At 40.7% G+C, this 1,065,605-nt stretch overlaps 5 protein-coding genes and 1 pseudogene across 25 annotated transcripts; 2 read left to right on the forward strand and 4 right to left on the reverse strand.

The window, feature by feature from the left end:
• Positions 1 to 138,354: 138,354 nt before the first annotated feature.
• NEK11 (NIMA related kinase 11) lies at positions 138,355 to 508,880 on the reverse strand. Of its 3 annotated transcripts, XM_034403974.3 has the most exons (17): positions 508,739 to 508,851; positions 499,067 to 499,315; positions 408,594 to 408,721; positions 340,605 to 340,770; positions 339,291 to 339,409; positions 293,201 to 293,265; positions 291,175 to 291,301; positions 270,891 to 271,040; positions 270,725 to 270,803; positions 268,934 to 269,028; positions 256,985 to 257,104; positions 254,237 to 254,330; positions 249,984 to 250,122; positions 191,512 to 191,627; positions 188,450 to 188,510; positions 182,563 to 182,659; positions 138,355 to 139,051 (listed from the first exon to the last, which is right to left on the reverse strand). In XM_034403974.3, the coding sequence occupies exons 3-17, from the start codon at positions 408,686 to 408,688 to the stop codon at positions 138,847 to 138,849; spliced, it is 1,728 nt and encodes a 575-aa protein (XP_034259865.1). In that variant the 5' UTR covers positions 408,689 to 408,721; positions 499,067 to 499,315; positions 508,739 to 508,851; the 3' UTR covers positions 138,355 to 138,846. The 3 variants fall into 3 exon arrangements, with proteins under 3 accessions (XP_034259865.1, XP_087750339.1, XP_087750340.1); XM_087894213.1 differs by lacking the exon at positions 408,594 to 408,721 and having other exon boundaries at positions 508,739 to 508,880; XM_087894214.1 differs by lacking the exons at positions 138,355 to 139,051; positions 408,594 to 408,721 and adding an exon at positions 148,337 to 148,507 and having other exon boundaries at positions 508,739 to 508,880.
• On the reverse strand, positions 318,488 to 322,572 carry LOC148114264 (uncharacterized; annotated as a pseudogene).
• Positions 508,881 to 508,938: 58 nt separating the features above from the next.
• Positions 508,939 to 518,013, forward strand: ASTE1 (asteroid structure-specific endonuclease 1). Its single transcript, XM_060685887.2, has 5 exons — positions 508,939 to 509,067; positions 511,192 to 512,522; positions 513,853 to 514,063; positions 515,353 to 515,548; positions 517,494 to 518,013. The coding sequence occupies exons 2-5, from the start codon at positions 511,212 to 511,214 to the stop codon at positions 517,780 to 517,782; spliced, it is 2,007 nt and encodes a 668-aa protein (XP_060541870.1). The 5' UTR covers positions 508,939 to 509,067; positions 511,192 to 511,211; the 3' UTR covers positions 517,783 to 518,013.
• A 2,255-nt stretch (positions 518,014 to 520,268) lies between these two features.
• On the reverse strand, positions 520,269 to 659,731 carry ATP2C1 (ATPase secretory pathway Ca2+ transporting 1). 12 transcript variants are annotated; one of them, XM_087894206.1, is made up of 29 exons: positions 659,257 to 659,531; positions 658,492 to 658,676; positions 638,387 to 638,599; positions 618,646 to 618,756; positions 605,927 to 606,043; positions 604,291 to 604,380; positions 595,394 to 595,429; positions 593,496 to 593,557; positions 591,894 to 592,002; positions 590,911 to 591,066; positions 590,278 to 590,346; positions 584,015 to 584,090; positions 583,842 to 583,908; positions 583,252 to 583,376; positions 580,483 to 580,580; positions 579,728 to 579,823; positions 579,562 to 579,651; positions 577,305 to 577,409; positions 549,245 to 549,401; positions 548,526 to 548,696; positions 541,956 to 542,053; positions 536,236 to 536,286; positions 535,025 to 535,191; positions 526,782 to 526,850; positions 524,368 to 524,484; positions 523,663 to 523,810; positions 522,399 to 522,494; positions 522,050 to 522,191; positions 520,269 to 521,282 (listed from the first exon to the last, which is right to left on the reverse strand). In XM_087894206.1, the coding sequence occupies exons 4-29, from the start codon at positions 618,712 to 618,714 to the stop codon at positions 521,149 to 521,151; spliced, it is 2,715 nt and encodes a 904-aa protein (XP_087750332.1). In that variant the 5' UTR covers positions 618,715 to 618,756; positions 638,387 to 638,599; positions 658,492 to 658,676; positions 659,257 to 659,531; the 3' UTR covers positions 520,269 to 521,148. The 12 variants fall into 12 exon arrangements, with proteins under 12 accessions (XP_087750332.1, XP_087750335.1, XP_087750333.1 ...); XM_087894209.1 differs by having other exon boundaries at positions 638,387 to 638,551; positions 658,632 to 658,676; positions 659,257 to 659,388; XM_087894207.1 differs by lacking the exon at positions 659,257 to 659,531 and adding an exon at positions 659,054 to 659,158.
• Positions 659,732 to 715,156: 55,425 nt separating this feature from the next.
• On the forward strand, positions 715,157 to 779,283 carry PIK3R4 (phosphoinositide-3-kinase regulatory subunit 4). 2 transcript variants are annotated; one of them, XM_060683681.2, is made up of 20 exons: positions 715,157 to 715,259; positions 717,726 to 718,490; positions 723,723 to 723,856; positions 723,972 to 724,554; positions 728,501 to 728,635; positions 730,219 to 730,440; positions 732,265 to 732,438; positions 733,291 to 733,436; positions 733,584 to 733,787; positions 734,605 to 734,806; positions 735,976 to 736,175; positions 737,151 to 737,361; positions 748,546 to 748,711; positions 765,800 to 765,964; positions 766,695 to 766,906; positions 767,671 to 767,802; positions 768,359 to 768,459; positions 768,867 to 768,955; positions 770,620 to 770,728; positions 778,660 to 779,283. In XM_060683681.2, exons 2-20 carry the CDS (start codon positions 717,761 to 717,763, stop codon positions 778,828 to 778,830), a joined length of 4,086 nt encoding a protein of 1,361 aa, XP_060539664.1. In that variant the 5' UTR covers positions 715,157 to 715,259; positions 717,726 to 717,760; the 3' UTR covers positions 778,831 to 779,283. The 2 variants fall into 2 exon arrangements, with proteins under 2 accessions (XP_060539664.1, XP_034259889.1); XM_034403998.3 differs by lacking the exon at positions 715,157 to 715,259 and adding an exon at positions 718,605 to 719,409 and having other exon boundaries at positions 717,728 to 718,490.
• COL6A6 (collagen type VI alpha 6 chain) lies at positions 731,060 to 879,569 on the reverse strand. Of its 7 annotated transcripts, none has more exons than XM_060683679.2 (34): positions 878,955 to 879,569; positions 877,508 to 878,068; positions 875,609 to 876,160; positions 868,953 to 869,528; positions 866,558 to 867,118; positions 858,772 to 859,124; positions 857,698 to 857,776; positions 851,356 to 851,501; positions 850,915 to 851,007; positions 848,390 to 848,443; positions 848,225 to 848,296; positions 848,089 to 848,115; positions 847,691 to 847,735; positions 847,493 to 847,546; positions 844,462 to 844,524; positions 843,156 to 843,221; positions 842,261 to 842,314; positions 839,443 to 839,478; positions 837,169 to 837,231; positions 833,245 to 833,307; positions 830,031 to 830,093; positions 825,971 to 826,033; positions 824,815 to 824,865; positions 824,157 to 824,192; positions 822,211 to 822,273; positions 821,152 to 821,211; positions 814,110 to 814,145; positions 813,547 to 813,583; positions 805,832 to 806,325; positions 804,598 to 804,691; positions 803,839 to 804,513; positions 802,419 to 802,488; positions 800,205 to 800,334; positions 731,068 to 731,186 (listed from the first exon to the last, which is right to left on the reverse strand). In XM_060683679.2, the coding sequence occupies exons 1-34, from the start codon at positions 878,995 to 878,997 to the stop codon at positions 731,142 to 731,144; spliced, it is 5,478 nt and encodes a 1,825-aa protein (XP_060539662.2). In that variant the 5' UTR covers positions 878,998 to 879,569; the 3' UTR covers positions 731,068 to 731,141. The 7 variants fall into 7 exon arrangements, with proteins under 7 accessions (XP_087748652.1, XP_087748653.1, XP_060539662.2 ...); XM_087892525.1 differs by lacking the exon at positions 731,068 to 731,186 and adding an exon at positions 798,402 to 798,767 and having other exon boundaries at positions 878,955 to 879,568; XM_087892524.1 differs by lacking the exon at positions 731,068 to 731,186 and adding an exon at positions 798,402 to 798,896 and having other exon boundaries at positions 878,955 to 879,568.
• Between the last annotated feature and the right edge of the window lie 186,036 nt (positions 879,570 to 1,065,605).

A 1,065,605-nucleotide genomic window follows, 5' to 3' on the forward strand; every position in this document is an offset into this window, starting at 1 on the left:
TTAAAGAAGCTTTTGTGGATTACTATACTAAACGATATGTTAAAGATGATATGCAGAATGGACTTATAGAAAAATACTTAGATAATAAAAGAGTTACAAAAATTACTAATCAACAAAAGGAAAGAATGAATTATCCTATAACAGAGGAGGAGATAATAGTAGCAATTAAACAATTAAAAACAGCTAAAGCTCCTGGAATGGATGGTTTGACTGCAGTGTATTATAAAACTTTGCAAGCAGAAATGGTGCAACAACTCAGAGATCTATTTTGTAATATTCAACAAGGGGGTAAAATACCCCCATCATGGACAACAGCTTATATTTCCTTAATACCAAAAGAGCAAGAAGGTCCTAAAAAACCGGAGAATTATCGACCAATATCTCTTCTGAATACTGATTATAAAATTTATGCAAAAGTACTAGCTAACAGGTTGATGCCAGTAATTCAAAAGGTGATTCATGATGATCAAGCGGGATTTATCGAGGGTAGCTACATGAAGGATAATGTAAAGCAAGTAATAGACTTATTGGAATATCTTGAGAGGAATAAACAGGTACCTGCAGTGCTGGTCTTTTTGGATGCGGAAAAGGCCTTTGATAGAGTGGATTGGAACTTTCTATTAAAGACTTTAAAAAAGATGGACTTTGGGGATCAATTTATACAGGCGGTTTCAGCAATTTACCAAGAGCAAAAGGCACAGATTATCATCAATGGAAGCTTGACAACAGAGTTTAAAATTGAAAAAGGAACAAGACAGGGATGTCCGTTATCCCCATTGTTATTTATTTTAACATTAGAAGTCTTGCTAAACACAATTCGGGACTCTAATATCTTGAAAGGTATAATGATAAGGAAAGAGGACTACAGAATAAAGGCATTTGCAGATGATCTGGTTGTTACCCTAACACAGCCAATGGAATCAATAATCCAGATGAAAGACATTATACAAGACTATGGTAAAGTTTCAGGTTTTAGATTGAACCAGAAAAAAACTAAGATGATATTTAAAAATATGACACAAGATCGTAAATACGAGCTTGAAAGGAGGGCAGGTTTTGAGATTGTACCAAAGGTAAAATATCTAGGTGTTCAGGTTGCAGAATCAAATATGAAACTGTTTCAAAATAATTATGAGGTGTTGTGGCGAGAAGTTCAGAAAGATATGGAGATTTGGAAAAAACTGCAGCTATCTTTACTTGGAAGAATAGCAGCAGTTAAGATGAACATTTTGCCAAGATTTCTTTTCTTGTTTCAAATGATTCCGGTGCTTAAAAGTGATAAACAATTGAAAGTGTGGCAAAGTGGGGTGAATAGATTTGTCTGGAACGAGAAAAAACCGAGAGTGAAACTGAAAATTATGCAAGATGTTCCAGAAAGGGGAGGTCTTAAACTTCCAAACCTACAATTATATTATGAAGCAGCAGCTTTGACTCAAGTAAGCAACTGGTTTGGAAGGAAAAAGACTGGAATATTGAATATAGAAAGTTTTGATCTTGAATTCGGATGGCATGCCTACTTATTTTATGAGAACAAAGTGGATAAAGTATTTAAAAGCCATATACTTAGAGACTCTTTGATGAGGGTTTGGAAGAAGCACCAATTTAAATGGGATTACAAAATACCGCTATGGCTGGATCTTGGTCATATTATGTGGAATACAAATATAATGTCACTCGGGGGGTTTTTATATAAAGAGGTTCTTTTTACAGATGCGGGCAGATGGCAGTTGAAGACATTAGAGACACTGTTGGATGAAGGGATTAATTTAACTTGGTTACAATATAATCAACTTCAACTGAGATGGAAAGAGGACCAAAAAACTGGTATTATGTTGCATGAGGAAGAACTGGTTAGACATATAAAAGAGAAAGGTCCAATGCATATTAAAAGGCTTTATAATGTTTTGTTAGAAAGGGATTCAGAAACTGAATTGGTTAAAGATTGTATGATTAAGTGGGCACAAAATTTTGAAGAACCAGTGATGTTGGAAACATGGGAAAAAATTTGGGTTCAGAACGTTAAATTTACACAGTCACAGAATTTAAGGGAAAATTTCTATAAAATGTTTTATAGATGGCATTTAGACCCCCAAAAATTGTCGTGTATGTACCCTAATGTTCAGCCAAAATGTTGGAGATGTGAATGTTTAGATACTACATATTATCATGTTTGGTGGACCTGTAAGAAAGTTAAGGCTTTTTGGATAAAAATTTGGTGGGTTATGCAGAATGTTTTGAAGAAAAAAGTTCAATTTTCTCCACAACTGTTTTTATTGGGTATAGTTAAGGGTTTTACATTGGGTGAAACAAAATTGATATTGTATATGATAACAGCAGCAAGATTGTTGATAGGTAAATACTGGAAGAATGAAGCTTTGCCCACTATCGAGGAATGGACTTTGAAGATGGCCAGTTTTGCAGAGATGGCGAAGATTTCAGCATATTTAAAAGATTGTTCACAAGAGACTTATGAATGGGAATGGAAAAAGTGGATATATTATGTTCAGAACAAATATCAAACCAGGAAGTATCAAATAGTTTTTATTTGAAAATGTTATATTAAGATAGAAATATTTTAATGTAATGAAGATGAAAAATTATAAGGGGGAGGGAGGGGTTCAAGTTTTATACAAAGGGGTTTTTTTCTCTTGATCTGAGTATATTGTATGGAAGTCCGGGGGGAGGGGAGGGTTAGGGAGGGTTAGGGAGGATGAGGTTGGGAGATTTGGGTGGGTTGAGGGGGGGGAAATGGGGTGAAAATGTAATTGTAAAACTTTTGCAATAAAAAAAAAAACTCCTTCCAAAAGTTGGAAGTAAATTGTACACCCCTGTCCAAAATTATATGTTTTGGAGCTCCATGTAATCTGTAAATATGACGAATAAACAGTTTTGCAAGAGTTTTAGCTGAAGGGATTTTAGAGCAGGGGATGAAGTGCACTTGTTTGGAAAACAAATCCGTTACTGCCCAAATGACTGTGCACCCTTCACTTTCTGGTAAATCAACAATAAAATCCATGGATATTTCCTTCCAAGGGGCATCCAGCCTTGCCACACTCTGCAGCAAACTGGGTGGCTTCCCCAGAGGTCTTTTAGCTGAGGCACACACCGGACAGCTAGCCACATATGCCTCTATGTCCTTTTTGAGGCCAGGCCACCAAAATTATCTTTTAACAAGATGTAGAGTTTTAACAAACCCAAAGTGTCCCGCTGCCTTGGCATCATGAGCGTACTGTAATACTGTTAGTCTTAAACTATCTGGGACATACAATTTAGCCCCTATCCAAGCTAGACCATCATGGAGTGTACATTCATTTGAATGGGTTTTAAACCATTCATCAGTTTTTAGAGCTTCTTGCAGTTTCTGGAGTAGGTCGTCCGAAAGGGCTGGATCAGCCCTCGCCTGCGCTCTGGTAGTCATTGGCGCTGCCAGTTGTGTCAAAGAGATGATGGGTTGAACCACTTCTTTCTTGGTACTGTTGTATTGAGGCAATCCGGAGAATGCATCTGCCATGAAATTCTTTCCACCAGGAATGTAGCGTAGAGTGAAATTGAAGCAGTTGAAATGCTGGGCCCAACGAGCTTGCTTTGGTGACAGTTTACGTGGTGTTTTCAACACCTCCAGATTTTTGTGATCAGTCCAAACTTCAAAAGGGTGCTTTGCTCCTTCCAGAACTTGTCTCCACGTTAACAATGCCCATCGCACCGCAAAAGCCTCTTTTTCCCATATGGCCCATCTCCTCTCGGTTTCTGATAATTTACGAGACGTGTAAGCACAGGGTTGTAATTCCCTTTCTGCGTTCTTTTGCAGAAGTACTGCTCCCATAGCCACGTCAGCCACTCGCGTCAGCCTGTACTACAAAAGGCTCTTCCATGTCTGGATGTTTGAGTACTGGTTCAGCAGCAAACAGTCGTTTCAACTTTTCGAAAGCTGCTTGACAGTCCATAGTCCATTCAAGAGGTCGTGAGGGCCTTGGTTTTGCCTCACCTTTAGTTTTTAGAAGATTTGTTATAGGCAAAGCAATTTTTGCAAATGAGGAGATAAACTGTCTATAGAAATTCGCAAATCCCAGGAAACTCTGTAGTTGTTGTTGTTTTTTTAATTTGATTTATATGCCGCCCTTCTCCGAAGACTCAGGGCGTCTTACAATGTGCTCAGCAATAGCCTTCATCCTTTTGTATATTTATACAAAGTCAGCTTATTGCCCCCACAACTGGGTCCTCAATTTACCTATCTTAGAAAGGATGGAAGGCTGAGTCAACCTTGAGCCTTGGCGAGATTCGAACCCTGCAGTAATTGCAGGCAGCTGGTCTTAATAACCAGCTTAATAACAGGGTACCTTAAACCCCTGTACTACCAAGGTTTGCGGGTGCGTGGGGCGGCCCATTCCAATATGGCCTGAACCTTTCCAGGGTCCATCTCTATCCCCTCGTGCGATATGCGATATCCAAGATAGTCAATTTTGCTTTGATGGAACTCGCACTTAGAAAGTTTGGCTTATAGTTCAGTAGCCCTGAGTTTTTTCAGGACCGTTCGCACCAACTTCACATGGTCGTTCATGTTCTCTGAGTAGATAAGAATGTCATCCAAGTAGACCAGGACCCCCTTAAACAGGTGCTCATGCAGTACTTCATTAATCAATTGCATGAACACAGCAGGGGCTCCCTGTAGTCCAAACGGGAGCACTCTAAACTGGAAACAGCCACATGGGCAACTAAATGCTGTCTTCCATTCATCCCCCTTTTTAATTCTCACTCAGTAGTAAGCCTCCCGTAAGTCAAGTTTGGTGAAAATTTTCCCCTTCCCTAGGTGAGATAGCATGTCCTACATAAGTGGTAGGGGTAAATGTTTTCCACGCAAATTGCATTCAGATTTCTATAATCAACTACCAAGCGAAAGGAGCCATCCTTCTTTTCTCGGAAAAATACCGGTGTCGCCACCTTTGGTTTGGCAGATTGGATAAACCCCGGTTCTAGATTTTTATCAATAAAGTTTTGCAATTCCCCTAATTCTCAAAGGGTCATGGGGTAAATTTTCAGCTTAGGGAGCTTCACACCTGGGAGTATTTCAATGGTACAGTCCGTAGTTCTGTGGGGAGGCAGTACATCCGAGGCCTTTTCAATAAAAACTTCAAGGAGATCCCAATACTCTTTTGGAATCTTCTCCTCCCCTTCAATGTGGCCTACTTCCGCCGTTTCAGGTCCTGTCCTTTCTTCTGGGGGTGGGGTTTCCCTCTCTAGTCTCGGTTTTCCGGTGCGAATACGCAAGACCCCGGTCTTCCAATTAACTCGTGGGTTCCATCTACAGAGCCAAGGCAGCCCAAGTATGAGGGGTCGTTCCATGCCGGGGGCCACAATAAATCTGAGACTGTCTACGTGATCCCCCAACTGCATTTCAATGAGTTCAGTCACAAAACTGGCTGGGCCCCCTCCTGCAGTCGATCCGTCCAACTGACAGAACGCAATGGGCCTTTTTAATGTTTTTAGTTTCAGGCCCATCTTTTCCACCACCTTCGGGCTGATTATGCACCTGGTGCACCCAGAGTCTAGTAGGGCTAACATCTGCGCTTGTGTCCCTGTGGATGGCACCCTTATTTCTACGAGGATGAGCATGGGGTCCTCTGTGTGACTCACCAGATCATTGGAGTCGGAGTCGGAGTCCGTCCCGCTGTCGTCGGCAGTGGTTGGAGTTCCCAGCTCACCCTTGCTTCAGGGAGCGAACTCAATGACTTCTCCTTTCAGGGCGGTGCCACGGGTTTTTGCGGGTGGTTTGTTGGCCTTCTTTGGTCCCAAGGCGGTGATCTTTGATACTGGTTTGGAGAAACATTCGGCAGCCCGATGTCCTTCCTTCCCACATTTGAAACAGGTGAAAGGCTTCGACCTCGGTCTGAATTCCGCCTTCCCCTCGGCCATCTTAGGTGCTCCTTTGCGGTGAAGGGAGGATGATGGGTCTCCAGCACGCCCCCCTTGGAGTCGGCTTCGGGCCAGCTCGATCTCCACATCCTCAGCTGCTATATACCAACTCTGCAAGTCATCGGGGACCCCCCGGCCTCTACAGTCCTTGTATATCTCTTCATTCAGCCCATCTTTGAAACTCTCCAGTAGAGCCGCTTCTGACCACCCTGTCATGTAGGGTGCCAGTTTACGGAATTCTTGGGTATATTCCACCACTGATCTCCGGCCTTGCTGGATGCCTTTCATTCTAAGTCTCGCCTTCTGTTCAGCTAGGTGGTCTTCAAACTGCCTCCTAAGATCCCCCATGAACTGGTTGTAGTTTCTCAGCAAGGGGGAGTTATTATTGTGGCGAACCACCATCCAGTCAGCTGCTGCTCCCTCTAATACGTTCGTGACGCATCTCACTCGGGCGGCATCTGATAGGTAGTCCTCCCCCCCAGTCCTGCATGTGGTTCCACACTTGAGTCAAAAAAAACCCCAAGATCTTTGGATTCCCATCATATTTCCCGGTTAGGGGGGGATCTTTGGCTTTTTACGTCTGTGGGGGGGGGCTGCAAGGCTGGGGGTCCCTGACCTGCTGCATCCCTCACTTGAGCTCCAGAAGCCTGAGATGTTCTTTCCTCAGCTTCCTCATCCTCTCCCCCACAGGCTGTTTCTTCCGGCTCCCCCCTGGGGCCTTCTCCTCCCTTCTCCACAGGGAACCCATAAGACTCACGGCTTTTCCGGCTTTCTTCAACATCACAGAGGAGTTGCAATGCCTGTGCCAACATGAGGCTTTCCTTTTGCTCTTGCAGCCACACCGCCTCTCTCTTATGGGGTCTGGAGCTGGTTACTCCCTGGAGGGTCTCCCCCCAGTCCGGCAGCCTTCCTACTCCTTTCGACCATCTGGCTTCCTCAGGCTCCTCTCTCAGCCGGAGTTTTTCCAACCACTCGGCAGCTTCTTTCTCTGCTTGAAGTGAAGGTATCGTAGAACCCGGTGCTCCCATCTGTCCTTCTTCAGTTTCCTGGTCCGACATGATCTGGATCTCAGTCCCCTCGGTGGTTATCCAGGATGACTGGAGTGAGTTTCAGCTTAATGTCAGGTGTGCTTCCTTCAAAATCCAGGAAAGAATGAGCCAAACTCCATTATTTATAGAGTAATGTACTTTTACTGGAAAATGAAATGAATGCTACCAAAGAAAAGCTGAAACTAAAGCAATAGGCGCGAAAGTTGCATATAGAAAGCATCCCCTCCCACTGTCCATCATCAATCACCCAATCCAAAGGTCTCGCAGAGGTCAGGTGGAAGCACATCTGGCATCGTCATCAATCAGGAACGCCATGACGGTTGACCTGATAGCCACTTCTGGGATTAGGTTTCGTTTCTTCAAAAATCCTCCAGCACGCTTCCTCCCCCACGCTGTCTATTTTCTCCCACCCGTTTCTTATGGCAGCCAAAGCAGTAAAGTCGGAGGCTGACAATTTTATATAAATTTTCTTTATATGCAGTTGCTATTGTTAATTTATTATTCCTTTCCCATAGTTGTTGCCATCTCTCTAGTTCTATCGTATAACCAAAGTTTTTTGCCCATGCTATCATTGTCTCTTTTACTTCTTCTTCTAATCTGATTCACAATAAGTAATTATACAATTTCTTAATCATTTTTTCATCTGCCCTGTCAATATCTCATCCAATTTTGATTTTTCCAAATTAAAACCATAGTGTTTCAAATCTTTATCATATCTTGATTGTATTTGCAGTCGTGTATACCAATCTGCCTCAATCCCTTGTTTTTCTAGTTCTTGTTTCTTTTTTAGTTCTCTCTTCTCTGTTAAAATATCCTTATATATACAATATTTTTCGTGTTAATCATATTTGGATGAGTCAAAGCTTCTATTGTTGAAAGCCACATTGGTATCTTCATATGTCTTTCTTTCACTCTTTCCCATGTTGTTAGCAAACCATTCCTTATGTAATGTCTCTGAAAATACCCATGTATCCTATATTTTCCATACCAAAGAAAAGCGTGCCACCCTAGTTGCAAATCATGTCCTTCCAGAGTCAATATTTTCATATTTCTCAATAAAATTCATTCTTTAACCCAGGTTAACATCGCCACTTGATAGTATAGTTCCCAATTTGGTAGTCCAAACCCACCTCTAGTTCTAGAATCATGAAGCAATTTAAGTTTAATTCTTGCTTTTTTCCATTGCCATACATATTTCCACATCATTTTGTTCAAATTCTCAAAATATTTTTTCTCCAGTTTTATTGGTATTGTTTGGGGGAAAAAACAGGATTCTTGGTAGTATATTCATTTTAATTAACGCTATTCTTCCCATTAGTGATAATTGCAGATTTTCCCATTCTCTATTTCAATTTGATTTCTCAGTTTGTTATAGATATCTTCCTTCACTGTTATTCATCTTGAAGTTAATTGAATACCCAAATATTTCACTTTCTTCACTATTTGAACATCTAACTTCTCCACTAGTTCCTTTTTTTGTTTTTCTCTCATATTTTTAACTATGATTTTTTTCTTGTCTTTATTAATTTTCAACCCCGCTACTTCTTCATAATCCTCTATTTGCTCAATTAACTTTGGACCTGTTTCTGTTAGTTCTTCCATGATAAAACACTAAATCATCCGCAAAGGTTTGTAGTTTGTATTCTTCTTTTTTGATTTTCCTTCCTTTTATTTCTTTACCTTGTCTTATCTTTCTGTTTAAAATTTCTAATGTCAATATGAATAGCTATGGAGATTATTTATTTATTTATTTATTTTATTAGATTTATATACCGCCCTACTCCTGAAGGACTCAGGGCGGTGAACAGCCAAAAAATAAAACACATAGATTACAAAATTTAAAAGACGGTATAAAACCACATTAAATAATTTGACCCAGGACAAATTAAAAACACCCCCAATGGTTAAGACAAATTTAAAATTTACAATTTAAAAAAGGAAAGTTAGGCCAGGCCAGCCTGTTAAAATAGAAAGGTCTTGAGGGCGCAGCGGAAGGTGCGTAGATCCGGGATCCTCCGTATCTCCGGGGGGAGTTCATTCCAGATAGCAGGTGCCCCCACAGAGAAGGTTCTCCCCCTGGGGGCTGCCAGTCGGCACTGTTTGGCCGACGGCACCCTGAGGATCCCCTCTCTATGAGAGCATACTGGCCGGTGAGAGGCTACTGGTGGCAGCAGGCGGTCCCGTAAGTATCCAGGTCCTAAGCCATGGAGTGCTCTAAAGGTGGTAATCAAAACCTTGAAGCGCATCTGGAAGACCACCGGGAGCCAGTGCAGCTCGCGCAGAGAGGTGTTACATGGGAACGCCACATCGCTCCCATAACCACCCGCGTGGCTGCACTCTGCACCAGTTGGAGCCTCCGGGTGCTCCTAAAGGGGAGCCCCATGTAGAGAGCATTACAGTAGTCCAGGCAGGAAGTGATGAGGGCATGAGTGACCGTGCATAAGGAGTCCCGATCTAGAAAGGGACACAACTGGTGGATCAGGCGAACCTGATAAAAATCCTCCCGGCCACAGCCGTCAAATGCTTTTCTAAAGACACCGTCCAGGAGGACACCCAAGTTGCGAACCCTCTCCGTGGGGGCCAACGACTCACCCCCAATAGTCAGTGATGGCATCAACTGACTATATTGGGATGCCGGAAACCACAGCCACTCGGTCTTGGATGGGTTGAGCCTGAGTCTGTTTCTCCCCATCCAGATCCGCATGGCCTCCAGGCACCGGGACATCACTTCAAAGGCATCATTGGGGTGGTCTGGGGTGGAGATGTACAGCTGAGTGTTATCAGCGTACTAATGGTACTTCACCCGAAACCACGGATGATTTCACCCAGGGCTTCACATAAATGTTGAACAGAAGGAGCAAGAGGACCAATCCCTGTGGCACCCCACATATAAGGCGCCTTGGGGTTGACCTCTGCCCCCCTGCCAACACAGACTGCGACCAGTCAGAGAGAAAGGAGGAGAACCACTGCAACACAGTGCCCCCACCCCCAACTCTTCCAACTGGTGCAGCATGATACCATGTTCAATGGTATCAAAAGCCGCTGAGGGGTCTAACAGGACCAGGACAGAGGAGCAACCCCTGTCCCGAGCCCTCCAGAAATCATCAACCAATGCGACCAATGCCGTTTCCGTCCTGTACCCTGGCCTGAAGCTCAACTGGAACAGATCCAGATAAACTGTTTCATCCAGGTGCTGGGGAAGCTGTCGCGCGACCACACTCTCAACAACCTTCACCACAAAGCGAAGGTTGGAGACTGGACGATAGTTAGCTAACACTGCCGGGTCCAGGGAAGGCTTCTTGAGGAGAGGCCTCACCACCGCCTCTTTCAAGGTGGCGGGAAAGTCACCCTCACTCAACGAAGCATTTATAATCCCCTGGAGCGAGCCTTGTGTCACCTCCCGAGAAGCCAGCACCAACCAGGAGGGACACGGGTCCAACAAACATGTGGCCACGTTCAGTCTACCCAGAATCCTGTCCATGTCATCGGGAGTCACAGGGTCAAACTCTTCCCAAATAACATTCTCAAGACCTGCCTCCACCATCCCCCCTGAATTTACCCAATCAGAGTCCAAGTCTTCCCGAATCTGAGTGATTTTGTCATACAGATACTGTACAAAATCCTCGGCTTTACCCTCCAAGGGGTCCTCCCGCGCTCTCTGATGGAGCAAGGAGCAGTCACCCTAAGCAGGGTGGCCGGGCGATTATCTGATGACGCAATAAGAGCGGCAAAATAATTACATTTTGCCACTTTTATTGCCACTAGGTAAGTCTTAATATGAGATCTTACCAGTGTTCGGTTGGATTCAGAAAGGCTGGCCCTCCAACTGCTCTCCAGGTGTCTTTTCTGGCACTTCATCTCCCTCAGCTCCTCAGTAAACCAAGGAGCCAGATGAGACCGGCGGGTCAGAGGCCGCAAAGGCATGACCTGATCAAAGCTTCAGCGGCCGCCCTATCCCAGGTGGCCACTAGGTCTCCAGTTGAGGCATGAGCCAGAGCCTCAGGGAATGGCCCAAGCTCCGTCTGGAACCTATCAGGCTCCATCAGGCATCTGGGGTGGAACCATCTCATCTGTCCCGCCTCCCTGTGGCGGGGTGTGGCAGTTCAAAGGTCAAAGCAAAGTGACAAGGGCTCAATCGCTATATCCCCTATCTCGAGATCACTCAACCACTGTCCAGAGGCAAAAACCAGATCCAGCGTGTTTCCCCCCATGTGAGTAGGGCCATGAACTAGCGGGGTTAGGTCCATAGCCATCATGGAAGCCATGAACTCCCGAGCCGCCTCAGACATCTCACCTACAGATGGCAAGTTAAAATCCCCCATGACCATAAGCCTGGGGGTATCAACTGCCACTGCGGCTATAATGTTGAGTAGCTTGGGCAGGGCTGCCACCATGTGGCAGGGAGCCAAGTACGTGATCAGCAAGCCCATCTGTACCCCATGACCCCACTTCACAAGGAGGGACTCACATCCGGCAGTCTGAGGAACAGTGGCCTCCCTTGGCCTAAGACCTTCTTTAATAATGACCGCCACCCCCCACCCCTCCCCTGTGACCTCGGCTGATGAAATGCACGGAAACCTGGTGGGCACATTTCAACGAGGGGGACCCCCCTCCTGGCTCAACCAGGTCTCTGTAATACCCGCCAGGTCCGCTCCCCCCTCCTGAACAAGATCACAAATGAGTGGGGCTTTATTTACCACAGACCTGGTGTTGCACAACATCAGCCGAAGGCCTGGGCCCTGAGGATCTGTGCAACCTGGGGAATGAGCAGAGCATTGGGGGACGGAGTGCGCCACCACTCGAAGACATCGAGCATGCACTCCCACAACATGATATGGCCCCCTGCTCCTGCCATATCTGCCCGTCCCACCCACAGTACTGATGGAAAATCCATCATCGGAACAAGCTCTAACCCCCTCCTTGACCCCGGGTCCCCCACCCCTCATGCTGCGCCCCTCAGCCAGACCTGGCCCTCTCCTCGGTGGGTTATCCCCCACACCCATAGCCCTAGTTCTAATCCAACCCTCCCCCCCCGGAACCCCTTAAAAGTTTTGCTAAAAATTTGCATAAAAAAACCTTCAACCCCCTCTTCACAGCATGCCATCTCTCTGGATTCCAAAACCCGTCATCAAGGTAGGCCCTTGATAACATGGAGGGCCAGACCTGCGAGAGGGGGGAGTCTCGCAGCGCAAGAAGTTCAGCCACTGAGTGCATCCAAAGACCGGAAAAGGTGGAGATGACATCTGGCCAGGGTCCCATAGAGTGGTCTTAAAAGTCCTGGAAACGGAGAAGGAGGCAAACTCAAAAGTGGGTAAACTAATGGACATCTTTGTCTAGTTCCTTTTCTAATATCTACTTTTTCTGTCATTTCACCATTCACAATCACCTTTGCTGATTGGCCTTTATATATAGTTTTAACCATATTTATAAATCTATCCCAGAAGTCCATCTTTTGCAATTGTGTAGTCATAAATTGCCGGTTCACATTATCAAATGCTTTCTGTGCATCCAAAAATAACAATGCAATTTGCTTTTCTGGATGTGCTTCATAGTTGTTGTGACCCAGGCCCAAGTAATTAGTATTAAATACAAACAGTTCAAAAACAAACAGACTTTATTAGAACAGCTGAGAATTAACTCATTCTCAGCATAGCCCAAACTAAATTAAAGCAAATTCTTCAAAACACCATTCCTCAGTTTATCACCGACCTTGGGATAATTAAGCAAACTTCCAAAGGCTTTTCTTGGCAAAAGTTCAGAAGCAGAAGACACTAACAAGAAATGAATACAGTGAAACAAGAAGCAATTCTCTCAACGTTATTTTCTGGCAAGGAGGCTGGTCTTTTAAGCCTTATGGGAGGGGCCAATCATCTCTTGGCCCTACTCCCGAGTCATCCTCTCTGCTTTATCTGCTCCTGCCCTCTGGCAGCTCTTCTCATACATGCACTAGGAACAGGCTCCTCCTGTTCCTCTGCCTCTCTACTGTCAGCCTCTGGAGGCTCTGAAGTCCGCACATCACTCCCCAATGACCCTGGCCCCATCTCTGCCTCCAATGCAGAGCCCTCATCCGGGCCTTCTCCAGCCTCCAGGACTGGCCCATGTTCTTCCTCAGCCTCATTGCTGTCCGACTCCACTGCCAGCTCTGCAGGCTGTTGGCGGACCACAACAATAGTATTCCAATGTGTCCAATATAATTCTCATATTATCCCTAATCTGTCTTTTAGGTAGAAAACCATTCTGATCTGGATGTATAAATTCATTTAGTCTCTTCAATCTTTCAGCAATAATTGATGCAAAAATTTTGTAATCTGTGTTTAATAATGATATTGGTCTATAGTTCTTTATTTGTTGTAAATCTGATTCTTCTTTTGGTATAAGAGTTATATATGCTTCCATCCATGAATTCGGAATTTTAGCTTTTAATAATAAATCATTAAATACTTGTAACATTACATTGCTTAATATATCTTGCAACATTTTATATAGTTCTGCTGGCAATCCATCTGGTCCTGGTGTTTTACCATTCTTTTGTTTCTTAATTCCCTCCATCAATTCCATCATCAATATTCTTTCTTCTAATAACTTTTTAAATTTTTCTGGAATTTTAGGTATTTTAACTTTTTCCAAATATTGTTCTATCTTTCCTTCTCTTGCTGGTATAAACTTTTATAATATTTCTCAATTATTTTTTTTCTTTTCATCACTTTGATAGCATATCCTTTATCATATTATTTTTCTTTATCCTTTTTCATCGTATATGCCAACCATCGTCCTGACTTATTCGTATTTTCAAAAAAAATCTGCTTTGTTTATTTTATTTTATTTGCCAATTCTCCATTGTCCATTAAGTTTAATTTATGTTTTTGCAAATCCATCAAATTTTTAATTTTTTTTTATTCTGTGGCTGCTTCTGTAATTCTTCCTCTAGATTCTTATATTCCTTTTCCAACTTTTTTTGTGTTTGTCTGTTCTGTTTATTCCATTTTCCTAAATATGTCATTGTTAATCCTCTAATATATGCCTTATTAGTATCCCATACATTTTGCAGTGATGTATCCTCTTTTCTATTTTCTTTAAAGAAGAAAGTCAATTCTTTTTCCATATATTGTAGAAAGTCTTTTTCATATAATAAGTTTTGGTTTAATGTCCATCTCATTCTTTTTGTCTTCCCCTTTCATATCATTATTATTGGATTGTGGTTTGCCCATGTACTTACTTCTATTTCAATCTTATGTATCTTGGAAATTAATTCTGTTGATATCCACATCATGTCTATTCTTGACCACGACATATGCCTGTTTGAGTAGAATGTATACTGCTTTTCTTTCAAATTTCTTTTTCTCCATGCATCTTGCAAGCTTAACTCATCTGTCATTGTATAAAATGCTCTAGGTAAAATCTTTCTTAATTTTTTATTCACTTTTATAGATTTGTATTCCAACTCATTATTATCAATCGCATTGAAGTCTCCTATTATGCATATATTTTCATATTCATATTGTAATATTTTCCTGTATAATTTCACATAAAATTCTTCTTGATTTTCATTTGGAGGGTATATTCCCACTAGCAATATTTTTTTTACAGTTCATTACTATTTCTACCATTAATACTCTTCCTTCCTCATCCTCAAATATTTGTTTAGAGTGAATTGACTTTTTAATGTAAAGTGCTACTCCTCTTTTACTTTGGCAAGCAAGCATTGTATATAATGTCCCCAATTTTACTTGCTCCAAAATATTTTTTTAAAAAAATATTTATTAAGTTTTCAAACTTTAAAATACACAGTACAAGAAATAGAAAAGAAAAAAAATTAGAAAACTATAGCACATAACAAAAAGAAACAGACAAAAACAAACACATCAAAACTTAAACACTAGTAACAGCGTTTCTACATCGGTATCTCTATCCTAATTAACTTCTGTACACAAATTCTACTTCTATCTATCTCTATCTTAACTTACATACTTATTTGAATTATAATAACTTCTATTCATAATTTGATTTCATGACAAAATATCCTTTATGTTTTAGATTTACTCTCAAGCCAGGAATACCATCTGTTCCAAATTAAATAATACTCGGTGTCTTCCCTCTCCTTAATTTCCATAGATAATCTGTCCATTTCTGTGCATTCATATATTTTTTTAATTATAATTTGATCTGGGGGAGGTATCCAGTTGTTTCCAATTTTGTGCTATGACAATTCTACTCTCAGTTAGTATATGTAATATGATATATTGTAGGTTTTTTTCCATTTTCCCTTCCAAAATACCCAAGAGGAATAATTCTGGTTTTCTTTCTATCTTCCACCCAGTTATCTCCTCCAGCCATTTTTTTTAATCTTCCACCAGAATTTCCTAATCTTAGAGCAGGTCCACCATATGTGGTAGAATGTCCCTTGGTTATGGCTGCACCTCCAACATTCCAGGGACCTGTTCGAGAACATCCTGGCCAATCTTGCTGGTGGCAAGTGCCATCGGTAAAACATCTTGCAAAGATTCTCCTTGTAAGCAGTTGACATTGTTAGTTTGTAGTTTCTCTCCCATAATTTATCCCATTGATCTAGATGAATGTTGTATCCAAAATTTCTTGCCCAACTAATCATTGTTTCTTTCATGGTTTCTTCTTCTATTAAATTGTTAAATTTTAACAGGAAATTATACGTTTTTTAATCATTTTTCCCCCTGGTCCTAATAATATCTTATCAAGTTCCAATTATTCTCTATATATACCATATTGTTCCCTGTCTTTTTTATATTTTGTCCTAATTTGCAAATATGGCCACCAATCAATTTTTATTCTTTGTTTTTTTAGATCCTGTTTTGGTTTTAAATTTCCAAGTTCATCTAATAATTCCGAATATCTTACTATTTTATTTAGGTCCACCACATTGGGATAAATTATGGCCTCCATCGTCAATATCCAAACTGGAACTTCCATATAATTATTTTTTCTTATAGTATCCCAAATATTTATCAGAGCATTTCGTACCAGATGTCTCTGGAAATATGTATAAATCTTAATTTTCCCTTCCCAAAGAAACGCATGCCATCCCAATTGAAGGTCATGCCCTTCCAAAGTTAATATTCTTGTTTCTTAATTGTACCCAATCTTTTAACCAAGTTATTGCCACCGCCTGATAATATAATTCCCAGTTGGGTAGGCTGAATCCTCCTTTGGTTCTGGAGTCTTGCAGAATTTTATGTTTTATTCAGGCTTTTTTCCCCAGCCAAATGAATTTACCTATCATTCTATTTAAATGTTCAAAAAATGGTTTCCCCAATCTAATTGGTATCGATTGAAACAAATATAACAATTTGGGTAATATGTTCATCTTTAATACAGCTATTCTATCTACTAAAGATAGCTGTAATTTGGCCCATACATCCAGAACTTTTTGTAATTGTTGAATCAATTTGTTTTAATTTTCCTCCTTTACCGTAGAACATTTTGCCATAAACCAAATTCCTAAGTATTTCACCTTTTTGGCAAAATCCCAATTTCTTTTCCAATTTTTGCCCCTGCCTTTTAGTACAATTCTTCGTTAACATTTTGGTTTCTTCCTGGTTTATTTTAAGCCCCGCTACTTTATCAAATTCTTCAACTTCATGTATCAAGATGGTTCCCGTCTCCAAAGGATCTTCCATAATAAATACTAGATCATCTGCGAATGCTTGAACCTTATATTCCTCTTGTTCGATTTTCAATCCTTTTATTGTTTGATTTTTTTCTAATTTGTGTTAATAGTATCTCCAAGGATAATAAAAATAAGAAGGGTGACAAGGGACATCCCTGTCTTACCCCCTTAGCTATATCAATCCTCTCTGTCGTTTCCCTATTCATTATTATTCTGGCCGATTGTTTCGAATAAATTGCTCTAATTAAATCCGTAAATTTCTCCCCAAAGTTCATAATTTCCAGTTGGTTAATCAGAAAGTTCCAGTTTAAATTATCAAATGCTTTCTGAGCATCTATAAACATCAATGCCCGTTGCTTATCTGGATGGGCCTCATAGTATTCTAATGTATCCAATATCGTCCGTGTATTATTTCTTAATATGTCTATTTGGGAGAAATCCATTTTGATCCGAATCAATAATTTCATTTAAGATTCTTTTGGCTATTATTGTTACAAAGATGTTATAGTCCACATTAAGCAGCGAGACTGGCCGGTAGTTCTTGATCTGCTGTGTGTTTGTAGAATCCCTTGGGATGAGTGATATCAATGCCTCTAGCCATGTCTGTGGTAATTTTGATTGCCCTAAGGCTTCATTATATAGATTCAGCAATAGCACTTCCAGTGGCACCTGTATCTTTTCATAGAACTCAGAGGGGATGCCGTCAGGTCCTGGTGTTTTATTATTTTTTTGTTTTTGAATAGCCGCCTTCATTTCCGTCATAGTAAACCTGCTGTTTAAAATTTCTTTCATTTCCTCTGATATTATCAGAAGATTTCTATCTTTTAAGTATTTCTTTATATCTTCCTCCTCCACATTCTCCTGGCTATAGAGTGGGATACGCCATCGGAACATTATTTTACATTTGATAAGTTGGGAGGAGAGGAAGTGGTAGCTCTGCCTTTGCTCCCTTACCCTCCTGGGTATTTGTTTGAGAGTCAGCATCTCTTTCCCTTTGTATGTCAACATTGTATCTCGTGTTCTCCTATAGATTTCATATTTAATTGTTTTTTTAGTAAATCATATATGTACCTCACGTGGCAGTTTATTTTGCCATGAGTTATGAAATTATGAAAACTTTTTATAGGTATATAGAAGAACATATCAGACTGGTATTATTGTGTTAGTTCAGGCATGCTTCACCTACAATACTATTTTGAACCTAGGTTCATCATTCTAGAATCTCTTGTCCACCAGAGGAGCCTTGCCATCCCTCTCAGCAGTGATGAAATCCTCCAAGGTTTGCCACTGGTTTGCTGTGCATGCATGGGCAGTGCACACCAAACACATGCTGCAAGCATGCATGTGCAGCAAACGCAGTGCGTACCAAATGCATGCTGTGCATACGCATGCACAGTGCACACCAAACACACACTGTGCATGTATGCACAGTGCATGCCAAATGTGCGCTTTGCACACATGCATACCATAAGTCTGCAGGATCATCTCCTGCCTTCCTCCCACCATCCGGTGCGCTCACACAGAGCGGGCCTCCTCAAGGTGCCGTCAGCCAGACAATGTCGGCTGGCGACCCCCAGGGGGAGAGCATTCTCTGTGGGAGCGCTGACCCTCTGGAATGGGTTGCCCACCAGCCTCAGGACAGCCCTGGACCTCCTATCCTTCCACCACGAATTGAAGATGTGGCTTTTTCACCAAATGGGCTGAATCCGTAGGGGTGATTTCAAATAATTTCAATAATTTTTTTAAATTGATTTTAATTTAACTTTAAACCAATTTTAAATCGTTTATGTAATTCTCTGTTTTGTTTTTTAAGCCGCCCTGAGTCCTATGGGAGAAGGGCGGCATATAAATTACATAAATAAATAAATAAATAAATAAATAAATAAATAAATAAATAAATGCTACCGCACAGCACAGAAAAAGGAGGCTTAAGAAGATAAGTAGAACAGCAAGGGAGGGAACTGCTGTGCCGCACGATTTAGATTCGCTAGAAAGCAGGATTTAAAATATTTAATAAAATAATGGAAGGGGAATATATTCCAAGTTCCTGAAAGCAATCTCTGATAATCCTGATAGCAAAACCAGGTAATGATCATACAAACCCAGGATCATATAGACCAATATCCCTTATTAACCAGGATGCTAAGATTTTTACAGCAATATTAGCAAATAGATTGAATATATTTATAGAGAATTATATTAAAAATGACCAGTGTGGATTTATGAGAGGTTGTCAAATATCAGATATAGTAAGAAGGGTATTAAACATAGGTTATTATATAAAGAATCAAAAATTGAAGGCAGGTGTATTAGCATTAGATGTATTTAAAGTCTTTGATTGTGTGGAATAGCCTACATTGAAGATATTTTTTTTTATTGCAAAAGTTTTACAATTACATTTTCACCCCTTCCCCCCCCACCACCCACCCCAAACTTCCCAACCTCCCTAATCCTCCCTAACCCTCCCCTCCCCCCAGACTTCCCTATATTATACTCATATTTGGTAAAGAAAGATAAAAAAAAACAAAACAAAAACCCTTAATATAAAACTTATGTAAAAACTTGAACCCCTCCCTCCCCTTTATAGTTTTTCTTTTTACCCTCATTACATTAAAATATTTCTAATACATTATTTTCAAATAAAAGCTATTTGATATTTTCTAGTTTGATATTTGTTCTGAACATATTCTATCCACCTTTTCCATTCCCATTCATAAGTCTCTTGTGAACAATCTTTTAAGTATGCTGAAATCTTCGCCATCTCTGCAAAACTGGCCATCTTCAAAGTCCATTCCTCAATAGTGGGCAAAGCTTCATTTTTCCAATATTTACTTATCAACAATCTTGCTGCTGTTATCATATACAATATCAGTTTTGTTTCACCCGATGTAAAACCCTTAACTATACCCAATAAAAACAATTGTGGAGAGAATTGAATTTTTTTCTTCAAAACATTCTGCATGACCCACCAAATTTTTATCCAAAAAGCCTTAACTTTCCTACAGGTCCACCAAACATGATAATACGTAGCATCCAAACATTCACATCTCCAACATTTTGGCTGAACATTAGGGTACATACATGACAACTTTTTGGGATCTAAATGCCATCTATAAAACATTTTATAAAAATTTTCCCTCAGGTTCTGCGACTGTGTAAATTTAACATTCTGAACCCAAATTTTTTCCCAGGTTTCCAACATCACTGGTTCTTCAAAATTTTGTGCCCACTTAATCATACAATCTTTAACTAATTCAGTTTCTGAATCCCTTTCTAACAAAACATTATAAAGCCTTTTGATATGCATTGGACCTTTCTCTTTTATATGTCTAACCAATTCTTCCTCATGCGACATAATACCAGTTTTTTGGTCCTCTTTCCATCTCAATTGTAATTGATTATATTGTAACCAAGTTAAATTAATCCCTTCGTCCAGCAGTGTCTGCAATGTCTTCAGCTGCCATCTGCCCGCATCTGTAAAAAGAACCTCTTTGTATAAAACCCCCCCGAGTGACATTATATTTGTATTCCACAAAATATGACCAAGATCCAGCCATAGCGGTATTTTATAATCCCATTTGAATCGGTGCTTCTTCCAAACTCTCATCAAAGAGTCTCTAAGTATATGACTTTTAAATACTTTATCAACTTTGTCATCATAAAATAAGTAAGCATGCCATCCAAATTCAAGATCAAAACTTTCTGCATTCAATATTCCAGTCTTTTTCCTTCCAAACCAATCACTTGTTAAAGTTAAAGCTGCTGCATCATAATATAACTGTAGGTTTGGAAGTTTAAGACCTCCTCTTTCTGGAACATCTTGCATAATTTTCAATTTCACTCTCGGCTTTTTCTCGTTCCAGACAAACTTATTCACTCCAGTTTGCCAGACTTTCAATTGTTTATCACTTTTGAGCACCGGAATCATTTGAAACAAAAAAAGAAATCTTGGCAAAATGTTCATCTTAACTGCTGCTATTCTTCCAAGTAGAGACAGCTGCAGTTTTTTCCAAGTCTCCATATCTTTCTGCACCTCTCGCCACAACACCTCATAATTATTTTGAAACAATTTCATGTTTGATTCTGCAACCTGAACTCCTAGATATTTTACCTTAGGTACAATCTCAAAACCTGCCCTCCTTTCAAGCTCATGTTTACGATCTTGTGTCATGTTTTTAGCTATCATTTTAGTCTTTTTTGGATTCAGTCTAAAACCTGAAACTTTACCATAGTCTTGTATAATGTCCTTCATCAGGATTATTGATTCCATTGGTTGTGATAGGGTAACAACCAGATCGTCTGCAAATGCCTTTATTCTGTAATCCTCTTGCCTAATCATTATACCTTTCAAGATATTAGAGTCCCGTATTGTATTTAGCAAGACTTCTAGTGTTAAAATAAATAAAAGTGGGGACAATGGACATCCCTGTCTTGTTCCTTTTTCGATTTTGAACTCTGTTGTCAAACTTCCATTAATAATGATCTGTGCCTTTTGCTCTTGGTAAATTGCTGAAATCGCCTGTATAAATTGATCCCCAAAATCCATCTTTTTTAAAGTCTTTAGTAGAAAATTCCAATCCACTCTATCAAAGGCCTTCTCTGCATCCAAAAAGACCAGCACTGCAGGAATCTGTTTATTCTTCTCAAGATATTCCAATAAATCTATTACTTGCCTTACATTATCCTTCATGTGTCTGCCCTCGATAAATCCCGCTTGATCATCATGAATCACCTTTTGGATTACTGGCATCAACCTGTTGGCTAATACTTTCGCATAGATTTTATAATCTGTATTCAAAAGAGATATTGGTCTGTAGTTCTCTGGTTTTTTAGGACCGACTTGTTCTTTTGGTATCAAAGATATGTAAGCTGTTGTCCATGATGGGGGTATTTTACCCCCTTGTTGAATATTGCAAAATAAATCTCTGAGTTGTTCCACCATTTCAGCTTGCAAAGTTTTGTAATACACTGCGGTCAAACCATCCGTGCCAGGAGCTTTGGCTGTTTTTAACTGTTTAATTGCTACTATTATCTCCTCCTCTGTTATAGGATAATTCATTCTTTCCTTTTGTTGATCAGTAATTTTTGTAACTCTTTTATCGTTTAAATATTTTTCTATAAGTCCATTCTCCACCTCCTCTTTGGCATATAGTTTGGTATAATAGTCCACAAAAGCTTCTTTAATTAATTTTTGTTGAAAAATTTCTTTCCCTCCAATATCAATACTATCAATAGTCCGTATACTTTGTTTTTTCCTCAGTGTGTAAGCCAACCATCTGCCCGGTTTATTAGCGTTACAAAATGTATTGTACTTCGCATATTGTAAGTTTGTTGCAACTTGTTCCGCCATAAGCATTTGGAATTGATCTTTCAAGAGTTTTATAGCACCGCATATTCTTTCATCTGTTGGATTTTTAATAAGTAACTGTTCTTTATTCTTTATTTCTATTTCCAATTCAGATCTTTTCTTTTGTCGAAACAGTCTATGTTTAGAGTTCATATGGATAAGCACCCCTCTCATATAGGCTTTGCTTGCATCCCACACAATTTCTATTGGGGTACCTTTATTCAAATTTATTTCAAAAAATTCTTTCAAATGCTTTTTAAGTTCTGTTGTGTTTTTTTCATATCTGAACAAGTTCTCATTTAATCTCCAAGAACGTCTCTCAATCTTATCCATCTCAATTTCTATCCATACTGGGCTATGGTCAGTCAAAGTTCTTGGAAAAATCTTTGTTCTTTTTGTCTTGACAAGTAAATCATCTGACAACAAAATGAAATCAATCCTAGAGAAGGATCTATGTCTATCTGAATAAAAAGTATAGTCCAGTTCTTTTGGGTTATGTATTCTCCAAATATCTTTTAGTTCCAAATCTTCTTTCATATCAAAAAAGGTCTGAGGTAACCTAATCCTAGATTTCGCTGAACTCCTTTTGTCTAATTTAGAGTCTATTACTCCATTCCAGTCTCCCATGATTAAAATAGATCTATAGTCCCATTGTAGTATTTTAGTGTGTAACATTTTATAGAAATAATCCTGTTGTTGGTTGGGAGCATAAATTCCTATCAAAAGAATTTGACCAAATGTTGTAAGTAATTCAATTGCTACAAACCTACCATCTTCATCTGTTTCTATAACTTTAGCCATAAATTTCTTATTTACATAGATAACCACACCATTCTTTTTTTGCAACGTTGAAGATATAAAATGTATTCCTAATTTGGAGTTTATCAAGTATTTTTGATCTTGAACTGTAATATGCGTTTCTTGTAGACAAATTATATCATTATTAAATTGTTTCAAATATGTAAATAATTTCTTCCTTTTCTGCACTGAATTCAACCCATTCACATTCCAAGATAAACACTTAAGCATCATCTTCATCTTTCTGGAGCAAAGAGCAGAATAACCGAATATCATCCAAAATCTTCGGAGTCGCTCCCCCCATGGCTCCAGTCTCTTGTGTAGTAGTCTTAGCTCCCTTCTTGTCTTGTCTTTCCTGTTGTTGTTGTTGCTTTTGTTTAAGTAATTTAGATTGAGCTCGAGTTATACGTTGATCCTTAACTTCGATCATCCGAACCGGGTCCAAGATTGGAGAAGATTCCAGCAAAGGCTCATCCAGAAAACCTCCTTCTGCGCCTTGCATTTCCTCTAGTTCCTGCTTAGACTGTTCTTGCAATTCTCGTTGAGGTTGCTTCTCATCACTCTCCTTAATCTCCAAAACTGTAGATGTACGTGGGGATGGTGTTCTTTCCTTAAGGATAGTAGTGTAGAAGTGCTCTGCCTTCTCCACGGTGTTCAAACGATATCTTTCTCCCTTGTATCTCAAAATTATACCAACTGGGGCATCCCACCGAAATGGTATCTGTTGATTCTGCAATTCTTTAACAAGAAAGCCGAATTCTTTTCTGGTTTTCAGCATTTTAGGAGGTAATTCTTTATAAATTCCAATTCGTGAGCCCCCCACTTGCAAGAGGTGTAAAAGGATTTTTGCAGGATGTCATTTCTTATTTCTCTGTCTGTAAAATATATGACCACATCTCTGGGCAATTGTCTTTGTCTGGCCACCCAAGAATTCACTCTGTAAATTTTATCTATTTTGTGAAAAACCACATCAGGATTAACTTGTAAAATCTTGGCCAGAGCCTCAGAACAAACCTGTCTCAAATCCTGTCTATCCTCTTCTCGAATTCCTCGAAGCCGTATTGCAAACTCCATTGCCCTGAATTGTACCATCACAATTTCATTTTCAACTCTTTGCATTTTATTGTCAACATCAGCAATTTTATAATCATTGTCTTTCATCTTAACATTAACTTCTGATTTAAATTCTTCAACTTTAGAATCAACATTAATAATAAATTCTGCCAGGCCAGACGCCACTTCTGATATTTTTTTGGTCACCTTGTTTTGATTCTGTTTCACCATATCTTTAACTTCATTAATTTCCTGCATAAATTCCTGGTGTGACTTTTGAAGTTTATCATCTATCTCCTGTTGAGATTTTTGAAATTTATCATCCAGAATTTTAGAAATAAATTCTTTTAAATCTCCCACGTCAAAATCTTTTTTCTGAGTCTGTATCTGTTGTTCAGGGGGAGGCTGTGTTTTATGTGTGGGAGATCCACCTCCTGTTGCCTTTGCTTCCTGTTTCTTTGAGGCCATCCTGCCACGTAAGCTAGTTTTACTAAAAAAGGAAGTTCTTCTTCCTCTCCCACCTCCACAAAGACTTCTGAAAAAGTCCCCCAGATTTATTCAAATAAAAACTAAAGTAAAGCAAAGTCCAGTATTGAAAGAGGAGAAATTTCTCTCTTATTCTCTTGTTACCAGCAAAGCAACTTCGTAACAGTTTAGAAACTTTGTAACAAAGCAAGATGAGTTCAGCAATCCACACTCGCCAGCTCGTTAACTCTAAGGCTAAGCGCCATGTTTTTACAGTTCACTTTCACTCATCCGCATTTTTCGCTCAGATTAGAAAGCCAAGAAAACTCTAATACTTGCAATTCCAAGTTTCAGGGTTCAAGTAAAAATATACTGCTTGTTAAGACTGGTTCCTTTCCTTTGAATTTGAAGTTTCCTGTAGCCGGCTTGTTCTGCAAAAGCAGACTTGTCCCACGCCGCCCGGAGTCCAGCAGGTTGAACGGGAGCCGCTCCTGTTCCCTCCCCTATTCCCTGGGGGGGTTGCAGGGGCTCAACCTGTGCCCTGCGATCTCTCTTCAAAAATCCTAAGGATTTTGAAGTTTTCGAGCCGCTTCTTAGTCGCGAAGCGGCTCTACAAGCGGCGGGGCTGGCGGAGCTTCAAAAGGCACCGCCGCCGCCGAAGATGAGGAAACCGGAAGTCCTCTACATTGAAGATATTAATAGAGATACATTTAGAAATACATTTTTTTTCCCAAAACCTAACTTCTCTATTAATATCATTGAAGATATTAATAGAGAAGTTAGGTTTTGGAAAAAAATGTAGACACATGATAAATCAATTATATTCAGAGAATAAAGCGAGTATAGCTATAAATGATGGTGTTACAGAGACAATAATCTTAAGCCTTCTTGTAAAGGAAGGACTTGTTCCGAGGGAGGCCACTGTACCTCAGATAGCTGGATGTGAGTCCCTCCTTGTGAAGTGGGGACATGGGAGACAGATGGGCTTGCTGGTTACGTACCTGGCTCCCTGCCATGTGTCGGCAGCCCTGCCCGAGCTGCTCAACGTGATTGCCGAGGTGGCGGTGGAGACCCCCAGGCTTATGGTCATGGGGGACTTCAACTTGCCATCTGTCGGCGAATCGTCTGAGGCTGTCCGGGAGTTCATGGCTTCCATGATGGCCATGGACCTGACCCAATTAATTCATGGCCCTACTCACACGGGAGGACACACTCTGGACTTGATTTTTATCTCTGGTCAGTGGATGAATGATCTTGAGATAGGGGATATAGCGATTGAGCCCTTGTCATGATCAGATCATTCCCTTCTTAGACTTGACTTTCTAACCGCCACACCCCGCTGCAGGGAGGCGGAACAGACTAGGTGGTTCCGCTGCAGGTGCCTGATGGATCCTGATAGGTTCCAGATGGAGCTTGGGCCATTTCCTGAGGCTCTGACTCACAGCTCGGCTGAAGAGCTGGTGGCCGCCTGGGACAGGGCGGCCGCTGGGGCTTTGGACCAAGTTGTGTCTTTGTGGCCTCTGACCAGTCGCCAAGTTTACTTGGCTCCTTGGTTTTCCGAGGAGCTGAGGGAGCTGAAGTGCCGGAAAAGACACCTGGAGAGCAACTGGAGGACCAGCCGTTCTGAATTTGACTGAACACTGGTGAAGTCTCACATTAAGACCTACCTAGTGGCAATAAAGGCAGCAAAATGTAATTATTTTTCCGTCCTTATCACATCTGCAGATAATCGCCCAGCCGCCCTGTTTAGGGTGACCCACTCTCTTCTCCATCTGGGAGCATGGGAGGATCCCTTGCAGGGTCGGGCTGAGGATTTTGTACAGTATCTGTACAATAAAATCGCTCAAATTCGGGAAGGCTTGGTATCTGACTGGGTAGGCTCAGGTGGGATGGTGGAGGCAGGTCTTGAAAATGTTATTTGGGAGGAGTTTGACCCTGTGGCTCCTGAGGATGTGGACAGAATTCTGGGGTGGCTGAAAGCGACCACATGTTTATTGGACCCGTGTCCCTCCTGGTTGGTGCTGGCCTCCCGGGAGGTTACGCGAGGCTGGCTCCAGGGGATTATTAACGCTTCTTTGAGTGAGGGTGTCTTGCCTTCCGCCTTGAAAGAAGTGGTGGTGAGGCCCCTCCTCAAGAAACCCTCTCTGGATCCAGCTGTTTTGGCTAACTACCGTCCAGTCTCCAACCTTCGCTTTGTGGCGAAGGTTGTTGAGAATGTGGTGGCACGACAGCTTCCGCAGTACCTGGATGAAGCTGTCTATCTAGATCCACTCCAGTCCGGCTTCAGGCCTGGGCACAGCACAGAAACGGCATTGATCGCATTGGTGGATGATCTCTGGAGGGCTCAGGATAGGGGTTGTTCCTCTAGCCTAGTCCTGTTAGACCTCTCAGTGGCTTTTGATACCATCAACCATGGTATCATGCTGCGTCAGTTGGAGGGGTTTGTCAGGGTGGCAATTAATCCCATTCCGCTTTGGGGTAATTGCACCTTGATTAGAGATGGGACCGTGGCTTTTCCTTGGAAGTATACTTTTAAAGAAAATAAAACCCGAGATATATTCTAATAAAACATATTTTATTATAAAGAAAGTAAAAAACATCTTACTAGCTAATGATTACATCTTGGCAACGTTCCTGCCTTGCCTCTTGGCAGGCGAACAAAGAAAGTTAGAAGAAAGTGAAAGAAATGGACATGCGCAGTGGCTTCAGAGATAAGAGTCAAACAGTCTACCGTAAGTCTCAGAATGGGAGCCCAACTGACAAATACAAAAAAACACAGTGACAATCCCCTTCTTTGTCAATTGAGCGGACATCAAGTACATCATCAATTAAGGCACATCTTGTTACGCAGATACTCATGCTGAGCTGCTGGAAGCGGTTTGTTGAGCATACCAGCAATTTGATCATGTGTAGACACATACTGCAATTTAACAAAACCTTGTTTCACTAATTGTTTTATGTTCTGATAATGGATGTCAATGTGTCTGGACCTAGAACCTGTGAAATGTGATTCAGAAATATAAACCACCGATTCATTGTCTTCCATCACGGTAATCGGTCGAATTGGACATGTCCAGATATCTGTGACCAAAGCATCAAACCACGTTACATGCATCTTAAACACAAGCATATTACCTTCAGTAGATGAACAAGAAACAAAATTCTGTTTACGCACTTGCCAGTAAACAGGACATCCATTCAAGAACATCATATAACCTGAAGTACTTTTACGTGATTTCCTATCACTCACCCAATCAGAATCTGCATAACAACATAATTCTGCATAATCAGTAAGTGTTGGTTCTAACAATAATTTCATATGTTTAGTGTGTTTTAGGTATTTCAATAATTTCTTAACACATGTCCAATGAAACTGTTTTGCCTCGCTGGAGCTCTTGATGCGGGTGGTCCTCTCAAATGTGGAGTAGCTAACATAAGTGCTTCTTCTTCAATTAAAAGTCTGCACACATGGTCCACTGTGCATTGAGCAATAGGCACTTGGTTAATCTTTGTAATGGCATCTTTCCATTCATAATTCAATGAGTTAATAATAATGCTGATCATTTAAATATCATCAATAAGATAGCCTCTTTCTCTCAATTCTTTTCTGATTCCTTTCAGTTTGGTTAAATGTCTTCCAATTTGTTCACCAGGTTTCAATCTCGAACCATGGAACTCAGACATGAGCAAACATGAAGATTCAATTGAAACAGGCCTGTAGCAATTTTCCAATTGGACCCAAATTTGTTGGGCTGTTGCATCCGGCGGAAAAGTAACCTGCAGTTCAGTATCCATGGACATCAATAATGTTGTGCAAGCTTTAGTCTCTAAGTCTCTTATAGCAGGAGTCCATGGCTGAGCAGGAGGATTAAAAACCATACAGTGAGTACCTTCTCTACAAAGTAACAATCCAATCTCACTGACCCAGGCCTTATTAGTCTGTCCTGACATCTTTAATTTCGACTCACCAGCTAGTGGAGCAACAGAAAAAGCCTGTTGAGGAACATGCATTTGGTATGCTGGCTGTGTCGGTAAAAATACTTGTGGTATTTGCTGTGTTTGTTGTGGACCAACAAATGGTCCTGGTTGTGTCGCAGGAGGCATTTGTGCACACACTTGAAAATGTGGCTGCTGTATAGGAATTTGCTGTGCTCCAGCTGCCATTTGTGCTTGAGCTTGGAGCTGTTGCATTTCAGCTGCGATATTAACATGGCCTGCTGGAGACGCAGTCATTTGCCTTTGCTTCATTAAGCAAATGTTGTGTTGTTGTGCTCCATCTAAAAGGACACCAGCACCACCAGGGGGTGCTGAAGATTGGGTCTGTGGAGACACTTGTTGCACTGCAGTCTGAATATCTGAGTGGATTAGGGACATATTTGAAATTGGTCTTGCAAACTGCAATGCATTTCAGCTTTAACTTGTAAATTACTTTCGCCAGCAGATGGTGCTGCATCTTTAGTTTTGGGCAGCTCAGATAATTTTTCTACCTTCGTGGCATGTGTAATTTGACCAGAGAGAACATCATGTGACAATTGTGACGTGTACACAGCTCTCTGTTCTGATTGGCCTGACACAATATCCTCTAGGGGGTGTGTCTTAGTCTTCGAAGAAGAAGCTAAAATGGCAGTTTCAGGAATTTTAAAAGCACGAGACTCTCTCTTATCTTGCTCGAGCATAGATGAAGCTACTTTTGCCTGGGATAGCTCATGTTCAAAAAATTTTATATGGTCATGATAGCTTCTTATAGCTTTCTCACGCTGGGTGAGCTCAGATCTTTGAGGAGAATAATAGATTACTTCTTTTTCTGTGTGTGGGGGAAAAAATGCAGTTTGTGAAAAAATATATTTTATTGATTAGAGACAGGACCGTGGCTTTTCCTTGGAAGTATACTTTTAAAGAAAATAAAACTTGAGATATATTCTAATAAAACACATTTTATTATAAAGAAAGTAAAAAAACATCTTACTAGCTAATGATTACATCTTGGCAGCATTCCTGCCCTGCCTCTTGGCAGGCGAACAAAGAAAGTTAGAAGAAAGTGAAAGAAGTGGACATGCGCAGTGGCTTCAGAGATAAGAGTCAAACAGTCTACCGTAAGTCTCAGAATGGGAGCCCAGCTGACAAATACAAAAAAACACAGTGACAGGGTTGAGGGTGGGGGGCACCGTTTTATGGTGGTTCTCCTCCTATCTCTCTGACCGGTCGCAGTCGGTGTTGGCAGGGGGGCAGAGGTTGACCCCGAGGCGCTTTGTTTGTGGGGTGCCGCAGGGGTTGGTCCTCTCACCCCTCCTGTTCAACATTTATGTGAAGCAGCTGGGTAAGATCATCCGTGGTTTTGGGGTGGAGTTCCATCAGTATGCTGATGATACTCAGCTGTACATCTCCACCCTAGGCCAGATGCCCTTGAAGTGATGTCCTACTGCCTAGAGGCCGTGCAGGTCTGGATGGGGAGAAACAGGCTCTGACTCAACCCTTCCAAGACTGAGTGGCTGTGGCTTCCGGTGTCCCAATATAGCCAGCTGGTGCCATCACTGGCTATTGGGGGTGAGTCATTGGCCCCCACGGAGAGGGCTCGCAACTTGGGCATCCTCCTGGATGCACGGCTGTCTTTAGAAGAGCATATGATGGTCATGGCCAGGGGGGCTTTTTATCAGGTCCGCCTGATTCACCAGTTGCGTCCCTTTCTGGATCAGGACTCCTTTACACACGGTCACTCAGGCACTCGTCACCTCCCGCCTGGACTACTGTAATCTCTCTACATGGGGGTCCCCTTGAGGAGCACCCGGAGGCTCCAACTAGTACAGAATGCGGCCGCACAGGGGATTATGGGAGCAATGGGGCGCTCCCATGTGACACCCCTCCTGCGTGAGCTGCACTGGCTCCCAGTGGTCTTCCGGGTGCGCTTCAAGGTGTTGGTTACCACCTTTAAAGCGCTCCATGGCTTAGGGACTGGATATTTATGGGACCACCTTCTGCCACCGATAGCCTCCCACCGGCCAGTACGCTCCCACAGAGAGGGACTCCTCAGGGTGCCGTCAGCCAGACAATGTCGGCTGGTGACCCCCAGGGGGAGGGCCTTCTCTGTGGCAGCACTTGTCCTCTGGAACAACCTGCCCCAGGAGATACGTAGGATCCCAGATCTCCGTGCTTTTTGCCGTGCCCTTAAAACTTTTTTATTTCATCAAGCCGGGCTGGCTTAACCCCCACCCCCACACCCTTTAGATATTTTTAATTGTTAATTGATTTTAGTTGGGGTGTTTTAAATTTATTGGGCCAAAATTTGTTTAATTCTTTTTTTAAAAAATAAATAAATTTTTGTATGTGATGTTTTTATTCTTGGCTGTTCACTGCCCTGAGTCCAGTGGGAGAAGGGCGGTATAAAAATTTAATAAAATAAAATAAAATAAATAAATAAATAAGCCAGGGAATGAGACAGGCTTGCTCTTTATCCCCAGTTTTATTTGCATTTTTTAGGGAGATTTTGGCAAATGCAATTAGGGAAGATTCATTGATCAAAGGAATTGGTATACAGAAGAAAACTAAACTAAATTTATTTGCAGATGATACATTATTAACATTTCAAAATCCCTTAGTTAATATAGAGAGGATATACATCTGAATAAATTTGGGAAATATAGTGGATTACAAATAAAGTGGGAAAAATCAGAAATGATGTTATATAATCATAGTAAAGAAGAAGTGGATGTATTGAAAATATAAATTAAAAATAGTAGATAGTATTAAATATTTAGGTATTGACATCCCAAAAGATATTCAAGAGTTAAAGAAAATAAATGATGAAAAGCTAAAGAAAGATCTAAAAGATAAAATAGATAAATATGAGAAAATAAAATTATCATGGTTCGGAAGAATTGCAATGATAAAAATGAAAATTTTACCAAAAAATTATTATTTTTTGTTTTGATGATCCCAATTAATCCCTAAAAAATGATCCCAATTTTTTAGATCAAGAATTAAAGCAAATACAGAGGTTACTGGAGGTATATTGTTATGGAGGTAAGAGAGCAAGAATAGGAAAAGCATTGTGGTATGAACCATTAAAAAAGGGTGGGCTGGATCTTCCAAATGTTAAAAATTATTTGGTAGTTAATCAATTAAAGGTGGTCCCAGATATTATAGCAGTAACTAGAGATTTAATATGGAGGGATAGAGAGTTGAAAGAATTAAGGGAAATAGGTGATCCTATAGAAACATACTGATTTAAAAAGGATATTTAAAAAATTGCTAGAAAGATTCAAAATCCCTTTTTAAAAAAATTGATAGAATTATGGAATAAATGGAGATACCAGTTAATGCCAGGAATTTCTCCTTTAACACTAGCGGTGGAAATGGAGAAATTCCCTAAGATTGAATTGAAGGATTGGATTAGCAAACTAAAAGAAAATCAGATATATAAATGGGAAAACTGGAAGAACATGATAAATAATAATAATAATAATAATAATAATAATAATAACAATAACAACAACAACAACAACAACAACAATAACAATAACAACAACAACAACAACAATAATAATAATAATAATAATAATAATAATAATAATAATAATAATAGGACTCAGGGCGGTGTACAGCCAATTTAAAAACACAAGACACAACAATAATTAAAAATTAAAATAATTAAATAGATTTGGCCGATTTAAAACCCCAAAAATTTAAAATACCCCAATTTAAAATTATTAAGTTGATAGCCCGGCCTGGCGGAACAACAGGGTCTTCAATGTGCAACGAAACACCCGGAGGTCGGAGATCTTGCGTATTTCCGGGGGCAGTTCATTCCACAGGGCTGGGGCTCCCACAGAGAAGGCCCTCCCCCTGGGTGTCGCCAGCCGACATAACTTGGCTGATGGCACCCTGAGGAGACCCTCTCTGTGGGAGCGGACTGGTCGGTGGGAGACTATTGGTGGCAGAAGACGGTCTCGAAGGTACCCGGGTCCTATGCCATGGAGCGCTTTAAAGGTGGTAACCAACACCTTGAATCGCACCCGGAAGACCACTGGGAGCCAGTGCAGCTCGCGCAGGAGGGGTGTCACGCGGGCACAATGAGTTGCGCCCATAACCACCCGCGCGGCCGCATTCTGGACCAGTTGGAGCCTCCGAGTGCTCTTCAAGGGGAGCCCCATGTAGAGAGCATTACAATAGTCCAGCCGGGAGGTGACAAGGGCATGAGTGACCGTGCGCAAGGCGTCCCGGTCCAGAAAGGGCTGCAACTGGTGGATCAGGCGAACCTGATAAAAGGCCCCCCTGGCCACGGCCGTCATATGCTCTTCTAAAGACAGCCGTGCATCCAGGAGGACACCCAGATTGCGAGCTCTCTCTGTGGGGGGCAAAGATTCACCCCCAATAGTCAGCGATGGCACCTGCTGACTATATCGGGACGCCAGCAGCCACAGCCACTCGGTCTTGGACGGGTTGAGTCTGAGCCTGTTCCTCCCCATCCAGACCCGCACGGCCTCCAGGCAGCGAGACATCACATCAAGGGCATCGTTGGGGTGGTCTGGGGTGGAGATGTACAGCTGAGTATCATCAACGTACAGATGACACTTCACCCCAAAACCACGGATGATCTCACCCAGTGGCTTCACATAAATGTTGAACAGAAGGGGCGAGAGGACCGACCCTTGTGGCACTCCCCATGCGAGATGCCTCGAGGTCGACCTCTGCCCCCCTGCCAACACGAACTGCGAGCGGTCGGAGAGGAAGGAGGAGAACCACTGCAGAACGGTGCCCCCTATTCCTAACCCTCTTAACCGCCGCAGCATGATACCATGAAACCCCTGTCCCGAGCCCTCCAGAGATCATCCACCAACGCGACCAATGCCGTTTCTGTGCTGTGCCCCTGCCTGAAGCCCGACTGGCACGGGTCTAGATAGATAGCTTCATCCAGGTGCCCGGGCAGTTGTCGTGCCACCACACTCTCAACAACCTTCGCCACAAAACGAAGGTTGGAGACCGGACGGTACTTAGCTAATTCAGCCGGGTCCAGGGAAGGCTTCTTGAGGAGGGGCCTCACCACCGCCTCTTTCAAGGCGGCGGGAAAGGCATCCTCACTCAGAGAAGCAGTTATAATCCCCTGGAGACAGCCTCGTGCAACCTCCCGGGAGGCCAGTACCAACCAGGAGGGACACGGGTCCAATAAACATGTGGCGGCACTAATCCTACCCAGAACCCTGTCCACATCCTCAGGAGCCACAGGATCAAACTCCTCCCAGATAATATTCTCAAGGCCTGCCCCTGTCTCCTCCCCTGGACTCATCCAATCGGAGTCCAAGCCATCCCAAATCCGAGCGACTTTATCATGCAGGAATTGCACAAAATCCTCAGCGCGGCCCTGCAAGTGATCTTCCCGCACTCCCCCCCGAAGAAGGGAGTGGGTCACCCTAAACAGGGCGGCATGGCGGTTCTCTGCAGATGCGATAAGAGCGGAGAAATGGTTAGATTTCGCCGCTTTTATCGCCACTAGGTAGGTCTTGATATAAGACCTCACCTGTGTCCGGTCGGAATCGGATTGACTAGTCCTCCAAATGCTCTCTAGGCGTCTTTTCCGACGCTTCATCTCTCTCAGCTCCTCAGAGAACCAAGGAGCCAATTGAGATCGGCATCGGGTCAGAGGCCGCAAAGGCACGACGCGGTCCAAAGCTCCGGCGGCCGCACTCTCCCAGGCGGCCACCAGCTCTTCGGTCGAGTCGTGTGCCAGAGTCTCAGGAAATGGCCCAAGCTCCATCATGAACCTTTCGGGGTCCATCAGGCGCCTGGGACGGAACCATTTGGTCGGTTCCGTCTCCCTGCGGCGGGGGAAAGCGGTAGGAAAGTCTAAGTGAAGGAGCGAATGATCTGTCCATGACAAGGGTTTGATGTCTAGGTCCCCTCTACCAAGATCATTCAACCACTGACCAGAGACAAAAATCAGGTCCAGAGTGTGTCCCCCTATGTGAGTTGGGCCTTGAACTAACTGGGTCAGGTCCATGGCCGTCATGGAAGCCATGAACTCCCGGGCCGCCTCTGACGCCTCACCCGCAGACGGAAGGTTGAAATCCCCCATGACAATAAGTCTGGGGGTGTCAACCGCCTCCCCGGCAATGACGTCGAGTAGCTCGGGCAGGGTCGCTGCCACGTGGCAGGGAGCCAGGTACGCAGTCAGCAAACCCATCTGCACCCCACGGCCCCACTTCACAAAGAGGGACTCACATCCAGCTATCTGAGGAACAGTGGTCTCCCTCGGACAAAGACTCTCCCTAATAATCACCGCCACTCCCCCACCCCTCCCCTGGGCCCTTATAATATAACACAACTAAAAGTTTTATCAAATATTAAAGTAAACTGGTTGAATTTAATACAATTAGAGAAATGGATAAAAGTGGAAGAAAGATTAGAGGGGAAAGATAGACAGCTGACAAAATTTGAAATGATTATAAAAGAATGTGAGGTGAATAAAAAATATATAGGTAAAGAAAGATTTGGGAAAATATATAGAATATTAATTGAATTAGAAGTGTAGGCAAAAGGTTTAAAATTAATTTGGGAATCAGATTTAGGAGAAATACATGACAACAATTGGAAAAATATTTGGAATAGAAGACTATATAAGAATATGTCAGTTAGAATTAAGGAAAATGGATATAAAGTGATATAGAGGTGCTATTTAACACCACATAAACTAAATAAAATAGATGGTAAATATACAAATATATGTTGGAGGTGCAAGAAAGAGATTGGAACATATAAACACATGTGGTGGGATTGTGATAGTGCACAAAAAATATGGGACATGGTGCAGGGGCAGGTTCTAATTTATTTTACTACCAGTTCTGTGGGCGTGGCTTATTTTGTGGGCGTGGTTTGATGGTCATGTGACAATTCTTTAGGATTTAGCAGAGGTACTGGCCTACCAGGCTTTTAACTGCTTGCAGAGCTGTACCGGTGTACCCATTTGTTCTTGGAGCATTCCGGTCTACCCATTTGTTTTTGGAGGCACCGGTCTACCCATTTGTTTTTGGAGGCACCAGTCTATCCATTTGTTTTTCGAGGCACCGGTCTACCCATTTGTTTTTGGAGGCACCAGTCTATCCATTTGTTTTTCGAATGCACTGGTCTACCACCACACTGCCTTTTAACACTGATCAGTTGTAGGGCGGCCCTTTGAAGCCCTGCGGCAAGAGTTTAAATAGTTTTTTTCCTTCTAGCCGATCAGCAGGGACTCAGGAGGCAGAATAGATTGGGGGAGGGGCCAAATAAAAGGTAAGAATAACGTGGGGGGGCCAGGGGGGAATAACGTGGGGGGGCCCAGCTCCCGAACAAAGAGAACCAGTTCGGTGACATCATATCGTCACCGTTACCGGCTCGGCCGAACTGGGAGGAACCCACCACTGACATGGTGTTTAGAGAAATTAGAGCACTTTTGAATGTAAGTTTAGATATATCACCAAGACTTGCATTATTGTTGTTGGGATATAAATGAAACAAAAAAAGAAATGATTGTAAACTTGATAATGGCAGCTAGATTAGTGATGGCTAAATACTGGGGATGAAATTGTGATATTCAAAGAAATGAATGATATAATGAAATTTGGAGCATGGCAACAAATGATAAATTAACGACAGAAATTAAATTTAAAAAAGGAATGATTAAAACGAACAATTATAATGAAATATGGGGGGATTTTATAAAATCAGTATTGGTGGAAGGCAAAGGAAATAAACCGACTCAAGAATATATGCTATTTTGGAGGGGATAAGGGCACATTCATAATATATTGTATATTTTTTAGCTGTTATAGAAGAAGACATATAAGGGGGGATGGTTTCTGGGGAGTGGGTGCACTGTATTATTTGTATTTTTTCTTTTTCTTTTTGGTATTTATATATGTATGCATATGCTCATATTGTTTGCATTACTTGCATTTAAAATAAATTTAAAAATTAAATTTAAAAAAAAAGAAAGAAAGCAGGATTTCCTGCTTTCTAGCAAATATGTCAGGGCAGAGCTGATCATCGGAAATACCAGTTTAGACAAATTGGTAGCATTTTTTTACTACTGGTTCACCCGAACCGATAGCATTTCACCCCTGCCTCTCAGGCCACATGCAGGGCCTTTGGACAGCGGCACAGGCTGCCTGGAGCCCTGTGCAGTGGAGAGCAAATGCCCAGCCCTGCCCAGCCTTTCCCAAGGGTTGGCGGCTGAGCTTACCTCCTCCTTGAGGTTGCTGCTGCTGTGCTCGCTGTCCTTGGCCAAGTTGCTCATGATGTGTGTGGATGGGCAAAGTGTGTGTCCTCTCCATGCGAGGAGACCTGGCTTTGTAACCAAAGAATCCTTAGCGATAGGATGTAAGACCACCAAGGCAGCAGGGCTACTGATGGCCAAATGCTAAGGCAAGACTTTCCTCAGATCCTCCCTCCCTCTCATTATAATTTATTTATTTATTTCCTCCCTCCCTCCCTGCCTGCCTGCCTCCCTTCCACCCTTTTCTTCTTTTTCCTTTCTTCTTCTTTCTTTCTTCTTCCTTTTCCTCTGTTGGGAGGAAATTCTCCCCTGTTGAGTTTCTTCCAGCTGGGATGTAATGATCAACGCTTTGAAGAATAAGTTGAATAATGAAGCATAGCTGCCGGAAAGAAGCTTTTCATAACAAGGAACCAAGGTGAGTGACATTCAGCAAGGCTTCTTGGCTAGCTAGGAAGATTGACATTCAAACATGACTTTATATATCCTTTCTGAATTTTGGTCTAAAGCTGCTTTTTTGTGATGTTTAATCCTGTGTTTATTGATGGGATAATTTTCCTATTTGGCTTTGATTGGAAGGAAAGGAAGTGGAATTGGCAAATCTGGCTAGTTCCTGTGTCTATTTTGTTAATTGGTTTAGCTACTGAGTTATGTTTGCACTTACAGCTCACCTGAGGCAGTAAGCTCTGGAAATGAGCCAGACAAGGCTTGTGTTTTAGGTTTAAAAGGATTTAAACTGTTGTGATTTAATTATTTGTATTGTGTTTGAATTTTTTCCTGCCTGATGGTTTCTTCTATCTGGGGAGGGGCTTTTCCTTCACCTCTTTCCTTCTTTTTCCTTCCTTACTTTTCCCCCCTCTTTCCTTCTTTTTTCTTTGTCTTTCCTCTTTCCCTTTCTCCTTTCCTGTCCCTTCTTGATGCTCAAATGCAAAAGGGGAAACATTTGTTGATGCCTCTTTGTTGTGATCAAATGCTACTTTTGCTAGTAGTTTGTGGACACTTAAAAGATAAAGAACAAACCAAGCTCAGTTTATCCCATTCTTGCATTTAGTGGGGGCATCTACAGACAAAAGTACAGCAAAACTCTCAAAATGATGGCTGTGAAAGTTGATCAGAGCTCCTCTGTTTTTTATGTGCAACAACTTTAGCGTTTAGGATCAGAACTAAGTTACCTGCTTTTCCATTAATACATAACCCTTAAAAGGGCTCTCCTATTGGAACCCTACCTTATCTAATTCAGAGGTCCCCAACCTTTTTGGCACTAGGGACCTGTTTCATGGAAGACAATTATTCCATGGACCTGTGTGTGTGTGTGTGTGTGTGTGTGTGTGTGTGTGTGTGTGTGAGAGAGAGAGAGAGAGAGAGAGAGAGAGAGGGAGGGAGGGAGGGAGGGAGAAAGGGAGGAAGGGAGGGAGAGAGAGACAGACAGACAGACAGACTGAAACAAGAGGCACAGACAGAAGTGGTAAATTAAATAGCGGGTGGGCCATGCATGGACTGAAATAAGTGTGGGATTCTGACTTAAGGACTGCCACCAGATGATTTAGCTTCAGAGGAAAATCAGAATAAACACATAAGGAAGTCTTCATTAGAAAAGGCTTTCTTTTGCTCCAGGAGAAAATCAGAATAAGGACATAGAAAAGCATTCACAGGAAGAGGCTTTTTTATTCTGCTCTGGAAGAAAATTAGAAGACATAGAGAAATCTTCACTGGAAGAGGCTCTCTGCTTTTGCTCCAGAGAAAACCCCCAATTAAAGATCCGGGGAAGCAGAAAGAGGGTGAATGACCACCACCTGCATTTTTTAATGGTTCAGAATGGTGATTCCCTTCCAGATTAGATGTAATGTATCAAGTTTCGGCGGGAAGTCGTTGGCACGTTCCAAGTTGAATTCGGCCAGCAGCGGAAGAAGCTATCCCTCACCGTGGTCTGCGGACACCTTCTGAGCCTCCTGGGCCTGGACTGGTTCAAAGCCCTGGGAATGGGAGTCACTGGCATCAACCGTACGAGTGGCAGCCTACAGGACGACCTGATGCAGGAGTTCCAGGACATGTTCGACGACAGCCTGGGCAAGTACATGGGGACCCCTATCTTCTTTAATCTAGACCCTAATGTAGCCCCTATTAGAATAAAGGCTAGAAGAGTGCCCTTTGCACTAAAACCAAAGATTGATCTAGAACTGGATAAACTCATCAAACAAGGGGTCTTAGTTCCCATAGATCACGCTAAATGGGAAACCCCGATCATGACACCTATCAAGCCAGATGGGTCAGTGCGCATCTGCGCTGATTACAAATGTATAATTAACAAGGCGCTCCAACAGAGCGCCTATCCAGTTCCAATTATACACCAACTACTCCATTCTCTGGGGCCTGGCAAGATTTTTGCAAAACTCGATCTTGTGCAGGCGTACTTACAGCTGCCGATAGATGGCACTACTGCTGAGGCACAGACTATCATAACTCACAGAGGTGCCTTTAAATGCACTAGATTGCAATTCGGAGTCAGCATAGCTCCCGGCCTTTTCCAGAGCACAATGGAGCGTCTGCTGCAAGGACTTCCAGGGGTAGTCCCCTACTTTGATGATGTCTTCATTACTGCAACAGATGAACGACAACTAGGGGACCGCCTAAGACAAGTACTAGAAAAATTCAGGAGTGCCAGCCTCCGAGTAAAAAGAAACAAATGCATGATAGCAGTACCGTCTGTTGAGTTCCTGGGGTATAAGGTGGATGGAACTGGCATTCACCCCACCGAAAGCAAGATTAGGGTCATTAGAAATGTGCCAATCCCAAAAAACAAAGCGGAACTGCAAGCTTTCCTGGGTCTCCTGAATTTCTATTCAATCTTTCTGTGGGACAATGCAACAGTAGCGGAACCCCTCCACAGGTTACTGGCAAAGAATGCACTCTGGGTTTGGGGGAAGGAGGAGGCTGCCGCTTTTGCCGCGGTGAAGAGACTTTTGTCTGCAGACAGCCTCTTAATCCAGTATAACGCAACGCTTCCCCTTGTATTGGTCTGTGACGCATCCCCTTTTGGCATTGGGGCCGTATTGAGCCACAGACTACCGAATGGGCTAGAGGCACCCATTACTTACTATTCCCACACCCTGTCCAGCGCTGAGCGGAACTACAGCCAGCTGGACAGGGAGGCCTTGGCAGCCATCTCAGGAGTGAAGAAGTTTCATGAATACTTGTTTGGGTGAACTTTCGAACTACTTACCGACTATCGGCCGCTTTTGGGCCTCCTGGTGGGGGACCGACCCACCCCTGCTGCATTGTCTCCACAAATGACTAGATGGGGTATTTTACTATCTGCATATTCTTACCGTCTGTACACCAACCAGGCAAGAGTCTGAGGCATGCAGATGCCCTCAGCCGGTGCCCACTACCGGACATTCTGGAAGATCCAACCCTGGGAATACCAGTTTTACTAATTGATGTTCTGGACTTGGGGCCTCTCACTTCCGCTGAAGTGGTGAGAGCCTCTGCTAAAGACTATGTCCTGAAAACTGTAATGAGCTGGGTTTCAAGGCGGGGGGGGGGGGAAGACAGAAGGCGGGGAATTTAAATCTTTTGTAAACAAACGAACTGAACTGTCTATGCAAGGGGGGTGTCTCTTGTGGGGTGATTGTGTCATTGTACCCTTATGCCTAAGGGAAAAGGTTTTAAGCATGTTGCACATGGGGCACCCTGGAATCATAAGACTGAAAGGGCTAGCTAGGAAGACTTCCGGCGGTGACAACATCGTGAGCGGGGTGAGGAAACGGGGCTGCCATTTCTGGAACCCAAAACTCTCTATTAGAAGCTCTTTGTGAGCATTCCTGATCCCGTAGAGATTGGGAAATAAAAGTCTTGAAGCCCCTGGACATAGCACTAGCGTCGGAGGGGATACAAGACGAACACCTTTAAACTGGTGGAGAGGAAGTCGGCCTTCAGGGCAGACAGGAATGATGGCGGCTGCCTAAAGTGAAGCTAAGAGTGGATAGCAGTTTTGAGCGGTGGAGCGAAGAATCCCTAGAACTGGTGAACTGTTCAGAGAAGCGCGGACTGAGATGGGCACAAAATTGATGGATTAATAAGCGGCGGCGATTTAAAACAGAAGCGCAATAAGACGTAAGGAGTAACAGCGCGAGGAAGAAGAAACCCACGGAGTGACTAGGCAATATTGGAGGACTGAAATCCTTAAGATCCCGAGACTGTGGTGGAGGAGTAGGAAGCTGGAGAAGGAAGTATATCATATAACTTAAACAACTTTGAGGGCTAAGGCGAATTGGAAGGACTTTAGAACTGCCTGGAGGACTTAAGAATACGACCGGCGATAGCAACAATTGTAGAGATAAAGACTAAGAATAAGACCGAGGGGGAGAAATACGGACATGAATGGACAGCAGGAAATAGCCACATTTAAAATCATTTAAAGCCACCGACAAGACCGGACTAGAAACGCAAAGTACTATCAAGGAAAAGGGGGAAAAGGAAAAAAAAAAACTTTTCCCTTGCTTCTAGCGTTAACAGTTCCTATATATTGTATATATTGTATAGTTAGCAAGGTAATGAGAAACATAAAGAGGAAATAGGAAATATATTATAATTTATAATTTAGAACTATATATTGCATTGTGAATCTATATACTTTGAAAAAGGGGGAAGGTGAATGAATTATAACAGAGATTGATTGATTGAAAATATTGTAAAGTAAGAAGTAAAAACCTGTAGAATAATAATTAAGTACTGTTGAATGATTAGTAATCAATGATAGTGTGATTAAAGTGTGGATAGTCTATACGTATAGAAGTAAAAAGAGGTGAAGAATTTGAAGGAATAGAGGAAGGAAAATTAACGATTAAGAATTATATGTTAGCCTGGGAAAGTCTCTCACGAGCATTAAAAATGTCAACAATACCTACCATAACAAAAACAGGGAAAAAGCCAGTTGTAAATGCCACAGCAATGGTGGCATCACCACTACAACAAAAAACATTAGATAGTATGGTGGGAAAAGAAAAGGAGAAAGAAAAACCGGAATTGACTTTAAATACCATGCAAAGTATGTTTTCAATGATTCAGAAAACATTATTAAAAACACAGGAAAAAATGGCAGAGAATCACGAAGAAATGAGAACATTCCATGCAGAGATTAAAAATGAAATCGGAGAAGTTAGGGAGGATATTAAAAATATGAACGATAAAATTGGAGATATTCAACAATCAATAACAGAAAACGAACAAAGAATCAGAAAAGCAGAAACAAAAATAGATCAAGTAGAGACAAAAGTAGAAGCAATGGAACAGAAAACTTCTCAATTAAATAAGGAACTGTCTGATTCATTAGCGATGCTCGAGATGGAGAAAGCCTCATATTTCCTCCGCTTTCAAAATATACCAGAAGAAAAAGATGAAGACTTGGATGAAAAAATGGCAGAGATAATGGCAGAAATAATACAAAAAGATAAATTGGAAATAAAAGGACAATTGGACGAAACTTATCGTGTACATACAAATTATATAAGAAGGCACCAATTGGTGAGAGAAATACACGTTAGATTTTCAAAACGATCAATCAGAGACGAGGTATATAGGAACTCTAGGGAAGGGATGTTGACATATAAAGGAAAAGAAATCACAGTGTTAAAACAAATATCCCGAAGAATCAGGAACCAGCGTCAACAATACCAGTTTCTAACAAATCAGTTGAACAGATATAAAATAACCTTTAGATGGCTAACTCCGGAAGGGATTTTGGCCACCTGGGAAGACAAAAAATATAAAATAGACACGCTAGAAAAAGCAAGGGAATTCTACAATGTGCACTTTAACCAGGAAGAAAAACAGGAAAGTAAAGAAGAAACAGAAAGTAGAAGTCAGGAAGAAGAGCAAATAGAAGCGGTGCAAGAAAAGGAAGTAAGGACAAGCCAAGAGAAAGAAAGGGAGGAAACAGAGAGCTCAAGAATAAAATTACGGATGGAAACAAGACATACTAAAAAACAATTACATTAGGCAATGGAAGAGGCAATGAAACTTTTTTCTGTAAATATAAACCGCCTGAATGCACTGAAGAAAAGATCTCAAACATTCACAAAATTACGAAAAATAGGAGCAGATGTGACTTTATTTTATTTATTTATTTATTTTATATTGGATTTCTATACCGCCCTTCTCCCTAAGGACTCAGGGCGGTGTACAGCCAGATTAAAAAAACATGCAGAACAAATATTAAAAACAATTAAAAGATATATAAATTTGGCCCAATTAAAACTCATTTACCAATTAAAAACGTTTAAAACATTTAAAAACAGTTAAAAATTTCATCTTAAGCCAGCCCGGCTTGTTTAAATAAATGGGTTTTAAGGGCGCGACGGAAGGCACTGAGGTCTTGGATTCTCCTTATCTCTGGGGGGAGCTGATTCCAGAGGGTAGGTGCCCCCACAGAGAAGGCTCTCCCCCTGGGGGTCACCAGCCTGCATTGCTTGGCTGATGGCACCCCGAGGAGGCCCTCTCTGTGGGAGCGCACGGGTCGATGGGAGGTCGTTGGTAGCAGCAGGCGGTCTCGAAGATAGCTAGGCCCTATGCCATGGAGCGCTTTAAAGGTGATAACCAACACCTTGAAGCGCACCCGGAAGACAACTGGGAGCCAGTGCAGCTCGCGCAGGAGCGGTGTTACATGGGAGCGCCATGCTGCTCCCGTCACTACCCGCGCTGCTGCGTTCTGGACCAGCTGGAGCCTCCGGGTGCTCCTCAAGGGGAGCCCCATGTAGAGAGCGTTGCAATAGTCAAGGCGAGAGGTGACGAGGGCGTGAGTGACTGTGCACAGGGAATCCCGATCAAGAAAGGGCCGCAACTGGCGAATCAGGCGAACCTGACAAAAGGTCCCCCTGGTTACAGCCGTCAGATGTTCCTCCAAGGACAGCTGCATATCCAGGAGGACTCCCAGATTGCGAGCCCTCTCTGTGGGGGCCAATGACTCGCCCCCAATAGTCAGTGATGGAGTCAACTGACTATATCGGGATGCCGGGAGCCACAGCCACTCAGTCTTGGAAGGGTTGAGCTTGAGCCTGTTCCTCCCCATCCAGACCCGTACAGCCTCCAGGCACTGGGACATCACTTCAAGGGCATCGTTGGGGTGGCCTGGGGTGGAGATGTACAGCTGGGTGTCATCAGCGTACTGGTGGTATCTCACCCCAAAGCCACGGATGATCTCACCCAGCAGCTTCACATAAATGTTGAACAGAAGGGGCGAGAGGACCGATCCCTGCGGCACTCCACAAATGAGAGGCCTCGAGGTCGACCTCTGCCCCCCTGCCAACACAAACTGCGACCGGTCGGAGAGAAAGGAGGAGAACCACCGCAACACGGTGCCTCCCACCCCCAACTCTTCCAGCCGGTGCAGCATGATACCATGGTCGATGGTATCAAAAGCCGCTGAGAGGTCTAACAGGACCAGAACAGAGGAACAACCCCTGTCCCGAGCCCTCCAGAGATCATCAACCAACGCGACCAATGCCGTTTCTGTGCTGTGCCCAGACCTGAAACCCGACTGGAACGGATCTAGATAAGATGTTTCCTCCAGGAATTGCGGAAACTGTCGTGCGACCACACTCTCAACAACCTTCGCCATAAAGCGAAGGTTGGAGACAGGACGATAGTTGGCCAATATTGCCGGATCCAGGGACGGCTTCTTGAGGAGAGGCCTCACCACCGCCTCTTTCAAGGCGGTGGGGAAGTAACCCTCACTCAACGAAGCGTTGATAACACCCTGGAGCCAGCCTCGTGTAACCTCCCGGGAAGCCAGTACCAACCAGGAGGGACACGGGTCCAGTAAACATGTGGCCGCACTAAGTCTCCCCAAAATCCTGTCCACATCATCAGGAGTCACAGCATCAAACTCCTCCCAGATAACATTCTCAAGACTATTCCTCGTCACCCTGCCCTGATCTACCCAGTCAGAGTCCAAATCCCCCCGGATCTGGGCGATTTTGTCATACAGGTATTGTCCGAAATCCTCCGCCCTGCCTTCTAAGGGATCCTCCCGCACTCCTGGATGGAGCAGGGCGCGGGTCACCCTAAACAGGGCAGCCGGACGATTCCCTGATGACGCAATAGAGGCGGAAAAGTAGTTAGACTTTGCCGTCTCTATCGCCACTAGGTAGGCCTTAATATGCGACCTTACCAGTGTTCGATCAGATTCAGCGACTTGCCTTCAGGAAGTACACATTAAAAAAGGACACCAAAAAATATTAGAAAATTCAAAACTAGGGAAATTATATGTATCCCTGATTCAAAAAAAGAAAAGAGGAGTAGCGGTTTATGTTAAAGATAGGATTCATTTGAAAATAATTTATGCAGATGAGGATGGCAGAAGGTGATAGTTGAGTTAGTATTGGAAAACAGGAAAATATTATTAGTAGTAATATACGCCCCTAACCAAAACCAACAGGAATTTTTTAAGGGACTACATAATAAAATGGTAGAATTGGATTACGAAGATATTTGTTTAATTGGAGATTACAATGCGATAGCAGATGTGAAAAAAGATTATAAAACAAGTAAAAAGAATAAGAGAAAAAAAGAAATACTCCCAAAAGAATTTTTCGATATGGCCATGGAAATAAATTTGAGAGATGTTTGGAGGGAAACCAATGAAGATCAGAATCAGTTCACCTTTTACTCTCATCCCCATCAATCCTGGTCCAGGATTGACATGGCCTGGATGATTGCAAATATTAGAAATGGGGTTGAAAAAATAGAGATAGAAGTAAATCAATGGGCAGACCATAACCCAATTCTGGTAAATTGGAAAGGAGAAAAAAGATTTAGGAGGCGGACAATGAATCAAAGAATTTGTAAACAAAAAGAATTTAAACATATGTTAGAAAAGGAACTAGAACTATTTTTTAAAATAAATAAAAAAGAGGACACTTCTTTACAGAATACTTGGGATATGGCAAAAGCATATATAAGGGGCCTGACTATCGCATATATAGGAAAAAAGAATAAAGAAAGGAAACAACAATTAGACAAACTGTATCAAGAATTAAAAAATATAGAATATAAACTTCAACAATATCCCCATAATAAAAAAATAAAAGAAGAATGGAAAATAATTAAACATAACTTAAACTTGATAAACCAAAAAGAACTAACACAGAAAATAAAAATGGCCAGACAGAATTACTTTGAGTTTGCGAACAAAACAGGTAGATGGCTGGCCTACAGACTGAAAAAAGATAAAGACAAAAGAATGATACATCAACTTAGAGATGCAAATGGGGAAATCCAGTACAGCAGGAAAGTGAAAAAAGAAATTATTCAGACATTTTATGCAAATTTATATAAACAAGAAGAAGTAGAAGATGAAAAGATAAAACAATATATAAAAAGATCAGATATTCCAGTAATTACAGATGAACAAAGAGAAATGTTAAACAGGCCAGTAACTAAGATGGAATTGGATGCTGCACTGAAAAAGCAAAAAAACAATAAAACTCCGGGACCAGAAAGATGGCCTACCGGTGGAATTATATAAAACTGTACAAGAAACAATAGGAGAGACCATGCTGGACCTATATAATGAGGCTTTAGAGAAGACAAAAACCCCGCTAACCTGAACGGAAGCAATAATTACAATCATACCCAAAGACGACACTGATCACCAATTAATTCAAAATTATAGACCAATATCCCTATTGAATACAGATTATAAAGTATTTGCAATAATTTTAGTGGAAAGAATCAAAAAAGTACTGAATAATTATATTCATCTGGTCCAAAATGGATTTCTGCTGGGCCGCCAAATTAAGAACAATATGAGAGTAATAATAAATGCACTTGAATTTTATGAAGCACATCCGGAGAAACAAGCTTCACTGGTTTTCCTTGATGCCCAAAAAGCATTCGACAACTTAAATTGGAAATTTTTAAAAGGGTAACTAGAGAGTATGCAATTTGGAACAAACTTCGAAAAAATTATAGGAGAAATATACACAAAACAAACAGCAAAAGTAATTTTGAATGACAACACAACTGATCAATTCGATATAACAAAAGGGGTTAGACAAGGCTGTCCACTTTCTCCACTACTGTATATCTTAACATTGGAGATCTTGTTAAAAAAAATTAGGGAAGACCAAGAAATCAAAGGGTTAAAAATAAGACGAGAGGAATACAAGGCTCAGGCTTTTGTTGATGACCTTGTATTTATAGTAGAAGAGCCATTAGAAGTAGTACCAAAACTGTTTAAGAAAATAGAAGAATTTGGAGAGGTGGATGGCCTAAAAATAAATAAAAATAAATCGAAATTAATACTAAAAAAATCTTACAAAGATCCAAGAGACAGAACTGGAGAACAGTATACAAATCCAAGCAACGAAGAAAATAAAATACTTAGGGATCTGGCTGTCACCAAGAACCTCGTCAATAAGAGAAAACAACTATGACTTCCGGTTTCCCTGTCTTCGGCGACGGCGGTGCCTTTTGAAGCTCCGCCAGCCCCGCCGCCCGTAGAGCCGCTCCGAGACGAAGAAGCGGCTCGAAAACTTCCAAATACATAGGATTGAGGAAGAAGAGATCGCAGGGCACAGGTCGAGCCCCTGCAACCCCCCAAGGAAGTTTCTGGGGAGAGAACAGGCGTGGCTCCCTCGCAACCTGCTGAAACTCTGGGTGACGTGGGACGATTCTGCTTTCGCAGAACAAGCCGGCTGCAGGAAACTCAAAGCGAAAAGAACCAGCTTTAATAAACAGCGAAATTACCTGAATCTTGAAACTTGGAAACGCAAATATTAGCACTTTGTTGACTTTTTAAACTGAGAAAAATGCGAATGAGTGAAAGTGCTTTGAAAAAACATGGCGCTCAGCCTTAGAGTTAACGAGCCAGCGAGTGTGGATTGGTGAAGTTATCTTGTTTTGTTACAAAGTTTCCAAGTTGCTACAAAGTTGCATTGTTTGTAATAAGAGAAACAAGTGGAAAATTTCTCCCTTTTTAATACTTGACTTTGCTTTACTTCAACCTTTATTTGATCAAATCTGGGGGACTTTTTTAGAAGTCTTTGTGCAGGAGGGAAAGGAAAAGGAACTTCCCTCTTTAGAAAAACTAGATCACGTGGCAGGATGGCTTCAAAGAAGCAGGAAGGGAAGGTAACAGGGGGGGGATCCCCCACACACAAACATGAAACGCAGCTTCCCCCTGCTCAACAGCTACAGACTCAGAAAAAAGAATTTGATGTGGGAGATTTAAAAGAATTTATTTCTAGAACTTTGGATGACAAATTTCAAAAATCTCAACAGGAGATAGATGATAAACTTCAAAAATCACATCAGGAGTTTATGCAGGAAATTAATGAAGTTAAAGATATGGTGAAACAGAATCAAAACAAGGTGACCAAAAAAATATCAGAAGTGGCATCTGGCCTGGCAGAATTTATTGGGAAAGTTGATTTTAAAGTTGAAGAACTTAAATCAGAAGTTAATGTTAAGATGAAAGACAATGATTATAAAATTGCTGATGTTGATAATAAAATGCAAAGAGTTGAAAACGAGATTGTCATGATACAATTCAGGGCAATGGAGTTTGCTATACGGCTTCGAGGAATTCGAGAGGAGGAAAGACAGGATTTGAGACAAGTTTGTTCTGAGGCCCTGGCTAAGATTTTACAAGTTAATCCAGATGTGGTTTTTCACAAAATAGACAAAATTTACAGAGTGAACTCCTGGGTGGCCAGACAAAGACAATTACCTAGAGATGTGGTCATATATTTTACAGATAGAGAAATAAGAAACGATATCCTGCAAAAATCCTTTTACACTTCTGTACAAGTGGGGGGCTCACGAATTGGAATTTATAAAGAATTGCCTCCTAAAATGCTGAAAGCTAGAAAAGAATTTGGCTTTCTTGTTAAGGAATTGCAAAATTTACAGATACCTTTCCGGTGGGACGCACCAGTTGGCATAATTTTCAGATACAAGGGAGAAAGATACCGTTTGAATACCGTGGAGAAGGCACAGCACTTCTACACTACTATTCTTAAGGAAAGAACACCATCTCCACGTACATCTACAGTTTTGGAGATTAAAGAGAGTGAAGAGAAGCAACCTCAACGAGAACTGCAAGAACAGTCTAAGCAGGAATTAGAAGAAGTGCAAGGTGCAGAAGGAGGTTTTCTGGATGAGCCTTTGCTGGAATCTTCTCCAATCTTGGACCTGGTTCGGATGATTGAAGTTAAGGACCAACGTATAACTCGAGCTCAAACTAAGTTACTTAAACAAAAGCAACAACTACAACAGGAAAGACAAGACAAGGAGGCAGATAAGAGTACTGCACAAGAGACTGGAGCCATGGGAGGAGCGAGATCGAAGCTTTCGGATGACCTTCAATTATTTTGCTCTTTGCTCCAGAAAGAGGCTGATGATGTTTAAGTGTTTATCCTGGAATGTTAATGGGGTGAATTCAGCACAGAAAAGGAAGAAATTATTTACATATTTGAAACAATTTAATAATGATATAATTTGTTTACAAGAAACGCATATCACAACTCAAGATCAAAAATATTTGATAAACTCCAAACTAGGAACACATTTTATATCCTCAACTTCGCAAAAAAAGAATGGTGTGGTTATTTATGTAAATAAAAAGTTAACAGCTAAAGTTATAGAAACAGATGAAGATGGTAGGTTTGTAGCAATTGAATTGTCTACAGCAAATGGCCAAATTCTTCTGATTGGGATTTATGCTCCCAATCAACAACAGGACTATTTCTATAAAATGTTACATACTAAAATATTGCAATGGGATTACAGATCTATTTTAATTATGGGAGACTGGAATGGAGTAATCGACTCTAAATTAGATAAAAAGAGTTTGGCAAAATCTAGGATCAGATTACCACAGACCTTTTTTGACATGAAAGAAGATATGGAACTAAAAGATGTTTGGAGAATACATAATCCAAAAGAATTGGACTATACTTTTTTTTCTGACAGACACAGATCCTTCTCTAGGATTGACTTTATTTTGTTGACAGATGATTTACTTGTTAAGACAAAAAGAACAAAGATTTTTCCAAGAACTTTGACTGACCATAGCCCAGTATGGATAGAAATTGAGATGGACAAGGTTGAGAGATGTTCTTGGAGATTAAATGAGAATTTGTTTAGATATGAAAAAAATTCAACAGAACTTAAAAAGCATTTGAAAGAATTTTTTGAAATAAATTTGAATAAAGGTACCCCAATTGAAATTGTGTGGGATGCAAGTAAAGCTTATATGAGAGGGGTACTTATCTACATGAACTCTAAACATAGACTGTTCCGACAAAAGAAAAGATCTGAATTGGAAATAGAAATAAAGAATAAAGAACAGTTACTTATTAAAAATCCAACAGATGAAAGAATACGTAGTGCTATAAAACTTTTGAAAGACCAATTTCAAATGCTTATGGCGGAACAAGTTGCAACAAACTTACAATATGCGAAGCATAACACATTTTGTAACACTAACAAACCGGGCAGATGGTTGGCTTACACATTGAGGAAAAAACAAAGTATACGGACTATTGATAGTATTGATATTGGAGGGAAAGAAATCTTTCAACAAAAATTAATTAAAGAAGCTTTTGTGGACTATTATACTAAATTATATGCTAAAGAGGAGGTGCAGAATGGACTTATAGAAAAATATTTAAACGATAAAAGAGTTATAAAAATTACTGATCAACAAAAGGAAAGAATGAATTATCCTATAACAGAGGAGGAGATAATAGTAGCAATTAAACAGTTAAAAACAGCCAAAGCTCCTGGCACGGATGGCTTGACCGCAGTGTATTACAAAACTTTGCAAGCTGAAATGGTGGAACAACTTAGAGATTTATTTTGTAATATTCAGCAAGGGGGTAAAATACCCCCATCATGGACAACAGCTTACATATCTTTGATACCAAAAGAACAAATCGGTCCTAAAAAACCAGAGAACTATAGACCAATATCTCTTTTGAATACAGATTATAAAATCTTTGCGAAAGTACTAGCCAACAGGTTGATGCCAGTAATTCAAAAGGTGATTCATGATGATCAAGCGGGATTTATCGAGGGCAGATATATGAAGGACAATGTAAGGCAAGTAATAGATTTATTGGAATATCTTGAGAAGAATAAACAGATCCCTGCAGTGCTGGTCTTTTTGGATGCAGAGAAGGCCTTTGATAGAGTGGATTGGAATTTTCTATTAAAGACTTTGAAAAAGATGGACTTTGGGGATCAATTTATACAGGCGATTTCGGCAATTTATCAAGAGCAAAAGGCACAGATCATTATTAATGGAAGTCTGACAACAGAGTTTAAAATTGAAAAAGGAACAAGACAGGGATGTCCGTTGTCCCCACTTTTATTTATTTTAACACTAGAAGTCTTGCTAAATACAATACGGGACTCTAATATCTTGAAAGGTATAAAGATTAGGCAAGAGGATTACAGAATAAAGGCATTTGCAGATGATCTGGTTGTTACCCTATCACAACCAATGGAATCAATAATCTTGATGAAGGACATTATACAAGACTATGGTAAAGTTTCAGGTTTTAGATTGAATCCAAAAAAGACTAAAATGATAGCTAAAAACATGACACAAGATCGTAAACATGAGCTTGAAAGGAGGGCAGGTTTTGAGACTGTACCTAAGGTAAAATATCTAGGAGTTCAGGTTGCAGAATCAAACATGAAATTGTTTCAAAATAACTATGAGGTGTTGTGGCGAGAGGTGCAGAAAGATATGGAGACTTGGAAAAAACTGCAGCTGTCTCTACTTGGAAGAATAGCAGCAGTTAAGATGAATATTTTGCCAAGATTTCTTTTTTTGTTTCAAATGATTCCGGTGCTTAAAAGTGATAAACAATTGAAAGTTTGGCAATCTGGAGTGAATAAGTTCGTCTGGAACGAGAAGAAGCCGAGAGTGAAATTGAAAATTATGCAAGATGTTCCAGAAAGAGGAGGTCTTAAACTTCCAAACCTACAGCTATATTATGATGCAGCAGCTTTAACCTTAACAAGTGATTGGTTTGGAAGTAAAAAGGCTGGAATACTGAATGCAGAAAGTTTTGATCTTGAATTTGGATGGCATGCCTACTTATTTTATGATGACAAAGTTGATAAAGTATTTAAAAGTCATATACTTAGGGACTCTTTGATGAGAGTTTGGAAGAAGCATCGACTCAAATGGGATTATAAAATACCGCTATGGCTGGATCTTGGTCATACTTTGTGGAATACAAATATAATGTCACTCGGGGGGGTTTTATACAAAGAGGTTCTTTTTACAGATGCGGGCAGATGGCTGCTGAAGACATTGCAGACACTGTTGGACGAAGGGATTAATTTAACTTGGTTACAATATAATCAATTACAATTGAGATGGAAAGAGGACCAAAAAACTGGTATTATGTTGCACGAGGAAGAATTGGTTAGACATATGAGAGAGAAAGGTCCAATGCATATCAAAAGGCTTTATAATGTTTTGCTAGAAAGGGACTCAGAAACTGAATTAGTTAAAGACTGTATGATTAAGTGGGCACAAAGTTTTGAAGAACCAGTGATGTTGGAAACATGGGAAAAAATTTGGGTTCAGAATGTTAAATTTACACAGTCGCAGAACTTGAGGGAAAATTTTTATAAAATGTTTTATAGATGGCATTTAGATCCCAAAAAGTTGTCATGTATGTACCCTAATGTTCAGCCAAAATGTTGGAGATGTGAATGTTTGGATGCTACGTATTATCATGTTTGGTGGACCTGTAGGAAAGTTAAGGCTTTTTGGATAAAAATTTGGTGGGTCATGCAGAAAGTTTTGAAGAAAAAAATTCAATTTTCTCCACAACTGTTTTTATTGGGTATAGTTAAGGGTTTTACATTGGGTGAAACAAAATTGATATTGTATATGATAACAGCAGCAAGATTGTTGATAGGTAAATACTGGAAGAATGAAGCTTTGCCCACTATCGAGGAATGGACTTTGAAGATGGCCAGTTTTGCAGAGATGGCGAAGATTTCAGCATATTTAAAAGATTGTTCACAAGAGACTTATGAATGGGAATGGAAAAGGTGGATAGAATATGTTCAGAACAAATATCAAACTAGAAAGTATCAAATAGCTTTTATTTGAAAATAATGTATTGGAAATATTTTAATGTAATGAGGTAAAGAGAAAAATTATACAGGGGAGGGAGGGGTTTAAGTTTATATATAAGTGTTATATTAAGGGTTTTTTATGAGTATGAGTATATTATAGGGAAGTCTGGGGGGAGGGGAGGGTTAGGGAGGGTTAGGGAGGTTGGGAAGTCTGGGGGGAGGTGGGGGGGAAAGGGGTAAAAATGTAATTGTAAAACTTTTGCAATAAAAAAAATAAGAGAAAACAACTATGACAAATTAATAATACAGATAAAAAAAGATTTGGATAATTGGAAAAACCTACAGATCTCATTAATGGGAAGAATTTCCACTATTAAAATGAATACATTACCAAAACTGCTGTACCTGTTCCAGGTTGTGCCAATAAAATTAGAGAAAAAATTCTTTGAAACTTTAAATAAGATGATTTCTAAATTCATATGGCAGGGGAAACGACCACGAATAAAACTTAAGTTACTCTAGGACACCAAGGATAGAGGGGGAACAGCACTCCCAGATTGGGAACTCTACTATCAAGCAGCGGTGTTATCATGGGTCAAAGATTGGATGGAACTGAAAAACAGCAGAACATTAACAATCGAAGGTCACGACTTACAAGCGGGCTGGCACTCCTTTCTATGGGATGAAAAGTATAAAACACACACTTACTTTAAAAGACATACAATTAGGAACGCATTACTATTAATCTGGCTCAAAATTAAAAAACAACAGTATACAAAAATCCCGATTTGGCTTTCACCATCAGAAGCGTTAAGGCATCCAAACTTAACAGAACCTAAAAATATAATTAGATATAAAGACTTAACTAACTATCAAGGGAAATTGAAAACTAAACAACAATTGGAAACAGACTTAAATAGAGAAATCGATTGGTGGACCTTCTCACAGATCCAATTGAAACATAAAGAATATATAAAAACATATGAAATTTACAAAGAAAAACAAGAATTAGATAAAATTATACTAGACTCAGAAAAGAAATTAATTAGTAAAATTTATAAATTCCTGTTGCGATATAAAATGGAGGAGGAAACAGTTAAGAATACGATGATTAAATGGATGCAAAATTTCAAATATACAATAGATCTGAAGAAATGGGAAGAACTTTGGCAATTGAATGCAAAAGCAACATTAGCGGTGGCATACAAGGAAAACCAGCTGAAGATGTTTTATAGGTGGCATATGTTGCCCATAAGATTGGCTAAAATCCATCCGAAAAACAGCTCACTATGTTGGAAATGTAAAAACTCACAAGGTACCTTTTACCATCTATGGTGGACGTGCCCGGCGGCAAAGAAATTTTGGTCCAATAGTAAGAAATGGCTGGAACAAATTACTAAGCTACAAATAGAGAAGAAACCAGAAACTTTCCTGTTAGGAATCTTCACCAAAACATGTCCTAAAGAAATAAAATACTTGTTGATACATATTTTAATGGCAGCATGGATAACGTATGCCAAAAACTGGAAACAGGAAAAAATCCCAACAAAAGAAGAAATAATGGACAAAATTACACAGTGTGCTGAAATGGATATGCTAACAAAAGAGCTAAAGGAAAAAGAAGAGACAGAGTACTACAAAATATGGAATAAATGGTACCAATGGTATAGCGCCACTACCGAAGAAACACAATTAGAAGAAGGATAGAATAGAAATGTAAATATATATACAAATAACTTCCTACGGGCAGATAAATCTGTAGAGGGAAATTTAAAAAGAAAGGTATAATCTAAATACATAGTATATAGATTACTAAGGGGGGAATTCTTAGGGGAGAAAAAGAGAGGGGAGGGGGAAATGGAAAAAAGAAATTATTAGGTCAAGATTAAGGGGAATAAGTATAACTGTACTAATTGAAGGACCAATACGAAACGAATGCTTCAAAAGATCAACTTACTTACATGTAGTTTGTTGTGTAAATGTTTTTATATGTGTTTTATATGTGTTTTAATAAAGTTTATAATTTTTTTTAAAAAAAAGGGCTAGCTAGGAGCTACTTCTGGTGGCCAAAAATGGACAACGACATTACCGAATGGGTGGGGAAGTGTCAGCCCTGCCAAGAGTCCAGGCCAGACCCACCTACAGCACCGGTGAGGGAGTGGGAATGACCCCAGGGGCCTTGGTCTAGAATCCACATTGACTTCACTGGCCCCTTCCATGGCCAAACATTCCTGGTCCTCGTAGACGCATATTCCAAATGGCTCGAAGTCATTCTAATGCAGTCCACTAACTCCGAGGCAGTCATCAAGATACTTAGAAAACTCTTTGCCACACATGGGTTACCCGACACCATAGTGTCTGACAACGGACCCCAGTTTATGGCCACCCAATTCGAGGAATACCTGGCAGAGCTGGGAATCAGGGATGCCCTTTCTGCACCTTTCCATCTGGCCAGTAATGGGCTGGCTGAAAGATTTGTAAGAATGGCCAAAGAGGCACTCTCACGGTTAGGCCCAGGGGATTGGCAGACCTGGGTAGACAAGTTCCTGGCCGCCCAACATGCCACACCATGTACAGCCACAGGACACATCCCAGCTGAGCTCTTAATGGGCAGGAAACTGAGGTGCATTCTGGACCGCTTACACTCCAACTATTCTCCCAATGGTTTCAAGGGGGCCGACAGGAAACTAAGGGAATTCCAGATAGGGACAACAGTGTTTGTCCGAAATTATGCAAATGGACCCCTATGGTTGGCTGGAACAATAGTGGGAATCTCAAGGCCCAAATCCTATATGGTTGACATGGGGGACGGGAGGATCTGGCACAGAAACATAGATCAGATTAGAAAACGAATAGCCATCAAGATGGAGAATCCAGAAATAATGCCAGTCCCTAACTCTCAAAAACTTCCAATGGCAGCTAACTCAACCCTGAAGTGGTTGGAAAACTTATCTGAGGACTTCGGTGTCCAGCGCCACTTTCTCGAGAAGCCAGTCCAGCCGAAGAGATCAATACCCCCAAAATAATCCAGGAGGTTCCATTGGCAGAGCTGGGAGAGACGACAGGTGCCTCCGACCAGCTCAACGCCATGCCTCAGACTGAACTGCACAGGTCAACTAGGGTGCGGGTACACTCTAGTCACCTGCGTGATTTTGCATGAAAATATGTAAATACTAAGTGTTTTCTGGGAAGAGAGGGGTGTAATATATCAAGTTTTGGCAGGAAGTTTAAAGGTAAATGCATGTTGGTGATTGGCTAGCTCCCTAGCCAGAAAGGTATATAAAGGGAGCTGTTTCACTGTATCTTTTGCTGGAGTCACACCGTGAATTAAAGAGCTGTTGTTACTGATGACCTAGCTTCTGTCTCCTCATTCACCCAACTTAACATTAGACCTGTGACTTTCTGCTTCTAAGAAAGTGGGAAGGAACATGGGGGAGAAGAGACAATTCTAACTCACCCTTCCAGCAAAACAAACCGAAGATCCAGCATGTTGAGGGATTGCTGAGAAAGCCATTCAAAAGACTAGAGGAGGGGGAGGGGGAGGGAAGAAAAGGAGGCAGAGAGGGAAGGAGGGAGGGGGAGAGAGGGAGAGAGGGAGAGAGGGAGAGAGGGAGAGATCAAATCAAGTTGGCCAGCAGTCTTGGAAAAAGTGCAAATGAGACTGATTCCCTTGGAGACATAGCGCTTAAGAGGGGAAAGGTAGTTTCTCGCCTCACCCATTCCAAGCCTGGTTGCAGCAGGCTTGCAAACTTGGAGAGCTGCATGAAGAAAGGACCATGAGCCTTGTTGGGGTGCCAGGAGGGGGAGAGAATGAAAGTGAAGAAAAAGAGGAGGAGGGATAGCAGGAGGAAATGCTGAGAAAACCATTAAAAAAAACGAAGAGATCAAACCAACTCGGCATAGCACAATACCTCTTTGCAAAGAAATCCAAAGCATGCAGTCACCTCAGCTTGCAAAGGCTTGAACCAAGCAGTGAAAGCCCTTTAAGCACACACACACACACACACACACACACACATACACACACAAACACACACACCAAACCAAACAATGAAAAGCAAGCAGGATGTTGCCAAAACACATGAGGCATCTTTGAGCATCAAAACAAAAGCAAAAAACTCCAATTAAAGTGTAACAGAACCGAGCAGTCTTGGAAAAGGTGTAAACAAGAGAGCTATTCCCTTGGAGACCCAGCGCTTAAGGTGAAAGGCAGCTTCTCCTTGCCCCTATTTGCACTCCAAGAAAAAGTTATCCACACACACACATACCTTGGAGGGGTCCCCCTCCAACAAGGCTTTGAGAGAGCATCTGGTTGCAAGTTGGGCTGCTGCATGTTTGTCTTGCAAACTTGGAGAGGTGCACGAAGGGAACATGAGCCCAGTTGTGGTGCCGGGAGAGAAGGAAAGTGGGGAAGAAGCTGAGGAAGGAAGAAGAGGTAGCAGCAGGAGGAGGAAGCAGGAGGAGGAGGCAGAAGCAGGCATAGCAGAATGAGCAGGAGGAGGAAGAGGAAGAAGGACATGGAACTCAGGTTTTGCAAGTACAGCCTCCAGAAGACCTTTGCACTGGGCCTTAATGTTTGAGGGCAGGAACAAACCTTCAACTGAATGAAGCCCTTGCACCTGCACCCATGTCCAGCTTGCCAGAGCTCGCTGCGCCAGGGGAGGAATGACACCCTGTTATTCCATGAAGCCTACCTGGGTGCAAGTGGGGTGTGTGCATGCAAATGAGGTGCTTGAAAAAGGAGTGATCTTTGAGGGAAATCTTGCAGCTGCGCCTCTGCTTTCTTCAGCTTAGATGGAGCAGGGCATCCAAGCTGCTGGTGGCAGGAGCCACCTTAGCAGCCATGATCCCCCCCCTCCCCAGCCAGCCAGCCCTCCCAACCTACTCCCCGCCTGGCTGTCTGGCTAGTCAGCACAAACCTCACCACTCTTCTCCTCTCCCGCCCCGCCCCCCCCCCCGCTCAAGCAGCGGTAGGTTCCACAGGTCAATAGGTCTCATTCATCTCCCAGTGTGATGACCTCTGGTGGGCTGGATACAGGTCCGAGGGCTTTGCTCAGTTGAAGGCTTTGTTCCTGCCCTCAAACAGTAAGGCTGGCACATATGAGGGCTACAGATGGCGTTGGTTCCTGCACCCAGGCCTTATCTCCAACCGGTGAGGCTGCCTGTTGGGCAAGATGGTTCCTGAAGATGCCCGGCCCCTCCTGGGTGCATGCACAAGGGGTGGGGTGGAAGCAGCCCCCTGCTGGCTCCAGGGCAGTGCCACAGATCTAAAGCTGGACACTTAACAGCCCAGATGGTCACCACCTTCTTGTGGCTTGGTGCCCAGTCAGCCTCAGCTGGGCCGGGCTTAGGCGCTGCAGGCCAGTTCTTCACTATTTCCAGGGCAGCCCAGCAGGCCAGATCAAACCACCTTGCAGATCTTGAGTTTGACACCGCTGATGTAGACTCTCTACCTACATTCTTGTTTTCAAATCAGAGGTGGTATTCAGCAGATTCTGACCAGTTCTGGAGAACCGGTAGTGGAAATTTTGAGTAGTTCAGAGAACTGGTAAATACCACCTCTGATTGGCCCTGCCCCCATCTATTCCCTGCCTCCTGAGTCCCAGCTGATCGGGAGGAAATGGGGATTTTGCAGTAACCTTCCCCTGGAGTGGGGAGGGAGTGGAGATTTTACAGTATCCTTCCCCTGGAGTGGGGTGGGAGTGGAGATTTTACAATATCCTTTCGCTGCCATGCCCACCAAGCCATGCCCACAGAACTGGTAGTAAAAAAATTTGAATCCCACCACTGTTTCAAATGTAGTGGTTGTTTCCCTATTACATAGCAATACCAATAGCAATAGTAATTAGACTTATATACCGCTTCACAGTGCTTTTTACAGCCCTCTCTAAGTGGTTTAGAGTCAGCATATTGCCCCCAACAATCTGGGTCCTCATTTTATCGACCTTGGAAGGATGGAAGGCTGAGCCAACCTTGAGCCAGTAGTACTTGAACTGCCAAACTGCTGGCAGAAGTCAGCAGAAGTAGCTGGCAGTACTGCACTCTAACCACTGCGGCACCACGGCTCTTGTACATAAAATTAACTATTTTATTCCATACAAATTATGGTGGACAATTGAAAGTAAACTCTTTTTGATAGGAAATACAGATACATTTGTTTAAATAAAGCATATAAACAAATGAATATACAATACATAAGCAAACTGGGCAAAACAAAGCATTTTAAATGAAAACTTCATTACACTGGACTAGGTTCAGCTTGATGCAGACTAACTAAAGAATCCAGCATAAATTAATAACAGTTGATTACTCTCTGTATGTCACTTCTATTTTCTTTTGCAGGCTTTGTTCCCTTTCTATACTGTGACATCATATAATAGTTACAGAATCTCCATGCAACAGAACCTGCTCCTGTGGAAAGTTAAGGTTTGTGCTTTTCTGACTTCAGAAAGCCCTTTTCTGCAAGTTCAATAACCACAGAATTTTCCATCTGTGAGGACCTCATATCTTCTATCATTAGATGGCATGACAACCTTTAGACTTTCAGGAAAAGGTTGAGTGGTTCATCATAGTTCAGTGCCTGAACAGACCAGAGGTGGAATTCACTTACCTTCCCTACCGGTTCGCAAATGCGAGCATGCGTGTCTCTGCACATGCACACAGCCTTCTGCGCATGTGCTGTACTCACACATTACATCTGGACAGGTGGCGGAGCTTCCAGCAGTTGCTGCTACCGGTTTGCACAATCCAGAGGCTTAATCCCACCACTGGAACAGACCATTCAGAAAAGAAAATAAGATAACATTACGGTTGCTTGTCTTTGCAGAAACAGGGCTATCAAAAAAACAGCAGCTGAGGTAACAACTCCAAAATCTGTAAATTAGGGAAAAGACTGGGAAGAGTGAATTGTTGCCATTGACAGATTATAGTGAAATTCCTAGACCGCTGGGGATTGCTAGTTCCATACCTATAATTTATGCAATCGTTTTTGACAGTTTTATTGTTGAAGCTTCTTACAGCAAAGATTATCTCTAAGTGAAACCACCAATAATTCTGACAAACTTATTCATTTGCCTGTGTTTTCCCCAAAATAAGACCAGATCTTATTTTTTTTTAGGCTTGAAAATAAACACTCGGGCTTATTTTTGGGGAGGTCTTATTTTTTTTGAAGTGCAGGAGGTGGTGAGTGCGGTCATCTCATGGCTGCTTGGCCCTTTAACCGCAGCCTGTGGATCAGCTGAGCCAGCGAGGGCTGGGAGTTCTGTCTCTCTGGGTGCCTGGAGATATTTCCAGTGCACTCTTGCTATACCCAGCCCTGCCCACAGTGTCAGGCAACCTTGCAACCAAGGGCCCCTCTCTTCTACATCTCACCTTGTGACTGGAGCTTGGGCATTGCTCAGGCTGCTGCTACAATGAGGCAGAAAGTCATGTGGCCCATTGGAATCGTCTCTATCACCACCCACCCCCGGCCCATTGGAATCGTCTCTATCACCACCCACCCCCGCCTCTACCCAGCTGCTGCTGCTTGAGAAAAGGACAATTCTGGAAAATTGTGAGAAGTGTGTGCTTATGGTAGAAGCAAACTACAGCCTATCCCTTTCAAGCAATCAAATGTCTCTGTGTGTGAGAGAGAGAGAATGAGAGAGAGAAACAAAGATAAATGACAGAAGAGAGTAACAAGAATTTCAAGCAATGCTTTTTGAAAGGGTTTCCTCACCACCATTTCTCTCTCCCCCCTCCCTCTCTCTCTCTGTGTCTCACACACATAGACATTTGATGAGAAGCAGCAGAGGGCAAACAGGTAAGGAGACTGATCCTCCCCCACCTCCAGCTTGATGCCTTCTCAGGATGGCACCCCAAGGCCCAAAGGTGACTCCCGCCCAGCCAATGCAAGAAATGGGCTCCCTCACAGTGTCTCATCTCCTGCGTGAAGCCAGCTGGGCTCGATCCCCCCCCCCCGAGCACTGGTCTCCAGCTCGGCATTTTGTGCACACTCAGCTGTCTGCATGCAAGGAAAACAGAAGCAGCAGAGACCTTGGCTTCTTTCTCTCCCCCAAACTCCACCAGAAATGAATCTTTGTGAGGCTCCTCGCACCAGCGCAGCCTCTTGGAGCAGGATTCTGCAAGGCTTGTTGTGCCATTGCATGCAGGAGTGGCAGCACTGCCATGAGATTTGTCATACCGGCGCAGCCTCTTGGAGCAGGACCCTGCAAGGCTCTTTGTGGTGTTGCAGCACCATTGTAAACATCATCACACCGGCACAGTTGGCGTCCTGTCGGGAGTAGCTGTGCCAGTATGTCAAATGGCAGTATGGCGCTGCCATCGCTCACACACATAACAGTTCAGCAATCCTTGCAGGGTCTTCCTCCAGGAGGCTGCACCGATGTGATGAACCTCACGGTGATGCTGCCACTTGTACACACAATGGCTCAACAAGTCTTGCAGGGTCCTGGGATACGCTGAAGGCTCCAAATGGAGCCTTTTTGGCAAACAGCAAGAAAATGGGGAGGGGGATTTTCCTGCCTGTCATCCTTTTCTCAAGTTCAGCACAGATGGACATCCCAAAAAGGCTGCATCCCGAGCCTTCAGCGTTGTAATCTTGGGATGTGCATCCTTTTCTCAAGCGACATTTGATTGAAAAGGACGTGCTGCATCCAGAGAAAAGGAATGAGAGGCAGCTCCCAGCCCTTATTGGCTCAGCTGTTCCATGGCCCCGATTAAGGGGCCAAGCAGCCATCAGGTGACTGGGGAAGGGAAGGGATTCCTCCTGTGCTAGCCATGCCCTTCCTCTTCATTTGGGCTTATTTTGGGGGTAGGACATATATTAGGCGCACCCCAAAAAAATCAGACTAGGGCTTATTTTTGGGGTAGATCATATTTTGGGGAAACATGGTACATATTCCTGACAAATGTATTCCTATTTGAGAATTTATATATTACTGGGACTTCCAGAGAAGAAATGGCAGACTGGACATACCTCCACAAAAAGCAGAGTCAATGACTGGTGGAATAAACAGCCATCCGATAGACAAGCTCTTCTAAACCTCTCTGGACAAGTGCTAAAATTGCCTACAAGTGCTCTAAACAGCTGATCCTTGTGAAAAACTCATAAGTCAGTGGTCTCCAGTCGTCTTAGAGCATTGGGAAATGAAGAAATAGCCATTTTTTTCTTTGATTGGTACCTTTGAGAGGACAATAGATTTGTATATTTCTTTTTCTAATCACTTTTAGAAATTGCTTATCAATTACTTTTAATCTATAGCAGGGGTGTCAAACTCAAGACCTGCGGGCCAGATCCAGCCCCTGATGTGGCTGAGGAGGTTGCCTGGGGAGTTGAACAGTACTGCATGGACTGCAATGGGGAGGGGTGTGAAAATGGGAAGCCACCGTGGGCAATGGGCAGACAGCAATGGGCAGGGGCTTCCCATTTTGACCTCTCCCCTCTGCCATTGCCTCTGTGCCTTGACTCCAGCCTAAAACCAAATGGGCAGTTCGGCTGCCCCACCACCACACCCCAGCACTGTTTGAGCCTCCAGGCACCCTCCCTAGCTGTGCGCAAGCAATGATGCTCTGCTGCCCCCCCAGGCTTTGGCGCTCACCCTCAAACGCCCTTCCTAGCCTTATCTGACCCATCACAGGTGCCACTTGACATGAGTGACATTGAATGGGCCAGGTTGAGTTGTTCACGCCCACCCAGTCATGTGACCACCCAGCTACACCCGCCCTGGCCACCATAATGCTGATCTGGCCCTCAATGAAATTGAATATGATAACCCTGATCTATAGGAACCTTTATATTGATAGATTTTATAGCAGTGGATAAATTCCTTTTAATCCTTAGTGGATAGACAGACAGACAGACAGAAAGACAGAACAAAAGGGTGATTAGAACATTGATTTCAGCAAGTTACAAATATACTAAGGGTTCAAATGAATTTGAAATAAGATTTTGAAATTAATTAGAAAGAATCCTTCTCATGAGAAAATCTTCTGTTTTGAATTCATTAAAAAATGAAGACTTTATAAAAATTGGACACTAGAGGAAACTAGAAGGGGCTAAAGATTACAATTAAAGAAGAATATTAAAATTTGATTTTGAATGAAGTAAAATATTTTAATATACTGAAGGATAAGTTTGAACAATGTAACCAGAAGTTAATTTGAAAAGTGTGCCCCTCTGTAGACTGTGTTTAAAAGATGCTATAGAAAAAAAACAAAAACAAGTTTCATCTGACAAGACTGAGACCGAGTGGATTTAAAAATGAGAGGCTGTCAGAATCACATGGAAAAAGATGTTACACTGAATATTCAAAAGAAACTGGCAGGTGTCTTAATAATTAAAAGGATTATTCAAATAACAAGCCAAAAGAATGACCTGGATAATTTTCCTTATTAATTAGAAAGGAGGCTGGTTAAAAATGTGAAGAATTTTGAGAGAAGGGACAAAGAAAAAAAATGAAAAGAAATCCATTTCTAGGACATTATTTGAAAAGACAAAAGATTGTTAAAAGAAAAAGAGGATTAAAAATTGATTTATTGATTAAGGTTTTGGACTTTTTGTGACATCAGGACTGAAGTTTTAAGGATTTGTTTATAGATAAAGAGATGAGATATGGGAAGAAATCACCTGTTGAATTTTAAAAGAAGGTTGTAAATTATTAAAATTGTTTATACTTGTGATGAAGGTGTTGCGGGAAACTCTTGTTACCGATTCAGGAGACAAGACCAAGAAGGTTGGAGAACACAGGTTTATTTGCGCAAAGGTTCAGAGCATTCGCATGGCAGATTTGCTGAAAAAGCCATGTCTTCAGGCCAGTGCAGAAAGAGCGGAGGTCGGGGGCCGTCCGGAGCCCAGCGGGTAATTCATTCCAGAGGGTTGGTGCGGCCACAGAGAACGCCCTCATCCTAGGCGCCACAGCCGACATTGTCTGGCCGAGGGCACCCGGAGGAGGGCAGCCCTATGTGAACGCACAGGGCGGTGGGAGGCTGGTAGGAAGTGCAAGTACCCCAGGCCCATGCCATGTAGGGCTTTATAGGTGAGGACCAGCACCTTGAATACATGGGTCATTAAGCATATGGGCACATTCAGCAAGTTTTCTATGCTTCCCTAAAGCTTGCAACATATAAGCAATATACTTCTGTTAAAACTCTTAATACATCTTTTAATACGTTTATCAATAATTTTAGGGTCTTTTGGCATCCTGCCTCAAAGGGAAAATAATTTCTTTATATAATTTTTTCTCTTTTTCTTTATTATATTCTTATTTTTTTTCTTTTCTACACCTTTTTTTTTACTTTGCATTAGGGTTTTCTTTTAAATGTTTTAATCCTACCTTTATTATTTTATAAGTAACTCAAGGTGGCAAACATATATAATACTGTTTCCCATCCTATTTTATCCACAATTATGTTGCTGGCTGAAAGAGAATGACTAGCCCAAAGTCACCCCTCCACTTTCATGCATAAGATAGGAGCAGACCTCACAGTCTGCAATATCTTTGTAGGGTCATAAGCCACTATTCAGTGTCTCAATCTTCTGAAAGACTACTGAAGGCAATTAATGTTTAACCTCTTTTTTTTTTTTTAATTTTTATTAATTTAAGAAACCACATAATACATTTATAAATGCAAGTAAAACAATTTACAACAAACATCATCTTTATAACATCTACCTATAATATCTGAATTGTTACAATATCAATATCCTATATTCTTCAATATACAATATTTCTCTCACCTTATATAATGATATTATTTTATTGATATCTCGTGTCTCTTTCTTAAATTTCATTTGATTTAAAACTTTATTTTACTCTATTGATATCTTTTCTTTTATTCAATTTTTCTTTCTTTCTTCTTCTCTTCTTTTTTCACTTCCCTCTAACCATTTATACCATTTTTGCCAGACCAGATAATATTCAGATTCTTCTTTTCCTTGGATCTCCTTGGTAAGTTTATCCATCTCAGCGCATTCCATAATTTTGGATATTAATTTCTCTTGAGTCGGGACCTCTTCTTGTTTCCAATTTTGTGCGTATATAATTCTTGCTGCAGTCAAAATGTGTGTTATTAAATATATTATTTCTTTTTCATATTTGCTTGTAGGTATTCCTAATAAATAAGTTTCTGGCTTTAATGGCACCTTTTGAGTTATTATTTGTTCCAGTTGCATTTTTATATTGTTCCAGAATTTTTTAGCTTTGGAACATGACCACCATATATGATAATATGTCCCTTTATGCGCTTTACATTTCCAACAGAGTGGAGATGTGCCGGGAAACATTTTAGAAATTCGCGCCGGTGGTAGATGTCACCTATAGAACAATTTATAAGCATTTTCTTTGTATGGTACAGATAATGTTAATTTATTAATATGTTTCCACAAATTTTCCCACGTATTTAATTCTATTGCATACCCAAAATTCGTCGCCCATGTGATCATATTCTCTTTAACTACTTCCTCTGCTAGTTTATATTCCAATAGAAAATTATAAATTTTGGTTATTAATTTCTCATTGGGGCCTAATAAAATTTTATCCAACTGATTTGGTTCCATTTGAATTCCAGTTTTTTCCATATCAGATTTATATCTGGATTTTAATTGCAAATATGACCACCACTCTATTTCCACATTTTGCATTCTCAATTCTTCTCTTGTTTTTAGTTTTCCTTCTTCATTTAAGATGTCCTTATATGTCTCAGACCCTGCTACGAATCCTGGGCACTCACAAACCACGCTGCACGAAATCTGCCTTAAACAGGTGTTTGGTTTATTCATTCGCCAGGTTCACAGGGATCAAAGCTGAGTTCAAGGATTGATAACACAAAGTCGGCGTTAGAGCTTCCAGGAAACAGCTCTATTTAAATATGCGCGCCTTACAATTATCCAATCTCCAAAGCCACCCCCTGCTGCCCGTTGCATCATCCAGACGTCTTAAAGGGCCCTATCCCGGCCGCGAGGTGACCGTCCGCCTACTGAAACCTAACACCCCCTCCACCGTGTATACATTATTCACGCCCCCCTCCCTCTCGCAGCCCACAATCATGGTTTCCAGAACGCAACGGCCCATCTGGTGAGTTCTGCTGTAGTAATGATTCCCCATGGTGGCGAGCGGGGAACGGCTCGACAATATGTTTTTAATTTATTTGTATCTATTGTATTTGGATAAATATGTGCTTCCATTATGGAAGTCCACCTAGGAATCCTATCATAGTGATATTTTCTGATTTCATTCCATATTTTAAGCAAATTATCCCTTACAATATGTTTGCGAAATTGTTCTTGTTTTGTAATTTTCTCTCCCCAAAGATATGCATGCCAACCTCTTGTTAAGTCAAAACCTTCCAATATTAATGTTCTTATGTTTTTGAGTTCGATCCAATCTTTTATCCATATTAACGCTGAGGCTTTGTAATAACTCTGCCAATCAGGGAGTCCCATTCCCCCTCTCTCTCTTTTGTCTTGTAGATGTTTTAATTTGATTCTTGCTTTTTTTCCCTGCCAAATAAATTTTAATATCATTCTGTCTAAATCTTTAAAATATGTTCTTCCTGGATTTACTGGTATTACCCTAAATAAGTATAACACTCTTGGCAGAATATTCATTTTAATGGTAGCAATTTTGCCTAAAAGAGACAATTGGAGTTTTGCCCATTTTTCCAAATCCTTTTCTATTTGTTTAGCCAATTTAATATAATTGTCTTCCTTCAAAGTTGATATTTTGTTTGTAATCCATATTCCTAACTTTCTTTGCTATTTGTATCCCTAATATATTTTCCAATTCTTCTTTTTGATACTTGTTAAGATTCTTTGTTATAATTTTAGTTTTTTGTTTATTAATTTTCAATCCCGCTACTTCTCCATATTGTTGTACTTTTATCATTAATTTTGGTCCAGATTGTATGGGTTTATCTAAAATGAATACTATATCATCTGCAAAGGCTTGCAGTTTATATTCTTGATTTTTTATTTTTAGTCCAGTTATTTCTGTATCTTTCCTGATTTCTTCTAGTAATATTTCCAATGTTAATATAAACAATATAGGAGATAATGGGCATCCTTGTCTCACTCCTTTCTTTATATCAAATTGTTCAGTTGTATCTCCATTAATTTGTATTTTTGCTGTTTGGGTGTTGTATATCTTTTTAATCATTTTTATAAATCTTTCTCCAAATTTCATTTTTTTCTAATTGTGCTAATAGAAATGTCCAGTTGAGATTATCAAACGCTTTTTGCGCATCTAGGAAAATTAAAGCTAACTGGTTTTCCGATCTTTGCTCATAGAATTCCAGAGTGTCAATAATTGTTCTTGTATTGTTATGAATTTGTCTTCCAGGAATAAAACCATTTTGATCAGGATGTATATAGTATTTGACTAGGTTTTTCAATCTCTGTGTTATAATTGATGTGAATAGTTTATAATCTACATTGAGAAGAGAAATTGGTCTATAATTTTTAATTTCCGTGGGATATGAATCTTGTTTTGGTATTAATGTGATTATTGTTTCATTCCATGACTTCGGAATTTCAGCTTCCATTAATGCATCATTGAAAACTTGTATTAATATATCATCTAATGGTTGTTGGAATGTCTTATAAAACTCTGCCGGTATACCGTCTGTTCCCGGTGTCTTGTTATTTTTTTGTTTCTTTCTCGCTTCTATTAATTCTAACATTAAGATTGGTCTGTTCAATAATTCTATATGTTCTTCTTCTAATTCTTGAATCTTTATTTTATTTAAATATTCTATGATATTTTCTTCTCTAATCTCTTCCTTTGCGTATAAGTTTTTGAAAAATTCCTTTGCAATTCGTTTTTTGTCTTCAATATTCTGGTATAAACAACCATCTACATCTTTTAACTGTATTATAATATTCCTCTGTTTTTCTATTTTCAATTTATATGCTAACCACCGTCCAGTTTTGTTTGCATGTTCAAATTGGTTTTGTTTAGCGATTTTTATTTTTCTTGCTATTTCTGTTGTTGTGATCAAATTTAATTTATGCCTTGTTAAATTTATTTTCTCCTTAATTTCTTGATTATATGGCTGTTTCTGTAGATCTAATTCATATTGATGTAATATTGTCTGTAAGTTTTGTTTTATTTGTTGTTTGTTTTTATTTTTTTGTGCAGTGTAGGCAATTGTTAAGCCTCTGATATATGCCTTGGTTGTGTCCCATAGATTTTGTAGACTGGTGTGCTCTTTCACATTAATTTGTAGAAATATTTTCAATTCTTTTTGGATCATATCCACATATTGTTTGTCATTTATAATATCTCTATCCATCATCCATCTTTTACGCTTTTGGTGTCCCTTCCATGTTATTTCAATGGGGCTATGATCAGCCCATGTGTTTGTTGTAATTTCTATTTGTTTAATGTCTGCTATAAGCTCTGCTGTCATCCAAGCCATGTCAATTCTGGACCACGATTGATGTGGATTTGAATAGAATGTGTATTGTTGTTTATCATAATTGTGTTCCCTCCAAGCATCTTGTAATTGAAATTCTTCTACTATATCATAAAATGTTTCTGGAAGTGTTTTTTTCCTGGATTTATTATGTTTACAACTCCTATAGTCCTTCTCTATGTTTACAATTGCATTAAAATCTCCAATTATGCATATGTTTTGGTATTCCAATTCCTTAATTTTGTTGTGCATCTTTTTAAAATAATCAATTTGGGTTCCATTTGGTGCATAAAGTGATACTAGTAATATCTTCTTCTTTTCTGTTTCAATTTCAACCATCAGCATCCTACCCTCCTCATCTGCAAATAATTGCTTTGATTGTATATGATTCCGGATGTACATTGCTATACCTCTCTTTTTTTGTTCTGTTAGTGCCGTATAAAGTTTTCCTAATCTTTTGTTCTCTAATAAACTGCGTTGTTGTTTTTTAATATGAACTTCTTGTAATGTTATAATATCTATCTTCAATTTTTGTAAATTTCTAAAAGTACGTGATCTCTTTGATGGAATGTTTAGTCCATTTATGTTAATCGATATCAATTTTAAATCTTTCTCCATTTCAAAATTCTATTTTCTTGATGTTCTTATTTTCCTAGTGTCTTTTTTCCCCCTGTAATTTGTATTTTATCCCTTGCTCCTTCTCTTTCCATTCTTTCTTTCTCCCCTCTTTTTCTTTCTTCTTGCTGTATTTTTCTCGGTTTGTTCTCCTGATTTGCAATTTCTTGCTGTGGTTCAGATTCTTGTTCTTCCTCAGGAAAAAAGTTGCTATCAAAAAATTGCTGTGCTTTCTCTAGTGTATCAAGTTTATATTTTTTATCTTGCCATGAAACAAGCAGTCCCTCTGGCGTTAACCACCGGAACATTATTTTATGTTTGTGTAATTCTGTTGTCAGAAAGTTATAATTTTTCCTTGTTTCTCTTATTCTTCTTGGTATTTGTTTTAATGTAATTATTTCTTTTCCCTTATATATAATTGGTTTTTCCCTCATTTTTTTGTATATTTCCTCTTTTACCAACTTCCTTACAAATCTAATATGAACCTCTTTTGGTAACCTGTTTCTTCGGGCGTAATTTGTGAATACTCTATAAATTTCATCAATTTCCTTATTAATTTCTTCTTTATTCTTTAACGTTGCTTCAGCCAGAATTCCCACCATTACATCTCTCAAATCTTCCTCTCTGTTTTCCACTATATTTTGAAATCTTAGGTAAAATAACGCCTTTTCCATTTCTAAAAATGAAATTGAATCTTCCAGTTCTTTGTTTATTATTGTTTGAGCACATTCTGACTCTTCTATCTTTTTTTCTACTTTGCCCATCTTATCTTCAATATTTTGGATCCTTTGTTCATTTTTAGCAATATTTTGTTGAATTTTCTCTATCTTATTATCCATTTTTTAAAGATTATCTTTAATTTCACCTATGTCCATTTTCAAATCCTCATGGTTTTTCCTACTTTCTTGATGGTTATCAGCAATTGATTCCTGTGTTTTGTTCATACTCTCTTGTATCATTGATAATACTGAGTGAATGTTTTTGATGTTAATTGATTGAGGAGATTTCTCTTTTTCTGAAAGTAACATTGTGTCTATTGTTTTCTGTTGTGTTGATGACGTAATAGACATTGCTTGGTTGGCTATTGCCTTTTTACCTGGTTTTGTCATTATTAATAAGCCAGTAGTTGTCGTCTTAATTTTCTAATTTAATAGTTCCCAAATTTTCACGCACTGTCTATAGTATATAGTAAGATTTTCCTTCTGATAATTACAGAAGCCAATATCACTTGTTTAGTTTTCAAATACAGTCAAATTTCATACTATAATATCATTATATGAGGGATTAATTAAATTTAAATAAGGAGCAGGGATAAAATATGATATCTCAGCAAGTCATATTTCAGTTTCTAAACTAAATATTCTATTTAAATATATTATTAATTCTAATAAGTTCTATTAAATCTTTAGTTATTTCTCTAATAAATTTTATCAATTTTAATAAATTTATTCTTATTTAAATCAATATATATCAATATTAATAATCAATTTTCAATTCATTCTTTTAACACCATATCAATTTTTAAATTAATATTAAATTGTGTCACATAAAAAACTATTAGAATAGAAAAACAAGATAAAACAGAAATAAGAAAAAACAGATATGCTATGTGTTATATTATTATATCTATTCAAAACTTATATATTCCAACTTTTCTTACTTATATTAGAAAGTATATATTTAACATTTAAGCTTAAGTAATCCTAAACCTTATGCTATTTGGGCTATAATATTATATACTATATTCTATATTAAAACATTAAGTATTACATAAATAAACAAATAAATAGATAAAAGTACTTAAAAGTATTTAAAATATTATTAAAATAATTCAATTAAAATAATTCAAATAAATTAAGTCTCTCAAACAATAAAATAAATTTCTTTTGTTATATTAGGTTCCAGAATATATTAAAAAGTATATATTTAACATTTAAACTTAAGTAATCCTAAACCTTATGCTATTTGGGCTATAATATTATATACTATATTCTATATTAAAACATTAAGTATTACATAAATAAACAAATAAATAGATAAAAGTACTTAAAAGTACTTAAAATATTATTAAAATAATTCAATTAAAATAATTCAAATAAATTAAGTCTTTCAAACAATAAAATAAATTTCTTTCGTTGTATTAGGTTCCAGAATTGAAGTCTTTGCAATCCTCACTTGGTTTTGTGTCTTTTCAGTCGTCTAGTTTGTAATTGTTTCCAAAGTCCTTCAATTTGCCTTCTAAAAATATTTTAAACACCTCTTCCAGAGCCTCAATGTTTTTTATTTATTTGCAAGTTAATACTCTAATATAGTTACAGTATCTGTTCACTGAAGCTCTGCCACCGTTACAAAGTTTTTAAATCCCTCACAGTCACTCCCGAAACTAGATACTGTTTCTTCTTCGTCTCTTCTTTATTGTCTCCGCACCACCTTCTTTTTTTTAAAATAAGTCCAACACTTGGATCTGTATTTCTTTCCCCAAATGAATAATCTTTGTCTATTTCCCAATTTCTGTCTGGTAAATCTATAACTATGTGTTTTATTTCCAATCCACACCTCTCCGTTGCACTTCCTCAAAATCGCCTCAGCTCCGTTGCCTGTCAGTTTCGCCCCCTCACACTTCAATTAGCCTCGTTAACTCACTCCGTTATATTTTCACTCCGTTTCTTCTTAACAATTCTGCTTTGCCGATCAGTTTCTCTTTTTAGTTATGTATCCGATGTAAATATTTAAATAAATATTTAAATATTTAAATGTTTCAGAATAAGAGTAATTAGTTATTCTTATTGATGCTGTTTGCTCGATCCTCGCTTCCCTTTTTTAAAAGCAACCGTCAGCGTTCTGGCCAACCGACAAGAGGTTGGTTTTTTTCCAGGCTGAATTAAGGGACTTTCCTTGAACCTTCGGGGCAATTTTTGATACTCCCGAGGTCCTCAGGATTTTCCCTTTTATCTATTGACCTCTTCGTGGTCAATAGAGCTAAAAAATTCAGCTTTCAGACCGAAAATTGGGACCTAGGAACGGAGCGCTGTCCCCTCGGTTCCTATCATGCTGACGTCACCAACGTAACGACATGTTTAACCTCTTATTTTGAAAATATAAGGGTTAGCAGTTTTAAAAATTAAGAACGTATCTCATTCAGACAACAGCAGGATTTTGAGTTTCACAGATAGAGTAACTAGTCATTACTATTACCTCCACTGCCCCTGCAGTTCTTGATACAATCTTGAAATTCCACAGAACCCACAGAAACTATTCCAGTTGAATTCAAATCTATAGCTGAGTAATATCTATTAGGACCAACCAAAACTGCACCATTTTAAAGTTCAACTTGGTCATAATATCCCCCAAATTGTTTTTTTCTTTGACTCAGCAAATATATTTTATAATTTATTCAATAATAATAATAATAATAATAATAATAATAATAATAATAATAATAATAATAATACCGTATTTTTCGGAGTATAAGACGCACCTTTTTCCCCCCTAAAAGGGGATGAAAATTTAGGTGCATCTTATACACTGAATGTAGCCCCATCCACCCATTGGCCCCCATCCTTTGGCCTGTGCCTCGCAACAGTTACCTTCTTACAAGTAAACAGCAAGAAAAAACAGCTCCTTTCAGCTTCAGCACAGCCTAATTAGTACAAGTTGATTAGATCGGCCTCCCGACTCTCAGCTGATTTGCTGTCAGCTGTTTTGTGCAGGGCTCTGCTGCTTGCTGGAAAGAGATAATTTGCTGAAGCAGATTTTTTTTCCTTGTGCTAATCAAGCTATGCTGAAAACAAAACTGAAAGTAAAGCAGGCTGTTTGCTGTAATGTCACAAAATTAGGCAGAGGGAGATTTCTTTTTCTTCTTTTTCCTCACCAAAAAAGGTAGGTGCAAACAATGGGAAATTTAGGGCAAAAGAGGAGAGTTCAAGATTTTAAAATACAAAAGAAAAAAAGGAGAAAGAAAAAGGCAAAAATAAAAATGGGAAGGGAGAAAAAGAAATGAAAGAGAAAGATGTTATACATATTTAGAATTGAAATATGAATAGTAGTAAGAAATAAATGGGAAATCTTGACTGTAAATATGAAATGAATAATAATTGGAATATTTGTCTTTGTATTTTTGAAATCTAGACAATGGTAAGTTTTTATTTTTTTATTTTTTTTAGAAATATGAATAAGTATAAACTGTAACAATTGAAATTAATTGTTTAATGGTATATTGTGATGAAAGTAAAAAGGATTAAGTTGTAGCTTGGATAACAGCTAGAACATTTTTAAATTTAAGTAGGGAAATTGTAACGATTAAAATATTTTTAATTATATATTGTGATGAAAGTAGAAATGATTAAGTTGTGATTTGGAGGATTATATGGGCAAAGCTATTTGGGTTATTGGGAGAGTTTAAGATGTGAAAATGAGTAACATAAGGGGAAAGCTCTATTTAACTAGGGAATTGTAATAATTGAGATGTTATTAATTGTATATTGTGTTGAAAGCAGAAATGGTTAAGTTGTGGTTTGGAGGAATATATGGGGGAAATTATTTGGTTTATTATTATTGGTAAATATAATTAATTGATTTGTAAGAAATTGGATTGCATGGAAATAATTGGAATATTCATGTTCATATTGATTAATATACAAAAAAAGATAGTTATATAATTAATTGATTTATATTAAAATGTTGAATTTGTATTAAACAATTGTAATATTACATATTTAACCAATGTGAGGATGGATATAAAAATAGATGACAATGGGAAGGGGTATAATATAGAATAGAAGGGAAAAATTGAATTTGATTAAGATTAGAGATGAGGATGAAGGGTAATATTGGTTTTTTAAAAAAATGGATGAGGAATAAATATAGCAAAAAGGAAATATAGAAATTATAAATTCAATTGAAATGACTAAACACTGTTTAAATTTGTGAAACGGCCAAATGCTCTGTTCAAAGAAAATACATTGTATGTTTGTATATGTGTTTGTCTAAAAATAATTTTAAAAACTTTTTATAAAAAAAAAAGTGCGTCTTATACTCCGAAAAATACGGTAATAGATATTTATAATTATATATAATTATAATTTATTTAACTCTACAGTTTAAACTGTCCTAAAACTGTGGAAAGACTTTGAACACTAGGTTTTGTTTACTTAATTCCCGCTGTTTTGCTTAACAAAAGTTCTAGAGAACTAAATATTCAGCATTTTTAATGAACCAACAACACAACTGTTTGTTTAGGTTTGTAGTGCAGCAAAACATTTCATCATAGGTTACTACAGAAAGCTAGATATACTGCCTTTCCCCCATTAATGACCTATTCCTCAAAATTTCAGGCAAAATAGACAAGAAAACAGCTAGATTTACATTACTAAATATCCACATCTATTTTCTTTTTCTTTTTTTTAATAAGTTTTTATTAATTAAAAATTACGAACAAGCATAGATACAACAGTACAACATACAAAACAAATAAACATAAATCAAGTCATTATGACTTTCTTTTTAAAGTTATCACATCGGTAGACTGTTTTTATATTTGGGAGCAAGGGAAGACCCCTGGCAGGGAAGGGCTGAGGATTTTGTGCAATACCTGCATGACAAAATCACTCAGATTCGGGAAGGTCTGGACTCTGACTGGGTAGGTTCAGATGGGGTGACGGAGGTGGGTCTTGAGAGTGCTATCTGGGAGGAGTTTGACCTTGTGACTCCCGAGGATGTGGACAGGATACTGGGTAGGCTTAGCGCTGCCACATGTTTATTGGACCCGTGTCCCTCCTGGTTGGTGCTGGCCTCCCGGGCGGTTACATGAGGCTGGCTCCAGGTGATTATTAACACTTCTTTGAATGAGGGTTTCTTCCCTCCTGCCTTGAAAGAGGCGGTGGTGAGGCCCCTCCTCAAAAAGCCCTCCCTGGACCCGGCTGTATTAGCGAACTATCGTCCAGTCTCCAACCTCCGCTTTGTGGCGAAGGTTGTTGAGAGTGTGGTGGCGCGACAGACAACTTCCCCAGTACCTGGATGAAGCTGTCTATCTAGATCCGTACCAGTCGGGCTTCAGTCCGGGGTACAGCACAGAAACGGCATTGGTTGCATTAGTTGATGATTTCTGGAGGGCTCCAGAGGAGCAACCCCTGTCCTGGTCCTATTAGACCTCTCAGCAGCTTTTGAAACTATCAACCATGGTATCATGCTGCAGCGGTTGGAGGGGTTAGGAGTGGGGGGCACCATTTTTTTTAATTAGATTTATATGCCGCCCTTCTCCGAAGACTCAGGGTGGCTTACAATATGCTCAGCAATAGCCTTCATCCTTTTGTATATTTATACAAAGTCAGCTTATTGCCCCCACAAACTGGGTCCTCATTTCACCTACCTTAGAAAGGATGGAAGGCTGAGTCAACCTTGAGCCTTGGCGAGATTCGAACCCTGCAGTAATTGCAGGCAACTGGTCTTAATAACCAGCTTAATAACAGGGTGCTGTTGCAGTGGTTCTCCTCCTTCCTCTCTGACTGTACGCAGTCTGTGTTGGCAGGGGGACAGAAATCGACCTCGAGGTGCCTTGTTTGTGGGGTGCTGCAAGGGTCGGTCATCTCGCGCCTCCTATTCAACATTTATGTGAAGCTGCTGGGTGAGATCATCCATGGTTTTAGGGTGAAGTTTCATCAGTACGCTGATGATACTCAGTTGTACATCTCCACCCTGGACCACCCCAATGATGCCCTTGACGTGATGTCTTGGTGCCTGGAGGCCGTGCGGATCTGGCTAGGGAGAAACAAGCTCAGACTCAACCCCTCCAAGACCGAGTGGCTGTGGTTTTCTGTGTCCCGGTATAGCCAGCTGGCTCCATCGCTGACTATTGGAGGTGAGACCTTGGCCTCCTCAGAGAGAGCTAGCAACTTGGGTGTCCTCCTGGATACACGGCTGTCTTTAGAAGATCATATGACGGCTGTGGCCAGGGGGGCTTTTTATCAGATTTGCCTGATCCACCAGTTGCGTTCCTTTCTGGACCGGGACGCCTTGCGCATGGTCACTCATGCCCTCGTCACCTCCCGTTTGGACTACTATAATGCTCTCTACATGGGGCTCCCCTTGAAGAGCACCCGGAGGCTCCAACTGGTCCAGAATGCGGCCGCGCGGGTGATTATGGGAGCAACACGGCGCACCCATGTAACACCTCTCCTGCGCGAGCTGCACTGGCTCCTGGTGGTCTTCCGGGTGTGATTCAAGGTGCTGGTTATCACCTTTAAAGCGCTCCATGGCTTAGGACCTGGGTATGTACGAGATCGCCTTCTGCCACCGATAGCCTCCCACCGGCCAATACGCTCCCACAGAGAGGGACTCCTCAGGGTGCTGTCAGTCAAACAATGTCGACTGGCGACACCCAGGGGGAGAGCCTTCTCTGTGGGGGCACCTGCCCTCTAGAATGAATTGTCCCTGGAGATTCGCATGATCCCTGACCTACGTACTTTTCGCTGTGCCCTTAAGACTCTATTGTTTCAACAGGCTGGGCTGGCTTAGAAAATGAATTTTAATTGGGTGTTTGTAGTTTTTAATATAAGGGCCAAATTTTTAATATATTTTAAACTGTTTTTAAATTTTATGGGTATATGTTGTTTTAGTATGGCTGTACACCATCCTGAGTCCTTCAGGAGAAGGGCGGTATAAAAATTTAAATAAATAAATAAATAAATAAATAAATAAATAAATAAATAAATAAATAAATAAATATTCTTATCTTTATACCTACATATATTTACATATAAAACAATATGATAGACTCCATATTTAATTTGTATAGTTCATTATTTGGTACTCAATTTTTGTCTCTAGTTTGACCCCTCTTTTGTGTCCCTATGTTTATATTGCTTTCTTTTTCTCCAGCCAGTTATACCATTTTTGCCATACTAAATAATAGTCTGTATCATCTTTTTCTTGTAATTCTTTTGTAAGTCTATCCATTTCTGCACATTCTGTAATTTTGGTGATTATTTTGTTTTCTGTTGGTATGTCTTCTTGTTTCCAGTTTTGAGCGAAGAGTATGCGAGCTGCAGTTAGTATATGGATAATTAAATATTTTATTTCTTTCTCGTAATGGCCTATAATTATTCCTAGTAGAAAGATTTCCAGTTTCATTTCCAATTTCTGATTTGTAATTTCTTCTATTTGTGTCCTTATTTCCTGCCAATATTGTTTTGCCTTTCGACATGACCACCACATATGGAAGAAAGTTCCTTTTTGTGATTTACATTTCCAACACGTTGGGGAGGTATTCGGAAACATTTTTGCTAGGCGTGCGGGGGGAAAGTGCCACCGGTAGAACATTTTGTACAAGTTTTCTCTGTGGGGTATAGACATTGTTAATTTATAATTTACCTTCCATAATTTTTCCCATTTGTCCAATTCGATGCTACACCCAAAATTTTTCACCCAAATTATCATATTTTCTTTGACCACTTCTTCTTATAATTTATATCTTAATAAGTAATTATTTTGGTTATCATTTTCTCATCCGTTCCTTGTAAAGTTTTGTCTAATTATGTGGCTCTTTTTGAAATCCGAATTGTGCCAGATCTGTCTTGTACCTGGATTCTATCTGTAGGTATGGCCACCAGCCAATGTCTATACCCTGTTCTTTCAATTCTTGTCTCGATTGTAACTCTCCTCTGCTGTTCAATAGTTCTTTGTATGTTCTCATTTTCTCCATATCCATGGCGTTAGGATATATCAGCGCCTCCATGGTCGATAACCATCCTGGAATTTTATTATAGTGTATTTTTCTAATCTCTTGCCATGTTCTATATAGTGCTTCTCTAATGATGTGTTGTTGAAAATATCCGTGATGTTTATCTCTTCCCTCCCACAAAAATGCATGCCAACCTCTTTGCAAATCAAACCTTCTAAAGTTAATATTCTTTTATTTTTAAGGTCTATCCAATCTCTTATCCAAATCAATGATGCCGCCTTGTAGTACAATTCCCAATCCGGTAATCCTAATCCTCCTTTTTATTCCACATCTATTTTCATGTTTGTATGAAAAAAAGGGAACTGAATGGAAAAAAGTAGAAATAATTACCTAGAACAGAGAAATTATAAACAGGGCTAGGAGCAAAGCACATCCACCAACCAAAGAGAGAGAGGGGGATTTTCAAATTTAAAATTTTTAACCCTTAAAACTTTTAAAATTTGAAAACCTTAATTGAATTATTAACTTGATTTTTTCTTCTGAAAAACTGGCAAAATTTTTCACATCCTTAAATGAACTACCAAAATGAAACATTTTTAAAGTATTTTTTCTCTTCCTTCAAACATATATTGAGATAAAATCTCCTACTTTTACATCTTTTTTTTACCCTTAAAAGAACCAGCAAAAAGAAACAAACTTATGGAATAGGTGAGTGATACTATTGTGGTATACAATATAAGTTCCATGTATGTGCTTATGCCCAAAGAACACCCAAATTATACATGTATTAAATGTAAACTATGTGAACTACTAGAGGAAAAAACTCTAGCCAAACTCCAACGTACACAAGAAAGATCAACACCCATTGATGAAAAAAGAATTCTAGAAATAAACTGCTGGCTAAAGGGTGTTGGAATTTCTTGGTGTTGCCAAGAAAACTTTGGTTTCCTGGACCAAGGACTGCATTACCTACACAAAGGATTCTTGGCAAGGGATGGGCTGCACCTCATGAAAACAGGAGAAAATGTACTCAGAAAAAGACTGGCCCAATTCATCAACACATTTAACCGGTGGTTAAATGCTCCAAAGTCTGCTACTGGTTTGCTGTGCGCGTGCGTGCGTGATACATGCCAAACACATGCTTCATGCACATACACACCACAGGTGCTACCATGCAGCACTGAAAAAGGAGGCTTAAGAAGGTAAGTAGAACAGCGAGGGGGGGAAAAACAGCTGTGCTGCGCGATATAGATTAGCTAGAAAGCAGGACAGTTGACCAGTTTATTCAAACCGGTAGTTTTTATTACTACCAATTCGGGCGAACCAGTCCAAACTGGTAGCATTTCACCCCCGCTTTAAACTAAAATTGTGGGGGAGGGTGACCAATCTTAGAATCTCTGGAACACAAAACCAATCATAAATCTCAAGAAAACAAATCAAACAATGAAGTTGTCAAACTCCGATGGTTTGCCATACCTGGGGGGGAGGGGGGAATTGTAGAGTGTGGCGGCAGGAACAGCAGTGGGGTAGCATGCCATATGGTGGCCTGCACGGTGATGAGGTGCCTGACTGGGACAGTGTCGGCCCCGGAAGCAGCATGAAGTGACAGCAAGGGAGGCAATGGTGCCATTATTGCCCGCACAGCTGACTGGCAGCCTTCCAGGACAGATGGCCAGTGCTGGATGTAACGGTGTGCGGAGTGGAAGTAGTCTATGGGCCATGGGTCGGAGGCCAATGCAGACCAAGCACCAGATGGTGGACAAGGTGCCTGCTATTGCGGAACTGGATGCTGACGCTGGATGGTGGTTGAGTGGGTGGGGCTGAGGGCCCTTGTCCCACCTATAAAGAGTGCTGGGAGGCAGTAACTCCCTGTGCTGACTGTGCAACGGACTGCTACATACTCAATTTTTGCCAGGCCTCAGGCTTGAATAAACCTGAATCCAATGGTTCCAGAGCATGTTTGCTTCTTTTTTTAAAAAAAATATCCAATCAAAGCTATTAAAGGCTGTGAGCTATTAAAGGCTCACAGCATGCAATGCATTGCATCGAGCATGTTTGCTTCTGTGTTTGCCAGACCTGGGGATTTGGACATTTGAGAGGAAGTCAGCGCTCTCCATATCTTCTCACCATTTGTGGACTGGCTGATATCCCAGAGGGAACACAGGTGATAGGGGATGGCAGAGGAGCTAGAGGCTGTGGTGGACATGGGACCCTTGGGAGAGCTGGTGCTGATGGAGGAGCTTGGGGGACAGTGTTCAGCCAGTAGTGCAGTCAAAGGTGTGTGACATACAAGCCACTGTGCAGCCTGCCAGAGGCTGGTTGGGTCCAGAGGTGGTACAGGAGCCTAGCTCCTCAGGAGAGCGGTGGCACAGCTCGGCTGTGGCTGGGGGTACCACCCATAGGCCACATACCCCAGGAGTCCATGGTGCCCAGCAGTCTGAATGGCAGGAGAGAAAGCTGACGGATGATGACGAGGGAGAGTGGAGTTATTTGACGGCTCTGGGAAGCTACACCACAGAGGTATTTTGGGAATGGTTTGGAAAGGCCAGCTTCCGGGACGTTTCTCCCTGATCTGTTCCTTCCTGGGGTGTGGGTCCTGAGACAGCTGGGGGTTGGCAGGATCACCGGTCGGGGTCTCAGCTGGGTGTAGTACCACAGACCCCATTCCATTTGGCTAGTCCAAAGCTGCGGTTGGGTGCTATGCCTCATTACACCCAGGATGATCTGCAGGTGAGGGCATTGGACCAGGGCTCAGGACCAACATTGGTAGGGACTGTAATGGTGGGTGATGCTGGATTCCAAAGTCCAGAGGTCAGATCCAGGGGCCATCAGTCAGCTCAGCAGGGTCCGGGTCCGTGCAGGACCCACACCAGACTGGTGGCCTCGCACAAGGTTCTGCATGGTCAATGGGGTTTTGGCTGCAACCAATGCCTTGGGGTCCTCTGACCTTAGAAGCAACTTTCAATGGGAACCCAGACTGCCTGGCAGCTGTCATAGAGTGGCAGGCCCTGAAAACCTGCAGACAATTACAGAGTTTCCTGGGGTTTGCAAATTTTTATCAGCAGTTTATCCCCTTGTTTGCCAAGGTTGCCTTGCCATTAACAGATCTTTTAAAGACCAAGCCTGTGGGTGCTAAACCCCTGGCCAGCCACTTCCATGGATGATGGATTGCCAGTGGGCCTTTGAGGCTCTAAAGGCCCTATTTGCAAAGGAACCCATCTTGAAACATCCAGATCTTGAACGGCCATTTGTCATCCAGGCCAATACCAGTGATATGGCTGTGGTTGCCATCCTTCTGCAGACAAATGCATAGGGCCAATTGCTACCCTGTATGTACATGTCCAGAAAACTGATTGAGACCCAGTGAGCATGGGCAATCTGGGAGGAGACCTTTGTGGTTTGGTGGACATTGTTAACATGGCGGAATTTCCTGGAGGGTGCCAGGAACCCATTTGAGGTTTGGACAGACCACAAGAACCAGGAGGCCCTACAAACCCCACACCAGTTGTCCCTGAAGTAGGTTAGGTGGGCACAGTATTTCCGAAGGTTCTGGTTTACCATCAAATATATCCCAGTGGGCAAGAACTTCCTGGTGGATGCCCTATCATGAATGCCCCAATATAACAGCCACCAGGAGGAAGTGGTCCAGGTCATAATGCCTCCTTATTCGCAACCGGCAGCTTGGGTACAGAGCACTGCAGACCATTTAACTCAGGAAATGCAGAATGAGTTATGGAGCAATCCATGGTTTCTGGAGCATCAACTTTCACTAACCCAATGGGACAAATTGGCATGGAAGGGCAAAAGAATATATGTCCCATTGGCCCTGAGGGAGAAGGTGCTTCACAGGTGCCATGAAGTCAAACAGGTCAGCCATTTTGGGTTTCTCAAGACACTACACCTCGCCAAACATCAGTTCTTGTGGCCTCAGATGAAAACAGGTGTAGAAGTCTACGTGAAAAGTTGTCCAGTCTGTGTGACCTCAAAGCATTTATCAGGGAAGCCCCCTGGTCTGTTACAGGTGTTGATGGACCCAACCCAGCCTTAGGAGGACATAGCAATGGATTTTGTCATGGAGCTGCCGGAGAGTAACGGCCATACTGTTATATGGACTATTATCGATCTTTTCTTCAAGCAGGCCCATTTCATGCCATGTTCTGGATTACCGTCCACACAGAAACTGGCCAAATTATTCATCATCCATGTCTATCATCTCCACGGGGTGTCCTGGCAGATAATATCAGATCAGGGAGTACAGTTTATGGTAAAGATCTGGTGGGAGTTTGTGCAGCTGATCGGTTCATTTCAGGGTCTTAGTGCAGCCTTTCACCTGAGTACCAATGGGGCAATTGAGCGGACTAATGCCATGGTAGAGTTGTACCTCAGATGTAATGTCACCTACCAGCAGATCAACTGGGCAGAGCTCCTGCTGTTTGCGGAGGTGGCATACAACAACACAGTGAATAGTAGCACTGGGTTCACCTCATTCTGGGTAGTCAACTTTGTGCCTATTCCTGAATACCCACAGGAACCTTCCTCCCCTTGCTTGCCCAATGAGTGGATGGGCACTATACAAGGAATATGGAGTGCCATAAAAACAGCACTAACAAAAGCAGCTGAATCATACAAAGCCCAAGCAGACAAAAAATGGGTCCCTCACAAACTGGGTCCAAAGTTTCTTGGCCCTTTTCCCATAGTGAAGATAATAAATCCAGTCATGATGGAGTTGAAACTGCCTTGCCTTTTGGGATGAGTTCACCCAGTGTTCCATATCAGTTTGCTAAAGCCAGTAGAGGACTCCCACATCAGGCCCCTTCCACATCCACCAGGAACCGTTGGCAATGATCAATATGAAAACAATCAAGTACTAGATTCCCAAATCCATAGCGGTAGAATACAATACCTGGTGTGGTGGAAAGGGTACCCCTCGACAGAGGCCTCCTGGGTGACAGAGAAGGACATGTGGGCCGCCAGACTAATCCAAAAGTTCCACAAAACCTATCCCCACAAACCAGGGGGGAGGGATGGAAACCAGGCACCCATTGATAAATGACCATGACTAACATATATATGTTTACTGTCTTCCAGGTGCAGCCCTGGTAGGGGGAGCCACCTGTCAAATCCTGACCAGTTTGCCATACCTGGGGGGGAGGGGGGATTGGAGAGCATGGTGGCAGGAACAGCCAGGCAGTGGCATGCTGGGCAGCAGCCTGGGCAGCAATGAGGTGCCCGGCTGGGATAGTGTTGGCCCTGGGCACAGCATGAAGCGGCAGCAAGGGAGGCAATGGCAGCATTATCGCTCACACAGCTGACTGGTGGCCTTCCGGGACCCAGTTAGCCAGCGTCTCATGAAACAGCATGCAGAGTGGAAGTGGTCTATGGGCCATGGGACAGAGGCCGATGCAGACCAAGCACCAGATGGTGGACAAGGTGCCTGCTATTGCGGAACTGGATGTTGATGCCGGATGGTGGTTGAGTGGGTGGGACTGAGGGGCCTGGACCCACCTATAAAGAATGCTGGGAGGTGGTAGCTCCCAGTGTTGACTTTGCAGCGGATTGCTACACACTCAATTTGTGCCAGGCCTCAGGCTTGAATAAATATATATTCAGTGGCTTCAGAGTGTGTTTGCTTCTGTGTTTGCCAGGCCTGGGGATTTGGACATTTGAGAGAAGTAGGAAGTGATGAGGAAAAAAACCTCAAACAACAATTAGGAGATGCATGAAACATACTCATGGACAGGCATAAAAGTCTTAAATGCTTATATACAAATACTCAACACTTGGGGGACAAACAGGGCGAACTAGAAGCAATAGTACAAGAGGGTAGGTATGAATAGTTGCCATTACAGAAACTTGGTAGGAAACTTGACTGGAATCATGGATGGATACAAATTGTTCAAAAGAAACAGAGCTATAAAAAGAGCAGGTGGAGTTACACTAAATGTAAGAGATCACTACATACCTACAGAAATGCACATGTCAAAGATAAAAACCTTCCAGAATATATTTGGATCAATATAAAAGGGAGGGGGGGAGTGACATTGCCATAGTATATATTACAGGCTACCCAATCCATCAGAAGAAATAGATGAACTCTTTACTAACCAGTTAACAAATGTATGGCCTAATTCTTTTTAAGTGTTTTTAATTGTTTGGTTTATTGTTTTAATTAATGGGGCCAAATTTATATATATATTTTTTTAACTGTATTTTAATATTTGTATTTGATGTTTTTATTTGGCTGTTCACTGCCCTGAGTCCTCAGGGAGAAGGGCGGTATACAAATTCAAAAATAAATAAATAAATAAATAAATAAATAAATAAATAAATAAATAAATAAATAAATAAATAAATAAATAAATATGTAGGAAGCATACCGCAGTAGTAATCGGAGAACTTTAACTTTCCAGATATCAATTGGGAGACAAGCTCTGCAGCAAGTGGGAGATCAAACAGATTCCTAACTAACCTAGCTGACAACTTTGTCATCCAAAAGGTAGAAAAAGGAACTAGAAGTAAAGCTATATTGGACCTACCATGTTTCCTTGAAAATAAGACCCAACCATGAAATAAGCCCTAGCATGATTTTTCAGTCTTCTCATAATATAAGCCAGGGGGTGTCAAATTCAAGGACTGCTGGCTGAATTTGGCCCACCAGTTGTTTAAATCTGGTCCCGGGGCTGGCCTTAGCATCCCTAACCTTGTCTTTTCCTGCAAGATACCAATAGCTTTGCCCTCCCCCTTTCTTGTTTTGAATTTTCTGTCCAAATGCAATTGGATTTTTTGGCATGGAACCAAAGGTATCTAGGCTCAGACTGCCCCTTCTTCTGTCTCAGACAGAACATTTTATGGTGATACAATTTTCTTCTAGATAAATAATTGATGGGTATTTACTTATGAGGAAGGCAATGTCTCTTTCAATAATATAAATTAAAAGTATTTTATTTTAACAAGAAAAGAAGTAAAAATGTACAGAGAAAATTGGGATAGGAAAATGAAGAGAAAAACCAAGAAATGATATTACAAAAGTTTTTCTTTTGTATTGTTGCTAAACTTAATATTTCAAAAGCAGGGGAAAAAATGAAGTGGCATAAAATATGCATTTATCACAGGCGTGAAATGCTCCCGGTTGGGACTGGATTGCCTGATCCAGTAACGGTGGTGGCGGGTGGTTCAGAAAACCGGTAGCAAAAATCCCTGCGCTCCCCCCACATGCCCAGCTGAGCTGCGCGATCATCAGAGGCTGTTTTTTTAACTTTTAAAAGCATTTTTTCTACAACCTCTTCAGCCGAAAAAATGCTTTTAAAAGAAAAAAAAACAGCCTCTGATGATCGCGCGGCTCAGCTGGGATCGTCAGAGGCTTTTAAAAGCATTTTTTTCTGCAACCTCTTCAGCCGAAGAGGTTTTAGGGGAAAAAATGCCTTTAAAAGTCTCTGGCAATCTCAGCTGAGTTGCCTGATTGTCAGAGGCTCCTAAAAGCATTTTTTTCTGCAACCACTTAAGGATGGAGAAAAAATGCTTAAAAAAAAAAAAGGTGGCCACGCCCACCCAGTCACATTACCCCCCCCCACCAAGCCACGCCCACAGAACCGGTAGTAACAAATTTTACATTTCACCACTGATTTATCATGTTTTTCTTAGAACAATTAGCAGAACTCTACCTTGTTTATCATTATTTTAGATAGTAATTTATCAAATCAAAAACACAACATGCAACATTTGCAATAATCTTTATATTTTGGTCAATTGTAAATTCAAAAAAAAGAGGTAAATTTGTGGTATGGAGTCATTTCTCAAATGAAGTCACTCAGTGAAACAGAATCTTTATAATTGGCATTATATCTTTGGAAAATACAGCTGATGTGAAAATGCTAAATTTATATAATGTGCTCTGTATGTAGGGTGTTGGCAATTCATAGCATTTATTTCTTAATCAAACTAATAATTAATATTTTATAACTGGAAATAATTGTTGAAATCCACTGTATTTATTAATAAACTCTTATTAATTTTGTTAATCAATGTGCTCATTGGACAATAGGGGTTATAAAAATTGACTTTATATCCAAGGTGCTCCCATATCTACAAAACATATGAAAAGAAAAATCTGTTTTTTGTTAAGTAACTGTTAAGTAACTATAAACAGGCAGGTGCAAAAGTTATCCTCAGGGGAAGACAAAGAATATTTCATAGGTCCGTGTTGGCGAACCTATGCCGGAAGTTGCCTGGCACGCGTGGCGTCGCCCATTCCTCTTCCGGGTTTCCAGGGTACGCATGCGTACCAGCCAGCTAGTCTGTGGGTTACTGGTGCGCATGCGTGCATGACAATCAGCTGGCCTTTAGTGCGGGTGCGCACTGGCCATGCCATCGTTGCCCGCATACAGCCCCGGGATATCCACCCCTTGCCAGCCAGGAGCACTGCCACCAGTCACTTCCCTATGCCCGGCTGCCTGCTTGCCTCATCACCGCCACCGCCACTGCGAGGAAAGGCCCTGCAGCTGCGCTGCCTGGAATCCACGTGGGCTGGTGTGGGGGGAGAACAGATATGGCTGCCTGGACGCTGCCTGGAGCGCGAGGGTGGCAGGAGGAGGAGCCGCTGCTGCCTTGTAGCCAGTGCAACCAGCCTGTTGCTACAGCCTGCCACCACCCTCTCCCCCGCCAACTAGTCCTGCCACCGCTGGGGAAGAGGAGCACAAGAACCACCGCTGCCGGGTGCAAGGGGGTGGTGGGAAGGATCTGCGGTCTGGGGCTACCCTGTCTCCACACCCAAGCAGGCTGTCCAGGGAAAGGGATTGAAGCCGCAGCCCGCTGCTTCTGGCGCTGGCACCCCCTCATCCCTGGCAACAGCGGTTCTTGCGGTGCCTCTTCCCTGGCAGCACCAGGAGCAGGACTTCCTGTGGGTTTTTTCCCCCTTCGCACCGCAACGAATGAAGAATGGGGGGGATGGCGGTGGGAGCGACCCGCTTAGCCCTTTTCTGGAGGAGGTAGAAAGGGGGGTGGGGATGGCATTGTCTTCGTTATTCTGAGGCAGGGCTATTTGGGCAGGCGATTCTTGTTGGGCCACAGAGGCTTGTAAAGCTCGGGCTGAGCCTGCGGGCTGCCAGGTCTGGAGCCAGCAGCAGCTTTTTCCTGCCCCTGGACAGCCTGGACAGGTCTGGAGCTCAGCTGGGGAGACAGGGAAGCCCCGAAAGCAGATCTTTCCCCCACCCCCTTGTACCCAACGGAGCCGGTTCTTGCACTGCCAGAAGCAGCAAGTCGGGGCTTCAATCCCTGCCCCTGGACAGTCTGCTCAGGTGGGGAGAAGGGAAGCCCCGAAAGCAGATCTTTCCCCCACCCCCTTGTACCCAACAGAGCCAGTTCTTGTGCTGCCAGAAGCAGCAAGTCGGGGCTTCAATCCCTGCCCCTGGACAGTCTGCTCAGGTGGGGAGAAGGGAAGCCCCGAAAGCAGATCTTTCCCCCACCCCCTTGTACCCAACAGAGCCGGTTCTTGTGCTACCAGAAGCAGCAAGTCGGGGCTTCAATCCCTGCCCCTGGACAGTCTGCTCAGGTGGGGAGAAGGGAAGCCCCAAAAGCAGATCTTTCCCTCACTCCCTTGTACCCAACAGAGCCGTTTCATGTGCTGCCAGAAGCAGCAAGTCGGGGCTTCAATCCCTACTCCCGAAAGCCCAAAACAAGTCACGGTAGGGGGGGCACAAAGCGCATGTGGGGGACTGCGCATGCGCAATGCAGAACTATGCAAGGGGGAGTGTGCGCAACATGGGGCGCATGTGTGGGGTGTCACGTGTGCATACACATGTGTGTGGGGTCGCATTGCATTATGGGTGCTGGCACGCGCAGGCGTTATCGTGCGCACACACACACACTTCCGGCACGCAACGAGAAAAAGGTTCGCCATCACTCTCATAGGTTTTAGATCTATGACGTAAAAGGTACATGAGTCAGAAAATATGCTTGCGGAATGGCTGGGAATGGGGTTGCTTAAGCACTTTATGTAAATACCTATAGTCTTTGACTTACAACCATTTGCTTAGCAACTGTTTTGTTTTTTTTTTAAATTTGATTTATATGCCGCCCTTCTCCGGAGACTCAGGGTGGCTTACAATGCGTTAAGCAATAGCCTTCATACTTTTGTATATTTATACAAAGTCAGCTTATTGCCCCCACAAACTGGGTCCTCATTTTACCTACCTTAGAAAGGATGGAAGCCTGGTGAGATTCGAACTTACAGTAATTGCAGACAGCTGGTATTAATCACAATGCTTTTAGTCTGCTGAGCCACCAGGCCCCAAAGTTCAAAGTTCAAAGTTATAGTGGTGCTGAAAAAAGTGATTTAAGATTGGCCTTTGCACTTATGACCATTGCAAAATCCCTGCGGTCATGTGCTCAAAATTCAGGCACTTGGCAACCAGCATGTATTTATGATGGTTGCAGTGTCCTGGGGTCAAATGATTGCCATTTGCGACCTCTTCAACTGGCTTCTAACAAGCAAAGTTAGTGTAGGAAACTGGATTCACTTAACAACTATGGCAGTTTGCTTAACAATTGTGACAAAATAGGTCATAAAATTGGGTACAACTCATTTAATGACTGCCTCACTTAGCAACAGAAGTTCTGATCCTAATTGTGGTTGTAAGTTGAGGACTGCCTGTATAGTTTTAATAGATTGTAGTAATGGGATATGATTGTAGTAATGGGATATGATTTAATAGATTGTAGTAATGGGATAAAGAAAGATTTGTAGATCTTTGATACCTGACTCATGGAAGTGGATTAGGTTAGTTTAAATCAGATTTAAATCCAAGTGACTTGGAATCAGTGTTTCTCAAGCAATTCCATTTTGAATAAAATTTTTGGAGATGGTTCCAGTTGGCGATCTGCAGCGACATGGTGCTGAGTGAGTGATCGCTACTCCTCAACACTGTTTGTCACCATGTTTGGGGGATCCTTTCGGAGGCACGAGATCTGGAGAGCCCCGCGGACAATAGAGAGAGCTGGGTGAGCGAGAAAGCGAAGCGCAAACGCTTCTCGCAAGACCGGGTGGCTCTGTCAAACCAACACGTGTGAGTCAGCCATTCAATGGCAGACCTGAAGCTGTGGTAGCTGGTAACAAGACGGGAAGCAAGGAAGATCGGAGGCTCCAGTGTTGAGATTGAAACGCGCTTTCCCTGCCTATGTGAAATCAGAAGGGTTCGGCGGAGTCGGGCATGAAGGGCTCAGAGAGGAAAAGAGCGGCGACTGAGATCAGAGAGCACATAGAAAGACCACAGAGCTTGACAAGCCGGCACGGAGAACGAAAGATTGACGACGTGAGACCACCTGCGTAAAAAGAGGTTTGGCAGGCACAGCGAGTAAGAAGAATAAAAGAATCCAGAAAAACTCTTTTTTTCATTGCCTATAGCAGTAAAACTAGCGGAGGGTGAAGCAAGTTGGAGATTTGACTCTACCTGACTGTACCAGAGAACAGGAAGTGCAGCCATTATAGAGACCTGACAGAGCAACAATTGAAAGGACTGGCATAGAGACAATCTAGCAGCGAGAACTACCATAGAGCACTGACTTTGATTAATGAACCTGGGAAAAAGAAAGGCTTGGAGAAGATTGGAGGCTGAGTAATAAAGAACATTACATTTTCTAAAAAGGAAAAAAAGAAAGAAACCAAGGGGAAGATCTTCAGACTCCTACTGTAATTTTGATATTTTTTAAAATTTTTTTATAATCCTTTCTTCAATATTCTGACCTTCTATATATTAATATTAATATTAATAAGAACTGTTAACTTTGATACTAATTAAGTTTTGATCTTTTCTCATATATAGTATATATTCCTATACAGCCTATTAGATCTATATTTAACTATTTAACTATATTTACTCGCATTTACAGTACCTATTTATACTAACTTATTTATATATAGCTATATAAGATTTTGAATCTGAAATCAACTTTAAGAATTAAGTTGGACACAGAAAATTAAGTTATAGATTATAATTGTATTTTATTCAGGAAGTTGTATGATTAAGAAAAGCTAGATAATCATTGTGTGTTAGGAGGACTTGAATTAATTATTTGCAAGTATAATCAATTTCTATTAACTAATTAATTATTAACTGCTAAATTAATTTAGTACAAACTAACTATAAACCATAAATTAATTTTTATTACTAATACTAGAAACTAAGTGATACTTGTCTAAGACTAAGTGACACAGACTGTTAAATCGATATTGATTGATAAATAGACCTTACCTATATCTGAAGAATCAGAAAAGACATTAGCAATATAAACATTCCAGATCAGGAAGTGGGTAAGACAAGGATGCCCCCTATCATCGCTATTATTTATTTTGGCCCTAGAAGTCCTGCTACGAAAAATCAGAAATAATGAGGAAATTAAAGGCCTAAAGATTAGGAAAGAGGTTTATAAAATGCAAGCATTTGCGGACGACGTGGCCCTAATATTAGAAGACCCATTAGAATCCGGACAAAAAGTATTAGAGGAATTGGGCAAATATGGAGAGGTGGCAGGCTTCAAATTGAATAAAACCAAACCCAAAATATTAACTAAGAATGTAATCAAGGAGCAGAAGAAAGAGATAGAAGAAACGTTGGGATTACAGGTTATCAAAAAAATAAAATATCTAGGAATCTGGATAACCATAAGGTGTTCATCCCTAAAGGAAGATAATTATACCCTTTTAATTAAAAAAATGAAACAAGATCTGGATAGATGGAAGAAAATTAAATTGTCACTTATAGGCAAGATAGCCGCGATCAAGATGAACATCCTCCCCAGAATCTTATTCTTATATCAAAATATACCAGTGAATCTAGATAAAAAAAAATTCTCAGAATTAAACAAAAACATTAGGGAATTTGTATGGGAGGGGAAAAAGCTGAGGATTTCACTTAAAATTTTACAGGGAAAAAGGAATATGGGAGGATTTGGGCTCCCTGATTGAGAAACATATTATAGGGCAGCCAAGCTAGTATGGATAAGGGAGTGGGCCACTCTGGAAAATAAAAGAATTCTAATCTTAGAAGGCCACGACTTACAGAGAGGGTGGCACGCATACCTATGGGACCCAGAGAAGAAAAAGAAAACATATTTCCATAGACATAAAATCAGGGACTCTCTAATACAAACATGGATTGGAATCAGGCAGAGATACTATACCAAAGTCCCAAAATGGCTCTCCATGATGGAGGCTCTGATTTACCCTAATAGGTGGGGAATGGAGAAAATGTGTAGATACAAAGACATTTTAGATGGAGGAGGAAACCTCAAATCAAACGACGCCCTGAGAGATCAAGTATAAACCTAGACTGGTGGACCCATCTACAAATAAAATCAAGATACCAGAAAGATAAGGATGAATATGGTCTAGAAATAGGATATAACGGACTAGATAAAATTCTGATGGGAACGGAAAAAAAGTTTTGGCTAAATTATATAATTACTTATTAAATGAGGACAGAGCTGAGGACACAGCTAAAAATCAATTGAGAGTATGGGAGAGAAATATTGGACATAGCTTAAACTTTAATGAATGGGAAGAGGCATGGAATAAAAACTACAAATTTACCAGAGCTGCGACGTATAAGGAAAATCAAATGCTCCACAGGTGGTATCTAGCACCTGCTAGATTAGCAAAGATGTTCCCCAACATGCGCCCAAACTGCTGGAAATGTGGCTATAGTCAGGGCACCTTCTTTCACATGTGGTGGACATGCCCCGAAGCGAAAAGATATTGGAGTAGGATTCGGAGATGGTTACAAGAAATAATTGGAGAAGATATTGAATTGACACCAGAATAGTAAAGAAGGGGTATGGAAAGAAAAAGATTCACCTATTAATACATATAACCACAGCTGCTAGACTGGCCTACGCACAATACTGGAAAGAGAAAGCCCTGCCACCAGAAGAACTTATAATTAGGAAAATACTGGAGTGCGCAGAGATGAGTAAACTAACCCATGAAATAAATAATGATGAGAACTCAGATTATTATATGTGTGGGGAAGGTGGTATGAATGGATGAATGATAAAATCAAAGAAGGAGTAAAAGGTGTGTTAACTAAATAGCAATAAACAGCATAAGTGACACCAGGTACATATCATGTATTCATGTATAAACACTGCATATCCGATTTAAATAGAATTGTTACTATATTTTTTGTATGTATATAAAGTTAATAAAATATCTATTAAAAAATTTTTGGAGATGAGGTGAGTGGCTGGGCAAGGTGAGGGGCCGGGTGAGGTGAGGCCCCTTCGATGTGAGTGATGTCGAGTTGGCCATGCCTACCCAGTCATATGACCATCTGGCCACACCCATCTAGTCATGCCCACATCTTAGTTGCTCTTCTTTGCACTTTTTCCGAAGTCTCAACATCTTTTTTTGTAATGTGGTGACCAAAACTAGATGCAGTATTCCAGATGTGGTCTTATCAAGACTTTATAAAGTGGCACTAATATTTCACGTGATTTTGATTCTATACTTCTGTTTATACAACCAAAGATTGTATTAGCTTTTTTGGCTGCTGCTGCACACTGCTGACTCATGTTTAAGTGATCGTCCACTAAGACTCGAGACCTGGCTCAAAAACAATAATTGTGAGAGGGACCTTGGAGTCCTAGTGAATGATCACTTGTTCTCCAATTCTGTGTGCTCATATATTGCCTTTGGCCAAAATTGTTCTCCAGTTCTATGTGCAGAATCATCCTGGATTAGCTAATTATTGCGGCTTTGAGGGACTTTGTAATAGGATGGGCTTTGTAATACCTGCAATATGGGTTTTTAGTACTGTTGTTCTGGCTAACTTTCTGATATTTTAAATTTGCTTTTTTCAAATGTGTTGCTAATAATTTGCCATAAGCCTTACTTAACCTTCAACAAGACTGAAAAAAGTCTTTTAGAAACCAGGACTACAGCGAAGTACTCAATACATGATTGATAAAAGTTTCATTTTCTACTGTTCTCAAGCCTCCATGAACAAAGCAAGAATTCAAGTCTATCTTCAGGAAAGCTCTGTCATATCCATTCTGACCTCTTTTTTTTTTTTTTTGCTTGCAAATGTTTCTTTTACTTTTATTCAGAATACAAGGCTCTTTTCAAACCTAATTTGAAAAGAGTATTATTGGATGCATTAATTCTTGATATAATTGGACAGATTATTTTTCCTTACCCAATCAAAATGTTCTTTTCTACTTTTTTAATATGCAAACTATGAAAAGGAAAGTATGATTTCTCCCTTTGTTCTCTCTTGTGAAATGAATAATTTTTTAATTCAAACGTTTCAAATAAATCATAAATTAATTGATCTTCCTTGTTTCAATATCATAACGTATCTTTTCTTTTATGTATACTGAGAGCATATGCACCAAGACAAATTCCTTGTGTGTCCAATCACACTTGGCCAATAAAATTCTATTCTATTCTATTCTAATTGGGGCCTAGCATATCGAGGCACTTACTTAGAAGCCATATTGAGCTAACACTTTAACAGTATAGTATAGCACTGTTGGTTTATCCTTTCAAGTCTGGCCAATTACTTTCAATTTTGATTAGGTAGACTGCCTTTACATTGCATTTTTCTGTGGATTTTTAGCAACAACAAAAAGTTAGAAAATGTTTTGACTGAGTTAGTGGAGGAACAGTACCACACAGCAAGGATCTCAATTCTGAATTCTCTTTATCTTGTAATATATTGAAAGGAAACAATAATAAGGATATAATAAATAATACTAGAATATGATACTGGTATACTAGATTCTGTAACCATTAGGTTCCTGTAATACATATATGCCTTTGTATTTGTATCACATATATTATGCCTTTATATTTGTATCTCCTGTAACAAACATATTCTGTTATTAGGCCTCTGTAATGTATCTGGTATTTGTCAAACATATGTCCCTGCCATTTGACCTGAACCCATATCAATCTTCTTCCTGTTTTTCTTGTGCCATCTAAAAGCATGGTACGGAGGACTTCTGGTGGCACCGCAGATGCCGAGGACGCTCTTTTCTTGAGCGCCAGCCCCGCGATCTATAAAGCCGCTAGAACAGCGCAAATCAGCTGTCTAGTGGCTTGGAAACTTTCTCCCTGGGAAAAGGGGAGGAAGAGAGCAGATGGGCGTAGGTAGAGCTCCCCAAGGAGCCCCAGCAACAATTCTGGGGCTCGAAGGGTGAGAGCTCCCTGGAAGCCCGACAGAGTTCCAGATCCGGGATGTTTCTGCTTTAAGCAGAAGAAGATGCCGCAACCACCCCTGCAAACAACACTTGGAATAAACATCATTCGGAAGCAGGCTGAGCAAACTCAGGAGAGATTAGATCTGCAAATACTGAACTTTAACTCCAAATGTGTATTACTTCCTTCTGACTTATTAAGGGGAGAAAGTGAAACCAAGATGGCGATTGAGCTTTAATGGGGCGTGAAAGTGAAAGTTAAAAAGGAAGTTTCTTTTAGTGTTGGTAGCCCCTGTTCAAAATTAGAGATTTGTGCTTTAAAAAAAAGGAGAAGATCAAAGATTACAGCAGTGATTTTTTTAAAAAATAAAAAAATTATTTAAAGACTGATTTCTGGATTTGGTGGATTTATTGTTCTGGCAGCTGATTAAATTTAAATTGGAAACTAAAAATGGCTTCAAAACAAATTAAGGCTATTGTCCCCAAAAGTGTTGGGACTTCGCCAGCTCAAACGTCCAGATTGCAATCTCTCTCTGTTCCAATGGAACCAACAATATTAACATTTGAAATGTTGCAGGAAGCCCTCAAAACACAAGCCTCTGTTACAGAAAAAAAAATTGCTTCAATGTTTCAGGAGCAAACTCGAGAGGTTGCTGAAGAGATAGCTCAAGTCAAAGAGACTATTCAAAAACGAAACCAAGAAATTAGAGAAGATATTATCATGGCAGTACAAGGATTGGCAGGATATATTGAAGCAATAGATGAAAAAGTGGAAGAAATTAAGCAGTCTAATGAGAACTTTGAAAATAAAATGGGGGAGGTCCAGGACAAGATGGAAAGAGCAGAGGCTGATGTAATAATGATACAATATAGAGATATGGAATTTGTTCTGAGAATAAGAGGTCTCAAGGAAAATAAGCAAGAGAATTTGAGAGAGATCTTTTCAGAAGCATTTGCACAGATAATGGGAGATCAAAAAGTAAATTTTGAATGGCAAATTGACAAAATTTATCGTGTCAATTCATGGGTGGCCAGACAGAAACATCTACCAAGAGACATTGTAGTTTATTTTACAACAAGGAGACTACGCAATGAAATCCTACAAGTCACTTTTAAAAATAAACTTCAAGTGCAGGGGCAGGAGGTTTTAACATTGAAAGAAATTCCCCCCAAAATGTTGAGAGCCAGAAAGGATTATGCCTTTCTGGTGGAAGAACTGAGAAACTGTCAGATACAGTATAGATGGGAAGTTCCAGCTTGTCTAGTGGTGAATTATTCAGGAGAAAGATATCATTTCAATTCAGTGTGGAAGGCAAGAGATTTCTATACCAATGTATTAAAGGCTGGATGCCCACAGCCAGCATATGCTCCAAATGCTTCAGTGGGCCAAGAATGGCAACTAGATTTTTGACCTGGAACGTTAATGGCCTAAATTCACCACAAAAGAGAAGAAAAATATTTCGTTATTTGAAACAGTTTAAAAATGATGTAATTTGTTTACAAGAGACTCATATTAAAAGTAAAGATCAAAAGTACTTAATAAATGCAAGGTTAGGTATACATTTTGTTGCATCTGCTCCTGAGAAGAAGAATGGTATAGTTATATAACTAAAAAAAGACTTAATTGCCAAATTAATTGAAGCAGATGATCAAGGAAGATTTATAGCAATTGAACTTTTAATAAAAGGAGAAAAAATACTTTTAATTGGAGTCTACGCACTGAACCAACAACAAGAAAAATTTTATAAGCTTTTACATTCCAAGTTACTACAATGGGATTATAAATCCTGTATTTTATTGGGTGATTGGAATGGAGTTTTGGACACTAAAAAAAATAAGAAGGGGCTCTTGCAGAACATTTCAACGCGTGCCAGATTGCCAAAATCGTTTTTTGAAATGATGGAGGAAATGGAGCTGAGAGATATCTGGTGAGAGAGAAACCCCGAAGAAAAAGACTTTACCTTTTTTTCTGATAGACATCAATCTTTCTCCAGGATTGATTTTATATTAATTACAAATGATCTCTTTTCCAGGGTGAAGAAGACGAAGATTTGTCCAAGAGTTTTAACGGATCATAGTCCAGTTTGGATGGAATTAGAGTATGGAAGGGGATCTAAGAGGTCTTGGAGGTTAAATGAAAATCTGTTTAGATATGAGAAAAATGTAAAAGAATGTAAAAAATTTATGAAAGAAATCTTTATCATAAATATGCATAAGGGTACATCTATGGAAATGGTTTGGGATGCAAGTAAAGCATATATGAGAGGCATTTTGATATATTTGAATAATAAATATAGACGCAAACAGGAAAAAAAAGGAAGGATTTAGAAGAGGAAATTAGAAAAAAAGAACAAGCTTTGATATTGAATCCAGCAGATAAGAAAATAAAAGAGGCAATTAATTTACTGCGAGGGCAATTTAATATGTTAATGGCAGATCAGGTTGCAACTAATTTGCAATATGCTAAACATAATATTTTTTGTAATGCTAATAAACCAGAGAGGTGGTTAGCATATTTGTTAAGGAAAAAACAAAAGTCACGGACTATAGAGAAAATAGAATATAAAGGTAAAGAGGTTTATCAGCAAAATATGATTAAAAAAGCATTTTTAGAATTTTATACAAGGTTGTATGCTAGTGATAAAATTCAAGGTACAGATATAGATAGATATTTACAGAAAGAGAATATTCCTACAATTACAAAAGAGCAAAGGGAGAGTTTAAATCAACCAATAACCACTGAGGAGATTATGTTTGCAATTAAGCAGTTGAAAGTGGGTAAAGCTCCTGGGACGGATGGCTTGACAGCTGCTTATTATAAACATTTGCAGTTAGAAATGGTGGGACCATTCAAAGAATTATTTACTAATATACAATCTGGAGGAGATGTACCCCCATCTTGGAGGACAGCTTATATTTCTCTGATTCCAAAGGAGGAGCAAGACCACACCCAGCCAAAAAATTATAGGCTCATATTCACTCTTAAATACAGATTACAAGATTTTTGCTAAAATATTAGCAAATAGGTTAATGACAGTCATGCAACAAATGATTCATAATGATCAAACTGGTTTTATAAATGGTAGACAAATGAAGAGTAATGTAAGGCAAGTCATTAACCTATTGGAGTATTTGGGGAAGAACAACCAAATCCCTGCGGTGCTGATATTTCTTGATGCGGAGAAAGCATTTGATCGATTGAATTGGCAATTTTTATTGAAAATAATAGAAAAGATGCAGTTTGGAGAACATTTCACAAAAGGCAATATATCAGAAACAAATAGCGCAAATAATAATTAATGGTAATTTAACAGATACTTTTAATATAGAAAAAGACAAGGATGCCCTTTGTCTCCATTATTGTTTATCTTGACTTTGGAATTTTTGTTAAGTAAGATACATGGGTCGGACAAAATAAGTGGAATTAAGATTAGGCAGTATGACTATAGATTACGAGCATTCACAGACGACTTGGTTGTTACCTTAACCCAACCATTACAGTCGGTTGTAGGCCTAATGGATATAATTAATCAATATGGACAAGTATCTGGATTTAAAATAAATGCAGGGAAAATGAAGATAACTAAAAATATGACTATAAATCAAAAAGAAGAATTAGAAAGACTAACAGAATTTGAAATTGTAAAAAAAGTTAAGTATTTAGGGGTCTATATTATGGCATCAAATGCGAAATTGTTTAAGTATAATTATGATCCATTGTGGCAAAAAATACAGAGAGAGATGGAAAACTGGAAAAAATTACAATTATCCTTGTTAGGAAGAATAGCAGCAGTAAAAATGAATGTTTTGCCTAAGTTTTTGATTCTTTTTCAAATGATACCAATACTTAAAAAAGATGAGAATTTGAAGACATGGTAGAAGGGTATTAATAATTTTGTTTGGGCAGGGAAGAGACCGAGAATAAAACAAAAAATAATGCAGGATATACGTGAAAGAGGAGGTTTCAAAATGCCTAATTTAAGACTATATTATGAGGCAGCTGTCCTATCAGCAATGAGTGACTGGATGAATTTAATAGAAGAAAGAATATTGAATATTGAGGGATATGATTTGGTTTACGGGTGGCATGCTTATTTATTATATGGTAAGAAAGTGGACAAGACTTTTAAAAGTCATATATTAAGGAATGCTCTATTGCGTGTCTGGAAAAAGTATAAGTATAAACTAAACGAGAAATTACCATTGTGGGCAATATCCAGACACGCGATAGAGAATATAAGTGTAGAGCAAAGGCAGGATGTGATTACATATAAAGAGCTTCTTAACAAGGAAAGAGGTATACTACAATTAAAATCTTTGAATCAACTAAGAGAAGAAAGGACAATTCGAACATGGTTTCAATATGTACAGTTGCAAGCTAGATGGAGAGAAGATCAGAAAATTGGTTTTCTGCAAAATGAGGAGAATTTGGTAAAACAGATTAGAGATCAAAGTCAAATGCACATAAAAAGGTTGTATAATGCGTTGGTAGAAATAGATTCAGAAACGGAGTTAGTTAAGGACTGTATGATAAAGTGGGCACAAAATATTGAAGAACCATTAATGATGGAAACATGGGAAAAAATATGGGTTAGAAATGTGAAGTTCACGCAAGCCCAAAATTTAAGAGAGAATTTTTATAAAATGTTTTATAGATGGCATCTGGATCCTAAAAGCATGGTACGTATCTCAGGTGAAACTACAGCCATCAACAAAGGGATAATTTACACCTCAGCCCTAATTTATGTTTGATCTGGATAAACTCCTGTCTTCCAGAGCCAGGGGGCTAAGTGGCCAATTGAGTAAACAAAGAAATGTTTAAGATAAAACTAATTGGGAAGTTTCTATTTCCCCTTGCAGGGCAACAAGGAATAGACAAACCTAAATTAGGAGGCCAGAATTGGGTACTAAGCTGACGTCTCTGAGGGTATAAAAGGATGCCATACCTTCCCCAAGGTGTGGCTATTTCCTCGCATGCATTGTATCTGTATGTTCTGGATATAGTTCCACCCAGTATTTTGTTTTTGGCCATAAATAAAATATGCTGTTTTGCAAGCCTCGTCTTGAGTCTCTCTCTTTGGCATTCTGGTGACTCAAGTATATTTTGGGACCTTACATTTCTGGTGCCCGAAGTGGGACTTGAAGGCAAAGTTTCTTCAAGGTGGCTGCATTCAGCTTCCCACAAACTGAGCCACTTTGAGGCTTGGTGGCCTTCATTAAAGGCAGATGGAAGAAACCAGCTTGGACCAGTACCAAAGTCAAGAGCGCTCCTGGAAAAATTTATCCAGTGACTTTGATCTGGTCATTTGCTGGCAGGCTCCGATTCTGCCTGCCCTGAACGTCTAACAAAGAGGCTTGCACTGTGAGGGGTTATGGAATTCAGCTCTTCTGGGTGAGTAGAATTTTTTTTTCTCTTGGGAAGGGGAGTGTTGCTTTGTGAGTCTGTGAATGAGACGAGGGAAATTCCCCAGAGGTTTGCCCTCGAAGCGATGTGCGGAGATCCAATCTGCATTTCTGATTATCCGAGAGGAGATCAGCCAGAGACGATTGCTTTGAAAGGAGTGTGACTGTTGGAATAAAAATCTGTAATGCAGGAGAGGGCTCTCACCAAACTTCGGACCCTCAGGGGAGGTCTGGGAAATCTCTTAGGGAAAAAGAGAGAGTTTGGTTAGGCTTCACACCAATGGAAAGGTATGGGAAATCTCCTCAGGAAGAAAGAGAGTCTAGTCAGGCTTCGAGCTGACAGAAAGGAATCCCCTGGGAAAAATGGGCAACCATGCTGGTAGCCTGTTTGGAACAAATAACCTAGTAACAAGAATTGGGCCGTGTTCTCCATTTGGCTATGTTAGCCCACTGGAACACGTTATAAACAAGTTGTGAAAAAACAAAACAAAAAGAGTATAAAAAAATTAATGAAAAAATGTTGTGGCAGTAAAAGTTGTCTGTAAAAAGAATAGTGGAGTTCAAACTTGCTCATGAGAGCCCTGGCTAAATGCAAATGATGTGTATACCTCTTATACATCTTGATCTTTAAAATGGGCCAGTGATTGCTGAGAGCTCCAAGTTAGAATGAGAACCCACAGAACACTCCCAGAGAAGGGACACATAGTAACAATCTAGTGCCTAAAGAGAGATCTATGGGTGGCAAAGAAATATTGTAATGTTATAAAGATCGTGATAATTTACCATTCTCAAAAGAGCCAGAGAAGTCTGACAGAACTAAGAATAAAGAAGAAATTGTTTATTGTTCTTCCCACCTGGGCTTTAGCAGGTAATTAAAAAAAATGTAAAACCTGCCTAAATGGGAAGACTCATATAATTTGACTTGATCAATTTGGTGTGATTTCTGTTACAAAATTCCTGGATATGCATCTATAATAATAGCATGTAGAATTGATTGTGATATGTCTGGCCAGCCTGCAAATTAAGTAAACATCTCGGCTTGGAGCTGTGGGAAACGGAAAGTAGTTAGGGCCCACAATCATATTTATGATTTAAACTGCTCTCTGAGTTTTCCCACTGCTTTAAGAATAAGCTATAGGTTGCCCAAGGAAATAAAATTAAAACAAAACAAAACAAAAAACAACATCCACAGGTCTGGAAATGTTTGATGGTATGTTTGTGTATGTGCATGTATGTAATCATTTCCAAACCTGCAGGAAGGATGAGACCCTCTACCAACAGTACACAAAAAGTTATTTAGAAAATGGAGCTCATTGGCTTGTGAAAAAGCTCCCTGAAATAATTATGATTGGTTTGCATGGAGGAAGCATTAAATGAAATTTTTGTATGTGAAATTGGTTTATACAAAAAGTCTGATTGCAGTACAAATGTGAATGTGTGTGTGTGAGATGTCCCAAAGCTCATAAGGAGTGATAAGGCGAAGTGATCCTGAGACCTGTGAATGCCTGCGTGTTGAGGATGTGGGAGATAAATTTGTGGAAAATGTCTGTGAGTTGTTGAGGCTAGAGAGAAATGCAGAAGGTTGTTTTGTTGAAAGGATGCTGAGAGGCGAAAGGAGGTGAGAATTCTATGTAGTTTAAACATTTTTTCTCCCTGTATTTCCCCTTCCCTCCCATCATTCTTTTAAGGAACCCGCCCTCCCTTGGAGGAGCAAGAGAAGCAGGGAGATGCGGGGGGGGGGGCTCTACGTAGAATGGGAGGGGCTCCTAAGGGTCCCAGATACTGCAAGGGTTGGAGGATGGGGGGAGTCCCAGTCCTCTGAGGATTGGGGGGGGTGCAGGGGTGAAAGGGGGGCTGCGGGTTTTTGTTCTTTTCACCATTTTTTTTCTCTCTGCTGAACCAGCCTGAGAAAGGCGGGGTAAAGGGTGATATCTGATACCTGCCTTTGCAGTTTCACTGTTTTTGGCTCGGAATGCAATTTTGATTTTCTTTTTCCTTCTGGAAATTTTTGAGGTTTCGAACACTTACATACCCAATTATATTTCAGAGTATTGACTCAAAATACCTCATTTAGATTGTTTGTTTTATTTTTGAAGCTGTTTTTCTTAATTTTTTATGTCTTTATGTCTGCGTGCATTTTGCATACTTAGCAGATAAAGTGCTCTATCCTATGGCATGTTTGTTTGTTTGTTTGTTTGTTTGTTTGTTTGTTTGTTTGCTTGTTTGTTTGTTAGCAGCACAAGTTGCTGCCCTTTTAGGAATTGTTACAGAGATGAGTTAGAAATTACAATATGTAGTAAGAGAGAGTCAGTGGCATTTTTGTCTAAAATGTTAGATCCTGCCTGTTAAGGAGTTCTAGTTTGTGTTCAAGCAGTGGCAGCTATGGCAGTGTTAGTGAAGGAAAGCAGAAAGTTGACTTTTGGAGGAGCCCTAGTGCCCCTCCTCAAGTGAGGATGATCTTGATGAGAATATGCTTGTTTTTGTTTGAATCCAGCTCAGTTTACGAGGAGATTTAGAAGGACAATCAGATATTGGTGCTGAGAAGGGGTTAATTTGTTTATAGATGGGAAGAGAAAGTGGTAGCAGGTAAGAGAAGACATTTAGGTAAGTTGGTTTGCACAGGCTTGTGAAATCAAGCTTTGAATTTCTTTGAAGCTTGAGGCACTACTTGGAAGCCAGGATGGCAGCGGCAGAAAGAACTGAATGTTTAATGTTAGGTGAGAAGTACTAGTTAAAGAAAATGTGAGCAGTAGAAAGAGAAGGGAGGGCTACTTTAGCGTGAGACCATTTCAATGCATTTGAGTTGATTTCATTATACTAACTTAAATGGGGAGAGTTAGATATTTATTGGTGATAGTGGGTCACTTGACTGGATGGGTTGAGGCTTATCCAGCCATGAGAGCCACTCAGCAGTAGTCACCAAAATTAACAGATAATACCTAAATATGGGATAGTAGAAGCTATAGACAGCAACCAAGAGACTCATTGTATGCAAAAGTGCTTCAATTAATAATGGAGACAGTGGGAATGTCATGTTCCATGGAATGCAAAATCATCTCTGCTGTGAACTAAATCTTTATCCTTCCCTTGCCAAATGATGTTTGGATTACCACGCTTGGACAGAATGGGGGAAATTCTACAATATGAAACTAAAGACATGTTTGTAAAGAACTGTATACTTGGCCTCTCCTCTTCTTTATCTTACCTCAGAAACAAAGGACTCCTAGCTCAAACCCTACCTCTCGATTTTGCCGTTCATAAGTTCCAGCCTGGTGATTGGGTCCTGATAAAACCTGATGTGAGGACAAACTTAGCCAAGCCCGGGACAGGTCCTACCAAGTCCTGTTGACTACTGAAACAGCAGTCCAACCTAAAGACAAAGGGTGGACCACTACGCCCGTGTAAAAGGACCAGTGGAAGAACTTAAAGAGTGGCAAGTGATTCCTGAAGAAAACCTGCTGAGAATAAACTTTTCCAAAAACTGATGTGGTCATTGTGGTATGAATGGGTTTTGTTTGTGATTTTTCTTGTTGCAGGAGTAGCAACTTTTTGGTCTTTCCAGCCTGAGTATGGTCTCTCTTATTTCATCTGAAGATCCCAACAGAAGCTGTGCAACTTTACACTCTCCAGATTGTGTTGGTCCTGTGATTGTAACTGTATCACTGAATGTTATTGTTATTCTTGTTGTAATTGTGAACTTATACACACCTGTGGGGAATAATGGGACACTGTGCTTGTGTAAATGTGCAAGGGATTGCTCCCCATAGAAACTCTATTCCTATGTATATAGCTATCCTATACTGGAGAATTGAGGCATTGAATCAGATCAACCTGACTTGAACACAGTAGTCCTAGAAGATAGTGATATCATAATCCCTAAAGATATAGAATGGATTGATTTAATGCAATGGTTCAATATGGGACTAATTTTCTTATGCATAGGACTAATATGAGGAGAATATAATGCAATGATCAGTGTGAAAAATCATTTTACACGTAAGGGTGTTTTCTTTGCTTATTGTTACTTTTCAGTCTGGAATTAACCTGACACAACCTAGTAACCCATTTGAAAATATACCTAGACTGAGTGGGTTATGGATGGATGTGGTAACTCTTAATTGGCATGTTCCAGATGGCTTATATTGGATAAATGGAAAATTTGCCTATGTGCAATTGCCTAGCCGATGGTATGAAGCATGTGTATTAGGAACTGTGAAATCTATTTTTCTTCCTTTTTCTATTGCCCATACAACAAGGTGAAAGACTGGGTGTACCTATTTATGTGGAAGTAAGCCACAGAAAGATGACTGGCCTCCAGAAATAATAGTTCAGGTATACGGACCAGCCACCTGGGCAGAAGATGGTACAAAACTCCCATTTATATGCTGAATAGAATTGTAAGGTTACAGCCAATGATTGCAATGATACCTAATACAACTGCTAGTGCTCTAAATTTCTTAGTTAAACAGCACACTCTGTTTAAAACAGCACTCTCTGTTGAAAACAGCAATATCCCAGAATAGACTTGCTTTACACTATTCGTTAGCAAAAGTAGGTGTGTGTGGAAAAATTAATCTCACAAATTTTGTTTGCAAAATTGATTGTTAACCCTTGGAGGTCTCTTTCTTCTCCCCTGTCTCATTCCTTTAATCTAAAGAATAGTCAGATCACCTATTTCTGAGATTGCAGTTACAGTATCCACTGTGTCCACCCCTCGTAATATGCCTGCAAATATGATTCTTAAAATGATCCCCACGATGGAAAGCATTCCATCATTTAAATAAAAAGTGTGGAATGAAGGGAAACAATAATAAGGATATAATAAATAATACTAAAATATGATATACTGGTATACTAGATTCTGTAACCATTAGGTTCCTGTAATACATATATGCCTTTGTATTTGTATCACTATGTATTTGTATTTGTATTACTATGCCTTTATATTTGTATCTCCTGTAACAAACATATTCTGTTATTAGGCCTCTGTAATGTATCTGGTATTTGTCAAACATATGTCCCTGCCATTTGACCTGAACCCATATCAATCTTCTTCCTGTTTTTCTTGTGCCATCTAAAAGCATGGTACGTATCTCAGTTGAAACTACAGCCATCAACAAAGGGATAATTTACACCTCAGCCCTAATTTATGTTTGATCTGGATAAACTCCTGTCTTCCAGAGCCAGGGGGCTAAGTGGCCAATTGAGTAAACAAAGAAATGCTTAAGATAAAACTAATTGGAAAGTTTCTATTACCCCTTGCAGGGCAACAAGGAATACACAAACCTAAATTAGGAGGCCAGAATTGGGTACTAAACTGATGTCTCTGAAGGTATAAAAGGACGCCATACCTTCCCCAAGGTGTGGCTATTTCCTCGCATGCATTGTATCTGTATGTTCTGGATATATTTCCACCCAGTATTTTGTTTTTGGCTATAAATAAAATATGCTGTTTTGCAAGCCTCGTCTTGAGTCTCTCTCTTTGACATTCTGGTGACTCAAGTATATTTTGGGACCTTACAATATTGAATGCTCACAGATTTTTACTGAATTTGCATGATCATTTGAGCCTTCCAGGAAGCACAATCCAGAAAGGATAGTCATTTGATATAGAAAGAAACATGATGAGAATAGATTCTCTCCCAATCGGTTCCATAGCTGAATTCTTTTCAGCCTTCAGCCTACAGAAAATTTTCCATTCCAGGTTGTTCTGCCCCCAAAGCACTAGTTAAGAGCATGTCATCCGTTCCATTTTTAACAGCCATCTATCCTACTTGTATCATATACTTTAGGGAAGCACTAGGCTCTCTAGTGTTGCCCATGTGGACTTTACTTATTCCAAGCTTTACACAATCACTTTACATTTTCTAACAGACTTTGACTAATATGGATGTTTTGTGTATGCTGCTCAGAATCTTTGGGGGTGGGTGGTATAAATGTTTGAATTTATTTATATAAATAATCATATACATTTTGTAGATGAGTGACCAAGGGAATGGTCCCTCTGCAACGGTAGAGAGTTGAGATCAAAGGAAAGATGTAAAACAAAGCACTTTATTTCAAGGACTTGAGAGTCATGGTAATCATGATGCAAAAAATTAGGAGGTGTCAGGTGGCACCTTTTCAGACCAACACATTTTAGAAAAACAAATTCCTTGTGTGTCCAATTACACTTGGCCAATAAAGAATTCTTTAAAAAAATATTTTATTGATTTTCAAACATTAAAAAACAAGCAAACAAAAACAAAAACATAAATGCAAAATTACAAAAAAGAATTTTTTTTACAACACTGTGACCATTTACACAACATATCACTACAAAATTCTTATACTCTATACATTTTACTTCATCTAATTCTACTATGTCTGAGTCTATTTTATTTTTCTGTTTTCAATCCATTTGTACCATTTCTTCCATGATACACAATACTCCAATACTCCAATACTCTGTCATTCCTTTCAATTCCAATGTCAGTTTATCCATTTCAACGCAGTCAAAAAAATTTTTAATTATTAAGTCATTGGAGGGCATCTTTGCGTTCTTCAACATTGTGCAAAGGCCAATCTTGCCGCAGTTGTTATATGTAGAATGATGTGTCTTGTCTTCTTATCATAAGTCTTTTTCATTATCCCCAGGAGAAACAATTCCGGTGTATACTCCAGTTGAATGCTGGTTATTTCCTGCAATCAATTTTTTATTCTTTTCCAATATTTTTTCGATTCTGGACACAGCCACCCTGAGTGATAGAAGATCCATGCTTCTGTCCGCATTTCCAACAATTTGGGGTTAAGTTTGGGTATATTTTTGCCAATCTTGAGGGAGCCAAATGCCAGCAGTTAAACATTTTGTATTGTTTCTCTTTATATTTTGCCGATCTTGTTATTTTATAATTTCTGTTCCAAATTGTTTCCCATTTCTCTAATTCAATATTGTACCCTACATTTTTTGCCCAAGCTATCTGTAGAGGTTAAAGGTTATGGTATCAGGCTATGTGCAGCACACTGCCATGCTTCAAATGCCTATGTATCTTGCATGCCTGTATGATCTCATTTTGGCTCTGGTCTGCATTATCTCACCTTGCCTTCACCATGGCATCTTAAGGGGGGCGAGTAGTATCTACCAGTATAAACACTGTTGCTAGTTTTTCCTTTCTTTGTTTGTAAAAACTGTATAAAAGCAATAAACGCTACGAAGGGAGTCAGACATCTTCGCACCTTGCAAATGACTGGACCCTGGCACCCGACCAGGGACACCCCCAGCGGGAAGCAACAACCAACATGCTTATCATCGTCTGGAATAGACCCCTGGTGCACCTTTCATCCTACGGGATCCCTCAGTGGTAAATATGGGTTGCAATCTATCTCAACACCAGCAAACACATGTGCAGGAACTCCAATTCCTTTTGCACAAGTCTGGCATGACAGCGTCTGAGGCTGACATAAGGAAGCTGGTGGTAGAGGTAGGGAAACATTGTCCCTGGTATCCGGAACGGGGGATGCCCCATTTACAAGATTGGACAAAGATAGGGCATACTTAAACCCCAGGCTCCAGTGCAAATATTACATCGATGGTATCAATGCCGTCAAGCAATAGAAAAATTTGGCTCTGATGCTTCAGCAGGGCAACAATTGACTACATGTCTTCCTCCTGATTATGATCAAGTGAAAATTGTCACTCGGAAACCATCTCCAATTGAACCATCAACTCCTTCTGAGGGAGCTAGTTCTATTGCCTTTCCATGGCATCTGTACACCCCCATTAGGCAGGTTTTAGAGGAACAGTTAGACAAAGGGGGGGGGCATTATAGAAGAAATTGCTATTATGCTTTCTGTTTGTCCAGTACACGTTACGGGACAAGTTATTGAGAATAGGTCTCAAATAGTGGAATATCGCCCTTTGTCATATGCAATTTTAACAGAACTTAGAAAAGGAATTAGAGATACGGGGTTGGGAAGTACCTATATGCAGGGGATGTTAGAAGCCATAATGAGAAATCATATCCTAGTACCCGAGGATTGGAAAACTACCTTTCGCAGTTGCTTATTCCAGTGTGCCATGCATGCCCTCCACTCAGGGGGAGCATTTATTCCTGATCAATTATATGGGTCTGGCCCTTTTGCTCCAGTTGATGCTCAGATTATTCTACCAGCTGCCACTTTACAAGTTGCTTCTGAATGCGTTTATCGAGCTTTGGAAAAGTGCCCGTTTCTGGCAAGCTTCCACAAGCCTTCTCTAATATCAGGCAGAAGGCTACTGAGCCATATCCTGATTTTATTAACAGATTACAGGATACTTTACGGCAACAGATAGACAATCCCGAAGTTCAGAATGAGCTGCTGATGAGGCTAGCAAAAGACAACGCCACTTCTGAGTGCCAAAGGGCAATTGTTGGTCTGGGAAAAAAATCCTGATTTGGCAGATATGATTGAAGCATGTCAAGATATAGGAACATCCTCTTACCAAACCAATTTGTTAGCGGCTGCTTTATCACAAGGCAGCAAGCCTCAAGGAAAGTGTTACAATTGTGGCAAACCTGGTCATTTTAAAAGGGAGTGTCGAAATCCAGGGTTGGGGGGGAATGTCTGCAACATCTCGCCCTCCCTTCCATCAGGGATCAAAACTGAAAAAAAAATGCCCAAAGTGTCAGAAGGGTTATCATTGGGCAAGTGAATGTCAGTCGGGAAACAGTCGACCGGGCCGGTCTCTGGTCCCAGTCCAAACAGAGACAACAAACCAACAATAGAAAATACTCCTGCAGCTACAAAAGCTAGTGCTGGTATTGATTTGATACTGCAGGAGGAAGTGAATTTCCTGGGGAGGTTCAAGTAATTACATCCCAATTATCAGGCCCCCTAACAAAAAATTATGTAGGGCTTGTACTTCCACGGTCAAGCATGGGTAAAAAGGGCATTTTTGTCATTCCTGGAGTGATAGATTCAGACTACACCGGGATTATTTACATTAAATTGTGGACCAATTTGCCCCAAATTTTGCCCATTTATACTAGCCCTGCTCAACTCCTGCTTTTGCCTTATTTTGTCCCGGCAGGGGGAGAGCAAAAGGAGAGAGGGGAAGATGGCTTTGATTCTACTAACCTGGCCACTTCCATCATAGCTGCCATCACTACCCCGATAACATCCCAACGGCCCCGTCAGATCATTGTATTGCAGGGTAAGCCCTTTGAGGGGATTTTGGACACTGGAGTGGATGTTTCAGTGATCTCTGCCAAGCAGTGGCCTGCTGCCTGGCCAACTGAGCCCTGCCCAAGTGTGTGGAGTGTGGGGGGTCATCAAAGTGCACATCAAAGTGCACGATTTCTTTCAGCTCACTTGCCTAATTCAGATTTGGTCATTCGAGTCTGCCCCTTTATATTAGATATTCATGTCAACCTTTGGGGGCGCAACCTGCTCAGTAAATTGGGGGCCACCCTCACTTTGGAAGACTGAGATTACTGCCCTCCCATTGACTTGGATGGTTAAAGAGCCAGTGTGGAATGGCCATGAAAAATTGACGGCTCTCCACCAGTTAGTAAAAGATCAGCTGCTTGCTGGTCATGTTGTGCAGTTCACTAGTCCATGGAATACCCCTGTGTTTGTGATAAAAAGAGAAAAGTGGCGAGTGGCATTTTTTGCATGATCTCAGAGCTGTGAATGCATGTATTCAACCTATGGGCCCCTTGCAGTGTGGGACGCCAAATCCTAATTTGATTCCCCAAGATCATGAGGTGATGGTAATCGACTTAAAGGATTGTTTCTTTTCTATTCCTTTATGCCTCTCTGATCAGGAAAAGATTGCATTTACAGTGCCTGCGTAACCATTCAGAACCCAATAAACGTTATCACTGGATGGTTTTACCACAGGGAATATTAATATTAATATTAATATTAATAATATTAATAATATTAATATTAATAATAATAATAATAATAATAATAATAATAATAATAATAATAGTAAGAAGAAGAAGGAGAAGGAGAAGAAGAAGTTTTAGAGAATGAGAAACTCAAGATCTTGTGGGACTTTAGGATTCAGACTGACAGGCACTTGGTCCACAACACACCTGACATAACAATAGTTGAAAAGAAAAAAGTATGGTTCATTGACATTGCAATACCTGGTGATGCACGGATTTAAGATAAGCAGCAAGAAAAAAAATCACAAAGTACCGGGATTTGCAAATTGAAGTTGAGCGACTGTGGAAAAAGAAATTGTGTGTTGTCCCGATTGTAATTGGAGCCCTTGGAGCAATACCCAAAGGGCTACCCCGCTATTTAGAAATTCTAAATTTGCCGGACTTGAACATTTTGACTCTACAAAAAACCACCTTACTCGGAACAGCTTACATTCTCCGACGATACCTTAACAGTTCCTAGGTCCTTGGTTAGGACTCGAGCTGCTGAGCTATTAACCAGCCTCAAAGGCTGTGAATCTCACTAAAGATTAAATAATAATAATAATAATAATAATAATAATAATAATAATAATAATAATAATAATAATAATAGTAATAATTTTATTTCTATACTGCCCTTCTCCCGAAGGACTCAGGGCAGTGTACAGACTATTAAAAACACAAAAATATACAGACATCAATTAAAAAATAATTAAAATTATTAAATAATTTCGGCCCATGTTGAATAGTCCCACATTATGTCAATTTTATGTTGCTGAGGCATTAGCCCCTTTTTGAAAACGTCATCCATTGGCCTTGGTATATCATTATATGGATGACATTTTAATTGGAGCACCAAAAATACAATCCAACTGGCTTGCCAAAATACAAAATGATTTATGTGTCTATGGATTGCAAATTGCCCTGGAAAAAATACAGCTGAACTCTCTTTATCTGTATTTAGGACATAAAATGTTGCAATCTTATTCTGCTCCAGCTTTTCCTTGTTTGAACTTACCCAAAGTTATTTCCTTGGTTAGTTTGCAACAATTGCGGGGCATCATCAATTGGGTTCGCCCGTATTTTTCCCTGCCTACACATTTACCTAGTCCATTATTTGATTAATTGACAAAAGGAAAACAGCCTGGAGACCTCATTATAGTTTTGCCTACAGCACTTGCTACAGTTGAGCAATTTAATGACATCTTGAGTACTCAGTTTGTGGATCATATCCCTCATAAAGATTGTCAGTTGGCTCTTTTGATATTCCCTACTAGTAAGCTGCCCACGGGAGTATTGGCTGTTTTAAAAGTGCAAAAAGTATATTATATTGAATGGCTTTATTTACCCCATACACCATCCCAAAATGTTTTGCCATTTATCCAAGCCATTGCTGAATTTATAACCTTGGGGCGCATTCGAGCTTGTCGTAGAAATGGGACTGATTTAATAAATATTGTTCTTCCTATCCAGAAATCTGATTTTCACTTTTATTTTCAGCATAACTTATCTCTTCAGTGTGCTTTAACTGACTATGTGGGTTGTATTGCATATCATTTGCCTAAAGATCCTCGGCTTACTTGTTTAATGACTTCCTCCTTTCCTGTCCGCCCACTGCTTTCTCCCTCTCCATTATCGCAAACTCTTACTGTTTTTTCTGATAGAGGATGAACGAGAGGAGCGATTGCTTACAAGGATCCTCATGATGATACCTGGAAAGTGTCCTACACTGCAGTGCAATCCTCGCCACAACACTCAGAATTGTCTGCTGCTATCTTAGCTTTCCACACTTTTTCCCAACAGCCTTTTAATTTGATCTCTGACTCTCAGTATGTGTGTCAACTTATTTTTAATCTTCCAGGTGCTTATATCACGCCCAGGATTGACCCCAATCTTATGGCCCTATTTCTCACTTTGCAGCAACTCTACAAGACTGGAAACATTTGTACTTTGTCTCTCACATACGCAGTCACTCATCCCTTCCTGGCCCTCTTTCTGAAGGCAATAGTCACACTGATGCTGCTGTTCATGTTTTACCCACTTTGTTCACAGATCCGTTTTTTAGTCATTCTTTTTTCCATCAAAATGCCAGGGGGCTGGCACAAGCTTGCCATATTCCACTTGATCAAGCCAAGCAAATTGTTTCATCCTGTCCCCAATGTTCTGGGGCATCCCCCTCGAGGGACACGGGAGTTAATCCCCGTGGTTTCACCTCTAATCAATTATGGCAAATGGATGTTACCCCTGTTCCCTCTTTGGCTCCCTGGAAATATATTCATTTATCTAATGATACCTATTCTGGAGCGCTTTGGGCTATGCCTCAACGAGGGGAAACAGCTAATCATGTTATTTCTCATCTTTTTTTCAGCCATTACAGCTTTGGGCAAGCCCTCTTCTTTAAAAATGGATAATGGGCCTGCCTATTCTTCACAGGCTTTTTTGCAATTTTGTACAATCTGGAATATTGTTCTTACTCATGATGTTCCCTATAATTCAATGGGTCAAGCAATTGTGGAGCATGCTGATTGGTCCTTTAAGGACTGCCTTCACAAACAAATAAAAAAGAAGGGCTCTTGGGTACCAAATTTGTCATGGGTAACACAACAGGTTACAAAAGTATTATTTACCTTAAACCAATTGAATGTTTCAATTCACAATTCGACTGCCTATCAGAGACATTTTCAACAAAAAACAAGTTTGCCTTCCCCTCTAGTATATTATCTGGCATTACCAGATAAAACATGGTTGGAACTGGTCCCTCTGATTACTTGGGGACAAGGCTATGCTGCTATGCTTGCCCCTACAGGATCTTTGTGGATCCCAGCATGTTGCGTTCGCCCAGCCAAGGATGTTGTGGCATCAACCCCCGAATCCAGTCTCAGAGATGGCAAAGGTGACTTTACAGACAGCGCAATGACCAATCCAATCCCGTCGTGCCAGTCGTCCAGTGACATGGGGAGATGTGAAGAATTTGACCACCAAAGCATAGGCAGTACTGCTGCAGCAACAAGTCGAACAAACACCCGAGAATTTGTGCACTGCCATTTTTGCAGTTTTAACTGCCAATTCCTTAGCCATAATTTGTTTGTGCTTGATTGTTAATAGCTATACTTTGGCAACAGCAGCTGTCATCCCACCCAAACATTCACTTGAACAACGAATGAAACAAAACCTATGGGTGCAGCTAGCAAACATCACAAAAACTGATGCCTTTTGTTTGTCTGAAGCCTATGATATGGAAAATTTGCTTTCTACATGTTTAATCCCTGTCTGTACCCCTGATAGAGTAATTCAGAACTTTACTGGCTTGAGTGGGTTTTTGTTAGGAGGGAACTTTAACTATAAGACTATAGCTAATTGGGGGGTAGCTGCATATTATCCGCCCCCCTAATGCAATTGATTTGCATACTCCAGTGGTAGCGGTAAAATGTGTAAAAATAGTTAATTGTACTTCTTCAAGTAAAAAACCTCAATGTCTTCGCATTAGTTCACCTGTCTTAAACTGTACAGCTTTTGAAGAGACTTTCTTTAATTAAGCCCATGTTTGGCTACTGCAAGGGTGGTTTTTTACATGTGGCCAAGAAACCTTTAATTATATTCCTGCTAATATTAGCGAAGCACAGTGTTGTCTTAGCCAGTTGATTCCTGTTTTGCTTTCCAAACAACAACTTCACTCGAGCCATCTTTGGCGTGGGGTCACCCTAGATGACACTTGTGATTCTGAAACAGCCTTACTTAATAAAGCAGAATACATAGCATTGGCTGTATCTATGGTGGGTGTGCCAGCACTTGCTGCTCGCGCTCACCTTAACATTAATGCTATTGCATGTAATTTAGCAAAAACAATTAATGCCACTTCTTCAGCGATTTCAGCAATCAACCATGAGCTGCAAGCTTTGAGAAAAGCTATTCTTCAAAACCGTGCTGCTGTTGATTATTTGCTTCTGCACCAGCATCTGGGTTGTGAAAGTTTTGAGGGACTTTGTTGCTTTAATATTTCAGATGAGTCACAGAACATTCAGCATCAACTTAACATTTTACACAATTTGGTCTCTGATTTAAAAATTGACACTTTAGGATCTTAGTGGTCTTGGCTACCTACAGGCTTATTGGGAAACATCCCATGTTATTCAGTCATCATTTGTGCCATTTTGATTGGTGGATGCTGTTTTGTTCAGTGTCTTCCCTCTTTTTGTAATATATGTATTAATGCATTTCACTCCAAACCCCCTCCCACACTGCCTCAGGATCAGGTTTATGCTTTGTATAAGCAACTGCAGGGATATTCCTCTCCTGATTATGGTGCCCTGACAAACAAAACAAAACAGAGTGAGATGTAGAGGTTAAAGGTCATGGTATCAGGCTGTGTGCAGCACACTGCCGCGCTTCAGATGCCTATGTATCTTGCATGCCTGTATGATCTCATTTTGGCTCTGATCTGCATTATCTCACCTTGCCTTCACCATCAGGATGATGGCATCTTAAGGGGGGAGAGTAGTATCTATCAATAAAAACACTGTTGCTAGTTTTGCCTTTCTCTATTTGTAAAAACTGTATAAAAGCAATAAATGCTGCGAAGAGAGTCAGACATCTTTGCACCTTGCAAATGATTGGACTCTGATTTCTACAGCTATCATCACTCCCTTCACTATTTCTTCTGCTTTATCAAATTCCAAAAAATACTTATACAATTTAGTTATTAATTTTTCATCTGAGCCAATCAGTAATTTGTCTTAAATGTTGTGGAATCAGTTCAATTCCATATTCCTCTTTATCCTTTGAATACCGCGATTTTACTTGCAGGTAAGGCCACCAATCAATGTTTATTTCTTGTTCCTCCAAATCTTGCCTACTTTTTAAATTTCCTTGCCGATCCAAAATTTCCCAATATTTAGCCATTTTGTTTATATCCATGACATTTGGATGTATCATTGCCTCCATTGTTGACACTGATCCAGGCCTTTTCATATAATAATTTTTCTTAATTTCTTGCCATAGTAGCATTAAGGCCTCTCTTATTTTATGATGAAAAAAAAATGAATGGGATTTATTTTCTTTGTCCCATAGAAAGGCATGCCATCCTTTTTGTAGATCATGCCCTTTCAATATGAGTAATCTTTTATTTCTTAGGTTTATCCACTCCTTGACCCAGATTAAAATTGCTGCTTTGTAATAGAGTCGTCCATTGGAAGTCCTAGACCACCTTTGCTTCTACTATCTTGAAGATCTGTTAATTTCATTCATGCTTTTCTGCCTGCCCATATAGTAATTTGGTTCAGCTCTATAAAAAATTTCTTATCCAATTTTATGGGTATAGTCTGAAAGAGGTATAGCAATTTTGGCAAGATATTCATTTTGATAGTTGCGATTCGGCCCAATATAGATAATTGTAATGCACCCCATCTTTCTAAATCCAATTTTATTTGCTGTATAAGTTTTACGTAATTATCTTCCTTTATCGAGGAACATCTCGCTGTCAACCATATTTCTAAATATTTAATTTTCCTTACACACTGTAGCCCCAATTTACCCTCTAATTCTCTTTCTTGTTGTCTTGTCATGTTTTTAACTATCATTTTCGTTTTTATCTTATTAATTTTAAGGCCTGATACTTCTCCATATTTTTCCATTTCCCTTATTAAAATAGGTCCTGTCTCTTTTGGATCCTCAATAAAAAACAGGTTATCTGCGAACACCTTTAATTTGTATTCTTCTCTCCTAATTTTGGTCCCCTTGATCTCTGTATTTGCCCTGATTTTTTTCAATAGTGACTCTAATGTCAGAATAAAAAGCAGCAATGATAATGGGCATCCTTGATGGACTCCTTTCTTTATCTCAAATGATTTGTGATTTCCCCATTGATTGTAATATTTGCTTTATGGGTGGAGTAAATTGTTTCAATGATCTGTTCAAATTTACTACCGAATTTCATTTCTTTAATTTGTTTTATCATATACTTCCAATTAAAGTTATCAAAAGCTTTCTGTGCATCCAGAAAAACAAGGGCTACTTACTTCTCTGGATGTGCCTCATAGTATTCTAATATATTCGAAACTGTCCTTATGTTGTCTTTAATTTGCCTCAGTGGAAGAAAGCCATTCTGATCGGAGTGGATAATTCCATTTAATATTTTTTTCATCCTTTCTGCCATGATGTCATAAAAATCTTATAGTCTGTATTCAACAGAGAAATTGGTCTATAGTTTTGAATCTGATTCGGGTCGTATCTTCTTTCATGTTGACTGTAATATATGGTTCTCTCCATGAGATGGGCATTTTTGCTTCTAACAGTATCTTGTTCTACAAATCCAAGAGTATCGGTTCCAATATTTCCCCCCATATTTTTGTGTAATTCACCCGGTAAACCATCAGGTCCTGGAGTATTATTGTTTTTTTGTCTATGGATCGCTTCCTTTAATTCTACCAAAGAAATCTCTCTATTTAACCTCATCTTTCCTCAGATGAGGAAAGAAGGAAATAATTCTATTCTATTCTATTTTAGAAAAGATCAGCTTCCATGAGTTGCAGCTATTTCATCAGATAACTCTAACAGCTTAGGCACTTAGCTGTAGCACATAAATGCTAACGCCTTTTACTAAAAATCTGTTAATCTGAAAATATGTTACCAGATTCCTTCTGTTTCAAGAATCATGCACCAACATGCTAAAAATAAACATAGATAATTGATCTTACTTCACAAGTTCACAAAAATTTTCTTAGCCAATTCTTCCAGGTAGTGACAGTCAAGATTCAGGAAATAATAGTTTTTCTAAGGAGGAAAACAAAGCACCCTAATCTTGGGGGGGGGAGGGGAAGAATAACAGAGTTGGAAGGGACCTTGGAGGTTTTCTAGTCCAACCCCCTGCTTAGGCAGGAAATCCTACACCACTTCAGACAAATGGTTATCCAGCCTCTTCTTAAAAACAATGTCCACTACATATAAGGAAAATCAATATAAAATGTTTTATGGAAGGGAATCACTTTGAAGGGTAAAAAAGTCAGTTTTTAGTCTGTTACATACATGTAATTAGGAAATCCAACTTGAGGTTTATTTTTTTGAAAGCTAATATGATCAGTGGAGGTATACAGTGGTGGGATTCAATTTTTTTAACAACCGGTTCTGTGGGCATGGCTTAGTTGGGGGTGTGGCTTGGTGATCATGTGACTGGGTGGGCGTGGCTAGTTGGTCATGTGACTGGGTGGGCATAGCTAGTTGGTCATGTGACCGGGTGGGCGTGGCTATGTGCATAGGGACTACTCAGACGGCTGAAAAAAGTCATTTCTGACTGGTCCTCGCACTTTTGACCGGTCCTTGCACTTATGACCATCCTTACATTTATGCCCGTTGCGGCATTCTTAACAACCATGTCAGTCATTTCACCACTATTTCACCACAATGACAAGATAGGGCGCAAAACGTAAAATGTGAGGACAGTTGTAAGTTCAAGGACTGGTCAAAAGTGCGAGGACCAGTCAAAAATAACTTTTTCAGCCCTCTGACTAGTCCGTATGCACATAGGGATTACCCAGAGGGCTGAAAAAAGTGATTTCTGACAGGTCCTTGCACTTTTGACCGGTCATCATTTATGCCCATTGCAGCATTCTTAATTAAATTAATTAAATAAAAATGACCTGCTGGAGCAGTCTGAGGCAGTCCGAGGTGGGCGTTCGGGCTGGCTGCAGGGCAAGGTGATACAACCAGGGTAGGTAGGCCGCTGCTGCCCAGATGGGAGACGGGCGCAGGCCTACAGGGCTGGCTGCAGGGTGAAACGATCGGATGTCTGCAACCTTAAATACTGAACCTTAAACACATGTAAACACTTAAACACAACCTTAAACCTGGGTGGGCATTGCCAACTCCATATCACTTACTCCCACCCAGGTTTTGTGGCTCCCAGTATTTTCTTTTAAACAGGTATCTCTGAGTGTCTCATCTCTCTCATCTTTCTTTCTCCCCTTCATCTCTCTTTCTCCCCCCCCCCTTTCTCTCCTTCATCTCTCTTTCTCTCCATCTCTTTCTCATCTCCCATCTGGCCAGAGGCAGCAGCGAACCTACTGCACCATCGGGTCGCTCCTCGGCTTGGAGGCAGCACCTTAAGTCTCCTCCCCACTGCACGTGCGCCCACCCGGCTGCACCTGCAGCCGGCTCTTGTTGCTCTTACTGAGCTTCACAATGGGGCAGACAGCGCCCCTCCTCCTCCTGGAACCCATTACGATGCGGAGCTTCAGCTGCAGCCTGGGCAGCCAGTCAGGGGAGGGTTCTAAAAATTTTTACTACCGGTTCTGTGGGCATGGCTTATTTTGTGGGCATGGCTTGATGGTCGTGTGACAATTCTTTAGGATTTAGCAGAGGTACTGGTCTACCAGGCTTTTAACTGGTAGACCAGTAGCCCCAGACCCCCTTGGGATCAACCTGCAGCCTTCCCCTGCCTCCTAAAGCAGTGGAGCGTGTGTGGGGGGGATGCTTTTCAAGAGGTCACAAGGAGGGCTGAGAGCTGGTTTCTGTCCCACAAGTAAGATTTGGTCCAGAACCAACCCCAACATGAAGGTCTTTTATTTGCTCCTTGTACTCCTTGTCTTTGCATTTTTAACAGGTAATAAATTAAATTTCTGATGACGTAAAAATAGCTCATAACTCATCTTTCTAGACAGCTATTATCATGTCTAAAAGCAAGATACTCTTCTCCATCTTTTGTCTGGAGTACCATTTAATCCAGAGCCTTTTAATTCCAGAAGTCCAAGTTTAAAGAATGGACTTCTGGAATTAAAGCTCCATTTTTTAGCTAAAACTTAATTCACACCTGTTAGTTTTGCTTGAGCAGTGTGAACAATTGACAGTGTGATCCTCCAAAGATCTGAAAAATATATCATTGATTTTTCTTTGGCATTTAAACTAGATAACCAATATGAAAAAGTGCATCAAGGAAGGACTGGAAAGCTAATTCATACTGAACTGTATTGGGTTTTCTGTTGTTATTTGAATAAAATGAAAAGAAATCAAATAGTGGTACCTAGTGCGGAAAAAGAGACGAAATAATGGGTCATTCCCAACACTTGAATTCTCTACACTTAAAATATCTAGAAATTATTATGGTTAAGTGAGTTTTGCCCCATTTTACTATTTTTCTTGCCATAGTTCAAATCAAAGATTTGATAGTTCAAATCAGAGATTTGATAGTTCAAATCAGAGATTTGATAGTTCAAATCAGAGATTTGATAGTTCAAATCAGAGATTTGATAGTTCAAATCAGAAATTTGATAGTTCAAATCAGAAATTTGATAGTTCAAATCAAAGATTTCTGAGACCAATGTTGAATACTTAAATTTCAGTAGTCACCAATCCCAGTCTTAAAATGAGTTTAGAATCAGTGGGAGTCACTGATAACAATGAACGTCTGAGGTGGCTTAGGAGTTCATGGCTTCCATGACGGCCATGGACCTGACCCAGTTAGTTCATGGCCCTACTCACAGGGGAGGTCGCACTCTGGACTTGATTTTTGTCTCTGGCTAGTGGTTGAGTGGTCTTGTTATTGGGGATATAGACATGGAACCCTTGTCATGGACAGACCACTCACTCCTTCGCCTGGATCTTCGAACCGCCACAGGGAGGCGGACCCAATTAGATGGATCCGCCCCAGGCGCCTGATGGATCCTGATAGGTTCCAGATGGAGCTTGGGCCATTTCCTGAGGATCTAGCACATGACTCAGCCGAGGACCTGGTAGCCGCCTGGGATCGGGCAGCTGGCGGGGCCTTGGACCGAGTCGTGCCTATGCGACCTCTGACCTGGTGCCAATCCCAGGCGGCTCCTTGGTTTACTGAGGAACTGAGGGAAATGAAGCCCCGGAAAAGACGCCTGAAGAGCGGTTGGAGGGCCAGTCTTGCTGAATCTGATCGAACACTGGTAAGGTCGCATGTTAAGGCCTACCTAGTGGCGATAAAGACGGCAAAGTTTAATTACTTTTCCGCCTCTATTGCGTCATCAGGGAATCGTCCGGCCGCCCTGTTTAGGGTGACCTGCTCCCTGCTCCATCCGGGAGTGCGGGAGGATCCCTTGGAAGGCAGGGCGGAGGATTTTGGACAATACCTGTATGACAAAATCGCTCAGATCCGGGGGGATTTGGACTCTGACTGGGTAGATCAGGGCAGGGTGATGAGGAATAGTCTTGAGAATGTTACCTGGGAGGAGTTTGATGCTATGACTCCCGATGATGTGGACAGGATTTTGGGGAGACTTAGTGCGGCCACGTGTTTACTGGACCCGTGTCCCTCTTCGTTGGTACTGGCTTCCCGGGAGGTTACACGAGGCTGGCTCCGGGGTGTTATCAACGCTTCGTTGAGTGAGGGCTGCTTCTCCGCTGCCTTGAAAGAGGCAGTGGTAAGGCCTCTCCTCAAGAAGCCGTCCCTGGATCCGGCAATATTGGCCAACTATCGTCCTGTCTCCAACCTTCGCTTCATGGCGAAGGTTGTTGAGAGTGTGGTTGCGCGACAGTTCCCACAATTCCTGGAGGAAACATCTTATCTAGATCCGTTCCAGTCGGGTTTCAGTTCTGGGCACAGCACGGAAACGGCATTGGTTGCGTTGGTTGATGATCTCTGGAGGGCTCGGGACAGGGATTGCTCCTCTGTTCTGGTCCTGTTAAATCTCTCAGCGGCTTTTGATACCATCGACCATGGTATCATGCTGCACCGGCTGGAAGAGTTGGGGGTGGGAGGCACCGTGTTGCGGTGGTTCTCCTCCTTTCTCTCCGACCGGTCGCAGTTTGTATTGGCAGAGGGGTAGAGGTCGACCTCGAGGCCTCTCATCTGTGGAGTGCCGCAGGGATTGGTCCTCTCGCCCCTTCTGTTCAACATTTAGGTGAAGCCGCTGGGCAATATCATCCACGGCTTCGGGGTGAGATACCACCAGTACACTGATGACACCCAGCTGTACATCTCCACCCCAGGCCACCCCAACGATGCCCTTGAAGTGATGTCCCAGTGCCTGGAGACTGTGCGGATCTGGATGGGGAGGAACAGGCTCAAGCTCAACCCTTCCAAGACTGAGTGGCTGTGGCTCCCGGCATCCCGATATAGTCAGTTGACTCCATCACTGACTATTGGGGGCGAGTCTTTGGCCCTCACAGAAAGGGCTCGCAATCTGGGTGTCCTCCTGGATATGCAGCTGTCCTTGGAGGAACATCTGACGGCTGTAACCAGGGGGACCTTTTGTCAGATTCACCTGATTCGCCAGTTGCGGCCCTTTCTTGATCAGGATTCCCTGTGCACAGTCACTTACGCCCTCGTCACCTCTCGCCTTGACTACTGCAACGCTCTCTACATGGGGCTCCCCTTGAGGAGCACCCGGAGGCTCCAACTGGTCCAGAACGCAGCAGCGCGGATAGTGACGGGAGCAGCATGGCGCTCCCATGTAACACCGCTCCTGCGCGAGCTGCACTGGCTCCCAGTGGTCTTCCGGGTGCGCTTCAAGGTGTTAGTCATCACCTTTAAAGCGCTCCATGGCATAGGGCCTAGCTATCTTCGAGACTGCCTGCTGCTACCGACGACCTCCCATCGACCCATGCGCTCCCACAGAGAGGGCCTCCTCAGGGTGCCATCAGCCAAACAATATAGGCTGATGACCCCCAGGGGGAGGGCCTTCTCCGTGGGGGCACCTACCCTCTGGAATCAGTTGCCCCCAGAGATAAGGAGAATCCAAGACCTCAGTGCCTTCCGCCATGCCCTTAAAACCCACTTTTTCCAGCAAGCCAGGCTGGCTTAAGAAGAAATTTTTAAATGTTTTAATTGGTTTGTGATTTTTAATTTTTGGGCCAAATTTATATATATATTTAATTGTTTTTTAATATTTGTATTTCATGTTCTTAATTCTGGCTGTACACCACCCTGAGTCCTCAGGGAGAAGGGCGGTATATAAATTGGAAATAAAATAAATAAATAAAATAAACTAACTAGCTACTGATAATGAGTCCAGTCCTGCCTTTCTTTTCCTTCTGACCAAGTTTTACAAGTACTTTTTCCAGGTATATGTTTTATTCCAAAGTATACAAACCATTATTGTTAGGGAAAAAAATGGGTCATCCAAGCAATTTTAAAAGACACTGTCAGAATGATTCTGCTCTCAGCCCCCCTTGTGGCTCCTTGAAAAGCATCCCTTCCCCCACATATGTAAATGAAAAGAATAAGCTTAAAAATCCTAGCCTTTTAAAATTGAAAATATGGAGAATTGGGAGGATGAATATGAGACACTAAGGGAGATGTTTCAAAAAGTAATGGAGGCATTTAAGGGAAATAAAAAAGCAGAGAATTAGTTAGCTTGCAAAAAAAAGAAAGAGAAAAGATGAATGAGAAGCAAGAGAAACAAGGAGATAATATTGAAAAGGAAATAATTGAAAAAAGATAAAGATGATTACATTGGGTTCAATAGAAAAAAATGGAATAAGATGAAATATACTGCTAATAATTAAAAAGATGAGGGGAAATTTTGAGAAATATACTTGATAAATGAAAGAAAGACCGGGGACTACATAGTGGAAAATATAAAATTGAAAATGAATACAGCAATAGAGAGGGATGAAGGAAGGAGAAGAGGGATGGAAGAAGGAAGGAGAGAGAGGGAAGGAAGAGAAGGGAGGAAGGAAGGGAAGGGAAATTAGAGTAGGAGTGAGGGTAAGAGAGGGAGAAAGAGAGGAGGAGAAGGAGAAAGGAAGAGGAAGTAGGGAGGAGAAGAAGCGGGGGGGAAGAGAAAGTAAGAAGGAAAGAAAAGAGAGAGGTGGTAGGTTTGAGGAGAAAGATTGTTGTACAATAAAAAAGATGAAATGGAAAAAAGGCAACCTCAAACAAATATAAAGATATTAAGATAAAGAATGAATTGTTAAACTTTAAAAAATAAAAGAGAACAAATATGAATAAATAGCAATAATTAAAAACACACATACAAACATACAATGTATTTTCTTTGAACAGAGTATTTGGCCGGTTCACAAATTTAAACAGTGTTTAGTCATTTCAATTAAATTTACAATTTCTATATTTCCTTTTTGCCATATTTATTCCTCATCCATTTTTTAAGAAACCAATATTACCCTTCATCCTCATCTCTAATCTTAATCAAATTCAAATTTTCCCTTCTATTATATATTATACCCCTTCCCATTGTCATCTATTTTTATATTCATCCTCACATTGGTTAACTATGTAATATTACAGTTGTTTAATACAAATTCAACATTTAATATAAATCAATTAGTTATATAACTATCTTTTTTGTATATTAATCAATATGAACATGAATATTCCAATTATTTCCATGCCATCCAATTTCTTACAAATCAATTAATTATATTTACCAATAATAATAAACCAAATAATTTCCCCCATATCTTCCTCCAAACCACAACTTAACCATTTCTGCTTTCAACACAATATACAATTAATAGTATCTCAATTATTACAATTCCCTAGTTTATTTAACTAGGGAATTTATTTAACTAGGGGATTTAGTTTATTTAACTAGGGAGTTTTTTTCTTTTGTGTTTTAAAATCTTGAACTCTCCACTTTTTCCCTAAATTTCCCATTGTTTGCACCTACCTTTTTGGTGAGGAAAAGGAAAAGAAATCTGCCTGCCTAATTTTCCAACGTTGCAGCAACAGCAAAGCCAACAGCCTGCTTTACTTTCAGTTTCACTTTTCAGCATAGCTAGGGGGAAAAAATCTGCTCCAGCAAGCAGCAGAGCCCTGAGCAAAACAGCTGAGAGCAAATCAGCTGAGAATCGGGAGCCGATCTAATCAAGGGCTAATTAGCCTATGCTGAAGCTCCGCAGGCCAATAAAATTACAAAAAAACACCGAATCGTTTGTTAAATTGCTGGCTTGCTCACCCCTCGTCCACTATTATTTATTGCCAATAAATAGTGGTGCGGAGGGGTGGGGCAAGAGGCAGGGCAAGCTAGCAATTTAACAAACGGTTTGGCCGAACCGCCTAGAACCGGCAGAATCCCACCACTGGATGTATATATTCTATATATTCTTCTTGTTTGTCAATAGAACAGGGAATCTAATAGTCTGTTGAAAATAGAGAATAATAAGATTTATCAATTGCTGGATAAATGAAAAAAATATTCTAGTTTCCATAATTGTGAAGATTGAAGATTGAAATTTAAAAGAAAATTTAAAAGAAATAGGTCACTGGTCTAATCAAACATAATTATGGAATTATCATTGAATCCTGGAATAAAATTGATGTTCTTCTGATTAGATACCAGTTAAAGATTCAAATTTCCTGCTTTCCAAAAAGTTGGCACAATTCTAGATGAATTTTACTTAGGCATTGTGAGATGTAGTTCATCTTTTCTGACTTATGTTTTCAGTAGATAATCAGTCAATAGAATTTACAAATCATGCACATTTCTGTCTTTGACAACATTCAGTATAGTAAGACAGTAATCAGAGTAAGGGTATCTTCATAAACAAGCATGCATGAATTTGTGCATAATGGCATGGAGCAAAAATTTAATAATATGTGTATATTATTTAAATTAAACCAGAGTAAATACCACAGACTCAGACAAACTGGAACATTATAAACTAGACTCAAGTGTACATTTTGGATCAAGGTAACAGAAAGTGATGATATCACAATTTCCATTACAACTAAAAGATACAGATTATATAATTTCTAAGATTAACTATTGTGATTAAGCTTTCTAAGAGGACAAGGTAATGAGAATACTTTAACCTTCTTGGGACACAGTACAGATTGTGCAGGGAGAATTAGAAGGTGGGAGCACAATCTCTCTGGTTTTCATTAGGCTCTTAAAAAGATTTTAGTATGATATCAATCACATTATTATCCTGGACTTCCTGGCAGGTTTGGCACCATTTGGAGTATTTGTTGGTTCTATTCCTTATTACATTAAATCCAGAAATGGATGCTTAGGAATCTGCAGTGTGATGGTTTTATCAGATTGGCAAGGATAAATTAGACAATGGTATATACCTTTCCCTTAGATATATAGAACTTTATCTTCCCATGTAATGATTGAGCATGTAATGCAAAATTAAGCAAGCAATTATTTTAGTTACCGAAGGATTATGCTTGGGTTAATTGGGGGGGGGGGAGTTGTTGTCCTATTCTTAGGATACCAGTATAGAGTAAGATGACCTTTCTCAGCTTTCTCATTTCAAAGCCTTGAGAAACACATATTCCTTAGTTTGGAAAGATGTCTTTACCACCTGCTATAAACAAATACTTCTTTATTTTGATAGTTTCATTTTTGGTAGAAATATACAAAGCATTCCAAGCACAAGGTAAGAAGAACTTGTTCTTGCCATAGTTCAGGGAAATGAAACCATTAAAAAGGAGGGTAATGGTGGATCAGCACCTTCTATAAGCTAGTCAGAAACTCTCATAGAATGCAAACCTAACTGTAATGGTACTGCAGTTTTGATGGCTTTAGAGGCATTACCCTCCTTTTCAATGGATTCATTTAACAGTTAATGCAGTACCTTCAATTTTCTGGGGTTTCCTGACTGGCAAAAGGGGTGTCATGGGATCTTCAGTATTCATGACTATGCTTTGCTCTTTCATGTTATTTATTGTGCAAATTTCTTATTCTGGCTTGGAGTAAAGGCTTAAGTAGTCATACTCTGTTAACTTTGCTTCTGAACCCCTGCTTTGTTCCTAACCCCTGATCCATGGATCAGCACCAGTCTGCGGCATGCCAGAAACCGGGCTGTGCAAACAAGCAAAGCCCCAACTGCGGGATGCAGGCAGAACATGAAACCACTCCTTCTCTGGTCTGTTGAAAAACGTCTCTCCACGGAACCAGTCCCTGGTGCCCAAAAGATTGGGGGCCACTGCAATAGAATATGTGACCCAATTCTGCTGGACTGGGGACAGAACAATTCAGGATTATATTATATTTCACCACTGGTTTGCATGTCTAAATGTGGCATTAAATCAGTGGCAGATTATAGGAAATTAGAGATAATAAATTCTGAAGTCTTAGTTATGTTGGATAGCTGATACATACATATATGCATATATACATACAAACACACACACAAATTATGGGATGACATTTCATCCAATATGTCAATAAATGTTGCATTCCTAAGATTATTCCCAGAAGACATAGTGAATGACTTGAACATGATTTTGAGACTATAAATATTATTAGCAGTACATTTTATAAAGTTTGAATGCTGCAAGCTATATTATTCACTCAAATAATATTCTTTTTTTATATTATAATGTTAAAACTAATGAATTGATGAATCTGTCACTGAAATAATTACATGATCCTTAGAGGCTACCATAGATTATCAATCTCTTCAGCAAATAAGTTTATTTCAATGATCTCAAAGTGTAAGGTCCTGCCTCATCAGCCTTCTCAAGAAAGTAGAACTCTTGAAACAAACAGCATTTCAAAAGGAACTTTTATTGGAAGACAGCAATAGCAGAGTGTAGGGAGAATCTGAATTTTGTGTGCTGGAGCATCAGGTTAAACCTTCGGTTCCTTTCGACCCCTCCCAATGTCCAGTTCATCTTTAAGCCAATCCCAAGATGAGAATATGTTGTGAGAACTTTGGGCTGAGAAGGTGATAACAGGTGATTCCCAGGCACCACAATTTGGTGATGAGACAAAACAGGCCCAAGGCACATTCTCTTTCCCCCCCCCCAACATTCCAAAGTTATATCAAAACAGAGAAAAAGAACAAAGGAAAACCCCATGCAAGTGTAGCCCCAATCCTCCCCCTTCCCTCCAGAATGGCAGGTCCCGATAGAGATCAATGGGACCTCACATGCTGCCAGGTAATATAATAAAAGGGAAGACAATAATAAGCACAATTAGTTAGTTTGTCAGGGTAGAGTTGGTGGAAGCGCTTGGTTAATCTAGGGCAGTGATGGTGAACTTTTTAGAGACTGAGTGCCCAAACTGCAACCAAAAACCTACTTATTTATTGCAAAGTGTCAACAGGGCAATTTAACCTGAATAATAAGGTTTTACTACCTAAAATAATGATAAACAAGGCAGAGTTAACTAATTGTTCTAAGAAAAATGTGAGAAATGCACTTTTATGCACCTTCATTTTCCCTCTGCTTTTAGCAACAATAAAAAAGAAAAACTTTTGTAATATTATTTCTCTTTCCCTCCCTCCCTCTTTCCCTCCCTCTCTCCCCCCTCTGCCTGTTTCTCTTTCCCTCCCTCTTTGTTTCCCTCTTTCCCTCCCCATTTCTCTTTCTTTCTCTCTCCCTTTCTCTTTCCCCTCTCTTTCTCTCTCTCTTTCCCTGCCTCCCTTTCTCTCTCTCCCTCTCCCCCTCCCCCTCTCTGTTTCTCTTTCCCCCTCTCTTCCCCTCTTTTCCCCCTCTCTTTCTCTCTCTCTCTTTCCTTCACCCACTCTGCTTCTTTTCTCTCTCTCTCTTTCCCTCCCTTTCCCTCTCTCCCTCCCCCCTGGGGGGGGGGAAGGAACCCCTAAACTGATGCTGGGTGGTGGGAATCTGAGGTCCATAGGTTGATGAGACCAGGAGCAGTGCACCGAAGCTCAGCTGGCTGGCAAGGAGGTGGGGCATCCCAACACAGGCAGCTCTGCAGTAAAAGCAACTGACATCCGGGAGGCCAGAACAAGCCAAGGTGACGCAGGGTCGCCTTGTGGCTCCAACCCGTATTGTGAAGCGTGAGAGTGAAAAAGTTCACTCAATCCATTCCAACTTTGCAAGATCTTTTTCTTTCATGAGAAGTTGGAATAGATCGAGTGAATTTTTTTTAGTCCCACAAACTTTTGTTCCCCTGCAAACAATGGAGAGAAACACAACAGAGAAACACAATGGACCTGGGCTGGAGTGACGGTGCACGTGCCCAGAGGGCTCTACGTGCCACCTCTGGCATGCGTTCCATAGGTTCTCCACCATGGATCTAGGGGCTCTAATGTGTTTTTTGTTAACCCACTCATTTTGAGATGCAGGGAAGTTTTTCCAGGCCACTACATACTGGGTAGATCCATGGTGCTGTCTTGAATCAAGGATCTGTTTAATCTTAGTGTTGTTTACCCTTGGGGGCACAGATTGTAAGACTTCAGGTTATTTCAGGTTTTAATAGTTTGCAATGAAAGATTGGGTGCACTTGCTGAAACAACTTGGAGCTCCACTATGACGGGGTTAATAATGCAGGTAATAGGGAGTGGTCCTACAAATTTTGGTCCAAGTTTTTCAGTTGGTTGTGGGGACTGTAACAACTGAGTGGAAAGGTAGACCCAATTCCCAACTTTAAATGATTTAGCCTCCACTCTATTTTTACCTGCTTGAGCTTTGTAGGCTGCTTTTGCTTCATCTAGGGTTTTGAGGACCACAGGCCAGATGGTCTTTAGCTGACTGATCCACTCCTTTAGGGAGGGGATTGTTGGTTCAGTAATGAATAATTCAGGCATCGGGTTAAATTCTTGGCCTGTGGCTATTTGGAATGGGGTAAAAACCATGCTGGTGTGCAACTGAATTGTTGTATGCTACCTCTGCGTTTGGCAATGGGTTGGTCCAGTTGTCCTGTTGGTAGTTAATAAAGCATTGGAGGTACTGTTCCAGAACAAAGTTAATACGTTCTATTGTCCCATTAGTTTGAGGATGGTGACTAGAACTGAAGCTCTTGGTCAATTCCCAAAAGGTCCAAAAAAGCTTTCCAGAATTTGGAGGTGAACTGGACCCCCAATCTGATATAATGCGGTGTGGCATGCCATGTAAGTGGTATATATGAAGTAAAAACAGTTTTGCTAGAGCTTTGGCCATTGGGATTTTCTGGCATGGGGCTAAGTGGATCTGTTTTGAAAAAAAGGTCCGTCACTACCCAAATTGTTGTGTTTCCAGAGCTCTCTGGGAGTTCTATGATAAAATCCATAGAAATCTCTCTCCAGGGTGCTGAAGGATCAGCTACCGGCTGCAAGAGACCAGGAATTTTTTCCTGCCTGCGATTTGCCGCTACAAGAAGGGCAACTGGCTATCATTTTGAAGAAAGTCCTCGGCAATATTTTTCTACTATGTCTTGTTGTTTTACTTGTTTTATAGTCCAGTTTTTCATCTACAATTCCATTAAAATCTCCCATCATGCAAACATTTTCATACTCCATTTCAATTATCTTATTATATAATTTTGTGTAAAAGTCGCTCTGATTATTGTTGGGGCCGTATATTGCTACTAAGAGCAATTTTGTATTGTTATCAATTAATTCCACCATCAAAATTCTGCCTTCTGAGTTAAGATGAACATTTTGCCAAGATTCCTTTTTTTGTTTCAAATGATTCCGGTGCTTAAAAGTGATAAACAACTGAAAGAATGGCAAAGTGGAGTGAATAAGTTTGTCTGGAACGAGAAAAAATCGAGAGTGAAAATGAAAATTATGCAAGATGTTCCAGAAAGGGGAGGCCTTAAACTTCCAAACCTATAGTTATATTATGAAGCAGCAGCTTTGACTCAAGCAAGTGATTGGTTTGGAAGGAAAAAGACTGGAATATTGAATATAGAAAGCTTTGATCTTGAACTTGGTTGGCACGCTTACTTATTTTATGAAAACAAAGTGAATAAAGTATTTAAAAGCCATATACTCAGAGATTCTTTGATGAGAGTTTGGAAGAAGCACCAACTTAAATGGGATTATAAAATACCGTTATGGCTGGATCTTGGTCATATCATGTGGAATACAAATATAATGTCACTCGGGGGGGTGGTTATATAAAGAGGTTCTTTTTACAGATGCGGGCAGATGGCAACTGAAGACATTAGAGACACTGTTGGACGAAGGGATTAATCTAACTTGGTTACAGTATAATCAACTTCAATTGAGATGGAAAGAGGACCAAAAAACTGGTATTATGTTGCATGAGGAAGAATTGGTTAGACATATAAAAGAGAAAGGTCCAATGCACATTAAAAGGCTATATTATGTTTTGTTAGAAAGGGATTCAGAAACTGAATTGGTTAAAGATTGTATGATTAAATGGGCACAGAATTTTGCAGAACCAGTAATGTTGGAAACATGGGAGAAAATATGGGTTCAGAATGTTAAATTTACACAATCGCAGAATTTGAGGGAAAATTTCTATAAAATGTTTTACAGATGGCATTTAGATCCCAAAAAATTATCCTGTATGTATCCTAATGTTCAGCCAAAATGTTGGAGATGTGATTGTTTAGATGCTACATATTACCATGTTTGGTGGAATTGCAAGAAAGTGAAGGCTTTTTGGATAAAAATATGGTAGGTTATGCAGAATGTCTTGAAGAAAAAAATTCAATTTTCTCCACAATTGTTTCTATTGGGTATAGTAAAGGGTTTTACATTGGTTGAAATTAAGTTGATATTGTACATGATAACAGCAGCGAGATTATTGATAGGTAAATATTGGAAAAATGAACTCTACCCACTACTGAAGAATGGATTTTGAAGATGGCCAGTTTTGCGGAGATGGCGAAGATTTTAGCATATTTAAAAGATCGCTCACAAGAGACTTACGAATGGGAATAGAAAAAATGGATAGATTATGTGCAGAACAAATATCAAGTTAGGAAGTATCAAATAGCTTTTCACTGAAAGTACTATATAAAAATAGAAATGTATGAATTGTGAAGAGAAAAATTATAAGGGGGTTTGAGGGGTTCAAGTTTTATAAAAAGGGGACTTTGATGAGATTATATTCTGTGGAAGTCAGGGGGGAGGGATAGGGGGGTTTGGGGGGGTTAGGGTGGGGAGTGAGGGGTGGGTTGGGGGGGAAAGTGGGGTGAAAATGTAATTGTAAAACTTTTGCAATAAAAAAAAATTCTGCCTTCTGAGTCACCATACTTCTGCTCAACCATTAATGTATTTCTGATATACAGAGCAACTCCTCTTTTTTTACTTTGCACCAATGATAAAAAAGCTTTGCCAAGTTTTGGTTGAATCAGTAATTGTTCATATTGTTTTTTAATATGTACTTCCTGTAGGCAAATTATATCAAATTTTAGTTTTTCTAATTTGTGAAAAACTGTTCTTCTTTTATTGGCCAAATTAAGTCCATTTATATTTATTGGAATTAATTTCCTTTCTTCCATATTCATACTTTATAATTAGGTTTTGTTGCTCTAGTTGATCTGGCTTTGCCAGACATTTGGAGGGAGAGAAATAGGAAAAATAGACAATATACTTTCTACTCTGATAGACATTTATCTTGGTCCAGATTGGATATGATGTGGACAACAATGGAATTGACTTTAAATATTGAACAAGTGAATATAGATACTAACACATGGGTGGATTGCTAGTGCCAGTGATTGCTATTTGGAAAGGGCGAAAAGGCAGATCTAGATGGACATTGAACAATACAATATTAAAAGAGAAAGACTTTGCACAGAAAATGAAACGAGAATTGGACATTTTTTTCAAGGAGAATAAGAAAGAAACATCAATACAAACCGTTGGGATACAATGAAAGCCTTTGTAAGAGGATTAATTATTGATTATACACGGAAAAGAAATGGGAAGAAAAGACAAACCCTAAAAGTATTGAGAGATGATCATAAAGATGATCCATATAAGAAAGATGTAAAAATTAAAATGGATACTATAAAGCACAAAATGGATCTACTGGAGAAGGAAGAATTAGCACAAAAAATAAGAACTGCTAAACAGAACTATTTTGAAAATGCAAATAAACCTGGCAGATGCTTAGCATATAAATTGAAAAAAGAAAGAGAATCAAGGAAAATAACATAATTAATTGATCATCAAGGACAAAGTAGATTTGGAAATAAAGAGATGGGGAAAATAATACAAGAATATTATACACAATTGTATAAGAAAGATGTGATAGAAGAGGATAAAGTGGCAAGGTATTTACAAAAAGCTAAACTACCACAAATCCCCAAAGAGGTTGAGGAGTTATTGGATAGAAATATAACAATGATGGAACTAACTGAGGCAATTAAGAAACAGAAGAATGGAAAGGCACCAGGTCCAGATGGACTGCCAGCCGAATATTATAGGACTTACAAGAATCACTATTGATTCCAATGCTGGAGGTCATGAATAAAGTAATGATAAAAAAGAAATACCCAAAACATGGACTGAGGCATATATTACTTTGATTCATAAAGAAAAGACAGACCCACAACAAATCAAAAACTATAGGCCTATATCCCTGCTAAACGCAGATTATAAAATCTTTGCTATGATATTGGCAGAAAGACTTAAGAGATATTTGAATAATTTTATACACTCTGACCAAAATGGATTCTTACCCAAAAGACAAATTCGAGACAATATAAGAATAATCTTGGGCACTTTAGAATACTGCGAAGCGCATCCTGAAAAGCAGATGGCTTTGGTATTTTTAGATGCACAAAAAAAAAAAATGGAGGAGATGGACTTTGGAAATAAATTTCTTCAGGCAATTGAAGCTATATACTCAAAAGAAAAGGCCAAGGTAATGATAAATGGAGAATTGTCCGAATATATTGAAATAGAAAAAGGCACTAGACAAGGATGCCTATTGTCCCCATTGTTGTTTATATCGACATTGGAAGTTTTAAACAGAAATATCAGAGAAGAAAAGGAGATAAAAGGTATGAAAATTCGGAAAGAAGAATATAAGTTGCAAGTCTTTGCAGATGACCTGGTTTTTATTATGGAAGAACCATTAACATCAATAAATAAATTGTTAGAAAGCATTGGAGAGTTCAGAGAAGTGGCTGGTCTAAAACTCAATAAAGAAAAGACAAAGATAATGACTAAAAATATGTTGAAAAAGCAAAAAGAAGAATTGATGGAGATTTCAAGTATGCAAATTACGAATAAGGTAAAATATTTGGGAATACAATTGACAGCAAGGTGTAGTTCTCTCAAGGAAAATAATTACAATAAGGTTAAGTGACAGATAGGACAAGATTTGGAAAAATGGGGAAATTTACAACTATCTTTAATTGGGAGAATTGCAACTATTAAGATGAATATTTTGCCTAGAATTTTATATTTATTCCAAACGATTCTGATAAAGTTGGACAAGGAATTTTTTATAGATTTGAATAAAATGATATTGAAATATATTTGGCAGGGGAAAAAGGCAAGAATAAAAATGAAGTTGTTACAAGATGCTAAAATGAGAGGTGGTTTTGGTTTACCTAACTTTGAACTTTATTATCAAGCAGCTAGTTTAATGTGGATTAAAGAATGGATATCATTAAGAAATACTAGATTGTTAAATTTGGAGGGACATGATTTGTTGTTGGGATGGCATGCTTTTTTGTGGTATAAAGGAACTAAAATACAGGGGTATTTTAGAAGACATAAAATATGTGAAGCTTTATGGTTGAATTGGGAGAAGATAAAAAAAGATCACTACTTGAAGATACCAGTCTGGGTATCCACAATTGAAGCATTTTCGTATCCAGTGACGTTTAAAGGGAAACAAATTATAAGATATAAGGAATTATTGGATGAAAAGGGTGAACTTAAATTAAAGCAAGATATAGAAGATCAAGGGTATAAAATGGATTGGTTTTCATATATGCAAATACTCTCTAGATATTGAGAAGATCTTAAACAAGAAGGTTTCTATAATGTATTGACTAATTTAGATAAGATTTTGATGGGTTCTGATGATCATGTAATTAAAAAGCTATATGGTTATTTGCTAGAGGTTAAACTGGAAGAAGAACAAGTTAAAGAATCAATGATAGCATGGGGGAAGAATTTTGGTTATGGTATTGATTTAGAGAAATGGCAAAAATTGTGGTCACATAATTATAAAATGACAATGTCTACAGCATAGAAGGAGAATTTGTATAAGATGTTTACATGTGGCATCTATCTCCATCGAGAATAGCCAGAATGTTCCAGAATAAATCGGAGAAATGTTGGAAATGTCATCAAACCCCAGGATCCTATTACCACATGTGGTGGACATGCGTAGAAGCAAGGAGATATTGGACTAAGATACACACGTGGTTGGAAAAAATGATAAAGAAACATATTGACTTAAACCAGAGATATTTTTATTAGGGATCATACCGGAGATGTATAATAAAGAACTGCAATACTTAATTGTGAATCTTTTGACAGCAGCCAGAATTATATTTGCTAAAAATTGGAAAGGAGAAAAGTTACCTAATGATGAAGAAATTATTAAGAAAATGATGGAATGTGCTGAGATGAGTAAATTGACATTTGAAATAAGAGAGCAGGAAGATAGACAATATTATTTGATATGGGATTTATTTTACCAATGGATAGAGAATAAGAATTGGAAATAATTATGATATAAATGGATGTTGAAATCTTTGGAAATAAGCTAGCATGTTTAGTGATAAATTGAAGAGAGGAGGAGCACAAAAAATGCCACCGACTGAAACACTGTCTTTGATTGTATGGAATGATAATTTGTTTTGTTTTGTTTTTGTTTTTGAAAAATAAAAAAAACTTTTATTAAAAAAAAAGAAGGGCAACTGGCAACAAACTTTCAATGTCTTTTTTAAGGGATGGCCACCAAAATTGTTGTTCGGGAAGTGCAGAGTTTTTACAAACCCAAACCCAATTTGGAGTCATGGCAGGCCTCCTACCCATGGTAATCCATCTTGCATGGAGCATTTTTGTGGTTAAGGAACCACTCATACTTCTCTATGGCCTGTTTAAAGGCTACAGTGATGGCTTTGTCCACAGAGGTATTCCCTTTTGCTTGTGAACTTGTGGTGACCCGTGCTGCTAATTGCTTGGTGGGGATCATGGATTTTACTACTTCTGTCTTCGCACTGCTCTATTGGGGTAGTCTGGACAAAATATCTGCCAAGAAATCCTCCCCCCCCCCCAGCAAATAGCGAAGTTAAATCACTGAAAGTACTGGGCCCAGTGGGCTTGCTTGGGGGACATTTTCCTTGGGGTCTTTAGGGCTTCCAGATTCTTGTGATTGATCCATACCTGGAAAGAGATTTTATTCCCTTCCAGGAAGTGCCACCAAGTGAGGAGAGCCCATCTGACTGTAAATGCTTCCTTTTCCCATATTGCCCGGTTAGTTTTTTCAATGTGTATACACAGGGCTGTAGTTGACTTCCCTCATTTTCCTGCAGCCTCACAGCACCCATTGCCACATTGCTGGTGTCTGCCTAAATCACAAAGTTTTTTCTGGGTCCAGGTGTTTCAACACCAGCTCAGCTAAGAAGATTTTTTTTTTAGCTTCTCGAATGCCGCTTGGCATTCCATGTTCCACTTTAGTGGTTGGCTGGGTTTAGGCTTATCTACCCCTTGGTTCTTAGTAAGTTAGTAATAGGGAGGGAGATTTGGGTGAATGATGGGATGAATTGCCTATAGAAATTTGTGAACCCCAGGAAGCTTTGTAGCTATTTTTGGATGCGCAAGGCCTCCCAATCTAACACTGCTTGTAGTTTTTCCGGATCCATTTCCTCCCCCTGGAGATCTAGTATCCCAGGTAGTCTATTTTGTCTTTGTGGAATTCACATTTTGAGAACTTAGCTTATAGTTTGACAGCTTGGAGTTTTCTCAGGACTGCCCAAACCAGCTTTATATCCTCAGCTTTTGTTTCGGTATATATCAGAATGTCATCAAGGTACACCAAAATACTCTTGCATTGGTGTTCATTCAGCAGCTCATTTATCAGCTGCATGAACATTGCAGGGGCCCCTTGGAGTCCAAACAGGATCACATTAAACTGGAAACACCCCAGTGGGCAGTTAAAAGCCATTTTACACTCATCCCCCTCCCAAATCCTGACTCAGTAATAGGTTTCCCAGAAGTCCAACTTTTAAAAAATCTTACCCTTAGAAAGGTGGACCAGCAGGTCCTTCATGAGGGGCAGGGGTTACACATTTTCCACACACACTCCATATAGACCCCTATAGTCGACACATAAACGAAGTGAGTCATCTTTCTTTTCCCAGAACAGTACCGGAGCAAATACTTTTGGTCTGGCAGGCTGGATAAAGCCATGCTCTAAATTTTTGTCTATGAAATTGCACAGCTCATCTAGCTCCCAGGGCGTTATGGAATAGAGCTTTGGCTTTGGTAGCTTAGCTCTTGGGAGGATCTCGATGGCACAGTCAGTAGGTCAGTGAGGGGGAAGTTCGTTTGATTGCATCTCACTAAATACCTCTGCTAGGTCGTGTTATTCCTAGGGAATGCCCTACAGCAGCTCGCTTTGGGCGGCAGCTCCCACTTCATTTCTGCAGCTGGGGTTTTCCTCTCAATTTCTTCCTCCTGGGGCTTCCACCCAGCTTGGGAATGTCAGGATTCCCTTTGTCTAATCCACCCATGGGTTCCATTTTTTTAACTATGATAGTACGAGGACCAGGGGCCATTCCATGCCCAGAACCATAATAAAAGCAATAGTCTTGGAGTGGCTCTCTATGACAAGTTCCATGGGCTCCATGGCAAATGTGGCCAGGACTCTTCCCGCGGTGGACCGATCAAGCTGGCAAAATGCTTTGGGCTTTTTAAAACTATTTTAGGTGGGTCCCCAGTTTTCCCACTAGAGTTGGACTTATTAGGCACTGAGTACACCTTGAATCTAGTATGGCGGTCAGCACCACCTTGGGCCCCATGTTTGGGATTAGCAGTTCTACAAGCACAGCGATGGGCTCAATCATCCCACTTACCAAGGGGTCATAGTTATAGTCACTGTCCAACAGGCTCGGCTCTTCCTCTTGTGGGGTCAGAGTTCCAGATCCGTGCTTAGGGGAAGACCAGAATTCCAGAATCTTGCCTCTCTTCAGGGTGATTTCCCTGGAGTGCTGGGAGGGTATTTCTGGCTTCCCTCTGGATTGCCAGTCTGCCTTTTTGGTTGGGGTCTTTGCACAGCATTCTGCCACACAGTGGCCTTTCTTCTCACATTTGAAGCAGGCTATTGAGTGTAATAGAGTGGACTGGGGCTCTCTTCCTCTCGGGAGGTGACCTCTTCCAGGTTCTGCTCAAGTGGTACTGGTTTCAGGCTTGGTCAATTTTGGCTTCTTCTGCCAAGATGAACCAGTTGTGCAGGCGAGCCGGGGCTCCTTTGGTGATGCAAGCATGGTACAGATCATCATTGAGCCTGTCTTTGAAACAGCTTACCAGTATCCACATGGCAGGCTAGGTCTCAAAACTCCTCTGTGTATTCGGCTACCAACTGGCAACCTTGCTTTACGGTTTTGATGTAGTCCCTGGCTTTTCAGTCAGCAACGGGGGTCCTCGAATCTGTACTTTAGGGCCATAATGAAGCAGTCAAAATATCAGAATTCAGGGGCATCTGCATTGTGGAGGGTCACCATCCAGCATGCAGCAGCCCCCTCCAGGGCCAAGGTAATGACCCTGACCCTTGCCCTTTCAGTTGTGAAGTCCCTCCCATACTCCTGCATGTATGTAAGCACATGCGCCAGGAAAGACCCCAGTTGTTGGAGGTCTCCATTGCATTTTATGCCATGGATGTGCCTTCCATTCCAGCTGTGGGTGTCACCTCCCACCAGCATGAGGAACTTGCACTCTGCCCCGATCTTTCTGAGATGGGTTCGCTGGGGTGGCAATGGGTCCATCGGCATTCTTGGTGGTACCTGCAGAAGTCCCAGGAGCTGGGGGAATTATCTTGCTCATGGGTGACCTCCTCTCGCCCCCTCTCAACTCCAGAGAGACAGGCCCCAGCTTCTCAGACTCTCATGCCTTGGACAGCCTCCCTCATGAGGTGCATCAGTTGCTTCATGAGTTGGTCAGATCGGCCCGATACTTCCTCCATCTCGTAGTTATCACAAAGCATTTCCAACTCATGTTTTCACCCCTGCTGTTGACTGCTCTGGATGAAGGTGACTCCTCAGGTTCTCCTGTCCCAGTCATCCTTCTTCCCTACACCAACGGACTACCTTGGTGTGGGGAAATCGCCCAGGATGATTCCACATGCTGGGATTGTGTCAGGTTGAGTCTCAATGGGGGCTTCCTCCCCGCATTTGGCTTCCTCATGATTGCTGCCCTGGTTTGACATTCTTTGCATGGTCCCCAGAGTAGGAGCCTCTCCAGGTTGACCACATTGCAGATTCTGCCTAATATAAGGTCCTGCCTCACCAACCTTCTCAAGAAAGCAGAACTCTTGAAACGAATGACATTTCAAAAGGAAGACAGTGATAGCAGAGAGTGCAGGCAGAATCTGAATTTCATGTGCTGGAGCATTAGATTAAACCACTCCTTTCGAGGCCCCTCCCAATGTCCAGTTCACCTTTGAGCCAATTCCAAGATGTGAAGCCATTGTGAGAACTTTGGGCTGACAAGTTGATAACAGGCAGTTCCTAGGCACAACGGTCTTGCTTCTCTGGTGATGAGACAAAACAGACGGCCTAAGGCACATTCTCCCCCCCCCCCCCAACATCCCAAAGATACATCAAAGCAGAGAAAAAGAACAAAAGAAAATCCCATACAAGCATAGCCCGAATCCTCCCTCCCTCCCTTCAGAATGGCAGGTCCCAATAGAGATCAATGGGACCTGACAGAAAGCATTTAAGGAAACTTTCAGGAGCAATGCTTTTAAGAGTAACTGTATTGAAGATGTAAGGAATTTAGCCCAATAAGCGTAACTTAACATTTAATTTTTTATATTAATTTTAATTCTAATGCAAAAATGTAATTTATAAAACAAAGCAAATTGCTAATATAGAGTTCTCTAGGCTGACCATTGCTATATGTTAATTGTGAAAAAAGAAATGTTTGTTCTGTACTTATTTAAAAACTATCCATTTTAGAAAAATTGAAATACAATTCTTTGTGCTTATTTGTAGAACTGTCAATAGAAAATCACAATTCCACTCTTGACATATTTGGACAATCTTCTCTCTCCCTACTAATACTCAATTGTGGTTGTAAATCAAGGACTACCTGTATTAGCATATTTCTTTGAATAATAGTTTATCTGCTTAATAACAGTGCAACTTTAACATGGAAGCAGTTTGGTTATATGGTGAAGAAAACTACTTTAGAACTTTTTTTTTCCTACATGCCTCAGCAAATCCTGGCTAATCTTATCTGGGCTTGAAAGTTAAGCAAGGTTAGACCAGTGGTGGGTTCCTCCCAGTTCTGCCAAGCTGGTACCAGTGCCTCTAAAAACAAATGAGTAGACCGGTGCCTCCAAAACAAATGGGTAGACCGGTGCTTTCAAAAACAAATGAGAAGACTAGTACAGCTCTGCAAGCAGTTAAAAGCCTGGTAGACCAGTACCTCTGTTAAATCCTAAAGAATTGTCACATGACCATCAAGCCATGCCCACAAAATAAACCACGCCCACAGAACCAGTAGTAAAAAATTTAGAACCCACCCCTGGGTTAGACCTAGGCAGAATCTGGATGACAGACTAGCTACCCATTTCCACAAAGTTGCCTAAAAGGATATACATGGATATGTTCATGAAATTACCAGGAGTTAACCTTGACTTGGAAGACAGTTTATGTAATTTCTTCACATAGTTAGGTATGATTTGTTTGTTTGAAGTACAAGGAAGATAATTTATTTTGCATTGTAAGCAGCAGAAAGACAGATAGGCTGATAGAATTGTGGAGGAAAAAAAAATCTTCACTCTCAAAGCTCCTTTTCCACAGTGAAATTGTTTACTAGGTATATAATAACTGAAATCCAACTAATGCAATTAATTGCTCACTCACTTTGCATGACGAAAAGAACCACACTTTTTTTTTATTTTCCCTCCATCCTTCCACTTCCTGTGCTGCTCCCTTGTTGAAACACAGATGAAACTCAGATTACTGAATGCTGATTCAGTACATCTGAAGGAATCGACCATGAAAAATAAAATAAAAAATAATGTAGAAATTGTCAAGGAAAAAATTAATGAGAACTAAATGCCAGGACTGGTTGTGTAGAAATTTGTCAGTAAGTTCTCATCAACTTCATTTGGACCTAAAGAATGTTTTGGATTTTATATAAAAAAGGTAATTCTTTAGCATCATTTTTCCCCAAACAGTATTTCCATGTTATTCACTAATCATAATGTCATTTACTTCTAATTGAACAATATTGAAACCAATGGTTTCAGATAGTACAAGAAAATTCATTCTTGGATACACTATCTCACCAAAATATCTTCTGAGACTTGTAGCTGGTCTTCAAAATAAAGAAGCTGATCTACCTCAAAACAGTCACTTGCCCGAGATACCAATTTTCCAAGATATTCTTTGACTTCATCTTCACTTGCCTTCCTCAGTCTTGCTTGTTGGAGGAATTCATATACTTTTCCAAAAATTTCTGCTCCCAATTTTTGAATGGCTGTCCTGCCAGAAGGAGACAGTTGTAGGAAAGTTAGTGAAAATATAAATAGTATACAGAACACATTTTAAATTATAATTGAATATATACCGCAAAGTTTTGTAGTAGTGGAAGAAAATGGCTCTTTTTGATGGGATAATAATGCATGTAACCTGAAACTCAGAAAAGATACATAAAGAGCATTCTGATATCCAATATATCATATTTTATTACAACTTCAGCTGTGGCTAAATTAATTGGGACTCCCTAATACATAAATCACAACTTGGAATTAAGATTGCCAGGAGAAATATCAACAACCTCAGATATGCAGATGATACCACTCTAATAGCAGAAAGTGAAGAGGGACTAAAGAGCCTTCTGATGCAGGTGAAGGAGAGTGCAAAAGTTGTCTTGAAACTCAACATTAAGAAAACTAAGATCATGGCTCCTGGCTCTCTCGATTCCTGGCAAATAGATGGGGAAGAAATGGAGGTAGTGACAGATTTTATATTCCTGGGCTCCAAGATCACCACACATGAGGACTACAGCTATGGCAAATTTAGACAGCATACTAAAAAGCAGAGACATCACCTGCCAACAAAAGTGTGTATAGTCAAGGCTATGAGAGCAAAAGAAGAAGGGGACGGCAGAGAACGAGGTGGCTGGATGGAGTCACTGAAGCAGTTGGTGTGAGCTTAAATGGTCTCCGGGGGATGGTAGAGGACAGGAAAGCCTGGAGGAAAGTTGTCCATGGGGTCACAATGGGTCGGACACGACTTCCCAACTAAGAACAACAAATACATAATATTAAACATGGCTCACCGGAAAGGTAAATGGCAATAATATTTGAAGGAACTTCCGGCCCCAAAGCTCCACTCGTTCTCCAGGTGGCGCAGATCCTCAGGGCCCTGGCCTCTGTCTGATGTTATGCAATGTCAGGTCTGTAGTAAATAAAGCCCCCCTCATTTGTGATCTTGTTCAGGAGGGGGGAGCGGACCTGGCAGGTATTATGGAAACCTGGCTGGGCCAAGAGGGGGGGGGTCCCTCTCATTGAAATGTGCCCACCAGGTTTCTGCGCATTCCATCGGCCGAGGTTGCAGGGTAGGGGCGGGGGGGTAGCGGTTATTATTCACGAAGGTCTGAGACCGAGGGAGACCACTGTTCCTCAGACGGCCGGCTGTGAATCCCTCCTTGTGAAATGGGGTCACGGGGTTCAGATGGGTTTCCTGATCACATACCTGGCTCCCTGCCGCGTGGCAGCAGCCCTGCCTGAGCTACTCAGCGTCATCACCGCGGTGGCGGTTGAGACCCCTAGGCTTATGGTCATGGGGGATTTTAACTTGCCGTCCGTGGGTGAGGCGTCTGAGGTGGCTCGGGAGTTCATGGCTTCCATGACAGCCATGGACCTGACCCAGTTAATTCATGGCCCTACCTACACGGGAGGAAACACGCTGGATCTGGTTTTTGTCTCTGGACAGTGGTTGAGTGATCTTGAGATAGGGGATATAGTTACCGAGCCCTTGTCATGGTCAGATCACTCTCTCCTTCGTCTTGACCTTCGAACCGCTGCACCCCACCGCAGGGAGGCGGAGCCAGTAAGATGGTTCTTCCCCAGGCGCCTGATGGAACCTGGTAGGTTCCAGATGGAGCTTGGGCCATTTCCTGAGGCTCTGGCACACGCCTCGGCTGGAGACCTAGTGGCCGCCTGGGATAGGGCGGCTGCTGGAGCTCTGGACTGGGTCGTGCCTTTGCAGCCTCTGACCCGGCGCCGATCTCATTTGGCTCCTTAGTTTACTGAGGAGTTAAGGGAGTTGAAGCGCCGGAAAAGACGCCTAGAGAGCAGTTGGAGGGCCAGTCTTTCAGAATCGGACCGGACACTGGTAAGATCTCATATTAGGAATTACCTAGTGGCGATAAAAGCAGCGAAATGTAGCTATTTTGCTGCTCTTATTGCATCATCAGATAACCGGCCGGCCGCCCTGTTTAGGATGACCCGCTCCCTGCTCCACCAGGAAGCGCCGGAGGACCCCTTGGAGGGTAGAGCCGAGGATTTTGTTCAGTATCTGCATGACAAAATCACTCAGATCCGGGAAGATTTGGACTCTGACTGGGTAGTCTCAGGGGGAGGGACTGGGGCAGGTCTTGAGAATGTTATCTGGGATGAGTTTGATCCTGTGACCCCTGACGACGTGGACAGGATTCTGGGTAGACTGAACACGACCACTTGTTTATTGGACCCGTGCCCCTCCTGGTTAGTGCTGGCTTCCCGGGAGGTGAAGCAAGGCTGGCTCCAGGGGATTATAAATGCTTCGTTGGGGGAGGGTGACTTCCCCGCCACCTTGAAAGAGGCGGTGGTGAGGCCTCTCCTCAAGAAGCCTTCCCTGGACCCAGCAGTGTTGGCTAATTATCGTCCGGTCTCCAACCTTCGTTTTGTGGCAAAGGTTGTTGAGAGTGTTGTTGCACGACAGCTCCCCCAGTACCTGGATGAAACGACGTATCTGGATCCATTCCAGTCGGGCTTCAGGCCTGGGTACAGCACGGAAACGGCATTGGTCGCATTGGTAGATGATCTCTGGAGGGCTCGGGACAGGGGTTGCTCCTCTGTCCTGGTCCTATTAGATCTCTCAGCAGCTTTTGATACCATCGACCATGTTATCATGCTGCACCGGTTGGAAGAGTTAGGGGTGGGGGGCACTGTTCTACGGTGGTTCTCCTCCTTTCTCTCTGACCGGTTGCAGTCTGTGTTGGCAGGGGGGCAGAGGTCGACCCCGAGGCCCCTCGTATGTGGGGTGCCACAAGGGTTGGTCCTCTCGCCCCTTCTGTTCAACATTTATGTAAAGCCGCTGGGTGAGATCATCCGTGGTTTCGAGATGAAGTTCCATCAGTACGCTGATGATACTCAGTTGTACATCTCCACCCCGGACCACCCCAACGATGCCCTTGAAGTGATGTCCTGGTGTCTGGAGGCCATGCGGATCTGGATGGGGAGGAACAGGCTCAGGCTCAACCCATCCAAGACCGAGTGGCTGTGGTTTCCGACGTCCCGATATAGTCAGTTGACGCCATCGCTGACTATTGGGGGTGAATCGCTGGCCCTCATGGAGAGGGCTCGCAACTTGGGCGTCCTCCTGGATTCATGGCTGTCTTTAGAAGAGCATTTGATGGCCGTGACCGGGAGGATTTTTCATCAGGTTCGCCTGATTCGCCAGTTGCGTCCCTTTCTGGATTGGGACTCCCTACACAGAGTCACTCATGCCCTCTTCACCTCCCGCCTGGACTATTGTAATGCTCTCTACATGGGGCTCCCCTTGAAGCGCACGCGGAGGCTCCAACTGGTGCAGAGTGCGGCCGCGTGGGTGGTTATGGGAGCAACATGGCGCTCCCGTGTAACACCTCTCTTGCGCGAGCTGCACTGGCTCCCGGTGGTCTTCCGTGTGCGCTTCAAGGTTTTGGTTACTACCTTTAAAGCGCTCCATGGCTTAGGACCTGGTTATTTACGAGACCGCCTACTACCACAAATAGCCTCCCACCGGCTGGTACGCTCTCATAGAGAGGGGCTTCTCCAGGTGCCGTCAGCCAAGCAGTGTCGACTGGCGGCCCCCAGGGGGAGGGCCTTCTCTGTGGGGGCACCCACTATCTGGAACGAGCTCCCCCCGGAGATACGGAGGATCCCAGATCTGTGCACCTTCCACCGTGCTCTTAAGACCCTCTTATTCCAGCAAGCCGGCCTGGCCTAATTTTTCTCCCCTTTCTTTTAAATTTTAAATTGAAATTTTAATTTGTTTTAAATTTATTGGGATTTTAATTGTCGTGGGCTAAATCATTTAATTTGGTTTTAAATTGTTCTTAACTTTTGTATTTCTGTATTTTATCCTGTGCCTGTTCACTGCCCTGAGTCCTTCGGGAGTAGGGCAGTATACACATTTAATAAAACTAAAACTAAACTAAACTAAACCTCTCCACATCTCCTCCGAAGATTCCCCTCTTTCCTGCCAGTCCCACCAGGACCGAACCTCGCCCTTAAAGGGCACCAAAACACTGGAAAATCAGCACTGGGAATGGAGCGATTTTTCCCGTGCCATCTCGAATCCACGTCATCGCCTGAAGTCTCCTCCCATCCCAGTCTATTCCTATTCCCATTTCATTCTCTCCTATTTCTATTCCATTGCATGCCCTTCCTGCATCCCTCTCCAGGGGCAGGCTGCCTCACCGGCCACCGCCAGGACTGATATCTATGTGTGGTAGGTAAATTCCACAAAGAAAATACAGTAGATTTAAGCGGGGGGAGATCCAGTCCATCAAAAACAAAAAAATAAAAAAATCCACCTGCGGAAAGAGCCGCCATGGGCAGTGGGGCTGGGCTCACTTCTGGTTGTCCCAGTGCGAGTAATGCCCCTTTGCTGACAGTGCACGATGCTTCATGATGGCAGCTTTGCTCAAACTGGGGGGTGGGGGAAAGGTTCAGCTGTCACAAACATCTCCTGACTGTTTCTTCACGGATCAAGGGGGGAATCTTTGCTTGTTTGGAAGATCAATTTTCTCTAGCAATGGTAAGGCAATTTGAGTTTGGGAGAGATTTCGGGCTTGGAATGAGAATCAATCAGGAATCAGGTGAATCTCCCTCCTTTCTATGGATCTGCGCAATGTGGGATTCTTTGAATACCCCCCACCCCACCCCCATTTAACTAACTCCACATCTCCGATCTGGATAACTCTCGAATGAAGGATGAGTTTATGAGTGAAAGTACATTTTATCTAATGGAGGGGAGGGGAGGGGAATGCGCGTGTCCCAACTTCTTCCATCCTCCTTGGAATCCGCCCTCCAGGAACTCCTGAAGCCTCAGCCTAGCATCCTCCCCTGATCATTAGAACAAAGGCCAGCAAGTCCCACTCTTTATCAGCGGGGGGTGGGGGGGACTATGCAAAAGAACATTCACCTTAATACAGGGGGGGGGATATTTGAATTTGCATCCACTGGTAGCGCTACCCCGATGGCTCCTATAGTCATAATGAGAGATTTGAGGGGGCAGCAGGGTGGAACAGCCAAAAAAAAAAAAGAATGAAGAAATTCAGCTGTTACAAGTGGATTATTGTACATTTGAACATTCTAACAGAATGTTTCTTGTTATATCTCCCCCCCCACCCCCGGTTTGGCTTCATCCCTAATTCTTTCATAGCCCTGAGAATTCTGAGAGTTGGAGTCCATCGGTCGTAAAGGTGCAGGGAGCCCCTGTTTCTACCTCTCCCACGTGGGAGATCAGGAAGCGCAAAAAACCTGGAAGCCCCAGAAGAGAATGACATCTGTGTGCTGACATTTTCTCTGTGCGGCACAGCCTTTTTTCTTTTACTTTTGCTCTAAGTTCGTCACCCTCTGGATAGCCCTATCTGGGGAACTGCCAGCCCTTCCATCGGAGCTGTGAAGCAGTGTGAGGAGAGAAGCAGAAATGGGGGTGGGGGGGTGTTCAAAGAATCCCACATTGCACCGATCCACAGAAAGGAGGGAGGTTCACCTGATTCCTGATTGATTCTCATTCCAAGCCCGAAATCTCTCCCAAACTCAAATTGCCTTACCGTTGCCAGAGAAAATTGACCTTCCGAGTAAGCAAAGATCCCCCCCTTGATCCATGAAGAAACAGTCAGGAGATGGTTGTGACAGCTAAAACCCAGCCCCCCCTCCCGTTTGAGCAAAGCTGCCTCCACAAAGCATCACGTGGTGTAATTACGCAGCAGCCGTAGGTCTCCTGTTGGGACCCTTTGGTTCCCCCCCTCAGTGGAACGATGGTGGGCTGAAGTCCCTGGCAAATCTTTTTTGCCAGCTGAGAAAAGAGTTCTTTCCTTGGCTGGCAAAAGGCGCAGCCCGTTTTTGGCTTCCCCCGCTCCCCCCAGAAGCACTCTGACAGCCAAAAACAGGGCACATGGACACTTTCCGGGGCCTCCGCCTGCTCCTCTTTTGGCCTCCCCCACCCCCCAGAAGCACTCTGCTGGCCCTCGCAAACCTAAGCCCTTCCCGTGGTCAAAGGGTGGGGGCTGGCAAGTGGGTGTGGCAATGTGGGCGGGGCAGCCTCGTGGTCCCACATGGGCCAGATTAATGGCTTTGGCGGGCCAGATCTGTCCCGCGGGCCGTAGTTTGAGGATGCCTGGCCTACATGAACGGATTGATTACTTATGATCAGCCTGATGGGGACAGGTCCTGATAGCAGGACTTGTTACATTCAGAAATAGCTTAGGTGAGCAGCAAGGCTTCTTTACTTCTCAGTGGCCTGATTGCGGCAGGTTATCGCAGCAGGGCTTGGTTATATTCTTGAGTAGTCTGACTGCGCAGCGAGACTGGCAATACTTCTGGATAGCCTGTTTTTGACCAGCCTTGGTAGCAGGGCTGGATCTATTTTTATAAGGAGGCTGATAGTGGCTGGGCCTGCGTGCAGCTTAGTTTTACAGTTTGAATAGCCTGATGGAGACTGATTCTGCTGCAAGCCTTGATTTACAGTTCTGAATGGCCTGATGGCTACTGGTTCTGACAACAAGGCTGGATTGATTTCGGAATGGCCTGGGGGCAGTGGGTCTGTGAGAGGCGGCTGGTTCTGGTTGCAGGGCTTGCTTGTCATTCGGAAAGCCTGAGGTGAAAGGCTCGGACAACAAGGCTTGATCAGCAATTATGATGGGCCTGATTGCAGCCAGTTCCGCCAGCAAGGCTTGAAGGATATTTGGCCTCAAAGCAGATCTCTGTTTGCGCGGCAAAGCAGAGTGGAGTGTGTGTCAGGTGTTTGGGGCCCTTTTTTAATAGGGCTGGACCAGGGACCCGGGGACATGGACAGTTTGCTCCTGGTCAGAGTTCAGAGGGCTGTGGTCTTGAGGCAACGTGTGGTAGGGTGAAGGTGAAGCACAAGGCAGGGATTGCGTGCTTAGCACCGTTTACAGGCCTATAGAGGGCAGGTCGGCACCTACCACAGCCTTGGAAGCAGTCCGCTCATAGGAATGTAGGCCTGGCACCTGAGACAGCCACAAAGACCCAAGGAGACCTCTGTGGAGGACATTAGAACAGGTCAGCTCTTCTATCATGGGTAGAGACGATTCAGAAGTAGAACAATTCCCAGGGCATCTGGCCAGTTTAGTTTCCACAGGATACAGTAGTTACAGTTGACGTGGCCCGGAATTCCGCAGAGCTTGGGGTGCGCTTCATCGCAACTGCAGTCAGGGCCAGGGTAGCTAATTGGCAGGAGGATACGGCGTGCAGGTGGTGCCATCCTCAGTGTCTTTACGGATTTAGTCTGGAACTCCTGTTCCTGGAGGGAACTGTTCAGTATCATGGGTCTGATGCATCAGGTTCGGTGGGCCAGTACGAGTCTTAGAGGTACTGTTGTCACAGTTAGGCACGATGATCTCTGGTATAGAGGTTGTGCTTGGAGCAGACTTCTGCACGGTTTCAGTAATGGTTCGGGCTCCCATTTCAGAGGAACGGTTGGGACACTCAACATGCCAGGGTTGATGTTCCGGGAGATGTTTTCAGGACTATCCACTGGTGCACTTACAGGCACATGATGCAGAGATGTTACTTATTGACCAGGAGCAAATAGTGGTAACACAGGACAACAGTTTCGTCTGTTGGGAGGCCTATTGTCTGGATCTGTGACCAAGGAGACTTGGTTGTAAGCAGAGGCAAGCAAGAGTAGCACTAGCTGGAGAGGAGGTGGTCAGATGGCGCTCTGGCATTTCAGAGGGTCTCCAGAGCTACCGTGTACTTCCTATGACCGACTCTCAGGTGGTCAAGACCAGGTCAACAGACAGGGAGGAACTCGTTCTTAGACACTAAAGGCAGTGACGAGGATCCTCTGGCATCTGGCTGGACACAACTGGAATCCATTGGGGTGGAGCGTAAGCAGGGCAAACGATATGAGGGCAGAGTGGTTGAGTAGGGCCCTTAGACCACTTGGTGTGGCATTTGCTTCTAGCGTGGTTCAAAGTGACTGTGATTTGGTTCGGTGGACCGCCCAGGGATCTCTCCACATTGTCAGCATCCAAATAGATATCCCATTGTTTCCCATGGTGCCCGATTCAGGGAGCAGTAAGGGTCAACATACTTCATTCTCAGTGGCCCAGAGCCCATGGTCCGCTTTTTGCTCTGGCTTTCCTACCGGGGGTCTTCAGTAGATTCTACAAACCAGGGCAGAGTATCCTGGACAATGCCACATTGGTCTTGACACCCAGGGGTTGTGGGATGGGTGAGCCTGTCAGTTGGCCTCTGCGGAGACTTCCGTCCAACAGGGTATCGCTCGACCAGGGGTCTTTGGGCCATCCAGAAACCCGGGGGGCTATTTTTGACTGAGTAGTGGTGGAGCGGGTACTGCTGGAGGGGCAGATCCTCTCTTTCAGCATGCCTTGGTCTTTGTAGACAGCCAGACGCCTGTTCACAATGTCCAATTCTGTTGCTATTTGAAAGGTGTTTAGTTATGGTGCTCCTCCAAAGGTATACAGCCGACAAAGATAGTGGTTCCACTACTCATTGAGTGGGCAAGCAGGTGGAAAACAGGATTAGATCCAGCAATGCTAGGCAGCACATAGCAGTATTGCAGAGTGTTAGGTTGTGGAGAAAGCGAAGCGGTGACACTACCTCCGGAGGTCAAGAGCTTATCCGGAGGGCCACTAATTGAGATTGGCGGTGGGTCACTGCTATACCAACTGGGGTGCCAAGGCGGGGTTTTCAGCTAAAATAAAACAGGAATGGAAAATCCTAAACTCTAGTGTAGACCCATGCTTCTCAACTTTGGCAACTTTAAGGTGCATGGACTTCAATTCCCAGAATTCCCCAGGCAGCATGAAGTTCACCCATCTTAAACTTGCCCAAGACTGAAAACTGCTGATCTACAGATAGAGATTTTTCCATTCCTCTTTTAGTGGTTCCTACTTACTTATGAACAATCATAATGCAAAATCACCATTTCAAACTCACCTCACAGTAATGATTATGCAAAATCCCTATTTCAAACTCACCCAGTAGTGAGTTTGTAATGATAATGCATTAGCCCTTTTATTTTGGGTTTGAGCCGTTTAGGATGGTTCACCTCAGTTCTTAGAGTACAGACAGGGTTTTTTTTTTCCCCTGTAGCCCTTACATTGACAGAAAGATATTACAGTGGGGCACTTTCTCTGTGATAGAGGAGTGTTTACGTTAGACCTGGTCTTTAAGATCTATCTCACCTCCGGGTTTCACCAGGCACAGGAGTGGATTCCACCGTTCTTACCATTATCCATTGTCTGCCGGAAAGGGGATTGGCAGACACTTGCGGTAAGCCGGGTCAGGAGGAATTTCATCAAGAGGACACAGGGGTTCGATGTAGAAAGGACTCCTTTATGTCTTTTTTCCAGTCAACCAGGCGGAGGGAGCTCTCCCCTTAGACAGGGGGTGCAGGATCTCTGCTTTCACTGCCTTCTTTGTAAATCTTACATGTACTTCTCTTGGTAGTTTATTCCTCATTGCATATCTTTTTTAAAAAAATGTAATCTTTTTAATTATTTACAAATAAAAAAACATATAATGTAATTATCAAACAGATATGAGTTATATATAGGTACACAACACAACACATAAAGACAGCCACATATAAGGACTAACCAGGGGTTGTATCGATCCCCCAGATACCTATTCATAGTTACATCCCGGTAAATCTTTTTGTTCCGATAACATTGACTATTTTAAATACCAAATGCTATCTAATTATGACTAAGAATATATGTAATACTATATTGTTTACTCTATGTTTGTCCTCTTCTTTAGCCATATACTCAGTTACTGTAGTATATGGATTCTTTTTTCTCTCTTAGGATATATGTTAATTTGTCCAATTTGGCACAATTCAATATCTTATTTATTATAAGTTGATCTGGTGGTGTATTTGCGTTTTTCCATTGCTGGGCAAGTGCCATTCTCGCTGCTGTTATAATATGGATGAATAGGTGCCAATCTTGCTTGCCCATGTCTTTTAATTTGATTCCGAGTAAGTGAGAATCTGGAATTAGGGGGAAACTTGCACCTCTTATCTCGTTCAATCATTTTTGAATCTTTTCCCAAAACTTCCTAATCTGAGGGCAGGTCCACCACTGGTGAAAAAAAGTACCCCTGACCGAATTACACTTCCAACATTTGTCCGAGGATCGAGGGAACATTTTAGCTATCCTAGCTGGTGGGAGGTAGAAGTTCTCCTTGAATGCCGCTGATAGAGTCAATTTCATTGATCTATTCCATATTCCTTGCCATTCTTCAAGTTGCACTGGTCTTCCTAAATTTCTCCCCCAGGCAATCATCGTATCTTTTACTATCTCCTCAGCTACATACCTTGATAGCAAAAGATTATAGATCTTAGATATGAATTTTGTTTCAACACCCAGAAGAAATCTGTCCAGCGGTTGTGTCGTTTGGTAAATACCATACTCTTGTTTGTCTTTACAGAATCTAGCTTGAATTTGGGCATATGACCACCCATCTATATCTATTCCTTTTAATTGAAGTTCCTTTCTTGTTATTAAGTTCTGTCCTCCATCCAACAAGATATTGTAGGTCCAATTTCTTTTTATATTGTAAACAGTTGGGTAGGTTGCCATCTCCAATGGGACGACCCATTTAGGAACTTGGGTATAAATTTGTTTCTTCACCTTTTCCCATACTTCTATTAAAATTCTTCTAATATAGTGGTTAGTAAAATATTTAGATTGTTTTCCTTGTTGTGCCCACAAAGCTGAATACCAGCCTTGGTGAAGATCAAATCCCTCAAGTGTTAATATGCATTTTCTCGAAAGGGATACCCAGTCTCTTATCCAAAGAAGGGACGAGGCTTGGTAATATAACTCTCAATTTGGGAACCCCAGGCCCCCTCTTGTTTTGTGTTCCTGTAGCATTTTTCTTTTAATTCGTGGTTTTTTCCCTTGCCAAATAAATTTGCTTATTGCCTGATCCAATTTCCTAAAGAAATTTTTATCCAAATTTACAGGAGCCATTTGGAATAGAAAAATCCACCATGGGAGGATATGGGCTTTGATTGCGGCAACCCTGCCCAGAAGTGAAAGCTGTATATTCTTCCATCTATCTAGGTCCTCTACTGTATCAGCCAATAATTTAAAATAATTAGTCTCTTTAATATTACAGCATTTGTTTGTCAGCCAAATCCCTAGGTATTTTACCTTCTTAGTAAATTTAAGTCCCATGGTTTCCTGCACCTTATATTTTTTATCCTCTGTTGCATATCGTGTATATACTCTAAACGCTTCATCAATCTCATTTAAAATCTTTTCCTTGGATTGTTCCAAAGTTTCTGACAAAATCTTAGCAATCACCTCAGGTAAATTTTCTCCTTTTTCTTCCTCTATATTTTGAAATCTTTTTTTTTTAATTGAAAAAGTTTTTCAAATACAAATTTTTCCCCCCTTCCCCCCTCCTCCCTAACCCCCCCTCGCCCTCCCCTCCCCCCGTGGCTTCTTCAGGGTACAACCCAAATTCATAACAGATTATATAATACTTTACCATCCCCTTGCTCCATCCTCCATATACTGACCCTTTCTTTCTAATAATGTTATTATATCCCCCTTATACTATACATTTCGGAATAACATTCTACTATAACATTATATAATAACTCCTAATTTGGCATAGTAATATTATTATATCCCCCAATTTAACAATTTCTACTCATGATCTACTCTTTTACTCCTCCCCCCTACATATATCTCTTAAAATCAAATCTTTTTTTTTTGTATATTAATATAACATTTCAAAGGAACCTTCCACTATAAAACTATATAATAAATCCTAATTTAATATTTATTCAACTCATAGTCTGCCCATTTCCTCCACCCCCATAGATATATCTCTTAACTCAAAACTTTTACATATATTCATATCTAAACATAATATCCCTTTTCTTCAACTAAACAATCAATAAGCTAACCTATCTCCACCCACATTCCTACAGAACTACCATACATAATAATTCTTGATCTCTTTATTCTTCTGCCCACACCACTAAGAAGTATTCCCTTAAATAAATAAAATCTTCAAATGACTTTAAGCTTGTAATCCATATAATATCTTCTGTAGTGTCTTCCAGCTGGATTGTTAACTCCATCACCCATATTAGGGTAACATCACATCCTAATTCCAACAGTATGTTCGGTATCTTCAATTACCATCTGCCCCCGTCAACAATAGATGTCTTGATATATAAAAAACAACCACCCGAGTGACTTTATATTTGTATTCCATATAGTGTCTATAGTAGTGTCTTTCATCTAAATTATTAATTCCAACACCGTAATAGGGTAACAACCAGATCTTCTGCGTGCCCCAATCCCATAACTCTCTTGCCTTGTAGCTCAACATAAACGTAATACATTTATCAAAGAATCCAAAATAGATAATTCCAATCCATTCAATTTAAGGCCCTTTTCACATCCCAAAAGTACAGCACTGCAGAGGTCTGTCACTATCCTCAGGATAATATAAATCAATACTTTGCCTCAGCTATCTTGTCATATATTCAATCATCTCAGATAACTGGCATTGCACTGTTGTTTAGTTTAAAAAATTTTGTTTTTGTAAGACCTGCTTCTTCTTTTCTTGACTTTTTGTGGGTTAGATCTCCATCCTAATTTCCTTTCTATAAATTGTGTATCAATTATTTGGTTTTCATGCTGATCTATAACTTGATCTTGTTGGTTTTGCTTTTGTGGCTTGTTTCTTTTCTTTGAGTTGTATGTCAACTGATTGATTTCTATGCTGGTCTGTAACTTGATGAATCATCACATTAGAATCCAAAGCCGCCTCTCTTATATTTATAAATAGTCCAGCTGTAACCTCTGAAGGAGAATCCAGAAGCTGCTCATCTACAAAGTCCTCTGTAACTTGTTGTTTTTCCATTACTTCCATCTCTTTCTGCTTATCCTGAATTTCTATCTCTTGTTGATTTTGCTTTTCTTTATTCCACTCATGTATTATACATGAAGATGTTGAACCCATTTTAAGAACCTTATAGTAAAATTCTTCCGCTTTTTCAACAGAATTTCAACTCTTTATATATCCAGATCTTTCTTCCATACAATTGTAGAGTAGAATTAAAAGATTTTTGCACAATATCATTTCTTATTTCTTTATCTATAAAATAAATCACCACATCTCTGGGCAATTGCCTTTGCTTTGCAATCCAAGAATTTATTCTATAGGCCTTGTCGATCTTACAAGATACCTCCTCTGGATGAATCTTTAAAATCCCAGCCAGAACTTCAGCAGATATTTTTCTTAGATCATCTCTATTGTTTTCCTGTAATCCTCTCATTCTGACCGCAAATTCTGTGAGCCTGTATTGCATCATTGTAACTTCTCTTTCAATCCCTTGTTTTATATTTTCTGTATTGTAAGTCTCGTGATCAGCTTCCTTTTTAGACTTTACTTCAGAACTATTGTCTTGAATATTTATCAGATCATTTTCCATTCTTTGTATTTTATTATTCAAATTATAAATCTTATCATCAACTTCCTCCATTTTAGACTCTAATAACTTGATATTTGTATCCATCTTTATAACTATTTCTGAAAAAGCATTAGTCACTGTTACAATCTTTCTTTGTAAGTTATCATACTTTAATTGTATAAATTCTTTAATTTCCTGCTTAAATTTTTCAAAATTCTGGTTCACAATCTCGTCATGTCTTGCCATTTCCTTCGAAACAAATTCTTTTAAATTAAAACCATCCTTCTGAGTCTGTAAACTAGAAACTTGCTCACACAATTGTAAATGGGGGACCCCCCCCCGCTGCTTGTTTGTCTGGCTTTGTTAATTTTAATGCCATCCTGCCACACAGACAAACTCTTTTTGAAGAAAGAGGACTTCTCTCCAACAAGATCAATATCAGATCTCCAAAAAAAAAAAGAAACTTAGAATAGAAATTTTTTCTTTTCTCTATTCTAGCCAGCACTGTTTGCTCCACTACTTTGTATCTTGTTACGGAAGGACTTTCACTTTCAGCTACTTCTCAAGCCTCAGCAGTCATCATTTTAAGCTTTTTTTTCCCTTCGTTTAGAAACGCTTATAAAATCATTAAAAATACTTGCAATTTAGGGTCCCAAGTCCAGATCTCATCCTCTTTAATTAAGCAATCTGTTGTTTTCATTGAAAGGCTTGATCTCGTCGCCTGGCTCTGCAAGAAGCAGAGGTCTCCCGAAGCCCGGAGCAGCGGCGAGGGAAATAGGGAGCCTCATCCTGCTTTGTCCCCAAGAGTAAAGGGAAAACTCTGGGGACTTCGCAGAGAGCTCTACCTACCCTCACCTGCTCTATCTCACATTTCCTTATGGAAATGGAGTTTTTCGAGCCGCCTTTCAGATGTAAAGGCGGCTCTTTACGAGCGATGGGGCTGGCGGTCTCAAAGGACCATCTGGTAGCGACAGAAGTCAAACCCTCTTCTCTATATTTTGAAATCTTAAGTAGAATTCAGAGCGCTCCATTTCCAACATGATAATTGTTCTTTCTTGTAATTTGTCAGTTGACACCAATTTGTCTTCTAATTCCTCAACTTTTTTCTCTGTCATTTCTGCCTTCTACTACTACTTCTTCTTCTGCTTTCTGAATTCTCTCTTCATTTTTCCCCATCATATCTTTCATTTCTTTTAATTCCTGTTTTATATCATCATGAAGCAATTGCATAAAATTTCTTAGTTCCATCATCTCTGAAGTTTTCTGTGTTTATGCCGCTGAAGGACTTGATGCTGGATGCAAATGGGCTGTAAATTTCTTCATTTCTATGATTTGTAATCCACTTGTGATTTAATTATAATCCAAATATCTAATCCACCCAATGGTTGAATTAGCAAAAAGTAAAAGAAAAAAAATCCCAATCAACCACCTCCCCCACAAAAAATTTAAAACTCCAGATCTCCCATATAAAAATTTAAAAAACAAGAGGGGAGAAAAGAAAAGAGAAAAAGAAAAAGAAAAAGAAAAAAAGAAAGCTAATCCAACTGCCCAGAAAGTAAAAAGAATTCAAAATCAAAATCCAAACATGAATATCCAAAAAAAAAAAAATCCCTTTGAAAAAAAGATTTTTTCTTCTGACTCTTCAAGTCATAATCCAAACTTTTAATAGTCCAATTCTATTAAATTCAGTAAAAAAGCATCTGGGTAAACAACAAATCAAAAATATAGGCTTTTCACTTTTCCATCAGCATGTCTCAAAACAAAATACTTCAAAAAGAGCTTATCATTGGGAACTTCCGGCGGCTCCGTAGGACGTTGAGGACGCTCCCTGGGTGAGCGCTAGCCCCGCGACTTTGTTAGCCGCTAGAACAGCAAAAAATCAGCTGTCTAGCAGCGAAGAACCTTCCCCCCCCGGGAGAAGAGGGGGAAGTGAGCAGCCAGGCGCAGGGTAGAGCTCCATAAGAGCCCTAGAATTAATTCTGGGGCTCAAAAAGTGTGAGCTCCCCAAGAACCTGGGAAAAGCTCCAAAGCCGGGACGCCTCTGCCAGAAGGCAGAGCAAAACGCCACGTCCGCCCCTGCTTCTAATTGATACAAAGAGAAAATTGAAGCAGGCAGAACAAAAACAGGAGACTACATAATTGCAAGTACTTACACTTTAATTCCTTTGAACATCGTTTCTTTTCGAGCCTATAAGAGCGGAGCTGGAGTGGAAAGGGAGGGGAAGATGGCGCTGGCTCGTTAAGACAAAGAGACGAAAGTGAAACTTAAGAAGAAAGTTGTTACAGGCTTGTTAACTCATTAATGCCTATCAGTTAACAACTCCGCTTAAATTTTTTTGGATTTAATCTTATATCCTGGACCTTGGGAATTAAAATTTAAAGATTTTAAAGACTTTCTGATTTTTTCTCGCTGGCTATAAGAACTGTTTCTGAGACTGTGTAATTTTAAAATGGCTTCAAAGCAGACAAAATTGGTGTTGCCTAAAGCAGCGAGTGCGGGAAGTTCCCCAGCTCAAACTAGCAGGTTGCAAACCTTATTGCCTCCGGCAGATACACAAGCTCAATTACAACCACAATTACAACCACAAGCACAAATGTTAACACTTGAGATGTTTTAGGAAGCCATGAAAGAAATCAAAGAAGGTTTTAAAGAGGACATTGCATTTGCATTTAAAGGAGTCTCAGATCAAATGGAAGAAATGAAGGACATAATTAAGACAAGAAATCAACATATAAGGGAAGATATAGTCTTTGCACTCCAGGGACTGGCAAAACATGTTAGTCATGTAGAAGATAGAATTGATGAGGTTGCTCAAGCTAATGAGATTTTAGATGGTAAAGTTGAGGAATCACAAACTAAGATTGATAAAGCAGAAGCTGAAATGTTGTTGACACAATATAAGATGATGGAATTTGCCGTGAGAATAAGAGGCTTGAAAGAAAATCTGAAGGAAAATTTGAAAGAGATCTTTGAAGATGCTCTGGCACAATTTATAGGAGTGCCCAGAGGTGAACTCGAATGGCAAATGGATCGGATCTATCGTGTTAATTCATGGGTAGCTAGACAAAGGAAACTACCAAGAGATGTTGTGATTTATTTTGTCACTAGAAGGATTAGAAATGAGATCTTACAAGCTGCCTATAAAAATAAGTTGCAAGTGGCAGGACAAGAAGTTGCAGTATTTAAAGAAATACCACCCAAAATGCTGAAATCCAAGAAAGAGTATGCTTTTCTGGCAGATGAGCTGAGGAACCGACAGGTACAATACAGATGGGAAGTCCCAGTCAGATTATCAGTGGATTATGCAGGAGAGCGATATCGCCTTAATACAATATACAAAGCAAGAGATTTTTATAGTAATATACTAAAGGCTGGACAACCACCAGTGCCAGGAGGCAAAAAAGCAAGAGAGGCGACAGAGGGAAGAAAAGAGGATCTGCAGAAGCAATTGGAAGGCGGAGCTATGAGTATGCAGGAGGAGGTACTGCAACTTTCAAGTGCTGTCCAAGCATGGGATATAGTTGAAAAACAAGAAGAAGGCAAAGATCAAAGACAAACCAGAGCAGCTACTAAACGTAAAGTTGAAGAGTTAAAAAAGTTGCAAGAGCAGGCTTTATCACAAGAAGTGAATATTGGTGCAGAAGCTGTGGGAGGGGCGAGACCTAAAAGAAAATTCCAAGAGGATTATCAAGCGGTTCTCGCCAAGCTTCGAGAGTCTGAGGATGGCTTCTAGGTTCTTAACCTGGAATGTTAATGGTTTAAACTCACCACAAAAAAGGAAGAAAATATTTCACCATTTGAGACAATTTAAAAATGAAATAATATGCCTGCAGGAAACACATATAAGGACAACTGATCAAAAATATTTAATAAATACAAAATTGGGAACACATTTTGTTGCATCAGCCCCGGAAAAAAAGAATGGAATAGTGATTTACTTGAAAAGAGATTTGATGGCTAAATTAGTTGAGGCAGATTAACAAGGAAGATTTCTGGCAATTGAGATAATGATAGAAGGAAAGAAAACACTCTTATTGGGGATATATGCTCCCAATCAACAGCAAGAGAAATTTTATAAGTTGATACATACAAAATTATTACATTGGGATTATAATTCATGTATATTGATGGGAGATTGGAACGGAGTGTTAGACCCTAGTATTGATAAGAAAAGAATAGTACAATCTACCAAATTGCGATCTAGACTGCCTAAGACTTTTTTTGATATGATGGAGAATATGGAATTAAGAGACATCTGGTGTGAAAGGAATTATAGAGAACAAGATTTTACATTTTTTTCAGATAGACATCAATCCTTTTCAAGAATTGATTTTATATTAATTACAAATGATTTTTTTTCCAGGGTAAAGAAGATAAAGATTTGTCCCAGAATTTTAACTGATCACAGCCCAGTTTGGATGGAACTGGAGTGTGGGGAAAGAGTTAGGAGATCTTGGCGGTTAAATGAAAACCTTTTCAGATACGAGAAAAATGTAACAGAATGTAAAAAACTAATGAAGGAATTTTTTGTTTTTAATATGAACAAGGGAACATCTATGGATATGGTATGGGATGCTAGCAAAGCATATATGAGAGGAGTTTTGATAAATATGAATAATGCTTATAGGCATAAACAAGTGGAGAAAAGGAGGGAATTAGAAGAATAGATTAAGAAAAAAGAAAGGGTGTTAATTGATAACCCAGGGGATAAGAAAATTAAAGAAGAGATCAGTTTATTACGTGGGCAATTTAATATGATGCTTTCAGACCAAGTGGCAACCAATCTACAATATGCTAAACATAATACTTTTTGTAATGTAAATAAACCAGGTAGATGGTTGGCATACATGCTGAGGAAAAAACAAAAATCTCGTACCATAGAGAAAATAGAGTATAAAGGTAAAGAGCTGTATCACCAAAATATGATTAAAAAGGCATTTTTAGAATTTTATGCAAGACTGTATACTGCAGATAAAATACAAGGTGCAGAGGTAGAGACATATCTGGATAGACAGAATATTCCAATAGTTACAGAGGAACAAAGAGAACGGTTAAACCAATTAATAACAGAGAAGGAGATCCTCTCAACAATTAAACAGTTAAAAACTGGTAAGGCTCCTGGTACGGATGGATTAACAGCTGTGTATTATAAATATTTACAACTGGAGATGGTTTTACCTCTTAAAGAATTATTCAATAGAATTCAGCTGGATGAAGGGGTACCACCTTCATGGAAAACAGCTTTTATTTCGTTAATTCCAAAAGAAGATCAAGATTTGACACAACCCAAAAATTATAGACCTATATCCTTATTGAATACAGATTATAAAATATTTGCTAAGATATTGGCAAATAGGTTAATGCTAGTAATGCAAAAGACGATTCATGCTGACCAAACTGGTTTTATACAAGGTAGACAAATGAAAAATAATGTTAGACAAATTGTTGACATATTGGAACATTTGGAAAGGAATAACCAAATCCCCACGGTGCTTATATTTCTGGATGCAGAAAAAGCTTTTGATCGATTAGATTGGCAATTTTTATTGAGAGTGGTTAAAAGGATGCAATTTGGGAATTGCTTTATGCAGTCCATAAAAGCAATATATCAGGAACAGACAGCTCAGATAATTATTAATGGCAGTTTGACAGAAACTTTTAAAATTGAAAAAGGCACGAGGCAGGGATGTCCCTTATCGCCATTATTATTTATATTAACTTTGGAGTTGCTGTTAAATAAAATACGTAATGCAGATGGGATAAAGGGAATCAAAGTTAGAGATTATGAATATAAGATACGGGCATTTGCAGATGATTTGGTTATGACCTTAACTCATCCAGTGGAATCAGCAAAGGTTTTGATTGATATAATAAAACAGTATGGTCAAGTATCTGGGTTTAAGATAAACATTGGAAAAACAAAGATGATAGTTAAAAATATGACAGCTAATCAAAAAGAGGAGTTACAAAGGGTAACGGGATGTGAAATAGTTAAAAAAGTCAAGTATTTAGGAGTTTATACTGCATCTTCTAATGGTAAATTGTATAAGCATAATTATGAACTGATATGGCATTAAATACAAGCTGAAATGGATAAATGGAAAAAACTACAATTGTCCTTGTTGGGTAGAATAGCAGTTATAAAAATGAATGTGTTGCCTAGGTTTTTGTTCCTCTTTCAAATGATACCAATACTAAAAAAAGATGCCAACCTGGAAGAGTGGCAGAAAGGTATTAATAAGTTCGTATGGCAAGGTAAGAAACCAAGGATAAAATTGAAAATAATGCAGGGCATAAGAGAAAGAGGAGGGTTGAAAATGCCAAATTTAAAATTGTACTATGAAGCAGCTGTTCTATCAGCAATTAGTGATTGGATTAATTTAACAAATGGAAGGATATTGAATATTGAAGGGTATGATTTGGTCTATGGTTGGCATGCTTATTTAGTGTATGAAAAAAGGGTGGATAGAGCATTTAAGAGTCATATACTGAGAAATGCTTTATTGCGTGTCTGGAAGAAATATCAATATAAGTTAAATGAAAAAATACCTATATGGACAGCACCCAGGCACGCAATAGAGAATATGAGTATAGAATGTAGACAGGATGAAATTACGTATAAAGATATTCTCATTATGGAGGGAGGTATATTAAAATTAAAATCTGTGAATGTGTTGAAAGAGGAGAAAATAATTCAAACATGGTTTCAATATGTACAATTACAAGCCAGATGGAGAAAAGACCAGAAAACTGGTGTTATACAAAGTGATGAAAATTTAATTAAACAAATTAGAGACCAAAGCCCAATGCATATAAAAAGATTGTATAATATATTGATAGAGATGGACTCGGAAACAGAGCTAGTTAAGGACTGTATGATAAAATGGGCACAGAATTTTGAACAGCCAATAATGATGGAAACGTGGGAGAAAATATGGGTAACAAATGTGAAATTTACCAAAGCGCAAAATTTAAGGGAGAACTTTTATAAAATGTTTTATAGATGGCATCTAGATCCAAAAAAGTTATCTCGTATGTATCCGAATGTACAACCAAAATGTTGGAGATGTAATTGTGAGGATGCTACTTATTTTCACATTTGGTGGACATGTAAAAAGATTAAAGCATTTTGGATTAAAATCTGGTGGATTTTACAAAATATTCTTAAAAAGAGGTTGAAATTTACACCACAGCTGTTTCTTTTGGGTATAGTTACGGATTGTACAGTTATAGAGACCAAATTGATTTTGAATTTAATAACTGCAGCAAGACTCTTGGTGGCACAATATTGGAAGAAGCAAGATTTACCTACAATCCAAGAGTGGACAATGAAAGTTACAAATCTAGCGGAAATGGCAAAAATCTCGGCGTACCTGAAGGATCATTCAAATGAAAGATATTTAAGAGACTGGAGAAGATGGATAGATTATATTCAAAATAAATATCGGAATAAGAAATTGCAGATAGGTTATGAATGATTATATAGATATTTAGTGTGTCTTTAAGTAATAAAGCTAGGCGGGTAATTAGGGAATTGAAGAAACAAGAGATGTGGAATGTCATAATTGTTTAGACTAGGATTGATTATGATTGTTGAAGTTTATACCCTGTAATTTGTTCTGGGAAGGGGAGGGGGGAGGGGGAAGGTTGAGGTAGGGAAGGGGGGGGGGGAATATGTAAACTTTTTGTAAAACTTTTCAATTAAAAAAAAAAAGAGCTTATCATCCCAGGAGAAAAAAAATATAAGATTCAAAGACAAGTTCTAAGTCTAGTCTTCTCTCTTCCACAGCTGTTCTATTATTATTCAGCCAAAATGTCAAGGTCAGTTTATTTGAATTTCTTCAAAATAAATATCTTTTTTTTCTTCTGCCACTAGATGGCACTGCAGGTTAACTTTTAGAATTAACCCAGTACTTTAACTCCTTCAAGCTTTGTGGTTGCAAAAATTTCCTCTAGCGATCACCACCATTCTGTAACATTTCATTCAAATGGGATGTCATCTTTCATTAAATTCATTATCCAAATTCTTATTGTCAAATTTTATAAAAATTAAAAGTTCCTCAAATCCTTTTTTCTTCAATAGCACTATAGTAAAATCTTCCAATTGCACTTTCCTCGCTGCCAAATTACCGGATGTGAGAGCGAATACACACCCGCTCTCACTCCTCGCTCTTAGCTAGTCTTTTCCACCCTACGATCTTTCAGACGGATTTGAAGAGAAACTCTCAAGAAAAAAAATCAAGTCACTCTCACCTCAATGTCACATGCTGACTTTCTTCTTCCTCTTTTGTTGTGGCCGCCCAGCTTCCTAGCAACTTCTAGATCACTTTCTGCGCTGTCCAGTTTGAGGAGCTTCTTCCAGTCCTGCCAGGGAGTTTGCGATCTCCCTGTGCTGACAGGTACATGCTCCTCTTGTTTGTCGTCCCTATAGGACAACTTAGGTCACTGAGAACCCCCAGACAGAGGAGATATCGACGGGTCTTTGAGAGCCCTCAAAGAGCCCATCGTATCACCACGACGCTGGCCACGCCTCCCCTAGGGAAGTAAATCTGAAGGCGTGTATAATGTTCTAATGTACAGAAGTTATAGTTAAATGTGTGGCAGAAAGTGGACTCTGGGTGTGTTTTTCCAAACACGGTGAGGTTGAATGTGTATAGTTTTAGAAGAGTTGGGTGTGTGTATGTGTGTGTGTACATACTGATACAGTATATATAGTAGATAATGTATTTTTTGTGTGCTTATACACACTATACTATGTAATATGTATGTACCTATATACATAGGATTAAATAAGTGTATTTTGGATGTTCAGTAGTAGTATTGTTCTGCCCCAGCTATGGACCCCAAAGAACGCAGCACACACAAAGTCTGTACAAACCTTAGTTTACTAAGTTAAATCAGTCTTTTTCAAATAAAGGCTGCTAATTAACTTTCTTAACAGCCTACAAGAATCCAAAGAATAAATAATCATAATCTTACTATGGTTGGCAGAAAGCCCAGAAGCAATTTGCAGGAAACTGATAAGAGAACTAAGATCAGGACGCAAAAGAGAGTGAACGAAGTTGTTCCCTGCAAATTGCCTCAGTCATCGTCCTTCCTTAAATAGGCTAAGGGAGTGGCCAATTAGCCCCGAGCCTTACTCTCGAGGAGACCTCCTCCTGAGGAACCACTCCTGCCTTTTGGCAGCTCTGTGCGCCCTTGCATCGAGAAGAGGCTCTCCTCTTCTTCCTCTTCACTTATGGGAGCTTCTGGAGGTTCTAGAAGCCCTGGCTGAATCCCCGCCTCTGGCACCACATCTTCTCCAGCCTCCTCATTGTCTGACTCGAGTGCCAGCTGCACAGGCTGCTGGTGCAGCACCACACCAGCCTCCTCGCTGTCGGAATCAGCTAGTAGCTGCACAGGCCAATGACGGGCCACAACAAGTATATAAATAGACAGGGAAATTGTATCTCTTTGAGGCAAGGAGAGGCCAGGCAAAGCACCCCTTGACGTGAGTGACATCAAGTTGGCCACGCCCACCCAGTCACATGACCACCCAGCCACACCCACCCAGTCACATGACCAAGCCATGCCTGCCTAGTCACATAACCAAGCCACGCCCACAGAACCGGTGATAAAAAGAATTGAATCCCACCACTGCTGCAACCACCATACATATGAACCAGTTGTCAAGCATCCGAATGTAAAGCACGTGAACATGGGGATGCTGCAAGTCATAAGTGTGAAAAAACAGTCATAAGTCACTTTTTCGATGCTGTTGTAACTTTGAACAGTCACTAAATGAACTGTCCTAAGTTGAGGACTACCTGTATTTATTTAATATATACAATGTCAGGGAAATCTATACATACGAAACACAATGCAGTTCTGACTACCTAGATCAGGGCTGTCAAACTCTGGCCCATGGGCCAGATGCCACGCCCGGTTTAGTGAAGGGGAAAAAAGCCCCGATACATCATGTGACAATGCCATGATGTGAGTTTGACACCCTGACCTAGGTTGCTAGTTCACTCTGTTTAGTGCTTGAATATCTATCCTTGGTGCACCACAAGAGGTGAACTAGCTTTACATATCTGTTCAGATGAGTTATATGTATCTTAAATATATGTATTTGTTTCAGTTAGGGACTTTATTTTTCAGGCTTGGGTTTCTATGATTGTGATGTGAATAAAGTAGGAATTATAGCAAATAAGAAATAATGTGAATAAAATAGGAATCATACATCCTAAGTCAGATACATAAAATCAGAGACGTGAACTCTGAAGGACCCTCTCTATTCACATTATTATAATAGAGAAATGTGCTTGTTAGAGGCAGCTGAACTCCATTATTGGTAATATATCTTCTGATAGGGCCTAGCTGTCATCCATCAGGAAAGCTAAGAATGGTGTTCTGGTGGATGACTGACTCTGATAAGGAGAAGAAGCTAAGCAATTACATCATAGATTTCCTCATAATTACTTGACCTATGACTCTGTGTCAAACACACTGATTCTATATATCTTCTTAATAGAATCAAAACTACGGAAATACAGCTATATGGGAACATCTGAAAGGACATGCATAGGAAACAGAAAGTTACTTATTGTTTAAAGTATAGCCACAAATTTCTGCATTTAAACATTACAGCACTTAAGGAAAGTTGTAAACTATAAAGTGATGGGTTAGTAAAGTTGTAATGGTTTAATAATTAGTAATTTGCTTTTCCCTAAAAGTAAAATACTATAAAACCCAGTTTGTCTGTATGTTATTCACAATTACTCTCAAAACGTTTCCGTGCGTAAAACTCTAATGGTACTCTGCTTTATAAACCACAACTTCGGGTGTAACTCAACAATATCCTTAACACTATTCTATTGCTTTCTTCTATTTCTTTGCATTGTTCATTTAAGAAGGTATTCTTATCTCTTCTGCTATTCTCTGGAATTCTGCCTTCAGTTGGGTGTATCTTTCTCTTTCTCCCTCGCCTTTTGCTTTCCTTCTTTTCTCAGCTATTTGCAAAGCTTCCTCAGATGGCCATTTTGCTTTGTTGCATTTCTTTTTCTTTGGGATGGTTTTAGTTGCTACCTTTTGTACACTGTTGCGAACCTCTGTCCATAGTTCATTGGGCACTCTGTCTATCAGATCTAATTCCTTAAATCTATTTGTCACCTCTACTGTATATTCATCAGGGATATGATTTAGTTCATACCTGAGTGGACTAGTGATTTTCCCTACTTTCTTCAATTTAAGCCTAAATTTTGCATCGAGCTCATGATCTGAGCCACAGTCAGCTCCGAGTCTTGTTTTTACTGACTGTATAGAGCTTCTCCACTTTTGGCTGCAGAGCACATAGTCAATCTGATTTCTGTGTTGACCGTCTGGTGATGTCCATTTGTAGAGTCGTCTCTTGGGTTGTTGGAAAAGAGTGTTTGCTATGACCATCGTATTCTCTTGACAAAATTCTATCAGCCTGTTGCCCTGCTTCATTTTATACTCCAAGGCCAAACTTGCCTGTTATTCCAGTTATCTTTTGGCTTCCTACTTTAGCATTCCAATCCCCCATGATGATAAGGACATAATTTTTTGATGTTAATTCTATAAGGTGCTGTAGGGCTTCATAGAACCAGTCAATTTCATCCTCTTCAGCACCAGTGGTTGGGACATAGACGGACTACTGTGATATTGAATGACTTTCCTTTTACCACCAGATACATCCACAACTGAGCGTCCATTCAGCTTTGGCCCTATTGCTTCACTCTTTGTGGTACTACTAGTACTAGTCTTCTGCTCTTCCCCAGTAACTTATTGGACACCTTCCGACCTGAGGGGCTCATCTTTCAGCACCATATCTTTTTGCCTTTTGGTACTGTCCATGCGATTTTCAAGGCAAAGATACTGTTGTGGCCCATACACAGCCTGTGTGGCTGGTGGCTGATTTGGACAGCGAGGAGGCTGGTGTGGTGCTGCACCAGCAGCCTATGCAGCTGCCACTCGAGTCAGACAATGAGGCTGGAGAAGATGTGGTGCCAAAGGCGGGGATTCAGCCAGGGCCTTCAGAACCTTCAGAAGCTCCCTTAAGCAAAGAGGACAAAGAGGACGAGCCTCTTCTCGATGCATGGGTGCGGAGCTGCTAAAAGGCAGGAGTGGCTCCTCAGCAGGAGGTCTCCTCGAGAGTAAGGCTTGGGGCTAATTGGCCACTCCCTTAGCCTATTTAAGGAGGAACGTTGATTGAAGCAGGGAACAACTTTGTTCACTCTCCTTCGTGCCTCTATCTTAATTCTTTGCAAATTGCTTCTGGGCTTTCTGCCAACCGTAGTATGATTAAGATTATTTATTCTTTGGATTCTTGTAGGCTGTTAAGAACTTCTGGGTGTGACATCACTGGCGGTTATAGCCAAGATGGAGCGCTCCTGATTCCTTGGCTGGATTTTATCCACTGAGCAGCATGAATTGGCCACTGCTCACCTCGTTGGGGTGGGTATAAAAGAGGGGAAGCCCTAGAGAGCCCGCTGAAGTGCGATCGGCGGGATTTGCGGAGGGAAATCCCCCCCCCGGATGCCAGCGGAGGAAGAGGGCTCCAGATGATAGCCCCAAAGCCAGGCTTGCGCCCAGTGGAAGAAGATTTGCCCACAACACAGAGATACATGAAGCGGAGGAGCCTGTGTTGGGATCGGACTGCTTGGAGAGATGTGTGTATGAGGGAAAGTCAATAAGAGAGAGCGTGGGAGGCTCCATTGAAAGCGGCAAATTGACTGACAGGCTGGAGCGATAAGTGGCGGCAGAGTTTGTACTTATTAAGACAGCCTTTTGAGAAGATCGGCGTGGGTGTTTCCAAGAGGGCTGTGACTGAAGTGCCTTGTGGAAAATTCTGCGACTCTCCTTACTCCCAAATCGGACTTAGTTGAATTTGCTTGGACTTGAGTGCAAGTAAGGAGCCATTGTGAGTTGCATTTTTGAGTTCTTCCAGAAATGTTGAAAGGCCAGAGCCTCACTGTGACAAGAGGCAAGAAGATCTGATTTAACTGAGACTGACGCAATAGCAACTCCTTGTGGTGACTTGGAAATTTACTGTGCAACATAAGAGGAGAAGACTTTTGGCTGATTCATTTCCAGGCATTGTACTTGATTTTTGGTGTTTGGGGATTGAATTGAGTAGAGAATTGGATCTTTGGTTCCTGACACTGGAATTATTTTGTAATCCTTCCAGATAAAGAGTCAGTGTATGCAAGAATGGGGCAGGTGGTGGAAACTTGCAATTATGTCGACAGTGATGAAGAAGAAGGTCTTTACCCTTTCATCGGTGCCTACTCCAACGGTGACATCCCCAGCATTAAAAGGATCGGCAGATGATGTAAGACCCCCGGAAAAAGTGGTCGGAGGACAGGAACTTCAAAATGTGTTACAGATGATACAAAACACTATTACAAAGAATCAGGAACAGACAATGAAAAAGTTTGAAGATGTGCAGAAAGAAATGGCAAGTATCAAACAGGAAATTATGCATATCCATTCAAAATATGAGGAAGTTCAAGAAATACTAGTGACCCATGAACAAAGATTTGACCGAGTAGAAACAAAAGTGGAGAAATCAGAAAGTAAAATGGACATAAGTGAAGCACGATTAATGCAAGTGAATCGAGAATTGGAAGGGGAGATAATTCACCTCAAGATGGACCGCGCTGCCTTCTATCTCCGATTTCAAAATGTGACGGAAGTGGAGGACGAGCAGCTTGAAGAAATAATCGGGGAAATAGTAGCTGGCACATTTGGGAGAGATAAGGAATAGGTACAGCGTGATATAGACGAAGTTTACTGAGTCTATCCAAACTATACTAGGCGGAATAAATTACCTTGAGAAATACACGTACGATTCAGCAAAAAATCATTGAGAAGAATTGTATCAGGGCACCAGGGATCAGAAGATTATTTATAAGGGTCGAGAAATTGTAATATTAAAGCAGGTCCTGCGACATGTTCACAAACAAAGACAGAAATACCAGTTCTTGACAGAACAGTTAAGAAAATATAGGGTTCCTTACCGGTGGTTGTTCCCAGAGGGTTTAATGATGATGTGGCAGGATAAGAGGGTGAAAATCGAGAACCTTTGAGAGGCACATGATTTCTACGAAAACCAGTTTAATATAAGTGAACACGGTAGTGAAGAAGAACTGGAACAAAAGAGCTGTGAGAACCAGAAGAGCAGTAAAACGGAAAAGGGCGGGAAACTGAAAGAGACAATGAAAGGAGGAAAGAGTGATATAAGTGAAGATGAAACCCCAGGAACCCGACGAGAAATAAGACTAACATCAAAGGCGAAAGCCACAGCGAAGTGAAGAGGTAGAGAAGATTGGAAACTTGATATCGATTAATGTTAATGGATTATATGCCCCAAGAAAACGAAATAGGATCTTTTCAAAATTACAAAAATTAAAAACTGGTATAATATGTCTTCAGGAGGTCCACATCAGGAAGAAACACATGGCTATATTAAGATGTTCACGATTGAGGGAGTTATACATATCTCTGGCGGACCAAAAGAAGCAGGGTGTGGCAATTTATGTTCAAACTTATATAGAATCTAAAACGATATACTCAGATGAAGAGGGAAGATTGTTAATGGTAGAAGTAACAATGTATGGTAGATGTATCTTGCTGGTGGGTATTTATGCTCCTAATAGTAATCAAAGGAAATTCTATAAAAGGATATATAAAAAATTGGTAGAATTAGAATATGAACACATTTGTATTATGGGGGATTTTAATGCTATAATGGATAGAGAGAAGGATTATAAATCTGGAAAAGAGGGGGGAGTGAAAAAGAAAGGTAGGAAGACGTTGCCGGTAATTTGGAATCAATAAAGGGAAGAATTTGGACTACAGGATATGTGGCGGAACTTTTAACCGACAAGGGAACAGTTTACCTTTTTCTCCTCCAGGCATAACTCATGGTCCCACATTGATATGATATGGATGTCGTTGGAATTAGGAGAAATGGTACAAGAGGTTGAAATTTTAGGGAATGATTGGGCAGATCACAACCCTTTAGTGCTTGCCTGGAAAGGACAGCGCAGTAGAGGACGATGGATGATAAGGACAGAATTATGCAAAGATAAGGATTTTGTGGAGCTGTTAAAACAGGAGTTGGCTCTTTTCTTCCAGGAGAACAGACGAGAGGATATATCTTTACAAATAATATGAGACACCGCTAAGGCAGTGGTGAGAGGGGTTGTGATTAAATGTATGGCTAAAAAATGGAAGGAAGATAGGCAGGAAAGACTAGAGTGGGCAGACAGGCTGGAGAAATGGGAAACGAGATTACAAAAGGAACCAACAGATAAGGTAGCGAAAGAAGCAAGAGGATTGGCCTGGCACCATATGAATTTATTGGATCAAGCCGAGTTAGTGAAAAAAATTCGGAGAGCAAAGCAAAACTACTTTGAACATGCCAATAAAGCGGGAAGATGGTTGTCAAGCAGATTGAAGAAGGAATTAGAAAGCAGAAAGATTAAATGGTTAAGGGACAAATCGGGTCATTTAGTAGCCAGTAATGGGGAAAAAAGAAGAAGTGGCGTATGAATTTTTTCAGGAGTTATATCAAAGAGAAGACATAGTCAAAAGCAATTCAGTTTCCTAGAGAACTTGCCAGGGGTACCAGATCAGATAAGAGATATACTGAATAGAAATATTTCAGAGGGGGAAATAGAGGAAAGTCTGAAAAAACAGAAGAGTGATAAAACCCCTGGAACAGATGGACTGCCTGTAGAGGTGTACAAGGCAACTTGGGAAGTGATTGGGACCCAGTTGCGCGACGTCTTTAACGAAGTGTTGAATGATGGACGAATGCCAAAATCCTGGGAAGAGATGTATATCTTTCTCCTTCCTAAGGAAGGGGCTAATACGACCTATATTAAGAATTATAGACCAATAGCCTTGCTTAATGCCGATTATAAATTGTTTGCATCCATCCTAGCAAAAAAGACTATGTTCTATCCCTGTTCCCAGGGACACCCCAACGATGCCCTTGAAGTAATGTCCCGGTGCCTGGAGGCCGTACGGATCTGGATGGGGAGAAACAGGCTCAGACTCAACCCATCCAAGACAGAGTGGCTGTGGTTTCCGATGTCCCGATATAGTCAGCTGGTGCCATCGCTGACTATTGGGGGCGAAGCATTGGCCCCCACGGAAAGGGCTCGCAACTTGGGTGTCCTCCTGGATTCACGGCTGTCTTTAGAAGAGCACTTGATGGCCGGGACCGGGAGGATTTTTCATCAGGTTCGCCTGATCCGCCAGTTTCGTCCCTTTCTGGATCGGGACTCGTTACGCACAGTCACTCATGCCCTCGTCACCTCCCGTCTGGACTATTGTAACGCTCTCTACATGGGGCTCCCCTTGAGGAGCACTCGGAGGCTCCAACTGGCGCAGAGTGCGGCCGCGCGGGTGATGGGAGCGACGTGGCGCTCCCATGTAACGCCTCTCCTGCGCGAGCTGCACTGGCTCCCGGTGGTCTTCCGAGTGCGCTTCAAGGTTTTGGTCATCACCTTCAGAGCGCTCCATGGCTTAGGACCTGGCTATTTACGGGACCGCCTGCTACCACCAATAGCCTCCCACCGACCAGTACGCTCCCATAGAGAGGGGCTCCTCCAGGTGCCGTCGGCCAAACAGTGTCAACTGGCGGCCCCAGGGGGAGAGCCTTCTCTGTGGGGGCACCTACTATCTGGAATGAGCTCCCCCCCCCAAGATACGGAGGATTCCGGATCTGCGTACCTTCCGTCGCACACTTAAGACATTCCTATTCCAGCAAGCCGGCCTGACCTAAACTTTTCCTCTTTTAAATGGGAATTTTAAATTTGGTTTTAAATTATTGGGGTTTTAAAACAGTTCAGCCAAATTTATTTAATTTGTTTTATCTCTATTTTAAATTTTGTATTTATATGTTTTATTTTATGGCTGTTCACCGCCCTGAGTCCTTCGGGAGTAGGGCGGTATACAAATCTAATAAAATGAAATGAAATGAAATGTTCCACTCACGCACCCCCACAGACGGCCCAGAGTTAATAAGCCACACGACAAAACTCTTTGATGATAAAGCTGGCAGCAACCCAGTGGCTAGCTGCCAATTCAGACTTTACTCACACAAAACAAAGATTAGACTGCCAGCGTTCCGAGAAAACAGGCAGAGTTTTCAACAATACAAGGATTAATCCAAATGCAGTCCGATAAAGCAGGCAAAGTCCAGTAACACAAAGATCATGGATTATTTCTAGTTTTTGCTCATCACAAACTGAACCGGCCACCACACCCACATTTATACCCTGTGGGGTGTGGTCCAGTAACTCAGCTAATCTCTGGCACGCCTTCCCCTCTGCTGCGCACGCTTCTCCCTGCGCCTCTGGCGAGGGTCCAGCCAGCATTTATCTCCTTCATCACTATCCACCTGTGGCTGCGGGGACGTGCTTGGCTCTGAGCCTATCTTTTGGCCTTCGGTGTCCTCCGGAGGCATTGCCAGAGAGGAGGGTCCTGGAGAGGGAGGCCTTGCCAACTCCTCTTCCTCACTCTCAGAGTCTGCATCTGTCAATAGCCCAGGCTCAGGCAACAGAGCCACAACAGACTACAGGTTTTTAAAAATCAGTTCATACATAAAGACCAGAATGTGGTTTCTTACCACATAGATTGCTGAGAGATAACCTGAGAGTAATATTAAATGCTATTGAGTTTATGAACATCACTCAGACAAACAGATGGCACTTCTCTTTTTAGATGCTTACAAAGCATTTGACAGTGTGAGTTGGGAATTTATGTTAACCCAGCTTCGTAAGATGGAATTTGGCGAAAAATTTACACAGGTGATACAATTTATTCTTCCCAGGTGACATGGGTTCTAGTTAATGGGGGAAAAACAAAGGAGGTTACAATTACTAGGGGAACGAGACAGGGTTGCCCGCTTTCCCCGCTTTTATTTATTCTGACTCTGGAGCCCCTTCTCAGGGGAATTAGGAATAACCTGGCAATTAAAGGACTTAAAGTACAAAGGCAGGAATTTAAAATACAGACATTCGCGGATGATCTCGTCTTCATTCTAGAAGACCCTCAGGAGTCAGGCCCAGAGTTGATAGAGATGATAGAAGAATATGGTAGAAAGGCGGGATTAAAAATGAATAAGGACAAAACTAAGATATTGGTCAAAAATATTCCAAAGATGCAGAAGGACATATTAGAATCTAGATTGGATGTTCAAATTGTAAATAAAATTAAATATCTAGGAATTTGGCTAACAGCCTGATGCTCTACACTTAAGGAAGACAATTTTGTTAAATTATATGATCAGACTGTAAGAGACCTGGAGAAGTGGAAAAATTTACAGTTGTCTTTGATGGGACGGATAGCAGCAATTAAGACTCATGTTTTACCCAAATGGCTATTTTTATTTCAATCAGCTCTGGTGAGGCTAGATAAAAGGTTTTTTAAAGGTTTGGATCGAGTCATGCTGAAATTTATCTGGCAGGGGAAGAAGCCTAGGGTGAAGCTCAAAATGTTACAAGAGCATAGATGGGTGGGGGGGCTTTGGTCTCCCCTGCTGGGAACTATACTACCGAGCTTCACTGCTAGCCTGAATGAAAGAATGGGTGTTATCGAAGAGGAGGTCTTTATTAGATTTAGAAGGACACGACCTTCAACATGGTTGGCACGCACTGTTATGGAGAGAGAAAGCTCAACAGTATACATATTTTAAGAGACATTATTTAAGGCGAATATTGCTGGAAACCTGGGACATAATTAGAGGAAAATTTTATACCAAGATCCCAACCTGGTTCTCAGCAACAGAAGTGACGATATATCCAACAACTCTTAAACAGGATAATATTTATAGATAGAAGAGCTTGTAGATGCCCAAGGGATATTAAGATCTAGGGAAGATTTGGCTGATAAAGGAATTAGGCTAGATTGGTGGACCTATGCTACAGTTCAATCTCGTTACAAAAAGGATAGAGATAATTACGGGATACATGTGATGGAACAGAGTTTTGATAAAATATTAATGGGAGAGGACCATAAATACATAACCAAAATGTATGCACAATTGCTTGAGCGAATGATAGGAGAGGAGGTTGTAAAAGACATTATGATTGCCTGGGGGAGGAATTTTGGGTACTCGATTCCTTTACAAAAATGGCAACAAATGTGGGGGGAAAATATTAAAATGACTACGGCAACGTCTTTCAAGGAAAATGCATATAAAATATTGTATAGGTGGCACCTCCCACCAGCAAGAATTGCTAAAATGTTTCCGGGTGCATCAGAGTTATGTTGGAATTATGGGAAAACCAGAGGTACGTATTTCCATCAACGGTGGACTTGTATAATGGCAAAGAGGTATTGGAGAAGGATTAGGAATTGGATTAAGGAAATTACTAATGTGGACCTCCAATGGAAATCTGAGATATATTTACTAGGTATTCGCCCAGAGGGGCTGAGTAAGAAAAAATGGTATCTCACTGTACATATTTTAGTCACAGCTACAATAGTGTTTACCCAACAGTGGAAAGAAAAAGAGATACCGGCTAGTGCCCAAATTATAAATAAAGTATTAGAGTGTGCTGAAGCGGACAGAATGACGTATAGGTTGAAAGAAAAAGAGGATTCTGAATTTTTTCAAAGTTGGGACAGTTGGTATCAATGGTTGAATAAAAGGATTGAGATCAAGTGAGGGCCTAAGTCAATATGAGGAGAGATATACTTATCTAGATTGAAAGATAATTGTATGAAAACCATATTTGGGGATTATTTACTTTATTCTGTGTTGTGGGCATAATTATTTATTAATGAGGGCAGGAATATTATCTGCCGGGATTAATTTAATTTAATTTAATATTTGAATTTATATACTGCCCTTCGCCTGAAGGACTGAGGGCGGTGAACAGCCAGAAGTAAAAAACATCAAATACAAAATTTAAAAACAATTTAAAAATAAATTAAACATTTTGGCCCGACAGTTAAAATCCCCCATTAAAAATCCAAATTAAAATATACAATTGGAGAGATTAGGCCAGCCCAACTTGATGAAATAAAAAGGTTTTGAGGGCCCGACGGAAAGTACGTCAGTCCGGAATCATCCGTATCTCCGGGGGGAGCTCGTTCCAGAGGGCAGGTGCTCCCACAGAGAAAGCTCTCCCCGCTGGGGGCCGCCAGTCGGCATTGTTTGGCCGACGGCACCCGGAGGAGCCCCTCTCTGTGGGAGCATACTGGCCAGTGGGAGGCTCTCAGTGGCAGAAGGCGGTCCCGTAAATATCCAGGCCCTAAGCCATGGAGTGCTCTAAAGGTGGTCACCAACACCTTGAATCGCACCTGGAGGACCACCGGGAGCCAGTGCAGCTCAAACAGGAATGGTGTTACATGGGAGTGCCATGACGCTCCCATAATCACCCACGCGGCCGCATTCTGGAGCAGTTGGAGCCTCCGGGTGCTCTTCAAGGGGAGCCCCATGTAGAGAGCATTGCAGTAGTCCAGGCAGGGAGTGACGAGGGCATGAGTGACCATGCGTAAGGAGTCCCGATCCAGAAAGGGACGCAACTGGCGAATTAGGTGAACCTGGCCACGGCCGTCACATGCTCTTCTAAAGATAGCCGTGCATCCAGGAGGACACCCAAGTTGCGAGCCCTCTCTGTGGGGGCCAACAACTCGCCCCCAATAGTCAGAGATGGCACCAACTGACTCTATCGGGACGCCGGAAGCCACAGCCACTCGGTCTTGGATGGGTTGAGCTTGAGCCTGTTTCTCCCCATCCAGATCCGTATGGCCTCCAGACATGGGACAATACTTCAAGGGCAACATTGGGTTGGTCCCGGGTAGAGATGTACAGCTGAGTGTCATCAGCATACTGAGGGTACTTCACCCCGAAACCATGGATGATCTCACCCAGTGGCTTCACATAAATGTTGAACAGGAGGGGCGAGAGGACCGACCCCTGTGGCACCCCACATACAAGGCGCCTCGGGGTTGACCTCTGGCCCTCCATCAATACAAACTGCGACCAGTCAGAGAGGAAGGAGGAGAACCACTGCAACACGGTACCTTCCACCCCTAACCCCTCCAACTGGGGCAGCATGATACCATGGTCGATGGTATCAAAAGCCGCTCAGAGATCTAACAGGACCAGGACAGACTAACAGCCCCTGTCCCGAGCCCTCCAGAGATCATCAACCAATGTGACCAATGCCGTTTCCATGCTGTGCCTAGGCCTGAAGCCCGACTGGAACGGATCGAGATAGACCGCTTCATCCAGGTACTGAGGAAACTGTCGTGCCACCACACTCTCAACAACCTTCACCAGAAAGCGAAGGTTGGAGACTGGATGATAATTTGCTAAAACAGCCGGGTCCAGGGAGGGCTTCTTGAGGAGGGGCCTCATCACCGCCTCTTTCAAGGTGGCGGGAAAGTAGTCCTCTCTCAAAGAAGCGTTAACAACCCCCTGGAGCCAGCCTCATGTAACCTCCCAGGAAGCCAGCACCAACCAGGAGGGACACGGGTTCAATAAACAAGTGGCTGCACTAAGTCTACCCAGAATCCTGTCCACTTCTTCAGGGGTCACTGGGTCAAACTCCTCCCAGATAATGCTCTCAAGACCTGTCTCCATCACCCCACCTGTATCTACCCAGTCAGAGTCCAGGCCTTCCTGAATTTGAGTGACTTTGTCATGCAGATACTGCACAAAATCCTCAGCCCTGCCCTCCAAGGGGTCCTCCCGCGCTCCCGGATGGAGCAGGGAGCGGGTCACCCTGAACATGGCGGCTGGGCGGTTATCTGCAGACATGATAAGAATGGAAAAATAATTAAACTTTGCCATTTTTATCGCCACTAGGTAGGTCTTAATATGAGACCTTACCAGTGTTCGGTCGGATTCAGAAAGGCTAGCCCTCCAACTGCTCCCTAGGCGTCTTTTGTGGTGCTTCATCTCCCTCAGTTCCTCAGAGAACCAGGGAGCTAAGTGAGATTGGCGGCAGGTCAGAGGCCGCAAAGGCATGACATGGTCCAAAGCTCCAGCGGCTGCCCTATCCCCCTCAGTGGGTTATCCCCCAAACCCACAACCCTACCCCCCAAAAAACTCCTTAAAACTTTGGTTAAAAAAGAAGTTAAAAAGCCCCTCAGCCCCCTCTTCGCCACATGCCACCTCTTGGGATTCCAAACCCATCATCAAGGTAGGCTCTCGATAGAGTGGAGGGCCAGGCCTGCGAAAGGGGGGAGTCTCGCAGTATAAGAAGGACAGCTGCCATGTACATCCAATAAACAGATAGACGTGTTTGTATGTTTAGTGTTATGAATGGGGGGGGAGGGAGGGGAATGTATGGTTTTTGTTTTTATGTATAATCAATGTTTTTGTCTTATATTGATTTTAACTTGGAAAACTTAATAAAATTTATTTTTTTTTAAAAAAAAGAAAGTTAATTAACAGCCTTTGTTTGGAAAAAAAACAATTTATTTAATTTAGTAAAACTAAGGTTTGTACAGACTTTGTGTGTGCTGCGTTCTTTGGGGTCCATTGCTGGGGCAGAACAGTTTGTTCCCTGCCTGAAAACACACACACAAACCTTGATTAAGATGGAGCAGCTGAGGGAAGAGAATGTGCAGCTTCGGCAGCAGTTAACTGTGATGACTGGCCAGCTGGCTCAGCTTCAAGCCCAAATGGCTTCATCTGCTCCTCCTCCTCGGAGAAACTGCCCGGTAGTTGTGCCAGATAAGTTTGCTGGTAATTTGGAAATGTTCCCAGCTTTCCTTGGACAATGCAATTTATTTATGAGTTTGCGAGTTGAAGATTTTCCCAATGACCGAGATAAAGTCAGATTCATTATCAGCCTGTTCTCCGGCTCTGCAGCTCGTTGGGCCACGTCCCTTTTGGTCCAGAACAGTCCGTTGCTTAATGACTTTCGGGGGTTTTGTGAGCACTTGCGACAAATGTATGAGGACCTTATCAAAGCACAAACATCCATCAGATGGTTGAAGTCCTTGAAGCAAGGCCAGCTACCCCTACAGGAATACATTAGCGAATTCCGTTTGCTAAGTCAGGATTCGGCCTGGAACGAGGCAGCACTTTTGGATGTATTCCAGGAGGGTTTGTCAGAGACGTTACAGGATGAGTTGGCTAGAGTGGACATTCCTCCGACTCTTAATGAGCTCGTTCATCTGTGCCTCAGAATTGATGCGAGGTTACAGCGGCGGCCGTCTTGTCATGCCCACCAGGAACCCCGTGTGAACCCAGTTGTACGTGAGGCTTTGGCTCCAAGGGAGGAGCCCATGGAAATCGGTGCAGCCAGACCACGCCTGTCCATAGCTGAGAAGGACAAACAACGGGCAGGGGGGTTGTGCTTATATTGTGGGGAGCCTGGACAGTTCGCCGACTCTTGCCCCAAGAAGCGACATGGGGCATCAGCTCCTGGCTCTGCACCACAGTCACAGTCTACCCTGTTGGGAAATGGCCAGAGCCTGATCTAGGGGAGACCCTGGGTCCGGCACGTACCAACACCAGCTCATGCCCTGCGGAGGTGGATTCCAGACCCCCTCGTCATTTGATTTTGAATACCAAAGTCTTCATTACCAATAACCCCCAAGGAATCCCGGCTCATGCTTTGGTGGACTCCGGCGCGACAACCAATTTCATGAACGAGGCGTTTGCTAACCACTTTGCCATTCCCCTGAGTCCTGTGGATCCTCCCATGGTCATGGAGACTATTGATGGTTGGGTGCTTCTGTCCAGGCCGATTAAGGCCACTACTCAACCCGTGCATCTGACCATCGGTAAGCATGAGGAGGCCATCCAATTTTATGTCACGTTGGATTACATTTTCCTTTGGTTTTGGGGCTGGCTTGGCTTCGGACTCATGATCCACACATCCTTTAGTCTCAGAATTTCATGTTGTTCCCAAGCCTGCAATGTGTGGCTCATACTCGCCAAGTCTGCGCAGGCCAGGTGCAGGGTCCACCTGCAGTATCTTTGCTGGCCGACCTCTCGGACTTCGTGGACGTTTTTAGCGAGAAAGACCAATTGCCCCCACACCAGTCGTACAATTGTCCCATTGACTTTGATCCCGGACGCAGGAAGGTTGTATTCTATGTTGGACCCTGAATTGGCTGCATTAAGAGAATTTGTGGATAAAAACCTGGCCCGTGGTTTTATCCGCCCCTCGTCATTGTCCTTGTCTGCTCCGGTCCTCTTTGTCAAAAAGAAAACCAGAGACTTGCATCTGTGTTGCGATTACCGTACGCTGAACGCCATTATGGTGTGTAACCGGTATCCTTTTCCCTTGATTCCTGAACTCTTAGAGGGACTTCGGGGGGCTACCATGTTTACCAAATTGGACCTGCGCGGTGCTTACAATCTGGTTCGGGTACAAGAAGGGAATGAGTGGAAGACAGCATTTGGCACCAGGTATGGCCATTTTGAATATATGGTCATGCCGTTTGGATTAACCAATACTCCCGCTGTCTTCCAGCATTTTATGAATGATATTTTCCGGGATCTTTTGGACAGTTTGTTGTGGTTTATCTCGATGACATCTTGATTTATTTGACATCTTGGAAAAGTCATCTCCAACATCTCCGTCTGGTCTTGCAACGGCTTCGGGAACACCAGTTATATGCAAAGCTGAAGAAATGCCAATTCTACCAGACGACCATCAATTTCTTGGGCCCTCACATTTCTCCTGAGGGCATAGCGATGGATCGGAGCAAGGTCGAGGCATTGAGAAGTTGGCAACCTCCCCGTCAGCGACTCCTTGGGTTTGCCAATTATTATCGGACATTCATCCCTGGCTTCGCCACTTTGACCGTGCCCCACACTCGACTCCTGCAGAAAAAAATCCCGTTCTGGTGGGGCACCCCCAAGCAGCAGGCGTTCCTGGACTTAAAGTAGGCTTCATGAAAAAGCTGATTCTGAAACATCCTGATCCTCACCATCCGTTTGTGGTGGAAATGGACGTGTCAGATATCGCGGTCAGATCGGTGTTACTCCAGGCTCATGTGGCTGGCAGTACTCTTTTTCCTTGAGCATACTATTCCCGGAAATTGAATCTTTCCGAGCGCAATTATACTATCTGGGAAAAAGAGCTACTGGCCATTAAGACTGCATTTGAGACCTGGAGACATCACCTCGAGGGAGCCCGACATCAAGTGGAAGTCTGGACAGACCACAAGAATCTGGAATTTCTGCAGACCGCGCGGAAACTCAATCAACGACAGATCCGGTGGTCCTTTTTTTTTACCCACTTCAACTTCAAGGTGACGTACATTCTGAGTGGGCGCAATCAACGAGCAGATGCGCTCTCGAGGAAACCCGAATATGCCCAAGTCAAGGACCTGCTTCCGCCTCGAACAATTCTTCCAGTTGAGTTGTTTGCTGCCATCCAGGAACCTGTTGACCTACAGGTTCAGATCCGGGAGGCACAGTGGCAGGACGCCTACGTCGATCTTCGGAAGCATGAAGTAGGGCCCGACTCTCCCTAGACTTTTACCGACAATCTCTTCAGGTACCGGGAGAGACTTTATGTACCATCGGGGCCGTTTAGGGGGTCTTATATTGTCCCAGTGCCATGACAACTCTGCGGCAGGACATTTCAGTCTGTTTAAAACCCTTAACCTAGTGTCACGGACCTTCTGGTGGCCTCATGTCAGCACTTCAACCTGCATTTACTCTAGTGCTGATATAAGAAGGAGAAGCGAAGGCATCTGGAAAGGGACGGCTGACTTTTCACCTACTTATTTTCCCTGGAGATAATGTTTCCGAGGAGATGAGATGGGAGGGGGGAATTACTTTGAGCTGGAGTAGATTAGAGGTAGAATGACTTGGAAGATGGCCAATGAGTGCAGGGGAGTGGGTAACGGAAAGGGAGGGTTTTGGGGCTGGAAGTCAATGTTGGCTTTGTTTGGAGTCAGGTTAGGATGTCGTGCTCAATAAATAGGAGTTTTTTCTTCAAAGATTTTGTTTGAAATGCATTTTATTCGAGACAACCTCGAAACTTGACACCTTGTCTCCGTCACGATGTCCAGACTTATGTGACGTCCTGCGTTCGTTGTCAACAGGCCAAGTCGGCCACGGGCATTCCCCTAGGACTACTTCAGCCCTTGCCGACACCAGAGAGACCTTGGGGTGTCATCTTGATGGACTTTCTAACGGACTTGCCCCTGTCTTCGGGTTTCATGACTGTGTTCGTAGTGGTGGACATGTTGACGAAGATGGCACATTTCATACCCTGTCGCGGATTGTCACTGCCTGCATGTTCATCCAATATGTCTTTCGGCTACATGCCTACCGGATAGGGTTGTGTCAGACAGAGGGACCCAGTTCACCGCCCAGTTTTGGAAAGGGCTGATGACGGCCTTAGATGTCGAGATTTGCTTATCGTTGGCTCATCATCCCGAAACTGATGGCAGGACTGAAAAAGTCATTGGAATATTGGAGCAATACCTGTGCTGCTTTGTCAATGAGACAATTGGACAGAATACTTAGCAGTCGTGGAGTTTGCTTTTAATAATTCCCAGCACATTTCCACTCAAACCACCCCTTTCTTAGCCAATCTGGGCTATCACCCGCATTTCTTTCCGCTCACGCCCCTTGACTCCCCGGTTCCAGCAGTAGATGAATTCTTGACTGAGTTATAGGCCGTTCATCAACTGGTGAAACGATATCTCAACAAGGCCAAGGAAGATTATAAAAGGGTCACGGACTGCTCTCGGTGGGCAACACCACCGTTGGCTGTTGGGGATAGCGTGTGTCTGTCGATTAAGCATCTCCCCTCAGAACGGCCAGTCAGAAAACTAGACCATCGTTACATTGGATCTTTTCCTGTGGAGGTGGTCATCAATCCAGTGGCCTATTGCCTGACCCTGCCTCGGTCTTTGAGGATACACCCTGTGTTACATCGATCCCTTCTGGCTCCCGAATGGCCTACCTGTCCACTCTGCCAACTTGACCGTCCTCAGCCGGTGCCCCGTGATGGAGATGAATCGCTCGAGTACAAAGTCACTAGCATTCGAGACTCCTGGTGGCTGAAGGGTCGGTTCCAATACCTCATCGAGTGGAAGGGGTATGGGCCAGAGGACTTCACATGGGAGGATGCAACCTCTGTTCATGCTCCAGATCTTGTACGCACCTTTCACGAGCAGTTCCCGTCCTGACCGCATCCGGATTGACAGAGTTGGGGGAAAGGCCCTGCAGTGAGGGATAGTGTTGTGGCCCATACGCAGCCTGTGCGACTGGTGTGGTGCTGCGCCAGCAGCCTGTGCAGCTGGCCCTCGAGTCGGACAATGAGGCTGGAGAAGATGTAGTGCCAGAGGCGGGGATTCAGCCAGGGCCTTCAGAACCTCCAGAAGCTCCCTTAAATGAAGAGGATTAAGAGGAGGAGTCTCTTCTTGATGCATGGGCGCACAGAACTGCCAAAAGACAGGAGTGGCTCCTCAAGAGGATGTCTCCTCGAAAGTAAGGCTTGGGGCTAATTGGCCACTCCCTTAGCCTATTTAAGGAAGAATGCTGACTGAAGCAATTGGAACAACTTCGTTCACTCTCCTTCGTGCCTCGATCTTAGTTCTTTGCAAATTGCTTCTGGGCTTTCTGCCAACCATAGTAAGATTAAGATTATTTATTCTTTGGATTCTTGTAGACTGTTAAGAAAGTTAATTAACAGCCTTTGTTTGGAAAAAAACCTTATTTAATTTAGTAAAACTAAGGTTTGTACAGAATTTGTATGTGCTGTGTTCTTTGGGGTCCGTAGCTGGGACAGGACAGATACTGGAGTGGGTTGCCATTTTCTTCTCTAGTGGATCATGTTTTGTCTTGGGTGGCCTTGCATGGCATAGCTCATAGCTTCATTGAGCTATGCAATCCTCTTCACCACAACAAGGCAGTAATCCATGAAGGGGAAACTATTATATATAACTATTTATATATAAGCTAAATAATACATGCTAATAAAGGTTAAAAATAAATACTGGAAAAAGCAAAAAATAAGCATATTTTTCTATAACTCATTGAATAATAATACTTTAAGCAAATTATTGAAGCTCAATTTTTAGAATTAAATTGAATCCTGAGCAAATCTTTCAAAAGTTTTTCAAGAAACATTATAAAGTATCTAATTAGAAATAACTATTCCATTTTCACCCATATTTTCCCAAAGACGTTTTATCGCACCATTTTTAAAATCAAATGCTTATAAGAGCTAATATATTCAAATTTAAATTTCCTACCAACAATGTCCTAACATATCTTACCACCTTAAACATTGAAAATGTATAAAACTTTATATTCTAATGGAAACCAACTCTTGCCAGGATTTCAATGGCAGCAAATAAAAATTCTCAATAAATTTTTCATTCAATAAATTACTAAATTAATGAATAGGCCCAAAAGTATACTTTGAAAATATGAAAATAAGTCTTTATTATGATATGAAATCTGAAGCTTTAAAAAGATCCTTAAAGTTTGACCACTATATAAAGCATTAACATATTTTTAATGCTTGAGTGAAATCAACATAACCAAACTATCAGTGTATCTACACATCTTGAAGCCTTACTCAAGAACAAATTTTTAATTTGTTCTTTTCTACAGACTCATAAGTATTTTCACTTATCTCTGAATTATTGGAAAAATCATTGTACATCATAATGTTTCTTCAATGGTAAAAAGATAATCTGGACTCCTATTTGCCATCTCTGTTGCATAATTATGGATTAAATATGGAATAAAGCTGAAATGCTAATTACTTATAATGCTGCTTGATTCTGAAAAGTTCTTTTTGGCATATAGATATGGATAGAGGTAATGAATAATTCTGATGCTTATCCTGTGTGCTTAATCTTAATATAGGTTTGACTGGGAGCATGCTAGGTGTAATCTAAACTGGAAATTGCCTACAATAATTTTCCAATGGCACTATCCTCATTTATATATTTTATACAGCTTGAAATATTGATATTGACTTAATAAGAGACTTTTCTTGGAATGATTGCTTCCAAATATTTAACAGAATTGGGAAAACAAACAAAGTATGTACTTTTACTTGCATTTACAGATCTGATCATCAATTTTTTAAATTTATTTATTTCATCAAGCATGTATTAGATAACAGATAAAAGTATAGACATAATTATGAATACATGAGATGGATACAAATAAATGGGGATAGGAGGACAGGGACAGTAGGCCAGCTGGTGCGCTTATGCACGCCCCTTAAAGACCTCTTAGGAATGGAATGAGGTTAGAAAACTACTAGATTTGTTCAAATTTATTGTATGCCTAGAATACTTACCATATTACTGTACCGTTTCTACAATTACAGGTGAAGAATTTTGATCAGAATTAAAAGGGACCAGAGATCTTTGTCATGTAGCAATAAAATGAGTAAAGGGAATATGCTGGATGTCATATAACTGCATAATTTGCTCCCCTAATATATCTAAAATATATCTGTCTTTTGTAGGTCACGTCTGGAAACACTGTAAGTAGAAAATTTACAGGAAAAAACTTCAGGAAAAATTTTTTTTTTGACCCAGTACATTCACAGCACCTATTTGCTCCTTGTGAAAGCAATCCAGCCTTTGTGGGGATGGGGTTCTGATCAAATAATGCCACTGATTTAAGGAATCAACTCATTCAAGTTAATGTGACTTTTGAAATAGTGGTACCATTTTTTTCAGGATGACACAGAAGCCAGAGAAAGCTGCTTTCATGAATAGCAGAGAAATAAGCAAAGATTAGAAATTAATATCTAGAAAAGGATTATTAGTAGAAGAGAATATTTGTACCTCCAGGTTGAATGGGGGGGGGTGTCTTTGGTGCTCTCTGAACTTGAATGCCAAGTACTACAAATGATTATTGAATTTGCACCCAGTAACAAGAGCTAATATTACATTTTCGAAATGAAAAATGTTTAACTTCAAAATGCATTCTAGAATATAATAATGCAACAATTTAATGAACTTACTGAAATCTGGGACTTGTTCACTGAATATTATTTTGGGTTTTGTTCCATTGTGATGCAAACCAAACCAAAAGTAAAGGAAACACTTCAACATCTTTGACTACTGTTAACATTTAAATAAGTTGACTTACTCCTTCATATGTCTCAGCTTGGTTGTTGCCATAGTATTATTTAGAGGTCTCAATCTCACAGGTCCCAATGGAGTCACTTCAGTGAAACGTCTAGTTCCTATAAATTAATGCAGAATCTAATTCAGCTTGTTGTTGTCTGCATTCTGCAGATCCAAAGCATTATCCAAGGGTAAACAAAAAGTAAGCAGCATGTATCTGTGTTTAAGTTGTATATAATAGAGGAAATAATGACATTTTCCTTTCCATTTCTCCAGCTTTCATCAGCAAATTGAATGCCAAAATTATTCCTTAATATTTTGAAATTGACTCATTTACATTCTCTAAACATGCCTGATAATAAAAATGATGCCTACAGTATGTTTGGAAATAGAATAACTTTTGAAACTATTTAAACAATAAACTTGTTGGAAGAAATGTCCATCTGGGTTCAGTTCCAAGTGAGAAGAAAGACACTGGAAACATAGAGACTGCTTGGAAAGATGGTTTAATAGTGGACAGGACCACATGATTTGAGATCCTGGCAAAAAGAGCACATGGGTGAGAGAGAGAGAGAGATTTATACCCTCTCTTGGACCCCGCCTTGGAGTTTCCTGTTCTTGTATAAAAAAATGTACTCTGATTGGTTGTCAGGCTCCCATGGGGCCATGCAGGGGGAACTTTGTAGGTTGTCCCAGGCCTGATTGAATCTTGCTGGGTGATGATGTAATGAAGGGGCTTTGGGCAATTCCTAGTATGGCTTAATGGCTTTGTCCTGATTTGGATCTTGAGTGAGAGCTAATCCTATCATGTCCTGAGGGCCATGTCTTTTGTGTTGTAGATAAGTTGCCCCAGCCTTTGTCTTGTAGATAGGTTGTCACCAAAATATCTGCTGGAGGGGGCGGGGAGCTGAGGCTCTCAGTTTGTCTTTAGAAACATGTTTCTCCTTTAGGGAAAATGTAATATTCTGCCTTTTTAATATTTCCTAGAATATTACATTCTTCTAGGAGAGGGGTGGGTGCTAACTTCCTGCAAACTTTAATATGGATTTGATGCATTCTAACCTAATGGTTCCACCGCCTGTGAGAGAAGACAAAGTATTATCATTTGACCATTCTTTATAACTAAACTGCTTTACATTGCAACTTCAAGCATCTAATATTTCATGAACATTCACATTGATTAATGTTAATGAATAGAAATAACTTGCTTTAGCATGTTTATTTATTTTGTCACATTTCTATGCCGCCCAACTCCCAAGGGACTCTTATCTAACACCATCTGTGATCAATATTTAAATCCCAAAGACATTAAATAAATATTTCCTTTGATTGAATAATTTCTTGAAATTATTTAACCTATTTCAGGTATTTATTACTGGAAAAAGGTTTACATGAAAAGAAACCACAATTTTAACCCTGCATAAACAGAAACGAGTGTTTAATACTCAAAAATGTTTAGTGCAATTTTGGTATCATAACAACATAGGACTTAAAATTCTTAAACTATACATTTAATATGACTTATGCTTTGTTCAAGCTGCTGGAAATGTATTAAATGTGTACCAAGTTAGAAATATACTACCCTGTTTCCCCCAAAATAAGACATCCCCTGATAATAAGCCCAATCAGGCTTTTGAGAGCATGGCAATAAGGCCAAGCGCTTATTTCAGGGTTCAAAACAATATAAAACAGGATCTTATTTTTGGGGAAACACGGTATTATAAACGGTAAAATATCAACTTGGTGACTTAATCTGAGTCTTAGCTGGAGTTGATGGCATCTCCTGAAGAGAGAATTTAGAATTTAGCAAATCAAGATCAATGAATCAGCATGTGGAAAGATGGAGGCAAAGATGTGAATCTAGTAAACTAGATTTTATTTTATTTTATTTCATCTTTAATTTCTTGGCTTAAAGCTTCTTTTTCATGCACTTTGCATAATACTAATTACTTTGAAACAGAATAATATAATGAGTATGTATAATTACATACAAATTATTGGTCTATATAAGAGATAATATAGTACCAATAAAAGAGAATATTTGAAGCTCAGGATTGAAATGATGGGTCCTGTCTGAACTTGCTTCTTTTCTTGCAGACCTTTCACTACCCTAATTAAGTAAACTCATCAGTGCTAGTAAGGAGTGCTGTTTGCTGTCAGTTTATATTCTGGTGACTTGCCTATCTGGGTGGGTGGGGAGAGTCTTTGGTTAGGCTGTTTACTGATGGCTCTTTGGTAGTTTCTTGATTGGGGTATTGTTTACTTGATTATTGGTCTGAAGTTAACCTTGGAGTTAATCTATGCTAATCTGGGTGCTGATTACTGGTGAAGAGGTGCTTGGGTCTTTTTGTTTTTCTTTTGGGCTGGTTGGTTTGTCTCTTTTGCATAGTCTATAGATGTTGTTAATGTCTATGTGTATATTGATGGCTGATTTGTCAGAGTGCCAGACTTCTAGAAATTCCCTGGCATTTTTGGATTTGACCTAGTCTAGGATTGTCACATTTTCCCAATTGAGACTATAGTTAAATCTGTCTATATGTTGTGAAATTTAATTTTTTTGGTCATTTTTTCTGACTGCCAATTGGTGTTCAGGGATGGGTTCTTCCAGTCTTCTGCTTGTTTGTCCTACATAGTGGTTGTTCCAGTTCTTACATTGAATGTTGCAGATGACTCCTGTTTTTTCTTCTGGGGTTGCTGAATCTTTTGGTTTGCTTAGGATGTTTTGAAGGGTTTTAGTTGGCTTGTGTGCTACACTGATTCCATATGGTTGTAGTAGTCTGTTGGTGGTTTCTGAGATATTCTTGATGTATGACAGTGTAATTCTTTTTAGGATTTGTGTTGGTTGTGCTGTATTGAGTTGAGTGATCAAGGACTTTTTAATAAAGTTGTGTGAGTATCCATTTTGTTGGAATGTGTTGTATAGATGCTCCATTTCCTTATTCTGCTATTCTGGGTTGCTGCAGTATGTTTGGGCTTGTTTAAATAAAGTCCTTACACAGCTTCTCTTGTGGGAGGTTGGGTTGTTGTTTTGGTAATGGAGCACCTGGTTAGTATGGGTGTTTTTTCTCTAAATTTGCATTTCTTTAGAGAAGAATTATTTATTGGCCAAATGTGATTGGACATACAAGGAATTTGTCTTTGGTGCATATGCTCTCAGTTTGCCATTGTGATCTCTGCTGATAAGGATGTCTAGGAAGAGTAGTGAGTTGTTGTTTTCTTCTTCTCTAGTAAACTGGATTCCTTTAAAAATATTATTGATGGTTCTTTGGGTGTTCTCTAGTTAGTCCTTTTTATTATGGTGAAGGTGTCATCTACATATCTGATCCATATTTTAGGTTGTATTTGTGCAAGTGCATGCCTTTTAGATGTTGCATGATGACCTTCACTATAAGTCCTGGAATCGATAATCACATTGGTGTCTCTTTAATTTGTTGGTAAATTTGGCCTCAAATTGGAAGTATGTAGTTAAGCAGAGGTTTATGAGATCCATAATCCTGGCTATTTTGATCTTTGTGTACTCAATTAAGTCAGGTGTACTGTGAAGTAATGCAGTCATGGATTCACTGGCTAATTCTGCCCCTATAGACATGAACAGGGCTGTGACAACAAATGAGACTATGATTTCATACTGATCTATAGTCATATCCCTGGTTGTTTGAAGACATTGTAGTGGTGAGTTAATGGAGTATTGTCTTCCTCTTGTAAGATGCCCAAGGTTTTTTGATATTTTTTTTTTGCTGGTAGAGATATGATTAGATGGATGGGTATGCCAGTTTGTGAATTTTCAGGCATCTGTAGAAGAGTGGGAGGATAGGTCTGTTGCTTCTCATCTGCTACTGTTTCTCTTTTGTAATTTGGCCTTTCTTAGTGAAGTCACTAAGGGTTCTCTTGATTTGGTTGTCTAGTTTTTGTATTCTATTGGTGTTCACAGGGATGTAGGTTTCTTTGTCTTTCAGTATTTCTTTTGCTTTTTGTTGGCATTGTGCTCTATCCATAATCACCTTGGTTCGGCCTTTGTCTGCAGGTAGGATGATGGTCTGTTGGGTCATTCCATGTCAAGAGGTGTGATTTCAGGAAAGTGCCCAGGTCGACCATCATGGATTTTGATGAAATTTGGTGTGAACATGCACACATGTCCCCAATGAACATTGGTAAAGTGTTATGTTTGCCGATGTAATACTTGCAGAGATGTAGTCATTTGTATGATCCCCATACCACAGCCTTCGACAGTATGACTCTGAGATTTCAGCAACTTTGAGACATAATATCTCCGTCAATATTTTATTGAGAGAAACAAAACTTGGCCATCTTGTACAACTTGATGTGCTCTATTAAACAAAATAATAAAAACAATCTCATGAGCGATCTCCATCTAGATAATTTGGAGCAAAGTTGGCAAACTGTCAACTTTACACTCAATTTGTGAAGTATTGAAAAGCAGTAGGAGACTGAAATTTTATATTCGACAACCTTGTGTTGCTAAGTTATTATGCACAAAGTTTCACATTTCTCATACCTTTCCTTCCAGAGATATAAGAAGCCAAACATTACCCTTTTTTCGTGCCACAGTCGTTTTCGGCCAAATTTGCTCCCAATTATCTAGGTGGAGATCGCTCATGAGAACGTTTTTATTATTTTGTTTAATAGAGCACAACAAGTTGTTCAAGATGGCCATGTTTTGTTTCTCTCAACAAAATATTATCAGAGATATTATGTCTCAAAGTTGCTGAAATCTCAGAGTCATACTGTAAAAGACTGTGGTATGGGATCATACAAATGACTATATCTCCGCAAGTATTGCATCGGCAAACAACACTTTACCAATGTTCATTGGGGACGTGTGTGCATGTTCACACCAAATTTTATCAAAATCAATGATAATTGACCTGGGCACTTTCCTGAAATCAGACCACTTGACATGGGATGACCGTGTTGTAAGTTGATTCTGTTCCTGTCTTCTTCTAATCTCTGGAATGATGCTTTGTCTAATGTTTTCTTGGAGCTTTGTGGCAGGTTTGGTGGTTTTAAGTGCCCCATCTAAGGCTGCAAAAAAAATTCTAGGTGATTCGCATCACCTGTACTATAGTTGAGTCCTTTTTGTAGAATCTTGTGTTCTGCTGTGGGATAATATAGGATATGATTTTTTTCTCCTTTAAAAACTAGAGTTTAGATCACATAGAAATAAAAAGGAATGATCACCTATGTGGAACTATAGTTTTTCCAATGTTTTGATGGCTGCCATCAACAAACCAATCAACCAATAGGAAGGCGCCACATAAATATTACTCACAGAATAGCCCAAAGCACATATTCCTACGAGAGAAAGGCGGTATAGAAATATAATAAATAAATAAATAAATATTCCAGTAGAAAAGCTCCCTGATGTTGGGCTCCACATGAGTCTGAAAGCTTGGAAGAGTAGCTCTCTGGTCCTGGTGATCGACCAGTATTCAAACTTCTTTTTTTAACTTTCCTTGCAGGCATGCATTCAAATGCCTCCTTTTAAAACAATAGACGTGTTCCTGCTGCATTATTAGGACAGATAAACTGGGCAGACCAAAAGTCAAGATGTTAAATAAGACCTCGGCCATCAACTATAATTTTTCTTTGTAGATTCTCCCCATTCTCTACTCACCCATCCCCAACTGATGAGTTATGTTGAACAAGGTTAAATCAAAAGTCAACTCCTTTTCTTCAATTCTATCAAAAGTTAACCAACAAGGGAGAGTAAATCTACTATGTATTGAACTTTTAAGGAGTCTTTATGTTAGGCTGACTACTTCTGGTTCAGGATAAACAACTTCAAGTTTCTTTTACATGCACAAAACATTGGCTCAGCATTTTATGTAACAAGTCAAGAATATCCAATTGTTGGTATTGTAATCAAACTGAAGAACATGCTATCTCACCACCAGAATTGATATCTACAATATTCTCCATGTATCTGACCATTGCGTTGATATCACTGTCCTGTCAACCAAAGAAGATAATCAATTAGTTGTTTCAACAAAAATACTGAAAATTGGGAACAATGCCATTTATTATTGCATTATTACAAGTAAGTTACTGAAGATCAGTAATGCAAGTTAAGAAAAAAATATTAACATAATCAGAAGTGGCAACTAAGGGCTGTTCACAACGGTCTAGAACAACTTGCTGCAGTCAACTTGCCATGGCCTATTTGTCGCGGGACAACTTGCTACATGACAAGAGTTACATTAATATCAAAGAAATGGTGGAATAGACTTATTTATTTATTTATTTATTTATTTAATTTGTAAACCGCCCTTCTCCAACAGGACTCAGGGCGGTGAACAGCCACGGTAAAACACAACATATAAAATTTAAAAGCAGTTTAAAAGATATTAAATAATTTTGGCCATCAATTTAGAACAACCCAGTTTTTCTTTAAAATTAAAATTAAAGAAAGGATGTCAAAGGAGGGACAAAATGAAATGTGAATGACAAAAATTAAAATAATGTTTTAATTATTTTAAATAAATAATTAAATTGAATTGTTGAATTGTCTTGTGGCAAGTTGGACATGGTGAGTTGTCCCGTGGCAAGTTGGCCATGGTGAATTAACCATGGCAAGATGGCTGTGGCAAGTTGGCCATAGCGAGTTGGCTGCAGCAAGTTGTCCCATTCCAGTTCCTAACTACTCACAACTGAAAGACATGAGCATAAATAGCATAAGATAGGCTGAAGCTGCCTCAGAGTTTCCCCAACCCATACCAAAATCAATACCAATATGATACTACAGTGTAAGTATTGTTACTTCCTTATTTGAATGAAATATCATCCAATATAAAGTACAAAAGGGGCAGAATTTTTTCATTAGCCCCTTCCCCCCTGCCCCTCTCCCACACAACTCTCCCACCCAAGGGCAACCATGCTGTCAAGTATCTGTTAATTCAGAAAGACAGGAGGAAGAAGCCTAGACTTTAAATCTCAGACCATAGGTATTTAAATTTCTGGTATCTTTGCCCTGGAACTAGGCAATCAATTGTGTATTTCTGCTTTACTGTTTCCTTTACTGTTTCTGCAGTAAAGATTCTAATCTAGACAAGTCAAGACTGGAAGTCATTTCTTTCTGACATTACCTTTTTTCATTTTACTCTCTAGCATTATTTTCCCCATCTCTTCAAGGAACAGGATACTGGGAAAGAAGCTGAAGTTTGCCTTTGTAATAAGGCCAAAAGCCAATCAACATTAAGTCAGCCTATAATTCTACAATTGTTGGTTGTATTGCCCTGCTTTAGTGGAAGAATGATTTATTTGATTGACTAATTGATTATGTGCCATCAAGTCAGGATAGATTCTTAATGACCACATAGTTAACTTTAAAACTAAATACACATTTATTTGTAATTGATTTGATGAAAGAAATGGAAAGTTTTGCTTAACTTTTCTAGTGAAGTCAACTGAATCTCAAAGTACATAAATTAGGTCAGAGTCTGATTTTTTAAAAAATAATTAGAAATATTGCTGTATTTAATATTTACCCATTCATTCATTCAAGGTATAAAATTTTATTCTGAGCTTTAAAGTGTTGAACTGAGTTAAACTAACTATTAGGGAATGTAGCCAAAGGATATGTCAATTGCCATGGAAAATAAGAATTTATCTGTATCCTTATCTGTTCTTATACATATCCTTATCTGTATCTATATCTGTATCTATGTATTTTTTTCTCTTGCAGAGAAAAAGTAAATAATATTTAGTATCTATTTACTAATTTAGCAACTATTTTATTTCAGTTCAATTCATTTTATTACTATATAGAAATTATATATTGAAAGAATACATAGAAATTGTACTGAAAATTAAACTCTTCTACAATGTTGATTGTTGGTAGACAATTTTTGATTTTTGAATGAACTGGTAATTTACCGTGCTTTTTCTCTCCTCTTTCTACACCTTCATTCAATCATCAATTAGCATGGAGAATACATAGGCTGTCAAATAACAATATAACTAAAATAGACTTTAGTCTATTTTATTCTGAACTGAAATTCAAGTCGTTCCTTATTCAGAAATACTGAAGCAAATATAAATTTGGGAGAAGTGTGAGTGAAGAAAATAGATAGTTGTGTGTTTCACAACAGAAGGAATAAAGAACGGCTTCACTATAAAATTAGTTAGCAAATAATTTGCAAAACTGTTGAATCCCAAGAGAAATAGGTAACGTTATCCTATTGAAGTTTGGATCAAATCAGCAGAGCAATGTCAAGAAATGATAAAAACTGTAATTCAAAATATCAGGAAGACGTAACATTGATTAGAGATTATTGCATGCCCCCTTATTTGCTTCAGTAGTCTCTCCTCTCTCCACTTCCAACACTAAGAGAAAGTAATGTATTTGCCCAAAATTGGGTACTATTAATATGCTAAAACCTGATTACATATTTCAGCCCTAATCTAAAGAGCTATTGCAGTAGAAATTCAGAATCTGGATGGAGGATAGTAGGCTGAAGAGAAGTTGGTTTTGGGTTTGTGGTCTAACAACTCCTGAACAGTACCATTTTTACTCTAATAGAGTTGAACTCTAATCTTTAGAAGTGATCTGAATCTAAGGGCCTATCTAAATATTTCTGCTCAATGAACGGGTGGCAACTGTGGCTAGGAGGATTTTTGCACCAGACTTTTGATCTATTCATCCACAGTAACCTTGGATGACCATGCTCTCAGTCTTTGATGTCCTAGTCATCCTTCATCTGGCTTACTATAATATGTTCTACGTGGGGCTGCCCTTGAAGCAACATCTATAGTAAATCTGGGTGATCATGCTGCTTTGCACTTAATATTGGTTTGCTTTTAGGTATGATTCAAGGTGCTGGCTGTCACCTATGTAATACTACATGGCCCCAGTTCTAATAATATTTCATTTTGTGTAAGTTCACTATATAAGTGGTTCTTTTAATTCAGCAGTTATTTAGAGTGAATATACTTGTGGATATATTCTACATACTGTCTGTGATGCATTCTTTTCTTCCTGTTCCCTATCCGATTCTTCGCTTGTTTCTGAGCAGGAATCAAATGCATCATTATAATATTCTTCTGCAGTAAAAGGATCCTCTGGGATCTCTGCAATAAAAGCAGACTTAATTTGTGAATGACAATAAATTTTAACGCAATTTACAACTAAAACAGGGACAGATAATTCATTGTTAAGTGAGAAATCATGTAATTGTGACTTGCAACCTTCCATGCTGGCTTCTCCATTGACTCCTTGATGGAATCCTGAGTGGAAAAATTCCAGTTGGTGATCATATAACTATGAGGTATTCTCTGCTGAAAATGTAAGAGCCCGTCATAAGTTACTTTTTTCAGTAGCATCATAACTTTGAACAGTTGTTAAATAAATGGTCATATGTCAAGGATTTGACTTTTGAATAAAGGTGTAGGATTTTGTGTAGTTCTTTACAAATGGTTGTAGTCAATTATAGCTTTAGCAGAAAGCATTTCAGCTTCCAAGTCAGGGTATCAATTTCTCCCTATTCTCTCTATTCATTGTTCCCAATTTCCATAAAAACATGTTCTTGTGGGTAGCATTTAGCATGAGAAGCTGTAGAGGTAAACAGAAATCAGCTACTCCAGGTTACATGACTATAAATGCTTAAAGCTTAATTCAGATCCAAATGTCTACTACATTCAATTTTCAAAAACTGACAAAGGAATTCAAAATACACATGCAAAATGTATCATATTTACCTGGTAGAAATATATCCTTGATCTTAACACGAATCCCTTCACAAAGGAAGACAAAATAGAAAATGTTGACGGGGCACTAGAGGAACTTGTGTCTGGGCAAATCTAAAAGGTTTTTCCCATTTGAAGGTAAATTATTAGGGCTAAATAAATCTTGTCTTTTAAATACAATATAATGTATTTATATTAATATATTAAATATAATATATTGGCAAATGAATATAATTTATATAATTTATGAATATAATTTATCTAAATAATTGTAGATTTTTAGTGATCATGATCAGGCAACATGGCTGAAAATGTTTGTTTCTGATAGTTGCCATGCAACAAATTATTTGCTTGAAATTATTTGCTTTTCTGAAAATAGTTAATGGAAAATATATCCTATAGCTCTTGCAGTCATTCTTTATTCTTGGGCATATTTCTGCATTTAATAAAAACTGACACATACAATATACAACTGAGAGCAACAGTGTACTACTCAGTTTAGCCAAATATTTCATTTTCATGAACCATGATCATTGGACACATTCTTATTTAAGGCATACAAGGTAAAATGAGAAAATTATCATGTTGAAGCAAAAACATTGCATTAGTACTAGACCTCTAGCATACTTATGTTGCTGCTGAGAACTCATGGTTGCAGATGTCTGCTGTAAACTGAAGTTCATTTCCTACATATCTCTTCCTTTGTTTTGACCTAGCAACAATTGTGTCGAAGCGTGAATCAGCTTCGTTTCCCCCCCACCGGGGAAACTTGGCTCACAAGACCAGTCTTATCTCAGCTCCAGATAAGTCCCCTGGCCAGTCTGGTAAGTCTTAGAATGGGAGCTCAGCTGGCAAACAAAAAACGCAGTGGCAAATTGAGTATTAAAAAAATTCATTTTTTTTCTTAAGTAATGCTTTGTTGAATCACTTTCAGAAATGTTAATTTTCCAAATGTTACAGCAAGCTTGTTGCTGCTCACTATTGAGATGTAGCACTGTCATTATATTTCCAATTAGCAATAAAAGCCTACCATAATGTGAAAAAAAAATGGATGTCATTTCCTAGGAATCCACTCAAATCTATAGCTAGGCTGTGATCGAGGGCCCCCCTGCTAGGCAGGCAGGGCCACGGAGCCGAAAAAAGCCCAAAATTCCTCTGCTATCAGTAAAATACGGGGGAGATCCTAAAGGATTGGGATTCTTTTTAACCCAAGTGTGGAACCATATGCTAGAATGGGGGGAGGATTTCACCTCAGATGCCGCACGCGTGAGGTGCATTACCATGGCCCTGGAGGGGGTGGCAGCTGAGTGGATGGTGGGACTCCATAATGATTCCCCTTTGATGAGAAATTATGACCAGTTTATGGCAGCCCTCAGAGTGCGCTTCGAGGACCCATTAGCTGAATGAAAGGCAAGAATCAGGATGAAGTCTATAAGTCAGGGGCGGAAATCAGTGGCTGAATACACCCAGGAGTTCTGTGAGCTGGTGCGCCACATGAGAGCATGGTCAGAAGTTGCCCTGCTGGAATGCTATAAGGATGGCCTCAATGAGGATGTCTACAAGGATTGCTGCTCCCAAGGGGCCCCTCGGGAGCTGCAAAGTTGGTATGTGCTGGCTGCTGACGTGGAGATCGATTTGGCCAGAGATCGCTACTGTGGTGGTCGCACTTGGAACAAGCCACTCTCCTCACCCCAAAAGGCCACCAGGGGACCCTCAGGCTCCAAGCCAAAGTCCACCGCATGCTTCAGATGTGGAAAGGAAGGGCACCAAGTGGCTGATTGTTTCTCTAAGCCCGGAGCCAAGGTAACTCCTGGTGTAGGGAAGAGAGCCGACAAACCGCCCGCAAAACTCCACAAGACTCCCTAATAGGGGTGGAAGTCATTGAGTTCGTTCCCACGAACCAGGGAGAGTTGGGAACTCCGACCACCACTGATGACAGCAAAACTGAAACTGATTCCAATGAGGACCTCATGGTAAGTCAGAGTGGGGGACCCATGACCATCCCAGTGGAACTAAAGGTACCATCTACCGGGGCCCAAGAGAAGATGCTAGCCCTTCTAGATTCGGTGTGCACAAGGTGTGTCATCAGCCCTGATATCATGGAAAAGATGGGTCTAAGACTAAGAATGATGAAAAGGCCCATCTGTCAGCGTACCAGAAAACCCCCAACTCCCAGTAAAGATGCGGAAGCAGGCATTTTCCAAAGTTCTCTTTATTAGAATAAGTAAACTGGCACATCTGCGAAATCCTGAATCTGAAAAGCCCAGGCTTTCTGTCAGTAATTCAAAGCTATAACCGCCCAGCCGCCTTGTTTAGGGTGACCCGCTCCCTCCTACATCAGGGAGCACGGGAGGACCCCTTGCAAGGGCAGGCTGAGGATTTTGCACAGTATCTGCACGATAAAATCGCTCAGATTCGGGAAGGCTTGGACTCTGACTGGGTAGATCCCGGCGGGGTGACTGAGGCTGGTCTTGAGAATGTTACCTGGGATGAGTTCGACCCTGTGACTCCTGAGGACGTGGACAGGATCCTGGGGAGATTAAACGCAACCACATGTTTATTGGACCCGTGCCCCTCCTGGCTGGTACTGGCCACCCGGGAGGTAACACGAGGCTGGCTCCAGAGGATCATAAATGCTTCTCTGAGAGAGGGTTTCTTGCCTCCCGCCTTGAAAGAGGCGGTGGTGAGGCCCCTCCTCAAGAAGCCTTCTCTGGACCCGGCCGTTTTGGCAAACTATCGTCCGGTCTCCAACCTTCGCTTTGTTGCGAAGGTTGTGGAGAGTGTGGTTGCGCGCCAGCTCCCACAGTTCCTGGATGAAACCGTCTATCTAGATCCGTGCCAGTCCGGCTTCAGGCCTGGGTACAGCACGGAGACGGCATTGGTCGCATTGGTGGATGATCTCTGGAGGGCTCGGGACAGGGGTTGTTCCTCTGTTCTGGTCCTGTTAGACCTCTCAGCGGCTTTTGATACCATCGACCATGGTATCATGCTGCGCCGGCTGGAGGGACTGGGGGTGGGAGGCACCGTGTTGCGGTGGTTCTCCTCCTATCTCTCTGACCGGTCGCAGTCTGTGTTGGCAGGGGGGCAGAGGTCGACTTCGAGGCGCCTTGCTTGCGGGGTGCCGCAAGGGTCGGTCCTCTCGCCGCTCCTGTTCAACATTTATGTGAAGCCGCTGGGTGAGATCATCCGTGGTTTTGGGGTGCGATGCCATCTGTACGCTGATGACACTCAGCTGTACATTTCCACCCCAGACCACCCCAATGATGCCCTCGAAGTGATGTCCCAGTGTCTGGAGGCCGTGCGGGTCTGGATGGGGAGGAACAGGCTTCGGCTCAACCCTTCCAAGACCGAGTGGCTGTGGATGCCGGCGTCCCGGTATAGCCAGCTGGTGCCATCGCTGGCTATTGGGGGCGAGTCACTGACCCCCACAGAGGGGGCTCGCAACTTGGGCGTCCTCCTGGACACACGGCTGTCTTTAGAAGAGCATATGACGGCCGTGGCCAGGGGGGCTTTTTATCAGGTTCGCCTGATGCGCCAGTTGCGCCCCTTTCTGGATCGGGACTCCTTGTGCACAGTCACTCATGCCTTGGTTACGTCACGCCTGGACTACTGTAACGCTCTCTACATGGGGCTCCCCCTGAGGAGCACCCGGAGGCTCCAGCTGGTGCAGAATGCGGCTGCGCGGGTGATTATGGGAGCAACGTGGCGCTCCCACGTAACACCTCTCCTGCGCGAGCTGCATTGGCTCCCGGTGGTCTTCCGGGTGCGCTTTAAGGTGTTGGTTCTCATCTTTAAAGCGCTCCATGGCTTAGGGCCAGGGTATTTGCGAGACCGCCTGCTGCTACCGATAACCTCCCACCGGCCAATACGCTCTCACAGAGAGGGCCTCCTCGGGGTGCCGTCGGTCAGGCAATGTCGGCTGGCGGCCCCCAGGGGGCGAGCCTTCTCTGTGGGGGCACCCGCCCTGTGGAATGAGCTGCCTCCTGGAATACGATTGATCCCGGACCTCCAGACCTTCCGTAAAGCCCTGAAGACGTTTTTATTTCATCAAGCCGGCCTAGCCTAAATGGTTTTTAATTGGGATTTTAAATTTTATGGATTTGGGGTTTTAAATTTGGGTAGCCAATGATTTAATTCTTTTAATTATCTTAACTTTTGCATTTGTATGTTTTTTAATTTTGGCTGTTACCGCCCTGAGTCCCTTCCGGGAGAAGGGCGGTATACAAATTAAATTAATAAATAAATAAATAAAATAAAAGCTCCCAAAACCATCCCCTTTCTCCCCAGTCGATCACATGCTCCAATCAACTTCCATTCCACCTCGACCCAACCCCTGACCACTCCTCCTCCAGATGCTGGATCATCCTGACCTTGACCGATAGGAAGAATGCTATTATGTCTACTAATTCCCCTCTCCTAAATACCCCCTCCTACTTTCCCACACATGAGGAGGTGGCAGCATTGAAGCTTCCGGCCAAATATGGCTTCCAAGGCTGACACTATCACATTCTGTCAGCTAGACAGGCCAGTAGCTAGGGCGGGCCCAACCCATTTTGTAATCGAACCAGTTGAGATGTGGATGGGGGATCACCAAGAAACTCTGAGCTTTATTGTGGCCCCTGTCATGGAACGACCCCTTCTATTTGGGCTGCCCTGGCTCCGAAAATGGAACCTGTGTGTAAATTGGAGGACTGGTGTGTTGCGCATCCGCTCTAGCCAGCAAGGGAAGAGAGGGGGGAGCCCCTATTGCATGGCCAAAGTGGCGAGTGAGTTGACGGTGGCTGCAACAGAACACCTTGTGGGGGAGGAAAAGATCCCAAAAGAGTACTGGGACCTCCGGGAGGCGTTTAGTGAGAAGGCGTCAGATGTGCTGTCCCTCCATCAGCCTACAGACTATAGTATAGAAATCCTCCCTGGGGTGAAACTCCCTAAATAAAAAACCTACCCCATGACTCCCCGGGAGCTGGTGGAGCTATGAGACTTTATTGATAAAAACCTAAAACGCGGCTTCATCCAACCAGCTAGGCCACGAGTAGCTGCCCTGGTGCTATTCTAAGAAAAGAAGGATGGGTCTCTTCACCTTTGTGTTGAGTATGCCATTTGTATGGAAAATGTCTACCCACTGCCCCTCATGAAAGACATGCTAGCCCACCTGGCCAAAGGGAAGATTTTTACTAAGCTGGATTTACGGAAAGTTTATTACAGAGTTCAGATTAAGGAAGGTGATGAATGGAAAACTGCTTTCAATTGCCCACTGGGATGTTTCCAGTTTAGGGTGCTCCCTTTCTGATTACAAGAGGCCCCAGCAGTATTCATGCAACTGATCAATGAGGTATTGCATGAGCACCTCTGCAAGGCAGTCCTTCTACCTGGATGACATTCTTATTTACACAGAGACCATGGACGACCATGTAAAACTGGTGAGAGCTGTCCTGAAAAGAGAGCTGCTGAGCTGTATGCTAATTTGTCAAATTCGAATTCCACCAGACTAAAATTGACTATTTGGGGTACCGCATCTCACAAGAGGGGATAGAAATGGACCCAGAGAAAGTCTGGGCAGTCCTGGAATGGGCGCCTGCACGTACACACAAACAACTACAAAGCTTCTTGGGCGTTGCTAACGTCTATCAACAGTTTATCCCCTCATTTGCGAAGATTGCCTTACCAATTATTAATCTCCTGAAAACAAAGGAAGAGGTGAAGCCAAAACCTTCCTGGCCTCACGAGTGGACTATGGAATGCCAGACGGCTTTTGAAAAACTGAAATGACTGTTTGCCGCCGAACCGGTCCTTAAACACGCTGACATGGAGGCCCTGTTTGTCATCCAAGCCGATGCCACTGGGTCCAACACTTTAACTGCTTTAATTTCTCTCTGCGCTACCTTCCTGGGGGAAAAAACTTTATGGCAGATGCTCTCTCGAGACTGTCACTGCGTTATTTTATTTGCCAGCTGAACTCATAATTTCTGGACTGTCAGACTCTCCGTAGCTTGCCAACTTCTTATCAGTAAGCTACTACGCATGTCCATCCACCCACATTCCTTGCTTCACACACTCTTTCCTTTGTTCTCTTTCCAGCAAGGTCCGGCTAAGATAGCCGGCAAGAATTACTTTCAAAAATGTAACAATTAACTTTTCTTAGTTAGTGAGGTGTTTTATTTTCTTTATAACAAATAAATGAGTTTTATTAGAAATTTTTCCTCGCGTTTCTTTTCAAAATATTGCAACTTGGAATAAGCCACGATCCATCTCCTCTAAACCAGGGTAATTAGTCCCAGAGCCAAACATGGGATTAATAAATGCCCTGACATCTGGTAGCACCCGGACGGTTTGATTTATGGCTTTTTCCTTGTTTTGTTACTTCTGATAAGAGCGCATAGGCAATTAGTTTTTAGCTACTGAGGTACGCTAATTATTTTGCTAAGATGCCGAAACAGAAGAAGAAAAAAGGAAAAATGAAGCACAGAGCTTTATCCTCTTTGGAAGAAGAACAGGAGATAGTAACGCCCTTAAGATTCCAGCCTCTTGCTACGGCTACGCAATTGGAACAAGAAGGTGCCATGGGTGAAGAAGATCTGAAAATGCTTTCGGAAACACATCAAAGGACAGATATCAGAACAGTTGCTTTTGAAGATAATGAACTGCGACTGAGGTCGGTAGCTTTTTCTTCTCAATTTGCATGCTATGAATCTATTCTACCAGAGCCCACAGATTACGATGTGCTTGGTGCCAGGCCAAGAAAGTTTCCACAAACGGCAAAGCTTTTTCACCCCCACGCAGAGAGAGAAGTAATTCATTATTCTTCTCAAAGCCCTGAGCTCACCCAGCGTGAGATGGCCATCAAATCCTATCGTGAGCATGTAAAATATTATGAAAATGAACTGTCTCGATTTAAGAGAGATTTGTTTATGCTTGAGCAAGATAAGGAAGAATCCCGTGACTTAAATTTTTCAAAAAGCGCCATCTTGTCTTCTTCCTCGGAGCCAAAGACACTCCCCCTGGTGGATTCTGTGTCAGGCCAATTAAGGCAAAGAGCACTGCATACGTCACATGAAAGTCTCCCTGATCAAGTTACATATAAACCTGCCACGCAATCATTTCTTGTAACTGGGCTGCCCGAAGCTAAAGCTGCAGCACCATCTGCTGGCGAAAGTAATTTACTACAGGAAGCTGAAAGAGAAAGGAGCTTAGATGAACATTTTAAATTACTACAGCAGACCCTGGCAAACCTGTCCCTAATTCACTCAGAGATTCAAGCTGAAATGCCACAAGTGTCTCCACGGGCTCAAACTCCAACACCCCCTGGTGGTGATGGTGCCTTTTTAGATGGAACACAGGCATGCTTTATGAAGCAAAGGCAAATGACTGCATCTCCAGCAGGTCATGCCAATATTGCAGATCAAGCACAAATGGCAACTGGAATACAGCAGATTCCAGTGCATCAGCCACAGCAGCTACAAATGCCTGCATATGTGCCCCAGCCACAAGTGCAAAGAGGGCCACCTCCTGGCCCACCTCCAATGGCACAACCAAGACCATTTTTAGGTCCACAACAGGCACAGCAAATACCACAGGCATTTCTGCCAGCACAGCCAGCGTACCAAATGCAGGCTCCTTACCAGGCATTTTCTGTCTCTCCACTAACTGGTGAGTCAAAACTAAAAATGTCTGAACTCCACGGTTCGAGATTGAAACCTGGTGAACAAATTGGAGGACATTTGACCAAACTGAAAGGTCTGAGAACAGAATTGAGAGAAAGAGGCCATAACATTGAAGATATTCAAATGATCAGCATCATTATTAACTCTTTGAATTATGAATGGAAAGATGCTGTTACAAAGATTAACCAAGTCCCAATTGCTCAACGCACAGTGGACAATGTCTGTAGGCTTTTAATTGAAGAAGAGGCATTCATGCTAGCTACTCCACACTTGAGAGGACCACCCGCATCAAGAGCTCCAGCTAGGCGCCCCTTCCGAGGAAGGACCTACGCTCCAAGGACGCCAAGATGCAATCGTGTGGGACATGCCACCCGGGATTGTCCCCAATGAGTTCCAGCTCCCATCACGTACCAGCCCAGAGGAACAGATTCCAGAGGCAGAGGCAGAGGCGGAAGACAAAGTCGTCGTGGTCCCCGGCGTGATCCACAAACTCCACTCGCCACATTGGCTTTAACCAATGATCCACAACCTCAACCAGAGTACGACAGACGACTCCTGTGGACTTTGGACAGTGGTGCAGCATTGCATGTTACCTACAGAAAGGAACTTTTCACAGAAATGCACGAGCCTGAACCTGAATTACGTGAACTTTATTCTTTTTCAAATCATCCTTGTCAGGTCAAAGGAAAAGGAACTGTTTATGTTGAAGAGCTCGATGCATTCATTCCTGATGTTTATTACATACCAACAGCAACCAGTAATTTGCTTAGTCAGTGTCACTTGTCTAGAATGTTAAAATTCCAGGTTCACCACCTTGAAAAAGCAAGTTACATAGTTAAAGATGGAAATATTGTTGCTGAAACCATATTAATTGGTGGTGTTTATTACTTAAAGCCAAAGCCTAAAACACAAACACAGGCAAGTATGCAAACTCCAAAAAGGGAACGCACAGGCCCAGATAGAGATGCTCCAGAGAGAGATCCTGTTGCTATTCCTAAGGCTCCTAAAGCCAACAAAAAGAGAATTGGTAAACAGGTTGCTCAGAGCAAGCCTGAGTTTCCGCATAAAACTGTTAATGTTGAGAATTCACTAACAGGTAAACCTTTGCATTCCAGGTGTATCCACAAATGGCATAGAAGATTGGGGCATGCCAGTTTCCGTGTTCTTAGGAAGATGCCGGAGTTCGCAAAAGGTTTGGATCTAAAGGGGTGTAAGGTGTTTTTGGATTGTGCTGTATGCAAGAAGGCCAAATCCAAAGCAGCAGCCATTCCCAAAAACGCTACACGCCTGTCAACACGCATTATTGATTTGGTTCACATTGACATAGTTGGTCCATTTCCGCCATCATTTGGTGGTAGAAAATACTTTCTAACAATTGTTGATAATTACTCTAGATATGGATATGTATATCCTATGAAAGAAAAATCAGAGACCTTTCAGATCTTTAAAGACTTTGCAACCCTTGTTTCTACCCAACACCAAGTTCGCATCGCCAGAATCCAGAGTGATCATGGTGCCGAGTTCATGTCTCAGCGTTTCCAGGACTGGATGCGTAAGAATGGAATTATTCATCAGACTTCGGCCCCTTACACACCGGCTCACAATGGAGTCATAGAACGAAGACAAGGGATCCTGCAAACCATGATGCGTTGTCTCCTAGAAGACAGCAACCTTGGTAAGATATACTGGGGTGAAGCTATCAAGTACGCAAATTACATTGTCAACTGTACTTGGAGCAGTGTAACAAATCAGACTCCTTTCTTCATGTTGTATGGCTACAAGCCCGATCTTAAAAACATCCATATTTTTGGTTCATACGCTATGGTGAACATTCCCTTAGCTCAAAGAAGAAAAGGAAGTCCAGCAGCAAAGAGACTGAGATTTATGGGTATTGATGATAACTCAAAATGGAGCAGATTTATTGACTCTAAACATGCAATTGTGATTTCCCAATCTGCAAATTTTGAAGAAGATATTGACTGGTCCAGGATTCATTCCAATGATCCTGGAGTTTATTTTCCTAGAGATGATACTGCTGATGCTACGCAGATTGATGATCAAGATTCCACCAGTTCTTCTCAACCTGATGTTCCGTCTTCACAAGCCGCGGATGCTGACGCTAGCGACGAAAGTGAGGATGAGGATGAAGCAGAAGAAGATTGGACAGTTGTTCCGAGACGTTCCAAGAGGGCCACAAAAGGGATCCCTCCACAACGATATTCTTGGCAACTGACAAAAGCACCCTTGCCTTTGATTTGCAATGTTACACTTCCACCTGATAATTTCACGCAAATCAAGCAGCTCCCTGATTCAGAGCAAGACAAATGGTATGAAGCAATGCAGGTTGAAATGGACAGTCTAAAGAAACTCAAAGTATTTACACCTGCAAAACCTCCAGCAAACAAAAAGGTCATTGGCACTCGATGGGTCTACAGAATCAAAAAGAAACCAAATGGTGAGTCATTGTACAAGGCCAGACTTGTAGCTCAGGGTTTCGCTCAACGTTATCCTGAGGACTACACAAATACTTACTCACCGACAGTTCGAACTGAGAGTGTAAAAATTGCTTTAGCAACTGCAACTATCCTTGATTTAGAAGTTTTCCAGTTTGATGTTGACACGGCTTATCTACATGCAGACCTAGATGAAGAGATCTACGTGAAAAGTCCTCCAGGATTCCGACAGCAAGAAGGGGATACCTGGTTTCTAAACAAAAGTCTTTATGGTCTGAAACAATCTGGTTTAATGTGGTACTTATGTCTTACTGACAAACTAAATTCAATGGGCTTTATTAAGTCCGAAACTGATGAGTGCGTGTTCACAAAAAGATCTAACAATGCATATGAGATAGTTCTTGTTTATGTTGATGATATTGTTTATATTGGTCCAAATAAGCAAATGAGTGAAATTTTTGCCAAAGCTTTGCAGAGATACTTCACATTGAAATCATTAGGTCACATTAGCACTTATTTAGGTGTTCAGATTGAAAAAACACAGAAGGGGTTTAGTCTTTCACAAGAAGATAAAATTGAACAAGTTTTGCATCATTGCAACATGAAAGATGCTAACACAACAAAGACACCCATGCAAACAGATTTTCACAACTTGACACAAGAAGAAAGTCCTGAGTTCGAGGATCAAACACTTTATCGTTCAGTCATTGGGTCACTATTGTACATTAGTAGTTGGACCAGACCCGACATTGCACTTAGTGTTAATCTCTTATCTCGACACGTAGGTAAGGCAAAACAGTTTCATTGGACATGCATTAAGAAATTATTGAGATACCTAAAATACACTAAACATTTGATGTTATTGTTAGAACCAACACATACTGATTATGCAGAATTATGTTGTTATGCAGATTCTGATTGGGCAAGTGATAAGAAATCACGCAAAAGTACTTCAGGTTATATGATGTTCTTAAATGGATGTCCTGTTTATTGGCAAGTACGTAAACAGAATTTTGTTTCTTGTTCATCTACTGAAGCTGAATATGCTTGTGTTTCAGATGCATGTAATTCTCTAACTTGGTTTGATGCTTTAGTCACAGATATCTGGACACACCCGATCCGACTGATCACCGTGATGGAAGACAATGAATCGGTGGTTTATATTTCTGAATCTCATTTTACAGGTTCTAGGTCCAGACACATTGACATCCGTTATCAAAACATAAAACATTTAGTGAAAAAAGGTTTTGTCAAAATGCAATATGTATCTACACATGATCAAATTGCTGATATGCTCAACAAACCACTTCCAGCAGCTCAACACAAGTATCTGCGTAAGAAGATGTGCCTTATTTGATGATGTACTCATATTTGCTCAACTGGCAAAGAAGGGGAATGTCACTGCGTTATTTTATTTGCCAGCTGAACTGATAATTTCTGGACTGTCAGACTCTCCGTAGCTTGCCAACTTCTTATCAGTAAGCTACTACGCATGTCCATCCACCCACATTCCTTGCTTCACACACTCTTCCTTTGTTCTCTTTCCAGCAAGGTCCGGCTAAGATAGCTGGCAAGAATTACTTTCAAAAATGTAACAATTAACTTTTCTTAGTTAGTGAGGTGTTTTATTTTCTTTATAACAAATAAATGAGTTTTATTAGAAATTTTTCCTCGCGTTTCTTTTCAGAATATTGCAACTTGGAATAAGCCACGATCCATCTCCTCTAAACCAGGGTAATTAGTCCCAGAGTCAAACATGGGATTAATAAATGCCCTGACAGAGACTACCTCAATACAATAGTGCTCGGGTGGAAGTGATTCACTCAGTTGTTCCCTCGAAACAGCTGGCTACTCCAGTAGTTACCAAAACCCAGGAGAAAGGGGACTTAATCTTGTCTGGCGACTTGAGCAAGCAGTTAAAAGAAGCATTGAAAATATATGTCCCATGGTAAGATGGCTGACACTATCTTACTCTAACATAAATCAGTGCCTTTAAAAAGACGCTAAATTCACATATTTCCTTTTCTAATCACTTTCAGAAATTGCTTGTTAGCAATTAATAATAATAATAATAATTTTATTTCTATACCGCCCTTCTCCCGAAGGACTCAGGGCGGTGTACAGCCTATTTAAAAACACAGACAAAACAACAATGTAAAATTTAAAATAATTAAATAAATTGGCTCAGATTTAAAACCCCAAAAAATTTAAATACCCCAATTTAAAACTATTGTGTTGATAGTCCGGCCTGGCGGAACAACAGGGTCTTCAGTGCGCAGCGAAACACCCGGAGGTCGGAGATCTTACGAATTTCCGGGGGCAGTTCGTTCCACAGGGCTGGGGCTCCCACAGAGAAGGCCCTCCCCCTGGGTGTCACCAGCCGACATAACTTGGCCGATGGCAACCTGAGGAGACCCTCTCTGTGGGAGCGAACTGGTCGGTGGGAGGCTATTGGTGGCAGAAGACGGTCTCGGAGGTACCCGGGTCTTATGCCATGGAGCGCTTTAAAGGTGGTAACTAACACCTTGAATCGCACCTGGAAGACCACTGGGAGCCAGTACAGCTCGCGCAGGAGGGGTGTCACATGGGCACAACGAGTTGCGCTCATAACCACCCGCGCGGCCGCATTCTGGACCAGTTGGAGCCTCCGAGTGCTCTTCAAAGGGAGCCCCATGTAGAGAGCATTACAATAGTCCAACCGGGAAGTAAAAAGGGTATGAGTGACCGTGCGCAGGGCGTCCCGATCCAGAAAGGGCTGCAACTGGCGAATCAGGCGAACCTGATAAAAGGCCCCCCTGGCCACGGCCGTCATATGAATTAGAAACCATTCTACTGACAGGTTTTGCAGCACTGGATGAATTTTCTTTAATCCTTAACGAAATAAATTTTAGGTACAAGTTCAAGAAAAAAACAGCAATAAACAGCAAAAGAGTGATTTGATTTTATAAAGATACAAATAAACTAAGGATCCAGATAATAATTGTTTGGAATTAATTATAAAGACTCCTTCCTGCGTTTTGTTTTGATATTTTTGAACAAAAATATAATTAAGAATGTGAAAATTAGAAGCTACAAAAGATTACAATTAAAGAACACATAAGCCTGACTTACAGTTACAGAATGAAGTTCAATATATGAACGGGACATACTGAAAACTGGATTCAGAAATTAATATTAATAGTGTTGAGAGAGAGAGGTTTGCATCATTGGCAAAACTGTAACTAAAAGATGTAATTGAACAGTTTTACCTGAGAAGATTAAGACTGAGTTTAAAGTGGATTTACAAATGACAGACTACAATAATGAAAATGCATTGAATATGCATAAGAAACCAGCTAATGCCTTAATAATTAAAAAGGATGTACAAAAACAAACCGAAAGAGTGACCTGGATAATTTTTCTATATTGAATTTACAAAAAAAGCTTACTAAAGCTTTGAAGAATTTTTGAGAAGGGATAAAGGAAAAAATGAAAAGAAATCAAATACTATGACATTATTGGAACAGGTCAAGGTTAAAATAAGATACATTGTAATTTTTGATAATGCTTAATGAACTTTCTGCTGACACCAGAACTAAAAGCATTATGCTTTATACATTAATCTCCATATAAAAGAGGAGATAGTCTGAAGGGATTTGAGATAATTGGCTGTAAATTAAAAGGAGGTAAAGTAGTATAAAATGTTTATACTTGTGATTAAATTTGGAAGTCACTCTTTCATATATTTCTTTTCTCTTTCTTCACTATATCCTTTCTTTTTCTTTTTCTTCTTTTTTCATCTCCTTTGCACTTTTCATTCTTTCTTTCTATTTTTTCTTTTTTAATTTTTATTAGATTTTATTATTGTAATTAAAATATCATCATCATCATTTCTCTCATTCACAAAAATTAAGTAGATATGTATAAAGCATAGTATGAGTATTGACTTTTAGACATTTTTAATAACTGTAGCATTTTGCTACAAATGAAACTGCAGAAAACAATAATATGCAAAATGCCCAAATTTGTACTTGGGAAATATCAGCTACTGAGAAGGGCGGTATAGAAATAAAATTATTATGATTATGATTATGATTATGATTATGATTATGATTATGATGATTATGATTATGATTATGATTATGATTATGATTATGATTATGATTATGATTATGATTATTATGATTATTATGATTATTATGATTATTATTACTTCTGAACTTCTTTTATGACTACTATAATACTTTTTAATGAGGTAAATGGTGTCTCCTTTCCTAGAGTTCTTATTGCATAAATGTAGTATTCCAACTTTTAAATGCTTTTATGAATATTGAAAAAGTTTATTTTTAACACAATAAAATAAGGTGAGCACATAAGAAAGGAAAATTTTGCTCAAAATTTATAATTTTATAATGAACAAAAATGTAATGAATTTTTTTCCCCTTACCATATACCAATTTTATTTTGGAAACAAAGATTTTAGAAATATTGTCAGTGAAAATGAATTATGTACCCTTTCTCACACAAACATGTATAAATTATCTATAAATTATTTAATGTCTCTAAAATTTATCTAATTAATCTTCATTTAGTATTCATGACAGATTTTCTCTAGTTAAATGTTTCAAATCTAGTTTCAAATCTAGTTCAGTATTTAAAAATTAGAAGTTTTGATGATAATTAATCTTCAATTAGTATTCATGAGAGATGAACTCAATTTTCTCTAGTTAAATGTTTAGATTTGAATCTAGCTTCAAATCTAGTTCAGTATTTAAAAATTAGAAGTTTTGGTGATGATTGTGCAAAAATGCTTATTTTTTTCTAGATGTTCTCTATGGCAAAATATATTGCCATTGTTATTAGATATAGACTGGATAAACTAATAAAATATTTTCTGTTTGAATCAGAGGACAAATCAATAGTCTTCTTAGTTGGGTAGGAATGGGCTGGTACTGAAATGTAAGTAACACAAAGTATACAATACGTCCCAATATTAAGAGACAAAAAAAAAAATCTGACTAAAGTGCAATAGCCTATACCAGTGATGGCTAACCTTTTTGCCGTCACCTGCCAAAAGCGGGAAGAGCGCAAGGGGGTCACATGTGTGCACACCCACATCCATAATGCAATGACCTCATGTGCCCTGCCCCCCCACAAATGCCTGCATGCCCATGTTCCCCCCATCCGCCCGCATGCACACGTGACCTCCCTGAATTCCCCCTGCCCCCCATGCATGCGCACATACCCCTGTGCTCCCCCCACGCATGTGCGTGCAACCCCCTGTGGTGCATTTTGGGCCTTGTAGGCCTCCCCGAAGCCTCCTGAGACCAAAAATGTGCTACAGGGAGGAGTGCCACATCCCCCCACGGCCCGTTTTGATGTGGAGGCATGCTGCTCCCCCCATGCTCCCCCTGCCCCCCAGGCATGTGTGCATGATTCCCCCTGCCCCCACAACCTCCCACACATGCACATGCGTCTCCTGCATGCACCCCGCCCCTGTGCCAAAGACCCAAAAATCAGCTGGCCAGCAGGAGACGCATGCACATTTCCTGTGGAGCTAAGCTGGGCAATGGCTTGGTTGCTTGCAGAGAAGGCTCCATGTGCCACCTGTGGCACATGTGGCATAGATTCGCCATCACGGGCCTATACTGTGACAGTAGTGTTGGACTATTGCTTTGTGTATAGTTTATATGGAACTGTTTTGAAAAATACTGCTTCAAAAAAATGTTATTTCAGAAAAATATCACTAGACTGAACTACTGAAGTTTAAGTAGAAACTTATATTTCCATTTTTTTTTTAATTTGGTTTATATGCCGCCCTTCTCTGGAGACTCAGGGTGGCTTACAATGCGCTAAGCAATAGCCTTCATCCTTTTGTATATTTATACAAAGTCAGCTTATTGCCCCCACAACTGGGTCCTCAATTTACCTACCTTAGAAAGGATGGAAGGCTGAGTCAACTTTGAGCCTGGCGAGATTCGAACCTGCAGTAATTGCAGGCATTGATCTCTTTCAGAAGATAAGCATAATCAATTGGCAAAATGTTTTAAAGAATGTATGGCAATATGGTAAGAAACACAGTACTTTCAAAAGCATTTTAGTTTTTCTTTTTTTAACCAAAGATAAAACCTTAAAGCCATTCTTTGATAGGCTGCATTAGCTGACCAAATGCCTTTAAATATTGAGAATATTGAGGTCTGTGCATGAAGTGGATACATAGGTTGTAGAAGAATTTTTAAAAATGCAGTTTGATTTGTGTGGCATTAAAACCTATTGATGGTTTGATTTTGAAAAAATAAAATTTTCTAGAATTTCTCTAGAGGCACAATGTTATGCTTGTATATTCAGAAGTAGCTAAAGTGTGCTTATTAGGGTTTATTCCCAGGCAGTCCAGGCAATAATTCTCATAATCTAGATTTATATTTAAAACAAACTCATTGGCAAAATAGTTAATACAGGATATTAATTAAATTTAATTTCAACATTTGAATAATGTAAAGTATATGATTAAATTATAAATAGATTATATCTAATCTATATAATTACATTTTCAATTACTGACTTCTCAATAAATTTGTCCGATGCTAAAATTAAAAATTAGATTAATAGAAAATAATATATGCAACTATTGCAATATAATTTGCAATTTTGGAAGTCTTATAAATTTGAAGGGTTTACAGAAGTAATATACTGCAATGTATTTATTAGTGTAGTAAATTTGGATTAGCATAATCAGTGAAATATATAACAATAAAAAGAGCCTTGGTAGCACGGTGGACTAATGCACTGTTATTAACATCTGCTGCCTGCAATTACTGCAAGTTCAAATCCCACCAGGCTCAAGGTTGACTCAGCCTTCCATCCTTTCAAAGGTAGGTGAAATGAGGACCCAGATTGTGGGGGCAATAAGCTGACTTTGTATAAATATACAAAAGTATGAAGGCTATTGCTTAACACATGGTAAGCCGCCCTGAGTCTCTGGAGAAGGGCGGCATATAAATTAAAGCAAAAAAAAAAAAACTAAACAAGAAAGTAAAATTATGGATTTAGAGAGCTTGGCGACTGACAAAGGTAAGAAATTAAAAGCTTGGAAAAAAATTGACCTGGCAGAACTCTAAAGAAGCAATTGCTTTTATTTCAAATTTTGACATGATGCTATATATAAGTCTTATAGGATGCTATTTCAGCAAACTTGGTGGAAAGTTTGGTGTATTTCTTTGCACAGATTTATAGTGGTATTTTGAATATTCCTCTCATGTTTACTGTGGTTTTTCAACTGCGAAACAGATACAACTAAAAAATCAACCCTAAGCAAAATGAAAGAGTATATAGTTTTACATTCGCAAAGACCATATTGTCAATGACAAGGTTCTTTTGGTTGAAATTTTTTTAAAAGTTATTTTAAGGAGTTAAATTGTTATAGATTTTTATTTTAATTTACCCTTTAAAAAATTACCTTTTTTAGAGTGTAAGAGTGGTGATACACTTGCCCTCCTTATTTAATATCTACTGAAATATACCAATAGGTGTAATATGACCATTCTAAAATTCAATCTCTTAATATCAGGGGAATGGTGTAGTAATATTTAGTGGATTTTTTAAAGTACTCAATGAATATGCAAGAAAGTGAATAAAACCATGTTAAATCTTTCTTCCAAGTTAAATCTTGCTCAAGGATAGTTGTGAGTGTATAGAGCAGTCTCTTTCATATTTGTTCTCAGAGGGACAACTAGTTGCTGAGTTTTGCTCTTTCCTCTTGGAAGTTCATTGAATATTTTAAAAGAATGTCTAAATAGCATTTAATCTGCCTTATAAGAACAACTGCTAGCTGGGATAGGATTTATTGTAAACTCTCTTAAGGAAGGAACCAAAGCCTTGCTCATCAGGAAGAAAAAGGTTATATGGGCACAAATTGGATATGATGAGTAAAAACCTTAAGTTTACTAAGGATCTTTTCGCCTGCCCCATAATGCCAATATTAATGTATTTTAATCTATCTGAAGGTTTGAATTGCCATAGAAAACTCCCCCTTATTTCTTGATTTTACTCTCACAAAAGAGAAAACCAATAGAAAAGAATATTTATAACCCAGGGTTGAATTGTGAGATTTGAATCCAGAGTTGAATTGTGAGGTTTTCCTAATGATGATACCTATTTTGGTAATGAAACATCTACAAGAATACAACGAAACTTAGGAGCAAAAGAGAATAGGCTTAAAAATGTTTCGGTAACTGACTGTGATTACACTAAAGCAGTATAAAAACCCAATAAAAGAATATCATGTATCAAAATGTGTAGTAAAAATTGATGCTTCTCATGCCTTAGAATGAAACGGAATTTGTTACAAGTTGTTTTTCTATTATCTGTTGCCAAACTCCTCCTCCCATCCCAAAATAAATATTTTTTAAAAAAGAAAGAGGCATATTCCAGGCACTTATGCAATCATGAATACAAAATGTCTCCTACCCAGTAATCTTCAATATACTATGAAGGAATAGTGTTTGAGCATTCCCTAAGTATGGCTCCAACTGCCACTCATCTGGTTTTGCAGGTGAAATGTAAACTAAAGGCATTTGATACTTGAATTTTATCAAGTTAACTATGAATTAATCAATCAAGACACATTCTTTGAACAACTGAAAAGCTCATTTTATTCTTCTTGCAGGCTAGCTTCTGAACTCTTTGCTGAGCCTGGATGTTGATTTTGTGGACAATACAGTATATGCACTAAGCTACTGAAGTGAATAGAAATGACAGCATGTCAAGGTTTCCTGGCAGCTGCAAAGCACTCTTGCTTAGCAGTAGATAACTTAACAGTTGGATTTTGCAGTCATGGTTTGCCTTGGTTTCAATCTGAGGGGAGTTAAAATTGTTTGGAAATTTTCTGAAAAGAACAAATCTCCATAACTCAGCTGCCTGATATAGTAAGAAATTATCTTCAGTTATTATAAATAGTCTCATTACATTTTCTGTTAGCATATATTCATCTACACTTAATAAATTATTTCTTTGGTTTTAGGCAGCCTTGGGTGGTATGTGTATCATTTTGCATATTTGTTGATTTGTTCCTGTCAGTTTAGTTTTTGACCCTGACCTCTTACATTTCCTCTCAAGAATAAAAGTGAGTCATATTGAAGAGAGATAAAGTGCAAATATACTTAGGTGGGGGCTAGAATGAAGAGCCAAGTCCAATAATAATAAATCATTGGGTTTGAGCAAGCTCTAGACTGTATAATCAAACTGACATCTTTTATTTCTTGTCGGAAGGGAAATTATTATTTGATTAGAAATAATATGTTTATGCTACAGTAAAAATAATCTACCTAATACCCCACACCTATTGTAAATTTATATAGCTGTATACTGTAATTATAGCGTTGTGCAAATATTTTGAAAGTAGTATTTCAGAATGCATGGAAACAAATACAGAGCATCTCTGTTCAAATTGTTAAAGCAGATACATCTTTTTCCAGCAGCTACAGTAACTCTAGTTTTCAAAGCATTTCTTTGCAAGGATTTGCACAATTAACCTACTTTAATAGAATGTTGTTCCAAAATCTGGAGATAATCACAAAAGATATTTCTTGCCTCTGTGTTATAATATCACCTCTTGGCCAGTTTTGCAGCAAAACAGCCGAGATAGGACAGAACTTGAATATTACTAAAGTTTCACGTTCCTCTTTATTTGCATTTTTTTCTCCTTGTGTCCTAGATTTTGATCTGTATATTCCAATCAGCATGAATATTTAGTTAAGTGGTCTATGGGAAACCATGTGGTATGGCTAAAAGCATTTATATATCAATTAAACTTTGGTGTATATTTGATCGGGTATAGCTCATGATTTGGTTTAGTAAAAGCCACATAGAAGTCTGGTTTTGAACATCAACCTCCTTTTCCAGGGAAACACGAAGTTTTTTTTTAAAGCTAAATTGCTATGAGCTCTATTTGCTGCTGCACTGGTAAACCAGGAAACCAAGATTGTTGGCAATGGGTCAGTGTACTTCGTCTTTCCACTGCAAATATCCTTGTATTTTTAGGTCTGTGAAAAATGTCCAACAACTGCTTAATAACTGCTAAAATCTACCTTCTCTGTTCTATTGCCTCATCTTTATTTTTCATTTTTTCAAATAAGTTATCATTTCAGTATAGAATGTAGGAGTTAAGTTGTACAAGGATAATATTGCTATCAAATAAAAATCTCCAAACTTCTAAGGAGAGTGGTCAACTGAGCAGCATATCCAACTTGTAGAATTGGCTAACAATTCTACAAGTTACGATTTCATCACATCTAGAGCTTGTTTTTACTGATTTTCCTATTATTGACCTCTAATAATTTATGTTCATATATTTGTGTAGGGACATAATAATAGTAGAATAGGTAGAATTACTGGGACATAATAATAACTTGCTGTTTTGCTTCTGTAAGAATTGTTCTGCTAAGAATTGGAATTGCCTCTGCCATTTGCATCTATAGTAAATTGAAAGATTTTTCCTATTACGTAAGGGCCTTGAGAATGGAGGAGAGTGGCTAATGAATGATCTCGTTTTTCTGTAAAACTCGATGCCTGGAACGGAATATGTCATAGTTTGGCAGGGTTACACTGGGAAAATACCTCTGTTGCTAAGCACCCAGCCCCTCTGTTGCTAAAGCATTCAGCCCCCATTCCTTGCTGCACTGCCAAAGGAAGTCATGGGCCAGGGGGCCTCTGAAGGTATAAAAAAACGCCATACCTTCCCCAAAGTGTGGCCTTTCACTGCATACTCTTTGTCTGTATGTAGTGGTATGGTCTACCAAGCTCTTCTTTGTACAAATTAAAGCTGATATTTTTCCAAGCCTCTTCTTGAATCTCTCTCTTTGGCATTCTGGTAACTCAAGTACATTTTGGGACCTTACATGTAGAGGTGCATATGTGTGATATTGTGGGAAGTACACCTAAAAGGACAGTGCCAGAAACCTCACAGCGCCAAAAACCTTGGAAAACAGTGCCAAGAGACTCAAGCCAGTGCACCAAGTGAGAAATCGAATAGGTTCCTGACCAACCTGGCTGACAACTTTGTTGTCCAAAAGGTAGAGGGGGGAACTAGATGGGCAGCCATATAAAGGAAGTTGAAACCGCAGGAACCTTGGGTGAGAGTGACCATGTCATACTAGAATTCAACATAACACAAAAACAAGCAATAGAACACAATGATACCAGAGTCCTAGATTTTAAAACAGCTGATTTTAACAAACTCAGAGAGAACTTGGGAAAGATTCCTTGCATAAAAATCCTTAAGTGGAAAACAACTCAAGAAGCTTGGGAAATTGAAAAATATGATCATAAAGGCCGAGTCCAGCACAATACCACTGAAAAAGAAAAACAAGAAATCCAAGAAGAAACCAGCATGGCTGCACAAAGATCTCTCTGACAAATTGAAAGACAAAAAGGACAAGTACAAAAAATGGAAAGAAGGACACATAACGAAGGCATAATATCAGCAGATAGCCAGAATCTACAAATACGAAGTCAGAAAAGTAAAGGCTCAGAATGAACAAAGACTTGCAACAAAAGTCAAAGATAATTTTAAAAGTTTCTTCCAACATATAAATAACAACAAAAAAATCAAGGAAACAGTCAATCCACTGAAGAGAGAAGACAGCAAAGAAGTAACAGGCAGCAGAGAAAGCAGAGCTGCTTAACTCATTCTTTGCATTGATCTTCATGCAAAAAGAAACAGTAGTCCAACCTACCAAAAATAGAACTGTAAAAGACAGACTAGAAATAAAAGTTAAAATAAGCAAAAAAAAAAAAAAATGGTAAGAGAACACCTGTCTGATCTTGATGAATACAAATCACCAGGACCTGATGGATAACATCCCAGAATTCTAAAGGAGCTGGCAGATGTCATCTCAGAACCATTGTACCACATCTTTCAAAATTCCTGGAGCACTGGGGAACTACCAGAGGACTGGAAAAAAGCTGATATGGTTCCCATCTTCAAAAAAAGGGGGGGAAACTAGAAAACTACAGAACACTCAGCCTAACATCAATACCCGGGAAGATACTGGAAAATATAATAATAAAAAAAAACAGATCTGCCAACCTCTAGAAATGAGTAAAATAATAACTAGCAGTCAGCATGAATTTGTTAAAAACAGAGCATGCAAAACCAATCTTATTTCATTTTTCAACATAGTGACTAAATTAATAGACCAAGGAAATACTGTGGACATAATGTACTTAGATTTCAGCAAGGCATTCAACAAAGTAAACCACAACCTACTTCTTGGTAAGCTAAAAAAAGGGGGGGATAAATAGCATCACTATCAGATAGATTTGTACCTGGCTGACAAACCGTACTCAATGAGTAGTCCTTAATGGTACTACATCTACACAGAGAGACGTAAGCAGTGGGTACCATAAAGTTCCGTCTTAGGCCCAGTACTCTTCAATATCTTCATAAACAACTTAGATGAGGAAATAGAAGGGGAACGTACCAAATTTGTGGATGATACTAAGATGGCAGGAATAGCCAACACCCTAGATGATAGGCTCAAGATCCAGATGGATCTTGACAGACTTGAACACTGGGCCCTATCTAACAAAATGAAATTCAATGTAGATTCAGATCCGTGTATCTGCCATTCTTCGTGGAAGAAGAGGGGGAGATTTGGAGTGTCACATTTAGTTCTTTTCCTTTTTTAAAAAAAAGTTATTATTTTTTATTATTATAACATATGACATTACAAGACATACAACATTTATATATATACTCTCTTAACAGATATTTCATGATGATCCTCTTCTAATATTCATATTCACCCCCTTTTCCCTTTATATTATTCCAGTTTCTTCTTGTCCCCTTCTCTTCTAATTAATGTATTTCTTAACATTCATATTGATTTTATATTTTCTATACATTGACATATTCATTCTTTCCATTTTTAAATTTCATCCCTATTTTTCTTCTCTATTATTCCTATTATCTAGCCACTAATACCATTTGTGCCAAATTATACAATATTCCATATCCTCCTTTTCTTTAAACTCTTTTGTTAATTTATCCATCTCGGCACATTCTAGGATTTTTTTTTATCAACTCTTCTTCTGTTGGTATATTTTCTTTTTTTCCAATTTTGTGTGTATACTATTCAGGCAGCTGTTACAATATGTAAAATCAAATATTTTATTTCCTTAGTGTATTTTTCAGTAAATATCCCTAATAAAAATGTCTCTGGTTTTCTGCTCCTAGGTTGTTTTATTATTTTCTCTAACCATTTTTTAATCTTAGCCCAAAACTTCTTTGCAGCTGGACATGTCCACCAGAGATGGTAATATGTTCCGTAGCTTGTTCCATACATTTCCAACATACTGGAGATTTACTCAGAAACATCTTCACAAGTCTAGCCGGAGGTAGATGCCATCTATGAAACATCTTCAACTGGTTTTCCTTGTATGCCGTGGACATAGTTAATTTTGTATTAATTTGCCACATTTTTTCCCATTTCTGTTGTGGTCTGTCAGCAGCCTGTGCAGTTAATAGCTGATTCTGACAGCGAGGAGGCTGGTGTGGTGCTGCACCAGCAGCTTGTGCAGCTGGCGCTCGGGTCAGACAATGAGGAGGCTGGAGAAGATGTGATGCCAGAGGCGGGGATTCAGCCAGGGCCTTCAGAACCTCCAGAAGCTCCCATAAGTGAAGAGGAAGTAGAGGAGGAGCCTCTTCTCGATGCACGAGCGCACAGAGCATTTAAAAGGCAGGAGTGGCTCCTCAGGAGGAAGTCTCCTCGAGAGTAAAACTTGGGGGTAATTGGCCACTCCCCTAACCTATTTAAGGAAGGACGACGACTGAGGCAATTTGCAGGAAACAACTTCGTTCATATTCCTGTGTGTCTTGATTCCAGAAACATTTGATTCTGCTCTTGTTTATCTGTTGTCAGTTTTTCTGCAAATTGCTTCTGGGCATTCTGCCAACCACAGTAAGATTACGGTTATCTGAAATACTGTGCCTCAGAATTGAGTTATTATTTTTTGGATTCTTGTCGGCTGTTAATGAAGTTAAATTAACAGCCCTTGTTCAGAAAAGACTGACTTAAACTGTACTTGTGTTCGAACGACTACTAAGAAAACTCATTAGTAGTCCTTAATTAGAAAACTAAGGTTTGTACAGACTTTGTGTGTGCTGCGTTCTTTGGGGTCCATAGCTGGGGCAGAACAATTTCTCCAATTCTATTGTGTGGTTAAAGTTTTTTGCCCATTTAATCATTGTATCTTTAATTATTTCTTCTTCCATTTTATATCGGAGCAAAAATTTGTATATCCTACTAATTAATTTCTCCTCCGTCCCTTGTATAATTTTATCCAATTCATTTTGTTCAGTCTGTACTGCATTTTATTTTGTGTCTTCTTTATATTTCAACCGTATTTGCGTATATGTCCACCAATCAATTTCTCTATTTAGATCTTGTTCCAATTCCTGTTTTGATTTCAAATTTCCTTGTTCTTTTAATATATCTCTATATCTTATTATCTTGTCCCACTCAGTTAAATGTGGATATTTTAATGTTTCTGTAGGTGAGATCCAAATTGGTATTTTTGTGTAATGTTGTTTTTTAATCTTTAACCAAATTAGTAGCAATGCATTCCTTAGTATGTGTCTTCTAAAATAACGATGTGTTTTATATTTTTCATCCCAAAGGAATGCATGCCATCCCACTTGCAAATCATGCCCCTCAATCACTAGTGTTCTTTTATCCCTGAGCTCAATCCACTCTTTCAGCCAGGTTATACAAGATGCTTGGTAATATATTTCCCATTCTGGGAGTGCTACTCCTCCTCTATCTTTTGTGTCTTGCAAAGTTTTTAGTCTAATTCTTGGTCTTTTTCCTTGTCATATAAATTTAGTAATTGTTTTATTTAAAGTTTCAAAGAAAGTTTTCTCTAATTTTACTGGTATAACTTGGAAGAGAAATAGTATTTTGGGCAAAATATTCATTTTGATCGTGGCAATCCTTCCCATAAATGAGATTTGTAAATTTTTCCAATTATCTAAATCTTTTTTGATTTGCTGTAGTAATTTGTCATAGTTGTCTTCCTTAATTGAGAAGCATCTTGCAGTAAGCCAAATCCCTAAATATTTTATTTTCTTGGTTATTTGAATTTTTGTACTACATTCTAATTCTTTCTCTTGTTTCTTTGTACGATTTTTGGTTAATAATTTAGATTTATTTTTATTAATTTTAATTCCCGCTACTTCGTCAAATTCTTCTATTTTTTAAATCAATTTTGGGCCTGATTCTAATGGTTCCTCCACTATAAATACCAGATCATCGGCAAAAGCCTGGAGCTTATATTCTTCTTTCTTTATCTTTAACCCTTTTATTTCTTGATCCTCTCAAATTCTCTTCAAAAGCGTTTCTAAAGTTAATATAAATAGAAGTGGAGAAAGTGGGCATTCTTGTCTCACCCCTTTTGTTATATCAATTTTTTCTGTCGTATCCTCATTCATAATTATCCTCACCATTTGTTTTGTATAAATTTTTCCAATAATGTTTTCAAATTTAGTCCTAAATTCCATAAATTTCAATTGATTTAACATAAATTTCCAGTTCAAATTATCAAATGCCTTTTGGGCATCAAGGAAGACCAGTGAAGCTTGTTTTTCCGGATGTGTTTCATAGAACTCTAAAGTATTTATTATTGTTCTCATATTGTTTTTAATTTGTTGGCCTGGCAAGGAACCGTTTTGATCTGAATATAATATTTGTTCAAGATTTTTTTTTTTTTTGTTCTTTCGGCTATGATTGACGTAAATATGTTGTAATAGATATTTAGTAATGAAATTGGTCTGTAATTCTGTATTTGTTGATGGTCTGTATCTTCTTTGGGAATAAGAGTAATTATTGCTTCCATCCATGTTTTAGGTATATTTGCCTGTTCTAGAACCTCATTAAATATTTCCAACATCATCCCTCCCAGCATTTCTTGGGTGTTTTTATATAATTCCACTGGAAGTCCATCTGGGCCTGGTGTTTTGTTTTGTTTTTTCCTTTACCATTTCAAATTCTGTTTCTGTTATCGGTCTGTTTAGTATTTCTTGTTGTTCCTCTGTAATTTTACACAAGTTTGTTCCCTCTATATAGTCTTTAACTTTTTCTTCTGCTATATCTTCCTGACACTATAAATTTGAGAAAAACTTTTGAATAATTTCCTTTTTATCTTCCCTTTTATGTTGGATTATTCCATTTTCATCTTTCAATTGATATATCATTCTTTTATCTTTATCTTTTTTTAATTATAGGCCAACCATCTACCTGTTTTATTCGCATGTTCAAAATAATTTTGTTTTGACATCTTTATTTTCTGTGCTATTTCCTTTTGGATTGTTAAATTTATTTTATGTTTGACTATATTCCATTCTTCTTTTGTTTTTTTATTTTGTGGATCTTCCTTTAAGTTTCTTTCTAGCTTTTTAAGTTCTTCCTGTAATTTTTCTTGTTGACATCTCCTTTTCTTCTTCTTCCTTGCATTATAAGCCATTGTCAGTCCTCGGATTTATGCCTTTTGCCTGTCCCAGAGGTTTTGTATTGATGTATCTTCTTTTTTATTTACACTAAAAAATTTCTTCAACTCACTTTCCAACATCTGTTTGTATTCTTTGTCTTTACATATATTTTGGTTCATTGTCCCTCTTTTAAATTTTTTTTGTCTTTTCCATTTTATAGTTATTGGGTTATGGTCTGCCCACTCATTTACTCCTATTTCTATTTCTTCCAATCCTGTCTGTATTTCAGCTGTCATCCAAACCATATCAATCCTGGACCAGGACTGATGTAGATGTGAATAAATTGTATATTGGCTTTCTCCACTATGCATTTATCTCCATACATCTCGCAATTTTAATTCTGTTGTCATATTAAAGAATTCTTTTGGTAACATATCTTTCTCTTTTTAATTTTTTCTTCTTACTCTTATAATCTTTTTTGATATCCACTATTGCATTGTAGTCCCCAATTAAAAAAATATTATCATTTCCTAGTACTCTTATTTTATTGTGCATTTTTTAAAAAAAAATGTGTTGATTTTTATTGGGAGCATATATTACTATTAATAATAATTGTTTTTGTTCAACTTCTAATTCTACCATTAACATTCATTCGTCCGAATGAATTACTTTTGATTTTATTCTTTCTTTTTCATATATAGCGTGTTAGGATGGGGTTGAAGGTTGTCCCCGAACCGTGAACCAGTTCACAAGCATACACACTAGGACTGAAATAAAACTAGCAGAGGACTCTTGTATAAAAATATACTTTACTTCAAAATGTTTAAAAAACACTATATCTTTAAAAAGGCACATTAATAACAAAGTCTTATCTTGGTTAAATGAAGCCAGGCCATCTCCCTAAATTCCTCTCCACAATACCGAAACAGTCCATAAGAAAGAAACTAACATGATATTAAACAGCTTCGGTGTCAATACATCATCGAGGTGGTAGAAGGCAGCAGCGTAGGCTTCACAGCTAAAAGTCACCTGTGAAAAACAATTCAATCAGCAAATGTGGCTTGAAGCTCCTAGGAGAGAAACTGTCCAGCTCTCTCTCTGATCGTAGCTCCAACAGCAGCAACAGTTCAGATGTTGGCTTGCGTGCTTCAACTCAGCAAAAGGCAAGCCGAAATTGGAGACTTCAAAAGGCTCCCAGCTATCTCAACTCACAGTTGCAGCTAGCTCCGTGGGAGTATCTTTACACAGCTCTTCAAATCCTTTACTGCTGCTATCTCTGCTGCAGCTGTCAGGACTCCTTAGCTGAGTTCTCCTCCCTTCTGCAGCTCTGCTCTGGGCTCTGCGTCCAGGTGCTTCAGCACTGGCTCTGCATCTAGGCCTAAACAGCGTCTAGGCCCAAATAGCAAGCAGAAAGATCCGTGCTTATATGGGGAGTTAACATGCAATTAACTAGGGTGGGGAAGGCTTGCAGTTAATTGCAAACAGGAGATGGCTTGATTGGATCCATACTGTTTGTGACTGATCAAGTAGCCACAGCAATTCTGAAAACACTCGTGACATAACGATTCCCCTTTTTTTCTTTTGTATTAATGATGTATATAGTCTTCCTAATTTTTGGGTTCTCTAATAATTTCTGGTATCCTTTTTTAATGTTTACCTCTTTTGGAACTGTAGGAAATATGAAGCTTTCTCCATTTCTAAGAACACAATTGAGTCTGACAGCTCCTTATTTAGTTGTAATGAGTTTTGTTCCACCGTTTCTATTTTGACATCTATTTGGTCCAGTTTTGTTTCCATTTTTTTTAATTCTTTGGTTGTTTTTCCAACATTGCTTGTTGTATAGTCTCTATTTTGTCATTCATATTTTTAATATCTTCTTTTACCTCTCCTATTTCATTCTTAATTTCTTTATGATGTAATTTCGCCTCTTCATGATTATCAGCAATTTTCTGTTGTGTTTTCATTAATGTTTCCTGTATTATGTGCAACATATTCTGCATACTGTTTACTGTCAAATCTGATTTATCTTTTTCTTTCCCCAACATGTTTTCTATTGTTCTTTGATTTGATGGGGAGGCAACTATTGGTGGCGGAATTGCAGCTAGTTTTTTCCCCTGTTTTAAATATAGTTGCCATGTTTGACATTTTAACCCTTTGTCATTCATTATTTCATTAATCATTTACCATCTTTTACATTTCCTCCTCTTTTCAATAACAATAAGTAGCTCTATTGATTGTTTTTTCTTACTTTCACAGTCTATATTTATTTTGTTTTATTTTCAATTGTTATTGTCAGCCTCCACTTTTGCTGCTTTGGCTGCTATGGGAACGGAAGCCCATGGTGGGGAGAGCGGAATTCAAACCCAAATCAAAGCCTTTCACTTGCTACAAATGTGGAAGGGAAGGCCATTGGGCTGCCGAATGTTTCTCCAAGCCAGTGCCAAAATCTACTGGCTCCAAGAAGGCTGACAAAGCGCCAGCAAAAGGCCGCGACACCGCCCTGAAAGGAGAAGTCATTGAGTTCGCTCCCCAAAACCAGGGTGAGTTGGGAACTCCGACCACTGCAGACAACAGTGGGACGGATTCCGACTCTGACTCCAATGATATGGTAAGTCAAACAGAGGACCCCATACTCGTCCCCATAGAAATAAGGGTGCCATCCACAGGGAAACATGCACAGATGTTAGCTCTATTAGATTCTGGGTGCACCAGGTACATAGTCAGCTCAAAAGTGGTGGAGAAATTGGGCCTGAGGCTAAAAACGTTAAAAAGGCCCATTGCATTCTGTCAGTTGGACGGATCGATTGCAGGAGGGGGCCCGGCCAGCTTTGTGACCGAACCTATTGAAATGCGATTGGGAGATCACATAGAAAGCCTCAGATTTATTGTGGCCCCTGGCATGGAATGACCCCTAATACTTGGACTGCCCTGGCTCCGTAGATGGAACCCACGGGTTAACTGGAGAACTGGGGTCCTGCGTATTCGTACCGGAAAACTGAGGCTAGAAAGGGAAGAAGCCCCCCTTGAGGAAGGTATAGAACCCGAAAGAGTGGAAGTGGCAGTAGGCCACATTGAAGGAGAGGAGAAGATTCTAAAAGAGTATTGGGATCTCCGTGAAGTTTTTAGTGAAAGGGCCTTGGATGTGCTGCCTCCCCACAGAGCTATGGACTGTACCATTGAAATACTCCCTGGGGTGAAGCTCCCTAAGCCAAAAATCTACCCCATGACCCCTTGTGAACTAGGGGAATTGCAAAACTTCATTGATAAAAATCTAGAACGGGGGTTTATTCAACCAGCCAGACCAAAGGTGGTGGCACTGGTATTGTTCCGAGAAAAGAAGGATGGCTCCTTTCGCTTGGTAGTTGATTATAGAAATCTGAACGTGATTTGCATGGAAAACGTTTACCCCCTACCACTCATGAAGGACATGCTATCTCACCTAGGAAAGGGGAAAATCTTCACCAAACTTGATTTTACGGGAGGCATACTACCGAGTGAGAATTAAAGAGGAGGATGAATGGAAGACAACATTTAGTTGCCCACTTGGATGTTTTCAGTTTAGAGTGCTCCCGTTTGGACTAGAGGGAGCCCCTGCTGTGTTCATGCAATTGATTAACGAAGTACTGCATGAGCACCTGTATAAGGGGGTCTTGGTCTACCTGGACGACATTCTTATCTACTCAGAGAACATGGATGACCATGTAAAGTTGGTGCGAACAGTCCTGAAAAAACTCAGGGCTGCTGAACTATATGCCAAACTTTCTAAGTACGAGTTCCACCAAAGCAAAAGTGACTATCTTGGATATCGCACATCGCATGAGGGGATAGAGATGGACCCTGGAAAGGTTCAGGCCGTATTGGAATGGGCCGCCCCACGCACCCACAAACAACTACAGAGTTTCCTGGGATTTGCGAACTTCTATAGACAGTTTATCTCCTCATTTACAAAAATTGCACTGCCAATAACAAATCTTCTGAAAACTAAAGGTGAGGCAAAACCAAGGCCCTCACGACCTCTTGAATGGACTATGAACTGTCAAGCGGCATTCAAAAAGTTGAAACGATTGTTTGCTACTGAACCAGTCCTCAAACATCCGGACATGGAAGAACCTTTTGTAGTACAGGCTGATGCGAGCAACCTGGCCATGGGAGCAGTACTTCTGCAGAAGAACGAGAAAGGGGAATTACAACCCTGTGCTTACACGTCCCGTAAATTATCAGAAACCGAGAGAAGATGGGCCATATGGAAAAAAGAAGCTTTTCAAGTGCAATGGGCGTTGTTAACATAGAGACAATTTCTAGAAGGAGCAAAGCACCCTTTTGAAGTTTGGACTGACCATAAAAACCCGGAGGCGTTGAAAACACCGCATAAGCTGTTGCCAAAGCAAGCTCATTGGGCCCAGCACTTCAACCGTTTTAATTTCACTCTACAATACCTTCCCAGTGGAAAGAACTTCATGGAGGATGCACTTTCCAGATTGCCTCAATACAACAGCACCAAGGAGAAAATGGTTTGTCCTATCATCCCTTCGACACAACTAGCAGCGTCAATGACAACCAGAGCACAGGCGAAGGCTGATCCAGCCCTCTCGGGCGAGTTACTTCAGAAACTGAAAGAAGCTTTGAGAACTGACGAATGGTTTAAAACCCACTCAAATGAATCTACACTCCATGATGGTCTAGCTTGGATTGGGGCGAAATTGTATGTTCCTGCCAGTTTAAGAGTAACAGTGTTGCAGTATGCTCATTACACCAAGGCGGCAGGGCACTTTGGATTTGTTAAAACTCTACATCTCGTTAAAAGACAATTTTGGTGGCCTGCACTCAAAAAGGACATAGAGGCATATGTAGCTAGTTGTCCGGTGTGTGCCTCGGCTAAGAGACCTCCAGGGAAACCACCCAGTTTACTTCAGAGTGTGGCGAGACCGAATGCCCCTTGGGAAGAAATATCCATGGATTTTATTGTGTACCTACCAGAAAGTGAAGGCTGCACCATCCTTTGGGCAGTAACGGACTTGTTTTCCAAACAAGTGCATTTCATCCCCTGTTCTAAAATCCCTTCAGCTAAAACCCTTGCAAAATTGTTTATTCGTCATGTTTACTGATTACATGGGGCTCCAAAACGTATAATTTCAGACAAGGGTGTACAATTTACTTCCAACTTTTGGAAGGAGTTTTTAAAGTTGATAGGCTCTGCCCAGGGGTTAAGCTCCGCCCACCACCCCCAGACTAATGGGGCTTGTGGGAGAACCAATGCTGTGTTAAACAGTACTTGTGATGTTACGTAAATTATCAGCAAGATAATTGGGTGGACCTATTGCCATTTGCAGAGGTGGCATACAATAACTCCATACATAGCAGCACCGGGTTCACCCCCTTTAAGGTAGTGTCCGGTCAGAAGTTTGTGCCGATCCCCAAGCTACCACAGGATAACCCACAGAACCCCCTTTGATTGAGTGGATCGAACAGCTACGGGGTACTTGGGCAGTAACTCAAAAAGCTTTAGATGACACACACCGAACACATAAAACCCAGGCTGACAAAAAAAGGTCCCCGACACAAGTGTACCAAGTGGGTGACAGGGTTTATCTTTCCACCAAATATTTACAGACTTCCCAGAAATCAAAAAAGCTTGGACCCAAGTATGTGGGTCCTTTCCGAATCACTAGACTCATAAACCCAGTAACAGTTGAATTGGAATTGCCAAAAATTCTGAGACGAATCCACCCTGTATTTCATGTCAGCTTGTTGAAACCAGAACACTCATCCCCTTTGCGTCCGGACCAAGGTTCTCCCCTGGCCCCCATACTGATAGAAGGGGAACAACATTTTGAAGTTAAGGAAATTCTAGACTCTAGGAAACACCATGGCAAAGTGCAATATCTGGTGGCCTGGAAACATTTTCCTTTATCTCAAGCTGAATGGGTGAATAAATGTGATGTCCAGGCGCCCAGGAAAGTACAATTGTTTCATACCAAATACCCTGATAAACCGTAATTTCTGTGTTGCATTTTTCTCTTCCCTGTTTAGGACTAACATCTCTTCTGCAGAGGGGCCAAATGTCAGCCTCCGCTTTTGCTGCTTTGGCTGCCATGGGAACCGGGAGGGGGGAGAGCTAGGGAGCTTGGGGGGGAAGCGTGCTGAAGGAGGGGCGTGGCTTCGGAAGAAATGAAACTGAATCCTTGGAGTGGCTATTGGGTAACCGTCATGACATTCCTGATTGATGATGCTGCCAGACGTGCTTCCATCTGACCCTGGGAGACCTTTGGATTGGATGATTTATGATGGACAGTGGGAGGGGATGCTTTCTATATGCACTTTTCAAGCCTATTGCTTTAATTTCAGCTTAGCCGTGGTTGCGTTCACTTCATTTCTAGTAAAAGTACCTTCCTCTATAAAACATTCTTTCCTGGACTTTGAAGGAAGTCCAGGGTCATTCTTTCCTGGACTTTGAAGGAAGCACACCTGACAGTTACTTAACCTCTGGTTGCAAATATCTGTAATAGTATTGCATCAGTCTCCTTCAATCCTTTAATCCTACTCTCAAGTCTTTCTATTATTCTATTATTTTCTCTTCCTTCTTCTTTGTGTATCTTTGTGTTTATATTTCCAATATTATAGTTCCACAGTTACAGTGGGGCAAAATAGTATTTAGTCAGCCATCAATTGTGCAAGTTCTCCCACTTAAAAAGATAAGAGAGGCCTGTAATTGACATCATAGGTAGACCTCAATTATGAGAGACAAAATGAATTTTTCCTGGCTCAAGTCCTCACTTACATGCAAGAGTACGGGCGGAATTTCCCAACCCAAGGGGCACGAGTGTGAGTCGTTACTCTAGCCCTAGAAGGGGCAACAGCCAGATGGATGGTGAGACTCTACAACTCCGATGCTCCAGTGCTACGAAACTTTGATCAATTCATGACAGTTCTGCGCCATCATTTCAAAGATCCCCTTGCCGATCACAAAGCCTGCGACCGCATCAGGGTCATTAAGCAAGGCAGCCATCCTGTAGCGGAATACACCAAAGAATTCTGGGACTTGGCTGGCCGAGTCGACTGGCCAGAAGAAATTGTAGTCTGCTGGTTCAAAGATGGACTCAATGACGACCTGTACACTGCCTGCCTGGCCCATGGCATCCCTAACTGCCTGCATGAATGATACCTGATGGCAGAGGAGGCAGAGATTGACATGACCCAAAACCAGTATCACACCAGCAGGGCCTGGAGAAGATCCCCACCCTAGGGGAAGAGGGAGCCATTCAAACCCCAAACCGCCATGGCACTGAAGTCATCAGGTTGTTTTAAGTGTGGGAAGGAGGGGCACCGGGCAGCAAAATGCTGGTCAAAAACCCTCACCAGAAAGCCTGATCGCCTGTCGGGGGAAGCCTGCAAAACCCAACCCCCAGGGGAAAAGAAACTGTGCTGAGAAGCCGAGAGGCTGCGAAATTCTGTTTCCCTCCAAAATCAGAGGAAGAATCTCTGAGCCACTCCAAAAGCGATCCAGAAGATGACCCACTGGTGAGCAACCCAATCGAACCGCTCACTCTACCTCTAAGACTTTTTATCCCCAGCTGAGGGAAAGGGGAGGAAGTAGCAGCATTGCTGGACTCAGGGTGCACCCGATGCCTAATTAGCCCAACCCTGGCAGGGAGATTGGGAATTCACCTAAGGAAAATTAAAATCCCCATTGCTTTTTGCCAGCTAGATGGAACTGTAGCGGGGGGGGGCAGCCAATTTTGCCATGGAACCATTGCAAATTATGCTGGGGGATCATAGCAAGACCCTCATGTTCATAGTAGCCCCAGGAATGGAATGGCCATTAGTCCTAGGACTAACATGGCTGCAGAAGTGGAACCCAAAAATAAACTGGAAGAGAGGAACTGTAAAATTCCAGGGGCATGTAACTTTCACAAATGTGAAAGAGGAAGGAAAGGAAAGCAGGGAAATGGCAATGACCAGCTACCCTGCTGCACCCACTAGCATCCCCAAAGAATACCAGGATTTGGCTGAGGTATTTAGCGAGAAGGCGTCTGATGAACTTCCACCCCATCGTGCCACCGACTGTGCCATTGAGGTCCTACCAGGGGCTAAATTTCCAAAACAAAAAATGTACTGCATGTCTCCCAGAGAACTAGATGAACTCAGAGTGTTTATTGACAAAAACCTAAAAAAGGGCTTCATCGAACCCACCTGACCAAAAATAGCATCCCCAGTTTATTCTGTGAAGAGATGGCTCTCTACGCCTCTGTATTGACTACCATAATCTAAACACTATCAGCATAGAAAATATGTACCCACTCTCCTCATGAAGGAGATGCTGGCTCACCTCTCTAAAGGAAAAATCTTTTCAAAGCTGGATTTACAAGGTGTACTACCGCATCAGAATTAGGGAAGGGGATGAGTGGAAGACTGCTTTTAACACCCCGCTGGGGTGCTACCAATTTAAGGTACTGCCTTTTGGATTACAAGGGGCCCCTGCCGTGTTTATGCAATTAATTAAGGAGGTGCTCCATGAACATTTATACAAAGGGGTCCTGATTTATCTTGATGACATTCTTATTTACACTGAAACAAAAGCAGAACACATAAAATTAATCTGAGGAGTTCTTGCTAAACTCCATGCTGCCAAACTCTATGCAAAACTCTCAAAATGCAAGTTCCACCAAGAAAGGATTGATTACCTGGAGTATAGAATATCCCACGAGGGATAGAGATGGATCCACTTAAAGTAAAAGCTGTCATCAATTGGGAGCCACCCCGAAGCCATAAACAACTACAGTTTTCATGGTTTTGCTAACCTTTACCGTCAATTCATTCCAGCCTTTGCTAAAATCGCCCTTCCCATTACGATCTTGCTAAAGACGAAAGGCGGGGGGAAACCAAAACCAGGGCAACCTCTTAACTGGACAATGGAATGCCAAGCAGCATTTGAAAAACTTAAACAACTATTCTCAGCCGAACCAATCCTAAAACACCCAGACCCAGAACACCCTTTTGTCATCCAAGCAGACGCCAGTGATGTGGCAGTAGGAGCAGTCCTACTTCAAAACAATGAACAGGGACAATTGCCACCATGTGCATACACATCCAAGAAACTGACAGAAACCAAGCAAAGTTGGGCCATATGGGAGAAAGAGGCTTATGCAGTACGATGGGCCCTCCTGACATGAAGACAATTCTTAGAAGGGAACAAAATACCCTTTGAAGTCTAAATTGATCATAAAAACTTAGAAGTTGTGAAGACCCCATGAAAACTCTCCCCCAAATGAATACATCAGGCACAATATGTTTTAATTTTACCCTCAAATATCTCACAGGAGGGAAAAACATCTTAGCTGATGCCCTGTCCAGGAAACCCCAATACAACAGTAAAAAGACTGAAATTGTTAAACCTATGCTTCAAGCTAGGTTTGGTGGCTAGCCACCAAAGTTGTTACTCAAGCACAAGCAAAAAAAGAACCACTTGCCGACAATGCAATGGTCTCAAACTTTAAAGAGGCACTACTTAAGGACAACTGATTCCAGGCACACAAACACATTTGTTTGCTCAAAGACAATTTAGCCTGGGTTGAAAACAAACTTTACGTCCCTGCTAGCCAAAGACTGGAGCTTATGAAACGATGCCATGACTCCAAGGTAGCTGGACATTTCAGATTTGTGAAAATGCTACACCTAATCAAAAGGCAATTTTGGTGGCCATCCCTTAAAAATGATATTGAGAGCTACGTGGATAGCTATTCCACCTGTGCAGCTGCAAAAAGACGACAAGGAAAGTCCCAGGGCTCTTACAAACTGTAGCAGATCCTTCAGCACCTTGGAGAGAGATTTCTATGGATTTTATAGTGGAGTTGCCTGACAACTCAGGAAACAGTTATTTAGGTTGTAACGGACCTCCATGGAGCTCCCCAACGGATTATCTCAGTTAGAGGTGTCCAATTCACCTCCAAATTTTGGTGGGCTTTTTAAAATCTATTAGGCTCTGCTCAGGGGCTCTTCACACCACCCCCAGACAAATGGGGGGGGGGCTGAATAAAACAAATGTTGTATTGGAACAATATCTAAGATGTTTTATTAACTACCAACAGGACAATTGGACTGACCTGTTACCTTTTGTTGAAGTAGCTTACAACAACTCTCTACACAGTAGCACTGGTTTCACCCCTTTTCAGGTAACCACAGGACAAGAATTTAACCCCATGCCAGAGCTACCAGCTAAGGAGCCTGACATCCCCTCCCTTAAGGAGTGGATAAACAACCTACCAACCACTTGGCCAGTGGTCAGACTAGCGTTACAAGAGACTAGAGCAGTTTTTAAAATTCAAGCTGACAAGAAACACTGGGAACCCAAACCATTCAAGGTTGGGGACCATGTATATCTATCCACAAAGTTTTTGAAATCCTTACAACCATCTAAGAACTGGGACCAAAATTCATTGGCCTATTCCCCATCACCAGAATCATAAACCCTGTCACGGTAGAACGCCTCCTTCCTAAGACACTTAGGTTCATCCAGTGTTTCATTGCAGCCTACTCAAGCCAGAAATCACTTCAAACATCAGACCCCTTTGCCCACACCTCCAACCCCCATTATGGTGGAAGGAGAACAACATTTTGAAATCAAACACATCCTTGACTCACACACTCACCACAGCTCCACACAATATTTAGTGGCATGGAAACATCTACCATCCTCTCAGAATGAATGGGTAGCAAAAAAAATGTAAAAGCCCGCACACTGTTACGGAAATTCCACCTGAAATACCCACACAAACCATCCTAAATCTTACTGTATTATCTGTTTTATGTCTTTCTAGGTGGAGGAGGGCAGTATGTCATATCCGTGTATCTGCCATTCTTCGTGGAAGAAGGGGGGGATTTGGAGTGTTACATCTAGTTCTTTTCCTAAGTATCCAATTTCCTGCCTGATCCTCTTTGTATAAACTTACCCTAATTTATAACTGTTGCCTGGCACCAGGAATCCCTGAAGAAATTTCACACCTCAGAAAAAGGGGGGAATAAGTGGATTGTAAAATGACTCTGAGAAACTCTTCGTATCTGTTTCTCAAAGAGGCTGATGCAATTCGTATTCACACCTGCAGATTGGCTGGAATCCACATCGGAAGGTGGGCGTGGGTTCCTAATTTCCTTTATCCTGAACTGCATGTCCTGAGGGACCCCAGAACCTGCTTTGAGTTTTGACACGCTTTCATCCCTTTCAATAAAAGATTCCCTTTGAAATACAAAGTTCTCAAGAGTTTGTACTTTCTTGGCAGGTGGGGGGTGGGGGAGAAGCTGCTCCTTAGAGTAGAGAAAAGTAAACTTTTACACTTAGGCAAGAAAAACCAGAAGTACACATATAAACCAGCCTTAATAGCAGTAACTGTGAAAGAGATCTTTGAGTCTCAGTGGACAACCAATTAAATATGAGCCAATAGTGTATGGTGGCAGCCAAAAAAGCCAATGAAATCCAAATTTGCATTAAAAGAGGGATACAATCAAGATCAAGTGAGGTACTAATACCACCCTATAAAGCCTTAGTAAGACCACACTTATTAAGTATTACTGCATCCAGTAATACTGCATCCAGTTTTGGTCACCACAGTATAAAAAAGATTGAGACTCTAGAAAGAGTGTAGAGAAGAGCAACCAATATGATTAGGGGACTGGAGTCTAAAACATACTGAAGAAAGTTAGCACACACCCCCCTAGAAGAATGAAATATTTTAGGAAATATTATAAAGGCAAATATTATAAAGGCAGAATATTTTATTTCCCTGGATGAGAAAAGGAAAAACATGTTTTAAAGACAAAGCTGCTCCCTGCAGCTCCCCGCCCCCCCTTAAACTCCAGAGTGATGGGATTAAGAGGATTACCTCTCTACCCATTAGCTCTCTACCCATCTAGCAACAGAACTCACCACATGGCACCTGGGGAGATTACATCACCCAGCAAGATTCAACCAAGCTTGGGACTCAAGACACTACAAAGTTACTCCTGCATGGCTCCATGGGAGTCTGACAACCAATCACAATACAGGAACAGGAAGCTCCAAGGCAGGGCCCAGGAGAGGGTATAAATCAACCTCTACCTCCCTCTCTCTCTCTCTCTCTCTCTCTCTCTCTCTCTCTCTCTCTCTCTCTCTCTCTCTCTCCCTCCCTCCCTCCCTCCCTCCCTCCCTCTCCCATGTGCTCATTTTACCCAGGACCCAAAAAACCCATGTGGTCCTGTCCATCATTAAATCATCTTTCCAAGCAGTCTCCATATTTCCAGTGTCTTTCTTCCCACTTGGAACTGAACCCAGATGGACATTTCTTCCAACAATACGATGAATGGTTGCAGGAACTGGGTGTGGCTAGTCTAGTGAAGAGAAGGACCGGGAGAGATATGATAGCAGTGTTCCAATATTTGAGGGGCTGCCACAGAGAGGAGGGGGTTAAGCTATTTTCCAAAGCATCTGAAGGCCAGACAAGGAATAATGGATGGAACTGGGAAATCCAAAAGAAGGAGAGAATAACAAGAAGATATTAGTAAAATTGATGGTGAAAAAGGGATTAGAGCAGAAGGAAAATATTTTAGAAGATGTGAAAAGGAAATAGGAGAAACAGGAAGATAGCAGGGGGAGAAGAAAAATGGACTAGAATAAGTAGACCTAGAACAAAACAAAAGGGGAAAATAATGAGGGGAGAAAAAGCTAGAAGTCATAGTCAAAATTCAGACGTAAAGATAGATGGAATAAATGATCTAAAAAAAATGTATAGGAGGCAAGCAAAAAAAAAAAAGATTAAAAATTTGGAAAGATGTGGGATAAAGTAGAATGAAAAGAAAAGGAGTGTGATGAAAATACTTTAATAATGTGTAAGAATATTAGAATCATATAACTTGGATAATTGTTTGTATGGTGTAAGAAATAAAAATATTTTTGAATATATGTTAGGAATGTAGTAACATAATGAATATAAGAAATGAAGGATTAGAGAAAATATATACATAAAAAAATGTGATTACTAATGAAAAGCTAGAGAAAGATCATGACTGATACATTGGAATATTGAATAATTAAAAAAAAGGAAAGATCATGTCTTTGGTTATTAGAATGATAGGGGAAAGGGGAAAAGAGGACTAAAATAGAAGTAGAAATATGAGGGAGGAAATAGTAAAAACAGATATTAATATGCTATGAAGTATGATAGAATTATGAGAAGGTTTAGAGTTAAAAGATGACACTGGAAACTATGTGTTAGTAAAATTAAAAATGAAAATGGACTGTAATTATTAAGAATAATATTGTTATGATTATTTATATTGAAATGTATGAAACCCAGGAATCAAACCATTCATGAAATGAGATGTATAAGAATAAAATATATATTTAAAAAATATTGTTTTGGGAACAATTGCTTAGTATTTTGAAACACAGGTATTATCAAGCAAGGAATGCTAATACTTCTCAGTAGAGTGTGATCCTCCACACTCTATAAAAGCATCACAAACTATTAAATACATCTACTGTAATATTAAAATCACAGTTAATCAGTTTAGATTAACATAAAGCACACAATAAAGTCCTCAATTAAATAATAGCTATAGATTTTCCTTGCAGCGTTTGAAAGCTACACGTAGTGATTATCTGTACATAACTTTCACATAGCACTAAATACATAGCACTAAACACATCTATTCCTTTCATGGATCACAGTCTTGTCGTGGCAAAGGGGCTTGTGCAGTGCAATGAAGCTATGAGCTATACCGTGCAGGGCCACCCAAGATGGACAGGTCATAGCAGAAAGCTCTGACAAAACGTGATCCACTGGAAAAAGAAATGGCAACCCACTCCAGTATCTTTGCCATGAAAACCCCATGGGCAGCACCAAAAGGCAAAAAGATATGATGCTGGAAGATGAGCCCCTCAGGTCGGAAGGTGTCCAATATGCTACTGGGGAAGAGCAGAGGGCTAGTACTAGTAGCGCCAGAAAGAGTGAAGAGACTGGGCCAAAGCCAAAAGGACGCTCAGCTGTGGATGTATCTGGTAGTAAAAAGAAAGTCCAATGCTGTAAAGATCTATACTCCATAGGAACCTGGAATGTAAGATCCATGAATCAAGGCAAGCTGGACGTGGTCAAACAAGAGATGACAAGACTGAACATCGACATTTTAGGAATCAGCGAACTAAAATGGACAGGAATGGATGAATTTAATTTGGATGACCATCAGGTATACTACTGCGGGCAAGAATCCCTCAGAAGAAATGGAGTAGCCTTCATAGTCAATAAGAGTAGGAAAAGCAATACTGGGATACAATCCCCAAAATGACAGATGATCTCAGTTCGAATTCAAGGCAAACCATTCAATATCACAGTAGTCCGTCTATGCCCTGATGCTGAAGAGGATGAAATTGACCAGTTCTAAAGCACCTTATAGAATTAACACCAAAAAACGATGTTCTTATCATCATGGGGGATTAGAATACTGAAGTAGGAAGTCAAAAGATAACCGGAATAACAGGCAAGTTTGGTCTTGGAGTACAAATGAGGCAGGGCACAGGCTGGTAGAATTTTGTCAAGAGAATACGATGGTTATAGCAAACACTCTTTTCCAACAACCCAAGAGACGTCTCTATACATGACATCACCAGACGGTCAATACAGAAATCAGATTGACTATGTGCTCTGCAGCCAAAGATGGAGAAGCTCTATACAGTCAGTAAAAACAAGACCAGGAGCTGACTGTGGCTCAGCTCATGATTTTCTTGTGGCAAAATTTAGGCTTAAATTGAAGAAAGTAGTGAAAAGCACTAGGCCATTCAGGTATGAACTAAATCATGCCTTATGAATATACAGTAGAGATGACAAATAGATTTAAGGAATTAGATCTGATAGACAGAGTGCCTGAAGAACTATGGATGGAGGTTCGCAACATTGTACAAGAGGTAGCAACTAAAACCATCCCAAATAAAAAGAAATGCAAGAAAGCAAAATGGCTGTCTGAGGAAGCCTTACAAATAGCTGAGGAAAGAAGGGAAGCGAATGCCTTCTTAAATGAACAGTGCAAAGAAATAGAAGTAAACAATAGAATAGGGAGGACCAGAGATCTCTTCAAAGACTATGCAATAAAAATACTACACTCAATATGCCAGCAAATTTGGAAAACTCAACAGTGGCCACAGGACTGGAAAAGGTCAGTTTACATTCCAATTCCAAAGAAGGGCAATGCCAAAGAATGCTCAAACTACTGCACCATTGCACTCATTTCACATGCTAGCAAAGTTATGCTTAAAATCCTACAAGCTAGGCTTGTAAGCTAGAGTGATAGCACTCTAATGGCAGAAAGTGAAGAGAAACTAAAGAGCCTTCTGATGCGGGTGAAGGAAGAGAGGGCAAAAGTTAGTTTGAAACTCAACATTAAGAAAACTAAGATCATAGCTCCCGGCCCTCTCAATTCCTGGCAAATGGGGAAGAAATGTAGGCAATGACAGACTTTATTTTCCTGGGCTCCAAGATCACCGCTCATGGGGACTACAGTCAGGAAATTAAAAGACACTTGCTCCTGGGGGGGGGAAGCTATGGCAAATATAGACAGCATACTAAAAAGCAGAGACATCACCCTGCCAACAAAAATGTGTATAGTCAAGGCTATGGTTTTCCCAGTTGCAATGTATGGCTGTGAAAGTTGGACCATAAGGAAGGCTGAGCGTCAAAGAATTGAGGCCTTTGAACAATGGTGCTGGAGAAGACTCCTGCGAGTCCCTTGGACTGCAAGGCGATCAAATCAGTCAGTCCTAGAGAAGATCAACCCTGACTGCTCTTTAGAAGGCCAGATCCTGAAGATGAAACTGAAATACTTTGGCCACATAATGAGACAGAAGGACTCACTGGAGAAGAACCTAATGCTGGGAACAATTGAGGGCAAAAGAAGAAGGGGACGGCAGAGAATGAGGTGGCTGGATGGAGTCACTGAAGCAGTTGGCATGAGCTTAAATGGTCTCCGGGGGATGGTAGAGGACAGGAAAGCCTGGAGGAAAGTTGTCCATGGGGTCGCAATGGTTCAGACATGACTTCACAACTATAACAAAAAACACATCTATATTTGACTTCCGGTTTGGCGTCATGGCGAGACAGTCGGGGAAATAGCAGGCTCTGATGAGCACCACGAAAACCCCGGCTGCCAAACTGCTGCCGATGGGTCTTCGGACTGGAACCGTCCTGCAGGGATGGGGAAGGAAGAGGGATGCCTTGGATGACCAAGAGGAACAGGCAAGTTCCTCGGAGGTCAGAGGGAACCTTCTGTGAGGCGGGGGGGCGTGGCTACCATGATGTCTGCCACGAAGCTGGGACAACCAGGTTTAGAGAAGTGCAGGAGGAAAGTGGATTGAAATGGAGCTCTTTGAAGCTGGGTGAGTGACAACCAACCCAGGCTTGTAACAACACTTAGAGCAATATTTTTAACCATAAGACCCCTAGCCATAAAACAGTGGCTGTACAACAAAGGGGCAATGGAAAGTTTAAAATGTAACTTTAAAGAGACAAAGACCTGATAAACAACTAATTTTTGAACAGAACCAATTGGAAAAACTAAATTTTGAGACATGGTGAAAAGACTGGACAGAGTTTTAAAATTTGAGCTGGACTTTAAAAAAGAAGAAGATTTGATATTTTTAAAATTAAAAGAAGAAGAAGAGTAATCAAGTTGGACTGTTATATAATTGAAACAAAACGGATACCTGCAAGACTAATGGAAATTGTGAATTGTAGAGAGACACCTTCTGGTTTAAAAAGGAACATTTTAACTTGTTTTTTGGTATGGAAAATTGTGAACTCTACAGATAATAGCCGTGGGATTTTGTGGAGGAGGTTTTTCTTCTTGTCTGCAGGCAGCTTGACTTTGGTGAAAATAAAGGAAAACTATAACAGAATTCTTATAATTGGAATAACAACAACTTAAAAAACTGGCGCAGGAATAAGAGAAGGATCTGGCACAGGAACAAGAGAAGGAAGAACTTGATACATTTTATCCGTTATAGAAGTAAGAAAAAGAACTAAAATGATACACGGAGGACAAAATTTGAAGACTTTGAAAATGAAATGGAATATATGCTAGCAGGCAAGAACATGAAGAAATAAGGTATACACGGCTGGAAAAAGGAAAAGAAGATTAAAACAATGTGATTAAAAATGGAAAAACAATGTATAGGTGGATAGTAATAATTAAAAGAAGGTTCTTATTGATAAATATGGATGAATAGGAATTTGAGAAGAATATGTTATAGATATATAAAATTGAAATACTGATGGAAATTAGAATATAAGAGAAATAAATTATGTTAAGAGAGATTCATAAATGCATACAAAGATGTGTTTGAAGTAAGAACTATGTCTCAATGTTAAATTGTCATTAAAAAGATAATGATAATATGATTAACTGGGAATAAGTAATGTATAGATCAGCGGTTCTCAACCTGGAGGTCGCGACCCCTTTGGGGGTCGAACAGTCATTTCACAGGGGTCACCAAAGCCCTCTCTCGCCCCCCCACACCTTCACTCACCCTCACTCTCTGCTCTGTTGGATCGCCGGCCGTTCGCTTATCCTGCCCACTCCCAATCTATTGCTGCCTCCTGAGTCCCAGCTGATGGCTAGAGGAAAAAAAAACTGTTTAAATTCTTGCCGCAGGGCTTCAAAGCCCACCCCTTGCCCCGCCCCTCCGCACCACTATTTATTGCCAATAAATAGTGGTGGGCGAGGGGCAGGCAAGCCAGCAATTTAACAAACGGTTCGGTGTTTTTTTGTAATTTTATTGGCCCGCGGAGCTTCAGCATAGACTAATTAGCCCTTGATTAGATCGGCTCCCAACTCTCAGCTGATTTGCTCTCAGCTGTTTTGCTCAGGGCTTTGCTGCTTGCTGGAGCAGATTTTTTTCCCCCTAGCTATGCTGAAAAACGAAACTGAAAGTAAAGCAGGCTGTTGGCTTTGCTGCAACGTTGGAAAATTAGGCAGGCAGATTTCTTTTCTTTTTCCTCACCAAAAAGGTAGGTGCAAACAATGGGAAATTTAGGGAAAAAGAGGAAAGTTCAAGATTTTAAAACACAAAAGAAAAAAACCTCCCTAGTTAAATAAACTAAATTCCCTAGTTAAATAAATTCCCTAGTTAAATAAACTAGGGAATTGTAATAATTGAGATACTATTAATTGTATATTGTGTTGAAAGCAGAAATGGTTAAGTTGTGGTTTGGAGGAATATATGGGGGAAATTATTTGGTTTATAATTATTGGTAAATATAATTAATTGATTTGTAAGAAATTGGATTGCATGGAAATAATTGGAATATTCATGTTCATATTGATTAATATACAAAAAAGGTAGTTATATAACTAATTGATTTATATTAAAATGTTGATTTTATATTAAACAACTGTAATATTACATAATTAACCAATGTGAGGATGGATATAAAAATAGATGACAATGGGAAGCAGTATAATTTAAAATAGAAGGGAAAAATTGAATTTGATTAAGATTAGAGATGAGGATGAAGGGTAATATTGGTTTTTTACAAAAATAGATGAAGAATAAATATGGCAAAAAGGAAATATAGAAATTGTAAATTTAATTGAAATGACTAAACACTGTTTAACCGGCTAAATACTCTGTTCAAAGAAAATGCATTGTATATTTGTATGTGTGTTTCTAATTATTGTTATTTATTCATATTTGTTCTCTTTTATTCTTTAAAGTTTAACAATTCATTCTTTATCTTAATATCTTTATATTTGTTTGGGGTTGGCTTTCTTCCCTTTCATCTTTTTTATTGTACAGCAATCTTTCTCCTCAAACCTACCACCTCTGTCTTTTCTTTCCTTCTTACTTTCTCTTCCCCCCCTTCTTCTTCTCCCTGCTTCCTCTTCCTTTCTCCTTCTCCTCCTCTCTTCCTCCCTCTCTTACCCTCACTCCTACTCTAATTTCCCTTCCCTTCCTTCATCCCTCTCTATTGCTGTATTCTTTTATGCATATGGACTACTCAGAGGGCTGAAAAAGTTATTTCTGACTGGTCCTCACACTTTTGACCAGTCCTCGAATTTACGACTGTCCTCACATTTTACGTTTTTGCCCTATCTTGTCACCATGGTGAAGAGAAGCAGTTGTGAAATGAGTAACATGGTTGTTAAGAATGCTGCACAGGCATAAATGTGAGGATGGTCATACGTGTGAGGACCAGTCAAAAGTGCGAGGACCTGTCAGAAATGACTTTTTTCAGCCCTCTGAGTAGTCCCTATATACATAGCCATGGCCACCCGGTCACATGACCAGCTAGCCACACCCACCCAATCACATGACCTCCAAGCCACGCCCACCAAATAAGCCACGCCTACAGAACCAGTAGTAAAAAAATTTAGAACCCACCTCTGGTTGGGGGTCACCACAAAATGAGGAACTGTATTAAAGGGTCGCGGCATTAGGAAGGTTGAGAACCACTGGTATAGATGGATGGTAACAACAAAAAGAAGATTATGCTGGGATTAACAGTAAAATTAAGATGATTATGCTGGGATTAACAGCAAAAAAACAAAAATGATTATGCTGGATATGACAGCAAAAATAAGGAGGATTATGCTGGGATTAACAGTAAAAATGAAATGATTATGCTGGGTTTAACAACAAAAACAAAGATGGTTATGCTGGGATTAACAGTAAAAATAAAATGATTATGCTGGGATTAACAGTAAAATTAAAATGATTATGCTGGGAAACAACAAAAAACAGCAAAAAAACAAAAATGATTATGCTGGGTATGACAGCAAAAACAAAGATGATTATGCTGGGATTAACAGTAAAAATAAAATGATTATGCTTCGATTAACAGTAAAATTAAGATGATTATGCTGGGATTAACAGCAAAAAACAAAAATGATTATGCTGGGTATGACAGCAAAAACAAGGAGGGTTATGTTGGGATTAACAGTAAAAATGAAATGATTATGCTGGTTAAACAGTAAAAATAAAGATGAATATGCTGGGATTAACAGTAAAAGATGATGATGAAGATGAAGATGATGTGTTGGGATAAACAGTTAAAATAAAGATGATTGTGCTAGGATTAGCAGTAAAAATAAGATGATTATGTTGGGATTAATAATTAAAATTAGGATGATAATGTTAGGATAAACAGCAATGAAGATGATTATATTGAGAGCAACAGTGAAAATATTGTTTAAATGCTTATAACAACTGTAATGATTTATACTTTTAAAATACATTCAACTAAGTAAAAAAATGAAATGATATTTGGTTAGGATTTAAAGATTTAAGTAATGGGTTTTTGGGATAATGGCATTGTTAAATAGACAGAATTTAGGGAAATAATTGAGTAAAATATTGTTGTGTTAATTAAGAATTAAGATTTGTTAGTGAATTTGTACCAATTTATGACTGGATCAATGCTTCGTTTTGAAAAGATGTATTTTATGTTTATGTTTTAAAAAATAAAAAAAATAAATAAAACCATATGTATATTTCATAAAGAGATCATTATAACGCAATAGACTAGGACAGAGGTGGGTACACTGCTTTCACAAGTTGTTGCAGTTCTTGGTGGTTTCTAGAGCCTTTTCTAATTATGCCTAAGTATTTGCTTTCCAAATATTTTGATAAAGGAAACACAAAGTGTATGTTTTTTGTCCTAAACCAATTTAAAAACAAAGTAGGCTCCAAACTCCTATGCCAGAAAATTCTGATAATGTCAACTCTTTTTATGTTCGTGATGCAGCCCTTTCCACTTTGCATAATTACCCAACTTTCTGCAACTCTCAGAAGACCCCAAAAGTTAAACGTGGTCCCAACAAGCAAAAATTGTTTACTTCTGTCATATTCAATAGAAAGTTTTAAAACAGGACACAATGTCAGTTAAATGTATCCCTAGCAAAATATCTTAAGACTTTCCCTAGCTTTCAACAAAGTTTCTTCACAGCCGATAGAATTTTCTTTCTACTGTTTAATAAATGCCAAAGAAGTTGCAATTCAGGCATTGAAGCAATAGATATAGTATGCACTAGTTAACTTTCTTTTTTCTTTTTAATTTTAAAAACAAACTTTATTAGATTTAAAAAACAAAAAATAAAATTGTATAAAACATTCACAACCTTAAAATACAATCAACAATATCAACAAACAACAAATAAGGTATATATAATGTATATAAATACACATATATACAAGAACTTATTTTCCCTTTTTTCCCCTTAATGACGGTGTATAATTATTACTTTAAATTTCTTACTAAGTTTTGACTTTACCTTCTTTTCCATTGATTTATCCACTCATACCAACTGTCCCATATCTTAAAATACTGAGAGCCTTCCTTATCTTTCAATTTCAATGTTAGTCTATCCATTTCTGCACATGTGTAAATTTTTTGAATTATTTGCTGCTCCGTTGGCAATTGATCTGTTTTCCAGACTTGTGCTAGAGCTAACCTAGCTGCTGTAATTATATGTAATATTAGGTACTTTTTTTCCTTTCTAATGTTTTGTTTAAGCATTCCTAACAAAAAAAAAATTCTGGTTTTAGCTCAATATCCTCTGCAATTATTTCTGATATCCAAATTTTAATTTTTATCCAATATTTTTTAATTTTTGGGCAAAGCCACCAGACATGAAAGAAAGTTCTCTGTGCTTGCTTGCATTTCCAGCACATTGGATTAAGGTTTGCATACATCCTTGCCAATCTCGCAGGGGCCAGATACCATCTGTACCACATCTTGTAGTGGTTCTCCTTATATGCTACAGATTTTGTTATTCTATAGTTGGTTTCCCATACCCTTTCCCATTCTTCTAATTGTATATTTTTGCCAATGTTCCTTGCCCAAGCTATCATTTGTCCTTTAACTAAATTTTCTACTAGGTCAAATTCTAATAAGTATTTGTATATCTTTGAAATCAAATTTCCATCCTTAGTTCCTAATAATTTATCTAGTCGGTTGGGATTTATGTCGATTCCTCCTTCCTTATTGTCTTTATTGTATCTAGTTTGTATTTGTAGGTAGGGCCACCAATCTATTTCTATGCCTTGTTCCCTGAGTTCCTGCCGTGTTTTTAATCTTCCTTGGGGGGTCCAGTAATTCTTTGTATCTTATTAATTTATGGGGGGTTAGTGTGTTGGGGTGCATTGCTGCCTCCAATGCAGATATCCAGCCAGGAACCTTCATATAATGTTTGTTTTTAATTTCGAACCAGATGCCAATCAGTGAATTTCTTATTATGTGATTTTTAAAATGTTTATAGGTTTTGTTCCCGGCGTTCCACAAGAAGGCGTGCCACCCCTTTAACAAATTGTGGCCTTCTAATTTTAATAGTCTATAATTCTCCAAATTGACCCACTCCTTAATCCATGATAGGCTCGCTGCCTTATAATATCTTTCCCACGCTAGTAAACCAAAGCCCCCTCTAGATCTATCATCCTGTAATATATTTAAATTTATTCTTGGTTTTTTCCCCTCCCATATGAATTTTGATGTTATTTTATTCAAATTTATAAAAAAGTTTTTCTCTAATTTAACTGGAATAGTTTGAAATAAGTACAGGAGCCTCGGGAGTATATTCATCTTAATCGCCCCAATTCTTCCTAACAATGATAACTTTAGTTTCCCCCATCTTTCTAAATCATTTTTAATTTGTTGTACTAACTCTCCATAATTATTTTCTTTTATAGCCACATTCCTAGTTGTCAGATTAATACCTAAATATTTTATCCTCTTCACTATTTGCAATCCTGATTGTTTTTCTAACTATTCTATTTGTTTTGCTGTTAAATTTTTAGTTAATATTTTGGTCTTATCCTTATTGACTTTTAAACCTGCCACCCTACCAAATTTCTCTATTTCCTCTGTTAATCTTATTTCCGTTTCTAATGGATCCTCTATGAAGAATACAAGGTCATCAGCAAACGCTTGGACCTTGTATTCTTCTCCTTTAACCTTGAGTCCTTTTATATTTTTATTGAGTCTAATTCTTCTAAGTAGGTTTTCTAGCGTTAAAATAAAGAGTAGTGGAGAAAGTGGACACCCTTGTCGTACTCCTCTACTTATTTCAAAACAATTTGTTAGTTCCCCATTTACTAGTATCCTTGCTCTCTGCTTTGTGTATATTGAATCTATCATCTTTTCGAATTTCTCCCCAAATTTCATATTCTTTATTTGTTGTGTCATGAATCTCCAATTGACCCAATCAAACACCTTTTGTGCATCCAGGAAGATCAGGGCTACCTGTTTCTCTGGATGCACCTCATAGTATTCTATCACATTAATCACTGTCCTTATGTTGTTTTTGATTTGTCTTGCTGGCAGGAATCCGTTCTGGTCTGAGTGTATTCTGTGATTTAATATTGTCTTTAATCTGTTTGCCATCAAATTCATAAAAATCTTGTAATCGGAATTTAGTAAAGAAATCGGCCTATAGTTTTTTATTTGTGTTGTTTCTGCCCCCTCCTTCGGGATTAACGAGATGTATGCCTCCCTCCAAAATTCTGTAGCTTTGCCTTTTTCAATGCCTCATTGTAGACCTCTAATAGTATCCAATTTAGTGATTCCCCTAATCCTTTATATAATTCCACTGGTAGCCCATCCGTTCCCGGGGTTTTATTGTTTTTTTGTTTCCTAATTGTTGCCTGTAGTTCCTCTATAGTAATCTCTCTATTGAGTATCTCTTCCTCTTCTTCCGTTACTACTGGCATTCTCTCCTCTTTTAAATATTGATCTATTTCTTCTCTTGGGACCTTATCCTGTGTGTACAAATCTTGAAAGAATTGGGTTACTATCTCTTTCTTCTTTTCTAAGTTCTGACATAGTTTACCATCCTTATCCTGCAGTTGATGAATTGTTCGTTTCTCTCTTTCTTTTCTTAATTTGTAAGCCATCCATCTCCCTGGTTTGTTTGCGTGTTCAAATTGATTTTGTTTTTAAAATTTCATTGTGTTGACATATTTTTCTTGCTCGAATAGATTCAATTTGTGTTTAGCTGCCATCCAATTGGTTCTTATTTGTTCATCCCCTGGCCTTTCCTGTAATTTCCCTTCCCAATTTTTGATCTCTTCTCAAATTTTATTATATTCATTTTCCTTCTCCTTTCTCCGTTTACTATTGTAGGCTATTGTTAGGCCTTTAATGTAAGCCTTTGTTGTATCCCACAGGTTTTGGAGGGATGTCTGATGTTTATTATTATCTTTAACAAAACCCTTCAATTCTTTTTCTATCCTTTCAGTATACTCCTTTTCTTTCATTATCTGCACATTCATTATCCATCTGTTCCTTTTCTTTCTTTGCCCTCTCCATTCTATTATTATTGGGTTATGATCAGTCCAATCATTAGTCACAATCTCTACTGCTTCTATCTCCTGTATTAAACTTTTTGTAGTCCATGCCATGTCTATCCTTGGCCAGGAATTACGGGGATTAGAATAATATGTGTACCTTTCCTCTTCTGGGTTATATAGTCTCCATATATCTACTAAATTTAGTTCTTCTGTTAAATTAAAAAATGTTTTTGGCAGCAAATTTTTCTTTTTTTTATTGATCTGATCACTCTTATAATCCTTTTTTGAATCCACAATTGCATTGAGATCTCCCAACAGACAAACATTTTCTATATTTTGTTCTATAATCTTTTCATGCAGTTTTCGATAAAATTCTTTTTGTTCACTATTTGGCACATATACAACCACTAATAACACACTTTTACTTTTGACTTTTACTTCAATCATCAAAATTCTTCCTATCTTATCTGCATATTTTAAATTACTTTCTATCTCTTCATTAACAAAAACTGCTATTCCTCTTTTCTTCTCATCTGCTAAGGATACAAATAATTTCCCTAATTTTTTACATTGTAAGAATTTTTCATCCTGTTTTCTTATATGGGTTTCTTGAAGGTATACGATGTCTATTTTTTGTTTAATTAACTTCCTAAATATTTGATTTCTTTTAACTGGGGAGTTAAGTCCATTTATATTTAATGATATAATTTTAAGGTTCTGGTCTATTCTTTAAGATTGGTCTTTTCCTTTTTTGTTCCTTTACTTCCTGTCTTTTTTCTTAGCCTGGTTTTGTGCTCTTGTCGTTACTCCTTCTTCTTCTCGAATTTCTCCTTCTTCTTCTTTTTCTTTTTCTTTAATACTCTCTTCACACAGTGTTTCTTGGTCTTCTCGTCTTTGCTTTGACTTGCTTCTCTTTTCCAATTCTTCTCTTCTGCTGTTTGTTCTTTCTAATTCTATCACCTGGTCATGTAGGGTTTGGGCCTTCTCTAAAGAATCAACTTTTATCTTCTTCCCCTGCCACGTAACCAACACTCCCTCCGGTATTATCCATCGGAATAATATCTGTTTTCTATTTAGTAATGCTGTGAGGAATCCATAGCCCTTTCTCCATTCTCTAATTCTTTTTGGTATTTGTTTTAATGTTATGAATTCTTTCTGTTTATAGTACATTGGTTCTTCTTTTGTTATTCTAAAGACAATGTCTCTGACTTTCCTCCGCACAAAACATACATGGACCTCCCTTGGCAGTTTGTGTTGTCTCGCGTAATTCATATGTACTGTAAATACTTCGTCCAATTCATTGATAATCTCGTCTTTATCTCGTTGTAGAGCTTCTGCGATCATTTCAGCCAGTGGTTCTCAACCTTCCTAATGCCGCGACCCTTTAATATAGTTCCTCATGTTGTGGTGACCCCTAACCAGGGGTGGGTTCTAAATTTTTTTACTACCGGTTCTGTGGGCGTGGCTTATTTTGTGGGCATGGCTTGGAGTCATGTGACCGGCTGGGCCTGGCTAGCTGGTCATGTGACCGGGTGGCCATGGCTATGTGTATAGGGACTACTCAGAGGGCTGAAAAAAGTCATTTCTGACAGGTCCTCGCACTTTTGACTGGTCCTCACACTTATGACCATCCTCACATTTATGCCTGTGCAGCATTCTTAACAACCATGTCACTCATTTCACAACTGCTTCTCTTCAACATGGTGATAAGATAAGGCAAAAAATGTAAAATGTGAGGACAATCGTAAATTCGAGGACTGGTCAAAAGTGCGAGGACCAGTCAAAAATAACTTTTTCAGCCCTCTGAATAGTCCATATGCACAAAAGGACTACCCAGAGGGCTGAAAAAAGTGATTTCTGACAGGTCCTCACACTTTTGACCGGTCTTCGCAGTTATGACTGGTCATCATTTATGTCCATTGTAGCATTCTTAACAACCGTGTCACTCATTTCACAACTGCTTCTCTTCACCATGGTGACAAGAACGTAAGGGCAAAAACGTAAATTGTGAGGACAGTCGTAAGTTTGAGGACTGGTCAAAAGTGCGAGGACCAGTCAAAAATAACTTTTTCAGCCCTCTGAGTAGTCCATATGCATAAAAGAATACAGCAATAGAGAGGGATGAAGGAAGGGAAGGGAAATTAGAGTAGGAGTGAGGGTAAGAAACGGAGGAAGAGAGGAGGAGAAGGAGAAAGGAAGAGGAAGCAGGGAGAAGAAGAAGGGGGGGAAGAGAAAGTAAGAAGGAAAGAAAAGACAGAGGTGGTAGGTTTGAGGAGAAAGATTGCTGTACAATAAAAAAGATGAAAGTGAAGAAAGCCAACCCCAAACAAATATAAAGATATTAAGATAAAGAATGAATTGTTAAACTTTAAAGAACAAAAGAGAACAAATATGAATAAATAGCAATAATTAGAAACACACATACAAACATACAACGTATTTTCTTTGAACAGAGTATTTGGCCGGTTCACAAATTTAAACAGTTGTAGGAGGTTAGCACCCACCCCTTTCCTAGAAGAATGAAATATTTTGGGAAATATTAAAAAGGCAGAATATTATATTTCCCTGGATGAGAAATGGAGAAGCATATTTTACAGACAAAGCAGCTCCCACCTTCCTGCCCCCAACCCTTTGTTAATGGGCCAGAGGCAGAAAGTCAATCCTTTGTCAAAGGACATTTGCAACACAATAGCAACAGAAACTAACACAATGGGCCCCATCTAGCAACAGAAACTCACCACACGTGACCTGGGAAGCGTGTGACCTGGGAAGCACATGTGACCATCAGCCAGCAAGGCTAGCTAAGACCCCCACCCCCTGAGAGTCTGACAACCAATCAGGATACTCTTTCGGGCCCCCAAGAAATGCAAAGCCAGAGAGAGCATAAAAACCCAAGGATTTACTGTATCTGCCCCTTTTCTGTTCAGGAACTCAAGCCATGTGATCATGCCCACCATTAAACCATCTTTCCAAGCAGTCTCCATGTTTCCATGTCTTTTTCCCCACTTGGAGCAGAACCCAGAAGGATATTTCTTCCAACACAGTGTTTAGTCATTTCAATTAAATTTACAATTTCTATATTTCCTTTTTATCATATTTATTCCTCATCTATTTTTTAAAAAAACCAATATTACCCTTCATCCTCATCTCTAATCTTAATCAAATTCAATTTTTTCCTTCTATTCTATATTATACCCCTTCGCATTATCATCTATTTTTATATCCATCCTCACATTTGTAATTATGTAATACAGTTGTTTAATACAAGTTCAACATTTTAATATAAATCAATTAGTTATATAACTATCTTTTTTGTATATTAATCAATATGAACATGAATATTCCAATTATTTCCATGCAATCCAATTTCTTACAAATCAATTAGTTATATTTACCAATAATAATAAACCAAATAATTTCCCCCATATATTCCTCCAAACCACAACTTAACCATTGCTGCCTTCAACACAATATACAATTAATAGTATCTCAATTATTACAATTCCCTAGTTAAATAGAGCTTTTTTTCTTTTGTGTTTTAAAATCTTGAACCTCCTCTTTTGCCCTAAATTTCCCATTGTTTGCAGTTTTGCACCTACCTTTTTTGGTGAGGAAAAAGAAAAAGAAATCTCTCTCTGCCTCATTTTGTCACGTTGCAGCAAAGACCCTGCTTTACTTTCAGTTTCACTTTTTCAGCATAGCTAGGGGGAAAAAAAATCTGCTCCAGGAATTTACTTCTTTGCAGCTAGCTAGCAACAGAGCCCTCCACAAAACAGCTGAGAGCAAATCAGCTGAGAGTCAGGAGGCTGATCAAATCAACTTATGGTAATTAATCTATGCTGAAGCTGAAAGGGGCTGTTTTTTCTATTTTTGCAGGCACCGCTCTATTCATTTGTTTTCTTTTAACACTGATCAGCTGTAGGGTGGCCCTTTGAAGCCCCGCGGCAAGAATTTAAAGTTTTTTTCCCTCTAGCCATCAGCTAGGACTCCGGAGGCAGCAATAGATTGGGAGTGGGCGGGGTAAGCGATCGGCCACCGGCGATCCAACAGAGGCAGAGGGTGAGGGTGAGTGAAGGTGTGTGGGGGGGCGAGAGAGGGCTTTGGTGATCCCTGTGAAATGGCCATTTGACTCCCAAAGGGGTCGCGATCCCCAGGTTGAGAACCGCTGATTTCAGCCATTATTAGAGTTAGGTCCTCATCTCTTTCTTCTCTCACATTTTGGAACCTTAGATAGAATGCCGCTCTCTCCATTTCTAACTGTGCCACCATATTCTCAAGATCTTTATTGAGGCCAGTCATTTTCTCATCCAAGAGTTCTAGCTTCTCTTCCGTTTGTTCGGTTTTTTTTTTCTATGGCCGTAATCCTTTGATCATTTTTTTGTATTATCTCTTGAATAGAGTCCATTTTTTCATCCAATTTTTGTATATCTTCTTTGACTGACATTTTGACTTCGTCCAGATCTCTCCTAGCTTCCTCATGGTTTTTAGACAAACACATTTTTAACATAGTCTCTTGTATTGTTGCTAGTGTAGCCTGGACAGTCTGCATACTCATGGTGGGAGTTTGTTTGTCAGTCGAAAACATTCCCTTCTAGGGTCTTTTGTGTTACTGGGGAGGCTGTTAATCCAATTGGTGTTGAAGTGACCTTCTTTCCTGTTTTTACTGTGGTTACTGTGGTGGAAGTCATTTCCTTCAAAATTTTGTATTGTTTTTCTAGGATTCTGTCTATTCTTCCCCAAATCAGCATTCGCTTCTAGCTCAGTTTTGTGAGCTACTATTTCTAATATTCTTAAATAGGTCTAAGTATATTCTATTGTTTAAATATGAAATCTCAATCTATGAGTTACAGATTGTATTTTAACTAGGGTATTATTGTATATCACTCTAATTGATTCTCACACAAATTATATAATAAAAATCCTTCTCCTTTTAAATAGACTATAAATAGTATAAAATGTTATAAATGCTATAAATACTTTAAGATTATGCTAACTTGTACTATAGTATATTATCTCTAAACAAATTCGTTAATTAATTTTCTACCTAGCTTAATATTGATAAAATCTTAATCAAAACATATATGAGAAAGCAACAGACCAAATATTATAGCATCTAAATAGTACTAAACAATTGATTAACATTTAAATTGATTGTCTTACAAGTGGTTATTGGTCTATATTTAATGCTAATTTATAGTTATTATGAATATTAAATAGTTAGATAAATAGATAGATAAATTATTAAACAATTGTTAAATAGTAGTAATTGATATGTAAATTAATGAATATGTAAATAGTTATTATATATAAAATAAAATATATAAGCTAAATATAAGAAAAACTACAGGGATTTTTTTTTCAAGAATTAATCAATGTAATATTCCACTGTAATTAACTCTAGTCCTTCTCTGGCAACTCTCCAACACCAACCGTTATAAATCCAAATGAGATAGTCTTCTTTATAATGTCAGAGGAAAGCAGAAGCCAAAAATGGAGTTCAAAGACTTTTACCCTCACTATCCAAAATGGCGATTTTAATCCTGCAACTTTTGCTCTTGTCCTTCTTTTTTGTTGCCTATATGGTCCTTCTCCGTCCATACAGTGCAGTTTTATTAAAAAGAAAACCAACATCCTGTTCCAAATCGCTTCTCTTCTCTTCTCCCAACTTCAAATCATACGCTCTTTCAATCGTTCTTTTCTATTCCTCCATATTGTATCCAACAGGACAGGTTTTGCTGCGTCACTTCGCTCTCCTCGCTGTTTGCCGTCTGCACCTTTCTGAGTCTCCCTTTCTTTCCGCTGCTCCTCCGGACTCTTAGTCATCAACTCTTCACAGTTATTATCTGTAGCGCTTTTCTAACGTTTAATTTCCTGCTCGCACTACCAATCTTCACCCCGTGCTCACTCTTTTGCTTCCCGATTTAGCACTTGGGATGTTAGATCTCTGGTACGGCCATGTCGGCCGTCTTCTTCCGTGTTCGGAATAAGGGTTCTTCTTGGCGCGGCGGGAGACCGCACCTCTCCTCACCAGCTCCGCCGAAGTCACCCTCTCTCTACCGGTCTACCCAAGACTGATATTTCCCTGTAACGGGCACCGTAACACTGGAAATTCGACACGGGATAAGGAGCTCTCCTTCCTCGTGTCGCCTCGATCCACGCCTCAACCGGAAGTCCCCACACTAGTTAACTTTCATCGGCTGTTTCAAGTTCCAAGTAATGCATCCATCACATATGGAACTCCGAGGCATTCCTTTTCTCAAAGAACAAATTTATTTAGATATTCCATCTTGGCACTAACTGGTGAAAAGCCAGTACTGAAGTTCCTGGGCTTTTCACTCCAATATAAGTTTTAGTTTCTCAAGTTTCCAAAACAAACTGTCACATTGTCCAACCAAGATGGGAGCTGGTTGCTTAGCGACCTCTCTCTTCCTTCTCCGGTCAGCCAGCTGTTGGAATGTGCCTGGCTCATTGGTTAGCTATGATGTTTTGACTGAAGGCTCCATCCTCCTTCTGCTCCAAACTGTGTCAAACTGAATTCATGTCAGGATACCCAAGAATACAAACAATCCCACACCCCAATCAAATTCCGGCTGGACAGGCTGAATCCTTTCTAGACAGTTATAAACCAGAAATCTATGGGTATCCTATTGCTCTTTGATGGATTGATTGTTTCAGACCTCCAGCACTATGAAAATATTCTCAATATAACACATAAAATTAATTATTTCTCATAGAAAATGCATATGGACTCTAGTCATTTTAGAACAATTGTTTCATTTTTCTTAAATAATTAAGTTTGACTTCTTAGTTGCATCTCATAATATTTTAATGAGACAGGGAAATGATAATATATACTTTTATAATTCTTACCATGCTCTGCTGGATTAGGTTCATGAAGTCTGCCTACTGTATCATTGTCCCTTTGGTTACTACATCCTATGGAAAAATAGTCCAATGCAGTGACAGACTGGGATTTATTGAGGTGTTCTGAATTGTGCTGATCAGATTCCTTATTTGAAGCAATTAAAAAAAGGACAAAAGTAGGATCATAATTCAGCCATAAATTACTGAATATATTCTGACTAGAACCAATGGGATTTTCTATGAAGAATGGCTTTAAAAATATTCTTATGAGTTTTTAAAACACATAAAACTAATGGAACCCCCAAACCAGCAAAACTACCTATGTCATATCAAATCATGTTATTGGAATTGGATTAATATAGTATTTTCTTACGGACATCTTAGAAGAAAATGAGAATTTTTATAGGAGGAAGCACAGTTTTGGGAAAACTAAATTAGTATAATTAACAAATAAATAATATTTAGCCACATATGATAGCTTTCATTTGTGCAGCAAATAAATTATAGATAAAGTGATTCTCAAAATAATTTAGAATAAATATTGGTTTTGTTATATTCATTAAATTGAGCTATAATATGTTTATGTTTTGTTTATGTTTATGTTTTATTAGATTTATATACCGCCCTACTCCCGAAGGACTCCGGGCAGTGAACAGGCACAAAATAAAATACATAAATACAAAAGTTAAGAACATAATTAAAACCAGATTAAATAATTTAGCCCGAGACAATTAAAAATCCCAATAATTTAAAATGGATTAAAATTTTGATTTAAAAGAATTTTAAAACACGGGAGAAGATTAGGCCAGGCCGGCTTGCTGGAATAGCAGAGTCTTAAGAGCATGGCGGAAAGTGCGCAGATCCGGGATCCTCCGTATCTCTGGGGGGAGCTCGTTCCAGATAGTGGGTGCCCCCACAGAGAAGGCCCTCTCCCTGGGGGCCACCAGTCGACATTGTTTAGCTGACGGCACCCGGAGGAGCCCCTCTCTATGAGAGCGTACCGGCTGGTGGGAGGCTGCTTGTGGTAGTAGGTGGTCCCGTAAATAACCAGGTCCTAAGCCATGGAGCGCTCTAAAGGTGGTAACCAAAACCTTGAAGCGCACCCGGAAGACCACCGGGAGCCAGTGCAGCTCACGCAGGAGAGGTGTCACACGGGAGCACCATGTTGATCCCATAACCACCCGCGCGGCCGCACTCTGCGCCAGTTGGAGCCTCCGGGTGCTCCTCAAGGGGAGCCCCATGTAGAGAGCATTACAGTAGTCCAGGCGGGAAGTGACGAGGGCATGAGTGACTGTGTGTAGGGAGTCCCGATCCAGAAAAGGACGCAACTGGCGAATCAGGTGAACCTGATGAAAAATCCTCCTGGTCACGGCCATCAAGTGCTCTTCTAAAGACAGCCGTGAATCTAGGAGGACACCCAAGTTGCGAGCCCTCTCCGTGGGGGGCAACAATTCGCCCCCAATAGTCAGCAATGGGGTCAACTGACTATATTGGGATGTAGACCACAGCCACTCAGTCTTGGATGGGTTGAGCCTGAGCCTGTTCCTCCCCATCCAGATCCGCACGGCCTCCAGACACCGGGACATCACTTCAAGGGCATCGTTGGGGTGGTCCGGGGTGGAGATGTACAGCTGGGTGTCATCAGCGTACTGATGGTACTTCACCCCGAAACCACGGATGATCTTGCCCAGCGGCTTTACATAAATGTTGAACAAAAGGGGCGAGAGGACCGACCCTTGTGGCACCCCACATATGAGGGGCCTTGGGGTCGACCTCTGCCCCCCTGCCAACACAGACTGCAACCGGTCGGAGAGAAAGGAGGAGAACCACCGTAATACAGTGTCCCCCACCCCTAACTCTTCCAACCAGTGCAGCATGATACCATGGTCGATGGTATCAAAAGCCACTGAGAGATCTTATAGGACCAGGACAGAGGAGCAACCCCTGTCCCGAGCCCTCCAGAGATCATCAACCAATGCGACCAATGCCGTTTCCATGCTGTACCCAGGCCTGAAGCCCGACTGGAACGGATCCAGATACGTCGTTTCATCCAGGTACTGGGGGAGCTATCGTGCAACCACACTCTTAACAACCTTTGCAACAAAATGAAGGTTGGAGACCGGACGATAATTAGCCAACACTGCCGGGTCCAGGGAAGGCTTCTTGAGGAGAGGCCTCACCACCGCCTCTTTCAAAGCGGCGGGGAAGTCACCCTCACCCAACGAAGCATTTATAATCCCTTGGAGCCAGCCTCGCATCACTTCCCGAGAAGCCAGCACTAACCAGGAGGGACACGGGTCCAACAAACATGTGGTCGCATTCAGTCCACCCAGAATCCTGTCCACGTCGTCAGGGGTCACAGGATCAAACTCATCCCAGGTAACATTCTCAAGACCTGCCTCAGTCATGCCCCCTGAAACTACCCAGTCGGAGTCCAGATCTTCCCGAATCTGAGTGATTTTGTCATGCAGATATTGAACAAAATCCTCGGCTCTACCCTCCAAGGGGTCCTCCTGTGCTTCCTGGTGGAGCAGGGAGTGGGTCACCCTAAACAGAGCGGCTGGGCGATTATCTGATGATGCAATAAGAGCAGCAAAATATGTACATTTTGCTGCTTTTATTGCCACTAGGTAATTCTTAATGAGATCTTACCAGTGTCCGGTTGGATTCAGAAAGACTGGCCCTCCAACTACTCTCTAGGCGTCTTTTCTGGCGCTTCATCTCCCTCAGCTCCTCAGTGAACCAAGGAGCTAGGTGAGATCGGTGCCAGATCAGAGGCCGCAAAGGCATGACCTGATCCAGAGCTCCAGCGGCCGCCCTATCCCAGGCGGCCACTAGGTCCCTAGTCGAGGCGTGTGCCAGAGCCTCAGGAAATGGCCCAAGCTCCATCTGGAACCTATCAGGTTCCATCAGGCACCTGGGGCGGAACCATCTTACCAGCTCCACCTCCCTGCGATGGGGTATAGCGGTTCGAAGGTCAAGGCAAAGGAGAGAGTGATCCAACCATGACAAGGGCTCGGTGACTATGTCCCCTATCTCAAGATCACTCAACCACTGTCCAGTGACAAAAATCAGGTCCAGCGTGTTTCCCCCTGTGTGGGTAGGGCCATGAATTAACTGGGTCAGGTCCATAACTGTCATGGAAGCCATGAACTCCCGAGCAACCTCCGACGTCTCACCCACAGATGGCAGGTTGAAATTCCCCATGACCATAAGTCTGGGGGTATCAACCACCACCGCGGCGATAACATCGAGGAGGTCGGGCAGGGCTGCTGCCACGTGGCAGAGAGCCAGGTATGTGATCAGCAAACCCATCTGAACCCCATGACCCCACTTCACAAGGAAGGACTCACAGCCAGGCGTCTGAGGAACAGTGGCCTCCCTCAGTCTCAGACCTTCTTTAATAATAACCGCTACTCCCCCGCCCCTGCCCTGTGACCTTGGCCGATGGAATGCAAGGAAACCTGGTGGGCACATTTCAATGAGGGGAACCCCCCTCCTGGCCCAACCAGGTCTCTGTAATACCTGCCAGGTCCGCTCCCCCCTCACCAATTAGGTCACAGATGAGGGGGGCTTTATTTACTACGGACCTGGCATTGCACAGCATCAGCTGGAGGGCCGAGCCCTGAGGGTCTGTGCAACCTGGGGAACAGGTGGAGCCTTGGGGGCCGGAGCGCACCACCGCTCATAAACAGCGGGTGTGCACTCCCCTGACTCGATATGGCCCCCTGCTCCCGCCATATCTACCCCTCCCACTCACGGTAGTGATGTTCAAAGCACTATCCGGACAAACTCTGACTCCCCCCTCGACCGCAGGATCCCCACCTCCCACGCCGTGCTTCCTTGCCAAGCCTGCCCCTTCCCTTAGTGGGCTATCCCCCATGCCCACCACCCGCATTCAAATCAAACCCTCCCCCTCCCTAGAACCCCTTAAAAATTTAACTAAAAATTTGAATAACAAACCCCTCAACCCCCTAGTTTTCACATATGCATAATATGCATAAACATAATTCATTTTCAGTTACAGTTTCAAATTAATTTGTTTTAATTACTTTCATAAATGAATTTAAAGTATATAATGATTTTATAAATTTAGGACTAAGGAGTACTATAATTTATACTCTTAAATTTTTTTGAAAACTTATACAAGATTAATTACTATTTTCTCTACTATACTATGAACAAGACAGAGAGATAAAATACTATAGAAATTAATTGTAAATTTTTAGAAAAGTAAAAAGGGTAGAATCAGTTCTTACATGAAGCACATCTATATTCACTTGGTGAAAATTACGGAATCTAAGTTCTTGCATTCTTTTAAGATTTTCTTGATATTTTTCTTCAGCCAACTGTCTGAAAGGAGAATACTGGTATCAATTGTAAATTGTAGCATTTCAATTGATTTTTAAAAAACATTTATTATGTAAGTATGGAATGTAAATTGGCATGAGAAAGAAATACATGTTAATTCTGAAATCCAGCAGAATGACCTTGCCATTTCAAGGGAATATTAAATCTCCATTATTAAATTGTTACATAGTCTTAAATGTCAGAGTTATTTTAAGACACTTTCTTAAGAATAACAAACTAAATAAGCTACAATAAAACAATAAAATGATACAAAACTAGATGCCTAAACCTGAAATACTTCTTTCCTTATATAATTCTTCAAAACTGAAGTAAGGATTCTAATCTTTGGAAATCTAAGGATTAGAAGAAGCTGCTGAATGTAAAAGACCAAAAGGTAAAAAGTTACTAAAGAATTTTTAAAAATCGCTTGAACTTGAGCAAACATGCTTCTATAAGAAACATTTGGAGGGCACAGGGAAGAACACACTGGAATCCTTGGATGTGAGTTTAAAGAGAAGAGGAAAGAGAGGAGAAGAAGAGGGAGGGGCATTCCAATATCTTGCCCTATTTTAGCATTGCTATGACAACCTGCATGTCAATCAATTACAGTATATCCAATTTTTGTTCTAATGTAATAATGAGACTCCTCTTTTTAAAACTTGTCTAAATTGCCAACTGCAACTGTGCATTTACTAGTTTCAATTGCACATGCTCTAGTCTAGTACTAACTAAGTTTTGGGTCACGTTAAGGGCAATTTGGTATCAATATACAATTTGGTCTAAATTAAATACTGCATTATTCAAATTCAGTGTAATCATGACATCTATAAAACATAAACAATATATATGTTTTGCTTTCTATTTCTGAAAAAAGTACCTAACAGAGAAGTTACAAATATTATTTATTATTCTAGTCCTTTGTGTGCTTCAGATACTGATATAATTAGTGCAATTAATTATTAATAAATAATTTGAAAGCAATTATTTCATTGCTTTCAAAACACTTTTTCAACACTATTACAACTTGTTTGGACAATTATTACGACTATACAATAATATGCAGTTTTCTGTCTATTTGGTAGTACAGATATTTCAAAACCCTATAAATGGGAGATATATCACAAGGCAAAAATAACAACAAATAACAACAGCAACTTTATTACAACTTTATTAGTCCCTTCCAACTCTGTTATTCTGTCTGTCTGACAAATCTGTAGTTCTAATAAAGTTGGCTTTAATCATGCATAAAAGTACTAGGATAAAGAATGAGTTATTAAAAAATAAAAGAGAATAAATATGAGTTAAAACGGAAAAATTAGAATTTGAGGGCAAATTAAGATATTGTTTATATAAATAAGCATAGAAATTTTAAGACATGATTATAAAATGGAAAAAGGAAATTTTGGCAAAAATTGTAACTGAGTAAAACGTACTTGAATATATTAAATTGTATAAGTTATGATATGGCCAATACTCTGTTCATAAAATATGCAGGTGAAAATGGGGTGGGGGGGAATAAATAAAACTTGATTCAAAAAAAAGTTGGCTTTAATCATAAATAGACACAAATTCTATACATTTTACTATTTTGCAAGTTGTTATTTTTGCCCTATGGCAGTGATGGCTAACCTTTTTGCCATCTCATGCCAAAAGTGGTGGGAGTGCAGGGGGGGGTTCGTGCATGCGCGTGCTCACACCCATAATTATATGCACCCCCCGTGTGCGCGCAACCCCCCCGTGCTCCCCTCGCTTTTGGCACGTGATGGCACGGTGGGCCCAGTAGGCCCATTTTTTGTTCTCTCCAGGCTCCAGAGCCTCTCTAGGAGCCTGGAGAGGGTGAAAAGGGCCTTTCCCCCTCCGGAGGCCTTCCAGAGGCCAGAAACAGCCCGTTTGCTGACTTCGGAAGTTGGCAAATGGGCTGTTTCCAGTCTCCGCGGGGGGGGGGGGGAGCAATTTTTGCTCTCCCCAGGCTCCTAGAGAGGCTCTGGAGCCTGAGGAGAGCAAAAAATGGCCTTTCTGGTCCCACCAGAAGTTGGCAAATGGGTTGTTTCCGGCCTCCTGGGGGTGGGGAAGGCCGTTTTTGCCCTTCCCAGGCTCCTAGAGAGGCTCTGGAGCCTGGTGAGAGCAAAAAATAGGCCTTCTCCACCCCACCAGGCTCTCCAGAGACAGGAAACAGCCTGTTTCTCTACTTCTGGTGGGCCCAGAAGGCCCAAAAATCAGCTGGCTCACGTGCCCACCAATATGGCTCTGTGTGCCACCTGTGGCATGTGTGCCATAGGTTTGCCATCATAGCCCTATAGTATATCTCCCATTATAGAGTTTTGAAATATCTATACTACCAAGTAGACAGAAAACTGCATAATATTGTATAAACTGTTCAAACAAATGGTAACAATGATTAAAAGTGTTCTGAAGGCAAGCAAACAGTTATTTCACTAATTATATCAGTATCTGAGGTTCACAAAGGACTAGAATAATAAATAACATTTGTAACTTCTCTATTAGGTTCTTTTTCAGAATTAGAAAGCAAAACATATACTATATATAATTTACAAGAGGGAAATAAAATGATTGAGTATAACAAATCATCACTTTCTGATTATAAATGCTTTTGATAAAATTATAAATACTGACGACTAACACAGGTGTTTGCTTACTTCAGCTTCTGTGCTGTTTGATCAGCTAAATTTAATTTCCGCAATCGCATCCGTTCACGTGGTGTCATTTTCTGCACTTCAGACATGGCTCTCAGAGTTTGGAGATGTACCTTTTTCTGTCTAAAATTGAGAAGAAATAATAAAATTGAAATAAAAAATTGGAGGAAAAAAGGCAGTTAGTGATATCAAACTGGAAAGAGAAGTTTATTTCATGTGTTAAAAAAAATACAAATTCACAAAAATATTCCTTATGTCATGTGTTGAAGGAAATTCACACACACACACACATGCACACACACAAACACACTTCTCACCCTATCACCCAAGGAAGATTTTCCAGAATTTTTCCATATAACACAAATTGTTATATGAAATGTGTTTAATACTAGTTCATAACAAAAGCTCAGTCCCCTGCTCTATCAAGAAAAAAAATAGGTATGTATTGTATTACAATGTATTGTATTGCGTTGTATTGTATCATAAGCCTCACTCCAGTATAAGTGTATGAGATTGCAGCTCCTTGATCTCCAAAAGGTTTTAGAATCCTATTAGAATTAATAAATGTTATCTCTCTGAATGCTATATATTTAAGTGCTTACTGGTAAAATTCAACAGATCCTTACTCCATTATCACAATTTTTTGAATAAACCACAAATAATTTATCTTACCATCTCTCACTCCCCCCTCTCTTTCACACACACATATAGACATATTTAATATTCTTTCCTCCTATCTTCCCCACAACAACCCTGTGAGTTGGAACTGGCCCTCTCCAGTTTGTTGTTATGGTTGGAGCCAGACTGAATGACTTGACATCAAAAGAGCAAGTTAGTAATGGTTTGAATTAGTCTCATTAATGTGAGAATCAACAAACTTAAAATGAATTTATTGTCACAAAATTAAAGTATAAAGCATAAAGCTACCAATTTTAAAAAATAAAATTCAATTTTAAAAAATTAAAATGCCAAACCATCATTTTATTCATAGAGTTTTGTTTACTGTACTTAAAGATACTTGTTTATAATAGTTGGCAATTATCAACAGATTAGTAGAATTGCCAACATATGAAAAGATGAAATTAAGATGCATGGTACATTAACAAAAGGAAGATTCTAATTGTATTAATTTTTAATACGTTACTTCATTTATAATTAAATTATGTAAATCAAGAATTTTGAACTCATTTCATTTGACACGACTGATATTATTTTTTTAAAAAAAAACAAAAAGAATAAAGACTACCCTTGAAGCTTTAATAACAACATAAGAAATGAAAAACCATAGTGATGACATTATCTATTTTGACATTATCCAATGTACCATAAAGATTCTAGCTTTGTAGTTTAAACAGAAGAGTATTGACTATGAAGTGTACATTGGACCATTTTATTAACTGCTTTGAGCTATATAGTAAAGATGTTAGGAAATATTAAGATTTGAGATGCCAGATAATCTTTATGGTGAAAAACCAGTCCTTTGTGTTGTGTTGCTTATTGGGCCCTAAAAAGAATAACATTGCCATACATCAATGACATCTCAGAAACCAACAACATCTAATAAAACCACATGGAAGCAGCATAGTGCACAAGCCAACCAAAGTTCTTCAAAACATCCTACGCAAATGAAAAGATCCAGCAGCTCCAGAAGAAAAAACAAGAATCTTCTACAACAGGGGTGTCAAACTCAAGGCCCGGGGGCCGGATCCAGCCCGTGCAGTGCTTAGATCTGGCCCGTGGGGCCGCCCTGGAAATAGTGGAGAACTGGCCTGCTGTGCCTCTGATAGCAAAAACAGATTTTGAGAGGGCTGAGTGCAGCCCTCCCGAGCTCTGTTTTCGCTGGCAAAGGGTTGCAGGAGGCCCTTACAGCTGAAACGGAGTTTGGGAGCCCATTTTCGCTGGAGGAGTACACAGGCACCTCTGACATGATTGACGTCGAGCTGGCCACACTCACCCTGGCCCCCCAAGTCAAACACAACCCTGATGCTGCCCTCAATGAAATAGAGTTTGACACCCCTGATCTACAACATACAACATATAGTGTAATGACTGCAACAATCACTAAGTAGGACAAACGGGCAGAAAACTGTCAAAATGCATTCATGAACATCAACTAGCAGTTAAGACATGATGAAAACTCTTTAATTTTGCAACATATGAACAAACTTAACTATAGTGTCAATTGGTAAACTGTGACCATCCTAGACCAAGCCCAGTCCAAAAACACTAGCTGTGATGGTGAACCAATGGCAGGCATGCCAGAGGTGGCACGCAGCACCCACTCTGGCCAACTGGTTTTTGGGTCTCTGCCGCGCATGCATGGGGGTGGGCCCATGCGGGGTCCCGGGGCGTGTGCAGGGGGCCGCGTATGCATGCACAGCGTGCAGGGCATGTGCAGGGGGTGGGGCACATTTGGGGAGCCGCACATGCATGCATTGGGACAGGCACATGGGCAGGAGCCGTGCACACATTGCATTTTGGGGGTTTGGGCGCACACTTTGGGCACTCAGTCTGAAAAAGGTTAGCCATCACTGCACTAGGGAATTTCTAGAACTGTAGCACTCTGACAAATTAGTTATCAATGGACACATAGACATAAATAATATTTATAGACTATGCAAAAGAAACAATGAACAAGCCAAAAAGGAGAACAAAAAGACTTAAGCACTTCCCCACCAGCAATCAGCGCCCAGATGAGCATATATTAACATCAGACCAACAATCAAGTAAACAATACCCTAATCAAGAAACTGTCAAATAAACAGTAAACAGCCTAATCAAAGAGCCTCCAAGACTACCCCCACCAACACCGATAGGGCAAGCCACTAGAATATAAACAGAGCAAACCCTATTCCTTACTAGCACTGATGATACCTACTTTGGGTAATGAAATGTCTGCAAGAAAATAGCCAAGCTCAGAAAGCACCAAAGACTCCTCATTTTAAACCTGACTTACAAATATGCTCCTTTCTGAAGTGAGAATGCAGCCGTAGTTCTTGATAGACCCTAAACCTACATCTGTGTTGAGGACTGTTAAAAGTGAAATGAAATTAGAGAGATTATGGCCATGTGCTTAAGACATCTGCTTAGGATATCTCTTCAATGAGTCATAAGAAAAAAGAAAGGGTTTCTTCCTTTGTGTTTGCTTTGTCATTTTGTGAGGCAAAGGAGATACAGTAGAAAAGGAAATTCAGATTTGCAGTGAGAGAACAGATTCATTCAGTTATAATAAATCCTTTCTCCCGCTCCCCCCCACCGCCGCCCCTTTTACTTACAAAATCCAAAGAATTTGGGTTGAGGACTTAATGCCAGTCCTGTTGAACTGCAATTTGTCCTAGGATTCTGTAAACAAAACATGCTCTTCTAATAAATAAGAGGTTAGCTGATATTAATAGGCAGGCCTAGCAGGATGTGATTAGATTCACCTACTATGACCTGGGTTTGAGTTGGGTGGTTGTATATATTTGCTTAATAAATAAATTTGTTATTCCATATAGCAGAGTTGCAAACCCATTGCAACAACTCATAAAATAATCATCTACATTTTCTGACTCCCTGTCATGGATTTTACTCATTAAAGATGAGATAATCTGGATAATCAGGAGACAATGAAGATTCTTTTAGTGAATCACCCATCTTGATGCATAGCAGAGTCCCTGACTGAACTGACATGGCTAGATTTCAAAGAGATTCTGATGACTTTTGTCATTTGGGGATTATAACATTCATTCTTGAGAGTGGCAGTTCATGACCCAAAATTGATACACCCATAGTATGAACTGATATTTCCACAAAGTTGCAATTGATGTACAATTTTGATTGGGCAGAGATGGTTCCTGGTCATCCTGAAATCTAGTCATACAACAGTGATATGGAATACTTGGAAGTGGTCAAGCGTGCTTCAAGTCCAAGATCAGCACTATCCATCTGTTGATTGTCCCTTAAAGAAGCCACTTTTGTTCATACAGTGGCCATATGGGCCTAGGAAAATACCTATTTAAAGATGTCTTAAAGAAGCAGTAACTTGTGGTTGCTTCTAGTTGCTACATCCTTAATGCTTATGTATCCAGTAGAAAATTAGAATAAATAGGCTAAAGAATATCTGCTAGTTCTGTGATGCCATAATTATTTAGTGCAAATTGCATTTTCAAAATAGGAAAAAAATAAGTTATAACTCTAGTCTACAACAATTCTTGTAGTAGCCAAATCTTTATGATAATGTTATTGGATTTAACAATTTAGAATTACTAGACTTCCGGTGGCACCGCAGGCGTCGGCGGCAGCTCTTTTGGGAGCGCTAACCCCCGCGATTTCGTAAAGCCGCTAGAGCAGTGAAAATCAGCTGTTCTAGTGGCTCGGAACTTTCCCCTTGGGAGAAGAGGGGAAGGTGAGCAGGCAGGTGTGGGTAGAGCTCCCCAAGACCCCCAGGATTAATCCTGGGGCGCAGAGGGTGAGAGCTCCCCAAGCACCTGAAGAAGCACCTGAAAAACAGACGTGTCTGTTTTTTAACAGAACAAGGCGCCGCGACCACCCCTGTGAACCAAATGATTTTACAGTGATTGGACTTAAAGCAGGCAGAGCAAGACAGGAGAAATCACAACTGCAAGTACTAAACTTTAACTCTAATAAATTACCACTTCCTTCAGAGCTCGAGATGGGAGAAAGATGGCGCTGAGTTGCTTAAGGGTGTGAAACCGAAAGTTAAAAGAGAAAGTGCTTGTTAACGTTCATCAACGCTTGTTAACGCTGTCAGTACCTCTTAAAAGACTTTGCTGGGGAATTTTGAGGATTGGAAATTAAAGAATACAATATTGACTTATCAATAAGCCATAATAATTATTAAGGACTGAGATTAAGAAGACCTGTTGGTTCTGCTGAGTAGCTGGTGGGAAAGTGTAGTTTGGAGATGGCTGCGAAGCAAATAAAAATTGTTGTGACTAAAAGTGTGGGGACTTCTCCAGCTCAAACATCAAAAATGCAGTCTTTGTTAGCCCCACCAGATACACAAACACTGACACTAGAAGTTCTTCAGCCCCACCAGATACACAAACATTGACACTAGAAGTTCTTCAGTTTAAAGAAACTGTCTACTTAATTGTCTACTGATTTGGAAGAAAAAATCACACTCCGTTTTGAGGAAAAAATTAAAGGAGTGATTGAGGAATTGCTTGAAATTAACGAAACAATTCAAACCCAGAATGATGCAATAAGAGAAGATATTGTGGAAGCATTTAAGGGACTGGTGGGTCATGTTACATCATTGGAAGAAAGGGTGGATGAAATTGATCAGTTTAATTTGAATGTGGAAGCTAAATTGGGAGAGGCTCAAAACAAGATGGAAAAGGCGGAAGCAGAACTCATAATGACACAATACAGAGCGATGGAATGGGCAGTGAGGGTCAGAGGCTTGAAAGAAAATAACCAGGAAAATCTCAGAGAGATTTTTGTAGAAGCCCTTGCTCAATTTACTGGAGAGTCTAAAGCAGAGTGTGACTGGCAAATAGACAAAATTTATCGCGTTAATTCATGGATTGCTAGACAGAGACAACTACCAAGAGATATTGTGATTTACTTTGTCACAAGGAGAACAAGAAATGGAGTTTTACAAGTCTCTTATAAGAAGAAACTTCAAGTGGCAGGACAGGAGGTTTCAGTAATGAAGGAAATTCCCCCCAAAATGTTGAGATCTCGAAAGGACTATGTATTTTTAGTTGATGAACTTAGAAGGCATCAGTTGCAGTACAGATGGGAAGCTCCAGCCGGATTAGTGGTGAATTATTTGGGTGAGAGACATCGTCTCAACTCAGTTTGGAAGGCAAGAGATTTTTACACTACCATACTAAAGGCTGGAAACCCACCATCCCCAGATGTCAGAAGAAGAAAAGAACCAGGAGAGGTCAGAAAGGGGGAAAAGGAAATTATGCAGGCACAAGCTCAAGGAGGTGTTTTGACTACTCAACAAGAATTATTGCAACTCTCAGAGGATGTTCAACTTTTGGATTTATTTGAAAAAATGGAAGATCCCAAGGATCAAAGACAAACTCGAGCAGCAACCAAACACAAAGAACAAGAATTAAAGAAGCAACAAAGTCAGATAATAACCCAAGAAATTGCAACTACAAACATGGAATCTGTGGGAGGAGCTAGACCAAAGAGGAAATTCCAGGAGGGCTTCCAGTCGGTGCTCCATAAGCTTTCAGGGGCCAAGGATGGCAAATAAACTTTTGACTTGGAATGTTAATGGCCTAAACTCACCACAAAAGAGAAAGAAAATATTTCACTATTTAACAGTTTAAAAATGATGTAATCTGCTTGCAAGAAACACATATTAGAACAAGTGATCAGAAATACCTAATAAATGCTAGACTGGGCAAACACTTTGTTGCATCAGCTCCTAAGAAGAAAAATGGTATAGTTATATACCTAAGAATAGTCTTAATGGCTAAATTAATTGAAGCAGATCCACAAGGAAGATATATAATGATTGAATTATTAATAGAAGGGAAGAAAATACTTTTAGTGGGAGTATATGCACCTAATCAACAACAAAAGAAATTTTATAAATTTTTGCATAAAAAATTAATACAAATGGATTATAAATCATGTATAATGATGGGTGATTGGAATGGAGTATTGGACACTAAAAAAGACAAAAAGACCCTTTTGCCAAATGTTCAAACACGGGCTAAATTGCCTAAATCTTTTTTTGACATGATGGATGATATGGAGTTGAGAGATATATGGTGTGAACGAAATTTTAAAGAACAGGATTTTTTTTTTTTTTCTGATAGGCACCAATCTTTTTCTAGAATTGATTTTATACTAATTACAAATGATTTTCTTTCCAGGGTAAAGAAGATGAAGATATGTCCAACAACTTTAACAGACCATAATCCGGTGTGGATGGAATTAGAGTTTGGGGGGGGGTCTAGGAGATCTTGGAGACTGAATGAAAACTTATTTCGATATGAGGCAAATGTGATAGAATGTAAAAAGTTAATGAAATTTTTTTTTGTTCTAAATATGCATAAGGGTACACCTGTGGAAATGGTATGGGATGCAAGTAAAGCATATATGAGAGGAGTTTTAATAAATTTGAATAATTCCTACAGATGTAGACAGAGGAAAAAACAGAGGGAATTGGAAGAGGAAATAAAAAAGAAGGAACAGGCGTTAGTGAATAAACCAGATGACAAGAATATAAAAGAAGCCATTACAATATTGCGAGGACAGTTTAATATGTTGATGTCAGATCAAGTTGCAACCAACTTGCAATATGCTAAACATAATACTTTTTGTAATGCAAATAAACCAGGCAGGTGGTTAGCATATATGTTAAGGAAAAAACAAAAATCTCGTACAATAGAAAAAATAGAGTATAAAGGTAAAGAGGTATATCAACAGAATATGATTAAAAAAGCATTTTTAGATTTTTATATGAGGTTATATGCTGGTGATAATATACAAGGTAAGGATATAGAGAGATATTTGCAGAAGGAAAATATTCTTGCAATTACTGATGAACAAAGAGAAAGATTGAATGTATTAATAACCACCGAAGAAATTCTTTTGGCAATTAAACAATTAAAAAGTGGAAAGGCTCCTGGCACAGATGGTTTGACAGCAGTGTATTATAAAAATTTTCAATTAGAAATGGTAGAGCCTCTTAAGGAGTTATTTGCTAAAATACAATGGGGAGGAGAAGTGCCACCATCCTGGAGAACAGCTTTTATTTTCCTGATCCCAAAAGAAGATCAAGATCATAGTCAACCCAAAAATTACAGACCCATATCATTGCTTAATACAGATTATAAGATCTTTGCAAAAATTTTGGCAAATAGACTAATGTCAGTCATGCAACAAGTGATTCATAAAGATCAAACTGGATTTATACAAGGGAGACAAATGAAAAGTAATGTAAGACAAATTGTTAATATACTGGAGTATTTGAGGAAGAACAACCAAGTCCCTGCAGTGCTTATGTTTCTGGATGCAGAGAAAGCGTTTGATTGATTGAATTGGCAGTTTTTAGTGAAAGTAGCACAAAAGATGCAGTTGGGAGAGCATTTCATACAATCTATTAAGGCAATATACCAGAAACAAACAGCACAAATAATAGTTAATGGTAGCCTCACAGAAATGTTTAAAATTGAGACAGGAACAAGACAGGGATGTCCCTTGTCTCCACTACTGTTTATTTTAACTTTGGAAGTATTGCTGAATAAAATATGGGACTTGGATAACATACAGGGTATTAAGATCAGGCAACATGATTATAGATTATGAGCATTTGCAGATGATTTGGTTGTAACTTTAACCCAACCAGTAAATTCAGTTACAGGTTTGATGGAGATAATTAGGCAATATGGTCAAGTGTCAGGGTTTAAAATAAATATAGGGAAAACAAAGATGATAGCTAAGAATATGAATACAAATCAAAAAGAAGATATGGAAAGAGTAACAGGATGTGAGATAGTGAAAAAGGTTAAGTACTTAGGAATTGTTATTACAACGTCAAATGGGAAATTATACAAGTATAATTATGAATTGTTATGGCATAAAATACAGACAGAGATGAATAAATGGGAAAAATTACAACTGTCTTTGTTGGGAAGAATAGCAGTAGTTAAAATGAATGTTCTGCCCAAGTTTTTATTTCTTTTTCAAATGATACCAATACTTTAAAAGGATGCAAATTTGGAGGAATGGCAGAGAGGCATTAACAACTTTGTTTGGGTAGGGAAGAGACTGAGAGTTAAATTAAAAATAATGCAGGATACACGTGAAAGAGGAGGTTTGAAATTGCCCAATCTAAAATTGTACTATGAAGCAGCTGTTTTGTCAGCAATTAGTGATTGGATTAATTTAACAGATGAAAGAATACTGAATATTGAAGGGTATGATTTGCTATATGGTTGGCATGCCTATTTAGCTTATGAGAAGACGGTGGATAGGACTTTTAAAAGTCATATATTAAGGAATGCCCTCCTGCGTGTTTGGAAAAAATACCAATATAAATTGAATGGCAAGATACCCATGTGGGTAGTACCCAGACATGCGATAGAAAATATAAGTATAGAACAAAGACAGGATGTAATTACTTATAAAGAACTTCTGTTTACAGAAAGAAATGTACTACAGTAAAAGCCTCTGAATGTACTAAGAGAGGAAAGAGCAATTCAAACCTGGTTTCCGTATGTACAGCTGCAGAATAGATGGAAAAAGGATCGGAGAATTGGTATTATACAAAGTGAAGAAAATTTGATAAAACAAATTAGGGACCAGAGTAGAATGCACATAAAAAGGTTGTATAATATTTTGATAGAAATAGATTCGGAGACAGAGTTAATTAAAGATTGTATGATAAAATGGGCACAAAATTTTGAGGAACCAATAATGATGGAAACATGGGAAAGGATCTGGGTAAGGAATGTAAAATTTATACAAGCTCAAAATTTGAGAGAAAATTTTTATAAAATGTTTTATAGATGGCATTTGGATCCTAAAAAGTTAGCTTGTATGTACCCAAACTTACAACCTAAATGTTGGAGATGTGATTGTGTTGATGCTACCTATTTTCATGTTTGGTGAACTTGTAAAAAAGTTAAAGCATTTTGGATAAAAATATGGTGGATTATTCAAAATATTTTTAAAAAGGATAAAGTTTACTCCACAGTTGTTTTTGTTAGGTATAATTACAGATTGTACGGCTATAGAGACTAATTTGATTTTGAACTTAATAACTGCAGCAAGACTCTTGGTGGCACAGTACTGGAAGAAGGAAGATTTACCTACTATTCAAGAATGGACATTAAAAGTAGTAAATTTAGCAGAAATGGCGAAAATTTCAGCATACCTAAAGGACCATTCAAATGAGAAATATATGTTAGAATGGAAAAGATGGATTGATTATATTCAAGGCAAATATCGGGCTAAAAAATTTCAAATAGCTTATGAATGATTAAAGAGATTTTATAAAGTACTTAAATTTAGTTTAGTAAAAGGGGAGTTAAAAGTTCAAGATGGGGATAGGAGGCTATAGATAATTAGCTTATGTTAGCTTATGATTGTCAAATGTTATACCCTGTATTTTGCTCTGGGAAGTGGGGGGGGAGGGAGGGGAAGGAGAGGGTTGGAAGGGGAGCAGGGAGGGGGAAGGGGAAATGTCTGTAAAACTTTTTAAAACTTTTCAATAAAAAAAAAAAATTTAGAATTACTAAAACAGTACCTAGATTCTGATCAGATTAAATGTTGTTACATTTAAAACATCAGGGTTGGAAAGAGAGAGGGATTCTATACTGCAATGCTTGTCAAACCTGGAGACTATAGGTTCATGAACCTATAGTTCATAGTCACAGAATTCCCCAGCCAGTCATATTAGAAATTCTGGGAGTTGAAGCTCACACATCTTAAAGTTGCAAAAATTGATAAACAAAGAGATAACCATGTTTTCCCAAAAATATGAGCTACCCTGAAAACAAGCCCTAGCCCAATTTGCATGCCTGCACCTAATATAAGCCCTACCCCCCAAAATAAGCCCTAGTTAAGGCCCGCCCACCATCTGGTTGTACAAGGTGCGGCAAGGTGCAGGCATAAAGATCAAGCTAGGGTGGGGTTCGGGGGTGGAACTGCCCTATGCGCCCCGCACCCACTTACTTAGGACTACTGCAGCTGGGCCTCTCACGCACCGAACCTGTTGCACTGCTGCACAGCTTGCAGCTGCTTGCAGCTACACGCACAGGTGCCACCATTCATGGCAGAATGCTAAAAAGGCTTGTCACTCCAGTACTGCAGCTTGCATAATGCTGCAAGACTCGTTGCATCAGTATCGCTGCTCACACACGCAATGGCACAATACAACACACAGCCTCCTGCTGTAACCGGCAGCACTGGCACAACAAGCCACCCGGTGTCTGGCTGCAAGCGGCCACAGAAGTCAGGCAGTGGTGCGACAAGTGTTGGGGTGTGGGAGGTATGGCTGCAGTGGTCCTAAAGTAAGCAGGTAAGACATCCCACAAATTAAGACCTGGTGCTTCTTTTGGGGGTGAAAAGACTTATTTTCAGGAAAACATTTGGCAGTAATTTGGCAGTAAACAATAGAAAATAAGAGTTAGGATTAGGGTTAGTGTTAGTGTTAGAGATGAAAGCAAGCAAAAGATTAGAACAGAAATGCACTATAAAAGTCAGCTAACTTGCCACTAGTGAAACTTTTGCTTGTTTGCTACTTATTAGCAAACCAAATAATAATAGGATCAGATTCTTACTGATATTCAACTAAGTTAAAAGAAAAGTGTAGCATATTAACATTGAAGACAATTAATGTTGCTTCCAAAAGGCAAGGAAGCTAAAAAAAGACATGATTGCCATAGCAGAATGAAGCAGTAATTGATAATTAATGGAATGGAATGGCTGTAAACTGTAAACTAGGATTACAAGAAAACACAATTCCAATTCCAGGGATATGAGTTTAATTTCCATTATTAATTATTATACCATTCTATTTTGATATTTTAATAGTATTCAAATTAGTTTAGTTGATGAGTAATGCAAATAGAACATATTATGTATATTAATATAGAATATAGAATAATATAGAAAAATGTCACAATTATCTCTGAAATATATGACAGTTATTGTAAATTAATTGATGGCCTTGTTAATTTTTATTTATTTATTTATTTATTTATTTTTCATATTTGTATACCCCGCTACTCCCGAAGGACTCAGGGCGGTGAACAGCCATAATAAATACAAATACATATAGAAGTTAAAAACTATTAAGAAACAGATTAAGTAATTTAATGCCTGAAATTTCTGTAAAGAATTTTCTTAAAGGAAGAGGAAACAGATATGTACAAATTATGGAAATGATTTTTTTTTAAATTTGGTTTTAGTGATTTGTCCACTTTTGATTTGATTTGCTTTTGTAAATTTCAATGATCACATACTCACACAGCACTTATTATATGATCAGCTTCTTCCTGGGAATTAAACATCCAATCCTTTTTAATTTGTGTGCTTATATTTGTGTGCTTATATTTCATAATCTGTCAGAAAACAGGAATTGTAACAATTTACTTTTTTTTAAATACTGAAGTATTTCATGACTTCTGGGTCTTTTACAAAGCAAATTCCTTTTATGTTTCACATAAATTGCTTATAGTCTAGCACAGGGGTCTGCAAACTTAAACACTCAAAGAGCCATTTTGACCTGTTTCCCACAGAAAAGAAAACACTGGGAGTCACAAAACCCTTCCCGTGCCTGACTATTTCTTGAGTGGCCACAAAAGTAGCATATGTAGTTGAATTAAATGTTCTGTTTTCTTCTGAAACTTTTCTTTTCTTGGATTTATCTATGGTTGGCTTACTGGGGGTTGAAAAGCTCAATAAATCGCGTGCCAGCGGGTGTTGCACATTGGCGGTTGTGATACATATTTTGAGTGACAGGGAGCCGCAGCAGAGGGGTGAAAGAGCCACATGCGACTCTGGAGTAGATTCTGCACTTAGCAAAGGGACGAAGTAGGTGAATTACAAAGAATATCCCTGCTGAGATAGGCTAAACTTAAGGCCTGACTAGCCCAAACTTCTCTTTCCTTAATGGTCATTAGTCGGTCCATAGACTTTCCTCTGATATTATGTACACCCTGACATATGGTATTGAGTGGCATGCTGCCTCTGATACTGGATATTTTATATGTAATGTTCACCAGGGTTCAGTGCTTTCTCTGCTCTTGTTTAATATCTGGAGCCAGTGGGTGAGAGATCATCTGTCATCAGGGGATGAGATATCATCCATATTCTAATGATACCCAGCTTTATAATCTGCCCATGATGAATTAAGTAATGCTCTCTTGGTATCTGGAGGCTGGAGCAGGGGCACTGAATGGGAAATAATAGGCTTCAACTTAGCCCTGGAAGATTGAATAGGTTTGAGTTTGGCACCCTTCTGATTCTATGGATTATCATCTTTATTGTAGAAGAGTAGAATAAGTAGCACTATCCTAAAAAAGAAAAAGTGCAAAATCTGGGGTCCTCAGACACTTGTGATTCTTACTCAAAGAGCAAGTGGCAGCCTACAGGCCTTTGCAGAGATTTATATATATGTCTTAGAAAAGAAAAATAAATACTAATAAGTTTGGCTTTTTTCCTATTTTTTCACTGGCTATCATTTCTTTAAAAGAGAAAAAGGCCCTTAATTGAAGTACAAAAGAAATGCCATTATTTCTAGTCAATTACAATCTGTTCTGCAAATGTCACTTTGTTTTCTTTGTTGCAGCATTTCTATATTATTTTAAAGGAGTTTTTAACGTGTGGTGTATAATTGCCATGATATTCTGTTTCCCAGGTCTGTCTATCTGTCTCTGTGTAGGAGTGTGTAAGAGACATTTACCTGACTTTCTGAAAATTTAAATTACTAATAGCAGGTGACCCCTATTTCACTTCTTTTTTCTTTCACTTTTTTGGAGGTAGAATTTTCAGAATATAAATGTAGACTGCTAAAATCCAGTTGATCTCATAACAAAATAGCACTTCTGTCAATCTTGTAATAATACAGATCCTTCTGCATTCAATATCCGACCAAATATCTTACAGATCAATGACTTTAGATATAATTCTCTAGAATTTGATTGGTATTTCCTGCAACCTTACTTATAACTGTATTTTATAGTTTTCACTTTTTTTATAATACATCGACTTTTTAATCTATGTTTTTAAGCATGTCTAAGAAAGCATTCCAAATACCTGTAACTGATCATTAATGTATGAAGTTCTTAAAATCTCTGCAGCTGATGGCCTCAGTGAAGGGTTCTTATTCAGCATTCTAAAATATTAACAATATGAAATGAATCAATATTGACATTAACAAAAGATATAATGGAAAAAATAAAATCCAAACAAACATACCCACCTATGCAAGACAGCATCAAGTTCTCTTGAAAAATTGTCTGGAAGAGAAGGTGTTTTGCTCTCTACAATTTTCAGAACAATGGATAAAAAACTATGACCAGTAAACGTGTGATTCAAACAACACATCTCATACAAAATGCATCCAAGTGACCTGGAATACAAGATAAAAATGATTCAAGGACAAGCAGTGATTCTAAATTCATGCCTAGTGACTGCTTATATTTATCTTGTAGTCCTGGTGAAAAGAAATGATAAGTTCCCTACAGACAAAAATAAAATATACTTTCTCCAAACTATAAAATCATACCTAGCATACATTTAGATATATGAGTAATAAAATAGATTTTTTGTGATCAACCTAAGTACATAGCAAGATAAAAATACATTTTACAGGTAAAATTGTAAAAAATACAGATAATCCATAACAGAGTTATGGTCATTAGCCCAGAATTATGGCCATACATCATTGCAGTCTTAAGGCATCACATGATTCAAAGTTATGATTATTTTTATGGTAGCTGTTAGGTGAACATAGTGGTCATTAAGCAAACAGTGCACTTGTTAAGCAAATCCTTTTCCCCCAATGGGTATTTTTTTGCCAGAAATTGGAAATACACATTGGAAACCAACAAAAAGTTACAAATCACAGCCATGTGACAAAGGGATGCTGCAAATGATTGTAAAACTTAACTATTTGCCAAGTGCCCAAAATGCAGTCATGCAATTGCTGTGTGTGTCTGTGTCATAACTCCCAAACCAGTTGTAAATAGTTCTGGGTGGTCCATTGTAACTTTGAATGCTCATGGATTACTTGTGAATTAGCAATAGTTTGATGCTATTCAATTGCTTCAGTTCTACTGCAGCTATGCTTTGGAATAGCATCTCCACAAACTTTGAAGTAGTTCCCATGTGCTGATTTACAAGCAATTTTTGAAAACCTGACATTTCCCCCAAGCCTTGCTTAGGATATTTGGGTAGACCCTTTCCAGTTGGAGCATGAAATGGACAGACCGTATGTCAATTGTCAATTTTTATTTGATGCTGTTCTTTTAAATAAATAAATAGACCTTGACTTTTGACTGTAATGGAAATGGCCCATTACTGTTGCATGTGATGATAGCTATTAATGACCGATCCCCTGCTCTACCTGATGTTAAATGAACACATAGTTTATTAAGTGAAACACAAAGTACCTCATGGGTGAGGGAAGGCCCTGAAAGGCCTAGCACAGGTCAAGGCCCAATTGCCCCAGTGTCCTTAAGACAACTCCCATCCCTTGCTTTTTGCTCCTTGGGTCTCCAAAGGCTTTGGAACTGCTTCCCACTACATTAGCCCCATACCCTCCTCCTCACTTACCTTCTGAGGAGTTCAGGAGCTTTCCACAGCACTGGAACAGATTTGTGTTACCTAATACCAGAAGCTGCCATCATGTTCCCAGTATTCACAATTGAATGTGTCCACTGGGAACACAGGAGCCACTTCCAGAATGCTGAAACACAATGAACTGTTTTATTTTGCTTGCCTAACATAGTCTGCACAGTCCTGCAGAAAGCATCAGGGCCCAGGAACTTTCCACAGTGGTATGCAGATCTTGTTAGTGAAGCAATATGGTATTTTGTCACTCAAACAACCAGAGTCGCAGCGCCCCAAAAATGGACGTTCAGGTACGCAACGTCTGTTTTCCATTGCGCTGCTCCTCCAATCCCTGGACGGGATGTACCCAAGTTCAATTGCCTAGGGCGGAAGGCTGACTGTTATCCTCATTCTGGGACGTGGCCACTTGTTGTAGAACTCGACGTCCAAAGGATGCATCAGACGAGGCATACAAGTCAATTTTATAATGTTTTATAAAGGAAGTGGCAGAAGCCCATGAGGCTGCTCGACAGATGTCCAGCACTGATGCATTTGTAGACCAAGCTGCCGACGCAGCCGCACTGCGAGTTGAATGAGCGTATATTTTAGCCGGATGTGGGCGTGCTCGAATATCATAGGCAGTCGAAATACAGGCTTTAATCCATCTGGCAATCGTAGCAGAAGACACCTTCCGACCCATCGAGGAAGGAGTGAAGGAAACTAGCAAGGACTCAGTCTGTCGAAAAGATTCTGTATGCTTAATGTAATGGCGAAGGGCACGTCTAACGTCCAAGGTATGCCATAAAGACTCAGTCTGGTGACGAGGATTCGGACAAAAGTTAGGGAGAACTAACTCTTGGGTTTGGTGGAACCGGGAGTTTACTTTGGTCAAGAAAGTTGGGTCCAAGCGCATCACCACTCTGTCACTATAGAAAACACAAAGGTCCTTGTGGACAGATAGTGCAGTGAGTTCAGATACTCATCTAGCTGAAGTGATGGCCAGTAAAAAGGTGACCTTAAGAGTTAGAAACTGAAGGGATACAGAAGCCAAGGGCTCAAATGGTGTGCTGGTAAGGACTTGAAGGACCAATGTTAAATCCCAGGATGGGTATCTATGTACCACCGGAGGGGAAATATTGGATGCCCCATGTAGAAAGCTCTTAATCCTCGGATTTAAAGACAGTGCGCGGTGTTTCTCGCACATGAGGACAGTGGATAAAGCAGCCACCTGACACCTGAGCGTGGCTGGGGCCAGACCTTTAGCTAAGCCATCATGTAAAAAGTCTAGCACATCCGGGACATCCGCTGATGTCGGGTCCACATGGTGGGCTAAACACCAGGTAGAGAACGCTCGCCATGAAGCTTCATAAATCCTAGTGGTGGAAGGACGCCTGGCTGCTTGAATCACCTTGATGACATCAGATGACAATCTGTCCTTTTGTAGTTGGAGCCGCTCAAGCGCCAGGCAGTCAATCGGAGCCACCCTGGATCTGGGTGGAAGATGACCCCCTGGCGGAGCATATCCTCTCTCGGTGGCATTGACCATGATGGTGAGCTGGACAGATCCACTAGGTCTGCGTACCAGGACCTGCGAGGTCACTGAGGGGCAATTAGAATCAACTCGGCACCTCCGAACAAGAGTTTTCGAATTAGTTTCGGGATCAACGGCAAGGGGGGGAAGGCGTAGAGAAGCCCGGGAGGCCACTGACAGCGTAGAGCGTCGAAACCTTCTGCTCCAGTGGTCGGGTAACATGTGTAAAATCTCAGTAGCTGGGCGTTCTGGGGAGTGGCGAAGAGATCCACCTGTGGATGACCAAATCGGTCCACAATTTGTTCGAAGAGGACAGGGTTCAGAGACCACTCTGCAGGATTGATGTGCTCCCTGCTGAGCCAGTCCACTGTGATGTTAGCCTGCCCCGAGATGTGGTCCACTACTAGAGATGCCGTGTGCCATTCCGCCCAAGCCAACAGTCTCTCCGACTCCAGCATCAGGGATCTGGAACATGTGCCCCCCTCCCGATTTATGTGCGCCTTGGTGGCGACATTGTCCGTCCGGACTAACACATGTTGCCCCTCCAATGTGTGAACGAAGTGGCGTAAAGCGAGACGAACAGCCCTCAACTCCAGCCAATTGATGCTGTTCGCCCGCTCCGCCAGGGACCACTGACCTTGAATCACATCGTTTCGTAGGTGGGCTCCCTAGCCCAGAAGACTGGTGTCGGTAGTTAGAACAAGATGGTCTGGTTCGAGAAAAAAACATCCTCTTTGAAGAGCGGGGGACCTCCACCACGTGAGTAACATTTGGGTTTGTGGAGGTAGGACAATCTGATGTGTTGATGTACTGTGGTTCGCCTTCTGAAAGGGAAGTAACAGCCACTGGAGGGGCCGGGAGTGTCTGTGTGCCCACGGAACGACATGGATGCAGGATATTAACTTTCCTAACAACTGGGTCAACAGGAGTAAAGGTACCTTCCTCTGACCTTGAACTTGCCGCACCATCTTCTTGATGTCGAGAATGCGATTTGGTGAGAGAAAAACTTGCCCCAGCTGTGAATCGATCACTGTCCCCAAGTGCTGGAGGCGTGTCGTTGGTGTCAGGTGGCTCTTTTGACGGTTGATGGAAAAACCGTGGTTCTGGAACACCTTTAGAACCACCTCCATGTCCTTCTTCACCTGTGAAGGAGAAGTTGACAAGACCAGTAAGTCGTCGAGGTAACAGCTAAGACGGATCGATTGAGACCTGTTGGAAGCAGCGACCACCGTAACCAGTTTCGTGAAGGTTCTTGGGGCCGATGAAAGACCGAAAGGCATCGCGCAATATTGAAAATGCATGTTGTTGTATTCGAAGCAGAGGTAGCGACGATGCAACGGATGTATTGGGACATGCAAGTATGCTTCGCGAAGATCTACAGATTGAAGGTAGTCCCCTTGCCTGATGGCCACCAGAATCGACTTGAGGGAATGCATCTTGAACCTGCGATACAGTATATACTGATTGAGACGTTTCAGGTTCAAGGTGCCCCTGTGGCCCCCCGATGACTTGGGCACCAGAAATAAGGTAGCATAGAACCCAGTTCGCTCCTGACCTTTGGGCACCGGTTCTACAGCTTTGATGGAGAGGAGGTGCGATATCTCTGTTTCCATAAGCGCCCTCTGAACCAGGCACCGAGGCACTGGGCAGCGACGAAACCTGGTCGGTGGTAAGGTATGGAACTCGAGACGAAGGCCATGTTGAACCGAGCGGCGGATCCAAGCGTCGGTTGTTGAGAGGTTCCACTGGAGGTAGAAATGCTGGAGTCAACTCCCAATAGGACCTGGAACCAGCTAGTCATTTGCCTCTGCGAGCTGGGCGATAGGCTCCCCTGAAGGTATGTTTGGATTGTGACTGGTTCCTGGCTCTATCACGAAATGGCTGCCTGTCCAAGGTACGGTCAAAGTTCTGGGCATAAGAGCGTGGAAAGTAGGACCCTCCAGACCCCGTGTAAGATCGAAAGGACTGACGCTGTGTGTAAGGCATATATCTCCTCTCCTGGCGGCGGTAAGAGGAGGGAAGGACCTTGCGTTTGTCCTTGTCTTCTATCAATATCGGCTCCAGACAAGCACCAAATAGAGACGGTGCGGCGAAAGGTGCTGACACCAACTTCCACTTTGCTTTGTTGTCTGCCCGCCAATTGCGAAGCCAGAAGAGTAGTCTGTTGGTCACTGCTGCCGCCATCGCCCGTGATACAAATTTGGCCACCGTCAAGGAAGCATCCGCCGAGTACTCCGTTGCTGCCACTAATTTATTAATGTCTTGATGCAACCTAGTATCGGCAGGGGGCAGCCGCTCCTGAAGTTGCCGGAGCCAGATCAGGGAAGCGTGGTTGAAAAATGATGTAGCGGTGGCTGCCTTAATAGCCCAAGCCGCCGCCTGATGAGTCTTACGGAAACCAAGTTCCATCTTACGGTCCTCAGCCTTTAGGCCATCAACGACATCAGAAGTTACCAGAGAAGATGAGGACAAGGTGGCTACCGGAGGATCTACAGAGGGCATGGCCAAGATTTCCTCCATTTCCGACGCAGCCGATAACGACACTTGTCCAGACCGCTTGGGGCTGTCAAGGAACCTGGCTGTCCAAAGGCAGCTTTCACGACATTTTTAAATAATGGAGGGCAAGGAATCACATTGTGGTCCGGCTTAGAAACTGGAAAAAGGTTGTTATGTGGATCAGACGATTGGTCCTCAGGTTCTGTAAATGTACCAACAATGCCAAACTTGGTGGCCATCTTGGCTTTGTGCAGCAGTGATTTGAAGACCGACGGGCGGAATAAATTAGTGAAAGTGGGCTTCTCTGGAGCAAGCCCTTCATCATCTGAGAATTCGACATCCTCCGGGCAAATTTCATCTTCCTCTGATTCCTCAGAAGAACTTTCTGCAACCCGCTGTGCCCAAGAAGGGGCAGCTTTTGTAATAGCTGGAGCATGCGGTTGGGAAGGCAGGGCAGAAGAGAGAGAGAGATTGATGACTCCTGTTGGAGGCCAGCAGCCAAAATTTTTGCCAACGCATCCGATAGCATCGATTGAAAGCTCACAGGATTGTCAGCCACCTCCGGATGGAGCCCCGCCGCTATAGGTGTAAAGGTTGCCTCCGGTAGCATCGATGGCCCAAAGATAGCTGGGAATTTGGCGGGTTGGACACATCTGGCAAAGACATCGACACACCCCTCGAGCGTAGCAAATTAGAACTAGTGTGCGCTGATGCTCCAGAAGAACTGGCTCGGTCCTCGCAAGATAGAGGCAGCTCCTGCTGTGCTGCCTGCTGTTGTTGGGCTTGTTCAAACTGCTTTTCCAAGGCGTGATGCCTACGTTGCTCCGCCTTGGTTTGCGTGGAAGACTTGGAAGAGGTGTGATGTTTGTGAACCTTGGACTTTGACTTCTTGATACGTGACTTTTGTTGAGGTTGAGGAGGGCTGCGAGGTTCCTCCGAATCCAAGGACAACGCCAAATCTGCCATCATGTATTACAGTAACCGTGACAGCAACCGGCTAGTAAGGTCAACACCGAGGCTCTCCCAAGGAATATTGCCCACAGTGAAGACATTGTTGATGCGGAGGGCAGGTAGGCCCAGAAACCGCTGAGCTCAGTTCTCCAGAACACAATATTCTCCACAGTGAATACAGAATTGAAATGGGAGTGGATAGGCTCAGAAGCTGCTGAGTTCAAATCCCCAGAGAGACAAGCCTCTACAAATAGCTGAGTACAATTACAGGGCGCTAAGAGTCAAAATGGTGTCAATAGCGCTGATCCGGGAAGCTGTTGTAATTCGGCAGGTTTGGATGTAAGTCCTGCGCGAATTGCCCGCTTGGATGGGGCACCCAGCAAGGCTAGCTGTTAAACATGCTCCAAAATGGCGGCCGCCACGCCGGCAGAATCCCGAAACAAAATGGTGGCCGTCAACTAACAGACTAGTTTCTGAGCCTTTCAAGGCTCAAACTGCAAACTCACACAGTTCCGAAGACAAAACGGCAATCGGAGAAACACCCTTTGCGCTTTGCAGCTGTTGAAATGAAAACGCTGAAGAATTCAAGTGTTTCTGTGCTGTCCGAGACGTCAGAGGCCAGGCAAGCACTCTGGAGATGCTATGACGATCGGAGCCAAGGCGAAGGCAGTCAAACCGGCACACCGGCAACTAGCCTGTCGCTAGCACAAACCAGGCAACGCGGATCCGCCCAGCCGGGTCGGAATCCGGTGCGATGCTGCCCCAATAGCCGGGGAATGGGCCTGACAGTTTGGATCCCCAAACACATCCACACCCCAGCAGCAAACAATTCAAACATAGCAGCTCCGTATAGAATCAGGTAAAGGTATTAGGAAGAAAACAAAAAAATAAGAAAAAGGGGAAGGATTTGAATTAAAGATAGAGCACTCAATTTCTACAGTTCTCACAGCAACTGAGTGAGAAAGACTGGAGCGGATTGGGCAGTGTGAGCGTGGCCTGACATTAGGAAGTGATCAGCACTCAGTTCTGCATAGCAACTGGAAGATATTACCGTCCAGGGATTGGAGGAGCAGCGCAATGGAAAACCTAGGAGGGAGTACACCAGTAGTAGGATTCAAATTTTTAAACAACCGGTTCTCTGCCCTAATGACTGGCTGGATGGGCATGTGACTTGGTGGGCATGGCTGGGTGGGCATGTGACTGAATGGGTGTGGCCAACTCAATGTCATTCATGTCAAAGGGCGCCTCACCCAGCCCTGCCCCTCCCAGTTGCTCCTTGTCACGCCCGGCCTCAACGTATCTATCGTTTTGTAAAAATGTTGTTCACCTTGTTTTGACTTTATTATCTGCATCTAAATATTATAGATGTACTTTCATGGACCACTGAAAGGAGGAAATGGCTCACATGCTTTGGCCGAATGTGATAGGCAGGTCACAAAACAGGCTTTTAAGGGGCTGCCACAAAGAAGGGGGGGCAATGTATTTTCCAAAGCAGCAGAAGGCAAAACAAGAAGCAATAGATGGAAACTGAACAAAGAGAGAAGCAACCTAAAACTAAGGAAAAACTTCCTGACAGTGAGAACAATTAACCAATGGAACTGCTTGTCTCCAGAAGTTCTTGGTGCTCGATCACTGGTAGTTTTTCAGAAAAGACTGGACAGCCATTTATCTGAAATGGTATAGGGTCCCCCTCTCAATGTCTCTTCTAAGTGTTCTTCTGTTATTCTGACACTTTCCCAGGCCCTTCACTCAGATGTTGGCATCCTCAGTTTTCCTGCCTGAGCTGGGGGTTGGACTAGAAGACTTCCAAAGTCCCTTCCAACCCTGTTATTCTGTTATTCCTAAGATAAATAGTTATGACCCTCATTGGGATCCTCTGGACTAATGAGTTAAAGGGCTGCCTCTAGGCATTCATTTTAATAAGATTTCTAGAACCCTGCCGGTGAAAGTTCTTCCTGTCTCCTTACCCTGAAGACCCAATTTCATTTGAAAATTCATTTGAGTCCCTCGGGAGAAGGGCGGTATACAAATATAATAATATAATATATATAATAAACTAATCCCAAACTGATTGCTCTTTTAGCATTTCTCTTGACACTTCTCCAAAATTCACCCCCAAGAAGCCATATCTCTCTCCCTCTCCCTCTTTCTCTCTGTCTCTCTCTCTCTCACACACACACACTTTAGAATCATAGGCTAGAAGCAGTGATGAAATGTTACTACATTTCATTACCGGTTCTGGTAGTAACCCCCCACACACAGAACCGATTACTACCGGTTCTGTGGGTGTGGCTTGGGGTAATGTGGCTGGGTGGGCGTGGCCAACTTTTTTTTTTACTTTTAAAAGCATTTTTTCTACAATCTTAAGAGGTTGCAGAAAAAAATGCTTTTAAAAGCCTCTGACGATCAGGCAACTCAGCTAGGATCATCAGAGGCTTTTTTTAAAAAAAAAATTAAAAGCATTTTTTCAGCTGAAGAGGTTATAGAAAAAATGCTTTTGAAAGTAAAAAAAAAAAGCCTCTGATGATTGCGCGGCTCAGCTGGGCATGGGGGGGGGAGGGATTTTTGCTACTGGTTCTCCGAACCACCTGCCGCCATCGCTACCGGATTGCGTGATCCGGTCCGAACCGGGAGCATTTCACCCCTGGCTAGAAGGTACCTTGGAGGTCTTCTAGTTCAACCTCCTGCCCAAGGCAGAACACCTCATACATATTTGCAGGTTCGCAGTCATCCAGGCTTTGGCTGCAAGAACTGCAGGCAGCCTTCCCGGCCACACACTGCCTCTTCCCGCAGCCCGATGCAAGAGGCCCAAGAGAAAGTGCCTGGTATGGGCCCACAACCCTCCACAAAGGAGCCCTTCCCTTGAAACAAAGCTTTGGACAACCTGATCTATCCTGAAGGCCTCAAGGAGCTCCAGACTTTCCATGCACCTCTGCCAGCCTGAATGCCCTGTCCTTCAGATCCCAACGGGGCCAGTGTGCAGTTTCCTGCGAAGGTAAGGCTGATGACAGACAGCCCTCGGAGGAGACGCTGTGCTGGGGTCGAGACTGCTGCTCCGCTACGGTGTGTGCGTGCAGTCCCGGGACATCCACCAGCCCTCCTGGAACTCCACCGCCACTGGGTGCTGGCCCCATTGGGATCTGAAGGGCAGGGCACTTGGGCTGGCAGAGGTGCATGGAAAGTCTGGAGCACTTTGAGGCCTTCAGGACAGATCAGGTCATCTAAGGCTTTGCTCCCTGGGAAGGGCTCTGTCATGGAGGGCTGTGTGCCCAGACCAGGCGCTTTCTCTCAGGCCTTGAGAAATGGTAGGAGGCAGAGGGAGAGAAATGGATTGAGGCTGAGAGAAGCGATAGGAGGCATAGGGAGAGAAATAGATTGAGGCTGAGAGAAGCGATAGGAGGCAGAGGGAGTTTTAAAAGAAGCAGCCACAAAAATACTCTGCTTTATTCATAACATTCACACCATACCGAGCCATGGTGGCACAGTGGTTAGAATGCAGTACTGCAGGCTAACTCATTGCTCACTCCAGGAGTTCGATTCTGATTGGCTCAATGTTGACTCAGCCTTCATCTATCCCAGATTGATAAAATGAGGACTCAGATTGATGGGGACAATATGCTGACTCTGTAAACTGCTTAGAGAGGGCTGTAAAGCACTATGAAGTGGTATATACCCTGTTTTCCCCAAAATAAGACATCCTCTGTATTCAATCGGGCTTTTGAATACATGGCAATAAGGCCAAGCATTTATTTCAGGGTTCAAAAAAATGTAAGACAGGGTCTTATTTTTGGGGAAACACGGTAAGCCTAAGTGCTATTGCTATTCTTATTTATCAGTTTATTATATAACCTAAATAAAAATCCATTTTCAATTAGAAGAAAAATTGTGCTACAAAAATATACTTTTTTAAAAACAAATATTTTAATTAAAACAGAAAAACAAACACAGATATAACAATACAATATACACAACAGGTAAACATAAATCAAGTCTTACGACTTTTATTTTAGATAGTCACATTGGTAAACTGTATTCATTAATATATATCTCTACACCTTTACTTATATAACAATATCTTGAATTCCCTTTTTGATTTATTGTTTTCTTAGTTGGTACTCGATTCCTATCTAACTATTTCATTTCCTTTTTTGTATTCCTATTTTTATTTTATTCTTCTTTTCTCTAGCCAATCATATCATTTTTGCCATACCAGATAATAATCTGTTTCCTCTTTTTCCTGTAATTCTTTTGTGAGTTTATCCATCTCTGCACACTCCATCACTTTTAGGATTATTTTATCTTCTGGTGGTATGTCTCCCGATTTCCAACTCTGAGCGAAAACAATTCTTGCTGCCATTAAAATATGGATAATTAAGTATTTTATTTCTTTTTCATAATGGGCTATAAATATTCCTAATAAATAAGTTTCTGGTTTCATTGGTACTCTCTGACTTGTAATTTCTTCTATTTGGTTTTTAACCATCTTCCAAAACTGTTTCGTTTTTTGACAGGACCACCACATGTGGTAATATGTTCCTTTTTGTGTTTTACATTTCCAACAGTCTGGAGAAGTGTTGAGGAACATTTTTGCTAGGCACACTGGAGGGAGGTGCCACCTGTAAAACATTTTATAGATGTTTTCTTTATAGGTTACAGACATTGTTAGTTTGCTATTTACTTTCCATATTTTTTCCCATTTATCCAATTCAATACCGTAACCAAAAAATTTTGCCCATATAATCATATTTACCTTAACCACTTCCTCCTCTAATTTGTATTTTAATAGATAATTATAAATTTTAGTTATTTGTTTATCATTTGTTCCCAATAAAATTTTATCTAATTAGTTTGATTCTTTTTGGAATCCAAATTGTGTCGAGTCCATCTTATATCTAGATTTTATTTGTAAATATGGCCACCAATCAATGTCTGTACCCTGTTTTTTCAATTCTTCTCGTGATCTTAGCTCTCCTTTGCTGTTCAGTAATTCTTTGTATGTTCTCATTTTATTCATGTCCATCGCATTGGGATATATTTGCACTTCCATCGTTGAGAGCCATTCTGGAATTTTATTGTAATGGTTTTTTTCTGATCTCTAGCCAGGTCTTTAGGAGTGTTTCTCTAATAATATGTCCCCGGAAATATTCATGCTGTTTATCTCTCCCATGCCATAGGAATGCATGCCACCCTTTCAGTAAGTCAAAACCTTCTATTGTGAATATCCGTTTATTTTTTAGCTCTATCCAGTCTCTTATCCAGATAAGTGATGTTGCTTTATGGTATATTTGCCAATCTGGTAGCCCTAGTCTGCCCTTCTCTCGTATGTCCTGGAGATGTTTTAATTTAATTCTTGCCCTCTTTCCTTGCCAAATATAGTCCGCGATCATTTTATTAAAGTCCTTAAAAAAGGCTCTTCCTGGGTTTATTGGGATTACTTGGAATAGGTATAATATTCTTGGTAATATATTCATCTTGATGGATGCGATCTTTCCTAGAAGTGATAGCTGCAATTTGCTCCATATTTCAAGGTCTTTTTTTATCTGTTTTGCCAATTTGTTGTAATTGTCTTCCTTAAGTGTTGATCCTTTGTTAGTGAGCCAGATTCCTAGGTATTTTACTTTTTTTACTATTTGTATTCCTAATTTGTTCTCTAATTCTTTTCCTTGTGAGTTTGTAAGATTCTTTGTTAATACCTTTGTTTTTTGTTTATTGATTTTAAATCCATCCACTTTTCCGTATTGTTCTATTTTTGCCAATAATTTCATTCCTGTTTGTGTTGGTTGTTCTATGATGAATAGTACATCGTCGGCAAATGCTTGAAGTTTATATTCCTCATTCTTGATTTTTAATCCCTTTATTTCTTTATCTTTCCTAACCTCATTTAATAATATTTCTAATGATAATATAAACAGTAGAGGAGATAGGGGACATCCCTGTCTCACTCCTCTGGTTATTTCAAATTGCTCTGTCATCTCTCCATTTATTCATATTTTTGCTGTTTGGGAAGAATAGATGTTCTTAATCATTTTTAGAAATTTGTCACCCAATCCCATAGCTTCTAATTGTAATATGAAAAATTTCCAGTTTAAATTGTCAAAGGCTTTTTGCGCATCTAGAAAACTTAGTGCCAATTTTTTGTCTGATTTTTGTTCATAATATTCAAGTACAAGCCTTGGTAGTACAGTGGTTTAAAGCACCCTGTTATTAACACAGCTGCCTGCAATTACTGCAGGTTCGAATCTTACCAGGCTCAAGGTTGACTCAGACTTCCATCCTTTCTAAGGTAGGTTAAATGAGGACCCAGTTTGTGGAGGCAATAAGCTGACTTTGTATAAATATACAAAAGTATGAAGGCTATTGCTTAACGCATTGTAAGCTGCCCTGAGTCTCCGGAGAAGGGCGGCATATAAATCAAATTAAAAAAAAAAGTACATCAATTATTAATCTCGTGTTATTTTTGATTTATCTTCTTGGGATAAAACCATTCTGGTCTGGGTGGATGTATTCATTAATCACTTTTTTCAGTCTCTGTGTTATAATCAATGTGAATAGTTTATAGTATACGTTTAGGAGTGATATTGGTCTGTAATTTTTGATTTATGTGGGGTCTGATTCTTCTTTAGGAATGAGTGTGATGGTTGTTTCAATCCATGATTGGGGGATTTTAGCTTCTAGAAGTGCATTGTTAAAAACCTGTAATAAAATGTCGTCCATTGGATGTTGATATGCTTTGTAGAATTCTGTTGGTATGCCATCTGGTCCCGGAGTTTTATTGTTTTTCTATTTTTTCCTTGCTTCTGTTAATTCCAGCATAGTGATCGGTCTGTTCAATAACTGTCTCTGGGTGTCTTCTAATTCTTGAATGTTGGTTTTACTTAGATATCCTTTGATGTCTTCTTCTCTAATTTCCTCTTGTTTATATAGATTCTGGAAAAAGTTCTTTGCTATTCGTTTTTTATCTTCGTTTCTGTGATATATTTGCCTTTCCTCATCTTGCAACTGGTGTATTGTTCTCTTCTCCTTTTCTTTTTTTAATTTGTATGCCAGCCAATGTCCTGTTTTGTTTGCATGTTCAAAATGGTGTTGTTTTGCCAATTTAATTTTCCTTGCTATTTCTGTAGTTGTAATTAGATTTATTTTATGTTTTATAAGATTTATTCTTTCTTTGATCATTTTACTATGGGGTTCTTTTTTGTAGTTCTGATTCGTTTTTTTTAAGTTATGTTAATAAGTTTTCTCTTCTTTGTTGTTTGTCTTTATTTTTCTTTGCTTTGTATGCGATTATTATACCTCTTATATAAGCTTTGGTTGTGTCCCACAGGTTTTGGAGTGATATTTGTTCTTTCGTATTTATTTGGAAGAATACAGTTATTTCTTTCTCAATCATTTTCACGTAGTATTTATCTTTTATTATTTCCTTATCCATCATCCATCTCTTTTGTCTTTGGTGTCCTTTCCATGTTACTATTATTGGTCTGCCCATGTGTTTGCCGCTATTTCAATTTCTTTTATATCTTTCCTAAATTCTGTGGTCATCCAAGCCATATCTATTCTAGACCACGATTGATGTGGGCTAGAATAGAATGTGTATTGTTTCTTACTTTTATTCATCTCCCTCCATACATCCTGTAATTGAAGTTCCTGGGCCATATCTTTGCATGTGTCTGGGGGTGTTTTTTTTCCTTGTTTTATTCTTTTTACTACTCTGATAGTCCTTTCCTGTATCCGTGATTGCATTGTAATCTCCTATGATACATATATTTTCGTATTCTAGATCTTTGATTATATTGTGTATTCTTTTAAAATATTCATTTTGATTTCCATTTGGTGCATATATTGATACTATAGTATATTTTTTTATTCAAGCTTAATTTCTATCATCAGAATCCTTCTGTCCTCGTCCATATATATTTGTTTTGCTTGTAAGTGTTTTTTAATGTATATTGCGATCCCCCTCTTTTTTTGTTCTGCTAGTGAGGTGTATAATGTTCCTAATCGTTTATTTTCTAGTAATTTTTGATGTTGCTTTTTAATGTGGACTTCTTGCAAATTTATGATATTCATGTCTAATTTCTGTAGTTTTTTGAATGTATGTATTTAGTTGGTATGTTTAATCCATTTATATTAATTGAGATCAACCTTAATTCCTGTTCATTCTTATTTCTTATCTGTTCATTGTCCTAAGCCTTCTTGTGTTTCTTGTTATAATTTGTGTTTTTTCCCTCGCTCCCTCTCTTTCGATCTTCTCTCTTTCCAGTCTTCTCCTTTCTTCTTGCTCTCTTTCTATTTCTTCTGTGGAATGTTCCTGGGTCTTGCTATCTGATTCTGATCTGGTTTCCTGTTCTTCTTCTAGTCGAAGTGCTGATCAAAAAATTCCTGCGCTTTCTCTAAAGTATCAATTTTGTATTTCTTATCTTGCCAGGAAACCAGAATCCCTTCTGGCATCAACCAGCGAAACATTATTTTGTATTTATTTAGTTGTGTTGTTAAAAAGTTATAGTTTTTCCTCTGTTCTCTTATCCTCCTCGGAATCTGTTTTAATGTTATTATTTCCTTCCCTTTGTACAGAATTGATTCTTCTCTCATTATTTTATAGATATCTTCTTTTACGGTTTTTCTTGTGAATCTGATGTGGACCTCCTTGGGTAACTTATGCCTACGGGCATAATTTGTGTGGACTCTGTAAATCTCGTCCATCTCTCTTCTGATCTCTTCTTTCTGTTTCTGAGTGGCTTCCACTAGGATTCCTGCCATCAATTCTCCTAAATCTTCCTCTTTACTTTCAGCTATATTTTGAAACCTGAGATAGAAATATGCTTTTTCCATCTCTAAGTATGTAATTAAGTTTTCTAGTTCTTTATTTAATACTGCTTGATTTTGCTCCATGCTGACTATTTTCTTATCCGTTTGCTCCATTTTTGCCTCCATGTTCTGGATCCATTGTTCATTTCTCACGATATTCTATTGTATTTTCTCAATCTTATCGTCCATTTTTAAAATATTATCTTTTATTTCTCCCACATCTGTTTTCAATTCTTCGTGATTTCTTCTGGTTTCTTCATGATTATTTGCTATGGACTCTTGTGTTTTATTCATTCCTTCTTGTATTATGGCTAGGACTGATTGAATATTTTGAATGTTGAATGTTGAGGGAGCCTTTTCTTTCTCTGTAGTTAGCATTGTATCAATTGTTTTTTATTGCATAGGTGAGGCTGTAAGTGTTGTCTGGTTTGAGATTAATTTTTTGCTTGTCTTAATTGTCAATATTGGGCCTGTTGTTGTCATCTTTATTTTCTGTTTTACACTTTCCCAAATTCTCATACACTTATCTGACTTAAGAGATCTTTATATTTCTACTTCTATATTGTTATTTGACTTGTTTAGTATGTATAGGTTAGGATAAAAGTCAGTATGTGAGGAGTCCTGGTTGATCTATATTTAAATTGGTCTATAATTTACTTTTCTGTCACAGTCACTGTTCCCGAATAGTTTCCAATATGATTGTTCAAAGTTCTGTACAATTCTTTTTAAATTTCTACTTTTCAATATCCTTATATGAGGGGTGGAAAAATCAGTTAGGGAGATGAGGGAAAAATCTAGTGTTTCAGCCATTCATTGGTTTGTTCTTACTGTTGTTATCTATATTGCTAAATTAATACTTAATATATAGAGTGCTAAAACAGATGAATATAAATAGTTGATCTAAATAATAAAATATATATAATCACTCTAAACACACTAGGATATTAGATATAATTAATCTAAAATTCTGACTTCTAAACCATATCAATATATGGGGTCAATAACTAAATATACAAATAGATATGTTAAATATAATCAATACTATATCAATGTGTCAATATATAAATATATGAATCTATATAGTCACTCTAAGAAAGCTAAGCTAATAGGTGTAGTTAATATAAATTCCCAACTTTTAAATGATGTCCATATTTGAAATCTATAATTAAATATATAAGAAAATATGGTAAATATAATCAATAATATATCAGTCTCTCAGTTTCTAAGTATCTAAGTAAATAAGTATAATACTCAATTAATTATTTATATTTGCCACAGTAAAAAGTTATATCGCAAAGTTATATCTCAGATTTTAAATAGAGAATAACAATCCAAACTTTCTCACTTGGTAATTTTTGGTAATCAATAAATGTCTCTGTTTAAATTAAACAGTTATATTTTATACTGCGTTGGTTGGTATTCGTTCTCTTTCCGCTTTGCAGTCTTTCTTCACTCTTGCATCATCTACCTTCCTATATCCGACAGTTTATTTTCAAAGTCTCTGTTCTTAATTATTTTAGTTGTCCCAATATCCAAAAGTCAAAGTATCCACAAATTTGTAATCTACTCCAATTCGTTAGTTTACAAAGCTGTTATCTGTGGGTCTCTGTGTATTAACACCTGCTCTTCAGTCTCTGTTACAAATTAGTCCTCTGTTTCCTCTCTCCGATTTTTTTCTTTCTCAATCAATTAGAATTTGTTTGAGATTTTGGAATTTAGATCCCTCTCAAGTCCAGCTTCTGGCTATAAGTACCAAATATTGTTACAATAATTGCAATAGTCCAGACTTCTGGTCTGGTGCCATGGCGCTATAGTCGGGGATATGGCGGGCTCTAACGAGCCCGTGAAAACCCCCACTGACAAACCACTGATCGATTGGTCTTCGGACCGACCCCGTCTTGTAGGGATGGGAGGAGAAGAGGAGCATCTCGGAAGGCCAAGAGGAACAGGCAAGTTCCTCGGAGGCCAGAGGGAATCCTTGAAGTCGGCGGTGGGGCTAGGCAGTCATGGCGGCTGTCGCAAAGCCGTGGCGGACCATGAAAAGATCGTGCAGGAGAGAAGAGGAAAGGATAAGGTTTTTCGAAGCTGGGTGAGTGACACCAACCCAGGCAAGAAACAACATAACTGCATGGATTATTACAAATAAGACCCCAAATTTTAAACAGTGGCTACAGAGCATTGGGGCTTGAAGATTTGACAAGGAAAAAAAATTGAAAATAAAGACCCATGATAGAATTTGTTTAAGTACATTGATCTACATTACTACATTACATTAAGTAATTGATCTGGAATAATTGGTTTTTTATGAACCAGAAAATTGGGTTTCTCTTTTAATTGGAATAGATTGGAGAAACATTTTTTTCCCCCCTTGGGAGTTAACAACTGTGAAAAGTTAGTGAAGAAAGACAGGCAGATGGTTATATAATAGCTATGGAGTCTGCAGTGACTAAGCGGAATGTGGAGTGAAGAGATTTCCCTTCCATTTGGAAAAGAAACATTTTGAATGGTGTTTCACTTTGGATTACTTTGAAATTAACTTTAGATTTATGGACTCTGGAGATTCCTATTCTGTCGCTGGGTGATTTTATGAAGAAGAAAGAAGAAATACTCTGGATTTACTAGAATTGAAATTAACTGGCTTAGCAAGAAAAAGGACGGGCGCAGGAACAAAAGAGAAGGAAGTTGATGTATTATATATGGAACAGATGTTACAAAGCATTAAAGTGACACACAGAGTTTTCAACTTGGATGTATGGATTTTTAAGTGGAACACTTATGGACAGATAGGGAAAGGAAGAAATAAATAGATAAAATTGAAATGTAATGTTTTAAAGCTTAAATATATAAATGATTTTTGGATAAAACATGAGGGCTTTTGGAGTAATAAGGATGAAAAATAAGAGATGGTAACTAAAATAGAGGATTGATGTTTAGGTGGTTAAAGATAATAAATAAGAGTATATACTAATATGAGATAACTCCAAAAAAATTTACTGTTAGATGTAATATGTTTTAACTTTAATTTGTAAACAAACTTCAGATTGGTGAATATGATTGATTAATGTTTTAACTGGATGTAACTACAAGATACACAGACTTCAGTTATAAATTGTGATTACTGAGAATTAATTTGGAAAAACATGCTGCAAGATACATAGACTTCAGTTATAAATTGTGATTTAATTCAATGTAACCTGGAAATGATTAATATTATGAAACATACCAAGAATTAATTTGGGAAAATATGCCGGGAAACTGACATATAATAGATAAATATATTAAAATAAGAGATGATGGGCACCAACTAAATAAAAGTTTGAGACTTTGAGGAGAATATGATAGAAACCAGTAAAAATGGAAAATGCTGGAAATTAGCCAAATAATAATGGGAGAGTTGGAGGAGACTATGCTGGAAATCAGTCAAATAATAGCAGGAGTTTTGGAGGAGACTATGATGGAAATCAGCCAAATATAATATGCTGGAAATCAGCCAAAAATAGGGGGTGCTCAGGAGGAGACTATGCTGGAAATCAGCCAAACATAATATGCTGGAAATCAGCCAAAGAGTAGTTGGAGGTTTGGAGGAGACTATGCTATAAATCAGCCAAAATAAAAGACGCTGGAAATCAGCCAAACAATAGTAGGAGTTAGGTGTAATAGATGATAAGCGGGGGGAAATTAAAGATAAATTGATAAAGTTTAAGATTTTAATATTTGATGAAATGGGTCAAGAGACCAAGAAAAATGGATAGAACTTTGTTTTATAAACTGGAATAAAAATAGAGTTGTATTGAATTTGAAATTAAGATTATGGTGATAAAAATGTAAGGTAAATAATTAAACTATGAGGTTAGAAGATTGTTAAAATTTATACTTTGATATTGATGTTAAAAGATGTAAGGAAGAAAAATTGGAGAAGAACCAGATATAAGATGGACATGGATATAAAGATGAATTGTTTATTTGGAAATTAAATTTGTGGTGACATAATAGATTTGTTTAGATTAAGATGCTAGAATTCATGTTAAAACTCTTTTTTTTCTTTTCTTCATGTTTTGATTTTTATGTTTAAAAGATGTAATGGAAAATGGGAAAGGAGCTTGTTAAAGGAATGTAAGCATTGTACCTATCTATGACCGGATCGAGACTTTGTTCTTGAAAGTTATATTTTATGTTTATGTTTGAGAAAATAAAATTAAAAAAATCTAAAAAAATAATATTAATTGCAATAGTCCTAAGTGCTGTAATTTCCGTTGCCGCTTACTTTTGTCGTCATCGCCCCTTCTCGGCATTCCGCGATTTCTCTCCTATCTTTCCAGTTTCTCTCTCACTGCTCACCACTCTGGACTCAGTTGCTTCTTCTACGCAATTCGTGTATTTTATATTTCTCGGCTCTTTTACTAGTACACCTTCTGAAGCCTCTCTGTTTCCACTGTTCTCCTGTTTCTGCGCTGTCACTCTCGCTGTTTCTTCGCCACCTGCCTGGCTGTCGTTTCGCCGCTAGTTTGGAGTCTCACTTTCTCCGCTCACGTTTCACTTTCCCACACTATAGCTGTACCTTTTCAAATCTTTTGTTCTCTCATTCAATCCTTTACCAATGTGTTCTCTTACTTCAATTTTCTCTTCCCACTCTTTGGTTTATCAGTGTTTTAGGCCAGCCAAAATGGCTGGTTTTTTCCTGATTGGAATTAAGAGGTTCTCCTGAACCTTCGAAGAGATTACTTTGCTCCCCGAGGTCCTTGAAGATTCCTCTTTTTTCTATTGATCTCTTCAAGATCAATAGCGCCTAAATCGGCTTCCTAATCAAGAATATTGGAACTTCAAGAACGGATCCCCGTTTTCTTCGTTCCAGACACATTGACGTCACTGCCGAAGTCCTACAAAAATATACTTTAATAGAATACAATAAAACCTTTTTTTTTTCCAAAAGAGAAGTATAAGAAATGAAGAGGAATGTCAGACTAACCCCTCAGAACAATAAAGCATCATCTTTATTCATATAGAGTGGTAGCCTATTTGTTCTAATAATTGTGTGCGAGGGAGTATAGAGTTCTATAGAAAGAAAAACAATAAAACCTAATTTATAAAGAAACAGACTAGTTATGTGCTTGCTTGTGGTGAAATAAATTTGAACACAGCATTGTCTCCTCACCAAATGTCTGATTTCGTGTCATAACCCTGGTGTTGTAATGCCTCTGGGCTCATGTAGAAAGGTGTCCCAATAAAAGTAGTTGCTAAATCGCACGATCCCATCAAGAGTCGAGAAACTCCAAAGTCCCCTTAAAAGGAAGAGTTAATATGTAGTAATCTGTTAGAAAAACAACCAATGAAGTAAAAAAAACCTAAAACTAAGCAAAAGCTAGCTAACTATTTAAATTCAAATACATAGTTGTAAAAAATTCTCAGAGGCTTCTAATAACACCCTTATAAACTGAGAACACATAGTGGCTAATATCATGAATAAAGCAGTTGACTATATTTGCCTTCCATTTACAGAATAAGCTTTTATCCCCAACAAACTATTTTTTTAAAAAACAGACTACCAGCCTAGTTTTAAAATGTGTTATGCTATTGTGTATATAGATAGTCCTTGATTTACAACCATAATTGGGACCACAATTTCTGTTGCTAAGCAAGTTGATTGTTCAGCAAGTCATAACCAATTTTGCAACATTTTTGTTATGGTTGTTAAGTGAATCACTGCAGTTGTTAAGTGAATCATATGGTTATTAAATGAATCTGATTCCCCCCATTGACAGTAATGAGGATTGGTTGTAAGTCACTTATTAAGTGCTGTTGTAACTTTGAACCATCACTAAATGAATGGTTGTAAGTTACCTGTAGTCAAATGCACATTTGTGCACATTCAGAACTTAATCATGCTTTTTTTAAAAAAAGCAGAGAAATATATAAATAGAATATAATTATTTTAAATTATTTTAAAATCATAGCACAATTATAAAATAAGGATTTACTGCAGCAGAAGTGGCTATAGTATGGTAGCTTATAAATTATTTTGTAGTGATAAATAACAATAAAAGTATTAATGGAATTGTTGAAAAAATATAATGGAATAACTTTTTTTTTTTCATTTAACATATCTGTAGAGATTCTCAATCATCCAGGTCATAGTTGTCCCAAAGGTGTTTTTTCAGGAGGCAACTGGACTTTCTTGTTATTTTTCTTTGAAGACATTTCGTTTCTCATCCAAGAAGCTTCTTCAGGATAGTGGGGAATGGAAGGATTTATATTCCTTGCAGATAACTGGTCATTTGCATCCTTTTAGAGGGTCGTTGAAGCACTTGGAGGTTTATCTGTGGTTTTACCAGCTTTCTGCAAGGAATATAAATTCTTCCATTCCCCACTATCCTGTAAGAGTTGAAGAAGCTTCTTGGATGAGAAATGAATCATCTTCAAAGAAAAAACAAGAAAGTCCAGTTGCCTTCTTAAAAATTCATTTAACATGCTCTTATATACTCTCAGGTCTTTAACATAAGGAGAACAAAAACCACAGTAAGTTTTATATAATATGTAAAAAAAAGAAACACATATTCTATAATACTATGGTATCCTTGAAAAATAACTGCAATGATTTTTTGATAAAAGTAAGTATATGCTGGATTTCATGAAAAGCTTCCTTTCCATGTGCTTTAATCACTGAAGGATGTCATCATGAATTAGCTAACTAAGGACCTTAATATTTTATTGTGCCACATGTACATGGCTTTGTGCAAACTAGCCATTACAATGGCAGTCTGGGAGAGAATAGATAAATAATTTTTTTCCAAAACACAGAACAGGCATGATGCAATGTTTTGTTTTGCATTATATTTTGAGATAGTCTTTAAAAAACACACATATTACAAAATATAATTATATGTTGGTAAGGTTCAATTTTAAAACAAAAAGAGGCAATTTCACTCTTCTGAATATTTCAAAACTAATATCTGACCCTAATCTAATGTTTCATTAAAAGGAAAATACTTGGGAATCTGTGAGGAAATAAACCTGGGCAGGAAGTGGTAAGTATTTCTATCTCTTGGTCTAAGCATGGAATTAGCATTCAAACATTTGTTGGGATCTGTAACTAAAGCGTCTTTCAATTTCATCTATCTTGCCATCTCGGCCTCTCTGCACGCTCCTGGAACAATAAATAGCAACTTTTTTTAATATCTTACCAATTTTAACCAGATTATTTTTCAAAAAAATATTCTTAGCTTTCAAATCTCGATGAAGTATTCGCCTGAAAATAAAAAAGAAAACATTGTTCCAGTGATAAGAAGAAAAAAAAATGTTATTGCAACAAATGTATCTTGTTATGTTATAAAACTTAAAAATGTAAAATTAACTGCATTAATATCATTGCTTTTGGACTGCAATCCTAAACACATTAATTAGCAGCTAAATTGATTTTTTGATTTTGAATAATAATATCAATCGATAATAATCGATTTACTGAATCATGAAGGAGAACTTACTCCAAGACATCAACTCCAAAATGGCAATATAAATATTGATTGGTGGCACTATACTCAAATATATTCAAGATACAATGCGGATAAAATCAAGTATGGAATTGCAAAAGATCTGAACGAACTGGACAGAATTTTATTAGGAGCAGACCAGAAAATGATTACTAAAACATATAACTACCTTTTGAGAGACAAATTAATAGAAGAAACAGTTAAACATAACATGACAGTGTGGGCCAGGGACATAGGACATAATATTCAATTGGCAGATTGGGAGAAATTATGGAAGCAGAACATTAAAATGACAAGAGCCACATCTTACAAGGAGAACCTCATTAAAATGTTTTATAGATGGCACCTACCACCAGCCCGACTTGCCAAAATACACCCAAACACTCCGGCATTGTGTTGGAAATGTAAAACAAAAAAGGAGACATATTACCACACTTGGTGAAAATGTAGGAAAGCCCAACACTATTGGCAAGATATAAAAAATATTATTGAGGAAATAACGAATATTCAAATAGAAAATAGTCCAGAATTCTTTTTATTTGGCATGATAACGGCACAATATCTTAAGGAAACGAAATATCTTATCATACATATCTTGACAGCAGCAAGACTACTGTTCGCTCAAAACTGGAAATTAGACCAACTCCCATCCAAAGACAAAATTATCGCAAAGATAACAGAGTGTGCTGAAATGGACAGATTGACGCTGGAACTCCAGGAAAAGGAAGAAAGCGAATACTATCTTGTATGGCACCAATGGTATCAATGGCTGGAAAGGAAAATCAGCAAAAATGTAGAGGACAGAAATTAGGGTAAAGACTTACATAAGAAGATGAACTCATAAGAAATGTAAATTTGTAGTGTAAAGTTATAACATTGGAATTAGACATTTAATAATTACTCTTTATTAAAATATATAAGCTCAACGACATATATTCTGTTGATGACAAAAACATATATGTAGAATGTTAGGTGGGTTTGTAGGTGGTGGGTTTTTGTTTGTCTTTGTATTGTATTGTATTGTCTTTATATCTGTGTTTATATTTTAATAATAAATTTTTTTTTTTTTAAAATTAACAGCTAAATCGATTTTTTGATTTTGAATAATAATATCAAATTTTTTGCCAAATAAATGGAGAAAGGACAGGCAAAAACTAAATATATGAAGGGCTGCAGGTCAAACTTTCTTTTTGATAACATCCAGAAGGAAAATAATAAAGATTTTAAAAAGTATTTTAGCCATTCTGATTGAAAATGAATCAAAAAGTGCCTTATAAATATAGTTTGTCTTTTGGACAAGGAAAGCTGGTTTGGGGAAAATTAGTGTATGAATAAAAATATCTTACAAAAAGAAGGAGTCCTTGGTTAATGATGAACCAGAAATTTCATTGCTAAGTAATATTATTGTAAAGCATGACATTACACATTACATCGCTTAGCAATATCAATCCCAGCACATTCCGTTGCTATTGTTAAGTAAGATTCATGGATTCTTAAGCAAGTCCCAAATGGTTGCAAACAGGCGAACAGGCAGGTAAAGGATAGTGCATGGCACAAGCACAACATGACTGGTTGTTTCTGGGTGGTGAAGAATTTGTAAATGTACTATGAGTCACGGCATGAGTATGGCAGGGGTAGCTGCTAATAGGTGGGGGAGGATGCATCAGTGGCCCACGAGGAACAGCATGAACATGGCAGAGCAAGGGATGGCTCACTATCCCTCACTAGAAGTTTTAAATAATCCTCTCTCTGACATGGTTTTTTTTTTCTGTGTTACTGTTTTTATACATACTAACTGTAGATATGTTGATGACCTGGACTGATAGCTCTATTCAAGAAAGCCTTTTTCTAGTTTGTTAAAAATTATTTTTCTTTTTATTGGTGAGTTCAGTCCGTTTATGTTAATTGATAGTAATTTTATTTCTTCTTCCATTGTTTACTTATAGATAGGTTTTATTGCTCTAGTTGATCTTATTTCTCTCTGTTCTTTCTGTCTTCAAAAAGACCATATTAAAAAGCAATACAGTAAACTATTAGAGTACCCCAAAATTGGGAAACTATATTTTTCATTAGCACAGCAAAAAAAGGGGGGGTGGCTCTATATATTAAAGAAACAATAAAGACTAACCAACTTTTTGCAGATGAAGAGGGGAGAATATTGATGGTTGAGGTAACAATGAATCAAAAACAGATATTGTTGATAGTAATATATGCACTTAATAATAAACAAGATGAGTTTTATAGAAAACTCCATAAGAAAATCAGAGAATTGGAATATGAAAATATTTCTGTGGCAGTAGACTTTAATGCAAATGTAGACACAGAACTTGACTATAAGAGCAGTAAAATAGGCAAAAAAGCCAGAAAAACACTCCCAAAAAACTTCTTTAAAATGATGGAAGAAATACAGTAGGAACTCAAGATGTATGAACCTATTAGAACCTATTGGAAAAAGAAGAATTGGCACAAAAAATTAAAAGTGCAAAACAAAATTACTTTGAAAATGCGAATAAACCTGGAAGATGGTCAACATACAAACTGAAAAAAGAGAGGGGGGAAATTGATACATAGACTAACTAGCTGAATACCCATGCTCCGCTACGAAACTATGTGATCAGGCTTGATAAATTGACACTTAGAGTTTGAAAAGTAATGAGTAATTATGATCGGCCCCTTCTCTCCCTCAGGATCCTCTCCTCTCCCCTTCTCTCTTTCAGGCTTGCACCATAGATCCTCTCCTCTCCCCTGCCCTCCCTCAGGATGGCCTCATAGATCTTCTCCTCTCCCCTTCTCTCCCTCAGGCTTGCACCATAGATCCTCTCCTCTCCCCTTCTCTCCCTCAGGCTGGCCCCATAGATCCTCTCCTCTCCCCTTCTCTCCCTCAGGCTTGGCCCATAGATCCTCTCTTCTCCCCTTCTCCCTCAGGCTTGCTCCACAGAAACATCTTCTATCTATTCCCTTCTCTCCCTCTGGCTTTCTAGCCCCTCTTCTCCATGAGGCTTGCCCCACAGAAGCCTGTCCTACGCTATCCCTTTCTCTCCAGAGTTATTTTCATGTTGGAACGGGGAGTAGAAAGTTTAACTAATTAGCACCAGAGTGTGTTATAATGGGGGCGACGAGGCGCTCCCATGTGACACCTCTCCTGCGTGAGCTGCACTGGCTCCCGGTGGTCTTCCGGGTGCGCTTCAAGGTGTTGGTGACCACCTTTAAAGCGCTTCATGGCTTAGGGCCGGGGTACTTACGAGACCGCCTTCTGCCACCAATAGCCTCCCACCGGCCAGTACGCTTGCACAGAGTGGGCCTCCTCAGGGTGCCGTCCGCCAGACAATGTCGGCTGACGACCCCCAGGGGAAGAGCCTTCTCTGTGACAGCGCCCACCCTCTGGAACAACCTTCCCCCCTGTTACGTACAATAACAGACCTCCGGATTTTTCGTCAGGCCCTGAAAACCTATTTATTTCAACTAGCTGGGCTGGCTTGAGTTTAATTTTAAATTGATTTTAAATTGGGTTGTTTTAATTTACGGCCAGAATATTTAATTATTTTAATATTGTTTTTAAATTTTGTATGCTCTGTTTTTACTTTGGCTGTGCACCGCCCTGAGTCCTTTTTGGAAAAGGGCGGTATAGAAATTTAATAAATAAATAAATAAATAAATAAATAATAAATAAATAAATAATAATAATATAGGAAATATTAATGCTCTGATGGTCATTTCAAAAAATCCTTTCTTAGTGAGCACCTAGAAGTCAAGAGGAACATACGTGGCAAATTTCAAGTTTGTAGGCTTTATGGTTCTGGAGATTTTGTGATTAGTGCATGAGTGGTTTTCACTTTTATATACATAGATTGATGAGAAAGGGACTTTTCACTATCAGAATGAGGAGAAAAATACTATTATAAAAGAGTACTATGAGAAATTGTATGATAAGGAAGAAATTCTGGAAAATAAAATACAACAATATTTGGAACAATCTGAACTCCCTAAGGTACCTGATAGTTAAAGATATGCTGAATGAGTGGATAACCATGATGGAATTGACAGAAGTGATCAAGAGACAAAAAAATAATAAAACACCAGGGCCCGATGGGCTACCAGCAGAATTTTACAAACAACTAGAAGATGTATTAAGCCCAGTGATGTTGGAAGTTTATAATGAAGTACCACTAGAAGCAAAAATACCAAATTCATGGACGGAAGCAAATATTATTCTTATACCGAAAGATGATTCAGATTTAACACAGATAAAGAACTACAGGCCAATATCTTTACGGAATGCAGACTATAAAATATATGCTTCGATAATAGCAGATTTAAAAAATACTTGATCGAATTTATACATCTAGATCAGAACGGATTTCTGCAAAGTGACAGATTAAAAACAATATGAGAATGATTCTAAATACATTGGAGTATTATGAAATACACCCTGGGAAAAAAATGGGCTTGATGTTTTTAGATGCACAGAAAGCATTTGATAATGTTAATTGGCAATTCTTGTTATAACAACTAAAATATATGGACTTTGGGGAGAGATTTATTAATATGATTAAAGCAATATACTGTAAACAATCAGTCAAGGTAATAGTAAATGGAGCCATGACAGAGAACTTTGATATCAAGAAAGGCACTAGACAGGGATGTCCACTGTCCCCGCTGCTATTTATATTGACTTTGGAAGTGTTAACCAGGAACATTCAGCAAGATGAAGAAATAAAAGGAATGGAAATAAAAAACAGAGAAATACAAGCTACAGGCATTTGCAGATGACTTGGTCTGTATATTAGAAGACCCCTTAGAAACTGGACAGAAGCTAATTAGAAAAATAGAAGAATATGGGGGAAGTAGCAGGACTGAAAATAAAGAAGAATGACAAAGATTTTAGTTAAGAATCTTACAGATACACACACAAAAAAAAGTATTGATGGAAAGAATTAATATACAGATAGTTTAAAAAGTGAAGTACTTAGGAATACAACTAACAACAAAATGTGCAACAATTAAAGAGGATAATTATATGAAACTGATGAGGCAAATTAAACCAGATCTAGAGAAATGGAAAAATCTGCAACTGTCATTAACAGGAAGAATAGCTACTATAAAAATGAATATCTTACCAAGACTATTATATCTATTCCAAACAATATCAATAAAACTGGAGAAAAAATATTTTGAAGAATTAAATAAAATGGTATCAAGATACATTTGGTTAAGGAAAAAAACAAGAATAGGCTTGAAAATGTTGTAGGAAGCCAAAAAAAGAGAGGGCTTTGGGCTACCAGACTGGGAATTGTACTATCAGGCCTCGGTACTGATACAGGTAAAGAATGGATCAGCCTGAGACATACAAAATTATTAACTTTATTTATTTTTTAAGTTTATTTTTTATTTTTTTATCAAAATATCAAATCAATGCGTGAATAGTGTGGCACTATGTATGAGTGTCATACATTCTAATACAAATTAAACTAATCAAGTTAATCATAATCCTTATATTCAATCCGCTTATATATTTCCAATAATAATGCATACTTATATTAAGTTATAGTCTATCATTGTTCAGTTGGGATATTGAACAATGGAGGTATTGAACAAAGCTTAGAGTATGAACTTAGTAGTATAGGTTGTAGGCTTAATCTTTTCAGAGGTTTTACTGGTATATAAGAAACAAAAAGGGAAAAGACAGCATATAGCAGAGTTTAATGTGTGGCTAAAGGAGTGGTGTAGAAGGGAAGGCTTTGGTTTTATTAGTCATGACGTCTGCAACTGGTCCAATGAAGAACTGTGCAAAAGAGATGGATTACATCCATCAAAGAAAGGGACTGAGTTACTTAGCAATAAATTCACAGATTTTCTGATAAACATTTAAACTGAACAGTGGGGACAGAGAATTAATCGATACAGAACATTTCTGTCCCCAACAATCCAAAATTAATAGGGCTAACAGTGCATGTAACATAGATGTCTGTGCGAGTAAGATTATCACCCCTGCTGTCAACCAAAACCAAGCATTTAATAGTGAGTGCCATACCATGTGCATTAATCAAACAGGTGGCAAGAAAGCAAGAGCAGTCAGGCACAACACAGGTTATGTAGACAGTAAACATAGAGTCAATCAAAATGAACTCAAATGTCTATACACCAATGCACAGAGTATGAGGAATAAACAGGGTGAATTAGAAATTCAAGTAAATGAGAGCAGATATGATATTGTTGCCATTACGGAAACTTGGTGGGATGAAACCCATAAATGGAACATACAGCTAGAGGGATATAAATTATTTAAAACTACTGTTAAAGTAGTATTTAGCTGCCAGCTGCCTGCAATTACTGTGAGTTCGATTCTCACCAGGCTCAAGGTTGACTCAGCCTTCCATCCTTCCGAGGTAGGTAAAATGAGGATCCGGTTTGTGGGGGCAATAAGCTGACTTTGTATAAAATAGAACACCGCTTAGGGGGCCCCAAAAAGCCCTACTAAGCAGGTATATACAAAAGCATGAAGGCTATTGCTTAAAAGCATTGTAAGCTGCCCTGAGTCTCCGGAGAAGGGCGGCATATAAATCAAACTAATTAATTAATTAATTAATTAATTAATTAATTAATGAAATAGACCAAATAAAAGAGGAGGTGGAGTTGCACTATATATATGAAATAACTACATCTCTACAGAAATAGAGCACAACAATGATGAAAATTATCTTGAATGCATTTGGGTCAATATTAAAGGGGGGGGGATGACATTGCCATAGGTCTATACTATAGGCCACCCAACCAATCAGAGGAAGTAGATGAACTTTTTGCTAGTCAGCTAACTAAGGTATGTAGGAAGCACATCACAATAGTAATGGGGGATTTTAACTACCCTAACATCAACTGGGAGACAAACTCTGCACCAAGTGGAAGATCCAACAGGTTCCTAGCAAACCTAGCAGACAACTTTGTTTCCCAAAAAGTAGAGAAGGGAACAAGGGGATCAGCCATATTGGACTTAATTCTCACTAACAGAGACAAAATGATAGAAGGTGTTGAAGCTACAGGAACCTTGGGGGCAAGTGATCATGCAATATTGGAATTCAACATTATGCAAACACAAGTAGTAGAACAAAGTCAAACTAGAGTCTTGGACTTTAAGAGAGCTAATTTCAATAAACTTAGAGACAGCTTGAGAAGGATTCCCCTGGATGAGAATCCTCAAGGGGAAAACAACTCAAGAAGCTTGGGAAATTTTGAAAAGTGAGATTATAAAGGCCCAGTCTAGCACAATACCAATAAAAAAGAAAAATAATAGATCTCAAAAGAAACCAGCATGGCTGCATAAAGAACTCTCTATGAAAGACAAAAAGGACAAGTATAAAAAGTGGAAAGAGGGGCACATAACTAAGGCAGAATATCAGCAAATAGCCCGAACCTGTAAAGATGAAGTGAGGAAAGTTAAGGCTCACAATGAACAAAGGCTTGAAACTAAAGTAAAAAATAACAAAAAAAGCTTCTTCCAACATATTAAAAACAAGAAAAAAGTCAAGGAAACAATTGGCCCTTTGCTGGGAGAAAGTGGTAAGAAGGTGACAAGCAACAGGGAGAAAGCAGAACTACTTAACTCATTTTTTGCATCTGTCTTTACACAAAAGGAAAAAACAGTCCAACCTATCAAAAACACCACCACAAAAAACAGATTAGGAACACAAGTTAAAATAGGGAAGAAAATGGTAAGTGAACACTTGTCTACCCTAGATGAGTTCAAATCACCAGGACCAGATGGATTACACCCCAAGGTTCTGAAGGAACTGGCAGACGAGATCTCAGAACCACTGAACTATATCTTTCAAAGATCCTGGATCACAGGGGAACTGCCAGAGGATTGGAAAAGAGCTGATGTAGTTCCCATCTTCAAAAACGGGAAAAAAATAGATCCAGGAAACTACAGACCTATCAGCCTGACCTCAATACCAGGGAAGATTCTGGAAAAGATAATCAAACAACGAATCACCGAACATCTAGAAGCAAACCATGTAATAACCAAAAGCCAACCTGGGTTTGTCAAAAACAGATCATTCCAGACTAATCTTATTGCATTCTTTGACAAAGTGACAAAATTAGTGGACCAGAGGAATGCTGTTGATATAATTTACTTGGACTTTAGTAAAGCATTTGATAAAGTATTTAGTATTTAGTAAAGTAGCATTTGATAACCTACTACTAAGTAAAGTAGAAAAATGTGGGTTAGACAGCATCACCACCAGATGGATTTGTAACTGGCTGACCAACTGCACTCAACGTGTAGTCCTCAATGGAACTGCAACTACATGGAGGAAAGTATGCAGTGGAGTACCCCAAGGCTCTGTTTTAGGCCCAGTGCTCTTCAACATCTTCATCAATGACTTGGACGAGGGGATAGATGGGGAACTCATCAAATTTGCAGATGACACCAAGCTGGCAGGAATAGCCAACACTCCAGAAGATAGGCTCAAGACACAGAAGGATCTTGACAGACTTGAACTTTGGGCTATCTAACAAAATGAAATTCAACAGTGAAAAAAGCAAGGTTCTACATTTAGGAAAGAAAAACAAAATGCACAGGTACTGTATATGTGGTACCTTGCTCAATAGTAGTAACTGTGAGAGGGATCTTGGAGTCCTAGTGGACAACCATTTAAATATGAGCCAGCAGTGTGCAGCAGCTGCCAAAAAAGCCAACACAGTTCTAGGCTGCATAAACAGAGGGTTAGAATCAAGATCACATGAAGTGTTAATATCACTTTATAATGCCTTGGTAAGGCCACACTTGGAATACTGCATTCAGTTTTGGTTGCCACGATGTAAAAAAGATGTTGAGACTCTAGAAAGAGTGCAGAGAAGAGAAGATGATTAGGGGGCTAGAGGCTAAAACATATGAAGAATGGTTGCAGGAACTGGGTATGTCTAGTTTAATGAAAAGAAGGACTAGGGGAGACATGATAGCAGTGTTCCAATATCTCAGGGGTTGCCACAAAGAAGAGGGAGTCAAACTATTCTTCAAAGCATCTGAGGGTAGAACAAGAAGCAATGGGTGGAAACTAATCAAGGAGAGAAACAATTTAGAACTAAGGAGAAATTTCCTGACAGTTAGAACAATTAATAAGTGGAACAACTTGCCTGCAGAAGTTGTGAATGCCCCAACACTGGAAATTTTTAAGAAGATGTTGGATAACCATTTGTCTGAAGTGGTGTAGGGCTGGGATGGCGAACTTATGGCACGGGTGCCACAGGTGGCACACCGGGCCATATTGGTGGGCACGCAAGCGTTGCCCTAGCTTAGCTCCAGCACACACGCGTGTGCTGGACAAATGATTTTTGGGCCTTCTGGGCCCACTGGAAGTCAGCAAACAGGCTGTTTCCTGCCTCCGGAGGGCCTCCAGGGGGTGGGAGTGGGGAAGGCTGTTTTTGCCCTCCCCAGGCTCCTAGAAAGCCTCTGGAGCCTGGGGAGAGCAAAAAACAGGTCTACTGGGCCCACTGTGCTATCACATGTCAAAAGCGGGGGGAGCATGGGGTTGCGCATGCATGCGTGGGGGGGCAGGGCGCATAGAATTATGGGTGTGGGCACACACGTGCGTGACTACCCCGCATTCCCTCAGCTTTTGGCAGGTGATGGCAAAAAGGTTAGCCATCACTGGTATAGGGTTTCCTGTCTGGGCAGGGGTTTGGACTAGAAGACCTCCAAGATCCCTTCCAACTCTGTTATTCTATTCTATTCTAATTATTCCACATTTTCTCTTGTTATTACTTTCATTTTATGATGTAAAAAGGTATATGCCCATTTTCTTATTTCTATCAGTTATTCTTAATTTTGATCATATCACCCTTCATTAAGAAACTTTTTCTTTCTTTCTTATATAACTTGTAATCATGTCACCTACTTAAAAAAAGAAAAAAGGAAAAGAAGAGAGTGAGAGAAAAGAAAAAGTAACTCAGAACAACAACAGGGAAAAAAACCCATCCATCTATCATCTCTTGTCCACTTCAATACTTTATTTTATTTTATTTTATTGGTTTGATTTATATGCCGCCCTTCTCCGGAGACTCAGGGCGGCTTACTGTCAGATCCCTAAAAGTGATACTGCCATTCAAGTGGAGGAAGGGGGGACTTGGATTCGATTTACTAGCATGGCCTGTCTCATCAGATATTTTACAACCTATATCCTGGCGCCAAGGAAGCCTGAGATTCCCTTTACCTGCAGGAATTTTTATGATAGCCATGTGGGTTGTCTCACTTTAAAGGGTAGTGGTGGGAATGCATGTTTGTTCGGGTTCTCAAAAGAAATAGTAAAGAAAACATCTTCACACTTGTGTATTGGCTGAAATCTGCATTCTGACTTAAAGGGAGGGGTCTCTACCACTTTAATCCTACTGCTTTGCCTAAGGGCATTCAGATTGTGCTTTAGCTGGATGGTTTTCACTTCTGCTTAATAAAAGAATCCTTTTGAACAACTACGTTTCAAGAGTTCGTACTTTCTTAAGTTGGAAGGAGAGGCGATCCTTACACTTACAATGCGTTAAGCAATAGCCTTCATACTTTTGTATATTTATACAAAGTCAACTTATTGCCCCCACAGTTTGCTATGCTTTACAAGAAAAATAGGAAAGAAGAAGAGTGAATTAAGACAGCAATATAAAAATAAAAAAGAAATCCATCTTCCTTTTCCACTTCAATACTTCAATTGCTATGCTTTTTTTTTTACTTGCCTCCCAAATATCTCTCTTAAACCTTTACCTGCTTCTTGGATGTTTAATCTAGGTATTCCTCCCACCTCTATTCTCTTCCACTGCCTAATTTCTAACATTTCTACCCAGGCCCCTAACTTACTTTCAAACCTATCTTCCCGCTCTAATATATTTTCCCCCTGGTTTAATTCATCAACCATTATTGTTTCCACTGTTGCTTCCTCTTTGTCTTCCTCCTTCTTCGTTCCTTCTGTTGCCCATTTTCCTGGGCATCTTGGTCTTTACTCATCATCCCTCGTATGATACTTTCCATTTTTTCCATAATCTCCTTAAATCCTTTCTCCATAATGTCTTTTTTACTTTTAAAAAGTAAATCCATCTCCTGTACAATTCCACTCATCTCTCCTTTATTAGGTACCTTGTTTTGTTTTAAAAAATTGAATTTTTATCCAACAGTCCAAGAACTATTTATTCAATCTTTAAATTACTCTTCAAGGAGTGCACTAGTCCCAATTCTTTATGTCCCATTAACAGTTAGTTCCATTTAAGTAGTCCCAGAGGTTATACTTGAGTCTCCAATAATCCAGTAGTCATAGGGTGAGTAAAAGTAATCCAATAAAAATTTTCACACACCTTCATATAGATATTTCCAGGCTTGTAATATAGACTTATTTCCAGACTTGTAGTTTTCTCTTTCATCAGCAGATGGCACTCTAAGCTTAGATTTCAATATAAACACGTTTCTAGCATTCTTTTAGTTATAAAAGAATTATAAAAGCAGAATAGGTTTTGCAAATAAATGATTCCAACATTTTAAAATGCATTCCCAGTATCAACCTTCCCAGATTAAGGGTTCAATTTTCTGTATATTTCAAAATTTCAAAGTTTCCACTTTGAGTTTCTACTCCTGCACCCTTCACTTCCGGTCTGGTGGTCTGGTAGTTTCTCCAAATGCCTAAACGCCACTTTGACAGATGATTCTGAGCAGATAATTCTGAATTGCTCCTTGGGGTTAAATTTAAGGTAAAAGAAAAATCCTCTCCTCCAGTTCTACTCACTGTTCACCTACTTCATTTCAGCACCAGTCTTAGATGGTCATCGGCTGTCCCAGCTTTGTGGCCATCATTAGGCTGTCTCTTCTTCTTGTCGTGCCTGAGAGGGAGATGGAACCCCAGGTCCGACAGGAGAGCTGTGACTCTCCTCAACCTCTCAGGATGCCCCTCTTGCTTCACTGCCCCTACAGGGTGGCTTTGGCTCCTCTTGGAGCCCACAAACAGGGAGAAGTCAGGGCAGGGGACACAGAGACCCGTTCCCTGTGTCTGTATCGGCGCAACGTTTACCGGAAGTTCCGAAGATTATTAACTTTCGAAGGTCATGACCTCCAACTAGGTTGGGAAGAGGATCATTCCATGTCAAGTGATCTGGTGCTCCCAGGTTGACCATCACGTCCCCAATGAATATTGGTAAAATGTTATGTTTGCCGATGCAATACTTGTGGAGATATAGTCATTTGTATGACCCCATACCGCAGCCTTCGACAGTATGACTCTGAGATTTCAGCAATTTGGAGACATAATAATATCTATTTGGAAAGTTTATCCTAGGTTCCCAAGCCTAAAGTGGGTATCTTATATGGTTTCCAAGCCTAAGTCAATACTGTTCATATGCAATGGCAGGTCCGTGGTAAATAAAGCCCCCCTCATTTGTGATCTTGTTCAGGAGGGGGGAGCGGACCTGGTGGGTATTACGGAGACCTGGTTGGGCCAGGAGGGGGGAGTCCTTCTCGTAGAGATGTGCCCACCCGGTTTCCGGGCATTTCATCAGCCAAGGTCACAGGGAAGGGGCAGAGGGGGTGGCAGTTATCATTAAAGAGGGTCTTGGTCCGAGGGAGGCCACTCTTCCTCAGACGGCCGGATGTGAGTCCCTCCTTGTGAAGTGGGGTCATGGGGTGCAGATGGGCCTGCTGGTTACGTACCTGGCTCCCTGCCACGTGGCAGCGGCCTTGCCTGAACTACTCAATGTTATAGCCGCGGTGGCGATTGATACCCCTAGGCTTATGGTCATGGGGGACTTCAACCTGCCATCCGTCGGTGAGGCATCTGAGGTGGCTCAGGAGTTCATGGCTTCCATGACGGCCATGGACCTGACCCAATTAGTTTATGGCCCTACTCACACGGGGGGAAACATGCTGGACCTGGTTTTTGTCTTTGGTCAGTGGCTGAGTGGTCTCGAGATAGGGGATATAGTGATCGAGCCCTTGTCATGGTCAGATCACTCCCTCCTTCGCTTTGACCTTCGAACTGCCACACCCCGCTGCAGGGAGGCGGAACCGATGAGGTGGTTCCGCCCCAGGAGCCTGATGGACCCGGATAGGTTCCAGACGGAGCTTGGGCCATTTCCTGAGGCTCTGGCACACGGCTCGACTGAAGACCTAGTGGCTGCCTGGGATAGGGTGGCCGCTGGAGCTTTGGACCAGGTCGTGCCTTTGCGGCCTCTAACCCGGCGTCAATCTCACCTGGCTCCCTGGTTCACCGAGGAGCTGAGGGAGATGAAACGCCGGAAAAGACGCCTGGAGAGCAGTTGGAGGGCCAGCCGTTCTGAATCTGACCGAACACTGGTAAGGTCTCATATTAAGACCTACCTGGTGGCAATAAAAGCGGCAAAGTGTAACTATTTTTCTGCTCTTATTGCAACATCAGATAATCGCCCGGCCGCCCTGTTTAGGGTGACCCGCTCCCTGCTCCACCAGGAAGCGCGGGAGGACCCCTTGGAGGGTAGAGCCAAGGACTTTGTACAATATCTGTATGACAAAATCGCTCAGATTCGGGAAAATTTGGACTCTGACTGGGTAGATTCGGGAGGGAGGATGGAGGCAAGTCTTGAGAATATTACCTGGGAAGAGTTTGATTCTGTGACTCCGGAAAACGTGGACAAGATACTGGGCAGACTGAGCGCGGCCACATGTTTATTGGGGTTGCTCCTCTGTCCTGGTCCTATTAGATCTCTCAGCAGCTTTTGATACCATCGACCATGGTATCATGCTGCACTGGTTGGAAGAGTTAGGGGTGGGGGGCACCGTGTTGCAGTGGTTCTCCTCCTTTCTCTCTGATCGGTCGCAGTCTGTGTTGACAGGGGGGCAGAGGTCGACCCCGAGGCCCCTTGTATGTGGGGTGCAACAGGGGTCGGTTCTCTCACCCCTTCTGTTCAACATTTATGTGAAGCCGCTGGGTGAGATCATCCGTGGTTTTGGGGTGAAGTATCATCAGTTTGCTGATGATACTCAGCTATACATCTCCACCCCGGACCACCTCAATGATGCCCTTAAAGTGATGTCCCAGTGCCTGGAGGCCATGCGGATCTGGATGGGGAGAAACAGGCTCAGGCTCAACCCATCCAAGACCGAGTGGCTGTGGTTTCTGACGTCCCGATATAGTCAGTTGGTGCCATCACTGACTATTGGGGATGAGTCATTGCCCCCCACGGAGAGGGTTCGCAACTTAGGCGTCCTCTTGGACTCACGGCTGTCTTTAGAAGAACACTTGATGGCTGTGGCCGGGAGGTCTTTTTATCAGGTTCGCCTGATTCGCCAGTTGCGTCCCTTTCTGGATCGGGACTCGTTAAATACGGTCACTCATGCACTCGTTACTTCACGCCTGGACTACTGTAATGCTCTCTACATGGGGCTCCCCTTGAGGAGCACCCGGAGGCTCTAGCTGGTCCAGAATGCGGCCGCGCGGGTAGTTATGGGAGCAGCATGGCGCTCCCATGTGGCTGTCCTCCTGCGCGAACTGCACTGGCTCCCTGTGGTCTTCCGGGTGTGCTTCAAGATCTTAGTTACCACCTTTAGAGCGCTCCATGGCTTAGGACCGGGGTACTTACAAGACCGCCTTCTGCCATCAATAGCCTCTCACCGCCAAGTACGCTCCCATAGAGAGGGGCTTCTCAGGGTGCCATCAGCCAAACAGTGTCGACTGGCGGCCCCCAGGGGGAGAGCCTTTTCTGTGAGGGCACCCACCATCTGGAACGAGCTCCCCCCAGAGATACAGAAGATTCCGGATTTGCGCACTTTCCACCGTGCCCTCAAAACATTCCTGTTTCAGCAGGCCGGCCTGGCCTAACTTTCCCTTTATATTGCTTTTGATTTTATTTTAAACTGGGATATCTTGAATTATCTAGGACCAGAGTGTTTAGTATATTTTAATTGGGTTTTTTTTATTAACGTTTGTATTACATGTATTTTTATCGTTCTCTGTTCACCGCCCTGAGTCCCTCAGGAATAGGGCGGTATATAAATTTAATAAATAAATAAATAAAATAAATATGAACTGCCAAATTCCAACAATTCCAACAAAATAGGTCAGCCAATTTTAAATTCGGATCGACGGTATTGGACAGTTTGGCCACAAAGTTAATCATGTCATTTGAAACTTTGCTGAAGTCCGTGAATGTTTCACCATGTGATTTTGTTTCACCAAATCACCATGCGATGGAGTTGGTGGCACGACTAAACGTTTGGCTGCTCAAGCCAGCCTCCAGCGACCATCAACCAACCAAATACTGATGCCGACAGATCTGTTCAACTTTTGCGACAGAAACATTCACAGAATTAAATATATCTACATTCCAAAGAGAGAAATTGAAGAAAGCAGGATGCTGCAAGAAGAAAGATGAAAAGTTAGCAGCACAATAGCTAGCCCAAGAGGCCATCACCAGTTTGTGCCAGTTGATTCAAATTCGATTTCTGTCAGCAAAGTTTCAAATGACACAATGAACTTTGTGGCCAAACTGTCCAATACCGTCGATCTGAATTTAAAATTGGCTGACCTATTTCCCAGTTGTTATGTTGCCTACATTTACGACAAAAAATGGTGGGTAGGCAACGTCGTGGAAATTTCGATCGAACAAAATGATGCATTGGTAACATTTATGCATCCTGCGAGGCCCTGCTCATTCATTTTATTGGCCTGAAAGACAAAATGTTTGTTGGGTTCCAGAACCACATCTTATTTGTGTGCTTCCAGCACCTTCAGTTACATCATCAGGTTGACAGTATCAATTCCCAGAAGCAATGCTAAAGAATGTGGTGCGTAAATTCAATAATAAATAAGCGATTGTTGGAATTTGGCAGTTCATACAAATAGTATTGACTTCAGCTTGGAAACCATATAAGATAGCGGTCACCAACTGGTAGTCCGTGGACCACTGCTGGTCCGCAAGAAAATTTTGGTGGTCTGCAGAAAAATTATTTGCATTTTTTATATTGCACTAAATCAGAGGTCATCAAACTACAGCCCCTGGGACAGATACGTGCAAAGAATGTTTGTGTTGCTGCAGAGAGACTCCCCCTTCAGGGTCTTTTTGTGTGGGTTGGAGGGGGGCAGAAATTCCAACTCAGGGTCTGCTTCAGCCTCCTGGCACGGGGATTTCGACAAAGGCTGGAGGGAAGTGCTGGTGGTGGTGAAGGGCCAGAGGGTCTTGTTCCAGTGGAACTGCATCATGGCCTGGAACTGGCTGACCATCTCAGCCAGCTGAGCCTCCAGGTGCCAGTACCTGGCCCTGCACCCCTCAGGTCTTCCCTCAGTTTGGAAAGCCTATGCTTGTAATCCTCAGTGAGGTGCTTCTGCTGAGCCTCCTTCTCGGTCAGATCCAATTTGAACTGAGCCAGCTGTTTCGCCAACTCTTTCTCGTGGTGGCTGCTTAGCTTCAACAACTGCTTCCTGTTGGGGCCCTGAGGAGCCTGGGCCAGCAGGTGAGGAGTGGCTGGGAGCGGAGTAGCGAGTAGAGGCTGGCGAGGCGCCCCTCGATGTGAGTGACATTGAGTTGACCACACCTACTCAGTCATATGACCACCTAGCCACCCCCCACCCAGCCAGTCATATTAGTGGTCCATGGGATTTAAAATTATGAATTTAGTGGTCCCTGAGGTCCGAAAGGTTGGTGACCCCTGATATATAGTAAGATACCCACTTTACGCTTGGGAACCTAGGATAAACTGCCCAATCGGCAGCTTGGGAACCAGACAGATATCCACACAAGGCTTTGGAACCTCGAGGAAGAAACCAAACTACAGGCTTGAGATCCTGAACCAAGAAACCCACCTGTGGCTGGTATTGCATGGTTATCAGGTGTGCCCCCTATGGCGATGGGGTTGCTGGGTCAAGTGCCTAAACTGGTAATGACAATGTCACCATGGACCAACACAATATAATAGTAGTAATGATGTTTATGTAACAAACAAACAAACAAGACAAAACAATAATATAATGGATGTGACATTGCCATACAACATTGCCTATTTTTAGGGCTTTATACGTCAGCAATGAAACACCAACTCTACTTTTTGGGGGGGTTTGAAACATGCTCTTTCCAATGAGAATGATTTAACAGAGTTTCTAGAAGGTCTTTTTTTGGAAAATAGGGTATTTTTGAAAATACTCTATTTCTGGCATTTTTACAAAAACCATTAACTTTACACTCAATTTGTGAACTATTGGAAAGCAGCAGGGGAATGACATTTTACATTCAACAACCTTTTGTTGCTAAGTTATTATGCACAAAGTTTTACATTTCTCAAGCCTTTCCTTCCAGAGATATATGAAGCCAAACTTTACCCTTTTTTCGTGCCACAGTCATTTTCAGCCAACTTTGCTCCCAATTATCTAGATGGAGTTCGCTCATGAGAATTTTTTTATTATTTTCTTTAATAGAGCACAACAAATTGTACAAGATGGCCAAGTTTTGTTTCTCTCAACAAAATATTGCCAGAGTTATTATGTCTCAAAGTTGCTGAAATCTTAGAGTCACACTATCAAAGGCTGCGGTATGGGGTCATACAAATGACTATATCTACGCAAGTATTGCATTGGCAAACATAACACTTTACCAATGTTCATTGGAGATATGTGTGCATGTTCACATCAAATTTCATCAAAATCTGTGATGGTCGACCTGGGCACTTTCCTGAAATCACACCTCTTGACATGGAATGACCCAAGAATACGATACATAGTTATTTTCAAAGACACTACATTAGGAATACATTGTTATTATTTTGGTTTAAAATAAAATAACAACACTATTTGAAAATATCAGTCTGGCTTTCCACTATGGAAGCATTGGTACATCCTAATGTTATTAACATGGAAAAAATTGTAAGATACAAAGATATTTTGAATGAGAAAGGGGAATTAAAAACCAACCAGGAATTTAGTAGTCAAGGGATCGACAATGCATAGTGGCCACACATGCAGATACAATCTTGCTATGAGAAAGATGCTAAAATGTATGGTTTTAACAAAGAGTTAACAGAACTAAACCAGATATTAACTGGAACAGAAGAAAAGTTGATAAAGAAATTATATTGTTATTTATTAAGTATTAAATTTGAAAGTGAGCAGGTAAAGGAGACAATGATTGCTTGGGCAAAAATTTTGGTTATGCAACAATTAGTTAAATGGCAGAAACTATGGGATAGAAATATTAAATTGACTATGTCAACTGCATATAAAGAAAATTTGTATAAAATGTTTTATAGTGTTCTGTCCCCGTTCCACTCATGCACGCTCACAGACGGCCCGGAGTTAATAAGCCACACGACAAAATTCTTTGAAAATAAAGCTGGCAGCAACCTAGTGGCTAGCTGCCAATTCAGACTTTACTCACACAAAACAAAGATTAGACTGCCAGCATTCCGATAAAACAGGCAGAGTTTTCAACAATACAAGGATTAATCCAAATGCAGTCCGATAAAGCAGGCAAAGTCCAGTAACGCAGAGATCATGGATTATTTCTAGTTTTTGCTCATCACAAACTGAACCGGCCACCACACCCACATTTATATTCTGTGGGGTGTGGTCCAGTGACTCAGCTAATCTCTGGCACGCCTTCCCCTCTGCTGCGCACGCTTCTCCCTGCGCCTCTGGCGAGGGTCCAGCCAGCACTTATCTCCTTCGTCGCTGTCCACCTGTGGCTGCGGGGACGTGCTTGGCTCTGAGCCTATTTTTTGGCCTTCGGTGTCCTCCAGAGGCATTGCCAGAGGGGAGGGTCCTGGAGAGGGAGGCCTTGCCAACTCCTCTTCCTCACTCTCAGAGTCTGCATCTGTCGATAGCCCAGGCTCACGCAACGGAGCCACAACATATAGATGGCATTTTGCACCGGCAAGACTGGCAAAAATAGATCCGCTAAAGATAAAGATAGATCCGCTAAATGCTGGAAGTGTAATCAATCATCTGGTTCATATTATCATATGTGGTGGACATGCCCAAAAGCTAAAAAATATTGGACGAAAATACATACTTGATTGGAAAAAAGGATAAAGCAGCATGTAGACTTGAAACCAGAGACCTTTATGTTGGGCATCCTACCAGAAAAATACAATAAAAGGATTATATATATGGTTTTACATATATTAACCGCAGCCAGAATTGTATTTGCACAGCAATGGAAAAAGAATGAGATTCCGTCAGATGAGTATGTAATTAAGAAAATATTAGAATGTGCAGAAATGGGTAGATTAACGTTTACTATTAAAGATAAAGAAGAAACTGAATATTTATTGATATGGGACGTATTTTATCAATGGTTAGACAATAAAAACAGAAGTTAGAAAGGAGGAGATATAAAAAGAGACAATGTTGAAGTGGAGAGTTGTTAAAGAACATAATTTTAAGTATTATTGTTATTATATTATTATATTATCAACATTATCGTGATGAATACTATAACAAATATCTGGATTATGACTGCTTAAAAACAACTGTACCCAGATCACACACTGATTGATGGAAATTGAATTTTCTATGTTATATAAATAAAATAAATAAAACATGGGTGGGGGGAAGCCTGCTTTAGAAATCAATATCATGCCAGTATGGAGAAGATGCATTTATTTTTACACAGCCTAAATGAATGCTGTATCTGAAGGAAAGGAATGTTGGACTTACTTGAATGTTCATTCTCGTTGTGCTGTGTGAGAGTCCATTGAATGGGTTGTCCTCATGTCACTGGCCAGAGACTGAGTTAAGATTTGTTTAAACACACCTCCTCTTCTGGTGTGGCTCCAGTTTGTTAATGAAGGTCCAGATCTGAAGAACACTGAAACTCAAACAGAAAACAAGCAACCAAAATCCGGAATCCCCGCAGAAAAAAAGGGAGGGTATGGACTCTCACGCAGCGCAATGAAAACGAATGTTCAAGTGAATCCAACGTTCCTTCTCCATTGCGCTGTTTAGAGAGTCCATTGAATGGGATATACCCAAGCTAAATATCCCTAGGGTGGGACTAAGGAAGGCCAGGTGGAGTGTCAGCAGAAAGAACCTGTTGGAGTACCCTGTGACCAAAGGCCGCCTCGGTCGATGCAAACTTGTCCAACTTGTAGTTATGGATAAAAGCAGTGGGCGAGGCCCAAGTGGCTGCCCTGCAGATCTCAAGAAGAGGAGCCTGGGTTGCCCAGGCAGCGGAGGTGGCCGCGCTCTGTGTCAAATGGACCGCAATGTGGTGAGGTCAAGGTTTGTGTTGCTGGTCGTATGCCATGGCAATGCAAGCTTTGAGCCAACGAGCAATGGTAGAAGACAACACTCTGATGCCCAGAGAGCTGGGTTGAAAGAAAATGAATAATGATTCTGACTTCCAGAATGGGGCCATCCTGTCGATATACTTGCACAGAGCCCTGCAGACATCCAGGGAATGCCATCGTCGTTCACTGAGATGTTTGGGATCAGGGCAAAAATCGGGTAAAACCACCTCCTGGGCCCTTGGAACCAGGTATTGATTTTAGGGAGAAAGATGGAATCCAGCCATAGGACGACACGGTTGAAATGAAAGATGCACAAGTCGTCGCGAACAGAAAGGGCTGCCAGCTCCAAAATCCGATGAGCGGAAGTGACTGCTACAAGAAAGGCAACCTTGAAGGTCAGAAGTTTCATAGAGGCAATACCCAGTGGTTCGAAGGGAGATGCCATCAGGGCCTGGAGGATGAGACTGAGGTCCCAGGAGGGATAACTGTGGACTGGAGGCGGACGAAGGTTGGATGCACCCCGCAGAATGCAACGAATATGGGGATGCCAGGACAACATGGAGGCCCCTTTGCATTTAATCACAATTGCTAGGGCAGCGACCTGCCAATGGAGAGTATTGACGGCGAGGCCGGCTTCCAACCCCCCTTGAAGGAAGTCCAAAACCCAGGGAATGGATGCCAAAGTGGGAACGATACCCATTTTGGAACATCAACGATGGAACGAAGACCAAGTTGCTTCGTAGATGCGTGTCATAGACTGTTGACGAGCAGCGAGAATAGTGCATATCACACTAGATGAGAAACGGTCCCTCTTCAGGATCTCCCTTTCAAGTGCCAGGAGGCCAGCTGGAACCACTGAGGGTCTGGATGGTAGATGGCTCCCTAGCAGAGGAAGATCCGATCTGGAGAAATTCTCCAGGTAGGAGTTAGCGAGAGGCTCATGAGGTCCGCAAACCAGGTCCTCCGGGGCCAATATGGAGCGATGAGGATGACGTCCGCTCCCTCCATCAGGATCTTCCTGATAATCCTGGGCATCAGAGGGATCAGTGGCAATGCGTAGAGGAGGGTTGTAGGCCCCCGACAACGGAGGGTGTCGGTCCCCTCAGCTCCTGGCGTCCAAAACCGGGTGAAGAAGCACAGAAGCTACGCATTTCTCAGGGCTTCCAGTGACGTCAGCATAAGAAGAAGGATAGGAAAAGTGCTCCTGACCTGATCTTCTTTTCCTTGACTCAGACGGCTTTTTTTCCTGCCGAAACCGCTCCTGGAGGGAGCGGGGAGAGTGAGGAGTGCAGGGCGCGCATGGATGTGGCGATCCTGCGCGCTGAAGGCTTGATCCTCTTTCAGTCTCTGAAGTCAAGGAGAGGGCGCCAAGGAATGGCGGCCCCGAAAGAATGACTCATCGTGTTGGATAGGAAGCCAATGGCACAGAGTTGGAGAGTTGGAGAACTTGGATTTATGAACTCGGAGGTGAGGAGCATGGAGAGAGAGTGTGTGAAGCTCGAATTGCCGGGACAAGCTGTGAGGCAAAATAGCCTCACTTGAGCAGCAGCTGAGAGAGAGAAACCCAGACAGTGAAGAAATCTGCCTATTTAATAGGGGAAGAGCTGGTAATGGAGTGTAATTTTTCTCTCTTTTGCATCTGTTATCTCCTTGATTGGATTATTGGATTTTGCTGTGGACTTTTTTTTTCTATCATAAATTTATAAATCCGGGACAAACTATCAATAATCTCCCTTATCAAGCTGAATTACTAGCTTTCTGATACTCTATGTTTGTAGCTGGAAACGTCTTTGCTTGGAACTGTCGGCAATATAAGATCAGCAACTCATCTAGTGGCAGACTTGGAAACTCCAAAAGAAACATCGTGGTTGTACTTAGAAGAAGTCTAAAATCTAAAGATTTGGTCCTCCCCATTTCCTCTTTCCTCCCCTTTTTGGTTAATCTTTGACAGTACTCTCCCTCCTTTCCTCAACCCTTATTTACTGATCAGGCCTGAGTGATATATCAGACTGAATAGAAACTTAAACAGATTTATACAATATTTATACTATATATAGAGGGTACTGAACTACTATTGTTACTGTAGAAAATTTATATATCTATATACTTAATAGATTGGCTAAAAATTGTAGATTAATCGTATATATTGGGTTGATTTAAATTAATTGATAAATAGAGAATTTGAGGAAGAGAAAGACTAAGTAAGCTGAAAAGTGGAGAGAACTTAGTGTGTATGCTGGGTTGGAAGAATTTTTGGTCTCCAAATAAAAATCAAGGAGGACCTCAAGGAGAGATGTCCATTGCAGCGGCTACAACAGTTACTAAAGGGAGCAAGAAAGCTTTACTGCCCGCCCCCCTTGGCGTCATCGCCAGTATTACCATTCCAAATGTCATCTAAATCTATAGAAGATGCAAATACATTGGGAAAGTCCCCCTCATTACAGAATTTACAGGGAATGATGCAGACGATGCAAGAGGTAATGATGAAAAATGTTGAGGACTTAACGAATTTGAGAAGTGAAATGGGGGCGGTGCGGGGAGACATTAAAATATTAAATGAACAATTGACAAAAGTGCGAGAGGTAATGGTTAAACAAGAGGGAAGACTTCACAACGTGGAAGTCCGTACCAATAGATATGAAGAACACTTGGCGGGATTGGAACGTGAACAGGCCGCAACTACGAGGACTATGGAAGAAGAAATAATCTTCTTACAGATGGAACGCTCCTCCTTTTTCCTAAGGATGCAGAACATGGTTCAAGATAAAGAAGAATGTGTGAGAGAAGTAGTTGGAAGTATTTTAACTGAAATCTTGGAAAAAGATAAGGAGTTAATAATGAAAGACATTGATGAGGCCTATAGGGTTTTACGGAATATGCAAAATGACATAATTTGCCTCAAGAAATTCATATCCAATTTTGTAAGAAGGACATATGGGAGGAAGTTTATAGGAAGGCAAGGGACCAGGTGATATCATATAAAGGACAACAAATTATGATTTTAAAGCAAATCCCTAGGAAAGTTAGAGAGCAGCAGCGAAGATACCAATTTCTGACGATGCAATTAAGGAAAAATGCAATTCTATATAGATGGTTGATACCGGAAGGTTTATTGATAACTTTGTGAGATAAGAGGATTAAAATTGAGAACTTGAGAGATGCACGAGATTTCTATGAACTAAATTTTAAGGCGAATGACTTGGAGACTGAGGGGGAAGCGGAAAATGGAAGCTTAGAAGACCTACAGGAGGATGAAGAATTTAAGGAACGAACAGATGGGAAGGAGAGAAAGATAGAGAGGGAAGGAGTTGGTGGAAGGAAAGAACACCTTTCCCTGAGGAAAACCTGACAAACCACTCTGCTTGATTGATGGTAGTCCTGCTCACCCAGTCCACTCAGGTGTTTGAGACGCCAAAGATGTGCTCTGCATGAAAAGAAAGCAGATGTCTCTCTGCCCATAGACCTAGTGACGCAGCCTCACGCATCAGGGCCTTGGAACGAGTGCCCCCTTGCCTGTTCATGTGGGCCTTCGCTGTCACGTTGTCTGTTTGTAGAAGCACGTGATGACCCGACAGTTGCTTTTGGAGGTGTTGGAGCACCAGATGGGCAGCGCATAACTCCAACCAGTCACGTTGGTTCTGAAAGTGGGTAACCCACCTGAAGAGACTTGCGTCCGTGGTGAGAACCAGACACTATGGTTCTTGGAAGGAGCAGCCTTTCTCTAGGGCAGAAGATGTCTACCAGCGTAGGAATGTGAGCACACTGTGGGAACCTTGATCCGGGCATTGGTGTTGCTAGTGCCAGCCTTTTGGCTGGGCAAGAGGAGCCACTGAAGGGGACGTGAGTGTAATCTCGCCCAAGGGACAATAGCCAAACAGGAAATTGTCTGATCCAATAATTGGGAAAACAACAGCAGAGGAACCCTCCTGAGAGACTGCACACGTCTCACTGCATTCTGGATGTTGATCAGGTATTCCTGAAAAAGGAAGACTAGACCAGATAAGGTGTTAATTCGTGCACTGAGGTGGATGAGGTCAGTAGAGGGAGTGAGATGACTGTGTTCCTGGAGCATCCTGAATTAGAATAGAATTAAAAAATCATCCAGGTAACATAGCAATCTGATAGGCGTTGCTCGTAAATGAGCAGCCACCACGTCCAGGAGCTTGGTGAAGGTGCGGGGGGGCAGACAAGAACCTGAATGGCAAAGCCCTATACTGGAAATGGGCTCCATCATAGCAGAATCTAAGGAATCTGCGGTGAGCTGGTCTGATGGGAACATTGAGATAAGCCTCCTGCAGATCAATGGATGCCAAAAAATCTTCGCATCTGATGCCACCAGGATGGTATGCAGAGATTGCATCTTGAAGCGCCTGTACTGTAAATTCAATCACTTCAGTTCTAGTATGGCCCTGCTTCTCCCCCCCCCCCCCGACTTCTTTTGAACCAAGAAGAAAATTGAATAGAAGCCGGAACCCCAATGATCTGGGGTCACTGGCTCAATGACTTGAATGGCCAGAAGGTGTTGAATTTTGGATTCCATCAGAGCTCTCTTGGAGGAATCCGTGTACCTGGAATTTCGAATGAATCTTCATGGAGGATAAGAAATAAATTCGAGGGTGACCCCGAGGGAATATGTCTCAAGAGCCCAGACGTCGGTGGTTGTATGGCACCAGGTGGTAGCAAATTTGGCGAGCCAACCACCAGTGGGCTTAAGACCTGAGCAGTTACTTAATTCTGCAGTAGGGGCAGAAGTTGGAGCCCTAAAAGGGTCATCGAGAGTGAGGTTGCTGGGATCGCTCCCTGAAGGGCTGTCAGTCCTAGGCTTTATCAGTGGGGTGATTGAAGGGCCGCTGGTTGGCTGGGGATTGGAACCTGGGATCCGAAGGACGAAAGGAATGCCTGCGGTAAGGAAAGGCAGATCGCCGATCGGACCATCTGGAGACATAGGGAAGGACCTTCTTCTTGTCCCTATCTTCTACGAGGACCGGATCAAGGCTTTCCCGAAGAGGGAGCCCCCTTTAAATGCCGCTGCGTCCAACCACCATTTGGTCCTCATGTCCGCCTGCCAATGGTGCAGCCAGAGGAGGCGTCTGGATGTGATATTGGACGCCAGTGCTCATGATGCAAATTTCACTGAGTTGAGTATAGCATTGGTGGAAAACTCAGCGGCAGTGATCAATTTATTAATGTCCTAATACAGGCGAGAGTCCTCTAGGGAAATCCTGGACTGCATCTGACGTAGCCAGATGAGAGATGTCCTGGTGAAGGACGTCGCTGTGGCAGATATGATGGCCCATGTGGCAGCCTGATGTGTCTTACGGGTTGAAATTTCAGCCCTTCTGTCTTCAGTTCGAAGACCCTCGGCAGCATCAGAAGGCAGGATGCTAGGCGAGGTCAGATGTGCCAAGGGGACGTCGACCACGGGAAGTTTAAGGAGATCCTTGAGCTCCCGGTCCACTGTGTACAATTTTTTTGTCTAGTCCACTTGGAGTTGGAATGGACCCCGGCTGAGCCATTGCCTTTGGAGCATGTAAACAAAGAGCTTGGGCGATGGGATGATTTCATGCTCTGTGACCACCTCGAAGAAAAGAAGGTTGGTGGAATCTTGAGGGTCCGAAGAGCCCTCTTGACACGCAACTGTAACACCCATATTAGCAGTAACCCGCGCCTTATGCAGCAGGGTCTTAAACATCTCATGGTGGAAGAGACCGGTGGTACGGGGTCTGTCAGAGGAAAATTCTTCTTCCTCACCAGAGACATTGTAGTCAAAAATATCATCACCCATCAGAGACGGATCACTATGGTGGGACAGAGAAGGTGAATGAGCAGCTTGCAAAGTGTCAGTGTCCATGTGGCTCAATGGTTGGACAGGCCTGGGTGCCTGAACCGGAGCTGACAATGGAGCTAAAATGCCCTTTGCGTGAGAGTTGCATCAATTCCTCTGGTCACAGTATGAGTAATGAAATCGCACATTTCCTGTGGCATGGCGGAAATGTGGCCTTCCACTGGGCGGAGCCCCGCCACAGTAGGAGTAAAGGTTGCAGATGGCTTTGTCAGTCATGGAGGTCTAGGTGGTTCCACGATGGAAGCAGATCCTTGAGAGAAAGCTTCTCTGAATACCGCCTGATTATCTTGTGCTTCAGCAGAGAGATTGGGAGACCAGGTAGAATGGTCCTGACATATCTGGGGGGAGAGGTTCTGTTCTTGAGCCAAGATGGGGCACCCCCCCAGGTTCAGAAGAAGTAGTGGCGCTGCTGGTTGCTGCCTTCTTTTGGGCCTTGTCAAACTGCTTGCTTAAGGCAAGGTGTCTTCGTTCGGCATCTTTCTCTGCAGCAGAAGAAGAGGATGCAGTGGCAGAAGATTTAGCCCTGGTTGAATGGGCTTTGGATTTTGATCTGCCCCTCTATGTAGTAGGAGGGGGAGGAGATCTAGATCGACGTGAGAGAGAGCACTTGCGATCCACCATTGTGTAAAGACACTCTCCCTCCAGGCAAGTTGGTCAAATTCAGTGGAACTGCAGACAAGGTAGTGAAAGCCCCCTTAAGGTAGCATGGAACTGACGGAAGAGCTCCTAATTGCCAGAGCAGGGCTGCCAGAAATGGCAGGGAGACAACAACACAGCTCCACAGGGCCCTGAGCAGGATCAAGTAAAGGTGAGGGTTAGGCATGGAGCTGACAAGATGATCCCAAAACTCCTTGGGGAGGGCTGAAAGAAACAGCGTGGAGCCAGCAACAGAGCTCCATAGGTGCCTCTAATCAGACAGAAAATGGCACGGAGCTGACAGAACAGCTTCTCGGGTGCCCACACCAGCAGATACAAAATGGCTTAGAGCTGATAACATGGCTCATCTGGCGCCCTTGCAAGTGAAACAAAATGGCACGGAGTCGTCAGAACAGCTCCCTCGTGCCAAGAAAACAAGCCCAAAATGACAGGAGCTGACAAAACGGCTCCACGAATGGCAAGGCGATGGGCCACACAGGGAGAGCTCAGCTCCAACAACACGGAGCTCCTCTCAATCCCCGCAGCATGAAGCCGACACCACGGTTTCCCTCGCACTACCAATCCACTCACTGTTAACAGGTTGCACTCTTTGTGAGGCGACGAGATTGGCAGGGATTGGTGAAAATGGCTGTTAAGGATATTGTTGTGTCATCACCAGAGTCATGGTTCATAAAGCAGAGTACCATCAGAAGTTTTTACGCATGGAAACAGTTTTGAGAGTAATTGTGAATAACATGCAGACAAACTGGTTTTATAGTATTTTATTTTAAGGGTAAAGCGAAATCATAGTCCTTTAACAATCCAAGCCTTAGCCATATAAAGTGCAATACAAGATCAATCCAGGAATATAAAATCTTCTTACCAGTTTGTAGAAAAATACAAGGAACATTCAGGAACAATATAAAAACAGTTCAATAAATATCAGGAAACAGTAATAAATAAACCATGATCAAACAATGACCATTTAGAGAGATCAAAAACAGTTACAGCATAGTAGCAGGTAAAAATATGGTGTAGTGTCCACAACTGACCATAATTAAGCTCTCCTTAAATACATTGGCTACAGAGCTCATCTAATCAGCATGCCGAATGACTCAGCAATGTTCTTAAAGCTACATAATACAATTTCATATTACAAACATACAATGTTGGCTTAGATATTTCCTGGCCAACTAGTTAGGCAATGTCCATTTCCTAACATATTCCCCCTTGGACAGAACAATATATACTGGTTCACAACCTTAACTCATAACTCTCCCAACATGTCCTATGTTTGATCATACCCTGCACTTTAGTAAAATTGTCAGCAATATTGTTCTCCAACATACAATATTCCAATTTGATCATCTTGCTCTGTATACTTTGCCGTACATTCAAATATCAAATGTTAACTTCAAGTATCTTGAAGTATCTTAATATCCACTTTGCAGCTTGCCAATGCCTCTCTGTTGGTTCTGCATTATATCTGGCTAATTGATTAACACAATAGGAAATATCCGGCCTTGACCAATTACTGATATACGATAGACTTCCTATCAAAGATTGATAAATCTCTTTGCTGAATACAGGACTTTGTATATCTCCATGTTTGAAATCCTGATCCATAGGAGTTTTTGCTGGCTTACATGACTCCATATTATAGCGCTTTAATATTTGGCTAATCTTGCTAGATTGAGACAGTTTATATCCTCTAGCAGTTCTTATAACATCAAGACCTAAATAATGCTTTATATTACCTAGATTTCTTATCCTAAACTTATCCTGTAACAACTTAATAATTTCTATTACTTCCTTTTCAGTCTTCGTTACTATAGCAATATCATCTGTAAACATGAGCAAAAATGAAATTAAACCATCTTTCTCCCGTTTAAAGAGACATTTATCTGCTACACCTTCTACAAACCCCATAATATTCCGCTCTTTCACAATACACCTATTCCATTCAAACCCTGATTGCTTCAAACCGTAAAGGCTCTTTTTTAATTTCCAGCAATCGGTTCGCTCATCCATTCTTACACCTAATGGCTTCCTCATATAAATGTTGTGATGTAAAGGTGCATGCAAATATGCTGTCTCAACATCTATATGAGTAATCTTATAATCATTCTTTGCCTCCCACACTAACATTGCTCTTAATGTGGTTGCTCTTAAACTGGGAGCAAAAAACTCATCATAGTCTCTTTCAGACTGTGCGAAACCTTGAGCGACTAAAAGAGCTTTATGGGTTACATTTCCATCAATACCTGTCTTTAACTTATAGACCCATTTACAACCAATCATCCTTTCTCCTGGTGGTAACTGAACATTTTCGTATACATCTAACTCTTTTAAAGACTTGAGTTCTCTATGCATAGCCTCCTTCTATGCTATTTGATCCTTTTCAGGATACATCTTGATATCATCAAAATTGGAAGGTTCTACATTTACATGACAAACCACGCTTGCTTGATACCTATCGGGCAGATGTCTTACCCGAGTAGATCTCCTAGGCAATACAGGACTCATAACTGGTATTTCATCTGTCTCTTCCCCTAAACTTCCTTCTTCTTCTTCTTTTACAGTAGACTCTACATTATCTATATCTTCATCAGGGTATCATTGAATATTTGATTTTCAATAATAACATTATCATCATTTCTGTAATCAGCTTGCTCAAGCTTATCCCAACCTACATGCTCCAGGAATTTTGCACTAGCGCTATAATAAATGCTAGTGGTTCCTGGCAACCAGAATCTAAATGATCGGTGGTTCAATTCATATCCAACAAAAAACATTTTTCTAGCTCTCTATTGTCCCTTCTGTCTTAATGGAGAGGGAATGTGAATCCAAGCAGGAGCACCAAACGTATGCAAATAACTAAGATTAGGTTTTTTACCATGCCATAGTTTAAATGGTAATTCTCCAGTAGATGAATTAACAACTTTGTTTAAAACATGGTTGGCACACATAATGGCTTCACCCCATAAGGTTTCTGGCAAACTAGAATCTGCTAACATAGCTCTAGACATAGCTTGCAGTGTTTGACCTCTGCGTTCAACATAAGCATTGTGCTGTAGTCTATACGGGGCAGAATGTTTATGCTCAATACCTGCCTCCTGAAACATATTCTCTAACCTTAGATTAGTAAACTCAGTACCATTGTCTGTTACCAAGCAAACTACTTTGTATCTCTGTTTCCTCTCTACAAATCTTAACCAGTTATTAATATGCTGAAATGTTTCAGATTTTGTTTTCATCAAGTAACAGAAACCATATCTAGAGAAATGATCAACAATGCTTAGTATATAGCAGGCTCCCCATAAACTGGGTTGTTTAGGTCCAATTAGATCTGCAAACACCACTTCTAATGGTCTTTTGGTTTTAAACCCATTGATTCGGTTTGCTGGGGTTACTTTGCTTTTCTTCTGATTACAGGCATTACAGTTCAGATATTTAGCACATGGTTTTAACTTTATCCCTTCAGATAACTCTACTGTCTTTTTCAATACGTTGAAATTCATATGTCCTAATCTTCGATGAACTAAATGGATACATTCATTGTGTGGTTTCTTATTGTCATAAACAGAGTTAGTTTTAGCCATTAATGCTAGGTTATCTCTTAATACAAATAAATCATTTTCTAACATTGCAGTAACACATTTTCCATCCTTTTTGATTAAACATCTATCTTCTCTAAATGTTACTACAAATCCAACCTGTAATAATGATTTAACTGATAACAAGTTGAATTTCAGTCAGGTATATACAACATAGATAATTGTTCATCAATAAATGAACACTGTGCAATACCTTCCCCAGTTACTTTCATTCTCCAACCATTGGCTAATGTAACATGTTGTTTGCTATTATTCAGTTTAACAAATCTTTCTCTATTTCTAGTGATGGATTGTGATGCACCACTATCAACTACCCACAAATCATGGTTAACATTTGTAGAACTTGATATAGCTAAATTAACATTCTTCTTGGTTCTCTTTTGATCACCAACAGTCATTTTCTTTCCCTTAGTACAACATTTAGCTATATGACTCTTAGCCCCACAAGAAAAACATCTTTTAACAATATAGGCAGTTGAAGACGATCTTTCTTCCTTTGGTTGTTTCTCTCTCAATTGTTCTCTATCTTTCCTTCTTCTGGACTCTTCCAACAATCTTCTGGTTATGCAGTCAATGTTAGTTCATCTCTGGTCAAAACCTCCAGTGAAGAAACATAGTCATCATAACTTTCATCCAAAGAAGAAAGAATAATGTAAACCTGTTGCAATTCTGAAAAAATAAGTTCCTTCTCATGTAGCTCTTGAAAAGTTCTTGTCATAAACTCCAAATGAGCTAACATATCTTCTCCTTTAAGAAGATGGGTTTTAAACTGTTTACGTGTAAGATGTATGTGAGCACCTACACTATCACAAACATATATTCTCTTCAAATTGTTCCAACACCTAGCAGCAGAATCTTCACCACAAATGTGGACTAGCTGCTGGTCACTCAGTGTCAGTCCAATTATGCAAAGAGCCCGTTCATTATCCCGGTTAAATTTGACTAATTTCTTCTCATCTTCATCATTTTCTGGATTCTATGCAGTTACATCCAGTGGATTATTAACTACATCCCATAGTCCTTCCCTATGCAAAAGTAGGTTGCATTTCATAGACCAGGAAACAGTTTGTTCCGTCCAACCGGATTATCATGGATATACTGGATGACTGTTCTTGTGCCATCTTCACTTGGATACTTAATAACAAACGCAGCTGTCTGAATAAATTACTGTATCATTCACATCAACTCTCAGTGCTCTAGATAATACCGGGTAACTCTGGGTAGCTCTGGGTAGCTCTGGGTAGCTCTGGGCCCATAACCAATATTAAGGATATTGTTGTGTCACCACCAGAGTCATGGTTCATAAAGCAGAGTACCATCAGAAGTTTTTACACACGGAAACGGTTTTGAGAGTAATTGTGAATAACATGCAGACAAACTGGTTTTATAGTAATTTTACTTTAAGGGTAAAGCGAAATCATAGTCCTTTAACAATCCAAGCCTTAGCCATATAAAGTACAGTACAAGATCAATCCAGGGATATAAAATATTCTTACCAGTTTATAGAAAAATACAAGGAACATTCAGGAACAATATAAAAACAGTTCAATAAATATCAGGAAACAGTAATAAATAAACCATGATCAAACAATAACCATTTAGAGAGATCAAAAATAGTTACAGCATAGTAGCAGGTAAAAATATGGTGTAGTGTCCACAACTAACCATAATTAAGCTCTCCTTAAATACATGAGCTACAGAGCTCATCCAATCAGCATGCCGAATGACTCAGCAATGTTCTTAAAGCTACATAATACAATTTCATATTACAAACATACAATGTTGGCTTAGATATTTCCTGGCCAACTAGTTAGGCAATGACCATTTCCTAACAATGGCGATGCCCAGAGAGTGGAATCCACGATGCTGGTAGCAAGCTGCGGCTCAGCTGAGTGGTGCTCGGCCAAACGTGAGGTCCCCTGGCTACTGTAAGCTCAGCAAGAATCCAGCAATGTCACGAGTGTTTCCAGGATTGCTGTGGCTACTTGCCTACTCACAAACAGCATGGTTTTAATCAAGCCATCTCCTGTTGGCAATTACCTGCAAGCCTTCCCCGCCCTAGTTAATTGCAGGTTAACTCCCCATATAAGCAAGGACCTTTTCGCTTGCTACTTGGGCCTAGACTCCGGTTTAGGCCTAAATGCACAGCTCCTGCAGGAAGCTATGTGCAAATGCCGCAGATGGGAGAAGAATGCAGATAAGGACTCCAGACGCTGTTGCAGAGAAACTCCCACGGATGCTTGCCTTTTGCTGTTTTGTAGCACGCAAGCTATCATCGGGACTGCTGTTGCTGGACCTTCTTCCTCCCACAAGCTTCAAGCAATGTTTGCTGTTTGAACTGTTTTTACTTCAGGTGACTTTTAGCTGTGAAGTTTGTGCTGCACCCCTTCTATTACCTCGATGATGTATCGACGCCGAAGCTGCTTATCCTCATGTTAGCTTTATTCTCTTGTGAACTGTTTCGGTATTGTGGAGAGGAATCTAGGGAGATAGCCTTGCTTCACATAACCAAGATAAGACTTTGTTTTTAATTAAAGACATAGTGCTTTTTAAATGTTTTAAAGTAAATTATATTTTTACACAAGACGCCTCTGTCAGATTTATTTCAGTCTAGTGTGTTTGCTCATGAGCTGGTTCACGGTCCGGGGTACCCCTCAATCCCATTCCCTAACAGTTGGTAGCAGAGGATGGTTTAACGAACCTACACTCATGTGGTAATGCGCTAGACTGGAGTGTCTGCAGTTGAACAAATGTTGACTAGGGCAGCAGCAGCAGCAAAAAGTATGAAGTCACAAACTGGACTGTCTGGGGCTCAGGCCAAAAATGTTTTGGCTGAAAAACCCCAAACTCTAATTGATTTAGAGAATAGTGGAGCTGTAAGTTTTGGAGCAGAGGCCTCAACTTCTGAAGGGCCTAAGATAGTGAGTAAACCATCATCACCTAAAGAAGTAGAGACTGGAAGAACGCCACTTCAGGTCTTGAAAACAAATACAGAGGTGGATGATGAATTTAGGAAGGCAATCCTTCAGTTTTTAGGTTTGCCCACAGTAAGTCAGAACCCGACTGCTGATTCTAGCGGATTATTAAAGAATCCATCCGTGAAAGGAAAGAAGATCGAAGTCCTAGAAAACACTGGATCGGTAAGAGACTTTCAATCTTTTCCTAAAACCCTTACCTCAGACCATAAGTGGAGAATGGGGGATAACAGACTGCCTGATTCAAATGTTCCTGCTTCTTTGTTAAACCAGCATGGCCAAGTTGATATTGCACCACCTGCTGTTGAAGCCATCATAGATCAGGCCATAAAGACTTTAGCTCCCTTGATGACATCAATGACTTCTGCTAAAAATTTAAGAGACTCTCATGTTGAGCGTAAGGTTGCAAGTGTGATAGAAACTTTGGCAACCATTTTAGGCGATGGTTTGCAGGCGCCATCGGCTCAACAAATAGTAGCTGCATGTACCAAAGTACCCCTGATGTCTGCGACTAATTCAGCACATGCCACGAGTGGGATATATCCATCCGTGACGACATCGACATCCAGGACGGTTCCGGAGGCTGCCTCAACTGAAGATAGGAATTTGGGAGCGCGTCCAAAAATTCCTAGAGATGCGCACCAGAGAGGACCCTCGAGCTTTTGTGATCAAACCAGGATGAGCTTTGCATCCGCACAACGTGAAGTTTTAATCCCTCTCATTGGGGAGGAACGATTGTCAGAATGCCAGATGGAAGACACTGTGCTGTGTGCTTCCATTCCAATGCCTTATTGCCCGTTCCAGGACGGACCACATTTTGAACATCAATTAATGTCTGTTTCCATGTTTAATAATGTACAGGTCCTTCCTCCTAATTTTAAAAGTTTAAGTGTGGGTGGAGGAAATTTTAAGGAATGGGTTAAGAGTATTCAAGTAATTTTAATGAAAGAGAATGTTTTATCGTTGTTGTTAAAACCCCCACCTAGACCATGGTCCTTAGAAGTTGATCTTTTACATCATAAGGCCTTTTGTATCTTATTGATGTCTATTGACCCTGCACTATATCCCAGTATATCTTGTAACCTGACCGTAACAGAAGTTTGGGTGAAACTGCATAAGCTACTTTGTTCAAAAAGCTCCCATGTTACAAACAGAGTTTATAGGGAGTTCTATTCCGCAAGGTTGAAGGTGGGAGTAGATATTAATGAACACTTATGTGAGTTAAACAGGTTAAGGCAGGAATTGATGTTGAGGGGGGGAACAGTGTCTGAACAAACCCTCATTACTGTTATACTCAATTCCCTTGATCCTAGCTGGGATAATTTTATATCGCAACTGGATAATGTTGATTGTAATAACTTATCTTTAGAAGTGTTATCTGGCAGATTGATTGCGGAAGATAGCCTGCGAAAATACAGGGCGGCTTTTCACAAAAAGGAAAAACCTTTAAGAAGGCCCGATAGTTCAGCTAGAGCATATACTATCGGAGAATGCTTCAATTGTGGTTCAAGAGAACATTATAGAAGGGATTGCCCACAAAACGTAAATGCTAGGGCAAGTTTAAAGACACCTTCTGATAATAAATGTAAAAGGAGGTCACTTCCTCCCGGCAAAAAGCCAAATGGAGATGTTCCTAACCACAGAAGGGGTAAAAAGCCAAATAGAGGCAACAAAGGGAACAATCCCAGGTTTAATGATATTTCTGTAGGTATAGTGGAAACTACTGAGTCAGAACTTACAAGGGAACAGTGAGAGCAACTATGGTTAATGGACAGTGGAGCCAGTAACCATGTTGTCAGTGACTGAAGGTTGTTTGTTAATATGAGAAGGCATCAATCCATGGTCAAAGTTGTAAACGGTAAAAAGGTGAATGTTGTTGGCATTGGAGATGTTTATATTCCTGGGATAGGAGAAATTAATGGAGCATTGTATGTACCTGAGATAGACCATAATTTGCTAAGCCTAATGAGGATATGTGAGAACCCTAGAATGGAGATTCTGTTCTCAGGAGGAACAGCTGTGATCAAAAACAACAAATGTGTGATTGGGGAGGTTTTGAAGATAGGTGGTTTGCCTTATTATTCCCCCAATACAAATGCTGAGACCTGCAGTGATAGCAATTATACTATCTCATTTGGTAGTAACAATGAATCACAGTTAGAACTAGGTGATGAGGATCAAGACTTTCACAGAGGAAGCCTTGTAAAGACAAATGTAAAGTTAATAAAAAGTTTTTAAGTTTTAATTTAAAGTCAGATAATAGGGAACCTGAAAATGCTAATGTAATTTCTATAGGTGAGCCGTTGCACAATGAATGTGCTCACTTGATGCATCGCAGGTTAGGTCATGTGAGTTTTCCTATAGTGAAAAAGGTAACCGAACACTCAAGGGGAACCAAGATCAATGATTGTAACACATTCCTAGATTGTTCAATTTGTAGGAGTGCAAAGTTGAAAGTGAAATCTGCGCCCAAGAGGTCTCAGAGGTACTCCGAACACCCGTTTCAGCTCGTCCACATGGATTTGGTGGGTCCATTCGCACCTTCCGTGGGTAAGAGAGGTACTTTCTTACCATAGTAGACGACCATAGCAGATTTGGATTCGTTTTCCCCTTGATGTCCAAAAATGAAACGTTGACTAAGTTTAAGGAATTTTGTAACTTAGTCCAGAACCAGCACAAGGTCAGAGTTAAGAAGATCTTTTTTTTTTTAACTGAAAAAGTTTTACAAATACATTTTCTCCCCAATTACCCCCCCCTAACCCTCCCTATTGCCCCCTAACCCTCCCTAACCCCCCCAACCCTCCCTAGCTCTCCCATCCCCCCAGGACTTCCACAAAATATAATCCATATCAAAATCACATTTTATAAAACTTGAACCCCTCCACCCCCTGTATATTTTCCACATCTTCACAAAATTTTATTCTATCCCTATATAATACTTTCAGTTAAAAGCTATCTGATATTTCCTAGTTTGATATTTATTCTGCACATAATCTATCCACTTTTTCCACTCCCATACATAAATCTCTTGTGTCCGATCTTTTAAGTATGCTGAAATCTTCGCCATCTCTGCAAAACTGGCCATCTTCAAAGTCCATTCTTCAATAGTAGGCATAGCTTCATTTTTCCAATATTGACCTATCAGTAATCTTGCTGCTGTAATCATATACAATATCAGCTTTACTTCACCCAATGTGAAACCCTTAACTATGCCCAATAAAAACAATTGTGGAGAAAACTGAATTTTTTTCTTTAAAACATTCTGCATAACCCACCAAATTTTTATCCAAAAAGCCTTCACTTTCTTACAAGTCCACCACATATGATAATATGTGGCATCTAAGCAATCACATCTCCAGCATTTTGGTTGAACATTAGGATACATACAGGATAATTTCTTAGGATCTAAATGCCACCTATAAAACATTTTATAAAAATTTTCCCTCAGATTCTGCGAGTGTAAATTTAACATTCTGGACCCATATTTTCTCCCATGTTTCCAACATCACTGGTTCTGCAAAATTTTGTGCCCATTTTATCATGCAATCTTTAACCAATTCAGTTTCTGAATCTCTTTCTAGCAAAACATTATATACCCTTTTAATATGCATTGGACCTTTCTCTTTTATATGTCTAACCAGTTCTTCTTCATGCATCATTATACCAGTTTTTTGGTCCTCTTTCCATCTCAATTGGAGTTGATTATACTGTAACCACGATAAATTAATCCCCTCTTCCAACAGCGTTTCTAATGTCTTCAGTTGCCATCTGCCCGCATCTGTAAAAAGAACTTCTTTATATAACACCCCCCCCGAGTGACATTATATTTGTATTCCACATGATATGACCAAGATCCAACCATAACGGTATTTTGTAATCCCATTTGAGTCGGTGCTTCTTCCAAACTCTCATCAAAGAGTTTCTAAGTATATGGCTTTTAAATACTTTATCCACTTTGTTCTCATAAAATAAGTATGCATGCCATCCAAATTCAAGATCATAACTTTCTATATTCAATATTCCAGTCTTTTTCCTTCCAAACCAATCACTTGCTTGCGTCAAAGCTGCTGCTTCATAATATAATTGTAGGTTTGGAAGTTTAAGGCCCCCCATTTCTGGAACATCTTGCATAATTTTCAGCTTAACTCTCGGCTTTTTCTCATTCCAGACAAACTTATTCACTCCTTTTTGCCATTCTCTCAATTGTTTATCACTTTTAAGCACCGGAATCATTTGAAACAAAAAAAGAAATCTTGGCAAAACGTTCATCTTAATTGCTGCTATTCTTCCAAGTAAAGACAGCTGCAGTTTTTTCCAGGTCTCCATATCTTTCTGTACCTCTCGCCACAACACCTCATAATTATTTTGAAACAATTTCATATTTGATTCTGCAACCTGAACTCCTAGATATTTAACCTTTGGTACTATCTCAAAACCTGCCTTGCTTTCAAGTACCTGTTTTCGATCTTGTGTCATATTTTTGACTATCATCTTAGTTTTTTTCTGGTTCAATCTAAATCCTGATACCATACCATATTGTTCTATAATGTCTTTCATCTGGATTATTGATTCCATCGGCTGTGTTAGGGTAACAACCAGATCATCTGCAAATGCCCTTATTCTATAATCCTCTTGCCTTATCACTATTCCTTTCAAGATACTCGAGTCCCATATTGTATTCAACAAGACTTCTAATGTTAAAATAAATAACAATGGGGATAACGGACAACCTTGTCTTGTTCCTTTTTCAATACTAAAATTTGTTGTCAAACTTCCATTAATAATAATTTGTGCCTTTTGTTCTTGATAAATTGCTGAAACCGCCTATATAAATTGATCCCCAAAATCCATCTTTCTTAAAGTCTTTAATAGAAAGTTCCAATCCACTCTATCAAAGGCCTTCTCCGCATCCAAGAAAACCAGCACTGCAGGGATCTGTTTATTCTTCTCAAGATATTCCAATAAATCTATAACTTGCCTTACATTATCCTTCATGTATCTGCCTTCTATAAATCCCGCTTGATCACAATGAATCACCTCTTGAATAACTGGCATCAACCTGTTGGCTAATACGTTTGCAAATATTTTATAATCATTATTCAGAAGAGATATTGGTCTAAAATTCTCAGGTTTTTTAGGACCTGCTTGCTCTTTCGGTATCAATGAAATATAAGCTGTTTTCCATGATGGGGGTATTTTACCCCCTTGTTGTATACTGCAAAATAGATCTTTAAGATGTTCAATCATTTCTGCTTGTAAAGTTTTGTAGTACACCGCAGTTAAACCATCCGTCCCTGGTGCTTTAGCTGTTTTCAATTGTTTAATTGCGGCAATAATCTCCTCAGCTGTTATAGGATGATTCATTCTCTCCTTTTGTTGACTAGAAATTTTTGTGACTCTTCTATTTTCTAAATATTTCTCTATAAGTCCATTCTGTGTATCATCTTTGGCATATAGTTTGGTGTAATAATCTACAAAAACTTCTTTAATTAATTTTTGTTGAGAAATTTCCTTCCCTCCATTCCCTGTCAATGACCCATGTACTCTGCCTCTTCCTTAGTGTATAAGCCAACCATCTGCCCAGTTTGTTAGCATTACAAAATGTGTTATGTTTTGCAAATTGTAAATTTGTTGCTGTTTGTTCCGCCATAAGCATTTGAAATTGATCTTTCAGAAGTTTTATAGCTCCTCGTATTCTTTCATCTGTTGGGTTTTTTATAAGTAACTGTTCTTTATTCTTTATTTCTGCTTCCATTTCAGATCTTTTCTTTTGTCAATTTAATTTGTGTTTAGAGTTCATATGAATGAGTACCCCTCTCATATATGCTTTACTCGCATCCCACACGATTTCAATTGGGGTACTCTTATTCAAGTTCATTTCAAAAAATTCTTTCATCTGCTTTTTAAGTTCTGTTATATTCTTTTCATATCTAAACAAATTTTCGTTTACTCTCCATGATCTTCTCTCACTCTTTCCCATCTCAATTTCTATCCATACCGGGCTATGGTCAGTTAAAGTCCTTGGAAAAATCTTTGTTCTTTTCTTTTTTACAAGTAAGTCAGCTGATAGTAAAATAAAGTCAATCCTAGAAAAGGATCTGTGTCTGTCTGAAAAGAAAGTAAAATCCAAATCTTTTGGGTTATGTATTCTCCAAATATCTTTTAATTCCAAATCTTCTTTCATATCAAAAAAAGTCTGTGGTAATCTAATCCTTGACTTTGCCAAACTCTTTTTATCTATTTTAGGATCAATTACTCCGTTCCAGTCTCCCATAATTAAAATAGATCTATAGTCCCATTGCAATATTTTCAAATGCAAAGTTTTGTAGAAATTTTCTTGTTGTTAATTAGGAGCATAAATTCCAATTACCAGAATTGGGCCATTTGCTGTGTAAAGTTCAATTGCTATAAACCTACCACAGTCATCCGCTTCTATAATTTTAGCTGACAGTCTTTTATTTATATAAATAATCACACCATTCTTTTTTTCCAAATTCGAAGCTATAAAATGTGTTCCTAATCTTGAATTTATCAAATATTTTTGATCTTGTATTCTAACATGAGTTTCTTGTAGGCAAATTATATCATTATTAAATTGTCTCAAATAGTTAAATAGTTTCTTCCTTTTCTGTGGTGAGTTTAATCCATTCACATTCCAAGATGAGAACTTAATCGTCATTTACAGTTTTTTGAAGCGACAAGAACACATGCCGAAGATTTTCCGAATCGGTGGTCTTCAGCTTTGCTCCTCCCATGGCTTCACATTCTTGTACATTGCCCTTAACTCCTTTCTTATATTGCTGTGGCTTGGACCTTTCCTGTTGTCTTTCTTTAATTTGCTTAGAAACTGCTCGAGTTATACGCTGACCTTTAGCTTCACACATCCGAGCTAGGTCCAAAGCCATTTCTCTTGTGGTCTTAGGTGGTTCATTTACAATTTCCGAAGGAAAAACTAGCAGGGGCGCATCCAGAAATCCTCCTGTAGCTCCCTGCATTTCCATTGCCTCCAATTCCAGCTGCTTAGACTGCTCCTCCTTCTCTTGCTGAAATTGCTTCTCCTTATCATTCTCCTTTATCTCCAACACAGAAGATGTACGTGGGAATGGTAAACTCTCTTTAAAAACATTAGAATAGAATTCTTCCGCCTTCTCAACAGTATTTAATCGATATCTTTCTCCCTTATACCTCAAAATTATGCCAGTTGGAGCATCCCACCTAAATGGAATTTGTTGTTTTTTAATTCATTCACTAAAAATCCAAAGTCCTTTCTATCTTTTAACATCTTAGGTGGTAGCTCTTTATAAACTCCAATCTCCTTTCCATCCACTTGCACAGCAGAGAGAAAGGACTTTTGTAAAATATCATTTCTCATTTTTCTATCTGTAAAATATATCACCACATCTCTAGGCAATTGTCTTTGTCTGGCCACCCAAGAATTCACTCTGTACACTTTGTCCATTTTGCAAAAAATCTCTTCAGAGCTAATCTTTAACAACACAGCTAGATCATCAGCACAGATCTTTCTCAGGTCTTCCCTATCGTTCTCTTTTAAGCCTCTCAGCCTTATAGCAAATTCCATGGACCTGAACTGCATCATTGTAATTTCATTTTCAAGTCTTTGCATTTTATTGTCAGCATCAAAGATTTTATAGTCAGTCTCCTTCATTTTGACATCCATTTCTGATCTAAGTTCCTCCACTTTATTATCAGTTTTAATAATTACTTCTGACAATCCAGTCACCACTGTCATTAATTTTTTGGTCACCTTGTCATATTTTTTCTTGCACCACCTCTTTGATTTCTTTAATCTCCTGCTTAATTTCCTGTTGTGACTTTTTAAATTTCTCATCCAAATTTTCATCTTGCCTCATCAAAGCCTGAGCAATAAAATCCTTTAAACTTTCAAGATCAATCTCTTTTTTCTGGCTTTGCTGGCTGGGAGGCTGCTGTTCAGGTTTGTGTGTGGGGGATCCCCCCCCCTGCCGCCTTCACATCCTGTTTAGTCTGCTTAGAAGCCATCCTGCCATGTAGTCTAGCTTTTTCAAAAAAGGAAATCCTTTTTCCCTTTCCTTCACCACAAAGTCCTCTGAAAAATTCCCCCAGGTTTAGTCAAATTAAAGATGGAATTGAAGCAAAATTAGGCTTGTCTTAAAAAAGATTCCCTTTTCTTTCACTTGTTACAGGCAATGCTACTTTGTCGCTAGTTGAAATAGCTATTCAAATCCACTTTCGCTTTCAGCTCTCATTAACGCTGAAGCCAGGCGCCATTTTCAGGAGACTTTCACTCTTTAGTTTTTAAAAGTTAGTCACAGGGCTAGTAAATACTTGCGGTTTCATGGTTCAAGTTCTTATTCCACCCTGTTTATTTGGATTCGCTTTGTTCTCAGTAAAAGAAGGTTGGTCCTGCCGCCTTGCTCTACAATGAGTAGACTCGTCCTCGCTGTCCGGAGTCTCGGCATGCTGAATAGGGAGCCATGCCTGTTTCCTCCCCAGAAGCAAAGGAGTGCTATCTGGGGGCTCACAGGGGCTCTACCTGCCTCGCACCGACTCTTTTCACGATTCCTTTTGGATTCGGAAATTTCTGAGCCGCTTCTCTTGTTCGAAGCGGCTCCAACAGGCAGCTGGGCTGGCGATCCGAAAAAAAGACCGTCTTTCGGCGACAGGAACCAAACCGGAAGTCCTGAGTTAAGAAGATCTTGACTGACAGAGGAACTGAATTTAATTCTAGTCAGTTCTCCAGCTGGTTGAGGGGTAAGGGCATAGTCCACTTACGCACTGCGCCTTACTCTAAGTTTCAAAATGGCGTCGCAGAACAGTGCAGCGACGTATTACAAACAATGATGCGGTGCGCCCTAGAGGATGCCACATTAAACTTCGCGTACTGGGTAGAAGCAGTTAGATACGTGAATTACACCCTGAACCGTGTGTGGTCTAGAGTGGTGCAGAAGACCCCATATGAGGTGCTATATGGCCATAAGCCTAGCTTGGCACACCTCCATGTTTTTGGAGTGATGGCCGATGTTCATGTCCCGAAGGAGCTCAGGAGAAAGGGAGACCGGATCTCATTAAACTGAGATTCGTTGGTTACAAGCAGGGCTCCAAGGCATTTAGGTTTGCCTACCCTAACGGAAAACTGATGATATCAAGGTCTGCCATCTTTCACGAAGGGGCCAACTGGAGTAAGATCCATGCCAATGAGATTCTTATTCGGAACCCTTCCCGTAGTTGTCGTAGGCAAATGGAGGATGTATCGGAGAACCTATCCGATGATAGGGATACATTTGGTTCTGGGAAGCGTGCATCCCAGGCACCCTTGAAAGGGGTATTGAAGCGTAAGATGGGGGTAGCCAGGAAGGATAGGCACCCAGCTTCTGAGAAGCATAGTGATAGTCACGAGGTAGATGACTCATCAGACAACTCTGATGTGAGTGATACTCCTAAAGGCAGACCAGTTAGGGCTACTAGAGGCAATAAGCCTAAGAGGTACGACGACTTTGTTACCTCAGTCGACCAGGTTTTGACCACCCCTCAGAGATATGAGGATGTGTTGGCCTTACCTGACCATGAACGACAGAAGTGGCTTGCCGCCATGAATATGGAATTAGACAGCCTGAAAAGGCTGGATGTATTCACGCCAACAAGATTGCCCGAAGACAAGAGGGTGATCAGCACCAGGTGGCTTTTCAAGCAAAAGCCCATTGAAGATGGGGGATTTGTCTATAAGGCGAGACTAGTGGCGCAGGGATTCTCGCAGAGATTCCCTGATGATTATGAGGACACCTTCTCGCCCACAGTGCACCCTGAGAGCGTGAGAACAGCTCTCACTATCGCTACCATGCGAGGCGAACATGTATACCAGTTCGACATTCAGACCGCATACCTGCACGCCCAGTTAGACAAAGAGCTGTACGTGAGGATTCCTCAGGGAGTAAGCCATCGGGAAGACGATGTGTGGTTGTTGAACAAGAGCCTATATGGCTTAAAACAATCTGGTAAGCGATGGTACGAGTGTCTCACTAAAAGCCTGAGAGAGATGGGCTTTTTACCATCGTCGGCTGACGAGTGTGTTTTTGTCAAGGAAGATCAGGGCATTAGGGAAACAGTACTGTTGTACGTTGATGACATCCTATATATTTGCAGATCAGAGAACAGGCATAAGAAGTTCTCTGAGGACCTAAGTAAGAATTTCGCCTTAAAACCATTAGGTCACATTAGCAAATTTTTAGGGGTGCAATTCGTAAAAACCGAGAAGGGGTTTCGGCTCTCTCAGGAAGATAAGATTCAGGAATTGCTTAAAAAGTGTAGCATGGTAGAGGCGAAGCCATGCAATACCCCTTTGGCAACAGACTTCCTTAAGAGTATGTACACTCAGAGCACGGAGTTTGAAGATAAGACCCTTTACAAGTCCATGATTGGGTCATTGTTGTACATTGCAAATTGGACTAGACCGGACATCAGTCTATGTGTAAATGTATTATCTAGACATTCTGAACATCCTACACAGTACCATTGGAGCAGAATCAAACGACTCCTGAGATATTTAAAAGGTACTGTGAAGTATTCATTGTTATTGGAACCAGAAGCAACTAGAGAATTAAGATTAAGTTGTTTTTTGGATGCCGATTGGGCAGGGGATGTTAGATCTAGAAAAAATACCTCAGGGTACATTGTATACCTAAATAGTAGCCCCGTGTATTGGTACTCTGGGAAGCAGAAGTTAATTGCAACTTCCACAGCGGAAGCTGAGTATGTCAGTTTGTCCAAAGCTTCCAATAACCTAGTTTGGTTCGATGATCTCTTGGTAATCTTATAGAGGCAGTCCATACATCCTATAAAAGTCTATGAGGACAATATGGCTGCCATTAACATATCGGAAGCCGATGCTGTAGGCCAGAGATCGCGCCATATTGATATTAAAATCAAACATGTGAGGCAATTGGTGAAAACAGGTTTCATTAAAACTGTGTATTGTGAAACCAAGGAACAGGTAGCGGACATGTTTATCAAACCGCTGCCCCGTGACCAACACCTCTATCTTCTGGGTAAAATGTTGATGGCTATGTGAATGTACTTACCATTGATGTGTACATGTACCCAATGTAGAATGTATGTTTGTTAACGAGTCAAATAGCTGCAGAGAAGGGGATTGTCACGAGTGTTTCCAGGATTGCTGTGGCTACTTGCCTACTCACAAACAGCATGGTTTTAATCAAGCCATCTCTTGTTGGCAATTACCTGCAAGCCTTCCCCACCCTAGTTAATTGCAGGTTAACTCCCCATATAAGCAAGGACCTTTTCGCTTGCTACTTGGGCCTAGACTCCGGTTTAGGCCTAAATGCACAGCTCCTGCAGGAAGCTATGTGCAAATGCCGCAGATGGGAGAAGAATGCAGATAAGGACTCCAGACGCTGTTGCAGAGAAACTCCCACGGATGCTTGCCTTTTGCTGTTTTGTAGCACGCAAGCTATCATCGGGACTGCTGCTGCTGGACCTTCTTCCTCCCACAAGCTTCAAGCAATGTTTGCTGTTTGAACTGTTTTTACTTCAGGTGACTTTTAGCTGTGAAGTTTGTGCTGCACCCCTTCTATTACCTCGATGATGTATCGACGCCGAAGCTGCTTATCTTCATGTTAGCTTTATTCTCTTGTGAACTGTTTCGGTATTGTGGAGAGGAATCTAGGGAGATAGCCTTGCTTCACATAACCAAGATAAGACTTTGTTTTTAATGTGCTTTCTTAAAGACATAGTGCTTTTTAAATGTTTTAAAGTAAATTATATTTTTACACAAGACGCCTCTGTCAGATTTATTTCAGTCTCAGTGTGTTTGCTCATGAGCTGGTTCACGGTCCGGGGTACCCCTCAACCCCATTCCCTAACAAGCAAGGAAATAGCCACAATAAAAAACTGAAAATTCTTCCAAAAAACGCTAGCCAGAAAGTCCATTAGAATGAGTTGAGGCAAAAAGAGTCTTTAAGGCTGGACTGAGTTAATGAACTGGAGTCACACCGGAAGAGGAGGTGTGTTTAAACAAATCTTAACTCAGTCTCTGGCCAATGACATGAGGACAACCCGTTCAATGGACTCTCTAAGCAGCACAATGGAGAATGGCTATTTCTTCCTGTTTGGACAATGAAATATTTTCACTTTCATAATAATAGTGAGACATAAGGGATCACTTCACATTTGGAAAAAAGTAGTTTTCACGTTCACATTAGCTTTCTTAGGAAATAAACTACAATGTACTTTCAATATATTTGCTATCTCATTTTTGCAAAAATAATAATGAGATTTAAAATAGCAAACTTTGGAAAATATATTATTTAAAAGGGGGCACTCACTTTAGCCACATATTAATAATCCAAATCCAGATAGCTGGACATAATTTCACATTAGAGATAAATAACTTTTCCACAAGCTTTTAAAGTGTTTATTCTATGTCAGCAATCTAGCCATGGCAACTTAGTTTCAATTTATAGAATGACAAATGAAACTGCTATACCTTTCATGTAGGTAGTTTACTCCAAGTAATAATTGTATAAACCATTTCACTATTTGACTTTCAGGAAATACTTTGCCACTTCTTTTGTACTCTTGAATTTTAAAGTCAAGGTCTTGGCCCTGAAACACAGAAACAAATGTACATTCTGATGAAAGCATTATACCTTAATTCATTAAAATTAGTGGAAAGGAATTTATTGAAAACAATCAGAGATCCTCCTATTGTTTTTACTAATAAATATTAATTTACTATTATATATCAGTTTTAATTCCATGAATGCTCTGTGCAATTCAGAAGCCTAGCATTAGAACCTAGATAACTTCTGAAGCTAATGCACTATATAGTCATGATATGCAAAGATCTGTGAGTTCAATTCCCAGGTAAAGGCTTGAACTCCATGGTGTTAACATCTGGCTACCCACAACTGATGAATGCCAATGATGAAACCAGTCATACAGTACATTCTTGTAAAAATAAGAAGGGCTTTGGAAAAACAGATTAATTTTTTGGCACAGAACAGATATCCATTCGTTTTTTCATTACTATTTGAATGATGTAACTATATGTAGAACTGCTGATTCTAATTTGAGCAAAGCAGAGTAACCCTATAATCAGCTATTGATGGAAGTATATTCTGAGGTAATCATAATATTCATAGACCTGCCCACTTGCTGCAGCCTCAGCATTAACTATAAGCAGAATTTTTATATTTTCTGTTCTACTGATTCTGGGGATTGGAGGAGAGAAATATATAAAGACTAAAGCTCAGAAGCAAACTTGTTTTCACTGGCAAAGCAGCTATTATGCTGATTCCTGTGGTTCCTCACTTACTCTCTCAGCAAACACACCACTATCTTTAACTAATTGAAGAGGAAGGCAGCTCAGTCATTACAGCAATTGCATTACAGTCAATTGACATTAACCTCATGCATTCAGGCTGTCAGCACATGAAATTCAATTCTAAGTTCCTAAATGTTCAGGAAAATACCTACTTTATTATATAAACTTTCTATAATTCTATTTGGTTACTTACATTCTTGAAGAACATAAAATACAAAATTAAGGGAACAAGAAGCTCCCATATAGATATGCTTAGTTTTATAGTGCACAATGTCTCAGCTAGCTCATTTTCTAAAGTTGCACTGGATTGTCTCATGAGATTCTCTTAGGAAATGAATCTCCACAGTAAGCATTTGAGCAAATTAAGAAGACTCCTGAAACAATATTGGGGTGGGGGAGGGAGTCCTTAAAACATTTTAAAGACATTTAAAAGACATTCAGCAGCTCTTGAGAAAAATAGTACAGAGGTCTTACCTCACAGTATTCAGTAATGATGCAAAAACTTCCTCCTTCAACAAAACTTGTATAGAATTTAACAATGGCTGGATGGTCTAGCCTGGACAACAATTGTGCTTCCAAATTAGCTTCAACTGTTTCATTGGGTTTAAGATTCCCCACACAGATTTCTTTCAAAACTTTCCTGTTGATAAAATCAGTAAATCATAAGATAGTGAAAGGATTAGAGCATGCAAAGAGTGTAATTATTTTTGTACAACCCAGCTATTGTTATTCTTGCTGAGCTGAGCTCCATTGTAACTTAAAATATACCACCTGCAGAGATAAAAAGCTCCAGGCTGAATGCCAAGCTTAGCCTTACGGTAACTTTGCTGTAACTTTAAAATATGTATTCTGTCTGTTGTAACCACTTGTTGTAGATAACAAGCCCTAACAAGCTCTGGGCTAAATGCCAGAAAATGTGTATCTTTTCCTCCTGTGTTTCATCTCCAAGTGCTGACAAATCATGAGCTTTGTATAAACTAGTGGATAAGAAATTATGTTTCTAAACACAATGAACTATGTGTAAACTATAAAAAGGAAAAGAAGTTTTAATTAGTGTGTGCCTTTTGTCTCTCTGCCTTGCTTTGTTTGAGGCAGGAGACTGAGGACACCCAGCTTTTCTTTTGATCATCAGTAAAGCTGAATTTCAGTAGCCTGTTCAGAGTCTCTTTGGAATTTATTTAGATTCTGAGCTGCAAACCTAACAATAGGATACTTGTACAATCTTTTTTCATTTATACAATCATATATTCCTTCAATTTTAAATAGAGAATATAAATTTCATGAGAGTCTTTTTAACACATTTCAATATTTTTGATGTTTTCTTTCTATTCAGTGCTATTCTGGACTTCATTTGTGATTTTTTTGGATGGAAAGTAACTGTATGACACCATGGCCAATAAAGATATCCTAATTCTACTGAAGAATTTCTAACATCCTGTGCCTTTAATTTAAAATTTCCCATTTAGGACTATGTTATTGGGGGCTTTTTTTTTTTTGCTTTTTTAAAAAAACTTCATATAAAATATTATAGTCACAATCTCTTAACTTCTATTTGAATCTTTTTTTAATTAGAAATTTTTAATTTAATCAAATATTCAAAATAAATAAGAACAAATACAGGTGGAACTCGAAAAATTAGAATATCGTGCAAAAGTTCATTTATTTCAGTAATGCAACTTAAAAGGTGAAACTAATATATGAGATAGACTCATTACATGCAAAGCGAGATAGTTCAAGCCTTGATTTGTCATACTTTTGATGATTATGGCTTACAGCTCATGAAAACCCCAAGTTCACAATCTCAGAAAATTAGAATATTGTGAAAAGGTTCCATATTCTAGGCTCAAAGTGTCCCACTCTAATCAGCTAATTAAGCCATAACACCTGCAAAGGGTTCCTGAGCCTTTAAATGGTCTCTCAGTCTGGTTCAGTAGGAATCACAATCATGGGAAAGACTGCTGACCAGTTGTGCAGAAAACCATCGACACCCTCCATAAGGAGGGAAAGCCTCAAAAGGTAATTGCAAAAGAAGTTGGATGTTCCCAAAGTGCTGTATCAAAGCACATTAATAGAAAGTTATGTGGAAGGGAAAAGTGTGGAAGAAAAAGGTGCACAAGCAGCAGAGGTGACCGCAGCCTGGAGAGGATTGTCAGGAAAAGGCCATTCAAAAGTGTTGGGAACTTTCACAAGGAGTGGACTGAGGCTGGAGTCAGTGCATCAAGAGCCATCACACACAGACGGATCCTGGACATGGGTTCAAATGTCGTATTCCTCTTGTCAAGCCGCTCCTGAACAACAAACAACGTCAGAAGCGTCTTACCTGGGCTAAAGAAAAAAATAACTGGTCTGTTGCTCAGTGATCCAAAGTCCTCTTTTCTGATGATAGCAACTTTTGCATCTCATTTGGAAACCAAGGACCCAGAGTCTGGAGGAAGAATGGAGAGGCACACACTGCAAGATGCTTGAAGTCCAGTGTGAAGTTTCCACAGTCAGTGTTGATTTGGGGAGCCATGAAAGAAAGATTAGGAACAATGATGAAATAAAGGGTTTGACAATCAGAAAAGAGATATATAAGACACAGGCATTTGCAGATGATGTGGTATTAATCATGGAAGAACCATCAGAATCAGGCACTAAAATTCTGGAAGAATTGGGCAAGTACGGGGAGGTAGCAGGCCTTAAATTAAATAAATCCAAAACTAAATTATTAACAAAAAATATGACGGAGGTAAGGAAAAAAGTACTGGAAGAATCAATGGAGATCCAAACCGCCAAGAAGGTAAAATACCTGGGGGTCTGGATTTCATCAAGGTGCTCGGCCCTCAGAGAGGATAATTATTTACCATTGATTAGAAATATTAAACAGGATCTGGAAAAGTGGGGAAGACTACAGATATCATTATTAGGCAGAATCGCGGCAATAAAAATGAGCATATTACCCAAGTTATTGTATCTATTCCGAACGGTCCCTGTTAAATTAGATAAAAAAAATTTTTTGGAGCTCAATAGCATCATCAGGAAATTTATTTGGGAGGGAAAGAAACCAAGGATAGCAATTAGGAATTTACAGGACAAGAAGGAAAGAGGGGGTTTCGGATTACCTAAATGGGAGTTATATCAAAAAGCTGCAAACCTAGTATGGCTGAAAGAATGGGCAACCCTGAGAAATAAAAGACTGTTAACTTTAGAAGGGTATGATCTCCAGAAGGGTTGGCATGCATATCTCTGGGATACTGGGAAGAAGATAAAAACTTATTTCCATAGACATAAAATAAGGGAGATATTGATACAAATATGGGGAGAGATGAGACAGAAGCACTATAGGAAAATTCCGAGATGGCTTTCCACCATGGAGGCTATAATATATCCAAATATATTAGAAATGGGTAAAACGGTCAGATACAATGAATTATTAGATGGGGGAGGGAACCTTAAAACAAGGGAAGAATTGATGGAACAAGGTATTTCTATAGACTGGTGGCCATATAACCAAATTAAATCTAGATATAAAAAAGATAAGGAGGAATTTGGCATTGAAACGAGCATAAATGGATTTGACAAGATATGGATGGGTATGGACGACAAAATTCTAGCTAAATTATATAATTACTTATTGGAGTACGATATGGCAGAGGAAGTAGTTAAAGAACCGATGTTAGCATGGGCCAAAAATATAGGACAGAATATAAATCTGAACGAATGGGATTCAATATGGAATAATAATCTTAAAATGACAAAGGCGACGGCTTACAAGGAAAACCAATACAAGCTGTTTTATAGATGGCATATGGCCCCAGCTAGGATAGCGAAGATCTACCCCAATTCGAGCCCTAAATGTTGGAAATGTGACCATCAGCAGGGTACTTTTTATCATTGCTGGTGGACATGTAATCAGGCACAAAAATTCTGGAGGATGATATGGATGTGGATTAGAGAAATAATAAAAGAAAATTTTGATTTCGACCCAAAAGCCTTTCTCCTGGGAATTTTGAAAACTGAATATGCAAAAAAGAAAAAGTATTTAATTATACATATTCTGACAGCCGCTAGAATTTCCTTTGCCCAGTATTGGAAAGAAAAACAAATACCACCTCAAAAACATGTTATTGGAAAAATATTGGAGTGCGCCGAAATGAACAAATTGACTTCAGAAATTAATGACAGAGAAGATTCGGAATTTTATAGCGTGTGGGACATGTGGTATGAATGGATGGGGAAAAGAAATAAAGAAGGAAATAGAGATTAAATATTAATTAATTAACAAAATCTATATGAATAGTATTATATTTAGTCTTAGAGAGTTGAGCACTATTATCTTTAAGTGTTTTGAAATTAAATCTAGCTTTAAGAAACAATATCAAATAAAAGACAAGTAATAATGCATGTAGATGTATATATGTATATAATTGCACCAATGAACCGAAAATGTACCGAATGTATCACTATATGTTATAATAAAAAACAATTAAAAAAAGAAAGAAAGAAAGAAAGTTATGTGGAAGGGAAAAGTGTGGAAGAAAAAGGTGCACAAGCAGCAGGGATGACGGCAGCCTGGAGAGGATTGTCAGGAAAAGGCCATTCAAAAGTGTTGGGGACTTTTACAAGGAGTGGACAGAGGCTGGAGCCAGTGCATCAAGAGCCATCACACACAGACAGATCCTGGACATGGGTTCAAATGTCGTATTCTTCGTCAAACCACTCCTGAACAACAAACGTCAGAAGCGTCTTACCTGGGCTAAAGAAAAAAAGAACTGTGGTCCAAAGTCCTCTTTTCTGATGAGAGCAACTTTTGCATCTCATTTGGAAAACAAGGACCCAGAGTCTGGAGGAAGAATGGAGAGGCACACACTGCAAGATGCTTGAAGTCCAGTGTGAAGTTTCCACAGTCTGTGTTGATTTGGGGAGCCATGTCATCTGCTGGTGTTGGTCCACTGTGGTTCATTAAGTCCAGGGTCAACGCAGCCGTCCACCAGGAGATTTTGGAGCACTTCATACTTCCTTCCACAGACGAGCTTTATGGGGATGCTGACTTTATTTTCCAGCAGGACTTGGCACCTGCCCACACTGCCAAAAGTACCAAAACCTGGTTCAATGACCATGGGATTACTCTGCTTGATTGGCCAGCAAACTCACCTGACCTGAACCCCATAGAGAATCTATGGGCCATTGCCAAGAGAAAGATGAGAGACATGAGACCAAACAATGCAGAAGAGCTGAAGGCCGCTATTGAAGCATCCTGGTCTCAGCAGTGCCACAGGCTGATAGCATCCATGCCACGCCGCATTGAGGCAGTAATTGATGCAAAAGGGGCCCAAACCAAATACTGAGTACATATGCATGCTTATACTTTTCAGAGGTCCGATATTGTTCTATGTACAATCCTTGTTTTATTGATTTCATGTAATATTCTAATTTTCTGAGATTGTGAATTTGGGGTTTTCATGAGCTGTAAGCCATAATCATCAAAATTATGACAATCAAGGCTTGAATTATCTCGCTTTGCATGTAATGAATCTATCTCATATATTAGTTTCACCTTTTAAGTTGCATTACTGAAATAAATGAACTTTTGCACGATATTCTAATTTTTCAAATTTCACCTGTATAGTAAATGCAAAATAAACCAAAAAGACATTGGGGAAAAAAACCATACAATTGTGCCTGCCACCCATCTTTTTATTGAAAAATAGTCCTCTTAAACTTTTCAACTTTCATTTGAATCTCATCAGATTCATTTTTATGCCTCTCTTCTCACTGGAAACAGAGAAGGCTCTCTCTCAATTTTTAATGACGTGTTTAATAGTGAAATAATTATAAAAACCGTAGGGATGGACAGATAGTTCCTTTATAGCTCATGCCATTTCTGCATGTATCTGACTCATAAATTTGTTCCTTTCAGTTTTCACATAAATCAATCGAATCTTTAAAATTTGAATATTTTAAAAACATTTTCTTCCAACATATTTCTAAGCATCTTGTATATCAAAATATAGTTTTAGTTGTTGCTATTTGAGTAAATTAGACAATTGCAAAATCCAAACATAGCTTAGTCTAAAAGGCATGTGTTGATGTAGTTATACATTCATGATAGACAAAAACATTCTCAATTGTTCATATTGAATTTGATTTCTCCATGTTTGACAGGCATAAAGGTTAAGTGGCTTAAAGATGCTAGAGAAGTTCTCTGCTCTGGTGGTTTGAGTTCAAAGCGCTGCATGATGGAACCAGCTTCTGTCACTTGCCTCAGCATCAGCCAGCCATGGCAGCCAGCTGCGGGAGGAAGGTAGGGTCGCAGCCGCGGGACAACGAAAGAGGCGGTCGTGGGGGAGGAAGCGGGGCTAGGGCTGGGGCCTCTGAAGGAGGGGAAACAGGGCAACGCATGCGACTGGTGAAGGGAGAGTGGATGGCATGCAGGATTAGGCCAGGCCTTTGATGGATTAGGCCAGGCCTGGGCAGAAAATAGGTAGAAGGAATAGCTGTAAATTCAATTTTTTTTCCTACTGGGTTCTGTGGGCATGGCTTGGTGGGCATGGCCATAAATCTCATCATATTGGACACATCCACTCAGTCACATGACACCCCCCACCAAGCCACACCCACAGAACCAGTTGGGAAAAAATTGAATACCAGCACTGCTCAGCATCCACCAACCTAGTAGTTCAAATGCATGCTACATGCAAGTTGCACCACTTCGGTGGGAAAATAACAGTGCTTCATGTAGAAGTATGAATCCAAGCAGTGCCAGACAGACCTGAATGCGATGCCCAAATGCAAGGCAATTCAGTAGAGAGAAAAAGCATGGAATGCTGCTGCTGCATAATGCCATTAGGCATTCTGAATGCAGAGCTAGTTTGCTGTCCTGTGTTGCACCTCTGGATAGCATGCAAGCATGAACTGAATGGACTAGCTATCTTAGATAGCCAAACAACTATTACAAGCACTGTAGTCTCCTTGCTAAATAAACTATCACCATTCGCCATAAATAAATGTCCAGGTTTGAATTTCAAACCTCTGTTTCACATTTCAAATATTACAATCATTTTCAAAATGTTACACATATCTAAGATCTATGTTTCAGGTATGAAACATTTGGTTTCTTCTTTGAAATATTACAAAATAATTAAACAGTTTTTTTTGAATGAAAAAGATTTGAATTCAAAATAACAGTTATGGTTGTGATGATGATTATGGTTGACATTAATATTGCTTTTGCACAGTCTAATAACTAACTCAATTTAACAGAATTACAGGATAAAAGGGACCTTAACAGCCTATCCTATGGTAACAGAAGGAGAAGTTCTACCCTTCTATATATCATCTCATCATTTTTCCTGGTGGTAGAATTTTAGAATTAAGATTAAAAAAAGCATTTCCTAACGATCATTTTTGCTATTATCCCTGTCCTGGATAGTTCTGTCCAAAGGCAACAGAATATCTCCACATTAACCTAAATTTCAAACATACTTTGGCACAGTTTGAAAGCTTAATGCCACAGAGCTAACACAGAACAAACTTATGGAATTCTTCACACTGTAGCTTTCCTGTGTTTAATGGTTTAGAATGCTATAAGACAGGGGTGTCAAACTTGCGGCCCACAGGCCAGATGCATCACGCACTGCCCATCCCCACCCCCATTTTTGCGAAGGGGGAAAAAAGTCGCAATACGTCACGTGACAACAACATGACAATGTGAGTTTGACATCCCTGCTATAAGGCATGCTTTGAGAGATTTTAGTAGATCCAAGGACTTGCCACAAAATTTGATACACAACTTGCATAAAATATATATTTTCTGCATTCATACTCTGAATATAAATTATACTCAAATTTTATTTGTGTGATTAGAAATTGTACTATATGAGACTTCTGGGGTGGCATCACGCTGGTGGGTGTAGGAAGACGGGACTCCACTCTTTTTACCCGATTTTTTGCATCTGGAGACTGGCAACGGTAAAGTTGGATCTTGAAGAGGACAGTAAAAGAAAAGGGACGGGATGAAGGGTGATCCCCTGCTGCGGAGGGTGGATACCCCGAAATCCAGTGCAGAAGAGACCAACTGCTTCTTCGGCTAGGTCCAGAGGTATGACGGCCTGAGCAAATGGCAAGGAAGTGAAAGAGTGAAAAACAGCAGGAAGTATCCACAGTAAAATTTTAAGCAAAATAGAATACCAACCGACTTCCCTAAGGTGAGGAAATCTGTCAAGAAGTGACTGAGTGACTGAGTGAGTCTCCAAAGTGTAAAAAGCAGCGCCTAAGTGGTGGGAGTGGAAAAGAAAAAAAAAGTAAACAGAAAGAGATGATATTGAATGGACCGAGAGTGAAAGTGTTTTGTGTATTGCAAATGGTAATCTGAAAGACTGCCGTGTTTAAAGACTGGAAGAATTGATGTGACAGAGACAGTGCTGTGAGATTTATGCTGAGAGCAGATGAAAACAGATTTCACTTGGAAAGAAAAAAAAGAGACAAAGAAGTTGTGGAGAAGGAACAGTGACTGTGCAATTTATTGACAGCAGCCATTTTTCATCTTGGAGAACGAAAAGCAGCAGTGAATTTAGAAAGCATAAAGATTAAGTATTAAAAATTTTGACTCTCTGGGTGATAACATTGGAACTGGACTTAATTATAATTAATTACCTGTTTTCTACATATTTTATATATTTATCTATCTGTATATCTTCTATCAAATATATTATAACATATTAATTGCTCCCCCTCTCCTTATCCATATATCTATACTTAATTATAAAACTTTTATTCTTATATACTGTATATTGATTATAGATTTGGTTTTACTTCTTTGCCTATTATATATGTTGAATTGAAAGCTACTGTAGATTAATTTCAAGATATTATATGTTTAACAGGTAAAAATATTGCTGTATATAACAGTTGATTGATGTATTAATGGTGGATAGAAAATAGATTTTACAGATTTTTGATCAGACTAAATTTGCTTTTTATTCAGTATACCTTTTGGAGAGATAAAACTGGGGCAGTGATCTAGGTAGATTTTCTCATAACATAGGATTAATTCTTTATGGTTTGGTGGAATAATTTTTTTCAAATACTTAAAATGTCTAACACATCCACAGTTACAAAAACGGTAAAGAAGGCAACCCCAGTGACAGCCTCTCCAGCAGGACAAAAATTAATAACAGACATGCCAAACACTGAGAAATTAGGATCAGTCCCAACATTACAGAACATAAAAACAGCGTTAAACATGATACAGGAAGTAATGATGAAATGATGATGAATGATGAGTCCATGAATAATAATCATGAAGAAATGAAAGGAGAAGTGGGTGAAGTAAAGGGAAATATAAAAAAATTAGATGACAGAATAGAAAAGATTCAAGAAACAATCGCAAAAAATGAACAAAAGATTATAATAATCGAGGCAAGAACAGAACAAACCAAACAGAAGTTGGAAGACACGGAGCAGCAAATAGAGAGCTTGAAGAAATGATAATCCATTTAGAGTTAGAAAGATCTTCTTTCTACTTAAGATTTCAGAATGTAAAAAAAAGCAAAGAAGAAGATCTCTGTAAACTCATGACGGAATTACTGGCAGAGTCGCTACAAATGAATAAACATGAAATTCAAAACAACATTGATGAAGCATATCGAGTACACATTAACTATGTACGATGACACAGACTTCCCAGTGAAGTTCATGTAAGATTCACGAAAAAATCAACACGAGACGAAATTTACAGAAGAAGAAGAGAAGAGCAATTAATTTATAAGGGAAAGGAAATCATTATACTTAAACAATTACCGAGAAGAATCCAAGACAAAAGAAGGAATTATCAGTTTCTCTCCTCAAAATTAATAAAACAAAGAATCATGTTTCGCTGGCTAGTCCCTGAAGGAATGTTATTATCCTGGCAGGAAAAGAAAATAGATATGGTTGACAAAGCCCAGGAATTCTATGAACAATGTTTTGGAGAAGAATCGGATATCAGAGAGGAACTTGAATCAAGGAGTCAAGAGGAACACCTGACAGAGGAAATTGAAACAGACCAAGAACTGAGAGAGATGACAAAACAAGGAAATCAAGAAAGAGACGGAGTAAAGACGAGATACCAAATAGAGACAAAACTGGGGAGAGAAACAAGAGTGACAATAAGTAGTATGATGGAAGAAGAGGTGAATTTGTTTTCAGTTAACATAAATGGATTAAATTCTCCCACAAAAAGAAGACAGACAATAACTAAGTTGCAAAAATTAAAAATGGAAATCATATGTCTACAGGAAATGCGCATAGAAAAGGAAAAAAGTCGTATTTTGGAAGCCCCTAAACTAGGAAAATTATTTACATCATTAGCTGAATCAAAAAAATGGTGAATAGCAGCATACAAAAAGGAATGGCTAAAGCCTAAACAATTATTTGCAGATAAAGAGGGAAGGACATTATTGATAGAAATTTATATAAAACAAAAAAGAGTAGTCATTGCAATTATATATGCACCAAACATAAGGCAGAAAGAATATTATAGCAAATTATATAAACAATTAGTAACACTAGAATTAGACAATATTTGTATATTAGGAGATTTTAATGGAGTGGTAGACACCCCCCCCCCCAAAAAAAGACTATAAAACAAGGACAAAAAAGAATTATGATAGGAAAACCCTACCAATGGTATTATTTTATATGGTCCAAGAACTGAATTTAAAAGATATGTGGAGAAAAATTAATCCACAAAAGACTCAATATACCTTCTTCTCCAATCTCCATCAATCGTGGTCTAGAATAGATATGGCATGGATGGATCCAGAAACAGCAAAAGGAATATCAGAAATAGAAATTACAATGAATATCTGGGCAGACCATAGTCCGATAACAATTAAATAGAAAGGAGAAGTAAAGAAGAAAGGGAGGTGGACCATGAACCAGAGGGTGGTTAAAGAAAAAAACTACATCTAATATGCAAAAAAAGAATTAGAATTATTCTTAAAAGAAAATTGGAGCGAACAAACTACCACTCAAAATCTCTGGGACACACTAAAAGCATATGTGAGGAGTATATCCATTGCATATACAGCTCGAAGAAATAGAAATAAAAAGAAACAACATATAGACCTTCAGGAAAAACTGGAAAAATTAGAACTTAAATTATAAGAACAACCTCTAAAACAGGAAATTAAAGAACAGAAAGAAATAACAACACAAATTTAAATTTCCTGTGTAAATTTAATTACACAGGAAGAAATGGCAGAAAAGATTAGAGCAGTCAGACAAAATTACTTCGAAAACGCTAACAAACCGGGGAGATGGCTTGCCCACAAATTGAAAAAAGAAAAAGAAAAGAAATTAATACAAAATCTAGAAGATGAAGAAGGGACAGTACATTTTCAGAAAGACAAAATAAAAACCATAGCGATAAACTACTTTCAAACCCTGTAAAGACAAGAAAAAAAGAACAATATTAAGAGATATTTACAAGAGAGGAACCATCCAATCATATCAGATCTAACTAAAGAAATATTAAATGGGAAGATAATGACATTTGAGTTGAAAAGGGCAATACAAAAACAAAAAAATAACAAAACTCCAGGCCCAGATGGAATCCCAGCTGAATTTTATAAGGAATTTCAAGAATTACTAGACAATTTACTATTGCAAACATACAACAAAGTATTAGAGAATACGAAGATACCACAATCCTGGACAGAAGCTTTAATAACACTCATCCCCAAAAGCAACACCGAAAAACAGAAGATTCAGAACTATAGGCCAATCTCGCTGTTAAATGCCAATTATATGATATTTATGGCCATATTTATTTATTTATTTATTTTATTTGATTTCTATACCGCCCTACTCCCGAAGGACTCAGGGCGGTGCACAGCCTAACAATAAAATACATATATACAAAATTTAAAAGTGGAATTAAAATTAAATTAAATAGTTTTGGCCCAAATTAAAACCCCAATCAATTTAAAACCAATTTTAAAATTTGAATATATAAAATACTAAAAAATATTCAAAATTTAAAAATCTTTTATAAAAAAGGGAGAAAATTAGGCCAGGCCTGCCTGGTGAAATAAAAAGGTCTTTAAGGCGCGGTGGAAGGTGCGCAGATCTGGGATCCTCCGTATCTCTGGGGGGAGCTCGTTCCAGATAGTAGGTGCCCCCACAGAGAAGGCTCTCCCCCTGGGGGCCGCCAGTCAGCATTGTTTGGCCGACGGCACCCGGAGGAGCCCCTCTCTGTGGGAGCGTACTGGCCGGTGGGAGGCTATTGGTGGTAGTAGGCGGTCCCGCAAGTACCCAGGTCCTAAGCCATGGAGCGCTTTAAAGGTGGTAACCGAAACCTTGAAGCGCACCCGGAAGATCACTGGGAGCCAGTGCAGCTCGCGCAGGAGGGGTGTTACATGGGAACGCCATGTCGCTCCCATTACCACCCGCGCGGCCGCACTCTGCGCCAGTTGGAGCCTCCGGGTGCTCCTCAAGGGGAGCCCCATGTAGAGAGCGTTACAATAGTCCAGGCGGGAGGTGACAAGGGCATGAGTGACTGTGCGTAATGAGTCCTGATCCAGAAAGGGACGTAACTGGCGGATCAGGAGAACCTGATGAAAAATCCTCCCGGTCACGGCCGTTAAGTGCTCTTCTAAAGACAGCCGTGAATCCAGGAGGACGCCCAAGTTGCGAGCCCTCTCCGTGGGGGCCAGCGATTCGCCCCCAATAGTCAGCGATGGCGTCAACTGACTATATCGGAACGTCGGAAACCACAGCCACTCGGTCTTGGATGGGTTGAGCCTGAGCCTGTTTCTCCCCATCCAGATCCGCACGGCCTCCAGGCACCGGGACATCACTTCAAGGGCATCGTTAGGGTGGTCTGGGGTGGAGATGTACAGCTGGGTGTCATCAGCGTACTGGTGGTACTTCACCCCAAAACCACGGATGATCTCGCCCAGCGGCTTCACATAAATGTTGAACAGGAGGGGCGAGAGGACCGACCCTTGCGGCACCCCGCATATGAGGGGCCTCGGGGTCGACCTCTGCCCCCTTGTCAACACAGACTGCGACCGGTCAGAGAGAAAGGAGGAGAACCACTGCAACACGGTGCCTCCCACCCCTAACTCTTCCAACCGGTGCAGCATGATACCATGGTCAATGGTATCAAAAGCCGCTGAGAGATCTAACAGGACCAGGACAGAGGAGCAACCCCTGTCCCGAGCCTTCCAGAGATCATCTACCAACGCGACCAATGCCGTTTCCGTGCTGTACCCGGGCCTGAAGCCCGACTGGAACGGATCCAGATACGACGTTTCATCCAGGTGCTGGGGGAACTGATGCGCAACCACACTCTCAACAACCTTCGCCACAAAGCGAAGGTTGGAGACCGGACGATAGTTTACCAACATTGCCGGGTCCAGGGAAGGCTTCTTGAGGAGAGGCCTCACCACTGCCTCTTTCAAGGCGGCGGGAAAGTCACCCTCACCCAACGAAGCATTTATAATCCCCTGGAGCCAGCCTCGTGTCACTTCCCGGGAAGCCAGCACTAACCAGGAAGGACACGGGTCCAATAAACAAGTGGTCACGTTCAGTCTGCCCAGAATCCTGTCCACGTCCTCAGGGGTCACAGGATCAAACTCATCCCAGATAACATTCTCAAGACCTGCCCCAGTCTCTCCCCCTGAGACTACCCAGTCGGAGTCCAAATCTTCCCGAATCTGAGTGATTTTGTCATACAGATACTGAACAAAATCCTCGGCTCTACCCTCCAAGGGGTCCTCCCATGCTTCCTGGTGGAGCAGGGAGTGGGTCACCCTAAAGAGGGCGGCCGGGCAGTTATCTGATGACGCAATAAGAGCAGCAAAATAGCTACATTTCGCTGCTTTTATTGCCACTAAGTAATTCCTAATATGGGATCTTACTAGTGTCCGGTCAGATTCAGAAAGACTGGCCCTCCAACTACTCTCTAGGCATCTTTTCCGGCGCCTCAACCCCCTCAGCTCCTCGGTAAACCAGGGAGCCAATTGAGATCGGCGCCGGGTCAGAGGCTGCAAAGGCACGACCCGATCCAGAGCTCCAGCGGCCGCCCTATACCAGGCGGCCACTAGGTCTCCAGTCGAGGCGTGTGCCAGAGCCTCAGGAAATGGCCCAAGCTCCATCTGGAATCTGTCAGGTTCCATCAGGCGCCTGGGGCGGAACCATCTTACCGGCTCCGCCTCCCTGCGGCGGGGTGCAGCGGTTCGAAGGTTGAGATGAAGGAGAGAGTGATCTGACCATGACAAGGATTCAGTAACTATATCCCCTGTCTCAAGATCCCTCAACCACTGTCCAGAGACAAAAACCAGATCCAGCATGTTTCCCCCCGTGTGAGTAGGGCCATGAATTAACTGGGTCAGGTCCATAGCTGTCATGGAAGCCATGAACTCCCGAGCCACCTCAGACGCCTCACCCACGGACGGCAGGTTGAAATCCCCCATGACCATAAGCCTAGGGGTATCAACTGCCACCACGGCGATGACGTTGAGTAGCTCAGGCAGGGCTGTTGCCACGTGGCAGGGAGCCAGGTACGTGATCAGCAAACCCATCTGAACCCCATGACCCCATTTCACAAAAAGGGATTCACAGCCGGCCGTCTGAGGAACAGTGGCCTCCCTCGGTCTTAGACCTTCTTTAATAATAACCGCTACCCCCCCCACCCCTCCCTGGTGACCTCGGCTGATGGAATGCTTGGAAACCTGGCGGGCACATTTCAACGAGGGGAAACCCCCCCCTTCTGGTCCAACCAGGTCTCCATAACACCTGCCAGGTCCGCACCCCCCTCCTGAACAAGATCACAAATGAGGGGGGCTTTGTTTACTACGGACCTGGCATTGCACAGCATCAGCCGGAGGCCTGGGTCCTGAGGGTCTATGCAACCTGAGGAGCGAGTAGAGCCTTGGGGGCCGGAGCACACCACCGCTCATAAACAGCGAGTGCGCACTCCCCTAACACGATATGGCCCCCTGCTCCCGCCATATCTACCCCTCCCACCTACAGTACTGATGTTCAGAAAACTATCCGGACAAACTATCCATAATAGCAGAAAGGATTAAAATTATACTAAATGAAATTATTCAATCATATCAAAATGTTTTTTTTGCCCAACAGATACATCAAAAACAAATTTTTTAAAAATTTTTGATTTATATGCTGCCCTTCTCCGGAGACTCAGGGCGGCTTACAATGCACTAAGCAATAGCCTTCATTCTTTTGTATATTTATACAAAGTCAGTTTATTGCCCCCCACAACTGGGTCCTCAATTTACCTACCTTAGAAAGGATGGAAGGCTGAGTCAACCTTGAGCCTTGGCAAGATTTGAACCTGCAGTAATTGCAGGCAGCTGGTTTTAATAACCAGCTTAATAACAGGGTGCCTTAGACCACTGTACTACCAAGGCTCTTTCAATTTCATTGGCATCCTTCAGTCTCAAGAGACTATGGTATCGTGCTCTGGAAAGAGGTCCTAAAACAGCATTTAGTGTGATTAAAAAGGCCAATTCGAGAGTGGCAATCCCTTCCACACTGAGGGCAGATACATTCTGTCCCCTGCCCAGCCTCCAGATTTCGCTGGTTCCGGGACTGCCTCTTTGCCTCAGCCTGCCGAACAAGTGTCTCTTCAAATTGGAGAAGGCCATGCTGCGTCGTTAGCCTCCAAGCTGAACGATCGGAGGTCAAGGTTTCCCAATTGTTAATGTCCATTCCCAGGGCCTTTAGGTCCCTCTTGCAGATATCCTTATATCGCAGCTGTGGTCTCCCTCTGAGGTGCTTTGCCTGCACTAATTCTCCATACAGGAGATCTTTTGGAATCCGACCATCAGCCATTCTCACGACATGCCCCAGCCAGCGTAGACGTCGCTGTTTCAATAGTGTATACATGCTAAAAATTCCAGCATGTTCCAAGACTGCGCTATTTGGAACTTTGTCCTGCCAGGTGATGCCAAGAATTCGTCAGAGATAGTGCATATAAGAGCTGAGGTGACACAGTGGTTAGGGTACAGTACTGCAGCTACTTCAGCTGACTGCTAGTTCAGCAGATCAGCGGATCAAATCTCACCGGCTCAAGGTTGACTCTGTCAACTTTCCGAAAGATGCCCTAATTAATTCATGAGCCATGATCCAAACTTCAAAGAAAATATAGTGATTTATTAGGAGCACCATTCCGGCAATACTGGGATGCAGTCAGGAATGACCCCACGCAGATTTACGTCCCCCTATGACCCTATCTCTCCCCTCCTCCCTGGCCATGTCATAAATCACATTCTCCAATTACCCACTTTGGCTGGCTGTGAAACCTAACACCCTCCTGATTGTGGTCAGAAAAAATGTATGGAATTCACTTCAGTTCTCCCTCCCTCCTGCTCATGGCAACTTGAAAGCTTTGCAAGTCGACATTCGGCTCCCCTCACTTCCCGAGGGCAACCTGCACAAAGCAAAACAATTTGAGTACAGATGCAGAGTTTAGGGTTGTGACCCCCCACCAGGCTTGTTTGGATTTTCTGCATGAAATTTGGCTATAAGGCGATCAGCCTGGATGTTTTGACTTTATACCCAAGATGCCTCTGATAAGGGGTAACCCTTCCACTTGATTAAATATTGGAGTTGCCTCCTGTGCCACCTCAAATTGAGGATTTGCTGCACCTCATAATGGGTCTGGCCCCCTATGACCACGGGGTCTGGGGCCTCAGGGTCGATCCGACCACGGGTTTTAAGAGGCTACTATGGAATACCGGGTGTATCTTCCCTAGCAATCGGGGCAACTTCAATTGCACTGTGACTGGGTTGATTATCTTTATTATGGGGAATGGTCCTATAAACTTTGGTCCCAATTTCTTACTAGGAAGTTTTAACCTCAAACATTTTGAGAAGAGATAAACTTTCTCCCCCAATTGAAATGGCCTTTGGGGATCTCGGTGTTTGTCTGCCTGTTTCTTATAGGTTTGTGCTGCTTTAGCTAGCGCTTTCTTGACATTCTCCCAGGTTGCTTTCAGTGTCGCCATCCAATCGGTCAAGCTGACTGAGGAGGGAGGCTCCCTTGGGTACTCAGGCATTGGGACAAAGTCCATGCCGCTCACTACCTTAAACGGGGTTAGCCCCGTGCTACTGTGAACAGCATTATTATTCGCAACCTGAGCAAAAGACAGGAGGTCCACCCAATTGGACTGCTGATAGTTCACGTAGCACCTCAGGTACTGCTCTACCATGGCATTCAGTCTCTCCGCCCCCCCCCATTGGTGCTCAGGTGAAACGCTGAGCTGAGGCCTTGGGATGACCCTATGGACCGTAGGAATTCTCTCCAGAATTTTGCTGTGAACTGGACACCTCGATCGGAGATGATTCTTCTGGGTACTCCATGCAGGCGGTAGATGTGTTTCAGGAACAGTTTGGACAACTGGCGGGCTGAGGGTAGCCCGCTGCAGGGTATAAAATGTGCCTGTTTGGAGAATAAGTCTATTACAGTCCAGATCACTGTGTTTCCACCACTCCTCGGTAGTTCTACTATAAAGTCCATTGCAATCTCCTCCCATGGCCTTGTAGGTTCAGCTACTGGCTGCAACAGCCCGGGAGGTCTTCCTGGTCGTTTTTTCATCATGGCACAGATGGCACAACTTTTCACATAACTGTCTACATCTTTTCTCATGTGGGGCCACCAAAACTGTCTTCGTACTAAGTGCAGAGTCTTTAAGAAGCCAAAATGTCCCGCTGGTTTAACGTCGTGGCTTCTCTTGAGGATCAGGGTGCGTAGAGTCTCTGGGACATAGAGTTTTGTTCCTTTCCATGCTAGGTCATCCCTTTTTGTTAAGAGATGTTGGTTGTCTCGGAACCAGGAGTCCGCCGATGTTTCAGTTTTGAGTCTTGTCGTTAAGTCACTTGCAGGTTGGCCTTGCTGGTCGCGACGTTGCCGTCTGGTGATTACTTGACCTACTCCCTGGGCAGAGGGGATGATGGCATTCACTACCTGCTCCCGCTCACTGTTGTATTGAGGCATTCGGGAGAGGGCATCGGCCAGAATTTTTTCCCCCCCTGGGATGTGTTTCAGCTCGAAGTTGAAACGATTGAAGTATTGGGCCCACCGTACTTGCCTGGGCGACAACTTCCGTGGGGTCCTGAGGGCCTCCAGATTCTTATGGTCAGTCCAAACTTTGAACGGTTTCTGGCCTCCTTCTAGAAGGTGTCGCCAGGTCAACAGCGCCCATCTCACTGCGAATGCTTCCTTTTCCCACGCCGCCCATCGTCTTTCTGTGTCGGTGAGTTTGCAGGATGTATAGGCACAAGGTTGTAGATTCCCTTGGCTGTTGTTTTGGAGTAGCACGGCCCCCATTGCCACATCACTGGCATCTGCTTAGATGACGAAGGGTTGTTCGGGGTCAGGATGCTTTAAGACTGGTTCTTTTGAAAACATTTCTTTTAGTGTTTCGAATGCTTGTTGGCAGGCCAAGTCCCACTGTAGAGGTTGTCCTGGGCGGGGTTTTGTTGCTGGACTCCCTGTTTTTAGGAGGTCCATCAGAGGTTTAGCAATTCTTGCAAAAGAGGGAATGGCCAGGGAGGAGGGGAGAGACAGGGTCATAGGGGGACGTAAATCTGTGTGGGGTCAGTCCTGACTGTCTGTCAAGTTTCCGAAAGATGTCCTAATTAATTCATGAGCCATGATCCAAACTTCAAAGGAAATATAGTGATTTATTAGGCGCACCATTCCGGCAATACTGGGATGCAGTCAGGACTGACCCCACGCAGATTTACGTCCCCCTATGACCCTATCTCTCCCCTCCTCCCTGGCCATGTCATAAATCACATTCTCCAATTACCCACTTTGGCTGGCTGTGAAACCTAACACCCTCCTGATTGTGGTCAGAAAAAATGTATGGAATTCACTTCAGTTCTCCCTCCCTCCTGCTCATGGCAACTTGAAAGCTTTGCAAGTTGACAGACTCAGCCTTCCATCCTTCTGAGGTGGGTAAAATGAGGACCCAGATTGTTAGGAGGCAATATGCTATTTAGTATACTGTCTTTGGTGTAAGCCGCCCAGAGTCCTCGGAGAGTGGGCGGCATAGAAATATGACTAATAAATGAATAAAATAAAATATGAAAGGTGTTCAACTTTCTCTCCTGCTGTGCGTAGAGGGTCCAAGACTCACTGCAGTACAAGAATGTGCTCAGGATGCAGGCTCTATAGACCTGGATCTTTGTATGTTCCGTCAGCTTCTTATTAATCCATACTCTTTTTGTAAGTCTGGAAAATGTGGTGGCCGCTTTACCAATACGTTTATTCAGCTCAGTATCTAAAGAGTGTCAGAGATAGTTGAGCCGAGGTACACAAAGTCATGGACGACCTCCAGTTCTTGTGCAGAAATTGTAATACAGGGAGGTGAATCCACATCCTAACCCATGACTTGTGTTTTTTTCAGGCTGATTGTTAGTCCAAAGTCTTGGCAGCTCTTGCTAAAACTGTCCATAAGTTGTTGAAGGTCTTCAGCAGAGTGAGCAGTGATGGCAGCAGCATCAGCGAAGAGGAAATCCTGTAAGCATTTCAGCTGGACTTTAGACTTTGCTCTCAATCTAGAGAGATTAAAGAGTTTTCCGTCTGATCTGGCCTGGAGGTAAATACCCTCTGTTGCAGTTCCAAAAGCATGTTTCAGGATGACAGCAAAAAAGATCCCAAATAAAGTTGGAGTAAGGACACAGCCCTGCTTCACTCCACTTCGAATATCAAAGGAATCTGAAGTTAAGCCATCAAAAGCTACAGTGCCCTTCATTTTCTCATGAAAGGACCTGATGATGTTGAGGAGCTGAGGTGGACATCCAATCTTGGGGAGAATTTTATAAAGGCCATCCCTGCTAACCAAGTCAAAAGCCTTCGTAAGATTTATGAAGACTACGAAAAATGGCTGTCTTTGTTCCCTGCATTTCTCCTGCAACTGTCTAAGGAAAAATACCATGTCAATAGTGGACCTGTTGGCTCGAAATCCACACTGTGATTCTGGGTAGACTCTCTCTGCAAGCACCTGGAGCCTCTTCAGTACACCACGGACAAGCAGCTTCCCTACAACACTAAGAAGAGAGATGCCATGGTAGTTGTTAAAGTCACCCCTGTCTCCTTTGTTCTTGTACAGTGTGATGATATTTGCATCCTTCATGTCCTGTGGTACTCCACCTTCCCTCCAACAAAGACAGAAGAAGTGTTTTGTTTATTGTTTTTAATTAATGGGGCCAAATTTATATATGTATATTTTAACTGTATTTTAATATTTGTATTTGATGTTTTTACTTGGCTGTTCACCGCCCTGAGTCCTCAGGGAGAAGGGCGATATACAAATTCAAAATAAAATAAAATAAAATAAATAAAATTTCATGCAGTTCAGTGGAGATGTTCTCTTTGCAGCACTTTAGAACTTTGGTAGGAATGTTATCTTTCCTGGGTGCCTTGCCAGAGGCAAGGGAGTCCAGGGCCGCATTTAGTTCTTCTAAAGTTGGTTCACTGTCAAGCTCCTTCAAAACAGGCAGGCACTCAATGTTACCACATTTTCTCTGGAATATAACTCAGAGTACTGCTGCACCCAGCGTGCTATCTGCTGTGCTCGGTCTTGGATAACCTCACCTGTAGCAGACTTCAGAGGGGCCGATTTCTTTTGTGTTGGACCTAAGGCCTGCTTGATGCCATCATACATCCCCTTGATGTTGCCTGTGTCAGCTGCTATCTGGATCCAAGAACAAAGCTGCAGTCAAAAATCATTAGCACATCTCCTGGCGGTCTGTTGGACTTTGCTACAAGTAGCTCGCAGAACCTGTAGGTTGCGCTCAATGGAACAGGCTTTATATGCAATTAGAGCTCTCCTTTTTTCCTCGATGGCTGGCGTCAACTCCTCTGAATGGGCTTCCAACCAATCTGTTCTCTTTCTGATCTCCTTACCAAATACTGACAAGGCGATGTTATAAACAGCATTCTTGAAATATTCCCATAATTCAGATGCATTTATTTCAGCTAGGCCTGGGAGAGTTTCCTTGAGTCCTTGGGCAAATTCCTCCACTTTGCCCTGATTGTGGGTCTTTTTAATGTCAATTCATGGTTTTCCTTCCTACTTCGAGTGATGCAATCTCTTTGTTTGCAGTTTTATTCTGCTGCACACCAAGAAGTGGTCTGTATCGCAATCAGCACCCTGATAGCTGTGTGTGATTGTAATATTGGGAGGTTGGAGTGCCTTGTAAGAATCAAGTTGAGCTGGTGCCAATACTTTGATGTTGGATGTCTCCAAGAGACTCTGTGTTGAGGCTTTGTTTTAAAGTATGTATTGCTAACGTTAAGACCATAGTAGCAGCAAAACTCCAGCAGTCATTGGCCATTTTTGTTCATCTTTCTGATGCTGAACTGACCTAAACAAGTGGGCCAAGAACTATAATCAGCTCCAACTCTGGCATTAAAATCGCCAAGGATAAACAGTGGTTCTTTCTCAGGGATATTGATAGTAGCAGCCAGATCGTCATAGAATTTGTCTTTGGATTCTACTGAAGATGATAATGTCAGAGCATATGTGCTAATGAGTAACCAGCCCTGCTGATGAGTGGAGCTGCAAGGACAGAATTCTTTCACTTCCTGCAGCAGGTGGAGTAATGGATCTTAGTAGGGTGTTTCTGACCTCGAAACCAACCCCATATTCCCTAGACTCGTTTGATGGTTTTCCCTGCCAGAAGAACGAGAAGTTTTTCTTCTTAATAGATCCTGAGTCTAACAGTCTTGTCTCTTGAAGGGCAATGATGTCTATCTGCAGTCTGCTCAACTCCATGTCAATGACAGCTGTCTTATGTACGTATCTCTTGTAAATCATCAGAAAAGCTGGGGGTCATTGTCCAAACATTCCAGGTGCCCAACTTTAGGGCTAAAGTTTTTAATGTTTATTGCATGGTGCAAAGTTATTGATCGGCTTGTTGGCTTTTACCCTAAACCCCACGCACCCTGTGAGGTTAACAGACCGTGGCAGGGCAGCACCTTACTGGCTGGAGGCTGCCCAGCTTAAGGTAGGCGGTAGCTGCCCAATGAGGTACAATGACCTTTCCCACCGACGAAAGTGGCTCCTGGCGTCACGCTCTACGCCAATCAAGCAAACACTTATAACCGGTAACTGCCACTTCCCGTGTTGTTTCAATGCTCTATGCAAAGCTGGAGTGTCCTCTCCAGAGCACGAGGCTTGGGTAGATTAATATGGAGGATAGACTGTTACCCAAGCAGCAGATCCCCCCTCTCCACATTGCTGAAATAGTCCAATGGAATGGCAAAGCCAATATGATTAGTTCCAGCTATGTCACAGGAGTTACCAGAACGTGATTATACACAGTCACGAACTGCTTCCGGGACTCCAGCTCCGGATTTTGCCTCGAGGGTGACTCCTGAAGCCTTTTCCAGTAGTAGATATAGCCATAAGGCAGTGGAGGTTTGTAATCAGAGTTTCCCTTCTCCTAGAAGATGGTTCTGCTGTTTTATCTGCCCTTGGGGCATAAAGCCCTCTTCCGCCTTCAAAACAGTTGACCATCTTCTCCTGTAACCCTGGATAGGGGCCCTTACGAGGTGCTACCAGCTGGGCCAGCTAGACCAAGGTCTAAAAGAGAGGTATTACTCCTCTAGCACTCCTCCTCACTCCAGGACTCCTGCTCCAGGTTTTGTCTCGAGGTTGACTCCTAAAGACTTTCCCATAGATGGGTATAGCCACAAGGCAGTGGAGGTTTGAGATCGGAGTTTTCCTTCTCCTATATAAGTTGCCTTCCAAGGCTAGCGGACACCATCTAACCATGTTTTCCCACGCACACAGCTAACAAGACTTCCCACTTACACTCAATCAAACAGCCACTTTCCCCTCCCCCTAGAAACAAGCAGATTCATTCATGAGGTGAACTAGAGCACCTTCCTCCCTGCAGTCACATGATTCACTCACTCAAACAGACACCCCCCTTCCCCTTTACCCATGAGGAGAGCTGGAGGACTTTCCTCCCTTCAGTCACATGATTCACTCACTCAAACAGACACTCCTCTTCCCTCTAAAAACAAGCAGATTTACCCATGAGGCGAGCTGGAGAACTTTCCTTCCTGCAGTCACATGATTCACTCTCTCAAACAGGCATTCCTCTTTCCCCTAAAAACAAGCAGATTTACCCATGAGGAGAGCTGGAGAACTTTCCTCCCTGCACTCACATGATTCACTCATTCAAACAGACACAATCAAAACCAATATGAGAACCATTATAAATGTACTTGAATATTATGAAGCCAACCCAGACAAGCAAGTAGCTCTGATATTCTTAGACATGCAGAAAGCTTTCGATAACTTGAATTGGACTGTATGATTAACCAATTAATAAAAATGAACTGGGGAGGAAATTTTATAGAAATGATTAGAGCGATTTATTCTACCCAGAGAGTAAAAATAATTATAAATAGTGAATGTACAGAAAGTTTTAATATAGAGAAAGGAGTACGACAGGGATGCCCTCTGTCCCCTCTATTCTCACCGACCGGTACGCTCCCATAGAGAGGGGCTTCTCAGGGTGCCGTCGGCCAAACAGTGTCGACTGGCGGCCCTCAGGGGGAGAGCCTTCTCTGTGGGGGCACCTACCATCTGGAACGAGCTCCCCCCAGAGATACGGAGGATCCCGGATCTGCGCACGTTTCGTCGTGCTCTCAAAACTTTTTTATTTCAGCAGGCTGGCCTGGCCTAACTCTCCTCTTTTAAATTTTTAATTCGTTTGATTTTATAAATTGGGTGTTTTAATCTGTGTTTCGGCCAAAATATTTAATAATTTTAAGGGACTTTTAATATTTGTATTATCTGTATTTTATCTTGGCTGTTCACTGCCCTGAGTCCTCCGGGAGTAGGGCGGTATAGAAATCTGATTAATAAATAATAATAAATAAATAATAAATAATAATAAATATTCATCCTATTCACAGAAATATTGTCACAAATTAGAGAAAATTCGGACATAAAGGGATTAAAAATAAAATCACAGGAATATAAAGTCCAAGCATTTGCTGATGATCTGATATTCATTATTGAGGAACCCTTAGAATCTGGACAATAATTATTTGAAGACATAAACCAATTCGATAAAGTGGCAGGGCTCAAAATAAACAAGGACAAAACTAAAATGTTGACCAAAAATCTAACAAATAAACAAAATGAGAAATTAGAGGAGAAATTGGGGATTTAAAATAATTAAATATTTAGGAATACAGATATCGGCAAAATGCACCACAATAAAAAAAGACAATTAAGACATACTGGTACAAAAAATCCAAAAGGATCTAGAAACTTGGTCCAAATTGCAAATATCGTTGATTGGTAGAATTTTAATGATAAAGATATATATACTACCCAGACTGCTATATTTGTTTCAAACTATACTGATCAAATTAGAGAAAAATTTCTTCAAACAATTAAATAAAATTACATCACAATTTGTTTGGTCAGGGAAGAAACCTTGCATCAAATTTAAAATATTGCAAGATAGTTGAAGTAGGGGCTGCTTTAGTCTCCCAAATTGGGAGCTCTACTATCAAGCCGCAGTGCTAACATGGCTTAAAGAATGGATTCACCTACAAAACAAACAAATAGTAATGATAGAAGGTCACGACCTCCAGATTGGTTGGCACAGTTTTCCCTGGGACAGGAAAAATAAATATCATACATACTTTCAAAGACATTTATTAAGAAATGCCCTCTTACAAGTCTGGGAGAAAATCAAGAAAAATCACTACACAAAAGTCCCAATTTGGCTATCAACTATGGAAGCAATATTACACCCAAACACCACAGACTGGAGTAAAATGATAAGATATGCAGAACTACTTGATGAAAAAGAGCCTTGGTAGTACAGTGGTCTAAGGCACCCTGTTATTAAGCTGGTTATTAAGACCAGCTGCCTGCAATTACTGCAGGTTTGAATCTTGCCAAGGCTCAAGGTTGACTCAGCCTTCCATCCTTTCTAAGGTAGGTAAATTGAGGACCCAGCTGTGGGGGCAATAAGCTGACTTTGTATAAATATACAAAAGGATGAAGGCTATTGCTGAGCACATTGTAAGCCACCCTGAGTCTCTGGAGAAGGACGGCATATAAATCAAATTAAAAAAAAAAAAAGAGGAGTTAAAATCAATTCAAGATTTGAAAAAACAAGGACTTAAACATGGAATAGTGGTCGTATTTACAAATAAAAACTAGATTCAAAAAAGATCAGGAGGAATATGGCATACACAGAGAACAATTGGATATAGATAAAATTCTACTAGGACCAGGGGAAAAAAATGATCACAAAAATTTACAATCTCTTATTAAAATACAAAATGGAAGATGAAACAGTAAAAAAACCCAATGATCTGTTGGGCAAAAAACCTCGGGCACAATATAGAATTAGAAAAATAGGACAAATTGTGGGATAGAAATTATAAATTAACAATGGCAGTAGCCTATAAAGAAAATTTGTATAAAATGTTCCATCGATAGCACTTGGCACCAGCGAGATTGGCCAAAATGTTCTCAAATTTATCACCTAATTGTTGGAGATGTGGTTACAAATTAGGCACATACCATCATATGTGGTAGACGTGTCCCAAAATTAAAAAAAATTGACGTAAAATTAAAAATTGGTTGGAGGAAATTACCCAGTTAAAAATAGAATTTAAACCAGAACTCTATTTATTAGGAATAATCAACCCCAAAATAGACAAATCTTTACAATATCTTATACTTCATATTTTAACGACAGCAAGGATTACTGTCACATATAGAAACAAAATAATGTACTAGGAGAGGAAACAGTAATTCAGAAAATTTTACTATGTGCAGAAATGGATAAGATGACATTGGAAATTAAGGAGAGTGAAGAGTTGGAATATTATAGAGTGTGGAATAAATTATGTGAATGGTTAGAAAAAAGGAATCAAAACAATAATTTGGAATGTTAACTTAATCGGGTTGAAACTAGGAAGTGTAAATTACTGAATAGTCTTAACCCCACAATGAAGGCTGTGTAAATAGATAAAAATGTAAATATAAGTACATAGATGAATAATTGAATAAAAATAGAGAATATATATACATATCGATACAGCAAGCTGTAAAATAATATATGATGTAATGTTATGTTTGTTATGTGTTTTTAATGTGTTTTGTTTTTGTTGTATTTTTCTTTATTTTGTTTTTAGAAATCAAAAGTTCAATGACAATTATTTTTTAAAAAAGAAAAGAAATTGTACTGCATAAGTAATTGAAGAACACTATTGTCCTCAAGATAGCATACTTATAAACCTCAAAGTAAATTATTTCTTGAACACTGGGCCTTATCTAACAAAATGAAATTCAATGTAGAGAAAAGTAACATTTTATACTTAGGCGAGAAAAATCAAATGTAGAGGTACATGTTGGCTTAATAGCAGTAACTGTGAGAGGGATCTTGTAGAACTAGCAGACAATCACTTAAATGTGAGCCAAAAGCAGCCAAAAAAGGCAATGCAATCCTAGTTTACATTAACAGTGGGATAGAATCAAGACCATGTGAAGTATTAGTACTGCTTTATTAAGGCTTAGTAAGACTACACTTAGGGTACTGCATCCAGTTTTGATCACCATATTATAAAAAAGATGTAGAGATTCTGGAAACGTTGCAGAAAAGAGCAACAAAGAAAAGAACAACAAAGATGGAGGCTAAAACATATGAAGAACGGTTGCAGGAATTGGGTATGTCAAGTCTAGTGAAAAGAAGGACTAGGTTGACATGATAACAATGTTTCCATATTTGTGGGGCTGCAAGAAAGAAGAGGGGTCAATCTATTTTCCCAAGCATCAGAAGGCAAGACAAGAAACAATGGATGGAAATTAATCAAGGAGAGAAGCAACCTAAAATTAAGGAAAAATCTCCTGACAGTGAGAACAATTAACTAGTGGAACAGCTTCCCTCCAGAAGGAGTGTGTGCTCCATCACTGGAGATTTTAAAGAAGAGATTAGACAGCCACTTGTCCGGAATCTGTAGGGTCTCCTGCTTGAGCAGGGGATTGGAGTAGAAGACCTCCAAGGTCTCTTTCACCTTTGTTATTCTGTTCTTATTATTGATGATGATGATAATTTTTAATTGAAGTTACACAAAACACTTTTTACATATTTTAAAATGGGAGTTCAGAATTTCTATATTTAATAAATAAAAATGTTATGCCTATATTCAATAGCAAACCTTTCCATGCATTTTAATAAGATACTAAAAATATATTGTGGCTTTATATTAGAGCTTGATATAACAAAACACTGCATACTATAATGAGGTTTTAGATGAGCACAGGTAAACATTTTCAGTACGATCTGAATAAATCAGAGGGTTTAAACAGTATGAAGAGAACATTGCAACTGACATTCAACAATAATAAAAATCCATATTCTATAAAGAAAAGGGAAGCTACAATATTTGTTTTCAGGGAGTAAACAATAAATCCTTGTAAACTATCTTTTCATAAACCTGCTACCTGGCAATAAGTACATGAACATTTCTGTACATACCATTTGCTAAAACGTATCTATATATATTATAAGATAATAAAATACAGAATATATTTTTCTGAATTAATGCAAACTTTCTGCTATTAAAATAGGTAATATTTAAAGTAATCTTCTCATCTTTGATTTGACAGCATGACATTATTTTTTCCTGCTCACAGATCATGTCACTAAACTGTCAAAGACAATGAGCTTTCCTTAAATATCACTTAATAGAAAATCTTTATGCATCAAAAGGCAGCAATAAAAACTTGACATGGCAGGACAGCCTGTCATTTAATTCACTCCTGTCATGTCACATGATACATATTTGTCTTATTAAAATTCTATTACTGGATGGCAAATGAAAAATCTGTACACATAAATTAGATAAGAGTTTGTTACCATACCTTATATTTTTATTATTAAATTATAGCTAGTTTTTCCACTAAATGAAAGTTTTACAGAATACCACAATTGTTGCAGGAAAAATGAATAAAATGGATTTAAAACATTTAAATATTTTTTGCAAAGGAAATTATATTTTCTGCAAAGAGGTTTCTACTTTCCCCTTTTGAAATATTTATTTAGAAAAAATTATTATTATTATTTTTTAGAATATAATTCTTTATTGGCCCAGTGTGATTGGATACTCAAGGAATTTGACTATTTAGAAAAATTTAGACAGACTCTTAGAAGATAACATGATTTATATGCTTATGATATAAATTTATTTTATTTTTAAATAGACAAAAACATTTAAAGGTATCAGCAATAATTTGCTTTTTTAAAAACCTAGCAAAATTCTGAAGACTTAAAAGTATATGAATATATAGAAAATAACAGGTTTGCTTTAATATAGTACTGTAAGTTTTAATAACAATTTTGAGAAAAAAAAGCTATAAGTCTGGTTCACACATCCATGAATTTAATTTGATTTCTATGTATATATAAATGGTTTTAGATGAGAATTTATAATATATTACAGAATTTGTTAATATTATCTTAAGTATAATACCTTTTAGTTGAGCGTGAATTAATTTGAAAAATCAAGGTCAGTTCTACTATTGCGTTCCTTCAGGTCGCAGATGCAGGAGTTGGCAGTTAAAATGGAGAGTTGGGCACCAAATACTGCATCTTCAACTGGAAGTCTAATTGGTTTGTAGATCTGTTGCATATGCAAGGACTATTACTAGGATTAAAATTCCCTATGTTACCCCATGATGAGTTATTTAAACTACCTTAAACAATTTTATCTAGTATCCTGTTTTCATAGTTATCAACTTCTGGGAAGTACAAACTAGGCATGGTGTCCTGTCCCGCTTACACACGTATATACCTCAGGGGTTTGAAATATTTATTGAGGCTTCACCTGCCCTGAATAGTATACCCCAGGATTCCCCATACAGGAACCAGAGCAAGACCCAGATGAATCCAATTTTCCCAAGTCAGGAACAACACAGATTAAGTCCAGCAAAGATAGTCCATGATCCAAAACACAAATCCCACAATCCAATTCCAAGGTCCACAAGGCAAAGTCCTAAGTTCAGAAACAGAGTCAAGGATGAAGTTCCAAGGCAGATCATGAACAAAGCATGATCTGAAATGGAAGAGTTGTTTTCATTGTCACTCTGCTCCACATGTAGGAATAAATAGCCATCAGCCAATGCAATTCATTAGGATGGCAAGTGTGCCTCTTTGCAAGTAGCTCATGTTGCACCTCTCTCGGTCCTGCATACCCTAAGATCTGACAGAGGAGGCAGTTCCTCCTCATCCCCACTCATTGGTTGCAATTGTGCCCTTTCTCTGCTCCCTGCTTCTGGCTGACCTTCCAAGTCTCTTGGCTGCAACTTCATTTCTTCCTTCCCAAGTTCCTGAAGCAGGCTCTTCCTCATTGTCCAAGTTTGCTTTTGGTGCATCCATGACACATGGATTGTTATGTATCTCCTAAGCTAGTGTATTTAGTAGGATACAGTGTTTGAAAAATTACACTTACTTATCACAAACATTTAGCTATCACAACCAATCAATTGATAAATTTATTTTCCATAAATGTGTATGTCTGCATTTTATTAACATTTATCAGTAAATATAGAATGAATTTTATTAGGGAAAGTTTCCTTCACAAAATTAATTCTTTATTAATTAATTACTCAAAACTGACCACAAGATATTAGAAGACTCCTACTGATAAATAAACATAATATAGTCAATCAACTCTATTATGAACAATAATTGATTGGACACCAGAAGAGCTACCTTGAAATTTCACAAAACCAAGGATTTACATATTTAATTATTCTTGCATTGTGCTTCCTTGTTTGCATATTTCCCAACATTTCTGCTTCATTTTTTTTGTCACAGAAGTTGCATGTTGCTCAAGTGCATAAATATCCAATAATTCTGCAGGGCTAAACTGACAGTACTGTTAGTTGGGAACAAGTAGTTCTCAATTTACAACAACAATTAAATGGTATGTGTATATACAGTATTTTTCAGTGTATAAGACACACTCCCCTCCCAAAAGTGGGTGGAAATGTCTGTGTGTTTTATAGAGCGAATGTTGCCGAAGCTCCGCCTATCCGCCAGCCCCCACTCGCCGGCCTCTGCTTCCCAGCAATTTGCCTCCTTGCAGCAAACAGCCAACAGCCTGATCAGCTTCAGCACAGCCTGATTTAGCATGAGCAGCTGATTGGCGGTTGGATTGGCCTCTCGGAATACTGCCGATCGCTGCCACCCATCACCGCCATCACCACCCATCACCACCACTGCCTATCACCGCCTCTACACACCCCATTTTCGACCTCCACGCATCCCATTTTCAGCCTCTGTGTGCCCCATTTTCAGCCTCTGCACATGCCATTTTTGGCCTGTTCCAGGTGGGGGGAATAGGCAGAGGTGGTAGCGAAGCCAACCAGGCTATTTGTTGTTTGCTGCAAGGAGGCAAATTGCTGAGAGGCAGAGGCAGATTTTTTCTCTTGTTTTCCTCCCCAAAAGCTAGATGCATCTTATAGTCCGGAGCGTCTTATAGTCTGAAAAATATGGTATAAAATCAATTTACCCATTATCTATCTACTGCAGAATGAAGGCCTTTTCATATATATATTTTCCACTTGCGTCTGCCTGCATTTACAACCACTTTTTGGCCACCTGTCTACCAATGCAACCAGCTGCCCCCATCATCTAGCCCTGCCCCCTGCCTCCACAAGTGCCTCACCACATACCACACAATACTCCGATTCTCCATTCACTTCCCATCCAAGACCTCCATTTGCACACCAGCCACGGTGTCTGTTTATGTCCCACCCTGGAGTGAAAAAGAAGGCCTCAGCTGTACCAGTATGAAAGAAGACCCAGCTAGAAGAGTCTTTATTTTGTGCAATAGTAACAGAGACTTTTTTTTTCACATGACAGGCTTTTTTCCTAAAAAAGGATCCTGAGTTGGTCACAAATAGAGCTCATGGGTGCAAACTGAGAAAAATCTGGCTGCACTGGCACAAAAGAAAGTGGCATGAAAGAAGGTCCTGTCTGGTACAATAGTGGCACATAGGGGCAGTAGGCCACAGTTGGGAAGTCAGCCAAAATGACAGAGATACAGGACTCTCTGTATACTATTGTTTTATTAGGTTAAGCACACTGAAGCACTCTGAAAATGCAGAAATTTATTATTTCATAAAGAGATGATGAATTTCATTGAATAAAAGAATTCTAAAGGTTTTATTCAAACTCATTCCTCCAGCTAGAACTGATGAACAGAGATCCAGAAATCAAATTGATAGTATGTAATGAAGCAAAGAAAGAAAATCTGAAATGTAAAAACAAAACAAAACATACCTCCTTCAAATAATTAGCAACTGACTTATTCAACGAACATTCGCTTTGGCCTTTTTAAAGCTTAAAAATCTGCGTATATGCTATCTATTTGTTTGTTCATCATATGGCACATTCACATTATATTTTAGTAAAAAGAACACAGGTAAAATACAAATACAGAATATAAAATCAGAACATTTAACAGCAATATTACAAACATGTATCTAAGTTTCAAATATAATTTACTTCATTTGTCACAGCCAGTGTCAGCTCCGGTGGGTCCCGCGGCCCAGGGCTGCCATTCCAGCGGGGATGCAATGGGGTAGCAAGTGGAACAATGTTACCACAATGACAAGCTGCGGCACAGAATGCTGGCTCATGCTGCTCGTTTTGACCTGGAGCACGTGGCTAGCACAACTGAGAGGCGGCCAGGACTGCCACAGAGGCAGAAGCCAGCGCTTTCGCTGCAGCGCACCCGGAAGAAAAGCAGGCGCATGGCGCTTCCAGATGACATGGCCAGCACAGCTGAGAGGTGGATTGGGAAAGCCACAGAGACATGTGTTGTAGCGCCCAGCTGAGAGGTAGGAGCACGGTGCTTCCGGACCACAGGGCCTGGGATTTCATGTGGGGGCGGGGTTGGGTTAAATGCTTAAAAGGTGGTGGGGACCACAGAGCAGTAGCTCTAACAATATTCTCCTTTGTTGTCAGTATGTGCTGGGTTGATAAACACGGTTCTAACGATCTTCTGTGTTTGGAGTCTTACTTTTCAACTGGAACCTGACAGTTTGTTAGAGCTCATGTTTAAACACCATGGTTGAAGGTACAGTGCTAGGGTTGGAGTCTGCGGATTTAGAAGAGTCTGTGGCTACAAAGGAGGTGACTGTATTGGAGGCTGTGGACCCAGCAGAGGGCATGTCCCCGGCTGTCAGGCCAAAGGAACGCCAGATTACGGAGCGAGGGCCCCTGAAAAGCCAGGAAGGTCTGGGTGATGGCCAGGGTGGAGCAAGGGAATGATGGCTGAGGCCTTTGGGAACTGTGGACTATCAGGCCCCACCACCCACAGGTTCTGTGCTTACCCTTTCTGGAGCCCATTTCTCCCAGTGGAGAAAGAGAAGGATTTCAGATGACTGGAGTTATTCTACAGCTATTGACAGTCAGACAATAAAGTATTGCAGGAAATGTTTAGGGCTATGGGTTTCTGGGACCCAGGCCAGAGCAGAAGTTGGCAGAACCCCAAAGTGGCGGGCCACTCTCCGCATGAGCCCCACCCTTTAGGAGCCAGAGAGGACGTTTCTGGGGACCCAGTGAAAGCAAACAGTATGTGACCTAAGGGCCTCTGGGAGTGCAGGCCCACAGGTCACAACCAGGGATGGCACAAGCTGCCCATGTCCCTTATGGGTCAAGGGAGGGGGAGGAGAGGCCTCGAGGTTATGAGGAACATGCCCCCCTCCCCCACATAGTGGCTGGGGCTGGACAAGTCCCCCCAGTGCTAGGGCGTTTGGACTCTCCAGCTGTGAGGGCAATGTTTAATGGGAAGCTGGAGAAGTTAGCCCTGTTCATTGGCCAGATATTAAACCATATGGATATGGCCACCTGTATACCTCCCAGTTGGGATAGGGTAATGGCTGTGATGGCAGCAATGAAAGAAGCAGCTGCGAACTGGGTGGCAGACCTATATGGAGAGCACACTGAGGAGTTAGGGGACCTAGGCCTCTTTTTGGCCGCCCTTCAGGAACAATTTGAAGATACCACCACGTCCCAGCAGGCGGAGGGGGAGCTGTTGGCAGTGCGACAAAGGGGAAGGCCTGTGAACGACTATATTAGGAACTTTCATTGACTGGCAGGCAAGGTGTGTGGCTAGCCAGAATGTTTAGTGGTGCACCATTTTAAGGCGGGTCTCGACTGGAGCTTGCATGTGTTGGGGCTTGCCTGATCATTTGATGGCATGGTTTCAGGCCGCCATGGAATTGGACACAGAATTCAGGGATGACTGGCTGAAGAGGGAGGGGGACGTTTGGGGTCAAAAAGCCCCATCTCGTTCCACCGGCTTCACTTCAAGAACCCAACCACCTATGGTGAAATCCCACCGGGGTACCAGGAAAGACCGTGCCAGCTAGGCCACCCCTGATGTGTTTCTGGTGTGGAAAGCAAAGTCATCAAGCAGCGGAGTGCGTGGAAGAGACTGAGAAAGGCTGCTGGGACTCCCAGCATGCGGCAAGGGATGGCCAAGAAAAGTATCAACGCGCTGCTGGAGAAACTACGGGGGACCCAACAGGCCTCGCCAGTGACTGCAGGTGAGAGGATAGTCAGCCCAAATGAAGGACTGAACACCAGAGGAAGTGAGGAGGATGGAAAGTCAGATCCAATGGTGAGTATGCCGGTCAAACCCTTCGTGATCCCGGTGTCAGCATTCTGATGCTGCCATAAAAAGGAGGAGATGAGGCTTGACTTTTCACCTACTTATTTTCCCTATAGACAATATCCCCTAGGAGATGGGATGGGAGGGGAGACATTCCTGTGGGGTGAGGTCAGAAGCTGGGGAGACTGACTTGGAAGATGGCCAATGAGAAGATGAGAACTGGGGAATGGAAAGGGAAGGGTTTGGGGGTCAGAGGGTTAGTATCGGCTACAACGAAGTTGGGGCCAGATCTGTCGTACTCAATAAATGGAATATTTCAGCAAAGATTAATTGTTTGGGAGTGCAATTTATTTGAGATGACATCGAAACCTGACACCCGGTAGTGGTTGAAGCCCACGGAATTGCACAGCATTGGTGGATACGGGGTGCACTCACTGCTTAATGGGCGCCCTTACCCAGTGATTGCTTACAAAGATCCTCATGACGACATCTGGAAAGTTTCCTCTCAATGTTCAGAATTGTCTGTTGTTATTTTAGCTTTCCACATTTTTTCTCAACAGCTTTTTGATCTGATCTCTGACTCTCAGTATGTGTGTCAACTCAAATTTATATTGCACATATTAGGAGTTATCAGTCTTTCCCAGGTATGTTATCAGAAGGAAATGCTGTTGCAGACGCTGCAACGAAGCAGCATGTTTTATCTGTTACTCCATGGGAAAGTCATTCTATGTTTCATCAAAATGCCAAGGCTTTAGCAAAACAATTTCACATTCCTTTAAATCATGCTAGAGCAATTATACAACAATGTCTTCAATGTTCTCAAATCACCCCATCTCCTTGCATTGGGGTGAATCCGAGAGGGCTTAAAGCAAACGAACTTTGGCAAATGAATGTAACTCGATATCCCTCTTTTGCTCCTTGGAAATATCTTCATGTAACCATTGATACTTTTCTGCATATTGTAGTCGCTCCTTTGCTGAATTTTGTGGCGCATGGCAAATTAAACATCTTTTTGGCATATTTTTAACTCTACAGGACAAGCCATAGTGGAGTACGCAAATTTTACCTTAAAGTCTGCTTTGGATAAACACAAACAAACCGGAGGGATTCCTATAGGTCTCCCTGGTAAACAGGAATGGTTAAATAAAGTTCTGTTTACTCTGAATCATCTTAACATTACAAATTTATCAACTCCAGTAGATGATCATTTTGGAAGTAGAATAAGTCATCCCCAGCCACAGGTAATGTATACATTATTGCCTAACCCTGAATGGCATGGACCTGTTCCCTTATTGACGTGGGGACAGGGCTATGCTGCTGTGCTTATGCCTACAGGTCCGGTGTGGATCCCTGCTCGGTGTGTGAAACCGTGGAAAGATGGCGTGGCACCAAGGACTGAAAAACCCGATCCCAAATTTCTCACTCAGCCTGCAGAACCCTCAGCAGGATCGGGATCGAGCACCTCGCCAGGCTCATTAAGTGACCTGGGGACAGATTAAAGCCCTTTCTGCTCAATCTACAAAATTGCTACAGGAAAAGAACATGCCGCAGACGCCGGAGAACTTTTTAGTAGCGACTTTTGCTTGTTTAAATGCTAATTCTGTAACCATTATAATGTGTATTCTTTTTATGTGTATTTTCCCTCCTTGCACAGCTACGATGACTTTGCAACATGGAATTCCAGAACAAGGTCTTTGGGATCAAAATTCCTATATATGGGATGTGCAGAATATCTCTTGATTAATAGGTAAAACTGATTCTTGGATCTGCATGCACTTTCCCCCACATGCCAGAGGAGGACTTTTAATACATGCTATTCCTTTTCATGAAACCGGATGGAATCAACATCCTTGGATCCCTGCAACGCTACAAAATGAAAATGTTAATTATCCTATTTAGTTATGCTTTAGATATTATTTTAGCAGCCAAGGGTGGTGTATGTGCTTTGATTCATTCGCATTGTTGTATGTATATTACTGATCATAAAGCAAATATTTCAGCTACAATTGAGCACATGGAAAACATGATTGCAGATAATCCAATTGGCTCCACTATTCCACAATCTCCATGGGAGTGGTTATGGTCTTGGCTCCCAGATTTTGGATGGGTGCGACAAATAGTATCCATCGTTATATTAGTAATTATTGCTTTGATTTGTTGCTGCTGTTGCATACAATGTTTGCCTGGGTTATTAGTGATATTTCGTCCAAGAATTCGGCCCTCCAAATCTGAAATTATGTATGCTTGCAAAATATTAAAAAATAAAAAATAAAATAAAAGAGGAGGACATGTGGGGATGGTGTGACCTCAGTTGTCGGCAAACCGCGCTGGGTAAACAACTTCGACACAAAGTCCTAATCTTATCAGGAATGTAAAAACAGGATGTCTGGCAGAGACCCTATATCAAGATATGCAAGGCATGGGGACCCAGCACGTAAGCATTGTTTGTCATAGGAAAGAACATGAGGGGAACACGAGGGATCCATATGGAATTCACGAGCTTTCTTTAGCCAATCAGTATCAGTAAACGTTGATTAATGTTTTGCCATGATAGTTGTAAAATGACAATAAAAGGAAGCCTTTTGAATGGGGTCAGGGTGCCTTGATCAAGGGCCTTCCCACTGAGGGGCCTTCGAAGCCGTGAACCATCTTCCTGCCTACGCGTCTTTCTTCATCGAAACAACACAGGGGTTGCTACAAAGAAGAGGGGGCCAACCTATTCTCCAAAGCACCTGAAGGCAGGACAAGAAGCAATGGTTAGACACTAATCAAGGAGAGACGCAACCTAGAACTAAAGAGAAATTTTCTGACAGTTAGAACAATTAAACAGCAGAGCAACTTGCCTCCAGAAGTTGTGAATGCTCCAACACTGGAAGTTTTTAAGAAGAGATTGGACAACCATTTGTTTGAAATGGTATAGAGTTTCCTGTGCAGTGGGATAGCAGGTTTCTTGAGCAGGGAATTGGACTAGAAGACCTCCAAGGTCCTTTCCAACCCTGTTATTCTGTTATTCTGTCAAATATGAACTAGCTTTGATTGCCATTTGTAAAAACAAGTTATTTCTATAAAACAGTATATAATAAGTCAAATTACAGGTTATTTTGGTGAATAGTACTGACAAATCTGTAAGACATACCAATTTCAAGAAGTGAAATATTTGTTGTCCAGAGTTTTTAACGTTTATGGTTTTAAGAGAGTTTTGTATTATGCTTTTTTAAATCGATGTTTATCCTCTGAATATCCTGCCCAAAAAAACATCTTCTGAATAACTCAAGGCAATTGAATGCTCGGTTTTTGCAGGTATAAATCTGCTTTTTCACCTCCACTTCTCCTCTTAAAACCAGACTAGGTAACTCAGAATATCTGGAAATTAGCCATATTTTTATTCAGAAAAAAGGTACACAAAAATACTGCATGCACAAAAAACACATACTGTGCATTCTGAATGGCAACTATTTTGATTTGAAACTGACAATTGTTGTATCCTGTTGCTGCTTTTTTAATACCTCTTCATCTCAAAGTGTATTTTCCTGGTACTCTAAAGTGAACATACGAGAATAGGAAAATATGAAGCTTCTTTAAAGTGCATTGATAGGCTTAGTAAATACATCCATGATGGCTCTGAAGCAATTTTCCCACTTCGGATCTACAGTAAATATTCCCAACCCCAATACTCATCTGCCTATTTCTCATATCATCACAAACATTTCTTATATATTCATGTAAAAATAGCCACATACTGCTGGAGCCTAGCTTGTAGGATTTTAAGCATAACTTTACTAGCATGTGAAATGTGTGCAATGATGCAATTGTTTTAACATTCTTTGGCATTGCCCTTCTTTGGAATTGGAATGTAAACTGACCTTTTCCAAACCTGTGGCCACTGTTGATTTTTCCAAATTTGCTGGCAAATTGAGTATAGTACTTTTACTGCATCATTTTTTAAGATTTTGAATAGCTCGGCTGGAATACTGTCACCTTCACTAGCTTTGCTGTTGCTCAGATTTCCTAAGGCCCATTTGACTTTGCATTCCAGGATGTCTGGCTCAAGGTCAGTGACCATCCCATCGTGGTTATAAGGGATGTTAAGCTCATACTTGTATAGTTCTTCTGTGTAATTTTGCCACCTCTTCTTAACCTCTTCTGCCTCTGTTAGGTCCCTGCCATTTTGGTCCTTTATCATGCCCATCTTTGCATGAAACGTTCCCTTCATATCTCCAATTTTCTTGAAGAGATCTCTGGTCCTCCCTATTCTATTGTTTTCTTCTATTTCTTTGCACTGTCCATTTAAGAAGTTGTTCTTATCTCTTCTAGCTATTCTCTGGAATTCTGCATTCAATTGGGTGTATCTTTCTCTTTCTCCCTTGCCTTTCGCTTCCCTACTTTCCTCAGTTATTTGCAAAGCTTCCTCAGACAGCCATTTTGCTTTCTTGCGTTTCTTTTTCTTAGGGATGGTTTTAGTTGCTACCTCTTGTACAATGTTGCGAACCTCCGTCCATAGTTCTTCGGGCACTCTGTCTATCAGATCTAATTCCTTAAATCTATTTGTCACCTCTACTGTATATTCATCAGGGATATGATTTAGTTCATACCTGAGTGGCCTAGCGCTATTCCCTACTTTCTTCAAATTAAGTCTAAATTTTGCAAAGAGAAGCTCATGATCTGAGCCACAGTCAGCTCCTGGTCTTGTTTTTACTGACTGTATAGAGCTTCTCCAATTTTGGCTGCAGAGCACATAGTCAATCTGATTTCTGTGTTGACTGTCTGGTGATGTCATGTGTAGAGTCGTCTCTTGGGTTGTTGGAAAAGAGTGTTTGCTATGACCATCATACTGTCTTGACAAAATTCTATCAGCCTGTGCCCTGCTTCATTTTGTACTCTAAGGCCAAAATTGCCTCTTATTCTGGTTATCTTTTGGCTTCCTACTTTAGTATTCCAATTCCCATGATGATAAGGACATCATTTTTTGGTGTTAACTCTATAAGGTGTGGTAGGACTTCATAGAACTGGTCAATTTCATCCTCTTCAGCACCAATGGTTGGGGCATAGACTTGGATTACTGTGATACTGAATAGTTTGCCTTGGATTCAAACTGAAATCATTCTGTCATTTTGGGGATTGTATCCCTGTATTGCTTTTCCTACTCTTTTATTGGTTATGAAGGCTACTCCATTTCTTCTCAGGGATTCTTGCCCGTAGTAGTATGCCTGATGGTCATCTGAATTAAATTCACCCATCCCTGTCCATTTTAGTTCGCTGATTCCTAAGATGTTGATGTTCAGTCTTGTTATCTCTTGTTTGACCACGTCCAGTTTGCCTTGATTCATGGATCTTACATTCCAGAGAAAATCTTTACAGCTTTGGACTTTCCTTTTACCACCAGAACAGCTGGGCGTCCTTTCGGCTTTGGCCCAGTTGCTTCATTCTTTCTGGCGCTACTAGTACTAGCCCTCTGCTCTTCCCCAGTAGCATATTGGACATCTTCCGACCTGAGGGGCTCATCTTCCGACATCATATCTTTTTTCCTTTTGGTACTGTCCATGGGTTTTCATGGCAAAGATACTGGAGTGGGTTGCCATTTCCTTCTCCAGTGGATCACGTTTTGTCAGAACTCTCTGCCATGACCTGTCCGTCTTGGGTGGCCCTGCACGGCATAGCTCATAGCTTCATTGAGCTATGCAAGCCCCTTCGCCATGACAAGGCAGTAATCCATGAAGGAGATAGCCCATAAATACTAAAAGAGAAAATATTGTTTTACCTATGTTGAGTTGGATTTCATTTTTTTTTTTTTGCTTTATCAGATACATTTTGAAATAGGATAAAATGTAATTATCCACCTCTATTGTTTCAAAATTAAATTCAAGAAACTACATAAAGTCTCAAAAGTATATTGTATATGTATTATTCAATTTATTGGTTTTTTGCCCTATCATTCTTCAATAAACTGTGATTTCTTTTCACATAGCATGCTTATCAAATATGTAAGATCTAAAAGAACATATATAGAGATGATTCTTCAATGTTGAAACTCTTTGTAACATTCTCTCCAGTCTTAATATTGTCCTAGAAAATAAGGACACTCCAATGTGGGCAGAAAGCTCCTTTGCACATTTAAAAAATGGGGCCACTCTTCTTAGTTATTAGATTAACAAGTTATATTGTTAAACCATTTAAATTTAATGTTTAAACTTTTCAAAAAGCTAAGAAGGTCTCATTTAGAAACATGACAATAATCTTAAACAAGAAAAGGGCTAAATTCATAGCAGCAAAAGGATTAGACACTGAATTACTTGAACAGGAATGAATAGTTAAAATGTATTCTTAAAAATACAAATTTAATTTATATTTTTTCCAAATAAAATTATAAATGCTTTGATTATACTTTTAAAACTCTTTCCTTCCCTAAACTGAAATGTAAATATTTATAGTTTAATTAAAATAAATTCCAAAGGAAACAAAAATAATTATTATAAATACTGGAGGACACAGAATACAACCACAATTAATGAAAACCACACTAATGTTGCTTTACTGCCATCTACTGTTCTGATCTGTATTATCTATAATCTATTGCTCACTTGTTCAACAGATTTATTTCAAATGTCAGACCCTTTAATTTGTAACAGAAATAAATGGAGAGATCTGTTACATTAGCTAGACATCACCCATAGTTTTATAATACCTTTATTAGAATTATCCAAGTATGTGTGTGTGTGTGTGTTGTGTGTTCCTCCATCATTGTCTTCTTTGTTATCATCATCATCATCATCACCACCATCATCACCATCATCTCTTTATTTAGGCCATAAACCAGCATAAGATAATGAAAATTGTTAAAATTTGTGTGTTCCTCCATCATCATCATCATCATCATCATCATCATCATCATCATCATCATCATCACCACCATCACCATCACCATCACCACCATCTCTTTATTTAGGCCAGCATAAGATAATGAAAATTGTTAAAATTTTCAACCAGTAATGGTATAAATTTAGATTATAACTTGCAAAAATTAACCAAATTATTACCATTATAATCACAGTTATATGATATTAATACTTTATAGAATATTGAAGAGGCAACATCACATTTGATGAATATAAATTACCAGGACCTGATGGATTATATCCCAGAGTTCTGAAGGTGTTGGCAGATTTTATATCAGAACCATTGTACCATATCTTTCAAAAATCCTGGAACATCAGGGAACTACTTGAGGATTGGAAAATAGCTGATGGAAACCACAGACCTACAAACTACAGAAACAACTTAATATCAATACCTTGTTTACCCGAAAATAAGACAGGGTCTTATTTTCTTTTGACCCCCAAAATATGGCCTAGGTCTTATTATCGGGGGGAGGGATCTTATTATTTTTCTGGTGCAGGAGGCCCTTAAATATCGGCCTGTTGCAGGGGGACTGGTGCCAGAGCACCGATCAGCTGCTTTGCCAGTGCCGCTCAGGCTGCTGCCTCCAGCAATCATGGCAGCTTTAAATTTGCTTCCTGTGAAAACAGCACGAGGTGAGGAGGCGAGGCGGGGGGGCGAAGGGTGGGGAAACATGCCCACGCGCACCTGCCATCCACCCGGAATGGCCTTGTGGAGGGAGCTCCCACAAACCGTAGCTTGCGCACCCCATCTCTTAGTGGCGGCTACAAAGAGTGGCCTTCTCCTGCTCCCCTTTCCTCTCCCCACCCCAGCGGTGCATAACTTGAGAACCAGCACCTTGGATTCTCTCTTTTTTTCTCTGCTTTGGCTCCAGGGGCTGCAACCAACCACCATCCAACCCCATCCCTGGCTGGGGTGGTGGTGCTCGGGAGAACTTTGGCAAGGCTGGCCAGGCGACCCTCAGGGCAGAGACTCTCACCCCAGCCCCCTTGGCTCCCTTGAGAGGAGCTGTGCAAGCTCAACCCAGCCCAGTCCAGCCAGCCTCCTTGGTTGGCAGCCGGGGAAGTGGGATTACACACTGCTGGGGGGGAAGGAAAGGGGAGCAGGAGAAGAAGCGCTGGCTTGGATTGCAAAAGCCACAGAGTGGCTTGATCACCTTCCTCTTGAAGAGTCTGCAGAGCAAACAGGAGATCTGGGGTTTGGACGAGCGGCAGAATTCTCATTTCTCCGCCTCCCCACCCCTCCCCACCTGCCACTCCCCCTCACGGGCCGAGATTGGTAAGCTTGATTCGGGGAGCTGAACATGTTGTTGCCGCCCATGAGGAGAAGAATGTCAGAAATGGGCTCTCTCGTTTGGGAGGCGGACCTGACATTGCGACGGTACTACAGACAATCCTGTAGCTCCAAGATCGCCGTCGATATCTCTGCCGCTGGACGGTCTTGTTTGGATCTCACCATCCCATAGAGATGGTGATAGTGGAGGGCACATCCTGTTGATTCCAGGGACACTGCAAAGTCCCTGATTGATCCAGGAGAAGCCCTTTTCTCCGGCGGTGAAGAGGCAGCCATTAAGCTGCTGAAGTTGGGACAGCTCTGGAACGGAAGAGATTGAGAGAAAGTGTGTCGGCTTGGTGAGAGATCCTTTAAATAGATTACTTGAAAGAACACCCTGAGGTGGAAAGATAATTAAAATTGAAGAGATAAGAAGCTAAGTGGTGGAATTAAGCCTTAGTCTAAGGTAGTTTTTCCTATTTTTCCATTTACTTCTACTTGTGGATGTTTGTGGACAATTTTATTCTTTAGCCTGAACTGGATTGGATTGGACTGGAGATTTCTATCTTATTTACTTAATTGCTAAATTTTTAGTGCCTTTTTAGCACAAATTCTCTCTGGTTTTACTTTTTTATTTTTCTTTTCTCTCCAATATTTTTCCATTTTTATTTTATCGTGTATTGGATATAGAGGGAAGAGAAGGGAAAGTGGAGGAAATAAGTAACACTGCCATCTAGTGGATTGGATATTTTGTATCTTTTTTTCTCTCTCTGGAAAAAGAAAATAACAACTGTGCTACATTTCAAGGACTCTGAGCCTATTCATAGGTAAGATAGTGGGAAGAGCATTAGAGACTGTTTGCAGGATTGTTTATTCAGATGCTCTTCTGGGAAACTTTTAATGGCAGGAGTCTGAGATGAAAGGAAGAAGATTGTAGTGACTCTGGAAAAAGAGCTGTAAATATTATGTGAGATTTAACAAAAGAACTTTTGGGTATTATACTGTCGTAGATTTTTCTTTCAGACAGAAAGTTTATTTTTTCTCCTTTCTTTTTTTTCTTGGTGTCACCTCTCCACTTTTCCCTTAGTTAATTATTTTTAGCTGGACTGTGACTTTTGGAAGGACTTTCAATATTTTACATATATATAGATTTTTTTATTAGTGTTTATTTTTTTCTCCTTTTCTTTTTTGTTTTTTTCCCCTCTCTTTTCTTTTTCTCTTTCCTGGACGGGAGATTGTTAATGTGTCCAATATCCCTCTGTTTAATTGGAATAAGGCATACAAGAGCCTGAAGATATTTTCCTTTCCTTTTTCCTTTTTTTTTTTTTTTTTTGTGGTTTTTTTGGGAGGGGCTTTTCCTTTTCTTATTGCTACTTGGGATAATAGTTGTCCTACATACAAAAGCCTTGATGGTACAGTAGTCTAAGCACCCTGTTATTAACACAGCTGCCTGCAATTACTGCTGGTTCGAATCTCTCCAAGGCTCAAGGTTGACTCAGCCTTCCATCCTTTCTAAGGGAGGTGAAATGAGGACCCAGTTTGTGGGGGCAATAAGCTGACTTTGTATAAAATCCTCAGGGTGCCGTTGGCCAGACAATGCCGGCGGCCAGACAATGCCGGCTGGCGACCCCCAGGAGGAGAGCCTTCTCTGTGGTGGCACCTACCCTTTGGAACAATCTACCCCCTGAGATACGAGTGATCTCCGACCTCAGGACTTTTCGTCGGGCCCTAAAAACTTACTTTTTTCAGTTAGCCAGTCTGTCTTGATTTTAGGGTTGGTTTTTAAAATTTTGATACTGATTTTAAATTGACAAATTTTAAATTATGGGCCAAATTTATTAATTATTTTAAATCTGTTTTTAATTGTAATGTTATGTATAAATGTTTTTATTTTGGCTGTTCACCGCCCTGAGTCCGAAAGGAGAAGGGCAGTATAGAAGTTTGAATAATAAATAAATAAATAATAAATAAATAAAATATACAAAAGTATGAAGGCTATTGCTTAACGCATTGTAAGCCGTCCTGAGTCTCCGGAGAAGGGCGGCATATAAATCAAATTAAAAATAAATAAATAAATAAATGGATTAAGGTACAGAAGAACCTGAAGAATTTTTATTTGTTTGAATTTTTTGTAACCACTCCATAGAAATGAGAAGAAAGGCAACAGCTATTGGTTCTTCTACATCGACTCCTTCCTCTTCACCATCTGGAGGGCAACGATCAATACAGATGATGTTGCAACAGGAAAAGGAGAAGGAACGAGAGAAGGATAAAGAAGTGAAGCTGCAGATGATTTGGCAAGGAATTCAAAACATACAATCAAGAGTAGAGACTATTGAGCAGAGAGCAGAAAAAATTGAACAAAGAACAGAAAAAACAGACAAGAAAGTGGAGAACATACACCAAATGATGAAGAAATATGAGGATAGACTCCAAAAAAATTGAAGAAAAGGAAGAACAAAGGGATAAAAAAAATAGAGATATCGACAGTAGATTGGACGAGGTTGAACGAGATAAGAGTGGAATAGGATGGGAGATGGACAAATCAGAATTTTACCTCAGATTGCAAAATATAGAAGAAGAAAAGAGTGAAAATTTGGCAGAAATAATGATAGAAATTTTAGCAGAAGCATTAGCAGTTACCAAAGAAAAGATTATGTATGGTATAGACAAGATATTTCGAGTCTATAAACATATGCAATGAGGAATAAGTTACCAAGAGAAGTCCATATAAGATTCACTAAGAAATCGATTAAAATACAATAGTGCAAATTATAAGAGAGAAAACATTGAAATACAAGGAGATTGTGGTTCTGAAGCAAATACCAAGAAGAGTGAGGGAGATGAGAAGAGAATATCATTTCTTGACCAAATATTACTTCAAAAAGGTGTGAACTACAGATGGTTGATACCAGAAGGCCTGGTGTTTACATGGCAACAACAAAAATACAGAATAGATTCAATTGATAAAACAAAAGCTTTTTACGTAGAATGCTTTAGAGAGAAAGAAGGGGAGATAAGAAGAGAAGAATCACTGATCGAATTACAAGAGGAATGCCCAGCAATGATTGAAAAAGAAGGAGGTGCAGTGGGTGGCAAGGTGGAATACAAAGAACAACGTGAACCGAGATCTACTAGAGCAATAAACCCTTCTTATAAAATATAAACATGGAAGAGAAAAAACTGATTACAATAAACATAAATGGACTCAATTTAGCTATTAAAAGAAGAAAGATATTTCACAAATTACAGAAATTAAAGGTTGATATAATTTGTTTACAAGAAGTGCATATTAAAAAGCAACATGAACAAATATTGGTACAGCCAAAATTAGGGAAAATATTCACTTCATTGCCACAATGTAAGAAAAGAGGAGTTGTTTTATATATTAGAGACACAATCCCAGTGGAGCAAATTTTTACAGATGAAGATGGAAGAATTTTGATGGTGGAAATAACAGATAACACTATGAAAATACTTTTAATAGCAATATATGCATCTAATAATAATCAAGAAGATTTTTATAGAAAATTACATACGAAAACAATTGAGTTGGACTATGATAATATTTGCTTGATGAGAGATTTTAATGGTATAGTAGATGAGAAAATAGATTATAACACACAAAAGACGACAAAGCAAAGTAGAAAGACACTTCTGAAATCTTTTTTTAAAATGATAGAGGAAATAAACTTAAAAGATGTATGGAGAGAAAGAAATGCAAAAAATAGACAATATACTTTTTATTCAAATAGACATTCATCATGGTCTAGAATAGACATGATATGGATGACAAGGGAATTGACTTTTAATATAGAAGAATTTTTTTTAAGAATAAAACTTTACTACAGTCATCGACCAGCAATAGACATACAATGAATTAAAAATAATACTGACATTAATCATAAATAATAACATCTCTGTTATGAAAATACATGATCTCAAACCTAATTTACATGCGTGTAGAGCTGATAAGTATGTGGGTAAATACCAGGGGGAGGGGAAGTTATCAGTCAGTACTAGCGGGGACAGTCCCTCGGGAAAGTAATGAATTTTTAACCAATAAATGATCATAATCTTCCAGGCTCTTACCTGAATTTGAGGCATACCTATCTCAATTCTTAACTGAGCATTTGGAGTTCCTTTGGGTGCAGCTAAGATGGCTCGCAGAAATTTGTTTTGTATAGTTTCTAGCAAGTTTTTCTTTGCAAGGATTCCTGTTTGTGCCTCAAAAGGTTTTAAGGCAGCAGATACTAATTGACCTCCGCCTGTATAATAGAAGTGTTTAATTGCATTTGAGGACCTATTGGCTGCTTGCATTGTCTGCCTTCCAGGTCCCTTGCGAGTGGAAGACCACCCCAAGATATCTAAATGTCCTAACCTGTTCCAATCTGTGCCCTTCAATTTTCCAGGAGTATTGTCTGGGTCTTTTGGCAAAAACTAAAATTTTTGATTTATCAAAGTTAAGGACCAACTTGTTCTGTATACAGAAGCCAAGTGTTGCCCTAATTGCTCTCTTCAGTCCTATGGGCGTTTGTGAAATAATGGCTTAGTTGGCAGGATACTTTAATATAGAAGAAATTGACATAGAAGCAAATACCTGGGCAGATCATAATCCAATGACAATGAAATGGAAAGGACAAAGGAGAAGATCTAGATGGACTTTAAATAACACAATATTAAAAGAAAAGGACTTTGCACAGAAAATGGAGAAAGAATTGGCCTTCTTCTTTAAAGAAAATAGAAAAGAAGATACATCAATGCAAAATCTTTGGAACACTATGAAAGCTTATGCTAGAGGTCTGATAATTGACTATACAAAGAAAAGAAATATTAAGAAAAGGCAAGCTTATAAAACATTAGCAGATGATTATAAGAAATTTGAAAAAGAACTACAGAATTTCCCACAAAAAAAAAAGGACATTAAAATGAAAATGGACATAACTAAACATAAAATGGGATTAATGGAAAAAGAAGATTTAGCACAAAAAAATTAGAAGTGCTACACAGAACTATTTCGAAGATGCTAATAAACCAGGTAGATGGCTAGCATATAAAATGAAAAAAGAGTGAGAATCCAGGAAAATAATACAGTTAGTGGATGACCAAGGACAAATTAGATTTGGGAATAAAGAGAAGAAAAATATCATACAAGATTATTATAAAAAATTATATGAAAAAGAAAATATAGAGGAGGAAAGTGTTAAACAATACTTATACAAGGCGAATTTACCCCAGATTTCTAAAGACACTGAAGTGATGCTAGAAGGAAATATAACGATAATGGAATTAACTGAAGCACTTAAAAAACAAAAGAATGGGAAGGCACCAGGTTCGGACGGATTACCAGCAGAATATTACAAGACATTACAGGAATTGCTGAATCTCCCATTGTTAGAAGTCATGAATGAAATCATGTCAAAGAAGGAATTACCCAAGTCATGGTCAGAAGCATATATTACACTTGTTCCAAAAGAGGATACCGACCACAACAAATTAAAAATTATAGGCCTGTTTCCCTGCTAAATTCAGACTATAAAATCTTCGCTTCAATATTGGCAGAAAGACTTAAAAGATATTTAAATAATTTTATACACTCCAATCAAAATGGGTTTCTGCCAAAAAGACAGATTAAAGACAATATGAGAAAAATCCTGGATATATTGGAATATTATCAGGCACATCCTGAAAAGAAAATGGTGTCGAGCCCTGGCCAGGGCTCGCCATCTCTGGGACGCTGGGGTGTTTGGGACCAGACGGGGTGCTCACCTGACCTCCCGGCACAGCGGCATCGGCTCTGTGCAGCAGCTAGAGAAGCAGGCATTGCAGCAGCTGGAGAATCAGGCAATGCAGCCGAAACCTACCCGTGCTGTCCTATGACATCAGAGCCTTGACGCTGGGCGGCACAGAACTCAACAGCTGGTGTGGGAGGGGGGAATTTTGAATTAGTTTGCCGGATGGTGGTTTGGGAGCGGGGAAAAATATAAATAGCGCTGTACGGTGGCTGCGTGCAGCGCTGACTTAAACTGTGTGTTCCGGCCCATTTTGTTCTTCTTGCTGTGCTGCTGCTTATCTTGAATAAACGATTGTTAAAGGACGCTGCTTCTGAGGATTTCTTGGTAGACACGGTCTGGATGACAGATGGAGCCGAGAGAAAGTCAGCGCTGCCTCTTATTCCGTTCCCAGCTTTGCTGCTCTTGCCTGCTGCTGAGGCGTGAGGATGGAGGAAGGGTCGATGCCAGAGGAGGTGGAAACAGAGCTGTTAGCCGAGGCAGCTGGTGGCGAGACGCTTGTAGAGGAAGAGGTCCAGGGGGAGCCTATTGAGCAGCCGGTGGTGAAGCCCAAGGTACGACAGACCCTGGAGGAGGAATGCCAAGAGCAGAACGATGCCCAGCCGCAGAGAGCCGTCCTGTACAAACAGCCACAGGGGACTGGTGGCACAGCTCTGCTCTTGCTGGACTGAAACTGCCAACCCCCCCGCTTTTGGGTCCAGCCTTCCAGGGCTGGAGGGAGAGACAGTGGATAGAGGAAGAAGAGGGGGAATGGGGTTATGACACCGGGCCCAGTGCTATGGATACCCTCTGGGACCGCTTTGGGGAGGCGAGCTTCCGTGATGCCCCCTCATGGCAACTGTGGGCCACTGGTTTGGAACCTGGGCAAGCACCATCCTGGCAGGACACTGGGACATTTAGTTCAGGGGGTCGTTTCCACCTTGCCAGCCCAAAGCTGCGGAAAGAGCAGGCCCCAACCCAATTAGAGGACCGCACGGCTGCATGGGACCAGGAGTCCTCTCCGGGCAAGGGATTTATGCGACGCCAGGGGCACCAACTGGAGCGGCAACCCCGGGCACAAGAGAGGGCCCCTGCAAGAGGCCTCCAAAGACCAACAGCAGGCCAGGCTCACGTTGACCGAAGGGGTGTGGAGGCGAGAAGGCCACCTGACCTGCCGCAGATGTGGGCCCCAGCTCCAGATGTGGGTACCACCCACTTGGGGCCTTCCTGCTTTGCAGGCCACTTTCGATGGGAGTCCAAATCGGGTGGCTTTATTTCTCAGCCAGGTAATAAGTCATCTGGACCAGTATGGACGCTGGTACCCTTCCCAATGGGCCATGGTCGTGGCCATAACGGCGGTCTTCACTGGGGATGCTGCTGATTGGGTGGCTAGCCTGCACAGTAACCATGCTAGGGAGCTGGTCGATGTTGGGAGATTTCTGGAGGCCCTCCGGTCTACCTTTGAGAATGAGTCCAGCATGCAAGTAGCAGAGGGCGACCTGGTTGCCCTTAAAAAGAGGGGTGCTCCTGCTAAAGACTATGTAAGAGACTTCAGGAAGATCGCAAGTCACTTGGTGGGCTGGCCAGAACGGATGTCTGGCACCACGTTTGGCAGTATGGTTTAAGGCTGCTATAGAACTGGATCTTGGCCTCTGGGAGTTCCGAGCTCGACCTGAGAGTAGTGCAAGCCAGAGGAAAGGCCAGATGGACAGAGTGACAGAAAAGCCCCAAGGCATAAAAGAACCTAGACCAGCTGTATTCTCGGAACCACCGGAGAGGTCCCAGCAACCCGGATTCCGATGTTTCCGGTGTAACCTGGTGGGCCACCAAGCAACGGAGTGCCCGTTGCCAACACCTCGGCCACAACCCCAGAGGTCGATCAGCGGAATGGTGTCAAGAGGGTGAACACGACAGCCACCCGAGAAATCCCGGGCGGTCCAGGGCCCCAAGACAGCTACGGAGTCTCAGACCAGGGGTCCTGCAACAAACCCAGCGGTGGGGAAGTTTCCTGTGGTGGACAGGGACAGTGACGATGAGGACCTGGAAGACCCAATGGTGAGTGATCCCATTTGCCCTTTTGTGATACCGGTGACGATAAGGACCCCTCGAGCCATTTCCGGGACTCGTTATGGGGCCCTATGGTGCCTTATCTGCCAAGCAGTGGTGGATGACTTGGGGTTGCGGGTGAGACGGCTAAAAGCTCCCATAACATTTGAACACATGGATGGATCGTTGTTGGGGGGTGGCATCGGCTACCCATGTGACGGAGAGGGTACACCTGGAGATAGGAGACCACCGAGAGGTGATCCGCTTTATAGTCATTGAAAAGATGCTAGAACCAATAATATTGGGATTAGCTTGGCTTGATAAGTGGCAACTCACCATCTGGTGGGAAGGGGGATATTGGAAACTGTGGCTGGCTGTTGATCCAGCGCAGCTTGACGTGGCTAGGGACCCCTGTGCGTCCTCTACGGCGGGGCATAAAGGGCTGTGCTGTGCTATGACGGTACCCCCTACGGAAAGAGACTTCCCTAGTGTTTATGAGGATCTTGCACTCGTATTTAGCGAAGAAGAGTGTGAGGTCTTGCCTCCCCATCGGCCTATGGACTGTGCTATAGAATTGGTGCCTGGGGCCACACTACTAAAACCAAGGATGTACTCTATGACCCAGAAGGAAATAGCAGAGCTACGGCGATACATCGATAAGAACTTGGCTAGGGGGTTCATTAAACCCAGTACATCACGTATGGCAGCCCCTGTCCTTTTCAGGGAGAAGAAGGACGGGGGATTACGCTTATGTGTCGATTTCTGAGGATTAAATGCAGTTTGTGTGGAGCATTTGTACCCGCTCCCCTTGATGAAGGACCTCTTAGCCACGTTGGCGACTGGGCATATTTTCACGAAATTGGATCTGTGAGAGGCATATTATCGGGTTCGTATCAAGCCAGGGGATGAGTGGAAAACCACTTTCAACTGTCCCCTCGGCAGTTAGCAGTTTCAAGTCATGCCGTTCGGTCTCCAGGGCGCTCCTGCAGTTTTTATGCAGCTCCTCAACGAGGTGCTGCATGAACATTTGTACAGGGGTGTTCTGGTGTACCTGGACGATATTTTAATATATACCCAAACCATGGAAGAACACATCAAGTTGGTGCATCAGGTGTTACGAAAGTTGTTGGCGGCCAAACTGTTTGTGAAATTGTCGAAATGTGAGTTTCACAAAACAAGAATAGACTACCTGGGTTACCGAATATCGGCGGACGGTGTGGAAATGGACCCACGAAAGGTCCAGGCAATCAAGGACTGGCAAGCCCCAGGGACTAGAAGACAGCTCCAGAGTTTTCTCGGTTTTGCCAATTTTTATCGACAATTTATCCCTGCATTTGCTACGATAGCGTTGCCTCTAACAGACTTATTGCATACCAAGCCGCACACTTCCAAACCAAAACCCGGCCAATTGTTACATTGGACCACAGCATATCAAACAGTGTTCGAACAATTGAAATACCTGTTCACTAAAGAACCAGTCCTTAAACATCCTGATCCAACACTAGTGTTCATCGTTCAGGTAGACGCCAGTGACGTAGTTGTAGCGGCTGTTCTTCTACAGAAGGACGGGCAGGGTCGTCTGCGACCGTGTGCATACACCTCTCACAAATTAAGTCCCACCGAACAAGGATGGGCTATATGGGAGAAAGAGGCCTTCGCTGTGAAATGGGCGTTGATGACATGGCATCACCTTCTTGAGGGGGCAGTGCATCTGTTTGAGGTCTGGACGGATCATAAGAACCTGGAGGCCCTACAACACCGAGACGGTTGTCCCCTAAACAAGTGCGATGGTCGCAATACTTCCATAGGTTCTCCTTCCACTTGAAGTATGTACCGGCTGGGAAAAATTTCCTTGCAGATGCCTTGTCTCGAAGCTCTTATACCACCCAATCAGGGGTCACATGATATGTCAACCATGCTTCGTTCAGAGGGGTCCTTTGTAACTGAACTCAAGGCCGCACTGAACAATGATCAATGGTTGACACAGAACCGAGCCTTACTTACCATTCGGGAGGGGTTAGTGTGGAAAGGCGATAAAGTGTACATTCCAGAGTCGCTGAGAACGTATGTTCTACGCCGTTGTCATGATTCAAAACCGGCAGGACATTTCGGCTATTTAAAAACACTTCATCTTGTCAGGCGACAATTTTGGTGGCCGCAGATGCGCGGCCAGATCGAGAAATATGTAAGAGGATGTTCAAATTGTGCGGTGGCTAAACCATGGTCAGGAAAACCGATTGGACTGTTACAGACGGTAGCTGATCCCAGTAAGCCGTGGGAAGAGATCGCTATGGACTTTATAGTCAATCTTCCCCCTAGCGATGGATACAATGTGATCTGGACGGTGGTGGACTTGTTCTCGAAGCAAGCTCATTTCGTGCCCTGTAAGGGATTACCATCTGCACGACGTCTAACCGACTTGTTTCTCCAACACATCTATTGCCTTCATGGAGTTCCTAAGAGGATTATTTCGGATCGTGGAGTCCAATTCACCGCTAAATTTTGGAAGTGCTTCGTACAACGTATAGGCTCCACCCAAGGGTTAAGCTCTGCGTTTCACCCCAGTACTAATGGAGCCGCAGAGCGAGCTAATGCTGCAGTTGAGCGATACCTTTGTTGCTACGTTTCTTACCAGCAATCTGATTGGTCCAGGCTGATCCCATTCGCAGAAGTAGCTTATAATAACATCATTCATCGTAGCACAGGCCTTTCCCCCTTTCAGGTCGTATATGGTCGAGACTTCCCAATCATACCGGAGTAGAGCCTCCATCAACCAACGTGGACACCCCTGGTAGTTGGGCAGAGAAAATCCACCGCATATGGCCAAACGTTAAGATAGCATTACAAAAAGCGGCAGACGAATATAAAACCTACATAGATAAAAGAAGGGCAGACCCGAAGCCATTTCAAGTAGGAGATAAAGTATATCTGTCAACCAAATATCTAAAGCTTAGGTTGCCGAGTAGGAAGCTGGGTCCAAAATACCTAGGGCCTTTCCCAATTACCTGAGTAATCAACCCTGTAACAGTAGTCCTCAAATTACCCTCGCTTTTGGGTAGAATACATCCTGTGTTTCACAGTAGTCTGTTGAAACCGGTAGTAGATAGACCCACCGATGCGTCCAACCCACCAGACCCTATACATACGAACCAATACGAAATAGATAAGATTTTAGATTCTAGATATCGTCGGGGCAGACTCCAGTATTTAGTGAGGTGGAAAGGATATCCCTTAGCACAAGCCTCCTGGGTAGCAAAATCTGACGTGCATGCTACACGCCTGGTACGGCGGTTCCACCGCAGGTATCCTAACAGGCCACAGCCTGCAGGGACTGTATCTACAGTAATTAATACCTCTCCTCTTCCTCCCGCAGGTGGACCCCTGGTAGAGGGGAGCCGCCTGTCGAGCCCTGGCCAGGGCTCGCCATCTCTGGGACGCTGGGGTGTTTGGGACCAGACGGGGTGCTCACCTGACCTCCTGGCACAGTGGCATCAGCTCTGTGCAGCAGCTGGAGAAGCAGGTGATGCAGCCGAAACCTACCGGCGCTGTCCTATGACATCAGCTGGAGAATCAGGCAATGCAGCCGAAACCTACCGGCGCTGTCCTATGACATCAGAGCTGCGACGCTGGGCAGCACAGAACTCAACAGCTGGTGTGGGAGGGGGGAATTTTGAATTAGTTTGCCGGATGGTGGTTTGGGAGCGGGGAAAAATATAAATAGTGCTGTACGGCGGCTGCGTGCAGCGCTGACTTAAACTGTGTGTTCCAGCCCGTTTTGTTCTTCTTGCTGTGCTGCTGCTTATCTTGAATAAACGATTGTTAAAGGACGCTGCTTCTGAGGATTTCTTGGTGGACATGGTCTGGATGACAGATGGAGCCGAGAATGGCTTTGATATTTTTATTTTTATTTTTTTAATAGTTTTTATTGAATATAAATATTAAAAAAGACATACGTAACATATACACAACTAACATTTATACAACATATACACAAAAAGAATATAATTTCTTCTTAAGCATTTTTTCAGAGTGACGTTCTACACTTCTACTTATAATATATTCCTTCACCTTTCTGTAATCTAATAATATTTTTATTACATATATATGTATCAATCAGTAATATATCCCCTATATTTTTTGTATATTTCTAATTTTTAGCCAATTATACCAATTATTCCATATTTTATAATAGTCTGATTCTTCTTTTTCTTGTAATTCTTTGGTTAACCTATCCATTTCAGCGCATTCTAAAATTTTCCCTATTACTTCTGTTTCACTTGGTATTTTTTCTTGTTTCCAATTTCTTGTGTAGGTTATTCTTGCAGCAGTTAATATATGAATTGTAAGATATTTGATATCCTTAGGGTATGATTTGTTAAAGATTCCTAATAAAAATGTTTCTGGTTCTTTTTCAATCTGTGTTTTTGTTATTTGTTCCAACCATTTTTTGATGTTAGACCAAAATTTCTTTGCTGCCGGGCACGTCCACCATAAATGATAGAAAGTCCCTTGTGCTTTTTTGCACTTCCAACAAATTGGGCTATTTTTAGGTTGTATTTTTGCCAATCTGGTTGGAGACATATGCCACCGATAAAACATTTTCAGTTGATTTTCCTTGTACGCCGTTGCTTTCGTTAACTTTAGGTTTACCTGCCAGAACTTTTCCCATTTTTCCAAAGGTATTGTGTGTTTGATATTTTGAGCCCACTTAATCATCATTTCTTTGACTGTCTCTTCTTCCAATTTATAGCGTAGGAGAAATTTATAAATTCTACTAATTAATTTATTTTCTGAATCTAATATAATTTTATCTATTTCTTGTTTTTGATTATAAATTTCATATGTTTTTATATGCTCTCTATATTTGGATTGTATTTGAGTGTAAGTCCACCAGTCTATTCCTCTGTGTAAATCTATCTCCAATTGTTGTTTTGTCTTTAGTTTGCCTTGATAGTCAATTATATCTTTATATCTAATTATTTTTGTCTTATCTGTTAAATTTGGGTGTCTAATTGATTCAGCCGGTGCTAGCCAATTTGGTATCTTCATATAATGTTGTTTTTTAATTTTAAGCCAAATTTGTAATAATGAGTTCCTTATTATATGTGTTTTAAAATATGAATGTGTTTTGTATTTCTCATCCCACATAAAGGACTGCCAGCCAGTTTGAAGTTCGTGTCCCTCAATTGTTAAAGTTCTAGAGTCCTTTAATTCTATCCAATCTTTGACCCACGATAGTACTGCTGCTTGGTAGTATATCTCCCAGTCAGGGAGTGCAGCTCCTCCTCTATCTTTTGTATCCTGAAGCAGTTTAAATTTTATTCGTGGCCTTTTCCCTTGCCAAATAAATTTAGATGTTATTTTATTCAGCTTTTCAAAAAACGGTTTATCTATTTTAATTGGGGTGACCTGAAACAAATATAAAAATTTAGGTAATATAATCATTTTGATGGCCAAAATTCTTCCTAGGAATGAAATGTGTAAATTTTCCCATTTTTCTAAGTCTTTCTTTGTTTGTTCTAGTAATTTATCATACCGTATTTTCCGGCGTATAAGACGACTTTTTAACACATGAAAATCTTCTCAAAAGTCGGGGGTCGTCTTATACGCCGGGTGTAGTTCTCCTGTAACCAGGCAGACCAGCCCGAAAGGCTCTGACGAGCCTTAAATGGCTCTGGCGATCCCAGCTCTGGCGATCCCAGCTCTGACAATCCCAGCTGAGTTCCCTGCAACTCAGCTGGGATCGCCAGAAACCACGTGAAAGGAAAAAAGTTTTTTCCCTTTTACTCTGTGGATCCCAGCTCTGATGATCCCAGCTGAGTTCCCTGCAACTCAGCTGGGATCGCCAGAAACCACGTAAAAGGGAAAAAGTTTTTTCCCTTTTACTCTGAGGATCCCAGCTCTGAGGATCCCAGCTGAGTTCCCTGCAACTCAGCTGGGATCGCCAGAAACCACGTAAAAGGAAAAAAGTTTTTTCCCTTTTACTCTGAGGATCCCAGCTCTGACGATCCCAGCTGAGTTCCCTGCAACTCAGCTGGGATCGCCAGAACCATGTAAAAGGGAAAAAGTTTTCCCCCTCCAGCTTGCTTACCTCAGCTGCTAGTCGCAACGCTTGCCTTGCTTTGCTTGCCTGAATCTATTCAGGCAAGCAAGCAACTCCCTGCCTGCAATCAAGCAAGGAGTTAGTTGTGGACTTCAACTCCCAGAATTCCTCAGCCAGCAAAGCAAAGCTGGCTGAGGAATTCTGGGAGTTGAAGTCTACAAGTCTTAAAGTTGCCAAAGTTGGAGAGCCCTGTTCTATTGGGTAAGTTTTTTTCCTCTTTGGGAGCTTTAAAAAAAATAGTCAATTGGGGTTTTTTTAGTTGTTCTTTTTTAGACCTAGCCATTTAAAGTTTAGGAAGTTTTAAATTTAGCTTTCATATAAAAATAAAAATAAAATAAAATAATATTTGTGCAACTTTCTGAGATTTAGTGTGTTTCTGTAGTGTTTCACTCTAACTACACAAACACACAAAATCTCACAAAGCTGTATGTGGAATTTTGTGTGTGTAAAGTGTGAAAGTTGGGTTTTTGGACTTTTTGTGGCTGTGTGAGGTTCCTGCTTGTTGCAGGGGCCATTTTGGGTCTAGCACAGCTGCTTTTACATTGTAGGTGAGCCAGTTGATGTTTTTTAATTTTTATTTGGTGTGCATTGGAAGAGGGGCAGTCTTATATGGCGAGTATAGCCCAAACCCTATATTTTAACAGGAAAAGTTGGGGGTCGTCTTATACGCCCAGTCGTCTTATACGCCGGAAAATACGGTAATTGTTTTCTTTAATTGCTGATGTTCTTGTAGATAAGCAGATTCCTAGATATTTTATTTTTTTTGTTGTTTGGATTTGTATATTATCTATCAAATCTTTTGTTTGGATTTCCGTAAGGTTTTTAACAATTAGCTTCAATTTACTTTTATTAATTTTTAGTCCAGCCACTTCTCCAAATTCTTCTATTTTTTGGAACAAATTAGGTATAGATTCCATAGGATTTTCTGTCAAAAACACTAAGTCATCAGCAAAGGCTTGAACTTTGTATTCTTCTCTATTAATCCTTAAACCTTCAATTCCTTGATCTTCTCTAATTTTTTTCAACAGGGTTTCCAATGATAGAATATATAGTAAGGGGGAAAGTGGACAGCCTTGTCTGACTCTTTTTGTTATATTAAATTTGTCTGTTATGTCATCATTCATAATTATCCTTGCTGATTGCTTGGTATAGATTTCTGCTATAATTTTCCCAAATTTTTCCCCAATTTGCATATTTTGTAGTTGTTCAATCATAAATTTCCAATTTTGGTTATCGAAGGCCTTTTGGGCGTCAAGAAAAACCAACACTGCCTGCTTCTCCGGGTGTGATTCATAGTATTCTAAAGCATTAAGTATTATTCTCATGTTGTTCTTTATTTGGCGTCCTGGCAGAAATCCATTTTGGTCTGGGTGTATATATGTATTTAATACTAATTTAATTCTTTCTGCCAAGATTGCTGCAAATATTTTGTAATCGGCATTCAATAATGAAATAGGTCTATAGTTTTGTATTAACTGGAGATCTGTGTCTTCTTTTGGAATGAGTGTTATTATGGCTTCTGTCCATGAATTTGGTATCTTGGCTTTCTCCATAGCTTCATTATATAATCGCAACATATTCTCTCCCAATACTTCTTGCATTGTTTTATATATTTCTACCGGTAGCCCATCGGGACCCGGTGTTTTATTGTTTTTTTGCTTTTTCAGTACTTCATCTAGTTCTAATTTGGTTATTGGCCTATTGAGAGTAATTCTTTGTTCTTCTGTGATTTTTGGCATTCCTGATTTCTCTATGTACTGTTTTATTTTATCTTCCTCTATTTTCCCCTGATTATATAGATTCGCATAAAATTTCTTAATAATATCTTTTTTGGCCTCTTTACTATGTTGAATTTCTCCTTTATCAGCCTTCAATTGGTATATCATTCTTTTTTTCTGTTCTTTTTTCAGTTTATAGGCTAGCCATCTGCCCGTTTTATTTGCGTGCTCGAAATAGTTTTGTTTCGCCATTTTTATTTTTTGGGCTAGTTCTATTTGGTTTATCAAATTCAATTTATGCTTAATCATTTCCCATTCTTCTCTTATTGTTTTGTTCTGGGGCTTTTCCTGGAGTTTTTGTTCTATTTGTTTTAGGTCTTTCTCTAATTTATCTAACTGTTTTTTCTTCTCTTTATTCTTTTTCCTCGTATATGCTATTACTAGGCCCCTTATATATGCTTTTAAAGTATCCCATGTGTTTTGTAAAGAGGTTTCCTCTATTTTATTTATCTGAAAGAATATTTTTACTTCCTTTTCTAACATCAAATTAAATTCTTTTTCTTTACATAATCTTTGGTTCATTGTCCATCTCTTACGTCTTCTTTCCCCTTTCCAGTTTATGAATAGTGGATTGTGGTCTGCCCATTGGTTTGTGCCTATCTCAATTTTTTCTACTTCTGTTTTGATACTTGGGGTCATCCATGCCATGTCCAGTCTTGACCAGGAGTTATGCGGATGGGAGTAAAAGGTGTATTGGGCCTCTTCTTCATGTGTTTCCCTCCATACGTCTGCCAAGTTTAGTTCTTCAGCCATAGTAAAGAATTCTTTTGGAAGTATTTCTTTTTTCTTTTGTTTTTTTTCCCCAGTTTTGTAGTCTTTCTTTGCATCTACTATTGCATTATAATCCCCTATTACACAAATATCATCATATTCTAATTCTGCTAATTTTATATGTAGGTCTTTAAAAAAAACCTGTAGTTTTTGGTTAGGTGCATAAATCCCTACAATTAACATTTTCCTTTTTCCTATTTCTAATTCAACCATCACCACTCTACCTTGCTCATCGGTATAAACTAGTTTAGATTGTATTTTTTCTTTTACGTAAATCACTACTCCTTTTTTCTTTTTTGGGGCCAGAGATAAATATAATTTTCCTAATTTGGGGTTTTCTAGGATTTTTTGATAATCTTTTTGAATGTGTACTTCTTGCAGACATATCACATCTGCTTCTAATTTTCGTAATTTTGTGAAAATTTGATTCCTTTTCTTTGGGGCATTTAAGCCATTAATGTTTACCGAAAAGAGTTTGATCTGTTCATCCATTGCCTATTGTATCTGTTTTTTGGTGTTTCTTGTTTCCATCCGTTCTCTAGGTTTTGCACCTTCTCTCTGTTCTCTCTCTTTTTCTTGCCTCTGTCTTATTTCTTTTTCTTCCTTTGTTTCTATTGGTTCTTCTTCTTGACTTTTACTATCTGTTTCCTCCTTACTTTCCTGTTCTACTTCTAGTCTAAAATGTGTGTTATGAAATTCTCTTGCCTTTTCTAGAGTGTCTATTTTATATCTTTTGTCTTCCCACATAATTAAGATCCCCTCTATTGGCAGCCATCTATACATTATCTGGTATTTGATCAATAGTTGTGTTAAAAACTGATATTGTTGTCTTAGATTTCTTACTCTTCGGGGTATCTGTTTTAAAATTATAATTTCTTTTCCATTATAGATCACAGTTTCTTCTCTAGATTTCTTATAGACTTCATCTCGGATTGATTTTTTTAAAAATTTAACATGGACTTCTCTCGCCAATCTGTGTCTTCTTATATAATTTGTTTGTATACGATAAGTTTCTTCCAATTGTCCTTTTATTTCTTCTGGCTCTTTTTGTATCATTCCTGCAATAATCTCCACCATCTTTCCTTCTAAATCCTCATTTTTTTCTTCTGGAACGTTTTGAAAACGCAGGAAGTATGAGGCCTTTTCCATTTCGAGCATGGCCAAGGAGTCTGACATTTCTTTGTTTAGTTGTAGGGTTTTTTGTTCCATTGCTTCTACTTTTAATTCCACGTGATCTATTTTTGTTTCCGTTTTCCTAATTCTCTGTTCATTTTCTGCTATAGAATTTTGAATGCCCCCAATTTTATCTTTCATGGTCTTAATATCTTCCTTAACTTCTCCTAATTCATTTCTGATCTCTGCATGGAACATTCTCATTTCTTCCTGATTTTCAGCTATTTTTTCTTGTGTTTGAAGCAGTGTTTCCTGGATCTTTTGAAACATATCTTGTATTACATTAGGTGCCATTTCCAGTTTTTCTTTTTCTTTTTCTTTCCCCATCATGCTATCTATTGTTTTTTGTTATTTTTAGATGCTCAGAAAGCCTTAGATAACGTGAACTGGTGATTTATGTTATTACAGCTGGAACAGATGGGCTTTGGTAGAAAATTTATTCAAGCCATAGAAGCCATATATTATAAACAAACAGCAAAAGTAATGATAAATGGAGAATTGACAGAGTCTATTGAAATAAAAAAAAAGGTACGAGACAAGGTTGTCCACTGTCACCTTTATTATTTGTATTAACATTAGAAGTGCTAAACAGAAATATTAGAGAAGATAAAGACATAAAGGGAATGAAGATTCAAAAGGAAGAATACAAATTGCAAGCATCTGCTGATGGCCTGGTTTTTATTCTTGAAGATCCATTAGAATCAACAATTAAATTGATAGACAAAATAGGAGAATATGGAAAAGTAGCTGGTTTGAAAATAAATAAAAACAAAATGAAGATCTTGACAAAAAATATGTTAATAAAACAAAAAGAAGAATTGGCGGAAATATCGAAGATGCAGGTCACAAATAAGGTTAAATACTTGGGAATATATTTGACAGCAAGATGCAGTGCACTCAAAGAGAATAACTATAACAAACTTAAGCAACAGATAGTGACAGATTTGGCAAAGTGGGAAAATTTATAACTGTCATTGATAGGGAGAATATCAACGATTAAGATGAATATATTGCCTAGAATTCTATACTTGTTCCAGACAATTCCAATCAGACTGGGGAAATATTATTTTGAAGATTTGAATAAAATAGTGCTGAAATACATTTGGCAGGGTAAAAAAGTGAGTATAAAACTAAAATTGTTGCAAGATGCCAGAATACAAGGTGGTTTTGGCTTGCCTAATTGGCAACTATACTATCAAGCTACAAGTTTGATGTGGATTAAGGAATGGATAATGCTATGAAATGCCAGATTATTGACCTTAGAAGGGCATGATTTGTTATTGGGTTGGCATGCCTTTTTATGGTACAAGGAAATAAAAACACAGGGGTATTTTAGAAGACATTTTATGCGAGAGGCTCTGCTATTAAACTGGGAGAAGGTAAAAAAATAACATTATTTAAAAATTCCAGTCTGGGTATCACCTATTGAAGCATTCTCACATTCAATAACATTTAGAAAGGAACAAATTGTTAGATATAGTGAATTATTGAATGAAAAGGGTGAATTTTGAAACAATGAAACAAGAAACAATGATTGCTCGGGGGGAAAATTTTGGACATGGAATTGACTTATAGAAATGGCAAAAATTGTGGTCGCAAAATTATAAAATGACAATGTCAACTGCATATAAAGAAAATTTGTATAAGATGCTTTACAAGTGGCACCTACCCCGATGAGAATTGCTAGAATGTTCAAGATTAAATCGGAAAAATGTTGGAAATGTCATCAGATACCGGGCTCATATTACCATATGTGGTGGACGTGTATAGAAGCTAAAAGATACTGGACTAAAATCCATACATATGTGGAAAAAATGATACAAAAACACATAGACTTTAAACCAGATATTTTTTTATTGGGGATTGTACCTGAAATATACAATAGAGAATTGAGATATTTGATTGTGAATGTATTAACAGAGGCTAGAATTGTATTTGATAAAAATTGGAAAAATGAGAAAATGCCAACGCAAGACGAAGTTATTGAGAAAATATTGGAATGTGCAGAAATGAGTAAATTGACATTTGAAATTAGAGAACAAGAAGATATACAATATTATAAGATATGGGATCTATTTTACCAATAGTTAGATAAAAAGACATGAAAATGAAATACGATAGAGGTTTCTTCTAATGAAGAAATGTAGAATTATATAAAACTCAATATAAAGATGTACTGTTATTTTTGTGTACTATGTACTATGATTTAGGAGAATGAATGGCATAATACAAATTAATTAAAATTTTAGACTATTTTGTATGAAATAAGGGAAGAAACAGCTATAGTTAAATATACGATTAATGAGGATAATAATACATGGATATATATGAATAGAGTGAAGATGCACAAAGACCTGTAACCAACCGACACACTGTTTGTATTTGCATTGAAGATGGTTTTTTATTTGTTTAAAAATAAAATTTTTGAAAAAAAGAAAGAAAGAAAGAAATGGGCTCTCTTACAGCGCCTCCTCTCTCTCTTCTCCCGAGTGGCAGTGGTGTGTCTGGCTCATCGAATCTGACCTGTTGATCTCGGGTGGCAGCGGCAGCAGCTCTGACCTGATCCTCGCTGGCAATGCTGCGGGCAAGAACTGGCCACGCCAATCCCGCTTCATGGCTGCGCAGACAGCCCGTACCAGCCACTGCTCGGAGCTCCGGCACCAGTACTCCTCCCCCCCAGGTCAACAGGGCTAGGGCTGGCAAGGGTGGCTGCTTTTTGCAGGCACCACTAAGAGAAGGGGCGCGCAAGCTACAGTTTGCGGGAGTGGCCTCTGTGAGGCCGTTCCAGGTGAATGGCAGGTGCACATGGGGCATGTTCCCCCACTCTTTGCCCCCATCCCACCTTGCCTCCTCACCTCATGCTGTTTGCATGGCAGCTGCACATGTGTATAAGTTTTTTTGGGGGGGTTATTATAGTGCATGCACTTGAAAGCCCAATTGGGCTTATTATCGAGACATGTCTTATTTTTGGGGAAACACGGTACCTGGGAAGATACTGAAAATGATAATCAAAAAACAGATCTGCCAACATCTAGAAACAAATAGTTATAAGTAAAAGCCAGCATGGTTTGTTAAAAACAGGTCATGCCAAACCAATCTTATTTCATTCTTTGATAAAATTACTAAATGAGTAGAGCACTGAAATGCTGAGGACATAGTATAGTTAGACTTCAGCAAGGCATTTGACAAAGTAGACCACAACCTACTTCTTGGTGAGCTAGAAACATGTGGGATAGACAACATCATCACCAGATGGATTTGTAACTGGCTGACAAACCGTACTCAATGCGTTGTCCTTAATGGTATTACATCTACATGGAGGGAAGTACCATATTTTTCAGAGTGTAAGACGCACCTTAGTTTTTGGGGAGGAAAATAAGAAAAAAGCTGATTGGCAGGTGGATTGGCCTCCCGGAATACCCCCAATCAACTGTTCCCAGAGATGAATTTTAGCAACAAGTTCCTTGGTTGTGAGCTCTGTGCCTTGCTTTTTTTTTGCTTTTTTTTCCTGCCTCTGAAAGCCTCCGAAACAGCCTTTGAAGCTCTGTTTGGGGGCTTCTTTTCTGAAGCTCTGTTTGGGGGCTTTTTTTCTGAAGCTCTGTTTGGGGGCTTCTTTTCTGAAGCTTCATTTCTGATGCTTTTTTCATCCTCTGAAACCTCCATTTGAGAAGCTGGGCAGGGCTACATTCGGAGTATAAGACGCACCCAGATTTTCACCCTCTGTTTTGGGGTGGGGGGGAAAGGTGCATCTTATACTCCAAAAAATACGATAAGTAGTGGGGTTCCACAAGGTTCAGTCTTAGGCCCAGTACTCAATATCTTCCTAAATGACTTAGATGAGAGAATAGAAAGGGAACTCATCAAATTTGCAGATGACACTAAGCTGGCAGAAATAGTCAACAGAAGACAAGCTCAGGATCCAAAAAGATCTTGACAGACTTGAACAATAGGCCCTATCCAACAAAATTAAATGTAATGTGGAGAAACGCAAGGTTTTGCACTTAGACAGGAAAAACCAAAGGTACAAGTACAGATCAGGTGAAACCTGGCTTAAAAACAGTAACTGTGAAAGGGATTTTGGAGTCCTAATGGACGATGAGCCAGCAATGTGCGGCAGCAGTCAAAAAAGCTAATACAATCCTTGGTTGTTTAAACAGAGGCATAGAATCAAAATCATGTGAAGCATTAGTGCCACTTTATAAATACTTAATAAGGCCACACCTGGAATCCAGTTTTGGTCACCACATTACAAAATAGCCTTTGGAAAAAGTACAAAGAAGACCAACTAAGATAACTAATGGCCTGGAAACAAAAATATACAAAGAATAGTTGCAGGATTTGGGTTTGGCTAATCTAGAGAAAAGAACGGGACATGATAGTAGGTAACTAAAACAACTATCATTGAACAGAAATGATTTAAGTGTAAAGCACAAGAATAACTAAAACTTAATGTTACTAATATAAGATTTTGAAAGCTAAATGTAGCAATTGTAATTAATCTTAAAACTATAGTAGTGAAAATTAAAACCTAGATATCTGGAGAATACAACACTACAGCACAACACATAATAGCACTGTATCATACAGCATGATTATAGCCCAAAATTTTAAAAAAACAGACTAAAATTTGAGTTAAACAACCTGGAAATCTTTTGAATAATGTCTCTATAGATGAACACAAACAGGGAACATGTTTGAAAGATTCAATTTCCCTCAACAAAAATGTTCCAGGAATGGAGCCTTTTTATATTCCCCAAATAGGAAAGACAATGCTCTAGAGAAGCTAATTTTGCCACCAATTTTTTCCCCCAAACAAATCTGAATCCCATCTCCGAAGTTAGAAAGTGACTGGCCCAAGGTCACTCAGGTGGTTTAATAGCTAAGTCTCTTGCTTTCCACTCCAGTGTCTTAGCCACTAGGGCTACACTGGCTCCCTATTCATTCCTCCTCCAGCTATCTGCCCATTTAGCCTTTGGATACTGAGTCAATTGTCAACAAAACAATGTAGATACAATTTAAATTCATATTATGAGATTTGGACCAATTTGCAAAGTACTGTCCTATTAATGCTCCTATCTGAAGTGTAGAAAGTTAGCACCCACCCATCTCTTAGAAGAATGAAATATTTTGGGAAATTTTAAAAAGACAGAATATTATTTTTCCCTAAAGGAGAAATAGAGAAACATGCTCTTGGAGACAGAAAGCAGCCTCCAATTCTTTCTTAATAGCCCCAGCAAATACTGAGGTGGTAGCTTTTAGAAATGCAGATTTGGTAATAAATTCAAGAAGGATATTTTGAAACAAAGGCAGAATGATATGGATTAGAAGCAGCCATCACCCAAGATCCAACACAGGACAAAAGCCATTAAGCCACAATATGAATTACCGAACACTCTTTCAAAACATAAGGCCTTCATTGCATCACCCTCAGAAACTTCAACCAAACTGGGCTCAGACAAACACCTAGGATTGTATTTTGCCTATAGAGCCAACTATGACCCCTTTATGACCCCACAGGAATTTGACAACAGCCAATAGAACACATGTTCTTGCACAGGAACAGGAAGTTCAAAGTCCAAAGAATATATAAAAACCCCACACTCTTAATTCCATTTTGTCAGCTGCCCAGAACCCATGTGGTTCTGCTTCATTATTAAATCATCTTTCCTCCATGTTTCCAAGTGTTTTTCTCCTGGCTTGGAACTGAACCAGATAGATATTTCTTCCCTCAGAAGCAATGGCCAAGTACTGTACTTATGTAAATGTAAAATGGAGACTATTCCAAAGCAACTTTCTGCGTCTAGGAACTCAGAGGGGAACATTTGAAAAATAAGTTAGGGCTCAGATCACTGATGCTATGCACTGATAATTTGGTTCTTTCTGTTATTCTTCAAACTGTATAATCCCTAGTGAGTGTAATAAACCCTGATTTTTGTGTGTGTTATGAATTGATTTCTGAAAATACAAAGCCTTATTGATTCATTTTCTGTACTCATCCAAAATCTTTGCAATTTAATTTGGCTTTTCTTTTGAATTTTCCTGTATTATTGGAGATGGACTGGCTTCAGATCCATTCATTCATTCATTCATTCATTCATTCATTCATTTATTTATTATTATTTTTATTTATTTATTATGTATGTATGTATGTATGTATGTATGTATGTATGTATGTATGTAATTTATATGCCGCCCTTCTCCCGAAGGACTCAGGCCGGTTTACAAAGGAACATAAAAAATTACATAAACATTAAAATCAGTTTAAAATTAATTAAAATAAATTCAAATTCAAATTATTTAAAATCATCCCTACGGATTCAGCCCATTTGGTAAAAAAGCCACGTCTTCAATTTGCAGCGGAAGGAGAGGAGGTCAGGGGCTGTCCTGAGGCCGGTGGGCAGCCCATTCCAGAGGGTTGGTGCTCTCACAAAGAATGCTCTCCCCCTGGGGGCCGCCAGCCGACATTGTCTGGCTGACGGCACGCTGAGGAGGCCCGCTCTGTGTGAGTGCACCAGATGATGGGAGGATGGCAGGAGATGATCCTGCAGGTACCCCGGGCCTAAGCCATGTAGGGCTTTATAGGTGAGCACCAGCACCTTGAAACGAACCTGAAGAACCACCAGTAGCCAGTGCAGCTCGCACAGGAGAGGTGTCACACGGGAGTACCGAGAAATCCCCGTAACAACCTGCACGGCCACATTCTGGACTAACTGTAGTCTCCGGGTGCATCCCAAGGGCAGCCCCATGTAGAGGGCATTACAGTAGTCCAACCGAGACGTAACAAGGGCATGAGTGACTGTGGCAAGGGCATCCCGATCTAGGAAAGGGCGCAACTGGCACACCAGGCGTACCTGTGCGAAGGCCCCCCTGGTCACGGCTGTCAAATGATCTCCTAAAGATAGCCATGAGTCCAGGAGGACATCCAGATTGCGGACCCTTTCTGAGGGAGTAAGAACCTCACCTCCCATCACTAGTGACGGGGCCACTTGCAAGATGCCAGTATCCACAGCCACTCAGTCTTGGATGGGTTGAGTCTGAGTCTGTTTCTTCCCATCCAGGCCCGGACCGCTTCCAGGCAACGGGACATCACAGAAAGGGCATCCCCAGGGTGATCCGGGATGGAGATTTAAAGCTGAGCGTCATCAGCATATTGATGGTACCTCACTCCGAAACCACAAATGATCTCACCCAGTGGCTTCATATAGATGTTAAAGAGCAGGGGGGACCTGCTGAGGCACCCATGTGAGGGGTCTCGGGGTGGATCTCTCTCCCTCCATCCATACAAACTGCGAGCGGCCCGAGAGGTAGGAAGAGAACCACTGTAAAACGGTGCCTCCTACCCCCAACCCCCCGAGTTGCTGCAGTAGGATATCATGGTTGATGATATCGAAAGCCGCTAAGAGGTCAAGGACCAGGATGGAGGAGCAGCCCCCATCCCTGGCCTGCCAGAGATCTTTCACTAGGGCGACCAATGCCATTTCTGTGCTGTAACCACGCCTGAAACCCGATTGGAACGGGTCTAGGTAGTCAGTTTCCTCCAGGAACTGTGGGAGCTGCTGTGCCACCACGGACGACAACCTTTGCTATAAAGCGAAGGTTGGAGACTGGACGATAGTTGTTAAGGGAGTCTGGATCAAGGATGGGCTTCTTGAGGAGGGGGCGAACCACCACTTCTTTAAGTGTGGCAGGGAAGACCCCTTCCCTCAGAGAAGCATTGACAACTGCTTGAATCCAACCTCCAGTCACCTCTCTGACTGCAGAAACAAGCCAGGAGGGACAAGGGTCCACCCAGTTGACCCATGATCCTGTCCACTTCATCCATCAAAACAGGCTCAAACTAAACCCAGATGTTACCATCAAGACAGGCCCCTGTCGCCTCGCCAGACTCTGCCCAGTCAGAGTCCAACCCAGTCTGAATCTGAGTGATTTTATCTTGCAGAAACTGTACAAAATCCTCAGCTCTGCCCTGCAAGGGGTCCTCCCTCGCTCCATGACTGAGAAGAGAGCGGGTCACTCTAAACAGAGCGGCTGGGCAGTTTTCTGCAGATGCAATGAGAGCAGCAAAATATTGGTGTTTTGCCGCTTCCATTGCTACAAGATCAGACCTAATATGGGTTCTTAACTGTGTTCGGTCAGACTCGGATCGGGAGGCTCTCCAACCACCCTCCAGGCATCTTCTCCGATGCTTCATTTTCCTAAGCTCCATGGTAAACCATGGAGCCACCCGGGATCTGCGTCAGGTCAGAGGCCGCAAAGGCGCGATTTGATCCAAGGCCCCTGCCGTGGCCCGTTCCCAGGCCACAACCAGGGCCTCGGACAAATCGTGGGTTAAGGAGGCGGGAAATGGCCCAAGCTCCGTCAGGAACCCTTCCGGGTCCATCAGATGCCTGGGGCAGAACAATCTCACTGGTTCCGCCTCCCAGCGGCGGGGGATGATGGAAAGAAAGTCCAGCCTAAGGAGGGAATTCCATGACAAGGGGTAGATTGACAAGTTCCCCCTACCACGATCATTATCCACTGTCCAGAGAGAAAAATCAGGTCGAGTGTGTGTCCTCCCTTATGAGTTGGGCCCTGCACAACTTGAGTTAGGTCCATGGCCGTCATGGAGGCCATGAACTCCCAGACTGACTCAGATGTCTCCCCGGCTGATGGTAAATTGAAATCTCCCACAACCAGAAGGATGGGGAGTTCCACCGCCAACTCGGCCAGGACATCTAGCAGTGCGGGCAGGGCTGAGGTTATGCAGCTGGGAGATAGGTACGTAACCAACAGCCCTGACTGAACTGTATGGTCATATGATCAAGGCATTCATTGGATTACAGGACCTGCAATCTCTTTCTTTAGCTTCACAGATCAACAGTGTTTCCCCATTTTATCTGCCAAGTAAGATGGTCCTTGACTTACAGCCATTCATTTAACAACTGTTCAAAGTTACAATACTATTGGAAAAAATGACTTAAAACCAGTTGCCATACTTACAGCATCACAGTTACAGTTACCACAGTCATGTGATCAAAATTCTGGCACTTGGTAATCAGCATGCATTTGCAGTGGTTGCAGCATCCTGGGGTCATGTGATTACCATTTGCAACCTTCCCAGCTGGCTCCTGACAAGCAAAGGGGAAGTCAAATTCACTTAACTACCAATGATTCATTTAACAACTATGACAAAAAAGAATGTAAAGTTGAATATGACTCATTTAACAACCACTTTGCTTAGCAATAAAAATTCTGGTTCCGATTGTAGTCATCATTTGAGGACTACCTGTATTCTAATTTTGTACATTGGGTGGGAGAACCAAAGGGAGAAATCCTTGTTCACCTATAAATTTCATAATAATGGTATGAATTTGGAATCTGGTGCACAGATCTCTGCTGACACCAATAGCCCCTTTAAAAGTTACAGAAGGTATGTACATATTTTATTAAGGTAGATGTCACAAGAATTTATAATCCGGACTGCATTAAAGAGACAATGAGTGTTTTTAGCATTTGTTATAGAAATTCTAAATATATGGCAATATTTTTTGGCTCATTCTTTCATGAGATATATGAAGCATATATTTCATGGCCCTTTGTCAGTATATTTATTTATTTATTTATTTATTTATTTATTTATTTATTTATTTATTTATTTATTTATTAAATTTATATACCGCCCTATTCCTAAGGGACTCAGGGCGGTGAACAGCAAACGATAAAAATACATGTAATACAAACGTTAATAATAAAAAAACCAATTAAAATATACTAAACATTCTGGTCCTAGATAATTCAAGACATCCCAGTTTAAAATAAAATCAAAAAGCAATATAAAGGGAAAGTTAGGCCAGGCCGGCCTGCTGAAACAGGAATGTTTTGAGGGCACGGCGGAAAGTGCGCAGATCCGGAATCTTCTGTATCTCTGGGGGGAGCTCGTTCCAGATGGTGGGTGCCCCCACAGAAAAGGCTCTCCCCCTGGGGGCCGCCAGTCGACATTGTTTGGCTGACGGCACCCTGAGAAGCCCCTCTCTATGGGAGCGTACTGGGCGGTGAGAGGCTATTGGTGGCAGAAGGCGGTCTCGTAAGTACCCCGGTCCTAAGCCATGGAGTGCTCTAAAGGTGGTAACTAAGACCTTGAAGCGCACCCGGAAGACCACAGGGAGCCAGTGCAGCTCGCGCAGGAGGGGAGCCACATGGGAGCGCCATGCTGCTCCCATAACTACCCGCGCGGCCGCATTCTGGACCAGCTGGAGCCTCCGGGTGCTCTTCAAGGGGAGCCCCATGTAGAGAGCATTACAGTAGTCCAGGCGTGAAGTGACGAGGGCATGAGTGACCGTTTTTAACGAGTCCCGATCCAGAAAGGGACACAACTGGCGAATCAGGCGAACCTGATAATAAGACCTCCCGGCCACAGCTGTCAAGTGTTCTTCTAAAGACAGCCGTGAGTCCAAGAGGACGCCTAAGTTGCGAACCCTCTCCGTGGGGGGCAATGACTCATCCCCAATAGTCAGTGATGGCACCAATTGACTATATCGGGACGTCGGAAACCACAGCCACTCGGTCTTGGATGGGTTGAGCCTGAGTCTGTTCCTCCCATCCAGATCTGTACAGCCTCCAGGCACTGGGACATCACTTTAAGGGCATCATTGGGGTGGTCCGGGGTGGAGATGTATAGCTGAGTATCATCAGCATACTGATGATACTTCACCCCAAAACCACGGATGATCTCACCCAGCGGCTTCACATAAATGTTGAACAGAAGGGGTGAGAGAACCGACCCCTGTGGCACCCCACATACAAGGGGCCTCGGGGTCGACCTCTGCCCCCCTGTCAACACAGACTGCGACCGATCAGATAGAAAGGAGGAGAACCACCGCAACACGGTGCCTCCCACCCCTAACTCTTCCAACCGGTGCCGCATGATACCATGGTCGATGGTATCAAAAGCTGATGAGAGGTCTAATAGGACCAGGATAGAGGAGCAACCCCTGTCCCGGGCCCTCCAGAGATCATCTACCAATGCGACCAATGCTGTTTCCGTGCTGTATCCAGGCCTGAAGCCCGACTGGAACGGATCTAGATAAGCCGATTCATCCAAGTACTGAGGAAGCTGTCGCGCTACCACACTCTCAACAACCTTCGCAATGAAGCGAAGGTTGGAGACTGGACGGTAATTAGCCAACACTGCTGGGTCCAGAGAAGGCTTCTTGAGGAGAGGCCTCACCACCGCCTCCTTCAAGGCAGCAGGGAAGACACCCTCTCTCAAGGAAGCATTTATAATCCCCTGGAGCCAGCCTCATGTAACCTCCCGAGAGGCCAGCACCAGCCAGGAGGGACACGGGTCCAATAAACATGTGGCCGCGCTTAGTCTGCCCAGTATCTTGTCCACGTTTTCCAGAGTCACAGAATCAAACTCTTCCCAGATAATATTCTCAAGACTTGCCTCCATCCTCCCTCCCGAATCTACCCAGTCAGAGTCCAAATTTTCCCGAATCTGAGCGATTTTGTCATACAAATATTGTACAAAGTCCTCAGCTCTACCCTCCAAGGGGTCCTTCCATGCTTCCTGGTGGAGCAGGGAGCGGGTCACCCTAAACAGGGCGGCTGGGCGATTATCTGATGACGCAATAAGAGCGGAAAAATAGTTATACTTTGCCGCTTTTATTGCCACCAGGTAGGTCTTAATATGAGACCTTACCAGTGTTCAGTCAGATTCAGAACGGCTGGCCCTCCAACTGCTCTCCAGGCGTCTTTTCCGGCGTTTCATCTCCCTCAGCTCCTCGGTGAACCAGGGAGCCAGGTGAGATCGACGCCGGGTCAGAGGCCGCAAAGGCACGACCCGGTCCAAAGCTCCAGCGGCTGCCCTATCCCAGACAGCCACTAGGTCTTCAGTCGAGCCGTGTGCCAGAGCCTCAGGAAATGGCCCAAGCTCCGTCTGGAACCTATCCGGGTCCATCAGGCGCCTGGGGCGGAACCACCTCATCAGTTCCGCCTCCCTGCGGCGGGGTGTGGCGGTTCGAAGGTCAAAGCGAAGGAGGGAGTGATCTGACCATGACAAGGGCTCGATCGCTATATCCCCTATCTCGAGACCACTCAGCCACTGACCAGAGACAAAAACCAGGTCCAGCGTGTTTCCCCCCGTGTGAGTAGGGCCATGAACTAACTGGGTCAGGTCCATGGCCGTCATGGAAGCCATGAACTCCTGAGCCACCTCAGACGCCTCACCGACGGATGGCAGGTTGAAGTCCCCCATGACCATAAGTCTAGGGGTATCAATCGCCACCGCGGCTATAACGTTGAGTAGTTCAGGCAAGGCCGCTGCCACGTGGCAGGGAGCCAGGTACGTAACCAGCAGGCCCATCTGCACCCCATGACCCCACTTCACAAGGAGGGACTCACATCCGGCCGTCTGAGGAACAGTGGCCTCCCTCGGACTAAGACCCTCTTTAATGATAACTGCCACCCCCCCCGCCCCTTCCCTGTGACCTTGGCTGATGAAATGCCCGGAAACCGGGTGGGCACATCTCTATGAGAGGGACTCCACCCTCCTGGCCCAACCAGGTCTCCGTAATACCCACCAGGTCCGCTCCCCCCTCCTGAACAAGATCACAAATGAGGGGGGCTTTATTTACCACGGACCTGGCATTGCATAGCATCAGCCGAAGGCCCAGGGCCTGAGGGTCTGTGCCACCTGGGGAACGAGAAGAGCATTGGGGGCCGGAGCGTGCCACCGCTTGAAGACAGCGAGCGCGCACTCCCGCAACTTGATGTGGCCCCCTACTCCCGCCATATCTGCCCCTCCCACCTACAGTACTGATGTAATGTCTATCAACAGCACAAGTTCTAACCCTCTCCTTGGCCCAGATTCTGCATCTCTTCCGCCGTGCTCTTCAGATGGACTAGACCCCGTCCCTCGCGGGTTAATCCCTGAACCCATACAACCCACCCCCCTCCCGGGAGGCTCCCCAGCCTCATTATTTACATTGAAAACCACCCTCCTCCCAGATCCCCTTAAAATAGAATTTGAAAAACTATCTAAAAAACCCCAAAGCTTCCGGTTCTTAGCATACCACCTCTCGGGGTTCCAAAACCCGTCCTTGAGGGTGGCCCTAGATAACTGGGAGGGCCAAACTTGCGAGAGGGGAGAGTCTCGCAGTGCTAGGAGTTCTGTTATTGAATACATCGGAGGTGAGATAGAATTGGAGGCGATGAAAGGCAATTTTCTTCTTAAGTTGTTAAAGATGGTTTAAAACAGATGGTTAAGACAAAAAGGGTAAAGTAGATAATTGTACAAGGAAGCTAATATAATAGAACATCGGAATACCATCTCCCTCTTACAATGATGGGAAAGTCTTGTGATTAAAATAAGTTAGTCATAAAAAGGGGGATGAGAGTCACAATGACCGCCCTCTCACGGCGACCAGTCCATATAAACATAATACATTTGAGGCTAAGAAGTTTGTAGAATTCTCTTCCATACTTTGTAACAGAACCCACATATTTGATTAATTACAGGCATTCAATGATCTGAAAGACTTTAATTCTCCCAATTCTCTCCCCCATGCCCCCCCCTCAGTTTCTCATCTCATTTTTCTATATTATATATAATTTTATTTTTAAACGCGGTGGTGCTTAAGAAAAGGCAACCAGCATGATGAGATGAGCAAATGCAGCACACACAGTGGGGAATCATTTTTTATTGTATTAATTGATTCAGTTTCAGAAGTCTCTTCTTTTTGGAATACCTTCAGAGAAATAAACAGGTTTCAAATTTGGGGATTTAACTACGCAGCAATCCACTGATAGTCTCTTGGATATTCATAAGTTACAGAGCTTCTTCTACCTTTAGATTTCATTATAGTTGTAATAAGAATGCATAAATAATTGAGAGACATGCAATAAATTATTCAGTTAAGTGCACAGTTTCCAAGGAATCCTAGCATGAGTCAGGATTAATGGTATAATGCAAGTTAGAGGCAAAAGTTGTGCTGGCACCCTACAATTACCACATGTAGGAGCAGTGCTGGATGCTTAGTGCAACCCAGCATGGGCCTTCCACCTAGAGAATATATTAACACCTATTGAATATTAATGGAGTTGAAGCCTCTACTGCCTGCTGTGTACTTCTGTTGCTTGGTCGTGCATTGTTAAGGATATTGGTGTTGTGTTACCAATCAGCAGAGTAAATGCACAAGGAAACGTTGCTGAGAGCAATGAATAAGAGATATGCAAACTGGTTTTGCAAACTGGTTTGTCAAAAGCTTACTTTATAGTAGAAAAACAGCCTCATAGTCTTTAAACAAATTCCAAGTCTTTGCCATTTAAATCAGTCCAGTAGTTACAGATATCTTCTCACCAAACAAACAGTAGTTGGTTAGAATAACAAACTCACTCTGGTTCACAAACCACGATGGTAGCAGATCGAATAGTATGCTTAAACCATGCTTATCGAATAGTAAAGCTTAACTCAAAGCTTCTTTTAATGCAACTGATTATGACTTTTGTTAATCCAGAAATGACTAATGTTCAATAGTGATGGGTATTCAGCAATTAAAACCAATAAAATGCAGATGTACGCTAATTGGATAAATAGCCTTTTGGGGGGAAAATGAGAGGACGTGGAAGCAGACTCTTTATGTTGAATAGGTTGGCCTTTATACATTTAAGCTATAAATAAATAACTCTGAAGAGTTACAGCTAGCTGTGATCAAAGAGGTATGTATTGAAAATCAGCATTTGCTCAGAACAGTAGACAAAATTATTCCATCTAAATATTGCATCTAAACATGAGTGGATTGTCCTTGCTTGTCCTTCATAAACTGTAAGGAATCATAGAAAGCAGAAGCTGGAAGGTTAATAAGGCTATCAGGGTTCCGACAGATGCCCTAATTAAATCATGAGCCTCAAGCCAAGCTTCAAAAGAAATCCAGTTATTTATTAGGAGCTTCATGCCGGCACGGACCAGGTGGAGCCAACTCTGACCTTAGTTAATTCGTGCTTTGCCTCTGACCATGTTTCCCCCTTTCCCCAATATGTGTCATCAGTCACATTCCCCAATGAAGAAATTTCACGGGTTGTAAAAGTCACTATGGCCACTGTAGGTTTCTGTGGAGACGACCTAGGAATATGGGTTGGAATGTGCCTTGTTTTGACTAAGATACCAGCTCCTTGATGCAGCTGTGAAGTTTGCTTTCCCATCTCCCTTGCCTATAGCAACTTGAGAGCAGGTCAGGGATGCTTTACGAGTTGACATTTAGCTCCCCTCACTTCCTGAAGGCTATCTGTGCAAAGCTAAGACAGTTTGAGTACAAGTATAGATTTTAGGATTGTGATTCCCCCCCAGGCTTGTTTGGGTTGTCTGTGTGGAATTTAGCTATGAGGCAGTCAGCCTGGATGTTTCTACTCTTTATCCAAGATGCCTCTGATAAGGGATAGCCCTTCCACTTGATTAGGTATTGGAACTGTCTCTTGGGCCACCTCGAGTTGAGGATTCATTGCACCTCATAATGGGTTTGCCCCCCTATGACCACTGGGTCCGGGGGCTCATGGGGTAGTGGTCTCAGGGTTGAACCAACCACGGGTTTTAAGAGGCTGCTATGGAATACCGGGTGTATCTTCCCTAGCAGTTGGGGCATTTTTAATTGCACTGTGACTGGGTTGATGATCTTCACTATGGGGAATGGCCCCAGGAACTTGGGTCCCAGCTTCTTACTGGGGAGTTTTAACCTCAAGTATTTTGTGGAAAGGTAGACTTTTTCACCCAGCTGGAATGGTTGTTGTGGGGCTTGGTGTTTGTCTGCCTGTTACTTATAGGTCTGCGTTGCTTTAGCTAGCACCTTCTTGACATTTTCCCATGCTACTTTTAGCATCGACAGTCAATCTGTCAAGCTAATTGAGGAACGGGGATCCCTTGGGTATTCTGGCATTGGGATGAAGTCCATGCCACTCACTATTTTGAATGGAGTTAGCCCTGTGCTACTGTGAACAGCATTAATGTACGTGACTTCGACGAAAGGCAAGAGGCCTGCCCAATTGGACTGCTGATAGTTCACATAACACCTCAGGTACTATCATGGCGTTAAAACGTTCTCCCCCCCCCCCATTGGTAGCCAGATGAAAAGCTGAGCTAAGACCCTGGGACAACCCAATAGATCGCAGGAACTCCCTCCAGAACTTAGCCGTGAACTGGACCCGTCTGTCTGAGATGATTCTTTGTGGTACTCCATGTAGGTGGTAGATATGTTTCAGGAACAGTTTGGCTAATTGGTTGGATGAGGGTAGTCTGCTGCAGGGTAGGAAGCATGCCTACTTGGAGAATAAGTCAATCACTGTCCAGATCACCGTATTTCCCCTGCTCTTTGGCAACTCCAATTGTAAGTCCATTGCATTTTCCTCCCATGGCCTCGTCGGCTCTGCGGTTGCAGCAGTCTGGGGGTTTTCCTAGTCGTTTTTTCTAGTTTTGGGAGAGTTGGGTTGCTATCAAGGTTTCGACTGATGCCTTAATTAAATCATGAGCCTCAAGTCAAGCTTCAAAAGAAATCCAGTTATTTATTAGGAGCTTCATGCCGGCACGGACCAGGTGGAGCCAACTCTGACCTTAGTTAATTTGTGCTTTGCCTCTGACCATGTTTCCCCTTCCCCCCAATATGTGTCATCAGTCACATTCCCCAACAAAGCAATTTCGTGGGTTGTAAAAGTCACTCCCATCTGGCCACTGTTTCTGTGGAGACGACCTAGGCGTATGGGTTGGAATGTGCCTTGTTTTGATTAAGATACCAGCTCCTTGATGCAGCTGTGAAGTTTGCTTTCCCATCCCCCTTGCCTATGGCAACTTGAGAGCAGGTCAAGGATGCTTTGTGAGTTGACAAAGGCAGTACTGAAAATTATATTGATATGTTAAATAGATATTTTTATACCAATTGTCTCTCGGTAATTAGAATTATCAGTTTCTGTTGTTAACATTCTGTTCTCTATCACTCCATCTAGTTTGATATCAGTTCTATGCTGATGTTGAAAAGGTTCATTGGTTACGTGACATATGATTTATATTTTTTAAATGAAAATAGAAGCACCATTTCATTATTTTACTTGTGTTATATGCATAGTGTGATCAAATGTTTGATTAAAATTATTAGAAAAACTGGCTAGCTTGCTATCAATGTATTGGACACACCCAGAAGCCTGCATTGTAATATGCAAAGTTCTGATTCATGTCAAATAATTATTGGATACATCAAGCCAATGATGGGATTCAAATTTTTTAAAACCGGTTCTTTAGGCATGGCTTGGTGGGTGTGGATGGGTGGGCATGGATGGGTGGGCATGTGGCCAATTCAACATCACTCATGTCAAGTGGCCCCTCGCCCAGCTACTCCCCTCCCAGCCACTCCTTGTTACGCCCAGCCTCAACATATCTATACAGTCAGGTCCAGAAATATTGGGACATCGACACAATTCTAACATCTTTGGCTCTATACACCACCACAATGGAGTTGGAATGAAACAAACACAATGTGCATTAACTGCAGACTGTCAGCTTTAATTTGAGGGTATGTACATCCAACTCAGGTGAACGGTGTAGGACTTACAGCAGTTTGTATATGTGCCTCCCACTTGTTAAGGGACCAAAAGTAATGGGACAATTGGCTTCTCAGCTGTTCCATGGCCAGGTGTGTGATATTCCCTCATTACCCCAATTACAATGTGCAGATAAAAGGCCCAGAGTTCATTTCAAGTGTGCTATTTGCATTTGGAATCTGTTGCTGTCAACTCTCAAGATGAGATCCAAAGAGCTATCACTATCAGTGAAGCAAGCCATCATTAGGCTGAAGAAACAAAACAAACCCATCAGAGAGATAGCAAGAACATTAGGCGTGGCCAAAATAACTGTTTGAAACATTCTCAAAAAGAAGGAATGCACCAGTGAGCTCAGCAACACCAAAAGACCTGGGAGACCATGGAAAACAAGTGTGGTGGATGACCGAAGAATCTTTCCCTGGTGAAGAAAACATCCTTCACAACAGTTGCCCAGATCAAGAACACTCTCCAGGAGGTAGGTGTATGTGTGTCGAACTCAAGAGAAGACTTCACCAGAGTGAATACAGAGGGTTCACCACAAGATGTAAATCTTTGGTGAGACTCAAAAACAGGAAGGCCAGATTAGAGTTTGCCAAACAACATCTAACAAAGCCTTCACAGTTCTGAAACAAGATCCTATGGACAGATGAGACCAAGATCAACTTGTACCAGAGTGATGGGAAGAGAAGAGTATGGAGAAGGAAAGGAATTACTCATGATCCTAAGCATACCACCTCATCAGTGAAGCATGGTGATGGTAGTGTCATGGCCTGGGCATGTATGGCTGCCAATGGAACTGGTTCTCTTGTATTTATTGATGATGTGACTGCTGACAAAAGCAGCAGGATGAATTCTGAAGTGTTTCAGGCAATATTATCTGCTCACATTCAGCCAAATGCTGCAGAACTCATTGGACGGCGCTTCACAGTGCAGATGGACAATGACCCAAAGCATACTGCAAAAGCAACCAAAGAGTTTTTGAAGGGACAGAAGTAGAATGTTATGCAATGGCCAAGTCAATCATCTGACCTGAATCCCATTGAGCATGCATTTCACTTGCTGAAGACAAAACTGAAGGGAAAATGCCCCAAGAACAAGCAGGAACTAAAGACAGTTGCAGTAGAGGCCTGGCAGAGCATCACCAGGGATGAAACTCAGCATCTGGTGATGTCTATGCATTCCAGACTTCAGGCTGTGATTGACTGCAAAGAATTTGCAACCAAGTATTAAGAAGGGAAAGTTTGATTTATGATTATTATTCTTTCCCTTTACTTTTGGTCCCTTAACAAGTGGGAGGCACATATGCAAACTGCTGAAAGTCCTACACTGTTCACCTGAATTGGATGTACATACCCTCAAATTAAAGCTGACAGTCTGCAGTTAACGCACATTGTGTTTGTTTCATTCCAACTCCATTGTGGTGGTGTATAGAGCCAAAGATGTTAGAATTGTGTCGATGTCCCAATATTTCTGGACCTGACTGTAGTTCTGTAAAAACGTTGTTCACCTTTTTTCAACTTTATTATCTGTATCTACATACTATAGATGTACTTTCATGGGCCACTGAAAGGAGGAAATGGCTCACATGCTTTGCCCAAGAGTGTTATAAGCAGGTCACAAAACAGGCCTTTCAGGGGCTGCCACAAAGAAGAGGGGCAACCGCCATCCCTCTCAGGCCATGCAAAGGACCCCCAGACAGCAGCGCAGGCTGCCAAGAGCCCTGGGCAGCAGAGGGAAAGCACCCAGCCTGGCCCTCAAGCTCCAAGGGCACTGGGACCCCACAGCTCAGCTCCACTTCCCCGAGGGAGTGCCCGGCTGCACTTACCTCCTACTCAAGGCTGCTGCTGCTGTTCTCCTTGGGCACATTGCTCATGATGTATGCAGGAGGGCAAAGTGTGTGGGTCAGACGGAGGCCCACTCCCTCTCCATGCAAGGAGACCCAGCTTTGTAACCAAAAACTAACTCTCTCTCTCTCTCTCTCTCTCTCTCTCCCCCTCCCTCTCTCCCTCCCTCTCTTTCTCTCTCTCTTTTCAATAACTTGAAAAGATTTTACTTACAATGAAATTCTGAAGACAGAAAGTAAATTAACATAATCCTGAGAAGGGAGAAAAAATTTTATGCTTAGCTTCATATCTATTTATCTAATTCTAGAAAGCTATTTCTTTCATCTACAATTTAATTACCAGTTCTAGAGGGTATCCATCTGAAACCTCATAGAAAGCTAAAATGTAAAATCTTTTTTTTTTGCCTTTGAGTCAGTGTTTCCTATTGCATTCAATTTACTTTTATGTTTCTCTTCATATACATAACTCTCTTCCATACAACAAATTGAACAAAATAAGCATACACATGCTTCTAAACAGAGGTGTTTTTTATTCTTTTGACAAATGTTTCTTCCTTTCAACATTTTGCTTCTATCCTTCTAGCACACCTTAGAATTTTTCCATAAATCCAGTAATTCATAATTATTCTTTCATAGGGCACATTTTATAATTTTGCTCTAGATCTTTTTTATTTACATATAGCCTACAATGATGCATGGTATTTTCCTTCTCAATTATAACTATCCTCACTTCTGATACCCAAATTTTCAATTCCATACTCCTCACTGCTTTACATATCCAAATATCAATTTCTCAGCCAATAATACAGCATTATCTGTATAAAGAGGTACAGCACATGTTCACAGCCCTAACCAATACACTGCCACCTATATACACTGCTAATGTAACCACAACTATTCTTTATATATTAGTCCATAAATACATTAAACAATAATAAACACTTCATATATTCTTGTCCTAGTCAAGCATGGAAGAATATTTGCCCTCCATACTCAGATATGAATTATTAGTTAAGAATCCCATGTATGCATAACAAGAGCTTCAAAAGGATCTTTCCAAGCTGGAAGAACAGGCCTCAAAATAAAAAACAGACAACAAATAACAAGTGCCAATAGATACACCTCGGCACAAAAATTCCAAACTTCTCATATGGATGACAGATCTGAACGTTTAGTGACTGGAATAGAATAATTGGATCATGCTGGATAACAAAGTGAAAATATTACACCAATGCATGATTGCTGTGAAAAAGGCAAATTCCACACAATCATTTTATAGGAAATTGAAAATAAAATAGCTAAAATGGTCTTATATGTGATATGTATTGCTAATTATGTGCATCAGACAGCGAGATGGGCAGCATATTTATTGATTGATTGATTGATTGATTGATTGATTGATTGCGATTTATATGCCGCCTTTCTCCCTAGGGACTCAAGGCGGCTTACAAAATGACAACTTCAATACAAATCACAATACAATACCAAATTAAAATCAGTAATATAAATTTCATAAATAAATAAAGGTCTCTGGTAAAACTGTACAATATACAGTTCTGGAGAATAAACTTAAAAGAAAATATTGGGTGCAAAGAAGGTCAACCAAAATGATTATAGAGATAAAGCAGATGTTCTGAGAGTAAAGAGTACAGCAACTGGAGATTTTTAGCTTAATGTACAATTTAGAAGTACTTATACAAACAGCTTCCTCCTTGATAGATTCTGAGTTATGTGAGTTTGATCTGGCCCTGATGGATGGTACTATTGTTTTTGTTTTATTTCTAATGCTTTTTATATCATTCAAAGCAGTTTCTAAAATGTCACATTCTAAACTCTTATAAAATATTTTTAAAATGTGTTTAGTTCGCATATACTATATACTGTATATGCAAGATATAAACTATATGAAATTCTGTTCATTTTAGACAAAAAGATCTCATATCTTGTTAATAAAATTCAGCAGATACTTCTAGACATTTTTCAAATCATTTCTTAATTATGAAAACAAGCCTTGGTACTACAGTGGTTTAAAGCATCCTGTTATTAACACAGCTGCCTGCAATTTACTGCTGGTTCGAATCTCTCCAAGGCTCAAGGTTGACTCAGCCTTCCATCCTTTCTAAGGTAGGTTAAATGAAGACCCAGTTTGTGGGGGCAATAAGCTGACTTTGTATAAATATACAAAAGTATGAAGACTATTGCTGAATGCACTGTAAGCCGCCCTGAGTCTCCGGAGAAGGGCGGCATATAAATCAAATTAAAAAAAAAAAAAAAATCCAGTGGAACTATTTTTAATGATAAAGATAAAAATAATAATAAACAAACATAAATGTGAATGTCTAAACTGTTGGCTGAAGTGCTTTCTTATACTTTATTGTCTTCCTCCAATAGAGGTGCTAGGTGAGGTAACTGAAACTATTACCCAATAACTGGAGCTATTATCCATTTTCTGAAACCAAATAGGGAGAGAATACCAGCCAGTGAGAGCTAGCCCCATGCTCTTGTACTACCCAAAGTAGTACAAAGGATTACCTGTACAAAGTGTAGTACAGGTAGTCCTTGATTTACAACCACAATTGAACCCAAAATTTATATTATTAAGTGAGAAATTTATTAAGTGAGTTTTGCCTCATTTTATGACTTTTCCTGCCAAATTTGTTAAGTGAATCATTGTAGTTGTTGAATTAATAAACAGGTTATTAAGTGAATCTGGCTTCCCCATTGACTTTGCTTGTTAGAAGGTTGCAAAATGTGATCACATGACCCAGGACACTGCAACATCATAAATATGAATCAGATGCCAAGCTTCTGAATTTTGATCACATAACCATGGGGATGCTGCAAAGACTGTAACTGGGAAAAGCAGTCATGTCACTTTATTAAGTGCTGTTAGAACTTTGAACAGTCACTAAATGAACTATAGTAAGTAAAGAATTACCTGCATAGTTAGGTAAACAGGAAACAAACAAAGAAGCAGGACAACTAATAGAACTAACAAAGAAACAAAGACTGCAGGATTCAAATAGAAAGCAATCCTTCTCTCCTAATTCCCAAATTAGTCTATATATCCCTTAATCTTAGTTGTTTATCTATCTATCTATCTATCTATCTATCTATCTATCTATCTATCTATCTATCTAAAAATCATGGACATCAATCAAATTGGCAAATTATACATTCAATTCAAGCTTTCTGACAAAGTATAAAGGAATTTTATCAGGAGTAGTGTATTTTAGGAAATCACACCACACAAATTTTTTCTACTATGCAAGCTTTATCTACATATATAAAGCAAAATACCACTCATGCATTATTATGAAATCTCCTGAAACGTAAAGTCTACAAACTTGAAATTTGGCATGTATGTTCCACTTGGCTTCTAGATGCCCGCTGAGAAAGGATTTTTCAAAATGACTATCAGATCATTAGTATTTCTTATATTATTATTAACACGCTCTGATGCTAAGGATGTTCAGGTGGGGAGGGGACGTTCTACTCCTCTCCCTACCTGAAAAGAACTCTGTTCCAACTGCCACTTGGATACGGGCGTGGCAAGCACGTGATTCATCTGGCATGCAGGCTGGGACTTTAGACATTCTATTCCCCGTCCACACCTGAAAAACGCTATGATGCTAAGGAGTTAGTCAGAAAAAAGGATAAGATAGGAGAGGCCTCTGTAGGGCAAGCATGAGGGAGAGAAGGGGATAGGAGAGGATCAATGGGGCTAGCTTGAAGGAGAGAAGGGGATAGGAAAGGATCAATGGGGCAGCTTGAGGGAGAGAAGGGGATAAGATAGGAGAGGCCTCTGTGGGGCAAGCCTGAGGGAGAAGAAGGGATAGGAAAGGATCAATGGGCCAGCCTGAGGGACAGAAGGAGATAAGATAGGAGAGGCCTCTGCGGAGCAAGCCTGAGGGAGAGAAGGGGATAGGAGAGGATCAATGGGGCTACCCTGAAGGAGAAAAGGGGATAAGATAGGAGAGGATCAGTGGGGCAAGCCTGAGGGAGAAAAGGGGATAGGAGAGGATCAATGGGGCCAGCTTGAGGGAGAGAAGGGGACAGGAAAGGATCAATGGGCCAGCCTGAGGGAGAGGGGGGGGGTAAGATAGGAGAGGCCTATGTTGGGCAAGCCTGAGGGAGAGAAGGGGATAAGATAGGAGAGGCTTCTGTGGGGCAAGCCTGAGAGAGAGGAGAAGATCAATGGGTCCAGCCTAAGGGAGAGAGGGGGATAAGATAGGAGACACCTCTATTGAGCAAGCCTGAGGGAAAGAAAGGGATAAGATAGGAGAGGCCTCTGTGGGCAAGCCTGAGTGAGAGGAGAAGATCAACGGGGCCAGCCTGAGAAAGAGAGGAGGATAAGATAGGAGAGGCCTCTGTTGGGGGAAGCTGATGCCTCTGCAAGGCGGATGGGAATTTCTGGGGCTCCAGAATTCCTGCCGATAACTCCGCTGCTGGATGGTCCATCTCAATCCAAAACAGTCTAGTTTTGACTGTGGTAGTGGAGAGCACATCCTGTGGATCCCAGGGACATCGCAAAGTCCCTGGTTGATCCAGGAAAGTTCTTTTTCTGGCAGCGGAGCAACAGCCATTGAGGCTCCCGAGACTGTGGCAGTGTCAGGAAGAGAGGAAGGAAAGACAGTGAATCAGATTGGTGAGAGAATCTTTACTTCTTTAAATGATACAAAGAACACTCTAAAGGAAAAAGATTTTGAAGCTGGAGATAGAGAGTAAGACAGGAGAAGTGGCGAATGACCTGGGAAAAGTTTTTCTTTTAACACCCAATTATCTAATTTGAAAGACTTAAATGTTTCACTTTCACTATAGCCCAGGACTGGATTGAAGTGAGAAGATTAGCATTGCTAATTTTTAAAACTCTGCCTTTTTAAAAGAAAACAATTGAAGAGATTGGTTTGACTGCTTAGATGGACGCTTTTTTCTTTTTTCTTTTCTTTTTCTTTCCTTTTTCTTTTTCTCCCTTTGTAATTTTGTATTAATTTTAAACGGAAAAGACCTAGACTTTAAAATAATAAAATATTTAAAATAGGGAAGCTAGGAGAGTGTACTGCCACCTACTGGAAAATATATTTTGTTTCCATGTTTTTTTAAGTAACAGTTCAGAGATACACTGTAGCCAAAATATAAGGGACTCTGTATGGTCATGCTGTTAAGAGTGGAGAACATCTGAGAAAGTGGACTACTTGTATTGTTTATACAGGTGTTTTCCTTGAACTTAGTTGGAGTAGGAGTCTTGAAATATTATTGTTGGCTTTTGTTTTCTTTTGAGCTGCTACTTGCTCTTTTCTTTTTTCTTTCAATCTGTGGCTTCTAAGAAATCACTCTCAGAATGCTTTCCGGATATAAATGTGCTTGAAGGACTATTTTTTCTTGTTGTTTCTGTTTTCTCCCTATACTTTTCATTTTCATAGTTTTGGGGATTTTTAAATAATCGTATAGGATTAAGGCATTCAAAAGCCTGAAGATATTTAAATAGACTTTACACACTATTTTTATTTTTTTTTTGTTCTTTTTTTTTTTGTTTTTGTTAGCTCTTGGTTATAATTCTACATATCCTTTTTTCCCCTTTTCCTTTTTTTTTAAATAAATTTTTATTGAGTTACATTGTAGTACAATACAAGTGAAATCGATTTGACAGTGGTAGTTTATATATAGATTAGATACATTCTTTTATTAGTGTCTCCTAATTTACCCATTTATTCTAATATTTACACTATCTTGTATCCCTCCTTTATGCGATCTTCCATCCAATTATACCAAAGTCCCCACACCGTATAGTATTCCGAATCCTCTTTCTCATTTATGTCATAAGTTAGTTTGCTCATCTTGGCACATTCTAAGATTTTCTGTATTGTGTGTTCTTCCAGTGGTGTTCCCTTTCCTTTCCACTGTTGTGCATATGCTAATCTAGCTACCGTGGTGATATATATAATTAAGTATCTCTTTTTTTTCCTCATACTTCCTTTTTAGTACTCCCAGGAGAAAGGTTTCGGGCGCCAAGTCTATTTTTTCTTCAATTATTTCTTGTATCCAATTTTGGATCTTTTTCCAATACTTCATCGCTTCGGGGCATGACCACCACATATGAAAGAAAGGTACCCTGGTGGTGATCACACTTCCAGCATTTGGGGCTTATGTTTGGGTAAATTTTAGCTAGTCTTGCAGGGGCTAGGTGCCACCTATATAGCATTTTGTATTGGTTTTCTTTAAATGATGCTGCTTTTGTCGATTTATATTTCTATTCAAAATTGTTTCCCACTCATCCAAATTTATATTGTGTCCTATATTTTTTGCCCACACGATCATTTGCTCTTTTACCACCTCTTCTGCCCTATCATATTCTAATAGGTAGCTATATAGTCTGGCTAATATTCTTTTTTGGGGGGGGGCTATCAATACTTTATCAAATCCATTTATTCCCATCTCTATTCCAAATTCCTCCTTGTCTTTTTGATGCCTAGATTTAATCTGCAAATAAGGCCACCAGTCGATGTGGGTGCCCTGTTCTCCTAATAATTCATTGGTTTTAAGATTTCCACAGCTATCTAAGAGCTCTTTGTACCTAAACATTTTGTTGATTTCTAGCGTGTTGGGGTATATCATGGCTTCCATTGTTGAAAGCCAATTAGGAATCTTCATATATTGTTTCTGTCTAATTTCCTCCCAGGTTTGTATTAATGTATCCCTTATCTTGTGTCTGTGGAAATATGTTTTTTTTTCTTCTTTTTCTTGTCCCATAAGTAGGCATGCCAACCTCTTTGTAGGTCATGCCCTTCCAGGTTTAAAATTCTTTTATTCTCTAGGGTAACCCATTCCCTTATCCAAACTAAATTGGCTGCTTTATAATAGATTTCCCAAGCTGGGACTCCAAAGCCTCCCTTACTTCTATTATCCTGTAATGATTGAAGTGAGATTCTAGGTTTTTTCCCTCCCCATATAAATTTCCTGGTAATTTTATTCAATTCTACAAAAAAAAAAATTATCTAGAGTGACTGGTGCAGTTTGGAATAAATATAATAGCTTGGGCAGGATATTCATCTTTATTGATGCTATCCTGCTCAAAAGTGATTGCTGCAAATTCCCCCAGATCCTGTTTGATTTTTTTGATCAAAGATATGTAATTATCCTCTTTCAGGGCCGAACATCTTGATATTATCCAAATTCCTAAATATTTTTAATTTAATTTTTTTAACAATTTGTAAATCCAATGTCTTTTCTAGTTCTTCCTTTTGCCTTTCTGTCAAATTTTTGACCAGCATTTTAGTTTTTGCTTTATTTAATTTAAACCCGGACACCTCACCATATCTTTCTAATTCCTCCAGAATTTTTTGGCCCATTTCTAATGGTTCCTCCATGATCAGCACCACATCATCAGCAAAGGCCTGCGTTTTATATTCCTCTCTCTTGATCTTTAGACCTTTTATTTCACTATTATTTCTGATCCTGTTTAACAAAATTTCAAGGCCATGATGAATAGTAGTGGTGATAGTGGGCACCCTTGTCTTACTCCTTTCTTGATTTGGAATGTTTTGGTCATATCCCCGTTTATTATTATTCTTGCCCTTTGCTGATTATAAATTGTTTTTATCATTCTCTCGAAGTTCATTCCGAATTTTATTGTTTTAATTTGTTCTATCATAAAATTCCAATTAAGGTTATTGAATTCTTTTTGGGCATCCAAAAAAACTAAGGCCATTTGCTTTTCTAAGTGGGCTTCGTAATATTCTGAAGTGTCTACAACTATTCTTATATTATTCCTAATTTGTCTGCCAGGTAGAAAGCCGTTCTGGTCTGGATGTTATCATAAAATTTAATATTCTTTTCATTCTTTCAGCCATTATACTCATAAAAATTTTATAGTTGAATTTAAAAGGGAGATTGGTCTATAGTTTTTTATTTGTTTTGGGTCGGTACCTTCTTTTGGCAGTAATGTAATGTATGCTTCCCTCCACGAATCAGGTATTTTAGCTTCCAATAATGCCTCGTTGCATATCTCCAGTAGTTTTGGTAATAATATTTCATCTAATTTTTTGTATGTTTCTCCTGGGAGACCATCCGGGCATCAGGGTGGATTGCATGGCCTGCATTGTTGGGATTACCATAGATTTCTCGGTTTTTGATAGTCCTTCTGTCAATTTTTGAGTTGCGGGTGAGGCCATAGTAATTGTGGGGTTTGAGGTAGCTTTTTTCCCTGTTCTTAGCACTGTTGTGGAAAGGCTTGTCATTTCTTTCAGGATCCTCTTTTGATCCCTCACTATCCTATCAATGTTCCTCCAAACTATCATCCACTGGTGTTACCTATTTTATTTTTCCTTATCCTCCTTATCTGTCACTATCTTAATTTCTAGTGTTGCTAAGAGTGGCCTCAATCGTACCCAAGGATAGCTTGTATCTATAATTCTATACCTATATTTCCTTGTCGCTTATGTTTCCTGTGTTTCTTATGTTTTATTTTCCCTACGCAGAGATGAGCTCACCATCAAAAATTATCCTATAATCTTAACAAGAAATCTTCAATTTCTGTACAATAATATCTGTATTCAAATATATAAAAAGCAGGTTAATCAATATTAATCAATATTTAGATCTAGGTGTCCAGTTTATCTATTTAGCTTATAATTAATTAATTGTAATTATAATTAGTTGATTGAATTAATCTTACCAAAAATCTTAGGTTTCTATACAATAAAGCTTATTTTATAAATATATAAAAAGATAAAAAGTTATTAGCTATTGAATCTATATTTCAATTACTATTCAGTTTACCTATTAAAATATATAATCATTATCCATTTATTACTAATTAATTAATAATCAATTATTGGTTTGTATCACAATCCTATCCAACTTATTAATTACTCTATCAACGAGTGAAAAGAGGGGGGGGGAATCACAAGAAAAAATAGAAAAACAGAAGTCAGGTACTTTATCTTTGTAGTTATGTTCCAAGGAGCAAGTCCACAGCTCTTTCACTTTATTCGATTGGAATTGGTTATTATTTTTAGTTTTCAGATATTCTTTGATAACTTTTTAGCACAATTTTCATTCGTTTATCCTATTTACTTCCAATCCTTTTAAGATCGGGTGTTCTGAATCTTCCTATCCACGTTCTGCTTCTCCGTTCTAATACAGCAATTCCTCCGATTAGTTCAAGTTATTTAAGTATACACTCGATGTGCCTTTCTCTATTCTGTTAGTCACTCCTCTTCAACTGCCTGCTCCTTGTAATGGCCATGTTTCCTGTTTCCCTTCTTTTCGGTCCCAACCTGGATCTCCGTTTGTCAGATTCTCCGTCGGTTCTCTCCATAGTGGCAGCACTTCTTCCACTTTATTTTTGCTCACAGCCACCCATGGGCCTTTCTCCTTGTGCCTCTACTATGGCAAAATGATCTTATTCTCCCATGCTGTCCTGTCAGATCAGCTTATTAAATCGTCCTCCATCCGTCCAGTCGCCGCTTGGTTTCCTTTTGTGAGTTTTCTCTCCCGACAGGGCCAATCTCACTTCTCCAATTTTATAAGGCTGTATGGTGATCGGGGGGGGGGCTCCATTCCTGACACTGCCTCCACTGATCTTCTTCACTCCCCAGCTCTTTGTTGGCTTATCGCAGCCTCAGGTCCGCCATTGAATGACAGACGCAATCGTGCTGGGATTAACAGAGGCGTCTGGTCAAGCGGAGAGCGGTTGCCCTGCGCTTTTCCATTCGCCTGACTCCCTCTCTAGTTCACAACGCTCTCCAAGCTTTTGCGCCCCTAAGGGTCCCCAAAACATGAAGAAATCCGGGGTTGGAGAGCAGAGATCACTCTCTTATCTCCGTATTGCCACGAATCACCAACCGGAAGTCCCTTTTTTCCTTTTTGTTTTTTCTACCTTCTTCTTCCTCTTTTTTGGATCCACATTTAAAGGATTAGGGTTCGAAAGAACTTGAAGAATTTGGCTTTTTATTGATTTTTCCTCCTTTTTTTTTTTTTATTTGATTTATATGCCGCCCTTCTCCGGAGACTCAGGGCGGCTTACAATGCGCTAAGCAATAGCCTTCATTCTTTTGTATATTTATACAAAGTCAGCTTATTGCCCCCACAACTGGGTCCTCAATTTACCTACCTTAGAAAGGATGGAAGGCTGAGTCAACCTTGAGCCTTGGCAAGATTCGAACCTGCAGTAATTGCAGGCAGCTGGTCTTAATAACAAGGTGCTTTAGACCACTGTACTACCAAGGCTCTTTTTTTTTGTTTGTTTGGCCTTTTTTAAAAAAAAACTTTGTTTTTTTTCTGGACGTTGCTTTGGCTGAATATTCAACAAAATGAGCAGAAAAGTATCAACAGTGGGAGTTGCTGCCTCCACACCTTCCTCATCACCATCTGGAGGACAACGATCTATACAAGCAATGTTGCAGCAAGAGAAGGAGAAAGAGAAAGACCCATCACTACAAATGATTTTTCAAACAATTTTAAGAATGGAACAACAGCTACTTAAGACAGATGAGAAAGTTCAAAAAATGGATGAAAAAGTGGTCAATATTCAGCAAACAATGTCAAAATATGAAGAAAGAATGTCAAAACTAGAGAAGAGAGATGATTAAAAAGAGGAAAAAATAAAAGAAATAGAGAATAGACTGGGAGAGGTTGGAAGAAACAAGTGGTTTTATTGGATGGGAGATGGACAAAGCAGAATTTTATTTGAGATTCCAAAATGTGGAGGAAGAAAAAGGAGAAAATTTGGCGGATATTATGATTAATATGCTGGCTAAGGCACTAGAAATCACTAAAGAGAAGATGATGGATGGGGTCGATGAAATTTATCGAGTTTATACCAGATATGCTATGCGCAACAAACTGCCAAGAGAAGTACACGTAAGATTTATCAAGAAATCGATTAAAACACAAATACTCCAGGCAGCTAGAGAAAAAACCCTGAAGTACAAGGAGAAAGAAGTGGCTGTCTTGAAACAAATACCAAGAAAGATTAGAGAGCTGAGAAGAGAATACCAATTCTTGACAAAAATCCTGATTCAAAAAGGAGTTAACTATAGATGGCTGGTCCCAGAAGGATTAACTCTCACATAGCAGCTCCAAAGATATAGGTTGAATACAATTGAGAAAGCAAGAGCTTTTTACGATGAATTTCTTAAAGAAAATGAAGTAGTAATGCAAGTTGAAACACAAGCTGCAGTAGTTCCAATTACATTCACAGAAAAAGAACTGCAATGCTTGAATCAACAGAAAGAGCTGTCGGTGGGATTGTTGAATGTAAGCAACAACGTGAAGTAAGATCAACTAGAGCAACAAAACCTACATATAAAGTATGAACATGGAAGAAAGGAAATTAATTTCAATAAATGTAAATGGATTAAATTCAGCTATTAAAAGAAAGAAAGTATTTCATAAATTAGAAAAACTAAAATTTGACATAATTTGTTTACAAGAAGTGCATATTAAAAAACAGCATGAACAACTATTGATACAACCAAAACTTGGAAGAACTTTTCTATCACTATCACAAAGTAAAAAGAGAGGAGGTGCTTTATATATCAAAAATGCAATACTGGCGGAGCAAAAATATGCAGACGAAGAAGGTAGAATCCTGATGGTGGAATTAATTGATAATAATATGAAAATTCTTCTAGTAGCAATATATGCTCCAAATGACAATCAAAGAAACTTTTATAGAAAATTACATAATAAAATAATTGAAATGGAATATGATAATATATGTATGATGGGAGATTTTAATGGAATTGTGGATGAAAGCTTGGACTATAAAACACATAAAACAACAAGACATAATAGAAAGACATTACTGAAATCTTTCTTCAAGATGATAGAGGAAAGATATATGGAGGAAGAGAAATGGAAAAAATAGACAATATACTTTTTATTCTGATAGACATTCATCTTGGTCCAGATTAGATATGATATGGACAACAATGGATTTGATGTTGAATATAGAACATGTGGAAATAAAACCTAATTTATGGGCAGATCACAATCCGGTGAGAGTTATATGGAAAGGGCGCAAAAGAAGATCCAGATGGACTTTAAATACCACAATATTAAAAGAGAAAGATTTTGTACAGTAAATGGAAAGGGAGTTGGACTTCTTCTTTAAAGGAAACAAGAAGGAAACATCGGCACAAAATCGTTGGGATACAATGAAAGCCTATGCCAGAGGATTAATCATAGACTATACAAGGAAAAGAAATGTTAAGAAAAGACAGAATTTTAAAATATTGACTGACGACTATAAAAGACTTGAAAAGGAACTCCAGAAAGGTCCATATAAGAAAGATATCAAAATTAAAATGGACACAATAAAACATAAAATGGACCTATTGGAGAAAGAATATTTAGCCCAAAAAAGAAGTGCAAAACAGAATTACTTTGAAAATGCGAATAAGCCAGGAAGATGGCTAGCATATAAATTGAAAAAAGAAAGAGAATCAAGAAAAATAATTCAACTGGTTGATGATCAAGGGCAAAGTAAATTTGGAAATAAAAAGATGGGGAAAATAATACAAGAATACTATAGACAACTTTACAAGAGAGAGATGATAAAGGAGGAAAAAGTGGCAAGATACTTATAAGATGCAAAACTATCTTGGATTCCCAAAGATACTGAAGAAATGTTGGTAGGGAATATAACAATGATGGAATTAACAAAAGCAATTAAGAAATAGAAGAATGGAAAGGGAACAGGACCAGATGGCTTACCTGTTGAATATTACAGGGCATTACAAGAATCTTTAAGTCTCCCATTACTGGATGTCATGAATTAAGTGATGATAAAGAAGAAAATACCCAGGGACTGTAGGTGTACATTACATTGATTCATAAGGAAGATACAGACCCACAACAAATCAAAAATTATAGGCCTATTTCCCTGCTAAATTCAGATTACAAAATTTTTGCTACAATACTGGCAGAAAGATTTAAGAGATACCTGAATAATTTTATACATACAGATCAGAATGGATTTCTCCCAAAAAGACAAATTAGAGATAATATAAGAATAATTCTGGATACTTTAGAATACTATGAAGCACATCTGGAAAAGCAGATGGCGTTGATATTTTTAGATGCACAAAAAGCTTTTGACAATGTTAACTGGTGATTTCTGATACTTCAAATGGAAGAGATGGGCTTTGGTAGGAAATTTATCCAGGCAATTGAAGCTATATATTTTAAACAGATGGCACAAGTAATGATAAATGGTGAATTGACTGACTCTATCGAAATAGAAAAAGGTACTAGACAAGGATGTCCACTGTCCACATTGTTGTTTATATTGACTTTAGAAGTTTTAAATAGAAACATCAGAGAAGATAAAGAGATCAAAGGTATGAAAATGCGAAAAGAAGAATATAAATTTCAAGCCATTGCAGATGACCTGGTCTTTATTATTGAAGAACCATTAATAACAATAAATAAATTGATAGAATCTAATGGAGAGTTCGGGAAAGCTGGAGACTTTGCCAGCTACATCTGGCTTCTTCTTTTCCTGGACTTGTTGGACCATCATGGTGGACTCCCAGGCCATATCATACCATCATCCCAGAGCTTTGGATGTATACAAAGACTAAGCTTCTTGCACTGCGAGATTCCCCCCTCTCGCAGACTTGGCCCTCCACATTATCGAGGGCCTATCTTGATGACGGGTTTTGGAATCCTGAGAGATGGCATGCAGCAAAGAAGAGATTAAGGGGGTTTTTAAATGGGTTTTTAATTAAAATTTTAAGGGGTTTGGGGGCGACCAAAGGGGGTTTGGGGGGTAGCCCACCAAGGTCGAGGCCAGGTCTGACGGGGGACTGTGGCATTGGGGGTGCAGGGTTGGACATGAGGGAGGGGCCTAGTGCTCGAATCAGCGAGGGCTGTTCAATCAGTAATATGGGTGAGAGGGGCAGGTATGGTGATAGCAGGGGGCTATATCATGTTTTGGGAGTGCGCATGTGCTATCTTCGAGCGATTGTGCACTCCTGTCCCCAATGCTTTTCTTGTTCCCCAGGTAGCATAGACCCTCAGGGCCTGGGCCACCGGCTGAAGTTGTACAACGCCAGGTCTGTTATAAATAAAGCCCTCCTCATTTATGATCTCATTCAGGAGGGGGGAGCGGACCTGGCGGGTATTACGGAGACCTGGTTGGGCTTGGAAGGAGGGGGTGCCCCTGGTTGAAATGTGCCCATCAGGTTTCCGGGCTTTTCATCAGCCAAGGGCCCAGGATAGGGGCGAGGGATGGAGGTTATTATTAAAGAAGGTCTATGTCTGAGGGAGGCCACTGTACCTCAGATAGCCAGATGTGAGTCCTTCCTTGTGAAGTGGGGTCGTGGGGTGCAGATGGGCCTGCTGATCACGTACTTGGCTCTCTGCTGTGTGGCAGCGGCCTTGCCCGAGCTACCGGATGTGAGAGCCGGGGTGGCAGTTGATGCCCCCAGACTTATGGTTATGGGGGATTTTAACCTGCTATCTGTCGGCGAAACGTCAACGGCACCTCGGGAGTTCATGGCTTCCATGACGGCCTTGGACCTAACCCAGTTAGTTCAAGGACCTACTCACACAGGGGGACACACTCTGGATCTGATTTTTGTCTCTGGTCAGTGGCAGAATGATCTAGAAACAGGGGATTTAGTCACTGAGCCCTTGTCATGGTCGGATCATTCTCTCCTTCGAATGGACTTTCGAACCACTACCCCTCGCCGCAGGGAGACAGAAACGACTAGATGGTTCCGTCCCAGGCGCCTGATGGACCCTGACAGGTTCCTGATGGAGCTTGGGCCGTTCCCTGAGGCTCTGGCTCATGGCTCGACTGAAGAACTAGTGGCTGCCTGGGATAGGGTGGCCAATGGAGCTTTGGACCGAGTCGTGCCTTTGCGGCCTCTAATCTGGCGTCGATCTCACCTGGCTCCCTGGTTTTCCAAGGAGCTGAGAGAGATGAAGTGCCGGAAAAGATGCCTGGAGAGCGGTTGGAGGGCTAGCCATTCCAAACCTGACCGGACACTGGTGAGGTCACACATTAAGACCTACCTAGTGGCGATCAGAGCGGCAAAATCCAATTATTTTTCCACTCTGATTGCATCTGCAGATAACCGCCCATCCGCCCTGTTTAGGGTAACCCACCCTACTTCATTTGGGAGCGTGGGAAGACCCCTTGCAGGGTAGAGCTGAGGATTTTGTGCAATATCTGCATGACAAAATCACTCAGATTCGAGAGGGTTTGGACTCCGACTGGGTAGGCTCAGATGGTGTGATGGAGGCAGGTCTTGAGACTGTTAGCTGGGAGGAGTTTGTCCTTGTGACTCCCGAAGATGTGGACAGGGCTCTGGGCAGACTAAATGTGACCACATGTTTATTGGACCCATGTCTCTCCTGGTTAGTGTTGACTTCCTGGGTGATTACACAAGGCAGGCTCCAGAGGATTATCAACACTTCTTTGAGTGAGGGTTTCTTTCCCGCTGCCTTGAAAGAGGCAGTGATGAGGCCCCTCCTCAAAAAGCCCTTCCTGGACCTGGCTGTTTTAGCAAATTATCATCCGGTCTCCAACCTCCGTTTTGTGGTGAAGGTTGTTGAGAGTGTGGTGGCACAACAGCTTCCTCAGTACCTGGATGATAGATCTAGATCCATTCCAGTCGGGCTTCAGGCCTGGGTACAGCACGGAAATGGCATTGGTCGCATTGGTTGATGATCTCTGGAGGGCGTGGAACAGGGATTGCTCCTCTGTCCTGGTTCTATTGGATCTCTCAGCAGCTTTTGATACCATCGACCATGGTATCATGCTGCACCGGTTGGAGGGGTTAGGTGTGGGGGACACCGTGTTACAGTGGTTCTCCTCCTTCCTCTCCAATCGTACGCAGTCTGTGTTGGCAGGGGGGCAGAGGTCAACTCCAAGGCGCCTAGTTTGTGGGGTGCCGCAAAAGTCAGTCCTCTCGCCCCTACTGTTCAACATTTATGTGAAGCCGCTGGGCGAGATCATCTGTGGCTTTGGGGTGGATTTCCATCAGTACGCTGATGACACTCAGCTGTACATTTCCACCCCGGGCCACCCCAATGATGCCCTTGACGTGATGGCCCAGTGCCTGGAGGCCGTACGGATCTGGATGGGGAGTAACAAGTTCAGGCTCAACCCCTCCAAGACCAAGTGGCTGTGGTTTCTGGGGTCCCGTCATAGTCAGCTGGTTCCATTGCTGACTATTGGGGGTGAGACCTTGACCCCCTCAGAGAGGGTTCGCAACTTGGGTGTTCTCCTGGATTCGCAGCTGTCTTTAGAAGACCATTTGACGGCTGTGGCCAGGGGAGCTTTTTATCAGGTCCACCTGATACACCAGTTGCGTTCCTTTCTGGACCGGGACGCCTTGCGTCCTCGTCACTTCCTGCCTGGACTACTGTAACACTCTATACATGGGGCTCCCCTTGAAGAGCACCCAGAGGCTCCAGCGGGTCCAGAATGCGGCTGCGCGGGTGATTATGGGAGTGACTTGTCGCTCCCATGTAACACCGCTCCTGCGCGCGCTGCACTGGCTCCCGGTGGTCTTTCGGGTGCGATTCAAGGTGTTGGTTGCCACCTTTAAAGCGCTCCATGGCTTAGGACCTGGGTATTTATGAGACCGCCTTCTGCCACCGATAGCAGATAGATACTGGTCCCATCAACCAATATGCTCCCACAGAGAGGGACTCCTCAGGGTGTCATCGGTCAAACAGTGTCAACTGGCGACCCCCAGGGGGAGAACCTTCTCTGTGGGGGCACTTGCCTTATGGAATGAGCTGCCCCCAGAGATTCATAGGATTCCCAACCTTCGCACCTTCCGCCGTGCCCTCAAAATGCTTTGTTTCAGCAGGCAAGACTGGCCTAAATGTAATTTTAATGGGTTGTTTTATGTTATTTTAGTTTCGGCCAAATTATTTAATACTTTTAATTTGCTTTTAACTTTTATATTTGTGGGTTTTATCTTGGCTGTACACCGCCCTGAGTCCTTTGGGAGAAGGGCGGTATAGAAATTTAAATATAAATAAATAAATAAAGTAGCTGGCTTGAAAATTAATAAAGATAAAACCAAGATAACCCCTAAAAATATGTTGAAAAAGCAAAAAGAGGAATTGATGGAGATTTCAAAGATGCAGGTCACAAATAAGGTAAAATATTTGGGGATATATTTGACAGCAAGGTGTAGCGCACTTAAAGAAAATAATTATAATAAGCTTAAACAACAAATAGGGCAAGATTTGATGAAATGAGGAAATTTGTAGCTATCTTTGATTGGTAGGATCTCAATGATTAAGATGAACATTTTGCCTAGAATTTTGTACTTATTTCAGACAATTCCGATCAAGTTGCGTAAGGAATTCTTTGTAGATTTGAATAAAATGATATTGAAATATATTTGGCAGGGAAAGAAGACAAGAATAAAATTAAAGTTGTTACAAGATGCTAAAATGAGGGGTGGCTTTGGCCTGCCTAACTTTGAACTATACTATCAAGCAACAAGTTTAATGTGGATTAAAGAATGGATAAATTTGAGAAATACTAGATTATTGAACTTGGAGGGACATGATTTGTTGATCGGATGGCATGCCTTTCTATAGTATAAAGGAACTAAATTACAGGGGTACTTTAGAAGACATCAGATACGGGAAGCTTTAGAGTTGAATTGGGAGAAAAATATCACTATCTAAAGATTCCAGTCTGGGTATTTACAATTGAAGCTTTTTCATATCCAGTAATATTTAAAAGGGAACAAATTATTAGATATAGTGAATTATTGGATGAAAAGGGTGAACTTAAATTAAAGCAGGAACTAGAAGATCAGGGATGTAAGATGGACTGCTTTTCATATATGCAAATATTTTCTAGATATTGAGAAGATCTCAAACAAGAGGGTTTTTATAACTAATTTAGATAAGATTTTAATGGGTTCTGATGACCTTGTAATTAAAAAGTTATACGGATATTTGCTAGAGATAAAATTGGAAGAAGAATAAGTTAAAGAATCTTTAACTTGGGGAAAAATTTTGGTTATGGTATTGACTTAGAGAAATGGCAAAAATTGTGGTCGCATAATTATAAAATGACAATGTCTACAGCATATAAGGAGAACTTGTATAAGATGTTTTACAGGTGGCACTTACCCCCAACGAGGATAGCCAGAATGTTTAAGAATAAATCGGAGAAGGGACTTCCGGTTTGCTTTTCGTAGCCGCCAGACGGTCCCTTGGGACCGCCAGCCCCTTCACCTGTAAAGAGCCGCCTTTACAATGGAAAGGCGGCTCGAAAAACTCCATTTCCAGGAGGAAATGTGAGATAGAGCAGGTGAGTGTAGGTAGAGCTCTCTGCATAGTCCCCAGAGTTTTTTTTTTTACTCTTGGGGGCGAGCGGATGCGGCTCCCTATAGCACTCGCCGTTTGCTCCGGGCGTTGGGAGACCTCTGCTTTTTTGCAGAGCAAGGCTACGAAAACAAGCCTTTCAAGATAACTAACAGATTAACTAAAGAGGATGAGATCTGGATCTGGACCTGTGACCCTAAATTGCAAGTATTTATACTTCTTTTACAAAGGAAAGTAAAAAAGAGCTTTTAAAATGGCGACTGCCGAAATTTGAGCAGGGAAGCTGAAAAGGGAAAGTCCTTCCGTTTCTTATTAAGCCACAAAGTGGCGGAATAAATGCTCTTGGTTACAATTGAAGAAAAAGCTCCACTTTTGTGTTTTCTCTTTTCTGGAGATTTGATTTGATATTGATCTTGTTGGAAAGAAGCTTTGCTTTTTAAAAAGTTTGCCTGTGTGGAAATATGGCGTTTAGGCTTCCAAAGCTGGATAAACAAGCAGGGGGGGGATTCCCCCATCCACAAACTATATGAACAAGTTCTTAACTTACAGTCTCAGAAAACTGATTTTAATATAATTGAATTTCTTCTGGAGGAGATTGTAAGAAGGGATGAGATTATGAATCAGAACTTTGAGAAATTTAAGCAGGAAACTAAAGAAAAGATTATAAAAATGGCTAATGGTTTCTCAGAATTTTTGATCAGGTTGGATACAAATATTAATCTATTAGAGTCTAAAATGGAGGAAATTGAGGATAATTTGGAAAATAAAATAGAAAAAATTGAAAATGATTTGATAAACATCCAAGACAATAGTTTAGAAGAAAAACCTAAAATGGAAGCTGATTGTAATGTAGAAAATATACAACAACGTATTGAAAAGGAAGTTTTAATGATGCAATATAATTTTACTGAATATGCGATCAGACTGAGAGGATTACAGGAAAATAACAGAGATGACCTAAGAAAAATATCTTCTGAAGTTCTGGCTGGGATTTTAAAGGTTCATCCTGAGGAGGTATTTTGTAGGATCGATAGAGTTTATAGAATAAACTCCTGGATTGCAAAGCAGAGGCAATTGCCTAGAGATGTGGTGATTTATTTTCAGATAAAGAAATAAGGAATAATATTGTGCAGAAATCTTTTAAGTCTACTTTGCAATTGTTTGAAAGAAAGATTTGGATTTATAAAGAACTCCGCCTAAGATGTTATTGGAAAGAAAGAAATTTGGTTTTCTGGTGGCTGAGCTTAAAAAAAGAAAGATTTTATTCAGATGGAATGCTCCAGTTGGTATAATATTGAGATATCAAGGAGAAAGATATCAATTAAATACTGTTGAAAAAGCGGAAGAATTTTATCAAAAAATTTTAAAAATGAACTTAACATCTTTATGCACAACACAAGACAAGCAGAAGGAGTTAGAAATAAAGGAAAAATATTGAGTTACAGAGGCCTTGGTAGATGAATTGCCTTTGGATTCTTCAGACACCTCAGCTGGATTATTTATAAATAAGAGAGAAGTGGTATCGGATTCTAACGTGACGACTCACCAAGCTATAGACAACCATGGAAATGAATTAATTGATACACAACTTACAGAAAAGAAATATGAGTCACAAAAGCAAAACCAACAAGATCAAGTTATAAAGCAGAATGAAAACCGATCAGTTGACACACAACTTGCAGAAAGCAAATTAGGATGGAGATCAAACCCACAAAAAGAAAGGAAAAAAAGAAATAGGTCTCACAAAAATAAAAATTTCTAAATTAAGCAACAGCGAAGCCAGTTATTTATATATATATATATATATATATACATATATATATATATATATACATATATATATATATATATATATATATATATATATATATATATACATATATATATACATATATATATATATATATACATATACATATACATATACATATATATACATATATATATATATATATATATATATATATATATATATATATATATATATATATATATATGACTGAATATATGAAAAGATGGTTGAGGCGAAGTATTGGTTAATATCATCCTGAGGAGAGTGACAGACCTCTGCAATGCCGTAATTTTGGGATGTGAAAAGGGCCTTAAATTGTTGGATTGGAATTATCTATTTTTGGGTTTTCTTTTTTTTTTCATTGGTCAACGTATTATACTTATGCTGAGCTATAAGGCAAGAGAGTTATGCTGGGGCATGCAGAAGATCTGTCTGTTACCCCATTATGAGAATGGGAATTAATAATCCTGAAGAAAGCCACTATTACAGATATTACATGGATTACAATTATAAAGTCACTCGGGTGGTTGTTTTCTTTTTTCTTATATATATACGAAGATATTCATTATTGATGGGGGCAGATGATAACTGAGGATTTTGAATATTCTGTTGCAATTGGGATGTTATGTTACCCTAATTCGGATGATGGAGTCAGCAATCCAGTGGAAAGATATTAAAGAAGATATTGTATGGATTATAAATTTAAAGTTATTGATTTTGTTTATATAAGGGAATATTTTTTAGTAGGATGGGCAGAAGAACAAAGATTTTAAGAATTGTTATGTGTGGTAATTTTGTAGGAAAGTGGGTGGAGATAGGTTAGTAATTTGATTATACAGATTAAGAAAAGGGATGCTTAAGAGATATATTTATGGGAGTGGAGGAAATGGATAGTGTAGAACAAATGTAAAACTAGAATATATGGCGAAGGCTGCTTTGAAATGTCATATTAATATACACAAAAGATTAAATGTTAAAGTAGGATTTATTATATAGTTTTAAAGTGGAAGGTTATTTTGAAATGTTATATTAATATACAGACATAAGTATGGGGGAGGAGAAAAAAATGGCAGATTATCGATAAATTGGGAGTTATAATAATATTACTGTGTTAAATCAGAAGTTATTACATAGTGTTATAATGGAACGTTATTTTGAAGTGTATGGTAAGAGGCGGAAGTAATAATATTAATAATATCACTAGGAGTAAGGGTCAGTATTTGGAGGAGGGAGTAAGGGGATGGTAAAATATTATATAATCTGTTATGTATTAGGTTTTTATTTTGAAGAAGTCATAGGGGGGAGGGGGGAGGGGGTGGTGAGGGGGGTTAGGGAGGAGGGGGGGAAAAGGGGGAAAATTTGTAATTGAAAACTTTTTCAATAAAAAAAAAAAGAATAAATCGGAGAAGTGTTGGAAATGTCATCAGACCTCAGGATCATATTACCATATGTGGTGGACATGCGTAGAAGCAAGGAGATATTGGACTAAGATACACACATGGTTGGAAAAAATGACAAAGAGACATATTGACTTTAAACCAAAGACATTTTAATTAGGGATCTTACCAAAGACATTTAATAAAGAATGCAATATTTAATTGTGAATGTTTTAACAGCAGCTAGAATTGTATTTGCCAAAAATTGGAAAGGAGAGAAAATACCTATTGATGAAGAAATTATTAAGAAAATGTTGGATTGTGCTGAAATGAGTAAATTGACATTTGAGATAAGAGAACAGGAAGATAAACAATATTATTTGATATGGGATTTATTTTATGAATGGATAGATAATAAAATATGGAGATAAAATATGATATATGAAATGAAATTAAGATAAAATGTGTAAAAATTTGTTTTTTTCTTAGTGGAAAAGAAACATGTGTCATATATTGATATCTTGAAGAGTTTGTGAGCACGAAAAGATTTTAACCGACTGAAACAGTCTGTAATTGTTTGAAAGGATGATGCTTTTATGTTGTTTTTTGTTTGAAAAATAAAAAAACTTTGGAAAAAAATAGGAGAGGCCTCAGTGGGGCAAGCCTGACGGAGAGAACAGGATAGGAGAGGATCAATAGGGCCAGCCTGAGTTAGAGAAGGGGATAAGATAGGAGAGGCCTCAGTGGGGCAAGCCTGAGTAAGAGAACAGGATAGGAGAGGATCAGTGGGGCAAGCCTGAGGGAGAGAATGGGATAAGATAGGAGAGGCCTCTGAGGGGCAAGCCTGAGGGAGGGAAGGGGAGGAGAGAGGATCAATGGGGCCAGCCTGAGGGAGAGAAGGGGATCAGATAGGAGAGGCCTCTGCAGAATAAGCCTGAGGGAGAGAAGGTGATAGGGGAGGATCAATGGGGCAGCTTGAGGGAGAGAAGGGGATAAGATAGGAGAGGCTTCTGTTGGTCAAGCCTGAGGGAGAGAAGGGATAAGATAGGAGAGGACTCTGTGGGGCAAGCCTGAGGGAGAGGCAAAGATAAATGGGGCCAGCCTGAGGGAGAGAGGGGGATAGGAAAGGATCAATGGGGCCATGTTGTGGGAGAGAAGGGAATAAGATAGGAGTGACCGCTGTGGAGAAAGCCTGAGGGAGAGAAGAGGATAGGAGAGGATCAATGGGGCCAGCCTGAGGGAGAGAAGGGGATAACATAGGAGTGACCTCTGTTGGGCAAGCCTGAGGGAGAGAAGGGGATAAAATAGGAGAGGCTTCTGTTAGGCAAGATTGAGGGAGAGGAGAAGATCAATGGGGCCAGCCTGAGGGAGAGAGGAGGATAAGATAGGAGAGGATCAGTGGGGCTAGCCTGAGGGAGAGAAGGGGATAGGAGAGGATCAATGGGGCCAGCCTGAGGGAGAGAAGGGGATAAGACAGGAGAGCCCTCTGTTGGGAAAGCCTGAGTGGGAGAAGGGGATTAGATAGGAGAGACCCCTGTTGGGCAAGCCTGAGGGAGAGAAGGAGATAAGATAGGAGAGGCCTCTGTGGGGCAAACCTGAGGGAGAGGAGAAGTTCAATGGGGCAAGCTTGAGGGAGAGAGGGGATAAGATATGAGAGGCCTCTGTTGGGCAAGCCTGAGGAGAGAAGGGGATAAGATAGGAGAAGCCTCTGTGGGGCAAGCCTGAGGGAGAGGAGAAGGTCAATGGGGCCAGCCTGAGGAAGAGAAGGGGATAAGATAGAGAAGGCCTCTCTGGGGCAAGCCTGAGAGAGAGAAGGGATAAGATAGGAGAGGACTCTGTGGGGCAAGCCTGAGGGAAAGACGAAGAGCAATGGGGCCAGCCTGAGGGGGACAGGGGGATAAGATAGGGGAGGCCTGGCTTCCGGTGACGTCATCACAATGGATGGCTGGACGGAGTGAAAGCTTTTTTTTTTTTTTTTGATTACATTATTGTTTTTATTTGGGACTTTGATTTCTGACATTACAAGTATGTTTCAGAAAGAGAAAAAGTACAGGGGCCAAAGAAAAAATTTGTTCAGTTACATCATTTTAATACTATTCTTTTTTTTAAAAAAAAAACTTTATTGAGTTTTTTTAAAAAAAACATAAGTATATTGACATTTTCATTAGTATCAGATGTGCAGTGTTTTTAACTATATACAAAAATATTTCTGGTGATATTTCAAATTACTTTTTACCTTTGTTTAACACACCTTTTTCTCTTTCTTTCATTTTATCATGCATCCATTTATACCACCTTTCCCACTCAATATAATAATCTGACTTCTCATCATCATTTATTTCATGGGTTAGTTTAGTCATCTCTGCGCACTCCAATATTTTCCTAATTATAAGCTCTTCTGGTGGTTGGGTTTTCTCTTTCCAATACTGTGCATAAGTCAGTCTGGCGGCTGCAATTATATGGATCATTAAATGAATCTTTTCCTTTCCATATGGCTTTTTTACTATTCCCAGGAGAAATATTTCCGGTGTTAATTCAATATCTTCCCCAATTATTTCTTGTAACCATCTCCTGATCTTACTCCAATATCCTTTCGCTTCCGGGCATGTCCACCACATGTGAAAGAAGGTGCCTTGACCATGGCCACATTTCCAACAGTTGGGATCTATATTAGGATATATCTTCGGTAGCCTGGCCGGGGCTAGATACCATCTATGGAGCATCTTGTAGTGGTTTTCCTTGTATGTCGCCGCTCTGGTCAATTTAAGGTTCTTATTCCATGCCTCCTCTCATTCATTAAAATTTATATCTCATCCAATATTTTTCTCCCATGCGGTTATTTGATTCTTTGTTATATCCTCAGCCTTGTCATCATCTAGTAAATAATTATACAATTTATCCAAAATCTTTTTGCCTGTTCCCATCAGGACTTTGTCCAAACCATTAGGTCCAAATTCTAAGCTGTATTGTTCTTTGTCTTTCTGGTATCTAGATTTTATTTGTAAGTAGGTCCACCAATCTAAAATTATTCCTTGCTCTCTCAAGGTATCATTTGATTTGAGATTCCCTCCTTCATCTAAGATATCTTTATACCTACCCATTTTCTCCATTCCCCATCTATTGGGGTAAATCAGGGCCTCCATCGTAGAGAGCCAACTTGGGACTTTTTAATAATATCTTTGCCTAATCGGGGTCCATGTTTGTATCAGTGAATCTCTAATTTTGTGTCTATGAAAATATGTTTTCCTTTTCTTCTCTATTTCCCAAATGTAGGCATGCCACCCTTTTTGTAAGTCGTAGCCTTCTAAGGTTAAGATCCTCTCATTTTCCAGGGTGGTCCAATCTCTTATCCAAACTAGCTTAGCTGACCTGTAGTATGTTTCCCAATCGGGGAGCCCAAAACTTCCTATATCTCTTTTGCCCCTTAAAATTTTAATGGAAAACCTCGGCTTCTTCCCCTCCCATATAAATTCTCTGATGATTTTATCTAATTCTGAGAAAAAATTTTTATCTAGGTTCACCGGTATATTTTGGAATAGGAATAATATTTGGGGGAGAATATTCATCTTAATCGCGGCTATCTTGCCCAAAAGTGACAATTTTATTTTCTTCCATCTATTGAGGTCTTGTTTCATTTTTCTAATTAAGGGGATATAAGTTGTCCTCTTTTAGGGTCAAGCATCTTGAAGTAATCCAAATTCCTAGGTATTTAATTTTTTTGACAACCTGTAATCCTAACACTTCTTCTATCTCATTTTTCTGACTCTCGGTTACACTCTTGGTCAGTACTTTAGTTTTAGTTTTATTCAATGTGAAGCCTGCCACTTCTCCATATTTACCCAATTCCTCTAGCACTTTTGGTCCTGATTCTTTAGGGTCCTCAAGAATTAAAGCTACATCATCTGCAAATGCTTGTGTCTTGTAGATCTCCTTCCTAATCTTTAGACCTTTTATTTCCTTGTTATTTCTAATTTTCCGTAACAAAACTTCTAGGGCCAAAATAAACAATAGTGGTGACAGGGGGCAGCCTTGCCTTATCCCCTTGCTTACCCCCCTTGCTTTTGCCCTATCTCCATTTACTAGGATACTCGCCTTTTGATTATCATAGATAGATTTTATCATCATTTCAAAATTTGTTCCGAATTTCATTATCTCAATTTGTTTGGTCATAAATTTCTAATTTAAATTGTCGAATGCCTTTTGGGCGTCAACAAAGATTAAGGCCATCTGTTTTTTGGGGTGTTCTTCGTAGTACTCTAGGGTGTCCAGCACAGTTCTCAGATTATCTCTGATTTGCCTCCCCGGAAGGAATCCGTTTTGATCCTTATGTATCCAAATGTTTAATATTTTTTTCATTCTTTCTGCCATTATGCCCATAAATAACTTATAGTCAGTGTTTAGGAGGGAGATTGGTCTATAATTCTGAATTTGTTTTAGGTCGGCACCTTCTTTCGGCACAAGTGTAACATGTGGTTCCTTCCACAACTCTGGGATTTTAGAGCCCATCAATACATCGTTGAAGATTTCTACTAATTTTGGTTGCACTATTTCTTCTAGTTTTTTATATATTTTAATATATTTTTATATATTAAATATATTTTTATATATTTTATATATATATATATTGGGAATCCATCAGGACCTGGCGCTTTATTGTTTTTCAGTTTGGAGAGGGCTGTTTTTAGTTCTTCAATTGTAATCTTTCTATTAAGCGTTTCTCTCTCTTCTTCTGTTATTTGTGGGAGCTCTGCATTTATCAAATATTGCTCTATTTTGCCTTCTGGGACCTCCTCTTCTTTATATAGAGTCTCATAAAATTCCCTAGCTCTTTCCAATTTTTCTTCTTCTTTGGTCAATAGCTTACCCTTAGAATCTTCTAGTGTATGAATTGTCCCCTTTTCATTTTCCTTTTTTAATTTATAGGCCAACCACCTGCCCGATTTGTTGGCATTCTCAAAGAGGTATTGTTTCATTCTTTTCATTTTTTGCGCTAGTTCCTCTTGATCAATGATATTCAATTTGTGTCTCCACATCATCCAGCTTTCTTTGGCTATTTCATCGCCCGGATTGTCTTGAAGTTTTCTTTCTGCTTCTCCTAAATGATTTAAATAGTCTTCCAGGGTCCTCCTTTTTTCCTTATTTTTGTATGCGCTATATGAGATCACAACTCCTCTCAAGTAGGCCTTCATTGTGTCCCATACTATTGCACGGGGCGTTCCATGGTTTTCATTTTCCTTGAAAAAGGAGTTTACTTCTTCTTTAAGTTTTTGTATGCATTCTCTGTCACCCAGTAATTTGGCATTAAACCTCCATCTCTGTTGGTACTTTCTCTTTACACACTTCCACCTAATTTCTAGGGGGTTGTGGTCTGCCCAGTTATTCAGGTTAATTTCAGCCATTCCAATTTCTAATCCAAGTTTCCTGCTAACCCATGCCATGTCTATTCTGGACCACGACTTTTGTGCATTTGAATAAAATGTGTATTGCCTATCGTTTGGGTGCAGGTTACGCCAAATATCAATTAGGTCCAATTCATCAGCTAGATCAAAAAAAGCTTGAGGTAAATTTGTCCTTTTGGTTTTTTTTGCTTTATTACTTTTATAGTCTTTCTCCAAATCCACAATACCATTAAAATCCCCTATTATACAGATTTTGTTATATTCCATTTTTATGGAGTATTGTTCATGGAGTTTCTTGAAAAATTCTCCCTGTTTTTTATTTGGAACATATATACCCACTAATAATATTTTGCAGTTCCCTCTCTTAATTTCAATCATAAGAGTTCTTCCCTTTGTATCCTTAAACTTTTGCTCTGCTTCAATTCCTTTCTGTACATAGATTATCACCCCCCTCTTCTTTTTCTCTGCCAGCGAAGCGAATGTTTGACCAAATTTTTTATATTCTAAACATTTACCCTCTTCTTTTTTTATGTGCACCTCTTGTAGACACATTATATCGACATTTTGTTTACCTAATTTTGTTAATATTAGTTTCCTCTTTTTGTAGTCATTTAAGCCATTGACATTTACAGATATTAATTTCAAATCAATCATCCCTGTTTCCTTGTCTGGTTATTAGTTTTTGTTTGTTCATACGGCTCTTACTGGTCTTGCTTTTTTCCCTTTGGCTTCTTCTTCTGTCTTCTTCTCCTCTACGGTTGCTTACGTGGTTGGTGTAAGGCCTCCTCTTTTACTGCTGCTGTCTCTAATTCCTCTTTGCTACTCTGCTTTTCCTCCGCACCTCTCAACTGGTCAAGGAAGTCTTGTGCTGTACTCAGGCTTTCTATTTTTATTTTTCTCCCTTGCCAAGTAATTAACATCCCTTCTGGTAAGAGCCACCTGAATAGTATATTTCTTTTGTTCAACTGTACAGCTAGAAATCTATATTCCTTTCTCACCTCCCTTACTCTTCTTGGTATCTGTTTTAAGATTATTACTTCTTTTCCTCTATATGTTATCTGTTCCTCTCTTGTTATGTTGTATAGAATATCTTTTACTTTTTTTCTTGCAAATCGGACATGCACTTCCCTAGGGAGCTTGTTCCTTCTTGCATAATTTGTCTGGACTCTATATACCTCATCCAACTCTCTAATTATCTCTTGTTTATCTTGTTGGAGTATGTCTGCTATCAGCTCCGCCGTCTTCTCACCCAGGTCTTCCTCTTTATCCTCAACAATATTTTGAAAATGCAGGTAGAAGGAAGCCCGGTCCATCTCTAATTGGATTATCGAATCCTCTAACTCTCTATTTTGACTTGTCAATGTTTGGTCCACAGTATCTAATTTCTTTTCGGTTTGGTCAATTCTTATTTCGGCTTTTTGAATTCGTTGTTCGTTATTGAATATTGAGGTTTGGATTTCATTCATTTTCTTGTCCAATGCATGTATATCTGATTTTAATTCAACATGATTATTGGACATTTTTTCCTGCATTGCCATCATGATTTCTTGAATCAAAGTTAATGATGCTTGCAGAGTTTGCATTGTCGATGTGGCTGTAGATTTTTCCATTTTTGCCAGCCCTTCTGTTGATTTCTGTGTAGCTGGAGAGATCATTGTTATAGTGGGGTTAGAGGGAGTCTTTTTTCCGGTTTTCACCACTGTTGATGACATGCTTGTCATTTCTTTCAAAATTATTTTTTGTTCTCTAATTATTCTTTCGATATTTCTCCAAATTCTCATTCGCCGGCTGCCGCCTCTGTTTTCTTTCCTTAGTTTTTATCTATATCTAATATTGTCTTCTAGATCTTTAAGTGAAAGTAGATTCTATTTGACAATCAATATCAATTTAGTAATCTATACCTCTTCCCAACAGTACCTTATACTCAATATATAATTAGTATATATTTGGTTAGCTTGACAGTTAGTAGTTAGATAATTAACTTAATTTATAAAATATCTAAAATATCTAGTTTAATTCTTAACAATCAGTATATCAATTAATTTAACTAAATACTATAAATACTTTAAATACTATAAATACTGTAGATAGGAATTCATGCAATTTTAAGTATTTGACTATAAATGCAATTATAGATAGGTGAATGAATCTAAAAAGTTTAAAATGATATAACTTAAGAATATATACTATATATATCTAATCCAGAAAAATTAATTTGTAGGGAGATTAACAATTCTTACTGATAATTACATTTAGACAATCAGGATATTGAAGAAAAAATTGTCAGAAAGTTCCAACGTTGTTGTTGTTGTTGTTGTTGTTGTTGTTGTTGTTGTTGTTGTTATTATTATTTCCCTCCTTTTTGGAATATAAACTGTTCTTTATTGCTCAGCCTCTATTCTTCTTCGGGCTTTGTTTTTTTTCTCTTAAATCCATTTATCAAAGTTCAGCACTCTATCGTATTCCTTGCTGCTAGACTGTCCACAAGTCTGACGTTCCAGCTATTCAGTTTATTCCTCAGGCAAGTCTCTCTAATGGCTGAACTTCCTGTTCCTTGAGATAGTCAAGCTCGATCTACCTAGTTTTAGCCTCTGATGAATCTACTTCTATAAACAACAAAAAGAATAGGAATACTTTCACTGTTCTTGTATCTTCTCACCAATCCTCTCTTTGCGCGCTCGCTTTCAACACGTCAGCTCTTTTCTTTTTTCCATGCCGGCTTGTCGGGCTCTCTCTCTGTCAAACTGCTCACAAACTTTCAATCGCCGCTTTTTCCCTCCGCGAGTCTTTTCGCCCGACTCCACCGACCCCTCTTCCTGATGTCCACTTTCACATACGCAGGAAGGGTGTGTATCTCTCAGCACTGCAGCATCTGATCTCCCTTGCTTCCAATCTGGTAGCTGGTTACTGCAGCTTCGTGTCGACCATTAATTTGACCGATTCACGCGTGCTGGGTTGACAGAGCCGCCCGGTCTTGTGATCAGCATTTTGCGCTCTTTCACGCTCACCTGGCTCGCTCTCTCGTCCGTGGGGCTCTTCAGGCTCCGCGCCCCAGAGGGGATCCCCAAAGCACGGTGACTGATGGTATTGAGGAGTAGCAGTCACTCACTCAATGCCATGTCGCCGTGGGTCACCAACCGGAAGTGTCAGAGTGAAAGCTTTATATCCAATTTTCCCTTTTCTACAAATGGCGGCTTTATTTAGCTATTGCAATCCGCGGAGAGTTTGCGAAGGAGAGGGGATACTGAAGTGTGTGTGGAGGTGGCATCTTCCACACGCTGAAGAAACCCCCCAGGGTGCCTTTGTAGGAAGAGGGCGGCAGAACGCCGCTTTGAAGCAGTGACTCATCCTCTTCGAAAGGGAAGCTAATCTGTCACGGTATAAACTATTGGACTGAGATTGCTGTGCTGAGTGAGTGGGAGAGAAGAGAATGATATTAGCCTCTTTGAACTGTATTGGCGAAGTGAAAGTGAGCGGCTGGAGTGGAGACTGGCCATTTTTGACTTTTGTGGTGTGGAGTCAGCTTTTATTTTATTTTATTTTTTCCTTTTCTTTTGGAACAGCGGCAACGGAGTGATTGGAGTTAGCCGTGGTTATTTGGGTTTCTGGAAACATTCCCTTTGTATGTTAAATATTGGAGACGTTTGGTGATCGTTTAGCTGCTTCTTATTTGAGACTCTCTTGAGATTTCTCTATTTAAAGAGCTCCTGGGATGTGCCGGACTGAGGGATACATAATGACTTGACATTTTTCCCTTTCGCTTTCTGATCATTATTGTCAGAGCTGTCTACAACTGGCTTTTCTTCTACCTTGTGGCTGAAGCTGGTACAGCAGGGAAGTGAAAATCTGAGTCACTGAGAAAGAGAATTAACTGGCTTGTGTTGGAAATAGTTTTTAAGGGCTATAGCCTATACTGATTTGGAAGAAATTCTGGCGTGACCCAGAAATGTCCACAACATCTACGGTCACTAAAGTGAATAAGAAGATCCTAGCTTTCCCTGCATCTGCATCTCCATTGGCTTCAACAACATCTGCTGAAGATATATCATCGGTTGGAAAGTCTCCCTCTATGCAGGCTCTCCAAGCTATGCTCCAGACCATCCAGAAATCGATGACCAAGAATCAGGAAATGATGTCTAGGAATTTCGAAGATTTGAGAACGGATGTTAAGAGTGAGATGGGAGGAGTCAGAGGAGAGGTTAAACAAATGGGTGAGAAGCTTGGAGAACTGCAACAGGCAATAATTAAACAGGTGGAAAGGATGCGGGAGGTGGAGACAAGGACAGAAAAGTGTGAACAACGGATAGATGGATGGGAAAAAAAACAAGTGATGGCTAACAGGGAGCTTGAAGACGAGATCATTTTTCTCTCTTTTTTTTTATTTTTTTATTGAAAATTATTAAAAATTACAGAAAAAACATATAGCAATATGGGTAGAATTGCAGAGAGTAATATAATACATATAGAGTTTTAAAGCATCAATTTTCGCCTAGAGATAGTACAAACCTCCATTAAACCAACTCATCAAAAAAAGAAAAGATTATCCAGAAGAAAAAATTCTCAACTGCCATGCAATGCTCCTATAAATATTTTACCCACATTCACACTAAGATTAATATTTTACATTCTTCTTAAGATTTCTTTTTTTGCAGCCAAACATACCACCTGTCCCAACTCCTATATAACCCCGATTCTTGTCTATCTCACAATAATCCGGTAAACTTGTCTGCTTCTGCACAGTCCATAATCTTTGCGGTTAACGTAGCCTCCGATGGAGTGTTTTTGGATTTCCATTCTTGTGCAAACGAGATCCTGGCTGCAATGGTGATGTGGAGAGCGAGATACCAATTAGATTTGTTTAAGTTCTCTGGTTTCATGCCTAGTAAAAATGTTTCCGGGTTCAATTCTATCCTACATCCTATGATTTCTAAAATCCATTTTTGAATTCTAGCCCAATATTCTTTTGCTCGGGGACAGGTCCACCAGCTATGAAAATAAGTTTCCATAGCGGTGTTGCATTTCTAACAAACTGGAGAGGTTCCTGGGAACATCTTCGATAATCTAGCCGGAGACAGGTGCCATCTATATAGCATTTTGTATATATTTTCCTTATAGGAAACCGACATTGTTAATTTTAAGGTTTTCCCCCAAATTTCTTCCCATTTTTCAAGTTCAATTGAATATCCCAAATTTCTCCCCCAGGCAATCATTGAGTCCTTGATAACCTCCTCTCCAATCCAATCCATTAAGAGGAATTGATACAGTTTGGATAATACCTTCTCATCCTTCCCCAACAAGATCTTATCAAGTTCTTGTTGGGAATTATAGATTCCTCCCTTGTTTTTGTCCTGAGCTGTTCTGGATTGGATCTGATTGTATGTCCACCAATCTAACTCATAGCCTAATTCCACCAGCGTATTTCGAGATTTTACTTTGCCTAAAGGATCCAACAGAACTTGGTAAGTTAGTGGTTTATTTCTGTTATAACGAGTCGGGTGTATCATCGCCTCTAAAGGGGAAAGCCAAATCGGAGTCATCGGATAATATTTATTTCTTATTCGATCCTCTTTCTCGAGATGGAAAGATCCTCCTTTTTTCTTAGGCTCCAGAACGTGGCAGAAGGGAGAGAGACTGGACGAGATCGTGGGGGAGATGGTAGCAGGAGCCCTGGAAGTAGACAGAGTCTCAGTACAAAGTGATATCGATGAAGTATTCAGGGTGTTCACTAGTTACGCAAAGAGGCACAATCTCCCTCGTGAAGTTCATGTGCATTTTAATAAGAAGGCCCTATGCAAGGAATTTTTCCGACGCACGAGAGACCAGACTATTACTTATAGGGGCCACAAAGTGACGATTCTAAAGCAAATTCCGAGATGGGTCAGAGAGCAGAGAAGGAGGTACCAATTCCTCACTTTACATTTGAGGAAGAATGCAATCCCCTACCATTGGCTCCTACCAGAAGGATTGCTGGTGACTTGGCGAGATAGACGAATCAGAATAAGGAACCTATAGGACGCGAAAGACTTTTTTGAACAACTTAATACAGCGGTTTTGGATATGGAGGAGGAGGTAGAAAGTAGAAGTTTGGAAGAGTCTCAGGAAGAGGATAATATGAGAACTGGTGAAGGTAAAAGTGACAGAAAGAATGGAAAGGAGGACCGAGGAAGAGGAGGAACAGCGACGACACAAAGAGAGACAAGACAGACAAAAAAAGTCCAAACAGCGGGAAAGTAAGGGCTGACTAGGAGGAAAGGGATTGGAGAAAATGTACGCTTGTTATTGGTAAACATTAATGGTTTAAATGCTCCTATTAAAAGCATTCCTTCCGGGTAGCAGACCAATATGGCAACTCTATATTGAATGCCAAGGACGAAGGGGCGATGTCCAGCATTTTTGAGGGTGTTGGGGGGCCAGCTGACCATCTTACAACCCCCGCCCAGCAAGCTGAAGCATAGCCGGCTCGATTGAGCCGTAGATGGAGCCGGAAGAACACCCGGCCGCCGTGGAGATAGTTAGGGATGGCGCGGTGGGCGGTAAACGGCAGCGAACGTTGAAACTGAGGCCCAGCTGACTGTCATGAACCAAACAGCTGCGGGGCTGGAGTGGTTGAGGCAACGGTCGGCGATGTTGCTGTGGCGGCGCAGGCAGCACCGGCGGCGGTGCCTGGGCTGCCAAAAACTTGATTTGCTGCGTACTGGGTGCTGTGGGCGGCGACGCGGGGGCGGCGGCCATGGCTACGGAGGCGGAGCTGACTAAAATGACACTCGCAACGGCGATGATGACAGCAACAGCAGCAGCAACACCGGGAGGCTAGGCTATGAGGATGCCCTCTCTAGACGATGGAAAGGGCTTTATTGCAAGCAGTTACCCCCCCTCGATGTAATGGGGAGGGGGCCTGGACATTCCCCCCATTTTTGAAATACTAGGGGAGATATTTTCAACTTAATCACCTGAATGGCCCTATCTGAAAGAGCATGATAATGGTGGGGGCTGAGAACTGAAGACATGATTTTTTGATCTTCCCCTGACTGTTTCTCCCCCCCCTTACTAGACCTAGGCCTAGTTTGGCCATTCAGCGAAAAACTTGCAGCTGTTCGATCAACTTATAGCCTTTATTTTAAATATCTTTTCCTCCTTGACTATCCTAGTTATCCTGATTATTTGATTTCATCTCTTCCGCCTGGATGCTCCACCTTGCTTTTTTCAACCTTATCTTCAGATTTTTTGCTGGTATCAGAAAGGGAGGAAGCATAGACATTGAGAGTCTTGAACAATTTATTTGTAATATTTATACAAGTGGATGGGACGGACCATCTTCTCCTTTGTCTCTGTAACTCTGGACGCCATGAGAGGGCGGTCATTGAGACTCTGTAACTGGTCGCCGTGAGAGGGCAGTCATTGAGACTCTCATCCCCTTTTTTGACTAACTTATTTTAATCACAAGACTTTCCCATCACTGTAAGAGGGAGATGGTATTCCGATGTTCTATTATATTAGCTTCCTTGTACAATTATCTACTTTACCCTTTTTGTCTTAACCATCTGTTTTAAACCATCTTTAACACCTTAAGAAAATGGCCTTTCATCGCCTCCAATTCTATCTCACCTCCAATGTATTCAATAACAGAGCTCCTAGCACTGTGAGATTCCCCCCTCTCACAAGTTTGGCCCTCCCAGTTATCTAGGGCCGCCCTCGAGGATGGGCTTTGGAACCCCGAGAGGTGGTATGCTAAGAACCGGAAGCTTTGGGGTTTTTTAGATAGTTTTCAAACTCTATTTTAAGGGGATCTGGGAGGAGGGTGGTTTCCAATGTAAATAATGAGGCTGGGGGGCCTCCCGGGAGGGGAGTGGGTTGTATGGGTTCAGGGATTAACCCGCGAGGGACGGGATCTAGTCCATCTGAAGAGCGCGGCGGAGGAGATGCAGAATCCGGGGCCAAGGAGAGGGTTAGAGCTTGTGTTGTTGATAGACATTACATCAGTACTGTAGGTGGGAGGGGCAGATATGGCGGGAGTAGGGGGCCACATCAAGTTGCGGGAGTGCGCACTCGCTGTCTTCAAGCGGTGGCATGCTCCGGCCCCCAATGCTCTTCTCGTTCCCCAGGTGGCACAGACCCTCAGGCCCTGGGCCTTCGGCTGATGCTATGCAATACCAGGTCCGTGGTAAATAAAGCCCCCCTCATTTGTGATCTTGTTCAGGAGGGGGGAGCGGACCTGGTGGGTATTACGGAGACCTGGTTGGGCCAGGAGGGGGGAGTCCCTCTCGTAGAGATGTGCCCACCCGGTTTCCGGGCATTTCATCAGCCAAGGTCACAGGGAAGGGGTGGGGGGTGGCAGTTATCATTAAAGAGGGTCTTGGTCCAAGGGAGGCCATTGTTCCTCAGACGGCCGGATGTGAGTCCCTCCTTGTGAAGTGGGGTCATGGGATGAAGATGGGCCTGCTGGTTACGTACCTGGCTCCCTGCCATGTGGCAGTAGCCTTGCCTGAACTACTCAACGTTATAGCCGCGGTGGCGATTGATACCCCTAGGCTTATGGTCATGGGGGACTTCAACCTACCATCCGTCGGTGAGGCGTCTGAGGTGGCTCAGGAGTTCATGGCTTCCATGACGGCCATAGACCTGATCCAATTAGTTCATGGCCCTACTCACACGGGGGGAAACACGCTGGACCTGGTTTTTGTCTCTGGTCAGTGGCTGAGTGGTCTCGAGATAGGGGATATAGCGATCGAGCCCTTGTCATGGTCAGATCACTCCCTCCTTCACTTTGACCTTCGAACCGCTACACCCTGCCGCAGGGAGGCGGAACCAATGAGGTGGTTCCGCCCCACGCGCCTGATGGACCCGGATAGGTTCCAAACAGAGCTTGGGCCATTTCCTGAGGCTCTGGCACACGGCTCGACTGAAGACCTAGTGGCTGCCTGGGATAGGGCGGCCGCTGGAGCTTTGGACCGGGTCGTGCCTTTGCGGCCTCTAATCCGGCGTCGATCTCACCTGGCTCCCTGGTTCACCGAGGAGCTGAGGGAGATGAAACGCCGGAAAAGACGCCTGGAGAGCAGTTGGAGGGCCAGCCGTTCTGAATCTGACCGAACATTGGTAAGGTCTCATATTAAGACCTACCTGGTGGCAATAAAAGCGGCAAAGTGTAACTATTTTTCCGCTCTTATTGCGTCATCAGATAATTGCCCGGCCGCCCTGTTTAGGGTGACTCGCTTCCTGCTCCACCAGGAAGCGCGGGAGGACCCCTTGGAGGGTAGAGCCGAGGACTTTGTACAATATCTGTATGACAAAATCGCTAAGATTCGGGAAAATTTGGACTCTGACTGGGTAGATTTGGGAGGGAGGATGGAGGCAAGTCTTGAGAATATTACCTGGGAAGAGTTTGATTCTGTGACCCTGGAAAACGTGGACAAGATACTGGGCAGACTGAGCGCGGCCACATGTTTATTGGACCCGTGTCCCTCCTGGCTGGTGCTGGCCTCTCGGGAGGTTACACGAGGCTGGCTCCAGGGGATTATAAATGCTTCCTTGAGAGAGGATGCCTTCCCTGCCGCCTTGAAAGAGGCGGTGGTGAAGCCTCTCCTCAAGAAGCCTTCCCTGGACCCAGCAGTGTTGGCTAATTACCGTCCAGTCTCCAACCTTCACTTCGTTGCAAAGGTTGTTGAGAGTGTGGTAGCGCGATAGCTTCCTCAGTACTTGGATGAATCAGCTTATCTAGACCCATTCCAGTCGGGCTTCAGGCCTGGATACAGCAGGAAACGGCATTGGTCGCATTGGTAGATGATTTCTGGAGGGCCCGGGACAGGGGTTGCTCCTCTGTCCTGGTCCTATTAGACCTCTCAGCAGCTTTTGATACCATCGACCATGGTATCATGCTGCACCGGTTGGAAGAGTTAGGGGTGGGGGGCACTGTGTTGCGGTGGTTCTCCTCCTTTCTCTCTGATCGGTCGCAGTCTGTGCTGACAGGGGGGCAGAGGTCGACCCCGAGGCCCCTTGTATGTGGGGTGCCACAGGGGTCAGTTCTCTCACCCCTTCTGTTCAACATTTATGTGAAGCCGCTGGGTGAGATCATCCGTGGTTTTGGGGTGAAGTATCATCAGTATGCTGATGATACTCAGCTATACATCTCCACCCCAGACTACCCCAATGATGCCCTTAAAGTGATGTCCCGATGGCTGGAGGCTGTACGGATCTGGATGGGGAAGAACAGACTCAGGCTCAACCCATCCAAGACCGAGTAGCTGTGGTTTCCGACGTCCCGATATAGTCAGTTGGTGCCATCACTGACTATTGGGGACGAGTCATTGCCCCCCACGGAGAGGGTTCACAACTTAGGCATCCTCTTGGACTCACGGCTGTCTTTAGAAGAACACTTGATGGCTGTAGCCAGGAGATCTTTTTATCAGGTTCGCCTGATTCGCCAGTTGCGTCCCTTTCTGGATCGGGACTCGATAAATACGGTCACTCATGCCCTCGTCACTTCACGCCTGGACTACTGTAATGCTCTCTATATGGGGCTCCCCTTGAGGAGCACCCGGAGGCTCCAGCTGGTCCAGAATGTGGCCGCGCGGGTAGTTACGGGAGCAGCATGGCGCTCCCATGTGGCTCCCCTCCTGTGCGAGCTGCACTGGCTCCCTGTGGTCTTCCGGGTGCACTTCTTAGTTACCACCTTTAGAGTGATCCATGGCTTAGGACCATCCCCTTCTGCGCATGTCCAAGATGGCGCTTCAATGCTAGAGCTCCGATTCTTGGGGGCGATGTCCTGGTCAAAGGGGGCTTCAGGGGGGTCAGTTTTATCATCTACGACCCCCCGCCCGGGTAAAGGAGGGTCTACGGAGCATTTTGAGAGCTTCGCTAGCTCTCCGGGTCATCCCAGCTCTGAGAGGGATGGCGTTTAGGCGGGGACAGTGCGAGATGGTGGGCGTGGCCTTGCGGGGCGGCTGTGGTTGATCCAGCGGCTACCTGGCGGTTGGCGGGACGGCGGCAGCGACATCCAACGATGGCGACGCTGAGGCCACCTGCGGAGTCCTCCAATTCCCCCGGATGCCTCGAGAAAGATCTGTGGAGGCTAGGGGCGGCTGGGGACGGCCGCATGGGGGGGCCAATGGTGATGGTGTCAGCGGTGGCGAGGGCGTCTGCGACGGTGGTCGGCGAGGATGGCGGCTGGTGCAGGGCGGCTTCCTAAAGGCCTGTAGACCAACTGAGGTGGCATGGGACTCTCGGCAGCAGCCTCAAAAGTGGATTTCCCTGGTGGCTGGAGGGTGTTTGGCCCTTGGGGGCAGGGCCACCCCCATGCAGACCCGGAGACCTCCATGGTGAGCTGGAGGGGGCAAAACTGGGTGAGCACTATGTTCCATCAATTGGAAGTTTTGAGAGATTTGAGGGGGCTGGAAAACGTCTGTTGGCACTTGCTGCCTATATTTCCCCCTCCTCTCCTTCCTTTTTTCAACCGAGTTAAGACCTTGTTGGCCTCATTATGGCTATAGCTACCCAGCCTATCCTGGCCTGCTGAGCTGTTCCTACTTTCCCCCATTTCCATCAAGCCATCTCTGAATCTCCTGCCTTGCAAGATTTCTCCTGAACTAAACTTTGAACTAATTCTTCTCATGAACTGGAGGGTTGGGCTTTCTGACTTCTCCTAATCCATATGGGGAACTGGATCTATGGACTCGAGGCCAGTGGGAGTCGGTGTATGGCTGCCTTCACTCCCAGGTTTTCATCAAAGTTTTATTGGTCGGCCTTTGTGAGAGGACGGTCGGCCAAGAAATTTCCGGGGGTCGGATGGCATATCTCCCCCTCCACTGCTGTGAGAGGGCAATAGAATTCGGCTGCCTGTGCCATGGACTGGAACTTTTCCCCCTGTATTATAACATCATGGTGGTCTCCCGACCATGGACTATCCTCACCCCTGATGATTTAATGTACTCAGTGTCTGAACTCCTTGCCCTGCGAGATTCCCCCCTCTCGCAGGTTTGGCCCTCCACTCTATCGAGGGCCTATCTCGATGACAGATTTTGGAATCCTGAGAGATGGCATGGCGCAAGGAAGGGCTTGTGGGGTTTTTTAGGAAAGTGTTTTAATAAGATTTTAAAGGGTTCGGGGAGGGGGTCTTTTGACAATTTTTTAAGGGGAACTGGGAGGACGACCAAAGGGGATGGGGGGGGGAAGTCCACTAAGGTCAGAGCCGAGCCTGGCACGGGGCAACGGTTTGGAGGGTGCAGGACGAGGGATTGGGGAGGGGATGGAGGGCTATACCAATGAGGGGTGTACCATCAGCACGGTGGATGGGAGGGGCAGATATGGCGGGAGCAGGAGACCATATCACATGTCGGGGGTGCGCACTCGCTGTTTGAGAGCTATTGCGCGCCCCGGTCTCCAAGGCTCCCCTCGGATACTAGGTGGCTCAGATACTCAGGACCTGGGCCTTCGGCTGATGCTGTGCAATGCCAGGTCCGTGGTAAATAAGGCCCCCCTCATTCACGATCTTATACAGGAGGGGGGAGCGGACCTGGCGGGTATTACGGAGACCTGGTTGGGCCCGGAGGGAGGGGTCCCTCTGGTTGAGATGTGCACACCAGGCTTCAGAGCATTCCATCAGCCGAGGGTCCAGGGGAGGGGCGGGGGGGTGGCGGTTATTATTAACGAAGGTCTTAGTCCGAGGGAGACCACTGTGCCACAGATTGCCGGATGTGAATCCCTCTTTGTGAGATGGGGTCATGGGGTTCAGATGGGCTTGTTGTTTGTGTACCTGGCTCCCTGCCGCGCAGCAATGGCCCTGCCCGAGCTCCTCGACGTGATAGCCATGGTGGCAGTTGATACACCCAGGCTTATGGTCATGGGTGATTTCAACTTGCCGTCCATCGGTGAAACATCTGAGACGGCTCGGGAGTTCATGGCTTCCATGACGGCCATGGACCTGACCCAACTAGTTCATGGCCCCACCCACAGGGGGGGGACACACTCTGGACTTGATTTTTGTCTCTGGCCAGTGGTTGAGTGACCTTATTATAGGGGATATAGACATGGAACCCTTGTCATGGTCAGATCACTCGCTCCTTCGCCTGGACCTTCGAACCACTACACCCCGCCGCAGGGAGGCGGAGCCAATAAGATGGGTCCGCCCCAGGCGCCTGATGGATCCTGATAGGTTCCAGATGGAGCTTGGGCCATTTCCTGAGGATCTAGCACATGACTCGGCTGAGGACCTGGTAGCCGCCTGGGATCGGGCGGCTGGTGGGGCCTTGGACCGAGTCGTGCCTTTGCGGCCTCTGACCCGGTGCCGATCCTGCGCAGCTCCTTGGTTGATGTCCCGGGAAACATTTTAGCTAATCTCGCCGGGGGGAGATGCCACCGGTAGACCATTTTATATATGTTTTCTTTATATGAGGAGGCCATGGTTAATTTCATATTTTTCAACCAAATCTGTTCCCATTGCTGGAAGTCAAGGGGATATCCAAAATTTCGCCCCCATGCTATCATACAATCCTTCACTACATCCTGTCCTATCTGCAGAGACAATAAATATGCATAACATTTAGATAATATCCCTTTCCCTCCTTCTAATAAGATCTTATCCAATTCTTGTCTTTTACGGTAGATTCCTTCACTATGTAAATCTTTTTTATACCTGGAGTGCACTTGGGAATAAGACCACCAGTCTATCTTATATCCTTGAAGAGTTAATAATTCTCGTGACTTCGGATTACCCTGAACATCCAAGAAACCTTCATACGTCAAGGTTTTCTCCCCTTTATACAATGTCGGGTAAACCTGAGCTTCCTGCGCCGAAATCCAACATGGAACTTTTGAATATACTCTTCTTCTAACCTTTTCCCAAGTGTACCCAAGCGTCCTACGTAAATAGTGGTCATCAAAGTGTCTAGGACGGCCGGATGCTCCCGGCCATAGAAAATAGTGCCAGCCATGTTGAAGACCGGCTCCCTCAAATGTCAAAAGTCGTCTCTTTTGTAGGACCATCCATTCTTTCACCCAAATCAAGTTCGCTGCTTGGTGATAGAGCTCCCAATTTGGGAGTCCAAATCCTCCTCTATTTTTGGGTTCTTGTAACATTTTCAGTCTAATCCGCGGCCTCTTTCCCTGCCAGATAAATTTAGATATACTCCTATCCAAATTTGTAAAAAACTCTTTATTCAACCTTACCGGGGCTGTTTGGAATAGAAATAACCATTTGGGTAACACGCACATCTTAATGGTTGCCACCCTTCCCAAAATTGATAGCTGTAGATTTTTCCATCTTTCTAAGTCTCTGAGCATCTGGCTGTAAAGAGGAAGATAGTTATCCTCCTTTATGCAGGAACATCTGGCGGTCAACCATATACCCAGATACTTAATTTTATTTGTTATTCTTAAGCCCATTAACTGCTCCAGCTGTTGCCTTTGCATCTGAGTCATATTTTTCACTAGGATTTTAGTTTTTTCTTCATTCATCTTTAACCCCGCTACCTTCCCATACTCTCTAATCAAGCATAATAATTTCAGGCCCGAGTCCAGTGGTTGATCCAAGATAAATACAAGATTGTCTGCATAAGCCTGAACTTTAACTTCCTCCTGCCTAATCTTCATTCCTCTTACTTCCGTGTTTCCTCTCACTTCTCTAAGCAGGGGCTCTAAAGTTAATACAAATAGCAATGGGGAAAGGGGACATCCCTGTCTTGTACCTCTACGAATTTGAATTCTCTCCGTCTCCTCTCCATCTATGAGAACTCTTGCAGTCTGCTCCCGGTAGATAGCTCGAATTGCCCGAATAAAATTCCCACCAAACTCCATATATTCCAATTGAGAAATCATAAATTCCCAACTGATTCTGTCAAACCCCTTTGACAGAGGGGTTGAGGGAGAGAAGGGGGTAAAATAGGGGAGGCCTCTATGGGGCAAGCCTGAGGGAGAGAAGGGGATAAGATAGGAGAGACCTCTGGACTTATGGTTCGGCGTCGTGGCGAGACAGGGAAATAGTGGGCTCTGATGAGCCCCGCGAAAACCCAGGCTGCTGAACCGCCTCCGATGAGTCTTTGGACCGGAACCGTCCTGCAGGGATGGGGGAAAAGGAGTTCCCTTGGTTCCTCGGACAACCAAGAGGAACAGGCAAGTTCGTCGGAGGTCAGAGGGAACCCTCTGTGAGTCAGCGGCGGGGGGAAGCAGCTATGACAGCTGCCATGAAGCTGGGACAACCAGGCAAGAAATGTCCTGGAGGAAAGTGGACAGAAACGGAGCTCTTTGAACCTGGGTGAGTGACAACCAACCCAGGCTAGAACAACGCCTAGAGCAAAATTAACATCTAAAAGATCCCTAGCTATAAAATAGTGGCTGAATAACAAAGGGGCTGAAAGTTTAAAATGTTACCTTAAAGAAACAAAGACCCAATAAACAACTAAGCTTTGAGTAGAACTAAAGTAATTAAATATTGAGATATGGGACAAAGACTGGATATTTTAAAATTTGAATTGGATTTTTTTTTAAAAAGAAGATTGGATACTTTTAAAATTAAAAGAAAAAGAAATAAATTGGATTGTTACATAATAGCACAAAATGGACGTTGCTTACCTGAATGTCCCTTTTCTGCTTGCTGCGATGACATTCCTACGTGTGGGTTGAAGATCACTCTCATTGGTTTGACTGAGTGCCAATCATTTTCCCTCTGCAGTTGGGGTCACGCCTCCACCGTCCTATCTCTAGCAGTCTTTTCACTCAGTCAATTGGATAAGACTTGAGTGCCTTTGCTCTTTAGCTAAGTTTTTTTCTTTGGCTAAATTTTTACCTTGTTAAGTTAGTTTTTTTCCTTCTGTGGCGCTTATTTACTTCTCGAGGGCTGCGCAACGTGGACTACGAATATAATGGTGCTGGGTGAATTGGTGTTCCTTGGCTCTGGGACTCCAGCCGCCACCTTTTTTTAACATTTCTGACAGCGCTTCTGAGGCTTGCCTTTGATTATTACTGCAGCCTCAGACGATCGCCCCAACAGGAACGAAATAGGAGATACATCAACCAGCAGCGGGACATTACTGCAGAGGGAACAAACAAAAAAAAAACCCCAAAGGCCAGGCAATGGCAGGTCCATGGGCAGGATGAAATGTCATCGCGAGCAGAAAAGGGACGTTCAGGGAAGCAATGTCCGTTTTCCTGACTCGCTGCTCTGGCATTCCTATGTGTGGGACATGCCCAAGCTTAAGTTCCAAGGGAGGGGTCCGAAGCCATACCCTGGCCACAGGAGGCAATTACAGATTGTAAAACACGTCTGTTGAATGCGGTATCAGCAGAAGCAGAAGCGTCTAATCGGTAAGGTCTAACAAATGATGAAATAGAAGACCAGGTGGCCACCCGACAAATATCATTGATGGACGCCTGGGTAGCCCAGGCAGCAGATGTGGCAGCACTATGAGTGGAATGGGGCAAAATCCCACCAGGACAGGCCCACCTCGTAGTTCATGGGCCTTAGAAATACAGGCCTTGAGCCAGCGGCCCACAGTCACAGAAGAAACCTTCTGCCCCAATGATGACGGAAGGAAGGACACCAGCAAGGCCTGTATTTCTGAAGGATCTGGTCCTTTTGAAATACCATCGTAGTGCCCTATGCACGTCAAAAGTAGGCCACCTTTTTTCTAAAGGATGATGGGGATCCGGTCAGAAATTTTGTAGGACAATCTCTTGGGCCCTATGGAAATGGGAGTTAATTTTCGGCACAAAGTCCGGGTCTAGCCGAAAGACCACCCGGTCCGGATAGAAGACACAAAGATCCTGGCGAATAGAGAACGCCGCTATCTCAGACACCCTGCGAGCTGATGTCACCGCCAACAGAAATGCCATTTTCAAGATAAAGTAGCGCAAACCACAGGATCGGAGTGGTTCAAAGGGCGACAATGTTAAGGCTTACAAGACAAGCATAAGATCCCACGGAGGGTAGCGATGTACCATGGGCGGTCGCAGATTCGTCACGCCATGAAGAAAGGACCGGATCCGGGAAACATGAGACAGGGATTGTTGATTATCACCCACCAGCACAGTAGCCGGGGCAGCAACTTGACGTCTAAGCATGGATGGAGCTAGACCCTTGTTAAACTCTGATTGTAGAAATTGAAGAACATCTGGAACAGTCACAGATGTAGGATCGACGTGATTTGTAGTACACCACTGAGCGAAGGCTTTCCAGGAAGGGTTGTAGATGCGTACTGTCAACGGACGTCTGGCGGCTTGAATAGTCGAGATTACCTCGCTGGAAAGGTGACCTTTGGAGAGCATGATCCGTTCAAGCGCAGACGGTCAACTGGAGCCACTCTGGCTCTGGGTGTTGGATGAGCCCCTGGCTTAGAGAAATGAGGTCCCGAGGAATCCTCCACGGTGGTTCGGTGGACAGGGCCATCAGGTTGGCGAACCATGGTCGATGTGGCCAGTGAGGTGCAACCAATAGAAGATCCGCTTTTTCCACAATTAACTTCCGAATTACGTTGGGAATTATTGGTATCGGTGAAAACGCATAGAGAAGGCCCTGGGGCCATGGAGATCGGACAGCATCGTGACTTTCCGCGCCTGGTGTTGGGTAGCGGGAGAAGTACGGTGGCAGCTGTATGTTTTGCGCTGTAGCGAACAGATCTAGAACTGGAGTCCCAATTCGGCGAGAGAGGTCGAGAAAGAGACGAAGATTGAATTGCCACTCCGAGTGATCAAGCGACCCCTGCTGAGCCAATCCGCCTGCAGGTTGAGTTCTCTGGAAATTTGTTCCTCCCGCAAGGAGCAGATGTGCCTCTCTGCCCAGGACATGAGTCATTCCGTTTCCTCCATTAGGGAGAGGGAGCGAGTGTCCCCTTGCTGATTGATATGGGCCTTCATGGCCATGTTGTCGGTCAATATCAGGACATGTTTGTGAAGAACGTGTTGGTGGAAATGAGACAACGCCAAATGAACTGCTCTTAACTCCAGCCAATTGATGCTGTGTGTTCTTTCCAAGGGGGACCAGGTGCCCTGTGCTGGGTAAACATTGAGATGAGCGCCCCACCCGAGAAGGCTGGCGTCTATGGTTAGCGTGACACGTTCCGGTTCCAGAAATAGGGAGCCGTTCTGAAGTGTTAGGGAGAGCCACCATCGAAGAGAGAGTCTCACCCGAGGTGTCACAGGAACCTTGATCATAGGCTCTCCTTGGCCTTGTCTCTGAAAGGGTAAGAGAAACCACTGAAGTTGATGCGAATGGGGGCATGCTCATGGCACTATTGTGATTGAAGAGATGAGTTTGCCCAACAATTTGGATAGCAGAATCAAGGGAACTTTCTTGCACGCCAGGTCCCGTATGCTGGATTGACAGCGCAGAGATAAGTACACTAGACCTTCTAGAGAATCTATTACCGCACCGAGGTGTAAAATACGAGTCGTTGGGGAAAGATGACTTTTTTCCAGATTGAGGGTAAACCCGTGACTCTGCAAGGTGCGTATTACAATTTGTCTGTCCTGATCTGCTTGCGGCACCGATGACGACAGGATCAGGATGTCATCCAGGTAACAGACTAGACATACAGGCAATTCCCGGAGCGACACTGCCAAGGCCGCCAAGATTTTTGTGAAAGTTTGAGGCTCAGACGAGAGCCCAAAAGACATTGCCTTGTATTGAAAATGGTGGTCTGCAAAGGCAAACCTGAGAAACTTTCTGTGCGCCAGATGAATGGGCACGTGTAAGTATGCCTCCTTTAAATCTATTGATTGCATTAGATCGCCCTGACGGATAAAGCCAAGAAGCGATTTGAGAGAATGCATCTTGAAGCATCGATACAACACGTGGAGGTTCAGATCTTTCAGGTTCAGAATTCCCCTCCAGCCTCCTGAACTCTTTGGTACCAGAAATAAGATGGAATAAAATCCGGTCCATACCTGATCTTCCGGAGCCGGCTCTATGGTCTTGATTTCCAGCAGATGCTGAATCTCAAGATCCATGAGGTGCCGTTTGCCAAGTTGCAGGGGAAACGGGCACTGGATGAAACGGTTCAGAGGAGTGGAGGTGAATTCCAAGGTGAGTCCGCTGGTGACAGTGCGGAGGATCCATGCATCCATTGTAGAGAGTCCCCACTGATGGTAAAAGGATTGGAGCTTGCCGCCAATGGGAACAGAAGCCGGTGAGTCACTTGCCTTGACGGAAGGAACGGAATCCCGCTCCTTGAAATGGACACTTGGAATTTGCCTGGCATCTGCCTCTGTCCCGAAAGGAATTATGGTTGGGCAGCTGGGAATATGAGTGGGTCGTAGATCGTTGAAAATAGGCACCGCCGACCCCTGGATCGACACGAAATGCCGGTTGCGGATAAGGTGAGTATCTGCGATCCGGTCTCCTATAAGAGGAAGGAAGGACCTTTTTCTTATCCCAACCTTCTAGTAATACCAGATCAAGGGAAGCTCCAAAAAGGGAAGATCCTTTATAAGGTGCGGCTGTGAATCTCCATTTGGATTTCATATCGGCTCTCCAATGGCATAGCCAAAGAAGTTGCCAAGAAGTCACTGTGGATGCAAGAGCCCAGGAAGCGAATTTTGCCGCGTCCAGGGATGCATCAGCAGAGTATTCGGCTGCTGCAACAATTCTGGACACATCCTGATGGAGTCTTGCTTCTTCTGGTGGTAACCTGTTGCGAAGTTGGCAGAGCCAGATGAGGGAGGCTCTGTTAAAAAACGAAGCTGAAGTTGCAGCCCGAATGGCCCAGGCAGCCGCCTGGTGGGTCTTGCGAAAGGCCATCTCAGCACGTTTGTCCTCTAATTTGAGGCCTTCACCAACATCACTGACAAGAACCGAAGACGACGTAAGGCTAGCCACAGGTTCGTCTACAGATGGTACTTGAAGCAAGGTATCAAGCTCAGGTGCTGAACAATATAGTTTCCTGTCGAAACTATTAGGTCCCGAGAGAGATCCGGGATGCTCCCACGGCCTTTGGATTACCTGTGAGAAAAGGTTTGGACATGGTACAAAGTCATAATCAGGTCTAGGTACCAGAAACAGGTTTCCATTGGGATCAGGCTGTGTTTGAGAGGTTGAAGGCTGATCAAGTCCTTGGCCCATATTTGTGGCCATCTTAGCTTTATGCAGGAGTGACTTGAACAATGAAGGTCTAAATAATCCCGGAAAGGAAACCATTTCCTCATCTTCTGAGAGGTCAAAGTCCTCAAGGTAAACATCATCACGAAGAGACTCCTCCAAGTGACCAAAGGCCTGAGCTGAAGGTTGTGGAGGGGTCAGGGAAGCAGGACAGAGTGTGCTGGCGCTGCCCTCAGATGGCATATGACAGCTGGTTTGTTGTAAGCCCACCTGAAAAATGCGAGTAATTGCTTGAGAAACCAATGACTGAAAGTCCAAAGGTTGGCCACATGTATGCCCCTCCCCTACACAGAGACCCGTGGCTGTCGGGGTGAACATAGCCTCAGTTGTAGTAGGAGGCATCTGGAGAGGCAAGGGCATAGAACCTGATTGGGTGTGTCCCTGCTGATCAAGTCCTTCCTGTACACAGATCACAGGCTGGTCCTGTGGCACTAAAGTCAGGCTGTCTTGTTGCCAAGCCAGGCTACCAGTCTCCTGAGTAGCCAAGGTATCAATGATAGGCTGCTGAGCCACAGCAGATTGAGAGGTACTAGGGCCAGACTGCCCTTGGCGCTGTGCTCTATTGAATTGGCGCTCCAGGGCATTATGCCTACGCTGAGCAGCCTTATCCACCCCTGGGACGGCCATGGCTGGTCGTGAGGGTCTAGGTAGTCGTGGTTGAGCCACTGCCTGGGCCTTGACTTTCTTGTTCTTGGGCGAGGGAAACCTGGTGGGGAAGGAACCTATTCAAGGTCAGAAGACAGGTCTTCATCTGCCATTGCCCATAACAATATGTTGTAATAAGAGACAATGAAATTACTATGGATATATGTGTGTGTGTGTGTGTGTGTGTGTGTGTGTGTGTGTGTAGTTAATATTTCGGGTTTCTTCCCGTGTAATTGTGGATATATCCCTAAAAGGGTAGAAGCGACGTTTCGGCAGAATCCCATCTGCCATCATCAGGCTTATGTCAGCAGTCATTTTGCACTAACTGCCGTTGGTATTTCAAATCTGGTGCTGGTATTCTGGGATGGCTCCACCTTTTCATTCTGATTGGTTGGGAGTCCCAGTATGTGTTTATTGGCTTGGCTTCGGGTGTATGGTCGGTTTTTCTCCACTAGGTGGCAGGGCTTCATCTTTGTGGCTGGTTTGAATATGATTTGGTTGGGATTTTTTTTGTTTAATGTTTGGTCTATGTTTTATATATGGTGTTAAGATTCGTCTATCTATGAGAGCAGGTTTCCAAATAGTAGGCAGACGTGAAGTGTCATCCCGTTTATTCATGCAATATGGTCTTTTTTTCTATTTCTATTGCTTCTCTGATTATCCTGCCATTGAGATGTTCTATTTTTGCAACTGTTTTTGTTTTATTAAAATTAATGTTGTGTCCTGTTGTATTTATATGTTGAACTAATGATGATGTGTGTTTTTGCTTTTGTATTGAGTTTTTGTGTTCCTCGATGCGCACACTCATTCTTCTGTTGGTCTGTCCAATGTATGTTGATGGGCAGGAAGCACACGGGATTTCGTATATGCCTTGATCTTCTAATTCTATTTTGTCTTTGGGGTTTCTCAGAATGGACGATATCTTTCTATCTGTGCAAAATATGGTTTTGATGTTGTGTTTCTGTAGTACTTTGCTAATTTTATCTGTTGTTCTTAATTTTATCTGTATGGCCTCCCAAAAATACACAAAGATGGAATACCTCTCAGACCCATAGTAAGTTCCATAGGCTCACCTTTACAAAATCTAGCCAGATATTTAGCAAAACATCTTCAACCTCACGCAGAATCTGCTGCTTCATATGTACAGAACTCATACCATTTCATACAAATAATAAAAAAGCAACACATAAAAGAAAGTGACCTTCTTGTAAGCTTTGATGTTGTATCACTATTCACACAAATACCTGTCAAAGAAGCCCTGTCAACAATTAAAAACAAATATCAACTACCAAAACATATCACAAACTTAACAGAACATTGTTTATCCAACACATATTTCATACACAGAGGACAGAGATATAAACAAGTAGAAGGTGCACCAATGGGATCACCATTATCACCAGTCATCGCTAATCTTTTCATGGAAGAATTCGAATCCAATGCCTTAGAAAAAACTGTTAACAAACCAAAATTATGGCTCAGATACGTTGATGACACCTTTGTGATCTGGCCACATGGAAGAGATAAATTGGAAAACTTCTTAGTATATTTGAACAGCCTCCATCCCAAAATAAAGTTCACCATGGAGATAGAATCAGAAAACCAGTTACCTTTCCTCGATGTATTAATTTATAAAAAATCTGATGGCACCTTAGGACATACCATCTATCAAAAGAAGACACATACGAACCGCTATCTCAACGCCAAATCACACCACCATCCAGCACAAATAAACTCTGTTGCCAAAACATTAACCACAAGAACTAAACGTCTGGCTGATGAAGCACATTTACAAACAGAATTATATACACTAACTAATGTACTGACATCAAATGGGTTCTGTAGAAATAAAGTCATCAATATGATCAAACATACAACACCAAGACAGAATAAAAAACAACAAGAGGAACAAAACAATGGGAAAGCCATCTTGCCCTATATAAGGGGAACAACAGATAAAATTAGCAAAGTACTACATAAACACAACATCAAAACCATATTTTGCACAGATAGAAAGATATCGTCCATTCTGAGAAACCCCAAAGACAAAATAGAATTAGAAGATCAAAGCATATACGAAATCCCGTGTGCTTCCTGCCCATCAACATACATTGGACAGACCAACAGAAGAATGAGTGTGCGTATCATATATAAAACATAGACCAAACATTAAACAAAAAAATCCCAACCAAATCATATTCAAACCAGCCACAAAGATGAAGCCCTGCCACTTAGTGGAGAAAAACCGACCATACACCCGAAGCCAAGCCAATAAACACATACTGGGACTCCCAACCAATCAGAATGAAAAGGTGGAGCCATCCCAGAATACCAGCACCAGATTTGAAATACCAACGGCAGTTAGTGCAAAATGACTGCTGACATAAGCCTGATGATGGCAGATGGGATTCTGCCGAAACGTCGCTTCTACCCTTTTAGGGATATATCCACAATTACACGGGAAGAAACCCGAAATATTAACTATACACACATACATACCCGTGAAAACTTACATAAACACACACACACACACACATATATATGTATATATAATTTTTTTTTAAAAGAAATTTCCCCACAAAACGCTTCTATTAGTAAGAGAAATATGACACTTCCCTTGGATCGTAGTCCCAGGTGGTGAAGTGGAGAATGATGGCAGGAGGCTGGTAACTGCAAGATCGAAGTCTGCAGGCCTTCGCTTCGCTCATAGCTCTGTGGATTCGGGTCAGAAGCTGTTTTAGAAATGAGCCCAAAGTCGATGACCATAATATGGTGGCCGCGTGAACAGCGGCTCAAAATGGCAGTCACGAGCAGGGAATCCCCTCAGCGAACCACAGTCATAGATCAAAGCAGCAGTCAGACACTAAATTTTGGCGGTAGTGAACAGGAAATTCCCCCAGCACACCGCAACAAAAAGAAATAGACAGCCAGGTCTCAAGAAGTAAAATAAGGGCTCAGGTTTCCCTCTGTGCCGCCAACTGACAGGCAGGGAAGCAAATTGTTTAGGCGGGAATTTTCAACAGCCACGAAGCATCCTCCCGACGATCGAGTATGCCAGCAAGGCAGGAACTCCAATGCCCCTCTTAGGCGCCGAGGACTATGAGGGTGGAGGTGGTTCTGCTGGCACGCCAGACAACCAGCTCTCACACCCCTGGCTAAGGCTACAAGAGGCTGCAGTAATAATCAAAGGCAAGTCAGAAATGTTAAAAAAAGGCGGGGGCTGGCGTCCCGGAGCCCGGGAACACCAACTCACCCAGCGCCGTTATATTCGTAGTCCCACGTCGCGCAGCCCTCGAGAAATAAATAAGCGCCACAGAAGGAAAAAAACTAACTTAACAAGGTAGAAATTTAGCCAAAGAAAAAAACTTAGCTAAAGAGCAAAGGCACTCAAGTCTTATCCAATTGACTGAGTGAAAAGACTGCTAGAGATAGGACGGTGGAGGCGTGACCCCAACTGCAGAGGGAAAATGATTGGCACTCAGTTAAACCAATGAGAGTGATCTTCAACCCACATGTAGGAATGTCAGAGCAGCGAGTCAGGAAAATGGATACTCACATGACTAATGGAAAATGTGGATTGTAGAGGGACACCATCTTGTTCAAAAAGGAACTTTGTAATTCTTTTCTGCTATTGGTAATTTTGAACTCTACAGATAAAAGTCATGGGATCTTGTGGAGGGAGGTTTTTTTTCCCTGTCTGCAGGCAGCTTGACTTTTATGAAAAGGAAATTATAATGGAACTCCTGTTGTTGAAACAATAATAACTTAAAAAATTGGTGCAGGAATAAAAGAAGGGCTAAGTGCAGGCCCAAGAGAAGATTTGATATATTATATCCGGAATAAAAATAACAAAAAGATATAATATGACTTACGGAGGATAAAATTGAAAACTTTGAAAATGGAAGGAAATATATGTTTGCAGGTGAGGAGATGAAGAAATAAGATAAACACGACTGTAAAAAGAAAAAAGAAAAAAGAAGATTGAAACAATGTGATTAAAAATAAAACAATTTACAGGTGGATTGTAGTAATAAAAAGGAGGTTTTTACAGAAATTAAGAATGTTAAAAAAATTATAAACATATTTAAAGGTATGCTTGAAGCAAGAATTACAGTATGCATTAATGGTAAATTGGTATGAAAAAGAATAAAGATAAATATGGTTAATTTAAAATATTAAAAGGAATTTATAAATATATTTTAAGGTATATTTTAAGCAAGAACCATGTCTCAATGTTAAGTTGTTATGAAAAAGGATAAGGATAAATATGATTTACTGAAAATAAGCAATGTATAGATGGATGGAAACAATAAAGAAAGGATTAAGTAGAGATAGTTAAACCAACTATGATTATGCTGTGTTTAACAGCCAAAAAATAAAAATAGATATGCTGTGTAACAGCCAGAAAATAAAAATGGCTATGCTGTGTTTAACAGCCAAATAAAATGGATGTGCTATGTAACAGCTAAAATATAAAAGGATATACTGTATAACGGCCAAAAAATAAAATGAGCATGCTGTGTCTCAATAGCCAAACAAAAATGGTTATGCTGTGTAACAGCCAAAATAAAAATGGATATGCTGTGTAACGGCCAAAAAACAAAAATGAGTATGCTGTGTTTAACAGCCAGGAAATAAAAATGATTGATTTAACAACAAAGATGAAGATAAAGATGTTGGGTTTTCTAGCAAAATAAAATGAGGTAGGATAGCCAAATAAGGAGGAGTATGTTGAGATTAATAGTAAAAATGAAATGAATAAATTAGGTTTAATAACAGAAATAAAGACTAAAATGTTGAGTTTATTAGAAAAAATAAAATGATTATGTTAGAATTAATTACTTTATGAATGTTTATAATAATTATGATGATTTATATTGTTAAAATATATCCATCTAAGCAAATGAAAGAGAAGAATGGAATTATAATTGGTTAGGATTTAAGATTTAAGTAACAGATTTTTGGGGATAACAGCATAGTTAAATAGATAACATTGAGGGAAATAACTGAGCAAAATATTAAGTTGTATTAATTGAAAATTAAGATTTGTTAGTGATTTGTATTAATTTGTGACCGGATCAAAAGCTTTGTTTTGAAAAATGTGTTTTATGTTTATGTTTTTAAAAAATAATAAAAAACTTTTTAAAAAAAGATAGGAGAGATCTCTGTTGGGTAATCCTGAAGAAAAGAAGGGGATACGATAGGAGAGGCCTCTGTGGGACAAGCCTGAGGGAGAGAAGGGGATAAGATAGAAGAGGCTGCTGTGGGGGAGCCTGAGGGAAAGAAGCGGATAAGATAGGAGAGACCTCTGTTGGGCAAGCCTGAGGAAGAGAAGGGATAAGATAGGAGAGGACTCTGTGGGGCAAGCCTGAGGGAGAGGTGAAGATCAATGGGGCCAGCCTGAGGGAGAGAGGAGGATAAGATAGGAGAAGCCTCTGTTGGGCAAGCCTGAGGGAGTAAAGGGGATAGGAGAGACTCAATGGGGTCAGCTTGAGGGAGAGAAGAGGATAGGAAAGGATCAATGGGGCCAGCTTGAGGGAGCAAAGGGGATAAGATAGGGGAGACCTCTGTTGGGCAAGCCTGAGGGAGAGAAGGGGATAGGAAAGGATCAATGGGCCAGCCTGAGAGAGAGAAGGGGATAAGATAGGAGAGGCCTCAGTGGGGCAAGACTGAGGGAGAGAACAGGATAGGAGAGGATCTTTATGGCAAGCCTGAGGGAGAGAAGGGGATAGAAGAGGAGAGGCCTCTGTTGGGCAAGCCTGAGGGAGAGAAGGGGATTAGATAGGAGAGACCCCTGTTGGGCAAGCCTGAGGGAGAGAAGGAGATAAGATAGGAGAGGCCTCTATGGGGCAAGCCTGAGGGAGAGTAGAAGATCAATGGGGCAAGCCTGAGGGAGAGAGGGGGAGAAGATAGGAGAGGCCTCTGTTGGGCAAGCCTGAGGGAGAAGGGGATAAAATAGGGGAGGCCTCTCTGGGGCAAGCTTGAGAGAGAAAAGGAAATCAGATAGGAGAGGCCTCTGCGGGGCAGGCCTGAGGGAGAGAAGGGGGAGAGGAGAGACCTCTGTTAGGCAAGCCTGAGGAAGAGAAGTGGATAAGAAAGGAGAGGCCACTGTTGGGCAAGCCTGAAGGAGAGAAGGGGATAGGAAAGATCAATGGGGGCCAGCCTGAGGGAGAGAAGGGGGTAAGGTAGGAGAGGATCAGTGGGGCAAGCCTGAGGGAGAGAAGGGGATAGGAGAGGATCAATGGGGCAAGCCTGAGGGAGAGAAGGGGATAAAATAGGAGAGGCGTCTCTGGGGCAAGCCTGAGGGAGAAGGGGATAAGATAGGAGAGGCCTCTGTGGGGGGACTTCCGGTTGGGGACTCATGGTGACATGGCGCTGAGAGAGTGATCGCTGCTCTCCAACGCCGCTAATCACTGTGTTTTGGGGATCCTTTTTGAGGCGAGAGGCCCGGAAAGCCTCCCGGACAACGGAGAAATTTCAGAGAGCAGAGAAGCGAGGGGCAAGCGCTCTCTGCTCGATCGGACACCTTGGTCTAACCACCATGCGTGCGTCTGTATTTTAATGGCAGACCCGAGGCCGTGACAACCAACAAGAGACGGGAAGCAAAAGAGAATTTCGGAGAAGCTGGCGGAGAAGAGGACTTATATGCTAATTTCCCTGACACCGTGGGATCGATCGTAAAAAAGTGTGGTCGGTTGTGTCGGGTGGAAGATCTTGTGGGGAGAGAGAGAAAAGCGGCGACTGAAAGGAAAAGAGCAGACCGGAACCGATTGGATAACCGGCAAATCGGCAAGAAAAAAGAAGGAGACTATTGAGGTGGAGAGGTGGAGAGGCAGCACAGACAGAGGAGAACCGGTGAGACACCTTTGATTGTAACGAGAAGAGAGAGCTTTGACTACAGATATAAATAGATTTGACTGAGTTTGAATCGCGAGCTGTCAAGCAGAGAACCGGATGAACCAGAAGAAACCGGAAGTGCGGCCATAAGTTGGAACTGACAGTAAGATAGAGGAGGCGAGGCTGTGGAGACCAACGGAGAAGTTAAAGAACTTTGGGAGCTTTGGGAATTGAGAGGACATTGAAATTGTTGAAACTGTTGGTTACAGATCTGCAACAAATCCTACGAACTAACAACAGGAGAAAAGCATTTGAACTTTACAGTAACTCATAGATATTTTGAAATACATATACATTTTACAATTATATATTTATATATCTAGATCTACAGTATTTATAATTTCTTTAGGATATTTTATTAAATTTATTGATACATATATATAACTAAATATTTAAATAACTTGAACTTTAAATAGTAAGATTAGCGATATTTTTTTTCTCATTAATCTATTATTCTTCTGTTATCTCTTTGTGATTAATTGGCCTGAAGGACATAGAGTATAAGATTATAAACAGCTTAGAAATGTGATATGAATAGGAAATAGAGTCTAAATTAATTAATAATTATTACCTAATCAATTTATAAACATAATTAGTAATTTATTAATGTGAGAACTGCTGATTAAGTACAAGAATAGAATTAAGCTTCTGTGAGATAATTGAATTAATAGTGAATTAAGTATGTTTTATTATTGGTAATGACCAATTGAGATAGATTAATAAGTACCTGCGCTAATATTTTCCCCCTGCTCTGGTGAGAATAATAAGCGTTGGTAATACATTTATAGCTTAATAGAAATAATTAGTGGATAATTTGGAGGATCATCGAAAGAATTGCGAGAGAGCAGAAGAAGGTTCTGAGAGAAATGACAAGTGTCTCATCAACTATACTCAAAATGGGAAAGAAGACCTCTTCCAATCCTACAATAACAAAGTCCTCACCAGCCATGCAAAAATCGACAGAAGGTCTAACGAAAACAGAAAATTTGATTGTAATTCCGACCATGCAGGCCATATAATCGACACTAACAGCGATTCAAGACACCATGCTAAAGATGCAGGAGAAGATGACAAACAGTCATGCAGAACTGAAGATGGATCTCCAAGTCATTGACCAAAAAATGAATGAAATCCAAGTGTCAATACACAACAACGAACAAAAAATAATAAAGATGGAGACCAAGATAGAACAAAACGAAAAACACTTAGATTCAATTGACCAGAAGGTGATGGCACAAAACAGAGAATTGGAAGATTCAATAATCCAGTTGGAAATGGATAGAGCATCCTTTTATTTACGCTTCCAAAATATAGTGGAAGATAAGGAAGAGGACCTAGGTCAAGTGATGACGGAGATAATAGCGGAAATGTTACAACAAGACAAACAAGAGATAATAAAAGAGCTAGATGACATGTATAGAGTCCAGACCAACTATGCAAGGAGGAACAAATTGCCCAGAGAAGTACACGTCAGGTTTGTGAGGAAAAAGGTCAAGGACATACTTTATAATATGGCAAGAGAAGAACCAGTGACCTACAAGGGAAAGGAGGTGATAATTTTAAAGCAGGTTCCCAGGAGAGTGAGAGAACTGAGAAGGGACTACAGGTTCCTAGCGATACAATTGAATAAGAGGAATATCCTCTTTAGGTGGATTCTACCAGAAGGGATGTTGATCACCTGGCAAGGGGAAAAAATTACAATAGACAGCCTTATTACAGCACAAGACTTCCTGGACCAATTGAGAGGAGCGGTGGAAGATCAAAGTAGCAAGGAAGAGTTAGAAGTAATAGTACAAGAAGAAGAAAAGACATACCAATGGAAATCCAAAGAGGGAACACTGGAGGAAAAGGAGACGGAAGAAAGGGATCTTAAAGAGACAAAAGGGAAAAAACAAAGACTGCAAAGAACTACACGTGCAAACAAGAACTAAAGTAGAGTATAAGAACTAAAAAATGGAGGGATGGAAAATATTATCAGTCAATGTCAACGGACTAAACGACAATAGAAAGAGAAAACAGCTGTTTATAAAATTAGCAAAACAAAATGCAGATATAATATGCCTCCAGAAGGTCCATATAAGAAAAGAAGAGGGGAACTGACTAGATTACAATAAATTTGGAAAAACCTTTACATCCTTAGCGGGGGGGGAAAAGAGGGGAGTAGCACTATATGTTAAGAAAGGGATACCAGCTGAGTTAAAACATACTGACACCCAGGGGAGAACATTAGCAGTTGAGATTAAGAGGGGGAATTCACCAATACTATTAGTAGCAATTTATGCCCCAAACAAAAATCTGGGAGACTATTATAAAAAATTAGGTGAGAAAATAATTAAAATGGATTACAGCAAGATTTGTATAATTGGTGATTTTAATGGAATTGTAGATCCAGATAAAGACTATAAGAGTAACAAGGTCCAAAAGAAGAAGAGAGATAAATTACCAAGAACTTTTTTTGAATCAATGGATGAACTAAATTTAGTAGACATATGGTGGACCCTACATCCAAATAAGAAACAGTATACTTTTTACTCAAATACGCAAAAATCTTGGTCGAGGATCAACATGATGTGGGTCAGTAGGAACATGGCGATGGAAATTGACTCGGCAGAGATAGCACTGAATATATGGGCGGACCATAACCCTCTAGAGATAAAATGGAAAAATTCACAGAGGAAGAGGCAGAAGAGATGGAGATTAAACACCCAATTCTTGAGGGATAAGAAATATACCAAAAAAATTACGGGAACTTTAAAACTATTCTTTGAAGAAAATGAAAATCAAGATACCCCCCAAACAACCATATGGGACACAATGAAGGCATATCTAAGAGGGCTGGTTATATCCCACAGTATATATAAAAATAAAGAAAAAAGGAAGGCACAGAAAGAACTTGTAGAGAGGCTGGGAGAAGCAGAAAGGATCCTACAGCAAAGCCCTGGAGACGAGGAGGCAAAAGAAAATTGGATGTTAACCAGACATAAACTGAACATTCTGGATCAAGAAGAACTGACATATAAGATAAAACGCTCCAAACAATACTACTTCGAAACACAAACAAACCAGGCAGATGGCTATCGTACAAATTGAAAAAGGAGAATGAAAAAGGGATTATCTACCTATTAGAAGATAAGAGTGGGAATATACGAAACAAAGAGGAAATAGCAAGGGAATACTACGCAACATTGTATAAGGAGGAGGAAATCCCGAAGGGAAAAATTGAACAATATCTGATAGAGGAAAAACTCCCATGGATAGGAAAGGAGGAAAAAGAAATGCTGAACAGGGAAGTCACAATAGGAGAGCTAAAGACAGCAATATCTAAACTCAAAAACAATAAATCACCAGGCCCAGATAGGTTCCCAGGAGAATTGTACAAAAATTTAGATTTGGAGGAAATACTTTTACCAAAATTACTAGATATATGCAATGAGGCTTTTGTTAGGATATGGTGTAAGCCTAACAGGTTGTCCAGGCAATATATGTGTGCTATAACTTTAAATGAGTTCTGTAACTTTAAGATGTAATGCTAGTAATTGTACTGATGAGTCCTTGTAATTGACTGCTGACTGACTGTTGACTGCAATTATCCTAATTGTACTGTTGAGTCATTGCACTGCTGACTCCACTTATCTTAAGTGGATAATTACTAGTGTAAACTGTATATAAGAAGAGAGCCAAGCTATAGTCATTGTTGGTTGACTTGTTAGTTGGAACTGTTACCGTCGTGTGTGAAGGAGCTCTCATCGTGGATGGATCTTCTACCATCGTGATTTGTTACCAGCGTTGAATTGCTGTTTATTACCTACTGCTATTTTGTATGGTAAGAAGATTTTTGTAACTTCGGACTGATTTGAATGGCTAAAGACTTGGATTGACTAAAAGACTATGCAATTGTTTTTCACTACAAAGTAAAAGCTTTGTTAAACCAGTTTGTATGTATTGTATTCATTGCTCTCAGTACCGTTTCTCTATGCACTTGCTCTGCTGGTTGGTTAACACAACAATATCCTTAACAGCTTTGATGGGATCCAGAATTCCGGACTCGTGGAGGGAGGCATATATCACCCTTTTGCCAAAAGAAGGTACTGACGTAAAATCAATATAAAATAAAGAACTATAGGCCAATTACCCTCCTAAACACGGACTATAAAATTTTTATGAGTGTGATAGCGGAAAGATTAAAAAAAAATGTAAATAACATAATACACACAGATCAAAATGGATTCCTTCCCGGAAGGCATATGAGGAACAATTTGAGAATAGTGACCAATGCCTTAGAATACTATGAAACACATTCAGAGAAGCAAATGGCGCTGATATTCTTGGACGCCCAGAAAGCGTTCGATAATTTGAATTGGGAATTTATGATTCAGCAAATCAAAATGATGAAATTTGGAGAAAACTTTGAGAAGATGATAACTACAATCTATGATAAGCAAAGAGCAAATATCTTATTAAATGGAGATATGACAAAAACTTTTCAAATTAGGAAGGGGGTGAGACAAGGATGCCCATTGTCACCATTATTGTTCATAATGGCTTTAGAAAGCCTATTAAGAAGAATTAGGAATAAAAGGATTAAAAATTAGGAAAGAGATTTACAAAATACAGGCATTTGCCGATGACGTCGCCTTAATTGTGGAAGAACCATTAGAGACAGGGAAATTTTTTTTGGAAACATTGGATAGTTATGGAGAAGTATCTGGATTTAAATTGAACAAAACAAAAACTAAAATGTTAACCAAAAATTTGTCAGAGGACCAAAAGAAAACATTAGAAAAAACCCTAGGCTTGCAAATAGTTAAAAAAATAAAATACCTTGGCATCTGGATAACGGCAAGATGCTTGACCCTAAAAGAAGACAATTACAAATCCTTAATTAATAAAGTTAAACAAGATCCGGAAAGGTGGGGAAAATGACAACTATCACTCTTAGGCAGGATAGCCTCAATAAAGATGAGCGTCCTGCCGAAACTATTATATCTCTTCTAAACCACCCCAATTCATCTAGATAAAAAAAATTTTCTTAGAATTGAACGCATCACCAGGAAATTTATCTGGGGAGGGAAAAAACCAAGGATTGCCTTACAAACATTACAGGATAAAAGGAATAGGGGCAGTTTTGGACTCCCAGCATGGGAAGTTTATCACAAAGCAGCAAACTTGGTATGGCTAAGGGAATGGGCCACCTTAGAAAATAAAAAAATCCTGACATTAGAAGGACACGACTTGCAGAGAGGCTGGCACGCCCATTTGTGGGATAAAAGCCAAAAGATAAGGACATACTTCCACAGGCATAAAACAAGGGACGCATTAATGCAGACCTGGAAAGAAATTAGACATGCACATTATACAAAGGTCCCAAAATGGATATCTACAATGGAGGCCATGATATATCCTAATATGTTAGGAATGGAAATGTTCAGGTATGAAGATATTCTTTTTCTTTTTTTTTATTGAAAAGTTTTACAAAAAGTTTACATATTTCCCCCCCCCTTCCCTACCTCAACCTCCCCCCTCCCCCCCTCCCCTTCCCAGAACAAATTACAGGGTATAAACTTCAACAATCATAATCAATCCTAATCTAAACAATTATGACATTTCACATCTCTTGTTTCTTCAATTCCCTAATTACCCGCCTAGCTTTATTACTTAAAGTCACACTAAATATCTATATAATCATTCATAACCTATCTGCAATTTCTTATTCCGATATTTATTTTGAATATAATCTATCCACCTTCTCCAGTCTCTTAAATATCTTTCATTTGAATGATCCTTCAGGTACGCCGAGATTTTTGCCATTTCCGCTAGATTTATAACTTTCATTGTCCACTCTTGGATTGTAGGTAAATCTTGCTTCTTCCAATATTGTGCCACAAACAGTCTTGCTGCAGTTATTAAATTCAAAATCAATTTAGTCTCTATAACTGTACAATCCGTAACTATACCCAAAAGAAACAGCTGTGGTGTAAATTTCAACCTCTTTTTAAGAATATTTTGTAAAATCCACCACATTTTAATCCAAAACGCTTTAACCTTTTTACATGTCCACCAAATGTGAAAATAAGTAGCATCCTCACAATTACATCTCCAACATTTTGGTTGTACATTCGGATACATACGAGATAACTTTTTTGGATCTAGATGCCATCTATAAAACATTTTATAAAAGTTCTCCCTTAAATTTTGCGCTTTGGTAAATTTCACATTTGTTACCCATATTTTCTCCCATGTTTCCATCATTATTGGCTGTTCAAAATTCTACGCCCATTTTATCATACAGTCCTTAACTAGCTCTGTTTCCGAGTCCATCTCTATCAGTATATTATACAATCTTTTTATATGCATTGGGCTTTGATCTCTAATTTGTTTAATTAAATTTTCATCACTTTGTATAACACCAGTTTTCTGGTCTTTTCTCCATCTGGCTTGTAATTGTACATATTGAAACCATGTTTGAATTATTTTCTCCTCTTTCAACACATTCACAGATTTTAATTTTAATATACCTCCCTCCATAATGAGAATATCTTTATACGTAATTACATCCTGTCTACATTCTATACTCGTATTCTCTATTGCGTGCCTGGGTGCTGTCCATATAGGTATTTTTTCATTTAACTTATATTGATATTTCTTCCAGACACGCAATAAAGCATTTCTCAGTATATGACTCTTAAATGCTCTGTCCACCCTTTTTTCATACACTAAATAAGCATGCCAACCATAGACCAGATCATACCCTTCAATATTCAATATCCTTCCATTTGTTAAATTAATCCAATCACTAATTGCTGATAAAACAGCTGCTTCATAGTACAATTTTAAATTTGGCATTTTCAGTCCTCCTCTTTCTCGTATGTCCTGCATTATTTTCAATTTTATCCTTGGTTTCTTACCTTGCCATACGAACTTATTAATACCTTTCTGCCACTCTTCCAGGTTGGCATCCTTTTTTAGTATTGGTATCATTTGAAAGAGGAACAAAAACCTAGGCAACACATTCATTTTTATAACTGCTATTCTACCCAGCAAGGACAATTGTAGTTTTTTCCATTTATCCATTTCAACTTGTATTTTATGCCATATCAATTCGTAATTATACTTATACAATTTACCATTAGAAGATGCAATATAAACTCCTAAATACTTGACTTTTTTAACTATTTCACATCCCGTTACCCTTTGTAACTCCTCTTTTTGATTAGCTGTCATATTTTTAACTATCATCTTTGTTTTTCCAATGTTTATCTTAAACCCAGATACTTGACCATACTGTTTTATTATATCAATCAAAACCTTTGTTGATTCCACTGGATGAGTTAAGGTCATAACCAAATCATCTGCAAATGCCCGTATCTTATATTCATAATCTCTAACTTTGATTCCCTTTATCCCATCTGCATTACGTATTTTATTTAACCGCAACTCCAAAGTTAATATAAATAATAATGGCGATAAGGGACATCCCTGCCTCGTGCCTTTTTCAATTTTAAAAGTTTCTGTCAAACTGCCATTAATAATTATCTGAGCTGTCTGTTCCTGATATATTGCTTTTATGGACTGCATAAAGCAATTCCCAAATTGCATCCTATTGACCACTCTCAATAAAAATTGCCAATCTAATCGATCAAAAGCTTTTTCCGCATCCAGAAATATAAGCACCGCAGGGATTTGGTTATTCCTTTCCAAATGTTCCAATATGTCAACAATTTGTCTTACATTATTTTTCATTTGTCTACCTTGTATAAAACCAGTTTGGTCAGCATGAATCGTCTTCTGCATTACTAGCATTAACCTATTTGCCAATATCTTAGCAAATATTTTATAATCTGTATTCAATAAGGATATAAGTCTATAATTTTTGGGTTGTGTCAAATCTTGATCTTCTTTTGGAATTAATGAAATAAAAGCTGTTTTCCATGAAGGTGGTACCCCTTCACCCAGCTGAATTCTATTGAATAATTCTTTAAGAGGTAAAACCATCTCCAATTGTAAATATTTATAGTACACAGCTGTTAATCCATCCGTACCAGGAGTCTTACCAGTTTTTAACTGTTTAATTGTTGAGAGGATCTCCTCCTCTGTTATTAATTGGTTTAACCGTTCTCTTTGTTCCTCTGTAACTATTGGAATATTCTGTCTATCCAGATATGTCTCTACCTCTGCACCTTGTATTTTGTCTGCAGTATACAATCTTGCATAAAATTCTAAAAATGCCTTTTTAATCATATTTTGGTGATACATCTCTCCACCTTTATACTCTATTTTCTCTATGGTACGAGATTTTTGTTTTTTCCTCAGCATGTATGCCAACCATCTACCTGGTTTATTTGCATTACAAAAAGTATTATGTTTAGCATATTGTAGATTGGTTGCCACTTGGTCTGAAAGCATCATATTAAATTGCCCACGTAATAAACTGATCTCTTCTTTAATTTTCTTATCCCCTGGGTTATCAATTAACACCCTTTCTTTTTTCTTAATCTCTTCTTCTAATTCCCTCCTTTTCTCCACTTGTTTACGCCTATAAGCATTATTCATATTTATCAGAACTCCTCTCATATATGCTTTACTAGCATCCCATACCATATCCATAGATGTTCCCTTGTTCATATTAAAAACAAAAAATTCCTTCATTAGTTTTTTACATTCTATTACATTTTTCTCATATCTGAAAAGGTTTTCATTTAACCGCCAAGATCTCCTAACTCTTTCCCCACACTCCAGTTCCATCCAAACTGGGCTGTGATCAGTTAAAATTCTGGGACAAATCTTTATCTTCTTTACCCTGGAAAAAAAATCATTTGTAATTAATATAAAATCAATTCTTGAAAAGGATTGATGTCTATCTGAAAAAAATGTAAAATCTTGTTCTCTATAATTCCTTTCACGCCAGATGTCTCTTAATTCCATATCCTCCATCATATCAAATAAAGTCTTAGGCAGTCTAGATCGCAATTTGGTAGATTGTGCTATTCTTTTCTTATCAATACTAGGGTCTAACACTCCGTTCCAATCTCCCATCAGTATACATGAATTATAATCCCAATGTAATAATTTTGTATGTATCAACTTATAAAATTTCTCTTGCTGTTGATTGGGAGCATATATCCCCAATAAGAGTGTTTTCTTTCCTTCTATCATTATCTCAATTGCCAGAAATCTTCCTTGTTGATCTGCCTCAACTAATTTAGCCATCAAATCTCTTTTCAAGTAAATCACTATTCCATTCTTTTTTTCCGGGGCTAATGCAGCAAAATGTGTTCCCAATTTTGTATTTATTAAATATTTTTGGTCAGTTGTCCTTATATGTGTTTCCTGCAGGCATATTATTTCATTTTTAAATTGTCTCAAATGGTGAAATATTTTCTTCCTTTTTTGTGGTGAGTTTAAACCATTAACATTCCAGGTTAAGAACCTAGAAGCCATCCTCAGAATCTCGAAGCTTGGCGAGAACCGCTTGATAATCCTCTTGGAATTTTCTTTTAGGTCTCGCCCCTCCCACAGCTTCTACACCAGTATTCACTTCTTGTGATAAAGCCTGCTCTTGTAACTTTTTTAACTCTTCAACTTTACGTTTAGTAGCTGCTCTGGTTTGTCTTTGATCTTTGCCTTCTTCTTGTTTTTCAACTATATCCCATGCTTGGACAGCACTTGAAAGTTGCAGTACTTCCTCCTGCATACTCATAGCTCCGCCTTCCGATTGCTTCTGCAGATCCTCTTTTCTTCCCTCTGTCGCCTCTCTTGCTTTTTTGCCTCCTGGCACTGGTGGTTGTCCAGCCTTTAATATATTACTATAAAAATCTCTTGCTTTGTAAATTGTATTAAGGCGATATCGCTCTCCTGCATAATCCACTGATAATCCGACTGGGACTTCCCATCTGTATTGTACCTGTCGGTTCCTCAGCTCATCTACCAGAAAAGCATACTCTTTCTTGGATTTCAGCATTTTGGGTGGTATTTCTTTAAATACTGCAACTTCTTGTCCTGCCACTTGCAACTTGTTTTTATAGGCAGCTTGTAAAATCTCATTTCTAATCCTTCTAGTAACAAAATAAATCACAACATCTCTTGGTAATTTCCTTTGTCTAGCTACCCATGAATTAACACGATAGATCCGATCCATTTGCCATTTGAGTTCACCTCTGGACACTCCTATAAATTGTGCCAGAGCATCTTCAAAGATCTCTTTCAGATTTTCCTTCGGATTTTCTTTCAAGCCTCTTATTCTCACGGCAAATTCCATCATCTTATATTGTGTCAACAACATTTCAGCTTCTGCTTTGTCAATCTTAGTTTGTGATTCCTCAACTTTACCATCTAAAATTTCATTAGCTTGAGCGACCTCATCAATTCTATCTTCTACATAACTAACATGTTTTGCCAGTCCCTGGAGTGCAAAGACTATATCTTCCCTTATATGTTGATTTCTTGTCTTGATTATGTCCTTCATTTCTTCCATTTGATCTGAGACTCCTTTAAATGCAAATGCAATGTCCTCTTTAAAACCTTCTTTGATTTCTTTCATGGCTTCCTGAAACATCTCAAGTGTTAACATTTGTGCTTGTGGTTGTAACTGTGGTTGTAATTGAGCTTGTGTATCTGCCGGAGGCAAGAAGGTTTGCAACCTGCTAGTTTGAGCTGGGGAACTTCCCGCACTCGCTGCTTTAGGCAACACCAATTTTGTCTGCTTTGAAGCCATTTTAAAATTACACAGTCTCAGGAACAGTTCTTATAGCCAGCGAGAAAAAATCAGAAAATCTTTAAGATCTTTAAATTTTAATTCCCAAAGTCCAGGATATAAGATTAAATCCAAAAAATTTTTAAGCGGAGTTGTTAACTGATAGGCATTAATGAGTTAACAAGCATGTAACAACTTTCTTCTTAAGTTTCACTTTCGTCTCTTTGTCTTAACGAGCCAGCGCCATCTTCCCCTCCCTTTCCACTCCAGCTCCGCTCTTATAGGCTTGAAAAGAAACGATGTTCAAAGGAATTAAAGTGTAAGTACTTGCAATTATGTAGTCTCCTGTTTTTGTTCTGCCTGCTTCAATTTTCTCTTTGTATCAATTAAAAGCAGGGGCGGACGTGGCGTTTTGCTCTGCCTTCTGGCAGAGGCGTCCCAGCTTTGGAGCTTTTCCCAGGTTCTTGGGGAGCTCGCACTTTTCGAGCCCCAGAGTTAATTCTAGGGCTCTTATGGAGCTCTACCCTGCACCTGGCTGCTCACTTCCCCCTCTTCTCCCGGGGGGGAAGGTTCTTCGCCGCTAGACAGCTGATTTTTTGCTGTTCTAGCGGCTAACAAAGTCGCGGGGCTAGCGCTCACCCAGGGAGCGTCCTCAACGTCCTACGGAGTCGCCGGAAGCAGGTATGAAGATATTCTTGATAGTAGCGGGAATCTTAAAACGAATGAAGCCTTGAAGGAGCAAGGTATTCCTATTGACTGGTGGCCTGATTTACTAATTAAGTCGAGATACCAGAAAGACAAGAAGGAATTTGGCATAGAATTAGGAATTAACGGACTAGATAAGATTTGGATGGGCACAGAAAATAAATTACTAGCTAAATTATACACATATCTACTTGAATATCAGAGGGAAGAGAAGGTAGTTAAAAAACAGATGACCGCATGGGAAAAAAATATAGGGCATAATATAAATTTAGACGATTGGGAAGCAATTTGGAATTACAATCTTAAATTGACAAGAGCAATAGCATATAAAGAGAACCAGTATAAGATGATATATAGACAGTGCTGGGATTCAACTGTTTTAACAACTGGTTCTGTGGGCACGGCTTAGTTGGGGGTGTGGCTTGGTGATCATGTGACTGGGTGGCATGGCTAGCTGGTCATGTGACTGGGTGGGCGTAGCTATGTGCATAGGGACTACTCAGACGGCTGGAAAAAGTCATTTCTGACTGGTCCTCACACTTATGACCATTCTCACATTTATGCCCGTTGCGGAATTCTTAACAACCGTGTCAGTCATTTCACCACTACTTCTCTTCACCACGGTGACAAGATAGGGCGTAAAACGTAAAATGTGAGGACAGTCGTAAGTTCAAGGACTGGTCAAAAGTGCGAGGACTGGTCAAAAATAACTTTTTCAGCCTTCTGACTAGTCCATATGCACATAGGAACTTGTTCCGTCCTCATCTCACACACGCACACAAACAGACAGCCAGGGGTTAAATAAACTGGCAGACAACCAATTCTTCTGATAAGAAGCCTGGCAGCAACCCAGTAGCTGCTTGCCAAGAACTTTTACTCAATAAACAAAATACACACAGTCAAGAATTGTTCATTTCATAAAATAAATCCAAGGCTGATGATGTTGTTTCCAGAGATGCAATGTGACTCGATAGTAGTTTTGTCCGTCACAGAGTCTGAATGGCCACCTCACCCCCTTTTATACCCTGTGTCAGTCATTTCACCACTACTTGTCTTCACCACGGTGACAAGATAGGGTGCAAAATGTAAAATGTGAGGACAGTCGTAAGTTTGAGGACTGGTCAAAAGTGTGAGGACCGGTCAAAAATAACTTTTTCAGCCTTCTGACTAGTCCATATGCACATAGGAACTATTCAGAGGGCTGAAAAAAGTCATTTCTGACTGGTCCTCACATTTTTGACAGGTCCTTGCACTTATGACCTTCCTCAAATTTATGCCTGTTGCGGCATTCTTAACAACTGTGTCAGTCATTTCACCACTACTTGTCTTCACCACGGTGACAAGATAGGGCGTAAAACGTAAAATGTGAGGACAGTCGTAAGTTCAAGGACTGGTCAAAAGTGCGAGGACTGGTCAAAAATAACTTTTTTAGCCCTCTGAGTAGTCCATATGCACAAAAGGACTACCCAGAGGGCTGAAAAAAGTGATTTCTGACAGGTCTTCCCACTTTTGACCGGTCCTCACCCTTATTACTGGTTATCATTTATGCCCATTGTAGCATTCTTAACAACCGTGTCACTCATTTCACAACTGCTTCTCTTCACCATGGTGACAAGATAGGGTGAAAAACGTAAAATGTGAGGACAATCATAAGTTCGAGGAGTGGTCAAAAGTGCGAGGACCAGTCAAAAATAACTTTTTCAGCCCTCTGAGTAATCCGTATGCACAAAAGAATACAGCAATAGAGAGGGATGAAGGAAGGAGAAGAGAGATGGAAGAAAGAAGGAGAGAGAGGGAAGGAAGAGAAGGGAGGAAGGAAGGGAAGGGAAATTAGAGTAGGAGTGAGGGTAAGAGAGGGAGGAAGAGAGGAGGAGAAGGAGAAAGGAAGAGGAAGTAGGAAGGAGATGAAGCGGGGGGAAAGAAAGTAAGAAGGAAAGAAAAGAGAGAGGTGGTAGGTTTGAGGAGAAAGATTGCTGTACAGTAAAAAAGATGAAATGGAAAAAAGACAACTCCAAACAAATATAAAGATATTAAGATAAAGAATGAATTGTTAAACTTTAAAGAATAAAAGAGAACAAATATGAATAAATAGCAAAAATTAGAAACACACATATAAATATACAATGTATTTTCTTTGAACAGAGTATTTGGCCAGTTCACAAATTTAAACAGTGTTTAGTCATTTCAATTAAATTTACAATTTCTATATTTCCTTTTTGCCATATTTATTCCTCATCTATTTTTGTAAAAAACCAATATTACCTTTCATCCTCATCTCTAATCTTAATCAAATTCAATTTTTCCCTTCTATTCTATATTACATCCCTTCCCATTGTCATCTATTTTTATATCCATCCTCACATTGGTTAATTATGTAATATTACAGTTGTTTAATATAAATTCAACATTTTAATATAAATCAATTAGTTATATAACTATCTTTTTTGTATATTAATCAATATGAACATGAATATTCCAATTATTTCCATGCCATCCAATTTCTTACAAATCAATTAATTATATTTACCAATAATAATAAACCAAATAATTTCCCCCATATATTCCTCCAAACCACAACTTAACCATTTCTGCTTTCAACACAATATACAATTAATAGTATCTCAATTATTACAATTCCCTAGTTAAATAGAGCTTTTTTTCTTTTGTGTTTTAAAATCTTGAACTCTCCTCTTTTTCCCTAAAGAGGAACTACTCTTTAGGGAAAACTACCTTTTCACTAAAGGTAGTTTGCACCTACCTTTTTTGGTGAGGAAAAAGAAAAGAAATCTGCCTGCCTAATTTTCCAACGTTGCAGCAATAGCAAAGTCAACAGCCTGCTTTACTTTCAGTTTCGTTTTTCAGCATAGCTATGGGGAAAAAAATCTGCTCCAGCAAGCAAGCAAGCAGCAGAGCCCTAAGCAAAACAGCTGAGAGTAAATCAGCTGAGAGTCGGGAGGCCGATCTAATCAACGGGCTAATTAGCCTATGCTGAAGCCAATAAAATTACAAAAAAACCCGAACCGTTTGTTAAATTGCTGGCTCACCCGCCCCTCGCCCACCACTATTTATTGCCAATAAATAGTGGTGCGGAGGGGCAGGGCAAGGGGCGGGGCAAGCCAGCAATTTAACAAACGGTTCGGCCGAACTGCCTAGAACCGGAAGAATCCCACCACTGTATATAGATGGCACCTAGCCCCTACCAGACTAGCGAAAGTTTATCCAAACGCGAGTCCAAAGTGTTGGAAATGTGGCCACAACCAAAGTTCCTTCTACCACATGTGGTGGTCATGCCCCGAAGCGAGGAAATTCTGAAAAAAGATATGAAGATCGACTCAAGAAATAATAGAAGAAACAGTTGATTTGGAACCAGAAACTTTTCTCCTGGGAATACCAAAAAGGACCTACCGGAAAGAAAAGAAATATTTAATTATGAATATTATCACAGCTGCTAGAATAATGTATGCAAAGGACTAGAAAGAGAAAGGACAGCCACCGGAAGAGCACATAATCAGAAAAATATTAGAATGCGCAGAGATGTGTATTTCTCATGTAATAAACGAGAAAGAGAATTCAGAATTTTATACGGTGTGGGAAATGTGGTATACTGTAAGTGGTTGGAAGGTAAACGCAAAAAGTGAAAGGAGAGTGTAAATATTAAATCAATTGAGTAATTCAAGAGACACCATGTATATAAATCTGTATAAATGTAAAAAACGCAGCCTAAATGAAAACTGTTGAAATGTACAACTATGTAATTTAATAAAAACTAAAAAAAAAAAGAGAGGCCTCTGTGGGGCAAACCTGAGGGAGAGAAAAGGATAGGAGAGGGTCAATGGGACAAGCCTGAGGGAGAGAAGGGGATCAGATAGGAGAGAGAAGGGGATAGGAGAAGATCAATGGGGCCAGCCTGAGGGAGAGAAGGGGATTAGATAGGAGAGGCCTCAGTGGGGCAAGCCTGAGGGAGAGAAAAGGATAGGAGAGGATCAATGGGGCAAGCCTGAGGGAGAGAAGGGGATAGGAGAGGATCAATGGGGCCAGCTTGAGGGAGGGAAGGGGATAGGAAATGATCAATGGGGCCAGCTTGAGGGAGAGAAGGGGATAAGATAAGAGAGGCCTATTAGTAAATTTTGAATATGGGGATGAAGCACAAAAGACTTGTAACTGACCGACACACTGTTTGCAATTGTAATGGATGATGGCTTTATGTTTTATGTTTTGTTTAAAAATAAAAAAAAATCACAAAAAAATAAAATAAAATAAATAAAGACAAAATGAAAGTTTTGACAAAAAATATGTTAATAAAACAAAAAGAAGAATTGGTAGAAGTATTGAAGATGCAGGTGACAAATAAGGTTATGTACTTGGGGATATACTTGACAGCAAGATGTAGTACACTTAAAGAGAATAATTACAATAATCTCAAACAACAGATAGTGACAGACTTGTCAAAGTTGGAAAACTTACAACTACCATTAATAGGGAGAATATCAACGATTAAGATGAATATATTATCTAGAATCCTATATTTGTTCCAGACAATTCCAATTAGTTTGGGGAAAGAGTATTTTGAGGATTTAAATAAAATAATGTTGAAATACATTTGGCAGGGTAAAAAAGCGAGAATAAAACTAAAATTGCTATAATACGAGGAAGATTTGGCTTGCCTAATTGGGAATTATACTATCAAGCGACAAGTTTGATGTGGATTAAGGAATGGATAATGTTAAATTGGGTGAATGAGGATGCAGCAAGCCAGGCAGTGAGTGACAACAGCTCTTTATTGTAGGGTGAGAACCCAGCAACTGACCAGGGGAAACAGCTCCCTTTATATACCTTGCAGCTGGGGTGGTCAGCCAATCAGCTGACGGTCAGTTAATTCAAACTGCCCACCCAAAATCTACATACATAACACTCCTCCCCTCCCAGAAGTCACTTGGGGCGGATATTAGCATACAAAGTCTCTCAGGTGACCAGGGCACCCTAGTTGACCTGCGCAGTTCAGTCGGAGGTGTGGCGTTGAGCAGGTCGGAGGAACTCCCTGTTTCTCCCTGCTCCGCCAATGGAACCTCCGGGAATTCGTTGTGGGAGGCGACTTCTGCAGCTGGTCGATCTTCCGCGATGGGGCGGCACTGGATCTCGGGGCCGACAGCTAAATCCTCCGCTAGACTCGGGTTTGAGTTAGTTCAAGAGTCCTGTTGGTAGCTAGGGAGCGGTTCGTTGAATGTGTCTTCTGTGATGGCGGCCCAACGTTTCCGTAGCTGGTCAATGTGTCGGCGCCAAATCCTCCCATCTCCCATGTCTACCCTATACGACTTGGGCCCTGTTACCTCTGTGATTGTCCCGGTTTCCCAGAGGGGCCTGTTCCCGTAATTTCTAGCGAAGACTGGCGTCCCTATTGTGAACTCCCTCAGCCTTTTTTCTGCCTCTCTGAAACTGTCAGGGGAATAACTGGGGTGCAACCTGTCTAGGACTCCTCGGAGCTTCCTCCCCATCAGAAGTTCTGCCGGGCTCCTGCCTGTGGCGGTGCATGGTGTGGCGTGTTGGGCCATTAAGAATTTATCTATCCTCTCTTGACAGTCCCCAGGGCCTAGGCATGACATGGCTTCCTTAACCGTTCTCACAAATCTCTCCACCAATCCATTGCTAGCCAGATGAAACGGGGCGGAGAGGACGTGTCTGATCCCCAACTCTGCTAGGTACCCCTCAAACTGTGTGGCTGTGAACTGGGGCCTGTTATCTGAGACTAAGGTGTCCGGTAGGCCATGGGTGGCGAACAACTGCCTTAGCTCCCTAATGACGGCGTCAGTGGTAGTGGTTTTCATGAGTCTGATCTCCAACCACTTCGAGAAGGCATCCACTACAACCATAAATACCTGCCCATGGAATGGGCCAGCGAAGTCTATGTGGATCCTGGACCAGGGACCCTGTGGTCGTTCCCATTCCCTGACCGGTGCTGTGGGGGGGGGTCTGGTCTAGACTCTTGGCAGGGTTGGCACTTCCCCACCCACTCAGTGATGTCTTTATCCATTAGGGGCCACCATACGTAACTCCTAGCTAACCCCTTCATCCTTACAATCCCAGGGTGCCCCTCATGCAATAGCTTTAAAACTTCTTCCCTTAGGCACAAGGGAACAATAACCTGATCACCCCACAAAAGACAACCCCTTGCATTGTCAGCTCGCCTTTTTTGTTAGGGAAATGTTTGAATTCCCCGCCCTCAGACTTTTCCAGCCATCCCCTGATGACCCAACTCGCGACTTTCCTAATCACGTGGTCTCTGGTTGAGGCTCTTGCTACCTCTGCTGAAGTGATGGGCCCCGAATCCAAGACGTCAATCAGCAGGACTGGAACTCCAGGTGTGGGATCCTCTATCCTGTCCGTTAACGGGCAACGGCTGAGGGCGTCGGCGTTGCCCATGCTCACCCCTGGTCGATGTACCAGATGATCAGAGTATGCTGCCAGGAAGATGGCCCAGCGTGTCATCCTGGGAGATAGGGCTGCCGGGGTGGGTCGGTCCCCTGCGATGCGACCCAAAAGGGGGCGATGGTCTGTGATGAGTTCAAAGTCTCTGCCGAACAGGTATTCGTGGAACTTCTTGACTCCTGAGACAGCTGCCAGGGCCTCTTTGTCAAGTTGACTGTAGTTCCATTCGGCACTTGAAAGAGTCCAGGAGTAGTAGGCGATGGGTGCCTCTAGACCATTCGGTAGTCTATAGCTCAGGATGGCCCCCACGCTGAAAGAGGACGCATCATAGACTAGCACTAGGGGAAGCATAGAATTGTATTGAATTAGAAAACTCTCGGCCGACAGGAGTTTCTTTACAGCCGCGAACACTGTAGCTTCAGCCTTCCCCCAAACCCATTTGGACTTTTTGGCCAAGAGTCTGTATAGGGGCTCCACTACTGCTGCCTTGTCCCTTAGAAAAATGGCGTAAAAGTTCAAAAATTCCAGGAACGTAGTTCCGCCTCATCTTTGGGGGGGGAGCCTCTCGGATCACCCTAATCTTGCTTTCGGTGGGGTGAATGCTGGCTCCGTCTACCCGGTACCCCAAGAACTCCACGGAAGGGGCTGCGATCATGCACTTGTTGCATTTGACCCTGAGTCCTGCACTCCTGAACTTCCCTAGGACTTGTCTCAGCCTCTCCCCTAGCTGCTGTTCATCTTCTGCGGTGACGAGCACATCATCGAAATACAGGACCACCCCGGGGATCCCCTGTAACAGTCGCTCCATGGTGCTCTGGAATAGTCCTGGAGCTATGCTGACTCCGAATTGGAGTCTGATACACTTGAAGGCACTTCTATGCGTTACTATAGTTTGTGCCTCTGCGGTAGTAGCATCTACTGGCAGCTGCTGGTATGCCTGCGCAAGATCGAGTTTCGCAAAGATCTTGCCTGACCCTAGGGAATGCAGAAGGTGATGTACGATCAGAACTGGATAGGCGCTCTGCTGCAGGGCTTTGTTGATCGTACATTTGTAGTCAGCGCAGATGCGCACAGATCCGTCAGGCTTAATAGGGGTCACAATTGGGGTCTCCCACCGAGCATGATCAACTGGCACTAACACCCCCTGCTTTATCAATTTGTCCAATTCCACGTCGATCTTGGGCTTTAGGGCGAAGGGTACCCTCCTGGGTTTCAGCCTGATGGGGGCAATGTTGGGGTCAAGGTTGAATGAGATGGGGGGTCCCCACATACTTGCCGAGCCGCTCGTCGAACACGTCCTGGAACTCCTGCATCAGATCATCATTCAGGGTGCTTCGCACGTTGCGGACTCCGGTGAATCCCATGCCGAGGTCTCTGAACCAGTCCATGCCCAGGAGGCTTGGGAGCTTTCCGCTGATGATGGTGAGGGGAAGCTTCTCCTGGAATTCCCCGTACTCGACCTGGAACTCACCGATTCCTTCCACAGGGATGCGGTTCCCCTTGTAATCGCACAGTCCCAGCCGCTGGTGCCATAGTTGCCGTTTCTGGATATTGGGGACGGTCTTCTTTATCTTGTCTCAGGACATGATGGTAATGGGGGATCTGGTATCGATCTCCATTACACACTTCTGCCCCCGATGCCGACCGTCGTGTAGGTCTTCTCCCCGGGGGATGTGCAGGTCTGGCCGATTCGGATGGTGCAGGCCTTGAGATCCTCAGATTTCGCACTTTTCCGGTAGCTGTCCTTCGGATTGGTTCTTGTTCACTGCGCCGTCTCTGATTGGCTAGCATTGCTCCGCAGCCTGTAGTGGTGGTTTTGCTTGGCTCTGCAGACTCTGGCGATGTGCCCCTTCCACTTGCATTGCCGGCAAATGGCGTCTCGGAACTTGCAGGTCTGGTGCGGATGAGGTTCCCCACAACTCGCACAGGCATCTTGCTGACTTCGCCGGTTCTGCCGGTACTGTTTGGTCCTGTAGACTTCTTCGTTTGACTCTCCCTCGTTCCCTGTTCCCATGGTTTCCTGGTGAACCGGGGCTGACTTCTGTGCCATTCTGCTCTGCGTCATCCCTTGTAGTCTCTCAGCTGCCTTGGATGAGGATTCTTGAGCCCTCGCCTCATCCAGTGCGATGTGTAGCGTGAGATTTGTCTTTGCAAGCAACCTCCTCTGCAAACAAATATCTCTCACTCCGCAGATTAGTTGCTCTAGCAGCATTTCATCAAGGTTTCTGTACTCGCACTGGTTTGCGGCCTTACGCAGGGCAGCGACATACTCGCTGATCGATTCTCGCTCCTGCTGCAGCCGTTGCCGGAAGTCGAACCGTTGGACGTACTTCGATGGCGTTGGGGCATAGTGGTCCTTCAGCAGTGTCTGAAGCGTCTGCCACAATATGGTGTGGACCAAATTCAGTTCCGATAGGGCCTCGGCCATATCAAACACCTTGGTTCCACAGTGGCTCAGGAACAGGGCTTTCTTCCGTACATCGGGCAGCCCCTGTTGGTCGCTGGCAACCAGGAAGCATTCGAAACGGGACATGTAGGATCCCCACTTCTCTACTGCGAGGTTGAAAGGTGCTAGCAGCACGTGGGTGGACATCTTCGGTAGATTCTCCAAGCGCTCCGCTCGCTCGCCTGGCTGGATTCGGGTCTGCAGCTCTCTTGTCGGCTCGTGACTTCAGCTCTTTCCGTGGCTTCTGGCCTCAAAATCCCATCCTCGTCGCCAATGTTAAATTGGGTGAATGAGGACGCAGCAAGCCAAGCAGTGAGTGACAACAGCTCTTTATTTAGGGTGAGAACCCAGCAACTGACATGGGGAAACAACTCCCTTTATATACCTTGCAGCTGGGGTGATCAGCCAATCAGCTGACGGTCAGTTAATTCAAACTGCCCACCCAAAATCTACATACATAACAGTTAATGCTAAGAAATACTAAATTATTGACTTTAGAAGGACATGATTTGTTGTTGGGATGGACGCTTTTTTATGGTATAAGGGAACAAAAACACAGAGTATTTTAGAAGACATTTTATACAAGAGGCATTGCTATTAAACTGGGAGAAGATCAAAAGACAACATTATTTAAAAACTCCAGTCTGGTTATCAACTATTGAAGCATTTTCATATTCAATAACACTTAGAAAGGAACAAATAGTAAGATATAATGAATTATTGAATGAAAAGGGTGAACTTAAATCTATGCAAGAATTAGAAGAACAAAGTATAAAGAAGAATTGGTTTTCTTATTTGCAAATACAATACAGATACGATATAGATTTAAAGACAGAAGGTTTTTATACTAATTTGACTAATTCAGATAAAATTTTAACAGGTCCTGATGAAAGCATAATTAAAAAACTATATGGATATTTATTAGAGGTTAAGTTGGAAGAACAACAAGTTAAAGAAACAATGATTGCTTGGGGGAAAAATTTTAGACATGGAATTGACTTAGAGAAATGGCAAAAATTGTGGTCGCAAAATTATAAAATGACAATGTCAACTGCATATAAAGAAAATTTGTATAAGATGTTTTACAGGTGGCATCTATTCCCGACGAGAATAGCCAGAATGTTCAAGAATAAATCCAAAAAATGTTGGAGATGTCATCAAATATCAGGTTCATATTACCATATGTGGTGGACATGTGCAGAAGCCAAAAGATACTGGACTAATATTCACACATGGCTGGAAAAAATGACAAAAAAACACATAGATTTTAAACCAGAGATTTTTTTATTGGGGATTGTACCTGAAATATATAATAAAGAACTGAGATATTTGATTGTGAATGTATTAATCGCGGCTAGGATTGTGTTTGCTAAAAATTGGAAAAATGAGAAAATACCAACACAGGATGAAGTTATTAAGAAAATAATGGAATGTGCTGAAATGAGCAAATTGACATTTGAAATTAGAGAACAAGAAGATAAACAATACTATAAGATATGAGACCTATTTTATCAATGGTTAGATAAAAAAATATGGAAATGAAATAAGGTAGAGATTTTCACAATACAAGAACTGTAGAACTATGTGAAATATAACATATAGATGTATTATTATTGGATAGATTCAAGAGAATGAAATGAATGTTATAATAAAAATTAACTCAAATCTTAGAATACTTTCAATTATAATGAGGGAAGAAATAGCCATAGTTAAATAAATGATTAACGAGGATAACAATATATAGATATATATTAGGTCGATGATATGAGAATCTAGGTAAATTGTAAATTGTAAGCTATGAATTTGGTGAATGATGCACAAAAGACTTGTAACCAACCGACACACTGTTTGCAATTGAAGATGGTTTTATGTATGTTTGTTTAAAAATAAAAAAAATCTTTTCAAAAATAACATAAATTTTGGGCTCTGTTGTGTTGTAAGTTGATGACTACCTGTACGTGACGCAGGCATCATGTTCTGACATCTAATAGGAGCTGAAATAGAATACATGCAGCACCATATAAATTCTATATTATAATATAGAAAACCAATTTCAGATGTATTTTTAATGATTGTCATAAAAGAGGAGGCATTCCTGAAAACAATAGTTGGAATATTTTAGCAAAATGGATCTTGAGTTAAAATAACTCAGGGTTTTCAGCAATCCATGTGACAATTCTTACCTTTTACCAGTTTTGCTAAATGACACAATATTTTCTTAAATTCAAAAATAAGTATTAGTGTAAGATTTTCCGAAGCATTTAATATACAAGCAGAAATAACACTGTAGCTTTTCCTTCCCTCAATGTAATTTAGTTCAACTGCAAAAAAGAGTAATTTGAATATTAAAAAGATTGAACATCATTTTTGTTAAAAACTGCTGTGCCACCTTAGAAATGTCAGCTTTACTATTGTACAGAACATTGGCTCCATCAAATGGTAGTGTGCTAAACTGCAGGTTTCTGTAAGCAGAAAAGTGTTTGCCTAAGTTAATGTTGATTTTTGGCAATTGCCTGGACTACAATCTGTTGTTTTCTTGACAATGTTAGAATGAATGAGCTGGAAGGGGCCTTGGAGGTCTTCTAGTCCAGCCCCCTGCTAAAGCAGGAGAACCTATACTATTTCAGATAAGTGACTGTCTAGACTGAATGTTTTCAGATTTGGTTTGCTATTGCCTTTAGGGCTAAGAGAGAAAGATTGGCCAATGGTCACCCAGCTAGCCTTGTATCTAAGGAAATACTAGAACTCCAAAGTTCCTCAGTTTTCAGCCTGATGCCTTAACTTCTACACCAAACTAGCTTTTTTAGATGCATGAAGAAAACTAGCCATAAAATTTAAAATTAAAATATACAATTGAAAATGAATGAATCAGGCTATGCTGTTAAGGAAGTCCTTTCTTCAGATTTCTGTGTCTCTTGTTCAGTTTCATTGTGCATTTATATTTTTTTGAAATGAGGCAGAACACTTTATATAAACCATGTCTAATTTTACAAATATCTCTATTGTTGCATACTGTTTTTTTAAATGTAACTATTCTAGATTGTACTCTTCTCCAATTTAGCAATAAACTTTGCTGTATTTTTCACAAACTTTTCCAACTTTACAATATAATTAATGAACTGTATCAATTGGAAGAATATATGGCATTCTAAGAGAAGCATGCATTATAGATTTAAATAAAAGCACAAGATCTGGAAATTTATTTTTATCTTTTTTTCTAAATACAGGCAGTCCTCAATTTACAATTACAATTGAGCCCAAAATTTCTGTTGCTAAGTGAAACATTTGTTAAGTGAGTTTTACCCCATTTTACAACTTTTCTTGCCACAGTTGTTAAGTGAATCACTGCAGTTGGTAAATTAGTAACATGGTTGTTAAGTGAAACTGGTTTCCCCATTGACCCCAGGACTCCCTGCCGCCACCGCCGCCGATGCCTGCAGCAGCAAAAGCCATGCAGGAAAAATTTCGGGGGCACTGAAGCTCCCATTTCGAACCCTGCCCTGCCTCCGCCTGCCACAGCCTGAAGCTCCTGTTTTGGGTGCTGCTGCTGCTGCTGCCGCCACCACGGCCAGGCATTTTCTCTCGGGCCTCCCAGTCTCACTCTCCTAGACTTTGAAGGAGGGAGGGAGAGAGTGAGTGAAAGAAAGAAAGAGAGAGAGAGAAAAAGAGACAAAGAAAATGAGAGAAAGAGAAAAAAAGAAGGGAGACAAGAAAGAAAAAGAAAGAGACAAAGAAAGAAAGAGAAAGAAGGGAAAAAAGGGAGAGAGATAGAAAAGAAAGAATGCAAGAAAAAGAGACAAAGAAAGAGAGAGAGAGAAAGAGAGAAAGAAAGAAGGAAAGAGGAAGGGAGAGGGGGAAAAAAGAAAGAATGAAAGAAAAAGAGACAAAGGAAAAAAGAAAGAGAAAGGAAGGAAGGAAGGAAGGAAGGGAGAGACAAAGAAAGAATGAAAGAAAAAGAGACAAAGGAAAAAACAAAGAGAAAGAAAGAGAAAGAAAAAGGAAGGAAGGAAGGGAGAGACAAAGAAAGAAAGAAAGAGAAAGAAGGAAAGAGGAAGGGAGAGAGAGAAAAAAGAAAGAAAGAAAAAGAGAAAGAAAAAGAAAAAGAAAGAAAGAAAGAGGAAGGGAGAGACAAGAAAGAGAGAAAGAAGGAAGGAAGAGGAAGGGAGGGAGAGAGAGAGAGAGAAAGAAAGAAGAGGAAGGAAGGAACACAAACCCTGGCACTAGACTTAGCTTCAGAAGACGCTTTGAAACACGACAGCAATCTAGGGCTGGAAGGATCTTAGAGGCCATCTAGTCCAACCCCCTGCTCCAGCAGGAAACCTTACATCGCCTGTATTATTTTGGTGCCTCTAACAGAGAGAAAAATTGTCAGAAAGGAGAAGGAGTTTATTAGGACAAGGCAGAGGAAGGCAGAGATAGTCCTTGATTTATGACCAGAATTGAGCCCAAAATTTTTGTTGCTAAGCAAGAGCGTTGTTAAGTGAGTTTCACCACATTTTACTCAATCCATGATCTCTCCTGGCTCTAACAGTAATGTGCAAGTTAGGGAAGAACCTCTGAAGGTGTGTGTAATGTTCCAAATATATAGAAGTTAAATGTGTGGCAGAAAGTGGACTCTGGGTGTGTTTTTCCAAATGTAGTAAGTGAGGTTGAATATGTATAGTTTTAGAAGAGGTGTGTGTGTGTGTGTGTGTGTGTGTACATACACATACAGTATATACAGTAAATAATGTATCTTTTTGTGTGCCTATACACTATACTATGTAATATGTATATACACATATGGCATATGTACATAGGATTAAATAGTATATTTTGGATGTTCAGTAGTAGTAAATAAATAGACAGAGAAATTGTATCTCATTGAGGCCTTTGAGGCGAGGAGAGGCCAGGCACCCTAACCATAACCCTTGACATGAGTGATGTCAAGCTGGCCACGCCTACCCAGTCACATGACTACCCAGCTACGCCTACCAAGTCAGATGACCACCAAGCCATGCCCACACATGACCATCAAGCCAGCCCAGTCACGTGACCACCAAACCACGCCCACACAGTCACATGACCACCAAGCCATGCCCACCAAATAAGCCACACCCACAGAACCAGTAGTAAAAAAATTTAGAACCCACCCCTGCTGCAAACACTTAATACCTGTGAGAATTGGCTAAATGTTGTTTATAAATAAATATTATTCCATTCTACCATTTTCTCAGAAGGCAATATTTAAACAAAAATACATATTAGCAATTTTAAGTCAATTCATTTTAGGCAACACTTACAATTGTTCTTCTTTTGCTTTCTTGTCAGAAACCAGATAAACTGTTCCAAAACTTCCACGTCCAAGTTTTTTATAAATATTGTATCTTCCTGCAATCAGTGTTTTCGAGTGCATAGAAATAGGTGTAAATGATATACCATGCTTAACTGCTTCCTGGAATTTCAGCATTACTCCATAGAATCAAGATAGCTCAATAATTAATACTGAAACTATAAAATTAATAATTTCTTGATCATGAAGGATTATTCACCTGCAAGAGGAAAAAGAATATTCAATATACTAAAATTTGTAACTTATTTAAGAATAGGTTTAACTTACTTCTTTTCCATTATATTATTGTAACACTAGTGCAGTAGACCTTATAGAAGCAATTTTCTTTTATACTCAATTTTCACTGCTACTACAAAGAATATCACTAGCTGTATTTGAACATACTAGCCCAAATTACCAGAACCATAGTTTATTAAGTTAGCCTATTTGCTAGGATGGGCAAAACACAATGAACCATAAACAACTCCATCACATTTATATTATATATCTCTTAATTTCCTTTATTTTTATTTATACTTTAGAAACTTGGCTCATGCCACATCTATTGATGAATATTCTTTTTCTACTATACCTCTCTTATCTTTTTAAAATTTATCTGTCTATGTGACCTACTTTTCGTTTTCTGCAATTATTTATAATCCCATTAAAATCTTAGCTAACATTTTAATTGATTGAAAATAAAATATCATATTGGATAAATATATTTATTAACCACTGCCATAAAATTATATATAGTTTTAACTATATAACTAATAACTATGCAGGACAAATTAAGCTTCTCTCCAAATGCAATCCTGTACTAATGCCATCACTGATTTATTTTGAATTTTATTTCATTTTGTTACATATTACATTAGACAATGGCATAATTGTTTTAATGATAAATTTCATTCTTAAATCAGATCCTCTGCTATATACATGGCTTACATTATGGCTTACATTACTTATGTATAAACTATGTAAACTCTCTTTTTTAAATTTTTTAAAAACAAAATATTTTTTGTGTTTAAAAACTTGAAATAGGCTAACATAAACAATCCAAAATTGTTGAATTGTTTTGTCCAATACAAAATCCAAAATTCATGACTCCTATGGAACTGAAATTTAGCAAATTTCATAAAGCATTTTATTACTAACAAAAAATATCATATTTCCTGTGACAAACTCCTAATGTTTGACTGGGCTATACAATCCAATATAGGCTATTTTCAAGGTAGAAACATTTCTTTTTTTAAAAAAAAAAAAGTTTTTTATTTTTATTTTTCATCAGCATGTTTAAATGTACAGTCTTTTATCCATCCTTATACATTGTTTGTTCATCTTATTCTTTAACTTCCATTAGGTAATTAATTAATTATTTGTTCAGGTCTGCTCTTTTACCATTTCCTTCTTTTGTTTTACTACAACCTTTCCTTTTTCCCTTCCCTTCTTTCTCCTCCTTTCTTTCTTCTTTCCTCATTCCTCCTCTTCTCTCCTTTCCTACTTCCTTTCCTCTTTCCCCTTTCCTCTCTTCTTCCTCCCCTCCTTACCCTCTCTCCTGCTCTTCTTTCCCCTTCCTTCTAAGGTAGAAACATCTCTGAATATCTCCCTGAATATTTAAGAACTTTTCAAGTAAAAGCCTCCTTCTCCCAAATTGCCCATCTCCATTCGATCTCAGATAAATTTACAGGAGGTGTAGGCACAGGGTTGTAAAGTTCCATCAGCATTGGTTTGAAGTAGCACTGCCCCGATGGCCACATCAGTGGCGTCGGCCTGGAAGACCAAAGGGGCTTCCGTGTCGGGGTGTCTTAGAACAGGCTCGGCGGCAAACAGTCGCTTCAGTTTCTCAAAAGCAGCCTGGCATTCCATGGTCCACTCGAGCGGCTGGCTAGGTTTTGGCTTGGCCTCTCCCTTTGTTTTCAGAAGGTTGGTAATGGGTAATGCAATTTGTGCAAACGAGGGGATAATCTGACGATAAAAGTTAGCAAACCCCAAGAAACTTTGTAGCTGCACTGCGGGTGCATGGAGGCACCCACTCCAGGACTGTCCAGACTTTCTCCGGGTCGATTTCTATCCCTTCATTTGATATGCAATAGCCTAAATAGTTAATCTTATTCTGATGGAATTCACTTTTTGACAATTTAGCATACAATTCGTCCACTCTGAGCTTTTTCAGGACTGACTGCACTAGTTTCACATGTTCGTCCATGGTCTCCATGTAAATAAGAATGTCATCTAGGTAGACCAGGACCCCTTTTTAAAGATATTCATATATATCATTAATCAATTGCATGAACACTGCCGGGGCTCCCTGTAATCCAAAAGGGAGCACTTTAAACTGGAAGCAACCCAGGAGACAATTGAAGGCAGTTTTCCATTCGTCCCCTTCCTTAATTCGAACTCTGTAGTAAGCCTCTCTCAAGTCCAGTTTAGTGAAAATCTTTCCCTTAGCCAGGTGCACTAACATGTCTTTCATAAGGGGCAGTGGGTAAACATTTTCTACGCAAATGGTGTTCAGGTTCTTGTAGTCGACACATAAGTGAAGAGAGCCATCTTTTTTCTCCTGAAACAGGACTGGGGCAGCCACCTGCGGCCTAGCTGGTTGGATGAAGTCCTGTTTTAAGTTTTTATCAATAAAGTTCTGAAGCTTCTCCAGCTCATGAGGGGTCATGGAATAGATCTTTGGTTTAGGGAGTTTCACTCCCGGGAGGATCTCTATGCCACAGTCTGTAGGCCAATAAGGTGGGATCACATCTGATGCCTTTTCGCTGAAAGCCTCCCTGAGGTCCCAATATTCCTTAGGGATTTTTTCCTCCCCAGCAATGCGTTCACTCGCCACCGCTGCCAGCTCCTTCACAGCTTTGGTCATGGAAAAAGGTTTTCTCCCTTCTTTCCCCGGTTGGGTGGAGCGGATGTGTAACCATCCCTTCCTCCAATTCACCTATGGGTTCCATTTTTGGCGCCAGGGTAGTCCAGGCAAGAGGGATCGTTCCATACCAGGGGCCACGATGAAGCTCAAGGTCTCTCGGTGGTCCCCCATCTACATCTCAACCAGTTTGGTCACAAAGTGGGCTGCCCGCCCCCCCGCCCCCCAGCTACTGATCCATCCAACTAGCAGAATGTGATGGGCACTTTCATTGTTTTTAGTCTCAGTCCCATTTTTTCCACCACCTCTGGCTGATGACACACCTAGTGCATCCAGAATCTAAGAGGGCTAGCATCTTCCCCTGGGCACTGGATGATGGCACTCTTAGTTCTACTGGGATGGTCATGGGGACCCCATGTGACTTATCAGAGGGTCATTGTCAGTGTCGATTTCGGTTTCGCTGTTTCCCACGGTGGTTGGAGCTCCCAACTCCCCCAGGCCTGGGGGAGCGAACTCAAAGACTTCCACCCGCTTCAGGGCTCTCTCGCAGTTCTTTGCTGGAGGCTTGTCTGCTCTCTTCCCTCCAGCAAGGGTCGGCTTAGAGCCGAGTTTGGAGAAACAATCAGCAGCCCAGTGCCCCTCCTTCCCACATCAGAAGCACTGGATTTAGGCTTAGAGGCTTAGAGGCTGACCCTCCCCCCTTTGGAAACCCTGGGGCCTTCTTTCTGTGGAGACGGGGAAGGCTTGTTCCAAGCTTGGCCCCCACGGTAGCGATCTCTGGCCAGGTCAATTTCCACATCAGCAGCCAGCACATACCAGCATTGCAGGTCTCAAGGGGCCCCTTAGGAGCAGCAATCCTTATAGACATCCTCATTATGGCCATCCTTATAGCATTCCATCACGGCCTCCTGGGACCACTCTCTCATGTGGCGCACCAGCTTGCAAAACTCCTGGGTGTATTCAGCCACCAATCTCTGCCCCTGATTTATAGACTTCATTCTGATTCTAGCCTTCCGTTCAGACAGGGGGTCCTCAAAGAGCACTCGGAGGGCTGCCATAAACTGGTCGTAATTCCTCAGCAGGGGAGAATTCTCATTATGGAGGCCCACCAACCAATCAGCAGCCATCCCCTCCAGGGCCATAGTGATGCACCTCATGCGGGCAGCTTCCGATGAGAAATCTTCTCCATACTCCTCCATGTGATTCCACACTTGGGTTAGGAAGAATCCCAAAGCCTTGGGATCCCCTCCATATTTTACTGCAAGTGGAGGAATCTTTGGAATTCGATGCCTCCGGGGCCCTAAACCCCCCCCCCCATGGGGGGGGCTGGGCTGCAGCCACTGCTTGAGCTCCAGCAGCCTGTGCTCTCTCTGACCGAGCTCTAGGAATCTCTTCTGTGCCTGCAGAAGCCTCCCCCCCCCGGGTGTTCAGTCTCCCCACGTTCTGGCAATGCATACCTTTCGCGGGCTCTCCGACTTTCAAAGGCTTCTTTCAGGAGCTGCAGGGCTTGGGTCAGCAGGAGGTCTTCTTTGTCCTCTTCCTGCCAAGCAGCATCTCCACACCGGCATCTGGTAACTGTCACCCATTGGGGGATTTCCTCTAGAGGTTCCATCCTTCCTACATCCAGCAACCACTTGGCTCTGACTGGCTTTCCTTCAAGCCGTAATTCAGACATCTACTCCGAGACTTTCCTGCTGCACCAGCTCCCATGTCCTCTTGGTCACCGTCTTGGTCAGATATTCTTGGCTCAGCCCCCATGGTAGTTTTCTCCAGGATAGCTGTTAAAGCAGACCTTGCTTAATGTCAGGTGTGCCTCTGTTCAAAACTCAAGAAAGAAAAACCCCAACCCCATGTTTGTAGTAAAAGGGACTTTTATTGAGTATGAACTGAATGCAATGAAAAGAAAGCAAGAAAGCAATAGGCATGAAAATTACATATTGAAAGCATCCCCAAATCCCTCTCCCCAAGGACCCAAGTTGAATGCCCAATCCACATCTCCCCAAGGTGTCATGTGGGGTGCTTCTTCAGATGGTCCCATCAATCTGGTATGCCAGAACGGCTGACCTTGACTGCTATCAACACTCTCTGCAGCTGCTGCGAAGATAGTGAGAATTTTCCTCCCTTTCATGAGACATCTCCACCAGCTCACTTCCCCCCTCCCAAATACCTATAATACCTCCCCCCTCCCGTTATTATGGCAGCTGAAAACAACCAAGCATCGTAGAGGCTGATACCCAGTACTCTTCAATATCTTCATAAACGACTTAAAGAAATAGAAGGGGAACTTACCAAATTTGCGAATAATACTAAGTTGGCAGGAATAGCCAACACCCTAGATGATAGGCTCAAGATCTTGACAGACTTGAACATTGGGCCCTATCTAACCAAATGAAATTCAGTGTAGAGAAAAGTAGAGTCTTACACTTAGGCAAGAAAAATCAAAAGTACACATATAGACTGGGTGAAACCAGGCTTAATAGCAGTAACTGTGAATGGGAATCTTAGTGAATAAGCAATTAAATATAAGCTAACAGTGTGCAGTGGCAGCCAAAAAAGTCAATGCAATCCTAAATTGCCTTAACAGAGGGATACAATCAAGATAAAGTGAGATACTAATACCATTCTATAAAGCCTTAGTAAGACCACACCTAGAATACTGCATCCAGTTTTGGTTATCATACTATAAGAAAGCTGTTGAGACTCTAGAAAGAATGCAGAGAAAAGCAGCCAAGATGATTAGGGGACTGGAGGCTAAAACATACGATGAATGGTTACAGGAACTAGGCATGGCTAGTCTAGTGAAGAGGAGGACTAGGGAAGACATGATAGCAGTGTTCCAATATTTAAGGGGCTGCCACAGAGAGGAGTTGGTCAAGCTATTTTCCAAAGCACCTGAAGGCCAAACAAGGAATAATGGATGGAAAATGAACGAGAGGTTCAACCTGGAAATAAGGAGAAATTTTCTGACAGTGAGAGCAATGAGCCAATGGAACAGCTTGCCTTCAGATGTTGTGGGAGCTTCATCACTGCAAGCTTTCAAGAGACTGGACTGCCATTTGTCAGAAATGGTGTAGGGTTTCCTCCTTGGGTGGAGGGTTGGACTAGATGACATACAAAGTCCCTTCCAATTCTGTTATCTGTTAACAGGCTTTCCTTTGTTCTTTACTTTTCTTGTAAATTCTTCTCAGATTCTCTGGAACATATCATGAACATATGTCTATAGGATAGAATTTCCTTTCTCTTTCCCTCCCTTCCATTCTGTTTGGTGAAAGATATTCTTGGTCAGGCTTTTGAAATAGGCATTTAGATGAGCTCTGTTGATGATGTGATTTTATTTTGGGGTTTTGATATAAATTTATGATAATTTTTAATCTTTGTATACCACCCAAGTCACTGCAATGAAATAGGCAGTTCTTTAAGATAAATAAATTCACTGATTCAGTTCACTAATATATAGGCAAAGTGTATCTCTGCAGTGAATATGGAATGCATCATTATGTTTCCACAATATCTCAATTTCTTTAGCTGCATGCCAATTCATGAATAGAGTCAATGTTCCCACTTCAAAAATGTTATTAATACATTAATTTTACCAAATATAAATTCTGCAATACTTAATTAAAGGTCCAGTTTCTCCCTCAATGTCTTCTAGTGTAATTGGGAAGCTTGCCTTCTGTTTCTGGTCCTGACCTTTAAACAATATTCTTGCTAAGATTCAGTCAAGACCCTGCCTGACTTTCAGAAGGCATAAAGATCTACATATTTTTTTCAAGCCTTGAGTTTTGGAATGATGTCACTTGTTGGATGAATTGTTTTTCAGCACTTAATTGTTTATATGTTATTTTTATATTGTTTTATGGTGTACTTCAATTATATATACTAATCTGAGTTATATGCTCAATAGAATGGCTATATAAATCAAATACATCAATTAGATAAATATTCCAGTCTTCCTGCTTGTTTTTAGAACCTAACAATGAAAATGACATGCTTCCAATAATTCTGCATTGATATACTAATAGCAAATAATAATCAATGTAGATATCATTAAGGTACTTAAAATTTCAGTGCTGCTAGTAAAAGTAGTAAAAAGTAAAAGTAAAACTAGTAAAAGTAGCCCAAGCTATTCTTGATGATTTATCTGATTATTGCCTGATGTAGGATTTTGAAGTCCTACTATGGCTATATTGCCAACCTCATCTGTTACTGAGATGAAAACATACAATTCAATATTTACTTTTTCAATAGGATTGTTTTATTATTATTTTATCAAGTGGCACATTATTTTAACATCGGGCACATAAACTAAGATGCTGGGATAAAGAATATGTTATCTGCAGTTATTTTAAGACACATAAATTTACTCAAATCTGCTCACTAAATAGAGATGAATTTATTAAGGCAGAATGTTTCTGGAAAATCTGCCTAGCATTATTTGTCAGATATCACTGGTAATCTGTATTTCCTTCATTTGGGATCATCATTGGTAACCCTCCTATCTTTTGCCATTGCCTCTTTCATCTTATTATTGCACAAATCTATCAAAGAGAATAATTATTATTTCACAGTTTCTTTTATTGGTACCCCAAGAAGCCCTCCTCTAAGAATGACAGCTTTCTCATTCAAAGAATTTTTATTTTAAAAAAGCAAGGTCTCTATGATTATTATTATTAGTTCAATTTATATGCCGCCTTTCTCCAGAGACTCAGGGCGGCTTACAATGCATTTTTAAAAAATCATTATAAAAACATTTAAAAATTAAAACATTAAAACCCATTCACACCATTCATGGCCGGATCTCACAAGATTGCAACAGCGAGATCAACGGCCCCAGGCCTGCCGGAAAAGCCAGGTCTTCACCGCTTTTCGGAAGGCCAATAGGGTGGGAGTGGTCCAGACCTCAGAAGGTAACTGGTTCCAGAGAGATGGGGCAGCCACAGAGAAGGCCCTCCCCTGCGGGCCCACCAGCCGGCATTGTTTAGCTGATGGGACCCAGAGGAGAGCAACTCTGTGGGATCTTACCGATCACTGGGAGCTATGTGGTAGAAGGCAGTCTCGAAGATAACCTGGCCCTGAGCCATGTAGGGCTTTAAAGGTAATAACCAACATCTTGAATTGTGTCCGGAGACCAATAGGGAGCCAGTGCAGCTCGCGGGGAATTGGTGTAATGTGGGTGTATCTAGGTGCACCCACGATAGCTTGCGCGGCTGCATTCTGGACCAACTAGTCTCCGAACACTTTTCAAGGGTAGCCCCATGTAGAGCGTGTTGCAATAATCTAACCATGAGGTGACAAGGGCATAAGTGACTGTGAGGAAAGCCTCCCGATCCAAGTAGAGTCACAATTGGTGCACCAGGCGAACTTGTGCAAAGGTCCCCCTGGCCGCAGCTGTCAGATGTTGCTCTAATCTTAGCTGTGAATCTAGGAGGATATCCAAATTGCGAGCCCGTTCTGAGGGGGACAATTTCTCTCCCTCCCCCCCGCCCCAGAACCAAGGATGGACAATCAACAGTGTCTTTAGGAGGCAATAACCACAGCCACTCGGTCTTGTCTGGGTTAAGTCTGAGCCTGTTGACTCCCATCCAGACCTTCACAGCCTCCAGGCACCGGCACATCACATCCACTGCATCACTGAATTGACGCGGGGTAGAGATATACAGCTGGGTATCATCAGCATACTGTTGATATCTCATCCCGTATCATCGGATGATCTCACCCAGCAGCTTCATGTAGCTCTTAAATAGGAGGGGAGAGAGGACCGAGCCCTGGGGCACCCTGCAAATGAGGGACCTAGGGTCGACCTCTGTCCTCTTACCAACACTGACTATGACCGACCAGAGAAATAGGAGGAGAACCACCGTAACACGGTGCCTCCCACTCCCAACTCCCAACTCCCTTAGTCGTCCCAGAAGGATACCATGGTCAATGGTATCAAAAGCCACTGAGAGGTCAAGTAGCACCAAGATGGAGGAGTGACCCCCATATCGGGCTCGCCAGAGTTCATCCATCAGTGTGACCAAAGCAGTTTCCGTGGTGTAGCCAGGCCTGAAGCCAGACTGAAAAGGGTCCAGATAATCAGTTTCATCCAATGACCGCAGGAGCTGAAGTGCCACCACTTTCTCTACAACCTTTCCCACAAAGGGTAGGTTGGAGACTGGACGAAAGTTCTTTAATTCTGCTGGATCCAGGGAAGGCTTCTTGAGGAGGGGCTTACGACCGCTCCCTTCAATGGTTGCGAGAAGGACTCCTCCCTCAAGGATGGCAATGATGGCTTGTTTGTTCAACTACCAGTGACTATATGGATATATCCATGTAGCTTTCTTGGCAATTATACAGAAGAAGTTTGCCTGGACCTTCTTTCAGAATTTTTTTTTCTACTTCCCAATTTAGCCTAAAGCTGTGGAGTTTCCTAATGGTCTCCCATTCAAGCAGTAACAAAAGTCTGATCTCACTTATCTAGATGCTATCATTTGTTACCTGACAGGAGACCCAAACAATATCAATTTCCTTCTGTAATCTTTCCATGATTTTCATTGCTTTTTTTATGCTGCTTCTGTTAAAACTGCAGTATCATTTATACTGGTAGACAAGAGGATCCTAATGAAAGTGAATTGTCCATACCAGCAATTTTCTCTTTCCATGGAAGAGAAAACTATTGAACAAAAAAATTCGGGATGATTTAGGGTCCTCGAGAATCACTACATATCTAAATAGCAAATAAAAACACTTTGGATACGCAGATCAGAAAAATATGGGATTCAAAGTAAATTCATTTACTTTGTCCATCATACCGTACTGAGGGGGACATGAGGGTTATATCCTTCGCGTAGCTTCCCTCTCCCATTCCTCACAACCAACACCTGCCTTGTTCTCTTCTCCCAATAAAGTTCGCCTTCTTCCGCTTCTTCAGTGTTTAGGCTTTGTTGCTAGGTGAGGGCGCGCTGCGGTGGGAGCAGCTATGCTTCCGTATCCTGGCTGAGGAATTCTGGGAATTAAAGTTCACACATCTTTCTCAACACGGTACTGTACAGACTGCCGATGACGTAGGTAGTGCGGCCGCTTCCTCCATTCTAAAAGCCGAGAGCTCAAGAGTGGTTTATGCGGAGGTACGTTGTCCAGGAGGTTAGTGGTGGGTCCGTCCACCACGGTTCTCATCAGACGTTCGCCTCTCAGCGTCTTTAGAATTAAAGTGTTCGGTAATCCGGCGCTCAATATGTCTACTGGGTCAAAACGTATAATTAGAAACATGGGTTAGGGACGCTTCCGATGTTGCTGGGAATAGAATTGCAAGGTTTTCTTTGCTTGCAAACTTACTAGGCAGCTGGAAATTCAACAGAATTCCAAGTTTATGCCAAATAAAACAATTTGCAAAACTTCACTCCGTTATGGAGTTGTACTGTAAAAATACAAGAGAATCCGGACAAAAAGCGATGGCTTTCCTAAAGGAAGGACACCAAGAAGAAAGACTTAATTTCTAGTGTTAAACAAAGGGCTTCTTCAGAGTTACATTTAATCTTAATTTCCACTTTTGTTTTCAACCTCTATTCACCCGTCTGTTTTAAAAGAGGCCCGCAAGTCAGAAAGCTAAGGGTTGACGGCGTTCATTCAGGGTTTGGTTGGCTATTTCCATTGCATGTAGCCCAGACATACAGACAAAGATATATTTCAGTTCCTTGAAGAATCAAAAGCTTACAACACTGATTTATCAAAGGTTGCATTTATTTTAAGAATTGTAATCTGCAATAAATTTTGATGTGCTGGCAATTGCGTAGGGAAGGTGTTTTCAGTCATTTGGAAATTGGATCATGATTTAAACAAAATGCTTTTTCTGAAACTACCTGTGAAAAAACATGGGTGGAGTGGTGTTGGAATCAACTAGACTTGACTATATTACAAAGGCGGGAAGTTTGTGATTAGTATATATGTAGCACCTGAATTTTATTAATTTATATTCTGCCTTTGTTATTTATACACATAACTCAAGATGGCAAACATCCAACACATTTTCCTCTTCCTATTTTGCTCACAACTCTGTGAGGTGAATTGGGCTGAGAAAGAATGATTAATCCAAGATCACTCAGCTGGCTGTCATGGCTAAGGTGGGACTTGAAGTTATGATCTTTTGTTTTCTCACCTGGTACCTTAACTTCTAGGCCAAATTGGCTCACAATGTAAGGCATCATTCTTCCTCACTTCCAATTAAAATGGCCTCAACCACTTTTCCAGCAGAGCTCCTTTTGGATGATGCTCCCTTGAGATTGCTATATGTTTTTTTTCCCCAAGGACAAGGATGGATATATCTTTAAGTAAAAATTAAATAGTAAAAAAAAAAAATCTGCAGTGTTGCAGATAATCTAAGTCATTAAATTGAGGACTGTCTATATTGCATTTCTCCATCATTATAGTTTAACATGAAGCACATATATGACTACTTGGCAGCCTAAGCAGACAGGTTTCTGTTCCAATGAATTTATGAAGTAAAATGTAATGTGGGGTAAATAGAGGAGGGATATGAAGAGTTTATATTTAACCTTACTACAATAGAATATGGGAACTACTATTTATGGCATATGGCAGTAGACAACACTAGCTTCCCAAAGTAATTCTAAAAACTGATGTCATAATATTTTGCTTATGGAATAAAAAGCCATGGAAATTGCTTGTACCAGGAGCTTTAGATCAAAGTATTTTTTTTCTGGTGATTGATACATACAATAAACTCTCAGTTTAACATCTAATGAAGGGAAGGAGTGTCTGTTAAACCCAAATGTCTGTTAAAGGAGAATGACTAGGGAAATCAGGAAGTCCTGAAGATCTGGGATTGCCACAAACCCAGACACTGCTAAACATGCTTGAGGAAGCATCTTTATTTCTAGCCTGAAGCCCTAGCTTCCTAATAGCCTCATGAAATTTTGCATAAAGATGGTTGCCAAAACAGTTTTGCAGTGGTAATGGGAACAGAAAGGACTCTGACTCTGTTGGGCTCATTTTGATGTAATTAGAAGTGTGATTTTTTTGAAGCTCAGTAGGTTACTCCAAATGAATACATTTCAGTTGGCTTTATCCTTACAGCAACAAGTCCATCATGCATGTGAATTTTAGTCACTAATACAATTGCTTTCTCATGGTGTTCAAATACTTTTAACTGCAGTATCAAATAATTAATCAATGTTGCCCAATTAATTTCACACCTTGTGCTTTTTCTTTGAAATATTTTTTTTCTTTTACAGGGGCACTCCAGCTAATAAGAATGGGCATTCATGGCCTAATGAGTTATGTAGGAGAACATAGTGAGTTCTTTGTTGATCTGCAGCTGAGAAACACAGATGTAATAATTGATGGAAATAATTTGTATCATCGTCTTTATTTTGATTCAAATCTGGATATCCGGCATGGTGGGGATTATGATTCTTTTACAGATATCACATGTCAGTTTTTTCAGTCATTGGCTGTGTGCCACATAAAGCCATATGTTGTGCTGGATGGAGGTAATGATGCATCTGATAAAAAATTTGCAACTTTAAAGGAACGAGCTCAGGAAAAGATCCAGGCGGCCCATTCACTTTCTCATGGTGGTGGTGGAAGTGTATTGCCTTTGCTTGTCAGAGAGGTCTTCAAGCAGATTCTAACTGAACTACAAGTGCCTTTTGTACAGTCATTTTCAGAGGCAGACAGGGATATTGTATCTCTAGCCAATCACTTGAGTTGCCCTGTGTTAACTTTAGATAGTGATTTTTTCATTTTTGACCTCCAATCAGGCTATTGTCCTCTAAATTATTTTCAGTGGAGAAATCTTTGTAAATGTATAGACTCAAAAGAATGCTACATCCCAACACGGTGTTTCTCATTAGAAAGATTTTGTAGACATTTTAGCAATATGAACAAAACCCTGCTGCCTCTATTTGCAGTAATGAGTGGCAATGACTACATAAATCTGCCAACTATGGAAGTGTTCTTTAGTAAAATACAGCTTCCTATAGAGAAATCCCGGCAGAAGAGAAAAAAGCATGACCGCATTCAGGGATTGCTGAACTGGTTATCTCATTTTGCTGATCTTTCTGAAGCAATGGAAAATGTATTGAAGTATTTTAAAAAGCATGAAAAAGAAGACATACGACAGCTTCTCTCTTCTTTCATGGGAGAATATGAACCATCTAATGTCAACCTCAAAGATTTTTTCCAGAGTGGTATGTATGAATCTGAGGAAATGAAGAAATTAAAATTACCACAGTGGATTGCAACACACTTAATTAAAGGACATCTAGCACCATTTGTTAGTGATGCTCTTATATTAAGAAGAACAATCCTTCCTGTTCAGGTGGAGAATATGCAGAGAAATAGTGCTCATTCCATAGCTCTGCCAATTAGACAAGCTATCTATTGGTTACTGTTGAACATTTCACCAAGTTCCCTTAGTCCCTCTTTGAACAAACAAACAACTTCATTTCCTCCTGTCTTCTATGAATTTGATAGACTCCAAAAATCACTCAAGAAATCATCTGTTTGTGTAGCAGAATTGGCACAGAAATTTCCAGATGGTCAGTTGGCTACATTAAATGAGGTAAATACTCAAAATGATGTACTTAAACATTTCCAATACAGAAAACATATGAAACATACTGGGCAGATTGATAACTATCACTTTTGAAATCATTTTTTAAAGTTAGATTTGACTTCTATAACTGAAGATACATATTGAAAAGCATGAACAATCCTGCTGATATTTAATGATGTTGATGCTTAATGCCCTGAGAGATAGCAAGCAGTTCTCTTGACTCCAATTCTTTTTTTCTATCTATGGCTAGCAAAATAATATACATTTATGCTTTTCATATATATTACACAACTTTTCAGAATCCCTTCTACATTGAAGAAGCTAGGAAAAAATATTTGCCATGGTTGCAGAACATATCTTAGTGTAAAATTTGGAATGCTCTTGCAAAAATTTCTATCACTGACTTCTAAAAAGAGACATGTACTGTAATTAATGGATATATTAAATAAATGATATAATCAAGAATGTTTCAGTAACCCGCGAGAAAGGCTTTCCATTAAAACTTTGTTTTCTGGATTTCTCTAAATAGTTTTCTTATAAATCCTTGACTGCAAAGGAAATTCTATCACAAAATTTATAAAGAGATATCTGTGATAGTATTTTGCAATAAAAAAGAAAAAATATTGTGGGACATCAAAGACTAAAGCTTTATTAAAGTAGATCTCAATACATTTAATCAGAAGTACAGAGTGAATTGAATACGGAGAGAAGAACTCTGTGGTTCAGCAGATAGGGTATACAAAGACAATTGTTTTGGGGGAGATTACAGAAATGAAAATTTTCAATAAAAATATTTAACAGTTTTTGCACTACATTATTTTTGCCATTTTTTTGGTACCAAAACTTTATGGGAGTCCAGCATTCCATAAATGCCAATGAATCTATTCTGTGACTTTTATTGTCCTGAGAAATAAGTATATTTACATTTTTTAAAGGAAGTAATGGGAAGATCGAAACAGTGACTTTGAAAATAATTTGTGATTGATATCTATCAAAATTTGCAAAATTTATTCAGAAGTCCCCTTTAATTATTGCTGATAACTGAAGAATGCAGCAGAATTCCTTATGGGATATGAATGACATAAAAGAGCAATATTTGGGGTGGGGGAAGGGATTGAGAGTAATTTACTAAGGTAGAATGTTTATTATTATTAATAATTTTCTCAACTCCCCAAAATAAGCGAAGTGGAAGAACTAATCATATACAAGTATTAATATTTCTGTAAAGAATCTCACTTTGAATTTGTAGATCCACTGAATAAAATTATAAAAAGTTTAAAATTAAAATTACTTAGGAAACAGTATTTTTCAAGAAAGCTTTATCATTTATTTGTAGACACCCATCGCAGAGCGCCTTCTATTTTTTTTCAAGACATTCAGAGTATCAGCCTGTATCCTTGAACCAGTTCCTTGTTTGCTGCAGCTCCCTATGGCTGCAATCTGTTACTGGACCCAGTTTTCAGAACCCAAAGTGACACTACGGCACATCAAGGCTTTACTTCTTGGAGTAACATTTGGAGAATTAGATAAGATGTTGCACATTTCAGGTAGGTATAGAGAGGATCAGGTTTAGTTGACACATGGATTTTTCCAGCTATTTCAGCCAAAGGCAATAGTTCATTTGGTTCAATTTTGTTGGTATCTGATATATTTTAAGTAAAATTATGAAATGCATGTCAACAGGTTTTGTATTATGTAAGCAACTTCATATATATTTTAAGTAAAATTATGAAATGCATGTCAACAGGTTTTGTATTATGTAAGCAACTTCATATTAAAATACTTCATAAGAAGTTGGGCAAAACATTCAGTGTTATAAATATCCAGTCCAACTTTTCCTAAGTGGTTACTGTTTCAGAAATTATAAATTATTCTTCCAAGTAATAGTGGAATTTTTACTGCTCCTGTTTTTGTTTTACTGCTCCTGTTTTTGTTTTTAATCATGCTCAGATTACACCGCGGAGCATGAAGGAGCTTTCTTTCTGATCCAGATTAGTCAATCCTATTTCAGGATATCCAATAGTGTGGGCTAATCATGTGAGACATTGGTAACAATGTGGTATGGTGAGGAATTGCAGGCTAGAAGCCACCTGACTAAAAGAAATGTTTTTACTTACTCTCCAAATAAAAATATGGAAATCATTATAGAAATTTAACATCTAATATTTAAAGCTCATGTAAGAATACTGAAGAATTTGATATTTGTATTATGCATCTCATTAGAATTGTATTCCTCCTGGAATATAACTGATGAAGCTTCCAGGATAGGAAACAAAACGTCTTTTTCCTCAAAAATCAGTCCAGTTGCTTTAAAAAAAAAAACATTTGATACAACCATAAAAGATGTAAATTTGTGAAATTAAAAGGAAGGGAGATGATATATCCCATAAATGAAAGTCTGATCTGCAATTGAGTTGATGACATGCATATTTATTTAATTTTTGTATCATGGTTCTTAGTCCATGTGTGCATTAATATCTGTGTGCATGTTGCCTACTTAACAGAAGTAGTAGAAAAGAGAAAAAGTCATCAATACTGTATGAGGGAAAGAAAAATACAATTATTTAAAGTAAGGCAACTACAGCTTCGGTATAGGAAGAGTATAGTATAGCAAATGGATACTTTTCACAGTCTCCCTGGGAAAAACTGTTTTGAGAAGGGATTTTAAAGATGGTAATTATAGGATGTTAAATAAGCTGTTCATGAAAAAAATAAGGATGGGCTATGATTTTGATATTCTAAAAATTTAGAAACTTGGTATCCATTCTTACTTAGTATGCATTCAATGAAAATAAAATCATTCAGGGTTCAGGAAAATTTTTTCTTTCATATCTAGATCCTGAAACACCACATGCTGAGGTCAATAAAATTGTACATGACCAGTTCTTAAAATGGAAAGAAAAGAAATCCCCAAAAGATTATTTGGAATTAGATGTTGCACACACTTTCTGCCAATGGCAGTGCTGCCTGCAAGCAGGATTGTATCTCAACCAGCTGCTTTGTAGACCTCTCCCTGAACCAGATCTTACACGGTAGGTATCCCCAAGACGTCAAATTTGTATGTGTTTATTCTAAAGGATGCTCCTCTAATTTCAATACAATATTAGGATGTGCATATAAAAATGTTATTCAGAGGTTCAGACTTTTTTCAAAAGTATAGTTGTAATTCATCAAATTGATTGCACATTTGTGGTATTGTACTGTTTCTGTACTTTTCAGGCAGGTAAGGGGTGTTGGATTAACAACTTCTAGTAGCAACAGTATTTTCTACGATCACAAAGCCAAAAATGCTATTATATAAAGCTAAATTTTTTCAGTAGCAAATTTGAAGAAAACAGTATAAATAATTGAATGAAAAATAGAATATACAACTACTATGGAGTCCTTGGTGCTCTCTGAGCTTGTTTGTTTGTTTGTTTGTTTGCTTGCAGATGTTTCATTACTTGACTAAGTAACATCATCAGTTTCCCTGATGTCAGATAATGAAATGTTTGCAAGCAAAAATGCAAATAAGCTCAGAGAGTGCCAATGACTCCACAGTTCAACCCTGAGCAATAGATATTTGCTTCTATTTTCTAGAACCACTACTTGCCAACAGTATCACTTTCTGAATTGTATATATCGCTAGTAGCATTTGTTAAGCATATCAGTTTAGCTTTTTCTTTTTTCAAAGATTGTTCATAGTTTGCTTTTGGGAAATCCATGATAATGAACGTATTTTTAAACAACCTATTTTCTTTCTAATCTTTTATAATTCCATTATGAGCAACTGTTCAAGATTCAACATACAAGCATGCTTCCACATCTTATTTACAGATTTGCATTAAAAATTTCAGAATGTCAAGAGTAAATGAAGCACAATGGTTTGCTTCAGTTCAAATAGTTGGCCATACCCCATTCTGATGCCATGGTTTAATTTTTCAATTCCAGACAGGTTTTTATAGTGCTTATTTCTTACCTAGATGTAATGGAATTTTCTCATAGAAATTTTAAAAAGTATGGGAGATAAGTCTCATTCTAAAATGTAGAATAATCCTCATAAGAACAATATCTTTAGTTCTTTTTTTGAAACCTGACCTAAAAACAGGTCACTCTATTACCCATCTCCCAATGATTGATGCTACTGAATAGGGATGTTCAATACTCATTGATTTGAGATACATATCTAAAATTCTGTTTTCATTTTGTCATTATGGGATACTGAGTGTAGATTAATGAGAAAAAAAATGAATTTCAACAACTGTAGAATCAGGCTGCAGCATAACAAAGTTGAAAAAAGTGGAGGTTTTTTGTTTTGCTTTAATTTATATGCCGCCCTTCTCCGGAGACTCAGGGAGGCTTACAATGCGTTAAGCAATAGCCTTCATACTTTTGTATATTTATACAAAGTCAGTTTATTGCCCCCACAATCTGGGTCCTCATTTTACCTACCTTTGAAAGGATGGAAGGCTGAGTCAACCTTGAGCCTGGTGAGATTCGAACTTGCAGTAATTGCAAGCAGCAGATGTTAATTACAGTGCTTTAGTCCACTGTACCATAGGCTCTTGGTACTAAATACTTTGTGAATGCACTGTAGCATTTTCCCAAACAAGATTTCCCAAACAAGGTTTTAATTATAGTGTTTATATAAAACCCAGTTAGGGCACAGCAAGTTCGAAAACCTTGGAAAGTTAAAACCAGCAAACCTAGCTAATTCTGGAATGGAACACCAATAGGAAATTCCAGAACTGGAAGATCGATTTGGAAAGTGTGAAACATCTCAGAAAAAAACGGTAGCAAGCCACTTCCATATTATTACATAAAACAAAGCTTTAGTTCAGCTTAATGCAAGGGAGTTTACTTCTAAGACAAATCTGAAAAGGCGTTCCTTTGATTGATTGATTGGTTGGTTGGTTGGTTGGTTGATTTGGTGTGGTTTTTAACACATAGCTTCAAGTTCTCCTATACAAAACCACTTTTCTTTTTCAACTTTGACAGGCTTTATAATGGGACCCTTGTCCATAGGTTGTATCATCAGCTTAAATCCAGTTCCACACCAGAGAACCTCCTCAGTACATACCCAAAGATTTACAAACTTTACTGCAGCATGGTACAGATAATCAAAGATTCAACACCATCAGGTTTCTTTCAGAAGAAATCAAAATCCCAAAGGAAAAAGAATAAGAAAATTGTTAATAAATTGCCAGAGACACAAGAAAGAACCATGATGGACACTCTATCTTTCTGTAGTACTAACAGATTTGCAACATTGGCAATAGAGAACTGAAAGCTCAGTATTCCAGATTGGTTGTTGATATTTATCTATCTTTCGGTTTGAGAAGTTATTTCTCAAAAGAATTAAATAAGTAATGTTATTACAATGGGTTTATTCCTTTGGTAATTAAGGAACATGAAAAATTGCTGAATTGTTTCTAATAATGGATAAATTTTCAGAAGATATTTAAAAAACGAATCTTACTTTGGAAATGTTTTTTGAAATATATTTCAAAGATGCCTACCTTTGCCATCTTTTTCATTGTTTTGTTGTATGTGTTTATACATTTAAGGAAATTATTTACCTTATTTATGTTGTAATACCGTTAGGGTTGCCAGGTCTGCTTCCAAAAAATAGCGGACAAGCGGGGGGGGGGGGTGTTAAGTAGTAAAAAAATAAAAAAAAATTACAATTAAATTATATATTTTCTTACAAACATTTTAACACTTATTAAAATAATCACTTCAAAACTTTACTTAAAATTCAAAACATCAAATATATTATAATAATATGTAAAATATTAAATTACATTTTACTTTGCTGTCGTGTATTTTTTATTTGACTGCGCAGCTTTGATCAATTCTTTGTGTTTAAGGAATAATTCTTTAATTTCAATACAATGTTGAGAAATATTAAAAAATATACAAAATTCACTTTGAACTGATGGTACAAGCAGTTGGTTACGTTCGTCAGTCCACAAATTTCCCATGACGCTGAAAATTCGTTCAACGTTTGCATTTGATACCGGAATTGATGCACAATACTGGAACAGTATTCAGTAAACTCGGAGCTGGCTCTTTCTTGAAAAAGTATGTCCACTTATCAAGGGATGAATCGCCCTGCAGATGAACATAAACTTCTTCTAAGGCAGAAATTTCATCGAAGAAAGTGTTGGGTGGAAGTTCTTCTCGCCATGGTGATAATCAGATATTCGTCATTTCTTCTAAAGTTGGAGGATTATTGCGATCAATTAGATTGAAACAACTTAGCGTCTCATATACTGAATCGGTGAAATTATACCACTTTTCTAGGTACGCAATGACTCTTTGATACACGTTGATGGCTTCTTTCTTGAACTTTTGCACGGCATTCTCAGGCAAATGTTTTTTACGTAAGGCAAATAAAACTTTCATTCCAAAAAATTGCTCATTGTATTTTTTTTGCAAAGAATCACGCAGCTTACACATGATAATGTGAAGATCATATGCAAGAATTTTCTTGTTTCCAGCTTCAGTAGGGTGTCTTGCATTATTGACATGAAGAAGTGCGTGAAATATAAATACAATTCTGAAATTGTTGGTTCATCATCCTTTGCGAGTTCATTTTCCTGATCCGAAATAAGGTTCCAGATAACCTTGTGGCACTCATCAGATCCAAGAGAAATAAAATACGATTTTAGAGGTCTCCAGTTTAAAAGAAGTTTTTCGACCGCTTTAAACAAACTTAACCAACGTGTTGGAACATGGTGCAAAACTTCATGGAATTTTGACTCGCAAAACTTACGTACCATTTCATCATAAAGCTTCTGAATAAAAAAAATGTCCACTAATTTGTGAAAAAAAAATAGTGAACATAATGTGAAAAAAGTGGACTGTCCACTCAAATAGTGGACACCTGGCAACCCTAAATACCGTAGATATTTTTATTTTTATTTTTTTTTGCTCTACATATTTTGCAAATCTTACTGAATTGTAAGGCTGCAATGGGATATATTAATGAAGAAATAGAGAAAAAAGCAGAACCATTGCAAAAGAGACACCTTAGCCCAGGAATGTACGGAAAATTGAGGAAGAGATTGAAACTGTCATAATCACATTAGGTATAAATTGATCTGAAGAATTATTTTAACAGGCTCTCAAGACTCTGTTACATTACCCTACTAGCAGTAAAGCTCTTTTCAGAAATCCAAATGATACTTGTTTTCTGAATTTCATAGATTAAAAAATAAATAAATAAAATATAGAAGTCTGCTTTTTAAAGGCTTTTTAAAAAAGATCAGAAATCTGAGTATCAAAAGACTGACGTGCAAGAAAGACATGGTTTAAAATTCTTCTGCTGAATTAAAGAAAAATGTACAGTAATAGTGGTTTCTATCAGCCATTCAAGGTTAATCAGGAAACAAACTCCACAAGCAGTAGTGGAACTCTGCTTGCCAGATAAAATAACAAACTTGTGCCATGGACTGAATTTCTCTTTTTATACATAGAAAATTAAAGTAAGGTAATTCTAAATTGCTTGTTCACCTTCTCTCTTTGGGGGCTAAGCTGCTATTTATGTAACCCTCTTGCATTTCCCCTTCAAGTTTATATTAATAGTCCTGTACTGTGTCTCTGTAAAGTCAGATAATAAATTTATCTCTGTGATGAAAAGAAGTATATCTTTGAGTACAACCTACCAGATAACATTGATGTGAGTACGCTATGGTGTTTGTGTCCTACATTTGGGCCTCCCAAGATATTTGATTGGATGCTGTTAGAATAGAATGTGGAATGGATAGATTTTTGGCCTACAAATCTTTAATTTGAAAGACAGGGAGTAGAGGGACAATTGAAAAGCATGAGTTAGTAACTTTGATTAAATAAAACATTTAGATTACCATGGAAGTAAAAAACAATTTTGTGATCCAGTTCTACATAAAATACAATCACATATTTTAAGAAAAGCAAACATTTACTTGAAAATTGCAATATAGACTTTTCAATCACAAAAAGAAAGAAAAGACAGTGATCTGACAGTTACATCCTGTGCAAAAAAGGATCAGGATACAAAAAACCCATGGTACACAATGCAGAATAATGGAAATAAATACAGGAGCTGAAAAATGACACTCTTGTAATTCAGTCTAGGTAATTCAATCTAGATCAGGGCTGTCAAACTTGCGACCCAAGGGCTGGATGCACCATGCGCTGGCCATGCCCATTCCTGGTTGAGTGAAGGGAGGAAAAGTCCTGATATATCACATAACGCTGCAAGTTTGACCCCCTGATCTAGATAAATGGAATGCCTCAAATATTTCCATTATCAAATCCCATCACCTTCACCATAAAACTTATTTCATCTAATTTATATTTCTATAGACATACTTCTGTTAACAAAAAAAGGTGTGCCAAACTCTTGACATAGGTTTCTTTTTAAAGTAGTCTTTCTCATATTACAAAGTTCCATCAATCTGGAAAGTAAAATTACCTTTGAGGGGAAAAAAAATTACCAAAGTTGCATAATTTATTACTCCCTATCTGGAAGTTTAGAATTAAACAGTCTTTAATTTTACCAAAGTTCATTATCTTTCAGGGAAAAGGGTTTGTCAAAAGCCCTTTATATTGTTTCTCCCTTGTACATAAACAGCAGTTTCTAGTTACGCAAAGAATGCAATGTGCATCATACGTCGAGAAACGATCCCAAGTGTTGTGATCTACCATGCTTTTGGGTCTTCTCCCTGCTTTTTTCAACCTTCTTTATGATCTCTGATATTATACACACGGAAGAGGTAAGGCCCAGAAGAAACTGCAAATCTAAAAATAAATGAAAACACGGCTTTACAATTCAGTTACAAGAAAGAAGCTATAGTTTGCCTACTTTTTAAATAACTAAAAGGACTGATATAAGATTGGGTTTTTAATTTTAAAGGGTTACAATTTTTTCTTTAGGACTACTGAAAAGTTCAAAATTATTTTTAATGTACATTAAATTGTTTTGGACAATTGATCCTTTCAACAGTTTTCCAAAAAATCTCTGTGTCCTGAGTCTAATAACAGAAGTTGGTCAGAGGAACAGATCAATGCTGTTCTCAGAGCAAGCTAATTTTAATGAAGTACCACAAGCTCATTTTGCTGAACAGTCCAAAGAATAGAAGGGACCTCCTGGTTTCCCATTTGTGAACATGCAAGAGTGCTCAGTTTGCATGCTTTATTCACTCCTATCCTTCAGACCCTAATTCGAAATAAATCATAATTTGTTATTTTTTAGCTGGGCAATCTGCCTACAAATTGTAAAAGAAAAACTGCGACATGAAGAAAGAAGAATGGATAAAGCTGTTCCCTCACTTTTAATTCATGTAATGCTGAATGTGCAAGAAGAAAGAGGAAGAAATAACTTCAGGGAACAAATTTAGTAAGAGAGAAACGGAAAAAATATAATTAAAAAGGATAAAAAACAAGATTCTAATGCAAAATATGCTGCTTTATATACAGTTTTATACATGCTTGAATGCCTTACTAATTCAACACATCAAAACTAAAAAAATTCATTCTAAGAACAAAACATGGCTATCCTTCCTTACCTGTAATGCTTAGACTTTCTGTCTGAAAAACTTTCTGAAGTGGAGGGGAATAGATTACCAGCAACTGACCCATTATAGAGCCAAGAACTGCATAACAGAACATCTTGTTGCTGCAAAGTCCAATCTCAAACACCGATTTAGTCTGGAAGTTAAAAAAAAAATCCAGTTATTTATTCTATAGTTAATTGAAAGCAAAATTCTTAGTAAACTAAATATAACAAAATATTTTTTCTATAAACTCCATAGAAATGTGAGCTAACTATGGTCTTAAACATACTACTGATGATTTATGTATCTTAAGTTTTTCCAAAAATATTATATAAAATTTTCAAATCCGATGAACACATACCTGAGATCTAGAACTCAATGCATTAAACATATCAAAAAATACAAAGCAAGTGAAAGTCATTGTTGTATCTCTGGGTGTTATAACATTGTCTCGTAGCTGCCAAAAAATAAAAAAACAAAAATCTTAATTTATAAATTTATAAAGTTCAATAATAGTTTATGAAAACATTTTGAATGTAACTTTTCCTCAGGATTTGAAATATTAGTATCATAAAGAATATTTAACTTTGGGGACTTCCCACTTGGTTGATTTGGGAGCGTAATGCTACTACTAATAATAACTAACAATAATAATATGGTGATGATTATGATGATTATATCCATTTACTTCAAGTGCTTTGTGCAGCTCTGTTACAAGAACAATACTGATTTTCAGGCTTTCATCCTAAATTGTGCACCTGCTCAATCCAGAAAGTGCTACTCCATCCAGAGTCAAAGATAAAGAATCAGCTGATTGTGTGTGTGTGTGTGTGTGTGTGTGTGTGTGTTGTGTGTGTGTGTGTGAAAATAGCCACTCTGTCTTGCCAGGATCCTTCCCATTCAGACCATTAAGAGCTTTTAGCACTGCTAGCATCATCACTGCATCTGTTAGTATAGCTAACAATTCAGAATCTCCTTTATAAGTCAACAAAGTATTCCAAGTTTGTTTGACTAATCCCCCATTTTTTTTATTTCCATTTTCCCCCATTTTGTTTTACCTATTCTCAGACTGAAACCCAAACATCTACATAGAGTGTAGAGTTTTGTTTTGTGTTGTTATAATACACGATAACTATTTCTTTCAACATCATGTAATTATTTTAAAAAAAATAGGCTATGAATCTATAGAATCTCAAAAAATTGCATGCTGGTCTTTTTCAGGCCATATCCTTTTTTTAAAAAAAATCTGTCTTTAGTTAAAAATGAACTTCAGGAAAATTTAATTATCAAATGTACCAGCTGGCATTCGAATCTGATAGTTGTTATTTGAAGAGCTGCTAGAAGTTCCTTTTTTTAGAAGTTAATTATATATTTTTTGTATGACACGGTCCCATATTATTTCAATACTAATTTTGAAAATCTTTCTTCCCTTAGAAAACCAATATGCCATGGACATTTAAGGCTGTTATTCAAAAATCCAGAATCTATAGCTTTCTTGCTTGCACAGAACGTATTATATGGTTCTTTAAATCTCAGTCATAACCTATATAGTTTTATATTTGTATTTCCTGTCATGTAAACAATATTGCAAGTAAATGTTAGCATTACAAACAGATGGTTCCTACCTCTCTCCAGAAGACAAATAGTGTTCCACATACAATAATTACAGATGAAACTAGAATTTTACTAATCAGATTTTTGGTCAAAATGCTGTCCTTAACATTTCGTGGAGGTTTTCGGATAACATCTTTATCTACAGGCTCAACACCAAGACTAAAAATTAAGAAAGCAAATAATTTTATAGAAGTTTACCTTTATTAATATCACATAAATCATTTAATAATAAATTTGATATAAACTTAAGTGTAGGTGTATATTTGTCAATCAACTAATCAAAATAGGCTGAATCCAGACTAGATTAGTCACTGGAATAAATGAAATGTGAATGTGACTATTCTGGCTTTAATCCAATTAACTATCTGATACTATCTGCAAAATTTATTACCTATGCAATCTCACCATGTCAGTATTTTTTTAATACTGTACTGTACTGTACAGTACAGTATTTTTTTAATACTGTACTGTAATTTAGTAATTTTCTTCAAATGTCCTGCAGTCTACTTGTGATATTAAAAAGCAGTCTTTTGAAAATGATACAGAAATAAATATTTAATGCAACAATTTTGAAGTGCTAAACCAAAAATTTGATATAACTGCCTTTTGAATGGAGGAAATTGTAAAAAGTTCAACTACAGACTGCAAATTATATAAGAAATTTTTAAAAATGCATTAGCTTTAGTTATGCAACCCTGATACATTAAAAAAAGTACCTTTGAGCTGGAGGTCCATCCATGATAATATTGATCCATAAGATCTGCATAGCATTGAGAGGATTAGGAAAGTTCATTAATGTGGCCAATGAGATTAATGTCAATGCAGCTATACTCCTGTTGAAAAAAGTTATTTTAAACAGCTGTCAGCATAGCCAAAAAAAGGGAGGATGAGGGAGAATGTAGAACAGAAAAATATAATATAAATGAATAGCAAATAAATGTACATACACAATAAAAATCCAGTTGCTTTAAAGCAGATCACGTAAGTAGGGATGTTATTTGGGGCAATATAAATTATAGCTTTCGCATTCAGCAATTCAGAATTTACAGTATCCTTTGCTACTGAAATAGAGCCAATGATCGTTTTGTCTACTTGATAAGAATATGCATTTTGTAACAATTGAAATAAACTGGACTTTTTCATGTTTATAAGAAATCAAGGTTCCAGTGACAAAATATTCATGAACATTTAGTTTACGTATTAATATAGTGTTGAAACCTGTACTAATTTGAATATATGTATCAAATTTGAAGGCAATTCCAAACTTGGATATACTTCCAAATCTCTCCCAAAGCATTTTGATACATTATAAAATACACCGTGTTTTCCAACCTTGGCAACCTCTACTGTAAATGCATAGACTTTGACCTGCTTCCTGTGCAATTCTGAGAATTAAGTCCATATATCTGGAAGTTGCCAAAGTTGGGAAACAATATTATATAATTTCAAAAGGATGTTTGGAAGCTGTAACATATTACTTGATTCTTTTCTAGTCTATGCAAATTATGGCCAACTTTTTAAAAAAGTTATTTAAAAAGTTCCTGGTTTCTTTGTGTTGAAATCTATGCAATACTGTCAAAATGCAAAACGTTTGGTTTATTTTTAATCTTAATAACCACTACATTGATAACATGTTTATCTTGCCTCTTAGTCAAAAAAAAATAATCTACGTATGCTCCTTTACAAAAATCGGTGTAATTAAATATGTGTCCTCTGGCTCATAATAAATAAAACTCCAAAATGCAAACAGAAGACAGTAATAAGAGAAGTTGTCAGTTGTCTTGAAGCATGAATCAATATTTTATTTTCTGAGTCTATTCAGGTTTGCATTGCATCACAGCCTCTCCTTGAGTTCATTCACTTTTCTCCTTTCTGTAATTGAGACTTTCATTACTTTTGCTGCCTCTCCCCCAGATGATTCCTCAGAAACTTTTTTGATAGCATTTAAGGAAGATACCAACAGTTGACTCACAGCAGTTTACTACATTATTTTCCAACATACAACCATTCTTTGCTTTCTTTAAGGCTTATCATCAAGTGTGAATAGTACTGTGCTTTTTCTCATATGCACACATGCCTATATCAGAATTGAAACAAATAAACCTAATGCAGCAGAGGGAATGAGAGGTATCATAGATATTAGTCAGTATCATAGTAAGTTTCAAGACAGGTATGATGGTAGTGGTTTTTTCCATTCTCTGAATTCTGAGGTTTCATTTAGTACCTATAATTAATAAATCATCTAGCAGGAGCAATTTGTTATAAATAGAACACTGCTCCTTTTTACATAAAAGCATCAATTAATATTCAGAGAGTAATACTGTTATAGAGCTGCAAAAACAAGCTAGAAATCTATTGTAATTTCAAATTAACACATCTACTGTAGCAAAATCTACTGATATTTATATCAGATGGATGAACATATATCAAAAAATAAATGTTAAGTCTTCAAGTTATTAAACGTTAAGTCTTCAAGGTATTATATCTACCTCAAACAAAATATCTGTAGTTTTACTGTTTTCTATCATTTTAAGAACATTACTTAAGCAATAGGATGTGAAAAGAGCTTTGAGTATGAAAACATCTGAGTTTATTAAGTTTCATATCAAGCAGTTATGTAATAGGACCAACCACTTATACAGAAGTGAAGGTACTTTCAGAGGGCCTTATAAGCCCCATTCCTATTGAGCCCATCTGCTACAATGTGGGGAAAATACGTATCTTATCAGATTGATAAAACTATCCAATTCTATGACTAAAAGCTGAAAAAATCTACTGCATATCTTTTATCAATCCAACATTTATTAATAAAAATATATAATTTATATCTGATTATTCATGCAGTTTATATATAGGCTGCCAAAATTAAGTTTTGTCTGCACAAACATTTTGTTCAAAATCTTATGTGAATAATTTATATACAGATTTAAGCTACCAGCTGCAGATATGACAGTGAATTTATTACTTAGAATCATTATTAGGAAATATTGCAGTTAGGGCTGAAGAGCAAAAAGCATGCACAAGAACCAAATTCAGTTTATTTCAAAACCAGTCATGCAAACATCTATGTAAATGATCTTGTAAACAAAATTTATAATAAGAAATATCTGACACTTGCTTTCAAACTTACGTGCTAAGTTGAAATCTAACAAAATTTTTAATATTATTATAAATTCCTTTACCCTCTTCAATAGCAAACCTGAAATACAAAAAGAAAGATAAAATGCTTAAAGAAAATGAATAGTGAAAAAGTAAAGAATTGGACATCATCCTGAAAACTCAGTGCTTATGACAATTTAATTTACTTTACATTCAGTGTTATCTAAAATACTTAAAAAAATTAATTTGGTCTCTTTCAGCTTCTGTATATAAAAGTAATCAAAATCAGAAGGAATTTGGTAGCACCGTATACAATTAACAAATATTATTAAAAGGCATAACACTTTGCCTGCTTTTCCTGAGATTCATTCATGACCTTTTCATCATCTGGACCCATAGAAAATAATTTCTCATTCAAATACATCAAGACTTCAACAATTTCAGCCCCCTCATCATCCTTAATCTATCTATCTATCTATCTATCTATCTATCTATCTATCTATCTATCTATCTATCTATACACATGCTTCTAGCTTACACCAAGAAACCAGTATCATATTTATTTAGAACCAAACTCTATGCTATAACTATACTAGAATTGCTCAACTAAAGGGATTAATCCAGTAAGAGTATTTTTTTAAATTAATCCATTAGACATTCAGTAGGCTAATGTATCCACCCAATGAAATCAATAGTCAAATCAATTAAGCCAAACTGATTCCAAGGAATGAATACCTATTAAAAGACAGATCACCAAAATCAAACATCAAAGCACCACTGCCTGTCATCTATAGTTCACAATTTATGTCTCTCAATTAAGAAGTTACAACCAAAACTAGATAATGACAGTGCATTTTCTTTTTTTTTTATTGAAAAAGTTTTTCAAATACAAGTTTTTCCCCCTTTTCCTCCCTTCTTCCCCAACCCGCCCTCACCACCCATCCCCCCGTGACTTCTTCTTCACAACAATAAGCTAATTCATAATTAATTACATAATATTTTACCATGCCCTTACTCACTCCTCAAAGTACTGACCCTTAGCATAGTATTCTTATAACTCCGCTTTTCTCCGCTTTTCACAATCTACCCTTTTTCTCCTCCCCCAAACTTATAAAATATTATTATTATTACAACAACATAACTTTTACTTTTATATATATTAATTTAACATTTCAAAGCAGCCTTCTCCAAATTTATTCAGTTCTATCCAATTCTTCCACTCCCCAAAATATATGACTTAAAAATCCTTTTTCTTAAACTAATCAATCACTAAACTAGCCTATTTCAACCCAGTTTCCTGCAAGATTACCATGCACTACAATTCTAAATATAATCCACTGCCCACTCTGCTGAAATATACATATGTCTATATATACATTCCATTTTATAAAAAGAGAAAAGACAATAACTTTAAATTTATAATTCATTTAGTATCTTCTTTGATGTCTTTCCACTAGACTGTTAAATCCGTCATCCATAATAGGGTAACATAGCATCCTGGTGCAACAGTTTATTCAAAATCTTCAGTCATCTTCTGCCCCCATCAATAATGAATATCCTCATGTATATATAAAAGTAAAAACAACCACCCGAGTGACATTATAATTATATTCCATATAGTTGTAATTGTGGTTTTCATCAGGATTATAAATCCCCATCATCTTAGTGGGTAACAGCCAGATCTTCTGCATGCCCCAGCATGACTCTCTTGCCTTGTAACTCAAAATAGATATAATATATTTATCGGTAAAAGAAATCCAAAATAGATAGTTCAAATCCAACAATGTAAGGCTCTTTCCACATCCCAAAATCACGGCATTGCAGAGATCTGCCACTTTCCTCAAGATAGTATTAAACGATAATTCGCCTCCAATATCTTTTCACATATTCATTTATTTTTTTTAAAATCCCTGGCTTCACTGTTGCTTGGTTTAGAAACTACTATTTCTACGAGATCTGTTTCTTTTCTTTTTCTTTTGCGGGTTGCATTTCCATCCAGATTTCCTTCCTACAAGTTGTGTATCAGCTGATCGGTTGTCATTCTGCTTTGTAAATTGATCTTGTTGGTTTTGTTTTATTATCTCATATGTCTTTTCCATCACTTGTATATCAACTGGGTGATTTACGCACTTGTCTGTAAGTTGATAGTTCATCACATTAGAATCAGATGACACTGCTCTCAAATTTATAGACAGTCCAGCTGGGGTATCCAAGGAGTCCAAAGACAGTTTATCTACCACAGCCTCTGTAATTTGATGTTTTCCCTTTATTTCCAACTCCTTTTGCTTGTCCTGTGTTATGCCTAAAGATGTTAGATTTATTTTTAAAATTTTTTGATAAAATTCTTCCGCTTTTTCGACAGTATTCAGTTGGTATCTTACTCCTTGGTGTCTCAATATTAAACCAACTGGGACGTCCCACCTAAATAGAATATTCCTTTTTTTTAACTCATTCACTAGAAAACCAAATTTCTTCCTCTCCATTAACATCTTGGGCGGGAGTTCCTTAAAAATCCAGATCTTCCTTCCACGAAATTGCAAAGCAGAATCATAAGAATTCTGGACAATATTATTTCTAATTTCTTTGTCTGTAAAATAAATCACCACATCTCTAGGCAATTGCCTTTGTTTTGCCAACCAGGAGTTTATTCTATAAATTCTGTCAATCCTGCAAAACACTTCATCAGGTTGAACCTTTAAAATCCCAGCCAGAATTTCAGAAGATATCTTCCTTAAATCTCTGTCATCTTCCTGCAAACCTCTCAGTCTAATTGCATATTCTGTAAAATTGTATTGGATCATTAAAACTTCTCTTTCAATCCTCTGTTGTATATTTTCTTCATTAACAGTCTTTTGATCAGCCTCCATTTTAAGTTTGTCTTCTGAACTATTATCCTGAATGTTTGCCAAATCCTTTTTAATTTTTTGGATCTTGTCATCCAAATTCTCCTCAGTTTCTTTCATTTTAGAGTTAGTATTTGCTTCCAACTGAGTCATAAAGTCTGCTAAGCCATTAGCTACTTTTAAAATCTTTCGATCCAAAAAGCCAACCTTAGATTTCACCAATTCACCAATTTCTTTGATTTCCAACTTAAATTTTTCAAGTTGCTGATTCACAATCTCATCCCTTCTTACAATCTCCTCAAGAAGAAATTCTATTATATTAAAGTCAGGTTTCTGAGACTGGAGAGTTAAAACTTGTTGATGTAATTTATTAATGGGGGAATCCCCCCCCCACTGCCTGTTTGTCTAGTTTTATAAGTCTCAGTGCCATTTTTCCACGCAGACAAAATTTACTGGAAAAGAGAGAAAAAAAAACTTTTTTTCCAACCAAGATCAATATCAGATCCTCAAAGAGAAAAAAGAAAAAGAAAAAAAAACAGAAGTGAGAGTGAGATTTTGCCTTCAGTTACAGCCAAAAGTATTCATTCCGCTACTTTGTAATTGAAAACGGAAGGAGTTTCCCTTTCAGCCTCTCTTCAAGCCGCAGCAGCAATCGCCATTTTAAAAAAAAACTTTTTTCCCTTCACTTCACTTCTTAGGCAAAATAGAATAAAAAGAATACTTGCGCTTCAGGATCAGAGGTCCAGCTCATATCTTCTTTAATTAATTTATTTGACAGATTTACAGGCTTGCTTTTGCCCCCTAGCTCTGCGTGTAGCAGATATTTCCCAGAGCCCGGAGCATCGGCTGGGGATACGGGGAGTCTCTTCCGCTCCCTCCCAAAAGTAAATAAAAAACTTTTGGGATTAGGCAGAGGACTCTACCCACCCCAGCCGGCTCTATCTCCGTTTCCTAATGGAAACGGAGTTTTTTCGAGCCGCCATTCCGCTGAAAAAGGCGGCTCTTACAGGCAGTGGGTTCGACGATCCCAGAGGAGCGTCCAGCGGGAACAAGCAGCAAACCGGAAGTCCGTGCATTTTCTGAAGGACTAGGTGGTAGGTTCATACTTCTAAGCAAATAACCAACCAACCTGAAGCAAATTCTCACAAGAAACAAGCAACAGAATAATGATGCTAACATGGAAATTTTGAATTTGAAGTCCTTGGTTTTCACCTGGTAATAACTCACAGCATAACCATGAGTCTACTGGCATTACATAGCATATTCCTCCATTTTTGCTTGCTGTAGGCCCATTGTAAAGTGACCTCAGCAACAATCTCACATTTGCCTCCACATTTATACCAATAACTTCATGATAGCCCCCCAACTTTATTCACTACATTAAAAGTATATTCAAATCCTTTTCATATTTTGTGAGAGATCCCATTTTGCTCCTTTGATTCTATATAGGACAAATAGGCTACACCTTGCACAAAATAAATTAATTGACACAAGTTTGATATCAGGATTCAAGACCAGGACACTTAGTATCAGAGAATTTTTAACTTCCCAGAGCATTCAGTACAGATCACAAAGTATTACTATGGAATAAATAAAATTTGCCAGCACAATTGAACAAGTTTGCTGAACACACACTAAAAGATTTCATCCTATCACAGAAAGTATCAATAAACACAATGGCTTTTTAACACATTAAAATTGTTAATTACTGTATTTTTTGGAGTATAAGACGCACCTACCTTTTTGGTGTTTTTTTTTAAAAAGGTTTTTTTTATTTTTTAAACAAACACACATACAAACATACAATGTATTTTCTTTGAACAGAGTATTTGGCCGGTTCACAAATTTAAACAGTGTTTAGTCATTTCAATTAAATTTACAATTTCTATATTTCCTTTTTGCCATATTTATTCCTCATCTATTTTTTTTTTAAAACCAATATTACCCTTCATCCCCATCTCTAATCTTAATCAAATTCAATTTTTTCCTTCTATTCTATATTATACCCCTTCCCATTGTCATCTATTTTTACATCCTTCCTCACATTGGTTAATTATGTAATATTCCAATTGTTTAATACAAATTCAACATTTTAATATAAATCAATTAGTTATATTATATTATATCAATTAGTTACCCTGGACCACCCCAACGATGCCCTTGAAGTGATGTCCCGGTGCCTGGAGGCCATACGGATCTGGATGGGGAGAAACAGGCTCAGGCTCAACCCATCCAAGACCGAGTGGCTGTGGTTTCCGATGTCCCGATATAGTCAGCTGGTGCCATCACTGACTATTGGGGGCGAATCATTGGCCCCCACGGAAAGGGCTCGCAACTTGGGTGTCCTCCTGGATTCACGGCTGTCCTTAGAAGAGCACTTGACAGCCGTGACCGGGAGGATTTTTCATCAGGTTCGCCTGATCCGCCAGTTGCGTCCCTTTCTAGATCGGGACTCTCTACACATAGTCACTCACGCCCTCGTCACCTCTCGTCTGGACTACTGTAACGCTCTCTACATGGGGCTCCCCTTGAGGTGCACTCGGAGGCTCCAACTGGTGCAGAGTGCGGCCACGCGGGTGGTTATGGGAGCAACGTGGAGTTCCCATGTAACACCTCTCCTGCGCGAGCTGCACTGGCTCCCGATGGTCTTCCAAGTGCGCTTCAAGGTTCTGGTTATCACCTTTAAAGCGCTCCATGGCTTAGGACCTGGTTATCTACGGGACCGCCTGCTACCATCAATAGCCTCCCACCGGCCAGTACGCTTCCATAGAGAGGGGCTCCTCCAGGTGCCGTCGGCCAAACAATTTCGACTGGCGGCCCCTGGGGGAGAGCCTTCTCTGTGAGGGCACCTATGATCTGGAACGAGCTCCCCCCGGAGATACAGAGGATCCCGGATCTGCGCACCTTCCGTTGCGCGCTTAAGACTTTCCTATTCCATCAAGCTGGCCTGGCTTAAATCTTCTTCCCTTTTTAAATGTAAATTTTTTAAATTTTTTAAATGTAAATTTTAATTTGTTTTAAATTATGGGGTATTTTAAATTCAGCCAAATTATTTAATTCGTTTTTAATTCATTTTAAATTTTTTGTATTTATGTGTTTTATCTTGTGGCTGTTCATCGCCCTGAGTCCTTCGGGAGAAGGGCGGTATAGAAATTTAATAAAATAAAATAAAAATAAAATAAAATAAAAAATAAATATAACTATATTTTTGTATATTAATCAATATGAACATGAATATTCCAATTATTTCCATGCAATCCAATTTCTTACAAATCAATTAATTATATTTACCAATAATAATAAACCAAATAATTTCCCCTCTTATGTTACTCATTTTCACATCTTAAATTCTCCCAATAACCCAGTTTTGCCCATATAATCCTCCAAATCACAACTTAATCATTTCTACTTTCGTCACAATATATAATTAAAAATATTTCAATCATTACAATTTCCCTAATTAAATTTAAAAATGTTCTAGCTGTTATCTAAGCTACAATTTAATCCTTTTTTACTTTCACCACCATATACCATTAAAGGAATTTCAATTGTTACAGTTTATACTTATTCATATTTCTAAAAAAAATAAAAAAATAAAAACTTATCATTGTCTAGATTTCAAAAATACGAAGACAAATATTCCAATTATTATTCATTTCATTTTTATAATCATGATTTCCCATTTATTTCTTACTACTATTCATATTTCAATTCTAAATGTGTATAACATTTTTCTTTCATTTCTTTTTTTTTCTCCCTTCCCATTTTCATTTTTGCCTTTTTCGTTCTCCTTTGTGTGTGTGTGTGTGTTTAAAATCTTGAACTCTCCTCTTTTGCCCTAAATTTCCCATTGTTTGTACCTACCTTTTTTGGTGAGGAAAAAGAAGAAAAAGAAATTTCCCTCTGTCTTGGCCTAATTTTGCCTCGCTGCAGCAAAAAACAAACAGCCTGCTTTAGTTTAAATTTTGTTTTCAGCATAGCTTGATTAGCACAAGGAGAAAAAAAAAACCTGCTCCAGCAATTTAGCTCTTTGCAGCAAGCAGCAGAGCCCTGCGCAAAACAGCTAAGAATAAATCAGCTGAGAGTCGGGAGGCTGATCTAATCAACTTGTCCTAATTAGTCTCTGCTGAAGCTGAAAGGAGCTGTTTTTTCTTGCTGTTTGCTTGCAAGGAAGTAACTGCTCTAAGGGTGGGGGCCAGTAGATGGGCAGGGCTACATTCAGTGTATAAGATGCACCTAAATTTTCACCCCCTTTTTGGGGGTAAAAAGGTGCGTCTTATACTCCGAAAAATACGGTAACAAGGAATTTACTGTGCAATCTACATTTGTATAACTATCCTGTTTTCCTCTCCCATTCCTCCCGTCATCCCAATTTAAATCCTGTATCAGTTGAGCCATTCAATGCATCTGATGAAGTAAACTGTAACTTAAAATAGCTTATGCCTTTTAATAAATTGTGTTAGTCCAAAAAGGTGTCACCAAATTCCTCTTCATTTTGGCTGCAACAATGGCTATTTTCCCATGATGTGATAAAAGTCAATATTATTTCAATTTTTTAAGTGTTTCAAGAACATATGTTTTATTATCAAAAAAACATAAATATTGAAGTTAAGGATGGCCCTATATTGGTATTTGTTCCCAATATGATGTAAATATATTTTAAATACATTTAATTTTTTAAAAGAATTAACTTTTGTTCAAATGAAAGAACTTCAACATTAAAATTACAGAAATAAAGTGACATTTCACTTTGTATTTCTCAACCATGAATTTTTATTGTTTATTGGAATATATATTATTATAGCGTTTTTTTCTTCTTGTTCTGTAATTAGAGAAATCATTTTTCTTTTGGGCCTTGTACTTGATGATTTTGAGTAGGATTAGTATTATTATTAGGCATTGTAACATTCGTCAGGAGAGTACAATGCTATTGCAGAGTAGTAGTTTTGCTTCCTATTTACTAGGTTTGTCAAGTACACATCTGCATCCTTGCTATCCTCTGGCTTTGCACCAGAAAGATACAGCAGCTTTCTACAGTGTCATACAAAACCCTCTCCTTCCCTCAGAGCTGCCTTGCAAATGGGCGCCACAATGGGAAAGTTCGGAGGCAGCAGGAAGCTGACTGCCTGCACAGAGTACCAACTTGTCTCTTCACAAAAGTGGTGTCCATTTATCTATCACATAGGACATGCTTTCAAACTGCTAACGGGAAGAAGCTGAGGCAAATGGTGGAAATTCATCCCGGCACGCAGTGCTAGAACTTGAACTGCTGGAGCAGAGACCATCTCCAGCATGATTAAGCCACTGAGTCACCACGCCTCTTTGAATAGGATTATTCTATGGAATGCCAATTACTTTCTACACAAATGACACCATACAAATAATAAAATTATTATGTTGCATCCAGAATGACCCTATAATTCAAACGTACATTATTGTTTGAAAGTCATCATCCACCAGGATCATATCAGCTGCTTCTTTACAAACATCAGTGCCGGTCTGCCCCATTGCAACTCCAATATCTGCAGCTTTTAGTGCTACTGCATCATTCACTCCATCTCCTGTCATAGCAACTACTTCACCATTATTTTGAAGTGACTAAGAGGGAAAAAAAACACCCCAATTATGTCAAAATATTTTACTAATCTATGATTTTATAATGAATCTCCTATTATGAAGATGAATATTTCATGAACTCTCTACTGTACATATTTATATACTAGTAAAACTCTTGTGCCTTTTGTTTGTAACTTCAACTCAACTCAGCCAAATCAACTGGGTTAATTTGGAAAGTATTATTAAACCAGGGTAGCTTAAATGGACTAACTTATAGAATGCTGGGACCCATGATTCCCATGATTTTATTCCATGTGGGAATAAAATTTGGGGAAATTATGGCCACTTCTATGCCCCTGGATTGCTACCTCTTCATTACTGTTGCCATGTTAGTCAGTAGCATGCTTCTTATTTCCAGTGCTCCCTGACAACTTCCCAAAAGTCAATGGAGAAGCCAGAAGGAACTGTAAAGTTGATTGTTATTGCAAATCCTCCCTGCCACTTTCCCACTAGCAAAGCCTTTGCATTGGGAAGCTGGCAGAGAATGTCAGCAATGAGGAAAACAGCAGGGAAGGTCATCTGGCAGCAACCACTTACCTGCAAGAAAGGAAAGGAAAGCAAAGGAGAGGAAAGGTAACAGGAGTGGAGGGGAAGGGGAAATGGAAGGGGAAGGGGAAGGAGAAGGAAAAGGGAAGATTTTTGATGCTTCCTGCAAACCTCCCACTGGGAAACTCATGAGGAAGGCGAAAGTCACTCCTGATTATTTTGCCTGACTATGATCATCCTGTTTCTCTGTTTAGGTAAAGAAATATATCTAAAACAATGACCCAACAAATCATGGGTTGTCTAGTATGAGATAAATGTATTTTATTAAAAGTTATTTAATTTTGTTTTTTGAAATTAATTATATAAATACTGATTGGCTTAAATCAATGTTTCAGAGAAAACATTTTAATTTTAATTGTCCCATACTATTTTTAATGTTGCCCTTTAACCTAAATAGCAGCATTCTCTTGAAGAGCTCTAAAGAATTTCAGCTGGTTGTTTTTGAATTAAAGAATGGTTGTTTTGAAAGTAGATACATACCTTAACAATTTTCAATTTATGTCTGGGGCTGGCTCTGTAGAAGACTGCTACCTAAGAGGTGGAAACATTAAGATTTTAACTATTGTAAAAGTTAGGCTTTACAATGTTAATCTCTTGCCTAGGAGACCTGCAAACAAGAACACAGTGGAAAACAGAAGACATATTTTTTCCAGTTCTAAATATTCTATTTATTTTTCTCTACATATGAACTACATTCATATGGCCTACCTAGTCTCTCTCATTGTCACATCTCCTAAAATGATTCCAGTGAAAAAAAATTGTTAAATGTTCCAAAACCTATAATGACACTATTTCCATTTTAAGGAAATACAATGCTGTTAGTAGGAAATATAAATAATTCCATACAATAAGAAGAATTTTTTAAGAGATCCTGTATAGATTACTCTAAAGAACTTTCTGGGAAAAGAACAGTCTTGAGACATAAATTGTGTTTATAAATATTTACAAAAATTACATAGTAATAGAATTTACATCCATAGGAGCATAAAGAAATAAACAGAGGAAGGTCAAAACCACTCTCTTTCTGTGAAATGATATGGAACAATACTTGTTGTAAGGCAGGGGTGTCAAACTTAAGGCCTGTACGCCGGATCCGGCCTGCAATGTGGTTGGATCCGGCCCACAGGCCCATCCAGAAAATGTAAGGAGCCAGCCTGCATCTCTTCAGCCTGGTCTTAGATCGTTAGCCCCCCCCCCGATGAATCCGCTGAGGTTAAGGCAGCGGGTATTGTGGCAGCCTTGTCGATGGCGGTGAATGTCACACTGGAGATGAGAGGCCGGGAAGATCTGGGCTGTAACTGCCCAGCGAGGACAGGCTATGACTGCGGGGCGGATGGTCCTGAAGAAGATCTGGGGGGCGGGGAGTTGGCCGGAGGGGAAGTGATAATTATCCATCTTGCTCTTCCCTGGGGTCTCTCCCTCCCCCATTTTTTGTTGCCCCCCCCCCCCCGGACTGTTGCCTGCCTGGTTCGGCCTGTTTGTTTTACTCATCTTCAGTTGTCTGTTGGGACTTTTGTCATCTCCCCTCTTTGAACTGCTATCTGACTCCTGGCTCCTCTCACACCGTAAAGTGTTACATCTTATCTTTTCACCCCTATTACTGCCTTATTGGTCTCGTTGTATTGGACAGAGTTATGGAGTTACAGACTGATGAACTATGAATCCTGGTGGACTGCTGCTGCATCATGTTCCTAGGAACTGCTCTATGACTCCGCCGGTGGATGTTCCCCACCTAGTCACCGTGAGAGGGTGGCTGCGGCTGATTCCGCGGGACTCATTGGTTGCAGCCTTGGATTCTCCACCGCTGTGAGAGAACGGTGGTTATGCCGGCCTGGGTTGACTCCTATTTTACCATCATTATCCCTCTTGTTTATCATCTCGGTTTCCTGTTGCTATTTTCCATCCACTTCTCATATTTATTATGGCTTACACTTCGGCAACCCTCCTTGGTCTGCGAGATGCCCCCCTCTCGCAGACATGGCCTTCGAATTTATCGAAGGCCTACCTCAAGGACGGGTTTTAGAACCCCGAGTGGTGGCATGCTTCTAAGTGTGGTTTGAGAGTTTTTTTAATTAATGTTTTTAATCAAATTTTAAGGGGACCCAGGAGGCGGGTGGTAAGGGTTGAGCCGGGGGCGGCTCCTACGGTTCAGCAATTGGGCCCGTCGGATGGTTGTGGGGGGAGGGAGGGAGGAGGAGGGAACAAAGAGGCTCAGCGGAGAGAGGGTCTTCCAATCCTTGTGACAGTTGGGAGACGCAGAGGTCGGGAGAGGGGGGGGCTAGGAGGGCGCCGCCGCTTCGTTCAAGCAGTGGCGCCCTCCTGCCCCCTCAGCTCATCCTGCTCCCCCGACGGCGACAGAGTGCGGAGCCCTGGACTCCGACTGGTGTACTTAAATGCCAGGTCCGTAGTGTACAAGACACTCCTTGTCCGAGATCTTATAGACGAGGAGGACGCGGACCTGGCTTGTATCACTGAGACCTGGCTGGGGCCGGAGGGCAGTGTCCCTCTCGTGGATTTGTGTCCCCCAGGTTTCCAGATACTACACCAGCCACGACTCCAGGGGAGGGGCGGAGGAGTGGCGGTAATTATTAAGGAAAGTCTTAGGCCTAGGGAGGTCACTGTTCCTCAGGTTGGCGGGTGTGAATCCCTCCTTTTGAAATGGGACCCTGGAGTTCAGTCTGGGCTGTTGATCACGTACCTCTCCCCCAGCTGCGTGGCCTCAGCCCTGCCCGCACTACTAGATGTCTTAGCCGAATTGACGGTGGAACTCCCCAACCTTTTGGTTGTGGGAGATTTCAATCTGCCATCGGCCGGTGAGTCATCTGAGTTGGTGCGGGAATTCATGACCTCCATGACGGCCATGGACCTGACTCAGATTGTACAGGGCCCAACTCATATTGGAGGACACACACTCGACCTTATTTTTCTCTCTGGACAGTGGATAAATGATCGTGGGGAGGGGACTCTATCTATTGACTCTCTGTCATGGACCGATCATTCCCTTCTTAGACTTGACTTTTCCTCCGCCATCCCCCGTACAAGGGTGCAAAACCAGTAAGATGGTTCCGCCCCAGGCGCCTGATGAAACCCGAAAGTTTCCTGATGGAGCTTGGGTCATTTCCCGCCTCCTTAGCCCACAATTCATCTGAGACCCTTGTCGCGGCCTGGGAACAGGCTGCGGTGGGGGCCCTGGATCGAATCGTGCCTTTGCGGCCTCTGATCCGACGCAGATCCCGGGCGACTCCTTGGTTTACCGCAGAGCTCAGGGAAATGAAGCGTCGGAAAAGACGCCTGGAGGGTGGTTGGAGATCCTCCCGATCCGAGTCCGACCGAACACAACTAAGAACCCATATTAGGTCTTATCTTGTGGCGATGGAAGTAGCGAAACATAACTATTTCACCACTCTCATTGCATCTGCAGAAAATTGCCCAGCAGCCCTGTTTAGAGTGACCCGCTCCCTCCTTAATCAGGGAGCAAGGGAGGACCCCTTACAGGGCCGTGCTGAGAACTTTGCACAGTTTCTGCAAGATAAAATCACTCAGATTCGGACCGGGTTGGACTCTGACTGGACAGAGTCCGTTGAGGTGACAGGGCCTAGTCTCGGTGGAGACATCTGGGTTGAGTTTGAGCCTGTTTCATTGGATGACGTGGACAGGATTATGAGTAGGCTGGGGTCTTCCACATATTTACTGGACCCTTGTCCCTCCTGGCTTGTTTCGGCAGCCAGGGAGGTGACTGGAGACTGGATCCAGGCTATTGTCAACGCTTCACTAAAGGAAGGGGTCTTTCCCGCTGCGCTTAAAGAGGCGGTGGTTCGACCCCTCCTTAAGAAGCCTAACCTGGATCCTGACATACTTATTAACTACCGTCCAGTCTCCAACCTTCGCTTTTTAGCGAAGGTTGTTAAGTCCGTGGTGGCACAGCAATTCCCTCAATTCCTGGAGGAAACTGACTACCTGGATCCTTACCAATCTGGTTTCAGGCGTGGCCATAGCACGGAAACGGCATTGGTCACCCTAGTAAATGATCTCTGGCGGGCCAGGGATGGGGGTTGCTCCTCCATCCTGGTCCTTCTTGACCTCTCAGCGGCGTTCGATACCATCTACCATGGTATCCTGCTGCAGCGGCTCAGGGGGATGGTGTTAGGAGGCACTGTTTTACAGTGGTTCTCCTCCTATCTCTCGGGCCATCTGCAGTTTGTTTGGGCGGGGGGTCAGGGATCCTCCCAGAGGCCTCTCACTTGTGGGGTGCCTCAGGGCTCGGTTCTCTCTCCTCTGCTCTTTAATATCTATATGAAACCGCTGGGTGAGATCATCCGTGGTTTTGGGGTGAGGTATCATCAGTATGCTGATGATACCCAGCTTTACATTTCCACCCCTGACCACCCTAGGGATGCCCTTTCTGTGATGTCCCACTGCCTGGAAGCGGTGCGGGTTTGGATGGGGAGGAACAGGCTTAGACTCAACCCTTCCAAGACTGAGTGGCTGTGGATGCCGGCATCCCGGGATCTGGAGGTTCCATCCTTAATGATCGGAGGTGAAACCCTTGCTCCCTCCGATAGGGTCCGCAACTTGGGTGTCCTCCTGGATTCTCGGCTGTCTTTAGATGACCATCTGACAGCCGTAACCAGGGGGGCCTTCGCACAGGTCCGTCTTGTGCGCCAGTTGCACCCGTTCCTAGACCGGGATGCCCTCGCCACGGTCACTCACGCCCTTGTTACCTCTAGGTTGGACTACTGTAACACCCTCTACATGGGGCTGCCCTTGGGATGTGTCCGGAGGCTTCAGCTAGTCCAAAATGCAGCCGCGCGGGTAGTTACGGGTGCGTCTAGATACTCCCATGTAACACCTCTCCTGCGTGAGCTACTGGCTACTCCGGATACGTTTCAAGGTGCTGGTGCTCACCTATAAAGCCCTTCATGGCTTAGGCCCGGAGTACTTGCAGGACCTTCTCCAGCCGTTCTCCCATCGTCCTGTGCGCTCTCACAGAGTCGGCCTCCTCAGGGTGCCGTCGGCCAAACAATGTTGGCTGACGACCCCCAGGGGGAGGGCATTCTCTGTGGGAGCCCCGACCCTCTGGAATGGATTGCCCACTGAGCTCAGGACAGCCCCCAATCTTCTTTCCTTCCATCGCGAGCTGAAGACGTGGCTCTTCCGCCAATTAAACTGATCCGTTTGGGGGTACACTGGTATAATTTTATATCGTTTTTAATTGGGTTACTGATTTTAATTTGGTATTGTATTGTGATTTGTATTGAAGTTGTCATTTTGTAAGCCGCCTTGAGTCCCTAGGGAGAAAGGCGGCATATAAATCGCAATAAATAAATAAATAAATAATAAATGGTCTAGCAGTGTCACTTCGGCCTGATCTATTTAATGAAAAGAGGAAACATTGGGCTAGTGTCACTTCAGCCTGGTCTACCCAAGAGGAAACATCAGGCCAGTGTGGCTTCGGTCTGGTCTACCCAGTGCAAAGAGGAAACATGCCAGCAGTTTGGGGAGTGGCATCAAGCTGGCCACGCCCACCCAGCTGGCCATGCCCACCCAGTTGGCCATGCCTACCCAGACCCCGGAGGTTAACCACAACCCAGACGCGGCCCTCAATGGAATTGAATTTGACACCCCTGTTGTATGGGATGCATTATGTCAGTCAAAAAACAAAAACAAAAATATCCTCTTAAATCATTCTTACTGAAATATAAAAAATAATTCCTCAAGATAAAAAATTAACAGGATCCTCTGGATAGAGAGTATATTTTACATTTGCACAATTTTGTCAAATGTGACTTTCTTTTTAAAGAATATTGTGTTGCATTACTGAAACAAATATTGAAAGATAACATAAAACTATATTTATTTGTCTCATAACTAACAAAAATCAGAAGCTATAAGTGAGAAAATTATTGTTTAGCTTTTTAGGTTTATTAAATTTGTATACCACCCTTCTCCTGAAGGACTCAGGGCGGTGAACAGCCAAAATTAAAATACATACAGTATAAAAATTAAAATAAATGAAAACAGAATTAGATCAGTTTGGCTTCCCCAAATTTTAAAACCCTTTTAATTAGGTAATACATTAATATGTATAAGCATAAGTAGTATATATCTTTTCTTAAATTGTAAAGCACTGAAATCTACTTCTGTACAAACTCAAAAATTCTCTATCCTGTAAGATCACTTCCCCATAATTTATAATTAACCTTAGGTGCTATTTGTGAAAGTTGCTGTATATCCAATGCATCCACTTCTTCACCCGAGATTGATTGAGAACTTTTAGAATATAATCCCAACCGACTGGCTAGAAAAAGGAAAGAAAATAAAATTACTTAGCTTAATTAAAGGACCTAATGGACTTGGATTCAGTGGAATTGCTAAATTCTCAGTAATCATTTTGTTATCTAGTCATATGTGTAAAGACATTGAAAACACACATTCTACTACATACTAACATGTGTAGGTGTACTATCTATGTGTGTTTGCGTGTGCACAAGCACATACACACAAACAAACACAGAAATTTCCTTTCAGTACATTGTTAGAAAAGGAGAGTTTAAGAAATATTTATAGATCCACATTGTCTTTTGAAATAATACTAGCAAATGCACTTATTCTTGTAGTAGGACAAAAGACAATAATAAAATATAATACTTCAGTTTGCAAGTATAAAATTAAATTATTAAAGAAGTTATCATGAAAACTCCTCCTGCTTGTACAATTGATTGGTCCTTTACAGGCTCAAGTTGGCCAATAGCCTAACTGTCTTGTAGCTTCAGAAATATTAAACAGTTTCTTCTTAATAACTTCCAATAACAGAATCTGAGACAAAAGAACTACAGGTGGTCCTTAAACTCTTATTGGTACAAGATAAAAGAAATGTATAATAGGAAGACAATCATTCTTATGAATTAAGTGCCTATAAACTCATCTGCTATTCCAGATATGTTGGGCTAATTTCCAGTACGGCAAGGCAAACCAACATCCACACTTTTCTCTGTTTTATGAATGTGGGATATTTCCAGTGGTGAAATGCACTTACCTTCACTACCGGTTTGGGAATGTGAGCTTGCGTGCCTCTTCTGTGCATGCGCAAAGGGTCAAAAATGGGACTTAAAATCCCGGCAGGTAGGCAGACCCTCCCGCCACCAGCGCTACCAGTTCGTGCGAACCGGATAGATCCAGCTGGATTTCACCAGTGGATATTACAGCCAAAAATGCAAATTTCCAAAATTCTCTCTGGAATAGAGTGTGATCTGGAGATTGCCCCTATATACTCTAAACATCAGATTTTAATGGCAAAAATTTTGCGGCTGTTTGTGATCAACTGGGATCCATTGTACACTGAGAAAGAAATGCAGCCTTTCATGGAGTCATCTTTTTAAACACTTTGGAATTTTACTTTTTAGACTGCTTTTCTAAGCTTGAAAAACTTTCAGAACTGCAAGTCTACCAAACACTGGGCAACTTTCCTTTCAATTCATTAAAAAAGAAAAAACATTATGTTCAGCTTTGTAAAATCTTTATTTTTTACAATACACAACAAAGGGTGATTTCAGAGTTGTTTAGGGGAAGATTATAAATGTGAAGGCTTCCTGAAACTAATTTAAAGACTTTGGAAATTAATTAAAAATATCCTCTCATGTGGTGATGCATTAGCAGATTTCAAGATTAATAAATAGACAATTATATAATTTATAAATTATATAAAAATCAAACAGAAAATCAAACGGACCTGACAAATGAAATGGGTTTTAAGATTGAGAAGAAAGTAAAATATCTGGGTATCACTATAATAAATATGAATTATGTTGTTTCAAAATAACTATGTTAAGACATGAAATGAAGTTTAAAACTGGAAGAAAGTACAACTATAATTAGGAGAATTTTTGTGATAAAAATAAATTGTCTAGAACAGGGATATCAAACTCAAGGTTCGCGAGTCAGATCTGGCCCACGGAGTGCTTAAATCTGGCCCACGGGGCTGGCCTGGAAGTAACAAAGGACCGCCCCATGGTGCCCCTGTTGCCTCTACAGTAGTCTGGTGGCCAAAAATGGATTGCGGGGACCTGTGTTTGGCCCCCATGGCCTCCTACAGGAGTCTGGCAGCTAAAAATGGGCCAGAGGGGGGGCGTTTTTGGACCATTTTTGGCCTCCACGGTCTCCTATAGCAGTCTGGCGGTGGAAAACAGGCTGCGGGAAGGCATGTTTTATATGTTTCTTTCTCAGCCCCATGCACTCTATCTTCCTTCTGGTTGGCTGTTTACACGTTATTCCTGGTTTCATCCAGTTTAAAAATATGGAACAAGCCTAATCCAAAGAGTTTGCTCACTTATCTGTGGCTGTAATGTAATTTGCTTGATTTGACTTACAACTGGATTGTGTTATCTCTCCCATAGTGGTTTGTAAACAATAGTGAACCTAAAAACTTAAAATACAGAACATGATTGGATGTAGGATATTGCAGTATGCACAAGCTATAAGATTTTTTTTTAATGCAGTATGTTATGTGAAAACATCCAGCGGCTATTTCTAAACTGTGATTTACTGTGTAAAGCACAAATGGCTGAATTTACAGAATACACAGAGTCAAAATCAAATCATATTATGACTGGATAGTGTGCAAATCTGGCAGATAGAAGGCAATTTTTGTTAGGTATGCATAAAACTCAGTGAAGTCCGTGAGATTTAATTGTGTATCCAGTTGTAGTCCAAATGGACTTGGAAATGTTTCATACAGCATGCATATTTTCTGAATCTTTCTAGACATTTAGCAATATATTGTGATGATTTTGTTGTGTTGTACAATGTTCCTCTTTACAATGAATATCTGGAATAAAATTTTAATGTTTTTAAAAGTCCTGTATTAAAAATGAAAAATGGGAGGGTCAGCTAAAGTATTCTACATAGAGTTAGTTAATATTTCAAAGGACAGATTCAACAGGGAAAAGAGAAAGCTGAGTTGAGATTGCCCAAGCAATAGCAAAAATGTATAATTTTGTTATTTGGGGATGGAGAAATGTCATAAATAAGGCAGACAGATTAATACATGAAGAAGACAAAAAAGGAGATATGGATGAATTAAAGAGAAATGAATTGTTTTGTTTGAAAGTATTTTAAGGTTCTAAATGTTAATTTATCATTCAACCCGATAAATATAAATAATACCCTGGATGTTGTTTAGGTTGTCTTAACTTACATTAGGCTTTTGAACATCTCTATTCTGACAATATTATGCATTCAGATCTGCTCCTATACAAAAGAGTCAAGCCCCATAGCAGCTGGGGACTCTACATGTCTTTAATGTCTACATTATGGAATTGAGACTATTTGTGCCAGAAAGTAAATCTCCCTTTGTCTGGAATAGCTGTTTTATTTAGACTTCTATACCACTTCATAGTGCTTTACAGCCCTCTCTAAGCAGTTTACAAAGTTAGCATATAGCATATTGCATATTAGCATATTGCATTAGCATATTGCCCCCAACAATCTGGCTCCTCATTTTACCCACTTCGGAAGGATGGAAGGCTGAGTCAAACTTGAGCTGGTGAGATTTGATCTGCTGATCTGCTGAACTAGCAGTCAGCTGAAGTAGCTGCAGTACTGCACTCTAACCACTGCGCCACCTCGGCTCAGGGGAGGGGCCAGGGGAGCTTTTTATCAGGTTCGCCTGATACACCAGTTGCGTCCCTTTCTGGACCGGGATGCCCTGTGTATGGTCACTCATGCCCTCGTCACGTCCCGTCTGGACTACTGTAACGCTCTCTACATGGGGCTCCCCTTGAAGAGCGCTCAGAGGCTCCAACTGGTCCAGAATGCGGCCGCACGGGTGGTTATGGGGGCGACTTCTGCGCGAGCTGCACTGGCTCCCGATGGTCTTCCGAGTGTGATTCAAGGTGTTCGTCACCACCTTTAAAGCGCTCCATGGCTTAGGACCGGGGTATATACAAGACTGCCTTCTGCCAGCAACAGCCTCCCACTGGCCAATACGCTCCCACAAAGAGGGGCTCCTCAGGGTGCCATCGGCCAAACAATGCCGACTGGTGACACCCAGGGGGAGAGCATTCTCTGTGGGGGCACCAGCCCTCTGGAATGAGCTGCCCCTTGAGATTCGTTGCATCCCTGACCTGCGTACCTTCCGCCACACCTTGAAGACCCTTTTGTTTCAACAAGCCGGGCTGGCATAATACGAATTTTAGAATGGGTGTATGTTTGTTTTAATCTATGGGCCAAATTTTTATATATTCGATTTTAAATTGTTTTAAATTTTGTAAATTTATATGTGTATATATGTTTTAATATGGCTGTACACCGCCCTGAGTCCTCCGGGAAAAGGGCGGTATAGAAATCTAATAAACATAAACATAAACATCATATTTGTTACAAAGTTAAGAGTAAGGTGGATTTTAATAATCATTATGTCATGCGGTATTGAGTATATAGAATAGATACAAATCCAAGCTGTGCCAAAAAACACATTTGTCGCTTTCAGCACGAGAAGCAGAAAAAAAAAATAAGCAAACATAAATAGCTAACTTATCATGAGATACTACAATTTTGTCAAGGGGAATATAAAATAAAATCAAGAGAAGAACTGGTGGCAGAAATAAAATACCATTATAGATATTAATGGTTCCATTAATTACAATTATTTAAAGTAGACAAAATAGTTTATCTTTTTGAAAACTGTAGCAAATATAATTGTTTATGAATGATCAACATATAATTGGTAAAATGTATACACTTTTAATTAAATTTGAAATAAAAGAACAAGTAAAATATTGTTTCACTTCTATTTCAAATTTCATTCAAAAATGGGCTAAAAATTTCAGTTATCATTTATGGACTTGTTACATAAAACAGAAAAAAGGATCTTAGGATTTATGATTTTGATCATTAGATAGAGTAGATTAGACAGAGAAGAAAATTATACTGTAACCATAGAGTAAGAGATAAACTTATAATTGTATTTATATATTTATTGTATGAATGCAAAGAAAATCAGAAGCTACTTCTTTGTATCTTTTTTGCTTCTTTTCTATTTTTCCTTCTTTCCTTTCTTGAACTTTTAGCTTCCTCTTTTATTTTTTATTTTCTTTTTGTATTATCTTATATTAGTTTTTAATCTTTTAAAAATAAAACATACACATAAGTGATGGGATTCAAATTTTTCTACTACCGGTTCTGTGGGCGTGGCTTGGTGGGGCAACACCTTGCTGTGAGTGACATCAAGTTGGCTATGCCCACTCAGTCACACAATCCCCACCACGCCCACAGTCACGCCCACAGAACCAGCAGAAAAAGCAGCTCCTGTGGCCTGTTCCTTTATGGTCCATCCCCCCCCCCCCGCATCGAAGTACCTTAAAGGGACACCACAGTCTGGCTGCCTTCTGAGCATTTCCGCTGCGACGACATCCCTCCAGCATAGCAAGCCGTTCTCCTGGCTGGGTCTGGTAATGGGGTGCGACCGTACACGCACCCCGGCAGGCAATGCGGCCGGCGAGAAGAACAGGGCGGCGATAAGACTTCAGGCCTCTTTTTCGGCCTGTAGTTTTCAGTGCAAGAAGCCTGCAGCCACTGCCTCTTTTTCAGCACGAGAAGCCTCTTTGCCAGCTGGAACTGAGCAGGCAGCTGGAGGCATCTCGCGCCAAAAAAGAGGTGGCGGCTGTAGGCTTCTTGCACCGAAAACTACAGGCTGAAAAAGAGGCCTGAAGAAGTCCCGTCGCCACTATGTTCTTCGTGCCGGCCACACACATACACCAATTGACTGCCAGTGTCGTTCACAGCCAGACCTGGCCAGGAGAACAGCCTGTTGTGCAGGAGGGACGGTGTCACAGCAGAACTGCTAGGAAGGCAGCTGAAAACTACCGGTTGAGCCTTGACGGGGACCTAACCAAGGTGCGGACGAAGGTGAGCGAGGCAGAGGGTGAGCGGGCGGCATGCTTACCTTTGTTGAGCAGAGTGGGTGAGGTGCGGAGGTGAGTCGATTAGATGGGCTGTGTAGTGAAGGCAACATATATCGGGCGGAGTATTCTGTCTAAGACTGTAATAATAAATTGTACTTGTTCTTAAAGAGCAGGGTGTGGCAGGGCGAGTGGGCAGGGCAAGCAGCCACTGGGCGGGTGGGGGTGGGGCCAACCAGAGGTGGTATTTGTCAGCTCAGCGAACCAGTTAAAATTTCTGCTACCAGTTCACCGAACTGCTTCTAACTGGCTGAATACCACCTCTGATACACATGTATGTGTATATGTGTTTGTGTTTGAGTGTGAGTGAATGAGTGAATGAGTGAATAGGTGAGTAGGTGAAATGGGGAATAAGCAATAATAATAGAAAAAAATATGTACGTTTTAATAAATGTAACACAGAAGTATATGGAATGCAATATTCTATTTTAAAAAAGGCTCACACAGTTTTTTTATTCTACTTTTTATAAACACAGAATTAAAACTTTTTAAAAATAAAATTGGCCATTATCCAAACAACTATTTATTATAATGAAAGATGTCCAGCATTGTTGGGTTTTTACTATGAATAACTAAACTTCATATTGTATTCATGTTCATGGAGTATTTCTATAGCTATCCACAAAGTGATTTGTCATGTACTGATGGAGTTGCTTGGAAAAACATGCATAGCTATGATAGTGTTTCCTTAGGCTCATGGATTTAGTTTTACAGTTCCTGTCCCCCGTTTCAAAATCAACTCAAAATCAACATATACTGGCAAAATAATTATTAACAAAAATTCACAGAAGGACACAAAATGTCTGTTCATACCAATGGCAACTGCAGTCTCCTGTGAATCCCCAGTGATCATTTTTATTGCTACTCCTGAAGTAATAAGCGCAGCAACAGCTTCTTTTACACCAGTCCTAGGAGGATCAATAATTCCAACCAGACCGAGGAAGGATAGCTGTCCAAGCTCAGGACCAGAAGCTAAAGCCAGAACTTTCAAAATAAAAGAAATAGTATTACTAGCTGTGCCACTGTTTTAAGGCAACAGAAAATATACCATCATTTTCCTTCAATTATGAGAAGAATGTTAATAGAATAACATGCAGACAGTATCTCAAGAGACTTCAAGAAAATTCCAAAAAATAGTTTTTTTATAACCAATCAGTTAATGTTAATGTAACAAGAAATAAAACTAATGTGTTTTCCTAACCCATGAGGGAAAATATTATAAAAATGCATATTCTGTTACCAATTATTTGGTAATTTTCTTTAATCTAGATAATTCTATACAGTGTTTAAACAGACTTCCAAGTATTCAATTCTCAATTTTAAATATAAATACATAAGACAATGCTATAAACTAGTTCCCTGATTAAATGGAAGCTTTAATTTAGCCTACTTCAACTCATTCTTTTTTTATATTCTGGAGAGAAATATTAAAGTTACATTGCCACTTGGTACAGGCTTGCTCAGAGTTCACTGTGTTCAGCAAGGAATTTGTTTTCAAATCACAATCCACAACAAATGAATTAAAACATTACCTCTAAGTCCTGCAGAGCCCATAGATGCTTTCTCTTGCTGATAATGATCTCTTTCTTGTTGGTTAAGTAGTAAACTGTGCCCTTTATTGTTGTAAGTTGTACAGTATCGAATCACTTCCTCATAAGCACCTTTCATAAAGCAAATCTCTGGTTTGTCCTAAAAAAATATTTATTCATGCATTTATTTCTTCAGTTGTATAGCATCCCAATTATATTCTTTGAGAAAAACATAATTAAAACACAATCATAAAAACAATAACAGAAGTGCAGCAACTATAACAGTTGAACAAACCATTCTAAGGTTGATAATCTAGTCTTCTAAAAGAATAATCTTAATTTACTTCATAAAGATTAAATCAATAAGGAGTCATCCTGATCTCTATTAAAAGTTCTTCGAGGGCTGTCACAGAGAAAGATTATTTCTCGAATACAAACCTTTTTAAAGGCCAAAAATACATAGGAAGTTCCTAATCCAATTTACCTACATCAATTATATTTTAGAGCAGATAATATTTCAGATACCTAGGACTCAGGTCATAAAAGGCTATATAGATAATAATGAGAAGTTTCACTAATTACTTCAAAACCTACTGTAGTGCTTCTAATATAGATGTTATCCTCTAAAAGGCTTTTAGCTATCAGCAAGTAGACAACTGCATTTTGTATCGAGTGAAGTCTTCAATAACAGCCTTAAGGAGAGTGAATTATAGTAATTCTAACATGGGATGGTTGAATGCATGAGTAACTATAATTAGCACATTCTGTTCCAAAAAAGATTGTAGTTGGTGCCATTACTGTCAAGAAAAGATTCCCCTGGTGATCTATTTTACAGATAAAGAAATTAGGAATAATATTGTGCAAAATTCCTTTAATTCTACTTTGCAATTGTATGGAAGAAAGATTTGGATCTACAAAGAGCTCCCGCCCAAGATGTTAACGGAAAGGAAGAAATTTGGTTTTCTGGTGACTGAGTTAAAAAAAAGAGATATTCCATTTAGGTGGGATGCCCCAGTTGGTATAATATTGAGATATCAAGGAGAAAGATACCAACTAAATACTGTTGAAAGAGCGGAAGAATTTTATCAAAAAATTTTGAAAATGAACTTAACATCTTTAGGCATAATACAGGATAAGCAGAAGGAGTTGGAAATAAAGGGAAAACATCGAATTACAGAGGTTGTGGTAGACAAATTGCCTTTGGATTCTTTAGATACCCCAGCTGGATTATCTACAAATATGAGATAAGTGGCATCGGACTCCAACGTGATGATTCATCAAGTCAAAGACAAGTATGGAAACCAATTAGCTGATATACATTTGGCAAAGAAGAAATATGAGATACAAAAACAAAATCAACAAGACCAACTTATAAAGCAGAATGAAAACCGATCAGTTGATATACAACTTGTAGAAAGGAAACCAGGATGGAAATTAAATCCACAAAAAGAAAAGAAAAAAAGAAATAGGTCTCACAAAAATAGAAATTTCTAAATCAAGCAACAGTGAAGCCAGTGATTTAAAAAAAAAATGAATGAATATGCGAAAAGATAGTGGAGGCGAAGTATTGGTTAATATTATCCTGAGGACAGTGACAGACCTCTGCAATGCCGTAATTTTGGGATGTGAAAAGAGCCTTAAATTGTTGGATTTGAATTATCTACTTTGGATTTCTTTCTTGTATCGATAAATATATTATAACTATCCTGAGCTACAAGGCAAGAGAGTTACGCTGGGGCATGCAGAAGATCTGGTTGTTACCCATTAGGATGATGGGAATTAATAATCCTGATGAAAGCCACAGTTACAACTATATGGAATATAATCATAACGTCACTCGGGTGGTTGTTTTTACTTTTATATATATATGAGGATATTTACTACTGATGGGGGCAGATGATGATTGAAGATTTTGAACAAACTGTTGCATCAGGAAGCTATGTTACCCTATTATGGATGATGGACTCAACAATCCAGTGGAAAGACATCAAAGAAGATATTATATGGATTATAAATTTAAAGTCATTGTCTTTTTTTTTATATAACGATATATATATATATATATATATATATATATATATATATATATATATATGTGTGTGTGTGTGTGTGTGTATGTGTATGTGTATGTGTATGTGTATGTGTATGTGTATGTGTATGTGTATGTATATGTATATGTATATGTATATGTATATGTATATGTATATGTATATGTAGGTCTTTGGTTATTCGGGTCTTCTCCCACGTAAAATTGGAAGTGTCTTGGCGACGTTTCGATGAAGTCTCATTCGTCATCTTCAGGCTGGTGTTCTCGGCTTCGTGCTTCCAGGAGCAATGTGAGATCGCAGCTGTCTCTTCCTTTTAACTGCTAGTGGGGGTGTGAGCTGATTGGGTGGGAACTTGGCTGTGTTCTGATTGGGTGGAGGTGTGTTCTGATTGGGTGGAGGTGTGTTCTGATTGGTTAGGGGCTTGGCTATGCTCTGATTGGATGGGGGCTTGGTTGTGCTCAGCTTAGTCTGAGTTGCAGGGGGATTTGAGCTGGTGAGCTGCGTTGTTGTTGTTTGGCTTCGTGTTTGTGGCCGTGCGAGCTCTTCATGGTGGGTGTCAGTCTGCTTCATGTATGGATTGGAGGGGTTTAAAGTGGCTAATGATGCAGCTGCGGTCTGGCTTCTGGTCCTTGGTCGTGGCTCATTATCAGTGTGGGTTTGAGTCTGCTTTCTGCGTGGATGTGTGGTGGTGACATCCGGTGTGGCACTCATGAGTGTGGGTCTGGTGTCATTCGTCGTGTTAGGGACTCGTTTGTCAATAAGGGCGGGTTTCCAGATGGCTGGTAGGTGGGAGGTATCGTCTCGTTTGTTCATGCTGTGTGGGCGTTTTTCTATCTCGATGGCTTCTCTGATTATTCTATTGTTAAAGTGTTCAGTTTTGGCGATAGTTCTGGTCTTTTTAAAGTCAATATCATGTCCTGTGGCTTTAAGGTGTTGGACCAGGGAAGAAGTTGGTTCCTCTTTTCTGACTGAGTTCTTGTGTTCTTCTATGCATGCACTTATTCGTCTGTTGGTTTGTCCGATGTATGTGGTGGGGCAGGCGGTGCATGGGATTTCATATACTCCTTGATTTTCTAACTCAATTTTGTCTTTGGGGTTCCTTAGGATGGTGGATATTTTTCGGTTTGTGCAGAATGCTGTCTTGATGTTATGTTTGTGGAGGATTTTGCTTATTCTGTCTGTGGTGCCTTTTATGTATGGGAGGAGGGCTTTGCCGTTTTCTTGTTCTTTGTCTTGACAAACCAACAGAGCTAAACCAAAGCTGAAACCAATGTCCTTTCCAAAGGATTCAACTTTGCAGTCACTCCCAAAAGCATCCCCACTGAAACCATTATATGCGGAGTTGAAACCAGCCTGACCAAAATCAACCCCGACGACGCAAACAGAATCAGACTCGAAATCACCAACATCCTCTGCACCAGCAAGCCACCCAAAAGTAACTTACCCAAAGAGGAACAGACAGCACTACTTAACCTGAAAGAAGACACCAACATAATAATCCTACCAGCAGACAAGGGCAATGCCACGGTGGTTATGAACACATCTGACTACCAAACCAAATTAACCAACCTACTCCAAGACTCCATATACAAACCCCTAAACACAGACCCCACCACCTACCTGGAAAAAACCACCAGATCCAAAATAAAAGCCTCCCCCATCAGCGAAGAGATTCAGCAAAGAATCATTCCCAGAGAGAAATCATCCAGATGCCCTAAGCTTTATGGTCTCCCCAAGATACACAAAGAAGGAACCCCACTTAGACCCATAGTCAGCTCCATAGGCTCACCTCTACAAAACCTAGCCAAATTTCTCGCCAAACAACTACAGCCCTATGCAGAATCCATCACCTCATACGTAAAAAACTCATTCCAGTTCATAGACATCATAAAGCAACAAAACTTACAGCCCAGTGACCTACTCGTGAGCTTCGATGTCATATCCCTCTTCACCCAAGTACCAATCAAAGAAGCCTTGACAGTTATCCAAAACAAATATAACCCCCCAAAGCACATCTTAGATCTGACCAACCACTGCCTATCCAACACATACTTCATCTATAATGGACAGAAATACAAACAAACAGAAGGAGCACCCATGGGATCACCCCTCTCACCTGTCATTGCCAACCTCTATATGGAATACTTCGAAACCCAAGCTCTAGAAAAATCTGATCACAAACCTAAACTCTGGCTCAGATATGTGGACGACACCTTCATAATCTGGCCACATGGGAAAGAAAAACTGGACAACTTCCTCACACACCTCAACAGCCTACACCCCAAAATACAGTTCACCATGGAAACAGAAGCGAACAACCAACTTCCCTTCCTGGATGTCTTAGTCTACAGAAAATCCAATGGCTCCCTAGGACACACTATCTACCAGAAGAAAACACACACAAACCGCTATCTGCACGCACTCTCACACCACCACCCTGCCCAGATCAACTCTGTAGCCAAGACACTCATTTCCAGAACAAAACGCTTAGCTGACAAACAACACCTAAAAACCGAACTACACACTCTCACTAACGTACTAACATCCAATGGATTCCAAAGAAATAAGATCACCAACCTAATCCAAAAAGAAACCCCCACTAAAATCCAAGACAGAGAACAAGAAAATGGCAAAGCCCTCCTCCCATACATAAAAGGCACCACAGACAGAATAAGCAAAATCCTCCACAAACATAACATCAAGACAGCATTCTGCACAAACCGAAAAATATCCACCATCCTAAGGAACCCCAAAGACAAAATTGAGTTAGAAAATCAAGGAGTATATGAAATCCCATGCACCGCCTGCCCCACCACATACATCGGACAAACCAACAGACGAATAAGTGCACGCATAGAAGAACACAAGAACTCAGTCAGAAAAGAGGAACCAACTTCTTCCCTGGTCCAACACCTTAAAGCCACAGGACATGATATTGACTTTAAAAAGACCAGAACTATCGCCAAAACTGAACACTTTAACAATAGAATAATCAGAGAAGCCATCGAGATAGAAAAACACCCACACAGCATGAACAAACGAGACGATACCTCCCACCTACCAGCCATCTGGAAACCCGCCCTTATTGACAAACGAGTCCCTAACACGACGAATGACACCAGACCCACACTCACGAGTGCCACACCGGATGTCACCACCACACATCCACGCAGAAAGCAGACTCAAACCCACACTGATAATGAGCCACGACCAAGGACCAGAAGCCAGACCGCAGCTGCATCATTAGCCACTTTAAACCCCTCCAATCCATACATGAAGCAGACTGACACCCACCATGAAGAGCTCGCACGGCCACAAACACGAAGCCAAACAACAACAACGCAGCTCACCAGCTCAAATCCCCCTGCAACTCAGACTAAGCTGAGCACAACCAAGCCCCCATCCAAACAGAACACACCCCCAGTCAATCAGAGCACAACCAACCCGCTTCAAGGTGTTGGTTATCACCTTTAAAGCGTGCGCTTCAAGGTGTTGGTTATCACCTTTAAAGGTTATCACCTTTAAAGCGCTCCATGGCATAGGGCCTAGCTATCTTCGAGACCGCCTGCTGCTACCAACGACCTCCCATCGACCCGTGCGCTCCCACAGAGAGGGCCTCCTCGGGGTGCCATCAGCCAGACAATGTAGGCTGGTGACCCCCAGGGGGAGAGCCTTCTCTGTGGGGGCACCTACCCTCTGGAATCAGCTCCCCCCAGAGATAAGGAGAATCCAAGACCTCAGTGCCTTCCGTCGCGCCCTTAAAACCCATTTATTTAAACAAGCCGGGCTGGCTTAAGATGAAATTTTTAACTGTTTTTAAATGTTTTAAATGTTTTAATTGGTAAATGAGTTTTAATTGGGCCAAATTTATATATCTTTTAATTGTTTTTAATATTTGTTCTGCATGTTTTTTAATCTGGCTGTACACCGCCCTGAGTCCTCAGGGAGAAGGGCGGTATAGAAATCCAATATAAAATAAAATAAATAAATAAAAAAAAACCCCATCCAATCAGAGCACAGCCAAGCCCCTAACCAATCAGAACACACCTCCACCCAATCAGAACACAGCCAAGTTCCCACCCAATCAGCTCACACCCCCACTAGCAGTTAAAAGGAAGAGACAGCTGCGATCTCACATTGCTCCTGGAAGCACGAAGCCGAGAACACCAGCCTGAAGATGACGAATGAGACTTCGTCGAAACGTCGCCAAGACACTTCCAATTTTACGTGGGAGAAGACCCGAATAACCAAAGACCTGAAAAGGGATGTTTAAGTGATATATCTAGGGGAGTGGAGGAATGGATAGAGTTGAATAAATGTTAAATTAGGATTTATGGGGAAGGCTGCTTTGAAATGTTATATTAATATACACAAAAGATTAAATGTTAAAGTAGGATTTATTATATAGTTTCAAAGTGGAAGGTTGTTTTGAAATGTTGTAATAATATACAGATATAAGTTTGGGGGAGGAGAAAAAGGGCAGATTATTGCTAAATTGGGAGTTATAATAATATTATGCTAAATTAGAAGTTATCATACAATGTTATAGCAGAATGTTTTTTTTTTTGAAATGTATGGTAAAAGGGGGAATTAACAATATTAATAATATTATTAGCAAGTAAAGGATCAGTATTTAGAGGAGGGAGTAAGGGGATGGTAAAATATTATATAATCTGTTATGAATTAGGTTTTTGTTGTGAAGAAGTCACAGGGGGGATGGGTGGTGAGGGGGGGTTAGGGAGGAGGGGGGAGAAAAATGGGGGGGAAATTTGTATTTGAAAACTTTTTCAATAAAAAAAAAAAAAGATTCCCCTAGCTATAGCCACCACCTGCTACTGAAGTAAAAATACTCCCCATAATAAATTTTCTCCTTTAGGGATATTATGATTCTATCCAGAACCAATACCAGAATTACCATGGTGCTTCTAACAAACAACCACTGTGTATCTTCTCAGCCTCAAAACTTTGGATTAGCACTTCCCCATATCTTTATCTTGATTTCAAATGAACTGTATAGCTAATAATCATCAACATACTAACGACACTCAGTTCCAAACTAACAATGACCTCTTGCAGCAGAATAATATAGATATTAAATAAGATTAAAGACTGGGGCACCTTGCAAAGGAGTGACCAGGCACTTAGTTTTTTACCCCTTATCACTACCAAAGGAAATTGCCTGCTAAGGAAGGAGTAGAACCACTGAAATACAGGTATGCCTTCAAAATTTAATTCCTGAAAGATATCCATGAAAATAATATGAAGTTGCTGAAGGCTGTATTCTTTTTATCAAGATCTTTTTGTCATCTGTAAGACCAACTAAAGCAGACTTATCACAAGACATTCATACTGACTAAAAACAGTCAATATAATCTGCTTTATTTAGGTTCCTCTAATTGAGTTGGATCTTCCAAGAAAAAGTAAGTTGGAAAATGGGAAGTGTATCATCACCTTTTTCAAGGCAACAGGTGCAACTTGTTCCTTTAATAAAATATTAATTACCCCTCACATTCAGAGACTCTCCTTGGCAGCTAGTCAGCCAGGAAAATCAGGAATCTATTTAATAGGACATCTGGTTGGCATTGCAGCAAGAATGGCTGGAAAAGGCGGAGACCTGATGAGCTCTGTGAAAACCAGCCAGTATCTGCATGCTGGGAGACCCTATGGGGTCAAAGCCACCCTGGAGAGGTGATGAAGAAAGGAGAGCCGCTTTATCAATCATGAAGAAGCCGCAATTTCCTTGTTAGGTCTGAAGAAAGCTCTCTCGAACTGCAGCAGGGATGATGATCATTTTTGGCAAGTCACAAGCTGTGACAACTGGGACAATAAGATTTGTGCTGGAGCGGTTTGTGGACAGAGCATTGAAACTGGGTGAGACAATTTCCAACTTTTATGCTAAAGATTTAACCCAAGTAAAAGAATTTAAAAAAATAATCTCCAAACATTAAGAATCTATTGGAGGAAGAAGATTACTGCAGTGTGGGAACCAAAATGAAAGTGATAATTGTTTAAGATATACAAAGTATACACAAAGAAAAGAAGTAAATAACAACTGGAAGGCCATTTGACCTTGATACTATTTTAGTAGGCGATTTGGACATTTTAAACCAGTACAAAATGATTCAACAGGAGACAATAAAGTTCTAAGAAGAAATGTTAGTGATGGTTAAAAGTGTTTACGAAAATGTGACAAAGAATCATACAAAGATGATGGGATTGTTCAAAAATAAAGATGCGAGTGTAGAAGACCCTCAACAAATGGTGGGAAAAGATGAACATAACATTCAGAAGTCAGATGAGAAATTAGAAGGACTGGCGAAGGAGACAAATCAAAATAAGTTACAAGAAGACAAAAACACTGAAGAGACAATAATAATAAATATTACGAATCAAATAGATAATTCCTTAACAGTTTACAATAGAACAGAGAGAAAAAAAGGAAGATTTTCCAAAAGTAACGAAAGGGTTATGGATGGGTATCCAAATGATGCAGCAGAAGGAAAGAAGGCAGAGGGAACATTCAGTATGTGCAAAAATGTTAGAAAGAAATATAGGATCCCAAGAGAGAAATATAAAAGAGTTACTAAAAAGTCAATAAATGATGAAATTCTAAAAAGGCTAAGAGATGACAGATAGCGATATAATATCTAGTGACTGTAGTAAAAACTAATAGAAAAAAGTAGTAAGTACAAATTGGGAAAATAGTAGTACACATATGGATATATAATAGAATTTATTATAACCACAAATATACTAAGGTTAGGAGGTGGAAGACTATGATTAGGTATATTTAAATGTATTATTATGAGTACAGCGTGTGAAAATATTTTGGAATTTATAGCTTTCAAGGACTATAAATTTAGGAGACTTAGAGATATAATTCCAGGACTGATTAAACTTCATTAATAATTGGTTTTATTGGTGTTTATAGAAAACTGTGATATTGGAATTATGGTGGAACATTGAGTAAAATTTAAAATATTAGTGATTCAACAGGGGTCAATAAATACATTATACGAAGAAATGTTCTTGATGTTTAAATATATTTATGGTGAAAGTGATAAAGAATCATAAAGAGAGAATAGTACTGTTTAAAGTCAAAGATGTGAATATAGAAGAACCCCAACAAATGGGGGGGGAGAAAGAAGTACAAATTGGGAAAATAGTATTTATACATTGATGCATAAAATAATATATTATAATTATAATGAGCATATTAAGGTTAGAAGTTGGAAGACAAAGACTATGTATATGTAATGTATTATTATTGTTAGCACTGTATAAAAGAGATATTTATCCAGTCAATATGCTATCCACAAAGTATGCTGGTTGTTAAAGGAAAATACAAAAAAAATATACAAAGAAAAGGAATCTATTTCATAGTTATTACTGTCATGCTACAGTGGGTCCTGCCTCTTCCCTATATTCCATTGTCTTAAAGAAATCTCAGACAACCTCACAGGATAACATCACAGTCATATCATGGATTCTGTTTGTGTCATATCCAGTGCCAAGTATATGTGATTAAATATCTAACAAGCAAAACAAAGCAGCCAATAACCATCTCTTTACTCCTTCCCTCCCCAACAGGAAGCCAATCACATTAAACAAGGCTGCTGAATGACATTCTGCTGAGAAAGAAATTATCAACGCTTCATTAATTTTACAACATTATACATCTGAACCTGGACTTGGTCAGGTATATTTTTCATATGAGTCAATGACATCTGGTCTTTTCTTTTGCCACTTCCACCACAGGAGGTTCTCTATGACCAACCCCTTGATCAGCAATCTCTCTCAGAGCTTCATTCTTATTCTGCCCTCTGCCTCAACCCTCTATCCTTCATATAATTTCTACATTGATGAGGTAATACTATCCTTGCTTGAGGCCAAAATGAAGCAGTTTGGTTTCTTCAACTGTTCTACAGGCATAGCTAGATTATAGAAATACAGTAGTCCTCATCTTATGACCACTCATTCAGCAGCTTTTCAAAATTATGATGACATTGAATTAGGGAGATTTACAATAGGTCTTCAGAATTTTGGCTGTTCTAGCGTTCCCATGATCGTGAATTTGACATTTGGCATCCAATTCACCATTGCATCACCTGAACCTGTAGTCATACGTTGTGATTTCTGACCTTCCCTGCTTCTTACAAGCAAAGTCAATGAGGAAACCAGCAGGAAAACAGTATCAGAAGTCACTCCCACTTTTTTGCCCACCCACTTGCACTCCCTAGCATATAGGATCTCCCACTTCTAAAACAACCACCACTCTCATAGGATCTGCATACCCTCCTATGCATAGCCACCCACTCATCCCTGTGGCATTAACTCACTTGCCAGTAATTCTCACCCAATGATCTGCTTGCCTACAATTCCCAAGTCTTGCACAGTCCAGTGATTACAACAGCTACCAGGATTGTGATGATTGCCATTGCTAAGTGATGCAGTCACATCACATTGCTCTATACAAACACATCATTTAGTTATGGAAATTCTAGTCCCAATTGCCACTGTAACCCAAGGTTTACTTGCATTGCTTCTGCATCATTTAACTTAAAGAAGTGTATAAATTTATATCTTTAAAGAAGATATAAAATGAAAACATAGATTTGCAATGTAGGTAATCCTTGATTTACAACCAGAGTTGGGATTGAAACTTCCCTCAATAAGTAATGTGATCTTTAAACAAATTATGAGCAATTGTATTTTGCTACTGTCATTAAATCTGGCTTCTGTCTATCTTTGCTTCTCAGAAGGTATCAAAGGATGACACATGACCCTGGGATGCTGCAACTAACATAAATACATGGTGGTTGCTAAATGTCTGAATTCTGATGCCCTGATTATGGGGACTGTTCTGTCCCCAACTACACGCACACACACCAACAGACATTCAAGAGTTAAAGACCAAACCAGCTGGCAAAATCCTTTTCCTTATGATAACGGAACTTGGCAACAACCTAGTGGCTGCCTGCCAAGAGTTTATTATTTACGAAGAGGAGAGATAACTTCTCCCCACTCCTGGTACATCAAAAGAAACAGCTCAATAATTACGGAGTCAATCAAGTCCGGAGATAATCCAGCAAAGTCTATAGCAAAAAGTCCGGCAATGCAGAATGGTGTGGAAGCTTTCAGCTTTGTTCATCACAAGGTTTGACTGGCCACCACGCTCCCTTTTATATCCTGTGGGGTGTCGTCCAGTGACTCAGCCTAATCTCGGGCACGCCTTTTCTTCTGTTGCGTGCGCTTATCTCTGCGACACTGGCGTGGATCCAGCAAAGACTCATTACCCTCATCACTGTCCATCTGTGGCTGCGTGGACGTGCTTGGCCCCGGCCCTATCTCTTGCCCTTCGGCGGACACTGAAGGCATTGCCAGAGAGGAGGGTCCTGGAGAGGGAGGCCTTGCCAACTCCTCTCCTTCATTCTCGGAGTCCTCTCCTGCCGATGACACAGGCTCAGATAACGGAGCCACAACACTGATGCTATAGCATTGTAAATGTAAGGATCACTCCATAAGTCACTTTTTTCAGCCTTACTCTAATTTTAAACTATTGTTAAAGAAATGATTAAGTCAAGGATTACCTGTTCACAGGATTCTTAAAATAAATTATACCTTCTGTGTTTCTTATCCTCATTTTTATTATATTATGTTTCTTATTATTTTCTTATGATTATATTTTGCCTTTCCCAAATAGGGATGTGTATCATAGTCTCTTAAGGCCAACATTAATCATTCTTCCACATTAATTTTCATACATTTTTATCAATAGCATCAGAAAGAAAATATCTTCCCCCTAAAGCATCATCATCATCATCATTATTAATCGCATAGTCAGCCAGATGTTCAGGCTGTGTTTGGCATTTTTGTGTACCTATCGAGTCCTTACCAAGGACCTGGGATAGGCAGATTTGGATGTTTGATGGTGTTACAAATATTGTGGCAGGATGGAAGCTGTTCTAAGTAAAGCAGCCTTCTGCAATTGACTGATGGCAAATTTGTCAATGCCTATGGTGTTCAAGAGGTGCTCCAGTTGTTTTGGAATTGCATCCAAGGGGCCTATTACTAGTGGTATTACCTTTGCTTGCCTTTGCCACAGTCATTCTATTTCTATTTGTAGATCTTTGTATCTTGTATTTTGTTATCTTCTCCAATTTTTTCTCTTCTATTCTGCTGACTCCAGGCACTGCCACATCCACTTTTTTGTCTTTCTTATCAACAATTGTTAAGTCTGGGGTTTATGTGACAGATGCCTGTCTATTTGAATTCTAAAGTCCCAAAGCAATTTAACTTCTTCATTTTCTATGACTTTCTCTATTTTATGGTCCCACCAGTTCTTGCTTGCAGATCTTCCAATGCATCATTGCTGCTACTTTGTCATGCCGCTGCTTGTAATCTGCCTGTGCAATCTTCTTGCAGCAGTTTACCAGCTGGTCCACTGTTTCCTCAGCTTCTTTTTATAGATGGCACTTACTGTCTGTTGATCTCTTCTCAATTCTGGTTTTGTATATATTTGTCCTTAAGGCTTGGTCTTGTGCAGCCAGAATTAGTCCCTCAGTTTCTTTCTTCAACTTTTCTTCTCTTAGCTATTGCCAGGTCTTGTTATTATCTGCTTTCCCTGCTATTTTTGTTAATGTACTGGCCATGTAGTGCTTTGTCTTCCCATGCCTCCATTCTGTTCTTCATTTGGTCTTTCTTGTATGCCAGTAGTCAGTAAGCCTTCAATGCATCTTCATTATTGTCCTTCAGATATTCTTCCATTTTTTCTTCTTCAACCATCTGATGTACTTGCAACATTCCATGCCCACCTATTTGCCTTGGTAGATAGAGTCTATCAATATCACTGCAAGGATGAAGGGCATGATTCATTGTCATTATTTTTCTGGTCTTCCTATTCATTGTTTTTAGTTCTGCTTGAGTCCGTTCACTATTCCAGCTGTGTATCTAATGACTGGTATTGCCCAGGTGTTGAATGCCTTGATAGTATTTCATCCATTTAGTTTGGATTTAAGATCTTCTTCACTCTATTCATGTATTCACCTCCAATCTTTTTCTTGACTTCAGTGTGTTTGATGTTGTCAGTTTGAAAGATAACCAGGTATTTATAGTAATCATCCTCATCTAGACTCTTAATGATATTTTCGTAGGGCATCTTGATTCCTTCATTTTTCACTATTTTCTTTGTTTGATAGTGAGTATTGCACATTTGTCCAATCCAAACTCCATTGCAATATCTTGGCTATATATATGAACAATGTTGCGCAATGATTCTATTTCAGATGGAGTTTTTCAATACAACTTCAGATCTTCCATGTAAAGGAGGTGGAATAGTCTGGCAGATGTTTTTGATGTTTGATAGCCATGCCTGAGTTATTCAGAAGTGTTGACAGAGGAAACAGTGCAATGACAAATAGTAGTGGTGATAGTGAATCTCCTTGAAAAATTCCTCTCTTGATATTAACTGCTCCCAGTCTCTCACCATTGACCTGCAACTGTATATTTCATTGTGCCATCGATCTTTGCAGAAAGTTTCTGATGTTTCTACAGACTCCTGTTATTTCTAGGCATTTGATTATCCAATCATGTGGCAGAGAAACAAATGTCTTTTTGTAGTCAATCCACAGTACATTCAGGTTGGTCTTCCTTCTCTTGCAGTTTTCCAAAATCATTTTGTCAATTAGGAATTATCTTTTGTTCCTCTACTATTGGGGCGGTTTCCTTTCTGTTCAGGTGGAAAGAGATTGTTTTCAACTAGATGTTGTTGGACTGCATCAGCTACCATACCAGTTAGCAATTTGAAACTTGTTGGTAATCGGGTCATTGGCCTGTAGTTGCCTGGTGCTATCCTTTTGCTGGATCTTTCATTATCAGGTAGGTTTTCCCAGATGTTAACCACTTTTCAATTTCCCTCCTTGTAGTAGGTTGTTAAACTGCTTGGCCAAGAATGGGTATAGACCAGATAGATGTTTCAACCAAAAACCATGCAATTCATCTTTGTTTGGTGCTGATCAATTCTTGATTTTTCCTGCTTTTTTCTCTACCATTTCTGCTGTTATTACTAGTTCTTCCATTTCAACTTCTTTTTTATTCTTATCCACCTTTTTTAATCAAGCTGAGTCCTTGTTGTATTTCTTTGGGTTATCCCATATCTGCACCCAAAACTGCAGTTTCTTCCTTGTCAGGTACTGACTGATTCACTGCTGTTTCTCCATTGATAGATTGATAGAAACCTTTCTGATTTGGATTGAAATTGGAGATTTTGCCTATAATTTGCAATTCAAGCTTCGTATCCGCTGATCTTTTTGGTTATAGCTTTTTTTTTTTTGGCTATAGCTGTTTTGCTGCTTTATTATTTCTAGTGTTTCCTTGATCTTCCTTGTTTCTAAGTGGTATTTCTTGATTAGGTATTCTTTGATCTTCTTGTTCTTCAGCTTCTTTTCTTTCATCTGTTCTAGATTACTTGCATCTGATCTCAACTTGCTGATCTTATTTTCCAGTCTAAGCTTCCATTTTTGTGGTGCACTGTTCTGTTTTTTCTTCTTCTTTATTGATTTTGCATCCCAGGTATTCAGTTATAACTGCAGTTGTGTTATACATTAGTTGATTTGTTTCTTGCAGTGAGTTGCTGCTTATACTTGATATTGAGTATTTGCATCTTTTAATGCTTGTACTAGCTGTTTCTTTGGAACAAGCTTCAATGCAGGCAGGCTTATTCTGATGTTTTTATGATGTTCTAGATGCTCAGTTATTTTTTGTTTTAATTCCTTTACTTCTTTAGTTAGAGGGCTTTGTTCATCCTTAGGCAGAGGAGAGGGTGCCTGGTTTTCAAATAAAAAGGGGTGTTTGTCTTACCTTTAAACGCTAATTCTCTCTAGCTGCAGAGTGGTTCAGGAATGGGTAATTGGAGTCCAATCTGCCCAGAGACTGAGACTTAAAGTTTAGGCCACACCTTCCTATGACTGCTTCCTGTCCCAGTTTTCAGTGAAGAAAAGCCTGAAAGAGAATCTGGAACAGAAACATTAGTAGGTACACATCCCAGGCCCCAGCGAAAAGGGTGGGGCTGAACCACTCTGCAGCTAGAGAGAATTGGCGTTTAAAGGTGAGACAAATGCCTCTTCTCCTAGCTTGCTGCAGAGTGGTTCAGGAATGGGACATACCCAAGCCTGCAGAACTACGGGCGGGAAGCCGAAGGTCCTGGATCACCCCTGGCTGTGGCAACCTGTTGAAGAACCCTCCTTCCGAAAGACGCCTCGGCTGAGGCGAAGACGTCGAGCTTATAGTGCCTGATGAAAGGCGAAGGAGAGGCCCAGGTAGCCGCCCGACAAATTTCCTCAAGGGAAGCTTGTGTGGCCCAAGCAGCAGTGGTCACTGCACTACGAGTGGAGCGTGCAGTGATGTGCCCAGGAGGTGGCAGTGCTGAGCATTCGTAGGCACGGGTGATGCACACTCTGATCCACCGACCAATAGTGGCCGATGTCACCTGGTTGCCAATAGAAGTGGGTTGAAAAGAAACAAAGAGAGCCTCAGTCTTCCTGGAGAGCGCAGTGCGGCAGATATATATTTTAAGTGCTCTCCGCACATCCAAGGTATGCCACTTTCGTTCCAAGGCATGGGACGGCCTGGGACAAAAGTTTGGCAAGAGGACCTCTTGGACCCTATGGAACCAGGAGTTAACCTTGAGAATGAATGATGGATCCAGAAGTAAGACTACCGTGTCTGGGTGGAATATGCAGAGGTCGGATCTAACTGATAGAGCCGCAAACTCAGATATGTGCCGTGCTGATGTGATAGCTACCAGGAAGACCACCTTCAGGGAGAGAAGGTGAAGACTAGCCATTTGTAAAGGCTCGAATGGTGGCTCTGTGAGTGCCCTCAACACCTTAGGTAAATCCCACATGGGATAACGGTGGGTCACTGGAGGGCGAAGGTTACTGGCCCCTCTGAGAAACCTGCGGATGTCGGGATGTAGAGCAAGCGACTCTCCTTCCCTGGCTGTCAGGACCGTGGCAAGGATAGCCACGTGGTGTCTGATGGTGCTATGAACTAGCCCTTTGTCGAGACCATCCTGCACGAACTCCATCACCTGTGGAACAGAGGCTGAAACAGGTTTAATATTGCACGCAGAGCACCAGCGAATAAATACCTGCCAAGTGTGATTGTATATCCGGATTGTAGATGGTTTGCGATCTGCCTGCATGGTTGGGATGACCCTGTGTGAATAATGTCACTGCTTCAGGAGGACCCCTTCAAATGCCAGGCGGTCAGGTAGAGCAATTGCAGTTCCGGATGTAGAAGGACCTCCTGGCTAAGTGAGATCCTCCAAACTGGAATTCTCCAAGGTGGTGAAATGGAGAGAAAGACGAGGTCCGTGAACCATGGTCTCTGCGGCCAGTGCAGTGCCACCAGGATCACCTCCGCCCCCTCCCCGATGATCTTGCGGATGACCGCTGGGTTCAGGGGCAGGGGTGGGAAGGCTTATAGAAGACCCGGGGGCCAGTTGCAGCAGAGTGCATTGGTCCCTTCCGCCCCCGGGAACAGGAACCTCGTGATGTAGCGAGGGAGATGTGCATTGAGGTGGGATGCAAAGAGGTCTACTTGCGGTTGTCTGAAGCGAAAACAGATCTCCCGGAAGAGAGCCGGGTGGAGGCGCCATTTGGAGCTGTCGATGGTGGTCCTGCTGAGGAAGTCCGCTTGCATGTTGGAACCACCGGCTATGTAATCCGCTCTCAGAGACAGGAAGTTTGCCTCCGCCCATCTCCCGAGGCGGTGAGCTTCCTTCATCAGCTGCTTCGACCTGGTGCCTCCTTGTTGCTTTCGCCATAGTGTTGTCTGTCAGCACTAGAACGTGTTGACCTCTTACTGGGTGGTGAAAGTGCCTGAGGGCAAGATGGATGGCCCTCAGTTCTTACCAGTTTATGTTGTGTTGGAGGTCCTGGAGGGTCCAGCGGCCCTGCGTCATCTGTTGGCCAAGGTGAGCCCACCAGCCGAAGAGGCTGATGTCTGATGTAATGGTCATCCGATGGGGCTCCCGAAACACCGTTCCCTTGTCGAGGGCAGAGGACGTCCACCAGTGGAGGGAGCGGCGAACAGCGAGCGGGACCCGAACGTGGGTCCGGGAGTTCGATGATTTGTCCCGTTGAAAGGGGAGAAGGAACCACTGGAGCTTGCGAAGGTGGAGACTGGCCCAGGGCACTATTTGGTGGCAAGACACCATCTTCCCTAGTAGTGAGGCCAAGGTTTCCAGCGGAACCCTGGGTTCCCGTAGTACCTGAGCTATCAGATCCCTTATGGCTGTCCTTCTGTCGGGAGACAGGGAAACCTCCCCCGTGGTGGTGTTTATAAGTCCCCCCAGGTGTATGAGACTGGTGACTGGATCTAGGTGGCTTTTTGGGAAGTTTAACAGAAAGCCGTGTGTCCTTAATGCGTGAAGGGTTAGCTGTATGTCGTGTCGGGCCCTCTGAACCGAGGGTGCCTGTAGTAATATGTTGTCAAGATATGCCTGCAACCGTACTGGCTTTAACCGTAGTTTGGCAATCAGGGCAGCTAAGATCTTTATGAAACTGCGGGGGGCCGATGCCAGGTCGAAGGGCAAGGCGCGGTACTGCAGATGCCTCCCCGCATAGCTAAACCAGAGATATTTCGGATGCGGTCAGAATGTGTAGGTAGGCCTCAGAGAGTTCGATCGAGGCCAGAAAGTCCCCTTGACAGATTCCCTTGAGGATGGACCTGAGGGAACACATCTTGAACCTCTTGTAGTCTAAGTGGGAGTTGAGGTTCTTTAGATCGAGGATCGCTCTCCAGCCCCCCGAACGCTTCAGTACCACGAATAGGAGGGAGTAATAACCCAGTTTCCTTTGACCCGCGGGAATGGCCTCTATGGCTTTGATGGAGAGGAGGTGGTGAATAGTTTCTTCCATGCGAGCTCGTCTGGCGGGGTGTCGGGAGACCGGGCAGGTTACGAACTGGTTCGGGAGGCTGGACAGGAACTCTAACCGGAGACCGAATTTGATGGTGCTGAGGACTCAAGAGTCCGTTGTTGTTGTTTCCCACTGGTCTAAGAAGAGGCTCAAGCGACCTCCTATTGGGGGAGCTGATGTGTCATCATTGCTTGCAGAACTGGCGGCCACCAGTCCCATGAAATGGGCGTCTCTGAGAGGCGCCTTGACAACCCCTGAAGCGAAAGGACTGCCTGTCCTGCTGCCGAAATTGACCTTGCAGCAATGGTTGGTGCTGATACTGCCCTTCCTGGAGGTTAAAGTGAACCGATTGCCTGTGAGAATAAGGGGCAGCCCGCCTATTGGCCCTTCTGGTAATGGAGGGCCATACCTTGCGTCTGTCCATGTCCTCTATTAGTAGAGGGTCAAGAGCTGGTCCAAACAACTGGTTCCCCCTGTAGGGGGTCGAAGCCAGGCGACACTTGGCTCGAATGTCTGCGGACCAAGATTTGAGCCACAGAAACCTCCTTGAGGTAATGGTGGAAGCTAAGGCCCTGAAGCTGTATTTCATTGCATTGAGGTCGCATCTGCAGAGAATTAGGTAGTGGCGAGGATCTTGTTGAGATCCTAGTGCAGACGGACCTCAGAGGGGGGCAATTTAGATTGTAATTGCTGCAGCCATAGAATGGCTGAGTGATTATAAAAGGAGGCCGCAGTGGCTGCGTTGATGGTACAGGCGGCCGCCTGATGGGTCTTGCGAAAGGAAGCCTCAAACATTTTGTCCTCCGGTCGTAGACCTTCGGAAGGATCCCCTGTAGCCTATGGCGCAGGGGAGTGTAGGTCCACTGAAGGGACTTGAAGCAGCTGGTTGAACGAGGGGGCCATGTTGTAAATTTTTTTGTCAGAAGAGCTGGGTGTAGGGAGTGTAGCAGGGTTGGTCCATTGATTCTGAACCACATCCCTGAAAAGTTTGGGGGCCGGAATGCAGAGCTGTCTTAAAATTGGCTCAGAGAAAATCCCCTGGTGTTTCCCTTGTGAGTCAGCTTGCTCAGAGGAACCCTCATCCTGTAGGCCAGCTGTAGCTATGGCCTTGCAAAGCAATGATTTAAAAAGCCCCGCAGGAAAAAGGCCCGTGAAAGCCGGGGTGTCCGGCAGATCGGGTTCTTTGTCTTCAGACAGGTCAGGGTCCCTTAGGGGTTCCTCCTCTGACACTGCGTCAACACTGCCCTCGGATGGGGAGTGAGAATAGTGAGAGGGCTCAGTTAGACTAGCCTGTGGAGAGGAAGAGGCCTGTTTGCCAAGGTAGTCAGATACCAGATAGGTGGATCTGTGACTACGAATGCCCTCAGCAATACCTAATGAAATGACCCTGGAAATAAGTAACTGAAGGCCTTCTGGCAAGTCAGATAATTAGGCCTCAGGAGGCTCTGTAGGTTTGCTGGGCCCTGGATTCTGCTCGCTAGGAGCACAGGCGAAGGGGTTGCTCATCTTACTAACTCTGAGGGTGCAGGACTTGGGGAGAGACCCCCAGTAACTGTCTGCAAGGGAGCCTGTGGAGAGGGTTGGAGAGAATCCTGTGGTGAAGAATGAGATACAGGCTGTTCACTGGATTTGGGAACAGATTCCAATTGCTTTCGCCTCTTTTCCACGAGAGAAATTTGTTTTTCCATAGCCTTTTGTCTGCGTTCCATGTCTTTTAAGTCAGCGCTGGACAATTGTGGGGCCTTGCTACCATGCTTGGATTTGCATGAAGTTTTCTTGTGAGCAGAGGCTTCTCCATGATCTCTGGACTTGTCTGCCATGATACAGAAATAGGGGCTTCTGGATAGGTTTAGAAGAGTAGAACGACCAGAGACCCTTCAAGGGCGGCTTACACAGGGCAAGCCTGCGTGCTGCCTGCACCTTAGCCCCCCCCCAACAGGCTGGGCTATCCCCTGGGTAGAATACTTGCCAGCTGCAGCCAGGCCGATGTTGCCCCCACAGGAACTGCTTGAGGAGCTGCTGCAGATGGTTGGAATAGTTGAAAATCAGCTCAAACGTTCCTGCCAGCCTCAGATTGCCTGAGAACTGGCACAAATGGCGGCCGTAATGACTGCCAAAAACAAATGCCAGAAAACAAAATGGCAACCGCAAGGTCAGGAAACAAAATGGCGGCCACAATGCCCAAAAGCAAAATGGCGGCCGCAATGCCAGAAAACAAAATGGCGACCGTAAAGTCAGAAAACAAAATGGCGGCCGCAAATGCCCAAAAGCAAAATGGCGGCCACAATTGTAGAAGCAAGATGGCCACCGCCCAGCAAGGACGCCTTGTGGCAAGCTGCTGTGCGAAAAGGCTCCCAATGTTAGGGAGAATGCTCTAGCAGCAACGGTCAGCCCCAAATAGCGCTGGAAGGAAGTGCAAGGGAGGCGGCGGCGGCGGGCTGCGTTGAGGGAAGCATGGGGGGGTAGGGGGCTTCTATCGTGAGATAGAAGACAAGGCCTGAAGGCCTGAGCTCCAGGGGCTCTCCCCTGGATGGGTGGAGGCGGTTTTATCAGCCTAGACTGATGTGGCCAGCACTCCAGGTAATAAATACTAAAATAGAAGACAAGGCCTGAAGGCCTGAGCCCCAGGGGATCTTCCCTGGATGGGTGGAGGCAGTTTTATCAGCCTAGACTGATGTGGCCAGCACTCCAGGCAATAAATGCTAAGATTTTTTAGGGAAAAAAAAATAGAACCTGTTAGATGATTCAGGAATTGGTAAACGAAGAGCAACTGCCAAAGATGTCTCTTCTCAGATGGACTGAGACAAAAACTGGGACAGGAAGCAGTCACAGGGAGTTGTGGCCTAAACTTCAAGTCTCAGTCTCTGGGCAGATTGGACTTCGATTACCCATTCCTGAATCACTCTGCAGCAAGCTAGGAGTTTCTCTGCTGGATTCCTCTACTGCCAACTCCCCCTGGTTTGTCTCTATATTCTGAGTTATTTCTGGCAAGGCTCTGGTTTCTTTGTCCTGGGTAAACTTTTGCAGTTCTTCCAATTCTGCTTCTGTGAATACTTTATTTCGTATTATAAATCAATGTTGGTCTGCTAGCCTCTGTTCTGTTATTTCTGATTCTGGATGTTGTTCTTTCCAGAACTGGTGCATTCATTTCAAATATCCTCTTCTTGTAGACTTGATCTGTAATAATAGATCAATATGTCTTTGTTTTCAATCACTGTATATTTGTGACAGGTAAACACCTTTTCTTCCAGTAGTTTTGTAGCTGCTAGCCCTGGTTGCTCAGCCAACAGTCCTGTAGCCCATTTTTCACCAGATATCCAGGAACTCCAAAATCTAGCAAGGACCTTGTTAACCCGGGTGACATCCGAGCTGGTATGGCTTTCTGAAATGTACATCTCACTATATTTTTTTATGGGAGAGACACTCTTTGTCTGACTCCTCTGATGAGACATGTCCAGTATGGTTGAACCTCTGGCATAGCTCTCATCTTCCTCAAAGCACTCAAGCCCCACAACCACGTCAAGGTAATACTTCACTGGGGATTGTTGCTGTTATTATTATTGTTGTTGTTGTTTTATTCATTAAACATGAAACTCAGTCTACTGAACATTTAAAAATGTATCACAAATACCACTGACTGGTGCTAATGGTTGATACAGGCTGCTGCCAGCATCCTAGGTATCAACCAAGTATCTTCTTAAGATTTACAATTATCATTGTATTATTATTATTATTATTATTATTATTATTATTATTATTATTATTATTATTATCTTTTATTCATTAAACATGAAACTCAATCTACTGAACATTTAAAAATGTATCACAAATATTATTGACTGGCACTGATAGTTGATACGGGTTGCTGCCACCATCCTAGGTATCAACCAAGTAGGTTTAGGTTTAGGTTTAGGTTTATTAAATTTGTACACCGCCCTTCTCCCGAAGGACTCAGGGCGGTGAACAGCCAAGATTAAAATACATACAATATAAAAATTAAGATGAATTAAAACAGAATTAAATCAAATTGGCTTCCCAAAATTTAAAACCCTTTGCCCATAAAATAACCCATTAAAATTTTAAGCCAGCCCGGCTTGCTGAAATAGGAAGGTCTTCAAAGCTCGACGGAAAGTACGGAGGTCCGGGATCAGTCGTATTCCTGGAGGTAGCTCATTCCAGAGGGCGGGTGCCCCAACAGACAAGGCTCTCCCCCTGGGGGTTGTCAGTCGACATTGCTTGGCCGACGGCACCCTGAGGAGACCCTCTCTGTAGGAGCGGATTGGCCGGTGGGAGGTTATCGGTGGCAGAAGGTGGTCTCGTAAATACCCGGGCCCTAAGCCATGGAGCGCTTTAAAGATGAGAACCAATACCTTGAAGCGCACCCGGAAGATCACCGGGAGCCAGTGCAGCTCGCGCACTGTCACCCCTATAATAACCCGCACGGCTGCATTCTGGACCAGCTGGAGCCTCCGGGTGCTCCTCAAGGGGAGCCCCATGTAGAGAGCATTGCAGTAGTCCAGGCGAGAGGTGACGAGGGCATGAATGACCGTGCATAAGGAGTCCCGATCCAGAAAGGGATGCAACTGGCGGATCAGGCGAACCTGATAGAAAGCCCCCCTGGCCACGGCCATCATATGCTCTTCTAAAGACAGCCGTGCATCCAGGAGGACGCCCAAGTTACGAGCCCTCTCCGTGGGGGCCAATGACTCGCCCCCAATAGCCAGAGATGGCACTAGCTGGCTATATCGGGACGCAGGCAGCCACAGCCACTCCGTCTTGGAGGGGTTGAGTTGGAGCCTGTTCTTCCCCATCCAGACCCGCACGGCCTCCAGGCACCGGGACATCACTTCAAGGGCATCGTTGGGGTGGTCTGGGGTGGAGATGTACAGCTGAGTATCATCAGCGTACAGATGGCACTGCACCCCAAATCCACGGATGATGTCACCCAGCAGCTTCACATAAATGTTGAACAGGAGAGGCGAGAGGACCGACCCTTGCGGCACCCCACAAACAAGGTGCCTCGAGGTCGACCTCTGCCCCCCAGCCAATACGGACTGCGACCGGTCGGAGAGATAAGAGGAGAACCACCGTAGAATGGTGCCTCCCACTCCCAACCCTCCAGCCGGCACAGCATACCATGGTCGATGGTATCAAAAGCCGCTGAGAGATCTAATAGGACCAGGACAGAGGAACAACCCCTGTCCCGAGCCCTCCAGAGATCATCGACCAACGCGACCAATGCCGTTTCCGTGCTGTACCCAGGCTTGAAGCTGGACTGGAATGGATCCAGACAGACAGTTTCATCCAGGTACTGTGGGAGCTGTCGTGCCACCACACTCTCGACAACCTTCGCCACAAAGCGAAGGTTGGAAACAGGACGATAATTTGGCAAAACAGCCGGATCCAGAGAAGGCTTCTTGAGAAGGGGCCTCACCATCGCCTCTTTCAAGGTGGGAGGTAAGAAGCCCTCACTCAGAGAAGCGTTTATAATCCTCTGGAGCCAGCCTCGTGTAACCTCCCGGGTAGCCAGCACCAGCCAGGAGGGACACAGATCCAATAAACATGTGGTTGCGTTCAACCTCCCCAGCATCCTGTCCACGTCCTCTGGAGTCACAGGATCAAACTCTTCCCAGATAACAGTCTCAGTCTCATAACACCTCGCCTGATTCCACCCAGTCAGTCCAAGCCGTCCCAAATTTGAGTGATTTTATCGTGCAGATAACACGCAAAATCCTCAGCACGCCCTTGCAAGGGGTCTTCCCATGCTCCCAGATGGAGAAGGGAGCGGGTCACCCTAAACAGGGCGGCTGGGCGATTATCTGCCGACACGATAAGAGTGGAAAAGTAGTTACACTTCGCCGCTTTTATCACCACTAAGTAGGTCTTGATATAAGACCTCACTAGTGCTTGGTCAGATCCAGAACGACTAGCTCTCCAACTACTCTCTAGGCGTCTTTTCCGGCGCTTCATCTCCCTCAGCTCCTCGGAGAACCAAGGAGCTGGGCCAATTCAGCGCCGGGTCAGAAGCCGCAAAGGCACGACCCGATCTAAAGCACCAGCGGCCGCCCTATCCCAGGCAGCGACCAGGTCTTCCGACAAGTTGTGAGCCAGAGTCTCAGGGAATGGCCCAAGTTCCATTTGGAACCTATCAGGATCCATCAGGCGCCTGGGGCGGATCCATCTGGTTGGTTCCGCCTCCCTGCAGCGGGGTGTAGTGGTCAGGAAGTCAAGTCTAAGGAGAGAATGGTCTGACCATGACAAGGGTTCAATGACTATATCCCCTGTATCTAGGCCATTCAACCACTGACCAGAGACAAAAACCAAGTCCAGAGTGTGTCCTCCTATATGAGTAGGGCCATGAATTAACTGGGTCAGGTCCATGGCTGTCATGGAAGCCATGAACTCCCGAGCCACCTCTGACGTTTCACCGATGGACGGCAGGTTGAAATCCCCCATGACCAAAAGCCTGGGGGTCTCAACCGCCACCCCGGTTATGACGTTGAGGAACTCAGCCAGGGCCGCTGCCACGCAGCAGGGAGTACCTTCTTAAGATGTACAAAGTTCCAAGCAGCACAGTTTTTTGCAGTTCTGCTGGTGTTATTGCAGGAAGCTGCAATTTATTGATATATTTTGTAAAATTCTTGGACATGGTACCAAGTCTCCCAATGACAATGGGTATCACTGTTACATGTTTCATCCATAATCTTGTAGTTTCGATGGCCAGTGATTTTGTGATTTTTTTCCAGTTCTTTTTCTTTGATTCTGGCATCTCCTGCTACGGCGATATCAATAAACTGTACGCTTTGGCCCTCACCAACCATGATATCTGGCGTGTTGTGTTCCAAATGACGATCTGTCTGTATTTGAAAGTCCCAAAAAATCTTCACCTTCTCATTTTCAACAACTTTTTCCACTTTATGTTCCCATGACTTTTTGATAATCTTCATCATCATCATCATCATGAAAAAATCATGAAATATCATGACCTGGCCATCAAAACTACATGGCTATGGATGAAACATGTAACATTGATATCCATTGTCATCAAGGCACTTGGTACCATGTCCAAGAATTTTATAAGATTCATCAACAAATTGCAGCTTCCTGCAATAATACCAGTGGAACTGTAAAAAACTGTGCTACTTGGAACATCGTACATCTTAAGAAGGTACTTGGTTAATACCTACGACGCTGGCAGCAACCCGTATCAACCATTATACCAGTCAATGGTATTTGTGATTCATTTTTGAATGTTCTTCAAAAATGCCACGATCTTGTTAATGTCCTAGTGCCACCGGGTTTCTTCCGGAGGGAGACATTCCTGGAGTTGCCTGAGCCAAATCAAGGCCGCCCTGTTAAAGAAAGACGTGGCCATGGCTGTTTTTATCGCCCAGGCCGCCGCCTGGTGTGCCTTGCAGAAAGCCAATTCAGCTTTGCGCTCCTCAGACTTAAGTCCGTCCAATGAGTTCGTCAAGATGGGAGACGGTGAGGATAAGCCGGCCACTGGGGCATCCACAGATGGTAATGCAAGAAGCTCCTCCAGTTCAGGGGCCGCGCAAAACAACTTTTTGTCCTGGTTTCTGGGCGCCATCAGTGAACCAGGTTGAGACCACAGGGAGCGAATAACCTCCGTAAAAAGCTGGGGACAAGGAATAAAATCCTTGTCTTGCTTGGATACACGGAACAGTGAATTATGAGGCCCTGTTTGAGAGTGGGACTCTGAAGTGGAGGTGTCACTTTTCTCGAAATTCGTTGTCAACCGGGCCTTATGCAGGAGAGATTTAAACAACGACGGTCTAAACAAACCCGTAAAGGCCGGAGTGTCCGGAAGCAGGCCCTCATCTTTGGACAACTCCACATCCTCAGGAAATTCTTCCTCACGTTCGGATTCAGCGGCGGTCACTAATTCTCCATGATGAGGAGAGTGCACCCTCACAGACGGAATCGCTTGTGTAGACAGTGGCTGTGGGGGCGGCAATGTCACTTGCTGCATGCTCGCCACCAGCAGTGAGGACAAGGCCGAGGAAAGCAAGGCCTGAACATCCAACTGGCCACCAGTTGAGTAGCCCTCAGAGGAGCGGAGCCCCGCAGCCGTGGGGGTGAATGTGGCCTTTGGTTGACGACGCTGTGTGGTAGGGGGCGGCACCACCCCAACTGATGAGACATCTGGCAATGACAGAGACACTCCCCTGGATAGGCCCAACGGGTTCCTAACCACCTCCAAGCGGCACTGCAATACGGAAGGTGACTGGGCAGCCACGGCCAACTCCCCTGTGATGAAGTGCCCTGGTTATGAGCAGGATGCTTGGGTGAAGGATCTCTCATTTCTAGTGTGGCCTGCACTGCCATCTTAGCTTTATTGTATTGTTTTTCAAGCGCCTTATGGCGTCTGAGGGCATCTTTGTCAGGGACCGTGGAATGTCCGACCTGCTGGGACTTGCGGCTGGATGACGCAGCCCGCTTGCCCGCTAACTGTTTGACCACTTTCTTAGACCTGTGCGGGCTGGCCTCAGTCTACAAGTCGGATGACAATGATGAATCCGCCATCCTAGGGATCCTTTAGGGTGATCCCGGACTAGGCAGGGGAATGAGGGAGAAGGAGTGGGAATGACCCACACCTCCCTCGGTGAAAAGCCCCTTGAAACTGCATCCAAACTGGAGCCGAGGGCGTAGAACAAACTGGTCCCGATAGCCTCCTGTACCTGGCTGTTAATGATCAAGGCCGCCCCGCCGCCGATATAGCTTTGCTGGTTGTCGCCTCTCAGCTGATGCAAACGGCGGGATTGATGAAATTGCACCTTCCGCGAAATTCAAAATGGCGGCTGAAATGAAAATTCAAAACAAAATGGCGACTGTGACTGTTTCTGAACGAAAAGGGAGGACGCCTCACAATGATACCATCTAATGAGCGAAGCTATACCCCTCGGAGCGTACACGAGCCTGTGCAGAGGCTCCGGAGCCGCCACTAGCTGGAGAGCGCTTGAAAAGTGTGGGATAACAAGCCGGCTCACCAGCTGTTCTCCTGCGACACCAGCAGCTATAAGACCCACGCAGTTCCGCCCCGAAGGGACAGAAGCCCGATTGCTGCAATCCGATCAGATAAGGAAGGCGTGTGGCGGCCTGGAGCCCCAGGACCACGAAGCACGCCTCAGCAGTGGCCAGGAAGCTTTAGCTCTCCACCCGAACACAAATTAATCAAAAATAAAGAAAATTACCTATCTGCAACTATTTAAAAAACGCACAAGTGCTAGCATGAAGGAATGCCTCAGTCCTGTCAGCGACTGAGTGAAAAAAGACTGAAGGACCATGGGAAATGGAAGCGTGGTCACAGCACGATGGAAAGAATTAAAGAAATTTTCACTCAGTGGCTGTCAGGACAAGAGGAAAACAACCCATCTATGGATTGTGGGAGCAGCGCACTGGAAAACATGTAACAGTGATACCCACTATCATCGGGACATTTGGTACCATGTCCAAGAATTTTACAAAATACATCAAGAAATTGCAGCTTCCTGCAATAACACCAGTGGAACTGCAAAAAACTGTGCTACTTGGAACATCATATATTTTAAGAAGATACTTGGTTGATACCTAGAACGCTGGTAGCAACTTGTATCAACCATTAGTCCCAGTCAATCATATTTGTGACACATTTTTAAATGTTCTGTTGACTGAGTTTCATGTTTAATGAATAAAAGAGATAATAATAATAATAATACCATATTGGATCAAGTGATACATTGTTATAAGGCTGAAAATGGTGCTGCAATATTAGAGATGGTAGTCTGTTACACATCGTCCTCAGCTGCATTTACTTGTTCTTTTTCTCTCTCAAACAATTATAACGTTACCTTCAGTCTAAAATGAAGTATAACAATTTAAATTGTATGATTGCCTTTAAATTGTAAACTGCCTAGAGTTGCCTCAGTAAGATGTGTGGGCCAGAAGTTTAATAATAAATAAAATAAAATAAATAAAATATAGTTATTTTTCTTTTAAATACAATGGGGCAGAATTTAATCACTGCATTATTAAAAACAATAGGTTGTAGGAAAATATTAGATTCCATTAAAAGTTTAGTAATGGCAATACCTGTTGGGTTCTATGTACACACTTAACAGCCATCCATTTTTGCTCAGAACTGAAAGGATATTCTGCTTTTCTTATGTAATCCTGCTGGATTCCATCTAAACCCATCTATGAAAACAAAAGACATCCTTCAGGCAATACATATCCTACTCATTTTATATATATTATCTACATCATTTCACTACTTCATTTCTTTCTTTCAATTGTATTCACAATATTCTTTACCTTTACTTTTAATTTCCCTTTAATACTTTTTATTAAAGTTATAACTATAGTTATGTACACTTTCAATTTCTCTATTTTACTAAAATTATTTCACTTGATTAGTAAAATTATTTTGCTAAAATTTGTTAACAAATGTTAAAACTATAATGAAAGGGTTATTTTTCCAAAATCTTTAGATGGTCTATCAGAATTTTATAGAATCCAATGTTTTTTTGAAGCATACTTTACCACAGACAAGAACCACTGTTTAATTATTGATGCAGATAAGCGATTCTGTTATATTTTGAAAAATCAAAAGTTGAAATTATTGTACATTAATTGTAAAAATGAAAAACAGAATATATCTGAAGTTTTGCCTAACAGAAACAGGTCCAATCTTAAAACCTTTGCATAAAAAGAGTTGTGGTGGTATTTTTAATTAAAGCTACAGTTTTATAAACACCTTTAATTGCTAAGATGCTTTTTTAAGGCAATAAAAAGCCACTGAAAATTTTGTTACAGAACAAAAATGTATCTTCACATTGTTGGCTTCTTCAGTGTCAGTAGTTGAACATATTCTGTACCCTTAACACTTAATTACATATACTTCAAATTTCCACCTAGTTCTTGTATTCTGTTGATAGTATTATCTCCTATGTTAACAATGCCTATAATCTAATAACAAGATAATTTTCCTTTTTAAAAAAATGCTAATGCCTAAGCTATAAAATAGTTAACATTGAAGTTTTTATTAATTCTAGAACCATTTCAGTTTCTGGCAACTTCAAATCATCAACTATTGTCAGGGTATGTAGATTTAATAGCTGTAAGCTGATGGAAGGTTGTAAGCGGAGGCAACTGAAAGCTGATGCAATGGGAATGAGGCAGCAGGGTTACTGCCACTTTAATAAGCTGGGTAAGAAGCTGTTTATATAAGGGAAGCCATTAGAGGGTCTCCCTTCTCATGTTCTTTCTCGTCGTGTATCTCATTACTCTCCTTGTGTCAGTAGTTGTATGATAAGGTATTTACCATGTATGTCTGTATATATTTAGCTGTAGGTAAAACCACTGTTAATTATCTAAAGGCTCTGTGTGCTGTGTTTCGCTCCTGGGTTTATCTCATAATACTGCCTAAACTCTGAAAACTATTTTTTGTAACTCAAACAGTAATTTAACTCATTAATTTACAATTTAGAAAAATTGAAATTAAAAGCTTCAAAATTCAACAGACAAATTATAAGAATCAACAAATTGGTTAGAATTTGAAATCTTAGCATTTTAATTCCAAAAAGTACACAATATTTCTGGTTCACTATCGAAGAAAAATCAGAATAAAACACTTTTTAAGGCTCTTGCTATATCTATTCACCATTAGAAACTGCTAATTCAGTTTTTTAATTAGATTTTATTCATTGGATTGTATTATATATGTGTGTGTTTATGAGCACATATATTACTTGTTCTTTCATTGCTTTAGTTTTCATAGTAAGCTTCAACTAATAATAACACTTATACAACAAGTAGTCCTCGACTTACAACAGTTTGCTTACTGACCATTCCAAGTTACAACAGCATTGGAAAAAGTGGATTATGACCATTTTTCACAAGATCATTGCAGTATCCCTGTGGTCACATGATCAAAATTTGGATGCCTGGCAATTAATTCCTATTTATGACGGTTGCAGTGTCCCGGGGTCATGTGATCCCCTCGGCAAACTTCTGACAACCAAATAGGGAAGAAGCCAGATTCATTTTAGTCAACTGTGTGACTAACTTAACAACTGCAGTGACTGACATAACAACTGTGGCAAGAAAGGTCGTAAAATGCAGCAAAATTCACTTAACAAATGTTTCACTTAGCAACAGAAATTTTGAGCTCAATTGTGAATGTAAGTCAAAGACTACCTGTATTACAATATTTTTGTTAGTCTAACATTATATGTCCCAAACAACAACAATAATAATACAGTCAGAGTTTATCCTGTATGGTGTTTTTTTTAATATGTGTTTTATATTTTTAAATTAGTATCATTCATTGATTCAGTGCACTTCCTACCTTCATAGCAAGAGCAATTAAGGCTCCTTCAGTTGGTTTTCCCATTAAAGTGTTGTTTCTAATTATAGCATCATTGCACACACACCCAGCCTGCAAAGAAAACAAATGTTACTATAATAAACTGTTACTATTTCAGAAGATAGTTATTTTTCTATGCGAGGCTTACCTCAATAATTCTGCCAATAGATGGTTTGCTAAATCCATGAACAATATCACCTTCAACAATGACTTCCCCAAATCTATTATAGCCCACTCCAGTAACCTGTGACAAAATAATCAGCACAATTATCAAACTTTATGATCTTAAAAATAATTTAGGAAAAGTAATGATTTGTGAAACATAAATCCTTGATTCTCCTTTATTTATTTAGTGCATGGCATATCATAAACGGACTAGAAATATATATTAACATTTCAAATAGATTGGTAAAACAGAATAAAATATATGTTCAAATAACTATGTCTAGGCCATCTAACCAGTGAAGTGCAGCATTTACTTCTAGCTTTCAGCAAAAAATGCCAGTGGAAGAAAATTGTTTAATGACTGCAGCATTTACTTAACAACCAAAGCAAATCAGGTTGAAAAATTGTGTCCAGCCATATGATGCCTCAATTTACAGCTGCTACAATCATAATTCCAGGTTCAATGACAAACAAGGAGTACATGTATAAATATATATATTTGAAACAACTGTCCAGTAGTCCAGGGTTTTGCAACCTTGGCAACTGATAAATGGACCAACTCCCAGAATTCCCAAGCAATATGTTGTAAATCCACATATTTTGTAGTTGCCAAGACTGAAAAATCCCAAATAGCCACAGAGGCTAATTTTCTCTAATAACAGCCAGTCTCCAGGAAAAAGATTTCAGAACCATTACACTTTAATAAACAAAGAATCTCTGTCACTGATGCTCACATACCTCAGCATGTAGTCCATCTGCTGTGAATATATGAGTAACAGTCATTTCATTTTTTGTCAGTGTACCAGTTTTATCTGAACAAATTACATTGCAACATCCTGAAAAACATAAACAATATTATCAGTTCATTATTTGTCAGATTTGATAAGATAATGGAATATAAGAGCAAAATCACTATTAAGAATCTAAAGTAATAGAGAAGAATCCTTGCTTAGGTCAGGGATAGGAAAAGTCCCATAATCTGTGGCCTAGCCATGTCATAAACCTATTCTAAGGTCTCAGGCCAGTTCATTTTTAAAGAGAGGCCTTACCCTTTCACTAAAGTTTTAGCATAATTCATGCTGGAGCTACTCTTTTCACATTCCAACGGCAACAACTGCAAAGGCAGCTGGTTCCACCATTCTGCACCTTTGCCCAAAGGAAGAATTGGGATTGCCAAACTAATAAGCACTTGCAGGTGCTCTGGATGAAGGATCTGCACGTGCTGCTCTGCAACAACCACCATTTGCCTTTTCAGTTTAACAAGATGAAGACCATCATTATCCAAATCTGAAGAAAGATACATTTCAAAATACTTCTAGTTCTTTTAGTGACTCCTCTCCATGACCTGGATGATTACTTTTGGAGCAGAACTTTGGATTGTTGCCTGACCTAATAACATATTCTAAGCAGTTAAAAGGTTCTTAGCTCCAAATTTATTCTTGATTTTTCAATTTACTTAAGGCAAATCAATGTGGGGTGTTCTAGTTTTCTTCAGATAAACATACCAAATTCTCTCTTTTGCACTAGATCAAACATTTTATCTATTTAATAAACTTCAGATGTCAAAAAAAATATTCCCTTAATAAAATACAGTCATTCAATCTAATGCTTTGATTTTAGAACTGCTGTCCCAATTAAAAGAATATAAATGTAGGGGGCTATATATATATATATATCTCCTTAGAAAAGGTTCCACAACTCTAATCATGCAAATATAGTAGAGTTTCCACTGCTATTCTAAAGTTAGACAGGTTTTCTATCTGGCTAGGTAGTGAATACAGTTAAAAGTTATTTTTAATACGGTCCAAAAGCTTGGCTATGGCCAATAACCATACTGTTGAATTCTGCGCCAGTTCAATGAGTTATGCTTGCTCTTCCAAAAACAAGGCCTCATCAATATATAACAATTCAAGCTTAAGTCTGCCATTTCAACTGCCTGCAGATTGTTTCCTGCAATTTTTAAACACAATAAAAATATTTACCAGCATACCGTATTTTCCGGCATATAAGATGACTGGGCGTATAAGACGACCCCCGAATTTTCCTGTTAAAATATAGGGTTTGGGCTATATTCGCCGTATAAGACTACCTCTCTTCCAATGCACACCAAATAAAAATTAAAAAACATCAACTGGCTCATCCACAATGTAAAAGCAGCTGTGCTAGACCCAAAATGGCCCCTGCAACAAGCAGGAACCTCACACAGCCATAAAAAGCCCCCCAAAAAACCTTTCACACTTTACACACACACACAACACAACACAACACAACTGGCTCACCCACAATATAAAAGCAGCTGTGCTAGACCCAAAATGGCCTCTGAAACAAGCAGGAACCTCACACAGCCACAAAAAGCCCCAAAAAACAACTTTCACACTTTACACACACACACAACACAACACAACACAACTGGCTCACCCACAATGTAAAAGCAGCTGTGCTAGACCCAAAATGGCCCCTGAAACAAGCAGGAACCTCACACAGCCACAAAAAGCCCCAAAACCCAACTTTCACACTTTACACACACAAAATTCCACATACAGCTTTGTGAGATTTTGTGTGTTTGTGTAGTTAGAGTGAAACACTACAAAAACATACTAAATCTCAGAAATCTGCACAAATATTATTTTATTTTTATTTTTATATAAAAGCTAAATTTAAAACTTCCTAAACTTTAAATGGCTAGGTCTAAAAAAGAACAACTAAAAAAAAACCCCAATTAACTATTTTTTTTAAAGATCCCAAAGGGGAAAAAAACTTACCCAATAGAACAGGGGTCTCCAACCTTGGCAACTTTAAGACTTGTAGACTTCAACTCCCAGAATTCCTCAGCCAGCTTTGTTTTGCTGGCTAAGGAATTCTGGGAGTTGAAGTCCACAACTCCCTGCCTGCTTGATTGCAGGCAGGGAGTTGCTTGCTGATGGAATGGATTCAGGCAAGCGAAGCAAGGCAAGCGAAGCAAGGCAAGCAGCTAAGGTAAGCAAGCTGGAGGGGGAAAACTTTTTTCCTTCTCCATGGCTCTGGCGATCCCAGCTGAGTTGCCTGATTAGCAAATCGTCAGAGCTTGGATCGTCAGAGCCATGTAAAAGGAGAAAAGTTTTTTCCTTCTCCATGGCTCTGGCGATCCCAACTGAGTTGCCTGATTAGCAGATCGTCAGGGCTTGGATCGTCAGAGCCATTTAAGGCTCATCAGAGCCTTTCGGGCTGGTCTGCCTGGTTACAGGAGAACGATACCCGGCGTATAAGACGACCCCCAACTTTTGAGAAGATTTTCATGTGTTAAAAAGTCATCTTATACGCCGGAAAATACGGTATATAGAAATCATAGCTATTCCAGAATACAAGGGTTTATTTTTATAATACTTTATTACTATAGTGGTCACTTCGGATATTTTGGAGCACTGCTTTTTATACAATAAGATGCCATTTATACTCAAAGTATTTTGATACATGTTTAATTTATCCCTAGATATTTTTAGCAGTTTTGCATACTATAGTTAATCTTACCTAAAGTTTCAACAATTGGTAATTTTTTCACAATGGCCTGTTTCTTAACCATTCTCATGACACCAAGAGCCAATGTTACTGTTACAACAATTGGAAGACCTTCCGGGATGGCAGCAACAGCTAAACTGTAATATTGAGAGGATGTGTTAATTAAGTTATATGTCAATATTAAATACAGAAAAAATGATTTATACAGTTAAGTTAAAACAGAATATTGACAAATTTCACAAATAACTGCATTCAAAGAGGACTGGGGAGCTGACAAGTGTTTTGCTTTCTTTCTTTGAAATTTGAGGTTTCTAAAGCAGAAGCCTATTGTTAATCCAGAATTAATTCAAGTAGCACTGCCTAACTCTGAAATGTTTCTTGAGATTACCACAACTTCCAAAACTCTTTTCTCTGTATTACAGCAAGCTTAGAATTTAACAATCTATATGCAAAACTGGGATTTTTTTTCACTTATTTGCACAGAGACAGAATTTATTCAATACATGGCAATCCTGAATGTAAGTTCTATATTTCATGATGTTCTTTAGGGAATGAAATCTGTTTTTTTATACAATGTAGTGAATATAGAATAAGAATCTTACCTGACACCAATGGTAAACATATCAAGGATATGTTTTCCTTGCAACCAACCAACTAACATAATTATTCCTATAAAAATAAACAGAACTTATAAACATCGATCGTCCTGATATTAATACCCTTTCCCACAATGCCTCCCAAACATTTACAATCAATAACTTAATTGATTCCTTACCAATTATACCGAAAGAATACAAGGAAAGCTGCTTCCCTAGTAGATCCATGCTTCTCTGCAAAGGTGTCTTTGGTGCCTTTATTTAAAAAAATTGTCAGACTGATATTATTAAACTCATTGATTTGCTGAATTTGCAGAGTTGTTTCACATTCACTGAAATCATGCTAAAATTAAAGGATTAAACTGTTTTAAAGAATTCCTGAGAAAAGCCTTACACCTGAGAGATATGAAAGAAAAAAAATTAAATTATAAATTTAAATTCTAAATCTTAAAGAATCTAAATTCAGGCTAGTATCCACTTCAAATTTTGTACAATGTTTGAACTCATTTCTGTACACCTGTATGCAATAATATAAACAATTTTAAGAGTATTGATATTAGTCTGGAATGCAAGTTTGAAATTATTCAGGAAAAAATATTTCTGCATATGTAGCACAGGTAGACTGCAAATTATGGTCTCAATTCGGACTGGCAATGCAATCATTAGGTGAATCACCATGCGACCACAGAGTTTGGCAGTTCCAGTAGACCCAGTTGTGGTCCTTAGGCCAAGAGAGTGCTGTTATTAGGTGAGGATCTCACGCTTCTTCTGCCCTGTTGTGCTTGTCTTCACTTCAATTCCCCTCACCCTCCTATCTTCTATCATCTTTGCCTTTTTGTATGTCCTGCACGCCTGTTTCTCCCTGTCACTGCTGCATCCCACTGCCCACAGTTGCTATTTTCTTCCTCTTGCTGGTAGAGGGGGATCCAGGTGCTTGGCAAGACAATTCTGGGGTGCCCACAGTGAGAATGGGAAAAGCCAGTGGTGGTTTCCTGGGCTAAAGTCGGAGATTCTTTGGGATGGATTTGGAAAAAAGAGAAGGACTTAGGGGTGAAATTCAAAAAATTTTCCTACCGGTTCTGTGGGCGTGGCTTGGTGGGCGTGGCTTGGTGGTCATGTGACTGGGTGGGTGTGGGTGGGTGGTCATGTGACTGGGTGGGCATCTTCAACTCAATGTCACTCACGTCAATGGATGCCTCGCCTCGTCTAGCCCCTCCCCTCCCAGCCATTCCTTGTCAAACCAGCCTCAATGTATCTATAGTTTTGTAAAAATGTCGACTTTATTATCTACATACTATAGATGTGTGATAGGCAACAGGCTTTTAAGGGGCTGCCACAAAGAAGGGGGGGGCAATGTATTTTCCAAAGAAGCAGAAGGCAAAACAAGAAGCAATGGATGGAAACTGAACAAAGAGAGAAGCAACCTAAAACTAAGGAGAAGCTTCCTGACAGTGGAACTGCTTGTCTCCAGAAGTTCTTAGTGCTCGATCACTGGTAGTTTTTCAGAAAAGACTGGACAGCCATTTCTCTGAAACGATATAGGGTCCCCTCAAAAGTCCCTTCTAACTGCTATTCTGTTATTTTGACACCTTTCCCAGGCCCCCCACTCAGATCCAAAAGGTGGCTGTGATAGTTGATCAGAGCTCCTGTTTTTTATGTGCAACAGCTTTAGTGTTTAGGATCAGAGCTAAGTTAGTTGCTTTTCTATTAATACATAATCCTTCAAAGGGCTCTCCTGAAGGGACCCTGCATGGTCTAATTCAGAGGTCCCCAACCTTTCTGGCACTAGGGACTGGTTTCATGGAAGACAATTTTACCATGGACCAGTGTGTGTGTGTGTGTGTGAGAGAGAGAGAGAGAAGGGGGGGAGGGGGAGGGAGGGAGGGAGGGAGGAGACAAGTATACAGTTTGGGAAAGAGGCATAGACAGAAGTGGTAAATTAAATAATAGGTGGATAACGCATGTGGGATTGTTACTTAAGGCCTGCCACCAGATGATTTTGCTCCAATCCAGAGGAAAATTAGAATAAACACACAGGGAAGACTTCACTAGAAAGGGCTTTCTTTTGCTCCAGGAGAAAATCAGAATAAAGAATTGGAAAAGCCTTCACAGGAAGAGGCTTTTTTGTTCTGCTCTGGAAGAAAATTAGAAGACACAGAAAAATCTTCACTGGAAGAGGCTGTCCTTCCAGATTAGCCCTGTAACTTTCTGTTTCTAAGAAGGTGGAAAGTAAGGTGGGGGAGAAGAGACAATTCTAACTCACCCTTCCAGCAAAACAAACTTCTGGGGTAAGGCAGGGAGTTTCTACCAGCTATATTGTCTGAATTTCTCCTGAGCTGGTTTGCAGCTTTGCAACATTTTAGGAGAACCTGGTAACAAGGCAGGGGTGAAACGCTCCCGGTTCAGACCGGATCGCGCAATCCGGTAGCGATGGTGGCGGGTGGTTCGGAAAACCGGTAGCAAAAATCCCTGCATGCCCCCCCCTCCACCATGCCCAGCTGAGCCGCACAATCATCAGAGGCTTTTTTTTTTTTACTTTTAAAAGCATTTTTTCTACAAACTCTTCCGACGAAAAAATGCTTTTAAAAGTAAAAAAAAAAGCCTCTGATGATCGCACGGCTGAGCTGGGATCGTAAGAGGCTTTTCAAAGCAATTTTTTCTGCAACCTCTTGGCCGAAGAGGTGGTAAAAGAAATGCTTTGAAAAGACTTCCAGTTGGCGCTGGGCGATGCAGGCGGGGAAATGGCGGGGCTCTTATGAGTCCCGCGAAAACCCCGTCTGGTGAACCGCAGCCGGCAGGTCTGTGGACCTACCCTGTCCTGTAGGGACAGGGGTAGAGAGAGGGACCCCTTGGACGGCCGAGAGGGATGGGCAGGTCCCTCGGGGCCGGAGGAAGCCCTCTGAGCAGCAGCGGGGGAGCGGCAGTCATGGCGACTGCCTCGAAGCCTGCGCCAACAGAGAAAGCACTGTGCAGGAGAAAGAAGAGAATGGGAGAGCAAGGTGTTCGGAAGCCGGGTAAGCAAGACTAAACTCAGGCGGGAACAGCGCTTAAATTGTGGATTACAAATGTGCCCCAGTCTTAATTAGCGGCTACTGAGTATCGGGGCAAGAAGATTTACAAAATGGTTTTTAAAAGGGAAAGACCCATTAACTTAATAAAGGTTTGCAGACTTTATTGCTAATTGGGAATGACTGCTCTTTTGGGAAGCTATAAACTTTGAAAAACTGTTTCTTTTTACCAAATGGGAATGGATTATTCTTGGAAGAGAGAAAAGAAAAGAATTGATAAATGGGACCTTTTTAAACAAAGGGAAAAGACAAGCGGATAGGCTTGGAATACACAAAATTGAGACTGTGAGGAAGTGAAAGTATAACTGTGGCTTTTTAGCAATTTGGAAGAGAATCTATGTGTCTCGCTAACTTAACTGGACTACTTTGGCAACAAATAAGAAGCTCTGATTTTGGAGAGACTCAATTTGTCCGTTGGAAACTTTATGGATGGAAAGAAAGAAGAAGTAAAACGGATAATTATAATTCGATTTATAGGCACAGCAACAAAAGGAAAAAAGGTGTGGCACTAAAAGAAGAATTGATCATACATGGAAGGATATAAAGGAATTAAACTTTATAAAATTCTTAACAGTGGTAATATTGAGAATGAAAAAGAACAATTTTGGACAGATGGGAAAAAAGATTAAATGGAATACAGCAGGTTATGAGACAAGAAAAATAACATAGTTTGATTAAATTAGAAATGTAATGAATATCTGAAGCCTGAATACTGATACGAAGAATTATATATATATATATATATTTCTTTTTTTGTTGTAGTTTTGTTTGTTCCCCTTTGTTATCTTTCAGTTTTTTTGTTTTTTCTTCTTTCTTTTTTTCTTTTTGATATTTTCTTTGTTCTTTTCTATTTTTGTCTTCTCTCCTCTCTTCTTCTTTGCTTCCTTGTTTTTGCTTTTCTTTCTTTTTCTCTTTCACCTTCTATTTTCAATTATTTTAAATTGGATTATATAGACAGATATACTTAGTTATGAAATGAGACTATAAATGATTGAGTGAGTATAAGACCTTTCTAAATGTTCTAAATGCTAAAATGAATTTTTGAGATTTAAAATAAATATGAAGTAGATTATTTTAAAGGGAATTTACAACCTAGGAGAAACTGGATGAGAAGATATTTGTTAAAAACTATGCTGAGTTAAAATTGTGGCAATGAAAAGGCAATTTATGTTATATGTGAACTAATTAAAATGGAAACTAGCCAAAATAAAATATGCTGGAAGTCAGCCCAATAATAATGGGAGGTATGGAGGAGACGATGCTGGTAATCAGCCAAAACATAATACATTGGACTTTAGCCAACAACGGGGGGAGGTATGGAGGTGACTATGCTGGGAATCAGCCAAAATAAAGTAAGCTGGAAATCAGCCAAATAATAATGGGAGGTTTGGAGGAGACGATGCTCGAAATCAGCCAAAATATAATACGTTGGACACTAGCCAACAATGGGAGGAGATATGGAGGTGACTATGGTGGAAATCAGCCAAAACAAAGCATGCTGGAAATCAGCCAAACAAAAGTTGGAGGTATGGAGGAGGATATGCTGTTAATCAGCCAAACAATAAAATGCTGGAAATCAGCCAATTAGGAGGAGATAGGGAGGAGGATAGGGATTTTGAGATAAATTTGAGAATAGGAAATATGCAAAACTAAAGGCAAATTGACAAAGCTTTAAGGGTTAAAGATCTGATGAAGGGGTCAAGAGATCAAGACATATGGACTGAATTTTGATTTATTATTTGAAATAAAAAATAGAACTGTATCTAAGTTGAAACTATGATGTGTGGTTAGAAATTGTAAGGTAAATAATTAGACTAAGAGATTAGAATATTTTTTTCTTTTTTTAATGTTTTAATATTGATGTTAAAAGGTGTAATGAAGAGAGCTTGGAAAAGAATCAGCGATAATTGAACTTATAAATGAACATAACAATGAATTAAATGTGTACCTGGAAATTAAATTGGTGGTGATATAATAGAATGGTTCTGATCAATATATTAGAGTTTATGACTAAAAAATTTTCTATGTTTTGACTTTGAATTTTAAAAGATATAATGGGAAATTGTGAATGGAGATTTTTAAAAATGTAAGCGATTGTACCTATTCATGACCGGATCGAGACTTCGCTCTCGAAAGAGATGTATTTTATGTGTTATGTTGGAAAAAATAAAAAATATTCTGGGGAAATCAAAAAGCATTTTTTAAAAAGCCTCTCTGCCGATCACAGCTGAGTTGCCTGATTGGCAGAGAGGCATTTTTTAAAAAGCCTCTCTGACAATCCCAGTTGAATTGCCTGATCAGCAAAGAGGCATTTTTTAAAAAGCCTCTCTGATGATCCCAGCTGAGTTGCCTGATCGGCAGAGAGGCTTTTCAAAGCATTAGAAAAAATGCTTTGAAAAGTTAAAAAAAAAAAAAAAAGTTGCCCACGCCCACCCAGTCACATTACCCCCACCACCAAGCCACGCCCACAGAACCGGTAGTAACAAATTTTACATTTCACCCCTGTAACAAGGTGATAATTGCTCTTGGCTGAATGCCCAGACATCTCATTTAAGCTAATTAAGAGTTGCCCGAGGGAAAGTAAAAAAAAAAAAATTGGCAAAAATTGTCCATTTATTATTCTATTGTGTTTGCTTACTTTTCTGTTTCTTAGCTGAGGGCAAATGAGACTAAGACCAACCATCAGCTGTTTCTTAGCTCAACTGAAGCGCGGCAATCCACTCTGCTGCTCAAATCAGCTGAATTAATAAACAACAGAATATAGGAGAGGTGAGAGGAGGGGGAGAGCAGGTGGGCAGGGCCAATCAAAATTTTCCCTACTGGTTCTCCAAACCAGTCAAAATTTTCCCTACCTGGATGCCAGAACCGGTCCGAACCGGCTAAATAGCACTTCTGGAAGGACTGTAGGCTTCCAGGAGTGCAATGTACCCTCTGCAGCTCACACAGCATCCACCTTTGCCAGGGAACCACTCCCTGCCCTCAATGCATGCATCCCAGGGCTGCACCCTCACACAGCACCCAGATCCTGGACCACCAGTAGGAGAAGAAAGATGGCAAAGATTAGCCAACAATAGTGGGAGATAGGGTAGCAGGGGCAGCAGAGGTAAGTGGTGGAGTGCAGGGCTACCCAAAAGAGCAAAGATAGGGGACATGGAGGAGGAGGTGAAGCGCCCCTGCAGTCATAAGTGTGGGTGGGCCCAAATTTTGATAATGTGACTGCAAGGGCACTGCAATCAAGCATGAGTTGTAAATCCTTTTATTCAATAATATTCTAACTTCTAACAGTCACTGAATGAATGGTTATAAATTGATAATTAGTCAAGGTTTATATTAGTTAGGGTTTACATTAATATTATTTGTGAAATATTACTTACTTCTTCTGCTTGCATCATTTTGAAAACCTCACCAAATTCAGAGTTTTCACCAGTTCCAATAACTATCCCCTACAAAACAGAAGCAAAAAGATTAAATTGTTTAAAATTGCTCTATTCAGGAAATCAATTTGGTTTGCCAAAATTTAATTTTTTGAAAAAAAAATACAAACAAGTACTCAAGGATTCTGAACAGTTAAAGCAGAACTAATCTGTGTTGACTAAACTTCCAAACACATTCTTAGAAATATAAAATGTACACTACAAAATGCAATCGATATTGGTCTAGTCTAATACTCTTTGCAAGAATCCCAGCAACAAAGAGGCAGTAAGTGACTCCACAGAATCTGACATACAGAGATCCATTTAAGTTATTAGTTGCATTGATTTAAACATTATTCATTAAATAAATATATATTTCAATTGCTATGACTCCATCTTAATTAAAATAAATATATTTAACACAAAGTTGTGAACAATTCATTTTTCAATATTTTTAATAAATTACAAACAGGCAACTGAAAGTATTCATAATATATTTTCCAGCACACAAAGTAAAGAAAATATTTAAAAATACATATTCTATCTCTGATCTATTTTTTTAGAATTAGTTTAATAACCTTTGAAGAAAATTACCTTGGCTTTTCCACATCGAACAAGTGTTCCCATAAAAGCAATATTGCTTCTTGATGTGAGATCTCCATTCATAGCAGCTGGTTGGGGAGAAGTGCATTTAGAACACGGAGTTGTCTCACCAGTCAAACTCGATTCATCAATAGAGAGATCAATTGCCTTTGAGAGCAAACAGATAAAATTAAAAAGTTATATTATGCATTCTACTTGTTTTAAATGGTAGGGGCTATATTCAACAGTTTGAAACAACTGTTCTATTAGGGGATGGAGCATTTTAAGCAAAATGGAGATATTACTTAAGGAAAGTCCTTTCATTTGAAGTGCCCAATGTTGTACTTATATTATACATTCTAGGGTAACTTAGTTTAGGTTTCATCTCCTTGACTTTATATTATTAAGTATATTAGATTTGTTATACTATTAACAAATCATACTATAGAAATAACAGAAAAATAACATGTATAATCAGAATTCAGGTAACGCATTACTTTGAGAAACAAATTCTAACTTTGAAAGTTTTTCACTTTCACTTTTTCACTTATAAATACATAATAATGAGTTAGCTCTTTAAGATGACTGAATAAAATTAAAACTACCTAGTTGGATGTCTTGGACTGATAGTGAAAATCTCTACAAACATTCTGTCTTGAAATATAAATGGTATCTTTTGAAAATAATCAACAATTAATTCATCTAAACATCCTGAATTAAAACCTTAGATAAGTATCATCATTGTTCCCCAATTATTTACAAGTATAATCACATCTGATATTTCCAGGGTCAGTTAAAACCATTAGATGAAAATGTAATAGAATTAGATTATCAATAGTCACAAAAAGAGCATAAGATAGCTCTTACAATAGGAGGATTTACACTTTTACTTGATACAAAATTATAGCATTCAGCTGTTAAAATTGGCTTATGAGTGCACATTGTTAGAAATTTAAAAGATGTCAGTTCTATTATTTACTAAGTCATTGGCTTACCTCAAATAAACGCAAATCTGCAGGAACTCTGTCACCCACTGATAGGCAGACAGTGTCTCCAGGAACTAAGTCTCTTGCAAGTGTATGTTCTACCCTTCCTTCTCGAACACTGGCGAGACATAAATAGATAAAAACTTAACAGAATATATTATTCCTTCACATTTATTTTAAGAATTAAAAAGACCTTTAAATTTAACAGCTAAATACTGTAAAATCACAATGTACATTATTCCCATCCTGATGGTATTCTAAAAATCCCTAATGACCTGTAGAGGTAGATGGGAATGACCTTGAAAAACAGGAGGAAGAGTCACAGACTAGGCAATTGTCATGCAAAAGGTATCTCAATCTACAGAAACAGAGGGGATGTGGGTAGCATTTTAGATTAGACCCCCTACTAGTTTTCCAGGGAATAGAATGAAAGGAGGGGAAGAATACTTTTGATTGGCAAGATTTTGAATATGTAACTTTACAGTAAGGATAGAGTATCTATGTGCTTCTTCACTGGACTACCTCAAATGGCTAATAAGACTTGACTATTTTCCAAAGCTTTGGGTTAAAGTGATTGGAATATATCAGATACATTTGCATGTATAGGTGTTATTGACCAGATTTATCATTTTATTCTCCCTCCTCTTTTTAAAAAAACATTTCTACTTATATTGCATTTTCTACCTTGTTTAGTTTTATGTAAAGTATCCAGAGTCAGTCTGCGGTTATGCAATGCCTACATCTAATAAATTAAAACAAAATTCAAGTCATAATCTTTGACTAGCCTTTGTGTATATTTCTGGATAAAATTTGCTTGATTTGCTATACTAAACATCTTCCCTTTCAGATGTTATTTGTTCCATTTCAAGTAGAAATTGAGATTGAAGTTCATCAATATGAACAGAAATCAAAATGCCAACTATTTTTTCTCCTTTATTAAAATTCCTTTGCAATTTGTATCATGAATATAGAATATTAAAAAGATAATATGTTTTTTGCACAATGATTTTTTCACATCTATCATTTGCCAGATTTTTTAATGAACTCTATTGTACAGAACTAAAACTATGGTCAGGTGCCATTTTATGGAATCTCTATAAAAATATAATTTTAGAGAGGGTTGGATTAAAAGCAAGTTTGTGTGGACTCCTACAAATTGATGGAACTTAAACTATGCATGTCTGAATCCAGCTGAGTGTAATTTAATAGCCATAAAATCTAGCAATTGTTTATACATAAATGATACAAACCTTAAAAATATTATATATTTGAAAGATTGTATATTTTTATTTATAGAATTATTTCTCTGCTCATACGCATTTTTTCAACAGATTCCCCCTTCATCTGGTGGCTCAAAAGTGTCTGCATTCACTTTTCTTTCAATGAGGCAAGAACATAAAAATTTAAAAAACCACCGTTCATAATTTATTTTCAAAGAATATTTCATACTATTCTTCACTGTAATCTTCAAATGGGATTACAAAATATTTACTGTTAAACAAAAGCCAGTTCAAATAAATCACAAGTTCAGCCATTTTGCATAATATGAAATTAGATGTGCATCTTCAGACATGTCACATATATCTAAAACCAAAATAAGTTACTCCTTACCAGTGACATCCTGGAGGTACAAGTTTACTCAATTCTTCAAGAGATTTTTCAGAACGATATTCCTGCAAATACAAAGCATGAAATTAGAGACAGACTTTGGTATATGCACAAGATTTGTGAATGCCTGTACTTCTGTAGTTGATCTGATATTTTCCACATGTGCAAAATTATTAACTTATTTTTTCCTAAGGGCCAGGATTACATTTTCAGCAACAAAATTTAATTGTTATAGTGGATCTTCCCAGGTCAGCATAATCATAGGACAGCATGTGACTTTCTCATGGCAGCTGTCTGCCTTCTTTGGAGCAATCAATGTGACTGGTTATGGAGTGAACTGCCCAGCTCATCCCATGTGACTTACACTGATTTCTCCACTCCAGAAAGCTCTTCCACAATTTGGGTAAAGAGATCAGTAGACTACATCACTAAATGCTATTACAGCTTCCAAAAGATCAGTCATGATTCATTTTAATTACTTGACAAGAACTATGGGCAGTGTTAGCGTTCCATGACATAATCAAGAAATGACATCCAGAAGTTTCGTATAGCACTAGTATCCTGTGTAGCTTCTTATACAGTGGATATTACTACAACTTGTATTACATGCCTTTTAGCAAAAGTGGTATCTGTTGATTACCAAGTGTTGATAAACATCATACTACATTTGCATCAACTATGGAAATAAAAAGATGCTGCTTAAAAACCTTCTATAGGTGAACCTGGAGGAGTTTCGCATGGAAAAAAGAGAATTACCCTAAGCTCAGGATTAGTCTCCAAATTCCCAAATATTCTCGTTGTCAAATTTTATTATCCAATTTGGGGCTAGAATGGAACCTGAGAACTATTTTTCAGTTTTAATTAGAATGTACTTTTTCAGTGCTGTTATAACTTTGAACGATCATTAAATGAACTGCTATAAGTGAAGGACTACCCTGTTTCCCCCAAAATAAGACATCCCCTGATAATAAGCCCAATCGGGCTTTTGAGTGCATGGCAATAAGGCCAAGCACTTATTTCAGGATTCAAAAAAGTATAAGACAGGATCTTATTTTTGGGGAAACACGATACCTGTATATGTATGTATAATATGTCTCTGTCTGTGTGTGTGTGTGTGTGTGTGTACATGTACATGTATATCAGTGGTGGGTTTCAAAATGTTTTACTACCGGTTCTGTGGGTATGGCTTGGTGGGTGTGGCATGGCTTGGTGGGCGTGGCTTGGTGGGCATGGCAGGGGAAGGATACTGTAAAATCTGCATTCCCAGCCCACTCCAGGGAAAGGTTACTGCAAAATCCTCATTTCCTCCTGATTAGCTGGGATTTGGGAGGCAGAGAATAGATGGGTATGGGGCCAGTCAGAATTTTTACTACCGCTTCTCCGAACTACTCAAAATTTCCGCTACCGGTTCTCCAGAACTGGTCAGAACCTGCTGAAATCCACCTCTGGTGTGTGTGTGTGTGTGTGTGTGTGTGTGTGTGTGTGTCTGTCTGTCTGTCTGTCTGTCTGTCTGTCTGTCTGTCTGTCTGTATAAGAGATTCAGATTTACATCAATAACCTAGATAAAAAAAAGTATATCAATATTTTTCCAATTGTGAGACCTATCCCAACATATTTATCAATAGGTTGCAAAAGGAAATTCTTCTTTGTGACTTTTCTTTATTTCAGCAAGCAAAACGTTATTACAGTATCAGTAAATGTAGTCCCTCCTTTCCTGTATACGCTACTGAATATATATTTCAATAGATATGTCTATTTTGAATCAGAGATATAAACACATTAAAGGGAAAGAAAATAGGAAAAGAATCAACCTACAAATACTCTTAAATGTTTTAATTTCCATAACAACTGTAAATACATAACAAATAGTGACTAGAAAGAAGCAAATGAGGAATTCTTACCTGAACAAAGGCAACTGTAACAACAATAAGTATTGCCTGTATGAAAGATGATAAATGCTACTTATAATATATATTTTAGCATCTAAGTAAATATGCAAGTTAAATACTATCCAGAAGATATTAGGAACCAAATTTAAAAAGCAGACAACTTCAGTTACAATTTCAGTTAGTATTCCATTATTACTGAAACAAGTGAAAAATTAATTATATTGTCATTATGTAAAAGAACAGAAAATGTAATGAATTAATTCTGGAATCTTTTAAACTACATCATTATTCACATACTATTTTTTTTAAGTCTCTTAGACTTATCACCATTTCAAATATATTTGAGTTTTCGACAATTTGTCTAATAGTATTTTTACACAAAAGGCAGAGTTGGGGACATATCATTAATGGATGTACATTATAAAAACCCAAAACTTTTCCAAGATTTTGTTTGCCAGTGTCCAGACGAAGTTTTGTTTTCTTATCTAGTAACATTGGGAAAAAAAAAACTGAACAAATGAAAAACATGAAAATTTTCTCCTTTTAAACCACCTATTTCTTAAGCTAAATTACATACTATAAGTACTAAATTACATACTATAAGTAAGATACAACATTTAAATCCCAAAAATTAGTACTATGCAAAACAATTATACATGAACCATTCCATGATGATTCCAGATAATCTGTTCAGACTGAAAGCTCTTGGTCCAGGCATAGGCAGAAGTATTCTGATAATCTAATCTAATCAAATCAAATCAAATCAAATCAAATCAAATCAAATCAAATCAAATAAATTGAAATGAAATGAAATGAAATGAAATAATAAAATAAAATAAAATAAAATAAAATAAAATAAAATAATAAAATAAATAAAATAAAATAAAATAAAATAATAAAATAAAATAAAATAAAATAAAATAAAATAAAATAAAATAAAATAAAATAAAATAAAATAAAATAAAATAAAAAAATTAAGGGAGAGGCAAAATAAGTAAAAGTTAAGGACATTGGTACCTACTCATGCCAACTAAGAGAAGAAAGGGAAAGGAAGGTTGTAAGAAGATAAGGAAGGGTGATTGGATAGCCATGCCAATGTCCTTAGCATCAATTATATCATAACCAATTCTCTTTAGGCTTCTTTTTTAATCTTTCCTTAGCTGCTGCTAAGATCTTTGGGTAGGCAGAAAAAGAAAAGTGCTGGGAAGTGGAAGGTGGAGTAAACACTTGGAAGTTATGTATATGAAGCCATGGTAAGGAAGGCAGAAGGCAGGACTGGAAATATTTGGCCAGGATGGGCCAGTTCAATATGCTGCACTTAAAGATAACAGCAACAGTGGTTAGCGTAAAATAGTGTACAGGTAGTCCTCAAGTTATGAATGTAATGGAGAATGTAATGGAGGCCAGGGCAGCTTGAGGAAGGCTTCGGCAACAAAAAAGAGGGCCAGAGGGTTGCGCACGCCCTTCCGGGCCTCCTTTCTTGCCGTCAATGTGCTTGAGGATTGTGTCCCTGTAGGCTTCAGCAGCCCTTTGCAAAAAGCCTTTGCCGGTAGGAACAGAGCTTCGAAGGGGGGAATCTGCCCCTCCCAAGCTTCGCTGGTGCTGACGCAATCTCCCTGCAGGCTTCAGCAAGGAAACGGCAAACAGATGAAGGCCTGAAGGACCGAAGCCTTCCCTCCGTTTGCAAACGTCCACAGAGAATAGAAGTCTAAAGTGTGAGATCATGCAACTTCAGTAGCACGAGATCTTGCATGATCTCACAGTACATTAGGCTTCTGTTCTCTATGAATGCACCTAAAACCTGAAGCAACAAAGTAGGCAAAGAAACCATGACAAAGAGATCTTTGCAAGGTAAGTGAGTCTCCACAGGCTGTGAAGACCCGGTGGGGAAGTGTATAGGCAGGGTAAATGTTCCAGAGCCTCTTCGGTAGTTCGTAAGGGCAAACAATTCCCATGATGCTGCAACATTCGTAATTTCGGGATGTGTTCGTGAATGCTAAGGGTGCTTATTGCTTAACTCCGAACATTCTCTAAGGGAACACTCGTAACCCAGAGATTACCTGTACTGGCAAAATGCGGTAGGCAATCAGGCTGATATAGTCAATGCAGAGGAGAAGGGGAAATATAGCTAAAGTACATAAGCCTTGCCCACCCCATAAATTCTAGAATTGATTTAAACTATATTCAAATATTATTGTGATAGAGTTTCCATTTTAACAGGTGTGCAAGTTAACAATACCTTAAACAGCTTTTTCTTATACAGGAGAATCAGATAATTTTTTAGAAAAAAAGAAGAGAACAAGAACAATATGACTACTGCTGCTACTGTATAGCTTCATACAATCAATATATCACTGATCAAAGAAAGATTATAGTTACATGAAAAGAAATGTAGATGCACAGAGAATTTGTATCTCTTTAAATATAAATACCTTACAATGAGAACGAACATTGTCTTACCTGAATGTTCCTTTTCGGAGTACTGCGACTGCAGTCCATAGCTGGGTTTCTTCATCATCAGTTCCTTTTGACTGGGTGATCTTTAAGAATATCTCTCTCTTCGTCCTGTGGCCACGCCCATTGCTCCCATAATGCACCAGTCTTTGAACGAAGGCGCGACCACCTAAGACAGTCCAAGAAAACCCCAACGGGTCGGCAACATCAACAAATTCAGACCGGCCCAGAGACCAGTAGTCCATTAATATCAGAAAGACAAAAAAACCAGGGGAGGGGATGGACTGCAGTCGCAGTACTCTGAAAAGGAACATTCAGGTAAGACAATGTTCGTTTTCCAGAGTACTGCTCCTGCAGTCCATAGCTGGGATATACCCAAGCTCAGAAAAACAAGGGTGGGAAACTAAAGGCCCCCGGAGTCCTGCGTCACCAGAACACTCTGCAGGACACGACGGCCAAAGGAAGCCTCAGCCGAGGCAAATGAATCCACCCTATAATGTCTGATAAAAGGTGTCACCGAGGACCAGGTGGCAGCCCAGCAGATGTCCGAAACAGATGCCTGAGTGGCCCAAGCAGCTGACGTTGCCGCACTGCGAGTAGAGTGAGGCAAAATCCCAGCTGGGACCTGCCTGGCCTGGCTTTCATAAGCAGTGGAGATGCACGCCTTAATCCACCTGCCCACGGTCGATGGAGATATTTTTTGGCCCAAGGATCTTGGATGGAAAGAAATCAAAAGGGCCTCCGTTTTCCGGAACGACTCAGTCCTGCGAATATAACGCCGGAGGGCCCTGCGCACGTCAAGGGTGTGCCAATCCCTCTCACGTTGGTGCTTGGGCGACGGGCAGAAGTCAGGAAGGATTAATTCCTGAGCGCGATGAAAATATGAGTTCACCTTCGGCAAGAAGGCTGGGTCCAGGCGAAGAACAACAGTATTAGCGTGGAAAATACACAAGTCGTTCCGGATTGACAGAGCTGAAAGTTCGGATATCCATCTGGCGGATGTGATCGCCAAGAGGAAAGCGACCTTATAGGACAAGTACTTTTTTTTTTTTTAATTTGATTTATATGCCGCCCTTCTCCGGAGACTCAGGGCGGCTTACAATGCGTTAAGCAATAGCCTTCATTCTTTTGTATGTTTTATACAAAGTCAGCTTATTGCCCCCACAAACTGGGTCCTCATTTCACCTACCTTAGAAAGGATGGAAGGCTGAGTCAACCTTGAGCCTTGGAGAGATTCGAACCAGCAGAAATTGCAGGCAGCTGTGTTAATTACAGGGTGCACTAAACCCCTGTACTATCAAGGCATACCACAGCCGACGAGGCCAATTGGGAGCCACCAGCAGAATTTCCGCACGTTCGTCCAACAACTTTCGAATGACTTGAGGAATCAACGGAAGTGGAGGAAAGGCGTACAGGAGGCCGGGAGGCCAGCGGCACCATAGAGCGTTGTGGTCCTCTGCCATCTGAGTCGGATAACGCGTCACAAACCTGGGAAGTTGGGCGTTCGCCGGACTGGCGAAGAGGTCCACCACAGGCCGGCCGAAGATGGTGACAGCCTCCTGGAAAATCTCGGGATCCAGTTGCCATTCTGACTGATCTAACAGCTGCCTGCTGAGCCAGTCTGCTCTGACATTGTCCACGCCGGAGATGTGATCGGCCTTCAGAGACAGAACGTGACTCTCGGCCCAAGAGAACAGCTTCTCCGCTTCCAGCATCAGGTCCCTCGACCTCGTGCCCCCTTCCTTGTTTATATGGGCCTTGGCGGAGAAATTGTCCGTGAGGACGAGAACGTGCTGGCCCTGCAACAGGGGCTGAAAGTGACAGAGAGCTAGGCGGATCGCTCTCAACTCCAAGATGTTGATGCTCAACGTTTGTTCCGAAGATGACCAGCGGCCCTGCACCATCCGATCGTTGATGGGCTCCCCAGCCCAGAAGACTGGCATCCGAGGTCAATGTCAGCCGATCCGGGAGCAGGAACTGTGTTCCGAGAAGAAGGTTGGGACCCGTCCACCAGTTGAGGGACATGGAAATCTGAGAGGGGAGGGAGACCTTGTGGAGAGAGTCGCTGCGACCCGTGCGTTGAAAGGGCAGCAGGAACCACTGCAACGGCCTCGTATGTCTGCGCGCCCATGGCACTATCGAGAAACATGAGACCATTTTCCCCAATAACTGGGATAGATGTAGTAGAGGAACAGTCCGCTTGGATTGAATGAGCCGAATCAGATTGCGAATGCTTTCCGCCCTGTCCGGGGATAGGGAGACCTGGCCCCGAACTGAGTCGATTACCGCCCCCAAGTGTTGGAGAACAGTGGTCGGGTGCAGATGGCTCTTTGGGAAATTGATCGAAAACCCGTGCTCCTGAAAGGAGCCGATGACATGGGCCAGGTCCTGAGACGCTTGGCTTCTGGAGGAGGACAGGACCAGAACGTCGTCCAGATAGCACAAGACCCTTACAGGTAACATCCGGAGAGCAGCCGCCACCACCGCCACCAGTTTTGTGAAAGCCCTTGGAGCAGATGACAAGCCGAAGGGCATTGCACAGTATTGATAATGGTCCTCCCCAAGTTGGAAACGCAGGTACTGGCGATGGGCCGGGAGGACCGGAACGTGCAGATACGCCTCCCTGAGATCGACAGACTGGAGGAGGTCGCCCCGTCGCGCTCCAGTGAGGATGGATCCCAGGGAGTGCATCTTGAACCTGTGGTAGCGGACCGACAGATTCAGCTGCTTCAAATTTAAGATGGCTCTCCAACCCCCGGAATGTTTGGGGACCAAAAAGAGAGTTGAATAGAAGCCCTTGCCCCGCTGATCCAGAGGTACAGGTTCTACTGCTCGGATAAGGAGTAGGTGGAGGACCTCCTTCCGCAAGAGAGCCGCCTTGTCGGGGGACAGGTGGGTCGGACAGCAGACGTAGCGAATCGGAGGGCGTCCCAGAAACTCGATGGCCAGACCTTGAGATACTGTCTGAACAACCCAGGCATCCTTGGTTGAGCATTCCCATTGGTGGCTGAAAAGTTGGAGCCATCCGCCAATGGGATCCTGCAGACTGTAATCATTTGCCTCGAACGGGACTGGTGGAAGCCGGTTCCACGGAAGGGGCGTCTGGAGCTGCTGGTTCTGGACCTGTCCCTAAAACGCTGTCTGTCCGATGATCGGTCGGCCCCAGGAAAAAAACTGCGCTGTGAGTAGGGGCCCCCCGACCCCGACGAGGCCCGAAAGGGCTGACGTTGAGAATAGGGTGCGTAGCGCCTTTCCGGTCTGCGGTACGAAGACGTGGGCATCACTTTTCTTTTATCCTTGTCTTCGACCAAGACAGGATCCAGGGCAGGGCCAAAGAGGTTCAGGGCCTTGAAAGGGGCTGCCGCCAACTTCCACTTTGCTTTGGCATCAGCTCTCCAATTTCTGAGCCAAAACAGTCTGCGAGATGTGACAGACGAGGCCAAGGCCCTCAAGGCAAACTTCACGGAGTTTAACGAGGCCTCCGCCGAATATTCGGTGGCAGCCACAATTTTATTTATATCTTGGTGAAGACGTGTATCTTCCGGCGGTAGTCTCTCTTGAAGTTGCCTCAACCAGAGCAACGTGGCTCTATTAAAGAACGACGTAGCAGTCGCCGTCCTAATTGTCCAAACAAGAGATTGATGCTCCTTACGAAAGGAGAGTTCAGTCTTTCTGTCCTCTGATTTAAGAACGTCCAAAGCGTCCAAGGACAAGAGGGAAGAAGAGGAAAGGCTTGCAATCGGAGGGTCAACCACAGGTAAGGATAATAAAGAGTCCAATTCCGGAGCCCCACAATATAGCTTTTTGTCTAGGCTGGTAGGACCCATCAGAGAGCCCGGTTGAGACCAGGGGGACTGTAGAACATCAGCAAAAAGTTGTGGGCATGGAATAAAGTCTTTCCCCGGCTTGGATGACGAAAACAAGGCCTCATGAGGTGCTGAGGAAGTAGAAGGTTCAGCAGACGGGACACCCATATTAGTGATCTGTCTAGCTTTATGCAGCAGTGATTTAAACAGCGAGGGCCGAAACAAGCCGGAAAAGGCCGGGGTGTCCGGAGCCAGGCCTTCATCCTCCGAGAATTCCAATTCCTCAGGAAGCTCCTCCTCCTGCTCAGAGTCCTCAGAAGAGATGTGAGCCATCCGGGATGGAGATTTGGAATGACCAGGAGCAGCTGAGTGAGAAGTATTGGACGGAGCTGGAAGAGGTTGCTGAAGGACAAACTGTTGAAGACCGGCAGCCAAAATGGAGGAGAGAGCATTGGACAACGCTGCCTGGAGGTCCACCTGGGGAGTCAACATCTGCCCGTCTGGACCCCGAAGTCCAGCAGCAGTAGGGGTAAACGTCGCCTCAGCCCGACGAGAAGATTGAGCAAGAGGTTCAGCAAGTCCCACAGCCGAAACATCTGGCAAGGACATAGAGGCCCTTTTGGATAGGTCGCGAGGAAGCCCAGGCAGGACCTGAGAAGTGGAGACGTCACGATCCGGAGCGAGCGCTGTATCCAGGTCAGGAGCAGTTTCAGGGGTCAAAGATGAGTGACCATGAGGAGGTAGCTGCTGGCTGGATGCGAAGACAGAAGCAGAGGTGGCCTGCCTGGCCCTATCATATTGCCTCTCAAGCACTCTATGCCGGCGCTGAGCGTCTTTCTCTGCCGCTGATGAGAGTCTGTGCTGGTGAGACTCAGTAGAAGCGGCAGCAGAGCGTCCTCGTGACTTCGATTTGTGCTTGGATGGGGCCCTGGGTGGACTGGGCTCCCGCTCCGAGTCAGAAGACAAATAGGAATCCGCCATAATAGGAGGTAAGCCACTATATATGCAAAAGTCTTTGAATCTTTTTTTTTTAAATGATATGAATTAATTCCCTTTTTTTTTTGTAAAACAACAATGGGAACTATATACAAGAGTCACAGGCCGCCTCGTATGATGAGGGGGGCAGCAGACAACAAGGAGGCTTGGCGGAAAGAAACCTAGGAGCCCCCAACAGACTGGGCTTATAACCAGGCAAGGTCAGCCTCTGATCCCAGCACACAGGGATAGCAGTGAGGCAGTCCAGAGACTAGGAGTGCTCTAAAACCCCCCAAAAGGGAGAAAAAAACCATCCAGCACAAAGGTAAGAGGAGCGACCAGCCGGAGAAACGAGGCAAAATGGCCGACGCAATGAAGATGGACTCAAAATGGCGCCCGCAGCGCTCCGACACACATGGGCCAGCAGCGGCGAAAATAGGGCGAGCCTGGACACAAATTGAGGCCACCACAATCGTCCTTAGCCCAGCTACACGCCCCAAGGGCGCTGCCCGAAGGTCGGACGCCCAGCACTCTCACCGCTGGCCGCTCGGGGCGTGCGAAGCTCCGCAATCTCCTGCCGATCAAAGGCGCTGTCAATATGGGAAAGGCAAGCCGGCTGAGCTAATTAGGCCTCGCTTCAGCAGGCAAGGCCGCACACACACATCAGAGCCTGCAGGGCAAACCTTGCAAAGCTCCGGAGCCGCCCCTATGAGAGCCGATGACAGAAGACCAAATTGAAGGTATGGGGGGTGCCTACGGCGATCTGCAACGCCTGCACTCACCCCGGCGGCTGAAATAGAGGCCAGGGGACCGCCCCAAAGGGTCGGAAACCCCAGCTGCGGTCTGACGGCCGTCAGAAACCCCGGGAAGAAACGGACTGGAGCCCCAGCGCCGATTTCTAGTCCCTGCAGCTTTCTCCTCTATAGGCTCTCACCGAAAGAAGAACTAACAAAAATAAATAAAAACACCTAACGCCAGAAATCTAAGAAAGAAGCAATGTTGATCACGAAGAGAGAAAAACACACCAGTCTTCAGTGACTGAGTGAAAAGACTGGTGCATTATGGGAGCAAGGGGCATGGCCACAGGACGAAGAGAGAGATATTCTTAAAGATCACCCAGTCAAAAGGAACTGATGATGAAGAAACCCAGCTATGGACTGCAGGAGCAGTACTCTGGAAAACAGTGTACAAGTATTTTTAATGTATTTAGTAATAGTCAATGATTTGGAAATTTTACTTTTCCATGAATACAATCCAAAACTTACAGAAAAAAGGCATCCTTAAAATTCCAGGTGTATTGTACATTCTTAATATATATCTGGTCTTTAAATACAGAGAAAACTGAGCAGACACTATTTCTTAAAACTAGTTAAAATGCATGTTTCAGTAAAACATATGATGTGGAATGGACAAAGCAATTTGGGATGACAAGCAATGCAAAGGAATTCCATTTGATCTAAAGCAAATAATTTTTTAAAAAAATAGCTGAGAATATCTAAATACATATATATAAAGGGCTGTGTTTATTCAGCATGGACCTGAAACAGTGGCCCTCGAGATGTTACTAGAACTACATTTCTCATTATTTATAACCATTGGCCATGATGGATAATGTTAAAGGAAGTTTATCACAGGTTCTATACTCTTCATTTAAATGCAAAATGACAATCTTACCACAGTGATACTGACGGCATCATCAAATTGATGCATTATAACACTGATGACTGCAGAAGCCAGGAGGAGCATAATCAGAGGATTTTTAAACTACAGAGAAAAAGGGGGGGGGGAATCAGAAATATTTTGGAATAATACAGAAAATTCCTTTTCCTATTACATCAACAATGATGGTAGCTTTATGGGAACAATGTACCAGAAAATAACTCCCAAGTCCTAATGCCTCAAAAGAGAAGGCCTTAAGAGATATTATTAAAAATGTAACTGTGCTGGATTTTAATATGTTTTATTAATCAAATGTAATTAATACATCTCTAAATAAAATATTTTAAGAAAAGTTTTATACCGGTAGTCCTTAACTTACAAGAGTTCGTTTAGTGACCGCTCAAAGTGAAATGGTGACTTATGACAGTTTTTCACACTTAAGACCATTACAGCATCCCCATGGCTACATAATCAAAATTCATGGCATGAGTGTGACAAAAAATTCATATTTATGACAGTTGCAGTGTTCCGGGGTCATGTGATCATCTTTTGTGACTTGTAACAAGTAAGTCAATTCACTAAATAATCATGTTACTAACTTTACAACTGCAGTGATTCATTCAAAAACTGTGGCAAGAAAGGGAGTAAAATGGGGCAACATTCACTTAACAAATGTCTCTCCTAGTAACAAAAAATTTGGGCTCAATTGTACTCATAAGTTGAGGACAACTTGTATGTACTTTTGTTATTAATCAGAATTTTATTTAGAAATATAATCATCACAAATATTGTGTAAATATTTATTTAAATAAGCTTTGAAAAAAGAGGATAAGAAAAAATCAAAGAGTCCAATCCTAAACTGAGTAGTGGGTGGAAACTATCTTGGAAGATTAAATCAGCTGGAATACATTTCTCAATTTACCACCATCATATTATCACATCATTAGCTGATTTTGATCCCATCATTTCTTAGCTTGCATGAATATAAGACATACCGGAGTATTAGACGCACCTTAGTTTTTGGGGAGGAAAATAAGAAAAAAGCTGATTGGTGAGTGGATTAGCCTCCCGGAATACCCCCAATCAGCTATTTCCAGAGGTGAATTTTAGCAACAGGTTCTTGGTTGTGAGCTCTGTGCCTTGCTTTTTTTTCTGCCTCTGAAACTTCTGAAACTACATTTCAGAAAAAACTTTTTTTTCTGCCTCTGAAAGCCTCCGAAACAGAGCTTCCGGGAAAAAAAGGCTTTTTTTCTGAACCTTCTTTCAGAGGCTTTTATTCCGAAGGACTATCTGTACTCTGTTCAATCTCCTTTCTTTGGTATTGGTATGTAGATTAACCTCTTCCAATCTGTTGGTTATTGTGTTATTCTCCAGATTTGTTAACATAGTTCGGTTAGAACCTTTACTGATTCTTCTTTTGTTGCTTGCCATATTATTTATATAAAAGCCTTTCAGAGGCTTTTTTTCTGAAGCTTCTTTCAGAGGCTTCTTTCAGCCTCTGAAATCTCAGTTTGCGAGGCTGGACGGGGCTACATTCAGAGTATAAGACCCACCCAGATTTTCACCCTCTTTTTGGGGGGGAAAGTGCATCTTATACTCCGAAAAATACAGTACTTAAAATAATAAAAGTGTTCTTGGAAAAGATTCTTACCTGAGAAATATATTTTTTCCATAGTGGTTCATCTTCAGTAATATCAAATTCATTCCAACCATGAAATGCCCTTCTATGGCAAACTTCACAATTTTTCAAGCCATTCTGAATATCAGCCTACAAAATATATATAGATATATATTTTAAGAGATGTATTTAATCTACACATTCATATGAATGTATTCTTTCTGTACAATCAAATAGCAAAATTCCATAAAAGCTATATTGTGTGAATACTATACCTGGGTAAAAGCCTTTCACCTAATCTTGTTTCATAATTGTGTACTTTAAGAATGAGAATGACACAGTAGAAGTTCTATCATTAAAACAATGAAGACTTATTGCTGAATTGCTGGATTTTTACTAACAAATATGTTCATTTTCTTCTACTAGACTGGGTTTCAGCAACCCATGGCTCTGGAGCCACAAGTGGCTCTTTGACCCCTCTCCTGTGGCTCCCTGCTGACTTGGCCATCCAACCTGCTCTCTGCCCTGAGACACTGACCCAATCCAGCCGTGGCCGACGCCAACGTCGCTAACACAAGGGCTGGAGGGGTGGGAATGGGATCTGGGAGGAGGGTATGATGGAAAAGGGGACAGGCCCGCAACTGAGGAGAGAGCATGAGCCACGGTGGGGGCTTCCCCGAAGACGACCCTCCTCCTTCTCAAGCGACCCCCTGGCCAGCTGTTGCGGAGCCAGGAGGGCACGCACAAGTGGGCATACCCTCCTGAAGCGAGCGGCCAGGCTTGGCCAAAGCACAGTGAAGGCGTGCAGAGCAGGTGGACTGACTGGCTGACGGGTGAGCATCTTTGGCAAGAGCGCTCCAGTTTTCTCCGAGCCTGATCCCTGGGTTGGGCGTGCGAGATCTGGTGGGGCCAGCCCCCTTTTCTCGCTGCCCTGAGCTTCTTTACTCCACCAGCTGAGTGCTGCCAGCATTGATTAAAAAGCATTCTCTGGATGGCGAAAGTCTCCCATGCAAGATTTAAAGCCACCTGGAGGACATTTTTCAATCAATGCTGCCGGCAGCACCCCTCCACTCACTTGCAGAGAATATCCCAGAGGGAGAGAGAGGGGGGGAGAGAGAGATGAGAGAGAAAAGATGAGAAAAAGAAAGAGAGAAATGAGAAAATGATGGAGGGAGAGAATGAGAGAGAGGAAAAAGAGAAACAAATGAGAGGGAGAGGGAGAGGAAGAGAGAAATGAGAGAGCTGGAGGGAGAGAATGAGAGAAGTAAAAGAAAGGGGAAAAATGAAAGAGAGAAGGGGAGAAAGAAAAAGAAAGACAGACAGACAGAAAGAAAGAAGAAAGAAAGAAAGAAAGAAAGAAAGAAGGAAAGAAGGAAAGGGAGGGAGGGAGGGAAAGGAAAAAGAGAGGAAAGAAATGAGAGGAAAAAGAGAGAAAAGAAATGAGAGGGAGAGAGAGAGAGAGAAATGAGAGAGAAAAGGGAAGAAAGAGAAAGAAAGAGAGAGAAATGAGAAAATGATGGACGGAGAGAAAGAGGAAAAAGAGAGAAATAATTGAGGGAGAAAAGGGGAGAGAGGGAGAGAGAACTGGAGGGAGAGAATGAGAGAGAGGGAAAAGAGAGGGAAACAAATGAGAAAAGAGAAGGTGGAGGGAGGGAGAGAAAGAAAAAGAAAGGGGGAGAGAGAAACAGAAATGAGGGAGAGAGAGAAATGGGAGAGAAAAAGGAAGAAAAAGAGAAAGAGAAATGAGAAAATGACGGAGGGAGAGAATGAGAGAGGGAAAAGAGGGAAAAGAGGGAGGGAGAGAGAAATGAGAGAGCTAGAGGGAGAGAATGAGAGAGAAAAAAGAGAGGACACAAATGAGAGAGAAAGGAAGGGAGGGAGGGAGAGGAAAAAGAGAAAAGAAATGAGAGGGAAAGAGAAACGAGAGAGCAAAGGGGGGAGAAGGAGGGAAAGAGAGAGAAATGAGAAAATGATGGAGGGAGAAAATGAGAGAGGGGAAAAAAGAAACAAATGAGAGAGAGAAGGGGAGAGAGAAATGAGAGAGACAGCTGGAGGGAGAGAATGAGAGAGAGGGAAAAGAGAGGGAAACAAATGAGAGAGAGAAGGGGAGGGAGAGAAAGAAAGAGAGAAAGAGAGAAAGGAAGGAAGGAAGGAAAGGGAAGAGAGAGGAAAAAGAGAGAAAAGAATTGAGGGAGAGAGAAATGAGAGAGAGAAAAGGGGAGAGAAAGAGAAATAAGAAAATGATGGAGAGAGAGAAAAAGAGAAAAAGAGCAAAATAAATGAGGGAGAGAAGGAGAGGGAGAGAAAGAAAGAGAGAGAGGGAGAGAGAGAGGGAGAAACAGAAATGAGGGAGGGAGAGAGGGGGAGAGAGAGAAATGAGAGAAAAGAGAAAAAAGAAATGAGAAAATGATGGAGGGAGAGAATGAGAGAGAGGAAAAAGAGAGATGAACAAATGAGAGAGAGAAGGGGGAGAGAGAAATGATAGAGCTGGAGGGGGGGAACCCCTTTCCCACAGAAAACACGGCAGCCACAAAACCTGGGTAGGCATGGCTGGGGGGGGGGTTGTCATGTGACTGGGTGGGAGTGACTTTGAGTTGGCTACACCCACCCAGGTTTTGTGGCTCACGATATTTTATATTCTGTGGGAAACGGGTCCAAATGGCTCTTTTGAGTGTTTAAGGTTGCAGACCCCTATACTAGACTAACAAAGCACCATATTGTATTTGAGATTCAAGGGACTGAATCCAATTTCCATTATGTGAACTTGCCCATGCAGGGGAGGGGAGAATATTTTCCAGCCTCCAAGACTCTTTGTTCTGGGAAAAAATGGATGTTCTAAAGCAGCGGTCACCAATTGGTGGTCCGTGGACCACTGGTGGTCCGTGAGAAAATTTTGTTGGTCCGCAGAAAAATCATTTGCATTTTTTATATTGCACTAAATTGGGGTCCTCAAAATACGGCCCCTGGGCCGGATAGTGCAATGAACATTTGTGTTGCTGCAGAGTCTCCCCCTTCGGGGACTTTTTGTGTGGCTTGGAGGGGGGCAGAAATTCTGACTCGGGGTCTGTTTCAGCCTCCTGGTGGGAGCCTTTGGGCAAAGGCTGAAGGGAAGCACCGCTGATGACAAAGACCTGGAGGGCCTCATTCCAGTGGGACTGCATCATGGTCTGGAACTGGCTGACCATCTCAGCCTGCTGAGCCTCCAGGTGCCGGTACCTGGCCTTGCACTCCCACAGGTCTTCTTTCTGCTTGGAAAGCCTATGCTCCTAGTCCTCAGTGAGGTGCTTCTGCTGAGCCTCCTTCTCGGCCAGATCCAATTTGAACTGAGCCAGCTGTTTCGCGAACTCTTTCTCATAGTGGCTGCTTAGCTTCAACAACTGCTTCCTGTTGGGGCACTAAGGAGCCTGGGTGAGCAAGTGAGGAGGGGCTGGGAGGGGAGGGTGAGTAGTGGCCGGCAAGGTGCCCCTTAACGTGAGTGACATTGAGTTGACCACACCCACCCAGTCACATGACCACCTAGCCACCCCACCTATCCAGCCGATCATTAGGCAGATCATGTTAGTGGTCCGCAGGATTTAAAATTATGAATTTAGTGATCCCTAAGGTCCGAAAGATTGGTGACCCCTGTTCTAAAGGACCTGGTGCTCCTTTAGAACATAATTACTGAAAAGCATTTGGTTTTACACCATAAATATTAAAATAACCTTGGTTTTTTTTTAAAAAAAGTTTTTATTGTTTAAAAAAGAAAAACAACAGTAAGATACAAACAAACCTAAATTCAATAAAACAATATGAAAAACAAACCAACATCAAAAAGAACATAAATTTGTTGCATCGGTGGGTTATTTTCCTGTTCCACCTGTTTTTCTCTATACATATCTATTTTACGTATTCATTTATTTACAACTATACACAAATCAATTGTAATCTATCTCTTGCTTAGCTACCTGTGGCTCCTGCTTAGACATTCAGGCTACATTATTTTCCTATATTTATCTTTCCCTCTAACCAGGAATACCATCTCTGCCAAACTAAATAGTATTCAGAATCATCTTTCTCTTGTAATTGCTTTGTAAGTCTGTCCAATTCTGCACATTCTGTTATTTTGGCAACTAGTTTGTCTTCTGTTGGCAGTTGTTCAGATTTACAATTTTGAGCATACAGTATGCATGCCGCTGTTATGATATGTATAGTGAGATATTTTATTTCCTTAGTAAATTGTGGGGTAATTATTCCAAGTAGAAAAAATTCCGGTCTCATTTCAACTTTCTGTTTCGTTATTTCTTCAATCATTTTCTTGATTTCTTGCCAGTAGTGTTGCGCCTTTCTGCATGACCACCAGAGATGGTAGCATGACCCCTTCTGTGACTTGCATTTCCAACACATTGGTGACACATTTGGGAACATTTTAGCTAAACGTGCCGGTGGTAGGTGCCATCTGTAGAACATCTTATAAAGGTTTTCTTTGTAAGGTATAGACATTGTCATCTTATAATTTTCTTTCCATAATTTATCCCACTTATCCAATTCAATAGTATAGCCAATGTTTCTTGCCCAAGTTATCATATTCTCTTTCACAGTCTCCTCCTCTAATTTGTATTTTATCAGGTAATTGTAAATTTTGGTTATCAGTTTCTCATCCGTACTTTTTAATATCTTGTCTAATTCATTTGGTTCATTTTGAAATCTGAATTTTGCCCGATCTGCTTTGTATCTAGATTCTATTTGGAGATACGGCCACCAGTCAATGTCTATACCCCGATTTTCGAGTTCCTGCCTCGTATATAAATTCCCTTCTTCACTCAGTAATTCTTGATAGCTCCTCATTTTTTCTCTGTCCATTACATTTGGGTAGATCGATGCTTCCATGGTCGATAACCATCTCGGGATTTTAGTATAATGTTGCTTTCTAATTTCTTGCTAGGTTTTATACAATGAGCCTCTAATAATATGCTGTTGGAAGTTTCTTTGTTGTCGGCGCCCTCCCACAAAAAAGCGTGCCAGCCTCAGTTCAAATCAAATCCCTCCAGATATAGCATTATCTTATTTTTTAATTCTATCCATTCTCTTATCCAATTAAGCGATGCTGCCTTATAGTATAGCTCCCAGTCCGGTAAACCAAGGCCTCCCTTTTCGCGGGTATCCTGTAAGCATTTCATTTTTATTCTGGCCTTCCTTCCTTGCCAAATATATTTCGCTATTATTTTATTGAGCTCCTTAAAAAAGTTCTTTCCTGGGCCGATCGGTATCACTTGAAAGAGGTAAAGCAATCTAGGTAGTATATTCATTTTTGCTGACGCTATTTTACCTAAAAATGATAGTTGCAATTTATTCCATGTTTCCAGATCATTTTTAATTTGTTTCATCAATTTAATATAATTATTTTCTCTAATCGTTGTTGCTTTTGCGGTAAGCCAGATTCCTAGGTATTTTACTTTCTTTACAATTTATATTCCTAATTCTTCCTCTAATTGTGCCTCCTGTATCTTTGTCAAGTTTTTTGTTAAGACTTTAGTTTTTTGCCTATTAATTTTAAGCCCCACCACTCTACCATATTCTTCTATCTTCATTAATAGCTTAGTCTGTTATTTCCAGGTGTTCCAGTATGAACACAACGTCGTCAGTGAAGGCTTGCAATTTATATTCCTCTTTCCGTATCCTCAAGCCCTTTATTTCTTCTTCCTTCCATATTTTGTTTAATAGGACTTCCAATGATATTATGAACAATAAAGGGGATAATGGACACCCTTGCCGTACACCTTTTTGTATATCCAATTTTTCTGTCATGTCCCCATTAATTGTAATTCTTGCTATTTGGGATGAGTATACTTTCCTAATCATTTTTAGAAATTTATCGCCAAATTCCATGGCCTCTAATTGCAATACAAGAAAGTTCCAATTCAAATTGTCGAAGGCAATAACCTTGTTAATTGTTTAAAAATGAACATTCCTTTCCCAAATCAAAAATAACTATGACCACATCCACTTGCATTATCATTTATTGCTGTCACCTTTGGGCTTTTCTCAATGTTACACAGGTTATTCAGCCACTCCATCAGAAATCTTCCAACTTAAAGGTTAGTTCTCACAGCAGATAAGCTACTGGAGTACTATTCCTAGAGAGATAGACCTTCTTGATATTAAAAATGATATTAAGAATGATACCTTATGGGTAGGAATATAGATTTTCTGCAGATTTTTAGAAATCTTTCTTGCTTCTGCAATTAATTCATTCAATTTGCCATCTATATTATTTAGTATGAATCAAGTCAGGAAAGAGCATTTGGAGAGAATCAAGGTAAACAGACACCCATCTAGATGGGAAAATGCCTTTATCTTAAAACATGACTGATGTATTAAAAGTTAATGATTCACGTTTCTTAGATTGCATTACAGAATTTAACACAGCATTACTATTAGCATCATGTTTGAAGAACTGAATGATCAGATTATTTTTAATGTAATGATTTTTCTAGTTCACTCAATAAACAAGTCTCCATATTTTAAAAAAGAGAATCGTTTTAGAAGGCATAAAATTTATCTATCAAGCCCATAGCATGTACTAACTGATTATATAAGTAGGCTTTGATCTGTTAGTGAAATTTGTTAACAGCAGCCTTTTGATTATCTATCTTTTTATCCCCCAGTGAGCTCTGGATAGCCGGGAAAGTTTATTATTGAATGAAGGTTTACTGTTAAATCAGGGGTGTCAAAATCAATTTCATTGAGGGCCAGATCAGCATTATGGTTTCCCTCAAAGGGCCAGGTGGGCGTGATTGTGTGGTCACATGACTGGGTGGGCATGGCCAACTCAACCTGGCCCGCTCAATGTCACTCATGTCAAGGGGCACCTGTGATGGGCCAGACAAGGCTGGGAAGGGTGATCCAGGGTGAGCGCCAAAGCCTGGGGAGAGCAGCTGAGCATCGGTGCTTGCACACAGCTGGGGAGAGTGCCGGGAGGGTGTCAAATGGTGCTAGGGCACGATGGGGGAAGCAGCTAAACTGCCCATTCGGTTTTAGGCTGTAGTCCAGGTGCAGAGGGAATGGGGCGAGGTCAAAATGGGAAGCCCCTGCCCACTGCTGCCTGCCCATTGCCTGTGGAGGCTTCCCATTTTCAATCCCCCCTCCCCGTTGTAGTTCAGGCAGTACTGTTCGACCCCCCAGGCACCCTTCTCAACTGTGCACAAGTACCAATGCCCTGCAGTTTGTGCAGTATTGTAATGCAAGATGACACAAGATTTTGCGCTACTGATCTCACACTATAGCAGTTTAGGCCTCTGTTCTCTGAGAACTGAGGCTTGTACCAGATACAGCTGAAGAGAGTTCGCAAGACGAAGAGATTTTGGGACAGTGAAATCGTCTTGCTTGAAGTCTTCCACCAACTTGAAAATGCCTTTCACACCATCCCAGTCTCGGCACGAAGAGCATTTACAAGCCGATGGGAGGCTTCAAGCAAGGCAATTTCGCTGCCCCAAAATCTCTTCGGCTTGCAAATTCTTTTCATAGTGTCCCAATCTTCCTCTGCTCTCAGGGAGGGAGGGCAATTTCTCTCAGGGAGAGAAATTGGCAGCGCTGCCACCAACCATGACTTTCCCACGCAGGGGTGGGGCAGTCCCAGTGAAAGGGGGCTGTGAGGCCCGGCTGGCAAGTGGGACATGGAAGCTCTGGTGCAGGTGCAGTGATCTACAAGTTGTGGCGGCCATCCAGGCCTAAACACGGTCAGCCTTAGATCCGACCCGCGCAGCCACTCTGGAACCAGCAAGAGACAACCCCACTGCCTCGGCCCAACCCCCTGGGCATGTACACAAGAGATGGCGAGCACGCACATCCTGGATTAAAGGGGAGCACTCAGAATGCAGTCAGCGTGTGGGATAAGACGGACGCCAGGGCCCATGCGTGCTCACCACCTCCTGTATAGGCCTCTCAAGTCAGATCTAAGGCTGACTGTGTTCAAGCCTGGATGGCTGCAGCTGGGTTGTAAATCAGCCTGGGCTGGGCCAAGGAATTGCGGGCCAGTCCTTTGCAGTTTCCAAGTCAGCTCCACGGGCCAGATTCAACCACATCACGGGAAAATCTGGCCAGAGGGCTATGAGTTTGACACCCCTGTGTTAAATTAAAAGATACTCCTGCACTCAAGGGAATAGAAATTAGATATTGTGACAGACTTACACTATATCATATACAAATTTTAGCAGTCTGAAAACCAAAAGTGAAAAAAGCAAATCTTCTAAATCAAATGTTCAAACCTATTTCATCCAATTTTGATGGCCTCCACTTCTTGTACAGATAATCCTTAGGTTATGACAGTAACTGGAACTAGAGTATAGGGTAGGCAGACACTACAGCAGGGGTGTCAAACTCAAGGCCCGCAGGCCGCATCCGCCCCACAAAGTGGTTGGATCTGGCCTGCACAGCCATCCTGGAAACTGTAAGGGATTGGCCCATATCACTTCAGCCTAGCCCATACCATCTACCTCTCTCTTGCGTCTCTGCCATCGACTACTAGCACAGCAGGTTGAGATAAGAGGGTGGGCGGTTGCTGCCAGACACCATCCTCTCTGTTTTTGCTTGCGGTTAGAGAGCAGGTCACTGCTAGTTATCTCCTTGCCCCGCCCCCCTTGCAGGTTTTGTCTTTGGCCCGTGTGTAGAGCCCATTCCCCTCATGCACCCAACACACCTCGGCACTGTTGTGGACTGCTGCCACCACCAAGGCTGCCAGCAGTTCGAGCAGGTCCATTAGGCCGCTGCCATCACCGCCCAGAGTAATAGGCCCACCCAGCCCAAAGGAGGCAAAGTAGCCAACAGGCAAAGGTGGCCACCACGAGTGGGGAAAGCCAGATCCACATTGGTGCCTTGGCTACCCAGGCTCAGCGGGGATCGTGTGCCTCTCCTTTGGGCAGGGCAGGTCTGCCAAGTGGCAGTGTAGTTGTCACCCAGGAGCTGTCAGGGGTAGAGATCCCGATGAAACACCCCCTTCATAGGGGCTGCTCGGTGGGGAGAGCAGAGCCCTGCCCTGCAAAGCAGCAGATCCAGAGCACTTTCGGGACGCTGCCCAGCCAACACAGCTCCTTCAGACGGAGACCCTGAGGGTGCAGCCCCTTCCCTGGACTGAAGCAGCCCCACTGAAGGCAGCTTTCTGTCTTACAGCCTCCCTGCTGCATCTCCATTCTGAGTTGAGGGTTGCAGGCAAATTCCCCACTTGGCTGGCATTCCCAGAAGGTGCAGCTCGGCTGTTTCAAGCACCACCGCAAAAAGCCTGGGAGGGTGAGGCTGAGGTGAAAACAGCTGCCAATGGGAGCTCCAGGCCCTGCATCCCTCGCTCTCCAGGGCACCCGGTAAGCAGCGGGGCGAGTCAGCATGGCGGTGCCCAAACCAGTGCCTGGGGCTCAAAGGCCCACTTTCTGTGGAAAGGTCCTCTTCCTCCAGTCTTGGGACAGGCGGTGCTTCCTACCTCGCCATCTGCCACGCTTCGGGGAAGCCTGGCTGTACGCCATGTGTTGGGTCTGGTAGCAGGTGGGGAAGCACTGCATCTTTCCCCTCTCATTTATGCTATGCCTGCTGGCGAAGCGCCACTCTCATGCATTCAACACACCTCAGCACCATTGTGGGTTTCTGCGGCAGTCCGCAGTGGGGCCGAGGTGCATCGTGTGCACAAGGGGAACATACTCCATGCTCAAGCCAAGGGCAAGACCTGTGAGGCAGCCGAGATGATCAGCAGTGACCTGCTCTCCAACTGCAAGCCAAAACAAAAAGTGGGACCTAGTAAGCAAATCCAGTGGTCCGCATCTCATTCCTTCCCCTGCTTCCGTCTGCTGCTTGGACAGCCAGCCCAGTGGTGGCAGTGGGTTCCAGAGCCGCAGCCTGGGTCAGCTGAGGGGCCAGTAGGCTGCAGCTATAGCAGGAAACCATTCCCCACCCCACACACAAAGGGTGGCAAGTGTGCTGTGGCCAACGGTTGCCAGCTGTAGCTGCTCCATCCCCTGCCTCACCTCACCTCATTTTATCCTGTGGGATGAGCCTCCTGCCTCCTGCCCCACCCACCGGAGACCCCTGGATTCCCGCTCCAGCCCCACCTAGCCACGACAGGCACCACTCACGTGAGTGACATCAAGCTGGCTACATCCCCGGGCCACACCCAGTCGGCCGCAACCACCCTGGCTACGCCCTTCCTCACCTCCCCAGCCCCTAAGGACAACCACAATGCTGATCCAGCCCTTAACACCCCTGTACTAGAGGGTATGACATCTACAGGCCACCTGAGTGCTCCTTGGGAGAAAAAGTGACAAGAATAGGAATGACTTGCACCCTCCTGACAACTTTGACAACTTTGTCATTGACTTTGTGGGAAGTGTGCAGGGAAAGTTGCAAATAGTGATCACATGATCTTGTAATGGCTAAAACTTGAAGGACTGGTCTCCCTCCTATAATGTCATTATAACTTTGAATGGTTTACTGAACAAGTGATCATAACCCGAGAATTTCTAAAGTTATTCCCACCTATACTGCACCCCTCTAGCCTTGTCATATTATTATTATATAGGAAGAATATGACCTGTACAATGACTGTGCAATAAAGATGCATACATTGTTCCAGGTTAAAGTCCAAGTATTTGAAATTAATCAAGATATTAAGATTGAAGTAAATAAAAAGAATCACTATAAGATACTGCAAGCTAAGGTCTATGTCAAATTGCAGCAATGGACTACTGATGTGTATTGTCAACATTTTAATTAAGCCTTTTTTGACAAGGACTTTCAACCAATGTGGTCAAAGATTTTGGAATTCTTGTGTTTATAATATAACTTCAGAGCCTTCCCTTCCCTCCTGAACAACTTAGTTTTGTTAGAATGGTTACTAATACTTACTCATGAGTTGTGTATCAGATAATACCTAACTGATAGTACCTATCAGATAATATTTATTGGAAATTAAGAAGCAACATAACATAGGGCAATTGATGGCAGAAATTCCGAAAAGTAAAGGTTAAACAAGCATTTTAGCTTTTCTATCTTATCACTATATAGGTTCATTCATATACAAGTCATGTTAAACATTTGGTTGTATGTATCTAAAAAAGTATGGTTGACATCACTCAATTCTTCTGTACACATGATGGTCATTATGTTCTGACTTTCCTACAGATATCTGAGATGAGAGTTATTTCAATTATTTTATGAAACACTTGTGCTAACATCAAGGACATAGGTTCAATCTAATCTAAAGAAATTCAGTCTAATTTCCTACAATGTATTGTGATGCTAGGAATTGGTTAGTCTTTTCAGTGCATGGTTAAGTTTATTCCTATGTTTGGATTATTACTGAGAGAAAAAAAGCATATATTTTACTTTCTTTCCTATGAAAAATCCCTTGGCACACAAAACTGGCTCCAAAGCCTGGGAACCTTCCAAAGCAAACCAAAAGCACCTAGAAGGACAGAAGAATGGGAAATAGGTCCTTTGTGCTTCCATTACTGCACCTCTCTGAATCATCATCTTCTTCTTTTAATGACCCCATAATCTACTGTGGGGTGGAATCTGGGAAACTGAATGGAGCTAGCAAAGTGTTTAATAGCTGGATGCCCTTCCCGTCGCCATAACACCTCTGTGAATGGCACTGTATTATTGGTTTTCATTTGGGGGGGTGGGTAATTTGAAACATACTTTTATTATGCAAAGTTCCAAGACCTTCCAAAGAGGGTCCTTGGTGCTCTCCTAGCTTGGTGATTTTCTTGAAGATGTTTCATTACGAAACTAGTAACATTATCAGTGCTAGAAGGGAGTGGAGTTTGCTCTTATATTTATATACTAGTAATTTACCGAGTCAGTGTTGATGATTCACTTTCCAAAGTGAATCAGAAAATGTGCCCATTTAGCAAATAAAATTCATTGATTCTATTCTGATTTTAATAATACTTGAACAAATGAGCAATATAGATCAGTGCAGAGTGGGGAATTCTGGAAGTTGAAGTCTATACATTTGAAACTAGTCAAAGTTGAGAAATACTGGTCTAGATTATTATATTAACAATACAAATAATATATTAACTTGTGATTAGTATGTTTAAAAATGGCAGATAAACAAGTTTGTTTAAAGCGGGTCTAGGACAACTCGCTGCGGCTGATTCGCCACAGCTGACCTGCCATGGGAGAATTCAACATGGGATAACTCAAAAGAGGTAGAAGTGAATTGCAGCATGCCTTTAAGTTTGGACTTTCTCAATTTAGAAGTCCTCAAGGCTGAGTGCAATTCATTTGTCCCTCTCTCGAGTTACCCCTCATTGAATTTTTCTGCCGTGAGTTGGCTGTGGCGAGTCGACCATGGCAAGACGGCAGTGGCTAGTCAGTAGCAACAAATTATTCCATTTCTTAAAGCAGCCCTTCCCATTCCTAGATGCAATCAACAGTCCGAACTAACTGAAGTTATAGGAGTTATAGTATCAAATCTCTGCATCAAGCTGAGTATGATTGTTAAAAGCAAAATTCTTCTAGCAAGACTAAAACCACTTCTCATAAAAACTCAAAATGGATCTGCTTTATCTATAAATTTAAAGTTTAATCTGAATGTACAAATCAGTATTTACCAATCAACTATAAAGAGGTAGTCTTTAACAATTTTTAGCAAACCAAAGCACTATTTGAGCATCATAAAGAAATAGATTAACTAGCAAATTATTAACTAATCAGACATATGAAGTTAACAAATACTCAAGAATATTAAGAAAATGTTCTTACATATTCAAGTTGTTATTTACCTTAAGAATGCTTGCCACTTCGTTGACTGGTAATTCACTTGCTTTTTTGGAAGTTAGAACAGGAATCATTATTTCATTTTCATCCTTAGGCAACTGTTGAAAATGTGCAACCTAAAAAACAAGGAGCTATCCATATCACTAGATATCATAGTTCAGCTGCTCCAATAAGCTGCAAAAAAGAATATCTAGCAAAACAGAAATTACTATCAATTGGAACTATGTGCTCCTTTTGATTTGAGTACTAACACTTTAGAGCATTAAAAATACATTAATCTATACTGAGTAAATTGTATCTTTTTAAAAAATTAAATCATATCCAAATTGTATGTTATATATATTTGTAACAACATAAATTAAATATGCATTCTAATTAATTAGTATATTTTTTTAAAAAAGTGACCAATTTAATGCATGATACAAAAAGTTTTTTTCCTGTCCAGTCGTGTCTAACCTAGGGAGGAATGCTCATTTCCGTTTCCTAGCCAAGGGAGCCACTTTATGCTAAGATACTTCCATGATTATATGGTCAATATGATTATGTACTGAGGCATGCAAAATCTTTCCCTCCAAAGTGCTATCTATGTATTTACTTCACCTACATTTGTTTGAATTGCTAGATTGGCAAGAGCTGGGACAAAAATGGAAGTTCACCCCATCAGGTGTACTTGGGTCTCAAATTGCCAACCTTCTGATCCATAAATACAGCATCTTGACCACCAGCAGCAAGCTATTCCACTGATTAATTGCTCACACTGTCAGAAAATTTCTTTTTATTCTATGTTGGATCTCTCTTTAACAAGCTTCCAGCCATTACTTCTTGTCCTGCCCTCAGATACCCTGGAGAATAAGACAATCTCCTCTTCTTTGTGACATCTCTGCAAGTATTGGAAGACAACTATCATGTCACTCCTAATCCTTCTCTTCAATAGGCAAGGCATACCTAACTCCCTTAATTGTTCATCATATAATTTGGCCTCCAAACCCTTTATCATGCATTATTATATTTTCAAAAATGGATTGGACACCATTTAACTTGGATGTTGTAAGGCTCCTACCTAGGGCAAGGAGGTAGACTAGAAGACCTCTCGGGTCCTTTCCAACCCTATTATTCTATAATCTATGACAACATGGGGAAGTCTGTTTACTAGGAGATACTTAATGGATCTTCTTGGAGATAAATCTAAGCCTTTTTGAATTGGTTAATTGGATAAATCCGCTGAATTTTTTAGGGGTTTTGTTATGCTTACTATGGCATGCAGCCTTTAAAAAGTAACAATAAAAAGAACAATCATAAAATTGCAATTATAAGAAGACAACCACAACCTAAAGAGCTCACTTAAATGTGCATAGGCCATCACAGACTGCTGACATAAAATTACTACCGTGTTTCCCCGAAAATAGGACATGTCCTGAAAATAAGGCCACGCCTGATTTTGGGGTGAGCCTAAATATACGCCCTCCTCCAAAAATAAGTCCCCCCCCCTCTCTCTCTCTCTCACACACACACACACACACACACAGGTCCCTCACCCCCCAACCCTCCCAAGGCAGCCACATCTCTGCAAACTCGTGCGCCCCGGCCCTTTCGCCCCCCACAGCACCAACCATAGACCTCAAGCGCCTGCTACTGCGCCATGGTGGCAGCCCACCCACTCTCGCCCCCACACCCAGGCACCACGGTCACATAGCCCGCGCTACCGAGCACCCACCACAACAGCCCCAGCGCAAGCATCACCGCCCCAGGGCTTCCTTGGCAGTGCAGCCACCGGCAGCAGAGAGGCCTCCATGCACAGTGGGCAGGTGCGGAGGACTACAATGGCAGGCCTGGCATGTCCCACAGCTATGGGAGTGTGCTTCCCACTCTATGGTGGCAGCTGGAGCTGGAGCTGGACCCTGCAGGGAGAGCTGGCCCAGGCCGTGGCTTCCGTGCAGGTGCTGGTGGTGGGCGCCGGCGGCATTGGCTACAACCTCAAGGACCTGGTGCTACTGGCTTTGCCCAAATTGACATGGTGAGGCCTGAGAGCCACGCGAGCGGGGGTTGGGGACAGGCACTAGCGCAGCTTGGTGCCTTCAGGCCGCTTGCATTCTACACACACACCCTGCGGGAGGGGAGGAGCTTAATGGCAGCGTGCGAAGGGAGCCTCTCTCTGCCAGACTCCCAAGTCTGTGAGTGCGCAGGCCGCCCGAGGCCTCCTGCACCCCCAAAATAATAAGACACCCCTGATAATAAGGCCTACCCCTTATTTCGAGGTTCAAAAGAAAATAACTCCTGCTGTCCTCTGCCAGCAAAAACGGAGCTCGGGATGGCTGCACCATTTTTGCTGGCAGAGGCATCACGGGCCGGTCTGTCACTGTTTCCATGGCAGTCCCACGTGGCAGATCTAAGCACCCCACGGGCCAGATCCAAGCCCTGGGCCTTGAGTTTGACACCCTTCTCTAGATATTATTCCTTGTGAGTCCTACTACTAGAGAAAAGAATCTCTTCTAGTTGCTTTATTTCCACACACAAATACATTTTCTCTTACCAACACACACATACACACACATGCATACATATACACACATATATATACACATACATAGGTATATATATATATATATATATATATATATATATATATATATATATATATATATTTATATATATATGTGTGTGTGTGTGTGTGTGTGTGTGTGTGTGTGTGTGTGTGTGTGTGTTTTCGCGGGTGTTTGTATGTAGGTCTTTGGTTATTCGGGAAGCACGAAGCCGAGAACACCAGCCTGAAGATGACGAATGAGACTTCGTCGAAACGTCGCCAAGACACTTCCAATTTTACGTGGGAGAAGACCCGAATAACCAAAGACCTATATATATATATATATGTGTTTTTCTTCTAGCCAGGTTTTCCCTACGTATATATATATGTAGGTCTTTGGTTATTCGGGTTTTCTCCCGTGTAAAATTGGAGGTGTCTTGGCAACGTTTCGACGAAGTCTCATTTGTCATCTTCAGGCTTGTGTTCTTGGCAATGCTCCTAGAAGCGCGAAGCCGAGAACACCAGCCTGAAGATGACGAATGAGACTTCGTCAAAACGTTGCCAAGACACCTCCAATTTTATGCAGGAGAAAACCCGAATAACCAAAGACCTACATACAAACACCCGCGAAAACCTCAGAAAACATATATATATGAGAGGGCAGCTGTTGACATGCCTTTTTAAGCCTCTCCCCAGCGCAGCTGGATGTAATGGTGTTGGTAATGTGTCTGTCTGTCTGTCTGTCTGTCTGTCTGTCTGTCTGTGTGTGTCTCTCTCTCTCTCTGTGTGTGTGTGTGTGTGTGTGTGTGTGTTTTCTGAGGTTTTCGCAGGTGTTTGTATGTAGAAGCGTGCTTCTAGAAGCACAAAGCCGAAAACACCAGCCTGAAGATGACGAATGAGACTTCGTCGAAACGTTGCCAAGACACTTCCAATTTTACGCAGGAGAAAACCTGAATAACCAAAGACCTACATACAAACACCTGCGAAAACCTCAGAAAACAAATATATATGAAGTGTTTTTCTATCAATATATATAATATTACTAATTTTCACTTGTGTTATAAGATGCTTTGTGTAGCTAATGCATGTACTCACAGCAAATTACATAACATGGGCATGCTTAGGCATGCTTAAGCTGGATGGATTATTAAAACAGCTCACATGGACAAAGGCTACTCATTTTCTTGGTGTCAGTTCCCATGTATTTTGATGTGATTGTTTCAAGGCAAACACTGTCTATTTACAATTTACATAAAAGCTGGTTATAGACTTATTATAGGATGATTAAGTAGTGACAGCATGAATATCTCACCAAGGCCAAAACAGCCATGATAAACCATATTTTTCGGACCATAAGACGCACCGGTGCATAAGACGTAGCAAGTTTTCGAAGAGGTAAGCAAGGAAAAGAAAAGTTTCTGCCCTCCCCGGCCCCCAAGAGCACTCTGCTGGCCTCCCAAACCTTCTGAACATCCCGTTTTTCACAAAAACAGCATGTACAGAGGGTTTGGGAGGCCTGCAGAGTGCTCCTAGGGGCTGGGAAGGGCAAAAATGTGACGCGTGGAAGGTTTGGGGAGCCAAAAACGGGGCCATTTTTGCCCTCCCTGGCCGACAGGAGCACTCTGCAGGCATCCCAAAGCCTCTGCACATGCCATTTTTGAAAGGACGACTGGTAGGAAAATCCCCACCCACCCCCCCATCACCGTTTGATTTTACTTAAGATGTGGGACAGGGAGAAAGATCGGAAGCAGGCAGGGTGAGGAAAACTCTTTCAGAAAGTAATTTCCGGGGGAGGGGGAGGTTTCCTGCTGATCCTCCTTTCAAAGGGGAGCCTTGCAGATGTACATCCAAACTGCTCCCTCCGTGGCTTCGAAGCCTCTAGCCTTGCAAAACTGCGCAGGGAAGGTGGAGGTTTGCTTTCTCTCTCCCCCGCATCTCAAACAAAATCAAACCGTGATGGGGAGGGGGGGGATTTTCCTGTAAATACAGGTTGGAGATGGGGGGGAGATTTCCCTGCCAATCCTTCTTTCAAAAGGGAGCCTTGCAGGCGCACATCCAAACTGGTCTCTCTGTGGCTTTGAAGTCTCTAGCCTTGCAATCCTGCAACGGGGACGTTTGCTCCAAAGCTACAGCAGAGCATTGGACTGGGAAGCCTCCACGGGTAAGATTGAGTTGCGTGTCTTGCTCCAGCAAGAGGGGTGCAGGCTGGGGGCTTGGGCCTGGAAGAGCGCAAACCGTGCTCACCGCCTGCTCCATAGCCACAAGGTGAGCTGCAGAAGAGAGGGGCCCTCGGCTGCGAGGTTGCCTGGCGCCATGGGAAGGGCTGGGGCTAGCAAGAGTGCGCTGGAAATATATCCTGGCACCCAGAGAGACAGAACTCCTGGCCCTCGCTGGATCAGCTGATCCACGGGCCACGATTAAGGGACCCAGCAGCCATGAGGTGACCGCACTCTGGCTTCCTGTACCTCAAAAAAATTAAGACATCCCCAAAAAGAATCCCTGTTTTTTGAGGGGTCAAAAGAAAATAAGACCCAGTCTTATTTTTGGTGAAACAAGGTATAATAGTAATATTAAACATAATAATCCCAATAGTCGTCATCATCATCATCATATTTACGTCTCTTTTATTTTCTATATTTCATTAAACTTCTTCTTTTATTTTCCTATTTCTAAATTCCGTTTTTATTTTCCAACCATCGATAAAATAATTCCCATGTTGTGTAATATTCAGTTTGTTCTTTCTCCTTAATTGCAATTCTGCACATTCTAATATTTTCCTAATCACATTCTCATCTGTAGGGATCTCTTCACTTTTCCAGTTTTATGTGAATACAATTCTAGCTGCAGTTAATACATGAATAATTAGATATACATTCCCCTTACTATAGGTTTCAGGTAAAATCCCCAACAAAAATATTTCTGGTTTGAAGTCAATGTGCTTTTTTATCATCTTTTCTAGCCACGTATGTATTTTTGTCCAGTATTTTTTTGCTTCTATGCATGTCCATCACATATGATAGTAAGACCCAGTTATCTGGTGGCATTTCCAACATTTAGCTGATCTATCTTTGCCAACCTTGCCGGTCCAAAGTGCCAGCTATAAAACATCTTATACAAATTTTCTTTATATGCAGTTGACATAGTTAATTTATAGTTCCTGTCCCATAATTTTTGCCGTTTATCTAGTTCTATTGTGTAGCCAAAGTTTTTTGCCCATGCTATCATTGTCTCCTTCACTTGTTCATCTTCCAATTTGATGCCCAGTAAGTAGCTGTAGGTTTTCTTTATCAATCTTTCTTCTGTCCCTGTTAATATCTTATCTGATTCTGTCAATTCTTTACAAAAACCGTATAATTTAACATCTTTCTCATATCTAGAATGTATCTATACTTGTGAATACCATGCCATATCAATCCCTTGATCCAGGGATGAAATCTACTTATCTTCCTTACCGGCTCGGAAGCGCGCGTGCGCCACGTGCGCACACCTTCTGCGCATACGCAGAAGGTAAACAAACATGATTTCCTGGTTAAAACCAGGAAGTAATGACACCCGGGCGGCGATAGCTACCGGATCGCCGAACCACAGGGAAAAATCACTACTGGATCAGTCGATTCAGTCCAATCCAGGAGCATTTCACCCCTGCCTTGATCACTCAGTTCTTGAATAAAAACTTCCCCCTTTTCATTCAAAATATCTTTATATCTAACAATATTTCCCATGTTAATAATGTTTGGGTGAATGAGTGCTTCTATCGTTGAAAGCCAAATTGGTATCCTCAAGTAGTGTTGCTCTCTGATTTTTTTCCCATACTAGCAGCAGTGTGTTCCTAATATAATGTCTTTGGAAGTAACCATGTATCTTACTTTTCCCATACCACAAGCACGCTAACCCAGTTGCAAATCATGTCTCTCCAAAGTCAATAGTCTTGTATGCCTCAATACAATCCATTCTTTCATCCATATTAATACTGCTGCCTGATAGTAGTTTGGTAGTCCAAAGCCTCCTCTATTTCTTGAATCCTGCAGCATTTTTAAATGAAAGCTTGCCTTTTTCCCTTGCCAGATATATTTTAGTATTATTTTATTAATTTTCTCAAAATATTTTCCCCCAATTTAATTGGAATTGTTTGAAATAAGTATAGTAATCTCTGCAGTATATTCATTTTAATTGTAGCTATTCTTCCTACCAGTGATAGTTGCAATTTTTTTCAGGACAACTTTAATTTGTTGCATCAGTTTAAAGTAATTATCTTCCTTAATCGTTACACATCTTGCTGTCAGATGAATCCCTAAGTATTTTACTTTTATTAATCTGAATATCTATTCTCCTCATTAACTTTTTTATGTTTATCTGTAAAAATTTTCACTTAAATCTTAGTTTTCTCTTTATTTATTTTCAATCCTGCCACTTTGCCATATTCTTCTATTTTTTTAATTAATTTAGACCCTGTTTCTTGTGGATCTTCCAGAATGAAGATTAAATCATCTGCAAACACCTGTAATTTGTACTTTTCCTTTTTTATTTCCATACATCTCTATATCTTGTCTGATATTTCTATTTAATATTTCCAGTATCAATATAAATAACAGGGGAGACAAGGGACATCCTTGTCTTGTACCTTTTTTAATGCTAACCTTCTCAGTTATATCTCCATTTACCATCACCTTTGCACTTTGTTTATAATATATCGCCTTAATCATATTAATAAATCTCTCCCCAAAGTCCATGTCTTTTAGTTGTGCTAGCATAAATTGCCAGTTCACATTGTCAAATGCTTTCTCTGCATCTAGGAAAATCAACGCCATTTGTTTCTCTGGATGCATTTCATAATACTCCAATGTATTTAAAATTATTCTTATATTGTCTCTGATTGTCTTTGATTTGTCTCTTAGGTAAAAAAAAAACCATTTTGATCTGAATGTATAAATTGATTTAAGAATCTTTTTAGTCTTTCTACAATTATTGAAGCGTATATTTTATAATCAGCGATACACCAATTAATGGAGAAGAAACCCTTCAAAATTACTATGAAAAATTATATGATCAAGAGACAATTTCAAAAGATAAAATAAAACAATATTTAGAAAAAGTGGAACTATCTAAAGTACCTGAAACAGTGAAAGCAATGCTAGATAAACTCATAACAATGATGGAATTAACAGAAGCAATTAAGAGACAAAAAATGGTAAAAAACCATGTCCAGATGGTCTACCAGCAGAACTTTACAAAGACTTACAAAATATTTTAAGTATATCAATGCTGGAAGTATTTAATGAACTATTGCTAGAAGTACCAAATTCATGGATGGAAGCATATATTACTCTCATACCAAAAGAAAACTCTGACTTTGTTGTTGTTGTTGTTGTTAGTTGCAAAGTCGTGTCTGACCCATTACAACCCCATGGACAACGTTCCTCCAGGCTTTCCTGTCCTCTACCATCCTCTGGAGTCCATTTAAGCTCACGCCTACTGCTTCAGTGACTCCATCCAGCCACCTCATTCTCTGTCATCCCATTCTTCTTTTGCTCTCAATCTTTCCCAGCATTAGGCTCTTCTTCAGTGAGTCCTTCCTTCTTATTAGGTGGCCAAAGTATTTGAATTTCATCTTCAGGACCTGGCCTTCTAAAGAGTAGTCAAGGTTGATCTCCTCTAGGACTGACCAGTTTGCAGTCCAAAGGACTCGCAAGCATCTTCTCCAGCACCATAGTTCAAAGACCTTAATTCTTTGGCGCTCAGCCTTTCTTATGGTCCAACTTTCAGAACCATACATTGCAACTGGGAAAATCATAGCCTTGACTATATGCACTTTTGTTGGCAGGACAATGTCTCTACTTTGTAGTATGCTGTCTAGATTTGCCATAGCTTTCCTCTCCAGGAGCAAGCGTCTTTTAATTTCTTGGCTGCAGTCCCCATCTGCGGTGATCTTGGAGCCCAGGAAAATAAAATCTGTCACTACCTCCATTTCTTCCCCATCTATTTGCCAGGAATTGAGAGGGCCAGATGCCATGATCTTAGTTTTCATGCCCATCTTTGCATGAAACTTTCCCTTCATATCTCCAATTTTCTTGAAGAGGTCTCTGATCCCTCCTATTGTTTTCTTCTATTTCTTTGCACTGTTCACTTAAGAAGGCATTATTATCTCTTCTAGCTATTCTCTGGAATTCTGAATTCAATTGGGTCTATCTTTCTCTTTCTCCCTTGCCTTTTGCTTCCCTTCTTTCCTCAGCTATTTGTAAAGCTTCCTCAGACAGCCATTTTGCTTTCTTGCATTTCTTTTTCTTTGGGATGGTTTTAGTTGCTACCTCTTGTACAATGTTGCAAACTCTGACTTCCAACACATAAAAACCTATAGACTGGTATGTTTATTGAACGTCGATTATCTCATAATTTTTCTGAGCTTTTAAGAAAAACCCTGCTTGATCCCATCCAACTGTTTTCTCTTTTTACTTTCCTCATTTAGTCTAGGAAGCTCTTTTGTTGATTCATAATCAGGCTGCACCAATGGCCAAAGTACACAAGTTTCTTCAAATATCAAATATCTGACTCATTCTTGATGCGTTCCATAGTAGTCTTAATAATCATTTCCACATTATTAATAAATACATCTATCTTGTTTTCTCCAATCTTTCTGTGTCCAGCTATCAAAATCTTACATATAGTATCTATAGTAGCTCTTCAACAAAATAGGTTCTCTAGAAGAATCACAGAGGATTCAGGAAGAGCTCTTAGGCATGAAGAAACCCAAGTCTACCTAAGAGAAGGAACTTCAAAATAAATCCAGAAAAAAACCTGCAGCAATTCATTCCTGTAATGTTACCAAGAAGGCTGCATAAACATGAATTCATACATACTTTATAAAGCTTTTTTTATGCAAACTTCTCTGCTCATCCTAATTCTGTTTACATTCCTATAGACAACAGGTTCAGTATACTTACAATTCATCAGACATATTGCTTACAGTATGCTTTCAAATTCTTGTCACTCCCAAACCAAAGTTTGAGGAAACGATACTACTAATTTGGTGTTCAAATATTCACCCTCTAAACCCCACTAAAGATGTTACCTAGCCTGGTAACAAAATGTTCATAAACCAACCCACAAGGTCAGAGAATGAACCTTCACCCTCATATTTTCAGTTTCTTCAATATATGACTAGAATATGTTTATGAGTGAATGCAAATACCATAGGACGTTTTATGGAACTTATTTTGAAAAATATCTAAAAAGAAGGTGAATGAGAAGGGACATGACAATGAAATTCAACCCTGGAAATATCAAGATAGATGTAATCATTCAGCAGATGGCCTTCAGAGGCAGTCACTCTACTGTCAAGATTAAAAGCCATTTAACGCTGTCTTCCATGAATTGGTCCATTGGTACTTTGGTACTACACCTTATAGTAACTAATTCTAAAGTTTAATTGCACTTTTTGTAATAAAAACAAATCCTTACGTTCCTTAAATTACAGGATTTGATAGATTCAACCGGTTGGCATCACAGCAGGATGGATATGGGAGAGCGGTGCTCCGTGGAGGACCACAAAACCCAGCTGATCCCTGCTTACCAGGAGACCCTGTGGGATCAAAGCCACCCTGGAGGGATTATGAAGAAAGGAGGGCTGCTTTGTAGATCGTGAGGAAACAGGAATTTCCTCACTTGATCCAAAGAAGCCCTCTTGATCAGTAGCAGAGACGACAGCCATTTTGGCAAGACTGAAGCTGTGACAAGTGAGACAAGAAGATTAGGTGCTGGAGCGGTTCGTGGACAGAGGATTGAAACTGGTTGAGACTATTTTCAATTTCTATACTAGAGATCTAAACCCACACAAAAGAATTTTTTTTAAAAAGACTCTCCAAAACGCCAAGAAAGTGGCGAATTAACACACAGAGAAAGATTACAGACCCAAAAGGGAAACAAACTTTTAATGGAAGACTATGAAACTTAAAAATATAGAAAACCCAGACTGGAACTTGTAGTAGTGTGAAAAGGGACTTGTGGATAACATTGCTCAATTATTGGAAGAAAAAGAAAAGGGAATCTTGGGGGGATTTTTTCCCCTTGATTTTTTTTTTTTTTTTTGACAGCCAGCTGTTCTATCTTTCCTTTGTTTAATGCTGGAATTTTGAACAGGGGCACCATCAACTGATGAAAGAAGATATTATACTAGTACACAGTGGGAAACGACCTTGGCAAGTGAGGATTAATTGATTAATTGATAACACAAGAAAAGCAAAGAGGAGAACAAAGGAAATAGGGAAAGGTAAATGACACCTGGAAGGCCTTTCTATTTTGGTTCCATATCTACTGTTTTTTCGCAGCTTGGAAGTATTGAGTAGCCTTTTGAAGATTCTTAACGCAAGGTGGATTATAATTAAAAAGAAACATCCTTGAAAAATATGGTATTTAGATTAAATAAATCTGATGTAAGGAGTTACAAGTTCCCAAGGGAAAAGCATGAAAGATTTACCAAAAAGTCAGTAAGGGTTGAAATTCTAAAAAGGACAAGAGATTATAGATAGATACAGAATACTTCTTTAATAGGGTGGCTATCTTATTTTTTTTAACACTTTATTAAACTTTTATTACATTAAAAACATAAAAAATTATATCACTCAACAACAGCTATTTGTGGTGTTTTTCTTGTGACAGTAATTCGTGCGTTATAAAATTAAATTGTGCATATTTACATTCTTATTTTATCTATTACTTGTACTTAATAACTATCTTTAATCTATTTCCATTCTATCCAGTTATACGCTGTTCCCACACATTGTAAAATATCGATGCCTCTTTATCTTTTAAACTCAGCATTAATTTGTCCATTTCTGTGCAATTCATGACCTTTTGTATGACAAGTTTCTCTGCGGGTATGCATGGCTATTTCCAACATTGAGCGAAGGCAATCCTGGCAGCGATTAGTATGTGTAGTACTAGATATTTTGTGTTCTTCACATTTTTTTTTTGAAGATCCCCAATAGGAAGAGTTCCAGTTCTAAATCTAATTGTTCGCTAGTAATTTCCTGTAGCCAATCTTTAATTTTAAGCCAATATTTTCGAGCCTCAGGGCAGGACCACCACATATGGAAGTATGTTCCCTCTTTCTTTTTACATTTCCAACACATGGGGCTTATTTTAGGGTATATTTTCACTAATCTCAAAGGGAGTAAGTGCCACCTGTAGAACATTTTATATGCGTTTTCTTTATATGCTGCTGATTTTGTTAGTTTATGGTTTCTGTTCCACATATTCTCCCAGTCTGATAGTTTTATGTTGTGTCCAATATTTTGACCCCATGCAATCATGCATTCTTTCACTACTTCTTCCTCCATTTCTGCTTCCAGAAGGTATTTATGAATTTTAGTAATATTTTTTTTGGCTGCTAATAAAATTTTGTCTAATTGTTGTGGTTTAAGATATATTCCATAATTTTTTGTATCTTGTTTATATCGGTTTTGTAATTGGAGATAAGACCACCAGTCAACTCGTAACCCTTGTTCTTGGAGGACCTGTATTGTTTTTAACTTTCCATGGATATCGAATAGGTCTTTATATTTTAACATTTTGTTCAAATCTAAATTGTTTGGGTGGATCATTGCTTCCATTGTGGACAGCCAGGTTGGGATTTTTATGTAGTGTTTCTTTTTTACTTTAATTCAATTGTATATTAGCGAATCTGTAAACAAGTTTCTGTGGAAGTATTGTTGTTTTGTAGGTCCTGTTTCCCACAGAAAGGCATGCCATCCTCTCTGCAGGTCATGATCTTTTATAACTAGTATTCTTTTATTCTTTAAATTAATCCAATCCTTTAACTAAACTAATATTGCTGCACTATAATTCCCAGTTTGGCAGTCCAAATCCTCCTCTACTCTTCATATCTTGTAATAATTTCATTTTTATTCTGGGTTTTTTCCCTTGCCAGATAAATTTTGCTATTGTTTTATTAAGGTCATTGAAAAAGGTCTTTTCTAATTTAACTGGGATGGTCTGGAACAAGTATAGAAATTTTGGTAATATAGACATTTTTATGGCTGCTATTCTTCCTAAAAGTGACAGTTGCATCTTTGTCCATAGTTCTAAATCTTTTTTTGTTTGTTGTAGTAGTTTGTTGTTTGTTGTAGTAGTTTGTTGTAGTTATTCTCCTTTATTGATTTACAAATACATATACCTAAGTATTTGATTTTTCTTGTTGTTTGGAGTCCAAGTGTTCTTTCCAATTCTGCTATTTGTAGTTCTGTTAAATTTTTCGCTAGAAGTTTCGTTTTCTGTCTATTGATTTTTAGTCCTGCTACAGCTCCATATCTTTCTAATTCCTTAATTAATGTTTGTTCTTTCTCTATTGGTTCTACGATAATAAAAGCCAAATCGTTTGCAAATGCTTGCAGTTTATATTCTTCATTTCTGGTTTTCAATCCTTTTATTTCTGAATTTTGTCTGATTCGTTCTAGTAATACTTCTAGTGACAGTATGAAGAGCAGAGGAGATAGAGGACAACTTGTCGAACTCCTTTCTCTATATTTAAAGTTTGGGTGTTTTCTCCATTATTTATAATTTTTGCTTTTTGTATCAAATAAATTGCCATTATAATAGTCTCAAATTTAGTGCCAAAATTCATATCATAAACTTGTTGAAGCATAAATTGCCAATTGAGGTTGTCAAATGCCTTTTGGGCATCCAAGAAAACAAAGGCTACTTGTTTCTCCGGGTGGGCTTCGTAATATTCTAAACTGTCCATTATTATTCTTAAATTATTCCTAATTTGTCTATTTGGAGAAATCCATTTTGATCTAAGTGTATATAGTCGTTCAAAATTTTCTTTAATCTGTTGGCAATGATAGTAGCAAATATTTTATAGTCTACATTTAACAAAAAGATTGGTCTATAGTTTTGTATCAGTCTGGCATCTGTATCCCCCTTCGGGATTAGCGAAATTAATGCTTCCCTCCACGTATCCGGCATTTTAGCTGATGTTAATACCTCATTGTATAAGTTAACCATTATTGGTCCTACTTGTTCTTCTATTACCTTATAAAATTCTGATGGAAAACCATTGGGGCCCGGTGTTTTATTACTTTTCTGGGATCCAATTGCTTGATTTAATTCCATCATAGTTAAGTCCTTAGTCAGAGTTTCTTTCATTCGTCTTTTATTTCTCGGGTTCTTTTTTCCCTTAGATACTCCCTAATTTTCCTAAAGATAGGGTGGCTATCTTATTAAGGGTTAGAAAGAAGAGGTAGAAAGTAGAAACTGGGAAAATAGTATTATGTATATTGATATATAATGGAATACATAATTACCATGTATACATGAATGTTAGAAGTTGGAAGATTATGATTATATATATCTAAATATTAGTAGTAGTAGTAGTAGTAGTAGTAGTAGTAGTAGTAGTAGTACTCTGTTTAAAATATATTGACCCAGACAATTCTCTGTTCACCAAGCATTTATGGATGTTAAAGAAAAAACTACCAGTATAAATAAAACTGTATAAGAAAAAGTTTGATAAAAATATGACGGACTCTGTCCTGAAATAAACTAATTACAAACTTCTTTTCCCAGGCTTTGAGAAGATAGAAATGGGAGTCCACTAGGAGGGAGTAGCATATCAATTTCTACCCTTGTGTTGTTTTTTATATCAAAAAGTACACAGCCTGACCATTTTACTGACAAATTTGACAGTGTGACATTAGTGTGCTTTAGGGAGGAGTGTATGTAGGCTGCAGAGTGCCCACTTCTATTATATAGACATATACCGCCAGATAAATATTGTAATAAAAGTTTATTTAGTGACTGTTCAAAGTTACGACGCCACTGGAAAAACTGACATGACCATTTTTTAATTACACCCTTTGCAGCCTCCCCATGACCATGTGATCAAAATTCAGATACTTGGCAATTGATTCATACTTAAGACCGATGCTGTGTCCCAAGGTCATGTGATCACTTTTTGTAACTTTCTGACAAGCAAAGTCAATGGGTAAGCCAGTTTCACTTTACAATCATGTTACTAGCTTAACAACTGCAGTGATTCACTTAACAGCTGTGGCAAGAAAGGTTGTAAAGTCAGGCAAAACTCACTGAACAAATGCTTCTCTTAACAACAGAAATTTTTGGCACAATTGTGGTCATAAATCGAGGACTACCTGTATACTTGTAAAGGAAAAGAAAGGCCTCCTTATCCAACAGTAGAAAATGTGTTCACGTTCCAGAAAAATGAACGTATTGGCATTTTCCAAGAACTGTAATCAAATTTTATTCATTCTCATTCAATGAACAAGAAAAGTTCATTAAGTGGAGTTTTAAAAGCTCAATTTTTATTCTTTCTTTCTATTCTTCTATTCTTTCATTTTCCGTACTTTTCAGAGTATAAGATGCACTTCACCCCCTAAAAGTGGGTGAAAATTGTGGTGTGTCTTATACACCAAATGTTGCCAAAGCCCCACCCCCCCAACGGCACCCACCCTTCGGCTGTTTTTGGCCTCCACCTGTCATTTTCAGCTTCTGCACGTCCAGTTTTTGGCCTCCACGCATTTCATCCAGATGGAATAGGCCGCGCCAACGGCAAACGGGCCACGCCGAATGGGCTGCACCAGCAGCAAACGGGTTGCAGCAAACGGGCCACAGCAGCATCAATTGGGACACACCAAATGGGCCACGGCAGCGGCAAACAGGCGACAGCAAATAGGTGGTGGTGAATGGGTTGTGGCGGGAGTGAATGTGCCACAGCCAGATGAATACCAGATGGATGCTGGGAGGCAAAGGCAGATTTTTTTTTCTCGTTTTCCCCAAAAAGATAGGTACTTCTTATAGACCGGAGCATCTTATACTCCAAAAAATATGGTAATTAAATGTCGCAGGAGAATTAGATTATCAGATGATACAATCATGTCTTTAAAGACTATTAAAGCAGCTCAGCAAACCACATGAGATATTAAACAGTGGGATAAAATGTGAAACTTCACACAATCAATGAATTAACCATTCATATCACAGATCGAATCAGTTTTAATTCAGAGACATCCACAGCAAACTAAGATTTCATCCAAATAACAAAATATGCATTGTAATCAAACAACAGCTTTGCATCTTTTCTTTTGTGTGTGCGTGGTATCAGGTTGCACATAAAAAAAGCCAGAGTTTGCATTATGAGTTTGCAATACATATTTGACTCTTATTATCCCATGTAAGCCAATGTAGTCATTGCTATATATACAGGATAGAAGATCAATAAATGCTAGTCTGTACAATGTATGCAATAACTGCAACTACCCCTTATCAAAATTACCTTAAAAGAAACCCTTTATATAAAATATATTCTCAAATTAAATTTGCTTTTTCTCATGCATGTCCTATTTTTTATAACTGTACTGGCAAACTGTAATTCTATAATTTGATACTACAAATCATACCATACATAAAATTACATTTGACTCTTCTAATAAAACAATCTTATTCAATATTAATTATACATACAAATGCTCATACAGGTGAAACTCGAAAAATTAGAATATCATGCAAAAGTTCATTTATTTCAGTAATGCAACTTAATGGTGAAACTAATATATGAGATAGACTCATTACATGCAAAGCGAGATAGTTCAAGCCTTGATTTGTCATAATTTTGATGATTATGGCTTACAGCTCATGAAAACCCCAAATTCACAATCTCAGAAAATTAGAATATTACATGAAATCAATAAAACAAGGATTGTACATAGAAAAATATCGGACCTCTGAAAAGTATAAGCATGCATATGTACTCAGTATCTGGTTTGGGCCCCTTTTGCATCAATTACTGCCTCAATTCAGCGTGGCATGGATGCTATCAGCCTGTGGCACTCCTGAGGTGTTATGGAAGACCAGGATGCTTCAATAGCGGCCTTCAGCTCTTCTGCATTGTTCGGTCTCATGTCTCTCATCTTTCTCTTGGCAATGACCCATAGATTATCTATGGGGTTCAGGTCAGACGAGTTTGCTGGCCAATCAAACACAGTAATCCCATGGTCATTGAACCAGGTTTTGGTACTTTTGGCAGTGTGGGCAGGTGCCAAGTCCTGCTGGAAAATGAAGTCAGCATCCCCATAAAGCTCGTCTGTGGAAGGAAGTATGAAGTGCTCCAAAATCTCCTGGTAGACAGCTGCGTTGACCCTGGACTTAATGAAGCACAGTGGACCAACACCAGCAGATGATATGGCTCCCCAAGTCAACACAGACTGTGGAAACTTCACACTGGATTTCAAGCATCTTGCAGTGTGCCTCTCCATTCTTCCTCCAGATTCTGGCTCCTTGTTTTCCAAATGAGATGCAAAAGTTGCTCTCATCAGAAAAGAGGACTTTGGACCACTGAGCAACAGACCAGTTCTTTTTTTCTTTAGCCCAGGTAAGACGCTTCTGACGTTGTTTGTTGTTTAGGAGTGGCTTGACAAGAGGAATATAACATTTGAAGCCCATGTCCAGGATCCGTCTGTGTGTGGTGGCTCTTGACTTTAGCCTCAGTCCACTCCTTGTGAAAGTCCCCAACGCTTTTATTTTATTTATTTTTATTTTACTTCAGATTTATATACCGCCCTTCTCCCTAGGGACTCAGGGCGGTGTACAGCCAAGTAAAAACACATAAATACATAATACATAATACATAGATTAAGAACAGATTAAAAGGAAATATCTCAATTTGGCCCACAATTTAAAAAAGACAAAGAAATTTAAAATCATTTAAAATCATTTAAAAGGATTTGTTAGGCCAGCCCGGCTTGTTGAAAAAGGAAAGTTTTAAGGGAACGGCGGAAGGCACGAAGGTCTTGGATTCTCCTTATCTCTGGGGGCAGTTGATTCCAGAGGGTGGGAGCCCCCACAGAGAAGGCCCTCCCCCTGGGGGTCACCAGCCTGCATTGCTTGGCTGATGGCACCCCAAGGAGGCCCTCTCTGTGGGAGCACACGGGTCGATGGGAGGTCGTCAGTGGCAGAAGGCGGTCTCGAAGATAACTAGATCCTATGCCATGGAGCGCTTTAAAGGTGGTAACTAACACCTTGAAGCGCACCCGGAAGACCACTGGGAGCCAGTGCAGCTCGTGCAGGAGCGATGTTATGCGGGAGCGCCATGCAGCTCCCGTAATTACCCGCACGGCCGCATTCTGGACCAGTTGGAGCCTCCGGGTGCTCCTCAAGGGGAGCCCCATGTAGAGAGCGTTGCAGTAGTCCAGGCGAGAGGTGACGAGGGCATGAGTGACTGTGCACATGGAATCCCGATCAAGAAAGGGACGCAACTGGCGAATCAGGCGAACCTGACAAAAAGGTCCCCCTGGCAACAGCCATCAGATGTTCCTCCAAGGACAGCTGTGTATCCAGGAGGACACCCAGGTTGCACGCCCTCTCCACGGGGGCCAAAGACTCGCCCCCGATAGTCAGCGATGGAGTCAGCTGACTATATCGGGATGCCGGGAACCACAGCCACTCGGTCTTGGAAGGGTTGAGCTTGAGCCTGTTCCTCCCCATCCAGATCCGTACAGCCTCCAGGCACTGGGCCATCACTTCAAGGGCATCGCTGGGGTGGCCTGGGGTGGAGATGTACAGCTGGGTGTCATCAGCGTACTGGTGGTATCTCACCCCGAAGCCACGGATGATCTCGCCCAGCGGCTTCACATAAATGTTGAACAGAAGGGGAGAGAGGACCGACCCTTGCGGCACTCCACAGATGAGAGGCCTCGAGGTCGACCTCTGCCCCCCTGTCAACACAAACTGCGACCAGTCGGAGAGGAAGGAGGAGAACCACCGTAACACGGTGCCCCCATCCCCAACTCTTCCAGACGGTGCAGCATGATACCATGGTCGATGGTATCAAAAGCCGGTGAGAGATCTAATAGGACCAGAACAGAGGAAGAACCCCTGTCCCGAGCCCTCCAGAGATCATCAACCAACGCGACCAATGCCGTTTCCGTGCTGTGCCCAGGCCTGAAACCCGACTGGAACGGATCTAGATAGGACGTTTCCTCCAGGAATTATGGAAACTGTCGTGCGACCACACTCTCAACAACCTTTGCCACAAAGCGAAGGTTGGAGACAGGACGGTAGTTAGCCAATACTGCCGGGTCCAGGGAGGGCTTCTTGAGGAGAGGCCTCACCACCGCCTCTTTCAAGGCAGCGGGGAAGTGACCCTCACTCAATGAAGCGTTGATAATACCCTGGAGCCAGCCTCGTGTGACCTCCCGGGAAGCCACTACTAACCAGGAGGGACACGGGTCCAGTAAACATGTGGTCGCATTAAGTCTCCCCAAAATCCTGTCCACATCATCCGGAGTCACAGAGTCAAACTCTTCCCAGGTAACATTCTCAAGACTATTCCTCGCCATCCTGCCCGGCCTTTTCCTGACAATCCTCTCCAATCCCTGCTGCTTGTGCACCTTTTTCTTCCACACTTTCCCCTTCCACATAACTTTCTATTAATGTGCTTTGATACAGCACTTTGGGAACATCCAACTTCTTTTGCAATTACCTTTTGAGGCTTTCCCTCCTTATGGAGGGTGTCAATGATGGTTTTCTGCACAACTGTCAGGTCAGCAGTCTTTCCCATGATTGTGATTCCTACTGAACCAGACTGAGAGACCATTTAAAGGCTCAGGAACCCTTTGCAGGTGTTATGGCTTAATTACCTGATTAGAGTGGGACACTTTGAGCCTAGAATATTGAACCTTTTCACAATATTCTAATTTTCTGAGATTGTGAATTTGGGGTTTTCATAAGCTGTAAGCCATAATCATCAAAATTATGACAAATCAAGGCTTGAACTATCTCGGTTTGCATATAATGAGTCTATCTCATATATTAGTTTCACCTTTTAAGTTGCATTACTGAAATAAATGAATTTTTGTACGATATTCTAATTTTTCAAGTTTCACCTGTATATCGTGATGCATATTCCTTTCTAGATCACTTGATCTATCTAGCAATGTCATTGATCCAAGAGCAATACTATACAGCAGTTGTTTCTAAACTGCCTTAGCTGCTATGTATTGGGTCTGTGTCCAAACATGAACCTTCATTGGTGAACAGACCTATCTACATTCTAAATACGTGTTTTAAAAAATTACAAAAACACTGAGAAACCGAAATGTACAGAATTCCATATCACTCTGTAATTTTGCACTATCGTCAATACTAAAAATAACAAATATCTTATAAATAAATATACAAATGTTCATGGTGTCCTCATAAAATGGAAGTTGGCTTACCTGAATGTCCCTTTTTGTTGCGATGCGTGGCAATTCAAGCGTGAGTTTTCTCTCGTCTGCTTGCTAGGAACTGAGTGTAGCATTTTTTAAAATCTCCTGTGACCACACCTCCCTTGCTCGGCTGAGCCTCAGTTGTTTCGCAAAGGGGTTGTCCTCCAATGTGTCCTACGAAACAAACATAAACAACGCTCCCCGGGCTGAACACCAGGCAGCCTGAAGGGCGGGTTGAATGGCCACGCATCGCAACAAAAAGGGACGTTCAGGTAAGCCAATGTCCATTTTCCATTGCGCTGCTTAGGCAATTCAAGCGTGGGATATACCCAAGCTCAAACTCAGAGGGAGGGAGGCTGGCTGGGCCCCGGGTTCCTAGCTGAGTGGACACACTGTAACACCGTACGCCCAAAGGACGCCTCAGCCGAGGCATAGCTGTCCAACTTATGTCTCACAAACGGCGTCAACGAAATCCATGTAGCCGCTCTACAAATGTCAACTACTGATGCCTGAGTGGCCCAGGCCACAGACGTAGCCACACTCCTTGTACAATGGGCCAACATCCTACCAGGTAAAGGTTTGTCCTTGCTACTGTAGGCCAATAAGATACATGCTTTAATCCAGCGAGCTACAGTCGTGGAAGAAACCTTCCTCCCCATGGAGGAAGGGTGAAAGGATACCAAAAGTGCCTCAGTTTTCCTAAATGAGGCAGTGCGTGCAATGTACCTATGGAGATCCTTCCTCACGTCTAATGTGTGCCACTCTACTTCTAACGGATGCTTGGGCGCTGGACAAAAATCAGGCAACACTATCTCTTGGGCCCAGTGAAAGCTGGAATTCACCTTTGGTAGGAATGAGGGATCCATCCGCAGTACTACTGTGTTGGCATGGAATATACATAAGTCACTTCTGATGGACAAGGCAGCCAGTTCTGAAATTCTCCTTGCCAATGTAATGGCTAGGAGAAAGGCTATTTTAAAAGACAAAAAATGTAGACCAATGGAAGCCAACTGTTCAAATGGGGAAGCCATAAGAGCCTGCAGGGCTAAAGACAGATCCCACGTAGGATAGCGATGAATTACAGGAGGCCTGAGATTGGTGGCCCCCTGAAGGAACCCCCGAATTCTTGGATGTTGTGCAAGAGAGTGGTGAACGTCCTGGGCTAGCACGGTCGACAAGGCTGCCACCTGTCGTTGTAGCGTAGTTGGAACCAACCCCTTGTCCAGTCCTGCCTGCAAGAAGTCTAGAATGCCAGAGATGGATGCCGACATTGGGTCAACATGCCGTTGAGAACACCAAAGGCAGAAGGTTTCTCCACGATGCAACGTATATCCTGGTAATGGAAGGCCGCCTGGCGGCCTGAATGATGTGTATCACTTCCCTAAAAGATTGTCTTTCCTCAGGAGGATCCTCTCAAGTACCACACGGTTAACTGGAGCCACTGGGAGTCTGGATGAAGAATGACCCCCTGGCTGAGAGAGACCCTGTCCTGAGGAATTCTCCAGGGACGGGACACTGAGAGATTCACCAGGTCAGCATACCAGGAACATCTTGGCCAATGAAGGGCGACTAGTAAGAGTTCTGCTTCCTCTGCCAACAGTTTCCGAATCACCCTCGGTATGAGGGATAATGGAGGGAAGGCGTAAAGCAGACCCAGTGGCCATGCACATCTCAGAGCGTTGCAGCCCATTGCCCCCTGGCTCAGAAACTGAGAGACAAACTTCGGGAGCTGAGTGTTTTCTGGCCGGGCGAAAAGGTCGACTGACGGCTGGCCGAACTGTCGAACAAGTTCCTGGAACATATCCGGATGAAGCCTCCATTCCGACGGATCCAGCCGTGTCCTGCTCAGCCAGTCCGTGCGGACATTGGACGTTCCTGATATATCCTCCACCTTCAATGAAAGTGTGTGAGCCTCTGCCCAGCTCATCAATCTCTTTGTCTCCTTCATAAGAGTAAGGACTTCTGGTTTGGCGCCACAGCAATCCAGTCGGGGAAATAGCGGGGCTCTGATGAGCCCTGAGAAAACGCCAACTGTCGAACCGCCGCCGACAGGTCTGCGGACCGAACCTGTCCTGTAGGGACAGGGGAAAGAGAGGGACACTTTGGACAGCCAAGAGGAACAGGCAAGTTCCTCAGAGGTTGGAGGAAACTCTCTGAGCCGGCAGCGGGGGTGCGGCAGCCATGGCGGCTGCCTCGAAGCCGGGGCAAACCAGAGAAACGTTGTGCAGGAGGAAGAAAGAGGAAAAGAGCGAAGTGTTCGGAAGCCGGGTGAGTGACACCAACCCAGACGGGAACAACGGTAGAACATGTAATTTTACAAGTAAGCCCCTGGCCTTAAATAGCAGCTATGGATCTGTGGGGCAAGAAGACCTAGTAAAGTAATTTGCAGGAGGAAAAGACCCATTAAGGAGCTTATTTTATTACACACATATTTGGAACAATCTGTTTATTGAAACAAGTTAAAAAAGTTGAGAAACTTTTTTAAACTGGAACAGATTACCCTTGGAGAAAGAAAAAAGGAAAAAGCGATAAATAGGAACCTGATAACTTTAAAAGCTAAAAGAATAGAGACAAATAGATGACCACGTAATTGACAAAATGGAGAATTGCCGTGACTAAGTGAAAGTGTGAATTATAGATTGCTTTCGGCTTGAAAGAGAAACAATGTGTTTTGTTACCTAAATTGGATTACTTTGAAAATAATTAAGGATTTTTGACTTTGGGGATTCCCAATTTGATTATGGGCGGTTTTATTGGTGGAAAGAAAGAAGAAACATAACGGAACTATTAAAATTGAAACTAACTGGCTTAGTAACAAAAGATGTGGCACAGGAATAAAAGAAAGGAAGCTGATGGATTTTATGGAGCAGATGTTGCAAAAGTATTAAAGTGATATATGGAGTTTCTTAATATGGAAATATGGACTTTGAAGTGAAACATTTATGTACAAATAGGGAAATGAAAAAATAAAGCATATAAAATTAAAATGTGATGTTTAAAAGCTAAATGTATAAATGATTTTTAGATACAAACAGGAGGGTTTCTGAAGTAACAATAATATAAAAGAAGGTAATTAAAATAGACGATTGATGTATAGGTGGTTAAGAATGATATTTTTATAAAAACATAAGAGTATATACCAATATGAGATAAATTTAAGAAAATTTATTGTTTGATGCAACATGTTTTAATTCTAATTTGTAAACAAATTTGAGAAGGGTAAATATGATTGATTGATGTATTACTGGATGAAAATATAAGATACACAGACTTAAGTAACGAATTGTGATTGAATTCAATGTATGCTGGAAACAATTAATACTATGAAATGTATTGAGAATTAATCTGGAAGAGCATACTGGGAAATAGCTAAATAATAGACAAATATACTGTATGGGAAAAGTTAAAATAAGAGATGCTGGCTATCAGCCAAACAAGAGTTGGAGTTCTGGAGAATATGCTGGAAATCAGCCAAAATAAAATATGCTGGAAATCAGCCAAACAATAGTTGGAGGTACAGAGATTATGCTGAAATCAGCCAAAACAAAATATGCTGGAAATCAGCCAAATAATAGTTGGAGGTATGGAGGAGATTATGCTGGAAATCAGCCAAAATAATAATATGCTGGAAATCAGCCAAACAATAGCTGACGGTATGGAGCGTATGCTGAAAAGCAGCCAAAATAAAATATGCTGGAAATCAGCCAAATAGTAGGAGATATGGAGGAGGATATGGTTTTTGAGATAAATCTGTGTAAAATGAAATGTGTAATAGATAATGTGTGAGAAAATTAAAAGTAAAGTGATAAAGTCTAAGATTTAAAGATTTGATGAAATGGGCCTAGAGATTAAGAAATATGGATAGAATTTTGTTCTATAAAGTGAAATAAAAATAGAGTTGTAATCAATTTGAAAATAAGATTTGTGATGATAAAATTGTAAGGTAAATAATTAGATTAAGAGGGTAGAATATTTTTTAAGATTAATGTTTTGATATTGAGGTTAAAAGACATATTGAAGGGAGCTTGGGAAAGAACCAGATATAATTTGGATTTATAAATGGCTATAAAAATGAGTTAAGTTTATTTGGAAATTAAATGTGTGGTGATAATAGAATGGTTTAGATTAAAATGCTAGAATTCATGTTAAAAAAATTTATGTTCTGATTTTTAATTTTAAAAGATGCAATGGGAAATTGTGAATGGAGCTTGTTAAGAAATGTAAGCGATTGTACCTATCTATGAATGGATCGAGACTTTGTTCTTGAAAGATATATTTTATGCTTATGTTTGAAAAAATAAAAAAATATTTTAAAAAGAGAGAGACTGGGAGTGGGTGCCCCCCTCGCAATTTATATGGGCTTTTGTGGCCACGTTGTCTGTTAAGACCAGAACATGTTGATGTAATAGAATGCCCTGAAAATGGCGGAGGGCCAGGTGTACCGCCCTCAGCTCCAGCCAATTGATACTGTTTTTGCCATCCTTCTGTGACCATTGTCCTTGGACCACCTGAGCACCCAGATGAGCTCCCCAGCCGAATAGGCTCGGATCTGATGTCATTACAATCCGGTTGGGCTCCTGAAACACACATCCCTTCCGAATGGACCCCGAGGCCCACCATCTATGGGAAACACGTACCTTGGTTGGAAGGATCACCTTGGACCGAGATGTGCTGCAGCCTGCCCTCTGAGCTGGTAGCAGGAACCATTGAAGCGGGCGTGAATGCCTGCGTGCCCAGGGCACTATTGAAATACATGAGATAAATTTTCCTAGCAACTGAGACAAGCTGAGCAATGTCACCTGTCTCTGGGATAGAATGTCCTCCACCAGCGCCCTGATGTCCTGTTGTCGGTCGGGCGACAGGAAGACCTGGCCTTTTACTGAGTCGATCATCGCCCCCAGGTGAGTGATGCATGTGGTGGGCTGAAAGTAACTTTTCTTCAGGTTGACTGAAAATCTGTGAAGACTGAGGATATGACTGACAGTTTGTAAGTCCTGCTGGGCCTGGAGATGGGAGGGCGACAGAATCAATATATCGTCGAGGTAGCATAAAATGTGTATCGGGACCAGGCATATAGTACCTGCAACTGCTGCCAACAGTTTGGTGAATGTTCTCGAGGCTGATGACAGGCCGAATGGCAGGGCCCGATATTGATAATGCCGGTTGGCATACGCAAATCTCAGGAATCTGCGATGCTCCGGATGAATTGGCATGTGCAGATATGCCTCCTGGAAGTCCAGTGATGTCATGACATCACCCTCCCCTATGTATCCTAAGATAGTCCTGAGGGATTGCATTTTGAACTTCTTGTATTGAATGAATTTGTTGATGAATTTGAGATTCAAGATCCCTCTCCAGCCCCCCGAAGTCTTGGACACCAGGAATAGTACTGAGTACACCCCTGTTCTTTCTTGCCCCGATGGCACCGGTTCTATGGCTTCGATGTCCAACAAATGTTGGATTTCCATAGTCATTTGCTGACGTTTCTCCGGCTGCCGGGAAACCGGACATTGAATGTAACGGTCTGGGGATTTGGCACGGAATTCTAAGATGAGACCCAGCCCCACCATCCAAAGAACCCAAGCTTTGGACGTAGTTAATTCCCATTGGTCGAGGAATTGGCTTAGGTGCCCGCCAATGGGAAGAGGAGACGGAGAGTCACTTGCTCGTTTAGCGGGTCTGGACCCCGTTCCCCGAAATGTTCTCTGTGAGGGAGGGTGATATCTGCCCCGGTCCCTAAAAGCCTGTCTATCAGACGATCTGTCGAACCCCTGGGAGTAAGATCTGTTATAGTAGGACCTGCCAGGTCCAGAGTCCTGCCGAAAGGGCTGCCGCTGAGAATATGGTGAAAATCTGTGGTCCGGTTTCTGATAAGAAACCGGCAGCACCTTCCTTTTATCCTTCCCCTCTACTAGTATTGGATCTAAGGCTGCCCCAAAAAGGTCAGATCCTCTATAAGGAACTGAAGCCAACTTCCATTTAGACTTTAAATCTGCTTTCCAAGGGCATAACCAAAGGAGTCTACGGGCTGTTACTATAGAGGCCAATGTTCGTGCTGCAAATTTTGCCACAGCTAAGAACGCGTCTGCCGAATACTCGGTAGCTGCTATCATCTTATTAATATCCTGTTGGAGCCGTATATTCTCAGGAGGAAGACGTTCACACAACTGTCGCAGCCAGATTAAAGTGGCGCGATTAAAAAAGGATGCTGATGTTGCGGCTTTTACAGCCCAAGCAGCCGCTTGGTGAGTTTTCCGAAATGAAACTTCCGCCCACCTATCCTCTGTTTTCAAAACTTCCACTATGTCATTAGACAATATAGTGGAAGATGTAAGGCTGACTACTGGTCGATCTACCGTAGGAAGATTCAGCAACCCATCCAAAACAGGATCTGCACAGTAAAGCTTTTTATCATGACTACTAGGCGCCGATAAAGCACCCAGCTGGTCCCACTGTCTCTTAATGACTTCAGAGAACAATTCTGGGCAAGGTTTCCTGATCTGGAGTAGGAACTGCGAACAGCTCTCCATGAGGCTTAAACGCCCCTTGGTCTTGATCTTGTGGATTCACAATAGTCCCCGTGTTAGTTGCCATTTTGGCTTTATGAAGTAATGTTCTGAACACAGATGGTCGAAAGAGAGTAGTGAAAGCCGGTTTATCCGGTAACACCCCTTCATCCTCAGAAAACTCAGGATCCCCATGGTTTTCCTCTGCTTGCCAGGAATCTTCACTACTAATAGATTCCTGCTGGGTAGGTGACAAAGGCCTAGGAATTGGCTGGGTTGGGAGTTGAGACTGCCACCCAGGCAAAACTGATGGCATGTGGCCCCGTTGGTTAAGACCCGAGGCCAGAGCCTGGGCCAAGGCATTAGTAAATAAGGCTTGAAAATCTAGTGGTTGGGCAGGTCCCTGCCCTTCTCCTGCGCGGAGCCCCGCTGCTGTGGGGGTGAATGCATCTTCCGGTGCCAAACGTGTCTCAGACTGCACTACCTGAGACCCCCTTAGGGTGCCATGGTGAGTATCCGTACCTCCCTCATGTGCCCTATATTGTGACAATTCAGTCCCAGATTGAGACCGGGAAATATTGGGCTGTGATAAATCCTCCACAGGTCCTGACTGAGAAACAGCAGGAGCACCCAGTGGTTGGGCTTTTTTCTGAGCTCTGGCAAATTGTCTTTCTAGAGCATTGTGCCTTCTCTGGGCATCCTTATCACAACTAGTAGATCTAGAAGTAATGTTCCCAGAGTCCTTCCTGGACGATGAGGCAGAGGTCTTGGATCTAGAGTTAAGAGGCTTTCTTAGCTCTGGGGAATGTAAGAGGCTGCTCTATGTCTGAAGAAAATTCCTGATCTCCCATGGTGCCCTGAATGTCTGACCAAAAACACAATTGTGATGCTAAATGTCATTGCAGGGCAAACTCCACAAAGCTGTGGCAGCCATTGAAAATGGCACCAAACTTTAACAGTCAGTCAGCGCCTCAGGAATAAAATGGTGTGAATGTCTCCCAACACCCTGACCTTCCTTGCGGTGAACACTGTCAGAGAAGGATTACACTCCTCTGATCCTCGCCTCGAAATGCAGCCCACAATTCACGGCAGGAGATTCAAAATCCCCTCATGCCGAGCCGGTCTGTCAAACCTATTGCAAAATGGCGCAAGGCCGATCATGAAGCTTCCTGCGCACCGCCGCAGCAATTCCAATCAAGTCCAGATCTCCGATCCTCTCCGCGACCGACAAAACCAATTTCAAAGACGCGAGAGCAAAACGCTTTTTAAGCACCGCAAGGCACTCAGAATACACAGAGTTTGCTTCGGTATACCGAGCAGTGACTCTGGAGCCGCTCAGTGGTGAAATCTAAAATTCGTTACTACCACTTCTGTGGGCGTGGCTTGGTGGGGGGATAGGTAGTGTGACTGGGTGGGCGTGGCCAATTTTTTATTATTATTATTTTTAAAACCATTTTTTCTACAACCTCTTCGGCGAGGTTGTAGAAAAATGCTTTCAAAAGGCTCTGACGATCCCAGCTGAGTTGCCTGATCGGCAGAGACTTTTTTTCTTTTAAATGCCTCTGACAATCCAAGCTGAGTTCCCTGATCAGTAGAGGCATTTAAAAGGAAAAAAATCTCTGCTGATCAGGCAACTCATCTTGGATCATCAGAGGTATTTAAAAGAAAAAAAGGGTTTTTTTCTTTTAAAAGCCTTTGACGATCCCAGCTGAGCCGTGCGATCATCAGAGGCTTTTTTTTTTTACTTTTAAAAGCATTTTTCCAGCCAAAGAGGTTGTAGAAAAAATGCTTTTAAAAGTTTTAAAAAATCCTCTGATGATTGTGCGGCTCAGCTGGGCATGGGGGGGAGGCAGGGATTTTTGCTACCGGTTCTCCGAACCACCCGCCTCCATCGCTACCGGATCGGGTGATCCGGTCCGAACCAGGAGCATTTCACCCCTGGAGCTGTCCTACAATAACAGGAGCAAAATGGCGGTGGTGGTTGTTCCGGTGGACCGAGTAACCAGCTCACACACCAGTGGCCAAACAAGCGGCAAGAATAGCCATCCAGAGCTGCCCAGCCAGCAAGATGTTGGGGCGGGGGTAGCAATCTGGAGCACCAGTGTTGACTCATCCACTGCCAGCAGCAAAGAATCAGCTGCAGCTGCAAACTGTTCAGTCTTTTATCTTCTGCTCCCGCGTTTAAGAATAAAACAAAAAAATCTTTCTAAACCTACTGACCTAAGCTAATCTAGTCTCACTAACTGTTACAGCAGTGCTACACATGTTCCTACAACTAGACTAAGCAAAACAACTGAGGCTCAGCCGAACAAGGGAGGCATGGTAACAAGAGATTTAAAGAAATACTACACTCAGTCCCTAGCAAGCAGACGAGAGAAAACCCACACTTTAAATGCCTAAGCAGCGCAATGGAAAACAGCAGATTATGAAATAAATTAAGCACTACACTGACTAGGGATCATAATATTATTATTAATATTATGGTATTTCTGTCTATGAGTGTCTTATTTTGTCATATATGTATGTCTCACCCAGGTGCTTTTTTGTCCAGGACCTCAAAACATGTGGTTCTATCCCCCATTAAACCATCTTTCCAAGCAGTCTCCATGTTTCCAGTGTCTTTCTTCCCACTTGGAACTGAACCCAGATGGACATTTCTTCCAACAATTTGGCACCCAAAGATGGGACTCCAAGCTAACCTGACCAATGGACCTGGCCCAGGTAAGCCTCCCTTGCAGACCCATTAAGTCTGTGGGTGAGTTTTCCTGGACCTTGACCATTTGGAATGAAGGTTTTAAAGGGGTTTTGAGTGTTGAGCTCAAAGGCTGCTTGGAAAGAAGGTGAGTACCTCTAAATTTTAACTTTTAAAGCCCAGAAAAGTGTGGGAAATGTGTGTATGCCTGTGTATGTATGAGTGAGATAATCCTTTTCCCAATCAGAGTTGGGAAACTGTGTGTTCTACCAAGAGAGCCTGGAAAGTATAGGGGTCAGGCCAGAACACAGGACCTTATGTTAGGGAAAGGACAGTGTGTGTGAAAATGGAATGGAAAAGTGAATGAGACTGCTTTATACTGACATGGGCAGGCAGAAATCGAGGCAGAATAGTTAACAGTAACAATGTCCTTTAATTATTACTTTAACAACAGAGTAACGTGAACAGCTAACTGCATGAACAGTGTGAGCGAGCAAAACCCTCATAACCTGACAGCTCTTATATATGCGAGCTGTCAGTGTCTAACCCAATCAGCGCCCTCATACTTTCCCGCCAAGTTAGCGCCCTCTGCTGGCGGCTGCAATTACGCATGCACTGACTGTCAGGACATAACACCCCTTTCCCCCGGCATGGCGCATACGTAATCGTCTAAGTACGCTGGGCGGTGCCGACTCCTCCCCGAGCGGCGGAGATTGGTTCCTGCTGAAGGTGTGGCCGACTGCTGTGGAGATTCGGTGCTGGACCATGAAGGAGGAGCGAAGCCGTTGCCCTCAAACTCATCTGGTGCCACCGGCTCCTCCCCCTCAGGTAGGTACGTTGGTTGCGGCAGCAACAAGGTCTTGGGTGCAGCAATTCTTCTAGGTGGGCATACAGGAACAGGCGCTGCCGGAACGCTCCGCTCCTGTGGACCTGGCAGATGCCGAGCTCTCAGCTGATCCACATGCCGTCACCAAGTACGACCATCGGCCAACAGAATGGTATAAGAGCGCAGCCCCGTCACTCCCGAAACTGTTCCCGGGACCCATTTGGGGTCTCCACAATAATTCCTGGCATAGACAGAATCCCCTTCGCTAAAGGTTCGGACCCCGCCCACGGAGTCTAAGGGAGGTTCAGGGGCATAGGATGGATGCAGACTATCCAAATCTATTCTTAACTGGCGGCCCATAAGTAGTTCTGCCGGAAATTTATTGGTGACTGGGCAAGGGGTTGAATGTTCTGTTAACAGGTAAGTGGCCACTCTAGCCTGACAATCCCCTGGCCCCAACCTACGGAGGGCCTTCTTAGTCAATCTTACGGCCCTCTCAGCCCGGCCATTGCTGGCCGGATGGAACGGGGCCACTAGGGCATGCTGAATGCCGTGCCCTGCTAAGAAAACCTGGAAGGTGGTAGATGTGAATTGAGGGCCATTATCGGAAACGATAATGTCCGGCAGCCCATGGGTTGAGAAAAGGAGCCACAAAGCCCAGACGACAGCGTCCCCGGTGGTGGAAGACATAGGCACAACCTCGACCCAATTTGAGTACGAGTCTACCACAATCATAAAGGTCCGCCCTTGCATTGGACCTGCAAAATTGATATGCAGACGGGACCAGGGGTTGCGGGGGGTATCCCAATCCCGGGGAGGGGCAGCAGGCGCGGAAGCTCTAGAGTCCTGACACTGGGAACACCCCTCCACCCAAGTAGTGATGTCATAGTCTAAACGGGGCCACCAAACATAACTATGCCCCAAAGCTTTCATGCGGGCAATACCTGGGTGACTCTCATGCAAAGAAGACAAAATCTGCCTGCGCAAGTCAGGTGGAATAATGACCCGTGTACCCCAAAACAGACACCCCTTAAAGGTAGACAATTCATTCTGCTGGATTTTGAAAGGCTGGAAGTCAGGGGCAGTTCGTCCGACAGGCCACCCCCAACGAACACAGTCCAGGACCTGCACCAAGAGTTTGTCTTTCGCAGTGAGCCTGGTGATGTCAGCAGCCGAGATAGGAAAACGCTGGTCGTCGATCAGCAGAATAGCAGCGACGGGCGAGGGGTCATCCACCTCAGAAGGAAGGGGGCAACGACTGAGGGCATCCGCGTGCCCAGAGCCTTACCCGGGCGATGCAGAAGGCAATAATGGTAGGCGGCCAGGAACTCGACCCAACGAGCCATGCGAGGGGAGATGATCTGCGGGTTCTGTTTATCCCCGGCTAGAATGCCAAGGAGAGGCTTATGGTCCGTAACGAGGTCAAAAGGACGGCCATACACATAGTGATGAAAACGTTTAACGCCAGCCACCAAAGCCAGGGCCTCCTTATCGATCTGGCTATACAGACGTTCGGTTGGAGAGAGTGTGCGAGAAAAATACGCAATGGGGGCCTCAGTCCCATTAGGCAGAAGGTGACTGAGCACAGCCCCGACCCCGTACGGGGAAGCATCACACGCAAGGGACGCAGGCAAATAGCTGTCATACTGGACCAAGAGATTAGACAAAGTTAATAAGTCTTTAACAGCAGCAAAAGAGGCAGCTTCCCGGCGGCCCCAGCACCACGGTGTCTGAGTCTTAAGTAAACGATGGAGCGGCTCTGCGAGGGTGGCTTTATGCCGAAGGAACATGTTGTAAAAATTTAAAAGGCCCAAGAAGGCTTGTAATTCAGGCTTGTTCCTAGGAGGGGGGCCTCCGTAATGGCTCGTACTTTCGCCGGGGTCGGGTGAATTCCGGCAGCATCGATTTGGTAGCCTAAAAATTCAACCTGCGATGCACCCAGTTGACATTTATCGCGCTTCAGTTTAAGGCCAGCGCGCCGGAATCGCAGAAGGACCTTCCGCAAACGAGCCATAAGCTCATTGTCATCTTTCGCTGAGACGAATACATCGTCAAAATAGGGTATCACCCCCAGGAGACCCTGTAATAGCCTCTCTACTAAACTTTGAAAAATGCCAGGGGCCACATACACCCCGAACTGCAGGCAGTTGCACTTAAAGGCGCCCCGGTGAGTAACAATTGTTTGGGCCTCTGCAGAGGCACTGTCCACCCGAAGTTGCTGATAGGCTTGCGCCATGTCCAACTTGGCGAATACTGCACCACAGCCCAAAGAATGCAGCAAGTGCTGCACCACAGGTACAGGGTAAGGATTTGACTGCAACGCCTTATTTAATGTCGCCTTGTAGTCGGCGCAAATTCGGATAGACCCATTTGGTTTAATGGCAATGACGATAGGCGTCTCCCACTTTGCCTAGTCCAGAGGGTCAAGGACCCTTTGGCTAATTAACTTGTCCAGTTCTTGGTCGACCTTAGGCCGTAGTGCTAAGGGGACCCTCCGAGGTTTGAGCCTTATAGGGGTGACACCAGGGTCCAGATTAGAAGAGACAGGTGTGCCTACGTAAGTGCCCAGCCCCTCGCTGAATATGTCAGCAAATTCGTCTAATAATGAAGCAAATTTATCCTAGCCATTTCTATGAACCCCAGTTACTGCTAGACCCAAGGCATCAAACCAATCCAACCCTAGGAGATTTGGTAGGGAGCTGCTTACAACGATTACATTCAGGCAGCCGCTGAAGTTGTTATATCGCACTCTGATGCTTCCACAACCCAGGGTTGGAATGGTGTTACCTTGATAGTCCCGCAACCTAATGCCACATGGTGCTAAACTCTTTTTTGACATTTTGGGCATAAGGCGCTTAATTGTGCTCCAAGACACTATGGACATTGAGGATCCAGTGTCTACTTCCATTGTACACGGAATACCCTCAATTAGTACAGTGAGGAAGATTTTCTTTTTTACTTCTCCGCTGGCCTGGCAAACGACTGCCTCAGATTGGTGTGTGTCAGATTGGTAGATGGTAAAACACTCTCTTCTCTTAGACCCTTGTCTACCTTGAGGTTGGAACTCCCGGGATGATGGCCTATTAGGATTGGCTGCCAAAGGTTGGCTAGAGCGGCAGACTTTGGTTATGTGGCCCTTCCTGCCACAACGCCTACATTCCACACTTCGGAATCTGCAGGCAGACCGGTTATGGTTCCCCCTACAACCGGCACACAAACCCTGCGCCTTCAATTTCTCAGAGTCTCGCACCTTCTTTGGCGCTGCCTTTACCCGGCTAACCCCGTCATCCTCCGATGACAGCTCAGAGTCCACATCATCATGGTACACAGCTGCAGCCTGCCTTGCCGCTGTGGGGTTAGGGGCCCTTTGCATTTCGGATGAGGACTTGTCTGACAGCTCGGAAGTGCGGGCCTCGTCGATGGCCCACTGCAGGGTGGCATCCATTCTGGCCAACAGACGCCGTTGTAAATGAAGGTCCCACACCCTGCATATTAGTTGGTCAAGCAGGAGGTCATCCAAGTCCCAGAATTCGCAATACAGCTGTCCTTAGCACAGCCATGTATTGGGTAATTGTCTCTCCCTCAGCCTGATATCTATGGCGGAAAGCATAGCGCCAGGCGACACGGGAAGGTAAGGGGGCATAGTGCCCTTTTAATTTGGCCATCAATGTGTCCCATGGTACGTCTTGGACCCTCAATGGGGCTAAAAGCGCTCGTGCAGTTTCAAACATCTCATGCCCACAGACGCTGAGGAAAACAGCTTGCTTCCTTTTGCCCGGTATATCCTTATAATCATTAGCTGCTAGGAAACAGTCAAACCTGTCTAAGAAAGAGTCCCATGTCTCTTGCGTCTGGTTGAAGGGCACGAACATCGTTAGGGTAGCCATGGTATTCGGACAGCAGCCTGAGGCACCTCCTCAGCGCTTCGAATAGTTCCTCAGTTCACTGATAGTTGAAGCTTCGATGCTTGATTTGCTCCCTCACAATCCCATCCTCGTCGCCAGTGCTTTATATTGACATGGGCAGGCAGAAATCGAGGCAGAATAGTTAACAGTAACAATGTCCTTTAATTATTACTTTAACAACAGAATAACGTGAACAGCTAACTGCATGAACGGTGTGAGCGAGCAAAACCCACATAAGCTGACAGCTCTTATATATGCGAGCTGTCAGTGTCTAACCCAATCAGCACCCTCATACTTTCCTGCCAAGTTAGTGCCCTCTGCTGGCGGCTGCAATTACGCATGCGCCGACTGTCAGGACATAACAGTAACCAGCTGGGAAGTCACTGAGCAAAGCCCTGTGTTAGAAAGTGCCCATACTCAACTGCTTAGGAAAAGCAGCACGTCCTCCCAGACCCCCAAGGGTCTGAAAACTGACGGCTGTGTTAGGAGGTTCCTGTACTCATCTGCATAGGAGGCATCAGGTCCTCCCAGGCCCCTTTTTGGTATGAAAACTGACGGCTGTGTTCCCTGGAAAGGGGGTGCCCATACTCTGAGGGAACCAGAGTCCCCCAAAATTCTTTTTTTATCTGAAAACTGACGGCTGTGGCCTGGCTAAGGCAAAGTGAACCCCACATCTGACAGGGAACATGGGAAGCTGTAGCTCAAGGGTAATGATAGGAACCCCATAGGAGATTTATGAAAAAGATGTGAGCAAATTGTGTAAAGAGCGGGCTTTGCTCAGGGACAAGATGAAGCTGGGAAACCAATTTGGCTAAATAAAGGTACTCAAGTTTTAGGTTTAGGTTTTATTTGATTTATATACCGCCCTACTCCCGAAGGACTCAGGGCGGTGAACAGCCACAAGATAAAACACATAAATACAAAATTTAAAAGCAAAATAAAACTGAATTAAACAATTTGGCTCAAGACAGATTTAAAACACTCCAATAATTTAAGAACAGATTTAAAATTTACATTTTAAAAGGGAAAAAGGGAAAGTTAGGCCAGGCCAGCCTGATGGAATAAAAAGGTCTTGAGAGCGCGGTGGAAGGTGCACAAATCCGGGATCCTCCATATCTCCAGGGGGAGCTCATTCCAGATAATAGGTGCCCCCACAGAGAAGGCCCTCCCCCTGGGGGCCGCCAGTCGACGTTGTTTGGCCGACGGGACCTGAGGAGACCCTCTCTATGAGAGTATACCGGCCGGTGGGAGGCTACTGGTGGCAGCAGGCGGTCTCGTAGATAACCAGGTCCTGAGCCATGGAGCGCTCTAAAGGTGGTAACCAAAACCTTGAAGCGCACCCGGAAGACCACTGGGGGCCAGTGCAGCTTGCGCAGGAGAGGTGTTACATGGGAACGCCATGTAGCTCCCATGACCACCTGCACGGCCGCACTCTGCGCCAGTTGGAGCCTCCGGGTGCTCCTCAAGGGGAGCCCATGTAGAGAGCATTACAGTAGTCCAGGCGGGAAGTGATGAGGGCATGAGTGACCGTGCGTAACGAGTCCCGATCCAGAAAGGGACGCAACTGGCGAATCAGGCGAACCTGATGAAAAATCATCCCGGTCACGGCCGTCAAGTGCTCTTCTAAAAACAGCCGTGAATCCAGGAGGACACCCAAGTTGCGAGCCCTCTCCGTGGGGGCCAGCGTTTCGCCCCCAATAAGTCAGTGATGGCACCAACTGACTATATCGGGACATCGGAAACCACAGCCACTCGGTCTTGGATGGGTTGAGTCTGAGCCTGTTTCTCCCCATCCAGATCCGCACGGCCTCCAGGCACCGGGACATCACTTCAAGGCCATCGTTGGAGTGGTCCGGGGTGGAGATGTACAGCTGAGTGTCGTCAGCGTACTGATAGTACTCCACCCCGAAACCACGGATGATCTCGCCCAGCGGCTTTACATAAATGTTGAACATAAGGGGCGAGAGGACCAACCCTTGTGGCACCCCACATATGAGGTGCCTCGGGGTCGACCTCTGCCCCCCTGCCAACACAGACTGCAACCAGTCGGAAAGGAGGAGAACCACCTCAACACAGTGCCCCCCACCCCCAATTCTTCCAACTGGTGAGGCATTATACCATGGTTGATGGTATCAAAAGCCGCTGAGAGATCTAATAGGACCAGGACAGAGGAACAACCTCTGTCCCAAGCCCTCCAGAGATCATCAACCAACGCGACCAATGCCGTTTCCGTGCTGTACCCAGGCCTGAAGCCCGACTGGAACGGATCCAGATACACCGTTTCATCCAGGTATTGGGGGAACTGTCGCGCAACCACACTCTCAACCACCTTCGCCACAAAGCGAAGGTTGGAGACCGGACGATAATTTGACAACACTGCCGGGTCCAGGGAAGGCTTCTTGAGGAGAGGCCTCACCACCGCCTCTTTCAAGGCGGCGGGAAAGTCACCCTCACCCAATGAAGCATTTATAATCCCCTGGAGCCAGCCTCGCATCACTTCCCAAGAAGCCAGCACTAACCAGGAGGGACACGGGTCCAACAAACATGTGGTCGTGTTCAGTCTACCCAGAATCCTGTCCACTTCATCAGGAGTCACAGGCTCAAACTCATCCCAGATAACATTCTCAAGACCTGCCTCAGTCATCCCCCCTGGAACTACCCAGTCGGAATCCAGGTCTTCCCGAATCTGGGTGATTTTGTCATGCAGATACTGTACAAAGTCCTCGGCTCTACCCTCCAAGGGGTCCTCCCGCACTCCCTGGTGGAGCAAGGAGCGGGTCACCCTAAACAGGGCAGCCAGGCGGTTATCTGATGACGCAATAAGAGCAGCAAAATAATTACACTTTGCTGCTTTTATTGCCACTAGGTAATTCTTAATATGAGATCTTACCAGTGTCCGGTCAGATTCAGAAAGGCTGGCCCTCCAACTGCTCTCTAGGCGTCTTTTCCGGCGCTTCATCTCCCTTAGCTCCTCAGTAAACCAAGGAGCCAGATGAGATTGGCGCCGGCTCAGAGGCCGCAAAGGCACGATCTGATCCAGAGCTCCAGAGGCCGCCCTATCCCAGGCAGTCACTAGGTCTCCAGACGAGGCGTGAGCCAGAGCCTCAGGGAATGGCCCAAGCTCCATCTGGAACCTATCAGGCTCCATCAGGCACCTGGGGCGGAACCATCTTACCGGCTCCGCCTCCCTGCGGCGAGGTGCAGCAGTTCGAAGGTCAAGGCGAAGGAGAGAGTGATCCGACCATGACAAGGGCTCAGTGACTATATCCCATATCTCAAGATCATTCAACCATGGTCCAGAGACAAAAACCAGGTCCAGCGTGTTTCCCCCCCGTGTGGGTAGGGCCATGAATTAGCTGGGTCAGGTCCATAGCTGTCATGGAAGCCATGAACTCCCGGGCCACCTCAGATGTCTCACCCACGGACGGCAGGTTGAAATTCCCCATGACCATAAGTCTAGGGGTATCAACTGCCACCGCTGCGATGACGTTGAGTAGCTCGGGCAGGGCTGCTGCCATGTGGCAGGGAGCCAGGTACGTGATCAGCAAACCCATCTGTACCCCATGACCCCACTTCACAAGGAGGAACTCACAGGCGGCCGTCTGAGGAACAGTGGCCTCCCTCGGTCTAAGACCTTCTTTAATAATAACCGTTACCCCCCTGCCCGTCCCCTGTGACCTTGGCTGATGGAATGTGTGGAAACCTGGTGGGCACATTTCAACGAGGGGAACCCCCCTCCTGGTCCAACCAGGTCTCTGTAATACCTGTCAGGTCCGCTTCCCCCTCCTGAACAAGATCACAAATGAGGGGGGCTTTATTTACTACAGACCTGGCATTGTACAACATCAGCTGAAGGCCTGGGTCCTGAGGAACCTGTGCAACCTGGGAAACAAGTGAAGCCTTGGGGGCCGGAGTGCGCCACTGCTCGTAAACAGCGAGCGAGCGCTCCCCTGACACGATATGGCCCCCTGCTCCCGCCGTATCCCCTCCCCCCTTTGTGGGTGAGGAAAGGCATTGTAGGAGAATAAGAGATGGAGAGATAGAGTGGATGTGGGTAGATAGCTTGCAGGCAGAAAACCTAATCAGTACCCTTATTACCCTAATCAGTATCCCTTAAAAGAAAAGGGAAAATGTTGGGGGTTTTGTTTGTTTGTCTTTCTTCCTCTCTGTTTTCCATGCAACCATGTGGTATGTTTGTTCGGAAAGATTTGTGCCTTCCCTAATTTAACTGAGATTTATGGTGGGAATGACCAGTGTGTGTAAAGCTGAGTGTTCTGTTTTCCTCTCTTTTTCTCCTTGTGTGTTTGTGTGTGTCAAAGTCTTTGTGTTCCCTCAAGGTAAATGTAACTCTTAAATGTCTCTGATCCCTAGGAAGGGAAAAAAATAATAGTTAAATTTTTAGAAATAATGTTGAATTAAGCAATGGAAATGCCTTCACACTGAGCTTGCCTGGCCAGCAGAACAGGGGGAAGTGTTCTTCCTCTCTGTACTTTTAAGAACAGCCCAAAGTTATTAAGTTAATTTACAGGAAATTTTCATTCTTATATTTACTGTGGTTTCATCTGTCCCTCCTTTTTCTGAAGTATGTGAATCCAATTTTTTCCCCTCATCTGTGATATCCCCATTTTGTTATAACCGGTCTATCTGTTTAATAACTTTAGTACTGATTAGTTTTTCTGCCTGCAAGCTATCTACCCACGTCCACTCTCTCTCCATCTCTTATTCTCCTACAATGCCTTTCCTCACCCACAAAGAGGGGAGGGGACCTTGTTCTCAGTGACTCTGCAACCTGTGGAAGCAGATAACGCTGATCCAGATGCTTCCTCCAGAGGAGATCTTCCATGCATTCGAGTCAGGAATTGGGTTTGGATCCAGCCCTCCACTAGAAAGTCATCACTGTAACCAGAGTGGAGCAGACCTTCCCAAGCCTGACTGACCACCCTTACCGCCAAGCCAAGCCTAGTGCCACCCAGCAGACATGAAAGAAAGGAACCCAAGATGGACAAGTAAAGATTGTAAGACTCTTTTCAATCCCCAAAAGACAGCTGTAAAGACTATGGAGGGAGGGTGGAAATTCATTGTAAGGTTTTCTTTCTTTGCTTCGTTCACAATTGTAACTGATCAGTTAAATGGATTCATGAAGGGATGGCATTTGGGCGTGGTTGACACAGCAAGTTCTGAACACCTTAGATTTCTGTCTGGTGGGAGGGAAATTTGTCCAGAATGTCTATATTGCCTGTATTTTAGAAGTAGCTGCATACACAAACACACACACACAGACACACCCCTTCACCCTACCTCCATATAAAGCTGCTTCTAGCTTGCTGTTTTTTTGTTTTTTATTTTTGCTGTGACACTAAGGCCCAAGCAATCATATCTTAACCCTTCAGTGTGAACTTTCACATTAATTTGGTGGTATTATTAAAATGCAAATGAATTATTTTCTTATTAATATTAGACTAATAATGATATATGAAGCTAACTGGCATTTCTGGAGCTTGGTTGGACTAAATCAATTAGTGTAGAATCAGCCATGAGATCAGTGAGAAGACAGCAATTTCAAACTGTTAGATGTTATTCCCATATAATTATTTTCAATTTTATTAAAAATGCTGTTTATTTTAACATCTTGAGTTCCTCAAGAATTTCCAGCTAAAGAAAGAACAGATATACAAGCTGGGAATAAGACACTTCAGCAAAGAATTTCTAATGACCTAGGTTTGGTACAGAAAACTTCATTTCTATTTTTAAAATTTTGAGACTAGAATTCAAAATACATGAAGATTTTAATTAATTTAAATAGAATTTTAATCATACTCAAACCTTACTTGAACAACAAATATATAACAGAAATCTTTTCCTAACCAATAACAACCACTAGATGTGATCTATAACTGATCACATTTGATTATTTTAAATAAGCCAGAACAAAAGAAGCTATAAAACCAGACTATGGTTCAGACAAATCACTAGGTTTTACGAATTTAAGGCAGAATTACTGCAAAACAAAGATCCAATAGTCTACACAACTTTGTCCAACACTATATAGTCTATAGCAGGCTTATGTCTCAAGAATCACTCCTGAAGACAGATTAAACAAAATGTAATTGTTGTGCTTTTGTTTAAGGCAGTTATACTGTTTTCCCCAACAATCCCCAAATAAACTCCATCCCCAAAATATTTACCTTCATTTTCCCATTGAAACCGCACTTGGGTTGATGGCTACAAAGACTTTAATGACAGCAACAAGCAGCCCAATGGTTGTGATTGAGCAGAAAAGTGCAGAGACCCCTATATTCCAGGAAGGTGCTTTGTTCCCACTGACCTCAAACACAGCAACATCGGTGAGAACAGGGTAAGTGATGAAACGCTAGCAAAAGAAAGGGGAGATAAAGACATAGGAAACAAAAACGCTGCTTATCCTGGCCATTTTTTCTCATCATCAGGAAGTTTCCAACTGGCAGAAAGCTCCCCCCTCCCCCAAGGTTTCAAAGGGAAACGCTCTGCAACCCAGCAGCTCCACAAACAGAAAAGCTCTTCGGAGAACCACCCACGGGGGACCTCTTCCGGCTGAATCCCGAGCCTTCTCCGGAGCGCGAGCCGCCAAGATCCTCCCTTCCCCCGAGGGATCCTCAGGGATCGCTCTCCTTTCTTGACACCTGTCACTCGCTCCCCTCCAACCATTCCCAGCGACCGCGACCTACTCGGCCTCCTACTCGTTGCTAGGGGCTCAGCCAGGACACCCACCTGGAAGGCAGACGCGAGAAATCTGCTGAAGAGGGAAATTTCCTAAAGAGAAAAGCAGAAGGGATGGCTGCGGGCATGCACCGAGATCTCTCGCGAGCCTCCCAGGTTTTTTCAGCAGAAGAAAGGAGGAGCCACTGGAACCCGCCCCTCCTCTTGTAGGCCATTCTTCAATTGCCCCATCTGTGTTACGCCTCAAAACCCACCTTGTGCCTCCCTCTTGCAAGTTGTCGTCCTCCCTGCTCGGGGAAAGATTCCTTTTTCACTGCCTCGGTTCGGACTCCTCGCCACCGCAGCAACAGCAGCACCGCCAATCCAAGCGCATCCCCGCTTCTCCCTCCCGAGTCGGGTTCTTTCGGTCTTCCTCTCCGAGCCCGGTTCACTTCCGCTACCAGCCGCGGGCCCGGAGCGGAAGGGCTTAGAAGAATGAGGGAGAGACAGGCCGTCCGGAGGACGCCAGGCCCGGAGCGGAGGTGCGCATGCGCGAGGGAAGAACCTGGCGCCGCCACAGACCCAGTTGGCGGAAGGTGTTTCCTCGGTGCTTTGATTGTCAATCAGCGCTTATTTTCCACCGTCCCCCTCGCCATGCTCCTCGCGAAAGGCGGAGGCGGGGTGAAAGGGCTCGGAGAGGTTTGGCCTGGACGGGCGTGGTAACCGGAGAAGCATCCGCTCACAGCCCATTGGCCTTTAAACGCAACAAAGGCTACTGCCGTGTGCTCTTCCAGAAGGCGGGGAGATCCCCTCAACCTTTCGCTGTTTGCTCTCACTTAAAGCGAGAAAATATTTGAGATTGAAAAGTGATGCGGGCCTGCATTCATGCCCTTATGGGTTTATACGCACTCACCCCTCTTGTGTGCTCGCCGCATGGAAAGCAAAATTAACACAAATTTATAATAAAGTAGAGGGAAAGGGGGAAAATATGCATGTTTTACTGAAAGAGGCCAGTAATTCCACACGAAGGACTTTTTTTAAAGTTTTGGGCTAGCAACTCCAATCTGTAATAGAATGAAACTGCCCTTGTTTCTCTGGCTCATGTTGCAATCCATTATGCCAGGGGTCCTCAAAACGGGGCCAATTTACGGTCCCTCAGACTGTTGTGGAGGGCTGGCTAAGGTGGCCATGTGACTGGGTGGGTGTGGCTAGGTGGCCATGTGATGGTGGGCGTGGCCAACTTAGCAGTCCATTTTGCCTTTGTCCTTCCTAAACTACTAACTGAACCCAAGGCATCTATTTATTTAATAAGACACCCCTCCCCAGGGGAAAAAAGACCACACACTTTTTTGCCACTTGCCTAATTTCAGTAAAACAGCAGCTTCAGGCTTCTTAAAATAGGCCATTAAAAAAATAATAAAACAGGATTTCCTTCAAAATTGAGGTAAATATAGCAAATAAGGAATAATGTAGATAAAAGAAATAATGTGAATAAAAGAAAGGAATCATATAGAGTCAGATGTATGGGCTCTGGGGGACCCTCTCTATTGACATTATTATAAGGGAAGACATGCTTAGATACATGAACTCTGAGAGACCCTCTCTATTCACATTATTATAAGAGAGGAAAGTGCTTGTTGGAAATTACATTAACAAACAGTTAAACCCCATTAAGTGGTAATATATCTTCTGAGACCTAGATGTCACAGAAAGGACTGCCATATGGAAGAACATCTGAGTGACCTCACTGTGAATGACACAAAGACCTATATGTTACAAAGAGTTACTTAATCCAATAAACTTACCCAAGGACAGTAGTAACTCTCCCATTAGCAACTCCGAGCACTTAAGAAAAGTTGTGTGGCTAAGATAATTTTGTAAACTAAGATTAATGCTTTAAGTAATTAGATGATCTTATTATCCAGTGTATGTACCCATATAGGGAAAATCGGATGTATGATCTCATGATTAACCATATATGGAAAATGTATGATCTCACTGAATCCTTTGTCTTAGAAGTGTATAAAACCGTTATATCAGAGTTCTCTCCTTGTTCAAAGCTTCATGTATAAAACTGGCTCTGAACCTTGCGCAATAAACTGTCTCTGGCTGACCTAGGAATGTTGCTTTGGTCTCATCATTCCATAACATTTATGGCACCCTGGCAGACGGGACTAAGGAACAAAGAACTTTTGTTCTGCCAGACAGCTTGCCCCAGCGGGAACTGACGCCTCCCCAAGGAAAATCCACTGGCCGGCCATTAGGACTCCTTTGAAGTCCACCGAATCTTTCGGTGAGGAAGCTGCCGTAAACCCGCTGGCGAAACAGGCTACTCAAGAATCCTTAAAGGTTAGCCAGACACAGAGACCTTAACATGAAAGAAAGAAAGAAAGAAAGAAAAAGAAAAAGAAAAAGGAGGAAAACAGGTAAGTATAAGTCAGGGAGTTCAAGTCTCTCTGTTAAGAAATACCCACCAATTTAGTGGTGGAAGAGGGGGCCTGATCACCCTCCTAGGAGACAAGGCGTCGTCCTAAAGTCTCTGGCATTAAGTATTTAAGTATTGGAATTAAGGAATTAAGTATTGTGTGTGATCTTATGTGTGGTAAGAGAAAAGAACTAATTGCAGTGTTATAAATTGACATTCTTAAAAAGCCAGAGAACTCTGAAAGAACTAAGAATAAAGAAGAAATTGTTTACTGTTCTTCCCACCCAGGGTTTAGCAGGCAGTAAAAAGGTAAAGCCTGTCTAAATGGGAAGACTCAGATAATTTGTCTTGATCAATTTGGTGTGATTTCTGTTAAAAAAAAATTCCTGGATGTGCATCTATAATGATAGTGTGTAAAATTGAATGGGATTGAATTGATTATGATATGTTTGGCTGGCCAGCAAATTAAGTAAACGTGTGCTTGAAGCTGTGGGAAATGTTTGATGATATGTGTGCATGTGTATGTATGTAATCATTTCCAAACCTGCAGGGAAGATGAAATCCTCTAATAATAGTGGTTTGTGAAAAAGCTCACTGAAATAATTGTAATGATTGGTTTGCATGAAGTGGGATTTTTGTATGTGAAATTGGTTTATACAAGAACTCTGATTGCAGTACAAATGTGAATGTGTGTGTGTGAGGTGTCCTGAAGCTCATAAGGAATGATAAAGTGAAGTGATCTTGAGCCCTGTGAATGCCTGTGTGTTGATAATGTGGGAAATTAGAGAGAAATGCAGAAGGTTGTGTTGTTGAAAGGATGCTGAGAGGCGAAAGGAGATGAGAATTCTATGTAGTTTAAACATTTTTTTCCTCTCCCTCCCCCCCCCTTCCTTTGGAGGAGAGAAGCAAGAAAAGGGTGGGCTGCTGGTTTTTCATCTCTCTCTCTCTGCTGAATGAACATGAGAAAGGCAGGGTAAAGGGTGATATCTGATACCTGCCTTTGCAGTTTCACTGTTTTTGATTCATTCTTTGTTCCAGAGAAGGGTTGGGAGAGTTGTCGGAGAGGACAATTCGGTATGGTGTGCCATGTGGTCCCCTCCGGTTGGCTTAAGGGGTCTGAATGGCTTCATTGTGCAGCTCTGCTATAGCACAAGTCACGGCTGCATATTGGGAGCAGGAATGAGATATTTTGCGTTCACAGGGGTTATCGGGCAGTGCTTTTCCTGCAGCTGTACTACTGGGGGATACAGTTGAGAAGGCATTGTTTGGCTTGATCCTATTTTCCAGCACAGTGAGCGGAGAGAGGGTGTGATGCAGCTGATATGGATATCTGTTTGTTTGTTTGTTTGTTTGTTTTTTGTGGCCCAGGGTCAGAGGCTTGCTGCTTTGTATTCACTTTTCTTTTTCCTTCTGGAATTTTTGAGGTTTAAAACGCTTAATTAAACCTATATAAAAGAAATGATTTTGAAAGATTTTTTTTGACTCTGACTTGCATTTTACTAAAGGCAGAGAATTGATGCTAAAGTGTGATCCAAATATATTTCAGATTTGTTTGTTTGCTTGTTTGTTTGTTAGCAGCATAAGTAGTTGTTCCTTTTGAAGAAGGAGCTAATTTGTTTATAAAAGAGATATTGACTAAAACACAGAAATAGCAAACTGAATAATTATAGGGAACGAACAACTACAAAGGGCTAGGAAAAACAGAGAGTGGACTATAAAACAATTAGTTATTTGCCAGATCCAGGACAGAAGAACCTAATCACAAACAAAAACAGGATTTAAACGCCATAAAACAATCACACACACGAATCAAAGAATTCACACACCAATTCAAAAGACTTAAAGGGTCACATAGAAAATCAAAAGAATTGAATCTGGACCTTGGAGTTTGAAATGGGAGGGACACGAAAGAGGAAGCCTTGAAAATTTGAAACAAGCTTTAACCAAGGCTCCTGTATTAAGTTTACCAAATTTGGGAAAGCCATTCAATCTCTTTGTAAACACAGAAAATTGAATTGCACAAGGGGTGTTGGCTCAGAAAGTAGGAAATTGACCTTTGGGGGGAGCCCTTATTGTAAGCACCCCACATCAAGTCAGAACCATCCTTCAGCAAAAAGCAGGCGGTGATTAACTGATTCCAGAACTCTAAACAAAAATGAAACAATTTTAATGCAGCAGACAGACTTGATTTTAACTACAGATCACAATTTGAATCAAGCACAGTTCTTAGCCAATACCAGATCAATAGATCAGTTTGGATTAGAACATTATGGTGCTGAAGTAATTGATTTACATACAAAAATAAGACCTGATTTGGAGGAACAGCCCCTGGAGACAGGAGAAGCAATTTGTGACACACTAAAGCAGTGGTTCTCAACCTTCCTAATGCCGCGACCCTTTAATACAGTTCCTCATGTTGTGGTGACCCCCAACCAGGGGTGGGTTCTAAATTTTTTTACTACTGGTTATGTGGGCGTGGCTTATTTTGTGGGCATGGCTTGGAGGTCATGTGACTGGGTGGGCATGGCTAGCTGGTCATGTGACCGGGTGGGCATGGCTATGTGTATAGGGACTACTCAGAGGGCTGAAAAAAGCCATTTCTGACAGGTCCTCGCACTTTTGACTGGTCCTCACACTTATGACCATCCTCACAATATGCCCGTGCAGCATTCTTAACAATCATGTCACTCATTTCACAACTGCTTCTTTTCACCATGGTGATAAGATAGGGCAAAAAACGTAAAATGTGAGGATAGTCGTAAATTCGAGATCTGGTCAAAAGTGCGAGGACCAGTCAAAAATAACTTTTTCAGCCCTCGGAGTAGTCCATATGTACAAAAGGACTACCCAGAGGGCTGAAAAAAGTGATTTCTGACAGGTCCTCGCACTTTTGACCGGTCTTCGCAGTTATGATTGGTCATCATTTATGCCCATTGTAGCATTCTTAACAACCATGTCACTCATTTCACAACTGCTTCTCTTCACCATGGTGACAAGATAGGGCAAAAACATAAAATGTGAGGAAGTCGTACGTTCGAGGACTGGTCAAAAGTGTGAGGACCAGTCAGAAATAACTTTTTCAGCCCTCTGAGTAGTCCATATGCATAAAAGGATACAACAATAGAGAGAGATGAAGGAAGGGAAGGGAAATTAGAGTAGGAATGAGGGTAAGAGAGGGAGGAAGAGAGGAGAAGGAGAAAGGAAGAGGAAGTAGGGAGGAGAAGAAGGGGGGAGGAAGAGAAAATAAGAAGGAAAGAAAAGAGAGAGGTGGTAGGTGTGAGGAGAAAGATTGCTGTACAATAAAAAAGATGAAAGGGAAGAAAGCCAACCCCAAACAAATATAAAGATATTAAGATAAAGAATGAATTGTTAAATTTAAAGAATAAAAGAGAACAAATATGAATAAATAGCAATAATTAGAAACACACATACAAACATACAATGTATTTTCTTTTGTAGGAAGTTAGCACCCACCCCTTTCCTGGAAGAGTGAAATATTTTAGGAAATATGAAAAAGGCAGAATATTATATTTCCCTGGGCTAAGCATGTTTTGAAGCAGCTCCCATCTTCCTGCCCCCATCCTTTGTCAATGGGCCATTAAGGCCTGGGCCAGTCTATTCTACATAACAAAGATCTACCTCCTTCAGGCAGAGCCATAGTAGGAATTGCCAAAGATCCAATAAAGATAGGATTAGCCCTCTACCCATCTAGCAACAGAAACTCACCACATGTGACCTGGAAAGTACATGTGACCATCAGCCACAGCAAGGCTAGCTAAGACCCCCACCCCCTGTGAGTCTGACAACCAATCAGGATACTCTTTCGGGGCCCCAAGAAATGCAGAGCCAGAGAGAGCATAAAAACCCGAGGATTTACTGTATCTGCCCTTTTCTGTTCAGGAACTCAAGCCATGTGATCCTGTCCACCATTAAACCATCTTTCCAAGCAGTCTCCATGTTTCCAGTGTCTTTTTCCCCACTTGGAGCAGAACCTAGAAGGAGATTTCTTCCAACACTTTGAACAGAGTATTTGGCCGGTTCACAAATTTAAACAGTGTTTAGTCATTTCAATTAAATTTACAATTTCTATATTTCCTTTTTGCCATATTTATTCCTCATCTATTTTTGTAAAAAACCAATATTACCCTTCATCCTCATCTCTAATCTTAATCAAATTCAATTTTTTCCTTCTATTCTATATTATACCCCTTCCCATTGTCATCTATTTTTATATCCATTCTCACATTGGTTAATTATGTAATATTACAGTTATTTAATATAAATTCAACATTTTAATATAAATCAATTAGTTATATAACTACCTTTTTTGTATATTAATCAATATGAACATGAATATTCCAATTATTTCCATGCAATCCAATTTTTTACAAATCAATTAATTATATTTACCAATAATAATAAACCAAATAATTTCCCCCTTATATTCCTCCAAACCACAACTTAACCATTTCTGCTTTCAACACAATATACAATTAATAATATCTCAATTATTACAATTCTCTAGTTAAATAGAGCTTTTTTTCTTTTGTGTTTTAAAATCTTGAACTCTCCTCTTTTCCCCTAAATTTCCCATTGTTTGCACCTACCTTTTTTGGTGAGGAAAAAGAAAAGAAATCTGCCTGCCTAATTTTCCAACGTTGCAGCAACAGCAAAGCCAACAGCCTGCTTTACTTTCAGTTTCGTCTTTCAGCATAGCTAGGGGAAAAAAACTGCTCCAGCGAGCAAACAAGCAGCAGAGCCCTGAGCAAAACAGCTGAGAGCAAATCAGCTGAGAGTCGGGAGCCGATCTAATCAAGGGCTAATTAGCCTGTGCTGAAGCTCCGCGGGCCAATAAAATTACAAAAAGACACCAAAGCATTTGTTAAATTGCTGGCTCGCCCACCCCTCGTCCACAACTATTTATTGGCAATAAATAGTGATGCGGAGGGGCGGGGCAAGCCAACAATTTAACAAACGCAGAATCTCACCACTGGCTATAGGGCAGCCCTTTGAAGCCCCACGGCAAGAATTTAAACAGTTTTTTTTCCTCTAGCCATCAGCTGGGACTCTGGAGGCAGCAATAGATTGGGAGTGGGCGGGGTAAGCAAACGGCCGGCGATCCAACAGAGCAGAGAGTGAGGGTGAGTGAAGGCGTGGGGGGTGGGCAAGAGAGGGCTTTGGCGACCCCTGTGAAATGGCCGTTCGGCCCCCAAAGGTGTCGTGACCCGCTGCACTAAAGAGATCCTGGAAACAAGGGGTTTGCCTCGAAATTGGTCTGCTCAAATCTTTGAATTGTATTCATTAAATTAAGCTCTATGGATAGGGAGCCTGGATAGCTCAGTAGACAAATGCATTGTAATTTAACTCCAGCTGTCTGTAATTAGTAAATTCAAATCTCACCAGGCTCAAGGTTGACTCAGCCTTCCATCCTTTCTAAGGTAGGTAAATTGAGGACCCAGTTTGTGGGGGCAATAAGCTGACTTTGTAAAATATACAACAGTATGAAGGCTATTGCTTAACGCATTGTAACCCTGAGTCTCTGGAGAAGGGCGGCACATAAATTTAAAAAAAAGGGGGGGGGTGCTGTATGCATTTGGGATAGTGCATTCATTTGGTAAAATATGGGTGGAGTCATTGGGGAATTCAAGCTATTGTAGATGAACTTTTAAAATGCTATGGTTGTATTGAGATATATCCTTTAGTAACATCAATTATAAACAAATGTTTGATTTGTAAAAAGGTGAATGAACAAGCTGTCAGGAAACAACAGATGGGTGGGAGACCACCAGCTTTAAGACCATTTCAATGTATTCATGTGGATTTTACAGAATTACCAAAAGTGGGGAGAGTAAAATATTTATTGGTCATAGTGGACCACCTCACAGGGTGGGTTGAACCTTTCTCTGCAGTAATGCTATAGCAACAGTGGTGTCAAGAGTTATATTATACCCAACCTAGAAAGATTATCATCATATGAACTGTTGTTTGGAGTAGTTTTCACTACAGGAAGCATATGCATTGATTCCCTGGAAACCAGAGACAAAGTATTGAAACAATATGTGTATAAACTGTCCAGCTATTTTAAAGTTTTTAGGAAACAAGGACTATTAGCCCAAACACCACCTTTGAAGTTTCCAGTCCACAAATTCCACCACGATGATTGGATGTTGATCCGGAGCTGGAAGGAAGTTAAACCCCAAGTGAAAGGGCCCGCGCCAGCCCCAAAGGAGTGGAAGGTGGAATCTCACCAAGGAGATCCATTGAAGTTGACGATCCAAAGAACCCAATGGACTGGTGGGCAGTAACCAGTGGGAATAGCGTTCTTCATCATCTGGACTATTTTTGTATTTTTTTTCTTTCTTAGGATTGAGTGGTTGCCTATGCTGTTTCCCAACTGAAGAGGACTACAACTGATCAGATTCCTTTGTGCACTCTCCCAGATGTATTGGTTTTGTAATTGTGCTTTTAAGACCTTAGAAGGAAGATCCTTGATCCACTGGATGAGACTGAAGCCTGCAGACCAGAGTGATCCGGTCACATACCAGGTAACAAAACCTGACAGGCCATTGGTGCGGAAGTTCAAGAAGAATACACCCTGCTGAGTCCTACCGGCAACGGACTCTCAACACATGGTGGTGATCGTCAGCCTTGCTGAACCACCCCAGAAGCTGGTTCCCCGCGCACAGCCGAAGCTTGGAACGGACGAAGACAACATTCCATGACTGTAGTTTGTAATGTAGAACCCATTAACAGTGATAGTATCCAGTAAGCAATTATTAAAAACACTCATGATTGAGGAAGATTGGGTGTGGGGACTCTGGGCAATAGCTACTTTAGCCCTTCTGTTGGTATTGTTTTAATATGATTGATATTGCCCTACCCCAAATTACGCATATCCCTAACCCTCTTCCTGACGTGGTGAATTTGTAAACTATGGGTCTTGCGCTCTTAAGGCCTTGTGGGTGTTCAAGAAATCCCCCTTGTCTCTGCGGAAGGATTTGAAGATGTCAAGAATCCCAAGGGACTTAGCAGCATCAGGACACTGAATGGGGACACTTTGAGTCAAGTCCACTCCCGCCAACAATGTGGCATCAGAAGGTAGAGTGGGTACCTTATTCCTAAACCAACTCCTAGACCTGGGATCAAGAGTTTAACAATCCCGGTACAGGGGGGAATAGAAAAGGAGAACGGGCCTCTACAACAATTGAAAAGAGGAGATTGCATATCAGGGATACTGGAATTGGGTCGAAACCTTGTTAAATCATAGGGTCACCTTCCCTGTGTGTAAAGAGACATCAGAAACCTGGTAGGCCTATAGGATCCCTGACAAAAGAACAATGTCCATCAGAAGTGTACCTTGGTCCTAGAATGAACCTTAGGGATGTAAAACTAACCAAAGTTCTTTTTCCCTCTGCACACCACTCACTTTCTCATCACCATCAACTGCCATCATCACAAAATGGGGAGGATGGAAGAGGTCCTGGAATGTATCCAAGGAAAGGTGCCCCAGTCTGTTCCAGCCCCCTCGCTTCACTATCTGGCTCTCCATTAGGTCCAACACAGGTTTATGTGTCTTCTTTCCCCCTGGAATACTACCTCCCGGTATCTTTTTGAAGGTCCAATCCTCAGCGATAAGCAAAAGGACCCTTCACTAGAAGTCCCATTACAGCAGCTTGCTGGAATGTTTGTGGCGGGGACTTTGAGGGTCTGGACTAATGAAAAGAACCATCAGACCCATGCTTTCTCCATGAACATAGCCATATGTGTAAGGAAAAAAGGAGTTTTCTTCTTCTGAGGGAAGGATGTGTATTTATGTTTGCCAACAAATTGGACCAGAACATGCACACTAGTACACCTTTTTCCTAAAATAGATGTTGTCAGTGGAGAACATACCATCCCTGTTCCTCTCATGGGGCATGTTCAGAAACGGGTACCAATCCTAGTCCCACTATTAGTAATCATGGGGATAGGAACTGCAGTGGAACAGGTGTAGGTGGGGTAACACACTCAGTAATACAGTTTCAGCAATTATCAGAGGAGTCCAAGAAAGCCTGAATCAAATCGCTGGAACCCTGGTAGAAGTCCAAGACCAGATAGATTCATTGGCAGCAGTGGTCCTACAAAATCGACGTGCCTTAGACCTCCTGGCCGCAGAGAGAGGAGGTATGTGTGTAGGACTGTTGATTCTATATGGGTGGATCAGGTGTGGTCAGGGAAGTTGCCAAGGAATTGCAGGATAGGGCATCCAAGATAAGTCAGAGGTTACAAACAACTGACGTGGTTTTCTTGGTTGCCTGGATCCGGCTGGATTAAACAAATGTTATTCTTGTTGATATGGCTGTGGCAGGCCTAGCTTTTATTCCTTGTGCAATCCCTGTGCTGAAACAGCTATCTATCAGAGCAGTGAAAGAGATACAGACTGTGAAGGAATTAGTTTTGACAGAGCGCTTTCTTGAAGAAAAAGTTTCTGAAACAGACACATATATCGAAATGGGGTCTGGGAAAAAAATGGAGGAAGTACCTCCAAGGATTAATAGAGTGAAGATCAAGAAATACCTATCTCTTGCCTAGATTAGTCACATGTTGTTGGATATTATATGTTAGCTTTGTGTATTAAGGGACATAGAGTGTTGTGTATGAAGTGATGGAAGTTTATGCATGGAAAAACCTCCACAGGGGGGAAATGAGGTAAATATAGCAAATAAGGAATAATGTAGATAAAAGAAATAATGTGAATAAAAGAAAGGAATCATACAGAGTCAGATATATGGGCTCTGGGGGACCCTCTCTATTGACATTATTATAAGGGAAGACATGCTTAGATACATGAACTCTGAGAGACCCTCTCTATTCACATTATTATAAGAGAGGAAAGTGCTTGTTGGAAATTACATTAACAAACAGTTAAACCCCATTAAGTGGTAATATATCTTCTGAGACCTAGATGTCACGGAAAGGACTGCCATATGGAAAAACATCTGAGTGACATCACTGTGAATGACACAAAGACCTATATATTACAAAGAGTTACTTAATCCAATAAACTTACCCAAGGACAGTAGTAACTCTCCCATTAGCAACTCCGAGCACTTAAGAAAAGTTGTGTGGCTAAGATAATTTTGTAAACTAAGATTAATGCTTTAAGTAATTAGATGATCTTATTATCCAGTGTATGTAACCATATAGGGAAAATCGGATGTATGATCTCATGATTAACCATATATGGAAAATGTATGATCTCACTGAATCCTTTGTCTTAGAAGTGTATAAAACCGTTGTATTAGAGTTCTCTTCTTGTTCAAAGCTCCATGTAAAAAACTGGCTCTGAACCTTGCGCAATAAACTGTCTCTGGCTGACCTAGGAATGTTGCTTTGGTCTCATCATTCCACAACAAAATAACTCCTGATTATATGTTTCAGAAGACCACACAATAAACCAGACTCAGAACTGCACCAAGACAGCAACTAACCCCCTCCCCACAAGATTTGGAAAAGAGAATCACTCTAAAATCCATTAGCATTGCATTTCTCTGACTGCACTATATATCTTTATTTTACATATTGTAAATTGATTTCTGATGCATTTAACTTATGGAATTATCTTTTGTTATTACTTCCAGCAATGTTAATCTGCATTTCTTACTTTATTTAGAATGAATAGATTTCAAATTATATAAACCTATTGAGATTGTCTAGCCAAACACAACCCCCACCTATTTGCTCTCTCTCTCTCTCTCTCTCTCTCTCTCTCTCTCTCTCACACACACACACACACACACACACACACACACACACACACGCATCCCAATCTGCTTTAAAAGGTAAATATATATAAAGTAAATGTTACAAGCAATATCTTAATGCTGATTAAATTTAAAAGAGGCCAAATCAGGAGGACTGATGAGAAAGTCTAATAAGTCTAATAACTTTCTAATAACTAAGGACAGGTCCACCTCAAGTTTCATTTAGAATTGGAGGGGTGACAGAGAAAGAAAAGAAAAGCTTTTAAGTTAAATAGGTAAGTTATTCTGGTAATTACACAGCTAATCAGTTTAGATCCCGGAACACAGACAACGAAACAACAACAAAAAACCCCTCCCCTGCGTGGCTGCTTCTGAACTAAAGAAAGCTAGCAATTGAATTCAAAGTCAGAGAAGGGACCCTTACAAGCCCCAGTCATTGCGTCTTCCACTCCCACCCCCTTTTCTTCCGAATCCAAGGGAAAAAGCTCCCAGCCCAGAAACAACACTCCCAGAGCTGGAGAGTTGCACTTGCAGTAAAGTAGGAAGAAAAACCTCAGGACTTTAAAAACTCAGGGAGAAACCCCCTCCTCCTCCACCATGTGGCTGCTTCTGGGCTAAAGAAAGCTAGCAATTGAGCAGGGAAGCTAGAGAGGGAGAGTTCAAATGCTAGCCAGTTGATCACAGTCCCAGGGATTTAAGCTTTGGGCTCCCCTTTTTCTTCCTTTCCAGTGAGCGGCAGTTTGCAGGGTCTGAAATTTACTTTCCCTTTCTGCCATTGCCTGCTTCCCAGCCAAGGAATGCTGCTTCTTTTGCTGCCTCCCCACAAAAAGAACCTCTTTCTTTCTCCTTCCTTCCTTCTCATCTTCCTTCCTACCTTTCCTGCCTCTGGTTCCAGAGTTTGGCAATGCTGCTGGTGACCATGCTTACTGCAGCTGTGGCTTTCCCACGTGGGATAGGGTGGGGGCAGTTCCAGTGAAAGGAAAGCCACACAGGCTGCAATGCTAGTCCTTTTTGGCATTCCTGGCCCAGAGAAGCCAAAACTAACTGGGTTTTTGGCCTCCCCCCGCAGCTCTCTCCTTACCTTCCACTTCCAGCTCACAAAGGTAAATCCTGTGCTCGGCCGAAGGGTGGGGGCCAGTAGGTGGGTGGGGCAATGTGGGTGGGGCAGCCTCATAGTCCCACACGGGCCAGATTAATGGCTTCAGCGGGCCATATCCGGCCCGCGGGCCGTAGTTTAAGGACCCATGCATTATGCCCTATTTCTGTGCCTGAAGTTGAATGACTTGCCTTGATAGAAATCAGAGCCCAATGGTTGTTGAAGACTAGACCAGTGACTTTCCCAGTAAGAGAATGGATGTTGGTTTTACCTGATACATCCTTTCTCGATCAGGAGGAAATGGCAGTCAGGCTGGGGATAGACTCCTCTATGTAGCATGGGACCGAGTCTGCCAAATTTGAATAGCTCCGCCCTCCTGGCCCAGTGTTTTGGTGAGGGTGCTGGCGCAGACTGATGTATCTTCCTGCAACGAGAGAGAATTAATATCACCCCCCTGCCAACCCACCGGGCCAGACAAAAGGGGGTGGGGCTGACTGCCATTTCCTCCTGATCGAGAAAGGATGTATCAGGTAAAACCAACGTCCATTCTCTGGAAGGAGGGAAATGGCAGTCAGGCTGGGGACATACCAAAGCTGCATGTCCACCAGGGAGAGATAGCTCCGGCCCGAGAGCCTTCAAGAGCGATGCACTGCCTGCAGAACCCGACGGCCGAAAGCCGCATCTGCAGATGCAAATGAGTCCACTCGATAGTGTCGAATGAACGGAGAAATAGAAGTCCATGTAGCTGCCCGGCAGACCTCTTCCAGGGGTGCTTGAGTCGCCCATGCCGCCAATGTGGCCACACTTCTGGTCGAGTGAGCCGTGATGTGGCAGGGCATGGGGAGCTTCAGTTGCTGATAGGCTGTAGCTATGGTAGCCCTGATCCAGCAGCTCAGGGTAGGACTCTTGACGTGGGACCTGATGGATTCCGGCTGAAAGGAAATGAACAGCGCCTCAGTCTTGGCACTCCTAGTGATATAAATCTTCAGGGCCCTGCGGACATCAAGGGAATGCCAAGAACGTTCCAGTCTATGGACTGGGTGTGGGCAAAAATCAGGGAGAACCAGCTCCTGCGCCCTGTGGAAGAGGGAATTGACTTTGGGGAAGAAAGCCGGATCAAGGCGAAGGACCACTCTGTCGTTATGGAAGATACAGAGGTCACTGCGAACTGAGAGAGCAGCTAACTCTGAAATCCGATAAGCAGAGGTGATGGTGAGGAGGAAGGAAACTTTGAAAGAAAAGAAGCGGAGGGAAACATGATGGAGAGGCTCGAAGGGAGACGAAGTCAGCGCCGTGAGAACCCTGTTGAGGTTCCAGGTAGGGTATCTATGGATGGTAAGTGGGTGCAGGTTAGTTGCTCCTCGCAGAAAATTGCGAATGAATGGGTGCCGAGAGAGAGAATCCGGTGAGCCGCAGGAGAGGACCGAAGCGAGAGCTGCTACCTGGCGGCAGAGCGTGTTCGGGCCAAACCTGCCTTGAAACCGTCCTGAAGGAAGGAGAGAATCTGAATGATGGAGGCGGACACCGGATCAGCATTGGAACACCGGCACCAGGATGAGAAGGAATCCCACGTGGCCTCGTAAATGTGGTTCGTTGACGGCCGGCGAGCGGCTTGAATGGTGGAAATAACCCGAGAAGGAATGCAGGCTGCGGTCAAGAGGCACCGCTCAACCTCCAGACGGTTAGCTGGAGCCATTTGGGATCCGGGTGTTGGAGGGCTCCCTGGGTAAGGGCTATCTTGGCGTCTGGGATGCGCCAATGGTTGGCGATCGACAGTGAGATCAAGTCCGCATACCACGGCCGCCGAGGCCAGTGAGGGCGAGGAGGATGAGTTCTGCTCCCTCATCCAGCATTTTCCGGACGACTCGAGGGATTAGCGGGAGGGGAGGGAACACATAGAGCAGGCCGGCTGGCCAGAGGCTGTGCAGGGCATTTGTGGCCTCAGCCCATGGGTCCGGGAACCAAGAGAAGTACCTGGACAGTTGGTGATTGGTTGATGAAGCAAAGGCTCCCGAACTGAGTCGTTATTTCCTGAAAGAGAGCTGGAGAGATGCTCCATTCCCCTGGGTCCACCTGAGTGCGGCTGAGGGTGTCCGCCTGAATGTTTGCCACCCCTGAAATGTGATCTGCCTTGATGGAGTTGAGGTGGGCCTCAGCCCAGCATTCCAGCAGAATGGTCTCTGTCAGAAAGGTCCTGGAGTGAGTGCCCCCCATCTTGTTGATGTGTGCCTTTGTCGACATGTTGTCTGTTAGGACCAGAATGTCTTTGCCCTCCACTAGGTCACAGAAGTGGATGAGGGCTAGGCAGACCACTCTCAATTCCAGATAATTGATGTTGTGTGATGTTCCAGATTGGACCACTGACCCTGAGTCATGTGATGTTGCAGGTGGGCACCCCAACATGATAAGCTGGCGTCCGTTGTGAGTGCGAGACAAAGAGGCTCCCTGTAACTGATATGGCGTCCGAAGTCCACTACCGGAGAGATGAGATGACGGACTGGGGTAGTCTCAGGCGGGCCAGCGAGGTGTTTCGTCCAGACCATTGGTGTGGCAGGAGGAGCCACTGCAACTCCCTGCTATGCAAGCGAGACCAGGTTACAATGCTGAACATGGAAACCATTTTGCCTAACAGGCAAGACAGTTTCAGGATGGAGGCAGAACCTTCTGACTTACACTGGTTAGCCAAAGCCTGAAGGCTGACCTGACGATCAGGGGAAAGGAACACCTGGGAGGACACATGTCAATGGCCGCCCCCAAATGCAGTATGTGGGTGGACGGTAAGAGGTGACTTTTAGGCCAATTAACAGAAAACCTGTGATTTTGAAGGAGAGAGAGGACTGTAGAGAGATCCCGCCGGGCAGATGGGAGGGAGGAAGAAAGTGTAAGGATATCATCTAAATAAAATTGCAGACAGATAGGGATAGAGCGAATATGTCCTATCAGGGCGGCCATGACCTTAGTAAATACCCTAGGGGCAGAAGAAAGGCCAAAGGGCAAGGCCCTGTATTGGAAATGTTCCCCTTTGTAGTGAAAATGAAGAAATTGGCGGTGAGAGGGAGTTATGGGGATGTGGAGGTAAGCCTCCGTCAAATCGATGGAAGAGAGGAAATCCCCCGGCCTAACACACTCCAAGATGGAAATGATGTACTGGTTCAAGGCCTTGAGGTCTAGGATGGCCCTCCAACCCCCCGAGGATTCCTTGACAATAAAAAGCCGGGAGTAAAACCCCTGACCCTGTTGGTCCGGGAGGACCCTTTGAATTGCTCTGATAGTGAGGAGGTGTTCAATGGCCAAGGAGACCAGAGTCTGCTTAGCTGGGTCGTGAGATACTGGGCATGAGATGAAAACAGGAGGGGGAGGGCTGAGAAATTCCAAATAGAGGCCAGCTTTGATAGTAGACAGAACCCAGGCATCAGATATGGAAGTCTGCCATTGGTCATAAAAGAAGGACAACCGGCTGCCAATGGGAAGCACCCCCTTTCACCCCAAAAAGACTGCTGAGGTGGGAACTTGCCCCCTGATCTGACCTGAGAGTCAAGTTGCTGGGACCTGGGCGGGGCGGGATGCTGGTAGTGATACTGGTACAAGTTGGAGTCAGAGACCCGAAAGGACTGAGACCAAGGATAGGGTGAGTAGCGGGAGTCCGCGCGCCTGTGGGCCGAAGGAAGAATCTTGCGTCTGTCTCTCATCTCAACAAGAAGGGGCTCCAGGGGAGGACCAAACAGGCTTCCAGTGGAATATGGTGTAGACGCTACCTGCCATTTACTGCGCATGTCCGCTTGCCAACTTCTGAGCCACAGAAGATGGTGCGAGGTAACAGAGGCAGTGGTCCCCAACCTTTTTAACGCCGCGGCCCGCTGAGCGCGCGCAGGGGTGGGGCCATGGCCCAGGAGCTTTTGCGCACGGCCCAGTGCGCAAAAGCGGCCGGGGGACATGAACGCTGCAGCGCAAAGGCTCCTGGGCCGTGCGCTGCAGCGTTCATGTCCCCCGGCCGCTGCGCGGCCCGGTGCCAGGTACTCCACGGCCCGGCACCGGTCCGCGGACCGGGGGTTGGGGACCACTGAACAGAGGAACCGAGGGCCTTAGCGGCAAACCTGGTAGCATTCAGTGTTGCGTCGGCCGAGTATTCTAGGGCCGCTGAGATCTTATTGAGGTCTTGATGGGCCCTGGTGTCAGAGTGGGGGGATGCGATCCTGGAGCTGCTTGAGCCAGAGAAGGGCTGCCCGATTGAAAAACGACACCGAGGTGGAGGCCCTGATCGACTAGGCAGCAGCCTGGTGCCCCTTAATTAGGGTCTTCTCAGCACGCTTATCCTCCGGCCGGAGAGAATCCTCCGGGGGTCCAGTCAGATGGACAGGGTTGGAAAGAGCCACTATGGGAGGATCGATGGTAGGAGGCTGCAGAAGATCAGACAGGGCAGCTGCAGTGTTGTACAGGCATTTGTCCAGACCGTTGGGGCTGGGGCTAGCTCCAGGCAGAGACCATTGGTGATGGAGGACATTGAGGAAAAGCTCAGGAGCCGGGATGGTCTCCAGATCGATCGTTGGTTCTGCAAATAAGGCCGAGGCAGGGTCCAAGGAGGAATGGGCAGTCGAGGTTGACAGAACCTCCCCCAATCGAGTGGTTGCTATTGCCTTAAAAAGCAAGGAACGGAACAGCTGAGGCCTAAAAGAGCCTATGAAAGGAGATTGATCAGGGAGTAAACCCTCATCGTCCGAAAGGGCTGATTCCGGGGCTTCGTCTGTCTCCGAAAAGGACCCCTGGTCCGCGGAAGTAGGAGACCCCACAGGCTCATGCTCTGAGATGTGAGATATCTGAGATATCCCTGGGGCGCTGTGGATGCTGTGTTGGAGCAGCAGTCTCTGCCAGAAAGCGCCCCTGTTGCAGGCATTGGACAAGGCTTTGTCTGATGGCCCTGTCTAGAATAACCTCTAAGGCCTCTGGCAGCTGAAGTGAAGCCTCTTGGACAGGAGGAGCCTGAGTGGCTGAAGCAGGAGAGGTGTCCTGGGGAGTTGAAGGCTCAGACACCGTTTGAAATAAAGGCTCCTTCCCAGGGGGAGGAGCCGGACCTTCAGGGGCTGGGCGGTCAGGGGACAGTTCCCTGGTGAGGTGGTCATCCTCCTGGATAAGTGACCCTGAGGTAGAGGGTGCACGCGAGGCAGATCGAGGGGCCTCGGGTCTCGACTGTAATTGGGCCTTAGCGAAGGCTTTCTCCATCGCCCTGTGTCGACGCTGTTCCTCCCTGGACAAAGGAGGCATGGCCGTGACAAAGGTGGCCTTTTTGCCCCTGGCCTTCTTGGCCTGCAGGGGCTGCCCAGAAGGACCCTCCGCTAGAATGGTGGCTGCGCCCAGAAGAAGATGCTGCAGTCAGGCCATTGCGCCTCAAGTTGTCTGCCATCTTGGAGAGGCCGAAGTTGACTTAAAATGGCTGTGCGGTAAATCGGCACTTAGAAATAGGGGCTGTACACAATAGGGAGAGACTCACTGAGAAGCGCCCGTTGCTCTGCCGGCTCTAGAAGTTGAGGCAATAACAATCGCTAGCTCACAGGCTATTAGTGCAATTAGGGCTGTCGGCGAGTTAGAGCTCCAGCTGAATACAAGCTGCTAGGCAATGGCCGTCAAAACACAGCGCTGGCTTCCCCAGTTGTGTGGGGAGCTCCAGAAGGCTGAAAACTGTAGACGAAGGAATCTGTCAGCCAACAGATTCCGAACCGGCTCCCCAGCTAGCGGCAAGAATGTCCCAACGCTTGGTAGTGGAAACAACAAAAAACAGCTCAAATTGCACAGAGATTAGCGATAGCGAGACAGCAAGGCTGGAAGACACGTCTATCCAGCATAGACCATGTCGAAACACTGGGCCAGGAGGGCAGAGCTATTCAAATTTGGCCCCATGCTGCATAGAGGAGTCTATCCCCAGCCTGACTGCCGTTTCCCTCCTTCTGGAGAAAGCATCTTGCATATGCTTTCTCAAGCACTGCATTCTCTTCATGTAGCAGTCTTCCCCCAGCATTGAAAATATTTTCCAATTATTATCTAGACAGCTAACAATTCTATTGTTAGACTTCCAGTTTGGCATCACAATAAGATGATCGTGGGTAGCGGGGCTCCACAAATCCCAGCTGATCCTTCTTTGTTAGGAGGCCCTAAGGAGCTAAAGTCACCCTGGAGTGGTGACGAAGAAAGGAGGAATGCCGTGCTGATCATGGGAGATAACAGATATGCTAACCATCTCCCTGGTTTGTTAGCATTGCAAAAAGTATTGTGTTTAGCATATTGCAAGTTAGTTGCAACCTGATTTGCCATTAACATATTAAATTGCCCTCGCAGTAAATTAATTGCCTCTTTTATTTTCTTGTGTGCTGGGTTCAATATCAAAGCTTGTTCTTCTTTTTTTTTTTTTTTTTGATTTCCTCTTCTAAGTCCTTCCTTTTTTTTTCCTGTTTATGTCTATGTTTATTATCCAAATATATCAAATTACCTCTCATATATGCTTTACTTGCGTCCCAAACCATTTCCATAGATGTACCCTTATGCATATTTATAATGAAAAATTCTTTCATAAATGTTTTACATTCTTTTACATTTTCCTCATATCTAAACAGATTTTCATTTAACCTCCAAGACCTCTTAAATCCCTTTCCATACTCTAATTCCATCCAAACTGGACTATGATCCGTTAAAACTCTTGGACAGATCTTCGTCGTCTTCACCCTAGGTTCTATTTAATTGGGTCAAACTATGTTATAATAATAATTTTAATTAGCAATTTTATGATGTTTGTGTATCTATATTTTTCTTGACTGTACACCGCCTTGAGTCCTATGGGAGAAAGGCGGTATAGAAATATAATAAATAATAATAATAATAAAAAGAGATCATTAGTAATTAATATGAAATCAATCCTAGAGAAAGATTGATGTCTATCAGACAAGAAAGTAAAATCTTTTCCTTCAGAGTTCCTCTCTCGCCAGATATCTCTCAACTCCATATCATCTATCATTTCAAAAAACAATTTTGGCAATCTGGCACACATTGAGATATTTTGCAAGAGCCCCTTCTTATCTTTTTTAGTGTCCAAAACTCCATTCCAATCACCCAATAAAATGCATGATTTATAATCCCATTGTAGTAACTTGGAATGTAAAAGCTTGTAAAAATTTTCCTGTTGTTGGTTCGGTGCATATACTCCAATTAAAAGTATTTTCCCCTTTTATTAAAAGTTCAATTGCTATGAATCTTCCTTGATCATCTGCTTCAATTAATTTAGCAATTAAGTCTTTTTTTAGGTATAGAACTATACCATTCTTCTTCTCAGGAGCAGATGCAACAAAATGTGTACTTAACCTTGCATTTATTAAATATTTTTGATCTTTCCTTCTAATATGAGTCTCTTGTAGACAGATTACTTCATTTTTAAACTGTTTCAGATAATGAAATATTTTTCTCCTCTTTTGTAATGAATTTAGGCCATTAACATTCCAAGTCAGAAATCTAGTTGCCATTCTTGGCACCCTGAAGCTTGTGGAGCATCAGCTGGAAATCTCCATGCATTTTGCTTTTTGGCCTTGCTCCTCCCACTGCTTCTGTTTTAGTAGTTTCTTGAGTTGTCATCTGGAGTTGCTGCACTCTTAATTTTTCTTGATGCTTGGGTGCCCCTCGGGTCTGTCTTTGATCCTTAGGTTCTTCTATTTTTTTGAATACCTCCAAAGCTTGAGCAGTAGTCAAAAGTTGTATTAAATCTTCTTGAATAATCAAAGCTCCCCTTTGGGCCTGTACCAATGATTCTTCCTTCTCCCCCTTTCTTGCCCCCTCTGCTTCCGTCTTCCTTCTGGCTTCTGGGGACTGTGGGCATCCAGCCTTTAGTACATTGGTGTAAAAATCTCTTGCTTTCCACACTGAATTAAGATGATATCTTTCTCCTGAATAATTCACCACTAGTCCAGCTGGAACCTCCCATCTGTACTGTATCTGACGGTTTCTCAGTTCTTCCACCAGAAAGGCATAATCCCTTCTGGCTCTCAACATTTTGGGGGGGGATTTCTTTCAGTATTAAAACCTCCTGCCTCTGCACTTGAAGTTTATTTTTAAAAGTGGCTTGTAAAATTTAATTGTATATTCTGTCTGGCGACCCATGAATTGACACGGTAAATTTTGTCAATTTGCCATTCAAGATTTGCTTTTTGTTCTCCCATTATCTGTGTAAATGCTTCTGAAAAAATCTCTCTCAAATTTTCTTGCTTATTTTCCTTCAGGCCTCTTATTCTCAAAGCAAATTCCATGTCTCTATATTGTATCATTGTTACATCGACCTCTGCTCTTTCCATCTTATTCTGAACCTCTCCCATTTTATTTTCCAAATTCACATTAGGCTGCTTAATTTCTTCCACTTTTTCATCTAATGTTTCAGTATGGCTTGCCAGACCTTGGACTGCCATGACAATATCTTCTCTAATTTCCTGGTTTCGATTTTGAATAAACTCTTTAATTTCAGCCATCTCATCAGCGACATCTCAAATTTTATCCTCAAACACCGAAGTAATTTTTTTTTCTGTAACAGAGGCTTGTGTTTTAAGGGCTTCCTGCAACATTTCAAGTGTTAATATTGGTAGTTCCGTTGGAGCAGAGAGAGATTGCAATTTGGATGTTTGAGCTGGCGAGCTCCCAGCGCTTTTAGAAGCAACAGTCTTTATTTGTTTTGAAGCCATTTTTAATTTCCAATTTGAATTTATTCAGCAACCAGAACAACAAACCACCAGATCCAAAAATTTCCAGTCCTTAAATAATATCAATCATTTTTTAAAAATACTACTATAGTCTTTTTAACCTTTAATCTTCTTTCTTTCAAAGCAAAGATCTCTAGTTTTAAACAGGGGCTGCCAGCACTAAAGAAACTTTCCTTTTAACTTTCACTTTCACACCCCATTAGAGCTCAATCGCCATATTGGTTTCACTTTCTTCCCTTAATAACTCAGAAGGAAGTAATACACATTTTAGAGTTAAAGTTTAGTACTTGCAAATCTGATCTCTCCTGGCTTTGCTCAGCCTGCTTCCAAATCCAATGTTTTATTCAAAGCGTTGTTTGCAGATGTGGTCGCGGCATCTTGTTCTGCTTAAAGCAGAAACATCCCAGATCCGGAGCTCTGTCGGGCTTCCAGGGAGCAATCACCCTTCGAGCCCCAGAATTGTTCCTGGGGCTTCTTGGAGCTCTACCTACACCTGTCTGCTCTCTTCCTCCCCTTTTCCCGGGGAGAAAGTTTCCAAGCCGCTAGACAGCTGATTTGTGCTGTTCTAGCGGCTTTACGCGATCGCGGGGCTGGCGCTCACAAAGGAGCATCTTCAATGCCTATGGTGCCACCCGAAGTCCTTCAGATTTCAAGGACTATAAAAATTGTGGATTCTGAGGAACAGTTCCAGCAAATTCTTCTAATATTGGCTTTTGGGTGTTCTGGACAATTGGGATATTGGGATTTTTGTGGATTATTGAGTAACTTTTAGCCCATTAAATTAAAACAACAGGGGGGGAAATGCATTTCAAAAAGAAATACTATTGAAGCTTCAATGTATTCAGGAAATTATGAAAAGGAACCATAGGGTGATGAAGAAACTGATGCATAATACAGATGTGAGACTAGGAATCCCTCAGCAAATGACAATAAAAAATGAACAGAAAATAGAGAAGTTAGAAGGAGAAGAGGAAAGAATAGAGGAGATAAATCAACAAATGACTCAAACAGATAAAGATATGGAAGAGATAGTAAAAATTCTTGAAATGGAACAGGTAGATTACTCTTTAAGAGGTCAAAATATAGAAGAGGACAAAGAGAAATATATCCCAGAAGTCATGAAAGAGTTATTGATGGGTGCTCTAGAGATTCAACAGTGAGAGGTAGATGTAGAAGCAGATGAAATACTTAGACTAAATATGAATGATGTAAGGGGATACAAGAATCCAAGGGAGAAGCATGGGAGATTTGTCAAAAAGTCAATAAGAGTTGAAATACTAAAAAGGGCAACAGATGATAGATAGATACAGTATACTTCTTAAGCTGGGATTTTAAGGGGTAGAAAATAGAGGTAGAGATTAGAAATTGGGAAAATATTATGTATACTATTACATAATATATTATAATTATTATGTATATTTAAATGTTAGAAGTTGAAAGATTATTACTATGTATACCTAAATGACATTATTATTGTTATTAGTATTGTGTATAAAGTAAATTGGGCCAGACAATACACTGTTCACTAAGCACTTATGTATGTCAAAGAAAAAACTATAAATAAAATTATATATTTAAAAAAATTCTGTGCATGTCTGCAGCCATCCATCTGTCAAATTTTGTTTAAATTCCTGAAGAATAATTTGTGAACTAGGAATATATTTAAAAAGATTAAAAATTTAGTTTCTAGTCTGAGTAATTTCCATGAAGAGATATTTTTCATCATGAATATTTTCTAAGATGGGTCAATTATTTAACACTAATTTCTTTCTTACTTCCAAACTCCATGAATTGTTCCTTATCTATTACACATTGGCAAAAAAAACCCAGAACACAAAATACATGCTGAGTGGACACGACCTTGTAGATGACCTTCACTCTGTCAAGGATCTTGGAGTACTCATATCTAATGATCTAAGTGCCAAAGCCCACTGTAACAACATTGCCAAAAAGGCATTAAAAGTTGTAAACCTAATCTTGCGTCGCTTCTTCTCCGGTTATATCACACTACTAACCAGAGCATACAAAACTAGACCAATTCTCAAATACAGCTATATGTCTGGAACCCGCACTGCATATCAGACATTAATACAATTGAACGTGTCCAGAAATATTTCACAAGAAGAGTCCTCCACTCCTCTGCTCGTGACAAAATACCTTATGCCACCAGATTTGAAATTCTGGGCTTAGAAAACGTAGAACTACGCCACCTTCGGTATGACCTAAGCGTAGCTCATAAAATTATCTGCCGCACCAAACTCGATTGCAGAAAATATGACTTCAGCAACAGAGTGGTCAATGCCTGGAATACACTACTTGATTCTGTGGTTTCATCCCCAAACCTCCAAAATTTTAACTTAAGACTGTCTACTGTTGATCTCACCCCATTCCTAAGAGGTCTGTAAGGGGCGTGCATAAAAACACCAGCGTGCCTACCGTCCCTGTCCTAATGTTTCTTCTATTTGTATCTATTTTATGTATCCAAACCATGCTTATCCTTATTACCAAATACATTCTTGACAAAAATAAATAAATAAATAAAATAAAAATAAAAACATTTTCCATTTTTCATCTGTTGGCAGCAATTTAAAAAATCACATTTATCAAGAATGCGATATACTGTTTTAAGTACATTGGATTTACAGTGTTTGGAGAAGAAAAATCATTAGAAGTAACAGCTCTGTAATTAAGCATCAGCATCATGCAGAAAGCCATCAAATTATAGAATCACTTTGAAGATTAGAACTAATTTTACTATAGCTGCAATGTTACCACTAGTTATTTAACTACCAATTCTAAACATGTATGTGTTTGCTTAGTTTTACTTGCTTCAAAAGACTACTCATCAAGCAAACAACTCAGCAATAATTCTGTGTGTGTTTAGGACCATAATTTAAAAGTATTGTACTCATGAAACAGCATGATATGACTATTGTGGTTATCACCATTCATGTCACAATAGTAATAAATTTCAGATACCAGAATAGTTTATATTTCTTGGTGCTAATAAATTATATTTGATAGCCACTTGATTATTTAAAATATTTACAGAATTTTGAGTGATTTAGTTTGTTTAAAATATTAAAAGAACAAAACTAAAAATTATAAAATAAGATAGGATTTTTTTAAAAAAACACAATCCAAAAGAGCAGTCCCCAACCTTTATGGCTTGGCAGACTGGCTGGGAGGAGAGAGAGGAACCAAGCTACATGAGCAGTGGGCCAGCATGCACACACATACGCACATAACTCAACTTGAGCGAGAGGCGGGCTGGGGCACACAAGCATATAGCTGAGCTGCACTTATGCATGTGTGCATGCACACCAGCCTGCTGCTCACACAAGTTAAGCTGCATACACATGCACACCGGCCCTCTGCTCATGTGGCTCAGTTCCAAATAGGCCACAGGCTGGTAGTGGTCCTGTCTAAAGGCAGCTTCAGTCACCCTTGCCAAAGGCCTATACCCGTGATGGCGAACCTATAGCACATGTGCCAGAGGTGGCACACAGAGTCCTCTCTGTGGGTACATGCATTGTCGCCACCTGGTCTTTGGGTTTCCAGTGCTCTAGCACGCACAAAGACCAGCTGGCCAGCACGCACGTACACGCCGGAGCACTGGAAACCCGAAAACCAGCTGGCCATTGTGTGTATGCGCACTAGACAGCAGGTCTTTGGATTTCCAGTGCTCCAGCGCGCTCATGCACATGCACACACACATGTTCAGTTTGGGCACTTGGTGCACGCCAGAGCACTGAAAACCCGAAGACCAGCTGGCTGGTGCGTGCATACGCACTGGGCAGCAGATCTTTGGATTTCCAGTGCTCCGGCACACTCATGCACATGCACACACACATGTTCCGGTTTGGACACTCAGTGCCGAAAAGGTTCGCCATTACTGGCCTATACCATTTGAAACACCTGTAGGGTGGAGGCAGTTATAGAGAAGGCACATTTCTGGGTTCCTGACAGGCATTTTTTTTTCTAATTTTCTATTTTTATTTTATTCAAAAAAAGGTAAAATACAAATATAAAACTTCAAATATTTTTTCTTTCAAAAAAACTGACCCAAAACAAACAAAACAGCATAGGGTTTTTTGTTTGGGTCTGTTTGTTTTTTGGAAGACTATCTGGAAGTATGCCCACTCTTCCAAATCAAATTAGTCAGGGAGATACAGTAGGAGGCCAGAAATCTCTCGAGTAACCCAGCCCTATCCATATGGCTGTATAAGTAACTACTACCAGTAGCAGCTTGAATCACATCTGGAAACAATGGCAATGTGCAGCTTGCAAAGGAGAGATGTATGTAGGATATAATTCAAGGTACTGGATGTCATCTTTAAACCCCTACATGGATTGGGGCCAGGCCAGGGATTTGCAACCTTAAACACTCAAAGAGCCATTTGGACCCATTTCCCACAGGAAATAAATAACCAGGAGTCACAAAACCTGTGTGGGCATAGCCAACTCAACGTCACTTACTCCCACCTAGTCACATGACCACCATCACCCAGTCACTCTTACCCAGGTTTTGTAGCTCCTGGTGTTTTCTTTTCTGTTGGAAACAAGTATCTCTCTCTGTGTGTCTCTCTCTGTGTGTGTCTCTTTCTCTGTGTGTCTCCCTCCCTCCCTCTTTCTCTCATCTCACTCTCATCTCTCTCTCTCTCTGTGTGTGTGTGTGTGTGTGTGTTCCCTCTTGAACCATTTCCAAAAACAGTCGAGGGTTGGTGTGTGGTTTGTTTGTTTGTTTGTTTGCTGATGTTGTTCTTTCTTCTTTGGGTGCTTTTTACCATATTTAAATCAATAATCATTTCAGGTTCCCAGATAAATGAAGCTCTTTCGTTCCCCTGCTGTGGCTCCCTGTTGGCTGAACCCATCACTGGCTGGCCCCACCCCTCACCCTTCCCTCCCAGTCACTCCTCGCCTGGCCTGAGAAGGTAGGGGTGACGGTGGACAATAGAGACTTGACATCACTCATATCAAGGGGCGCTTTGTCAGCCCCTCCCCTCCTAGCCACTCCTTGTCACCCTCGACCTCAAGGTATCTAATGTTGTTCACTTTTTTTGACTTTATTATCTGCATCTACATACTATAGATATACTTTCATGGACCACTGAAAGGAGGAAATGGCTCACATGCTTTGCCCAAGAGTGTGATAGGCAACAGGCTTTTAAGGGGCTGCCAGAAAGAAGGGGGGGGAGGGCAATGTATTTTCCAAAGCAGCAGAAGGCAAAACAAGAAGCAATGGATGGAAACTGAACAAAGAGAGAAGCAACCTAAACTAAGGAGAAATTTCCTGGCAGTGAGAACAATTAACCAATGGAACTGCTTGTCTTCAGAAGTTCTGGGTGCTCCAACATTGGAGGTTTTCAAGAGGAAACTGGACAGCCATTTCTCTGAAATGGTATAGGGTCCCCTCCAAGGTCCCTTCTCAGTATTATTCTGACACCTTTCCCAGGCCCTCCACTCATTTGGCATCCTCAGTTTTCCTGCCTGAGCATGGGGTTGGACTAGAACAGAGGTCTTCAAACTTGGCAGCTTTAGGACTTGTGGACTTTAACTCCCAGAATTCCCCAGCCAACCATTTCTGGGAAATTCTGGGAGTTGAAGTCCACAAGTCTTAAAGCTGCCAAGTTTGGGGGCCGCTGGACTAGAACTCCAAAGTCCCTTTAATTCTGTTATTCCTAAGATAAATAGCTAAGACCAGTGGTGGGTGGCTACCGGTTCTCCCAAATTTGGGGAGATCATGTGCAAAGTGGTAGTAATACCGGTTAAAACCCACCACTGGCTAAGACACTCATTGGGACCCTATCTCTTTTGCTCCCTGTGGACTAATGAGTTAAAGAGCTGCCTCTAGACATTCCTTTTAATAAGATTTTTAGAAACCTGCAGCTGAAAGTTCTTCATGCCTCCTTACCCTGAAGACCCAATTTCTTTGGAATTTAATCCCAAACTGATTGCCCTTTTAGCATTTCTCTTGACACTTCTCCAAAATGCACCCCCAAGAAGCCACATCTCTCTCCCTCTCCCTCTCCTTCTCTCTCTCTCTCACACACACAGAGGTTGGATTTGATATCTCTCTCCCACCCTCCTTCCCTTTCTGCTTTAGGCTTAGAAAGTCTGCCAGTGGTGCTCCTCATTTGGCAATGCTTAAGGAGAATTAGGGGCTAGAGGCAGTTGACATTCTCATCTCTGCTACAGGTGAGGCTCTCAGAAAGACTTTTTGGCAGGCACGCAATGCCTTCTCCTCAGCATCTCAGCACTAATGATAGATGCAACTCTACTGCCCAGGGGAGGCAAAGCATCCCATTTTGTACAAACCATTTGCAGGTTTTTTTAAAAAAATTATTTTCCCTACGGGGGGGCTACCAAAATGGGCAGCATGCCTCTGCCTAGGAGGAGACTCTCCACCCCACAAAAACCAATGGCTTGAAAGCGGCTCCTCTGCCACCCTCCCATTCTCCCACTGCCTTCCCTAAACACCTCCCCCCATTGCAAATGTGGTGTGCCATTCAGGTGGGAAATGCCTGGAACGCAATAAAGCCCACCAATTCACCTCCTGCTGGCAGGCTGGCTAATGTGGTGAGAGGAGAGGCAGAGGAGCCAGAGGGGAGCCGATCAGAGCCGTCCGAAAGAAGGGGGCTGAGGGAAAGTGCATGTGCTACAGCATGCTGTGGATGCCCTTGCTCGCCCTTTGCCTGGCTTCCCTCCTCCCACGGTCTCCTCAGTGCTCGCTCATGTTCCACCTCCCCAGTCTAGCATGATTGCAGGTGGAGCCACATTGCCTTTTGCAAGCCCGCTGTCGGAGAAGCCGGTGAGGGCTGGCTTTTTGCATAGTTTTGTCCAGCTGTCAGGGGAGCATGGCTTCCTCCCCAGGCCCCCATCCATTTCCCCCTCAACAGCCGGAGAAAGCTAGGCAAAAAGTCAGCCCTCACCAGTGCCCAGCTTCTCCGACAGTGGCCTTGGAAAGGGCAATGTGAGTTTCTGCCTGCATCAACTTAGACTGGGGAGGGAGAGAGCACGAATGAGCCAGAGGCCTTTCCCTCCAGCCTTTGCCCAAAGCCTCATGCCGCACCAGGAGGCTGAAGTTTGAATTTCTTCCCCCCCTCTGACCCACGCGTACCTGACAATGGGACTGTTTCTCTCCGCCCCCTTTTCCAGCTGCTGGATCAGAGGGACGAACCTAGCTTTACTGCCCATTAAAGCCAGGAATCTCAAAGCCGAGAATGAATGTTTGTGCTACAACCAGCCCCTGGATCGGCCTTTTGCAAACTCTGTCTTTCGAGGAGCCTGGCCAAACTTTTGCGTGCCACTTGCTGAGGTGGAGGGTAGGGCTGGAGCTAATAGGTAGCCAAACTAAGTGCCCAAAGGACCCCATCCCATCATCAGGAGTCCTGGTGCCTCAGTGTGTGAAACTTTGGCCCGGCTCCTCGGAAGACAATGGAATTTGCAGGCCACCTGCTTAGCTAGCGCCCAGATTGGCTGCAACACAAGCATTCATTCTGGGCTTTATTTGAGATTCCTACCTGCAATGGATAGCAAAGCTAGGACTGATCGCGGCCAGCTTTCTCATGTAGGGAGCCTCTGCTGATCGGGAGGGGCATGTGGCAAGAGAGAAGGCATTGCATTTCATTTTGCAAGAGCGGAGACAGGACAGTGAAGCCAGCGATGCTTCGGCCTGCTGGCTGGCCTCTTTATTACCCCTCACTCCTGAGGCAGCTGGGTAGCACAACATGAGGCCGCAGAGGCTTTATAGTGTTTGTGGGATGACGGGAGCATGCTGCTGCTGCCATTCCAGAGGGTGGGGGGCCAGGCACTCCCACAACCTGACTGGGTGGGCGGGCGAGGGCAGGCTGGTGGAGGGCAATTGTTCCTTCGTTTGCAGGTTTGGGCTAGGCTGGCTGGCTTGCATGATGGTGGCAGGGATCACTGCTCAGGAGGGGTGGCTACAAAATTAAATGCAGAAAGCGGCATACTATAGGAGGGAGACCCATTCCAGACCTGCCTGTTCAGTCGAAGGCTCACCTCGGGAGCAACATGGCAAAGCCATTGTCAGACATATCAGCCTCATCCGAGGTGAGTGGCTGGGAGGGACAAGGGGTGTGGCTGGGCGTGGTTAGCTACCAGTTCGGGCGAACTGACAGAATCCCACCACTGCTCCCATGTCTTGTACAATGTGTGTTGTTGAACAGCTATTACTGTTAGGAATTTTTTTCTTGGTGTCTAACTGAAATCTGTTTCTCTGTAATTTAAACTAATTATTTTTTTGCCTTATATGCACTAAGCCAATATGGACACTATAGAACCAGGGTAGAGTCAATGATCTGGACAACCAAAGTAATGAGATGTGTCATTTTTGCCAACACAGCAAGCGCTGAGTGACTGTTTAAGCCATTAGTTTTCCCATTAGCTTCTAAGGTTTTAAAAAATGTCCAGCAAGGAGGGGCGGAGCAGACATCACAACGATACGACGGACGATCTTGGTGCTCCAAGGTCGCCGTCAATATCTCCGCCGCTGGATGGTCCAGTTTGGACCACACCGTCCCGTAGAGATGGTGATAGTGGAGGGCACATCCTACTGATCCCAGGGACACTGCAAAGTCCCTGGTTGATCCAGGAGAAGCCCTTTTTTCCGGCGGTGAAGAGGCAGCCATTAAGCTGCTGAAGTTGGGACAGCTCCGAAATGAAAGAGAATGAGAGAAAGTGTGTCAGCTTGGTGAGAGAGCTTTTAAATAACCTAATTGAAAGAACACCCTGAGGTGGAAAGATCATTAAAACTGAAGAAAGAAGAAGTTAAGCGGCAGAATTGAGCTTGAGTCTAAGGTAGTTGTTCCTATTTTGCAATTTATTTTTATTTGTGGATGTCTATGGAGGATTCTATTTTTTTTTTTAAATTGGACTGGACTGGATTGGATGGGAGATTTCCTTTTTACTTGCCTAATTGCTAAATTTTTAGTGCCTTTTTAGTTTAATACTATTTTGGTTTAGTTTTGCTATTTTTCTCTTATTTTTATAGTCTATTGGATATAGAGGGAAAGTGGAGGAAATAAGTAACACTGCCATCTAGTGGATTGGAACATTGTATCCTTTTCTTTATTGGCAAAAGAAAGTAGCAACTGTGTTACATTTCAAGGACTCTGAGCTTGCTCATAGATAAGATAGTGAGAAGAGCAAAGACTGTCTGCAGGATTGTTTATTCAGGTGCTCTTCTGGGAAACTATTATTGACAGGCGGCTGAGATTTGAAAGAAGAAGATTGCAGTGACTCTGGAAAGAGAGCTGTAAATATTAGGTGAGACCAACAAAAGAACTTTTGGATATTACACAGTTGCGGATTTTTCTTTTAGATAAAAAGTTTATTTTTTCTTTTCTTTTCTTTTTTTGGGGGTATTATTTTTCTATTGCTCCACTTCTCCCTCCTTTAATTATTTTTAATCGGACTGTGGGGCTTTTTTGGAAGACTTTTAAATTTTTGGTATATATCTTTCTTTTTTCTTTTTTCTTTCTTTTTTTTTCTCCCCCTTTTGATGAGAGATTATTAATGTGTCCAATATCCCTTTGTTTAATTGGAATAAGGCATACAAGAGCCTGAAGAAAAAAAATTTTCTTCCTTTCTTTGTTTGGAGATTGTTAATTTGGTTTATATCGTTCTATTCAATGGATTAGGGCATACAAGAGCCTGAAGGTTTTTTTTTCCCCCTTTGGATTTTCCTTTTTCTTATTGTTATTTGGGATAATATCTGTCCTTTATAAAAATGGATTAAGGTATAGAAGAACCTGAAGATTTTTTGATTGTTTGAATATTTTGTAACCATTCCATAGAAATGAGTAAAAAGGTAACAGCTATTAGTTCCTCTACATCGACCTCTTCTTCACCATCAGGAGGATAATGATCAATACAGACGATATTGCAACAGGAAAAGGAGAGGGAACGTGAGAAGGAAAAGGATGCGACAATGCAGATGATTTTGCAAGGAATATAAAACATACAATGCTGGAGATCTGATAATTGACTATACAAGGAAAAGAAATATTAAGAAAAGGCAAGCTTATAAAACATTAGAGGATGATTATAAGAAATTTGAAAAAGAACTACAGAATTTCCCACAAAAAAGGATATTAAAATGAAAATGGACATAACTAAACATAAAATGGGATTAATGGAAAAAGAAGATTTAGCACAAAAAATCAGAAGTGCTAAAGAGAACTATTTCGAAGATGCTAATAAACCAGGTAGATGGCTAGCATATAAACTAAAAAAAGAGTGAGAATCCAGGAAAATAATACAGTTAGTGGATGACAAAGGACAAATTAGATTTGGGAACGAAGAGAAGAAAAATATCATACAAGATTATTATAAAAAATTATATGAAAAAGAGAATATAGAGGAGGAAAGTGTTAAACAATACTTATACAAGGCGAATTTACCCCAGATTTCTAAAGATACTGAAATGATGTTAGAAGGAAACATAACGATGATGGAATTAACCGAAGCACTTTAAAAACAAAAGAATGGGAAGGCACCAGGCCCAGATGGACTTCTAGCGGAATACTATAAGACTTTACAGGAATCATTGAGTCTTCCATTGTTAGAAGTTATGAACGAAGTAATGTCAAAGATGGAAATACCCAAATCATGGTCAGAAGCATATATCACACTTAATTTGATTTAATTTAATTTAATTTAATTTAATTTAATTTAATTTAATTTAATTTATCATATTTCTATGCCGCCCAACTCCCAAGGGACTCTGGGCTGCTTAGAACAAAAATAATACAAACAATGAACATATTTTTTTTAAAAAAAAATTATAAAAGCATTTTAAAAACATTAAAAACACATGCACACCATCCATGGCCAGATCTCTCAAGATTGAACAGCGAGATCAACGGCCCCAGGCCTGCTGGAAAAGCCAGGTCTTCACCACTTTCCAAAAAGTCAATAGGGTGGGGGTAGTCTGGACCTCAGGAGGTAACTGGTTCCAGAGAGCTGGGGCAGCCACAAAGAAGGCCCTCTCCCGCGGGCCCGCCAGCCGGCATTGTTTAGCTGACGGGACCGGGAGGAGACCAGCTCTGTGGGATCTTACCGGTTGCTGGGAGCTATGCGGTAGAAGGCAGTCCCGAAGATAGCCTGGCCCTGAGCCATGTAGGGCTTTAAAGGTAATAACCAACACCTTGAATTGTCCCCAGAGACCAATAGGGAGGCAGTGCAGCTCGCGGAGAATTGGTGTAATGTGCATGCATCTAGGTGCACCCACGATAGCTCGCGCAGCTGCATTCTGGATCAACTGTAGTCTCTGAACACTCTTCAAGGGTAGCCCCATGTAGAGTGAGTTGCAATAATCTAACCGTGAGGTGACAAGGGCATGAGTGACTGTGAGGAGAGCCTCCTGATCCAAGTAGGGTCTCAATTGGTGCACCAGGTGAACCTGTGCAAAGGTCCCCCTAGCCACAGGGGGACCTTTGCACACGTGTCCCAAATGAGGATACTGACCCACAACAAATAAAGAATTATAGGCCTATATCCCTGCTATGAGAACTTCGCTTCAATACTGGCAGAAAGACTTAAAAGATATTTAAATAATTTTACACATTCTGATCAAAATGGGTTTTTGTCAAAAAGACAGATTAGAGATAATTTCAGAATAATTCTGGACACTTTGGAATACTATGAGGCACATCCAGAGAAGCAAATGGTTTTGATATTTCTAGATGCACAGAAAGCCTTTGACAATGTGAATTGGCGATTTATGCTATTACAGCTGAAACAGATGGGCTTTGGAAGAAAATTTATCCAAGCCATAGAAGCCATATACCATAAACAAACAGCAAAAGTAATAATAAATGGAGAATTGACAGAGTCTATTGAAATACAAAAAGGAACGAGACAAGGTTGTCCACTGTCACCTCTGTTGTTCGTGTTAACGCTAGAAGTATTAAACAGAAATATTAGAGATGAAAAAGATATAAAAGGAATGAAAATTCGAAAAGAAGAATATAAACTGCAAGCATTTGCTCATGACCTGGTGTTTATTTTTGAAGATCCACTTAAATCAATAAACATACTGATAGATAAAATAGGAGAATTTGGAAAGGTAGCAGGTTTGAAAATAAATAAAGATAAAACGAAGATTTTGACAAAAAATATGTTAAAAAAAACAAAAAGAAGAATTGGCAGAAGTATCAAAGATGCAGGTCACAAACAAGGTTAAGTATTTGGGGATATATTTGACAGCAAGATGCAGTACACTCAAGGAGAATAATTATAATAAACTCAAACAACAGATAGTGACAGATTTGGCTAAATGGGAGAATTTGCAATTATCATTGATAGGGAGGATATCAACTATTAAGATGAATATATTGCCTAGAATTCTATATTTATTCCAGACAATTCCAGTTAGGTTGGGAAAAGATTATTTTTAAGATTTGAATAAAATAGTGTTAAAATATACTTGGCAGGCTAAAAAGGTGAGGATAAAATTAAAATTGTTGCAAGATGCTAGTATAAGAGGAGGTTTTGGTTTGCCTGATTGGGAACTATACTACCAAGCAACAAATTTGATGTGGATTAAAGAATGGATAATGTTAAGAAATACTAGATTGTTGACTTTAGAAATGCGGTTCTCAACCTGGGGGTCACGACCCCTTTGGGGATCAAACGGCCATTTCACAGGGGTCGCCAAAGCCCTCTCTCACCCCCCCTCCCACACCTTCACTCACCCTCACCCTCTGCCTCTGTTGGATCGCCGATTGCCGATTGCTTACCCCGTCCACTCCCAATCTATTGCTGCCTCCAGAGTCCCAGCTGATGGCTAGAGGGAAAAAAACTTTAAATTCTTGCTGTGGGGCTTCAAAGGGCTGCCCTACAGCTGATCAGTGTTAAAAGAAAACAAATGAATAGACTGGTGCCTGCAAAAATAGAAAAAACAGCCCCTTAAAGCTTCAGCATAGGTTAATTACCATAAGTTGATTTGATCAGCCTCCTGACTCTCAGCTGATTTGCTCTCAGCTGTTTTGTGGAGGGCTCTGCTGCTAGCTAGCTGCAAAGAGGTAAATTCCTGGAGCAGATTTTTTTTCCCCTAGCTATACTGAAAAAGCGAAATTGAAAGTAAAGCAGGGTCTTTGCTGCAATGTGACAAAATGAGGCAGAGAGAGATTTCTTTTTCTTTTTCCTCACCAAAAAAGGTAGGTGCAAAACTGCAAACAATGGGAAATTTAGGGCAAAAGAGGAGGTTCAAGATTTTAAAACACAAAAGAAAAAAAGCTCTATTTAATAGGGAATTGTAATAATTGAGATACTATTAATTGTATATTGTGTTGAAAGCAGAAATGGTTAAGTTGTGGTTTGGAGGAATATATGGGGGAAATTATTTGGTTTATTATTATTGGTAAATATAATTAATTGATTTGTAAGAAATTGGATTGCATGGAAATAATTGGAATATTCATGTTCATATTGATTAATATACAAAAAAGATAGTTATATAACTAATTGATTTATATTAAAATGTTGAACTTGTATTAAACAACTGTATTACATAATTACAAATGTGAGGATGGATATAAAAATAGATGACAATGCGAAGGGGTATAATATAGAATAGAAGGGAAAAATTGAATTTGATTAAGATTAGAGATGAGGATGAAGGGTAATATTGGTTTTTTTAAAAAAAATAGATGTGGAATAAATATGGTAAAAAGGAAATATAGAAATTGTAAATTTAATTGAAATGACTAAACACTGTGTTGGAAGAAATATCCTTCTGGGTTCTGCTCCAAGTGGGGAAAAAGACATGGAAACATGGAGACTGCTTGGAAAGATGGTTTAATGGTGGGCATGATCACATGGCTTGAGTTCCTGAACAGAAAAGGGGCAGATACAGTAAATCCTCAGGTTTTTATGCTCTCTCTGGCTTTGCATTTCTTGGGGCCCCGAAAGAGTATCCTGATTGGTTGTCAGACTCCCAGTGGGTGGGGGTCTTAGCTAGCCTTGCTGGCTGATGGTCACATGTGCTTCCCAGGTCACATGCTTCCCAGGTCACGTGTGGTGAGTTTCTGTTGCTAGATGGGGCCCATTGTGTTAGTTTCTGTTGCTATTGTGTTGCAAATGTCCTTTGACAAAGGATTGACTTTCTGCCTCTGGCCCATTAACAAAGGGTTGGGGGCAGGAAGGTGGGAGCTGCTTTGTCTGTAAAATATGCTTCTCCATTTCTCATCCAGGGAAATATAATATTCTGCCTTTTTAATATTTCCCAAAATATTTCATTCTTCTAGGAAAGGGGTGGGTGCTACCCTCCTACAACTGTTTAAATTTGTGAACCGGCCAAATACTCTGTTCAAAGAAAATATGTTGTATATTTGTATGTGTGTTTCTAATTATTGCTATTTATTCATATTTGTTCTCTTTTATTCTTTAAAGTTTAACAATTCATTCTTTATCTTAATATCTTTATATTTGTTTGGGGTTGGCTTTTTTCCCTTTCATCTTTTTTATTGTACAGCAATCTTTCTCCTCAAACCTACCACCTCTGTCTTTTCTTTCCTTCTTACTTTCTCTTCCCCCCCTCTTCTTCTTCTCCCTACTTCCTCTTCCTTTCTCCTTCTCCTCTTCTCTTCCTCCCTCTCTTACCCTCACTCCTACTCTAATTTCCCTTCCCTTCCTTCATCCCTCTCTATTGCTGTATTCTTTTATGCATATGGACTACTCAGAGGGCTGAAAAAGTTATTTTTGACTGGTCCTCACACTTTTGACCAGTCCTCGTACTTACGACTGTCCTCACAATTTACGTTTTTGCCCTTACATTCTTGTCACCATGGTTAAGAGAAGCAGTTGTGAAATGAGTGACATGGTTGTTAAGAATGCTACAATGGGCATAAATGATGACCAGTCATAACTGCGAAGACCAGTCAAAAGTGCGAGGACCTGTCAGAAATCACTTTTTTCAGCCCTCTGGGTAGTCCTTTTGTGCACAGGGACTACTCGGAGGGCTGAAAAAGTTATTTTTGACTGGTCCTCGCACTTTTGACCAGATCTCGAATTTACGACTATCCTCACATTTTACGTTTTTTGCCCTATCTTATCACCATGGTGAAAAGAAGCAGTTGTGAAATGAGTGACATGGTTGTTAAGAATGCTGCACGGGCATAAATGTGAGGATAGTCATAAGTGTGAGGACCAGTCAAAAGTGTGAGGACCTGTCAGAAATGGCTTTTTTCAGCCCTCTGAGTAGTCCCTATACACATAGCCATGGCCACCCGGTCACATGACCAGCTAGCCACGCCCACAAAATAAGCCACGCCCACAGAACCAGTAGTAAAAAAATTTAGAACCCACCCCTGGTTGGGGTCACCACAACATGGGGAACTGTATTAACGGGTCGCGGCATTAGGAAGGTTGAGAACCACTGCTTTAGAAGGACATGACTTTTTGGGTTGACACGCTTTTTTATGGTACAAGGGCACAAAAACCCAGGGGTACTTTAGAAGACATTTTATATGAGAATCTTTGCTATTAAATTGGGAGAATATTAAAAGACATTATTTAAAAATTTCAGTCTGGTTATCTACTATTGAAGCATTCTCATATTCAATAACATTCAGAAAGGAACAAATTGTTAGATATAGTGAATTATTGATTGAAAAGGGTGAACTTAAATCGAAGCAAGAATTAGAAGAACAGGATATAAAGATGGATTGGTTTTCATATATGCAAATACATTCTAGATATTGTAAGATTGTAAGACAGAAGGTTTTTACAATAATCTGACTAATTTAGATAAAATCTTAACAGGTTCTGATGACTATGTAATTAAAAAACTATATGGTTATTTATTAGAGGTAAAACTGGAAGAAGAACAAGTTAAAGAAACAATGATTGCATGGGGGAAAAATTTTGGTTATGGAATTGATTTAGAGAAATGGCAAAAACTGTGGTTGCAAAATTATAAACTGACAACAGCATACAATGAAATTTTGTATAAGATGTTTTACAGGTGGCATTTACCCCCGGTGAGAATAGCCAGAATGTTCAAGAATAAATCGGAAAAGTGTTGGAAATGTCATCAGACACCGGGCTCATATGTGGTGGACATGTGTAGAAGCCAAAAGATACTGGACTAAAATCCACACATGGCTGGAAAAAATGACAAGAAAGCACATAGACTTTAAACCAGGGTTTTTTTTTTATTAGGGATTGTGCCAGAAATATACACTAGAGAATTGAAATATTTGATTGTGAATGTATTAATAGCGGCTAGAATTGTGTTTGCTAAAAATTGGAAAAATGAGAACATACCAACACAAGATGAAGTTATTAAGAAAATCACGGAATGTGCTGAAATGAGTAAACTGACCCTTGAAATTAAAGGACAAGAAGATAAACAATATTATAAGATATGGGATTTATTTTATCAATGGCTAGATAATAAAACATGGAAATGAAATATGAAATATAAAATGAATGTTATAATAAAATATTTGAAAATAATTTTTATGAAATGATAAAGCCATAGTTAAATCAGATAATTAGTTAATTATGAATATGGGGTGGGAGCACAAAAGACTTGTAACCGACAGACACACTGTTTGCAATTGTAATGGATGATGGTGTTGTGGATTTAATAAGACAAACACAACTTTTGGGTTAATCAGAGACAAATTTATATATTGCGCAATAGGTTCAAGGCTCTGTACATGAAGAGTTGAACAAAGACAAAAATTAGGTACAATGGTTTTATACCCTTCTAGACAAAGGATTCTGTTAACTCAGCAATTCATATGGTCATATACATTTATCATTTTTAATTGACATTTCCTAATTACAGAGTTTCTTTGCAAAACAGTCATAATTCTTTTTGTAGATTACTGAAGCATAGATTCAAATCATCTTTTGACGATAGACAACTTTTAACTCATGTGGATCTCCTTGACCTAACCAACCTTTAAGCTGTATGTCATTAGAATGTTCCTTTCTTCTGACAACTTAGAGGCCTCCTAGAGGAACCAAAAGGATTTTGGCTGAGTTTGTACTTTTTCCAACCGGATGCATTGCTTTTTAGAATAGAGTGAATAGAAAGTTATCCAGTGGTCATCTATCAGAGCCTGCTTCATTACATTATTCCCCCCTCTGAAAGTTTTTCAATGCAGAAACTTTCACTATTCTCATATAAGTTTAACTTCTGAGTATACAAGGTTCCAATAAACAAATCTACCATATATAGGGTCTAACAAAAGATAATTAATAAAAGTAAAGGATAGGTAGTCCTTTATTGTTTTTTTCTCTCTCTCTTGATTCTTGGGGAGATTCTCTACCTCTTTCTACAGGTTCCATTTCCTCATATCAGTCTGCCTCAGAATCTTTATGTTCTTCCATAGGATAGGGACCAAGTTGATTAAGAAAATGTTCTATCAAAGCTAGTTCCTTTTCAACTTGAATCTCCTTTTACTGCTCTTATTGATAGATGTTTCAGCATAGGGATTGCACAAGGAATAAAAGCTAGGCCTGCCACAGCCATATTAATCCACCCGGATCCAGGCAACCAAGAAAACCACATGTCAGTTGTTTATAACCTCTGACCTATCTTGGAAGCCCTATCCTGCAATTCCTTGGCAATTTCTCTGACCACACCTGATTTGTTACATGTTCCTGTCCAGTTTGTTGGTAAACACAAATATGCATCCTTTCCATAGAAGAAGATTTATGGAAAAGGCATGCACTCAGTAGTTCCTTGCATTAGTCCAGACCCCTAAGTCCCTGCCACAAACATTCCTGCCAGTGGTTGCAATGGGACTTCCAGTGAGGGGTCCTTCTGTTTATCTCTGAGAATTGGTCTTTCAAAAACATATCGAGAGGTAGTATTTGCAGGTGGAAAAAGGATACACAAATCTGATTTGGACTTCAAGTTGAACTAGAGCGGAAATTCTGAAGGTTGAAATGGTCTTGGACAGATTCCATCCACCCCACTTTCCCTTCTTAAAGTTTATTTCTGATAGCCTTTGTTCTAACCCAGAGTTGTGGTGTAACAGGAACAGCATGATAAGATGCAGGGCTAGCAGATAAAACATAAGCAGCATTTCTGACCTAGGGTAGGGTCATACTGTTTAACAAGATCTTGACTTTATTCCAAAATCCGTGATATATAGTCTCCTCTATGCAATTGTTGTAGAGGCCCTTTTTCCTTATCTATTCCCCCCTCAGCTGGGAATGTCAATAGTGCAACCTTAGGTGGTGGAGTTGACTTAGGTCTAAAGTAAGAAGCCCGTGCATAGACAATGCGTGTTTGGCGGTAGCGAACTTGACCTAAAGTGTCTCTACTTGGGGAATCAATGTTCATCTTATGTTCACTTGAGAGTCCTAGTGCGAATAATGTCCAAAGCCATAAACAAATCATAATCAACTATGGTGTGAAGCTCACTACGTCAGGGAATGGTTTAGTGGTGCATGTTGTTTGGGAAACAGGAGTAGCAATAAAAATCCTAGGTCTACCACAAAACCGTTCCTTATATATGTAAAACAAATTTACTAGCAAGATTAGAAAAACAAGTACCCACAAAACGTACTCCCAAACTTCTAATAACATTAGCATGTGTAAGAAAGTGTTATATTAAAGCTAATAATATGTGTATGTACAATGTGAAGGCAGTTGTCCTCTTTACAAATCTTCCGCCGTGCGTTGAGAATCAGCTTCCGGAGTGATTCAGCAAGGCTGATGATCACCACCGTGCATAGAGAGCCCATTGCCAGTAGGACTCAGCAGGGTGTATTCTTCTTAAACTTCCGCGCCAATGGCCTGTCAGTTTTTTGTTACCTGGTATTAGTCTCATCCAGTGGATCCAGGATCGTCCTTCTAAGATCTTAAAAACACAATTACAAAACCAATACATCTGGGCGAGTGCGCAAAGGAATCTGAGCAGTTGTAGTCCTTTTCAGTTGGGAAACAGCATAGGCAACCACTGAATCCTAAGAAAGAAAAAATACAAAAATAGTCCAGATGATGAAGAACGCTATTCCCACTGATGGCTGCCTACCAGTCCCTTGGGTCTTTTGGATCATCAACTTCAATGGATTTCCTTGATGAGATTGGGCCCGTTCACTTGGGGTCTAACTTCCGTCCAGTTTGGATTAACATCCAATCATCGTGGTGGAATTTGTGGACTGGAAACTTCAAAGGTGGTGTTTGGGCTAATAGTCCTTGTTTCCTAAAAACTTAAAAATATCTGGACAGGTTATACACATATTGTTTCAATACTTTGTCTCTGGTTTCCAAGGAAGTAATGCATATGCTTCCTGTAGTGAAAACTATTCCAAACAATAGTTCATATGATGATAATCTGTCTAGGTTGGGTAAAACTCTTGACACCACTGTTGCTGTAGCATTACTGCAGATAAAAGCTGCAACCCACCCTGTGAGGTGGTTCACTATGACTAATAAATATTTTACACTCCCCACTTTTGGTAATTCTGTAAAATCCACATGAATACATTGAAATGGTCTTAAAGCTGGTGATATCTCTTACCCATCTGTTGTTTTCTGACAGCATGTCCATTCACCTTTTTACAAACCAAACATTTGTTTATAATTGATGTTACTAAAGGATATATCCCAATACCACCATAGCTTAGTTTAAAAGTTCATGTACAATAGCTTGAAGTCCCCAATGACTCCACCCATATTTTGCCAAATGATGTCCAGAGACTAAGGGTTACAATGCATTAAGCAATAGCCGTCATAAAGTCAGCTTATTGCCCCCCACAAACTGGGTCCTCAATTCACCTACCTTAGAAAGGATGGAAGGCTGAGTCAACCTTGAGCCTGGTGAGATTTGAATTTACAGTAATTGCAGACAGCTGGTGTTAAATTACAATGCATGTATCCACTGAGCTATCCAGGCTCCCTGTCCATAGAGCTTAATGTAATGAATACAATTCAAAGGTTTGAGCAGACCAATTTTGAGGCAATTTGTCTCCAGGGGGTGTCCTTCCAAATCAGATCTTATTTTTGTATGTAAACCAATTATTTCAACACCATAATGTTCTCATCCAAGGTGATCCATTGATCTGGTGTTGGTTAAGAACTGTGCTTGATTCAAATTGAGATATGTAGGTAAAATCAAATCTGTCTGCTGCATTAAAATTGTTTCATTTTTGTTTAGAATCTTGAATCAGATAACCACCACTGAAGGATAGTTCTGACTTGATGTGGGGTGCTTACAATGAGGGCTCCCTCCAAAGGTCAATTTCCTACTTTCTGAGCCAACACCCCTCGTGCAATTCAATGTGTGTGTGTGTGTGCCTACAAAGAGACCAAATGGCTTTTCCAAATTTGGCAAACCCAATACAGGAGTCCTGGTTAAAGCCTGTTTCAAATTTTCAAGGCTTCCTCTTTCATGTCCCTCCCATTTCAAACTCCAAGGTCCAGATTCAATTAATTTTGCATAGAATTGTCTTAATTCTTGCTTGTTTACAGATGGAGGCAGAGATGCCACCCCTCCTTTCTATCAGGAGTGATTTTTTTTCTTTTTCTTTTTCACTACTCCTGGGGGGGGGGAGTCTTTCCCTTTAAAGATTGCTGAAAGGCAGAGCTTTCCCTTCCTGAATTCAAAACTCCTGGAATCAGTTTATTGTTCTTAGTAAGGCAAGCAAGAAACAAACACATCTTTTATTCTTCCATTGTTTTGGAAAATAAGGCAGCGTCTCAGTTTCTTAATGGCCCATTGGTAAAGATGGGGGCTGAACTCTGCCTGAGTTTCTGCTTATTTTCTTTAGGGGAATTTTCTTGTGCTTTTAATATTGAGCTTCTTAAATCTTTCAACACTCCCTTCACTGATTAAGTGTATTCAAATGCTTTGTTCACTTAATCTGATCTCTGTCAATGAAAAAACACCACTTCTCTTCTTTGGATCGGGCAATCTTTAACGCTGTCTTCCCTGCCCATATCACCACTTCTTCCCATTATCACTTGGTTCCGCTCTCACATTCCTTTCTTCCTTCCCCGTCCAAAGGTTATACAACATCCATAACCTTCCAAAAACAAATCACATACCTTCTCCTTTCCATCAATTCTACTTTCTCTAACTCCTTCTTATACAATTCTCTTACCGCTGTCAGCACAAGTCTGTGTAGACCAACTTAAAGGCAACTTTCTGACTTCCCTTAAAACTTCCTCTCTTCCTTCAACTACCATATATCCTTTCTATAAACAAATGAGCTCCTCAGCACCAATTATCTAATCTCCCCACAAACTGAAGTGAACAAAAACAAGCATACTCTCGAGGCAGAATCCAACACCCTAGACAAAAATGCCACTGAATCTCTCCCACCACACATCACAATTTCCAACTCATCTCTGTGACAATTCCCAAAAAGGCAGCAACTTGTGCTACTAGCAAGCAAACAAACAAACAACAATGCTATATGATGGAGCACCTAAGCATTCAAAATGCACAGACATAAGGACATTAAAATAAAACAAACAATCTAAATGAGGTACTTTAGATCAATGCTCTGAAATATATTTGGATCAAACTTTTTAGCCTCAATTCTCCGCCTTTAGTAAAATGCAAGTCAGATTAAAAAAATCTTTCAAAATCATTTCTTTGAGATAGAATAAAAATAAGAATAAAAATATTTTTATTTCTATACCACCCTTCTCCCGAAGGACTCAAGGCGGTGTACAGCCTATTTTGTTTAAAAAAAACAAGACAAACACCAATTTAAAATAATTAAAAATATTAAATGGATTCGGCTCAATTTAAAACCCCAGAAATTTAAAACATCCGATTTAAAATTATGTTGCTAACCCAGCCTGGCGAAACAACAGGATTCTGAGTACAGGTTTAATGAAGCATTTTTAAACCTCCAAAAATTTCCAGAAAAGATAAAATCAAAATTGTATTCAGAGCAGAAAAGCTTTCATATGCAAATTAAAGAGACCAGCAGCAAACAGCATTAGCCGATCACCCACTTCCCCCTCCTTTCTCTAGCTGGTTCTCTGAGAGAAAAAAAAATTGTTAAAAGAACAAAGACTCATAGCCCCCCCCTCTTGTGCCTCTCACCTCCCAGGAAAAAAGGAGGGGGTGAGAGAAAGGAAAAAAGTTAAAAGGAACTGTTTTTCTCCTACAAAGGAAAAAGGAGGGGGGGAAGAGGGAAAAAATGTTGTACAGCACGCAAGAAAGCACGCCTCGCTTCCCTCTTCCATTCAGCATTCTTACAACAAAGCAACACAGTATTATTACTATACTAACATTAGTATTTCTCTAATTTCTCACTTTATCAACACACAGGCTTTTCATATTTGTACTGCAATCAGACCTTGTTTAAACCAATTTCACATACAAAAACAGCCCACCATTACAATCATCTCAAACATCTCCCACAGCCTCAAGCACAAATCTACTTCGCTGGCAGCCACAATCAATTCAATTCCATTCAAATTTACACACTATCATTATATATACATATATATTTAACAGAAATCACACCAAATTGATCAAATCATATTATCTGTTTTCCCATTTAGACAGGCTTTAACCTTTTTACTGCCTGCTAAACCCCGGGAGGGAAGAACTGTAAACAACAGTTCTCTGGCTGTTTAAGAATGTCAGTTTATCAGAAAATTTATAACACTGCAATTAGTTCTTCTCTTACCACACATAAGATTACACACAATACTTAGTTCCTTAATTCCAATACTTAAATACTTAATTCCAGAGACTTCAGGACGCCATCTGGTCCCCCCTGGGGGTTGATCAAACCCCACTCTTCCACCCCTTTAAAGAGTAGGCACCTCTAAACAGAGAGACTTTAACTCTCTGATTTATACTTACCTGTTTTCTTTTTCCTTTTTCTTTCTTTCTTTCTTTCTTTCTTTCTTTCTTTCTTTCTTTCTTTCTTTCTTTCTTATGTATTTATGTTGAGTCTTTGTGTCTGATTAAGCTTCAAGGATTCTTGACTGGCCTGTCTTCGTCAGCGGGTTTATGGCACCTACTCACTGAATCTCCGTGGACTTCAAAGGAGTCCTAATGGCCGGCCAGTGGATTTTCCTTGGGGAGGCGTCGATTCCTGCTGAAGCAGGCTGTCTGGTAGAACAAAAGTTCTCTGCCTTGTAGTCCCATCTGGGTCGCCATAAATGTTGTGGATTTAATAAGACAAACACAACTTTTGGGTTAATCAGAGACAAATTTATATATTGCGCAATAGGTTCAAGGCTCTGTACATGAAGAGTTGAACAAAGACAAAAATTAGGTACAATGGTTTTATACCCTTCTAGACAAAGGATTCTGTTAACTCAGCAATTCATATGGTCACATACATTTATCATTTTTAATTGACATTTCCTAATTACAGAGTTTCTTTGCAAAACAGTCATAATTCTTTTTGTAGATTACTGAAGCATAGATTCAAATCATCTTTTGACGATAGACAACTTTTAACTCATGTGGATCTCCTTGACCTAACCAACCTTTAAGCTGTATGTCATTAGAATGTTCCTTTCTTCTGACAACTTAGAGGCCTCCTAGAGGAACCAAAAGGATTTTGGCTGAGTTTGTACTTTTTCCAACCGGATGCATTGCTTTTTAGAATAGAGTGAATAGAAAGTTATTCAGTGGTCATCTATCAGAGCCTGCTTCATTACATTATTGGATTCGTTTTATGTTTTGTTTTTGTTTGTTTTTTAAAAAAAGACCAGCAATTTAATATTACAATGAGAATGGCTCCTTTGTTGTTATACAGCCATCATCCATGCAGTCCAAAGTGAGTTAGTACATTACTGAATTTCCTACACAAGCAACATAATTTCTTTGAAGTCTGTATGCATGTTAAGCCATTCACAATAACAAGGTTTATATGGGATATTTTCTACGACAATCTTCTGCAACCTGGTCCTTTTTAGATATGTTGGCATTAGAATTCTCAGAATGTCCTGCCTATTTGATCACATTAGTGGAAAATTTTGGAATTATACACCTGAGAGGCACCCCATTGAATAAACCTGTAGGAAGTTAGCACCCATCCCCTCCTAGAAGAATGAAATATTCTAGGAAATATTAAAAAGGAAGAATATTATATTTCCCTGGATGAAATGGAGAAACATGGTTTTTTTAAGGCAGGAAGCAGCAGATGTCAGCACTTAAGAGATAAAGAGATGGCTAGGTCTATTCATATGCAAATACCCTCACCCAAGATCCAACAAAAGTAGGATCAGCCCTCAGCCATAATAGGAATTGCCCAAAACCTTCTTCATTACATCATCACCCAGGAAGATTCAATCAAGCCTGGGACCCAAGACAACCTACAGTTACCCCTGCATGGCCCCATGGGAATCTGACAACCAATCAGGATACCTGCCGTTACATAGGAACAGGAAGCTCTAAGGCAGAGCTCAAGAGAGGGTATAAATATACCTCTCTCTCTCACCCATGTGCTTGATTGCCCAGGACCTCAAACCATGTGGTCCTGTCCACCATTAAATCATCTTTCCAAACAGCTTCCATGTTTCCAGTGTCTTTCTCCCCACTTGGAACTGAACCCAGATGGACATTTCTTCCAACAAACCTATTCTAATTAGTGCTGAAACATTGGAGAGAGGAAGTCATTTTATTATAGATTTTTCTAAGTTAATTTATTTAAACTGCATGGCAGGACATTAGTTCCAAACTCTACTTCAGATGTAATTATAGCATAACACTTTTCTTCCTGTGGTATACCAAACAACCAGCTGTTGTAAATTCACTGTGCTGAATTTTTGCTCTCATTAAATTGGCCCTGATAAGAATTATTGTTTCTCTGTAAAACCACTTTTCTGATGCAGGAAATTGCAGCTGGCTTTTATAATTAGTGGAGCATTCCATCAATGGAAGACTGCTTGTTGATAAGGGGCATTAAAATTCTGTCCTCCTAGAGAATGAAATGTTTTGGGGAATATTGAGAGGCAGAATATATTTCCCCAAAAGACAAATGGAAAAACATGCTCTTAAAGGAAGAAAGCAGCCCTAGTTTCCTGCATAGTAAAACAACCACTAGCAGATGCCTAAAGTCTTCAGAGATGGATATTTTGTACCCATTATGAAATCCAGGCCAATCTATTCACAAACAAAACACCTTCAGCTCCAGATGATGGGATTAAGAAGGACAGGAAGTGGACATATTAGGATTAACCCACCACCATTTAAATAGCAAAAGACACAAAAGCCCCTTCATTGTACAATCCCAAGAACAGTTCCAACTTCAAAGTCCCAGAAACCTATTGTTATGGAATGATGAGACCAAACAACATTCCTGGTCAGCCAGAGACAGTTTATTGCGCAGTAAAAATGGAATTTAGCTGACTTGGTGAAATCTCCAAACAAGCATATTTCTTTCTTATGATCAGGAGATAAAGAGGGCCCTTCAATGTTCATGTAGCTGACCCTGTATTATCCCCACATTACTATAAAGATCCATCCACTCATTCAACCATTTTATCACCTGTCCCAGAGCTGCAATGCTGTGGTTCTGCTCATCAATAAAGAATCCTACTTTCCAGTCAGCCTCCATTTTATTTCCAGCGCCTTTCTCCCAGCTTGGAACTGGACCGGATTTTTCTTCCAACACTCTACTCTTCACCTGTCCATTTCTTTATTATCACATTGATGTATTCTCATTGTGTTCTTTGTCATTGTTTATTTTATTGTTCTATTATTTTACTTTTATTCTGTTTATACTCATTTTTTTATTGTTGTAAGCTGCCTAGAGTAGTCCCACAGCAAGATAGACAGCAAATAAATTTAGTAAATAAATAAATAGCACCTTAGACATGGGAGAAATTATTTAAATATGCAATATACTTAGTAAATCACGACTATGAACAATTATAATTTTATCAGGATCATAATAATAGTGTAGGAATACATAGTATATATTGAACATGTAGTATACTGTATATTAGTAATTTGTGATAAATTTTCTCCTGAATATAAAAGTGTATCTTTCATGCACATACACAATCTTTTTCCATTCTTTTTATCTTTACAATGATAATTTGTTTTTTTTATTCTTTTACACTTTTAGCTTTCCACCTACTATGGATATGCTGTTACTTTCCCCCCCCCTCCAAATGACTGTCTGCAAGTAAACTACCCTTCCACCAAGTCACTCAAGTGCTTCTTTTGAAAAGCTTCAAAACCTACAAATAATACTAATGGCTTAGCATGTTACATGAAAATGATATAAATTATACCGTAAGCCAATTCATTAGCTTTTTCCTACATTTCCTACACAATACTAGGCTAAAATGTGGATGATGTTTGTGATTCAAACATGCATCATTTAGTGTATTCACTGAATAATCTGGGTAACCCATAAAATACCATATTGCACAAGCACAGTCAGATATTGCTTCATTTATATGTGGTTAAGTATGAATATTGCAAATGAAAATAATTTTTACTTGTGCAATTACAGTATATGACTTTTGATGGCTGCAAATTATATAATGCAAGCTTCTAGGCCCAAAGGCCTTTCAATAGGTGTGGGACTTCAACTCTCCCATTCCTGAGTGGATTGGTCTGATTATTAGCATTTTATTGTCTGTTCTGAAAAAGAATCCGTCCACTTTACGGAATTGGTTTAAGAATTAATATTTTGGTCCTTGCTTCCTCAAAGGAGGCTTTTTCAGCATGATCCCTTCCACTGTTCACCATCACTTTTACATTTTGGAAAAACATTACATCTAGCTCTTTCTTAAAGTATTTATTTATTTATTTATTTATTTATTTATTTATTTATTATTGCGATTTATATGCCGTCTTTCTCCCGAGGGACTCAGGGCGGCTTACAAAAATGACAATTTCCAATACAAATCACAATAAAATTAAAATCAACAGCCCAATTAAAACAATTTAAAATTATAACAATGTACACCCAAAATGGATCAGTTGAGTTGACGAAAGATTCACTTCTTCAGCTCGAGATGGAAGGAAAGGAGGTCGGGGGCTGTCCTGAGCTCGGTGGGCAATCCATTCCAGAGGGTCAGGGCTCCCACAGAGAACACTCTCCTCCTGGGGGCCATCAGACAACATTGTTTGGCTGACAGCACCCTGAGGAGGCCCACTCTGTGAGAGTGCACGGGACAATGGGAGAGCGGCAGGAGATGGTCCTGCAAGTACCCCAGGCCTAAGCCATGAAGGGCTTTATAGGTAAGTACCAGCACCTTGAAACGAATCCAGAACGCCACCGGCAGTCAGTGCAGCTCACACAGGAGAGTGTTACACAGGAGTATTGAGAAACCCCTGTAATTACCCGCGTGGCTGCATTCTGGAGTAGCTGGAGCCTCCGGACACATCCCAAGGACAGCCCCATGTAGAGGGTGTTACAGTAATCCAACCTAGAGGTAACGAGGGCATGAGTGACCGTGGTGAGGGCATCCCGGTCTAGAAAAGGGCGCAACTGGCGCACAAGACGCACCTGTGCAAAGGCCCCCCTGGTTACGGCCGTCAGATGGTCATCCAAGGACAGCCGAGAATCCAGGAGGACACCCAAGTTGTGGACCCTGTCGGAGGGAGTAAGAGTCTTGTTGCATACTAAGTTACGCCGCCAGCAGCCCCTAGTGGCCAGGCCTGTTTGCTATGATAATTCTGATTGGTTGATACATTGACAGCTTGGAGGTATAAAAGGAGCTGTCAAAACGCGGGAATTTTTGCTGTGTTACTTATCGACTGTTGCTTAATAAAGGTTGTGTTAACTTCGATGTCGCCTCAGGATGTGTGTCAGATCCAGAATGTATTAGTGGCGACGAGGATGGGATCCAATCCTGGTGACAATTAGTGAAGCGAAAAAGTAAGATTACGGGGTTGTTGGAGTGCCTCGTCAGGCGAAACGCCAAATATACACTTGAGGCCGGGGAGAGAGGGAATGGCGTCCTCACAGAATTTCACCCCATTCAATCCAGCGACGGAGTCATGGGAGGCTTTTGTAGCCAGATTTGACTGTTTCCTCATAGCAAATGACTATAGGGAGTTATCGAGTGAACGGAAGCGAGCATATTTTCTAAGTTTCTGTGGCCCTGAGATGTTCGAGACTGCTATGACTCTGATGGCCCCTCAGTCTATTCATGCGGGAACTTGGGAGGAGTTTATGGTGAAGTTAAAGAAACATTACACCCCCGCACCATCTTGGATTGCTTGCCGTCAGCATTTTTATCATAGGGACCAAGCTGAGGGGGTCTATTAGCCAGTATGTTGCAGCTCTCAGGAAGGCGGCTAGGCATTGCCAATTTGTGGACTTAGATGATTATCTATTGGATAGACTGGTCAGCAGCGTGAGAGATGATAACCTTAAGAGACGCCTGATTGCCAAGTCCGAGCTGTCATTCCAGGAAGCTCTGGACGAAGAGTGTGCCACCGAATTAGCTGCCCTATTGTTGGTGAATTTGCCCCAAGGACAGAGTGTGAGTAAAACACAGACCGAGCCGGTGAATTATAACGATGCTGAGTCCAGCGATGAGAACGATGACTGGGGGGGCCATGATGTGGACCGGATCAAAGGCACGCAGCGCCCTGCTAGACAAGAAGGACAGGCGCAAAGGGACTGTTGGAGTTGCGGCGGAAGCCACACAAGAGCCAATTGCTGGTTCAAGGAAGCGATTTGCCACCAGTGCGGTCGCCGGGGCCACATCGCACGAGTATGCCGGTCACAGAAACAAGCGGAGATGCCACCACCAACCCCCTGGGGAGATAGAAGGGCTCCTGTCAGAAGAGTGGGCGCACAAGGCAGCCGCTCAATGTGGGTCGGCGAGCCTGGGGGGGTTAACAGGGTGTATCCAGATCCTGATGTCATGGCGAGGCCTAAAATTAACCTGTCAGTCACCATTGAGGGTCGCCCCTGCCAGATGGAAGTGGACACGGGATCAGCCAATTCAATCATGTCCTGGAGCACGATAAAACGGCTGGTGCCCCATATGGCTAAACGCCGCCTTGATCCCTGCACCCTACAATTGCAGGACTATCAAGGAAACCCCATTGCCATAGTGGGGACTGGACAGTTCCGGGTACAATTTAAATTTTTTTCTGGCCGTCTGCCATTAGTCGTGGTAGCAGCCCCATTGCCGAGCCTGTTAGGACTCAATTGGTTCCAGGCATTGGGCCTCGCTATTCAGGGGGTGAATGTGCTGCAGCCATCTGAATTGGACATCCTAGTTCAGGAATTTCCGGCAGTTTTTGATGGCAAGTTAGGATGTTACAAAGGCACCCCGGTTTCGTTCAGCCTGGATCCACAGGTTCCACCTCGTCAATTGAAACCCTGCCGGGTGCCTTTTGCGTTAAAAGCGAGGGTGGATGCTGAGTTGGATAAATTGATAGCGCAGGGGGTGTTGGAACCTGTGGAATATGCCCAGTGGGAGACACCAATTGTGACACCGATTAAAGCGGATGGCTCGATCCATATCTGCGCAGATTACTGGGCAATCTTGAATAAGGCTCTCCTGGGCCACGCTTATCCTGTCCCCATTGTACAGCATCTGCTGCACTCCCTGGGCCAGGGGTCGGTTTTCGCTAAACTGGACCTGGCCCAGGCATACCAGCAACTACGGGTAGACAATCAAACAGCTGAAGCGCAGACAATTGTGACTCACAGGGGGGCATTCCGATGTCGCCGCCTTCAGTTTGGGGTTAGTGTTGCCCCGGGGATATTTCAGAGTATGATGGAACGGATGCTGCAGGGAATCCCCGGGGTCATACCATATTTTGACGACGTGCTCGTCGCAGCGACCTGCACGTCTGAGTTAATGGATAGGTTGCGGCAGGTCCTCCGGAGATTTAGCGCAGCCGGCCTCAAAGTCAACAAACCTAAATGCAAAGTGGCGGTGCGCAAGGTGGAGTTCCTGGGGTTCTTAATCGATGGTTCCGGCATACACCCAACTGCAGCGAAGACGGCTGCTATTATGGATGCCCCAACCCCACGGTGTAAGGCCAACCTACAGTCCTTCCTCGGTCTACTGAATTTCTATGTGGTTTTTATTCTGCATAAAGCCTCGGTCGCAGAGCCGTTACACGGTCTTCTAGACCGAAAGGCGGGTTGGCAGTGGGGTGCCAGAGAGGATGCTGCATTCTGGGCAGTGAAACGCCTTCTTGCCTCCAATACTGTTCTCACGCAGTTCTCGGCCCACCTCCCTCTAACACTGGCCTGTGATGCATCCCAGGGGGCGGTATTGACCCACAAGTTTCCGTCTGGCCGGGAACTGTCTATAGCTTATTTTTCGAGAACATTGGCTCCAGCTGAGCGGAATTACTCGCAGCTGGATAAGGAGGCTCTCGCTCTTGTGGCTGGGGTCAAACGGTTCCACCATTACTTGTACGGCCGACCGTTTGATTTGTATACGGATCATAAACCCGTTAGGAATTCTGGCGGGCGACCGCCAAGCCCCGCAAATTTTGTCACCCCGTATGACTCGCTACTCTGTTTTCTTGGCTGCATACTCGTACACGTTGATTCACCGCCCTGGCCGGGACATCGCCCATGCAGACGCATTGAGCTGTTGCCGTTTCTGATCTTCTCATTGACCCGGTTCCTGTCTCCACCGTTCTCCTGATCGAGGAGTCGCCTCTACCTGTCACTGTGCGAGACGTCACCCGCCTTTCCACTAAGGACAGAATTTTATCACAAGTGCTTGACTGGATGGCCAGGGGTGGCCATCGGGGCCATTCTCACCGGAGTTCCAACCCTACGCTACGAGGCAGCTCAAATTATCAACCCAAGCCGGCTGCCTGCTGTGGGGCCACTGGGTAGTAATTCCTCCTCCTCTGAGAGAATCCTTGTTACAACAATTACATCGGGGACACTCGGGGATGGTGCGCATGAAGGCCCTGGACCGTTGTTACCTGTGGTGGCCACATCTTGATCACGACATTACTGACTGGGTCTCTACTTGTTCGCAATGTCAGGGAAGCATGTCTATGCCGGCCAGGGAACAGCCTCGGGAGTGGGAGGATCCTGGGGGGCCCTGGTCTCGTTTGCATATAGATCTGGTGGGACCCTTACAGGGACAGTCATTCTTGGTGGTAGCCTACACATTCTCTAAGTGGGTTGAGATGGTACCAATGCATTCCACCACTTCTGATGCAGTCATTAGGGCTCTACGGAAAATGTTTGTTACCCATGGGTTGCCTGATATGATGGTGTCTGACAACGGGGCCCAATTTACATCCACAGAGTTCGAGGGATTTCTGGCACACCGGGGGATACGGCACTGTTTAATATCGCCGTTCCACCTGGCCAGCAATGGATTTGCTGAACATGCCGTGAGGTCGGCAAAAGAGGCCCTAAAGAAGATGAGTCAGGGGAGTTGGCAGGATCTGGTGGAGGAATACTTAATGGCTCAGCATACGATACCTTGTCAGTTAACTAATAAGAGCCCTGCTGAGCTCTTGATGGGCTGTAAACTCCGCACATCGTTAGACTGGTTACACCCATCCTACTGTTGGAGCAAACTAGTGGATTCCCACAGTAGGTACCAGCCATTCCAAGTTGGAGACCTGGTTTATGCCAGGAATTACGGGGGGCAACCATTGTGGTTGGCCAGAAAGGTCGTGGGAATAGTAGGCCCCTGTTCATACCAAATTAAGGTAGACCAGGGGCGGGTTTGGAAGCGCCATAAAGACCAACTGCGGTCTAGGAGGATGTTAGCGCCCCGTCCGGACAGTAGGGAGTACCTACGCATACGACCATACAACCTGAATACTGACGTCTCACCCCCACCAACCCCGGCAAAGGTGTCCCCGTCAGACATACCTATAGAGCCTGTACCTGGGTCTGTTGAATGGCCAAAGGAAGCCGAAGCTGGGAGCGCTGGATACCAGGCAGACGCTCCGATCGAGACTGCTAATTCAAAACCGCCGCCAGACCGGCTGGGAGGGGTGGAGCCCAGGCGATCCGGGCGGGTCCGACAGAGTCCAGCATACTTAAGTGACTACATATGCATATAGCGGGCGCATGCATGAGCTGGGTGGGAAGGAGTGTTGCATACTAAGTTATGCTGCCAGTGGCCCCTAGTGACCGGGCCTGTTTGCTACGATAATTCTGATTGGTTGATACATTGACAGTTCGGGGGTATAAAAGGAACTGTCAAAACGCGGGAGTTTTTGCTGTGTTACTTATCGACTGTTGCTTAATAAAGATTGTGTTAACTTTGATGTCGCCTCAGGATGTGTGTCAGATCCAGAATGTATTAAGTCTCTCCCCCGATCACTAAAGATGGAACTCCCAGATCCCGAGATGCCGGCATCCACAGCCACTCGGTCTTGGAAGGGTTGAGTCCGAGTCTGTTCCTCCCCATCCAAACCCGCACCGCTTCCAGGCAGTGGGACATCACGGAAAGGGCATCACTAGGGTGATCACGGGTGGAGATGTAAAGCTGGGTATCATCAGCATATTGATACCTCACCCCAAAACCACTAATGATCTCACCCAGCGGTTTCATATAGATGTTAAACAGCAGAGGGGAGAGAACCAAACCCTGAGGCACCCCACAATTTGTGATTCAAAACTCCTTCTTGGCCCTAAATTTTAAATTCTACCTTAATTGTATTTGTAGAGTATCGTTAATATGGTTCATTAGTGATTTCGTTATTGAGCATGGACCTTACTAGTTGTCTGAAGTGTATGCAAATGGCTGAAGTATAAATTCCATTAATAAACTTAAGTACGGGACCTAGACTCCCATACAGTTTGTGTCAGCAGTGAAAGTTCATCCTCTGAGCAGACGAAGACCCCAAAATATAGGTTGTGGAGAAAGCAGTCGGCAAAAGCAAACTAAATAGGCACACAGCACTGAGCATAAAGACAGATGAGTGAGCACGACGAATCCATGAGTTAACCCATCTTTGAGACCAAGGAAGGATTGAATCCGAAATTGGTAGGAAGCTCCTTCGAGGACAGCGAACAAGTCAAAGCCTCGCAGGCGTCCCTTCTACCCAGGGTTATTGTAAGAGTAAAACGCGGGCGTTTCTGTACTCCTGTAACTCCTCTTCCAATTTTTCCCGATCTTATTTAAGCTATCCCCACTTCTCCGCAAGGCTTCTTCACTGGCTTTCTTAACCCAGTCCTCGCAGGCGAGGCCGGCCTCTCGGGCTACGTCTCAGCTCGTCAGGATGTGAGCTCACGATGCCACCTCCTCCTTCCTTTTATGTAATGCTTACCGGTTCCGCATAAGCAAAGACGCTGAAAATCTCTCTGGGCCCTCTGGCCTGTGTTGCCCGGGACGGGCCCCCTCTAGTTGCGGCGAGAAAGAGGGTGAGTCGTGAGGAGGGGCGGCTGAAAATACGGGGAAGAGAGCTCACTTGCTCGGCGTTTGGTCCATCTGTAGCATGGAAGCTGCTGGATGCCCGCTTGTGGGGCATTAAGGGCAGTTTGGCAGAAGGTGATTCGCATTACGGTCGCGCGTTTTCGACAGCCAGCAAAGTATACCGGGCGTTCCTGGCCATGCGGGCTGGTAGTTCTATAAATCTCCTCTTGGGGCTTTCCACATGCTTTCTCTGGAAGAATGCCTCTAATTCATAAGATTTTGGACGATTCTTGTGACCCCCCCCCTTGTTGTTTGAACTTGTTGTTTGACCAGCGAGTAGGATGTGGCTTGGGCTATATCCGTAAAGTCCAAGCTCAAATCGGCCCTTAGCTACTGAAGCCTATCGAGGAGCCACTGAAGGCGGTAGATCTCAGTCAAGTTTCCTCAGGGAGTTGTTTGAGGGCAATAAGGGACTGTTAAAGGCAGGGATCTGTGTCCTGAAGGAAAATCAAGATATAGAGATACGCGAAAATGATCTGAATCATCTGATTTCGGGGTGGGGAAGCCGGTGATAGGTAGTGAATTTTTGTAGGAATGAATAGAAAACCAAACAGATTGACTTTGACAAGCCAATTCGTTTCAATTTGTCACGTATAATCATGATTTGTTTAATCATCATCATCCTCACAAACAGCTGGGATGACAAACTGTTACTCAGACCCAGATAAGTCACTTTATAATTCAACCCTTTCCATACCTTAGTGTGTAGTGCCTTTATAGGAATATGACCTTAAAAGTATATAATATTTTTCTGTTCATTCTTCCTGAAGAATATCCATGCAAGTTGGAGAAATGTAATTCAGCATATGAAAAGAATATGGGAAACCTAATATGAGCAGTAAGATGTTAAGTTTCTATTTGACAATAAATTTCAGAAAGAAGCTGGATAGAGTTGTACATTACAGTACTGATCCAAAAGATAATACTGGAGGAGATACAAGCAGTTATTTTGGTGTTACCACATCAGAAAATCTTCTAAGTTAAGTATACTATTATGATCACTAACAAACATTTTCTGAAATTGCATAAGTGTTTTCTAAAATCAATGGAAAATAAAAATAATTCATTGTAATGCTATAAATCCAGAAACAATATTAAGGAATTTTAATATTAAAACTAACAGGAATATAAAATTATTTTGTCACCAAAAAATTAAAATGTTTACCTACTAAATAGCAAGCTGCTAAGCAAGTATACAGAATGTGCAAAAATATGTGTATATAAATATTAGGAACAATGATTGAAAAAAGTATAACAAAGAACTAAAGCATAAATAACGTTTTTTAAAAAATCAGAAAGATGAATTTGGAAGAAAGATAGCTTTACAGCTTTGTTCATACCTTTTATAGATATAAATTGTTTATACCTTTTATATACCAATGACTATGAATGGACTTGCAACTTGGATTACTGAAAATCAGTAAAACTAAAACAGTACATATAGTAGACATAGAACGTGGCCTCTTAGCTTTAGTAAGAGTAAGCTTTTTGTGGCAATTGTTAAGGTTATTGGCTGTGGTTTATATTAACAATAATATTTATTGTTTATATAACATCATTTGAGTCCACAAGAAATAGATAGGAACAATACGTATGCTACATTGAGTTATAAAAAATAAAGGCAAGATACAAGTGTAACACAAAAAGTCCTCGACTTACATCCACAATTGAGCCCAAAATGTATGTTGTTAAGCAAGACAGTAGTTAAATGAGTTTTGTTCCATTTTATAACTACTTGCCACATTAATTAAGGGAATCCCTACATTTGTTATGTTAGTAACATGGTTGTTAAGTGAATCTGGCTTCCCCATAGACTTTGCGTGTCAGAATGTCACAAAAGATGGTTCATGACCCTCGGGTTATGATTTGCAACCATCATAAATATAAGCAACTGCCAAGTGTCTGAATTTTAATCACGTAACCATGGATGGCTGCAATGGTCGTAAGTGTGAAAAGTCACTTTTTTCAGTGTCATCATAACTTCAAACGATTACTAAATGAATGGTTGTAAGTCGAGAACTACATGTAAATAAATAAAACTATATCATAAATTGTTATTTAAAGTCAACATGACTGATCCTTTAATTACAGAAAGAATATTTACTACATAGACATAATAGTTAAATATAATGACAAGTTGCATGATTTTATTTTTAAAATCATTTAAAAAAATTTAAATTTTATTTTTATGCAATATAGTTGTGCATTTCTGTGTAATATCTAAAACATATACCCAAATATTGTATTATTTTAAATATACCAGGATGTACCGATGTTACATTAAATGTAACAGGAGAAGCAATTTAGAAAACATTGGGTTAGGTCTGTAAAAAGTTAATTGAATTAAATTGCATGATTATTTATTTTGCTTATTCATTTCAATTTACTTTTTGCAAAGCCTGTTGATAGGGGAAGAGGTGTCTGAGAAGGTAGATTTAACATTTTATTTTCTGTTTGTTATACTTTGTTTTCCCTTTCCTTTTTAGTTTAGCAAAAAAAGTAGTAGTAACACCAGTTTAATATAAAGGCACAAATATTCCCAGGGCCACTGGCAGACAAGATGCTCTGGATTCAGCTGATATAAGGTCATATTTGCTCCACCTCTACTATGATAAATTTTGAGGGTTACTATTGTAAGATTAGGAAATATTTTCATCACATCAGGAGAAGGAGAATAAATATACAGTTAATATTCTGTTAATGACTGGCCTGTTTCGTGACCATTCAATGTTATGGCAGCACTGAAAAAGTGACTTTATGACCAGTCCTCAATTTAAGGTCAGATGATTGCCATTTACAAGCTTTTTTAGCATTAATACACCTTTTAAATTCGATAACTTTAATCACTATAGATATATTGTAATGTTTTACCAGACAATAACATCTGGCTCATAAAAGAAGCCGTCCATTGTTTTACTACTAATGTTGTAATTGTTTTTAATAAATTACAATATGGTTTTGTTTGCTTCTTGTAAAAAAGGATAAAGTTTAATAAACTAGTCAGTCCTTTAAGAATATTTGTAATAGCTACCATTATTCAAAAATGTATACGTAGTAAAATAAATTGGGCTTCTCTTGTAACCATTGATTTATAGCCTATAGGTAGATATCAGGAAAGAAAAACTGCAAAGACAGAAATTAGTATAATGGACCACAAAAAATATAAGTAAAATGGATTTATTTGTGAAAAATTTGGCTACTGAGAAACTGCTTTGAGTTCTGAAGGATAAAAAAAAATCCCTATCCAAATATTTTAATCAATAATTTAAAAGAGTTATAAGTGTCTGTTAAATTAATCACATAAATGAAAAAAATTACTAAATCTATTTTTATTATAAACAATACAAGCAACTATTTTTGCCAGTAATTTGGATGGGAGCAGTGCATAAATATCCTGGGTTGAGAACAATATCAGTCAAAGTGATAAAAGTAACTGTCTTTTTTAGGTGGCACAGTAATATTAAAGTGAAGAAGTTGCAATGGGGAATCAGCTGGCTGGCATTGCCCCCTCTCAGATACTTTCTGTTGACAGCTATTTCTCAGACATCCATGATTTTGAATATGACAAAAGATTGGGCAGCACTCGTTTTTTTAAAGTTGCCCGAGCTAAACATCGAGAAGGCTTAGTAGTTGTCAAGGTGTTTGCCATTCAGGATCCAACCTTACCATTAACTAGTTACAAGCAGGAGTTGGAGGAACTGAAAATACGGTTGCATTCTGCACAAAATTGTCTCCCTTTTCAAAAAGCCACATTATCTGAAAAAGCAGCTATGTTGTTCAGGCAATATGTGAGAGATAATCTTTACGATCGAATTAGTACCCGTCCATTCCTAAACAACATTGAAAAGAGATGGATTGCTTTCCAGATCTTGACGGCAGTAGATCAAGCACACAGGTCTGGAGTCCGGCACGGAGACATCAAAACTGAAAATGTGATGGTGACTAGCTGGAACTGGGTCCTTTTAACAGATTTCGCAAGCTTTAAACCAACTTACCTCCCTGAAGACAATCCTGCTGATTTCAATTACTTCTTTGATACTTCAAGAAGAAGAACATGTTATATTGCTCCAGAGCGTTTTGTTGATGGCAGTATGTTTGCCACAGAATTGGAGAATATACGAGATCCTTCCACTCCCCTGGTTGATTTGGTCAACAGTAATCAACGCAGCAGAGGGGAATTGAGACGTGCAATGGATATATTTTCTGCAGGTATTTCAAACTGGTCAAATGGTTAAAGATAATCTGTGCTTTGCCTTCATAGGCAATGAGTAGTAAACACTTCAATTTTGAAAATTAGTATTGAAAAGTATGTTCTGATTTCAGGAAGAAGCCTGGGGAGCTTCTGTGCAAATTTTGGATCAACTACTACCCTAAATCAGTGTTTATCAAACTTGGTAACCTTAAGATGTGTGGACTTCAACTCCCAGAAGACCCAGCCAGCACACAATACTGCAATTTTGGGAATCTGTTCTTTAAAGGAATGTTTCTCAATCATTAAGAAGACCAGAGGTTTAGTCTTTCAGCTTTCAGATTTGTGCCGGAGCCTATCCTCAGGGAATTTCTCTCTAGCAGAGCATCTATGGAGATTCTCAGTGATCCAGGTCATGGTTGTCCCAAATGTGCTTTTTTTTCAAGAGGCAATTGGACTTTCTAGTTTTTCTTTGAAGACATTTCACTTCTCATCCAAGAAGCTGCTTGAGTTTAAATCATTCCATGCCCCACCATCCAGTCAGAGCTGAAGAAGCTTCTTGGATGAGAAATTAAACGTCTTCAAAGAAAAACCAGAAAATTGCCGTTTGAAAAAAAAGCACCTTTGGGACTCTAGCAGAGTGTGTGCTTTAGGCTATTCTATGTGTAGTATTTATGTGGTGCCTGGTTGTGTGTGGCTTTTTATTGGTTGATTGGGGGTGTTGATGGCTGGCTATTAAGTTGTTGGCTATTGTTTCTTTGTGCTGCCAAGTCCTGGGCCGCCCCTAAGGATCTGATAAGCTGGTGGTAAATCAGCACTCTTGTTGATTGACTTGCAGATCTCGGAAGCTATACTTTACTGCTTCCGAAATGGATATTATATTTATTAGAAGATGCCTATACAGCATGCAAGGGAGAGAAAAGAAGAAAGAAGGTACAGGTAATCCCTGGGTTACGAGTGTTCGGTTAGCGAATGTTCAAGGTTACGCAATAAGTGCCCCCTAGTGTTAAGAACAAGTCCTGAAACTACGAATCTTGCAGCACCACGGCAGTTGTTAACCCTTACAAACAACCACAGAAGCTTTGCAACATTTGCCCTGCACGTTGCTGACTGAAATGGAGCTTCTGAGAGGCAGATCTGCCCCTCTGACTTTCCATTAGGGCATGCAGAGGCCTCACCCGGCATCTTGCCGGCTGAAGCCTCTGGATGCCCGAACAGAGCTTCTGAGGGGCGATCTACCCTCGGAAGCTCTGTTTCGCCCAGCAATGTGCCAGGCTTATGGAGGCCCGAATGGAGTGTTGGAGGGGCAAACCCGGCTGAGAAGCTGGAGAGGAGACTGCTTGCTAGATCTTTATAAGGTAAGTGAACCGGTTCGGCAGGTTGGGTGGGTGGGGAAAAGCAATTGTGTGGAGCATGAGGTATTTCAGTGGGTCAGGGAGGCCTTAGGTGGTCTTAAGTAGGTGGCCTGTTCCATCAGTAGCCCCCCCCCCCCCATAATATTTTTTGACAATTATAGGTGGGGCTTGCTTTATAGTTGGTCCTGAATTTGCAAGATATTCCGACTTCAACTGTCTGGTTACTGAGAAGTGCAACTGGTGGTTCACATATTAGACTTAACAGCATTGGCTGTCAATTGAGGCAAAGTTCTGAGTTAGTGTTCTAACATATCAACCTCTAAATAAATATGGGGCAAAATATATATCGACATACCTTTATAGAGATAAATATCTAACAGTATAATGGGAGATCCTGCTATATACTGAAAGTTGCTGAGTGCTATTTAGTAGTTGATAGAGTAGTTGCTTATCATCTATGGTGAAGTTCCCTGGCTGTAGAAAACTTTTTCTCAAAATTTGAAAGGCTCCTATTATAACACATTTGGGGCATTTCCTGTAATTCATGGTCCCCACTTTTTATTTTGAATTTTGTTTAAACATTGCTTATTTTGTATTTTATTCTTATTGTAAATGACTGAGGTATTTATATTATTTAAAACATTTATATAGCTGTCCATCTTTTAGCCATCTCTGAAAGATTTAAAAGATTAAAAAATATATAAAATCATTTTAAAAACTAAAACAAAACCAGTTAAAAAATAAAACATTTAAAAGAACAGAAATCTGGCATTAACTCATGCTAATGTACCATCGTATAATCTCCCAACATTTTAGAGAAAATTCATATCTTCAAGGCCTTAAGGCTAAAATGCTCTCTACATGGGGCTCCCCTTGAAAAGCACCCGGAGGCTCCAGCTGGTCCAGAATGTGGCCGCGTGGGTGGTTATGGGCGCAACTCGTTGTGCCCACGTGACATCCCTTCTGCGCGAGCTGCACTGGCTCCCAGTGGTCTTCTGGGTGCGATTCAAGGTGTTGGTTACCACCTTTAAAGCGCTCCATGGCATTGGACCTGGGTACCTTCGAGACTGTCTTCTGCCACCAGTAGCCTCCCACCGGCCAGTTCGTTCCCACAGAGAGTGTCTCCTCAGGGTGCCATCGGCCAAATTATGTCGGCTGGTGACACCCAGGGGGAGGGCCTTCTCTGTGGGAGCCCCTGCCCTTTGGAATGAACTCCCCCCAGAAATTCACAAAATCTCTGATCTCTGTGTATTTTGCTGTGCCCTCAAAACCATGTTGTTCCGCCAGGCTGAGCTATCAATATAAAGATTTTAATTGGTTTTAAATTGGGTTTTTAAATTTGGGGTTTTATAAATTGGGCCACCTATTTAATAATTTTAATTATTTTTAAATATCTGTCTTTGTGTTTTTAATTAGGCTGTACACCGCTCTGAGTCCTTCGGGAGAAGGGCGGTATAGAAATAAAATAAAATAAAATAATAAATAAAATAAAATAAAATAAAATAAAATAAAATAAAATAAAATAAAATAATAAAATAAAATAAAATAAAATAAAATAAAATAAAATAAAATAAAATAATAAAATAATAAAATAAATAATAAATAAAATAAAATAAAATAAAATAAAATAAAATAAAATGGTGAAAAGCTGCCAAACTTCAGGGGCACAACGTTCCATACGGTAGGGGCTGCCATGGAAAAGGCACACGTCCTAATTCTTATTAGATGACAATATTTGGGAAAAAGAACCGAGAGCATGCCCATCTGTCTGACTTGGTAGGACATATAGAACTCCTTAGGGAAAAGTGGTCCTCAGGTAGCCTGGCCTCGTGCCATGTAAGGCTTTAAAGGTGATAACCAGCATCTTGAAGTACACCCAGAAAGAAAATAGAAGTCAGTGCAGCTGGCACAACAGAAGTGCTATATGGGCAAACCTAGGGGCCCCATTACTGTTTGCGTCACTTCATTCCAAACCTGCTGAAGTTTCTAGGGGTCTCTAAGAGCAGCCCCATGTATAGCATGTTGCAGTTATCCAGACGGGAGATGATCGAGGCATGGATGACCCTGGAAAGTAGTAAATATAATAATTTATATTTGGATTAAGTGCAATTTTAATGCACTTAATCCATTTCCTGAGATCATCCTGCCCTTTGCAGTTGCTCCATGGTTTTAAAAAAAAGAATGGCTGCTTTAAAAAGTTACAGATGATGTTTCAATTGAATCTAAAGTATTGCACAACCCTGATTACTATATATATGAAGACTAATTGTCTCTATGTGGATTTCAATCTTATAATGTGGAAGATTAATCTTCTAACTAACCTAAATAGATGAGAAATAAACTTATAAATCATTTTGATGACATAATAATAATGAAACAAAACATTTAAAGGATATTTTTCTATTCAAATCAATCAATTTTCATCTGATTTTAGATTAGATAGCTTGTGCAGGTTGTTTATCTTTATGAATTAGTTTGCAACTGTCAAGCTTCAGTGTGGCATCACAAAAAGCTTTTTACATTGCTTGTTGCACGGTTTTTGCTTATTTGTACTTAAAGTAACCACTGTTTGTAGTTGCAAAATCCTACATCAAATAAAAAGTTGTAAAAACAATATCTTTAGGTTTTTGAATTCTTTTTTCAGATGAAATGAAAAGTATCTCCAGTGAAGGAGATTGGTTTATCTATGCTCCTGATGTCATTAGTTGACAATAAATTTAAAGCAGGTGTTGGCAATTATTTTAATGCAGGAGTATGATATTTTTAAAGAGGGTTATATGTATAGAGTTTGTCATAATGATGCTCCAAGAATAATTGAGACAGGATTGGAAGTGTACTGTACCTGTTTTTAATTAAGCATCATGACAAGTATTTGATCATTGTACTTCTGATGTTTAATAGTAACACTTCTAAATGTTACATACATGGCCATGTATACAGGGTCCAATCTTGCTTTAAAGTGAGCTTCCAAATGTTTTTAAATGATCTTGCTGTAACCAGCTATTGAGAAATCTATTATCAGAGGCTGCATGTACCTGTCTATCAAGTTGAAAAGCCAAATCTACAGCTTGTACTTTGTTTTGAGCCACCACTTTTAATAGCTGTGGAAAAAGAATGGATTTTTTTGTTTGTTCTGGTGGTCTTTTCTGGATTTCTTAGGATACCAGAACACCCCCCCCCCAAATATGACTAATACTTTTTTTCTCTCACTTCAACGAGATAGGGTTTCTGTGTCTTTTAAAAGTTACAATAGAGGCAGTCACCTTGATAGCTTCTAGGTATTTTGGACAAAATTCCACTATCTCTCTTGCCATTGGCAATGTTGCTTTAGGATTAGTGGAAACTGAATTCCTTACTCCAAGTTTAATCTTCTGTAAATCTCATTGCTTCCTCTTTCTTAGCTGCAAGATGCAAACTAATACTGTATAATTAGGCTATTAAACACATGAGAATATATTAAGGAGGCAGATCCTTTTATTGTTTACATGGTCTCAGAGAAATGTGAATCCACATGATGGGTAGATCAATACGATCTCATTGCAGCTATGTTGTATAAGTGAAGGAGTAAGCATGCTTTGAGAACTCTCTCATATTTTTAACACATGAACACAAATTAATAGAACATATGGGTTTTCATCTAACCAGGATCTTGATGTGCAAATATGGAATGCTTTTTTTCATGTTAAACAACAGCCAAATATGTGGTATTTTTACTAGCAATCTAGAACAGAGATTTCCAAAGCAGGTGATTTTAGATAAGCTTGGAATTAAAAATTAAAAATTTCTGTACTTATAAGGTTAAAGAGTGCTAATAGCAAGAGTGCACTTTAGAAATATTAAGTATAAATCAATAAATAATTCATAATTGTCTACTCCTTATGTTCTTTTCCCCCCCAGGTTGTGTAATAGCCGAGCTGTTTACAGAAGGTGTACCTCTCTTTGATTTGTCACAGCTTTTGGCATATAGAAATGGTCTCTTTTCCCCTGAACAAGTCTTGAGTAAAATTGAAGATCGAAGTATTAGAGAATTGGTAAATAATTCTACTCCCTTTATGGTGGCTTACTGCATTTTTCTACTTATTTAACAGCATTCTTTCTGAATCCTCCCCCTTTATTTTGCTACCTTGCCTTTTTTCCCCCCTAAAGGTTATTCAAATGATCCAGTGTGAGTCTGAAAAGCGTTTAGCAGCAGAAGATTACTTGAAGCAACAACGTAACAATGCATTTCCTGAAATATTCTACACTTTCCTTCAGCCATATATGGCGCAATTTGCCAAGGAAACCTTTGTATCTGCTGATGAGCGCATCCTTGTTATCCGTAAAGATCTTGACAATATAATCCACAATCTCTGTGGGCATGATCAAACAGAAAAGGCTGAGGGAGAGACAAAGGAAAATGGATTAGTCATCTTGGTTTCGGTAATAACTTCGTGCCTGCAGACCTTGAAATACTGTGATTCAAAATTGGCTGCCTTGGAGTTGATTCTTCAGTTGACACCTAAGTTAAGTGTAGAAATCCTACTGGATCGTATCACTCCTTATCTCTTGCATTTCAGCAATGACTCTGTGCCCAGAGTAAGGGCAGAAGCTGTTAGGACACTCACTAAAGTTCTGACTTTGGTTAAAGAAGTTCCACGGAATGATACCAATATCTATCCAGAGTACATCTTGCCAGGTATTGCTCACCTGGCCCAAGATGAAGCAACTATTGTCAGACTAGCTTATGCTGGTAAGACGTGAGTGTGGGCTGGGTGATAAGATAAAAAATTATTAGTTCATCTGTTATTTGTTTTTCCTGTAAAATAATAAAAATATGTAAGTGAAACTTAGGTACTGAATTTTATTTCTTTATATCGGACATTGTTATTAAAAAATTACTATTTATATTTGGACACAACTTTCATAGCAAGAATGTTTCTTGATTTTATGTAATATTCAATACCATTTTATATAAGTATGCACTATTGGTGGATGCACTAAAACTTTAAGATAATATTCCAGGCTCTCAAACAAAATGTCTCTCAAGGATATGTATTTGTTGTTGTTGTTAGTCGTGAAGTCATGTCCGACCCATTGCAACCCCATGGACAATATTCCTCCAGGCCTTCCTGTCCTCTACCATCCTCTGGAGTCCGTTTAAGCTCATTGCCTACTGCTTCAGTGATTCCATCCAGCCACCTCATTCTCTGCCGTTTTCTTCTTCTTTTGCCCTCAATCTTTCCCAGCATTAGGCTCTTCTCCAGTGAGTCCTTCCTTCTCATTAGGTGGCCAAAGTATTTGAGTTTCATCTTCAGGATCTGCCCTTCTAAAGAGCAGTCAAGGTTGGTCTCCTCTAGGACTGACTGGTTTGATCGCCTTGCAATCCAAGGGACTCACAGGAGTCTTCTCCAGCACCATAATTCAAAGGCCTCAATTCTTTGGCATTCAGCCTTTCTTATGGTCCAACTTTCACAGCTTTGTGAAAGTTCACTTGCAACTGGGAAAACCATAGCCTTGATTATACACACTTTTGTTGGCAGGGTGATGTCTCTGCTTTTTAGTAAGCTATTTAGCTTTACCATGGCTTTCCTCCCCAGGAGCAAACATCTTTTAATTTTTTGGCTGTAGTCCACATCTGCGGTGATCTTGAAGCCCAGGAAAATAAAATCTGTCATTACTTCCATTTCTTCCCCATTTATTTGTCAGGAATTGAGAGGGCCAGATGCCATGATCTTAGTTTTCTTTATGTTGAGTTTCAAGTCAACTTTTGCAGTCTCCTCCTTCACTCACATCAAGCGGCTCTTTAGTTCCTCTTCACTTTCTGCCATTAAAGTGGTATCATCTGCATAGCTGAGATTGTTGATATTTCTCCCAGCAATCTTAATTCCAGCTTTTGATTCATCTAGCCCCACCTTTCTCATGATGTGCTCTGCATATAAGTTAAATAGGCAAGGTAATAGTATACAGCCTTGCTGGACTCCTTTCCCAATTTTGAACCAATCAGTGGTTTCATGTCCAGTTCTCACTGTTGCTTCTTGACTTGCATATAGGTTTCTCAAGAGACAAATAAGATGGTAAGAACTTGCCACAATTTGTTGTGATCCACACAATCAAAGGCTTTAGCATAGTCAATGAAGCAGCAGTAGATATTTTTCTGGAATTCCCTAACTTTCTCCATGATCCAGCATATGTTGGCAATTTGATCTCTAGTTCCTCTGCCTCTTCGAAATCCTGCCTGTACTTCTGATAGTTCTCGATCCACATACTACTGGAGCCTAGTTTATAGGATTTTAAGCATAATCTTACTAGTATGTGAAATGAGTGCAATGGTGCGATAGTTTGAACATTCTTTGGCATTGCCTTCCTTTGGAATTGGAATGTAAACTGATCTTTTCCAATCCTGTGGCCACTGTTGAGTTTTCCAAATTTGCTGGCAAATTGAATATAGCACTTTTACTGCATCGTCTTTTAAGATTTTGAATAGCTCAGCTGGAATACTGTCACCTCTACTAGCTTTGTTGTTGCTCAGATTTCCTAAGGCCCATTTGACTTCTAGGATGTCTGGCTCGAGGTCAGTGACCACCCTGTTGTGGTATCAGGGATGTTAAGCTCGTTTTTGTATAGTTCTTCTGAGTAATTTTGCCACCTCTTCTTAACCTCTTCTGCCTCTGTTAGGTCCCTGCCATTTTGGTCCTTTATTATGCCCATCTTTGCATGAAACATTCCCTTCATATCTCCAATTTTCTTGAAGAGGTCTCTGATTCTTCCTATTCTATTGTTTTCTTCTATTTCTTTGCACTGTTCATTTAAGAAGGCATTCTTATCTCTTCTAGCTATTCTCTGGAATTCTGCATTCAATTGGATGTATCTTTCTCTTTCTCCCTTTCGCTTCCCTTGTTTCCTCAGCTATTTGCGAAGGTTCCTCAGACAGCCATTTTACTTTCTTGCATTTCTTTTTCTTTAGGATGGTTTCAGTTGCTACCTCTTGTAGAGTGTTGCGAACCTCCGTCCATAGTTCTTCAAGCACTCTGTCTATCAGATCTAATTCCTTAAAGTTACTTGTCACCTCTACTGTATATTCATCAGGGATATGATTTAGTTCTTACCTGAGTGGCCTAGTGCTTTTCCCTACTTTCTTCAATTTAAGCCTAAATTTTGCAATAAGAAGCTCATGATCTGAGTCACAGTCAGCTCCTGATCGTGTTTTTAGTGACTGTATAGAGCTTCTCCATCTTTGGCTGCAGAGCACATAGTCAATCTGATTTCTGTGTTGACCGTCTGGTAATGTCCATGTGTAGAGTCGTCTCTTAGGTTGTTGGAAAAAAGTGTTTTCTATGATTATCATATTCTCTTGACAAAATTGTACCAGCCTGTGCCCTGCTTCATTTTGTACTCCAAGGCCAAACTTGCTTGTTATTCCAGTTATCTTTTGGCTTCCTACTTTAGTATTCCAATCCCCCATGATGATAAGGATATCATTTTTTGGTGTTAATTCTATAAGGTGTTGTAGGACTTCATAGAACTGGTCTTCAGCACCAGTGGTTGGGGCATAGACTTGGATTCGAACTGAGATCATCGGTCATTTTGGGGATTGTATCCCAGTACTGCTTTTCCTACTCTTTTATTGACTATGAAGGCTATTCCATTTCTTCTGAGGGATTCTTGCCCATAGTAGTATACCTGATGGTCATCTGAATTAAATTCATCCATTCCTGTCCATTTTAGTTTGCTGATTCCTAAGATGTCGAGTCTTGTCATCTCTTGTTTGACCATGTCCAGCTTGCCTTGATTCATGAATTTTACATTCCAGGTTCCTATGGAGAATAGATCTTTACAGCATCAGACTTTCCTTTCACCACCAGATACATCCATATCTGAGCATCCTTTTGGCTTTGGCCCAGTCACTTCACTCTTTTTGGCGCTACTAGTACTAGCCCTCTGCTCTTCCCCAGTAGCATATTGGACACCTTCTGACCTGAGGGGCTCATCTTCCAGAATCATATTTTTTTGCCTTTTGGTATTGTTCGTGGAGTTTTCATGACAAAGATATTGGAGTGGTTTGCCATTTCCTTCACCAGTGGATCACGTTTTGTCAGAGCTCTCTGCTATGACCTGTCCATCTTGGGTGGCCCTGCACGGCATAGCTCATTGCTTCATTGAGCTACGCAATCCCCTTCAGACAAGGCAGTAATCCACACACATGTGTGTGTGTGTGTATAAAATTTATATAATTGAGCTTGTTCACCTAAAAACTCTGGTTATTGGCTGGCTACCCAGAGAAAACTGAAGAATGAACCAAGCATTTTTCTCAATCCTGCAAACATGACAATGTATACTTCAGGAAAAAGTTGGTAATGCACTGAATGTGAACACGAATGTTTCCATAGGTAATTTTACTTATCCTTCCAGACTCCCTCTCCAGGCTACAAGAAAAGGACTAATTTGTAGCATCATATTTATTATTAAGTGCCCCTTGGTCCCAGATAAGTGTTCTTAAGGAATACTAATAGAAATACCATAAGCTTATTTTTTTGTCTAAAAAAATAAGCTGGTAATGGAAATATAGGTCTCATTTCCACATGTGTGGAAAGCATAGAGTGTTTGGAAAGCCTTGGTGAGACCTCTATGACTAAGATTAATATAGTTCCAGTTATATTTATTCTGTGAAACTTCGCTTTTTCTTTTAATCTTTGCAGAGAACATAGCATTGTTGGCTGAAACAGCTCTGAGATTTTTGGAGTTAGTCCAATTGAAAGCTCTGAATATGGAAAATGAACCAAACAGTGAAGAAACAGATGATACAACACATCCTAGTGAAAATTATGATACTGGTAATGCATTTCTTAGACTGACTTACCTTTTAAGTGTGATGCATATAATTAACCTAATGACATTGCCAGATAAACATCTACAGGAAAGGATTTCTGTTTTTCATGCTCTTTGAATATAATCTTTCCCATCCTAGAACTTTCAAGATATGCTGGCTAGAAATTATGGAAGTTGCAGTTCCACTATATCTGGCAGAACATTTCTGATTCCAAAAAGATACCAAAAATTCCCTTTTTATGCTATTTTTTCATAATTTACAGCATTTAAGTAAAAGAAAATGGTGAGGTAGTGTTATTAATAATCCACTCATAGAAATGCATCATAATGTTCCTTTGTTAAATCACAGTTTATCTCAGAAAATAAGTATCCCTTTCTTAAATTGGTCAATCTTCTGCTTAGCATTTTCAAATTCTGTATGGATCTCATGTACAGTATATGGATTTATATACATAAACAAGACTTTCTGCATGTTATTTTATAATGTATATATGCAAAAGGAATTAATATGCAGTTATTTTAATATTGAAGCCGCTACTGGAGATTTTGATCAAGCTCAGATTCTGTGTTCTAAGTACTTTTACATTAGTTCCAACTTGAGCAATAGCATAGACTTTAAATGCCTTACGGCCCTTTAAACTGTAAGCCTACATAACTGATATTATTATCTGATGCAAGGTAAGGCACGAGTGCTAACTTGGAAAGATTTCTGAATTGAATGGAAGTTACTTCACTAATTGGAGGATATTTTTTTTCCTCTCTCTTGCTACTCATGTTCTTTTTAAACTACTTTCCATTATTCTACCTTTTCTTACCTGATACCTTATAGATTCTTTGGAGACTCACTGCTTGAATTGCAAAGTATGATTTTCGGCCCTGTTTTATGATTTCCAGAAGGTGTAAAGAGTTGCTTCCCAGAGATCTCTCATTTTCAATTCCCATTTTTAAAATGCCCCAAAATAAGCTGATAAATTTTAACCATGTCCCAACCAATAACATCACTATGTCATAACATGTTTTTCTGAGACCTTCCAAAGGTTGAAAAGCTGAACTGTAGTGGCCAGCCTTTTAGAAGTTTCCTATCTCTCCTGTAATTAAATTGTTTTAAGGTGATGGTAGTGTAGGAACTGTGTATGTTGCAGCTCATGTAGACTATGTGCTGTGAGCAAAATAATCAAGTGACTTGTCCTTGGGTTTTTAATGTTCTAATAGCCAAATGTTATAAAGTATCGCTATAGCTCAAGTTCAAAATGCGTGAGAGAATGCCACATCAATTCATATTCAAATTTCGCCTTAGCTTTGAAGTTCTGTTCCCTCTTTGATTTATCACATGATACAGTTTTAAGAAAGGTGGGTTGTAGACCTGATTCTACTACACTTTTTCTCTTATAACCTAGTACATTGCATTTGTCACTCATAGTGTCATATTATAATTTGCTAAAATACATAATTCATTACATTTTCATAAATGTTAACAATTCAGCAAAGATAAAAGAAAAGATTACTGAACAAAAATAATATATTGCATTGTATGATAGTGAAATATATTCTTCATCTTATCTGATCTGTTTCTGTGTTACTCTTGCAGAGCTTCAGGCCTTGCATGAAATGGTTCAACAAAAAGTGGTCACTTTATTAAGTGATCCAGAAAATATTGTTAAACAGACTTTAATGGAGAATGGGATAACTCGTCTTTGTGTTTTTTTTGGGCGACAAAAAGCCAATGATGTACTTCTTTCCCATATGATCACTTTTCTTAATGATAAGAATGATTGGCATTTACGGGGAGCATTTTTTGACAGCATTGTGGGTAAGTACTTAGCAACAAAAATAATATTTCCATTATATTATAGGAGGAATGGTTTTATTAACTGACTAATTAAACAGTTTTATATATAAACATTAATGTGAACAGCCTTAAATCAGGTGAATCAACTTGTATTGATGTACCAATAGTCAGTAAGCTCTCCCACAAGATGACCAGTCAGATGCATCCTGAATATTGTACAGGTAGTACTCGGGTTGCAATGATAGTTAGAAGTGGGATTGCTCCACTAAACAATGCAGTTATTTATTTTATTTTATTTTATTAGATTTCTATACTGCCCTTCTCCCGAAGGACTCAGGGCGGTGAACAGCCAAAGGATAAAACACAAGAATACAAAATTTAAAATAAATTAAAACAGATTAAACAATTTGGCTCAATTTTAAAAATATCCCATAATTAAACAAATTAAAATTAGTATTTAAAATTTAAATTTTAAAATTTTAAAAAGGAGGAGATGAAGCAGAACATAGCATATCACTTAGCAATGACTGTCAAAACATCACCACCTCATGAGTCATTAAATCATTAAGCAGCAAGAGGTGAGTGTCCCAAAAAGGAATACAGTGATACCATGGGTCAACCAGAGAGAGCCGTAGGCAGGCACTAGGGAACACAGGCAGGCTGATGAGGGCCACAGGTGGGGTGTGGAGATAGCTTGCACGCATGACAATATGCTACAGAGTTCAGATGGGAGTACTGTAAGACGTTGATACTCTGTACCAAGGCACCTAGGGAGAAAAAGAACAGGGGAAACTTATGAGAGTGATTTTCAATCTTTCCTGCTGACTTTCCCATTGACTTTTCTTGTACGAATCTAGCTGGGAAAGTCTTAAATGCTGATCATATGACTGTGGCTTACTGCAATGTCATAATCATGAGCTAAGCACTTGGAACATGATCGTACAACATCAGGGATGCTTTAAGAACTACAATTTCACAGTTGCAAATCATTTAGTGCCATTGTAATTTTTTAAATATTTTTTTTATTTTATTTCCAAAATTAAAATACAGACTTCAAAAAAAGGAAATAAAAACAAAGCAAAATAATTAAAGACAAAAACAAAAAATGTGCATAAAAGAAAAAATAAATATAAATTGCCCCCCCCTCAATTGAATATTGATTTGTAAGCTGCCCTGAGTCTCTGGAGAAGGGCAGCATATAAATCAAATTAAAAAAAAAAAAAAACTTGGTCAGCTCTATTTACTCAATTAATTTGACCTATCATCTTATCTACTGCAAAAAGATTTAGTAGTTAAATCCAGCATCAAACTTTCATTATAATTTTGAACAGTCATCGAACATGCAATCTTAAATTGAGGACTATCAAGAAATGATGTAGACATATAGCTATGAATTATTCCATGTTGTCTGCCTTCAGCGTATGATAATCATAAATATATTATGGTTGTATATTTAGCATTAATGATTAGTCCTTCATCTTATCCTTGAAGTTAATGCCACAGTTAGGGAAGCCATGGTCCTCCAGATATTGCTAAATTACATTTATAGTCCCAACCAGTAATGAAGGATGCTGAGAATTGAAACTCAGTTACATGTGAATGGTCATGGGCTTCCCATTCCTGATGTTTTCCATTAAGCACTAAAACAGTGCCAACAAATTCTGAAAAAGAAGATGGAAAATCTATAGAAAACAACTCCGGGTCTTAAAATGACATTCAGTTTCTTTCTTTCTTTTTTTCAAAATCAGGCGAGTTGTTTTACAATATATGTTGAATTTAGTTCGTAAAATTATTTAGTTTTTTAGGAATTATAATTTGTATTTTTTAAATCTACCTGGATTTCAGGTGTGGCTGCTTATGTTGGCTGGCAAAGCTCTTCCATTCTAAAGCCTTTGCTTCAGCAAGGACTGAGTGATGTTGAAGAATTTGTAATATATAAAGCTCTCAATGCCCTTACCTGTATGTGCCAATTAGGACTTCTGCAGAAACCTCATATATATGAGTTTGTGTGTGATATTGGTAAGTCATCTCCCTCTCCCCCTCCTGTTCCAAAAATCTTTGTGTGGCATGTAATTTAATCACTGGTATATAGTCATTCTCCCTAATTTAATATCACCAAAGTGGTTCCCAGAATATACAACCTTCATAGTTTTTGGCTGGAGTTCTTGCAATTGTAGTCTGAACACATGTAGATGGTATCAAGTTAGGAAAGATTCTACTAGATTAAAATAGCTTTATCTATTTTTCAGTTGACATAGTTTATTAAATTATCCTATTCTTTCAAATGTAATCGAATTCTTTCAAGTAACTTTGATTAGTCATTGATAGCATTTTACATTCATAAAACAGCCTTCCTACACAATCCTATTGCTTCCACCTCTTTACTTACCAATAGTATAGGAAAAGACATAAAACTGCATCATGTCTTTTCATGGTAGTGCTAAGAACCATCCACCTGGAAGCATCCAAAAATCCACCATCAGTAGGTTTAGCCAGAAAATCCTTTCTATTTCCTAGCTTGAAAGCAGTCCAGCTGAAGTATCTAGCTATTGGTAGAACATTATGTGATGACTTTTGCAATGAATTATAGGCTTATGGATGTTATTATGAACAGTTTGGAATAAAATCAGAAATATTACAAAGCAGAAAGGAATTAAATTCTTAATGGAATATTCTGCCACATGCTAAAATTATAATTATGAAGGGATGGTAGATGAATAAATAGAAACTTTCTTCCTCTTTCTCAATTATTTGCAGTTTGAGTTGGAATTGTTATGTGCATGTGTGTAAAAAATTGTATAGGTTTTTCCTCTAGAATTTGAATTATGTTTCTTAGCCTATTAATTAATTAAAATTAACATTTCTTTTTAGCCCCTTTTTTGTGCCATCCCAATCTCTGGATACGTTATGGAGCAGTAGGATTTATCACTGTTGTAGCACAGCATTTGAATATTGCTGATGTTTATTGCAAACTAATGCCTTACTTGCACTCCTTCATCACCCAGCCAATAATACAGGTAATAAACCAAATGCATATTATTATCATTCATAGCAATGCGATTGTATTAGATCTCTGTGGAAAGAAGAAAATTTTCTTTAAAAAATTAAATTATGTTTTGTTTCCAATGGAACTTGATGACTTCCTTGTTTTCTCTCAACTGCAGATAGATAAAGAAATTGTTCTCCTGAGTGTTCTCAAGGAACCTGTAAGCCGTTCTATATTTGATTATGCTCTAAGGTCTAAAGATATAGGAAGCCTTTTCAGAACACTACAGCTTCGTCAGAAAAAAAGAAGTGGGATCCTTTCTGACTGTCCACCTCCTGAAGATCCTGCAATTGCACAACTGCTAAAGAAGCTACTTTCTCAAGTAAATATTTTCCAGTATAATAATAGTAAAGCCAGGCAGAATCTCTGGTCACACAAGGATATGAATCATGGCAGTAGCTGTGCGACATTCAGATAAATGGATGGCACTTGTCATTCTTTTCACAAAAGCCCCCTTGAATTTATGTTGTGACACACAATTAGTCATTTTTCCAGTAATTCAGTACTGACCTCTAAAAGATCATATCTATATTAAATAATAGAAATTGCTCTTAGGAAAAAAGAAATCTAGGTTAGAAACATAGGTTATAGAGGAAGACTGCCAGATTGCCTTGAAATGTATTTTTATATTTAAGTATTGCTCTTCATTAATTGGGATTCTTAAGATTAACGTTTCATCTTCTGATTTAAATTTTGTGGTTGACAATTTTCTTAAAAGTGATAGAAAATTCTTGTGTCAATTGTGTGGAAATATTAAATGTATTAAATGATCTGCTTGTATAAATAAAATATAATAGTTTCTATTAATGAACAAAATTGTTTTATTGAACTATCATACTTTAGAAGTTATAATCATTTTGACTGTTCTGTTGGATATGTTGGATTACCAAAATTATATGGCTGAGCAAGACAATCCATGTCCTAAATTATTTTGATTAGTAGACAGCAACTTATTTTTGTTTTCCACTTTGCTTTTGTATTTAGCAAAGGATTTATTAACATATAATTTAGTTCTTGATTTCTAAAAGGCACTAAGATTAATTCACTTTGATCATAGTTGCTATACATTATGTATAACTTGAAATTCTCACCTGTTTTTTGCCAGTTATGATAATTTCAACACTATGTTTTGTGAATAGGGGATGACTGAGGAAGAAGAAGACAAGCTGCTTGCTTTACGAGACTTCATGTTAAAGTCCAATAAAGCCAAGGCCAACGTAGTGGATCAGAGCCACTTTCATGACAGCATTCAAAAAGGCGTAATTGACTTGGCAGCTTTGGGAATAATTGGGAGACAAGTTGATCTAATTAAAACTAAGCAGGAATCTGATGATAAACGTGGTTTGTATAGTTTCATGGTTCTCAACTTACTTTTTACTAATTTATATGTGGAAATTTTCCTTAGTCATTAGTGCACCTGGGATTCAGATTTAGTCATGTGTAATTGGACTGCCAAAAGTAGGCTTTCCTACCATTTATATTTATTATTTCCTGAAAATACTACTTAAAGGACTAGAGGTATTGTGTTGAATGAGCATCTCTGCCACGGCTTGCCTTACCTTGTCTTTTCATGGTAATTCTACCTTGGCATATAAAGGTAGTCCTTGACTTATGACCATAATTGAGCCAAGAATTTATGTTGCTAAATGAAACATTTGTTAAACAAGTTTTGCCTCATTTTATGATTTTTCTTGCCACAGTTGTTGTAAGTAAGTACAACACAAGTAAGTAAGTAAGTAAATCACTGCAGTTGTTAAGGTAGCAACATGATTGTTAAGTGAATCTGGCTTCCTCATTGACTTTGCTTGTCAGAAGATCGCAAAAAGTGTTCATATGTCCAGGACCCAGCAGCTGTCATAAATATGAGTCAGTCTGAATTTTGATCACATGACCTGCTGGGTGCTGCAGTGGTTATAAGTGTAAATATGGTTATGTCACTTTTTTCAGTGCTGTTGTAACTTTGAATGGTCACTAAATTAACTGTTGTAAATCAAGAACTACCTGTAATATTCTTCTTCTAGATGTCATTAAGAGAAAATTAATGTTTAATAATGAATGATTCCCCACCCCTTGAGTTTGAGACACTGAGCACGTAGCTGGTGTTTTAATATCTTGTTGGAAATGAAATCAAATTTCAAACCAACAATATGTGGCTTTGTAGCAAATAATATACCATTATGATTAAGCTAAATCCGTTTTGAATACCAATTAAATAATCTGACGTCTATATGGTTTAACTGCTTTATAAATAAGGAGTACCTTTGGGAATTAAGATGAATGTTTCAGAGTTATTTAATGTTAGGCAGAAACTTTTGTCCAAATTCTTACTTAGTCACTGATTTATTTGATCCAGTACTAGCCTTTTTACTTTTAACATCTGTTCAAAATAAATCAGGGTGGGTGAGTCTATATATGTTTATTCTGCAATGATCCCGACCATTCTGGATTTTTTTGCTGTACATCAAGTTCAGTCTCATGATAATCCTTCTTTTGGGATTTGCTGATTTTAGCTAGAAAACATGTAAAACAAGATTCAAACGTAAATGAAGAATGGAAGAGTATGTTTGGCTCTTTGGAACCTTCTAGCATACAGCAACCCCTTAGCAAAGGCTATGTCCAAACCTCTGACCAGGAAGCTATCCAAACTGGAAAACCTCTTCGATCAGAATCCTCCGCTGGCATTTGTGTGTCTTTATCATCATCTCCACAGGTATTTGAGGAAATTTATGTATTTGAGGGTATTTATGTTTCACCTTTAAAATTCATTTTAATGTCTCAGAATCTTTTTCCACCTCAGAACCTTTGATAAAGAGGGTAAATGCCAAATTCTGGTTAACTATGAATCAGATATTAAACTGAAGAACCAACAGCCACTAGAAGGATATATAATGCTTTTCCTGTGTCGTCTCAAGATCAGTAATCTAGATCCTGGATCTGTGATTGATATAGTTTAGAGTTTCACAGAAGAGCTAAGCTATTGATCCAATATCCTTCAAAACAGTACAGTGTGCAGTTGTATAACATAACATATGACCTAAGCCTTTCACCAATAATAAATGTGTGTGTGTGTGTGTGTATATATATATATACGTATACATATATATATATACATACATATATATATATACATATATATATATACATATATATATATATATATATATATATATATATATATATATATATATATACACACATACATATATACACAGACAGACAGACACACACACACATATATAAACAAACCTAAGTCTTTCACATATATAACATACAACCTAGGCCTTTCACCAATAAAATATTTTTTCTTCTCTAGTTGGAAAATTTTCTCAGTTACTTTGATGATAGACATATTTTCATAAAACTTGCTAGTATTCATTGAACATAAACAAATGCATTTCTAAATGTCATTGAATCACTTCATATAAAGAAAATCATTGATGCTCATTCTTGATTGCTTATGCTTCGATCTTCATATCAGTCATTGTAAATAATGAAGCTAGATAGCTTGGTGCATTTTTTTCTAATTGTTATACAGGAGTAATTGGCTCATGCACCAGCAGGTGAATCCAAATTGAAGTGATGAAAAATCATGTAAGCAGATTTCTAATGCAAAAGCTTAGAAGCTATCTCTGTTTTTAACTATATATCATGTGATTATCCAACATGATTTATGTATGGCTTTCAGGCAGCAGATGGACAAGCTATCCAAGTCAGAAAACCAACTATACAAGTTATAAGCAGTGTAGTTTCACCCTCTACATACCAACTGCGCATTACTACTTGTAAAACTGAACTTCAGCAGCTAATACAGCAGAAGCGTGAACAATGTAATGCAGAAAGAATTGCAAAACAGATGATGGAGAATGCAGAATGGGAGACAAAGCCACCACCCCCAGGTAATACCAGTGTACTCTTAAACATTAGAAAAGCTATGAAGGTAACATAACATGGGATTTTAGTCTTGCTGAAATAGCAGATTTTGAAAAAGAGAAATTCCACTTCTTATGTTCTTTCCAATAAAGTCTAAAGTGATAAAATGTCACTTGCTTGTTCTAGCTGTAACTGATGTTGTGTGAATGTAATAAGCATTTGCCTAGAACAGTGATGGCTAACCTTTTTGCCATCGCGTGCCAGGAGAGGGGGGGCAGGGGAGGGTCGCCCATGTGCATGCATGCGCAGCCCCCCCCGCTCCTGGCACATGATGGCCTGGTAGGTCCTTTTTTCTTTCTTACCTAGTTCCAGATCCTCTCTATTTATCTGGGAAGGGCGAAAACAGCCTTTCTCACTCTCTCAGAGGCCCTCCAAAGGCCTGAAACGGCCCATTTCCCAACTCCAAAAAAGTCACTTCCTGTCCCACCAGGAGTCAGGAAATGGGTCCTTTCAGCCTCCATAGGGCCTCCAAGGGAGTGGGAAAGGCTCTTTTCGCCCTTCCCAGATAAATAGAGAGGATCTGGAGACAGGTAAGAAAGAAAAACGGGCTTCCCCCCCCAGGCCCTCCAGAGGCAGGAAACAGCCTGTTTCGCTACTTCTTGTGGGCCCAGAAGGCCCGAAAACCAGCTGGCTGGTGCGCCCACTAATATGGCTCCATGTGCCACCTGTGGCACACGTGCCATAGGTTCACCATCACGGGCCTAGAAGATATGAGATTCTTCTATCTCATTCACCAGTCTTGAATACATCAAGTTAGGTAGCTGCTTCTGGGCTAAAATAATAGACATATTTTCAGATTTCTCATGTCCATATTTCTGATGTCCTGTTTTCCTGTGCGCTGCGTACACTATCCATGGATGGGAGTTAATGCTTCAGCCTTTGGCAAAAAACTGAGTGTTCTTTAAGACAAAAAAAGACCTTCCCCAGGGACTTCCCCTTTCCCCTTTGCCTAGCCACACCCCCAGTCCCATGATCCCCAGTCTTCGCTCAGTTGTTTGGCAACGCTGAAGTGTTCTCCGGGAGCTCCTGCCTTAAGGTATTGGTTTCCCTTATTCCTGGGGTTTTTCTTTGAGTTTTCTTCACCCTTCCTCAGGGGTGTTTAGGATTTTATTTTATTTTTGAGTATCCTTTTCCCTCGGGGTCTTCCTTTTATTTTAATTTTTTTCGTTGAATTTTGACTTCACTGAAGCGCCGCTCGCAACAGCGCTGATCAGCTGGGCGCCGGATCGGAAACCCGAGCCGCCCACGCTGCTCATTTACACACGGCGCCAAATTCAAAATTGCTTGAAGCCCCAGCCTCACCGAAGCAACCAGCAGCTGTGCGGGGCATAGAGAAGAGCGAGCGGCTCGGATCCACGCCGCTCGAGCCGAACGAAGCAGCGTGCAGCTGCGGTTCGCCCGGCTAGCCCTGCCAGCTGCCGCCGCGCTACAGGAAGGCGAACCCAGCGCAAAGAGGCACAGCAGCTGGCTGGACCCTCGGGCCTCCAGCATAAGACCGTAGCCGGCGGAGGGCACCCAAGCCAGCACCACGTGGCGCCCGCCATCTTGGATTCCACACGGGCCGCCATTTTGGGAGCAGAGGCCTCCACCGACCCCTAGAGGCTCTTCTACGCCCTCCCTCTAGGGCGGTACCACCCAAAAAAAAAAAAAGGGTTAGCTGATGAGACCTTCGGGTCTCAGCTGCCACCTCCCAATCTAAGGCGCAGAGCGGTCAAGCCTCACCAGTACCAACACCTGGTTTGGAGATTGCGGGCACAAATGGAGAGGGGTGGTCTTGCTCCCAACAATTGGCCATGTCTGACCCCCCTTTTTCCTCGGATCCAGAACTGGACTTAAGCCCGCCTCGCAAGGGGGCTAAGTCCTCCAAGAAGAGTGCCCGGAAACGGTCTGAAGGTACCGACCGCAGATCCAAATCCGGAAAGGGGCTGACTTTCCAGGACAAGGATGCCCAAAGACGCCATCAGGCGCTAGAGCGACAGTGCGCTAAAGCCTAGAGGGCACTGGAGTTGTCACCTAACAAGGGGCCAGGGTCAGAGAGCACGGCTGCTACCACACCCAGAGAGGCAGACCCAGCACTGGTCTCCTCGACGGAGTTGGCCCAGACCCGGGTGACCCCGACTGTAATGGAGAGAGGGACCCAACAGGATGGAACCCCCACCCCTGTACGGGGTGGGCCAGCACCTTTCTCCCCGGCAGGGCCGTCTTGGGGCCCGGGCGTAGGAGCGCAAGGGGCACCACCACCGCCCACACAGTTGGATTTCCAAGCCATGTTCTCCACGGCATTGTCATCCTTCCTAGCCGCCAGTTGGCAGCAGGCGGTACCTCATCCGCAGCCGACACAGGTCCAGGGACCACACCAACAGGTCCAGAACAAGTCCCGCACCCCCGCAGCACCAGAATCCTCCTCTGAGGAGTCAGACCAAGCAGACGAGGCCCCTGAGGACGTAGAGTTCTCAGAAGACGAAGGGCTGAACCCGGACACACCAGTCTTCTCCGGGCTTTTTCGACCGTCACTATTTAGGTCGCTCCTCCACAAGGCAAGACTCACAACTAACCTGGGTATGCCGGGGGACGTAGAACCAACCCCGCCCTCTACAGCGGAGCCACACGATGCCCTCTTCAAGTCGTCTAAACAGGAGAAGGACTACATCCCCTGTCCTCAACTATTTTCTGACGTCATCCAAAATGCTTGGGGGCAACCAGCTTCTCAAACTATACCGAGTAGCCTAGATAAGAAACTTTACTGCTCGGCCCCTGAACTAGAGGACCTGCTACTCCTCCCGACGGTGGCCAACCGGTCGCAGCACTATCATCCCCATCACTAGTTTCCTCAGAGGCACTGGATGGGCTCAAGGTGGAGGAGAAGAGGACGGAGTGGGCCTTCCGTAAAGCACATCAGGCAGTGGCCTGGGCAATCAGAACATCCACAGCCACGTCCTTTTTCAATAGAGCGGCCCTCATCTGGCTATGCCAGATGCAAGAAAGACTCCCTTCAGACGACACCCGGCTGCACCAAGACATCAATAAGATTATAGCAGCCACCGAGTACGCATCAGATGCCTCCCTGAACTCAGCAAAGTTCGCTTCAAGGGCTCTAGCCTCCACTGTTACGGCGAGGAGGCTGTTCTGGCTCCGGCCCTGGAAGGCGGACCTCAAAGCCAAATGGAAGCTGGCCACAGCTCCCTACAAGGCTTCCAACCTATTTGGAGCAGCCCTGGATCCTGTCCTAGTCGAGGACAAGGACAAGAGGAAGATTTTGCCATCGTCTTACCGCCGCCACGAGCGGAGATACTCACCTTATCCGGTCCAACAGCCCTTTCGCCCCGGCTCAGGGCCCAGGGGGTCCTTCTCACAATGCTCCAATTACCTGGGAGGCGACAGATCACAAGATAGACAACATTTCCGAGACAGGGGCAGGAATCAACAATCCAGAAGACCCTTCCGAGGGGCAGGCTTCAAACCCACCAGAAGAGGCAAGTGACTCCAGGACCGAGGGGCCCATAGGGGGAAGACTGCTCCTCTTCCATCAGCAATGGGCCCGGTCAACATCGGACTCGTGGGTAAGGCGCACCACCTCATTTGGACTATCAATAGAATTTGTAGGTGCGCTGCCGCAACGATTCGTGCGGTGCCCTGTCCCACAGTCCTCCGAACTGCGGACCCTGATGATACAAGAACTGATCCACCTTCAGGAGGTCAGAGCTATAGAGACAGTACCACCAGCCCTCCAGGGCTCCGGGTTCTATTCGAGCCTATTCCTTGTCCCCAAGAACTCGGGGGGATGGAGAGCCATCTTAAACCTAAAAAGGCTGAATCTGTCTGTGCGATACCACAGGTTCAAAATGCACTCACTACAGTCAATCCTAACGGGGGTGAGACGGGGGGACCTCCTCCAGTCAGTTGATCTTCGGGAGGCCTACTTTCACGTACCCATTCACCTGGACCACAGACAGTTCCTGAGGTTCGAGTACGGCGGGCAGCACTTCCAGTATCGAGCCATGCCCTTCGGACTGTCGTCGGCACCCCGCACCTTCATCAAACTGGTGGCGGTGGTGGCAGCCAAGCTCCGGGCCATCCCGGTCCGAGTCCTCTGCTACTTAGACGACATCCTGATACTCTCGTCAACTCACGACCAGGCAGTCAGGGACCGACACCTAGTCCTCGAGACGTTCCAAACCCACGGATTCACTATCAACCTCGAGAAAAGCCAACTTTACCCATCCACTTGAATCCTGCACCTAGGGGCAGTGATAGATTCCACCAGAGGCCAGGTCTTTCTTTCACCAGACAGGGTCCAGAATCTCCAACAACTGGCCATCCGAATCCGGGCAGGGAGGAGGGCCTCCCTCCTACAACTATCATGCCTGCTGGGGAAGATGGTTTCCTGTTTCGGCATCGTTCCGTGGGCACACAAACACTCGAGGGCCCTCCAGTGGTTCCTGCTTCCCTTTCAACGCTCGGGGAGGGCAAACTCGAAGCACAAGGTTACCCTCACCCCCAAGGTGAGACGCTCTCTCAAATGGTGGACATCCAGCGCACTCTCCAAGGGGTCAGAGTTCCTAGACCCGGACAGACTGATCCTCACCACGGATGCAAGCCTGCGGGGGTGGGGAGCACGCCTGTACAACGGGGTGGCACAGGGCCAGTGGTCCAGGGTCGAGCAGCACAACAGCATCAACCTGCTGGAACTCCGGGCGATCAGATTAGCACTGCGCCACTTCCAGGCCACGGTGCAGGGCCGGCACGTGCTGGTCCTGACGGACAACATCTCGGCCAAGGCGCACGTGAACAGAGAGGGAGGCACGAGATCCCGCTTCCTGATGCTGGAATCAGAGGCCCTATTCGAGTGGGCGGAGAAACACCTGCTATCGATCAAGGAGGACCACATTTCGGGGTCGGCCAATGTAAGAGCAGACTGGCTCAGTCGAACAACAATAGACCAGGCGGAATGGCAACTCCACCCTCGCCTCTTCAGCAAGCTCACCGCCAGGTTCGGGATGCCAGTGTTGGACCTGTTTGCCTCTCCAACCAATGCCCAGCTCCCCCGGTTCGTGTCACGCTACCCGACGCCACAAGCAGAGAACCACAACGCTCTACACTGCAGGTGGCCAGCGGGCCTCCTTTACGCGTTCCCGCCAATCCCGTTGATCCCACGCCTGGTTTGAAAATTGCTGGCAGAGAGGGCCAATCTACTCCTGGTGGCCCCAAACTGGCCCCGAAGGCCGTGGTTCGCCGACCTGGTGGCCCTGTCGGTGGAACAACCGTGGGTGATCCCACCACATCAGGTGGTACTGTGCCAGGGCGAGGTCAACCATCCAGATCCTCAGTGGCTTCGATTAGCCGTCTGGCACTTGAGCGGGTCATCCTGAAAAAGGACAACTTACCTGATAGCGTCGTCAGCACCATTCAGGCAGCCAGACACCCGTCAACAACTCGTATTTACGAGGCGACATGGAGGGCTTTCTGCAGCTGGAGTTCCGGTCACCACGTGGACCCCACCTCAGCATCAGTTCAGGACATTCTAAGCTTGCTACAGGCCAGGTTAGACAAAGGGCTGGCCCCAGCTACCTTAAGGCGTCAGACGGCAGCTTTATCAACCGTCATATCCTGTGCACCTTACCAGACTCTATCACACCACCCACGTATCAGAGGGTTCCTCCACGGGGCTACGAACCTCCACCCGCCGACGGTGCACCGTTACCCAACCTCGGACCTGTCCCTAGTCTTACAGGCCCTAACGGGCCCTCCCTTCGAACCTCTGGCTTCCGTCAACCTCAAACACTTGACCTTCAAGGTGACTTTTCTACTAGCAATCACCTCAGCGAGGTGAGTCTCAGAGCTAGCGGCTCTGTCCATCCGTAGGGACCTCTGCATCTTTAGAGAGTCCTCGGTGGTCCTCCGTCTAGACCCGACTTTCATCCCAAAAGTGAACTCCTGGTTCCACCGGGCACAGGAACTTACCCTACCGGACTTCTGCCCGGCGCCAAAAGACCACAGGGAGAGAAGGTGGCACACCCTGGACGTCCGTCGAGCGATCCGGACGTACATAAACAGAACGGCGCCCTTCCGACGCACTGAAGCGCTCCTGGTCTCGTTCAACCCGGCCTCCATGGGCCAGAAGATCTCGTCCCCCACGGTCAACAGATGGATCAGAGCCTGCATTGCCTTAGCTTATGACATAAGCTCCAAGCCGCTACCGCACAACATTCTTCCCCACTCCACTAGAAGTGCGGCCACGTCAGCAGCCTGGGCTACGCAGGCTTCAGTAGCGGATATCTGCAGAGCGGCAACCTGGTCCTCGTTGTCGCCCTTCATCCGGCACTACAAGATAGATGCTTATGATTCAGCCGAAGCGGCATTCAGCCGCCGGGTACTCCAATGAGTTGTGACCGGAGAGGACTCTGTGGGCAGTCAGCCCCCCGCCCTAGGGGTTTAAGCTTGGGTATATCCCATCCATGGATAGTGGGAGCAGCGCACAGGAAAATGGACGTTGTCTTACCTGAACGTCCCTTTTCTGGGCGCTGCGTACACTATCCATTCCCGCCCGTATCTATGGGCTGCCTGCCCGACTGTAGAGGGCTGTTTTCTGTTATGCAGTTAGCCACATTGTTTTAGTTTAGTTAATAAAGTTATGAGTGTTACTACACCACTAGTTGTCGTTGATCCTTCTTTTACGCCACATCTTCGCTCAGACTGGGGATCATGGGACTGGGGGTGTGGCTAGGCAAAGGGGAAAGGGGAAGTCCCTGGGGAAGGTCTTTTTTTGTCTTAAAGAACACTCAGTTGTTTGCCAAAGGCTAAAGCATTAACTCCCATCCATGGATAGTGTACGCAGCACCCAGAAAAGGGACGTTCAGGTAAGACAACGTCCATTCTCAGATACCCTTTCCTTTCTTTTTAGACCAGGATCTGACATTTTTGAACAAGAATATGTTTTATAATATACCGTGTTTCCCTGAAAACAAGACCCGGCCTTATATTTTTGGGGGCTCCAAAATAAGCCCTAATGCTAACACAATATCATGGTAATTAGCCCAGATGAACCCTCCACCTCCAGTGTGCACAAGTGGTGGCGAGCACATGGGGTCTGACGGTGTTCGGCAGCAGCCTCAACCTGCTGGCTCCTTAGTGCACTCTGGGGCTGTGCAGCCCGTGCAGGGCAGGTGAATTGATTACCAATCCAAGTAGCAGATGGAGGGTGGGGGAAAGGGAGGTGATCAAGGTGCGCCATGCGGGCTGCAGGCAAGCTTAGAGACATGAAGATGAGCCTCCTGCAGCCAGATGCTCACTCTGTCCCACCGTTCCTCAGCTTGCCTGCAGCCCGCATGGCACACCTTGATCACCTGCCTTCCCCGTGCGCCTCTGCCTCCATCTGCTGCTGGTGCCGACCCGCAAAGATGAATCTCCCGCAGCTGGCTGCCCATTGTAGCCCATCAACTCTTGGCTTTCCTGCAGCACATTTGGATTGCCTGCCTCTCTCTGCCTGCTGCTTGAAAGGGTAATCAACTCACCTGCATTGCGCGGGCTGCAGCCGACTCTGGTGCTAGTCACACCCACACACCCCCGGCTGATGACGACCTTAACTAGGCCTTATTTTTGGGGTAGAGCTTATATTAGGAACACACTAGAAAACAGGCTACGGCTTATTTTCTGGTTAGGTCTTATTTTTGGAGAAACAGGGTAACTAGTTATCCCTATATATTATCTAATCATTATATATTAAGTATCAAAAGGTGTATGGTAGAGTACTGACTTCCTGATAATTACAGCTGACATTATGCTTATGTGTATATTTTTGAATTAATACATTTTCTACATAAGAACATTGGCTTAAAATTGTCTGCCATTTTATCATAAGAAAACTTCAAAATATATTATGATTAAAATAATTTACAATAAAATCTCAAAAAATTATGAAAACGATTGTGAACTGTAAAGAAACAAAGGTGACATAAAATTTTCTTAATTGCCATTTTGTAACTAGTTAAACGAATATTAACAATGTTCCTTGTACTAAAAATTATTTATAGAAATAGTCTTTATCCAGGTTTTCTTCACTCAGTAATGATTTCAACATTGAAACATTTTTGTGGACTGATTCCATTAAGTGGTGAAAGATAGCCAGAGACATGTTAATATTTATACTTTGCAACTGATATATAGTATTTTAAACTCATATTAATCCAAATGAAACTTCTGATATTCCAAGAGGAAAACCATATGCAAAATGTGAATTGTCTTAGAAAACTAAAGATACCCAGCATAAATTGTGACAATTATTGGCCAAATTATTTTTAATTATAAAATAATTATTTTAATTATTTCATATATTATTAGAAAAGTTGTTCAAAAGTGGCATGTATCAGAAATTTATAATTCTTATTTCATGCTAGTTTTAAAATGTGTAAGCTACTTTTGTTGGTGCAGGAGTTGTTCTGCATAGAATTATTTTTGACAAGATAAAATTGCTATAGTTTGCTCTCCATATGTGCTACACTGTCAACATAAAATTTCTTTATCTAAGAACTTTGTCATTAATACTAATGGAGGAAGGAGAAAGTGAGGAGTTTATAAAATATTCTTTCTGTTGAGAATGAGAATACCTTTGTAAGTTTGAAAGCCTCTAGAAGAAAATTACAGAATACAGGAAGATGGTGGACCTGCAATGGTTAGAGAAAGTTTGTGAATTCTGTAGAACTATCCATGTCCTGCAGTATTTGACATACAGTGACATAATGAACCCTATTAAAGTTATTCTACTTAAGCGAACAACATCCTGAACAATAGACTGTGTCATGTCTTTAATGAGTACATTCACTATCTTGTTAGAAAAAAATATACGAAGCCTTAAGTTATTCAGTTTTCAAGCGTCAGTTAAATCAGATGTTTCAGTTAATGAGATAACAATCATAATTTAGGAATTCGGCCCTATTAAAATAGATGTGTTGATTGCTACCATGAGAGTCTGCACTTCATGATACAGGATTGTAGAAGTGAAGTGAAGTGATAACATTGGGCGATGCAGAAAAACAATTTCCAGTGCTCCTACAACTAGGAAGGGCAGTAAAACTTTTGCTACAAGGAAAATTTGTACAAAATGTTCTACCGATGGCACCTCCCATCAGCGCGCCTAGCAAAAATGTTTCCAAATACCTCCCCAACGTGTTGGAAGTGTAAGTCACAAAAAGGAACCTATTACCATTTGTGGTGGTCATGCCGAAAGGCGAAACAATATTGGCAGGAAATAAGGATAAAGATAGAAGAAATCACAAATCAGAAATTGGAAATGAAACCGGAAATCTTTCTACTTGGAATAATCACAACTCAATACGAGAAAGAAATAAAATATTTAATTATTCATATCTTAACTGCAGCATACATTCTCTTTGCTCAAAACTGGAAGCATGAAGACATACCAACGGAAAATAAAATAATCACCAAAATTACAGAATGTGCAGAAATGGATAAACTTACAAAAGAACTACAAGAAAAAGATGACACAGATTATTACTTAGCATGGCAAAAATGGTATAACTGGTTAGAGAAAAAGATGGAAATAGATACATAGGGACACAAAAGAAAGAGGTCAATGTAGAGACAAAAATTTGAGTACCAACTAAGGACTATAACAATTTAAATATGGAATTTATTATATTGTCTTATATGTAAATATGTAAATACATAGATATATAGATAAGAATAGAAAAACAGTCTACCGATGTGATAGCTTTAAAAAGGAAGTCGTAAGACTTGATTTATGTTTGTATGTTTTGCATGTTGTATTGTTGTATCTATGTTTGTTCTTAATTTTTAATTAATAAAAAAAATTTATATTAAAAAAAAAACTTTTGCTACAGACTTGGGCCTTCACCAATTTACCGACAGGCAGAAAGTGTACAAGTAAAGAAAATGCAGTATCATTATTGCTCTTTCTAACAGTTATCCAACAAAAAATATTCCAAAGATAAGATATGCAGTCTTCAGAAGGTTGAAAAGGAAGTCAGGTCTAAGAAAAAGTGTTTGCAGGTCTTTCATGTCAATGTCTGTGAATCTGTCGTAAGGGTATTGAGCATGGGAGAATACAAGACGTAAACCATTGTTCTTGAAAAATTATATGCTGCTGTTTCAGGTTTCCCAGAGATCCCCTAGATGATTTGGTAAGCCACTACAACAGTATTCTATGGATAGATGAAAGTGGAACATTCCGGCATTAATAAAAATGTTATTTGAGAAAAATAAACTGAATTACACAAAAAGAACTTCATCGCAACCATGAAGTGGTAGTAGAAACATAATGGACTGGGGTTGGTTTGTAGTCATAGGACTCAGATGGCTCACATTCTTTACGGGATAAAAGAGTTTTGATTGCACCAGGAAATTTTACAGGAGAATATTGAGATATCTGTCCATGATGGGTCAGGCACAAGACAACTTGTGGGCATTGATTGTGAATTACTTTTCGTCATCATCATAGCTGAGAAGAGTTGGTACTGGGGCAGTTAGTAAATAAGGATTACCTATATTGTAGGGTTGTGGATATTCTATAGAGTTCACAACTTTCTCATACTACTATAAAGATCCACCATTTATGACATAAACAAGGAATTCTGAGTAATTATTTCACCAGTTGAATGAAGTCCTGGTGCATTACATGGTCCTATTAGAGCTGCAGAAAATGTTAGTCTAATTGTAAATCAAATACTCCACATGTAATATAGAAATGTTCTATTTTGACACAGAATGCATCCCTCTTTATCCAGTTAATTTATGTACTTAAAACTGTTGCAGTTCTTCATGTTATTTTGATGTATTGCCATGTTTAGATTAAATAGAATGGGGAAAGGGAAAAGGAAAGGAAATAGATTTATCTTGTGACCTTATCAATAATTCCACTGTCTATATTATTTCAGTATTTGCTTATAAGAACTATATGCATTGGTGTTTAAGTCTCTGCCTAATACATTTCAGTGTCAATGAGACAGGATTAAGTAATACACAGCTATATGTGTGCTTACTAATATTTGCATTTTATGTTATCTACCTAGTTGTGTGTTTTATAATGTCTTCATGACATCGGGGAAAAGCAAGCAAGTGAGAATCCTTCATACTTTTATTGAATAAATGAAAAATACATTTTACTCTGGCTTTAGGTTGGCATCCCAAAGGGCTTCTGGTTGCTCATCTGCATGAGCACAAGTCTTCAGTGAATCGTATTAGAGTCTCTGATGAACATTCAATTTTTGCTACGTGCTCAAATGATGGAACAGTGAAAATTTGGGACAGTCATAAAATGGAAGGCAAAACAACAACAACTAGGTAATTTATAATATTTAGGGATACAGATTTAATTCTAGGAGTATATGCCATATAGCTTATGAAATTAAAAAGCATAGAAAAATGAATAGAAAATATAGTTGGGGATCAGCAGAGAGAAGCATGCTTACAATATTTGAGAAAACTTTTTTTTTTTTTTTGCATGTGGGACTAAAACATTTTAATTTTTTAATATTATACTGTACATAGTCCTGCTTCATTGGGTCAATTTGAAGTATTGCAATTTTCTGCATTATAGATAATTACTTAATTATAGACATAAAAATTTAAATACTGGTTTATTTATGAAGACTTTATGCCCCTTCAGTTTAATTTTAAGTGGCTTACAAACAAGGAAATATAGTAATACAATGGAACATTCCTGTTCTTAAAGCTTATATTAATAGTGAAGATACAGATGTCATTAGAATGGAGTTTCTGCAAAAAAGTGCTCATCTCTGAATCCCTTCTGGCCACGCGCACCATATCATTACAGGTAGTGTTCACTTAATTACCAGTACATTAGAAACCATTCTAAGTTACAATGAACCTCCCAAAAGGTGCTTAAAACCTGGATTCCAAGTTGTGATGCCTGGTCATGTGAATGCATTTTGGGCACTTGGCAACCAGCCTACATATACTGCTATTTGTGGCCCTATGGTCTCATCATCACAATTTTTTGACGGGAACCAACATTTGCTTCCAATTTCTGGCAAAAAAAAAAAAGTCCATTGCGAACAATGGTTTTACTTAACCACTGCCTCATTTATTTAACAACCACTTTGCTTAATGACCTCCACAAAAAAATGTCATAAAATTAGGTTGGTCCCAAGACCAATTTAAAAACCAGCATAACTTAACGATCATAATTCCATGCTCAATTACAGTCATGTTGAGAACTACTTGAATATCATTTAAGGATGGCTTTTTTCCTATATCTGGAATGCCTATATAGGACTGTGGAGACCTTTATGCTCACAGTTGCACACACATTGGCTCTAATGAGATTTCAAATTGATGGTGCAATCAATTCACAGATGATTTCATAGAGACTTCCGGTGGTGACATGGGGTCAAGTTGGCACTGGAAAAATCGCTCCGTTCCCAGTGCTGATTTTCTGGCATTTTGGTGCCCCTTAGGGGTGAAGATCAGTCCTGGTGGGACCGGCAAGAAGGAGGGGAATGTTTGGAGGAGGTGTGGAGAGGTGCAGTCTCCCACCGCACCAAGAAGGACGCTCAATCCAGACGCAGAAGAAGCCAGCCGGCATTGCTGACGCAGAGGCTTGGCGTCCCGGTTTAGAGCAATAAGAAGCGGAGAGTGAATATGGTGTGAGATTTAACGGTGAGAGTAAAGAATAGTTTCCAGTTTTTGGACTATTGGAGAGGAAGTGTCCGGAGGGGCAGCAGAGAGGAAAGAAAGATTCCAAATGTGAACGTGCGGCAAACAATGAGGAAAGCAAAACTGGAAGAGGGCGAATTGCAGACCATCAGAACACCAGGGGAGTGGAAAAAGAGATGATTGGAAGGAAAGTGAGTGTTCCAAGAAGCTGGGAAAGAAAAGTGAACCTGAATATGAGGTTCTGCTTTTACTCATATATTTGCTGCTCTAACGGAAGAAGAAGTGTGGATTGGAAAGAAGTAAAGGGCGCATGAGAGTGACTGCAGATTGGAGATCACCATTTTAAAGACAAGGACCAGCTGATTGTCACTTTTGAGTGAAGGACTAAAATTTCAAAGGAAACATTATATCTGGACTTTTAAAACTCACAAGAACTGAAAGTACTATGTACATTTATACAAAATTTATATACTAATATACTTATTTATAAAGTAACAAATAGAATTTAAATTTTTATATTTATAATTAATAGCAATTTAGTATTATTGGTAAATTTATTGTCTTTTTATCTTCTATTTTTTATTGCTCTCGTTTCTTTACCTTTTCCACTTAACTTTCCATTTATTTTTTAAAACAAAGATTTAAAATTTAATTGATTAAATTAGTAATTGTATAACTATGTATTTGTTGGTTTAAACTAAAAGTGGAATAATTTTAGTAATTCTATTATTAATTAAGGTATTAATGAATTTCTCCTTTTAATAGAATTCTATTAATTAAGTTAGAAATTATATTATATAGATAAGTTTTCTGGGATATAACACATTGTGAATTGTGGTGGACTAGTTAATAATCTGGTAGTAAGGGATAAGGAAAGGAAGGAAGGAAAGGAAGTTGAATAGCGAAGTGGATGGTGATTTGGGAAAAGATAGATAGGATTTTAGGGGAACAATATAGAATACTAAAGGAAATGACCAGCACCACCACAACCATTGTGAAGACAGGAAAGAAAACTACTTCGACATTGACTGGACCATCAGCTTCTCCTGCAGCGCAGAGAACAATAGAAGGAATGTTCCCATCAGAAAAACAACCCCCTACTTCGAGTATGCAAATCATGCAGGCTACCCTCTCAACAATTCAAGAGACTATGATAAAAATGCAGGAATGTATCACAAAGAATCATGAAGAAGTGAGGAGGGATATGGATGAGATCAAGAGGGAAGTCAAAAGGGATATCCAAAAATTAGATGAAAAGATGGGTTCAATACAAGAAATCATACAAAAAAATGATCAACGAATAACAGTCATAGAGAAAAGAACAGAACAGACAGAAGAAAAATTGGACTCATTGTACCAGAAAATGATGGGATTAAAGAACTGGAAAATACAGTGGCCCACCTGGAGATGGAGAGAGCTGCATTTTATTTGCGATTTCAGAACGTTGTCGAAGATAGAGAGGAGGACCTGACATTTGTGATGGCGGAAGTGATTGCGGAGGCCCTTCAGCAAGATAAGGACAAAATAATAAACGAACTGGACAAGGTCTATAGCCGTGATGGCGAACCTATGGCACGTGTGCCACAGGTGGCACGCGGAGCCATATTAGTGGGCATGCCAGCTCAGCTCTGGGGCGCATGCGCGTGCCGGCCAGCTGATTTTCGGGCCTTCTGGGCCCACCAGAAGTAGGGAAACAGGCTGTTTCCTGCCTCTGGAGGGCCTGGGTGTGTGTGTGTGTGTGAGGAAGGCCCGTTTTTTTTTCTTACCTGGCTCCAGATCCTCTCTGTGTATCTGGGAACGGCGAAAATAGCCTTTCCCACTTCCTTGGAGGCCCTATGGAGGCTCAAAGGGCCCATTTCCCCACTCCCGGTGGGACAGGAAGTGACGTTTTTTCCTGTTCCCCAGCCTCCAGAGACTCCTAGAGAGGCTCCTACAGACTCCTAGAGGGGTTCCTAGAGACTCCTAGAGAGGTTTTGGAGGCTGGGGACAGCAAAAAATGTCACTTCCTGTCCCACCGGGAGTTGGGAAATGGGCTTTTTCAGCCTCCGTAGGGCCTCCAAGGGAGTGGGAAAGGCTGTTTTCGCCATTCCCAGATACACAGAGAGGATCTGGAACCAGGTAAGAAAGAAAAACGGGCCTACTAGGCCATCATATGCCAGGAGCGGGGGGAGGGGGAGGGGGTTGCGCACACATGCGCGTGGGCACGTGCGCGTGCGATCCTCCCCCGCCCCCCCCTCCTGACACGCGATGGCAAAAAGGTTAGCCATCACTGGTCTATAGGGTCCACACAAACTATGCCAGACAATATAAACTTCCAAGGGAGGTCCATGTAAGGTTTGTGCGAAGAAAAGTAAGAGACATTGTGTATAAAATAACAAAAAATGAACCCATGTTCTATAGAGGCAAGGAAATAACCACATTAAAGCAGGTCCCTAAGAGAATAAGAGAACTGAGAAAGGAATACTGGTTCCTAGCCACATTATTAAATAAGCGGCACATACCGTTTAGATGGATAACACAGGAGGGAATGTTGGTGTCGTGGCAAGGAAAAAAAATTAAAGTGGACTCACAGAGCAAAGCACAGAACCTTCATGACGAAGTGATGAGTATAGAAAGAGCAAATAGTAACGGAGGAGCCGGAACGGAGGACTAAAGGGGCCCAAAGACAGGAAGAACAGGAAAAGGTATTAGAGGAGGGAGACAAAGAGGAAGAAAGGGAACTTAAAGAGGAAGAAGGAGTGAAAAGAAGAGCTAAGAGAAGGGACAGGAAGTAATAGAATATCACGCAGTAGAACCACAAAGAAATGGAACAGAATTTTAAAATTTTATCGTTAAATGTAAATGGTCTTAACTCTCCGGCTAAACGACATCAAATTTTTAGAAAAGTGGTAAAACAAAAAATGGATATTGTGTGCATCCAAGAGGTGCACATAAGGAAACAGGATGAAAAATACTTACAATGTAAAAAATTAGGAGAATCATTTGTAGCATTAGCGGAAGAAAAGAAAAGAGGAATAGTGGTGTACATTAGAGAAGGAATAGAGGATAATTTGAGATATGCAGATGCAGCAGGAAGAATATTGATGATAGAAGTAAAATTAGAATATAAAAATGTTTTATTGGTGGTCATCTATGCGCCGAATAATGGACAGTTAGAATTTTATTAAAAAGTACATGAAAAGATATTAGAAGAAAAAACAGAATATATGTTTAATTGGTGATTTCAACGCAATTATAGATGTAAAAAAGGATTATAGCAGTGATCAGAATAATAAAAAAAAGAAAAATGTACTCCCTAGAACTTTTATGGACCTAGTAGAAGAATTAAATTTAATAGACAGTTGGAGATTCTATAACCCTGACGTAAATAAATTTACATATTATTCCAATCCTCACAAGTTCTGGTCCAGAATTGACATGGTATGGATAACTAAGACACTTATTCAAGAGATAGAAACAGTAGAAATAATGTCAAACAATTGGGCTGATCACAACCCGGTAATGTTGATATGGAAAAGACATCAAAGAAAAAAGAGGAGATGGATGTTGAGCCCACAGAAAAGGAATATATAGAGCAAATGAAAAAGAAATTAGAGTTGTTTTTTAGAGACAATACAAAATACCATACCTCCATTCAGAATCTGGGATACAATGAATGCTTATGTGAGAGGATTAACAATAGCCTACAGTGCAAAAAGAAAAAAAGGAAAGGTAAAAAGAATATAAGAATGTGCAGGAAGAGATCAAAACTTGGGAAGAAAAATTACAATATAAACCTGAGAATGAGCAAATTAGAGGTAAATGGATAGCAGCTAAACATAAATTGAATATATTGGAACAGGAAAATTATACAAAGGCATTGAAATTTATAAAACAGAATTATTTTGAACACACGAATAAGCCAGGGAGGTGGCTTGCTTATAGATTAAGAAAAGAAAGGGAGAAAAGAACAATTCAGCAACTACAGGATAAAAGGGGTAAAATGCAATATAGTTTAGAAAAGAAAAAGGAGATAGGATGTCAATTTTTTCAAGAACTCTATGAGCAAGATAAAGTGACAGAGGAGGAAATAAATCAATATCTAAATGAGGAGGGAATGTTGGCTTTAACAGAGGAAGAAAGGGAGATATTAAATAGGGATATCACTATAGAAGAATTAAGAGAGACGATTAAGAAACAAAAAAATAATAAAACCCCAGGGACGGATGGACTACCAAGTGAATTCTGTAAAAGGACTAGGAGAAGTATTGGATTGGTTTTGGTACTTTTGGCAGTGTGGGCAGGTGCCAAGTCCTGCTGGAAAATGAAGTCAGATCCCCATAAAGTTCGTCTGCGGAAGGAAGCATGAAGTGCTCCAAAATCTCCTGGTAGACGGCTGCGTTGACCCTGGACTTAATGAAGCACAGTGGACCAACACCAGCAGATGACATGGCTCCCCAAATCAACACAGACTGTGGAAACTTCACACTGGACTTCAAGCATCTTGCAGTGTGTGCCTCTCCATTCTTCCTCCAGACTCTGGGTCCTTGTTTTCCAAATGAGATGCAAAAGTTGCTCTCATCAGAAAAGAGGACTTTGGACCACTGAGCAACAGACCAGTTCTTTTTTTCTTTAGCCCAGGTAAAGAGCGGCTTGACAAGAGGCATACGACATTTGAAGCCTATGTCCAGGCTCCGTCTGTGTGTGGTGGCTCTTGATGCACTGACTCCAGCCTCAGTCCACTCCTTGTGAAAGTCCCCAACACTTTTGAATGGCCTTTTCCTGACAATCCTCTCCAGGCTGCGGTCATCCCTGCTGCTTGTGCACCTTTTTCTTCCACACTTTTCCCTTCCACATAACTTTCTATTAATGTGCTTTGATACAGCACTTTGGGAACATCCAACTTCTTTTGCAATTACCTTTTGAGGCTTTCCCTCCTTATGGAGGGTGTCAGTGATGGTTTTCTGAACAACTGTCAGGTCAGCAGTCTTTCCCATGATTGTGATTCCTACTGAACCAGACTAAGAAACCATTTAAAGGCCCAGGAACCCTTTGCGGGTGTTATGGCTTAATTAGCTGATTAGAGTGGGACACTCTGAGCCTAGAATATGGAACCTTTTCACAATATTCCAATTTTCTGAGATTGTGAATTTGGGGTTTTCATGAGCTGTAAGCCATAATCATCAAAATTATGACAAATCAAGGCTTGAACTATCTCGCTTTGCATGTAATGAGTCTATCTCATAGATTAGTTTCATCTTTTAAGTTGCATTACTGAAATAAATGAACTTTTGCACGATATTCTAATTTTTCGAGTTTCACCTGTATAAAGGACTGTGGAGACCTTTATGCTCACAGTTGCACACACATTGGCTCTCCTGAGATTTCAAACTGATGGTGCAATCAATTCACAGATGATTTCATAGAGACCTCAGTGCAAACATCTAGGCCAGTGATGGCAAACCTTTTTGGCACAGAGTGCCAAAACCGGAAGGGGAAACCCAACAACCAGCTGGCTGAGCTGGGGCGACTGCGTGCCTGCCCACGGAGAAGGGTCTGTGTGCCACCTCTGGCACGCATGCCATAGGTTCGCCATCACGGATCTAGGCTGTGCATGCAGATACCTATCTTTAAACAATAATACATACACAATATTATAGGGAGCAGGACTTCTTATTGCTTGCACAATAGTGTTCTTTTTTTCATTGTTTGGTATCACTATTAATTGCCTAAGATAAAATTCTTGATTGTCATGCATATCATATAAATTCCTTGAAATCTATTTGACTTCAATTATCATTCAGTTTTGTTTAAGAAAGTATTGAAAACAATTGAAAGGTTCAGTATTAAAGAACTTGTCCAAAAAGTTTTTCCTCTTGAGGAAGAATGTTCCTTTCTCAGCTATCACAACTAGCTCAATGTTTGTAAAAAGTGCTGCAAAGGTATGTAAAATATGCTATTTTTTTTCCAGAGTTGTGTCCAGCAGGTGTATGTAAATTCAGTTTCAAACATTTGAAGTCAGCTTTTCTTTTAAAGCAGCACCAACCATTACAGCAGGAAGTAGAGTTCAGTTGTGGATAATAATGATGTTACAAATATATCTATCTATCTATCTATCTATCTATCTATCTATCTATCTATCTATCTATCTATGCATATTCTTTCTAGCTAGGTTTTACCTACGTAAACTAAGTTGTTCTGCAGCCCTGGTTCTGTGAAATCTCATTCACAAGCTTCTGGGCTTTTTTTCTGTTGACAAACTGCAACTCTGTGTTGCTCTCTGGGAGACTCAGATAGCTATTTCTGCCTTTTAAGGCGTCGTCAGTGAGCCACACCCACTTCTCAGATATCCTCCCTGTAAAGGTACAATGTGTCTTTTTCTTTTTCGTAGGCTTTTATGTGCATATTCTTTCTAGCCAGGTTTTACCTACGTAAACTAAGTTGTTCTGCAGCCCTTGTTCTGTGAAATCTCATTCACAAGCTTAGATTTCACAGAACCAGGGCTGCAGAACAACTTAGTTTACGTAGGTAAAACCTGGCTAGAAAGAATATGCACATAAAAGCCTACGAAAAAGAAAAAGACACATTGTACCTTTACAGCCATCCGCTGGTGACATGTTAGAGACGGCTTGGGAGTTCATGGCTTCCATGACGGCCATGGACCTGACCCAGGTAGTTCAAGGCCCCACCCACTTGGGGAATCACACTCTGGACTTGATTTTTGTCTCTGATCAGTGGCTGAATGATCTAAGAATAGGGGATATAGACATCAAGCCCTTGTCATGGTCTGATCATTCTCTCCTTCACATGGACTTTCAAGTCACTTCCACCCACCGCAGGGAGACAGAACCAACCAAATGGTTCCGTTCCAGGCGCCTGATGGATCCCGAAAGGTTCCTGATGGAGCTTGGGCAATTTCCTGAGACTCTGGCTCACGACTCAACTGAGGACCTGGTGGTCGCCTGGGACAGGGCGGCTACTGGGGCCTTGGACCGCGTCGTGTCTTTGCAGCCTCTGACCCAATGCCGATCTCGTCTAGCTCCTTGGTTTTCCGAGGAGCTGAGAGAGATGAAGTGTCGGAAAAGACGCCTGGAGAGCGATTGGAGGACAAGCCGATCTGAATCTGACCGAACACAGGTGAGATCTTATATTAAGACCTACCTAGTGGCGATAAGAGCAGTGAAGTCTAGCTACTTCTCCGCTCTTATTGCATCTGCAGAGAACCGCCCAGCCGCGCTGTTTAGGGTGACCTGCTCCCTACTTCAGGTGGAGGTACAGGAAGATCCCTTAAAAGGTCGAGCTGAGGATTTTGTACAATTCCTGCATGATAAAGTCGCTCAGATTCGGGAAGGCCTGGACTCCGATTGGGTAGATCCAGGGGAGGAGACGGGGGCAGGTCTTGAGAGCGTTATCTGGGAAGAGTTTAACTCTGTGACTCCTGAGGACGTGGACAGGATTCTGGGCAAGCTTAACTCTGTCACATGTTTATTGGACCCGTGTCCCTCCTGGTTGGTACTGGCTCCCGGGAGGTTACACGAGGCTGGCTCCAGGGGATTATAAATGCTTCTCTGAGTGAGGCTGTCTTTCCCACTGCCTTGAAAGAGGCGGTTGTGAAGCCCCTCCTCAAGAAGCCTTCCCTGGACCCGGCTATATTATCAAATTATCATCCAGTCTCCAATCTTCGCTTTGTTGCGAAGGTTGTTGAGAGTGTGGTGGCGCGACAATGTCAGGGCATTTATTAATCCCATGTTTGGCTCTGGGACTAATTACCCTGGTTTAGAGTAGATGAATCGAGGCTTATTCCAAGTTTGCAATAATCTGAAAAGAAACGCGAGGAAAGGTTTCTAATAAAACTCATTTATTTGTTATAAAGAAAATAAAACACCTCACTAACTAAGAAAAGTTAATTGTTACATTTTTGAAAGTAATTCTTGCCGGCTATGTCAGCCGGACCTTGGCAAGAGAACAAAGGAAAGAGTGTGTGAAGAGCAAGTGAAGTGGGTGGATGCGGAAACACGTAGCTTACTGATAAGAAGTTGGCAAAGCTACGGAGAGCCAGACAGTCCAGAAATAATGAGCTCAGCTGGTAAATAAAATAACGCAGTGACATTCCCCTTCTTTGCCAGTTGAGCGAATATCAGTACATCATCAAATAAGGCACATCTTCTTGCGCAGATACTCATGTTGAGCTGCTGGAAGTGGTTTGTTGAGCATATCAGCAATTTGATCATGTGTAGATACATATTGCATTTTGACAAAACCTTTTTTCACTAAATGTTTTATGTTTTGGTTACGAATGTCAATGTGTCTGGACCTAGAACCTGTAAAATGTGATTCAGAAATATAAACCACCGATTCATTGTCTTCCATCATGGTGATCGGTCGGATCGGGTGTGTCCAGATATCTGTGACTAAAGCATCAAACCAAGTTAGAGAATTACATGCATCTGAAACACAAGCATATTCAGCTTCAGTAGATGAACAAGAAACAAAATTCTGTTTACGTACTTGCCAATAAACAGGACATCCATTTAAGAACATCATATAACCTGAAGTACTTTTGCGTGATTTCTTATCACTTGCCCAATCAGAATCTGCATAACAACATAATTCTGCATAATCTGTATGTGTTGGTTCTAACAATAACTTCAAATGTTTGGTGTATTTTAGGTATCTCAATAATTTCTTAATACATGTCCAATGAAACTGTTTTGCCTTACCTACATGTCGAGATAAGAGATTAACACTAAGTGCAATGTCGGGTCTGGTCCAACTACTAATGTATAACAGTGACCCAATGACTGAACAATAAAGTGTTTGATCCTCAAACTCAGGACTTTCTTCTTGTGTCAAGTTGTGAAAATCTGTTTGCATGGGTGTCTTTGTTGTGTTAGCATCTTTCATGTTGCAATGATGCAAAACTTGTTCAATTTTATCTTCTTGTGAAAGACTAAACCCCTTCTGTGTCTTTTCAATCTGAACACCTAAATAAGTGCTAATGTGACCTAATGATTTCAATGTGAAGTATCTCTGCAAAGCTTTGGCAAAAATTTCACTCATTTGCTTATTTGGACCAATATAAACAATATCATCAACATAAACAAGAACTATCTCATATGCATTGTTAGATCTTTTTGTGAACACGCACTCATCAGTTTCGGACTTAATAAAGCCCATTGAATTTAGTTTGTCAGTAAGACATAAATACCACATTAAACCAGATTGTTTCAGACCATAAAGACTTTTGTTTAGGAACCAGGTATCCCCTTCTTGCTGTCGGAATCCTGGAGGACTTCTCACGTAGATCTCTTCGTCTAGGTCTGCATGTAGATAAGCCGTGTCAACATCAAACTGGAAAACTTCTAAACCAAGGATAGTTGCAGTTGCTAAAGCAATTTTTACACTCTCAGTTCTGACTGTCGGTGAGTAAGTATTTGTGTAGTCCTCAGGATAACGTTGAGCGAAACCCTGAGCTACAAGTCTGGCCTTGTACAGTGACTCACCATTTGGTTTCTTTTTGATTCTGTAGACCCATCGAGTGCCAATGACCTTTTTGTTTGCTGGAGGTTTTGCAGGTGTAAATACTTTAAGTTTCTTTAGACTGTCCATTTCAACCTGCATTGCTTCATACCATTTGTCTTGCTCTGAATCAGGGAGCTGCTTGATTTGTGTGAAATTATCAGGTGGAAGTGTGACATTGCAAATCAAAGGCAACGGTGCTTTTGTCAGTTGCCAAGAATATCGTTGTGGAGGGATCCCTTTTGTGGCCCTCTTGGAACGTCTCGGAACAACTGTCCAGTCTTCTTCTGCTTCGTCCTCGTCCTCACTTTCGTCGCTAGCGTCAGCATCCGTGGCTTGCGAAGACGGAACATCGGGTTGAGAAGAATCAGTGGAATCTTGATCATCAATCTGCATAGCATCAGCAGTATCATCTCTGGGAAAATAAACTCCAGGATCATTGGAATGAATCCTGGACCAGTCAATATCTTCTTCAAAATTAGTAGATTGGGAAATCACAATTGCATGTTTAGAGTCAATAAATTTGCTCCATTTTGAATTATCATCAATACCCATAAATCTCAGTCTCTTTGCTGCTGGACTTCCTTTTCTTCTTTGAGCTAAGGGAATGTTCACCATAGTATATGAACCAAAAATATGGATGTTTTTAAGATAGGGCTTGTAGCCATACAACATGAAGAAAGGAGTCTGATTTGTTACACTGCTCCAAGTACGGTTAACAATGTAATTTGCATACTTGATAGCTTCACCCCAGTATATCATATCAAGGTTGGCGTCTTTTAGGAGACAACACATCATGGTTTGCAGTACCTCTCCGTTGTGAGCCGATGTGTCAGGGGGTGAAGTCTGATGAATAATTCTATTCTTACGCATCCAGTCCTGGAAACGCTGAGACATAAACTCGGCACCACGATCACTCTGAATTCTGGCGATGCGAACTTGGTGTTGGGTAGAAACAAGGATTGCAAAGTCTTTAAAGATCTGAAAGGTCTCTGATTTTTCTTTCATAGGATATACATATCCATATCTAGAGTAATTATCAACAATTGGTAGAAAATATTTTCTACCACCAAATGATGGCGGGAAAGGACCAACTATGTCAATGTGAACCAAATCAAAAATGCGTGTTGACAGGCGTGTAGCGCGTTTGGGAATGGCTGCTGCTTTGGATTTGGCCTTTTTGCATACAGCACAATCCAAAAACACCTTACACCCCTTTAGATCCAAACCTTTTGCGAACTCCGGCATCTTCCTAAGAACACGGAAACTGGCATGCCCCAATCTTCTATGCCATTTGTGGATACACCTGGAATGCAAAGGTTTACCAGTTAGTGAATTCTCAACATTAACATTTTTATGCGGAACCTCAGGCTTGCTCTGAGCAACCTGTTTACCAATTTTCTTTTTGTTGGCTTTAGGAGCCTTAGGAATAGCAACAGGATCTCTCTCTGGAGCATCTCTATCTGGGCCTGTGCGTTCCCTTTTTGGAGTTTGCATATTTGCCTGTGTTTGTGTTTTAGGCTTTGGCTTTAAGTAATAAACGCCACCAATTAATATGGTTTCAGCAACAATATCTCCATCTTTAACTATGTAACTTGCTTTTTCAAGGTGGTGAACTTGGAACTTTAACATTCTAGACAAGTGAAACTGACTAAGCAAATTACTGGTTGCTGTTGGTATGTAATAAACATCAGGAATGAATGCATCGAGCTCTTCAACATAAACAGTTCCTTTTCCTTTGACCTGACAAGGATGATTTGAAAAAGAATAAAGTTCACGTAGTTCTGGTTCAGGCTCGTGCATCTCTGTGAAAAGTTCCTTTCTGTAGGTAACATGCAATGCTGCACCACTGTCCAAAGTCCACAGGAGTCGTCTGTCGTACTCTGGTTGAGGTTGTGGATCATTGGTTAAAGCCAATGTGGCGAGTGGAGTTTGTGGATCACGCCGGGGACCACGACGACCTTGTCTTCCGCCTCTGCCTCTGCCTCTGGAATCTGTTCCTCTGGGCTGGTACGTGACAGGAGCTGGAACTCGTTGGGGACAATCCCGGGTGGCATGTCCCACACGATTGCAGGTGTTGCATCTTGGCATCCTTGGAGCGTAGGTCCTTCCTCGGAAGGGGCGCCTAGCTGGAGCTCTTGATGCGGGTGGTCCTCTCAAGTGTGGCGTGGCCAACATGAATGCCTCTTCTTCAATTAAAAGCCTACAGACATTGTCCACTGTGCTTTGAGCAATTGGGACTTGGTTAATTTTTGTAACAGCATCTTTCCATTCATAATTCAAAGAGTTAATAATGATGCTGATCATTTGAATATCTTCAATGTTATGGCCTCTTTCTCTCAATTCTGTTCTCAGACCTTTCAGTTTGGTCAAATGTCCTCCAATTTGTTCACCGGGTTTCAATCTCGAACCATGGAGTTCAGACATGAGTAAACATGAAGATTCAATTGAGATAGGCCTGTAGCAATTTTCCAATTCAGCCCAAATTTGTCGGGCTGTTGTATTTGGTGGAAAAGTGACCTGCAGTTCAGTATCCATGGACATCAATAATGTTGTGCGAGCCCTTATCTCTAAATCTCTTATTGCAAAGTCCCATGGTTGAGCAGGTGGGTTAAATACCATACAGTGACTGTCTTCTCTAAGAAGCAATAGTGTAATCTCACTGACCCAGGCTTTGTAATTGTGTCCTGACATTTTTAGTTTTGACTCACCAGTTAGTGGAGAGACAGAAAATGCGTGGTAAGGAGCCTGCACTTGGTACGCTGGCTGTGCTGGCAGAAATGCCTGTGGTATTTGCTGTGCCTGTTGTGGACCTAAAAATGGTCTTGGTTGTGCCATTGGAGGTGGGCCAGGAGGTGGCCCTATTTGCACTATATGCAGGCATTTGTAGCTGCTGTGGCTGATGCACTGGAATCTGCTGTATTCCAGTTGGCATTTGTGCTTGACCTGCGATATTGGCATGACCTGCTGGAGATGCAGTCATTTCCCTTTGCTGTGTTCCATCTAAAAGGGCACCATCACCACCAGGGGGTGTTGGAGTTTGAGCCCGTGGAGACACTTGTGGCGTTTCAGCTTGAATCTCTGAGTGAGTTAGAGACAGGTTTGCCAGGGTCTGCTGTAGTAATTTAAAATGTTCATCTAAGCTCCTTTCTCTTTCAGCTTCCTGTAGTAAATTACTTTCGCCAGCAGATGGTGCTGCACCTTCGGGCAGCTCAGTTTCAAGAAATGATTGCGTGGCAGGTTTATATGTAACTTGATCAGGGAGACTTTCATGTGACGTATGCAGTGCCGTCTGTCTTAATTGGCCTGACACAGAATCCACCAGGGGGAGTGTCTTTGGCTCCGAGGAAGAAGACAAGATGGCGCTTTTTGAAAAATTTAAGTCACGGGATTCTTCCTTATCATGCTCAAGCATAAACAAATCTCTCTTAAATCGAGACAGTTCATTTTCATAATATTTTACATGCTCACGATAGGATTTGATGGCCATCTCACGCTGGGTGAGCTCAGGGCTTTGAGAAGAGTAATGAATTACTTCTCTCTCTGCGTGGGGGTGAAAAAGCTTTGCCGTTTGTGGAAACTTTCTTGGCCTGGCACCAAGCACATCGTAATCTGTGGGCTCTGGTAGAATAGATTCATAGCATGCAAATTGAGAAGAAAAAGCTACTGACCTCAGTCGCAGTTCATTATCTTCAAAAGCAGCTGTTCTGATATCTGTCCTTTGATGTGTTTCCGAAAGCATTTTCAGATCTTCTTCACCCATGGCACCTTCTTGTTCCAATTGCGTAGCCGTAGCAAGAGGCTGGAATCTTGAGGGCGTTACAATCTCCTGTTCTTCTTCCAAAGAGGATAAAGCTCTATGCTTCATTTTTCCTTTTTTTTTCTTCTGTTTCGGCATCTTAGCAAAATAATTAGCGTACCTCAGTAGCTAAAAACTAATTGCCTATGCGCTCTTATCAGAAGTAACAAAAACAAGGAAAAAGCCATAAATCAGACCATCCTCGTGCTACCAGAATGTCAGGGCATTTATTAATCCCATGTTTGGCTCTGGGACTAATTACCCTGGTTTAGAGTAGATGAATCGAGGCTTATTCCAAGTTTGCAATAATCTGAAAAGAAACGCGAGGAAAGGTTTCTAATAAAACTCATTTATTTGTTATAAAGAAAATAAAACACCTCACTAACTAAGAAAAGTTAATTGTTACATTTTTGAAAGTAATTCTTGCCGGCTATGTCAGCCGGACCTTGGCAAGAGAACAAAGGAAAGAGTGTGTGAAGAGCAAGTGAAGTGGGTGGATGCGGAAACACGTAGCTTACTGATAAGAAGTTGGCAAAGCTACGGAGAGCCAGACAGTCCAGAAATAATGAGCTCAGCTGGTAAATAAAATAACGCAGTGACAGACAACTACCCCGATACCTGGATGAAGTTGTCTATCTGGATCCGTTCCAGTCGGGCTTCAGGTCACGATTCAGCACGGAAACAACATTGGTCGCGTTGGTGGATGATCTCTGGAGGGCTCGGAACAGAGGTTGCTCCTCTATCCTGGTCCTATTAGATCTCTCAGCGGCTTTTGATACCATCGACCATGATATCTTACTGCACCGGCTGGAGGGGTTAGGAATAGGGGGCACCGTGCTTCGGTGGTTCTCCTCCTTCCTCTCTGACCGTTCGCAGTTTGTGTTGGCAGGGGGGCAGAGGTCGACCTCGAGGCACCTTATTTGTGGGGTGCCACAAGGGTCAGTCCTCTCACCCCTTCTGTTCAACATTTATGTAAAACCGCTAGGCGAGATCATCCGTGGTTTTGGGGTGAGTATTCATCAATATGCTGATGACACACAGCTATACATCTCCACCCCAGACCACCCCAATGATGCTCTTGCTGTGATGTCCCGTTGCCTGGAGGCCGTGCGGATCTGGATGGGGAGAAACAAGCTCAGACTCAACCCCTCCAAGACCGAGTGGCTGTGGCTTCCGGCGTCCCGGTATAGTCAGCTGGTACCATCACTGACAATAGGGGATGAGATCTTGCTCCCCACAGAGAGGGCCCGCAACTTGGGTGTCCTCCTGGATTCACGGCTATCTTTAGAAGATCATTTGACGGCCGTGGCCAGGGGTGCCTTTTATCAGGTTCGCCTGATCCGCCAGTTGCGTCCCTTTCTGGATCGGGACGCCTTGTGCACGGTCACTCATGCCCTAGTTACCTCCCGTATGGACTACTGTAATGCTCTCTACATGGGGCTCCCCTTGAAAAGCACCCGGAGGCTCCAACTGGTCCAGAATGTAGCCGCGCGGGTGATTATGGGCGCAGCTCGTTACGCCCATGTAACACCTCTCCTACGCGAGCTGCACTGGCTCCCGGTGGTCTTCCGGGTACGATTCAAAGTGTTAGTTATCACCTTTAAAGCGCTCCATGGCTTAGGACCTGGGTACCTACGAGACCGTCTTTTGCCACCAATAGCCTCCCACCGACCAGTTCATTCTCACAGGGAGGGACAACTCAGGGTACCGTCAGTCAAATTATGCCGACTAGCGACTCCCCGGGGGAGGGCCTTCTCTGTGAGGGCTCCAACTCTTTGGAATGAACTGCCCCCGGAGATACGGAATATCCCTGATCTCCGTGCTTTCCGCTGTGCCCTCAAGACCCTGATGTTTCAACAGGCGAGGCTAAACTTATGAACATGTGAATGATTTTTTTTTTTTTAATGTTATCTAATTCTGGGTTTTATTTAATTGACCAAACTAAGTAATAATTTTAATTAGCAATTTTATGATGTTTGTGTGTCTATATTTTTCTTGATTGTACACCGCCTTGAGTCCTACGGGAGAAAGGCGGTATAGAAATATAATTAATTAATTAATTAATTAATTAATTGCTCTGATTTAATATAAGCAATTCTCTTTTTATTTTACATGCCTTTCTCTTCAATCAATAAAAAATTAAAACCCATTAACCCTCATTTTCCAGGCAAAGTTGCCATTATCTCTGTCAAAGAATTATTGTGCATACATAAATTAGACACATGTTCCAATTTGTTGGGTTTTTTGCCTGGAAATTCTGGGAATAATAGCTTTGTGATGGAAATAGTGATCTCTTAACACAGAGCCTCATCCTCACAGAAGGGCATATTCCCAGAATTTTATGCCAGACATCATAATAAATATATGTAGCTCACCATGATCTTACTTTATCTGTGTAGCATGGAGCATGAGTAATTTCATTGTAATTTTGGACTTTTTTCTATGACTTATAACAGATCAATTTTAACATATTCTCGGATTGGGGGACGTGTGACAACGCTTACTTTTTGCCAGGGTTCTCACTATTTGGCTATAGCTTCAGATAACGGGTCCATCCAACTTTTTGGGATTGAAGCTTCAAAACTCCCCAAATCACCTAAGATTCATCCAATACAAAACAGGTATGTGTAGTGTTTATGTATAGTTTTCATTTGTTTCCTATTTATTATCTGCTATGCTTACTCCTTGCAAATATAAAGTTAGCAGTAAGGCTACAAGATGGGTTATCAAGTTTCCCCCTGATGTTATAGGACAGGTGTGTGGATTTCACTATTCAGCATATTTCAGCAAGAGCTGTGGAGCTAACATTTTCAAGAGGATGTCCAGATTGGGGAAAACTATAATAGGATTTTTGGGAGATATAGGATTAACTATAATAGAATTTTTCGGGGGAAAGGCCTGCTGAGACCTGGTGGGAAGGGAAAAGGCATGCAGGGACCTGGTTGGGCATATAAAGCAGGCCCAAAGGCTATGGGGACCTCAAAGAATGGGAAGCAGTTCAGGGTGTCTCACAACATGCAGGGAGGCCTTGGGAAGCCCAAAACCGGCCGGCTTGGACCAGCGCTTGGCCTCCCTCATCCCCGAGGTACCCTGTGCTCCACTTAATACATACATACATTTAACAACACATATATTTAACAACTGCATTAGAGAAAATGGGGTGTGGAAGTCATCAAGAAATGTTGTCTTGCTTAACAGTCCATCACCATTTGTGACTATAATGGAAAGGCTTCATTATAATCATGGGTCAAGGACTATCTATATAAATAAAAACTCTAGGAAATATTTTTCAAGGGTGTAGGCCATGATAAATTTCAGTGAATAATGTCTAGTTCTTTTTATTTTATCTAGGTTTTTAGATCAAAAAGATGATGGCTGTGTGGTAGACATGCATCATTTCAATTCAGGAGCCCAGTCTGTGCTAGCATATGCCACTGTGAATGGTTCCTTAGTGGGATGGGATCTTAGGTCCTGTAATAATGCCTGGACATTAAAACATGATTTACGCTTGGGACTTATAACCTCATTTGCTGTTGATATACATCAGTGCTGGCTCTGCATTGGTAAGTTTTGTTTCCTTTTAATGAAATCATTATATTATTTATTAATGTGTAAATAAAATTGCCCTTACCACATGTGCTGAGTGCAGATGATAATCCATACATATTGGCCAATTTAGACTGGTTCCTGGGTAATTGAATTGATCTGGGTTCAACTCCCACTATTTCTTGTGCAAGAAATAATGTTACAAGAGCAAGTTAAATATGCAGTCCTCATCTTATAACTGGACATTTAACAACAGTGCAGAGTTACTGTATGACAGCCTTAGAAAAAGTGATTTACACCTTGTAAATTATTCCAGTTAACATAAAATGTCCACCATCACCCGCTGCAATCACGTGATTGGATTTTGAGTGCTTGGCAGCAGTTTACATTTACAACTGGTTATAATTGTTGACTGTGTTTTTTGCTGTTTTTGCCATTTTCCATTGTTTTTTGCTTTTCTCTATCAAAGAAAAACACTGATGTGGACTTACAACTACATAATTTGTTTAATAATTGCCATAAAATTGGGCATAAAATCAAGTCTGGTCACATGGGTGCCTTGGTTTACCACCACCATGATTAATGGCTGAAATTTCTATTGTGATTGTAAGTCGAGGACTATTCATAGTCTAATTTTCTTTGCAAATGACATAAACAGCTATAAATAAATAATAAAAAGAAAATGTGCCTTTAAACATCATATGGACATCACTGCTAGAGCTTGGAAGACGTTGCTTAAAACGCATTATGTTACTCACCTGTTTACATTTTTCTTTGCAAGGTACAAGCAGTGGGACCATGGCATGTTGGGATATGAGATTCCAGTTACCAATTTCCAGCCATTCCCATCCTTCTAGAGCACGGATCAGACGGCTACTTATGCATCCCCTTTCCCAGTCATGGGTGATTGCAGGTACAGTTAATTTTCTTTAAACATCCAAATGCTTTCAAATTGTATGATTACTTTAAATAACTGGAATAGCATAGCATAGCATAGCATAGCATAGCATAGCATAGCATAGCATAGCATAGCATAGCATAGCATAGCATAGCATAGCATAGCATAGCATAGCATAGCATAGCATAGCATAGCATAGCATAATTACATAACATAATAAAAACAACACAACACAACACAACATTATATTACATTACTTTGCAATATAACAACATAGACAAATTGCTAAGGATGATAGGTCATGGGTTTATACAGAGAGTATTTGTTTGAGATGAGACTGGCTGGAATTCAAGTAAATGGCAAAAATTCTCTTTGAATCTGGGATCATAATAAGAAAAGAAAAATTAATAGGAGGCATAGTGGCTCACTAAAGGTCTATAAGTGGCAACAGTAGAATGTAGAAAGGCAACAGAATAGGTGGCAATAGTGAAAAGTAGGAAGAAACAAAAAATGTCAGTGCAACCAGGTCATGCTGTCATGTTATAACTGCTATTTGTTATTGTTAATATAGCTGTTCAAGGCAATAATGAAGTCTCCATGTGGGATATGGAAACAGGTGATCGACGCTTCACATTGTGGGCTAGCAGTGCTCCTCCTCTTTCAGAATTACAGGTTTGCTTCTGAATTTGGGATAAAACATTTCATAATGTATATTACTGGTTTTAAGAGCTAGATCAATACTAATGCTTTTAACAATGAAGAAGCATACAAAACACATTCACCATTTCTTTCATTGGGTTCCTGTGCAGTATCCTAAGGTGTCTCTCTTTTACATAAGATGATTTGAAATCATCTGGAGAAACTCTTCTTCAATGCTGGTAATGCATTTTTTAAAATGTTAAATAATCAAATCTAAAATACGATTTTTAATTAACATATTTCATTAGATTCTGCTGCAAATGAGTGTATTCAAGTGTAATGAATTAATCATGCAATGCTATTTAAACTATTTTGAAAACCTTTTTTAAAATATTTTAACCCCAAGGCCTATATGTTTAATATATGTTTCTGTCTATTAGCCTTCATCTCATAGTGTTCATGGAATATATTGTAGTCCAGCAGATGGAAATCCTATATTATTGACTGCTGGTTCAGACATGAAAATAAGGTAAATTATTCATTAACAATAAGATAAATGCATAAATTGCAAACTTAAAATCCATCTTACAAAAGTACAGAGAAATTTCATCCAATATGAAGCAACATTTTTATCCATTCTGCATCTCTGAATCTTTGTCACAAGTGTTGTGAAATTTTTTATCTAATGTGGTAATTGTTAATATGTAACACAATACCTGATAAGAAGCATTAGGCAGTTGCTTTTCAACATTAAATGGATTCAGTTTAACTATTTTGGGGGATTCTAGATTAAAGAGAGATTCCATGGACTATCTATTGACAATTATGGTAGCCTGGCAAATTAAAGAATAATTATACAGTCCATCGATTTATCTTGCTCAGTCTGGCATTGCTGAAAAGTGATGCAAGCATAGATTAAAATTTGAATTAAATGAACAATCCTATCAACCTTCATGGATTGTGTGTTTCTCAAAGGCACTGACAAACATACTATTAATTTGTAACTACTTTCTAGTAACAAATACTCTTTCTACATTTTCCAAGTTCTGTACTCTGGTAGTTTTTTATTGGCATATGTGTTTGTAGGATACACAAATGCATTTTATACAGCAGGTTTAAGGCACCCTGTTATTAAGCTGGTTATTAAGACCAGCTGCCTGCAATTACTGCAGGGTTCGAATCTCGCCAAGGCTCAAGGTTGACTCAGCCTTCCATCCTTTCTAAGGTAGGTAAATTGAGGACCCAGTTGTGGGGGCAATAAGCTGACTTTGTATAAATATACAAAAGGATGAAGGCTATTGCTGAGCACATTGTAAGCCGCCCTGAGTCTTCGGAGAAGGGCGGCATATAAATCAAATTAACAAAAAAAAAAAAAACCTGAGATTGGTTGTCTGTGTTTTACTCTTACTCTTCTTTAAATTGCTGTTCTGTAGCCAGGCTGGGAGCATTTCCGGCTTTCTTTTCCTTTTCTTTTTCAAATTTTATCTGTAAGCTTTCACAGAAAGCTGAGTATTGATTATTGTGGAATGAAAGGACAAAAATGGTGGCAATTTTAATCATTATTCTTGGAAACATTAGACATGTCTTCATATGGCAGATATGGACACAGTATTTCCATATCGGCTCTATCGGCTTAGAATATTTTCATGAGAAACCATATTTTTGATTAGTTGATTATACCTTCACTAATTAACCAGTTTTTATCTAGTGATAGCCCTAGTTCTTTGCAGTATTTTTAAAAATCAGTTTAATTTTTTAAAAGCTATTTGGAAAATAAACAGAAAACAATGTTTCTTTTGGAACATAGATTTACATATTTTTGGTAATTAAAGTGTGAATCTGAATAATAATAAGAGACTCAGAGTAGAAATAATTATTGAGCATGATGTAATTATTGAGCATGATGCATCAACCTTATATGGTTATTTGTTTTTTTTGAACATATATTTTGTTTTTGGTTTTTTGAACATATATTTTGCTTTTGAGTAAACATAGGATCAAACTGCAAGTCTTGGAAAAAATGCATGATTAAATATAATTCATGACTTACATTCTTTTAAATAATGGGATTTGATTACTAGTAACAGTTAAACACAAGGTAATAAGTAGACACTAGATGCAGAACTTAACAGCTTATTTAAATTTCTACTTTTGAGGGTTTTTTTTGTTTTTGTTTTGTTTGTTTTTTTGCAGATTCTGGGACTTAGCTTACCCTGAGAGATCGTATATTGTTGCTGGAAGTTCTAGCTCTCCATCAGTATCATATTATAGAAAGATAATTGAAGGCACAGAAGTTGTGCAGGTACATTTGTTATGGTTTTTATCCAACTCATCCAATTTCTACACATTGCTATATTTATTTGTAAGATTCATTTAATTTCTCTAGCATAGAATTTAAAAGGTGCTTCCAGATGGAGTACTCACTATCCCCAATTCTCACATTCACCACCATGCTCAGCAACTACATACTTTATTCAGCCTTCAAAGTCTTAATTTCAGCATGTTTTTTGTAGTCAGAAAGTCCCTTGGACAGAAATCATATCCATTCATTCATCATATTCATATCATGTCATGATATTTTGGATTAAATAACTGCCACTTCAGCAGGCCAAAGAAAGTCCTATATTACATTGTCAGCTGTATATTAAATCTCTTTTCTCATGAAAGTCAGTGGTGTTTTTGCATCAGCCACTTTCCTTGAATCTACTTAGTAAGGCTACTGTGATTAAAAAATGAGGGATGGGAGAGCTATTTATATTATCCCAGATCAATGGTGAAAAAGCTGGCTATAAAATGCTATAAAGATACTTTATTTAAGAAAATGTATATGGCTGCCCAACTCGCACTCAGTGACTCTGAGTGGCTTTCAAGCATAAAATCCTAATAAAAAACAATAAAAAATCAATAATTTACCATGCCCCTAGCAACAACCAAATAAGCCACTTGATGGCTCCATATCATTCTGGGGTTGCCAGACTGATTGGCAGAACCACATTTTCAGGGCCTTGCAAAAGAGTGTCAGAGTGGGGAACAATCTTTGCCAAAATGATATTCCACAGGGAAGGAGCTATCATGGAGAAGGCCCTTCTTTTGGTCCCACCTGCAGTATTCCCTACCTCCCCACTCTGTTACTTCAAGCAGATCTAATTGAGAAAAGATAGTCATTCAAATAATCTGATCCCAAGCCATGAAGGGCTTTAACGATGACAACCAATATCATGAATTAAATTAAAAATAATTTAATAATTGTAAATGTTACTCTATAATAAAGTAATATTGCAATGTTTTGATAGAGCATTTCATTAAAGCATTAGTGTCAGACTTCAATGCTATCAAAATAAATGAATTTCCAAACTGCCAATCTTTAAGGAAATTTTCTCTTTATTCGAGTACAGCAACCGGATCATGGCTCGTGCGGTCAGGACTGAGCTTTGCCGCCCAATCCCTCCCTTTCCGATCCCCAATTCTCTGCTTCTCATTGGCTATCTTCCAAGTCACTCTCCTGACTCCTTTTCTCATCAGTTCACAGGAATGTTTCCCCCCTCTTCATTTCCAAGGAGACCGAGCTTCAAAGGGATTTAGCAGGCAAAAGTTCAGGCTTTATCTCCCTTTTCTATGTCAGCGCTGAGATGCTGACATCCGGCCCCTCTCCCTTCACACTCCCATTGAGGCCTGCGCGAGACAAACAACAAGTTTAGTACCTTACCCCATCCGAGGGTGTGTCCCACCCCCTCCCGGCTTGTCCGGGTGATCTGCATGGAATTTAGCTATGAGGCGGTCAGCTTGGATGTTTGTGCTCTTCACCCAGGAAGCTTCTGACAAGGGGTAACCCTTCCACTTAATTAAGTATTGGAGGCGTTCTTTGTGTCACCTTGAATCAAGAATTCGCTGTACTTCATAGTGGGTCTGGCCTCCAACAATCAAGGGCCCTGGGACCCTCCAACGTGGCACTGGCCTTAAAGTTGACCCTACCACAGGCTTCAGGAGGCTACTGTGAAAAACGGGGTGTATCCTCCCTAGTAACCGGGGCAACTGCAATTGTACTGTGACCGGGTTGATTATTTTTACTATTGGAAATGGTCCTATGAATTTCGGCCCCAGTTTTCTGGTCGGGAGTCTGAGTCTTAAATACTTGGTGGAGAGGTAGACCTTCTCCCCTATTTGGAACGGCCTCTGAGGGGCTCGGTGCTTATCTGCTTGTTTCTTATAAGACCGTGCCGCCTTGTCTAATGCCCTCTTGACGTTCTCCCAGGTTTCTCTCAGCATTGCCATCCATTCAGTCAAGGTAACTGAGGAAGGAGGCTCCCTTGGGTACTCTGGCATGGGGACGAAATCGATGCCGCTCACTATCTTAAATGGGGTTAGTCCTGTACTACTGTGGACAGCATTGTTATATGCGACCTCCGCAAAGGATAAGAGGTCCGCCCAGTTCGATTATTAGTAGTCAACGTAGCACCTCAGGTACTGCTCTATCATGGCATTCAATCTCTCCACCCCCCCATTGGTGCTCGGGTGAAACGCTGAGCTGAGGCCTTGGGATGATCCTATGGATCGAAGGAATTCCCTCCAGAACTTCGCTGTAAACTGGACACCTCGATCGGAGATGATTCTTCTGGGTACTCCGTGCAGGCGGTAGATGTGCTTTACGAACAGTTTGGCCAATTGTTGGGCTGAGAGTAGTCCGCTGCAGGGTATGAAATGTGCCTGTTTGGAGAATAAGTCTATTACAGTCCAGATCACTGTGCTTCTGCTGCTCCTCGGCAGTTCGACTATGAAGTCCATAGCAATCTCCTCCCATGGCCTTGACGGTTCAGCTACTGGCTGCAGCAGCCCCGGGGGCCTTCCTGGTCGGGTTTTCATCGTGGCACAGATGGTACAACTTTTTACATAGCTGTCTACGACTTTTCTCATGTGGGGCCACCAAAACTGTCTCCGTGCTAAATGCAGAGTCTTTAGGAAGCCAAAATGTCCCGCTGGTTTGACATCGTGACTCCTCTTGAGGACCAAGGTGCGTAAGGCCTCTGGGACATAAAGTTTCATCCCTCTCCATGCTAGGCCATCTCTCTTTGTCAAGAGATGTTGATTGTCTCGGAACCAGGGGTCCGCCAACGTTTCTGCCTTGAGCCTTGTCGTTAGGTCACTTGCGGGTTGCCCCTGCTGGTCTCGATGCTGCCATCTGGTGGTTATTTGGCCCACTCCTTGGGCAGAGGGGATGATGGGATTCACTATCTGCTCACGTTCACTGTTGTATTGAGGCATTTGGGAGAGGGCATCGGCCAGAAAGTTCTTCCCCCTGGGATATGCTTCAGCTCGAAGTTGAAACGATTGAAGTATTGGGCCCACCGGACTTGTCTGGGCAATAACTTCCGTGGGGTCTTGAGGGCCTCCAGGTTTTTGTGGTCATGCAGACCTCGAACGGTGTCTGGCCTCCTTCTAGCAGGTGTCGCCAGGTTAACAGCGCCCATCTCACCGCGAACGCTTCTTTTTCCCACGCCGCCCATCGTCTCTCTGTGTCGGTGAGTTTGCGGGATTTGTAGGCACAAGGTTGCAGGTCCCCCTGGCTGTTCCTTTGGAGTACGACTGCCCCTACTGCCACATCGCTGGCATCTGCTTGGATGACGAAGGGTTGTTCGGGGTCAGGATGCTTCAAGACCGGTTCTTTTGCAAACATTTGTTTTAGTGTCTCGAATGCCTGTTGGCAGGCCGGATCCCACTGTAGAGGTTGTCCCGGGTGGGGTTTCGTTGTCGGACTCCCTGTCTTTAGGAGGTCCGTCAGAGGTTTGGCAATTCTTGCAAAGGAAGGGATGAATTGCCTGTAGAAATTCGTGAACCCCAGGAAGCTTTGTAGTTGCCTGCGGGTGCGAGGGGGTCGCCAGTCTAGGACTGATTGTACTTTAGCCGGGTCCATCTCTATCCCCTCGTTTGACACTCGGTAACCTAAATAGTCTAGACGCGATTGGTGGAACTTGCATTTTGACAGTTTGACATAGAGGTTTGCTTTCAGCAGTTTTTCCAGCACTTTGCGTACGAGGGGTATGTGTTCGTCTATGGCAGGGATGGCTAACCTTTTTGCCATCGCGTGCCAGGAGGGGGGGCGGGGGAGGGTCGCACATGCACGTGCCCACGCGCATGTGTGCGCAACCCCTCCCCCTTCCCCCCCGCTCCTGGCACATGATGGCCTGGTAGGCCCGTTTTTCTTTCTTACCTGGTTCCAGATCCTCTCTGTGTATCTGGGAACTGCGAAAACAGCCTTTCCCACTCCCTTGGAGGCCCTACGGAGGCTGAAAAAGCCCATTTCCCAACTCCCGGTGGGACAGGAAGTGACATTTTTTGCTGTCCCCAGCCTCCAGAACCTTTCTAGGAGTCTCTAGGAGCCTCTCTAGGAGTCTGTAGGAGCCTCTCTAGGAGTCTCTGGAGGCTGGGGACAGGAAAAAAGTCACTTCCTGTCCCAACAGGAGTGGGGAAATGGGCCCTTCGAGCCTCCGTAGGGTCTCCAAGGAAGTGGGAAAGGCTGTTTTCGCCGTTCCCAGATACACAGAGAGGATCTGGAGCCAGGTAAGAAAAAAATACGGGCCTTCCTCACACACACACCCCCAGGCCCTCCAGAGGCAGGAAACAGCCTGTTTCCCTACTTCTGGTGGGCCCAGAAGGCCCGAAAATCAGCTGGCCGGCACGTGCATGCGCCCCAGAGCTGAGCTGGTGTGCCCACTAATATAGGCGTGCCATAGGTTCGCCATCACGGGTCTATGATCTCCGTGTAAATGAGAATGTCATCTAGGTAGACGAGGACCACTTTATACAGGTGGTCATGTAGAACTTCGTTTATCAATTGCATGAACACCGCTGGGGCTCCCTGTAGCCCAAATGGCATCACCTTGAATTGGTAACTTCCTAGGGGGCAGTTGAATGCTGTCTTCCACTCGTCTCCTTCCCTGATGCGTATTCGGTAGTAGGCTTCGCGGAGGTCTAGTTTGGTGAAAATCTTCCCCTTGGCCAGGTGGGTTAGCATGTCTTTCATGAGGGGGAGAGGATATAAGTTGTGTACGCAGACTGCATTGATCCCCGAAAGTCAACTACCAGACGCATAGAGCCGTATTTCTTCTCTTTGAAAAGGACCGGTGCCGCGACCCGCAGTTTGACTGGCTCAATGAAACCCCTTCATAGGTTCTTGTCTATGTAGTTTCGCATTTCTTGCATTTCACGGGGCGTCATGGCATACAATTTAGGTTTAGGTAGTTTCGCCCCAGGGATGATTTCGATGGCGCAGTCGGCATCGTGGTGGGGAGGTAGGACGTCACACTCGGTCTCGCTAAATACCTCTGCTAGGTCTTGGTAGTCTTTTGGGATCTGCTCTGCTTCATGGGAGCTGTTGGATGTGGGCCCCAGCTGCTTTGCGGTGCCCTTTGGGAGGGGCCCTTGTGTCGGTGCCATCTTCTTTTGTTCAGGCGGGAGAAGTTGGGGCTGGAGTGTGGGGGGTGTCTGTTCTGGTTGGAGTGGCAGAGGTTGGGGCCCTTTGGCTACCCTCAATCTGCGGGTCCCCTCTTGTCACCAGATAATTGGACCCCACTTGTCTAGCCAGGAAAGTGCCAGTATGACTGGATCGGCCTCTTGGGGGCTATTATGAACCGTATCGTCTCCCAGTGATCCCCTAGTTCTAGCTTCACTGGCTCGGTCAGGTGTGTGGCGTAAGCTCCGCCTACTAGGGTCCCATCAACTTGCTCAAATAGAATTGGGTGGTTGAGCTTCTTAGCTCGGATCCCCAATTTTAGGACTGTGGGTAGTTTAATCAGGCATCTAGTGCAGCCCGAATCTATCAGGGCTTGGAAAGTCTCTTGGGCTCCTGTTTTTGGAGCTGTTAGGCGTATGGGGAAAAGGAAAGGGTGGATGGGTCCACTCACCATTGGGTCGTCTTCACCTTCGTCCTCGCTGTCATACGAGTCGGGGGATTGGTCTCCATCATCCGGGACTCCCCTTGTTTTGGTCAGGTGGGCGAAGACCTCTGTGCCTGGGGGGAGACTTCATGGCGCATTGGTGACTCGTTTGAGGCCCCGTTCCCATTGTGCCTTTGGCTGAGGGTTTGGCCTCGGGCCCGGGGTTCCACATGCTGCTGCTAGATGGCCCATTCCTCCACATCTGTAGCACCTCATTGGGGTCCGCGGAACGAAAGGCCTTTGGGTAGGTTGTAGTGCCGTGGTTCCTCGTCTGGTATGTGGCCTCGGGTCCGATTGGTATCTTTCCCTGGCCTCTGGTTGCTTTAGCATGTCGTTGGCGCGCAGTCCCCTTTCAACTTGCATCGCCACGCGGAACCATTCGGAAAGTTGTTTTGGGATGTCCCGATAAACGGTCACTTGAGCGATCCACTTATCTAGGCTTGTTCTGAAGAAATACACTAGCAGTCGCTCTGGTAGGGGAGGCAAGGTGCCCACGACTCTTTGGAACTCACGAATGTGCTCCTTGATGGGCTTCCCTCTCTGCATTAGGCTTCTAAATTCATCTTCCACATATGGGTCCTCCCCTGCTTCCTTGAACCTCGCCCGCAATAGTTGCAAGAAATCATCTGCGTCTTGCAGTTGGGGGGCTCTATTCTTGTAGAGGGCTGATGACCAAGTCTTTGCTTCTCCCTCCAGCCCTTCTGAAATGGCATTGACTAGGGCGCTGGGGAATGGATAAAGGTGCCCATAGCACTCAATATAGACTTCAGCTGCGTCGAGGAACTGCGCTACCTGGTCTGGATCCCCATCGAACTTCCCTCTGAACCGGGGTGGCTCCGCCCTCAGTGGCCCCTCTTCCCATAGTGGGGCTCTGTGTGCCTGTCTAGGGTGTCGTTGGGTTTCTTCCTCATCTCTCATTCGGAGGCGGGGGGGTGATGCCTTGCGTAGGCTGGTATGCTTGCTGGGCAGAGGACGAACCCATGGATGCACACTGGGACTTTCTTTCCTTCTGGTGTGGGTGGGGGCTGGGCCCCCGTCTATGGTGACTTAGTTCAACAGGGTCAGCTGGCCTCCTTCTATCTTTGGGCCTGCAGGACGGACCCTCTTCCAGTCTGACGGCACGTTCAAAATCTTGCTTTAATTCTTCCATGGGGCTTTCGAGTGGCAGCTTTGAAGTTTTCTGCTGTCTGGCCTGCTGCCAATCCCATAACCTGTTCGCCCTTCCCAATTCACTCAGGGGCTTCCCCTTACCTTTAGCGTCTGGAAAGGGGAATTCAGCTTCTGCAGATTTTGGCAAAGTCCACCAAGGTTCATCATTTTTTCTTCTCTTGGGCTGGAGCATGATCATCTGTCCTTGGTAATTCTGTGGCAGTTGGAGGGGAAATGGGGGTTGCAGCTTTGCTGGGGAAGGGGGTGGCTCTGTTGCATCCAAACTGGCTGGAGTAGGGAGGGGTGGCTAGTTCACAGCCACTTGAAGTAGACTTTCAGTAGAGAGCTGGCTTTCTGCCATGGCTTCGGAACCTTGCCGCCACTCCGTCCAAACATTTGGCAGGGAGCTGGAGGGCTGGAGGTTTGCCAGTTTGTCTTGGAAAGTTGTCAGTCCTGACCGTCTGTCAGACTTCGATGCTATCTCAAAATAAATGAATTTCCAAACTGCCAATCTTTAAGGAAATTTTCTCTTTATTCGAGTACAGCAACCGGATCATGGCTCGTGCGGTCAGGACTGAGCTTTGCCCCCCAATCCCTCCCTTTCCAATCCCCAGTTCTCTGCTTCTCATTGGCTATCTTCCAAGTCACTCTCCTGACTCCTTTTCTCGTCAGTTCACAGGAATATTTCCCCCCTCTTCATTTCCAAGGAAACCGAGCTTCAAAGGGATTTAGCAGGCAAAAGTTCAGGCTTTATCTCCCTTTTCTATGTCAGCGCTGAGATGCTGACAATTAGCATATGTGCTTTTTTAAAAAAGGCAATAAAGATGATTAATTACCCTGTAATAATGGAAGAGAATATTTCTAGATCAGGGTTGAATTGTGCAATCCTTGGTGCTCTCTCAGACTTGTTTGTCTTCTTGCAAACATTTCATTACAAACCTTGGCTGCTTTTATCAGCAAGCTAAGCTTAGAGAGCACCAAGGACTTCACCAAATCTATAACAAATAAATACATTTAGTGGTACTGGATATGAAACAAATTTCCTAGTTTTAAAATAGAGAATTAACAAACTGATTTAATATGGGAAATCTTATGATAAAACAACAGTTTTTATAGTTTGGCACAGTCTATTTCATGGTTTTCTCTTCATCAGGAAATTCAAAACAAGCACAAGATGGGACCTACAGACGAAACCCCTCGAAGGGGTCCTGAATCTTTACCAGTTGGGCACCATGACATCATCACAGACATTGCCACTTTCCAGACAACTCAAGGATTTATAGTTACTGCATCGCGAGATGGTATTGTCAAAGTGTGGAAGTAAAGTTTACGCTGATTTATGTATGTAAATAATTGTAATAAAGAATTAGCATAGTATTCGAATAATTGTTTCTATAGCATAGTGGACAATGATGACCCCTGGTCATGAAAGTAACTAATGGCTCTCTTGTCAACAGTGATCACTAATACTAGTGGCCCTCTTGGAACCTGCCATTATATTTCATTAAAATGATTTATGTAGCATTTTCTCAAACTGCCAAGGAAAAGAAATTGAAGTGAAGAAATTGTATTTAACTTCTAACCATGCTATTCTTTGAAAGACTTTAAAAATTGTTTATAAACATGGAAAAAATTGCATTAAGCTGCATCAACAATATTTATGTAAGCTGACTTTTTTTACAGGCAGGTGAGAGAGTGATAACATATTATTGCACTTTTGTTTCTGTATATTCAAACTCTGTATGCGTAATTTTGAAAATAAAGAGTTTGGATCACTTTTCTGTGTCAGAGTTAAAATAAAGTTTAATATGAATACTGTTCTATAGCCAAGTATGAGAATCTGAATGAAAATCACAGTTCTAGACTCTATTCATGGTTTTTTGGCACATTGCACCTTATTTCTTTTATATAAATATTACAATTGCATAGAACATTTGCTACATTTGCTCTGTGTACAAAAACAGCATGAAAAGTCTTGGAACAGACTGTTGTAATCTGCTATATTCACTAACATTCTATCTCATGTTCTCTATAGCATTCTTAATATTTCAAGGTTCTGGAAGCAATTTACCTGGGTTCAGTCCTTGGTTGTAGAGTTACACTAAAGGCTTATATTTAAGTAATTCTAACCATGTGATTCTATTGAAAAGAACCACACAAAGCTATGTTTAAACCAGAGGTGAAATCTGACCAGTTCGGACCTGTTCACGCGAACCGGTAGTGGACATTTGGCCTGGGTCGCTGAACTGGTAGCGACTGCTAGCTGGCCTCTCCCCCGAATCGGTCACCGCTCACCCACCCCACCTAGTCTCTGTTCTGCAGCTTCCCTTCTTGAAGCACTGCGCCCCAACTGAGCAGCCCTGATCTGCCTGCCAGATAAGCCTGCAAGTCACGGCCTAGCTAGCTGCCACCGCCCCCACCCCACCATTCCAGCCTGCTTCCCCTGCTCCCTTCCATGCGGCCCACACCCCTGCCATGCTTCCCTGCCTTCCACACAGTCCCCATGGCCAGGCCCGCTTGCGAAGGCCTCCCCTACTCTATTCCCCGCGGCCCCAACATGCTTGTCTGCCTTCCACATGGCCTTCCCAGTGTCCCTGTGGCCAGTTTGCGAAGGCAGGCAAGCAGGCCTGGCCACAGGGACCACCGGGAAGGCTGCATGGAAGGCAGGCAAACATGTTGGGGCTGCTCGACCACATGGAAGGGAGCTAGCAGCCTACTCCCTTCCCCTCAGCCCTGCCATGCTTGCCTGCCTTCCATGTGACCTTCCAGCGGTCCCCCATGGCTGCTTGCCTTCTGAGGTCGGCATCCAGCCCATGATGGGAGACTCACCATTTCCGGTCCGGCCAGCGGATGGACGGGCAGCCCTTGAGGGAGACGCAGCCGCTGCGCTGGGGTTGAGAGGGGCAGCGGCACTGGAGAGGAATGGACTTAACAAAAAGGGACCAGACATGCAGGGGCAGACAAAGAAGGGGAGGGGGCCCCCGTGACAATGCAGGTGTCAGGGTTCCAAGGAACAACCCCATCGAAATAAAGCTCTGAGACCTGAGGTTCCTCAAAGTTCCAATTTATTAGAGATGTCATGTGACACAACTGGGAAAACTCGAATCTGAAAGCTTCCAAGTTTTCCACACCCAGCTGACAGTTCACAGCCCTGCCCCACACCCACAAGTTCATCACATTGTCCAATCAACTCTTCACACTCAGCTGGATACAATCTTCAGGCAGTCTCCATCAGATGCAGGCACAAGTCCTTGAATACGGAATGTTGTTATGACTAACTTTCTACCATTCCAACAACAACCCCCTCCCAACTTCCCCAGCTAAAATATGTGGCAGTTAAGAAGCAAAAAAGAAAATTGTCTTCCAAAACTGACAAGGGGTCTGTTAGAGCCTTTTTATTGTCTTGCTGCAAAAAGTCCCTGCAATACCTTTGCCCGAAACACCTCTCGCGTCTTTCGGAAGTGATTGGTGGGAGTGCACCCAGCAAAGGCCAGAAAGACCCAGCTGCACATTCTTATTTCTTAAGTATTTATTTATCTAATATATACAATATATACATAACTACTACGCTCTTAAATATATATTTTTTCCTTCTATTATCTTCTCTTAACAATCACTATACATTGATTTTAGACTCCTTTTCCAGCCAGTTATACCACGTATTCCATGTCTCATAGTATACTGTTTCCTCTGTCTCTTAATTCCATCGTTAATTTGTTCATTTCTGCACATTCTAGCACCTTTTTTATAATCATTGTGTTCGATGGAGCGTGTTGTTGTTTCCAATTTTGGCCAAATGATACTCTGGCTACCGTAATTATATGTAGCATAAGGTATTGAATTTCTTTACTCATCTTTCCTTTTGTAATACCCAGAAGAAATAACTTTGGTTTCATGTCAATTTTTAGTTCAATAATTTCCTCCAACCACTTTTTAATTTTTAACCAATAATCTCTGGCATGTGGTAGTATGTCCCTTGTTAATTACTTTTCCAACAATTGGGTGGGTTTTTTGGAGACATCTTGGCCAATCTCGCTGGGATAAATGCCATCTATAGAACATTTTGTAAATATTTTCTTTGTATGCGGCTGACATCATCATTTTATAATCCCCCCCCCCCATAGTTTTTCCCAATGTTCCAATTCTGTTATATCCAAAATTTTTCACTCAAATTATCATTGTTTCTTTCACAGTTTCCTCCTCCATTTTGAATTTGAGGAGGCAGTTATACGTTTTGGTAATCATTTTTTCATCAGTCCCTGTTAGAATTTTGTACATTTCTTGTTGCTTGGTTTGAAACCCAAATTGTTCTGAATCTTTTTTATATTTTGTTTGAATCTGTAGATAAGGCCACCAATCTATTTTAATTCCCTATGATATTTGTTCCTGATTGGATTTAAGTTTCCCTTGTCCATCTAGAAGTTCTTTATAAATTACTATTTTTAAAAAATCAATTAAATTGGGGTAGATCATTGCTTCCATTGTTGATATCCGTCTGGGGATTTTTGTGTAGAAATTTCTTTTAATTTTCATCCAAATCCCTAGTAGGGCATCTCTTACCTGATGTCTCTGAAAATATTTGTGAGCTCTGTTCTTTCCCTCCCAAATGAAGGCATGCCAGCCCCACTGAAGGTTGTGTCCCTCTATTGTTAGTACTCTTCTGTTTTTTAAATTTATCCACTCCTGCCGCCTAGTAGTAGAGTTCCCAATCTAAGGCCGAAGCCTCCTTTAATTATAGAATCTTGTAGGAGTTTATATTTAATTCTAGGTTTTTTCCCCAGCCAGATAAATTTTAGAGTTATTTTGTTCAATTCTTCAAAAAAATTTTCCCTAGTTTTATGGGCACCGTTTGAAATAAGTATAAAATTTTTGGTAGGATGTTCATTTTTATGGTCTCCATTCTTCCAATCAAAGATAATTGTAACTTCGCCCAATTTTCTAAATTTTTTCGAATTTGTTGTAGTAAGTTTAAATAGTTATCTTTTTTTATAGAGGAAATTTTTGCTGTTAACCAAAAGCCAAGATACTTTACTTTTTTCACTACTTGGATTTCCAATATCTTCTCTAATTTCTTATTTTGGCGTTGTGTGAGATTTTTGATTATCTTCATTTTATTTTTATTTATTTTTAAACCTACGACCATACCAAATTTCTCTATTTCCTGTATCAATAATTCTCCCATTTCGAGAGGATCCTCTATTATAAAAGCCATATCGTCTGCAAATGCCTGTGTTTTATACTCTTTTTTAATTTTTAACCCTTTTATTTCCTGATTATCTCTGGTCTGAATTAATAAATCTTCTAGCAAAAGAATAAATAGGAGAGAGGATAGTGGGCATCCTTGTCTAAGCCCCCCCCCTTTTAAATTTGATTTATATGCCACCCTTCTCCGGAGACTCAGGGCGGCTTACAATGCATTAAGCATTGCGTTATTTATGGTGACTTTATCTGTTAGATCTCCATTTACCATTATTTTCGCTGTTTGATTTGAATATATTGCCTTGATCATGCTGATAAATTTTTCTCCAAATTTCATAGTGATTAGTTGTGTGATTAAGAACTGCCAATTTAGGTTATCAAAAGCCTTTTGTACATCCACAAAATTAGTGGATGCACAAAATTAGTACTAATGCTAATTATTTTTCAGGGTGAGCCTCATAATACTCTAATATGCTCATTATAATTCTTGTATTGTTTCTTATTTGTCGTTTGGGTAAAAACCCATTTTGGACCGAATGTATAATATTATTTAATATTTTTTAAAGTCTTTCTGCTATAATTGTTGCCAGGATTTTATAGTCAGAATCTAGAAGCGAGATTGGCCTGTAATTATGGATCATTTGATTGTTTGTATTTTCTTTCGAGATTAATGTTATGTATGCCTCCATTCATGAAATTGGCATTTTAGCTCGCTAAAATGGACAGGGGTCCTCAAACTACGGCCTGCTGACACAATGTATCCAGCCCGCGCAGTGGTGGGATTCAGCCCCACCCCCTGCCCTGCCCCCTGCCTCACCACTTCCATCCACTCCTCGCATGGCTGGCTTTTCAGCCGAAGAGGTTGTAGAGAAAAAAATGCCTTTAAAAGCCTCTGGCAATCCCAGCTGAATTGCCTGATCGTCGAAGGCTTTTAAAAGCATTTTTTTTCTGCAACCTCTTTTTTTTTTTTTTATAATACTTTATTGATTTTAAAAAAATTTTTAAAAAGGAAACTTCAAATCTCCATTAACATCTGAGGTGTCGTGCGGTTACATATTTACATTATGTACATATCAAGTATCTTCAATTCTACCATTATTAGAAATAGACATATCCATATAGTCTCGTTCTATTATTCCACCATTTGTACCACCTTTCCCATACTGCCTTAAATTTTGAATTCTCATCATTAATTTTGCCATTTCTGCGCATTCTAGGATTTTATTTATTATTGTCATCTCTGGAGGGGTTTGTTTGTCCTTCCAGTATTTTGCAAAGGTTAATCTGGCCGCTGTTATAACATGTATAATTAATTGTATCTTGTCCTTAGAGAGTCCATCTCCCATCATTCCTAATAAGAAGATTTCGGGGGAAAGTTTTATATCTTCTTCCACTATTTCTCGTAGCCAGATTCATATTTTTGTCCAAAACTTTTTTGTCTCTGGGCAGGACCACCACATATGAAAGAAGGTGCCAACCTCCTTTCCACACTTCCAACATATTGCTGAGGCACTGGGAAATATTTTTGCTAGTCTAGCTGGGGCTAGATACCATCTATGAAATATTTTATAGTGATTCTCCCTGTAAGTTGCCGATTTAGTCAGATTATAATTTCTATTCCAGGCCTCCTCCCAGTCATTGAAATTTAGCCTATAGCCAATATTTTTTTCCCAAATGCTTAGTTGATTCCTGGCTATTCCTTCTGCTCTGTCCTCGCCTAATAAGAAGTTGTAAAATCTCGCTAGCATTTTCTTTTCAATCCCCAACATAATTTTATCCAAATTGTTGTACTTCGTCTCTATATCGGAATTGATCCCTATCTTTTTGATATCTTGAGCTTATCTGTAGGTAGCTCCACCAATCTAAATTGAAACCTTGATTACTTAATATTTCTCGTGATTTAAGAATACCATTATCATCTAATATATCTTTGTACGTGCCGAATTTCAAGATATCCCTTTTATTAGAGGCAGTCAGAGCCTCCATAGTTGAGAGCCAGATCGGTACTTTCGTGTAAAATCTTTGTCTAATTTCTTCCCATGTTTGAATCAAGGTCTCCCTTAATTTGTGTTTGTGGAAATATGAGTTCTTTTTATTCTTTAGGCCACATAAATAAGCGTGCCAGCCTGCCTGTAGATCGTGGCCTTCTAATGTCAGAATTCTCTTGTTTTGTAATGTAACCCATTCTTTGATCCATACTAATTTGGCCACCTTCTGATATGCTTCCCAATTGGGTAATCCGAAGCCACCCATGTTTCTTTTCCCTTGCAGTGTTTTATATGCAATCCTTGCCTTCTTCCCTTCCCATAAAAATTCTCGCATCTTCTTTTCCAGATCTAGGAAATATTTTTTATCAATATTCACTGGTATAGTTTGAAATAAAAATATAATCTTGGGGAGAATATTCATTTTAATTGCTGAGATCTTACCTGTAAAAGACAATTTTAACTTCTTCCATCTGTCTATATCCTGCTTTATTTTTTGTAGTAGTGGACTGTAGTTATCCTCCTTTAAAGAGGAATATCTTGCAGTAATCCATATTCCCAAATATTTTATTTTCTTTGCTATCTGAAGTTCTAAGGATTTTTCTAGCTCTTTCTTGTTTGTCTCTGTCATATTTCTTGCTAAAATTTTAGTTTTGGTTTTATTAAGCTTGAAGCCAGCGACTTCTCCATACTGTTGTACTTCCTGGAGTAATTTGGGGCCAGATTTCAAAGGATCTTCCATTATTAAGGCCACGTCATCTGCGAAAGCTTGTGTTTTAAAAATTTCTTTCTTAATTTGTAGTCCTTTGATTTCTTTGTTATCTCTGATCTTTCTGAGTAGGATTTCCAGCGCCATTATAAAGAGTAGAGGGGACAGGGGGCATCCCTATCTAACTCCCTTTTGTATCCAAAATATCCGCATCTTGTCCCCATTTATTAAAATGCTTGCCCTCTGTTTATGGTAAATATTTGCAATCATCTTTCTAAAATTTGTCCCAAATCCCATTAAATCAATTTGGTTGATCATAAATTTCCAATTTAAGTTGTCGAACGCCTTTTGGGCGTCCAAGAACACTAACGCCAGCTGTTTTTCCAGGTGCTGTTCATAATATTCTATGACATTTATTACAGTCCTCACGTTATCCCTCATTTGCGTCCCTGGGAGGAATCCTTTCTGATCATTGTGGATCCAGCCATTTAGAATTTTTTTTAGTCTTTCCGCAATTATACTTGTAAATAATTTGTAATCTGAATTTAACAAAGAAATCAGCCTATAATTTGCTATCTGTTTCGAATCAGCACCTTCTTTCAGTATGAGTGTAATATAATTTTCTTTCCAGGAATCTGGGATTCTTGTACCAACTAATACCTCATTAAATATATCTAACAGTTCTAATTTTAATTCTTCCTCGAATTTTGCATAAATTTCCCCCGGGAGACCATCTGGGCCTGGTGTTTTGTTTTTTTTGATTTTGGCAAGAGCCAATTTGAGTTCTTCCACTGTGATTTTGTTGTTTAACTTTTCTCTCTCTTCTTCCGTTATCTGTGGCAAGTTAGCTTCCATCAGATATTGTACAGTTTTATCTGAATCAATCGCTTCCTCTTTATATAAAGTTTCATAAAATTCTCTCGCTCTTTCTAACTTATCCGCTTCTTTTGTCAAGATATCACCATTGGAGTCTTCTAGTGTGAGAATTTGATGTTTCTCCTGTTCTTTTTTTAATCTGTATGCCAGCCATCTTCCCGACTTGTTGGCGTTCTCAAAGTGGTAGTGTTTTGTTCTCTTGGCTTTTTGTGCCAACTCTTCCTGATCCAGAATGTTAAGATTATGCTTTGCCATCATCCACTTTTGTTTGGCCATCTCGTCTCCCGGGTTTTGTTGTAATTTGCTATCCGCTTCTTCTAATTTCCTATTATAATCCTCTCTAACTTTCCTTTCTTCCTTATTTTTGAACGCCGTGTACGATATCGCTACTCCTCTCAAATACGCTTTCATGGTATCCCATACAATTTCCTTCGCCGTGCCTTGCTTGCCATTCTCGATGAAGAAGCGCTTAATTTCTTCATTTAATTTTATTATAAACTCTTTTTCATTCAAGAGGTTGGACCTTAGACTCCATCTTTGTTGCCTTCTCTTGTTAATATAGTGCCAATTTACTTCGAGAAGTTTATGATCTGTCCAAGTATTTATACTTATATCCACTTTCTTAATTTCTAGACCTAATTTTCTAGTAGTCCATACCATGTCGATTCTGGACCAAGAATTCTGTGGATTTGAGAAAAAGGTGTATTGGGAGTCGTGCGGGTGTAAAGTACGCCACACATCAATTAGGTTAATTTCGTCCACCAGATCAAAGAAGCTTTTTGACAGAGGTAATCTTTTATTTCTTTTTCTCTCCCCACTTTTATAATCTTTCACTGGGTTAACAATACCATTAAAATCGCCTAACATACACATTTCAGCATGGGCCCGACTCCCTAATTGTTTGTGTAATTTTTTGTAAAATTGTCCCTGTTTCTCATTCAGGGCATATACTCCCACCAACATCATTTTTGCATTACCTCTCCTAATTTCTACCATTAGAATTCTCCCTTTAGTATCTTTGTACTTTAATTCTGCCTCAATTCCTTTTTTCACATATATCGCCACACCCCTTTTCTTTTTTTCTGCTAGTGACACAAATAGTTTGCCAAATTTAATAAATTCTAGACAATTTGCCTCATCTTTTTTTATATGAACCTCCTGTAAACAAATGTCTGGGTTCTGTTTTACCAGTTTTGATAAAATTATCTTTCTTTTTTTATGATCGTTTAAGCCATTAACATTTAAGGATAAAATTTTTAGGCCATCCATTTTTTGTATTGTATCCGAATTCTAGTTCTTATTTGTCTTTAGCATTACTGCTCTTACTGGTCTAATCTTCTTTCCTTGTCCTTCCGCTTCTTCTTTTTTCTTCTCCTCCTCTATACCTTCCTTTGTGCTTTGCTCTTGTGAGGTTTCTTCTTCCGTGTTTACCGTATTGATCTCTTCTTTGCTAGTTTGTTCTTCTTCCCCTCCTCTTAGTTGATCTAAAAATTCTTGTGCTACGGCTAAGCTATCGATTTTAACTTTTCTTCCTTGCCATGATACTAGCATCCCCTCTGGCAGGATCCATCGAAATATAATGTTCCTTCTGTTCAGTTGGCTCGCCAGAAACCTGTAGTTTTTCCTCACTTCCCTCACCCTTCTAGGTATTTGTTTCAGGATATTTACCTCCTTTCCTTTAAATACAATCTGTTCTTCTCTCGCTATGTTAAGTAGAATATCCCTCACTTTCTTCCTGGCGAACTTCACGTGGACCTCCCTGGGGAGTCTGTTTCTTCTCACATAGTTCGTTTGAACCCTGTATACCTCATCAAGTTCTTTGATGATAACTTGTTTATCCTGTTGAAGGACATCTGCTATCAACTCGGCTATTTTATCGCCTAAATCCTCTTCCTTTTCTTCACAAATATTTTGGAGGCGAAGGTAGAATGAAGCCTTATCCATTTCCAATTGTATCAAGGACTCTTCGATTCCTTTGTTCTGTATCGCGAATGTCCGGTCCATCATATCTAGTTTTTTCTCACTTTGTTCCATCCTTTGTTCTACATTTTGAATTCTTCTTCTCTCATTATTCGCGATAGAGGCTTGGATCTCGGTCATTTTTGCGTCCAAAACGTGGATATCCGTTTTTAGTTCAGAGTGACTATTTAACAATTTCTCCTGCATTGCTAACATGGTCTCCTGAATCAGCAATAAAGAAGATTGTACTGTTTGAAGAGTTGGAGTTGGTGGCTTATCTAACTTCTGTATGCCTTCTAAAGGTTTCTGGATTACCGGAGATAGTGTTGTTAGTGTAGGATTAGATGAAGCTTTTTTGCCAGATTTTAAGATTGTCGATGTCATCGTTGCCATTTCTTTCAAGGTTAACTTTTGTTCTCTTATAATTTTCTCAATATTTTTCCAAATAACCATTCAATGGTTTTGCCCCTATTTCCTCTATTAATTCCACTTCTTGAACCTATTCAAGCGGTTTGCTATCTTCACTAGACAAGATCAATTCATCAAACTATCTTTCTTAGATCAAATCTTTGTAACACACCAAAATTCTCCGACTTCCTTAATGGTTTAAGACCTATGGGTTAAATCACACTACCAAATTCCGAATCAATTCTCACGTGTAAGCCAAGAGTTCTATACCTGTATATCCCAGTAAGTATTATAGATTTGATATGGCTATATTCAAACCTCAATATAAGAAAATTATAATAAATAAGTTAATACACACTACCTATAGTTCTTATATAACTAAATTCAAGCCTTAGTATATGGAATTGATATAAATAAGTTATTAGATATTACCCTTAAAAATAAATATATTAAAATAGATAGATATAACTAGATAAATATGTATAAATATGTATAAGTATAATCAATGCTATAAATTAATTAATTAATTGAATAATTATTAAATCTGGATCCTTATATATAAATATATCTAATGACAGCAAAATAAGATCAACAATTGATTTCTATATTCTATATTCCCTATCTTCCTTAACAGTTTGTAATTCTTATTAATATTATTGTTATTTAACAAAAGAACCAACATTCAAATATTGAAAACCCAATTACTTAAAAGAATAAAGGGGAGAATGGGGGTCAGAGTATCACAATTTGTGTATATGATATATTATAATGTATATAGTAAGAGTATATAGATCTTCTTCTTCTTCTTCTTCTCTCTCTTTTTCTTTTCCTCTTACTTTTCCTTTAGTAAATAATAATGACTACAAGATCGTAAGTCTTCTTCACTCCTGATAAGTTCCGACAAATTCTGACACTTCTCTATGGTATATCTCACTGCTAGATTGTCTTCTTGTCAGTCCTCTGCTGTCTCACTCCTTCAGTTCAACAATGGTCGCTCTTCCTGTTCCGCTGAAGCACTCAAAAAAGAAGCTCAGTAGATCGATCTCTTGCTCACTTTCCACCTCACTTATCAATCAGCGCCAGTTGTATCAATGCTTGTTTCCTTCTCCCTCTCACCACGCTCTCCAGAGTTCTCTATAAAAGTGACCTGCTCCCTGCGTATCTCGCGTCGGCCCATCGGGTCTCAACCGCTGCGATCCGCTCTGCCTGCACTCTCTGTCGCCGCCTCGCACAGCAGTCCTCTCCCGGCTCCGCCGACCTCCTCTCTCAACGCCAAATCGCCCCAAGGTATGGAAAACGCGATGTCAGATCTAGCACGGCACCCCGATCTTCTGCTTCGCTCCCGTCCTTTTGCTGGCTATTGCGGCTTCAGGCCCGCCATCAGATGACCGGCTCACCACGCTGGATCGACAGAGCCGCCCGGACTTGCGAGAGGTGTTTGCGCCTCACACTCTCGTTCGCCTGGCTCTCTCTTTTGTCCACAGGACTCTCCGGGACCTGCGCCTCTTAAGGTTGTAGAAAAAATGCTTTAAAAATAATAAAAAAAAAAAGTTGGCCGCGCCCACCCATCGCGACCCGATGGTGCGGTAGGTGCACTGCGGCCGCCGCCGCCCAGGCGGGAGAGGAGAAAGAGAGATGGAGAGAAGGAGAGAAAGGGGGGAGAAAGAGAGATGGAGAGAAAGAGAGATGAAGGAGAGGGGGGAGAAAGATGAAGGAGAGAAAGGGGGGGGGAGAAAGAAAGAGATCAGAGAGATGAAAGAGACACACAGAGATACTTGTTTAAAAGAAAATTCTGGGAGCCACAAAACTTGAGTGGGAGTAAGTGATATGGAGTTGGCAATGCCCACCCAGGTTTAAGGTTGTGTTTAAGTGTTTACATGTGTTTAAGGTTGAGTGTTTAAAGTTGCAGACCCCTGACCTACCCCATCCAATCGCTTCACTCTGCAGCCAGCCCTGTAGGCTGTGCCACCTCCCACCTGGGCAGCAGCAGCCTATCTACTCTGGTTGTATCACCTTGCCCTGCAGCTGACCCGAATGCCCACCTCGGACTGCCTCCGACCGCTCCAGTAAGTCATTTTTATTTAATTAATTTAATTAAGTGCTGCAATTAGCATAAATGATGACCGGTCAAAAGTGCGAGGACCTGTCAGAAATCACTTTTTTAGCCCTCAGTTAGTCCCTATGTGCATATGGACTACTCAGAGGGCTGAAAAAGTTATTTTTGACCGGTCTTCGCACTTTTGACCAGTCCTTGCACTTACAACTGTCCTCACATTTTACATTTTGCGCCCTATCTTGTCACCGTGGTGAAGAGAAGTAGTTGCGAAATGAGTGACACGGTTATTAAGAATGCTGCAACGGGCATAAATGTGAGGATGGTCATAAGTGTGAGGACCGGTCAAAAGTGCGAGGATCAGTCAGAAATGACTTTTTTCAGTCCTCTGAGTAGTCCCTATGGACATAGCCATGCCCAGGAAACCTTACATCATCTGGATTATTTTGGTGCCTCTAACAGAGAGGAAAATTGCCAAAAAGGAAAAGTAGTTTACTAGGACAAGCAGAGGAAGGCAGAGATAGTCCTTGACTTATGACCACAATTGAGGCCAAAATTTTGGTTGCTAAGCAAGAGCATTGTTAAGTGAGTTTTACCACATTTTACTCAATCCATGACATCTCCTGGTTCTAATAGTGAGTGATGTCAAGTTGGCCACGCCCACCCGGCCACAGGATCACCAAGCCACACCCACCCAGTCACGTGATCATCAAGCCATGCCCACCCCAGTCACATGCCCATCAAGCCATGCCCACCAAGCCTTGCCCATAGAACCGGTAGGGAAAATTTTTGGATTTCACCATTGTTCAGATATAGGGATGAACCCATGAGGAAGTACTTCCCAGCTTTCCGGCATTTAATTCAACCAGTTTATGAGTTGCAGTTATAAGTGTAACTTTTTCAAAGACAGCTCTCTTGCATTAAGAAATATTTCTTTTTTCAGAGCAGAATTTTTTGTTTATATCTTCTTTAAACAATTGTCAGTGTATTCATTTCTGAAAAATAGTCTTTTAAATTAAGATTTGAGTTTCAGTTTTCTAAACAAGTCAATGAACTCTTCAGAGACATTGTGAACATGAATGAAGAATGTAGTAGAGAAGAAATTTATTTCTTCGTATTGTTGTCAAGCTGCATATCTTCATAATTTCCAAATATATGAAAGTTAAATAAAGAAAATGAATTCCTTAAGAATGAGGCATTTATTTGGACCTATTTCTACATTATCTGAGTAGGGAAATGCCTTTGTGCTTTGGATGACTTTCACTGCTAAATATCCGGAATGTATGTGTTTGGGAGGGAGGGGTGAGAAAGAAAGGACTCTTGTTAGTTTTCAGTTTTTGAAGAACTTCCAATAATATCGATTATGGTATTCTCCACATACAGAACTGGAACAGTAGAATAGTTTTACAATGTCTCAAGGTTTTAAGGGAGAAGAGGCCCAAAATGTGATGTTGCTGCTATCCCAAGATGTGTAACCTGAAGGCTGTATTTAGCTGGCATTACTGCCCATGATTTACACTTGTTTTCCTAATACATTAAAACTTGAGTGACTAGTTTCTTATTCATTATTTCATGTAGGATATTTAATTGGATACCTAAAAGTTCCATTTGGTTCCTTAGGCATTAATTTTTATATTATGTCACTAGAAATTTATTCATTTAATAAAATTTATATGGCCTTTCAGCTTACTCTCAATGACTGGGCATCTTACAGATAAAACATAAAATAAAAAACAATACAATGTTGCGAAGCTGCAAACCACCTTGCCTGAATTGAGAAACTGCCTCAAATGAAACTGCCTTTTGCTTCCTCCGGAGCTAAAGTAGAGAGCTTCTTACAGGGAAGATTTCTCTGTCTTCTATTTTTCTTTCACAGCAGAATAAAAAAGCCTCTTCCTGTGAAGGCTTTTCCAGTTCTTTATTCTGATTTTCTTCTGGAGCAAAAGAAAGCCCTTTCTAGTGAAGCAGTTCCACTGGTTAATTGTTCTCCGTGTCAGGAAGTTTCTTCTTAGTTTTAGGTTGCTTCTCTCTTTGTTCATTCATTCAGTTTCCATTCATTGCTTCTTGTTTTGCCTTCTGGTGCTTTGGAAAATATATTGCCCCCCCTTCTTTCTGGCAGCCCCTTAAAAGCCTGTTGCCTATCACACTCTTGGGCAAAGTATGTGAGCCATTTCCTCCTTTCAGTGGTCCATGAAAGTGCATCTATAATATGTAGATAATAAAGTTGAAAAAAGATGAACAACATTTTTACAGAACTATAATTACATTGAGGCTGGTTGTGACAAGGAATGGCTGGGAGGGGCCAGGTGATGCACCAATTGATGTGAGTGTCATTGAGTTGGCCACGTCCACCTGTTCACATGACCACCAAGCCACGCCCACCAAGCCACACACACAGAAACGGTAGGGAAAATTTTTAGATTTCACCACTGGATTTAACCATGGCATATTTGACTGATCGATTGTTGGAGGAGGAGCAGAAACGGCTGGAGAGGCGACCAGAGAGAATGCTCAGAGAATGCTCAGCACAGACCAGCATCTGCAACAGTCCAGGATGCTGGCAGAGCAGCTGAGACAGTTTACACAGTGAAGAGGTCAGGAGTGAAATCCAGCAGGTTCTGACAGGTTCTGGAGAACTGGTAGCGGAAATTTTGAGCAGTTCAGAGAACTGGCAAATACCACCTCTGGGTGGCCCCAGAGTGGGGTGGGAATGGAGATTTTGCAGTATCCTTCCCCTGCTACACCCACCAAGCCATGCCCACCACGCCACACCATGCCTGCCACGCCACGCCACGCCACGCCCACAGAACTGGTAGTAAAAAAATTTGGATTTCACACCTGGAAGAGATGCTACATGTATGGTTCTACAGAGCATCTCCAGAGATGCTGCCCTGGGAGGAGAAACAGAGAAGCAGTGAGACACATGAGGAGTGGTTCTCCAGCATTGTTTTCCCTGGCAGCAACAGCATCTGAAAACACCAGGATTACTTGATTGTTGGACAGTGGGGCAAGCCAGCATATCGCTAATAATCCACAAGCGTTTTCTGATTCAAAACCAACTATGCAAACGTGTTAGACTGGCTAATGGTCAAAAAGCTGCTGCAAAAGGGGAAGGTAACATGTATGTCCTGAGATAGGAGAAACATTGCACAATGTCCTATATGTACCTGCATTAGATCATAATCTGTTAAGCGTATCCAGGTTAGACAGGCAGAATTACGAAATACTGTTTTCAGGAGGGCAGTAGTTCATTAGGAAAGGTGGAAGGATAAGTGCACAAGGGGTTAGGAAGAATGGCCTGTATGTTCTAGAAAGGCAGGAGAATAGTTGTGCACGAACTAATACAAATGCTCCCACACATGACAATTGTGTGCATTTGTTGCGTAGGGGGATGGAGCATGCAAGAGTTAGAGGGTTGCAGAAGATGCCAGACCTAGTTAGGTGGCATAAGCCACAGCAAAAGCCAAAGCAGTGCAAGATGTATGTAGAGTGCATTGTTTGTAAGGAGGAAAAATACAGGGTGTATCCTGGGAGTAAGGAAAACCCAAGGCAAACAAACAGAGGTATATATAGACCTGAAGGGTATAATAAAGGGTTAACTCCTGAGTGGTTCACTGCAAGTGAGGTTAGAGTAGATAGTGTTAGAAATAAACTCCATAATTACAAAGAGATATGGTCATGGTCATTGCCTAAGGAACAACACGATAAATGGAGGAAGCCGAAGTTAAAAGAAAATGACAGGCAGGCAGATAAACCAAATTGAGGAGATTGAGCTAGTGAAAAGAGAAAGTAACAGTATCCTGCCAAGAGATGGTAAACAGGATGTAATGGAGATTAATGAGACAGAGTGTACAGAGTCAGTAATGACCATAGGAGTAGTTCCAGCAGCTATAGTAGGAACTGAAGCTGGAGGCAAGGCCATAATGGAAACAGAAAGCATTGTGAGTATGTTAAAGCATTCAGCTGTTTAATTTTAAATGGGAGAAGTGTCAGGGTAATGATAATTTAAAGCTAACCAGCCCTTTAAGACTTGAGGATGAGTCAGCAAGGTTACTTCCCTTTAAGAAGCTGCCTATAAAAGGTAGTCTCTCTCTCTCATTCTCTCTCTCTCTCTCCCTCCCCATGTTCTATCTCCATTGTAGTTCTCTATGTCTATCAATGTGTGCCTCCTGTTATAGTTGAAGATAGATAGATTGATTGATTGCCTGGCTTTACTTAGCACTTGTATGTATATATATATAACTTGTAGATAAACCACTGTTTGAAAAACCTCTATGTACTGTATTTTGCTTCTGGGTTGTCTCAAAATAGTAGTGCACACTCTGACACACACTCCTCTCTGGTCCTGTGGTCTAGGTCGGTGCCATACTCAATAAGCTGCTAGGCACATTTCTAGGAATGTCTGAAGAAAGTCAAGTCAACTGATTCTAAAAGCAATGATAATCATCCTGAAATTATATGCAGTTGTTGATCATCAGATTACTATTATCTGAAGGCAGCAATAAAAATGAATGAACCACAGGACCATGAGGCCTATATTTTGGTTCTTGTAATCAGGATAATCCAGAATTCAATCAAGAAGACTCTGCTTGAACTTTTTGAGAAATAGGGTTAGGCTGGAAAATATTGCGTTCATTCAGGAAATATTGGATGTAAACATCAGCAAAAATTGAAGAGGGATGAAGAGAGATGGGGAGGGGAGAAGCAGAGGATATTTAATACCTTTCTTAACCTGTTGTTCTTCATTGGTTGTTTTATCAGTAATCTTGCCATTGTATTCCGATTTGCTGCTTCCAAATTATCTCCAAGTGTGCTCCCCCCCAATAATGTGTTGCAGTAGTGTAATATAAAAAAATTAGACACTGTAAAAAATATAAAAGCCATAGGCAATCTTGTGAATATTATTGGGAGAGAATAGAAAGGGAAATGGGACATTGCAACATAGGTTGCTGAGTAAGGAAATAGTCTACATCTTAAACAACTAAATATATAGATTATGGAGATTTTCAGCGTGATAGGAATGAGGGATGAGTGGGAATATAACCTTTTCTGTGATGAATATGAGACCAAAGAATTATCTTGACTGTCTAGTTGTGTTTTTATTCCTGCTTTGAAAACATGCATAAGAAAACAAGATTTTTCCCCCCCATAACATTTGATTTGCTGATATTTTAATAACATTATGGAGACAGTTAATAACAGATACCAAATCTGAGCAATGAAAAAGAGATTTGGCAAATGCATGCAAGCCAAAAAAATCATAACTAGTACCTATCATGGTCAGTGAATCTATATAAGCAGAGGTGGGATTCTACCGGTTCACACTGGTTCGCTAGAACTAGTTGTTAACTTTCTAAGCAGTTTGGAAAACCGGTTGTTAGAAGAAATCTCCTTTTGTTTTTTTCCACTTTACGAGGTTAATCCTGTAAGGAATTACAACATTCTGGTGTTGTTTCTAGCCTAATCTTTATTGCCCTGCTTATTGAAACTGCCTCTCCTTTAACCCTTGTTACATTCTTGGCAGACTTACTGTCACCTGAGCTTCTCTGGAGTTTTTTTTTTTCTTTCTTTGCTTAACTTTCTTAAAGGTGAAGGGTTGTTTTAAGCTTTATACACTGCTGTTGGGAGGAAATACTCCCCTGCTGGAGTTCTTCCAGCCGGGATGCAATGATCAGCACTTCGAAGAAATAATTGAATAACGAAGCAGAGCTGCCGGAAAGAAGCTTTTAATGACAAGGAACCAAGATGAGTGACATTCAGCAAGGCTTCTTGGCTAGCTAGAAAGATTGACATTTAAACGTGAGTTTACATACCCTTTCTGACTTTTGGTCTAAAACTGGTTTTTGGTGAAGTTTAATTCTGTGCTTGGTGATGTTTAATCCTGTGGTTATTGATGGGATAATTTCCCCTATTCAGCTTTGTTTGGAAGGAAAAATGTTAATCTCTGTTCCTGAAAAGAAGCAGCTTCAGAAATCTGGCTATTTCCTGTGTCTATTTGTTCTGGTAATTGGTTTAACAAGCAACAGCTACTGTGTTTGCTCCTTTGCTTCATTGACCTCTCTGCTAAAGGGTTTCACTTTATGAGCAAGAGTTGGCTGCTGATAGTTATCATTGCATTTTAACTATTTTAATTCCTCAACATGCTCTGGCACCTTGCCTGATTTGTAACTCCAGCTTGCAGGTATTTCTAATCTAATGATTGGTATTTAGAGCAACTTTTTGCAAGCAAAGAAGTTTTTTGTATTTTTGTACAAGTATCCCTTGACTTACAACAGTTCATTTAGTGACCAAAGTTACAATGGCACCGAAAAAAGTGATTTATGACTGTTTTTCACACTTACGACCATTGGAGCAAACTGTCATTAGGGCAAAGAAGTGATGTCAAGTTGGCCACATCCACCTGGTCATATGACCACCTGGCCATGCCCACCCGGTCACATGAAGCACCGCAGTTGTGAAATGAGTGACACGGTTGTTAAGAATACTGCAACAGGCATAAATGGTGACACAGTTGTTAAGAATACTGCAACAGGCATAAATGATGATCAGTCATAAGTGTGAGGACCAGTCAAAAATACGAGGACCAGTCAGAAATCACTTTTTTCAGCCCTGTGAGTAGTCCCTATGCACATAGCCACAGCCACCCAGTCACATGACCACCAAGCCATGCCCACCCAGTCACATGACCACCAAGCCATGCCCCCAAATAAGCCACGCCCACAGAACCGGTTGTTAAAAAATTGAATCCCACCACTATATATAAGTATCAGAAATCAAGAATGATTATCTTTATGTTTCATGGAACTATACTATGTACAAGAAAATTACTTTTGTGTGGAAATTTATAGCAGCAGTAGGGAATCTGTGACCCTCCAGATATTATTGAACAACTCACAATCCATGGCCACTAAACTTGCTGGCTAAATCTGTTTGAAATTCAACAGATGGAAAGCTAAGGACCCAGAACAAATTTCTGTTGTACTTGATTGTGCTGTAATAGTGCAGTCTGATATTAATGACCTGAAAGTCCCAATGAGAATAGTATACAAGGTTTAATTTTAAGAAAACTGCTTGTATTGATACCACATGTCTTAAAGTAATAAGAAGCAGCAAAAGTACTTTGGGCAATTATCCAGAAAACTGAAACTCAATAACTAGTAATAAATGTCTGTCTAGACAGAAAGTTGTGGTGATTCACCTAATAGCTATTGTCATCTATATTTTATTATTGAAAGATTATTGAAGTGATCAAAATAGTTTAAGTTTCATATGTTTTCATATCTGTGCAGTTTCAGAAACCATTTTCTCATATCCATGTATCTGTTTGTGGCTTATTTTGGTTTATACATATTAATTTATCTAGATGTAGGATGGAAGAGAGCTTCAAAAATGCAGAGTTTAAGCATTATAATTCAGCATGCCTGTTTTTGTCAGGTATACACAATTTGTTTGTGTTTCTTGGTCCCCTGAAAATTTAAATTCAGATTGAAGAATTAAGGCACCTATCACAAATTAAGAAAACACAGCAACTGTTGCTTAAAATGTTTCATAATTTTGTACTATGCATTGTTCTAATTAAGGACTACATTGCATATATCAACAGTCTTCTATTGCTTCAACACAATTGCCAAGGGCATTAGAAAATAATAAATTGGGACATTAAGCATTTTGTAAAAAAATAAAATAAAAAAAAAATCCAGGCAAGATTGAGATTTCAAGTCTTTATTACTAGTGACCTTATACTTAAATGACTTATATGAACTGGAACATATTCTGCATACCAATATTATAGCATTGAATATAAAGCAAGTTCCCACTTTAAAAATATTATACTGGCAATATACAATTATTGTGTTTAAAGCCTTTTTGTCCAAAATTCCTCAAGCTAGTTAAATTTCATGATCTTCCCATTTGAACAAGAAACTAACATTGAGGTTATAGATTCACAAATGAAAATCTTTTGTCCTTAATAGCCTTTAGTTTGTCTTGCTAGTACAAGCATGTTGTTCTTTCCCAATTTTTCTTCAATTCTTTTAGAATTATTTTCTGCTGTTCTGACATCAATTGGTTTGCTTTTTCAGATTTCCAAAGAAATAATGTAGAAGATTAGTAAAATTTACATAAAATATTTGACAACATTCAAGAAAGGTTATTTCATTAGTCTAATTGCAGATTTGAACACTTCATTAATTTCCAAACATCTGAAAATGAAAGGAAAAAGGTTTACTTTTCCCACAAGACATCCTTAAAATATGATTTATAGTTCCCATAAATTCTTGATCAATGCCAATCCTATTAACTGGCAAGAGGCTGCTGGATTAAGAAAAGATATAAAACTCAAAGCTGCAGAGGTATACGTCTCCCTCATCCCAAATCTTAGATCCATTCTTGAGTGATTTCCTTAAATTGTTATCAAAATATGATGTTTAATCTCAGGAAGATTAAAATTGAGAATTGCCATATGGATTATATAATTTTCATTACAGTTGAGCATACATTGATACTTAATGCTACATTTGCATTTCAGTTACTCATAGGTCTATGAATAGTGATCCATCTTATTCAGTAACAAGCAACTTGATGCTAATCACATTTCTTGATCTACAGTCACTTGATCCTGACTATGCTGACTGGTAAAACAGAAGTTGGAATCTTAAACATTCAGGAGATGTCTGGTACAGTGGTGGGTTACTCCCGGTTGCACCGGTTACTCCCGGTTTGCACCGGTTCTAGTAAAATCAGTGGGAGGCTCCACCCACTGACTCTGACGTCATCAAAATGCTTCTGTGCTTGCACAAAAGAGTGCGTGCAAGCAAAGCAAGCATGTGTGTGCGGACACGTTGTGAACCGGTAGTAAAGGTAAGAAGAACCAACCCCTGGTCTGGTACCAGGTTACTGGTATCAAATTAACTGCAAGTCTGTCTGGGATTGTTCAGATAGTCAGCTTACCTCTGCATGGCGGTCATCAAGACATGAGTAGCTGCACTACTCACAAGTTTATGCACGTTGCAGAAATGAACCAATTGGGAGGAAAGAAAAAGAACCCAATGCCCAACCCATCCTACCACAACCAAAATTGGAAGCCTAGAAATGAGTGTCAAGTTTTTGTATCTGCTCTGAACTCTACATAATGGTCAAATTGTAATTTGTAGTTTATACCTTTTGCATGTGGCCCAGCAGAAGTATGTTAAGCTACGCTTGAGGTTGAAAGTACTCCTTCCACCATATTTTGAATATTAACTATCCAAATATCTTTATATATTATTAATTATACAGCTACCATACATGGCCTGATCCAAATAATGTTTAGCATCTTTCTTTATACATAGATGTGTAATGGTGGATAGTGGAAGAAATCACAAGGGACATTATCTATGCAACAGCAGGGAAAGGAGCAATGTTTGCAATGTTTATATCTTAATTTACACAGTTACATAGCTGGCTAATCCAAATAATGTAACTGATCAATGTACAAACGGTGCTTTTTAAAAAAATGAAAATCTACTTACAATAGATGGATAAGCATTGCTGACCATCTTTTCAGGGAATAAAGAATCACTTTGCAGGTATTCTGGAAAAGCAGAGCCATTCTCATCAATTAAATGAATTTTATTTGGTGGAGTCTTGTCAAATGGAGTGCTGGGAATAAAATAATGTAATAGAAACTGGAGTCAATGGGAAAAGGTTTTAATGCAATACATAAAAGTGCTACATATTTTTTCTTAATTTCATTAAAAAGCAAATATTTTTGAAAGTTTTTTTTTTTAAAGTCCACATTAATCATTTTCACTCAGTCTGATGGAGAAAAAAAAGAATCTTAAAATTTAGTGAAATAAGGAATAGCTGAATTCTAAGAATAGATTGTACTGAATTTTATGGCTAAGCTAACAATGTCTGATTAAAAATTTAAACTTGGAGAATAGTGAAATTAACAGAATATACAAAACAAAACAAAAAAAGAAACAAAAAGGATCTGCCTGGAAAAAAATAGATAGTAAGATAAATTTAACCAAATTCATCAATAATGGCTTACGTATACACAACACATTGCACAGCAAGGCAAATACAAATATTTACAATATTCTACAGACAATGTAAATTGTATAAAAAGGGGGAAGTTAGATATTAAATAACTATCTATTTTTCCAAGAAGATTCTTTTTGTTTCTTTTTTCTTTTTTCTTTTTTTAATGCTCTCTTTTAAAACTTATTGTTTAACAAAACAATAAAAAATAATAACAATACAAAATACAAATACAAAACAATAAAAAATACAGTGGAATACTTCAGTATTAAGTATAAACCTCAAGAATGAAAGCATTCGCATAAAATAATTCGAAGGATTTTAAAATTGTTTATCAATATCATACTTAGCATTAATTGCACTGTTTAAACAGCCCAATGTTCATTAATATTTTAGAAATCATATTTAACCTTCATTCTTTTCCCCCCTCATCTTTAGTTTAGTTTATCTAAATTGTCACATCCTTGATCATTTCTAGTTTCTATCATACAACTATCAATGTATTCAGCTACTATCTGTATTTATAATTTTTCACATTTTATAATGCAATTAAACAACAGCAAGGGAGAGGGAAATTTATTACTAAAACGTGAGTTTGAACGCTGTGTTTTTAATTTTATTCTGACTTCTCCAGTTCCTTGCTTTCTACACTTTAATTAAAACTCAAAGCTAGACAGTATGACATAATATTTATTCTCTTTTGTAAAGAACTCCTAAAGAATTTCTAAAGCACCTGATAGAAGACCTAACCTTCTTTCCCAATAAAAGAAAACATTTGTGGAACTTGGTGACATATTTTAGTTTCTAGCAATTATATGTTATTTGTTAAATAAAACCAAGATCTTAGAATTGCTGCTGTTGCATAACAGTTTCCAGTCTTATGCAGCTCTACTGGGGTCCCAAGCCTTTTCAGAAGGCCAGAAGGTGGGGATGGATTTCACTTCCAGTGGCAAGATGTTCAACAGGGCAAGTGCCATGGCAAAAAAGGCACTTCTCCTGGATCCTGGCAGATGAAATGCCTTGGCTGATAGGGATAGAATAAGAGGAGTGGGTCAATCCCATTGGAGCAACATATGCAAGCTAAAAGTGAAGCCTACAGCCAGCCATACTGATTAATATGGTTCTTGCTGTTGCTGTATTGGATTGCTAGTTGCCTTGCTTCAGTGAGTTTTTATATTTTTGCTTGCAACTTGATGAATGGTTAGACAACAAGTGAAGTTTGTGCTGAACCTGGAGATAAATCTGAAGGATAAGTGAACATTTTAACATGCTATTTTCATAGAAAGTTGTTTCACAAGCTTTCAAATGCACAGGAGCTATGACAGGATAGGATGCCATTCCATTCAGGATAGAATAACTATGCCATTTTTCTACCGTATCTTTTATTTCAGAGCCCACTATTTCTGTTACTGTCTAATACAAGCCTTAATTTAGTGCAGTTAACTATTTCACATTCAACTGAAATAGAAACTAGGAAGAATGAGAGAGTAATTCTTGCTCAGACCAGCCAATTCCTAAAGACTCCAAAGGAACTGAGTGCAAGGTTTTTGCCTTAGGAGTAAATGAATTCTAGCAAGATTATTGAGGCAACTGAACTAAAGAAGATTTCTTATGAGGGTTTGAGGCAGGAATCCACAATGCCTCTGAACAGGTCACTAAGGCAAGAAACTCACATGGATCCATGGTGCCATGAAACATACCTTGGTTTTTGATGACTGATTTTTGCACATATTCTCTTGAGCTCTGGATGTGGATAGATGTGTATTTCATCTATTAAGACAAATGGTATCATTATGGCAAGTGAGTGATATGTGAGAAAATTGCAATCTTCAACTCTGTGCCAGAATAAGATTTTACTGTTTTCAGTTCCTATCTTGATATAAAATGTAGCCTAATAGTTTATTTATCCCACTATCACGTACTTTGAAAACACAGTGGTTCTTCAAAATCTCAGATAGAATCTCTAACTCAATCCTTAATCTTTGTTCTTTGAGATTGTTTGGATTTTTAAAAACTTTATGTGTGTGTGCAAAGTATGAAGTATTTCTTTATTATAAATATTTCTGACTGAACTCAGGATTTCAAAGCAGTGAAGGATTGTTTCTCTGGGATGCACATGGACAATATTCTGTACTGTTTTTAGGTGTGCACAGAGTCCACAGTTTGCTTCTCCAGAACCCTGTGATGGCACTGAAGGGTGGAACTGTCTACCCTGCAAAACACAGGGTAAAATGTGGGAACACTGAATGTCATGATAAATTCATGATTTGCCTTCAAATCAAGGTTAATACTTACAATCAGGCCAGAATCAGTTGTCAACGTTTCAACATATTCTGGGATGCAAAGGTCACGGGGCAGGGTTTTTTCCCTATCTAGTTCTGATTTATCATCTCCACTTTCCTATTCTAAATTATTGTGATAACTTTTCTTAATTACATTAGCTCAGAAAATATTACTGGGAAGATAACAATTAACTATCTAAAGTTAATAAATGTTGTAGGTTGGAAAAATTAACTTTTTAAAAGGTTTATTTATTAATTTATTAATAATTACAGGTTAATGTATTTTACTTTTGTTTTAAAACATATAGCCAACCTTTTCTTCTTTTTGTCTTCCTGCAGACATTTACCTACCAGCAGAGAACCTGGGCTAAGTATGAGATACTGAATCTCCAAGGACGTAATAGTTTTTCCTTACTTTTCTGGCAGATACATTAAAAGGTGAGGTAGTAATAACCTGATTCTTCTCACGGCAGTTGATCTGAACACAAAGTTACTGATTTAGCATCTCAGCTAACTTTGCAACTCAGTCCAAAGAATCCAACCCATGTTTTCTGTCTTTAATTTGCATTAACTTTGTATCAAACTTTTTTTCACAATTCTTTCAGTCTTTCTAGTTATGAATCTGGACCTCACCCAACTATTTTAGCTGATTTGGCTAAAATATTTTCAAAGGGCTTGATACAAACATTGTTTTCTAAAAGATATAAGCATTTCCCTAAAGAGAAAGTTTACACCATTCATGCATATTCAATAGAAACAGAAGCACAATTCTCTGTCAGTATTTTTTCTTTTCTTTTTGGGAGTTCTCTGCAAAGCAGTCAGCTATCATGCAACTTACTTTTGAGCAGATGTATTAATGGCTGCAGAAATTTGACTGCGTACTCAAGTTCAGCTTTGTGGATTCTGCCAAGCTGTACTATGTGATGTTCCAAAGGAAAGCTTGCCAGTTCCATAAGTTCTATGTAATCATACTCAGGTCCTATTGAAAGTACAAATACAGCATAGCCTTTGCATTTGGCTCTTAGGGCTGCATCACTCAGTACTTCCTTGTCCCAATGACTTGTTTCCCCAACAGATATGATAAAAATAGCCTTTTTCTCTCTCTGGTTAAGTCCTTCTGAAAAGATATGATTGATTGTCCATTCTATGGCATGGCCAAGTGCTGCTTCTCCATTTAGTTTCTCAAAAGACTTTTCAATATGCCTCTTCATTTGTCTTTTACTTTCATATGTCACCAAGTCAAATTCAACTTTTACTGGAAGCTTCCATTCTTTTTGGAATTGGAAATTCAGTGGAGCATGACTCACAATAGCTATCCGATCACCTATCAAAGAGGTTTTTGGATTTGTAGAAATTTTAAAGCTGTCCAATGCTCTACTTAGGAAATGTTTTAGTTCTTCAAATCCAGTAGTGCTTATTTTCCTGGTATTTTCCAGAATGAATGCAGCATCCATATAAGCTTCAGGTTTGAAAGGTGGAGTTCTGAAGCAAGATTCATCTGGTTTGCATTTGTCTACAAATAATACATAAATATTTTAATTATAGAAAATTACTGAAATTGAGATCTGATCACTTTGCAATTTTCATGTGTTCTTACCATAGCAAATTACGCACATCTGAAGTTTTTTTAAGGCTGAAAGATCACTCTTCTGATGGAGGTGGATAACTTGAAATAATCCTGTGCTGTCCATCTAAAGTAATGGAAAATAAAAATATAGTTTGGCACAGCTTGGCAACAAGATGTCTGACTCTATCTGCTTCATTACTAAATCCAATGACAGTTTACAGGACAATGTTTGATAATAATTGATGCTTGACAGCTGGGATTTCATAAAATATATATTCTCTTCATCATACAAAAGATGTCCTTAAACCACAACTAATTAAGTGTAATAAAACTGCAATACAGAAAAACAACTTCTGTCTGCTGCCCATGAAATGTATAGTACCAAAGGATAAGTACAGTTTTCTATATTTATCCACAATAGCTTCGTGATAAAGATATGATACATTGTCTTTTGATACTGTGCCATGGTGCCATGCTGGTAAGAGAAGTAAACTCATATCCTAGTTTCGAATTTCAAGATTACAACCCTTTGTGCAGAATCCTAGTCTGTGAAGATGATATGGGTGAATTAGATGGACAAGATAATGTTAGGCTATTTGGTCTTCATTTCAGGATCCTTTTATGGGTGGAGGTTATTTCAATTTTAGATCAATACTGTCTCCCTATGTCCAACTCACTTCATTAGGCTGAGCCAAATAATTATTCTGAATTAATATTTTGCAAAAACAGTTTTTGCACTGGGTCTCCTGGAGCTGTGATGTAGAAATCCTCACTTTGTTCTGTTGCTTGATTTAAGAGATTCCCACATCCCACTTGCAACTAAACAATTGTGCTGATTTGCCAGTATCCCCACTTCCTCCCTGACTGCTTCAAAGAATGGCTTTATCTTTCCCCATAGAGAATCTGGATACAGTTTTATGCTTCTTTTCTCACAGTGAAAAAGAAACTCAGCAAAAGGCATAACCACAACAAAGCCAGAATCACATCAGTATGTGGGTTTTTGCACTCCAACTACTACCCATTGGCTATCTGGAAGGAGTCCTGAGTAGCTCCATAGCAATAGTAGACGGACTCAATATGAATATTTATTGAATAGCACAAATCTGCAGAACAGAATAAAAGGGCTATACCAATAAAAAGGCCTTCATTTATAGTAATTTGATCTGTAACACTTAAATATCATATCAGGCTCCATACAGTATATGCTAAATTTCTTGAGACAGTGCTTCTGATAACCAAAAAAGAAAAAAGGCAAGGTTCTCACCTCAAAAGCTTGGGTAATTTCAGGGATGTTTTTAAAAGTAATGACTGCTGGCTGGATACCTAAGGCACTGAACTCTAGAACCGCTGTACCAATTGAGTCAGGATGGTCAGATTCTCCATTGCTAAAGAAGACAGCAACTTTTCTCACATTAGCACCTTGGAGAGTTCGCTTGAAGATATGCCTGGCAACAAACTTCATTGATCCGCCAATGTCGCGTCTATTGGTTGTTCTCTGCAAAGAAAGTCTATTGAGCTCCTGCAACAACTTGTTCTTGCTCTGGAAATCTGTAAAGCGGATCAGATAGTTGGTGTTGGAGCTGTAGGACACAACAGCCACTCTGGCTCCCACAGGACAATTGCTCTCTCTGATGTTTGTTTGGTTCACAGTCTCTGTGACTATCTTTTTCATCTGTTCAAACATCTGTAGTGTGATATCCTGGGATATATCCAAAGCAAACACTAATTCTGTTGGATATGCTGGACATTTTGGTATTTCTGGAAAGCAAATAAGATTATAAAAATAATCATATCTTGCCTAAGGATAGCAATCAGCAATATTGGAAGACAATCTTTTTGGATTGAATAGTTATCCTGCCTTTCTTAGGACTCTTTGAGGTTACAAAAGTAAACAGGACAACAAAATATAACAGGCAGAACTGTGACACATATGTATACTAGGATAGGATAGGATAGGATAGGATAGGATAGGATAGGATAGGATAGGATAGAATAGAATAGAATAGAATAGAATAGAATAGAATAGAATAGATTTATTGGCCAAATGGGATTGACGACACAAGGAATTTGTCTCTGATACATAAACTGTAGCGTAGTACATACAGGCAACAAGTGAAAAATCATGAACATAATCATAAATTAAATAATCATAAATCATAAGATACAACATTCAGTGATACTCATAGGATACTAAATAAGCAATCAACATAAATCGTAAGATACAAACATAATAGTACAAAGCATTTAAAAGAGGAGCAAGCAAAGCACCTGTCGAGCCGTGTCCACCATGTCTGTCGCTCAACACATGAATTGCGATGAATGGAGATTCAGGCAGGTGGCACACAAACCTAATATGACTGGGATCAGGGTAGGAGGCACGGAGCATGGCGAGGGTACACATTGATAGGAACCTGGATACGGATGGTGATGGTGGCACTGGGTGACAAGCAGCTGATGTCGCTGGCGGTGATCAGAGAGAAATGATGCAGGAAGAAGACGCGGAAGGGGATAATGAGCAACTCGTTTGAGTACTTCCCCCCCCCAAAAGCTGTGATCGTCGGCGGAGTGAGAACCTGAGTGATTGGGGACATGGACTTGCCTTGAAAACGGGCGCTGAGAAGCGGAAGCTCTCAGTGCCAACTTTAAACTTGCAGAACTCTGTCTTGTAGCTGGTTTGTAGCTGTAATAAACCTGCCTGTGACCAGCATTCCAGTGCGTTCAAGTCCTTTGTGGCAACTCAGAACAAATGTGGCCAAGCAAGCCAAGAGAAAGTTGGTGCTACTATCTTCTACAAGTCTCTGTGATAAGGTATGGGTACGAAGCAATGGCGGAAGGCACCGACAGACAGACAGAGGATATGGCAGACCCAGGAAGTGTGGAAGAAGAGGAGAAGGAATTAGAGGTTACAGTGATAAGGGAGGACATTGAACAACCCATAGTAAGACCCAAGGAAGCCAGAGGAGGGCATGGCTGAGGGCAAGAAGGCTCCTGAGGCTGGCACTGTCCCATCATCTTCCTCTGGACATTGGTGGCACAGTTCTGCTCTAACAGAGACTGGGGGACACAGGCCACCAACACCGCCCCCCACTCCATTTCAGGAATGGAGAGAGAGAAGATGGAGGGACGATGAGGAGTGGGAGTAGAGCTACTCCACAGGACCCGGCCCCAATACTATGGAGGTCTTATGAGATAGGTTTGGAGAGGCCAGTTTCAGGGATGCGCCATCATGGCAACCCTGGGCTATGGGACTGGAGGCATCAGGAACTTGGCAGGGGGGTCCAGAGCTGAGGCGTGGTTCCACTTGGCAAGTCCAAAACTAAGAGTGGAGCAAGACTCCAGCCAGACCAGCCCTACGGAGCGACAGGCCACCGGAACTCAGGCATCATCTCTGGGTGCGGTAATGAGAGGAACTGAACGTATCCCGCGTAGAGACCAGAGGGATCAGGACGCAGCCAGAAAGGGTCAAAGAGACAGCAGGGGCCTCAAAAGTCAGATGGCAGGGCCTCAGGACCCAGTGTAATAGATCAAATGCCCTTTTGGCAGCCAGGACCCTGGACTCAGCAGATGCCTTCGGGGTCACCGCCTATCCAGGCTTCTTTTGATGGCAGCTTCTGACCGGGTGGCCTTGTTTTTAGTGAAATTATTAGCTTTTTGGACGTATACGGATGATGTTACCCATCTCAATGGGCTATGGTCGTAGCTATCACAACTGTGCTAACGGGGGAAGCTGCTGATTTGGTAGCAGACCTACATAGCAATCATGCTAGGGAGTTGGCTGACCCTATGAGTAAGTTTTGAGGACAAGTCCCGGGCACAAGTAGCTGAGAGGGAACTTGTGGGCCTTAGGCAGAGGGGTCGCCCTGCTAAGGAATACGTCAAGGAATTCCATAAAACTACAGGTAGGCTGAGAACGTGGCCTGAACGCCTCCTCGTCCACCAGTTCCAAATGGGATTAGACCGTGATATCAAACAGGGATATTTATTTATAGGGATTATCTCCCTGTTTGGCTGATTGGTTCTGGGCCGTGGTGGAGTTGGATGTTGGACTGAGGGAGTTTCGAGGACGGGTGAAGCTGGACTGAGTCGACAAAGTATGGACAGACCCATTTCCAACCACCGCCAACAGCAAACTGGGCCTGTCACCACCAGCAGACCTGGCAGGCCTCCTTTTCGATGTTTTCTTTGTAACCAGGAAGGCCACTGAGCCGTTGAATATCCAATACCCCCACCAAGAGTGGTCCCAAGCCCTGTGATAACAAGACCCAAAACTAGGGAACGGCAGAAACTGACTCCAGGACACTCCAAAATAGCTTCACAGACATCATTATCCAGCAGGGTCAAAACATATACCATTGGGGTTAGCAGCCCACCCCCAGGACTCGCATGACTAACCACACCGTCCGGTGAAAGTGAGGATGAGGTTCCCAAGGCCCCGATGGTGAGCGAGCCTATTCGGCCCTTTGTAATACCAGTGACTACTTAGAATCCTTTGGTCTGGAACAGGGTGCTTTGGTCGATTCTGGTTGCACTAAGTGCTTGATTCGGCAGGCAGTAGTTGAAAAATTGGGGATTTGCATGGTGAAGCTGAAACAGCCCATTAACTTTGAGCAAATGGATGGTTCCACCCTGGGAGGTGCTCCTGCTACCCATGTTACTGAGCCTGTACGATTAGAGATAGAAGGGCATCGGGAAGAACTTAGATTTATAGTGGTTGATAAAATGATCAAGCCCATCATTTTAGGTTTGGCATGGTTAGACAAATGGGAACTCACTATCTGGTGGGAAGGAGGGTTCCGTAAAATCAGAATTGCCATGGGCCCTGAACCACCTGACCAACAGCAAAAATCTGAGAAAGAAAGAGTAAAACAAACTGTAAACCTTGCGGCTGGGGGTTTTCTGGATATATACAGGGATTTGGCAGATGTTTTTAGTGAAGAAGAGTGCGAGATATTACCGCCTCATAGGTTGACTGATTGCGCAATTGAACTAGTCTCTGGAGCCAAACTGCCAAAGCCCCGTATGTACTCCATGACCCCAAAAGAGCTGGGTGAATTGAGGTGATATATAGACAAAATTTGGCTCACGTTTCATTCAGTAGGTCCCATATGGCTGTGCCAGTCCTGTTTAGAGAGAAAAAGGATGGTGATCTACACTTGTGCGTGGATTTCCATGGCCTCAATGCTGTCTGTGTGGAGCATTTATACCCCCTGCCCTTGATGAAAGATTTACTTGCTACACTGGTTAATGGCTGGATATTTACAAAACTTGACTTATGTGAAGTTTATTACTGGCTGCGTATCCAACCAGGGGAAGAGTGGAAAACAACGTTTAATTGTCTCCTGGGTAGCTATCAATTTTGAGTGATGCCATTTGGGTTGCAAGGGCCCCCGGCTGTATTCATGCAGTTGATAAATGAGGTCCTGCATGAACACCTCTACTGGGGTGTACTTGTGTACCTGAATGACATCCTCATATATACTAAAACAATGGAAGAACACTTCCATTGTTCGTCAGGTATTACAGAAGCTCTTGGATGCCAAATTGTTTATAAAAATGTCCAAATGTGAATTCCACTGCACTGAATTAGACTATTTGGGATACAGGATATCTGGGGAAGGAGTAGAAATGGATCCTGCAAAAGTTTGAGCAGTGTTGGAATGACAGGCCCCCCAAACATGGAAACAATTGCAGATTTTTCTGGGGTTTGCCAATTTCTATAGACATTTCATACCCTTATTCACCAAGGTAGCATTACCCTTTACGGATCTGTTATGTACTAAACCCACTAATTTGAAGCCGTGACCTAGACAGGCGAGTCAGTGGTCGTTAGAATGTCCAAAGGCTTTTGAGAAGTCACTCTTTTCTAAGGAACCTATTCTAAAACATCCTACACTAACCCAACCATACATAGTACAGGTAGATACGAGTGATGTAGCTGTTGGGCAGTTTTGTTACAAAAAGGTGCGTAAGGTAGACTCCAACCATGCACATACACATCACGAAAATTCACACCCACAGAGAGGAGATGGGCGATATGGGAGAAGGAGACTTTTGCAGTGCAATGGGCCCTTCTCACCTGGCGACATTTATTGGAAGGAGCTAAAAACCCATTTAAGGTCTGGACCTACCATAAAAATCTAGTGGCCCTCCAAAACCCACGAAGATTGCCCACGAAGCAGGTGCGTTGGGTGCAATATTTCCATCGGTTTAAATTCACCCTTAAGTATGTACCTGCTGGAAAAAATTTTTAGTGGATGCCCTTTCTCACATTCCCCAATATAATAGTAAACGAGAGGAAGTGATACAGGCTATGATACCTCCAGAGCAAGTAGCAGGATAAGTGCAGGGCAACGAACCTTTAACTCCTTGGTTTATCTCACTACGTAATGCATTGACGAACAACCAGTGGTTAACAGACAACACCATGTTGGTCACCTGATGAGCTGGTCTTGCCTGGAAGGGAGACAAACTATATATTCCCACAAGCCTCAGACCTTCTGTACTGAAGTGATGTCATGATGTAAAAACTGCTGGTCATTTCGGATTCCTAAAAACACTACATCTTGCGCGACGCCAATTTTGGTGGCTGAGAATACGATCAGATATTGAGGAGTATGTTCAAAGATGCCCGACCTGTGCTATAAATAAACCAAGGCCAGGTAAACCATTGGGTCTGTTGCAACCAGTAGCCAAACCTGAACGTCCATGGGATGAAATTGCCATGGATTTCATTGTAGAACTTCCAGAGAGCAATGGCAATACAGTCATCTGGACTGTAATAGACCTGTTCTCGAAACAGGCACACTTTATACCTTGTAATGGTCTCTCCTCAGCATGGCGGTTAGCAAAGTTGTTTATTCAACATAATGGTTGCACGGGTACCCCGGCGAATAATCTCCAACCAGGGGGTGCAGTTCACTGCATGGTTCTGGTGAAACGTCTTACAGCTGGTAGGGTCATCGCAAGGACTGAGTTCAGTGTTTCACCCCAGCACCAATGGTGTGGCGGAAAGAGCTAAAGCGATGATAGAATGTTATCTAAGATGCTACGTATCCTATCAGCAAACAGATTGGTCTAGCTTAATACCTTTTGCTGAAGTAGTTTATAATAACGCAGAGCATCGCAGTACTAGATTCACCCCTTTCCACATAGTGACAGGCCAGGATTTCCCAGCTATCCCAGAACTGGAGACGCAAGCAGCAGGGACTGGGTCAGGAATTGATCCATCAGGGTGGGCCGATAGGATTCGAGAGGTCTGGCCGCAAGTCAAGCAATTACTAAGTGCCGCAGCAGAGGAATATAAACGACAGGCAGATAAGAAAAGGGCCGATCATACACCATTCCAAGTGGGAGATAAGGTGTACTTGTCTACAAAATATATAAAACTAAAAGTACCCAATAAAAAGTTGGAACCAAAGTATATCGGGCCCTTTACAATCACCAAAGTGATCAACCCTGTTACAGTGGCTTTAAAATTACCTTCCGTACTAGGAAAAATCCATCCCATATTTCACAGCAGTTTGCTGAAACCCGTGAAAAGTATTACTCTACCTGTGGAGACACCTGGACCGGTATATGGTGACCAATATGAAATAGACAAAATCCTTGATTCCCAACTATACAGGGGTAAGGTTCGGTACCTAGTATGATGGAAGAGTTACCCTGATACCAATGCGGAGGATGTTAATGCTGAACGGTTGGAACGGTTGTACGGCGGTTTCACTGAAGACATCCACATAAGCCTGGTGGAACACTGTGGGTGAATGGACACCATTAACCTCTATCCTTTCTATCTTACAGGTGGACTCCTGGTAGAGGGGCTGCCTGTCAAGCCGCGTCCGCAATGTCCGCTGTTCAACACACGAACCACGACGAATGGGGATTCAGGCGGGCAGCACACAAACCTAATATGATGGGGATTAGGGTGGGAGGCATGGAGAATGGCAAGGGTACATGGGTGTTGGTAAAAACCGGGATACGAATGGTGATGGTGGCACTGGGTGACAAGCAGCTGACGTCGCTGGCGGCGATCGGAGAGAGACAATGCAAGAAGATGACGCAGAAGGGGATAATGTGTGGCTCATTTGAGCAAAAAAAAAAGGTGGGGGGGAGATGAAGCTGCACAGGCTTTAGGTCATTATTCTTTCATACAGAACAAAAGGAGACTTAACTGTTGGAAAAATACTCACCTGTCCAGCAGGCTAAACAGAAGAAAGAAAGGAAAATATTATTTCAAGCAATGCGATATTAAAAATTCTTAGAGAGGAGATACTCTTATAAGATGCTCTTATTAATAATTATTGGTATCCTATAATTGCCTCAGCAAGGAACAATGTGTAAAAAAGGAAGCTGGTCATCTTGGTAGTGTTATCTCTTTTGTGTAAATGTTTGAATTTTTCACATCAGTACACCATCACACTGGGTTTGATCACATTGCCTCAACCACTTGCTAGCACTCTCATATGTAAACAGCCATACTTTTCATATTTTTGACCAAAGAGATAATGTGCTCTTGGTGTATGTACATTACCAGAAGCTTAGAAGTGATTAGATAATCACTTCTAAGTGGAAAAAATAGTATACAATTAACATACTGTAGTTTCTAAACTAGTCAAAGAAACATAATCTAACATGACCTTTTAGTGGTGCATAATTTTTTTTTTCCTGGTGTCCTCAGTTAGGGGGTTGTGATGTAGCTTTGGTTACATAACCTATGCTTGTTCTATTATGTTTTTATGCTATTATAATCCCATATAACAACATGATTTGAGTCTTAACCAAACATGTAACCATTTTTAATGGGAAGCAGTATACATATATTTTAAATAAACAAAATTCAATTAACAGCCTCACTGTTCCCATTATAGATGATTAAATTAAATCAGTATTTTCTTATATATCATATTCTCTGTTCTTCCCAATTTTTGCTCTTGGTTGATATTTCTTCCATAATGTCAAAGATGAAGTGGAGACACTTACTGCTATGTTTCTGTACATATTCAATAAGTTCACAAGGCTGAAAAAAATGAAATGTAAAAATAATATTAGATAAAAAGGTTTTGAGGAATGTGCATTTGGTTTAATGCAATGTTCCAAAGTTGGCACCTTCTGTGTGTTCTGAGGCAGCAATATCAAGGCACTATGGATTTTTGTCAAAGATTTATAAGAATCATCATTCCAATATATTTTGAAAATATTTGAATTCATTTCAACCAATAAGGGGTGATCAGATTTCAGTCTCTCAAATTTAAATGCTCAGTGAGTAATCCTAACTCAGCTTTTCTTTGGTTCTATTTGGATATTGGACATGCTCACCACCTGAGTATTCTCACTAACCACTCATAATACCATAAAAATTATGTAGCATCCTGCAGACATCCATGTGAACAACATATAGATTTGATATCTGCATGTGTATTAGCATTCATGTCAGAAAAGGTCCCAATGGAACATCTTTACTTTAATGGAAGCCAGTGTGTATCTGAGTGTAGAAATAAATGTAAGATGAGAAAATACAATCAATTCATTCTAGTAATACATACTGAATAGAAGGATTGGCCCTTTGCTCCTTTTGGACCCTAGAAGAATAAAATTAGAATTAGAGCTTTGCAAAATAATTTACAGTATAGCTTCATCTCCAAGTTTAGATTTGTATATCATAAAGTGAGAAGCTTCTGTACTGACATAATTACAATGTTAGCGTTCTGAGTTATGCATCCACCAAAAGCAGAACTCCAAGGCAGGTAGATTCTTCAAAGAACATGTTTATTGGATACATCATATCAGTACAGCTAGGGAAACCACCTCTACAAGTTCCCGCAGTTTTAGCCTAATTAAAAGAGCAAATATTCCCCCTCCCAGATGTCACCAGTCACATTGTCCAATAAAAGTAGCTGGCAGGCTGCTTGGTCACTCTTCTCCTCTTTCAACTGCCACATGTTGGGATGACCTTGGTTCCCATAAGAAACCTTTTTGTTTTAATTGTTAGCCAGTCTATCTACTTTCCCCCTCCCTTACACCTTTCAAGATTCATAGCAACTACAAGGCAGCAAAAGATGGCTTCAGCAGGTTCTCTTCAGAGTTGACAATCAGACCTCCCCCCCTTAACTCAAGAGAACTTCCTGGAAAATTCAAAAGGAAAATAAATTAGTCTTCCATCAGCCACCCCTCCTTCTCCCTGGAGGTTCTTTTGGCTGTAACTTCCCCACTGTGTTTTCTTGGAGGAGAACTGTGGCCATCACGACGTTGCTGGCATCCACTTGGATGATAAAAAGCTGCTCTGGGTCTGGGTGCTTAAGAATTGGCTCTTTGGCAAAGAGTCTTTTGGGTGTCTCAAAAGCCTTCTGGCATTCAAAGGTCCATTTTAAGGGCTGACTTGGCTGAGGTTTCACTCCCCCACTCCAGTCTCTAGTAGATCAGTGATTGGGATGTTGATTTCAGCAAAGGAGGGAATGAACTGTCTGTAGAAATTAGTGAACCCCAGGAAGCTTTGACTTTTCCTGGGTCCATTTCCACCTCTCACCGGACACCTGATATCCTACGTAGTCTAGGCTGATCTTCTGGAATTCACACTTGGATAATTTAGTGTACAGGTTTGCCACTGGAGCACTTGGCATACCAATTCGATATACTCCTCCATGGTTTCAGTGAAGATAAGAATGTCATCTAAATATATGAGGACCCCTTTGTACAGGTGCTCATGCAGCACTTCATTGATCAGTTGCATGAATACAACAGGGCACCGGCTTGGCCACCCTTGATTTTGCTGGTTGTATGAACCCTCTGGCCGGGTTCTTATCGATGTACTCCCTTAGCTCCTTTATTTCCCTTGGGGTCATGGAGTACAGCTTCGGTTTGGGTAGTTTCACCTTTGGCACAATCTCTATTGTACAGTCGGTAGGACGATGGGGGGTGCAGTGTGTTACATTCTACCTCAGTGAAAACTTCTGCTAGGTCCTAGTATTCCTTGGGAATCTGGGAGGTCTCTAGGAGTTGTTCTGATGCGACCCTCGATTTCTTGCTTCACTTAGTGTCCTTCAGATGCTGGACAGCTCTTCTTTCGGGAGTACTAGGAGGGGGGAGAGGGCCTATTCCTAGCCTTAACTTTCTCTCTTTCCTTTCCCACCAGATGTTGGGGGCCCATTTGTCTAGCCAGGGCAGCCCCAGGATCACTGCCTCGGTCATTTTTGGCACCAGTACAAAGTGGATAATCTCCCAGTGCCTGCCCATCTCTAGCCTTACTGGTTCTGTGAGGAGCGTGGCAGGGGCTCCTTCTATCAGTGATCTGTCAACCTGCTCAAATCTTATAGGCCAGGCTAGGGGTTTTGCCCTGATCCCTAGCTTCAGGACAGTTTGCAAACTGGTTAGGCAGTGGGTGCATCCTTAGCCTAATAAGGTTTCCACATCCCCCTGAACCCAAGACTTCAGTGCAACAACTTTCTCAGGATTCGCAAATGGGCAGATGGCTTCACTTACATCAGATCATCCTTGCCATCATCTTTGCTGTCATAGGGTGCAGGCTACTGAGTGTCCTGAGCTGGAGTTCTCTCTCCCTCACTTAGGGGAGGAGAGACCTTAACGGCCCAGCCAGATAAACTTCCCTTTCTCTCTCACCTTTCGTTGGGGCTTCTTTGCCTTGGTGGGCTCTGATGGCTTCCCCCTCGACTGGCAAGCTGGGACTAGACAATCGGCTGCTCGCTGGTCTCGCTGGCCACAATGGAAGCACTTGATGGGTGCTCCCGAGGCTCCGCTAGAGGAGTCTGCGACTTGGCCGGGATTTGATCATCTCCCAAACTGGCGCTTCTCTGGCTGGGCCTGTGGCTTTTGCTCCATGGTTCCGCGCTTCATTTATCGCTTGAGTTCGAGGTCCATTGCCACTGCCATCCGATACCATTCGTGGATTTGGTCGGGGACCTCTCAGTAAATGCATGTGTGCAATAGCTCACAGTCCAGGCCCTCCTTAAAGAAGCAGACCAGTAGCCACTCTGGCCACTGTTGCAGCTTCCCAGCCACTCTCCGGAACTCTCAGATGTACTCCTTGAGGGCCAGCCCCTCCTCTTAAGTTTTCAGATTTCTACTTCGGCTTGCAGGGTCTGGGACTCATCTTCAAATTTAGCTCTTGAAGGAAGGTGTCAATGTTCCCCAGCTCTGGTGTGTCGTCATCATGGAGTTGAGTTACCCATTCTGCTGCCTCTCCTTCCAGATTTGTGGTCACTGCACAGGAACATTGTCTGGTCGCTAGGGTAGTTTGCTGCATGGTTATCTATATGAGCTCACACCTGATTCAGAAAGAATGCATGTTTCTCTGGGTCTCTGTCAAATGTGGCTTTCATCGGGGGAGGGAGGCTGGCCAAGGAGGAGGAGGTTGTAGTGGCACCCAAGCTGGAGGCCAATGACCAGGGACCCAGTTAGCTCTGGGATAGTACGCCAATGGTGGGGATCCCTGCCACCCCATAGGGTTGTGCAGGTGGCCAGGTGGGCTCACCACCTCATGGTGGCCTACACGCCTGTCCCATCCCCTTGATACTTATCTGATCGAACCTCTCCCATAGGTTCTCCACTGTCTGACCAGGGGAGGGCAGTCAGGTATCGCCATTCCCTGGATTTGTCCAACTGAAGGGTTCCCCTTGCCCTCTAATGTGGGGCAAAGGCGACCGAGTCCCACATGGATGTCAATGGGAACTCCATTCCAAACTCCTGGCTGGAGCTGAGGTCTTCTTTGGCCTGGTAAAAGTTCCCCCCTTTGGCCGGGTCACTGCCAGGAGGGCAAACTCCGCCAGCATTGCTGTCATCTGCAGGCTTTCAGTAGGGATCATACCAGCATTGGCAACTCCTTCTCCCTCTTTCTCCATTTCCATGGCCTTTCCTGAGTCTTCTCTACTCCCTCGAAAGATTGGGTGAGTATCCGGGCTCAGGACCCCAGAGAGTGGAAAATTAGGAGAGTTGGTTTAATGTCAGCATTCCAAATAATGCATCCACCAAAAGCAGAACTCCAAGGCAGGTAGATTCCTCAAATAATATGTTTATTGATACATCATATCTGCACAGCCAGTGAAAGCCAACTCTAAAGGTTCCTTAGGTTTTAGCCTAATTAAAAGAGCAAATATTCCACCTCCCAGGTGTCACCGGTCACCTTGTCCAATGAAAGTAGCTGGCAGGCTGCTTTGTCACTCTTCTCCTCCTTCAACTGCCACCTGAGATGACCTTTGTTCCCACAAGAAAACTTTTTCTTTTGATTATTAGCTAGTCTATCTACTTTTCCTCCTCCCTTACCTCTCTCAGGATTTGTGGCAACTATGAGGCAGCAAAAGATGGCTTCAGCCAGGTTCTCTTCAGAGTTGACATAAAATATATAACTAAGTTATCTAGGTTGGAGGCAGAAAAGATCTGACATTTTCAGAAGAAAACACTTTGAGAGTGCTGGACAGATTTCTTACACTCTGCAATATGAACTATGCAGATTCTTCCTTGCCTTCTTCATTAATCCCCAGGGGTAGGAAATTTACTGTTTGCCTGTAACCCCATTCCCATTTCAGTGGTCTCTTGATTTAAAATTTAAAAATGAGCCTCTTAATATCATGTTGTCCAAATTATTTTCAGTAGGATGGTTTTCATTATCTTCAAAAAATGAAGACAAATCTCCCATTAAATTAATTCACCTAGTCTTCCTCCAAATCCTTTAAATCCCAACAAAGAATATCTGCTCTGACATAAAACTAACAATGGTTAATTTTAATGAGTGTCAATTTTAAAATGTCCCCCAATGAAAAGATATATAATTATGACCTAATCAAAATTAGCATTCTTAACCTTACTGCAGACATAATATGGGGACATATTTAATGCTAAAAATTGTGACAGATGTATGAATCAAAAGAAGGCCCAAACTGAATGATAGGATGTTGCTATCTAGAATGGTTTCTTCATTATAGTTTATTTCATTATAGTTAAAAAGTTAGAAAACCTCTATGGCTAAAGTCAACACAATGTACTAAACAATTTTTAATTATATAGATTTTTAAACAATCATTGCAATCAGATGTATACACATATTGCTGTGCATAAATTGTGGTGTCGAACCCCAGCCGGGGTTTGCCATACCTGGAGGGTGGAGGGTTATGACACCAGCAGCTTTGGCAGCAGTGGTGGCAACAGTGGCGGCAGCAGCCTTGACGGTGGCAATTGATTCCGGTCCTACCACACAGCTGTTCGTGAGATACTGGGCCCGGGCCAGTGGCGACAGGACATCGCCGGCACATCAGCAGGTCTGGAGGGCCCCCCCCCGTCCACATGCCAGCTGAGGGGATAGATATCACAACTGCCAGGGAGAGGCATGTCCCGCTTTTCCAGCCCAGGACAAAATATCAGAAGGGAGGCATTCGGCTGGGTGTGCCCGGCCAGCTGGAGGCCAGCTGGAGGGCATGGGCCTATGCAGATAAAGCTTGTTGGGAGGCGGACGCTCCCAGCGCTGTCTTTACACTGATCCTGGACTCGTATGTCAAGGCTCTGGCCTGCTGCGCTGAATAAATGGAATGCTGGCTTAAAGGCTCCTGAGCACGTTTGCTTACATTTGCTTAGTTGCGGTCAGGTCCAGCCTTGGACCTTTGAGACGTGGATTATAGACCAAAATAATTAAGTGTATGTTTGCATTGCATTAAGCCCAAACAACCCTATCTTACCTTACCTTCATTGTGACTTAGCTATAAATTATAAATTGATCCAGTAGGTTACTATAGAACTAGAACCAGAGATTGCCTAATAAAATTGAATTCTGGAAGAATCAGGAACAGACAAAAGGGTGTTTGTTTGTTTTTTATATATAATTAAATTTTGGAATTTGCTATCATGAAATATGGTACTGGTTTCCAGTTTGGTTGGTATCAAAAAAGGACAAATCATTGTAGTCCTGGAGATCAATGGCTATTAATCTGGATAGTAGTATGACTGGCTCTGAAGGCCATCTCCTGGGACACTAGAGTGCTTCCCTGTATATGTGGTTTGTCATTGTAAGAACAGACTGCTGGACCGTTATTAGTCCAAGTCAGTATATATTCTTATGCTTTCAATAAACAAAACGTCACAGACATGCAAATAAAGGGAAGAAAAAATATATATAGTTGCAATCAAGGATTAATCAGCCTGATCTATATATGAAACTTACCTTCAGAAGATCAAAATAAATGTACTTAAAATTGATTATTCTTTCAAGAGGATCATGATTAAGGGTTTTGTAGACCCTTAAAAGCTTCATTATAACTTATTAAGACTTTATCTTGATGTGATGTGATGTCTCGCTGCCTGGAGGCCGTGCGGGTCTGGATGGGGAGGAACAGGCTCAGACTCAACCCCTCCAAGACCGAGTGGCTGTGGCTTCCGGTGCCCCGATATAGTCAGCAGGTGCCATCGCTGACTATTGGGGGTGAATCTTTGCCCCCCACGGAGAGGGCTCGCAATCTGGGTGTCCTCCTGGACGCGCGGCTGTCTTTAGAAGAGCATATGACGGCCATGGCCAGGGGGGCCTTTTATCAGGTTCGCCTGATTCGCCAGTTGCAGCCCTTTCTGGATCGGGACACCCTGCGCACGGTCACTCATGCCCTTGTTACTTCCCGGTTGGACTATTGTAATGCTCTCTACATGGGGCTCCCCTTGAAGAGCACTCGGAGGCTCCAACTGGTCCAGAATGCGGCTGCACGGGTGGTTATGGGCGCAACCTGTTGTGCCCATGTGACACCCCTCCTGCGCGAGCTGCACTGGCTCCCAGTGGTCTTCCGGGTGCGATTCAAGGTGTTGGTTACCACCTTTAAAGCGCTCCATGGCATAGGACCTGGGTACCTCCGACGTCTTCTGCCACCAATAGCCTCCCACCGACCAGTTCGCTCCCACAGAGAGGGTCTCCTCAGGGTGCCATCGGCCAAGTTATGTCGGCTGGCGACACCCAGGGGGAGGGCCTTCTCTGTGGGAGCCCCAGTCCTGTGGAACGAACTGCCCCCGGAAATTCGTAAGATCTCCGACCTCCGGGTGTTTCGCTGCGCACTGAAGACCCTGTTGTTCCACCAGGCCGGACTATCAACACAATAGTTTTAAATTGGGGTATTTAAATTTTTTGGGGTTTTAAATCTGAGCCAATTTATTTAATTATTTTAAATTTTACATTGTTGTTTTGTTTGTGTTTTTAAATAGGCTGTACACCGCCCTGAGTCCTTCGGGAGAAGGGCGGTATAGAAATAAAATTATTATTATTATTATTATTATTATTATTATTATTATTATTATTATTATTATCATCTAATTTTATTTATATATAGCTAGCTTAGATATATTTATCTAATATAGCTAGCTATGTTAACTTTATCTAATTGAAATAAATAAACAATTCATATCTAAACAGAAATCCATTGAAGGTCAATTAGATTAAGATGCCTAATTTTGGATGTACTTGATAAACAACTCAGATAATTTGGTATCTTTAGGGGAGGGGAGAGGATGGAACTAGAAAAATGTGCATATTAAATTCCAACTGTCTTCTACCTAAAATTGACACTTATATAGATACAACAGCACAGCTTCAATTAATCAATTACATACCAGGTGTCCAGGATAACCCCATGTTCCTAGTTCGCCATCATCACCAACTAATCCTGGAGCCTGAGAAACAAAAACTGATTTGTTTTGGGAGCAATATAAAAGATTGCACATTTATATATTACCAACCAGTTTTTGAGGTAGCGGTCTTTCAGCAGCAAATGTGGGAAAGAATAGTATAGTAAAAAAATATTAATAATGAAATGCTTTACAAGAGTTGCACAGTATGTATTGTTATCCAGAAAAACATTTTTCCCATTGCCCACTTCTCTTGGACACCACTACCATAACTCTAGGATTTCCTTAGCCATAGCCAGTTTTTGCTAGTAAAGAATAATGATGACAGTTGTCTGCTTATACAAATAGACGCTGCAGCCCAAGGTAAGGTAGCCCTGACAGAGCCTGAACGTGATAAGTATTGCAAAGTTTCCATCAAATACATTTCTGTTCACATATCACTGCTGTTTTCTATGCCAAAGATATCAGCTATTGCTTGAGAAATTACAATCTAAATGGACAAACTAATTTCACAAAGTTTGGAAATCTAGTAAGATTCAGCTATATAATTTTAGGACTCAGAAGAGCCATCTGAAGAAGTCACAGGTGACTCTGAATACTACTTTTCATATCCATTTACATTATATTGACAGAGATCCTGCTGAAAGATCTGTTTTATTATGAGAGAAAGCCCAAGCTGTACTGTCAAAATAGATTCCAAAGCACAAATAAAGCAAAGCATGAGGATTCTCCATGAAGATTTCTGTGGAATTTTTATAACTGGATATGTCATACAGAAGTTTACATTTTGAGCCCAACTCTTGTGTATTTGAAATTTGATTATTTTATGTTGAAATGAATGTCAGTTACTTCAAGCCACCAAATGAATCATAATCATAAGCACACATTTGAAAACTCAATGAGAAGGGACAGCATAACTCCCAAAAATACATTTTGCATTATTTGGAGGAGGAAAAAAAGGAATATATTAAAAATACAGCATGTAATAATCAAACATAACAATGAACACTAGAATAGCTTTTGTAACAGCTTGTTTCACAATACCATTCTTCCTCTTTTTCCTTTTAGTCCAGGTTTTCCAGGATTGCCCATATCTCCACGTTTTCCCTGCCAAATATAATACAAACAAAGTTAATAAAATGTATATAAAATATATGATATATAACAATGCAAAAACATAGTATACTGCTTATTCTGATAGGCAGAATTATCTATTTTAGTTAATATTACAAAGAATTCAACTAAATAATTGAAATTATATATTTGAAGAGATGATAAGTATCCTATAGAAACTGCAAAAAGAAAATTGTGACATAGAAACATAGAATCATAGGATGGAAGGAACCTTGGAGATTTTTTAGTCCAATCCCCTGCTCAAGGCAGGAGTCTTACACCATTCCGGTCAAATGGTCATCCAGTTTGTTTTTGAAAACTTTCAATGATGAAGCACTCACAACCCAGGAGATCAGTTATTCCATTGATTATTTGTTCTCATTGTCAGAAAATTTATCCTTTACTTCTAGGCTGGATTTCTCTTTCACAAGCTTTCACTTATTACCTCTTGTCCTACCCTCTGAATGCCCTAGAGAAAAAGTCAAACCCTATTATTTGTGACTACTCCTCAAGTACTAGAAGACAGTTATAATCTCACCCCAATCCTTCTCTTTAATAAGATAGACATACCTAGCTCCCTCAACCGTTTGTCATGATTTAGTATCCAGACCCTTTATCATATTTGTTGCCTTTCTCTGCACACTTTCCTGGGTTTCAACATCTTTTTTGGATCACCTCACTGCATGCTTTCCTTCATGTAGATATAGTTCCATTGGAGACTATACTCTGAATGTGGTTGACCAACCAATTGCACATCCTTATGGTGATGGTACTGTCTATCCCACATTTTTCTATTTTACCAAGAAGTAGGTTCTGGTCTATCTGGTCAAACACTTTGCTGAAGTCCAAGTATCCTATGTCACATCATTTTACTGATCCACTAATTTACTTACTTTATAAAAAAAAAAAAGGCAATAAGTTCTGTCTGGCATGATCTGATTTTAACAAACCAATGCTAGCTTTTAGTACTCATCTTGTTTGTTTCTAGGTGCTCACAAATCCTCTAGTTACTTTTTCCAGGATTTTCCAGATATAGATGTCAAGCTGATTAGCCTATAATTTTATGGATTCCTTTCCTCCCTCTTTTTCTAGATTGGAACTACATCAGCTCTTTTCCAGTCCTCTGTATTTTCCCTGTGCTATATGAGCTTTGAAAAATTATATTCAGTGACTCTGAAATTACATCTGCCAGCTCCTTCAAAACGCTTGGATAGAAACCATTTGGCCAGGTGATTTGTACTCATCTAGGGTGGATAGGGATTATTTTACTAATTCCTTGCCTGTTTTGATTTGTATACCTGTATTTGAATACCTTCCTCAGTGCTGATTTTGATAGGTTCAGCTTGGCTTTTGTTAAAAACAGATGCAAAAAAGGAATGCAAGTATGTAAATCATGCAGTTTGCAAAGCAATATGATGAAATAGGTTTTATGATTTTCTCTTTTTTATTCTTCTGTGGGATGATTGTGCAATTGACTTCTATACACAAAGAACCACCAAACAGAAAAATTGCAACAATTGTACTTTTACCTTATGCCTTGCAAGGCACAGATGTTCCCAAAGCTTATTGAATAGTTTTAAAACTGAAGAGTGTAGTCATTTGGGAACCACAAAAATAGGGTGAGGGGGAGCTAACATACAAGCTGAGCATTACTGAAAGTCACCATTGGATATTCTCCATGAATTGGTGTCATCCCACCCCTATGACAATTGCTTTAAAAATGTGTGTATGTACAACCATACGTTTTATGTACAGTCTTGCACAAGCTAAGGAGAATAGGACAAGAGAATCCTGCTGATGATGTTAAACTAGTTTAGAAAGTTCAGAAACTAAATTGAAACAAGCTTGGAGAGCAAACCACTGTCAAAAATACTTGCCTGGTTTCCAAAGTCTCCAGGGAATCCTTCTATACCCTATAATGAAAACATACAATATCCTACAATTACTTTCTAGAAGTAACACAAAATTCATTTACTTAAGAAACATATTTTATTTAGCAAAATTGAAAAATTGAGCACTTTAGGGAAATAATTACTAACTAAAGCCAAACTAATCAGGAGCTAAAATGTTAAGAGGCTAAATAAGTGGGATGTTATGTATTTGGTTTATTAGTGCCTTCTAATATGAATTAGTGTCACAATATGAATTGATATCTTTGCCATTGCCATTAAAATGATAAGCCACCTTCAGTATTTCTATATTGCTATTTCCCAACATAGATGCCTGCTTGTTTTACCTGGGTGACTGGGATGACCCTCACACCTTGGGTTACACCTAGCATATACTCTTGATATTCTTTGCTCATCACTCCCAAGACCCCCCCCCCCCATGACCTGATGTCATACAATCAATCAACCAAAGTGGATTTAGGTGCTTATCCATCTCAGGGAAGCATAATTTAGTATGTAAACTTTCTCCTATTGTATATGTTTGTACATATTTTATATAATACAATTTTCTTTGTCTAAATTGTGAATTGTATTATGTTCTCAAAAGAATCCAAGCCCAAATTCACAGTTAATTTGTTATGATTACCTTTCTTCCTTTCCTTCCTATATTGCCAAAACCGACAGTTCCTTCTTCTCCCTAGAACAGATAAACTTGTATATCCAAAAGAGTGAAACACATGCCAAACCACCAAAATCTAATGAAAGCTTAGTATTCCATGCTAACTCCTGACCTTGGAGTAAAGTCATGTTTTTCATGACTTTTAGAACAGCTGTTGGATGGAAATTATATGAATATTTGGGGATTGTGCTGTCCCAGAGGGCAGCCACTGCAACAGAGAAAATGCATTACCTAGGTCCCAATAGATGATTGGATTGAGGAGACTCTTCCATTCTTCTTAATCTCACTAGGCACAGAAAAACTATTGGAGGTAGATGGTCCCTTGATATAGCTAGGCCCTATACTATATAGGGCTTTAAAGGAGATAAGCAGCACCTGAAATTTGCACTCAAAAGTCAAATGACGGCTTGTGCAAATTACAAAGCAGGGATGACACATGAACATAATGTGATGCATCCACCACATTCTGGAGTACCTGTACCTTTTGAGTAGATTTCAAAGGTAGCCCTATGTAAAGCAGATTGCAGTAATCCACTTGAGAAGTGAAAAGGATATGAGTGATTGCCTGAAAGGCCTCTTGGAGTAGGAAAGTGTACAACTGGAATATTAAAATGACAGCTATGCTTATTTCTCTTTCAACTGTAACTCTACTTTTATTGCAGTGGAAGGGGATTCAAACTAATTCATTTATCATCACAATGAATTTACAGAATTTGAAAATCCATATAAATAAAGGAAATTCCTTCTTTCCATTGTTTCCAGAGTTTTACTCCAGATAAGTAACTCAGATTTTTGCCCTGAAGCTTATTGGCTCCATTCATCATAGATTTTGATTTCATACCTTTGGGCTTTTATGGATAAGGTGTCAGTTAAAGTCCAAATCAGTCAAATTTTAAAAGAAGTTAAAAACTGGTATGCAGGTTTTTCAAACATCTTAAGAGTAAACTTTTTTAGATTTTAAAGTTATTGAGCTCAACTAGTACAGTATTTACATGGGAAAATGTGCCTACAGGTGAATGCCTCAGTTTATTTCTATGGGTCATTTTACATCCCTTTTTGATCCTTTGGCAATTTATTTTTCAATCAAACTTTTACAAGAAGATAATGAAAATGAAGAACAAACCTGCATTCCTCGCTGGCCAAGGGAACCTTTTTTTCCTTTCTCTCCAGGTTCCCCAGATTCTCCCTGGTTTCCAAAATAAGTAAGTAATTACATGTGAGAAACAAATAAATGTGACAAACATAAATAGAGGTATGGATAATTCTAAAATAATACATGATGCTACAATAATTTAGTGCCAGTATTTTAAATATAAAATCAAGATCAGATATTTGGGGGATATTTTTCCTACTGTTATATTGGTTTATCACTTTATAAATTCCTAAACTACTGGCTTTATTTTACTATTGATAAATACCCTTATAGTACACATAATCAACATTAACAGTGTTGGTTTACAGCTTAACCCAAATATACAGTATAATGTTTAGAGGATTCCTAGCTATGCTGCAGTGGTGGGTTGCTACTGGTTCGCAGCGGTTCGGGAGGACTGGTAGCAATAAATTGGTGAGGGTCGCAGAACTGATATTAATTACTGGCTGGCCACGCCCCTGAACCGGTCCCCACCCCACCCAGTCACTTCCTTTTCCTCCTTACCACCCGGGCAGCTTGCCTGTCTAAGCTGCCTTCCCACATGGTGCCTGCCCTGCGCCCCAAATGAGCTGCCGCCTCCTGCCTATAGGTAAGTCGTGCTCCCCCCCACACAGAGCATGCTGTGCCACCCCCACCGGGCTCACGACCTTACCTTCCCCGCCCCTTACAGGAGTGCCCCCCCGCACCCCATTTTGGCTCCCAGGGGCTGCAGGGAGACTTGCTAATACCAAAATGGGGCATGGGGGGGTGCAGCACCCCCCTCTCATGCCCCATTTGGCTCCCAGGGGCTGCAGGGAGGTTTGCTAAGACCAAAACAGGGCGTTGGGGTGTGTGGTGCCCCCCTCACGCCCCGTTTTGGCTCCCAGGGGCTGTAGGGAGGCTTGCTAAGGCCAAAATGGGGCATGAGGGGGGTGCCTAGCAAGACTCTCTGCAGCCCCCTGGAAGCAAAAACGGGCTGCGGTTGGGGTGGGGTGGCTTCAAGGGAGAAAGAAACAAAGAAATCCTCACTTCCGGTGGCACCGCAGGTGTTGAAGACACTCCTTTGTGAGCGCCAGCCCCGCGATCGCATAAAGCCGTTAGAACAATGCAAATCAGCTGTCTAGCAGCTTGGAAACTTTCTCCCCGGGAAAAGGGGAGGAAGAGAGCAGATGGGTGTAGGTAGAGCTCCCCAAGAGCCCCAGGAAACAATTCTGGGGCTCAAAGGGTGAGAGCTCCCTGGAAGCCTGACAGAGCTCCGGATCTGGGACATTTCTGCTTTAAGCAGAACAAGACGCCACGACCACCCCTGCAAACAATGCTTTGAATAAAACATTGGATTTGGAAGCAGGCTGAGCAAAGCTAGGAGAGATCAGATTTGCAAGTACTAAACTTTAACTCTAAATGTGTATTACTTCCTTCTGAGTTATTAAGGGAAGAAAGTGAAAGCAAGATGGCAATTGAGTTGTAATGGGGCGTGGAAAGTTGAGAGCTTATTGTTAAGTGGCTGCTAGCTATCCTTGCTCAGGCTAAGCTAATCAATATGGAGCTCTAAGAATGTCAGATGATCAATGGGCATGTTTTGAGTTTCAAAATGTCTGGCTTTTCTTCCTCCTACCAAAGACCTTCTGGGGTTCTTCACAGGAAGGGAGAAAGGAGAAAGGGAGGGAGAAAGAAAAAGAGAGAGTGGGGAGGGAGGGAAGGGTAAACCCTTTTACTCACACTTCATCCTCACTGTTTGGGGATCCCCACGTGCAGTGAGCTTGAGTTGAGAGCTTATTGTAATTGGCTGCTAGCTATCCTTGCTCAGGCTAAGCTAATCAATAGTGGAGCTCTAAGAATGCCAGATTATCAATGGTCATGTTCTGAGTTTCAAAACATCTGGCTTTTCTTCCTCCTACCAAATACCTTCTGGGGTTCTTCACAGAAAGGGAGAAAGGAGAAAGGGAGGGAGAAAGAGAGAGAGAGAGAGAGAGAGAGAGAGAGAGAGAGAGAGAGAGAGAGAGAGAGAGAAGAAAGAAAGAGACAAAGAAAGAAAGAGAAAGAAAAAGGAAGGGAGAAAGAGAGAAAATGCAGGTATCTCTTAACAGAGGCTTGAACTTGCCTGAAATTAGATCAAGCCCTACATCACTTAACCCAATGTATCAGATTAAATTGTTATTGAATTATTTTTGGTATATACTACATTCTCTTGTGTAATTTAGTTATAGCGTAAAACTAGTCTATTATGTCTCAAAATAAAAGGGAGATCAAAAATCCAATTAGTGCCGTGTAAATTCTGGAATCCCCAAAGACCTTTCTCATTGTATTTATTTAACAAATTTATAGAGCTACCCAACTCATATACAGTGACTTTATCACTTTTGTGTTCCTTTCATGTAGTTCTCAATGTGTCAATCTCCTTGCTACTCTATTTCCCCCACCAAAATTCTATTATAAATAATATTACCACACATTACAGCTCTAATTTTGTGTATTTGCGCTAGTAATTTTCAGAAAAAGATTTATTTCTCTCTTACATAGTTATTTAGAAGTAGCTTCATATGTCAGTTTACTTTTACCATTAAAAAAATGTTTTGTTGCATTATATGACTGCAAAAGCCTTTTAGCAGTTTCATGTAACAGGAAATATCCAGTAACAATTTTGAAAGTAGTTGTCATAGCCACAAACACCCTCCCCCCCAAAAAGACAGAGAAAGAACGAGAAAGAGAGAAAGAAAGAGGAAGGAAAGGAGAGAGAGAGAGAAAAAAACTCTTGTGTTATTATTTTTAATTGTTCCATTATTTATCATGTGTTAATATTTTACACTGTCCCTACACCTAGAATGATTTTACTGCCTTTCTTTTGCCCAGGGCTACCACATATTTTTCAGGGATTTACATACATTCAATGTCTATAGTCCAGAGCATAAATATGTGTGTGTTTATTTTGTACATCAGGTTGCATAAATCCATCTTAATATGCTATTCCTTGTATGTGATGTTTTGTATACATACAGAGAAAGAAGCACTCTTGTGATCTTTGACTTTTACGCTTGCTGTCAAACATCAGCCATAATACTAATTACTGTTTTGAACAATATGCACAAATGGCTATTTTATATGTGAAATTATGACTGAAATATTTCTGCACCTATATTGGTTCTCACTGTCAGGAAGTTTTTCCTTAGTTTTAGGAGATGGCCATGCCCACCCAGTCACATGATCATGAAGCCACTCCCACTATCACATGACCAAGCCACGCCCACAAAATAAGCCATGCCCACAGAACCGGCAGTAAAAATTTTTAGAACCCATCCCTGCTATGCTATTTTTACTATTTCAGTTGCTTTTGATGATTGACATGAAGTGTAGTTGCCTCTATCTTAATGAACAGAAATTCTGCATTTCTAGCAAAATAGTTAAACATCAACTAGTCCATTTTCCATCTGTGATGAGAAAAACAGCTCCTGATACTTTATGTCTGGAATTCAGCATTAACAATCCATTAAACCAAATAAACTCTAAATGCCAAAGTGTATGTTTCTTTATATTTAGAACAGTGGTGGGTTTCAAATTTTTTTACTACTGGTTCTGTGGGTGTGGCTTGGTGGGCGTGGCATGACTTGATGGGCATGGCTTGGTGGGCGTGGCAGGGGAAGGATACTGCAAAATCCCCATTTCCTCCCAATCAGCTGGGATTTGGGAGGTAGAGAATAAATGGGGGCAGGGCCAGTCAGAATTTCCACTATCGGTTCTCCAGAACTGGCCAGAACCTGCTGAAACCCACCTCTGGTTTAGAAGTCTGGAGGGTGGGATAAATCTTGAAGAATTAAAAAACATTCAGTTTTCCATAATTTTATGTATTCAACACCGCTTTAGGACTCCCATTCCCAACATCTTTGGCTTGAGCACATTAGTTGGAATTTGAGAGTCGCAACACAAATTTTATGGTATATGATCAATCAGTCTCAGCACATCTGGAAACTATCAAGGAGGGAAAGGCTGATCTACATCATAGGTATACTTTACACTTTGTATAGAAAAATTCAGAAAAAGAAATTGGAGAGTCCACCTTATTCCCTCTGGATCCAAGCTTCCCTTGATTCCCTTTAGGTCCTTCATTTCCAATATCTCCCTGTAAATAAAACAAATATTGTATCAAATGTTTAATGTTAATAGAAAGTCTCATCTGTAAAGTGAGCAAAATATCCCTTGAACTTTCATATCTTCTCCATTCTGTTTTCTTCTCAAATTGTGAATGGCAACTCCTAGGTCAGCCTTGGGATAGCTTTGGCCAGGTTGCCTTCTAATGTTTGCCCCTCTCATTTTCAAGGGTATTTCTTTTCAGTTTTTTGCCCCTTTAAGGTACAAGTTTCTTCCTTCCTTCATTTTATATATCAAGCACAAGTTCTACCAAGTCAAATGCTCAGTAGAAAGCTGCAGGGCTGTGTGTGATTCCAAAATGTCTCAGGGCTTACACAAGAATAGAACCTCTCTATCGTTTATTAAAGCAAACCATTCCTCTCCCCCCCCAAATTTCAGATTTCTGCATAAGCTTGAAAGCCTATCCAGTGAATCAATTCCTTAAACATCAGCATTTTTTAAAGCCCAAGTAGAAGTCTGGAAAAAAGCCTGGAAAAAAGATGGACTGTTTTAATGAGCAACAAAAGCTACAGTGTTCATACAGATAGTCCTCAACTGATGACCAATTGCTTATGTCCATTTAAACTTATGATGGACCCCCTCAGAGGTACTTATGACTCAGTTATGAAGTTCCACAGCCTGCCCCTCCCGTTATGTGACCACATGTTGGGTGATTAGTAACTTTCCAGCATTTATGATCATTTACAGTGTTCTACAGTTGTGTGACCATATTTATGATGTTTTTGATGAAAACTGGCATTTACTTTTTGGCAAAAACACCCCATAGAAACAATGGGTTTGCTTTATAACTGCAGCATTTGCTTTATGACCATTACAAAAAAGATAATAAAATCAAATAGGTTAAATGAGTGACCCACTTTATGATTATCATCTTTTATGACAATAATAGGCAGGCTCCATTACTGTCATAAATCAAGGCTACTTGTACAAGACTTGAGGTACATTCAAATCATTTCTGAAGTGTGCACCTAATACCTTTAGTAATTTAGATATAAAAATGTGTTCCCATTAATGATTAGCATACTTTTTTATATTTTTCTGTTGTAAAGAAATAAAGTAGAGTGTGAATGGCTGAAATAGTTGCAAATAGATTCTATAAGGTGAAATAATAGAAATGTGCAAATATATCAGTCTGGTATTCCAACCTTGAAATGGTTGGATAGGATACAAAGCATTCAGGTTCTGATAGCTTTTTTTCAACATAAGAATAAAATGTGGCTGCATCATTTTAAGTGTTCCAACTGTTCCAAATGCAATCTGACATATCTAGGTAGTGGAGAGGTTGCATCAGTTGTTTTATGCTTTATTTTTCAGCTAATGCAATATGGATGTATGCATGCAATATTTGCATTGGAATTGGCAATGCTGCTGACATTGTGTGAGTACAAAATTACAGTACAGGTTTGGTTTGATTGGTTTATTGAACTTTTGCATGTGTGTTTATTTTTTTGTGCATGCTCTTATGTCCTGTTACTCTTAGCTTCTGGTAATATTTAAATGGCAAAGACTCTATGGTGTTTGGGATGGTTTGTTGAGCTTTGGTATTTTTGTATGATTCTCTGTTTGCTCTTGTGTCTTATTACAGTTCTATTTTATTTTGCATTTAAAAATGTAAAAACGATGTCAGCTTGGGCCATTGTAGGAGATAGAGCTTTAGTATGGCAGTTTATTCTTGCATATATTTCTGTTAGTTATGCAATGAAAATGCACTAGCAACATCCCTTTTCTCCAGCCATTTCTCTGTGCAAGCAAAACAATAGCAAAGAGCAACAGACCACACTGGACTTGTGTCCACCAGAAGGAGGAGGAGGCAAGAAGATCTGTGGTAAAGGCTAAATCTTGCTAAATAATTGCATCTATAATGCAGATATATGGTTCAAATTTTTGTTTTTTAAAAACAATCTAATTTTAAAGAAAAAAAACCTTATGTAACATTATAGATCATGCTATAAGAGTATAATTCCTAAACAATCTCAGGGAACCATATAAGAATTTTAAAGATGGAAATAAACTAGCTAAACTTAAGCGACGTAAACATTGGCTTTATATAACACTATTCAATGATTAACTGTAATTGTTGAAATTCTTTGCAGTATTGGCTTTTAATTATTTATTGTTTATCCCAATTCTGCCTCCAGCTCAATTACTTTGCTTATCTTCAGAGAAGTGAAAACTGAAAAGATTACCAATAAGACTAGCTGTTTAGACCTGCTAAAGTAATGGCTCAACATTTAGGGTTTATTTAGAGAACTGAAAATATATTTCTGTTTTTTGGAGTTGTGACCATCAATGAATAGCTTCTTTCCTCACTTTGAAGAAATCTGTAAAAACATGACTATTTCATGAGGCTTTGGGGTATAAAATGTTACTGTACTCCTCAGGTTAGAAATGGTGTTTTAAGTTTGAACAATCAATTCTTATATGTTCAGTTTTTACATACATATCGCTTTTTTAAAGGATTATTAGGGTTTTATCTGTTTGAGTTATAAAGAAGAGAACTATTGACCACTCAGAATCAGCTTCAACTGGAGTGATTTATAAGCCTTGTAAACAAAAGAAGTAAGTGCTTTTTAATGCTAAATTTAAGATAACAAAACATTTAATAGATTACAGCAGAGCTGTGTTCCCATTATTTCCCTTGAGGAATGTTTCCCTTGTTTTAATGTTTTCAAAATTAAAACCATCCTTTTGGCCAATACATTTGCTAGTGGATTGGCTGGTAAAGATCAGCAGCCATTCCAAGGGTTTGTGTCCTAACAGTGGTAAAGTAGGGATGCAGTTTGTACTCAGGGCCTGTTGTTTCTGGAACACTGAGCCATTTCAAGTTTTCTTTCATCAGAATGCAAGATTCTCTAAATTATTCATCAGAACATGTTTTCTATTTTGTGTATTACTCTGCTGAATACATTTATAATTAGCCCTACTTTGAAAGGTTTGAGAAACATTGCATTCAAACAGTGTTTCTCAATCTTGGTAACTTGGTAGATTCAATTCCCAGATCCCCCAGCCAGCATGCTAGTTGGGGGTTTCTAGGAGTTGAAGTCCATCCATTTTCAAATTGTCAAGTTTGAGAAACACTGCACTAAAAATGAAAGTCAAGAGAATTGAAAGTTGATATGTACTAGATGGCCATGGTTTCCTGGTTGTCCTTTTTCTCCTTTCACACCAAGAATACCAGTTGTTCCCTGAGGAGAAAAAAAAAAGCAAAAACATGGCAATAAAAATAATTAATAAATATTATAAAATACATAGTTTATATACTTCTTCCTATTTTAATAATTCAGATTAGTGAACAGAAATATACTGCATATCAGTCCATATAAGAGAAGAAATTATAACTTGCATTGTGGCAAGACAATATGAATAAACTTTTTTGCCCAGAATATTAACTGTTTCAGAAAACTTCTTAATGAATCACGGAGAGATATAACATTATTAAACTTCTAATATATGTTGTTTTATCATGCTATAATTCTGCTTATACTTGTTTTTGTCTGGCAAAATATGAAGAATTTTTGTGTCACATTTACATTTTTCAAAATATGCTTACAGATATGCAATAACTGGTCTTTAAACTTTCTACATGCAAAAAAATAATTTCATTGTTTGACCTAGAGACAATTTAAAGAGAACTTTCTTTTATTTATGTGTTTGTCTATTAGAACTATATATTGTCTTTTCATAAACAAACAGTGCTCTGTTAATGGAACAGGACAATAAAATGCCAAATTGTTTTTATAGCACAAAAACAAATAATTTTTTCAAGTGCTGTGGAAGAGTGCTAAAGGCAACCAAAGCATCTTCTGAACCTACTGATTGAAGCTCTGAAATATCATTTTCTATCCAAAATCTAGTGCAGCTACTATTAGTGCCTGTCAGATCCCTACCGTGATGCTGCCATTTCTGTGGGGAGGGAGCCTGGATTCCTTTATTTGCTTATTGCTCTCTTCCTGTTTCCTACATATCCTGTAATCCCTTAGTTTATAACCCTAGCTCTGACACCTATTTGCCCTATGCTTTGATTTATCTTTGAGGGAATGTGTAAGGGGGGGGCCATCTATTTTGCCTCAGTTCTGAAGCCTCCTGAAAGAAGCACCTGGGAACCATACCTTATCTCTTTCCCAGGACGGCTGTTCCTACATCTTTCATCTGTGGATTGGCTCATTCAACATCAGACTGAGGGGAGGGGTTTCTAACTCCTTTGTCCTAACGGAATTGCCTAAGGGAAACTTAGAGCCTGCTTTGCTTTTGTCTTGCAATTGCCTTCCTTTCAATAAAAGATTCCTTTTGAAAAGCTGAAGTTTCAAGAATTCATGCTTTTTGAAAGGGGAGGGGAGGCAGACCTTACAGTGCCTTAGCACTTGAGTGAGCATGCATATAAATACATGTGCACGCACAGATTACACTTTTATCATCAGTTAGCCATTTTAGTTTAGTAGCACTTGTGCCAGAATTGTCTTATGTGCATTCACACATATGTTTGTATAGTATGAGGAGGCTCCTAAAAGTGGACACACTGCATTGTTTGATGCTTCAGGCAGATGGGGAGTAGAATAGATCAGGGGTGAAATGCTACCGGTTCGGACTGGTTCTGCCATCTGAGTAGGAAAAATTTTGACTAGTTCGGAGAACCGGTAAGGAAAATTTTGATTGGTCCCACCCACCTGCCCTCCCCCTTCTCTCACCTCTCCTATATTCTGTTGTTTATTAGCTCAGCTGATTCCTGCGGCAGAGCGATTGCTGCCTGAGCTGAGCTAAGAAACAGCAAATGAGTCTTAGTCTCATTTGCCCTCAGCTAGAATAATAAAGGGAAACTTTCTGCGGCTTTTTTTCCTACCCCCCCCCCAACCCCCAAGCAGGGAAAGGAATACTACCTTTAATGAGATTTCTGGGCGTTCAGCCAAGAGCAATTATCACCTCCTTACAATGTTGCGAAGCTGCAAACCACCTTGCCTGAATTGAGAAAACTGCCTTTTGCTTCCTCCAGAGCAAAAGCAGAGAGCCTCTTCCAGGGAAGATTTCTCTATCTTCTATTTTTCTTCCACAGCAGAACAAAAAAGCCTCTTCCTGTGAACGCTTTTCCAGTTCTTTAATTCTGATTTTCTTCTGGAGCAAAAGAAAGCTCTTTCTAGTGAAGCAGTTCCACTGATTAATTGTTCTCCCTGTCAGGAAATTTCTCCTTAGTTTTAGGTTGCTTCTCTCTTTGTTCAGTTTCCATCCATTGCTTCTTGTTTTGCCTTCTGCTGCTTTGGAAAATACATTGTTCCCCCTTCTTTCTGGCAGCCTCTTAAAAACCCGTTGCCTATCACACTCTTGGGCAAAGCATGTGAGCCAGGGGTGAAATGTAAAATTTGTTACTACCAGTTCTGTGGGCGTGGCTTGGTGGGGGGGGTGTTGATGTGACTGGGTGGGTATGGCCAATTTTTTTTTGAACTTTTCAAAGCATTTTTTCTAATGCTTTGAAAAGCTTCTGCCAATCAGGCAACTCAGCTGGGAGTTGCCAGAGACTTTTCAAAGCATTTTTTTTACCACCTCTTTGGCCAAGAGGTTGCAGAAAAAAATGCTTTGAAAAGCCTCTGATGATCCCAGCTGAGCCGCACGATCATCAGAGGCTTTTTTTTTAACTTTTAAAAGCATTTTTTCTTTGGAAGAGATTGTAGAAAAAATGCTTTTAAAAGTTAAAAAAAAGCATCTGATGATCATGCGGCTCAACTGGGCATGGGGGGGAGGGCGCAGGGATTTTTGCTACGGGTTCTCAGAACCACCCACTGCCATCGCTACCGGATCGGGCGATCTGGTCTGAACCGGAGCATTTCACCCCTGATGTGAGCCATTTCCTCCTTTCAGTGGTCCATGAAAGTGCATCTATAGTATGTAGATAATAAAGTTGAAAAAAGGTGAACAACATTTTTACAGAACTATAATTATGTTGAGGCGGGATGTGACAAGGAATGGCTGGGAGGGGCCAGGTGAGGCACTCCTTGACATGAGTGACATTGAGTTGGCCATCCCCACCTGGTCACATGCCCACCAAGCCACGCCCACCAAGCCATACCCACAGAACCGGTAGGGAAAATTTTTAGATTTCACCCCTGGAATAGATGCTATATTTGCTTTACGAAATGACCTTCTGAATGTTTTGCATAACACAATAAAAACATAATTAATTTTAAAAAAGGAGTAATTGGGACTCACCAGCAGAGAAATCTGAGAAAAATGTTTTTAGTGCACACAAGCAACATTTCTATACAAAACGTTTTTAACAGAAAGAACAAATTTCCAATCAGCCTTCTCATTTCCTTTAATAATTTTATGTGTAATGTGTACTGTTTTATTTCTTAGACAATGACTCATTGAGTTTTTAACAATATACTCCTTAACGTATCATTTGAAAATGTTTACAAAATAACAATATATAACACACACAAAATCCTTGCAAATTAGAGGTTCAGATTTTTTGTGAATAGGTAAAATGTGTATGGTAGCAGACATTATTGTTCCAACAAGCTGGGCTGGCCTAAACATGAATTTTAATGGTTGTTTTAGTTTTTTAATAATATCGGGGCCAAATTATTTAATATATTTTTAAATTGCTTTTAAATTTTTTGTATATGTGTGTTTTAGTGTTGGCTGTGCACCGCCCTGAGTCCTTCGGGAGAAGGGCAGTATAAAAATTTAAATAATAAATAAATAAATAAATAAATAAATAAATAAATAAAGGAAAGTGTCAAATCAAGCTTAATAAGGCTCACTGATCCAAATGCCATTTAAAAAGGGGTCAGTGTGTAATACAAACTATGATGAGATTTATGTGATAAAAAGGCTTGCACTTGTACTGTACATAGCTTAGAAATAACACATAAACTGGTTGTTCTGTTATGTGTAACTTCTAAGATGTAACAGAGGACTTCTACCACTAAGTGCTATCTGATTGAATCTTATCAGTTGATTAGTTTAATTGCAAATTATGTGTATTCCAATGTCATCATCTTTTCTTTTTACACACATGAATGTGACTATACACAGAAGCACATGCTAATATCTACCAGGGAACCTTGAACTCCTTGATCTCCTTGTAAACCATCTGTACCGGGATTTCCTTCCTCTCCCTGTAAGAAGACACAGTTCTTGAACATCAACTTTACTACAGTATAAAATTTTCTCTTAAGATTTAGAATTCTGAAAGTTGCTATTCTAATTATCTGGAAGAGCACAAAGGTGGACAGAGCTGCATTAGAAGGAGTAACAGAATAACAGAGTTGGAAGGGACCTTGTAGATAATCTAGTCCAACCTGCCACCCAAGCAAGAGACCCTACACCATTTCTGACAGATGGCAGTCCAGTCTCTTCTTGAAAGCTTCCAGTGATGAAGCTCCCACAATTTCTGAAGGTAAGCTTTTCCATTGGTTGTTTGTTCTCACTGAAAGAAAATTTCTCCTTATTTCTAGGTTGAATCTCTCCTTGATCAATTTCCATCCATTATTCCTTGTCTGGCCTTCAGGTGCTTTGTAAAATAGCTTGACCACCTCCTCTCTGGGGCAGCCTCTCAGGTATTGGAACACTGCTATCATGTGTCCCCTGGTCCTTCTCTTCACTAGACTAGCCATGCTCAGTTCCTCAGTTCTTCATATGTTTTAGACTCCAGTCCCCTAATCATTCTGGTTGCTCTTCTCTGCACTTTTTCTAGAGTCTCAACATCTTTTTTGTAGTGTAGTGACCAAAACTGGATGCAGTATTCTAGGTTTGGTCTTACTAAGGCTTTATAGAATGGTATTAGTACCTCACATTATCTTTATTGAATCCCTCTGTTAATGCAATTTAGGATTGCATTGGCTTTTTTGGCTGTCACTGTATATTGCTGACTCATATTTAATTGGTTGTCCACTAAAACTCCAAGATCCATCTCACAGTTCCTGCTATTAAGCCTGGTTTCTCACAATCTATATGTGTATTTTTCTTGCCTGTGTAAATGTTTACTTTTCTAAGCATTGAATTTCATTTTGTAGGTTAAGTCCCAGTGTTCAAATCTGCCGAGATCATCTGTATCTTGAGCCTATCATCTAGGGCAGTGGTTCTCAACCTGTGGGTCGGGACCCCTTTGGGGGTCGAATGACCCTTTCACAGGGGTCGCCTAAGACCATCGGAAAACACATATTTTCAATGGTTTTAGGAATAATTTTATGGTTGGGGGTCACCACAACAGGAGGAACTGTATTAAAGGGTCGCGGCATTAGGAAGGTTGAGAACCACTGATCTAGGGTGTTGGCTATTCCTGCCAGCTTAGTATCATCTGCAAATTTGATAAACTCCCCTTCTATTCCCTCATCTAAGTTGTTTATGAAGATATTGAAGAGTACTGGGCCTAAAATTTCTCAATTTCCTCTATGTAGATGTAGTACCATTAAGGACTACTCACTGAGTATGGTTTGTCAACCAGTTACAAATCCATCTGAAGGCGATGCTATCTATCCCACTTTTTTCTAGCTTACCAAGAAGTAGGTTGTGGTCTACTTTGTTGAATACCTTGCTGAAGTTGCATTTGACCATCTAACTCTGTCTTGTGAAACAAATTATTCAAGCTCAAAAAACAAGTAATTTGCAAGGCATGGGGAAAAGAGCTAGAAGGAGATATGGAGGACACATGCAGAATTCTCATACTAATGAGCACTTGTTTTGGACAGTGATATGATGATTATTCCTCCGAAACCTGTGAGTAAGAAAGGATTGGAACCAGACAGAAACAGAAGTAGATTCTTATGCCTGATGCAGCTCACTTATGAGGAATAGGAGAATGCAGTCAAAATAGGAATCCTGAAAATCAGTCCAAAGGAATTTGGATACGCTATGGCCTATCGCACCAAGTGAACTGATTAAATTGTGGGGTACACTGTTAGAAGGCCTAAAAGACTGGATTGTGATAATTCTTCCTAGCGACAATGATTTGATGGCACATAAACTATCAGTCATGACCTACTCTGTTATGAAGGGTCAGATTTGGGAAAGGCAATGAGGAAGTTGTCTTAAGCAGAAGATGGAGGGAGAAATCAAATTATACCTGTTCCTTAACTCTCATTTTCATTGGAATAAGATCCATTTAGAAATAAGTCTAAAAACCCTTCTCTTTGTTATTGCTTGGACCAATTTGGTGGATTTTTCTCATTTTATTTTTTCTTAACTGCTCCATAGTTTTACTCATACACAGCTATGTATCATGATTTCCCATCAAATTGCTTCCATCCCTTTTATTGACTTAATTTTTTTCAGTAACAAAGTCCTTACACAAGACTAATTGTAAATGTGTGAAATTAAGAAAAACCTACCTTTGGACCTAGAGGTCCAGGGTTTCCCTCAGCTCCCTGCAAGAGAAGGTGTCATTTTTATTGCCAAATCTTACTTCTGTTAGCAAACAACCAAGCTCAGAGAGCACCCAAAAATCTGTAATTCAACCTGAGTCATGTATATTCCCTTCTTAATTTTGTGTTAGAATTAAACAACATTTATATTTTATTTTTCTGGTTATTAACACATCAAGTACTTTCCATTCCAGTGTCATATAACAGAACTCAGGAAAAGAACTTTTTCTGCCCTTTGGATCATAATTCATCCAGAACTTAGATTCGCTCCCTACCATTCTGTCCTCTAGGAAGATCTGAAGACATGATTGTCCCATCATACTTGGGGGCCAAGAAGTAGTGATGAACCTTTTCTATGAATGTACTACATAGAATGTAATTCACCTGCTGACTGTGATTACGTGTATGCTGAATTGAGATTTATAATGTGGTTGTATGTTTGCTATTTATATTTATATTTTAAATATTGTTTTTAATTGTTGTAAGCAGCCCAGAGTCACATATATGAGATGGGTGGCTATACAAATGAAATGAATAAATTCTTAAATTGAATGAATAAATTGTCCTGATGTGGCATTCAGTGGCCTTACAATGCTAAATTATTGTGGAATAGGAGGGATAGGCAAAATAATGGAATGTTCTAAAAGATAACATAATGCTTTAGAATCCTCCACATCTGAATAATTATTGATAGCCTTGCCTTTACTAGTGAGACATTTATCACCTATAAGTTGTATTTGAACTTCTTCTCTGTTCTTGTAATAGAAAAGAAACAGAAATTGGTGAATGTAAAAAGGACATGGGTTAATTAGTAATCCTACAATCTGCAAGAAATTTATTTATTTATTTATTTATTTATTTATTTATTTCTTTATTTATTTATTTATTTATTTATTTATTTATTTATTTAATTTTTTATACTGAAAAAATTCCCTGAAGGACTCAGGGCGGTGAACAGTCAAAATAAACATTTATATAAAAATGTGAATAGAAGCAATAAATAATAATTAAGTCAATTTGGCTTATCAGTTAAGATCTTCAGAATAAAATTTACACAATTAGGAAAAGGAAAGAAAAAATTAATTATGCCAGCCCAGTTTGGTGAAAGAGGAAGGTGTTAAGTGCCCGACGGAAAGTACGAAGATCTGGGATTATTCTTATCCCTGGGGGTATCCTGTTCCAATGGCTTTGGATTCATGGCATTCAAAGTTGTCTTGTTTTCTCTCCCTCTCCAAATGGAGATAGGGTCAAGTGTTAAGAAATCCTGTTCATTTCTTTCTTCTAATCTTTCTGAGTAAAAGATTTTGGATTCTTTAGGGCTGTGATGGAGAACCTATGGCACGGGTGCCACAGGTGGCACGCGGAGCCATATCTGAGGGCACATGAGCGTTGCTCTAACTCAGCTCCAGCACACATGTACCTGCCGGCCAGCTGATTTTCGGGTCTTCCAGGCTCACCGGAAGTTGGGAAATGGGCTGTTTCCGGCCTCCGGAGGGCTTCTGGGGAGTGTTGAGGAAGGCCGTTTTTGCCCTCCCCAGGATTCTAGAAAGCCTCTGGAGTCTGGGGAGAGTGAAAAATGGGCCCACTGTGCCATCGCGTGCCAAAAGCGTGGGAAGTGTGGGGGGAGCACGCACGTGTGCGGGGGAGGGTGGGCCACGGGTGGGCATTGAATTATGGGTGTGGACACGCACACGCACGCGCACGATCCCCCCACTCTCCCCCTGCTTTTGGCACGCGATGGCAAAAAGATTAGCCATCACTGCTTTAGGGCTTCCTGAACTAAGCATTTTCTGCCTATTGAACTGAATGTGTTATATACAAAAATAGCAACATTCTCTATCTATTTGTCTAGAATTTCTATGGAACAACCCTTATCTGCTTTTCCTTCCACTGAATGAGAACATGATTTTGATATGCCAAAAGAACAGTAAACAAAAATCCAGACTTTCCCAATCTACAGTAGCAGACCAGATGTGCTGAAAGCTATTTTGGCAGAGCTACATTAAAAATGAAATGTTCTGAGGAAGACTCCATATGTTGTAGCAAAAAAAAAAAAAAAAAAGTTTGTGACTCAGTGGTAATTAATAGAGTTCAACAAGGAATTTTATTTTCTCCAGCTGCTAAAAAAAAGCCATAAGGAAAAAAGTAAATATTAGTTTAAAATATATTTGATTGTGAGCATTCCAACATGTTTATAGACAGATCTAATCCTTCCTCTTTCTGGTTGCTAACAATGTGTAAATAATAAGTAGAAAAATAAGTTTCTCCTTCAGTGAGCCTGAAGTTATCATTTCTTCTAGTCTAGCCTGGAATTTTTGTATCCTTTTCTTTAACAAGGGAAAAGCAACAATAGTTTATCTGTAGGAATAATTATCTGTGGCAAGCAACCAACATCTTTTTTCTTTTGTGTCCTCATGATCTTTATTTCATTAGACATATTAAAGTTGTTCTAAGATATACAAGTATTATAGTATTTCCGTCTGGTTTATTCCAGATATAATCCCAAAATGTACAGAATCCTCAGCCATTACTTTGAAGGAAACCTGCTGACTAGGAACAGATGAAACTTTAAAGCAGTGTTTCTTAACCTTAGTTACTTTAAGATGCATAAGCTTGACAGTTCCCAAAATTCCCCAGCCAGCCATTCTGGGAGTTGAAGTTGACACATCTTAAAGTTGCAAAGATTGAGAAATGCTGCATTAGATAGCATGGGCAGCCAGTTCCATGAGGACATAATTTTCTGTCACATCCAGGATAAGTAGATAGTGAAGATAAAGGGCCCCACCTTATTTCCTGGTGATCCTGCTGAGCCATCTGAACCTTTTAATCCTCTTTCTCCCTGAATAGAGAATTAATATTTCTGTTAATTGATATGTAACAAATATTTCCATATTCAAACATTGCACCTTTCCCCCCCTTTTTTCCTAAGGCTAAAAGCATAATGGGAAAGAAGGAAATTTGAAAGGCACCAAGATTCAAATCTTACTTAAAATGTGGGCACCAGGTTTCTTTTTATGGTATTAAGGTGTCATGGTGGGATTTAAGGATCTCTCTCTATCCCCAGTCCCCATCCTAGTCCAACAGGATGTCAAGTGCCTGAATTCTTTCTTTTGTCACAAATTTTGTTGAAAATTTCCTGAAATAAATCATATTCACCTTTCTTTTTTACCTAGACATTTTATCTAGGGCTGTGCAAGGCTTTCACAAGAGATGCTTTGCATGATGTAACAGCCAGAACTAACCCTTTCTCTTCATTAAAGCAGCTTTATCTTTCCCACAGCTACTTCAATTACTGCTCCCATCTTTGCATGTAAAGGAAAGCAACAGTTTTAACAATTCAAAAGGTATCTTTATTCCCTTATCTTTTAAAGCAGTGGTTCTCAACCTGTGGGTCGGGACCCTTTTGGGGGTCGAATGACCCTTTCACAGGTATCACCTAAGACCATCGGAAAACACATATTTTCAATAGTTTTAGGAATAATTTTATGGTTGGGGGTCAACACAACATGAGGAACTGTATTAAGGGGTCACGGCATTAGGAAGGTTGAGAACCACTGTTTTAAAGGCTTTGCACAAAATGACTAGGCAAATGTTTTGCCTTAAACCATTCTACTTTGAAGACACAAGTTATTGTGATATACTGATAAGACTTGATTTGAATATTAATGTATAACAATTACCATCCTTCCTGACAGTCCTTTGAAACCTTTTGCTCCTCTTACATTATTGTCTTGTCCAGGTTCACCCTGTAATATAAATATGATAACCATTTGATTAGAGAATTACCTCTCAAATTATCAAATTTGAACAACCAGTATGTCCATTCATAAAGTTTATCACACAATAGGTAATCTAGTCATATTAGTCCAGACAGCAGGGATTGTGTGGAGCCAGAAGGTCAACAAAAATGATATATGCATTGCAGCTGCGGCTTTGAAGCCCTGTTCCTCTATATGGGTGTGAGATTGAGAAATAAAGTATGATAATAGTAAGCACATATGTCTTTTTCTACGCACATCTTATTTGAAGTTCCAATTACACAATAATATAGCAACAATACAGGTCTGAAAAATATTATTGAATTTCCTTGGCTGATCTTAGATATGGGGAAACAACTCTTTTGCACCTAATGCCTATTTATTCATTGATGGTAAATGAGGGCCTTAAGAGATATCCAGGGTTAGTAATCATCCCATTTGTCCTCTTTTTCATATTTGAGACTTCAAGGAGAGGATTTTTATCTTTGCAGATATGGTAACCCTATTAAATCAGTATTGCTCAACCATGATCATTTTAATATGGTCTTTTTCAACTTGCAGAATTCCCCACTTAGCATGTAGCTGAGAAATTCTGTATGTTGAAGGTCACACATTTTAAAATGGCTAAAATTGAGAAGCACTGCATTAGAGAATTAAGATAATTCTTTCACTTAGATCCTGTAGTACATTTTTCAGAACCATATTGCTATTTTTTGGCAATTAGCCAAATGTTGGCTTTGGGGTCCACACCCCAAAAAACCCTAGGAATCACTTGTAAAACTTCCAATACACATATCACATCTCTAGTTTAGGTAATTGATTTCTTCACTAGTGCATGATATTTGCTTATAGCTTCATCTTAGGATCCCAAGCCATATAGCCTGTTAAACATTGAACAAGATCTACCACCCAGAAGTGTCTGCAGCAGAAGCAAAAACATAAAAATGGTAACTGTGTGTGTGCGTGTGAAAAATATGGAGAACATTGATTATTGAATCACAGCTGCCATCCTGATTTTTTTGACACCCTCTCTACTGCTGTAGGCACTCGTGCTTACTACATTCATGGATGCTAAGGTTTTCTAGTTATTAGTAATTATTCTATAGTCAAACAGAAAATATCCTTTATTTTTATTTTTATTTCTCTTGAACATACAAACATGCATACAGATCATATAATGCAATGCAGTACAATGTGTTACAAGTATTTTTTTAAAAAATAAACTTACACGATCTCCTTGGAAGCTTTTTGGTCCCAGGTCACCAGGAGGGCCTTTGGGTCCTGTATTGCCCTAAAGATATATGATACTTGTGTAAAAACATTCTGCTTAGATTTATTTGTTTCAAAATTCATGTTAGATTGAATTGCAATTGCTTTAAATTGAGAAACACTTCACTTTGATAATCTTTTAATAATAACCCATGCTATAACATGATTTAATATTAAGAAGAGGTGGCAAAATTACACAGAAGAACTATACAAGAATGAACTTAATGTCCCTGATAACCACGATAGAGTGGTCACTGACCTTGAGCCAGACATCCTGGAATGTGAAGTCAAATGGGCCTTAGGAAGTCTGAGCAACAACAAAGCTACTGGAAGTGACAGTGTTCCAGCTGAGCTATTCAAAATCTTGAAAAATGATGCAGTAAATGCAATTTGCCAGCAAATTTGGAAAACTCAACAGAGGCCACAGAATTGGAAAAGGTCAGCTTACATTCCAATTCCAAAGAAAGGCAATGCCAAAGAATGTTCAAACTACCTGCACCATTGCACTCATTTTACATACTAGCAAAGTTATGCTCAAAATCCTACAAGCTAGGCTCCAGCAGTATGTGGACCGAGAACTACCAATTCTCGCAGGATTTCGAAGAGGCAGAGGAACTAGAGATCAAATTGCCAACATACACTGGATCATGGAGAAAGCTAGGGAGTTCCAGAAAAACATCTACTTCTGCTTCATTGACTATGCTAAAGCCTTTGATTGTGTGAATGACAACAAATTGTGACAAGTTCTTAAAGAGATAGGAGTACCAGACCATCTTATTTGTCTCTTGAGAAACCTATCTGTGGGTTAAAAAGCAACAGTGAGAACTGGACATGGAATCACTGATTGGTTCAAAATTGGGAAAGGAGTTCAACAAGGCTGTATACTGTCACCCTGCCTATTCAACTTATATGATGAATCACAAGTTGGAATTAAGATAGCTGGGAGAGATATCAACAACCTCAGATATGCAGATGATACCATTCTAATGGCAGACAGTGAAGAGGAACTAAGGAGCCTCTTGATGCAGGTAAAGGAGGAGAGTGCAAAAGTTGGCTTGAAACTCAACATTAAGAAAACTATGATCATGGTATCCAGCTCTCTCAATTCCTGGCAAATAGATGGGGAAGAAATGGAGGTAGTGACAGATTTTATTTTCCTGGGCTCCAAGATCACCACAGATGGGGACCACAGCCAAGAAATTAAAAGACACTTATTCCTGAGGAGGAAAGCTATGGCAAAGCTAGACAGAATACTAAAAAGCAGAGACATCACTCTGCCAACAAAAGTGCATATAGTCAAGGCTATGGTTTTCCTAGTTGCAATGTATGGCTGTCAAAGTTGGACCATAAGGAAGGCTGAGCGCCAAAGAATTGAGGCCTTTGAACTATGGTCCTGCAAATCCCTTGGACTGCAAGGTGATCAAACCAGTCAGTCCTAGTGGAGATCAACCCTGACTGCTCTTTAGAAGGCCAGATCCTGAAGATGAAACTCAAATACTTTGGCCACCTAATAAGACGGAAGGACTCACTGGAGAAGAGCCTAATGCTAGGAACAATTGAGGGCAAAAGAAGAAGGGGACGGCAGAGAATGAGGTGGCTGGATGGAGTCCCTGAAGCAGTAGGCATGAGTTTAAATGGACTCCAGAGGATGGTAGAGGACAGGAAGGCCTGGAGGAACATTGTCCATGAGGTAGCGATAGGTCGGACATGACTTCGCGACTAACAACAACAAAAAATAACATGACTTACATACTGGTTGTAATTCAATTCAATTTTACAGATGTTTTCTTAGAAGTAAATCCAATTTCACCCAATGAAGCTTACACCTCTAAAAGTATTTTTACAACTTAAAATGTAAAAAATATATATATAATTTTTTACATGTAAATTCTACTTAGAGAATATTGCTAGTGGAAAAGTGCATTTATCAATTCTATTTTTTCTTGCACTTTTCATGTTTATCTTTATGCTTCTGCTCTGATGTTTAGTGCAAAAGCCAGTATATGAAAACTTAAAAGAGTGCAGAATTATTCTATATTCTTATTATTCTTTTAATTTAGAAGAACCACCACGTCCTAAACCAGTTTTCTGGTTTTCTAGGGAAGAAAATAATTGTCAGCTTTGGAGATGGTATAAATTCCCCTTCCCTGTTTTAGGATCATTTCTTGAAAAAAAAGAGAGGAGGATTTAGACCCAGCGACCCAAGCCACTTTGGATTCATTTGTAGAATGTATTCCTTTGTCTGTTGAAGAAACACCTCTAAAATAAACCATCCTTTGTTTCCATGGAGAAGAGGTCCACAATATCCCATAAAGATTTAGATGTTATATAAATGCACAATGTTATAGTAAAATTAAAGGCCTTTCTAAACAAATGTCTCCAAGTTGCAAAGTTCAGTCTTCCCCTTCTCCTAGACTCTTTAACTCTTCCTCTATATACTTCTTTGTAATTCAGTTTTCACTGTCTATACATGACAGCAGTACTCCAAAAGACTTCTTTCATATTGCTCAGTCATTTTGGTATTTAGTCCAGATTCATCTACCCCTATATTCATTCTAGACCCTGCCTCTTCTTTCACCACTCACACTTCAGCAAACAAAGCTGACAAAATACAAAGCTGGAGTGATAGTTGGCAGAGGTATCCACAGAGTAGTCAAAACATCATCAAAATAGTGGACATAATTGACTATAAAAACCAATTTCTTTTACATGCATAAAGAAAAGCAATGCGTTGATTGCCTAGTTGTACCCAACATTTTAATATTATTGATTGCCCCCAAAGAAGTATCTCATGGAGAATCAAGAAAAGCATCTAACCTCATCTGAAAGAAAAATTTTGGCAGGGAGAAACCATTGAATGTTGAAGAGTTATGCAAATTGATTGCTTTAATTGGAAGCACTGGAGTCTTTCGATTGCCAAAGAATGCACCAGAGATGCTGGAATTTTGCTGATTTTCAAAGTAAGGCAACATAAGATTTCTAAATATTACCATTTCTCCTGGATCTCCTTTTTCGCCTTTTAGTCCGGGAAATCCAAGTGATCCCTAAAAAATAAAATAAGTGTGTGTATCTATGTGTGTGTATGCATGTATACCATATATCACTGGGTGAAAATGCACCCTGACACCCATATATGTACACATATACACTCCTGGCACATAATAAAATAAGAAATAACTTTTATTTACCTCTTCCCCGTGAATTCCATCAACTCCATCAGCCCCATCCTCTCCCTGGGAGAATAAAATCAGTTAGTATCAGCTCAGTTTTTACTTATTTATTATCCAACGTAATAATATCCATAGAAGTTAAATATATATCAGTTTCAGTAGGTGACCAAAACTAGTAAAAGACTGTCAGTTATTACACTTGCTTTTTGACCATCACTTTGACCTGAATTTCATTTCCTAACATACTATGAAAATTTTTATACTATGTTTGCTACAATTTCATTTTTTCTCCCTTTTTGAACCCAAGCCTTTCTACCTTGTGCATCATAGAGATCTAATGCCTTGGATTAGAAATTAATGTTAAATAAACTACAGTAATTAAAATTTTGCACACATTAAATATTTTCTTACTATACCCTTTTTCCATTCAGTCCTCGTTGACCCTGAAAGAATTAAACAGCTATGTATTAAAACATAAAACTAATGTAATGCACATATATTAAAAGCAAAACAAAACAAAAGATCAAAAGGAAATGATGGGTAAATTCTTACTTTTCGTCCCCTAGTGCCACATTCTCCTATATCACCTTGCTTTCCTTGAATTCCAGGGATTCCCCTGGGACCCTGAAGTAGAAAATCAAATATTATGTAAGTACATAATCAAATATATACTTACCCCAAACATTGAGGGATTAATTTAAAGATTACACAATTTACCGGGTCTCCATCATTTCCTGGGTATCCTGGATGTCCCACAAAACCAGGTGTACCCTGAAAATATCAATTAAAATTGTAAATTGTAAATATTGAAATAACAGATATATTCCAGTGAAAATCTTTATTTACACTAATAGCCTGTGATGAAGAGAACCTGCTAGCATTACCGTTGACACTTAATATGATGAACTTTTATTTTCTTCACATAACTGATTTAGGCTTTTACAGATCTGAAGAACATGGAGAGAATCAGTTTAGTATAGTGCAGTGATGGTGAACCTTTTTGGCACTGAGTGCCCAAATTGGAGCATGTGCACCAGAATGCCGGAAACCTGAAGGCCACCTGGTCTTTAGGTTTCCAGCGTGCGCATGCACAACGGCCAGCTGGTCTTTGGGTTTCCGGTACTCCAGCATGCGGGAAAGCACCGGAAAGCAGAAGAGCAGCTGGAAATGGCACGCATGCCCACAGAGACGGCTCTGTGTGTCACCTCTGGCACACATGCCATAGGTTCGCCATCACGGGTATAGTGGTTAAAGCACAAGCTAGAAACTGGGAGACCATGAGTTCTAGTTCTGCTGTCAGCATGAAGTGAGCTGGGTGGTATTGGGCCAGTCACTGAAATTTTGCCAAGAAAACTACAGGGATTTCCCCAGGCAGTGGCCAGGAGTCAATACTCACTCAAGCACACAGAAAAAATAAATGTTGAAGGGCCTGTTCTGAAGCCATTGCCATTTATAGAACTCCACTGTTAAATATCTGAGGAACAGATATCTTTTCTTATATAATTCCTAAACTATGGAAATCACTTCCTTGCAATCCTTCATTTTCTCTACTTCTTGAAATAACATGAGATGCACCATATTTTCCAATTCTCCAACAATTTTCCAGATGACATTGTTTTATTTTATCTGAATGTTAATGTTTCTGTATAAAAGGACTTGAGTCTTGAATATTTTTGGATGAAAAATGGGATGGCCTTAAAGGCGGGAGACATTTGTTTATTATTATTAACCTAAAGAAACAAATGAATGTTAGACTTAACAAGTGACTGTATTTAGATGTTTTTCAGTATGGTCTGACCAATTCCAGCTATCTTTCAAGTGGAAAACCATTAAAGGGACTATTCTACAGGTAGAAATTCCTGCTTAATTATCAAGAACTTCTAGTAGCATATATTTCCTTTATTGGCAATTCCACTATACTGTATGAATAACAGCATCTAGACCAAGGCCTTTAACTGGGTTTCAGATAAGTATTGCATTGCTCTATGAATCTTCTCACAAATGGTTCCATATACCAGGTGGTCATGTAAAACATTAACAATTATTTATAGACAGATTTAGGGAATAAACCTAGAAATAAATGATCTAATTTAATAATAAATAATAATAATAATTTTATTTATTTATTTATTTTGAAGTAATAATAATATTAATATCATTTAAGCACAGATACTCTGACATCAGCCTTATCAGGTAGACCAAACAGGAAACATGACAAGAAGAGCTAATTCTACGTTATTGTAAAGCTACTTTAATAGAATCTTGCAAGTCTTCAAGTACAATTCTTCCGTAGTCATCTTTACAGACCAAGATTTTAGGGACTTTCCCTTTTGATTCTCTTAGTTCACAAAGTATGCATTTGCCGACTACTCTTTCTTTTATCTGATTTATTCCCTAGACAGCATCTCTTTATCTCCCAAAGTCTTTCCCACATACAATTACAACTGTGGTATAAATTAACTCTGGCTTCTCTTGACACATTTTCAGGGGTGTCTGCAAGGGTGTAAATGTCAACTATCATGTTGGCACATGCAGCAAAAGAAACTCCTGTGACATTATTTTACCAAGAGTATAATTTTACTGATAATTCCACATGGGCATAGAAAAAGAAAAGCAAGGTCTGTAGTTTCCATGCAAAAAGTAGCATAGATAAAATCCCCTTTCCTCCTCTGGACCACCCACTGTTCGTTGTCCACCAATCAATTGCAGCCAATTTGTTTTGGGAAGCGGTCTGGAGTTTGGGACTTCCTCATCTTTTGACCTTGGGCACACCTACCTACCTCCTTCCCTGTTTTAGTTGTCTGACTGTGAGCATCTGATTGTGGATAGAGTCTGATTGTGGATTGTGAGCATCTGATTGTGGATAGAGTCTGATTGGGGACAGAGAGTCAAGCATGATGGTAAAAATATGAAGATGGCTTCCATTTGTAAAAAGGTGTGGGGCTTTGATCACATAGTTACAGCCATAATCTTGCTTTTTTTTAACACTCCCATTAATACCCTTGTACATTTGTTTTTTTATGAAGAAATAAATGTGAAGAAATGTATTGTTTATAAATTGATAACTAATAATAAAACTGTAGTAGTACTACACAAGTCCCATTGTTATACTCTTTTTATTATTATTATTTTTGACTAGACTATTAATTTTCTACAATCTTACATTTTTAATTGAAGTAAAATTTTCAGTGCAAGTCTCTGTGACATTGGGGTCAGAATTAAATGATGCATAATATATTTACCTTGTGCCCCTTTTCTCGTCTTTCTCCACGGGGTCCTTCTTCTCCCTCACACCTACAAAATATGCAGCAGCATTTTCGCTCAGCAATTTGGTCCTTGAAGAGAAGAAATTATTATTTTAGCCTTACAAAATTTGGTTAGTTATAATTAATAATGAGTATTATTATTGTCACTTTTATATTAATTCTTAGAGAAGTCTGCAGTATCCAGGACTTTCATCAAAATGACAAAAACAACATTCACCTATACATATATACAATTTCATGACACACATACAAAAGTTTCAGTATTTTCAGTTTTGCAAAGGCAAAGTTGTCTTTGTCAATTGCCCTCCCTTGCTCTCTTCTGTAGATGCCTCTTGTAATTATATTATGCTACTCAGGCATAAAAAGGATCCTTTAAGTCTCAAAATCTAATCTATTGGTTTTATTTTATGAACTTACCACATACTGAAAGAGCCTCATAGCAATATTTTCTGTGTCAACAGATAATTGAGTGTTATATCCAAATCCCTTTCCAAACTCAATATGCTGAAGTTGATCAATATATTTGGCTCCTTCCAGGGAAACTGTTATTAGTCCATCTAGTCCTATTTGAAACAGTGATTATTATCAATAACTTTTTAATATCTGCTTTTTTGGTTATTATAAATGATTCCTTTTTTCACATCCTGTGAACAGTTGGGCACATATACCTGGACAGTGGGATTCAAATAATTTAACAACCGGTTCTCTGCCCTAATGACTGGCTGGGTAGGCGTGGCCAGGTGGTCATGTGATTGGGTGGGCTTGGCCAACTCAATGTCACTCATCACACCCAGCCCCACCTCCCGGCCCCTCGCCTCAAAGACAGAGGTGGGAGTCAGCCAGTTTGGACCAGATCAGACTAATTCCACCACTGGCTGGCCCCCACCCCTGCCCGTTTTTTGGCCCATTTTGAAGTCCACATGTCTTAAAGTTGCCAAGATTGGATACTCCTGAACTAGATGTTCTGATAGATCAGTGTTTTTCAAATTTGGCAACTTTTAAGATGTGTAGACTTCAACTACCAGAATGATGTCTGGGCAATCCTGGAAGTCCACACATTTTAGGATTGCAAGTTTGAAAAACCCTGTCAAAAATGGGTAAATTAAGATCCTTTTTAGGGATCTGTGTTTTGGTCTCCTTTAAAAAAACCACCATATTGTTTTTTTAATAATAATATTACAGATTATCGTGAGCAGCATATCTATAAAGGAAGACTTGAATAGAAACATACTTTATGCATAAAAATATAGAAAGGCATCTAAGGATCACTAATCTCCCCACCTTCATGGACTTTAATTTATGAGAAGTTTGCAATGATCTCAACAGAAGTTTTACTTAGCTCTGCTTTGCTTGAATATGCAATATCTATGCTCTGTCATTGAGCTGTGATCATTCTGGCCCTAAAAATAGACACAAAGTTCTCCCAATCACAAAACTGTCCTCCTCTGTCTTTATTTATATTATGGAATAGTCAGATAGTGAAGAAAAGCTGAGCAGGAGAGATGCATGGACATATGTCGTGCTGAGGATTTTGCAGGGTCGTGCTGAGGATTTTGTTCAGTATCTGCACGATAAAATCACTCAGATTCGGGAAGGCTTAGTCTCCGACTGGGTAGGTACAGACGGGATGATGGGTCCCGGTCTTGAGACTGTCATTTGGGAGGAGTTCGACCCTGTTGCTCCCGAGGACGTGGACAGGATACTCAGGTGGCTGAATGCAACCACATGTTTATTGGACCCGAGTCCCTCCTGGTTGGTGCTAGCCTCCCGGGAGGTTACGCGAGGCTCGCCCCAGGGGATTATCAATGCTTCCTTGAGTGAGGGTGTCTTGCCATCTGCCTTGAAAGAGGCGGTGGTGAGGCCCCTCCTCAAGAAGCCTGCTCTGGATCGGCTGTTTTGGCTAACTATCGTCCGGTCTCCAACCTTCCCTTCTTGGCGAAGGTTGTTGAGAGTGTGGTGGCGTGACAGCTTCCTGGGTACCTAGATGAAGCTGTCTATCTAGATCCGCTCCAGTCCGGCTTCAGGCCTGGGCACAGCACAAAAACAGCATTGGTTGCGTTGGTGAATGATCTCTGGAGGGTTCGGGATAGGGGTTGCTCCTCTATCCTGGTCCTGTTAGATCTCTCAGCAGCTTTTGATACCATCGACCATGGTATCCTGCTGCGCCGGTTGGAGGGGTTGGGAGTGGGGGGCACCGTCCTGCGGTGGTTCTCCTCCTATCTCTCCGACCAGTCGCAGTCGGTGTTGGCAGGGGGGCAGAGGTCGACCCCGAGGTGCCTTGTTTGTGGGGTCGGTCAGGGGTCAGTCCTCTCGCCCCTTCTGTTCAACATTTATGTGAAGCCGCTGGGTGAGATCATCCGTGGCTTTGGGGTGGAGTTCCATCAGTATGCTGATGACACTCAGCTGTACATCTCCATCCCAGGCCATCCCAACGATGCCCTTGAAGTGATGTCCTGGTGCCTAGAGGCTGTGCGGATCTGGATGGGGAGTAATGGCTTCAACTCAACCCTTCCAAGACCAAGTGGCTGTGGCTTCCGGCATCCCGATATAGCCAGCTGGTGCCATCGCTGGCTATCGGGGGCGAGTTATTGGCCCCCATGGATAGGGCTCGCAACTTGGGCGTCCTCCTGGATGCATGGCTGTCTTTAGAAGAGCATATGATGGCCATGGCCAGGGGGGCTTTTTATCAGGTCCGCCTGATTCGCCAGTTGCGTCCCTTTCTAGATCAGGACTCCTTACACACAGTCACTCAGGCACTCGTCACTTTCCGCCTGGACTACTGCAATGCTCTCTACATGGGGCTCCCCTTGAGGAGCACCCGGAGGCTCCAACTGGTGCAGAATGCGGCTGCCCGGGGAATTATGGGAGCGAGGGGGCGCTCCCATGTGACATCTCTCCTGCGTGAGCTGCATTGGCTTCCAGTTGTCTTCCGGGTGCGCTTCAAGGTGTTGGTTACCATCTTTAAAGCGCTATATGGCATAGGACCTGGGTATTTGCAGGACTGCCTTCTGCCGCCGATAGCCTCCCACCGGCCAGTATGCGCCCTCAGAGAGGGACTCCTCAGGGTGCCGTCAGCCAGGCAATGTCGGCTGGCGACCCCCAGGGGGAGGCCTTCTCTGTGGCAGCTCCCGCCCTCTGGAACGATTTGCCTCTGGAGATACGAAGGATATCGGATCTCCAGGTCTTTTTTGAAAACTTTTCTTTTCCATCAAGCAGGGCTGGCTGAACCCCCTCCCCCTTTTTTAGTCTTTTTTAGTTTTAAATTGTCATTGGGTTTTAATTGAATTGTTTTAAATTGGGCCAGTTATGTAATTCTTTTAATAATTTTAAATTTTGTATTGGCATGTGTTTTAGTTCTGGCTGTTCACTGCCCTGAATCCACTAGGAGAAGGGCGGTATACAAATTGAAATAAATAAATAAATAAATAAATAAATAAATAAATAAATAAATAAATAAATAATTATTGATCTGATTTATCCTAAAACTGTTATCACTTGAAAAAAGGGACTTTTACACTGATAGCTAAGATTTCTTCCCTACCCCAACCCATTACTTTTGGGGGGGGTCTCTTGGTTTTCCTCCCTCCTTTCCTTGATTTCTTTTCAAAGAGTCAGCTTGTTGTCCAACTAAATGTGCTAGAGACAGAGGTGTGTTTTAAAGCACAACCTGTTTTGCAAAGAGATGAACTGAGGAAAAGGTCCAAGTGGGTGGAAGGATTTTTGACTCTCTTTCAAGCTTATTTTCTCAGAATTGGTTCTAAAACTGGAGGTAAAGTTTATTAGTACAGAAATTGTAATTGGAGCAAAGTAGGAAGCAGGGGACTTTAGAAAGACAACATTATGGCAATTCAAGTTTTTGATGAAATTTTCTTGTTTTCCTTATTTTCATACCTTGGCTTTAAATCAACTCAAAGACATTACATTTTTTCAACATAATCTATATATGCAGCATGGGAACTTATATCAATTTTTTTCACTAAGTTTTGCTATAGTCCAGGTGTTACTGTGCTTAGTAGTGTGATTTTATACTATTTCATATGGTTGTGTAATAATCCAATTTCAGAAGAGGGAATATGCTTTGGGGTGAAGGCTCACTTTGTCTTTGCCAGCAAATGTTTAAAAGATTTGTGCAGCGGGGCAGATAAAAGCACAATGGATGTGAGGTATTGAGAAGTCTGAAGTGTGTTCCCACACAAGCTACAAATTCCTCTTCTCCTTTCAAATCCAGATTATTGTACAGCTTCAAGAGAGGTAATTGAAGATTTGAAATCTTCATTTCTTTGCCTGTTTTTTGGCCGTTTTCCAGGCTGTTTTGAGGCCATTTTGGCGGGTGTTTTTTGGGCCATTTTGGGGGGCATTTTTGGCCATTTTCAGGCCAGTTTTCAGGCCGTTTTCTGAGCTGTTTTCTGGGCATTTTCAGGTCATTTCCCAGGCCGTTTTTGATTCAAAAATTCAGCCTGAAAATGGCTGAGAAACAGCCAGAAAAATGGCTGAAAATGGCCCCGAAAATGGCCCAAAAAAGCCTGAATATGGCCAAAAAAGACCCCAAAAATGGCTGAAATGGCCCAGAAAACTGCCTGGAAAATGGCCCAGAAAACTGCCTGGAAAATGGCCAAAAACCAGCCCAAAAAGGGCTGAAAAAGAGGCCATTTTTGGGCATTTTTTGGGGCATTTTTGGCTATTTTTCAGGCCTTTTTTGGGCCATTTTAGATTGAAAAATGGCCTGAAAAATGGCCCCAAAAATGGTCGGGGCCAGGGCCAGGGCCAGGGCCAGGGCCAGGGCCAGTCAGTGGTGGAATTAGCTGGTTCACCAAACTGGCCAGAATTTTAACAACCGGTTTGTCCGAACTGGTCCGGACCGGCTGAATCCCACCACTGATATACTAAATGTAAAGAAAGCAGAATAATTCAGATAGCTACACTTTCCCATTCATAATCTGGAATAAGAATTTCCAGTCTTTTTTTTTGCTGTGCTTGATATAGCAATGGAGTATAATTGTGACTTTAAAAGGGGTAAATGTATAGAAAATTGCCTAGAAACACATATAACTGAGGATGCGTGCATCCAAAATTCATATCATGGTGGATATATGTTTAAAAAGAACCATAACAAATGGAGTGAATGCACTTAAATCTACCCATGTTTTCCTGAAACTAATACCTACTCAGAAAACAAGCACTAGCCTGATTTTTTGGGGTGTGCCTAATATAAGCCATATTAATAAGCACAGGGGGATGGGCGTGGCCAGCACAAGAGGAAGTGAGCACGTGGGGCCCGATGGTGTCCAGCAACAGCTGCAGCCTGCTGGCCCCTGGGCACAGCATAAATATCTGTAAGTTCGAGCATGGAGGCAGAGGTGGGGGGAAGAGACAGGCAATCTGGACATGCTACATGGCTGCCTGACTCATGGGAGATTTGCAGAAGATTTGCATGTTGGCACCAGCAGCAGGCAGAGGCAGAGGCAGAAGCAGAGGCATGGGGGATGGGGGAGGCAGGTGGTCTCGACGTGCCCATGAGTGCCTACTAGGCATGGCTGCAGGCAAGCCAAGAGATGGTGGGACAGAGTGGGCAGCATGTTGGGATTGCCACTGCCTCTGCCTGGCTAGACTGCGCACTTTTTACCCAGAGGGAGATGAAGCTTCGTCTGCTTGCAAACGGGACACTTTGAAACAGAGCTGATCACTCCACTTCGAACCATTCCTTTGCAAGCACTCAAAGCTTTGAGTTTCCATCATTTCTCTGTCCAGGTGAAAAGTGGTCACCTATGGGGTGCTTGGGAATGGAGCAAATCCCTTCCCAAGCACCCCATAGGTGACCAAACACTTTTTTCTCCAGACAGAGAAACGATAGAGACTTAAAGCTTCATGTGCTTGCAAAGGGATGGTTTGAAACAGAGTGATTAGTGTTTGGGTAGTTACTTCCAGTTCTGCCCTCTCTGTCCCACTGTCTGCTTGCCTACAGCCTCAACCAAGGCCAAGCTCTTGGCATGTCCTGGCCTCCACCTGACCCGCCAGGAGGGTGAAGAGCCCCCACGAGGCTAGCAGCAGCATGGGCATCCGCTTGGTGGCTAGCACAGTGCCCATGATGAGCGAGAAGTGTTCCAGCAGCAGCTGGGCTAGCAGGCAGGGCAGGTAGAAGCCAAGGCATGCTGAGAGCTTCACCCGTTGCAGCCACGGGCAAGCAGACAGTGGGACAGACAGGGCAGGATCAGTGGTAGCATCACCTTTCATGATTGCTACCTCCTGAACTTAAAAAAAAAAAGACCTCTCCCCAAAATAAGCCTGAGTGCTTATTTTCAAACTCAAAAAAAAATAACACCAGATCTTATTTTTGAGGAAACAAGGTATATGATATGACATAACTTGGATGCAGACTGGATAACCGCAGTTGTTGAATCCTTCTAATATGGTAGAAATTGTGTTGAAATTGTAACATCTTTTTGCTAGATAGTTAGCATAAGAACAAGATCTTTTGCAATGCTATTCGTCAGAAAATCCTTTTTTAGAATTTGTTACCATTTTTTATTATTAAAGAATCACTTCATCTCTTGTCTTTAAATGTGAAACAATTTCTTCTTTCAACTTTTTAATTGAATATTTCTATTTTCCTAAAATATTTTCTAGGTAAGGTTATTTTTAGATTAAGCAAGGAAGGGCAGATGAGAACTTGCAGCCCTGAATTCCAACAAAGAAAACTTTTGAAATAATAATGTAAATTATCTGTTTGAGCTAAAGTATTACATTTGATTTGCTGATTACCTTGTATTCTAAATTCTTCAGATTTTTGTCCAAGTGCTATTATATTATCATCCAAGCCATCTGAGAAAAGAAGTAATACCTAAAAAATATAAGGACAATGAAATTAAAATAGGGACATACACCAAGGGAACAAAAACAAGAACTGTATAGTATAACACAGATTCATTCATCAAATAATATGATGAATGAATTGGAGAAATGTAGATGCACTTAGATAAACCATCATTGACAAAGATTACAAGAAGACACATTTCTTCTGTTGAAAATTATTTAAAGAAAAAGCATAATAAAAGAAGAAATACTGTAATTATCAAACCAATGCACAGACTGAATATATATAAAGCCATTTATAATCTTAGAGAGGTATATCATTTGAAATAGCAGTAAGCAGACTTTGAATTAATTAAAAATGGAGATCAAATGTGAGCAAAATCTTTAATTAAAGGACTGTTCAAGAAAATTGATTGACATATAATATTTTCAGCCAAAGGGTATTTCTTGAATTTTTAACATTGATGGTACGAATATATATATATATTCTCATGAATGAAGGCAAACATACGTGTCCCAGAATAATGTTGCAAATCAACTCCGGATCGGTCACCAGGACTAGAGATTAGGTTAGACTAGATCTGTAGTCCTGGTAACCGACCCAGATTCAATCTTGCAATATATATTCTTTTAACTCTTCATTATTTCACATTAGTAAAGTTTGCAGAAAACAACATCAACACCATTTCATTCATCCTGTAAAACATAGATAAACTGAAATTATTAAATGTTACATAAATGTTCCAATTTTCTCAAAATGTTTTAATGCAAATGACTAGCTCAAGGATCATTCCAAACACAAAATTTAATATATCATATATCTAAATGATTATAATTCCTCTACTTTGATTCATGCAATGCAATTTTAAGGAAGTACAAAATTATTAATTAAATTATTAATAAAATTATTAATTATATATAAATTGGTATAATTAAACTTAAATTATACCAATTTAAATAATAAGTTGGTATCTGATATAATGCAGTATTTTAATAAAAACTATTAAGATGAAAATAAATTACCGTGTTTCGATTTTCTATGTCAGTCACATTTTTCATTAAATTCCAAATAGCATCTAAGAAGTTGATGTTGAGATGAGATGGTCTGTTAACAATAACGTTTCTGAGTTCTGTTACTATATTGGTGTCATCAACATGATGAAATTTTGCCCAGAAAGGTTTATCTGTATTTTCTACTGAAATAGTCACACTGAATTGTACTTTTTTACCCTTAGAGCAACTTGTGCTGCTTAAAGATGTTAGGGCTTTTATAATACCAGGAAGATGACTCTCCAAATGTTGTTGCTTACTGAATAAATTGTTTCCTGGCTTCTGAGATGATATATCAAATCCAATAATAATATCTACAAAACATGCTGTTTAGATGAATACAAAGACAAAATATCAGAAAATTAAAAGAAAAAACAAAATTGCAGTTAAATTCAAGCAAATTCTGACAATATTTAACACTGTAATAGAATTGATTGCTTCTCATTTCTTGAGGGTTATTTAGATAAGCATCTGTGGACAGGTTGTATATAGCCAGCTACATGTAAATTTAAACATACTATGACTTAAAAGATTTTGGCCATAGTTATATTGAAACAGTATAAAAAGGTAAACCAAATGAGATGCTTTGAACTGAGCTACAGTACACATGTAACATAAACATTTGACCCTCCCACCCTCCTTTCCTTAGACTATAGATATAAAATTAATATTAGGTTATATTGGTATAAATTGCAAGTCACCCCTATGATCACATAATTTCCTAAACCATTGCTTGTTTTAATGATTTATTAATAAACCACATTTGCCCATGGTCCACACAACATAGAAAGATACAAATCATAGTTTAATACTGGGGCTAACTAATTTAAGCTAAAATAAACTCCATTAGCATGTAATGTGAATCCAACCATAGATGATATCTACATAAATGTCTACATTATTTATATTTAGTCTATTTTTACAGAACAAATATATAGTTTTCTGTGTTCACTGAAATTTTTTTCCTCTTTGGGAAGGGAGCATTCATACAAAATTTTGCATCTGCAATTTGGAGTATGCCTTGCCAAGAAAAGCTACTCAAAAATGTTGCTTTGTTTTCTCTTAGAATACTGAAGTACAGAACTTGCATGCAACTCATAAGCACTCTATATATGTTATAGTTAAACACACTCAGCTGATAATTATATGTTAATCATACAAGTATATTTTAAACAGTAGATTTCTAGAACTTGGTCAAAAACAGATCTAAAGAAATAATTAGAAAGAATTATTTAAACTTTATAATCTGACCCACAAAGTTTCTTATATTTGATATCAGAGGAATGAAGTCTTTTCTGAAATATTTAAGGAAGTACTTAACTGATAGAAGGGAAGATTTCTAGCTCAGGATTGAACTGTGGGGTTCTTGGTGCTCTTTGAGCTTGGTTGTTTTCTTGCAGATATTTCATTACCAAACTGAGTAACATTATCAATGCTAATGATGTTATTGAGTTTAGTAATGAAATATCTGCAAGAAAAAACCAAGCTCAGAGGTTCCAAGCACACACACTCAACTTTTACCTAAATATTTTTAATAGATTTTTGTCCTTATTTATATTTCACAACTAATTTCTCAATAGTTTGTGAATTTTACTTCAGTTTAATGCTGGCATTATTATTTTTACTGTCACGAGTGTTTTCAGGATTGCTGTAGCTACTTGATCAGTCACAAACAGTATGGATCCAATCAAGCCATCTCCTGTTTGCAATTAACTGCAAGCCTTCCCCATCCTAGTTAATTGCAGGTTAACTCCCCATATAAGCACGGACCTTTCTGCTTGCTATTTGGGCCTAGACGCTGTTTAGGCCTAGATGCAGAGCCACTGCTGAAGCACCTGGATGCAGAGCCCAGAGCAGAGCTGCAGAAGGGAGGAGAACTCAGCTAAGGAGTCCTGATGGCTGCAGCAGAGATAGCAGCAGAAAAGGAGCCGAAAAGCTGTGTAAAGATACTCCCACAGAGCTAGCTGCAACTGTGAGTTGAGATAGCTGGGAGCCTTTTGAAGTCTCCAATTTCGGCTTGCCTTTTGCTGAGTTGAAGCACGCAAGCCAACATCTGAACTGTTGCTGCTGGATAGTTTCCCTCCCAGGAGCTTCAAGCCACGTTTGCTGATTGAATTGTTTTTCACAGGTGACTTTTAGCTGTGAAGCCTATGTTGCTGCCCTTCTACCACCTCGATGATGTATCGACACCGAAGCTGCTTAATGTCATGTTAGTTTTTTCTTATGGACTGTTTCGGTATTGTGGAGAGGAATTTAGGGAGATGGCTTGGCTTCATTTAACCAAGATAAGACTTTGTTATTAATGTGCCTTTTTAAAGATATAGTGTTTTTTAAACATTTTGAAGTAAAATATATTTTTATACAAGACTCCTCTGCTAGTTTTATTTCAGTCCTAGTGTGTTTGCTTGTGAGCTGGTTCACGGTTCGGGGACAACCCTCAACCTCTCAACCCCATCCTGGCAATTGGTAGCAGAGAATGTGGCGATACGCTAGACTGAAATGTCTGCAATTGAATTAATGCAGGAAAAACAGATGTTGACTAGGGTTGCAGTGAAAAGCATGGAGTCACAAAGTGGACTGTCTGGGGCTCAGGCCAAAACTGTTTTGGCTGAAAAACCCCAAACTCTAATTGACCAAGAGTGTAGTGGAGCTGCAGATTTTAGAGCAGAAGCCTTATTTTTAGAAATGCCTAAGGCAGTGAGTAAACCACCATCACCTAAAGAAGTAGAGACTAGAAGAACACCACTTCAGGCCTCGAAAACAAACTTAGGGGTGGATGATGAACTCAGGAAGGCAATCCTTCAAGCTTTAGGTTTGCCAGTAACAAGTGAGAACCCAATTGCTGATTTTAGCGAATCATTGAAGAATCCAACTGTGATGACAGCTAAAGGAAAGAAGATCGAAGTCCTGGAAAACACTGGACCAGTAAGAGACTTCCAATCCTTTTCTAAAACCCCTATTTCAGACTATAAGTGGAGAATGGGGGAATAACAGACTGCCTGATTTGAATGTCCCTGCTTCTTCGTTAGACCAGCACGGCCAAGTTGATACAGCGCCACCTGCTGTCGAAACCATTATAGATCAGGCCATAAAAATTCTAGCTCCCTTGATGTCAATGACTCCAGCTAAAAACTCAAGAGACTCTTATGTTGAGTGTAAGGTTGCAAATGCAATAGAAACAGTAGCAACCATTCTAGGTGATGGTTCGCAGGCGCCATCAGCTCAATGAATAGTAGCTGCACGTACCAACGCCCCCCTGATGTCCGCGATCAATTCAGCGCACGCCACAAGTGGGACATATCCATCTGTGACAACACTGACATCCAGGGCAATTCCAGAGGCTGCCTCAACTGGAGATAGGAACCTAGGAGCGCGTCCGAAACTTCCTAGAGATGAGCACCAGAGAGGACCCTCGAACTCTTGTAATCAAACCAGAACAAGCTTTGCATCCGCACAACGTGAGGTTTTAATCCCTCCCATTGGGGAGGAACAATTGTCAGAATGCCGGATGGAAGACACTGTTCTGTGTGCTTCCATTCCAATGCCTTATTGCCCGTTCCAGGACGGACCACACCCTGAACAGCAATCAATGTCTGTTTCTATGTTTAACAATGTACAGGTTCTTCCTCCTAATTTTAAATGTTTAAGTGTGGGTGGAGGAGATTTTAAGGAATGGGTTAAGAGTATTCAAGTCATCCTAATGAAAGAGAATGTTTTATCGTTGTTGTTAAAACCCCCACCTAGACCATGGTCCTTGGAAGTTGATCTTTTACATCATAAGGCCTTTTGTATCCTGTTGATGTCCATTGATCCTGCTTTATATCCCAGTATACCTTATAACCTGACTGTTACGGAAGTCTGGGTAAAACTGCATAAGTTATTTTATTTTAAGAGCTCCCATGCCACAAACAGAATTTACAGGGAGTTTTATTCTGCAAGATTGAAGGCGGGAGTAGATATTAATGAACACTTATGTGAGTTAAACAGGTTAAGGGAGGAGTTGATGTTGAGGGGGGAAACGGTGTCTGAACAAACTCTCATTACCGTTATAATCAATTTCCTTGATTCTAGCTGGGATAATTTTATATCACAATTGGATAATGTCAATTACAACAATTTATCTCTAGAAGTGCTATCTGGTAAATTAATAGCAGAAGATAACTTGCAAAAATGTAGGGCATCTTTCCACAAGAAAGAAAAACCCTTAAGAAGGCCCGATAGTTTAGATAGAGCATATACTATCGGAGAATGCTTCAACTGTGGTTCAAAAGAACATTACAGAAGGGATTGCCCACAAAATGTGAATGCCAGGGCATGTCCAAGGACACCTTCTGGTAGTAAGTGCAAAAAGAGGTCATTCCCTTCAGGCAGAAAATCAAGTGGAGATGTTCCTAACCAGAGAAGGGGTAAATGGCCAAATAGAGGCAACAAAAGGAACGATCTTAGGTTTAATGATGGTTCTGTAGGCATAGTAGAAACCACTGAGTCGGAACTTACAAGGGAACAGCATGAGCAACTGTGGTTAATGGATAGTGGGGCTAGTAACCATGTTGTGAGTGACCGAAGGTTGTTTGTTAACATGAGAAGGCATAAATCCATAGTCAAAGTTGCAAACGGTAAAAAGGTGAATGTTGTTGGCATTGGAGATGTTTATATTCCTGGGATAGGAGAAATTAGTGAAGCATTGTATGTACCTGAGATAGACCATAATTTGCTAAGCTTAATGACGTTATGTGAGAATCCCAGAATAGAGATTCTGTTTTCAGAAGGAGCAGCTGTAATTACAAATAACAAACGTGTGATTGGGGAAGTGTTGAAGATAGGTGGTTTGCCTTACTATTCCCCCAATGCGAATACTGAGGCATTTAGTGCTAGCAATTATACTATCTCAGCTGGTAGTAATAATGGATCCCAGCTAGAATTGGGTAGTGAGTATCAAGACTTTCAACAGAGGGAGTCTTGTAATAATGATTGTAAAGTTAATATTAAAGATAAAAAGTTTGTAAGTTTTAATTTAAAGTCAAATAATAAGGAACCTGAGAATGCCAATACAGTTTCTATAGGTGAACCGTTGCACAATGAATGTGCTCATCTGATGCATCGCAGGTTAGGTCATGTGAGTTTTCCTATAGTGAAAAAGGTAACTGAACACTCAAGGGGAACCAAGATCAATGATTGTAACACGTTTCTAGATTGTTCAATTTGCAGGAGTGCGAAACTGAAAGTGAAATCTGCGCCCAAGAGCTCTGAGAGGTACTTCGAACACGCGTTCCAGCTTGTCCATATGGATTTGGTAGGTCCATTCGCACCTTCCATTGGCAAGAGATGGTACTTCCTTACCATAGTTGACGACCACAGTAGATTTGGGTTCGTCTTTCCCTTAACGTCTAAAAAGGAAACATTGGCTAAGTTCAAAGAGTTCTGTAGCTTAGTCGAGAACCAGCATAAAATCAGGGTTAAGAAGATCTTAACTGACAGAGGGACTGAATTTAATTCAAGTCAGTTTTCTAGCTGGTTGAGGAGTAAGGGCATAATCCATTTATGCACCATACCTTACTCCGCATTTCAGAATGGCATCGTAGAATGACGCAATGATGTACTACAGACAATGATGCAGTGCGCCCTAGAGAATGCCGAACTAAACTTTGCGTACTGGGTAGAAGCGGTCAGATACGCAAATTACACCTTAAAACGAGTGTGGTCTAGCGTGGTGCAGAAGACCCCATACGAGGTGCTATACGGTCATAAGCCTAGTTTGGCACACCTCCACGTTTTCGGGGTGATGGCTGATGTTCATGTCCCAAAGGAGCTCAGGAGGAAAGGAGATCGAATCTCAGTTAAGCTGAGATTCGTCAGTTATGAGCAGGGCTCCAAGGCATTTAGGTTTGTGTACCCGAATGGGAAGCTGGTTATATTGAGGTCTGCTACCTTTCACGAAGGGGCTAATTGGAGTAAGATCCATGCCAATGAGATTCTCACTCAGAACCCTTCCCGTAGTTTTGATAAACAGACGGAGGATATATCAGAGAACCTACCTGACGATAGGGATACATCTAGTTCTGGGAAGCATACATCCCATGTACCCTTAAAAGGGATATTAAAGCATAAGATGGGGGTGGCCGTGAAGGATAGGCACCCAGCTTCAGAGACGCACTACGAAGATCATGAGGAAGATGACTCATCAGATGATTCTGATACGAATGATGCGCCTAGCGACAGACCAGTTAGATCTACCAGAGGCAACAAACCTAGGAGGTATGATGATTTCATTACCTCAGTCAATCAGGTTTCGGCCACACCTCGGAAATATGAGGATGTGCTGGCCTTACCTAATCATGAACAACTAAAATATCGATGGCTATGTAAAATGTACTGACCATTGATGTGCATATGTATTCAATGATGTATGTATGTTTGTTATCAAATCAAATAGCCACAGAGAAGGGGATTATCACGAGTGTTTTCAGGATTGCTGTAGCTACTTGATCAGTCACAAACAGTATGGATCCAATCAAGCCATCTCCTGTTTGCAATTAACTGCAAGCCTTCCCCGCCCTAGTTAATTGCAGGTTAACTCCCCATATAAGCACGGACCTTTCTGCTTGCTATTTGGGCCTAGACGCTGTTTAGGCCTAGATGCAGAGCCACTGCTGAAGTACCTGGATGCAGAGCCCAGAGCAGAGCTGCAGAAGGGAGGAGAACTCAGCTAAGGAGTCCTGACGGCTGCAGCAGAGATAGCAGCAGAAAAGGAGCCGAAAAGCTGTGTAAAGATACTCCCACGGAGCTAGCTGCAACTGTGAGTAGAGATAGCTGGGAGCCTTTTGAAGTCTCCAATTTCGGCTTGCCTTTTGCTGAGTTGAAGCACGCAAGCCAACATCTGAACTGTTGCTGCTGGACAGTTTCCCTCCCAGGAGCTTCAAGCCACGTTTGCTGATTGAATTGTTTTTCACAGGTGACTTTTAGCTGTGAAGCCTATGTTGCTGCCCTTCTACCACCTCGATGATGTATCGACACCGAAGCTGCTTAATGTCATGTTAGTTTTTTCTTATGGACTGTTTCGGTATTGTGGAGAGGAATTTAGGGAGATGGCTTGGCTTCATTTAACCAAGATAAGACTTTGTTATTAATGTGCCTTTTTAAAGATATAGTGTTTTTTAAACATTTTGAAGTAAAATATATTTTTATACAAGACTCCTCTGCTAGTTTTATTTCAGTCCTAGTGTGTTTGCTCGTGAGCTGGTTCACGGTTCGGGGACAACCCTCAACCCCATCCTGACGTTTACTTTAGTAAGATGGTTTTAAAATTTATCCCTATCTATTAGCTTTCTCAAAAGCATTCTCAAATCACATGCCAGAACCAAACAATGGAATATAATTAGCTTGACTGTAATAGGAGAAATGATTAGAATATAAATAATATATTCATTAAAACACTGAAAAAATGCACAGATGATCTTATCTACTTAGTTACATTAGGCATTAAAAATGTTTATGGATGCTTAATGAAATTTTTACTTCTCCTTAACAAGATCTTTTTGCCTTATTCACTCTTTCACTCTACAGCCTGGAATGTTTTGAAAAGAAAATTAGAAAAGGACAAGGTCCTTTTTGCAACAGAGATTTAATCAAATAGATTCTGGATTTTGTCCAACAAACCAAATAACAAAAGAGATGCTATTTGACAAAAAACAAATACTAGCAACAAAAATCTGTTATTATGCAAGCAACCAAGCATTTGTTTTAACTGAAAGGAACTTACTTGCTTCAGTAGTCTCTTTACAAATTTCCTTATTTACATGATTTACAAGAGTTTTTAGATCACTGTAATGGTCAACTTTATATTTTCTGCTTGGGGAGTTGGTAATCTGCAGAAGCTTTGAATCAGTCACATTTCCTACTGCAACTGCATGGATTTCCACACCTTCATCTCTCAGATCTTTTGCTGCTTGAGGAAACTCATCATCTGATCTTCCATCAGTGAATATGAGCAATTTTTGGTTAATACTTCGAGCTACTCTTTGTTTGCTGGTTTTGAAAAAGGTTTTTACTTCTCTGAGAGCACGTCCAATTAATGTGGAATCCCCTGTGATCAGTGACATATTAGTGATTTTACTATACAGTTCTGGTAGATTTTGATAAGCTCCCAGCTGGAATACTTCTTGAAGCGTATTACTGAATTGGGCCATGCCAACTAGAATATTGTCTTTATTTATAATTGACTTAAGCAAGTTGATCACAAAATCCTTCACACCCTTCAGTTCTTTGTCAGGGATACTTCTGGAATCAGTTAGGATAACAAGTTCTGCTTCAATATCACATTCTGTAAAAGTAATCCAATAAAAAAACATGATATACTGTTTTAGAATTGCACCAAAAGAGCAATAAGAACTACATAGGACAGGTTAGAGAGAATATGAATTCCAATTTGCACAAGTCTGTTATTTAAAAAAAGAGGCCAGCCAGTAGATCACCTTAAGAATTTGTAAGCCTGCAGAATTTTGCTCATGCTGTGGCAGCTCTTATTTGCTTTTATCTATCTAGCATATATCAAGTTTTATTTACTTGAAACTAAGTACGTAGCTCATCTATCTGAATTAGGACTACATTTTTCATTGCCAAAGATACATTTCCCCCCTTTTTTGAGAAGAAGGAAAAAATTGCAAGCTTCCTGTTGTCCTGATTTTCAAGTAAGTAAAATATAGATGAGATCAACATGTTGCATAGTAAAATAAGGGAATAGAATAAAGCAGATGTCAAACTGTTATATGTCTTTGACAATTATGGAAACATTTGAATTGCCTTTATCTCAATAACCTTTAAGTTTAAGGCCCCATTTGTCTGCTATCAGACATTTATTTTATGGATAAATATAGAAATCTAATGCACTCTACACACGGCTGCCATTGAACATGACATGGAAGTTACAATTTGTCCAGAATGTAGGGACACATGGAGTGTTTGGTGTTCCTAGACTCACCTATAAGCTTCAATGGCTCCCATTTTTCTTCTGGGTACAAGTCAAAGTGCTAGTTATTACCTTCAAAGCCCTGCATGGAATGGTTATCTGCAGGACTTCCTCTCTCTGCCCAGTCCACCAGAGTGGATAGGATCCCTTCCCTTAAATATTGGCATCTTGTGGGAACTTGGAAGCGTGCCTTTTCTAGGTATGCAGACCCTCCCCCATGGGACACCCTACCCCCGAGATCCAACAGGCACTAACCCTCTATCTTTTCAGAGAGCACTTAAATCCTGGCTCTTTCCCTAGGCAATGGGATAGGGTGAGGCCAGGCTAGAACGAGAATGTGGGTGCATTAGAGAAGTAAGGCTACAGTGCCAGGTTTTTCTGTTTTTATTTTTATTGTGTTGGTTTACATACTGTTTATATACTTTTATACTGTTTTATTGGTTGCAAGCCACTCATAGTTGTTTTAAGATGGGCAGCTATATAAATGAGTTAAATTAAATAAATCAATAAATACATTTTAGATATGAATAAATTGGATTTGAATAGGTATGAAGGGAATATGTACGTAACTGAAGTGTGATTGAATGGACAAAAAGTATATATGGAATATGCATGATATTATATTGTAATATACACGAAAGAAAAAGTGCTAGAAAAATATGTACCAGTCAGATCGCACCAAGTCTAATGTTTTTAAATTGTATATTTAATAAAATTAATTCCAAAATAAATAAATAAATACATTTTTGTAGCAATATCAGATACAGATATAAAGAATTAATGCATGATGCCAGTACTTAACCTTTTGTCACAACATATGTATTGTATGTAGTGGGCATTGGGCCAGATCCATTTGTTCAGTAGTAGGATTTGGGACATCTTGCATCAAAGGACTCTAACATTAATGAAATTAAAAATAGCAAGATCACCTAGCTGGCTTTGTGCCTGAGACAAGACCAAAATTCATAGTCTGGTGCCTTAAACACTATATCAAACTGGTTCCCTTAACCAATATCTTGCAATATCTTTTTACTCCATATTGTATGTATACATCTTGAGTGGTTCATAATAATAATAAAGGTGAGATATAAGCAAACAAATGAATACAGTACAACTATTAGATAGTTATTCATTTACTTTTGGGGAAAAAGCATCACATATAGTAGGAAAAAAATAGGTAATAAGTTACCTGGTCTTGAATCAATGCACAATTGATTTGACAGGTTCGTGGTTATGCTTTCTAGTCCCTCAAATGATGGCATGTAGAACCAGTAGTCTTTTGATCCAGCCATGATTTCAAGTTCCTCACGATTTGCATCTTTTATTCCAATGGCATAAATAATAGTTCCTTTCTTTCTGAGTTCATTTGAAGTGCTATCCAGTATTGCCTTATCATGAGATTCTCCATCAGTTATGACCATAAGAACTTGAGGGACACCTTGGTGTATGCGACTGCCATTCTCTTTAGTTAAAAGACCTTTTGAGAGTTGAAGAGCCTTTGCTGTGTATGTATCTCCTTTTAAAAGTGTGTTGTCCTGAATAAATTTAATGATATCTGATCTTTTATTATAAGTATTCAGTTTGAACATAATTTCTGGATTATTGGAATACTTTACTGCTCCAAATTGAACATGATCTTTACCTACATCAGATTTATTTACAATGCCAATTATGAAGTTATTCATGAGAGTGTAGTTAGTTTCCCCAATACTGCTAGAACTATCAATTACAAAAACCAGATCTAAACGGTTTATCCTTTTGCACTCTGGAAAGCAAACAAGAAAAGATAAAGGCATCATTTATGAAAAATTCATATTGCCATATATCTTTACTCCTACATTCATATTCCTTTACAAACAAAAAGTGTATGGATTTTCATTAATGCTATATTTATGATAAATAGGTTACTTTGTTGATGGCTAATGTTTCATTTATTTGAAAAAGAATTTAATTGTTTTATAATTAAAGTTAATAGTTCTACATGCATTTTTACTGAAATGGTTAAGAGAAATATCTGAAATTTTCTCACTGGGGATTTGATTTGGATTTGGTTTATGGGGATTTGATTTGAAATAGCTTTGAAAAAGTTATTTCTTTATGATTGGAATGAATGTCTACAACCTGTAGCAATATTTTTATCATATTTTCTTCAATTCTATTTTTTTTTTTTAGAAAATCAGCATCCAGACTAGAGATACTGGGGATACTAGGGATAACAATAGAAAATTCTGTTCTATTGTTATGTATTATCAATCAATTTTTTTGATACATTTTAAAAATTAAATGTTAAATTAACTGAGTTTCCATTTTCTATTATTTTATTATAAAAATGGCATGAACATTTGTATCACAAGATCACTGCAAAGAAGAGTTTTCAACTGTGAACAGTGTTTGCTATGAGCATAAAGAACATTACTAAGTTTAAGTAATAGGAGTGCTTGTACCACCAGCTACATTGTACCCTAATCCAGCTCCTTTGCCCCATTTTTGCTTTTTCTTAAGAAGAAGACAAGGCTAACTGATCTTCCCTGCCATATTAAAAAAACATACAGATTTGCTCCCTGAAATATTAAGCAGGATTTGTTTTAATCCATTTTTAAACTATAATTTTCCAAAAAGTTAAAAGAACTCAGTAGTGTTCATTTTAAATTGTTTAATATATTATGGCCTTTTTTGAATTCGGCAAATACTGTAATCTCCTAAACATTCTTAATAGAAGTTTTGGCTCCATATCTGGCTGAATCTGTTCTTCTAATTATTGATTCACAATCTAATCCAAAGAGAAGGTAAATAAAAGTTGTCTTTACCTGTTCACTTAGGGACTGCAATACTGCATGATAATTGTCAAATGGTGGATAAACTGTCTAATATGGAGAGGGAATGGCTTGTGAAAGTGATTGGAGAAAGCAGTATAAAACCAGGGATGCTCAAGTACCTTTGACCAGTTATGCTATTTCACCTCTCATTCTGTTATTGCATATTTTATTCTACCATTAGAGCAGCTGCTCACATCAAATATAAGAAGATGGTCTCTGGAGAGACTTTTATATGCCACTGATTTGTAATAACAGTGACCTGTCAATCAAATATTTATTATCGTCAAAGACCATCATAAGGAAAGTGGAGTACAATCAATTAAAAAGCATAGAAAACACATCAGTCGTATTTGTGTATGTATGTATGTATGTATGAAAACAAAAGTCTAAAAGCGGATTTAAAAAAGAAGAATAGGAGAATTAGATGGATGTAAGAAACAAAGATTAGCATATGGCAAATTAAATCATTAATTAAATTAATGAACTAGATGATCATTAAAACTAGTTTATGGCACGAATTGTCATCCATCAGATTTTAAGCACTACTTTGCAATCCTGGGCAATATTATAGATATATGAAAGTAGCAGGAAGATGTAGACTTGTCCTATCCACTCTTGGTATTTATGCAATAATGGGGAAATGAGGCTAGTATGGTGACCTGCTGCAAAAGTCTCCATTGTGGAATTCTCTCCCTGATAATTTTCAAATGGCCTCCCTCCTCCCCTTTTTAAACTTTTCAGCTTAATCTGCTTGCCTATGCCAATGGCTGGATCCAGTGGTGGGATTCAATTTTTTTAACAACCAGTTCTGTGGGTGTGGCTTAGTTGGGGGTGTGGCTTGGTGGTCATGTGGCTGGGCAGGCATGGCTATGTGCATAGGGACTACTCAGAGGGCTGAAAAAAGTCATTTCTGACTGATCCTGGCACTTTTGACCGGTCCTCGCACTTACGACTATCCTCACATTTATGTCCATTGCGGCATTCTTAACAACCATGTCAGTCATTTCACCACTACTTCTCTTCACCACGGTGACAAGATAGGGTGCAAAACATAAAATGTGAGGACAGTTGTAAGTTCAAGGACTAATCAAAAGTATGAGGACCGGTCAAAAATAACTTTTTCAGTCCTCTGAGTAGTCCATATGCACATAGGGACTACCCAGAGCGCTGAAAAAAGTGATTTCTGACAAGTCCTCACACTTTTGACCCGTCATCATTTATGCCATCATTTATCTTCTAGTCCAGAGATCTCCAACCTTGGCAACTTTAAGCCTGGCAGACTTCAACTCCCAGAATTCCCCAGCCAGCTATGCTGAAGTCCACAAGTTTTAAAGCTGCCAAGTTTGAAGACCTCTGAGCTAGGGCTTTGGGGCCAGCCTTTTGGGGAGGGAGTCCCATTTGGAGAGACCCCCTGACTCTCAGGAAGCATCAGGCTCAGGCAGAGAAAGTTGGCAAGATTGGCAATATTTATAGGAATATTGTATGGTAGTTGGGAATTCTTTCTCCTGGCCACGCCTTCTATTTTGATGATTTTGCCTTAATGGACGTTTGTGCTATTATCAGGTGAAAGCTAATGTTCTAAACTCTATATGTATTATGTTACTCTCTGCAATCCTATCTATATTGCTATATTTTTCTTTTGTATTTTTTTAATAATTTTCAATAAAAATTAAAAAAAAAGTTGCCAAGGTTGGAGATCTCTGGACTAGAAGACCTCCGAAGGTCCCTTCCAACTCTGTAATTCTGGTATTGGCAAGCAAGCACAATTAAGCTACTTAAATCCTCCAGAGCCTTAGAAGATGGTAAAGCAAAGCCCCCCACCGCCCCCCCCAGCTTTCCGCCCAAAGCCTTTTCCTCTCTTCCTAAGGCTGAATCTCCCCTAGTTTTGGAGGAACTTTAGTCGCAACACTCAGAGTGCGATCTAGAGTGGGATCTACATTGATGTGGCGCAACTTCAGGATTGCCCCCTCTTTCTGCGCCAAGGCAGCAGCTCACGATTGGGGGGGGGGGGGGGCTGAGCCAGCCTAACCTGGTTCAAATCAACGGCCCAAGCGCGAGTTCTGGCTTCTCGCAGATCGGCGGGCCTGGCTGGCTCTCTCCGCAGATTTGCTGCCTCGCTTCGATCAATCAATCCAGCCCCACTTTCTCCCTGCCTCCATGGTGGAGCCAACTCTGACATCGCTTCAGCAACCCTCAGCATTGCCCCTTACCAGGCAAGGGAATGCCATCGCGCCCTGAGAGAGCCGCAGCGAAACCCAAGGATCGCCCAGATTGTTGCTGCCGGAGGGATTCAGTTTGCCCACTCCTCCCACCACCTTAGTAACAGCATTCCTGCCTTAAAGGGGAAGACGGCGTGGAAAGGCGGGGGGGGGGGGGGAAACCAACTGCCACCGATGCAAAAGGGGCCAACTCGGAAGCGGCCGCTTTCAATTGGTCAGAGCCAGTAGGAAATTAATTCCCTCTCAGTTTCTGGAATAGGAAGGAAGGAAGGAAAGGGAGACATTTCTCGGGAAATAGCCGGTGAAAGTTCTTGGACTTAAGTTGAAACATTTAAGAATGTCAGCTAAAAGCCTGATCGCTGAAATGAGTTTATGACAGAGCTGTGCCCGTAAGAGAGTAAATCAGAAGAGGGGCTGCTTATTATATATAAAACAGAGGTCTTCAAACTTGGCAGCTTTAAGACTTGTGGACTTCAACTCCCAGAATTCTCCAGAATTCCCCAGAATGGGCTAGGCGGGAGTTGAAGTCCACAGGTTGTAAAAGAGCCACAATTGGCCAGCCCTGGGCTAGGGTAGGCTTATGCCGCGCAGGTGGGAGGCGGGGCAGGGAGAGGGGCGGGCGAGCCAGCAATTTAACAAATGGTTCGGTGTGCTGCGAGGCCAATAAATTACAAAAAAAACCCCACCGAACCGTTTGTTAAATTATTGGCTTGCCCGCCCCTCGCCCCGCCCCACCCTGCCCCCACTATTTATTGGCAAGGGGCGGGGCGAGCCAGCAATTTAACAAACGGTTCAGTCGAACCGTCTAGAACCGGCAGAATCCCACCACTGGCTGGATCTGTTAATTCTGTTTCCTTATTAATATTTATAAATGATTTGTGATTCTAAATATGTGGAGTATTATATTATTATTTCTTTCTAATTGTTTAAAGTTAAATGTAAAATGATTAATAATTATTTCTAATTACTATGGTTATTAATTTTTAAATTATTTTTAATTGAATAATTTTAAATTATGATTTAGGGTTTTTTAAACAATAAATATACAGGTGAGAGGGTGAAGAAATATATATTAAAATTGTACCATCCAGATAAAAATTGGTATTTCTAAAGGACTGAATATATGAATAATTAAATATTCAAGAATATATTGAAATTTTAAAACAATTGACATATTGATATTTAAATCCAATAAATAATAATATGAAAAACCATGCTAGGATATGAGAATCAATATGAATCAATAAAATAATGTTCCACTTATATACTCAATGGAGAGAGAAAAATAAGAGTAGTTAGTGTCAGGATTTGGTTACAAATTAGACATAACCAAATTATTTGCTTTCAGCCTAGCAAAGTACTAGTATTTGATCAGCCCAACTTTGTGGTAAGCGAGCACACATATTGGTTTGCCCCTGGGAATTGGCAGAAACTGTGTATCCACAGTGGTCAGAGTTGTTGTCACTGATTTTTCTTGTAACCCAGAAGTGCAGCTGGCATGCCAGCTTTGGATTCTTGAAACTTCTGCAATAGCTTTCATGAATAGCAATAGCAGTTAGACTTATATACCGCTTCACATTATTTTACAGCCTCTCTAAGCAGTTTGCCCCTAACAATCTGGGTCATTTTACCGACCTTGGAAGGATGGAAGCTAAATCAACCTTGAGCTGGTGAGAATTGAACTGCCAAATTGCTGGCAGTCTGCAGTCTGCAGTAGTAGCCTGCAGTACTGCAGTCTAACCTCTGCACCACCGTGGCTCTACCCAAAGTCCTTCCCTTTGGGTAATCATTGCCACATCCCCACTTAATCTTAAAAAAATCAATCTAACCAAATGCCTCCATTTGTTAACATCAAAGTTAAGTAAATCCTGAAATTTACAAGGGGAAGGACACAACAGAGGCAAATAGAAAACTGATTCAAATTATGCATGGGAGGAAAACATCTTCCTACATCCTTGACTTCAGCAAGGATACACAACTTCAGAATATATAGATGCTGCAATATCAAAAAAATGAGGGTGAACAAAAAATAAACATGATTTAATATGTTGATTTAATGTGAATTAAAATCACATTAAGTTAAAGAAACATTATTAATATAGTTACTTCATAAGTATTTCATTGTTTATCTCTTTTCTTACATCAGAAATTTCAAATTGCTAGAAATATGCAGAGGGGTTCAATAAATTTTATGAAAGAATGGAATATTTTAGCAATTGGTCAAAATAGAGCCCTAAATTCATTTATCTTCGGAAGTGGACCAGAAGTGGATCTAATATTTTCCTCAAGTGTAGAGTCTGTTTTTTTCCTCCAGATCAACAAGTGTTGATCCATTCTGTTGTGATAGGAATTGATCTACTGGCTTGTTTCCGAACCTGATGTTTACAGAGTGAATGGTCAAAGGCACCTAGCTGGGGTTTGTTTGTTTGTTTTTACCTAAAATGGGACTAGAAGTTTCCTGGTTTCTGGTCTTATGCATTAACCACTAAATCAAACTGGCTTCCCTTTTTAAGGACATATTCTTATTCCAAAACACTTTTTTAAAAAAAGTATTTTGATCTTTTGACAGTAACCACAGGAATTCATCATTTTAAGGTAGCATTTTTACAAAATCTGGCAAATATACCTACAACATTTTGTAAATGTCATAAATAAAGCAAATCTCATACTAAATTCTCTGCTTTTTACAGTATCATTATGGTATCATTTTAGTTTTCTTCAGAAATTTATAAGGCCCATGTTATTTTTATTCATCCAACCAACCAAGTAGTCACTCACTTTTGCCCAAGAACAAAAGGCTGAATACTAACCATTATATGGACTGCATATGCGAAACACGATGTCGTTCTCTATATACTTCAGAACATCATAATCTTTCAAGTAAAACATCTTTTTAGGTGCTCCACTGATCTCTACTAGTTGTGTAACATTGGCACCGGTAATCCCGATAGAATAGATAATGACACCTTCTTTTCTTAGAGCACTGGCTGGTTCTCTTACATCATCGTGTGCTTCCCCATCTGTGAGGAGGATAAGAATTTTGTTGACAGAAGGCCGTGCTCCTTTTGCTGGTTTGAAATAATCAGAAACAAATTGCAGAGCTTTTCCAGTATAAGTGTTCTGTTGCATTTGAGCCATGTTCCCAATAGCATTAATAATGTAATCTTTTGATGAGTTGAGTTGGAACTCTTCTTTATTGGTGCTACTGAACTGAACAACACCAAATTGCACTTCATCTTGACCAACACTGCACTTATCTATCAATTCTTGCATGAACTTCTTCATCTTCTCAAAATCCTGATGACTTATACTTCCAGAGCTGTCCACTAAGAACATGACATCAGCTTTCATTTTTTCACAGGCTACATGGGGAAAAGAATAATTATTTGGGTTAAACCACTAAATTTCTATGAATCTAGCAGAAAAGAAAAGCAAGTTTCAAAAACATTGCTTCTTATTTACTCCTAACCAAATAAGTTCTGAAATCCACATCAAGAGCTTTGTTTACATGAAAATCTGCCTTTTTAATAACACCTAATATACCCAAATATGGAATGAAATGCATTTCTTAGCAGTATGTTTGAAGCATATTTCATTATATTTTCAGTATCAGTTAAAATACTTTAGATAACTTTAGGCCTTTTCATTCTTATATTTCTACAGCTATCTTGTAATATGATTCAATCATGTCAGGAATGCCTGTTTTAGCATTGATGCTATTGTATATAGACATAGATGTGATCTCTTGAATTATCTTCCTGGCAAAGACAATCATCCCAGTTTCTTGCAATGCTGCAGAAATGATTTGCATTGCCTTCGTCTGAGAAATATTTACAACAGCAAATTAGTTAATCAAAGTGGAATGCAGGACAATGCCACCCTCAGTCATCCCAAAAGGTCAGCTCAAACCTTTTCAAAAATTTGTAATGTAAACATAATGTTTATGTTATAAACATAACATAAAACAACAAAAAAAAAAAATCAAAGATTTTCTATCTGGGTTTATAACACTAAATTAAATATGAGCTGTCAGACTATAAATTACAATGGAACTAATTTCTCCTCAGTACTTAAGTTCCCTTTGCAATCAGTCATTGAAAGTTCAAAATCCTGAAGTCAACAAAAGTTCATCCAGCTAACAGAGTAAAAAACAGAGTATTTTATTGCTATTATAGTTTATTTTTTCTATATGATCTTCCTATTTCAGAGTTCAACTGGGGAAAGGGAAAATAGCAGTGTATTTGGAGGGGAAGAAAGCCTTTAACTTCAGAAACTAACAAGTCTGGACCCCTGCAGTTCAAGTGCTTAACAGAAAATATCTCTATACTATCTATAGAGTTAATGGTCATTTACAACATAGAGTAAGCCATTATGTAGGGCATATAGGCAGAAGACTAGCAGAGTGCATTCATGAACATCAACTAGCAGTCAAAAAACACGATGAAAATTCCTTCATTTCACAACACATGAACAGACTCAACCATATAGTTTCAACAACACAGGAAAAACTATGAAATAGTTTACACTCACTAGTACTGATGATGTTACCTAATCATGTAATCAAATGTCTGTAATGAAACATTCATGTTTAGAAGGCACCAAGGACTCCATAACATAACATAACATAACATAACAGAACAGAACAGAACAGAACAGAACAGAACAGAACACATTTCATTTAAAGGACTAGTGCTTTAAAGGCTTCTTACCTTTTTCAAAGCATATGTCTCGAACAATTTCATTTTTTATATTTTTCAAGGAGTCAAACTGTTCCACATAGTAAACCTTTGATTTTGAATCTGCAATCTCATTTAACTGTGTGATATTAGCAGGTTTCACACCAATAGCATAAATATTGACAGCTGACTTTCTTAGCATTTTAGAAGGTTCCAGCACATTATCATGTGCTTCTCCATCTGTCAGTACAATGAGATAAGAAGGGACTTCGCCATCTCGCTGTTTTTTTGCCTTTTCAAATAATGGCTGCATAGACTGTATAGCAGCTCCAGTATACGTATCTACTCCCATTTGGATTATATTATTAATGGCTTTTTCTACATGGCTGATTTTCGTATACTTATCAAGTTCAAATTCTGTTTGATAAAGAGTTCCAAACTGAACAACTCCAAATCGAACATGATCAGGTCCTATGGTAAATAGCTTAATCACTTCCTTTAGGAATGTCTTCATCTTAATAAAATTGGAGGGACTGATGCTTGATGAACCATCAACGAGAAAGTAAATATCAGCCTTTTCTGTTTCCATACATCCTGAACGAACAAACAAATTTTAGACAGATCAGAGGCAGGTAAATAACTTATTCTCCTCCACAATCACTAATTGAAATCCTGCATTGAGGAAGGAATTGAGTCTCTGCAAAAGAGTTTTCCTCAGTCTCAAAATTTTGTAGATAGTCCAGAAGGATATCATACTCAATGACATTAAAAGCTGCTGAGAAGTCTAATAGGATCAGGTTTCTTCCTCTCAAATCACTTGATCAAATACATTGCAGACCCCTGAAGGAGTCAGGAAAGGCATGAGTCAACCGTAAGTGATGGAGTCACATTCACTGCATTGGAATTTGCAGGTCAGAAGGAATGCCAGAAAAAGCAGTTAAGTGATATCTCTGAAGGATATGGGCATTATTGTTAAGATTTCAGGTAGAACTTCTGACTTGGGATCTCATACTACTGGCATTATTTATTCATTTATTATTGCTTTTGAATTTCATTGCAATCCAAAAATATTTTTGATTATATACAATTTAATAATGCACAATAAAAAGTTAAAAGCAATACTGAAAATAATTTAAATGAAAATATCTTCCATCGAGATAATCAATAGCAGATAATAAAAATAAAAGATTGGAGTGCTGAGAAAGTGACTGGCCCAAAATCACCCAGTTCAAGATGAGACTTGAACTCAAACTCTTCCACTTTTTAGCCCGGTGCTTTAAACAAACCGGCTCTCAAAATTTATTTGAATTTTAGTCACCCAACTGCAATGGACACTGATTTGTCACAATGTGTCAGAAACATGAGAGAAAAGGCAAGATTGATAGAGGTTGGTGGTTTAAAAACAAGACAAAGCAAAACAAGCATTCAAATACTTTCAGCTGATTTAACTAGGTGACATGCATTTCATCAATGACATTACCTGATCGGAACTCTTCTGTTCTTTCAGCTTGGGCAAAAAACATATGAATGTGCTTGAACAGTTTCTTCTTAAAAATTTTAGACTTATCTGCCAGGTTTGAAAAATGGTCAACTTTTATAATATTTCTATTTGGGGGATAGGATACTACTCCCTCTAATTGTGTGATATTAGCCCCTTCAATGCTTATGGCAAATACCGTCACACCCTTCTGCAAAAGAAGACTTGATGCTTCAGTTACACTATCTTCAGAGGGTCTGTGGGTGATGATGGTAGCTATTTGTTCCGCACCTTCTGTCTTTCTGCTTCCAGCACTTTCGGTAAAAATTATTTCTCTGGTAAGGTTTAAGGCAGCACCTAATTTAGCTTTTCCTTCCCTGGGAGAAAAGCTCTTGATTTTAAATACAAGGTCTTTTATCTCTGTTTCTGTGTTCAGTTGAGAAAGTACACGAGGCTCATTGCTGTATGTCACAATACCAATTCTGATGCAGCTTTTCTGCACATCAAGAGAAGTTGTTGTGTTTTGTATGAAAGATACAATATATTCACTATTTGTAGGTGAAACGGCTTCATCCACCACAAACACAACATCTGCAATTAAATCTTCAGAACAATCCACAACTGCAACAAAAAAAGATCACATCATATTACTAACTCTCTTTTTTTAATGGTTTCTTTTCTTTTTCTTTTTCTTTTTGCAGGCTTTCCACATGGCATTTGCCAGAGTCTCTCACCAATATATTAAAACTTCTTTTTAATTAAAAAAAAAAAAAGGCTAGCAAAGCATATTTTTAACCAGAAATTCCTATAGATTTTGTGTGGATACTCTTTGAACACAAATAAGATGGGGTCAAATTATTCTACAAAGCACCAGAGGGCAAGACAAGAAACAATGGTTGTAAACTAACTAAAGAGAGAAGCACCCTGGAATTAAGGAGAAACTTCCTAACTGTGAGGATAATTAACCAGTGGAACAGCTTGCCTTCAGAAATCATGGGTGCTCCATCACCGGAGGTTTTTAAGAAGAGACTAGACAGTCACTTATCCAAACTAGTATAGGTTCTCCGGCTTGAGCAGGGGGCTGGACTAGAAGACCTCCAAGGTCCCTTCCAGCTTCTATTCTATTCTATTCTATTCTATTCTGTTCTGTTCTGTTCTGTTCTGTTTTTCTGTGCTGTGCTGTGCTGTGCTGTCCTGTGCTGTTCTGTGCTGTCCTGTGCTGTCCTGTCCCGTCCCGTCCCGTCCCGTCCCATCCCGTCCCGTCCCATCCCATCTCACCCCACCCCACTCCACTCCATTCCACTCCATTCCATTCACATTAGAAAATAAAAATTTGGAGTATCTGTAGTCCAATTCTTTGTCTTTAGATGTGAACCATAAAATAAAACTAAGATGATAGAAAATATTTCTGAGCAATTAAAGTACGTTCCACAAATGTGCTTTTCAAAAAGTGACCAGACATATCCATTATAGTAGTTTTCTTACACCAAATCTCCTACAGCAGTTGTTTTGTAAGAACATGTACAACATAGTCTCACATTCCTTAATTTGCCCCCTAAGAGTAGGTTATCCCAGGAAAATAATAATGTGTTCCTAGGGTGACTTCTGGCTGATATTTTGGCAATATCAGACAGAGAGAATGGGTTTCTGCATTCCCTGTGCTGAGTTCTCCCTGTTTGTGGGCTCTAAGAGGAGCCAAAGCCATCTTGTAGAGGTGGCAAAGCTAAGGAGGGACGCCATGAGAGGTCGCAGGAGAGATTGTAACTCTCCTGATGAACCCCGGGCTTTTTTCCCTCTATGCCACGGCGAGAAGAGGCAGCCTAAAGATGGCTGCCACAAAGCTAGGACAGCTGAGAAACATCTAAGAACTGTATGGAGTGGAGTTGGTGAACAGTGTCTGGAACTGGGTGAGAAGAATCCTTTTTATTTAAAACTCAATCCCAAAAGAATATCCAGGAAAAGAGAGACTCACTGCTATTTTTAAAAACACAGATTAAGCATTTTGAGAAAAATGTCAAAATTAAAGGAAAAAGAATCAAAGGGAGAAAGGCAAAACCTTTAAATATACAGAAAATTGGATTTCTAAATTGGACAGACGTTGTTTTGGATAGGCATTTCAAAATACTGGAGCTATTTACTTAAAAAACTAACATCATCTTTATATTTTGGATTGTTACCATTAAAATTGGATAAAACTGATTAATATTAAAATTTGACTTGAGAGTGCCACCTGCTGACAAAAGGAAGGCATAATATGTCCCCAAAATCCTGGAAATACATGACTATTGGAGATTTAAACATAAGAATAAGAAAGACATCATTATTAACACAAGACTGAATTTATAGAGGGACTTACAAGGTTCTGGAAAAAATTTTGGGACTATCCAGAGGAACAGCTTTGATCGATCAGCTTTGGGATAAAAATATTTATGAATATTGAACTTTTTGAGAAGTTATGTTAGGTTTGAATATATGGTTTTTGGATTATTGGACAAAAGAAGGACAAAATAAAACTAAACGAGATGCTCTATCAACAAGAAATGAGAGGAATTTGGGAAGAAATGGCATCAATAATTCAAAGTATTAAGGATATTTTGACAAGAAGCTACAAGGAGATTATGAATAACATGCAGAGCATAGATGGAAAGCTGGAAAACATATACAAAGGACAAGGAGTGATCAAGATGCCCAGGAAGAGGGGGAGCCAATTGAAAGAGTAGAAGAAAAAACAGAACAGAAAAACCATCAAATAAGACAAGATAACAAGAAGGAGATACCAAGTAAAATAATAATGACTGATGAAATAAGCTGAGGGGAGAGTATTTTAAGGTAATCAAAAAAGGAACTGGAGTTGCAGGAAGACTTTTTTGGAAGAGAGATAGAAGCAAAATATTTTCAAAATAGATATTTTGAAAATTAGACAATGGAAAAGGGCAGAGAAGAGAAAAATGTTTGAAATGATTGGTCAAGATGTAGAAGCAGATAGAGATAAAGATCCAAGAGAAAGGCAATCTAAGAAATGAACAAGTAAAGCTTTAAAGCTGGCAAGAGATGATGGATAGAAAGGGAATATTTTTAAATATAATAGTGGTATAATTAAAAGTTAGAATAGGGATGGAAACTAGAGAGAGGGGGATTAATGGAATACACATTTTTATATAATAAGGTAAAGTAATAACAAGAGGGGAAATCAGAATTTGAACGATGGTATTATTAAGTATGCTTGAATAATATGATGATTGGCATAAAAATAACATATTGAAATATTGAATAACTAAATAATGGAAGATTATAACAATATAAATATGTGTATTATTATTAGAACCATACAAGCTTGCTAAATGTAACAAATATGATTAATAGTATTTTATCTGTATTAAAAGGAAGGGCATTCAGAATATGATGATTGGCATAAAAATAACATTGAAATATTGAATAACTAAAATGAAAGATTATAACTCAATATATATATGTGTATTATTATCAGAATTATATAAGCTTGTCAAATGTAGTAAATATGATGAATATTATTTTATTTGTACTAAAATGTATGACATCCAGGTGCCACACTGTTCACGCATTGATGTTTGTAAAAAAATAAAAAAACTTGGGAAAAGAATTATGTGTTCCTAGGGATTGCCTACACCTGATCAGGACTGAAATGAAAAGTAGGATATGAGATATGAAAAACAACATTTAAGGATCCTTGGGCTAGAAAAAGTGTTTTTTTAGAAAAAGGATGAGAGGTGTGTAAATGAAAATAATGGAGAAAAATCAAATTCCTGATATTGTATTCTAGCCTTAAGGAACCATCCTAAGGGAGGTTTTTGTGACTATGATGCAAGGAAAAAAACTGACCTGTCCTGGACCATGATTATTCACAAAGTGATCCTTCTGCAAAATGTACGTGAAGAATTTATTGAAAGCATTATCACAATTAGGAAAATAGAATTGTTTAAAGATTCTCTGTTCCCTCCAATAAAAGACTAAATTTAGAGGAAAAAGTTCAGTATTAGAAAAGAAAGAAAATCTTCCTCTGTAAGCCCTTCAATGTGAACCATATTACATCACCATTCTGTTCTGGAGATTTATCTAGGAATCATGGATCCTAGATACCTGCAATGGCAAGTAGTTTACTCAATCTCTGGATCTCCCCTAAGGAAATGAAAGGAGGAAAAAGCATCCTGCCCTCCTAGCTAATGTTGTAGGAGCTCCAATTCCAGAATGGCATGAGATGAATAATACATTTGTGCTGTATACCAGTGCTTCTCAGACTGGCTGGAGAATTCTAGGAGTGGAAGTCAATCACTCGGCTTCTCCAAAATTGTGCTTTTCCAACACTCCAGGCCTGCAATTCTCTCAAGTGATAAATGAATTTGCATGATACCCTTTTCTCAATAAATAAAACAACTTCTTTCATTAGGAGTTACAATTTGGCCAAAAACTAATACACTTTAATCTACCGTGTTTTCCCGAAAATAAGACCCTGTCTTATATTTTTTTTGAATCCACAAATAAGTGCTTGGCCTTATTTTTGGGGAGGTCTTATTATTTTGGGGCACATGGAAAAAACCAGAGGAAATGGCAGGGACCGGCTGTGCATGCGTTTAAATATTATCAGGGGATGTCTTATTTTAGGGGAAACAGGGTATATATTACATGTTTTTCTCAAATATTGCATACAATATAGCAACTGTTCAATTGGACAAGCATGGATAAAATATGAAGTAAAGTTCAAAGTAGGTTTTGGAGAACTACAATTTTGCTTACACAAGCCCAGTCAGGCATTTTTTTTTTCCTTTAAATTGTAATTGCTCCAGGATGCTCCAACTGATGTTTTAAAACTCCTGTCCGAAACTTTTATGGTTAATCTAATAATATTTGTCATAATGTACTGCATTATTTTTTTACCTTTTATGGGTATGCTATGAGCATAAGTTGTACTTGGTGGGATAGCTGTGGAGCTGACTAAGCTCTCATCTATTGCTACAGCTGATTCAATGACAGACAAAATATTTGAGGAAAACTTTTGAAAATCTTTTAGTGTATCAAAATGGTAACTGAATGGATGTGTGGCCATTGACTGCAGCTCTTGTTGAGATGCACTCTGCATTCCTAAAGCAATTATTTTTATCCCATCTTTTCTCATTAATGTGGCAGGTCCCTCCACGTTATCTTGTGATACCCCTGAAGTTGTAACAATCAAAACCTGGTGTCTGTCTCTTCTTGGTGCCTTGAAAATAGTCTTGTGGATCTTTTGTATGGCATTCCCAGTCCTTAAAGGCCCACCATGGAATGAAAAGATCTTTTTAACATGGTTCAGCATAGGGTTTTTTCCTCTGAAGTCATCCAGCTGGAATTCAACATGGATATCATCACTGTATTGGACAAGTGCAAGGTGATATTTATTTGGCCCTATTGGAAGATTGTTGATCATTCTATTCACATAATTTTTTAATGAGAGAAAACCTTGTCTGCCGAGGGTATTAGAGCTGTCAATCAGAAGGACAACATCTACAGACTCAGAGGCTACAGCAAAAACAAAACAAGAGTTAATGTATAAAACATTATTGTAAATGTGTTTGAATATTAGTAGCTTGGGTTAGTAGTTAGGCTGTTGGTTTGAGCTCCAAGCTTGGCAATTTGGTGGTAAATATTTTGTCAACATCTAAGGAGACATCATCAGTGCCTTTTTGAATTGAGCTTCTTCTTCTTCTTTTGCCCTCAATCGTTCCCAGCATTAGGCTCTTCTCATTAGGTGGCCAAAGTATTTGAGTTTCATCTTCAGGATCTGACCTTCTAAAGAGCAGTCAGAGTTGATCTCCACTAGGACTGACTGGTTTGATCACCTTGCAGTCCAAGGGACTTGCAGGAGTCTTCTCCAGAACCATAGTTCAAAGGCCTCAATTCTTTGGCACTCAGCCTTCCTTATGGTCCAACTTTGACAGCCATACATTGCAACTGGGAAAATCATAGCCTTGACTATATGCACTTTTGTTGGCAGGGTGATGTCTCTGCTTTTTAGTACAACAAACAACATTCAGACTAATTTACAACTCATAAAAAGGTATTTTTGATAAAACCCCATGAACAGTACCAAAAATACCTTTTTCGGAGATACAAATTAGTCTGAATGTTGTTTGATATTTCTGAACATAGTCTGAATGAAACAGTCCGAAATCAGATCGTGACTCAGAAATATCCCAACAAACAACATTCAGATTAATTTGCATCTCATAAAAAAATATTTAAAGACCTATGTTCTGACAAATGAGCACAATTCAAAATGCATTGATGATGTCTCCTTGAATGGTGATGAAATGTTTGCAACTAAATTGCCAAACTCGGAACTCAAATCAACAGCCTAATTATTGTAAACTGTAGGGGTGCAATTAAAGAGCAGTATAAATATTTTTACAAATCATCGTACATAATCCATCATACTCCCATCTTCACAGTTTGGCCCAATTTACTTAATATACAACTGAGTCTTTTTTGTTTTTCTACTTGCCTAAATTTTTTCTCACTCAAAATCAAACCAATGCATTTTGACAAAGAAAGTAACAATGTCAAAGTTATTCAATGTTTTTAATAATATTTTTAATTTTTAACATGTTAACACCCACCCATCTGCTGCAAAAAACTGTGCCATTTAATTGACTAATACAAATACAGGACAAGCTGCACTAGCAAGTTGTGATGAATTTCCAAAAGGAAAATAAAATACCAGGTTGCTGTGTTTTAGAAGTCTGGGTCCCAAGAATAACAAGGAGCAAAGTCAGAAGCATTTTCAGATTGTGATAGTTGATCAAAGAATAAATCTAGAAATACAAATAAGAACAAAGTAACAATGACAACATCAACAATAATGTTATCTTATATCTTCAAATTACAGTAAATGTTTCCTTAGCTGACCAAAGTCTTCCTATATTGGTCCCTAGCATGATGCCTGCTAGATTGGATTCCAATTATTAGTCTCCTCAACTGATATGACCAATAATTCTAAGGCATCCAGGATGAATAAGACCACCTTTGAAAATTATTGCATTGCAAATTAGCTGTCAATATCTCTTCCTTTGCTGGCCAAACTCAGAACAATGACATTAGCTTTAATAGTAACCCATGACTACATTGTTGATAGCCTGCCTCAGTTTCAAAATCAAAGGGGAGATTTAATTTCATTTTTATACCTTGGTCAGTCCCTGTTTTGAGAACAAGAATGGAATGCCTTTTGGCAGGCAGAACTTAGTAGAATAAGCTCCCAAGAAGCTGAAGGTTGAACATCCTAGAATGCAAGCTAGTTCCCATTAATATGAAACAGGCATAAGAATTAGAATCAAAACAGCCATTTTAGGCAACCATAGTGTTATGATCTCCACTAGTGGCAATTGTTTGACTTCTTTAATTGTAAACTCCCAGATCATTTGCAACAGGTGGGCAAAATGTGCAATATGATAAGTGCAGCATCATGCACCTGCTATCTTGTAGATTTTGACCATCCTCCCTCCCCCAATAAAAAGTTTATACAATATACTTCTGTAAACCAGAAACTGATGACACCCAGCTGTACACTGATGACACCCAGCTATACATCTCCACCCCTGGCCACCCCAACGATGCCCTTGAAGTAATGTCCCAGTGCCTGGAGGCTGTGCGGATCTGGATGGGGAGAAACCAGCTCAAACTCAACCCTTCCAAGACTGAGTGGCTGTGGTTCCCGGCATCCCGATATAGTCAGATGACACCATCTCTGACTATTGGGGGCGAGTCTTTGGCCCCCTCGGAGAGGTCTTGCAATCTGGGAGTCCTTTTGGATATGCAGCTGTCCTTGGAGGAACATCTGATGGCTGTGGCCAGGGGGACTTTTTGTCAGGTTCACCTGATACGCCAGTTGCAGCCAGTGATGGGATTCAAATAATTTAACAACCGGTTCTCTGCCCTAATGATTTCTTCCAACAACCAGTTCACCAAACTGCTCAGAAAGTTAACAACCAGTTCTCCCGAAGTGGTGCGAACTGGCTGAATCCCACCACTGGTTGCGGCCCTTTCTTGATCGGGATTCCCTGCGCACAGTCACTCATGCCCTCGTCACCTCTCGCCTGGACTACTGCAACGCTCTCTACATGGGGCTCCCCTTGAGGGGCACCCGGAGGCTCCAACTGGTCCAGAATGTGGCTGTGCGGGTAGTTACAGGAGCTGCATGGCGCTCCCATACAACACCTCTCCTGCGTGAGCTGCACTGGCTCTGAGTGGTCTTCCGGGTGCGCTTCAAGGTGTTGGTTATGGCATAGGACCTAGATATCTTTGAGACCGCCTGCTGCTATCGACGACCTCCCATCGACCTGTGCGCTTCCACAGAGAGGGCCTCCTCGGGGTGCCATCAGCCAAACACTGTAGGCTGGTGACCCCCAGGGGGAGGGCCTTCTCTGTGGGGGCACCCACCCTCTGGAACCAACGGCCCCCAGAGATAAGGAGAATCCAAGACCTCGGTGCCTTCCACCGAGCCATTAAAACTTTCTTTTTTCAGCAAGCTGGGCTGGCTTAACACTTTTAAATGTTTTTAACTGGTTTGTCATTGTTTTTTAATTATGGGGCCAAATTTATATATATCTTTTTAATAGTATTTTAATGTTTGTAGTTTATATTTTTATTTGGCTGCACACTGCCCTGAGTCCTCAGGGAGAAGGGCGGTATATAAATTTGATATAAAATAAATAAATAAAATAAATAAATTTTGGAATTTTGCATGAATTGCATAATCCAATTGCCATATAGTCCAATGTAGTGAAAACAAGGCTTTGAAGTGTCCAAAACTAACTATGCAGTTTTTTTGTTCCTGAACAATATCTTGCTTCATTTAAATTTTTCCTTCAATTTTCTGATTTTTAATATAATAAATCTTTCCAACAAATAGAACAATAAAAACGAGCTCCAGAAAAATGTAATTTAATCTTTTCTCTTGAAGAGCCTATTATTTTAATTGGGTTTCTGGGAAAGAAGGCATTTGAAAATATGGCAGCAATTAGGTGGCTTACTGTTCAGTGAAATATTTGTGGTCTACTGGATAAAAGATTTGACAATCACTTAAGAGTATAAAATTCATTACAAATCTTTTGATTGTAGTAACAGTAGTTATAAAACAAACCTTCTCCCTTTTACACTTTACGAAAATTTGTCTTTGGCAGTAATGGTCTCTGATTCTACTTTATCTATATGGAAGCCTTACCAAGAGGCTAAGTGAAACACATACTAAATTAAACATGTCAAGTGTCATAAAAGGATAGTTCACCCCTAATGATTTCCTATTGCAAGGGAATGTGAGAGGCACTAATAAGGTAAATAAGGTAATAAGGCATTAAAAATTCAATGCAGAGAAAAGTAAAGTCTTACACTTAGGCAAGAAAAACCAAAAGTACACAAATAGACTGGATGATACCAGACTTAATAGAAGTAACTGTGAGAGGGATCTGGGAATCTTAGTGGACAAACAATTAAATATGAGCCAATAGTGTGCGGCTGCAGCCAAAAAAGCCAATGCAATCCTAAATTGCATTAACAGAGGGATTCAATTAAGATCAAGTGAGATATTAATACTACTCTATAAAGCCTTAGTAAGACCACACTTAGAATACTGCATCCAGTTTTGATCATCATACTATTAAAAAAATGTTGAGACTCTAGAAAAAGTGCAGAGAAGAGCAACCAAGATGGTTAGGGGACTGGAACATATGAAGAACGGTTACAGGAACTGAGTATGGCTAGTCTAATGAGAAGAAGGACCAGGGGAGACATGATAGCAGTGTTCCAATATTTGAGGGGCTGTCACGGGGGTGGGGGGGGCGGTCAACCTGTTTTCCAAAGCACCTGAAGGCCAGACAAGGAATAATTAATGGAAACTGATCAAGGAGAGAATCAACCTAGAAATAAGGAAGAATATTCTGTCAGTGAGAAAAACCAACTAATGGAATAGCTTGCCTTCAGAAGTTGTGGGAGCTTCATCACTGAAAGCTTTCAAGAAGAGTCTGGACTGCCATCTCTCAGAAATGGTGTAGGGTCTCTTGCTTGGGTGGGGGGTTGGACTAGATGACATACAAGGTCTCTTCCAACTCTGTTAATCTGAATCTGGTCAAAGTGTTTTCCTGACTCAGGATTGTGACCAAGGTTTTCTGCCTCATGGATAAAAGTAGCATTGCCAGTACGGAGTACTATACGTCTTGATTACAGAAGGACAGGAACTTCAGTTTGCTGCTCTTTTACAGCCAGTCTTGTTTTCTCTTTCTTCTATATGTAAAAAAATCTGGGGGAAATCTTTTTTTCATAAAAGGATTGATCCTTCTCTTTTCATATCATTTTATCAGGATTACAAGATTATTCTACTGATTGTTGTTTGTGAGTTATCACTACTTTCGTCACTCGTTGTTTTAACCTTATGGATTATAATTAATAGATTACTTTACCCCACTTAGAATAGAAAACATGATAGAATTTAGGAAAACTGAGCTTTCTCATTAGTCCCGCATTTTACAATGCGTTAAGCAATGCATTATTGCTTAATGCATTGTAAGCCGCCCAAGTCTCCGGAGAAGGGCAGCATATAAATAAATAAATTTTTAAAAAGCCAAATAAGTTTATTTATGGCAACATGGGAGAAATAGAATTCTCCTATAATTAAAATCAATAAAGCATGTCATCTATTTCCCTCAGTCTTGCTATGCTTAAACTCTATTTATCCTAACATTCTTTTGACCTAGTTAATCTGTCATATTCCTTCCTCCCCCTTCAAAAACTATATATCAAGCAGGCGTTTTACACAAGCATATTTATTTTAGTTTGGAAGTAATTTATAATTGTTCCCTTTAGAATCATTACTTGATTATCAGTGCAGTCTCCTGCAGATGTGCATGACTTTTCTTGTATACCAGAAATTAGATTTTCTTTGAAGCTGAAAGCCAATAGCAAAATCCAATTTCCATTCTGTTGCAACAAAAATATGAGTGGCTGTGAACAAGTCACAAATGTTCATATGAACGACATTCTTTCTGTTTTTGCTTCCTAGCATAAAAGAGCACATTGCCTGCTCTTTGTGTTGTGTTGTGATGGTGTATCTCCAGTTACTTCTGCATTTTTCAAGCTTTAAAAATTTAGGGCTGCAAACCTTACTGAGCTTTTTAATGACTGTTTTCCTAGGCAGAAGCAATTTTTTTGGAAGATCCCAACTGTGCAAGTAGACTATTGAATGATGACAAACTGCAGCCTATAGCATGTTTTTAATTTTTCTTTGTCAATTTCCTTTGTTTTGATTTCCCCCATCTCCCCCTGGGATAAAGACATTTATTTCATATCCAGTTCTTTAAAATTCATTAAAAATCATCATGTTGTCCATAATTCATTTTAACTTGTGCAGCTTTTGTATACAACTTTCACAAATGTAATTTTTAATTAAAATGTCTCTGAAGAAATAATTTTTGCAAAAAGAAATTAATTTAATCCAAACAAATATTTTGATGAATTTTACAAATTTACTATCACAGAACACCACTATAGAACTTTTTACTCCCTTCCGTTTTAAAGCAGTGAGATATTTATATTAAATAACCATCCCAAAAATCCAAAGGGCATTACAGTGTGCTGCAATGCACTTTCCACAGCAGTTTTGGAGAGCCAATACAAAAACATACCAATGAGCTGAGATTGTGCTCCTGTGGACAAGGGGCCATTGAAATTGTAGCTAATCAACAACTTATTCACTAATATATGGTGGAAGATGGCTTTTGGATTACAATAGTAATGTAAAAAGTCATTGGAACTGAAGGGAAGGCAAATTGCAGAAGAGACATATATGTATAATTCAATGCTTTAGGCATCTGGCTAGTTATGATGGTACTGAATGAAAGGTACTTATGATGGGTTCTCATAATTCTAGCCATCACAACATCCCTGTAGTAATCTGATCTTTATATTTTTTACATTCTCTGTCAGTTTTCACAAGGGGAAGCCAGCAAGAAGTCAAAAGTCACAGTAGATAAAGTCTTCACATATGAGCCCTGGTGGCACAGTAGTTACAATGCAGTATTGTAGGCTGACTCTGTCCACAGCCTGGAGTTCTATCCTGACAGGCTCTGCCTTCCATCCTTTGAGGTCAGTAAAATGAGGACCCAGATTGTTGAGGGCAATGTGCTGATATTGTATAGTGAGTGCTATAAAGCACTATGGGGCGGTATATAAGTCTAAGTGCTATTATTAATGACTGCACAGTTCTTGCTTAAGAACAGCAACCAGAATTTCTAGGATTATCATTGTTAAGTGACATGGTTACATGATATTGTGCTTTATGATCATGTTACTTGGCAATGGCAATTCTAATATCTATTGTTGTTGTAAACCTGGCCTGAATAGATTTTAGGGGTTTTTAATTGTATTGCTAGGGGTTTTAAATTGGGGCGGCCGTTTAATTTAATTTATTTTTTAATTATTTTAACTTTTATATTGCATGTTATTTTAATTCTCGGCTGTTCACCGCCCTGAGTCCCTTCGGGGAGAAGGGCGGGATATAAATTTAATAAATAAATAAATAAATAAATAAATAAATAAATAAATAAATAAATAAATAAATAAATAAATAAACCCAAGACTACTTGTGATGAAATTCTCAGTTACATATTTGAAGAAACTTATCACATTTGGAAAGTGTCACAGGATTCAATTCTGCTTTATTTGCTAGGCAGAAAATAGTAGCTCCAACAGTGGATGATCAGTCAAAATATAAGAAAAGAGTATGTACCTGTTCTACTTATAATATATATAAAGAGAGGAAGTAATTTCACGTAAAATAAAAAATAGTGTAGTTTTATGGCCTAGTCCAACCAAAGATGTGATTTATTATTTTTATATTATTTATTTATTTCTTAAAAGACATGAGCTCTAAGAACAAAGCGAAGAGAAGCAAAAAGGAGTGAAGCAAAGAGAAAAAAAATACCAACTACACTGGAATATTATGTATATTTCTATTTGCCCCAATTCCAGGACCATATCATAAAGCTGGAAAAGACAGGAAACAACAATCTGAATGATCAAGCAATCAAATTCTTTCCCCTTCAAAGAAAAAAAAAAGAGAAACATTTCTGAATCTTCTTAATTAGGGAGAAAAAGATAATTAAATAAACTTATCTAAAATTAAGCATATGCCATTAAGTGGAGAGAAGCAACAACACTTGGGACATCCAGTAAAATTTTGGGATACCAAAATCAGAACAGAAGGATGTCAGATCCTAAAAATTATAAACAGATGCTGTTAATAATTTATTGAGGGTAGTTTTATTGATAATCTTTAAGAGATGATGACTAAATGATGTCTTAGGCTAAAAAAATAGAATGGACTGGAAATCTGGACTGTGTTGGCTAATCATTCCAGAACTATTTCCTTACTTAAACAGAGAAATAGATGAATGAGCAAACAAGCAGTGGGATCAGGAAGAACTTCTGATTTCCTGGCTGCTTCCTCATTGAGTTTCATTGAAAGTGGCTGGCAGGGATCATCAGAAATCGTCCTTCCTTCCTTCCTTCCTTCCTTCCTTCCTTCCTTCCTTCCTTCCTTCCTTCCTTCCTTCCTTCTTTTTTTTTTGAGGAAAATGGTTGAACACTGACATGAATAAGTCATTCAGCTAACTTCTCAGTTCATTTTATTGATATTTGATCAAATGCTTGCACTTCCATATCAAAACAGAGTAAAAGAAAAAAATACTATGTTAATTAGAGATGCATGAATAATCTTATATAGGGTCTTTATCAAATGTTTCATGCATGGATTCCTAATCCTGGTCTACCTCATTTTCTCATTAATGAACATGTTTAAAATGAAGAAATAATTCTAGCATATATTATTTCATATTTATACATTGAATGTATAAATGAATATATGTGTATTCAAATTTGTATATATTTTAATTATGGATTTGAGGTAAATATATCCATTTTTAAATCCATCTCATTCAACACATTTTGATATTTTTTAAAACTGAAAAGAGGATTGCAAAATTTAAAACAATTCAACAAGCAAAAAAATAATTGCATAATCGTTTGGCCATTTGTTTGCAGCATGGGGCAAATCTATCATGTTATTTCAGACTTTGCAAATACCAAATTCTTCATGCATCACTCCTTGTAAAGACCTTTTTCAGTTTGATTATTATTATATTCAGATTGTAACATATCTTTATTTGTAATATATTTTATTAACTCTAATGAGACTTCATTCTAAGAAAACACATGCAAGATTGCAGGATTTTTTAAAAGAAAAATCTATATTTACAGGTGCTTTGAAGCATTCCAAAATGTAGAGAGGCAAAATTTTAAATAAATGAAACTTCATTTTTGCATATTTGTAACAGAAAGAAGCATGTATTAAAACATTTTAATAACATTGATTTGTCCCAGCAAACAAATGTTTATTTTTAATCATAATCCTATGCAAATTTCAAAATTAAGAAGCATTGATTTTAATGAGGTATGCTTTTACATATATGTGCATAGAATTACAGGCTAAATTATTCAATGAAATAAGTAAATTTGCTTATCTTGGATTAATAATATCAACTATGAGTATTTTTTTAAAATAAAATCATCTCAACATTGTACACACTTTACCTGCACAAGAGAATGAAAATTCAAAAAGGTGCAAGAAAAAAGAAAGAAATAGCCACAATGCGTGAACAATACTGTATCATCAGAAGGATGATATATTGTTTAAAATAATATTGCTAGAATCAGTACTTAGCTCCTAATTTAAAATTGAATGTATATACATTTCAGAAAAATGTACTATTGCAATATTAAGTAGACAGCAATGCTTATTTCTAGTGTCAAAACAATTCTCCATTGTCTTGCATATTATTCTACAATGTCCAGCAAATATTTCCAATATCAAAAATTCTCAATATCATTTCCCAATATCAACAATTAACAGTTAAAGTTAAATGGACAACATGTGAAAGCTATTTTTCTATTCTGAAGAAGCTATCTCAACATCCAGCAGAGAAGGATCCAGGAGAAGGATCAGAGTAGCTATTTTTTGTAGTCAACATGAAAATGACTTCAAATGACTTACCAACTAATTGGATGCTTATAATGTCATCTTCTGTAAAGTATCTGGGAAAGACCAGCTCTTTTATGATCAGCACTATCCCATAAATCTTTTCAAAAGACAGCAATTCATTTGCATTAAAAAGGTCCTGCCTATCCCAGCTGAGAAGTTTCAAGGTTGGCCTGTTTCCCACATTCCATTGCATCATGGTGCTGAATCCAAGTCAAAAACAAAAGTATCAAAGGTAGAGCTTGATTGTTACTGGGTTGTTGTTGTTTTTTGCTTTGTTTTGTTTTTACATTTTTACTCCTAACTTTTAAGGCTCCCTTGACCTTTAAAACCACACAAAGTCCTACATACACAATCACTTCCATTTTCATAAAATATTTTCTCTTCTCCCCCTTCCCATTCTGGTTCTTGCAGCTGGACAGATGAGGACTTTTTTTCTGTGACTTTCTTTGCTGGTCATAATACTGCTATCTTTCATTCTGCTTTTCACATCTGTTATTCTCCCCTCCCATTCTTATCACAGGCTTTGTTTAAATAGCCAAATACTCCAGCAACTCATTGGCAGTGGTTCTTTATAGAAAAAGCATTTGGGGAAATTCATTGGCAGCACTTCATATTAAGGAATAATGCCAGATAAAATAAACACAATCAAAATCTGTTCATAGAGCTACTGGATTCAAAATCTTTCTGCATCCTTTTGGGTAGATTTGGTTGGCGAGAAAGAGCAAAGATGTCTGGAGGCTAAAACATACGAAGAACGGTTGCAAGGAATTACGTATGTCTAGTTTAATGAAAAGAAGAACAAAGGTTACATGATAGCAGTGTTCCAATATTTAAGGGGCTGCCACAAAGAAGAGGACGTCAATCTATTATTGAAAGCACCTAAAGGCAGGACAAGAAACAATGGATGGAAACAAATCAAGGAGAGAAGTATCTAGAACTAAGGAGAAATTTCCTGATAGTGAGAACAATTAATCAGTGGAATGACTTGCTTCCAAAAATTGTGGGTGCTCCAATACTGGAGGTTTTAAATATAATTCTTTATTGGCAAGTGTGATTGGACACACAAGGAATTTGTCTCTGGTGCATAAGCTCCCAGTGTACATACAAGCAATAAGTGATAAATCATAGTCATTGTAAAAAGACATTCATCATAAATCATAAGATACAACACTTAATGATAGTCATAGGATACTAAATAAGCAATCAACATAAATCATACTAGGATACTAAGTAAACAAAATAAATCATAAGATACAAGCAACAAAGTTATAGTCAAAAGAAGATAAGGAGATAGGTAATAGGAAAGATGAGAAGAATAATAGAATACATCCTTATTAGATAGTTTGACAGTGTTGTGGGAATTAGTTGTTTAGCAGAATGATGGCATGGGGAAAAAACTGTCCTTGTGCCTAGTTGTTCTGATGTGCAGTGCCCTATAGTGTCATTTTGAGATAGAAGTTGAAACAGTTTGTGTCCAGGATGCAAGGGGTCTGTAGATATTTTCACAGCCCTCTTTCTGGCTCATGAAGTACACAGATTCTCAATGGAAGGCAGATTGGTAGCAGTAGATTTTCTGCAGTTCTAATTATCTGTTGAAGTCTGTGTCTGTCTTGTTTGGTCACAATCCCAAAACAGACAGTTATAGAGATGCAGATGACAGACTCAATAATTCCTTTGTAGAACTATATCAGCAACTCCTCAGGCATCCTGAGCTTTCTGAGTTGACTGAAGAAGATTCTTTGTTATGCTTTTTTTATTATGCTTTTGTGTTAGATGTCGATTTTATGTCTTGAGATATTATAGAATCTAGTTTAGTTAGAAGAATATCTGGAATGATGGTATTGAATGCTGAGCTGAAGTCTACAAAAAGGATCCTTGCATAGGTCTTTGGAGATTCAAGATGTTGTAGGATGTAGTGCAGAGCCATATTAACATTATTATCTGCTGATCTATTTGTTTGGTAGGCAAACTGCAAGGGGTCTAACAGTGGATCTGTGACAGTTTTCAGGTGGGCCAGCACTAACTTTTCAAGTGATTTCATAACTATGGATGTCAAAACAACTGGTCTGGGGTCATTCAGTTCCTTGATGGAGGGTTTCTTCAGCACTGGGATGATAGTAGAGCATTTGAAGCAAGAAGGAATATAATGCATCTCTAGTGATTTATTAAAGATATGGGTGAAGAGTAAGAGCCTGTAGTACAGTGGACTAAAGCACTGTTATTAACATCTGCTGCTTGCAATTACTGCAAGTTCAAATCTCACCAGGCTCAAGGTTGACTCAGCCTTCCATCCTTTCAAAGGTAGGTGAAATGAGGACCCAGATTGCAGGGGCAATAAGCTGACTTTGTATAAATATACAAAAGTATGAAGGCTATTGCTTAACGCATTGTAAGCCACCCTGAGTCTCCGGAGAAGGGCGGCATATAAATTAAAGCAAAAAAAAAAAAAAAAAAGATGGGAAAGCACAAGCTTTCAAGCAAGAAGGAGTTATCTTGTCTGGGCCTGGTGCTTTTCTAGGCTTTTGTCTGTGAAATAGACCTTGCACATCATTTTCTGTAATCTCCAGAGGTGGGGCCCACAAATGGATGGGGCTGTAGGAGGCTTGGTTGTTGTTGGTGTATCTGAGATGGAGATGGTGGAGATAGGTGATAGTGGTTTCCTCTCAAACCTAGAGTAAAACACATTCAGGTCATCTGTTAGTTGTCGATTTCCTTCAGCATGGAAAGGAGGTTTGCTGTAACCAGTGATATTTTTAAGAGATTTCCACATATTTGCTGGCTCATTTGTTGAGAACTGATTCCTTAGCTTTTCAGAGTAGCTTCTTTTTGCTGCTCTGATCTCCCTTGTTAATACATTTCTGGCCGGATTATATAGCTTTCTATCTCCTTTCCTGCAGGCTTCCTTTTTGGCATGATGTAGCTGTGAACGAAGTTGAGTTTAGCTGTGAACGAAGGCTAGTAGTTACTGTATATTCACAGGTTTTTGGTCCGCATACATAGGTCTTCACAAAAACTAACACATAATGTTACAGTATGTACAAATTCATCCAAATCTGCTGTGGTATCTTTGAAAACAATCCAATTAGTGCAGTCAAGGAAAGCCTGTAGCCTTAGCTTTGCCTTCTCAGTCTAAGACTTCATTGATTTAATTGTTGGTTTTATGGTTTTAAGCCTTTGTCTATAAATAGGTACAAGGTGAATCATACAATGATCAGAGTGTCTCACAGCTGCTAATGGTAAAGATCAATAAGCATCTTTTAATGTTGTGTAGCAGTGGTCTAAAGTATTCTTGCCCCTAGTGAGACAGTTGACGTGCTGAATATTTTTGATAGTTCTTTGTTTAAGTTACCACTGTTGAAATCTCCTAACACAATGAGGAGTGAACCTGGGTATTTTACTTCAGCCCAGATAATCTAGTGAGCTAGAGTTTGTAATGCATTGTTTATACAAGCTTGTGGAGGAACATACACTGCAAATAGAAGAAATGAGGAAAACTCTGTGGTGAATAAAACAGTTTGCAATTAATAATTAATGTCTCTAAGTTCACATCACAGAATTTCTTTAGTGTAGTTACATTATTGCACAATTGGTTGGTGATATAAAAGCAGAGACCCCTCCTTTTTTTTTAACCAGATGATTCTGCAATTCTATTTGCCCTCTGTTTCTGAAACCCTGGGATATGCAAGCTGCTATCATCAATTGACATTTTAATTTAAGAAGACATTGACAACTATTTATCTGAAATAGTATAAGTTTCCCGCTTGAGCCTTTTCATCCTTCCTGTTAAAGGCGGCAGCTAATGCAAAAAGAAAAAAAAGGAGCTTTGTTAGCTGATGACACACAATGTAAAAGCACACAAAAAGCCTCAAAAAGTCCAAAAACCAACTTTCACACTTTACACACACACAACACAACAGACTCACCCACAATGTAAAAGCAGCTGCACTTGATCCAAAATGGCCCCTGCAACAAGATAGATCAGATCATTTTTGGTGTAAAAGACCTCCAACTGCAACAGAGACTTTTGGCTGAAACAAATCTGACTTTGCAGGCCACATTGGATGAGGCAAGGGCAACTGAGTCGTCAAACAGAGTGGCTGAATTGCTTCAGAAGCTTGCTACAGCCCCGGCAGCGATGAAACCCACAGCCACTGTCCATAAAGGCCACTATCAGGATGAGGAATCTGAAGGGAGCAAGGATGAGGTCTATTGCACAGATAGAAAAAGACCTACAGAGCAGGAAAGTAAGAGGCAACCATGTGCCAGCTTCAAGGGTCAGCACCCTAGAGCATCCTGCTATTATTGGGATGCCATCTGCCACAGGGGCATGACCGAAAGGGGCATTTGGCAAGAGTTTGCTGAGCGAACCTGCCCACAAATCACCGGGCTGCCTCAGACACTCCCCAATCTGAGGCTCCAAAACCACCTAACCAGGAAATGTGGAAGCTAAGGCACAAAACTGTCAACGCAAGGACACCTGAAACAAACTACCAAATAAGAATAGGGCAAGCGAGCACCCCCTGCAGGAAGAAATTACATGTCACTGTGCAAATTGAAAGGTGTGACATGGAGATTGACACTGGGTCATCAGTAACAATCATCTCCTGGCAAGCATTAAAGACTGCAGTTCCAAGGATCCAGAAAAAGCAGCTAGATCACCAACAATTGCGGCTCAGTGACTACCAAGGGAATAGAATTGCTGTAATTGGCTGTGGGACTTTCAATGTCCAGTTCAACAAATTCCAGGGGGATCTGTCTTTGGCTGTTGTTGGCAGAGACCTCCCAAATCTACTCAGTTTGGACTGGTTCGAATCCCTTGGGCTGGGGATAACCAGGATCAATGCTATCTCCAGCTCCTATGCAGACGACCTGATTAGGGAGTTCTAGGACATGTTTAGCCTGGATCTAGGCAAGTATGTGGGCACCCCCATCTCCTTTAACCTAGACCCTAATGTTGCACCCATGCGAATGAAGCCCCGTAGAGTCCCTTTCGCATTAAGACCAAAGATCGACTTGGAATTGGACAAACTAATCTGACAGGGCATTCTTGAGCCAGTAGACCACACTAAGTGGGAGACCCAATTGTGACCCCCATTAAAAGGAATGGGTCTCTGTGCATCTGCGCCGACTATAAGTGCACATTGAATAAGGCTCTGTGGCAGAGCGCCTATACGGTGCCGATAGTCCAGCATCTACTACATTCCCTGGGCCCAGGGAAGATATTCGCAAAGCTTGACCTCCCTTAAGCTTACCAGCAATTGCCGGTAGATGGTGCTATTGCAGAGGCTCAAACCATTGTAACACATAGGGGGTGTTCAAATGTCACCATTTACAATTTGGGGTTAGTGTTGCCCTGGGACTTTTCCAGAGTGTAATGGAAAGGCTGTTGCAAAAATTCCTGGGGTAGTGCCATACTTCGACGATGTCTTAATTGCAGCAGGTGACAAAAAACAATTGTGCTCCCGGTTATGGGAAATGCTGTCAAAATTTCAGGCTGTAGGTTTCTGAGTCAAGAGCAGCAAATGCCAGATCGGAGTGCCCGAAGTTGAATTCCTGGGTTACAGGATCAATGGGGAAGGAATTCACCCCACACAAAACAAAATGTGGGCTATTAAGGAAACTCCCACTCCAAAACCAGATGAAATTGCAAGCATTTCTCGGCTTGCTTAATTTCTACAGTGTGTTCCTGAAAAATAAAGCTACAGTTGCTGAACTCCTTCATAGATTGCTCACTAAAAATGCCCTTGAGTCTGGGGGCGCAAGGAGGCTACTGCTTTTATGGCGATCAAATCACTCCGTTCTGCTGACAGTTTTTTTAATCCAGTACAATGACACTCTGCCATTGGTGCTGGTTTCTGATGCCTCCTTTTTCAGTGTGGGGCTGTTCTCAGCCACCACCTCCCAAATGGAATGGAGGCCACGGTCGCCTACTATTCCCCTACTCTGTCCAGTGCTGAATGGAACTACAGCCAGCTGGACAGGGAAGTACTAGCTGTGGTGGCTGCGTCAGGCGGTTTCCCAAATACTTATTTGGGAGGGATTTTGAATTGGTGATGGACTATAAGCCATTGTTTGGACTATTTTTTTTTATTTGATTTATATGCCGCCCTTCTCCGGAGACTCAGGGCGGTTTACAATGCGCTAAGCAATAGCCTTCATACTTTTGTATATTTATACAAAGTCAGCTTATTGCCCCCACAAACTGGGTCCTCATTTAACCTACCTTAGAAAGGATGGAAGGCTGAGTCAACCTTGAGCCTGGTGAGATTCGAACCTGCAGTAATTGCAGGCAGCTGTGTTAATAACAGGGTGCTTTAAACCACTGTACTACCAAGGCTCCTTGACTTGACTATTGGCAGGTGACCGCTCCACGCCAGCAACCTTGTCACCTCATTTTATGAGGTGGACTATCTTCCTGTTGGCCTACAGCTACAAACTTCTCCACAGACCTGGAAAGACTTTGGGGCATGCTGATGCCCTCAACAGATGCCCCCTTCCTGATTTGCTAGACGACCCGACCCCCGACATTCCTGTCCTCCTCATTGACTGCCTAGATTCAGGACTGGTGACTTCTGCCAAAGTGGCACAGCATTCAGCTAAGAATGCAACGTTCAAGACACTTTTGAACTGAGTGTGGAGGGGCCCGGTCAGTGCCAATTTTAAGCCATTTGTGACTAAACAGCACAAAATGTCACCTCAGGGGGAGTGTTTACTGTGGGGAGACCAGGTAATCATACCTCCAGGGTTACAGACGTCTATCCTAAGGGCATTGCATGAAGGGCATCCAGGGATTGTCCGGATGAAAGCCCTAGCCAGAAGTTTTGTATGGTGGCCCAACATGAACCAGGAAATACAGGAATGGATAGCCAGGTGTCAGCCATGCCAAGAGTCGCAGCCAGCTCCCATTAGGGCACCCAGAGAGGAGTTAGACAGGACTCAAGCAAATAGGAGTTAGAAGACACAGTGATAATGTTGGAAATGGAGAAGGCTGCCTATTTTTTATGATTTCAGAATCTTGAAGAAGAAAAAGGAAAAGATCTTTTAGATATAATGATAGAGTTGCTGGCAGAAGCATTAAAGATAGGTAAGCAGGAGATGCTTGCAGAGATAAATGAGATATATAGAATACATATGAGTTATGTGAGAAGACACAAACTCCCAAGAGAGGTATATGTGAGATTTATTAAAAAAAAACAGTAAGAGATGAAATACATAAAAAGGCAAGAGACGAACCATTACAGCACAGAGGGAAAGAAATTGTGGTACTGAAACAACTGCCCAGGAGAGTAAGAGACCTATGGAAACAATATCAATTTCTGACTGTGAAGTTCATTAAATTCAATGTAAACTTTAGATGGCTGATACCTGAAGGAATCCTAGTTAACTGGAATGATAAAGGATATAGACTGGACTCATTAGATAAAGCATTGAAATTTTATGATAATCATTTCATGACAGATAAGGGACAGGAAATGAGAGGAGAAATAGAATGCAAGATTTAAGAGGAACAAGTAGGAGAAGAAAAGAGTATGCAACAAGATGAGAGTGAAACTGAGAAAAAAGAATGAGCAGAGCTAGAAGGAGCAAGAGCAAAAGACCAGAGAGAAATAAGAACAACTAGGAGAACAAGACCTGTAATATAAGTGAAAGTGATGGAAAGAGAAACCAAGATGTTATCAATTAATATAAATGAATTGAATTCCCCTATGAAAAGGAAAATTATTTTTACATGATTACAGAAATTAAAATTAGATATAATTTGCCTCCAAGAAGTCCACATTAAAAAACAGCATACTAAACTATTGGAATATTCTAAAATTGATAAATTATATTCTTCATTAGTGCAAAAGAAAAGAGGGGTGGTGTTATATATTAAGGAAACAATAAGTTCAAAACAAATTTATAGAGATGAAGAAGGGAGAATTTTGATGGTGGAGGTAGTAATAAACCAAAACCAGACACTTCTAATAACAATATATGCACCAAACAATAAACAAGAAGAATTCTAGTTTATTTTCTAGCATAAGAAGATAATTGAACTACACTTTGAGAGTATTTGTATGGTACAGGATTTTAATGCAGTTGTAAATACAAAACATGATTACAGAAGTAGTAAAATATGTTAAAAAGCAAGGAAGACCCCAGGACTTTCTCAATCTATATTAAAAGACAAAGAATTCATACAAAGAACAGGAAAAGAAATGGAATTCTTCTTCAAGAAGAATAGAAAAGAAGAGACTTCATTATAAAATGTATGAGATAAAGCCAAAGCATTTATTATGGGATTAGTTATAATTTACATAGTGAGGAAGAATAAGAAAAAGAAGCAATACTAAAAGACATTAGAAGAAGAACACAAAAGACTTGAAGCAGAACTACCAAAAAAAAAAAAAAAACCCTGCAAAAAGGAAAGTTAAAAAACCAAATGGAAATAATAAAACACAAATTAAATTTGATGGCAAAAGAAGATTTGGCATAACAAATTAAAAGAGCAAAACAAAATGTTTTTGAAAATGCTAATAAACCAGGAAAATGGCTAGCATATAAATTACAAGATAAGAAGGGAACCCTACAGTATCAAAATGGGAATAAAAAGAAAACAGTACAGGAATTCTGCAGAAAACTATATGATCAAGAAAAAGTGTCAAAAGAAAAAATAAAGCAATACCTGGAAAAAGCAGTACTGTCAAAAGTGCCTGAAATGGTGAAAATTACCATACTTTTTGGAGTATAAGACACACATTTTTCCTCCAAAAAAGAAGGTGAAAATCTGGGTCCTTCTTATACTCCGAATGTAGCCCCACCCAGCTTCTCAAACAGAGGTTTCAAAGGCTGAAAAAAGCATCAGAAAAGATGGTTCAGAAAAGAAGCCCCCAAACAGAGCTTCAGAAAAGAAGCCCCCAAACAGAGCTTCAGAGGCTTTTTTTCCTGAAGCTCTGTTTCGGAGGCTTTCAGAGGCAGGAAAAAAAGTTTTTTCTGAAACAGAGTTTCAGAAGTTTCAGAGGCAGAAAAAAAAAGCAAAAAAAAAAAAAAGCAAGGCACAGAGCTCACAACCAAGGAACCTGTTGCTAAAAATCACCTCTGGGAACAGCTGATTGGGGTATTCTGGGAGGCCGATCCACCCACTAATCAGCTTTTTTCTTATTTTCCTCCCCAAAAACTAAGGTGCATCTTATACTCCGGTGAGTCTTATACTCTGAAAAATATGGTATACTAAATGAAAGAATAACAATGATGGAACTAACAGAGGTGATTAAAAGACAAAAGAATAACAAGTCACCAGGACCAGATGAACTACTGGCAGAAGTTTATAAACGTTTACAAGATACACTAAGTTAATCAATGTTAGAGGTCTATAATGATGTTCTGTTAGAAGCTAGGATACCAAATGGAGGCAAATATTACTTTAATTCCTAAAGAAGATTTGGATTTAACACAGGTTAAAGAATTATAGGCCAATATCACTACTAAATGCAGATTATAAAATATTTGCTTCAATAATAGCAGAAGGACTTAAAAGATTTTTGAATGAATTTATACATCCAGATCAAAAGGGATTCCTACTTAAGAGACAAATTAAAACTAATTAAGAATTATTTTGGATACGTTGGAGTATTATGAAGTACACTCTGAAAAACAAATGGCATTGATCTTTTTAGATGCACAGAAAGCATTTGATAATGTAAACTGGCAATTTATGATGCAACAATTACAATGCATGGACTTTGGCGAAAAATTTCTAAATATGATAAAGACAATATATTCCAAACATATGGCAAAAGTGATTGTGAATGGGGACTCGATGGAGAATTTTAATATAAGAAAAGGCACAAGACAAGGATGTCCACTGTCCCCATTACTGTTTATATTAACAGTGGAAGTGCTAAACAGAAGTATCAGACAAGACTTAGAAATAAAAGGCATGGAAATAAAAAAAGAAAATACAAATTACAAAAATTTGCAGATGACCTGATATTTAATCTAGAAGAACTATTAGAAACTGGCCCCAAGTTAATAGGGAAATAGAAGAATATGCAGAAATTGCAGGATTGAAAATAAATAAAGAAAAAACTAAAATATTAGTCAAAAACCATACAGATAAACAGAAAAATGAACTAATGAAGAAGATAGATTTACAGGTAGTTAAGAAAGTAAAATCAGTGACTGGATTAATTTAGCAGAAAGAAGAATACTGAATATTGAGGAATATGTTTTGATATATGAATGGCATGCCTATTTATTATATGATAAGAAGGTGGATAAGACTTTTAAAAGTCATATATTAAGGAATGCTTTATTGCGTGTCTGGAAAAAGTATCAATACAAATTAAATGATAAGATACCTATATGGGCAGTACCCAGACATGCCAGAGAGAGCATAAGTGTAGAACAAAAACAAGATGTGATTACGTATAAAGAGCTTCTTAATATGGAAAGAGGTACATTACAGTTAAAGTCTTTGAATGTATTAAAAGAAGAAAGGATAATTCAAACTTGATTTCAGTATGGACAGCTACAAGCTAGATGGAAAGAGGATCAGAAAATTGGCATCATGCAAAATGAGGAAAACTTGGTAAAACAAATCCGAGATCAGAGCCAAATGCATATAAAAAGGTTGTATAACACACTGATAGAAATAGATTTAGAAACTGAGTTAAAGATTGTATGATAAAATGGGCACAAAATATTGAGGAGCCAATAATGATGGAAACGTGGGAAAAAATATGGGTTAGAAATGTAAAATTTACACAAGCCCAAAATTTGAGAGAAAATCTTTACAAAATGTTTTATAGATGGCATCTAGATCCTAAAAAGTTAGCTTGTATGTATCCAAGTTTGCAATCCAAGTGTTGGAGATGTGAGTGTGATGATGCCATGTATTATCATATATGGTGGACATGCAAAAAAAAATCAAAGCATTTTGGATAAAAATATGGTGGATTACGCAAAATATTCTTAAAAAGAAGATAAAGTTTACTCCACAGCTGTTTTTCCTGGGTATAATTACAGATTGTACGGTTATAGAGACTAATTTGATTTTAAATTTAATAACCGCAGCAAGATTTTTGGTGGCACATTATTGGAAGAAGGAAGACTTGCCTACTATTGAAGAATGGACACTAAAAGTAGTGAACTTAGCAGAAAATTTCAGCGTATTTGAAGGACCATTCAAATGAAAGATATATTTTGGAATGGAGAAGATGGATTAACTATATTCAAAACAAATATCAGATTAAAAAGTTTCAAATAGTTTATGAATGAATAAAGAGATTTTAGAAAGTATTTAAATCTAGTCATGTAAAAGGGGAGTTAAAAGTACAAGAGGGATATAGGAGTCTATAGATTGTTAGCATATGTTAGTATATGATTGTTAAATGCTATATCCTGTATTTTGCTCTGGGAAGTCGGGGGGGGAGGGAGATGGGAGGTGGGATGGGAAAACATTTGTAAAATTTTTAAAAACTTTTTAATAAAAAAAAGAAAGTAAAATATTTAGGAATCATTTTAACAATAAGAAATGTAACCATTAAAGAAGATAATTTACAAAGTTAAAGCAACAAATTAAGCTGGATCTGGAAAAATTGAAGAATTTACAACTATCAATGTTAGGAAGAATAGCCACTATAAAAATCAACATTCTGTCGAAATTGCTCTTTTTGTTTCAAACAATTCCTATAAAATTTGGGGGGGGGGGAATACTTTGAGGAACTAAATGAAACAATTTTGAAATATGTATGGCAAGGCAAAAGAGCAAGAATAAAACTGAAGATGTTACAAGAATCTAAAGAAAATGGGGGTTTCGGGTTGCCAGATTGGAAGCCTCTGCACTTACTTGGGTGAAAGAGTAGATAAATCTGAGGCATAGAAGGTTATTATTGCTGGAGGGACATGATCGTCAATTGGGATGTCATGCTTTAATGTGGTATGGAAAAATGAAACACACAGATATTTTCAAAGACACGATATAAGAAATGCTCTACTTTTAATATAGGAAAAAGTTAAAGCAAAAAATTATATGAAAATACCAGTCTGGCTTTCTATAATGGAAGCACTTAAACATCCAAATGTTATTAACTTGGAAAAAATTGTAACATATAAAGACATTTTAAATGAAGAAGGGGAACTCAAATCTAAGCAGGAATTTCAGAAACAAGGGGTGGACTTAGCATGATGGCCACATCAGCAAATACAATCAAGATATGCGAAAGTGTCAGAGTTTAGGCAGCGTGACTAGTATTATGAGATAAACCCAAGAGCAAAACACAGCACAGAGCCTTTAGATAATTAACAGTGGTTTTATCTACAGCTAAATATATACAGACTTATACGTGGTAAATACCTTATCATACAGCTACTGACACAAGGAGAACAATGAGATACACGACTAGAGAGAACACGAGGAGAAGGGAGATGCCCTCTAATGGCTTCCCTTATATAGGCAGCTTCTTACTCAGCTTTTTAAAATGGCAGTAACCCTGCTGCCTCATTCCCATTGCATCAGCTTCCAGTTACCTCCGCTTACAACCTTCCATCAGCTTGCAGCTATTAAATCTACATATCCTGACACTCCCCCCATTTAAAGCTGTACAGCTGGTAATCAGAACTCTTTAACACATTTCTTATATTTTTCTACAGATACAGAAACAGGTATAGTTAACAGGTTTAGTTAACATATCAGCTAAATTACACTCACTGGAACAATGCTGTAATTTGATCAGTTTCTCCTCTACAGCTTCTCTAACATTACAATATTTAATGTCTACATGTTTACTTCTATTCCTAATGGGATCTCCTGTTGCCATTGTTATACATGCAGCATTGTCCTCAAATACTGAAACAGCATCTTTTACATTTACATTAATATCTTTCAGTAGTTGCACATACCATATTATCTCTGAACAAACCTCAGATAAGGCTATGAATTCTGCCTCAGCAGTTGAAAGTGCCACTGGTGGTTGTTTTCTGGGTTTCCATCCAATTACAGTGTCAGCAAACAACACTACAACCCTGTAGTAGACTTCCTATCTTGCACATTATTTGCCCAGTCACTATCCAGATAGCATTTCAAACTGATATCATCAGATGGCTGTATCCATAATCCTAAATCTATTGTTCCTTTCAGATAACATAACATTCTCTTTACTGCCAGGAAGTGGTACTGCCTTGGTGCCGCTGGGTACCTACTCAATATACTAACCGCATTGGTGATATCAGGCCTTGACAACTATGATAGATATAATAAACTGCCTATAGCAGATTGGTATATTTGGTATATGTGGTATTGATGTGATTGGTATATCACATCCTGTGTTGTTTTCTGTTACCACAGTGTTCTGAAAGCTAGACAACATAGGAGTTGATACACTGTTGCAGTCTGACATATTGAATGTCTCCAGTAACTGTTTTATCTTCTTTGTTTGCCTTATTACATATCCTCCTTGTTGTGTTTTGCTTACCTCTACACCTAGATAGATCTTAACTTCCCCTAGGCTTTTAGTCTGAATTCATTTTCCAATTGTTTAGCAAAACCATAAGCCTGTGTAACAGGAGTGAAATGCTACCAGTTCGGACCGGTTTGGGCCTGCCATGGTTGCCTGCCTTCCACGCAGCCTTCCCTGTGTCCCCGTGGCCAGCTTACAAAGGCAGGCAAGCGGAAGGCCACGTGGAAGGCAGGCAAGCGTGGCAGGGTTGCTGGGAAGGGATCTAGCAGCCTACTCCCTTCCCTGCAGCCCTGCCATGCTTGCCTGCCTTCCACATGGCCTTCCCTGTGTCCCCGTGGCCAGCTTGTGAAGGCAGGCAAGCGGAAGGCCACATGAAAGGCAGGCAAGCATGACAGGGCTGCGGGGAAGAGAACTAGCAGCCTACTCCCTTCCCCGCAGCCCTGCCATGCTTGTCTAAGGTGACCAGACGTCCCGCTTTTGGTGGGACAGTCCCACTTTTGAACAATTTGTCCCGCGTCCTGCGGCATTTTAAAAAAGTCCTGATTTTTTGAAAGAATGCATGACAAGCTAGGGAATGGCGCAGTGGTGGGTTGCTCCCGGCTGCCTCCTGAGTCCCAGCTGATGGCTAGAGGGAAAAAAACTGTTTAAACTCTTGCCGCGGGGCTTCAAAGGGCCGCCCTACAGCTGATCAGTGTTAAAAGAAAACAAATCAGTAGACCGATGCCTGCAAAAATAGAAAAAACAGCCCCTTAAAGCTTCAGCATAGGTTAATTAGCACAAGTTGATTAGATCGGCTTCCCGACTCTCAGCTGATTTGCTCTCAGCTGTTTTGCTCAGGGCTCTGTAGTTGCTAGCTGCAGAGTGCTGGAGATTTTTTTCCCCTAACTATGCTGAAAAAGCGAAACTGAAAGTAAAGCAGGGTCTTTGCTGCACCGTGGCAAAATGAGGCAGAGAGAGATTTCTTTTTCCTCACCAAAAAAGGTAGGTGCAAAACTGCAAACAATGGGAAATTTAGGGCAAAACAGGAGAGTTCAAGATTTTAAAACACAAAAGAAAAAAAGCTCTATTTAACTAGGGAATTGTAATAATTGAGATACTATTAATTGTATATTATGTTGAAAGCAGAAATGGTTAAGTTGTGGTTTGGAGGAATATATGGGGGAAATTATTTGGTTTATTATTATTGGTAAATATAATTAATTGATTTGTAAGAAATTGGATTGCATGGAAATAATTGGAATATTCATGTTCATATTGATTAATATACAAAAAAGATAGTTATATAACTAATTGATTTATATTAAAATGTTGAATTTGTATTAAACAACTGTATTACATAATTACATAATTAACCAATGTGAGGATGGATATAAAAATAGATGACAATAGGAAGGGGTATAATATAGAATAGAAGGGAAAAATTGAATTTGATTAAGATTAGAGATGAGGATGAAGGTTAATATTGGTTTTTTAAAAAAAATAGATGAGGAATAAATATGGCAAAAAGGAAATATAGAAATTGTAAATTTAATTGAAATGACTAAACACTGTTTAAATTTGTGAACCAGCCAAATATTCTGTTCAAAGAAAATACATTGTATGTTGGTATGTGTGTTTTTAAGTATTGCTATTTATTCATATTTGTTCTCTTTTATTCTTTAAAGTTTAACAATTCATTCTTTATCTTAATATCTTTATATTTGTTTGGGGTTGGCTTTCTTCCCTTTCATCTTTTTTATTGTACAGCAATCTTTCTCCTCAAACCTACCACTTCTCTCTTTTCTTTCCTTCTTACTTTCTCTTTCCCCCCTCTTCTTCTCCTCCCTACTTCCTCTTCCTTTCTCCTTCTCCTCCTCTCTTTCTCCCTCTCTTACCCTCACTCCTACTCTAATTTCCCTTCCCTTCCTTCATCCCATTCTATTGCTGTATCCTTTTATGCATATGGACTACTCAGAGGGCTGAAAAAGTTATTTTTGACTGGTCCTTGCACTTTTGACCAGTCCTCGAACTTACGACTGTCCTCACATTTTACGTTTTTGCCCTATCTTGTCACCATGGTGAAGAGAAGCAGTTGTGAAATGAGTGATACGGTTGTTAAGAATGCTACAATGGGCATAAATGATGACCAGTCATGTGCGAAGACTGGTCAAAAGTGCGAGGATCTGTCAGAAATCACTTTTTTCAGCCCTCTGGTTAGTCCTTTTGTGCATATGGACTACTCAGAGGGCTGAAAAAGTTATTTTTGACTGGTCCTCGCACTTTTGACCAGTCCTCAAACTTACGACTGTCCTCACATTTTACGTTTTTTGCCCTATCTTATCACCATGGTGAAGAGAAGCAGTTGTGAAATGAATGACATCGTTGTTAAGAATGCTGCACGGGCATAAATGTGAGGATGGTCATAAATGTGAGGACCAGTCAAAAGTGTGAGGACCTGTCAGAAATGACTTTTTTCTATACACATAGCCATGGCCACCCAGTCACATGACCAGCTAGCCACACCCACCAGTCACATGACCTCCAAGCCACGCTCACAAAATGGTGGGTGTCCCGCTTTACCAATGTTAAAATCTGGTCACCTTATGCTTGCCTGCCTTCCACGCTGCCTTCCCGGCATCCCCGTGGCCAGCTTGTGAAGGCAGGCAAGTGGAAGGCCATATGGAAGGCAGGCAAGCATGGCAGAGCTGCGGGGAAGGGAGCTAGCAGTCTACTACCTTACCTGCAGCCCTGCCATGCTTGCCTGCATTCCACACTGCCTTCCCGGTGGTCCCCCATGCCCACTTGCCTTCCGAGGTCTGCGTCCAGCCCAGCCCGGCCAGTGGGTGGGCAGGTGGCCCTTGGTGGAGACGTTGCCACTGCACTGTCCCGGGACATGTGCAGCAGCTTCTCCACCACAGCGCAGCCACCCCTCTCAGCCCCGAAGCAGTGGCTGCATCTCCACCAAGGGCCACCCACTGTCAGTTTTACCAATGCGCTGGCTCCGTTGGGCATGCTGAATACACTGGCAGAGGATCTCTAGATGGTAAGGCCGATGCTGGTGGCGGGGGAGAAGGGAGACCCACTGCACTCAGCTCCTCAGAGGGGTAAGCACCACCACCCAGGCCAAAGGGAAAGCATCGTGGGCTCTGCAGTGGCGTAGCCAGACCTGGACCTTTCCCCATGCAGGGGGCCTCCATCACTCTTGCTCTGCTTCTTTGCCATCAGGAAGTGGCGGTGCAGCTGAGCCTCCTTCCCCCAGAGCGCTGGACTCTGTGGGCCGAGTTCCTGGAGTGGCGCCGGTGGTCAAAGAGAGCAGGCAGGTGGCTGGTGTTGGTGGGAATCCAGTGGGCTGCTTCAGAGCCCCAACTCCGCATAGCCAGAATGGGAGGCACGGGTGGAAGGCAGCCTTTTCTGCAGCAGCCCCTCCCCTCTTTGGAAAACCCCGGCTGCCGAACCACTGCCGATGAGTCTTCAGACCAGAACTGTCCTGTAGGGACGAGGAAGAAAGAGAGGCACCTTGGATGACCAAGAAGAACAGGCAAGTTCCTCGGAGGTCAGAGGGAACTCTCTGTGAGTCGGTGGCGGGGGGCGGCAGCCATGGTGGCTGCCATGAAGCTGGGACAACCAGATTAAGTGTAGAACTGGAGAGAAGAGAGAAATGGAACGGAGTCTTTTTGAAGCTGGGTGAGTGACAGCCAACTCAGGCTTGAATAACAACAAGAGAAACATTTTACAATTATAAGATCCCTAATGTGTAATAGTGGCTAAGGAGCATGGGGGCAAAGAAGATTTTGAAATTTAACTTTGAAGAGATAAAAACCCAATTGAAAATTGATTTTTGAACAAACTATTTGGAAACTTTAAACAATTAGATATGGTCAAAGGATTGGAAAGAAATAAAGAGATCCTTTTTTCCCCCCTTTCTTTTTTAAATTGCAAGAACAACAAAAAGAATGGATAATAAGCTTTAAAAAGAGGGGAAAAAGTGATGTATAAATAAAAGGGGAAAAAGTAAAAAAGTGAGACGAGCTACTTAAATTTGGACTGGACTTTAAATATGATCTGATATTTTTAAACTGAAAAAGAAAAGGAAAAAGAGAAGCTAAGTAAGATTGTGATGTAATTGAAACAAAATGGAAACTTGTTAAGCACTTGGAAATTGTGGATTGCAGAGAGACACCATCTGGAGTAAAAAGGAATATTGCAATTTGGTTCTTTGTTTTGGAAAATTGTGAACTTCACAGATAATAACCATGAGAATTTGTGGAGGAGGATTTTCTTGTCTACAAGAGGTTTGACTTTTGGAGGAATAAAAAAAGAAATAGAGTCTCAATGATTATATTAACAATAATATAATGATGATTACATGGGGATTAACAGTGAATGATAGAAGAATAAAAGATTGGAAAAATATTAAGGAGATTTAAAAAGTCCAGGACTTGGATTTATAAAATGACTATACTGAGATTAATAAATATGAGAAGCAATATGTTACAGACATTTAGAAACATAATAGGGATTGAAGCTAAAATATATGTAAATTAGACTATATTAAAAGAAAATATAGCAATGGACATAATGAACCCATTTTTTATTAAGATGTTAGAAGGTACTACTTGAGAAAATTGATGGTTATAATAATTGGGATATTGTTTAAATACCTATAACAATTGTTATAATTTGAATACTTTTAATAATATATTTACAAAAGTTAAAGATGATTATGCTGGGCTTAATAGTGAGAAAAATAAAGAAAATTACACTGGGATTAACCATGGAACAAAGATGATTACACTGGGATTAACAGTGAGAAAAATAAAGAAAATTACACTGGGATTAACCATGGAACAAAGATGATTACACTGGGATTAACAGTGAGAAAAATAAAGATGATTACACTGGGATTAACAGTGAAACAAAGATGATTACACTGGGATTAGTGAGAAAAATAAAGATGATTACACTGGGATTAACAGTGGAACAAAAATGATTACACTGGGATTAGCAGTGAAAAAAATAAAGATGATCACACTGGGATTAACAGTGGAATAAAGATGAGTACACTTGGATTAACAGTGAAAGGATAAAAAAAAGGTTAAATTAGAAAATTGATAGCTACAATAATTGGGATATTGCTTAAATATATATAACAATTGTAATAATTTGAACATTTTTTACTTAAGTAAAAAAGAAAAGAAAATTGAAACAATATATGATTATTATTTACAAACAAAAATTACTTAATTGGTGTTATATAAATGGTATGGTTTAAGAGATAGAATTTGGGATAATTGGGAAATTGCATTAAATAGCATTATTTGAACTAAGAACTATGTTTAAATGTTAAATTGCTATATTTTTAAGATTAAAGATAAGATTTAAATTTGATAAATAATGGAATAATATTGGAATAATGGAATAATAATGGAATAAAGATTTAATGAGCATCATAAAATATAAATATGTTTGAACTGTATTGAAATGTATTATGAGTTATTAATTGAATTAAGATTTAAGGTGGGTTAATAGAAGGGTAATTATTTTGATTAAGTAAATATGTGTTAATTCTTTTTTTTTAAGATGCTATTAGTTGAATATGTGATTTAAGATTAAGAAATAAGTGTTATGGCAAAATAGAATAGATAAAATTTTCTTAAAGATGACAAAAAATTGAACAAATTGATGACCGGATCAAAGCTCTGTTCTGAAAAGATGTAATTGGTATGTTTAGAAAAAAAAATAAAAAAATCTTTTTGCAAAAAACAAACAAAAAACAGTCTTCTATTTTTGAGGTGTAGCCAATCACTTACCCAAACCAGGGTTGCGGCTTGCTGATATTTTTCCCAATTTGGAAAGCCAAATCCTCCTCTTTCTTTTGCATCTTGTAATAATTTTAATTTAATTCTTGGCTTTTTGCCCTGCCATATAAATTTTGCTATAATTCTATTGAAATTTATAAAGAAATCTTTTTTGAGCCGGATTGGTATACATTGAAATAAATATATAATTTTAGGTAGCACGTTCATCTTAATCATAGCAATCCTCCCCATAAAGGAGAGTTGCAGTCTTCCCCATCTTTCTAAATCAATTTTAATTTGCTCAATTAGTCTATCGTAATTCTCCTCTTTTTTTTAATTGAAAAGTTTTACAAAGAAAATTCCCCCCCCAATATTCCCCCCACACTTTTCCCCTCCCCCCCACCCCCACTCCCCTTCCCCCCTTCCCATCCCACCCCCCCTCCCCAGACTTCCCAGAACAAAATACAGGGTATTTCAATTAACAATCATAAGCTAAATTAGCCTACCTATTCTTAGACTACCTAATCCCCCCCTGAAACCTTAACTCCACTATGGATAACATAATACTTCTAAAGTAAAATTTAACATTCATTCATAAGCTATTTGATATTTTCTTGTCTGATATTTATTTTGAATATAATCAATCCATTTTCTCCATTCCAATATGTATCTTTCTTGTGTATAGTCCTTCAGATATGCTGAAATTTTCGCCATTTCCGCTAAATTCGCTAGTTTCTTTTTGTTTTGTTTTGTTTTTCTATTTTGTTTTTTTAAAAAATAATATTTATTAAATTTTCAAACATTAAAATATACAGAAAAAAAATAGAAAAGAATAAAAAATAAAAATCTATAACACACAACAAAAACAAACAAAAACAAACACATCAAAACCTAAGCACTAGTGACATCTTTTCTATATTGGCATCTCTATCCTAATTAACTTCCATACACAAATTCTACTTCTATCTGTCTTAACTTACATCCTTATCTAAGTTACAATATTTTCTATTCACAATTCGGTTTCGTAACAAAATACCGCTTACATTTTAGATTTACTCTCCAGCCAGGAATACCATCTATTCCAAATTAAATAGTACTAGGTGTCTTCCCTTTTCTTTTTTTTTTTATTGAAAAAGTTTTACAATTACATTTTCTCCCCGGTTTCCCCCCCCAACCCTCCCTAACCTCCCTAACCCTCCCTAGCCCACCCTAGCCCACCCCTCCCCCCCGGACTTCCACAAAATATAATCCAAATCAAAATCCCCTTTTTATAAAACTTGAACCCCTCCACCCCCTGTATATTTTTCACATCTTCACAAAATTCAATTATTCTATCTCTATATAATACTTTCAGTTAAAAGCTATCTGATATTTCCTAGTTTGATATTTATTCTGCACATAATCTATCCACTTTTTCCACTCCCATACATAAGTCTCTTGTGAGCGATCTTTTAAATATGCTGAAATCTTCACCATCTCTGCAAAGCTGGCCATCTTCAAAGTCCATTCATCAATAGTAGGCATAGCTTCATTTTTCCAATATTGACCTATCAGTAATCTCGCTGCTGTTATCATATACAATATCAACTTCGTTTCACCCAATGTAAAATCGTTAACTATACCCAATAAAAACAATTGTGGAGAAAACTGAATTTTTTTCTTCAAAACATTCTGCATAACCCACCAAATTTTTATCCAAAAAGCCTTCACTTTCTTACAAGTCCACCACACATGATAATATGTGGCATCTAGGCAATCACATCTCCAGCATTTTGGTTGAACATTAGGGTACATGCACGACAATTTCTTAGGATCTAAATGCCATCTATAAAACATTTTATAAAAATTTTCCCTCAAATTCTGCGACTGTGTAAATTTAACATTCTGAACCCATATTTTTTCCCATATTTCCAACATTACTGGTTCACTAAGTTCACTACTTTCAATGTCCATTCTTCAATAGTAGGCAAAGAGTCCTTCTTCCAATATTGCGCTACCAACAGCCTAGCTGCTGATATTAATTTCAAGATCAGTTTAGTCTCTAATACTGTACAATCCGTCGTTATACCCAATAAAAACAATTGAGGAGTAAATTCCAACCTTTTTTTCAGAATGTTCTGCATCACCCACCAAATTTTTATCCAAAATGCCTTGATTTTCTTACAAGTCCACCATATATGGTAATAAGTTGCATCATCAGATTCACATCTCCAACATTTAGCTTGTAAGTTTGGATACATACATGATAATTTTTTAGGATCTAAGTGCCATCTGTAAAACATTTTATAAAAATTCTCTCTCAAGTTTTGTGCTTGCGTAAATTTGACATTTCTAACCCAAATCTTTTCCCATGTTTCCATCATCACTGGTTCCTGAAAGTTTTGTGCCCATTTTATCATACAATCCTTAACTAATTCCGTTTCTGAATCTATTTCCAATAAAGCATTATACAACCTTTTAATATGCATCTGACTTTGATCTCTAATCTGTTTCACCAGATTTTCCTCATTTTGGATAACACCAATTTTTTGATCTTCCCTCCATCTAGCTTGAAGCTGGCCATACTGAAACCAAGTATAAATTATCCCTTCTTCTTTTAATACATCTAAAGATTTCAATTGCAGCTTACACCTTTCCAAAAAAAGAAACTCTTTATAAGTAATCACCTCTGTTTTTTGCTCTATACTTATATTTTCTATTGCATGTCTGGGATTTGCCCATATAGGTATCTTATAATTTAGCTTGTGTTGATACTTTTTCCAAACCCTCAGCAACGCATTTCTAAGTATATGACCCTTAAACACTTTATCCACTTTTTTTTCATATAACAGATAAGCATGCCATCCATATAACAAATCATAACATCCTTTCTTCAGTTAAGTTAAACCAATCGCTAATTTGTGATAAAACAGCTGCTTCATAGTACAATCTTAAATTAGGCATTTTAAGACCTCTTCTCTCACGTATATCCTGTATAATTTTCAGTTTCACTCTTGGTTTCTTCCCACCCCAGATAAAGGTATTAATCCCTTTCTGCCATTCCATCAAGTTTCCGTCTTTCTTAAGCACTGGTATCATTTGAAACAAAAATAAAAACCTAGGTAATACATTCATTTTAATTGCTGCTATCCTTCCCAGTAATGATAGTTGTAGCTTTTTCCAATTTTCCATTTCTTTCTGCACTTTTTGCCAAAGAACTTCATAATTGTTTTTAAATTTAAATTTAAATTTCGTGTTTGAGGCTGCGATATATACTCCTAAATACTTAACCTTTTTAACTATTTCAAACCCCGTTATTCTCCCTAAATCTTCTCTTTGAGATATGGACATATTTTTAATTATCATCTTTGTCTTGTGTTGATTTACTTTAAATCCAGATACTTTACCATATTGACCTATTATGTCCAATATATATGGAGCTGCTTCTATAGGTTGAGATAAAGTAACAACCAGGTCATCTGCAAACGCTCTTAATCTATAATCCTGCTGTCTAAGTACAATTCCTTTTATTTTATCAGAGTCACTTAACTTATTCAACAAAACTTCTAAAGTTAAAATAAACAACAATGGCGACAAAGGACAATCCTGCCTTGTACCTTTCTCAATTTTAAAAACATCTGTTAGGCCTCCATTAACTATTATTTGTGCTGTTTGTTCCTGATATATTGCTCTAATTGAGTGTATAAAATACTCTCCAAAATGCATTTTTTCTATTATTTTAAACAAAAATTGCCAATTCAATCGATCAAATGCTTTCTCTGCATCCAAAAATATGAACGCTGCAGGGACCTGGTTGTTCTTTTCCAAATATTCCAATAAGTTTATAATTTGTCTAACATTATATTTCATTTGCCTCCCTTTTATAAAGCCTGATTGATCATTATGAATTGTTTGTTACATAACTGGCATTAGTCTATTCGCTAATATCTTAGCAAAAACTTTATAATCAGTGTTCAAAAGTGAAACTGGCCTAAAATTTTCAGGTTTGGTACAATTTTGATCTTCCTTCGGGATCAGTGAAACAAAAGCTGTTCTCCAAGAGGGTGGAACTCCTCCCCCTAATTGAATTTTATAAAATAGAGCTCTAAGCGGTTCAACCATTTCAGACTGTAGATTCTTATAATAAACAGCTGGTAATCCGTCTGTTCCTGGAGCTTTCCCTGTTTTTAACTGCTTAATTGCAGCAATAATCTCCTCAGAAGTTACTGGCTGATTCAATCCTTCCCTCTGTTCCAACATTAATTTAGGAATATTCTCTTCCTTTAAGTATCTATCTATATCTATACCTTGTATTGAGTCACTAGCATATAGCTTTGTATAAAATTCTAAAAAAGCCTTTTTGATCATGTTCTGTTGGTAAACTTCCTTACTTCTAAATTCTATCTTACCAATGACTCGTGATTCCTGTTTTTTCCTCAGCATATAGGTGAACCACCTACCTGGTTTATTGGCATTACAAAATGTATTATGTTTAGCATATTGTAAACTAGTTGCCACCTGATCAGCCATTAACATATTAAATTGCCCTTGTAGTATATTTATTGTTTCTTTTACTTTCTTATCTCCTGGATTGAGTATAAGTAATTGTTCTTTCTTTTTTATTTCTTCCTCTATCTCTTTCCGCTCCTTTTGTTGTTTTAATCTATGTTTATTATTCATATGTATTAACATATCCTTCATATAAGCCTTACTAGCATCCCCTTCTATTTCCATAGAGGTACCCTTATGCATATTATTAACAAAAAATTCTTTCATTTGTTTTTTAAGCTCTTTCACATTTTCTTCATATCTAAATAAATTTTCATTTAGCCTCTAGGACCTCCTTTCTCCCCTCTCCTTTCAAATTCCAACCAAACCAGACTATGATCAGTTAGAGTTCTTGGACATATCTTCTTCTTTACCCTAGAAATAAAATCATTTGTGATTAGTATAAAATCAATCCTGGAGAAGGATTGATGTCTATCAGGAAAAAAAAAGTAAAGTCTCTTTCCTCCACATTGCGTTCTCTCCAAATATCTCTCAGTTCTATATCTTCCATCATATCAAAAAAGGATTTAGGTAATTTTGCACGTGTTGAGATCTTTGATAAACTGTTTTTATCTTTCTGTGTGTATATTACTCCATTCCAGTCACCCATTAATATAAAAGATTTATAATCCCATTGTATTATTTTAGTATGTAAAAATTTATAAAACTTGTCTTGTTGCTGATTAGGGGCATATATTCCAATTAAAAGCATTTTTCCAGTCTGTGTTAATAATTCAATTGCAATATATCTTTCTTGATCATCTGCCTCAATTAAATTAGCTGATAGTCCTTTCTTTACATATATGACTAACCCATTTTTCTTCTCTGGCGCTGATGCCACAAAGTGTGTACCTAATCTTGAATTTATCAAATATTTTTGATCTAATAGTCTAATATGTGTTTCTTGCAGACAAATAACATCATTGTTAAATTGTTTCAAATAAAAATACTTGAAATACTTTCTTTCTTTTTTGTGGTGAATTTAGGCCATTAACATTCCAAGATAGGAATTTAGTTGCCATCTTTAGCCTTTTGAAGCCGCATGAGCATCAGCTGAACATCCTCCTCCACCTTACTCTTTGGCCTAGCCCCCCCCCCCCCGCTTCTGTTTTTTGAACTTCTTGAGATAGATCTTGAGATTGTTGCATTTTTAATTGTTGTTCTTGAAGTTTATAAGTTGATCGGGTCAGTCGTTGTTCTTTTGGCTCTCCCTTCTTAGATGGTTCCAAAGTTGGAGGTAAGCCCCCAAGATCCAGGTCTTCTTCCATGGTGATTCCAGCTGCAACTTCAGCATAAGTTTGTATCTGCTTTCCATCTTTTTCTTGTTGTAACATCTCCATTTTCTTTCTACCCCCCCTCCCCCCGGTGAGGGTGGGTATCCAGCCTTTAAAACATTGACATAAAAATCTTTTGCCTTCCAAACTGTGTTTAACCAGTATCTTTCTCCACTATAAGTCACTATTAGACCAGTTGGAACGTCCCATCTGTACGACACTTGTTGGTTTCTCAGCTCATTTACCAAAAAACCAAAGTCCTTTCTGCTTCTCAACATTTTTGGAGGGATCTCTTTCAAAACCACCACTTCTTGCCCAGCCACCTGAACCTTATTCTTGTAGGAAGCTTGTAAAATATCATTTCTGATCCTCCTGGATGTAAAATAAATCACCACATCTCTTGGCAGCTGTTTTGTCTTGCCATCCAGGAATAACCCTGTAGATTTTATCAATTCGACTTGCCACATCTTCTGGTCTTTCTTTAATTATCTCTGCAATAGCTTCAGCACAAATGTCCTTTAGATTTTCCTTACTATTTTCTTTCAGGCCTCTCAATCTCAAGGCAAATTCCATGGATCTATATTGTAACATTACCAATTCATCATCCACCTTCTCTGTTTTAGTCATAATATCTCCTACTTTGTTCTCCAAATTCAAGTTGGCTTCATTGATTTCTTCCACTCTCTCTTCCACCTGAATAACAAGTTTTGACAATCCTGAGACTGCAAAAACAATATCATCTCTTATTTCATCATGCTTTGCTGCAACAACTTCTTTAATTGACTTTATATCTTCCTCAAATTTCTTTAACTTGCCTTCCACAATTACTGTTAGGTTATTCATAGCTGCAGCTTCATTATTCATGGCTTCTTTCATAAATTCTTTAAGATCATTAAAAGCAGCCTCCTGACTCTGTGAATCAGCCGGAAGTTGCGCTTTCTGTGTCACTACAGACACTACTGGAGAACCTCCTCCTCCTCTGACAACTCCTGGCTTAACTTGTTTAGAAGCCATCTTTCTTTTTTTTTTAAGGATCTTTTTTCCTTTCAAAGTCACAAAATCGCTTGAACAATTTTCAAAAGCTTGTAATTTATAGTCTCTAATTTATCAAACAAAATAGTCTTTTCTCCACAAGCTCACAGTTCTCAGCAGCTTTAATCCACTCTCATAGTGCAAAGTTCTCAATAAGCACTTTTGTTTCTGACTTTCACTTTCACACCCATAACAAAGGTGCCATCTTCAGCCTCCAGCTCAAAGAAATTCAATTAGAAACAAAGTAAGTCTGGAGTTAAGCACTGTTATTTTAAAGCTTGTTCTCCTGTTTCCGCTCTGCCTGCGCTTGTAATCAATCAAACTCACTTTTGACAGCAGGATTGGTCGCGGCATCTGGCTCTGTTTGAAACAGAGTTGCCTCAGATCTGGAGCTTCTTAGTGGGCTGGCTGAGGAGCTCTCACCCTCCAAGCCTCTGGAATTATTCCAGAGGACTTTCGGGGAGCTCTACTCACACCCACCAGCTCTCCTCTCCTTTTTCTCCCAATGGAGAGGTTTTTCAGCCGCCAGACAGCCGATTAGCGCTGTCAAAGTGGCTTTTACAAAATCGCGGGGCTGGCGGTCTAAAGAGACCGTCCACGACGCCTGCGGTGCCAACCGGAAGTCATAATTCTCCTCTTTAAGCTTCACACATCTTGATGTCAACTGGATCTCTAGGTATTTAATTTTTAAAACTATCTGAATATCAATTTTTCCCTCTATGTCTCTTTTTTGCTCCTCCGTCATATTTTTTACTAACATTTTTGTTTTATCCTTATTTATCTTTAAGCCGGCTACCTCCCCATATTCCTCCAGTACTTCCATCAGCTGTACGCCAGATTGCATTGGCTCTTCAATGATAAAGACGAGATCGTCTGCAAATGCTTGTAATTTAAAATTTTCATTTCTGATCTTCAAACCTTTAATTTGGATATCTTCTCAATTACACTATTCAATGCTTCTAATGATAAAATAAACAGTAGTGGCGATAGTGGACAGCCCTATCTCGTACCTTTCTGAATTTGGAAGTTCTTTGTTATTTCCCCATTAATTACCACTTTTGTAAATTGCTCTGCACATCTTTATAAATTTTCCCCCAAATTCCATATACTTTAGTTGATTTAAAATGAATTCCCATTTAACATTATCAAATGCTTTCTGTGCATCAGCGAATATTAGTACCATCTGTTTTTCATTGTGAAGCTCATAATATTCTATGATATCGAATATAATCCTAATGTTATTTCTTATATATCGTCTGGGCAGAAAGCCATTTTGATCAGAGTGGATAAAATTTTCTAAGAATTTTTTAAATCTTTCGGCCATAATTATCATGAAAATTTTGTAGTCCGAATTCAATAGAGATATTGGTCTATAGTTTTTTACATATGTCAGGTCAGAATTTTCCTTTGCGATCAGGGTAATTGTCGCTTCTTTCCATGAGGTTGGAATTTTTGCCTCATTTAAAACATCATTATAGACTTCTAACAAAATAGGGCTTAATATTTCCTGATGATTTTTGTATATCTCTGACGGCAATCTGTCAGGACCTGGGGCCTTATTCATCTTTTGCTTCTTGATTGCCTCTAATAATTCTAATGATGTTACATCTTTTTTTCTGAAAATATTGCCAAATCTTATCTTACCCTGTCTCTTCCTTGTTATATAATTTTTTAAAAAACTCATAGACTATCATTCTCTTCTCTTCATTTTGATACATTAATTCTCCCTATCATTGTGTAGTTTGCTAATCCATCTTGTATCCCTCTGTTTCTCCAATCTATATGTTAGCCACCATCCTGGCTTATTTACATTTTCAAATTTTTTTTGTTTGGTTCCTTTTATTTGCTGGGCCAATCCCTCCTTCTCAATAATATTTAATTTATGTTTAATTTCTCCTATTTGCTGTTTTAGCTCTTTTTTTTTTTGTGGCTCTTTTTGCAGTCCCTTCTCAACTCTACTCAATTCCCTTTCTAGACTTTTGTGTCTTTGTTTATTTTGTTTATTTTCCTTGGCCTTACTCTATCGCAACTCCTCTCATAAAAGCTTTTGCAGTATCCCAAAGATTTTGGTTATTTGTATCCTCTTTTTTGTTATCTTGAAAAAAATAAGCCCATTTGTTCATCCATTCTCAATTTGAACTCATTCTGATTTAATTCCAATAGGATTGTGGTCCACCCATGAATTTGTGTCAATTTTAATTTCCTCGAATTCTGAAATAAGTTCTAATGATACCCATGCCATGTCAATCCTGGACTACATATTAGTCTGCCCGAGTATAAAAGGTATTGTTTCTCTTTCCCATTCCTTTCTCTCCAAATATCTTTGATACCTAGCTCCTCAACCATTTGAAAGAATGTGATGGGCATATTCTTCTAGTACTTTTCCTCTTTTTGTCACTCTTATAATCTAGATCTCTATCTACTATTGTGTTGAGGTCTCCAATTATACAAATGTTATCATATTCCAATTCTTCAATCATATTGTATAATTTTTTATAGAATGTTATTTGGCCCTCATTCAGCGCATATAATCCCACCAAAATTATTTTCTTCCCATTTAATATTATCTCCATTTTTTCTTTTGTTGAGATAAGGCTGTAAACATATTCCCCAGTTTAGGGTATTTTAATACCTGTTCTTTTTTTGTAGCAAAGTTTTTTTATTTTTTAAACATACAAACAAACATAAAATGCATCTTTTCCGAACAGAATATTGGCCCAGTTTTAAATTTATACAAATTTTTGTTCATCTTTAACACAATTTTATATATAATTTTTCTCATATCATTTTTTTTCTCTAATTTTAAGAAACCGATATTACCCTTCATCTTAACCTCATCTTAATATAGTTCATTTTTTCTCTTCTCTCCTTCAAATTTGAACCCCTAAATTTGAATTCACGTAACATAATACAATCCCCAATTATTACCTCAAATTCTCTTATTCATCTCCAATATTTCTTTAATCAATATTCCAAATAATACATTTCAATTAAGCATATTCAATAAAAAATCAAGCAAGTATCAATCTTACTCCAATACCTCTACATTTAGATTCATATAACATAATACAATTCCCAATTATTTTCTTAAATTCTCTTGTTCCAATCTCATAGTTTTTTCTTTATCAATTGTCCCAAATACTACACTTCAACATTTTTATCAAAAACTAGTTAAATATATCTAAATTTGTAATTTAGTTAAAAATATTCCAATTATTACATTCATCATACATCCATATATTTTAAACTCACTTCATTAAAAATACAGTTCATTTCTATGTATTGACTTAAGTAATTCATTATTTAGCATTAATCCAGTTATCATAATTTCACTAATTAATTAGCCATATTCCATAAAAAATCAATTCAATATCAATCTTATTCCAATATCCCTAAATTTATAACATAATACAATTCTCAGTTATTTTCTTAAATTCTTTTGTTCCAATCTCAAATAATTTTTTCTTTGTCAATTATTCCAAATAGTATATTTCAATACTTTTTAACATTTATATGAGATTTTTATATCTTTTTTATAGAGACCAGTTAAATATACAGTATCTAATTAATTCATAATCCAATATTATTTCAGCTTTCTGATTTTCTTTAGTTAAATACCAAATATATAATTAAGGATATTTCATTATTACAGTCCCCTTCATTAATTAAAAATATTCCAATTATTCATATATTCATATAGCTTTAAAATCACTTCATGAAATGAAATGAAGGTATTTTAATACCTGTTGATGTGACTCCTTTATGTGTGTTTCTTGCAACACTATTATATCTAAACACATCTTACTCAATTTGTTGAAGTAATTTTTCCTCTTGATAGGAGAATTTAAACCATTAACATTTACTGATAGAAGCGTTATTCCCTCTTGTACATTTCTACTTTGGTCTGGATCTTGTCACCCTCATCTGTCTAATTTCTTCGTATTCTTTGTATTTTCTTCCATCATCATATCCTTCTGTATCCATTCTTCCTTCCTTCCCGTTTCCTTTTTCCTTTGTTGGAGCTTCTGTCGCATCCAGTGTCTGTTCTTTTGCTTCACCTTCTTCTCTTAGTTCTCTTTCCTCTAGTTCATTATCACTACCAAAATTTTGCCTATAAAATTCCTCTGCTTTGTCTATTGTATCAAGCCTAAGTCTTTTTTCCTGTCAGGTTACCATAATACCTTCTGGTATCAGCCATCTAAAGTTAATGTTTAATCATGTTAGTTTGGAAGTTAGAGTTTGGTATGGTCTTCTTAGTTCTCTCACTCTCCTGGGGACTTGCTTTAGAACCACCAGCTGTCTCCCTCTATACTCCAACAGATCATCCCTTGTCCTGTGCAGTATTTCATCATGAATCGATTTCTTCACAAACCTAATATGCACTTCCCTTGGTAGATTATGCCTCCTTGCATAATTCATATGGATTCTATAGATCTCATCCAATTTGTTCGCCATTTCCTCCTTGCAAATTCCTAGAGCTCCTGCCAGCAAGTCTGCCATCATTGCTGGTAGATCTTCACCTTTATTTTCCTTCACATTTTGAAAGCACAAATAATGGTTTGCTTTTTTCATCTCTAAATGGATAACCATCAATTTGAGATCTTTATTGGCTTGTATTAAATTCATATTCATTTCATCCACATATTTTTCTTCCCTTCCCATTCTTTCTTCCATCTCCTGTAATTTTTGCTCATTTTTCATGATTTGCTGCTGGAAGCATTCAAATTTACCATCTATTGATTTTATCTTTTCTTTGAGTTCTCCAGTATCGCTCCTCACTTCTCCTATCTTTCTTTTCAGATCTTCATGGTTTTTAAACATTACACCTTGCATCAATTGCAGCATTAATTGTAAGTCCTTAAATGAGTTGGATCTTTCTCTTTGCATTATTTCTTCTTCTTCTTCTGGGCTCAGTTCCACTGTCATAGTTTGGGCTGCCTGCCTTCTTCCTGTGCCAATCCTCATGAGGTTTGGTATACTCATCATCTCTACAGCCAACTTAAACCAACCTCCCCACTTATTTACAATCCTCTTGCTTCTCTCCAATACCCCCTAACTATTTCTTAGTTTATTTCTTTCCTATTTATCACCAGATCTATCCTCTTGTTTCTGTATCTATTGTACACTCTCTTAACACACTAGAACCAATAACTTGTAGTTTCTGAGTACTTATATCAATCCATAATTCAAAATTATCAATCCATCACATCAATCAATATCCAAAATTTATTAGCAGTAGCATATGTGAATCATCATCTGTAGTATTAATACCATTAATATTAATATCTATTAATAATATTAATATCATCAACAGGCAATACAAATAATAATAAGAACACTTTTCAATATATATTGAAATAACAAGCTATACAGTTATAAATATTACTACCATGATTATATTCACTATGGCTTATAAATTGATTAGTAGCAAATTATTTCTCACAGTTCTTTTTTCCCCTCTTTCTTAAGTATGCTTTTCTTTAATCAGTCCTTTTTACAGACCTTCTTACAATAGTCTCTTTCCCTCCAGAAGACTTCCTGTTTCTCCTTAGCAGCAAACATCTCCTTGCCTCCTTCTGCATTACTCAGCATTTTAAAATCTCTTCATTATGTCAGTAACCTCCAAGTTATCAACTCTTTACATATAAACATGGATCTGCTTTGCTGCTCCTAAATTCTAGGTTCTTAAGAGTGGTATCCAAGCATTGGTTCCAATTCCTGGTTGATGGTTTCAATCCATATATGGCCTTATTCAATCTACACACATAACCAGGTTTTGCACTCTCATACCCTGGAGCCTGAGCCATATATATCTCCTCTGCTAAGTCAGCATTTAAATAAGCTGTAGAAATATCACAATGATGTATAGAATATTTATATGAAGCTGCTAATGCTTATTGTCTCACTTTTCATAGTAGGTGCAAAAACTTCATCATAATGAATGTTCTTTCTTTGTGTGAATCCCTGTGCAACTAATCTTGCTTTATATTGTATTACACTTTTTTTTTGTAAACCCATTTGCACCCTACTGCTTTTTTCCCCTTCTGGCAGTCTAATGGGAGTAAACACCCAATGCACATCCATAGATTTCATTTCCTCATCCATAGCCTCCTTTCATTTCTTTTGTTCTACTTTGGGCAATAACAACATTTCATGGTAATTTGAGGTTCATATCTAAGTTCATATCCTCTCATTTCACTTGGAGTAAACCTTTCAGGAGGTACACCTTTGTTATTCCTCTCTGATCTCCTTGGAATTACGTGTTCTTGTGTTACTGTTTCAGGCCTCTCCTCTTCTATGTCTATGTCATCTGTACTTTCACTTTTTATCACAAATCTATCCTCTTCTACATCTTTATCTGACTCAGTCTCAGCTTCTGATAGATTAGATCTCTATATTGGCATGAACATCTCATGAATAGTGTGTATCTTGTTCCAGTTCTGCTCTGCAAAACTAGTAGACCTTGAGATTACAACTCATTTAGTACCATCTGCAAATCTGTACCCCTTCGTTCCTGGCTCATACCCAACAAATAGAAGCTTTCTGGCCTTTGTCTGCCCTTTTCTCCTAGTAGCTTTCGGAATATGCACCCAGGCATAACTACTGAATGTTCTTACATGACTTAAAGACGGTTTCCTACCATGCATCAGGAAATATGGTGTTTCCTGTATTGCCTCACTCCATAACCTATTAACGATATAATTTGCTGTTAATATGGCTTCTCCCCAGAATATCCTACTCATGCCTGCATCAGCAAGCAAAGCATCTTTCGTTGTCTGTAGCATACCATTTCGTCTCTCAACCACACTGTTTTCCGAAGGTGAAAAATGGGTTTGTTTTTCTATGCTTTATGCCTAGACTGCTTAACCACCTTTGAAACCGTGATGTCAATAAATTGTACATTTTGATTTTTGACAACTGTGATATCTGGCATGTTGTGTTCTAAGTGATGATCCATCTGTGTTCAAAGGTCCCACAAGATCTTCACCTTCTCATTTTCTATAACTTTTTCCACTTCATGTTCCCATGACTTTTTGGATACAGGAAAGTTGTATTTTTTACATAATGACCAGTGGATTAATTTAGCAACTCAGTCGTGTCTAGCTTTGTAATCAGTTTGTACAATTTTGCTGCATTCACATATTAAATGTGAAACAGTTTTGACTTTGTTGTTGCAAAGTCAGCAGTTTGGATTGTCAGTGGATTTTTGTATCTTTGCTTTCATGGCATTAGTTTGTAGTGCTTGTTCTTGAACAGCAAGTATTAAACCTTCCGTTTCTTTCTTGATGGTTCCCATCTCAAGCCATGCCCATGTAAAGTTGTCATCACATTTTCCTTCAAAGTTTTTCAAGTGCTGTCCATGCAAAGCTTTGGTTTTCCATCTATTTAATTTGTCATCCAGCTGTTTTTTCCTTATATTCTGCCTTTGTTTTTGTTGCTTTTATAATGTTCTCTATTTTCACAGCCTGCAGCAATTTTTCTGTACTTTGGTTCACATAATCATTCAAACTTTGTTTTTCTTCTTCTACAGTTTGATGGATTTGCAATAGTCCTCTGCCCCCTATTTTTCTTGGCAGGTACAACCTGTCGCTGTCACTTCATAGATGATGATGATGATGATTAGTAATAGTAGTAGTAATAGTACCATGTTTCCCAGAAAATAAGACTCTGTCTTATATTTTTTTGAACCCTGAAATAAGGGCTTCGTCTTATTATTGGGGGGGTGTCTCATTATTTTGGAGGTGCAGGAGGTGGCCAGCATGGCCACCTCATGGCTGCTGCTGTGTTGCACAGCTGCTCACCAACTGTTCACCGGGGCAACCAAAGGTAGGAATCTCCCTGGCATTCTTGGTGCTTGCCCACCTCCCATCCATCCATCCATTCATCCACCCATCCCCCTTGCCTGCAACTCCCACCCCGCTCCTGCCTCTCTGCCAGGCAACCCCTGGCAGCCCCAGATGCCAAAACCCGTGCCCTCCCGGTTCCTTTTTCCACAGCACCCAGCTCTTTATCGGGGGGGGGGGCAAGTGGGGCAGGGGAGAAGTGAGATGTGTGGGTCGAGATGGAGCTCACTCCTCTTGCCATCTTTTTCCCCCCACTTTGCTGGGGGCCGGGGGCCAGGGAGACACAAGACACACATCTTACCTGCCTTCCAGCTCTGTCACGTGTCTCACCATTGTGTGGAAGGAAACACTTTGTACAGTAAAAAAAACTTCTTGCAAGTTCAATCAAACATCTTGAACAGAAATGAGAGGGAGAATGGGGAGAGAGAAAGAAAAGAAAAGAAAGAGAGAGAGGGAGAGGGAAAGGAAAAAGAGAGAGAAACAGAAATGAGAGGAAAGGAAGAGAGGGAAAGAGAGACCCATTTCCTACACACAGGGAAACCACAATTGCAAACTCGAAATCCACACACAGGGAAACCACAATGCTCATAAATGGTACTAAAATCAATTTATTCAAATTCAACAATTTATTTAAGTTGAGTTTGGATAAATTTATTCAAATTCATCAATTTTTTTCAAATTCAACAATTTATTTACATTCATCAATTTATTCAAATTCAACAATGAGGTGGCCCAGTGATGCATGGGCCGTGTCATTGGATCTCTTGCCGCTTTTGCACGTGCAAAAGCAGCTGCGGCTGCTAGAGGCGGTGGAGTGGAGCATGAGGTGCGATGCTGGGCCTGGTGCTCTTTTTGCGGCAGCCATCAGTGTGCAGAAGGGGTGTGGTGGCGGGGGCAGCCATTATGGTAGGTACCGTTAAGGCGTGCGAGGTGCACGGGGCATGTTCCCCCTCCCTTCCCCCCTCCTCACATCATGTTGTTTGCATGGCGAGCAACCAGAAAAAATAGCAGGGACCAGTTGCACATGTGTTTAAGTAGTTTGGGGGGGGCTTATTTTCAGCGGAGCTTATTTTAGCACATGTGCTAAAAAGCCCGATTGGGTTTATTATCAGGAGATGTCTTATTTTTGGGGAAACATGGTAGTAGTAGTAGTATAATTCTTATTAATAATGGACTGTATAAATAAAATAACTCAGACAATGCAAAGTTCTCTAAGCATTATGTTGATTAAAATAAAAAATAAAAAAAATAATGAAGTAAGATGTTCAGAACAAGCTGAGGATGAGTGGAGAAGAGCCAATGCAGAGTATTCATTGGAAAAGGAACATCTAGATAAAATCCACAGATTGACAATAGATAGTACAACCCCACTTACAGAAAAGATCATGCCCTAAAAAGTTGACAGGGGAACAGGGACTGAGAAGTAAAGCATGTTCTTAGGAAAGAGGCCTAAAGAAACAGTAGTAGGGACAAAAACCAGATGGGGGACAGGGATGTTGGAGACATCAATGGCATTAATAACAAGTTGTGAGGGTCTGACATGACAGAAATCAGCAGAATGTGTAGAGTGTGTCACGCCTGTATCAATTTAAAGCTTAGTAGGATGACCATCAATTGAAACAATAAGCTCTGGATTGGAATGGCTATGAAAAACAAGAGGACATATTAGAGGGGAAGTGAGGTTGCTAGGCTCCAAGCCTTGATGATGAGGAAAGAAATCAGGAAAATGTGTGGGTTGAGGAGGAAAGGAATGATTCCTGGGATGAGGACAGGGGGATGAGGTCAGGGATATTGAAATCCAGAAGAGGGTGGATAAGGGCAAGTATAAAATGATCCTCCTGCCCGCAATTATAACAATGAAAGGTCCTTTTCTGAGCATCAAAAGTAGTGGGGTAAGTTGGGAATATTAACCTAGGTCTTGGACAAGGATGAAAGGCAGCTGGTGGGTTTTCAAGGGTGTAGAGCTGCAGGGCCATCAGCTTGGTTTCTTTTTCCTCCTTTTTTTTTGTTTTTGTTTAAAGGAAGATGAGTAATGGTTTGCAATGGCCATGATTTCTGACAAGGTTTTGCCCTTCCATCCTATCACATTGGTCTGGATGTATTTGGAAATTTTAGGGTGCTGTTGTGACCCAGGCCCAAGTGTTAGGGAATGGCTATTGCCTAACTGGTTGGGTTGGCAATATATATAAACCAACAATGCATGTTTGCAGTCAAAATGTAATGTATAGCATTAAGACTGTAATGCTGTATTGACTCATACTGTATTCTGATGGGCTAGCTCTGTAGCCAACATACTTAAGAGGAAGCTTGAATCATGGCTTGTTGTTCTTATTACATTATTATTGCTACCTCTGCTCCTCTCTGCCTGTTCTCTCTGCATGATCACTGCTTGATCATTGCTACTTGTTGTTTTTCTACTGTTTTACTGATTGTTTTACTGCTGTACTTGTTCCTGTTTGCAACTCCAAAAAGAACTGTTTAAATACAATTTAAATACAAACAGTTCGAAAACAAACAGACTTTATTAGAACAGCTGAGAATTAACTCATTCTCAGCGTAGTCCAAACTAAATTAAAGCAAATTCTTCAAAATACCATTCCTCAGTTTATCACTGACCTTGAGATAATTAGGCAAACTGCCAAAGGCTTTTCTTGGCAAAAGTTCAGAAGCAGAAGACACTGACAAGAAATGAATACAGTGGGTCACTGCCAGACGGTCCCTTGGGACCGCCAGCCCCGTCGCCTGTAAAGAGCCACATTTACAGCTGAAAGGCGGCTCAAAAAACTCCATTTCCATAAGGAAATGTGAGATAGAGCAGGTGAGGGCAGGTAGAGCTCTCTGTGAAGCCCCCAGAGTTTTTTTTTCACTCTCGGGGGACGAAGCAGATGAGGCTCCCTATTTCCCTCGCCGCCGCTCCGGGCTTTGGGAGACCTCTGCCTTTTTGCAGAGCCAGGCGACGAGAACAAGCTTTTTAAAGAAAATTAACAGATCGTTTATTGAAAGAGGATGAGATCTGGACCTGGGACCCTAAATCGCAAGTATTCTCATTGACTTTATAAATGATATTGAAGAAAGGAAAAAAGAAATTTAAAATGGCGACTGCTGAGGCTTGAGAAGGGAAAGCTGAAAGAGAAAGTCCTTCCGTTTCTAGTTTAACAAGCCACAAAGTAGCAGAATAAATACTGCTGGCTACAATTGAGAAGAAAAAGTTCTACTCTTATGTTTCTTTTTTCCTGGAGATCTGATACTGATCTTGTCTGGAAAGAAGCTTTCTTTTCTTAAAAAAGAGTTTGTCTGTGTGGAAGGATGGCGTTTAAATTAACAAAGCCAGATAAACAAGCAGCGGGGGGGGGGATTCCCCCATTTACAAACTACGTGAACAAGTCTTAAACTTACAGACTCAGAAAAATGATTTTAACTTAATTGAATTTCTCTTGGAGGAGATGGTAAGAAGGGATGAGATTGTGAACCAGAATCTTGAAAAATTCAAGCAGGAAATTAAAGAATTGATACAATTAAAGTATGACAATTTGAAACAAAAGATTATAACAGTGGCTGATGCCTTTACAGAATTATTTATAAAGATGGATAATAATATCAAGTTATTAGAGTCTAAAATGGAGGAAGTAGATGATAAGATTTATAATTTGGATAATAAAATACAAAGAATTGAAAATGATTTGATAAATACTCAAGACAATAGCTCAGAAGAAAAATTTAAAATGGAAGCTGATCATAAGACTTGCAATGTAGAAAATATAAAACAACGGATTGAAAAAGAAATTTTAATGATGCAATACAGGTTCACAGAATTTGCGATCAGAATGAGAGGATTACAGGAAAATAATAGAGATGATTTAAGGAAAATATCTGCTGAAATTCTGGCTGGGATTTTAAAGGTTCATCCAGAGGAAGTATTTTTCAGGATTGATAGAGTCTACAGAGTAAATTCTTGGATTGCAAAGCAAAGGCAATTGCCTAGAGATGTGGTGATTTATTTTACAGACAAAGAAATAAGAAATGATATTGTGCAAAAATCCTTTAATTCTACTCCACAACTGTATGGGAGAAAAATCTGGATATATAAAGAATTGCCGCCTAAGATGTTAAAAGATAGAAAGAAATTTGCAGTTGAACAACAATCAGTAGGCCGTGAAGGAACCACTAGGCTAAGCTGGCTATGGATGGAATTCATTTAATGTTTGATCTATGAAATATGTAAACATTGCACCTCGGATCAAGATTGTGATTGTACATTGTCTTTTTAAAAATTGGAAAATTCAATAAAGTATTTAAAAAAAAAAAAAGAAAGAAATTTGCATTTTTGGTGACTGAGTTAAAAAAACAAAACATTTTATTTAGGTGGGATGTTCCAGTGGGTATAATATTGAGATATCAAGGAGAAAGATACCAATTAAATACTGTTGAAAAAGCGGAAGAATTTTATTATAAGATTTTGAAAATGAGTTCAACATCTTCATGCATAACACAGGATAAGCAGAAGGAGTTGGAAATAATGGAAAAACATCGAGCTACAGAGGTCTTTGTAGATGAATCGCTTTTGGATTCTTTAGATGTCTCAGATGGACTACTTATAAATACGAGAGAAGTGGCGTTGGATTCTAATGTGATGACTCATCAAGTCACAGACAAGCATGGAAATCAATCAGTTGATATACAACTTATAGAAAAGAAACCTGAATGGCGATCTAAGCTACAAAAGCAAAACCAACAAGATCAAGTTACAGATCAGAACGAAAATCGAATAGTTGATATACAACTCATAGAAAGGAAATCAGGAAGGAGATTAAACCCACAAAAAGTCAAGAAAAAAAGAAATAGGTCTCACAAAAACAAAAATTTTTAAACTAGGCAACAGCAAAGCCAGTTATCTAAAGGATGATTGAATATATGAAAAGACAGTTGAGGCAAAGTATTGGTTAATATTATCCTGAGGAGAGTGACAGACCTCTGCAATGCCATATTTTTGGGATGTGAAGAGGGTCTTAAACTGTTGGATTGGAATTATCTACTTTGGATTCTTTGATAAATGTATTATGTTTACGTTGAGTTATATGGCAAGAGAGCTACGTTGGGGCACGCAGAGGATCTGATTGTTACCCCATTATGATGGTTGGAATTAATAATCTTGAAGAAAGCCACTACTACAGATACTATATGGAATACAATTATAATGTCACTCGGGTGGTTGTTTTCTTTTTTTTATATACATACATGAAGATATTTATTACTGATGGGGGCTGATGATAACTGAGGATTCCGAACATTCTGTTGGAATGGATGTGATGTTACCCTAATATGGGTGATGGAGTTAACAATCCAGTTGAAAGACATTATAGAAGACATTATATGGATTACAAGTTTAAAGTCATTGATTTTATCTATAGAAGGGAATATTTTTTTAGCAGGAGGGGCAGAAGAATAAAGATATTAAGAATTGTTATTTTGTAGGTAAGTGGGTGGAGACAGGCTAGTTTATTGCTTGTTTATTTAGGGGAGTGGAGGAAATGGATAGACTATGAGTTGAATAAATGTTAAATTAGGATCTATTATATAGTTTTATAGTGGAAGGTTGTTTTGAAATGTTATATTAATATACATAAAAGGTTTGATTTAAGAGATATATGTATGGGGGAGGAGAAAAAGGGCAGATTATTGCTAAATTGGGTGTTATAATAATATTACTATGCTAAATTAGAAGTTATTACACAATGTTACAGTAGAATGTTATTTTGAAATGTATAGTAAAAGGGGGATATAACAATATTATTAGAAAGAAAGGGTCAGTATTTGGGGGATGGAGTAAGGGGATGCTAAAGTATTATATAATCTGTTACGAATTTGGATTTTACTTTGAAGAAGTCACAGGGGGAGGGGTGGTGAAGGGGGGTTTGGGAGGAGGGGGGGAAGAGAAAAGGGGGGAAAATCTGTATTTGAAAAACTTTTTCAATTAAAAAAAAAAAGAAATGAATACAGTGAAACAAGAAGCAAATCTCTCAACGTTGTTTTCTGGCAAAGAGGCCAAGAGCCATTGCTGGTCTTTTAAACCTTATGGGAGGGGCCAATCATCTCTTGGCCTTACTCCCAAGTCATCCTCTCTGCTTTATCTGCTCCTGCCTTCTGGCAGCTCTTCTCATAAGTGCACTAGGAACAGGCTCCTCCTGTTCCTCTGCCTCTCTACTGTCAGCCTCTGGAGTCTCTGAAGTCTGCACATCACTCCCTGATGGCCTTGGCCCCATCTCTGCCTCTGACGCAGAGCCCTCATCCGGGCCTTCCCCAACCTCCAGGACTGGCCCATGTTCTTCCTCAGCCTCATGTTTTTCCTCAGCCTCTGACTCCGCTGCCAGCTCCACAACAGGTGCAAGCCATCAACATAGAAAGAGACCATGGCCTCCTAGGCATTGGAAATGGGATCATTGATGCCTGAATGTTGCACAAAAAGAAGGGTGAGTCACTCCATGAATTCGGCAGGTGTTCCAGATTCCCATTGCTTGCAATCCTTTATTTTGACCCAGTCAGTTTTAATGGGGCATACTTCAGTAATATTGGCAAGTAGGTGTAAACACAAATTCACAAGGTCAGTAGGTTCAGGCTAGTGAGTAGGCCATGTAGCTTTTTCCATAAGGCATTCCCAAATTCTTTTGGGGCAAATTGCACTCATGAGCTGATTAAGGTCAGTCCAGGTAGGATTATAAACCTTGACAATGGTTTCTAATTCTTGTTTGAATTTGGCAGGCTCATCCCAGATATTCGGGAAGGAGGCTGCCATATTATGAATCTCAGCCTGGGACCAGGGAACGTGGACTTGGATGACTTTTGGATTGCCATTGATGTTCTCCGAAGACCCAGGCATAGTGCGCAGAGGAAATTGGCCCAAAGGATGTTCAGAGAAATCAAGGGACAAGGTGGATTTTGAGCAGGAGGGAAAGATAGAGTCAGCTCCCATAGGGGTGGAAGAAACAGGGACAGCATTGTGCATTTGAAAGGCAATGCAATCTGGTGAGGTCAGAAAGAATGGAATCAACATTAGGGTGAGCTAAACAAAAGGTTCAAAATTTGGCTGCTGTAGGTCCAGACCTATGGTATCACTAAGTTTGACCAATTCTGCTTGGAGTAGGGAAGAAGGACTAATAAGTCTGCTATCAGCCTTTTACAGGGAAACCTGTATTTCTTGGACAAGGGTTTGAAAGGTGGGGAAAGATAAGATGGGGTGGAAGGGGCATGAGCAGAGGTGGAGGGGGTAGTAGAAAGGACAAAAGAAGGATCAGGGACAGAGGAGGAAGGAGGGGAAAAGGGAAGGCAGGGGAACAAAGGTAGTGGGTGGAGCTACCAGGGTGGGCCTGGAAGAGAAGAGGAAGGAACATAGGGAGGAGGATGGGCTCAGGGTCTCACGCATATTCAAGCAACAAATCGGGGGTGGGTTCATCTTCAGGATTTGGAAGGCCAGAGATCAAAGGGCACAGTTTGGAATCTGGCAGCCTGTTCCTCTTTGCGGTTTCCACTTCCTCATCCATGAAGATAGTGGAAATGGAAGATTTCAATCTTGCCAGACTTTTCTAATTTTTTCTTTTCTTTTTTTTTTAAATTAAATTTTATTAACATAAACAAACGTAAAATACAAATACATGTAAACACTTATACATTAACAAAAAGTCAATTGACTAACTTCTAGAAAACCTTCGCATCGGTGATTAATGTCCATTTAACCAATTTTCCTTAATCATACTATTTACAAATTTACTTGCTTATACCTTAATACATTCATTGAAGTTCAGCAGTATCTTTCTACAATCATATTAACCATTAATTTATACAATCCTACGGCTCATCTCATGTATCTATTTCTACAATTCTTGAGTTATGTTCTCCTAATGTCCTATGTTGTTGGCCCTATCCTTCTTTCTAACCATGTGTACCATTTTTGCCAAACTAAATAAAAGTCAGTGTTCTCTTTATCTTGGAGCTCTTTTGTGAGCCTATCCATCTCTGCGCATTCATTTATTTTTGTTATTATTTTTTCTTCTGTTGGTATTATCTCGGATTTCCAATTCTGAGTGTACACTATACGTGCCGCTGTCAATATGTGGATGGTAAGATATTTTATCTCCTTGGTACACTGTGGTGTAGTCATTCCAAATAGAAAGAATTCTGGTTTCATTTCTACACTTTGCCTCGTTGTTTCTTCAATTATTCTCTTAATCTCTTGCCAGGAGCGTTGTGCCTTCCTGCAAGACCACCAGAGATGGTAATATGTCCCCATTTGTGTCTTGCACTTCCAACACATTGGTGATGTGTTTGGAAACATTTTAGCCAAACGTGCCGGAGGAAGGTGCCATCTATAAAATATCTTGTATAAATTTTCTTTGTATGGAATCGACAGTGTCATCTTATAATTTTCTGCCCATATCTTGTCCCATCTGTCCAACTCTATATTGTGACCTATATTTCTTGCCCAGCTTACCATGTTTTCTTTCACTGTTTCCTCCTCTAATTTATACCTTATTAAATATCCATAAATTTTAGATATTATTTTCTCATCTGTGCCTTTTAAAATTTTATCTAGTTCACTTGGTTGGCTTTGAAAATCATAATGTCTCCGGTCTGCTGTATATTTTGACTCAATTTGAAGGTATGGCCACCAATCAATCATAATGCCTCATCTTTCCAGTTCTTGTCTCGTAAGTAGGTCTCCCTCACTACTCAACAATTCTTGATATTTCCGCATCTTTCCTATTTCTATAGTGTTTGGATAAATTAGCACCTCCATAGGCAACAACCATCGTGGGATTTTACTATAGTGTTGCCTTCTGATACCTTGCCACGTTTTATATAGTGCACCTCTTATTACATGTCTCTGGAAGTACGGATGTTGCTTGTCTGTGCCTTCCCACAGAAAGGCATGCCAACCTCGACTCAGATCAAATCCCTCTAAGTATAGCGTTCTCCTATTTGATAGATCTATCCATTCTCTGATCCAATTCAATGCCGCCGCCTTGTAATATAGCTCCCAGTCTGGTAGACCTACGCCTCCCTTCTCCTTTGTGTCCTGTAAGCATCTTATTTTAATTCTAGCTTTCTTTCCTTGCCAGATGTATTTCATTATTGTCTTGTTGAGATCTTTAAAGAAATCTTTCCCCGGACCAATTGGTATCACTTGGAAGAGATATAGGAGTCTTGGTAATATGTTCATCTTTACAGATGCTATTCTGCCACGAAATGATAGTTGTACCTTATTCCATCTTTCCAAGTCTTTTCTAATTTGCTTCATCAATTTAGTATAATTGTCCCCTCTAATAGTTGTTGCTTTTGTAGTAAGCCAGATTCCCAAATATTTTACTCTTGTGTCATTGTCATATTTTTGGTCAAGACTTTGGTTTTTTGTTTATTGATCTTATGCCCCGCCACTTTGCCATACTCCTCTATCTTCTCTAATAATTTGACTCCCGCTACTTCCGGCTGTTTCACTATGAAGACCACATCATCCGCGAAAGCCTGTAATTTATACTCCTCATTCCTTATCTTCAGTCCTTTTATTTCTTCTTCCTTTCTTACTTCCTTTAGAAGGACTTCCAGTGAGATTATAAACAGTAGAGGCGATATCGGGCATCCTTGTCTTACCCTCTTTTGGATGCTTTTTTTTCGGTCATATCTCCATTAATTATAATTCTCGCTGTCTGGGAAGAATATATTTTCTTAATCATTTTCAGGAATTTGTCGCCGAAATTCATAATCTGCAGTTGTGCTATAAGGAATTTCCAATTACTTACTTCCCCATTACTTCCCCACCGCCTTGAAAGAGGCGGTGGTGAGGCCTCTCCTCAAGAAGCCGTCCCTGGATCCGGCAATATTGGCCAACTATCGTCCTGTCTCCAACCTTCGCTTTATGGCGAAGGTTGTTGAGAGTGTGGTCGCACGACAGTTTCCGCAATTCCTGGAGGAAACATCTTATCTAGATCCGTTCCAGTCGGGTTTCAGGTCTGGGCACAGCACAGAAACGGCATTGGTCGCGTTGGTTGATGATCTCTGGAGGGCTCGGGACAGGGGTTGTTCCTCTGTTCTGGTCCTGTTAGACCTCTCAGCGGCTTTTGATACCATCGACCATGGTATCATGCTGCACCGGCTGGAAGAGTTGGGGGTGGGAGGCACCGTGTTACGGTGGTTCTCCTCCTTTCTCTCCGACCGGTCGCAGTTTGTGTTGGCAGGGGGGCAGAGGTCGACCTCGAGGCCTCTCATTTGTGGAGTGCCGCAGGGATCGGTCCTCTCGCCCCTTCTGTTCAACATTTATGTGAAGCCGCTGGGTGAGATCATCCGTGGCTTTGGGGTGAGATACCACCAGTACGCTGATGACACCCAGCTGTACATCTCCACCCCAGGCCACCCCAACGATGCCCTTGAAGTGATGTCCCGGTGCTTGGAGGCCATGCAGATCTGGATGGGGAGGAACAGGCTCAAGCTCAACCCTTCCAAGACTGAGTGGCTGTGGCTCCCGGCATCCCGATATAGTCAGTTGACTCCATCACTGACTATTGGGGGCGAGTCATTGGCCCCCACAGAGAGGGCTCGCAATCTGGGAGTCCTCCTGGATATGCAGCTGTCCTTGGAGGAACATCTGACGGCTGTAACCAGGGGGACCTTTTGTCAGGTTCGCCTGATTCGCCAGTTGCGGCCCTTTCTTGATCGGGATTCCCTGTGCACAGTCACTCACGCCCTCGTCACCTCTCGCCTTGACTATTGCAACGCTCTCTACATGGGGCTCCCCTTGAGGAGCACCCGGAGGCTCCAGCTGGTCCAGAACGCAGCAGCGCGGGTAGTGACGGGAGCAGCATGGCGCTCCCATGTAACACCGCTCCTGCGCGAGCTGCACTGGCTCCCAGTTGTCTTCCGGGTGCGCTTCAAGGTGTTGGTTATCACCTTTAAAGCGCTCCATGGCATAGGGCCTAGCTATCTTCGAGACCGCCTGCTGCTACCAACGACCTCCCATCGACCCGTGCGCTCCCACAGAGAGGGCCTCCTCGGGGTGCCATCAGCCAGACAATGTAGGCTGGTGACCCCCAGGGGGAGAGCCTTCTCTGTGGGGGCACCTACCCTCTGGAATCAGCTCCCCCCAGAGATAAGGAGAATCCAAGACCTCAGTGCCTTCCGTCGCGCCCTTAAAACCCATTTATTTAAACAAGCCGGGCTGGCTTAAGATGAAATTTTTAACTGTTTTTAAATGTTTTAAACGTTTTTAATTGGTAAATGAGTTTTAATTGGGCCAAATTTATATATCTTTTAATTGTTTTTAATATTTGTTCTGCATGTTTTTTAATCTGGCTGTACACTGCCCTGAGTCCTTAGGGAGAAGGGCGGTATAGAAATCCAATATAAAATAAAATAAAAATAAAATTCAAATTGTCGAACGCCTTTTGCGCATCGAGAAAGATTAGCGCTACCTGATTATTAATGTTTTGCTCGTAGTATTCCAGAACGTTTATTATTGTCCTCATGTTGTTTTTTATTTGTCTCCTTGGGACAAAACCATTTTGGTCGGGGTGTATATAATTATGTATAATTGTTTTCAGCCTCTGTGCTATAATTGTCGTGAATAGTTTATAATCTACATTTAACTCCTCAAGAAACCTTCCCTGGACCCGGCTGAATTAGCTAACTACCGTCCAGTCTCCAACCTTTGTTTTGTGGTGAAGGTTGTTGAGAGTGTGGTGGCACGACAACTGCCCGGGCACCTGGATGAAGCTATCTATCTAGACCCGTACCAGTCGGGCTTCAGGCAGGGGCACAGCACAGAAACGGCATTGGTCGCGTTGGTGGATGATCTCTGGAGGGCTCGGGACAGGGGTTGCTCCTCTGTCCTAGTCCTATTAGATCTCTCAGCGGCTTTTGATACCATCGACCATGGTATCATGCTGCAGTGGTTGAGAGGGTTAGGAATAGGGGGCACCGTTCTGCGGTGGTTCTCCTCCTTCCTCTCCGACCGCTTGCAGTTCGTGTTGGCAGGGGGGCAGAGGTGGACCTCGAGGCGTCTCGTATGGGGAGTGCCACAAGAGTCGGTCCTCTCGCTTCTTCTGTTCAACATTTATGTGAAGCCGCTGGGTGAGATCATCCGTGGTTTTGGGGTGAAGTGTCATCTGTACGCTGATGATACTCAGCTGTACATCTCCACCCCAGACCACCCCAACGATGCCCTTGATGTGATGTCTTGCTTCCTGGAGGCCGTGTGGGTCTGGATGGGGAGGAACAGGCTCAGATTCAACCCGTCCAAGACCGAGTAGCTGTGGCTGCCGGCGTCCCGATATAGTCAGCAGGTGCCATCGCTGACTATTGGGGGTGAATCTTTGCCCCCCACAGAGAGGGCTCGCAATCTGGGTGTCCTCCTGGATGCACGGCTGTCTTTAGAAGAGCATATGACGGCCGTGGCCAGGGGGGCCTTTTATCAGGTTCATCTGATCCGCCAGTTGCAGCCCTTTCTGGACCGGGACGCCTTGCGCACGGTCACTCATGCCCTTGTCACCTCCTGGCTGGACTATTGTAATGCTCTCTACATGGGGCTCCCCTTGAAGAGCACCCAGAGGCTCCAACTGGTCCAGAATGCGGCCGCGTGGGTGGTTATGGGCGCAACTCGTTGTGCCCGCGTGACACCCCTCCTGCGCGAGCTGCACTGGCTCCCAGTGGTCTTCTGGGTGCGATTCAAGGTGTTGGTTACCACTTTTAAAGCGCTCCATGGCATAGGACCCGGGTACCTCCGAGACCGTCTTCTGCCACCAATAGCCTCCCACCAACCAGTCCATTCCCACAGAGAGGGTCTCCTCAGGGTGCCATCAGCCAAGTTATGTCGGCTGGCAACACCCAGGGGGAGGGCCTTCTCTGTGGGAGCCCCAGCCCTGTGGAATGAACTGCCCCCGGAAATACGTAAGATCTCCGACCTTCGGATGTTTCGCTGCGCACTGAAGACCCTGTTGTTCCGCCAGGCAGGGCTATCAATATAATAATTTTAAATTGGGGTATTTTAATTTTTGGGATTTTAAATCGGCCAAATTTATTTAATTATTTTAATTTTTAATCATTGTTGTGTCCTGTGTTTTTAAATTGGCTGTACCCTGAGCCACCCTGAGTCCTTCGGGAGAAGGGTGGTATAGAAATAAAATTATTATTATTATTATTATTATTATTATTATTATTATTATTATTATTATTATTATTATTATTATTATTAACAGCGAGATGGGTGTATAATTTTGGACTTTAGTTGGATCCGTATCTTCTTTGGGGATGAGTGAGATAATTGTTTCGGCCCAAGATTTAGGTGTTTCTGCTTCCAGCAGTGCCTCATTGAGAACTTGTAGTAGTAGTTCGTCTATTGCAGACTGGCAGTTTTTATAAAATTCCGTTGGAATTCCATCCGGACCTGGGACTTTGTTGTTCTTCTGTTTCTTTCGGGCTTCCATCAACTCCATCATTGTTATTGGTTTATTCAGTATTTCTCTTTGGGATTCCTCTAATTTCTGGATATTTGCTTTTTGTAGGTATTCCATTATATCTTGGTCTTGAGTCTCTTCTTGTGTGTAGAGGTTTTTTCTTTTTTTTTCTTTTTTTTTTTATTGAAAAAGTTTTCAAATACAAATTTTTCCCCCTTTTTTCCTTCCCCCCTCCTCCCTAACCCCCTCTCGCCACCCATCCCCCCCGTGACTTCTTCACACCAAAAATCTAATTCATAACAGATTACATAATATTTTACCATCGCCTTACTCCCTCCTCTATATACTGACCCTTACTTACTAAAAATATTATTGATATTGTTACTTTCCCCTTTTACCATACATTTAAAAAAAAAAGCAGTCTGCTATAACATTGTATGATAACTTCTAGTTTAGCATAATATTATTATAACTCCCAATTTAGCAATAATCTGCCCTTTTTGTCCTCCCCAAAACTTATATCTATATATTATTACAACATTTCAAAGCAACCTTCCACTTTAAGACTATATAATAAATCCTACTTTAACATTTATTCTTTGTGTATATTAATATAACATTTCAAAGCAGCCTTCCCCATAAATCCTAATTTAACATTTATTCAACTCTATCCATTTCCTCCACTGCCCTAAATATATCACTTAAACATCCCTTTTCTTAAACTAATCAATCAGTAAACTAACATATTTCCACCCACTTTCCTACAAAATTACCATGCACAACAATTCTTAATATCTTTAATCCACTGCCCACTCTGCTTATATATATATATATATATATATATATATATATATATATATATATATATATATATATATATGTATATATTCCGTTATTTAAAAAAAAAAAGACAATAACTTTAAATTTATAATCCATATAATATCTTCTTTGATGTCTTTCCACTGGATTGTTGAGTCCCTCATCCATAATTGGGTAACGTAGCATCCTGGTGCAACAGTTTGTTCAAAGTCTTCAGTCATCATCTGCCCCCATCAGTAATGAATATCCTCATATATATATAAAAGTAAAAACAACCACCCGAGTGACATTATGATTATATTCCATATAGTTGTAATTGTGGCTTTCATCAGGATTATTAATTCCCATCATCCTAATGGGTAACAACCAGATCTTCTGCATGCCCCAACGTAGCTCTCTTGCCTTGTAGCTCAGAATAGTTATAATATATTTATCAATACAAGAAAGAAATCCAAAATAGATAATTCAAATCCAACAGTTTAAGGCTCTTTTCACATCCCAAAATTACGGCATTGCAGAGGTCTGTCACTGTCCTCAGGATGATATTAACCAATACTTCGCCTCCACTATCTTTTCACATATTCATTCATTTTTTTAAAATCACTGGCTTCACCGTTGCTTAATTTAGAAATTTCTGTTTTTATGAGACCTATTTCTTTTTTTCTTTTCTTTTTGTGGGTTTAATTTCCATCCTGTTTTCCTTTCTACAAGTTGTATATCAACTGATCGGTTTTCATTCTGCTTTATAAGTTGATCTTGTTGGTTTTGTTTTTGTATCTCATATTTCTTTTTTGCCAATTGTATATCAGCTAATTGATTTCCATACTTGTCTTTAACTTGGTGAATCATCACGTTGAAATCAGATGCCGCTTCTCTCATATTTGTAGATAATCCAGCTGGGGTATCGAGAGAATCCAAAGGCAATTTGTCTACCGCAACCTCTGTAATTTGATGTTTTCCCTTTATTTCCAACTCCTTCTGCTTATCCTGTATTGTGCCTATAGATGTTAAGTTCATTTTCAAAATTTTTTGATAAAATTCTTCCGCTTTTTCAACAGTATCTAATTGGTATCTTTCTCCTTGATATCTCAATATTATGCCAACTGGGGCATCCCACCTAAATGAAATATTTCTGTATTTTAGCTCAGTCACCAGAAAACCAAATTTCTTCCTTTCCGTTAACATCTTGGGGGGGAGCTCTTTGTAGATCCATATCTTTCTTCCATACAATTGCAAAGTAGAATTGAAGGAATTTTGCACAATATTATTCCTAATTTCTTTATCTGTAAAATAAATCACCACATCTCTAGGCAATTGCCTTTGCTTTGCAATCCAGGAGTTTATTCTGTAAACTCTGTCAATCCTACAAAACACTTCCTCAGGTTGAACCTTTAAAATCCCAGCCAGAATTTCAGAAGATATTTTCCTTAAATCATCTCTGTTATTTTCCTGCAAACCTCTGAGTCTGATCGCATATTCTGTAAAATTGTAATGCACCATTAGGACCTCTCTTTCAATCCGTTGTTGTAAATTTTCTGCATTACAAGACTTTTGTTCAACCTCCATTTTAGGTTTTTCTTCTGAGCTATTGTCTTGAATGTTTGTCAAATCATTTTCAATTTTTTGTATTTTATTATCCAAATTGTCCTCAATTTCTTCCACTTTAGACTCTAATAAGTTAGTATTTTCATCCAACTTAATCATAAATTCTGCAAAGCCATTAACCATTTTTATAATCTTTCGATCCAGAATATCAAACTTTAATTGCACTAATTCTTTAATTTCCTGCTTAAATTTTTCAAAGTTCTGATTCACAATCTCATCCCTTCTTACAATCTCCTCCAAAAGAAATTCAATTATATTAAAATCAGTTTTCTGAGACTGGAGTTTAAAACTTGGTCACGTAATTTGTTAATGGGGGAATCCCCCCCCATTGCTTGTTTGTCCGGCTTTAATGCCATATTTCAACACAGACAAACTATTTTTTAAAAAAAAAAGAAAAGAGAGGCAGCAGAGAAAAAAAAACTTCTTTCCAACCAAGATCAATATCAGATCTCCAGGAAGAGAAAAAACACAAAAGTAGAGCTTTATTTTCAAGTGTAGCCAAAAATATTTATTCAGCTACTTTGTATCTCAATAGGAAACGGAAGGACTCTCCCTTTCAGCCCCTACTCAAGCCTCGGCAATCGCCCTTTTTAAAGATTCTTTTTTTCCTTTTCCTTTTCCTTCTTCAATAATTGTTATAAAATAAGTGAGATACTTGCGATTCAGGGTTACAGGTCCAGCTCATATCCCTTCAAATGTAGCCAGGAGCATTTATTCTGCTACTTTGTAACTTAATAAGAAACGGAAGGACTTTCTCTTTTCAGCTTCCCTGCTCCAGTTTCGGCAATCGCCATTTTAAAAGGTCTTTTTTACTTTGTTGAATATCCTTTGCGAAATAAGTATTAATACTTGCAATTTAGGGTCACAGGTCCAGATCCAAATCTCATCATCTTTAGTTAATCTGTTAAATATCTTAAAAAGCTTGTCTTCGTAGCCTTGTTCTGCAAAAAGGCAGAAGTCTCCCAACGCCCAGAGCGGGCGGCGAGTGCTATAGGGAGCTTCCTCCGCCCGCCCCCAAGAGTAAAAAAAAAACCCTGGGGGCTACGGAGAGCTCTACCTACACTCACCTGCTCTATCCCACATTTCCTCCTGGAAATGGGGTTTTTCGAGCCGCCTTTGCGCTGTACAGGCGGCTCTTTACAGGCGAAGGGGCTGGCGGTCCCGAGAGACCGTCTGGTGGCTACGAAGAGCAAACCGGAAGTGCCCGTGTGTAGAGGTTTTGATAGAATTCCCTTACTATACGTTTTTTATCTAAATTCATACTATATAGTTGTCCTGTTTCATCCTGCAATTGGTATATTATTCTTTTTCCCCTCTCTTTCTTCAGTCTGTATGCCAGCCAGCGACCTGTTTTATTTGCATATTCAAAGTATTTCTGCTTGGCCATTTTCATTTTCTGTGCGATTTCTGCTTGTGTAATTAAGTTCAACTCATGTTTAGTACGATTCAATTTTTCCCTTGTTGTTTTGTCGTCAGGCTGTTTCTGTAATTGTGACTCATATATGTTGAGTTCTTCCATTAATTTTTTCCTCTTTTGTTGTTTATCTTTATTTTTTTTTGCTGTGTATGCTATTGTGAGGCCTCTTATATAGGCCTTAGTAGTGTCCCACAGATTCTGTACTGAAGTCTGCTCCTTTGTGTTTATTTGATAAAATATTCTAAGTTCGTTCTCCATCATCTGCACATAATCTCTATCTTTTATTATTCCGGTGTCCATCATCCACCTCTTCTGCTTTCGCTGTCCTCTCCATGTTATTTTTATAGGATTATGGTCGGCCCATGTATTCGGTATAATTTCGATGTCTTGTAGATCCTTCCTGAGGTCTGGCGTCATCCAGGCCATGTCAATCCGAGACCATGACTGGTGTGGATTTGAGTAGAAAGTATATTGTTTGGTTTGTTTGTTGGCCTCTCTCCATCCATCATGTAATTGCAATTCTTCAGTCATATCCTTAAATGTATCCGGTAAGATTCTTTTTCGAGTCTTACTTTGTTTATTACTTCGATAGTCATCTTGTATATTCATGATTGCATTGAAGTCTCCGACAACACAGATATTTTCGTACTCCAAATCTTTAATTGTATCATGTAGTTTCTTGTAAAATTCTCTCTGGTTTCCATTAGGTGCATAGATAGAAGCTAGAAATATTTTCTTTGTTTCTGTTTGTATTTCAGTTATTAAAATACGTCCTTCCGAATCTGTATATATCTGTTTAGCTTTTAAATGGTTTTTGACATAAGTTGCCACTCCTCTCTTCTTATTATCTCCTAGGGATGTGAATAATTTTCCTAATTTTTGATTCTCCAACAATATTTGTTGCTGTCTTTTAATGTGTACTTCTTGTAAAGTTATCACATCTAAGTCCAATTTTTGCAATTTCGTAAATATATATTTCCTTTTCCTTGGGGAGTTGAGTCCGTTTATATTAATTGATATAATTTTTATTTCTCCTTCCATCTCTATCGAGTTTATCTATTTGTGATTTTCAACTTTGTTGTGTTTCTGGTAACTCTTTGAGTCTTTTCTCTCGCTCCCTCTCTCTCCATTCTTTCTCTCTCCAATCTTTTTGCCTCTTCCTGATCTTTTTCTTCCTTCTCCATCCGCCCTGTCCCGGGTTCCGCTTCTCTCCTTGTCTCCTGTTCCTCTTCCATTGTAAAGTGCTGGTCAAAGAATTCTTGAGCCTTTTCCAGATTATCAATCTTGTACTTTCTTTCATCTCAGGAGATAAGTAGGTCTTCCGGTAGTAGCCAGCGGAATTTTATTTTAAATTTATTTAGCTGGGTGGTCAGGAAATTATAATTTCTTCTTTGATCTCTCGTTCTTCTTGGTATTTGTTTGAGAGTTATGATTTCTCTTCCCTTGTGCATGATTGTCTCTTCCCTCATCTTCCTGTAGATCTCTTCCTTAATAGATTTTTTCGTGAATCTTATGTGAATTTCTTTGGGTAATTTGTTTCTTCTTGCGTAGTTTGTGTACACCCTATGTATTTCATCCATTCCATTTCGCAGTTCATCCTTATCCCCCTGGGTTGCCTTTGCCAGTATCTCAATCATTATTTCACTTAGATCCTCATCCTTCTGCTCTTCTACATTTTGAAATCGTAAGTAGAATGATGCCTTTTCCATTTCCAGATAGGTTAACGCGTCCTCAGTTTCCTTATTAAATGCCCCTTGATCTTGTTCCATTCTTTCCATTCTGTTGGTCGCATATTCTACTCTTTCTTCCACCTTTTGGATCCTCTGCTCATTTTCTGTTATGTTTTGCTGAATTTGTTCTATCTTCTCATCCATATTTTTGATGTTATCTTTAATTTCACTCACATCTGACCTCAATTCTTCATGATTTTTCTTGGTCTCTTCATGATTATGTGCCATGGTTTCCTGCATTCTATTCATGCCTTCCTGGATCATTGCTAATGCAGAGTGGATGTTCTGTAGGGCAGGGCTCATCTTCCCCTTTTCTGTGGTTTCAATTACTTTCTGTTGAGCTGGTGAGGTCATAAGTATCATTTGGCTCGATGGTGTTTTCTTACTTATTTTAGCTGTTGTCGTTATACTTGTGGTCGCCATTATTATCTCTTTTTTTATTCTTTCCCAGATTTTCATATACTGGTCAATATTTCTAGGTCTGTTTTAAAATTTCACCCAAATTTATTTTTCACTTTTTTCCAGGCTCCTTTGTACTTATAAATCAATCAGCATGGGAAGCTAAGTGGGAGGGTCAAGGGAAAAATGTAGCGTTCTAGCAATCCATCAGCTAATTCTCCCTGGTATTAAGTATTTGAGTAAGTGGTATATTAGTAAGTAGGGAGTAAGTGCTATATGATTTCTCTCAGAAGGTAAAGGGATGTGGTTAATATAAATGTATCTAATATACTATGGACTAAATCTTTAATACTAACTATATATAGATCAAATTGATATATCACTTAATCTATTAATACACTTCTTATAAATAAGGTCATACTATGCAATCATATGTCAAACGTAGATTCCTTAAGCAATTGTCTAAATATTTATCTTACTTATCTAATTTATCCAATTTATTTTAATTTATATAACATATGTATATGGATATACTTTTGTAATTATAATATAGCTATGATAAGTATAATATAATCCGGATCTTTGATTCTAATTGTATTAAGACAAATTAACAAATCATTGAGATTCTAACTATATAAAGACAAATTAATAGAAATTATATTTAGCTATAATAAAGTCTATATCTTTGATTCTAAATATATAAATATATAAAAACAAATTAATAAGGCAATAATTCACTTAATGGGTACAAGATAAGTATAAGGTAATGTTATGCAGTCATATAAGTATAGATTTCCAAAGCAGTGAGTATATATACACCAAATATTACTTCTTAGTCACTGTTGGTAATTAGTAGTTGGTCTTGGTAGTATCTTGTATTCTGGCAATCTTTATATCAAATATCCAATTATAGTTCAAGTCCACTTCCTTTCAACTGTCAATAGTTTCAATATAATATATCCATGTATTATCCACTTGTTCCGTAATCCTCAGTTCAAGTCCTCACTGGGATAAGCCGTGGCAGAAACAAAAATTATAAATCCAATGTATTTCACGTCCGATCGTACTTTTTCCTCCCTTTACTTCACTTTTTGTCCAATACACACCGATCGTGTGCCAAAAGTATCAAGCGTCTGCTTCCCCAAATAACTCAATCCAATAGTCCCGTTACTTTATTATCCAATTATCCAATTAACTCGATCAGTAAACTCGATCCTGTTAAGGAAGCCTTTATCTGAATTGTCCAGTAAGTATCGGCAACAATGTTATAAATTCTAAGTTGACTGCGTTCTCCCTGCCATTGCTCAATATGGCTTCACCGTCCTTTCTTTTATGGATATCCGGGGCTCTAAAAGTCCTCCCGTTAAGTCTTTTAAGTTTTCAGAGACCTTCGCTCTCGCAGCTTTTTGTTATAAAGCTCTGGTTATCAATCACACACTTCGTTCAACCGTATTCCCTCTGGATTCTTTCGGATTCCACTGACTACCAGATTACGCGCTGTCACTTTTAATATGGATTTCTCCCCTTCACTCCACTTATCGGTCGCCGCTTCTCTTTCTCCTCTTTTACTCAAGGGTTCCTTCCGCCCGCTTTCTCCCAACCGTTAGAAAATGCAGATATACCTTTTCAATCTTTAATCCTCACTTCTGTTTTCACCGATGCTTTTCTTTTTCAATCTTCGCTTCCCTCTTAACAGCTGTCAGCATTTCTGGCCAGCCGGGTGGCTGGTTCTTCCTCGTTCTGAGTTAGAGGAATTATCCTGAACCTTCGGGGGGATTGCTGCCCTCCCCGAGGTCCTCAGAAATTTCCCCTTTTTCTACCGACCTCTACGGGGTCGGTAGCGCCGAAATCAGCACCCGCAGTGAGGATATTAGGGGCTTTGGAAACGGAGCACCGTTCCTTTCGTCCCTAACACGTTGATGTCACCGCTGGAAGTCCCAGACTTTTCTAATTTTTTCTTAGTATGTTTGAAGGATTGCAAATGCTGATCTCTATGCCATTTTTCCATTTCAGCATATCAGACTGTAAAGGTAGACCAACTGCTCAACTTCAGGGAAACATCGGCAGCATCTAAACAGTGGCATAGAAAATTGATTTTATCCCTGTCAAAAGTTCCATCAAGGGGGAACTAGTGTTTTGAATCTTGGCTAGTAAAGTCATGTCAATGCTTCAAGTGCTGACAAAATCTGGATTCTTTATAGGCATGTATATACCCAGTTGATGCGCTCTTGTCGGGGGCATCCTCCAACTTAGTTAGAGCCACCCATTATAAAGGCTTTTCAACTATAGCTAGCAAGGAAGTAGAGAGGGCAACTCACAGTTGGAATAACACACACACACACACACACACACACACACACACACACACACACCTACTATATACCTAAGGTATGTGCTTAATGAAGATTTTAAAAGACTGTGTTTCCAAACCGCGAGCCAACAGAGAAGGCCTTCCTCTTTAAGGAAAGGTAGTCAGGTTCAGATGCTTGTGGTTAGGGTTAGGGTTAGGACTCCACAACCAGTCACATATGCCGCAACCCAGCCACTTTGCCCATCTCTGGCTGTTTTCCTTGAGTGATGACAGAACTGCAGATCAGGACCACACTTGCTTTGTACTCCCAGTAGGTCTCAACATTCAATGGTTGCTGGGTGAAATTTTATTGTTTGTTTGTTGTTTATTTGTATTTTTGTTTTTCTTTTCCTAGGTGGTCGCAAGCACCGATAAAGGCAAAGAACTACCAAAAGATGTGTTCCCATTATACACCGGAGAGTAACCACTCTGGGATAAATATCTACTAGTGGTAAAACCACCAGGGTTGGTAGTGATATTGAGCCCTGTCAACACAAGACAGTCCTTATGTATGAAAATGGTCCATTTTCTGTTCAGCAGCAATAATAAAAAGGGCATGCCACCCTAGCAAACAAACTGGTCCTTATCTTTGGGGAAGGTCCAGGGATGGGTTCTACATTTTTTTTACTACCGGTTCTGTGGGTGTGGCTTATTTTGTGGGCATGGCTTGATGCTCATGTGACAATTACTTAGGATTTAGCAGAGGTACTGGTCTACCAGGCTTTTAACTGCTTGCAGAGCTGTACCGATCTACCCATTTATTTTTTGCAGGCACTGGTGTACCTATCTATTTTTGCAGGCACTGATCTACTCATGTATTTTTGCAGGCACTGATCTACTCATGTATTTTTGCAGGCACTGGTCTACCCATTTATTTTTGCAGGCACTGATCTACTCATGTATTTTTGCAGGCACTGGTCTACCCATTTATTTTTGCAGGCACTGATCTACTCGTGTATTTTTGCAGGCACTGGTCTACTCATTTGTTTTCTTTTAACACTGATCAGCTGTAGGGCGGCCCTTTGAAACCCCACGGCAAGAGTTTAAACAATTTTTTTCTCTCTAGCCATCAGCTGGGACTCAGGAGACAGCAATAGATTGGGGGTGGGTTCAAATAAAAGGTAAGAATGACACGAGGGTGGGGGGTGGGGGCGCCATGGGGCGCAGGGGGGGGGGCAGAACCGGTTCAATGATGTCATATCATCACCGCTACCAGTTCGGGAGAACCAGGCCGAACTGGGAGGAACCCACCACTGGGAAGGTGGTGTCCATAAATGACAGAAGAAAGATTGACAAACAAACACAGGGATGGGAAACATTGAAACAAGGAGCATGGAAGAGACCAAAGGACCGAAAGCCTATCTGGTGATAGAAGGATGGTGCCTTTCCTTAAAATACTCAAAGGATACTACATAATCGGAGTTATCCACAGGAGGCCTGGTTCTACCACAGGAGGCACTACCACAGGAGACAAACATTTTGCTGAAAGTTGTAGATCTCATCACATGTGCCATACCAGTTAGCACAATCCTGATGGATGGCCCTACAATTGCTGCAATGGAAACAGCACTCACACCAACAACCACAAAACTTACACATCTGAAATGAAACTCAGTGGCCCCACAGCAAACTGACAATGCAACACAAAAATATTGATATTTATCTTGTTTTTCCTCCCTTTTCTTATAAAACAATAACTGTCAGCTGGATTTCCAGCATGGGTTTTTTCCTTTGATGCTTGCTTGCTATCGGCTGCCATAGTAATGGGGAGGGGGGGCATGGCATTGGGGTTTGGGAAGTGAGCTGTGTGAAGAAGGCCCATGTGAATAAAAAGAGAGGTTTGCTCTCACAAATTACTGTGCTGCTGAATGGAGTTGTTTACATCCAGTCAAGGCCAACCATTTTGGAACTCCAGATGGATGAAAACACCTGAAGATGTGCCCCACATGACACTATGTAGGATGGGATTGGACATTCAGCCTGGGCCTCTGGGGGGAGGGATTTGGGGAAACTTTCAATATGTAACTTTTGTGCCTTTTGGCTCAGATCTTGCTTTTCTTTCGCTGCTATAATTTCAAACTCAGTAAAAGTACCTCTTTTCTACTTCAATGGAGTTGGGGGTTTTCTTTCTTTCTTTCTTGGGTTTTGAATGGAGAGAAACCTGACATTAAGCAAGATTTTATCAGACAATCCAGAAACCTAGTCTACTGCGGGGGCTGAGCACACAACGTCAACCCATGGGAACGACCAGGAAGACTGGGGAGTTGTGGGGTCAACCTCCCTGCAGCCACACCATTGCCAGGAGGAGACAGAGTGGCTGGAGGAGTTGCAGCTGGAGGAGTTGCAGCTGGAGGAGAAAGTGGTCTGAGCCAGATGGTCACTGGGCGTAGGATGCATGGAAGACTTGGAGGAGCACCCCCCTGGGGGTAACTGTCATCAGATTCTGGTGGGGAGATGAGGCCTTGTAGGAAGCCAACAAAGAGGACCTCCTGCTGACCCAGTGCATGAAGCACTTGAGAGCCAGAGAGCTCGGGGGGCCCTCACAGAGAAGCATGTCCTGCCAGCGCACGAAGAAGCTGGAGAGGCAGCAGGAGGAGCTGGCATCTCTGCAATCCCAGCTGTGATTCCTGTAACTCAGTAGGGGCTAGCTCCAGTTGCAGGTATCCCAGCAGCCATGGCTACTGCAGTCCAGCCCCCCCAGTGGGGGGGCATCCCCCAGAGATGCAGAATTCCAAGGATTTTCAGTGTGGAATAAAATACGGAGGGGATCCCAAAGCTCTGGGATTCTTCCTAGCTGAAGTCTAGAATCACATGCAGGAGTATGGGGAGGATTTTGCTTCAGAGGCAGCCAAAGTGAGATGTGTCACTATGGCCCTAGAAGGGACTGCAGCAGAATGGATGGTCATCCTTCATAACAATGATGAACCTCAGCTAAGGAATTACAACCAATTTATGGTGGTGCTCCCTGCATGGTTCAAGGACCCCCTAGAATGCAAGTCTAGGGACCAGGATGAAGACCATAAACCAGGGGCAGAGGTCAGTAGCAGAATTCACCCAGGAGTTTTGTGAGTTGGCCTGCCACATGCATGGCTGGTCCCCAGAGGCCCTGATGGAGTGCTACAAAGACAGGCTTAATGATGACGTATATCAGAGCTGCGTCTTCAAGGGAGCCCCCAGAGACCTTCAGTGCTGGTATGTGTTGGCAGTTGCGGTGGAAATCGATCTGGCCAGAGACTGGCATTGTAGAAGCTGCAGCTCCAGCAAGCCTTTCCCCTCTGCCCCAAAAGGGGCCCCAAGAGCTACCAAAGGTGGACCAGCAGCCAAACCAAGATCCATAGTGTGCTTCAGGTGTTGGAAGGAGGGTAGTTGATTGCCTCATCAAGCCAGGCTCCAAGCCAACAACTGTTGGGGGGCAGGAAGCCTGAGAAGCAGCCAGCAAAGCACCACAAAACAGCTCTGAAAGGGGTGGAGGTCATTGAGTTTGCCATTCCTGGCCAGGAGGAGCTGGGAAATCTGACCACCATGGAGGAGAGTGAGACCAACTCTGATTCCCTGGTAAGTCAGCATGTTGGCCCCATGACCATCCCAGTGGAGCTGTGGGTGCCTTCATGTGGAGCCCAGGGGAAGATGCTAGCCCTTTTGGATTGGGTGCACAAGATGAATGATTAGCCCTGAGGTAGTAGAGAAACTGGGACTGAGACTGAGAACACTGAGGGTGCCCATAGCATTTTGCCAGCTGGATGGGTCAGTAGCTGGGGGTGGCCCAGCTCACTTTGTAACTGAACCAGTGGAGATGTGGATGGGGGATCACCAAGAGAGACTGAGTTTCATTGTAGCCCCTGGAATGGAGTGACCCCTCTTGCTTGGATTACCTGGCTCAAAAAAATGGAACCCTCTTGTGAACTGGAGGAAGGGGCTTTTACAAATCCATTCCATACAGCCAGGAAGAGGGGGAGGCAAAACTCCACCCAGAGCCAAAGCTGTGAGGGAGCTAGGAGCTGCAGCAAGCGAGCACCTAGATGATGATGAGAAAATCCCAAAAGAATACTGGGACCTCAGGGAAGCATTCAGCGAGAGGGGCTTGGATGTGCTCCCACCCCATCGCCCCACAGACTGCAGCATAGAAAATCCTCCCAGGGATGAGACTCCCTAAACCAAAGATCTACTCAATTACCCTGTGAGAGCTGGAGGAACTGCAAGCCTTTATTGACAAAAATCTAAAGTGGGGTTCCATCCAACCAGCTAGGCCATGAGTGGCTGCCCCAGTGTTGTTTTGTGAGAAAAGGGATGGCTCTCTTCACTTATGTGTGGACTATAAAGGTCTCAACATAGTGTGTGTGGAGAATGTTTATCCGCTATCCCTAATGAAGGACATGCTAGCTCATCTGACCAAAGGAAAAATCTTTACTAAACTGGACTTGAGAGAAGCTTATTACAGAGCCTGCATTAAGGAGGGAAACGAGTGGAAAACTGCTTTCAATTGCTCTTTGGGTTGCTTCCAATTCAGGGTGCTCCCGTTTGGATTACAAGAGGCACCTGCTGTGTTCATGCAATTGATCAATGAGGTGCTGCATGAGCATTTGTACAAGGGGGTCCTGGTTTACCTAGATGACAATCTTATCTACACTGAAACTATGGAAAAACATGTGAAATCAGTGTGCTCAGTCCTGAAAAAACTCTGGGCTGTTGAACTGAATGCCAAATCGTCAAAGTGTGAATTTCACCAGGATAAAATTGACTATTTGGGTTATTGCATATCACATGAGGGGATAGAAATAGACCCCGAGAAAGTGCAGGTGGTCATGGAGTGCCCCCCCTGCACCAGAAAGCAGTTGCAAAGTTTTCTGGGTTTTACGAACTTTTATCGACAATTCATCCCTGCCTTTGCTAAAATTGCATTACCCATTACCAACCTCCTAAAAACAAAGGGAGAGGTTAAGCCAAAGCCTAGCCATTCCCTCGAGTGGACAATGGAATGCCAAGCAGGCTTTGAGAAACTTAAGCGGCTGTTTGCAGCTGAACCTGTCCTTAAATATCCTGACATGGATATCCCCTTCGTAGTCCAGGATGACACCAGTGACGTAACTGTGGAGGCCATGCTATTACAGGCAAACACTACTCGGCTCTTACAACCCTGTGCTTACACCTCCAGGAAATTAACTGAAACCAAAAGGAGATGGGCAATATGGGAGAAGGAAGCATTTGCTGTCCGATGGGTCCTATTAACTTGGAGGCATTTCCTCGAAGGGGCAAAACATCCTTTTGAAGTGTGGACTGACCATAAAAACCTGGAAGCCCTAAATACGCCCCGAAAACTGTCACCCAAGCAAATTCATTGGGCGCAACACTTGTACCATTTTAATTTTTCCTTGCGCTACTTGTAGCTACTTGCGCTACTTGTGGAGAAGACTTTTATGGCAAATGCTTTATCTAGATTGCCCCAGTACAATAGTGCTCAGTCAGAAGTAATCCACCCAATTATCCCCTCCAAGCAACTGGCTGCCCCGGTGGTCACCAGAGCCCAGGAGACTTAAGTGAGGAGCTGAAAGGAGCACTAAAGAGAGATGACTGGTTCCTGTCCCACTCAAATGAGTGCACCATGCGAGGTGGCCTAGCATGGATTGCTGCTAAACCATAAGTCCCGCCAGTCTTAGGGGGACGGGCCCATGATTCAAAAGGTGCTGGACACTTTGGCTTCATAAAAACTTTATACCTAGTCAATTGGCAGTTCTGGGTGGTCTTCATTGAAAAGGACATAGAAACCTACGTGGCCAGTTGTCTTGTGTGTGCTTCTGCTAAGAGGCCCCTGGGGAAGCCTGCTGGACTCCTCCAGAGTGTTGCCATTCCTAGTGCCCTATGGAAGGATATGTCCATGGACTTCATTGTTGAACTACCTGAGAGCGGGGGGGGGGGGGACACAGTCATTTGGGTGATCACATACTTATTTTCGAAGCAGGTGCACTTTGTACCCTGCTGCAAGATCCCTTCCACAAAAATGTTCGCCAAACTGTTTATCCAACATGTGTATAGGTTACATGGGGTTCCTGACCGCATCATTTCAGATAGGTGGGTACAATTCACATCTCCCTTCTGAAGGGAGTTCCTGAAGTTGTTAAGCTCTGCCCAGGGTCCAAGCTCCACCCACCACCCTCAAACTAACGGGGCCTGTGAATAAACAAACAGGAAAAGAGGAATCATGCATCAAGACACTCATTTCAGCTACCTTCATCAGTATTGTGAGATATAAAACCCAAATATCTTAATCATCACAATTCATAAACAAGTCTGGTTCACAAAATCAAAGGTTTATTGGAGATAAAATGAAGAAAAATAAAAAGCGGTTGCAAGCGCGGCCTCTTAGACTCTTCCCAAATGGATTGAGTTCAAAGAGCGCAAAAAGCAGTTTTCAAGCTACACATTTTATACTCCTACACAATGCATGCCAAGACCTCCCAACTCTCCTTTATTCTCCTAAGTCATTCTCCAAGTTATTTTACACTTTAAAAGGGTCATCTTGACATTTCCTGCCTAACAACAACTATCTTATCATGTTTACTTTTAACTTCACCTTGGGCAGATGTTCCTTTTTTTTTTTTACTGATAATGGTTTTGCCCAAGGCGTAGGTTCCTGTCTCCAAGGGAGCTTTTAGCAAGTCTCTACTAATTACAATTTGTGGTCAGTTTCCAACAGTAAGAACATCATAGCTTTTTAATACATTAAACACTTTTGTAAAAGAGTAACTTATTCATTTCCTTCAGTATACAAATGCTGATTACAAGTTTTCCTTTATACTTACAACAGGCAATCAGTGTCAATATTGAACCCATCCCAGGCCCCCCTCAAATCCTACTGTGTGTAAAGGACATGTGAAGGGTACAACATCAACACCAAAGAATTGCAGACCCCCATTATATTTTCCTCACACTAGACATATCAGCTCCCACAACCATTTATCATTGCTTTAGCCTCCAGTTGCCTAATCATATTTGTTACTCTTCTCGGCATTCTTTCTAGAACATCAACTTTTTTTGTATCACGGTGACCAAAACTGGATGCAGCATTCCAACTGTAGTCTTACCAGAGCAGTATAAAGCAGTATTAATATTTCACATGACCTTGATACTATTTGCCTGTTGATGAAGCCTAGGACTATGTTGGCTTTTTTGCCAGCTGCATCACATTGCTGGTTCATACTTAAATGATTGTCCACTGGGACTCCTACATCCCTCTCACAGTTACTTCTGTTTAGCCAAGTACCACCTATTCTTTACATGTGCAATTGTTTTTTCTTGCCTAAGTATACAAACTTACTTTTCTCATCACTAAATTGTATTTTGTTGAAAGTCCTAGTTTTCAAATCTGTTAAGATCTTTCTGGAAGTGTCGGCTATTCTCCCCCTTGATGTCATCAATAAATTTGTTCAGTTTTCCCCTTCTATCCATCATCTAAATCAGGGATGCCAAACTCAATTTCATTGAGAGCCGTATCAGCATTAAGGTTGCTCTCAAAAGGCCAGTTGCATGTAAGACTTTGATGACTCATAGTGCCAGGTGGGCATGGCTGGGTAGGCATGGCTGGATGGTCACGGCCGGATCACCGCAACTGGGTGGGCATGGCTGGGTGGGCATGGCCAGCTCAACACTGTTCACTGGATGCAGCTGACTCGGGATGGTTGGGTTGGAATGGAACAAATCACACTGGCTAACTCAACATGGGAACAATTCAGTGCCCCACAAGCTTCTCACCTCCCCAAACTGCTGGCAGCCAACACAGACACAGACACAAACACAAACCGCATTCTGTTTGGGGAATTTTATCCACAGAGGAAGGAGAGGACCTTCTCCCCAAGCCCAGGCATGATTGGCAGTTTGCAAGCTCATATATGGATAAAAGTCTCCAAGCTTGGAATGGTGTGTGTGCACGCGCATGTGCACAGCATGACAAAGAAGACATTCTTCTCCAAATCCCAGATGTTGTTGGCATTTTCCTGTCCAGTGCCCCTCCCATAGCAGGAGACAAATGATGCTGCTGCATGTCGAAACATGGAGGAGAAATTTTGCAGGAAGCAGTTTCCTCAGAGTCCAACTTGACAGATCTCTGGAGAGGAAGAGGAGGAAGAGGGGAGTAGCATTGGTCCTGCACAAGGGAACTGGCCTTTCTCAAAAGGGAATCCTCATTTCCAATCATGTATGGTAAGGATGTTGGCTTGTTGAGGTAGCCTTCCCTCATGCAGCTTCCTTGCCACCCTCTCCTCTTCTCCAGAGATCTGTCAAGGCAAAAGTTGGATCTGGCCCATGAGCCTTGAGTTTGACATGTCTGTTTTATGTTTTTCCTTATGTTAATCTTCTTCTAGTACAGTGGTTTTCAACCTGGGAATCGCGACCCCTTTAGGGGTCGAATGGCCATTTCATGGGGGTTGCCAAAGCGCTCTCTCGCCCCCCCCATGCCTTCACTCACCCTCACTCTCTGCCTCTGTTGGATCACCGTTCGCCGTTTCCTTAACCCGCCAACTCCCAATCTATTCCTGCCTCCTGAGTCCCAGCTGATGGCTAGAGGAAAAAAAACATTAAATTCTTGCTGCGGGGCTTCAAAGGGCCGCCCTACAGCTGATCAGTGTTAAAAGAAAACAAATGAGTAGACCGGTGCCTGAAAAAATAGAAAAAACAGCCCCTTTCAGCTTCAGCATAGGTTAATTACCATAAGTTGATTGCATCACCCTCCCAACTCTCAGCTGATTTGCTCTCAGCTGTTTTGCAAAGGGCTCTGTTGCTAGCTAGCTGCAAAGAGGTAAATTCCTGGAGCAGATTTTTTTCCCCCTAGCTATGCTGAAAAAGCGAAACTGAAAGTAAAGCAGGATCTTTGCTGCAACATGACAAAATGAGGCAGAGAGAGATTTCTTTTTCTTTTTCCTCACCAAAAAAGGTAGGTGCAAAACTGCAAACAATGGGAAATTTACGGCAAAAGAGGAGGTTCAAGATTTTAAAACACAAAAGAAAAACAGCTTTATTTAACTAGGGAATTGTAATAATTGAGATACTATTAATTGTATATTGTGTTGAAAGCAGAAATGGTTAAGTTGTGGTTTGGAGGAATATATGGGGGAAATTATTGTATTAAACAACTGTATTACATAATTACATAATTAACCAATGTGAGGATGGATATAAAAATAGATGACAATGCGAAGGGGTATAATATAGAATAGAAGGGAAAAATTGAATTTGATTAAGATTAGAAATGAGGATGAAGGGTAATATTGGTTTTTTTAAAAAATAGATGAGAAATAAATATGGCAAAAAGGAAATATAGAAGTTGTAAATTTAATTGAAATGACTAAACACTGTTTAAATTTGTGAACCGGCCAAATACTCTGTTCAAAGAAAATACATTGTATGTTTGTATGTGTGTTTCTAATTATTGCTATTCATTCATATATGTTCTCTTTTATTCTTTAAAGTTTAACAATTCATTCTTTATCTTAATATCTTTATATTTGTTTGGGGTTGGCTTTCTTCCCTTTCATCTTTTTTATTGTACAGCAATCTTTCTCCTCAAACCTACCACCTCTATCTTTTCTTTCCTTCTTACTTTCTCTTCCTCCCCCTCTTCTTCTCCTCCCTACTTCCTCTTCCTTTCTCCTTCTCCTCCTCTCTTCCTCCCTCTCTTACCCTCACTCCTACTCTAATTTCCCTTCCCTTCCTTCATCCCATTCTATTTCTGTATCCTTTTATGCATATGGACTACTCCGAGGGCTGAAAAAGTTATTTTTGACTGGTCCTCACACTTTTGACCAGTCCTTGAATTTACGACTGTCCTCACATTTTACGTTTTTGCCCTATCTTGTTACCATGGTGAAGAGAAGCAGTTGTGAAATGAGTGACATGGTTGTTAAGAATGCTGCATGGGCATAAATGTGAGGATGGTCATAAGTGTGAGGACCAGTCAAAAGTGCGAAGACCTGTCAGAAATGACTTTTTTCAGCCCTCTGAGTAGTCCCTATACACATAGCTATGGCCACCCGGTCACATGACCAGCTAGCCACGCCCACCAAGTCACATGACCTCCAAGCCACACCCACAAAATAAGCCATGCCCTCAGAACCGGTAGTAAAATTTTTTAGAACCCACCCCTGGTTGGGGGTCACCACAATATGAGGAACTGTATTAAAGGGTCATGGCATTAGGAAGGTTGAGAACCATTATTCTAGTAGTTGTTGCAAATGCTTCCATCACTTTCAATTCAGGGTTCTTTCTTTTTTAACATTTGATTTAATCAGAGTTTTTTTTTTAAACAATCTTTCTCAGGTCACAGTTACTAAGGATATAGAAAAATCCTGTAAATTTATAAAAATTGTAAGAATTGTAATTCTTATTATTTACAAAAGGAGCTGCTATCCACGACGCGTTGCCACCGGAAGTCCAAACAAAGAATAGAATTCTAATTTTATGTAATTTATTAGTCTTTGGGTTTTATCTTTGCTTGAAGTTTTTAAAAATGTTAAAGATTTAGAAATGTAAAAAAATATTTTTAATTTTTTCCTTTTTCCTTATAAAATTAATTAAAATTTAAATTAAAATTAGTTTAAAATTCTTTTTTTATATCCTGAGTAATAACAATATGATCTTCTAACTGAAAGCATCTGATCCTAGTTCATCTCTATTTGCTGATGTCAACGATATCAATTTGCAGTAATTTCATTTCATTTTTCACTATGTTCTATTTCCCCCCTATTTTCACTATGTTCTATTTCATGTTCATGCTTCTTATATTGTATGTTCCTGCTGTAATTCTACCTTTGCAGTTCTGGATTTTCTTTTCCTGAAACTTGATGTTCCACAGGCTTTAATCTATCTAGGTCATAAACACTATGTATAGCCTGAATTATCGGTTGCTTTTCCTCAGGAACATGCTGAATGCCATCCCCTCTGAGGAGCCAGTCATCCAGAAATATATATTTTCTTTCCTTCCTTCCTACTTTCCTTCCTTCCTTCCTTCCTTCCTTCCTTCCTTCCTTCCTTCCTTCTTTCTTTCTTTCTTTCTTTCTTTCTTTCTTTCTTTCTTTCTTTCCCATTTCACCACAAGGCAACATGGATATTTTCTATCCATATTGTGATTTTCTTGATAAAAACACAGGAGTGTTTGCAAGGTGCTATGTCATAGGGGGAAGGAAGGATAGGTATGACAGTTGAGACTGGATGGCGGGGGATGGAAATATAGGTTCTGATAAGATATTGGAAGTAAATAGAAGGATTGTATTTCTTTAGAGTCATCTGGTTGCTATCATTCTTTGAGAGCTGTTGAGGCCACTAGAGGGTTTATCTATGCCCTCTGGCTCACCTGAATCAGGGTTAGAAGGGGGAGTCTTTTGAGGAATCAAAAGCTGAATTTCACTAATTCCAATCTCTCAGCATGGAGTATGACCTTATCATCTACTTGCTTGGGTAGTGACTAGAGAAAGTCAAGAATAGTTCATTCAGGCTTGCTTAATGTTTCCGCGCAGACCTTCGCAGTTCAGGGGCGGCTCCTGAAGGGGAAGGAGGTGTTTGCTCACCCTGTGGAACTACCAGCAACTCTTCTGGAACTTTATCGTCAGCAACCATCTCAGATGGGATTCCTGGCTCTTCAGGTAGGTTGGGCATCGGTGGCGTGTGGAAAGGTGGGATTAACAGTTCTTTGTTTGGACTTCCAGTGGCAACGCGTCATCGATAGCAGCTCCTTTCGGAGCGCTAGCCCCGTGATCTCATTAAAGCCACTAAAACAGCGAAAAACAGCTGTTTAGCAGTTTGAAAATTTTCCCCTTGGGAAAAGAGGGGAAAGAGAGCAGCCAGGCTTGGGTTGAGCTCCCCAAGAGTCCCAGGAATAATTCCTGGGGCACGAAGGGTGAGAGCTCCCTAGAAGCCTGACACAAGCTCCAGACCCAGGATGCTTCTGCATTTAGCAGAACAAGACACCGCGACCATCCCTGCAACATTTTAACACTATTCTGGATACAAAAGCAGGCAGAGCAAAGACAGGAGGAACTCCAATTGCAAGTATTAAAGTTTAACTCCTGTGTATTGAATACTTCCTTCTTGATTGCTGTGGGAAGAAAGTGAAAGGAAATGGCGCCGAGCCTTAATTGGGTGTGGTAACGAAAGTTAACTTTAAAGTACTCATCTGCACTGACAGTTTCTGCTGCCAATAAAAGGAACTTGTCTCAAAAGAAAGAAGAATTAAATTGGACTGTAGAGAAATTTAAATTTGCTGAGGACTGAAACTAATTGGAAATTGAGTTAATTTCTGGGAGTGGTTGCTGTAAAAGTTTTAATTTGGAACTGAAAATTTGAAAATGGCTTCTAAGCAAATAAAGATTGCTGGGGCTAAAATTACTGTGAGCTCCCCTATTCCATCACCTAAACCGCAATCTTTGACAGCTCCAGCAGAACCACAAGTTTTAACCCTGGAAGCCCTGCAGCAAGCCTTAAAGCTGCAAGCCTTCTCTTTAGAAGAAAAATTTACTTCTGTTCTTGATGAAAAAATAAAAGGGGTGACTGATAAAATGGATGAAGTAACTCTAGAAGTGACAGAAATCAAGGATGAAATTCAAGCTTGAAATAAGGCAATTAGAGAAGACATTATTTTTGCATTTTAAAGGTTTGGCAAGTCATATTGAAGGGTTAGATGAAAGACTAGAGGAAGTTAATCAATCAAACGTGAATTTGGAGCATAAAATGGGAGAAGTTCAGACTCAGATAGAAAAAGCGGACTTAGAGGTGATGATGATGCAATATAGATCGATGGAATTTGCTACAAGAGTAAGAGGCCTGAAAGAAAATACCCAAGAGAATTTGAGAGAGATCTCTTCAGAAGCCTTTGCACAGATAACTCAAGAAAGAAAGGAGGATTTGGATTGGCAAATGGATAAAATTTATCGCGTTAATTCATGGGTGGTCAGGCAGAGAAATTTACCAAGAGATATTGTAATCTACTTCACAACAAGAAGGCTAAGAAATATGAGATTGCAGGCTTCCTACAAAAATAAACTTCAAGTGGCAGGGCAGGAAGTTCTAACACTAAAAGAAATTCCTCCCAAAATGTTGAGAGCAAGGAAGGACTATGCTTCCTCTTCTCCAGAAACCAGAAGAAGAAAGGAAATAGAGGAAACAAGAATGGGAGTGAAAGAAATTACCCAGGCTCTGGCAGAGGCTCAAGGAGGGGCTTTAATTGTTGAAGAAGATTTGCCACAACTTACGAGTTCTGCCCAAGATACGGAGTTATTTGGCAAAGTAGAGAAGCCAAGGGATCAAAGGCAGACTCGAGCAGCAAAGAAACGCCAAGAGGAATTAAAGGTGCAGCAAGCTCAGATCAAAGCACAAGAAACCACAAAATCAGAAGCAGTGGGAGGAGCTAGGCCAAAGATCAAAGTGAAAGATGACCTTCAGCTGATGCTTGAAAAGCTTCAAAGTGCCAAAAATGGCAAATAAATTTCTAACTTGGAATGTCAATGGATTAAATTCACTGCAAAAGAGGAGGAAAATATTTCATTATCTGAAGCAGTACAAAAATGACATTATATGCCTACAAGAGACACATATTAGAATGCAAGATCAAAAATATTTAACAAATGCAAGATTGGGGACACATTTTATAGCATCTGCACCGGAGAAGAAAAATGGTATAGTTATATACCTAAAAAAAGGCTTAATTGCTAAATTAATTGAAGCAGACCCACAAGGAAGATATATTGCAATTGAAATCTTAATAGAAGGGAAAAAAACATTATTGATTGGACTATATGCACCAAATCAGCAACAAGAAAGTTTTTATAAGACTTTACATGCTAAATTAATACAGCGGAATTATAAAACACATATAATGATGGAAGACTGGAATGGAGTTTTGGATATTAAAAAGGATAAAAAAAGATCTCTACAAAATATTCAAACACGTGCTAGATTGCCTAAATCTTTTTTTGATATGATGGAGGATATGGAGCTGAGAGATATTTGGCATGAGAGGAATGGAGAAAAGAAAGATTTTACCTTTTTTTCTGACAGACATCAGTCATTTTCCAGGATTGATTTTATATTAATTTCTAATGAATTCCTTTCTAGGGTGAAGAAAACGAAGATATGTCCAAGAACATTAACAGATCATAGTCCGGTGTGGATGGAATTAGAATATGAAAAGGCACCCAGGAAGTCCTGGAGGCTGAATGAAAATTTGTTTAGATATAAGGAAAATGTGAAAGAATGTAAACAATTTATGAAATAATTTTTTGTTATGAATTTGCATAAAGGTACACCTATGGAGATGGTTTGGGATGCAAGTAAAGCATATATGAGAGATATTTTAATTTATTTGAATAATAAACATAGACGTAAACAGGAAAGGAAACGGAAGGAGTTAGAAGAAGAAATAAAAAATAAAGAGCAAGTATTAATTTTAAACCCAACTGATAAGAAAACAAAAGAAGCAATTATTTTTTTGCAAGGGCAATTTAATGTGTTGATGACAGATCAGGTAGCAACTAATTTGCAATATGCCAAACATAACTCCTTTTGCAATGCGAATAAACCAGGCAGATGGTTGGCATATTTGCTTAGGAAAAAACAAAAGCTACGTACTATAGAGAAAATAGAATATAAGGGTAAAGAGGTGTACCAGCAAAATATGATTAAAAAAGCATTTTCAGAATTCTATACCAAGTTGTATACTAGTGATAAGATTCAAGGTATAGATATAGATAAATATTTGCAGAGGGGGAATATCTCCATAATCTCAGAAGAACAAAGGGAAGAATTGAATCAACTGATAATTGTGGAGGAAATTATTTTAGCAATTAAACAATTGAAGGTGGGAAAAGCCCCCAGGACAGATGGGTTAACAGCAGTTTATTATAAAAATTTGCAGGCAGAAATCGTACAACCATTTAAAGAATTATTTAATAAAATACAAACTGGAGGACAAGTGCCTCTTTCCTGGAGAACAGCATTTATTTCCCTGATTCCAAAGGAAGATCAAGATCATACTCAGCCAAAAAACTATAGGCCTATATCATTGTTAAATACAGATTACAAGATCTTTACTAAAATATTGGCAAATAGGTTGGTGCCAGTTATGCAACAAATGATTCACAATGACCAAACCGGTTTTATTAATAGGCGATATATGAAGTGTAATGTAAGACAAATAGTTAATATATTGGAGTATTTGGGAAAAAACAACCAGGTCCCTGCGGTGCTTAATTTTTAGATGCGGAAAAAGCGTTTGATTGATTGAACTGGAATTTTTTATTGAAAATAATTGAAAAGATGCAATTTGGAGAGTACTTTATACAATCTATTAAGGCAATATATCAGCAACAAACAGCACAAGTAATAATTAATGGTAGTTTAACGGAAACTTTTAATATAGAAAAGGGAACAAGACAAGGATGTCCTTTATCTCCATTATTGTTTATTTTGACACTGGAATTATTATTATTATTATTTTTTTATTGAAAAAGTTTTACAAATATAGATTTTTCTCCCTTTCCCCCCTCCTCCTCCCTAACCCTCCCTCACCCTCCCCACCCCCCATGGCTTCTCCAAAAATTAACTCCAGATTGATATCAAATTATATAATACTTTACCATCCTTTTACACCCCCCCCAAATGCTAACCATTTCTTTCTAACATTATTATTATTTCCCCCCTAAACTATACATTTCAAAGCAACCTTCAACTATAAAACTATGTAATAAATCCTAATTTAACATTTATTCAACTCATAATCTACCCATTTCTTCCCACATGCATATATCTCCTAATCCAAATCTTTTACGTATATTTATATCTAAACATAACATAACATCCCTTTTCCTAAACTAAACAGTCAATAACCTAACCCATCTCCACCCATTTTCCTACAGGTCTACCTTACATAATATTAATATCTCTGTTCTTCTGCCCACACCACACAACTAACAAAAATATTTCCATATATGAGTCCTCAAATGACTTTAAAATTATAATCCATGTAGTGTCTTCTGTAACGTCTTTCAACTAGATTGTTAGTTCCATCACCCATGTTAGGGTAACATCAACTTCAGCTACCAACAGCATACTCAGTATCTTCCATTACCATCTGCCCTCCTCAATAATAAATGTTTTCATATATAAAAAACCACCCGAGTGACTTTATATTTATATTCCATATGGTATCTTCTGTAGTATCTTGTATCTAGATTGTTGATTCCAACCACCGAATTGGGATAACAACCAGATCTTCTGCATGCCCCAATCCCATAATTCTCTTGCCACATAACTCAGCAAATACGTTATCCATTTTTCAAAGAGTCCAAAATAGAAAGTTCCAATCCACTCACTTAGAGGCCTTCTTCCACAACCCAAAAGCACCAGCACTGCAGAGATCTGTTATTCTTCTCAAGATAATGAAAGTCAATAATTTGCCTCAATTATATTTTCATATATCATATGTCAGCCATCTATAAGTCCCGCTTATTATATTTAATCGACTCTTCAATAACTGGCGTTAAGATGTTGTTCAATTTAAAATTTTTTAGTTTTGTTAGACCTGCTTCTTCTTTTCTTAGCTTTCTGTGGTTTAGATCTCCATCCTAGTTGTCTCTCTAGGACTTGTGTATCAGCTGATTGAATTCCATGCTCATTAAAATCCAAAGCTGCCTCTCTTATGTCTGTAGGTAATCCAGCTATAACCTCTGAAGGAGAATCCAGAAGCGGCTCATCCAAAATAACCTCTTTATCTTGTTGTTTTCCCATAACCTCCATCTCCAACTGTTTAGCCTGGGTTTCAGTCTCTTGTTCATTCTTTTCTTTATTCCCCTCCTGTATTCCTGATACTGATGACATACGTGGAGATGTTGGGTCCATTAAAACCTTGTAGTAAAATTCTTCCGCCTTTTCAACAGTGTCTAATTGATACCTTTCTCCTTGATATCTCAATATTATACCAACTGGAACATCCCACCTAAATGGGATGTTTTGTTTTTTTAGCTCAGTCACCAAAAATCCAAAGTCCTTTCTATCTTTTAACATCTTGGACGGCAGCTCTTTATATATCCAAATCTTCCTTCCATACATTTCTAGAGTGGAGTTAAAAGACTTTTGCACAATATCATTTCTTATTCCTTTATCTGTAAAGTAAATCACCACATCTCTAGGCAATGCCTTTGCTTCGCAACCCAAGAATTTATTCTGTAGACCTTATCAATCCTGCAGGATACCTCTTCAGGACTAACCTTTAAAATCACAGCCAGAACTTCAGCAGACATCTTTCTCAGGTCATCTCTATTATTTTCCTGTAATCCCCTCATTCTGACCGCAAATTCCATGGACCTGTATTGCATCACTGTAACTTCTCTTTCAATCCTTTGTTTTATATTATCTACATTGTAAATCTTGTGGTCAGCTTTCTGTATTTTAGGCTTTACTTCTGAGCTATTTTCTTGAATATTTATCAAATCATTTTCAATTCTTTGTATTTTATTGTCCAAATTATAAATCTTATCATCAACTTCCTTCATTTTGGACTCTAATAAATTATTATCTTTATCCATCTTTATAACTATTTCTGAAAAAGTTTTGACAACTGTTACAATCTTTTGTTTCAAATTATCATACTTTAGTTGTACCAACTCTTTAATTTCCTGCTTGAATTTTTCAAGATTCTGTTTCACAATCTCATCATATCTTGCCATCTCCTCCAAAACAAATTTCTTTAAATCTTTCGAGCCATTCTGAGTCTGCAGGCTCAAAACTTGCTCATATGATTTGTAAATGGGGGAAACCCCCCCCCCACGGCTTGATTGTCTGGCTTTGTCTGTTTCAACGCCATCCTGCCCAACAAACAAACTCTTTTTTTTTCTTAAAAAGAAAAAAGGACTTTTCTCCAAGCAATATCAGTATCAAGTCTCCAGGAAGAAAGAAACTTAAAATAGAGATTTTTCTCTTCAGTTCTAGCCAGCACTAGATACTTTGTAGCGTATTAAGCTATTCAAACGGAAGGACTTTCACTTTCAGCTTTCTTCTTCTCAAGCCTCAGCCAGTTGCCATTTTAAAAACTTTTTTCCTTCACTTTTAAAATTGCTCAAAAGATTTGTTAGAAATACTTGCAATTTGGGGTCCCAAGTCAAGATTTCATCCTATTTGTTCGAACAATCTGTTAGATTTAGTTGATTTGATTGGTCCCTTCGCCTGGCTCTGCAGGAAGCAGAGTTCCCCTGATGCCCGGAGCAGCGGCGAGCTGTATAGGGAGCCACATTCTGCTTCCTCCCCAAGAGTAAAAAAAAACTCTGGGGAGTTCGCAGAGGACTCTACCTGTCCTCGCCAGCTCTATCTCACGTCTCCTTAAGGAGACAGAGTTTTTCGAGCCGTCTCTCAGCTGTAGAGACGGCTCTTACAGGCGACGAGGCTGGCGGTCCCGAAAGACCGTCCAGTGGTGGCAGAAACCAAACCGGAAGCCCTTGACTCTGGAATTATTGTTGAATAAAATATGTGGTTCAGATAAAATAAGGGGAATTAAAATTAGGAATGAGGATTACAGGGTACGAGCATTCGCAGATGACCTGGTTGTGACTTTGACCCAACCAATAAATTCGGTTATAGGTTTAATGGATATAATTAACCAATACGGATTTAAAATTAATGCAGGGAAAACGAAGATAATAATTAAAAATATGGTTACAAGTCAAAAAGAAGAAATTGAAAGAATAACAGGATTTGAATCAGTTAAGAAGGTTAAATATTTAGGGGTTTATATTACAACATCAAATGTGAAATTATATAAGTATAACTATGAAGTACTGTGGCAAAAAATCCAGAAAGAGATGGATAGTTGGAAAAAATTGCAATTATCATTGCTCGGAAGGATAGCTGCAGTAAAGATGAATATTTTGCCAAATTTTTTATTTCTTTTCCAAATGATTCCAATACTGAAAAAAGATGGAAATTTGAACGAATGGCAGAAGGGTATTACCAATTTTGTGTGGGCAGGAAAAAGACCAAGATAAAATGGAAAATAATGCAAGATATACGTGAAAGAGGAGGTCTCAAAATGCCTAATTTAAGATTGTATTATGAGGCAGCTGTGCTCTCAGCAATTAGTGATTGGATTAATTTAGCAGAAGAGAGAATATTGAATATTGAAGGGTATGATTTGTTATATGGATGGCATGCATATTTACTATATGATAAAAAGGTGGATAAGAATTTTAAAAGTCATATATTAAGAAATGCATTGTTATGTGTATAGAAAAAGTATCAATATAAATTAAATAACAAATTACCTGTTTGGACAAAACCTAGACATATGATAGAAAATATAAGTGTGGAGCAGAAACAAGATGTGACTACTTATAAAGAGCTTCTTATTTTGGAAAGAGGTATATTGCAATTAAAATCTTTAGAGGTATTAAAGGAAGAAAGGAAAATTCAAACCTGGTTTCAATATGGGCAATTGTATACTAGGTGGAAAGAAGATCAGAAAATTGGTATTGTGCAAAATGAAGAAAATTTAATAAAACAAATTAGAGATCAAAGTCCAATGCATATTAAAAGGTTGTATAATGCACTGATAGAAATAGATTCAGAAACTGAGTTAGTGAAGGATTGTATGATAAAATGGGCACAAAACTTTGGGGAATCAATATCTATGGATGTATGGGAGAAAATATGGGTTAGACATATGAAGTTTATTCAAGCTCAAAATCTAAGAGAAAATTTTTACAAAATGTTTTATAGATGGCACTTAGATCCTCAAAAGCTAGCCTGTATGTACCCGAATTTACAACCTACATGTTGGAGATGTAAATGTGATGATGCAACGTATTTTCATGTATGGTGGACATGCAAGAAAATTAAGGCATTTTGGATTAAGATATGGTGGATTATATAAAATATTCTTAAAAGGAAGATAAAATTTACTCCACAGTTGTTTTTATAGGGTATAATTGAAGGATGTACAGTTATAGAGACTAATTTGATTTTGAATTTAATAACGGCAGCCAGACTTTTGGTGGCGCAATACTGGAAGAAGGAAGAAATACCTACTATTGAAGAATGGACATTAAAAGTAGCTAATCTGGTGGATATGGCTAAAATTTCTGCATATTTGAAGGATCGTTCGAATGAAAGATATATACTGGAATGGAGAAGATGGATTGACTATATACAAAACAAATATGAGACTAAAAGTTGCAAATAGTTTATGAATGAAATATTTAGATTATTTTTTTTTTCACTTTGATATTTTAGTACCAATGGTGGAGTTAAAGAGTAAGGGGAAGTCAAGAGTTTATAGTTAGTTTGCTTATGTTAGATTATGTTTGTTAAATGCAATACCCTGTATTTTGCTCTGGGAAGTCAGGGTGGGGGAGGGAGAGGGGAAGGGGGGAAGGGGGGAATTTGTTTGTAAAACATTTTAAAACTTTTCAATAAAAAAAACAGTTCTTTGTTTGGATATTGCTTTGTTCTTTGTTGTTGGCGATTTCTTGTTGTATGACGATAGGCCAGCCATACAGTTGATTGATTTGGCGCCACCAGATTCTTCCATTGTTGAGTTCAACCCTGTAAGAACAGGGCTCTGTAATTTGTTTTATTAATCCTGGTAGCCACCTTGGTTCGCCCCCATAATTCTGGGCGTAGACTGGATTCCCCATGTTAAAGTTTCAGGTGTGGCTGGTAAAATCTGGGGTGAATGATTGGGGTGCAGATGATCAAGGTCGGTTCGGAGCTGTTGGCCCATTAGTAGTTCAGCTGGGCTCCTGTTGGTGGAAGGACATGGTGTTATGTGTTGTGCCATGAGGTATCGGGCCACCTTCTCCTGCTAATCACCTGGGCCAAATTGTGCCAGAGACTCTTTGGCTGACCTGACAGCCCATTCGGCCATCCCATTACTAGCTGGACAAAATGGGACTATCTGGGCATGGCGTATGCCATTCTCTGCCAGGTACATTTGGAGTGGAGCTGATGTTAACTGTGGCCCATTATCAGAGACCAGCACGTCGGGCAATCCATGTGCAACAAACAGCCTCTGTAGGACTCGGATGACAGCGCTGGATGTGGTGGATGCCATTAACACTACTTCTACCCACTTAGAGTAGGCATCCACCACTACCATGAAGGTCTGCCCATGAAAGGGGCCCGCGAAATCCACATGCATCCGGGTCCATGGGCCTTTGGGGTTTTCCCACTGTCTGACAGGGGTGATTGGGGCAGCTGGATGAGACAGTTGGCATGACTGGCACCCAGCAACCCACTCTGTGACTGTTTGATCAAATTGTGGCCACCATATGTAGCTGCGCCCTAAAGCCTTCATCCTGACCATGCCAGGATGACCCTCATGCAGGCTTTCCATTACTTGCCTCTGTAGCTTAGGGGGAACCATTATCCTGTTTCCCTATAGCAGGCATCCACGCTGCACAGACAGCTCATGCTGCCTTGTCTGATAGGGCTTGAATTCAGGGGATAGTTTCCCTAACAGCCAGCCCTTTTGCACCCAGTCCAAAACTTTAAGGAGAAGGTGGTCCCTGGCAGAGTAAGCAGCAATGTCAGCTGCTGTGATGGGCAGATTAAGAGATTTGATGAGTAGGACTGCAGGGGTGGGGGAGGGATCAAGAATCATGGCCAGAAAAGGGCATTGACTAAGGGCATTGGCGTTATATAGAAGTTTACCTGGGCGGTAAAGGAGTTGGTAGGAATAGGCTGCCAGGAATTCAGTCCATCAGGACATTCACAGGGACAAAACCTGGGGTGTATGTTTGTCTCCAGCCAAAAGCCCCAAGAGAGGCTTATGGTCAGTGATGAGGGAAAAGAAATGGCCGTATAGGTAATAATGGAAGCGTTTAATGGCAGTGACAGCCACCAGTTCTTCCTTATCGATTTGGCTATAATTGCATACAATGGAAGAGAGGGTCCTAGAGTAGAAGGCTATAGGAACTTCTGTCCCATTAGGCAGCTTATGGCTGAGGACCGCCCCTATGCCGAATGAGGGGGAGGGCATCATTGTATTGTACTAGGACAACCTCAGATGTTAATAGGTGTTTGACTGTGGAGATTGCTGAAGCTTCGAGCTTACCCCAGAACCAGGGGGTCTTCTTGTCCAAAAACCTATGGAGTGATTCTGCCACAGAGGCTTTATGAGGCAAGAAGATGCTGTAGAAGTTCAATAGACCTAAGAAAGCATATAGCTTGGTGTTATTGGCAGGCTTTGGCACCTTTTTTATGGCAGCCACTTTGGATGGTGTAGGGTGGATGCCTGAGGAGTCAATGAGATAACCCAGAAACTCTACTCTAGGCACCCTTATTCTGCATTTTTGTTGTTTTAATTTGAGGCCAGTTGGAACTGGAGTAAATCGGCCCTTAGTGTTTCAGTTTGGCCTGGCTGGTGGCTGAGATTAAGACAAATCGTCAAAGTATGGAATGACACCAGGCAGGCCATGCAGCAGTCATTCCATTAGCCCCTGAAAAATGCCAGGTGCCACGCTTATGCCAAATTGAAAGCACCGGCATTTAAAAATTCCCCAGTGGGTGACGATGGTTTGTGCCTCAGCCATGGCATTGTCCACCAGGAACTATTGGTATGCTTATGCCATGTCCAGTTTGGCAAATATTGTGCCATGGCCAAGGGAGTGCAGCAGATGCTGCACAACTGGCACTGGATATGGATTTGCTTGAAGGGCCTGGTTTAGGGTACATTTGTAATCAGCGTAGGTACAAATTGACCCATCTGGCTTGATTGGGATTATGATAGGGGTTTCCCACCTGGCATGATCAATGGGCTCTAAAATGCCCTGACCAATCAGCTTGTTTAGCTCTTTATCCACTTTAGGGCGCAGGGCAAAGGGGACGTGCCTTGGTTTTAATTGAATTGGGGCAATTTGTGGATCTAGGCAGAAGGAGATGGGGGAACCATTATAATTTCCTAAAACATCATCGAAGACCTCAGCAAATTCGGCTAGCATGTCCCCATAATCATCAGGAGTGGTAGAGTGGATGCCAGTGATGTGAAGGCCTAATGAATCGAACCAGTCCAGGCCAAGTAAATTGGGAAGATGGCCCTGGACAATTATTAGGGGAAGGCGTCCCATGAAGCTTTTAACTCCACCAAGAGTTGACAGCGACTTAAGATAGGGATGGAATTTCCCTGATAGTCACGGAGCCGTATGTGACAAGGATTTAACCCCTTTTTTGTGATCGTGGGGACTAGCTTTTTTAAGGTATCCCACAAGATCAGTGATTTGGAGGATTCGGTATCAACCTCCATTCTGGGGCACCTTCTACTAGGATTGTGAGGTAAATCTTGCAGCTGGCCAGGGAAGAAGAGTGGCAGATGGCAACCTCAGGCATCTTTGGTCATGTGAGATGGTAAAACTATCTCCTCTGGGCTTTGTTGTCTTGCCATACTGTCAGCTCATGGATGGGTATTTGTTGTTTGGGATGTTTGTTCTGCAAACACGTGCCAAATATCCTTTCTTTCCACACCTGCAGCCCATGGCATTTTTAAAATGGCATGTTGATCTGAGATGATTTTCGTCACAGCTCAGGCAGGGCTGACATGGGGTATTCTTGTCTGAGAGGCTTTTCTTTGACTGCAGTGTTCTAAGGTGACTGACTTTGTCACCATCTTTGGTAGTTTTCTCTGCTTCCGCGTCTTCATAGTGGACAGCTGTTGGCTGGTTGGCCGGCATGGGAACTTGTGATCTCTTGAACTTGGCCATTGACTTATTTGACAGCTCGCAAGCTTGTGCTTCTTCAAGTGTGGACTGGAATGTGATGTCCTTCCTTTCTAGTAGGTGTCTTTGTATCCTCAGGTCCCTTACTCCACAAATGAATTATTCCAGGAGTGAGTCCTCGAGGTCCCTGAATTTGCAGTTTAAAGCAGTGATTAGGAGGGTGGCCATGTAGTGATTTATGGTTTCTCCCTCCTTCTGGACTCGCTGGCAGAAAGTGAAATGGTGGGCTATGTGGGAAGCTGTTGGTGCATAATGATTCTTGAGCTTGTCCCTCAGGGTGTCCCATGGCACTGTGTGTACTGGCTATGGTGCCATTAGCACTAGGGCAGTCATGAACATCTCAAGGTTGCAAGAGTTTAGGAAATGTGTGGGCTTCCTGCTGCTCATAAGTTCCGTATAATCGTTTGCTTTGAGGAAGCATTCAAATTTTGCCTGATATGAGTTCCAGGTCTGGGTGGCTGGGTTGAATGGTGCCATCCTTATAAGGATGGTCAAATAAAATTGTGAGGAATGTGCCTTCAATGCAACGTAACGTCGATCATGACTTAGGCGGCTTCCTCCCCATATGTGGAAGCTCTGGCCCCTAAGAGAGGGAGATCATGGACAAGGGGCCCTTCCACCAGGTCCAAGTCCTCTGTTGCTGCATCCTCATCATCAGCTGCAGATAAGGATGCTATGAGACAGCAACGTGCTTTAGAGAAGCACTTCGCCAAAGCATTGAAAACGGCTGAGGCCTGCACTGATACTACCAGTTCAGTATCTGTCACGAGTGTTTCCAGGATTGCTGTGGCTACCTGCCTACTCACAAACAGTATGGTTTCAATCAACCCATCTCCTGTTGGCAATTACCTGCAAGCCTTCCCTGCCCTAGTTAATTGCAGGTTAACTTCCCATATAAGCAAGGACCTTTTCGTTTGCTACTCGGGCCTAGACTCCTGGTTTAGGCCTAAATGCACAGCTCCTGCAGGAAGCTCAGTGCAACGCCGCAGATGGGAGAAGAATGCAGATAAGGACTCCAGACGCCGTTGCAGAGAAACTCCCACGGATGCTTGCCTTTTGCTGTTTTGAAGCACGCAAGCTATCATCGGGACTGCTGCTGGACCTTTTTCCTCCCACAAGCTTCAAGCAATGTTTGCTGTTTGAACTGTTTTTACTTCAGGTGACTTTCAGCTGTGAAGTTTGTGCTGCCCCCATTTTGATTACCTTGATGATGTATCGACACCGAAGCTGCTTACCTTCATGCTAGCTTTATTCTCTTGTGAACTGTTTTGGTATTGTGGAGAGGGATCTAGGGAGATAGCCTTGCTTCACATACCCAGATAAGACTTTGTTTTTAATGTGCTTTCTTAAAGACATAGTGCTTTTTAAATGTTTTAAAGTAAATTACATTTTTACACAAGACGCCTCTGTCAGAATTATTTCAGTCTCAGTGTGTTTACTCATGAGCTGGTTCACGGTCCGGGGTACCCCTCAACCCCATTTCATAACAGTATCCAACAAGGATTGACAGACAGAGACTGTGGCTCAGTTCCATCAATCCAATCCAGGAGACTGGTCTCCCAACATCTCAATGGAAGGACAGGAAGTTCAGACCATGGCCATTAATCCTTCCTTGGAAGGAAATGATCAGGCATTGGGTCCCTCCCACTGCCACAAACATTCTCGCCCATCTGCCACCTTTACTCCTACCATGGTGGGGCTCTGCCAGAAGAGGAGCATCTACCCTCTCTATAATGTGAAATGTGTGACATAATTGCACAGACCATTTCCAGAGGCATTGATGCAGCCCTCACACAAAGAGGTATTGTGGCATCTTTGCCGGAGGCAGAACCTGATCAATTGGTTTCCCATCGCAGGGGGCACCTAGACAGTGAATATTTACAAGAGTTCCACTCTCCTTCTCCTTCACATCATAGCGATTTATCATTGATGGATGAGGAAGATATAGCAGAGTAATATCTTTCCGAGGATGAGGCAGTCATCCCTGACCAACCTGCCACTACTGGGCTTTTCTGGCATGACCTATTTAAAACCTTATTGCATAAGGCTAAGAATATGGCCAACATGGGGGCTCTCATGGGGCAATCTGAGGGATCTTCAGACCCTCACGATTCACCAATTTTTTTTTTACTGAACCAGTCACAGAGCAGGAGGCCATTCCATCGCCCAAGCTCTTTGTTGACATTATACAAAGGCAGTGAACCCAACCCAGGTCTGTGTCTGCTCCTAGTAGCATGGACAGAAAAATGTATACGGTGGAACAACAGCTTGAGGAACTCCTGGCACTTCCATCTGTTGATATTCCTATGGCCAGTTTAGCCACTTCTAACTTACTTCCCCCTGATTCTGCCGAAGGCCTAAGAGCAGAGGATAGGAGGGTGGAGCTCTCTGCTCGCAAGACCCATCAAGCACCCATATGGGCCATTTGATCTGCCACAGTGGCATCCTTTTTCACAAGGACATCCTTAATCTGGCTATGACAAATGCAGGCCCGTGCTTCTCACTCGCTTGCATCAGGACATAAACAAACTGATTGCAGCAGCCGAGTATTCCGCAGATGCAACCCTCACTTTGGCTAAATTCACCTCACGGGCCCTAGCTTCCAATATCACTTCTCAATGACTTTTATAGTTACAATATTGGCAAGTGGACATGAGAACTAAGTGGTGGTTGGCATCCACTCCATTTAAGGGTGGTTCCCTCTTTGGGGAGGCCTTGGACCCAATTTTAGTGGAAGGAAGGGACAAAAGGAAGGTCCTTCGTCATGTCTATAAAAGGACTGACCACAAGCCAGCATTTCCATATTGCAGGCAGTCCTTTCGTTCACAGGATACCGGGTTTCCAGGCCCGGCCTATCAAAGGACAACAACAACAACAACAACAACAACAACAACAACAACAACCCATAGACAGAAGACAGGACAGGCAGACATTTTGTGACCATAGCAGGCATAACCAGACGTCCCTTTCGGGGGACTGGATTCCAGCTGTACCATCACTCAAAGTGACTGTTCAGACTTGAGCCGCATCGGAAGTCGGCTTACCAGATTTGTCAACCAATCACAACCACCAGGACCACCAATGCCTGGGCTCTGCAAACGGTGACACCAGGACTTACCCTAGAATTCAATTCTGAACCACCCTGGCGGTTCGTACAATGCTCACTGTCAAGGGACTGCACCAAGAGAGCTCTGATAGAGGCTGAAATTCAGCATCTGCTAGCCATCCAGGCTATAGAACCAGTACCATCTCTACATCAGAGTTACAGCTTCTATTTGATTATCTTCTTGGTGCAGAAGAAATCAGGAGGAAGCAGAGCCATCCTCAATCTGAAGAAGTTGAATGTATACATAAAGTACAGACGCTTCATACCTGCATACCCAGGATGGTATGCAATCCCTGCATACCATCCTGGGTTGCATCAGACAGGGAGATCTCTTAATGTTGACAGATCTTTGGGAAGTTGAGACTCTAGAAAGAGTGCAGAGAAGAGCAACAAAGATGATTAGGGGACTGGAGGCTAAAACATATGAAAAATGGTTGCAGGAACTGGGTATGTCTAGTTTGATGAAGAGGACTAGAGGAGACATGATAGCAGTTTTCCAATATCTCAGGGGTTGCCACAAAGAAGAAAGAGTCAAACTATTCTTCAAAGCACCTAAGGGTAGAACAAGAATCAGTGGGTGGAAACTAATCAAGGAGAGAAGCAATTTAGAACTAAGGAGAAATTTCCTGACAGTTAGAACAAATAATAAGTGGAACAACTTGCCTGCAAGTTGTGAATGCCCCAATACTGGAAATTTTTAAGAAGATGTTGGATAATCATTTGTCTGAAGTGGTGTAGGGTTTCCTGCCTGGGCAGGGGGTTGGACTAAAAGACCTCCAAGATCCCTTCCAACTCTGTTATTCTATTCTATTCTAAGCTTACCTCCACATTCCCATCAGACCATCTCACAGGAGGTTCCTCAGATTCTGCTACGCAGGGAATCATTTCCAATACAAGGCTCTGCCCTTCGGACTTTCATCTGCCCCCCCCCCCCGGACATTTACAAAACTTTTGGATGTGGTGGCAGCTCACTTGAGAGCGACACCCATCAGAATACAATGTTACCTGGATGATATATTAATTCAGTCATCCTCTCCTCAACAGGTGCAGCAAGATCTCCAGGTAACAATACAAACCTCCAGGACCATGGGTTTTCCGTGAACTTGGAGAAGAGTCATTTGATTCCATCCACCAACCTAGTCCATCTAGGTGCAAGGATCAACACTCAGACCTGCCAGGTCTTCCTTTCCCGAGAATGCCTGTCCAGCATTCGGGCCACAGTGAAACAGGTAAAAACCCTCAAACGTATTCCACTGGTGTTATTGTCCCAATTGTTAGGCAAAATGTTATCCTGCCTGGTGATCGTGCCTTACATTCTTGGCCCCTTCAGTGGCTCCTGCTACCAAGCCAAAGAACCAGCCTCAGCAACGCCAATACAAGGATCAAAGTTCCTCTGGGGGTACTCAGATCGTTGGAGTGGTGGAACTCGTCAGCCATGGAGAAGGGTTGATTCTTCAAAGACCCCAATCGTCTAGTTCTAACCATAGATGCCAGGCTCTTCGGCTGGGGAGCTCATCTGCTAGCTTAGATGACTCAAGATATTTGGTTGCCAAGGGATCTCCTAAATGACATCAATTGGCTGCAATTGAGGGCCACACATCTGGCACTCCTTCACTTCCAACCCCAATTGGACGGTCACTATGTGTTGCTCCTGATGGACAACATTACAACCAAGGCACACGTGAACCATCAGGAAGATACTCAATCCAGGGCTCTGATGCGAAAAGTGAGGGGAATAGGTCTGTGGGCGGAGAGACATCTGCTCTCTCTACAGGCAGAGCACATCTCCAGGGTTTCCAATACTCAAGCAGACTGGCTGAGCAGGAAAACCATTGATCAATCAGAGTGGCAACTGCATCCAGACCTATTTCTCCAACTGACATCCAGATTCGGTCAACCCCAGGTAGACCTCTTTGCCAGTCCAACAAACATGCAACTTCCCCATTTTTACACCAGATTCCAGGCAACAGGGTCCAAAGGGACCAACGCCCTTTGCTGCCAATGGCCTCTGGGCCTCTTATATGCCTTCTTTCTGACCCCACTGATTCCGAGGGTCATCCAAAAGATCCTGGAGGAGAGAGCAGAAGTTCTCCTCGTGGCTCCTTGGCCACGATGGACCTGATTTGTGGATCTTGTAAGTCTCTCCATCGATTGTCCCTGGAGAATTCCTCTAGACAGGATCTCCCTTTGCCAGGTGGCCATTCTACATCCGTCTGGCACTTGAAAGGGAGATCCTAAGAAGGGACAGATTTTCTCAAAAGATCATCGCTATCATCTTAGCTTCATGACATCCGTCAACAACCTGCATATATAATGTCACGTGGTCTTCCTTTCATACCTAGTGTTCCAGGAAGGGACTACTATCAACATCTGCATCTGTTCCTCATGTCTTGGACTTCCTGCAGAATGGTTTAGACAAGGGACTAGCCACAAATACACTCTGCAGGCAGGTAGCTGCCTTGGCAACTATTATATCCTGTGAAGGAGCTATAACCCTTTCTCAACATCCTCGGGTTCGTAATTTCCTAAAAGGGGCCTCCAACCTACATCCCCCCCCCAGGTATCCCTTTTGGGATTCATGCCTAGTTTTGCAGGCACTCACCTCCTCACTGTTCAAACCTTTGGGTTCCGCCAGTCTCAAGCTTCTGACCTTCAAGGTTGTTTTTCTTGTAGCCATAATGTCCGCTTGATGGATTTTGAAAATAGCGGCTCTCTCTGTGAGGAAGGACTTATGCATTTTTCATTCAGATCGATCACCTGATCCGACCTTTCTTCACCTTGATCCGACCTTTCTACCAAAGATCAACACCTGGTTCCACAGGGCCCAGGAAGTCATGTTACCTGATTTTTGTCCCAAATCCAAACATCCTAGAGAGAGACGGTGGCACTCATTAGATCTCTGCAGGGCCCTGCTTCTATACATCAACAGGATGGCGCCGTTCAGGAAGATGGAATCATTATTCACCTCATTTCAGCCCAGGTCCCTGGGCATGAAGGTGACACTATCTACTATTGGCCATTGGCTCAAGGCCTGCATTTCCATGGCATATGAACAGCAAGCTCAGCCTCGGCCTGGCCGCATTATTTATTTATTTATTTATTTATTTTATTAAATTTCTATACCGCCCTTCTCCCGAAGGATGCAGGGCAGTGAACAGCCACAAGATAAAACACATACATACAAAAATTTAAAATAGATTAAAACGAATTAAATAATTTGGCTGAATTTAAAATACTCCATAATTTAAAAACAAATTAAAATTTACATTTAAAAAGGGGAGAAGATTTAGGCCAGGCCAGCTTGATGAAATAAAAAAGTCTTAAGCGCGCGACGGAAGGTGCGCAGATCTGGGATCCTCCATATCTCCAGGGGGAGCTTGTTCCAGATCGTAGATGCCCCCACAGAGAAGGCTCTCCCCCTAGAGGCCGCCAGTCAACATTGTTTGGCCAACGGCACCCGGAGGAGCCCCTCTCTATGGGAGCGTACTGGCCGGTGGAAGGCTATTGGTGGTAGCAGGCGGTCCCGTAGATAACCAGGTCCTAAGCCATGGAGCGCTTTAAAGGTGATAACCAGAACCTTGAAGCGCACTCGGAAGACCACCGGGAGCCAGTGCAGCTTGCGTAGGAGAGGTGTTACATGGGAACTACACATCGTTCCCATAACCACCTGCGCAGCTGCACTCTGCGCCAGTTGGAGCCTCCGAGTGCACCTCAAGGGGAGCCCCATGTAGAGAGTGTTACAATAGTCCAGACGAGAGGTGACGAGGGCATGAGTGACTGTGTGTAGAGTCCAGGTGGCCGCCCTGCAAATTATGGCCCATTTGACCTGGAGTACGGCCACCACGGTGGCTTGGGCCACCCAGGCTTCTATCCTTGAAATTTGCAGGGCGGCCACCTGGACTTCTTTTTCACCATTTATACGCAACTACAAACTGGACAAATTTGCATCGGCAGAGCGGCCTTTGGCCGAAGGGTCCTGCAACAAGTCCTCTCAATTGAAGGGATCTTGGATGTATCTGTTCCCCGCCCTAGGGATATTTAGCTTGGGTATATCCCATTGTTTGGACTCTCTAAGCAGTGCACAGGAGAAAGAATGTTGGCTTACTTTGAACGTTTGTTCTATGTGCGCTGTGTGAGAGTCCAACCCCTCCCTATCTCAGGTGGGGTCCAGGGTCCAGGATGGATTGTGTTTCCTTACAGGTTACATCTTCTCCAGATCCAGACAGTCGTTAACAAACTGGAGCTCAACAGGAAGAAGGAGGAGTGGTTAAACAAATTTCAATTCAGTCTCTGGCCAATCAGATGAAGTTAACACCCATTGCTTGGACTCTCACGCAGCGCACATAAAACGAACGTTCAAAGTAAGCCAATGTTCTTTTTGTGCAAGCTTGTCATTAAGCATGTGCAGATGATTGGGTATAATTCATTCCCACTTGCTTGTTGTAGGAAAATGTAGAAAATCAATGAAGATCTCAAACACTACCCTAGGCAATGCTTCCTCTCAACTTTAATGGCTTAGGACCTGGTTACCTACGGGACCGCCTACTACCACCAATAGCCTCCCACCGGCCGGTACGCTCTCATAGAGAGGGGCTCCTCTGGGTGCCGTCGGCCAAACAATGTCGACTGGGGGCCCCTAGGGGGAGAGCCTTCTCTGGGGGGGGGCACCTACTGTCTGGAATGAGCTACCCCCAGAGATACGGAGGATCTCGGATCTGCGCACCTTCCGCTGTGCTTTGAAGACCTTTTTATTCCACCAGGCGGGCCTGGCCTAATCTTTTTCCCTCTTTTCTTTTTAAACATGCAAATTTTAATCTGTTTTTAAATGATTGGGGTGTTTTAATTTGTCTGGCCCAAATTATTTAATTCGATTTTATCCTGTTTTTAAATTTTGTATTTATGTATTTTACTGTTTGGCTGTTCACCGCCCTGAGTTCTTCGAGAGTAGGGCGGTATACAAATTTGAATAATAATAATAATAATAATAATAATAATAATAATAATAATAATAATAATAATAATAGATAAAACAGTTGGTTCATAGGCTTGCTTGGCGAAGGAGAATCAGATAAGTATGCCACCCCCAAACTCAAAGCCAGGAAGCACCTATATTGCATTACCTATTCTCTGAACTTGAAAATTTGAAAAAGCGGACTTCTGGGGGCTCCGCGTTCCCCGAATGGATGCTCCTTTAGGAACTCCAGCCCCGTGATTCCGTTTGCCGCTAGAACAGCGAAAATCAGCTGTTCTAGCAGCTCAAAATTCTCCCCCAGGGAAAAAGGGGGAGAGAAGAGCAGAAGGGTCTTGGTAGAGCTCCCCTAGACCCCCAGGCTTTTTTTTTTAAGCCTGGGGTTTGCAGGGTGAGAGCTCCCTGAAAGCCCTTCAGTGCTCCGGATCCAGGACGATTCTGCTTTAAGCAGAACAAGGGGTCGCGACCACACCAGCAGCGCAATTTTAAGGACTATGAGAAAATTCAAACCTGGATGCTGGCAGAGCAAATCAGGAGAACAAAAAATGCAAGTATTAAACTTTAACTCCGTTTAAAAGAAAAAGAAAAAAAGATGGCGCTTAAGGGAAACTTACAAGTGAAATGAAACTTACAAGTGAAAGTGATCGTTAAAGCTGCAACATTGTAAAAAGCTACCAGATTACGCGGCAAAAAAAAGATTTAAAGTGCTAGTGAAATGAAAAGACTATGGTATTGACCTTAACTACTTTATATCTCTAAATTGAGTGGAAAATTATTGGATTTATTGACCTGATAGCTGAACAAACTTAAACTGGGAATTGAAATACGGCTGACATCAAGGATGGAGGATCATTACTATATGAGCCAGCAAATTCACAAGTTGTGACTGTAGAGGTTTTACAAGAACTTTTAAATTTCTATACTTCTGCTATACTGGAATCAATTGAAAGGACTTTTCAAAATTATAATCTGGAGAACAAAAATGATTTGCTGGCTGGAAAAGAGGAAGGAAATCAAACTAATTTGTTTTTGGAGCAGAGAAAAGTGTCTGTCAGGGACACAGAGGCTTTTACGCAGTTAATTGAAAAGCAGCAAATAGACTCTTTCCTGCAGACTGATAAACTTTATCGCAACAATTCTTGGTTTTACAGACAGAATCAACTTTTAAGAGAGGAAGTGACTGATTATATAAGCAGGAAGAGTCGAAATGGAGGTTTCGAAATGAAGGAGATAACTTTTAGCAGAGAGCGATCTTCAAAGATGTATCAGTCTCAAATTTATATCCAAAAATTTTCGAAAATAAAAGCAGGGGGAGGAGCAATGCTGAAGGAGAAAGTATTATTGAAAATAACTTTACAAAAACTTTCAAAGAGACATCAACCTCAAATCCAAATTTTAAAATTTTTGAAAATAAAAGCAGGAGGAGGAACAATGCTGAAGAAGAAAGAATTATTGAAGAAAAAGGACTAGAAAAAATACAGAAAGAAGGGAAGAATTGAAGATTAATTTTTTTGGGGGGAGGATTTTGGCTATAGGTTGAGAAGCTTAATTAAATCTGTATTTTTAAAGTTTACTCTAAGATAATAATATGGTGTGTTATTACAATTGGTTTTGAATATAAAAATGATAGCTTTTTAAGAGTTATCGAGGTAAAAATGATAGCTTTTTAAGAGGTATCGAGGTATTAAAATGGCTAATTAAAAATTTGAGGGATATTTTTCTGAAGGGCTTGAAATTTATATTTTGAGAAATGACTTAATGTCTTATTGATGTATTAAGAGATTTTTAAAATGTTTAATATAAGTTTATAGTATTTTAAGAATGTATATGATTCAAAATGTTTAAAGTATTAAAATGTTTAATTTTATGAAGGATTAAAGAGGATAAATGTCTAATTTAGAACTTTATTAGGGAACAATGTTGATTGAGGAAGAAGGACTGGAAAAAATATAGAAATGGTTAATTAAAAATTTAAGGGATATTTTTCTGAAGGGCTTGAAATTTATATTTTGAGAAATGACTTAATGTCTTATTGATGTATTAAGAGATTTTTAAAATGTTTAATATAAGATTATAGTATTTTAAGAAGGTATAGGTGATAAAATGTTTAAAGTTTTAAAATGTTTAATTTAGAATTTTTAATGCTGAATAGTTAGAAATTGATAATTGGTTTATGAAGGAACAAAGAGAATAAATGTTTAATTTAGAATCTTATTAGGGAGCAATGTTGAAAAAGAAAGGTGTTTGAGGGATGAAAATGAAATTTATCAGTGTTTGTTAGTGCTTGTAATATTGGTAAAATTACTGGATTATATACCAAGAAAAAGGCTTTTATATTTAGGAAGAAAGAATTTAACCCAATTGATTTTGAGAATTTACAAAAGGGAGGTTGATGAATTTGTAAAAGAGGAGTTAAAGAGTGTGAGGGAGTTTTAAACCTTGTAGTAGGTTAGTATATTTTAGCTTTTGCTTGTTAAATGTTATACCCTGTTTTTGCTCTGGGAAGTTAGGGTGGGTGGGGGTGGGGAGGGGGGAGGGTTCGGTTGGGATAAAATTGTTGAATAGATAAAGGTACAAATATAAAAATAAATGTGGGGAAAATGTTACAACAAATGAAATGATAATATTAAGATATGATAAATATTGAAGGAGTAAGAGGGAAAAAAGATGTATTCAGATGATACACTGATTGATTGATTATATATTGTATGTATGTTTGTTTATAAAAAAATAAAAACTTTTCAATAAAAAAAAGAAAAGAAAGAAAATTTGAAAAAGCTATGATTAGTATTTGGGTGGGACTACTTCAAGAAAGCCCTGGATTACAGACTAGATTAGTGGGATAAAGTAGCATTACAAAAGGAACCAGTGGCAGATTGCTTTTATACTTTTGCCAGGAACATTATCTGTAATCCATGTAGTCACCAGCTAGACACAAGAGTGTCTTGATCATTCCCTAATTAATGACATAGATATTGCATATTTATCAGTTTTCTGTTGAAAGTTTTCCAGATATCACTTCTACTTCTGGACATTTTCCAGGTAATTAATAAGGGATCCACTAGGAAATCTTATATAGGACAAAAGCTCTTTAAATTTCTCCTTTACTTTTGAGAATTGATCTTCATAATATTATGTTCTGATTTTGACTAGAGGATTGCTGTCAGTTACATCTTTGTAACTGTAAATCACAAATATAAAAGTTATACAATTTGGAATGCCATTTTTCTTTTTTAGGCTTAGATAACTTCCCAAGCATTTAGTTTCTTTTATCTTTAATCTTAACACATAAAGCAACAGGAATTAAGGCAATGAATATTACTTGCTAGAGTTCCTCAACAACATCTGTTGGGGAAAATATTGTGAGTAATTTCCAATTTTGTTACACTAACACCCTCTGAGTCAATGCCTTTGTCCAGATCAGAGCAAGCATACTTTCCACTTAGTCCAGTTAGCAAAAAGAAGAAAAGAAGAAGCTTGCATGTAGTTATTAAACATTAGCAAACAACAAAAAAATTAGTTGCAAATAACAAGGCAAAAATAGGGAGAGAGGTATGAACACTGGCATTTAAATTAATAGAATATTTTTCAATTTAGGATTACAAACCAGACAGTTATCTTTTTATAAAAGCAATTTCTTCCCAGGGAAATTATGGGCCATAAAAATATTTATCTTGGAATGAAGTGTCCAGTTAGCACAGGCAATTAATAAACTTGATTCAATATTTTGTCATGGCAACTTGTCTTTTTGTAGTTTTGATCCAATCTATAGGACCTTCTACATACTACATAACAACTGTATTGTGATTTTTAATCTTATTTCCAAATAAACTCTTCATGAACTCTGCCATTTAAAGTATTTTTCCTTTCTTTTATTTTTATTTCTGCATGTGTTTCACATTTGCATTTATTTTTATATTTGCTTACTTTCTTTGGAGAAATATGTTTTTTTTAAAAAACACACACACATATTTTAAAATGATTGGACAATCATTTATCTGAAATAGTATAGAGTCTCCTGATCGAGCAGGGTTTTGGCTAGAAGATCTCCAAGGTCTCTTCTAATTCTATTATTCTATGTTCTATATTCTATGTATTAATGAAACTTACATACATTCAAATTGCTATATTCCTGGGTAAGTTCCCACTGATTTTTGACAGCATCTCTATTTCTATCTCAATCATTTAGCTTCCCACTGCATTCAATTTGCTTTTATGTTTTTTCTAGTAGATCCAAGTCTCACTTTTATATGGCAAAGTGGTTAGAGGTATGCTCTCTTATACTGCCATTTTTATTAACACATTCATTCTTCACAGTAGGCTGCTTACTACCTTCTATCTTTCACCCACCATTTACACACCTTAACATTTCTCAATTCATTTTCAAATTTTTAGTCATTATTGTACCAAAATACACAAATTCATCTCCTGCTCTCCTTGATTTCAGGCATTCAAGTCAACTTGTAAAGATTAACTCCATTTCTCCTGCCCAACACAATTACCTTGGTCTTTGATGCATTAATTTTCAGATTCATTAGCTTCATTGTATGCATACAATCTATCATTCACTACAAATCATTCAAGTTCTCAGCCTACAATACTCAGAGTCGTGTTCTACTGAAGCACATTAAACCCTAATGAATAAAATAAAATAAAATAAAATGAATGGAAGCATCTACATACAAAAGTGTAAATACATTAACATCCCTGTGAATCGATTTCTGTTATTACCATAAACATTCCTTATATAATTTTATATTTATCTATAAATACCTTAAGCCAAACAGATAGCACACATCCCTGCTTATTAGTGGCCATTTTGGGAGAGGGTACATTGATTATTAATGTTAATTTGGTCTTTTTTATTATTCTGACTTAACTCTCATAGTTGCAGTTATTATTTTATCTGTCGTAAGTTGCCCAAAATCTTTTGAGTTCAGCAGACTATAAAACAGTACAGAATAAATAAATAAATACTTTGAGTTCTAGTCTGTGGCGTGTTTTCAAGGATCTTACCCAATAACTCCAACACGAAATGTTCTTGAATCAGAGTCCTTTATTAATCATTATCCTTTATTAATCATATTTCTATTACAGGTAAATGTCTGGAAGTGAATCTGGATCCCTGGACCACACCTTATATACCTGGGAGGTGGAGCTAAGGTAAGGAGGGATCAGGGGAAGGGCCAGGTGGGTGAATGGGGTTAACCCTTACTCTGCCATGGGGAAGCAATGTTAGGCATTTATATGTAACAAATCCCCCTCTAAATGCCTAACAGTTGAAGCTGTGTGTACACCTAATCTTGAAGTTAGGTAGGTGTGCTGTTTGTTCTGCAAAGGTTTGGTCAGGATGTCAGCGATTTGTTCAACAGTCTCGCAGTGTATGGATTTGATAAAACCAATGTTTGTTAACTATCTGACATGCTTATGTTTGATGTCTATGTGCCTTGATCTCTGGCCCACAGCGTCTGCCATGGATATGTCTATGGCTGCTTTGTTGTCCTCATGTATTATTATTGGGTAGGCTGGCTCAGTCCAGATGTTGGAGAGCAGGTCATCGAACCATGTCAGGTGTTGGCTACCTTCGAGAGGCAGATGTATTCTGCTTCTGCTGTAGATGTGGCCACTAGGTTTTGTTTCCCCATGTACCAGTGCACTGGGCAACCGTTGATGAGGAATACATAGCCAGACATGCTTTTCCTGCTCTTTGTGTTGCCTGCCTAGCTAGCATCAGCATAACAGGTTAATATGGGCTCTTTGGAACTCACCGGCTCTAGACGTAAGTAGGCATCTATGCTGTACTTTAGGTATCTGAGCATGCGTTTTACACCTTCCCAGTGGTACGTTTTTGGTTCACTGACGTGCCTAGACAAGAGGTTGACTGTTAGGATGATATCTGGACTAGTCCAGTTGGCTATATATAGTAGGGACCCAACAACAGACCTATAGAGGGCATTGTCCTTAAATGTTTCACCTTCTTCGTTCATGTGTTTTAGAAAGTCAGCTTGCATGGGCATTTCGCATGGCTTGGCATCCTTCATGTTGCACTTGTGTAGCAGTTCCAATATCTTCTCCTTTTGGGAGATTCTGAATCCTTTCTGTGTTCTGTCAATCTGGACACCCAGGTACTTGTTTACCTTTCCCAAAGTTTTTAGTGCGAAATGCTTCCCCAACTTGTCAGCGAAATCATCACATTTTTGTTTGTGCTGGCCACAGTATAAAATATCGTCCACATAAACAAGCATGTATTCAATAGATGTGCCCTCCTTTTTGATGAAGAAGCATAGGTCAGCAGAGGTGGCTGTGAACCCCATGTCCCTGAGAATTTTCGCTAGGCACTCATACCACTTCTTACCAGATTGCTTCAGCCCATACAAACTCTTGTTTAACAACCAGGTATGTCCCTTTTGTGTGTTTCTTCCAGGGGGTGCTCTGACAAAGATCTCTTTGTCTAGTTCCGCATGGAGATAAGCTGTCTGCATGTCAAATTGGTAAACTTCTAGGCCTAGAATTGTTGCTATCACCAGGCGCTCTTGACACTTTCGGCCCTGACCGTGGGTGAATATGTATCGGTGTAGTCCTCCGGGTATTTCTGCACAAACCCCTGTGCTACTAACCTAGCCTTGTACAGCGTCTTATTGTCCTCAAGCTCCTTGATTTTAAAAACCCACTTTGTCCCAATGGGTACTTTGTTGTCTGGTACCTTGGATGGAGTATACACATTTAGCTTTCTCAGGCTGGCCATCTCTTTCTCCATGGCCTCTTCCCACCTAATCCTTTCTTCCCGCGGCAACCTGAGTATGTCTTCATAAGAGTTGGGTGTCGTGGTGTTTGTGTGTATTGATAGTACGTAATCTTCAAACCTTTTTAGCTCAGAAGGATCAGAAATGACATTTTACAAGCTTCCTATAAGAATAAGGTTCAAGTGGCTGGACAAGAATTAGTGGTCCTGAAAGAGATCCCTCCCAAAATGTTAAGAAGTAGAAAGGACTTTGGCTTCCTGGTAAATGAATTGAGAAATCAGCAAGTGCAGTACAGATGGGATGTTCCAACCGGTCTAATAGTGAATTATGGTGGAGAAAGATACCGTTTAAACACAGTCTGGAAGGCAAAAGATTTTTATGTCAATGTTCTAAAGGCTGGACACCCACCCTCACCAGGGGGCGGGGGGCAGAAAGAAAATGGAGATGTTACAACAAGAGAAAGATGGAAAGCAGATACAAACTTATGCTGAAACTGCAGCTGGAGGAATTATCATGAAAGAAGATTTAATGCAATCTGGGGGCTCACCCCCAACTTTTGAACCACTCAAGAAGATAGAGGAACCAAGAGAACAACGAATGATACGAGCAACCTACAAACGCCAAGAACAACAACTAAAAGTGCAACAATCTCAAGACTCATCTCAAGAAGTCCAAAAAACAGAAGCAGTGGGAGGGCCTAGGCTAAAGAGTAAGATGGAGGAGGATATTCAGCTGATGCTTTTGAAGCTTCGAGGGGCCAAAGATGGCAACTAAATTCCTATCTTGGAATGTTAATGGTTTAAATTCACCACAGAAAAGAAGGAAAGTATTTCACTACTTGAAACAATTTAAGAACGATGTTATTTGTTTGCAAGAAACACATATTAGACTATCAGACCAAAAATATTTGATAAATTCAAGATTAGGTACACACTTTGTGGCATCAGCACCAGAGAAGAAAAATGGTTTAGTTATATATGTAAAGAAAGGATTATCAGCTAATCTAATTGAGGCAGATATTCAAGGAAGATATATTGCAACTGAATTAATAACTCAGAGTGGAAAAATGCTCCTAATTGGAATATATGCACCTAATCAACAACAAGATAAATTTTATAAATTTTTACATACCAAAATAATACAATGGGATTATAAATCCTTTATACTAATGGGTGATTGGAATGGAGTAATAGATACACAGAAAGACAAAAAAGTTTATCAAAGATTTCAACACGTGCGAAATTACCTAAATCCTTTTTTTTTGATATGATGGAAGATATGGAATTGAGAAACATTTGGAGAGAATGGAATGTTGAGGAAAGAGATTTTACTTTTTTTCTCAATAGACATCAATCCTTTTCCAGGATTGATTTCATACTAATCACAAATGATTTTCTTTCTAGGGTGAAGAAGACGAAGATATGTCCAAGAACTTTAACTGATCATAGTCTGGTTTGGGTGGAATTGGAACAGGAGAGGGGAGAAAGGAGGTCTTGGAGGTTAAATGAAAATTTATTTAGATATGAAGAAAATGTGAATGAGCTTAAAAAACTAATGAAATAATTTTTTGCTATTAACATGCATACGGGTACTTCCATGAAAATGGTATGGGATGCAAGTAAGGCCTATATGAGGGGAACTTTAATACATATGAATAATAAACATAGATTGAAACAACAAAAGAAGCAGAAAGAGATAGAGGAGGAAATAAAAATGAAAGAACAATTACTTATACTTAATCCAGGAGATAAGAAAGTAAAAGAAACAATAAACATACTACGAGAGCAATTTAATATGTTAATGGCTGATCAAGTGGCAACTAGTTTACAATATGCTAAACACAATACATTTTGTAATGCTAATAAACCAGGCAGGTGGTTGGCTTATGTGTTAAGGAAAAAACAGAAATCACGAGTTATTGGTAAGATAGAATTTAGAGGTAAGGAAGTTTATCAACAGAATATGATTAAAAAAGCTTTTTTAGAATTTTATACAAAGTTATATGCTAGTGATTCAATACAAGGCATAGATATAGATAGATACCTAAAGGAAGAGAATATCCCTCAATTAATGTTAGAACAGAGGGAAGAATTGAATCAGCCAATAACCTCTGAGGAGATTATTGCAGCAATTAAACAGTTAAAAACAGGTAAAGCTCCGGGAACAGATGGATTAACAGCTGTTTATTACAAGAATTTACAGTCTGAAATGGTAGAACCACTTAGAGCTCTATTTTGTAAAATTCAATCAGGGGGAGGAGTCCCACCATCTTGGAGAACAGCTTTTGTTTCACTGATCCCGAAGGAAGATCAAAATTGTACCAAACCTGAAAATTTTAGGCCAATATCACTTTTGAACACTGATTACAAAGTCTTTGCTAAGATATTAGCGAATAGATTAATGCCAGTTATGCAACAAACAGTTCATAATGACCAATCAGGGTTTATAAAAGGGAAACAAATGAAATATAATGTTAGACAAATTGTAAATTTATTGGAATATCTGGAAAAAACCAATCAGGTCCCTGCAGCGTTCATATTTTTGGATGCAGAGAAGGCATTTGATCGATTGAATTGGCAATTCCTGTTTAAGATAATAGAAAAAATGCATTTTGGAGAGTATTTTATACAATCAATTAGAGCAATATATCAGGAACAAACAGCACAAATAATAGTTAATGGAGGTTTAACAGATGTTTTTAAAATTGAGAAAGGAACAAGGCAGGGTTGCCCTTTGTCTCCATTGCTGTTTATTTTAACCTTAGAAATTTTGTTGAATAAGATACGTGACTCTGATAAAATAAAAGGAATTGTAATCAGACAGCAAGATTATAGACTAAAAGCATTTGCAGGCGACCTGGTTGTTACTTTATCTCAACCTATAGAATCGGTTCCACATATGTTGGACATAATAGGTCAATATGGTAAGGTATCTGGGTTTAAAGTAAATCAACATAAGACAAAGATGATGACTAAAAATATGTCCATATCTCAAAGAGAAGATTTAGGAAGAATAACGGGGTTTGAAATAGTTAAAAAGGTTAAATATCTAGGAGTAAATATTGCAGGGTCAAATACGAAATTATTTAAAAACAATTATGAAGTTCTTTAGCAAAAAGTGCAGAAAGAAATGGAAAATTAGAAAAAGTTACAACTATCTCTATTGGGAAGGATAGCAGTAATAAAAATGAATGTGCTACCCAGGTTCTTATTTTTGTTTCAAATGATATCAGTGCTTAAGAAAGATGGAAATTTGGGGGAGTGGCAGAAAGGGGTTAATACTTTTATTTGGGCTGGGAAAAAACCAAGAATAAAATTGAAAATTATACAGGATGTATGTGAGAAAGGAGGTCTTAAAATGCCTAATTTAAGATTGTATTATGAAGTAGCTGTCTTATCACAAATTAGTGATTGGTTCAATTTAACTGAAGAGAGAATGTTAAATATAGAAGGTTATGATTTGTTATATGGATGGCATGCTTACCTGTTATATGAAAAAAAAGTGGATAAGGTGTTTAAAGGTCATATGCTTAGAAATGCTTTGTTGAGGGTTTGGAAAAAGTATCAATATAAGTTAAACTATAAGATACCTATATGGGCAAATCCCAGACATGCAATAGAAAATATAAGTATAGAACAAAAACAGGAGGTGATTACTTATAAAGAACTTCTTTTTATGGAAAGGGGCAAATTGCAATTGAAACCTCTAAGGGTATTAAAAGAAGAAGGGATAATTTACACTTGGTTTCAGTATGGTCAGCTTCAAGCTAGATGGAGGGAAGATCAAAAAATTGGTGTTATGCAAAATGAGTAAAACTTGATAAAACAGATTAGAAATCAAAGTCAAATGCATATTAAAAGGTTGTATAATGCATTTTTTAAAATTTGATTTTAAATTTGATATCAGCAGCTAGGCTCTTGGTAGCACAATATTGGAAGAAGGACTTTTTGCCTACTATTGAAGAGTGGACACTGAAAGTAGCGGACCTAGCGGAAATGGCGAAAATTTCAGCGTACTTGAAGGACTATACACAAAAAAGATACGTATCGGAATGGAGAAGATGGATTGATTATATTCAAAATAAGTATCAGACAAGAAAATATCAAATAGCTTATGAATGAATGTTCAATTTTAGAAGTATTACGTTATCCATAGTGGAGTTAAGGTTTCAGGGGGGGATTTGCTAGTTTAAGGATAGATAGGTTAATTTAGCTTATGATTGTTATTGAAATACCCTGTATTTTGCTCTGGGAAGTCTGGGGGTGAGGGTGGGATGGGGGGAAGGGGGATGGGGGGATGGGGGGAGGGAAAAAGGGTCGGGGGAACATTGGGGAAAAATTTTTTTTGTAAAACTTTTCAATAAAAAAAAAACCTTTTTGGCATTTTGTTCCTGTATTGTCTAATGGGCCTGTTGGGTCGTGTTTCTGTGTCATGCATGTACCTGGCTTCCCTTTCTGTAAGTGCATCTACCTTTATGATGGGGTGGTCCTCTTTCCATCCCTTGGTGGTTACCCCTTGGTGTCTAGGTTTGTTTTTCTTTTGTGCCTCTGTTTCAGATGTGTCTAGTCTACTCGTGACCCTTGTACTGTCTGTGACTTCCTGCCTGGGGAACACTTCGTTGAGGTGTATTTTTGACCAATTTGTGTTTTCATGGAATACTGTTGTTCTGGATATGATAAATTTATTGTCCTTGTCGATAAACCTGTACCCTTTTGTCCCGGACTCATATCCCATAAATCTTAGTCTCCTTGATACCTTGTCCCCCTTGCGCCTTAATTGTTTTGGTATATGCACATCTGCTGTGACTCAGAATATGTGTAGGTGAGCTATTTGGGGTTTCCTGTTGTACATATGGAGTTTTGCCTACCACGCTGGACCATAGTCTGTTCAGGGTGTAATTTGAGTATGTGAGTGCCTCTGCCCAGAAGTGTTGCCCCATCCCTGCATCTTCTAATACGCAGCTTACCATGGTTTGTAATATACCATTTCTTCATTCTGACACTCCGTTCTGGAATGTGGAGAACGGCGAAGAAATAAAATGTAATATTCCATGTTTCTTTATCCAATTGGAGAAGTCCCTTGATAGGAACTCTGACCCTCTGTCCATCATTATTTGTTTTATTTTGGTGTTGTGTTGTGTTTCTACCCTCCTGTAAAATTCTTTGAACTTTTGAAACACCTCATTTTTGTGATTGAGTTTATATACGAACCCGTAATGACTGAAGTCATCAACTATAGTTAGAAAGAACCTCTTTTTATACTTTATAGAGGGTTTCATGGGGCCTACCAAATCCATGTGTACTAACTGGAAGGTCGAATTGGTGGTGCGAGAGGCCTTTTTTGGTTTAGGTTTTTTTTTGAGTTTAGAACATTTGCACATGGAACACTCTAGGTAATTGTTACAGTTCTTTACTTGCAAACCGTTTGAACATTCAGTCATTTTTTGTACAATTGGGAAACTGGCGTGGCCCAGTTTCCTATGAAACAGGTGGGCGCAGTCATCATGGATGGGTTTGCCAATAGAGGGCTTCCCCTTGTGTGCTGTGTCAGAAGTGTGTTTGTCTTCAGTGGTGTGTTCAACCTTAACCCCTTTTGTCTCCCCAGGAGTACCTGTCTTGCCTTTCCTACTTTCTAGTTGTACGTCTGTGCTTGGATAGTAATCTTCTTGGGGTTGTAGGTATGTGAGCCCTCCTTCGATGATGATCTTGCCTACGTCCTTATTACCCTTGGTCATGTATGCCTTTCCTCCTTTAAAGGTCGTCTCGATACCCAAGTCTTTGCTGAGTTTGAGTGTGGCTAGTATATTGTGAGGTATCTCAGGTATGAGCAGTAACCCCCTCTATTCTTCCTATCCCATTTATGTGTTCCCTTTTCCTGTTACCAGGACCTTGTCCTGATTTGCTACCTTAATGTGGTACTTCTTTGCTGTGAATGATCTAAGTATGTTCCTGTTGTTGGTAGTGTGGTTGGTGGCTCCTGAATCGATGAGCCATGTGTTCCCTTTTCCTGGTTGCACGTGTGTGGGTTGATGCTCTCCAAGGCCATACAGTGACCCTGGTTGGCTTTCCCTGGAGCTGTCTCTCTGCCCCCTCCTGTCTCTGGGATTGGGGGAGTCTCTGCATCTGACTCTGTTATCTGGTGAGTGCCTGTCTGGGAACCCTGACCTCCGGCCTTGCCTTTCCCTGCGGTGAGTGTAGTCTCTGTCCCTTGAGTTTCTGGGGCAGTCTCTCTTATAATGATTCCTGGAGCCGCAGATAAAGCATTCGGGAGTGTTGTGATTCCTAGTTTGAAACTTTACCCTTTTTACTGGCCTATCCTCTCTGCGGCTCATGGAGCGGTCCCTTCTTAGGCTATCCTCAGCTATCAGCCTGTTGGTGAGTGTTTCTAGGGAGAGGTGCTCTATGTTGTGGCTATCCAGTTGCATTATAAAGTTTTCCCAACTAGAATCCAGGGAATTTATAATTATACCTTTCATGCTATCTTCAGAGATGGTCTCCCTCCTTTGTATAAGTTCTGCCCTGGTAGCATTCAGATTTAGGATATGCTCACCCATGGGAGTTCCAGCCTTGTGCCTGGCTGAGTAGAACTCTCTAGAGATCTTGGTGGTTGTGGCTGCACTCTTGCTATAGAATAAGTTGAATATTTTTTGCAATATTTCTGCCACAGTCAAGTAGTGGCCAAGGCTGGGATAGATGCTGGGTGATAAGCTTGCCATTAACAAATAATAAGCCCTGTGGTGCAGGCAATCTACATCAAAGGCCCAGGGTTTTCTAGGTGGGTCATTAAGTAAAAACAACATATTTTCCCTTAGAAAGATAATTTGGAGCTGATGATTCCACTCTAAGAAATTAGTCCCATCTAGTTTTAGCTTGCGGAAATCAGCTGGTAAAGTCATTGAGTTGTATGGTAAGTTACTCACAGTCTGGAGCTGTCCATGGTTTTGTAGGTGAGGGAACTCATAATATGCTGGGGGAATGCTTGTTGCTAGTCTGTATGGATTTATCTCTATGTTCCTCTCTCTTCTTACAGGGGGTGACTGAGCCTGCGCGAAGCTCATTTCACACCGGAAGTCGTCGGGTGAGGAACTCTCTGCTGCTGCTCTCAGGCCTAGGCCTAGGCCTGCCGGTGGGAGGCTGGACTCACCCTTGGTGGGTCCGTAGCCCTCGCTGGACGACGGATGCCATGGCTGGACCCCTGGATCCCCGGCGAAGAACGGGAGGAGGTGAGGAGGTGAAGCGGTCGTAGGTCGAGGACCTCCGAAGCTCGGCGGCGTGGCGGCGGCAATGGACGTAAGTCAAGGATCTCCTGGATTTGGCGGTGCGGTGGCAGCAGCTGCAGCGGTGGCAGCAGCGGTGGATCCTGGCCGATGCTGGTTGGTCTCCAGGTGAGTAGAGAAGCCTGGCAGAGGTCATACGGTCGGTGAGTAGCTGTTTTGCCTTTCTATTCCCGGGTCTTGCATTGTGGGTGCAGCGGGTGGCAAGTGCAAATACTGCAGTTGGTTGATCCTGCAGGTGATCGGGTTCTGGTGCTCGCTTTCTGGGCACGTTGTTTCTCGGAGGATTGGCTGGGCCGGTGCATGGTTTCCGGTGGCCACCCTGTAGTCCCTTTGGCTTTGGGGTGCCTCGGGGTGGTTTTTTGCAAGCGCGGGAGGCTTGAATGTGGAGCTGAGTGCTGCCACAAGAGTTTCAATCTCTTTTTCCACTTCGGGCCCAGTAGGTGGGCTCTTGAAGGCTTGTTTTATTGTTTCTGTGCAGTTTTCGGGTTCTTCCCTATTTGTATTGGGGTCCTCGTTGTTTCGCGCTGTTTTGTTTAAGTCTTGGCTCCCCATTGGTTGTCGGCCATTCCAAGATGGCCACCGGGAGCATGGCGCGGAAATGAAATCATCCATGTCTGGAGCTTCAGCTTGGGAATGCCTTTCCCTTTCCGGACTGGTGACTTCATTGTCTTGTTCCTGGGTGCTCATCGCTGCTCCATGGCTTTTTAGGAGGCCTTGGAGTTTCGCGATGAGCTCCTCTTTGCTGGCGGGCGCTTCCAGCATCTTCAGTATTGTTGATTGGAAGTTGTCTCTGCTCGGTGGCTCTCTCCTTTCACTGCTGCAGGTTTCCTCTCTCGGTTCCTCGTCCCAGAGTAGTGGGCTCGGGTCGTGGTCCTGCTCACACTCGGTCATGGCGATTCTCGCTGTGGCACCTTCGAGAGCCTGCAGCTCCTCCATCTGCTTGGTATAGGCTCTGGTGCACATCCTGCTTTCTGCTTCGGATTGGATTCCTGATTCTGCCATTTCTGTGAGTTGTGGGTTAACCATCCTCTGCTACCAATCTGTGGCGTGTTTCCAAGGATCTTACCCAATAACTCCAACACGAAATGTTCTTGAATCAGAGTCCTTTATTAATCAGTTATTTCTATTACAGGTAAGCATCTGGAAGTGAATCTGGATCCCTGGACCACACCTTATATACCTGGGAGGCGGAGCTAAGGTAAGGAGGGATCAGTGGAAGGGCCAGGTGGGTGAATGGGGTTAACCCTTACTCTGCCATAGGGAAGCAATGTTAGGCATTTATATGTAACATAGTCCTGCATTAAGCATGAAAGCCAGCTGGGTGATTTTGGGCCAGTCATTCACCTTCATTCAGCCCAACTCACCTCATAGGGTTGTTCTGGGGAAAACAGCAGGAACATTAGGTATGTTTTCTACCTTGAGTTACTTATAAAGTAATAAAGTTGTGATCTTAACAAATAAATAAAAAGGGTGGAAGAATTCATCTTTAGGAATTCACAGATATAATTAAATACAAAAAGCTAGAAAGCAACTTTCTAGCAATGCTTTCTTAAAATACTGGAAACCTCTGTTGGGTTTATAGTACAATAATATGAAATATAATTCATTTATAATTATTACTAGATATTTCTTAATAATATAAAAGACCATGCAGTTAAACATTGCATAAAAATGGCCCATTAGCTCTTTTGCCTAAAATATTAGTGCTCTAAAACAGTCAAGGACAGTCATCTAGAATAAAAATAGCTTCAGCCAGCAGGACAAAGGACATTTGTATCTAAATGAAGATATATTAAATGAAAATTCAGGCCAAATTATCTTAATTTCTGGTATTATCTCATGCTTGTCCTTGAGAGGAGCCTGAGTAGGCTGTGAACATGATATCCTTCTAAAGGACAATCTCACAGAGGTCAACTCTCTCAAGATTCATAGCATTTCTCAGGAAGCCCTGAGTATGAGTCATTGATATATGATTCTTTGGAAAACCACTTTTATAATAGAAGTGAAAGTCTCATCTGATTCATGCATATAAAACTATTGAAAACATTAGTAAGAAATTGTAGCTTAAATATTTTGGACTCATAATGAATAAACAAGAATGATTGGAAAAGATGCTGATGCTTGGGAAAAAATGAAGCCAATCAAAAATGAGACTAAGAAAAAGAAAATTTATGAGATATTACCACTGATTACCCAGAGAGGAGCCTATAAATATTCAAAGAAGCAAGTATTAACTGATAATCCTGGTAAAATACAGTCTACAAAGAGTAAAAAAAAAATGGCTGAACAAAAAGATACTGCAGTGTCCTTCTATCAAAAGAATGAAATGACTAATAATTTCTTTAGAGAACCATATGGTAAAATGCCTAAACATGCTCAATAAAGCACAGATTTCATAGAAACAGCAGTAGAGGTAGTCCTCGACGTACGACCACAATTAAGCCAAAAATTTTGGTTGTTAAGTGAGACATTTGATAAATGAGTTTTGTCCCATTTTATGACATTTGTTGCCACAGTAGTGAAGTGAATTACTGCAGTTGTTAAATTAGTAACCCGGTTGTTAAGTGAATCTGGCTTTCCCATTGACTTTCCTTATCAGTAGGTCACAAAGGTGATCACATGATCCCGAGACACTGCAACCATTGTAAATGTGAACTAGCACCCAAATATCTGAATTTTGATCACATGACCATGAGGATGCTGCAAAGGTTGTAACTGTAAAAAATGGGTATATCATATGTCACTTTAATCAGTTAACCATTGTAACTTTGTTTTTTTTTTTTATTTTATTTTTATTGAAAAAGTTTTTCAAATACAGATTTTTCCCCCTTTTCCCCCCCTCCTCCCCCCCACCCCCCCTCCCCTTGACTTCCTCATAGTAAAACCCAAATTCATAACAGATTATATCATACTTTACTATCCACATACTCAATCTCCATATACTAACCCTTTCATTTTAATAAGATTATCATACCCCCCGTATACTATGCTATAATAAGCATTTCAAAGTGACATTCTATTATAACATTATCTAATAACTCCTAATTTAAAATAATAATATTATTATATCTCCCAATTTAACAATTTCTACTCGTAGTCTACCCTTTTACTACCCCTCAGACAATATAACATTTCAAAACATAATCCTATTCTAAGTATTCAAAAAGTCCTAATTTAACACTTATTCAGTTCCAGTATCCATTTCGTTTCCCCCCTTCGTTACAAATATTCACATCTAAACATTTCTTTAAAATAGGCAATCCATAACCTAACCTTTCTCCACCCACTTTCCTACAGAATTACCATAATTATTCTTAATATCTTTATTCTTCTACCCCATCACCTAAAAAAATATTCCCTTATGTAAATAAGATCCTAAAAGAAAAAAAAAAGCTTTAAACTTATGATCCATATAGCATCTTCTGGAATATCTTTCAACTGGATGATGAACTCCACCCATGTTAGGGTAACATCGCATCCTTATTCCAACAGTATTTTTGATATCTTCAGTTACCATCTGCCCCCATCAGCAACAAATATCTTCATATTGGAAAAGAAAAAACCCCGACAACCACCCGAGTGACTTTATAATTATATTCCATATAATGTTTATGGAGGTGTCTTTGATCCAGATAATTGGTTCCAACCATCATAATAGGGTAACAACCAGATCTTCTGCGTGCCCCAATCCAATAAGTCTCTTGCCATATAGCTCAGCATACACGTATTTATCCGGAACTCCAAAAAACAAACAAGATATTTCCAACCATTTGGTTTAAGGCCTTTTTCACACCCAATAATTCAGCACTGCAGAGATCTGCCACTCTCCTCAGGATAAAATAAGCCAATATTTTGCCCATTATCTTTTTATATATTCAGTCCTCTCATAAGTAACTGGCATTACACTGTTGTTTAATTTAAAAGTTTTTATGTTTGTGAGACCTACTTCTTCTTTTCTTAACTTCTCGTGGGTTGGATCTCCATCCTAAACTCCTTTCTGTAGATTGTGTATCAACTATTTGGTTTTGCTGAAGAGTAGCTTGATCCTGTTGGGTTTGCATCTGTGGCTGAGATCTTTCTGGTTCTGTAAATTGTATATCAGCTGATTGACTTACATGCTCGTTTGTGGCTTGACAAATCATTGCATTAAGGTCCGGAACCGCCTCTCTTATATTAGATAATCCAGCTGAGGCCTCTGAAAGAGGATCCAAAAGCGGCTCATCTATGGAGACCTCTTTAATTTGTTGTTTCTTCGTTATTTCCATCTCCTTCTGCTTTTCTTGGGTTTCTATCTCTTGTTGATTTTGCTTTTTAAGTACCTTATAATAGAATTCTTCCGCTTTTTCAAGAGTATTTAACTGATATCTTACTCCTTGATATCTCAATATTATACCCACTGGGACATCCCACCTGTATAAAATATTCTGTCTTCTTAACTCAGTCACCAAGGGCCCAAATTTCTTTCTATCTCTTAAGATCTTGGGCGGCAATTCCTTATATATCCAAATTTTTCTCCCATTCAGTTGTAAAGTAGAGTTAAAGGATTTTTGCAGAATATCATTTCTTATCTCTTTTTCTGTAAAATAAATTACCACATCTCTAGGCAATTGCCTTTGCTTGGCAATCCAGGAATCCACTCTGTAAGCCTTATCAATTTTACTGATTACGTCCCCGTGATGAACCTTTAAGATCCCAGCCAAAACTTGAGCAGATGTTTTTCTTAAGTCATCACTATTATTTTCCTGTAAGCCTCTAATTCTGATCGCAAATTCTGTGATCCTATATTGCAACATTACAGCCTCTCTTTCAATTCCTTGCTTTATATCTTCTAGATTATAAGTCTCGTGACCAGCTTCTTCTTTAGACTTTACTTCTAAGCTATTATCTCGAATATTTGCTAAGTCCTTTTCAATTCTTAATATTTTATTGTCCAAGTTATCAATTTTCTCCATTTTAGACTCTAGCAATTTAATATTTGTATCCAACTTTATCGCAATTTCTGAAAAACCATTAGTCACTGTTACAATCTTTTGTTGCAAATTATCATACTTTAGTTGTATCATTTCTTTAATTTCCTGCCTTAAATTTTCAAATTTCTGATTCACAGTTTCATAATATTTTGCCATTTCCTCCTGAATAAATTCTTTTAAATTACAACCATTCTGCAGGGTCTGTAGGCTCAGAGAGTGGGGGAGCACCCCCCCCCTTTCTTGTCTGTCAGCTTTTATTAACGCCATCCTTCCAGCAGACTTTTCTCTTTTACCCCCCAAACAAGATCAAGTAATCACCAGGAAGAGAGGAAGCTAAAATAACTATTGTTTCAAATTGTAGCCAGCACTGTATATTCCGCAACTTTGTATCTGTTATAAAAAGACTCTTCTTTCTTCTACTTCCCAAGCCTCCGCGGCCATTTTAAAACTTTTTTTTTTCCTTCTCTTCACTTTAAAATGCTTGTAAATTCATTAAGAATACTTGCGGTTTAGGGTCCCAAATCCAAATCCAAATCTCATATTTTTTTTTTTTTAGTAGATCCATCTGTTAAGTTGATTGATTAGTCCGGTTCCAGCGCCTGGCTATGCAAAAGTGCATAGTGCACCCGATGCCTGGAGCGGCGGCGAGGGAAAAAGGGGGAGCGCCAACCTGCTCGTCCCCAAGAGTTTAAAAAGACTCTGGGGACTTCGCAGAGGGCTCTACCCACCCCCACCCGCTCAGACTCACATTTCCGTCAGGAAATGGAGTTTTTCGAGCCGCCTTTCAGATGTAAAGGCGGCTCTTTTACAGGCAACGGGGCGGCGGTCGCAGAGGACCGTCTGGCGGCACCGGAAACCAGACAGGAAGTCAACCATTGTAACTTTGAACAGTCACTAAATGAACTGTTGTAAATAGAGAACTACCTGTTCTTTGCAGGTTGTGGTTTTAAATTTCAGTTTGACTAGATTAATGTGGAGGACTACATTTTTCATATTTTGTCTCAAGACTGTAGATATATCAAGGATCTTGAGTAGTATTTGGGTGCTTTAGGCCTAGTGATCAAAAGTGGAAGAAACAGAGACTGAATCCTTGATTCATGTTCTTCCTCCTAAAAAGAGCTCCAAAATGGGATCTATGGAGAGGTATTCAGGAATAATGTGAGTTGGTAGTTCTGCTGTTCTGTTAGATACATAAGCAAGAAAATAAGTCTTCTGGAATGTTGCAATGTTACTGTTCTTACTATATTTCAATATTTTAAAAAGAAGACATTATGACCACAGCCAATTATAAACCCATAAACACCATTTAATAATAAAAATATATGACAGATACTTGTTTAATAAGCTGGAATATGGTACATTAGAAAATGTGTTGGTTCCCTTTCTTTTTATGGATCGATTCCAGTCAGTGTTGATAGAGGAACAGAGATCTAGCACATAATCTCTGTTTTGTGCAGTACCTCAGGGATCTGTTCTCTCTCCCCTTCTATTTAATATCTACATGAGGCCACTGGGTGAGGTGATCTATTGGTTTAGGGTGAGGTATCATCTGTATGTGGACAACACTCAGCTCTGTATTTTTATCCCAAGCCCTTTCTCCTTCTCCCCACCCCTGGTTGATCACATTGTCCAATTATGAGACAGTCTTTTGTTATGAGAACGGTCCATCTCTTTCTCAAGCACCTGCAGCGGTGACCTTGCTAGCTCCATCTCTCACAATCTCTGCATACATTCTCCACATTCCATCTCCCTCCCCCCAGCTCATTGGCAAGCTGAAAGCATTAGGTTTGAAAGAAGCAAAGCAGTTCAGTCTTGAGATGTGGACCCCCTGAAGGAAAAGGGCACCTGGAAAATATTAAACACAGATTAATTATTGTTGCTTAGGTGGTTTTAGCCTTCACTAATCTCCTTGGTCACTTGAGGTATTTTGCATGGAACCTTTCTACTAACCTGTCTGCACTAACATTTTGGGCACCTACCCACTCTGCATCGGCTGAGGGATATCCTTTCCACTGCACTAAATATTGTAATTTCCCCTTAAAATATCTTGAGTCCAGTATCCTCTTTATCTCATAGTGTTTCACCATCACGACTATCATAGGAGGTGGAGGCTTGTCCTCAACTGGCCTTAACCTGGGGCCTTCAAAGGACTTCAATAAGGTGTAGTGGAATACTGGGTGGACACACCTGAGTACCTTAGGCAATTGTAACTCCATGGTAACTGGGTTTATGATTCAAACAATTGGGAATAGACCTATGTACTTAGGACCCACTTTCTTATACGGTTGGTTCACCTTTAAGTATTTTGTAGACAGGTAAACTCTTTCCCCGATTCTGAACTTCTTCTGAGGTGCTCTTTTCCAATCTGCCTATCTCTTTTGCAACTCCCTGGTCTTATTCAGGTTTTTTTTGCACATTTCCCCAAGCAGTTTTCAGGATATCCATCCATTCAGCTATTGTTACTGAAGGAGGAGTTCCCTTGGAAACTCTGGCATTGGTACAAATTCAACCCCTGTAGTTACTTTAAAAGGGGTGAATCCAGTACTGCTGTGCACCGAGTTATTATAAGCCACTTCTGTGAAAGGTAGGAGCTCCACCCAATTGGTTTACTGATAGTTTACACAGCAATGTAGGTATTGCTCCACCATTGCATTAGATTTTTTTCTGCCACCCCATTGGTGCAGAGATGGAACCCCCAAATTAAGTCCTATTTGCTTTAGGAACTCCCACCAAAACTTTGCTGTAAACGTCATTCCCCAATCTGAAATTATATGTCTTGGGACCCCATGCAGCCAGTAGATGTGCTGCATGAACATTTTGGCCAACCTCTGGGGTGAAGTAAGCTTTGGGCATGTGATGAAGTGCATTTGTTTTGTAAACAGGTCAACTACAGTCCAGATTACAAACTTCCCATTACTCTCCAGCAGTTCCACTAGGAAATCCAAGGTGATTTCCTCCCATGCTCTGCTAGGGTTAGCCTCCGGCTGTAATAACCCAAAGGTCTTCCCTGGCAATCATTTCATAGGCATACTACTGGGCAACTGGTTACATAGTTTTTTATATCCTTCTTCATCTTGGGACACCAGAATTGTCTTTTAGACAGGAGAAGGGTTTTTATAAACCCAAAGTATCCAACTGGCTTTATGTCATGGCTCCTTTGCAGAATCTGGGTCCTCTGGCTGGCTGGAACATACAGCTTGTCTCCCTTCCATGCCAGGTCCTCCCTCATCATTAGTTCAGCTTGTGGTCTCTGAGCCATTCATCTTCTTTCAGGGCTTCTTTTAGCTGTTGGAGCAGCATGGCATCGGCTGGCTGAGGAGTGGCTAACCATTATGCTTCACTGTGACCTGCGCTGCAGGTTGCCTAGAGAGAATGATGGCATTAACTATTTCCTCTCAGGTGCTTCTGTTTTCCAAGATTGTGCATCGGCGAGGAAATTCTTTTCCCCTAGCAGATATCGAAGAGTGAAGTGAACCGATTAAAGTACCGCACCCATCTCACATGCTTAGGGGACAGCTTCTTCAGGGTTCTTAAGGCTTCCAGGTTCTTGTGGTCAGTCCACACTTTGAACAGAATCTCATTGCCTTCTAGGAATTGCCTCCAAGTCAGCAGCATCCATTAAACAGCATATGTTTTCTTCTTCACACCACTCAATGCCTTTCGGTGTCGGTCAGCTTCCGGGAAGTGTAGGTGCAAGGTTGCAGTATCCCTTTTGCATTGTTTTGAAGTAAAATGGCCCCCCCTGCCACATCACTGGGCAGTGGGGGAGGGGGTACATGTTTTCCATACAGACACCATTGATACCCCAAAAATCCATGCATAATCTCAAAGACCCATTTTTCTTTTTGTAGAAGAGCACCGGAGCTGCCATCCTAGATTTTGCCGGTTGGATGAAAATTCTAGTTAGGTTTTTATCCATAAAATTCCTGACTTCCTCCATCTCTCTTGGGATCATTGAATACATCTTTGGCTTAGGTAATTTTGCCCTTGGCAGAATCTCAATGGCACAGTCAGATTCTGAGGAGGGAGTATTATTCCTGCTTGCTGAATACTTCCACTAGGTCTTGGTATTCTTTTAGGATGATTGTTCACCCTTGGCCACTCTCAGTTAATGAGTTGATGGGTTCTATCTTTCCCCTCCCCACCAGTGGGCTTTTGCTGCCTCTGTGCTTCACCCCTACGCATTGCAGTATGCCTACTCTATTTCTCCAGCACCAGGTGTTGTCTTTCCAGTCAACCGCTGAGTTCCACTTCTTCAGCCATGCCAACCCAATATCATTGTCTCTGCCATCTTCAGAGCTATTATGAAACATATAGTTTGCTCATGGCTTTCTGATCTCAGGCTTACTGATTCAGTTAGGCATGTGGCTGGCAGCTCTCCAGTAAGGGAGTCATCAACTTGCTCAAACTTCATAGGTTGCCTCAATTTTTTTCAGTCTCAGTCCCATTTTTTTCACAGTTCGCAGGGTAACCAAGCAGTGGATGCAACCTGAGTCTACCAGGGCTATAAAGTCCTCTCTTGCCCCTGAGAGGGGTACTAGCATCTCCACCCAGGCAGTCAAAGGGGCAATGGTTCCACTTACCATTGGATCATCCTCCCTGTTGCTGTCACTCTTATAGAAGACCAGGTTGGGGTTGCTGGGGGGTTGGAGTTCTTTCCCCCTTGCTAGAAGGGGAAGAGACCTCCACTATCTGCTGAGCCACCCATATCTTCTCTTTTCCCTTCCTTGGTACCTTCTTGGCCTTCAACTGGCCAGGCCTCTCACTGCCAACATGGGTTGCAGGGCCAGGCAGTTGGCTGCTCAATGGCCCTCTTTTCCACATTGGAAGCAGGCTCCAGCCAGCCACCATGAGTTCTCTCTAGGGGTAGTAGGAGGGACTGTTGATCCCTTGCATTTTGGCAGGCATTTCTCCTGGCCTTGTTGGGGGCTACTCTCATGTGCTGCATGCTGCTGATACTCCAACAAGTCTAGCTCTACTGTGATCGCCAGCTGGAACCATGTCCGTTTGTCTGGAATTCATTGAGGCAGGCAGTTTTGGTATAGCTCCTTATTTAGTCCATCTCAGAAGTGGTAGACCAGTAAATGCTGTGGCCACCCTCTCAGTTTCCCACCTAGACTAGGAACTCCTGAATGTATTTGGTTACTGGCCAGCTCCCCTGCCTATGGCACAGATCCCAGATTCTGCTCGATGGACCAGGGCAGGGTCTTCAAACCTGGCTCAAAGTTCATCCAGGAGGACATCTGCATTCCCCAACTCAGGCACTCCTTCATCATTGATGTACATTACCCCGTACTGCTCCAGATAATTCCACACTTGGTTCAGGAAGTAAGCTAGTTTCTCTGTCCATCCATCAAACATGGCTTTTAGTGGCAAGGGCTCCTGATCATCCCGAATTAGCATGTAGCCTGGTGGCAGTCTTCCTGGGGAGATGCTTGAGCCAGGGCTCCTGCCACTGTAGGGATTCCGTGGCTTGCCCCACAGCTTGGGGGGGAACGGCAGCCCCTGTTGGGGAGCTCCAACTCCTTGAACAATACTTCCCAATCTCACTCTTTGGGGTGGAGAAGGGGAGGGGGCTGCTGACACTTGGCCCATCCTAAACCTTGTTCCCAAGACTGACAGATTCATTGATGATGCTCCCCGCATCTCCATTCCAACAAATATCTCATGCATTGCTCCACAGATGGGCTATGGCATGCTGTCAAGAATTTCCACTCCTCTGGCTCAGTCTGGTCTGCAGCTCTCGGGGCCTTCCATTTTCTCCCTCAACTCATGGCAACTCCAGACAGAACCAAGGGGAACTCCAACTCGGCTGCCTTCCCCACTCCATTTAGACATTGTGCCTTTGGGTCAGAGCAAATGGATCCAGCCATGATCTCTCCTCACACACTGGTGGCTGCCCTATCTTCTCTAATCTCACTTTGGATCATGATACCACAGTCTGTACCCAGTCTTTGCTCTGGCATCAGCTTTTTGCTCCATTCCAGACATTGCTGGTCACAACTCTCTCAGGGTTATCTGAGTAGGCTGAGTCGAGTTACGAGAGCTGGTTTATTGTCAACTGTCCAATTAGCAAACCCATAACAAGGAAACACTCTTGGGAGAATTGAATTCCTAAAACTTTATTGGATACACCATGTTGGTACTGAAGAAACAAAACCAGCTCTGCTTTCCCATGCAAATGCTCGCTCTGATAAACAATATTTTCTCCTTCTCCCCACCCCTGGTTGATTACATTGTTCAATTATGAGATAGTTTTTTGTTATGAGAATGATCCATCTCTTTCTCAAGCACATGAAGCAGTGACCTAGCTGGCTCCATCTCTCACTATCTCTGCATACATACTCCACATTCCATTTCCCTCCCCACAATTCATTGGCAAGTTGAAAAGTATTAGGTTTGAAAGAAGCAAATAGCTTCAATCTTGACACAATCCCTGCAAGATGGAATAGCTGGGAGTATTTTCAGATGATACTAAACTGACAGGAATAAATAAAACCCTAGGAAAATAGGCTTGAGATGCAGACGGATCTTGACAGACTTGAACACTGGACCTTATCCAGTGGTGAAATCTGAACCAGTTTGCTGCTGGTTTGCTGGCCGTACATGTGCGCTATGCACCAAGCGTGTGCTGCACACGCTCATGCACAGTACACACAAAACGTGCTCTGTGTGTGCGCATGCACACTACATACCAAAAGGAGGCTTGTGAAGGTAAGTAGAACAGCGAAGGGGGGGATCAGCTGTGCCACATGATTTAGCTTTGCTAGAAAGCAGGATTTCCTGCTTTCTAACAAAGCTAAATCCCATGGCACAGCTGATAATCAGAAATATCAGTTCGGAGGAACTGGTAGCTTTTTAAACTGCCAGTTCAACCGAACTGGTAGCTAACTAATGATTCGCCCGAACCAGTAGTTTTCTTTTTACTACCGGTTCGCCTGAACTGGTAGTTTTTATCACTACTGGTTCACCCAAACCAGAGCGAACCAGTAGCATTTCACTCCTGGCCCTATCTAACAAAATGAAATTCAACGTAGAGAAAAGTAAAGTCTTACACCTAGGCAAGAAAAACCGAAAGTACACATATAGAACCCAGGCTTAATAGCAGTAACTGTGAGAGGGATCTTGGATCTTAGTGGACAACCAATTAAATATTAGCCAGCAGTGTTCGGCAGCAGCCAAAAAAGCCAACACAATCCTAAATTGCATTAACAAAGGGATACAATCAAGACCAAGTGAGGTACTAATACCACTCTATAAAGCTTTAGTAAGACTACGCATAGAATATTGCATCCAGTTTTGGTCACCACACTATAAAAAAAGATGTTGAGATTCTAGAAAAAGTGCAGAGAAAAGCAACCAGGATGATTAGGGGACAGGAATCTGAAATATATGAAGAACGGTTACAGGAACTGGCCATGGCTAGTCTAGTGAAGAGAAGGACCAGGGGAGACATGATAGCAGTGTTCCAATATTTGAGGGGCTGCCACAGAGAGGAAGGGGTCAAGCTATTTTTCAAAGCACCTGTAGGCCAGACAAGGAATAATGGATGGAAACTGATCAAGGAGAGATTCAACCTAAAAATAAGGAGAAATTTTCTGATAGTGAGAACAATCAAACTGTGAGAGTTTTATTACTGGAAGCTTTCAAGAAGAGATTGGACTGCCATTTGTCAGAAATGGTGTAGGGACTCCTGCCTGGGTAGGGGGGTTGGACTAGATAACCTACAAAATCCCTTCCAACTCTGTTAATCTAAAAAAAAATGTGGACCCCCTAGACACCAAGGATCTTCCATCTTTGATTCTGGATCAAGTGGCACTGTCCCAAACAGACCCAGTGTGCAACCTGGGGGTCCTCCTGGACTTGGGGCTCCTTCTCAAAGAGCAGGTGGCAGTTGTGATGAGGAGGGATTTTGCACACCTTCAGGTGATTGCCAGTTGCACCCATACCTGGACAGAGTATGGTACTTGGACCCTACTCACAGTAACTCATGCCTTGTAACCTCCAGATTAGATTCCTGTAAAAACACCCTACATGAGGCTGACCTTGAAGACCATTTGGAAATTTCAACTGGTGCAGAATGCAGCTGCACGGTTAGTAATCTGTACCAGATATATGGTGCACCTTACACCACTCCTATGTCAGCTGCACTGGTTACCAGTGTTCCAGAATGCAATTCCAGGTCTGATGATAAAGCCTACATAGTTCAAGACTAGGGTACCTGAGGGATCACCTTCTTCCAAGAGTTTCTACCAATTAGATGAAATAGGATGTGCATGTTGCAGATCCTGTGAGCCAAACAATGTTGGCTGACAGGGACTAGAAGATAAGCTTTTTCTGCAGCAACCCCTGCTCTGTGGAACATCCTCCCTTAGGAGATCAGAATGGCCCTAACCCTGTTAGCCTTCTGTAAAGCTTTGAAGATCTGGCTATGCTCCTGGGCCTGGAGTGCTACATGCACCAAGGGTCCTGCCTCCTGACTATATTGTTAACAGGCCAGATGTCTTATTTTGTATGTACTCAATTAGAGTTTTAATTTTTTTAAAGTGTTTTAATGGTTTTTACTGGTTTTTTTAAAAATGGTTTTAAGATTTGAATTGGAATATAAGTTTTTTTAAATTGTGAGCTGCCCAGACTCATTTGCTGAGATGGGAGGCTATAGAATTCAAATAAATAAATAAAAATAAAGAAATCCTTGTTGAAAAAGTGTCAATGTTCAGAAAAGAATATTCAGCAATTAAACAATAACTGGAATAAAAGCCCCCAAACCCCTAGCAAATTAACAATTTAGTTTATAATACTACAAACTAACACTGTAAAATTGAATATGTTTTTAATACTGGCCTGTTAACAATATAGTCAGGAGACAGGATCCTTAGCGTATGTAGCACTCCAGGCCCAGGAGCGTAGCCAGGTCTTCAAAGCTTTATGGAAGGCTAACAGGGTTAGGGCCATTCTAATCTCCTAAGAGAGGATATCCCCATCCCAAATGCCCATGCCCCCCTCCCCATTTCTATGGCAGCTGATAGCAAGCACGCTGCAAAAACTCATGCTGGAGAACCGGCGGAGTGTGTGTGAATTTAGAAAAGGACTACAAGCTGTCATCACAGATTGGGACACAAATTCAATATACTGCCAAAATAATTATAAATGGGTACCTGAAAAGGAGGTAGAAATGGGAATCCCTTTTGTAATGTTATTAAAAATTATAATTACAGCAGTTAAATACTAATATAAACTAAAAAAAGAAAAAAGGAAAGAAGAGAAGGTACAAAAAAAAGAAAGAAAGAAAGAAAGAAAGAAAGAAAGAAAGAAAGAAAGAAAGAAAGAAAGTGGAAAAGAAAAATAATAATAATTTGGTAAAGAAAAATAATATTCTCTCTCTCCCCCTCCCCTATACAGTAGAGGCCAAAATTGTGGAAACCTTTTGGGGAAAGTGTATTTTCTAAAACTAGCTAATAACCCCCTTTTTTTTTGGAATAGTACCATAAAATTATATATCAATGGAAAGATCATTAGATCATTTAATCAAGAATGTAATGCAATAACCTTTATGAAGGATTTGCTATTAGAATAGCAGTTACAGTATAAAGTGAAACACATAGAAAAAACAAGATATACAAAAATTATCACCATAGAAAAAATGAGATACTGTATACAAAAGTTATCATGTCAGTTAATACTTAGGTAACCTTTAGCATGAATTATGGCCTTACAACATCCTCCCATGGAGTGAATCAAGTCTTTTAGTTCTGCAGCTGTTATAATGTGAAATTCATTCAGCAACTATTTAAAAACAGCAATAACAATTGTACATTCTTTTTATATAAAGCTATTGCTTAAATTCATGATCTCCTTTTGATGCCTGCGATATCGTAGGGTGGGGTGTCAAATTGGATTTCATTGAGGGCTGCATCACAGTTGTGTCTGACTTCGGAGGGCTGGGGGGAGTGGCCGGGGGTGGTTGTGGTCATGGTGGGCATGTCAGGGGCACCTGTGGTGGCCAAGTGCTAAGGCAGGACTTCCCTGAGACCCTCCCTCCCTCTCATTATTATCTCCTCCCTCCCTCCCTCCCCTCTTCATTCTCCTTTCTTCTCCCTTCCCCTCTTTCCTTATTTTTCCTTCCTCGCTCTCTTCCCATCTTCCCTTCTTTTTTTGTCTTTCCTCTTTCCCTTTCGCCTTTCCTGTCCTTGCACGCTCAAATGCAAAAGGGGAAACATTTCCCCTTTTGTTTTGTTTTTAGTTTGTTTTGCTAGCCCTCTGCCAGTGAAAACGGAGCCCACACCCCATTTTCAGCCGTGATGGCCTCCTGCAGCCATCTACCAGCAAAAACAGAGCTCTGTTTTCATTGGCAGAGGCAAGTCCTTTGCTGTTTCCAAACTGGCCCCATGGGCCAGGTCTAAGCACCCCGTGGGCTGGATCTGGCCCCTGGGCTTTGAGTTTGACACCCTGCCATAGGGCTATAGATAGAACAGTATTACACTGGAATTTTTCCATTTTTCCACATTCAGTCCTCATCATTTTTTTCTTTATTACTTCCAATCCATTTCCCCTCAAAAAAGCATGGAGTGGGTTATAAAAATTAAGAATTTAAACCCAAACAATTTTTAAAAATCTGTATCTACAATATAACAATTAATTTTTAAATATATGTAGCTCTCATCTTAGCCAATTCTAGTAATAATTAGTTGGTTTTGTTTTTTGAAAAATAAAAAGAATATCATTTGATTTTTAATGTAGTTTAATATACGTTTAATATGTATTTTAACATGTTTCTTACTTGGATTGAGATTGTATATCTTAATTGTTGTGAGACGCCCTGAGTCCTATGGAGATAGGGCAGCATATAAATCTAATTAAAATAAATAAACAAATATCAATGAGTGTTTTTCCTTAAAATGCCAACAAGATGACTCATTGTTAAAGAGTAAGTGAGCAAAATATCCTGATTTGCCAATCTTTCTAAAAGCTTTAATGCATAACTAATACTAAGTTTGTACAACGGTTTTATTGGATCTTAATTTTCAGTAGGTTAGGTAATTACTGAGATCTTGTCCCTTGTGATTGGTTCACTGACTGATTGCTTGCTTGCTTGCTTCCTTATGTGCCATCAAGTCACTTTTGACTTCTAGTGGCCACATAGATAGATTTTCTCCATCTTGTTCCTTGTAACACAGATCATGAGTCCCACATGTAATTTAGATGTTAACTATTCTTTCATATAGTTGTAATCAACATCTTCCATTACAGTTCAGATGTACTGTGATACTCAGTAATATCCTGTTCCAGGTGAGATCAAACTGTAACAAAACTCTATCAAGGACCTTGGAGTGCTCATTTCTAATGATCTAAGTGTCAAAGTCCACTGTAACAACATTGCCAAAAAGCATTAAGAGTTGTAAACCTAATCTTGCATAGCTTCTTTTCCGATAATATTACTTTACTAACCAGAGCATACAAAACATTTGCTAGACCAATTCTTGAATACAGCTCATCTGTCTGGAACCCACACTGCATATCGGACACTAATACAATTGAACGTGTCCAGGAATATTTCACAAGAAAAGTCCACTCCTCTGCTCGCAACAAAATACCTTATGCCACCAGACTTGAAATTCTGGGCTTAGAAAACTTAGAACTAGGCCGCCTTTGGTATGCCTTAAGCGTAGCTCATAAAATTATCTGCTACAATGTCCTACCTGTCAATGACTACTTCAGCTTCAATCACAACAATAAACGAGCATACAATAGATACAAACTTAAAGTGAACCGCTCCAAACTCGATTGCAGAAAACATGACTTCAGCAACAGAGTGGTCATTACCTGGAATGTACTACCTGACTCTGTGGTTTCATCCCAAAACCCAAAAAATTTAACCTAAGACTGTCTACTGTTGACCTCACCCCATTCCATTTTTTTGTAATTTTTTTTATTTTTTTAAGACAAACAAACATATAATACATTTTTTCTGAATGGAGTATTGACCGAGTCAAAATTCATTCAGCCTATTTTCGACAAATTTGATTTATATATTTCAATTTCTGCCATTGTATTCCTTTTCTACTTTTCCCTTTTTCATCTCTATTTTATATTTAATATATAATCAATATTACCATCCGCCCTAACCTCCTAATCTTAATCTTATTTCATTTCATTCTTTTATTTCTCCTTTTATCACATATATTTTTCAATATTTCTTTATTGTATTGAAATTTAATTTACACACAATCCTTTTAATATTTCACATTTATTTCTTGATCTCCATTATTTTCTAAAGATGGACCAGATTATCATGTCTTATTTCCTTATTAATCATTTTACCATTTTAACTATATTTTTTTCAAATTTGTTTTCCACATCATCTTTTTAAAATCAAAATATCTTATTCCATTTCAATTTCATTCAAACTTCATTTTACCTTCTAAATAAATCCCTTCTAAATAAATCATTTTATATTTCACAATTTTTATCATATCCAATTATCTTCTCTCCTAAGTAAATAAATAATCATTTTACATTTAAATAAATCTATCTTCCATTTCCATTTCATTTAAAAAAATTTTCATTTTATATTTCACAATTTTATCATTTCCAATCATCTTCTCCTCTAAGTAAATAATTTCAAATTATCATTTTACATTACCTTAAGTTCAAATTTTTCCAATCCTAATATTAATACAATTCTTTCAAATCTATACATAATAATAATACAATTATCATTTCAATTTCATTTAACTTTCCATCTCTTATCCTCTTCTAAATATATCATTTTGTACTTCACAACCATTATTTTTCTGCATTCCACCATTCATATTAGAAAATATATTTCAAGTTATTCAAATATTACAATAATAATTTATTTATTGATTTGATTTGATTTGTATGCCACCCTATCTCTGAGGACTCAGGGCGGCTCACAACAATCAAGAATGAACACATATTAAAACACATTAAAATAATCAGAACCCCATCAGTCCAGGTTGGGCAATTTAAACAACCATGTTTTCAGTTCGTGGCGGAAAGTGCGTAGGTCAGGGGCCAACCGGAGCCCCAGGGGGAGTTGGTTCCAGAGGGTGGATGCACCCACAGAGAAAGGTCTACCCCTGGGGGTTGCCAGCCAACATTGTCTAGTCGACGGCACCCTGAGTAGGCCCTCCCTGTGAGAACGCACCGGGCAATGGGAAGCTGTTGCCAGTTGCAGATGGTCTGACAGATATCCTGGGCCTAAGCCATATAGGGCTTTATAGGTCATCACCAGCACCTTGAATCTCACCCGAGGGCAACTGGCAACCAATCAAGTCACGCAGGAGAGGTGTAACATGGGCATATCAGGACCCTCCCATCACAACCCGCGTGCCGCATTCTGTACCAGCTGAAGCCTCCGAGTGGTCCTCAAGGGCAGCCCCAGGTAGAGAGCATTGCAGTACTCAATACGGGAGGTGACTAGTGCATGAGTAACTGTGCGTAGAGCATCCCGGTCCAAATAGGGGTGCAACTGGCACACCTGGGCAAACGCTCCCCTGGTCATGGTTGTTATATGGTCTTCTAAACTCAACCGTGAATCCAGGAGGACACCCAAATTGCACGCCCTGTCTACAGGGAGAAGCACCTTGCCCCCTATAGCCAAAGATGGAACTTCCTGATCGGACCGGGATGCCGGTACCCACAGGCACTCGGTCTTGGCAGGGTTGAGCCGAAGCCTGTTCCTGTTTAATATGGTAATAATAATACCATTATTACCATATTAAATATCATATTATCCTTCCTCCTTTCCACTAATTCATTTAAGTTTCCTTCTCTAATTAAATCATTTTATATTTCACAATTCATATTACCCTTCCTCGTTTCCATAAACTCCTTTTAACCATTTTCTCCTGGTCCATCTAGCAAACCACCTCTTAAACTTCTCCTCCTTTTAATCCATTCTCTCATTTTCTTTTTTTTCTTTTTATAGTTATTATATCTTCCCCCTGTTTCCTTCCTTTAGCTTTTAACTCCATTACTCGTTTAGTTTGCTCTATATTCCCATCTGTTCTAATCCCCTTTTCTTCTTTCATCTTCTTTGTTTTCCCACTGTTAATCCCAGTGCAATCATTTAATTTTTTTGTCTCTAATCTTTTCCCTTTTTCTTGTTTCTTTCTACCTTTTCTATTTTTACATTGTTTCTTGCTTCTCATTGGTAATCTGTTTATCCTGTTGAAACTGTTCTGGCAGAATTCTTGATTTCTTTCTATCCAAGTCAAATGATATAAGTACCATTTTATTTATTTTTATTTTATTTTATTTAAATTTGTATACCGCCCTTCTCCTAGTGGACTCAGGGCGGTGCACAGCCAAGTAAAAAACATCCAATACAAAATTTAAAAATTTAAAAGAATTATACCCTTTGGCCAAACATTAAGAACCTTACAACTAAAACCCATTAAACAATTAAAAAATCTAATATCTCAAAAACGGGGGGGGGGGGGGTTCATGCCAGCCCTGCTTGATGGAAGAAAAAAGTTTTTAGGGCACAGCGAAAAGCCCGGAGATCTGATATCCTCTGTATCTCCAGGGGCAAATCGTTCCAAAGGGCAGGTGCTGCCACAGAGAAGGCCCTCCCCCTGGGGGTCGCTAGCCGACACTGCCTAGCTGACGGCACCCTGAGGAGTCCCTCTCTGTGGGAGTGTACTGGCCGGTGGGAGGCTATTGGCGGCAGAAGGCAGTCCCGCAAATACCCAGGTCCGATGCCATGGAGCGCTTTAAAGGTGGTAACCAGTACCTTGAAGCACACCCGGAAGTCCACCAGGAGCCAATGCAGCTCGCGCAGGAGAGGTGTCACATGGGAGCACCCTCTCGCTCCCATAATCCCCTGCGCAGCCGCATTCTGCACCAGCTGGAGCCTCCGGGTGCACCTCAAGGGGAGCCCCATGTAGAGAGCATTGCAATAGTCCAGGCGGGAAATGACAAGTGCCTGAGTGACTGTGCGTAAGGAGTCCCGATCCAGAAAGGGATGCAACTGGCGAATCAGGTGAACCTGATGAAAAGCCCCCCTGGCCACGGCCGTCATATGCTCTTCTAAAGACAGCCGTGCATCCAGGAGGACACCCAAGTTGCAAGCCCTCTCCGTGTGGGCCAATAACTCACCCCCAATAGCCAGCGATGGCGCCAGCTGGCTATATCGGGACGCTGGAAGCCACAGCCACTCGGTCTTGGAAGGGTTGAGTCGAAGCCTGTTACTCCCCATCCAGATCTGCATGGCCTCCAAGCACCGGGACATCACTTCAAGGGCATCGTTGGGATGGCCTGGGGTGGAGATGTACAGCTGGGTATCATCAGCGTACTGATGGAATTCCACCCCAAAGCCACGGATGATCTCACCCAGCGGCTTCACATAAATGTTGAACAGAAGGGCTGAGAGGACCGATCCCTGTGGCACCCCACACACAAGGCGCCTTGGGGTCGACCTCTGCCCCCCTGCCCACACTGACTGTGTCTGGTCAGAGAGATAGGAGGAGAACCACCATAGAATGGTGCCCCCCACTCCCAGCCCCTCCAACCGGCGCAGCATGATACCATGGTCGATGGTATCAAAAGCCGCTGAGAGATCTAACAGGACCAGGATAGAGGAGCAACCCCTATCCCGAGCCCTCCAGAGATCATCCACCAACGTGACCAATGCCGTTTCCGTGCTGTGCCCAGGCCTGAAGCTGGACTGGCATGGATCCAGATAGACAGCTTCATCCAGGTACCCAGGCAGCTGTTGTGCCACCACACTCTCAACAACCTTCACCACGAAGGGAAGGTTGGAGACCGGACGATAGTTAGCCAAAACAGCTGGATCCAGAGCAGGCTTCTTGAGGAGGGGCCTTACCACTGCCTCTTTCAAGGCTGATGGCAAGACACCCTCACCCAAGGAAGCATTGATAATACCCTGGAGCCAGCCTCGCGTAACCTCCCGGGAGGCCAGTACCAGCCAGGAGGGACACGGGTCCAATAAATATGTGGTCGCATTCAGCCGCCCCAGTATCCTGTCCACGTCCTCAGGAGCAACAGGATCAAACTCCTCCCAAATGACATTCTCAAGACCGGCCTCCATCATCCTGCCTGTACCTACCCAGTCGGAGACCAGGTCTTCCCGAATCTGAGTGATTTTATCGTGCAGATACTGAACAAAATCCTCAGCACGACCCTGCAAGGGATCCTCCCGCGCTCCCGAATGGAGGAGGGAGCGGGTCACCCTAAACAGGGTGGCTGGGCGATTATCTGCTGATGCGATAAGAGCGGAAAAATAATTAAATTTTGCCGCTTTTATCGCCACTAGGTAGGTCTTAATATAAGCTCTTACCTGTGTTCGGTCAGATTCGGACCGGCTAGACCTCCAACTGCTCTCTAGGCGTCTTTTCCAGCGCTTCATCTCCCTCAGCTCCTCAGAGAACCAAGGAGCCAAGTAGACTCGGCGACGGGTCAGAGGCCGCAAAGGCACGACTCGGTCCAAAGCACCAGCAGCCGCCCTATCCCAGGCAGCCACCAGTTCCTCGGCCGAGTCATGAGTCAGAGCCTCAGGAAATGGCCCAAGCTCCATCTGGAACCTATCAGGATCCATCAGGCACCTGGGGTGGAACCATCTAGTTTGTTCCGCCTCCCTGCGGCGGGATGTAGCGGTTAGAAAGTCAAGCCTAAGAAGGGAATGATCCGACCATGACAAGGGCTCAATCGCTACTGCCCCTATCTCGAGATCATTCATCCACTGCCCAGAGACAAAAATCAAGTCCAGAGTGTGCCCTCCTGTGTGAGTGGGTCCATGAATTAACTGGGTCAGGTCCATGGCCGTCATGGAAGCCATGAACTCCCGAGCCACCTCAGAAGTTTCGCCGACAGATGGCAAGTTGAAGTCCCCCATGACCATAAGCCTGGGGGTCTCCACCGCCACCTCGGCAATCACGTTGAGTAGCTCAGGCAGGGTAGCCGACACATGGTAGGGAGCCAGGTACGTAATCAGCAAACCCATCTGCCTCCCTTGTCCCCACTTCACCAGGAGAGACTCACATCCGGCTATCTGAGGTGCAGTGGCCTCTCTTGGGACGAGACCCTCCTTCACAAGAACCGCCACCCCCCCTCCCCTCCTCTGGGCCCTTGGTTGATGGAATGCACAGAAACCTGGTGGGCACATCTCAACGAGGGGAACGCCCCCCTCCTGGCCCAGCCAGGTCTCCATAATACCTACCAGGTCCGCACCCCCCTCCTCAGTCAGATCACAAATGAGGGGGGCTTTATTTACCACGGACCTGGCATTGCACAACATCAACCGTAGGCCCTAGGCCTGAGGGTCTAAACAACCCGGGGAGCGAGAAGAGCATTGGGGGCCAGAGCACGCAATCGCTCACAAGTAGCGAGTGCGTCCTCCCCTAACACGATGTGGCCCCCTACTCCCGCCATATCTGCCCCTCCCACCCACAATGCCAATGGAAACACCCTCCCCCCTATAGGAACTGAGCCCCCCAACCCCCTCTGACACCTGTGGGTTGCCCCCCAAACCCACCCCGGTCGTACAAATTACATTTTCCCTCCCACCCCTTAAAAAACGAATTAAAAACGAATACAAAGCACTTTTAAAATCCCCAACGCCTTCATGCCACCTCTCGGGATCCCAGGACCCATCTTTGAGGTACTTTTTGGCAAGGCCAATAGGCCACTTCCAGGAATGGGGGGCATTCCTCAAAGCCCATAAGCCCGATCTTGCATATAGTCGCGGAGCCATAACAACCATGGAAGAGGGTGCGACAAATGGCAAACAGAAGATGTTGATAGTGGACTGGGAACTGGTTAAAATTCTCCCAAACGTCAGGAACCTTCTCACCCAGGCATCCCCTCACAACATCTGGGTGAGGCATAGCTGGTAACTACCGTCGTCCTCACACCACAACGGCATCCTGAATATCAACTGGGAGTTCTGTCCAGCGGTTTTCTCAGCCCCTGCAGAGCTCCCACCTCTGCATGGCCAGTTCGATGACATAGAACCACCACTGCCCTCTCACGGCAGTGGGAGTCCCCGCCCAGGACAAGCCAGTTCCATGGAGGAGGTAAAACCTGCGCCCTCACAGCCGTCCAAGTCTGAGTTCCAGCTCGCTGGTCCTGGGCGGAATTCCCAGATGGACTAAATGGGGCCCAAGGTCTAATGTCCCCTCTCGGGGGGGGGGGGGTAGAGAAGTCTTGTGGGGTTACTACCCTCCAAAGACCCCTCTTGCCCAGGGAGTGCCCAGGAAACACAATGGGCACAGCTAATACAGCTCCAGTGGGTAATCTCAGCGGCAAACAGCAGAGGGCAGAGGTGGTCCCTTGATGTTCCATGGGTACAGCAGGCCTCACAGTCGCCTTTGGCATCAGCAGAACAATGCCCGGGGCAGCGAGCCGCCTCCAACTTCCTTCGGCTCCGCCCCTCCAGCCTTCGTCTCCTCTGCCAATTTGCTTGAGACCCCCCAGGCTTTCCAGGAGACCCTCTCCGATGTTCCTGGAGAGGGTCCGCACCGTCCTTACTCCTCGGCCTCCCAATGACCTGGCCCGCCGACTCCACCACTCCAGCCTCTCCAGACCTCGCAGCTCCGTCGCCGACTGCCCGATTCCATCGCCAAGAGCCCAGGCGCCATCCGCGACTTGCTGAGTCCCACTGCAGCCATCTCGCCCCTCGCCCAGGCAGCAGCGAGCCTCCTCAGAGACCCCAAACAGCTCCTCCGGTCCTCCGGTAAAACCTCTCTCCACCCATGTCGGGGTGTGTGTGTGCTGGAACAACGCCCCCTCGGCAGTCCTGTTTAACCAAAATCGCTGCCCCTCGGCAGAGGCTTAACACACAGCAGCCATGTTGAAGGCGGAATTTTTTCTTCTCTTCTTTTAACCATCTCAATTAATTCCTGCCATATTTTAACATTCTAATTAGATTTTAACTCTAGTTTATAACTTCGTTATTTGTCATCTCTTTTAATTATCAAAGTCAAATAGCTGAAAGATAACAAGTTTTCCTCGTTGATCAAGGTCACTATATTTTTTTTTCCAAATTTCAAAATGCTCAGTGAAGTACTTTTTTTCCACCAATAGATGTCTCTTTCCAATCCACAAGTTTCAAATCAACAATTTAACAAAGTATCCAATTTGTGTATTAAATCCAATTGCCTAATATTTTCTAATTTCTTCTTTCTCTTCTTAATTTTTATATAATCCAAATCCAAATTTTAGACCCCAATTCAAATCCAGTTAAAATATCTTTATAGGGCTTTTCTATTTTAAATTTTTCTTTATTCTTCATTTAAAGTTAAAAAAATTTCTTAATGTTTATATCCAATCATTTTCTTTTGGGTTTCTTTTTTTTATAATACTTTTAAACTCTCCAAATTCAGTTTCCAAATCCAAATATCAAACTCCATTTTGGGCTTTAGTGTTTTTACTTCCGCTTTGTTCTTCTCCTTCCATTAACATTCCCTGATGCTAGTTAGCTGCTATTTCTATGCTGGGGCTTCTTTAAAAATTTTCAAATTGTTTCTTTATTAACTGTGAGTTGGCCAATCACTCACATGGTACCAATATGCCGTCCAAAACTCCGCTCCTGCACAATTCTTATTCCGGTTGCCCCAGCTTCATGGCAGTCACAATGGCTGCTGCCCCCGCCGCTGGATCGAAGAGTTTTCTCCGACTTACAGAGGAACTTGCCTGTTCCCTTTGTCATCTGAGATGCCTCTCCTTCTTCACCATCCCTAAAAGATGGTTCTGGTCTGAAGACCCCCCGACAGTGGTTTGTCTGGCTGGATTTTCACCAGGCTTGTCAGAGCCTGCTATTTTCCAGCCAGTCTCATCGTGATGCTTCCGGTTCTCCTCACTTCACCCCATTCCTAAGGGGCATGCATAAGAGCACCAGCATGCCTACCATACCTATCCTAATGTTCCCTTTATTTGTACTCATTTTATGTATTCAATTCATGCTTATACTTATATGTATTATCTAATATGTACTTGACAAAATAAATAGGAGCCTGGTGGCACAGCAGATTAAAGCACTGTTATTAACTGTTATTAACATCAAGCTGTCTGCAATTACTGTAAGTTCAAATCTCACCAGGCTCAAGGTTGACTCAGCCTTCCATCCTTTCTAAGGTAGGTAAAATGAGGACCCAGATTGTGAGGGCAATAAGCTGACTTTGTATAAATATACAAAAGTATGAAGGCTATTGCTTAATGCATTGTAAGCTGCCCTGAGAAGGGTGGCATATAAATCAAATAAAAATAATAATAATAAAAAATAAAAATAATAAATAAATAAATAAATAAATAAATTGCTAAAGTAAAACAAATGAAGAAGGGCAAATAACTAAGGCAGAATATCAGCAAATAGCCCGAGCCTGTAAAGATGAAGTGAGGAAAGCTAAGGCTCACAATGAACAAAGGCTTGGGACTAAAGTAAAAAATAACAAAAAAAAGCTTCTTCCAACATATTAAAAACAAGAAAAAGTCAAGGAAACAATTGGCCCATTGCTGGGAGAAAGTGGCAAGAAGGTGACAAGCAACAGGGAGAAAGCAGAACTACTTAACTCATTTTTTGCATCTGATTTATACAAAAGGAAAAAACAGTCCAACCTATCAAAAACATCAAAAAACAGATTAGGAACACAAGTTAAAATAGGGAAGAAAATGGTAAGTGAACACCTGTCTACCCTAGATGAGTTCAAATCACCAGGACCAGATGGATTACACCCCAAGGTTCTGAAGGAACTGGCAGACGAGATCTCAGAACCAGTGAATTATATCTTTCAAAGATCCTGGAGCACAGGGGAACTGCCAGATGACTGGAAAAGACTGAGGTAGTTCCCATCTTCAAAAAAGAAAGGAAAAAAAACAGATCCAGGAAACTACAGACCTATCAGCCTGACCTCAATACCATGGAAGATTCTGGAAAAGATAATCAAGCAACAAATCACTGATATTTTATTATTTTATGAGTGAAGGTTCATAAGGCTTATTCAGTCTTTAATGATAGAGGCAACTTTGTCTTAGATATAATTTTGATGAGACTAGTGATGGAGGAAGAGAAATTTTTTTAGAAGTTTTCTTTAGAAAAACCAGAAATAACTCATAATAAGCAGAAGCAAAGTTCAGGAGTGTTTTTGGGCTTCTGAAATATTCCAAAAATAATCTGATTAAATCTGGAGGTAAAATAGAGGCAGAGTAGGAGAAAAAGGAGTATGAGAAACAATGTAACTTGTTTGTCTGCCCCCAGTAATTTTATTTTTGCTGTACTGCTAATCTGATGTACTTGTCTTGGTCTTCTGCATTTCAGTTAATTGTATCTATATTTGTTTCTATAATGTATCTATAATACATTTGGACACTGCATATTAAAATATTTTGAATTAATTTTATTCAATTGATATCTTTAGTATACTAAAAATAACAAATAGGCATGCTCACTGTTTTATATGAGAGCAAATATTTGTTTTCTTTAACTGAAAAAAAAAATTGAAAGCCAAGGACTGACTTTCGATTTCTTTTACATTATGTTACACAGGAATTCACAAACCTTTAAGGGAAGAGGATAAGAGAAATAGAATAGAATAGAATGAGCTGGAAGGGACCTTGGAGATCTTCTAGTCCAGTCCCTATTCAAGCAGGAGAACCTATACCATTTTAGATAAATGATGTCTAGACCAGGGGTTGGCAACTTTAAACACTCAAAGAGCCACTTGGACCTGTTTCCCACAGAAAAAAAACACACTGGAGCTACAGAACCTGTGTGGGCATGGCCAACTCCATCTCAGTCCTACCCAGTCACATGACCCCCCCCCAGCCATGCCTACCCAGCCACAAAAGCATTCTGTCTCTCTCCCTTTCTCCCATTCTCTCCTTCTCTCCCCCTGTCTCTCTCCCTCTGTATCTCTCTCTCTCCCTCTCTTCCCCTCTCTCACCCCTCTCTATGTATCACTCTGTATGTGTCTCTATGTCTCTCTCTCTCTCTCTCCCCATCTCTCTGTATGTGTGTGTGTGTGTGTGTGTGTCTCCCCTCCCTTCAGGTGACCATCCTCCTCCTCCCTCCTCCTCTCGTGATGCCCTGGCCGACTGTGGCTGAGCTGTGAGTGTGCGCACGGGCGGGGAGACCCTCCCCAAGCGAGCACCAAAGCACAGCAAAGGCACATGTGGGGTGGGCGGCTGCTCGATTAGGAGTGTCTTAACAGGATGTGGCTTGGACTTCCGGGTTTGTCTGCCACCGGCGAAGACGGTCGCTTCTGAAGGACCGCCAGCCCAGCCGCCTGTAGAGCCGCTCCGAGTGAGGGGAGCGGCTTGAAAACTCCTAAATCCTGAGGATTCGAGGAGAAGAGGGAAGCAAGAGGCAGGTCGAGCCCCTGTGAACCCCCAGAAGTTTGCTACTGGGGAGGAAACGGGTGCGGCTCCCTTTCAACTTGCGGAGACTCCGGACGGCGTGGGACGACTCTGCTTGTCAGAGCAAGCCGGCTGCAGCAAACATTCAAATTGATGAAAAATAATTTTACTACAAAACAACCTCAACCCCCAAACCAAGAAACTGCAAGTAACTTTTTGTTTCTGAACTTTTGATTTGGGAAAAGGCTAGAGTGAGCGGAACGGCTTGAAAAAAAATGGCGCCGTTCCAGCGTTAACGAGCTGAAAGGGAGAGTGATCTTGCAAAGCTATTTGAACAAGCTACATTGTAGCACTGCTTGTAGCAAGTGAACAGAGAAGAGTGGAAGAAAAAATTCCTTTTAACATAAACCTGAGCTTGCTTCAGCTTACTTAATTTCTAATTTGGTTAAATCTGGGGGACTTTTTCAAAGGACTTTGTGGAGGAGCAAAGGAAAAAAGACTTCCTTTTTTTAGAAAAGTTAATTTACGTGGCAGAATGGCTTCAAAGAAACAGGAAGGAAAGGCTGCAGGGGAGGGATCTCCCACTCATAAGCCGGAACAGCAGCCCCCTCCCAGCCAGCAGGGTGAGGGAAAGGACTTTGATGTTCAAAATTTGAAGGACTTTATTACCCAGGCTCTGGATGATAAATTTCAAAAATCACAACAGGAAATGAAGAAAGAAATTAATGAATTCAAAGAGGCAATGAAAGAGAATTATGACAAGGTGTCTGACAAATTGACAAATGTGGTTTCTGATCTGGCAGAAACCATCAGCAAAGTGGATTCCAAACTGGAAGAATTTAAATCAGAAGTAAATGTTAAAATGAAGGATACTGATTCTAAAATTGTTGATGTGGACAATAAAGTGCAGAGAGTTGAAAATGAGATTACAATGTTACAGTTTCGATCCATGGAATTTGCTATTAGGCTTCGAGGAATAAAAGAAAATGATAGGCAAGATTTGAGACAGATTTGTTCAGATGCCTTGGCTGTATTGTTAAAAATTGATCCAGCAGACGTGGTCTATAAAATAGATAAAATTTATAGAGTAAATTCATGGGTGGCTAGACAAAGAAAATTACCCAGAGATGTGGTGATATATTTTACAGACAGAAGAATAAGAAATGATATTTTGCAAAGATCCTTTCTTTCCTCTGTGCAAGTGGAGGGAGCTCAAATTGGAGTTTATAAGGAACTGCCACCTAAGATGTTAAAAGATCGAAAAGAATATAGGTTTCTAGTGAATGAATTGCAAAAACAAGAAATACCATTCCGGTGGGATGCCCCAACTGGTATAATTCTGAAATACAATGGAGAAGGACACCGATTGAATACTTTTCAGAAGGCGGAATATTTTTACTATAATATTCTTAAAGAAAGATCATCATCCCCACGTACATCTACAATGCTGGAGATAAAAAGTGATAAGGAAAAGCAATTTCAGCATGAGCGGGAACAACAGTCCAAGCAGACGGAAATAGTGGAAATGCAGGGAGCTGTAGGAGGAGGAGGCCTTATGGAGGAATCCCTGCTAGAATCTTCACCAATTTTGTCAACAAGAGATGCTGCTTTGGATCCAGCTCGGATACCTGAAGTTAAGGACCAACGTATAACTCGCGCAGTCTCCAAGCAAATAAAAGAAAAACAACAACAAGTAAGCCAACATAAAGGGGGAGCCAAAAGCACCACACAAAGTGAAGCTATGGGGGGAGCAAAGCCGAAGACCTTAGAAGAAGCGAGGCAAGGCAGCTCATCGCTTCAGAAAGGTCAAGATGACAATTAGGCTTTTATCTTGGAATGTTAACGGATTAAACTCATCACAAAAAAGGAACAAGTTATTTACATATCTGAGACAATTTAATAATGACATAATTTGTCTACAAGAAACTCATATTCGAACTCAAGATCACAAATACCTGATAAACTCTAAATTAGGAACACATTTTATAGCTTCAAACTCGGAAAAAAAGAATGGTGTGGTTATTTATGTAAATAAAAGATTGTCTGCTAAAATTATAGAAGCAGATGAAGGTGGTAGGTTTATTGCAATTGAATTGTATACAGCAATTGGCCAAATTCTTCTGATTGGAATTTATGCTCCGAACCAACAACAGGATCATTTTTATAAGACTTTACATAATAAAATATTGCAATGGGATTATAGATCTATTTTAATAATGGGAGATTGGAATGGAGTAATTGATTCTAAACTAGATAAAAAGAGTTTGGCGAAAGTAAGGATCAGACTACCACAGACTTTTTTTGATATGAAAGAAGATTTGGAATTAAAAGATATCTGGAGAATTTACAACCCAAAAGAATTGGACTATACTTTTTTCTCTGACAGACATAGATCTTTTTCCAGGATTGACTTTATCCTGCTATCAGATGATTTACTTGTTAAAACAAAAAGAACAAAGATATTTCCAAGAACTTTAACTGATCATAGTTCTGTATGGATAGAAATTGAGATGGGAAAAACTGAGAGAAGGTCATGGAGATTAAATGAAAATTTGTTTAGATATGAAAAAAATATAACAGAACTTAAAAAACAGATGAAAGAATTTTTTGAGATGAACTTGAATAAGGGTACCCCAATCGAAATTGTATGGGATGCGAGTAAAGCGTATATGAGAGGGGTACTCATTTATATGAATTCTAAACATAAACAGAATCGACAAAAGAAAAGACTTGAATTGGAAGTAGAAATAAAGAATAAGGAACAGCTACTCATTAAAAACCCAACAGATGAAAGAATATCTGGTGCTATAAAACTTTTGAAAGATCAATTTCAAATGCTCTTGGCGGAGCAAGCTGCAACAAATTTACAATATGCGAAGCATAATACGTTTTGTAATGCTAATAAACCGGGAAGATGGTTGGCCTATACCTTAAGGAAGAAGCAGAGTATACGGACTATTGAGAGTATTGACATTGGAGGGAAAGAAATTTCTCAACAAAAATTGATTAAAGAAGTCTTTGTAGAATATTATACTAAATTATATGCCAAAGATGATATACAGAATGGACTTATAGAAAAATATCTAGAAGAGAAAAGAGTCTCAAAAATTACTAGTCAACAAAAAGAAAGAATGAACTATCCTATAACAGTTGAGGAAATAATTGCAGCAATTAAACAATTGAAAACAGCTAAAGCTCCTGGAACAGATGGATTGACTGCAGTGTATTATAAAACTTTACAAGCAGAAATGGTGGAACAACTTAGAGACTTATTTTGCAATATACAACAAGGGGGTAAAATACCCCCATCATGGAAATCAGCATATATTACTTTGATACCAAAAGAACATGTAGGTCCTAAAAAACCGGAAAATTATAGACCAATATCTCTTTTAAATAATGACTATAAAATTTACGCAAAAGTATTAGCCAACAGATTGATGCCAGTAATTCAAGAGGTGATTCATGATGATCAAGCGGGATTTATCGAGGGCAGATATATGAAGGATAATGTAAGGCAAGTAATAAATTTACTGGAATATCTTGAGAAGAATAAACAGATCCCTGCAGTGCTGGTTTTTTTGGATGCAGAGAAGGCCTTTGATAGAGTGGATTGGAATTTTCTAGTAAAAACTTTGAAAAAGATGGACTTTGGGGACCAATTTATACAGGCGATCTCGGCAATTTATCAAGAGCAAAAGGCACAGATTATTATTAATGGAAGTTTGACAACAGAGTTTAAAATTGAAAAAGGAACAAGACAGGGATGTCCGTTGTCCCCACTTTTATTTATCTTAACACTAGAAGTTTTGTTAAATACAATACGGGACTCTAATACCTTGAAAGGTATAAAGATTAGGCAAGAGGATTACAGAATAAAGGCATTTGCAGATGATCTGGTTGTTACCCTATCACAACCAATGGAATCAATAATCTTGATGAAGGACATTATACAAGATTATGGTAAAGTTTCAGGTTTCAGATTGAATCCAAAAAAGACTAAAATGATAGTTAAAAACATGACACAAGATCGCAAACATGAGCTTGAAAGGAGGGCAGGTTTTGAGATTGTACCTAAGGTAAAATATCTAGGAGTTCAGGTTGCAGAATCAAACATGAAATTGTTTCAAAATAATTATGAGGTGTTGTGGCGAGAGGTGCAGAAAGATATGGAGACTTGGAAAAAACTGCAGCTGTCTCTACTTGGAAGAATAGCAGCAGTTAAGATGAATATTTTGCCAAGATTTCTTTTTTTGTTTCAAATGATTCCGGTGCTCAAAAGTGATAAACAATTGAAAGTTTGGCAATTTGGAGTGAATAAGTTCGTCTGGAACGAGAAGAAGCCGAGAGTGAAATTGAAAATTATGCAAGATGTTCCAGAAAGAGGAGGTCTTAAACTTCCAAACCTACAGTTATATTATGATGCAGCAGCTTTAACTTTAACAAGTGATTGGTTTGGAAGTAAAAAGGCTGGAATATTGAATGCAGAAAGTTTTGATCTTGAATTTGGATGGCACGCTTACTTATTTTATGATGACAAAGTTGATAAAATATTTAAAAGTCATATACTTAGAGACTCTTTGATGAGAGTTTGGAAGAAGCACCGACTCAAATGGGATTATAAAATACCGCTATGGTTGGATCTTGGTCATACTTTGTGGAATACAAATATAATGTCACTCGGGGGGTTTTTATACAAAGAGGTTCTTTTTACAGATGCGGGCAGATGGCAGTTGAAGAATTTGCAGACACTGTTGGACGAAGGGATTAATTTAACTTGGTTACAATATAATCAATTACAATTGAGATGGAAAGAGGACCAAAAAACTGGTATTATGTTGCATGAGGAAGAATTGGTTAGACATATAAGAGAGAAAGGTCCAATGCATATTAAAAGGCTTTATAATGTTTTGCTAGAAAGGGATTCAGAAACTGAATTAGTTAAAGACTGTATGATTAAGTGGGCACAAAATTTTGAAGAACCAGTGAAGTTGGAAACATGGGAAAAAATTTGGGTCCAGAATGTTAAATTTACACAGTCGCAGAATTTGAGGGAAAATTTTTACAAAATGTTTTATAGATGGCATCTAGACCCTAAGAAATTGTCGTGTATGTATCCTAATGTTCAGCCAAAATGTTGGAGGTGTGATTGTACAGATGCTACATATTTTCATATTTGGTGGACCTGTAAGAAAGTTAAGGCTTTTTGGATAAAAATTTGGTGGGTTATGCAGAATGTTTTGAAGAAAAAAATTCAATTTTCTCCACAATTGTTCTTATTGGGTATAGCTAAGGGTTTTACAGTGGATGAAACAAAGTTGATTTTGTATATGATTACAGCAGCGAGATTGTTGATAGGTAAATATTGGAAAAATGCAGCTTTGCCCACCGTTCAAGAATGGACTTTGAAGATGGCCAGTTTCGCTGAGATGGCGAAGATTTCAGCATATTTAAAAGACCGCTCACAAGAGACTTATGAATGTGAATGGAAAAAATGGATAGATTATGTGCAGAACAAATATCAAACTAGGAAGTATCAAATAGCTTTTTATTGATAGTATTATATTACATTAAGATAGAAATATTTGAACTATGTGAAGATGAAAAATGATATGGGGGTTGGGGGGGTTTAAAGTTCAAGGGGTTTTTTTTTTATATAAAGGGGATAATGATGGGGAACACTCTATGGAAGTCCGGGGGGGGAGGGGAGGGATAGGGGGGGTTAGGGAGGATGGGATGGGGAGTTTGGGGTGGGTTAGGGGGGTGAAAACGGGGTGAAAATGTAATTGTAAAACTTTTACAATAAAAAAAAAAAAAAAAAAAAAACAGGATGTGGCTTCTCTCCTGCACTAATACTCCGGCCATTGCCTTGCTGTTTCATCCCCCACCCCTGGCAGCTCTTCAGTTGAGTGCAGTGGGTGCAAACTCCAGCCTGAAGTGGCAGGAAGCGAAGGCTGCCTTACGTGTAAATGTGGCATGAAGGCAGGTATAGGGCAGCTTCGTTCCTGCACTCTCCTCCTCCTCCCACTCTCGTGATGCCCTGGCTGGCTGTGGCTGAGCCGGGAGCATGCACATGTGTGGGGAGTCCCTCCTTAGGTGAGCCACTGCCTGCCCTGTGCGCACCTTTCCTGAGCTTCGGCACTCGCTTTGAGGAAGGTCTCCCTGCACATGTGCACGCTCCCGGCTTAGTCACAGCTGGCCAGGGCATCATGAGAGTGGGAGGAGGAGGAGAGTGCAGGAGCAAAGCTGCCCTGTACCTGCCTTAGCACCACATTTGCGCAGAAGGCAGCCTTCGCTTCCTGCCACTTCGAGCTGAAGTCGAAAAAAGAAATAAGAGGGGCGAAGGGTGGGGCCAACCAGTGATGGGACAGGGAGCCACGGCAGAGCTGCATGAGACTCCGGAACTGCGGGTTGCTGACCCCTGGTCTAGACGCTTCTTAAAAACCTCCAGTGATGAAGTGCAGGAAAGTTGTTCCACAGGTTAATTGTCTTCACTCTTTGGAAGTTTCTCCTTAATTCCAGGTTGCTTCTCTCCTTTATTAGTTTCTAACCATTGTTTCTTGTCCTGCCCTCTGGTGCTTTGGAGAATAATTTCAAGTCAAGTCAAGTCAAATCAAATCAAATAAAACTAAACCTTTATTGTCAATGCACAACATGTGTACAATGAAATTGAATGAGCATCTCTTGGTGCAGCCCACCCAAGAACACAGAATACATCTCAATAAATTAATAAATAAAAAAAGTAATCCCTAAACCCAAAGAAGTAATAAACTAGCACACATTTCCACATACATACATACATACATACATACATACATACATACAATATTATATTACATTGGTATATACATGTTGCAATTGCACTGGCACTGTAAGTCTATCACATTAAATCTGATTGTGGTGTTATGCTGCATTTAAGAGTCTGACAGCCCATGGATAAAAGCTATTTTTCAGCCTATTTGTTCGGCTGGGTATGCTTCTATATCTCCTTCCTGATGGTAGGAGAATAGAGAAATGCTGTCCAGGGTGTGAATCATCCCTAAGGATTTTCCTCACTCTGCTGAGACAGCAGGACCTGGCAATTTCAGCCAGTGGGATTAGGGAGCAGCCCATGATTTTTAGTGCTGTGCTTATCATCCTCTGTAATACCTTCCTGTCTGTGGCTGTTAAGCCAGCGTACCATACCATGACACAATATGTGAGGGTGCCTTCTATCGTAGACCGGTAAAAGGAAGTCATCAGCCGTTATTCCACCTGATTTTTCCGCAAGACCCCAAGGAAATGGAATCTCTGTTGGGCCTTTCTAACCACCTGGGATATGTTATTTTTCCAGATGTGATCTTGGCTAAGGTGCATTCCCAGGAATTTGAATGAAGAGACCCTCTTCACATAGCCCCCCTTGATGTAGAGTGGGGCAGGTTCCTCTCTCTGCTTCTGGAAGTCCAATACCATCTCCTTTGTCTTGCTAGTGTTTAGATACAAGTTGTTTTCTGAGCACCATGTAGATAACTTCTGAACTTTTTCCCTGCATGCTGATTCATCCCCTCCTGTAATAAGACCCATCATGGTGGTATTATCTGCAAAATTTATTATCATATTAGATGGGTCAGAAGATATGCAGTCATGTGTGTACAATGAGTACAGATAGGGACTAAGCACGCAGCCCTGAGGAGAGCCAGTGCTGAACTTCAGGGAGGAGGATGTAAAGGACCCAGCCTTCACTGTTTGTGGATGGTCCATCAGAAAGACTTTAATTTGACCCCCTCTTCTTTGTGGCAGCCCCTCAAATACTGGGATACTGCTATCATGTCATCCCTAATTCTTCTTTTCTTTAGACTAGCGAAACCCAAATCCTGCAGCTGTTCTTCATATGTTTTAGTCTCCAGGCCTTTGATCATCTTAGTTGGTGTGGAAGAGTGACAAACTGTATATACCACCTACCCTAAAACCTACGGTATTACAGCAGTGCCATGAAGTTCTCTAAACTTTTTTCAAAGTCTCAACATCTTTTTTGTAGTATGGTGACCAAAATCTACACTGTAATTTACAATTTAGGTAGATCTGGAAATGCTGCAATAGTAGAAATGACACTTGAGCTTTACCTTATTCTGAAACAGTTTTTTCAACCAACTTATTCCACTGGTTCTTTTCTTCTTCTTTTTTTTTACTTTTTCATGACTACATCTTGCAGAACTGGGAATTCTGGAAAATGTCCCATATGGAAATATTTGTCACTGATTAAAGTACCAGTCAGATATTCCACCCTAAACTATCATGATTGCCATTACTGGAAAGAGTTAGTCTGTTTACCATTATTTAATCAATTCTGCCCTGCTGTGATTCTTATCACTTTTCAGTATAATCCAGTTTGGCACTTATTGTATACCCAACAATTAGCCTTTGCAGGCATTCCAGATTTATAGTGGTGAGCCTTTCCCACTTTCTCCGTACTGCTCAATGTACATTTTTAAAGGAAACCACAAGAATGTAATCTGTATAATGCTTTATTGTGACCACTCAAGCTCTGCTTGTGAAAGCAGTATTCAGTCAGTTATTGGATTTAGTTTACCAGACATCATGTGGTGCATTGAAGACAGAAATATGATAAACATTGAAGCCTGTAAAATGTAATGCAACCTTTCACTATGGTGTTCGCAACACATTCTGCCAAGAGAACTCTAAACCAGGAGCACCAGCCAAATAGAAATATAAACATGGCTGCAGACCAGACATATATGACCATGAGATACAGAGTAGGCTATCACCAGTGCAAGTCTCAGCTTTTGATTAGCCTCCAATCAAGAAACTCCAATAGGTCCAATTCCTTTTACAGCTGGCTTCACTGCTCCCTGGAGTGAAATGATTATTAGGGATTACTTGTCCATTTTAACTCGTGAGATATCATTTTTCTCTACCTTATGGCTGGACCAAAATATTTGGCTGCCAGAGGTATCTGGAATGTGTGGGAGTAGGAATACAGAGAGAAGCCTTCCAACAGCAATGTTTATTGCAGATAATGACTTAGTAAAACCAACATGCAACTTCCAGCTGATAGCCCCTTTTAAAGGAAAACTATCAGCCTTTAACCAATAACATTAAAATATGTCCCGCACCTGCGTGGCAGAAGAAAAGTCTCTGCTCACGCCTGCACAGACATAACACCTCTTCCCCCTTCCTTGGGGAAGCTTCATATACTACAAAAATAATCATCCAGATACATTGGTCTACGGCAGCTTCATATCGATTGGTGGCTCTCCTGTATTTCTGTCAAGCCCTCACACGTCGACTGCATTCTCGACAATTCTTCAACTACATCAGATAGCTTACAAAAACTCTCTGGGGGGCCCTCCTGAACATATTCCTCAGTTGGAGATGGGGAAAAGCGAGATGAGCTCCATGGCAATGGATCTTCAATAACAGGTGTTTCATTCTGCACAGGCCTCAGCCCTTCAAATACCCTTTCACCATGTTGTTGTCCCTCTCACTCTTCTGGATTCCCACCCAGTTTATTTCTTCCAGCTCCCTAACGGCTGTCCCCCTCACTCGGCTCCGAAGCTGATCAATATGTTGGTGCCATAAGCATCCATCCTCGAGCTCCACCTGGCATGAATGGGCACCCGCAACATCTGTAATCTGTGCCGGCACCCATATGGGTTGACCAGTATAATTCCGGGCGTATACTAGATCACCTTGCTCAAAGGTTCTGACCGTATTTTCCCAGTCTGTGAGGGTCTCTGTCAAATAATCGGGGTGTATTCTATCCAAATTTGTTCTCAGCCAGCGACCCATAAGTAATTCGGCTGAGCTCTTTCCGGTGGCTACACAGGGAGTGACATGTTGGTTGAACAAATACTTATCAAGTTTCTCCTGATAGCCCCCTGAGCCCATTCAAGTCAAGGCCTCTTTCATTGATCGCACTATTCGCTCCACCTGCCTGTTACTTGTGGGGTGAAATGGCGCGACCAGGGCATGACATATTCCTCAGTTTACTAGGAATACCTTGAATGCCTTTGCCGTAAATTGCGTCCCATTGACCGATACCAACACATCCGGCAACCCATGTGTGGCAAACATTTTGTTTAATACTCTCACAAAAGCATCCGTCGTGGTTAACCTCATTATGGCCACCTCCAGCCATTTGGAATAGGCATCCACAACAATTAGGAAGGATAACCCCTTTATTGGCCCTGCAAAATTGAGATGTATTCTAGACCAGGGGCCTTTCGGTGTTTCCCAGTCCCGTGGTGGTGCTGCAGGAGGTGCCGGTCTCAATTCGTGGCATGCTTGACACAACGCCACTCACTCCGCAATATCTCTATCTATATTTGGCCACCATAGATAACTATGGGCCAATGCCTTCATCCTTACAATTCTGGGGTGGCCTTCATGTAGAGTCTCTAATAATGATTTCCTTAGCCTTGAGGGAATCACTACCCGATTCCCCCACAATAGGCAACCCTTCTGCACTGAAAGTTCATATTGCCTTGCCCGGAATGGCTTAAACTCTACACTCCCTGTCTCTTTAGGCCATCCCCTCCACACCCAGTTTAACACTTGCATGATCGTTTGGTTTTTTCTCGACTGGGTTGCCACTTCCGGAGCTGTAACAAGAATGGATGGCATGGTCTCAATCAGCAATATTGATGCTGCTAGAGCTGGATCCTCCACTAGATTAGGTAGTGGACATTGGTTTAGGCTGTCAGCATGGCCCAGTTCTATGCCGGGTCAATGTATAAGTCGATAACTATATGCTGCTAAGAACTCTGTCCAATGCGTCATTCTTGGGACCTGCAGTGTTTGCCGGTCCCCTGCAATTAGTCCCAAAAGTGGCTTATGATCTGTCACTAAATCAAATCTCCTTCCATAAATATATTTGTGAAATCTCTTAATTCCAGCCATCGCAGCCAATGCCTCTTTATCAAGTTGGCTGTAGTTTCTCTCGGCAGATGATAATGTCCTGGAAAAGAACGCTATTGGAGCCTCACGATTGTCTGGAAGGCGACGACTCAAAACTCCCCCGACTCCAAACAGGGATGCATCATGTCAGGATTAACGGCAGACGTTCATTAAACTGAAATGCAGCTGCTTCTCTGCGCCCCTATACCCACGGCACCTTTTTCCCCAATAGTCAATGTAGTGATTCAGCGACAGATGCCTTTTGTCGCAAAAACATACTATAGAAATTGAGGAGCCCTAAAAAAGCCTGGAGTTCCATCTTATTCCTTGGTGTTAGCGCAGTCTGTATCGCTTGTACTTTCTCCTTGGTGGGGTGCAATCCAGATGCATCGACCAGGTATCCCAGGAACTCGACTTGATTTACAGCTACTTTACACTTTTCTTCCTTTACCTTTAGTCCAGCCTCTTGAAATCTTTGTAACAGTAGTCATAGTCGTTCAAATAATTCCATTTTATTGGTAGCGGAGATGAGCATGTCATCAAAATAGGGCACAACCCCAGGGATGCCATATAACAAATGTTCCATCAGACTTTGAAACAACCCTGGGGCCATGCTCACCCCCAAACTGTAGGCGGCAACAACAGAATGCCCCCCGATGCATTATGATTGTTTGGGCTTCGGCAGTGGCATCATCTATAGGGAGCTGCTGATACACTTGGGCAAGATCTAACTTTGCGAAGATCTTACCACCCTTCCCCCCAAACGAATGTAACAAGTACTGCACCACTTGTAATGGATAAGCATTATGTTGAAGAGCCCTATTCAACGTACATTTATAATCCGTGCAAATTCGGACCAATCCATCTGGTTTCACTGGCGTCTCAATAGGGGTCTCCCACTTGGCATGATCCACTGGTTCCAGTACACCTTGCTGAATCAATTTATCTAGTTGTTCGTCAACTTTGGGCTTTAGTGCAAATGGCACCCTCCTCAGTTTCATTCTTATTGGTGCCACCTTGGGGTCCAAACTGAAGGATATTGGGGTAACCCTATATTCTCCCAACTTTTGTCAAACACATCAGCAAACTCTTTACTTAACTCCCAATGGTTTCTCCCTGGATTTTATGAACCCCGGTAATCTCTAGCCCCAATGCTGCAAACCAATCCAGTCCCAGGAGGTTGGACAGTGCGCCTTCAACAACAACCAATTTAAGTGGCCGGAGAAGTCTTTATAGTCTACGTGGAATGTTCTGCTACCCTTAATGGGGATGTTATTTCCTTGATAATCTCTCAAACAAATACGAACATGCATAAGCTTCCGCTCGGCTCCATGTGGCATCAATTTCTGTAGAGTCTGCCAGGAGACAATTGTTGTTGCCAACCCTGTATCCACTTCCATCCAGCAAGGAGATCCCGCAATAAGGACAGTAATGTAAATTTTACTACTTCCCGGAATCCCGGTTTGATTGCTCACCTTTTCTGAACAACAAGCATCCAAGTTAATAGTAAAACACTCGTCCTCTGGGGTTCTTAGCCTCGGTGGGCCACGCTTCCCCCCCCCATTTCGAATTGAAGTCTGTCCAGTGGGGGGGGGCAAGCAATGCGGCACGGCAAACTTGTGCTAGGTGACCCTTCTTCCCACACCATCTACAAATGGTGTTTTTATGGTGACACATAGCTCTCGGATGGTTTCCGCCGCACCCTATACACGAGGACAACAATTTTTGATTCTCTGTCCATCTACACTCCTTGCTAGCTGCTCTCAACTGATGGACATCATCATGACTATTTCCCTCATCTTCAGTGTCTTCCCATAATTCCACCTCTCCCCAATGGACAGTTTCTCCCCTTCTAGCCAACAGGAGGCTGCCCGACTTCTGTATCTCTTCTGTTGATCTATTCGATGATTCGGCGGCTTGTGCCTCCTCTACTGCTGTCTGTAGCATTAACGTTGGTTTTGTCAATAATCATTTCTGTAACTGAACATCCTGAACCCCACAGACCAATCTGTCTTGAAGTGCTTCATCTATGTTGCTAAATTCACAATAGATAGCTGCTTTCCTGGGGGCTGCCATATAACAACTGATAGACTCACCCTCTGCCTGGTCCCTATGGTAAAAAGCATGTCTTCTAGCAATGCAAGATGGTCGAGGAGCATAATGTTCCCTCAATTTGCTTAATAATATGTTCCAAGGAACTGTCTGCAGGGGTTGGGGCGCAATGAGGGCCCTCGCCATCTCAAACACTTCTTTTCCACAAAGGCTCAAAAAAAGTGTTCATTTATGATTGTCTGTGATATTGGTATAGTCATTAGCTTCCAATATACAGTCAAAAAGGATTAGATAAGAATCCCACATCTGTGTTTCAGGATCAAACGGAATAAACTGTGGTGAGTTAGCCATTCTCTTTCCCAAAAAACAGTCTCCACTCATATGTGCCTCTTTTATCTCTACATTGGCTCAGGGCCCAGCAATTCCTCCTTCGTCGCCAATGGAATGTGTGGGAGTAAGAATAGAGATGAGAAGCCAAACTTCCAACAGCAATGTTTATTGCAGATAATGACTCAGTAAAACCAACATGCAACTTCCGGCTGATAGCCCCTTTTAAAGGAAAACTATCAGCCTTTAACCAATAACATTAAAATATGTCCCGCACCTGCGTGGCAGAAGAAAAGTCTCTGCTCACCTCAGCACAGACATAACAGCATCCATCATGTTTATTTTTAATTCCAAATAAATTGGAAATTGAATCATAATTCAGTACTGGTGGTAAGACTTACACTCCATTGCATCTCACTTTACAAAGTAGAACATTCATCACATAGTTCATGCAATTGGAGAAAGCAGTAACATGCACAGAATCTTTCAGTCAAAATGATGAAATGAGCCCTTAATGCTGCCAAGCTGTGCCCCTTTTATACATGTGAAATGTGCATTATATTGAAAGAAAGCTCATTTTGTCATTTCCCCTCATCCCTCAGTTTGCCTTACAGTAGAGAGGCATGCATTAGTCTGTGTTTCCATGCAACTGTTATTCATATCAGAAGATTAATTGTACAGCAATATTAATTCATTTTTGCTAAGCTGATTCCTATTCCATATTAACACTATTTATTTTCACGGTGGATTAATACATCTATGCTCTTAGCTTTGTTGCTTTGATTTTACCCTCTGACTATTAATAATTGTATAACTATTCTGATTGTAATAATTATTTAAGTTTCCAGGATTTTCCTGTTCTCCTCCTGAATAGAGCTATGTTGTATTCAGAGGTGGTATTCAGCCTGTCTGGACTGGTAGTGAAAATTTTGAGTAGTTCAGAGAACCGGCAAATACTACCTCTGGCTGACTCTGCCCCTGGCAACCTGCTTGCCACCCCGCCCACCCCACCTGCCCCACCCCGCCCAGTCACTCTTCATCTCGCCTCCCCAGCATAGCTAAGCACATTGTGTGGCTCCTCGCTTTCATTGACCACACAGTCTCTGTGGCTTGCCTGTCTTCCCATGTAGTGCCTGTGGCCCAACTGAGCAGCCCTGATCTGCCTGCCAGGGTAAGTACGCCTGCAAGTCGTGGCCTAGCTAGCTGCCTGCCTTCCCTACTCCCTTCCACACGGCCCGCAGCCCACCATGCTTCTATGCCTTCTCTGCAGCCTTCCTGCTGGTCCCTGTGGCCATGCCTGCTTGCCTGCCTTCCCTACTCCCTTTCCCACAGCCCATGGCCATACCATGCTTGCCAGCCTTCCCCATGGCCTTCCCTGTGGCCCCCGTGGCCAGGTCTGCTCACAAAGGCTTCCCCTACTCACTTCCAGCCATGCCCCATGGCCCTGCCATGCTTGCCTGCCTTCCCCATGGCCTTCCTGGCAGTCCCCATGGCCAGGCCCACTTGCCTGCCTTCGCAAGTGAGCCTGGCCATGGGGATTGCCAGGAAGGCCACGGGGAAGGCAGGCAAGCATGGCAGGGCCATGTGCCATGTGGAAGGGAGTAGGCTGCCTTCCCTACTCCCTTCCAGGTGGCCCATGGCACTGCCATGCTTGCCTGCCTTCCCCACAGCCTTCCCAGCGGTCCCTGTGGCCAGGTCCACTTGTGAAGGCCTTCCCTACTCCCTTCCCCATGGCCCGTATCCCCGCCATGCTTGCCTGCCTTGTGAGGCAGGCAAGTGGGCCTGGCCAAGGGGATCACCAGGAAGGCCGGGGGAAGGCAGGCAAGCATGGCGGGGCCACGTGCCACATGGAAGGGAATAGGCTGCCTTCCCTACTCCATTCCACGCAGCCCGCAGCACCGCCATGCTTGCCTGCCTTCCCCGCAGCCTTTCTGGCAGTCCCTGTGACTAAAATTAAATATAAGGTAGACCAAACTAATGACAACAAGTACAAAAACACATTAACAATAATGGTATCTAAGTGGTGGATCACTTTTGCATTTTAGGATCAATGGTATCAGCAATAAAGGAACAAGTAGTCAAGAAATCTCTTTCTCTTGCCACCTTTCCCAGATTATATGTTCATCTTGCACAAAGATAGAGTGAATTTTGGCAGATGGTTAAATTCATTGGTCTAGCCATTTGTCAATATATACCTAGTTCCCTTCTGTCTGTCCAATTAGGTACACCAACTCAGAAAATCAACTTCACAGGAATGTTGAAACAACTTTTATTGAGATTTGTTATAAAAACAGAATCTTGCAAGTGTGATTGTGCTTCTTCTTTTTTTATACTCTAGTGAGTGAGAGATGTTTGCCGGAGTCACTGCCAAAAATTACCTCTTTGCCATGGGCTTTAAAAAACTGTTTCAGCCCCTTTTGCCTAACTAATGATTCTTGCATAACTCTATCACTCTCTATACCATTCTGTGTATTACTAAGGGCTACCACTCAAAGGATATGTGTGTCTTCATCAAGGCTGAGTTGTAGACGATTAATTATAAGTTCTAGCTGAGACCTGTACTATTAATTCTCCTTGTAATAGACTTCTGCAAGGTATCAATGTGGGTCAATCATTTCATTGATTGTAAATTAGAATTTGTAAGAAATGCTGGAATTTAATCCCTTAGTTACAAAGGCCTGTCTGATGAATCTGAGTAGGTGTGAGTTTGGCTGTAATCAGTAGTTTGCATATTATACACACCATCTGGAAGGAAGTGATTATGTCTTTATATGTATTGCTCAATTCACGTTCCATAAAAAGTGTTACTGACCCATTCAATATGTAATTTCAAAATTCAGTTTCAGAAATGGAACCTATTCTGTAGAAAGAGGGATTAAAAACTATTACAAATTCTGATGAAACTCTGCTGGAATCTCAGGATTATGAATCTAGGTAATGGGGAAATTGCCGTCAGTGTGTTTCAATTATAGAAGAGGATTTTCTTCTATAATTAAGGAATTGTTATTCTAGGTTTGCCATATATTCGTGCACCAATGAATTGGACGGCTATGCAAATGCCCATAAGCCTCAGCTGATTTTTAACATGTGCAAAATGTGCTAAAACTAGAAGGGTAATGTTGCCCTTGGCCTGAAGCCCAACTTTGAGAAGTTATTGGTGTTGGTGCAGAAAGCCTTTTTTCTTTTTGTCTCAATATACAGTATATAGAGAGGCAGTAAGACTTTCAAATCACATCTCTTGCTTTTTCTTACACATTAGAAGAGGGTTAAATGTCTGAGAAAGGGAGTAAAATCTCGTTTCCCTTATTGTCCCTTAATGGTTTACCATTAGTACAGAAATTAAGTTTAGAAAAAATGTTCAAGATTATGAACTACAATGAAGTAAAAGAAATGAGCTTTTATTTCCAATTGCAGAGAGAGGGGGAAGGGGGGAGAAGGGGTTGGGGTCAAAGCTGGAGAAACTACACATACCAATGTCTACTCACTCATATCTAGTTTGGTATTCAGCCATGGAATGTAGTTGATGTTCTGGAGAGATAAGCAATTAAGCATGTAGCAAAGAATCCTTATTTCCAATTTATTTCTCCAAATTATAAGACATGCTTGTCAAACAGTGTGTCCCACACAAATTCCTTGCCTCTGTTAAGAGTATCATTGGATATGTTCTTTCTTCTTTCCTTTCTTCTCTCTTCCTCAACTTTTTTTATTACTGACTCTTGAATGCAAAATATTTGTTATAATAGAACTTTTAGGCACTTAGCATTACATCATCATTTTCAGTGCCATATCAGTTTGTGATTAATTTTATTTTTTATTTTTTTTATTTTTTAAATTTTATTGAAAATTATTAAAAAATACAGAAAAAAAAGTATAACAATATGGATAGAATTCCAGAGAGTAATATAATACATATAAAGTTTTAAAGTATCAATTTTCACCTAGAGAAAGTACAAACCTCCATTAAGCCAACTCATCAAAAGAAAGAAAAGTTTATCCAGGAGAAAAAATTCTCAACTGTCATACAATGCTCCTATAAATATTTACCCACGTTCACATTAAGGTTAATATTTTCATTCTTCTTAAGATTTCTATTTTTGCAGCCAAGCATACCATCTGTCCCAGGTCCTATATAACCCCGATTCTTGTCTATCTCACAAAAGTCCAGTAAGCTTGTCTGCTTCTGCACAGTCCATGATCTTTGCAATTAACGTAGCCTCCAATGGGATATTTTTGGATTTCCATTCTAGCACGAACGAGATCCTAGCTGCAATGATGATGTGGAGAGCGAGATACCAATTAGATTTGTTTAAGTTCTCTGGTTTCATGCCTAGCAAAAACGTTTCCGGGTTCAAATCTATTCTACATCCTATGATTTCTAAAATCCATTTTTGAATTCTAGCCCAATATTTTTTTGCTCAGGGACAGGTCCACTAACTATGAAAATAAGTTCCATAGCGGCGTTGCATTTCCAACAAACCGGAGAGGTTCCCGGGAACATCTTCGATAATCTAGCCGGGGGCAGGTGCCATCTATACAGCATTTTGTATATATTTTCCTTATAGGAAACTGACATCGTTAATTTTAAGGTTTTCCCCCAAATTTCTTCCCATTTTTCAAGTTCAATCGAGTATCCCAAATTTCTCCCCCAGGCAATTATTGAGTCCTTGATGACCTCCTCTCCAATCCAATCCATTAAGAGGAATTGGATAATACCTTCTCATCCTTCCCCAACAAGATCTTATCAAGTTCCTGTAGGGAATTATAGCATACACACTAAGTTCTCTCCACTTTTCAGCTTACTTAGTCTTTCTCTTCCTCAAATTCTCTATTTATCAATTAATTTAAATCAACCCAATATATACGATTAATCTACAATTTTTAGCCGATCTATTAAGTATATAGATATATAAATTATTTTCTACAGTAACAATAGTAGTTCAATACCCTCTATATATAGTATAAATATTGTATAAATCTGTTTAAGTTTCTATTCAGCCTGATATATCACTCAAGCCTGATCAGTAAATAAGGGTTGAGGAAAGGAGGGAGAGTACTGTCAAAGATTAACCAAAAAGGGGAGGAAAGAGGAAATAGGGAGGACCAAATCTTTAGATTTTAAACTTCCTCTAAGTACAACCACGATGTTTCTTTTGGAGTTTCCAAGTCTGCCACTAGATGGAGTTGCTGATCTTATATTGCCAACAGTTCCAAGCAAAGACGTTTCCAGCTACAAACATAGAGTATCAGAAAGCTAGTAATTCAGCTTGATAAGGGAGATTATTGATAGTTTGTCCCGGATTTATAAATTTATGATAGAAAAAAAAAATCCACAGCAAAATCCAATAATCCAATCAAGGAGATAACAGATGCAAAAGAGAGAAAAATTACACTCCGTTACCAGCTCTTCCCCTATTAAATAGGCAGATTTCTTTACCGTCCGGGTTACTCTCTCTCAGCCACTAATCAAGTGAGGCTATTTCGCCTCACAACTTGTCCCGGCAATTAGAGCTTCACACTCTCTCTCTCCATGTTCCTCACCTCCGAGTTCATAAATCCAAGTTCTCCAATTCTCCAGCTCTCTGCAATCGGCTTCCTATCCAACACAATGCATCATTCCTTCAGGGTCGCCATTCCTCGGCGCCCTCTCCTTGACTTCAGAGACAGAAAGAGGATCAAGCTTTCAGCGTGCGGGAAATTTGGGCCAGCTGCCTTTCAGCAACCGGCACCCGTGGCAAGAGAACAAAGGAAAGAGTGTGTGAGGAATGTGGGTGGATGCAAGAAGGCCAAATCCAAAGCAGCAGCCATTCCCAAACGCGCTACACGCCTGTCAACACGCATTTTTGATTTGGTTCACATTGACATAGTTGGTCCATTCCCGCCATCATTTGGTGGTAGAAAATATTTTCTAACAATTGTTGATAATTACTCTAGATATGGATATGTATATCCATATCGCCACATCCATGCACGCCCTGCACTCCTTATTCTCCCCGCTCCCTCCAGGGGCGGTTTCGGCAGAAAAAAAAAGCGGTCTGAGTCAAGGAAAAGAAGATCAGGTCAGGAGCACTTTTCCTATCCTTCTTCTTTTTATGCTGACGTCACCGGAAGCCCAGTTTGTGATTAATTTTACATGGTAACTTACATTATTTGAGGACATGTATCATTTTAGAAAGTTGGCTTTCCAATTAGGACTACTGCTACTGGTTCGCTCCGGATCTTGCGAACTGGTAGTAGTGGCGGCAGGAGGATCCGCTCACCTGCCCAGGTGTCATCATAGATGTTCTGCACATGCGCAGAAGCGCAGCGTGCATGCTCCCATTGTGAACCAGTAGTGAAGGTAAGTGGAACCCACCCCTGCTTTCTGTGATCTGTCAATTGTCTTTAATCAGTTCAGCAATCTTTCTCAGGTAAAACTCCGGCCACTATCACAGATAATACACTTTACTGTAGATTGCATGAATCACGATCTTTACTTTTTTGGGTCTCAGTGATGCAGAAAATTCATATAAACTCAATCAACATCATAAAAACCCTTTGGCTATCAAAAACTCAATTGTGATATATTGCTTAAAGCACACCATTAAATACTCATTGCAAGCTTTCCTTTCAAGACCAATCAGTGCACAGCATCATTTTACAGCAATTTTCAGCCAATTATGCTAAACAGAATATAGAATTGCTTTGTCTGTTGGCAAATTATAACATTGGACATCATATATAATGTTAGTAATACTTACAAAAAAAAAAAAACCTGGTAGAAAAGGAAAGTTCATTTAGGACCTGTTTTGTGCTATATTAAATCATCTTCCAGAATAGTTGCCACCACATGTGGTAAAATATTCAAATTTAATTTATAAATTTGTAACAATGTTCTGAATATATATTGTTCATATTAACAATCATCATTGGACTGATGTACCAGTGGAAGAACATCTTATATTAATTTTCTCTTATTACATTGTTTAGAGTAAATTTTATGCTCCCATTTTTGTTGCTTATCAATTGCCTTGTAGAGAGTCTGCATCCATTTGATCATGCAATCTTTAAATTTGATCTTTGAATCATATTTAGTACTGCTGCTATATAAGCCTAGAAAACATTCTTTACTTTGTGACAAAGTATATATCAAATCAAATCAAGTCTTTATTATGATTTTGAGCTAGAAAGCACAATGAAATATATAGATTTGTATTTATTAATAAAACATTTTAAAAATGCAATGAAATTATATAAAATACATTATTATAGTGACTGTAGTACAGATAACAGTGGCAACCACCAAAATTTGTGCTAAATTTCAACCATGGATAGAATAGATACAACAAATGATAGTAACCTGGAAAGATATGGCAGATTTCTAATTAGATAAAACAGTGAAAGATAAACATTATGCTGAAGGGTCATTGCTGCTCTGCAGGGATGGGCTCTTCTTACCTTTACTACCGGTTTGCAGAGGGGCTGGGCGCAAGTGCAGAAGCTTCTGCGCATGCGCAGAAGCATTTTAATGATGTCAGGGTCGGTGGGCGGAGCCTCCCACTGGTTTTACTACCGGTTCTATAGAACTGGTGCGAACTGGGGGCAACCCACCATTGGTGCTCTGTGAACTTTTCTTGCAGACATTTCATTAAACTAAGTAACATCATCAGGAGTACTCTCCTCTATTTGTAAACATTGTTCTTTCTACCAAGCTGGTTCTTTAAAATGGAATATATATGATTCCTTATAGAGAGCAACAGAGAAGCATATAGTTTACATATTCTACGAAGTCATCTCTTCTCTCCTTCTCTTCCCTCTCCCCATCAAATGGCAGAGGGTAGTACATCCAGTATGGTCAAGGTGAAATCTTGATGAAATTTGAGAATTAGAATTGGAGAGAAATAAGATGATGGCACATACCCATTTGAGAAGAATCCATAGCCTCTAAGTTTGGATACTATACTTAAACTAGTTTACTAGATACTATTTTTAAACTAGTTTAAAAATCAGTATCACAGATATATTGTTTAAGATGACTCTTTTTGGCATTTTGGCATTTTCAAACTCTAATGGACAAAGCCTTCCAAGAAAGTTCTGAGGACTGTATTTTGGTGTTAGCTTTTGAGGGGCCAGCATTTGTTTAGTTTAGTTTTAGTTTTATTAAATTTGTATACCGCCCTACTCCCGAAGGACTCAGGGCGGTGAACAGGCACAAGATAAAATACAGAAATACAAAAGTTAAAACAATTTAAAACCAAATTAAATAATATTGGCCCACGACAATTAAAATCCCAGTAAATTTAAAACCAATTAAAATTTCAATTTAAAATTTTAAAAAGGGGAGAAAAATTAGGCCAGGCCTAATGTTGTTGATTTAAAATGGTCTCTGAGAAGCAGTGGGAGCCCAGACCCATGTGGAAAAAAAATTCAACCAGAAATTAAGGAATCAGGGTCTGGCTAGCTATTTGACTATAGTTTGCTTTTAAAATATAGTTAATGGTATTCATTCATTCATTCATTCATTCAATGTCTATAGTGGCCCATCTCAGTCATGAATGAATTTGTGTGATATGTGAATGCAACCTTGTGATTAATAATTTTCTTGGCTACAAGCAAAGATCTTTTGGGCTAACCAATCTTTCTAATTGGATTGAATGTATCCTTCTATATGGAAAGCAGGTGTTCTTAATAAAGGGGCCACCCTTATTGACGTTGATCCTCAATCTTCAAAAAGACCGATGCTTTTATGTTCCCCAAAGACACTCTTCCCCACTCATCAGCATACACCTTTGGATCCATTGGAACTCAGACTCACAGTATTACAATACTGCACTTGGCCATTTTGGGAGTGGCAAGGCAGCCACTTGAGAAAGGGTGCTCATTTCATTTTCTAAAATTTAAACCAACTTCTTATCTGATGGAAGAGACCCTTATCTATGTCATCGGCTCACCAGACTGATAATCAGAATCGTCCAAAAATGATTCTATACTAAGCCAATTTTTATTACAGTAGAGGTGTGGGTGTAGGAATTATGTACTGTTCAGCCAAAATCTGAAAATTATCTAATTTTGATGTATGTCTCTTCTATATGGTGATCTTTGTCTCACAAAAGTGTTATTCCCAATGTTTTAACATTATGTAAAGCTTTTTGTGCAAATGTAAGCTGCTTCTGTGCTGAAATGTTTCTTACTGTAAGAACAAGATCCACATTTAATGTTTTGGGTTGAGATTGAACAGCTGGCCAATATCAATCTGACTCAAAGTTCTCAGTTCTGTTTGTTTTAGTTTATAGGCGGATGGTTTTTTAAAATTTATGTCTCTTATAGGTTTACTGTCAACCCTGACAGAGAAAGCTGTAATAAGTCAAACTCGTCAGCAAAGGGGAGGAACTGGATTCAGAATTTAGGATTATCCTAAATATTCTTCTGACTTTTACATAAGGGCTTGAGTAACATCACAATAAAGAAGTTCTCTCACAATTTAAATCTTTCAACTGTAAAATGCTGAGAAAACTCATGCCATGAGGAGGCTCTTATGGAACTCTTCATAGGTTTTTTTCATCCAAGAGTTCATTTGGAACATCACATATTAAATAGCCTTTTTGTCAGTGGCAAATGGTTCCTGCATGAAGAAGAATGTCTTTGGATCACAAAATGGAAACTATCTTTCAAAATTCAAGACTTTTCGGATGAACATAATGTTACAGAAGGCTTCTGGGCATTTGATGCCACTAACTAGTAGAGGCAAACAACATTTTGGTGGTTAAGAGCATACATGTACCATTTCCTGCTCACACAAAGTTGTAGTGAATTGAATAAATGTCACAAAATTGTCATAATTATGTGATGTGTGTTGATAGAAGCAGGATTCTCTATTTTATTTTGACTAATAAAGCATTTTGAAGAAATAGTGACCCTTTTATAATAAAAAAAAAACGGTTACTCCTGTTACTCATGAATGGATGGACGCATGGAACTCTGCCAATAATTTCTCACAATTTTAACCATACAGGCCAATGTGAAGTGTAGAGTCAATTCTTTTGTCTGGGTAACTCTCCCTTCTTTTCTTCAGTCATACTTGTATACTACACAAACTGCACACTCTTATAATCCATTCATTTTAGTTATGTCTATCCACTGCAGAATGAAGGCCTCTTCCACATGTTTCCAACCAATAGAGTCCTGAGCTTTCTTTTGCCAATTGGGCTTGCAATACTTGCTGATATCGTCAATCCATTTTGTTTTAGGTCTCTTTTGTGGATGCTTTTTATCTAGTGATATCCATTCTATGACTGCCTTGGTGCACCTGCTACCAGTTGTACTTGCTATGTGACCAGACTATTTCCATTTCAATTCTTTTACTCTCTTGATGATATTGTATACTTTTGTTTGTTCTCTAATTCATGTGCAGGTCTTTCTATCTTGTCTTGTAATACTGAGCATGTGTTTTTCCATGGCTCTTTGCTAGTGGTGAAATCTGAACTGGTTTGCTACCGATTTGCTGGCCACGCATGCACACTTGTGCCAAATGTGTGCAGCGTGCACATGCACAGTGCACACCAAAGAGGCTTGGGAAGGTAAGTAGAAGCAGGGGGGGGATCAGCTGTGGTGCACGATTTAGCTTCGCTAGAAAGCAGGATTTCCAGCAAAGCTAAATCACCCGCCACAGCTGATCCCCCCCTTGCTGTTCTACTTACCTTCCGAAGTCTCCTTTTGGTGCATGCTGCGCATGCACCCATACACAGTGTGCACCAAAAGGAGGCTTGGGAAGGTAAGTAGAACAGCGGGGGGGGAATCAGCTGTGGCATGTGATTTAGCTTTGTTAGTAAGCAGGATTTCCTGCTTTCTAGCAAAGCCAAAGCCCCGCTGCACAGCTGATCGCCGGAAATACTGGTTAGCCAGAACGGTAGCTCTTTAAATTGCCGGTTCAACTTTTTAAACTACCGGTTCGACTGAACTAGTAGCTTTTTTAAACTACTGGTTCGCCCAAACCAGTAGTTTTTATCACTACCGGTTCGCCCGAACCAGAGCGAACCAGTAGCATTTCACCCCTGCTCTTTGTGCTACATGTAGCTTTTGTATCGATTGTGAAGTTAGTGTCCATCTTTCACTGACATATGTTGGAGCAGGCAGCACACACTGATCAAAAACTCTTCTCTTGAGGCATAGGGGGGAGGTTGTTCTTGAAAATGATACTTAGCTTGCCAAATGCTTGTCAACCACATTTAACACACCATTCAATTTCCTTTATTCTATCACCTTCCATTGAGATCCATTGGCCAAGATATATGTAGTGGTTTACTATGTCTAGTTCTTCTCCAGATATAATTTTTTTTCTTTCTTTGGTAAATTTATTAAAAATAACCTGGCTCTTTTCAGATTTATTTTTAAGCTGCTTTGTACAGCTTTTTTATGTGTCTTTCTAGCTCTTCTGGGTCTTGTAAGAAAAGAACAACATCATCTGCAATCTTAAGTGATTTAAATAGGCACCATTGATTTTTACTCCATCTTTTGCCCTTTCTAGTTTGCGAAATACTTCTTTAAGGCAGGATGAGAAAAGGACAGGTTGTGTCACTTTGTCGTACACCTTGTTCTATGTTGATTTCCATTTTAAGATCATTAAGGCAAATGGTGGCCATTGTTTTTTCATATATTGATTGTAATAAGTTTATATAAGCCTTGGTTGAGCAATACCTTAATTATTGCTTGCTGGAATACTGAGTCAAACACCTTTTTGTAGTCAATGAAAGCCATTCACAGAGGAATGGTGTACTCATAGTATCTTTCAATGACTTGCTGAAAAACCTGGATGTGATCCATTGTGCTGTAGCCACTTCTGAACCCTGCCTGCTTCTTTGGCTGTGCATTATTTAATATTCTCAATATTCTTTTTGCTATTATCTTGGTGAGAATCTTATAGATGCCTGAAAAAAAGCTTATTGGGTGAAAGTCTCTTTGTTGTGTATAAGAATCGCTTCAGCATTTTTTCATGCATTGGGTATATTTTTCTTCTCTGAAGCATCTTGAGTATAGTTTTGCTAGTATCTTGTGTAAACTATGACCACCAGCTTTTAGCATTTCAGTGCTAACATAGTCATTTCATAAAGCTTTGACATTTTTCATTGATTTTATGAGAGTTGATACTTCCTCCACTAGGCATTTCCTGTCAGCCTCCGCATTTCAGCCAACCGTCGTGGCATACCAGAAGGATGAAGCCATCGACTTTGCTCCCCACATGAACCCTTGGGGGGGATGTGGATTGGATAATCCTGACTGGACCATTGGGGGGAGGATTTTAAGGATGCTTTCTATATGTGATTTTCGCACCTATTGCCTCAAACCTTGCTTTTCTTTGGTTGCATTCAGTTCATACTCAGTAAAAGTACCTTTCTCTATGAAAATGGAATCGGGGTTTTTCTTTCTTGAGTACTGAAATGAGGCATACCTGACATTAAGCAAGGTCTGATGGCTCTCTTCCCTCCACTAGAGATCGACTTGGCCAGAGATCGCTACCACGGTGGGCACACCTGGAGCCATCCACCCTCCTCATCCCACAAGGGGGCTCCAAAGGCTGCAGTGGGACCTCCAGATACCAAGCTGAAGTCCATCACGTGCTTCAGATATGGAAAGGAGGGGCACCAAGTATTTCTGAGTTGAGTATTTCTCTGAGCCTGGACCCAAGGCGATCCTAGTGGAGGGAAGAAAGCCGACAAACCACCAGCAAAACCCCATGAAACCACCCTAAAAGGGGTAGAATTCATTGAGTTCGCCCCCTGAAACAGGATGAGTTGGGAACTCTGACCCCCACCGATGACAGTGAAACCAAAACTGATTCCAACAAGGACCTCCTGGTAAGTCAGAATGGGGGACCCATGACCATCCCAGTGGAACTAAAAGTACTATCCACCAGGGCCCACGGAAAGATGCTAGCCCTTCTATATTCGGGATGCACAAGCTGTGTCATCAGCCCTGAGATTGTGGAAAAGATGGGTCTAAGACTAAAAATGATGAAAAGGCCCATTGCATTCTGTCAGCTAGATGAATCAGTAGCTGGGGGAAGGGGCCAGCCCATTTTGTAACCAAACTGATTGAGATGAGGATGGGGGATCATCTAGAAATTCTGAGCTTTATTGTGGCCTCTGGCATGGAACAACCTCTCCTACTTGGGCTGCCCTGGCTCTGAAAATGAAACCCGCACATAAATTGGAAGACGGGCGTGTTGCGCATCTGCTCTAACCAACAAGGGAAGAGAGGGGGGAACCCCTATTGCATGGCCAAAGTGGCGAGTGAGATGGTGGCAACGGAACACATTGTGGGGGAAGAAAAGATCCCAAAAGAGTACCGGGACCTCCAGGAGGTGTTTTTTGTGAGAAGGTGTCAGATGTGCTGCCCCCTCACCAGCCTACAGACTGTAGTATAGGAATCCTTCCTGGGGTAAAACTCCCTAAACCAAAGATCTACCTCATGACCCCCTGGGAGTTGAGACTATGAGACTTTATTGATAAAAACCTAAAATGCGGCTTCATCAAACTGGCTAGGCCACGTGTAGCCGCCCCAGTGTTATTCTGGGAGAAGAAGGATGGGTCTTTTTGCCTGGTGGTTGACTATAAGAACTTGAACACTATTTGTGTGGAAAATGTCCCACTGCCCCTCCTGAAGGACATGCTAGCCCACCTGGCCAAAGGAAAGATTTTTACTAAGCTGGATTTGTGGGAGGCGTATTATAGAGTTCAAATTAAGAAAGGTGATGAATGGAAAACTGCTTTCAACTACCCGCTGGGATGTTTCCAGTTTAGGATGCTCCCTTTTGGACTACAAGGAGCCCCTGCAGTGTTCATGCAACTGATCAACGAAGTACTGCATGAACGTCTTTACAAGGGGGTCCTGGTCTACCTGGATGACATCCTGATTTACACCGAGACCATGGACAACCACGTAAACCTGGTGAGAGTGGTCCTGAAAAAACATAGAGCTGCTGAGCTGTATGCTAAGCTATCAAAATGTGAATTCCACCAGACTAAAATTGGCTATCTGGGGTACCGCATTTCACATGAGGGGATAGAAATGGCCCCAGAAAAGGTCCAGGCAGTGTTGGAATGGGCTCCCCTACATACCCACAAAAAAACTACAAAGCTTCCTGGGTTTTGCTAACTTCTATTGACAATTCATCCCCTCGTTCACAAAAATTGCCTTACCGATTACTAACCTCCTGAAAACAAAAGGAGAGGCAAGGCCAAAACTCTCCCAGCCTCTCGAGTGGACTATGGAATATCAGGCAGCTTTTGAGAAACTGAAACGACTGTTTAAGGCCGAACCAGTCCTTAAACATCCTGACATGGAGGCCCCATTTGTTGTTCAGGCCAACGCCAGCGATGTGGCCATCGGGGTGGTGTTACTTCAAGCCAATGCCGAGGGGAATTTGCAACCCTGTGCCTATACCTCTTGGAAATTATCTGAGACCGAGAGGAGATGGGCCATCTGGGAGAAGGAGGCTTTTGCTGTTTGTTGGGTGCTGTTAATGTGGAGGCATTTCCTGGAAGGGGCAAAACACCCTTTGAGGTGTGGACTGATCACAAAAACTTAGAGGCCTTAAAAATGCCACAAAAATTGACACCTAAGTAAATCCACTGGGCCCAACACTTTAATTGATTTAATTTCTCTCTGCGCTACCTTCCTGGAGGGAAGAACTTTATGGCAGATGCCCTCTTTTTTTAAAAAAAAATTTTTTTTAAATATTTTTTCCAAACATAAACATAAAATATATCTTTTAAGAATGAAGTCTTGATCCAGTCATAGATAGGTACAATCACTTATATTCCTTTAACAAGCTCTATTCCCAATTTCCCCGTTACATCTTTTAAAGTTAAAAATCAAAACAAAAGTTTTTAACACAAATGCTAACATCTTATTCTAAACCAATCTATTGTATCACCAAAACCTTAATTTCCAAATAAATTCTACTCATTTTTTTTTATATCCAATTATCAATCAAAATTCTATCTGGCTTAATTCCCTACCTTACATCTTTTAACATTAAAATCAAAAACACAATTTTTTAAAAATATTCTAACATCTTGATCTAAGTGTTTATCTTACTATTTTATCACCACAAATCTTAGTTCCCAAATATGTACAACTCTATTTTTATTTCAACTTATAAATCAAAATTTTATCTATATTCCTTAATTTCTAGACCCATTTCATCAAATCTTTAAGTCTTAAACTTTAACAATTACACTTAATTTTTAAAAATTTGTCATCTCATACACATTTCAATTTACACAGATTCATCTCATAGTTATTTCGCTTCATTTTAGTTGTCTTCCAATATATTCTTTTTCACCCTGTATTATTTTAGGTATTTTCCAACATATTCTCCTCTATATCTCCAACTATTTGTTTGGCTGACTTCCAGCATATTTTATTTTAGCTGATTTCCAGCATAATCTCCTCCATATCTCCACCTATTTTTTGGCTGATTTCCAGCATATTTTGTTTTGGCTGATTTCCAGCATATTCTCCTCCATATCTCCAACTATTGTTTGGCTGATTTCCAGCATATTTTATTTTGGCTGATTTCCAGCATAATCTCCTCCGTATCTCCACCTATATTTTGGCTGATTTCCAGCATATTTTGTTTTGGCTGATTTCCAGCATATTCTCCTCCATATCTCCAACTATTGTTTGGCTGATTTCCAGCATATTTTATTTTGGCTGATTTCCAGCATATTCTCCTCCATACCTCCAACTATTATTTGGCTGATTTCCAGCATATTTTGTTTTGGCTGATTTCCAGCCTATTCTCCTCCACCTCTCCAACTCTTGTTTGGCTGATATCCAGCATATCTTATTTTAACTGTTTTCTTTTCAATATATTTGATCTGTTATTTAACTTTTTCCTAACATACTCTTCCAGGGTGACTCCCAACATATTTCTTAATATTAATCATTTCCAGCATACATTAAGTTCATTCACAATTGTATATCTTGTTTTATCATCCAATAATACATTAAGCATTCAAATTTAATCATATTTACCATTCTCAACTTTGTTTACAATTTAAAATTAAAACATATTATATCAGGCATATTCTCTTCTTATTCTCTCATAATCTAATAAGTTTTCTTAGGTTTATCTCATATTAGTATATACTCTTGTATTTTTATAAAGATCTCATTTTTAACCACCTTTGCATCAATTTTCTATTTTAATTACCTTTTTTTATTCTCCATCTTTATTATTTTATAAACACCTCCTGTTTATATTTAAAAGTCATTTAAACATTTGAACATTTAAACATTACATAGAATAAGATTAATAAAGATCAAGCAAATAAATAAGGCAAATTTTAAATAATAAGATGGGAGGAACTGGAGCTCAAAAACTTTTTAAAAATATAGGGAAGAAAGGGATAAATAGTAGTAACATAATAGTAAACAAGTAAAATAAAAAAACAAGCTATAAAAACAAGCACAAAAAGGCAGAAAAAAAGGATAGGGAAAAAAAAGATACAAAACTTTTTACCCTTAAAAGAACCAGTAAAAATAAATAAACTCATGGAACAGATGACTGATACTATTGTGGTATGCAATACATGTTCCATTTATGTGCTTATGCCCAAAGAACATCAAAATTATACATGTACTAAATGTAAGCTATGTGAACTAGTAGAGAAAAAGTAAGGGATCTTGAGGCAGCTCTAATCAAACTCCAATCTATGCAAGAAAGCTATGCCCAAATTGAACCAAATAATGAACAAATAACTCCCAGATTTGACCCTACTAATAAACCCCTGGAGGAAGACAAATGGAGGTATGTTACACATAGAAGGAAACACAATAATCCAAGAAAGAAGCAGCACACATCTAGCAACCCCCTGCTGCCCAATTTACCCAATCAGAAGCAGCCCCATTAAAACTGAGTTACCAATTTCTCCCCCTAGTTCAAAATACTCAGATCCACAATCTCCCCTCAGAGAAAACATGTGAACAGTTAGAAAAGAAATATTATCAAATATCCCTTAAAAAGTCACATCAACAAACTCACCTGGATAAACAGACTGCATCCCCTAAAAAAGAAAGACAACTGTTGGTGATAGGAGATTCTATTCTCAAAGGAACAGAACCAGCCATCTGCAGACTAGACATACAACCTAGGGAGGTATGTTGTCTCCCTTGGACAAAAATCTAGGATATGGCTGAGAACCTAACCAAAATAATTAGATCCACAGATTGCTACCCTTTTCTACTACTACTATTACACGTAGGGACGAATGACACAAAAAAGGACTTGAAAACAATATTGAGTGATTATGAGCAGCTAGGCAAGAAAGTTAGGGAGTTAGGTGCACAAGTAATTTTTTCATCTTGTACTGCCAACAAAAGGTCAACATCCAATAAGAGAACAAAAGATTCTAGAAGTGGGGAGGCGTGGCCAGCGTTGTGGCATTACGATGGGCTCTTTGAGGGCTCTCAAAGACCCGTCAATATCTCTGCTGTCCGGGGGCCTTCAGTGACCTAAGTCGTCCTGTAGGGATGACAAACAAGAGGAGGAGCATGTACCGGTCAACATAGGGAGGTTGCAAACTCCCTAGCAAGACCGGAAGAAGCTCCTCAAACTGCACAGCACAGAAAGCGACCTAGGAGTCGTTAGGAAGCTGGGGTGGCCACAACAAAAGAGGAAGAAGAAAGTCAGTATGTGGTATTGAAGTGAGAGTGATTTGGTTTTTTTTTAAAGTTTCTTTTCAAATCCACCTGAAAGACTTTAGAGTGGAAAAGACCAGCTGAGAGTGAGCAGTGAGAGCAGGTGTGTATCCGTTCTCACATCTGGTAATTTGGCGGTGAGGAAAGTGATAGGAAGCTTTTACTATATTGCAATTGAGGGGAAAAAAAGATTTGGGGAATTTTTAAGTTTTATAAAACTTGACAATAAGAATTTGGACAATGAATTTAATGGAAGATGGCATCCCATTTGAATGAAATATTACAGAATGGTGATGATTGCTAGAACAAAATTTCTGAAAAAGCAAAGCTTAAAAGAGTGAAAGTACTGTGTTAATGCTAAAAGGTAACCTGCACTGGCATCTAGTGGCAGAAGAAAAAAAAGGTTTATTTTGAAGAAATCCAAATAAACTGACATTGACATTTTGACTGAATGATAATAGAACAGCTGTAGTAGAAAGAAGACTAGACTTTGAACTTGTTTTTGAACTTTTTCCCCCATCTCTCTTTGGTGTTTAATCTTATTTTTTTTTCTCTTGGGATGACTAGTTCTTTTTGAAGTATTTTGTTTGATTTTTTGATTTGTCTTTCACCCAGATGTTGTTGTTGTTTTTTTTACTGAATTTGATAGAATTGGACTATTAAAAGTTGGATTATGACCTGAAGAATCAGAAGAAAAAATCTTTACAAAAAATTTTTTTTTGGCTATTTTTGTTTGAATTTTGAATTTTTTACTTTTTGGGCAGCTGGATTTATTTGGGAGATTTGGAGTCTTAAATTTTAAATTTTTTGGAGGGAGGTGGTTGATTGGGATTTTCTTTTTCTTTTCTCTCCCCCTCTTCCCCCCCTTTTGCTAATTCAACCATCAGGTGGATTAGATATTTGGATTATAATTAAAACACAAGTGGATTATAAATTATAGAAATGAAGAAATTTACACCCCATTTGCATCCAGCATCCAGCTCCTCAGTGGCAGAAACACAGAAAATTTCAGAGATGATGGAACTAAGAAATTTTATGCAATCTCCCCATCATGATATAAAACAGGAGTTAAAAGAAATGAAACATATGATGGGGAAAAATAAAGAGAGAATTCAGAAAGTAGAAGAAAAAGCAGAAATGACAGAAAAGAAAGTTGAGGAATTAGAAGACAAATTGGCATCAACTGATAAATTACAAGAAAGAACAATTATTATGTTGGAAATGGAGTGCTCTGAATTCTATTTAAGATTTCAAAATATAGAGGAAGAAAAAGGAGAAAATCTACCTGAGGTGATTGCTGAGATTTTGTCAGAAGCTTTGGAACAATCCAAGGATCTTAAATGAGATTGATGAAGCATTTAGCGTATATACAAGATATGCAATGAGGAATAAACTACCAAGAGAAGTACATGTAAGATTTACAAAGAAGGCAGTGAAAGCATAGTACAAGAAGCAAGAATTACAGCACTAAAACATAAAGAACTTGTGGTTTTATGACAAATACCCAGAAGAGTTAGGGACCTGAGGAGAGAATACCAATTTTTAACAAAATTCTTAATATCTAAAGGAGTGAGTTTTAGATGGTTAATACGTGAAGGAATTATGGTGACATGGCAATAACAAAGACATAGACTTGATTCTATTGAAAAAGCGAAACTATTTTATCAACAATTTTGTGGACCATTAGAGGAAGACCTGGGAGCAGTAAGTGAGACAAAACAGAGAGATGAGAAAGAAAAAGATGAAAAAAACAAAAGAAGAAAGAGTGTTAAGGGAAGGGGCAAAATCTAAAGATCCGATGGAACAAAGAGAGACAAGGGTGATGAAGTTAAAAACTAGTAACAAGTAAATCATGGAAGAAGCAATCAAAGCAATATCATTAAATGTAAATGGACTAAATGTGGTGATAAAAAGAAACAGAACTTTAACCAAATTGAACAGTTTTAAGATGGACATTATATGTTTACAAGAAGTACATGTTAGAAAACAACATGTAAAATTATTACAATATCCAAAGTTAGGAGTTCTATTTACATCACTGACACAACAGAGTAAAAGAGGAGTGGTATTGTATATTAAAGAAAAATTAGAACCTAAACTATGCTTTGAAGATGAAAAAGGCCGGATTCTGATGGTGGAAATAAAAATGAAATTAAAACAAATACTATTGATTGCAGTATATGCACCAAATGAAAAGCAAGAATTTTATCAAAGATTACATTAAAAAATTTTGGAATTGGATTATGAATATGTATGTATAATGGGTGACTTTAATGCCATAGTAAATGTGGATTTGGACTACAAAACAACGAAGATAAATAAAAAGTCTAGAACACTGCCAAGATCTTTTTTCACAATGATAGAAAAATTGAGCATTCAAGAAGTTTGGAGACAAAAACATTTGAAAGAAAAACAATACACCTTTTAGTCAAATAGACACCTATCATAGTCAAGGATAAATATGATATGGATGTCAACAGAACTTATGGGCAATACACAAGAAGTAAATATTGATTCAAATATTTGAGTGGACCATAACCCAATGATAATAACATGGAAAGGTCAAAAGAAAAGGATGAGATGGACTTTAAATGCAACAATACTAAATGAAAAAGACTGTCAACAGTTTATGGAAAAAGAATTAGAATTTTTCTTTAAAATAAATAAAAAAGAGGATATATCACTACAGACTGTATGGGATACCATGAAAACTTATATTAGAGGCCTGGCAATAATGTATTTGGGGGAAAAAGAACAAAAGAAAAGACAAAAGCAGATAAGATTGGAAGAGGAGTATAAGGAATTAGAAAAAGAATTGCAAAAAGATATTCAAAATAAAAAAAATCAAGAAGTTGATGGAATTGAAAAAAACATGAAATAAACTTAAATGAGCAAGAACAATTAACAAATAAATTAAGAACAACTAAACAGAATTTTTTCAAAAATGCAAATAAACCGGGAAGGTGATTAGCATATAAATTGAAAAAAGAGAAGGAGAAGAAGATAATAAAATATTTACAAGATGAAGAAGGGAAACTATACTACAGAAATGAGGAAAAGAAAATGATAATTCAAAAATATTATAAAAAAACTCTACTCCTAAGAGAAAATTCCAGAGGAAGAGATATCAAAATATTTGGAAAACTCAGACCTCCCTAAAATAGCAGATCAATATAAGGGAATGTTAGAAGAAAGAATAACAATGATGGAACTAACCAGTGGTGGGTTGCTACCGGTTCTCCCCAGTTCTTGCGAACCAGTAGTGGAAATTTTGAGTAGTTCGGAGAACTGGTAAATACCACCTCTGTCTGGCCCCATCCCCAATCTATTTGCTGCCTCCCCAGTCCCAGCTGATCAGCTAGAAGGAAAAAATCAGGGCTCACTTGACAAAGAAGAGAAAGAAAAAAACCCAAGACACTTTAGTTTTAAATCGAGAAGCCAAGAAGCCTCCCATCTCATCGGCTAGAACTGATCTGCTCCTTGTAAACCACTCAGTGGTGGTAGATTGGCAATTGAGGCCAAACTGCCTGAAAGCGGTTTCTGATGCTCTCGGTGGTGGCAGAGCAGCAAAAAACTGTTTAAACTCTTGCCGCAATACTTCAAAGGGCCGCCCTGCAGTTGATCAGCAATAAAAGGCAGTGTGGTGGTAGACCAGTGCGCTCCAAAAACAAATAGGTAGACTGGTATGCTCCAAAAACAAATGGGTAGACCAGTACGGCTCTGCAAGCAGTTAAAAGCCTGGTAGACCAGTACCTCTACTAAATCCTAAAGAATTGTTTCTCACGTGATGGGACTTCCGGTTTGGCATTGCGGGGATGCAGTTGGGGAAATGACGGGGCTCTGATGAGCCCCGCCAAAACCCCGACTGGCTAACCGCCGCTGACAGGTCTGCGGACCTACCCTGTCCCTTCAGGACAGGGGAAAGAGAGGGACCCCTTGGGTGGCTGAGAGGAATGGGCAAGTTCCTCGGAGGCCGGAGGCAACTCTCTAAATCAGTGGCGGGGGATGGCAGCCATGGCGGCTGCCTCGAGACTGTGACAAATCAGGACAAGCAAAGTACAGGAGGAAGGAAGAAAAGATGATGTGCTTCGGAGCCGGGTGAGTGACACCCAGCGAGAAACAACGTGTTAATGTGGATATTTATAAATAAGACCCCCAGCCTTACCTAGTGGCTGAAGATCTGAGAGGCTTGAAGATTTTGAAAGAAAAAAAGGAGAGAAATTTTAAACCCTTTAAGAACTTTATTCCACCACTGATTGATTGGAGGGAACTGCTTATTAACTAAATAGAGCTGGATATTTGAACTTTCTTGCTAAAACCGAAATGAACTTGAAAAGAGATAATTAAGGACTTGCCACCTTTAAAAGCCAGACAAAGAGATCAAACGGATTGCTACATAAATATTTCAAAATGGCGATTGAAGCTGTGACTAAGTGAAAGTGTTGATTGTGGAAACTTGTTTTTTTTTCTGAAAATAACCTATTTGTCTTGTTACATATTGTGGATTACTTTGAAAAAAAAAACTATGGTTTTTTGAACTTTGGAGATTCCTATTCTGTCGTTTGATGGCTTTACAAAGAAAGAAGAAATACAATGACTAATGAACTTCTAACTAACTGGTGTAGCAACAAAAGGCTTGGCGCAGAAACAGAAGTGGAGAAGCTGATGTTTTACTGGAAACAGACTTTATAATAGAATTAAGAAGGATACGCAGAGTTTTAAGCATGGAAGTACTGACTTTGAATTGAAATGCATATGGACAGATAAGGAAAAGAAGAAGCAAAATAGATAAATTAGATAGCAATGTTTGAATGTTTAATTGTTTAAATGGTTCAAAATTTAAATGAACTTTAAATAAAAACAAGAAGTGTTTATGCTAAATAAAGATAGAAATATAATAAAAATAGAAATGGGAAGCTAAGGTGACTAAAAGTGATATGTTCATAAAAGCATAACTTGTAACATGTTTTAGTTTTAATTTGATAACAAAGTGGTGGATGATAATGATGATCAAGATTTTAGATGATGTACTAAGGTACACAGATGGAAGTTATAATTGTGATTGCATTTAACACATGTTGGAAATTATTAATATTAAGAAATAAATGGGGATACACGCTGGAAGAGTACAGTTGGAAACAGTGGATTAATAGACAACATATGGAAAAAGAAATTTTCAATAAGTTAGCAGAATAGAAGTTGGAGTTAATGGAGGAGAATATGCTGAGAAATCAGCCAAATAATGAAAAGCTGGAAATCAGCCAAATAATAGGTGGAGTTAAGGAGGAGAATGCTGTTAATCAGCCAAAACAAAGTATGCTGGAAATCAGCCAAAACAGTGGAAAATGCTGGTAATCAGCCAAATAAAAGGGGGAGTTATGGAGGAGAATATGCTGAAAACTCAGCCAAAATATGCTATGCTGGAAATCAGCCAAATAATAGGGGGAGTAATGGAGGAGAATGAGGAGAATATACTGAAGAATAATTATTAATAAGGGGTGAAAAAGAAAATGTTGGGTGATAATTAAAATGAAATGGTAAATTTTGAGATCTCTGTGTAAAAGTTTAAGAACATGATAGGATGAATTGGGTTTAGAAAATGAGAAAAATAGAAAGAAATTTTGATTAATAAATTGAAATAAAAATTGTATACATTTGGAATTTAAGATTTGTGGTGATAAAATTGTAAGGTAAATATATAGATTAATAGAATAGGTTGTCTTTGTGTTTAATGTTGTTGCTAAAAGAAGCAAGGGATAAAAAATTTAGATAAAGCGGTATTGAATTTTGATTTATAATTGAATTTATAATTGCATATAAAAATGAGCTCTGCCTTAGTAGGAGATTAGGATGTATGATGAGATAATAGAAAGATCTATTAAGACATTGGAATTTATGTTAAAATTGTTTGTTCTCATTTGTCAAATTAGTGTACCCATTTGTGACCGGACCAAGACTTCGTTCTTGAAAAATTTTTATTTTTTATGTTTATGTTGGAAAAAATAAAAAAAAAAATACCAAAAAAAAAAAAATGTTTGTCACATGACTATCAAACCACACCCACAAAATAAGCCACACCCACAGAACTGGTAGTTAAAAATTTTAGAACCCACCCCTGGAACTAACAGAGGTGATAAAAAGAAAAAAATGGGAAAGCACCTGGACTGGATGGTCTACCAGCAGAATTATACAAAACCTTACAAGAAGCGATGAGCAATGTAATGTTGGATCTCTTCAGTGAACTTCTAATAAAGGCCAGAATGCCAGACTCATGGAGGTAGGCTTATGTAACACTTATTCCTAAAGAAGATGCAGATTTACAACTAATAAAAAACAACAGGCCCATTTCACTGTTAAATGTGGATTACAAGATTTTTGCTTCAGTTATGGCAAAAAGACTAAAAAGACCATTAAATGAACTTATTCACACAGATCAAAATGGATTTTTACCTAAAAGGAAAATCAGAGACAATATGAGGGTAATCTTGGACACTTTGGAATATTATGAGATTCACTCAGAAAAACAAATGGTGATGATGTTTTTAGATGTCCAAAAAGCTTTTGATAATTTGAATTGGCAATTCAAACAATTGCCATTTCAGCAATTGCAGAGAACAATTGAACAATTGCAGAGAATGGATTTTGGGGAGAGATTTATAAATACAATAAAAACGATTTATGACAATCAGTCTGCTAAAATAATGATGAATGGAGAATTGACAGAGAGCGTTGCCATCATGAAGGGTTCTAGACAAGGATGTCCCTTATCACCATTATTGTTTATTTTAACTTTAGAAGTGTTAAATAGAAATATTAGGTGAGATAAAGAGATAAAGGGGATGAAAATTAAAAAAGAGGAATATAAATTGGAAGCATTTGCAGATGATTTAATATTCGTTTTAGAGGAACCACAGGTTACAGGACCAAAATTATTAGTACAAATAGACAATTATGGAAAAGTGTCTGGTGTCAACTTGCAAAGCTTTCAAGTTGCCATGAGGAGGAGGGAGGGAGAACTGAAGTGAATTCCATATATTTTTTCTGACCGCAAACAGAAGGAGGGTGTTAGGTTTCACAGCCAGCCAAAGTGGGTAACTGGAGAATGTGATTTATGACATGGCCAGAGAGGAGGGGAGAGACAGGGTCATAGGGGAACGTAAATCTACGTGGGATCAGTCCTAACTGCATCCGAGTATTGCCAGAATGTTGCTCCTAATAAATGCCTATATTTCCTTTGAAGTTTGGATCATGGCTCATGAATTAATTAGGGCATCTTTCGGAAACTTGACAGACAGTTAGGACTGCTTTTAAAAATCTGTAAAGATTACCAGGTTTCCTGAATCCTGGACTCTCCAACAGCTCCCTGATGTCTTGGGTGCTGGGAGGGAAAATCAGGCAACCATGGCCGGAGATGAGCTATCTGAAGAGAGCCTAATTGCAGCCAGAGTGCAGCCTCCCTCGGACATCAAAGCTGAGATGCCTGCTTCAGCAACGGAAGGAAGAAAAGATGAGTATTGGGGGGAGTTAATCTCTAAGGCAGCTGAAGTTGAGTTTCCCCACCCCAAAGCCCTGAAAAAGGGGAAGCCCCTGAGCGAGCTGGGAATAGTGGAGTGAAGGTTGGACTGGAAACAAGCCAGGCTTCCAAAGCCCCTGGGGAGTTCCAGAGAGCAGCCGAGGAAGGAATTTGACCAAGCCACCCTTCCCAATGAGGGGCCATCATGCAGGCCAAAGGAGAGGGGAGGAGCAGTGGATCCCTTTGAAGTGAGGAGAAGCAGACAGGAGCGCAGCCCCCCCTTCTTCACCCATCAGAAAGAAGCCGCAACCAGTGTCTTTCCCACGCAGCAGGCAGGCTGCCCAGGGCAGACTAACCCCTCTCTCCCTCCAAACTAGAGCTGAGAAAGAGGGCCAGTTACATCAAATGCAAGCGTACAGAGGCCAACAGGGGGAGAGAAGAGCAGTGCTGAGTGAACTGCCCCAGTTCAGAGGAAAGTTTGATGGGGACTCAGACCAGCTAGCTCTATTCCTTGACTCAGCTGAGATCCATCTAGAATGTTATGGACACCTCTACCCATCCCCCAGAGTTATGGTGAATACCATCGCAGAGGGGCTAGAGGGGGAAGCAAGGGAATGGCTAGCAGCCCTCCACAAGAGGAGAGCCCCCCAATTGCAAGATGTAGATGACTTCCTATGACTGCTAGAGGCCAGATTCAAGGAGGCAGAGGAAGACCTGCATGAGAGGATGAGCTCAGCTATCTAAAGCAGAGGGGCCATCCTATTAAAGAGCACATCCATGAATTTAGGAGAGTTGTTGGGAGGCTACCCCCTTTGTCAGAGCGGTTGCTAGTGCACTTTTTCAGAACAAGCCTGGACAATCAAATTGCCCAGGTAACCGCTTACTTGGACATCCCAAACCAGCTCTCTGAGTGGTTCCGAGTAGCAATAAAAGTCGACAGTGGATTGCGCGCCAACAACATGAGAGAGCAACCAGACACAAAAGAGAGGGAGCAACCTGACCTGAAACCAGCCCTCCCTTGAAGCCTGCTGAAGTGCTACAGATGTGGGGGGAAGGGCCACATGGTATCTGTGTGCACGACCCCAGCCCCAAGGCCTAGGCCAGAGCCACCAACCAGGGCACAGCTGGAACGAGGCCCCAAACAAGCCACCAACAGGTCCCGGAGGGCCCTCCAGGCTGAAGAGGTCCCTTCCCATCCAGCCAAAGGTGGGGGGACACCAGGCAACAATGACCAGTTGCCAGAACACTATGATAGCGAGGCCGAGGGTGAAAATGACCCAATGGTGAGGGAACCAGTCCACCCTTTCGTTTTCCCAATACACCTCACAGCCCCAAAAACAGGGACCCAGGGGGCCTTTCAAGCCCTGATAGACTCAGGCTGCACTAGATGCTTGATCAACCTAACCACAGTCCTGAAACTGGGGATCAGAGCAAAAAGACTGACCTACCCAATCCGGTTCAAACAGGTTGATGGGTCCCTAATGGGGGGAGCCTATGCCACTCACCTGACTGAACCAGTGAGGCTAGAGCTAGTGGATCACTGGGAAGTAATTCGATTCGTAATAGCCCCCAAAATGACAGATCCAGTCATACTGGGACTCTCGTGGCTAGACAAGTGGGGACCGACCATCTGGTGGCAAGGGGGTACCTGCAGATTGAGAATAGCAAAGGGGCCCCAACCCCTCCCACGCCAGTGGGCAGAAATACCGCCCATGCAGCGAACCCTCCAAAAGAGCACACCAGAACAACTGGAGCCACATCAGACAAAACCCCAGAGACCGAATAGATCCCAAAGGAATATCAGGACCTTCAGAAGTATTCAGTGAGGCCGAGTGCAAAGTCCTGTCTCCCCACCGCGAGGTAGATTGCGCCATTGAAATCATCCCTGGGGTGAAACTACCTAAACCCAAATTGTATGCCATGACGCCCCATGAAATGCAAGAAATGCGGAACTACATAGACAAGAACCTACAAAGGGGTTTCATTGAGCCAGCCAAACCATGGGTCACGGCACCGGTCCTCTTCAAAGAGAAGAAAGACGGCTCTATGCGCCTGGTGGTTGATTTTAGAGATTTCAACACTGTCTCCATACACAACTTATATCCCCTTCCGCTCATGAAAGACATGCTCGCCCACCTGGCCAAAGGGAAAGTTTTCACCAAACTAGACCTCTGCGAAGCCTACTACCGGATACGCATCAGGGAAGGAGATGAGTGGAAAACAGCATTCAACTGCCCCCTAGGGAGTTTCCAATTTAAAGTGATGCCATTTGGACTGCAGGGAGCCCCGGTGGTGTTCATGCAATTGATAAATGAGGTTCTGCATGAACACCACTATAAGGGGGTCCTCATCTACGTAGATGACATCCTCATTTACACGGAAACCATAGACGAACACATACCCCTCGTCCGCCAAGTGCTGGAAAAACTGCTGGGGACGAACCTATATGTCAAGCTATCAAAATGTGAGTTCCACCAGTCATGGCTAGACTACTTAGGCTACCGAGTGTCAAATGAGGGGATAGAAATGGACCCAGCCAAAGTACAATCAGTCCTAAACTGGCAACCCTCTCGCACCTGCAGACAACTGCAAAGCTTCCTGGGGTTTGCGAACTTCTACAGACAATTCATTCCCTCTTTTGCAAGAATTGCTAAACCTCTGATGGACCTCCTAAAAACAGGGAGTCCAGCAACAAAACCCTGCCCAGGACAACCTCTACAGTGGGACCTGGCCTGCCAACAAGCATTCAAAACACTAAAAGAAATGTTTGCAAAAGAACCAGTCTTAAAGCATCCTGACCCCAAACAACCCTTCGTCATCCAAGCAGATGCCAGCGATGTGGCAGTGGAGGCCATTCTACTCCAAAAGAATAGCCAAGGGAATCTACAACCTTGTGCCTACACATCCAGCAAACTCACTGACACAGAGAGACGATGAGCGGCATGGGAAAAGGAAGCATTCGCAGTGAGATGGGCACTGTTGACCTGGCGACACCTGCTAGAAGGAGGCCAGAAACCGTTCGAAGTTTGGACTGACCATAAGAATCTGGAGGGCCTCAGGACCTCATGGAAGTTGTCGCCCAGGCAAGTACGGTGGGCCCAATACTTCAATCATTTCAACTTTGAGCTGAAACACATCCTAGGGGGGGGAAAACTTTCTGGCCGATGCCCTCTCCCAAATGCCTCAATACAACAGTGAGCAGGAGCAGGTAGTGAATGCCATCATCCCCTCTGCCCAAGGAGTAGGTCAAGTAATCACCAGACGGCAACATTGTGATCAGCAAGGCCAACCTGCAAGTGACTTAACAACAAGACTCAAAACTGAAACATCGGCAGACTCCTGGTTCCGAGACAACCAACATCTCTTAACAAAAAGGGATGACCTAGCACGGAAGGGAACAAAACTCTATGTCCCAGAGACTCTACACACCCTGATCCTCAAGAGAAGCCACGACGTTAAACCAGTGGGACATTTTGGCTTCCTAAAGACTCTGCACTTAGAAGACAGTTTTGGTGGCCCTACATGAGAAAAGATGTAGACAGTTATGTGAAAAGTTGTACCATCTGTGCCACGATGAAAAAATGACCAGGAAGACTTCCCGGGCTGCTGCAGCCAGTAGCTGAACCGACAAGGCCATGGGAGGAGATTGCAATGGACTTTATAGTAGAACTACCGAGGAGTGGTGGAAACACAGTGATCTGGACTGTAATAGACTTATTCTCCAAACAGGCACATTTCATACCCTGCAATGGGCTACCCTCCACCCGCCAGTTGTCCAAACACATCTACCGTCTGCATGGAGTACCCAGAAGAATCATCTCTGATCGAAATGTCCAGTTCACAGCAAAATTCTGGAGAGAATTCCTATGGTCCATAGGGTCATCCCGAGGCCTCAGCTCAGCGTTTCACCCGAGCACCAATGGGGGGGTGGAGAGACTGAATGCCATGGTAGAGCAGTACCTGAGGTGCTACGTGAACTATCAGCAGTCCAATTGGGCGAACCTCCTGTCTTTTGCTGAGGTTGCGAATAATAATGCTGTTCACAGTAGCATGGGGCTAATCCCGTTTAAGGTAGTGAACGGCATGGACTTTGTCCCAATGCCTGAGTACCCAAGGGAGCCTCCCTCCTCAGTCAGCTTGACCGATTGGATGGTGACATTGAAAGCAACCTGGGAGAATGTCAAGAAAGCGCTAGCTAAAGCAGCACAAACCTATAAGAAACAGGCAGACAAACACCGAGCTCCCCAAAGGCCATTTCAATTGGGGGAGAAAGTTTACTTCTCCACAAAATATTTGAGGTTAAAACTTCC

This window comes from Pantherophis guttatus, chromosome 4 (assembly GCF_059756535.1).
Source record: "Pantherophis guttatus breed Tessera chromosome 4, ASM5975653v1, whole genome shotgun sequence".
Classification (NCBI taxonomy): domain Eukaryota; kingdom Metazoa; phylum Chordata; class Lepidosauria; order Squamata; family Colubridae; genus Pantherophis; species Pantherophis guttatus.

Excerpts from the sequence above, each read along its gene's own strand:
- COL6A6 (XM_060683679.2), bottom strand. The coding sequence starts at position 878,997 with ATGTTTTTTGCCCAAGCTGAAAGAACAGAAGAGTTCCGATCAG. Across the intron at positions 859,125-866,557 it reads TAAAGAGACTACTGAAGCAA|CATGTTTTGTAGATATTATT; the intron begins GTAAGTTCCTTT and ends TCATCTAAACAG. Across the intron at positions 800,335-802,418 it reads ATCAGTCATCAAAAACCAAG|CACTCCATTTGACAAGACTC; the intron begins GTATGTTTCATG and ends TTTTATTCCCAG.
- ATP2C1 (XM_060685880.2), bottom strand. Across the intron at positions 604,381-605,926 it reads GGAAAAAATATATTTCTCAG|TTTAAAAATCCTCTGATTAT; the intron begins GTAAGAATCTTT and ends TTTTCTCTGTAG. Across the intron at positions 584,091-590,277 it reads AAATGATGCAAGCAGAAGAA|GCACCAAAGACACCTTTGCA; the intron begins GTAAGTAATATT and ends TTTTAAATAAAG.
- NEK11 (XM_087894213.1), bottom strand. The coding sequence starts at position 499,233 with ATGCTGAAATTCCAGGAAGCAGTTAAGCATGGTATATCATTTACACCT. Across the intron at positions 339,410-340,604 it reads TCATTACTGAATACTGTGAG|GGCCAAGACCTTGACTTTAA; the intron begins GTAAGACCTCTG and ends TCTGTGTTTCAG. Across the intron at positions 270,804-270,890 it reads CTTGATGCTGTCTTGCATAG|AATGCTGAATAAGAACCCTT; the intron begins GTGGGTATGTTT and ends TTAATATTTTAG.
- ASTE1 (XM_060685887.2), top strand. The coding sequence starts at position 511,212 with ATGGGCATTCATGGCCTAATGAGTTATGTAGGAGAACATAGTGAGTTC. Across the intron at positions 514,064-515,352 it reads TAAGATGTTGCACATTTCAG|ATCCTGAAACACCACATGCT; the intron begins GTAGGTATAGAG and ends TTTCATATCTAG. Across the intron at positions 515,549-517,493 it reads CCTGAACCAGATCTTACACG|GCTTTATAATGGGACCCTTG; the intron begins GTAGGTATCCCC and ends CAACTTTGACAG.
- PIK3R4 (XM_060683681.2), top strand. The coding sequence starts at position 717,761 with ATGGGGAATCAGCTGGCTGGCATTGCCCCCTCTCAGATACTTTCTGTT. Across the intron at positions 718,491-723,722 it reads AATGGATATATTTTCTGCAG|GTTGTGTAATAGCCGAGCTG; the intron begins GTATTTCAAACT and ends TTTCCCCCCCAG. Across the intron at positions 748,712-765,799 it reads GGCAAAACAACAACAACTAG|ATCAATTTTAACATATTCTC; the intron begins GTAATTTATAAT and ends GACTTATAACAG.